Raw genomic sequence first — 1,153,433 nt, 5'->3', positions numbered from 1 at the left:
AGAACTGCCTTATGACCCAGCAATCCCACCCCTGGGCATACACACTGAGGAAACCAGTGTTTCCTCAGTGGAAAGAGACACGTGTACCCCAATGTTCATTGCAGCACTATTTATAATAGCTAGGACACGGAAGACACCTAGATGTCCTCAGCAGATGAATGGATAAGAAAGCTGTGGTACATATACACAATGGAGTATTACTCAGCTATTAAAAAGAATACATTTGAAACAGTTCTAATGAGATACATGAAACTGGAGCAGATTATACAGAGGGAAGTAAGCCAGAAAGAAAAACACCAATACAGTGTACTAACACATATATGTGGAATTTAGAAAGATGGTAATGATAACCTTGTATGTGAGACAGCAAAAGTAACACAGATGTATAGAACAGACTTTTGGACTCTGTGGGAGAGGGAGAGGGTGGGATGATTTGGGAGAATGGCATTGAAACATGTATAATGTAATATAAGAAACGAGTTGCCAGTCTAGGTTCAATGCAGGATACAGGATGCTTGGGACTGGTGCACTGGGATGACCAGAGAGATGATACGAGGAGAGAGGTGGGAGGGGGGTTCAGGATTGGGAACTCATGTACACCCGTGGTGGATTCATGTCAATGTATGGCAAAACCAATACAGTATTGTAAAGCAAAATTAAAAAAAATTAAATATTACAATGTCACACACACACAAAACACCTTTTTCACTCTCCTCTTTATTCCTCTTCAAGAGGCTCTTTAGTTCCTCTTTACTTTCTGCCATTTGGGTGGTGTCATCTGCATATCTGAGTTAAATGTTATTTCTTCCAGCAGTCCTGATTTCACTTTGAGCTTCATCCAGCCGAGGATTTAATATAATGTACTCTGCATAGATGTTAAATAAGTAGCATTAGAATATACGACATAGATATAGTCTTTTCCAAATTTTGAACCAGTCCATTGTTCCCTGTCCATTCTAACTTTTGCCTCTTGACCTGCATACAGGATTCTAAGGGAATAGGTAAAATGAGCTGGTATTCCCATCTCCTGAAGAATTTTCCACAATTTATTGTGATCCACACAATTAAAGGCTTTAGTGTAGTAAATGAAGCAGAAGTAAATGTTTTTCTGGCATCCACTTGCTTTTTCGATGATCCAACAGATGTTTGCAATTTGATCTCTGGTTCCTCTGACTTTTCTAAATCTAGCTTGTACATCTGGAAGTTCTCAGTTCATGTACTGCTGAAGTCCAGCTTGAAGATTTTGAGCATTACTCCGCAAGCATGTAGAATGAGTCCAACTCTATGGTAGCTTGAATATTCTTTGGAATTGCCTTTCTTTGGGATTGGAATGAAAATTTACCTTTTCCATTACTGTATGTATTATTGAATTTTCCAGTTTTGCTGGTGTATTGAATGCACCACTGCAACAACATCTTTTAGGATTTGAAATGCTTCAGCTGGAATTTCATCATCAACACTAGCTTTGCTCATAGGAATTCTTCCTAAGGCCTACTTGACTTGACACTCCAGAATAACTGGGTGGAGATGAGTAGCTACCACCATTGAGGTTATCTAGGTCATTAAGACTTTTTTTTTTTCTTTTTAAAAAATATTTCTGTGTATTCTTGCCACCTCTTCTTAATCACTTCTGCTTCAATTACTAAGATTAAGAATGCACTAGAAGGAATCAATACCAGAATAAATGAGGCAGAAGAATGGGAAAGAGAAATAAAAGATAGAATGCTGATTTCAATATTGACCATCTGGTGACGTCCATGTGTAGAGTCTTCCCTTGTGTTTTTGAAAGAGAGTGTTTGCTATGTCCAGTTCATTCTCTTGGCAAAACTCTGTTAGTCTTTGCCCTGCTTCATTCTGTATTCCAAGGCCAAGTTTGCTCATTACTCCAGGTATTTCTTGACTTCCTACTTTTGCATTCCAGCCCCTATAATGAAAAGGACAACTTTTTTGGGTATTAGTTCTATAAGGTCTTGCAGAGCTTCATAGAGCCATTCATTTCAGATACTTCAGCATTATTGGTCAGGCCATCAGTTCAGTCAGTTCGGTCACTCAGTCGTGTCCGAATCTCGACCCCATGAATCGCAGCATGCCAGGCCTCCCTATCCATCACCAACTCCTGGAGTTCACTCAGACTCACGTCCATCGAGTCAGTGATGCCATTCAGCCATCCCATCCTCTGTCCTCCCCTTATCCTCCCTCCCCCAATCCCTCCTAGCATCAAAGTCTTTTCCAATGAGTCAACTCTTCGCATGAGGTGGCAAAAGTACTGGAGTTTCAGCTTTAGCATCATTCCTTCCAAAGAAACGTCAGGGCTGATCTCCTTCAGAATGGACTGGTTGAATCTCCGTGCAGTCCAAGGGACTCTGAAGTGTATTCTCCAACATCACAGTTCAAAAGCATCAGTTCTTCGGTGCTCAGCCTTCTTAACAGTCCAACTCTCACATTCATACATGAATACTGGAAAAACCATAGCCTTGACTAGACGGACCTTAGTCGGCAAAGTAATGTCTCTGCTTTTGAATATGCTATCTAGGTTGGTAATAATTTTTCTTCCAAGGAGTAAGTGTCTTTTAATTTCATGGCTGCAGTCACCATCTGCAGTGATTTTGGAGCTCCCCCAAATCAAGTCTGACACTGTTTCCACTGTTTCCCCATCTATTTCCCATGAAGTGATGGGACCGGATGCCATGATCTTTGTTTTCTGAATGTTGAGCTTTAAGCCAACTTTTTCACTCTTCTCTTCACTTTCATCAAGAGGCTTGAATTAACATGATAGTAAATGCTTTGCCTTGGAAATAAACAAAGATCATTCCGTCATTTTTGAGACTGTATCCAAGTACTGCATTTCAGACTCTTTTGTTGACTATAATGGCTACTCCATTTCTTCTAGGGGATTCTTGCCCACAGTAGTAGATATAACGATCACCTGAGTTATATTCACCCATTCCAGTCCATTTTAGTTTGCTGATTCCCAAAATGTCGATGTTTACTCTTGCCATCTCCTGTTTGATGAGTTGCAATTTGGCTTGATTCATGGACCTAACATTCCAGGTTCCTATGCAATATTGCTCTTTACAGTATTGAACTTTCCTTCCATCACCAGTCACATCCACAGCTGGGTGTGGTTTTTTCTTTGGCTCCATCTCTTCATTCTTTCTGGAATTAATTCTCCAATGATCTCCAGTAGCATATTGGGCCCCTACCAACCTGAGGAGTTCATCTTTCAGTGCCCTAGCTTTTTGCCTTTTCATACTGGCCATGGGGTTCTCAAGGCAAGAGAACTGAAGTGGTTTGCCATTCCCTTCTCCAGTGGACCACGTTTTTTCAAAACTCTCCAACATGACCCATTCGTCTTGAGTGGCTCTACACAGCATGGATCATAGTTTCATTGAGCTAGACAAGGCTGTGGTCCATATGATCAGTTTGGTTAGTTTTCTGTGATTTTTTTTTCAGTCTGTCTGTCCTCTGATGGAGAAGGATAAGAGTATTACGGAAGCTTCCTGATGGGAGAGACTGAATGTGGGGGAAACTAGGTTTTTTTTTCTGATGGGCAGGTCTGTGCTGAGTAAATCTTTCATCAAATTTTCTGTTGAAGGGTGGAGCTGTGTTCCCCCCTATTGTTTAACCAGAGGCCAAACTATGGTGGAGGTAATGAAGATAATGGTGATCTCCTTCAAAAGGTCCCATGCGTGCACTGCTACACTCAGTGCCCCCACCCCTGCAGATGGCCACTGCTCACCCATGCATCCAACAGAGACTGGGAGAGTCTGGGTCAGTCTCTTATGGGGTCACTGCTCCTCTCTCCTGGGTCCTGATGTGTACACAATTCTGTTTGTGCCCTCCCAGAGTCTGATTCTTCAGTTCTGTGTAAGTTCTGATGGCTCTATGGTGGGTTAATGATGACCTCCTTCAAGAGAGCTTATGCCATATCCAGGTCTACTGCACACAGAGCCCATTCCCCTGCAGCAGTCCACTGATAATCTGTACCTCTTCAGGAGACACTCAAATACAGTTCTGTCTCAGACTTAAATCGAATAAAATAGGGAAAACCACTAGACCATTCAGGTATGAGATAAATCAAATCTCTCATGACTATACAGTGGAAGTGAGAAATAAATTCAAGGGATTGGATCTGATAGACAGGGTGCCTGAAGAACAATGGACTGAGATTAATGACATTGTACAGGAGGCAAGGATCAAGACCATCCCCAAGAAAGAGAAATGCAAAAAGTTAAAATGTTTGTCTGAGGAGGCCTTACAAACAGCTATGAAAAGAAAAGAAGCGAAAAGCAAAGGAGAAAAGGAAAGATATACCCATTTGAAAGCAGAGTTCCAAAGAATAGCACTGAAAGATAAGAAAGACTTCACAGCAATCAGTGCAAAGAAATAGAGGAAAACAATAGAATATAAAAGACTAGAGATCTCTTTGAGAAAATTAGAGATACCACGGGAACATTTAATGCTAAGATGGGCACAATAAAGGACAGAAATGTTATGGACCTAACAGAAGCAGAAGATATTAAGAAGAGGTGGCAAGAACACACAGAAGAACTATACAAAAAAGGTCTTCATGACCCAGATAATCACGAAGGTGTGATCACTCACCTTGAGCATGACATCCTTTTGATGAAAAGTCAAGTGGGGCTTAGGAAACATCACTACGAACAAAGATAGTGGAGGTAATGGAATTTCAGTTGAGCTATTCAAATTCTTGGAGAAGGTTAAAAGATGATGCTGTGAAAGTGCTGTACTCAATATGCCAGCAAATTTGGATAACTCATTAGTGGCCACAGGAAGGGAAAAGGTCAATTTTCATTCCAATCACAAAGAAAGGCAGTGCCAAAGATTGGTGAGACTACTGCACAGTTGTACTCTTCTAACACGCTAGCAAAGTAATGCTCAAAATTCTCCAAGACAGGTTTCAACAGTACGTGAAATGTGAACTTCCAGATGTTCAAACTTGATTGAGAAAAGGCAGAGGAACCAGAGATCAAATTGCCAACATCAATTGGATTATCAAAAAAGCAAGAGAGTTCCAGTAAAACATCTATTTCTGCTTTATTGACTATGTCAAAACCTTTGACTCTGTGGATCACACAAACCGTGTAAAATTCTTCAAGAAATGGGAATACCAAAGCACCTTACCTGCCTCCTGAGAAATCTTTATTGCAGATCAAGAAGCAATAGAACTGGACATGGAACAATAGACTGGTTCCAAATTGTGAAAGGAGTACATCAAGGCAGTATATTGGCACCATGTTTATTTAACTTATATGCAGAGAACATCATGAGAAATGCTAGGCTGCAAGAAGCACAAGCTGGAATCAAGATTGCCAGGAGAAATATCAATGACCTCAGATACGTAGATGTTACCACCCTTATGGCACAAAGCGAAGAAGAACTAAAGAGCCTATTGATGAAATTTAAAGAGGAGAGTAAAAACTTTGGCTTAAAGCTCAACATTCAGAAAACTAAGATTATGGCACTAGTCCCATCTCTTCTTGGCAACTAGATGGGGAAAATGTGGAAACAGTGACAGACTTTATTTTGGGGAGCTCTAAATCACTGCAGATGGTAACTGCAGCCATGAAATTAAAAGATGCTTGATCCTTGAAAGAAAAGTTATGACCTACCTAGACAGCTTATTAAAAAGCAGAGACATTACTTTACCAACAAATGTCTATCTAATCAAACATATGGTTTTTCCAATAATCATGTATGAATGTGAGAGTTGGACTATAAAGAAAGCTGAGTGTGAAAGAATTGCTGCTTTTGATCTGTGGTGTTGGAGAAGACTCTTGAGAGACTCTTTGACAGCAAGGAGATCCAACCAGTCCTTCCTAAAGGAAATCAGTCCTGAATATTCATTGGAAGGACTGATGCTGAAGCTGAAACTTCAATACTTTTGCTTCGTGTTGTGAAGAAGTGACTCATTTGAAAAGAGCCTGATTCTGGGAAAGATTGAAGTCAGGAGGAGAAGGGGTGACTCAGGATGAGATGGTTGGATTGTATTACCAACTCAATGGACATGAGTTTGAGTAAACTCCGGTTTTGGTGATGGACAGGGAGGCCTAGCATGCTGCCGTTCATGGGGTCGAAAGAGTCAGACATGACTGAGTGACTGAGGAGAACTGAACACCTATCCTGCTCAAATTCTTCCAGAAAACGGTAGTGGAAGGAAAACTCCCAAACACCAACTCGCCAAAACAAGACCACCATCACCCTGATACCAAAATGAGGTGAACATACCACACAGAAAAGAAAATTACAGGTCAATGTCAGAGATGAACGGAGATGAAAAAATCCTCAGCAAAATTCTAGCAAACAGAATCCAATAGCACATTATGAGGATCATACATCATAATCAGTCAGGTTTATCCCAGAGATACAAGGAAGCTTCAATATATGCAAATCAGACAATATTATATACAATATTTACAAATTGAAAGATTTTCTTAAAATGTGATTCTTTGAATAGGTGCAGAGAAAGCTCCTAACAAAAATCATTACACATTTGTGATAAAAATGGCAAAAATTAGGCAAAGAAGGAACATGTTACAAGTAATAAAGGCCATATACAACAAACTCACACCAAGCATTATTCTGAAAAGTGAAAAATTGAACCCATTTCCTCTAAGATCAGGGATAAGACAAAGGTGCCCACTGTCAGCACTATTATTCAACATAGTTTTGGAAATCCTAGCCACAGTAAACAGAGAAGAAAAAGAATTAAATGGAATCCAGACTGGATAAGAAGAAGTAAAACTCTCTCTGTTTGCAGATGACATGTATTACATACAGAAAATCCTAAAGATGTTACCAGAAAATAGCTAGAGCTAATCAATGAATATAGTGATGTCACAGGATATGAAATTAATACACATAAATCTCTTGCATTCCTTTACACTAACAATTAAAAATCAAAAAGGGAAATTAATGAAACAATCTCACTCACCAAAGCAACGAAAAGAATAAAATACTTAGGAATAAACTTCCCTAAAGATACAAAAGAACTGTATACAAAAACAAAACAAAACGTTGATGAATGAAATCATATACAGACCATGGAATTCTCCAGGCTAGAATACTGGAGTGGGTAGCCTTTCCCTTCTCCAGGAAATCGTCCAAACCCAGGGATTAAACTCAGGTCTACTGCATTGCAGGAAGAATCTTTACCAGCTGAGCCACCAGGAAAGCCCAGATGAAATCAAAGATGACACAAATAGATGGGGAGATATACCATATTCTTGGATTGGAAAAATCAATATTGTAAAAATGATGATAATACCCAAAGCAATCTACAGATTCAGTGTAATCTCTATCAAACTATCAATGGAATATTTTCACAGAACTAGCACAAAAAAATTCACCATTTATGTGGAAACACAGAAGACCCTCCATAACCAAAGCTTTCTTGAGAAAAAACAAAAGCAAAACAAAACAAACAAACAAACAAAAAAACAGAGCTGGAGGAATCAATCTTCTTTACTTCAGACTAAACTATAAAGCTATAGTCATAAAGAAAGTACGGTACTGGCACAGGAAAAACCTGAAATATAGACAAATGGAACAAGATAGAAAGTTCAGAAATAAATCCACACTCATATGGGCACTTTATATTTGACAAAAGATGTAAGAATGTACAATGGAGAAAACATAGCCTCTTCAATAAGTGGGGCTGGGAAGACTGTATCAGTGAAATCTGTCAGTCGTGTCCAACTCTTTGCGACCCCATGGACTGTAGCCTACCAGGCTTCTCTGTTCATGGGATTTTCCAGGTAATAGTACTGGAGGGGATTGCCATTTCATTCTCCAGGGGATCTTCCTAACCCAGGGATTGAACTCAGATCTCCTGCATTGCAGACAGACACTTTACCATCTGAGCCATCAGGGAAGACTGTATAGCTATATATAAAAGATGAAACTAGAACACTTCCTAACACCATACACACACACACACACACACACACACACACACACACAACTCAAAATGGATTAAAGACTTAATTATGAGACCAGAAACATTAAAGCTCTTTGAGGAAAACATAGTTAATACACTCTTTTACAGAAATCACAGCAAGATTCTCTTTGACTCACCTCCTTAGAACAATGGGGAAAAAACACAAAAAAGCAAATGAGACCTAATTAAATTTAAAAGGTTTAGCACAGCAAAGGAAACAATAAACAAGATTAAAAAAAATTCTCAGAATGGGAAAAAATAATTGCAAATGTAACAACTGACAAAAGATTCAACTCCAAAATATATAATCAGCTCATAAAGCTCAATATCAGAAAAACAAATAGTTCAATAAAAAGATGGGCAGAAGACCTAAACAGACACTTTGCCAAAGAAGATATACAGATGGCCAATAAACACATGAAAAGATACTCAATATCATAATTATTAGAGAAATGCAAACAAAACTACAGTAAGGTACCACTTCATGTCAATCAAAATGGTCATCATTAATAAAACTACAAACAAACAAACAAACAAACAAACAAAAAACTACACAAGGTGAAAAGACAGCCTTCTGAATGGGAGAAAATAATAGCAAATGAAGCAACTGACAAACAACTAATCTCAAAAATATACAAGTAACTTATGCAGCTCAACTCCAGAAAAATAAACGACCCAATCAAAAAAAGGGCCAAAGAACTAAATAGACATTTCTCCAAAGAAGACATACGGATGGCTAACAAACACATGAAAAGATGCTCAACATCACTCATTATTAGAGAAATGCAAATCAAAACCACAATGAGGTACCACTTCACACCAGTCAGAATGGCTGCAATCCAAAAATCTGCAAGCAATAAATGCTGGAGAGGGTGTGGAGAAAAGGGAACCCTCCTACACTGTTGGTGGGAATGCAAACTAGTACAGCCACTATGGAGAACAGTGTGGAGATTCCTTAAAAATTGCAAATAGAACTACCTTATGACCCAGCAATCCCACTACTGGGCATACACACCGAGGAAACCAGAATTGAAAGAGACACATGTACCCCAATGTTCATCGCAGCACTGTTTATAATAGCCAGGACATGGAAACAACCTAGATGTCCATCAGCAGATGAATGGATAAGAAAGCTGTGGTACATATACACAATGGAGTATTACTCAGCCGTTAAAAAGAATTCATTTGAATCAGTTCTGATGAGATGGATGAAACTGGAGCCAATTATACAGAGTGAAGTAAGCCAGAAAGAAAAGCACCAATACAGTATACTAACACATATATATGTAATTTAGGAAGATGGCAATGACGACCCTGTATGCAAGACAGGAAAAAAGACACAGATATGTATAATGGACTTTTGGACTCAGAGGGAGAGGGAGAGGGTGGGATGATTTGGGAGAATGGGAATTCTAACATGCATACTATCATGTAAGAATTGAATCGCCAGTCCATGTCTGACGTAGGGTGCAGCATGCTTGGGGCTGGTGCATGGGGATGACCCAGAGAGATGTTGTGGGGAGGGTGGTGGGAGGGGGGTCATGTTTGGGAACGCATGTAAGAATTAAAGATTTTAAAATTAAAAAACAAAAACTACAAACAATAAATGCTAGAGAGGATGTTGAGAAAAAGAACCCCCTTGTACTGTTGCTGTGAATGTAAATTGATAGAGCTACTGGAAGAATGGTATGGAGATCTCTTAAAAAAAAAAAAAAACTAGGAATAAAACTGTCATATAACCCAGAAATCCCACCATTGGGCATGTACCCTGAGATAACCACAATTGAAAGAAACACATGACATCTACCCCAGTGTTCATGGCAGCACTATTTACAATAGCTGGGACATGGAAGCAACCTAGATGTCCATTGACAGATAAATTGATAAAGAAGCTGTGGTGTACACACACACACACTCACTCACAATGGAATATTACTCAACCTTAGAAAAGAACAAATTTGAGTCAGTTCTATTGAGGTGGATTAAACTAGAACCTGTTATACAGAGTGAAATAAGTCAGAAAAAGAACGATAAATATTGTATCTTAATGCATATATATGGAATTGAGGGGGAAAAAAAGGTATTAACGGAGATATTTGCAGGGAAATAATGGAGAAACAGATATATAAAACAGACTTGTGGACCCAGAGGGAAGAAAAGAGTGGGACAAATGCAGAAAGTAGCATCAGTATGTATGTATATACACAACATGTGTGTGTGCTAAGTCGCTTCAGTCAGGTAAAACCCTTTGCGACCCCATGAACCATACTCTCCAGGCTTCTCTGTCCATGGGATTTTCCCTACAAGAATACTGGAGTGAGTGTTTCTCCAGGAGATCTTCCTGAGCTAAGGATCAAAACTGTATCTCTTGCCTCTTTTGCATTGCAGACAGATTCTTTATTGCTGAGTCACCGGGAATGACCCATATACACACAATCGTGTTTAAAATAGATAGCTGGTGAGAGCTGCCATATAACACAGGGGACTCAGTTTGGTATTCTGTGATTACCTCTGTGGGGAGGGGAGGGAGGCTTAAGAGTGAGATGATATATGTATAATTAAGGCTGATTTGCATTTTCATATGGCAGAAACCAAAGGAATATTGTAAAGCAATTTCCCTTCAATTAAAAAATAAATTCAAAAAAAGATGATTGTTCTTTGGAAGAAAAGATTTTACAAACCTAGATAACATATTAAAAAGCAGAGACATCACTTTGCCAACAAAGGTCCATATAGCCAAGGGTGTAAACTGGCTGAACATAATATAAAAGCTATGGCTTTTTCAGTTGTCATGTACAGATTTGAGAATTGGATAATAAAGAAGGTTGAGTACCAAAGAACTGATACTTTTGAATTGTTCATTTCAGTTCAGTTCAGTTAAGTCCCTCAGTCATGTCTGACTCTTTGAACCACATATACTGCAGCACACCAGGCCTCCTTGTTCATCACCAACTCTAGGAGTTTACTCAAACTCATGTCCATTAAGTCGATGATGCCATCCAACCATCTCATCCTCTGTCGCCCCTTTTTTCTGCCTTAAATCTTTCCCAGCGTCAGGGTCTTTTCAAATGAGTCAGTTCTTTGCATCAGGTGGCCAAAGTTTTGGAGTTTCAGCTTCAGCATCAGTCTATCCAACGAATATTCAGGACTGATTTCCTTTAGGATGGACTGGTTGAATCTTCCTGCAGTCCAAGGGACTTCTCCAATACCACAGTTCAAAAGCATCAATTCAGCTTTCTTTATAGTCTGAATCTCACATCCATACATGACTACTGGAAAAACCATAGCTTTGGCTAGATGGACGTTTGTTGGCAAAGTAATATCTCTGCTATTTAATATGCTGTCTAGGTTGGTCATAATTTTTCTTTCAAGGAGCAAGCGCCTTTTAATTTCATGTCTGCAGTTACCATGTGCAGTAATTTTGGAGCCCCCCAAAATAGTCTGTCACTGTTTCCACTGTTTCCCCATCTGTTTGCCATGAAGTGATGAAACCAGATGCCATGATCTTAGTTTTCTGAGTTTTGAGTTTTAGGCAAACTTTTTCACTGTCCTCTCTGGAGAACTCTTCAGAGTCCCTTGGCCTGCAAGGAAATCAAACCAGTCAATTATAAAGGAAATTAACACTGAATATTAACTGGAAGGTCTGATGACGAAGTTGAAATCCCAATACTTTGGCCACCTGACTCGGGGGAAAAGACTCTGTTACTGGGAAATATTGAAAGCAACAGCAGAAGGAGATGGCAGAGGATAAGATAATTGGATAGCATCACTGTCTAATGGATATGAATTTGAGCAAACTCAGAAATGGTGGAGGACAGAGGAGCCAGGCACGTTGTAGTCCATGGGGCCACATATAGTCAGACACAACTTAGCAACTGAACATCAAGAACAATATTTTGAAGTGTTAAACAGCTTTTCATGTGCCTATTGGCCATCTGTACTTCTTCTTTGGAGAAATGTCTATTTAGATCTTCTGCCCCCTTACTAAAATTTGGAATTGTTGAAAAAAATTTATATTGTTTGTATGTTTTGGAAATCAATCCTTTGTTGGTCACATCATTTGCAAATATTTCTCCTATTCTGTAAGTTGTCTTCTTGTTTTCTCTATGGCTTCCTTTGCTGTACAAAAGCTTTTGATTAGGACTCATTTGTTTATTTTTTTCCCCCAGTACTCTGTAATATGGATTCAAAAAGTATTGCTGTGATTTATGTCAAAGAGTGCTCTGTCTATATTTTCCTCTAGGAGTCTTTACAGTATTTGGTCCTACATTTAGGTCTATAATCCATTTTCAGCTTACTTTTGTGTGGGATGTTAGAGAAAAAGCTACAGCTAATAAATGCTGAAAAGGATGTGAATAAGATATATACTCCTAAACTGTAGGTAGAAATGTAAATTGGTGCAGCCAGCATGGTGAACAGTATGGAATTTCCTTTAAAAACAAAAAAATATATGTACCACAACTTCTTTATCCATTCATCTGTTGATGGACATCTAGCTTGCTTCTGTGTTCTAGCTATTGTAAATAATGCTACAATGAACAATGGGATACATGTGTCTTTTTCAATTTTGGTTTCTTCAGGGTATATGCCTAGGAGTGGGATTTTTGGGTCATATGGTGGTTTTATTCCTAGGTTTCTAGTGGCAGTATCAATTTACATTCCCACCAACAGTGCAGGTGCGTTCTCTTTTCTCCACAACCTCTCCAGCAAATATTGTTTATAGACTTTTTGATGATGGCTATTCTGATGGTTGTGAGGTGATATCTCATTGTGGTTTTGATTGGCATTTATCTAATAATGAGCAATGTTGAGCATATTTTCATGTGTTTGTTAGCCATCTGTATATCTTTGGATAAATGTCTGTGAGGTGGATAAATGTAGAACCTATTATACGGAGTGAAGTGAGTCAGAAATATAAATATAAATATAATATTCTAATGCACATATACATAATATAGAAAATGGTACTGAATAATTTATTTACAGGGGAGCAATGGAGAAATAGACATAAAGAATAGAATTATAGACATGGGGAGAGGGGAGGGAAGGGTGAGATGTATGGAAGGAGCAAAAAGAAAATTTTCATTACCATATATAAAAAAGATAGGCAATGGGAATCTGCTATATGGCTCAGGAAAATCAAACAGGGGTTCTGTATCAGCCTAGAGGGATGGGTTGGGGAGGGAGATGGGAGGGAGGTTCAAAAGGGAGGGGATATATGTTACAGTTTAGTTCAGTTGCTCAGCAGTGTCCAACTCTTTGAGACCCCATGAACCACAACAAGCCAGGTCTCCCTGTCCATCACCAACTCCCGAGGTTCACCCAACCTATGTCCATTGAGTTGGTGATGCCATCCAACCATCTCATCCTCTGGCATCCCCTTCTCTTCCTGCCCTCAACCTTTCCAAGCATCAGAGTCTTTTCAAATGAGTCAGTTCTTCATGTCTCGTGGCAAAAGTATTGGAGTTTAGCCTTCAACATCAGTCATACCAATGAACACCGAGGAATGATCTCCTTTAGGATGCACTGGTCGGATTTCCTTGAAGTCCAAGGGGCTCTCAAGAGTCTTCTCCAACACCACAGTTCAAAAGCATCAGTTTTTCTGTGCTCAGCTTTCTTTATGGTCCAAATCTTACATCAATACATGACCACTGGAAAAATCATAGTCTTAACTAGAAGGATCTTTGTTGACAAAAAAAAAAAAAAAAATCTCTGCTTTTTAATATGCTGTCTAGGTTGGTCATAACTTTCCTTCCAAGGAGCAAACATCTTTAAATTTCATGGCTGCAATCACCATCTGCAGTGATTTTTGAGCCCAAAAATCAGACACTGTTTCCCCATCTATTAGTCAGGAAGTGATGGGACCAGATGCCATGATCTCTGTTTTTGGAATATTGAGCTTTAGGCCAACTTCTTCACTCTCCTCTTTCACCTTCATCAAGAGGCTCTTTAGTTCTTCTTCACATTCTGCCATAAAGGTGGTGTCATTTAGATATCTGAGGTTACTGATAATTCTTCTGGCAATATTGATTCCAGCTTGTGCTTCTTCCAGCCCAGTGTTTCTCATGATGTACTCTGCATAGAAGTTAAGTAAGCAAGGTGACAACATACAGCCTTGACATAATCTTTCCTATTTGGAACAAGGCTGTTGTTCCATGTTGAGTTCTAACTGTTTCTTTCTGACCTGCATACACATTCCTCAAAGGCAGGTCAGGTGGTCTGATATTCCCATCTCTTTCAGAATGTTCCAGAGTTTATTGTGATCCACACAGTCAAAGGCTTTGGCATAGTCAATAAAGCAGAAATATATGTTTTTCTGGAACGCTCTTGCTTTTTCCATGATCCAGCAGATGTTTGCAATTTGATCTCTGGTTCCTCTGCCTTTTCTAAAACCAGCTTGAACATCTGGAAGCATGCAGTTCACGTATTGCTAAAGCCTGGCTTGGAGAATTCTGAGCATTACTTTACTAGCATGTGAGATGAGTGCAATTGTGTGGTAGTTTGAGCATTTTTTGGCATTGCCTTTATTTGGCATTGGAATGAAAACGGACCTTTTCCAGTCCTGTGGCCACTGCTGAGTTTTCCAAATTTGCTGACATATTGAGTGTAGTACTTTCACAGCATCATCTTCCAGGATTTGAAACAGCTCAACTGGAATTCCATCACCTCCACTAGCTTTGTTCATAGTGATGCTTTCTAAGGCCCTCTTGACTTCTCATTCCAGGATATCTGGCTCTAGGTGAGTCGTGATTATCTTGGTCATGAAGCTTTTTTTCTTTTTTTTGTACAGTTCTTTCATGTATTCTTGCCACCTCTTCTTAATATCTTCTGCTTCTGTTAGGTTTGTGCAATTTCTGCCCTTTATCGAGCCCATCTTTGCATGAAATGTTCCCCTGTTATCTTTAATGTTCTTGAACAGATCTCTAGTCTTTTCCATTCGATTGTTTTGCTCTGTTTCTTTGCATTGATTGCTGAGGAAGGCTTTCTTATCTCTCCTTAATATTGTTTGGAAATCTGCATTCAAATGGGTGTATCTTTCCTTTTCTCCTTTGCTTTTCAATTTTCTTCTTTTCACAGTTATTTGTAAGGCCTCCCCAGACAGATATTTTGCTTGTTTGCATTTCTTTTTCTTGGAGTTAGTCTTGATTCTTGTCTCCTGTACAATGTCATGAACCTCATTTCATAGTTCATCAGGCACTCTCTCTATCAAATCTAGTCCCTTAAATCTATTTCTCACTTCCACTGTATAGTCATAAGGGATTTGATTTAGGTCATACCTGAATGGTGTAGTGGTTTTCCCAACTTATTTCCATTTGAGTCTAAATTTGGCAATAAGGAATTCATGATCTTAGCCACAGTCAGCTCTCGGTCTTGTTTTTGCTGACTGTATAGAGCTTCTCCATCTTTGGCTGCAAAGAATATAATCAATCTGATTTCCTTGTTGACCATCTGGTGATGTCCAAGTGTAAAGACTTTTCTTATGTTGTTGGCAGCGGACTTTTGCTGTGACCAGTACGTTCTCTTGGCAGAACTCTATTAACCTTTGCCCTACTTCATTCTGTACTCCATGTATATTTATGACTGATTCATGTTGAGCTTTGACAGAAAACAACAAAATTCTGAAAAGTCATTATCCTTCAATAAAAACATATAAATTATAAACCAAAACACAAAATATAGAACTACCATATGATCCTGTGATATCAGTCCCAGGCATATCTTGGAGAAAAATGTAATTCGAAAGTTTTGTGTGAATCCCAATGTTCATTGCAACACTATTTACAATAGCCAAGGTATGCAAGCAACTTATAGGTCCACCAACAGAGGAATGGATAAAGAAACTATTGTATATATACACTATAAATGTTATTCAGCCATTAAAAAGAATGAAACAATGTCACTTGCAGAAACATGGATGGAACTGGAGATTATCATAATGAGCCAAACAGAGAAAAACAAATGTCATATGATTCCACTTAGATGTAGAATCTAAAACAAGGGTTACATGAACTTATTTACAAAAAGGAAACACACTTGCAAACACAGAAAACAAGCTTATTGTTACTGAAAGGCAGAGAAGGGGAGGGACAAATTAGGGAATTAATTAATTAAAAGTTTGGGATTAAAATTTATACACTACTGTAAGATATGTGACCAACAAGGACCCACTGCATAGTATAGGGAACTATACAGAACATCCTGCAATAATCTATAATGGAAAAAAATCTAAAATATATATAACTCCAGAATGAATGAAGGGATGGAGCCAAAGCAAAAACAATACCCAGTTGTGGATGTGACTGGTGATAGAAGCAAGGTCCGATGCTGTAAAGAGCAATATTGGACAGGAACCTGGAATGTTAGGTCCATGAACCAAGGCAAATTGGAAATGGTCAAACAGAAGATGGCAAGAGTGAACGTTGACATTCTAGGAATCAGCTAACTAAAATGGACTGGAATAGGTGAATTTAACTCAGATGACCATTATATCTACTACTGTGGGCAGAAATCCCTTAGAAGAAATGGCATAGCCATCAGGGTCAACAAAAGAGTCTGAAATGCAGTATTCGGATGCAATCTCAAAAACGACAGAATGATCTCTGTTCACTTACAAGGCAAACCCTTCAATATCACAGTTATCCAAGTCTCTGCCCCAGCCAGTAATGCTGAAGAAGCTGGAGTTGAATGATTCTATGAAGACTTACAAGACCTTTTAGAGCTAACACCCAAAAAAGATGTCCTTATAATTAAAGAGGACTGGCATGCAAAAGTAAGAAGTCAAGAAACACCTGGACTAACAGGCAAATTTGGCCTTGGAATACTTAATGAAGCAAGGCAAAGGTTAATAGAGTTTTGCCAAGAGAAGCACTGGTCTTAGCAAACACCCTCTTCCAACAACACAAGAGAAGACTCTACATATGGACATCACCAGATGGTCAACACCGAAATCAGATTGATTATATTCTTTGCAGCCAAAGATGGAGAAGTTCTGTACAGTCAGCAAAAACAAGACCGGTAGCTGACTGTAGCTCAGAACATGAACTCCTTATCGCTAAATTCAGACTTAAATTGAAGAAAGTAGGGAAAACCACTAGACCATTCAGGTATGACCTAAATCAAATCCCTTATGATTATACAGTGGAAGTGAGAAATAGATTTAAGGGACTATATCAGATATATAGAGTGTCTGGTAAATATGAATTGAGGTTCATGACATTGTACGGGAGAGAGAGATCAAGACCATCCCCATGGAAAAGAAGTGCAAAAAAGCAAAATGGCTGTCTGAGGAGGCTTTACAAATAGATGAAAAGATGAGAAGTGAAAAGCCAAAGAGAGAAGGAAAGATATAAGCATCGCAATGCAGAGTTCCAAAGCCTAGCAAAAAGAGATAAGAAAGCCATTCACAGCAATCAATCCAAAGAAATAGAGGAAAACAATAGAATGGGGAAGACTAGGGATTTCTTCAAGAAAGTTAGAATTATCAAGGGAACATTTCATGCAGAGATGGGCTCGATAAAGGACAGAAATGCTATGGACCTAACAGGAGAAGAAGATATTAAGAGGTGGCAAAAATACACAGAAGAACTGTAGCAAAAAGATCTTCATGACCAAGACAATCACGATGGTGTGATCATTCACCTAGAGCCAGACATCCTGGAATGTGAAGTCAAGTGGGCCTTAGAAAGCATCACTATGAACAAAGCTAGTGAAGGTGATGGAATTCCAGTTGAGTTCTTTCAAATCCTGAAAGATGATGCTGTGAAAGTGCTGCACTCAATATGCCAGCAAATTTGAAAAACTCAGCAGTGGCCACAGGACTGGAAAAGGTCCGTCTTCATTGTAATCCCAATGAAAGCCAATGCCAAAGAATGCTAAAACTACCACACAATGGCACTCATCTCACACGCTGGTAAAGTAATGCTCAAAGTTCTCCAAGCCAGGCTTCAACAATATGTGAACCATGAACTTCCAGATGTTCAAGCTGGTTTTCGAAAAGGCAGAGGAACTAGAGATCAAATTGCCAACATCTGCTGGATCATTGAAAAAGCAAGAGAGTTCCAGAAAAACATATATTTCTGCTTTATTTTTTAAATTTTTTTTTTTATTTTACTTTACAATATTGTATTGTTTTTGCCATACATCAACATGAATCCACCACGGGTGTACATGAGTTCCCAATCCTGAAGCCCCCTCCCACCACCCTCCCCATAACATCTCTCTGGATCATCCCAGTGCACCAGTCCCAAGCATCCTGTGTCCTGCATCGAACTTAGACTGGTGATTCCTTTCTCACATGCTATTATACATGTTTCCATGCCGTTCTCCCAAATCATCCCACTCTCTCCCTCTCCCACAGAGTCCAAAAGTCTGTTCTATACATCTGTGTCTCTTTTGCTGTCTCGCATACAGGGTTATCATTACTATGTTTCTAAATTCCACATTTATGTGTTAGTACACTGTATTGGTGTTTTTCTTTCTGGCTTACTTCACTCTATGTAATAGGCTCCACTTTCATCCACCTCATTAGAACTGATTCAAATGCATTCTTTTTAAAGGCTGAGTAATACTCCATTGTGTATATGTACCACTGATTTCTTATCCATTCATCTACTGATGGACATCTAGGTTGCTTCCATGTCTTGGCTATTATAAACAGTGTCATGATGCACATTGGGGTACACGTGTCTCTTTCAATTCTGGTTTCCTCTGTGTGTATGTCCGGCATTGGGATTGCTGGGTCATAAGGCAGTTCTATTTCCAGCTTTTTAAGGAATCTCCACACTGTTCTCCATAGTGGCTGTACTAGTTTGCATTCCCACCAAGAGTGTAAAAGGTCTCCCTTTTCTCCACACCCTCTCCAGCGTTTATTGCTTGTAGACTTTGTGCAGGCGGCTGCAAGCACGGCTGAGAGGAGCTACCCCATGTCCGAGGTCAGGGGCAGCAGCCTAGACTGCCAGGCTGTGATGGCACAGGAACGGCCGAGAGGAGCTACCCTGCATCTGAGGTCAGGGCTGGCGGCTGAGAGGACCTACCCTGTGTCCAAGGTCAGTGGCAGCCGGGAGGAGCTACCCCACGTCTGAGGTCAGGAGCAGCCTGGAGAAGCCAACTTGAGCCCGAGGCCAGTGGTGGTGACCCCGAGGAGCCACCCTGAGCCTGAGGCCAGGGGCGGCAGCTGGGAGGAGCCACCCACACCCGAGGCCAGGACCAGCGGCCCGGAGGAGCAACCCGAGAGCAGTGGCAGCACAAGCACAGGAGGACCTAGAGGAGCTATCTCACGTTGAAGGTCAGGAACAGCGGTGGTAAGGAGATACCCCTTGTTCAAGGTAAGGAGCAGTGGCTGTGCTTTGCTAGAGCAGCCGTGAAGAGATACCCCACGCCCAAGGGAAGAGAAACCCAAGTAAGATGGTAGGTGTTGCAAGAGGGCATCAGAGGGCAGACACACTGAAACCATACTCACAGAAAACTAGTCAATCTAATCACACTAGGACCACAGCCTTGTTTAACTCAATGAAACCAAGCCAAGCCTGTGGGGCAACCCAAGACAGGCGGGTCATGGTGGAGAGGTCTGACAGAATGTGGTCCACTGGAGAAGGGAATGGCAAGTTACTTCAGTATTCTTGCCTTGAGAACGCCATGAACAGTATGAAAAGGCAAAATGATAGGATACTGAAAGAGGAACTCCTCAGGTCATTAGGTGTCCAATATGCTATGGGAGATCAGTGGAAAAATAACTCCAGGAAGAATGAAGGGATGGAGCCAAAGCAAAAACAATACCCAGTTGTGAATGTGACTGGTGATAGAAGCAAGATCCAATGCTGTAAAGAGCAATATTACATAGGAACCTGGAATGTCAGGTCCATGAATCAAGGCAAATTGGAAGTGGTCAAACAAGAGATGGCAAGAGTGAACATCGAAATTCTAGGAATCAGCAAAATAAAATGGACTGGAATGGGTGAATTTAACTCAGATGACGATTATATCTACTACTGCGGGCAGGAATCTCTCAGAAGAAATGGAGTAGCCATTGAAATCAACAGAAGAGTCCAAAATGCAATACTTGGATGCAATCTCAAAATGACAGAATGATCTCTGTTCATCTCCAAGGTAAACCATTCAATATCACAGCTATCCAAGGCAATGCCCCAACCAGCAATGCTGAAGAAATTGAAGTCGAAAGGTTTTATGAAGACCTACAAGACCTTTTAGAACTAACACCCAATAAAGATGTCCTTTTCATTATAGGGGACTGGAATGAAAAAGTAGGAAGTCAAGAAACACCTGGAGTAACAGGCAAATTTGGCCTTGGAATGCGGAATGAAGCAGGGCAAAGACTAATAGAGTTTTGCCAAGAAAATGCACTGGTCATAGCAAACACCCTCTTCCAACAACACAAGAGAAGACTCTACACATGGACATCAACAGATGGTCAATACTGAGATCAGATTGATTATATTCTCTGCAGCCAAAGATGGAGAAGCTCTATACAGTCAGCAAAAACAGGACCAGGAACTGACTGTGGCTCAGATCATGAACTCCTTATTACCAAATTCAGACTTAAATTGAAAAAACTAGGGAAAACCGCTAGACCATTCAGGTATGACTTAAATCAAATCCTTATGATTATACAGTGGAAGTGAGAAATATATTTACTGGTCTAGATCTGATAGATAGAGTGCCTGATGAACTATGGAATGAGGTTCGTGACATTGTACAGGAGACAGGGATCAAGACCATCCCCATGGAAAAGAAATGCAAAAAAGCAAAATGGCTGTCTGGGCAGGCCTTATAAATAACTGTAAAAAGAAGAGAGGCAAAAAGCAAAGGAGAAAAGGAAAGATATAAGTATCTGAATGCAGAGTTCCAAAAGAATAGCAAGAAGAGATAAGAAAGCCTTTTTCAGCGATCAATGCTAAGAAATAGATGAAAACAACAGAATGGGAAAAACTAGAGATCTCTTCAAGAAAATTAGAGATACCAAGGGAGCATTTCATGCAGAGATGTGCTCGTTAAAGGACAGAAATGGTATGGACCTAACAGAAGCAGAAGATATTAAGAAGAGGTGGCAAGAATACATGGAAGAACTGTACAAAAAGATCTTCACGACCCAGATTTAATCATGATGATGTGATTACTAATCTAGAGTCAGACATCTTGGAATGTGAAGTCAAGTGGGCCTTAGAAAGCATCACTATGAACAAAGCTAGTGGAGGTGATGGAGTTCCAGTTGAGCTGGTTCAAATCCTGAAAGATGATGCTGTGAAAGTGCAACACTCAATATGCCAGCAAATTTGGAAAACTCAGCAGTGGCCACAGGACTGGAAAAGGTCAGTTTTCATTCCAATCCCAAAGAAAGGCAATGCCAAAGAATGCTCAAACTACCACACAATTGCACTCATCTCACATGCTGGTAAAGTAATACTCAAAATTCTCCAGGCCAGGCTTAAGCAATATGTGAACCGTGAAATTCCTGATGTTCAAGCTGGTTTTAGAAAATGTAGAAGAATCAGAGATCAAATTGCCAACATCTGCTGGATCATGGAAAAAGCAAGAGAGTTCCAGAGAAACATCTATTTCTGCTTTATTGAATATGCCAAAACCTTTGACTGTGTGGATCACAATAAACTGGAAAATTCTTCAACAGATGGGAATACCAGAACACCAGACCTGCCTTTTGAGAAATCTGTATGCAGGTCAGCAAGCACCAGTTAGAACTGGACATGGAACGACAGACTGGTTCCAAATAGGGAAAGGAGTACATCGGGGCTGTATATTGTCACCCTGCTTATTTAACTTATATGCAGGGTACATCATGAGAAATGCTGGACTGGAAGAAACGCAAGCTGGAATCAAGATTGCTGGGAGAAGTATCAATAACCTTAGACATGCAGATGACACCACCCTTATGGCAGAAAGCCTCTTGAGTAAAGTGAAAGAGGAGAGAGAAGATGTTGGCTTAAAACTCAACATTCAGAAAACGAAGATCATGGGATCCGGTCCCATCACTTTATGTGAAATAGATGGAGAAAGAGTAGAAACAGTGTCAGACTTTATTTGGGGGGGGGAGGGGCCTCCAAAATCACTGCAGATGGCGACTGCAGCCATGAAATTAAAAGACACTTACTCCTTGGAAGGAAAGTTATGACCAATTTAGATAGTATATTCAAAAGCAGAGACATTACTTTGCCGACTAAGGTCCATCTAGCCAAGGCTATGGCTTTTCCTGTGGTCATGTATGGATGTGAGAGTTAGACTGTGAAGAAGGCTGAGCACCGAAGAATTGATGCTTTTGAACTGTGGTGTTGGAGAAGATTCTTGAGAGTTTCTTGGACTGCAAGGAGATCCAACCAGTTCATTCTGATGGAGATCAGCCCTGGGATTTCTTTGGAAGGAATGATGCTAAAGCTGAACCTCCAGTACTTTGGCCACCTCGTGCAAAGAGTTGACTCAAATGAAAAGACTCTGATACTGGGAGGGATTGGGGACAGGAGGAGAAGAGGACGACCGAAAATGAGATGGCTGGATGGTATCACTGACTCAGTGGACGTGAGTCTGAGTGAACTCCGGGAGTTGGTGATGGACAGAGAGGCCTGGCGTGCTGCAGTTCATGGGGTCGCAAAGAGTTGGACACGACTGAGTGACTGAACTGAACTGAGACTTTTGATTCCAGCCATTCTGACTGGTGTGAAATGGTATCTCATTGTGGTTTTGATTTGCATTTCTCTAACAATGGGTGTTGTTGAGCATCTTTTCATGTGTTTGTTAGCCATCTGTATGTCTTCTTTGGAGAAATGTCTATTTCGTTCTTTTGTCCATTTTTTCATTGGGTCGTTTATTTTCTGGAATTGAACTGCAGGAGTTGCTTGTATATTTTTTGAGGTTAGTTCTTTGTCAGTTGCTTCATTTTCTCCCATTCCAAAGGCTGTCTTTTCACCTTACTTATAGTTCCCATTGTTGTGCAGAAGCTTTTAATTTTAATTAGATCCCATTTGTTTATTTTTTCTTTTATTTCCAGTATTCTGGGAGGTGGGTCATAGAGGATCCTGCTGTGATTTATGTCGGAGAGTGTTTTGCCTATATTCTCCTCTAGGAGTTTTATAGTTTCTGGTCTTACGTTTAGATCTTTAATCCATTTTGAGTTTATTTTTGTGTATGGTGTTAGATAGTGTTCTAGTTTCATTCTTTTACAAGTGGTTGACCAGTTTTCCCAGCACCACTTGTTAAAGAGATTGTCTTTACTCCGTTGTATATTCTTGCCTCCTTTGTCAATGATAAGGTGTTCATAGGTGTTTGGATTTACCTCTGGGCTTTCTATTTTGTTCCATTGATCTATATTTCTGTCTTTGTGCCTGTACCATACTGTCTTGATGACTGTGGCTTTGTAGTAGAGCCTGAAGTCAGGCAGGTTGATTCTTCCAGTTTCATTCTTCTTTCTCAAGATTGCTTTGGCTATTAGAAGTTTTTTTGTATTTCCATACAAACCTTGAAATTATTTGCTGTAGTTCTGTGAAAAATACTGCTGGTCGCTTGTTAGGGATTGCATTGAATCTGTAGATTGATTCGGGTAGTTTACTCATTTTCAATATATTGTTTCTTCTGATCCAGGAACATGGTATTTTTCTCCATCTATTAGTGTCCTCTTTGATTTCTTTCATCAGTGTTTTATAGTTTTCTATATATAGGTCTTTAGTTTCTTTAGATATATTCTTAAGTTTTTTATTGTTTTCATTGCAATGGTAAATGGAATTGTTTCATTAGTTTCTTTTTCTACTTTCTCATTATTAGTGTATAGGAATGCAAGGGATTTCTGTGTGTTAATTTTATATCCTGCAACTTTACTATATTCATTGATTAACTCGTAATTTTCTGGTGGAGTCTTAGGATTTTCTATATAGAGGATCATGTCATCTGCAAACAGTGAGTTTTACTTCTTTTCCAACTTGGATTCCTTTTATTTCTTTTTCTGCTCTGATTGCTGTGGCCAAAACTTCCAGAATTATGTTGAATAGTAGCAGTGAAAGTGGGCACCCTTGTCTTGTTCCTGACTTTAGGGGGAATGCATTCAATTTTCACCATTGAGGATAATGTTTGCTGTGGGTTTGTCATAAATAGATTTTATTATGTTGAGGTATGTTCATTCTATGCCTGCTTTCTGGAGAGTTTTTATCATAAATGGATGTCAAATTTTTTCAAAGGCTTTCTCTGCATCTATTGAGATAATCATATGACTTTTATTTTTCAATTTATTAATGTGGTGAATTATATTGATTGATTTGTGGATATTGAAGAATCCTGGCATTCCTGGGATAAAGCCCACTTGGTCATGGTGTATGATCTTTTTAATGTGTTGTTGGATTCTAATTACTAGAATTTTATTGAGGATTTTTGCATCTATGTTCATCAGTGATATTGGCCTGTGGTTTTCTTTTTATGTGGCATCTTTGTGAGGTATTGGTATTAGGGGGATGGTGGCCTCATAGAATGACTTTGGAAGTTTACCTTCCTTTGCAATTTTCTGTAAGAGTTTGAGTAGGATAGGTGTTAGCTTTTCTCAAAATTTTTGGTAGAATTCAGCTGTGAAGCCATCTGGACCTGGGCTTCTGTTTGCTGGAAGATTTCTTTCTTTTTTTTTTTAATTTTAAAATCTTTAATTCTTACATGCGTTCCCAAACATGACCCCCCCCCCCCCCCCCCCCCCCCCCACACACACACACAACATCTCTCCGGGTCATCCCCATGCACCAGCCCCAAGCACGCTGCACCCTACGCCAGACACGGACTGGCAATTCAATTCTTACATGATAGTATACATGTTAGAATTCCCATTCTCCCAAATCATCCCACCCTCACCCTCTCCCTCTGAGTCCAAAAGTACGTTATACACATCTGTGTCTTTTTTGCTGTCTTGCATACAGGGTTGTCATTGCCATCTTCCTAAATTCCATATATATGTGTTAGTATACTGTATTGGTGTTTTTCTTTCTGGCTTACTTCACTCTGTATAATTGGCTCCAGTTTCATCCATCTCATCAGAACTGATTCAAATGAATTCTTTTTAACGGCTGAGTAATACTCCATTGTGTATATGTACCACAGCTTTCTTATCCATTCATCTGCAGATGGACATCTAGGTTGCTTCCATGTCCTGGCTATTATAAACAGTGCTGCGATGAACATTGGGGTACATGTGTCTCTTTCAATTCTGGTTTCCTCGGTGTGTATGCCCAGCAGTGGGATTGCTGGGTCATAAGGTAGTTCTATTTGCAATTTTTTAAGGAATCTCCACACTGTTCTCCATAGTGGCTGTACTAGTTTGCATTCCCACCAACAGTGTAGGAGGGTTCCCTTTTCTCCACACCCTCTCCAGCATTTATTGCTTGCAGATTTTTGGATTGCAGCCATTCTGACTGGTGTGAAGTGGTACCTCATTGTGGTTTTGATTTGCATTTCTCTAGTAATGAGTGATGTTGAGCATCTTTTCATGTGTTTGTTAGCCATCCGTATGTCTTCTTTGGAGAAATGTCTATTTAGTCCTTTGGCCCATTTTTTGATTGGGTCGGTTATTTTTCTGGCGTTGAGCTACATAAGTTGCTTGTATATTTTTGAGATTAGTTGTTTGTCAGTTGCTTCATTTGCTATTATTTTCTCCCATTCAGAAGGCTGTCTTTTCACCTTGCTTATAGTTTCCTTTGTTGTGCAGAAGCTTTTAATTTTAATTAGATCCCTTTTGTTTATTTTTGCTTTTATTTCCAGAATTCTGGGAGGTGGATCATAGAGGATCCTGCTGTGATTTATTTCTGAGAGTGTTTTGCCTATATTCTCCTCTAGGAGTTTTATAGTTTCTGATCTTACATTTAGATCTTTAATCCATTTTGAGTTTATTTTTGTGTATGGTGTTAGAAAGTGATCTAGTTTCATTCTTTTACAAGTGGTTGACCAGTTTTCCCAGCACCACTTGTTAAAGAGATTGTCTTTACTCCATTGTATATTCTTGCCTCCTTTGTCAAAGATAAGGTGTCCATAGGTGTGTGGATTTATCTCTGGGCTTTCTATTTTGTTCCATTGATCTATATGTCTGTCTTTGTGCCAGTACCATACTGTCTTGATGACAGTGGCTTTGTAGTAGAGCCTGAAGTCAGGCAAGTTGATTCCTCCCGTTCCATTCTTCTTTCTCAAGATTGCTTTGGCTATTCGAGGTTTTTTGTATTTCCATACAAATCTTGAAATTATTTGTTCTAGTTCTGTGAAAAATGTGGCTGGTAGCTTGACAGGGATTGCATTGAATTTGTAAATTGCTTTGGGTAGTATACTCATTTTCACTATATTGATTCTTCCAATCCATGAACATGGTATATTTCTCCATCTATTAGTGTCCTCTTTGATTTCTTTCATCAGTGTTTTATAGTTTTCTATACATAGGTCTTTAGTTTCTTTAGGTAGATATATTCCTAAGTATTTTATTCTTTTCGTTGCAATGGTAAATGGAATTGTTTCCTTAATTTCTTTTTCTACTTTCTCATTATTCGTGTATAGGAATGCAAGGGATTTCTGTGTGTTGATTTTATATCCTGCAACTTTACTATATTCTTTGATTAGCTCTAGTAATTTTCTGGTGGAGTCTTTAGGGTTTTCCATGTAGAGGATCATGTCATCTGCAAACAGTGATAGTTTTACTTCTTCTTTCCAATTTGGATTCCTTTTATTTCTTTTTCTGTTCTCATTGCTGTGGCCAAAACTTCCAGAACTATGTTGAATAGTAGCAGTGAAAGTGGACACCCTTGTCTTGTTCCTGACTTTAGGGGAAATGCTTTCAATTTTTCACCATTGAGGATAATGTTTGCTGTGGGTTTGTCATAGATAGCTTTTATTATGTTGAGGTATGTTCCTTCTATTCCTGCTTTCTGGAGAGTTTTTATCATAAATGGATGTTGAATTTTGTCAAAGGCCTTCTCTGCATCAATTGAGATAATCATATGGTTTTTATTTTTCAATTTGTTAATGTGGTGAATTACATTGATTGATTTGCGGATATTGAAGAATCCTTGCATCCCTGGGATAAAGCCCACTTGGTCATGGTGTATGATCTTTTTAATGTGTTGTTGGATTCTGATTGCTAGAATTTTGTTAAGGGTTTTTGCATCTATGTTCATCAGTGATATTGGCCTGTAGTTTTCTTTTTTTGTGACATCTTTGTCAGGTTTTGGTATTAGGGTGATGGTGGCCTCATAGAATGAGTTTGGAAGTTTACCTTCCTCTGCAATTTTCTGGAAGAGTTTGAGGAGGATAGGTGTTAGCTCTTCTCGAAATTTTTGGTAGAATTCAGCTGTGAAGCCGTCTGGACCTGGGCTTTTGTTTGCTGGAAGATTTCTGATTACCGTTTCAATTTCCGTGCTTGTGATGGGTCTGTTAAGATTTTCTATTTCTTCCTGGTTCAGTTTTGGAAAATTGTACTTTTCTAAGAATTTGTCCATTTCTTCCACGTTGTCCATTTTATTGGCATACAACTGCTGATAGTAGTCTCTTAGGATCCTTTGTATTTCTGTGTTGTCTGTTGTGATCTCTCCATTTTCATTTCTAATTTTATTGATTTGAGTTTTCTCTCTTTGCTTCTTGATGAGTCTGGCTAATGGTTTGTCAATTTTATTTATCCTTTCAAAGAACCAGCTTTTGGCTTTGTTGATTTTTGCTATGGTCTCTTTTGTTTCTTTTGCATTTATTTCTGCCCTAATTTTTAATATTTCTTTCCTTCTACTAACTCTGGGGTTCTCCAACTCTTCCTTTTCTAGTTGCTTTAGTTGTAGAGTTAGGTTTTTTATTTGACTTTTTTCTTGTTTCTTGAGGTTTGCCTGTATTGCTATGAACTTTCCTCTTAGCACTGCTTTTATAGTGTCCCACAGGTTTTGCGTTGTTGTGTTTTCATTTTCATTAGTTTCTATGCATATTTTCATTTATTTTTTGATTTCTTCTGTGATTTGTTGGTCATTCAGAAGTGTGTTTTTCAACCTCCATATGTTGGAATTTTTAATAGTTTTTCTCCTGTAATTGAGATCTAATCTTAATGCATTGTGGTCAGAAAAGGTGCTTGGAATGATTCCAATTTTTCTGAATTTATCAAGTTTAGATTTATGGCCCAGGATGTGATCTATCCTGGAGAAGGTTCCATGAGCACTTGAAAAAAAGGTGAAATTCATTGTTTTGGGGTGAAATGTCCTGTAGATATCAATTAGGTCTAACTGATCTAATGTATCGTTTAAAGTTTGCGTTTCTTTGTTAATTTTCTGTTTAGTTGATCTGTCCATAGGTGTGAGTGGGGTATTAAAGTCTCCCACTATTATTGTGTTATTGTTGATTTCCCCTTTCATACTTGTTAGCATTTGTCTTACATATTGCGGTGCTCCTATATTGGGTGCATATATATTTATAATTGTTATATCTTCTTCTTGGATTGTTCCTTTGATCATTATGTAGTGGCCTTCTTTGTCTCTTTTCACAGCCTTTGTTTTAAAGTCTATTTTATCGGATATGAGTATTGCCACTCCTGCTTTCTTTTGGTCTCTATTTGCATGGTATATCTTTTCCAGCCCTTCACTTTCAGTCTGTATGAGTCCCTTGTTTTGAGGTGGGTCTCTTGTAAGCAGCATATAGAGGGGTCTTGTTTTTGTATCCATTCGGTCAGTCTTTGTCTTTTAGTTAGGGTGTTCAACCCATTTACGTTTAAGGTGATTATTGATAAGTATGATCCCGTTACCATTTACTTTATTGTTTTGGGTTCGGGTTTATACACCCTTTTCATGTTTCCTTTCTAGAGAATATCCTTTAGAATTTGTTGGAGAGCTGGTTTGGTGGTGCTGAATTCTCTCAGCTTTTGCTTGTCTGTAAAGCTTTTGATTTCTCCTTCGTATTTGAATGAGATCCTTGCTGGGTACAGTAATCTGGGCTGTAGGTTATTGTCTTTCATCACTTTAAGTATGTCTTGCCATTCCCTCCTGGCCTGAAGAGTTTCTATTGAAAGATCAGCTGTTATCCTTATGGGAATCCCCTTGTGTGTTATTTGTTGTTTTTCCCTTGCTGCTTTTAATATTTGTTCTCTGTGTTTGATCTTTGTTAATTTGATTAATATGTGTCTTGGGGTGTTTCGCCTTGGGTTAATCCTATTTGGAACTCTCTGTGTTTCTTGGACTTGGGTGATTATTTCCTTCCCATTTTAGGGAAGTTTTCAACTATTATCTCCTCAAGGATTTTCTCATGATCTTTCCTTCTGTCTTCTTCTTCTGGGACTCCTATAATTCGAATGTTGGAGCGTTTCATATTGTCCTGGAGGTCTCTGAGATTGTCCTCATTTCTTTTAATTCGTTTTTCTTGTTTCCTCTCTGATTCATTTATTTCTACCATTCTATCTTCTATTTCACTAAGCCTATCTTCTGCCTCCGTTATTCTACTATTTGTTGCCTCCAGAGTGTTTCTGATCTCATTTATTGCATTATTCATTATATTCTGACTCTTTTTTATTTCTTCTAGGTCCTTGTTAAACCTTTCTTGCGTCTTCTCAATCTTTGTCTCTAGCCTATTTATCTGTGATTCCATTTTGATTTCAAGATTTTGGATCATTTTCACTATCAATATTCGGAATTCCTTCTCTGGTAGATTCCCTACTTCTTCCTCTTTTGTTTGGTTTGGTGGGCAGCTCTCCTGTTCCTTTACCTGCTGTGTATTCCTCTGTCTCTTCATCTTGGTTATATTGCTGTGTTTGGGGTGGCCTTTTTATATTCTGGTAATTTGTGGAGTTCTCTTTATTATGGAGCTTCCTCACTGTGGGTGGGGTTCTATCAGTGGCTTGTCAAGGTTTCCTGGTTAGGGAGGCTTGTGTTGGAGTTTTGGTGGGTGGAGCTGGGTTTCTTCTCTCTGGAGTGCAGTGGAGTAACCCGTAATGGGTTACAAGACATCAAAGGTTTTGGGATAATTTTGAGCTGCCTGTATATTGAAGCTCAGGGGATTGTTCCTGTGTTGCTGGAGAATTTGTGTGGTATGTCTTGTTTTGGAACTTGTTGGCCCTTGGGTGGAGCTTGGTTTCGGTGTAGGTATGAAGGCATTAGATGGGCTCCTATTGCTTAATGTTCCCTGAATTCAAGAGTTCTCTAATGTTTTCAGGCTTTGGATTTAAGCCTCCTGCTTCTGGTTTTCAGTTTTATTTTTACAGTAGCCTCTAGACTTCTCCATCTATACAGCACCGATGATAAAACATCTAGGTTAAAGATGAAAAGTTTCTCCACATTGAGGGACACTCAGAGAGGTTCACTGGGTTATAAGGAGAAGAGAAGATGGAGGAGGTAGTTAGAGGTAACTGGAATGAGATGTGGTGAGATCAAAAGAGAAGAGAGCAAACTAGCCAGTAGTCACTTCCTTATGTGTGCTCTATAGTCTGGACTGCTCAGGGGTATTTACAGAGTTATATGGGGAAGAGGAGAGGGAGGAAGTGGACAGAGGTGACCAGGAGGATCAGAGAGAGGAATGAGTAGGAGAGAGACAAATCCTGCCAGTAACCAGTTCCTTAGGTGTTCCCCACCATCTGGAACACACAGGGGTTCACAGAGTTGGATAGAGGAGAGTTGGGGGGGGGGGAAGAGACAGAGGCCACCTGGTGGAGAAAAAGGAGAGTCCAGAGGAGGAGAGAGTGGTCAAGCCAGTAATCTCACTCTCAGGTAAACTGGGGTAGTGAAGTTTGGGTTTTTAAATGTACAAAATTGGCAATAAACACCTAAGAGCAATGATTAAAAATCTAGAGTAGAGGTTGGATTTTCAAAGATACAATATTAAAGAGAAGCAGAAGGAAAAAGGAAGAAAGAAAAAAAAAAGAAAGAAAAAGAATTATTAAAAAACAAACAAACAAACAAACAATCAAAACAAACAAAAAAAATCAACAACCATCCAAAGACTATATATGGTGTTTGCCTTAAAAAAAAAAAAAAGTCTTAAAAAAAATAGTAATAATAGGTTATAGAAATAAAAATTAGAGGAGAAATAGAAGACTTAACAATTAAACAAAAGTTAGAAAAAAAAGCAAAAAAAAAAAAAAAGGAATGCTTTTAAAAATATTTAAAAAATATATATCTGGCCCTTTCTGGTGTTATGGGCCGTGTGGGATCACTTCCAAGGTGGTTCCCTCCGATTAACTTCTTCTGTTTGCTAGTTTTTTAGGATCACTAGTTCAGTCGCGCTGTGGGGAGGGGGGATGCTGCAAACAAATAGCACTGTCGTGTGCACACAGTATCTCTGCTCCGCTTGACCTGTCCTTTCTCGCGGCGCACAAACCGCTCCGGTTCTAGGATGCTCAGCCGGGAACCGTCTGGGGCCGGCCCTAGGCTGAGTGCACTTCCCCGGTCCAAGCCGCTCAGGTTCGGCGCTCAGGCAGCCCTCAGAGGCACAGATTCGGCTGGAACTGCGCTTTGTGCCCTTCCCAGGTCGGAGTAGCTCAGGAGTTTGTCGAGCGCAATCGCCACGGCTTGTCCCCTTTTCTGCCGCTGCTGCTCAGCTTTCTGGGTGGACCGCTGGCGTACCCAGTGAGGCAGATTGTGACTGTCCAGCACCCCCAGTCTTAGCAAAGGAGCCTGCTTGCAGTTAGGTAAGTAAAGTCTCTCCGGGTCTGCAATTGCCCCTTTCCAGACCTTACGGCTCTGGCTGCCTGTCCCCGGCGGGGGATGGTCTGCAGCCGGCTTTTTCCGTTCCGTCCTTTGTTCTGTGCTCGGTCCTGGCGGTGTCTTATGTTCGAGCTTTTTGCGTGGTAGCTATCCCACAGTCTGGGTTGCTAGCCCAAGTTAGGTCGTTCTGGTTGCGCGTGGGGTGTTCCTGCCCGATTCTTACAAAGCACTGCAGCCCGCGCCTCCCGCGCGTCCCTGCCCTGCCCCCACTTCCCAATCTGGAAGATTTCTGATTACTGTTTCAATTTCTGTGCTTGAGATGGGTCTGTTAAGATTTTCTATTTCTTCCTGGTTCAGTTTTGGAATATTGTACTTTTCTAAGAATTTGTCCATTTCTTCCACATTGTCCATTTTGTTAGCATATAATTGCTGATAATAGTCTCTTATGATCCTATGTATTTCTGTATTGTCTGTTGTGATCTCTCCATTTTCATTTCTAATTTTATTGATTTGATTTTTCTCCCATTGTTTCTTGATGAGTCTGGCTAATGGTTTGTCAATTTTATTTATCCTTTCAACGAACCAGCTTTTGGCTTTGTTGATTTTTGCTATGGTCTCTTTTGTTTCTTTTGCATTTATTTCTGCCCTAATTTTTAAGATTTCTTTCCTTCTATTAACCCTGGGGTTCTCCATTTCTTCCTTTTCTAGTTGCTTTAGGTGTAGAGTTAGGTTATTTATTTGACTTTTTTCTTGTTTCTTGAAGTATGCCTGTATTGCTATGAACTTTCCTCTTAGCACTGCTTTTACAGTGTCCCACAGGTTTTGGGTTGTTGTGTTTTCATTTTCATTAGTTTCTATGCATATTTTGATTTCTTGTTTGATTTCTTCTGTGATTTGTTGGTTATGCAAAAGTGTGTTGTTCAACCTACATATGTTGGAATTTTTAATAGTTTTTCTGTAACTGATATCTAATCTTGCTGCATTATGGTCAGAAAAGGTGCTTGGATTGATTTCAATTTTTTTTAATTTATCAAGACTAGATTTATGGCCCAGGATGTGATCTATCCTGGAGAAGATTTCGTGAGCACTTGAGAAAAAGTTGAAATTCATTGTTTTGAGGTGAAATGTCCTATAGATATCTATTAGGTCTAACTGGTCTATTGTATCATTTAAAGTTTGTGTTTCCTTGTTAATTTTCTGTTTCGTTGATCTATCCATAGGTGTGAGTGGGATATTAAACTCTCCCACTATTATTGTGTTATTGTTAATTTACTCTTTCATTCTTGTTAGCATTTGTCTTACATATTGCAGTGCTCCTATATTGGGTGCATATATATTTATAATTGTTATATCTTCTTGGATTGAACCTTTGATCATTATGTAGTGTCCTTCTTTGTCTCTTTTCACAGTCTTTGTTTTAAAGTCTGTTTTATCTGATATGAGTATTGCTACTCCTGCCCCTTTTTTTTTTTTTTTTGGTTTCTATTTGCATGGAATATCTTTTCCAGCCCTTCACTTTCAGTCAGTATGTGTCCCTTGTTTTGAGGTGGGTCTCTTGTAGGCAGCATATATAGGGGTCTTGTTTTGTATCCATTCAGCCAGTCTTTGTCTTTTGGTTGGGGCATTCAACCCATTACATTTAAGGTAATTATTGATAAGTATGATCCCGTTGCCATTTACTTTATTGTTTTGGGTTCAGGGTAATACTCCCTTTTTGTATTTCCTGTCTAGAGAAAATCTTTTAGCATTGTTGGAGAGCTGGTTTGGTGGTGCTGAATTATCTCAGCTTTTGTTTGTCGGTAAAGCTTTTGATTTCTCCCTCATATTTGAATGAGATTCTTGCTGGGTACAGTAATCTCAGCTGTAGGTTATTTTCTTTCATCACTTTAAGTATTTCTTGCCATCCTCTCCTGGCCTGAAGAGTTTCTATTGAAAGATCAGCTGCTATCCTTATGGAAATCACCTTGTGTGTTATCTTTTTTTCTTTTTCCCTTGCTGCTTTTAATATTTGTTCTTTGTATTTGATCTTTGTTAATTTGATTAATATGTGTCTTGGGGTATTTTGCCTCGGGTTTATCCTGTTTGGGACTCTGGGTTTCTTGGACTTGGGTGATTATTTCCTTCCCCATTTTAGGGAAGTTTTCAACTATTATCTCCTCAAGGATTTTCTCATGGTCTTTCTTTTTGTCTTCCTCTTCTGGGACTCCTATATTTCAAATGTTGGAGCGTTTCATATTGTCCTGGAGGTCTCTGAGATTGTCCTGATTTCTTTTAATTCGTTTTTCTTTTTCCCTCCCTGAATCATTTATTTCTACCATTCTGTCTTCTATTTCACTAATCCTATCTTCTGCCTCCGTTATTCTACTATTTGTTGCCTCCAGAGTGTTTCTGATCTCATTTATTGCATTATTCGTTACATATTGACTCTTTTTTATTTCTTCTAGGTCCTTGTTAAACCTTTCTTGCATCTTCTCAATCCTTGTCTCCAGGCGATGTATCTGTGATTCCATTTTTATTTCAAGATTTTGGATCATTTTCACTATCATTATTTGGAATTCTTTATCAGGTAGATTCCCTATCTCTTCCTCTTTTGTTCGGTTTGGTGGGCATCTACCCTGTTCCTTTTCCTGCTGGGTATTCTTCTGTCTTTTCATGTTGTTTATATTGCTGCATTTGGAGTGGCCTTTCTGTATTCTGGCAGTTTGTGGAGTTCTCTTTATTATGGAGTTTCCTCACTGTGGGTGGGGTTGTATCAGTGGCTTGTCAAGGTTTCTTGTTTAGGTAAGCTTGTCTAGGTTTCCTGGTTAGGGAGGCTTGTGTTGGAGTTCTGGTGGGTGGAGCTGGATTTCTTCTCTCTGGAGTGCAATGCAGTGTCCAGTAATGAGTTATGAGATGTCAATGTTTTTGGAGTAACTTTGAGCTGCCTATATATTGAAGCTCAGGGCTGTGTTCCCGTGTTGCTGGAGAATTTGCATGGTATATCTTGCTCTGGAACTTGTTGACCCTTGGGTGGTGCTTGGTTTCAGTGTAGGTATGGAGGCATTATATGAGCTCCTATCAATTAATGTTCCCTGCAGTCAGGAGTTCTCTGATGTTCTCAGGATTTGGACTTAAGCCTCCTGCTTCTGATTTTGAGTTTTATTTTTACAGTAGGCTAAAGACTGTAATGCATGCACCTCCCAGGTCTAAGCCACTCAGGCTCAGGCACTCAGGTAGTCCTCAGAGGCACAGACTAGGCTGGGCCTGCATTTTGTGCCCTTCCCAGGTCCGAGTAGCTCAGGTGTTTGACAAGTGCAGTCGCTGCGAGTTACCGCCTCTCCTGTCCCTGCTGCTCAGTTTTCTGGGTGTAAAACTGGTGCACCTTCTCAGGCGGATGATGATTGTCCAGAATCCCAAGAAGTCTTAGTTAGCAAAGAAGCCTGATTACAGTTTTGTAGTTAATGTCTCTCTGGGGCTGCTATTGCCCCCTTCCCGCCCTTCTGGCTCGGGCTGCCTGTCACCGGAGGAGGATGGTCGGCAGCCAACTAATTCTGTTCCATCCTTTGTTCTGTGCACAGTCCTGGTGGTGTCTTATATTAGAGATTTTTGCATGGTAGCTATCCACAGTCTGGTTTGCTAGCCCAGGTTAGTTCGCTCTGGTTACCCTCGGGGCATTCAGTCCGATCCTTAAAAAGCAATGCAGCCTGCGCCTCCCTGCCCAGCCCCTCATTGCTAGTGGCGGATGCAGGTGTCTGTGCAGCTTCTCCACTGGGGGAGTTACCATTGGGCTCGTAATCTGTGGGGTTTAATTATTTATTTATTTTTCCTCCCTGTTATGTTGCCCTCTGTGCTTTCAAGGCTCGCCACAGACTTGGCAGTGAGATTGTTTCCTGGTGTTTGGAAACGTCTCTCTTTTTAAGATTCCCTTCCTGGGACAGAACTCCCTCCCTACCTCTTTTGTCTCTTTTTTTGTCTCTTATATTTTTTCCTATGTGTTTTCAAAGACAATGAACTGCTTTCCTGGGTGCCTGATGTTCTCTGCCAGCATTCAGAAGTTGTTTTGTGGAATTTACTCAGCATGAAATGTTCTTTTCATGAATTTGTGGGGGAGAAAGTGTTCTCCCTGTCCTATTCCTCTGCCATCATAGGACCGCACCCCTATTTCTGCTTTATTGACTGTGTGAAAGCCTTTGGCTGTGTGGATCACAATAAACTGTGGAAAATTCTGAAAGAGATGGGAATGCCAGACCACCTGACCTGCCTCTTGAGAAACCTATATGCAGGTCAGGAAGCAACAGTTAGAACTGGGCATGGAACAACAGACTGGTTCCAAACAGGAAAAGGAGTACGTCAAGACTGTATATTGTCACCCTGGTTATTTAACTTCTATGCAAAATACATTATGAGAAATGCTGGGCTGGAAGAAACACAAGCTGAAATCAAGATTGCTGGGAGAAATATCAACAACCTCAGATATGCAGATGCCACTACTCTTATGGCAGACAGTGAAGAGGAACTAAAACCCTCTTGATGAAAGTGAAAGAGGACAGTGAAAAAGTTGGCTTAAAGCTCAACATTCAGAAAACGAAGATCATGACATCCAGTCCCATCACTTCATGGGAAATAGATGGGGAAACAGTGGAAACAGTTATCAGACTTTGTTTTTTTGGGTGGTGGGTTCCAAAATCACTGCAGATGGTGACTGCAGCCATGAAATTAAAAGACGCTTACTCCTTGAAAGAAAAGTTATGACCATCCTAGATAGCATATTCAAAAGCAGAGACATTACTTTGCCGACTAAGGTCCGTCTAGTCAAGGCTATGGTTTTTCTAGTAGTCATGTATGGATGTGAGAGTTAGACTGTAAAGAAAGCTGAGCACTGAAGAATTGATGCTTTTGAACTGTGGTGTTGGAGAAGACTCTTGGGAGTTCCATGAACTGCAAGGAGATCCAACCAGTCCATCCTAAAGGACGTCAGTCCTGGGTGTTCATTGGAAAGACTGATGCTGAAGCTGAAACTCCAATACTTGGCCACCTCATGCAAATTGTTGACTCATTGGAAAAGTCCCTGCTGCTGGGAGGGATTGGGGGCAGGAGGAGAAGGGGATGACAGAGGATGAGATGGCTGGAAGGCATCACTGACTCAATGGACATGAGTTTGAGTGAACTCTATGAGTTGGTGATGGACAGGGAGGCCTAGCATGCTGCGATTTATGGGGTCGCAAAGAGTCGGACACGACTGAGCAACTGAACTGAATTGAACTGATATATATATATATATATATATAAAGAATATGTGTGTGTGTGTATGTGTGTGTGTGTGAAGCTGAATCACTTTATTATGTACCTGAAACTAACTCAATGTTGTAAAGCAACTGTATCTCAATAAAATATTTTTAAAAAGAAAAAGTTTGATTGAATTGCTATAAACTACCAGTTGACACATACACTCTGAAAAAGTTACTATTGTCTAATTAATACAATTGTGAGAATGAATTTCTAGTTTCATATCCTACTAACCTCCTTTTTGCTTCCTTTCCTTTGTACTTCTCTACCCTGGAAAGCAGCTTGTTTCTTCATGCCTCTGTGATTTTACCTGTCATCCTTAGCACTAAATTTTCTCTTTTTCTCCTCTCATCTTTGAAAATTCCTAGTGTCACTAATTTCAGAAAAATATATTCTGTAGAGATTTCCCTCACCTCTCCACCGCCCTTTAGAATCAATCAGATATCAATATCTGCAATGTTCCTTTATCATTATAAACATAATGTTCTGCTAATACTTGTGCTGAGATAATTATTAATTTACAGCTTTCAACCCTTCACTGGATTTCAACACACTCAAAGACAGAAAACATTTGCTGTTAAATTTTGTAACCCTGGAGCTGAATCCAGTGAGAGACACATAGTAAAGACAAAAATTATTCTTGGATTAATTGTACTTTTTAAAAAATATATAAACTTATTTATTTTAATTGGAAGCTAATTACTTTACAATATTGTATTGGTTTTGCCATACATCAACATGAATCTTAAAAAAAAAAAAAAAAAAAACTGTATTTCTTTTGGAACTAGAGAATTTCCCCGTCTGTAAACTTCACCTATCTGTAAGAAGTTGGCTGATAATTCTGCCTTTCTTTTCCTAGAGTTTATCTCATCTTCTTCTTTACCATCTACTTGTAAACATGCTTCCATCCACTGTGTCAGCACAAAGACACCCTCTGTCATAAAAACACTTGCTAAAAGTCAGCAATTGTCTCCTGCAGGGGAACTCCTTTGGTTCTTACATAGATATCAACTTTGTTAGTTGTCCCAAGTGGTCTTGTATTATAATACTTTGGATACAGTAGACCACTAGAAACTTCTGCTAGATTTTAAGCCTCTTGAAGTTACAAACTGTGCCATACTCTGTGGATCATTCATTGTATCCAGTACATACTTTGCATAAAGAAGATAATTAATATTTTGAATAAGTACATAAGTATATATAGGTAAGGATATACTACAAAAATATATTTATGACTTTCTTTTAAATTATAAAATGTTTATACACTATGTATTTGTATGTCCATTCATGTAAGTGTATATACATTATACATTTGTAGTGACTTTACCCTAAAGCTGTAAGAGAGAAAGACATTAGCCTTCAGCAAGGTTGAGCAAAATATACCCTGAAAGTCAGTTCCTGACTACCACCCAATTTTTCATTTCCCAGAACCCAAGAACGTTTTTTACATTTTAAGAATTTGTTGAAAAGTGACCAAAAATGAGTGTTTTGTGCCACACAAAAATTACCTGGGATTAGAATTTCAGCACTCATTAATAATTTTATTGGATAACTGCTACAATCATTTATTAAGACACTGTCTTTGGTTATGTTCATATCACAACAGCAATGCTAAGTAGTTGTAAATGTATGATTTACAAAGCCAAAAATATTTATTGTCTATTCATTTATAAGAAAAGCTTGGTGACTTTCTCCATAAAAGAACAAAAGCAAATCAAACACTGATAAAGCAAAATTGATTATGATGATATATGCAGTCTTCACTCAATAGCTTACTTTTCTAGTCATTTATCTAACCTTTCAGTAATAAACCCCATAGTTTACAGGATTGAAGTTTTTAAATCTAGATATACTGGTGGCATTAAGATATATTCAAATATACATATGCACAAATCAGTGCAGGGTAGGAATTGGGAGAATCATAGGGCAATATTTACACTTGGATCTACTGAGCTGGAAGGGTGTATCAAGCTAGTACAGAGTTTAATAATGTTGATTATCTGTACAGGTAAGTGCTAATATTTAAAATGCTGGACCTTATTAATTTTGATCAGAAAGAACTAAGAGCTAATGTGTTCATGCTCCTCTTGAATTTTGAATGAGAACATATGTAAATTCCATTTGATCATGTTAATAAAAGTAGTTGCAAAGAATTTACCATGTTTCATAAAATCCAAAGACTGCCATTTGTCTAAAATATCTAGTTTTGGTTTTATTCATTTCTTTCAGGACAAATTCAGATGAAGACATTTTTATTGGTATGTAAAAGGAATCTTACAATAAAATAAACTGAATTCTCCTTTAAAACAATATGAGTTAAATAAATGCACTCATTTTAGAGACTACTTTTCTTTTCCACCACAGGGCCATCTCCTGATAATTTCTTTGCTCAGCAGTCTCAGATTCTAAGCAGCTGAATTTGTTAAACAAAGGGAAACACTTAGGCCACAGAGTTAAAAGGATCATTTTCCTCCCTCAGTGTTAGCAATCACGTTGCTAATGGAGTCTGAACTTCCGGTGATGAAATGTGTCACTTGGTCAAGTTAAAGATTGCATCGATTCTGGTTTGATGTGCTTTGTTACACTGCAAAGGCATAATTATTATACAAGCCAAGAGCTTTCTCTTTCTATCTATCCTCACATTCAAGTAGAACAAGAAAAATATTATCACAAGAATATGAGATTTTTTACACTGACTCCAGCTAAATCAAGGAGCAATAAAATAAATAGATCTGCTAGTACTAAAGTTGTTTTTTGCTAATTTAAGGGCTTTGCTTATTTGTTTACATCTCAGTTGCATTTCTTCATTGCCTAATTTATTATATAGTTCACTGTACAATTTTTCCCCAATGCCACCTAATTCTGCTTCCATCTCATTTCTTCCTCCAAGTGCCTCTTAACCCACTGCTTTCCTCACAAGGATCTGTTAACTGGATATTCCTAAGGGGTACTAGTATATAGTTTTGTGTTAACTTAAATATCAAACAAAACGGTGTTCATTTTGTTACCCTATTTACTCTCTAATGTTTTAAAAAACATGAAAACATACTTCAGCTCCCAGTACTTTACCTGTTAGATAGCCCCCAAATCAGTCCCTGAATTTACTGGAAAAAAAATCACACAAATATTCACTAATTAGTATGAAAAATTTTAATGTGTACAAAATATCATTAACAACAATCAGTATGAAAATGATTATGAACAAATATATACAACCTTAAAGTGATACTGTTTTCCAAAACATCTAACCAGTTGTTCCATTATATATATATATTTAAATCATCTTCTATCAGTTGAGATAATTTTAACTTTATTATTAGATAAATTCCAAAACTGACTTCAATTTGTTTGGGTGTTTTCCCATTCGATTCCTATCCAGGTCCCAGGCAGTCTTATTAGATGGAAATCATTTTCATTATTCTGTTTTTAAAGCAATTTCAGCATCTAGAATTTAATTGTTCCACTTGATGATTATTCTTTTCTAGCCTCTAAATGACTCTTTTCACACGTTTATTTTTTTCTGATAAATTTCTATTATTTGTCATGTTCCACAATAATCTTCTTGGCACTTCGACTGATACTGTTTTGAATTTTATGGAATGGTTTACAGAAACCAAATCATATGATTGTCTTAATAGACACTAGAAGAGGCATTTATGTTGTCATGTCTAAAATTTAACGAGAAAACAACAGGAAACTTTTCTGCTAGGTCAACAGAGATGTAAAAAAAATATCAATTCTCTGACTTATTATTTAACATTCAGTTGAAGGTTTTAGCCAATGGAATTAAATAAGAGGAAATATTTATAAAATATAGATTTTACAATTATAAAATTACTGATGAAAAAAATTTACTTGTATCAACTTTTCCATTTGGCTTGACAAACACTAAAAAAATATAAAACTATTGTGGAAATGTGAACACAAATGATATTTATAAAAATATCTTAATCCTTTAGGTTGACAAAATAATTGTAAATCTTTAAATTTAGAGATAGATTCTCAAATCTTTTCAGATAAAGTAATGTGAGATAAGAGAATGAGAATACCGATAAGACTTGGCTGGCCATGTGTTAATTGCCAGAGTGGATACTGCACACTGAGGTTCAAAACACTGTTCTCTCTAATGTCCCACATGCTTGAAGTCTATCATAAACACATGAGTGTTTGTTGATATTTTACTCAGCCTTTCTTTGCTTATAAAAATGTAACTTTTTTCAGAAAACAATATGCAATCACCACCCTATCCCCCTCCTTACACCCCTTGGTGATTTTCTTAGAACTTTTTTCCTGAAACTTCTATATTGATCAGCTATACAAAGATGACAGGAAAGGATAAAGATTAGAAGAAAGTAAACTAAAAGAATCAGACAAGTTCACAGATCAATAGGGCTGAGAAACCTAACAAATAAACATCTGCACAATTTTCTGGCTGAAATAGATCCAGTGTCTCAGAATTCAAAATGTCTTTCTGTCTTTTTCTCAGTTGGTCTCTGCTCCTAAATCAAATTCTGAAGGTACCATAAGGTGAAATTTGGAGGTAGAGACCTTTACAATGTTTACTTTTATAACCTACATATCGGAGATCTGGCTAAACTGGCTCAAATCCCAAATTCATAATTCAAAAGAATATAATTTCTACTTGCACTTTATTTTGAATTTATCCAATTTTCTTGATTTTACTCCCTCATTTTCTGTGTTTTTTCATCTTCATGGATTCTCTTGATTTCACTAACATCATTCTGTTTGGGAATATGGCTTTTCTGCTGGCTTCATAAAAATATACTCTCAGTAAATTTACTTACTTAGTAAATTCTCTGAAAGTTTTGAAATAATCAGAATCAAGTTATAGGGCAGAATAATCCATCATATTACTGACTACACACTCTTTGTATTTCTATCAAACCCCTCATATTTAGGGATTTCCTTAATAGCTCAGTTGGTAAAGAATCTGTCCACCATGCAGAAGATCCTTGTTTGATTCCTGGATTGGGAAGAGCCACTAGAGAAGGGAAAGAGTACCCATTCCAGTATTCTTGGGCTTCCCATGTGCCTCAGCTCATAAAGAATCTGCCTGCAATGCTGCAGACCTGAGTTTGATCTCTGGGTTGGTAATATCTCCTGGAGAAGGGAAAGGCTACCCACTCCAGTATTCTGGCCTGGAGAATTCCAAGAACTGTATAGTCCATGGGCTTGCAAAAAATTGGACACAATTGAGTGGCTTTCATTTCACTTTATATATTTGTCCTCTCTCTAGAAAAACTGATATTTTTTCCTTATCAGCAAAATATCAAGAAGTCTTACAAATAATTACTTAACATTATTCTGCATGACTGTATGTAGAAGAATCGTTTTGACCCAAAGTTACATCAGAATGCATTACGGCAAACTCTCCTGATACAGAGTAGAAATGCAAAGACTGGTCCTGGAAGGTAAATGAAGAAATTCGTAGAGATAATGGGATTGGAGACAACATTTATTTCCTCATCACTTATATGAGGACAACAAAGCTTATAGAAAAAAAAATGTTGCATATCGTCAGAGTTGGTGACAAATATCTAGAAGCAGATCTCTGAAATCATGGTGCAAAATGCTTTCTATTGTGTTGCCTTCAGTATGTAAAGACATATTTTTCTCTGAGAAAAAGTCATATTTTTTAAAGCAGGATATTTCTTTGCACAGGGACAACTTTCTTTGACGTATGAATTAAATACTTGAGAAACATAGCCAAGTCCAACTTCCACCCAGAAATTACACCTCCTCTTTTCAGACTATATAGATAATCATTTGGAAAAGACCCACAGATAGAGAAATTTGACAGAAGGCAAATGGGAAGGTTTGAATGATGAAATTGAAATATTTTTAGGCATGGTGTACATAGATGTGTGTGTGTGTGTGTGTGTGTGTGTGTGTGTGTGTGTAGGTGTGTGTAATGGAGCAGATTGATCTCTTGATAAAGGTTATTATCTATATGTGAGTATTTACATGAGATAATAAATGAAGAGACATTTGTGATAAGTGTGACAGGGATTTTGACCATATTGTCAAATATACACAAATATGATAATATAATCAATACACAAGTATACAATAAATGCACAAATGTATTAATATAATCAATAAGGTGAAAAGTCATGTTATTTTAAAACCTGTGTAATAATTAGATGAAACAAATCACCAAGTGCTATATTTTTAAAAAGGGAAACATAGGTAAATTTCAGTCAGCAAATGTGGATAATACCCCTAAGTCAAGTGTTCATGAATAGTGAGGCATTTCACAGCACCTTGGAAGGTTTTAAAGCACCAAAGCCTGCCTCCCACACTGCATTTAATGCCTCAGAAAATCTACAAAGGAGTCCAAGAAAATATCCTAGGTAATTAAATGCATGATGCACAACATTTGTTAGGACCAGTCCTTAATGCATTTTCATGATAAGCTCTGTTGATTCACTGACCAGAGAAGGTATTTCAGGCCCCGTTCACTCATTGTCAGTCATTTAATGACTGCTGGTACTCATATATTCACCTCTCTGGGTGCTGAGTGATATAGGACTCAAAAAGCCTCAAGGCCTGCTATTTTTTTGTTCCTGAATTTTAACACACATTATTTTTTAAAATTTTAATTGAAGGCTAATTACTTTATAATATTGTAGTGGTTTTTGCCATACATTCACATGAATCAGCCATGGGTGTACATATGTTCCCCATCCTGAACCTCCTAACACCTCCCTCCTCATCCCATCCCTCAGGGTCATCCCAATGAACCAGCCCTGAGCACCCTGTTTCATGCATCGAACCTGGACTGGGGATCTGTTTCACATATAATATACACGTTTCAATGCTATTCTCTCAAATCATCCCACCCTTGCCTTCTACCACAGAGTCCAAAAGACTGTTCTATACGTCTGTGTCTCTTTTGCTGTCTCACATATAGGGTCATTACCTTCTTTCTAAATTCCATATATATGTGTTAGTGTATTGTATTGGTGCTTTTCTTTCTGGCTTACTTCACTCTGTATAATAGGTTCCAGTTTCATCGACCTCATTAGAACTGATTAAAATATTCTTTTTAATAGCTGAGTAATATTCCATTGTGTATATGTACCACTGCTTTCTTATCCACTCCTCTTCTGATGGACATCTAGCTTGCTTCATGTCCTGGCTATTATAAATAGTGCTGCAGTGAACATTGGGGTACATGTGTCTCTTTCAAATCTTATTTCCTTGGTGTATATGCCAGCAGTGGGATTGCTGGGTCATACGGCAGTTCTATTTCCAGTTTTTTAAGGAATCTCCACCCTGTTCTCCATAGTGGCTATACTAGTTTGCATTCCCACCAACAGTGTAAGGGTTCTCTTTTCTCCACACCCTCTCCAGCATTTATTGTTTGTAGCTAAAGAAACAAAAGACCTTTATATATAGTAAACTATAAAACACTGATGAAAGAAATCAAAGATGGCACAAATAGATGGAGAAATATACCATGTTCATGGATCGGAAGAAACAATATAGTGAAAATGAGTATACTACTCAAAGCAATCTACAGATTCAATGCAATCCCTATCAAGCTACCAACCGTATTTTTCACAGAACTAGAACAAATAATTTCAAAACTTGTATGCAAATATAAAAACACCTCGAATAGCTAAAACAATCTTGAGAAAGAAGAATGGAACTGGAGGAATCAATCTGCCTGACTTCAGGCTATACTACAAAGCTACAGTCATCAAGACAGTATGGTACTGGCACAAAGACAGAAATATAGATCAATGGAACAAAATAGAAAGCCCAGAAATAAATCCATGCACCTATGGACACCTTATCTTTGACAAAGGAGGCAAGAATATACCACGGAGTAAAGACAATCTCTTTAACAAGTGGTTCTGGAAAAACTGGTCAACCACTTGTAAAAGAATGAAACTAGAACTCTTTCTAACACCATATACAAAAATAAACTCAAACTGGATTAAAGATCTAAATGTAAGACCAGAAACTATAAAACTCCTAGAGGAAAACTCTCTGTGACATACTCTGTGACAGCAGGATCCTCTATGAACCATCTCCCAGAGTAATGGAAATAAAGCAAAAATAAACAAATGGGACCTAATTAAAATTAAAAGCTTCTGCACAATGAAGGAAACTAGAAGCAAGGTAAAAAGGCAGCCTTCAGAATGGGATAAAATAATAGCAAATGAAGCAACTGACAAAGAATTAATCTCAAAAATATGCAAGCAGCTCATGCAGCTCAATTCCAGAAAAATAAATGACCCAATGAAAAAAATGGGCCGAAGAACTAAACAGATATTTCTCCAAAGAAGACATACAGATGCCTAAGAAACACATGAAAAGATGCTCAACACCACTCATTATCAGAAAAATGCAAATCAAAACCACAATGAGGTACCATCTCACGCCGGTCAGAATGGCTGCTATCCAAGTTTAGAAACAATGGATGCTGGAGAGGGTGTGGAGAAAAGGGTACCCACTTAAGATACATTATTGAGGAAACTATCAACTGAGATTCAAGGTAAAAGCAAGTTCAATTTACCAAACCACCAATTCATAGACTAAATAACTTACCACAAACACATTTTCTTTTGTTTTGTTTTGTATATTGAACTGCAATTCTTTCTTTATTTATTGATTCTTCATCTCTTTATTTCAGCATGATTCTGAGAACGAAGATCTTCTCCTTCATAACTGCAGTACCATTACTTGAGATTATTAAACTTGATTAATAATCATTATTAAACTACAGAGTTTAATATTTATTCAATACTATCACCTAATATGGACTTCAGACAATAAAGAATCTGTCTGCAATGCAGAAGACCCAGGTTTGATCCCTGGGTTGAAAAGATCCCTTGGAGAGGGGAATGGCAATCCACTCCAGTATTCTTGCTTGGAGAATTCCATGGACAGAAGAGCCTGGCAGACTACAGCCCATGAGGTTGCAAAGAGTTGGACATGGCTGAGCAACTAACACACACACACACATCATCTCATATAGTCCAATTTTAAAATTTCGCTAGCTGTCCCTGAAAGATCTTTTTGGCATTTCCCTCCACCCAGGATTTATTAGAAGCTCACACTGCTCTATAGTATCTTTTTTTTTTTAATTTAAGGTTCTGAATATAAGCAATATCATTTTCTCTTTCACTGTCTGACTCACTTCACTCTGTATGACAGTCTCTGAGTCCATTCATATTGCTATAAATGAAATTATTTCATTTCTTTATGGTTAAGCAATGTTCCATTGATATATGTACGGTATCTTCTTTATCCATTCCTCTGTTGATGAACATTTAAGTTGCTTCATGTCTTGGCTGGGCTTCCCTGATCCTCAGTGGTAAAGAATCCACCTGCAATGCAGGAGATACAGAACATGCAGGTTCAGTTCTTGGATTGGAAAGATCCCCTGGAGTAGGCAATGACCGTCCAGTCCCATATTCTTGCCTGGGAAATTCCAAAGAAGTTTAAATACAATTGATTGATTAGGGATGCTCAGAAAAAAAAAATAAAAAAAATAAAACCTGATATGTTGAAGAAATAAAGTGAGTTGACTGACAAAAAATAGTCTAACTAAATAAATATAATCTAGGGAAACAAGAAGTTATAAAAACTAATGAAAAACCAACTAATGATTTAGTTTTATAGTGCTTCCCTTATCATTATTGTCTATCGAAATACTGATTAGTATATTTAAAGTAGTAGAATGAATAAATAAATTATAGTTCATTTAAGTTTGTGTTCATTTGGATCTTCTTAATATAGATGGGAAACTAGGAACAATGAATTTTGAAAGTTTTTGTTATATAAAATTACCAAAACACACACAAATATAGAATATTACCTATCTCTAATTGATTGTCCACTTGATTGAAGTCAGTCTCCAACCCCCATCTCTTTCCTTGGAGGTCTGGCTGATGTCATGTAGCCTGAAGGGCCCAGCACTGAGACTACAGAGCTTGCAATATCTTTGCTGCTAATGTATACAACACACTATGCCACCTACACAGCTCAGGATTTTTACAGGCTATAGATGTTGGTCTTAGCCTCTTGGCCTCTATCCAAATTATTCAGGTCAGTTCAGCTCAGTTGCTCAGTCGTGTCTAACTCTTTGTGATCCCATGGACTGCAGCACGCGAGGCTTCCCTGTCCTTACCAACTCCTGGAGCTTACTCAAACTCATGTCCATCAAGTTGGTGATGGTATCCATCCATATCATCCTCTGTCATCCCTTTCTCCTCCTGCCTTGACCTCTTTCCCAGCATCAGGGTCTTTTCTAACAAGTCAGTTCTTCATGTCAGTTGGCCAAAATATTGGAGTTTCAGCTTCAGTATCAGTTCTTCCAATAAATATTCAGGACTGATTTCCTTTAGGATAGACTGGTTAGATCTCCTTGCAGTCCAAAGACTCTCAAGAGTCTTCTCCAACACCATGGTTCAAAAGCATCGATTCTTTGGTGCTCAGCCTTCTTTATGGTCCAACTCTCACATCCACACATGATTCCTGAAAAAAACATAGCTTTGACTATATGGAACTTTGTTGGCAAAGAAATATCTCTGCTTTTTAATATGCTCAATTAAACTATGGAAAGGAGATCACCCAGGGGACAAATATATAAAGTGAAAGGATATATATATATATATATATATATATATATATATATATATATTTATTTATTTATTTATTTATTTATTTATTTATATACACATACACACATCAGTTCAGTTCAGTTCAGTCGCTCAGTCTTGTCCGACTCTTTGTGACCCCATGAATTGCAGCATGCCAGGCCCCCCTGTCCATCACCAACTCCCGGAGTTCACCCAAACTCATGTCCACACATAAAAGTATATAAATGTATATTAGACATATATATGCAAAATATAAAAACATATAATAGACACATGTATTTACAATAGATAAATATACATTAGACCTATACATGTGTAATATATATTAATGTTATTGTAAATGTACATTATACATATATACACATTTATGTGTGTATATGCAGATATATATGTGCATATAGCTGAGGGTTTATGAATAATGTGAGGAATTGCAGTCACCTACTTCCTTGCCTGACTCAGACTCCTGGTCTTGATGTTAAAAAAAATAATTTAACTTCTCTTTATTTAAAAGATTGTATTTTGAAATGTATTTGCTATTAAAGTGGCTTAATTTTTATTCGAACCAATATACCATTTTACCTGACAAACCCTGAGAGATGTTCCAGACCATCAGCAGGTAATGAGAAACTGGGCTGAAAATAGAGTGTTATTTTGAACTTTTTAAGTAGAAAAATTGTTCCTCCTCACTTTACTTTAATAAAACTTCCTTTCCCAGCACCCTCATCTTCAATCTATTACCCAGAAGAGAAGATGAAATGCTAATCTGTTTGGAAAGTGAACTCTATTTCAGGGAAGAAATAAAGCAGGTTAGTCTAGATTTATCCATGGTAGCATTTAAGGTAAATTGAGTGAGATTGAGTATGTCCAACTAAGGCAAGGTAGAGATTTGGATTTTGTCTTTATAAAACTATTTTTTTATTTTTCCACCATGGATTTTTGCATTAATTTAGATTTTTAGCAAATACTACATTAAAATTATCTTGATTACAGACCTTATTATTATTATTTTTTTAATCACTGCCCTAAATTCTGTGTCAGAGCCAATGCCTCACTCATCTTACTCTAGTTCTAGACAAGCTTTTATCAACCCAGTTGTCTCTATAGATCAGTAGGGAAGATCTTTTTCAGTGTTCAAAACAGCTTACTGACAGATAAATATTTTGCAGATTCTGATAACTGAAAACATCACTACAAGTACACTATCAATCTTTGAATTTTTTTTGTTTTTATCAGAATTGTGCAAATATTTTCAAACGAGACACGACCAATAGTTTCTAAATAATTTGGGTACCAATATTTCTTATTTGTAAACTTTAGCTAGATTCTGCTGATTTTCTTTTACAATAATTATAGGAAATTGAGCTAACCCATACCCTTTAAAACCCTTTGTTCTCTACCTTACTTCCCAATATTCTAAATATATTTGTATTATACTTTAGTTTAAATAGTCAACATTTATTATTTTACTTTATGAGCATCTTTCATATCATAAATTCAGTTGAATTTCAGTTGAACTGAGTAATATAACAAAATAGTGTTTCTTTTTCTTTTAAATTATCTATTTTTGTTTGTTTTTCATTTATGTACTCTTTCCTTATTGAATGGTAGGTAAAAGGCATATTTTTCTGAGTCCTTGAGTATGAAAAAGTTATTAAATCTGCATTCATATTTGAATGATGCTCTAGCATGCTGTAAATTTCTAGACTGCAACTCATTTTCCTCTAGAATTTTGAAGATGTTATCTCCCAATTTTACACCCTAAGTTTCTGTCGACAATGTGGATGCCGTTTGTATTCTCATTTCTTTTCATATAACACAAACTTTCTTTTTGCTGGGAGCTTTTGTATTTTCTTCTATTGCTTTTGTTAAATTTCATGATGTGTTTTGATGTGGATTTTCATTACTACTCTGTATATTTTTCTTAATTCAGATATTTATTATATTTGGCTTGCTGGGTCTTAGTTGTGGCACGTGGGATCTTCAATCTTTGTTGCAGCCTATGAGCTTTTAATTGCAGCATATGGGGCATTTTTAGTTCTGAAAGAAGTTCTGGTATGACTTACTTTTTAATATTTTCTTATCCATCATTTTTTTAAATTTTCATTTTCTGTTTTAGTACTGAGCTTCTTTTTATTTATCTCTTTTTTTTTAACTTTTCTTTAGGGAACTGCATTTAGGGAGACTTCCTGGAATTTGTCTTCAAGCTCTTCTGTTGAACATTTAATTTTTAATATTTCAAGATTGCATCATTTCCCTCTTAATTGTTCTCATTTCATAGTATGTTTGTCTCTTTTAGGAAAGTAACATTTTTCTAAAGATATTCACAATAGGATCTTTGGAATTATCTTCAGCTCTGTGCATTGAATTTATATTTCAAAGTTTATTTTATCTTACTGTTTTGATTTTTTTTTGTATTGAAGTGTTTTCAAAACTTTGATGATCTCCACTTTTATGCCAGAGAGAAGCACTAAATTTTTTATTACTATTCCTATTTCTGCTGTGCTTAGTCACTCAATCACTCAGTCCATTTGTGACCCCAAGGACTACAGTAGCCCATCAGGCTCCTCTGTCTATGGGGATACACCCATGACAAAAATACTGGAATGAGTTGCCATGCCCGCCTCCAGGGGATCTTTCATATCCAGTGATCAAACCCAGGTCTCCTGCATTGCAGGTGGATTCTTTACTGTCTGAGCCACCAGGAAAGTTCTGTTGCATAAATACATAAATACATAAATACAGGGAGTACTTCTTAATTAATAAATACCTTGGTTAGTGCGCCTTAGTTACAGAGTAATTGGAGCATTTGCTTGATAAAAAAATATTTTACCCCTGGAATATATTCTCTGTAAGGGTGTGTGTGGGCATATCTGTCAGGCTGCCTGTTATAGAAAAGAGTAAGAAAAGGGCCTGTGAGTCTCATAACTAATGTATTTTTTTCTTTATGTGCTTTATTCTAATTCAGCACTTCATCTTTATGGTTTTCTATACGGATGTCTGCACGCAGAGAGCTCTTCTGGTTTGTTTTGAAAAAGAATAAATTTCTTATAGGAATTTGTAATTTCTTGTAGAAATTGAACAGATAAATATTTATAGTCTTCACCACATGAAGGGCTTCTCTGGTGGTTCAGAGGGTAAAGAATCTGCCTGCATTGTGGGAGATCTGGGTTTGACCCCTGGGTTGGAAAGATCCTCTTGGAGGAGGGCATGGCAACCTACTCTAGTATTCTTGCCTGGAAAATCCCCATAGACAGAGCAGCCTGGTGGGTTACAGTCCTTGGGATGGCAAAGAGTCGGGTATGACTGAGCAACTAAGCATACACACCACATAAAACTAGATTCGCTCAGTCATGCCCAATTATTTGTGACCCCATGGAATGCAGCCCATTAAGCTCCTTTGCCCATTGATTTTCTATGCAGGGATACAGAAGTAGGGTGCCATTTCCTTCTCCAGGGGATTTTCCTAACTCAGGGAACAAACCCACGTCTTTTGGGTCTCCTGCCAAAGTACCCTCTAGTGCCCTCTGAGTGCTTAGTGGCAAAGAATCCACCTGCCAATTTAAGACATGCAAAAGATGTGGGTTCTGAAACTAAAATATTATTACATGTTGAATGGAAGTCTATGGTATATTCCATAATTCCCGTTGCTTACCTTTAATATATCTATGTTTGTATACATATAAAGTGGAATTCATATAGACAGTAAATGGTTGAATTAGCTTATTATTAATAAATTTGACAATCCTTGCTTTTTATTCAATTTGTTTAGAGTATTCATTATTTAATGAAACTATCTATATAGTGTCAATATTTCCCTTTTATATGTCTTTCTAGTTTTTCTCTTTTCTTTCTTTTTGACTTATTTTTTAATTATTTTTTAAAAGTGTTGGTTTGTAACCCATAAATTGGCACTTGCCATAGGTGCTTGCTATTTAACTCGGCAAGGATTAAACCATGTGCTGCTGCTGTTGACCTTCGACACCCTCTGAAGGAGTTCAGGGTGGAGAGCAGAAATGGGGTAGTCTGTGCTTCCAGGAAACTGGCAAGACAGGTCTTCAGACAGTTAGATATTACCAAGAGCTGATTTCATGAGCCCAATTCTTATATCTCTCCTACCTAGAAAAGCACTAAAATACTTCATGGTGACACTGTTCCTTGTGACTAGCAAAGGCTTCACAAGACTAGTAGAAACCTATTGGAGGAAATACGTGCTTGATTGTATGTATTCCCCATTAACCAAAAATCACATATATACTGAATTTTCCCCCTGTCTCTTTGGAGCAGTTTCTCAGAGCAATCTGATGTTCTTTCTTACGGGCTACAGTTCTCATTTTGCCCCCAAATAAAGCTTAACTCATAACTCCCATGTTGTACTTTTTTTTTTTTAAGTTAACAGTTTATTAGTAATACTTGCTTGTAATTTTTAGTGGTTGATCTAGGGTTCACCAACTATATATACAATTTACTGTAATCTCAGAGGGGGAGGAAGAAATTTTCCTGTACCTTTCTATGTTCTCCAGCTCATCTAATAATTAAGTTGACATGAATCAGATTTACAAGAAAAATTAAACAAAAGTTTAGTAACATATGTACATGAGAGAGACAAGGAAACCTGAGTAACTTGTCAAAATGGCTGAAACTCTCACCTAAGTACTATTTTCAGCCAAAGAGAAAGAAAAATTTAGTGGCCATAGTAGTTTAAGACCTCACAGGGGAAGACAGGAATTCTTACAGAAATGGAAAAGCAAAGATTTGGTAAACAAATGCTTGCTGGGCTAGGAAGAGGCAATGGGACACAGAGAGTGATTTTAACAAAAAGGCTGTGCTAGATTCCTCCTTGTCTACACACCTAGTTCATACTGTTATTACGCATAGAGTTAGCTCCCTTTGTAATTACACGTAGAGTTAGCTCCCTTCCTGTACAGGTTGTCTGTGTACATTCTGTAGGCAGTTGAGGGAACGTCAAAGCTTTTTTCTTGAGTCTTTTGGGCCATGAATTTTTTTCAGCTCAAAATCATCCATATGCCAAAGAGACATTTTGGGACTGAAATTTTGTTTCCCTCAACCTCTATTCAACATTTGTAACCAGTTTTTATACAGTGTAAGAGACTTTGAAGATGGTATTTATGTTTCCTTTCTTCCATTCTTTTTGCTTCTGTTGTCAAATATTTTATGTTTACATATGTTATTCTTATAGCATGCAGGAAACCAGGTATGAGCAGATAAATGGGGGCAGGGATCAGGTAGCAGGAAATCCTGCATCTTGTAAGCAGTGGGACTCCATAGGCAGATGGGGCTTTCCTGGTGGCTCAGATGGTAAAAAAAAAAAAAAAAAAAGCTGTGTGCAACACAGATACTCAGGTTCAGTACCTGGGATGGGAAGATCTCCTGGAAAAGGGAATGGCAACCCACTCCAGCAGTCTTGCCTGGAGAATCCCATGGACAGAGGAGCCTGGCTGGCTTAGTCTGGGGTTGCAATGAGTGGGTCAGGAATGAGTGACTAATACTTTTGTTTTCTTTTGTAGGCAGATAAAGGAAAGCAGAAACCTTTAGATTGACAGAAGATCCCAAACTTTGAGTGGTAAGAATAGTAGTAGACAAAGAAAGGTGGAGAAAGGCAGGAGTCTCCTGCCTCTGAATCTAACCTTTTGCTCTCTGTGCTCTCATTACAATAAAATTAACTGTACAGATAAGAAGTACTCATCAAGTACCAACGCCATGACACTTCTGATCTAAATTAAAGGGGTACAGAAAATCTTTTTTCCCTTGGGAAAATGGAGCTGGGATAAAAGTCAGTGAATAAATCCCCAAACTCTTCCTTCCCCAGTGAATATTTTGCCTCTTCATTTGTACATCCTGGCTGTGGGCAGCACACTAAGCGCAGGTGGCTGTGGCCTGGAGGAGCTACCCCGCCTCCGAGGTCAGGGGCGGTGGCCAAGAGGAGCCACCCTATGTCCGAAGTCAGGGACAGCAGCTGAGAGGAGCCACCCCATGTCCGACGTCAGGGGCGATGGCCGGGAGGACCTACCCTGTGTCAGAGGCCAGGGACGATGGACAAGAGGAACTATGCTGCGAGGCCAGGGGTGGTGGTCAAGAGGAGCCACCCAGCATCCGAGGTCAGGGGCGGTGGCCAAGAGGAGCCACCCTGCGTCTGAGGCCAGGGGTGGCACCCGAGGCTAGGGGCAGTGGCCTAGAGGAGCAACACGACGTCCAAGGAGTTGTGGCTGTATGGGCTCAGGAGGGCCTAGAGGAGCCATCCCACGTTGAAAGTCAGGAAGGGTGGTGGTGAGGAGATACCCCTCATCCAAGGTAAGGAGCAGTGGCTGTGCTTTGCTGGGGCAGCCATGAAGAGATACCCCAGGCACAAGGTAAGAGAAACCCACGTAAGATGGTAGGTATTGCAAGAGGGCATCAGAAGCAGACACACTGAAACCATACTCACAGAAAACTAGTCAATCTAATTACACAAGTACCACAGCCTTGTCTAACTCAATGGAACTAAGCCATGCCCACAGGGCAATCCAAGACCGGTGGGTCATGGTAAGAGATGTCTGAACAAATGTGGCCCACTGGAGAAGGGAATGGCAAGCCACTTCAGTATTCTTGCCTTGAGAACCCCATAAACAGTATGAAAATGCAAAATGATAGGATACTGAAAGAGGAACTCCTGAGGTCAGTAGGTACCCAATGTGCTACTGGAGATCAGTGGAGAAATAACTCTAGAAAGAATGAAGAGATGGAGCCAAAGCAAAAACAATACCCAGCTGTAGATGTGACTGGTGATAGAAGCAAGGTCCGATGCTGTAAAGAGCAATATTGCATAGGAACCTAGACTGTCAGGTCCATGAATCAAGGTAAATTGCAAGTGGTCAAACAAGATTGGCAAGGGTGAACGTTGACATTCTAGGAATCAGCAAACTAAAATGTACTGGAATGGGTGAATTTAACTCAGATGACCATCATATCTACTACTGCGGGCAGGAATCCCTCAGAAGAAATGGAGTAGCCATAATGGTCAACAAAAGAGTCTGAAATGCAGTACTTGGATGCAATCTCAAAAACGACAGAATGATCTCTGGTCATCTCCAAGGTAATCCATTCAATATCACAGTTATCCAAGTCTATGCCCCAACCAGTAATGCTGAAGAAGCTGAAGTTGAATGGTTCTATGAAGACCTACAAGACCTTTTAGAACTAACACCCAAAAAAGATGTCCTTTTCATTATAGGGGACTGGAATGCAAAAGTAGGAAGTCAAGAAACACCTGGAGTAACAGGCAAATTTGGCCTTGAAATGCAGAATGAAGCAGGGCAAAGACTAATAGAGTTTTGCCAAGAAAATGCACTGGTCATAGCAAACACCTTCTTCCAACAACACAAGAGAAGACTCTACATATGGACATCACCAGATGGTGACACTAAAATCAGACTGATTATATTCTCTGCAGCCAAAGATGGAGAAGCTATATACAGTCAGCAAAAACAAGACCAGGAGCTGACTGTGGCTCAGATCCTGAAGTCCTTATTGCCAAATTCAGACTTAAATTGAAGAAAGTAGGGAAAACCACTAGACCATTCAGGTATGACCTAAATCAAATCCCTTATGATTATACAGTGGAAGTGAGAAATAGATTTAAGGGCCTAGATCTCATAGATAGAGTGCCTGATGAACTATAGAATGAGGTTCGTGACATTGTACAGGAGACAGGGATCAAGATCATCCCCTTGGAAAAGAAATGCAAGAAAACAAAATGGCTGTCTAGGGAGGCCTTACAAATAGCTGTGAAAAGAAGAGAAGTGAAAAGCCAAAGAGAAAAGGAAAGATATAAGCATCTGAAAGCAGAGTTCCAAAGAATAGTAAGGAGAGATAAGAAAGCCTTTTTCAGCGATCAATGCAAAGAAATAGAGGAAAAGAACAGAATGGGAAAGACTAGAGATCTCTTCAAGCAAATTAGAGATACCAAGGGAAAACTTCATGCAAAGGTGGGCTCGATAAAGGACAGGAATGGTATGGACCTAACAGAAGCAGAAGATATTAAGAAGAGGTGTCAAGAATACACAGAAGAAGTGTACAAAAAAGATCTTCACCACTCGGATAATCACGAAGGTGTGATCACTCATCTAGAGCCAGACATCCTGGAATGTGAAATCAAGTGGGCCTTAGAAAGCATCACTATGAAAAACACTAGTGGAGGTGATGGAATTCCAGTTAAGCTATTTCAAATCCTGAAAGATGATGCTGTAAAAGTGCTGCACTCAATATGTCAGCAAATTTGGAAAATGCAGCAGTGGCCACAGGACTGGAAAAGGTCAGTTTTCATTCCAGTCCCAAAGAAAGGCAATGCCAAAGAATGCTCAAACTACCACACAATTGCACTCATCTCACATGCTAGTAAAGTAATGTTCAAAAATCTCCAAGTCAGGCTTCAGCAATACATGAACCGTGAACTTCCTGATGTTCAAGCTGGTTTTAGTAAAGGCAGAGGAACCAGATATCAAACTGCCAACATCCGCTCGATCATGGAAAAGGCAAGAGAGTTCCAGAAAAACATCTATTTCTGCTTTATTGACTATGCCAAAACCTTTCACTGTGTAGATCACAATAAACTGGGGAAACTTCTGAAAGAGATGGGAATTCCTGACCACCTGACCTGCCTCTTGAGGAATCTGTATGCAGGTCAGGAAGCAATAGTTAGGACTGGACATGAACAACAGACTGGTTCCAAGCAGGAAAAGGAGTACGTCAAGGCTGTATATTGTCACCCTGCTTATTTAACTTAATACAGAGTACATCATGAGAAATGCTGGACTGGAAGAAACACAAGCTGGAATCAAGATTGCCAGGAGAAATATCAATAACTTCAGGCATGCAGATGACACCACTCTTATGGCAGAAAGTGAAGAGGAACTAAAAAGCCTCTTAATGAAAGTGAAAGAGGAGAGTGGAAAAGTTGGCTTAAAGCTCAACATTCAGAAAACGAAGATCATGGCATGTGGTCCCATCATTTCATGAGAAATAGATGGGGAAACAGTGGAAACAGTGTCAGACTTATTTTTGGGGTGGGCTCCAAAATCACTGCAGATGGTGACTGCAGCCATGAAATTAAAAGATGCTTACTCCTTGAAAGAAAAGTAATGATCAACCTAGATAGCATATTAAAAAGAAGAGACATTCCTTTGCTGATTAAGGTCCGTCTAGTCAAGGCTATGCCTTTTCCAGTAGTCATGTATGGATGTGAGAGTTGGACTGTGAAGAAGGCTGAGAGCCGAAGAACTGATGTTTTTGAACTGTGGTGTTGGAGAAGACTCTTGAGAGTTCCTTGGACTGCAAGGAAATCCAACCAGTCCATTCTGAAGGAAATCAGCCCTGGGATTTCTTTGGAAGGAATGATGCTAAAGCTGAAACTCCAGTACTTTGGCCACCTCATGCGAAGAGTTGACTCATTGGAAAAGACTTAATGCTGGGAGGGGTGGAGTCAGAAGGAGAAGGAGATGACAGAGGATGAGATGGCTGGATGGCATCACTGAGTCGATTGACACAAGTCTGAGTGAACTCCGGGAGTTGGTGATGGACAGGGATGCCTGGCGTCTGCGATTCATGGGGTTGCAGAGAGTTGGACACGACTGAGTGACTGAACTGAACAGAAATGAAATGAATAGGGAAACAGTCATAGAGAATATACCTATGGACATGCGAAGAGGGGAGGAGAGGGTGAGATGTATAGAAAGAGCAACATGGAAACTTACATTACCATATGTAAAATAGATACCCTAGGGTAATTTGCTGTATGGCTCAGGAATCAACCAATTAAACAGGGGCTCTGTATCAGCCTAGAGGGGTGGGATGGGGAGGGAGGTGGGAGGGAGGTTCAAAAGAGAAGGCGTATATGTATACCTATGGCTAATTCATGTTGAGGTTTGACAGGAAACAACAAAATTTTGTAAAGCAATTATCCTTCAATAAAAAAAATAAATTAATTAATAAAAAGAAAATCTTCTTTCTTAGAACTGCTTTTTCTGTGTCCCATAGGTTTTGGATGGTTCATACTTTCATTGTTATTCATTTCCATTTATTTCCTTTTTAATATCTTCAGTGACCTGTTGGTTATTTAAAAGTGTGCTGTTTAGCCTTCACGTGTTTGTGTTTGTTTACACTTTTTTTTTTCCTGTAGTTGATATCTAGTCTCATGGTGTTGTGGTCAGAAAAACTTCTTAATATGGTTTCAGTGTTCTTAAATTTACTGAGACTAGATTTGTGACCTAAGATGTGATCTATCCTGGAGAATGTTCTGTGTGCCTCTAAGAAAAATGGGTATTCTGCTCTTTTTGAATGGAATGTCTTGAAAACATCAGTTAAGTCTATCTGCTCTAATCTATGATTTAAGGCTTATGTTCCCTTATTAATATTCTGTCTGGATGATCTGTCCTTTGGTGTAAGTAGATTGTTAAAATTGCCTCCTATTATTGTGTTACTGTTAATTTCCCCTTTCATGGTTATTAGCCTTTGTCTTATCTATTGTTGATTGGGTGCATAATTATTTATATTTTTTTTATCTTCTTCTCGGATTGATCTCTTGATCATTATGCAATGTCGTTCCTTATCTCTTGCAACACTTTTTATTTTAAAGTCTATTTTGTCTGATATGAGTATTCTGCTCCAACTTTCTTTTGACTCCCATTTCTATGTAATATCTTTTTTCATCCCCTGACTTTCAATCTGTATGTGTCCTTAGGTCTGAAGTGAGTTTCTTGTAAATAACATTTACAAGGGTTTGTTTCTGTATTCATTCAGCCAAACTGTCTTTTCGGTAGGAATTTAATTCATTTACATTTAAGGTAGTTGTTGATATGTATTTTTTACATATCAGTATGTCATTTTTTAATCATTTAAGATTTGTTTTTGTGGGTCTTGTTCTCTTGTGCTTCTCTCTAGAGAAGTTTATTTTGCATATGTTATAAGGCTGATTTGGTGGTTCTGAATTATCTTAGCCTTTGTTTGTCTATAAAGCTTTTGGTTTTACCAGAAAATCTTGATGAAATCTTTGCTGGATTGTGTAATCTTGGTGTACATTTTTTTATTTCCTCACTTTATTCTGCCACTCTCTTCAGGTCTGCAGAATTTCTATGGAAAAATCAGCTGCTAACCCTGGGGATTCCTTTGTATATAATTTCTTACTTTTCCCTTGCAGGTTTTAATATTTTTTCTTTGTGTTTGATTTATCCCCCACCTTTATTAATATGTGTCTTTGTGCATTTATCTTTGAGTTTATCACATATGGGACTGTCTGGACTTTGGTGGCTATTTCTTTTATCCCATGTTAAGTAAGTTTCCAACTATAATCTCTTCAAATATACTCTCATATCGTTTCTTTTTATTTTCTTCTGGTACCCCTATAACTCGAATGTCAGTGTTTAATATTGTCTTTGAAACTATCCTCAATTATTTTCTTTTTTTTTTGTTTATTCTGCCCCTTTGCAGTTATTTTTATCATTTTATCTTCTAGCTTTCTTACCTGTTTTTCTCCATTCTATTTTTAACAATTTGATACTTTTTTACTACTATTATTGTAAATTCTTTTTCAGATAGTTTCCCTACTTCCTTTTCATTTATCAGGTCTTGTCATTTTTTACCTTACTCCTTCATCTGAAACATAAATTTTGTTTTAATTTTTTTGTTAAAAAAAAATTACTTGAGGTGGTCCTAAGATGGCGGAGGAATAGGACGGGAAGACGACTTTGTCCCTCACAAATTCCTCAAAAGAACATTTCAACGCTGAGCAAACTCCACAAAACAACTTCTGAATGCTGGCAGAGGACATCAGGCAACCAGAAAAGCAGACCATTGTCTTCAAAAACAGGTAGGAAAAAATATAAAAGACGAAAAGAGAGACAAAGGAGGTGGGGAGGGAGCTCTGTCCCAGGAAGGGAAGCCTGTCCTGGGAAGGTACTTTTAAGAAGAAAGGTTTCCAAACACCAGGAAACACTCTCCCTGCCGAGTCTGTGGTGAGCCTTGGAAACACAGAGGGCAACATAACAGGAAGGAAAAATAAATAAATAATTGAAACCAGCAGATTACAAGCCCAACAGTAACTCCCCCAGCGGAAAAGCAGCACAGACGCCTGCATCTGCCAATAGCAAGTGGGGGCAGGGCAGGGAAGCGTAGGAGGCGTGGGCTGCAGAGATTTGTAAGAATCGGGCAGGAACGCCCCACGCGTAACCAGAACGATCTAACTTGGGCTAGCAAATCAGACTGTGGGATAGCTACCACACAAAAAGCTTGAACATAAGACACCGCCAGGACCGTGCACAGAACAAAAGACAGAACGGACATAGCCGCTGCAGACCATCCCCCGCCGGGGACAGGCAGCCAGAGCTGTAAGGGCTGGAAAGGGGCAATTGCAGCCCCAGGGAGACTCTACCTACCAAACTGCAAGAAGGCTTCTTTGCTAAGACTTCTGGGGTTGCTCGACAGTCACCATCTGCCTCACAAGGGGTGCCAGCGGTACACCCTGAAAACTGAGCAGCAGAGACAGAAAAGGCAACTAGTCTCAGCAACCGCGCTTGCCAAACTCCTGAGCTACTCGGACCTGGGAAGGGCACAAAATGCAGTCCCAACGGAATCTGAGCCTCTGAGGGCTACCTGAGCGCCGAACCTGAGCGGCTTAGACCAGGGAGGTGCACGTAGCCTAGGGCCGGCCTCAGACGGTTCCCAGCTGAGCATCGTAAAACCCGAGCGGTTTGTGCGCTGCTAGAAGGGACAGGTCCAGTGGGGCTGAGACACTGTGTGCACACGACAGTGCTATTTGCTTGCAGCATCCCCCTCTCCCCACAGCACGACTGAACTAGTGAGCCTAAAAAAACAGCAAACAGAAGAAGTTAAACATAGGGAACCGCCTTGGAATTGACCCCACACTGCCCACATCAGAGAAGGACCAGATATATATTTACTATTTTTACAATCATTCCTTTTTTTGTTTTTCTTTATTTTTCTTTTTTCTTTTTTTTTCTTGCTTTTTTTTCTAACTTTTTTTAATTGTTAAGTCTTCTATTTCCCCTCTAATTTTTATTTCTACAACCTACTATTACTTTTCAAAAAAAAAAAGACTATATTTTTAAGGCAAACACCATATATAGACTTTATGTGGTGTGGTTGGAGTTTTTAAATAATTCTTGTGTCTTTTTTTTTTTCATTTTTCCTTCTGCTTCTTTTCTGTAATATTGTATTTTTGAAAATCCAACCTCTACTCTAGATTTTTAATCTTTGCTTTTTGGTTTTTGTTGTCAATTTTGTACATTTAAAAACCCAAACTTCACTACCCAATTTTACCTGAGAGCGAGATTACTGGCTTGACCACTCTCTCCTCCTTTGGACTCTCCTTTTTCTCCACCAGGTGGCCTCTGCTTCTTTCCTCCCCCATCTCTTCTCTATCCAACTCTGTGAATCTCTGTGTGTTCCAGATGGTGGAGAACACCTAAGGAACTGGTTACTGGCAGGATTTGTCTCTCTTCTTTTCATTCCTCTCTCTTATCCTCCTGGTCACCTCTGTCTACTTCCTCCCTCTCGTCTTCCCTGTATAACTCCATAAATACCTCTGAGCGGTCCAGACTATGGAGTGCACATAAGGAAGTGATTACTGGCTGGCTTGCTCTCTCCTCTTTTGATCTCACCGCATCTCATTCCAGTCACCTCTAACTACCCCCTCCCTCTTCTCTTCTCCATGTAACTCGGTGAACCTCTCTGGGTGTCCCTCAATGTGGAGAAACTTCTCATCTTTAACCTAGATGTTTTATCATCAGTGCTGTATAGATGGAGAAATAGAGGCTACTGTAAAAATAAAACTGAAAACCAGAAGCAGGAGGCTTAAGTCCAAAGCCTGAGAACATCAGAGAACTCCTGAATTCAGGGAACATTAAGCAATAGGAGCTCATCAAACGCCTCCATAACTACACTGAAACCAAGCTCCACCCAAGGGCCAACAAGTTCCAGAACAAGACATACCATGCAAATTCTCCAGCAACACAGGAACACACCCCTGAGCTTCAATATACAGGCAGCTCAAAGCTACTCCAAAACCTTTGACATCTCATAACCCATTACTGGTCACTCCACTGCACTCCAGAGAGAAGAAACCCAGCTCCACCCACCAGAACTGCAACACAAGCCTCCCTAACCAGGAAACCTTGACAAGCTACTGATACAACCCCACCCACAGTGAGGAAGCTCCATAATAAAGAGAACTCCGCAAATTACCAGAATATTAAAAGACCACCCCAAACGCAGCAATATAACCAAGATGAAGAGACAGAGGAATTCTCAGCAGGTAAAGGAACAGGAGAGTTGCCCACCAAACCAAACAAAAGCGGAAGAGATAGGGAATCTACCTGAGAAAGAATTCCAAATATTGATAGTGAAAATGATCCAAAATCTTGAAATTAAAATGGAATCACAGATAAATAGCTTAGAGACAAGGACTGAGAAGATGCAAGAAAGGTTTAAGAAGGACCTAGAAGAAATAAAAAGGAGTCAATATATAATGAATAATGCAATAAATGAGATCAGAAACACTCTGGAGGCAACAAATAGTAGAATAATGGAGGCAGAAGATAGGATTAGTGAAATAGAAGATAGAATGGTCGAAATAAATGAATCAGAGAGGAAACAAGAAAAACGAATTAAGAGAAATGAGGACAATCTCAGAGATCTCCAGAACAACATGAAACGCTCCAACATTCGAATTATAGGAGTCCCAGAAGAAGAAGACAAAAAGAAAGACCATGAGAAAATCCTTGAGGAGATAATAGTTGAAAACTTCCCTAAAATGGGGAAGGAAATAATCACCCAAGTCCAAGAAACACAGAGAGTTCCAAATAGGATAAACCCAAGGCGAAACACCCCAAGACAAATATTAATCAAATTAACAAAGATCAAACACAAAGAACAAATATTAAAAGCAGCAAGGGAAAAACAACAAATAACACACAAGGGGATTCCCATAAGGATAACAGCTGATCTTTCAATAGAAACTCTTCAGGCCAGGAGGGAATGGCAAAACACACTTAAAGTGATGAAAGAAAATAACCTACAGCCCAGGTTACTGTACCCAGCAAGGATCTCATTCAAATACGAAGGAGAAATCAAAAGCTTTACAGACAAGCAAAAGCTGAGAGAATTCAGCACCACCAAACCAGCTCTCCAACAAAATCTAAAAGATATTCTCTAGACAGGAAACACAAAAGGGTGTATAAATCTGAACCTATAACAATAAAGTAAATGGTAAAGGGATCATACTTCTCAATAATTACCTTAAATGTAAATGGGTTGAATGCCCCAACCAAAAGACAAAGACTGGCTGAATGGATACAAAAACAAGACCCCTCTATATGCTGCTTACAAGAGACCCACCTCAAAACAAGGGACACATACAGACTGAAAGTGAAGGGCTGGAAAAGATATTCCACACAAATAGAGACCAAAAGAAAGCAGGAGTGGCAATACTCATATCTGATAAAAGACTTTAAAACAAAGTCTGTGAAAAGAGATAAAGAAGGCCACTACATAATGATCAAAAGATCAATCCAAGAAGAAGGTATAACAATTATAAATACATATGCACCCAATATAGAAGCACCGCAATATGTAAGACAAATGCTAACAAGTATGAAAGGGTAAATTAACAATAACACAATAATAGTGGGAGACATTAATACCCTATTCACACCTATGGACAGATCAACTAAACAGAAAATCAACAAAGAAAAGCAAACTTTAAATGATACATTAGACCAGTTAGACCTAATTGATATCTATAGGACATTTCACCTCAAAACAATGAATTTCACCTTTTTCTCAAGTGCTCATGGAACCTTCTCCAGGATAGATCACATCCTGGACCATAAATCTAACCTTGATAAACTTTAAAAAATAGAAATCATTCCAACCATCTTTTCTGACCATAATGCATTAAGATTAGATCTCAATTACAGGAGAAAAACTATTAAAAATTCCAACATATGGAGGTTGAACAACACATTTTTGAATAACCAACAAATCACAGAAGAAATTAAAAAAGAAATCAAAATATGCATAGAAATTAATGAAAATGAAAACACAACAACCCAGAACCAGTGGGACACTATAAAAGCCGTGCTAAGAGGAGAGTTCATAGCACTACAGGCATACCTCAAGAAACAAGAAAAAAGTCAAATAAATAACCTAACTCTACACCTAAAGCAACTAGAAAAGGAAGAAATGGAAAACCCCAGAGTTAGTAGAAGGAAAGAAATCTTAAAAATTAGGGCAGAAATAAATGCAAAAGAAACAAAAGAGACCATAGCAAAAATCAACAAAGCCAAAAGCTGGTTCTTTGAAAGGATAAATAAAATTGACAAACCATTAGCCAGACTCATCAAGAAGCAAAGAGAAAAAACTCAAATCAATAAAATTAGAAATGAAAATGGAGAGATCACAACAGACAACACAGAAATACAATGGATCATAAGAGGCTACTATCAGCAGTTGTATGCCAATAAAATGGACAATGGGGAAGAAATGGACAAATTCTTAGAAAAGTACAATTTTCCAAAACTGAACCAGGAAGAAATAGAAAATCTTAACAGACCCATCACAAGCACAGAAACGAAACTGTAATCAGAAATTTTCCAGCAAACAAAAGCCCAGGTCCAGACGCCTTCACAGGTGAATTATACCAAAAATTTCGAGAAAAGCTAACACCTATTCTACTCAAACTCTTCCAGAAAATTGAAGAGGAAGGTAAGCTTCCAAACTCATTCTATAAGGCCACCATCACCCTAATACCAAAACCTGACAAAGATACCACAAAAAAGGAAAACTACAGGCCAATATCACTGATGAACATAGATGCAAAAATCCTCAATAAAATTCTAGCAATCAGAATCCAACAACACATTAAAAAGATCATAGACCATGGCCAAGTGGGCTTTATCCAAGGGATGCAAGGATTCTTCAATATCCACAAATCAATCAGTGCAATTCACCACATTAACAAATTGAAAAATAAAAGTCATGTGATTATCTCAATAGATGCAGAGAAAGCCTTCGAAAAAATTTGACATCCATTTATGATAAAAACTATCCAGAAAGCAGGCATGGAATGAACATACCTCAACATAATAAAAGCTATATATGACAAACCCACAGCAAACATTATCCTCAATGGTGAAAATTGAAAGCATTTCCCCTAAAGTCAGGAATAAGACAAGAGTGCCCACTTTCACCACTACTATTCAACATAGTTCTGGAAGTTTTGGCCACGGCAATCAGAGCAGAAAAAGAAATAAAAGGAATCCTAATTGAAAAAGAAGAAGTAAAACTATCATTGTTTGCAGATGACATGATCCTCTACATAGAAAACCCTAAAGACACCACCAGAAAATTACTAGAGCTCATCAATGAATATAGTAAAGTTGCAGGATATAAAATAAACACACAGAAATCCCTTGCATTCCTATACACGAACAATGAGAAAGTAGAAAAAGAAATTAAGGAAACAATTCCATTCACCATTGCAACGAAAAGAATAAAATACTTAGGAATATATCTACCTAAAAAACCTAAAGACCTATATATAGAAAACTATAAAACATTGATGAAAGAAATCAAAGAGGATACTAATAGATGGAGAAATATACCATGTTCTTGGATTGGAAGAATCAATATAGTGAAAATGAGTATACTACTCAAAGCAATTTACAAATTCAATGCAATCCCTATCAAGCTACCAGCCATATTTTTCACAGAACTAGAACAAATAATTTCAAGATTTGTATGGAAATACAAAAAACCTCGAATAGCCAAAGCAATCTTGAGAAAGAAGAATGGAACTGGAGGAATCAACTTGCCTGACTTCAGGCTCTACTATAAAGCCACAGTCATCAAGACAGTATGGTACTGGCACAAAGACAGACATATAGATCAATGGAACAAAATAGAAAGCCCAGAGATAAATCCACACACCTATGGACACCTTATCTTTGACAAAGGAGGCAAGAATATACAATGCAGTAAAGACAATCTCTTTAACAATTGGTGCTGGGAAAACTGGTCAACCACTTGTAAAAAAATGAAACTAGATCACTTTCGAACACCGCACACAAAAATAAACTCAAAATGGATTAAAGATCTAAATGTAAGACCAGAAACTATAAAACTCCCAGAGGAGAACATAGGCAAAACACTCTCTGATATAAATCACAGCAGGATCCTCTATGATCCACCTCCCAGAATACTGGAAATAAAAGCAAAAATAAACAAATGGGATCTAATTAAAATTAAAAGCTTCTGCACAACAAAGGAAAATATAAGCAAGGTGAAAAGACAGCCTTCTGAATGGGAGAAAATAATAGCAAATGAAGCAACTGACAAACAACTAATCTCAAAAATACACAAGTAACTTATGCAGCTCAACTCCAGAAAAATAAACGACCCAATGAAAAAATGGGCCAAAGAACTAAATAGACATTTCTCCAAAGAAGACATACGGATGCCTAACAAACACATGAGAAGATGCTCAACATCACTTATTATTAGAGAAATGCAAATCAAGACCACAATGAGGTACCACTTCACGTCAGAATGGCTGCGATCCAAAAATCTGCAAGCAATAAATGCTGGAGAGGGTGTGGAGAAAAGGGAACCCTCCTACACTGTTGGTGGGAATGCAAACTAGTACAGCCACTCTGGAGAACAGTGTGGAGATTCCTTAAAAAATTGCAAATGGAACTGCCTTATGACCCAGCAATCCCACTTCTGGGCATACACACCGAGGAAACCAGAATTGAAAGAGACACATGTACCCCAATGTTCATCGCAGCACTGTTTATAATAGCCAGGACATGGAAACAACCTAGATGTTCATCAGCAGATGAATGGGTAAGAAAGCAGTGGTACATATACACAATGGAGTATTACTCGGCCGTTAAAAAGAATTCATTTGAATCAGTTCTGATGAGATGGATGAAACTGGAGCCGATTATACAGAGTGAAGTAAGCCAGAAAGAAAAACACCAATACAATATACTAACACATATATATGGAATTTAGAAAGGTGGCAATGATGACCCTGTATGCAAGGCAGCCAAAAAGACACAGATGTGTATAGCAGACTTTTGGACTCAGAGGGAGAGGGAGAGGGTCGAATGATTTGGGAGAATGGCATTGAAACATTTGTACTATCATGTAAGAATCGAATCACCAGTCTATGTCCGATGCAGGATACAGCATGCTTGGTGCTGGTGCATGGAGATGACCCAGAGGGATGTTGTGGGGAGGGTGTTGGGAGGGTTGTTCATGTTTGGGATCGCATGTACACCCGTGGTGGTTTCATGTCAACGTATGGCAAAACCATTACAGTATTGTAAAGTGAAATAAAGTAAAAATAAAAATTAAAAAGAAATTACTAGCTGTTTGGTCTAGTAGTTTTACTAGATGTTTGGTCTAGATGATGTCTTACTAGCTGTTTGGTGTAGCAGTAGAATTTGTGGTCAGTTTGTAGAGCTGGGTCTTGTTGCTGAGATGTGGACCTCTGAGATACAGAGAACCCCAGGACACAAGAAGAATTTTATTTTATTGCAGTTTCAATTTCAGTGTTTGTGATTGGTCTGTTCATGCTCTCTATTTCTTCTTGGTTCTCTGTTACTCCAGCAGTATGAACTCAGCACACCTACTTCAGGGGCTCAGACCTGGTCTCTGACCTGTGAACTGGGCTTCCTCAAGCTGTGGAATGGGGTCGGGAGGGGGGGGGAGAAAGGGAAAAAAAGGAAGAAAAAAAAAAGCAAAGAGGAAAAAATAAAAGCAGAATAATAACAACAACAAAATATACCAACCCCTGAAGTGTAAAACCAATCTCCAATAGAAAGAGAGAGAAAAAAATATATATTTATACGTAGAGTAAGCAAAACAAAAATAGAAGGGAACAGAATAATAACTAAAATTTTAAACAAGCAGAATCTAAGTTTAGAAAACTTGCATAAATAGAAAAATAATAATGATATGTATGAAACAACCACTGGAGAGTAAAACTGAATGGCACTGGCAAACAGTTAAAAAAAAATAACTTTGCTGTTTTGCTCTTTTCCATTAAGTGGGGAAAGGCTTAAGCTGTGACTGTGTTTAGGTGGAAGTGTGGCACTAGTGGTAAAGAATTTGCCTGCAACTGAAGAAGAGATAAGAGATGCAGGTTCTATCCCTGCATCAGAAGATCCCCTGCAGGAGGCAACCCACTCCAATATTCTTGCCTGGAGAATCCCATGGACAGAGGACCTGGTGAGCTACAGTCTATGAGGGTGCAACGAGTCAGACATGACTAAGTGACTTAGCAAGGGATTTAGGCCGGTGTGGGGTTCTGATTCAGGACCGAAGCTTTCAGAAAAAGCCCTGGGTGGGGTTGGGGGGCCACGATGGCTCCATCCAGCTAAGGGGGCCTCTGCAGGCCTCTGAAGATGCCTCCATCTTCAGAGTGTAGAGGATAAGACCCAGCTCCCCAGAACACTTCCAGGGCCATCGGTGGGGGAATACCAGATGGATTCTCCTCTCTTTCACACTGGGGGAAACATTTCCTTGGCTGTCCCTGCTTCTCTCTTCCTTTCTCCTTCACTCAAAGGACTTAAACATAGGAAGATGGTGCCCTTGGAGGTGTCCCTGGAAGATAGAGGGGGCATTGGATGGTGAAGGTCTTGGCCTGGAGAGTGGAGGGTGCATGGAGGGAGGGGTCTCAGGAGGATGGATGGGGCCCCCAGAAGGAGAAGGGAAGTAAAGGGTAAGTTCTGATCAGAGATCACCTTGGCAGAAAGTTGGATGGTCCAGAGTTCAGACATGGCCCTTGGAAGGGTGAAGAGGCATACAGAGGGGCACATGGAGCACAGGGTCCCTGAAGGGAGGAGGAAATTGAAAAATGGAGGGGGATCCTGGAGGGTGGCGGAGGGCTCCTGAATGGTGGAGGGGTTGGCCTGGAGTGGTGAAGGGCCTGGGAAGAGGGCAGAGGACAGCAGAGGGTAGAGGGGGCCCTGGTGGGTAGAGGGGAAACCCTGGGGGTAGAAGACCCAGTTCAGATGGCAATGGTGGTCCCTAGAGGGATGAAGATTCTCCAGAGGATGGGGGAACCCCAGTGAGAGGAAGAAACTGGAAGGTAGAGAGTAGAAGATGGCCGGAGAAAAGCCCTGGAGAGTGGATGGGGTCAGAGGGGCAGTGGCGGCCCAAAAGGCAAAGGGCTCAGTCTGAGGGCCTTAGGACACCCTTTAGGACAGGCAGCAGAAAGTTAATCTGAAGGGTAGAGAGGGCCCCAGAGGGCAGAGGAATGGCCTGGAGACACAGAAGATTCCCTGGCATCAATTGAAAAGGGAACCCCAGTGACTTTCGCAATGGATCTTCCGGTCTTATCAGGGGTCCTCCCTTCCTTGCCAAGCAGGCATGCTACTCTCAGCACTCAAAGGCATCTTAACAACTCTAAACACGTAGATCACTCTGGGGGCCCAAACTGCTTCCCTTCCCCCAGTAGCCCCTGGGTCCTCTGGCCTGAGTGAAAAGGGAACCCTAAGGACTTCCCTCAATGGACCCTCATGTCCCCTCATGGGTCCCTCCCTCTCCCAGCCAAGCAACCACACTGCTCTGGCAACCAAAGATGCCCAAACCACTCCTAGATTGCTCCCAGTGTTCAAACCATTCCCTTCCCCCAGCAGCTAGTCCTACACTGGTCCTCCAGCCTAGACCTTCCCTCATTCTTCCTATCTGCCTGCTCACTGGAAGATCCCCACTAACACCTGGTAGGTATTCTGGGCATGGGGAGACATGAACTGCCTGTCTTCCCTCACTGCCATCTTGCATCTATATACTGCTTTTCAGATTATTTTGCAGACTATGAGGGTTGCTCCCTATCCTCTAAGGGATTCTTCCCCACAGTAGTAGATATAATGGTCACCTGAATTAAAGTCACCCATTCCCATCCATTTTAGTTTACTGATTCCTAAGATGTCAACGTTCAATCTTGCCATCTTTTTCTTGACCATGTCCAATTTGCTGTGATTCATGGACTTAACATTCCAGGTTCCTATGCAATATTGCTCTTTACTGCATTGAATTTTACTTCTATCACCAGAGACATCCACAACTAGGCATCATTTCAACTTCAGCCCAGATACATCCTTCTTTCTGGAACTGTTAGTAATTGCCCTCCACTCTTCCCTAGCAGCATGTTGGACACCTTGTGACCCTGAGAGCTCATCTTCTGGTATCATATCGTTTGGCCTTTTCATAGTGTTTGTGGAGTTCTTCCAGCAAGAATACTGGAGTGAGTTGCCATTTCCTCCTCCAATGGACCACCATTTGTCAGAACTCTCCACTATGAACTGTTCATTTGGGTGGCTCTGCATAGCATGGCTTATAGCTTCATTGAGTTATCCAAGCACTTTCTCCATAAGACTGTGATACATGAAGGAGGACTTAACTTTTAGCCTACCTTTAAAGGTCTTATGCCCCAAATAGTATTTTTTGAGATTTAGGGTGGAATTTCTAAAAACATCCGTATCTTCTCACTTCTCTAAACTTTATCTCACCCATGCTTGTGTTCTACACACCAATATTCTCTTTCATGGTAGATATTTAGGAAAACAATTTTCAGTAGGAATATAAGATAATTACCTTTGGATTTTTGATAGAAATGCATTCTTATGTGCCGGGAGCCAGCACGGGAGATCCCACCCATGACAAGGTCATGAGGAGAGACCTGATGGGCAAGGCGAGTCAGGTCTCAAGAGGTCCTCTGCCTGAGCTGCTGCTGCTGCATCTACGCCCCCAACCCCCCCCCCAAAAAAAAAAAAAAAACAAAAACAAAAACAAAAAACAAAAAACAGAGTCTGCCTGATTTTATCGTGCTGTGCTTTTCCACTCTTCTGACACTCTCTGGAAAAAGTTAATTTAGGGCTTCAGTCTTCTGCATTTGAAAGGAATGTTTCAGTTCAAATCCCCGCTGATAACTCTCTAAATTGCCTAACAGTTTCCCCCGGACATTTTTCAGCTTGTGAATTCTTTACAGCCCCCCAACCGTGAGAGGCACAAATCTTAAAGCATCTTAAAGATGCAGAGCCTTTTTAAAAGAACTAAAAATCATATTGGTGATGGATTTCACTGTTGACTCAATGATTGCTGCCAGGCCTCCATATTCTTAATCTTTTAGGCACCTGGGATGATATTAATCAATGTAATTGGGATATGGGAAAAGGTATATAGTAGTTTTGATGTTAGCAACACTAGACTTTTGAGTTAATTACTTTTCTTTTGTTATAAATCACTATGCTCCTTTTACTTCTTATAAATTACTGTATCTTTGCTATGTAAGAATGTAACTTTATTTAGTGCTTTCTGAGAGTGGCACCAGACTTTGAGAAGAACAACACAAATAAGTCTTCTGGTTGACAAAATATTATTAGAAAAGGGCCATAAAATATTAATTGGCCCTTTGGCCTGAAGATGATGTAAATCACCTAAGACTTGTATATACTACTAGGTATGTAGACAGAAAAGCCTGGTTTTGATAAGAGTCTGGGCTGCTAACGCTGCATAACTTTGTGTTACCCATTGATCTCTATGTACTATCAAAAGTATAAAAAGCCTTCTGAACAATAAAGGATGGACCAGTTTCTCGGACTAGTCTCTCGACCTAGTTTCTTGGAAATCTGGCTCCCCCCGTGTCTCTTTCTCACTCTCCCTCCCTCTCCTTTTCTGGCTGAATTCTCATCTGGAACGAGGAGGCTCGCCAAGTCTACTTACTTGTCCCAGCTTTTAAGTTCCGTGAGAGAGAGAGCCTAAGGCGGGGCACTCTCCAATATTCAAATGGGCGCTGGTGGCCCAACGCAGATGGTGCAAGTCTCTTGTTCTGAGATTTTATTGCCTTTCCCCATAAACCAAGTTATTCAGCCTCTTTTCTCCACTAAATTTTCCTACTATACTATTTCCTCCTAATCTCATTTTATATTTCTATATAAATAAGTTTTTCCTCACCTATCCATCTCCCCTTTGAATCACCCTGGATCCACCAGGGCTGGACCCCGGCACTAATGTACTTTCTTTCACTGCTGTTGTTATTCAGTCATTGAGTCATGTCTGAGTTTTTTTACCCCATTGACTGCAGCACATCAGACTTCTTTGTCTTTCTTCATCTCCTGAAAAGTGCTCAAACTCATGTCCATTGAGTCAGTGATGCCATCCAACCATCTCGTCCTCTGTCCTTCTCCTCTTGCCGTCAATCTTACCCAGCATCAGAGTCTTTTCCAGTGAGTCGGCTCTTCTCATCTGGTGTCCAAACTATTGGAGCTTCAACATCAGTCCTTTCAATTAATGCTCAGGGTTGATTTCCTTTAAGATTGACTGGTTTAATCTCCATTCAGTCCAAGGGACTCTAAAGAGGCTTCTCCAGCATCCATTCATGGCTCAGATGGTAAAGACTCTGCCTGCAATGTGAGAGACTGGAGTTTGATGCCTAGGTCTAGAAGATGCCTTGGAGAAGGGAATGGCAACCTAGTCCAATATTCTTGCCTTGAGAATTCCATGGATAGAAGAGTCTGGGTCCTCTAGTGCCACCAATGATCCTACTCTATTCTCACTATGGGGCTTCCCAGGTGGCACTAGTCTAAATAACCCACCTGAAATGCAGAAGACTTAAGAGACTTGATTCAATTCCTGGGTTGAGAAGATCCCCTGGAGAAGAGCATGGTAACTCACTCTAGTATAATTGCCTAGAGAATCCCATGGACAGAGGACCCTGACAGGCTACAATCAAAGGGGTCACAGGGTTGGACACAACTGAAGTGATTTAGCACGCTTGTATTGTCACTATGCATTTTTTGCTTTAAGCATATTTGTTACATTAATAGATATTCTCATCTATTTTTCTTCTATTGGTTGATAAGTTAATCGAAAGAAGCTATTGTTACTTACCCATCTCAAAAGAGTCAGCACATAGCATTCTGTGTAGTATTGTACTTGTTATGCCCAGTGTCCAAGTCCCCAAACCTGAGAGAATAAGATGTCTACAGCAATGCAAAAGCATAAAGGGGTTTATTGCTAGCTCAAGCTAGGGCTCAAGTCTCATCCAGTGCAGTGGAGTCTTGACGAGAACCCCGAGCTCTGAATCACAGCTGCTTATATACAGGCGGTCTTTTGTCTCAGCAATAGTGTAGTTGGTGTGTGGTGATTGACTCAACCTTGGGTCATCGTGGTGATTGACTTAACCTTGGAGTCATCGGGGGGAACCTTGGTGTCATTGGGGACCTTGGTGTTATCAGGGAATTTGGTGTCATTGGGGACCTTGGTGGGGCTTCCCAGAATTATGACTCATGCTTACAAGAACCTGAGGCTTAGGCCTAGTGTGGCCTGTCGAGCCTGTAATGGCTCAGGTCAGGTCCCAACAGTACTAAGAATCCAATCCATACTTAAAATAATGAATAAGTGAATGAGTGAGAAAATAATGAGAAGCCAGATTTCTCACATGAAATATTTAGGGAAAGGAATTTTTAAGTACTTCTCGTGGCTTTAATTTTTGCAGAGACAAAAATAAACTAATTTATGGTTCACTCTTACCTCTGAAGATTTCCCCTGCCTTTACAAAATCTCTTGAAACTTGCCATATATTATGAAACTGTTATCTGCTCAGTCGTGTCTGACTTTTTGTGACCCCGTGGACTGTAGCCAGCCAGGCTCCTCTCTCCATAGGACTTTCCAGGCAAAATATTGGAGTGGGTTGTCATTTCCTTCTTCAGGGATATATATTATAGCTTGGAATAATACGTAAGTTCCAGTAAGTGGATTGGATAGAAAAATGATGAATGAGGAGATTCCTTTACCAATAGTTCTTGTTAAGTTAAATGTACTGTTATTGTGTTGTTTAAGTTTCTGTCTTTTGGGTTTTCTTTCTCATTATCATTTACAACATAGGACCTGTTTAATTAATGGCATGTTTTTAAGATTCAAGTCAATGAAGAAGCATAAGAAAATCTATTTGAGAATTTACAATTCATTACTCAGACTGGAACACTCTTATTTGCAGCATTTTCTATATGATGTTAGCTAATTGGTTATATCAGAGAGTAAGTATCAATTATTTTTGGCTTCTCTCTGTTGATTCCAATAAAATAGAAGTTGAGCACAGTGAAGTTTCACTATTTGGTTGTCAAAACACAGCATACTGCTATTAAATAAGCTATGGTTAATTAACTTTATAGGTGTTTTGTTTTGTTCCATTTTAGAAGTTCTAACCAATGTAGTAGACATAAATCTGAATACATAAATTTGAACTAAGTGACATAACTTTTGGAATCAAAGAAGAAACAAAATTATCACTTTAAGTAGAAGTTATAATGCAAATGTAATTCTTTTAGCAAGAAGAATTGAAACATGAAATAGCTATCAATAGCCCTAGACATAAACGTTTAGACTTCAAATTGGAATGCAGAAGAATAGGAAAGACATTTGTCTCATGATAATTAAAACACATGAAGAAATAATAACTGCAGTAGTTTATGTGGCCAGCAAAAATCAGCAAACACACGAAATCTCAAAGAACTTCAGTTCAGTTCAGTTCAGTTCATTCACTCAGTTGCGTCTCACTGTTTACGACCCCATGGACTGCCTCACGCTAGGCCTCCCTGTCCATCACCAACTCTGAGTTTACTCAGACTCATGTTCATTGAGTCAGTGATGTCATCCAACCATCTCATCCTCTGTTGTCTTGATTTCAAAGAAAAACAAGCCTTTCTGATATGAGTAATAGGAGCTACAACTTTTGCACCTCAAAGGGTAACTTGAGGATTGGCCCTGCATTGGAGCATTTTAGCAGAGACAAACAAAAGTCAGATGAGTCCTAGATGAGGCTTGAGTAGGGAGACTGCAATACAGCCAAGATGGGCCCAGATGCAAAACAAATCAAATGGCCAAACAATTCTTTCTGTACACACACACTCAGATTTAGTATCCATGGCTGAAGTAGGGGTGAAGGACAGCAGAGAGTGACTGCTTAGTCCACACATTATCAGGGCATTTGATTCTAGGACTCCTTATGTTTCTAGAGCTGAAACATAAGGTTAATGAAAACCACACCACCCTGCTCTCCCTGCATAGTCCAGCTGAACCACGAACACAGGAGAACTCAGCCTCAGCTTAACATAAGTTGAGGAAAAATCAACTGTCACCCTAGCCACCTGACAAAGCAAAGGGTTTGTTTTATTTGAAAAAAGAAAAAAAAATACTATTCGAAAATATTTCTGTATCGCAAACTATCCCCCTAAATTTTATGGTTTAAAACATGAATACCTCACAATATATGAATATGAAGTTGGACATGAACTGGGTCTTGTATACAGATAAATGCAAAAAAAAAAAAAAGACACTTGCAAAAGAATGCACTAGATTTATTAACAAAGAATTGATGATCATTGCACTTTTGCAAAATCTTTCAAAATTCCTAACTGGAATATTAAAAATTTATTCTAGTTTAAATTAAAAGTCTCAATACATTGGTGAAAGCAATTATATTTAGTTTTTCTGCAACAGCTACTGCTTTGGGCTCTCCTTGTGGCTCAGTAGTAAAGAATCAATCTGCCAATGCAGGAGATGCAAGACACTCAGGTTTGATCCCTGGGTAGGGAAGATCCCCTGGAAAATTAAATGGCAACCCACATCAGCATTCTTGCCTGGGAAATATCATGGACAAGGAGCCTAGTGGGCTACACAGTCCATGAGGTCTCAAAAGAGTCGGACATGATTTAGCATCTAAGCAACAACAAAGCTCTCTGTAGCTCTTTTTTTTTTTTTTTTTTTCTTTTTCCTGGCATGTTCATTAACAGTATCTTAGCCCAAGCCCATAAAATTTTAATTCCTTTTTTTAAATAGGTCTTTTGTTTCTTTTTCTTTCTTTTCTTTTCTTTTTCTTTTTTTTTTTTTTTACTTTATTTTACTTTACAACTCGTTTAAGTAATTAAAAGCTGGGTCTTGTTCATTTAGACACTTCCATTTCACATTTGACTCAAGGCCCTTCTGTTCCATCTCCAGCACTGTCAGGCTGAGCACTCCAGAGTGGGACTGGATAGGACGGCGCCTCTTCCACCAGGATCGCTAGTTCCCTTCCTCTCCTGGGGCAGGGGGAAGGGTGTTGCTACCTGTTTACAGAACAGTGTACCTGGCCCCAGGCCTCACACAGTGAAGATGGTGGCTGTAGGGACTGTGGTGACAATGCTGGTTGTCATTGTTTGTCTGCTTACTAGTGGACTGGTTCTTTATTGCTTCTATATTTTGTCATCCTAATACATTTGCTGGTTCATCAAAAACTGGATCTTCCCCTACAAGCTCTGCTGGCCTAGGAAAGCCTCTTGACGAGCAACTTTTATTTTCGCTCCCCCTCCAGGTCTTGCCACAGGTGGTGTAGTGCTCAGCCTGTTACAGCTCAGATCCTGCCCCAGGACCTGGCCCTCTTGGAGATTTGTCAAGAGAGCCCAGGATGCTGTGACCATGTGAAGGAGGCTCTTTAGTTCCTCTTCACTTTCTGCCATAAGGGTGGTGTCATCTGCATATCTGAGGCTATTGATATTTCTCCTGGCAATCTGGATTCCAGCTTATGCTTCCTCCAGCCCAGTGCTTCTCATGATGTACTCTGCATAGAAGTTAAATAAGCAGGGTGACAATATACACACTTGATGTATTCCTATTCCTGTTTGGAACCAGTCTGTTGTTCCATGTCCAGTTCAGACTGCTGCTTCCTGACCTGCATACAGGTTTCTCAAGAGGCAGATCAGGTGATCTGGCATTCCCATCTCTTTCTGAACGTTCCACAGTTTACTGTGATCCACACAGTCAAAGGTATTGACATAGTCACTAAAGCAGAAGTAAATGTTTTTCTGAAATGCTCTTGCTTTTTCCGTGATCCAGTGGATCTTGGAAAATTTATTTCTGGTTCCTCTGCTTTTTCTAAAACCAGCTTGAATATCTGGAAGTTCATGCTTCACTTACTGCTGAAGCCTGGCTTGAAGAATTTTGAGCATTATTTTACTAGCATGTGAGATGAGTGCAATTGTGTGGCAGTTTGAGCATTCTTTGGTATTGCCTTTCTTTGGGATTGGAATGAAAACTGACCTTTTCCAGTCTTGTGGCCACTTCTGAGTTTTCCAAATTTGCTGACATATTGAGTACAGCACTTTCACAGCATCATCTTTTAGGATTTGAATAGCTCAACTGAAATTCCATCACCTCCACTAGCTTTGTTCGTAGTGATGCTTCCTAAGGCCCACTTGATTTCACATTCCAAGATATCTGACTCTAGGTGAGTGATCACATCATCGTGATTATCTGGGTCATGAAGATCATTTTTGCATAGCTCTTCTGTGTATTCTTGCCACCTCTTCCTAAAGAGTTCTATACCAGGGAACATAAGAATTTTATATGAAGATTCAAGTATTCTTCTGACTCTGGATCACTTAGGAAGTTTGATATCTGCAGTTGTATCACTGCATTGTTGGAGTTAGCCACCACAGTCTCCAAAATCATGGATCTCAACCAGTATCAACTTGCAACCACATACAAGTATACCTCTGTGTGGGAGACTCCTGAAAATAGGTGTAAGTTAGCTATGATATTTTCAACCCTCTGCAATCATCTATAAATACAGAAAGTATGCAAACCTTTGTATTAGACTATTTCATATTGTCAGGGATGATATTAGGCAATTCTATCTAAAAAGATGAATGGCTAATGTTGCTTTGGGGCCATTTTCAGTTGCACAGTTGACATTTCAGCATGAATAAAATATTCAAAGTAGCACGAAAAGTGCAAATTAGTATTGGTAATAGCTGTGGCATCAGATGAATTAATATCATATTCTGAAGTTATTATCTCTTGCAAATTATCTCAAGGAAGATGAGGAATGAGCTATATAATTACCTAAAATATAGGCATCTTATATTTGCTTCTTGTGAAGGCTTTTAAAATGATTGTTTTGTGTGAATGGTTTAGTCATTATTAACTATGTAATTAGAAATACTTAGCTATAGTAAATTTATAAGTTTATCCCATCTACTGTAACTCAAATAAACAACACCAGCAAAGCAAAGGAAAAGTATTCAGAAGTTTAAGTCAGAGTGAGGAAAAACATGCCATTTCAGTATTCTGGTGCTTTCTGAACTTCTCAGATTGACAGATTGTTGTCACCACACTTATGCCTCTGAGGGACAGGGCTTGTTTTCTTGTTGTCAGAGAAGAAACGTTGTTTTCTGGTAGTAACACTAGCATTTCTGCCATCTCTTAACACCAAATTTGACATGAATGAAGCATAACATCCTTTAATTTTCCAAAAAGAGGCACCAGAGTTGTGACACCATCTTAAATTACTGTCAGTGCTATTTCCAAAGAGGATGGTTTACTGTGGGCATGCGAACCTGGGGATGAGGCTTCGGAAGTGCTTCAAATTCTGGGAGCTTTCACTATCCTGAATATCACTACATACCAAAAAAAGCAAAACCCAACAAACAAACAAAGCACAGTTCAGTTCAGTTCAGTCGCTCAGTCATGTCCGACTCTTTGCAACCCCATGGATCGCAGCAGGCCAGGCCTCCCTGTTCATCACCATCTCCTGGAGTTCACTCAGACTCACGTCCATCGAGTCCGTGATGACATCCAGCCATCTCATCCTGGGTCGTCCCCTTCTCCTCCTGCCCCCAATCCCTTCCAGCATCAGAGTCTTTTCCAATGAGTCAACTCTTCTCATGAGGTGGCCAAAGTACTGGAGTTTCAGCTTTAGCATCATTCCTTCCAAAGAACAACCAGGGCTCATCTCCTTCAGAATGGACTGGTTGGATCTCCTTGCAGTCCAAGGGACTCTCAAGAGTCTTCTCCAACACCACAGTTCAAAAGCAGAAATTATTCGGCGCTCAGCCTTCTTCACGGGCCAACTCTCACATCCATACATGACCACAGGAAAAATCATAGCCTTGACTAGACAGACCTTAGTCGGCAAAGTAATGTCTCTGCTTTTGAATATGCTCTCTAGGTTGGTCATAACTTTTCTTCCAAGGAGTAAGCGTCTTTTAATTTCATGGCTGCAGTCACCATCTGCAGTGATTTTGGAATCCCACAAAATAAAGTCTGACACTGTTTCCACTGTTTCCCCATCTATTTCCCATGAAATGATGGGGCCGGATGCCATGATCTTCGTTTTCAAAGCACAAAGACATTTAAGTATTAAAGAAGGGTTATGTTTCTTTTCTTAGAAAGGTAAATTTATAATCATAAAATATGTTATATTATTTTTAATAATAATATTGTCACATCTTCATGGTTATAAGAATAGGTAGCTAGGACTCTGCTACAATGAGATTTACAAAAAATCAATTTATAAATAAAACTGAATTTTAGAAATAAAATTTATAAATAAAATTTCAATTTATAAATAAAATTGAATTCTACTGTAGTAAAATTTATATTTGTCTAATACATATTAATTACAGATCACAATGTCTCACATCATTCCATTATCTTGTGAGACAAGGAATTTTCATATTCTATAAAGAAGGTTTCAAACACACAAACATTATTCACCTTATTTCAGATCACTTAGTAACTGTTTGATAGGAAACTTGAAATTAGGTCCACTTCAGAATTAGTACCTTTTCTTATCTGCCATGGTTGTGTCCACAGTGTGGAAAAGGTGAAGAATATACCTCTCGAGATTCAACCAAACACCCGAAGAGGATGGCAATGACGACCCTGTGTGCAAGACAGGGAAAGAGACACAGATGTGTATAACGGACTTTTGGACTCAGAGGGAGAGGGAGAGGGTGGGATGATTTGGGAGAATGACATTCTAACATGTATACTATCATGTGAATTGAATCGCCAGTCTATGTCTGACGCAGGATGCAGCATGCTTGGGGCTGGTGCATGGGGATGACCCAGAAAGATGTTATGGGGAGGGAGGTGGGAGGGGGGTTCATGTTTGGGAATGCATGTAAGAATTAAAGATTTTAAAATTTAAAAAATAAAAAACTAAAAAAAAAAAAAAAAGAAAAAATGTGTATGTTGGCTTTTGAACAAATGTTTTTGAAAGTATTGAAAAATCATGTGTTGATTTCATTAGGGACACACCCAAAAGAACTACTGACCATCAAAAATAAAGGCAGAGTTTCATTATTCATTGCCCAGAACATGAGACTGAAACACAATCTAAAGCCAGGTTTCAGATATTTCATGTTGTTTTTTAGGATAACTCTTTATTTCTGCTTTGTCGTTGCTACATATGGCTTGTAGTATCTGATTACAATGTTTTAGAAAGAAAAAAACAGGAGAAAATACATTCTGCTTGCAAAGACTTGTAGGTTTCTTTTTCTTTAATTAAATAAACAACTCAAGTTATATATAGAACTTTAAAAGCCATACTCTTAAGAGTAATAGTTTAAGCTGGTAAATTGGAAAGAGGAATTATTTAATTTACTCTCTCATCAGCAGTCACAGCACTGCACTGATTAATGAGAAGGCTAATTGGAACCAAGGAACTCAAGACAGGAAGATCATTCTGGTCCAGAGTGCAATTTCTAAGTATCACACGGGGAGAGATGGCTTTAACATTTTGGTGGGCACTGGCTACCTTCTTCTGACCCAGGAGGGTAAAGACAAGCTTTGTGATCTCAAGAGTCATGACCAGTCTCTCTTATTATATTAGAAGACCAGAATGGAACACAGACTTTTAAGTAAATATAATATAAGCAATCCTGTCAGAGAGGAAATTGGCAACTACTCAACCCTGAAATTATATTAAAGATACCTTCATATTATAGTCTAAACCTTACTTAGAAAATAAAGTCATATGGTTCTTCTGAAAATAATTTGCCAGTGGTTCTGGACACTATGAAAAGTGAAAGTGTTAGTCACTCGGTTGTGTCCAACACTTTGCAACCCCATGGACTATAGCCCACCAAGCTCCTCTGTCCTTTGGATTCCCTATGCAAGAATACTAGAGTGGGTAGCCATTCCCTTCTCCAGATCTTCCGTGACCTGGGGATTAAATCTAGGTCTCCTGCACTGCAGATGGATTCTTTACCATCTGAATCATCAAGGAAACCCTATAATAGCACCAAATGCTTGGGAACTCCTGAAACGATTTTTTGGGAAGCAGTCAATATCCTGACATTGAATAACTGCTCACTTCCATTGGGCTTTGCTTTGCTCAAGCCCAGCAGGCAGAAACAAGAGCAAACAGCACAAGGAAGTTCATTTTGAGCAAATAGTACCTAGGTAGTAACAACAGTGGGAGCCATAACTGGAGATAAGAAAGCTCCTTTTGAGAGCTAAGTTATGTTGCCACATGTGGGACATGGTATGGGTGAGCCTTTGAAGTTTAAGCCCGTGAGTCACCATGAGACATATCTCTATACAGAGATTCACCTTTGAGCAGATGGGAAAACTGCAAGACATATGAATACTCAGTGACAGTGGTGACTGTTGGATTCTTAAACATGAGTTGCAGTCGATAAGCAGTTATGTGGATGTGGTACAGCACCTTTGAAACTACCAGTGCACCACGATTGCCAAATTGGAGCTGAAGATCATTTTTGAGAGCCAGGGCTTTGTGTGAACATTGAGTCAAAGGGAACTTAAATAAGCAATAACACCTTCCATTAATGAAAGATAAGAATAAGAACCACATTATAAACTGTGATTATAGCATACACTGAATGTACACATAATTTATGATTCAGTTTCTGACCATGTGAGATGTTATGTTTTATCTGAATAATTATAGGGTTAGCACTTCTTACTATAATTTGTGTGAGCTTGTCTTATCAAATTACTCTGGTAACATATGGCATGTAAATGAACACAATAACAATAAAATACATATTTTTCATTAACCTGATAACAGGACAGGCATATTGTGTGGTTGGTGTTTTGAAAGAACTCACTTTGATTGGCCATAAATGCTCTTATCACTTAAATTGTAAAGGGAAATGATGATAATGTATTTTTATTGCAGATATTTACTCAAGAATATTTCCATATCTACTGAAGGTATGGAAGTTTCTGTAATGAAAGTGGGATCTTCATTGTTACCTGTGTTAATATGAGGGGAAAGTGGATATGTTCTCTTTTTCCTACCATGGGAATTGCAAAACTCTCATATGCTGCTGAGGATTACAGTAAAGTATTAATGCTTTTGTCTTACTTGCAACATTTTAATTCAGATTATAGTCAACTCTTTTAACAGAACTAGTCAGAAGACCTCATGTGTAAAATGGCTTTAATAATAATAAACATTTCCCAGTACAGTAAAGATTAAACAAAATAATCACATTAAAATATATTAATATCACAAGTATTTCTTATAGAAGTAAAAGTCTCTATTGACCTCATTATTTTTTCAAGATCATTAAAACATGCAGTTAACTTCTCTCTTTCTTTTAATTTGTGTGTAACTAAAATTTTCTGAAGTAAAATTTATATGTAATGAAATACAAGTATTTTAAATGTACAGTAACTATCTGCGTTTTTAAAATATATATAATTCATCACCTTAAAAGTCAATATAAATAAGATTATCATATAATGAATTTCCTTTGTTTCATTTTCAGACATTCTCCACCCACCCACCCCTCCCAGAGGCCACTGATGTTCTTGTTTATATTACTAGAGACTAGTTTTTTCTACTCCAGAACTAAATATAAATTCAATTATATGGTATATACTTATTTATGCCTGGCTTCTTTTGCTCAGCATAATTTCTTGAGCACAATATGGGAAGAAAGCTGAAACATTCATTTCTTGAAATCCATAGAGTTTCAAACTACCCAAGAAACATTCTAGACTATGGTAAAATATCAGTATATTTACTTCTTATTTTTATACTTATGGTATAGCTGACTTTATACAATGAACAGATCTTGAAGCCAAAGAACTGGGTCTTGTCACTCAGTTGCTAAAAGGTAATGGGCAAAGATTTAAATTCTCTACAGCTCAGTTTCCTTATGCATAATATGGAGATAATAATAATAAATAACATCCAGTGTTTCCATAAAGATTAATAATGATGTACATAAAAGGAAAGACTTTTGGGTTTTCCTTAGCATATAGAAAACAGATAATCTACAAAACTTATAACTTTCTTTCAAATCGTTATAGAGGTCAGATCATGGGGAAACTAATCAGTCTCTGACCCAAGGTAGACTCTTTCTTGTGGAAAGAAGTATGAATGTTGGCATAGATGGGCAAACCACAGAGGAGAGTGACATTTCCATACACATGGGGAAAGAATTCAGCTAAAACTTATAATGAATGCTCTATGTAAGTCATGTCAGAGTTCAGAAGCACTCTTCGCAGAAGGCACAGGGAAGTCTGCATTTATTCAGTTCCTCTCTATATGAAAATAGTGAGAATATGATGGTTTTCTCAAGAAACTGCCCTTATTTTGCAAGTTTGGAGGAAGAGAGTGCTTGCTGCCTTGCAAAACTCAGGGACCCCCACTTTTCCTACAGAACAAAGCCTTCATCTTCTGGGGGGAAGAGAAGCAAGCACTACTGACACCAAGACACGTGTGAAGACCCCTTGTATCTGAAGAGGAGAATAGGAAAAATGCCTGAGAAAGGAGTGGGAAATCATCCTGAGTCCAGACCATCAGCAATTTTCTACAGCTGGAGAATGGACTATTATTTCAAAAGTCCCACCATGAAGACACATGGATACAGCATCTGCTTTAGACAGAGACTGGATCAAGACATCAGAGCAGATCCCAATTTTGCAACACTTAGCTAGTAAGTACCAAGAAGCTGACATTCTGCTTTTAGTCATGGAAGTAGCTAACATCTAGAAAGAGTTCATGAAGCAGTGAAGATGAAATAAGAAAACAAAGCAAAATTTCCAGCAATCAAGTCCTCACTAGAAATATAAGGAAAATGTGGAAGAATTTGAGGCCAGTAGTGCAGTAAGAATAGCTATAGTAAAAACAAAAGCCAAAATCAACTCAACATGTAACTAGATCGACCCTACCCTCACAGTTAGAAAGAAGTATGGCTCTTTCCAGATTAGAAAATAAATTATTTTGTCACTATTGTCATCTGCGTGTGCTCCTGCTAAGTCTCTTCAGTTGTGTTCACCTCTATGTGGCCCTATGGACAGAAGTCTGCAAATTTCCCCTTTACATTTTCCAGGCAAGAACACTGGAGTGACTAGCCATTTCCTTCCCCAGGGGATCTTCCCAATCCAGGGATTGAACCCATGTCTCTTATGTCTCCTGCATTGGCAGGTGGGTTCTTTACCACTAGGGCCACCTCATCCACCCAATGACAAATTTCAATAGCAGCAACGACGACAACACTAACAACAATAACAACAAAATACATGATACACAGACTGGAAAAATAAACAACTCACTAAAAATACAAAGTGTTGAAGAAAAAGATTGAGAAGTCACCCAGATGTTGGAACTTTCAACAAAAATTTTAAATAACTGGAAGTAATGTGGTAGAGACTCTGAAAACGTATAGAAAAGGTATAGAACATGCGATAGAAGATGGGCAATGTCAGGAGAAAGATGGAAACTATAAGGAAGAGAACCTTTGAATTGACTCAAATACATTTATTTTAATGGCTGAGACACAGATTACTGTGTAATATATGTGTATATGTACCACAACTTCCTTATCTATTCATCTGCTGATGGACATCCAGGTTGCTTCCATGCCCTAGATATTGTAAATAGTGCTGCATTGAACATTGGGGTACATGTATGAGGTAGATGAACCTAGAGCCTATTATACAGAATGAAGTAAATCAGAAAGAGAAAGAAAAATGTCATATATTAATGTATGTATATGGACTGCAGAAAGATAGTAATGATGATCCTACCTAGAGGATGGTAAAGGAGACACAGACATAAACAACAAACTTTTGGACACAGTGGGAGAAGAGGAGAGTGGGATGATGTGAGAGAATAGCTTAGAAACATATACATACCATATGTAAAATAGAGAGCCAGTGGGAGTTTAATGTATGACTCAGGGAGCCCAAAACCAGTGCTCTGTGACAACCTGGAAAGATAGGGTGGGGAATGAGGCAAGAAGGGTGTTGAGATGGAGGAGTCACACATATGCCTATGGCTGATTCATGCTGATATATGGCAGAAGCCATCACAATATTGTAAAGTAATTATCCTTCAATTAAATTTTTTTAAAAAATGATTTTTTTAAAAAAGAAAGAGTATATTTGAAATGTCAGAGGAAAAATACAGTAACAGAAATGAAGAATGCCCTCAAAAAACTCATCAGTGCGTGGGATACAGACTTGGACTGTGTAGAAACAGTGAACCTGCAGGATGCTCAGTAGCATTTCCTTGAGTTGAGTTCAGTTCAGTCGCTCAGTTGAGTCCGACTCTTTGTGACCCCATGGACTGCATCAAGCCAGGCTTCCCTGTCCATCACCAACTCTCAGAGCTTACTTAATCTCATGTCCATCGCATTGGTGATGTGATCCAACCATCTCATCTTCTGTCATCCCCTTCTCCTCCCACCTTCGATCTTTCCCAGGGTCTTTCCCAATGAGTCAGTTCTTTGCATCAGGTGGACAAAGTATTGGAGTTTTAGCTTCGGCATCAGTACTTCCAATGAATATTTCTTTTAGGATTGACAGGTTGACTCTCCTTGCTCTACAAGAAACTCTCAAAAGTCTTCTCCAACACCACAGTTCAAATTTATCAATTCTTAAGCACTCAGCTTTCTTTATAGTCCAACTCTCACATCCATACACGACTACTGGAAAAACCATAGCTTTGACTAGACAGAACTTTGTTGGCAAAGTAATGTCTCTACTTTTTAATATGCTGCCTAGGTTGGTCATAGCTTTTCTTCCAAGGAGCAAGCATCTTTTAATTTCATGGCTGCAGCTACCATCTGTGGTGATTTTTGAAGCCAAAGAAACTAAAACCCCTCACTGTTTCCATTGTTCCCCCATCTGTTTGCCATGAAGTGATGGGACCGGATGTCATGATCTTAGTTTTCTGAATGTTGAGTTTAAAGCCACCTTTTTTAGTCTCATCTTTTACTTTCATCAAGAGGCTCTTTAGTTCTTCTTTGCTTTCCGCCATAAGGCTGGTGTCATCTGCGTATCTGAAGTTATTGATATTTCTCCCAGCAATCTTGATTCCAGCTTGTGATTCATCCAGTCTGACATTTCACATGATGTACTCTGCATATAAGTTCAATAAGCAGGGTGACAATATACAGCCTTGTGATACTCCTTTCCTCATTTGGAACCAGTCTGTTGTTCTATGTCCAGTTCTAACTGTTTCTTTTACCTGTATACAGATTTCTCAGGAGACAGGTCAGGTGGTCTGCTATTCCCATCTCTTTAAGAATTTTCCACAGATGGTTGTGATCCACAGAGGCAAAAGCTTTGGCATAGTCAGTAAAGCAGAATAAGTTGTTTTTCTGGAACTCTCTTGGTTTTTTGATGATCCAACAGATGTTGGCAATTTGATCTCTGATTCTTCTGTCTGTTCTAAATCCAACTTCAACATCTTGAAATGCACAGTTCACATACTTTTGTAGCCTGGCTCAGAGAATTTGAGCATTATTTTGCTAACATGTGAGATGAATGCAATTGTGCAGTAGTTTGAACATTGTTTGGCATTGCCTTTCTTTGGGAATTCGAGTGATTCCACAAATTGAAACAGAAAAAGAGGTGAAAAGTTGGGTAGGGGTGGAATTGAGAGGGAACAGAGTATAAAAAAGTTGTAAGGCAACATGAAATAATCTAGCATACATTTAACTAGAATCTCAGAAGGAAAAGACAAAGAGTAGGAAAGAAAATTTGAAATGGTGATGATGAATAGACCCAAGAATGATACAATAATAATGGATGGACCTAGACTACACTGCTAATCTCAGAGAATACCAAGAAGGGTGAGCACATACACTCATTTTATTCAAAAAACAGAAAACCAAATTAAAGACAAAATCTTAAAGGTACCCAGAAAAAAAGAACACGTTACATACAGAAAAACAGAATGATTAAATACAAAGCAAACATTGTTTCAGAAACTAAATAAGTAAGAAGAAAATTGATTGGCATCTTTTATACAAGAAAAGAAACCATTTTCAATACAGAAAAACAGTCTTTAATATGGAACTGTAATCCAGGGACAATCTATTTCAAAAATAAAGGACAAAAAGAAAAAGGCCTTTTAAAAAAATCAACAGCTGAGAGAATTTATTATCAGCAAATCTGCATTGCAATAAATGTTCAGAGAAATGCTGCAAGTAGAAGAACTATATGAAACAGAACCTTGAATCTGAATAAATCAATGTCCAGAATATATAAAGACCTCTTACAACTCAATAAGATTAAAGCAAAATCTGCATAATAAAATAGACAAGAGTTTAAGACACTGAAAGGTAAAGTCATTGAAGATTCATATGCAATTAGAGTAATGCATTCTTGCATACAGTAGTAGATGTAATGGTCATCTGAATTAAATCCACCCATTCCTGTTCATTTTATCTCGCTGATCTCTAAAATGTCAATGTTCACTCTTGCCATCTCCTGCTTGACCACGTCCAATTTACCTTGATTCATGGACCTAAGATTCCAAGTTCCTGTGGAATATTGTTCTTTACAGCATCAAACTTGACTTTCACCACCAGACACATCCACAACTAAGCATCATTTTCACTTTGGACCAGCTTTTTCATTCTTTTCTGTAGTTATTTCTCCATTTTCCCCCAGTGGCATATGAGAAATCTACTGACCTGAGGAGCTCATCTACCAGTGTAATACCTTTTTGCCTTTTCATACTGTGCATAAGGCTCTCAAGGAAAGAACACTTAAGTGCTTTGCCATTCTCTTCTCTAGTGGATCGCATTTTGTCAGAAATCGTTACCATGACCCATCCATCTTGGGTTGCCCTGCACGGCATGGCTCATAACTTCATCGAATTAAACAAGGCAGTGATACACATAATCATTTTGGTGAGCTTTCTGTGATTGTGCATTTAGATCTGAAGCTTGTGAAATCATAATTCTTGCTTCTTTTGTCTGCCCTCTGATGGATGAAGATAAGAGATTGTTGTGAGGCACTGGCTATGGGGAAAACTGAGTCTTGCTCTGGTGGGCAGGGCCATGCTTAGTAAATCTTTAATCCAATGTCTGTTTATTTGTGGGTCTGTGCTCCCTTCCTGTTAGTCGTTTGGCCTGAGGTGACCCAGTCCTGGAGTCTACAGTCTCTACGGTAGGGCTATTGGAAAGTGGTATTCCTCAAAAAGGACTCATGCAAGTATTCAGTTCCCAAGAAAGCTGCTGCCAGTATATTTAATGCTGTGGAAAGGAATTCCTTAGAAAATGGAGTAGCCCTCATAGTCAACAAGAGTCTAAAGAGCAGTACTTGGGTACAATCTCAAAAAAGACAGAATGAACTCAGTTCATTTTCAAGGCAAACCACTCAATATTACAGTAATCCAAGTCAATCACTAATGCCAAAGAAGCTGAAGTTGAATGACTCCATGAAGACCTATAAGGCCTTCCAGAATGAACACCCAAAAAGGGTATTTCAGCATAGGGGATTAGAATGCAAAAGTAAGAAATCAAGATATACCTGAAGTAACAGGCAAGTTTGGCCTTGAGTAAAACATGAAGCAGAGCAAGGGTTAACAGAGCTTTGCCAAGAGAACACAATGGTCATAGCAAACACCCTATTCCAACAGCACAAAAGATGACTCTACACGTGGCCATCACCAGAAAGTCAACACTAAAATCTGATAGATTATATTCCTTGAAGCCAAAGATGAAGAAGCTCTATACAGTCGGCAAAAAACAAGACCTGGAAATGACTGTGGCTCAGATCATAAGCTCCTTATTGCAAAATTCAGGCTTAAATTGAAGACAGCAGGAAAAACTTCTAAGCTATTCAGGTAAGACCTAAATCAAATCCCTTACAATTATACAGTGGAAGTGACAGATTCAAGGGATTAGATCTGATACAGTGTCTGAGAACTATGGATGAAGGTTCCTAACATTGCACAGGACATGGTGACCAAAACCACCCCTAAGAAAAAGAAATGTGAAAAGGCAATGTGGTTGACTGTGGAGGCCTTACAAACAAGTGACAACAGAAGAGAAGTGAAAGTCAAGGGAAGAAGGGAAAGTTATACATATCTGAATGCAGAGTTCCAGAGAATAAGAAAGAGAGATAAGAAAGCCTCAAATGCACAGTGCAAAGAAATAGAGGAAAACAATGAAATGGGAAAGACTACAGATTGCTTCAAAAAACTGAAGGTATCAAGGGAACATTTCATGTATGATGGGCACAATAAAGGACAGAAAAGGCAAGGACCTAAATGAGCAGAGATTAAGAAGAGGTGAAAAGAATACACAGAAGAACTATACAAAAAAGGCAAAGCCAATACAATATTGTAAAGTAACCAACTTCAAATTAAAATAAATAAATTTATATTAAATTTTAAAAAGGTCCTAATGACAACCATGATGGTGTGGTCACTCACCCAGAGACAGACATCCTGGTATGTGAAGTGAAATCAGCATTAGGAAGCATTACTTGGAACAAAGTTAGTGGAGGTGATGGAATTCCAGGTGAGCTATTTCAAACCCTGAAAGCTGATGCTGCATTCAATATGTAAGCAAATTTAGAAAGCTCAGAAGTGGCCAGAGGAATGGAAAATATCTGTTTTGTTTTGTTTTTGTTTTTGTTTTTTTTCCTATCCCAAAGAAGAGCAATGCCAAAGAATGTTCAGACTACCATACAATAGAGCATATTTCATGTGCTAGGAAGGTGATGCTCAAAATCCTTCAAGGTGGGCTTCCACAGTAGGTGAACTGAGAACTTCCAGATGTACATGCTGGATTTAGAAAAGGCAATTGAGCCAGAGATCAAATTTTCAGCCAGAGATCAAATTGGATCAAAGAAAAGCGAATGAATTTTTTTAAAAAAAAACCCTAATTTTGCTTCTTTGGCTATGCTAAAGTCTTTGACTGTGTTGATCACAACAAACTGGAAAATTCTGAAAGTGATTGAAATACCAGACCACAATCCCTGTCTCCTGAGAAACCGTACGCAGGTCAAGAAGCAATAGTTAGAACTGTACACAAAACAACGGATTGGTTCAAAATTGGGAAGCGAGTAAGTCAAGGTTTTATTTTGCCACCCGCTTATTTAAGCTGTATGCAGAGTATTTAAGCTGTATGCATAGTGGGCTATATGTGAAATGCTGGGCTGGATGAATCACAAGCTGGAATAAAAATTGTCAGGAGAAATAGCAGCAATTTAATATGCAGATGATAGTATTCTAATAGCAGAAAGTGAAGAGGAACTAAAGAGCCTCTTAATGAGCTTGAAAGAGGATACTGAAAAAAAGCTTGCTTAAAACTCTGCATTCAAAAAACTAAGATCATGGCTTTCAGTCCCAACCCTTCATGGCAAATAGATGGAGAAAAAGTGGAAGCAGTGACAAGTTTTATTTTCTTTGGCTCCAAAATTACTGCAGATGGTGATTGCAGCCGTGAAATTAAAAGACACTTGCTCCTTGGAAAACAGATATGACAAAACTCGACAGCATATTAAAAACCAGAGACATCACTTTGCTGACAATGGTCTGTATATTCAAATTTTATTTTTTTCCAGTAGTCACATACAGATGTGAGACTTGAATTATAAAGAAGGCCGAGCACTGAAGAACTGATACTTTCAAAACGTGGTTCTAGAGAAGACTCTTGAGAGTCCCTGGGACTGCAAGGAGAATAAACTATTCAATCCTAAAGGAAATCAACCCTGAATTGGAAGGACTGATGCTGAAGCTGAATCTCCAATGCTTTGTCCACCTGATGCTAAGAGCTGACTCATTGGAAAATACCCTGATGCTGGGTAAGCTGAGAGCAGGAGGGCAAGGTGGGAACAGAGGATTAGATGATTGGATGGCATCACTGACTCAATGCACATAGGTTTGCACAAACTCCAAAATATAGTGAAGAAGAGGGAATCCTGACATGCTGCATTTCATGCGGTCGCAGAGAGTTAAACAGGACTTAGTGACTGAACAACAAGGGTGATGGAAATTAATTAACACCAAAATGAGATACCATTGCACATTTATTAAGATTACTAAGATTAAAAACTCTTAAAATACAAAATGTTGGCAAGAAGCTAGAACATTTGGAAACCTCAAGTAGAGCCAATGCACTATATTTTGACACATAAACATTTGGACATTTCTTACATAAAGTCACCATATGTACATATGTATGTATGTAAAGTCATCAGACATACCATATGATCATGAGTTTCACTTTAGGAAAATGGAAATATATATTCACACAAAAATTTGTATATGAACATTCATAGTACTTTTATTAATAAAAGTCCAAAACTAGAAACAAACCATCTTTTCACCAACAAAAACGCCCTTCAAAACCAAAAGAATGAATATTGATTCTGCAGCAACCTTAACAAAATTCTAAATTATTTTGCAGAGCAACAGATGCAAGATTCATAAGACTTTATATTCTTTGTAAATATATATACATGAAACTGTAGAAAAAGAAAAACAATTTAACCTATTGTGAAAGAAAGCATTTTACTTGTTGACTGATAGTAGAGGTGGGAGGGGTGTTCTCCTAGAAAGTGCCTGAAATACCTGTAGATGGTGATGGAAATGTTCCGTATCTTGAATTCTGTGTTATATATGTTGGCATATAACTCAAAAACCATCACGATGTATAGCTCATACAATATATGCCACTGTATTTAAATTATGCCTCAAAAAATTGGTTTTAAGAAAAGAATGGCAATTTTGGAATAATTCAATTAAGGGGTAATTTTGACCTGATAAAACACATGAAAATATGAGCTTAGGTAGGACAATTTTATTATTAACTCCATTTAACATACTGGGAAATTTCTCAATTCTCTGAACATTGGATTCTCAAGGGTCACACAGCAGATGGAGTACAAGCAGTTAATCGAGTATTTAAGGGCTACTGAAGAGTGATTGCAAAGAACCAATTGAAGATGTGAGAGAATTACTTTTTTTTTAATTTTGAGGAGTCTAGTTCAATCAAGTTATTGCTATTTTAAAAGTCTTTATTTTGATTGGGCTCCAAAATTACTGCAGATGGTGTTCGCAGCCATGAAATTAAAAGACACTTGCTCCTTGGAAAAAAAAGTTATGAACAACCTAGTCCTATTAAAAAGCAGAGATGTTACTTTGCCAACAAAGGTCCATCTAGTCAAAGCTATGGTTTTTCCAGTAGTCATGTATGGATTTGAGAGTTGGACTATAAAGAAAGCTGAGCACAGAAGAATTGATGCTTTTGAACTGTGGTGTTGGAGAAGACTCCTCTGAGTCCCTTGGACTGCAAGGAGATTCAGTCTGTCCTAAAGGAAATCAGTCCTGAATATTCATTGGAAGTAATGATGGTAAAGCTGAAACTCCAATACTTTGGCCACCTGATGCAAAGAACTGACTCATTGGAAAAGCCCAATGAGTCAGTTCCCAAATGCTGGGAAAGACTGAAGGTGGGAGGAGAAGGGGAAAACAGAGGATGAGATGGTTGGATGGCCTCACTGACTCAATGGTCATAAGTTTGAATAAACTCTGGGAGTTGGTGGTAGACAGGGAAGCCTGGCATACTACAGTCCAGGGGGTCGCAAAGAGTCAGAAGCAACTGAGCTAGTAAACTGAACTGAACTTATGGCTACTACTTTGCATTAGGACAGTAGAATTTAGTATTTGCAACAGAGATTGTGTGATCCACAAAACTTAAAATATTCACTATATGTGTCGGCTCCACAGGGGCTCCACTGGGCATCAGCTGGAAGGAAGAAGGCAGCACAAGGCTGGCGGTGGGCAGTCTCAGGGAGACCTGGCAGGGACACCAACCCACCATCTGCTCAGCCCTGCCCTGCCCTCCATGCTCCCATTGGCGTGGCTGCACTCCAGGGCCTTGCCTGCAGTGATACTGGAGTCAGCCCCCAGATTCTGTTAGCAGGCGATAGGGTGGCAGGACTATGAGCATTTGCTTCTGGGGCCGCCCTAGCTGCTGAGATTCATATTCCTGACCACCAGACGCACACGTGTCCCCCTGCACACCTCCCGCCTTGGGTTTGGCGTGGTGGGTACTGGGTGCCACGTGGTTCCTGGGCTTCAAGGAAATAGATGTTTTACAAGTATATATTGTATATCTTGGACTGCTTCCTGATTTGTAGGAGGTAGTTTCGAATTTAGAAATCCGGGCATCTCTGCCCCCTGACAAAGGAGCAGAGCAGTACATATTCCTCTGAAATCCATTCTGTTTGTTGCTTGCCACAGAGTCCTTCAGTGATGGAATGCCTGATAAATACTGCTGAGCATGACAGAAATATTACAACCTTTGCAAATTGCTTGTCCATTTCTATCCCTCCTTAGATTATTTATCTCAATCCCCACATTTGAGATGCCAGGCATTCAGTGGCCTGAGCCTGATAGCGATCAGATGTGTCTCAGTCTCTCATCGCCACACACAGTAAGCCATCTCCTGACTCTCACAGAGCCTCATATTCCGCTAAACCTCTACCATCTCAAGCCCCTCAGTCCTTTCCAGGCACTTCTTTCTGCTTTCCTGTCTAAGCTGGGTCCCTTTATCAGCCAACTGGGATTTATTATTGCTGGCCCACCAGGCACACTTGCACCCTGGTATTGCACCGGAGGTCACTTCTCAGTTGTTCTCCCCACTGAATACACACCTAACCACAACTATGGAAAACAGAACTTTCCTGCTAAAGGCTCTAATCTAACAACCTAAGGCACAGCCTGGCCCCCTCATAGAACAAAGGATTCAGTGAATACTGAAGAAGAGCTAGCCAGGTTTCTTACTGGCCCCTGCCTGCCCTGAGGCAGAGAGGCAGACTTGTGGCCGCCAGAGCCAGAAGGCAAAGGGCTGCTGCAATTTCAGCCCCAGAGACAGCATTTTCCACCAAACTGAGCAGACTCCCAGCTGCTAATCACATTTTCCTGAGACCCTGGATGACTGATATCTGCCAGGAATGTTGCAGCCTGAGATCAGCTCAGGCTGATCAGCTCAGAGGAGACATACAACACCTGAGACAGTGCTGCTGCAGGAAACCCAGAAAACTGAGCATCTGGGACAGGGGAGGTGATTAAGATGCATGGTCCACCTGGGACAATGCACACGCCAAGGACATTGTTGCCTGAGCTGCTCAGATCTGGAAAGGGCACAAAATGCATGCTCAACCCACAGAGACTGAGTCAGAACTGTGTCTGAGTGTCTCCTGTGGAGGTATGGGTCAGCAATGGCCTGCTGCAGAGGTACGGGCTCTGGATGCAGCATACCTAGGCATGGCATAAGCTCTTTTGGAGGAGGCTGACATTAATTCCACCATAGAACCACAAGAACTTACACAGGACTGGGGAAACAGACTCTTGGAGGGCACAAACAAAACTCTGAGCACACCAAGACCCAGGAGAACGGAGCAGTGACCCCACAAGAGACTGACCTGGACATGCCCAAGAGTGTCCAGGAGTATCCAGTGGAGGTGATTGTCCCTGGTGGCCTGCTGCAGGGTCTGGGTGGTGAGTGCATCAGTGGCTACATGGAACCTTTTGAAGGAGGTCACCATTATCTTCATTGCCTCCACTGTAGTCTGGCCTCAGGTCAAGCAAGAGGGAGGTAACACAGCCCCACCCATCAACAGAAAATTGGGTTAAAGATTTATTGAACATAGCCCAGTTCCAACAAATAGCAAGAAGAGATAAGAAAGCCTTCCCAGCCATCAATTCAAAGGAATAGAGGAAAACAACAGAATGGGAAAGACCAGAGATCTCTTCAAGAAAATTAGAGATACCAAGGGAACATTTCATGCAAAGATGGGCTCCGTAAAGGACAGAAATGGTATGAAACTAACAGAAGCAGAAGATATTAAGAAGAGGTGGCAAGAATATACAGAAGAACGGTACAAAAAAGATGTTCATGACCAAGATAATCAAGAGGTGAGATCACTCACCTAGAGCCAGACATCCAAGAATGTGAAGTCAAGTGGGCCTTAGAAAGCATCACTATGAACAAAGCTAGTGAAGGTGATGGAATTCCAGTGGAGCTATTTCAAATCTTGAAAGATAATGCTGTGAAAGTGCTGCACTCAATAAGCCAGCAATTTGGAAAACTCAGCAGTGGCCACAGGACTGGAAAAGGTCAGCTTTCATTCCAATCCCAAAGAAAGGCAATGCCAAAGAATACTCAAACTACCACACAATTGCACTCATCTCACACACTAGTAAAATAATGCTCAAAATTCTCCAAGCCAGACTTCAGCAATACGTGAACCAGGAACTTCCAGATGTTCAAGCTGGTTTTAGAAAAGGCAGAGGAACCAGAGATCAAATTGCCAACATCTGCTGGATCATGGAAAAAGCAAGAGAGTTCCAGAAAAACATCTATTTCTGCTTTCTTGACTAAGCCAAAGCCTTTGACTATGTGGATCACAATAAATTGTGGCCAATTCTGAAAGAGATGGGAATACCAGACCACCTGATCTGCTTCTTGAGAAACCTATATGCAGGTCAGGAAGCACCAGTTAGAACTGGACATGTAAAACAGACTGGTTCCAAATAGGAAAAGGAGTACGTCAAGGCTGTATGTTGTCACCCTGCTTATTTAACTTCTAGGCAGAATACATCATGAAAAACGCTGGGCTGGAAGAAGCAAAAGCTGAAATCAAGATTGCCGGGAGAAATATCAATATCAGATATGCAGATGACACTGCCCTTATGGCAGAAAGTAAAGAGGCACTAAAGAGCCTCTTGATGAAAGTGAAAGAGGAGAGTGAAAAAGTTGGCTTAAAGTTCAACATTCAGAAAACGAAGATCACGGAATCCGATCCCATCACTTCATGGCAAATAGATGGGGAAACAGTGGAAACTGTGTCAGATTTATTTTATTTTATTTTTATTTATTTATTTGCTTTATTTTACTTTACAATACTGTATTGGTTTTGCCATACATTGACATAATCCACCACGGATGTACATGAGTTCCCAAACATGAACTCCCCTCCCACCTCCCACCCCATATCATCTCTCTGGATCATCCCCGTGCACCAGCCCCAAGCATCCTGTATCCTGCATCGAACATATACTGGCGATTCGTTTCTTACATGATAGTATACATGTTTCAATACCATTCTCCCAAATCATCCCACCCTCTCCCTCTCCCTCAGAGTCCAAAAGTCCGCTCTACACATCTGTATCTCTTTTCCTGTCTCGCATACAGGGTCATCGAACAGACTTTATTTTGGGGGGCTCCAAAATCACTGCTGATGGTGCCTACAGCCATAAAATTAAAAGATGCTTACTCCTTGAAAGGAAAGTTATGACCAATCTACATGGCGTATTAAAAAGCAGAGTCATTACTTTGCCAACAAAGGTCCATCTAGTCAAGGCTATGGTTTTTTGAGTCATCATGTATGGATGAGAGAGTTGCACTGTGAAGAAAGTTGAGCGCCGAAGAACTGATGCTTTTGAACTGTGATGTTGAAGAAGACTCTTGAGAGTCCCTTGAACTGCAAGGACATCCAACCAGTCGATCCTAAAGGAGATCAGCCCTGGGATTTCTTTGGAAGGAATGATACTGAAGCTGAAACTCCAGTACTCTGGCCACCTCATGCGAAGAGTTGACTCATTGGAAAAGACTCTGATGATAGGAGGGATTGGGGGCAGGAGGAGAAGGGGATGACAGAGGATGAGATGGCTGGATGGCATCACCAACTCAATGGACGTGAGTTTGAGTGAACTCTGGGAGTTGGTGATGGGCAGGGAGGCTTGGCGTGCTGAAATTCATGGGGTCGCAAAGAGTGAGACACAATTGAGTGACTGAACAGAGCTGAACTGAACAGGGCCCCTCCGATCAGAACAATGCCCAGTTTTTCCTTCAGTCTCTCCCACCAGGAAGCTTCCATAAGCCTCTCATCCTTATCCATCAGAGGGCAGATAGAATGAAAACCACAATCACAGAAAACTGACCAAACTGATCACATGGACTACAGCCTTGTCTAGCTCAAGAAAACTATGAGCCATGCCATTTAGGGCTACCCATCACCAGATGGTCAACACTGAAATCAGATTGATTATATTCTTTGCAGCCAAAGATGGAGAAGCTCTATACAGTCAGGAAAAACAAGACCAGGAACTGACTCTGGCTCAGATCATGAACTCCTTATTGCCAAATTCAGACTTAAATTGAAGAAAGTAGGGGAAACCGCTAGACCATTCAGGTATGACCTAAATCAAATCCCTTATGATTATAAAGCGGAAGTGAGAAATAGATGCAAGGGCCTAGATCTGATAGATAGAGTCCCTGATGAACTATGGAATGAGCTTCATGACACTGTACAGGAGACAGGGATCAAGACAATCCCCATGGAAAAGAAATGCAAAAAAGCAAAATGGCTGTCTGGGGAAGCCTTACAAATAGCTGTGAAAAGAAGAAAAGTGAAAAGCAAAGGAGAAAAGAAAGATATAAGCATATGAATGCAGAGTTCCAAAGAATAGCAAGAAGAGAAAAGAAAGCCTTTTTTAGTGATCAATGCAAAGAAATAGAGGAAAACAACAGAATGGGAAAGACTAGAGATCTCTTTAAGAAAATTAGAAATACCAAGGGAACATTTCATGCAAAGATGGGCTCCATAAAGGACAGAAATGGTATGGACCTAAGAGAAGAAGAAGATATTAAGAAGAGGTGGCAAGAATACACAGAAGAACTGTACAAAAAGGATCTTCATGGCCCGGATAATCACGATGGTGTGATCAGTCATCTAGAGCCAGACATCCTGGAATGTGAAGTCAAGTGGGCCTTAGAAAGCATTACTATGAACAAAGCTAGTGGAGGTGATGGAATTCCAGTGGAGCTATTTAAAATCCTGAAAGATGATGCTGTGAAAGTGCTGCACTCAATATACATGCAAATTTGGAAAACTCAGCAGTGGCCACAGGACTGGAAAAGGTCAGTTTTCATTCCAGTCCCAAAAAAAGGCAATGCCAAAAATGCTGAAACTACCACACAATTGCACTCACCTCACACGCTAGTAAAGTAATGCTCAAAATTCTCCAAGCCAGGCTTCAGCAATACATGAACCATGAACTTCCTGATCTTCAAGCTGGTTTTAGAAAAGGCAAAGGAACCAAAGATCAAATTGCCAACATCTACTGGAACATCGATAAAGCAAGAGAGTTCCAGAAAAGCATCTATTTCTGTTTTCTTGACTATGCCAGAGCCTTTGACTGTGTGGATCACAATAAACCGTGGAAAATTATGAGAGAATTGGGAATACCAGACCACCTGACCTACCCCTTGAGAAATCTGTATGCAGGTCAGGAAGCAACAGTTCGAACTGGACATGGAAGGCTGTATATTGTCACCCTGCTTATTTAACTTCTATGCAGAGTATATCATGAGAAACGCTGGGATTGAAGGAAACACAAGCTGGAATTAAGATTTCTGGGAGAAATATCAATAACCTCAGACATGCAGATGACACCACCCTTATGGCAGAAAGTGAAGAGAAACTAAAAAGTCTCTTGATGAAAGTGAAAGAGGAGAGTGAAAAAGTTGGCTTAAAGCTCAACATTTAGTAAACGAAGATCATGGCATCTGATCCCATCACTTCATGGGAAATAGATGGGAAACAGTGGAAACAGTGTTAGACGTTACTTTTTTGGGCTCCAAAATCACTGCAGATGGTGACTGCAGCCATGAAATTAAAAGACGCTTACTCCTTGGAAGAAAAGTTATGACCAACCTAAAGAGCATATTCAAAAGCAGAGACATTACTTTGCCGACTAAGGTCTGTCTAGTCAAGGCTATGGTTTTTCCATTGGTCATGTATGGATGTGAGAGTTGGACTGTGAAGAAGGCTGAGCACCGAAGAATTGATGCTTTTGGACTTCGTTTTTGGAGAAGACTCTTGAGAGTCCCTTGGACTGCAAGGAGATCCAACCAGTCCATTCTGAAGGAGATCAGCCCCGGGATTTCTTTGGAAGGAATGATGCCAAAGCTGAAACTCCAGTACTTTGGCTACCTCATGCGAAGAGTTGACTCTTTGGAAAAGACTCTGATGCTGGGAGGGATTGGGGGCAGGAGGAGAAGGGGACGACAGAGGATAAGATGGCTGGATGGCATCACGGACTCGATGGACGTGAGTCTGAGTAAACTCCGGGAGTTGGTGATGGACAGGGAGGCCTGGCATGCTGCGATTCATGGGGTCGCAGAGTCGGACACGACTGAGAAACTGAACTGAACTGAACTGAAGATGTATGGGTCCTGGTGGAGAGTTCTGACAAGATGCGGTCCACCTGAGAAGGGAATGGCAAACCACTTCAGTATTCTTGCCTTGGGAACGCCATGGAAAATATAAAAAGACAAAAAGATATGACACTGAAAGATGAACACCCCAGGTCAGTAGGGGCCCAATATGCTACTGAAGAAGAGTGGAGATATAACTCCAGAAAGAATGAAGAGATGGAGCTAAAGCAAAAACAACACCATGTTGTGGGTGTGACCGGTGATAGAAGTAAAGATCGGTGCTATAAAGAGCAATATTGCATAGGAACCCGGAATCTTAAGTCCATGAATCAAGGCAAATTGGAAGTGGTCAAACATAAGATGGCAAGAGTGAACATTGAAATTTTAGGAATAAGAGAATTAAAATGGACTGGAATAGGTGAATTTAACTCAGATGACCATAATATCTACTACTGTGGGCAAGAATCCCTTAAAAAAAATGGAGTAGCCACCATAGTCAACAAAAAAGTCAACAAAACAGAATGATCTCTGTTTATTTCCAAGGCAAAACATTCAATATCACAGTAATCGAAGTTATGCCCCAATCAGTAATGTTGAAGAAGCTGAAGTTGAACAACTCTATGAAGACCTATAAGATCTCCTAGAACTAATACCCTAAAAAGTTGTCCTCTACCATACAGGGAACTGGAATGAAAAAGTAGGAAGTCAAGAAACACCTGGAGTAACAGGCAAATTTAGCCTTGTAGTACAAAATGAAGCAGGTCAAAGGTTAACAGAATTTTGCCAAGAGAACACACTGGTCATAGCAAACACCCACTTTCAACAACACAAGAGAAGACTCTACACATGGACATCATGAGACGGTCAATACAGAAATCAAACTGATTATATTCTTTGCAGCCAAAGATGGAGAAACTCTATACAGTCAACAAAAACAAGCCCTGGAGCTGACTGTGGCTCAGATCATGAACTTCTTATTGCCAAATTCAGACTTAAATTGAAGAAAGTAGGGAACACCACTGCACCATTCAGGTATGACCTAAATCAAATCCCTTATGATTATACAGTGGAAGTGACAGATAGATTTAAGGGACTAGATCTGATAGACAGAATGCCTGAAAAACTATGGAGTGAGGTTTGTGACACTGTACAGGAGGCAGGGATCGAAACCATCCCCAAGAAAAAGAAATGCAAGAAAGCAAAACGGTTGTCTGATGAGGGCTTACAACTAGCTGTGAAAAGAAGAGACTCTAAAGACAAAGGAGAAATGTAAAGATAGACCCATTTGAATGCAAATTTCCAAAGAATAGAAAGGAGAGATAAGAAAGCCCTCCTCAGTGATCAATGCAAAGAAATAGATGAGAGCAATAGAATGGGAAAGACTAGAGATCTCTTCAAGAAAATTAGAGATATCAAGGGAAAACTTTATGCAAATATGGTTCACTAATGGACAGAAATATTATGGACCTAACAGAAACAGAAGACATTAAAAGAGGTGGCAAGAATACACAGAACTATTCAAAAAATATCTTCATGACCCGGATAACCATGATGGTGTGATCACTCATCTAGAACCAGACATCCTGGAATGTGAAATCAAGTGGGCCTTAGGAAGCATCACTATGAACAAAGCTAGTGGAGGGGATGGAATTCCAGCTGAGCTATTTCAAATCCTGGAATATGATGCTGTAAAAGTGCTGCACTCAATATGCCAGCAAATCTGGAATACTCACCAGTGGCCACAAGACTGGAAAAAGTCAGTTTTCATTCCAATCCCAAAGAAAGGCAATGCCAAAGAGTGTTCAAACTACCATACAATTGCTCTCATCTCACATGCTAGCAAAGTAAACTCTCCAAGCAAGGCTTCAACAGTACATGTACCAAGAGCTTCCACATGTTCAATCTCAATTTAAAAAAGGCAGAAGAACCAGAGATCAGAAAGCCAATATCTGCTGGATTATCAAAATGCAAGACAGCTTCATAAAAACATCTATTTTGCTTTATTAACTACACCAAAGCCTTTGACTCTGTGGATTACAACAAACTGTGGAAAGTTCTAAAAGAGATGGTAATACCAAACCACCTGACTTGCCTTCTAAGAAATCTGTATTTAGATAAAGAAGCAACAGTTAGAACTTTATATGGAACAGCAGACTGGTTCCAAATCGGGAAATGATTTCCCAAAAGGAATAATATCAAGGCTATATATTGTCACCCTGCCTATTCAATTTACATGCAGAGTACATCATGTGAAATGCCAGACTGAATGAAGCACAAGCTGGAATCAAGATTTCTGGGAGAAATATCAATAACCTCACATATGCAGATGGCAATACCCTTATGGCAGAAAGTGAAGAAGAACTAAAGGGCTTCTCTATGAAAGTGAAAGAGGAGAGTGAAAAGGGTGGCTTAAAACTCAGCATTCAGAAAATGAAGATTATGGCATCTGGTCCCATCACTTGATGGCAAATAGATGGGGAAATAATGGAAACAGTGAAAGACTCTTTTTGAGGGGGATCCAAAATCACTGTAGACGTTGACTGCAGCCATGAAATTAAAAGAAACTTGCTCCTTAGAAGAAACGCTATGACCAACCTAGACAGCATATTAAAAAGCAGAGACATTACTTTACCAACAAGGGTCCATCTAGGCAAAGCTATGGTTTTTCCAGTAGTCATGTATGAATGTGAGAATTGGACTGTAAAGATAGCCCAGGGCCAAAGAATTGATGCTTTTGAAAACTGTGGTGTTGGAGAAGACTCTTGTGAGGCCCTTGGACAGTTCATGGGGTCATAAAAGAATCAGACACGACTTGGTGATTAAACAACAAATATTATATTTTAGTATTTATGTGTATACCTTTTATTTCCTACTAGATTTCATGTTCTTTGATTACTGAAGAGTTTGTAACTCCCAAAGTTCAGAAGTTCAAAACACATAAGTAGTGGTTATTCATTATTTATTGGCTGACCAACAAATAAATTAATAAAGTAATTGTCACCATTTATAACAGAACATTGGAAATGCAACAGAATTCACGTTTAACGGAAAGTTAATTGTAGTAACTAGCTATTCATAACTAAGCATCTTTCTCGGTAATTTAAATATTCTGGAAACATTGAACTTAGCTGTGATATAAAGGGATTACTTCTGTTGGGAACATGAATTAGGATACATTTGTTTGTGTTTAATTAGATGAGGATGTTTACCAATAGTAACTTTACTATTCAAATTACAATCCTATTAAAAAGCAAATGCTGAATTTCCTTCTTAAAAGCATTTAAAAAATGATCATTCTATTGTATGTCTAAATTGAAAAGTATCTTCTAATCAGTACAGTTTCTTATTTTGCGACTAATTTGATAAAGCAAATAAATTCAATGTTTCCAAAATAGTCTTTAAACTATTTTGTTAAAATTTTCTCTAGAGGATAAAAAAGGTTCATTTTCCTGTTTTTCTAACAAAATAAAACAAATGTCTTTCTGTTCTTCATTTTGGTGATTTTTGCTCAAAGTTCATGGAAGAGTATTTCCATAAGATATCCTGTATTAATAGAAGATAGTAGCTAGTTGATTCATAGACTAATTTATATGAAATTAATTTTCTGCAGTAGAGATTTAATCTGGATTAGTTGCTCATTTGGGAACACAAGGTGCCATTCTTGTTTGCATGGTAAGAGTGTATTCATATTGACCTGCAATAATCAATACCATGGTGACATTTGTGTTCTCTTTTTTGTATAAAAAATTACATTTTGAAATAATATTTTGAGAAAACAGGAAGCCATTGAGGTGAAAGTATCTTTGAGTATAATGTTTTATACTAGTGAAAAATGTAAGAGACATGTTTATAATCTCAAAAATATTTTATGTAGTGAAATGAGAGATATTTTCAAAATTCTGATATTTACTCATTGATGGGAAAAATAAAGTAGAATATATTTCTTACACAGACACACAGACACAAAGTGTATGGAAACAACTGCTGTAAAGACAAAAAAGTATTCAATTGTGATAAGTTGAATTCATTATTTGAAATACAAAGTAAATGAAAGAGAAACAGAAGAGAGATCTTTTTTGAACATTTGAAATTACAAAAATGACATCAATGCATAAAAACACAATGAGCCAAAAATTAAACTAAATAAAAATGAGTGTCAGTTAGAGCATATCGATCTATGAGAAATTTGTATTTTTATTTAATTGAGAACTTTGTATTTTTATTTAATTCTATAAAAAGATTTAAAATAGTTCAGTAAAATGCCTTTAATTAAAAATGATATCTGTAAGGTCACTGCTGGGTTATATTAATAAGAATAAAGAATTGAAGGAACAATCATTAGTGAAATCACTAGTAGAATCATAAGCTAAACTATCTATTTTTACTAATTATCTTTCCAAAATTTTGGTTTCCCGCTAATTTAAGATAGTAAATATCCTCATGTATATATTGCATTTTGCATGTATATAAGCATATAGAATGCACATATACATACATATAAATGTGTCTTGCACATATAAGCATTACTTTGAGAAGTGTGAGGTGCTATAAGCTTCAAATTATTATATGTTTTAATATAAATTTATATTATTATTATGTGACTACATCTGAAATGTTCATTCCACTTGTATATCAGGCCTAGCTACACCTATGCTTACAGATTTTAGAATCATTCTAATATCTCCATTTTAGCAATTATGCTCTGAAGGTCATCGCCATAGCTCCAAGCTCCATGTCTTCACTCTTTGCCTATCTGATCTTTGATCATCTACAAGCAGCCTTTACCCACCCCCATCCACTATTCTAATATCTGAGCCACATCCAGAACTTCTTGGCTTCTGTTCCTAGAAACTACATTTCCCTGAGCATCATCTGTGTGAGTACATGTGTGTGTGTGTGTGTGTGTGTGTGTGTGAGAGAGAGAGAGAGAGAGAGAGAGAGAGAGAGAGCTCCTGAGCTCCTGAGCCCTTCTGACCTCATCATAAAATAATCTTCTTTGACTCTAGAAGAATCTGCTATTTTCTTAATAATCTTTAAATTTATCTCTACTTGAGTTATTATATTATTTGCAATGTCTTTCAGCTCAGTTCAGTTCAGTCACTCAGTTATATCTGACTCTTTCCAACCCCATGGACTGAAGCATGCCAGGGTTTCCTGTCCATCACCAACTCTCAGAGTCTACCAAAACCCATGTCCATTACGTTAGTGATGTCATCCAGACATTTCATCCTCTGTCGTTCCCTTCTCCTCCCACCTTCAATCTTTCCCAGCATCAGGGTCTTTTCCAATGAGTCAGCTCTTCGCATCAGGTGGCCAATGTATTGGAGTTTCAGCTTCAGCATCACTACTTCCAATGAAGACCCAAAACTGATTTGCTTTAGGATAGACTGGTTGGATCTCCTTGAAGTCCAAAGGACTCTCAAGAGTCTTCTCCAATGCCACAGTTAAAAAGCATCAATTCTTCGGTGCTCAGCTTTCTTTATGGCCCAACTCTCACATTTATACATGACTACTCAAAAAACTACAGTTTTAACTATACAGCAAAATAATGTCTCTGCTTTTTAATATGCTGTCTAGGCTGGTCATAATTTTCCTTCTAAGAAGTTAATTTCATGGTTGCAATTACCATCTGCTGTGATTTTTAAGCCCCCCCTCCAAATAAATTTAGCCACTGTTTCCACTGTTTCTACATCTATTTGTCATGAAGTGATGGGACCAGATGCCATGATCACAGTTTTCTGAACGTTGAGCTTTAAGCCAACATTTTCACTCTCCTCTTTCACTTTCATCAAGAGCCTTTTTAGTTCTTCACTTTCTGTCATAAGGGTGGTGTCATCTGCATATCTGAGGTTATTGATATTTCCCCCAGCAATCTTGATTCAGCTTGTGCTTCCTCCAACCCAGCATTTCTCATGATGTACTCTGCATATAAGCTAAATAAGCAGGGTGACAATATACAGCCTTGATATTTTTCCTTTTTGGAAATTCTTTTCCTTTTGGAATCCTTTTTCTATTTGGAACCAATCTGCTGTTCTATATCCAGTTCTAACTTGTTACTTCCTGACTTGCATAAAGATTTCTCAAGAGATGTGTCAGGTGGTCTGGTATTCCCATCTCTTTCAGAATTTTCCAGTTTATTGTAATCCACACATTCAAAGGCTTTGTCATAATCAATAAAGCAGAAAGATCTGCTTTTCTGGAACTGTCTTGATTTTTCAGTGATTCAACTGATGTTGGCATTTTGATCTCTGCCTTTTCTAAATCCGGCTTGAACATCTGGAAGTTCATGGTTCATGTATTTCTGAAGCCTGGCTTGAAGAATTTTAAGCATTACTTAAATGCTTAAAATGTGTGTGATGAGTGCAACTGTGTGGTAGTTGGAGCATTCTTTTGCATTGCCTTTATTTGGGATTGGAATGAAAACTAAGCTTTTCCAGTCCTATGGCCACTGCTGAGTTTTCCAAATTTGCTGGTATATTGAGTGCAGCACTTTCACAGCATCATCTTTCAGGATTTGAAATAGCTCAACTGGAATTCCATCACCTCCACAAGCCTTGTTCGTAGTGATGCTTCCTAAGGCCCACTTGACTTCACATTCCAGGATGTCTGGCTCTAGGTGAGTGATCACACCATCATGATTATCTGGGTCATGAAGACCTTTTTTGTACAGTTCTTCTGTGTATTCTTGCCACCTCTTCTTAATATCTTCTTCTTCTCTTAGGTCCATACAATTTCTGTCCTTTATTGAGCCCATCTTTGCGTGAAATGTTCTTTTGAGACGAGATCTCTAGTCTTTCTCATTGTATTGTTTTCCTCTCTTTATTTACATTTATCACTGAGGAAGGCTTTCTTATCTCTCCTTGCTATTCTTTGGAACTCTGCATTCAGATGGACGTATCTTTCCTTTTCTGCTTTACCTTTCACTTCTCTTATTTTCACTCTCTTATTTCCACTCTCTAATAATAATAATAAATAATAATAACAATGCAAAACTGTTCCAATGTTCCCATGATTGCCTGGAGTTAGTTCTAAGCTCCTTACATGTATTAACTGACTCAAACGTGATAGAAACAGAGGTGTTTGGTTTTCAGGAAAAGGATTTACTGTTCAAAATGCAGGAAAATAAAGTAATGATGGCTTTTAATGTGCTTTTCTGACCCACGTTTCAATGAAATTTCTCTATAAATTTAATTATCTTCTCTCTTTAATCTAATTCAATAGTTTTAAAACATATAATTCCTGAGCTCCTTGAAAAATGGCATACTTGACCAGATTTCCTTCTGATATCATCTCCTTCCTTTGCTTCTCTAATATTGCTTTGATTTATCTGCTCTCATTTTCTTATTATCTTTCTCTTGTGCCCTACAGAAAGCCATTCTGGCATTTATGCTTCTACTCAAGGGGTTGGCATAGACTCACCTCATGAATGTGTGCTCTGCCTTCAGCCCACTTCTCATAGTTCAGAGCATCCTCAGACTCATCCTGACTGCTCCATTCCTTTCGTGTGCTTGTCTTCCAGCAGTTTTCCTCAGCTTTCCCAGAAAAGGGTAGTTAACTCAGGGAGCAGCCTAGAAATTCAACAAGAGTTACTCTCTGGGAGCTCTTCCCTACCAATGGTTGTAGAGTTATCGGAACTAGAAGAAAAAAGCTCTAGCCTCTGGCTTTTAGTAGAATTCTAGGACACAATTTTTATTTCACTTGCAAATCCTGGGGGAACTAAGTCCTATTGTTTACAACAACGACCTTGCTAATTCATCTTTATGTTGGCTTTTCCTTCTTCCCCATCCAACATTTCCTGCACTCTCTTGCTTGCTTTCTGGGCTCATCATCCCAGTAAATGACCTTCATTAGTTTTTATCTTCTGCTCTCAAGAGAATGTAACTCTTAAGATAGGTAGATATGTGTTTTATAAGGTATGGAAGTTAGAAAATAAGGGAGGGGAGTTATCTTCAAAGAAATGAACAGCAACAAAAAAGCTTAGTTGATTATATTCTTTGCAGCCAAAGATGGAGAAGCTCTATATAGTCAACAAAAACAAGACCAGGAGCTGACTGTGGCTCAGATCATGAACTCCTTATTACCAAATTCAGACTTAAATTGAAGAAAGTAGGGAAAACCGCTAGACCATCCAGGTATGACCTATATCAAATCCCTTATGACTATACAGTGGAAGTGAGAAATAGATGTAAGGGCCTAGATCTGATAGATAGAGTGCCTGATGAACTATAGAATGAGGTTCGTGACATTGTACAGGAGACAGGGATTAAGACCATCTCCATGGAAAAGAAATGCAGAAAAGCAAAATGGCTGTCTGGGGAGACCTTACAAATAGCTGTGAAAAGAGAAGCGAAAAGCCAAGGAGAAAAAGAAAGATATAAGCATATGAATACAGAGTTCCAAAGAATAGCAAGCAGAGATAAGAAAGCCTTCCCCTGCCATCAATGCAAAGAAATAGAGGAAAAGAACAGAATGGGAAAGACCAGAGATCTCTTCAAGAAAATTAGAGATACTAAAGGGAACATTTCATGCAAAGATGGGCTTGATAAAAGACAGAAATGGTATGGACCTAAGAGAAGAAGAGGATATTAAGAAGAGGTGGCAAGAATACACAGAAGAACTGTACAAAAAAGATTTTCAGGACCCAGATAATCAGGATGGTGTGATCACTCATCTAGAGCCAGACATCCTGGAATGTGAAGTCAAGTGGGCCTTAGAAAGCATCACTATGAACAAAGCTAGTGGAGGTGATGGAACTCCAGTTGAGTTATTTCAAATCCTGAAAGATGATGCTGTGAAAGTGCTGCACTCAATATACAAGCAAATTTGGAAAACTCAGCAGTGGCCACAGGACTGGAAAAGGTCAGTTTTCATTCCAGTCCCAAAGAAAGGCAATGCCAAAGAAGGCTCACACTACCGCACAATTGCACTCATCTCACATGCCAGTAAAGTAATGCTCAAAATTTTCCAAGCCAGGCTTCAGCAATATGTGAACCGTGAACTTCCAGATGTTCAAGATGGTTTTAGAAAAGGTAGAGGAACCAGAGATCAAATTGCCATCATCCACTGGATCATGGAAAAAGCAAGAGAGTTTTAGAAAAACATCTATTTCTGTTTTCTTGACTATGCCAAAGCCTTTGACTGTGTGGATCACAATAAACTGTGGAAAATTCTGAAAGAGATGGTAATACCAGACCACCTGATCTGCCTCTTGAGAAATCTATGTGCAGGTCAGGAAGGAACAGTTCGAACTGGACATGGAACAACAGACTGTTCCAAACAGGAAAAGGAGTATGTCAAGGCTGTATATTGTCACCCTGCTTATTTAACTTCTATGCAGAGTTCATCATGAGAAATGCTGGACTGGAAGAAACACAAGCTGAAATCAAGATTGCTGGGAGAAATATCAATAACCTCAGATATGCAGATGACACCACCCTTATGGCAGAAAGTGAAGAGAAACTAAAAAGCCTCTTGATGAAAGTGAAAGAGGACATTGAAAACGTTGGCTTAAAGATTCAGAAAAAGAAGATTATGGCATCCGGTCCCATCACTTCACGGGAAATAGATGGGGAAATATTGGAAACAGTGTCAGATTTTTATTTTCTTGGGCTCCAAAATCACTGCAGATGGTGAATTCTCCCATGAAATTAAAAGACACTTACTCCTTGGAAGAAAAGTTATGACCAACGTAGATAGCATATTCAAAAGCAGAGACATTACTTTGCCAACTAAGGTCCATCTAGTCAAGGCTATGGTTTTTCCTGTGGTCATGTATGGATGTGAGAGTTGGCCTGTGAAGAAGGCTGAGCGCCAAAGAATTGATGCTTTTGAACTCTGGTGTTGGAAAAGACTCTTGAGAGTCCCTTGGACTACAAGGAGATCTAACCAATCCATTCTGAAGAAGAGTAGCCCTGGGATGTCTTTGGGAGGAATGATGCTAAAACTGAAACTCCAGTACTTTGGCCACCTCATGTGAAGAGTTGACTCATTGGAAAAGACTCTGATGCTGGAAGGAATTGGGGGCAGTAGGAGAAGGGGACGACAGAGGATGGGATGGCTGGATGGCATCACGGACTCTATGGACGTGAGTCTGAGTGAACTCCGGGAGTTGGTGATGGACAGGGAGGCCTGGCATGCTGTGATTCATGGGGTCGCAGAGTCGGACATGACTGAGTGACTGAACTGAACTGAACCTTACAATTTTTCACAAAGGGACCATATGAAAATATTCATGGCCTTGGAACGGGTGCAAGTGAAGGACTCAGAAGAATCACTAAGAATCACTAACTTCTTGGTATATGCCTGCTGTCTTTGTCTATAACTTTTTTTCATGACACTCTCCTTCTCAGAGATAGATACTATTTCTGTGTGTATTTTATCTCCTTCTGAGCTAAAATGCACACATATAATGCCATGATGGACACCTTATCCTGATTATCATCTTGAGACTTCAAACATAATGTACCCACAATATACAGTTTCTATTTGGTTCTTTTGTCCCAGATGTTGATATTTGGCCCCTCCCTCGTTATATGCAATTATTTTCTTGCAATGTTCTTTAAATGACTCATCCTATTGTCAGTCCTATCATTACCAATGAAGATAAGTTCCTAATAACTCTTATTGGATTTTTAAGTATTCCTTAGCATATAATTAGGATCACCAGTTACAATGTCCAATGCAGTCACTTCACTGCTTATACGTAAAAGTTTCTTCTCTGTGATTCTAATAATATTATTTACTTATATATCTTGTCTTCCCACTGCCTAAATTTTAGATGTTAATTTCTGACTCTGTCATCTATCTGTCTATGCAAAATTGAGTTGGCAGAAAAAGAAGGAAAACCTCTCTGAGGCCAGAAACAATAAGAAAAGGTAAAATCAGTAATGTTAAGTGTTTGACCCCAGACTGTGTGATTGCCAAATAGAAGATGTAGAATTTAGCTGAGCCATGTTGGCTTCAGAGATGTACCCCTCACTCTTACCCTACTACTTTCATTAAACACCATTGGAAGAGTATTAGTCATTTGGGAGTTATATCTGAAGAAATTATACAGCAAATGGGATACTGAGACCAGGCACAGACATAAAGAGATAATCTACAGTCCTTTCATGACCTACCTAGCTATGTTTCTTTTTATTTTTCTTGATTGATATTTTTGGGGTTTTGAATCTGAGAAGTCATACTTTAATTAATTCTGTTTAAGAGTTGAATGTGTATTTGGTGAAGTTAGTGGGGCTAAGTGTATTGGTGCTGGATTCCATCTGGGGCCTGGTTTCAAGGGTAAGATGTCTTGGTTGACTATGGGATGAGGGAAGAGAAAAGAAATACTATGTTGGAATTGGCCTGGCTTCTGGAAATTGTCCAGACAAAATACCTGAGCATTTTCCACAGATCAGAGGCCAGTGAGGAAAGAAAGATAACCTGAGGCTAGTTTCCATCCTCTAAGAACGTTTCCAGAAAAGGAAAAACAACCTAGGAAGGAGTGGAATGAAATTAAGAAGGATCCAGGAAATGAATATCCTGCATTTCATTATGTGCAGTCAGAAATCACAAGCATGGGCCATAAAGAAGCTTTGAAAGTCATCTTTAAATACACACCAGACAGAGAGAACACAAATCCATTTTAGGAAGTTATCAGCTTGTGTTCAGTTCAGTTCAGTTCAGTCTCTCAGTCGTGTCCAACTCTTTGCGACCCCGTGAATCGCAGTACGCCAGGCCTCCCTGTCCATCACCAACTCTAAGAGTTTACTCAAACTTATGTCCATTGAATCGGTGATACCATCCAGCCATCTCATCCTCTATCGTCCCCTTCTCCTCCTGCCCCCAATCCCTCCCAGCATCAGGGTCTTTTCCAATGAGTCAACTCTTCGCATGAGGTGGTCAAAATATTGGAGTTTCAGCTTCAGCATCAGTCCTTACAGTGAACACCCAGGACTGATCTCCTTTAGGATGGACTGGTTGGCTCTCCTTGCAGTCCAAGGGACTCTCAAGAGTCTTCTCCAATACTACAGTTCAAAAGCATCAATTCTTCAGTGCTCAGCTTTCTTCACAGTCCAACTCTCACATCCATACACTTGTGTAATAACCCTTAATTTGGCTCCTTCTTGATGGGTCCTGGTTTGAAACGATAGTTAGTGGGCTTAGAGGTAGAAGCAAAAGTGGGGGACACTGTCCATCCCCATCAAGGGATCAGCACAGGAGTAAGAGAGGGACAGAGTGAACTTATCTCACTACTAAAATTAAATTTAAATTAGAGACTGTGAAGTGAAATGAAGTGAAAATTGCTCAGTCATGTCCAACTCTTTGTGACTCCATGGAATACTCCAAGCCAGAATATGGGAATGGGTAGCCTTTCCCTTCTCCAGGGGATCTTCCCAATCCAGGGATTGATCCCAAGTCTCCAGCATTTCAGGTGGATTCTTTACCTGCTGAGCCACAAGGGAAGCCTGGAATATAATATTAATATTAAGTTTAAATATATTAAACTGGTAATCAATTTCTTATACGGTGTTGGCACATTGAATAAAATGAGCTCATAGGATTGATTTGTAAAAGGAACTTTGTTTTATATCAGCTTTTGCTGATATACTATGATGTTCCTAGTCAATAGAAAACCCAGTAGTTATTTAAGACTCAGTACAGTATCTCATTTTAAAAAATTTGTTTTAAAAAAAAGTTCCTTTTACAAATCAATCCTATGAGTTCATCTTATTCAACATACAAAGACTGTATAAGAAATTGATTTCCAGTTTAATATATTTAAACTTAATATTAAAAACAGACTTGTTTATTCAACTGCCTAATCAATTTATGTGGCTTCCCAGGTGGCATAGTGGTAGAAAATCCACCTGCCAATGCAGGAGACACAGGAGATATGGATTTGAACCCTGGGTAGGGAAGATCTCCTGAAGGAGGAATTAGCAACTCACTCCAGTATTCTTGCCTGGAAAAATCCCATGGACAGAGAAGCCTGGCAGGCTACAGTCCATAGGGTTGCAGAGTCAGAAATGACTGAGTGTCTGAGCACAGAGCACAATCAACATATACAAGATATTTGTGCCCTGAGGAAGGCAAATTTATTTTCTCTTCTGAAAATAAGCTTTTTCTTTACTATGATTGTGCCAAATTTTGACATGTGACTACATTATAAGGTCAGTACCTTTAATTAGGAAAATATGTCAAATGTTAATTTGCTTAAAATTGAAATTTTGTACCCAGAAAGTAGTAAAGAACTAACATGATGAATTGTGAGCAATTGACATCAGTCCTAACAGTGAAAATAGGGCCAGTTTCCAGGAAGTCAGATGGGCTAGTTTGGGGATCAAACAAATATATGAATCAAATCAGTGTTATTACGTCAGGAAGATCAGGGAAACAAATACTGTGAACACTCAACACTATTCACCTTACTTTTTTGTTAAAATATTTTGGATCCTTTAACCTGTCCACTTATCCAATATCTATCTTGAGCCTAAATACAGCTGACCCTTAGAGAGCGCAGAGCTAGGGGAGCTGAACCTCTGTAAGCCAAAAATCCATGTATGACTTAGAGTCAGCATTCCACATACAGTGTTCCCTGGAGAAGGAAAGGGCAACCCACTCCAGTATTCTTGCCTGGAGAATCCCATGGACGGAGGAGCTTGGGGGGCTACAGTCCTCGGGTGGCAAAGAGTCGGACACGACTGAGCGACTTCACTTTCACTTTCACTTTCCATATGCATGGTTTTCACATCTATTATGTGCTGCTACAGTAGCCACACGAGAAGCACATGTAGGTTTCTCTAGTCCCCCTGTATTTGGTAATTTTAGAGTACTTAACAGTGTTTTTAGTACAATTTATGCTCTGATGTTAGTTAGTTTAAGCCACCATCAACTCTGCTTCTCAAGTAAAATTTCTTGCCTTTTATCTCAAGTTATTCTCTTCCATTTGCTGTTGTTTTTTACAGTTGTTGTTCTTGCAGTTGTAGGATCCATTCTTTATGGAAAATATGTTGTGTGTTATTACACAAAAACTAAGGAGATATTATTTAGATTATTATATTTCTCTTTAGATTTACCATATTCTTCACCTAAATGTATTGATTTTTCATTCTTCATCCCTTGACTTTTGGTCATATCCATATAGTTATAAGTATACACAATTATGGTTCCTTTCTTATGATTGCCCATTTGTGACTCAAGCCAGCCACTTGCTGAACAACAGTGTGAGACTGCATGGAGGACAGACATTTGATGATGGCCATGATCACTAAGACACTAAGTTTTTTTTTTGTCCACTAGGCTGTCTTCATTCAGCTGGTTGATATTACACATAACAAAGCCCCTCCATTCACTGAGTGTTCATGTCATTATAACTGTTTTTCAACCATCCATTTTTGCAATTCATTTTGACAAGCTCCTTCAGTAAGAAACTGTCTCAAATTTTAAATCCTAATGCTATTATAGTTACTTATTTGATGCCACTGAATTTATAACGTGCTGAACTGAGGCGAAAGTCACATGTCTATGACCACCTAGATCTGTGTCAGCCACTGGAAACACCTCTCAGGAGCCTGACATACATGATGAGGCCCTTTTTAATCCCTTCTTGGCCCCTCACATCTGAGGAAGTACAGGTAAGCTTCTTGTGGCCCCCTGCATTTTGGTGCTAATTTCAGAGTACTTGAAAGCATTTTAATACAATTTTTGCACTGAGGTTTTGATCTCTTTTCAGTGTCATTAAAGAAAAGTTTATTTGTCTATGTTTAATTCATCTAATTTTATTTGAGAGCAGAAGCAAAGAAAGTAAAAATATCCCCATATTGTTAAGTTTAGATCTGCATTTAAAATTACCTTTTAGTACCTGTTAAGATTTTTAATAACTTTTAAAAATAGTGATTTTCGTATGTGGGACATACGAAAAGTCCCACAAAAGAGACACAAATGTGTAGAGCGGACTTTTGGACTCTGAGGGAGAGAGAGAGGGTGGGATGATTTGGGAGAATGGCATTGAAACATGTATACTATCATGTAAGAAATGAATCGCCAGTCTATATTTGATGCAGGATACAGGATGCTTGAGGCTGGTGCACAGGGATGATCCAGAGAGACGATATGGGGTGGAAGGTGGGAGGGGGGTTCATGTTTGGGAACTCATGTACACCCGTGGTGGACTCATGTCAATGTATGGCAAAACCAATATAGTATTGTAAAGTAAAGTAAAAATAAAAAAATAAAAATAGTGATTTTCTTAAATTAATATGATTATACTTTTACAAAATTTATTTTATTCTGTTGGAAATAAGTATGGATCAATCCACTTTCAGTCACAATTCATAAAAATGATCATCTTCAAAGTGATTTTCTCTCTTATAGCACAGCAAAGTGTCTCAAACAGAATACTATCTAGGGAGTTATGCTTAAAATTTGGCTTTTAAATCCCATTTTTTCTCTTCTTTAAATATCTTTCCTTAAAGATGTATTTACGTGGCTGAAACATGACTGGAGATTTACAGCTAATTCATGCAGGAAAATGTGTAGTCCAGTTTTATAAATATTAAAGACAGTGATAATGGAACAAACTACAGAGGGCACCTTGCATGTTATTAGTGCTCAGTGGTTCTTTTTTACCTTATGCTGTAGTTTAGATATCTTAGAGTTGCCATGGAAAAGAAGAAATAATTTTCCTTAGTGAAAATGAATCCTAATATTTATGTTTCTGCATATTTATATGTTCCCTGTGTCCTCAGGATTTATGCTATGTTCCATTTTTTATGAAGGGCTTATATTTTGAATCTCCATGTTTCATCTAAAAAAGCTGTCACTTATAGCACTTTTTGTACATCCTCAATTTCTAAATGTAGATCACCAAATAAAATTCCTTGCCATGTAATTTAGATGATACATATTAGAGCCTTATTCTAGTATGCCTTACTATTGCTTCTGATTAAAAAAAAAAAATCTCAAGTATCATCCAAGAGGGATAAACTACTGAGTTGCCAAAATTATTTCTTTATAATGTAGTCTTGATACATGGATTCTAAAGGTGAAGAAGAGCCCAGTATGACCCTTGTTTAATGTCACTTTTACTGTTGCTATCATCTATCAGAATATTGTAACCGAGGCTGCTTTCTTTTCTGTAAGAGAGAAAGTGTATTTATTTTAATTTTACAGGCTTGATCCTGCTTACAGCTCAGGTTCCTCCTTTCACAAGAACCATCCCACGTCAGATTACTAACATGCCAGCTTGATCTGCCTGTTGTTATGGTTTCCAAACAGTGATTGGCTGGGCCCTGTTGCTTAAAATTATGCTTAGGCATGTCCTTATGGAATTGTATCTTTCTACTGTGATTTTGGTTGTTCTCAGTTTTGCATAAAGCAGTAATCCATTTTTACACTAAATTTCTTTGACTGCAGCAGAATTGAATGTCCCAAAGATTTGGTTGGCACAGGATTTTTGAGGGCTCGTCTTGTTAATGGCAGATGCTAGCCTTGTGACACCCCTACTGCTCATGGACTTGAGCAAACCTCATGATCCTTGAATCAGTATTCATGCAACATACTATTTACCTAATGTATGTCTCAATAGTGACACAGCTCTTGGTTGTATGTAAGGTTTACCCTGCTTTCACTGGTGGAAGGACTGATATTTCACATCTGTGAAAATCTACACTTTATGGTCAAATTACAAGCACACACTTCAGCAACACTGGGTCCAGTGGCTCAGTCATGAGCATTTTACTCTCTTGGTGTAGTATTTGCTAGCTAACAATTCTGGGAACACGTTGGCTTTATTCTGTTATCTATTTCTTGGATGACATGCTGCTTAATGATGTTATGCCAAAATAGTAACATTCAATAATCATTTTTAACTTTTTCATCTTCCCCAAATTCTTACATTGTGATGGAATGTCCCATTTTGATGGATTTCAGACTCATTATCATTTTAACTTTTGAATAACAATTTCTAAGCATTCATTAAAGTAAGATACTTTTAAAGAGAAGTACAGAATCAAAGGAAAGAGGAGAATTTTTATTATTTTAATCAAATCATTCAATTTTTTAAATTATTTTTTTCTAAACAAAGTTAATTTTTACATTGTACTCTTGGCAATGGTGAAGAATAAAGGGGAAAAAAGCAAGGACACAGAGCAGTAATAGAACAATTAACCATCATGTGAAGTTATATACTCACATTCTCTGCACATACACATTCAAATTGGAAATTTAAAAATAATTTGCTAAGATATTTTTCTTACTCTCAAGTACGTCTATCTCCAATTAATACTCAACCACTCCCCAGGGCTATCTTAGTATTATATTTTACAGACTAGCTTTGGATATGAAGGGACAGAATTAAGATCCTTGTGTTCTTTAGTTTGGCCATGATTAGGAAGTATAATTTTCCATTGGTTAATAAAAAACCTTGAAGGAGTAGTGGACTTTTTTAAAAATTAATTTATTTAATTTTTCTGTTTCTCCATTGCTGCCTTGCAAATAAATTATTCAGTACTATTTTTCTAGATTCCGTATGTATGCGTTAGTATTTGATATTTACCTTTGTATTTCTGTCTTCATTCTGTACAATACATTTTAGGTTCATCCACCTCTTTAGAACTGACTAAATGTGTTTCTTTCTATGGCTGAGTAATGTTCCATTGTATATATACCACATTTGGTATTGTCCCAGAGATCTCTGAAACTATCCTCAGTTCTTTTCATTCTTTTTACTTTATTCTACTCTTCAGAAGTTATTTCCACCATTATATATCTTCCAGCTCACTGATTCGTTCTTCTGCTTCAGATATTCTGTTACTGATTCCTTCTAGAGTATTTTTAATTTCAGTAATTTTGTCGTTTGTCTCTGTATGTTTATTCTTTAACTCTCCTAGGTCTTTGTTAATTGATTCTTGCATTTTCTCTTTTCTGTTTTAAAGGTTTTTGATCATCTTTATTCTTTTTCAAGTAATTTGCCTATTTCCTCTCCATTTATTTGCACTTCTATGTTTCTAGTTTGTTCCTTTATTTGTATAGTATATTTCTGCCTTTTCATTACTTTTTAAAAACATTGTGTTTGAGGTCCCCTTTTCCCAGGTCTTGAGGTTGAATTCTTTCTTCCTTTTGTTTCTGCCCTCCTATTGCTGTAGTGGTTTGTGTAAGCTTTGTATAGGGTGAGTTTTGTGCTAAGATTTCATTTTTGTTTTTCCCCCTCTGATGGGTAAGGCTGAACCAGTGGTAATCCTGCCTACTGATGATTGGGCTTGTATTTTTGTTTTGTTTGTTGTTTAGATGACATGTCCTGGACAGGGTGCTACTGATGATTGAGTGATGGTGTGTCTTGTATTCAAGTGGTTTCCTTTGTGGGAATTTTCACTGTTTGATACTACCTAGGGATAGTTCTCTGGTAGTCTACAGTCTTGGAGTGATTCTCCCACTCCAAAAGTTCAGGGCTTGATCTCTAAAAGACATCTGGCAGTTTATGCTATTGATATTATGAAGTTGTCGGTTTTTCAGCGTTCACTGCTCAAATCTGAATGCACTTGTGTGTGTTTTCTTACCTAAATCAACATCAGCCAAAAGATCCTAGGTCTCTCCAGGCCTGTGGATTGCTGGTTCCCAGTTTGAAGTGCCCTAACACAGGCTTGTAGAGTTCAGTAGGTTAGAACCATTAATCGCGATTATGCCTTGGTTCTGGAAAGACTTGTTTCTGTGCAGTTCACGTAATGAAAACCAGGAACTGAACAACTGATATCGCATCAAAAGGAATGACTTTCTTTTAACTAAATGTGTAAAGATTTATTATGGCTATTGAGGAATGATGTGGTGGGTCCACAGGTGTCAAGGGTCGAGAATTCTAAGATATGTTAAAAGTCTGGAGGAAGCTTCTCACAGGTAGCCTTCCAGTCTGCACCTCCAACACTCCATGTCACATAGGAAGAAAATGTTGGAGTCCCTTTCCCACCCTAGGAGAAGACCAGAGGTCAGGAGTAGTGGACTGTTGACACACGTAATTTGAGAGAACACTGCACAAGCTAGACAGTTTATTTTACTGAAGAACAGCTTAAAAAGTGTTTAACAAATATTCACTTTCATCTTAAACTTTAAGTTAAATACAAATGCATTCTGTATCTGAGAATAATAAATTTAAGCTTCCATCTAAATCTATTTGTTAATCATGGCAGAGTTAGCCATGAAGAAATATTAATGCTAATATAATACTAATATCAATACTAACATGGAATGTTGAAATATTAGTATTACTATTGTCAGACATTCAGTTCAGTTCAGTTCAGTCGCTCAGTCGTGTCTGACTCTTTGCGACCACATGAATCGCAGCACGCCAGGCCTCCCTGTCCATCACCAACTCCCAGAGTTTACTCAAACTCACGTCCATCGAGTTGGTGATGCCATCCAGCCATCTCATCCTCTGTCGTCCCCTTCCCCTCCTGCCCTCAATCCCTCCCAGTATCAGAGTCTTTTCCAATTTGTCAACTCTTCGCATGAGGTGGCCAAAGTACTGGAGTTTCAGCTTTAGCATCATTCCTTCCAAGAACAACCAGGGATGATCTCCTTCAGAATGGACTGTTTGCATCTCCTTGCAGTCCAAGGGACTCTCAAGAGGCTTCTCCAACACCACAGTTCAAAAGCATCAGTTCTTTGGTGCTCAGCTTTCTTCACAGTCCAACTCTCACATCCATACATGACCACTGGGAAAACCATAATCTTGACTAGATGGACCTTTGTTGGCAAAGTAATGTCTCTGCTTTTCAATATGCTATCTAGATTGGTCATAACTTTCCTTCCAAGGAGCATGTGTATTTTAATTTCATGGCTGCAGTCACCATCTGCAGTGATTTTGGAGCTCCACAAAATAAAGTCTGACACTGTTTCCACTGTTTCCCCATCTATTTTCCATGAAGTGATGGGACCAGATGCCATGATCTTATTTTTCTGAATGCTGAGCCAACTTTTTCCACTCTCCTTTATCACTTTCATCAAGTCATTATTGATGTATAAACTTTAGAGGATGTTAGTTATAAGAAACCACACTTATTAGGATATTTGTTGCATAAAACTTTATATACTTATTACAGCTTTAAACCATATATCTATAAAAAGTACATTTTCACCACAACCTTGATGATAAATTAGCTCAATATACTATACCAAACAAGTCTGTATAAGAAAAATAGTACAGAGTTTCTTCAGATGGAAACAGTGAAAGTTATATTGTTCTATTTCTCTTTGAAGAATAGAATTACTAATAAAATATAAAAATTAAAAAACCCAAAAGTGACCTTGAAAATGACAGATTTTTCACCTGTAATCATGTAGCATTTTGAGAATATTCAGCTAGACAAGGGCACCACCAAGGACTACTACCTGCTAGACTCAAAATCTCAACATGAGTATTGTTACTGTTGATGAATTCCTGAAAATAATGCAGATTTTACAATGTATGCATTTTGTGTTATTTTATACACACTTCCTTCATTTGTTGTGTTGAGGCTATGTGCTGTACAACAAAATTTGGAGTTAGAAGTATTAAACTGTAGGCTTATTCTGCCATTTGCTTCCTCTGGGGCCTCAATTTTCTGTTTTTCTGTTATCTCTGAAATGAAAAAGGATTTTGTAAGAATTAAATAGTGGAAAATTTTGACAAAGATTGCAGAAACGTGAATGTTAATTGTTAATTTAATATTAGTTGAGGCTTATTTCATGGTTTCTGAGAATAGTATTAATTCTAAAGCTGAAACTGTTTTCTACAAAACAGAAGACCGTACGTATTTTACGCTAGATATGAGAAGTTCTTAGCCATGAAAGAACATTTCTGAAATGGAGACAAACTAATATAACCACTTAGAGAAAACAGATTTTATTCTTCAGAAGTATTTCTTTGTCCATTTGTAAACCATTTTCTCCTTTTATTTCAAGACTGTCACATAACTCAATATTTAGTGAATTTTTATTGTTTTAGCTTAAACACATTTCTCTTCATCAGAATAATCCACACTTATGATAATGACACAAAATATAAATAAAATGTAAATGAAATGAAAAACAACATTTTATATTGGAAGAACTATGGACTGGAGGACCAAAAGATCAATATCAATATTTCTACATTCTCACTCTGAACTGTGAGGAAAATTATTAAATGACTTTATTTCAAATTTTTTTAATTATATGGCAAGGAAGATAATATCCACTTTTCCAAGAAATTCTGTGTGAATGATATGAAATAATACAGGAAAACTGTCTTCCACAGAGACTGACACATAACTGCTTCATAAATGACAGCTCTTATAAACGAGACACCAACTCCTCATGGAATCATGCTTAATATTCTTATTTCTTTGCTAAACATTTAAAGGAATTTTTTTTTATCTTTTATGAAATCATAAATGTTACTTCTGGGAAACATGAAAGAAAGAAAAGACCTACAGAAACAAACCCAAATCAATAAGGTAAATGTTAATAGGATCATACATATCAATAATTACCTTAAATGCAAATGGAATAAATGCTCCAACTAAAAGATACAGATTGGCTGAACAGATAGAAAAACAAGACTCATATATATATTCTGCCTACAAGAGACCCACTTCAGATGTGCTGCTGAGTCACTTCAGTCGTGTCCGACTCTGTGCGATCCCATAGACGGCAGCCCACCAGATTCCACCATTCCTGGGATTTTCCAGGCAGGAACACTGGAGTTGGTTGCCATTTCCTTATCCAGTGCATGAAAGTGAAAAGTGAAAATAAAGTCGCGCAGTCGTGTCTGACTCTTAGCGACCCCATGGACTGCAGCCTACCAGGCTCCTCCATCCATGGGATTTTCCAGGCAAGAGTACTGGAGTGGGGTGCCATTGCCTTCTCCACTTTCAGATCTAGGGACACATATAGACTCCAAACCTATTACATCTGAACAGAAATCAAAACAAAGTTGGAGCAGCAACATTCATATTAGATAAAAAAGACTGTTACAAGAGACAAAGGAAAGACTTGCATAATGGTTAAGGCATCACTCCAAGAAGATATAAAAATTATAAATATATATGCATCCAATATGTGGAAAAATCTGAAAGAGATGGAAATACCAGACCATCTGACCTGCCTCTTGAGAAACCTGTATTCAGGTCAGGAAGCAATAGTTAGAACTGGAAGTGGAACAACAGACTGGTTCCAAATAGGAAAAGGAGTCCATCAAGGCTGTATAGTGTCACCCTGCTTATTTAACTTCTATGCAGAGTACATCATGAGAAACACTGGACTGGAAGAAACACAAGCTGGAATCAAGATTGCCGGGAGAAATATCAATAACCTCAGATATGCAGATGACACCACCCTTACAGCAGAAAGTGAAGAGGAACTAAAAGCCTCTTGATGAAAGTGAAAGAGGACAGTGAAAACGTTGGCTTAATGCTCAACATTCAGAAAACGAAGATCATGGCATCCGGTCCCATCACTTCATGGGAAATAGATGGGGAAACAGTGGAAACAGTGTCAGACTTTCTTTTGGGGGCTCCAAAATCACTACAGATGGTGACTTCAGCCATGAAATTAAAAGACGCTTACTCCTTGGAAAAAAAGTTATGACCAACCTTGATAGCACATTGAAAAGAAGACACATTACTTTGCCAACAAAGGTCCATCTAGTCAAGGCTATGGTTTTTTCCAGTGGTCATGTATGGATGTGAGAGTTGGACTGTGAAGAAAGCTGAGGACCAAAGAATTGATGCTTTTGAACTGTGGTGTTGGAGAAGACTCTTGAGAGCCCCTTGAACTGCAAGATCCAACCAGTCCATTCTGAAGGAGATCAGCCCTGGGTGTCCTTTGGAAGGAATGATGCTAAAACTGAAACTCCAGTACTTTGGCCACCTCATGCAAAGAGTTGACTCATTGGAAAAGACTCTGATGCTGGGAGGGATTGGGGGCAGGAGGAGAAGGGGACGACAGAGGAAGAGATGGCTGGATGGCATCACCAACTTGATGGACGTGAGTTTGAGTGAACTCCGGGAGTTGGTGATGGACAGGGAAGCCTGGTGTGCTGCGAATAGGGTTGCAAAGAGTCAGACACGACTGAGAGACTGAACTGAACTTAACTGATGCATCCAACAGTATATGCATGGGGCGTTTTGAAAGACGTATCCATTATCTTCATTACCTCCACCATAGTTTGGCCCCAGGTATATAACAGGCGTGGGGGTGAGGGGCGGGGCACAGATCCACCCATCTACAGAAAACTGGACTAAAGAATTACTGAGCATGGCCCCACCTGTCAGAACAAGATCCAGTTTCCCCCTCAGTCAATCTCTCCCATCAGGAAGATTCCATAAGCCTCTTATCCTTCTCCATTAGAGAATAAGCAGAATGAAAACCACAATCAGAGAAAACTAACCAATCTGATCACATACCATAGCCTTGTCTAAGTCATTGGATAGGTCATGGTGTAGAGCTCTGACAAAATATGGTCCACTGGAGAAGGGAATGGCGAATCACTTCAGTATTCTTGCCTTGAGAACCCCATGAACAGTATGAAAAGGTAAAAAAAAGGGGGGGCACAGAAAGATGAGTCAGTGGGTGTCCAATATGCTACTGGAGATAAGTGGAAAAATAACACCAGAAAGAATGAAGAGACAGGGCCAAAGAAAAAGCAACACCCTGTTATGGATGTGACTGGTGATGGAAGCAAACTCTGAGTGCTGTAAAGAGCAATATTGCATAGGAACCTGGGATGTTAAGCCCATGAATCAATGCAAATTGGAAGTGATAAAACAGGAAATGGCAATAGTGAACATCAACATTTTAGGAATTAGAGAACTAAAGTGGACTGGAATGGGTGAATTTAATTCAGATGAACATTATATCTACTGCTGTGGGCAAAAAGTCCTTAGATTAAATGGACTAGCCATCATAGTGACCAAAATGGTCCCAAATGCAGTGCTTGGATGCAATCTCAACAACAGAATGATCTCTATTTATTTCCAAGGCAAATCATTCAATATCATAGTAATCCACGTCTATGCCCCAACAAGTCTATGATGACCTATAAGACCTTCTAGAGATAAGAACAAAAAACATTTCCTTTTCATTATAAGGGACTGGAATGCAAAAGTAGGAAGTCAAGAAACACCTGGAGTTACACGCAAATTTGGCCTTGGAGTACAGAATGAAGCAAGGCAAAGGCTAATAGAGTTTTGCTAAGACAATGCACTGGTGAAAGGAAACACCCTCTGCCAACCACACAAGAGAAGACTCTACACATGGACATCATCAGATGGTCAAGACTGAAATCAGATTGATTATGTTCTTTGCAGCCAAAGATGGAGAAGTTCTATACAGTCAGCAAAAACAAGACTGGGAGTTGACTGTGAATTCAGGTCAGGGCTCAGGTCATGAATTCTTTATTGCCAAATTCAGACTGAAATTGAAGAAAGTAGAGAAAACCACTACACCATTCAGGTACGACCTAAGTAAAATCCCTTACAATTATACAGTGGAAGTGAGAAATAGATTTAAGGGACTAGATCTGATAGGCAGAGTCCCTGGGGAACTATGGACGGAGATTCATGACATTGTACAGGAGACAGGGGTCAAGATCATCCCCAAGGAAAGGAAATTCAAAAAATCAAATGACTGTCTGGGGAGGCCTTACAAATAGCTGTGAAAAGAAGAGAAGTAAAAAGCTAAGGAGAAAAGGAAAGATATACCCATTTGAAACAGAGTTCCTAAGAATAGCAAGGAGAGATAAAAAAAAAAAAGGCCTTCCTCAGAGATCACTGCAAATAAATAAAGGAAAGTAATAAAATGGGAAAGACTAGAGATCTCTTCAAGAAAATTAGAGATACCAAGGGAACATTTCATGCAAAGATGGGCACAATAAAGTACATAAATGGTATAGACCTAATAGAAGCAAAAATATTAAGAAGAGGTGGCAAGAATACACAGAAAAGCTATACAAAAAAGATCTTTACAACCCAGATCATTGCAATTTTATGATCACTCACTTAGGGACAGATATCCTGGAATTTGAATTCAAGTGGGCCTGAGAAAGCATGACTATGAACAAAGCTTGTGGAGGTGAGGGAATTCAAGTCGAACTATTTCAAATCCTAAAAGATGATGCTGTGAAAGTGCTGCCCTCAATATGCCAGCAAATTTGGAAAACTCAGCAGTGGCCACAGGACTGGAAAAGATTAGTTTTCATTCCAATCTCAAAGAAAGGCAATGCCAAAGAATACTCAAATTACCGCACTGTTACACTCATCTCACATGGTGGCAAAGTAACACTCAAAATTTTCCAAGCCAGGCTTCAACAGTACATGAACCATGAAATTCCAGATGTTCAAGCTGGATTTAGGAAAGGCAGAAGAACCAGAGATCAAATTGCCAACATCAACATTCTTTGAATCATTAGAGAGCAAGAGAGCTCCAGAAAAACATCAATTTCTGCTTTATTGACTATGCCAAAGCCTTTGACTGTGTAGATCACAACAATCTGAGGAAAATTCTGAATGAGATTGGGATACCAGACCACCTGAGCAGCCTCTTGAGAAATCCGTGTGCATGTCAGGAAGCAACAGCTAGAACTGGACATGGAAAAACAGATTGTTTCCAAATTGTGAAAGGAGTATGTGAAGGCTGTATAATATCACCCTGCTTATTTAACTTAAATGAAGAATGCATCATGAGAAATGCTGGACTGAATGAGGCACAAGCTGGAATCAAGATTGCTGGGAGAAATACCAATAACCTTAGATATGCAGATGACACCACCCATACGGCAGAAAGTGAAGAACTAAAGAACCTCTTGATGAATGTGAAAGAGGAGAGTGAAAAAGCTGGCTTAAAACTCAACATTCAGAAAACTAACATCATAGCATCTGATTCCATCAGTTCATGCCAAATAGAGTGGGAAACAATGGAAACTGGCAAACTATTTTTGGGGGGCTCCAAAATCGCTGCAGATGGTCACTGCAGCCATGAAATTAAAAGACGCTTGGAAAAAAAGTTATGATCAACCTAGACAGCATATTAAGAAGCAGAGACATTACTTTGCCAACAAAAGTCCATATAGTCAAAGCTATGGTTTTTCTAGTATTCATGTATGGATGTGAGAGTTGAACTATAAACAGAGCTGAGCACCATAGAATTGATGCTTTTGATATTTGGTGTTGGAGAAGACTCTTGAGAGTCCCTTGGACTACAAGGAGACCCAACCAGTCCATCCTAAAGGAAATCACTCCTGAATATTCATTGGAAGGACTCATGCTGAAGGTGAAATTCCAATACTTTGGCCACCTGACGTGAAGAACTGACTCACTAGAAAAGACCCTGATGCTAGGAAAGATTGAAGGCAGGAGGAGTAGGGGACCTCAGAGGATGACATGGTTAGATCGCCTCACTGACTCAATGAACATGACTGAGTAAACTTTCAGAATTGGTGGTGGACAGGGATGCATGGTGTGCTGCAGTCCATGGGGTCGCAAAGAATCTAATACAATTGAGTGACTGAACTGATATGAACTGATGCATCCAATATAGGAGCACCTCAATATGTAAAGCAAATGCTAACAATCATTAAAGGGGAAATTGACAGTAACAGAATAATAGTGGGGGAATTTAACACTCCACTCACAACAATGGACAGATCCTCCAGACAGAAAATTAGTAAGGAAATGCAAATCTTAAAGGAAATATTGGATGAGATAGACCTAATTGATATGCATAGGACACACTTTTTTTTTTTAGTAAGTGCACATGGAATATTTTTCAAGATAGATCACATCTTGCATCACAAATCGATCTTTGGTAATTTTAAGAAAATTGAAATTGTATCACCCAATTTCTGATCACAGCGCTATAAGATTAGATTTTAATTACAGGAAACAACTGTATAAAACACAAACACACGGAGGATAAACAGCAGATTTCTATGTTGCCAAGATATTACTGAAGAAATCAAATGGGAAATTAAAAAAAAAATGCCTAAAAAAAAATCACAAGCAAAACTCACCAACTGAAAATCTGTGAGCTCCAGTAAAATCAGTGCTAAGAGGAAAGTTTATAGGAATGCAAGCACATCTCAAAAAAAAAAAAATGAAAAAAACGAATAAACAACCTAGCCTTACACCTAAAGCAGCTAAAAAAGATTTTTTTAAAATGTTAGTAAAAGGAAAAAAATCATAAATATCCAAGCAGGAATAAATGAAAAAAGATATGAAAGAAACAATAGCAAATATCAATAAAACTAAAGTCTGATTCTTCGAAAAGATAGACAAAACTGACAAGCCATTAGCCAGAATTATTGAGAAAAAAGGGAGAAGATTCAAATCAATAAAATTACAAATAAAAAAAAGTTACGACAATGCAAAGATGAAAAGGATCATAAGAGAGTACTATGAACAAATATATGCCAATAAACTTGATAACATGGAAGATATGGACAAACTCTTAGAAAAATGCAAGCTTCCAAGACTGAACCAAGAAGAATTAGAAAATGTGAACAGAGAAATTATAATCACTGAAATTGAAACTGTGATTAAAAATCTATCAACAAACAAAAGTCTAGGAGAAGTTGGCTTCACACACAAATCCTTTCAATGTTTAGAGAAGAGCTAACACCAATCCTGTGCAAACTGCTCCAAAAATTGCAGAGGGAGGAATACTCCCAAACTTATTCTACAAGGTCACCATCACCTTCATATCAAAACCAGAAAAATACACCTCACCAAAAGAAAATTTCAGCTCAATATCTTAGATGAACATAGATGTAAAAATGCTCAATAAAGCTCCAGTGAAGATCCAATACTTTAGATGATTCATACACCATGATCAATGGAGTTTACTCCAGAGATGTAACGATTCTTCAACATTTGCTAATCAGTTAATGTGATGCACCATATTAACAAAATGAAAGACAAAAATCATATGATCATCTCAATAGATGCAGAGAAAACTTTCTATGAAATACAACAATCATTTATGATTAAAGAAAAAAAAAACTTTCCAGAAAGCATAGTGGTAACCTACCTCAATATAATAAAGGCCATATATATCTATTGCTTTATTAATTTATTTATTTTTAATGGAAGAATAATTGCCTTGCAATATTGTGTTTGTTTCTGCCATACATCAACATGAATCAGTCATCGGTATACATATGTCCCCTCCCTCTTGAAACTCGCTTCCACCTCCCACTCTTTGTCACACTCTAGATTGTCACAGAGCACTGAATTCGAGTTCCTTGCATTATACAGCAAATTCCAACTATTTTACATACAGTAATGTATATGTTTTAATGCTATTCTCTCAATTCATCCCACACTCTCTTTCCCCCGCCGTATCCACAGTCTGTTCTCTAGGTCTGTGTTTCCACTGCTGTCCTGCAAATAGGTTCATCAGTACTGTCTTTCTAGATTCCATATATGTATTTTAAAATATGATATTTTTCTCTTTCTCCTTAACTTCACTCTGTACAATAGACTCTAGGTTAATCCACCTCAATAGAACTAATTCAAATGCATTCCTTTTCATGGCTGACTAATAGTTCATTGTATATATGTACCACAACTTCTTTACCTCATCTGTCAATGGACATCTAAGTTGCTTCCATGTTCTAGCTTTGGCAAATATTGTTATACAATGAACATTAGGGTACATATTTTATTTTCAATCATGATTTCCTCAGGGTATATGTCCAGTAGTGGGATTGTGGACCATATTGTAGCTTTATTCATGGTTATTTAAGAAATCTCCATACTATTTTCCACAGTGGCTGTATCAATTTACATTCCCACCAACAGTGCAAGAATGTTCCCTTTTCACCACATCCTCTATGGCATTTACTGTTTGTATATATATATATATATATATATATATAATGATGGTCTTTCTGACTGATGTGAGGTCATACCTCACTGGAGGTTTTATTTCCTTTTCTCTAATAATGAGCCATGTTGAGCATCATTTCATGTGTCTATTAGCCATCTGTACATCTTCTTTGGAGATATGTCTGTCTGGGTTTTCTGACTACTTTTTTCTTTTTGTTTTTAATTGAGTTGTTTGCTTTTCTGGTATTGTGGTGCATGGCTTGCTTGTTTATTTTGAAGACAAATCCTTTGCCAGTTGTTTCATTTGCTATTATTTTCTCCCATTCTGATGGTTATCTTTTCACTTTATTTATAGCTTCCTTTGTTATGTAAACCTTTTCAAGTTTAATTAAGTCCCATTTTTCATTTTTATTTCCATTAATCTAGAAAATCAGTCATAGAGGATCTTTCTGTGATTTATGTCATAGAGTGTTCTGCCTATGTTTTCCTCTATGAGTTTTATAGTATCTGGGCTTATATTTAGGTCTTTAATCTATTTTGAGTTTAATTTTGTGTATGGGGTTAGGAAGTGTTCTAATTTTACTCTTTTACATGTAGCTGTCCAGTTTCCCCAGCACCACTTATTGAAGATATTGTCTTTTCTCCATTATATATTCTTGCCTCCGTTTTAAAAATAATAATAATAATAATAAGGTGCCCATAGGTGTGTGGGCTTATCTCTGAGCTTTCTATGGGTCTGTATTTCTCTTTTTGTGCCAGTACCAGGCTGTATTAATGACTGTAGCTTTGTAGTATAGTCTGAACTCAGGGAACTTGATTCTTCCAACTTCATTCTTCTTTCTCAGGATTGCTTTGGCTATTTGGGGCCTTTTCTGTTTCTATACAAATTGTGAAATTGTTCTAGTTCTGTGAAAAATATCACTGGTCATTTGATAGAGATTGCATTGTATCTGTAGGTTGCTTTGGGTAGTATAGTCATTTTCAAAATATTGATTCTTCCAATCCAAGAACAAGGTATATCTCTCTATTTGTTTGTGTCATCTTTGATTTCTTTGATCAGTGTCTTATAGTTTTCTGTATATATATCTTTTGTCTGTTTGTGTGCTGTGTGTGCTTAGTCACTCAGCTGTGTCTGACTCTTTGTGACCCCATGGATTATAGCCCGCCAGGTTACTCTGTCCTTGCATATTCTCCAGGCAAGAATACTGAAGTGGGTTGCCAAGCCCTCTTCCAGGGGATCTTCCCAACCCAGGGATCAAACCCAGGTCTCACCAGGGAAGCTTTTTGTCTCTTTAGGTAGATTTATATTTAAATATTTTTTTTCTTTTTTTACAATGGTGAATGTGACAATCACCATTAATTTCTTTTTCTGACTTTTCATTGTTAGTGTGTAGGAATGCTTGGGATTTTAGTGTATTATTTTTTTTATCCTGTGACTTTACTATATTCATTGATTAGCAAACAGTAAGAGTTTTAAAACTTATTTTCCAATCTGCATTCCTTTTATTTCTTTTTCTTTTCTGATTGCTACGGCTAGGACTTCCAAAATTATAATGAATAATAGTGGCTAGAGTGGGCACCCTTGTCTTGTTCCTGATCTTTGAGAAAATGCTCTCAGTTTTTCACCATTGAGAATAATGTTTACCGTGGGTTTGTCATATATAGCTTTTATTATGATGAGATGTGTTACTTTTAGGCCTACCTTCTGCAGAGCTTTTATCATAATTGGAAGTTGTCAAAGCTTTCTCTGTATATATTGAGGTGATCATGTGGTTTTTAACTTTAAATTAGTTAATGTGGTGTATCATAATGCTTAATTTATATGTGTTGAAGAATCCTTGCATTCCTGGTATAAAACACAATTTATCATGCTGTGTGATGTTTTTAATGTGTTGTTAGATTCTGTTTGCCAGGATTTTTGTATATAAGTTCATCAGGGATATTGAAGATTTTATATGTCTATTCTTAATAATTTTAATGTCTTTTTTAAGCTAGCCTAATTTCATACACTTTTCTTCCAATCCTATCAATGAATATTTTAACAAACCATTTTGCTTTGTAACATTGACTGAATGCTTTATCAGTTCAGTCGCTCAGTCGTATCCCACTTTTTGGGACCCCATGAACTGCAGAACTCCAGGCCTCCATGTCTATCATCAACTGCCGGAGTCCACCCAAACCCATGTCTTTGAGTAGGTGATGCCATCCAACCATCTCATCCTCTGACGTCCCCTTATCCTGCCCTCAATCTTTCCCAGCATCAGGGTCTTTTCAAATGAGTCAGCTCTTCCCGTCAGGTGGCCAAAGTATTGGAGTTTCAGCTTCAACATCAGTCCATCAAATGAATATTCAGGACTGATTTCCTTTGGGATGGACTAGTTGGAACTCCTTGAAGTCCAAGGGACTCTCAAGAGTTTTATCCAACACCACAGTCCAAAAGCATCAATTTTTTAGCACTCAGCTTTCTTTATAGGTGAACTTTCACATCCATATATCACCACGGGAAAAACCTTGACCACCAGATGGACCTTTTTTGACAAAATAGTGCCTCTGTTTTTCAATATGCAGTCTAGGTTAGTCATAGCTTTCCTTCCAAGGAGTAAGCGTCTTTTAATTTCATGGCTGAAGTCATCATCTGCAGTGATTTTGGAGCCCAGAAAAATAAATTCATCCAGTGTTTCCATTGTTTCCCCAACTATTTACCATGAAGTGATGGGACCAGATCCCATTATCTTAGTTTTCTGAATGTTGAGCTTTAAGCCAACATTTTCACTCTCCTCTTTCACTTCCATCAAGAAGCCCTTTATTTCGTCTTCATTTTCTGCCATAATATTTGTGTCATCTGCATATCTGAGGTTACTGATATTTCTCCCGGCAATCTTGATTCCAGCTTGTGCTTCATCCAGCCCAGCATTTCTCATGACATCCTCTGCATAGAAGTTCAATAACCAGGGTGATAATAAACAGCCTTGACGTACTCCTTTTCCTATTTGGAACCAGTCTGTTGTTCCATGTCCAGTTCTAACTGTTGCTTCCTGACCTGCATACAGGTTTCTCAAGAGGCAGGTCATGTGGTCTGGTATTACCATTTCTTTCAGTATTTTCCACAGTTTATTGTGATCCACACAGTCAAAGGCTTTGGCTTAGTCAAGAAAGCAGAAATAGATGTTTTTCTGGAACTCTCTTGCTTTTTTGATGATCCAGCAGATGTTGCCAATTTGATCTCTGGTTCCTCTGCCTTTTCTAAGACCAGCTTGAATTTCTGGAAGTTCATGATTCACATATTGCTGCAGCCTGGTTTGGAGAATTTTGAGCATTACTTTACTAACATGTGAGATGAGGGCAATTGTGTGGTAGTTTGAGAATTCTCGGGCATTGCCTCTCTTTGGGATTGGAATGAAAACTGACCTTTTCCAGGCCTGTGGCCACTGCTGAGTTTTCCAAATTTGCTGGCATCTTGAGTGCAGCACTTTCACAACATCATATTTCACAATTTGAAATAGTTCAACTGGAATTCCATCACCTCCACTAGCTTTGTTCTTAGTGGTGCTTCCTAAGGCCCACTTGACTTCACTTTCCAGGATGTCTGGCTCTAGGTGAGTGATCACACCATCATGACTGTCTGGGTCGTGAAGCTCTTTTTTGTACAGTTCATCTGTGTATTCTTGCCATCTCTTAATATTTTCTGCTCTGTTAGGTCCCTACCATTTCTGTCCTTTTTCGAGCCCATCTTTGCATGAACTTTTTCCCTTGGTATCTCTAATTTTCTTGAAGGATCTCTAGTCTTTCTCATTCTATTGTTTTCCTCTATTTCTTTGCATTGATCATTGAGGAAGGCTTTCTTATCTCTCCTTGCTCTTCTTTGGAACTCTGCATTCAAATGAGTGTCTTTCCTTTTCTCCTTCTTTTCACAGCTATTTTTAAGGCCTCTTCAGACAGCCATTTTGCTTTTTTGCATTTCTTTTTCTTGGGGATGGTCTTGGTTCCTGTCTCCTGTACAATGTCACGAACCTCCATCCATAGTCCATCAGGAACTCTGTCTATCAGACCTACTCCCTTAAATCTGTTTCTCACTTCCACTGTATAATCATAAGGGATTTGATTTAGGTCATACCTGAATGGTATAGAGGTTTTCTCCACTTTCTTCAATTTCAGTCTGAATTTGGCAATAAAGAGTTCATGATCTTAGCCACAGTCAGCTCCCGGTCTTGTTTTTGCTGACTGTATAGAACTTCTTCATCTTTGGCTGCAAAGAATATAATCAATGTGATTTCAGTGTCAACCATCTGATGCTGTCCATGTGGAGAGTCTTCTCTTGTGTTGCTGGAAGAGGGTGTTTGCTATGACCATTGCATTCTCTTTGCAGAACTCTATTAGGCTTTGCCCTGCTTCATTCTGTACTCCAAGGCCAAATTTGCCTGTTACTCCAGGTGTTTCTTGACTTCCTGCTTAGATGAAATAGGAAAAATATATATATATAATCCTATGACGTGCACCAAGAACAATTCGCTAGGCTGACAACATTGAATTAATAAAAATTCATTTTTAAGATAATTTCTCTGTCATTAATCTGCAAGGTTATAATATAATGCCCTGTTCATATCTCCTTATCTATAATGCCATGAACACCATTTTCTGTATATAAATTAAAGTAAAATCATGTTGTTTATAGAATCACTTAAACTCTTGGTGTAAAGAGCCAATCAGACTATATAGTAAATCAATTTAATTTTATACTAATGTCTTTTAGCAGGATGGTAGTTACCAATATTAGTTTGGTATTTCTTAACAAATAATTTATTTTTAATAATCTTTTTGGAATTTTTACCCTGCTATCAAACATATTGATTTGATATAATAGATTCTAGATATCATTATTTTTTCTGTTAAATATTTCTCTTCATTTATTTTTTGTTCCAAATATAATTTATTGTTTTCATTTTATGGAATACCAAATATATGAGGAATACTTACCATGTACTCAGCTAAGTGATGATGCAGTGATGGACTAATTAAGATTATTTTCCTTATAAAATTTATTTTACAAGAAGTAAGATAGACAGTAAATGTATCACTTAATACATAAGAGAAGAAATTCAGAATGAGGTAGAATTTTACAAAAATGGATAACTCCTATAATAGAGAATAGCAGAGGCAGTTTTTCACAGATAAATGGTTGAGTAATTATTATCTGAGTAGCATTTTATTTATTTTTTGTATTAATTAATTTTTATAAAACATTCCAAACAGAAGAGCAAAATAGATGTTTGTTTTTGTTTTTGTTCTTTTCCTCAAGTATACAAGAACTACTCAGCAAGATAGGCCAAATGCTAGGCTGTAAAACAATTCTCAACACATCTAAGTGAGTTGAAATGTTTTTGTTATATTCTCTGATGCCAATGGAATTGTATTAGAAGTCAATAAAAGAAGAATCTTAAATTCCTGGAAATTTTCCAAATATTAACACAAACCTCAAGGACCTTATGGAGAAGGCAATGGTGCCCCACTCCAGTGCTGTTTCCTAGAAAATCCCATGGATGGAGGAGCCTGGAAGGCTGTAGTCCATCGGGTCGTGAAGAGTTGGACATGACTGAGCGACTTCATTTTCATTTTTCACTTTCCTGCACTGGAGAAGGAAATGGCAACCCATTCCAGTGTTCCTGCCTGGAGAATCCCAGGGACAGGGGAGCCTGGTGGGCTGCCGTCTAGTGGGTCGCACAGAGTCAGACACAACTGAAGTGACAGCAGCAGCAAGGGCCTTATGCTGAATGAAGAAAACCAGTCTGATAAGTTATATCCTATGTGAATCCATTTATTTTTAATATTTTTCTTAATTATTGTTGTATAGCTAATATACAATATTATACAAATAACAAGTATATAACAATTGTGTATGGTCCTTTAAAATTTTAAACATTGTACTTCATTTGTAGCTGTTATAAAATATTGGCTATATTCTCTGTGCTGTACAGTATTTCCTTTTAGCTTATTTTACACAAAAAGGTTTGTGTCTCTTACCCTATATTACCCCTCCCTCATCCTGCTTCTCATTGATTATGATTGCTTTATTCTATATATATGTGAGTCTGCTTCTTTTTTATTATAGCTACTTGCTTTACTATAAATTTAAATTCCTCATATAGGTGATATCATACAGGATTTGTCTTCTTTGTCTGACTTATTTCACTAAACACAATGCCCTGAAAGCCCATTCATATTGCTTCAAATAGCAAAATATCTTTCTGTTTTTATGCCTTTGTATATGTGCCATATCTTCTTTATCCATTCATCTGTTGATGTGTGCTTAGACTGCTTCTATGTCTTAACAATTTTTCATAATGCAACTATGAGCACTGGACTCCATAGATCTTTTCAAGTGAATCTTTTTATTTTCTTTTGGTTACGTACCCCGGAGTGGAATTGCTGGAAGAAATATTCTTTATTAAAAGGGGCCAGGTAAGTGAAAAATCAGGAAAATAAACTTCAAGGCAGATAAAGCAATGCAAAAATTCTGGACAGAAAATATTTTATCTGTCCTGGAGTAGGAGAGAGACTCAGAGTACTAAGCTGTGGTGAACAGGAAGAGAGTAGCATAATGAAAATGTAGTCAGGAGTCATATCACCCAGGAAACTGAAAGCTTTCAAGGAGAAGATTAGATTTTACTATATAAATTGGAAGGTCATTATAGCATTTTAAAGTGAATATTGTGGACAGAAAGAATTGGTAGACTACATAGCGGAAGGAGGAGAGGGATGAGGATGGTGATGGGGGAGGAGAAAAGGGGGAGGGGAAGGAGAGGAGAGACTAGTTTGGATCATGCATGATATTCCAATGAAGATAAAATTAATGCATGATTTTAGTTCCATTCCCTCAAGATAAAATGTGCAACAGTTGTAAAATGACTGAACCTTTTAAAGTATTTCATGAATAGGATGAATGATCAATGTTCTGAATTGTCAATTTGCCAAATTTACCAATTTACTGGAAAATATTATTTATTCAAAAAGTTTAAAAATATTTTGTTTGAAATGGTTAGTTTTAATAAACTATTAGGATTTCTGTAAAGTTTTAGTCAAGCAATTTGTTTTGCTTCTTATATTTAGTTTATTTTTTTTTATGAGCAATTTCATCCTGGCAGCCAAAATTTAGTGTATTCATTATTGTTTTACTAATCCCTGGTTTGGGAATAATAGTGTGTCTGCATTTTCAATGAGAAGCTTTGGGCGTATATTCAATATTGGGACTTTATTTTTCGTTTTTTTTTTTCTTCTTTAACTTTAAGAAAATCTGTATTTTAGTTAATAATACTGTATCCCATGCTAATTTACTGCTTTTTTTTCCCACAACATGGTATTTCTTTATATTCTCAGAAATGGATTAGAAGTTTCAAGCCTCAGTGAAAAATTCTTATAATTACTAAGATAATAAAATTTCTAGTTTTCCAGCAGTAATGTTGGATGCCAAAATTCATGAAAAAATAACAAACTTTTGAGTGAATATAAATTAGAGATCTAGTAGTCCATTCACACTAAGTCAAATAACTGGAATCAAAATGTCATAAATATTTTAGCTAGAAAGAAATTCATGTTTCTAAAATATGTATAATGCTACATTATGCATTATAAAATGTATATAATATATTATATATAAAGAGGAGATATCACACACCTGAGGTCAGGGGAGGTGGCTGAGAGGTGCAACCTCATGTCAAAGGAGCGGTGGCTGCGTGGGCATAGGAGGACCAAGAGGAGCTACTCCATGTTCAAGGTCAGGAGGGGTGTCCGTGAGGAGATACCCCTCATCCAAGGTAAGGAGTGGCGGCTGCACTTTGCTGGAGCAGCTGTGAAGAGATACCACACATCCAAGGTAAGAAAAACCCAGGTAAGACAGTAGGTGTTATGAGAGGGCATCAGAGGGCAGACACACTAAAACCGTACTCACAGAAAACAAGTCAATCTGATCACAATAGGACCACAGACTTGTCTAACTCAATGAAACCAAGCCATGCCCATGGGGCAACCCAAGCTGGGTGGGTCATGGTGGAGAGGTCTGACAGAATGTGGTCCACTGGAGAAGGGAATGGCAAACCACTTCAGTATTCTTGCCTTGAGAATCCCATGAACAGTATGAAAAGGCAAAATGATAGGATACTGAAAGAGGAACTCCCCAGGTCGGTAGGTGCCCAATATGCTACTTGAGATCAGTGGAGAAATAACTCCAGAAAGAATGAAGGGATGAAGCCAAAGTAAAAGCAATATCCAGTTGTGGACATGACTGGTGATAGAAGCAAGGTCAGATGCTGTAAAGACCAATATTGCATAGAACCTGGAATATCATGTCCGTGAATCAAGGCAAATTGAAAGTGGTCAAAGAGTGAACGTCAAAGAGATGGCAAGAGTGAACGTCCACATTCTAGGAATCAGTGAATAGAAATGGACTGGAATGGGTGAATTTAACTCAGATGACCATTATATCTACTACTGTGGGCAGGAATCCCTTAGAAGAAACAGAGTAGCCATCATGGTCAACAAAAGAGTCAGAAATGCAGTACTTGATGCAATCTCAAAAACGACAGAATGATTTCTGTTTGTTTCCAAGCAAACCATTCAATATCACGGTAATCCAAGCCGATGCCCCGACCAGTAATGCTGAAGAAGTTGAAGTTGAATGGTTCTATGAAGACCTACAAGACCTTTTAGAACTAACACCCAAAAGAGATGTCATTTTCATTATAGGGGGCTGGAATGCAAAAGTAGGAAGTCACCAAACACCTGGAGTAACAGGCAAATTTGGCCTTGGGTTACAGAATGAAGCAGAGCAAAGGCTAATAGAGTTTTGCCAAGTGAACACACTGGTCATAGCGAACACCCTCTTCCAACAACACAAGAGAAGACTATACATAGGGACATCACCGGATGGTCAATACCAAAATCAGATTTGCCAGTAATAACACTTCAGATTCTTTGATGAGAGGAGGGGGTGAAATATTATATCAATGAATAAACATCTTTCTACATTTGATATTACATAAAAGCAGACCACTTAGTTATTTTTGCCTTAACGAATTAAATATACACTAATTGGACTGAACGTAATGTAAAGTTTTCAACATCAATTAAATGGAACGTGTTCCAGAAAGAATTTTTATAAAAAAGGAAGAAATTTGGATTTTGCTATGCAAATTAGTGCAAGGGTAGTAAGCTCGAAGATATTGTGGGTTCTGTTCCAGATCCATTATAGTAAAACGACTTCTGCAAAAAAACAAGTTACGTAAATTTTTTGGTTTCTCAGTGCATATAAAAGTTATTTTTCTACCATATTACAGACTCTTAAGTATGTAATATCTCTATGTCTAAAAATATACATACCTTAATTTAAAAATACCTATTGCTTTAAAATGATAACCATCACCTTTAGCAAATCATCATCTTTTGGCTGGTGGAAGGTTTTGCCTCAGTGTTGATTGATGAGAGTGGTTTAGTCTCTAAGTCATGTCCAACTCTTGCAAAGCCATTAACTATAGCCAACTGATCAGAGTGGTAGTTGCTAAAGGTTGGGATGTCAGTTTCTTAGTGAGGCAACAGTGAAGTTTTGAACATCAGTTGACTCTTCCATTCATGAATGATTTCTCTGTAATCTGCAATGCTGTGTGGTAGCATTTTATCCACAGTAGATCTTCTTTCAAAATTGGAGTCAATCCTCTCAAATACTGCTGTTGCTTTATTAACCAAGTTAATGTAATATTTTTGTTGCAATATTTTTGTAATTATTTCTTGTAATTTCAGTAATCTTCACATAAGTAGAGACCATTTCAAGATAACAGTTTTATTGCCCATCCATAAGAAGCAACACCTTATCAATTAAATCTTTATCATGAGATGGCAGTAATTCAACCACATCTTCAGGCTCCTCTTCTAATTCTAGTTCTGTTGCTATTTCCACCGCATCTGTTGTTACCTTCTCCACTGAAGTCTTGTTCAAAGTCACCCATGAGGATTGGAATCACCTTCTTCCAAACTCCTGTTCATGTTGGTTTTCTGACCTTCTCCCATGAATCATACATGTTTTTCATGGCATCTAGAATAATTAATTATTTCTAAATTTCAATTCCCTTTGTCCAAATTCATCAAAGGAGTTATTATCTATGACAGCTATAGCATTGCAAAATGTATTTCTTAAATAATAAGACCTGAAGACAAAAACTTGCTCATTGATCCATGGGTTAAGGATTGGATGTTGTGTTATTAAACAAGGAAAACAACATGAATCGCATTGCACATCTCTTTCAGAGTTCTGGGGTGACCAGGTGTGATTTCCATAAGCAGTAGTAATTTTAAAGCATTCTTTTTCTCTGAGCAGTAGGTCTCAACAGCGAGCTCAAAAAAATTCAGTAAACTATGTTGTAAACATATGTTCTGTTATCAAGTTTTGTTCTATTTATGGAGAACAGGCAGGGTAGATTTAGAATATTCAGAATAATAAATGAGTCTTGTCTTCACCTTAAAGTCACCTGCTGAATCACCACCTAACAAGAAAGTCAGCCTGCCATTTGAAGCTTTGAAGCCTGGCACTGACTTCTCTTCTCCAGCTATGAAATTCCTAGATTGACGTCTTCTTCCAACAGATGACTGTTTTGTCTATGTTGAAATCTGTTGTTTATTGCAGCCGCCTTCACAAATTACCTTACCTAAATCTTCTGGACAACATGTTGCAGCTTCTACATGAACACTTACTGCTTCATCTTGCACTTTTACATTATGGAGATGTCTTCTTTCCTTAAACCACACGAACCAACTCTGTTGTTTTCAGACTTTTCTTCTATAGCTTTCTCACCTCCCTCAGCCTCCACAGAATTGAGGGGAGTTAGGATTTTGCTCTGGATTAGGTTTTGGACTAAGGGAATGCTGTGGTCATTTGATCTTCCACCCAGAGACTCAACCTTTCTCTGTATCAGCAATAAAATTGTTTCACCTTCTTATAATTCATTTGTTCACTTGTGTAGTAGCACTTTGGATTTCCTTTATGAACTTTTCCTTTGCATTCAAAGCTTGGTTAACTGTTTGGTATAGGCCTAGCTTTCAGCTATCTTGGGTTTTGACATACCTTCCTCACTGAGCTTAATCATTGCTAGCTTTTGATCTAAAATGAGAAATGTGAGTCTTCCGTTCACTTGAACACTTGGAGGCCATTATAGGGTTATTGATAGGCCTAATTTTAATATTGTATCTCAAGCAATAGGGAGGCCTAAGGAGAGGAAGAAAGATGGGTGAATTGCCAGCTGGCAGAGCAGTCAGAACACACACAACATTCCTTAAGCTCACTGTGTTAGGTGTGTGGTTCATGATGTCCCAAGCCAATTAGACTGGCAATATCAAACATCTCTGATCACAGAGCAACACAACAAGTATAATAATTATGAAAAAGTTTTAAATATTGCAAAAGTTACCATAATCTGAACAAATAGAAAGTGAGCAAATGTTGTTGGAAAAATGATATGAAACAGACTTGATTTAGGGAGAGTTGCCAAAAATTCTCACTTTGTTAAAAAAAAAAAAAGAATATCTGCAAATCAAACAAAATGAGTTATGGCTGCATGAAAAGTAAAAATCATTTGAGTAATGAATCATTTTGTATGTTTCATGTTTTGTTGGACACGTATTTCAAATATGGAATAATTGAAACTTGGAAGAGCAAGGAAAATTTTTGGATACAATAAAACATTATCAAAGCAAACATTTATTTTATGAAGAATCAAAGGACTATATAAACCTATGTAATTTTGCTTGACTATTACCAGTTTTGGCTAATGATTGGGAAATTAGTAGAGAGAAAAAGGAGTATAACGTATGCCCCAAACTTGAGAAATATCAAAATGAGATAGATGCACAGTTTACATAATCAAATGTTCTAAACGCACTTAATAGCAGGACGTTTGCCTAGAGGGCAATATTCTTCATAAAATGATACTTAAATAAATATATTTTTTATTCATTTCTTATGTCGTTGTAAGTCATTCACCTATGTGTTTTTCAAATATTTGCAAATTGTATCACAGCTTTAACAGTTTCCAGACATTGATTCAAACTAATCAAATTCAAGCAGTATTTACCAGGTGCCTAAGGTAAAATGGTCTCTATTCTAACCGCTGCCACACAGACATAACAGCAGCCTCTATCTTAAGAAAGTCAGTTGACATAGACACTTATAAAAGGGTATGATGAATCAGTGGTGGGCTATAAATGGTGGTTATGGAGGGAAGACTGAGAAAACACGGGAAATCTGAGCAGTTAGAAAAGAGGGCCAAGCTGGAAGAAATGGAAATTCAAGGAGATGTGGGAGGGGAAACATGATTAAAAGCAGAGGGCAACATGAATCAGCTGGTCTAGGCACCACTGATATCATGGCATTCCAGGTTTGCTGAAGCACTCAATTCAGCACCAAGGAAGGACTAGTATTTCTATTGTCTTAGAATATGGTAACTAAAATCATGGTTGTTTTTTCTTTTGAATTAAATATCTTTTTAAAAATGTGACTTTTTAGGACAACAGTCATTAATAACTATAATAAATAGCAGCATATTAAATAGACATGTGCAATGTAGCCTTATATAGTATAGAATAACACATGCAAATATAATAACATAATATGCATAGCATCATATTATATGCCATAATTTATACTATATAATAACATTTGTTGAAAGCTTATGTACCAGACATTGCACCAAGTACTCTGTATCTAATTTTATCCTCAGCAAATCATTTGAATTGCATAGTATTACCAGCCCCATTTTACTGAGTGAGGAAATAAAAATAAAGAAATAAACGTCCAAAATCTTACTGTTACAATGTATTGGAATCCAGATTATTTTAGATACCTTCTGTGAACACATCTTTCTCTGCACCATTCTGAGGTAATAATTAACCTTTCACTAATTGAATTTACAAGCAAAGAACTTTTAAGAGATGAGTTTTCAGTTCTAAGAAATTGCTTGTGATTTGCTCTGTCTCCAGAATGACATGGAATTTTTTATGGAAAAACTAGTAACCCCATTTGTCATTGATTTCCCTTGAGGAAGAATTATTTGCTTCCTAAAGCTTTTTAACTCTCTAACCCAATTTTTTACCACTTAACTACCACTATCCATTTAGTCATACATGAGTAGATCACCATTATCATATTTTTAAAATTTTTTCTGTCTTCTTTCTTTGAATTGGCAAGTTTCTCTCCAAAAGTGGACACACATTTTCTGCTTTTTGAAGACTATAGATTATACACTTAGCCCAAAAACAACATCAGTACTTACTCTTAACCTTGATTAAACTAAAGTTATATTCTGAAACTACCTCATATTATATTTCTCCCTTGAGCATAGACAAAATTAGTGTTAATTTGCACTGTCCTTAATTTGTTTTTCTAACTTTAGAAACTTTGAACTATATTTCTGAGATTTAAAATAAGAACTATATCAACAGCTTAAGCAACTTCTCTTTGATTTGTTATAATTAAATCCCACACACTCCCACCCAAAATTCTTCCTTCCTTTTCTCAACCTCTCTCCTTTGAATCAAAAACACTTACTGTGTGTCAGATCTTTACCTTATGCTGTAGGCTTATATTATTTTATAAGGTACTTTCATTTTGAAACTTAAGAGAATTTTACTCCTATTAATTAACATGAAAAAAATTATGATTTTTTAAAAATGTTTGACATGAACAATGTGCTATAAAATGAAATCTTAGTTAAGCTTAAAACTAGTCATTTCCCATTTACCCCTCATTGAAATCCTTACTATCTGATGTCATTAACATTAATTATGTAGCTATTTTAATCAGGGACTCATTTATAAATGTTAGTATGAAAAAAAAATAATCACTGGAAGAACTCACTAAAATGAAAATTGTCTGGTTCCTACACAGGATACTGGGGTAGGGTACAAGAACATCTGTAACAAACTTCACTATAAAATACTAGTGAAAAGGAGGCTTTAGGCTACTGAAAAAAAAAAAAAAAGAAAAAAAAAGAAAAGAAAAGAATCACTGTGTCAGACAGATGCTACAAAACACTCAAGCTCACACAGCTGTACTTTAGCTAAGGAAATTCTTTTACACATCTTCCTTGGAAGCTCACATAACTTACTTATTTTTAAATATGTATTGGGGTGAAAATGTACATTTAGTAACATACATCCTTTGTAAGAATATAACTCAAGATTTTATATTGAATTCATTAAATTGTGGTAATCATTATCACCATCAGACTTTAGGATATGCCCATTACGCCAAAAGCTTCCTTATGCTCTTTGGAGTTTGCTACTTGCTTTCTGTCTCAATGTTTGTTTTCTTTTTCTTTTTCTTTACACTTCATGTAAATGTAATCATTCACTGTGTGATTTTTCTTGGTCTGGTTTCTTTGATTTAACATAATGATTTGAGACCTATCCATGTTATATCATGTATCAGTGGTTTGTTCCTTTTCACTGATGAATAGTAGTCCTTTGTGCAGATTTACTATATTTTAAAAGTAAATTGGCCACCTCATGCGAAGAGTTGACTCATTGGAAAATATTTTGATGCTGGGAGGGATTGGGAGCAGGAGAAGAAGGGGACAAGAGGATGAGATGGCTGGATGGCATCACTGACTTGATGGATGCAGGTCTGAGTGAACTCCAGGAGTTGGTGATGGACAGGGAGGCCTGGCGTGCTGCGATTCACGGGGTCGCAAAGAGTCGGACACGACTGAGTAAGTGAACTGAACTGAACTGAACTGAACTGAAAAGTAAATTGTTTCAATAGACAGGAATTTTAATTGTCTCAAGTTTTTGGAAATTATAAATATGTATCTATGTATGAACCTATATGGACATTATATTTTCATTTTTCTTATGTATCTTCACATCAGTTCAGTTCAGTCGCTCAGTCGTGTCCGACTCTTTGCGACCCCGTGAATCGCAGCACGCCAAGCCTCCCTGTCTATCACCATCTCCCGAAGTTCACTCAGACTCACGTCCACTGAGTCCATGATGCCATCCAGCCATCTAATCCTCTGTCGTCCCCTTCTCCTCCTGCCCCCAATTCCTCCCAGCATCAGAGTCTTTTCCAATGAGTCAACTCTTCGCATGAGGTGGCCAAAGTACTGGAGTTTCAGCTTTAGCTTCATTCCTTCCAAAGAAATCCCAGGGTTGATCTCCTTCAGAATGGACTGGTTGGATCTACTTGCAGTCCAAGGGACTCTCAAGAGTCTTCTCCAACACCACAGTTCAAAAGCATCCATTCTTCGGCAAATTTGGAAAACTCAGCAGTGGCCACAGGACTGGAAAAGGTCAGTTTTCATTCCAATTCCAAAGAAAGGCAATGCCAAAGAATGCTTAAACTGCCGCACAATTGCACTCATCTCACATGCTAGTAAAGTAATGCTCAAAATTCTCCAAGCCAGGCTTCAGCAATACGTGAACCATGAACTCCCTGATGTTCAAGCTGGTTTTAGAAAAGGCAGAGGAACCAGAGATCAAATTGCCAACATCTGCTGGATCATGGAAAAATCAAGAGAGTTCCAGAAAAACATCTTCACATAATTCATTTTTAAAACCAGCTATCAAACATTCAAAAATTTTATTTTTATAATTGAAATGATATTAAAATATTTTATTCGGCAATGAGTTTATTTAAATATGATTTTTATGCTGCATTAAATATATTGCATATATATCATGTTTCAAATCAGTAGTCTTCTAATTCAAACTTCATGTTTCTCACTTTCTTAAGCCACAGAATTTTAATGTTTTTACTAAGTACATCGTTATTGAATCAAGACTTCCCAAATCCCATTGCAGTTAAATGTGGCCATATGATTAAATACCAGCCAGAGTTGTGACTAGACATGCTGTTAGGAATTTGGGGGAAGCTACTCTGGTCATGTTTATGTAAGCCTGGAGGGACAACTAACTGCAAATATGACTTTTATGTTCCTTTCACTCTTCAGTGATCATAGAATTTCAGCAGCATCCTGAGCTATAAGATAATCTAGAAGACAGAAGCCTTGTGTTTGGATAGAATGAAAATGGGAGGTGGGTCCCTGCCAAGTTGAAAGGAGCAGTCCATAAGAATACTCTCACTTTCAACACCAGTTTCAAATGAAGAGGTCTCCAAGACCACTCTTTGGTTCAATAATTTGCCAGAGTGACTCACAAACCTCACTGAAAGCTCATGGTTATGATATTTCATAGTTAAAGCAAACGGATTAAAACCAACCAAGGAGAGAGGCACATAGAAAGAGCCCAGGCAAATTCAAGTGCTTGGGCTTCCAGCTGCCAGTATTCTGTCCTCTTCTGATGGATGTGTAGACTACACCTGTGATGTATGTCAGGATGAATGGGATAGTCCAGCCAGGAAGTTTACCAGAGTGTTTATGTCAGCATATCAACAGGAAATGGATGATGGAAACCTTTTTAAATACCCATATGGCTGACTTCAGACCCCAATTCCTTTGGAAATCCATTGACAGCATATGACCCAAAGCTTCTAAATCACTGTGTTCATACCTGGCCTGAAATAAGGTCCCTAAATAAACTCATTTTTTTTCATTTGTGTATTACAAAGCTCTTAGTCTAAATCACATTCTCATATACAACTAGTCCAAGGCCCTGAAACAAATGGTCATTTTTATTAGATAGATTACTCTGACTACTTAGAAATTACCTCTCAGGAGCCAAAGAAGTAACTCACACCTTTCCCTGCTGCTGCTGCTGCTGATGCTAAGTCACTTCAGTCTTGTCTGACTCTGTGCGACCCCATAGATGGTAGCCCCCTTGCCTGAGATTCTTCAGGCAAGAACACTGGAGTGGGCTGCCATTGCCTTTCCCTAGGTTAGGCCAAATTCTTTACTTACAGATACTATCTCCTGCAGAGACTTTACTCTAATGTTAGCATAAAACCACCATATATATTAGGACTCCTCATCTCCAGGCTCTCTCAGCATGAGAGATTTTCATCTTATTTATGCCATTTGTGTGGAACAGATTTTTTTTTTTTTAATTTATAGAGGGTTGGGATGGGGAGGGAGATGTGAGGGAGGTTCAAAAGGGAAGGGATATACATATACCTATGGCTGATTCATGTTGAGGCTTGAAAGAAAAAAAAATCTGTAAAGCAATTATCCTTCAATTAAGAAATAAATAAATTAAAAAAAATAATGTGTACCAATACCATCATAGAAGGGAGACAAAATGCAGTTATATATACCAGTGAATAAACACTGTTAAAATGCAGGTAATAATTTTGAAATTTTTCTTCATGTTAAATGAATTTATTCAACCAAGAGAAAGTTTTGAAATGGCCCTGGTGGTTTGTACGTGTTGCAGAATTGTCACTATGTTTCTCAAATTACCAACCACAGTGAAAGATGCTACAGAACTTTTCCCCACCTTTTGGATGATCAAGACATTCAATAACTGAATAAGCTATAATTTCAGACTAGGAATGAGAATACTGATCTATAGTAAATTTCTGGTACAAAAGATGGCATAAAGGATGAAGGAATTTGCATGGAACAGAAATTTGAAGATAGCATTTGGCAAATACTAGTTTATATGTATCAGTTATAAGAAATCTTCAAGCAGGCTGCCCAGAGTTAATTAAATTGCTCTGGTATATAAGCAAAGATTCTGATTTATTTACGCTTCTTGTTCCACTTTCCCAGACATGCGCACTTTGTCTCAATGATTCAAGCTGACTGATCAACCTTCAGAACCTGGTTCAATGTCTGAGCCATAGAAAAGTGAAAAGGGCAGAGAACAAATGACACATGCTAGTCAATGCTTTCTATTAGAGAAACTGTTCCCAGAATTTTTTCCTCAGTAGATACCTGTTTGCAACTTGTTGCACATAGCAAAATCCCAGATGCTCCACTAATTTCAAGGCAGTCTAGAGATGCAAGCATTTTCACTAGTCATATTACCCTAAACAAAGCCTGCAGAAAAAAAGATATTAATTAGGAAGTAAGGAAGGTCTGTTGTAAGAAAAGGCAGAGGATAGACATAGAAATTTGTTTTAGTGAATCTACAAGATTGTCAAATAGAAAAAAATTTTTCATGGTGTCATTTATTTATTTACTATTTCTATACAGTTTGATGACATTATGAGTCAAATATGAAATGAACTCAGCCAGCTCAGTATTACTTCACCAAAAATGTGTTTTCTTACTATCTTATGAAGGTATAAAATAAAAAGAAAATTATCCAGAAATATTTTTAGCTCTCTCATGGAACATATTTTGTCAAAGCAAGTTGAGATATCAGTGATATAAATGTAGAGTCTAATATTATATTAAACTTATGCTTTTTAATCTTTATTTCAAATAAGCTGTTTATGATAACAAATTAGATCTTTACTCCCAATATTTCATAACTAAAACTTAGAACAAATATGTAAAAAAAATGGGTTTGTTTATATATAACTTTTATTATTATGAATATTATAACAGAATTTATATGATCATTAATAAAATTTCAATTTTGAACTTACAGAATAAATTGAGATGAAATAAAAGCAGAAAAGCCATAATATATGATATTCCACTCCTCAGTTTTAACATCTAAAATTTTTCCTCTAAAATCAGCTGATGTCAGATTTGTCTTTTACTTTTTTTTGGGGGGGGGGAGGGGAAGGGGAACATGTGTACGCCCGTGGCAGATTCATGTTGATGTGTGGCAGAACAAATACAATATCGTAAAGTTAAAAAAAAAATTGTATTTTACATGAAGGTTTTTCCCTTTGTAAGCATAATGTAACTTTCAGGTCATTAAATAGTAGAAGAGGAGCTAAAAAGCCTCTTGATGAAAGTGAAAGAAGAGAGCGAAAAAGTTGGCTTAAAGCTCAACATTCAGAAAACGAAGATCATGGCATCCGGTCCCATCACTTCATGGGAAATAGATGGGGAAACAGTGGAAACAGTGTCAGACTTTATTCTGGGGGGCTCCAAAATCACTGCAGATGGTGACTGCAGCCATGAAATGAAAAGACGCTTATTCCTTGGAAGAAAAGTTATGACCAACCTAGACAGCCTATTCAAAAGCAGACATTACTTTGCCGACTAAGATCCGTCTAGTCAAGGCTATGGTTTTTCCAGTGGTCATGTATGGATGTGAGCGTTGGACTGTGAAGAAGGCTGAGCGCCGAAGAATTGATGCTTTTGAACTGTAGTGTTGGAGAAGACTCTTGAGAGCCCCTTGGACTGCAAGGAGATCCAACCAGTCCATTCTGAAGATCAACCCTGGGATTTCTCTGGAGGGAATGATGCTAAAGCTGGAACTCTAGTACTTTGGCCACATGATGCGAACAGTTGACTCATTGGAAAAGACTCTGATGCTGGGAGGAATTGGGGGCAGGAGGAGAAGGGGACGACAGAGGATGAGATGGTTGGATGGCATCACTGACTCAATGGATGTGAGTCTGAGTGAACTCCTGGAGTTGGTGATGGACAGGGAGGCCTGGCGTGCTGTGATTCACGGGGTCACAAAGAGTCGGAAATGACTGAGTGACTGAACTGAACTGAAATAGTAGAATATTTTTATTAAATACAAATATTTTAATCGTTGAATTTTTTCAAAGCATTTATGTCAAAAATACTTCTTAAAACTGTGACTTAATACAGTTAATTTAAGTAAAAATTATTTTCTTTTTAAAGCAAATTTTTATTTGGTGATAATTTTAGACACATAAAAGTAGCAAAAAATTAGTTACTATATACAGCTGTGTCCACTGACTCCCATTTTAACATCTTACTTTTCTGAGATCCTTTTGTTAGAGCTAAGAAACCATATTTGTGTGCTAAGTTGCTTCAGTCATGTCTGAAATTTTGTGATACTAAGTACTGACACCCATAAGGCTCCTCTGTCCATAACTTTCTCCAGGCAAGAAGGCTGGAGAGGGTTGCCATGCCCTTCTTCAGGGGATCTTTTCAACTCAAGGATCAAACTGGGTCCCTTAATGTCTTCTTCATTGACAGGCAGTGTTTTGCCACTAACACCAGCTGGGAAGCCCAAGAAACCATATTGGTACATTACTATTAAATAAAATCTTTTACCAATTATTTTATTAATGTCATTTTTCTTTTCCAAGATTAAACTCAAACTACTGCAGTGCATTTAATTGTTATATCTCTGGTCTGTCACTTTTTCTCTCTTGATGTGGTTTTAAAGTTCACAGCACTTTGAGGAGCCCTGTCCAGGTGTCCGGTGGAATGTCCCCCAATATGGGTTTATCTGATGTTCCTATACTTTGCCTGGGGTTATAGTCTTTTGGAAAAGAACAGCACAGATGTCAGGCTTTTTTCTTTGTCACATCACCTTGGTGGTACGTGGCATCCTCACTGCAACCCTCGTGGGGCTGGGTTTCATAACTGGGTCCAGGTAGGTTCTTCCCTTTCCATTCTCAATTGTTTGAAAGCGAATCAGTAAGTCCATCACACCCTCCTTGAGGGGAGTATATTTACACATGGTTTTGAATTCTTCTGTAAGAAGGATTTATATTTTCTTTCCCCTTTATTTACTCAATGTAAATATACTCTTGAGGGCAAATTTTCTTTCATATTATATATTATACAATATGTCAACTTTAAAATATTACATGATGTGTCAGCCAAGGTTTTCCAGGGAAACAGAACCAATAAGATACAAATATACCTATACGTATGTACATATGCTTGTGTACATACATGCATACATACATATACATAATGAGAGCATTAATTTAAATAATAGTCTCAGGTGATAATGTGGGCCAGAAAGTTTGAAACAGGGCTACCAGGAGGCTCTAAGTTTTTGAGCAAGAGTTGATGCTACATCCTTGAGGTGGAATTTCATCTTTAGGAAATCATAGTTCTTAACTTTTAAAAGCTTTCAACTGATTAGATGAAGCCCACCCACATTGTCCAGAATAATTTTCTTTACTTGGGGTCAGGTGATTGTAGATGTTAACCATGCTTGAGCATGTTAACCATGCTTGAGCAACACTCAGTGTGTAATTCTGTAGCTGGGTCCTATGCCAACATGACACACAAAGTTAATCATCACACATGAGCAGTAGGTGAAGTTCATGTTCACAGAAAGCAAGACACTGGTGCTGGTTTTCATGTTTTTTCCCTCATAAAATAAGTTTAAATTAACTTTATTTCCTATCATTTGTCTTTTTACACAAGCAGATAAACCAATCAGAGAAAACATGTTTAAAAGCTATACATCTGGGCAAACAAATTTGGATCATTTTCTGAGAAAGGAAAAAAAATTGTTTTTAACTATTACATCAAAGGCAGAAACAGCTCTCTCTTAGCCTAAGTCCATCCACATCAGAGCCTGAGCGAGCAGCATGTGTGTGGTTTATGGGGATATAATCTTAGCAGGAAGAGTGAGGAGTATGTGAGTAGAAGGGAGCAGATGTAGATCCAGGTGTAATTAATTGCCTTGGGGTGGCTGATGACTAGAGTGAGAGGTGGTCAATCCCACAGGACCATCTGGAGGATCCTATATTCTGAGTGCTTTTGTATTGACTTCTACTGCCTGATAGTCTAGGGTGGTCACACTGGTCATTGCCCTGGGCAGTTTCTAGAGGCTAAGCAGGAGGTGAGAGCATCTGTGTGGACCCAGTCTGGGGGTTGCCAGAATGGGTTTGCAAGAAGCCAGACACACTCCTGGGTTTTGTGGTCATGGTCAAAAAACTCGTCCCCACTATCCCTCTAGTTCAGTGTTGGTAGAAAACCTGTATAATTTAAAATAATGGGGAGGGAGGTGGCAGAGGGGTTAAACAGGGGAAACACATGTACATCCATGGCTGATTCATGTCAATATATGGCAAAAAAAAAAAAAAAACCCTACAATATTGTAAAGTAATTAGCCTCCACTTAAATAAATTTTTAAAAAAGAAGAAAAAAAATCTCTTCAGTATCTCACAAGCAAACACAACCACTTCCTGATTAGCTCTGGCTGACTTTTAGGTATAGGACAGACACTCTCTGGTTGGAGAGATTTATTTTTCAAATGAAACATTTGTTCCTGATATTTAAAGATTCATTATTTCAGCCAAAAGAATGGCTGACTTGTTGAGTCTCCTGTCTCTAGGGTCTCTCTCCTCCAATACCTACTGCATCTTTTGTTTATTCCATTTGTCTTGAACAAATTGATGCATTTTACTGTAGTGGTTTTGATAACATTAGAACAAATTTTAAGCCCTAGCATGCTGCTTTCAGAATTTGGATAATTCCCAGAACTTATTTATCAACTTGTAGTGTTCCTCTCTTTAAGCCATAAAGTATTAATTTTATTTTTCTGATATCCTTGTTGATAATTTCCATGGTCTATTGAATTACAGGACCCCAATGTGATACAATTTCAAAATCATTTGCTTTAAAAATTAATTTCTTTCTATTGGCTTGATGTGTTACCTGTGAGGTCATGAACATGTCCTAAATACATATTTTCTTTTGTTGTTGTTGTTGTTTTTACAACTTTTTTTAAATCTATTTATGTTTAACTGAAGAATAATTGCTTTATAGTATTGCATTAGTTTCTACCAAACATCAACATGAATCAGCCATAGATTTGCCCATGTCCCCTCCCATTCTTTTTAATTAAAGAAATTTAGAATTTCAACAAATATTTTAACAAATATTTTCTCTGGGAAATAATACTATAAATAAAAGAATCCTACACATATATATATAATTATGAAGAAATGACAATTACAATGAGGAGGCTTGGGTTAGTTTTAAACATACTGCAAAAATATAAACTCAAGTTATGTACCATTTTATTTGTCCATCTCTTGTCAAGTGGGAAATATTTTCTTTGATGTATTTATAACTATGTTTTCAGAAGCATATTTTTCTGGAACTCTCTGGTTCTCATCAAAATAACTGCAAGTGTTTCAGGGAACAGTCGGTATTGCAGAAAACTGTCTGATTAATAATAGTCACAAAATTCTCTGTGATCAGCCACGTGCCCTTGTACTAAGTACAACAATTCACATCCACTACTTCCCCATCCTCACAAAGATCCAATCAACAGATTAGGACACCCAGTCCAGCCCAGCGACCTTGCTTGTCCAGAATCCTGAGCTAATGATAGGAGTAAAGTTTTGCCAGGCTTCCTTGGTGCTTCAGTGTAAAGAACCTGCCTGTAGTGCAGGAGACCAGATTTGATCCCTGGGTTGGGAAGATCCCCTGGAGGAAGGCATGGGAACCCACACCAGTACTCTTGCCTGGAGAATTCCATGGACAGAGGAGCCTGGCAGGCTACAGTCCATAGGGTCTCACAGAGACAGACAGAGCTGAAGCAACTAAACAGCAGCAGCAGCAAAGTTTTGGCATCTCCATAATAAATGTGACAAACCTAATTTTGGAAACTTCCAGAGACTAGCACACCCTAAAAATGTTTTCTATTTAAGCCTGATACACATAAACTTCTCCACTTACTGCTTTGTGCATTTCTCACATCAGGGCTTCCAAGATTTATCACCTTGACAAGAGCTTCTGTAAGCTTTTCAAAGCCTCAAGTTTCTCATAATAGAGACACACTTTGCCCTCTTTCTTCTGTAACCTCACTGGAGAGTGTATTCTCCTGAACCTCCCTGCTGACCATCACCACCAGGCCATCTCCATTTCATTTCTCACAGTGTGTTTGGAGTTCTTCTGTCTCACCTGTAAGCTTAATTGCTTTCAACATGCTTAAATATATCTTATTCTTTGATTTATGCCATTTTGAAACTGATGCTATTTAAAGATTTGTACTCTTTCAAGGATTGGATCAGTGGTGAGAAGGAGACTGAGCCTCTGAAGATACCGATGGTCCCAGCTGTATGGAGCTAAGGGCTGAGTTTGGGGAGACTTGAACTAGGAAAAAACAATAAAAACAAAATGGAATTTAGACTGTAGAGAAAGGAAAGGGTGTTTTAGATTGGGGAGGCAGAATGGGCAGGGGAGGATTGGTCCTGATGACACAGGAAGTAGATGGTCCCCTGGGCAGAACAGCTGGAGTTTGTCAAACAGAATAAAGTGGAACTTTGTTTTCCCTGACACCCCAAGAACAAGGAGCTGAACTCTGCTGGAATAAAGATATAAGATGACCACGTCTGTCACTCCTGAGGTCAAGGGAACCTTCCCAAATGTACATGCCCAGGAAGGCTCCTTGGGAGTCAGAAGCAGAGGGGTCACCATCCCATAATTTGTGTTAATAATCTCCCATGGGCCCCCATGCTACGATCTATCTTGGCTAAAACATGTGCACACATATTGGAGAGGGCCCTGAACCAGGTCAGATGTGGGGAAAGAAGCAAGTTGATTGGCCAGAGAAGAACAAAGGTCCTCTTTACTATATTTCCCCTCTATCTGGGTAAGGTGGAGAGTAGAGGGTGAAGAAATTCTGTGGTAAAAAAAAAAAATACAGTATTGTAAAGTAAAATTAAAAAAAAAAAAGAGGAGTTAAAAAAAAAGAGTATGCACAGTTACATTTCTGAAAACTGAAGAGTTTCTCAAGGTCTCAGAAAAAAAGCAAGATTTGGTATCCAAAGAGCAGTTTCATTATAGTTTATTTTTAATGAAAATTCTAGAGGCATACACATTAAAATGTGGAAATAATTTCAGGTTTTAATGTACTCAAATGCATTAAATTTGTGTAAATCACTTGTATATTCAAATAGTTGACCTTTTGTGACTAGATCAATAGTCTCAAGGTGATCTTTAAATATCAGCCTCATTTTCTCATTTTTTACTTTCCAATCAACAATATTTTTTAACTCTTAGAAATTTAAGAAAATGAAGACATGGTGTATCATGATCTCTCTTATTTACATACTTCTCTTTCCTGAACTTATGTTTGGATATTGATTGCAGTGACTAACCCTCACAGCTGCATATAGGTAGAATTCAACATTAAGATATCAGATTAATAGTGGAATATATCAACATAATCACTATTAGACTCACCAGGAATGTTTTCTTGTCTCTGATCTGGAACCCTGCACCAGTTTTCATTTTTATTTCTTGCTATGCATTAGTGTATTATTTATTGAGCACGTGAATAGTGCTAGCACTAACTCAAGAGTAACACAGCACTTTGGGATATTAAATTCTAGTGGCCAGAAATTGACAACTAAGTAAGAGGGTAAGTAAGCAAATTAATAATGACTAGCATGGTTTCTGATTGTGAAAGCTGCTGTGAAGATAAGAATGTTGGTTGAAATAGAGAAATATGTGGAGAGGAAAGTGTTCAGGGAATAGTATCCCAGCAAGAGAGAGAGAGAAAAAAAAAAAAAAAAGGAAGAAGAAGAAGAATTAAATTTCGAAACTATAAAACTCAGAAGAAAACATAAGAACAAATCTGCATGAGCTTAGGTTCTGGCAAATGGTTCCTAGTCAGTAACAGCACAAGTACAGCAACAAGTGAAAAAAAGAAAAGAAAAAGATAAATACTATAAAAATTAAAATGTTCGTGCTTCAAAATGAGATAGGTATGGATAGGTCGTAAGGTACAGATAACCTAAGTTAACCAGTTTAGTCAGGTTCACACTGACCTGAGACAAACTGCCAATGGGAACGATGTGCCCTGGTTGAATGAAGGAAAAAAGCAGCCCACTCACAGACCCCTCATTTTTTGTGGTGGAGAGGATTTCTCAGCTTAACACATGTGCAGAAGGGGTTTCAAGTTATCTAGTGAGCATATCCACATTTTAATGTCACTATAGCGTTATTAGCATCATAGACTGTTCCCACCCCGAGGGTTTTTTAGGTGCTCACATGGAAGGTTCAAAACGGCACCCAGTGAAAGTCCAAATAAGGAATGCAGAAGACAGGAATGACTGAAGTTTGGGTAACTTAGAAATATTATATGAGCTAACTCAGTTCAGTTCAGTCGCTCAGTCGTGTCTGACTCTTTGCGACCCATGAATCGCAGCACACCAGGCCTCCCTGTCCATCACCAACTCCTAGAGTTCACTCAAATTCATGTCCATTGAGTTGGTGATACCATCCAGCCATCTCATCCTCTGTTGTCCCCTTCTCCTCCTGCCCTCAATCCCTCGCAGCATCAGAGTCTTTTCCAATGAGTCAACTCTTCGCATGAGGTGGACAAAGTAGACTCAGGCAAAATTATTTGCAAGTTTAAACTCATAGCTACTAATGGCTTAAGAGACTTCCTGAGATTATGAAACTGTCAATGCTGTATTGAAATTTAGGAGGCGCTTCTTAAGGTAGTCTTCAAATGATTAATTAATGTTATATGTTTTTCTAACTTTTAGTGCTCTTTCAAAGCTGAATATAAACAAATGAGTTTTTAGCACTCAACTGAAAGATTCATTAACAAATGTTCAGTTGATAAGTCCTGTCTGACTCTTTACAACCCTATGGGCTGCAGCATACCAAGCTTCCCTGTCCTTCACTCTCTCCTGGAGGTTGTTCAAACTCATGTCCATTGAGTCAGTGATGCCATCCAACCATCTCATCCTCTGCCACTCCTTCTCCTCCTGCCCTCAATATTTTTTTATTATCAGAGTGTTTTCCACGAGTCAGTTCTTCCCAACAAGTGGCCAAAGTATCAGTACTTCACCTTCAGCATCAATCTTTCCAATGAATATTCAGAGTTGATTTCCTTTGGGATTGACTACTTTGAGCACCTTGCAGTCCAAGGGACCCTCAAGAATCTTTTCCAGAACCACAGTTCAAAAGGAATAATTATTTGGTGTTTAGCCTTCTTTATAATTTGACTCTCACACCTGTACATGACTACCAGAAAAACCATAGGTTTGCCTATATGGAACTTTTTCAGCAAAGTGATGTGTCTGGTTTTTACTTTGCTGCCTAGGTTTGTCATAGCTTTTCTTCAAAGGAGCAAGCATCTTTTAATTTCATATCTACAGTCACAGTCCTCAGTGATTCTGGAGCCCAGGAAAAGAAAATTCATCACCGTTTCCTCTCCCCCTCACCCATTAATTTTCTATGAAGTGATGGGACTATATGCCATCATCTTAGTTTTTTTTTTTTTTGAATGTTGAATTTTAAACCAGATTTTTCACTCTACTTTGCCTTCACCAAAAGGTTCTTCAGTTCCTCTATGCTTTCTATCACTAGAGTGGTATCATCTGCATATCTGAGATTGTCGATATTTCTCCCAGGAATCTTGATTCCAGCTTGTCATTAATCCTGCCTGGCATTTGGAATGATGTACTGTGCATAAAAGTTAAATAAGCAGGAGGACAATATATAGTCTTGAAATACTCTTTTCACAGTTTTGAACCAGTCTGTTGTTTCATGTCCAGTTTGAACTGTTGCTTCTTTACCAGCATACAGTTTTCTCAGGAGACAGATAAGGTGGTTTGACATTCCTATGTCCTGAAAAATTTTCTAGTTTGTTGTGATCCACACAGTTAAAGGCTTTAGCATAGTCAGTGAAGCAGAAGTAGATGGTTTTTGGAATTCTCTTGCTTCATCTATGATTCAGCTGATCTTGTCAACTTGGTCTCTGGTTCCTCAGCCTTTTATAAACCCAGATTTAACATCTGGAAATTCTCATGTACTGTTGAAGCCTTGCTTGAAGGATTTTGAGCATTACCTTGCTAGGATGTGAAATGAGCACAACTGTACACAGTTGTTTGAACATTACCTTTGGCATTGCCTTTCTTTGGGACTGTAATGAAAACTGATTTTCTTCCATTACTGTGGCTACTGCTGAACTGTACAAATTTGCTGACATATTGAATGAACCACTTTAACATCATCATCTTTTAGGAGCTGAAATGGCTTAGCTGGAATTCCATCACCTCTGCTAGCTTAGTTCATAAGAATATTTCCTAAGGCTCATTTGATTTCAAACTCCAACATGTCTGGCTCTAGGTAAGCGACCACCTCATCATGATTATCCTGATCATTGAAACATTTTTTGTATAGTTCTGTGTATTCTTGCCACCTTTTTCTTAATCTCTTATTCTGTTAGGTCCTTGCCATTTCTGTCCTCTATTGTTCCCATTTTTTGCATGAAATATTCCCTTGGTATTTCCAATCTTCTTGACACAATCTCTGTTTTTCCATTCTATTATTTTCCTCTATTTCTTTGCATTTTTTTTACAATTATCTTTTTTTGTTTGTTTGTTTTGTTTTTAAATTTTTATTTTTACTTTATTTTACTTTACAATACTGTATTGGTTTTGCCATGCATTGACATGAATCCACCACGGGTGTATATGTGATCCCAAACATGAACCCCCCTCTCACCTCCCTCCCCACAACATCCCTCTGGGTCATCCCCGTGCACCAGTCCCAAGCATGCTGTATCCTGCATCGGACATAGGCTGGTGATTCGATTCTTATATGATAGCATACATGTTTCAATGCCATTCTCCCAAATCATCCCACCCTCTCCCTCTCCCTCTGAGTCCAAAAGTCTGCTATACACATCTGTGTCTTTTTGCTGTCTTGCATACAGGGTCATCATTGCCATCTTTCTAAATTCCATATATATGTGTTAGTATACTGTATTGGTGTTTTTCTTTCTGGCTTACTTCACTCTGAATAATCGTCTCCAGTTTCATCCATCTCATCAGAACTGATTCAAATGTATTCTTTTTAACGCCTGAGTAATACTCCATTGTGTATATGAAGGTTTTCTTATCACTCCTTGCTCTTCTGTGGAACTCTGCATTCAGCTAAGTATACCTTTCCCTTTCTCCTTTGCCTTTCACTTCCCTTTTCCTTCTTTACTCTTTCTCCCAGCTTTTGGAAGACTTTCTCAGACAACCACTTTGCCTTCTTGCATTTCTTTTTCTTTGGGTTGGTTTTGGTCATGATCTCATAACATTAATGTACCTCTATTCATAGTTTTTCAGGCACTCTGTCTACCAGATCTAATCCCTTGAATCTATTTGTCACCTGCACTGTATAATCATAAGGGATTTGATTTATGTCATATCTGAATGGTCTAGTGATTTTTTATACTTTTTTCAATTTAAGCCTGAATTTTGGAATAAGGGGCTCATGATCCAAGCTGAAGTCAGCTCCTTGTCTTATTTTTTGCTGTTTGAATAGAGTTTTTTCATCTTTGGATGCAAAGAATATAATCAATCTGATTTCAGTATCGACCATCTAGTGACGTCCATATGTATAGTTGTCTCCCGTGTTGTTGGAAGTGGGTGTTTGCTATGAGTAGTGTTTTCTCTTGGAAAAACTCTGCTAGCCTTTGCCCTGCTTCATTTTGTACTCCAAGGCTAAAGTTGCTTGTTAATCTAGGCATCTCTTGACTTCCAATTTTTGCATTTTGTGTTCCAGTCCCCGTGATGAAAAAGATATTTCTTTCCTCTATTTATTTATTTATTTATTGGTGTTAGTTCTGGAATGTCTTATAGGTCTTCATAGAACAATTCAACATAAACTTCTTTGGCATTAGTGATTGTGGCATAGGCTTGGACTTTTCTAATGTTGAACGGTTTGCTTTAGAAACGAACGGAGATCATTCTGTTGCTTTTGAGATTGCACCCAGGTACTGCTCTTCAGATTCTCTTGCTGACTATGTGGACTACTCCATTTCTTCTAATGGATTCTTGCCTACAGTAGTAGATACAATCATTAATAATTAGCTTAGAGCCAATAAGTAGATAACAATCTATAGGTGATTTAGTGATTCTAAATATATTATTGAAATCAATAAGCTAAATGAATTACATTTCCAAAACTTGCCATCATGGGTCTTTTTTCTTTGCCTACAATCTAATTGTAACAAACAATATGAATTTTCATTAGGTTTATTAAACTATTTCATTAGGTTTATTAAACTTTATAAATTAAAATTTAATTTTAGCATTGTATCTTAGGATTGACTAAATATTTATCACAGAGACAAATAACTCTTAGTGACATTCAGAAGGCCATGGACATATTAGATTGTTCATTTCTTATAAGCGAAATGCTTGCCTTTGATATATTTGTAGTTTCAACACTGACCATATGCCTGGCAGGCAGAAAGTGTTGAATACATGTTTAGAAAATTGAACTGTAAGCAATGAATTACCATATTCAAGAAGTTAGAGATATGATTTTCCATTATAAAAGCTACAGTATTCCAACTAAAAATAAATAGAATCAGAGGATAAATAACCATTAATGGTTAGCGATGTATTGCTATATATCAGTGCAAATCTTTTCTTTTCCTTTAAAGTCATAATTGAAGATCACCTTGTTAATGGTAAAATTTTATTGAAAAGCTAAGTTTTATTTGCTTTGTTACACATTTCCCCCCAATTAACAGTATTTATCTTAATATTGAGAACTGTGATTGATCTCTGTGTGTAGATTTGGCTTTTATGAGCTAAGCTACTATAGCAAAATTAACTTACCTCCGTTGTTCATTCCATAGAATAAATACACAAGAATTGTACGTTAGACTACCATTCTAAGAATCCAATGATTGATGTTTGTTTTGTCAGTATTCTATACTCAAGGACTTGTAAACATCTTGCATAAAATAGACACTCAATAAATATCTGTATAACATCAAAATTATAAAAATATTAATACAGGTAATTTTGGAGCTTATATTTTCTCCTAAAGTAGTATGTATCAAGGGTATAACACTACCTTATAGTATTTACTCAGTCATAATTTTCTGTAGAAAATTGAGTCAGAAACTTGGAAACAAAAGCAAAAGAAATAGTTTACAATTAAGTTAAACCTTATGAAAATATGTAAAAGTCTTATTTCACCATATGTTTTACCATTGACTAAACAAAATGAAAATTATTTTTCTTTTACCCACTTTCAATAGAACTGGCAAATAAATAAATGAGACCTAAATCAAATATATTTGGATTTCAAGGCTGTATCTGTGTTTATACATAGCTGTGTGCTGTGATCTGTGATTCACTCTACTACTCCTGGGACATTCTTAGAGTATGACAAAACCTCTCCATTTTCTTTTCCCTCAAATCTCAAGACAAGCAAATAGTATGAACAAGGAAAAGCTAGAATTAGGGCAGGGAGTTTCATTTTACAAAGGTGAACTAAGCATAGTCCTGGCATCAGTGAATTGTGTCTCCTTTTGGTTTTGTGTCTGTGGCTGAGGTTTGTGTGGAACCTGAGATGCTGATGAGCCTCTGAGTGGTCATTTTGTCCTCAGGGTCTTGAGCTTTGCGTGTCCACAATATCCATGGCAAAGACTGACCTTATGCTACCCTTAGATCAAATACCTCACTTTGGTGCTAGAAGAAAAATGAACCAAGTTTTTATTTAGAAGTAGAAAAAAGAGATGTGATTGTCAATACACCAACCTCTTTATTTCACTCAAATGCTTGCTGGGGTTGTACAAATCTAAAATAACAAATTTATTAAATATAAGAGAAAAAGCTTAGCAATAACTTTAACATCTCATGCCGAAACAAAGAAAATATCTAAAATCTCTGTATTGAGTATCTCAGATCTAGAAATAGCTAAGTAATTATCTTAGAAACATAGTGTCTAAAAATATTATTAACTTTCTTACATCATTTTTTATTGTAAGATTTTCAGCCTCATATTACTGATTTCACATTTCACCTGAGCTAAGGTAGTTTGCAGCTGATCCATGTTGCTAATTTCTCAGTTACAAAGAGTCAGAAATAGAGCTTCTAGAACATTCATGATCTGACCCACAGTCAGCTCCAATCTTATTTTTACCAGTGATATAGAGCTTCTCCATTTTGGCTGCAAAGAATATAATCAGTCTGATTTCTGTATTGACAGTCTGATGATGACCATGTGTAGAGTCTTCTCTTTTGTTGTTGAAAGATAGTGTTTGCTATGACCAGTGCATTCTTTTGTCAGAACTCTGCTAATCTTTGCCCTGCTTCATTTTTGTACTCCAAGGCCAAATTTGCCTGTTACTCCAGATATCCCTTTACTTCCTACTTTTGCTACAATGAAAAGCACATATTTGGGGGGTGTTAGTTCTAGAAAGTCTTGTAGGTCTTCAGAGAACCATTCAACTTCAGCTTCTTCAACATTACTGGTCAGAGTATAGACTTGGAATACCATGATATTGAATGGTTTACCTTGGAAACGAACAAAGATCATTCTGTTGTTTTTGAGATTGCATCCAAGTACTGCATTTCAGACTCTTTTGTTGACTATGATGGTTATTCCATTTCTTCTAAGGGATTCCTCCCCACAGCAGTAGTTATAAAGATCGTCTGAGTTAAACTCGCCCATTCCAGTTGATTTTAGTTCACTATTTCCTAAAATGTCAATGTTCACTCTTGCCATTTCCTCTTGATCACTTCCGATTTGCCTGGATTCATGGACCTAACATTCCAGGTTCCTATGCAAGTCTGTACTTTATAGCATCAGACTTTACTTCCATTACCAGTGATATCCACAACTTGGTGTTGATTTTGCTTTGGCTCCATCTCTTCATTATTTCTGGAGCTATTTTCCACTGTTCTCCAGTAGCATATAGACAAATAGATTAAAGGTATTAGATCTAATAGACATAGTGCCTGAAGAACGATGGGCAGAGGTTCATAATATTGTACAGGATGCAGTTATCATGACCATCCCCAAGAAAAACAAATTTAAAAAGGCAAAATGGTTGCCTGAGGAGGCCTTACAAACAGGAGATAAGAGAAAGGCAAGGGAGCAAGGGAAAGATATAACCATATGAACGCAGAGTTCCAAAGAATAGCAAGGAGAGATAAGAAAACTTTCCTCAGTGATTAAGAAATAGAGGAAGACAATAGAAGAGGAAAGACTAGAGATCTCTACAAGAAATTAGAGATACCAAGGGAACATTTCATGCAAAGATGGGCTCAATAAAGGACAGAAATGGCGTGGACGTAACAGAAGCGGAAGATATTAAGATGAGGTGGCAAGAATACATAGAAGAGCTATACAAAAGTGTTCTGTATGACTTAGATAATTGAAAGGGTATGGTCAGTCACCTAGAGCCAGACATCCTGGAATGTGAAGTCAAGTGGGCCTTAGGAAGCATCACGACGAACAAATTGGAGGGGATGGAATTCCAGTTGAGCTCTTTCAAATCCTAAAAGATGATGCTGTGAAAGTGTTGCACTCAATATGCCAGCAAATCTGGAAAACTCAGCAGTGGCCACAGGAATGGAAAAAGAGTTTTCATTCCAATCCCAAAGAAAGGCAATGCCAAAGAATGCTCAAATTCCTGCACAATTGCACTCATCTCACATGCTAGTAAAGTAATGCTCAAAATTCTCCAAGGCTCCAGGCTTCAGCAATATGTGAACTGTGAACTTCAAGATGTTCAAACTGGTTTTAGAAAAGGCAGAGGAACCAGAGATCAAGTTGCCAACATCCACTGGATCATCAAAAAGCAAGAGATTTCCAGAAAAATATCTACTTCTGCTTTAGTGACTATGGCAAAGCCTTTCACTGTGTGGGTCACAACAAACTGAAAAATTCTTTAAGAGATGGGAATACCAGACCACCTTACTTGTCTCCTGAGAAATTTGTATGCAGGTCAATAAGCAATAGTTAGAACTGGACATGGAACAGACTGGTTCCAAATCAGGAAAGGAGTATATCAAGGCTGTATATTGTCACCCTGCTTATTTGACTAATATGCAGAGTACATCATGCAAAATGCCGGGCTGTATAGAGCAAAAACTGGAATCAAGATTGCTTGGAAAAATATCAATAACCTCAGATATGCAAGTGGTTTCAGCCTTATGGCAGAAAGCGAAGAAGAATAAAGAGTCTCTTGATGAAAGTGAAAGAGGAGAGTGATAAAGTCCGCTTAAAACTCAACATTCATAAAATGAAGATCATGGCATCTGGTCCCATCACTTCATGGCAAATAGATGGGGAAACAATAAAAACAGTAACAGACTTTATTTTTGGGCAGCTCCAAAATCATTGTGGATGGTCACTGAAGCCATGAAATTAAAAGATGCTTGTTCCTTGGATGAAAATCTATGACCAACTTAGACAGCATATTAAAAAGCAGAACCATTACTTTGCCAGGAAATTTGGCATAGCCAAAGCTATGTTTTTTCCAGAAATTATGTATGGATGTGAGTGTTGGACTACAAAGAAACCTGAGTGCCAAAGAATTCATACTTTAGAACTGCGGTGTTTGAGAAGCCTCTTGAGAGTCCCTTGGACTGCACGGATTTCCAACCAGTGTATTCTAAAGGAAATCAGTCCTGAACATTCATTGGAAGGACTGATGCTGAAGCTGAAACTCTAATTCTTTGGCCATCTGATGTGAAGAACTGACTCATTGCAAAAGACCCTGATGCTGGGAAAAATTGAAGGCTGGTGGAGAATGGGATGAAAGAGGATGAGATGGTTGGATAGCATCACTGACTCGATGGACATGAGTTTGATTTGGTGATGGTCAGGGAAGCCTAGGTTGCTGCAGTCCATGGGGTAGCAAAGAGTCAGACACAACTGAGCCACTGAACTGAGCTGAACTCAACATTCAACTTCACAAACCACTGTTAATGCAAAGGATACTTCCAAGAATGTAGACTAAGCAGGTGTTTCACTTTCCTGAAAACTTTCATTTTTACTTTCAGTTTCATTCAGATTCAAAGGACTTGTTAACAAAATAAGCCACTCATTACATAAACTAAATAATGCATTTTTATAGAATTATCTAGCTTACTTTCAATATACTAATATTAGAAGAAAAGAGAAATAGAGCAGATGATACATCACCAAATTGAGTTTTGACCCACATCCAGATTTAAACAGCACTGGTAGGTCCCATGGGCAAGGCACATCTGGGTCCCAGTTGGGAAAAGGTCCCTGGCAGCATGTCTGTTCCAAGGGTGAAACTTCAAAGATTGCAGTTTGGATTCCAGTTTATAATCTCAAGATGCTAACTGATATTATCATTAATCTGTGACCAAATTACAGCTGTGGTTTCATGTTAATGCTGTTTATTTTGTTATGCAAAACAAGGAATGCAGTTAAGCCTGGAGCTTGGTTGGCCAGACCCCGTCATGGCTCAAGAATCTCAAGATTTCTTCCCCATCTTATATGGTCACATATGTCTTGCCCTCACAGCAGGCAGTCACTCACAGTCACTGGCAGTCAGGGTAGCATCCAGACAGGTGAGAAGCAAGGTCAGAGGCCTGCTGAAGCAGGCCTGTGTCTCTGAAGCCTAAACAAGACTATTTGATTCCCCTAATGGTAGGAGGGGGCTTCCCTGGTGGCTCAGACAGTAAAGAATCCACCTGCAGTGTGGGAGACTTGGGTTTGCGGGAGTTCCTGTGTTGGGAAAATCCGCTAAAGGAAGGCTTGGCAGCGGACTCCAATGTTTCTTGCCTGGAAAATCCCCATGGACATGGAATTCCCATGGAAGAGCCTGGCAGGCTACATTCTATGGGGTCTGAAAGAATCAGAGACAATCGAGAGACCAAGGACAGCACCGAAAGCAACAGTAGCAGCGGGTGGCACACAGTTCTGAGAGAACACCTCTGAAAATAAAAAAGAACAATCTTTAAACCTGGGCAGCAATGATGTCAAAATACATAATCTTTCAGAGTGGAAGTGATCCAGGAGCTCACCGCCAGAGATAAGTGTACAAAACAGGAAACAGAATATACTGGGGGAAATTCCACTGAGCCTAGGATGTATATTTGAATTGATGAATTAAAATTATAGTATGAATTTCAGAATCCCCTGGGAAAATATTCATTATAAGAATAGAGGTCCAGCATATAGCACAATGAGTGCCAAGTGAGTGATTTTCCAGTCTAACTCAGAGTGCAGGGGAGGGGTAAGAAATCATGAAAGCAAGTCCACTGACATTGAATGAAGAGATATGTTGTCAATTCTCCCAAATACTTTGTGCCAACACAGTCATGCTGATGCAGGTGGCTGGATTATTAGTATCAAGAGAAAAATGACTTATGAATTAACAAACTAAAGCAGATATGCAGAAGTGGTGGTCCCACTACAGAGAAAGTGAGAGGATTTTCTCACAAAAATCTGTGGTAACTCACAGTTCAGAAAGAAGCCTTGAGGGTCGGTGAGATGTGATTCCTTCACTTCTGAAAATGTCATTTATTCTACAAGGTGTTTTCTTATTTCTCAGGATTTCAGCCTGTCTCTGAATTCTAGGATTTATATTTCTATCCCTGATTTGTAAAATTCATCTCAACTGCATAATAATTGCTCTACCTGTGTGACCTACTTGCACCTTGAAATCAGCAGGTGCAAGCCCAAATTTATTGCTTTGGCTCCAAAAGCAGCAACTCTTAGTGACTTGCATGTTTTGATTAATAGCACATACAGTCTCTGGCTTACCCATAATGAAACTTCTGAGACATCTCTGACTCTTTTCCACTTCTATTTGATAAATTAAAAAAGTCCTCAGTTATCTTCCAAAATGCCTTTTACTTTCACATTCTACTTTTACTTTCCTCCTGCCACCATGGTTCAGTTATACAATTGGTAACAACAAAACTGTGACTATTTGATGAGCAAGGTGACTTTACCATCATCATTCATCAAGTAATCCAAAAGGGACGAATTGGTGTGGTTTCTCTTTTCCAGATGAGGAAAGTAGTCCTTGAAGAGATTTGCTTAAAGTAGCAAAGGTAATAAAAAACGAAGTTGAAGTAGGAGGTAGATGGTTTCCTGAAGTTTGTCAAGTGGAGTAAATTGGGATTTGCTTCCCCTGACACTTCAAGAACAACAGTTAATGCCAGGAGCAGAGAGGAGATGAGATCTGCTGAAGTTAAGAGGAGATGATCACATCTGTTATTCTTGGTGTCAAGGAGACCGCCTCAACTACGCATGTGCAAAGAAACTCCTTGGGGGTCAAAAAGGGAGGGGACACTAACCCATAATAAGTTCTATCAACCTCCCAAGGATCCCCACACTGGGATCCATCTTGGCTAAAATGTGCACACGCATATTGGGAAGGGCCTTGGGGTAGGTCAGAAGTGTGAAACGAAACGAGATGATTGACCAGAGGAAAACAAAGACCTAGAAGAACTATCGAATATAAGTGACTTAAATCACGTCTCTGGCACACTCCTCATTAGAGAGGACTCACATATTCTTCTTTGGGTGGGTACTTCTGCTTTGCTTCTGCTCTAAATAAACTGTATATATATATATCTTTGCACATATTGCTCTTCCAATAAACTCTGTGCCTGCTTAAAAATATTTCTTTCTGGATTTCTTCCTGCAAAAAGACAAGGTCCTCTCATCTGCTGATGTCTGAGTCAGGAGTTGAGCAAACCAAGCCCACTCCAAAGCCCAAAATCTTACATGTGTGCACAGTTGCCTCCCACAGACACATTTAAACAGACTTCTGCCTACATCTCAAAAATGACAGAATGATGTAATCTCAAAATGACAGAATGATCTCTGTTTGTTTCCAAGGCAAATCATTCAATATCATAGTAATCCAAGTCTATGACCCGACCAGTAATGCTGAAGAACCTGAAGTTGAATGGTTCTATGAAGACCTACAAGATGTTTTAGAACTAACACCCCAAAATATGTCATTTTCATTATAGGGGACTGGAATGCAAAAGTAGGAAGTCAAGAAACACCTGGAGTAACAGGCAAATTTGGCCTTGGAGTACAGAATGAAGCAGGGCAAAGGCTAATAGAGTTTTGCCAAGAAAATGCACTGGTCATAGCAAACAGCCTCTTCCAACAACACAAAAGAAGACTCTACACATGGACATCACCAGATGGTCAACACTGAAATCAGATTGATTATATTCTTTGCAGCCAAAGATGGAGAAGCTCTATACAAGTCAGCAAAAACAAGACTGGGAGCTGACTGTGGCTCAGATCAGGAACTCCTTACTGCCAAATTCAGACTGAAATTGAAGAAACTGGGGAAAACCGCTAGACCATTCAGGTATGGCCTAAATCAAATCCCTTATGATTATACAGTGGAATTGATAAATAGATTTAAGGGACTATATCTGATAGACAGAGTGCCTGATGAACTATGGATAAAGGTTCATGACATTCTACAGGAGACAGGAATCAAGACCATCACCAAGAAAAAGAAATGCTAAAGAACAAAATGACTGTCTGAGGAGGTCTTACAAATAGCTGTGAAAAGAAGAAAAATGAAAAGCAAAGGAAAAAAGGAAAGATATACACATTTATATGCAGAGTTCCATATCAAGGAGACAAGAAAGCCTTCGTCAGTGATCAGTGCAAAGAAATAGAGGAAAACAATAGAATGGAAGACTAGAGATCTCTTCAAGAAAATTGGAGATACCAAGGGAACAATTCATGCAAAGACGGGCTCAAAAACGGACATAAACGATATGGACCTAACAGAAGCAGAAGATATTAAGAAGAGGTGGCAAGAATACACAGAAGAACTGTACAAAAAAGATCTTCATGACCAAGATAATCACAGTGGTGTGATCATTCACTAGACCCAGCCGTCCTGAAATGTGAAGTCAAGTGTGCCTTAAGAAGCAACACTATGAATAAGGCTCGTGGGGGTGATGGAATTCCAGATGAGCTATTTCAAATCCTGAAAGATGATGCTGTAAAGGTGCTGCACTCAGTATGCCAGCAAATTTGGAAAACTCAGCAGTGGCCACAGAACTGGAAAAGGTCAGTTTTCATTCCAGTCCCACATAGAGGCAATGCCAAAGAATGCTCAAACTACCGCACAAATGCATTCATCTCACACGCTAGTAAAGCAATGCTCAAAATTCTCCAAGGCCGGTTTCAGCTATACATGAACCGTGAACTTCCAGATATTCAAGCTGGTTTTAGAAAAGGGAGAGAAACCAAGATCAAATTGCCAACGTCCACTGGATCATCAAAAAAGCAAAGAAAGTTCCAGAACATGTATTTCAGCTTTCTTGATTATGCCAAAGCCTTTGACTGTGTGGATCACAATAAACTGTGGAAAATTCTGAAAGAGACGGGAATACCAGACTAGCTGGCGTGCCTCTTGAGAGAGCTATATGCAGGTCAGGAAGCAACAGTTAGAACTGGGCATGGAACAACAAACTGGTTCCAAATAGGAAAAGGAGTACGTCAAGGATGTATATTGTCACTATGCTCATTTAACTTATATGCAGAGTACATCATGAGAAACACTCGACTGGATGAAGCACAAGATGGAATCAAGATTGCCAGGAGAAATATCAATAATATCAGATATGCAGATGACAGCACCCTTATGGCAGAAAGTGAAGAGGAACTAAAAAGCCTTTTGGTGAAAGTGAAAGAGGAGAGTGAAAAAGTTGGCTTAAAGCTCAACATTTATAAAACGAAGATCATGGCATCCAGTCCCATCACTTCATGGCAAATAGATGGGGAAATAATGGCAACAGTGGCAGACTATTTTGGGGGCTGCAAAATCACTGCAGATGGTGATTGCAGCCATGAAATTAAAAGAAACCTGCTCCTTTGAAGAAAAGCTATGATCAACTTAAACAGCATATTAAAATGTAGAGATGTTACTTTGCCAACAAAGGTCCACCTAATCAAAGTATGGTTTTCCCAGTAGTCATGTATGGATGTGAGAGTTGGACTTTAAAGGAACCTGAGCCCCGATGAATTGATACTTTTGAACTGTAGTGTTGGAGAAGACTCTTGAGAGTCCCTTAGACTGCAAGGAGATCCAACCAGTCCATCCTAAAGGCAGTCAGTCCTGAGTGTTCATTGGGGCCACTGATGTTGAAGCTGAAACTCCAATACTTTGATGCAAAGAGCTGACTCATTGGAAAGCCCCTGATGCTGGGAAAGATTAAAGGCAGGAGGAGAAGGGGACGACAGAGGATGAGATGGTAGGACAGCATTGCCGACTCAATGGAGATGAGTTTGGATAAACTCCAGGCGTTGGTGATTGACATGGCATGCTGCAGTCCATGGTGTTGCAAGGAGTCAGACAGGACTCAGCGACTGGACTGAACTCAACTGCTTACTTTCCTTTGGTACAATCACTCTCCACAGTGATTTATCCTAAACTTGCTGTTTGAAAAATTGTTATAATGTGAAACTCCAATTATGTTGGCCTCATATAGACCTTATGATGTCTGCCTTTTGCCTATAAAATTAGGTAAAACTCTCTCTCTGCAATTCCAAAATGTTCATGTTTGGGCCATATTCTGCCATTTTCTCCTTATTATTTTCTGTTTTTCCTAAATAACAATTCCTAAGCAATCTACGTCATTTTTCTGATAATGTGGCTCAGTGCCTAAGATCGGTCTTGATTGTCATGCTGTGAACTTCCTAGTCCGTCTTTTTGAAATTAAATCACAATGATTAATATGTTCCTGAGAAAACCTTTGTAGATAGGGGAGCATTCTCTTTCTCGAGCCCCTGTTTCATTTGATCTGTGCATCAGTAAAACCCCTTAACTCAGTTTTGTAGTAGTCATTTGTGTATGGGTACTATTCAGCTTATCAGAGAGCAAATTGCTTAGTAGAGCAATTTGGCCTTATGAGTTATATCTATCCATCTTTATTTTCAGTTCAGTTCAGTCGCTCAATCATATCCAACTCTTTGTGACCCCATGAATCGCAGCATGGCAGGCCTCCCTGCCCATCACCATCTCCCGGAGTTTACTCAAACTCATGTCCATCGAGTCGGTGATGCCATTCAGCCATCTCATCCTCTGTTGTCCCCTTCTCCTCCTGCCCCCAATCCCTCCCAGAATCAGGGTATTTTCCAATGAGTCAACTCTTCTCATGAGGTGGCCAAAGTACTGGAGTTTCAGCTTTAGCATCAGTCTTTCCAATGAACACCCAGGACTGATCTTCTTTAGAATGGACTGGTTGGATCTCCTTGCAATCCAAGCGACTCTCAAGAGTCTTCTCCAACACCACAGTTGAAAAGCATCAATTATTTGGCACTCAGCTTTCTTCACAGTCCAACTCTCATATCATACATGACCACTGGAAAAACCATAACCTTGACTAGACGGACCTTTGTTGGCAAAGTAATGTCTCTGCTTTTTAATATGCTATCCTTATTTTACCCACTGGTTAATTAAATAGCTATGAATTATATACTGAATTAGGCTGAGCTGATAGAAGTTGGAGGGAAAGGTGTCTGATGTGGGATATAACTGAACAGAGGTGAAGAGCCGCAGAGCCAAGAGGAATGCTTACATTTAAAGGAGGCTGGAGTCTACCTGACCCAGGGGCTCCAAGGTAGGAGAGACAGGGCAAAGATAAAATCCTATCCTTGGCAGCATCAATTGTGGGCTGGAGGAAAAGTGCAATTAGTGGATGATGCTATCAGGATGTTCTGCAACAGTACACAGAGTGTTAGGAGAGAGGTATTTTGAAGGAAAAATGAAAATATGTGAAACTCACACTGAATTGCTTAATTTTATCAGTATGTCGCCAAAAAATCCATCTTCTAGGGTTAAAGAAGAGAGAATGAATTGAGGACTAACAGGGAAGGGAATAAGTTTACACTATTTTCTATGGGGAAGGAGACAAAAATCCACAAAAATGAATGAAAATATTGATTCACAACATTGAGAACCTCCTGAAGGAAGATAGAATCAATGCTAATGAACCCAGTCAACATGATTGTCTTACTTTTATCCACAACACTTAGACCTTAGAACAGTTATTGTTACCATATAACAGTACAAAAAAATTGCATCAATTCAGTTACTCAGTCGTGTCCGACTCTTTGCAACCTCATGAATCGCAGCACGCCAGGTCTCCCTGTCCATCAGGGAGTTCACTCAGACTCATGTCCATTGAGTCAGTGATGCTATCCAGACATCTCATCCTCTTTCGTCCCCTTCTCCTCCTGCCCCCAATCCCTCCCAGCATCAGAGTCTTTTCCAATGAATCAACTCTTTGCATGAGGTGGCCAAAGTACTGGAGTTTTGGCTTCAGCATCACTCCTTCCAAAGAACATCCAGGGATGATCTCCTTCAGAATGGACTGGTTGGATCTCCTTGCAGTCCAAGGGACTCTCAAGAGTCTTCTCCAATACCACAGTTCAAAGGCATCAATTTTTCGGCGCTCAGCCTTCATAGTCCAACTCTCACATCCATACATGACCACAGGAAATACCATAGCCTTGACTAGAGGGACCTTACTTGGCAAAGTAATGTCTCTGCTTTTTCTGCTTTTGAATATACTATCTAGGTTGGTCATAATTTTTCTTCCAAGGAGTAAGCATCTTTTAATTTCTGGCTGCAATCACCATCTGCAGTGATTTTGGAGCCTAAAAAAATAAAGTCTGACACTGTTTCCACTGTTTCCCCATCTATTTCCCATGAAGTGATGAGACTGGATGCCATGATCTTCGTTTTCTGAATGTTGAGCTTTAGGCCAACATTTTCACTCTCCACTTTCACTTTCATCAAGAGGCTTTTTAGTTCCTCTTCACTTTCTGCCATAAGGGTGGTGTCATCTGCATATCTGACATTATTGATATTTCTCCCGGCAATCTTAATTCTAGCTTGTGTTTCTTCCAGTCCAGCGTTTCTCATGATGTACTCTGCATATAAGTTAAATAAGCAAGGTGACAATATACAGCCTTGATGTAATCCTTTTCTTATTTGGAACTAGTCTGTTGTTCCATGTCCATTTCTAACTGTTGCTTCCTGGCCTGCATACAGATTTCTCAAGAGGCAGGTCAGGTGGTCTGGTATTCCCATCTCTTTCAGAATTTTCCACAGTTTATTGTGATCCACACAGTCAAAGGCTTTGGCATAGTCAATAAAGCAGAAATAGATGTTTTTTCTGGAACTCTCTTGCTTTTTCCATTACATATATAATATAATTAAGTTATATATCTTAATTAACATGTGCATATACAACACATGGCGCATACATATAACAATTAAAGGCACCATTACAGATGAGGGGAGAAAGTAATAAAATGACACTTCTGAAAAAGTATTATGTTCATATTCAAATGCAACTGCTTGTAATGAAAATAAGTCTATTTGACTAGGAAGATAATGATTCAAATATTGCAAAATGTTATCACTTTTCTACAATAATAGCTATCTTCTTATTTAACGATCAAAACTTCATCCTAAATATGATTCTTTTGTTCATATTTTTTTAAATTTTCTAGAGTCTTTGTTTCAGTCTAACATTTGATATTTCTATATATTTTAATTTTCTTGCATCTTATTGTTTAAATTAATTTATTTATTTTAATTGAAGGATAATTACTTACAATATTGTGGTGGTTTTGCCATACAAAGATATGAATCAGCCAAGGGTAAGCATGTATACCTCCATCCTGAACCCCCTCCTTCCTATCACTCAGGTTGTCCCAGAACACTGGCTTTGAATGTCCTGTTTCATGCATCGAACTTGCACTGATCATCTATTTTACACATGATAATACACATGTTTCAATGTTATTCTCTCAAACCACCCCACCCTCATCTTCTCCCACATAGTCCAAAAGTCTATTCTTTACATCTGTGTCTCTTTTATGGTCTTGCCTATAGGATCATCATTTGTGTCTTTCTAAATCCCATATATATGCGTTAATATACTGTGTTGGTGTCTCTCTTTCTGACTTACCTCAGTCAGTTTAATAGGCTTCAGTTTTATCCACCTCATTAGAACTGACTCAAAGGCATTTTTATTAGCTGAGTAATATTCCACTGTGTATATGTACCACAGCTTTCTTATTCATTCGTATGCTGATGGACATCTAGGTTGCTTCCATGTCCTAGCTATTGTAAACAGTGCTGCAGTGAACATTGGGATACATGTGTCTCTTTCAATTCTGGTGTCCTCAGTGGGTATGCACAGCAGTGGGATTGCTGGGCCATAAGGCAGTTCTATTTCCAGTTTTTAAGGAATCTCCACACTGTTCTCCATAGTGGTTGTAGCAGTTTGCATTCCCACCATCAGTGTAAGAGGGTTCCCTTTTCTCCACACCCTCTCCAGCATTTATTGTTTGTAGATATTTTTAATGGCAACCATTCTTATTGGCGAGATGGTACCCACTGTATACACTTTAGTTTTTTAAATTATCTTCTATATCACATGATTATATATATTTTTGTAATACTCACACCTGCATAGAACAAACACTGATTAGAGACAGCCAAAGCACTTCTTTTCACCAGTAAATATGCAAGATCTTTATACTATAACATTTTTAAAGGATTTGTATAGAAATGAACTCCCAGGGTTTCAGCCCTGGCCCTCTTCTTTATTATGGCTCTAACTGGGGATATCAATGCCTTGCAGCAGCCTATTTTTAAGTAGGCAAATTAAGAAGTGTTCTATTTCTGTAGTTCAGTAAGTCAGCCTAAACTCAAACATATATTAATCCTACTCTGACCTGGAGCTGACGACCTATTAACTAAATATATGTCCTGTTGCTTGTGACTAATGTCTTTCCTTTTCTATTATTTTTATCAGTCTTTCAATTCATGTTTGCTGACACATACCCCTATGACAGCGACTGAATTAAGCCCTCACAGAACATAGACATATAGGATGCCCTGCCTTGAGAAGCAAACAGGAGAGACTATCCTGAAGTATTTTCAGGGCCTGATTCCTGCTCTCAGGTGATAAATTTGGTTACTCCAGGTCCTCCTCAACTTGGGACGAGAATGTTGACAGTTGATTATCAAGTAAGACACTGCATGAGATGTCAGTTTATGAGCAGCAAGAGACAGATCAAGCTAATGGATTGGCCTTAGAGAGGAAGAAGGACAGAGAGTATCTATATTTGGCTAAATAATAATAACAACATTGCAAATTGCTTCCTAGACTCCAAACACTGCTCTAAGCATTAATGTGTTAATTCATTCATTTCTCACAAAATTGTCCTAGAGTAGGAGTTATTATTCACATTTAATGATAAAAAAAAACCAGATCCAAAGAAGATTGTTAAAGGTCACAAGCTAATAAGTGTAGTAAGTGGTGGAACCAGATGAAATGCTAGGCAGTCCAGAAATAACTAGACTTCAGAAGGAACAGACTATAAAAATGAGACTACTGTTGTGAGGGGTGGAATTTTAGTCAAATAGAAACTGCAGTGGGGAAGCCAGGCCTGTATGTTCACATCACTTTCCCCCATCTCTGTTCACCAAGGCCTCTGATCCCCTCTGAACATGGCAAGTGACTTCTACAATCCTAAACTGAGGTAGGTAAATGAAGTGTCAGTGGAACAATATCTGAGTATTTGAGATATTTAAAAAATGAATCAAATGTATACTCTGCAGGCAAGATTTTAATGATAAGGTAATATATAAAGCACTTAATTGTTAACATTTAAATGATTTAAGTGTTAAGATACTATATAAAATGTTTCACTGTGCACATAAAATAAAAATTGGATTAGAAACTGAATTAATTGAAGGTTCACTAAGCAATAAAGTGAATTAAGTATGATCATGAATAGTTTAAGAATGAGACACTAGTTCACATCTGAATTTGATATAAGGCATGCCATACATAAAAAGCAGTCTTTTTTATTAAAGAAATAATATAATATGAGTAAAAGTAATTCATAGTTTAGTGAGTGCAAGAGAGGCAACAATTGGTTGACATAGGGAGCTGGTTCACTACCATGAAGAAATGGTAGCATAGTAACAGTTGCAACACAAGACTGATGAAATTAAAAACACAAGGAGATCAGAAGTTAAGGGAAATTTATGAAAATTAATGAGCTTTTTAATTTTTTTATTTTTTTTTTAAATTTTACTATGATTTCTTCTCGCTTAAGATGATGACAATGATCAGTTCAGTTCATTTCAGTTGTTTCTGACTCTTTGTGTCCCCATGGGCTGCAGCACACCAGGCTTCCCTGTCCATCACCAACTCTCGTAGCTTGCTCAAACTCATGTCCATCGAGTCAGTGATGCCATACAACCATCTTATCCACTGTCGTCCCCTTCTCCTCCAGCCTTCGGTCTTTCCCAGGATCAGGGTCTTTTCCAATGAATCAGTTCTTCACATCATGTGAACAAAGTATTGGAGTTTCAGCTTAAGCATCAGTCCTTTCAATTAATATTCAGGACCAATTTCCTTTAGGATGGACTGTTTGGAGATCCTTTCAGTCCAAGGGATTCTCAGTCTATTCCAACACCACAATTCAAAGGCATCAGTTAAGTTCTCAATTTTCTTTATGGTCCAATGCTCACATCCATACATGACTACTGGAAAAACCATAGCTTTGACTATACAAATTTTGTGGCAAAGTAATGTCACTGCTTTTTAATATGCTGTCTAGGTCGGTCATAGCTTTTCTTCCAAGGAGCAAGCATCTTTTAATTTCATGGCTATGGTCACATCTGCGGTGATTTTGGTGTCCAAGAAGATAAAGTCTGTCATGGTTTCCAGTTTTTCCCCATCTATTTGCCATGAAGTGATGGGACCAGATGCCATGGTCTTCATCTTTTGAATATTGAGGTTTTTTTTTTAACTTTATTCATTTTTTTTATTTTTTTAATTTTAAAATCTTTAATTCTTACATGCGTTCCCAAACATGACCCCCCCTCCCACCTCCCTCCCCACAACATCTCTCTGGGTCATCCCCATGCACTAGCCCCAAGCATGCTGCAACCTACGTCAGACATGGACTGGCGATTCAATTCTTACATGATAGTATACATGTTAGAATTCCCATTCTCCCAAATCATCCCACCCTCTCCCTCTCCCTCTGGGTCCAAAAGTCCGTTATACACATCTGTGTCTTTTTCCTGACTTGCATACAGGGTCGTCATTGCCATCTTCCTAAATTCCATATATATGTGTTAGTATACTGTATTGGTGTTTTTCTTTCTGGCTTACTTCACTCTGTATAATTGGCTCCAGTTTCATCCATCTCATCAGAACTGATTTAAATGAATTCTTTTTAACGGCTGAGTAATACTCCATTGTGTATATGTACCACGGCTTTCTTATCCATTCATCTGCTGATGGACACCTAGGTTGTTTCCATGTCCTGGCTATTATAAACAGTGCTGCGATGAACATTGGGGTACATGTGTCTCTTTCAATTCTGGTTTCCTCGGTGGGTATGCCCAGAAGTGGGATTGCTGGGTCATAAGGGAGTTCTATTTGCAATTTTTTAAGGAATCTCCACACTGTTCTCCATAGTGGCTGTACTAGTTTGCATTCCCACCAACAGTGTAGGAGGGTTCCCTTTTCTCCACACCCTCTCCAGCATTTATTGCTTGCAGATTTTTGTTTTTTTGTTTTTTTATTTTTTATTTTTTATTTTTTTTTTATTTTTAGTTTTTTATTTTTTAAATTTTAAAATCTTTAATTCTTACATGCATTCCCAAACATGAACCCCCCTCCCACCTCCCTCCCCATAACATCTTTCTGGGTCATCCCCATGCACCAGCCCCAAGCATGCTGCATCCTGTGTCAGACATAGACTGGCGATTCAATTCACATGATAGTATACATGTTAGAATGTCATTCTCCCAAATCATCCCACCCTCTCCCTCTCCCTCTGAGTCCAAAAGTCCGTTATACAGATCTGTGTCTCTTTCCCTGTCTTGCATACAGGGTCGTCATTGCCATCTTCCTAAATTCCATATATAGGTGTTAGTATACTGTATTGGTGTTTTTCTTTCTGGCTTACTTCACTCTGTATAATCGGCTCCAGTTTCATCCATCTCATCAGAACTGATTCAAATGAATTCTTTTTAACGGCTGAGTAATACTCCATTGTGTATATGTACCACAGCTTGCTTATCCATTCATCTGCTGATGGACATCTAGGTTGTTTCCATGTCCTGGCTATTATAAACAGTGCTGCGATGAACATTGGGGTACATGTGTCTCTTTCAATTCTGGTTTCCTCGGTGTGTATGCCCAGAAGTGGGACTGCTGGGTCATATGGTAGTTCTATTTGCAATTTTTTAAGGAATCTCCACACTGTTCTCCATAGTGGCTGTACTAGTTTGCATTCCCACCAACAGTGTAGGAGGGTTCCCTTTTCTCCACACCCTCTCCAGCATTTATTGCTTGCAGATTTTTGGATCGCAGCCATTCTGACTGGTGTGAAGTGGTGCCTCATTGTGGTTTTGATTTGCATTTCTCTAATAATGAGTGATGTTGAGCATCTTTTCATGTGTTTGTTAGCCATCCGTATGTCTTTTTTGGAGAAATGTCTATTTAGTTCTTTGGCCCATTTTTTGATTGGGTCGTTTATTATTCTGGAGTTGAGCTGCAGAAGTTGCTTGTATATTTTTGAGATTAGTTGTTTGTCAGTTGCTTCATTTGCTATTATTTTCTCCCATTCAGAAGGCTGTCTTTTCACCTTGCTTATATTTTCCTTTGTTGTGCAGAAGCTTTTAATTTTAATTGGATCCCATTTGTTTATTTTTGCTTTTATTTCCAGCATTCTGGGAGGTGGATCATAGAGGATCCTGCTGTGATTTATGTCTGAGAGTGTTTTGCCTATGTTCTCCTCTAGGAGTTTTATAGTTTCTGATCTTACATTTAGATCTTTAATCCATTTTGAGTTTATTTTTGTGTGCGGTGTTAGAAAGAGATCTAGTTTCATTCTTTTACAAGTGGTTGACCAGTTTTCCCAGCACCACTTGTTAAAGAGATTGTCTTTACTCCATTGTATATTCTTGCCTCCTTTGTCAAAGATAAGGTGTCCATATGTGTGTGGATTTATCTCTGGGCTTTCTATTTTGTTCCATTGATCTATATGTCTGTCTTTGTGCCAGTACCATACTGTCTTGATGACTGTGGCTTTGTAGTAGAGCCTGAAGTCAGGCAAGTTGATTCCTCCAGTTCCATTCTTCTTTCTCAAGATTGCTTTGGCTATTCGAGGTTTTTTGTATTTCCATACAAATCTTAAAATTATTTGTTCTAGTTCTGTGAAAATGTGGCTGGTAGCTTGATAGGGATTGCATTGAATTTGTAAATTGCTTTGGGTAGTATACTCATTTTCACTATATTGATTCTTCCAATCCATGAACATGGTATATTTCTCCATCTATTAGTGTCCTCTTTGATTTCTTTCATCAGTGTTTTATAGTTTTCTATATATAGGTCTTTAGTTTCTTTAGGTAGATATATTCCTAAGTATTTTATTCTTTTCGTTGCAATGGTGAATGGAATTGTTTCCTTAATTTCTTTTTCTACTTTCTCATTATTCGTGTATAGGAATGCAAGGGATTTCTGTGTGTTGATTTTATATCCTGCAACTTTACTATATTCATTGATTAGCTCTAGTAATTTTCTGGTGGAGTCTTTAGGGTTTTCCATGTAGAGGATCATGTCATCTGCAAACAGTGAGAGTTTTACTTCTTCTTTTCCAATTTGGATTCCTTTTATTTCTTTTTCTGCTCTGATTGCTGTGGCCAAAACTTCCAGAACTATGTTGAATAGTAGCGGTGAAAGTGGACACCCTTGTCTTGTTCCTGACTTTAGGGGAAATGCTTTCAATTTTTCACCATTGAGGATAATGTTTGCTGTGGGTTTGTCATAGATAGCTTTTATTATGTTGAGATATGTTCCTTCTATTCCTGCTTTCTGGAGAGTTTTTATCATAAATGGATGTTGAATTTTGTCAAAGGCCTTCTCTGCATCTATTGAGATAATCATATGGTTTTTATTTTCAATTTGTTAATGTGGTGAATTACATTGATTGATTTGCGGATATTGAAGAGTCCTTGCATCCCTGGGATAAAGCCCACTTGGTCATGGTGTATGATCTTTTTAATGTGTTGTTGGATTCTGATTGCTAGAATTTTGTTGAGGATTTTTGCATCTATGTTCTTCAGAGATATTGGCCTGTAGTTTTCTTTTGGATCGCAGCCATTCTGACTGGTGTGAAGTGGTACCTCATTGTGGTTTTGATTTGCATTTCTCTAATAATGAGTGAAAATAAACAAATGGGATCTAATTAAAATTAAAAGCTTCTGCACAACAAAGGAAACTATAAGCAAGGTGAAAAGACAGCCTTCTGAATGGGAGAAAATAATAGCAAATGAAGCAACTGACAAACAACTAATCTCAAAAATATTCAAGCAGCCTATGCAGCTCAACTCCAGAAAAATAAACGACCCAATCGAAAAATGGGCCAAAGAACTAAATAGACATTTCTCCAAAGAAGACATACGGATGGCTAACAAACACATGAATATTGAGTTTTAAGCTAACTTCCTCACTCTCCTCTTTCAGCCTCATCAAGAGGCATTTGAGTTCCTCTTCACTTTCTGCTGTAAGGGTGGTTTCATCTACATAGCTAAGGTTATTGATATCTTTCCAGTCAATCTTGATTCCAGCTTGTGCTTCATCCATTCCAGCATTTTACATGATTTACTCTGTGTATAAGCTAAATAAACAGGGTTAAAATATACAGCCTTGACATACTCCCACCCCAATTTGGAACAAGTCCGTTGTTCCATATCTGGCTCTAACTGTTGCTTCTTGACCTGTAAACAGATTTCTCAGGAGGCAGGTAAAGTGTTCTGGTATTACCATCTCTTTAAGAATTTTCCAGTTTGTTGTGATTCACACAATCAAAAGTTTTGGCATTGTCAATAAAGCAGAAGCAGATTTTCTTTTTCTGAAATTCTTTTTTTTTGATGATCCAATAGATGTTGATAACATTATCTCTGATTCTGCTGCCTTTTCTAATCCAGTTTAAACATCTGGAAGTTCTTGGTGCATGTCCTGTTGAAGCCTCACTTGGAGAATTTTGAGAATTACTTTACTAGCATGAGATGAGTGCAACTGTGTGCTAGTTTGAACATTCTTTGGCATTGCCTTTCTTAGGGACTGGAATGAAAACTGACCTTTTCCAGTCCTGTGGCCACTGCTTAGTTTTCCAAATTTGCTGACATATCGAGCACAGCACTTTCAGAGAATTGTCTTCTAGGACTTGGAATAGCTCAGCTGGAATTCCATCACCTCCACTAGCTTTGTTCTTAGTGATGCTTCCTAAGGCCCACTTGACTTCACATTCCAGGATGTCTGGCTCTAGTGACTGATTATACCATCATGATTATCTGAGTCATAAAGAACATTTTTGTATAGCTCTTCTGTGTATTCTTGCCACCTCTTCTTAATATCTTCTGCTTCTGTTAGGGCCATACAATTTTTGTCCTTTATTGTGCCCATCTTTGCATGAAATATTCCCTTGGTATTTCTAATTTTCTTGACGAGATTGATAGTCTTTCCCATTCTATTGTTTTCCTCCATTTCTTTGCATTGATCCCTGAGGAAGGCTTTCTTATCTCTCCTTGCTATTCTTTGGAACTCTGCATTCAAATGACTTATCTTTCCTTTTCTTCTTTGCCTTCATCTTCTCTTTCTTTTCTCTGCTAATGTAAGGCATCTTCAGACAACCATTTTGCCTTTTTGAATTTGTTTTTCTTGGGGATGCTCTTGGTCACTGCCTCCTGCACAATGTAATGAACTTCTGTCCATAATTCTTCAGGCACTCTGTCTATCAGATCTAATCCCTTGAATCTATTTGTCACTTCCACTGTATAATTGTAAGTGATGACAAAGATAGAAGGCAGAAAATAAATTGTCTTGAAACACACACAAATATGTTTGAGTAATTGGAAAGTATAAAGATTGAAAATGGTGGGTGATACAACTTAAATTAAAACAAGAGAATCTATCCTAATTTTTCTGAAGAATTGGTTGGAATGAGGAGGGCAGACTGGAGCTGGGAAGCCAGGACATACTCAGGAGATTGTGAGAAAAGTGAACTCATGGTGTCAGTGTTAACACAGTGCATGATATGTTGGCTAGGAAGTGATAAATATGCAAAATAGTAAAAGTAAAATTTAAAGACTCAGCAGCCACCTGGAATGGGGACGTAACAGGCAGGAGAGCTGAAGGAGATCACAACCGCCGGAGATCATAGTTCATGGAGCTGCAAAGAGTTGGACATGATTCAAGCGACTTAGCAGCATTAGCTTCTAGGCCAAGGTAGTCACCTGAAGAGCTGCCGCTTGGAGGTTGAGGTGACATGCAGAGAGATGAGGAAACTGGAGTTCATAAGACAGAGTCCAGGGAGGAAGGCCCAGCCTAGGGAGAAGCCCAGAGAATTACTGCAGAGTGTTCCCCTCAAGTCCTCAAGAGAAACTGCAGAGCTGAGTGATGTGGGGGCTGGGGACCAGCGCCCCATATCCAGGAGGAACAACAATAATGTCCATTCCACCCAACCGGAATGAATAAAACCCCATAATTTATAGAATATTGGGTAGAGTGCTCAGGAAGTCTCACCTCAGAAATAGAGAATGAGTGGCCCCAGATTTAACAATGCTTCAGAACCACCTGACTAAGTATAGAAGAAGAAAAGAAGAAAAGGGTGGGGGGAGGAAGGATATGGTAAAACAGAAAAAGACTATCAATAAGATAGAAGCATATAGATATATATGAACTGGAATGAATATATAACTAAGTAAACTAACTTTAAAATAAAAAAAAATGCTAAAAGTGAAACTATGAAAACCTTAATCATAATAAATTTATAGTGGCAATATTATATAAAAGAATAAAGAACATCATTTCATAATGATAATGAAGACAACTTATCAACAGACTATGAAAAACCTAAATTTGTATGAAACTAAACTTAAAAACTGAAGGAGTAATTTATAAAGCTTAATATATCATATTTTCTTCCCATTTATCTATGTCATATATATCCATTTATCCTATCTGCATATAGATAAATATCCATTTACCACATACACACAGCATACAGAAAAAAATGTGCCTCAATAATTTTAGAATGATTTATGTCATAGTATGTTCTCTATCATAACAAAATCAATTTAGGAACCAATATCAGAAAAATTTCCCAAAATCTTCAAATATTTAGACTACAAATACTTCTTTTTAATTTATGAGAAGAATAATCTTGAAGTAAATTATAAATAATTAGATTAAATGAAAATAACTCAGTATGTACAAACTGCAGTAATACTATTCAGTAAGATTCAATGAAAACATTGCCTCAGTTCAGTTCAGTCACTCAGTCTTGTCTGACTCTTTGTGACTCCATGAATTGCAGCACACCAGGCCTCCCTGTCCATCACCACCTCCTGGAGTTCAATCAAACTCATATCCATTGAGTCAGTGATGCCATCCAGCCATTTCATCCTGTGTCTTCCACTTCTCCCTCTGCCCTCAATTCCTCCAAGCATCAGGGACTTTTCCAATATTCACATGAAGTGGCCAAAGTATTGGAGTTTCAGCTTTAGCATCAGTCCTTCCAATGAACACCCAGGATTGGTCTCCTTCAGGATGGACTGGTTGGATCTCCTTGCAGTCCAAGGGACTCTCAAGAATCTTTTCCAACACCACAGTTCAAAAGCATCAATTCTTCGGTGCTCATCTTTCTTCACAGTCCAACTCTCATATCCATACATGACCACTAGAAAAACCATGGCCTTGATTAGACGGACCTTTTGTGGCAAAGTAATGCCTCTGCTTTTTAATATGCTATCTAGGTTGGTCATAACTTTTCTTCCAAGGAATAAGCGTCTTTTAATTTCAAGGCTGCAATCACCATCTGCAGTGATTTTGGAGCCCAGAAAAATAAATCTAACACTGATTCCACTGTTTCCCATCTATTTCCCATGAAGTTATGGGACCAGATGCCATGATCTTCGTTTTCTGCATGTTGAGCTTTAAGCCAACTTTTTCACTCTCCTCTTTCACCTTCATCAAGAGGCTCTTTAGTTCTTCTTCACTTTCTGCCATAAGGGTCTTGTCATCTGCATATCTGCGGTTATTTATATTTCTCCCAGCAATCTTGATTCCAGCTTGTGCTTCTTCCAGGCCAGCGTTTCTCATGATGTACTCTACACAGAAGTTAAATAAGCACGGTGATGATATACCACCTTGACGACTCCTGTGGCTATTTGAAACCAGTCTGTTGTTCCATGTCCAATTCTAACTGTTGCTTCCTGACCTGCATATAGCTTTCTCAAGAGACAGGTCAGGTGGTCTGCTATTCCCATCTCTCTTAGGATTTCCCACAGTTTATTGTGATCCACACAGTCAAAGGCTTTGACATAGTCAAGAAAGCAGAAATAGATGTTTTTCTGAAACTCTCTTGCTTTTTCCACAATCCAGCAGATGTTGGCAATTTGATCTCTAGTTCCTCTGCCTTTTCTAAAACCAACTTGAACATCTGGAAGTTCACGCTTCATGTATTGCTGAAGACTGGCTTGGAGAATTTTGAGCATTACTTTACTAGTGTGTGAGATAAGTGCAATTGTGTGGCAGTTTGAGAATTCTTTGGCATTGCTTTTCTTTGGGATTGGAATGAAAACTGAACTTTTCCAGTCTGTGGCCACTGCTGAGTTTTCCAAATTTGCTGGCATATTGACTGCAGCATTTTCATAGCCTCATGTTTCAGGATTTGAAATAGCTCAACTGGAATTCCATCACCTCCACTAGCTTTATTTGCAGTGATATTTTCTAAGTCCCACTTGACGTCACATTCCAGGATGTCTGGCTCTAGATAAGTGATCACACCATCGTGATTATCTGGGTCGTGAAGCTTTTTTTTTTTTTTTTTGTACAGTTCTTCTGTGTATTCTTGCCACCTCTTCTTGATATCTTCTGCTTCTGTTAAGTCCATACCATTTCTGTCCTTTGTTGACCCCATCTTTGCATGAAGTTTTCCCTTGGTATCTGTAATTGTCTTGAACAGATAGCTAGTCTTTCCCATTCTGTTGTTTTCCTCTATTTCTTTGCACTGATCACTGAGGAAGGCTTTCTTATCTCTCCGTGCTATTCTTTGGAACTCTACACTACCACATGCCCGAAGTGAGAGGAGGCGGCCGAGAAGAGCTACCCCACGTCTAAGGAGCAGCAGCTGCACAGGCGCAGGAAGGTTGAGAGGAGCTACTCCACGTTCAGGGTCAGCAAAAGGTGGCAGTGATGAGATACCCCTTGTCCAAGGTAATGAGAAGCAGCTGCACTTTGCTGGAGCAGCCGTGAGGAGATACCCCACGCCCAAGGTAAGAGAAACCCAAGTAAGACAATAGGTGATGCGAGAGGGCACCAAACAGCAGACACACTGAAACCATAATCACAAAAAAACTAGCCAATGTGATCACATGGACCACAGCCTTGTCTAACTCAATGAAACTAAGCCATGCCATGTGAGGCCACCCAAGACAGGAGGGTCATGGTGGAGAGATCTGACAGAATGTGGTCCACTGGAGAAGAGAATGGTAAACCGCTTCAGTATTCTTGCCTTGAGAATCCCATGAACAGTTTGAAAAGGCAAAATGATAGGATACTGAAAGGGGAACTCCTCAGATATAGGCACCCAATATGCTACTGGAGATCAGTGGAGAAATAACTCCAGAAAGAATGAAGGGATGGAGCCAAAGCAAAAACGATACCCAGCTGTGGATGTGACTGGTGATAGAAGCAAGGTCTGATGCTGCAAAGAGCAATGTTGCATTGGAACCTGGAATGTCAGGTCCATGAATCAAGGCAAATTGGAAGTGGTCAAACAAGAGATGGCAAGAGTGAACGTCGACATTCTAGGAATCAGCGAACTAAAATGGATTGGAATGAGTGAATTTAACTCAGATGACCATTATATTTACTACTCTGGGCAGGAATTCCTCAGAAGAAATGGAGTAGCCATCATGGTCCACAAAAGAATCTGAAATGCAGTACTTGGGTGCAATCTCAAAAACGACAGAATGATCTCTGTTCGTTTCCAAGGTCAACCATTCAATATCACAGTAATCCAAGCCTATTGCCCAACCAGTAACGTTTAAGAAGCTGAAGTTGAACTGTTCTATGAAGACTTACGAGACCTTTTAGAACTAACACACAAAAAGTTGTCCTTTTCATTGTAGGGGACTGGAATGCAAAAGTAGGAAGTCAAGAAACACCTGGAGTAACAGGCAAATCTGGCCTTGGAATACAGAATGAAGCAGGGCAAAGACTAATAGTTTTTTCAAGACAATGCACTGGTCATAGCAAACACCCTCTTCCAACAACACAAGAGAAGACTCTTCATATGGACATCACCAGATGGTCAACACAGAAATTAGATTGATTATATTCTTTGCAGTTAAAGACGGAGAAGCTCTATACAGTCAACAAAAACAAGACTGGGAGCTGACTGTCGCTCAGATCATGAACTCCTTATTGGCAAATTCAGGCTTAAATTGAAGCAAGTAGGGAAAACCATTAGATCATTCAGGTATGGCTTAAATCAAATCCCTTATGATTGTACAATGGAAGTGACAAATAGACGTAAGGGACTAGATCTGATAGACAGAGTGTGTGATGAACTATGGATGAAGGTTTGTGACACTGTACAGGAGACAAGGATCAAGACCATCCCCATGGAAAAGAAATGCAGAAAAGCAAAAAGGCTGTCTGAGGAGGCCTTACAAATAGCTGTGAAAAGAAGAAAAGTGAAAAGCAAAGAAAAAAGGAAAGATATAAGCATCTGAATGCAGAGTTCTAAAGAATAGCAAGGAGAGATACGAAAATATTGCTTAGTAGTATATATAAGTTTAATGTTTATATTTGATCAAATAAACTGTAAAATCAATAAAATGAAAACTTTGAATACACACTTCCCAAAAAAAGGTACAACAAGTGGCCAGTAAACATATTAAAGTGTTCAACTTCACTTGTTATCAGGAAATGAAAGTTTACATAAAATACTACTACCCTTTCATTAAAATGGCTAAGGTTAAAAAGGATGAAAATATCGTGTCTTGATAATGATTTGGAGCACTTAGAACAGCAAGGAGAGGTAAGAAAGCCTTCCTCAGTGATCAGTGCACAGAAATAGAGGAAAACAATAGAATGGGAAAGACTAGAGATCTCTTCAAGAAAATTAGAGATACCAAGGGAACATTTCATTCAAAGATGGGCTCAACAAAGAACAGAAATATTATGGACGTAACAGAAGCAGAAGATATTTAAAAAAAGGTGGCAAGAATACACAGAAGAACTATATAAAAAAGATCTTCACAACCCAGATAATCACTATGGTGTGATCACTCATACTCACCTAGAACCAGATATCCTGGAATATGAAGTTAAGTGGGCCTTAGAAAGCATTACTACGAACAAAGCTAGTGGAGGTGATAGAATTCCAGTTGAGCTATTTCAAATCCTAAAAGGTGATGCTGTAAAAGTGCTGCACTCAATATGACAGCAAATTTGAAAAACTCAGCAGGGGCCACAAGACTGGAAAAGATCAATTTTCATTCCAATCGCAAAGAAAGGCAATGCCAAAGAATGCTCAAACTACTGCACAATTGCACTCATCTCACACACTAGTAAAGTAATGCTCAAAATTCTCCAAGCTAGGCTTCAACAATGGGAGAACCATGGACTTCCAGATGTTCAAGCTGGTTCTAGAAAAGGAAGAGGAAGTACTGATCAAATTGCCAACATCTGCTGGACCAACGAAAAACCAAGAGAGTTCCAGAAAACACCTATTTCTGATTTGTTGACTATGCCAAAGCCTTTGACTGTATGGATCACAATAAATTGTGGAAAATTCTGAAGAGGATGGGAACACCAGACCACCTGACCTGCCTCTTGAGAAACCTATATGCAGGGCAGGAAGCAACAGTTAGAACTGGACGTGAAACAACAGGCTGGTTCCAAATAGGAGGAGTATGTCAAGGCTGTATATTGTCACGCTGCTTATTTAACTTCTATGCAGAGTACATCATGAAAAACGCTGGGGTGGATGAAGCACAAGCTGGAATCAAGATTTCCAGGAGAAATATCAATAGCTTCATATGTGCAAATGACAGCACCCTTATGGCAGAACGTGAAGAAGAACTAAAGAGCCTCTTGATGAAAGTGAAAGAGGAGAGTGAAAAAGTTGGCTTAAAGCTCAACATTCAGAAAACGAAGATCATGGCATCTGGTCCCATCACTTCATGGCAAATAGATGGGAAAACATTGGAAACAGTGTCAGACTATATTTTTCTTGGCTCCAGAATCACTGCAGTTGGTGATTTCAGCGATGAAATTAAAAGACTCTTACTCCAAGTAAGAGTACCTTGGCAGTATATTATATACCTGCTGCTACTGCTGCTGCTAAGTCGCCTCAGTCGTTTCTGACTCTTAGCGACCCCATGGTCTGCAGCCTACCAGGCTCCTCCGACCCTGGGACTTTCCAGACAAGAGTACTGGAGTGGGGTGCCATTTCCTTCTCCAATATTATATACCTAGACAGTATATTATAAAGGAGCGACATTACTTTTTCAAGAAAGGTTTGTCTAGTCAAGGCTATGGTTTTTCCAGTGGTCATGTATGATGTTAGAGTTGAACTATAAAGAATGCTCAGTGAAGATGAATTGATGCTTTTGAACTGTGGTGTTGGAGAAGACTCTTGACAGTCCCTTGGACAGCAAGGAGATCAAACCAGTCCATCCTAAAGAAGACCAGTCCTGGGTGTTCATTGGAAGGACTGATGTTGAAGCTGAAACTCCAATTCTTTGGCCATCTGATGCGAAGAGCTGACTCATTGGAAAAGCCCCTGATGCTTGGAAAGATTGAAGGCAGGAGAAGAAGGGGACGATGGAGGATGAGATGGTTGGATTGCATCACAGACTCAATGGACATGGGTTTGGGTGGACTCCGGGAGTTGATGATGGACAGGGAGGCCTGGCATGCTGCAGTTCATGGGGTCGCAGAGTCGGACACAACTGTGCAACTGAACTGAACTGAAGAATACATAACTGGCAGGAAGGTTAAATTGTACAAATCACTTTATTAAATGCTCTGTCAATTTCTTACGAAGTGAACAATATTTTATGAGAAATTCTTACAGGAATATATCCTATAGAAATGAAAATACATGTCAACATAAGGGTCTGTTTATGGATCTCATACCAGCTTTATTCATAATTACAAAACACTGGAGATAATCCGAGCATCTTATAAGTGAGTGGGTAACCAAACTGTGGTGTAAAGAAGTAAAAGCCAAGAAAATAGTAAGAATACTGATGACTTGAACAAATTTGACATAATACCTGTAGGACACAGAGACGAATAGTAAGAATTCACAAACTTTGTAAGAATACATGAAATCTTACCAAAAAACCATAAGCTAAATAGTAAGTTACCCAAAATGAATTTCACAAGATTGGATTAATTCACTGTGTGTTCATTTTTATTTTCTTTTTATTTCTCCAGCTTTATTGAGTTATAAATATCATGTAAGTTTGTGGAAGATGAAGATGTGATGATTTGATAAATGTATATTTTGCTCACAATTAACACAATAGCATTAGTGAATACACCTCTTGCCTCACATAATTATTTGTTCTGTGTTATAATAAAAACATTTCCATTTAGTCTCAGCAATTTTAAATTGTAAATTAACCATACAGTATTAACTATAGTCATATGTACATTAGATACCCAGAACATTCATCTTATAACTGGACGTTTTTCCTTTTGACCAATATCTCCTAATATTTCCTACACCTTCCGAAACCCCACCACCATTCTAGTCTCCTTTTCTATGAATTTGGGTTTTATTCAATTCTACATGTAAATGTCATTTTACACCGTTTATCATTCTCTGTCTGACTTATGTCAGTTAGCATAATAACCTCAAGGTCCATCCATGTTGCCCAAATGGCAGGATTTCTTACCTAAAAAGGATGAATAATATTCCATTATGTATATTTTAATATATAATTTGAATGTATTTTATATTTAAGAAGAGATTCTTTCCACATCTTGGCATGTGTGAATAATGCTGAAATGAAGATGGAGGGGCAGATATCTTTTCAATATTCTATTTTTTTCCTTTTGATTTATACCAAAAAGTGGAATTACTGGGTCATATAATAGCTCTATTTTTAATATTATTTCTTAGTAGCTCTATTTTTAATGTTTTGATGAACCTCTATTCTGTTTCTCATAGTGGATGCACCAAGTTACATTCCCATCAACAGTGCACAAGAGTTTCCTTTATTCATGCACTCACCAACACTGATTGAAACATTGTTGTAGGTTAAATTCATTTCACTTGCCTTCACTAACCAAAGTTTTAAGACTTGCATGTCCTCCAAGTTGCATGGAGCCTAAACAATAAGGTCTTTTCTGAGTTATTTTCCAGGAACTTAGAGGCAACTTGAAGTGTCTAGCTTGAGGTAAGCCAGTTAAAACTCTATGAGACCACCTACCCTCCAACTGGGAGTGCACTCCAGGACCTTTTGAAGATAGTGGCCTATTGCTTTGTCACACCTGGGCAGAATGACGATCACCACACCTGTTTCCAATCCCTGTTCCCCAGACTTCCCACACTTCCCTCTCACACCGCCATACTTATTTATCATCCCATAATGTACTGAGTCTCTTGGTTTCAGGAGGCAGCTCTGAGATCTGTCCTCCAATCTCCTAGTTGACTGCCTTGCAGTGGAGTGCGCTCTTAGTTGCAAACCTTGGTGTCTCAGCATTTTGGTTTGTGGAGAGTTAGGCAACAAACCTGATTCACAAACATTTGTTGTTTTTTAGTAATAGTCATGGTGACAGAGGGCTTCCCTGGTAGCGAAGATGGTAAAGAATCCACCTGCAGTGCAGAAGACCTGGGTTCAATCCCTGGGTTGGAAAGATCCTCTGGAGAAGGAAATGGCTATGCACTCCACTATTCCTGCCTAGAAAATTCCATGCACAGAGGAGGTTGGTAGGCTACAGTCCATGGAGGCACAAAGAGTTGGACATGACTAAATGACTAACACACACACACACACACACACACACACACACACACATTCTGATAGATGTAAGATAATGTCTCACTGTGGTTTTGGTTGGCACTATCCTGATGATAAATGATGTTGAGCATCTCTTCATATACCTGTTAGCCACATGCATGTACACCTGTATCTTCTTCGAAGAAAATGTCTATTTAAAACCTCTTTCCACCTTTTAAACATTTTTTTTGAAAATTAATTGCATGAGTTCAATATATATTTGGGGCCCTGCATCTTGGATAAGCTAGGATGGAACTCGACCCTGGTTTTCATGGCCAGGACTGAAGTCAGCAGACCTGCTTCTGGAGGTGTGGATGGATGTGTCTACTGTCAGGCCGTTGGGTGGGTTGGAAGGCTCTTTGACCATGACTGGAGCAGCTGGACCATAGTGCAGTGCTTGTCAGGGTCTCCTGAGGGGCATGTTTGAGAGTCTTCCACTGAGTCCCTCTGTTGGCAGGACTGCCCATAGACTTGACTTGAGGGAGCAGTAGCCTGTTATAGGGTCCTTTCAGGATCCCCATGATGCAGGTAAGAGCATCTCCTGCCAAGTACCCAAGCCAGGAGGACTCTTCCCAGACTGTGGCAGAGATTGGCTAGAACCCAGTTACAGGAACTTTCCAGAAATATGTACATACATTCACCGAAAGACAAGCAAAAAAAAAAAAAAATGGTAAGAGCAGAAAAAATTTTAATACCCTCAAGATGAATTTCCCAAATGTCCATCAAGAAGGGAACTTGGTATATTTAAATAATGCAATGTTATACAGAAATAATGATTAATCAATTGCTACACAAAACATGAAGAACATTTAAATACATATTAGAAGCATAATATTGTAAATATAAAGTAAATATAAGAAACAAGATATAACAATTATCTGACTTAATTTTACAAGTTTTTAAAACTTGCAAACCGCTCTATAATGTTAGAAAAAAGGTATGATGCTTAGCTTTGAAAATTTAGTCGAGACGGGAAGATAAATTTAAAAGATTTGTCTGAGATTCCATTATAGTGATGATGTTTACCCTCGATGTTGGTTTCACATGTGTATTCAGTTTGTAAAAACGTATTTCTTCATACATTAAGATTTGTAAATATTTTTCTATGTAGATTATACCTCAGTAAAATTTAAAATATAAAACAACCATTAACAATTGTGAAATTATTTGTATCTCCTAACAAGTCTGGCATTTTATTTAATATATGAAACGTTATCTATGAATACATAAAACACTCTCAATATCTTTTTACCATCACCAGTTGACGCGAACGTAGTTCACAGAGAAGGAAAATGAAAATGTTGTATAAATACTGAATCTCTTTCATGATAAAATCATTTATTTCATAATACAATAAACACAAATTCAAATAATACTGATATAATTGTTCATCTATAATTAAATTAGCAAAGATCCAATAGCTTGACAACACACTGTCTTCATGAAAGTTTGAAGAAATAGGAACTTGATACATTAACTGGTATCAGTAATACCATAAAACAGTAATAGCAGGATGGATCATTATTGAAATGGCTCAGATCTGGACACTGACAACACCAAGTGCTTTCAAGTATGTTGTTGTTTTTCAGTCGCTAAGTCATGTTTGACTCTTTGCAACCCCATGGACTGCAATATGCCAGGCTTCCCTGTCTCTCACTATCTCCCAGAGACTGCTTAAGTTCATGTCCATTGAGTTGGTGATGCTACCTAACCATCTCATTCCCTGTCGCCACCTTCCCTTTCAGAAAACCTCCTTTATTGCTGATCGAAACACAAAATGGTACAACTCTTGGAAGATAGTTTGGTGCTTTCTTACAAAACTAAATGCACTCTTATTAAGCAATCATATTTCTTGATATTTACCCATGGAATTGAAAACTTAAGTTCACACGAAAAACTATACACTGATTTTTTATCGGTTTTATTCATAATTGACAAAATTTATAAGCAACCCAGATATCCTTCTGGTTGAATGGATAAACCACAATAAATCCAGAAAATAAAATATTATTCAGCACTACAAGGAATGAATTATCAAGTTCTTATATAAGAGACACGGAGGAAACTTAAATGCATATTATTAGGTGAAAGAACCCAGTCTGAAAAGGCTACCTGCTACATGATTCCAATTATATGACATCTTGGAAAGGGCAAAACTATGGATACAGCAGGATGATCAGTTGTTGCCAGGAGTTGGGTGGAGGGATGATTAGGCCAAGCACAGAGGATTTTTAAGGTAGTGCAAATACTCTACGATACTATAATGATGGCTTCATGTTATTACACATTTGCCCAAATCCATAAAGTGTACAATACAAATGGTGAACCATAATGTAAACTGTGAAATTTGGGTGATTATGATGTATCAATGTAGGTTCATCAATTGTGACAAAGGTAGAACTCTGACGGATATGCTGATAATGAGGGAGGTCATGCATATGTGAGGACAAGAGGTGTATGGGAAACCGGTGTTCCTTCCTCTCAATGTTGCTGTGAACCTAAAACACTTCTAAAAAATAAAATATTAAAAAAAGAAAAGAAATAGAAGCTATTTTGGAAATATCTCTCAATACTTTAAGTATTTTCTGCTGATAGGAAATTACCTTAGAGATGTGTTCATATATGTGAAAATGACTTCACTTACTCTGTTATATTAATAAGATATTGAAAACATCTTAAATGTGCATCAGAATGTGTGTGGTGACCACCAGTAATATTTTTCTCTTGGTCACACTACTTTTTTATTGTCCCTATTATTAAATGGGGCACATGACTGAGTTGTGTGGGTTAACAGAGTGTGGGAAGAGGTGATGTACTGGATTCCTAAACCCTCCACCCCTCTGTCTATGCAGAGGTATTTAAAATACATTGCCTAGGGCTTCTGGTTCAAGATGGCAGAGTAGAAGGACATATGTGCATCTCCTCCTGTAAAAGCACTAAAATCACAACTAGCTGTTGAACCATCGACAGGATACTGGAATCTATCAAAAAAATATACCTCATGTCCAAAGACAAAGAATAAGCCACAGTGAGATGGAAGGAGGGACACAATCACAATAAAATCAAATCCCATACCTGCTGGGTGGGTGATGCACAGCCTGGAGAACAATAATACCAAAGAATTTCTCCCACTGTTGTGAAGGTTCTGAACCTCACTTCAGGCTATCCAGCCTGAGGATCTGACAAAAGGACTGGGAAGCCCAAGGGAATCCGACCTTGAAGGTCAGCAGGATTTTATTGCAAGACTTCGACAGGACTAGGGAAGGAGAGATTCCTGTCTTGGAGGACACAAACAAAACTTTGCACACATCAAGACTCAGAGGAAAGGAGCAGTGACTCCACAGGTGACTGAACCAAAACTACCTCCTAGGCCTGGAGGATCTCCTCTGGAGGCATGAGTAAGTCAGCAAGGGCTCACCACAGGGACAGGGCACTGGCAGCACCACTCTGGGAAGGACCCCCTTGGAGTAAACCCTTTTGGAGTTTGCCATTAACCTGACTATAGAGCCCATAGACCTGAAGGCTGGGTCACCTGAGGCCAAAAAGCTACCAGGACAGGAGCACAATCCCACTCATCAGCAGATAATTGGATTAAAGCTTTACTGAGCAAGGCCCTACCCACCAAAGCAAGACCCAGTCTTTCCCACCACCAGTTCCTCCCATCAAACTTACACCAACCTCTTAGCCTCCTACATCAGAGGGCAAACAGAAGAAGCAAGAAGAACCACAGTTCCACAGTGACTAAAACAAAAACATTACAGAAAATTAATCACCATGCAAAAGTAGAAAGTTGTGTCCCAGACAAAAGGACAAGATAAAGCCCCCCCAAAACAACAAAATGAAATGAAATGAAATAAGCAACCTTCCAGAAAAAGAATTCAGAATAATGATATAGAAGATGATTCAGGATCTTGGTAAAAGAATGGAGGAAAAAATTGAGAAGATGCAAGAAGTATTTACCAAGGACATAGAAAAACTAAAGAATAAACAAGAAGAAATGAATAATACACTAGAAGGAATCCAAACAGAATAACTGAGGTAGAAGAAAAGATAAATGACCTGGAGGACAGGATGGTGGAACTCACTGCTACAGAACAGAATACTGAACAAAGAATGAAAAGAAATGAAAGCCTAAGATACCTCTGGAACAACATTAAATGCATGAACAGTCACATTATAGGGGTCCCATAAGGAGGAGAGAGAAAAGACCTGGGAAAATATTTAAGGAGATAATAGCTGAAAACTTCCTTAACATGGGAAAGGAAATAATCAGCCAAGCCCAGAAATCCCAGAGAGGCCCATGCAGGATAAATCCAAGGAAGAATATTCTGAGACACATAGTAATCAAACTGACAAAAATTAAAGACAGAGATAAACTATCAAAAGCAACAAGGGTCCAAAGAGGGATGGTATGCGGAGGGAGGCGGGAGGGGGGTTCAGGATGGGGAACACGTGTACACCCATGGTGGATTCATGTTGATGCATGGCAAAACCAATACAATATTGTAAAGTAATTGGCCTCCAATTAAAATAAATATATTTATATTAAAAAAATAAAAGCAACAAAAATGACAAATAGCATACAAGGGAACTCCCATCAGGCTACCAGCTGATTTCTCAACAGAAACTCTACAAGCCAGAAGGGAATGGCATGCTATATTGAGAGTGATGAAAGGGAAGAAACTGTAACCAAGAATACTCTACCCAGCAAGACTCTCATTCAGATTTGGTGGAGAAATCAAAAGCTTTATGGACAAGCAAAAAATAAGATAATTCTTTAAGGAACAGAATTCTCTGAAAGAACCTCCATACTATTTTCCAAAATGGATGCATCAGTTTACATTTCCACCAGCAGTGCAGGAGGTTTCCTTTTTACTCACATCATCTCCAGCATTTATTATTTGTAGATTTTTTTTAAATAATGGCCATTGTGACTGGTATGAGGTGATAACTCATTGCAGTTTTGATTTCCATTTCTCTAATAATGAGCATAATAATACTGTGAAACTGCTGCACTCAATATGCCAGCAAGTTTGGAAAACTCAGCAGTGGCCACAGGACTGGAAAAGATCAGTTTTCTTCCATTTCCTAAGAAAGGTAATGCAAAGGAATGTTCAAACTACAGCACAATTGCACTCATCTCACACGCTAGTAAAGTAATGTTCAAAATTCTCCAAGCCAGACTTCACCAATACGTGAACCGTGAACTCCCTGGTGTTCAAGCTGGTTTTAGAAAAGGCAGAGGAACCAGAGATCAAATTGCCAACATCCGCTGGATCATGGAAAAAGTAAGAGAGTTCCAGAAAAACATCTATTTATGCTTTTTTGACTATGCCACAGCCTTTGACTGTGTGGATCACAATAAGCTCTGGAAAATTCTGAAAGAGATGGTAATACCAGACCACCTAACCTACCTCTTGAGAAACGTGTAGGCAGGTCAGGAAGCAACAGTTCGAACTAGACATGGAACAACAGACTGGTTCCAAATAGGAAAAAGAGTACATCAAGGCTGTATATTGTCACCCTGCTTATGTAACTTCTATGCAGAGTACATCATGAGAAACGCTGGACTGGAAGAAACACAAGCTAGAATCAAGATTGCTGGGAGAAGTATCAATAACCTCAGATATGCAGATGATACCACCCTTATGGCAGTAAGTGCAGGGGAGCTAAAAAGCCTCTTGATGAAAGTAAAAGAGGGGAGTGAAAAAGTTGGCTTAAAGCTCAACATTCAGAAAACGAAGATCATGGCATCTGCTCCCATCACTTCATGGGAAATAGATGGGGAAACAGTAGAAGCAGTTTCAGACATTATTTTTTTGGGCTCCAAAATCACTGCAGATGGTGATTGCAGCCATGAAATTAAAAGACGCTTACTCCTTGGAAGAAAAGTTATGACCTACCTAGACAGTATATTCAAAAGCAGAGACATTACTTTGTCGACTAAGTCCGTCTAGTCAAGGCTATGGTTTTTCCTGTGGTCATGTATGTATGTGAGTGTTGGACTGTGAAGAAGGGTGAGCACCAAAGAATTGATGCTTTTGAACTGTGGTGTTGGAGAAGACTCTTGAGAGTCCCTTGGACTGCAAGGAGATCCAGTCAGTCCATTCTGAAGATCAACCCTGGGATTTCTTTGGAAGGAATGATGCTAAAGCTGAAGCTCCAGTACTTTGGCCACATCATGCGAAGAGTTGACTCATTGGAAAAGACTCTGATGCTGCGAGGGATTGTGGGCAGGAGGAGAAGGGGACGACCCAGGATGAGATGGCTGGATGGCATCACGGACTCGACAGACGTGAGTCTGAGTAAACTCCGGGAGATGCTGATGGACAGGGAGGCCTGGCGTGCTGCGATTCATGGGGTCACAAAGAGTCAGACACGACTGAGTGACTGAACTGAACTGAACTGAATAATGAGTAATGTTTAGCATGTTTTCATGTGTTTATTGGCCATCTGTATGTCTTCTTTGGAGAAATGTCTATATGTGTCTTCTGCCCATTTTTTAATTGGGTTGTTTGTTTTTCTGATAATGAGCTACATGAGCTGCTTATATATTTTGGTGATTAATCTTTTGTCAGTTGCTTCATTTGCAATTATTTTCTTCCATTCTGAAGGTTGTCCTTTCATTTTATTTATAATTTCCTTTTCTGTGCAAAAGCTTCTATGTTTAATTAGGTTGCATTTGTTTATTTATTATTTTTTATTTCCATCAGTCTAGGGGGTGGGTCTGAGAGAATCTTGCTGAAATTTATCTCAAAGGATGTACTGCCTATGCTTTCCTTTAAGGGCTTTATAGTTTCTGGCCTTAAATTTAAGACTTTAATCCATTATGAGTTTATTTTTGAGTATAATGTTAGGAAGTATTCTAATTTCATTCTTTTACATGTAAATATCCAGTTTTCCTGGTACCACTTATTCAAGAGAATGTCTTTTCCCCATTGTATATCCTTCCCTCCTTTGTCAAAAATAAGGTGCCTATATGTGCATGGGTTTATCTCTGGGCTTTCTCTCTTGCTCCATTGGTCTATATTTCTCTTTCTGTGTTAGTACTATACCATCTTGATTACTATAATTTTGAAGTCTGAATGCAGGAAGGTTAATATCTCCAGTTCCATATATCTTTCTCAAGATTCCTTTGGCTATTTGGAGTCATTTCTGTTTTCATATAAATTGTGAAATTTTTTGTTCTGTGAAAAATGCCATTGATAATTTGAAAGGGATTCATTGATTCTGTAGATTGCTTTGGATAGTATAGTCATTTTGACAATATTGATTCTTAAGAACATGGTATATCTCTCCATCCGTGTTATCTTTGATTTCTTTAATCAGTGTCTTACAATTTTCTGCAAACAGGTCTTTTGTCTCTATAGATATGTTTATTCCTAGGTATTTTATGCTTTTTCTTGCAATGGTGAATGAGATTGTTTCCTTAATTTCTCTTTCTGATTTGTCATTGTTAGTGTACAGGAATGCAAGGGATTTCTGTGTGACTTTACTAAATTTATTGATTAGCTCTAGTAGATTTTTTGCGGCATTTCTATCATTTTCTATATGTAGTATCATGCCATCCAATCTGTATTCTTTTGTTTCTTTTTCTTCCTTTACTGCTGTAGTTAGGACTTCCAAAATTATATTGAATGTTGTGAGAGTAGGCATCCTTGTCTTGTTCCTAATCTTATAGTAAATGCTTTCAGTTTTTCTCCATTGAGAGTATGTTTGCTGTGGGTTTGTCATATATGGCTTTGATCATGTTGAGGTAGCTTCCTTCTATGTCAGTGTTCTGAACAGTTTTTTTTTTTTTTATCATAAATGGGTATTGAATTTTTTTTAAAAAGCTTTCTCTGCATCTGTTGAGATGATTATATGATTTTATTGTTCTGCTTGTTCATATGGTACGTCACATTGATTTGCATATATTGAAGAATACTTGCATCCCTGGGATAAAATCCACTTGATTATAATGTATAATTCTTTTAATGTGTTGTTGAATTTAATTTTTAGAACTTTGTTAAGGATTTTTGCATTTATATTCACAAAGATATTGGCCTGTAATTTTCTCTTTTTGCAATATCTTTGTTTTGCTTTGGTATAAGGATGATGGTGGGCTCATAGAATGAGTTTGGGAGTTTGCCTCCCTCTACAGTTTTTGGAATAAACTTTGGAAAATTCTGAAAGAGATGTAAATACCAGACTACCTGACCTGCCTCTTGAGAAATCTGTATGCAGGTCAGGAAGCAACAGTTAGAACTGGACATGGAACAACAGACTGGTTCCAAATAGGAAAAGGAGTACATCAAGGCTGTATATTGTCACCCTGCTTATTTAATTTCTATGCAGAGTACATCATGAGAAATGCTGGACTGGAAGAAACACAAGTTGGAATCAAGATTGCTGGGAGAAATATCAATAACCTCAGATATGCAGATGACACCACCCTTATGGCAGAAAGCGAAGAGGAACTAAAAAGCCTCTTGATGGAAGTGTAAGAGGAGAGTGAAAAAGTTGGCTTAAAGCTCAACATTCAGAAAATGAAGATCATGGAGATTTAGCAGCAGCAGCAGCAGCAGCAGCAGCAGCAGCAGCCATTGCTTCCTTCATTTCTTTTTCATTTCTCCCTTCTTTGTTTTTTTTTTTTTTTGTGTGTGTGTGTGTGTGTGTGTGTGTGTGATTCCTATCCTCTTACTAACTTTAGGGTTTTTGTTGTTGCTATTGTTGTTCTTTTACTAGCTGCTTTAGGTGTAGAATTAGGTCCCATCACTTCATGGGAAATAGATGGGGAAACAGTGGAAACAGTGTCAGACTTTATTTTTTTGGGCTCCAAAATCACTGCAGATGGTGATTGCAGCCATGAAATTAAAAGCCGCTTACTCCTTGGAAGAAAAGTTATGACCAACCTAGATAGCATATTCAAAAGCACAGACATTACTTTGCCAACAAAGGTCCGTCTAATCAAGGCTATGGTTTTTCCTGTGATCATGTATGGATGTGAGAGTTGGACTGTGAAGAAGGCTGAGCGTCGAAGAATTGGTGCTTTTGAATTGTGGTGCTGGAGAAGACTCTTGAGAGTCCCTTGGATTGCAAGGAGATCCAACCAATCCATTCTGAAGGAGATCAGCCCTGGGATTTCTTTGGAAGGAATGATGCTAGAGCTGAAACTCCAATACTTTGACCACCTCATGCGAAGAGTTGACTCATTGGAAAAGACTCTGATGCTGGGAAGTATTGGGGGCAGGAAGAGAAGGGGACGACAGAGGATGAGATGGCTGGATGGCATAACTGACTCGATGGACGTGAGTCTGAGTGAACTCCGGGAGTTGGTGATGGACAGGGAGGGCTGGCGTGCTGCGATTCATGGGGCCGCAAAGAGTCGGACATGACTGAATGACTGAACTAAACAGTTTTTGGAACAGTTTGAGCAAGATAGGTGTTAGTTCTTCTCTAAATATTTGATAGAATTCACCTGTGAAGCCATCTGGCCCTGGGCTTTTGTTTATTGGAAGATTTTTTAATCACAATTTTAATTTCAGTGCTTGTGAGTGGTCTGTTCATATTTCCTAATTCTTCCTGGTTCAATCTTAGAAAGTTTTACTTTTCTAAAAAATTGTCCATTTCTTCCAGGTTGTCTATTTTATTGGCATTTAGCTGCTCTTAGTAGTCTCTTACTATCCTTTGTATTCTTTCATATCTGTTGTAACTTCTTTTTTTTTTTTTTTTTAGAATTTTGTTGATTTGAGTCTTGTCTTTTTTTCTTGATATGTCTGAGTAGTGGCTTGTCAGTTTTATTTGTTTTCTCAGAGAATCAGCATTTAGTTTTATTGGTTATTGCCATTGCTTCTGGAGAAGGCAATGGCAACCCACCCAGTACTCTTGCCTGGAAAATCCCATGGATGGAGGAGCTTGGTAGGCTCCAGTCCATGGGGTCGCTAAGAGTAGGGCACAGCTGAGTGACTTCACTTTCACTTTTCACTTTCATGCATTGGAGAAGGAAATGGCAACCCACTCCAGTATTCTTGCCTGGAGAATCCTCAGGGACAGAGGAGCCTAGTGGGCTGCCATCTATGGGGCTGCATAGAGTCAGACACGACTGAAGTGACTTAGCAGCAGCAGCAGCCATTGCTTCCTTCATTTCTTTTTCATTTCTCCCTTCTTTGTTTTTTTGTGATTTCTATCCTCCTCCTAACTTTAGGTGTTTGGTGTGTTTTTTTTTTCTGTTGTTGTTGTTGTCTTTTACTAGCTGCTTTAGGTGTAAAATTAGGTTGTTTCATGTTTATCTAATTTTTTCAGGGAGGCTTGTATTGCTATAAACTTCCCTCCTAGCACTGCTTTTACTGCATCCCATAGGTTTTCAGTTGTCTTTTCACTGTCATTTCTCTATAGATTTTTAAAATTTCCTATTTGATATCTTATGTGATCTCTTGGCTATTTATAAGTATTGTTTATTCTCCATGTGTTTGTAGTTTTTACGGTTTTTTTTTCTTTTTTTGCCTCAAATTGATATCTAATCTCATAGCCTTGTAGTCAGAAAAAATGCTTGATACAATTTTAATTTTCTGAAATTTACCAAGGCTTGATTTGTGACCCAAGATTTGATCAATCCTGGAGAATGTTTTGTGAGCTCTTGATAAGAAAAAGTATATTCTTCTATTTTTGAATGAAATGTCTTGTAGATATTAATTATGTCTAAATCTTCCAATATGTCACTTAAGGCTTGTGTTTCCTTATTTTCTATCTGGATGATCAGTCCATTGGTGTGAGTGAGAAGTTAAAATTGCTCACTACTATTGTGCTACTGTTGATTTTCCCTTTTATGATTGTTTTATTTTTTATTTTTTTAATTTTTCCCCCTTTTATGATTGTTAACAGTTGCCCTATGTATTGAGGGTGCTTCTATACTGTGTGCATATATATTTATAATTATTTTATCTTCTACTTGGATTGATCCCTTCATCATTGTGTAGTGTCCTTATCTCTTGTAACAGTCTTTGTTTTCAAATCTACGTTATCTGATATGTCTTGCTACTCCTGCTTTCTTTTGATTTTCATTTTCATGGAAAATCCTTTCCAACACCTCAATTTCGATAAGTATGTTCCCCTAGATCTGAAGTGGGTCTGTCTCTTTTAGAATGCATATATAGGAGTCTTGTTTTTTTATCCATTCATCCAGTCTATGTATTTTGGCTGGATCATTTAATCCATTAACATTTAAGGTAACTATTGACATGTGTGATTCTATTATGTATGATAAAGAACCCGATCGCCAAAGAGGAGACATAAAAAATGCAGGTTGGAGCCCCTGGGTCAGCAGGAGAGCAAGGCAACCCACTCCAGTATTGTTGCCTGGAGAATCCCATGGACAGAGGAGCCTGATGGGCTACAGTCCAGAGAGTTACAATGAATTGGACACTACTGAAGCAACTTGGCACAGCACAGTATAATCTTATTAACATTTGCCTTTTCAATTAAGGCTTGTTTTTGTCTTTTCTTTCTCTTGTCATTCCTGTCTAAAGAAGTTCCTTTGTGGTCGTGCTGAGTTCATTTAAATTCTGCTTATCTGTGTAGCTTTTGGTTTCTCCGTCAAATCTGAATGAGATCCTTGCTGGATAAAGTAATCTTGGTTGTAGTGTTTCTTTGTTTTTTATTTTTATTTTTTTTCCTTTTCATTACTTTAAGTATATCCTGCAACTCCCTTTGGAGAAGGAAATGGCAACCCACTTCAGTCCTCTTGCCTGGAAAATCCCATGAATTAAGGAGCCTGGTAGGCTACAGTCCATGGGGTTGCAAAGAGTCGGACATGACTGAGCAACTTCATTTCACTCACCTCACTTACTTCTTACTTTATCACTGGAGAAGGTAATGGCAACCCCCTCCAGTATTTTTGCCTGAAGAATCCCATGGACAGGAGCCTGGCAGGCCATGGTCCATGGGGTCACAGAGGGTCAGATTCCACTGAAGTGACGAAGCCAGCAGCAGCCACTCCCTTCTGGATTGCAGTTCCTGCTGAAAGATTAGCTGTTAACCTTATGGGGATTCATTTGCATGTTATTTGTTGCTTTTCCCTTGCTGCTTTAATTATTTTTTTCCTTTGAACTTAATTTTTATTAGTTTGATTAATATGTGTTTTGGTGTGTTTCTCTTTGGATTTATCCTGCATGGGACTCTTTGGGCTTCCTGGACTTGGCAGCTATTTCCTTTCCCATGTTAGCGAAGCTTGCAACTATAATTTCCTCAACTATTTTCTCATATCCTGTCTCTTTTCCTCTGGGACTGCTATAATTCAAAAGTTAATGTACTTAATGTTGTCCCAGAGGTTTCTGAGACTGTCCTCATTTATTTTATTCTTATTTTCTTTATTCTGCTCTACTTCAGTTATTTCCACCATTATATCTTCCAGCCCATTTATCCATTCTTCTGCCTCAATTATTCTGCGATTGGTTATTCTAGTGTATTTTTTATTTCAGTTATTATGTTGTTCATTGTTGATTGTTTGTTCTTTATTTATTTTAGGTCCTTGTGAAATATTTATTTTATCTTCTCAATCCATACCTCCATTCTATATATCTGTGCCTCCATCTTATTTCTGAGGTTTGGATTATCTTTAGTGTCATTACTCTCAAGTTTTTTTCAGGTAGTCTATTTTCTCTTCAATTTTTTTGGATGAGGGGGAGAGGGGTGTCTGGTGGGTTTATGCCATGCCCTTTCATCTGGAGCATGCTTCTCTGCCTTTTCATTTTATTTTCTGCTTCGGTCTCCTTTCTGAGGGCTGCAAGATCATGTTTCTTTTTACTTATGGTGTCTTCTTGCAGTGAGTGAGGTTGGACCAGTGCCTTGTGAAGGTTTCCGTGTTGGGGTGGGGGTGGCTGGTACCTATGTTTTGGTGTGGGGAGCCAAATCTTGTCTCCTTAAAAACCAGTGTCATCTCTCCAACATAAATCACAGCAGGATCCTCTATGACCCACCTCCCAGAATACTGGAAATGAAAGCAAAAATAAACAAATGTGTTAAACTAAGTCACTTCAGTCATGTCCGACTCTGTGCGACCCCATAGAAGGCAGCCCACCAGGCTCCCCCATCCCTGGGATTCTCTAGGGAAGAGTACTGGAGTGGGTTGCCATTTCCCTCTCCAATGCATGAAAGTGAAAAGTGAAAGTGAAATCGCTCAGTCTTGTCTGACTCTTAGCGACCCCATGGACTGCAGCCTACCAGGCTCCTCCATCCATGGGATTTCCCAGGCAAGAGTACTGGAGTGGGGTGCCATGGGACCTAATTAAAATTAAAAGCTTCTGCACAACAAAGGAAACTATAAGCAAGGTGAAAAGACAGCCTTCGGAATGGGAGAAAATAATAGCAAATTAAGTAAATGACAAACAGCTAATCTCAAAAATATACAAGCAACTCCTGCAGCTAAATTCCAGAAAAAAAAAAGACCCAATCAAAAAATGGGCCAAAGAACTAAACAGAAGTTTCTCCAAAGAAGACATACAGATGGCTAACAAACACATGAAAAGATGCTCAGCATCACTCATTATCAGAGAAATGCAAATCAAAACCACGATGAGGTACCATTTCACGCCATTCAGAATGGCTGTGACCCAAAAGTCTATAAGCAATAAATGCTGGAGAGGGTGTGGAGAAAAGGGAACCCTCCTACACTGTTGGTGGGAACGCAAACTAGTACAGCCACTATGGAGAACAGTGTGGAGATTCCTTAAAAATTGCAAATAGAACTACCTTATGACCCAGCAATCCCACTGCTGGGCATACACACCGAGGAAACCAGAATTGAAAGAGACACATGTACCCCAATGTTCATCGCAGCACTGGTTATAATAGCCAGGACGTGGAAGCAACCTAGATGTCCATCAGCAGATGAATGGATAAGAAAGCTGTGTGGTACATATACACAATGGAGTATTACTCAGTCATTAAAAAGAATTCGTTTGAATCAGTTCTGATGAGATGGATGAAACTGGAGCCAATTATACAAAGTGAAGTAAGCCAGAAAGAAAAGCACCAATACAGTATACTAACACATATATATGGAATTTAGAAAGATGGTAACGATAACCCTGTACATGAGACAGCAAAAGAGACACAGGTGTATAGAATAGTCATTTGGACTCTGTGGGAGAGGTAGAGGGTGGGATGATTTGGGAGAATGGCATTCTAACATGTATACTATCATATAAGAAACAAATCACCAGTCTAGGTTCGATGCATGATACAGGATGCTTGGGGCTGGTGCACTGGAATGACCCAGAGGGATGGTATGGGGAGGGAGGTGGGAGGGGCGGTCAGGATCGGGAACCCCTGGACACCTGTGGCAGATTCATGTTGATGTATGGCAAAACCAATACAATATTGTAATTAGCCTCCAATTAAAATAAATAAATTTAAATTTAAAAATACAATAAAAGGCAGTGTCATGCTCAGTGGTGTGTTATGGGGTGTTTTTCAGGTTGGTAAGACTTTGCACAGACTGTCTGCTAATGAATAGGTTTGTGTTCTTGTTTTTCTAGTTGCTTTAAGGCATTTGGGACAGAGCTCTCACTGATTCTATCCCAAGGGATTGAGAATTCTCTGGTGATTCAACCCCCTCAACTCAAGTCTCCCACCTCAGAGGTTCAGGCTCGACCCCTTGCTGGAGCACAAAGACTCCACAACCCATACTGCACAGAAGAGAAAAAGAAAGAAAGAAATAGGGAAAAATTCAAACAAACAAAAGAACAGATAAGAAAAGCCCTCAAGACAAAAGGTAAAAGCAACATCAGATAGAAATACACAAAGAAACTCACATTAATACACAAAAAGAGAAAGAATAAAGAGAGGAACCAAAAAAGAAGGGAGAATCAAACCAGTAAGTAAACCCATGAACAAAAACAAATGTTAAAACCTAGAGTAACCAAAATACAAAACAAAAAACCTGGAAAAAATGTAATGTAATGAAAAGATATGATAGAAATAAGCAAAATGAAACATTAATTTATTTAACAATAAAAGCATTAGGGAGGAGGTCCTAAGATGGCAGAGGAATAGGACGGGAGACCACTTTCTCCCCCACAAATTCATCAAAACAACACTTAAACACTGAGTAAATTCCACAAAAGAAAAAAAAAAAAAAACCTTCTGAATGCCCGCAGAGGATATCAGGCACCCAGAAAAGCAGCCCATTGTCTTTGAAATGAGGTAGGGCAAAATATAAAAGACAAGGAAAAAAAAAGGGACAAAATAGGTAGGGATGGAGCTCCATCCTGGAAAGGGAGTCTTAAAAAGACAGAAGTTTCCAAACACCAGGAAACACTCTCACTGCCAAGTCTGTGGCGAGCCTTGGAAGCACAGAGGGCAACATAATAGGGAGGAAAAATAAATAAATAATTAAAACCCACAGATTACGAGCCCAGCGGTAAATCCCCCAGTGGAGAATCAGTGCAGACGCCTGCATCTGCCACTAGCCAGTGGGGTCTGGGCAGAGAGACGAGGGCTGCATTGCTTAGAATAAGGATCTGGCCTGAATGCCCAGAGTGCAATCTGAGCGAACTAACTTGGGCTAGCAAACCAGATTGTGGGATAACTACCACGTGAAAAGCCAGCCTTTACCTAAGATACTGCCAGGCCCGCACACAGAACAAAGGACTGAACAGAGATAGCAGTCTGCAGACCATCCCTTTCTGTTGACAGGCAGCTAGAGCCAGAAGGGGGCAATCACAGCTCCAGAGAGACATTATCTACAAAACTGTAAGAAGATTTCTTTGCTAACTAAGACTTCTTGGGTTCTGGACAGTCAACATCTGCCTGAGAAGGTGCACTGGTTGTACACCCAGAAAACCGAAAGGCAGGGACACAGAGGCAATAAGTCGCAGCGACCACGCTCACCAAACACTTCATCACCTGAGCTGCTTGGACCTGGGAAGGGCACAAAACACAGGCCCAACCGAGTCTGTGCCTCTGAGGACTACCCAAGTGCCTGAACCTGAGTGGCTTAGACCTGGGAGGTGCATGCAGCCCAGGGCCAGCCTTGGATGGTTCCTGGCAGAGCAACCTAGAGCCTGAGCAGTGAGGGCAGGGAGGGTACATGCGCCATGAGTGGAGGCATGCCCAGTGTGGCTGAGGCATTGCAAGCACATGCCTGTGTTATTTGTTTGCAGCATCCCTCCCTCCCCACAGCACAACAGAACAAGTGAGCCTAAAAAAAGTGTCCACCACCACCCTCTGTGTCAGGGCGGAAATCAGACATTGAAGAGACCAGCAAACAGAAGAAGCTAAAACAGAGGGAACCGCCTTGGAAGTGACAGGTGCAATAGATTAAAACCCTGTTGTTAGTACGGACTACATAGGAAGGGGCCTATAGGTCTTGAGAAATATACACCAGACTAAGGAACTATCCTAAAATGAACTCACCCCACAATACCCACAAAAACACCAGAGAAAGGCCTAGATATATTATTACCATTTTTACAAACATTCTTTTTTTTTTTAATTTTTAAGTCCACTATTATTCCTTTAATTTTCACTTTTATAACCTACTATTATTTTGCAAAAAAAACACCCTATTTTTTAAAAGTACTCTTCCTATATATATTTATTTATATCTATAATTTTTGAGACTTTTTTCCTCTTTCTTTTTTTTCTTCTTTCCTTTAATATTGTGTCTTTGAAATTTCAAACTCTACTCTAGATTTTTAATCTTTGCTTTTTGGTATTTGCTATCAATTTTGTACCTTTAAAAACCCAGTCTTCAGTACCCATTTTTACTTGGGAGCGAGATAACTGGCTTGACTCTTCTCTTCCCCTTTGGACTCTCCTTTTTCTCCACCAGGTCGCCTGTCTCTCCTCCTTATCTCCTCTCTTCTCTACCTAACTCTGTGAATTTCTGTGTGTTCCAGATGGTGGAGAACACATAGGGAACTCATTACTGGCTTGATCTGTCTCTCTCATTTTGATTCCCCCCTTTTATCCTCCTGGCCACCTCTGTCTCCTTCCTCCCTCTTCATTTCTCTGTATAACTTCATGAAAATCTTTGAGTGGTCCAGTTGTGGAGTGCACATAAGTAAGCAATTACTGGCTAACTTGCTCGCTTCTCTATTGATTTCACCTCATCTGATTCAGGTCACCTCTAACTCCCTCCTCCCTCTTCTCTTCTCCATGTAATTCTGTGAACCTCTCTGGGTGTCCCTCACTGTGGAGAAACTTTTCATCTTTAACCTAGATGTTTTACCAGTGGTGCTGTATAGAAGGAGAAGTTTTGAGACTACTGTAAAAATAAGACAGAAAACCAGAAGCAGGAGGCTAAAGTCCAAACCCTGAGAACACTAGAGAACTCCTGACTCCAGAGAACATTAATTGACAGGAGCTCATCAAATGCCTCCATACCTACACTGAAACCAAAAACCACTCAAGGGCCAACATGTTCCAGAGCAAGGCATACCACACAAATTCTCCAGTAACACAAGAACACAGCCCTGAGCTCCAATATACAGGGTGCCCAAAGTTACTCCAAAACCACGAAAATCTCATAACTCATTACTGGACACTTCATTGCACGCCAGAGAGAAGAAATCCAGCTCCACCCACCAAAACACCGACACAAGCTTCCCTATCAGGAAAAACTTGACAAGCCACCTGTACAACCCCACCCACAGCGAGGAAACTCCACAATAAAGAGAACTTCACAAACTGCCAGAATACAGAAAAGCCACACCAAATGCAGCAATAAAAATAAGGTGAAGAGACAGAGGAATACACAGCAGGTAAAGGAACAGGATAAATGCCCACCAAACCAAACAAAAGAGGAAAAGATAGGGAATCTACCTGAGAAAGAATTCCAAATAATGATAGTGAAAATGATTCAAAATCTTGAAATCAAAATGGAATCACATATAAATTGCCTGGAGACAAGGATTGAGAAGATGCAAGAAAAGTTTAACAAGGACCTATAAGAAATAAAAAAGAGTCAATATATAATGAATGATGCAATAAATGAGCTCAAAAACACTCTGGAGGCAACAAATAGTACAATAACAGAGGCAGAAGATGGGATTAGTGAATTAGAAGATAGAATGGTAGAAATAAATGAATCAGAGAGGAAAAAAGAAAAACGAATTAAAAGAAATGAGGACAATCTCAGAGACCTCCAGGACAGTGTTAAAAGCCCCAGCATTCGAATCAGAGAGTACCAGAAGAAAAAGACAAAAAGAAACCCAGAGAGTTCCAAACAGTATAAACACAAAGCAAAACACCCTAAGACACATATTAATCAAATTAACAAAGATCAAACACAAAGAACAAATATTAAAAGCAGCAGGGGAAAAACAAATAATGCACAAGGGGAATCCCATAAGGATAATAGCTGATCTTTCAATAGAAACTCTTGAAGCCAGCAGGGAATGGCAAGACATACCTAAAGTGATGAAAGAAAATAACCTACAGCCCAGATTACTGTACCCAGCAAGGATCTCATTCAAATATGAAGGAGAAATCAAAAGCTTTACAGACAAGCAAAATCTGAGAGAATTCAGCACCACCAAACCAGCTCTCCAACAAACGCTAAAGGATCTTCTCTAGACAGGAAACACAAAAAGGGTGTATAAACTCGAACCCAAAACAACAAAGTAAATGACAATGGGATTATACTTATCAATACTTACCTTAAACATAAATGGGTTGAATGCCCCAACCAAAAGACAAAGACTGGCTGAATGGATACAAAACAAGACCCCTATATATGTTGTCTACAAGTAATTCACCTCAAAACAGGGGACACATACAGACTGAAAGTGAAGGGCTGGAAAAATATTTTCCATGCAGATAGAGACCAAAAGAAAGCAGGAATAGCAATATTCATATCAGATAAAATAGACTTTAAAACAAAGGCTGTGAAAAGAGACAAAGAAGGACACTACATAATGATCAAATGATCAATCCAAGAAGAAGATATAATAATTATAAATATATATGCACCCAACATAGGAGTACTGCAATATCTAAGACAAATGCTAACAAGTATGAAAGGGGAAATTAACAATAACAATAATAGTGGGAGATTTTAATATCCCACTCACACCTATGGATAGATCAACTAAACAGAAAATTAAGAAGGAAACACAAACTTTAAATGATACAATAGACCTAATTGATATCTATAGGGCATTTCACCCCAAAACAATGAATTTCACCTTTTTCTTAGGTGCACACAGAACCTTCTCCTGGATAGATCACATCTTGGGCCATAAATCTAGCCTTGGTAAAAAAAAAAAAAAAAAAAAAAAAATTGAAATCACTCCAAGCATCTCTTCTGACCAGAGTGCAGTAAGATTAGATCTCAATTACAGGAGAAAAACTATTAAAAATTCCAACATATGGAGGCTGAACAACACGCTGCTGAATAACCAACAAATCACAGAAGAAATCAAAAAAGAAATAAAAATATGCATAGAAACGAATGAAAAGGAAAACACAACAACCCCACACCTAGGGGACTCTATAAAACCAATGCTAAGGGGAAAGTTCATAGCAATACAGGCGTACCTCAAGAAACAAGAAAAAAGTCAAATAAAAAACCTAACTCTACACCTAAAGCAACTAGAAAAGGAAGAATTGGAGAACCCAGAATTCTGGAAATAAAAGCAAAAAAGAACTAAAAATAGACATTTCTCCAAAGAAGACATACGGATGGCTAACAAACACATGAAAAGATGCTCAACATCACTCACAAAATCAAAACCACAATGAGGTACCACTTCACACCAGTCAGAATGGCTGCGATCCAAAAATCTGCAAGCAATAAATACAATGTTCAAGCACTGTTTTATAATAGCCAGGACATGGAAACAACCTAGATGTCCATCAGCAGATGAATCAGTTCTGTTGAGAATGAAACTGGAACACCAGAAAGGGAATTCGAATGCAAAATGCAAAGATGTTATGGGGGCAAATGCATAAAATCCAGAAAAAGAAACAAAAAAGATCATAGCAAAAATCAACAAAGCCAAAAGCTGGTTCTTTGAAAGGATAAATAAAATTGACAAACCTTTAAAACTGACTCATCAAGAAACAAAGGGAGAAGAATCAAATCAATAAAATTAGAAATGAAAATGGAGAGATAACAACAGCAATGCAGAAATACAAAGGATCATAAGAGATTACTATCAGCAATTATATGCCAATAAATGGACAACGTGGAAGAAATGGACAAATTCTTAGAAAAGTACAACTTTCCAAAACTAAACCAAGAAGAAATACAAAATCTTAACAGATCCATCACAAGCATGGAAATTGAAACTCTAATCAGAAATCTTCCAGCAAACAAACCCCAGGTCCAGACGGCTTCACAACTGAATTCTACCAAAAACTAAGAGAAGAGCTAATACCTATCCTACTGAAACTGTTCCAGAAAATTGAAGAGGAAGGTAAACTTCCAAACTCATTCTATGAGGCCGCTATCAACCTAATACCAAACCTGACAAAGATGCCACCAATAAAAGAAAACTACAGGCCAATATCACTAATGAACATAGATGCAAAAATCCTCAATAAAATTCTAGCAATCAGAATCCAACAACACATTAGAAAGATTATACACCATGACCAAGTGGGCTTTATCCCAGGCATGCAAGGATTCCTCAATATCCGCAAATCAATCAATGTAATTCACCACATTAACAAATTGAAAAATAAAAGTAATATGATTGTCTCAATAGATGCAGAGAGAGCCTTTGACAAAATTCAACATCCATTATGGTAAAAATTCTACAGAAAGAAGGAATAGAAGGAACATACCTTAACATAATAAAAGCTATATATGACAAACCCACAGCAAACATTATCCTCAATGGTGAAAAATTGAAAGCATTTCCCCTAAACTCAGGAACAAGACAAGGGTGCCCACTTTCACCGCTACTATTCCACATAGTTCTGGAAGCTTTGGCCACAGCAATCAGAGCAGAAAAAGAAATAAAAGGAATCCAAATTGGAAAAGAAGAAGTAAAATTCTCACTGTTTGCAAGTGACATTATCCTCTACATAGAAAACCCTAAAGACTCCACCAGAAAATTACTAGAGCTAACCAATGAATATAGTAAAGTTACAGGATATAAAATCAACACAGAGAAATCTCTTGCATTCCTTTATACTAATAATGAGAAAGTAGAAAAAGAAATTAAGGAAACAACTCCATTCACCATTTCATTGAAAAGAATAAAATGCTCAGGAATATATCTACCTAAAGAAACTAAAGACCTATATATAGAAAACTATAAAACTCTGGTGAAAGAAATCAAAAAGGACACTAATAGCTGGAGAAATATACCATGTTCATGGATCAGAAGAATCAATATAGTGAACATGAATATATTACTCAAAGCAATTTATAGATTCAATGCAATCCCCATCATGCTACCAACGGTATTTTCACAGAGCTAGAACAAATCATTTCACAATTTGTATGGAAATACAAAAAACTTCAAATAGTCAAAGCAATCGTGAGAAAGAAGAATGGAACTGGAGGAATCAACCTGCCTGACTTCAGGCTCTACTACAAAGCCACAGTCATCAAGACAGTATGGTACGGGCACAAAGACAGAAATATAGATCAATGGAAGAGAATAGAAAGCCCAGAGATAATCTATGCACCTATGGGCACTTTATCTTTGACAAAGGAGGCAAGAATATACAATGGATTAAAGACAATCTCTTTAACAAGTGGTGCTGGGAAGACTGGTCAACCACTTGAAAAAGAATGAAACTAGAACACTTTCTAGCACCATACACAAAAATAAACTCAAAATGATTAAAGATCTAAACATAAGACCAGAAACTATAAAACTCCTAGAGGAGAACATAGGCAAAACACTCTCTGACATACATCACAGCAGGATCCTCTATGACCCACCCCCCAGAATATTGGAAATCAAAGCAAAAATAAACAAATGGGATCTAATTAAACTTAAAAGCTTCTGCACAAGAAAGAAAACTAGAAGAAAGGTGAAAAGACAGCCTTCAGAATTGGAGAATATAATAGCAAATGAAGCAACTGACAAAGAACTAAGCTCAAAAATATATAAGGAACTCCTGCAGCTAAATTCCAGAAAAATAAAAGACCCAGTCAAAAAATGGGCCAAAGAACTAAATAGACATTTCTCCAAAGAATACATACAGATGGCTAACAAACACATGAAAAGATGCTCAACATCACTCATTATCAGAGAAATGCAAATCAAAACCACAATGAGGTACCATTTCACGCCAGTCAGAATGGCTGCGATCCAAAAGTCTACAAGCAATAAATGCTGGAGAGGGTGTGGAGAAAAGGGAACCCTCTTACACTGTTGGTGGGAATGCAAACTAGTACAGCCACTATGGAGAACTGTATGGAGATACCTTTAAAAACTGGAAATAGAACTGCCTTATGGCCCAGCAATCCCACTTCTGGGCATACACACTGAGGAAACCAGAATTGAAAGATACACATGTACCCCAATGTTCATTGCAACACTGTTTATAATAGCCAGGACGTGGAAGCAACCTAGATGTCCATCAGCAGATGAATGGATAAGAAAGCTGTGTGGTACATATACACAATGGAGTATTACTCAGTCATTAAAAAGAATATATTTGAATCAGTTCTAATGAGGTGGGTGAAACTGGAGCCGATTATATAGAATGAAGTAAGCCAGAAAGAAAAACACCAATACAGTATACTAACACAAATATATGGAATTTAGAAAGATGGTAACGATAACCCTGTACATGAGACAGCAAAAGAGACACAGATGCATACAACAGTCTTTTGGACTCTGTGGGAGAGGGAGAGGGTGGAATGATTTGGAAGAATGGCATTGAAACATGTATAATATCATATATGAAATGAATTGCCAGTCCAGGTTTGATTCATGATACTGACTGCTTGGGGCTGGTGCACTGGGACACCCAGAGGGATGGTATGGGGAGGGAGGAGGGAGGGGGTTCAGGATGGGGAACACGTGTGTACCTGTGACAGATTCATGTTGATGTATGGCAAAACCAATACAATATTGTAAAGTAATTAACCTCCAATTAAAATTTTAAAATTAATATTAAAAATGTATTAAAATGGAATAAAGTATAAAATTAAAAGATTAATAAAAATGAATAGAATAAAATGAAAAAGAAAAATACATATCTATATCTATCTATCTATCTATATATATATATATAGAGAGAGACAGAGAGACAGAGACAGAGAGAGAGAGAGGTAGAGGTAGAAGTAGAGAGGTAGAAGTAGAGAGGTAGTAAGAAGAATGTTTCCCTGTGATGTCAAATTTCCTTACCACTGAGTGAGCTCCAGACAATCTGCCTGCATCAAAAGTCCTCGAGTATTTCTAAGGTCTCTGGACCTGCTATAGGCATTGTGGGGTCAGTTCCAACACAAATCTGGTCTTACTCCTGGTTGTACTTCCTTCCAAAGTCCACAATTGCCCTCAGAGTCCATCGTCTAAAGCTAATAAGTGGATTTAATCCACTTCACCTGCTGCTATAGAGAAGTGAATTCCTTTCCTCCTCTTTAATCACACAGCCCCTTGTGCTCTGCTTTGGTTTTGGCCCTTCCTCTGCTTGTAAGCTACCTTCCAGGGTCTGTTCCATACCCAGACAAGAGGTGCAAAGGACTTACATGCTTTATTAGGGCTGACACGCTCAGTCGGGTAGGGAGACGGAGGAGAATGGCAGCCAATATTGGATACATGAGGAACGCCTGCAGCAGTGGAGACCTGGCAGAAGTTAAGATAGTCTAAGGTGGGTTCCGTGCTCTCCCAAAGGAACTGACCTTGGGTCATGGTTCACTCCATATAGCCAAGCTGCATAGTCTCCCAGAAAGTTGTGCACATGCTCACAGCTTTGTGGCTTCTGCAGTGGATATCACAGCCCCCTTGTCCTCAGAGATCATAGACCCATCTTGCCCCCTGCCACTTCTGGCACTAGTGCAAGCCCTGGTAGTGCAAGGCCACTGGTGTGCCAACCTCTGGGGTCGCAGACTGCAGCCAGATCATCCTATCTGTGGAACTTGAGGTCATGAAGTCTGGGAACATATGGAGTTAGAGTGTCCCTGCAACAATGATCTCTTGCCTCTCTGGCATGCCAGGCTTTTCCCTGGACTCCCTCAGCTGTTTTGTACATAGCCCCCTTAGAGTATCTTCATGACAGTCAACACCAGTAATATCCTGGTGTTTGACCCCTGAAGCCTGAGCCTCAGCACCAGTCTCCACTCACTGTGGTGGACATGCAAACAGCACCTTGGCTGGGAAGTTCTGATCAGCAATGATCTCTATGCTGAATTCTCTCTGTTTTGCCTTCTGAGCACCTGTTGCTATGCTCCCTTCTGAGGTTGTGAAGCTCCCTCGTGTCCCCTCCTGCGAGGGGGTTTTTGAGTGTGCAGAAATTTTCCTCCTTCACACCTCCCTCCCGGAGGCTCAGGTCCCATCTTGATTAATTTGTCTCTTTTTACTACCCCATTCTGTAGAGATTAGCTTGTCTTTTTGGAAGTCTGAGATTTTCTGCCAGAATTCAGTAGGTGTCCTGTAGGAGCTCTTCCACATGCAGCTGTATTTTTGATGTATTAGCGGTGAGGAAGGTGATTTCCAAGTCTTACTCCTCCACCATCTTCAACCCTTTCCTCACTAATATAAAGTTATGGCAATGCCCTGTTTCTTACTGTTAAATATACAATACAGAATATGAATAATGGTGCTCTAGAAAAGTGGGATTGAACACACCTCAGATTGTAAGTTTCAGGAGGTTTTTCAAATCATTTCATTCTCTTGACTATCTTTTGTTCAGACTGTGAAATTTCCTTGGGCCACATTTGGTAAAATATATTTTCTCATAGGTTTATTCTGAACCTTTATCTTTGTAACTAGGAAAATCGGAATTTGCTTATATTTTAGAAGTTTCCTCTTTGAAATATTTTTTAACCTGACTTGTATATTGACCTTATTTGAATGGGTATCTAGTGTGAGACTACAGTGTTGTGCTTTAACAAACTTTTATCTACCTTCATAGGGTAGAAATAGTTAGTTTATATACTTAAGCCTCCAAGAATATTATGCCCTGTATTAACACATAAGGACATATTAATATCTGTTTACTCTATCAAAATTTTTACTTTAAACTACTTGTTATATTCACTGGTGGCTCAGAGGGTAAAGCATCTGCCTGCAGTGCAGGAGACCCGGGTTCAATCCCTGGGTTGGGAAGATCCCCTGGAGGAGAAAATTGCAACCCACGCCAGTACTCTTGCATAGAAAATTCCATGGACTGTGGAGGCTGGTAGGCTACCGTCCATGGGGTCACAAAGAGTTGGACACGACTGAGGGACTTTAACTTTCACTTGTTATATTCAATACAGGATTTAATTTTAAATTGAAAGCTACTTTTTATTAAGATTTTAAAATGAATGTCTATATTTCCAATTTGGAATATTTTCTTTAGCACTAGAAAGAAAGCATATGTAAATGTCAATTAGAAAAACATAAAAACACCCATCAAACTTAAATAGCTGTTCTATTTGTAGGGAATGCCTATGTACAGTAACTGCAATTTTACATGTATCTCCCAAAGTTTGTTTTTATTCCCAATGCATTAATATATACCAAAAGGTATCAGAAAACTCTAATTTTGTTCACTGAAAAAAAATCATAATTGTTCTTTTGATCAAAATAATAGGTTCCAGTAAGATGTACTTGTTTTCAGAAAAAAGGACCTCACCAGACAGAAGATCTGCTGGCACTTTAATCTTAGAATTCCAGCTTCTAGAATGTGAGAAATAAATGCTTGTTGGTTTGTAAAACAAAAATGCTTGCCTATAAAACAAAGTAAAACAAAAGTATTAATAAGATTGTTGTTGTTCAGTGGCTAAGTTGTGCCTGACTCTTTGTGACCCCATTAACTGTAGCATGCCAGGCTTCCCTGTCATTCACTTTCTCCCGGAGTTTGCTCAAACATGTCCATTGTCTCGGTGATGCCATACAAATATTTCATCATCTGTCATCTCCTTCTCTTGCCTTTGGTCAGGGTCTTTCCTAGCATCTGGGTCTTTTCCAATGAGTCAGTTCTTCACATCAGGAGCCAACGTATTGGGGCACCAATACCATTATTCCAATGAATATTCAGGGTTAATTTAGTTTAGGATTGACTAGTATGATCTCCTTGCTGTCCAGGGGACTCACATTGGTCTTCTCTAGCACCACAGTTCAAAAGCATCAATTCTTCAGCATTCAGCCTCCTTTATGGTCCAACTCTCACATCCATACATGACCAGTGGAAAAAACATAGCCTTGACTAGATGGACCTTTGTTGGCAAAGTAATGTCTCTGCTTTGTAATATGCTGTCTAGGTTTGTCATAGCTTTTCTTCCAAGGAGCAAGCGTCTTTTAATTTCATGGCTGCAGTCACCATCCTCAGTGATTTCGGAGTCCCCCCCCAAAAAAAATCTGTCACTGTTTCCACTTTTTCCCTGTCTATTTGCCATGAGGTGATGGGATCGGATGCTATTACCTAGATTAATAGGAAACAGAACAAAACAACATGGAGAAATGTGTGTGCTAATAAAAGACTACAATCATTACCAAACAGTAATGTAATATCAAATATACAGAAAAAAAAAGTGTCTATCTGAAAGTTTGGGTCAAGGTTGGATAAATCAGGGGTTAAATTTGGGAGAGGGCAAGGGATGCCAAGCAATCTGTGTCTAAGAGGTAAACATGGAAGATCACGTGTCAAGCTGTGGCTGCTTTTGTTCCCTCAGTATCAGCAAGAACCATATCTGGAACTTGCCTCTCAATTAACTAATATGGACACAGACAAGAAAGTGCAAATGAAAAAAGGCTACCTGTCACTGGAAGTGTGTAGCTTCTTAATTCAAAATAGAGGGTAGAATAGGAGCAGGATGGTTGATGGGACCCAAGTAAGTTAGGAAACATCACTGAGAAGGAAAAGTATAGAATGGGGAGTGGGGTAAAGTGTTGCTTTGATTTTTCTGGAGTCAGCTGAAAATGTTACCTATCGGTGTTCTTAGACATAGAGATTCAATTCAGATAGTATTTTAGAAAGTCCAAAAGTCATGCACATAAAAAATTCCATATATATGTGTTAGTATACTGTATTGCTGGCTTACTTCACTCTGTATAATCGGCTCCAGTTTCATCCATCTCATCAGAACTGATTCAAATGAATTCTTTTAACGGCTGAGTAATTTTTCCAAAATTGATTGCTGGGTCATAAGGTAGTTCTATTTGCAATTTTTAAGGAATCTTGGCTGTACTAGTTTGCATGCAAATGATGACAAACAACTCATCTGCAAAAAGTGAAAAATTGTTGGAGAAACTCTTCCAGTTTAAAATCATTCTTTGATTAAATTAATTGTTTTTCCTTTTTATTTTTTAACTGGAGGATAATCCCTTTACAATGTGCTGATTTCTGCCACAGTGTGCTAGCCATACACAATGAGAATGAGTCATAATTATACATATGTGTGTATGTGTGTATACATATATGGTCAAAAGACTCCAGGCTGGGCTCCCTGTGTTACATAGCAGATTCCCACTAGTTATGCTACTTTCTCAGTATATCCTACCCTCTTCTTCCCCCACTGTTTTCACATGTTCATTCTCTACATCTGCATCTCCACTCCTTCCCTGCAGATAGATTCATCAGTACCATTTTTCTAGGTTCCATATATATGCATTAATATACAGTATTTGATTTTCTCTTTCTGACTTACTTCACTCTGTATAAAAGACTACTTTCATCCACTTCATTAGACCTGAATCAAATGCATTCCTTTTTATGGCTGAATAATATTCCCTTGTATATATGTACCATGTCTCCTTTATCCAGTTATCTATTATTGGACATCTGGGTGGCTTCCATGTCCTACCTATTGTAATTAGTGCTACAATGAACATTGATGTATACGTGTCTTTTTGAATTGTGGTTTTCCTCAGAATGTATGCCCAGTTGTGGGATTGCTGGGTCATATGGTAGCTTTATTCCTAGTTTGTTAAGAAACCTCCATACTGTCCTCTACATTGGCTGTATAAATTTACATTCTCACCAACAGTACAGTAGAGTCTCCTTTTCTTCAGACCCTCTCCAGCATTTATTGTTTATAGTTTTTATGATGATGGCCATTTTGTTTGATGTAAGGTGATACCTCACTGTAGTTTTCATTTGCATCTCTTTAATAATGAGTGATGCTGAGCATCTTTTCATTTGTTTATTGGCCATGTGTATGTCTTTTTTGGATGAATATCTGTTTAGGTCTTCTGCCTATTTTTTGATTGAGCTGTTTATTTGGGGGATATTGAGCTGCTTATTTTGCAAGTCCAGCTGAGTTCAGTTCAGTTCAGTTGCTCAGTCATGTCCGACTCTTTGCGACCCCATGATTTGCAGCACTCCAGGCCTCCCTGTCCATCACCAACTCCCGGAGTTCACACAAACTCACATCCATCGAGTCAGTGATGCCATCCAGCCATCTCATCCTCTGTCGTCCTCTTCTCTTCCTGCCCTCAATCCCTCCCAGCATCAGAGTCTTTTCCAGTGAGTCAACTCTTTGCATGAGGTGGCCAAAGTACTGGAGCTTCAACTTTAGCATCATTCCTTCCAAAGAACACCAAGGACCGATCTCCTTTAGAATGGACTGGTTGGATCTCCTTGCAGTCAAAGGAACTCTCAGTAGTCTCCAACACCACAGCTCAAAGGCATCAATTCTTCGGCACTCAGCCTTCTTCACAGTCCAATTCTGACATCCATGCATGACCACTGGAAAAACCATAGCCTTGACTAGATGGACTTTTGTTGGCAAAGTAATGTCTCTGCTTTTCAATATGCTATCTAGGTTGGTCATAACTTTTTTCCAAGGAGTAACTGTCTTTTAATTTCATGGCTGCAATCACCATCTGCCATGATTTTGGAGCCCAGAAAAAGAAAGTCTGACACTGTTTCCAATGTTTCCCCATCTATTTTCCATGAAGTGATGGGACCAGATGCCATGATCTTCGTTTTCTGAATGTTGAGCTTTAGGCCAACTTTTTCACTCTCTTCTTCCACTTTCATCAAGAGGCTTTTTAGTTCCTCTTCACTTTCTGCCATAAGGGTGGTGTCATCTGCATATCTGAGGGTATTGATATTTCTCCTGACAATCTTGATTCCAGCTTGTGCTTCTTCCAGTCCAGCATTTCTCATGATGTACTCTGTATATAAGTTAAATAAGCAGGGTGACTTACTCCTTGACTTACTCCTTTTCCTATTTGGAACCAGTCTGTTGTTCCATGTCCAGTTCTAACTGTTGCTTCCTGACCTTCATATAGGTTTCTCAAGAAGCAGGTCAGGTGGTCTGGTATTCCCATCTCTTTTAGAATTCTCCACAGTTTACTGTGATCCACAGAGTCAAAGGCTTTGGAATAGTCAATAAAGCAGAAATAGATGTGTTTTTTTCTTTTTTGAACTCTCTTGCTTTTTCCATGATCCAGTGGATGTTGGTAATTTTATCACTTGCTCCTCTGCCTTTTCTAAAACCAGCTTAAACATCTGGAAGTTCCTCCTTAATCAATAGAAATTGATGAGAAGCAAGAGAAGAAGCTCAGGCAAGGTTTTATTGTGACACTGCCTTCTGTATGCAGGTCAAAAGCAACAGTTATAACTGGACATGGAACAACAGACTGGTTACAAACCAGGAAAGGAGTACGTCAAGGCTTAATATTGTCACCCTGCTTATTTAACTTATATTCAGAGTACAGCATGAGAAATGCTGGGCTGGATGAAGCACAAGCTAGAATCAAGATTGCCAGGAGAAATATTAATAGCCTCAGATATGCAGATGACACCACCCTTATGGCAGAAAATTAAGAGGAAATAAGGAGCCTCTTGATGAAAGTGAAAGAGGAGAGTGAAAAAGTTGGCCTAAAGCTCAACATTCAGAAAACGAAGATCATGGCATCTGGTCCCATCACTTCATGGTAAATAGGTGGGGAAACAGTGTCAGACTTTATTTTTGAGGGCTCCAAAATCACTGCAGATGGTGACTGCAGCCATGAAATTAAAAGACACTTGCTCCTTGGAAGAAAAGTTATGCCCAACCTTGACAGTATATTAAAAAGCAGAGATATTACTTTTTCAACAAAGGTCTATCTAATCAAAGCTATAGTTTTTCCAGTAATCATGCATGGATGCAAGATTTGGACTATAAAGAAAGCTGAGCACCAAAGAATCAATGCTTTTGAACTGTGGTGTTAAAGACGACTCTTGAGAGTCTCTTGAACAGTGAGGAGATCCTACCAGTCCATCCTAAAGGTAATCAGTCCTGAACATTCATTGGTAGGCTTGATGCTGAAGCTGAAACTCCAATACTTTGGCCACCTGACGCGAAGAAATGATTCATTTGAAAAGACCCTGGGAGGCCAGGGGGTCCTACAATGGTGGAGGAATAGGATGGGAAGACCACTTTCTCCTGCACAAATTCATCAAAAGAACATTTGAACGTTCAGTAAATTCCACAAAACAACTTCTGAATGCTGGCAGAGGACATCAGGCACCCAGAAAGGCAGCCCATTGTCTTCAAAAGGAGATAGGAAAAAATATAGAAGATCAAAAGAGAGACAAAAGAGGTAGGGACAGAGATCCATCCTGGGAAGGGAGTCTTAGAAAAGAGAGAAGTTTCCAAACACCAGGAAATACTCTCACCAGCGAGTCTGTGATGAGCCTTGGAACCTCAGAGGGCAACATAATCAGGAGGAAAAGTAAATAAATATTTAAAACCCACAGATTACATGCCTAAGGGCAACTCCCAGTTGAGAAACAGCCCAGAGTTTTGTTTCTGCCACTAGGAAGCTGGGGCTGGACAAGAAGGTGCGCAGTGCATGGCTAAGGACCGGGCCTGAATGCCCCAAGGGCAATCTGAGGGAACTAACTTGAGATAACAACCTAGACTGTAGGATAGGTGTCCCAGAAAAAAAAAAAAACCCTACCTTAAGACACCTATAGGCCTGCTCACAGAACACAGGACTGAGCAGAGCTAGTTGACTGCGGACTGGTCAATCCCCTGCCACAGACAGGCAGGCGAGGGCAGCTAGAGCCAGAAGGGGGTAACTGTGGCCCCAGAAAGACATCACCTACCAAACTGCAAGCAGGCTTCATTGCTAACCAAGACTTCTTGGGATTCTGGACAGTCGATATCTGCCAGGAGGGTCACAGCCAGAGATCAGCTCCCCAGAAGAGACACACGGCATACCTGAGAAGGCACCTCCATTGTACACCCAGAAACCTGAGCAGCTGGGATGGGGGAGGTGATAAGATGCAGCCCCCAACTGGGGGCGACCACACTCACCAAGCACTTGGTCACCTGAGCTGCTCAGACCTGGGAAGGGCAAAAAATGCAGGCCCAACCAAGTCTGCGCCTTTGTGGAGTAACCAAGAACCTGAACCTGAGTGGCCTAGACCTGGGAAGTGCATGCAACCCAGGGCCCGCCTCAGACAATTCCCAGCAGAGCAACCTGGAGCCTGAACAGTGTAGACTGGGAAAGCACACACGCTGTGAGCGGGGGCAAACACAGTGTGGCCGAGACACTGCAAGCACTCCTGACACACACCAGTGATATTTGTTTGTAGTGTTTCTCCCTCCCCACAGCACGACTGAACAAGTAAGCCTAAAAAAGTGACCATCACTGCCCCCTTGTGTCAGGGCAGAAATTAGACACTGAAGAAACCAGTAAACTGAAGAAGCTAAAATAAACAGAGGGAACCGCTTTGGAAGTGACAGGTGCAATAGATTAAAACCCTGCAGTTAGCACTGACTACATAGGAAGGGGCCTATAGATAAGTATAAGCCGGATGAAAGAACTATCTGAAAATGAACTGACCCCACACTGTCCACAACAACACCAGAGAAAGTCCTAGATATATTTTTACTGTTATCAATTTTTAATTAAAAAATTATTTTTAACTCCTGTATTACTCCTTTAATTTTCATTTTTATACCCTACTATTACTTTGCAAAAAGAAGACCCTATATTTAAAGCAAACTTCATATATTTATATATATTATAATTTTTGTGACTTTGTTTTTTTCTTTAAGATTGTATTTTTGAGAAACCAACCTCTACTCTAGATTTTTAATCTTTGCTTTTTGGTATTTGTTATCAATTTTGTACCTTTAAGAACCCAAATCTTCAGTATCCATTTTTACTTGGAAATGAGATTACTGGTTTGACTGCCCTCTGCCCCTTTGGACTCTCTTTTTTTCCTCCACCAGGTCTCCTCTATCTCCTCCCTCGCCCTTCTCTTCTCTACCAAATTCTATGACTCTCTTTGTGCATTCCGGGCTGTGGAGAACACTTAGGGAACTGATTACTGGCTGGATCTCGCTCCTTTTGATTCCCCCCTTTTGTCCTCCTGGCCACCTCTGACTCCTACCTGCCCCTTCTCTGTAACTTTGTGAACATCTCTGAGGGATCCAGACTATGGAGAACACTTAGGGAACTGATTAAGGCTAGATCTGTCTCTCCCCTTTTGATTACCCCTTTTCTCCTCCTGGTCACCTCTATCTCCCTCTTCCCTCTTCTCTTCTCTAGGTAACTCTGTGTACCTCTCTGGGTGTCCCTCACTGTAGAGAAACTTCTCATCATTAACATAGATGTTGTATCATTGGTGCTGTATAGTTAGAGAAGTCTTGAGGCTACTGGAAGAATAAGTCTGAAAACCAGAGGCAGGAGGTTTAAGTCCAAATCCTGAGAACACCAGATAATTCCTGACTCCAGGGAACATTAATTGATGGGAGCTCATCAAACGCCTCCATACCTACACTGAAATCACGCACCACCCAAGGGCCAACAAGTTCCAGAGCAAGACATACCATGCAAATTCTCCATCAACACAAGAACATAGCCCTGAGCTTCAATATACAGGCTGCCCAAAGTCACAAAAAAACCCATTGACATCTCAAAACTCATTACTGAACACTTCGTTGCACTCCAGAGAGAAGAAATTCAGCTCCACCCGCCAGAACACCAACACAAGTTTTACTAACCAGGAAGCCTTGACAAGCCACCTATCCAATCCCACCCACAGCAAGGAAACTCCACAATAAAGATAACTCCACAAACTACCAAAAAATGGAAATGCAACCCGAAACACAGCAATATAACCAAGATGAAGAGACAGAGGAATACACAGCAGGTAAAGGAACAAGATAAATGCCCACCAAACCAAACAAAAGAGGAAGAGATAGGGAATCTACCTGATAAAAGAATTCCGAATGTTGATAGTGAAAATGATACAAAATCTTGAAAACAAAGTGGAGTTATAGATAAATAGCTTGGAGACAAGGGTTGAGAAGATTCAAGAGAGGTTTAACAAGGACCTAGAAGACATAAAAAAAGATCAATGTATAATGAATAATGCAACAAATAATAGAAAAAATACACTGGAGGGAACCAAGAGTAGAATAATGGAGGCAGAAGACAGGATAAGTGAGGTAGAAGATAGAATGATAGAAATAATTGAAACAGAGAGGAAAAAGAAAAAAAAAGAATTAAAAGAAATGAGGACAATCTCAGAGAACTCTTGGGACAATGTTAAATGCCCCAACATTTGCATCACAGGAGTCACAGAAGAAGAAGACAAAAAGAAAGGCCATGAGAAAATACTTGAGGAGATAATAGTTGAAAACTTCCCTAAAATGGGGAAGGAAATAATCACCCAAGTCCAAGAAACCCAGAGTCCCAAACAGGATAAACCCAAGAGGAAACACCCCAAGAAACATATTTATCAAATTAACAAAGATCAAACACAAGGAACAAATATTAAAAGCAGCAAGGGAAAAACAAATAACACACAAGGGGAATCCCATAAGGATAACAGCTGATCTTTCCGTAGAAATTCTTCAGGCCAGGAGGGAATGGCAAGACATACCTAAAGTCATGAAAGAAAATAACCTACAGACCAGATTACTGTACCCAGCAAGGATCTCATTCAAATATGAAGGAGAAATCAAAAGCTTTACAGATAAGCAAAAGCTGAGAGAATTCAGCACCACCAAACCAGCTCTCCAACAAACGCTAAAGAATCTCTAGACAGGAAACAGAAAAAGGGCGTATAAACTCGAACCCAAAACAATAAAGTAAATGGAAATGTGTTATACTTATAAATAATTACCTTAAACGGAAATGGGTTGAATGCCCCAACCAAAAGACAAAGACTGGCTGAATGGAGAGAAAAACAAGACCCCTATATATTCTGCTGACAAGAGACCCACCTCAAAACAACGGACACATACAGACTGAAAGTGAAAGGCTGGAAAAAGATATTCCATGCAAATAGAGACCAAAAGGAAGCAGGAGTAGCAATACTCATATCAGATAAAATAGACTTTAAAATAAAGGCTATGAAAAGAGACAAAGAAGGACACTACATAATGATCAGACGATCAATTCAAGAAGAAGATATAACAATTATAAATATATATGCACCCAACATAGGAGCACCACAATATGTAAGACAAATGCTAACAAGTATGAAAGGGGAAATTAACAATAACACAATAATAGTGGGGGACTTCAATACCCCACTCACACCTATGGACAGATCAACTAGACAGAAAATTAACAAAGAAACGCAAACTTTAAATGATACAATAGGTTAGTTAGACCCAATTGATATCCATAGGACATTTCACCCCAAAAGAATGAATTTCACCTTTTTCTCAAGTGCTTACGGAACCTTCTCCAGGATAGATCACATCCTGGGCCATAAATCTAAACTTGATAAAATCAAAAAAATCGAAATCATTCCAAGCATCTTTTCTGACCATAATGCATTAAGATTAGATCTCAATTACAGGAGAAAAACTATTAAAAATTCCCACATATGGAGGCTGAACAACATGCTTCTGAATAACCAACAAATCACAGAAGAAATCAAAAAAGAAATAAATATATGCATAGAAATGAATGAAAAGGAAAACACAACAACCCAAAACCTGGGGGACACTATAAAAGCGGGGCTAAAAGGAAAGTTCATAGCAATACAGGCATACCTCAAGAAGCAAGAAAAAAGTCAAATAAATAACCTAACTCTACACTTAAAGCAACTAGAAAAAGGAAGAAATGGAGAACCCCAGAGTTAGTAGAAGGACAGAAATCCTAAAAATTAGGGCAGAAATAAATGCAAAAGAAACAAAAGAGACCATAGCAAAAATCAACAAAGCCAAAAGCTGGTTCTTTGAAAGGATGAATAAAATTGACAAACCATTAGCCAGACTCATCAAGAAGCAAAGAGAGAAAAATCAAATCAATAAAATTAGAAATGAAAATGGAGAGATCACAACAGACAACACAGAAATGCGAAAGATCATGAGACTACTATCAGCAATTATATGCCAATAAAATGGACAACGTGGAAGAAATGGACACATTCTTAGAAAAGTACAGCTTTCCAAAACTAAACCAGGAAGAAATAGAAAATCTTAACAGATCCATCACAAGCATGGTAATTGAAACGCTAATCAGAAAGCTTCCAGCAAACAAAAGCCCAGGTCCAGAGGGCTTCACAACTGAATTCTACCAAAAATTTAGAGAAGAGCTAACACTTATCCTACTCAAACTCTTTCAGAAAATTGCAGAGGAAGGTAAACTTCCAAACTCATTCTATGAGGCCATCACCACCCTAATACCAAAACCTGACAAAGATGCCACCAAAAAAAAGAAAACAACAGGCCAATGTCACTGATGAACATAGATACAAAAAACCTCAACAAAATTCTAGCAATCAGAATCCAACAACACATTAAAAAGATTATACACCATGACCAAGTGGGCTTTATCCCAGGGATGCAAGGATTCTTCAATATCCACAAATCAATCAATGTAATTCACCACATTAACAAATTGAAAAATAAAATTCATATGATTGTCTCAATAGATGCAGAGAGAGCCTTTGACAAAATTCAACATCCTTTTATGATAAAAAACTCTCCAGAAAGCAGGAATAGAAGGAACATACCTAAACATAATAAAAGCTATCTATGACAAACACACAGCAAACATTATCCTCAATGGTGAAAAACTGAAAACATTTCCCCTAAACTTAGGAACAAGACAAGGGTGCCCACTTTAACCACTACTATTGCACATAGTTCTGGAAGTTTTCTGCACAGCAATCAGGGCAGAAAAACAAATAAAAGGAATGCAAAGAAGAAGAAGTAAAATTCTCACTGTTTGCAGGTGACATGATCCTCTACATAGAAAACCATAAAGACTCCATCAGAAAATTACTAGAGCTAGTCAATGAATATAGTAAAGTTTCAGGATGTAAAATCAACACACAGAAATCCCTTGCATTCCTACACACTAATAATGAGAAAGCGGAAACACAAATTAAGGAAACAATTCTATTCACCATTGCAATGAAAAGAATGAATTACTTAGGAATATACCTACCTAAAGAAACTAAATATGTATATATAGAAAACTATAAAACACTGATGAAAGAAATCAAAGAGGACACTAATAGCTGGGAGAAATATACCATATTCATGGATTGGAAGAATCAGTATAGTGAAAATGAGCATACTATCCAAAGCAATCTACAGATTCAATGCAATCCCTATCAAGCTACCAGCGGTATTTTTCATAGAGCCAGAACAAATAATTTCACAATTTGTATGGAAATACAAAAAACCTCAAATAGCGAAAGCAATCTTGAGAAAGAAGAATGGAACTGGAGGAATCAACTTGCCTGACTTCAGGCTCTACTACAAAGCCACAGTCATCAAGACAGTATGGTACTGGCACAAAGACAGAAATATAGATCAATGGAACAAAATAGAAAGCCCAGAGATAAATCCACACACCTATGGACAGGTTATCTTTGACAAAGGAGGCAAGAATATACAATGGAGTAAAGACAATCTCTTTAACAAGTGGTACTAGGAAAACTGGTCAACCACTTGTAAAAGACTGAATCTAGATCACTTTCTAACACCATACACAAAAATAAACTCAAAATGGATTAAAGATCTAAATGTAAGACCAGAAACTAATAAACTCCTAGAGGAGAACATAGGCAAAACACTCTCTGACATAAATCACAGCAGGATCCTCTATGATCCACCTCCTAGAATACTCAAAATAAAAGCAAAAATACACAAATGAGATCTAATTAAAATTAAAAACTTCTGCACAACAAAGGAAACTATAAACAAGGTGAAAAGACAGCCTTCGCAATGGGAGAAAATAATAGCAAATGAAGCAACTGACAAACAACTAATCTCAAAAATGTACAAGCAACTCCTGCAGCTAAATTCCAGAAATTAAATGACCCAATCGAAAAATGGGCAGAGAACTAAATATACATTTCTCCAAAGAAGACATATGGATGGCTAACAAACACATGAAAGATGCTCAACATCACTCATTATCAGAGAAATGCAAATCAAGACCACAATGAGGTACCATTTGACACCAGTCAGAATGGCTGCGATCCAAAAGTCAACAGGCAATAAATGCTGGAGAGGGTGTGGAGAAAAGGGAACCCTCTCACACTGTTGGTAGGAATGCAAACTAGTACAGCCACTATGTAAAACAGTGTGGAGATTCTTTAAAAAATTTGCATATAGAACTGCCTCATGACCCAGCAATCCCACTGCTGGTCATACACACTGTGGAAATCAGAATTGAAAGAGACGTGTACCCCAATGTTCATTGCAGCACAGTTTATAATAGCCAGGACTTAGAAACAACCTAGATGTCCATCAGCAGATGAATGGATAAGAAAGCTGTGTGGTACATATACACAATGGAGTATTACTCAGCCATTAAAAAGAATACATTTGAATCAGTTCTAATGAGGTGGATGAAACTGGAGCCGGTTATACAGAGTGAAGTAAGCCAGAAAGAAAAACACCAATACAGTATACTAACACTTATATATGGAATTTAGAAAGATGGTAATGATAACCCTGTACATGAGACAGCAAAAGAGACACAGATGTATAGAACGGAGTTTTGGACTCTGAGGGAGAGGGAGAGGGTGGGATGATTTGGGAGAATGGCATTGAAACATGTATACTATCATGTAAGAAACGAATCGCCAGTCTATGTTCGATACAGGATACAGGGTGCATGGGGCTAGTGCATTGGGATGATCTAGAGAGTTGATATGTGGAGAGAGGTGGGAGGGGGGTTCAGGATTGGGGACTCATGTACACCCGTGGTGGATTCATGTCAGTGTATGGCAAAACCAATACAGTATTTTAAAGTAAAATAAAGTTAAAATTAAAAATAAATTAAAAGATAAAAAGATCATGCGTCATGACCCAGTGTGCTTTATCCCAGGGATGCAAGGATTCTTCAATATCTGCAAATCAATCAATGTAATACACCACATTAACAAATTGAAAGATAAAAACCACATGATCATCTCAATAGATGCAGAGAAATCCTTTGATGAAATTCAACATCCATTTATAATAAAAACCCACCAGATAGCATACCTCAACATTTAGCATTTAGACCCCATTTAGCATTTACTATTTATTTATTTATCTTTAAATATAAATTTATATACCCATTTAGCATTTAAAATATTTGGGTTTTTAAGATAGAGTGTTCAAATATGCCCAGTGAGTACAATATAGAGACCACATATAAAGATCTATAATTTATTTAATATTATATTTTTGTTTATTTTTCTTAGACAACCATGAGCAGCAAACTAAGTAATTTCATGAACATTGAGGCTTGTTTTTGTCAACTTAGACACAGCATACACATACTGACAGCCTTCACTTGAGTACAGTTTTTTGAGCTGGTATCTCTGTGTGTGGTACTTTCACTGATATGTGAACTTTTTAAGGTAACATTTTCTTTTTTGTTTTCACTCGTCCTTAGTGTAAATCCGTTCATATAAAGAGTTTCTGATGACTGTAAGTGTGATACAATTGTGCTTTGATATAACCTCTTTACATTTGAATCTAATACTTAGGATAAGCAGTTTTCATGCTGGTTTGCACTGTATAGGTACTGCAAGCACTGGATTCCAGGACATTGTGCAATTGACATACAGTAGAAAAGCAGGGCACTTTAAAAATAAGGAATCTAGGGGAAAGAACTCTCTCTTTCACTAAACTATTATGTTTTCTATAACAATATATATCAGTCTCTCCCCAGGAACTGCACTGTCATTTCTCCTGGCTGGAATTGGCAGCGCCCTTTTATTTACTTCTCTTGCTTCTCATTTTAATATCTTATACTAGACTATCACTTCTGATTTTACTACTTTTTACTGCCTATGGGCTTTTTTCAAGTCATTTAAAAGCCATTATGTTTTGATAATGGACTGTCTGAAGATAGAACTAAATTATAATTTTTTAAACTTCATTTTAATCAATGCCAGAGGCTACCAGAGATATAGAGTTTCTCATGAAAAGTTCTACTCTAGTTGATCTCTTTATATATTGTTCCTTATTGGAAAATTTGCAGTGTGCATATACATGCATATGTGCGAATAAAAATATAAATATATTTGCAAAAGTAATTTTCATCATTAGAACTAATTAGCATTAAAATAGTATCTTGGAATTTGTTTGACTTTATTTATTGGATTGACATACAAAAAGGAAGCAATTTTTAGTAGTAAGAACTCAGCCTTGGATTTGGCCAATCAAGATTGGAATTCTTGTTCTGCCTTTTTTTTTTTCCCCCCTGGCTATGTAATCTTGTGACATTATTTAACTTCTCTGAAGTTATTCATATGGAAAGTAATGATGACAAGCCCTATGACTAAGGTCTGAGTAAGATCACATCGTAAATCACTAGCCTTCAAAACCATTAGCAGACCCCTTAAGAGGAAAATTAGAAACTACTTGTCTAAATATTGGCCCTCTTGTCTTTTTTCCTATCTAGAATGCATAACAACTGAAAGAAAATACTTTGTTTGTTCAGCAACTTAATCTGTGTATGAGTAACATAGAGACAAAAGAAAACCCAAGTGCAGTGAGAATTCCTAAACTGGCTATAGATCTTTTAGTAAAATTATGAATAAGTATGGATTTTGTAATGCATTTAACAAATATGTTCATTTCTGTATATAATACTGTTGTTGTTGTTAGGTCACTCAGTTGTGTCTGACTCTTTGCGACCCCATGGACTGCAGCATGCCAGGCTTCTCTGTCCTTCACCATCTCCCAAACATATATATTCATTCTGGACTGTATATGAACATGTACATACACATTGCTTGATGAATTTAGCACAGATTTAAAATAAATATGAAGGAGGAACTTAGTATTTCTGAAATATATCTAAAGTGAAGTCTTTATTTCCCCCAAGTCTGTGCCCCCTTCTCTGTCCCACTTAGGGATGGTGACATCACCTACCAAGTGGTTGCTCACACTTTTGCCTGGATTAGTGTTCATTTCTAGTCTTCTCACCCGGCTGTATTTAGACTCCTGCTAAGCCCTTTGTTCTCTACCTCCAGAATATACCTTGAATTTTTCCTTTTTTTGCTCTGCATCACACTGTCTTTAGAATATAAGCCACTGTCCTCTCCCATTTGAACTGTTATATCAGTCTCCTAGAGGAGGTATTGGCTGCAATAACAGAAACACTCAAAGTAATCAGTGCTTTTTAAAAGTCAGTTGTTTCCTCTCTAAGATAAAACAAACAAACAAACATAGAGGTAGTAACCCAGAGCTGTCCCGAGATTCTAAGAAGCTACCAGAGAGCCAGAGCTCCAGCCAGAGAAGCAGCAGTGTTTTAATAGAGGGCAAAAGTACAGAACCCTTTTCTTTAGGGACTACCTAAAAGTACACATGATGCTTCATTTTGTGTCACATTGGCCAGAAGTTAATCACATGGGTCACTAGTTTCAAGGGGACCTGGAAAATGTTTTAAGGTCAATGTGACCAGCTAATAGCTGGGGTGGTTTCTATCTGTTTTCTTCTTGTCTCTCCCCAAAACATGAGGCTGTAGGATGCTCCCACTATGTCCCCATGTAATTATATTTGTCGTTGTTGTTCAATTGCCCAGTCATGTCTGACTCTTTGCAACTCCAAAGACTGCAGCATGCCAGGACTCCCTGTCCCTGACCATCTCCCAAAGTTTGCCCAAGTTCATGTGCATTGCATCAGTGATGTCATCCAGCCATCTCATCGTCTGACACCCTCTTCTCCTTCTGCCCTTAATCTTTCCCAGCATGAGAGTCTTTTCCAATGAGTCGGCTGTTTGGATCAGACGACCAAAATACTGGAGCTTTTTTCAGCATCAGTCCTTTCAATGAGTACGCATGGCTGACTTCCTTTAGGATTGACTGGTTTTATCTCCTTGCTGTTCAAGGGACATTCAGGAGCCTTCTCCAGCACAATAGTTTGAAGGCAACAATTCTTTGGTGTTCTGCATTCTTTATGGTCCAGTAATAATATCTAGGGATGTACTAAACTATCTCTTGTACACTGTGTGTTAGCACAAAATGTGCTCTCTGCTCAGAGGCTTTTAATTCCATTCCTCCCCTAACAATGCCTTATCTTTCAGGTACTGCTTTAATATCACTTCTCTGATAATCCAATTAAAGTTTCCCCTTCCATCAACCCCTTGTTCCTCTCTCTCAGAGGATACAATTTTTTTTCTTGATGACACTAACCATTAATAACATTTATCTGTAATTTTCTAGATTTCTCTCTAATTTATCCACTAGTCTAAAAATCTATAAGGGTGGGAATTAACTTTTATTCTCAGTGTACAGTGCTGCTACACAGTAGAAGGCCAATAGCTATTAGTAAGAAAAATTGAAAAGGAAAGAAGGAAGGCATTAAGGAAAGAAAATATACAATATAAATCCTTTGGAAAACCCAGGGATGCTAATCTTTAAGGAATGCTTGCCGGTTTGGCTTTCATCTTCCTATTAGTCATTATTTCATTTTATGGACTCAAAGTTATGGTTCAGAAAAAGAAAATACACTAAGTTCAATATTAATTGATTAATTTTATCTTCACTGTGAAAACAATCAGAATGGATCTTAAAATAGTGTCTTGAAATATTTTGAAATCCATATCCACTGGATTCAACTCTTCAAGTAAAAATGAAACAAGTAAATCCAAATTTTAAAAATGTTTACTTACTGCCTCCCAAGAAAATATGTTGCATACATTTTAGAATCATGTCTATGGGTCAAGACTAACAGACTTTTCTGAAAGTCCAGGCACAGAAATATAGGGATTACATTTATGAATGCCTTATATAGTGCCCTGTCTGCTGCTGTAATTGTTTGTAAGGAATCAAAATATATTACAAGGACTTCTGCCTGTACAGTAATGAAAATAAAAGTGTTTTGCTGAATATAAACTCATGTATTTTCCCTGGAAATCAATCCAATTTGATGAATACCTACATATCTTATGAAAGTTTTTCAATCCTAAACATCTCTTAAACTAGCTTTGTGTTCCAATGTCAATAGTCAGGTTTGCCTTCCGCCAAATGACACTTTTACCTTCCATAATGAATATTAATATATATATATATATATATATATATATATAATTACCTTCAGTGATGAATAAAAAAATTGAAATCAATAACATGAATAACATTATTCTCAGTGCCCTTAGCTGTTTCTGTCTGTACTTTGATTAGTTTTATTTAAAGATTTTTTCTGGATTCTGTGGGAGAGGGAGAGAGTGGGATGATTTGGGAGAATGGCATTGAAACATGTATAATATCATATATGAAATGAGTCGCCAGCCCAGGTTCAATGAATGACACTGGATGCTTGGGGCTGGTGCACTGGGACGACCCAGAGGGATGGTATGGGGAGGGAGGAGGGAGGGGGGTTCAGGATGGGGAACATGTGTGTACCTGCGGTGGATACATGTTGATGTATGGCAAAATCAATACAATATTGTAATTAACCTCCAATTAAAATAAATAAATTTATATTTTAAAAAATAGAGATTTTTTTCTGTCATATGATATTGGTGTACCATTTAGATTTTTCTCATTTTTTAAAAAGTCATTATTGATCTGGTTTCGCTTGTTCTTTTGGTTTGCCTTGCAGGAAACTTAAATTTATCTTTATTTTACTTTCTACAAGCCATATTTGAGAATTCAGTACATTTTTTAATTTTTTAAACCTATACCAGATAGGTTATAAATACTGGTGAAACAGTACACTGCCAAACTTTTAGCTGAGCTATATTTTATTTTTAATGGAAGGATTATTAGTATTCATGGGAGAATAATATACATTTTGAGTTTGGTCACATTTCCATTTGGCTGCTTCGTAGAAATAATTTTCCTTTTTATGGAGGATTTATCAGAAAATTTTAAGAAAGGAAAAACTTTTGAAAGCCATTACCCTGCCTGGGCAAGTGGATACTTGATGTAACGGTGGAATGCCATGCCTGCTGCTCAGTCTCATCTGACTCATTTGCAACCCCATGGACCATAGCCTGCTCGGCTCCTCTGTCCATGGTATTTCCCAGGCTAGAATACTGGAGTAGGTTGCCATTTCCAACTCCAGGGGATCTTCCTGACCCAGGGATCAAACCCACACCTATTGTGTCTCCTGCACTGACAGGCAGACTCTTTACTACTGTGCCACCTGGGGAAGCCCAATTACATTTTTTAACCAAATTTACAGCTACATGGTGGTGGTTGGTGGTGGTTTAGTAGCTAAGTCATGTCAGACTCTTGCGACCCCATGGACTGCAGCCCACCAGGCTCCTCTGTCCATGGTATTTCCCAGGGGAGAGCACTGGAGTAGGTTGTCTTTTCCTTTCTCATGGGATCTTCACAACCCAGGCATCTCCTGTGATGCAGGCAGACTCTTTACACAGAGCCACCAGGACATCATAATGGTCATTTCATACATAAAATTATTTTCATTTAAGACAATCCTTTACTGACTAATTCTTTTAAAGTGGCTGTGTAGTAAATTTATGCAACTGTTATTTTAAATAGAATCATTGAGTCAACTTAATTATTGTATCATTTTTCATTTGGAAAGAAATAAGTGGGTAATTTACACCTATGTGTTTGGTACTTTTACTAAGATTTGTAAAGTTATTTAATAGGTTTGGTGATATGTGGCCAAATTAATTAATCCAATACATGCTATAATAAGGGTTATATCAAGTAAGTGTGGCTCTGGCTCTCCATGGCTAGCTAGTAAACTGAGGTTTGAATAAGATACTTTGAGGGTTTTTTGGTCACGTCTAGATCTTTTTCGGAGAAGGAAATGGCAACCCACTCCAGTGTTCTTGCCTGGAGAATCCCAGGGATGGCGGAGCCTGGTGGGCTGCCATCTATGGGGTCGCACAGAGTCGGACACGACTGAAGCGAGTTAGCAGCAGCAGCAGCAGCAGCAGCAGCAGCAGCAGCAGCAGCAGCAGCAGCAGCAGCAGCAATTTCTAAGGTTTTTTTTTTTTAAAGTAATTTCAGATTTGTGGAAAAGTTGCTAAAAGAATAGAAAAAATTTCAACATACCCTTCATCCAGTTTCTCCAAATGTTATTATTTTATATATTTGCTCTATCAATTTATCTTCTCTCTCTGTGTGTGTGTATCTTTGTCTCTCCATCTACTTTTCTCTGTATACACATGTAAGTACATACATTTTCCTTAATTATTTGAGAGCAAGTTACACACATTGGGCTCTTTTACCTTTTAAATAGTTTATTGATACATACGTATGGGCTCACTGCTGCTGCTGTCACTTCAGTCATGTCTGACTGTGTGACCCCATAGACTGCAGCCCACCAGGCTCCTCTGTCCCTGGGATTCTCCAGGCAAGAATACTGGAGTGGGCTACCAATTCCTTTTCCAATGTATGGGCTCAATTGTGTCCATTTCTTTGTGACCCCTTGGATGGTAGCCTGCTAGGCTCCTTTGTCCATGGAATTTTCCAGCAAGAGTACTGGAGTGGTTTGCAATTTTCTACTTCAGAGGATCTTCTCTACCCAGGCATCAAATCTGTGTCTTCTGCATTGGCAGGCAGATTCTTTACCAATGAGCCATGTAGGAGGCCCCCAAATACTTTATTATGTATGTTCAAAATCACAGACATTCACCTGTATAAACATAATACCATTGAAAAATCCAAAAACTAATATAATAGACCTTAATCACATTTTCCTAGTGATCTCATCTCTGTCCTTTATGGTAAAAATAAATGCAAAATAAAAACAAACTTGTCCAGAATCTAACCTAGATTTACACTTTGTGTTTAGTTGTTGTGTACTGAGATACTTCTTGTGATACTTGTTAGCTCCTTGGTAGTTGAATGGCTATGGTAGCACTCAACATCTTACACAATGTCTATGTCTTTTAATTTTTTTTTTTTTTGAGTTTCTTGTGTTGGAGTGAGGAAATCTTGGCTCTGGAACTGTGTTTTCTATTTCATTATCATTCTCTTCAAATGACTTGCACTTGCTTTGTAAGAACTATTCTATACAGTAGGATGTCATAATGATTGCTTCCTGTAAAGTAATATAATTTGAGAGACCAGAATGATTTTAAAAATTATACCAAACAAGTATCTATAGTATTTTTAAAGTTTTTAATGGCTCCCCATCCCCACCCATCCCCACTTGGTATTTTACTAAAATTAGCATCAAATGGGAGGGAAAGTGGCCAAAAAACAAAACAGAATAAAACAAAACAAAAAACTTGAATGGAATGATATTCTCTTAAAACACTATTTCAATATTAACCAATTCTTTCTGTGAATTTTAAAAATAATCCCTCCAACTAAATCTTAATCCATTCTTTATTCCCTTGCTTTAATTATTATATAAAACAAATTGCTAATATGTTTATATCTGTGGCAGAAGTTTTAGTATACTTGAAGCCTGTCTGTATTAAATCATCTCTTAGCCTTCATCAACTTATAGTAAATACAACAGGCATCAGATCTATATTTGCTATGTATGAAAAGTATTTTACTGATGTGATTTTTTTTTACATTAATATACTGATCTTCAAGCTAGGCTTCAACAGTACATGAACCAAGAACTTCTAGATGTAAAAGCTGGATTTAGAAAAGGCAGAGGAACAAGAGATGAAATTGCCAGCATCATTAGATCACAGAAAAAGTAAGAAAATGCCAGAAAAACATTTATTTCTGCTTCATCTACTATGCTAAAGCCTTTGGCTGTGTGGATCACAGCAAACTGGAAAATTGTTAACAAGTTGGGAATGCCAGACCATCTCCTGAGATATTTGTATGCAGGTCAAAAAGTAACAGTTAGAACCAAACACGGTACAAAGGACTGGTTCAAGATCAGGAAAGGAGGATGTCAAGACTTTACATTGTTACCTTGCTAATTTAACTTATATGCAGAGTACATCATGCAAAATGCTTGGATGGATGAAGCACAAGCTGGAATCAAGATTGCCAGGAGAAATATCAACAACCTTAGATATGCAGATGATACCATTCTAATGGCAGAAAGTGAAGAGTAACTAAAGAGCCTCTTGATGAGTGTGAAAGAGGAAAGTAAAAAAAGTTGGCTTAAAACTCAGTATTCAAAACACTAAGATCATGGCATTTAGTCCCATCACTTCATGGCAAATAGATGGGGAAAAAGTGGAAACAATGACAGATTTTTATTTGCTCAGGCTCCAAAATCAATAGGGACAGTGATTGGAGCCATGAAATTAAAAGATGCTTGCTCCTTGGAAGAAAAGCTATGACAAACCTAGACAGTGTATTAAAAAGCAGAAATATCACTTTGCTGACAAAGGCCCATATACTCAAAGTTATGATTTTTTTCAGTAGTCATGTACGGATGTGAGAGTTGGACCATAACGAAGTCTGAGCACCGAAGAATGGGTTCTTTCAAACTGTGGTGCTGGAGAAGATTCTTGAGAGTCCCTAGGACAACAATAAGATCAAACCAGTCAATCCTAAAGGAAATCAACCCTGAATATTCATCGGAAGGACTGATGCTAAAACTGGAAGCTCCACTACTTTGCCCACCTGATGTGAAGACCCGATCAATTGGAAAAGACCCTGATGCTGGGAAAGACTGAGGGCAGAAGAAGAGGGCAGTAGAGGATGAGATGGTTGTATGGCATCACCAATTCAATGGACATGAGTTTCAGCAAATTCTGGGAGACAGTGAATGACAGGGAAGCCTGGCGTGCTACAGTCCACTGGGTCACAAAGGGTTGGACATGACTTAGCAACTGAACAACAACACATTGACCTCCAGAAATAATCAATACATGAACTGCAATTCAACAACTTAAGGATTTAACTTTAAAAAGACGGTAATTTCACCTTAGAACCACAGCTTCCTTCCCCTGCCTGAAATGTAGTGACTGTTCCTTGCATTCCAGGGAGACCAGCCCACATGTGTCAGTGCAGTGACTGACTACAGAGACACAACCTGAAGAACTTGATCAGTTTCCAAATAGAGATAATTTCAATATCAGAAATGGTTTATTTGAGTTGTTGGGCCACTTTAGAATTAAAAATAGCTTACATTTTTGAGGATTCAAAATAGCAGTATTCCAAACACACTGTTAAGTCTTCAACAAATGTCAGTTCATTTCTCTTTTCTTCTGCCCTTTAACTACACCCTTGTATCAGCTTAAATCCATTATGATACATTAATTTTAATGTGTTCCAATCAGAAAACACTTTTTTTTACCCTGTATGTATGTATATGTGTGTGTGTGTGTATATATATATATATATATATATATATATATATGTATGTATGTATATATGCCTATACACACATATATATAGCTCAGCTTTGAGTGGTGAATATTCATTTTGTGCCATGGCATATTAGCACATAGCATATTTTCAACTCTAAACACATTATATATGATAGATGATTTGCTGCACATGCTACTACTGCTTGGTTGTCAGCAGAGCTCAGTCCCCACTCCCTTCTCACAACCCTAAAATATATCATGGATGTTATAACTTCAATGAATAGAAATAATAAAGGAGCATCTTCAGTGTAATGGCCTCTGCAGTATTCTTCAGTAGTAGGTGATGAGTCAGTCAATATCTTAGTCCTCAATTATACTCTGTCTTAGAGTTATTACATAAATGACTGGGCTGCTACAATCTCATTAAGCCAAAGTTATTGAGAGTGGATTCTACTAATCCTTGGGTAAGTAGGCTAGTAAGGCTTCCCTAAAGTTGATGATAGCTCTGAAATTGTTGAAATTATAATGCAGTAAATGGAATGCTATTGAAAATAACCTTTTAGAATTAAAACACATGGTTAAAATAAGATAAATCTTTATCTAAGGTATATGAATTGATTCAATGATGAGTTTGGCTAAGTTATTCACACTATTAGTAGAGGAGATAGTCTTTTACCAGTAATAATAAATTCATGTATAGGCACAATTCAACAATCATCTATAGAAGGCTCTCAATTTATATACATTTGTATTTATAAAATGCTTGCATTATCAGGGTTGCTGTGAAAAATCCAATAAACAATTGTGGTACCTATAAAATATTTATATGTGAAGTAAATGGAGAACACAGAGTCATCTACTGAAAACACATGAATCTGATGCTGGATAAGGGTACGTGTGAGGCAATTGGACAATTTGCCTTTACTCAGCCATATTTTGTTTGAAAATAAGCAATATCTATGATTCAATTATGAAGCATATTGATTATTAAGGGGCAATATAGCTTCTATACTTTTAGTCTATAATGCCCATCATGCATTAAACATACAAACTATCCTAAAGATTAATATTAGTTTTCTTTTACTTCTTTAAAGCTACATAAATATACTTTTCTTTTTCCTGTTAGAACGTATTTTAGGCATTTGTTGAATGTTGACCAAAGAAAATAAAATTATAAATCTTTTTTTTATAATAAGGAAGACAAGTGAAAGCTATCTTACTGCTAAGTCACTTCAGTTGTGTCCGACTCTGCAACCCTATAGATAGCAGCCCAGCAGGCTCCCCCATCCCTGGGATTCTCCAGGCAAGAACATTGGAGTGGGTTGACATTTCCTTCTCCAATTCGTGAAAGAGAAAAGTGAAAGTGAAGTCTCTCAGACGTGTCCGACTCTTAGCGACCCCATGGATTGCAGCCTACAAGACTCCTCCACCCATGGGATTTTCCAGGCGAGAGTACTGGAGTGGGGTGACATTGCTTTCTCTGGAAAGCTATTTTACCAGGATATTAATGACCTGGATATCCAGATTCATTGTATAATAAAGTCACCCATTTGGATAGCTCTCCATTATATCTCTTTCAGTTCAGTTCAGTTCAGTCGCTCAGTCATGTCTGACTCTTTGCAACCCCATGAATCGCAGCATGCCACGCCTCCCTGTCCATTACCAACTCCCGGAGTTTACTCAGACTCACATTCATCGTGTCAGTGATGCCAACCAGCCATCCCATCCCCCGTCGTTCCCTTCTTCTCCTGCTGCCCCTAATCTCTCCCAGCAGCATAGTCTTTTCCAATGAGTCAATTCTTTGCATGAGGTGGCCAAAGTACTGGAGTTTCAGCTTTAGCATCATTCCTTCCAAAGAAATCCCAGGGCTGATCTCCTTCAGAATGGACTGGTTGGATCTCCTTGCAGTCCAAGGGACTCTCAACAGTCTTCTCCAACACCACAGTTCAAAAGCATCAATTCTTCGGCACTCAGCCTTCTTCACAGTCCAACTCTCACATCCATACATGACCACGAGAAAAACGATAGACTCCACTAGACAGACCTTAGTCAGCAAAGTAATGTCTCTGCTTTTGAATATGCTATCTAGGTTGGTCATAACTTTTCTTCCAAGGAGTAAGCGTCTTTTAATTTCATGGCTGCAATCACCATCTGCAGTGATTTTGGAGCCCAAAAAAATAAAGTCTGACACTGTTTCCACTCTTTCCCCATCTATTTCCCATGAAGTGATGAGACTGGATGCCATGATCTTCGTGTTCTGAATGTTGAGCTTTAAGCCAACTTTTTCACTCTCTTCTTTCACTTTCATCAAGAGGCTTTTTATTTCCTCTTCACTTTCTGCCATAGGGGTGGTGTCATCTGCATATCTGAGGTTATTGATATTTCTCCCGGAAATCTTAATTCCAGCTTGTATTTCTTCCAGTCTAGCGTTTCTCATGGTGTACTCTGTATATAAGTTACATAAGCATGGTGACAATATACAGCCTTGACGTACTCCTTTTCCTATTTGGAACCAGTCTGTTGTTCCATGTCCAGTTCTAACTGTTGCTTCCTGACCTGCAAACAGATTTCTCAAGAGGCAGGTCAGGTGGTCTGATATTCCCATCTCTTTCAGAATTTTCCACAGTTTATTGTGATCCACACGGTCAAAGGCTTTGGCATAGTCAATAAAGCAGAAATAGATGTTTTTCTGGAACTCTGAGTTAGTTCATCTTTTTGATTCGTGAAACTAGATTTGTGCTTATTCTCATTAATATCATATTCTTTTAATCTCTTGGTAGGCTGAAAGCAAAATGTGATTGCAATTATTGCACAATAATTTTCCTAATTTTTAATTAATTCCACAGCACTTACAATTTATTAGCTGTGGTTGGTGTTTTATCCATTCTCTGCTGCTATAGCAGTTCCTGGTTTCCTTTCTGTGGAATGGTAGCATGTTTCCCCTTCATACCTCTATGCAAATGAGGTACAGAAACAGGATCCTTCAACTACTAAACATCCTGCCAGAAGAGATCATTCGAGAAGCTGATCCAAAAAGTGATGATATTTCTTTATGGTGCCCCTAACATTTGACGTAAAGCCTGATATATATGCATATATATATATATATATATATATATATATATATATATATATAAATCAAGCTAATCTTAAGTAATTTGTCTCTTAAGTAGTCTGTCTCCATTCATCCCCCACTCTTATCTGTCCCATGTCTCCTAGAAGACTGTAGCCACAGGCCCTTAGTCTGTCCCGAGAAGAGGCCAAGCTTTATCAGATCACATGACTTTTGCAAGGGCAAATCCAGCTGCCTGGAATATTCATCTCTGTTCGTTTTATATAGAAAGTGCCTTCCTTTCCACTAGATTTTGTTTTAAATGTCAACTACTTAGCAAGACTGCACATCTATCCTGTCAAAAAATTAAAAAAAAAAAAAAAAACAAAAGAAGCTTTCCTTTATTCCCTTATTCTCTTCCTTGACTCCTTGCTTAGTTCCCTTTTGGCCTTGATACATGCAGTAATTACCTGTTCTCTTGTATACTTGGTTTTTATCTTTCCCCATTCAAAGATTATCTAAATGATGGCAGGGTTCATTCACCAGTATTTTTCCAATTTCTCTCTAGGCTCCTTTCAATATTCAGTAAGTACTACTGAATGAAACATGAATAAATAAATTAAATATTTAGTTACAAAAAGGTAGGCTAAAGCAGTGCAAATGGTACCTAGTAGACTTGAATTTGCGGGCTTTCCAGGTGGCACTAGTGGTAAAGAACCTGCCTGTCAATGCAGGAAACATAAGAAACATGGGTTTCATCCCGGGTCAGGAAGATACCCTGAGGAGGGCATGGCAACCCACTGCAGTACTGATGCCTGGAGAATCCTATGGACAGAAGAGCATGTTGGGCTACAGCCATAGGGTCACAAAGAGTTGGATATGACTGAATTGTTGCACACACACATCACAAGATACTCTTATACTCTAAGGTAACAATAATACAGGAAACAGGTCATTTTCAAGTGCTATACAGGAAAGTTCTTGATTAAAAAAAAGAAAAATTCCTGAAGAAATGTAATTTTCTTCCCTAAAGGCTAAAACCAAAATTATCAATGAATCAGGGTTCTCCCAGCTTATTTCATGAACTTTTAGCATTCCTACAACATGTATTGGTGATATAGGCCTTTCCATTGGTTATGTGGTAGCATACATTTAGCTTTTGGTGGAGGGATGAAGGTGACTGGTGTCAAATGAGTGCATATTTGTAACTTCTGGGCCACTGACCTTCTCTGTCTGTTTCCACAACTGTAAAACAAAGAAAGTAATACTTGTGCCAGGTTAAAATAAATGTTATTTTAATATATATATATAATATATATATATTGCATATATATTACCCATATAATATATGTAATTATAAATTATTTATATATTTAATTATATCTTATATATTTATAAATATATATGGAATTTAGGAAGATGGCAATGACGACCCTGTATGCAAGACAGGGAAAGAGACACAGATGTGTATAATGGACTTTTGGACTCAGAGGGAGAGGGAGAGGGTGGGATGATTTGGGAGAATGACATTCTAACATGTATACTATCATGTGAATTGAATCGCCAGTCTATGTCTGACGTAGGATGCAGCATGCTTGGGGCTGGTGCATGGGGATGACCCAGAGAGATGTTATGGGGAGGGAGGTAGGAGGGGGGGTTCATGTTTGGGAATGCATGTAAGAATTAAAGATTTTAAAATTAAAAATAAATTATATGTGATATATAATTATAACAAATATTTATAACATATAAAAGATAATTTCCAACGTTATCTTGAAAAATAAATAAGAAAATTCAGAATAGAGTAAGATAACTTGGAGAACAGTCTTTTGGTCTCTGTGGGAGAGGGAGAGGGTGGGATGATTTGGGAGAATGGCATTGAAACATGTATATCAGATAAGAAACGAATCGCCAGTCCAGATTCGATGCATGATACTGGATGCTTGGGGCTGGTGCACTGAGACGACCCAGAGAGATGGTACGGGGAGAGAGGAGGGAGGAGGGTTCAGGATGGGGAACACGTGTATACCTGTGGCAGATTCATGTTGATGTATGGAAAACCAATACAATATTGTAATTAACCTCCAATTAAAGTAAATAAATTTATATTCAAAAAAGTTTCAGCATGCTCTATTTATAGGGAAGTGAGCCCTCCTTCTTCCACGAACAAAAATGGTGGGGGAGAGACGAATTAGAAAATGACTTTATGAAAAGAGATGGTGGAAAAGTTTATTTTAAAATATCCAAAGTACTTAAACTGCATTTTGAAATGCATTTGTAAGAGAAGCATGGGCAGTGTTGGTGATACCCGGGGGGTTTAACTCTGCTTTATCAGAAGAGGAACAGCAATTGCACTTGGAGAAACAGACTGCATATCCTAAATGACGGAGATACGGGGAGGGCGGAGCAACTGTCGTTGCCTGATTCCTAGCCTGTTCCTTCTTCCACATGTTTTTCTAATTCCTTCACAAACTGATTACGTGGCTTTAGTTGTAAAATTCAGCCCCCTCCCAGAAGGCCCCTATAGATAGGGACTGGGGAAGGAGGAACGGACGGAAGAAAACCAGTCAGTCCCGCTGTGACTGTCCAGTGGAGGCGCGTTGCTGTGCGGCGATACCGCCGCGGAGCCGCTTTATTTGTTCATCAATGAGCATCTACTGCATCCCCTAGATACAGGTCAAGCCCACTGGAAATCGCAGCCACCCATCACAAGCAGTCTTCACTGTATTTCCAGAGCGGGAGCGCCGCCGATCTCTACGCACCGAGTGCGTGTGCCGGTAGGAGAGGGAACAGCTGAGCCTCAGGACGCGGGTGGAGTCAGCTCTGCGCTCCTGAGGCGCTCCCGGCGCTCTCCAGTCCTCGCTGCGCGCCTCCTCGCCCCATCTCCCCGCCGTCTCGGACTCCGGCTGCTCGGTTACGGTGCCCTTCCCGCTCTTCTAGACTCGCGCCTCCGCAGAAGACAGACGGCTCCTTGCACCTGGGCGCCACAGCTGAGCTTGCCTAACGGCCGGAGGGTGCCGGCTGGGAGGAGAAAGCGCGCGCACCTTCCTTGCTCTCCTCCCGGCGGCTCCGCCTCCCGCCAGTTCGGCGCATCGACGTCCGATGCGGCCCAATGGCGACTCTCAGCCGCTGCGGGCCCCGCCCCTCAAGGCACACCCACCAATGAGCGCTTGGCAGGGGCAGAACGCGTCCTGTGCCCGCCTCCCCGTCCAGGCCGCCGGAGCAAGCCGACCTGGGCGGAACCGAGGTACGGCCGCTCGACCGGCCCGGAGGCTCGGCACCACTTCAGCCCGCGGCCGGGCGGGCGGCGACGGCCCAGAGAGGGCGCCAGACACCGGCCGTAGCTGAGGCGGGCGGGCGGCGGGAGAGCAGGACGGCGGGGACGTGCGTCCAGCGCACGGAGCCCTGAGCCTGGCGGGGCCCGTACGAAGTCCGCGCTATGGAAGAGAAGTACTTGCCTGAGCTGATGGCAGAGAGAGACAGCCTGGACCCGTCCTTCGTGCACGCCTCGCGCCTGCTGGCCGAAGGTAGGACTTGCCCCCGGGTGGGCGCAGACCGCCGGCCCCTGTCGCCGCGGCGGGGCTCGGGGAGCGGAGTACGGGAGGACGCCTGTCTCCTTCGCGGAAACTGCCCTGGACGATGCTCGCCCAGAGCCGCGGCGGAGCTGGTCCTTGGGAGGCGGGTGCTACTTTCTCACTCCATTCGCGGCTGAATCCGGGTAGCCCGGAGCGGCGGGCGCTGGCTGTGAAGACAGTGCCCTTTAGGATCACTGATGGAGCGACGTTAAGGAGCTGCGTGGTCCACCGGGATGTTTTAACTCCGCCAAGGGAAGGGAAGTCAGTCTGGAGTGAATGGTGATCAACGTGGTGTTTGATGAGCTTCTTCTTATCTACAAATCAGTCCCCCCCCCCTTTCCCTTTTTCTTTCCCTTTTCCCCCTTTCTTTTCTCTTATTTTCTCTCCCTTCTGATTGAGAAGTGATTTTGATTTTCTTAGTCTAATTACAGTCTTTCCTATGGAAAGACTTAGTATTAACCTAGATTAAATTATGCGTGTTCTGTTTGTGCATGTGGAAGTGGCTGAAATGCATATCAGTTTATTTGAAGTGTGATGATTGTGTGCTCTGGGAGATGCTGGTCCCTGGGAACCCTCCACAATTGATCAACTGTTGTACCAAGTGTGCAGTGTATGTGTGTGTGTGCAGTGTGTGTGTGTGTGTGTGTGTGTGTGTGTGTGTACTTTAATGTTGAAAGAGATTTAATTCCCAGGGGAATATAAATATCTTTTCTTTTGTGTTCTTTTGAAGGGTTGTTTAAACACACACACACAGGAACTTCTGTATGATAGAAATATCTGTAGCAATCTACATTTACCTTTATAAAAACTAAAGACTTTCGTTTTTTTTTTTTGTGGGGGGGTGAATGTCTCAATAATGAGTTGCTTCATCATCAAATTGACTACAATGCAGTTTTGTTCCTTAGGTTCTTAGGAACTTACCTACAGCAAAACTAAAAGTAATAACTTTCTTCCCCTTAGCCCTTCAGCATCAAAAGAAATGTTTTCTTTTGTGAGATTTAGTTTTACATGGAAGGAGAAATTCTAATCCTCCATGTATGAATTAAATAGGCATTATACTTATTTAAATGTTTTATTGATGGATTGTTATTTGCAACAATAAAGTATCAGATATTTTTCTATTTTGTATATTAAGTAATTAAGTAATTAAAAACAACAATTGAAATATTGAACATGTGAAACAAGTAAACTACTTTTCAGGGGACAAGTTGATTTTGTAGAGGATTTGGAATGGAAAATGCAGTCATGCTTGCTACTTCTTGGTTACTAAATAAAAAAATGCAACCTAAAATTGTAAATGAAAGTTAAAAAATTAACCTCTAATCTAATCTATTAAAAATAAATAAACTACATAAAATAATAGGAACATTGAAAATTAATGGATTAACAAATATTCAAAATGATTAAAAATGTCATTGTGTTCCTAAATCATCTATTTCAATGCATTTTCCAGAAATGTCTTCATTTAGCTGATAAAGTCTTTAAAATAGAAAAAGTTACAAATTAATCATTTTCTCAGACCTGCTAATTGGACTTCTTTTGGGGACAGTAGGCTAGATGATTAATTCATAAGTTATTAATGAGAGTTAGTGTACTGAAAACTGCCAGACTAAAGCAATGCATGTGAGGAGCTCTAAACAGAGTATAGAAGTATTTCTCTGTGGTAAAACAGCCAGAAAAGTCTGTGAACCTGGTTCCTTAAAATTTTCTTAACATTTTATTTTTCTCAGAAATTTGGTTTCTTGATACTTAGGAACATGTTCCTATGTACTTTGTAATTTAATATTTTCCCAGTAGGGGGAAGCATGTTCTGCCTTTGTAATGAATTAGAAGTAAAAAGTGCCTAAATAGAAAAATGTCTAAGGAAGAAACAAAGATAGGTGTCCACATTTCAGAGGAATCATAAGGAGGAGGAGGAGGAGGGGAGTAATGATAATAATCTTGAGTATATAAAGAGACTCTTTGCAGCTGGCTGAAAGATCCACAAGATCTAAATTCTGTAATTGTACCCAAGCCTCTTCATGTTCTCATTGAACAGTGTCCTTCTGAATAAACCTTAACATACATTTTACATTACAGATCTTTCGTTGTTTTTTCAAAGGCCATCTACCTAGATTCTTAGGTCTTATTTCGAATCTCTATAGGAGAGTGTTGTTGAGATAATTTTATTTTTCACCCCTGGAAATGTACTGATTGAAGGCAGTGGCTATAAATACACCTGACATAGATGTTCGTTAGGAAAGAAGGTGTTCCATGAAGTACATTTCAGCCAGCACTGTGCAGAATGTCTCAAGACTGAGTGTGTAATAAAAATGATCCAGATGATTCAGTTCTTTGAAATGGTTTTTTGGAAGGTAATATATACAAGGTCAGTGATGTAAGCCACTGAGCATTCATAATGATTTGTTTTGCTGTTTTGATTGGTGGTAGATGCAAATCAGTGCTCCATGTGACTACAGACTTAGAATTGAAGGTCATGGGGTTAAAAGTGCTAGTTTGTTGGTTATTTTGTTATTTTTGTTGTAGTTTTTTTGTTTTGGTTGGGTGCTTTCAATCGGAATGAGTCTGACAAAGCTGATAGAAGAGCCTGAGCATTATATGTACTATGTTGTTACTTAGAAAAGATCTTAAATAATATGTTTTGAATAGTATAATATTGATTGAGTAATTCAAATAATTTTCTTCTGGATTATAATATTGTCTATTATCTATTTGTATGGAAGGTGCTTTGGAGCATGATAAAACAGCAGATTCAGCACAATCCTTGAAGTTCCACTCAGTCTCTGAATTTGCTTGCCAGATGAAATTAGATGAGGTTATTTATATCTATGATACTTCAGGGAAGCACACTAAACTGTGAATCCAGATACCTGGATTTTAATTCCACTTTGCCCAAAATGAATCTTGGTAAATTTCCCTTCCCTGGGCCAGTTTTCTTGTCTCTCAAATTGAGGAGCTGGACTAGATGATCTGTATGCTTCTTTGTAACTCTAATTAAGTCTGGGCCTGCTCCTGATGCAAAGGAGTGCAATTGGTATATTTGGAATACCAAAATCAGTGTTTAAACATTTTGGAAACTTTTTTCATTTCTTAGTTTAATGATTAATAATATGTTTATTGCATTGTATTGCAGTTTGAGGCATACACATTATTTTGGGCATTGGGAAAAGATTTATGTTCTTACTGAACTATTTTCAATGCTTGGGAGTTAAAAATGTATATACATGGAAATATTCTTTTTTTTTTGCAGTAAAATGTGTCTATCTGCTGATAGACATAGATCTGTTCAAATGTATATGTTCAATTATGGTGATTCCATACCTTTAGAAGGATTAATAAATTCTTATCCAATTCAGAGTGTTTGAGTTCTCTGTCTCTTCACAAATATTGGACAATTCATCATTGTTTTGGTTTACTCATCATATGATAAAGTCAAATATTGCTAATATCAGAACAGTTCAAGTATTTCTAAAAAACTCTGAATGCTTTTTTCAAACTTTTGTGAAAATTTTGCCCTTCCATTTAGGATTGGCCTGTTTGCAGGTGTGGGTGAATGAGAAGAACAAGGATCAATAATTTATTACAAAAGCTGACTTGTAGTGGTTTAACTACATTTAGATTTTTATTAAGGATTATTTTTGATTTTCAGTGTGTTCCTTGAAATATTTAAATATGTTGTGTTCTTAAGATAAAGAAAGGTATTGGTATAATATCTAAAACCCACTTCTCATAAAAACTAGTATTCATGTGACTTTTCCTTTGCTCTCCCAATAAATTTGGGATAATTTTATTTATGTTTCTTAAAACAAAAAAACGGCAAAAAATTAACTTAAAGATTTTCTTTGATCTGAAAGGTATCTTTGACCTGCAGTTAAAACATATTTATTATATAGTGGAGAAATTATGCTTTAACAAAACACTTGGGATAGAGTGTTGACACCCCTGACAACTATGCAATAAAGGGTATTTCATTTATGTCCTTTCTGATCCTCAGTTTCTTCATTGGTAAAACAGCAAAACTAATATCCATCAGGCATGGTTCTTTTAAGGTTAAAAAAAAATACTGTTTATGACACATAAGCTATATTTTAAAATATAAATTTTATACAACCAAAGCAAAAACTAAAGCAGAAATTCTACAAATATAAGTGTCAGGGTCCAGCCACAGTGGATCCAGGGTAATTCAAAGTGGGGATGGAGTCGGCAAGGAGAGATTTATTTATTTAGAAATTTAAAGAGAGATTGAGGAAGAATAATGTAGTGAAAAAATAGAGGAGAAAAGAGGCTGATATTCCTTGGTTTACACGGAAAAATAATAAAGTCTCAAGACAAGAAACTTATACCGTCTACATTAGGCCACAGGTGCCCGCTTGAATAGTGGAGAGTGCCCTGCCTTGAGCTCCTTCTCACGTGGGTCTTAGAAGCCCGAGCAAATAAGTAGACATGGAGAGCCTCTGCGTTCCAAGGGATCAGCCTGAAAAAGAGAGGGAGGGAGAGGGAGAAAGAGAGAGAGAGATAATCGACACAGGGGAGGCCAAGCTTATGCAAAAACCCCTTAACATTATTTTCAAAAGGTGCTTATATATCCTAAAGTGAAAGTGAAGTCGCTCAGTCGTGTCTGACTCTTTGCGACCCTATGGACTGTAGTCTACCAGGCTCCTCCGTCCATGGGGTTCTCCAGGCAAGAGTGCTGGAGTGGGTTGCCATTTCCTTCTCCAGGAGATCTTCCCGACTCAGGGATTGAACCCAGGCCTCCCACATTGTAGGCAGACACTTTACCATCTGAGCCACCAGGGACGTGAAGTTTTACATAATGGAAGATACAGAGTCATGCAGGGGCAGCAGTCCTGACCCTTATGGATACCAGGCTTTCTTTCTCCATATCTTTCCGTATACAAAAGGTCTCAGGTGATTTACATTACCTTCTGGCCAAGAGGCCTGCTAACACTTTATGGCTCTCTTCTTAATGAATGTTAATCTTATTTCCCCTGAAGTATTTTTGTTTAATCTGCATCACCTTTAAAATATGAAATAAAGTTGCATCCCTGTAGAACAAAGGCACAGTGGGTTATAACAAAGAAGGTACTTAACTCGATCTATGTTGCTGCTTGTTTTTTCTATATACCAACTATATCAACAAATACAATATATGAAAATTTGGCAGCAAGTATTAGCTCAACAATGAAACCCTTAATCAGTCTTATTCTAATGATTTTGACTCTTCAGAAGCCCCTATATTCCTAGGATGTTTTAAGCTTCCTGTGCCTCATGGTCGGCAGGCCGCAAGCAATCACAGGCGCAGCTGTGAGAGTCAGGCAGGCAGGCTAGAAAGCCATCAGAGGGGTTTTTGGATTGAAACACTCTTATTATGCCCAGGAGACTTATTATCTAAAAGCTCTAAATTAACTTTTTCCAGAAAAGGTGGTGGGGGGATAGCCCCCTGTTAATATCAGAAGAGTAGGTGGAAAGCATAACACAGTAAAGCAGGCAGACTCTGGTTTTGGGGGTGGATGCTCGAGAATTTTCAGGGAGACCCCTGAGGCTTGATCTTGCCTTTGTGTATGCCGAGCCTCCTTCCTCATGACCTTTGCCATGGGCGGGGTTCCTCACGCTGGCTCCCAGGATATAAGATAATACTTTTAAGATTGTCCTTAACATTTTAATAACATTATGGACTTGACATCAACCTGAAGTTTGATTTTTTAATAACATGAGCACTGACTCATGTTAGTACTTAACTCTCTGAATTATTGCTGAGTGAAATTTTAACTCATAGACCAAATTATGAAATAAATTATCTTATGAAACATGGTTCCAATGAGGGTTTTTAAAATATGTTTCTTCTGCCAGTGGTCACTTGTCCATGTCTGACTTGAGCCTGGTTAGACCAGGACATGGGTAGCTCAAGACTAATTCCACATCTGCTTGGCCATCACTCTGGGCAGCTGGTTTCATCCTTTTTATCAAAGGAAGTAGATCTGTCTATTCCAACGTTCTTCAGACTCCTACTACCTAGAAACTCCTGTACTCTTTTCATTCCCCAAGGATGAAATGCCTCTTTTTGTTCAAGGCTGACTTGTTCTCAGCATCCTTAACCCTGGTGCCCCTCTTCCCCCAGGCCTGTCCTGTCATTGTGTCCTCTCTTTAGTGGCTCCACCTGCTTCCTCCCCATCTTACCTTGTGTCAGCCTGTAAACATGATTCAACTAGAATCACTTTAAAAAAATATATAATACTTATTTCACTTTCCAAAAGTAATACAAATAATCTTTCTAGACACTTTTCCTCCCTTGTTTCCTTCCAGTTTCTGATACTGTGAGTCTGTATTGCTGCTGCTCACTTTCTCAGTTTACCTTCCACAGCTCTGTGTTCTGGTTGCAGCCTCCCATTTTGTCCTGAAACTAGAGTCTCCAGTGAGAATCATCTAATCGCCAAATCCGATAAAATGTTTCTGATCTCTCATCAGGGTATTTGGCTGTACTTTTCACTGTTGGTCTTTTCTCAGTTTTTTTGGTTTCTCCCTTGGCTTTCAAACACTACACACTCTTGGTTTTCTCTTTTCTCTGTTACTCTCAGAATCCTCCCTCTTTTTCATCGTCACCCCAGCACACACACCCTATCAGAGTGGTTCACTTAAAGGCAAAGTCTAACCATGTTATACCTTTAAATGCTGTTCTGGAAGGCAGGCTGTCTCTGACCACAGGCCAGCAGAGGAGGAGGGTGGGGGGTGCCTCCTGCATGTTCTCAGGGCAGGGAGATTTCAGTCTCTCCCAGGTGCCCACAAGAGGGAAGGGCCCTTCTTGTTGATCCCCTGTGACCTCTAGTGACACCAAGAGGGGTAGGGAGAAGTTCAGCAGGAGTGAAAGCTGCTCTGACACCCAGTGGCTTCAAAGGGGAAGTATGCATTGCTCCTGCTCCTGAGGGTAGACACCCAGGTCTCCACATGGCCTCTGTCCCCACTGCCAGTGGAACAGAAACCTCATTGCACATTCAGGCCTCCAGTTCTTCTAAAGAGAAGGGGTGCTCCTTTACAGCAGGGGAAAGCTGAACACCTCAGCTCCCTATTTACCTTTCTTGACTGAGGTGAGCATGAGACACTGGTTTTGGGGCCTGGTTTTGTTTTCTATGTCTGTGTTCTTTGGCTAGGGGAGGATGTTTGTCATTTAAATTTTTTTGTGTCTTGCAAGGTTGCCCTCTTTCTAGTCCTGCAGCTGGAAAGAGCAGGCTTTGCTTGAGCCTTTGTTTTTGTCTCCTTCTGTTGATGTTTTTGGTTTGCTAGCATTTCAAGCTCCCGTTTTGGTGTATATGAAGCGCAAGAAAAACTGGGGAAACAACTACCTAGTTCCCATGGTACCCAGGAGGGCTGCCTTCTTCCACAAAGTCTTTTGTGTTTATTTTATGTATAATATCCAGTCACCATTCACTTGTGTTATAATATCTTTCTTTATATGGTTTTCTTATGAAGGTAGGTTCATTCATGTACATTAATATTTCATTAATTAATTTTGTAAGAATTAGCATGACCAGGATAAATCCATGTGGGTAATCAGAATGCAATATCTGATCAAAATTTTTGGTTTAATTAAGTATAAATCTAGACTGGAGCTCTGTGTCCTCATGGCAGCTGTAGAAAGGAAGGATATTTTAGAAACCCTTGGAGATGACTCCATAGTGTCACCAGCCTTTCCTGTGTCCTTATTTGTTCTTGTCTGAATACAGACAATAAATGTAGCTTAATTGGAATTATATTGAGACCAGTCGGTTTGTTTAAGGCTATTATCAGTGTAAGACAATATATTAATAGATTGTAATGCGATCCTTGTCTTACAGAAATGGTGAATTTCAATAAAATATTTTTTTGGGCTCCGAAATCACTGCAGATGGTGATTGTAGCCATGAAATTAAAAGACGCTTACTCCTTGGAAGGAAAGTGATGAACAACCTAGATAGCATATTAAAAGGCAGAGACATTACTTTGCCAACATAGGTCTGTCTAGTCAAGGCTATGTTTTGCCAGTGGTCATGTATGGATGTGAGAGTTGGACTGTGAAGAAAACTGAGCACTGAAGAATTGGTGCTTTTGAACTGTGGTGTTAGAGAAGACTCTGGAGAGTCCCTTTGACTGTAAGGAGGTCCTACCAGGCCATCCTAAGAGAGATCAGTCCTGGGTCTTGGAAGGACTGATGCTGAAGCTGAAACGCCAGTACTTTGGCCACCTCATGTGAAGAGTTGACTCATTGGAAAAGACCCTGATGCTGAGAGGGATTGAGGTCAAGAGGAGAAGGGAACAACAGAGAATGAGATGGTTGGATGGCATCACTGACTCAATGGACATGAGTTTGAGTAAACTCTGGGAGTTGATGATGGACAGGGAGGCCTGGTGTGCTGTGGTTCATGGGGTCACAAAGATTTGGACACGATTCAGCAACTGAACTGAGCTGAACTGAATGAAATAGAAATAGATAAAAAATAATAATAGAGTGCTGGTTAATAACTGATCTCCAAAGTGAATGTTAGCAAATACCCATGTTATGGGACTTTTTCATTTTATCCAATGGAGTGCTCTGAAATAGTCATGTTTTATTTGTCAAAAGGTTGAGGTGTCACAGCTCTGTATCCTTTTGCTCAATTTTGAAAAACTATTTTGGGAGGCAAATCTTTTGTAGCATATTCTCCAGTGCTTACCTTACCCTCCGGAACACTACTTCCAAAAAAAATTCTGCAGTAGAGAGTGATTTAAAAAAATTAAAGAACAACTGAATGACAAAGTTTTAGGTCCCTTACTATAGATATGGTTCAGGTACAGTCTGGACGATCAGTTTGTAGGGCAAGAACTCTACTACACTGAACTATGTGATTACAGTTGCCCTTGAATGTTTGTTGATAACACTGGTCCTCAGTGTGTGTTATTGGTATGTGAAGAGATGTCAGATGTTTAATTTTTTAGTTTTTAACAATATACATGATATAAATTAGCAGTATATGGTGACAGCTGCTGGAGTTTACAGACTGTTAGTGGCACAGGGATTCTGAGGAAATCATGGTGATGATAGATCTTTGCCCTCATCATCTCTCTGTCATCAATGGGGAGATACTCTTTGTCAGTCACTAAACTAGATGTCGACCTGTCTACCACTGTTTATCCACTCATAATCCTATGAGATAGTTATTAGTGTTACCCTGTCTTACAAATGAGAAAAAATAACAATTAAACAAGTTAATTTATTTCAGATCAGTCAGCAAGTAAATTATAAAGCTGAAACCCAGGTTTTCTCATCCAGAGACTCCTGAAGTGGTTAAAACACCCTGTCTTCTGTGGGACAAATGCAAGCATTATAGGAAGGTCAAATGTTAACATGCAAAGTAAGTCAAAGAGATCAGTGTGGTGGTACCCGTAATTTCTAAAATATGTTTCTGAATGGGAATATTGGGTGAATTCTTTCACAGCATCTTTAAGTAAGTATAGTTTATAAAAGGTAAGTACATTTATAAAGAGGGAAATTTACCTTAGTACAGTTCAGTTCAGTTGCCCTGTTGTTTCCGACTCTTTGTGACCCCATGGACTGCAGCGCGCCAGGCCTCTCTGTCCGTCACCAACCCATGGAGTTTACTCAAACTCATGTCCATTGAGTCGGTGATGCCATCCAACCATCTCATCCTCTGTCATCCCCTTCTACTCTCACCTTCAATCTTTCCGAGCATGAGGGTCTTTTCCAATGAGTCAGCTCTTCACATCAGGTGGCCAAAGTATTGGAGTTTCAGCTTTAGTATCAGTCCTTCCAATGAACACCCAGGACTGATCTCCTTTAGGATTGACTGGTTGGATCTCCTTGCAGTCCAAGGGACTCTCAAGAGTCTTCTCCAACACCACAGTTCAAAAGCATTAATTCTTTGGTGCTCAGCTTTATCGTCTAACTCTCACATCCATACATAACTACTGGAAAAACCATAGCTTTGACGAGATGGATCTTTGTTGTCAAAGTAACATCTGTGCTTTTCAATATGCTGTCTAGGTTGATCATAGCTTTTCTTCCAAGGAGCAAGCATCTTTAATTTCATGGCTGCAGTCACCATCTGCAGTGATTTTGGAGCTCCACAAAATAAAGTCAGTCACTATTTTCCCATCTATTTGTTATAAAGTGATGGGACCAGATTCCATGATCTTAGTTTTCTGAATATTGAGTTTTAAGCCAACTTTTCACTCTCCTCTTCCGCTTTCTTCTTCTTCCCTTTCTGCCATAAGGGTGGTGTCATCTGCATATCTGAGCTTATTGATATTTCTCCTGGCAATCTTGATTCCAGCTTGTGTTTAATCCAGCCCAGTGTTTCTCATGATGTACCCTACATATAAATTAAATAAGCAGAGTGACAATATACAGCCTTGATGTACTCCTTTCCCAATTTTTAACCAGTCTGTTGGTCCATGTCCAGTTCTAACTGTTGCTTCCTGACCTGCACACAGATTTCTCAGGAGGCAGATCAGGTGGTCTGGTATTCCCATCTCTTTCAGATTTTCCCAGTTTTTTGTGATCCACACAGTCAAAGGCTTTGACATAGTCAATAAAGCAGAAATAGATGTTGTTCTGGAACTCTCTTGCTTTTTCGATGATCCAGCAGATGTTGGCAATTTGATCTCTGGTTTTTCTGCCTTTCTAAATCCAGCTTGAACACCTGGGGGTTCACAGTTTATGTACTGTTGAAGCTTGGCTTGGAGAATTTTGAGCATTACTTTGAGATGAGTGCAATTTTGCAGTAGTTTGAGAATTCTTTGGCATTGCCTTTCTTTGGGACTGGAATGAAAACTGATCATTTCCAGTCCTGTGGCCATTGCTGAGTTTTCCAAATTTGCTGTCATATTGAATGCAGCATTTTCACAGTATCATCTTTTAGAATTTGAAATAACTCAACTGGAATTCCATCACCTGCACTAAATTTGTTCCTAAGGCCCACTTGAATTCGCATTCTGTCTGGCTATATGTGAGTGATCACACCATTGTGATTATCTGAGTTGTGAAAATCTTTTTTGTATAGTTCTTCTGTGTATTCTTGTCACCTCTTCTTAATATCTTCTGCTTCTGTCAAGTCCATACCATTTCTGTCCTTATTGAGACCATCTTTGCATGAAATGTTCCGTTGGTATCTCTAATTTTCTTGAGATATCTAGTCTTTCCCATTCTGTTATTTTTCTGTATATCTTTGCATTGATCACTGAGGAAGGCTTTCTTATTTCTCCTTTCTATTTTTTTCAAACTCTTCATTGAAATGGTTATAGCTTTCCTTTTCTCCTTTGCCTTTCACTTCTCTTCTTTTCACAATTATTTGTAAGGCCTCCTCCGACAACCATTTTGCCCTCTTTTTTTTTTTTATTGGCGATTGTCTTGATCCCTGCCTCCTGTATAATGTCATGAACCTCTGTCCATAGTTCTTCAGGCAGTCTGTCTATCAAATCTAATCCCTTAAATCTATGTCTCACTTCCACTGTATAGTCGTTTAAGGGATTTGATTTATGTCATACCTGGTCTAGTGGTTTTCCCCACTTGCTTCAATTTAAGTCTGAATTTGGCAATAAGAAGTTCATGATCTTAGCCACAGTCAGCTCCCGGTCTTGTTTTTGCTGACCGTGTATAACTTCTCCATCTTTGACTGCAAAGAATGTAATCAGTCTGATTTCATTGTTGACCATCTGGTGATGTTCTTGTGTGGTTGGAAGAGGATGTTTGCTATGACCATTGTGTTTTCTTGGCAAAACTCAATGAAGCTTTGCTCTGCTTCATTGTGTACTCTAAGGCCAAATTTGCTTGTTACTCCAGCTATCTCTTGACTTCCTACTTTTGCATTCCAGTCCCCTATAATTAAAAGGACATCGTTTTGGGGCGTTAGTTCTGGAAGGTCTTGTAGGTCTTCATAGATCTATTAAGCCTTAGCTTTCAGCATTATTGTTTGGGGCATAGACTTGGATTAATGTGAATTTGAATGGTTTGCCTTGAAATCGTACAGAGATGAGTTGTCGTTTTTGAAATTGCATCCAAGTACTTCATTTTGGACTGTTTTGTTGACTTTGATGGCCTCTCCATTTCTTCTAAGGGATTCTTGCCCAAGGTAGTAGGTATAATGGGCAACTGAGTTAAATTCACCCTTTCGAGTCCATTTTAGTTTACTGATTTCTAAAATGTTGATGTTCAGTCTTGCCATCTCATGTTTGGTTACTTCCAATTTGCCTTGATTCATGGAACTAACTTTCCAGGTTCCTATGCAATATTGTGTGGATCACAATAAACTGTGGAAAATTCTGAAAGAGATGGGAATGCCAGATCACCTGGCCTGCCTCTTGAGAAACCTATATGAAGGTCAGGAAGCAACTATTAGAACTGGACATGGAACAACAGACTGGTTCCAAATAGGAAAAGGAGTACGTCAAGGCTGTATATTGTCACCCTGCTTATTTAGCTTCTATGCAGAGTACATCATGAGAAATGCTGGGCTCGAAGAAACACAAGCTGGAAACCAGATTGCCAGGAGAAATATCAATAACCTCACATATGCAGATAACACCACCCTTATGGCAGAAAGTGAAGAGAAACTAAAAAGCCTCTTGATGGAAGTGAACGTGAAGAGTGAAAAAGTTGCCTTAAAGGTCAACATTCAGAAAACGAAGATTGTGGCATCCAGTCCCATCACTTCATGGGAAATAGATGGGGAAAGAGTGGAAACAGTGTCAGACTTTATTTTTTTGGGCTGCAAAATCACTGCAGATGGTGATTGCAGCCATGAAATTAAAAGACGCTTACTCCTTGGAAGAAAAGTTATGACCAAACTAGATAGCATATTCAAAAACAGAGACATTACTTTGCCAACAAAAGTCCATCTAGTCAAGACTATGGTTTTTCCAGTTGTCATGTATGGATGTGAGAGTTGGACTGTGAAGAAGGCTGAGCGCCGAATAATTGATGCTTTTGAACTGTGGTGTTGGAGAAGATTCTTGAGGGTCCCTTGGACTGCAAGGAGATCCAACCAGTACATTCTGAAGGAGATCAACCCTGGGATTTCTTTGGAGGGAATTATACTGAAGCTGAAACTCCAATACTTTGGTTACCTAATGCGAAGAGTTGACTCATTGGAAAAGACTGTGATGCTGGGAGGGACTGGGGCAGGAGGAGAAGGGGACGACAAAGCATGAGATGGCTGGATGTCATCACTGACTCGATGGACTTGAGTTTGAGTGAACTCCGGGAATTGGTGATGAACAGGAAGGCCTCGCGTGCTGCGATTCATGGGGTCGCAAAGAATCGGACACAACTGAGCGACTGAACTGAACTGATGCAATATTCCTCGTTATGCAGTTGGACTTTACTTCCATCTCCAGTCATCTCCACAACTGGGTATTGTTTTTGCTTTGGCTCTGTCCCTTCAGTCTTTCTGGAGTTAGCTCTCCACTGATCTCTAGTAGCATATTGGGCACCTGCCTAACTGAGGAGTTCATCTTTCAGTGTCCTATCTTTTTGCCTTTTCATACTGTTCATGTGGTTCTCAAGGCAAGAATACTGAAGTGCTTTGCCATTCCCTTCTCCAATGGACCACGTTTTGTTAGTATTCTCCACTCCAACCCTAACTCAGTGAAACTACCTTAGTACAGAATTGTGTTAAGGATTATTGAGAAAGCCTAACTTTTCAGAATGTCTTACCCTAACTATTGTTTCTGAGGAATATTGGGGATGAGTGGGCCAGAGTAGGGGAATATGGCAGTCTTTTTTGGATCTAAAGTAAGGATTGGAGAAGTTTCTGTGATTTGTTGAGACACTTTTCTCTCTACATTTTTTTCTTTTAAGGAGAACTGTTTAACTTGCCAAAGTCTTCTAGGAAGGAAGAACAACCATAGCCCCTCTTTTTTGCCTTGAGGGAGTGTGTGTTTAAAATTTGATAGTTTAGCAGAGTTCACATGTTGTCAGAACTGGAGAACTCAGCAGCATGGTCTTATTCAAATGTTTTGTATAGGTTCTGAAGCTTAATATTTATTTTTTGAAGCATAATGGTTAGTATTATGCACTGTTATCAGGATTGCACAATTGATGCTCATTTCCTTCTAATAATTGAATATTAGATTTTACTTTTTAAAAATATATATTTTACTCTTCTAATAGAAAAGCAGAATGTGTTTTCTCTCAATTATAGTTATTTTTAGCAGGTTCACTGTATGTCAGAAAATGATAAGCCCTGATGCAACTCAGGAGACAGAGACTATATGACAGAAACTTAGCAGAGGCTGAAGGAGAATCCTATTCATTTTGAGAAAGAGGGGATGACTAGAGTAATAATTGGTTTTCTTGAACACACACTGTGGGTCATGTCCTTACATTATATCCAAAAAGGCAAGTGGTATTGTCCCTATATTATGGGAAAGATAAAGAGGCAGATTTCAGAGTAGCATAATTCATTTGGAGTTTTAAAGTAAGAAGTCAAAGGTTTCATAAATGTCCAGTTTTAATGTGAAGTTGTCAAAAAGCAACCATTAAATACTGATATGTTAAAGATACTGCAGGATATGAGTTGTTTAAGTAAGAACCAAGAGCTAGCTTTAAAAACTTTTAAGATTTTTGGATCGCAGCCATTCTGACTGGTGTGAAGTGGTACCTCATTGTGGTTTTGAGCTGGGCATACACACCGAGGAAACCAGAATTGAAAGAGACACATGTACCCCAATGTTCATCGCAGCACTGGTTATAATAGCCAGGACATGGAAACAACCTAGATGTCCATCAGCAGATGAATGGATAAGAAAGCTGTGGTATATATACACAATGGAGTATTACTCAGCCGTTAAAAAGAATTCATTTGAATCAGTTCTGATGAGATGGATGAAACTGGAGCCGATTATACAGAGTGAAGTAAGCCAGAAAGAAAAACACCAATACAGTATACTAACACATATATATGGAATTTAGAAAGATGGCAATGACGACCCTGTATGCAAGACAGCAAAAAAGACACAGATGTGCATAACGGACTTTTGGACTCAGAGGGAGAGGAAGAGGGTGGGATGATTTGGGAGAATGGCATTGAACCATGTATACTATCATGTAAGAATTGAATCACCAGTCTATGTCTGATGCAGGATACAGCATGCTTGGGGCTGGTGCATGGGGATGACCCAGAGAGATGTTATGGGGAGGGAGGTGGGAGGGGGGTTCATGTTTGGGAATGCATGTAAGAATTAAAGATTTTAAAATTAAAATAAATAAATAAATAAATAAATAAATAATTTTAAAAAAGGACAAAAAAACTTTTAAGAGCGTTAAATGTCTATTACTAGAGAATTTTTTTCCTTTAAAATAATTTCCTTCAGAAATTTTAAGGAATTTGATTTTTTAGAAATTTGATTCACATACAGCAATGGACTCATTGTATAAGATCTGACTATAAAATGGAAACAGTAGCATGAATACATAATATAACTTAGTTGTGACTGTTTAGGCATGTGAATGTTTTAAATGGAGAAATTTATGTGAGTGTTGAATTAGGTGTCATCCATATGTCCACATAATCTAAGTTTTCCTTCCTATAAGTCAAAAACTAGATGTTGTATTTTTATCCATCCAAGATCTGGTGGAAAAGGGGTATTAAGGAATTGTGTGAGTGAAGTGAAAGTTGCTCAGTCGTGTTTGACTCTTACAACCCCGTGGTCTATACAGTCCTTGGAATTCTCTGGGCTATAATGCTGGAGTGTGTAGCTGTTCGCTTCTCCAGGGTATCTTTCCAACCCAGGGATTGAACCCAGGTCTCCCACATTGTGGATGGTTTCTTTACCAGCTGAGCCACCAGGAAAGCCCAAAGAATTGTGTGACGATGGAACATATTTGATAGGCTGAGGCAAATGACATTTCTGTTACATGCAGTTGTTTTGAAATGGACTTCAAGAGGAGACATGACTCTGTAGAAGCTAGTATTCTGAAATTAGCGAAAGATTGAAAATTATATCATGTCTATATAAAGAAAATCTGGTAGAAAAATCATTTTGATAATTAAGAGTCGTTTAATGGAATTAGATAAGGTGATAAGTATTTGGAATGAGGTGCAATAAGCCAAATTGTTTCTCTTTGAGTAAAATGAGCAGACTGTTTGTGTGTGTGTATGTGTGTGTGTGAAGCGAAAACTAACCAGGCGATAAATGAAAAACAGTACAGACTTGGCCAGTTTGCTATTACCTATACTCTGTATTACTATCTGAGACCTACACTTAGATGGAGGACAAGGGATAGAGGACAGAGTTACAGCTAATTAAATACACAATCTCCATAGGATTGGAGAAAAGCAGTGATAAGGCAAATAGATAATGCTTTAGGAGCCCACAGAGATCATGGGTAGTCTCAGTGGGAGGACCATGTTAGCTGAAATGTAAAGCACAAGTAAGATATGGTGGGGATTCAGCGAAGGAGGGGTTTTAATCTAGGAGAAGGATATACAGATATAGGAAACAACACTTCCAAAGCTTGAAAAAAAATAAAAAAGAGAACATTTTTTAAAATGGGTAGATTATACAGAGTGAAGTAAGCCAGAAAGAAAAACACCAATACAGTACACTAACACATATATATGGAATTTAGAAAGATGGTAACGATAACTCTGTATGCGAGACAGAAAAAGAGACACAGGTGTATAGAACAGACTTTTGGACTCTGAGAGAGGGAGAGGGTGGGATGATTTGGGAGAATGGCATTGAAACCTGTATAATATAATGTAAGAAACGATTCGCCGGTCTAGGTTTGATGCAGGATACAGGATGCTTGGGGCTGGTGCACTGGGATGACCCAGAGAGATGGTATGGGGAGGGAGGTAGCAGAGGGGTTCAGGACTGGGAACTCAACCAATACAGTATTGTAAAGTAAAATAAAAAAAAATGGGTAGAATTTATGTGATTTTTATGATTTACAAAAATAAATATATTTATATGGTTGGTCATCTTACCTGTTTCCGGCCAGAGCCGGAGCCAGAGCCAGAGCCATCTTACCTGTTTCTGGCCAGAGCCCCTATATCCACTGTGGAATATCTTAAGTGAGAAGAGCTGGTGTTGTAGCCATGCATTCCGGGAAACAAACTCACTCAGAAGGACGATGCAGATAGTGGAATGCAGTTTATTACACCGGTGGGCCCAAGGCAGAGTCTCCTCTTAGCGAAAGACCCCAACCAGAATTTGTGAAAATCTTTTTTACCCCATGTGTATGTGTCTGAACCCTCCACTCCAAATTCCTTGAAACTTACATTAACCAAGAAAATACAATCCCAATAACTCCATCATTCACGTGCTGTGTGCTCATGTGCTCAAACAGTCAAACAGCCAATAATCAATAAACCCGAGGTTACACTCCGATAGATACAGAAAAATTTATGGCCTGTCTGGAGGAAGGGGTGATTAGTGTATGTTTTCTCTTAGGTAATGAGTTACCTTGATATGATCTTCAAGGTTCCTCTGTCTGGAGGGGGTCTTATCTTTCTGTTGTTGTTTTCATAAACACTAAACACAGAGTTCAGAGTCCATTGGAAAGGTGGCCGAGCATGATCAGCATGAACAGGCCTAAGATGGAGTCCAGGCCCTATGAATTCCTTCTTCATTGGAAAGGCGTCTTTTGTAATACAAATAAAGTGACTTTTTGAAGTAGGAAACTTAAGGACAGAGGCTGGTTGCCAGGGGAACCAGCTTTTAATTAGAGGATAGGAACTTGCTGGCCCCTCTTTTCCTTACTACCCCACAAACCTTTGAGGAGAGGGACTGGAGGTTGAATCAGTTGCCAGTGGCCATGCTGATTTAATCAACTGTGTCTGTATCAATGAAACCTTGATATTAGTGCACAGAGGAACTGGGTTCAGATTGCATCCATACCCACAGCTCAAGGAGATCTGGGGAGAATGGGGTGCTCCCAGAGGGCTTGGAAGCCCTGCACCCTTTCCTAGATCTGCCCTGGTCATCTCTTCCATTCTTAATTCCTGAGTATGTCACTCTGTAATAAACCTTTAGTATATAGTTAATATTTCAACCAGAAACCTTGGAAACAAAAAATATATATCTTTTCACACTGTAATGCTGCTTAGTGTAGAGAAATGTTCCTAATACAAGCTTTAAAGATCTAAATGTCCAGCACATTCTGGTGCTCATCTTGTGCTCGCTGTGGATCACTGATCAAAATGGAAACTGTAAATTTCTACATTGACTGTAGAATCACAAATTCAAGGGGAAAATGTATCAAGAAAATGGCACTGGTCAACAGAGTCACATGAGACAAGTCAGTAAGAACAGTTGGAGGAAAAAGTAGGTGCCTGCAGTAGATGTTGGATTAGGAGAGAATCAGAGGTTCAAAGAGTGTGCATTCTTCCTTCTTCTTAAGGTCAGTATAGTCTTGAAAGTTATCCATGTTGCTGCATTTGTCAGTAGTTCATTTTTTCTTGCTGAGTAATGCTCCATTGTATCAATATCTCACAATTTAATAGTCCTATATCTTATACATGGACATCTGGATTGTCTTCAGGGTTAGCTTATTATGAGCAGACTGCTATGAATATTCATGTGCTAGATTTATGCAGATATGCATTCTCTTTATATGAAGCAGAATTGCTGGGCCTTAGAGTGTGAATGTGTGTGTGTATTTTATAAATATATATAAAATGTAAATAAGATTAACCATGTATACACAACACACACACAGACACACACACACACACACATACATTGTATGAGACTGCAATGATTGCACTGTTTTGTCTCTCACCAACATTGCATGAAAACTCTGGTTGTTCCACTTGCTTGCCAACACTTGAAGTTCTCAGTCTTTTTAACAACAGCTATTCTAGTATTTCTGTGGTAACATTGTATATTTTGTTTGCTTGAATCATTTTTAATTTTTTTTTTTTTTAATTGAGGTATGGGCTTCCCTGTGGTTCAGCTGGTATAGAATCCGCCTGCAATGTGGGAGACCTGAGTTCGATCCCTGGGTTGGGAAGATCCCCTGGAGAAGGGAAAGGCTCCCCACTCCAATATTCTGGCCTGGAGAATTCCATGGACTACATAGTCCATGGGATTACAAAGAGCTGGACACAACTGAGCGACTTTCACACACACTCACACACATAGTTGATTTACAATGTTATGTTAGTTTCTGATATACAGCAAAGTGATTCAGTTTGACACACAAAGTGTGACACACATACACGCACATATATCTGTATTATATATATTCTTTTTTAGGTTATTTTTCATTACAAGTTATTATAAGATACTGAGTATGGTTTCCTGTGCTATGCAGTAGGTCCTTGTTGGTTATCTAGTTCATATATAGAAGTGTGTATATGTTAATTCCAAACTCCTAATTTATCCCTCCCCCTCTTCCCCTTTCAATTTTTAGTTCCTTGATGATTACTGATGTTGGACATGTTCTTGAAAAAATTGGCTAGAATGTTGACAAATTTTTAATTCTTGGGGGTCTTTTGAAGAGCCCAAGTTGTTACTTTTTCTTTGTTTTTTCTTATACTTAATGTTGTGTCCTCTCTAGGACTTCTTTGCCTACCTCAAAGTCACATAGGATCTTTTCAGTATGTTTTCTAGAAGCTTTATGGTTTTAGCTTTAAGTATAAGTTTATGACACATCCAGAGATAACTTTTGTATACAATTTCAACATAGGGTTGGTTCTTTTTTTTTAAATATAAATCTATTTATTTTAATTGGAGGTTAATTACTTTACAATATTGTATTGGTTTTGCCATACATCAACATGAATCTGGCATGGGTTTACACGTGTTCCCTATCCTGAACCCCCCTCCCAGCACCTCCCTGTACCATCCCTCTGGGTCATCCCAGTGCACCAGCCCCAAGCATCCTGTATCATGCATCGAACCTGGACTGGCGGTTTGTTTCATACATGATATACATGTTTCAATGCCATTCTCCCAAATCATCCCACCCTCTCCCATAGAGTCCAAAAGACTGTTCTATGCATCTGTTTCTCTTTTGCTGTCTCGCATACAGAGTTATCGTTACCATCTTTCTAAATTTCATATATATGCGTTAGTATACTGTATTGGTGTTTTTCTCTCTGGCTTACTTCACTTGGTATAATAGGCTCCGGTTTCATCCACCTCATTAGAACTGATTCAAATGTATACTTTTTAATGGTTGAGTAATACTCCATTGTGTATATGTACCACAGTTTTTGTATCCATTCGTCTGCTGATGGACATCTAGGTTGCTTCCATGTCCTGGCTATTATAAACAGTGCTGCGATGAACATTGGGATACACGTAAGATACTTAATGTCTAAGTATATGTGAAATGTCTACAACATTGACCCTCAATATATCTGTTTTAATACAAAAGGGAATCATGACAGCCTTAGATTTATTAAGCATGACATGTGTAGACTATGCTTTAAAATTATATATAGCTGCTGCTGCTGCTGCTAAGTCACTTCAGTTATGTCTGACTCTGTGCAACTCCATAGATGACAGCCCACCAGGCTCTGCCATCCCTGGGATTCTCCAGGCAAGAACACTGGAGTGGGTTGCCATTTCCTTCTCCAATGCATGAAATTGAGAAGTGAAAGTGAGGCTTCTGAGTCATGTCCAACTCTTCGCGACCCCATGGACTGTAGCCTACCAGGCTTTTCTGTCCATGGGATTTTCCAGGCAAGAGTACTGGAGTAGGATGCCATTGCCTTCTATGAAACTTTTTGCATGTCCTCAGAATTTAGAACATAATCCTTTAAGGATACATGGATACACTTTTCTTACTTTAATTGAGGAGGATACTAGCCTTCCCAGAGGCCTTGAAGTTTACTGACTCTGACAAGGATAACATTCAATAAAGTAAGATGTTTGTTCCTACTCAACAGTAGTGAAATCTTATTAAACCTGAGCAACTGCACTATCCTCAGTAGCAAAGTAGGTTCTAGTATCACACGGAACCAAGCAAAGTATATGCATTAAACATTTAATTTTTAAAAAGACCATACAATTTTATTTTATATTTTCTTATAAAATATACTATATTATAATATCTTATAAAATATAAGAGCATATCTTATATTTTAAAAATTTCATAGTATTGGTTACATGCTTTTTCTGTCTTTGCAGGTAAAAAATGTATGTATGAAAACAGTACACTTTACAGTATTGAGAAACCTGCCCTGGGTGAAATAGCTATACCTACAAACAAAAAAGTATGACCTGCATCTCCACCCACAGTGATGGCCCATTACCTCTTGATCTTCTGTGGCATATTAAGGGCCAGCATCACTATCACCCTGAAAAGTGGCATAGTTTTAGAAATTTCCCAAAGGCATAAGTGACTGATGAATTTAAATTAACCCCTAAAGCACAGATACCATGCCATTATGGTTTTGTAAACACCTAGGTACCTATCATGTCAATACTAACAGCCAAAAAATAGATTTAATAATGATACAGACTGAAACAGTACATCAATGCTAGATTCTGACGAGGTAATTCCTGGGAGAATGTGTTTACACAGGGGAAGGCAATTGGTTCTGCGTTTTAGAAATTAGAGATACAATGGACATTTTCTGCTTGGATTTGAACAAGAAAAAAAAAAAAGAATTCAGATGTCATCAAGTGAGACAACCTTGTGAAGTACTGAAATCTCTTCCTATGGAAATATTTTAAAAATCTCTGATAAAAAGTTGCAAAAAAGAAAAATGGCTGTTTTGCTTTTCTCAAAAGATGTGTATTGATAATTGGAAATGAAAGTTTGGATTAGAAAATTTATGAATGTCCACTTTATCTTATAGTTTAAAAATTTCATAGTATTGGACAATAATTCTTTATGTTACCGTAAAGTAGAACTGCTTTTGAAATTCGTCTAAACATGAAATGTTAGTGTATGATTTAAGTTAACTACTAATTCATTTTTTGTTGTTGTTGTTTAGTCATACAGTCATATCTGACACTTTGCAACCTCATGGACTGCAGCATCCCAGGCCTCCTTGTTCCTCACCATCTCCCAAAGTTTGCCCAAGTTCATGTCCATGGCATTGGTGATGCCATCCACCCATCTCATCCTCTGACACCCTCTTCTTCTGCTCTCTATCTCTCCCAGGAACAGGGACTTTTCCAGTGAGTCAGCTGTTCATAACAGGTGACCAAAATACTGGAACTTCAGCTTCTGAGTTTGTTCATGTTTCTTCTGCCTATCTTAATTCCAGCTTGTAACTAATCCAATCCAGCATTTCTCATGATGTTCTCAGCATATAGATTAAATCATAGTGAGGACAGACAGCCCTGTCATACTTTCTCAGTCTTAACCAATCAGTTGGTCTATACAGAGTTCTAACTTGCTTCTTGACATGCATACAGGTTTCTTGGGAGACAGGTAAGATGGTCTGGTATCCCCATATTTTTAAGAGCTTTCCACAGTTTGTTATGATCCACACAGTCAAAGACTTTAGTATAGTCAATGTAACAGAGATAAATGTTTTTCTGGAATTCCCTTGCTTTCTCTGTGATCCAGCAAATGTTGGCAATTTGATCTCTGGTTCCTCTGCCTTTTCTAAACCCAGTTGTGATGTCTGGAAGTTCTTGGTTCAAGTAATTCTGAAGCCTAGCATGAAAGATTTTAAGCATGACCTTACTAGCATGGGAAATAAGTGCAACTGTCCAATGGTTAGAACATTCTCTAGTACTGGCCTTCTTGGGAATTGGGATGAGGATTGACCTTTTCTAGTCCCGTGGCCATTGCCGTGTCTTCTAGATGTGCAGCACTTTAATAGCATCGCCCTTTAGGGTTTTGAATAGCTCTACTGGAATTCCATCACTTCCACTAGCTTTATTAACAGCATTGCTCACTAAAGCACACTTGACTTCACACTCCAGAATGTCTGCTGTGGGTGACTGACCACACCCATCATAGTTATCTGGTTCATTAGGATCTTTTTTGTACAATTCAGATTTGAGATTTGCTTTTGAAATTTGTCTAAACATGAAATGTTAGTGTATGATTTTTGTTAAATAGTAGTTCATAGATATGTTTAAATCCCTGAAAGAAAATGTGTTATATATATATCAAACTTTCACAGTATTAGTTTAAGTTCCACATTGGATGAACAAGGCAAGTCTGAAGTGTCTGATGTTTACCATCAATAGCTCATTTTGACCACTTCCAGTTAGAAATGAAAAACCAAGTACAACCTTTCTTAGATGCAATTCACTTTCTAGTCCTTGATAATTGATATCACATAATTGATGTTTCACAGTATTTTCTGTTTGTTTGACTCATATTCTCTTAAAACCCCGACCTCTTCTTCACGGCACTGAATTACTGACACTCGTCCACTTGGCTGCAGTCAAAGGGCTCAGAGCAGCCACCTGACTGCTACTGGTGAGCAATTGGTGTTAAAGGAGAGACAAAGCCATCTGATTTGGTTGGTTCCTAATACGGGAGAAAAGTAAACTCTGGAGTTCTAACTCAGATAGATAGAGCAGAACAGATACACAGACTGAGGCCATTCCAAGGAGGTCCATCCAGGGTCCCAGCTAACCTTGGTTCCTAGAGAAGCTCTAGGATTTTTCCAAGATACACACTTTCTGATAATTATTTAAGGTAGTTTCCAATTGGTTTATGTTATTTGAAACCAAAAAACTTTCAGAGAAAATAGAACTGGTCTTAGGATAATAGCAATCTTGTGTAATGTTTAGTTTGTATTCCTCTAAAAGGAGACCTTGAGATGAGGATTTGAATGTAGAAACTTACTTGTTTTGGCACTAATTTCCAGCACTGAAAGACCACAGCAAATTTGATAATCATTAAAGAGATGGCATTTTATTTGTTTGTTTAAATGGTTGAGTCTAGTTATAATTATGTTTAAATTGAAAATGCCTATGTAAGTATACATCATTATTTAGAATGTTTTCCTTTCAAACCCTATTAATCCTGGGTGATGGGTAAGCAGAAAAAGAAAACAGATATTAGGTTTTCCTGTTCTCTGCTGAATCTTCATTGGTGATGATAGGATAAGCAGGTATTTCAGATTTGCCCTCTTCATTTGCAGTGACTTTAAGTTCAAACAAGAGGTGCATAATATCTTAGATTTTTTTTTTTTCAGAAGTAGACCTGGAATCAAATATGAGCATGCAATTAATTCATTTTGAAAATGATCTTGAGAAATGGGGAAGTTAGGCATGGAGGAAAAGCAGCCACCAAAGGTGTTTTTTTTTTTTTTTTTTTTTTAACAGTCAAGTTACTAGTGTAGGTAACCGATGTTTAATCACACTGGGAAATGTGGGGCACCACTGTAACACAATCATGTATCTTAGGAGCAAAAAGCAGACTCTATCTGCCAGTGACAGCCTTTAGGCAAGGACTGTATAGGTTATTATATAAATAACCTCAGATATGCAGATAACACCACCCTCATGGCAGAAAGTGAAGAACTAAATATGCTCTTGATGAAAGTGAAAGAGGAGAGTGAAAAAGGTGGCTTAAAACCCAACATTCAGAAAAATAAGATCATCACATCCAGTCCCATCACTTCATGACAAATAGATGGGGAAAAAATGGAAACAGTGAGAAACTTTAATTTTTTAGGCCCCCAAATCACTGCAGATGTTGAATCTGCCATGGTTAATGCAGCCATGAAATTAAAAGACGCTTGTTCCTTGGAAGAAAAGCTATGACCAACCTAGATAGCATATTAAAAAGCACAGACATTACTTTGCCAACAAAGGTCCATCTAGTCAAAGCTATGGTTTTCCAGTAGTCATGTATAGATGTGAGAGTTGGACTTTAGAAAAAACCTGAGTGCCAAAGAACTGATCCCTTTGAACTGTGGTATTGGAGAAGACTCTTGAGAGTCCCTTGGACTGCAGGGAGATCCAACCAGTCAATCCGAAAGGAAATCAGTCCTGAATATTCATTGGAAGGACTGATGCTGAAGCTGAAACTCCAGTATTTTGGCCACCTGATGCAAAGAACTGACTCATTGGAAAAGGCCCTGATGCTGAGCAGATTGAAGGTGGGATGAGAAGGGGTCGACAGAGGATGAAATGGTTGGATGGCATCACTGAATCTATGGATATGAGTTTGAGCAATCTCCAGGAGTTGGTGATGGACAGGGAAGCCATAGGGTCACAAAGAGTCAGACACAACTGAGCAACTGAACTGAACTGGACTGTATAGATCCTGGCTTTAGATGCTGGGCAGGTATGCAGTGTATAGCATGTTGTAATGTAGGTCATTTTAGTCCGTGTGTGGTCTGTATAGGACAGACAGAAAGTGCCATAGTCACTTGTGAGTCACAAAAGTGTCAGCCAAATAGGGAGGAAGATGGTTTCTCTACCCAGCTTCCTTCTGCCCACCTACAAGACTGGATAAAAATGAACTAAGTCTGGTGAATCCCTCCCCTGTAATGTTTCTGTGTGAATGAAGTTTAGAAGATTGTTGGTCTTTATCTGAACTGAGGCAAAATATTGTAACTGCCTGATAACAGCCTGCCACATGACAAACCACCACTTACGAGGTTATACAAGGTGCCTTTTAGTAAAAACTACATGAATTACTTCAAATGTTTGTATTCAAAAAGGAAAGAGCTGATACTTTGGGAGTGACAGTCTTTTCTTTTGATTTCAAAAGGCCTGTTGCCACATGCTGCCTTTCTGTTTGCTGTGGGAACAGAAAGCCTACAGTGAGCAGGGGGATAGATGTTCATAATTGAAGAAGAAAATGTGAAAAGAACTTTGTGAAACAAGGTCTCTTGTTTCCTATTGTAAAACTCATAGAATTTCAGGTTGGTTAAACTAATTGTAATTGAAAATATAACATTTAGCTAATTCACTTTCTTAAACCTTCATCAGTTAACTTTCTTATTAAAAAAAAAAAGAAAATCTCATATCTTTTTCGCATGGTAAATTTGGAAGTTTCAGACATGACTGAGTAAGCACAGCACAGCACTTTTAATTACTAATTACATGACAAAAAATGTCTACATACAAACACATATGCAAATACATGCATGGCTTGTAGGGGAGGTACACACATATTCTTGTTAGAGGAATTCTGTCATTTCTGCCCATCACAATAGAAGCTAAATAACAAAACAAAATTGCTTATATTTGAGAGGAGATAGCAGTTTGTTTAGCAAGGGTAATGCAGGAGACATCTTTTTCAGGGTTTTGTTTTATCTTTAACCTCTGGTCATTTAATAAGCTACTGTGTGGACAGATCAAATAAATTCATTTTTTATTTAAATAATGTTGTAATGTATGTTGCACCACAAAAGCTTTGTGGAATTCCTATTCTCTTAGTTTGCTAAATGTTTTGTGTGCTGAGTCGCTTAGTTGTGTCCGACTCTGTGCAACCCTATGCACTATAGCCCACCAGGCTCCTCTGTCCATGGGACTTGACAGGCAAGAATACTGGAGTGGGTTACCATTTCCTTCTCCAGGGTATCTTCTCAACCCAGAGATTGAATTTGCATGTCTTATGTCTCCTGCATTGGCAGGCAGATTCTTTACCACTAGCATCATCTGGGAAGCCCCAACAGTGTTTTAAGTATTAATGAAACTTTCAGTTTACTAATTCTCTGAAAATTTGTGAACCCCAACTTACTAAAAGAAATTCTTTACATTACTGACAGTAACCGAAATATAAATTTTCTGGATCTGTTGTGCTTTAGAATTTATTTTCATTTTGCCTACTTTTGGAATTGTTGATCTGATGGATTTTAGTTTGTAGAAATAGGCACCTGAGACTTGTTTTTCAGTGTTAGTCATGCAAAATTACACTAGTGGGGTTTTCTGGACAGACAGTTCAACCTTAAATGCCAGTAAATCTTTGAGCTCCTTTTCAGCTTATAGACTCACTGATTCTTTTTTTTTTAATATTTATTTATTTATTTTGATTATAAAGTGCTGAATTGCTCAGTCATGTCTGACTCTTTGTGACCCTATGGGCTATAGGCAACAGGCTTCTCTGTCCATGGAATTTCCTGGGCACAAATACTGAAGTAGGCTGCCATTTTCTTCTCCAGAGGATCTTCCTGCCAGGGATCGGGCCTGTGTCTCTTGTGTCTTCTGCATTGGCAGGCAGATCCTTTACCACTAGCACCCTCTGGGAAGACTTTGATTCTAATAAGGAATAATAAAAATATAGTCTGTATAAATTGGACAATAAGGAAAGTAAGTTTAAATTTGTTAGGTTTCAAAAAGAAGGGAAAAGGGGAAAGGAAAGACTCAAAGACCATTCAGTGAGATTGGAATGACATGGCTGTAAAACTCTGTGGTCACAGAGAGTCTGAACAAATGCAAATCTAATCCACTGTCACATTTCACAAGGAGAATAAGGTAACTCGAAACTGTGAACAGTTCTGGTTGAGTGCTTACAGAAAGAAAGATCTGTAAAACTATAAGAGGACGAAGGCTGAGGTAAAGAGTAGAAGAGCCAGCCTGTGGTCCGCTGGATTGTCCATGCCCTGTGTGTGCTTCAGAAAGCCAGCACATTGAATTTGAGATTCTCTATGCAAGCAAATAAGTTTTATTTTGAAATGAATATAATATCAATATTAGAGTGCTTAGAATCAGAAAGTTTTGGATGCATTTCTTTGAGTCATGGAGGATCTGATGAAGGGAATGAATAGTGAAAATTTCTGTTCTCTGATAGATAGCTCAGTTGGTAAAGAATCTGCCTGCAATGCAGGAGACCCCGGTTTGATTCCTGGGCCAGGAAGATACACTGGAGAAGGGATAGGCTACCCACTCCAGTATTCTTGGGCTTCCCTGTGACTCAGCTGGTAAAGAATCCACCTGTATGAGATCTGGGTTCGATCCCTGGATTGGGAAGATCCCCTGGAGAAGGAAAGGCTATCCACTCCAGTATTCTGGCCTGGAGAATTGTATAAACTGTATAGTCCATGGGGTCGCAAAGAGTCGGACATGACTGAGTGACTTTCACTTTTCACTGCAATGGACCTTTAGTCAAGTATGAGTATGGTTGAGACAAAATGTAACAATTCTTATTTTTTAAAATATTTTTAATAAATATAGTTGATCATTTGTTTAATGGAAAAAATGAGTTGATATTATAACAGCCTTCTAAACTGTAAAAATACTAAAATATATTCTGCGTTTTTAAGCATAAAAGGCATTCCACATTTTGTGCTGAATTACACATTTGTAAGAAATGTTATAAAATTGCCATAGAAAGTAGATTAGCTTTTTTCCTATGGAAGTTTCATATCACTTAATGTGCTTTTTAAAATTAAGTTAAACAAAAAAAAACTTACCACAAGATGCAAATATAAAATTATATTAGTAGTGAATCCTTTCTTTGAATTTTCTTGGCAAATGCTGTGTATGGTACTGTATGAATATCAGCTTTCTTTCATACGATTTTTATGTTTATGCACATAGTCAAAGTGTGATCTCTCTTTTCCTCCAGTTTTCTTTTAATACAATTAACATTCAGCACTATGTAGTACAGCATCATGGTTTATCTCACATATATCATGAAATGATTATCACGATAAGTTTAGTGAACATCCATCATCTCACACTGATATAAAGTTAGATAAAAAAATTTGTTATTGTTATGAGAACTCTTTGAATTTACTTTTAACAACTTTCACACATAACATACAGTTGTGTTGTTTATATGTATCATGTTGTATATTAAATGTCTAGTATTTATTTTATAATTTTGACCACCTTCATCCAGTTCCCTCTATCCCTCCCCCATGTTTGTGATAACCACGAATTTGATCTCTTTTTTCTGTGACCTTGTTTATTTGTGTTTGAAGTATAATTGACCTGCAAGCTTCTGTTACAAAGCACAGTGATTTGATATTTCTGTGTGTTTCAACATGATCACCAAGGTAAGTCTAATTACCATCTGTCACCAACACAAAGGTATTAAGTAATTATTAACTATATTTCCCACTTTGTACATTTCATACCTGTGACTCATTTATTTTGTAAGTTAAAGTTTGTGTCTCTTAATCTCCCTTATCTATCTCTCCTTTCCCCCTTTCCCTCCCACTGGCAGATACTTGTTTGCTCTCTGTGTCTATGCCTTGTTTCTGTTTTGTTATATTTGTTTGGTTTTTCATTTGTTTGTTTTTAGATTCTACATATCAATAAAATCATACAGTAATTGTCTTTGTCTGAAGTTGTTTCCCATAGCATGATATTCTCTAGGTCCATCCATGTTGTCCCAAATGGAAAAATTACATATTTTTATGAACCAATAATATTCCATCACATATTTATGTCACATCTTCTTTATCCATTCATCCCTTGATGGAAACTTATGCTGTTTCTCTATTTTGGCTATTGTAAATAATGCCACTATGAACATAGAGTTCCATATATCTTTTCAAATGAGTGCTTTTAATTTTTTCAGGTAAGTAACCAGGAGTAGAATTTCTGGAACATATGGTAGTTCTGCTTTTATTTTTGAAGGCCCTCCATACTGTTTTCCACAGTGGTTGCACCAATTACATTCTGATCAATAGTGCACAAGTGTTCTCTTTTCTGTGCATCCTTATCAACGTTTGCTATCTGGTTATCTGTAGACTTTTCTATGGTGGCCATGCTGAAAGGGGGCTTCCCTGGTAGCTCAGATGGTAAAGAATTTGCCAGCAATGCAGGAGACCTGGGTCTGGACCCTGCGTTGGAAATTTTCCTTGGAAAAGGGAATGGCAACCCACTCTAGTATTCTTGCCTGGAGAATTCTGTGGACGTAGGAAATGGCAGGCAAAGAGTGGACATGGCTGAGTGACTGACTTTCACTTTCATTCTGAAAGGTGTTAGGTGATATCTCATGGGGGTTTTGATTTGCATTTACCTGATGAATAGTGATGCTGAGCATCTCTTCATGTGCCTGTTAGCCATGTATATATCTTCTTCGCAAAAATCCTTTACCTGAGGAGCATGCATGCTGTTGCTTCAGTTGTGTCCAACTCTGTGACCCTATGGACTAGCCTTCCAGGCTCCTGTGTCCTTGGGTATTCTCCAGGCAAGAATACTGGAGTGGGTTTACATGCCTTCCTTTAGAGGATCTTTCTGACCCAGGGCTCAAACTCGTGTCTCTTACAACTTCTGCATTAGCAAGCAGGTTCTTTACAACTAGTGCTACTGGGGAAGCTTAATGGTTCAGTGGTTAAGAATCTGCCTTCCAATGCAGGGAACCGGGTTCTATCCCTGGGTATGGAAGATACCCTGGAGAAGGAATTAGAAACTCACTCCAGTTTTCTTGCCTGGGAAATCCGTTGGACAGAGTAGCCTAGTAGGCTACAGTCCATGGAGTCTTAAAGATATGGACACACTTTACTTGAGACAGAGACCAAAAAAAAAAAAAAAAAAATTGCTAAGACTGATGTAAAGTGTGTTTTGCCTATGTGTTTATACTTTCAGATTTTACACTTAAGTGTTTAATGCATTTTGAGTTTATTTGTGTGCATGATGTGGGAGAGTAGTCTAGGTTGATTCTTTTGCATGTAGTTGTCCAGCTTTTTCAACACTATTTGTTGAAGACGCTGCCTTCTCCCCATCATGTATTCTTGCCTCCTTTGTTGTAGATTGATTGACCATTTTAATGTGGGTTAATTTCTGGTCTCTCTATTCTGTACCATTGTTCTATGTCTCTTGCTGTGCCAGTATTATACTCTTTTGATTACTGTAGCTTTGTAGTATACTTTGAAGTCAGAGAGTATGGTACCTTCAGCTTTGATCTTTTTTTCTTAAGACTGTTTTGGCTCTTTGGGGGTAGAGAAAAATCTCATTGCTACATAATGCTTTCAGAATTGTTACCTAATTTATTAGCTATTTAATACTCTGTGTTTAAGATAGGAACAAAGAACTTAGAATTAATATTTATTGTATTAAAATACTAAATCCAGAAATTCGTATGCTATTAGCCAATTGCCTGTGGTGCATTGGGTAATATATTATTTTAAAATGTTATTTCTTATAATCTCATCTGATTTATTTAAAATTGTAACAAAGGACATTGCTTGCTTTCTGTTTTAAGAACTCTTGCTGTCTAACTCTGCAGTGAATGGAAAGTGGCTCATCTTTCTTCTCCCAAGTCCTCTGTCCTTTTAGCTGCTTTAGTAGCATTGTGTAAAACATACCTGTATGTACTTAGTTGTAAGTCACTGTCTGTAGTGACTTCTGTTATGATTTTAGTAGCACATTGCTCATACTGTAAAGTGGGGTGCCTAACTAGTTGTGACTTGTTGAGACAAATGTGTTTCTATCAAAATGGAAAACTGCTGTTTCTGCTAATTCTGATCTTCTGACTCAGAACTGGTAAGCGGGTCCATGGAACTGGAGCATAGAGGCACGTATGGAACAGGTGAGACCAGAGAAGCTGTTAGGGACACAGTCATGAAGAAATTTATGCCATAATTAGTTAAGCATTTATCCTTTTAATCAGACAGCACACTCAGTCGTGTGCGACTCTGCAACCTGATGGATGGTGGCACACTGGGTTTCCCTGTCCATCACCAACTCCTTGAGCTTACTCAAGCATACATCCATAGAGTCAGTGATGCCATCCAACCATCTCATCCTCTGTCATCCCCTTTTCTTGCTTTTAGTCTTTCCCAGCATCACGACTTTTCAAGTCAGTTCTTCACAACAGGTGGCCAAAGTGTTGGAGTTTCAGCTTCAGAATCAGTCCTTCCAATGAATATCCAGAACTAATTTCCTTTAGGATGAACTGTTTGGATCTTCTTGCAGTACAAGGGACTCTCAAGAGTCTTCTCCAACACGACAGTTCAAAAGTATCAATTCTTCAGTGCTCAGCTTTCTGTATAGTCCAGCTCTTACATCTATACATGACTACTGGAAAAACGATAGCTTTGACTAGATGGACTTTTGTTGGCAAAGTAATGTCTCTGTTTTTTAATATGCTGTCTAGATTGATCATAGCTTTTCTTCCAAGGAGCAAGTGTCTTTTAATTTCATGGCTGCAGTCACTATCTGCAGTGATTTTGGAGCCCAAAAAAATACAGTCTGTCACTCTTTCTACTGTTTCCCCATCTATTTCCCATGAAGTGATGGGACCGGATGCTATGATCTTAGTTTTCTGAATGTTGAGTTTTAGGCCAACATTTCACTCTCCTCTTTCACTTTCATTAAGAGGCTGTTTAGTTCTTCACTTTCTTCCATGAGGGTGGTGTCATCTGCATATCTGAGGTTACTGATATGTCTCCTGAAAATCTTGATTCCAACTTGTGTAAAGGAGCAATTTTGGGTCTTAAATAAATAGGAAAATTATCAATTTGCTTAAATCTACTTAAACAATTTTAGTACATTGATTTGAGATCTCTTCTGTTTTTCTCATGAAAAGCTATCAATATGGACTAATAAGAGCAAATGTTTTTGTTTTCTAACCTATCTGGCTTTCTGGAGGAGAGAACTCTGGCTGTGAGAAAAGGAAATAAAATCCTTAAAACAGGATACAGGAAAACAAAACTACACTAGCTCTGTTATGAATTGTCACTAAATTACTTTTCCTCATTTCTTAATTTTGGTTCTGAAAAATATATTAGGTATCATACTGGTTCATTATAATCAAAATAAAGGTGATAGAGCAGTAGAAATGGAAATGCTAAGACCAAAAAATTAAGGGGACCTCATGATTAGTTTTGTCACAGAGTGTGAAACTGTTCTTAAAATGATTTTCCTGCAGAATATAGCTTCCAAATTTGATAAATTTATCTAAGGTACTGTATCAGTCTTATGAAGGGTCACTGGGAATTTCAGATGAAAAGTTCGGATGTCTTTCATTTGCTCAGGAGAAAAGAAGCAGAGGTTAAGGGTTGAGTAGGTAACTGCTTGAGAGTGTAGTGGCATCTTCATTAGGAGGTGACATACAAGTTGGCTGTTGTGACATAGGAAAATGACTGCCCCTGAGTCTCGTTGAGTGTAAACACATAGCTTAGGTCAGGCTTCTCTGACAATCAGATTTGGATTATGGGATCAATAATTATATTTAATGAAAAAGTTATTCTTCCCTTTTATCCAGAAGCATAATATACGTAAATCTGAGTCTTTAAGATTGATGTTATTAATTAATGTATAACCAAGAAAAATATGCATAAATTATTAACAGTATACATTATATATGTAAATATACATAGTATACATAAATTATATATAATTAAGCATAATATACATGCATCTGAGTCTCTAAGATTAATGTTCATATTTGTGTTACTGATATATCATTTGAGCCTCAAACAGATCTTTGCAAAATGTGTAGCAGTGATTGCATCTCACTGACATTGGAGCCCAGGCCCGAGAGGCCACACTTGGCCTGTACCCCAGACCCACTGAAGAGTGCACTCTTGTTTCCTACCAAGCACTGAAGAGTCTTCCTGTGGGCAGCTGGGGAGCCCAGTTACTTACCTATACCAACAGGTAACAGACTCTCCTGTGTGATATCAATCCCTTTGAGTTGTCTTGGAAAAGAGACTTCATAGCCAGAGTGCCCTTGACATAAATATTGGACTGTGTGCACCAGAAGTTCTCTCTAAATTCTGGACTTATCCTTGATTATTTTCATTATATTTTTAGTAACTCCTAAATTTTCTAGTGACTGTATTTTTTTTTTTAATCAGAAAAATACTCTTGGATATTGAAGCTTTGAGTTGGTACTTTCAACAGGCATAATTCTCTATGAGCTGGATATGTCTCAACAGCCAGAGAATTATGCCTGTTGAAAGTACCAACTCAAAACGTGAATATCTAAGAGTACTTTGAGAGCAGAGAATGCTTCTCTCCTGGGCTGGGCTTTGGAACCTGGAACCTTGAAAAAAGATCCACTTTTTTTTTTCTTGCTCCTTCTCGTCTCTGTGAAAGGAAACATTGCACCTGATTACCTGAGGTCTGTTTCTCCCCTCACGCTGCCACTGTCCAGGATGATGCCTTACCTGAGAGGTTAACCTGACAAAACGTGGGAGATCTGAGCTGCCTCCCCGGGACCACTACTGGTAGCACCACTTGTTTAGATGAATTGCTAACTGTCAGACCTGCCCTGGCCTTCAGGTTAAGCCAGGTTGTCCTAGGAATTACAGGACAAAACTATTTCTTGTAATCAGGTAAAGACAGGAGATAGATATAAGTTTAAGCTTCTGGGAAGAAGCAAGTTCCTTGCTACATGGCTGAACTGTTAAAAAAAAAAAAAGCTTGTTAAAGACTGGGTTGAATAAAAAGTTTGAAACTGTTGAGCAGGTCAGGAGAAAAGGAATATGCAGAATTTTTCTGCTTGTCACCAAAAAAACTGTGGACCTGCTCTTATGGTTTTCTGGCACTAACTTAATATTCACAGTGAGTTTTCAAAATAAATATAATTTATTAAAGTAAAAATAATTAGTAATAAATGATTCAGATCTCTATTATAAAGGGTTAATTACCTCACGTTTCTGTAAAATTAATCTACTTTCATATTTATTTAAAATATTCTCATTTTTTATGGTTTTAGTAAATCCAAACAGATATAGTGTTTATAGAACAGAGAAGGCAATTAGCTTATTAAATATTGGTTATGTGCAGATCCATGTCTAGTGTTTTATATGTTCTTAACCTACCCAGGAGCCTGAGAAGAAGGCTGATGATGGGAATTTGCCAGGCTGCACTTTGTGGTGGTCTTAGTAGGGAACAGGCTGCACCTAATGGCTAACATTGAGACTGAGACTCAGATGTTGTGTTCAGATCCCAGTGGCAGTGCTTAGACTCTGTGTAATCTTGGAGAAATTTCTTACCATTCTACACATCGTGTTTTCTCATCTGTAAAATGGAGATTACGTCTGACCTAACACTTGTAGTTCTAAAGGTAGAGCCATCTGCATTGCTACAAAGTGCATGACACACGGGATGTACTTAGTGAAGTAGCTGCTGTTCCTCCTCCTTGCGACCTGGTTTTTCCTCATCTATACAGCAGCTTGTTAGATGAACACTGTCTTAGCCCTACTTGGGGAGACTGAGGATTAAAGACTGTAGACAACTAGCCTACAGTTGCTCAGTTTGTCTGAATCCAGTGTTTCCATCTTTTCATTCTGTATCTTTTCTCCTCTTGTGCATCATGAATGCATGAAAATGACTGCTTCAGTCCTTTCCCCTGCTTCTGGGTTAGCATTGCTGTCCCTCTGGCAGTTGTGGAGAAAAAATACAACTCTTCAAATGTAGTTGCAGGTAAGAAACTGGGAAAAACAGCAACAGATGCTTTCCTTGGGTTACCCAGCCAGAAGGACCCCCAGGAGATGCTTTTCAAAGTTTAAGGTCCTTCTTCAGCCCTCAGATGAAAGTTTTTGCTTGGAGTTTGTTTTATAATTTGTATCAATACCTGATTTTATTAATGATTCAGTCTACTAATTTAACCTTGTCATGTAAAAGTTTGTAGGGTGGTTTTACCTGGGATAGTGTAGTAGGATGCCGTGTTTACCAGGGTATAGGAATACATCCCAAAAAATCCTGATACAAGGATTCATAGACAAAAAATGACTGTTCCTACAGGATACTTTTTAAAATATGAAGAACAAGAGTAAATAGACTGTTGCATGATTGTTAGGGTTTATAAGAGAACAAGCTTGGCTTAAAATGTCTGATTTTGACTCCCCATTCTTCAACGGCTATCTGGATGGTCTGGTTATTGACCAGCCTTTATTAATGTCTTACATGGTGGCCTTCACTGAATTTTCCTCTTATATATCAGTGAACTTCTGATTCCCACATCAAAACTATAGGCTGGTAGTATTAACACATACTACATTACACAGAATTTTCAGAGCTACCTTGAAAATAGTTAGCATTAATCATTTCTATGAGAACACCCTCCATTAGTTTCTGGTAACTCATGTATGAGAGAACTTGAAGGTGATCCGCTTGTCTTTTGGAAACTGCCTGTTTATTTTTCTTATTTTATAAAATCACCTGTGAAGCAATTCATGGACCTGAGTGGAGTTGACCTTCACTTTGAAGCTCAGAATTATGTTATGACTCCCTATGCAGATTTGAGAATTTGTGAAGAAATTGACAATGAGTTTTCTCGGGGAGGGGGGGGGCATGCCACACAGTTTGTAGGATCTTAGTTTCATGACCAAGGATTGACTTTCAACCCCTAGGGGGCAATGAAAGTCCTGAGTCCTAACTACTAGATTGGCAGTGAAGTCTTGACAATAGCTTTTTTGTCTCTAACATTAATTTTGGACTTACAATATGCCATGTGGTTTGTAACACTTCACTACACACATCATCAATTTAACAATAATTTTATGGTGGTATCCTTACTGTTCTTTCATGGTCCCTCTGTAATCCAGCCACTTTCAGAAGCCTCAGGGCACATAGCTCTGGAAAAGAGTGCAATATTTAAGTCAAGGCTTCTCTGTCCTTGTCCTGTTCTCATATGACTTCACACCATGTTCATTCCACGGCTCATGACTGTACAGTAGCACTGGTTTCTTTTCCTTGTGCAACTGTTGGTTCTTTCCTATCTTAGAACCTTTGTAACATTTACTTTCCTGTGGAAGCATGACCCCCAGAGCTCTACATGACCGACCACCTTTCCTCACCCTTGCCTCAGCTCTGAGTGACTGTCCACACCAGGTTAAATCAGGGAGTCTTCTGCCTGACCCTCTCTGTCCCATACCATCTTTTCTTTGATTGAAAACATTTGTCACAAACTTAAATCATTAACTTATGTCTATTCTTACTGTCATGTTGTCTTCTTTTATGCTCTGTAAATTCCATGACTGCAGAATTCTTTCTTGCTGCGGTTCACTGTATCTGAAAAAGTACTTGACATATGCTGAGCCTGCACATATTTGTGGAATGATTGACTAGACACAGTTCACAAAGGTTACAAATTGTGTCTGTCTATCGTCCTGGAGCTGGTGAAGAGGCAACACTATGAGTCCAAGCACACACTCCTCAAAGATAGGAGAACATCAAATGCCTGATTGACATCTGGAACAAAACTGTGCAAGTTATAATGTAATAGATTTGCCACATTGGTTTTATTTTCTCACCCCTTTGCCAGGAAGAAACACCATGTTTGGGTTCCTTTTACACCTCTTACCTCCAAGGTATGTGTTTCTGTGACAGTTATGTTCTGGGTCAGTATTTCCAGCCTGTGTTGAGGGTTGGGCTTTCTTACCTGTGCTGTTCTGCATGGCTGCTATCTGACAGGAGGATGCTCCACACAGAGTCCTTGGGCATCGCGTTCCAGGGTGATGTGTGTGCCCACAGTTATATCAGAAAGAGCAAAGTTTTACTATTTCAAAAAATACTGCTAATTGTAGTAGTTTATAAGTCTAATATTCAAAGTCATTTAAAATCATTTAAGGAAAGATGAAAGATATTTGGGTATCAAGAGGAGATGAAAATATGTACTCCAATAACACAAAGTAGAATAATTATAAATTGTCACAAGATAGCTTGTTAGAATTATTGAAAATATGTTAAGGTGATAATATAATTTTCTCTTTCTCCTCTTCTTCCTTTTCCTTCTTTGGTGAGTCAATTTTATTTATCCACATTATAGGTACTTTTTAAAATGAAATGGAACCTGAGTGTCAAGCAGTTTTCAAGTTGTACACCCTGCAGCTTTATTTGAAAGGGAGAAAAAACAGACAGAGTCAGAATGGAAAGAGAGATATATTCAGATCAGTTCAGTTACTGAGTCATGTCTGATTCTTTGCGACCCCATGGACTGCAGCATGCCAGGCCTCCCCGTCCATCACCAATTCCCAGAGTTTACTCAGACTCATATCAATTCAGTCGGTAATGCCATCCAATCATCTCATCCTCTGTCATCCCCTTCTCTTCCCACCTTCAATCTTTCCCAGCATCAGGGTCCTTTCAAATGAGTCCTTCACATCAGGTGCCCAAAGTGTTAAAGTTTCAGCTTCAGCATTAGTACTTCCAATGAATATTCAGCACTGATTTCCCTTGGGATTGACTGGTTGGATCTCCTTGCAGTCCAAAGGACTCTCAAGAAGTTTCTCCAACACCACAGTTCAAAAGCATCAGTTCTTCAGTGCTCAGCTTTCTTCACAGTCCAACTCTCACATCCATACATGACTACTGGAAAAACCATAGTTTTGACTAGATGGACCTTTGTTGGCAAAGTAATGAGATATATTACCTTACTGAGAGTAATGAGAGATATATTACCTAATAAGTTTTCTGATCCCCCCAGAAATTTCTCTGAGGCGTACTTTGAACCCATATGGGTTCAACCAGCTCTTTCCAGCAGAGGGGCAAGAGAAGAAAAACAGTAAAGATTTCATATTTTGGGGTGTCCATTATTTTGTATGAATGTGCAAAAATGTTGTATAATTCATGGGTAAGCATACATTAAGCAAAAACCCTCCTCTAGTTAAAACATGAAGATAGTCTTGCTACTTGGAACCTGTACTGAAAATGTTTATATGTGCTATTGTGGTAGCTTTATAGTATAATTTGTCCTTTGTATAGTTATGATCGTATTTTATATACATTTTTTGGTTTGTTTTTATTTCACACCTTAAGTACAGGCCTGATATTCAGATTAAAATTATCAACATGCCAACTAGGAGAAGATAAAGGGTAACTGAAATATTTTTAATTTTTATTTTCTTTTCTAAAATTTTTTGAAGTATAGTTGATTTACAATGTTCTGTTGATTTTTGCTGCATAGCAAAATGATTCAGCTATACATGTATATACATGATTTTCCGTGCTATTTTCCATGTGGTTTCTTAACAGGATACTGAACATAGTTCCCTGTGCTGTGCTGTATACAGTAGGACCTTGTTTACCCATCCTATATGTAGTAGTATGTGTCTGCTAATCTCAAATTTCCAGTCCATCACTCTCCCTTGGGAACCACAAGTCTGTTCTCTATGTCTGAAACATTTTATAAGGCCTTTCTTTGAACTGAGTTCTTTAGGAATTGAATATTTTAATTGGATAGAAGAGGAACATTCTTGACATTTGTTTTCTTTTAAGTCATCATCAGTATTGTTGAACAAGGTTTAAAGTAATTTTAACTTTCTTTATGAAACTTTGGGACAAATTAAAAATAAAATCAGTATATAAATATTGAATTAATTCATCCAGAGGCTATTAGGCATTATGATTAAAATAAAGACATTTTACTTGTGTCCTGGTCTCAAGAAGTTTATAATCAATTTGATTGGAAATGATAAAACTGGTTCAAAAATTTCAGTTTCTAAAATAAGGCTTAAATAATCTATTCACAGTAATGAGAAGGCATTCTAGAATTTGCATTTATTGATAAATGAATGAAAGCATTTGAGTCTGAAATAGGAAAAGTTTTCTTTAAAGAGGAGCGATTCTTTTAAGAGAGGAACAGAGAGGGTATGCCATGTCTCTGGTTGGCAGATGATATAATGGGAGCAGAGACCCCTGGAAGCAGGAAGTGCAGCTGCACTGGCTGCACTGGCTCCTGTCATGCTTCCCAGAGAGCATCTGGGCTCTGCATTGCTGTGTGGCAGTTAATGTTATGCTACTGTTTATCAGAGCCTATTAGAAATATTAGAACCTGAGGTGAAGAACACATTCCTAACACATTTATTATACCTACCCTCTTATAAATTCAGTGGACAGGTATTGTTATGTGAGGTGCTAAGCCAGGAGTGTCCTCCTCCTTGGTAGCAAGTAAACTATTTGGTGATGTTCACAGTGTCCCACTTTGAGATATTATACATGGTAATGGAATGAGATTTTACATTACTATGAACATTTAGCCTTCCATAGAAATCTTACTAGTTTCACAACTTAAAATATTTATTTTCTTCCCTTTAAAACTACATTTACTGTTTTCTTTCTTAATAATTACATTTTAAGTAAAAAGGTGATATCTTACATGGATGTAAGAAGCATTATTATTATTATTATTATTATTATTATTTTGGTTTTGAAACTAACTTCCATAATGTGTGATTTTATCAAATGTAAAATGTTCAATGTGTATGTAGATTAGGGTTTTAGTACCTGGAGTTCTTATAAAACCTAGAAGTTTTATTTTCTTTGCTGTGTGGATGGAGAAGCCTTGAGGCTACTGTACAAAGGAAAATTGAAACCCAGAGTCAGGAGACTCAACTCCAGAACTTCAGAACATCAGAGAACTCCTGACTCTAGGGAAAATTAATAGACAAGAGCCCACCAAAAAGTTTCCATACCTACACTGAAAACAAGCTCCACGCAAGAGCAAGCAAGTTCCAGTGCAAGAGACACCACGGTAATTCTTCAGCAAAACAAGAATGCAAGACTGAACATTAAAAGATGGGCTGCCCAAAGCCATAGCAAACCATAGACACCCCAAAACTCACTACAAGACAACTCACTGCACTCCAGAGAGAAGAGATCCATCTCCACTCAGCAGAACACAGACAAAAGTTCCCTCAACCAGGAAACCTTGACAAGCTACTGGTCCAACCCTGCCCACAGGGAGCAGACTCTATACATAAAGTGGAATCATGACCTCCCCGCCTGTGGAAAGGACACCCCAAACACAGTAATGTAAACAAAATGAAAAGGCACCAAAATATCCAGCAGGTGAAGGAACATAACAAAAACCCACCAAACCAAACAAAATAAGAGATAGGGTGTCTACCTAAAAAAGAATTCAGAATAATGATAGTAAAGATGACCTAAAATCTTGAAAAAAAAAAAAAAAGTTACAGGTAAATAGACTAGAGACATAGACTGATAAGATGCAAGAAATTTTTAACCAAGGACCTAGAAGAAATAAGGGAGAGTCAATCAATAATGAGCAATGAAATAACTGAGATTAAAAACACACTGGAGGACAAGGAGCTGCTGGGAGCTTCAGGACCAGAGCATTGAGCACTACCCATGCCAGTGAGGACAGGTCGATGTTTATATTTCACCCCCAAGAAAACTCCCATCAATTGCAAGGTGGGATGTTCACCGGGAGGCAGCTGTCCTGTGACAGGTAGATCATAGGACTAAGAATCCTGGTCCCCTGGGCATTTCTAGACCCATTTGGCATGTATTACTGTTGATGTTACAACCTGCTGGGACTGTGGACTCATGGTGGCCTTTCCCTCCAGGAGTCTCACAGTAACCATTAAGGGAGGTCCCTGCCTTGTCACACTTCTCTAAGGAGATCCTTGAATCCTCATAGACCAAAGACTGAAGATCAAGTCCTGAGCTTTTGGAGTGGGAACACTGACTCCAAGATCATAGCATACCAAAGAAATAACCCAAGGGGATATTAAATAGTGAGAACTGACACAAAGGAAACCACTTGAATACAAGCCCTGGCATCACCCAATTACCAGTAGCACCCTGTGTAGAACACCTCATCTAAACAACAAACAAAACAAAAATACAAACCCAATTATCAACAGACAGGATTACAACCTCATTCAGCCTTGCCCATGACAGGAAAAACAGACAAAAACTCAGCATAAATCTAATATAGAATTCTATATCACTAATATAATTCTGTATCACTAAACTACTGCTCAATAGAAAAACATGTAATCACTTTTTAAAATCCAGATGCAGTTCTATTTCCAGTTTTTTAAGGAATCTCCACAATGTTCTCCATAGTGGCTGTACTAGTTTGCATTCCCACCAACAGTGTAAGATGGTTCCCTTTTCTCCACACCCTCTCCAGCATTTATTGCTTCTAGACTTTTGGATAGCAGCCATTCTGACTGGTGTGAAATGGTACCTCATTGTAGTTTTGATATGCATTTCTCTGATAATGAATGATGTTGAGCATCTTTTAATGTGTTTGTTAGCCATCTGCATGTCTTCTTTGGAGAAATGTCTATTTAGTTTTTTGGTTCATTTTTTGATTGGGTCGTTTATTTTTCTGGAATGGAGCCTATTATACAGAGTAAAGTAAGTCAGAAAGAAAAACACCAATACAGTATACTAACACATATATATGGGGTTTAGAAAGATGATAACAATAACCCTGTATGCGAGACAGCAAAAGAGACACAGATATATAGAACAGTGTTTTGGACTCTGTGAGAGAGGGAGAGGGTGGGTTGATTTGGGGGATGCCATGGAAAAATGTATAATATCATATAAGAAACGAATCGCCAGTCCAAATTTGATATAGGATCCTTGGGGCTGGTGCACTGGAATGACCTGGAGGGATGGTACGGGGAGGGAGGTGGGAAGGAGGTTCAGGATGGGGAACACGAGTATGCCCATAGAGGATTCATGTTGATGTGTGGCAGAACCAATACAATATTTTAAAGTAATTAGACTCCAATTAAAATAAATAATTTTAAATTAAAATAAAATCCAGATCCATATCATAATTTTCTTGGACTATTTGAAAAATGCAAATTCTCAGATATTGCTATTTTTCTCCAAAATTCTAGATTTGTTTCTAATGAGCAATCGTATTTAAATCAACTGGGCTATCTGATGATCTTTTATGTGTATCTGTTTTTTTTTTTTTCACTTTTTCTATTTTGTATTCAATGCTTCCATTTCATTTAGTTTTTTCTTTTTAATTGTTGTTTTTCTTTCTCAAGCCTTTATCAAGTCCAGTAGTAAAGCCTTTGTGTGTGTGTATATATATATATATATATATATATATATATATATATATATACACATTAGAAAATTTATGTATTTTTGCCTAGCTAAATAATTAATGACAGTTTAATTCCACTTGTTAGACTTAGTATGACTAGAATGCTAGATTTCTTATTTATATTCACACTGATCCTTGATATAGTTCCATGTATTTTGGTATCTAGTATTACATCTAAAAGTATAGAAAAATTATTCTTATAGTGATTTAAAAAAATTTGAATGAAGCTTGAAACTCTAATCCAATTTTGAAAATATAAACAAATACTATGTTGTAAAAGCAATAGGAAATGAAGTGATGCAGTATTATTAACTACAGATTTTGTTCAAATTCCACAAAATTTTATGCTAATGTCCATTATTTGTCTTCATACTGTATTCAAGACTCCATATTGTATATAACTGCATTGAGCAGCCTCAGTACATGCAATAAATCATGGTAACTTGTTTTTTCATTTTTATTCCATTACAGATATTTTCTAAATACCCTTGCTATTGCTTCTTAATACACTCATCATTTAAAAGTGGACATTTAATTCCAAATACAAGGGATTTTGTTTAAAGTATCTTTAATAGTAATTTATCTTTTTAATACTAGTTTCACATTTAAATGCTTTCTTATCTGAAATCACCCTCTGTGTTTTTCAGTCTTACTTTTCTGAGGCCTTTGATAGGTAAGTCTCTCTTGGTAAATGTCACTTGCACTTGAAAATATGTGGGTTATTTTCAAATATCTTTTAATATTGATTTCTAACATAATTCCACAGTGATAAAATAATAAATTCTGAATGATTATGATTTCAATACCTTAGGCCATGAAATTTTTGTATTTTGATTTCCTTCCCTGGATATGTTCCAGTGTCTTCTCAGTTCAGTTCAGTTCAGTTCACTTACTCAGTCGTGTCCAACTCTTTGCGACCCCATGAATCCCAGAACGCCAGGCCTCCCTGTCCATCAGCATCTGCCGGAGTTCACTCACACTCACGTCCATCGAGTCTGTGATGCCATCCAGCCATCTCATTCGCAGTCGTCCCCTCCTCCTCCTGCCCGTATCCCTCCCAGCATCAGAGTCTTGTCCAATGAGTCAACTCTTCGCATGAGGTGGCCAAAGTACTGGAGTTTCAGCTTTAGCATCACTCCTTCCAAAGAAATCCCAGGGTTGATCTCCTTCAGAATGGACTGGTTGGATCTCCTTGCAGTCCAAGGGACTTTCAACAGTCTTCTCCAACACCACAGTTCTTAAGCATCAATTCTACGGTGCTCAGCCTTCTTCACAGTCCAACTCTCACATCCATACATGACCGCAGGAAAAAGCATAGCCTTGACTAGACGGACCTTAGTCGGCAAAGTAATGTCTCTGCTTTTGAATATACTATCTATGTTTGTCATAACTTTTCTTCCAAGGAGTAAGCGTCTTTTAATTTAATGGCTGCAGTCACCATCTGCAGTGATTTTGCAGCTCCAAAAAATAAAGACTGACACTGTTTCTACTGTTTCCCCATCTATTTCCCATGAAGTGATGGGACTGGATGCCATGATCTTCATTTTCTGAATGTTGAGCTTTAAGCCAACTTTTTCACTCTCCTCTTTGACTTTCATCAAGATGCTTTATAGCTCGTCTTCACTTTCTGCCATAAGGGTGGTGCCATGTGCATATCTGAGGTTATTGATATTTCTCCCAGCAATCTTGATTCCAGCTTGTGTTTCTTCCAGTCCAGCGTTTCTCATGATGTACTCTGCATATAAGTTAAATAAGCATGGTGACAATATACAGCCTTGACGTACTCCTTTTCTTATTTGGAACCAGTCTGTTGTTCCATGTCCAATTCTAACTGTTGCTTCCTGGCCTGCATACAGATTTCTCAAGAGGCAGGTTAGGTGGTCTGGCATTCCTATCTCTCGCAGAATTTTCCAGTTTATTGTGATCCACACAGTCAAAGGCTTTGGCATAGTCAATAAAGCAGAAATAGATGTTTTTCTGGAACTCTCTTGCTTTTTCCATGATCTAGCAGATGTTGGCAATTTGATCTCTGGTTCCTCTGCCTTTTCTAAAACCAGCTTGAACATCAGGGAGTTTACGGTTCATGTATTGCTCTAGTCTGGCTTGGAGAATTTTGAGCATTTCTTTACTAGCGTGTGAGATGAGTACAATTGTGTGGTAGTTTGAACATTCTTTTGCATTGCCTTTCTTTGAGATTGGAATGAAAACTGACCTTTTCCAGTCCTGTGGCCACTGCTGAGTTTTCCAAATTTGCTGACATATTGAGTGCAGCACTTTCACAGCCTCATCTTTCAGGATTTGAAATAGCTCAACTGGAATTCCGTCACTTCCACTAGCTTTGTTCGTAGTGATGCTTTCTAAGGCCCACTTGACTTCACATTCCAAGATGTCTGGCTGTAGATTAGTGCTCACATCATCATGATTATCTTGGTCGTGAAGATCTTTTTTGTACAGTTCTTCCATGTATTTTTGCCACCTCTTCTTAATATCTTCTGTTTCTGTTAGGTCGACACCATCTCTGTCCTTTATCGAGCCCATCTTTGCATGAAATGTTCCCTTGGTATCTCTGATTTTCTTGAAAAGATCTCTAGTCTGTCCCATTCTGTTCTTTTCCTCCATTTCTTTGCATTGATCGCTGAAGAAGGCATTCCTATCTCTTCTTGCTATTCTTTGGAATTCTGCATTCAGATGTTTATATCTTTCCTTTTCTCCTTTGCTTTTCACTTCTCTTCTTTTCACAGCTATTTGTAAGGCCTCCTCAGACAGCCTTTTTGCTTTTCTGCATTTCTTTTCCATGGGGATGGTCTTGATCCCTGTCTCCTGTACAATGTCATGAACCTCCATCCATAGTTAATCAGGCACTCTATCTATCACATCTAGGCCCTTAAGTCTGTTTGTCACTTCCACTGTATAATCATAAGGGATTTGATTTAGGTCATACCTGAATGGTCTAACAGTTTTCCCTACTTTCTTCAATTTAAGTCTGAATTTGGCAATAAGGACTTCATGATCTGAGCCACAGTCAGCTCCCGGTCTTGTTTTTGTTGACTGTATAGAGCTTCTCCATCTTTGGCTGCAAAGAATATAATCAGTCTGATTTCGGTGTTGACCATCTGGTGATGTCCACGTGTAGAGTCTTCTCTTGTGTTGTTGGAAGCGGGTGTTTGCTATGACCAGTGCATTGTCTTGGCAAAACTCTATTAGTCTTTGCCTTGCTTCATTCCGCATTCCAAGGCCAAATTTGCCTGTTACTCCAGGTGTTTCTTGACTTCCTACTTTTGCATTCCAGTCCCCTAGAATGAAAAGGACATCTTTCTTGGGTGTTAGTTCTACAAGGTCTTGTAGGTCTTCATAAAACTGTTCACCTTCAGCTTCTTTAGTGTTACTGGTTGGGGCATAGCCTTGGCTAACTGTGATGCTGAATGGTTTGCCTTGGAGACGAACAGAGATCATTCTGTCGGTTTTGAGATTGCATCCAAGTACTGCATTTCAGACTCTTTTGTTGACCATGATGGCTACTCCATTTCTTCTGAGGGATTCCTGCCTGCAGTAGTAGATATGATGGTCATCTGAGTTAAATTCACCATTCCAGTCCATTTTAGTTCGCTGATTCCTAGAATGTCGACGTTCACTCTTGCCATCTCTTGTTTGACCACTTCCAATTTGCCTTGATTCATGGACCTGACATTCCAGGTTCCTATGCAATATTGCTCTTTATCGCATCTGATCTTGCTTCTATCACCAGTCACATCCACAGCTGGGTATTGTTTTTGATTTGGCTCCATCCCTTCATTCTTTCTGGAGTTATTTCTCCACTGATCTCCCGTAGCATATTGGGCACCTAATGACCTGGGGAGTCCCTCTTTTGGTATCCTATCATTTTGCCTTTTCAAACTGTTCATGGGGTTCTCAAGGTAAGAGTACTGAAGTGGCTTGCCATTCCCTTTTCCAGTGGACCACATTCTGTCAGACCTCTCCACCATGACCCGCCCATCTTGGGTTGCCCCGTGGGCATGGCTTAGTTTCATTGAGTTAGAGAAGGCTGTGGTCCTAGTGTGATCAGATTGACTAGTTTTCTGTGAGTATGGCTTCAGCGTGTCTGCTCTCTGATACCCTCTTGCAACACCTACCTTCTTACTTGGGTTTCTCTTTCTTTGGGCATTGGATATCTCTTCATGGCTGCTCCAGCAAAGCACAGCCGCTGCTCCTTACCTTGGACGAGGTGTATCTCCTTACCACCACCGTTGCTGACCTTCAATGTGGAATAGCTCCTCTAGGCCCTCCTGTGTCCGTGCAGCCTCCACTCCTTGGGTTGCTCCTCCCAGTCTCTGGCCCTGACCTCAGGCGTGTGTGGCTCCCCACAGCTACCGCCCCTGGCCTCGGGCTCCCGGTGGCTCCTTTAGGTCACCGGCCCCTGACATAGGATGAGGGGTGTCTCTCCCGGCCACCACTGGACTTGGACGTTGGGTAGCTCCTCCCAGCTGCCGCCCCTGGTCTCGGACGCAGAGTGTCTCCTCCCAGCCGCCACTGACTTTGGACGCGGAGTAGCTCCTCTCGGCTGCCACCCCAGTGTCTTCTAATTTACAGTTTATGGGGAACTTGAATATAATTTGTATCCTAGTGTTTTTGAAAATTCTATAAATCTTAATTATGTTGAATTGGTTCACAGTGCTTTTCAGGGCTACTATATTCTTCTGTTCCTCCGTGTATTAATTATTTTAATTTTGATACTGAAAGGTTATTGTTGAATTATGACACCGGGATTCTTGGCCCCAGGAGGAGAAGACTTCAGTCTGGGCCAGAGAGGAGGCTTGATCACTCAGAGCTTTTGTGTAACAAAGTTTTATTAAAGTATAAAGGAGATAGAGAAAGCTTCTGACATAGGCATCAGAAGGGGGCAGAAAGAGTACCCCCCTGCTAGTCTTTAGCTGGATGTTATATAGTCACCAGCAGTCTGTCAATGAAAGAAAAGAATGTCTCAAAACTTAGAATGGCACCTGGCCCCTCACCCATAGGATGTAGTTTGGGATAATCTTGGCTCCAAATGGTTTATCTTGGGCCATAAAGGGATTAACTTGAATCTTGAAGAAGGGCAGAGCACCATACAAATAGTGTTATTTACATAGATTAGAGGAATAATATCAGAGTATAACATACTGGTTTATCAAGTAGGATCTGAGCTTAAAAGGTGGAACTGACTTGAAGACAGAGTTTGGGGTATATGCATAGTAAATTAGCATAGCTTAAGATAAACATTTTCATAAGAAAAAGGCAATGGTTAACTTCAAGTGAAACCAGGTGTCATTATGACAACACAGAATTTTAAGAGAAACCTCCATTTAAATTTGTATAGAGAAGGAAAAAAAAATTCGTAGTTTGTTTCCTCCTGCCGCTTAAGGGAGATAAAAATATCTGACACTTGCAGGTTATTTCCTCCTTTTGGAGACCCCTGGCCTTCCTGCCTGTTACCCTCTCAATACTATGATATTGAAACTTCAACTAAAAATCTTAATTTATTAACTTAAAAAAAAAAAACTAATTGTAACGTATAGTGGAAATTTGTGTAAGCTTTTCTATATTTTCCAAGTTTCCTGTTAATGTGTTTTCATACTTTCATAATTCTGAATAAATATATAAATAAAATAAATCAAAACCTACCATCCATCATATGAGAACTCTCTGTACCATCTATTCAGTTCTTCTTTTAACTAAAAGCTGCTCTAGAAAATGAAGTCTTTCAAAGAATTAACTAAACCAAACAAACAAACACGACAAAAGTACCAGAAACATTCAACTTAATACTGCTGTCACCAGAAGGTCAGAGCAGAGCAAATGGCTTTTTCCTCATCTCTTAGAGGAAATCTTTCTCTCTTTTCCCCAAGGAGAAATCTTCCTTCCTTTAGAAGGAAATCTTTCTCTCTTCTCTGTGTATTAGGGTGTTGGACAATTGAGCAGACAGCCTTCAATTTTAACAAAAGAGTTGGGTTTGTTTTTTTGTTTATTTTGGTTTTAATTATCTTAGTCAAACCTAAGTTTAGGGTTCAATGATATACATATTTATTCAGAAAAACTTTATTCTCCATCAGCTAATTATTTAGTGTTGCCTCTTTTAATGACTTGCCTGATCAATTATGTTTCTTATACTTAAAGACAATCTTTTATATTTGATTAAAACTGAAATCATTTGATGGGGAGCATGACAGTATAATATCTTGCTTTGCCAAATTAGGAAAAAAATATTTTAAAAAATTAGAAGCCACTATGATATGTATAGATCTATTTCCCCTGAAAGCTTCATTAAAGATGCATGAGGGTTCATTTTTTTTTCCTACTTTGTCAGCATTTGAAAATGGCTGTATGTCTTTCTTCTGAAAGCTGACTTTGAATAAATGCCCCGTGTACTATGCACTGAAAATTTTCTTACTTTGTAAAAGAGGATATTTAAAGTTGTATGCTGTAGGTTGCAAAGAACAGAATTTCTGTTACATATCTTCCCAGTCCAGCTGATAAGAGCATCTGGGAAACCACATTTCAAAAATGAAATGATAGGGTTCAACAGAGAGGGGAGTGGAGGTGTTTCATGTACAATTTTTTGGAATTTATTTCAGCTGAGACAATAACTTTTCAAAGGTGCAAAATCACAAAACTCCAGCTAGTTTATGGAAGTACTGAATTAGCTAAAATATCTTGTCCACATCATGGACCTCTTGAGCCCAGTGATGACATTTTGCCCTCGTTCTCTGGGGTTCACACTCCCTTGTCCTCTTTTGCAGACAGTTCACTATAACAAGAGTCCTTTATTGTAATATTCATTCCTCCAATTTGGTGAAACTTTTACATAGATCAGACAGGTTAGTTAATAGCTTATAGGGGCAATTAGAGTACTTTATGTGTTAAGTAATTAATTATATTAAGATTCCTAAAATCTCCAATTAGAGCATATTGTTTGGTGAGGAATCTCTGTGTATGTCTGTTTGTAAATGTTGTGACTGTCGTATTTTAGAAATTCCTGTCAACAAATAGTTTTTGACACATGGTTTCTATTTTGTATTATTATTTAAAATGTAGATTGACTCTTTTAAGGTGTAAATAGATATTGAGCTGGTTCTTGCCAGCAGTTATTTCAATAATCACATATATTTAGAGCAGAAGGAAATGGAAACCAACTCTAGTATTCTTTCCTGGAAAATCACATGGGCAGAGGAGGCTGGTGGGCTACAGTCCATGGGGTTGCAAAAGATCAGACATAATGTGACTTAACAATTAAACAACAGCAAGTTATGACCATCCTGGACAGCATATTAAAAAGCAGAGACATTACTTTGCCAACAAAGGTCCATCTAGTCAAGGCTATGGTTTTTCCAGTGGTCATGTATGGATGTGAGATTTGGACTGTGAAGAAAGCTGAGCACCGAAGAACTGATGCTTTTGAACTGTGGTGTTGGAGAAGACTCTTGAGAGTCCCTTGGACTGCAAGGAGATCCAACCAGTCAATCCTAAAGGGGATCAGTCCTGGGTGTTCATTGGAAGGAGTGATGTTTAAGCTGAAACTCCAATATTTTGGCCACCTGATGTGAAGAGCTGACTCATTGGAAAAGACCCTGACGCTGGGAAAGATTGAGGGCAGGAGGAGAAGAGGATGACAGAGGATGAGATAGCTGGATGGCATCATTGACTGGATGGACATGAGTTTGGGTGGACTCTGGGAGTTGGTGATGGACAGGGAGGCCTGGAGTGCTGCAATTCATGGGGTAACAAGGAGTCGGACACGACTGAGCAACTAAACTGAATTGAACTGTAAAAACAGCAGCATTGCTATCAACTGAAAGTGCTTAAAGCAGAGACAAGATGGTGGGATACATGTACACCCATGGCTGATTCATGTTCAGTTCAGTTCAGTCGCTCAGTCTTATCCAACTCTTTGTGACCCCGTGAATCACAGCACGCCAGGCCTCCCTGTCCGAGGTATGGCAAAACCCACCACAATATTGGAAAATAATTAGCATCCAATTAAAAGAAATTAATTAACTAAAAAATAAAATGTAATTATTTGACGTTGAATTTTCTACAGTTTGGCCACAAGTTTGAATTGAGAGGAATTGCCAACATCCGCTGGATCATGGAAAAAGAATGAGAGTGCCAGAAAAACATCTATTTATCCTTTATTGACTGTGCCAAAGCCTTTGACTATGTGGATCACAATAAACTGGAAAATTCTGAAAGAGATGGGAATACCAAACCATCTAACCTGCCTCTTGAGAAATCTGTATGCAGGTCACGAAACAACAGTTAGAACTGGATATGGAACAACAAACTGGTTTCAAATAGGAAAAGGAGTACATCAGGCTGGAATCAAGATTGCTGGGAGAAATATCAATAACCTCAGATATGCAGATGACACCACCCTTATGGCAGAAAGTGAAGAGGAACTAAAAAGCCTCTTGATGAAAGTGAAAGTGGAGAGTGACAAAGTTGGCTTAAAGCTCAACATTCAGAAAACAAAGATCATGGCATCTGGTCCCATCACTTCATGGGAAATAGATGGGGAAACAGTGGAAACAGTGTCAGACTTTCTTTTGGGGGGCTCCAAAATCACTGCAGATGGTGACTGCAGCCATGAAATTAAAAGAAGCTTACTCCTTGGAAAAAAAGTTATGACCAACCTAGATAGTATATTCAAAAGCAGTGACATTACTTTGCCAACAAAGGCCCTCTAGTCAAGGCTATGGTTTTTCCAGTAGTAATGTATGGATGTGAGAGTTGGACTGTGAAGAAGGCTGAGCACCGAAGAATCGATGCTTTTGAACTGTGGTGTTGGAGAAGCCTCTGGAGAGTCGCTTGGACTGCAAGGAGGTCCAAGCAGTCCATTCTGAAGGAGATCAGCCCTGGGATTTCTTTGGAAGGAATGATGCTAAAGCTGAAACTCCAGTACTTTGGCCACCTCATGCAAAGAGTTGACTCATTGGCAAAGACTCTGATGCTGGGAGGGATTGGGGGCAGGAGGAGAAGGGGAAGACAGAGGATGAGATGGCTGGATAGCATCACTGACTCAATGGATGTGAGTCTGAGTGAACTCCGGGATTTTGTGATGGACGGGGAGATCTGGCATGCTGCGATTCATGGGGTCACAAAGACATGACTGAGTGACTGAATTGAACTGAAGTGAACCCTGAAAACAATACTCAATACAGTGTCTTTTAGAGCACTGAAGCTAAGATTTTCCTTGTGAAACTTGCATCGATTTAGACCATTTATTAGATATCTGGGCCCCAGAAATGACATTTATGAGAATAAACTGCTTGAAAAGCAACAAAACATCTGTTTTTAAGAATAGCTGAGAATGGCAGAAACAAAGAGAAGGCAACTTTCCTGTAAACAGTAACAGGATGAGGAATGTTTCTGAATTGCTCTTCCCGCCTTGGGTTCAGATTTGTGGTCCTGAAACCCTTCCAGTCCTCAGAAACCCTTCTAGCTCTCAGAAACCCTTCCAGCTTCATGAGTATGTTAGCTATGTCTTAGCCTTGTAGTACATGAAGACCTTGGGAAGAAGGCTTAGAACTCTTAAAGTGCCATAATTCCCATCACTTCCTGAGCAGAAGCTACCTTTATTTCATTGGCAAGAACAGGGTTATATAGTCAGCCAAAACAAGACCAGGAGCTGACTGTGGCTCAGATCATGAACTCCTTATTGCCAAATTCAGACTTAAATTGAAGAAAGTAGGGAAGAGCAATAGGCCATTCAGGTATGACTTACATCAAATCCCTTATGATTATACAGTAGAAGTGACAAATAGATTTAAGGGCCTAGATCTGATAGACAGAGTGCCTGATGAACTGTGGATGGAGGTTTGGACATTGTAAAGGAGACAGAAATCAAGACCATTCCCATGGAAAAGAAATGCAAAAAAGCAAAATGGCTGTCTGGAGAGGTCTTACAAATAGCTATGAAAAGAAGAGAAGTGAAAAACAAAGGAGAAAAGGAAAGATATAAGCATCTGAATGCAGAGTACCAAAGAATAGCAAGAAGAGATAAGAAAGCCTTCTTCAGTGATCAGTGCAAACAAATAGAGGAAAACAACAGAATGGGAAAGACTAGAGATCTCTTTAAGAAAATTAGATATACCAAGGGAACATTTCATGCAAAGATGGGCTTGATAAAGGACAGAAATTATATGGACCTAACAGAAGCAGAAGATATTAAGAGGTGGCAAGAATACACAGAAGAACTGCACAAAATAGATCTTCATGACCAAGATAATCATGATGGTGTGATCACTAACATAGAGCCAGACATCCTGGAATGTGAAGTCAAGTGGGCCTTAGAGAGCATCACTACGAACAGAGCTAGTGGAGGTGATGGAATTCCAGTTGAGCTATTTCAAATCCTGAAAGATGAGGCTGTGAAAGTGCTGCACTCAATATGCCAACAAATTTGGAAAACTCAGAAGTGGCCACAGGACTGGAAAATGTCAGTTTTCATTCCAATCCCAAAGAAAGGCAATGCCAAAGAATGCTCAAACTACCGCACAATTGCACTCATCTCACATGCTAGTAAAGTAATGCTCAAAATTCTCCAAGCCAGACTTCAGCAATACATGAGTTATAAACTTCCAGATGTTCAAGCTGGTTTTAGAAAAGGCAGAGGAACCATAGATCAAATTGCCAGCATCTGCTGGATCATGGAAAAAGCAAGAGAGTTCCAGAAATACATCTATTTCTGCTTTATTGACTATGCCAAAGCCTTTGACTCTGTGGATCACAGTAAACTGTGGAAAATTCAGGAAGAGATGGGAATACCAGACCACTTGATCTGCCTCTTGAGAAACCTACATGAAGGTTAGGAAGCAACAGTTTGAGCTGAACATGGAACAACTGACTGGTTCCAAATAGGAAAAGGAGTACGTCAAGGCTGTATATTGTCACCCTGCTTATATAACTTCTATGCAGAGTACATCATGAGAAACAGTGGGCTGAAAGAGGCACAAGCTGGATTCAAGATTGTCCGGAGAAATATCAATACCCTCAGATATGCACATGACACCACCCTTATCACAGAAAGTGAAGAGGAACTAAAAAGCCTCTTGATGAAAGTAAAAGAGGAGAGTAAAAAACTTGGCTTAAAGCTCAACATTCAGAAAACGAAGATCATGGCATCTCATCCCATCACTTCTTTGGAAATACATGGGGAAACAGTGGAAACAATGACAAAACTTTATTTTTTTGGCCTCCAAAATCACTGCAGATGTCGATTGCAGCCATGAAATTAAAAGATGCTTAGTCCTTGGAAGAAAAATTATGACCACCCTAGATAGAGACATTACTTTGCCAACAAAGGTCCGTCTAGTCACGGCTATGGTGTTTCCAGTGGTCATGTATGGATGTGAGTGTTGGACTGTGAAGAAGGCACGGCACCAAATAATTGATGCTTTTGAACTGTGGTGTTGGAGAAGACACTTGAGAGTCCCTTGGACTGCAAGTAGATCCAACCAGTTCATTCTAACGGACCTCAGCACTAGGTGTTCTTTGGAAGAAATGATGCTAAAGCTTTAACTCCAGTACTTTGGCCACCTCATGCGAAGAGTTGACTCATTGGAAAAGACTCTGATGCTGGAATGGATAGGGGGCAGGGTGAGAGTGGACGACAGAGATGAGATAGCTGGATGGCATCACTGACTCAATGAATTTGAGTTTTAGTAAACTTCACGAGTTGGTGATGGACAGGGAGGCCTGGCGTGCTGCAGTTCATTGGGTCGCAACGAGTCGGACACGACTTAGTGACTGAATTTAACCTACTGACTAATGTGGCCTGGGAGACATCAGTCCAAAGGTTGTGAGGTGCAGATATTGTTCAGCTGATCTGCCTGTTGTCCGCTAAATAGGGACAGAATGAACCACATGGGAGGGCTGAAGCATGACACGATGGTACCACTGTTGCATTGCATAGAGATCACATTCAGAGACATGGGGTTTGTATATAAGAAGACCCAGTTCAGAGATCTGCAATGGAAATCATTGGAAACAGATTAAATCTGTTGGCTACTCTATCTACCCATCAATCTACAGAGGACGCTAGACTGATAACATGGTGACTCTGCAGCTACCCACTTAGATGTTGGCTGTCGGGAAAAAAAAATAAAGTTTCTTCCTTTAAAAAAACATATATTGGTGTATAGCTAATTTTTCCAGTCCTGTGGCCACTGCTGAATTTTCCAAATTTGCTGGTTACACTTAAGTGTTGCACTTTAAGAGTATCATCTTTTAGTATTTGAAATAGCTGAGCTGGAATTCAATCACCTCCATTAGCTTTGTTCACAGTGTACTTTCCTAAGGCCACTTAATTTCACATTCCAGGATGTCTGCCTCTAGGTGATTGATCACACCATCTTAATTATCTGGGTCAATAATATCTTTTTTATATAGCTATTCTGTGTATTTTTCCCACCTCTTCTTAATATCTTCTGTGAGATACATACCATTTCTGTCCTTTATTGTGCCCATCTTTGCATGAAATATCCACTTGGTATGTAATTTTCTTGAAGAGATCTCTAGTATTTCCCATTCTATTGTTTTCCTCTATTTCTTTGCATTTAGGAAGGATGAAAGAAAGTGAAAGTGAAGTCGCTCAGTCGTGTCAGACTCTTTGAGACTCCATGGACTAGTAGCCTATCAGGCTCCTCCCTCCATGGGATTTTCCAGGCAAGAGTACTGGAGTGGGTTGCCATTTCCTTCTCCAGGGGATCTTCCTGACCCAGGGATCGAACCCAGGTCTCCCTCATTCCAGGCAGACGCTAATCCCTTGAACCTATTGTCAGTTCCTTTGTATAATCATGGAAGGCTTTCTTATCTCTTAAGAGAGATAAGAAATATCTTTCTTTCCTATCTTTCAAGGAGAGCTAACAATATTCTTTGAAACTCTGCATTCAAATGGATATATCTTTCTTTTTCTCCTTTGCCTTTTACTTCTCTTCTTTTCTCAGCTATTTGTAAGGCCTCCTCAGACAACCATTTTGGCTTTATGCATTTATTTTTATTGAGTATGGTCTTGATCACTGCCTCCTGTAAAATGTCATGAACCTTGGTCCATAGTTCTTCAGGGACTCTGTCTATCAGATATAATCCCTTGAATCTATTGTCAGTTCCATTGTATAATCTTAAGGGATTTGATTTAGGTCATACCTGAATGTTCTAGTGGTTTTCCCTACTTTTTTCAATTTATGTCTGAATTTTACATTAAGGAGTTCCAGATGTTCCAGCTGCAATATAAAAGGCTGAGGAACCAGAGAGTAAAATGCCAATATCCATTGGATCATAGAAAAAGGAAGAGAGTTTCAGAAAAAAACATCTACTTCACCTTAATTGACTATGCCAAAGCCTTTGACTGTGTGGATCACAACAAACTGTGGTAAATTCTTAAAGAAGTGGGAATACCAGGCCACCTTACCTGCCTCCTGAGAAATCTATATGCAGGTCAAGAAGCAACAGTTAGAACTGGACGTGGAGAAATGGACTGATTCCAAATTGGGAAAGGAGTATGTCAACCCTGTATGTTGTCACCCTGCTTATTTAACTTATATGCAGAGTATATCATGTGAAATGCTGGTCTGGATGAAGCACAAGCTGGAATCAAGTTTGCTGGGAGAAATGTCAATACCTTCAGATATTCAGATAACACCACCCTAATGGCAGAAAGCAAAACGGAACTAAAGAGCCTCTTGATGAAAATAAAAGAGGAGAGTGAAAAAGCTGGCTTAAAATTCAACATTCAAAAAACAAAGGTCATGGCATCTGGTCTGATACTTCATGGCAAATAGATGGGGAAAAACTGATAGATTTTATTTTCTTGGGCTTGAAAATCACTGCAGATGTTGACTGCAGCCATGTAATTAAAAGATGTTTGTTCCTTGGAAGAAAAACTATGACCAACCTAGACAGTATATTAAAAAGCAGAGACATTACTTCTCTGACAAAGATCTGTCTAGTTAAAACTATGGTTTTCCCAGTAGTCATGTATGGATGTGAGAGTTGGACCATAAAGAAAACTGAGTGCTGAAGAACTGACGCTTTTGAACTGTGGTGTTGGAGATGACTCCTGAGCGTCCCTTGAAGTGCAAGGAAGGAGATTCAACCAGTCTATCCTAAAGGAAATTACTCCTGAATTTTCACTGGAAGAACTGATGCTGAAGCTGAAGCTCCCATGCTTTGGCTACCTGATGCAAAGAACTGACTCGTTAGAAAAGACCCTGATGCTGAGAAAGATTGAAGGCAGGAAGAAAAGTTGACGACAGAGAATGAGATGGTTGGATAGCGTCACCAACTCAATGGACATGAGTTTAAGCAAGCTCCGGGATTTGGTGATGGACAGGGAGGCCTGGCGTGCTGCATTGCATGGGGTTGCACAGAGTCGAACGGGATCAAGCAACTGAATTGAACTGAGAGCTGACTTGCAATATTAGTTCAGCTGTACAACATGGTGATTCAATATTTTTATACATTACACACCATGCAAAATTATTTCATAGTATAAAATATTGACTATATTTCTATTGCAACACATTTCTCCTTTATACCTGTGCAGTGCTTCTCCTGAGCTCCAGTTCATTGTCTTTAAGTAATTCTCTAAATAGTCTTTTTTTTTTAAATTTAAATTTATTTATTTTAATTGGAGCCTAATTACTTTACAATATTGTATTGGTTTTGCCATACATCAACATGAATCCACCATGGGTGTACACGTATTTCCCATCCTGAACCCCCCTACCACCTCCCTCCCTGCACCATCCCTCTGGGTCATCTCAGTGTATCAGTCCTAAGCATCATGTATCTTTAATCAAACCTGGACTGGCGATTCGTTTCTTATATGATATTATACATCTTTCAATGCCATTTTCCCAAATCATCCCACCCTCTCCCTCTCCCACAGAGTCCAAAATCTGTTCTAAACACCTGTGTCTCCTTTGCTGTCTTGCATACAGGTTTGTCGTTACCATCTTTCTAAATTCCATATATATGTGTTAGTATACTGTATTGGTGTTTTTCTTTCTGTCTTACTTAGTTGCCACTGAACAGCAAATTTGTGCTTCCTTTATTATCTTAGCTTTGACATGTTTGTTGCTCCTTTCTCTGCCTTTGATTTTTATATCAGTTGAGACCTCGAGGAGTCTTTGCAGATGGATGGACTTCAAATGCTTTTAAATAATTTTTTTAAAAAAAATTACAGTTGCTTAGCAATTAATGAGCCATTTAAAAATAGGCTAATCCCTTCCAATTTTCCTTGAACTTGCGTTTTTTATTTTATAAACTATAAAGTGAAGTGCAGTGAAGTTGCTCAGTTGTGTCCAACTCTTAGCGACACCATGGATGGTAGTCCACCAGGCTCCTCCATCCATGGGATTCTCCAGGCAAGAATACTGGAGTGGGTTGCCATTTCCTTCTCCAGGGGATCTTCCTGACCCAGGGATTGAGCCCAGGTCTCCCACACTGCAGGCAGACGCTTTAACCATGTAATATATATATAATAAATAACATAATTGTTTATATGTATATATATATATTAAAGAACCCAAGCTTTATATATATATAATATATATATGTATATGTATATATATATATATATACTCTACTAACATAGAAAAATATGGAAATATTTCAACTTATATTTATGCTAGCTAGCAAAACCCAGCATAGAACCCAACATAAAGCAAGCCAAAATGATACTTTCATGTATCAATTTAAATGGAAATCTCTTTCAAAAGTAGCAGGTGACGGGAACAAGGAATATTTTGTTTCTATTTTGTTCCAGGAATGGCAGTATGATTCAATAATTAGAAATACAATTCATTTAATTTATCATACTAATTGATAAAAGAGGAAAAGAAGACATGAGAGACTTTCAAAAACTCAAAAAAGATATTTGAAAAGGTCTAATGGATTATTAGTACACTGTGCATAAGGGGCTTCCTTCACAGTTATCATTTAGTGTACCATACCATACTTCCTCACATTTACCATGAGCATCTGTTTCAAGCATTTACATAGCTGGCATTTTACTTATCTCCTGATCTATCTTTCCATCTCCTGGCTCTCACTAAGGTCACTGATAGTGTCTTTATTTTATACACAAAGACCCCAAGGGTTATGCATTGATATGTGGAGTCTGAACCCACAGTCTGAGTCCAAAGTCCATGCTTTTCTTTAGTCCTTTATTATGAACTTCTGTTAAGAATATATATATATTATATATATATATATATATATATATATATATATATATATATATATATATGCAGGGCAGCAAAGGAGACACAGAGGTGAAAGACAGACTTGTATTCAATGGGAGAAAGCGAAGTTTGGGATGATTTGAGAGAATAGCATTGAAACAGGTACATTTACCATATGTAAAATAGATGACCAGTGTAAGTTTGATGCTTGAAGCAGAGCACCCAAAGCCAGGGCTCTGGGACCACCCAGAGGGATAGGGTGGGGAGGGAGGTGGAGGGCTTCAGAATGGGGGGGGGGGCACATGTATGCCTATGGCCAATTCATGTTGATGTATGGCAGAAATCATCACAATATTATAAAGTAGTTATCTTCCAATTAAAATAAATACTTTTAAAAAAGAATGACATTTTAGAAAATTATTTTTCAGGGAGCTATTATTATATCTTATTTTTAAGTCTGCTGAACATTGTGCTTTTCTTTTTTTTAAATTTATTTATTTTAATTGGAGACTAATTACTTTACAATATTGTATTGGTTTCACCATACATCAACATGAATCCACCATGGGTGTACACGTGTTCCCAGTCCTGAATCCCCCTTCCACCTCCCCCCCCCAAACCATCCCTCTGGGTCATCCCAGTGCACCATCCCCATGCATCTTTACGCTCCAGAGTAAAGGGGAAATCTAAGAACGCTCTGGATGGTGGACCTCTCATTATCATCACCTCGCATGTCTGCAGTTGGTTTACAAAACTGACTCACAGCCAGATTTGTCTTCATGTTAGGTTTCTATGCTGAGGCCACTGAATCTTAGAGACTCTACTCTACTGGAGTAATATTTGCATATAAACTGGATATTGATACACAAGTACATATAACTGCATCATGTCAGTATTTACCAAGAGGTTTTTTGACCATTGTAGAAGCGCATAGAAACAGAATGCTTCCTATCTTAAAAGTCACTAAAAGTTTCTCAAAAAATATTTTGTTAAGCTGTGTCTAGATGAGTATTGCTGGAGCCACTTGTCCTGTGCCCACACAGGTAGCCCTGCATCCTGTATTTGGACCACTGTGTCACTTCCCTTTAATTTCAGACCCAGGAACTGAGCTGAGGCTCAGCTCACAGAATGAGGAGGGCATTTCTGAGAAAGTGATCTAGTATACACACTGCTTCTTTCACATTTTTCATCATCTGTGAGGGTTGTAGTTGTGGCATCTAACAAAATGTATAAAAGCAAAGAGCCATGTCCTATAAGCAAACATGCAGGCTGGCTTTGGACTGGATGTTAAATCGTGTCAATGCCATAAGGGCAGACGTCTTTAAAGAAACAAGAAAACACTGGTTTTGAGAGAGAGTGCACTGTTCAGTTTTCTACTTGTGAGGATGTGATTTATGAAAGAGATGTAGTTTTCTTTTTGCTTTGGTGCTGCAGAGGTTGATTCTATTGAAATAGAAGCTGCTCCTAGAATAAAAAGCTCTTTTTAACAAAGACTTTTCTCCTTTGCTGTAATTCAGTAACCAGTCCTCTAGATGTTTGGTTCTCAGCTGGGGTACTGTTTTCTCAAGGGGCCATTGGCTGTGTCTAGAGACATTTTGCTCATCCTAGTGGGGTTTTTGGGGGGATAATACTGGCACCCAGTAGATAGAGCCCGGAATGCTGCTAAAGTATGCCAGTAGATAGAGCCTGGAATGCTGCTAAGTATGCCACAACCACAACAAAATACTTCTGTCCCAGCATATCAATAGTGAAGAAACCCGCTCAAAACTGTATTCTGATTTTTAATATTAGTAAATAAAGATGAAGAGATCATCAAGAAAAATAACAACCTGACTGAAAGGTTTGGTTCAGTTCAGTTCAGTGTCTCAGTCGTGTCTGACTCTTTGCGACCCCATGAATCGCAGCATGCCAGGCCTCCCTGTCCATCACCGTCTCCGAGAGTTCACTCAGACTCACGTCCATTGAGTCAGTGATGCCATCCAGCCATCTCATCCTCTGTCATTGTCTTCTTCTCCTGCCCCCAATCCCTCCCAGCATCAGAGTCTTTTCCAGTGAGTCAACTTTTCTCATGAGGTGGCCAAAGTACTGGAGTTTCAGCTTTAGCATCATTCCTTCCAAAGAAATCCCAGGGCTGATCTTCAGAATGGACTCGTTGAATCTCCTTGCAGTCCAAGGGACTCTCAAGAGTCTTCTCCAACACCACATTTCAAAAGCATGAATTCTTCCGTGCTCAGCCTTCTTCACAGTCCAACTCTCACATCCATACATGACTACTGGAAAAACCATAGCCTTGACTAGACAGACCTTAGTCGGCAAAGTAATGTCTCTGCTTTTGAATATGCTATCTAGGTTGGTCATAACTTTTCTTCCAAGGAGTAAGTGTCTTTTAATTTCATCACTGCATTCACCATCTGCAGTGATTTTGGAGCCCAAAAAAATAAAGTCTGACACTGTTTCCACTGTTTCCCCATCTATTTCCCATGAAGTGATGGGACTGGATGCCATGATCTTCGTTTTCTGAATGTTGAGCTTTAAGCCAACTTTTTCACTCTCCTCTTTTACTTTCATCAAGATGCTTTTTAGTTCCTCTTCACTTTCTGCCATAAGGGTGGTGTCATCTGCATATCTGAGGTTATTGATATTTCTCCTGGCAATCTTGATTCCAGCTTGTGTTTCTTCCAGTCCAGAGCTTCTCATGATGTACTCTGCATATAAGTTAAATAAGCATGGAGACAATATACAGCCTTGACGTACTCCTTTTCCTATTTGGAACCAGTCTGTTGTTCCATGTCCAGTTCTAACTGTTGCTTCCTGGCCTGCATACAGATTTCTCAAGAGGCAGGTCAGGTGGTCTGGTATTCCCATCTCTTTCAGAATTTTCCACAGTTTATTGTGATCCACACAGTCAAAGGCTTTGGCATAGTCAATAAAGCAGAAATAGATTTTTTTTGGAACTCTCTTGCTTTTTCGATGATCCAGTGGATGTTGGCAATTTGATCTCTAGTTCCTCTGCCTTTTCTAAAACCAGCTTGAACATCAGGAAGTTCACGGTTCACATATTGCTGAAGTCTGGCTTGGAGAATTTTGAGCATTACTTTACTAGCGTGTGAGATGAGTACAATTGTGTGGTAGTTTGAGCATTGTTTTGCATTGCCTTTCTTTGAGATTGGAATGTAAACTGACCTTTTGCAGTCCTGTGGCCATTGCTGAGTTTTCCAAATTTATTGGCGTATTGAGTGCAGTAGTCAGGGCTATTTTTGTTTTTGTTGTACTTGACTCCCAAATCTGAGATCCTACATGATCATGATAATGATTGCTAACACTTTTTGAGCAATAACTACGTACCAAGCACCATAACAAATGTTTTATCATCCCCGCTTACAAATAAAAAATAGACATGTAACACTTTAGTAATTTATCTAAAGTTGCACTCACAGTAATGGTGGGACTGAGATTCAAACCATCTGGTTCCAGAACATGCACTCTTAACCATGATGGTATACTGCCTCTTTGATTACAGATACCTGCCTTCAAGATTATGTTTTGGGATAACAGTACTTGCTGGGAAAAAATCACACAGAACTGTGTGATCTATTATAGATGTAAATATATTTTCCAACCTCACCGGGTTTACTTAGTAACCAATATGTTTTATTTTTTTCTTCTACTTTCAGATGAATTAACTAGTGCCTTCAAGCACTTTCCTAAAGTTTATCCAGAGCTTCTTATTTCAAATATATGACTATACAGTTTTGTCATAGGAGAAAGAAATAAGGAAAAATAATTATTGGGGTTTTCTATTGATTCTAGATGAATATCTTCTTTTGCACCTATATATGATATCTAGTCTCATCTTCATTTTAGTTTTTCCTCATAAAGTAACCATGAAAATGCTGAGAAGGTAATAACGGTTTTGCTTCAGGGTCTTTTATATGTTGTTTTCAAGACTCTGGTAGGGCTCCTAGCAATGTGCTCCTTTTATGATTTTATAAATTTTATGAAATAAGAAAATTTTACTTTAATCTTTCAACATTTTTTTGTTTTTCATTTTGAAATATGTCAAACCTACATACAGAAGAACACAGCAAGAAAAACATCCATATGGGGGAAAGGGGCTGATCTAAGTAACTTGGGCATAAGTGCAGCCTGTAAGTTCAAAGGCAGAGGGACCTGTATGAAACCTCGTGCTCTGTTAATGAAGGTGTATGATGGAGATAGAGTAACACTTCTGAAACCACCTGTGTGTTGGGATCAGATGTGTGGTCAGTGTAGGGGGTGGTTAGGGCCACAGTGTTAGCTGTTAGATGAGAGGCTTCAGCCATTAGAATGGAGATGACCAGGATAATTCCTGCAGTAAGAGATTCAGGTGAACGCTAAGTATGACTCATGTTTGGTATAATATATATGATGCTACATTGTTATGTTATTTTTTTTTGGTCATTTTTCAGTCAATAACTGGTGTCTGACTCTGTGACCCATGGACTGTAGCATGCCAGCTCCTCTGTCCTCCACTATCTCCTGGAGTTTGTTCTTTGTTCAAATTCATGTTCACTGAGTTAGTAATGCTATTGGACCATCTCATCCTCTGCCTCCCTCTTCTCCTCCTGCCTTCAATCTTTCCCAGCATCGGATCTTTTCCAGTGAGTCAGCTCAGGTGGTCAAAGTATTGTAGCTTCAGCTTCAGCATCAGTCCTTCCAGTGAATATTCAGGGTTGATTTCCTTTAGGATTGACAGATTTGATCTCCTTGCAATCTAAAGGACTCTCAAGAGTCTTCTCCAGCACGACAGTTCAAAAGCATCAATTTTTTGACACTCAGCCTTCTTTATGTACCAACTCTCATATCTGTACTTGACTACTGGTGTTAAATATGCAGATGACTTTTAAAACTTTTTTTTTTATTTAAAGTATGGTTGATTTACAATGTTGTGCTATTTTCTGCTTCACAACAAAGTGATTTAGTTACATGCATATATATTCTTTTAATATTCTTTTCATTATGGCTTATCATAGGATATTGAATATGGTTCTCTGTGATATACAGTAGGACTTTGTTGTCCATCCCTTCTGTGTGTAATACTTTGCACCTGCTAAGCCTAACCTCCCAATCCATCACTCCCCCAACCTTTCCCCATTGGCAACCACTAGTCTGTTCTCTATGTCTATGAGGCTGTTTCAGTTTTGAAAATAAGTTCATTTGTATCATATTTTATTCCACTTATAAGTGATATCTTATGGTATTTGCCTTTTTTTATCTGAATTACTTTAATAAAATCTCTGAGTCTATCCATATTGTTACAAATGGCATTATTTCATTCTTTTGTATAGCTGAGTAGTATTTCATTGTATATGGCTTTATATGTGTTGTATATGCATGAATAATACACACACGTATTTCCTTGTTCTGTCTGTTGAGCTGAGAAGCAGTGACATCTCAGGGACATGAGCATATTCAGTACCCAGATTCTGCTTTTTAATATATTTCTACTTAATATAGAAGAAGCCAGGCTCGTTGGAGGAAAGCCTGATTATAGTATAGGGCAAGAGATAAAGCAAGTGAGCCTGAGCATCTTAAATTGTGAAAAAGTAAAGAAGTTCTTCACAAAAAGTCCACAATGACAAGAATGTGTCAAAATGACACAGAGGCCCACAGAGAGAACTCCATACAACAAACCAGTAGCAATTTGAGTTAAAAAAAAAAAAAAGAAGTAATGTTGGATTATAATGCCCAATATAAAATAAAGATCTGTGAGTCCACACTGTCACTGATAAATAATTAAGTGGGGAAAAGACACGAATGTCCTGTTCAGTTCATTTCAGTTGCTCAGTCGTCAGCTGAGTTAGTAATGCTATTGAACCATCTCATCCTCTGCCTCCCTCTTCAATCCCATGGACTGCAGTAGTTCAGGCTTCCCTATCCATCACCAATTCCAGGAGTTTACTCAAACTCATGTCCATTGAGTCGGTAATGCCATCCAACCATCTCATCCTCTGTCATCCCCTTCTCCTCCAGCCTTCAATCTTTCCCTGCATCATGGTCTTTTCTGGTGAGTCAGTTGTTCATATTAGGTGGCCAAAGTATTGGAGTTTCAGCTTCAGCATCACTCCTTCCAATGAATATTCAGGACTGATTTCCTTTAGGATGAACTGGTTGGATCTCCTTGTAGTCCAAGGGACTCTCAAGAGTCTTCTCCAACACCACAGTTCAAAAGCATCAGTTCTTCAGTGCTAAGATTACTTAATAGTCCAACTGTCACATCCATACATGACTACTGGAAAAACCATAGCTTTGACTAGAAAGACCTTTGTTGGCAAAGTGATGTCTCTGCTTTTTAATATGCTGTCCAGGTTGGTCATAACTTTTCTTCCAAGGAACAAACATCTTTTAACTTCATGGCTGCAGTCACAATCTACAGTAATTTTGGAGCCTACAAAAATAAAGTCTGTCACTGTTTCCCCTGTTTTCCCATCTATTTGCCATGAAGTGATGGGCCCAGATGCCATGATCTTAGTTTTCTGAATGTTGAGCTTTAAGCCAACTTTTTCACTTTCCTCTTTCACTTTCATCAAGAGGCTCTTTAGTACTTCTTTGCTTTCTGCCATGAGGATGTGCCATCTGCATATCTGAGGTTATTGATATTTCCTCCAGCAGTCTTGATTCCAGCTTTCTTTCATCCAACCCAGCATTTCTCATGATGTACTCTGCATATAAGTTAAATAAGTAGGGTGAAAATATGCAGCCTTGATGTACTCCTTTCCCTATTTGGAACCAGTCTGTTTTTCTATGTCCAGTTCTAACTATTGCTTCCTGACCTGCATACAGTTTTCTCAAGAGGCAGGTCAGGTGGTCTGTATTCCCATCTCTTTCAGAATTTTCCACAGTTTATTGTGGGCCACACAGTCAAAGGCTTTGGCATAGTCAATAAAGCAGAAGTAGATGTTTTTTCTGGAACTCTCTTGCTTTTTTGATGATCTAGTGGGTGTTGGCAATTTGATCTATGGTTCCTCTGGCTTTTCTAAATCCAGTTTGAACGTCTGGAATTTCACAGTTCACGTACTATTGAAGCCTGACTTGGAGAATTTTGAGCATTTTTTTGCTAGTGTTTGAGATTACAATTTTGCAGTAGTTTGAGCACTCTTTGGCATTACCTTTCTTTGGGATTGGAATGAAAGCTGACCTTTTCCAGTCCTGCAGCCACTGAGTTTTCCAAGTTTGCTGACATAATGAGTGTGGCACGTTCACACCATCATCTTTTAGGATTTGAAATAGCTCAACTGGAATTCCATCACCTCCACTAGCTTTGTTCATAGTGATGCTTCCTAAAGCCCACATAACTTCACATTCCCGGATGTCTGGCTCTAGGTTGGTGATCACACCATCATGATTATCTGGGTCGTGAAGATCTTTTTTTGTGTAGTTCTTTTGTGTATTCTTGCTACCTCTTCTTAATATCTTCTGCTTCTGTTAGGTCTGTACCATTTCTGTCCTTTTATTGTGCCCATCTTTGCATTCCCTTGGTATCTAATTTTCTTGAAGAGATCTCTAGCCTTTCCTTTTTTTTGTTTTTTTTTGTTTGTTTGTTTTTTTGTTTTCCTCTATTTCTTTGTGTTGATCACTGAGGAAGGCTTTCTTATCTCTCCTTGCTATTCTTTGGAACACTGCATTCACATGGGTATATCCTTCCTTTTCTTCTTTGTCTTTCGCTTCTCTTCTATTAACAGCTATTTGGAAGTCGTCCTCATACAACCATTTTGTCTTTTTGCATTACTTTATGTGGGTGATTGTCTTGATCCCTGCCTTTTATAGAATGTCACGAACCTCCATCCGTAATTCTTCAAGCACTCTATCAGATCTAATCCCTTGAATCTATTTGTCATTTGCACTGTATAATCATACGGGATTTTATTTAGGTGATAACCTGAATGGTCTAGTGGTTTTCCCTACTTTCTTTGATTTAGGCTTGAATAAAGAGTTCATGATCTGAGCCACAGTCAGCTCCTGGTCTTGTTTTGGTGACTCTATAGAGCTTCTCCATCTTTGACTGCAAAAATATGATTTGGTGTTGTCCTTCTGGTGATGTCTATATGTCAAATCTTGTCTTTTGTTGTTGGAAGAGAATGTTTGCTATGACCAGTGCATTCTCTTGGCAAAACTCTATTAGCCTTGCCCTGCTTCATTCTGTACTCCAAGGCCAAATTTGCCTGTTACTCCAAGTGTTTCTTGACTTCTTAGTTTTGCATTCCAGTCCCCTATAATGAAAAGGACAGCTGTTTTGAGTGCTAGTTCTAGAAGGTCTTGTAGGTCTTCATAGAACCATTCAACTTCTGGTTCTTCAGAATTACTGGTTAGGGCATAGGCTTGGATTACTGTGATACTGAATAGTTTTCCTTGAAAAACATTTCTTCAGACCCCATGAACAGTCCTGTTCAAGAGAATTCTAAATAATTTAGGCAGATACTTTGCCCTCAAGGAGGAAGGAACTAAAGCATTACTCCTTACTGAAGTATTGACTGTATGATAACTTCCAAAGACTGCAGTATGGGCAATGAGGAAAAGAGCACCTTCCCAATGAAGAAATCTGATGAATGTTACCTTAGCTGGGTAATCAGGGTAACATCAGTCATAGTATGTATGTATTCTTGTTATATTGTGATGTTTGTTCCTTCACTGTAACACACATCTCTCCAGTGCAGTCATGAGGAAAACATCAGGCAAATGCCAATTATTTGTATTTTATAAAACCTTTGACCAGTACACTTCAAAACTGTCATGGGCATCAAAAAAAAATAATAATAAAATAAAAATAAATAAATAAAATAAAATCCTAACAAAATCACACCAAGAGAAGCCTAAGGAGACTGACAACCATATGTATTTTACTGGGATACTGAAAGAGAAAAAGGACATTAGGCATAAGCTAAGAAAATTAAGTGCAGATTTTAGTTAATAATAGTTTATTGTTTTTGTTGCATTAATGGTGACAAGTGTGTTATAGTAATTTATTGTTGTTGTTCAGTTTCTAACTGTTGTGCAAGTCTTTGCAGCCCCATGGACTGTAGCACACCAAGCTTCCCTGTCCTTTACAAGCTCTCAGAGTTTGTTCAAACGTGTGTCCATTGAGTTGGTGATTCTATCCAAACATCTCATCCTCTCTCATCCCTGTCTCTTCCTGCCTTCAAGCTTTCCCAGTATTAGAATATTTTCCAATGAGTCAGTTCTTTGTGTTAGGTGGCCAAAATTTCAGAGCTTCAGCTCCAGGGGTCCTTCCAATGAAGATTCAGGGTTTATTTCCTTTAGATTAACTGGTTTGATCTCCTTGCTATCCAAGGGACTCTCACAAGTCTCCAGAACCACAGTTCAAAAGCATCAGTTCTTCAGTGCTCAGCCTTGTTTATGGTCTGACGCTTACATCTCTACATGAGTACTGGAAAAACCATAACTTTGACTATACAAACCTTTGTCAGCAAAGTAATGTCTCTGCTTTTTAATATGCTGTCTAGGTTGGTCATATCTTTTCTTCCAAGGAGCAAGTGTCTTTTAATTTCATGGTTGCATTCACTATCTGTAGTGATATTGGAGCCCAAGAAAATAGTTTGTCAGTTTTTTCATCTTTTCTCCATCTGTTTGCCGTGGAATGATCAGATCAGATGCCATGATTTTTGTTTTTTGAATGTTGAATTTTAAGCCAGCTTTTTCACCCTCCTCTTTCACCTTCATCAAGAGGCTCTATAGTTCCTCTTTGCTTTTTTGCCATAAGGATGTCATCATCTGCATATCTAAGGTTGTTGATATTTCTCCTGGAAATCTTGATTCCACCTTGTAATTCATCCAGCCTGGCATTTTACATGATGTACTCTGCATATCTCCTTTCCCAGTTTTGAACTAGTCCATTATTACATGGCCAGTTTTAGCTGTTACTTCTTGACCTGCATACAGGTTTCTCAGGAGGCAGGTACGGTGTTCTGGTATTCCCATCTCTTTAAGAATTTTCCACAGTTTGTTGTGATCCACACAAAGGCTTTCACGTAGTCAGTGAAACAGAAGTACATATTTTTTTCTGAAATTCTGCTTTTCTATGACCCAGCACTTGTTGAAAATTTGATTTTTATTTCCTCTGACTTTTCTGAATGCAGGTTGTACATCTGGAAGTTCTCAATTCACGTACTGTTGAAGCCAGCTTGGAGATTTTGAGAATTACCTTGCTAGCATGTGAAATGAGTGCAGTTTTACATAGTTTGAACATTATTTGATATTGTCTCTTTGGGATAGGAATGAAAATTGGCCTTTTCCATTCCTGTGGTCACTGCTGAGTTTTCCAAATTTGCTGGCATATTGATTGCAGCACTTTAACAGCATCATCTTTTAGGATTTTCAATAGCTCAGCTGGATTTCCATCACCTCCACTATTTTTGTTCTACTAATGCTTCCCAAGTCCCACTTGACTGCATATTCCAGGATGTCTGGCTCTCATTCTGTGACCATATCATGGTTATCCAGATCATATAACAGGAGTTGTCAATAATGAGAGAAACTTGAGTATGTGGTATGTGGAAACTGTCTATCCCACGTTCACAACTTTTTTACACTAAATCTACTCTAAAATATTGTGTTTAAAAAGTTTAAAAAGAAATGACTGTCATCTGAATTTGTGCTCTGAATCTCTGTGTTAAGGTGAGTGTGGGTTAAGCGTTTCCGAGAACTGTTTGAAGGTAAGTGATTGACCTCCAAACCCTTAGCCCTCTACTTGCCTCTGTGGCATGTTCTGTGAACAGAGACATTCTACACAACAGTGCCACATTAACACTGAGGAGTTCAACATTGAATTCATGATATTTCATTGACACAATCTATTTAAGGAGAATCAGGATGAAATCGAAGCTAATATATTTCATTTAGTATAAATGCCTTTTAATCCCCTTCATTCTGAGTTCTCTTACCTTGTCTTTTATAATGTAGAAAGAGTTGTTTTACATTTCTTTTTTTTGTTTTGTTTTGTTTTACATTTCATTCCAGCTATTTTATTGTATCCTTACTTTGGATGGTTTACTTATGATTAGATTCATATGAATTTTTTTTTTTTTTCAAAATGCTACATGGGAAAATTTCCTTGGTATCACAGTAGAAGGCACATGATTTCAGTGAGTCTCATTATTGCTTCTACTAAGTTTGCTCACTTAAAGTGTTGAGATACATTAATTTAAAATAATATTTTCCCGATGTAATTCATAAGCAATCTCTGGACTGTAGTTTGGAACTGTGCATACATATATCCTGTTCCTACAGATCTTCTACCCAATTGTCTTAGCACCTATTGGTGTTCATTGCTGAATCATTTATTACTTTGGCTGTTTTATGATTCTGTCAGTTTTCTTCTACATTTAGTAACTTGCAGTCTTCTTTAAATGCGTCTTCCCATCCCTCTTAAATGCGTGTTTGAGTATTGCTGTGATTTCAAATAATTTCTGTTTCCTATTTGACACTCTGTTCCTTCCATTGTTCTCTTCCTATTAAAATTGTCCCGAATTTGGCAAGGAAGAGCCACATGCACAAGAAGGCACACTATCACCCTGTAATCAAACATTTCTCTAAAAATATTAGATATTTTTCTAATTTATTTTTAAAATAAAATTCAGGGTGATGGGTGTGTTTATTGTTACTGGGTTGACTTTTAGGATACATAGCTATGAAATACACACATATACTTACCCATGCCAGAATCAGACACATATATGTGAATATATATGTGTGTGTCTGTATTTAAATAACAGGAGATGATTTTCACTGCTGTTACTCAAATATAACAATTTACAGTTCACCCCACGTTACATATCTGTGTCCACCTGTTTCCATGGTAAAAGTTCTGGTTCTGCAGATATCAGTATATGTACTCATATGCTCTGTACTTGAACTAGTTGCTGAATGTCTACAGTGATGTTACTTCTCGTTTAAAAAACCCTACTATTAAGATTGCTTGTGTTACAATAATGTAAAATGCCCTTGAGGAAAGAACATGAAAAACCAGGCCCAGACAAACATGTAGCCTGGAAACCGGGGCAGGCCTGAGCTTCATCACTACTCTATGCCCTCAACACAAAACAGAAATTCCCACCGAGGAAGCCATAAGAACTCCTGCCTATACCAGGGTTCCTGCTTTGAAAGTCCCCAGCAAAAAGCAGAATAAGAGCCCATCATAAGGACATGTGACCAGGCTGTAAATGTCACTCCCACCCCCCTTAGAATCTCCCAGTGGTGGTTTCTGGGGTTTAGGTTTTAACTCCCCTTCACCTCCAGGGAGGTGTTCACTCTATAGCTCTAGGCTTTGCATCCCTGATTTGCAAACCTGCAAATGATAAAGCTGTCCTTTTGTTTCAAGATCATTCTGATCCATTTCTGGTTTTTATTGGTAATTTTACGATAAGCCTTGGCAGTTCTTTATATTCCTACTGTATATCTAATAAAGATATAGGATGAAAACACTAAATCTAAAGTAGCTTGAATTACTTCTGTATGTAGTTATGTTTATGTTATTAACTTTGGTATTCTGTGAGGCATATTTGTTTCCTTATATGTGGTTTTAGAATTTTTATTTTCATTAATTTTAAACCAAGTGAAACACCAACTCCTATATTTCTGTATCATTCAGAATATCTTCCTAAGCTGAACATACAACATCCAGTTTTTCTATCCCTGTCTTGCGTGAATTGGGAGTTTGTTCCTTTCTGTTGCTGAGTTGTGTTTCATGGCATGAATGCATCACAGCCTGTTTATTCATTTACCTCTGCTGTCTCTTGTTTTGTGAGTAAATCACTGTGTATATTTTCTTATAAGTATTTGTGTGAACATAGTTTTCATTTTACTTGGGTAAGTACCATGAAGTGCTTTTGTAACTTTGGAAGAAACTTCCCAACTTTTCAATTTTTTAAAAAATTAATCACCTTATTCATTTTGTTCCTTTTTAAGGTGATAATCCCAAAATATTATATCTAATGAAATGCTTTTCCTTTTTTAAAATGATAGTGTCTTCTGAAAAAATATTTTAAAAAATACTAAAATTAAGACAAAAAATTATATTTTTGGGGAGATGGGAAATAGCTCTGACATGTTCATTTGGGATTATGACCAAAAAAAAAAAAAAGCTTTGCTCTTTTTTTTTCCCCCCCTAAAAGTAAATCTGACTTTTATAAGAGAAATGAGGGAAAAGATAAAATAAAGAGAAAAAACATTCTGTTTTTTTTTAACTTACCTAAAAATAATTATACAATTTTTAAACGTTATACTCTATTTACAGTTATTGCAAATCATTGGCTGTATTCCCCAAGTTGCACAATACCTCCTTGTAGCCTTTCTTGCACAAGACAGTTTATACCTCCCAGTCCACTACATGTATGTTCCACCCGTCACTAGTAACCACTAGTGAATCTGCTTATTTTTTGATATATTCACTAGTTTGTTGTACCTTTTAGATTCCATGTATACATTATACAATATTTGTTTTTCTCTGTCTGACTTACTTCACTTGACATAACACCCTGTAAGTTTTTCTCTGGTGATGTAAATGGAAACATTTTCTTTTTCTTTTTTTGTATATATTAGCTGAGTAGTAGTGCATTATATATATTTACCATTTATGCATTCATCTGTTGATGTACACTGGTGTTGCTTCTATATCTTGGCAATTGTAAATAAGACTGTTGTGAACATTGGAGTGCAAGTATCTTTTTGAATTAGTGGGATTTTATTTGGATATAACCCAGGAATAGAATTTCTGGGTCATATGGTATTTCAAATCCTCCATACTGTTTGCTATTGTGTCTGCAGCAATTTACATTCCTACTAACAATATGAGGATTCCTTTTTCTCCACATCCTTGCTGACATTTGCTATTTGTGTTGTTTTTAATGATAACCATTCTGGCCCTTCTGAAGTGATATCTCATTGTGGTTTTGATTTGCATTACTTTGCCGACTAAGGTCTGTCTAGTCAAGGCTATGGTTTTTCCAGTGGTCATGTATGGATGTGACAGTTGGACTGTGCTGAGCACCGAATAATTGATGCTTTTGAACTGTAGTGTTGGAGAAGACTCTTGAGAGCCCCTTGGACTGCAAGGAGATCCAACCAGTCCATCCTGAAGGAGATCAGCCCTGGGATTTCTTTGGAAGGAAAGATGCTGAAGCTGAAACTCCAGTACTTTGGCCACCTCATGTGAAGAGTTGACTCATTGGAAAAGACTCTGATGCTGGGAGGGATTGGGGGCAGGAGGAGAAGGGGACAACAGAGGATGAGATGGCTGGATGGCATAACTGACTCGATGGACGTGATTCTGAGTGAACTCTGGGAGTTGGTGATGGACAGGGAGGACTGGCATGCTGTGATTCATGGGGTCGCAAAGAGTCGGACACAACTGAGTAACTGAACTGAACTGAACTGAATGATTAGTGATGTTGAGCATCGTCTCATGTGCCTGTTGGCCATCTACATTTCCTCTTTGGCAAAATGTACATTCAATTCTTCTTCATGTTAATTTTTTTTTGGGTGTTAAGTTGTAGGAGCTATTTATATCTGTTGGATATTAATCCTTTTTTGGTCATATTACTTGTGAATATTTTCTCCCATGCAGTAGGTTCATCCTGGGGTTGCAAGGATTTTTCAGTGTTCACAAATCAATAAATTTGATACACCATATTAAAACTGAAGAATATATGGTATGGAGGGAGATGGGAGGGATTTCAGGATGGAGGGGACACATATACCTATGTGTGATTCATACTGATGTATGGCAAAAACCATCACAATGTTGTAATTATCCTCTAATTAAAATAAATGAAAAAAAATCATCACAGTAGATGCTGAAAAATCTTTTAATAAAATACAACTTGCATTTATGTTTAAAAAAAAAAAGAAAAACTTTCCAGAAAGCAGACATAGAGGGGACATACCTCAACATAATAAAGGCTATATATGACAAACCCACAGCTAACATCATACTCAACAGTGAAAAGCTGATAGCATTTCCTCTAAGATCAAGAATAAGACAAGGATCCCCACTCTCACCACTCTTATTCAACATGTTTTAGAAGTCCTGGCCATGTCAATCAGAGAAGAAAAAGAAATCCAAATTGCAAAGGAAAAAGTAAAACTGTCATTGTTTGTAGATGACAGAATACGATACATAGAAAATCCTAATGATGCTGCTAGAAAACTACTATGCCACAGTAATGAATTTGGTATTCACAGGATACAGAATTCATGTATAAAAATCTGTTGGATTTCTATACACTAACAATAATATATCAGAGAGACAAATTAAAGAAACAATTCCATTTACCATCGTACCAAAAAGAATAACATAGGAATAAATAAATCTACCAAAGGAGGCAAAAGCCAGTACTCTGAAAACTGTAAGAAATTAGAGATGGAAGTGAAATAAATTAAAGAGGACACAAACAGGAAGATAATTGTTTTCTTGGATTGGAATAATCAATTTTGATAAAATGACTATACTACCCAAAGCAATCTACAGATTCAATGCATGTGTGCTAAGTCACTTCAGTCATGTCCTACTACCTGTGACCCTATGGACTATAGCCCTGCTAGGTTCCTCTGTCCATGGGATTTTCCAGGTAAAAATACTAGGCTGTATTGTCATTTCCTTCTCCAGGTTTAATGCAATTTCTGTCAAATTTCCAATGTCCTTTCCACAGCACTAGAACAAGTAATTTTAAAATCATATGGAAACAAAAAAGACCATTAATAGCTAAAACAATCTTGAGAAAGAACACAGCTGGAGGAATCAGGCTCGCTGTCTTCAGACTACTATCAATCCAAAGCTAGAGTCATCAAAACAATAAAATACTGGCATAAAAAAATAGAAACAGAAATCAATGGAAGAGGGTAGAAAGCCCACAAATCTAATGGACAATTAATCTATGACAAGAAGGCAAGAATATACAATAGAGAAAAGATGGTCTCTTCAATAAGTGGTGCTGGACAGCTACATAAAATGAAGCTTAAACATTCTCTAACACCATATACAAAAATAAACTCAAAACATCACAGACCTAAATGTAAGTCTGGATACTATAAAACTCTCCAGTTCAGTTCAGTTCAGTAACTCATTTGTGCCCGACTCTTTACAACCTCATGCACTGCAACATGCCACACTTCCCTGTCCATCACCAACTCCCAGAGCTTGTTCATACTCATGTCCATTGAGTCGGTGATGCCATCCAACCATCTCATCCTCTGTCATCCCCTTCTCTTCCTGCTTTCATTCTTTTCCAGCATTAGGGTCTTTTCTAGTAAGTCAGTTTTTCACATCAAGTGGCCAAAGTATTGTAGTTTCAGTTCCAACATCTGTCCTTCCAATAAACATTCAGGACTGATTTCCTTTATGATTGACTGGTTTTATCTTCCTTGAAATCCAAGAGATTCTCAAGGATCTTCTCCAACACCACAGATCAAAAGCATCAATTCTTTGGCACTCAACTTTCTTTATGGTCCAGCTCTCACATCCATACATGACTACTGGGAAAACCATAGCATTGACTATATGGACTTTTGTCAGTAAAGTTATGTCTTTGCTTTTTAATATGCTGTCTAGTTTGGTCATAGCTCTTCTTCCAGGGAGCAAGTGTCTTTTAATTTCATGGTTGCAGTCACTATCTGCAGTGACACTGGAGCCCAAGAAAAAAGTTTGTCACTTTTTTCATTGTTTCTCCATCTACTTGCCATGAATTCATCGGAGCAGATGCCATGATCTTTGTTTTTGAATGTTAAGTATTAAGCCAGCTTTTTCACTGTCTTCTTTCACTTTTATCAGAAGGCCCTTTAGTTCCTCTTTGTTTTGTGCCATGAGGGTGGTGTCATCTGTATATCTGAGGGTATTGATATTTCTCCTGACAGTCGTGATTCCAGCTTGTGCTTCATTCATCTTGGCATTTCACATGATGTACTCCTCTTATAAGTTAAATAAACAGGGTGGCAATATACATCCTTGACGTACTCCTTTCCCAGTTTGGAATCAGTCCATTGTACCATGTGTCGTTCTAAATATTGCTTCTTTACCTGCATATAGATTTCTCAGGAGGAAGATAAGGTGGTCTCATATTTCCTTCTTTTTAATAATTTTCCACAGTTTGTTGTGATCCACACAGTCAAGGGCTTTTAACCTGGTCAATGAAACAGAAGTAGTGTTTTACTGGAATTCTCTTGCTGTTTCTATGATCCAATAGATGTTGACAATTTGATCTCTGGTTCCTCTACCTTTTCTAAATCCAGCTCAAACATCTGGATGTTCTAAATTCACAAACTGTTGCAGCCTAGCTTCGAGAATTTTGAGCATTCTAGCTCAAATGCTAGCGTGTGAGATGAGCAATTATGCAGTAGTTTGAACATTATGTCACATTATCTTTCTTTGGGATTGGAATTAAAACTGACCTTTCCCTAAAACTCTTAGGATAATATATAAGCAAAACAGTCTTTGACATAAATCATATCAATGTTTTTGGATCAGTTTCCTAAAGAAAAGGAAATAAAAGCAAAAAAGAAGCAAATGGACCTAATAAGTTTTTTTAAACTTAAAAACTTCGGCACAGCAAAGGAAACCATTGACAAACAGACAGATTTCCTAATAGAAGGAAAATCTAATGTTTCTACACAGAAGTGTTGCATTAGATGCCATTTAGAACCAAGAAGAGGAACTGGACTGCATGGAAGCAGAGTCAGTTTTGATTTAAATGTGCCCTTAAGGGAAATATTAGTGCTTCTTTTCTCAATACTTCCTTACCTTGACCTGATAAAGTTTCAGCCTAAAAATGTTTTAATTAATTTTACGTTATTTTCTCATTTTTGTCTAATGTGTAAGGACAGATTTGCTTTCAGTATCATTTCATAAAAGTACAATCACAGCCCATTCATAAGTGAAAATTGAAATTCACCAACTTGGCTTGAATTAGGGAAAACAGTAGCTAGTTCAGTTCAGTTCAGTTTAGTCACTCAGTCGTGTCCTACTCTTTGCAACCCCACGAACTGCACCACGCCAAGCCTCCCTGTACATCACCAACTCCCAGAGTTCACTCAAACTCACATCCATTGAGTCGGTGATGCCATGCAGCCATCTCATCCTCTGTTGTCCCCTTCTCCTCCTGCCCCCAATCCCTGCCAGAACCACAGTCTTTTCCAATGAGTTAACTCTTCCCATGAGGTGGCCAAAGTACTGGAGTTTCAGCTTCAGCATCATTCCTTCCAAAAAACACCCAGGACTGATCTCCTTCCGAATGGACTGGTTGTATCTCCTTGAAGTACAAGGGACTCTCAAGAGTCCTCCCAACACCACAGTTCAAATGCATCAATTCTTCGGTGCTCAGCTTTCTTCACAGTCCAACTCTCACATTGATACATGACTACTGGAAAAACAATAGCCTTGACTAGACAGACCTTTGTTGGCAAGGTAATATCTCTGCTTTTGAATATGCTATCTAGGTTGGTCATAACTTTCCTTCCAAGGAGAAAGCATCTTTTAATTTCATGGCTGCAGTCACCTTCTGCAGTGATTTTGGAGCCCCCCCAAACAAAGTCTGACACTGTTTCCACTGTTTTCCCATCTGTTTGCCATGAAGTGATGGGACTAGGTGCCATAATCTTCATTTTCTGAATGTTGAGCTTTAAGCCAACTTTTTCACTCTTTCACTTTCACCAAGAGGCTTTTTAGTTCCTCTTCACTTTCTGTCATAAGGGTGGTGTCATCTGCATATCTGAGGTTATTGCTGTTTCTCCCAGCAATCTTGATGCCAGCTTGTGTTTCTTCCAGCCCAGCGTTTCTCATGATGTAATCTGTATAGAAGTTAAATAAGCAGGGTGACAATATACAGCCTTGACGTACTCCTTTTCCTATTTGGAACCAGTCTGTTGTTCCATGTCCAGTTCTAAAACACAAATTTAAACAATAGGATAAACATTGATCCAGAAAAAGCTGTATAGATGAAGTGTGCATTAGATCAGTATTTTTATACCTTAGGCCTCACACAAAAAGAGTACCTTGCAATCCTGGATGAAGTCCTGGTACCTTAAGATGCATACATTACATTCATGGGTATTGCTGAAATAGTATGGAAAGTAATGTAAACAAGAATATGCAGGCATATAAATTAATATATAACACATGGAATTTATATTAAGAAATAACTTTATGATGTTTTCATGTTTTATGTTGATCTGAATCTAATTCACCATATCATGAGTCTGCTTTCTTCTCAGTTTTAACAGATAATGGTCAGTGTGTATAAAGTACATCATTATTAGTGCTTTAATCAGTTTATGATTAGTGTGTGGTATTTCCTAGATTTTAAGGGTAAATTAAGTGCTTTGGAGTTTTTTTTTTTTTGCTTTAATCAGAAAATGATCTTAATTTAACTTATGATAAAATAATGTCCTGAAACCATGTTGGAACAATGCATTCTTTAGAATAATGACTGCTTTAGGGTAATGTAAATTATCTTTAATGCATTCAAAGATTGACTATGGTCTAGTTCATGAACTTGAGTGTATTTTTGTTTTATGAAAGGAAAATGTATTTTTCCTTTATGTAATAGAATATTCTAATTACATCAGATTATATCCTATTATATTATATCAAAATGTAAGCATTAAAATATACAGATTATATATATATATATTTATTTTTTATTTTATATATATTTATATACATATCCATGGGGAATTTTATAGGGCTGCCATTTAGAAATTTTATAAAAGTTCCACACATTTTGAAACCATATAAATATTTTTCAATACTGAAAAGTGACTTTCTTTTCAGTATCTTTATGACAAATATAAAATCAAATACCATGGGCTATTTATTTGTTCCTACATACATTGGAATTCAGCTTGGTTGGAACTACTGACATTATTTGTAACTATTTTCTGTGTCTCCTCCACCTAAAGAATGTGTTAGTCCTTTACAAAAGGATATTTTATTGGAAATGCATGATTTTAAACCTCTGGTTTTGACCAGATCATTCGATTTATAATCATGTTCCTAAATTTTAATCATGATGAAACTGAGGTTCAGAGTGTTTTAATGCCTTGTCCAAGGCCATCCAGCTAGATTTCGAGAGGACAAAGAAAACACTTAGTGTTACTGATATCCATGACTGCTCATTAGGTTAGCTTAGGCTGTGATTTGGTGCTATCGGATAGTATCAGTTTCTCAGTCCTGTCCAACTCTTAGCAGCCTCATAGACTGTAGCCCACTAGGCTGTTCTGTCCATGAAATGTTCCTCAGTCTAAAATCTCAGTGCTGTAGTAGAAAGTATCAATGATTGAGTTTGTTTTCTGTCGTGAATATTGAAATCAGAATTTGTTTGTTTCAGAAAAAAAACAAATACTGTCAAGCAAAGAAACAGATTGTTTTGTAATTTTTTTCCTTTTCAAATTTATTTATTTTTCACTGAAGGATAATTGCTTTACAGAATGTTGCTGTTTTCTGCCAAACCTCAACATGAATCAGCCATAGGAATACACATATCCCCTCCCTTTTGAAACTCCCTCCCATTTCCCTCCCCACCCCACCCTTCTAGGGTGATACAGAGCCCGTTTGAGTTTCCTGAGCCATACAGCAAATTCTCCTTTTCTATCTATTTTACATAATGTAAATTTACATATTGCAATTTTCATACATCTCACCCCCTCCTCCCCTCTCCCCAGGTACATAAGGCTATTCTCTATGTCTCTTTCTCCATGTTGCCCTATAAATTAATTCTTTAGTAATATTTTTCTAGACTCTGTATATATGTGTTAGAATACAATATTTATCTTTCTCTTTCTGATTTACTTCACTCTGTATAATAGATTCTAGGTTCATCCACCTCATTAGAACTGACTCAAACGCATTCTTTTATGGCTGAGTAATATTCTATTGTTTATATGTACCATAATTTCTTTATCCATTCATCTGTTGATGTATATGTAGGTTGCTTCCATGTTCAAGCTACTGTAAGTAGTGCTGCAATGAACAATGGAATACACACATCTTTTTCAATTTTGGATTCCTCAGGGTATATTCCTAGGAGTCAGATTGCTGGGTCGTAAGGTGGTATTATGCCTGATTTTTAAAGGGAACTTCATACCATCTGCCAGAGTGGCTGTACCAATTTATATTCCCACCAACAAGAGTATTCCCTTTTCTCCACACACTCTCCAGCATTTATTATTTGAGGACTTTTTGAAGATGGCCATTCTGACTGGTGTGAGGTTTTATGTCATTATAGATGTGATTTGCATTGACTGCAGCCATGAAATTAAAAGACACTTACTCCTTGGAAGGAAAGTTATGACCAACCTAGATAGCATATTCAAAAGCAGAGACATTACTTTGCCAACAAAGGTCCGCCTAGTCAAGGCTATGGTTTTTCCAGTAGTCGGGTATGGATGTGAGAGTTGGACTGTGAAGAAAGCTGAGCACCAAAGAATTGATGCTTTTGAACTGTGGTGTTGGGGAAGACTCTTGAGAGTCCCTTGAAATGCAAGGAGATCCAACCAGTCTATGCTAAAGGAAACCAGTCCTAGGTGTTCTTTTTTTTTTTTTTTTTTTTTTTTTATCTTTAACATTCCATGTAGCTTACAAAAGGCCAGCCACATTGTGTTTATTTTATTTTTTAAATATAAATTTGTTTTAATTGGAGGTTAATTACTTTACAATAGTATGTTGCTTTTGCCATACATCAACATGAATCCACCACAGGTATACACGTTTTTCCCATCCTGAAACCCCCTCCCTTCTCCCTCCCTGTACCATCTCTCTGGATCGTGTCAGTGCACCAGGCCCAAGCATACAGTATCATGCATTGAACCTGGACTGGTGATTCATTTCATATATGATATTATAGATGTTTCAATGCCATTCTCCCAAATCATCCCACCCTTGCCTTCTCCCACGGATTCCAAAAGACTGTTCTACATATCTGTGTCTCTTATTGTTACCATCATTCTAAATTTCATATATATGTTGTAGTATGCTGTATATATGCTTAGTATACTGTATTCGTGTTTTTGTTTCTGGCTTACTTCACTCTGTATAATCGGCTCCAGTTTCATCCACCTCATCAGAACTGATTCAAATGTATTCTTTTTAATGGCTGAGTAATACTCCATTGTGTATACGTACCACAGCTTTCTTATCTATTCATCTGCTGATGGACATCTAGGTTGCCTCCATGTCCTGGCTGTTATAAACAATGCTGTGATGAACATTGGGGTAGAAGTGTCTCTTTCAATTCTGGTTTCCTCAGTGTGTATGCCCAGCAGAGGGATTGCTGGGTCATAAGGCAGTTCTATTTCCAGTTTTTTAAAGTAATCTCCACACTGTTCACCACACCCTCCCCAGCATTTATTGCTTGTAGATTTTGGGATCACAGCCATTCTGACTGGCGTGAAGTGGTATCTCGTTGTGGTTTTGATTTGCATTTTTCTTATCCCATGTTGAAGGTCAGGAAGGGTGGCGGTAAGGAGATACCCCTCGTCCAAGATAAGGAGCAGCGGCTGTGCTTTGCTGAAGCAGCCGTGAAGAGATACTCCACGCCCAAGGTAAGAGACACCCAAGTAAGATGGTAGGTGTTGCAAGAGGGCATCAGAGGGCAGACACACTAAAACTGTACTCACAGAAAACAAGTCAATCTAATCACACTAGGACCAAGACTTGTCTGACTCAATGAAACCAAGCCATGGCCATGGGGCAACCCAAGCCAGGTAGGTCATGGTGGAGAGTTCTGACAGAATGTGGTCCAGTGGAGAAGGGAATGGCAAACTACTTCAGTATTCTTGCCTTGAGAACCCCATGAACAGTATGGAAAGACAAAATGATAGGATACCGAAAGAGGAACTCTCCAGGTCATTAGGTGCCCAATATGCTACGGGAGATCAGTGGAGAAATAACTCCAGAAAGAATAGCAAAAGCAATACCCAGTTGTGGATGTGACTGATGATAGAAGCAAGATCCAATGCTGAAATATTGCATAGGAACCTGGAATGTCAGGTCCATGAATCAAGGCAAATTGGAAGTGGTCAAACAAGAGATGGCAAGGGTGAACATCGAAATTCTAGGAATCAGCAAACTAACATGTACTTGAATGGGTGAATTTAACTCAGATGACCATCATATCTACTACTGCAGGCAGGAATCCCTCAGAAGAAATGGAGTAGCCATCATGGTCAACAAAAGAGTCCGAAATGCAGTACTTGGATGCAATCTCAAAAATGGCAGAATGATCTCTGTTCGTCTCCAAGGCAAACCATTCAATATCGCAGTTATCCAAGTGTATACCCCAACCAGTTATGCTACAGAAGCTGAAGTTGAATGGTTTTATGAAGACCTACAAGACCTTTTAGAACAAACACCCAAAAAAGATGTCCTTTTCATTCTAGGGGATTGGAATGCAAAAGTAGGAAGTCAAGAAACACCTGGAGTAACAGGCAACTTTGGCCTGGAATGTGGAATGAAGCAGGGCAAAGACTAATAGAGTTTTGCCAAGAAAATGCACTGGTCATAGCAAACACTCTCTTCCAACAACACAAGAGAAGTCTCTACACATGGACATCTCCAGATGGTCAACACCAAAATCAGATTGATTATTCTTTGCAGCCAAAGATGGAGAAGCTCTATACAGTCAACAAAAACAAGACCAGGAGCTGACTGTGGCTCAGATCATGAACACCTTATTACCAAACTCAGACTTAAATTGAAGAAAGTAGGGAAAACTACTAGACCACTCAGGTATCACCTAAATCAAATTCCTTATGTTTATACAGTGGAAGTGAGAAATAGATTTAAGGGCCTAGATCTGATAGATAGAGTGCCTGATGAACTGTGGAATGAGGTTCATGACATTGTACAGGAGACAGGGGTCAAGACCATCCCCATGGAAAAGAAATGCAGAAAAGCAAAAAGGCTGTCTGAGGAGGCCTTACAAACAGCTGTGAAAAGAAGAGAGGCAAAAAGCAAAGGAGAAAAGGAGAGATATAAGCTGCTGAATGCAGAGTTCCTAGAATAGCAAGAAGAGGTAAGAAAGCCTTCTTCCGTGATCAATGCAGAGAAATAGAGGAAAAGAACAGAATGGGAAAGACTAGAGATCTCTCCAAGAAAATTAGAGATACCAAGGGAACATTTCATGCAAAGATGGGCTTGATAAAGGACAGAAATGGTATGGACCTAACAGAAGCAGAAGATATTAAGAAGTTGTGGCAAGAATACACAAAGAACTGTACAAAAAAGATTTTCGTGACCCAGATAATCATGATGGTGTGATCACTAATCTAGACCCAGACATCCTGGAATGTGAAGTCAAGTGGGCCTTAGAAAGCATCACTCTGAACAAAGCTAGTGGAGGTGATGGAATTCCAGTGGAGCTATTTCAAATCCTGAAAGATAATGCTGTGAAATTGCTGCACTCAATAGGCCAGCAAATTTGGAAAACTCAGCAGTGGCCACAGCACTGGAAGAGGTCAGTTTTCATTCCAATCCCAAGGAAAGGTAATGCCAAAGAATGCTCAAATTACCTCACAGTTGCACTCATGTCATATGCTAGTAAAGTAATGCTCAAGATTCTCCAAGCCAGGCTTCAGCAATACGTGAACTGCGAATTTTCAGATGTTCAAGCTGGTTTTAGAAAAGGCAGAGGAACCAGAGATCAAATTGCCAACATCCGCTGGATCATGGATAAAGCAAGAGAGTTCCAGAAAAACATCTATTTCTGCTTTATTGACTTTGCCAAAGCCTTTGACTGTGTGGATCACAATAAACTGTGGAAAATTCTGAAAGAGATAGGAATACCAGACCACCTAACCTGCCTCTTGACAAATATGTATGCAGGTCAGGAAGCAACAGTTAGAACTGGACATGGAACAACAGACTGGTTGCAAATAGGAAAAGGAACACGTCACGGCTGTATATTGTCACCCAGCTTATTTAACTTCTATGCAGAGTACATCATGAGAAACCCTGGACTGGGAGAAACACAAGCTGGAATCAAGATTGCTGGGAGAAATATCAATAACCTCAGATATGCAGATGACACCACCCTGATGGCAGAAAGTGACGAGGAACTAAAAAGCCTCTTGATGAAAGTGAAAGAGGAGAGAGAAAAAGTTGGCATAAAGCTCAACATTCAGAAAACGAAGATCATGGCATCCAGTCCATCACTTCATTGGAAATAGATGGGGAAACAGTGGAAACAGTGTCAGACTTTAATTTTTTGGGCTCCAAAATCACTGCAGATCGTGACTGCAGCCGTGAAAGTAAACGACGCTTACTCCTTGGAAGAAACCTAGATTGTATATTCAAAAGCAGAGACATTACTTTGCCGACTAAGGTCCATCTAGTCAAGGCATGGTTTTTCCAGTAGTCATGTATGGATGTGAGAGTTGGACTGTGAAGAAGGCTGAGCACCGAAGAATTGATGCGTTTGAACTGTGGTGTTAGAGAAGACTCTCGAGAATCCCTTGGACTTCAAGGAGATCGAACCAGTCCATTCTGAAGGAGATCAGCCCTGGGATTTCTTTGGAAGGAATGATGCTAAAGCTGAACCTCCAGTACTTTGGCCACCTCATACGAAGAATTGACTCATTGGAAAAGACTCTGATGCTGGAAAGGATTGGGGGCAGAAAGAGATGGGGATGACAGAGGATGGGATGACAGGATGGCATCACTGACTCGATGGACGTGAGTCTGAGTGAACTCCTCGTGTTGGTGATGAACAGGGAGTCCTGGCGTCCTGCGTTTTATGGGGTCACAAAAAGTCGGACACGACTGAGTGAGTGAACTGAACTGAAGTAAGCTGTAATGAGTGATTTTGAGCATCTTTTCATGTATTTGTTAGCCATCTGTATGTGTTCTTTGGGGAAATATCTAGTTAGTTCTTTGGCCCATTTTTGATTGAGTTGTTTATTTTTCTACAATTGAGCTGCAGGTGTTTCTTGTATATTTTTGAGATTAATTGTTTCTCAGTTGCTTCATTTGCTATTATTTTCTCCCATTCTGAAGGCTGTCTTTTAATGTTGCTTATAGTTTTCTTTGTTGTGCAGAAGCTTTTAATTTTTATTAGGTGCCAGTTGTTTATTTTTTCTTTTATTTCCAGTATTCTGGGTGGTGAGTCATAGAGGATTCTGCTCTGATGTATTTCGGAGAGTGTTTTGCCTATGTTCTCCTCTAGGAGTTTTATAGTTTATGATCATACATTTAGATATTTAATCCATTTTGAGTTTATTTTTGTATATGGTATTAGAAAGTGTTCTAGTTTCATTCTTTTCCAAGTGGTTGACCAGTCTTCCCAGCACCACTTGTTAAAGAGATTGTCTTTAATCCATTGTATATTCTTGCCTCCTTTGTCGAAGATAAATTGTCCATAGGTGCGTGGATTTATCTCTGGGTTTTGTATTTTGTTCCATTGATCTATATTTCTGTCTTTGTGACTGTACCATACTGTCTTGATCACTGTGGCTTTGTAGTAGAGCCTGAAATCAGACAGGTTGATTCCTCCAATTCAATTTTTCTTTCTCAAGATTTCTTTGGTTATTCGAGGTTTCTAGTATTTCCATACAAATTATGAAATTATTTGTTCTAGCTCTGTGAAAAATACCACTGGTAGCTTGATACGGATAGCAGCAAATATGTAGATTGCTTTGGTAGTGTACTCATTTTCACTATATTGATTCTTCTGATCCACGAACATGTATATTTCTCCATTTATTAATGTCCTCTTTGATTTCTTTCACCAGTGTTTTATAGGTTTATATATATATATATATATATAATAAATGTCCACTATATATATATATAAATGTCCACTATATATATATAAATGTCCACTATATATATATATATATATAGTCTTTAGTTAGATATATACCTGAGTATTTTATTCTTTTCATTGCAATGGTGAATGGAATTGTTTCCTTAATTTCTTTTTTTACCTTCTCATTATTAGTGTATAGGAATGCAAGGGATTTCTGTGTGCTGATTTTATATCCTGCAACTTTACTATATTCATTGATTAGCTCTAGTAATTTTCCAGTCGAGTCTGTAGGATTTTCTATGTAGAGGATCATGCCATCTGCAAACAGTGAGAGTTTTGCTTCTTCTTTTCCAATTTGGATTCCTTTTATTTCTTTTTCTGCTCTGATTGCTGTGGCCAAAAGTTCCAGAACTATGTGGAATAGTAGTGGTGAAAGTGGGCACCCTTGTCTTGTTCCTGAGTTTAGGGGAAGTGCTTTCAATTTTTCTCCATTGAGGATAATGTTTGCTGTGTGTTTGTCATAGATAGCTTTTATTATGTTTTGGTATATTCCTTGTATTCCTGCTTTCTGGAGAGTTTTTATCATAAATCCATGTTGAATTTTGTCAAAGTCTTTCTCTGCATCTATTGAGACAATCATATGACTTTTATTTTTCAATTTGTCATTGTCGTGTATTACATTGTTTTATTTGCAGATATGGAAGAATCTTTGCATCCCTGGGATAAAGCCCATTTGGTCATGGGTGTATTATCTTTTTAATGTGTTGTTGGATTCTGATTGCTAGAATTTTGTGAAGGATTTTTGCATGTATGTTCATGAGTGATATTGGCCTGTAGTTTTCTTACTTTGTGGCATCTTTGTCATCCTTTGGTTTTAGGGTGATAGTGGCCTAATAGAATGAGTTTAGAAGTTTACCTTCCTCTGCAATTTTCTGGAAGAGTTTGAGTAGTATAGGTGTTAGCTCTTCTCTAAATTTTTGGTAGAATTCAGCTGTGAAGCCATATGGACCTGGGCTTCTGTTTGCTGGAAGATTTCTGATTAGAGTTTCAATTTTCATGCTTGTGATATGTCTGTTAAGATTTTCTATTTCTTTCTGGTTCAGTTTTGAAAAGTTGTACTTTTCTGAGAATTTGTCCATTTCTTCCACGTTGTCCACTTTATTGGCATATTATTGCTGATAGTAGTCTCTTATGATCCTTTGTATTTCTGTGTTGTCTGTTGTGATCTCTCCATTTTCATTTATAATTTTATTGATTTGATTTTTCTCCCTCTGTTTCTTGATGAGTCTGGCTAATGGTTTGTCAATTTTATTTATCCTTTCAAAGAACCAGCTTTTGATTTGTTGATTTTTGCTATGGTCTCTTTCGTTTCTTTTGCATTTATTTCTGCCCTAGTTTTTAAGATTTCTTTCCTTCTACTAACCCTGGTGTTCTCCATTTCTTCCTTTTCTAGTTGCTTTAGGTGTAGAGTTAGGTTATTTATTTGACTTTTTTCTTGTTTCTTGAGGTATGCCTGTATTGTTATGAACTTTCCTCTTAACACTGCTTTTATACTGTTCCACAGGTTTTGGGTTGTAGTGTTTTCATTTTCCTTTGTTTCTATTCATATTTTGATTATACTATGATTTGTTGGTTATTCAGAAGCATGTTCAGGCTCCATATGTTGGAATTTTTAATAGTTTTTTTTCCTATAATTGAGATCTAATATTACCGTATTTTGATCAGTAAAGACGCTTTGAATGATTACATTTTTTAAATTTACCAAGACTAGATTTATGGCCCAGGATGTGATCTATCCTGGAGAAGGTTCCTTGAGCACTTGAGCAAAAGGTGAAATTCATTGCTTTGGGGTGAAATGTCCTATAGATATCAATTAGGTCTAACTGGTCTATTCTAATGTTTAAAGTTTGTGTTTCTTTGTTAATTTTCTGTTTAGTTGATCTATCCATAGGTGTGAGTGCGGTGTTAAAGTCTTCCACTATTATTGTGTTATTGTTAATTCCCCTTGCATACTTGTTAGCATTTGCCTTAAATATTGTGGTGCTCCTATGTTGGGTGCTTATATATTTATAATTGTTATATCTTCTTCTTGGATTGATCCTTTGATCATTATGTAGTGTCCTCCTTTGTCTCTTTTCACAGGCTTTGTTTTAAAGTCTATTTTATCTGAGATGAATATTGCTACTCCTGCTTTCTTTTGCTCTCTATTTGCATGGAAAATCTTTTTCCAGCCTTTCACTTTCAGTCTGTATGTGTCCCCTGTTTTGAGGTGGATCTCTTATAGACAACATATATAGGGGTCTTGTTTTTGTATCCATTCAGCCAGTCTTTGTCTTTTGGTTGGGGGATTCAACCCATTTACATTTAAGGTAATTATTGATAAGTATGATCCCGTTTCCATTTAATTTATTGTTTTAGATTCGAGTTTATACACCCTTTTTGTGTTTTCTGTCTAGAGAATATACTTTAGCATTTGTTGGAGAGTTGGTTTGGTGGTGCTGAATTCTCTCAGCTTTTGCTTGTCTGTAAAGCTTTTGATTTCTCCTTCATATTTGAATGAGATCCTTGCTGGGTACAGTAATCTGGGCTGTATGTTATTTTCTTTCATTACTTTAGTATGTCTTGCCATTCCCTCCTGGTCTGAAGAGTTTCTAATGAAAGATCAGCTGTTATCCTTATGGGAATCCCCTTGTGTGTTATTTGTTGTTTTTCCCTTGCTGCTTTTAATATTTGTTCTTTGTGTTTGATATTTGTCAATTTGATTAATATGTGTCTTGGGGTGTTTCGCCTTGGATTTATCCTGTTTGGAACTCTCTGGGTTTCTTGAACTTGGGTGATTACTTCCTTTTCCCCTTAGGGAAGTTTTCAACTATTATCTCCTCAAGGATTTTCTCATGGTCTTTCTTTTTGTCTTCTTCTGGGTCTCCTATGATTCGAATGTTGGGGCATTTAACACTGTGTTGAATGTCTCTGAGATTGTCCTCATTTCTTTTAATTCATTTTTTGTTTTTTCCTCTCTGATTCATTTATTTCTGCCCTTCTATCTTCTAATTCACTTATCCTATCTTCTGCCTCCGTTATTCTATTCTTTGTTGCCTCTAGAGTGTTTTTGATCTCATTTATTGCATTATTCATTATATACTGACTCTGTTTTATTCCTTCTCCATCCTTGTTAAAACTTTCTTACATTTTCTCAATCCTTGTCTCCAGGCTATTTATCTGTGATTCCATTGTGATTTCAAGATTTTGGGTCATTTTCACTATCATTATTCAGAATTCTTTATCAGGGAGATTCCCTATATCTTCCTCTTTCATTTGATTTGGTGGGTGTTTATCCTGTTCCTTTACCTGCTGTGTATTCCTCTGTCTCTTCATCTTGTTTATATTGCTGAGTTTGGGGTGTCCTTTCTGTATCCTGGCAGTTTGTGGAGTTTCCTTGCTGTGAGTGGGGTTGTACAGGTGGCTTGTTAAGGTTTCCTGGTTAAGAAAGCTTGTGTCGGTGTTCTGGTGTGTGGAGCTGGATTTCTCTCTGGAGTGCAATGAAATGTCCAGTAATGAGTTATGAGATGTCAATGGTTTTGGAGTAACTTTGAGCAGCCTATATATTGTAGCTCTGGGCTGTATTCCTGTGTTGCTGGAGAATTTCCGTGATATGTCTTGCTCTGGAACTTGTTGGCTCTTGGGTGGTGCTTGGTTTCAGTGTATGTATGGAGGCGTTTGATGATTTCCTGTTGATTAATGTTGCCTGGAGTCAGGAGTTCTCTGGTGTTCTCACGGTTTGGACTTAATCCTCTGCTTCTCGTTTTCAGTCTTATTTTTACAGTAGTCTCTAGGCTTCTCCTTCTAACCTAGATGTTTAAAGGTTAAAGATGAAAAGTTTCTCTACAGTGAGGGACACCCAGAGAGGTTCACAGAGTTACATGGAGAAGAGAATAGGGAAGAGGGAGTTAGAGGTGACCCAAATGAGATGAGGTGGAATCAATAGAGGAGAGAACAAGCTAGCCAGTAAATACTTCCTTATGTGCACTCCACAACTGAACCAGTCAGAGATGTTTATGGAGTTATACAGAGAAAAGTAGAGGGAGAGAGACAGAAGTGGCCTGGAAGATAAAAGGAGGGAAGCAGAACGAGAGAGACAGATCAAGCCAGTAATCAGTCCCCTACGTGTTCTCCACCATCTGGAACACAAAGAGATTCACAGAGTTGAGTAGAGAAGAGAGGATGTAGGGAGGAGACACAGGCGACCTGGTGGAGAAAAAGGAGAGTCCAAAGAGGGAGAGAGCAGTCAAGCCAGGAATCTCGCTCCCAAGTAAAAATGGGTACTGAAGATTGAGTTCTTAAAGGTACAAAATTTATAACAAACACCAAAAAGCAAACATTAAAAGTCTAGAGTAGAGTTTGGAATCTCAAAGATACAATATTAAAAAAAAAGAAAAAGAAGAAAAAAAAGAAAAGAAAAAAGTGACAAAAATTATAATATATATATGAAGTTTGCTTTTAAAAAATAGGGTTTTGTTTTGCTTCTTTTTTTTGCAAAGTAATAGTAGCTTATAAAAGTGAAAATTCAGGGAGTAATAGAGGACTTAAAATTAAAAAAAGATTAAAAAAATAATGATCGTAAAGATATTAAAAATATATCTAGGACTTTCTCTGATGCTGTTGTGGATATTCTCGTGTCAGTTAATTTTTCAGATAGTTCCTTGGTACGGCTCATATTTCTCAAGATCTATAGGCCCATTTCTATGTAGTTGGTACTAACGACAGGGTTTTAATCTATTGCACGTGTCACTTCCAAGGCGGTTCCCTCTGTTTTAGCTTCTTCTGTTTGCTGGTCTCTTCAGTGTCTGATTTGTGCCCTGACACAAAGTGGGCAGTGGTGGACACTTTTTTAAGGCTCACTTGTTCATTCCCCCTGTGGGGAGGGAGGGACACTCCAAACAAATAACACTGGCATGTGCTCGCAGTGCCGCAGCTACACTGGGCCTGCCCCCACCCGCGGTGAATGTACCCTCCCTGCCCACACTGCTCAGGCTCTAGGTTGCTCCACCGGGAATCATCCGAGGCAGGCCCTGGGCTGCATGCACCTCCCAGGTCTAAGCCGCTCAGGTTCAGGCACTTGGGTAGTCCTCAGAGGCGCAGACTCAGTTGGGCCTGTGTTTTGTGCCCTTCCCAGGTCCGAGCAGCTCAGGTGATGAGGTGTTTGGCAAGTGCGGTTGGTGCATTTTATTGCCTCCCCCATCCCTGCTGCTCAGTTTTCTGGGTGTACAACCGGCGCACCTTCTCAGGCAGATGTTGACTGTTCAGAACCCCAAGAAGTCTTAGTTAGCAAAGAAGCCTGCTTACAGTTTTATAGATAATGTCTGTCTGGGGCTGTGATTGCCCCCTTCTGGCTCTGGCTGCCTGTCACCAGAAAGGGATGGTCTGCAGCCGGCTATCTCTGTTCAGTCCTTTGTTCTGTGTGTGGGCCTGATGGGGTCTTAGGTTAGGGCTGACTTTTCGCGTGGTAGTTTTCCCACAGTCTGGTTTGCTAGCCCAAGTTAGTTCGCTCAGTTTACCCTTGGGACATTCAGGCCAGATCCTTACTCTAAGCAGTGCAGCCTGTGCCTCCCTGCCCAGCCCCTGCTTGCTAGTGGTGGGTGCAGGTTTCTGTGCTGCTTCTCTGCTGGGGGAGTTACCATTGGGCTCGTAATCTGTGGGTTTTAATTATTTATTTATTTTTTCCTCCCTGTTCTGTTGCCCTCTCTGCTTCCAAGGCTCTCCACAGACTCGGCAGTGAGAGTGTTTCCTGGTGTTTGGAAACTTCTCTCTTTTTAAGACTCCCTTCCCAGGACAGAGCTCCATCTGTACCTCTTTTGTCTCTTTTTTTTGTCTTTTATAGTTTTTCCTACCTCCTTTGGAAGACAATGAACTGCTTTTCTGGGTGCCTGATGTCCTCTGCAAGCATTCAAAAGTTGTTTTGTGGAATTTACTCAGCGTTTAAATGATCTTTTGATGAATTTGTGGCGGAGAAGGTGGTCTCCCTGTCCTATTCCTCCACCATCTTAGGACCGTCTCCTGGGTGTTCTTTGGAAGGAATGATGATAAGGATGAAACTCCAGTACTTTGCCCACCTCATGTGAAAAGTTGAGTCACTGTAAAAGACTCAGATGCTGGGAGGGATTGGGTGCAGGAGGAGAAGGGGACGACAGAGGATGAGATGGCTGGATGGCATCAGCGACTCAGTGGACATGAGTTTGAGTGAACTCTGGGAGTTAGTGATGGACATGGAGGCCTGGCTTGCTGCAGTTCATTGGGTCGCAAAGAGTCAGACATGACTGAATGACTGAACTGAAATGAACTGAATAATATCCCTCCTAAATGTACAACCAGTCCATCCTAAAGGAAATGAGTCCTGAATATTCATTGTAAAGACTGATGCTGAAGGTGAAACTTTAATATATTGGCCACCTGATGTGAAGAACTGAATCATTTGAAAAGACCCTGATGCTTGGAAAGATTGAAAGCAGAATGGGACGCGAACAACAGAAGATAAGATGGCTCGATGACATCTGGATATGAGTTTGAGTGAATCTCAGGAGTTGGTGGTGGACAGGGAGGACTAGCATGCTGTAGTCCATGGGTTGGCAAAGAGTCAGACATGACAGAATGACTGAATTGCACTGCACTGCACTGAGGTGATTAATGAGCAACATTGAACATATTTTCATGTGTTTGTTAATCATCTGTATATCTTTAGATAAATGTTTGCTTAGATCTTTTCCCTACTTTTTGATTTTTTTTTCCTGGTATTAAGTTTCATGAGCTTCTTCTATATTTTTTAAGTTAATCCACTGTTATTTCACTTTCTATTATTTTCTCCCATTCTAAGGGTTGTCTTTTCACCTTGCTTATAGGGAATGGCAAACCACTTCAGTATTTTTGCCTTGAGAACCCCATGAACAGTATGAAAAGGCAAAATGATAGGATACTGAAAGAGGAACTCCCCAGGTCAGTAGGTGCCCAATATGCCACTGGAGATCAGTGGAGAAATAACTCCAGAAAGAATGAAGGGATGGAGCCAAAGCAAAAGCAATACCCAGCTGTGGATGTGACTGGTAATAGAATCAAGATCTGATGCCGTAAAGAGCAGTATTGCATAGGAACCTGGAATGTTAAGTCCATGAATCAAGGCAAATTGGAAGTTGTCAAACAAGAGATGGCAAGAGTGAACGTCGACATTCTAGGAATCAGCGAACTAAAATGGACTGGAATGGGTGAATTTAACTCAGATGACCATCATATCTACTACTGCAGGCAGGAATCCCTCAGAAGAAATGAAGTAGCCATCATGGTCAACAAAAGAGTCCGGAATACAGTAGTGGGATGCAGTCTCAAAAACGACAGAATGATCTCTGTTCATCTCCAAGGTAAACCATTCAGTATCACAGTAATCCAAGTCTATGCCCCAAACAGTAATGCAGAAGAAGCTGAAGTTGAATGGTTCTTTGAAGACCTACAAGACCTTTTAGAACTAACACCCCGAAAAGATGTCCTTTTCATTCTAGGGGATTGGAATGCAAAAGTAGGAAGTCAAGAAACACCTGGAGTAACAGGCAACTTTGGCCTTGGAATGCTTTAATGGTCTTTAATGCTTTTTGAATTTATACTTTGTGTACAGTGTTAGGAAGGTTCTAATTTCATTCTTTTACAAACAAAAGTCCAGTTTTCATAGGACGATTTGTTTAAAATGCTGACTTTGCCCCACTTTATATTCTTACCTCCTTTGTAAAATATAAGCTACCCATAGATGCATAGGTTTATTTCTGGGCTTTCTATCTTGTTCCATTGGTCTATATATCTGTTTTTGTGCCAGTGCCATACTGTAATGATGACTGTAGTTTTGTGGTATAATCTGAAGTCTGGAAGGTTGATTCCTCCAGCTCCATTCTTCTTTCTCAAGACTGCTTTGGCTATTTGGGGTCTTTTGTATTTCCATATGAATTGGGAAATTTTTTGTTCTTGTTCTGTGAAAAATGCCATTGGTAATTTGATAGGGATTGCATTGAATCTGTAGATTGCATTTGATAGTATAGTCATTTTCACAACATTGATTCTTCCTAGCCACGAACATGAAATATCTCTCCATCTGTTTATGTTATCTTTGATTTCTTTCATCCGTGTCTGATAATTTTCTGTGTACAGTTCTATTGTCTCCTTAGGTAAGTTTATTCCTAGATATTTAATTCCTTTTGTTGCAGTGGTGAATGGGATTGATTCCTTAATTTCTTTTTATGATTTTTCATTCTTAATATATAGAAATACAAGTGATTTCTGTGTTGATTTCATATCTTTCAGCTTTGCTAAATTCACTGATTAGCTCTAGTAATTTTCTGATACTATCTTTACGGTTTTCTATGTACAGTATCATGTCATCTGCAAACAGTGAGAGGCTTACTTCTTTTCCAATCTGGATTCATTTGTTTCTTTTCCTTCTTGATAGTTGTATCTAGAACTGTGTTGAATAACAAACAGTGGGGTAAATGGGCACCCTAATCTTGTTCTTGTTCTTAGGGGGAATGCTTTTCAGTTTTTCACCTTTGAGAATAATATTTGCTGTAGGCTTATCATATATGGTCTTTGCTATGTTAAGGTGGGTTCCTTCTATGCCCATTTTTGAGGAGTTTTAATCATAAATGGATGCTGAATTTTTCAAAGGCTTTTTCTGCATATATTGAGGTTATCCTGTGGCATTTATCTTTCAGTTTGTTAATATGGTGTATCATGTTGATTGATCTCAGTATATTGAATAATCCTTGTATCCCTGGAATAAACCCAACTCGATCATGGTGTATGAACTTTTTGATGTGTTGCTAAACTCTGTTGGCTAAAATTTTGTTGAGGATTATTGCATCTATATTCATCAGTAATATTGGCCTGTAGTTTTTTCTTCTTCTTCTTCTTCTTCTTTTTTTTTTTTTTTCTTGTTTTGTTATCAGTGTGATGGTGACTTCATAGAATGAGTTTGGAGGTGTTCCTTCCTCTGCAACTTTTTGAAATAATTTTAGAAAGAGAGGCATTAATTCTTCTCTGAATATTTGATAGAATTCTCCTATGAAGCCATCTGGTCTTGGGCTTTTGTTGTTTGGGAGATTTTTGCTCATAGCTCAGTTTCCATGCTTGTAAATTGATTGTTCATAATTTCTATTTCTTCCTGGTTCAGTCTTGGAATATTGAACTTTTCTAAGAATTTGTCCATTTCTTCCAGGTTATGTATTTTATTGCCGCATAGTTGTTCATAACAATATGTTATAATTCTTTGTATTTCTGCCTTGTCTGTTGTTACCTCTTTTTTCATTTCTTGTTTTCTTGATTTGATTATTTTCTTTTTTCTTGTCAGATCTAGCTAAAGGTTTGCCAATTTTGTGTATCTTCTCAAAGAACCAGGTTTTAGTTTTATTAATCTTTACTGTTGTTGCTTTCATTTCCTTTTCATTTATTTTTTCTCTAATCTTTATTATTTATTTCCTTCTACAATTTCTACAATTTTTTTGTTCTTCTTCTTTATCCGGTTGTTTTAGGTTTAAAATTAGGTTGCCTGTTCAATGTTTTTCTTGTTTCCTGAGGTAAGATTTTATTGCTGTAAACGTCGCTCTTAGAACTGCTTTTGCTACATCCCATTGGTTTTGAGTTATCTTGTTTTCATTGTCATTTGTTTCTAGACATTTTTGATTCCACTTTTGATTTCTTCAGTAGCCTGTTGGTCATTTAGAAACATGCTATTTAATCTCCATGTGTTTGTGTTTCTTATAGTTTTTCTTCTTGTAATTGATATCTAGTCTCATAGCGTTGTGGTCAGAGAAGATGCTTGATAATAATTTCAATTTTCTTAAATTTACTGAAGTTTGATTTCTGATCCAAGATGTAGTCTAGCCTGGAGAATATTGCATGTGTACTTGAGAAGGTGTATTCTTCTGCATATGGATGGAATGTCCTAAAGATATCAGTGAGATTCATCTCATCTGATATATCATTTATGACTAATATTTCCGTTTTTATTTTCTGTTTTGATGATCTGGGTGTTAAAGTCTCCTACTATTATTGCATGACTGTCAATTTCTCCATTTATGTTTGTTAGTGTTTGTCTTATGTATTGAGGTACTGCTATGTTGGGAGAACAGATATTTACAGTTGTTATGTCTTCCTTGTGGATTGATCCCTTGGTCATTATATAGTGTCCTTCCTTGTCTCTTGTAATCTTTTCGATTTTAATGTCTGTTTTGTCTGATATGATTAGGACTTCCCTGGTGGCTTAGATGGTAAAGCGTCTGCCTACAATGTGGGAGACCTGGGTTCGATCCCTGAGTTGGGAAGATCCCCTGGAGAAGTAAATGGCAACCCACTCCAGTACTCTTGCCTGGAGAATCCCGTGTGTGGAGGAGCCTGGTGGTGTAAAGTCCATGGGGTCACAAAGAGTCAGACACGACTGAGCGACTTCACTTTCACTTCACTCCAGCTTACTTTTGCTTCCCATTTGCACAGAATACATTTTACTTCCTCTCACTTTCAGTCTATATGTGTCTTTAGGTCTGAAGTGGGTTTCTCATAGACAACATGTATATATGGATCTTGGTTTTGTATCCATTCAGTCAGTCTGTGTCCTTCAGTTGGGACGTTTAATCCACATACATTTAAAGTAAATATTGATATACTTGTACCAGTTGCTATTTTCTTAATTATTTGGGGTTGATTTTGTAGATCTGTATTCTTCTCTTGTATTTCTTGACTGTATCAGTCCTTTTAATATTTGTTGTGAATGTGGTTTGGTGGTACCAAATTCTCTTAACTTTTGTTTGAACAGCTTTGTATTCTCCATCATTGTTGAATGAGATCCTTGCTGGGTACAATAATCTTGATTGCATCCTTTTCCTTTTCAGTATTTTAAATATATCCTGTCATTCTCTTCTGCAGAGTTTCTGCTGATAGATCAACTGTTAAAGGTATAGAATTTCCCATGTATGTTACTTGTTGCTTCTCCCTTGCTGCTTTTAATAGTCTTTCTTTATGTTTAGTCTTTGTTAGTTTCATTAGTATGTGTCTTGGCATGTTTCTCCTTAGGTTTATCCTTTATGGGTCTCTTTGTGCCTCTTGGACTTGATTAACTGTTTCCTTTTCCATGTTAGGGAAATTTTCAACTATAAATCTCTTCACAAATTTTCTCATACCTTTTCTTTTTCTCTTCTTCTTCTGGGACCCCAATGATTAGAATGTTGGTGCATTTGATATTGTCCCAGTGGTCTCTGAGCCTATCCTCAGTTCTTTTCATTCTTTTTACTTTATTTTGCTCTTCAGAAGTTGTTTCCACCATTGTATCTTCCAGCTCACTGATATGTTTTTCTTCTTCAGATATTCTGCTATTGATTCCTTCTAGAGTATTTTTAACTTTAGTAATTGTGTTGTTTGTCTCCGTATGTTTATTCTTTTTTTTTCTTTTAGGTCTTTGTTAATTGATTCTTGCATTTTCTCCATTTTGTTTTCAAGGTTTTTGATCATCTTTACTATCATTATTTTGAATGGTTTTTCAGATAGTTTGCCTGTTTCTTCTTCTTCCTCCTCCTCCTCTTCTTCTTCTTCTTCTTCTTCTTCTTCTTCTTCTTCTTCTTCTTCTTCTTCTTCTTTTGGTATTATTGTGTCTCTAGTTTGTTCCTTTATTTGTGTAGTATTTCTCTGCCTTTTCTTTCTTAAAAAAAAAAAATACTTATTGTGTTTGAGGTTTCCTTTTCCCAGGCTTCAAGGAAAATTGAATTCTATCCTTGAAGAAGGTTGAATTCTTTCTTCCTTTTGTTTTCTACCCTCCTAATCTTGGTCCAGTAGTTTGTGCAAGCTTTGCATAAGGTGAGAGTTGTGCTGAGTTTTTGTTTGTTTGTTTTTCCTCTGATAGGCAAGGCTGAGTAAGGTGGTAATCCTATTTGCTGATGATTTGGTTTTTATTTTTGTTTTGTTTGCTGTTTAGATGAGGCATCCTGCCCAGGATACTACTGGTGGTTGGGTGATACTGGATCTTGAATTCAAGTGGTTTCCTTTGTGTGAATTCTCACTATTTGATACTCCCTATGGTTATTTCTCTGGTAGTCAAGATTCTTGGATTCAGTGCTCCCACTCCAAAGGCTCAGGGCTTGATCTCTAGACCATGTTCAACTGAAGTTGTGATAATTATTTCCCTTTAGGAGTCCATATAGTATTAAGAGGCATTGTGGGAAGAACGTCTTAGTAGCTACTAAGTCTTGAGTCCTGCAGATGATTTGGTGATCCAGTGGTTAAGACTCTGCACTTCCACTCACTGGTATGGTTGGAGTACTAAGATCTCATATGCTGAGTGGTGTGATTTTCCTTCAGTGGCATCACCTCCTTGCAGGTCCTGAGGAGACCAGGCTCCCAATAGGTGATGTGGGAAGGCAGGTGCTGCTGAGAGTTGTTTCATAAAAATTTTAAGCCAAAATTTATATATATTATTTGCCCTTGTCTCTCTCTATTATAGGTAACATATAAGCTTCTTGATAGTTAAAGAACATTTCAATATTTCCCTTTGACATCTACTACTATTTCCTGTTTATGGTACCGTATTTGTAAGCTGAGTCCTTGGAAGCCCCTGAGTTTCCATCTTTTTAGAATCATTCCATTTTATTTTTCTGATCTTCATGAAATTCTAATTTAGATCTCTTTGTTCTGTCCAAGGTGCTGCATCCATACTTTTCTTGGATAAGACAGAACAATGATGGAACAGTATCCTTACCCACTAGTGGCAACAATTGGTACATTTTCTCACATTTTCTCACTCCCTTTCATCACCTGGTACATATTGTAAATGCAATATTTTTTATGATCTCTTTTATTGTTGAGGTATAAAGAATGCTATACATAAGCAGTTCATGGAGAACTCTGTTATAGTATGTGAAAAATGGTCATTGAGAATTCTTTTGATAATGAGTTAGTGGCCTGTGTCAATACAATGAAAATTTTTGATGACTATTTCCATTAAACCAACTCTGAAAGCAGAAATAAAATATGGAAAGGCCTTAAAATATTATCTGATTTTCCTCCTCTGGACTGAAAAATGGTAGTTCTGACTGGTTATATGACTTACCTGAGACTACAATACTAGTTCCAAGAAAAAAAAAATCTAGGAAACTCAGAATGTTTGTCTTTTTTTGTGGTCTCACAAACTATTTTCAAGGTAATTAGCATGGTTTTCATGTTTTATAAACTCCAACATTGCACTATGAGAGAATTGAGGTATATTGTTTATTTTGGGGAGGTGGATAGTGAAGGAGGGAAATACTTTGCTTATTTAACCATTTATTTTGTTAAATTTTAAATGAATTCAGAATTATTTTATATTTCACTGATATCTTTATATTATCATCGAATTCTCAGGGGAAATTTTGCGTTTCTACTGCCTTCCTGGGAATGTCACTGGGAATATTCACTGAGAAAACACAAGACAAGTAAATAAAATCTTTTCCCAAAGGAAATAAATATAATACTGGGGCCAAAGATAAAATTAAAAAATAAATTCTCTGTAATAATTATTCTCAGAAAGATTTTAGAAGATAATGTGACTTTCAGTTGCCAGATTACTAAAGAAGAAACAGCTTTACTAAACTAAAGCTGGCAAACGGGTGGATTAGGAATAAGCAGAACATTAAGATAAAAGTAGTTTGAGAATATCAAGAATCAATGGTGGAGAAGAAAATGACAACCCATTCCAGTATTCTTGTCTGGAAAATCCCATGATCAGAGGAGCTTGGCAGGCTACAGTCCATGAAGTCTCAAAGAGTTGGGCACAACTTAATGACTAAACAACAACAATCAGGAATCAATGGAGAGAGAAATTTAAAACAGAGGAAAGAGGGGATATGAGTTAGATGATAGAAAAGAGAGGTTTCTCTTCAACATTTTACATCCCAAGGGATAAAGTATGTGGCCATCTTAAACTGAAAACTTAAAAATGTAGATGTAGTGCTTTGTTATATTGAGCTGGCTCTAAAAGGCCTATAGTAGATGGTTATATCCTCACTTTGTAACATAATAAGCATTCTATAATTTCATAGGATAATTTGTGTTAAATATTTTACTAGGTGTCCATCATTATCAACCAAGCCACTTTAACATGAGGCACTATACCATTTAAAAATAATCACTTTAAGTTGAAAGTGTTATTTTATCTGGGTTTTGATGCAGAAGGAGAACGACATTGGACTTCACCCTGTCCCAGGAACTCAACTTTAATCCTTGTCAAACCTTGTTAGTCATTAGAGATGGCAACAGATAATGATTTCATGGTGGTGCTAGAACCTCCTGGGTGAGTTATGTTCAAGCACTCCTGTGAACTGGACACCTCTCACTGCAGGTCAGGGAGGGACACCATCAGGACCAAAGGAGCAGTGGAAATTTTGGTGACATAGTCTAGTTTCTCTAACAGAACATGGCTATTGAATTAAACCCATCTTTAAATATCTGCAGTGCTCACATGTATGGTCATGATAGAATTTTTTGCTTTGTTCATCAGAACTTAATCTGAATCTATGATTAATTCCTTAGATATGAAACACTTCTCTCCAATTTACTTAAAAAATATGTAAGTTTCATGTGTGCCGCTTAATAATTTGACATCTGTTTCCAGCTATTAATTTTTACCCTGGTGATCACTGCATAAGAATGTATACCCAGGGCAGAGAACAGCTGTCACTTGCTGGTGATCTGTGGTGTAACTCTGGACTCTTATGGACTCCGCCCTGCAAGTGGACTCAGATCTGGTGCATAAGCCTGTGAATGCTTAGCGCACCTACTGTTGCTTCATCCAGATCAGTTTCCCATGGGATGGATCTCTTTGTGAAGGTTTTATGGGTTAACAAGAACATTTAACTAACAGACTCAAAGGGCATTCTCCAGTTGGGCCCTATCAGAGGTAAAGGTGCTATTCTGCCTTTATTTATTATCTTTATTTAGTGCTGATCTTGATGTAACTGAGAGTAGATGAAAAGTGCAATTTTTTGAAGATCCTAAGGAGATCCAGACAGGGTTTATTTTCATAAGGATTATAAACAATTATCAACTTGGAAACTATTAATAGTTTCTGGTCATATGTCACTTCTATCGACTAGATTTTTGAAAACTATGCTGTTCCTAAAGACACTATATGTTATATTTCTTTTAAATGTTTTTAAAACTTGAAGACTAACTGTATTGACTGGATATGAAAAATTGTATCTTTGGTTTATGTGATTCTGATAGTTTTTGAAAAAAAAAAAAAAATTCTGTTAAATTTCCAGTTTAGACTTTCAGGAGTCCAGAAACATTGAGACAGTACTAGGTGGAGGAACTGAAGAGGAGACTATCGGTGTGGTCAACAGCCTGCTTGCCTATCATGTCTTATTTCTTTCCAGAAGACAGTACTTTCTCTGGTATCTGAGCCTCCTTCACATAGCTCTGCACTTCTGAGAAAGCTGTTCTCACTGGCTTACGGCTGGATCTTAGTTAATCTATATCAGTTATCATATGACACTTTCCTACCAACTGTGGACTATCTAATATAGTCCAGTAAAACTGAAAGCAGGGATTATGGTCCTGGTTCCCAGAGTTTTCTTTCTCTTTTTGTAAGATACGGCAAGGAGCCAGTCCTGTTAAGTGTTCTTCTTTGGTTGAGTGGCAAAGCAGATAAAATTAAGTTCTCTGTGACCTAGTCCTCCTTTTATGGTGCACTCTAGTTGCTATTTGGCTTGCTTTAAATCTTGTTATCTTAGTATGTCAAATACTGAGTTTCCTTATTGAAACTCTTCAGAGTTTGTTTTCTGGTTCAGTTCAGTTCAGTCGCTCAGTCATGTCCGACTCTTTGCAACCCCATGAATCGCAGCACTCCAGGCCTCCTTGTCCATCACCAACTCCCGGAGTTCACTCAGATTCGCGTCCATCAAGTCAGTGATGCCGTTCAGCCATCTCATCCTCGGTCGTCCCCTTCTCCTCCTGCCCCCAATCCCTCCCAGCATCAAAGTATTTACCAATGAATCAACTCTTCGCATGAGGTGGCCAAAGTACTGGAGTTTCAGCTTTAGCATCAGTCCTTCCAAAGAAATCCCAGGGCTGATCCTATGTTTAGGACGTGTAAAAGTGAGCTGGATGAATTACAAGCTGGAATCAAGGTTGCCAGGAGAAATATCAGTGACCTCAGATATGTACCACTCTGATGGCAAAAAGTGAAGAGGAACTAAAGAGCCTCTTGATGAGGCTGAAGGAGGAGAGTAAAAAAGCTGGCTTGAAACTCAACATTCAAAAAACTAAGATCATGTCATCTGGTCCCATCACTTCATGGCAAATAGAAACAGAAAAAGTGGGAGCATTGACAGGTTTTATTTTCTTGCCCTCCAGAATCACTGTGGACATTAACTGTAGCCATGGTATTAAATGATGCTTGCCCCTGGAATGAAAGCTATGACAAAGTAGTCAGCATATTAAAAAAAGCAGAGTCATCGTGTTGGTGACATATTTCATATGATCAGAGCTATAGTTTTTCCAGTAGTCATGTACAGATATGAGAGTTGTACTGAAAAGAAGGCTTAGATATGAAAATTTTATGCTTTTGAATTGTGGTGCTGAAGAAGACTCTTGACAACCCCTTGGAAAGCAAGGAGATCAAACCAGCCAATCCAAAAGGAAATCAGCCCTGAATATTCATTGGCAGGACTGTTCTGAAAGGATCTAGTGAAGGTAAAAGGAGGGGGTGGCAGTGGATGAGATTGTTAGATAGCATCACCAACTCAATGGACACGAATTTGAACAACCTCCAGGAGATAGTGGAGATCAGAGGAGCCTGGCATGGTGCAGTCCATGAGGTCTCAAATAGACACTATTTCACACAACAATACAAGAACAATATGTTATTAGTCTAATTCAGCAAATGTTTAAGTATGATTAATGGATGCACCCTCATGTTAAGTGTCCCTGAATACATGGGATAATCATGTGAAATGCAACGTTGGCTTCATGATCTTCAGTTTGAATAATGGGATAGAGTTTTATGAAGGCTTGTGTCCATACCCAAATAAAAGGAAAAAGGATGATAATAACTAACATTTATCATGCTATCATGTCTTTATTATGTACATGTAATGCTCTAAGTGATTTAAATGACTTGACTCGTTTAAACCTCACAAGAACTTTATGGAGATTTTAAACCCATTTTTAGAAGTGAGCAGCATGACAGAAAATTTAAGTAAAATGATTTAATTAACTAGCTAATGGGCAGAATTAGACCACTGCTTGGCATATAGAAACTTTGTAGAAAACAATAACTGTCATCATCCCTGATGCCAAGTGCTATACAGCTAACAGATGACAGGTACAATACTGTGTCAGGAGGTCTGTGAAATTAAGAATATACTAAGATTTGATAAAATTTGAATGCCATTTTGGGGTTGGTGGATGGGTTGTGAGCGGGAAAAGATGAGGCCCAGAATGCAACATTGATTTGTTCACAGCCACAGGGTTAGGACATGCCTGGTGCAAGGGCTGAAATGTACTGACTGAATTTATAACATGAGAAGTAAGTGATAAGTGGGGGCCTGAACAGAGCTCCCTGGGAGCCATGCTGTACCTTCCATGGGGAGAGGACTGGTGAGCTCACACTTAAAGCAGAGTGGTATCTGATGGTTTCAGTTTTAGTATGTTCAGGGTCCTAAAATGCATTAGTAGTAATTAAAATAGCTAACTGTCTTATGATGTATCTTGCTGAAAACCACTTCGATTATTTTATAATCAATTTTAGCACTTTTATTTCATTCACCAAAATAATTACTTGTGTAGGTGGTTTAAATTATTTGCAAATTGGACTGAACCAAAGTAGTAATTTATCCTCAGTGGATCTGAAATAGTTATTCTTGCCTACAATGAAAAGGAACGTATTATTCCATGTTTAAGAACAACTTCCCATGTCTTAAGTTACCACTCGACCTGCTGACCTTGCATCTGAGTGATCCATTATTTACATCTGCTTTCCTGCCATCATTGTTCACATGTAAGGTTATCCCTCTTATCATTTAAGCTCTGTCTTATAAGAAATGATTCATTTCATTTTTCTTTGGTGAAAAACACAGGGATTAGAGATTTATTTCTATCTTGTTAGTCACTGGGCTAAGTTCAGGGGCCATGAAAGTAAATGAAATAAACCTCCTCAGTTTATAATATAGAGGGAGACAGATATGAAACATTATGACCTCAAAACAATGTGATAATTATTGCCAGAGTAGTAGATACAAAATGCTAGTTCACATAATGTCATCACTTGGTAGATGTACTTTCCTCAAAAATTAAAAAAAAAGAAGGAACTGAGGCTAATTAACTTGCTTAATAGCAAGAAGGACTTCCCTCATAGCTCAGTCAGTAAATAATCTGCTTGCAATGTAGGGGACCTGAGTTCAATTCCTGTTTTGGGAAGATCCCCTGGAGAAGGAAATGGCAACCCACTCCAGTATTCTTGCCTGGAAAATCCCATGAACAGAGGAGACTGTCAGGCATGACAGTCCATGGGGTTGCAAGAGTCAGACATTACTTAGTGACTAAACCGCCACAGCAAGTGACAAAGCAATTTTAGCACTCAAATTTGACTCCAAAAACTACAAACAGAACTCAAATAAACTTTACATTAGTAGAGATTGTTGATTTAATAGTTATTAATGCAGAATATTACATGATTTTAAAATAAAGTGGTGAAGGAGTGACTGCCCAATATTATTTGACTCTTTGTGACCTTATGGACTGTAGCCCACAAGTCTTCTCTGTCCATGGGATTTTCCCAGCAAGAATATTGTAAGTGGGTTGCCATTTCCTCCTTCAGGGGATCTTCCTGACTCAGGGATTGAACCCATGTCTCCAGCATCTCCACCTTTTCTGGCATATTCTTTACCCCTGAGCCACTGGTGAAGCCCTAAAATAAAGTGGTCTTTATCAGTTATTTATGAGATAGATTTGAAAGAGTTTATTATTCTACTATGTTGTACTCCATTTTATTAGCAATAATCATTAAAGATTTCATTCTGCATTCAAATTCAAAAAGGAGGAAACATTTTTTCTTAGAAACTAAGTTTAATTTGAAGGTGGAGCAAGAAATATAACTTTGTTCACTTATGTAAATATGTTATTCATGCTCCATTTATAATCAGAAGTTCTCATCACCAGGCAGCTGTGTATCATTCCTGTTATACAGTCCCTTTCGCTTTCACTTTTCACTTTCATGCATTGGAGAAGGAAATGGCAACCCACTCTAGTGTTCTTGCCTGGAGAATCCCAGGGACGGGGGAGCCTGGTGGCCTGCCATCTATGGGGTCACACAGAGTTGGACATGACTGAAGCGATTTAGCAGCATACAGTCCCTTCTGAAAATGCCCATAAATAGAAGCATTTCTTTTATAAGTTTTATTGATTTTTGATTTGGATGAGCATAAACTTCAAAACAGCTCAATACTGGCCTCATTCCCTGTCATTGTATTTAAAGGTCATTTACATTTTATTGACAGTAATTCATTTTCTTCCATGCCCTTTACTTCAGTATATTTTATATTAATGTCTTCTACATAAATGCTCTTTTCTCTTACATTGCTTTGAAAATTATTTTCAAAGTCTAATTGGTAATTAAATGTCTCTTGATTCTTTAAAATTTCCCTAGAAGTTATGTTTGGGCATATTTTAAGTTTGCCTGTCTTCTGAATTTTAGAATTATAATATCTGGAAGATCATGTATTTCACACTCCATGAAGAAATTTAGTCATAAAGAGCCTTATGTAAGAACATATTTTGTAGTATTCTTTAGTGTGTAGCTCTAACAAGGTTTATTGTATAGTTTTCTGGTTAAATAAGTCAGTGTACATAGGTGTGATATAGTGCCATCAGAGTAAAGGCTAATTAAAAATGATTAAAACAGAAATTAAAGTAACAATTAATTAAAAAAAAAAACATGATCACAAAGGTATTCTAAACATTCATGAACACATAACTTACCTAGGGGGCTACATCTTTTATTTTATCCTTGTCTTGCTTTCCTGCCATAAGGGAAATACTATTACTTGGTGTCTTACCTTTAAGACTTATCCCAGTCTGGTTACTGGTAACAGTTTAACTTCATCATGTAAACTATATTTCTTTTATTAATTCCTGGCTTTTCCTATTTCTTTTCTATATTTAATCTGCTACATGTGAGGTACAGTGTAATTCATTAGTATTTATTGAATTAACCAGAGAATAAAGTCACTACTACAAGTCTATGCCCCGACAAGTAATGCTGAAGAAGATGAACTTGAACGTTTCTATGAAGACCTACAGGACCTTCTAGAATTAACACCCCCCAAAAGATGTCCTTTTCATTATAGGGGCTGGAGTGCAAAAGTAGGAAGTCAAGAAACAGCTGGAGTAACAGGCAAATTTGGCATTGGAGTACAGAATGAAGTAGGGCAAAGGCTAATAGAGTTCTGCCAAGAGAAGACACTGGTCATAGTGAAAGATTGGTGTTGAATCGCGCGAAGACGCTGGGATTCTTGGCCCCCGAATGAGAAGAATTCAATCCAGGGCCAGAGATGAGGCTTGATTACACAGAGCTTTCGTGTAATAAAGTTTTATTAAAGTATAAAGGAGACAGAGAAAGCTTCTGACATAGGCATCAGAAGGGGGCAGAAAGAGTACCCACCTGCTAGTCTTCAGCTGGATGTTATATAGTCACTAGCAGTCTGTTAATAAATGAAAGGAATGTCTTAAAACTCAGAATGGCACCAGGCCCCTCACCCATAAGATGCATTTTGGGATAATCTTGGCACCAAATGTTTCATCCTGGGCCATAAAATGAGTAACTTGAATCTTGAAGAAGGGCAGATCGCCATACAAATAGTTTCATTTACATAAATTAGGGGAACAATATCTGAATATAACATACTGGTTTGTCAAGCAAGTTCTGAGCCAAGAGGCAGAACTGACTTGAAGACAGAGTTTGGGGTAAATGCATAGTATAGTAGCATAGTTTAAGATAAACGTTTCGATAAGAGAAATTCATTGGTTATCTCTAGGTTTGAGAATAGATAACTTCAGGTGAAACCAGGTGTCATTATGGCAACACAGTATTTTAAGATAAACCTCCTTTTAAATTGGTATAGAGAAGGAAAAAATACTAGTTTGTTTCCTCCTGCAGCTTAAGAGAGAGAAAAATGTTTGACACTTGCAGGCTATTTCCTCCATTTGGAGACCTCTGGCCTTCCTGCCTGTTACCCTCTCATTCCCCCCTTTTCTATAGGAGAATTATGTTGCCTAGGGAAAAGGGGCATCGTTCTCCTTCCATAACTGCTTCTGAGCTGACAAGGGGCGTTGTCCCTAAATTGGTGAGGCAACATATTCTCCTAATCCTCATATTGAGGATATCTGATCCAGGGGCCCCAAAATAGTAGTTGGAGAAAGCTGCAGTAGTAGCAGGAGTTTGAGCAACCATTTGTAACTTAAAAGCTTTCATCTGGCTAGAAAAAAAATCTAGTTACACAGTTACAGATGTAAGGCAACATAGTTATTAAAACAAGTTAAAATCAAAATTAGAAGTCACATTATATCCATATTTAAAGTGCAACGTGTTGCACCAGTCCATTTTAGGGTTGTTAGATGTCATCAGATAAGAGGCATCTCATGATTGTTGTTGAAGGTATTTGCAGACTTTGAGAAAGTCTTTTCCTTGAAGTGGAGATGTTGACCATGGGAATCCTTGCACTGATGAAGAGGGGAGTGCTCCACAGACCCAGCCGTTAGACCGATTGTGGAATGCAGTGTAGGAGTGAGCCCAGGATAGGAAGGCATTGTCTTGAGGATCAAATGGCAGATTCAGGATTTTTGGAGTCAGCACAAGTAGGCTCACATAGATTATCAGGCCCATCTGAAAAGTACAAAGTCAGAGCATAGAAAACAGACATAAAATGAAGTCACTTAATTTCGGTCACTATGCCACCTCTTAACTCGAGTGTGATGTACCCACAAATCAATTCCTGGCACTTTGACAGCTGTGGGAGAAGAAAGAGTAACCTGCTAAGGGCCTTCCCAGAGGGGCTCGAGGGATGGGCCCCCAGATCCCAATGTTTGTATGAGAACCTCAGTTCCTGGTTCCAATAGAGGCTTGCTTGACTCAGAGGCTGGGTCAGGAGTCGCCTTCAGGAGTTCTGTTAATGTCTGTTGAAAAGCTGAGAGCTGAGTTACATAACTAGTTAATTTCAAGGCTTCAAGGTCTATAACAATATCTGTGTGTAAGAAAGGCCTTCCATAAATACATTCAAAGGGGGACAGTCCCTCTTTTTGGGGGGCAGTTCAAGCCCTCATTAAAGCTATGGGTAGGACTTTAATCCAATTGTCCTGTGTCTCTTGAGTTAGTTTGCGCTGATGTCTTTTGATAATGTCATTAGCTTTTCAATCTTTGATGAGGATTGGGGTCTTCAGGAACAGTGTAAGTGATATTTTATTCCTAAAGCTTTAGATACGCCCTAAGTTACAGCAGGTTTAAAGGCAGAGCCATTGTCACTCTGAAGGCTCCGTGGCAGCCCAAACCTGGGGATAGTTTCATGGATTAAAATCTTTATAACCTCCTTAGCCTGTTACCTACGACAGGGAAAAGCCTCAATCCATCCAGTAAAAGTATCCACCCAAATTTGTAAGCAACAATATCCATTAGCTTTTGGCATATGAGTAAAATCAATTCCCAGTCCTCTCCCAGATACTTCCCACTTCGTTGTAATCCAGATTTTGCTAGGTTTTCAGTCTTTGGGGTACTTCTTTGACAAACCTCACACCTTTTGATAATATTCTTTAAAGTTTTCATTGCATCTTTACCTTCAAACAAACGAGAAACAATTTGGTAAGTACTCTCTGCACCCAAATGAAAACTCTAATGTAAACCCTTAAGAATTTTCCACTGAGCATTTTCAGGAATTATTAATCGTCCATCCTCGGACTGTAACCATCCTTTATCAGTAATCTTTGTTCCTCATTTCTCATATCTTTCTAATTCTTCCTCAGTATATTTTGGTTGTTCCTGTTCCACAGGACCTGTCCAGATCAAAGGCATCCGCAGTGAAGGGGTTATGTAAAGTGCCTCTTTTGCTTTTCTGGTTTGACAGCCAACTGATTATCTTTGGCTACCTTACTCCCATCCCTGCTGTGCCTTTTGCAATGCATAACAGCTACTTCTTTAGGACAATATATAGCAGTTAAAAGTATCTCAATATCTCTGAAATGCTTAATAGGTTCTCCTGTTGCTGTTTTAAACTGTCTTTTTTTCCATATTGCAGCATGAGCATGTAAAGTCAAAAAAGCATATTTAGAATCAGTGTAGATATTTACTCACTGCCCTTTGCTTAATTCTAGAGCTCGGGTCAGAGCCACAAGCTCCGCTAACTGAGCACTGGTTCCCTGGGGGAGAGATTTTGCTTCCAAAACCTGTTCAGCAGTCACCATGTCATAACCTGCTTTATGCTTTCCATCCCAAACAAAAGAACTGCCATCTGTAAATGTTTCCATCTCAGGATTGTCTAATGGAGTATCCATTAGATCCTCCAGAACTGCATAGTTAAAAGTTAGGAATTGGGAACAATCATGATCAGGTGTTTCATTTTCCTTCTCAGGAAGGAAAGTGGCAAGATTTAAATTTACACAAAATTTAAGCTTAGTTACTGGTCCTTCTAACAACAATGATACTTAAGAAGCCTACTGTCTGTGAATTTAAGATTCCACTCACATCATGAGGAGTCAGTACAGTAAGGTTTCATCCATTAATTATTTTTAAAGCTTCAGGTGCTAATAAAGCCTCTGCCCCAATTACTCTTAGACAGTGGGGCCACCCACGTGAAATAAGCAATAGGTTGCTGCTGAGGCCCTCGGTGTTGTGTCAAAACTCTCAAGGCCATACCTTTTCTTTCAGTGACAAACAAATTAAATTCTGACACTTTGGGCAAGCTCAGAGCTGGAGCCTGCAGGAGAGCAGTCTGAAGAACCTTAAAAGCCTTTTGAGTTTCTGGAGACCAAACCAGTTTGTCAGTTTGGGCCTGCTGAGTTTCAGCTATAGGTTTATATAAAGGCCAGACAAGTTCCCCATAACCCGGAATCCAAATGCGACAGTAACCTGTGATTCCCAAAAATCCTCTCACATGTCGTAAAGTCGTAGGTAGGGGATGATTTAGTATAGGTTTAATTCTCTCAGGGCCTATGGCCCTAGTCCTTTCTGATATTATTAGGCCCAGATATCTAACCAATTGTTGACAAAGCTGAACCTTTTCTCTTGGTGCCTTGTAACCACAGCCTGCCAAAAAGTTTAAGAAATATTCTGAGGCTTGTGAACAAGCTTCCCCTGTCTCAGAAAAGAGCAAAATATCATCTACATATTGTAACACCACTGGTTCAGAGCTATTAAAGTTTTATAGATCCCCTGACAAAATAAGTGAAGACTGTCACGAAATCCCTGGGGCAAAACTGTCCAGGTTAACTGAGAAGCTGGCTGCCTAGGGTCTTCAAAGGCAGATAGAAATTGACTTTCTTCTGCCAAAGGCACTGAATAGAAGGCATCTTTCAAGTAAATTACTGAGAAATATTTGGCTCCTTTAGGAATTTCAGACAATAGAGTATAAGGGTTAGGCACCACGGGGTGTAAAGGAACTACAGCCTCATTTATTATTTGTAAATCTTGAACTAGTCTCCATTTACCATTTGATTTTTTATTATTTTTATTTATTTTTTAATTTTTATTTTTACTGTATTTTATTTTACAATACTATATTGTTGTGTTTTTTTTTTAATTTTTTTTTTTTATATATATACCCAAAGTAGGAGTGTTGCAAGGACTGTTACGGAGAGTTAATAGTCCCTGCTCCTTTAAACTTTTGATGATGGTTAAACCCTTCCTTAACCTCAGGTTTCAGTGGATACTGCTTCTTATGTGGAAATAAGTGTGAGTCTTTGAGTTTGACAACTACAGGAATAGCATTTTGTGCTTGACCCACAGATTTTCCATCAGTCCATACTCTAGGATTCACATTTTGTTCAACTAAAGGGAGAGAAAGGGAGGGCTCCATATTCATGAAAACAGAGGCATGGACCTTGCTCAGTATATCCCTCCCCAAAAGAGGTGAGGGAGATTCTGGCACGATCAAAAACTCATGTGAAAATAGCACAGAATCCCAGTTGCAAGATAAAGAATACCTGAAATAATACATTTTGGCTCATCCAGACAGTCCCATTACAGAAGCGGATTGGGAAGAAAGTGGGCCAGGGGCTTCAGTAAGCACAGAATAAGTTGCCCCAGTATCTAAAAGGAAATCGATGGATTGGTCCCCCACAATTATTAATACCTGGGGTTCCTCAGGTGTAATTAGGACAGGAATTTGTGTGGGTCCCCCGGGCCCCTTCAGTCCTGATTGTCTTGAGAATCCGACCCCAGAGACCTATGCCTCTGGGGACAGTCTCTCTTCCAGTGTGGTCTTTTGAAGACCGGACATGGAGCCGGGGGCGGCTTAGATGCCTGGGAGCAATTCCACTTGAGGTGCCCCTCTTTTCCACAGTAATAGCAAGCCCATTCCTTTTCACCTAGGTCCCTCTGGGCATCTTTCTCGGGCTGTTTAGGAAAGTTTTTCGAAGCCGTTGCGAAGGCTTCTGCCTTTTCCTTTGGCTTTTTCTGCCTTTCTTTCTTTTCCTCATATTCCCTACCATAATAGACTGTCTGAGCCAGTTGTAACAGAGTATCTAAAGACTGATTTGGTCCATACAGCTGTTTTAATAGCTTATGGCTGATATCTGGAGCCGACTGAGTAAGAAAGCTATCCTTTAAGATCACTTTTCCCACTTCACTTCTGGGATCAATCTCAGTGAATCTGCGAAGGGCTTCTCTCAGTCTATCTATAAATTTACCAGGAGCGTCCTTCTCCTCCTGTTCTATGTCTGCCTATTTGCTACAGATTAAAGGCTTAGAATGTGCCTGCCTGAGTCCTTCAAGAATACATCTGACAAAATGACTCTGATCCCATCTTCCTTTAGCTGTGTTGTAGTCCCAGTCTCCTTCTGTAGTTGGGACCGCCTGATTCCCAGTGGGGAGGGCCGCTATCTTGTTCTCCCTATTCTCTACTGATTCATTACCAAGCCATTCATCTCCATGTGTGAAGTCACTCAGTTGTGTCTGACTCTTTGCGACCCCGTGGACTATAACCCGCCAGGTTCCTCTCTCCATGGGATTTTCCAGGCAAGAATACTGGAATGGATTGCTATTTCCTTCTCCAGGGGATCTTCCCAACACAGGGATCAAACCCGGGACTCCTGCACAACCACTTTTCCCAAAACTTGAGTCTTTGAGTCGGGAGTCAGCGTTTGTCCCAAGATATACATCACATCCTTCCAAGTAAGGTCATAAAGCAGAGTGACACCTTTAAAAGCTCTAATATATTTTTCCTTGTCCTCTAAAGAGTCTCCCAGATCCTCCTTGATTCTTTGTATTTCTTGATAAGAAAAAGGCTTATTGATTCTCATAGACTTGATTATTTCTCCCGGTGGGTGTTTCATGAAGAGGCAACAGCTTGTGTGGCTGTTCCTCAGTCTCTGGCTGCTCTGCGCATATGATCCCAGGGATAGATTGGAAAACCGGTTTTTCTTTTTCTCTTTGTCTCCTGTCCTCCATTTCATCTTTTACTTTGATGGTCTGAGTTTCTACTGAAACCAGAGTAGTCTGAGGTTGTACTGAGACAGGAGTTGTTTGGATCGCCATGTGGGCAGTTTGAATCTCAGTTTGGATTTCCACTGAGACCAAGGGAGTTTGAATCTCAGTTTGGGTTTCCACTGAGACAAAAGCAACCCTTCTGAGGGGGGTTCTCTGGCTTTCACTTTGCTCAGCTTGGAGCCTCCGGGTACAGGGGCAAAGTAGGAGGACAGGAGGGAACTGAAGGTTTCACGCCCAAATCTATACCCTTAGGACACAAGTCTGGCATATTTCGCAGAGAGAAAAAGGGCAACACATATGCTACTTCTACCCATTTCCCTTGTTACTTACAGAACCGGTCTAATTATAAAACAGTATTATCCTTAAGATACCCTCCAATTGGCCACCATTCGCCATCCTCCAGTGTATACCGTGGCTGTGCAGCATCACATAGGAAGACCAGGTGTGTCTTCTTTAAGCCCTGGGAATCAAATCTATCCCAGTTTTTCAGGATACAGGATAAAGGAGTAAGGCTGGAATTGTTAGCACCCATCTATAAGAGAGAAAAAAGCGAACAACACCATTTTTATACAGGAGGCTTCCCTTCCTGCTCTAGATGGGGGTATAGACAGCCTTTACACCAAAAGTTTTTTCTTCCTGGTCGGAATTAGTCTGTCCCTTACTGACACAGGTGCCATCCTCGTCCCTCCCGGTTCTACCACCAAGACGGGGTGAGGATGTACCTGATAGTATCCCTACCTGACATCAATCCAGCTCTTCACCATTAACCTTGCTTGCCTCTGATGCCACCTGGGGTGCAATCAGAGTAACCTTCCAGCATGCCACCCAAGCTAAGACCGCTGGGGGAAACATTCGTCACCTGAGTGCCTGTGCAAGACCCTGAGTATATCCCTGACCACAATAAGACCAATATGAACATAAAACTGAGATGTTCCCTCCAAGCATCACCACACCAGTATAAGAGCCTCCTCTGGTCCACTAAGAGCCAGCATTACCAAAGGGAAAAACAAAAACAAAAACAAAAACAAAACAAACACTGCAGTCCCTTTTTGAGTAACCTTTCACCTCAGAGATGTTCTTGGAGCTAGAGCTCCATTTAGCTTCTGAACTTCCAATTCCTAGCGAGGCTAGGCACTTTCTTGACTACCAATCCAAGTTTGGGACCTAAGCCACAGTACAGAATAACAGTATAGATCACAAGTCTCTTGAAAGTCTATGATCTGATAGATTAGGTTAGCACTTCTATTTTCCAAGGAGTTATGAAATGGTCAAAGAGACTGAAAAGTTTGACCGAGAAAGGAGAGTTCGGTCCACGTGCTTTGTCCATTTCTGGTCGGTTCCTGAAGGAGACATTGGATGCCTCTTGGCATTGGCAGGTTGGTATAAACCCCCGACAGGTTTCTGCCATAAGCTGTATGAGATCACTGTGGAACCGCAGAGCAGGGCTCCTCACTTGCTTCGTGCAGGGCATGCCATTTATTCACACAAGCCGTAGAGTTAGTAAAGAACAGCAGAAATCATCTTCACTAAGAGAACAAAGAACTAGAGCTCCAAACATCCTTATCTTATCCTGAAGGATACCGGATGAGCTCCCAAGATGAAAGATTGTTGTTGAATCACACAAAGGCACCGGGATTCATGGCCCCCAGATGAGAAGAATTCAGTCTGGGGCCAGAGACGAGGCTTGATCACTCAGAGCTATTGTGTAATAAAGTTTTATTAAAGTATAAAAGAGACAGAGAAAGCTTCTGACATAGGCATCAGAAGGGGGCAGAAAGAGTACCCACCTGCTAGTCTTCAGCTGGATGTTATATAGTCACTAGCAGTCTGTTAATAAATGAAAGGAATGTCTTAAAACTCAGAATGGCACCAGGCCCCTCACCCATAAGATGCATTTTGGGATAATCTTGGCACCAAATGTTTCATCCTGGGCCATAAAATGAGTAACTTGAATCTTGAAGAAGGGCAGATCACTATACAAATAGTTTCATTTACATAGATTAGGGGAACAATATCTGAATATAACATACTGGTTTGTCAAGCAAGTTCTGAGCCAAGAGGCAGAACTGACTTGAAGACAGAGTTTGGGGTAAATGCATAGTATATTAGCATAGCTTAAGATAAATGTTTCCATAAGAGAAATGCATTGATTATCTCTAGGTTTGAGAATAGTTAACTTTAGGTGAAACCAGGTGTCATTATGGCAACACAGTATTTTAAGAGAAACCTCCTTTTAAATTGGTATAGAGAAGGAAAAAAATACTAGTTTGTTTCCTCCTGCAGCTTAAGAGAGATAAAAATGTTTGACACTTGCAGGCTATTTCCTCCATTTGGAGACCTCTGGCCTTCCTGCCTGTTACCCTCTCAATAGCAAACACCCTCTTCCAACAACACAAGAGAATACTACACATGGACATCGCCAGATGATCAACAACAAAATCAGATTGATTATATTCTTTACAGCCAAAGATGGAGAAGCTCTATACAGTCAGAAAAAACAAGACTGGGAGGTGACTGTGGCTCAGATCATGAACTCCTTATTGCCAAATTCAGACTTAAATTGAAGCAAGTGGGGAAAACCACTTGACTATTCAGATATGACCAAAATCACATCCCTTACAAATACACAGTGGAAGTGAGAAATAGATTTAAGGGACTAGATCTGATAGACAGAGTGCCTGAAGAACTATGGATGGAGCTTCATGACATTGTATAGGATAGAGGAATGAAGACCATCCTCAAGAAAAAGAAATGCAAAAAAAAAATAAAATAAAATAAAAAATAAAAAGCAAAATGGCTGTCTGAGGAGGCCTTACAAATAGCTGTGAAAAGAAGAGACCTGAAAAACAAAGGAGAAAAGGAAAGAAATACCCCTTTGAATACAGAGTTCCAAAGAATAGCAAGGAGAGATAAGAAAGCCTTCCTCAGTGATCAAGCCAAAGAAATAGAGGAAAACAATAGAATGGGAAAGACTAGAGATGTCTTCAAGAAAATTAGAGATACCAAGGGAACATTTCATGCAAAGATGGGATCCATACAGGACAGAAATGGTATAGACCTAACAGAAGCAGAAGATATTAAGAAGAGGTGGCAAGAATAATCAGAAGGACTGTATAAAAAAGATATTCATGACCCAGATAATTTATGATGGTGTGATCACTCAGAGTCAGATATCCTGCAATGTGAAGTCAAAGGGGCCTTAGAAAACATCACTACGAACAAAGCTAGGAGAGGTGATGAAATTCTAGTTGAGTTATTTCAAATTCTGAAAGATGATGCTGTGAAAGTGCTGCACCCAATATGTCAGCAAATTTGGGAAGCTCAGCAGTGGCCACAGGACTGGAAAAGTCAGTTTTCATTCTAATCCCAAAGAAAGGCAATGCCAAAGAATGCTCAAATTACTGCACAATTGCACTCATCCCACATGCTAGTAAAGTAATGCTCAAAACTCTCCAAACCAGGCTTCAGCAATACTTGAAACATGAACTTCCAGATCTTCACATTGGTTTTAGAAAAGACAGAGGAACCAAAGATAACATTGCTAGCATTGGCTGAATCATAGAAAAAGCAAGAGTTCCAGAAAAAACATCTATTTCTGCTTTATTGACTATGCCAAAGCCTTTGACTCTGTGGATCACAATAAACTGTGGAAAATCTTGAAAGAGATGGGAACACCGGACCACCTTACCTGCCTCTTGAGAAACCTATATGCAGGTCAGGAGGCAACAATTAGACTGGACATGGAACAACACACTAGTTCCAAATAGGAAAAGGAGTATGTCAAGACTGTATATTGTTACCCTGCTTGTTTAACTTATATGCAGAGTACATCATGAGAAATGCTGGGCTGGAAGGAAGCACAAGCTGGAATCAAGATTGCTGGGAGAAATATCAATAACCTCAGATACGCAGATGACACCACTCCTATGGCAGAAAGTGAAGAGGAATTAAAGAGCCTCTTGATGAAATTGAAAGAGGAGAGTGAAAAAGTTGGCTTAAAACTCAGCATTCCGAAAACCAAAATCATGGCATCGAGTCCATCACTTCATGGGAAATAGATGGGAAAACAGTGTAAGCAGTGTGACACTTTATTTTGGGGGGCTTCAAAATCACTGCAGATGGTGATTGCATCCATGAAATTAACAGGCACTCACTCCTTGGAAGGAAACTTGTGACCAACCTGAACAACATATTAAAAAACAGACATAACTTTGTCAACAAAGGTCTGTGTAGTCAAGGCTATCGATTGTCCAGTGGTCATATATCAATGTGAGAGTTGGACTATATAGAAAGCTGAGTGCTGAAGAACTGATGCTTTTGAACTGTGGTGCTGGAGAAGACTCTTGAGAGTCCCATGGACTGCAAGGTGATCCAACTAGTCCATCCTATAGAAGATCAGCACTGGGTATTCATTGGAAGGAATGATGCTAAAGCTGAAACTCCAGTACTTTGGCCAACTAATGCGAAGAGCTGACTCATTTGAAAAAACCCTAATTCTAGGAAAGATTGAGGGCAGGAGAAGGGGACGACAGAGCATGATATGGTTGGATTACATCACTGACTCAACGGACATGGGTTTGGGTGGACTATGGGAATTGGTGATGGACAGGGAGGCATGGGATGCTGCGGTTCATGGGGTCGCAGAGTCGGACACAACTGAGCAACTGAACTGAACTGAAGAATACATAACTGTCAGGAAGTTTAAATTGTACAAACCACTTTATTAAATGCTCTGTCAATTTCTTACAAAGTTAAACACCATTTTGTGAGAAATGTCCAACTCTTTGCGACCCCATGAATCGCAGCACGCCAGGGCTCCCTGTCCGATACCAACTCCTGGAGTTTACACAAACTTACTCCTTGGAAGAAAAGTTATGACCAACCTAGATAGCAAATTCAAAAGCAGAGACATTACTTTGCTGACTAAGGTCAGTCTAGTCAAAGCTATGGTTTTTCAAGTGGTCATGTATGGATGTGAGAGTTGGACTATGAAGAAGGCTGAGTGCCAAAGAATTGATGCTTTTGAACTGTGGTGTTGGAGAAGACTCTTGAGAGTCCCTTGGACTGCAAGGAGATGCAACCAGTCCATTCTGAAGGAGATCAACCCTGGGATTTCTTTGGAAGGAATGATGCTAAAGCTGAAACTCCAGTACTTTGGCCACCTCATGCAAAGAGTTGACTCATTGGAAAAGACTCTGATTCTGGGAGGGATTGAGGGCAGGAGGAGAAGGGGACAACAGAGGATGAGATGGCTGGATGGCATCACGGACTCAATGGACGCGAGTCTGAGTGAACTGCGGGATTTGGTGATGGACAGGGAGGCCTGGTGTGCTGCAATTCATGGGGTCGCGAAGAGTCGGACACGACTGAGCAACTGAACTGAACTGAACGTCATTGAGTCGATGATGCCATCCAGCCATCTCATCTTCTGTCATCCCCTTCTCCTCCTGTCCCCAATCCCTCCCAGCATCAGGGTATTTTCCAATGAGTCAACTCTTCGCATGAGGTGGCCAAAATATTGTAGTTTCAGCTTCAGTGTCAGTCCTTCGAATAAACACCCAGGACTGATCTCCCTCAGGATGGACTGGTTGGTTCTCCTTGCAATAAAAGGGACTCTCAAGAGTCTTCTCCAACACCACAGTTCAAAAGCATCAATTCTTCAGCGCTCAGGTTTCTTTATAGTGCAACTCTCACATCAGTACATGAGTACTGCAAAAACCACTGTCTTGAGTAGATGGACATTTCTTGGCAAAGTGCTGTCTCTGCTTTTTAATATGCTGTTCAGGTTGGACATAACTTTCCTTCCATGGGGTAAGCATCTTTTAAATTCATGGCTGCAATCAGCATCTACAGTGATTTTGAAGCACCCAAAAATAAAGTCTGACACAGTTTCCTCTGTTTCCCCTTCTAGTTTCAATGAAGTGATGGGACTGGATGCCATGATCTTCATTTCCTGAATGTTGAGCTTTAGCCAGCTTTTCAGTGTCCTCTTTCATCAAGAGGCTTTTTAGTTCCTCTTCACTTTCTGCCATAAGGGTGGTGTCATCTGTATATCGGAAGTTATTGATATTTCTCCTAGCAATCTTGATTTCAGCTTGTGCTTTTTCCAGCCCAGCGTTTCTCATGATAGTACTCTGCATATAAGTTAAATAAGCAGAGTGACAATATACAGCCTTGACATACTCCTTTTCCTATTTGGAACCAGCCTGTTTTTCCATGTCCAGTTATAACTGTTGCTTCCTGGCCTGCATATAGGTTTCTCAAGAGGTAGGTTAGGTGGTCTGTCATTCCCATCTCTTTCAGAAGTTTCCATAGTTTATTGCAATCCACACAGTCAAAGGCTTTGGCATAGTCAATAAAGCAGAAATAGATGTTTTTTGGAACTCTTGCTTTTTCCATGATCCATCGGATGTTTGCAATTTAATCTCTGCTTCCTCTTCCTTTTCTAAAGCCAGGTTGAACATCTGGAAGTTCACGGTTCACGTATTGATAAAGCCTGACTTGGAAAATTTTGACCGTTACTTTACTAGCGTGTGAGATGAGTGCCATTATGTGGTAGTTTGAGCATTCTTTCGCATTGCCTTTCTTTATGATTGTAATGAAAACTGACTTTTTTCCAGTGCTGTGGCCACGGCTGCATTTTCCAAATTTACTGGCATATTGAGTGCAGCACTTTCACAGCATCATCTCCCAGGATTTGAAATAGCTCAACTGGAATTCCATCACCTCCACTAGCTTTGTAGTGATGCTCTCTAAGGCCCACTTCAATTCACTTTCCGTCGTGTCTGGCTCTAGGTAAGTGATCACACCATCATGATATCTGGGTCATAATGATCTTTTTTGAACAGTTCTTCTGTGTATTCTTGCCACCTCTTCCCAATGCCTTCTGCTTCTGTTATGTCTATACCTTTTCTGTCCTTTATCGAGCCCATCTTTGCATGAAATGTTCCCTTTTGTGTATAATTATCTTTAAGAGATCTCTAGTCTTTCCCATTCTGTTGTTTTCCTCTATTTCTTTGCATGGATCTCTGTAGAAGGGTTTCTTAATCTCCTTGCTATTCTTTGGAAGTCTGCATTCAGATGCTTATATCTTTCCTTTTCTCCTTTGCTTTTCTGTTCATTTCACAGTTCTTTGTAAGACCTCCTCAGACAGCCATTTTGCTTTTTTGCATTTCTTTTACGTGGGAATGGTCTTGATCCCTGTCTCCTGTACAATGTCATGAACCTCCGTCCACAGTTCATCAGGCACTCTATCAGATCTAGTCCCTTAAATCCATTTCTCACTCCCACTGTAGAATCATAAAGGATTTGATTTAGGTTATACCTTAATGGTCTAGTGGTATTCCCTACTGTCTTCAATTTAAGTCTGAATTTGGCAATAAGGAGTTCATGATCTGAGGCACAGGCAGCTCCCAGTCTTTTTTTTTGTTAACTGTATGGAGCTTCTCCATCTTTGGCTGCAAAGAATATAATCAATCTGATTTTGGTGTTTTCCATCTGGTGATGTCCATGTGTAGAATCTTCTCTTGTGTTGTTGTAAGAGGGTATTTTTTATGAGCAGTGCGTTCTCTTGGCAATACTATATTAACCTTTGCCCTGCTTCCTTCTGTACTCCAAGGCCAAATTTGCCTGTTACTCCAGGTGTTTCTTGAATTCCTACCTTTGCATTCCTGTCCCCTCAAAAGGATATCAATTTTGGTTGTTCTAAAAGGTCTTGTAGGTCTTCATCAGTTCAGTTCAGTTCAGTCACTCAGTCGTGTCCTACCCATTCTGGCCCCATTAATCGCACCACGCCAAGCCTCCCTCTCCATCACCAACTCCCGGAGTTCACTCAGACTCGCGTCCATCGAGTCAGTGATGCCATCCAGCCATCTCATCCTCTGTCATCCCTTCTTCTCCTGCCCTCAATCCCTCCCAGCATCAGAGTCTTTTCCAATGAGTCAAGTCTTCGCATGAGGTGGCCAAAGTAGGTCTTCATAGAACCGTTCAAGTTCAGCTGCTTCAGCATTAGTGGTTATGGCATAGGCTTTAATTACCGTGATATTGAATGCTTTGCCTTGGAGATGAACAGTGATCATTCTGTCATTTTTGAGATTGGATCCTAAATACTGCATTTCAGACTCTTTTGTTGACCATGATGGCTACTCCATTTCTTCTAATGTATTCCTTCCCACAGTAATAGCTATAATGGTCATCTGAGTTAAATTCACCCTTTCCAGTCCATTTTAGTTGGCTGATTCTTAGAATGTCAACGTTCATTCTTGTCGTCTCCTGTTTGACCACTTCCAATTTGCCTTGATTCATGGACCTAACATTCCAGGTTCCTATGCAATATTGCTCTTTAGAGCATTGGACCTTGCTTTTATCACCAGTCACATCCACAGCTGGGTATTGTTTTTGCTTTGGCTCCATCCCTTCATTCATTGTGGTGTTATTTCTCCACTGTTCTCCAGTAGCATATTGGGCACTTACTGACCTGGGGAGTTCTTCTTTCAGTATTCTATCATTTTGCCTTTTCATACTGTTCATGGGGTTCTCAAGGCAAAAAATACTGAAGTGATTTGCTATTCCCTTCTCCAGTGAACCACATTCTGTCAGATCTCTCCTCCATGACCCATCTGTCTTGGGTGCCCCCTCATGGCATGGCTTAGTTTCACTGAGTTAGGCAAGGCCGTGGTCTGTGTGATCAGATTGGCTAATTTTCTGTGATTATGGTTTCAGTGTGTCTGGCCTCTGATGCCCTCTTGCACACCTACAGTCTTACTTGGGTTTCTCTTACCTTGGATGTGGAGTATCTCTTCACGGCTGCTCCAGCAAAGCGCTGCCAGGCTTCTTACCTTGCACGAGGTTGCCCCTCCTCACCTTGAGTATGGAGTAGCCCCTCTCGGACCTCCTTTACCCATGCAGCTGCCGCTTCTTGGATGTGGAGTAGCTCCTCTTGGCTGCTGCCCCTGATTTCGGACATGGGATAGCTCCTCTGGGCCGCTTCTGCACTGTCACAGCCTGGCCCTCTAGGTCTCCGTCCCTGACCTTGTGCTCCTCTCACCACTTTTCTGTGTAGTCCACAGCACTTTTGGATGGTCCGTCACAGCCACAGCGCTTCTGCATGGTGCAAAGTTGAATAGAGGTAGATAAACAAGATTTATGGAGAAGGCAATGGCTACCCACTCCAGTAGTCTTGCCTGGAAAATCCCATGGACAGAGGACCCTGGTAGGCTGCAGTCCATGGGGTCACCGAGGGTCGGACATAACTGAAAAACTTCACTTTCACTTTTCACTTTCATGCATTGGAGAAGGAAATGGCAACCCACTCCAGTGTTCTCGCCTGGAGAATCCCAGGGATGGGGCAGCCTGGTTGGCTGCCGTCTATGGGGTCGCACAGAGTCGGACACGACTGAAGTGACTTAGCATTAGCAAACAAGATTTATATATGTTAAAGGTTAACTGCAAGGGGAAGAGAACAGTAGGAAAATAAAACAAAGGAATAAATTAGAAAAAATATTAATTGGTTTAAAAAATCTAAAAAAGAGAGAGAGAGGAAAAAAAAAAAAAAAGAGAGTAAAACTCCACAGAACTGCAGAAGCCCAACACAGAGGCAGAGGTTTATGGCACCAATAAAAAAGGTGACTGAGTTAAAAAAAAAAAAGTTCAAAAATTATTTGGATTTATTAGCGCCAATAAAATCAACAATTACAACAGAGTGGGGGTAGGGAGGTAAAACATCTGAAAGAATCTATAGAACAAGTCAAAAAATAAGAATAATAAGTGGTTTTCTTGAGTCACTGCTGTCAGAGTCCTTTCCCTCAATGGAAATAACAGTCCATCTCACCTTCCTAGGATGCCCTACAACACAGTGCTGATTTCTGGACCTCCTGTGAAGGCTGCTCAGATTCTAATCTGGTCCTACTCTTCTGTGTTCTTACTTCTAATGTCCACAGTTATCAGAGCTAGTGCATTTTCTTTTGTGAGGGCTCTCAGTGCCCTTTTAGATATTTCTTAGACACAGAGTCTGCCTAGTTGATCATCTGGATTTAATCTGCAGCTTGTATAGATGGTCTGAAGGTTTTGGATCTTCTCTCCTAGCTAAACTGCCCCCAGGTTTCAATTGTGATTTTATTTCCACTTCTGCATATGGATTGTGCACTGGGAATTATCTCCTGAAGCTACCCTGGAGGGCTTGGGTTTGTCCCTGTGAGGGCCAGGTGTGGAGATGGTACAGCTGCTTGGATCTTAGGGTTTCTGGCAGTACCAGGTACTCAGGGGGGTTGGCGGCTGGGGTAGCAGGAAATACAGTGCTCTAAGAAGTGTTTGGCAACCAGTATTGGCAAATACACCCCAGTATTCTCGCCTGGAGAACACCTTCTCTGACAGAGAAGCCCAGCAGGCCACAGTCTACAGGGTTGCAAAGAGTCAAGACAGGACTGAAGTGACTCTGCGTGCATAAACACAAGACTTCTTCCTTTTTTTTTTTTTTTTTGCTTGTGGCAGCTTTTCCCCAATGAGAGTTGAGCGTGAAGGTGATGCTGCTGCTTGGCTTGTTGGGACCCTGGTGGTGCCAAGTGTGCAGGGACACAGACTGCCTCTGTGGCAGGAATTATGGCCGTATCAGAGTATTTTTTTGAGGCTCTTGTAGCTGGGGATCAGAAGACCTCTACGGCCAGTCTTTGTCTGTAGCTCTGCCCATTCAGGCACTTAGAGGGTTCCCTTGCCTGGGGTCCTTCTCTGTTGTTCTGAGTGTCAGTCACAGAGAGGGGTCCCCCGACTTGTTTCCTACTCTGTAGTTTGGCCCATCAGTCACTGAAAGGAGCACCATGGTTGGGGTCCTACTCTGTAGTTCAGTGTGTCAGGCATTTGATGGGCTAGCCTCTCTAATGTTCAGCTGCTGATACTTTTGTGTGGAGAGAGATAGAGGCTATGGTGATGGCTCCACCCCATCTGTATTGCCTTCCATGGCTGCCTGGCTTTCTTCCATAGGCATTTCCAACCATGATCTTCTCCCTCATATCCCTTTCATCCATCTCTCCAGAGTCAACAGCGGCCCTCACTCACTCTGGGACTGCTCCACAATCCCTAAACTCCAGTTCCCAGCCACTGCAGCTTCCAGCAGACCCGTATTCCTGCCCCATGTATGAATGACTGTGGCAAGGACTGTCTGATTATCTTTCCATTTAGGCTGCCACAGATCAACTGTTTCACTCTTATCCTTAAAAGTCTCTCTTCTGACTCAGACAATTGCCCCTCTGTGGGGATCGGACTCCTGCTTCAGTTCCCCCACCTGCCAAGGGCAGGTCCAGTCCTAGAAGCACTCATGTCCACCCCCCCCACACACACACACACTAATTCCTTTGTCCTACCGAGTTTTGTGTGGATCTATATTTTTTTTTTTCGCTCCTGCCCGCTCTCAGCTGGTGTTCTGCATACACTTCTGTGTCTGAAGGTGTATTCATGATGTATCTGTGAAGAGAGATGCACTCCACATCTGCCTAATCTATACCATCTTCTTCTCCTGGGAGCATTCTTATGAGGGAAAATTATCAGTTCTTCTTAAACCTCTAGGTAGGTAATTTCATGTTGATGAATATGAGTGACATCAATTACAGATTTAATTCTTTAAAGGACTATTTCATGATATCTCCTTTTTAATTGTATTTAAGTTTGTCTAGAGTATATGGTATCATACTATTTATCTCCCAGTTCAAGTCAGTTCAGTTCAGTCACTCCGTTGTGTCCGACTGGTTACAACGCTATGGACTGCAGTATGCCAGGCTTCCCTGTCCATCACGAACTCCTGGAGTTTACTCAAATTCATGTCCATTGAGTTGGTGTTGCAATCCAACCATCTCATCCTCTGTCATCCCCTTCTCCTCCTGCCTTCAATCATTCCCAGCATCAGGGTCTTTTTATTTATTTGTTTATTTTTAATAGAAATTTATTTTAATTGGAGGCTAATTACTTTAAATATTGTATTGGTTTTGCCATGTATCAAGATGAATCTGCCAAAGGTATACACACGTTCCCCATCCTGAACCCCCCTCCCTCCTCCCTCCCTGTACCATCCCTCTGGGTCATCTCAGTGCACAAGCCCCAAGACCCAAGCATCCAGTATTATGTATTGAACCTGGACTGGCTATTCATTTCATATATGATATTATACACGTTTCAATGCCATTCTCCCAAATCATCCCACCCTCACCCTCTCCCACAGAGTCCAAAAGACTGTTCTATACATCTGTGTCTCTTTTGTTGTATTGCATACAGGGTTATCATTACCATCTTTCTACATTCCATATATATGCATTAGTATACTGTATTGGTGTTTTTCTTTCTGGCTTGCTTCACTCTGTATAATAGGCTCCAGTTTCATCCACCTCGTTAGAACTGATTCAAATGTATTCTTTTTAATGGCTGAGTAATACTCCATTGTGTAGATGAATGGTACATCAGGGTCTTTTAAATGAGTCAGTTCTTCCCATCAGGTGGCCAAAGTATTGGAATTTCAGCTTCAGCATCAGTCCTTCCATTGAATATTCTTGACTGATTTCCATTTGGATAGACTGGTTGGTAGTCTAAGGTACTCTTTTGTAGTCCAAGGGACTCTCAAGTGTCTCCTCCAGTACCAGAGTACAAAAGAGTCAATGCTTGGTGCTCAACTTTCTTTATAGTCCAGTTCTCACATCCATACTTGACTACTGGAAAAACCAAAGCTTTGACTAGATAGACCCTTGTTGGCAAAGTAATGTCTCTGCTTTTTATATGCTGTCTAGTTTGGTCATAACTTTTCGGCTGCAGTCACTATCTGCAGTGATTTTAGAGCCCCCCATAATAAAGTCTCTCACTCTTTCCACTATTGCCCCATCTATTTGCCATGAAGTGATGGGACCAGATGCCACGATCTTAGCTTTCTGAATGTTGAGTTTTAAGTCAACTTTGTCACTCTCCCCTTTCACTTTCACCGAGACTCTTTAGTTCTGCACTTTCTGCCATAAGGGTGGTGTCATCTGCATATCTTAGGTGATTGATATTTCTCCCGGCAATCTTGATTCCAGCTTGTGTTTCATCCAACCCAGCATTTCTCATGATGTGCTCTGCATAGAAGTTAAATAAGCAGGGTGACAATATACAGCCTTGACGTACTCCTTTTCCTATTTGGGACCAGTCTGTTGTTCCATTTCCAGTTCTAACTGTTGCTTCCTGACCTGCATACAGATTTCTCCGGAGACAGGTCAGGTGGTCTAGTATTCCCATCTCTTTAAGAATTTTCCACAGTTTTTTTGTGACACACAGTGAAAGACTTTGGGATTGTCAGTAAAGCTAAAGTAGATGTTTTTTCTGGAACTCTCTCTCACTTTTTCAGTGATCCAACTGATCCAATTGATGTTGGCAGTTTGATTTATTTTTCCATTGCCTTTTCTCTACTACTTATCTCTATTCATCTTTACTACTCTATTAAAAATAATGAATGACTTCTGTTTTCAATTATGTTTTCTTAGGAACAATTTTGAATAAAAATCAAACATTTAACCTCAAAATAAATTTGTTTTCTTCATTCCTCCTAGGAAATTGATGCTTGCTTAATATTTTAAAATATTTCAAGTGTATATATTTTCTCAAATTTTGTTTGAATATGTTAAATTTTAATCAGATGCATTCTGTCTTCACATTCAGTTCAATTCAGTTCAGTCGTTCAGTTGTGTCCGACTCTTTGCAACCCCATGAATCGCAGCACGCCAGGCCTCCCTGTCCATCACCAACTCCCGCAGTTCACTCAGACTCGCGTCCATTGAGTCAGTGATGCCATCCAGCCATCTCATCCTCGGTCGTTCCCTTCTCCTCCTGCCTCCAATCCCCCCACCCACCCACCCCCAGCATTAGAGTCTTTTCCAATGAGTCAACTCTTTGCATGAGGTGGCCAAAGTAGTGGAGTTTCAGCTTTAGCATCATTCCTTCCAAAGAAATCCCAGGATTGATCTCCTTCAGAATGGACTGGTTTGATCTCCTTGCAGTTCAAGGGACTCTCAAGAGTCTTCTCCAACACCACAGTTCAAAAGCATCAATCCTTCCGTGCTCAGCCTTCTTCACAGTCCAACTCTCACATCCATACATGACTACTGGAAAAACCATGCCTTGACTAGATGGACCTTAGTCAGCAAAGTAATATCTCTGCTTTTGAATATGCATCTAGGTTGGTCATAACTTTTCTTCCAAGGAGTAAGCGTCGTTTAATTTCATGGCTGCAATCACCATTTGCAGTGATTTTGGAGCCCCCCCAAAATAAATTCTGACACTGTCTTCACTGTTTCCCCATCTATTTCCCATGAAGTGATGGGACCAGATGCCATGATCTTCGTTTTCTGAATGTTGAGCTTTAAGCCAACTTTTTCACTCTCCTCTTTCACTTTCATCAAGAGGCTTTTAGTTCCTCTTCACTTTCTGCCATAAGGGTGGTGTCATCTGCATATCTGAGGTTATTGATATTTCTCCCGGCAATCTTGAATCCAGCTTGTGTTTCTTCCAGTCCAGTGTTTCTCATGATGTACTCTGCATAGAAGTTACATAAGCAGGGTGACAATATACAGCCCTGACATACTCCTTTTCCTATTTGGAACCAGTCTGTTGTTCCATGTACAGTTCTAACTGTTGCTTCCTGCCCTGCATACAGATTTCTCAAGAGGCAAGTTAGATGGTCTGGTATTCCCATCTCTTCCAGAATTTTCCACAGTTTATTGTGATCCACACAGTCAAAGACTTTGGCACAGTCAATAAAGCAGAAATAGATGTTTTTCTGGAACTCTTTTGCTCTTTCCATGATCCAGCAGATGTTGGCAATTTGATCTCTAGTTCCTCTGCCTTTTCTAAAACCAGCTTGAACGTCAGGAAGTTCACAGTTCACGTATTGCTGAAGCCTAGCTTGGAGGATTTTCAGCATCACTTTACTAGCGTGTGAGATAAGTGCAGTTGTGCGGTAGTTTGAGCATTCTTTGGCATTGCCTTTCTTTGGGATTGGAATGAAAAGTGACCTTTTCCAGTCCTGTGGCCATTGCTAAGTATTAGACAGTCGTATCTTCAATCACTGCTTTTTAGTTTTGGTTGACAAGAGATCATTGTACAGACAATAGTGACATTGATGTAGCTTCAGCATGGTGCTGTTTCAGTCTTTATCAAGATTCTTCGAAATCCTATTTAATAAGAGGAGTAATAAGAACAGCCAGCATATTTATAATGACTTCACATTTCATTTAATGCTTTTCTTGCGAATTTTTTTTTCAGAAATTGAAAAATTTCAAGGTTCTGATGGAAAAAATGAAGATGAAGAAGAGAAATATCTTGATGTCATCAGCAACAAAAATATAAAGCTTTCAGAAAGGGTATTGATTCCTGTCAAACAGTATCCAAAGGTACTACAGTATATGCTTTTTAACCTCCTTGAATTAAAAAAAAAGTGATGAAAATAAGATGATGTTTCATTCATAGCCTTTATGAAATGTGTACAAATCTTCATTTTATTAGTATATACTAATATATAATACTGACATAGAAGAAGGAAAACTCTTTGAAAGTACAATAATTTTCTATTGATAGCTGGAGCATTTCGTTCTGTGAATATAGGAAACATAATTACATATTTTCATCATTTAACATGTAAGTAGTTCAGCAATTTGTCCAAATATGCTCAATCAGTAATCTTTTGGTTCATGTTAAAATGCACATTTTATTATAAGACTGTAAAATTAATGGTACAAAATATACAGCATGAGGCAAATAGCTGAGAATCCTTTAATCTAGGAAGGCAATATAATCTTTATTAGACACTTGGGTTTAAACCGCTAGGGTCCATTTATATAATGATTATGATATTATTCTCTTGAAAATAGCTTTTCATTAGATATTTTGTCATTACATGATGTTCTTATCACCAGAATCATGATTATAAAATATACCATTCAATGGCTTGCTTTCATTATTTATGTTCATATATTCCAATGGTTGAAAACAGTTTTTTTTTTTTTTTTTCCCCCAAGTAAATTGCCTAAGCAGAAAAATGGAAACTCAAAGATTTAGGCTGGTAGTTAACTTTCTGAAGAGTGTGGAGCAAAGCCCATGTAATTATCCTAAGAAGAAAGAGTACAGAAATAAATGCTATATTTTACCAAATGGCTTCTAATATGATAAATTTTGATAAATATAATTAAGTAGAAGATGTGTTTATAATTATTTCAAATAGGATAAACATAACAGCATATCAAACCATTTATTTTAACTTTCAGGTGAGGTTTTTGGACATGTAAGCTTTTGAATTTTGTGCTTATTTTGAGCTGCTGCTGCTGCTGCTAAGTCGCTTCAGTCGTGTCTGATTCTGTGCGACTCCATAGACGGAAGCCCACCAGGCTCCCCTATCCCTGGGATTCTCCAGGCAGGAACACTGGAGTGGGTTGCCATTTCCTTCTTCAATGCGTGAAAGTGAAAAGTGAAAGGGAAGTCACTCAGTCGTGTCCAACTCTTGGCGACCCCATGGACTGCAGCCTACCAGACTCTATCGTCCATGGGATTTTCCAGGCAAGAGTACTGTAGTGGGGTGCCATGCACTATTGTAAGATAAGTACATACAATGAATATATAATTTAAGTTTTATTAAATTTACAATCGTTTTAATGAATATCAAGTTGGACTGTCATAGAAATGTACATGAAAATTTTTACATAATACTGAAATAAGGTAGAAATATGATAAGGTCTTAAGGAAAATACAATTCTTTAAAGGAACTTGGTTAATTAAAACTAGACAGAGTACAGCTTCAGTCTTGAAATCATATATTTAAATATACATATTACTTGATGTTTCCTGGGATAATCCTTATCTATTCTTTGGATATGGAAAAGCTTGTGATAGACTCAGTATCTGCTTCTCAGTAAAATGCAGCTCTGAATCTCTGACCAAGATGTGCTAGCATTTCAAGTCCTAAATAATGCTAAATGATGGTGTGAATGATGGAATACTTTGAAAATTTGCTGTTTTTTTAAATCCTTCATTTTTTGTGAGTCTTTGCATGTGCTTTTTATACACATCTGTGTCTCATACAGATAAAATGTGTTAGTAACTGTATAAGGAACTGATTCAAAATGAGTTGTGTATATATTATCCATTCATCTGCTGATGGACATCTAGGTTGTATGATTATAAAACAGATGAACATATAAAATGTTTTGCTATAAGGTAATAATAATGCCATAACTAAAAATGTAAAACTATTTTATGAATAATCATATATTAGATGACTAATAGATTATACCATGTTCATGCACTGCACAAACACAATCATCTATCAAGTTGACCAATAATTTTGTTTTCCTGACTTTCTACTACTCATTATGGTACACAATATAGATCAATTAAAATGGACTTATCGACAAAAGGTATTTTATCTCTTTTATTTCTAAAAGTAAAAGGATCACTCTCTGTTGATCTCAGGTAAAATCTCATAAATCACTCATGATCCTGAATGTATTCTGCTTCTGTGTTTCTGCAAATGTGTAGCAACATGTAGTGTGGTGGATGATCTGTGCAACTGAGTCTTTGCATTTTTACTTGACTAATAGTGCTCACATTTTCCATTACTTTTTCATGTATAATGTGGAAGATAATGAAAAATAATAGCTCCTAATGATTAATAGTTTTATGGAATATTATCAAATAACAGTGTATGCTTTAGAAAATATACAGTTTCTATGAATATAATGCCAAACAAATTAAACTATTTATGAATAATATGAATTTCATATATTAGAACTTTTTTACATAAAAAATACTGACAAACACAATCATCTATCAAGTTGACCAAAATTTGTTTTCACTTTTTATACTGTAACAATAAAATTAAAATCATGCTTTCGAAAAAGGTATTTTATTTCTAAAGTGGTGATTCTCTGTTGTGGGGTAAAATTATAATCACTCAGCCTGAACTGTATTTGCTGTGTTCTTTAAGCCGTAGCACATGTAGTGTGGTGTGATCCTGTGAACTGTTGAGTAGTGCGCAACAGTATTTATGGGTTCAAGTTTCACTCTTTTAAAATAAAAAGTGACTTACTCTTTGTATTTCATCAGGGCTAAGGTTGCCTTCTCAGCTTCCTCCAGGGCTGTCTCTGCCCTTGACACCTGCTGTGCAGACTGACAGTCCATGTGGCAATGACACCATCCTCCCAAACAAAGAGCAAAGCAGAATTAGGGGCGTGCTTGAGGAAATGACCTTATCCTAATTTTACTACTTGGCCTTTTTTGGATAGATTGGGTTTCAGTTAGACTCTAAATCAAGTTAATTTGCTGATTTAATTCAGTAAGTCAAAGAATTGAGAGAAGTTTAAGATTTTAAATTATAAAAAACATAAGAATGCTTTACAAACACATTAAGAATTATTTATCTAGTATTTATCTAGTATTTTGTGATTAATCACTTAATTTGGAGAAAATGTCCTATGTTACCAAATTATTTTCATGGACTGTTTTTCTTGTTTGTTTTCAATATTTTTATTTGTAGTAAGGTTAGTAAATAAATAGACTTTATACATCTGCTGTTTACATTTGAAAATGTTTTAGAATCAGAGCTTTTATTTCTTCAGTCATGTCTCTAAGGAGGCAACATCAGTCAGTATGTTACTCTATAATCCTGAGATTCATGTGGAAAATTCACCACCTTTAGCATTAGCTCTTTCTACCTGAATCCAAAGACATTGTACTATATAGTCCAGTATACATTGCAGTTCAGTTCAGTTGCTCAGTTGTGTCCGACTCTTTATGACCCCATGAATAGCAGCACGCCAGGCCTCCCTGTCCATCACCAACTCGTGGAGTTCACTCAGACTCACGTGCATCGAGTCAGTGATGCCATCCAGCCATCTCATCCTTGGTTGTCCCCTTCTCCTCCTGCCCCCAATCCCTCCCAGCATCAAAGTCTTTTCCAATGAGTCAACTCTTCGCAGGAGGTGGCCAAAGTACTGGAGTTTCAGCTTTAGCATCATTCCTTCCAAAGAAATCCCAGGGCTGATCTCCTTCAGAATGGACTGGTTGGATCTCCTTGCAGTCCAAGGGACTCTCAAGAGTCTTCTCCAACACCACAGTTCAAAAGCATCAATTCTTCGGCACTCAGCCTTCTTCATAGTCCAACTCTTACATCCATACATGACCACAGGAAAAACCATAGCCTTGACTAGACAGATCTTAGTTGGCAAAGTCTCTGCTTTTGAATATGCTCTCTAGGTTGGTCATAACTTTTCTTCCAAGGAGCAAGCGTCTTTTAGTTTCATGGCTGCAATCACCATCTGCAGTGATTTTGGAGTCCCCCAAAATAAAGTCTGACACTGTTTCCACTGTTTTCCCATGAAGTGATGGGATCGGATGCCATGATCTTCGTTTTCTGAATGTTGAGCTTTATGCCAACTTTTTCACTCTCCACTTTCACTTTCATCAAGAGGCTTTTTAGTTCCTCGTCAACTTTCTGCCATAAGGGTGTTGGAATATACATTTAGTTTTTTGTTTTTTTTTTTTTTCAAATCTGGATGTTTCCAACTCTTACACATCTTAGAACCAGTATGCAGTCTCTATCAGGTTGTTGGTAGTTGTAACTCACTGTTTTTGTCTGTAAACTTTGCAGTTGTGAACTTGGTCATGGCTTCTTATGTTATTTGTAGTGTTTGAAATATGCGTATTGAGTTTAGTTGTTTTTGAAAGTGTCTTCAAAGATGGCATTATAATTTAGTGTTGACACACAAAGTGATGATATATACAGAAAAAGAACAAAAGTGAACCTTGGGGTATAAATTGGCTTTAATGAAGACATATTCATCCTTGAAGATTGGGATTGACATATACACACGACTATATGTAAAACAGATTTTAAAAATAAGATAATGAACGAGAACCTACTGTTTAGTACAGGGAACTCTACTCAATACTCTCTAATGTCCTACACGGGAGAAGAATGTAAAGAAGAGTGGATATATGGATATATGATTCATAGGATCTCCATGTGCCTCAGTGGTAAAGAATCCACCTGCTGATGCAGGAGATGTAGGTTTGATCCCTGAGTCAGGAAGATACCCTGGAGGAGGAAATGGCAATCGACTTCAGTATTCTTGTCCATGGGATAATCCCATGGACAGAGAGACTTGGCTGGCTACAGTTTATGGGGCCGCATAGAGCTGGACAAAACTAAGCAACTGAGTATAGGCAAGCATACATAACTGATTCACTTTGCTGTACAGAAGAAAATATCACAACAGTGTAAATCAGCTGTAACCCAATGAACATGTTAAAAGAGAATGAAAAAAAAAAAAAGGCCAAATTTTCTTGATCTCAACAAACAAGTGCCTTACAGTACCTAGGGAAGTAAGATACACAAAATGTCAGATGCTGCACTCTGTTTTGTTCTGCTCGAAGGATGACTACCACGTTCATGGGCACAGTGAGGCATGTCAGATGGTAGGCGGTGTTACTCTACCTGCTAGAGGTCTGCCTGTTACGATGGTACCTCTTCATCCACCTGGGCAATTCAGCTGCTCAATGTCTTTTAAAATTACATTTTGTGATGTTGCCTTCAGAATCCTCTGAAAAATATCAGATATTTTATTCAATTAAGTTTACCCCAAGGCCCACTTTTCATTTCTCAACTCCAGTTACTTACAACTTTTTAAAGCAATAAACTACCAGGAGTGTAAATCAGCCCCCAAATTTGGCCCCTTTTAAGATCAAAGCGGCCATGTTCTTATTTTGAAATCAATTTCTATGTAAGTTAATGAAGAAAATTAAATTCCAAAATATGTTCAAAAGCACTGTGCTTGCTCTGTATTTCGTGTTCGCCTGCTTGATCCCAGAGAGTGGGGCTGCCTTCTGTGTATGGTGGGAAGCATTCTCCACAGCCTGGTACATCCTCCCACAGTGCCTGTTTCCTTCTTTGTACTTCTAAAGGTAAAAACTGAAATCCAAAGCCTTGATGAGTGGTTTTTTTTTTTTCCTTCTAACTTTGTAAGTAATTATCAGAACATTTAATAATGGTTAATAGAAACCCAACATTACTGACTATGAAAACTGTGACCACATTTCAGAGCCAGAATCACACTTATCAGTTTAGAAACAACTCTATTTTTCTAAGCAATGTGGCTTTTAAAAAGCCACTCTATAGCTTACATCTTAAACTTGTTTTATCTTTCGTGGAGACAGCTGCATAGTATCAGTTGCTTTTTATTTTTCTAAAGGAAACAGAAAAAAGGATTTGATGGTCTTTGTGATTTCAGTTTCATTCATATCAGTTTCCTGATCTCTTGTGAATTTAAATCTTAATTGAGAAGATAATGACTCTCCTAGATGAAGTGTTACATTTTTGATGCGAGAAAGAAAATAATTCCAACGTGCTTGTACAGTGCCTTCTCTTCAATAGAAAGGAACTTCAAATAACCCTATTTTCCAGCAAAATTTAGAAATTTGCAGAGATATTCTGTCTAGTGTTTATCTTTTCCAACGACTTTTAAATTAATGCTCATCTCATGTATTTAAATATCATTTTCCCGCTCAGCACTTAAACCTCCTTGTCTTCTTTGACCCATGTGTTCTTAATCTTGAGTTGGATATGCCTTCCTCTCATCTTTTTTTTGGGAGTTCAGTACATCCTCATGAAATGTGTGCTTACACTTCACAAAATGACCTCACCTTCTTTTCTGAGTCTACACATTCTAGGTCACCTGCAGTCTGTTTTAACCTGCTGTTTCTGTTCCTCTAGTTTATTTCACACTCACCCTCAACTGTAAAACTGGAAACTATTTCAAAAGGATAGTTAAAATCTAGTGCCTTTTGAAATGAGTTCAAACAGGTATCCTTGCTCAGGGGTCCTTTGAGAATCAAAGGATCTTCACTCCCACATCCCTTCTATAATCTTGCCAGTCTTCATGTGCTTCTTTGTTCATTTGTTTAATTCAGTGACCTTTCTGTAAATTTCTCTATACCCAATAAAACAGAGATGGGCCTTCTCCCATTTGTTTTGTTGTTTTGGTAGAAATGGATTTTTATGTAGATAGATTGTCAAGAGGGTAGAGGAGAAAGATCACTGGTAAAATCAAGAGGTATTGCATCATAAATTGAATGAATTCTCATATTATTATTGACTTTGAAGGACATACTGACCTATGGAAACACGTGAATTTTATATAATTTCAAGTGCTATTAAATACCTTGAGATTGGATGGGAAGAAAAAACTTTCTAGAAATTAATGTATCTCCTCCTTACCTACAGAAACATTTAGATAAGGGATTATTACTACTTATAATGCTAACTTAAGACCTGACTGTAACCAATTATTTAAAAAAAAAAGATGCATGTAGAAAAGTTGTGAGTGACTTTTATTTACTTTTCCAAATTTAAGTAGTTGTTGAAAGAAATTTGGGCTTCCCAAATGGCGCTAGTGGTAAAGAACCCACCTGCCAATGCAGGAGACATAAGAGATGTACATTCAATCCTTGGGTAGGGAATTTTCCATGGAGCAGGGCACAGCAACCGACTCTAGTATTCTTGCCTGGAACATACTATGAGCAGAAGAACCTGGTAGGCTACAGTCCATAGGGTCTCAAATAGTTGCATGACTGAAGTGACTTAGCACACAAGCACCCAAAAGAAATTTGTGTAGCATATTTAGATTTCTACCATTTTATGAGGAATTTTCTTTAAATATATGGATTTTATAAGTATATCAATAATTAAATTATGAATATCCAAAAACATTAAAAATTTTTACAAATGTTGTATATCAATATTCACAGCACCATTATTCACAATTTCCAAAGACAGAAACAACTCAAATATCCTCAGGTGGTGTATGATTACACAAAATGTGGTATATACACAGGGGAATATTATTCAGCCATAAAGAATGATGACATTTGGATACATGTTAACACATGGGTAAATATTGATTGAATCAAGGTAAATTGGAAGTGGTCAAATAGGAGATGGCAAGAGTGAACATTGACAGTTTAGTGATCAGTGAACTAAAATGGACAGGAATGGGTGAATTTAATTTAGATTACCATTATATCTACTAGTGTGGGCAAGAATCCCTTAAAAGAAATGAAGTAGCCCTCATGGTGGAAAAAAAAAAAAGAGTTCAAAATGAAGTAGTTGGGCACAGTCTCAAAACTGAGAGCGTGATCTTGGTTTGTTTCCAAGGCAAACCATTACAGCATTACAGTAATCCAAGTCTACGCCATAACCACTAATGCCAAAGAAGCTTCAATTGAAGCAGTTCTATGAAGACCTAAAATGCTTTCTAGAACTAACACCAAATAAAGATGTGCCCTACATCATAGGGGACTGGAAAGCAAAATTAAGGTCAAGAGATAACCTATTCCTCCAGGTATAGGTATTCCTCCAAAAGAGGAAAGGAAAGATATACTGGTCTTAATTCAGAGTTCCAAAGAATAGCAAGGAGAGATGATAAAGTTTTCTTTCTTTCCTTTTTTTTTTTTTTTTCAAACTTTAATATGAAGCTATGGTAAAAAAAAAAAAAAAAAAACTTTGAATTTAGCATGAAGACAGACAAGTAGATCAGTGTAACCAAATAAAGTCCAGAAATAGAGGCACACAGATATGAAAAACTGATTTTTTCAATGGTACAAAGGGTATTCAGTGGAAAAATAGTTGTCTTTTCATTTAATGGTGCTGGATCAGTCACATTTCAATATACCTAGAAAAACTTTTTTAAAATTTAAATTTATTATTTTAATTGGAGGCTAATCACTTTACAATATTGTATTGGTTTTGCCATACATTACCAAGATAAAGCTTTCTTAAGTGAACAATGCAAAGAAATTGAGGAAAACAGAAGAATGGGAAAAACTAGAGATCTCTTCAAGAAAATCAAAGATACCAAGGAAACATTTCATGCAAAAATAGGCACAATAAAGGACAGAAACGGTATGGACCTAACAGAAGAAGAAGATACTAAGAAGAGGTGGCAAGAATACACAGAAAACTGTAAAAAATAAAAATAAATATACTCAAAAAAAGGTCTTAATGACCTGGATAACCATGACAGCATGATCACTCAGCTAGAGCCAGACATCCTGGAATGCAAAGTCAAGTGGGCCTTAGGAAGCATCACTACAAACAAAGCTAGTGGAGGTGAGAGAATTTCAGCTAAACCATTTAAACTCCTAAAAGATGATGTTGTTAAAGTGCTGCACTCAATATGCCAGCAAATTTGGAAAACTCAGCAGTGGTCACAGAACTGGAAAAGGTCAGTTTTCGTTTCAATTACAAAGAAGGGCAATGTCAAATAATGTTCAGAATACTTAACAAGTGCACTCACTTCACATGCTATCAAGGCAGTGCTCAAAATCCTTCAACCTAGGCTTCAACAGTACATGAACCAAGAAATTTCAAATGTACAAGCTGAATTTAGACAAGGCAGAGGAACAAAAGATCAAATTGCCAACATTCCTTGGATCATAGAAAAGGCAAGAGAATCCCGGAAAAAAACATCTACTTCTACTTTATTGACTATGCTACGCTTTTGACTGTGTGAATCACAACAATCTGTGAACAATTCTTAAAGAGATGGGAATACCAGACCACCTTACCTGCCTCCTGAGAAACCTGAATGCAGGTCAAGGAGCAACACTTAGAACTGGATATGAAACAGTGGACTGGTTCCAAATTTGGAAAGAAGTACATCAGTGCTGTATACTGTCACCCTTGTTATTTAACTTCAATGGAGAGTACATTATGCAAAATGCCAGGCTAGAGGAAGCTCAAGTTGGAATGAAGATTGCCAGGAGAAATATCAGTAACTCAGATATGCAGATGACACTGTCCTAATGGCTGGAAGTGAAGAGGAACTAGAGTCTCTTGATGCATGTGAAAGAGAAGACTGAAAAGGCTGACCTAAAACTCATCCTTGAAAAAACTAAGATCATGGCATCCAGTTCCATAATTTATTGGCAAATTGATGGAAAAACAATGGAAACAGTGACAAACTTTATTTTCTTTGGCTCCAAAATCACTGGGGATGGTGACTGCAGCCATTACATTAAAAGACGCTTGCTCCTTGGAAGAAAAGCTATGACTAACCTAGACAGCATATGAAAAAAGAGAGACATTACTTTACCATTAGTCAAAGCTATGGTTTTTCCAACAGTCATGTATGGATGGACCATAATGAAAGCTGAGTGTTGAAGAGTTGATGCTTTTGAACTGTGGTTTTGGAGAACACTGTTCAGAGTCCCTTGGACTGCAATGAGATCAAACCAGTCAATCCTAGAGAAAACCAACACTTAATATTCACTGGAGGGACTGATGCTGAAGTTGAGGTTCCAGTACTTTTGATACCTGATATGAAGAGCCAAATCATTGGAAAAAATCCTGATTCTGGGAAAGATTGAGGGCAGGAGTAGAAGGGCGCAGCAGAGAATGGAAAGGTTTGATGGCATCTCCAACTCAGTGTAGATGAGTTTGAACAAAATCTGAGAGATAGTAAAGGGCAGAGAACCCTGGCATGCTGCAGCCCATGGAATCACAAAGATTTGGACATGACTGAGTGACTGAAAAACATATTAATAAGAGAAAAAGTCAGACACGAGAGGACACATATTGTATGATTCCACTTAAGAAAGATATTTAGAACAGGCACGTTCATAGATGCAGAAAGTGGAAGCGAGGTCATCAGGGGCTGTGGAGGGAGCTGGATAGAGAATTTGTGTTTAATGGATGTAGAATTTCTCTTTGATAAGATGAAAAAGTTCTGGAAATGGATGTGCTGTGATTTCAAAACCTTGTGAATGCAATTAATGCCACTAGATTCCACTTTTTAAATAGTAAATTTTAAAACTTACTTGATTGCAATGAAAATGTTACACAAATATTACCAAATGTGTCTCAACAACATATTACATGCAAAATAAACTATACACATATATAGTTTAATTATAGAAGTAAAAAATTAGTTTAGTACTTTAAAAAGTTTTTGCAGAATGAAGGAAACTATAGGCAGCGTGAAAAGGAACCCTTCAGAATGAGAAAAACTAACAGCAAATGAAGCAACTGACAGTTAATCTCCAAAATATACAAGTAGCTCATGCAGCTCAATTCCAGAAAAATAAACGACCCAGTCAAAAATGGGACAAAAAACTAAACAGACATCTCTTCAAGGAAGACACACAAATGGCTAACAAACACATGAAATGATGCATAATATCACTCATTATCAGAGAAATGCAAATGAAAACAACAGTGAGGTACCATCTCACACCAGTCAGAAAGACTGCTATCAAAAAGTCTACAAACAATAAATGCTGTAGAGGTTGTGGAGAAAAGGGAACATTCCTACACTGTTGGTGGCAATGCAAACTAGTAGAGCCACCATGGAGAGCAATGTGGAGATTTCTTAAAAAACTGGAAATAGAACTGACATATGCACCAGGAATCCTACTGCTGGGCATACACACTTAGGAAACCAGAATTGAGAGAGACACGTGTACCCCAGTGTTCATTGCAGCACTGTTTACAATAGCTAGGACATGGAAGCAACTTAAATGTCCATCAGCAAAGAAATGGATAAGAAATCAGTGGTACATAAACATAATGGAATATTACTCAGCTATTAAAAAAATATATTTGAGTCAGTTCTAATGAAGTGGATGAAACTGGAGCCTATTATACAGAGTGAAGTTAGCCAGAAAGAGAAACACCAAGACACTATATTAACACATATATATGGAATTTAAAAAGACGGTAATAACAACTCTATACGCAAGACAGCAATATAGACACAAATATAAAAATAAACTTTTGGACTATGTCAGAGTAGGCAAGGTTGGGATGATATGAGAGAATAGCATTGAAACATGTATATTCAGTTCAGTTCAGTTCAGTCGCTCAGTCATGTCTGACTCTTTGCAACCCCATGAATTGCAGCATACCAGGCCTCCCTGTCCATTACCAACTCCTGCAGTTCACACAAACTCATGTCCATCGAGTCAGTGATGCCATCCAGCCATCTCATCTTCTGTCGTCCCCTTCTCCTTCTGCCCCCAATCCCTCCCAGAATCAGAGTCTTTTCCAATGTGTCAACTCTTCACATGAGGTGGCCAAAGTATTGGAGTTTCGTCCTTCCAAAGAACACTCAGGACTGGTCTCCTCTAGAATGAACTGTTTGGATCTCCTTGCAGTCCAAGGGACTCTCGAGAGTCTTCTCCAACACCATTGTTCAAAAGCATCAATTATTCAGTGCTCAGCTTTCTTCACAGTCCAACTCTCAGATCCATACATGACCACAGGAAAAACCATAGCCTTGACTAGATGGACCTTTGTTGGCAAAGTAATGTCTCTGCTTTTGAATATGCTATCTAGTTTGGTCATACCTTTCTTTCCAAGGAGTAAGCATCTTTTAATTTCATGGCTGCAATCACCATTTGCATGATTTTGAAGCCACAAAAAATAAAGTCTGACACTGTTTCCACTGTTTCTCCATCTAATTCCCATGAAATGATGGGAGCAGATGCTATGATCTTAGTTTTCTGAATGTTGAGTTTTAGCCGCACTTTTTCACTCTCCTCTTTCACTTTCATCAAGAGGCTGTTTAATTCCTCTTCAGTTTCTGCCATAAAGGTGGTGTCATCTACATATCTGGCATTACTGATATTTCTCCTGGCAATCTTGATTCCAGCTTGTGCTTCTTCCAGCCTAGATTTTCTCGTGATGTAGTCTGCATATAAGTTAAATAAGCAAGGTGACAATATACAGCCTTGACGTACTCTTTTTCCTATTTGGAACCAGTCTGTTGTTCCATGTCTAGCTCTAACTGTTGCTTCCTGACCTGCATATAGGTTTCTCAAGGGGCAGGTCAGGTGGTCTGGTATTCCTTTCTCTTTCAGAATTTTCCACAGTTTATTGTGATCCACACAATCAAAGGCTGTGGCATAGTCAATAAAGCAGAAATAGATGTTTTGTTTTTTTTTTTTTTTGTTTGTTTGTTTTTTTCCTGGAACTCTCTTGCTTTTTTGATGATCCAGTGGATGTTGGCAATTTGGTTTCTGGTTCCTCTGCCTTTTCCAAAACCAGACTGAGCATCTGTAATTTCACGACTCACACATTGTTGAAGCCTGGCTTAGAGAATTTTGAGCATTACTTTAGTCGTGTATGAGATGAGTGCAACTGTGCAGTAGTTTGAACATTCTTTGGCATTGCTTTTCTTTGGGACTGGAATGAAAATTGACCTTTTCCAGTCCGGTGGCCACTGCTGAGTGTTCCAAATTTGCTGGCATATTGAGTGCAGCACTTTCACAGCATCATCTTCCAGGATTTGAAACAGCTCAACTGGAATTCCATCACCTCCACTAGCATTGTTCGTAGTGATCCTTTCTAAGGCCCACTTGACTTCACATTCCAGGATGTCTGGCTCTAGGTGAGTGATCACACCCTCGTGATTATCTGAGTCGTGAAGATCTGTTTTGTACAGTTCTTCTGTGTATTCTTGCCACCTCTTCTTTATATCTTTTGCTTCTGTTAGGTCCATACAATGTCTGTCCTTTATCGAGCCCATCTTTGCATGAAATGTTCCCTTGACATCTCTAATTTTCTTGAAGCGATCTCTAGTCTTTCCCATTCTATTGTTTTCCTCTATTTCTTTGCATTGATTGATGAAGATGGCTTTCTTATATCTTCTTGCTATTCTTTGGAACTCTACATTCAGATGCTTATCTTTCCTTTTCTCCTTTGCTTTTCACTTCTCTTCTTTTCACAGCTATTTGTAAGGCCTCCCCAGACAGCCATTTTGCTTTTTTGTATTTCTTTTCCATGGGGTGGTCTTGATCCCTGCCTCCTGTACAATGTCACAACCCTCCATCCATAGTTCATCAGGCAGTCTATCTATCAGATCTAATCCCTTAAATCTATTTCTCACTTCTACTGTATAAACATAAGGAATTTGATTTAGGTTATACCTAAATGGTCTAGTGGTTTTCCCTACTTTCTTGAATCTAAGTCTGAATTTGGCCATAAGGAGTTCATGATCTGAGCCACAGTCAGCTCCCGGTCTTGTTTTTGCTGACTGTATAGAGCTTCTCCATCTTTGGCTGCAAATAATATAATCAATCTGATTTTGGTATTGACCATCTGGTGATGTCCATGTGTAGAGTCTTCTCTTATATTACCATATTTGAAATATATGAACAGTGTAAGTTTGATGCAAGAAGAAGGGCATTCAACACTTATGCTCTGGGACAACCCAGAGGGAAGTGGTGGGGAGCGAGGTGGGAGGGGGGGTTCAAGATTTTGAGACACATGTACACCTATGGCTGAATCATGTCTTTGCATGGCAAAATCACCACAGTATTGTAAAGTAATTAGCCTACAATTAAAATTAATAAATTATTTTTTTTAAGATACATAAAAAAGTCCCTAAATTTTAGGATCAAATCTAGCATTTGATAGCATCAATTCTTCATGAAATGAACATAGACTATAATAATAAGTATATATTTGAAATCACTGTGAAGAAATCATTTTTTCATTAAGTCTTAGAGAGAACCTTAATGAGCCATATGGGGCAAAAGAAAATGAAGACTAAATCCCTAATGTATCTTTTGTACCACCATAAATATCAACTGGGTATACGATAAATGCAAAAAAAAAAAAAAGTATTACTTGTGGAAGATTTATTTTATAATATTTATTTGATGGAAAACATTTTTAAGATATATGGAAAATAGTTGAAGCTATAAGTAAATAACTATAATACTTTACACCAGAAAACTAAAACTTATGCATAAGCAAAAATAATGATGATGGTTACCACAAAATAAAAAGTCACATGTATACCTGTGGCGGATTCATGTTGATGTATGGCAAAACCAATACAATATTGTAAAGTAAATAACCTCCAATTAAAATAAATATATTTTTAAAAAGTCACAATTAAAATATCTAATTGGATCAGTATTTGAGTAAAATTTGAAACAAATGGCAGAACATTCATTTTATTTATATGGAATGGTCTCACTTTGAAATATAATTGTTTAAAAATGTTGTGTTAGTTTCTGCTGGACAAGACTGTGATTCATCCATATGTAGAGAAAAATTCCCCACTTATTCTAAATTCAGCAGGAAGCCAATGATACCAACAGACAGTTGTCACACATGTGACAACCATTTAAAGCAAATAGAAAAATACCCTGAACCTCACTTATCAGAAAAATTAAGATAAATTTGAAATGTTTCTGTTTTCTAGAAGACTGATAAAAAAAAAAAAGTTTAATTCTAACTAATAGTGGTATTGAAATGGGCAGGACCCATTCCCTGCCCATATGATCCCTGCCTGTCTTTTGTCCAGGGAAAGCTTTGTCAAAGAATAAGTTTAATCAGAGAAATCACAACATGTGAAAACAAAGGAAATCAGTCAAAGAAGACATAATAATAATATTATCATTAAGCATAGTCAAGGATCTTTAGTTCCTTCTCAAGAACTTTAGATAATATTCTAAGCCATATCCTGTGAGCTGTCTTAGAGATACTGAATTCCCAGGGTGCAGAAGCTAACTACATGGTCTTCAGACTGTACCCAGGTCATGAGCTTCCAAATTCTGAGGCTTGATTGCAAAGAAATTGGAGCAAATGGACCCTGGAACTGAAGATTAACTGTACCTAGAATAACTGAGATGATGCTGGTCAGACCACTGATGACCAATTTGAAGATAACTGTTAGAGATGAATGTGCTGTTTCTGAATGTAGTGACCCACTCCTACCTGTATACAAAAGCTCTCAACCCCTGTTTGTCAGAGTTGGAGGGAGTCAGCCATGGGATAGTTGATGGCATCTGAAATAAAGCAAAGTTTCCTTTCCAACAACCTGATCTTTTATTGGCTTTTGAGCAGCAAGCAGCCTGACCGAACACTCCTTTCTCTAATAGTATTAGGGTATGGGGAGGGAAGTTCAGTTCAGTTCAGTCACTCAGTCGTGTCTGACTCTTTGTGACCCCATGGACTGCAGCACACCAGGCCTCCCTGTCCATCACCAACTACCAGAAGTTATTCAAACTCATGTCCATTCAGCTGGTGATGCCATCCAACCATCTCATGCTCTATCATCCCCTTCTCCTCCCACCTTCAATCATTGAAGTATTGGAGTTTCAGCTTCAGCATCAGTCCTTCCAGTGAATATTCAGGATTGATTTCCTTTAGGATAGGCTGGTTGGATCTCTTTGCAGTCCAAGTGACTCTCATGAGTCTTCTCCAACACCAGAGTTCAAAATCATCAATTGTTTGGCACTCAGCTTTCTTTATAATGCAACTCTCACATCCATACATGACTACTGGAGAAACCAAAGCTTTGACTAGATGGACCTTTGTTAGCAAAGTAATGTCTCTGCTTTTTTAATATGCTGTCTAGCTTCGTCATCACTTTCCTTCCAAGGAGTAAGCGTCTTTTAACTTCATGGCTGTAGTCACAATCTGCAGTGATTTTGGACCCCCCCCCCCCAAATAAAGTCTCTCACTGTTTCTATTGTTTCCTGATCTATTTGCCATCAAATGATGGGACCATGTGCCATGATCTTATTTTTCTGAATATTGAGTTTTAAGTAAACTTTTTCAGTCTCCTCCTTCACTTTCATCAAGAGGCTCTTCATTTGTTGCTTCCTGACCTGCATACAGATTTCACAGGAGGCCAGTCAGGTGGTGGAAATGCAACCATTTTATGGAGCGCTTTTGCAAAATCAATGAAAATCACAAAGGCACAGACTTTGGAGTCAGTTGAATATCTAGCAATTTATTTTAGAATTAATATATTTGTATAGATATGTGTTTTAAGGAAACAGTGACAGACTTTATTTCCTTGGGCTCCCAAATCACTGCAGATGGTGACTGCAGCCATGAAGTTAAGAGATGCTTGCTCCTTGGAAAAAGAGGTATAAACAACCTAGACAGTATATTAAAAAGTAGAAATATTACTTTGTCAGCAAAGTTCCATCTAGTCAAAGCTATGTTTTTTTTTTTTTTTTCCAGTAGTCATGCATGAATATGAAAGTAAAAGTGAAAGTCTCTCGGTCATGTCCAGCTGTTTGCAACCCCATGGGCTATACAGTCCATGGTATTCACTAGGCCAGAATACTAGAGTGGATAGGCATTTACTTCTCAAGTGAATCTTCCCAACCCAGGGTTCAAACCCAGGTCAACTGCATTGCAGGTGGATCCTTTGCCAGCTGAGCCACAAAAGAAGCCCATAAAGAAAATTAAGCACCAAATAATTGATGCTTTTGAACTGTGGTGTTGGAGATAACTCTTGAAAGTCCCTTGGACTGCAAGGAGATCAAATCAGTTAATCCTAAAGGAAATCAGTTCTGAATATTTATTGAAGGACTGATGCCGAAGCTGAAGCTCCAATTCTTTGGCCTTCTGATGCAAAGAACTGACTTTGCCTCTTTGTATTGTATTTTTCTGTTCCTACACTGTAAGTGACATCCTAAAATATCCATTATAAAATTTGATGCCAAACATGAGTCATCAAAATCTAGTATGAATTTATTTTAAAAAAACATGAAAATACTGATTTCATGAAATAAATCATACACTCCTTTTTCTGGTTGATGTGTAGAAATAGTTCTTAAGTGAACTGCATAGCATAAAACTGAAGTTCAGGTGACCAAGTAAAGCATTATAAACTAGTCCTTCAGTCTGGGACCTCACACTTACAGAATTAATGTTTTTGCAAGTAACCATTGTGTATCAAACACTCAGCAAAGCACAATGAAAGGTTTTATTCTCTGAGGAATACTGGTTGTGTTCTGAAGAGACTATACTTTAAAAGTATTTAAGGGATTTTTCTAAAGCCATTCAGTATATTAATAATAGTGTTCAAGTTGGAGCTCAGGTCCACTGGCTACAGAGCCTCTCTTCTTTGCCATTAAATCATTGTTGTGTTTCATTTTATTTTATTGGAAGAGGTGTTGAGATAATTTTGGACACAGCTAGGATTGCAAAGTTTCACAGATGGAAAAGCAGATGTCTTTCTCCTCTAGTGTTAAGTGAGGCAGAAATGATAGACTCATTAGTTGGAGTTTATCTCACCGTTGCTATGGTCGAATCTTCTACTCAATTTATGAATCATTTCTACAATATCTGTGCTACTGATTAGCATGTCTACTAATACCTCTAGTAATAGAAAGTTCACTACAAATCAAACTTTTATAACTAATAATGTGTAGACATTGCTGTTCAATTTCTTTTTCTCATTGAAAGATGATCACTATGCCTGAAAGCTGCTATTGGACTTCTGTGTCACTAAAGAACTCACTTGAAACACTTGAACCATGGTCTTGCCTAAACTATCATTGACACATGGTTTTCACTTGGTTTGGGGACACACAATTTATTTTTGTCTCCTGTTACAATAGAGGTTCCATTTCTTAGTCTCCTCTGCTGGTCTGTGGTCTTCCACACACTTTCATAATACTGAGTCCCCAGGACTGTCCATGATGCTCTGCCCTGTCTACACGCACACACCTTCAGTCCCCTGTGGCGTGGTTTTATCTGGATTTGGCTTTATATGGCTGATGGTTCAGCCAAGACCACTCTCCAAGACTTACGTGTGGAGCTGCCTACTGGACACCAGCACGTGGCTGTCTGGACAGTTTAGGCTCGGTTGGCATTCTTCCTGCCCACATGTCCTTTGCCTGTCTGTCACCTACCTGTCTCAATTGTTGGCAGTACTATCCTTTTACCTCACTAGGTCAGGAACTATGGACTCCTCCTTGGCACTTCTCTCTCCTGCAAACCCCATTCCACCTGTCAGGAATGTCCAGTCATTTTATCCTCAATATACATCAAGAGTCAAAGAGCTCTAACCCGTGCTGTTACTATTGTTCTGGCTCTGGTCCCCATCTCCTCTTGCCTGGACTGCTGTGACAGCCTCCTAGCTGATGTGCTTCCCCACATGCCTTCCTCTCTTCCCCACCCAGGACTCTTAGACCCTTTACCCTTTTCTCTCTATTTTATTTTATTTTTCTTTTTCATAGCATGGATCTCCTTCTAGTATATTTTGTAACTGTTTTATTTGTTATTTTTAGGTTTCTTCACACTAGAATGTCAACTGCAAAATGCCAAATCTTGTTGTCTTTCTCAATCAGTTTTGTGTCCCAGTCACCTAAAAGTATGCCTGGCACCCAGTTAAGTGGCCAATTACATTTGCTGAGTCAATGTAGAGTAATTACACAGCTTCTTCTCTAAGACACTATTGCTGAAGGAAATCAATTATTGTAGAGTTATCCAGAAAAAGATCTTTGTGTTCTCAACACCTGCCTCTTATTAAAGAATTTGCAGGGCACCTATTGCAGTCATCACAGTGACATTACAGATCCTCTGGGAGAGACACTGCATCACTGTTGTCATTCCAGACTCAATGCTAGTCTTAGCAGAGAGTTCAAATATAAGAAGAAAGTAATCATAGTGAAAATTTTACTCAGTTCTGATGCCTAGTCAGTTACTTCCTTTACCAAATTTTCTAATTAAAACCAAGTTAAAAGTTTAACTCAAAGTACTCCCAAGTTAACTCTGAATATCATGTTTTATTAATTATCCATTTTTATTAAGTACAGTAAACACTTGACCTTTTACAAAAGAGTCTACAAGGCCTCCACATCATTGGTATAAATATTAATTCCAGTTTATCCATTGTCATTAAAGATACATGTATTAGATCAGTTGGTATTCAACTCATGAGTGTAAAATTATAATAGATGCTTTTGCTAATCTTAGGAAGTATTGTAGTAGATTTAAAAAGATGTTCTAACATGGCTTTATACTAGGATGAATCCAGAAGCTTTGGGACTGTGTTAGATAGTCTTTAACATTTCGGTTGTTAAATTTTACTGGCTAAGGCATGCAAAGAAGACAAGGATACAGAAAAGCTAAACTAGTACTTGAAAAGCAGAACAGAGAAGAGAAAGAGAGCTTGAGTATCATTTGGGGTGTAGGGTTGAGAGGTGCAGAATGTAGAGCCAGGGTGATCATCTTACACTCAAGTCCTCTCAAAAGAGAAACCTTCATTTATATGATTGTTTCTGCATTGTGATAATTTTCAGACCAGGCTTCTTTTGTAGGTGGGGCATCCCTGGTGGTTCAGAGGTTAAAGCATCTGCCTCCAATGCGGGAGACCCTGGTTCAATCCCTGGGTCAGGAAGATCCCCTGGAGAAGGAAATGGTAATCCACTCCAGTATTCTTGCCTAGAGAATCCCATGGACAGAGAAGCCTAGTAGGTTACAGTCCACGGGGTCGCAAAGAGTCGGGCACGACTGAGCAACTTCACCTCACCTCACCTCACCTTCTTTTGTAGAGTTTCTCTGTTTTTGGAAAGAAATCTATAAGGATATATTAAAATGTAGATCTTCTTGAGATGCTAAAGATTGCTGTGAAGAGATAGTATAATATAATGGGAAAATAGTAGAATTTTGACCCAGAGACATCTAAGTATGAATCACAGTTCTACTTTTTCCCAACTAGGACCATGGAAATTTCCATTAACATTTTGATCACCCAAGTTTTTCAGGTGCAACCTGGATGTAATCATGTGCTCAGAGTTTTCATCAGGAACATGTGAGAATAACTGTTCATACTTGGCATAGTATCAGCATACCATGAAAGCTTGTACAGTTATAATCACTGAATAAATATTGTCTCTTTTTTTTTTTTCACTTAATACTACTCTTTTTGATGTGGAAGCACCTATTCTTTGCCTGTGTATATGTGTTAAAACAAATCATTGGAATTATTTCCCTGAGAGTACTATAGCTTAATTCCTGAAAGGGAGAACAATTAATGCATTAATAAAAATAGAGATAGAATGACTAAAAGAGGATTACAATTACATTGGCCATAATAAAATTTTTCTTTATTGACTGTTTACTATGTACCAAGTGATATTTTCTATGACTTATATTATTATTTGATTTATTTCACTTAATATTCTGCAGAATTTGAACCATAATAGAGAAGGAAATTTAGGCATAGGTAAATTTAAATTATTTACATAGACATTTAATAATGAACCAAGATGAAGAAAAGGAGAAAACTTAGGCATGAAAGTTATCTTCACCACAATGTTTATTTACAATTTAAATTTCATCCTTGTTTATTTAAATACAGTTCTAAAGCATTCTTAATGTATACCCTCCTCCTTGTTCAGTGTTTGGAATATGCTATTGAAATTTGTGAAATGTCATAAGGCAGTTCTATTTCCAGTTTTTTAAGGAATCTCCACACTGTTCTCCATAGTGGCAGCAATCCCACTGCTAGGCATACACACTGAGGAAACCAGAATTGAAAGAGACACTTCTACCCCAATGTTCATTACAGCACTGTTTATAATAGCCAGGACATGGAAGAAACCTAGATGTCCATCAGCAGATGAATGGATAAGAAAGCTTTGGCACATATACACAATGGAGTATTACTCAGCCATTAAAAAGAATGCATTTGAATCAGTTCTATGAGGTGGATGAAACTGGAGATTATTATACAGAGTGAAGTAAGCCAGAAAGAAAAACACCAATACAGTATGCTAAAGCATACATATATGAAATTTAGAAAGATGGTAATGATAACCCTGTATGCGAGACAGCAAAAGAGACACAGATGTATAGAACAGTCTTTTGGACTCTGTGGGAGAGGTGTAGGGTGGGATGATTTGGGAGAATGACATTGAAACATGTATAAAATCATATATGAAACGAGTCACCAGTCCCGGTTTGATGCATGATACAGGATGCTTGGGGCTGGTGCACTGGGATGACCCAGAGGGATGGTATAGGGAGAGAGGAGGGAGGGGGTTCAGGATGGGGAACAAGTGTATACCCGTGGCAGATTCATGTTGATGTATGGCAAAACGAATACAATATTGTAAAGTAATTAGCCTCCAAGTGAAATAAGTAAATTTATTAAAAAAAGAAATTTGTGAAATGTCATAAATTAAAAAAATGAATATTATATATGGAGTATTAAATGATGAATGTTTAAATAGAATACTAATATATATATACATATATATGTATGTGTATATATATAGATGTGTGTATATATATATATATATATACATATTTGGAGGCTAATTACTTTACAATATTGTATTGGTTTTGCCATACGTCAGCATGCATCCACCACAGGTATACACGTGTTCCCCATCCTGAACCACCCTCCCTCCTCCCTCCGTATACCATCCCTCTGGGTCGTCTCAGGGCACCAGACCCATGCATCCAGTATCATGCATCAAACCTAGACTGGCGATTCATTTCATACATGATATTATACATGTTTCAATGCCATTCTCCCAAATCATCCTACCATCTCCCTCTCCCACAGAGTCCAAAATACTGTTCTATACATCTGTGTGTCTTTTGCTGTCTCGCATACAGGGTTACCATTACCATCTTTCTAAATTCCATATATATGCATTAGCATACTGTATTGGCGTTTTTCTTTCTGGCTTACTTCACTCTGTATAATTGGCTCCAGTTTCATCCATCTCATTAGAACTGATTCAAATGCATTCTTTTAATGGCTGAGTAATACTCCATTGTGTATATGTACCACAGCTTTCTTATCCATTCATCTGCTGATGGACATCTAGGTTGTTTCCATGTCCTGGCTATTATAAGCAGTGCTGCGATGAACATTGGGGTACATGTGTCTCTTTCAATTCTGGTTTCCTCAATGTGTATGCCCAGCAGTGGGATTGCTGGGTCATAAGGCAGTTCTATTTCCAATATTTTAAGGAATCTCCACACTGTTCTCCATAGTGGCTATACTAGTTTGCATTCCCACCAACAGTGTAAGAGGGTTCGCTTTTCTCCACACCCTCTCCAGCATTTATTGCTTGTAGACTTTTGGATCGCATCATTTCTGACTGGCGTGAAATGGCACCTCACTGTGGTTTTGATTTGCATTTCTCTGATATTGAGTGACGTTGAGCATCTCTCATGGTTACATACTTACATACTGCATGTGTTAAGACTTCCCTGACAGTGTATTTTGTTTACTTTCTTTGTTTCCATCTGAAGACCAATCTCTTGAGATGTAGGAATTAATGCTGTTGCTGGCCTACTTTAAAATGCCTATACTGAATCTAATTTTTATAGCTGAGAGTGAAATTGGATGTTTGTGCATAATTCCAGGACTGTGCAGCAAGTGTTGGAGCCTCAGAGAATTCTTCATTATCACTTGTGCTTCATTCATATGATAGGCTATGTAATATGAAATTAAAAATCATAGCCCATGGTGGGCTCAGCTTCCCTAATTTGTATTTTCTTCTTTTAGAGTAAGATATTATATTTAACTAAATGGAAAAATTATTAATTTCATAGTACCATATAAAACTGAAAGATCAACATTTGGAAGAGTAACTCACTGCCAAAGAAAACTGATAATATTTTTTTGTGTTCCTTTCGGCTTAAGAAATAGAACCTAGCAAAATGCTTAGAAGAGTATTTCCATTTCTACACTCTGATTTATTGCTGTTCATATAGAATACTAACATTAGATCAAAATGGGATTTATTTTTTTTAATTTTAGTTTTTTATTTTTTAAATTTTAAAATCTTTAATTCTTACATGCATTCCCAAACATGAACCCCCCTCCCACCTCCCTCCCCATAACATCTTTCTGGGTCATCCCCATGCACCAGCCCCAAGCATGCTGCATCCTGCGTCAGACATAGACTGGCGATTCAATTCACATGATAGTATACCTGTTAGAATGTCATTCTCCCAAATCATCCCACCCTCTCCCTCTCCCTCTGAGTCCAAAAGTCCGTTATACACATCTGTGTCTCTTTCCCTGTCTTGCATACAGGGTCGTCATTGCCATCTTCCTAAATTCCATATATATGTGTTAGTATTTTAAGATCAAATTTTAATGAGGAAAATTTAATTAATGAAGTAGCCAGTTGCCATCTTAATTTTCATCAAGTTCAAAACATTCTGAAATTTATGAAAACTTTTAGAAGTTTTGGTTATCTTTTGGGGTCTAATTTCATGGTCTTGAAGTAGTTTTTGATGTCACAGTTTCATATTAATCATGCAGTTGGCTTTATTATCAACATTTGTTCATCTACCCCATTTTTTAATCTTGCTTTAGGTCAGTCTGAGTCTGCTGAACTAGTTAAATATTTTGGTGTAAGATTTAATGCAGTCTTCAAAAATTCTCTCTGAAATTGACTTAAAATATGTAACTTTTGGATTGATAAAAAAATTATAGTATATGACTCAAAATAGTTTATTGGAACCTCTAAAACATTCACACGTTTGATATTTTTATATTCACATTACAGATGGTTTGAAAATATTAAAATCTTCTTTGCACACAAGTGATTATGTACCTGAGCTATCAGATATAATTTGATTGATGGCATCAGAAAAAACCTTTTATTGTTCAGTACATAAAGAATTGTTTCTGGCTACACCCTGGGAAATGTATGGAGACAGGCATTAAAGAAACACACAGCATTTTTCTGCCAAAAAAACATGTTGTCTAAGTGGATAGAGAGATTGCTGCAACCATATTTCACACATGTGCAAAGAAGATTAATCCCATTGTTGTTGTTGTTCAGTCATTCAGTCATGTCCTACTCTTTGCAACCCCATGGACTGCAGCATGCCAGGCTTCCCTGTCCATACAACACCCAGAGCTTGCTCAAACTCATGCCCATTGAGTCAGTGATGCCATCCAAACATCTCTTTCTCAGCTAACCCCTTCTCCTCCTTCCTTCAATCTTTCCCAGAATCAGGGTTTTTTTTCCAATGTGTTGGCTCTTCACATTAGGTAGCCAAAGTATTGGAGCTTCAGCTTCAGCATCAGCCCTTCTAATGAATATTCAGGGTTTATTTCCTTTAGGATTGACTGCTTTCATCTACTTGCAGTCAAAGGGATTTTCAAGTCTTCTCCAACACCACACTTTTAAAGCATCAGTTCTTTGACACTAGCCTTTTCTGTGGTCTAACTTTCATATCCATACGTGACTACTGGGAAAGCCATATCTTTGAGCATATGGATATTATTGGCAGAATAATATCTCTGGTTTTAATATGCTATCTAATTTTGTTGTAGATTTTCTTCCAAGTGTCTTTTAATTTCATGGCTGCAGTCACCATCTGCAATGATTTTGAAGCCCAAGAGAATAAAGTCTGTCACTGTTGCCATTGTTTCCCCATCTATTTGGCTCAGAGGTTAAAGCGTCTGCCTGCAATGCAGGAGACCTGGGTTCAATCCCTGGGTCGGGAAGATCCCCTGGAGAAGGAAATGGCAACCCACTCCAGTATTCTTGCCTGGAGAATCCCATGGAAAGAGGAGCCTGGTGGGCTACAGTCCACGGGGTCGCAAAGAGTTGGGCACGACTGAGCGACTTCACTTTGTCTTGAAGTGATGGAACAAGATGCCATGATGTTAGTTTTCTGAATGTTGAGTTTTAAGCCAGCTTTTCACTCTTCTCTTTCAACTTCATCTAGTGTCTTTAGTTCTTCTCTTTCTACCATGATGGTGGTGTCATCTGCGTATCTGAGGTTACTGATATTTCTCCCAGCAATCTTGATTCCAGCTTGTGCTTCATTCAGCCCAGCATTTCTCATAATGTACTCTGCATGAAAGTTAAATAAGCAGGATGACAATATACAGCCTTGACGTACTCCTTTCCCAATTTGAAAATAAGCCTGTAATAAATCCATTGTATCCTATGAAATTATGAAGAGATTTCCCCAAAAACACGCCAGTGGGATAAAGTGCTCCAATCTTCACGAAAATGGAAACATTATGCAGAAAATATTACTATTTTCCCCATTTCTGTCATTCTTGCAAATGATTTACATGAACTCTTGTCTTTCTGTAATCTGTATAAGACAGATCTGAGAATAGCTTGTTTTGTACTAAAAACAACTGTGGCTTTGTAGTAGAGCGTGAAGTCAGGCAAGTTGATTCCTCCAGTTCCATTCTTCTTTCTCAAGATTGCTTTGGCTATTCGAGCTTTTTTGTATTTGCATAGAAATCGTGAAATTACTTGTTCTAGTTCTGTGAAAAATACCACTGGTAGCTTGATAGGGATTACACTGAATCTGTAGATTGCTTTGTGTAGTATACTCATTTTCACTATATTGATTCTTCTGATCCATGAACATGGTATATTTCTCCATCTATTAGTGTCCTCTTTAATTTCTTTCATCAGTGTTTTATAGTTTTCTCTATATAGGTCTTTAGTTTCTTTAGGTAGATATATTCCTAAGTATTTTATTCTTTGTGTTGCAATGGTGAATGAAATTGTTTCCTTAATTTTTTTTTAATACTTTCATCAAGACAGTATGGTACTGGCACAAAGACAGAAATATAGATCAATGGAACAAAATAGAAAGCCCAGAGATAAATCCACACGTCTATGGACACCTTATGTTCGACAAAGAAGGCAAGAATATGCAATGGAGTAAAGACAATCTCTTTAACAAGCGGTGCTGGGAAAACTGGTCAACCACTTGTAAAAGAATGAAACTAGATCACTTTCTAACACCACACAGAAAAATAAACTCAAAATAGATTAAAGATCTAAACATAAGACCAGAAACTATAAAATTCCTAGAGGAAAACATAGGCAAAACACTCTCCGACATAAAGCACAGCAGGATCCTCTATGACTCACCTCTCTGAATACTGGAAATAAGAGCAAAAATAAACAAATGGGATCTAATTAAAATTAAAAGCTTCTGCACAACAAAGGAAACTATAAGCAAGGTGAAAAGACAGCCTTCTGAATGGGAGGAAATAATAGCAAATGAAGCAACTGACAAACAACTAATCTCAAAAATATACAAGCAACTTATGCAGCTCAATTCCAGAAAAATAAACGACCCAATCAAAAAATGGGCCAAAGAACTAAATAGGCATTTCTCCAAAGAAGACATACAGATGGCTGACAAACACATGAAAAGATGCTCAAGATCATTCATTATAGGAGAAATGCAAATCAAGACCACAATGAGGTACCATTTCACACCAGTCAGAATTGCTGTGATCCAAAAATCTGCAAGCAATAAATGCTGGAGAGGGTGTGGAGAAAAGGGAACCCTCCTACACTGTTGGTGGGAATGCAAACTAGTACAGCCACTATGGAGAATAGTGTGGAGATTCCTTAAAAAAAATTGCAAATAGAACTGCCATATGACCCAGCAATCCCACTGCTGGGCGTACACACCGAGGAAACCAGAATTGAAAGAGACACATGTACCCCAATGTTCATCGCAGCACTGTTTATAATAGCCAGGACATGGAAACAACCTAGATGTCCATCAGCAGATGAATGGATAAGAAAGCTGTGGTACATATCCACAATGGATTATTACTCAGCCATTAAAAAGAATACATTTGAATCAGTTCTAATGAGATGGATGAAACTGGAGCCGATTATACAGAGTGAAGTAAGCCAGAAAGAAAAACACCAATACAGTATACTAATGCATATATATGGAGTTTAGAAAGATGTAATGATAACCCTGTATGTGAGACAGCAAAAGAGACACAGATGTATAGAGAGGACTTTTGGACTCTGAGGGAGAGGAAGAGGGTGGGATCATTTGGGAGAATGGCACTGAAACATGTATACTATCATGTAAGAAATGAATCGCCAGTCTATGTTCGATACAGAATATAGGATGCTTGGGGATGGTGCACGGGGATGATCCAGAGAGATGATATGGTGTAGGAGGTGAGAGTGGTGTTCAGGATTGGGAAGTCATGTACACCCGTGGCGGATTCATGTCAATGTATGGCAAAACCAATACAGGATTGTAAAGTAAAATAAAGTAAAAATAAAAATTAAAAAAAAAATAAAAACAACTGTGGAGGAAAACTCATTTTTATTATGTGAATAGTGCATTAAGGAAATATAACAGCTTAGCCATGAAGCTGAATAAAATGATGCATGTGCATTTGGCCACTCTAGGCAGCACAGGGAACAGAGCCAGACCTTGAAGTCTGTAGATGAGGCCGGGGATTCAGGCACTGTGGTCTCTCCCCAGGTCCCATGTGTGGCTTCCTCCTGGTCCCTGGTGGTTTCCTGCCACATGATCTTCAGGGCCATACTTTTATGGATGACCCCTGCTCATTAGCTTTAATAGATAACTCTTCTTGACCTCCAGATTTATGCATTCAGTATTTGATATCTTCACCTGAATATTCTGAAGATAACTCAAACTCCCAGCAAGACAAATGCCAAAATAGTGCTCTTCATTAGAATCTGCTCTCATGCTTTTGCTTCTGTTTCAGTGAAACAGACACCATCCTCTTTGTGGCAAAGATGGAAATTTGAGGAGCATCTTTGACTCCTTCTTGACTTTCCAGTCACCAGACCTTCTATATTATTACCTCCTAAACACAGTTCAAATACATTCCTGTTTCCCCAGTCCCACTGCTGCCCCTTCTTCCAGGCCACAATCAGCCTTGACATTCATTTCTGCAAGAGCTTTCTGACATATTTTGCAGAATTCAGTCTTTCACTTTCTGATGCATTCTTCACAAAGGATTTTGAGACCATATTTTTAGATAATGTCATTTTCTCCTGCATAAGAACTTTCAGGGTTTCCCCACTGCCTAAATCCAGTCTCCATGTTACTTCTCATATGATTTGAATAGTTCATTTTCCCATGAATCCTGCCATCACCTTGATTCTATCTCTGGTATATTTGTGGCATGACTAATCCTCAGTGTGAATATATAACCAAAATCAAAAGCAAATAAAGTTATGTCATCTTGCACTTGTAAAACAGTGAACTTATAAAAGTTGAGATTTTTCTCTTCAACATTATTTGCGATACACTTGCAATTTTGTTTTTTGTTCCCATGATGTTACTTTAACCCCTTTGCTTGTGAAACTAATTCTTTTTTATTTTTTTCCCCTCCATTTCTTAAGATGGATAGGGGAAACTGAGGGGATACTGAGAAATGATCCTTCTACAAAGAGAAAATTAGTGAAAATTGGGAGAACATTCAAGTCAGAATCTTGTTTCTTTTTTAGTATATAGGCCAAGCATCAGGGCTTGTATTATGTGCTATTTTTGATTAATTTTTGATATATTCTCAAAATATCCTGGGTAGATGTTCTATAAAGTCACTTTGGTGAAATAGTTTCAGGGCTTCTCATTCCCCTTTTCTTCTCTTCAAATGTAGGTTAGTAAGCAATGCAGCAGATGAAATAAGGCAGGAGAAGATGGGAGTGGAAGAGGACAGTATGGACGCTCCTTAAGAAAACTAAACATAGAACTGCCATGTGACCCAGCAATCGCACTCCTGGGCATATACCAGAGAAAAATCATAATCCTAAAAGACATGTGCCCCATGTGCCCCATAGCCACACTATTTACAATACCAGAAGATGGAAGCAACCTAAATGTCCATCAACAGAGGAATGGATAAAGAAGCTGTGGTATGTATGTACAATGGAAGACTATCCAGCCATAAAAGTAACAAAATTGAATCATTTATATAGACATGGATGGACCTACAGACTTTCATACAGAGTAAAGTAAATCAGAAAGATGAAAACAATGTTTATTAATGCATGTGGCTAGAATCTAGAAAAATAGTATAGACGATCTTATTTGCAAAACAGAATTGGAGACAGAGATGTAAAAAAGAAACATTTGGACACCAAGTGGGTGAAACAGGGTGGAATGAATTTGGAGATTGATATTAACATATATACATTGATGATGCTAGGTATAAAATTAATTGAATGCAGAATTCCAAGAATAGCAAGGAGAGATAAGAAAGTCTTCCTCAGTGATCAATGATGCAAAGAAATAGAAGAAAACAATAGAAAAGGGAAGACTAGAGATCTCTTCATGAAAATTAGAGATAGTAAGGGAATACTTCATGCAAAGTGAAGTCACTCAGTCGTGTCCGACTCTTTGTGACCCCGTGGACTATAGCCCACCATGCTCCTCTGTCCATAGGATTTTTCCAGGCAAGGGTACTGGAGTGGGGTGCCATTTCCTTCTCCAGAGGATCTTCCCAACCCAGGGATCGAACCCATGTCTCCCGCATTGTAAGCAAGACATTTTTCTGTCTGAGCCCACAGGGAAGTCATTTCATGCAAAGATGGGCTCAATAAAGGATAGAAATGGTATGGACCTAACAGAAACAGATGATATTAAGACTGCACAGAAGAACTATGCAAAAAATATCTTCATGGCCCAGATAACCAGGATGGTGTAATTACCCACCTAGAGCCAGACATCCTGGAATGCAAAGTAAAGTGGGCCTTAGGAAGCATAACTATGAACAAAGCTCATGGAGGTAGGTCCTGGAATTACAGTTGAGCTATTTCAAATCCTAAAAGATGATGATGCTATGAAAATACTAGACTCAATATACCAGCATATTTGGAAAACTCAGCAGTGAACACAGAACTAGAAAAGGTCAGTTTTCATTCTAATCCCAAAGAAAGGCAATGCCAAAGAATGTTCAAGCTACCACACAATTGCACTCATCTCACACGTTAGCAAAGTTATGCTCAAAATTCTCCAAGTCAGGCTTTAACAGTACATGAAGCAAGAACTTCCAGATGTTCAAACTGTATTCAGAAAAGGCGGAGGAACCAGAGATCAAATAGCCAACATTCATCAGATCATCAAAAAAACAAGGGAGTTCCCAGAAAAACATCTACTCTTTTATTGACTACATCAAAGCCTTTGACTCTGTGGGTCACAACAAATTGTGGAGCATTCTTCAAGAGTTGGGAATACCAGACCCCCTTACCTGCCTCCTGAAAAATCTGTATGCAGGTCAAGAAGCAACAGTTAGAACTGGACATAGAACAACAAACTGGTTCCAAATGGGGAAAGAAGTATGTCAAAGCTGTATATTGTCACTGTGCTTATTTATCTTATATGCAGAGTATATCATGAGAAATGCTGGTCTGGATGAAGCACAAGCTGGAATCAAGATTTCCAGGAGAAATATCAATAACCTCAGATATGCAAATAACACCACCCGTATGGGAGAAAGTGAAGAACTAAAGAGCCTCTTGAAAGTGAAAGAAGAAAGTGAAAAAGTTGGCTTAAAGCTCAACATTCAGAAAACGAAGATTATGGCATCTGGTCCCATCCCTTCATGGCAAATAGATGGGGAAACAGTGACAGACTTTATTTTGGGGGACTCCAAAATCACTGCAGATGATGATTGCAGCCATGAAATTTAAAAGACACTTACTCCTTGAAAGGAAAGTTATGACCAACCTAGACAGCATATTAAAAAGCAGAGACATTACTTTGTCAGCAAAAGTTCATCTAGTCAAGGCTATGGTTTTTCCAGCAGTCATGTATGGTTGTGAGAGTTGGACTATAAAGAAAGCTGATGTCAATGTATGGCAAAACCAATACAGTATTGTAAAAGTAAAATAAAGTAAAAATAAAAATTAAAAAAATAAAATAAAAAACACTTAACCATTAAAAAAAAGAAAAAAAAAAAGAAAAAAGAAAAAAAAAGAAAGCTGAGCACCGAAGAATAGTTGCTTTTGAACTGTGGTGTTGGAAAAGACTCTTGAGAGTCCCTTGGACTGCAAGGAGATCCAACCAGTCCATACTAAAGGAGATCAGTCCTGAATATTCAATGGAAGGACTAATGATAAAGCTAAACTCCAATTCTTTGGCCAGCTGATATGAAGAACTGACTCATTTGAAAAGACCCTGATGCTAGGAACGATTGAAGGCAGGACGAAATGCCTTTATGGCATCACCAACATGATGGACATGAGTCTGAGCAAGGTCTGAGAATTGGTGATGGGCAGGGAAGACTGGTGTGCTGCAATCCATGGGATTGCAAAGAGTCAGTCACAACTGAGAGACTAAACTAAATTGACAAAACAGATACTTTTGCCTACTCTGCAGCTTAAGGAACTGTACTTAATGCTCCATGGTGACCTAAATGGGAAGGAAATCCAAAAAAGAGGTGAAATATTTATTTTAAAAAAGACAAAAGAAGGAGATAGCAGGAAACAAGACAGGCTGATTCCAGTGCTGCTGGTGGTGGTGTGTCCTGGAGCCTGGTATGTGCCCTACCTCTGTGCTGATGTCCCCTGACCTTTACCATGCCAAGTATCTTCTGGTGCAGACTCTCAATGTCAGTTTCTTCCTCCATTTGTCTTGTCCAGGAAGTGGTATTTTACTACCAAATGATTAACCCAGTGATAAAGAAAAAAAAAAAAAATCCACAAGGAAAAAAAAAAAAATGGGCCATGTACCCAGGACTCTCATACCCCAAACTCCTTAAGAAATGTCTGTTTTGTGACTTTAGGGCAGAGGATTAGGGATATGATGAAACCTCATGCCAGGGAGATGTGTGAGCTTGTTGTCATTAAAGTCATGCTATCAATGCATCAGGCATAGTCTCAGTGGAGGACTTATGGTGGTGGAACCTATCCTTGCATTTCAAGAGGACTGGATGCAATTGTGCCAGTTCAGTTCAGTCGCTCAGTCATGTCTGACTCTTTACAACCTCGTGACTTGCATCACGCTAGGCCTCCCTGTCCATCACCATCTCCTGGAGTTCACTCAGACTTACGTCCATCGAGTCCATGATGCCATTGAGCCAACTCATCCTCGGTCGTCCCCTTCTCCTCCTGCCCCCAATCCCTCCCAGCATCAGAGTCTTTTCCAATGAGTCAACTCTTCGCATGACTCGGCCAAAGTACTGGAGCTTCAGCTTCAGCATCATTCCTTCCAAAGAAATCCCAGGGTTGATCTCCTTCAGGATGAACTGGTTGGATCTCCTTGCAGTCCAAGGGACTCTCAAGAGTCTTCTCCAACACCACAGTTCAAAAGCATCAATTCTTCGGCACTCAGACTTCTTCACAGTCCAACTCTCACATCCATACATGACCACAGGAAAAAACATAGTCTTAACTAGACGGACCTTAGTCGGCAAAGTAATATCTCTGCTTTTGAATATGCTATCTAGGTAGGTCATAACTTTTCTTCCAAGGAGTAAGCGTCTCTTAATTTCATGGCTGCAGTCACAATCTGCAGTGATTTTGGAGCCCCCCAAAATAAAGTCTGACACTGTATCCAATGTTTGCCCGTCTATTTCCTATGAAGAGTTGGGACCGGATGCCATGATCCTCGTTTTCTGAATGTTGAGTTTTAAGCCAACTTTTCGCTCTCCTCTTTCACTTTCATCAAGAGGCTTTTTAGTTCCTCTTCACTTTCTGCCATAAGGGTGGTATCATCTGCATATCCGAGGTTATTGATATTTCTCCCAGCAATCTTGATTCCAGCTTGTGTTTCTTCCAGCACAGTGTTTCTCATGATGTATTCTGCATATAAGTTAAATAAGTAGGGTGACAATATACAGCCTGATGTACTCCTTTTCCTATTTGCAACCAGTCTGTTTTTCCATGTCCAGTTCGAACTGTTGCTTCCTGACCTGCATACAGATTTCTCAAGAGGCAGGTTAGGTGGTTTGGTATTCCCATCTCTTTCAGAATTTTCCACAGTTTATTGTGATCCACATAGTCAAAGACTTTGGCAGTCAATAAAGTAGAAATAGATGTTCTTCTGTAACTCTCTTGTTTTTCCATGATCCAGCAGATGTTGGCAATTTGATCTCTGGTTCCTCTGCCTTTTCTAAAACCAGCTTGAACATCAGGGAATTTGCAGTTCCCGTATTGCTGAAGCCTGGCTTGGAGAATTTTGAGCATTACTTTACTACCATGTGAGATGAGTGCAATTGTGCGGTAGTTTGAGCATTCTTTTCCATTGCCTTTCTTTGGTACTAGAATGAAAACACCTTTTCTGGTCCTGTGGCCACTGCTGAGTTTTCCAAATTTGCTGGCATATTGAGTGCAACACTTTGACAGCATCATCTTTCAGGATTTGAAACAGCTCCACTGGAATTCCCTCACCTCCACTAGCTTTGTTCATAATGATGCTTTTTAAGGCCCACTTGACTTCACATTCCAAGATGTCAGGCTCTAGATTAGTGATCACATCATGATTATCTGGGTCATGAAGTAATTTTTTATACAGTTCTTCCATGTATTCTTGCCAACTCTTCTTAATATCTTCTGCTTCTCTTAGGTCCATACCATTTCTGTCCTTTATCAAGCCCATCTTTGCATGAAATGTTCCCTTGGTGTCTCTAATTTTCTTGAAGAGATCTCTAGTCTTTCCCATTCTGTTGTTTTCCTCTATTTCTTTGCATTGATAGCTGAAGAAGGCTTTCTATCTCTTCTTGCTATTCTTTGGAACTCTGCCTTCAGATGCTTATATCTTTCCTTTTCTCCTTTGCTTTTTACCTCTCTTCTTGTCACAGCTATTTGTAAGGCCTTCCCAGACACCCATTTTGCTTTTTTGCCTTTCTTTTCCGTGGGGATGTTTTTGATCCCTGTCTCCTGTGCAATGTCATGAACCTCATTCCATAGTTCATCAAGCACTTTATCTATCAAATCTAGGCCCCTAAATCTATTTTTCACTTCCACTGTATAATCATAAGGGATTTGATTTAAGTCATACCTGAATGGTCTAGCGGTTTTCCCTATTTTCTTCAATTTGAGTCTGAATTTGGCAATAAGGAGTTCATGATCTGCGCCACAGTCAGCTCCTGGTCTTGATTTTGTTGACTGTATAGAGCTTCTCCATCTTTGGCTGCAAAGAATATAATCAATCTGATTTCGGTGTTGACCATCTGGTGATGTCCATGTGTAGAGTCTTCTCTTGTGTTGTTGGAAGAGGGTGTTTGCTATGACCAGTGCATTTTCTTGGCAAAACTCTCTTAGTCGTTGCCCTGCTCATTCTGCCTTCCAAGGCTAAATTTGCCTGTTACTCCAGGTGTTTCTTGACTTCCTACTTTTGCATTCCAGTCCCCTAGAATGAAAACAACATTTTTTGGTGTGTTACTTCTAAAAGGTCTTGTAGGTCTTCATAAAATTTTTCAACTTCAGTTTCTTCAGCATTACTGGTAGGGGCATAGACTTGGATAACTGTGGTATTGAATGTTTTACCTTGGAGATGAACAGAGATCATTCTTTCATTTTTGAGATTGCATCCAAGTCCTGCAGTTCGGACTCTTTTGTTGACCATGATGGCTACTCCATTTCTTCTGAGGGATTCCTGCCCGCAGTAGTAGATATAATGATCATCTGAGTTAAATTCACCCATTCCAGTCCATTTTAGTTCGCTGATTCCTAGAATGTTGACGTTCACCCTTGCCATCTCTTGTTTGACCACTTCCAATTTACCTTGATTCACGGACCTGACATTTCAGGTTCCTATGCAATATTGCTGTTTACAGCATCAGACCTTGCTTCTATCACCAGTCATATCCACAGCTGGTTATAGTTTTTGCTTTGGCTCCATCCCTTCATTCTTTCTGGGGTTATTTCTCCACTGATCTCCAGTAACATATTTGGTACCTAATGACCTGGGGAGTCCCTCTTTTGGTGTCCTATCATTTTGCCTTTTCATACTGTTCATGGGGTTCTCAAGGCAAGAATACTGAAGTGGCTTGCCATCCCCTTCTCCATTGGACCACATTCTGTCAGACCTCTCCACCATGACCTGCCCAGCTTGGGTTGCCCCTCAGGCATTGTTTGGTTTCATTGAGTCAGACAAGGCTGTGGTCCTAGTGTGATTAGTTTGACTAGTTTTCTGTAAGTATGGTTTCAGTGTGTCTGCCCTCTTATGCCCTCTTGCAACACCTACCATCTTACTTGGGTTTCTCTTACCTTGGGCATGGGGTATCTCTCCAAATCTGCTCCAGCAAGGCACAGCTGCTGCTCCTTACCTTGGACAAGGGGTATCACCTTACCACAGCCGTTCCTGACCTTCAACGTAGGATAGCTCCTCTAGGCCCTCCTGTGCCTGGGCAGTCACCACTCCTCGGGTTGCTCCTCCTTGCCACCGGCCCTGGCCTCGGGCGTGGGTGGCTCCTCCCGGCTGCCACCCCTGACCTCAGGCTTGGGGTGGCTCCTCAGAGTCAGCGCCCCTGGCCTCGGGCACGAGGTGGCTTCTCCTGGCCACCCCTGTCCTCGGACGTGGGTGTCTCCTCCCGGCCTTAAGTGCAGGCAGTGGCAAGCCGGCACACTTAAGCGCAGCCTAGAGGAGTTACCCCATGTCCAAGGTCAAGGACAGCGGCTGAGAGGAGCTACCCTACGTCCGAGGTCAGGGGTGGCAGCTGGGAGGAGACACCCCACCTCCAAGGTCAGGGGCAGTGCCCGAGAGGAGCAATTGTGCCAGTTCTTTAAAAATGGCAGAAGGCAAGCTGAGTGAGTTTGACAGCAGCTGCTCTCAGTCCCCAGCCCCTCTGCCCAGAACATCCTGGTGTAACTATAGCCCTAGGACACTGATTGCCATTTACTGATTTATTTCATATTTTAAAATAATTTCAACAAAGGTAAATATTGGAAAATATTGGAAAATATATCATTTTTCTTTAAATCAATCCTCTTTTTAAAAGGAGAACTGTATGTGTTCACTTATACATGGACTCTAAAAGCAAAACAAACAACTATAACAAAACAGAAACAAACCCAGAGATACAGGCTCCACTGTTCATGGAATTCTGCAGGCAGGAATACTGGTGTGGGTAGTCATTCTTTTCTTCAGGGAGTCATCCCAACACACAGGGATCAAGCCCGTCCTCTTGTGTCTTCTGCATTACAGGCGAATCCTTCCCAATCTAAGCCACCAGCGAAGCACCACAGGTACAGAGAACAAACTAATTTTTCCAAGAGTGTAGAGAGAGGGGATATGGGCAAGGTAAGTGAAGGGGGTTAAGAAGGACAAGCTACTGGGTGTAAGATAAATGAGTTTCTAAAATGCAGTGAGTAGCACAGGGAATATAGTTAATAGTGTGTAGTAACATGTGCTTGCATGCTAAGTCGCTTCAGTTGTGTCCGACTCTTTGTGACTCCATGGACTGCAGCCCTCCAGGCTCATCTATTCATGGAATTTTCCAGGCAAAGATACTGGAGTGGGTTGCCATTTCCTACCCTAAGTGATCTTCCCAACTCAAAGATTGAACCTGTGTCTCTTATGTCTCCTGCTTTGGCAGATGGGTTCTTTACCCCTAGTGGCACTTGAGAAACCCATAGCAACATCATATGCAGTATAATATATAGGGTATCAGATTATATACCCTATACCTGAAAGTAATATAAAATTGTGAGTAAATTTTTCTTTGATTAAAAAAATCAAATATTAATGTTTGAGGAGAATATTAATCTCATTGGGTATTTACAGGATTAAATAAGTTAAGCACAGAATTGTGCTTTGCTCAGGATATGTTTTATCACAGCACTGAGCATCATTTCAGTTCAGTTCAGTCACTCAGTCATGTCTGACTCTTTGTGACCACATGGACTGCAGCATGCCAGGCTTCCCTGTCTATCATCAACCCCCACAACTTGCTCAAACTCATGTATACCAAGTTAGTAATGTCATCCAACCATCTCAACCTCTGTCATCCCCTTCTCCTCCTGCCTTCAATCTTTCCCAGCATCAGGGTCTTTTCCAATCAGTTGTCTCTGCAATCAGGTAGCCAAAGTATTGGAGCTTCAGCTTTAGCATCAGTTCTTGCAATGAGTATTCAGGACTAATTTCCTTTATGATTGACTGGTTGGATCTCTTTGCAGTCCAAGGGACTCTTGAGAGTCTCCTCCAACACCACAGTTTAAAAACATCAGTTCTTCGGTGCTCAGCTTTCTTTATGGTCCAACTCTTAACTGACTACTGCAAAAACCATAGCTTTGACTAAACAGATATTTGTTGGCAAAGTAATGTCTCTGCTTTTTAATATGCTATCTAAGTTTGTCATAGCTTTTCTTCCAAGGAGCAAGCATTTTTAATTTCATGGCTGCAGTCACCATCTTCAGTGATTTTGGAGCCCAAAATAATAAAATCAGCCACTGTTTGCACTGTTTCCCTATCTGTTTGCCATGAAGTGATGGGACTGGATGCCATGATCTTCATTTTCTGAATGTTGAGTTTTAAGCCAACTTTTTCACTCTCCTCTTTCACTTTCATCAAGAGGCTCTTTAGTTCTTTGCTTTCTGCCATGTGGGTAGTGTCATCTGCATATCTGAGGTTATTGATTTTTCTCCTGGCAGTCTTTATTCCAGCTTGTGCTTCCTCCAGTCTAGCATTTTGCATAATGTACTCTGCATATAAGTTAAATAAACAGGGTGACAATATAGAGCCTTGTTATACTTTCCCAACTTGAAACCAGTCCAAACTATTCCATGTCAGGTTTCAACTATCGCTACTTGACCTGTATATAGAATTATCATGAGGCAGGTAAGGTGGTCTCGTATTCCCATCTCTTTAATAAGTTTGTACAGTTTGTTTTGATCCACATAGTCAATGGCTTTTGCATAGTCACTGAAGGAAAAGTAGATGTTTTTCTGGAATTCTCTTGCCTTTTCTATGGTCCAACAATGATGGCAATTTAACCTCCGCTTCCTCTGCATTTTCTGAATCTAGCTTGAACATCTGGAAGTTCTCACTTCACATACTACTGAAGCCAGGCTTGGAGAATTTTGAGCATTACTTTGCTTTTGTGTGAGATGAGTGAAGTTGTGCTGCAGTTTGAGCATTCTTTGACATTGTCTTTCTTTGGAATTGGAATGAAAATGTAAAGTAAAATAAATAAACCGAGAGAAAACTGACCTTTTCCAGTCCTGTGCCCACTGCTAAGCTTCCCAGAATTTGCTGGTATATTGAGTGTAGCACATTCACAGCATCATCTTTTAGGATTTGAAAATGGCTCAGCTGGAATATTCCATCACCTCCACTAGCTTTCTTCATAGTGATGCTTCCTAAGGCATACTTGACTTCACTCTCCAGAATAGCAGAACACAAAAAGATAGTGCTTTTTTGCTATTTGAGATGAAATTTGCAGGGGCTTCTAAAATATGACTCTCTCTATGCTAATTTTTTAAATTAATAAGCATATTTTCTTTACAATGAATAGGCATTAAGGATGTACATCAATTTGCTCAGCATTAAAACTGTACACAGAAATTTGGACTTGAAATTTGACTGTGTTTCGGTTAAAACACTAAACAAGTTTATACCCTAATGCTCAGGTCATTTACAGTTTGTGGTAAAGAATTTAAGACTTGGAAGAGAGTGAAGCTAATCCTTGAGATAGGACCTTACAATATGAAGTTTAAGGTTTATCCCATTGAGGAAGCCATACACTGTGAAATCCCATTTCTCAATCCAGGGTTTGCCTGGCAAACCCTTCATCCCCATATATAATCACAGGGCTTTTTACTTTACCCTGCTGTGTTCATGAGCTCTGAGTATGCAATTCAAAGAACTTGTTGCAGGGTGAAGATACTACTTTGTTTTTCTCAAGTCTGAGCTATGTTCCCAAGGAATAATATGTGTGGATGACAGCCCCAGTGCCACCTACAGCCATTCTGTGACAGCTGGCAAGTGGCAGAGGTATCAGTGAGTGCAGACAGGAACTGAAGTCAGGACTTGATTATAGATTTTCCATCATCATTTCTAATTACCTATTAGACAGTCTCACAAAAATGCTGTGCCTTCAACTTTTGAAATAACCTGATTAAGTGAGTGGTTATATATCACACTAAGAAGAGTTTTTATGTCAATTATATATTCTATTGAGGGTCAGTGGATTAAGTAAATAAAATAGGACCTTTTCTAAAGCAAGATACTCCATTTGTCTTAATATGCATGAAAACTAACATTTACTGAATTCTTATTGAGGGCCAGGCACTAGCCTCATATAACCCCTTATGTGATGTCTTATTCCAACTTAATGGATGAGGGCACAAGGCATAAAGAAGGAAAATGTGTTGCCTAATCACATAACTAGCAAGATATGATGTTGACCTCAAACCAGGCACTTGGCTGCAGTCCATATATGTCCATTAGCTGCTCTTATAGTTGTACCCAGTTTTCATCTCTTCTTTACATCTTTTCCATATGATTAATATTGGTGGCATACAATACATTTTATATATTTTAAATATGTGCATGCACATGCAAAAACTGTCTTCTAGTGCTAACAGGGACTTCAGTTCACCACTGGCTTGAGTGCCCAGCTGACATTTCCTTCAGTATCTGTTTAGATGACTTGTGTCTGCAAGATGAGTGTCACTCTCCATTTTAGATTATATAGGCCAGGATAAGACCAAGTAGCTTTTTTTTTTTTTTTTACAAATTTAGAAATATTTTTGTTTTTACTTAAGGTTTAAAGGAAGCCCTATTCATCACTGAAGAGGAGAATCTTAAATCTATTAATAGAAGCAACCCTATCATTTATAGTTTTAAAAAGCAGCATTTCAAGAATATCCCTAAAGAGAAAAATATAAATTCTGGGATGGTGATTGTGAAACATAGAAACAGGTGGATTTTATGAGATGGTATGTGAATTCTATTTGTTGTATGTGTGCTTGCATGCACTAGATGAAGGAAAGTGAAAAGTGAAGTTGCTCAGTCATGTCTGACCCTTTGCGACCCCATAGACTGTAGAATACCAGGATCCTCTGTCCATGGGATTTTCTAGACTAGAGTACAAGAGTGGGCTGACATTTCCTTCTCCAGAGGATCTTCCCGACCCAGGGATTGCACCCAGGTCTTCCACGAGGGAGAGTGTCTATTGACTGTATATTAAGGGGAAAATCAGACATAGTAAGTAGTTATTTTTATTTTTTATTTTTTTTTAATTTGAACTATTAGTATTTGGGTTTTTTAAATAGCAGTGTAGTTGTTTGGTTGTGTTAGGATAGTAAGTTCTTGTACCCAATTTAGAGATGAGGAAACCAAGGCTAAGGGAAATTAATTAAACATCTGGAAATCCCATCGTTACTGTGTAGCTGAGTCAGAATGTGAGGGTCTGAGTAAAACCCACCTATGCTCTCTGTTCCTTTGCTGCCTGGTTAGAAAAGATGCAGATGGAATCACCCCAGGGGCAGAGAGAGGGCCAGGATGAAAGTGGCCCAGTGAATCTGAGAGATTGTTCTAGGATAATTGAGAACAAATGAAGATCAAGCATGACTATTATAATAGAGAGGGATTATCTTTATCTGATGTAAGAGTAAGATAGAGATCTGTCAGTTGCTTATAGAACTATAAATTAAAATCATTAGCACATTAATTTGATGTCTCCTTTATTAAAACAAAACAAAACAAAAAACTGGATTCTGAGAATAGAAAAACTTCTATGACAAGCCCTAGATCCTAAAGGACTAACAAACTCCCTGTAGGATAAGCAATTTATGCATTAGAGCAAAATACCTAAGTAAGTGAAGGAGAGGAACCAGCTTTTTTTCTTTTTTTTTTTTTTTTTTTTTTTTTTGCGGGGGGGGAGTTGCTTTGAAAATTGTTCATTTGGATAAAATGCCTTTCTAAATAATTCTTATTTCAATCTTCACTGGAAAATCACTTAGAAAGGACAGCTTTATGGTTTGATCTCCAGATGCTGGAATGGAAATTTGCTCTGAATGCAAATACTGTGGGCAGCCCTTCCCAAGGCAGTAACTGTTGCCCGTTTTTAAGATGGGGAATAGATAGCACCACAGGCTTTTCTTAATAAACTAAGAGAGAAAATACATATCAAACATTAGCACACCTTCTAAACAATGGTAAGCAAGTTCCCTGTGTGCGCTATAATTTCTGAAGATTGTTTTGAACATCTAAGTATGATCCTGCCTGGAGAACCCCAGGGACGGGGGAGCCTGGTGGGCTGTCGTCTACGGGGTCGCACAGAGTCGGACACGACTGGTGACTTGGCATGGCAAGCATGATCCCTGTATGGACTGCCACCAACCACGTGGTGGCAGCACACACAGCACCAGAACCGCCTTTACTCCCCACACAGGAGCCTGGAATCTGACAATGAAGGAAGCAGCCCTGCGTAGCTACGTGGAATGTACTGTTTTCCCCTTTTCCAGGTAACAGATTAAGATGCTTGCCCCGAACCCAGGCAGAGCTATTGGATGTAGAGTGGAGAAAAGATTAGTGCGGATTCAGGATGGACGGCATGCCAGCCACAGAGCTAAATGCTTCTCATCCGTGTTATCTCATTCGGTCTTTTTTTTTTTTTAAAAAAAAAAAACACTTTATGATGTAGACACAATAGCTTAGTTTTACATATGAAACACAAAAGCTGAATTCGGTTGAATCAGATTGCTTACCATCCGGTGCTTAGAACACAGCATTGTATTACTTGGCAGGCTTGTAGGGTTGAAGGTGCAGATAGTAGTCAGCTTTTATCAACAAGTTTCTGGTGTTCTTTTAACTAGGGTGTTTTTTTAGTTTTTTTTTTTTTTTTTTTGCTATGACTTATTCAGTAAGTACTTACATGCTACACCATGTATATGTGGCTTTACAAGAACTGATATTGAATTCTTGTAAAGTGCTTTTCTTGTATTATCTCAGTTATGTCAACTAAAATGATGCACAGCACTCACATATTTTGATGGGCACTGCTTTTCAAGCAACTTAAAATAACAAATGTTATATTCCATGTGGTTAATTTTGCCAAGAAGAGCACAGTTTTAAGACTGGTAGCAACTCAGTGAAATTAACCAAAGATGAAGCTTTGGCTCTGCTGGTGGATGAGCGCCATGAGCTGGGAACCCAGGCTCCTGGGGAGATGCTACTCTGGCCCAGCTCCCACATGCAGAGACACAAGCTTCTGGGGCCCATTGCTTCTTACCTGGTTTAATTGCTAACAAGCCTCATTGTTAGAACCAAAGGCTTTGTCTTTTTTTTTTTTCCCTGCTGCTTTTTCCCAAAGTGGTTAGGTTGGAAAATAGATAACAGTGGTAATATTGGTTTTTTTTTTTTTTTTTCTTAACCATCTCTCCAGAACAGGACTCAGTTCAGTTCAGTCGCTCAGTCGTGTTCGACTGCGACCCCATGGACTGCAGCACACCAGGCTTTCCTGTCCATCACCAGCTCCCACAGCTTGCTCAGAATCATGCCCATCAAGTCTGTGATGCCAACTAACCATTTCATCTTCTGTCATCCCCTTCCCCTCCTAACTTCATTTTTCCCCAGAATCAGGGTCTTTTCTAATGAATCAATCCTTCACATCAGGTGGCTAAAGTATTGGAGCTTCTATATCTGGAGCTGGAGTGATGCCAAAGACTTCTCACCAATTTTTGCCTAGATCTAGGTGAATTCTTCCCTTTTCAGGGTCTCCAAAATTCCTTCAAATTTTTGTACCTATAAATGAGATAGCCTTCCTAATTTATCTGATAAACTACTGAAAACCTATGAGTTTCTAATCTCTGGAGGGATCAGATAGATAAAAAATTTAAATGTTTCAGTTTTGCTTACAAAGTATAATTTTACCAAATTACTGTAAGTCATGATTAGGTGAAGGTTTTCCTTACACTTGGAAAACACAGATTCAGACCTGTATTATTATAATTTTTTTTACAGTTAGAAATCATAAAATTTATAAGCATATTCACCAATTCAGTCCTTTTGCTAATCTTCTTGAAGAGGAAGCATTTTTGCAAACTTAGTTAGTGTTGTGGCAACACTTACTACTTTAAGATAGTAACTAGAATTATGAATGATAAGATTTTATCAGGACATATATCAGAATTTTATAAGCTCTATACAATTTTTAGGATAGCTTTATTAGTAACATTTTGATAGTTCCCATGTAATTAAACCTACCAAATGAACCTAATTAGTTTCATATATCTCTTTGGGGTTTTTCAGGGGCCTTCTGAAGCATCACAGTTAGCCAGAGGTCAAAAGTGCTTCATTATAATTTGATTTAGGAAGTTTTGTCAATAAAGATCAAATGGATTTAGAATACTCAAGTCAAATAGGATCATAAGTCATTGTGAAACAAAAGCTATTCACTTATCTGGAGTAATAATAAAAGATTTCAAGGGCAAATACAGAACAGATCACCTAAGAGATGAAGAAATTAATTCTATTATAAAAGGCAATTCAACATCTGAAGAAAACTTATTCTCTAAACAGAGAAGCCAGAGTCAGGTTTTGTACCAGCTTAATTTCAAATTCATTTACATAGTTAAATTTATTTTTCCTTTATATTAGCATTCTGTAGATTGGTGAACATAAACAGTGATAAACATAAATGTAAACCAGTGATAATGAAAAAAAAAATGAACATCTCAGTATAGCACCCAACATTATTCATTAGTAATCTAAAATCAGGCTTCCAGGGTGACTAGTGGTAAAGAACTGGCCTGCCAATGCAGGAGACATGAGATGGGTCAATCCCTGGGTTGGGAAGATCCCTTGGAATAGGAAATAGCAACTGAGTCCAGTATTCTTGCCTCGGGAATCTTATGGACAGAGGAGCCTGGCCATCTACAGTTCATGGGCTTGCGAAGAGTCAAACATGACTGAAGCTACTTCACACACACACTAAATCTAAAATCACTTTTGTTTCTTTGTAAGAGGAAGTTAGTTTTCAGTAATCAATGCTTCAGAATCTTACTTTATTTGAAAATGACCTAGCTATTCAATAAACTTTCATCACTCAGTTTAGCACAACCCTAGAAATTCAAATTACCCGTCTGGAGAGACTTGGTGTATGTGAGGAGAGACTTGTAAACAGACACTCCTGAAGCATAATTATTCTAAAAGATCTGATCTCACATTTTTCTCTCCTTAGAAGTTTCTTTACTGGAATTACTTTCTTTGCTGACAAACCTGTAACAGATATAACAGTACTTAACTCGTATTAAACCTAGGCACAATGAAAATATTAATATTATTAACTCTTAGACAAGTCTATATTAGTTAGACCAACAGCAAACATTAATACTAGGTATTAATTGAATACAAAATATTTCCCAATTTACATAAATCTGACATTAATTTAGGTTGATTTCTCTTGTATTTAGAATTGTTTGATTTGTAAGCATTTACTTTTCTTTAGGTCAATTAGATTAAAGCTCATTTATAAGCTAACCTCAGCAATCAGCAATATTATTGAAAGAAAAGACACATATTGAGAGTACATATATCTATATTGGCATAACAAGAGATCTTATAGCTTTGTTCTTTAAACTAAGTTATTAATAAGTTATCACAATATAAAACTCACTAATTGAAAATAACAGTTTTAATAAGAGAAACTTAAAAGGCATAGTGAAATTATTCTCTCAGGGCAAAAATTCTAAAGAGATATTAAGAAAAGAAAGAGACGTAATTTTACCAACAAAGGTCCATATAGTCAAAGCTATGGTTTTTCTAGTAGTATGTCGGGATGTGAGAGCTGGACCATAAAGAAGCCTGAGTGTTGAAGAATTGATGCCTTTGAACTGTGGGGTTGGCAAAGACTCTTGAGAGTCCCTTGGACTACAAGGAGAACAAATTTTTCCTTCAAGATTTCTCTGAAGTCTAAAGAATATTGTGATGACCTTGTTAAAAATCATCTTTATTTTTCTGTGGTCATAGCTTCATAGCCAAAATTTAGACCATATACTGCTGAAATTGTTCATTATAACAAGGGCAACTAGCTGATTAAAAGTTGTCCCAGCAGGTATTGTTCCTCTGGGAGGTGAGGATATTAGTTTGACAGTGCCAGGCTGTTGATTATATGAGAAAAATCCTGGAAACAAGGGGACTTCAGTCCAACAGTAGGTTCAGTTCAGTTCAGTTCATTCACTCAGTTGTGTCTGACTCTTTGTGACCCCCATGGTCTGCAGCATACCAGGCTTCCCGTCCATCACCAACTCCCAAAGCTTACTCAAACTCATGTCCATTGAGTCGATGTCATCTAACCATCTCATCCCCTGTTGTCCACTTCTCCCACTGCCTTCAATCTTTCCTAGCATCAGGTTTGTTGTTGTTGTTGTTGTTGTTGTTGTTGTTTTTTCCATGAGCCAGTTCTTCAGAACAGGTGGACAAAGTATTGAAGCTTCAGCATCAGTTCTTCCAATGAATATTCAGGACTGATTTCCTTTAGGATGGACTGGTTGGACCTCCTTGCAGGCCAAGGGACTCTCAAGAGTCTTTTCCAACACCACAGTTTAAAAGCATCAATTCTTCAGTTCTCAGCTTTCTATATGGTCTAACCCTCACATCCATACATGAGTACTGGAAAAATCATAGTTTTGACTATGGGCCATTGTCGGTAAAGTAATGTCTCTGCTTTTTAATATGCTGTTTAGGTTGGTCATAGCTTTTCTTCCAAGGAACAGGCATCTTTTATTTTCATGGCTACAGTCCCATGTGCAGTGATTCTGGAGCCCAAGAAAATAAAGTCTGTCACTGTTTCCGTTCTTTCCCCATCTGTTTGCCATGGAGTGATTGGGCCGGATGCCATGATCTTAGATTTTTGAATGTTGAGTTTTAAACTAGCTTTTTCATTCTCCTCTTTCACTTTCATCAAGAGACTCTTTAGTTTCTCTTCACTTCCTGCCATAAGGTTGGTGTCATCTGCATATCTGAGGTTGTTGATATTTTTCCCTGCCATCTTGAATCCAGCTTGTGTTTCATCCAGTGTGGCATTTCCCATGATGTACTCTGTATTTAAGTTAAATAAGCAGGGTGACAATATACAGCCTTGATGTACTCCTTTCCCAATTTGGAACCAGTCCATTTTTCTAGGTCTGGTTCTAACTGTCCCTTCTTTATTTGCATACAGATTTTTCAGGAGGCAGGTAAGGAGGTCTAGTATCCCCATCTCTTGAATTTTGCACAGTTTGCTGTGATCCACACAGTCAAAGCCTTTAGTGTAGTTAATGAAGCAGAAGTAGATGTTTTTCTGGAATTGTCTTGCTCTTTCTATGATCCAACAGATGTTGGAATTTTGATCTATGGTTCCTCTGCCTTTTCTAAATCCAATGTGAACATCTGAAAGTTCCCGCTTCATGCACTGTTGAAGCCTCGCTTGGAAAATTTTGAGCATTGCTTTGGTAACGTGTGAGATGAGTGCAATTGTTCAGTAGTTTGAACACTCTTTGGCATTGCCCTTCTTTGGGACTGGAATGAAAACTGACTTTTTCCAGTCCCGTGGCCACTGCTGAGTTTTCCAAATTTGCTGGCATATTGGGTGAAGCTTTTTCACAGGAACATCTTTTAGGGTTTGAAAAAGTAGCTAGAATTCTGTCAGCTCCACTGGCTTTGTTCATAGTGATGCTTCCTAAGGCCCACTTGACTTCGCTTTCCAGGATGTCTGGCTCTAGGTGATTGACCACACCAACATGGTTATCTGGGTCATTAAGATCTTTCTTGCATAGTTCTCCTGTCTATTCTTGCCACCTTTTCTTAATATCTTCTGCTGCTTTTAGGTCCATATCATTCCTGTCCTTTATTGTGCCTATCTTTGCCTGAAATGTTCCCTTGGTATCTCTAATTTTCTTGAAGAGATCTCTAGTCTTTCTCATGCTATTGTTTTCCTTTTTTTTTTTTTTTTTTTTCCTTTGATCCCTGAGGAAGGCTTTCTTAACTCTCCTTGCTACTCTTTGGAACTCTGCATTCAGATAAGCATATTTTCTTTCTCTTCTTTGCCTTTCACTTCTCTTCTTTTCTCAGCTATTTGTAAGGCCTCTTCAGACAGCCATTTTGCCTTTTTGACTTTCTTTTTCTTGGGGATGGTTTTGATCACCACCTCCTATACAATGTTAGGAACCTCCATCTATAGTTCTTCAGGAACTCTAGCTATCATATCTATTCCCTTGAATCTGTTTCTCACTTCCACTGTATAATTGTAAGGGATTTTATTTAGGTCATACCTAAATGGTCTAATGGTTTTCCTTACTTTCTTCAATTTAAGTCTGAATTTTGCAATAAGGAGTTCATGATCTGAGCCACAGTTTGCCCTTGGTCTTGCTTTTGCTGACTATTTAGAGCTTCTCCATTTTCAACTGAAAAGAATGTAATCAAGCTGATTTGATTTGAACCATCCAGTGTAGAGTTGTCTCTTGTTGGAAGACAGTGTTTGCTATGACCAGTGCATTCCCTCGGCCAAACTATGTTATCCTTTCCCCTGCTTCGTTTTGTACTCCAAGGCTAAACTTACCTGTTACTCCGGGTATCTCTTGACTTCCTACTTTTGCATTCCAGTCTCATATGTTGGAAAAGACATCCATTTTTTTGGTGTTAGTTGCAGAAAATCAGTCACTAACAAATACTTTTGGGAAGTGTCAATTTGCAGTTGACAGGCAAGTTCCAATTTGTAGTTGATAGTTATGTTCTCCATAATTTAATCTACTTAATAAATATTTGTTTAACAAATTACTTTTGGTTTGTGCAGTGCTAGACAGTGGTTCATCAAACACGAGTAGTAATCTTTTTTTTATGATCATTTTTTTTAATTTTTATTTTTACTTTATTTTACTTTACAATACTGTATTGGTTTTGCCATACATTGACATGAATCCACCACGGGTGTACATGCATTCCCAAACATGAACCCATCTCCCTCGCCTTAACATCTTTCTTGGTCATCCCCGTGCACCAGCCCCTAGCATCCTGTATCCTGCATCAGACACAGACTGGCGATTCATTTCTTACATGATAGTATATGTGTTTCAATGCCATTCTCCCAAATCATCCCACCCTCTCCCTCTCCCTCTGAGTCTAAAAGTCTGCTCTACACATCTGTGTCTCTTTTGCTGTCTTGAATACAGGGTCATCATTTCCATCTTTCTAAATTCCATATATATGTGTTAGTATACTGTATTGGTATTTTTCTTTCTGGCTTACTTCACTCTGTATAATCAGCTCCAGTTTCATCCATCTCAGAACTGATTCAAATGTATTCTTTTTAATGGCTGAGTAATACTCCATTGTGTATATGTGCCGCAGCTTTCTTATCCATTCATCTGCTGATGGACATCTAGGTTGCTTAGATGTCCTGGCTATTATAAACAGTGCTGCGATGAACATTGGGGTACATGTGTCACTTTCTATTCTGATTTCCTTGGTGTGTATGCCCAGCAGTGGGATTGCTGGGTCATAAGGCAATTCTATTTGCAATTTTTTAAGGCATCTCCACACTGTTCTCCATAGTGGCTGTACTAGTTTGCATTCCCACCAATAGTGTTAGGAGGGTTCCCTTTTCTCCGCACCCTCTCCAGCATTTATTGCTTGTAGATTTTTGGATCACAGCCATTCTGACTGGTGTGAAGTGGTACCTCATTGTGGTTTTGATTTGCATTTCTCTAATAATGAGTGATGTTGAGCATCTTTTCATGTGTTTGTTAGCCATCTGTATGTCTTCTTTGGAGAAATGTCTATTTAGTTCTTTGGCCCATTTTTTGATTAGGTCACTTATTTTTCTGCAATTGAGCTCCATAAGTTGCTTGTATTAAATGATCACTTTTGCTTGGAAGAGCTTTCTGCTTGGGAAACCAATAGGTAGCTGCTCTTGTGACACAGGGCTGTAGGGGCTGGAAGCGTGGAAGTTTGTCCTTGTGCAGGTCTCCAGCATGAGGAACAGCTCCTCAGAGGGTCTGAAAGGAATTTAAGACATTGATGAATTAATGTGTGGAGGGGGAGGGACAAGAGATAGGCACTGATGAAGGGGTGAGAGTCTTGTGGATATCATAGTGAACACTCAAGGCCTGTCTGTTGTTGTTAAAACAACTTTGCATGCAAAAGAGAAAATTTACTTTTTTCCGTTCTTAAAATGGCCCCTGTGCTTCCTTACATCATCTTGCCTGTCAAATTGACCTGGGAATCTCTATTAACATGCCGCTATTTGTTTCTGGGACTCATGGGGTTCCTGACGCTAAAGACTGTCTTTACCTCCTTCCTCTTTGTTCCAAGCAGGGTCCAGTCTCCAAGGCCAGTCAATAGTGCCTCGGTGGAGTTGTTTACATCCATGTCATGGGCCTTGTTGTTTATATAGGTAAATAATAAGAATGAGAGGTTTAGTCTGGGGTCAGAGAATAAATAGGCCGTTTAGAAAGAGGACACCAGGATGTTGCTTTTATTTGTATATTATCAATAATTTTTTTTTAAAAAATGCCCCAACATAATTCAATTACAAACTTTTTATTAATTTCCAAAGTCAATTCATTAAGTCAGTCTGTTTTCTACGTGTGAATGTAAAAAAATGTGTCTAAACTCATTTACATGAATGAACAGTACTTACAACCCCAGTTTGCTTTCTTCAGAACGTAATGTTTTCTCTATTTAAATGCTGTGGAGCACAGCTGTCCTTATTTATTTGTCCCCAGTTCTACTTGTAAGGGCTTTGTATTGGCCTTTCACAAGCAGGCTTTCAGTGTTGAAATGAGTTACTGGATGTCTGACCTCCTTAGACCCTCAGCCACCAGGAATAGGGAAAAGCTAAGAATCCTTGGTGTAAAGAAAAGAGATGCTATCAGCATCATCACACCCAGACACAGCCCTTCTTAACAGGGCACTGCAAGTAGTTAATCATCATATTCATTACCTGCTGCAGCCCAGCACTTGCCATGTTATCCTGGGACATCCTTAGAAGTGTTGGCAGTTCCTAGGGTTTAAGAATTAATCGAATTCTTTGTTATTATGCATCCTCCTTTTAACATAATATTACTGTATAAAACCTTTGAGTAGTGACTTCTTTCATGGTATCTGGAAAGAGGCACAGGTAGAGCCTAGACTGGCACAGGTAGAGCCTAAACTGACCGAAAACAGGAGAAACCCTGGTTGAACTGAACAAAGTGAAACTTAGCAGCATCCAATGACCAGCGACTTATCGGAAGTGGGATAATTTATTTTTCTTTCTCTTTTTAAAAGATATAATTTATTAAATGAGAAAATACTAGCCCATTAAATATTGCAAATTTTGGCAGATTTAAGGAAGATCTTCAGCTTAGTAGAGCATTTCTGGGAAAAGGTAGGAAAAATTTTTACTTCAGATTGGGCCATCTCCAAAGTCTTTGGATTGATTGTCCTAGGATGGATTGTCCTCAGTAAGTTGAGGTAACATAGTGCAAACTTCTAAATTCATGGGACTAGGTCACTCTGCAAGCAAAAATAACTGAGAGATGATCCATGAAGTGCAACCTCTGAAGAGGAACCAATCTGAGGTTAAAGAAGTGTTCAGACAGTCTTGTGACTATCCTTTTGTAGATCTTATGTTGTAAGCAGTTTTAATAGGAAGAGATCTCTATAACTGAATGTAGGTACAGCTGCTCAGGGCATGCATTTGTGCATAACAATGTGGCCTCTCACAGTGGCAATACCCCGAAATTCACTATCAAAGGTCAGAGACCCTTTACCAATGGAGGATATTGTTATACAGAAAAGTTTGTATCTGCCTGTGAATTTGTTTGCTGACACTTTTAAAAAGTTAGCATTGTCATAGATGTGTAGAGGTGTCATTTTTCTTAAACCCTTGAATAGGGGTTGGTGTGGAGGAGACAAATTGTGCTTTTCTGCCACAGGACACAGTGCTGTGCTTGGTCCTGTGTTTAAGTAATCAGTTTGGAAATACTTATGACAGATGTAATTATGATTTGGGAGATGGGTTCTTTTGGTTGCTTTACTTATTAACACATAAATGGAGTTTTTGTGTGCATGTGCCCCCTTTATTATTATTATTATTATTATTATTATTATTATTATTTTAAGATTGATTATTTACCTATTTGGCCATGTTGCACAGAATGCAGCAATTAGTTCCCCGACCAGGGGTCAAACCTGTGCCCCCCAAATTAGGAGCTCAGGACTACTGGACAACCAGAGAAGTCCCCTCCTTTTTTTTTTTTTTTCAGAAAGACTGTTGATTACTCTGTGAATAAGAGACCTTAGCAGTAAATGAAAACATTGCAGCAGATAAAATGTTTTACAAGAATGTGAATCCAGTCTGTAGAAATTTATGTATATGCCATCTTCCAAGTTACAAATCATGTAAGACAAGCTTTAAAGTTTCAAATTTTCTTCTTTTAAAATCTATCTATAAAGTAATTACTTAAAGGCAAGACAATGAAGTAATGGAAAGCTAAGAAAAATTCAGGTTTGACATACCTCCTGTAACTCTAATGGCTTAAAAGTCATTCATTTGTAACAACATATAATGGAATATAGTTTGCCAAAATACTGAATCCCTATGTACATCTGAAACTAACACAATACTGTAACTCAATCAAACCTCCATAAAAGATAAGTAAATAAAAATCAGTGACTTTGTCAGTGTTCTCATCAGTTTCTAATCACTGTGATTAAGCATACACTGTGCTATATAATGGATACTATGTAGATTAAATCAGTTCTAGGAGATGGGGCAATAAATGGTAGCCTCAGAATTTAGTTATATTTCTTGTGTACTTTTCAATATATATAAATGATAAAAGGCTTTTAAACTCAAATTAACAAAGTAATTTTATAAAGTAATATACCTTCTCTCTATTGCCTTTCTAGTGGCATCAAGTGAAATATTGTTTTTGAAAATTTTGTCAAGGACTTTTTGAAAACTAATAAAACCTTAAACTAAAGATTTAAAAATACTAATTTTTCAAATTGTCTTCCATCTTTTAAAAAAGTCATTTAATTTGTTTTTAGCTCTGTCCTTTTTAAGATTAAAAAAGCAGCACTATATTTGCTGAGGGACAAGTGCACAGCAAACAATTTCTTATGACTTGCCAGTGACCATTTTATGTACTTCCTTGGAAAAAAAAATAATACCCACTTTTACATTATACTTGTAAAATTATTTCAGATTTCTAAGATAAAACATTAAATATGCAGGTTTATATTGACCTTATACTTTGTTGTAATGGCAATACATATAGTTTTTGGTGACATATCTCTATATTCCTTGAATTTTTTTTTTGAGGGGTTAATATATATATATATACATATATATGTATGTATATATATATATATATATATATATAATCAGTCATAGCTGAAAAGTACAATGGATTCATAAATTCTAGTTCACAGTCAATTTCACACAGAACCAATTCCGAGTTTAATTAACCTCCTTGTAGCTGGTCTTGATAAGCTTTGGTTATTCTGTTGTTTCTTTTGTTTGACAGCAGACTGCTATTTTAGGATTGAGTGAAAGTGTAATACAAGCAACTAACTCTAGAATCACTTTCTTTTTTCTTTTTTATTAGCCTTTGAATTGGCCAAAGTAGTAAGAGATAACATTTTTTTGGTTGAATTTTGCATAAGTAGAAATTTAGAGGCTCACTTGCTTTACAAATAACAAGAATTTCACATAAGTTGCAGTTGATAGTATAATTTTCTTCTGAAATATGGATTTTTTAAGATACCAAATGACTCTTACCAATATTGGTTTTATTGCAGAAGTGGCACTGCATTTTCCAGTTATGTGAATAGTTAAAAGTGCAAATGCATTCCAAGGGCATAGCTGTTGAAAAATGGATTCAATTATCAAATAATTGGAGCTTGTCAAGAGCACCTAGATGGTTGGAGAAGAGGCTGTGATAACCTTTATGCATAAAGTATTGAGAGTCAAACAGACAGAATTTTGCTGAGTGCCTTAGCATGCTGTTGCTTTGGCTCTAAGTCCTATTCAGAACATGGGGATCAATCATGATTGTGCTTCCTGGCCATAGAAGAGTCAGCCCACAAATCTGTTATTAACATCAATCAACTTCAGGTCTGGTCAGCAAAGGAACAGAACATGAGCAGGTGAGCAGGGCAGCAAAGCCAGAATGCAGGACAGCAAATGCAGCCCAGCAACACACTATGGATATTTGATGTAATTTGAGGGTCCCAGCTGAATAAGGACCATTGAACACACAATTCCACTGCTTTGAGGAAACTGTACATTTAGCTTTGGAAACATCACGATATGAATGAAAACATTTAAAATAAGTGACTGAAACAGGCCAGTGTTTCTAATGTGGCAGCTCATAAAATGTGTATTCAATCCTCTTAGTATTTAAGAAATAATATTAGTGGGCGGGATCTCAACTTGCATAATTTACCTAGAAAATCTATTCTATTAGAAAATTATTTTATGAAAAAATTGGAAAAGAGGGTTTTACTGGGCTTTTATAGCATGAGGTCACTAATCACTTGGTGAGACAGTGTGACTCTTCCCTTAAACGATCTGTGCTCCCTCTCGTCTTCCCAAGGCTCCATCACTCCTTGCTGCTCACTGACACTGAGGTCAAGTTTCAGTTGTCACTTAGTATAAATCTTGCAGTGTTTTGTTTTGCTTTGTTTTGTTTTTTAATATCTGGCTTACACACCTAACATGAATTATCCTCAGAAGCTCATGTGCTTTAGATGCCAGAAATCTAGAAGATGAAATAATCAGTCACAGAATCTGAGTATTACATTGATTTTATTTATTTTATTTTATTTTTTACTTTACAATACTGTATTGGTTTTGCCATACATCAACATGAATCTGCCACGGGTGTACATAAATTCCCACTCTTTGATTTTAGAAAGAGCTGAAAGTCTCTATGTGGTAAGGTTAAGCATCCAGGGGCTTCTGCCAGACTGTGGGGAAGGGGAGGAATGCATTTCAAATAGGGAGGCAAGGCAGACTTCAAAGGTCCTGTTAGTTCTTCAATGTGTCACCAAAGAGCTACTAGCTTTGCCTCAGGGAATGGACTAAAAGACTCTGTGTCTAAATTGCTATGCTTTAAGTGACTGACAACCGTTTGCAGGCAGGCAGGAGATAGAATTTTCACATCATAGTGGTTGTTCTCTCTGGTAACCACTCATTGACATCTTAATATTAGTGATAGCTTTACATTGTAATTGGTATTATAATATTCCCCCCCCCCCCAGGGAAGAAGAAAAAAAAATCAAAACAAAGACTTAATATTGTCAAATCAAATCTACTACCTAAACAAAAGCAAATACTATTGCTTATGTAGTACTCTTACAAAATTAAGATCATCTTGAATACACTATAATGGACAAAGACATATTTATATAGTAATGAAGTGGCCCTGAACCTTTAGATAAAATGAGTTTCTCATACTTAATGGGGCATATATCCTGATTGGGAGTCATTTAGTGAAACTCCCTCTTATTAAGCTATATGACTTAAATAAAATCTTTTAACTACCTTAGTTCCATTTTCATGTGTAAAATATTGCCATGATTTTTTAGTCCACAAGCATTGATGAACCCATGGATCAAATCCATGACCTGTTTTGGTACAGTTTTATTAGAACATAATTACATACATTTGCTCATTTATTGTCTATAGCTATTTTGTGTTACAGGAGTAGTTGAGTAATTGCAAGAGGCCATATGATCTGAAAAACACCAAATATTTGCTGCCTGACCCTTTACAGAAAATAAAATGTTGACCCATGCCTTAAATATTCAATGGATATGCCTGAGCAAATCAGACCAAAGCAGGCCACGTTAATCTGGTTCAAAACTATTTGCATCTCATGTTAAAATGCTTGATTTCTGATCATGATGCAGGAATTTATGGGGGTTCTCTAAAATCCATTAGAAGGAAAGAGAATGAGACCTGATTTATTTTAAGCACATTGCAATTAATGACAATAAAAATAATATCACTGTGCTTTATGTTTTGGGAGAAAAAAGACATAATGGTGAGTAAGCCAACATGGTGACAAATGTATCATTTTATATCATACTAAAACTATAGAAAAGTCCCCATCATTATGTTTTGGGTTTTTTTCAGATACTTGGTTTTCAACTATGGTGGCTGCCAACAGTTGATTAAAAATAACCCATTGTAAGAGTTGCTCTCAGACTAGCTGCATCAGGACCACCTGGAGCACTTGGAAAGAACCAGATGCCTGGGCCCTAGCCACAGGATTTCTGACTTAGTAGGACTGCGAAGAGTGTGCATTTCTAACAAGTTTACCAGTGATGTTGATTCAGCAGCTTAGTTCAGTGACCACGTTTGAAAAATCACAGCATTAAGATATTTGCTCAGTAGTGAAAAAATGACCTGTAAATGATGGGTGATGAAGCAATTATCAACAATTTCATTGGATCTTCTTGGTATCCTAAGTAATAATAGCACCCTCATGATGACCTTATGAAATAAATATTATCCTACCACTTTACAGATGAGGAAACTAAGGCTCAAAGAAATGTCATTGTCTAGATTCAAATTCAGTCCCAATTCCTAAGTGTAAAAATTTTCTGGTCTTAAAGTTTCTCAAATGTTAGTACAAAGAAAGATTACTTGGGGGATTTGTAAAACATATTGATTAATAAGCTTCCTCAACAAAAATTCTGATTCTAGTATATAGGATAAATATTGGAAACCTGCACTTTAAAATTGGAGAAGGCAATGGCACCTCACTCCAGTACTCTTGCCTGGAAAATCCCATGGAAGGAGCAGCCTGGTGGGCTGCAGTCCATGGGGTTGCTAAGAGTCGGACACAACTGAGCGACTTTACTTTCACTTTTCACTTTCATGCATTGGAGAAGGAAATGGCAACCCACTCCAGTGTTCTTGCCTGGAGGATCTCAGGGATGGGGAGCCTGGTGGGCTGCCGTCTATGGAGTCACACAGAGTCGGCTGAAGTGACTTAGCAGCAGCACTTTAAAATAAGCTGTTTTTTTTTTTTTCCTGTATATAAAACAATAGTAATACTAATCTCATTATATTTCTAAATACCACTACTAATTAACATTTGTTATATTCTCTCCCTGGAGAAAGAAATGACAACCTATTCCAGTATTCTTGCCTGGGAAATCGCTTGGACAGAGGAGCCTAGCAGGCTATAGTTAAAGAGTTGCAAAAGTTGTATACAACTAACAACTAAACCACTACCACATGTTCTCCATTAGCTATTATCTTCATAAAAGTCAAAATGAAGAATATGTCACTCTAATCTCTTCATGTTAGGTCCATGAATCAAGGTAAATTGGAAGTTTTCAAACAGGAGATGGCAAGAGTGAATACGACATTTTAGGAATCAATGAACTAAAATGGACCAGAATGGGCAAAGTTAATTCAGCTGACCATTATATCTAGTGCTGTGGACAAGAGTCCCTTAGAAGAAATGGAATGGCACTCATACTCAAAAAAAAGAGCCCAAATGCAGTACTTGGGTACATCTCAAAAACGATAGAATGAACTCTGCTAGTTTCCAGGGCAAACCATTCAGTATTACAGTAATCCAAGTCTATGCACCAACTGCTAATGCTGAAGAAGCTGAAGTTGAATGGTTCTAAAAGACCTACAAGACCTTCTAGAACTAACACCAGAGAGAGAGAGAGAGAGAGAGAGAGAGAGAGAGAGAGAGAGAGAGAGAAAGAGAGAGAGAGGTATTTTTCATCAGAGGGAACTGGAATGCAAAAGTAGGAAGTCAAGAGATGCCTGGGGTAACTGGCAAATTTAGCCTTGGAGTACAAAATGAACCAGGGGAAAGGCTAACAGAGTTTTGCCAAGAGAATGCACTGGACATAGCAAACACCCTTTTCCAACAACACAAGAAACAACACTACACATGGATATCACCAGATGGTCAATACCAAATCAGCTTGATTATATTCTTTCCAGTTGAAAATGGAGAAGCTCTATACAGTCAGGAAAAAAAAAAAAAAAAAGACAAGACACAAACTGTGGTTCAGATCATGAGCTCCTTATTGCAAAATTCAGACTTAAATTGAAGAAAGTAGGGAAAACCACTAGACCATTGAGGTATGACCTAAATCAAATCCCTTACAGTTATAGAGTAGAAGTGACAAACAGATTAAGGGATTAAATCTTATAGATAAAATTCCTGAAGATCTATGGTCAGAGCTTCATGACATTGTACAGGAGGCAGTAATCAAGACCATTCCCAAGAAAAAGAAATGCAAAACAGCAAAAGAGTTGTCTGAGGAGGCCTTACAAAGAGCTGAGAAAAAGAAGAGGAGTAAAAAGCAAAGGAGAAAAGGAAAGATATATCCATCTGAATGCAGACTTCTAAAGAATAGCAAGGAGAGATAAGAAAGCCTTCTCCAGTGATCAATGCAAAGAAATAGAGGAAAACATTAGAATGGGAAATGCTGGAGATCTCTTCAAGAAAATCAGAGATACCAAGGGAATATTTCATACAAAGGTGGGCTCAATAAAGGACAGAAATGGTATGGACCTAACAAAAGGACAGATATTAAGAAAAGATGGTAAGAACACAAAAAAGAGCTATACAAAAAAACAACAACAACAACAACAACAACAAACAAACCCTTAATGACCCAGATAAAGACGATGGTGTGATAATTCACCTAGAGCCAGACATCCTGGAATGTGAAATTAGGTGGGCCTTCAGAAGTATCACTGGGAACAAAGCTAGTGGAGGTGATGGAATTCCTGTTTAGTTATTTCAAATCCTAAAAGATGATGCTGTGAGAGTGTTGTACTCAATATGCCAGCAAATTCTGAAAACTCGGCAATGGACACAGGACTGGAAAAGGTCCGTTTTCATTCCAATCCCAAAGAAAGGCAATGCCAAAGAATGTTCAAACTATCACATGATTGCACTCATCTCACACGCTAGCAAATAATGATCAAAATTCTCAAAGGCAGGCTTCAACAGTACTTGAAATGAGAACTTCCAAATGTTCAAGCTGGATTTAGAAAATGCAGAGAAAACAGAGATCAAATTTCCAACATCCATTTGATCATAGAAAAAGTACGAGAGTTCCAGAAAAACATCAACTTTAATTTTATTGACTATACCAAAGCCTTTGACTGTGTGGATCACAACGAACTGTGGAAAATTCTTCAAGAGATGAGTATACCAAACAGCATTACCTCCTCCTGAGAAATCTGTATGCAGGTAAAGAAGCTGCAGTTAGAACTGGACTTGGAACAACAGCTTGGTTCCAAATTGGGAAAGGAGTACAAGGCTGCATCACCCTGCTTATTTAACGTATATGCAGAGTACATCATGTGAAATGCTGGCCTGGAAGAAGCACAAGCTGGAATCAAGATTGCAGGGAGAAATATCAATAACCTTAGATATGCAGGTGACAACACCCTTATGGCAGAAAGCAAAGAGGAACTAAAGAGCCCCTTGATGAAAGTGAAAGAGGAGAGTGAAAGAGCTGGCTTAAAACTCAACACTCAAAAAACAAAATCATGGCATCCAGTCTCATCACTTCATGGCAAATAGATAGGGAAACAATGGAAATAGTGACAGGCTTGATTTTCTGTGGCTCTAAAATCACTGCAGATGGTGACTGCAGCCATAAAATTAAAATATGCTTGCTCCTTGGAAGAAAAGCTGTGACAAACCTAGGCAGCATATTAAAAAGGAGAGATATTACTTTGCTGACAAATGTCTGTCTAATCAAAGCTATGGTTTTTCCAGTATTCATGTATGGATGTGTAAGTTGGAACAGAAAGAAAGCTGAGCACTGAAAAATTGATGCTTTTGGACTGGGGTTTTGGAGAAGACTCTTCAGCATCCCTGCACTACAAGGAGATCAAACCAGTCAATCATAAAGAAAATCAGTCCTGAATGTTCATTGGAAGGACAGATGCTGAAGCTGAACCTCTAATACTTTGGCCAACTGATGCCAAAAACTTACTCATTGGAAAAGACAATGATGCTGAGAAAGATTGAAGGCAGGAGAAGGAGATGAGAGGATGAAATGGTTGGGTGGACTCACCAACTTGATGGGTATGAGTTTAAGCAGCCTCTGGGAGTTGGTGATGGACAGGGAAGCCTGGCATACTGCAGTCCATAGTATTGCAAAAAGTCAGACAAGGCTAGGTGAATGAACTGAACTCTTTTATTTATTTATTTATTTATTTATTTTAATTGAAGGCTGATTACTTTTCAATATTGTAGTGATATTTGCCATATGTTGCCATGAATCAGCTATGGCTGTACATGTGCTCCCCATCCTGAACCCCCATTCCCCTTCCTCCCCATCCCATCCCTCAGGGTCATCCCAGTGTACCAGCCCTGAGCACCCTGTCTCATGCATTGAACCTGAATTGGCAATCTGCTTCACATATGGTAGTATATATTTTTCAATGCTATTCTCTCAAATCATCACACCCTTGCCTTTTCCCACAGAGTCCAGAACTCTGTTCTTTACATCTGTGTTTCTTCTGCTGTTTCACATATACGGTCATCACTACCATCTTTCTAAATTCCATATATATGTGTTAATATACTGTATTGGTGTTTTTCTTTCTGACTTACTTCACCCTGTACAATAGGCTCCAATTTCATCCACCTCATTAGAACTGATTCAAATGCATTTTTGTTTAATCGCTGAGTAATATTCCATTGTGTATCTGTACCACAGCTTTGTTATCCATTCATCTGCCGATAGATATCTAAAGTGCTTCCATGTCCTAGCTATTGTAAACAGTGCTGCGATGAACACTGGGGGCACATGTGTCTCTTTCTATTCTGGTTTCCTCGGTGTGTATGATCAGCAGTGGAATTGCTGGGTGATGCCACTCTTATGGCAGAAAGTGAAGAGGAATTAAAAAGCCTCTTGATGAAAGTGAAAGAGGAGAGTGAAAAAGTTGGCTTAAAGCTCAACATTCAGAAAACAAAGATCATGGCATCTGGTCCCATCACTTCATGGGAAATAGATGGAGAAACAGTGGAAATAGTGTCAGACTTTATTTTGGGGGGCTCCAAAATCACTGCAGATGGTCACTGCAGCCATGACATTAAAAGGTGCTTACTCTTTGGAAGAAAGTTATGACCAACCTAGACAGCATATTAAAAAGCAGAGACATTACTTTGCCAACAAAGGTCCGTCTAGTCAAGGCCATGGTTTTTCCAGTGGTCATGTATGATGTGACAGTTGGACTGTGAAGAAAGCTGAGCGCCAAAGAATTGATGCTTTTGAACTGTGGTGTTGGAGAAGACTCTTGAGAGTCCCTTGGACTGCGAGGATATCCAACCAGTCCATTCTGAAGGAGATCAACCCTGGGATTTCTTTGGAAGGAATGATGCTAAAGCTGAAACTCCAGTACTTTGGCCACCTCATGCAAAGATTTGACTCATTGGAAAAGACTGTGATGCTGGGAGGGACTGGGGGCAGGAGGAAAAGGGTCGACAGAGGATGAGATGGCTGGATGGCATCACCGGCTCGATGGACGTGAGTTTGAGTGAACTCTGGGAGTTGGTGATGGACAGGGAGGCCTGGCGTGCTGCAATTCATGGGGTCGCAAAGAGTTGGACATGACTGAGCGACTGAACTGAACTGATACTGTTCTCCATAGTGGCTGTACTAGTTTGCATTCCCACCAACAGTGTAGGAGGGTTGACTTTTCCACACCCCCTCCAGCACTTATTGTTTGTAGACTTTTTGATAGCAACCATTCTGACTGGCAGGAGATGATACATCATTATGGTTTTAATTTGCGTTTCTCTGATAATGAATGTTGTTGAGCATCTTTTCATGTGTTTGTTAGCCATCTGTATGTCTTCTTCAGAGAATTTTCTGTTAAGTTCTTTGGCCCATTTTTTGATTGGGTCATTTATTTTTCTGAAATTAACCTGCATGAGCTGCTAGTATATTTTTGAGATTATTTGTCAGTTGCTCCGTTTGCTATTATTTTCTCCCATTCTGAAGGCTGTCTTTTCACCTTGCTTATAGTTTCCTTCATTGTGCAAAAGCTTTTAAGTTTTATTAGGTCCCATTTGTTTATTTTTGCTTTCATTTCCATTATTCTGGCAGGTGGCTCATAGAGGATCCTGCTGTGATTTATGTCAGAGTGTGTTTTGCTTGTGTTTTCCTCTAGGAGTTTTATAGTTTCTGGTCTTACATTTAGATCTTTAATCCATTTTGAGTTTATTTTTGTGTACGGTGTTAGAAAGTGTTTTAGTTTTTTTCTTTTACAAGTGGTTGACCAGTTTTCCCAGCACCACTTGTTAAAGAGATTTTCTTTTATCCAGTGTATATTCTTGTCTCCTTTGTCAAAGATAAGTTGTCAATCCATAGGTGCATGGATTTACCTCTGGGCTTTCAATTTTGTTCCATTGATCTATATTTCTGTCTTTTTGCCAGTTCCGTACTGTCTTGATAACTGTAGCTGTTTAGTATATTCTTAAGTCAGGTATGTTGATTCCTCCAGGACTGAACTCTCTTTTTACAGATCAAGAAACTGATGGAGAATTTAAGTAATTTATCAGTACCTAAGTTTATATACCTCAGTGCATGACTTGTGTATCTGTTCATGAGCCCAGGCTCTAGAATGCCCCACTATGAAACTGACTTTGACATTTCTAGTGAACTGCAGCTAAATACCAATCTCACTGCCTGTTAGTTTTCTCTGTAATTGTGTCTATCTAGTTATTTAAAGAGGATGATTTCCCTATGATTATAGCCATGGAATTCTTAATTTACATCCTCATGACAAGAGCTGTGAAAGGAATAATATCACCTGTTTTTGTTTTTGTTATTGTTTTCATTGTTGTTCTTTGTTAATTTTATTGGACAGAATTGTTGCTTTTCTGAGCACTTTGGAAGTTAAAAAATGATAAGCCTGAGTAATGAAGCTAGTTTCTTTATACTGGGTTTAGTATTTATGGATGGCACGTGTCCATTATTAAAATGTACAATCATTCTTTCAGCTAATCATATACAGTGAATCTGAGTTAATTTGCTAACTATTCTGTTCTAAAATATCATAATACACACCTGGAACATTGGCTTCACATGATAATAAAAATTTAATTCTATATTCTCAACTCTCCATAGTAGTGCTTTCCTAAAACTCTAAAATACTCCAGTTAATGTTCTCCAACAGAGATTTCTGTGTTGTTGGAAATGTTTTGTCTGCGTTGTCACTTTTATTAGTCACCACCTACATGTGGCTTTGAGCACTTGAAACATAGCTAATGTGAGTGATCAACTAAATTTTGAAAGGCAACTAATTTCAAATGATTAAATTTAAATAGTCACATGTGACTAGTGGCCATAATGTTGGATTGCACAGTTCTGGATTGCTCATTTAACAGCATTCTTTGATCACTGCTTCTTTAGTTGACATATTTAAATAATCTTTTAAATCAAGTTGCATTATTTTTATATTTGGAATAGTTAGGGTATTAAAATTATTAACAGATTTAGACTTTCTACTGCTATTTAAACTTAACACAGAGTAACAAAAATATATTGTTGATGTTTTATGTGTTTAGTGTCTAACTACCTATTATTTTTTGATTCTGTGTTGGATTTTTTATGACTGCATTTTTTGCATGTTGGAACTTTTTTTTTTTTGTAGCTGTGATGGATGCTGTCAGAGTACTTCAATATTTAAGCAGCACCCCATGAAATCATGACAGTTAAGAATGCAGTGCAGTGCGTATTTGTAAATCTTAATCAAGCATATAACTTGGGGTTTTAATAAAATTGTAAACATAGGAAGTTTTAAGTTATCATTTTGTACCATTTTAATCCATAAAACATAGAAAAGTGATTGTTATTTTATCCATCTGCAGCAAAGTAGAGTAATTTTAATAAGCCTTGGAATATATACATTGAATATGATACACATTTTTTAGTTGAGTTTGACATCCAACTTCATGAATAAAAAAGGCCCATTTATCATGCATTGATAGTCACACACATATATTTACTGTATCTATAAAAGAATGTTATTTTCTGAAACTCTTTTGTCTTACTACATAATAATTGTATAGTATAAGCACTTATAATTATGTTAAGTATATAAAAGACTATTATTACTTCAAATATAACTTTGTATTAATGTTTGTTGGCTAGGATATGGGTTTTTTATTTTTAAATTTTTATTTATTTATTTTTACTTTATAATATTGTATTTGTTCTGCCACACATCAACATTAATCCACCAACGGCATACACGTGTTCCCCATCCTGAACCCCCCTCCCACCACCCTCCCTGTACCATCCCTTTGGGTCATCCCAGTGCACCAGCCCCATGCATCCTGTATCAAACCTGGATGTGGTTTTAAAATGTTGATGTTCTTAATGTGTCCTTATAATGATTGTCATCTGGAAGAAGTTATCAATTCTGTCATGCTTACAAATATCTACACTGAAAATGTATTTAGAAATATATAAATATTAAATTTATCAAGCTGATATAAAATAAAATTAGTGCAGTTCGTTTATCAAATAAATTTGAAAGGCAGTTGTTATTTTGAGAAGCTATAATGCTTTCTTGTTCATAAGAGGCAACGTTTAAGAGAAATTTGGAGTCTTTCACTTAGTGTCTAGCTCCTAAAAACCATCTCTTGTGCATTTCCACTAAAATAGCCCATAAAACACATCACTAAAGAGAAAATCATACACAGTGAATATTGGACTCATAATCCATTTATATTCAGAATCATCGAAACCTTTTACCAAATACAATAGGAGACCAAAGTGAATAGCTTGGCCAGTTCAGCAACAGGAGTCTCCACAGCTGCCTGTGAAGTAGGCACTGATCACATCCCCACTTACCTGCATAGGACTGTTTGCCTGGGGTCCTTGGAGAGTAGCAAGCAGAGCATGATTTCAACCTGCTTTGGCTCCTGAGTCTATGCCCTTAACCTAAGCTTTCTGTAAATGCTTGGCTGTCCCTACCCTGAGAGAAACTGTAGACTAACAGGAGAGGATAGATTTGTGAGCAATTAAATGCAGAAAAGGTACTTGATTAGACTTACATAAGCTGCTATAAATGCATCAGATAAAGTTGCTAATTCTGTAAAAGGTGGGGAGGAGATAAGACAGAAACTCTGTTTTTTTTTTTTTTCTTTCTATTTTTTTAAAGTTAGTGATTAGCTATTTTCAGTGGCTACTCAGCACAATCCATGGGGCCTGGCAGAGTCTTGGTATGTAATAATTACAGAATGAATAAATGAATTAGTTAGTCAATTAATCTATTAATAAATGGGAGACTTTACAGAAAATCATAATCAGAGTGTTCAAGGGATCTTGAAATGTTATGAGGAAACTAATAATATTAGGCTTAAAAGAAACATAATCTCTGTACTAGTAAAACTCTTTCAGATAACTGAAAACCAGGTACATTTTTCCTGTATGACTTCAGAAGACAAAAGTAGGACAAATTAATATCACTTACAATACAGCAAATCTGACTCAAAATAAGAAAGACTTGGGCTTCCCTGGTGGCTCAGTGGTAAAAAAAAAAATGCACCTGCCAGCAAAAGAGATGCAGTTTTGATCCTTGTGTTGGGAAGATACCCAGGAGAAGGAAATGTCAACCCATTCCAGGATTCTTGCCTGGGGAACACCATGCACAGAGGAGCCTGGTGAGCTAGAGTCCATGGGGTCACAAACTAGTCAGAAATGACTTAGTGACTAAATAACAACAGTAAGAAAGACTTAACCTAAGAATCATTCTCATTTGCATCTTAATTAATGAAATGTAAGAAACCTTGGTGCAAATAAACTTTGGTTCTTCTCAAATTGTTTATATTTTAGACCCATCCGTTTTTAACCTATTAATGCAATACATTAATGAGGTTTTAGAGTAAAGATTTTTGTATGAACAATTCAGAAATAAATTAGCTCTTAAATGTTTAAATTCATTTGTCTCTCAAACGCTTAAAAACTTTCAATGTGCAAGAGTGAGGTTACTAATGTTGGGGAACATAGTCAGTTTTTTGAATATAAATTTATTTATTTTAATTGGAGGTTAATTACTTTAAATATTGTATTGGTTTTGCCATACATCAACATAAATCCGCCACAGGTATAAGAGGGCTTCACAGGTGGCGCTGGTGGTAAAGAACCTATCTGTCAATTCAGGAGAATTAAGAGATGTTCAATGCAAAGAAATAGAGGAAAACAACAGACTGGGAAAGACTAGAGATCTCTTCAAGAAAATTAGATTCCAAGGGAACATTTCATGCAAAGATGGGCTCGATAAAGGAAGTAAATGGTATGGACCTAACAGATGCAGAAGATATTAAGAAGAGATGGCAAGAATACACAGAAGAACTGTAAAAAAAAAAAAAAAAAAAAAAAAGGATCTTCACAACACAGATAATCACGATGGTGTGATCAGTCATCTAGGGCCAGACATCCTGGAATGAGAAGTCAAGTGGGCCTTAGGAAGCATCACTACAAACAAAGCTAGTGGAGGTGATGGGATTCCAGTAGAGCTGTTTCAAATCCTGAAAGACGATGCTGTCAAAGTGCTGCACTCAATATGCCAGCAAATTTGGAAAACTCATCAGTGGCCACAGGACTGGAGAAGGTCAGTTTTCATTCCAATCCCAGAGAAAGGCGACGCCAAAGAATGCTCAAACTACCGAACCATTGCACTCATCTCACACGCTAGTAAGGAAATGCCCCAAATTCTCCAAGCCAGGCTTCAGCAATACATGCACCATGAACTTCCTGATGTTCAAGGTGGTTTTAGAAAAGGCAGAGGGACAAGAGATCAAATTGCCAACATCTTTTGGATCATGGAAAAAGCAAGAGAGTTCCAGAAAACATCTATTTCTGCTTTATTGACTATGCCAAAGCCTTTGACTGTGTGGATCACAATAAAGTGTGGAAAATTCTGACAGAGATGGGAATACCAGACCACCTAACCTGCCTCTTGAGAAATCGGTATGCAGGCCAGGAAGCAGCAGTTAGAACTGGACATGGAACAACAGACTGGTTCCAAATAGGAAAAGGAGTACATCAAGGCTGTATATTGTCACCCTGCTTATTTAATTTCTATACAGAGTACATCATGAGAAACGCTGGACTGGAAGAAACACAAGCTGGAAACAAGATTGCTGGGAGAAATATCAATAACCTCAGATATGCAGATGACACCACCCTTATGGCAGAAATTGAAGAGGAACTAAAAAGTCTCTTGATGAAAGTAAAAGAGGAGAGTGAAAAGGTTGGCTTAAAGCTCAACATTCAGAAAACGAAGATCATGGCATCCGGTCCCATCACTCCATGGGAAATAGATGGGCAAACAGTGGAAACAGTGTCAGACTTTATTTTGGGGTGCTCCAAAATCACTGCAGATGGTCACTGCAGCCATGACATTAAAAGACGCTTACTCCTTGGAAGAAAAATTATGAGTAATCTAGATAATATATTCAAAAGCAGAGACATTACTTTGCCGACTAAGGTCCATCTAGTCAAGGCTATGGTTTTTCCAGTAGTCATGTATGGATGTGAGAGTTGGACTGTGAAGAAGGCTGAGCACCAAAGAATTGATGCTCTTGAACTGTGGTGTTGGAGAAGACTCTTGAGAGTCCCTTGGACTGCAAGGAGATCCAACCAGTCCATTCTGAAGGAGATCAATCCTGGGATTTCTTTGGAAGGAATGATGCTAAAGCTGAAACTCCAGTACTTTGGCCACCTCATGCAAACAGTTGACTCTGATGCTAGGAGGGATTGGGGGCAGGCGGAGAAGGGGACAGCCGAGGATGAGATAGTGGGATGGTATCACTGACTTGATGGATGCGAGTCTGAGTGAACTCTGGGAGTTGCTGATGGACAGGGAGGCCTGGCGTGCTGCCATTCATGGGGTCGCAAAGAGTCGGACACAACCGAGTGACTGAACTGAACTGAAGAGATGTGGGTTCAAACTTGTGGCTTGGCAAGATCCCCTGGAGAAGGACATGGCAAACTACTTCAGTATTCTTGCCTGGAGAGTCCCGTGGAGAGAGGAGCCTGGCAGGCTGCAGTCCATAGTGTCACAAAGAGTCAGACATGATTGAATCGACTTAGCATGCACCCAACGTGCATTACCAAGTGAAACAAGCCAATTTGAAATCTGTATGATTCCAGCTATATGGCATTCTGGAAAAGGAAAACCTATGCAGATGACAAGATCAGTAGTTTCCCATAGTTAGTTGAGGAGAAGGAAGGATGAACAGGTAGAGCACAGAGGATTTTTAAAGGCAATGAAAATACTTTGCATGGTACTGCAACAATGAGTACCTGGCATTATGTATTTGCCAAAACTCATAGAATCTATAAAACCCTGACTAGCCAAAGCATCCTGAGAAAGAACAAAGCTTGAAGTATCATACTTCTAGATTTCAAACTGTGTCACAAAGCTACAGTAATCAAAATGATATGGTATTGGGATGAAAATAGATGCATAGTTCAATGGAATAGAATAAAGATCTCAGAAATAAACCCATGGGTATATGATTAATTAGTTCATGACAAGGATGCCAAAAATTTATAAAGAGGAAAGAATAGCTTCTCCAATAAATGGTACTGGGGAGACTGGATAACTGCATGCAAAAGAAAAACACTGGACTTTTATCTCACACCATACATAAAGATCAACTCAAATAGTGTTAACAAATTGAATATAAAGCCTGAAACCGTAAAACTCCTAGCAGAAAACATAGTGGGTAAGCAACTTGACATCTGTTTGGCAATTACCTTTTGGATTTAACACCAAAAACAAAGTCAACAAAGGAAACATGTAAGTGGGACTACATCAGACTAAGAAGTGTGGTAATAACTCTTTACAAAAGAAATAACTTTTTAAAAAGGAAAGGTGGGAGGGGGGTTCGTGTTTGGGAACACATGTAAGAATTAAAGATTTTAAAATTAAAACAAATAAAAAACTAAATAAATAAATAAATAACTAACTAAATAAATAAAAAGGAAAACAAAACTGGGTAGAGCATCTGAATAGGCATTTTTTCCAAAGGAGATACACAAATGGTGAACAGGTACATGAAAAGATGCTCAGCATGACTAATAACCAATGAAATGCAGAGCAAACTACAGTGAGATACCAGCTACACATATTTTAGAAGGGCTATGATGAAAAAGACAACAGATAATGAGTATTGGTGAGGATATGGAGAAAAAGAAAGAAACCCTTGTGCACTGTTGGTGGGAATGTTAATTTATTTAGGCACTATGGAAAACAGTAATGAGGGATCTTAAAAGTTAAAAACAGAACTATTTTCGATTCAGTTCAGTTCACTTCAGTCACTCAGTTGTGTTCGACTCTTTGCGACCCCATGAATCACAGCACGCCAGGCCTCCCTGTCCATCGCCAACTCCCAGATTTTACCCAAACTCATGTCCATCGAGTTGATGATGCCATTCAGCCATCTCATCCTCTGTCGTCCCCTTCTCCTCCTACTCCCAATCCCTCCCAGCATTGGGGTCTTTTCCAGTGAGTCAACTCTTCGCATGAGGCATTGGAGTTTCAGCCTCAGCATCAGTCCTTCCAATGAACACTCGTTTAGGATGGACTGGTTGGATCTCCTTGCAGTCCAAGGGACTCTCAAGAGTCTTCTCCAACACCACAGTTCAAACGCATCAATTCTTTGGTGCTCAGCTTTCTTCAAAGTCCAACTCTCACATCTGTACATGACCACTGGAAAATATGGCCTTGACTTGACGGACCTTTGTTGGCAAAGTGATATCTCTGCTTTTCAATATATTATCTAGGTTGGTCATAATTTTCCTTCCAAAGAGTAAGCATCTTTTAATTTCATGGTTGCAGTCACCATCTGCAGTGATTTTGGAACTATTTTATGATCCAGCAATTCAACTTCTGGGCATTTATTCAAAGAGGATGAAATCAGGAGAGACAGCTGCATTCCCACATTGCAGCATTATTCAAAATAGCCCGCATATGTAAACAGCCTAAGTATCTGTATAAGGATGGATAGATAAAGATATGATCAGTGTATACAACTGAATATTATTCAACCATGAGAAAGTAGGAAATCTTACAGTGAGCAACAATATGAATGGAATTCAAAGACATCCTGCCAAGTGAAATTAGCCAAAGACAAATACTGCCTGGTATCACTTCTAGGCAGAACCTTTAAAAAAGTCAAACTTACAGATGCAGAGAGTAGAGAAGTGGTGGCTGAAGGCTGGTGGGTAGGGGAAATAAGGAAGAAAATGGTAAAAGGATACAAACTTTCAGCAATAAGTTCTGAGAATCTAATGTAAAATCTAGTGACTATTTGCATTGTATTAGATAATTTAAATTTCCTTAGAGTAGAATTGAAATGTCTTCACATTAAAAAAAAAAAAAAGACTACAAAAAGTAAAAACAAAAAGCAACGTTAAAGTCATTTTTTTTAATTTATTTTGAAAACCATGTTCCAAAGGGAGGCTCAATACACAAATCAAAAGAACATTGATAGGACAAATATTTCTATTTTAAAAACATTTTCAGCATATGCATGTCATTATGCATAACTTTTCATTCTATTTCAGTATCTTAGTTTTTTCATCTTTAATTGCATCAGAGTAAGGTGTCTCCCTTCTTATCCTGCCTCCACTTTTTGTTGTTGTTCAGTCACTCAGTCGTGTCTGATTCTTTAAGACCCCATGGACTGCAGCATGCCAGGCTTTCCTTTCCTTCACCACTCTAAACCCCACCCAATGAAAACCCTCTGTTTAAACAGGTCCTCAATCACCATACACTTCTTCATCATATCATAAAAGATGCCCCAGTCCTGTTTCATGACTCAACTCATTCAGCAATTCAGAGGATGGCTAATTTGACAAAAGGGATAAAAGGGAAGGGATACAGGAGAACTCAAGGTATAAAGGGTGCGCATATTACCTTTATAATGTTAAAGAAATCATGGTCCTGAAGATAATTTTTGCTGATTTTCTCTTTAATGGAAATGCAGCAAAAGAGCAGCCTCAGGGATTTAAATTTAAAAAAAAAAAAGGTATGATAAAGTGAGGGAATCTTTTTAGCTTCATGAAGAATAGAACACTTTGAGATGTGGAAGAAGTGGAGAGTTTTTCATAGAAGAGGTATTCTTAGGAAGGAGATGGAATGTGCCTGACATCTATAAATAGTAACTGGTATATTAAGGTACCTCATATGATTGTTATTAATGTTAGGATAATATTAAATACTCTTGAACTATGAATTGAAAGTTTATGAATCAGAGGAGAGGAGGGATGCAAAAGAAACCATAAAGGCAAGCAATTATGTTTAACAGACTTTACTTACACCAAACCATTTTAGCCAAACCCAATGCAGTGGTTAAAAGATGCTTACTCCTTGGAAGGAAAGTTATGACCAACCTAGATAGCATATTAAAAAGCAGAGACATTATTTTGCCAACAAAAGTCCGTCTAGTCAAGGCTATGGTTTTCCCAGTGGTCATGTATGGATGTGAGGGTTGGACTGTGAAGAAAGCTGAGCGCCAAAGAATTCATGGGATCACAAAGAGTCAGACACGACTAAGAGACTGAACTGAACTGAACTGAATGTTTAACAGATATTATAGCTTATGTGGATATCACTGTTGATAGGATGCAAATGTCAGCACTAGAGTTAAGCATGGTGGCTGTTATTCTTTGTAATTATTGAACATCTATATGTAATATTGAAAAACATGCTCTGAGACAATAAACAAAAGTTCCATCCCTGAATTTAAAGAGTTACCTGTCTGAAACATGAGGCCACGTGCAGACTTACAGTGAAGTCTGGTGTGGTGGCTGCCAGGTCCAGAGGAGACTGTTAAGGGAAGGAGAGGTTAGGAAAGATTTTGTAATAGAATTGATCCTTAAATTGAGCAAGAGTTTATAGAATGAAGGACCTTCCAGGAAAAGAGAAAGATGTGAACAAAGGCATGGTAAGTTTTGCATACTAGGAAACTCTAAGTTTGTTTTTTTTTTTTTTCTTCTTCTTCTTCTTTTTTTTTTTTTTTTTCCTCTCTCACAACACAGGAAAAAACCCACCTGCAATGTGGGAGTCCTGGGTTTGACCCTGGGTTGGGAAGATCCCCTGGAGGAGGGCATGGCAACCCACTCCAATATTCTTGCCTGGAGAATCCCCATGGACAGAAGACCCTGGTGGGTTTCAGTCTATGGGGTTTCAAAGAGTTGATCATGACTGAGGGACTAAGCACAGCACAGAGTTCTTAGTGGTGTGGAGTCAGAGAAACACTCCAGGGAGTAGGGGTGACCCCCAAGTCACACAAGAGTCATGTATCCATTTCTAAAAAGCTTGGACATTATCTCACAGGTAATGTAGAGTCATGGGCAACCTCTGTCCTTTAGGAAGTTGAAAACTGCTTGATATTGGTGCTCAGGATGAGGTTCCAGGTAAATATTTACTGTGTGACACTTAACCAAAGACAAAGCGAAGAAAGTAAGCAGGGTCACTCAGGTGGCCACATTCATCCCTGGAGATGCTGTTATTTAGAATGTCCACAAACAAGCAAGATGAGAACAGAAAAGGGTCCATCAAATTTAGCAATCTGTAACATTTACCAAAACAGTTTAAACATACACACTGCAAAAGGCACATATAAAAAACAATGAGTTAGTGTGATATTTTGTCTTAACATCTTATAAAGGCTCAAAAGGGCAATTATTTTACAAAGAACATATCATCATTGCTTTGTATTGACAAATGCAAGTCTGCTCATAACAAAAATGACAGAGGGAACAGTGCTTGTAAATGCCCACAGAATGGGTACTACCAGATATCAAATAGCGATGTGGGATTCACACACCTGAACACAAGTGTAATTACATGAATGTAGAACATTGGGATTGGCATCAGTGATGAGTTTCAAAGGTTATCATTTAAAGAATTAAGCCCAACTTTGAGTAAATGTAATTTATTGAGTGGTGTGCAATGTAAAAAATAATTGTATAAATAATTCTAAGATATTAGGGTTCTGACTATACTTTTTTATTTTTTATTTTATTTCTTTATGTTTACTTTATTTTACTTTACAATACTGTATTGGTTTATATTTTTTTATAAAAGAGAAAGAACAATGTAAGGGTTCAGGATAAATTTGTAGCATGTCTTTGTAAACAAAAAAATACAGTCTATCTTCAGTTAGTTTGGTGATACCAGTGAGGGTGCCCTTGTTTAAAATGCTTGCTGTTCAGCAGTCATGGAGGCTGGTGTTTTGAAATTTGTGTGTGTGTGTGTGGTCTTTTAAAAACATACTTATTTTTTTAATTGAAGGATAATTGGCTTACAGAATTATGTTTGTTTCTGCTAAACATCAGCATGAATCAGCCATAGGTATACATATGTCCCCTCCCTCTTGGACCTCCCTGCTATCTATCTCCACATCCCAGTCCTCTGGGTTGTTGCAGAGGCCTGGTTTGAGTTCCCTGAGTCATACAGAAATGCCCACTGATTATCAATTTTACATATGGTAATGTAAGTTTCCATGTTACTCTTTCCATACACTCTACCTTTTCCTTCCTCCATACCCACCACCCGCATTCCACTGATTCATAAGTCTGTTCTCCATGGCAGTGTCTCCGTCGCTGCCCTGCAAATTATTCCATCAGTACCATCTTTCTCAGTTCAGTCACTCAGTCATGTTGGACTCTTTGCAACCCCATGGACTGCAGCACACCAGGCTTCCCTGTCCATCACCAGCTTCTAGAGTTTACTCAAACTCATGTCCATTGAGTTGGTGATGCCATCCAACCATCTCATCCTCTGTCATCCACTTCTCCTGCCTTCAATCTTTCCCAGGATCAGGGTCTTTTCCAATGAGTCAATTCTTCTCATTAGGTGGCCAAAATATTGGAATTTCAGCTTCAATATCAGTCCTTCCAATGAATATTCAGGACTGATTTCCTTTAGGATGGACTGGTTGGATCTCCTTGCAGTCCAAGGCACTCTCAAGAGTCTTCTCCAACACCACAGTTCAAAAGCATCAGTTCTTCAGTGCTCGGCTTTCTTTGTAGTCCAACTCTCACATCCATACATGACTACTGGGAAAACCATAGCCTTGACTACATGGACCTTTCTTGGGAAAATAATGTCTCTGCTTTTTAATATGTTGTCTAGGTTGGTCATCACTTTCCTTCCAAGAAGTCAGCATCTTTTAATTCCATGGTTGCAGTCACCATCTGTAGTGATTTTGGAGGCATCCCCAAGTAAAGTCTGTTACTGTTTCCACTGTTTCCCTATCTATTTGCCATGGAGTGATGGGACCGGATGCCATGATCTTAATTTTCTGAATGTTGAGCTTTAAGCCAACTTTTTCACTCTCCTCTTTCACTTTCATCAAGAGGCTTTTTAGTTCCTCTTCAGTTTCTGCCATAAGCGTGGTGTCATCTGTATATCTGAGGTTATTGATATTTCTCTCTGCAATCGTGAGTCCAGCTTGTGCTTCATCCAGCCCAGCGTTTGTCATGATGTACTCTGCATATAAGTTAAATAATCATGGTGACAATACACAGCCTTGACATACTCCTTTTCCTGTTTGGAACCAGTCTGTTGTTCCATGTGCAGTTCTAACTGTTGCTTCCTGACCTGCATATAGATTTCTCAAGAGGCAGATCAGGTGGTCTGGTATTCCAACCACTTTCAGAATTTTCAACAGTTTATTGTGATCCACACAAAGGCTTTGACATAGTCAATAAAGCAGAAATAGATGTTTTTCTGGAATTCTCTTGTTTTTTTTTTTTTTTTTATGATCCCCTGGATGCTGGCAATTTGATTTCTGGTTCCTCTACCTTCTCAAACCAGCTTGAACAGATGTAAATATATGGTTCATATATTGTTGAAGCCTGGCTTACAAAATTTTGAGCATTAGTTTACTAGCATGTGAGATGAGTGGTAGTTTGAACATTTTTTGTCATTGCCTTTCTTTGGGAATGGAATGAAAACTGACTTTTCCAGTTCCATGGCCACTGCTGAATTTTCCAAATTTGCTGGCATATTGGGTGCAGCACTTTCACACCATTATCTTTTAGGACTTGATATAGGTCAACTGGAATTCTATGTCCTCTCCTAGCTTTGTTCGTAGTGATGCTTCGTAAGATCCACTTGACTTAGCATTCCAAGATGTTTGGCTCTAGGTAATCACACCATTGTGATTATCTGGGTCATAAAGTTCTTCTGTTTATTCTTGCCACCTTAAGATTCAGTTCTGTTCAGTCACTCAGCCATGTCCGACTCTTTGCGTCCCCATGAATTTCAGCACACCAGGCCTCCCTGTCCATCGCCAACTCCCAGAGTTTACCCAAACTCATGTCCATCGAGTTGATGATGCCATTCAGCCATCTCATCTTCTGCAGCACACCAGGCTTCCCTGTCCATCACCAGCTTCTAGAGTTTACTCAAACTCATGTCCATTGAGTTGGTGATGCCATCCAAACATCTCATCCTCTGTCATCCACTTCTCCTGCCTTCAATCTTTCCCAGGATCAGGGTCTTTTCCAATGAGTCAATTCTTCTCATCAGGTGGCCAAAGTATTGGAATTTTTAAGATTGTACTGAAGTACTGAATTTCTGACTCTTTTATTGACTATGATGGCTACTCTATTTCTTCTAAGGGATTCTTGCCCACAGTACTAGATATAATGGTCATTTGAGTTAAATTTACCCATTCCAGTCCATTTTAGCTCACTGATTCCTAAAATGTCAACGTTCACTCTTGCCATCTCCTGTTTGCACCACTTCCACATTGCCTTGATTCATGGACCTAACATTCAAGATTCCTAATTGCTCTTTACAGTATTGGACCTTGCTTCCATCACCAGTCCCATCCACCACTGGTTGTTGTTTTTGCTTTGGTTGCATCTCTTCATTCTTTGTGAAATTATTTCTCCACTTTTCTCCAGTAGCATATTGGGCACCTACCAACCTGGGGAGTTCCCCTTTCAGTCTCCTATCTTTTTTTGCCTTTTCATACTGTTCTTGGAGTTCTCAAGGCAAGAATGCTGAAGTGTTTTGCCATTCCCTTCTCCATTGGACCACATTTTGTCAGAACTCTCCATCATGACCGGTTTGTCTTGGGTGGCCCTGCAAGGCATGGGTCATAGTTTCATTGAGTTAGATGAAGCTGTGGTCCATGTGATTAGATTGGTTAATTTTCTGTGATCCCATATATATGATCCCATCTTTCTAGATCCCATATATATGAGTTAGTATATGATATTTTTCTCCTGACTTACTTAACTGTATAACAGGCTCTAGGTTCATCCACCTCATTAGAACTGACTCAAGGGTTTCCTTTAATAGATTAATACTGTGGCTGAGTATTCAATTATATACATGTACCACAGCTTCTTTATCCATTTACCTGTCGATGGACATCTAGGTTGCTTCCATATTCTAGCTATTGTATATCGTGCTGCAATGAACATGGGGATACATGCGTCCTTTTCAGTTTTGGATTTCTCAGGGTATATGCCTCTATGTCTTCTTTAGAGAAATATCTGTTTAGGTCTTTTTCCCACATTTGAATGGGCTGTTTATTTTTCCGGTAGTGACTTGTACAAGCTACTTGCATATTTTGGAAATTAATTCTTTGTCAGTTGTTTGTTTTAACAGAATAAAGGGTAAGGTTAGATTGAATCACTTAAGCCTGGAAATAGCCTTACAAAATAATAAATTTTCTAATAAGAAAAGAATAATTTCTCTGCAGTTTTGAAAGCTGACAAGTCACTTATAGAAACCAAGCCAATACATACATAAAGAGCTTCTTTTTCCTCTGGCTGATTTTACTAGTTTTAGTGAAAAACTATTTCACAACTGTAAATTAACTAGTAAGATCATGGAGGTGCTTAAGAGTGTGGAATTGGTTTTCATCTTACCTTTGTCATTTGATTTCTCACCTTGGAGAAGTTGTGTACCCTCTCTAAACTTCAATACATCTCTCTGCAAAATCGAGATAATGGTAGCAGCTGTGTGTAGCGGCACATTCTAATAATGACACCAGGAGTTGTAAGCCTGGTTTGAGTGGGGACATTCATGTGGACAGTGCTCAGCAGAATATCAGTATGGCTATCAGTATGGTAGCCTTTGACACTCTTCTACATGACCTCATGCTTAGATACCCTAAATATAAAAATTAATTGTGTTTTATATTTAAACTCATTCTAACTTGGAGTAAAACATACTTTTGAAGTAAATCAAACTGCAATCAGAATATTAATTTTAGAATGCATAATTTACATCTATTTGTGGATATATAAAAAAGGGGGGGGGAAACTGTGGTAATTCAGAATTGTTTTATACTCCAAATGAACCAATGCTGTATTGAATGATTGCAAATAAATTGACAACTGAGAAATAGTTTCAAAGGACATAGATAAATATATTTAATTATAGGTTTATCTCAGTAAAAGGATTTATAGATCTATAAATTTCTAAATCTTGAATGCAATGTTTCCTTAATGTTAAGATTTTCTCAGATTTTTTATAAAATTAATATATATTGCAATTGTTATGGATTTATTGTAGGATTTTTGTTTATTTAATTAGGATTACTAATATTGAAGTGGTTGATAATTCAGATTCTGGAGCCAGTGTGCAGTAGTTCAAATCCCCTGATTTTTTGACTGAAAATTGACATAATTGTTAATGAGTAAAAATTTTAAATTCTTAGAACAATGTCTAGTATATGATGATAATGTATGTTAAATCTAAGCTGTCATTGTCATTATGAAAATACCGAGATTTACAACTAGCATTATTTAGATCATAATATAATTAGGTGATATAATTAGGTGTATGAATAATATTCATACAGAGTTGTAGGCTTTTAATTTATTTTATGATCAGTACCATTGCCATCTTATTTTTCAAATAAAGAATAATTAGGGTCAGAAAGGTTTAGTGACTTTAAAACTCATCTGAAAAATACTGCATTGTAGAAACAGGGCATGAAAGCATGCTATTTTTTCACTTTATTCAACTCACAATGAAAGAAAAAAGCCATATTGGTTTATTTTCCTTTATGGAAAGTAAATGTTTATTGAAAGTAAGATTTAATTTTTTCACTGACACACTTTAGGGGCCCTCAATTCCATAGAGTAGAAATCATTTAAAAAGTTTTTTAGTTTGTTTGTTTTTCTCTGTCTATCTATCTATCTGTCTGTCTGTCTATCTATCTATATCTGACATATAACCCTGTGCAAGTTTAAGGTGTACAACATTTTGATTTGATGCACTTATGTTTTGCAAAAATGATTACCACAGTATCATTGGTTAATACTTCACACGATTATTGCTTCTTCTTTGTGGTAAAAGTATTAAGATTTACACGCTTTCAGTTCAGTTCAGTTCAGTCACTCAGTCGTGTCCAACTCTTTCCCGACCCCACGAATTGCAGCACACCAGGCCTCCCTGTCCATCACCAACTCCAAGAGTTCACTCAAACACACATCCATCGAGATCAAGATGCCATCCAGCCATCTCATCCTCTGTCGTCCCCTTCTATATTTGCCCCCAATCCCTCCAAACATCAGGGTCTTTTCCAATGAGTCAACTCTTTGCATGAGGTGGCCGAAGTATTGGAGTTTCTGCTTTAGCATAAGTCCTTCCAAAGAACACCCAGGACTGATCTCCTTTAGAATGCACTGGTTGGATATTCTTGCAGTCCAAGGGACTCTCAAGAGTCTTCTCCAACACCACAGTTCAAAAGCATCAGTTCTTCAGTGCTCAGCTTTCTTCACAGTCCAACTCTCACATCCATACATGACTACTGGAAAAAAAAATAGCCTTGACTAGACAGACCTTTGTTGGCAAAGTAATGTCTCTGCTTTTGAACATGCTATCTAGATTGATCATAACTTTCAGCTTGCACTTCTTCCAGCCCAGCACTTCTCATGATGTACTCTGCATATAAGTTAAATAAGCAGAGTGGCAATATACAGCCTTGATGTACTCCTTTTCCTAGGAGTTGTTCATATCCAGCTCTAACTGTTGCTTCCAGACATGCATACAGGTTTTTCAAGAGGCAGATCAGATGGTCTGGTATTCCTATCTCTTTCAGAATTTTCCACAGTTTATTGTATTCCACACAGTCCAAAGTCTTTGGCATAGTCAATAAAGCAAAAATAGATATTTTTCTGGAACTCTCTTGCTTTTTCCATGTTCCAGCGGTTGTTGGCAATTTGATCTCTGATTCCTCTGCCTTTTCTAAAACCAGCTTGAACATTGGAAGTTCATGGTTCACGTATTGATGAAGCCTGACTTGGAGAATTTTGAGAATTACTTTACTAGCATGTGAGATGAATGCAGTTGTGTGATAGTTTGATCATTCTTTGCCAGTAGCAACTCACAAATATTTAATACAGTTTTGTTAATTATAAGCATTATGCTGAACATTAAATACTTAGAACATATTTGTTTTATGATTGGAACTTTGTGCTTTTTAACTGACATCTCCCCATTTCACCACCTCCCATCCCCTTGCAACCATCATTCTTCTCTGTTTCTATATTGTTGTTATTGTTCAGTTGCTAAATCATATCCAACTCTTTGCGACCCCATGGACTGTCCTTCACCATCTCTGCAGTTTTCTCAAACTCATGTCCATTGTGTCAGTGATGCCATCCAAACTTCTCATCCTCTGTCATCTGCTTCTTCTCCTGCCTTCAATCTTTCCCAACATCACAGTCTTTTCCAATGAATCAGCTCATCACATAACATAGCCAAAGTATCATTTCTATGAGTTCAGCTTATTTACATTCTACAATATGATGCCATATAATCTTTTGTCTCTCTTTCTCACTTATTTCACCTAGAATACTGCCCTACAGGTTCATTCATTTTGTCACAAATGGCAGGATTTTCTTATATCTCATGGTGAAGAGATATTCAGTTGTGTGTTTATGTGTGCTTATGTGTGTGTCAGACTGGATCCAAATTGGGAAAGACTGGTTCCAAATTGGAACCAACTGGTTTCAAATTGGGAAAGGAGTATATCAAGGCTGTATATTGTCACCCTGCTAATTTAACTTATATCCATAGTAAATCATGAGAAATGCTGGGCTGGATGAAGCACAAGCTGAAATCAAGATTGCCAGGAGAAATATCAGTAACCTCAGATATGCAGATAACACCACCCTTATAGCAAAAAGAGAAGAAGAACTAAAGAGCCTCTTGCTGAAAGTGAAAGAGGAAAGTGAAAAAATTTGCTTAAAACTCAGCATTCAGAAAACTAAAATCATCATATCTGGGCCCATCACTTCATGGCAAATAGATGGGGAAACTCTGGGTACACTGACTGACTTTATTTTGGGGAGCTCCAAAATCACTGCAGATGGTGACTGCAACCATGAAATTAAAAGACACTTACTCCTTGGAAGAAAAGTGATGACCAACCTAGGCAGCATATTAAAAAGCAGAGACATTACTTTGCCCCAGAAGGTCTGTCCAGTCGAAGCTATGGTTTTTCCAGTAGTCATGTATGGTTATGAGAGTTGGAGTATAGAGAAAGCTGAGCACTGAAGAATTGCTGCTTTTGAACTTGTGTGGTGTTGAAGAAAACTCTTGAGAATCCCTTGGACTGCAAGGAGATCCAATCAATCCATCCTAAAGGAAATCAGTGCTGAATATTCATTGGAAGGACTGATGCTGAAGCTGAAGCTCCAATACTTTGGCCACCTGATAAGAATTGACTCATTTGAAAAGACCCTGATGCTAGTAAAGATTGAAGGCGGAGGAGAGGAACAACAGAGGATGAGATGGTTGGATGGCATTACCGACTCAATGGATGAGTTTGAGTAAACTCCAGAAGCTGGTGATGGACAGGGAGGCCTGGTGTGCTGCAGTCCATGAGGTCACAGAGTCGGACACGACTGAGCGACTCAATTGACTGAATGACTGACTGCTTGTGTATCACATCTTTAAATATTCCTGGATGGATACTAATGTCGCTTCCATATCTTGGGTGTTGTGAATAATACTTCAATGAACGTGGGAGGTGCACGTATCTGTTAAATATCTTGATTTTATTTCCCTGAATATACACTCACAGTTAAATTGTATGTTCTATTTTTCATGTTTTGAGAAACCTGTGTACTGTTTGTTCATAGTGGCTGCACAAATTTACATCCCACCAATAGTGCACAAATGTTTCTCTTCTCATATCCTTTATCAATATTTACTGTCTCTTGCCTTTTTTGTAGTAACCATTCTGACTGGTGTGAGATGGCATCTCACTGTGGCTGTGATTAGCATTTCTGTGATGATTAGTGATGTTGAGCATCTTTACATGAACCTGATGGCCATTTGGATGTCCTCTTTGGAAAAAAAAATATTTATTCAGGTCCTCTGTTCATATTTTTTAAATTAGGATTATTTTTGTTATTGTTTTTGCTGTTGATTTGTACCAGTTCTTTACACCATTTGGATATAGATCCCCTAAAACATATATGATTTGCAAATATTTTCTCCCATTCTGCTGTTTCCCCTTTCATTCTGTCGATTATTTATTTTGCTGTGTATAAGCCTTTTAGTTTGATGTAATCCCACTTATTTATTTTTGTATTTGTTGCCTTTGTTTTTGGTGTAAAGTCAAAGAAATAATCACGAAGACAAAAATCAAATGGCTTACTTGCTATGTTTTCTTCCAGGAGCTTTATGGGTTCAGGTGTTAATTTTTCTGTATGGTGTAAGATAGGAGTCCAATTTCATTTTTCTGCATGTATTTATCCAGTATTGTCATAACCACTTATTGAAGAGACTAACTTTACTCATTGAGTATTTTTGGTTCCCTTGTCAAATATTAGTTGACTCTTTATTGGCGTGTTTATTTCTGGGCAATTGACTCTGTTCTATTGCTGGATGTGTGTGTATTTTTATGCTAGCAACATGCTATTTATTATTATAACTTTGTACTATTAGTTTAAGATCAGGGATTGTGATACATCCAGCTTTCTTCTTCTTTCTTAAGATTGTGTGGACTATCCAAAGTCTATGCAATCAGTATTGCATACTGATTTGGGGATTATTTATTCCAGTTTTGTCCAAAATGGCATTGATAATTTGATAGGCATTCCATTAAATCTGTATATTGATTTGGATAGTATGGACATTTAACGTTGTTAATCCTTCCATTCATGAACATGATATTTCTTTCCAGCTGTTAGTGTTATCTTCAGTTTCTTTCATCCGTGTCTTATAATTTTTGGGCTACTGGTCTTACACCTCCTTGTTGTTATTGTTGTTGTCCAGTTGCTAAGTCAAGTCCAAATCTGTGACCCTGGGAACTGCAGCATGCTAGGCTACTCTGCCCTCCATTGCCTCCCTAGGTTTGCTCAAATTCATATTCATTGAGTCATATTGGTGATGCTATCTAACTGTCTCATCTTCTGCCACCCCCTTCTCCTTTTGCTTTCAGTCTTTACTGGCAGCAGGTGGCCTAGGTATTGGACCTTCAGTTTCAGCATCAGTCCTTCCAAGGAATATTCGGGGCTGATTTTCTTTAGGATTGACTGGTTTGATCTCTTTGTAGTCCAGGGGACTCTCGAGAGTTTTGTCTAGCATTATAATTCGAAAGCATGAATACGTAGACATTCAGCCTTCTTTACAGTCCAGCACTCACACCTATACTTAACTACTGGAAATACCATAAATTTGACTACATGGACCGTTGTTGGTAAAGTGACATTTTTGATTTTTAATACACTGTCTAGGTTTGTCATAGCTTTTCTTCCAAGAAGCAAGCAACTTTGAATTTCATGAGTGTAATCACCATCCCCAGTGATTTTGGAGGCACCCTAAAATAAAATCTGTCACTGCTTCCACTATTTCCCCTTCTATCTGTCATGAAGTGTTGGGACTGGAAGTCATGATCTTAGCTTTTTGAATGTTGAGTTTCAAACCAGCTTTTTCACTCTGATTTTTCACCTTCATGAAGGAGCTGTTTGGTTCCTCTTAATTTTCTGCCATTATAGTGGTATCATCTGCATACTTGAGGTAGTTATTTCTCCCAGCAATCTATATTCCAGTTTGTGATTCATCCAGCCCACCATTTTGCATGATGTATTCTGCATAGAAGTTAAATAAGCAGGGTGACATTATACAGCCTTGTATTTCTTTCCCAATTTTAAACCAGTCTGTTTTTCCATGTCTTGTTCTAACCATTGCTTCTTTATCTACATACAGTTTTCTCAGTAGACAAGTAAGGTGGTCTGGTATTCATATCTCCTTGAGAATTCTTGTGATCCACACAGTCAAAAGTTTTAGTAGAGTCAATGAAGCAGAAGTAAATATTTTCCTGTAATTTATTTGCTTTCTGCATGATCCAACGAATGCTGGCAATTTGGCCTCTGGTTTTTCTACCTTTTCCAAACCCAGATTTCACATCTGGAAGTTTTTGATTCACATAGTGCTGAAGCCTAACTTGAAAGATTTTGAGCATCACCTTTCTAGCATCTGAAATGGGTGCAATAGTACTGTAGTTTTAACATTATTTGACATTGCCCTTCTTTGGGATTGGTATGAAAACTGACATTTTCCAGTCCTGTGACCACAGCTGAGTTTTCCAAATTTGCTGTCATATTGAATGCAGTACTTATACAGCATCATCTTTTAGGGTTTTCATTTATTTTTTAAATTAATTTATTCATTTTAATTGGAGGCTGATTACTTTACAATTGTGGTGTTTTTTGCCATACATTGACATGAGTCAGCTATGGGTGTACATGTATCCCACCATCCTGAATCCCGATCCTACCTCCCTCCCTACCCCATCCCTTGGGTTGTCCCAGATCACCAGCTTTGGGTGCCCTGCTTCATGTATCAAACTTTCACTGGTCATCCATTTTACATATAGTAATATACATGATTAAAATGCCATTCTCTCATATCGTCTCACCCTCACCTTCTTCCACATAGTCCAAAAGTCTGTTCTTTACATCTGTGTCTCTTTTGCTGTCTTACATATAGGGTCGTCATTACTGTCTTTCTAAATTTCATATATATGTGTTAATATACTGTATTGATGTTTCTCTTTCTGGCTTACTACAATCTGTATAATAGGCTCTGATTTTATCCACCTCATTAGAACTGACTCAAATGTGCATGTGTGTTTTTTCTTTTTTTTTTTTCACAGTTGAGTAATATTCCATCATGAATATATACCACAAGTTCCTCATGTATTAATCTGCCAATGGACGTCTAGGTTGCTTCCATTTCCAAACTATTATAAACAGTGCTGCAATGAACATTAGGGTACATGTGTCTCTTTCAATTCTGGTTTCCTCAGTGTGTATGCCCAGCAGTGGAATTTCTGGGTCATATGGCAGTTCTATTTCCAGTTTCTTAAGGAATCACCACAGTTTTTCATAGTGGCTGTACTAGTTTGCATTTCCCCCAACAGTGTAAGATGGTTTCCTTTTCTGCACACCCTCTCCAGTATTTATTGTTTTAGACTTTTTGATGGTAGCCATTCTGACCAGTGTGAGATGGTACCTCATTGTTGTTTTGATTTGCATTTCTCTGATAATGAGTGGTGTTGAGTATCTTTTCATGTGTTAGCCATCTGCATGTCTTCTTTAGAGAAATGTCTGTTAAGAACTTTGACTCATTTTTGATTGAGTTGTTTATTTTTCTGGTATTGATCTGCATGCTCTTCTTGTATATTTTGGAGATTAATTCTTTTGTCAGTTGCTTCATTTTCTATTATTTTCTCCCATTCTGAAGGCTTTCTTTCACCTTTCTTATAGTTTCCTTTGTTGTGCAAAAGTTTTTAAGTTTAATTAGGCCCAATTATTTAATTTTTGTTTTTATTTCCATTACTCTGGGAGATGGATCATAGAGGATCTTGCTGTGATTTATGTAAGGGAGTGTTCTACCTATGCTTTCCTCTAGGAGTTTTATACTTTCTCGTCTTACATCTAGATTTTTAATCCATTTTATTTCTGTGTATGGTGTTAGAAAGTCTTCTAGTTTCATTCCTTTACTGGTGGTTGACCAGTTTCCCCAGCACCACCAGTTAAAGATATTATCTTCTCTTCATTGTATGTCTTTGCCTCATTTGTCAAAGATAAGGTGTGCATTGGTGTGTGGATTTATCTCTGGCCTTTCTATTTTGTTCCATTGACCTATATTTCTTTGTGCCAGTACCATACTGTCTTGATGACTGTAGCTTTGTAGTATAGTCTGAAGTCAGGCAGCTTTATTCCTCCAGTTCCATTCTTCTTTGTCAAGATTGCTTTGGCTATTCGAGGGTTTTTGTGTTTCCATATAAACTGTGAAATTAATTGTTCTAGTTCTGTTAGAAATACTGTTAGTAGCTTGATAGGAGTTGTGTTGTATCTATAGGTTCCTTTGGATAGTATACTGATTTTCACTATATTGATTCTTCCAATTCACGAACATGATATATTTCTCTATGTATTTGTGTCATTTTTTTTTTAATCTCTCGTCAGTGTCTTATAGTTTTCTATATATAGGTCTTTTCTTTCTTTATGTGAATGTATTCCTAAATATTTTATTCTTTTTGTTGCAATAGTGAATGGGATTGTTTCCTTAATTTGCATTTCTGTTTTCTCACTGTTAGGATATAGAAATGCAAAGGATTTCTGTGTTTTAATTTTATATCCTGAAACTTTACTATATTCATTAACTAGCTCTAGTAATTTTCTGATGGTATATTTAGGGTTTTCTATATCAAAGATTTTGTCATCTGCAAACAGTGAGATTTGATTTAGGTCATACCTGAATGGTCTAGCGGTTTTCCCTACTTTCTTCAATTTGAGTCTGAATTTGGTAATAAGGAGTTCATGATCTGATCCACAGTCAGCTTCCAGTCTTGTTTTTGTTGACTGTATAAAACTTCTCCATATCTGGCTGCTCAGAATATAATCAATCTGATTTAGGTGTTGACCATCTGGTGATGTCCATGTGTAGAGTCTTCTCTTGTGTTGTTGGAAGAAAGCGTTTGCTATGACCAGTGCATTTTCCTGGCAAAACTCTATTAATCCTTGCCCTGCTTCATTCTGCATTCCAAGGCTGAATTTGCCTGTTTCTCCAGGTGTTTCTTTACTTTCTACTTTTGAATTCCAGTCCTCTATAATGAAAAGGACATCTTTTTTGGGTGTTAGTTCTAAAAGATCTTGTAGGTCTTCATAGAACCATTCAACTTCAGCTTCTTCAGCGTTACTGGTTGGGGGCATAGACTTGGATAACTGATATTGAATGGTTTGCCTTGGAGACAAACAGAGATCATTCTGTCGTTTTGAGATTGCACCCAAGTACTGCATTTCAGACTCTTTTGTTGACCATGATGGCTACTCCATTTCTTCTGAGGGATTCCTGCCCGCAGTAGTAGATATAATGATCATCTGAGTTAAAATTCACCCATTCCAGTCCATTTTAGTTCACTGACTCCTAGAATGTTGATGTTCACTCTTGCCATCTCTTGTTTGACCACTTTCAATTTGCCTTGTTTCATGGACCTGACATTCCAAATTTCTATGCAATATTTCTCTTTACAGCATCGGACCTTGCTTCTATCACCAGTCACATCCAAAGCTGGGTATTGTTTTTGCTTTGGCTCCATCCCTTCATTTTTTCTGGAGTTATTTCTCCATTGATCTCCAGTAGTATATTGGGCACCTACTGACCTGGGCAGTTCCTCTTTTAGTATTCTATCATTTTGCCTTTTCATACTGTTCATGGGGTTCTCAAGGCAAGAATACTGAAGTGGTTTGCCATCCCCTTCTCCAGTGGACCACATTCTGTCAGACCTCTCCACCATGACCCGTGCATCTTGGGTTGCCTCTCAGGCATGGGTTGGTTTCATTGAGTTAGACAAGGCTGTGGTCCTAGTGTGATTAGATTGACTAGTTTTCTGTGAGTATGGTTTCAGTGTGTCTACCCTCTGATGCCCTCTTGTAACACCTACCATCTTACTTGGGTTTCTCTTACATTGGGCATAGCGTATCTCTTCATGGCTGCTCCAGCAAAGCACAGCCGCTGCTCCTTACCTCGGACAAGAGGTATCTCCTTATTGCCACCTTTCCTGACCTTCAATGTGGAATAGCTCCTCTAGGTCCTCCTACACCCTTGCAGCTGCTGCTCCATGGGTTGCTCCTCCTGGCCACCACCCCTAGCCTTGGGCATTGCCCCTGGCCTCCTGCTTTTGAACTGTGGTCTTGGAGAAGACTCTTGAGAGTCCCTTGGACTGCAAGGAGATCCAACCAGCCAATTCAGAAGGAGATCAGCCCTGGGATTTCTTTGGAAGGAATGATGCTGAAGCTGAAACTCCAGTACTTTGGCCACCTCATGTGAAGAGTTGACTCACTGGAAAAGACTCTGATACTGGGAGGGATTAGGGGCAGGAGGAGAAGGGGATGACAGAGGATGAGATGGCTGGATGGCATCACTGACCCGATGGACGTGAGTCTGAATGAACTCCGGGAGTTGGTGATGGACAGGGAGGCCTGGCGTGCTGCGCTTCATGGGGTCACGGAGAGACGGACATGACTGAGCGACTGAACTGAACTGAAACAGTGAGAGTTTTAATTCTTCTTTTCCAATATGGATTCTTTTATTTTCTTTTATTCTCTGATTGTTGTGACTAAGACTTCCAAAACTCTGTTGAATACCACTGGTGAGGGTAGGCACCCTTATCTTGTCTCTGATTTTAGAGAAAATGCTTTCAATTTCTTGCCTTTGAGTATAATGTTTGCTATGTGTTTGTCATATATGGCTTTTATTTTGTTGATGTATGCTCCTTTTATGCCTACTCGTAGAAGAGTTTTTATTTTTTTTAATCATAAATGTGTGTTGAATTTTGTCAAAGTCCTTCTCTGCATCTATGAGATAATCATGTTCTTTTTTTTCCTTATCTTTCAATTTGTTAATATGGTGTATCACATTCATTAATTTGTGGATATTGAAGAATCCTTGCATCTCTACCATAAGGCCCACTTGGTCATGATGTATGATCTTTTTAATATATAGTTGGATTCGGTTTGCTAGAATTTTATTGAGGATTTTTGCATCTGTGTTCATCAATGAAATTGACCTGTAGTTTGTTTGTTTGTTTGTTTGTTTGTTTGTTTGTTTTGATTGTCTAGTTTTGGTATTAGGGTGGTGATGGACTCATAGAATGAATTTGGGAGTTTGCCTTCCTCTGCAATTTTCTGGAAGAGTTTGAGTAATATAGGTGTTCAGTTCAGTTAAGTTCAGTCGCTCAGTCATGTCCGGCTCTTTGCAACCCCATGAATCGCAGCACGCCAGGCCTCCTTATCTGTCACCATCTCCCGGAGTTCACTCAGACTCACGTCCATTGAGTCGGTGATGCCATCCAGCCATCTCATCCTGGGTCGTACCCTTCTCCTCCTGCCCCCAATCCCTCCCAGCATCAGAGTCCTTTCCAATGAGTCAACTCTTCCCATGAGATATATGAAGTACTGGAGTTTCAGCTTTAGCATCATTCCTTCCAAAGAAATCTCAGGGTTGATCTCCTTCAGAATGGACTGGTTGGGTCTCCTTGCAGTCCAGGGACTCTCAAGATTCTTCTCCAACACCACAGTTCAAACGCATCAATTCTTCAATGTTCAGCCTTCTTCACAGTCCAACTTTCACATCCATACATGACCACAGGAAAAACCATAGCCTTGACTAGACGGACCTTAGTTGGAAAAGTAATGTCTCTGCTTTTGAATATACTATCTAGATTAGTCATAACTTTTCTTCCAAGGAGTAAGCGTCTTTTAATTTCATGGCTGCAGTCACCATCTGCAGTGATTTTGGAACCCAAAAAAATAAAGTCTGACGCTGTTTCTACTGTTTTCCCATCTATTTTCCATGAAGTGATGGGACCAGATGTCATGATCTTCGTTTTCTGAATGTTGAGCTTTTGCCAACTTTTCACTCTCCCCTTTTACTTTCATCAAGAGGCTTTTTAGCTCCTCTTCACTTTCTGCCATAAGGGTGGTGTCATCTGCATATCTGAGGTTATTGATATTTCTCCTGGCAATCTTGCTTCCAGCTTGTGTTTCTTCCAGTCCAGCGTTTTTCATGATGTACTCTGCATAGAAGTTAAATAAGCAGGGTGATGATATACAGCCTTGATGTACTCCTTTTCCTATTTGGGACCAGTTTGTTGTTCCATGTCCAGTTCTAACTGTTGCTTCCTGACCTGCATACTGATTTCTCCAGAGGCAGGTTAGGTGGTCTGTATTCCCATCTCTTTCAGAATTTTCCACAGTTTATTGTGATCCACACAGTCAAAGACTTTGGCATAGTCAATAAAGCAGAAATAGATATTTTTCTGGAACTCTCTTGCTTTTTCCATGATCCAGCAGATGCTGGCAATTTGATCTCTGGTTCCTCTGCCTTTTCTAAAACCAGCTTGAACATCAGGGAGTTCATGGTTCATGTATTGCTGAACTCTGGCTTGGAGAATTTTGAGCATTACTTTACTCTCAATTTTTAGTAGAATTCACCTATGAAGGCATCTGGTCCTGGGCTTTCATTTGTTGGAAGTTTTTTGATTATGGCTTCAATTTCCATGCTTGTGATGGGTCTGATAAGATTTTCTATTTCTTCCTGGTTCACTTTTGGAAGGTTATATTTTTCTAAGAACTTGTCCATATCTTCCAAGTTGTCCATTTTATTGGCATATAGTAGTCTCATATATTGGCTCATAGTAGTCTGTTGTGATCTTTCATATATCTGTGCTGTCTGTTGTGATGTCTCCATTTTCATTTCTAATTTATTAATTTGATTCTTTTCTTTTTTTTTTTTCTGGCTAAAGGTTTGTCTATTTTATTTATCTTCTGAAAGAACCAGCTTTTAATTTTGTTGATTTTTGCTGTAGTCTCCTTCATTTCTTTTTCATTTACTTTTTCTCTGATTTTTAGAATTTCTTTTCTTCTTCTAACTTTGGACTTCTTTTCTTTTTCTATTTTTTTTTTTCACTACATCTAGTTTAGATGTAAAGTTAGGTTGTTTATTTGATGTTTCTTTTGTTCATTGACGTAGGCTTGTACCACTATGAATCTCCCTCTTAGCACTGTTTTTACTGAATCCCGCAGGTTTTGGGTTATCGTGTTTTCATTTTAATTTGTTTCTATCCACATTTAATTTTCCTTTTTGATTTCTTCCATTATTTGTTGGTTATTCAGAAACATGTTGTTTAGCCTACATATGTTTGTATTTTTAAGAATTATTTTCCTTAATCTTACTGCATTGTGATTGAAAAAGATACATGAAATGATTTCAATTTTTTGAATTTACTAGGGCTAGATTTATGGTCCAGGATGTGATTTATCCTGGAGAATATACCGAGTGCACTTGAGAAAAAGGTGAGTTCCATTGTTTTTGTATGAAATGCCCTATAGATATGAATTAGGTCTAAATGTTCCATTGTATCATCTAGAGCTTGTGTTTCCTTGCTAATTTTTTGTTTGTTTGCTCATAGCTGTGAGAGGGGTATTAAAGTCCCCCACTATTATTGTGTTACTGTTAATTTTCCCTTTCATACTTGTTAGCATTTGCCTTACAAATGTTGGGTGCATGCATATTTATAATTGTTATATCCTCTTGGATTGATCTTTGATCATTATGTAGTATCCATCTTTGTGCCTTATCATGGTCTTTATTTCAAAGTTTAATTTGTCTGATTAAGTATTGCTACTCCCTTCTTTTGGTCCTCATTTGCATGAAATAACTTTTTCCAGCCCTTCGCTTTCAGTCTGTATGTATCCCTAGGTTTCAGGTTCATCTCTTGCAGATAATATATATAGGGGTCTTGTGTTTGCATCCATTCAGCCAGTCTTTGTCTTTCGGTTGGATCATTTAGTGCATTTACATTTAAGATAATTGTTGATAAGTATGATCCCATTAACATTTACTTGGTTGTTTTGGGTTCATTTTTATAAACCTTTACTGTGTTTCCTGTCTAGAGAAGATCCTTTAGCATTTGTTGAAGAGATGGTTTGGTGGTACCGAATTCTTTCAGATTTTGCTTATCTGTAAAACTTTTGATATTCCCTCAATATCTGAATGAGATCCTTTCTGGGTAGAATAATCTTGGTTGTAGGTTTTTCTCTTTCATGGTTTTTCTAGTAGTCATGTATAGATGTGAGATTTGGACTGTGAAGAAGGCTGAGCACCGAAGAATTGATGCTTTTGAACTGTGGTGTTGGAGAAGACTCTTGAGAGTCCCTTGGACTGCAAGGAGATCCAACCAGTCCATTCTGAAGATTAGCCCTGGGATTTCTTCGGAAGGATGCTAAAGCTGAAAGTCCAGTACTTTGGTCACCTCATGTGACGAGTTGACTCATTGGAAAAGACTTTGATGCTGAGAGGGTTTGGGGGCAGGAGGAGAAGGGGATGGCAGAGGATGAGATGGCTGGATGGCATCACTGAGTCAATGGACATGAATGGGAGTGAACTCCGGGAGTTGGTGATGGACAGGGAGGCCTGGCGTGCTGTGATTCATGGGGTCGCAAAGAGTCAAACATGCCTGAGAGACTGAACTGAATTGAAATGAACTTATAAAACATTGTACGTCAAGTATATGTCAATAAAATGGGAATAAATAACATAAATTAGGCTAAAAATTCCTAAATTAATAAAGACTAAAAATCTTAACAAAGTCTTAAGTACATGAATATTTTCTCTACTTTCCCCATCTAGCCCAATTTCTCAAATCTCCAAAGTGAATTCCTTTCAGTTTATCAAACTTGCCTGCTTCGGGTTTTCTCACACATTATTTCTTCTTCCTGGATTGTCTCCAGTAGAACTCCCCTTGGCTGACTTGCTCTAACTTCCTGTAACTCATAGCCCAGTTTAAGTGCTGTTTTTCAGGAAAGATTTTTTAGTGAGTTCATTTATACTTTCCTGTGGAATCTTAAATTTCTCCTGGGCCAGTGCTTGGAGCATAATTGTCACTGGATACATATTGGTGTGTTGAGTGATTTATTGAAAAACAAACAAACTCCCTTTCTTCTGTTTCTCTTTCTTTCCTGTTCCTTCAGAAACTAGTCTTTTGCCCTTCTTTCCTATTTTTCTCTTTTGAATATAAGTATCCCTGCCTTCCTTTTTCATTCCTCTCCCTTACCAATTTCTTGCCTGTAAGTAATGGTCCTATGTAGAACACTGATAGACCTGTATTTTCACGTTAAATATATTTCCCGATGTCTGTTCACTCGTGGTTCCTGGAGTTCTCAATGTGGAGAACAACTGAAGTTTTTCTAAAATTTTTGTTCCTGTCTTCCAAAATTTTATTAATGATACAGTGTCAATCCTCTGAGTATAGACTGTATTTTGGTTACTAATTCATTCTACACTCTGCATATTCTCCTAACTCAATAAATTGCCAGATCTTGAAGGTACCACCTGGGCTCTCATCTTGTTTCCCCATCGGTTTTCTGTGACCACTATTCCAAGGATCATGTATCAAGACTACACCAAACAACTTCTGAGGATTTCTCTAATCTTTCATTTCTCTCCACTCCACAGTATATTTCTCAGGCTCGTTTTTTGAAACTTTAAAAAACTTTTCAATTGAAGTACAGTTAATTTACAATTTGAGTGCATTTTTAATTTACAATTTGTTTTGATTTCAAGTGTAAAGCACAGTGAATCAGTTATACACAAACATATATTCTTTTTAGGGTTTCCCCATTTTAGATTATGGAAAAATATTGAATATAGTTTCCTGTGCTATGCATCAGGTCCTAATAGTTTACTTGTTATTATCTAGTAATGTGTATATCTGAAAGGTTGCTGCTGAATCACTCAAAGATGTCGGGATTCTTGGCTTCCAGAGGAGAAAAATTCAATCCGGGGTGAGAGACAAAGCTTGATTCCTCAGAGCTTTTGTGTAATAAAGTTTTATTAAAGAATAAATGAGATAGAGAAAGCTTCCAACATAAACATCAGAAGAGGGTAGAAAGAGTACCCCCTTCCTAGTGTTCAGTTCAGTTCATTCAGTCACTCAGTCATGTCCAACTCTTTGTGACTCCATGATTGCAGCATGCCAGGTCTCCGTGTCCATCACCGACTCCCAGAGTTCACCAAACTCATGTCATCGAGTCAGAAATGCCATCCAGCCATCTCATCCTCTGTGGTCCCCTCCTCCTCCTGCCCCCAATCCCTCCCAGCATCAAAGTCTTCCAATTGGTCAACTCATCGCATGAGGTGGCCAAAGTACTGGAGTTTCAGCTTTGGCATCATTCCTTCCAAAGAACACCCAGGACCAATCTCATTTAGAATGGACTGGTTGGAACTCCTTGCACTCCAAGAACTCTCAACAGTCTTCTCCAACTCCACAGTTCAAAAGCATCAATTCTTCAGTGCTCAGCCTTCTTCACAGTCCAACTCTCACATCCATACATGACCACAGGAAAAAACATAGCCTTGACTAGACGGACCTTAGTCGGCAAAGTAATGACTCTACTTTTGAATATACTGCCTAGGTTGGTCATAACTTTTCTTCCAAGGAGTAAGCGTCTTTTAATTCCATGGCTTCAATCACCATCTGCAATGATTTTGGAGCCCCAAAAAATAAAGTCTGACACTGTTTCCACTGTTTCCCCATCTATTACCCATGAAGTGATGGGATCACATGTCATGATCTTTGTTTTCTGAACGTTGAGATTTAAGCCAACTTTTTCACTCCCCTCTTTTACTTTCATCAAGAGGCTTTTTAGCACCCCTGCACTTACTGCCATAAGGGTGGTGTCATCTGCATATCTGAGGTTATTGATATTTCTCCCGGCAATCTTGATTCCAGCTTGTGTTTCTTCCAGCCCAGCATTTATTTCTCTTGAGGTACTCTGCATATAAGTAAAATAAGCAGGGGGACAATATACAGCCTTGATGTACTCCTTTTCCTATTTGGAACCAGTCTGTTGTTCCATGTCCAGTTCTAATTGTTGATTCCTGACCTGCATACAGATTTCTCAAGAGGCAGGTCAGGTGATCTGTATTCCCATCTCTTTCAGAATTTTCCAAAGTTTATTGTGATCCACACAGTCCAAAGGTTTTGGCATAGTCAGAAAAGCATAAATAGATGTTTTTCTGGAACTCTCTTACTTTTTCCATGATCCAGAGGATGTTGGCAATTTGATCTCTCGTTCCTCTGCCTTTTCTAAAACCAGTTTGAACATCAGGAAGTTTGGGGTTCACATATTGTTGAAGCCTGACATGGGGAATTTTGAGCATTACTTTACTAGCCGGTGAGATGAGTGCAATTGTGCGGTAGTTTGAGCATTCTTTGGCATTGCCTTTCTTTGGGATTGGAATGAAAACTGACCTTTTCCAGTCCCGTGGCCACTGATGAGTTTTCCAATTTGCTGGCATATTGAGTCTAGCACCTTCACAGGATCATCTTTCAGGATTTGAAATAGCTCAATTGTAATTCCATCATGTCCACTAGTTTTGTTCATAGTGATGCTTTCTAGGGCCCACTTGACATCACATTCCAGGATGTCTGGCTCTAGATGAGTGATCACACCATCGTGATTATCTGAGTCATGAAGATCTTATTTGTACAGTTCTGCCGTGTATTCTTGCCACATCTTCTTAACATCTTATGCTTCTCTTAGGTCCATACCATTTCTGTCCTTTAACGAGCCCATGTCTGCATGAAATATTCCCTTGGTAGCTCTAATTTTCTTGAAGAGTTCTCTAATCGTTCCCATTCTGTTCTTTTCCTCTATTTCTTTGCACTGATCACTGAAGAAGGCTATTTTATCTCTTCTTCCTATTCTTTGGGATTCTGCATTCAGATGCTTATATCTTTCCTTTTCTCCTTTGCTTTTCACCTCTCTCTTTTCACAGCTATTTGTAAGGCCTCCCCAAACAGCCATTTTGCTTTTTTTGTATTTCCTTTCCATGGGGATGGTCTTGATCCCTCTCTCCTGTACAATGTCACAAACCTCATTCCATAGTTCATCAGGCACTCTTATCTGTCAGATCTAGGCCCTTAAATCTATTCCTCACTCCACTGCATAATGTTAAGGTATTTGATTTAGGTCATACCTGAATGGTCTAGAAATTTTCCCTAATTTCTTCATTTTAAGTCTGAATTTGGCAATAAGGAGTTCATGATCTGAGCCAGTCAGCACCTGGTCTTGCTTTTGTTGACTGTATAGAGCTTCTCCATCTTTGGCTGCAAAGAATATAATCAATCTGATTTCGGTGTTGGCCATCTGGTGATGTCCATGTGTAGAGTCTTCTCGTGTTGTTGGAAGAGTTTGTTTGCTATGAGCAGAGCGTTTTCTTGGCAAAACTCTATTAGTCTTTCCCCTGCTTCATTCTGCATTCCAAGGCCAAACACCTGGTTTCTTGACTTCCTAGTTTTGCATTCCAGTCCCTTATAATGAAAAGGACATCTTTTTTGGGTGTTAGTTCTAAAAGGTCTTGTACGTCTTCATAGAGCCGTTGAACTTCAGGTTCTTCAGCGTTATTGGTTAGGGCATAGACTTGGATTATTGTGGTTTTTTTTTGCCTTGGAAACGAAGAGATCATTCTGTCATTTTTGAGACTGCATGCAAATACTGCATTTACATGGTCAACACTGAAATCAGATTGATTATATTCTTTGCAGCCAAAGATGAAGATGCTCTATACAGTCAACAAAAACAAGACCAGGAGCTGACTGTGGCTCAGATCATGAACTCCTTACTACCAAATTCAGACTCAAATTGAAGAAAGTAGTGAAAACTGGTAGACCATTCAGGTATTACCTAAATCAAATCCCTTATGATTATACAGTGGAAGTGAGGAATAGATTTAAGGGCCTAGATCTGATAGATAGAGTTCCTGATGAACTATGGAATGAGGTTCATGACATTGTACAGGAGACAGGGATCAAGACCATCCCCACGGAAAGAAATGGAGAAAAGCAAAATGGCTGTCTGGGGAGGCCTTACAAATATTTGTGAAAAGAAGAGAAGTGAAAAGCAAAGGAGAAAAGGAAAGATATAAGCATCTGAATGCAGAGTTCCAAAGAATAGCAAGAAGAGATAAGAAAGCCTTCTTCAGTGATCAATGTAAAGAAATAGAGGAAAACAACAGAATGGGAAAGACTAGAGATCTCTTCAAGGAAATTGGAGATACCAAGGAACATTTCATGCGACGATGGGCTCAATAACTGACAGAAATGGTATGGACCTAAAAAAGGCAGAAGATATTAAGAAGAGGTGGCCATAATACATGGAAGAACTGTACAAAAAAGATCCTCACGACCCAGATTATCACAATGGTGTGATCACTCATCTAGAGCCAGACATCCTGGAATGTGAAGTCAAGTGGGCCTTAGAAAGCATCACTATTAACAAAGATAGTGGAGGTGATGGAGTTCCAGTAGAGCTATTTCAAGTCCTGAAAGATGATGCTGTGAAAGTACTGCACTCAATATACCAACAAATTTGGAAAATTCATCAGTGGCCACGGGACTGGAAAATGTCAATTTTCAATCCAATTCCAAAGAAAGGCAAGGCCAAAGAATGCACAAACTACCCCACAATTGCACTCATCTCACATGCTAGTAAAGTAATGCTCAAAATTCTCCAAGCCAGGCTTCAGCAATACGTGAACTGTGAACTCCCTGATGTTCAAGCTGGTTTTAGAAAGGCAGAGGAACCAGAGATCAAATTGCCAACATCTGTTGTATCATGGAAAAAGCAAGAGAGTTCCAGAAAAACATCTATTTCTGCTTTATTGACTGTGTCAAAACCTTTGACTGTGTGGATCACAATAAACTTTGGAAAATTCTGAAAGAGATAGGAATGCCAAACCACCTAACCTGCCTCTTGAGAAATCTGTATGCAGGTCAGGAAGCAACACTTAGAACTGGACATGGAACAACAGACTGGTTCCAAATAGGAAAAGGAGTACGTCAAGGCTGTATATTGTCCCCCTGCTTATTGAACTTATATTCAGAGTACATCATGTGAAACGCTGGATTGGAAGAAACACAAGCTGGAATCAAGTTTGATGGCAGAAATATCAATAACCTCAGATATACAGATAACACCACCCTTATGGAAGAAAGTGAAGAGGAACTAAAAAGCATCTTGATGAAAGTGAAAGAGGAGAGTGAAAAAGTTGGCTTAAAGCTCAACATTCAGTAAACGAAGATCATGGCATGTGGTCCCATCACTGCATATGAAATTGATTGGGAAACAGTGAAAACAGTGTCAGACTTTATATTTTTGGCCTCCAAAATCACTGCAGATGGTGACTGAAGCCATGAAATTAAAAGACGCTTACTCCTTGGAAGAAAAGTTATGATCAACCTAGATAGTATATTCAAAAGCAGAGACATTACTTTGCCGACTAAGGTCCGTCTTGTCAAGGCTATCGTTTCTCCAGTGGTCATATATGGATGTGAGTGTTTGACAGTGAAGAAGGCTGAGTGCAGAAGAATTGATGCGTTTGAACTGTGGTGTTGGAGAAGACTCTGGAGAGTCCCTTTGACTCCAAGGGGATCCAACCAGTCCATTCTGATGGAGATCAGCCCTCGGATTCCTTTGGAAGGAATGATGCCAAAGCTGAAACTCCAGTACTTTGGCCACCTCATGGGAAATGTTGACTCATTTGAAACGACTTTGATGCTGGGAGGGTTGGGTGGCAGGAGGAGAATGGGACCTTAGAGGATGAGATGGCTGGATGGCATCACTGACTCGATGGACGTGAGTCTGGGTGAACTGCTGGAGTTGGTGATGTACAGGGAGTCCTGGTGTGCTGCGATTCACGGGGTTACAAAGAGTCGGACATGACTGAGGGACTGAACTGAACTGAACTGAACTGAAATGCATTTTGAACTCTTTTGTTTACCATGATGTCTACTCCATTTCTTCTGAGGGATTTCTGCCTGCAGTAGTAGATATAATGGTTATCTGAGTTAAAATCACCCATTCCAGTCCATTTTAGTTCGCTGATTCCTAGAATGTCGATGTTCAATCTTGCTATCTCTTGTTTGACCACTTCCAATTTGCCTTGATTTATGGACTGACATTCCAGGTTCCTATGCAATATTGCTCTTTACAGCATCAGACTTTGCTTCTATCAGCAGTCACATCCACAGCTGGGTATTGTTTTTGCTTTGGCTCCATCCATTCATTCTTTCTAGAGTTGTTTCTTCACTGATCTCCAGTAGAGTGTTGGGCACTTACTGACCTGGGGAGTTCCTCTTTTAGTATCCTATCAATTTGCCTTTTCATACTGTTCATGGGGCTCTCAAGGCCAAAATACTGCAGTGGTTTGCCATTCCCTTATCCAGTGGACCACGCTCTGTCAGACCTCTCCACCATGACCCACCCGTCTTGGTTTGCCCGGCTGGCATGGCTTAGTTTCACTGAGTTAGACAAGGCTGTGGTCCTAGTGTGATTAGACTGAGTAATTTTCTGTGAGTATGATTTCAGTGTGTCTGCCCTCTGATGCCCTCTTGCAACAGCTACCATCTTACTTGGGTTTCTCTTCCCTTGGGCATGGGGTATTTCTTCACGGCTGTTCCAGCAAAGCGCAGCCACTGTACTTTTCTTGGAGGAAGGGTATCTCCTCACTGCCACTCTTCCTAACCTTCAATATGGGATAGCTCCTTTAGGCCTTCCTGCGCCCATGCAGCCACTGCTCCTTGGACGTGGGGTAGCTCCTCTTGGCAGCCGCCCCTGGCCTCGGACACCGGGTAGCTCCCCCTGGCCGCTTCCCCTGACCTCGGACGTGGGGTAGCTCCTCTCGGCCATTCCTGCGCCATCACAGCCTGGTGCTCTCGACCCCTTCCCCTGACCTCAGATGTGGGATAACTCCTCTTGGATGCCACCCTTCGGGCATGGGGTCCTTCCGGCTTCTGCCCCTGACCTCGGACGTGGGGTAGCTCCTCTAGGCCGCACTTAGTGTGCCTGTCGCAGCCACCTGGGCTTAGTGCACTGGTCACAGCCACACACGCTTAGTGGGCTAATGGAATACTCTCCAGTGAATCCAAAGGATGCCTGGATGTTATAAAGATCTCACCAGACCTACTCCCATAATTTACATTTTAAGATAACAGGATTAGCTAAAAGGTTTAGTGCAGAGACTGCATTCAGGCAGGATATATAATCCTAAAGAATGTAGAGGGAAAAAAAGTTTGTCCTTTATTCCTGGAGAATTCCAGACTCCTCTCTCCTTGGGGACCTCTAGACTTTTATCAAACTGCCTAGGAAATTACTCTCTCATATCTTAATCCTAAACTTCTAATTTATCTCCCCATCTACCCATTAACTACTTTGGTAACCATACATTTGTTTTCTATGTCTGTGAGCCTATTTCTATTTTGTATATATGTTTATTTCTGTCATGTTTTAGATTGTACTCATAAGTGATGTCATATGGTATTGTCTTTCTCTATCTGACTTCACTTAGTATGATAATGTCAAGATTCACCTACATGGCTGCAAATGGCATTGTTTTCATGGCTGAGTAATAGTCCATTGTGTATATATATAAATATATATATAACAAATGTATACATATAGATAACAAATGTATATATATATAGATAACAAATGTGTATATATATATATAACAAATGTGTGTATATATATATATGTGTGTGTGTGTGTGTGTGTGTGTATATGTATATATATGTGTATCTATATATAATGGACTTCCCTGGTTTCTCAGATGGTATATCTTCTTTATTCATTCTTCTGCCCCTGCCTTTTTCCATGCCCATTTTCTACCTCTGTGATCAAGGTTTACCAAAATATCAAACTCTCTAACTTTCCCACATGGAAATATATTTATATGATGCTTAGTGGCTAATTCGAAATGATCCTTTTTAAATTTATTTTGTACCAGTCATAGTTGAATTATCATGTTGTGTTAATTATTGTTAAAAAGCAAAGTAATTCAGTTATATATATATATATGTATATATATATATATATATATATATTCATATTGTTTTACATTATGGTTTGCCACAGCATATTGAATATAGTTCCCTATGCTATACAGTAGGGCCTTGTATATTTACCCATTCTATATATACTAGTTTGCATCTGCTAATCCTAAACTATCCCTCCCTCAACAACCTCCCCCTTGACAACCACAAATCTGATTATTTTTCTTTTTCACAGATAGGTTCATTTCTGTCATATTTTAGATTCCACATAAAAGTGATATCTATAGCATTTGTCTTCTTCTTTCTAACTTACTTCACTTAGTATGATAATCTCAGTTACATCTATGTTGTACACAAAATAAGAAATGAAAATGGAGACATAACAACTGATGAAGCTGAGTTAGAAACATCTACATTGACTACACTACACTTTGTGTGGATCACAGCAAAATGTGGATAATTCTTAAGAGATGGGAATACCAGACCACCTTACCTGCCTCCTGAGAAACTTACATGCAGGTCAAGAAGCAACATTTAGAACTGAACATGGAACAATGGACTGGTTCAAAATTGGGAAAGGAATACGTCAGAGGCTGTATATTGTCACCCTACTTATTTAACTTGTATGTAGAGTATATTATGTGAAATAACAGACTGGATGTGGCTCAAGATGGAATCAAGATTGCCAGGAGGAATATCAGTAACCTCAGATATGCAGATGACACCATCCGTATGGCAGAAAGAGAAGAGGATCTAAAGAGCTTCTTAATGAAGGTAAAAGAGGAGAGTGAAAAAAGCTGGCTTAAAACTCAACATTTAAACAAACAAACAAACAAACTAAGATCGTGTCATCCAGTCCCATCACTTCATGGCAAATAAATGGGGAAACAATGGAAACAGTGACAAACTTTATTTTCTTGGGCTCCCAAATGACTGTAAATGGTGACTGCAACCATGGAGTTAAAAGACACTTTCTCCTTAGAAGAAAAGCTATGACAAAAATAGGCGACATAATAAGAAGCACCGACATTACTTTGCTGACAAACGTCTGTCTACTCAGAGTTATGGTTTTTCCAGTAGTCATGTATGGGATGTGAGAGTTGGATCATAAAGAATGCTGAACACCAAAGAATTGATGCTTTTGAACTGTGATGTTAGAGAAGATTCTTGGGAGTCCTTTGAACTGCAAAGATATATACCCAGTCAATCCTAAAGGAAATCAATCCTGAATATTCATTGTAAGCACTGATGCTGAAGGTGAAAGTCCAATGCTTTGGTCACCTGATGCGAAGAGTCACTCGTTAGAAAAAACCCTCATGCTGGGAAAGATTGAAGTCAGGAGAAGGGGATGACTGAGGACAAGATGGTTGGATGGCATCACTGACTTAATGGACATGAGTTTGAGCACACTCTGGCAGATGGTGAAGGACAGGAAAGCCTGGCGTGTTGCAGTGTGTGGAGTCTCAGAGTTGGACAAGACTGAATGAGTGAACAGCAGTAAGATTTGTTGAGCTCTTATTGTATATGTAGCATTATTTTTATTGTCTCTATCTACAGATAAGAAAAATGAAGCCTAAGGTAATGTACGCAATAGAGCCAAACTTTTACAGCTAGTGAATTTACAAATCCATGAAATCAGGCTTCAGAACCACATGTGCAAGTGCTTTGCTGTACATACTCCCTGATGCTGGGGCATTTTAGTCATCCAAATAATAATTATATATTTTCAAAAACGTCCTCTGATCCAGCCCTCAGTGCTGGCTCTGAAAACTCCATTACAGAAGCACACTTCAAGTATGATAAATACTGGTTAGCAAAAGCAATAGTAGGTTGTTCATTTATAAGATTTATAAACACATTGAAAGAAAAACTGGTTGCTTTTTAAATGTTGCATAATTAATGTTAATTTAAAAAACCTGTTTTCTGTTAGCTTGTGAAATTAAATTACTGATTATAGATGATGTCTTTATTCTGTACAATGCTTATGTTCTATTCCAAAAATTAGAGTTTGTGAAAAAATTAAGGAGGCATCTCTATTATAGTTTCAGGACAATTTGATTTCATATTGCTCCTTGGTTAAAAATAAAGCTACCATATTGAAATATAAATGTTGGTAAATGTGTCACAATGATCAAGACAGAGGATAGAAAATTCTGAGAGTAGGATCTGTGTGTCCTCAGCCTGGAATACCTGAAATGCCACCTCTTCCTTTAAGAGTCATGGGTATCCCAGTGGAGACGTCACTTTGAGTGCTTTGCTATTTTTAAATTTAAAGTTTTAATACTACCTGTAAAGGGACAAGCAGGATCTATATCAAACTACTCTAAATTCAGTCAAATTTTACTCAACTGGTTTGCTCTTTTTTATTTATTTTAAAAGTTAAACAATAGTCAGTGCATTCAAAATGTTGATATGTGTATAACTTTCAAGTAGACTGTAAAAAATTAAAATGAACACTTATGAACCTCTAAGTTGCAATCTAAAATGTTACCTATGACTTTGACATGACCGTTATTTCTTTTTGATCACAGTCCCTCTATCTATTATTCTCAGATGTTACCAAGATCTTGAATTTTGTGCTTATTATTACACTTTCTTATTAAGAATTAGATGTATTCCTCATGGATATATTCACAAGTAAGCTATTATTTAACTTCCCTTGCTGTTGAGTTTTATAAAAACAGTGTCATATACCTACAAGTTGAATTTTTAAAAGTTTTATTTCTAGAATTTTAATGAGATTTCATATAGCTATGTGTAATTAATGTTTGCTGCTGTAAATATTCCATCATGGGTGTGTCACAATTTACTTACTCATTTCTATCAGTCATTGTTCTGACAGGAAAATAGAATCCACTTTCTATGTATTAACTGTAATGTGTAATTCTGGACTTATGTGACTCTTGGCAGACAGGGAAGGCACCTTAAGAAGGTTGCCATCAGGGATGGGAAAATCTGAATCCCACCCCTGCCAGGACCTGGGACTGAAGTAGGTGAAGCACTCTGTGGGGCAGCTCTGTCCATGGTGTGGGGTTTACATGAAGGTCAGTAAGCAGTCATGTCTAACTGCTGTGACTTGCCAGGAGTGATGGGCTGCAGTTCATGTTCACCTTCTAAAGGTCACGCAACATTCTGTCACTGGCGGAATCCAGGACCAAAGGAAGCACATTGTGAAGAGACCTGGGCATGTGTCTGAGGTGTAGACATGTGTTGGTGTGGAGTCCAGGTGAGAGCACACTACTGTGGAACTGATGGTTTTCCCCAGTTATTTTTGTTCTTACAAGCATTGCAATTTTGAACATTCTTATACATTTGCTAATATTTATCTAGAGAATATACCTGGGAATGAGTATGCTGAGGCCTAGGTTAGGTGAATTTATAGATTTACAGGATGATGCCACAAGGGTTGTACCTACTTACAGACCTACAAGCTGGGTATATGAGTCTCTGTGGATCCACAGTCTGGTTAATGTTTGGTTTCTGACTCCATATTTTTATCATCATAGACTATGTAGAATGGTATCTCAGTTCAGTTCAGTTCAGTTCAGTCACTCAGTCATGTCCGACTCTTTGCAACCCCATGAATCACAGCACGCCAGGCCTCCCTGTCCATCACCATCTCCCGAATTTCACTCAGACTCACGTCCATTGAGTCGGTGATGTAATCCAGCTATCTCATCCTCTGTTGTCCCCTCCTCCTCCTGCCCCCAGTCCCTCCCAGCATCACAGTCTTTTCCAATGAGTCAACTCTTCGCATGAGGTGGCCAAAGTACTGAAGCTTCAGCTTTAGCACCATTCCTTCCTAAGAAATCCCAGGGTTGATCTCCTTCAGAATGGATGTGTTGGATCTCCTTGCAGTCCAAGGGACTCTCAAGAGTCTTCTCCAACACCACAGTTCAAAAGCATCAATTCTTTGGTGCCCAGCATTCTTCACAGTCCAACTCTCACATCCATACATGACTACTGGAAAAAACCATAGCCTTGACTAGACGGACCTTAGTCAGCAAAGTAATGTCTCTGCTTTTGAATATGCTATCTAGGTTGGTCATAACTTTTCTACCAAGGAGTAAGCATCTTTTAATTTCATGGCTGCAGTCACCATCTGCAGTGATTTTGGAGCCCCAAAAAATAGTCTGACACTGTTTCCACTGTTTCTCCATCTACTTCCCATGGAATGATGAGACTGGATACCATGATCTTCGTTTACTGAATGTTGAGCTTTAAGCCAACTTTTTCACTCTCCTCTTTTACTTTCATCTCAGTTCAGTTCAGTTCAGTCCCTCAGTCGTGTCCGACTCTTTGCGACCCCATGATTTGCAGCACGCCAGGCCTCCCTGTCCATCACCATCTCCCGGAGTTCTCTCAGACTCACGTCCATTGAGTCTGTGATGTCATCCAGCCATCTCATCCTCGGTCGTCCCCTTCTCCTCCTGCCCCCAATCCCTCCCAGCATCAGAGTCTTTTCCAATGAGTCAACTCTTCGCATGAGGTGGCCAAAGTTCTGGAGCTTCAGCTTTAGGATCATTCCTTCCAAAGAAGTCCCAGGGTTGATCTCCTTAAGAATGGACTGGGTCCTAATTTAACTTTTGCTTAAATTTTGATAAGGTTGAATATTCACACTTCTCTTTGGCCATTCTCTTCCTTCTTCAAGATTATACTTGTTAACAGTTGTTTGCCTTTTTCTTACATTTTTATACTTGTGTTTGTAAACTGATTTATTGTTAACATATAATGTAAATAGTCTCCAAATTTGTGACTTAAGTTTTTGCTTTTTTGGTATTATATTTTAATTAAGATATTCCTAATTCTAATAAAACTTTTAGTTCTCTGTTAGCATATTTTTATGACTTGTTTCAGAACTTGTAGATATATCTTTCAGACATAAGTCTGTAATCCATTTGCATTTATTTATCTTTCGTTATGGTGCATGAAACAATTTCACTTTTCTTATAATGGAGATTCCATAATGTGCTGCATTAGACAATACATTCTTTCCTTAGTATATTAATTCATATTGTTCTTGCAATACTTGCCACAAACTTAGTGGCTTAAACTACAATAGAATTGTCTATAATCCCTTAAGTATAAAACAGGAAAAAATAGAAAATATGAACAGACCAATCATGATTACTGAAATTGAATCAATAATTTAAAAACTCCCAGCAAAAATTCCAACACCATATAGATACACAGTGAATTCTACCAAACATTTAGAAAAGAGTTAACACATAACCTTCTGAAACTATTGCAAAAAAGAGAAAGGAACACTTCTAATCTCATTCTATGAGGGCTTCATCACCCTAATATCAAAATTAGATAAAGATACCAGAGAAAAATATTACAGGCCAGTATTACTAATGAATGGGGCTTCCTTGGTGGCTCAGTTGGAAAGAACCTGCCTGCCACTGCAAGAGACTTAGATTGTATCCCTGGGTCAGGAAGATCCTCTGGAGAAAGAAATGACAACCTACTTCAGTATTCTTGCCTGGGAAATCCCGTTGAGTGAGTCTGGCAGGGCCACAGTCCACAGGGTTATGAAAGAGTCACACACAACTTAGTGACTAACAAGAACAATCACTGTTGAACACAAAAATCCTCAACAAAATATGAGAAACCACATCCAACAATATAGTAAAGAATCATACACTCTGATCAAGTGGGATTTATTCCAGAAATGCAAAGATCTGCAAATGAATCACTGTGATATACCACATAAACAAACTGAAGAATAAAAATCATATGATGATATCAATAAATGCAGGGAAAAAGTTTTGTTATAATGCAATATCCATTTATAATTAAAAAAAAAAAAACCTTTCCAGAAAATGGGCATAGAGGGAACACATATCAATATAATAAAGTCTATCTATGACAGACTCACTGCTAATAACATCATATTTAATGGTGAAGTGCTAAAACCATTCCCTATAAGATCAGGAATAAGGTAAGGATGCCCACTCTCATCACTTTTTTTCAACATACCTGGAAGTCCTAGACACAGCAATCAGAGAATTAAAGGAAATAGAAATAATACAAATTGGAAAGAAAGAAGTAAATTGGTCACTGTTTGCAGATAACATGATACTATAAATAGAAAATTCTAAAGATGTCACCAGAAGACTGCTAGCACTCATAAATGAATTTGGTAAAATTGCAGAATATAGTTTATACATAGAAACTTTGCATTTCTATACACTAATAAAGAAATATTAGAGAAATTAAGGAAACAATCTCATTTACCATGGCATCAAAAGAAATGCAATACATAGGAATAAACCTGCCTAAGTGTCAGACTTTATTTTTTGGGGCTCCAAAATCACTGCAGATGGTGATTGCATCCATGAAATTAAAAGACACTTACTCCTTGGAAGAAAAGTTATGACCAACCTAGATAGCATATTCAAAAGCAGAGACATTACTTTGCCAACAAAGTTCCATCTAGTCAAGGCTATTGTTTTTCCTGTGGTCATGTATGGATGTGAGTGTTGGACTGTGAAGAAATCTGAGCCCCGAAGAATTGATGCTTTTGAACTGTGGTGTTGCAGAAGACTCTTGAGAGTCCCTTGGACTGCAAGGAGATCCAACCAGTCCATTCTGAAGGAGATCAGCCCTGGGTGTTATTTGGAAGGAATGGTGCTAAAGCTGAAACAGCCATACTTTGGCCACCTCATGCTAAGAGTAGACTCATTGGAAAAGACTCTGATGCTGGGAGGGATTGGGGGCAGGAGGAAAAGGGGACAACAGAGGATGAGATGGCTGGGTGACATCACCGCCTCGATGGACATGAGTTTGAGTGAACTCCGGGAGATGGTGATGGACAGGGAGGCCTGGCATGCTGTGATTCATGGGGTCGCAAAGAGTCGGACACAACTGAGTGACTGAACTGAACTGAACCCTGCCTCGGTAATGCCCCCTGTATCATATACTATTTAAATGTAACCAGGGATCTGATTCTGTATTCCTTTTCTTTGTTCTCTGTCTGTGTCCCAGGATTACAGGTATCACTCCATTATAGTTAATACATATGTGATAGGTGTAACCCTCAATTTATTCATCTGCATTTGAGGGTTTTGACAATTCTTAGAGTTTCATCTTTTTATACATTTTTGAAACCAGTTGGTAAATTGATTCAAACCTAATTGTGATTATAACTAGATTTCTGTTAGATCTACACAAAAATTGAAAATACTAGAAATCTCTACAACATTGAGACTCCCTCTTCATGAATGTGATCAGCTTCCAATTTGTGTTTGCGGGTAAAGTCACTTCAGTCACCTCCAACTCTTTTCTAGCCTATGAACAGTAGCCAATTTATTGATATCCATTTGATGGTTTTATTAATGTATTTTACAAATTCTTTGTAAAGGTTTTTATCATACATAATTAAATTTATTCTTAGAAAAATGCTTTGACTGCTGTTATAAATGGCGTCTTTTTTTAAAGAAAAACATTTACTAGTTATATGTTGTTGGTATACACAATGCAATTGGTTTTCATACTGATCTTTTATAAAACACCTTGCTAATCTTTTTTACTAATTCTAATAATTGTTTATGAAATTATTTTAAGCTTATATATATATAATTATGTAAACTATATGATTTTTTCTTGCTTGCTTTCTGACATTTAAAACACTTATACTATTCTTACTGCTTTTGAGTAGAGACATTTTATCTGGGTAAGGAAGTTTCTCATGTTTTAGACGTGAGTTTTTAATGACTGAGTTTTAATTATATCAAATTATTTTTTTTTCTGTTCAAATAGGATGTTAACCTTTTTTTCTCCATTACTAATAGGTGAATTACAATAGATATTATAAATCTTAAATTACCTATGTATCTCTGATAAGCAGAACTCATCATCATGCACTTTTAATATATAGAACAGGCCTTGGTTATGTTACTATTTTGTGGAATAGATTGTTTCATGAGTAGATTTAGACTCTAAATGTTCTTTTCTGATTTGGTCTAGCTATTAAGGTTATGTTCTGTGCTTACTCGATCATTTGTTACCGACTCTTTGCAACCCCATGGATTGTAGCCCACCAGGGTCCTCTGTCCATGAGGATTCTCCAGGCAAGAATACTGGAGTGGGCAGCCATGCCTTCCCCCAGGGGATCAAACCCAGGTCTCCAGCATTGCAGGCAGATTCTTTACCATCTGAGCCACCAGGAAACCCCCCTCTAAGGTTACATTAGCCTGCTAAGTGAGTTGGGGGTTATTTTCCCTTTTATTTCTCTGAAATAGTCTGCTGTTGTTTGTAGTCTGGGGAGATCCCTGGGTAAAATTCAAATCTAGTCCTTGTAAATAAGGGCAAATAAAGTCTGAAGAAAGAACCAGATCACCCCAGACTGATAGTTTGCTGGTTTAATAGGCAATTTGTTTTTGTTGTTTAGTCACTAAGTCATGCCCAACTCTTTTGCAGCTACACAAAGTGTAGCCCGCCAGGCTCCTCTGTCTGTGTGATTTCCCAGACAAGAATATTGGAGTAGGTTGCCATTTCCTTCTATAGTGTAAAGGAAGTTATGTATGAGGCTTGTCTTAGGCATTGGAAAGATGCCCACCAGAATCTTAAGAATTTAACTGAGTTCAGTCACTGACACAGTCCAGGTGGTCTCAGCGATGCAGAGCTCTCTCAAAGTTGCATGAGTGTGGCTGCATGTGTGTGAACAGTGGGAAGAACATACATTATAAGGACAGAAGAAGGGTAAGAAGTCTATTTAGTCTATTTACCTGGGTCCAGTAAATAGGTTAACCACTAGTCATGTTCTCTGGAATAGTTTCCTCACTTTCTGCACAGATTAAAAGGATCTTTTTTCTAAGAGTCTATTGAGATGTCTTTATACAACTGCCTGGGACTAGTATTTTTGCTGGGGATTTTATCATGATATTTATTTTTTAATATTTATATGGAGTTTCTGCTTTCTAGTTTCCCCACATTCTTAATTGAAGTATTTTTACATACAGTAAGTGCTTCCCTGGTGGTTCGGATGGTAAGGAATCTGCCTGCAATGCAGGACACCCAGGTTTGATCCCTAGGTTGGGAAGATCCCCTGGGGAAGGGTATGGCAACTCAATCCAGTATTCTTTCCTGGAGAATCCCATGGACAAAGGAGTTATGTGGGCTATAGTCCATGGGGCACAAGGATTCAGACACGATGGAGCAACTAACATTACATACATTAAACTGCACAGGTCTTAGTGTGCATCTTGGTGAGTTTTGACAGGAATATGCTTATACTTTCAACAAAATAAATAATAATACCATCACCCTGGGTGTTTCTTCATGCACTTACTTTCTAGACAGTTCAGCCTCAGCCTTACATTCTCAACAGGCAACCACTCATGAATTTTAACACCATGTATTATTTGTGCCTATAGAATTGTGTATTAGTGGAGAATCTAATGTGATATACTTTTTTGTATCGGATGCTTTCACTCAATATAATGTCTGTGAGATATTTCATACTGCTGTGTCAATCAGTGACTAGTTCCTTTCTTTTTGTGGATAAACTTTATCTCTCCACTTTGCATGGGCAGTGCTGTATTTCCAGTTTAATGGTGATCAAGAATAAAATGTCTCAATGTACTTATGCAAGACAGTTTGGAAACACATGCTTTTATTACTCTTAGATAAATACTTATGAATAGAATTACTGGGCTGTAGTGGATCTGTGTTTAAATTCATAAATAACTTCCAATCTTCTTCACAAAGTAACTGTATCATTTTAAATTAGAAATAATAATTGCTCTAGCAATTCCACATCACCATCAATATTTGCCTTTTTTTTTCAGTTTTAGCAACGTGTGTGTGTGTGTGTGTGTGTGTGTATGTGTATGCTGTGTGTGTGTTTAATTATTGACTTGATGGAGTTTCTCATAGATTCTAGATTCTAGTCATTATTCACATATATTCATGGGAAGTATTTTCTCCCAGGCTGTGGCTTGCAGATTTAATTCTTAATGGTTGTTGGATCATTGAATATTTCAATGAATATTCTTTGCTTGCTAGTAAACTTTCCCAGCTTAAATTTGCAAAGGCCTTCTTGTATGGTAATTTATTTTTTGTGTGTTTGTGTTTAGATCTATTGTTGTTGTTCAGTCACTCAGTCTTGTCCAACTCTTTGTGACCCCATGGACTGCAGCACCCCAGGCTTCCCTGTCCTTTACCATCTCCCAGAGTTTGCTCAAACTCAAATTCATTGAGTCAATGATACCATCCAACCATCTTACCATCTGTTGCCCCTTACTCCTCCCCTCAATCAGGGGCTTTTTCAATGAGTCAGCTCTTCACATAAAGTGCCCAAAGTATTGGAGCTTCAACTTCAGCATCAGTCCTTCCAATTAATACTCAGGGTTGACTTCTTTAGGATTGACTGGTCTGACCTCTGTGTTGTCTAAAGGACTCTCAAGAGTCTTCTCCAGCACCACATTTGAAAAAATAAATTCTTCAGTGCTCAGCCCTCTTTATAGTCCAACTCCCACATCCATACATGACTAATGGAAAAATGATAGCTTTGATTATACAGACCTTATTTGGTAAAGCTTTTAAACATGCTGTATAGGTTTGTCATAGTTTTCTTTCAAGAAACAACCATATTTTAATTTCATGGCTACACTCATCATCTGCAGTGATTTTGGAGTGCAAGAAAACAAAGTCTATCACTGTTTCCATTGTTTGTCCATCTATTTGCCATGAAGTGATGGGACTGGATGCCACGATCTTAGTGTTTTGAATGTTGTGTTTTAAACCAGCTTTTTCACTCTCCTCTTTCACTTTATCCAGAATCTTTTCAGTTCCTCTTCACTTTCTGCCAAAAGGGTTGTGTCGTCTGAATATCTGAGGTTATTGAAATTTCTCCTGGCAATCTTGATTCCAGCTTGAGCTTCATCCATTCTGGCATTTCACATGATATATTCTGCATAGAAGTTATATAAGCAAGGTGACAATATATAACCTTGATGTACTCCTTTCCCAATTTGGAACCAGTCCATTGTTCCATGTCCATTTCTAACTATTACTTCCTGACCTGCATACAGATTTCTCAAGAAGCAGGTCAGGTGGTCTGTATTCCCATCTCTTCAAGAATTTTCCACAGTTGGTTGTGATCCACAGAGTCAAAGTCTTTAGTGTAGTCAATGAAACAGAGGTAGACTTTTTTTTTTTTTTCCTGGAATCCCCTTGCTTTTTCTATGATCCAGTGGATATTGGCAATTTGATCTCTACTTCTTCTGCCTTTTGTAAATCCAGCTTGTACGTCTGCAAGTTCTCAGCTCACCTACTGTTGGTGCCTCATTCATTAGTGGTTAGTTGCTCAGTTGTGTCTGACTCTTTGGGACCTCAAGGATTGTAGTCTAACAGGCTCCTCTGTCCATGGGATTTTCCAGGTGAGAATACTGGAGCAGGTTGCCATTTCCTTTTCTAGGGGATCTTCCTGACCTGGGGATCAAACTGGGTCTCCTGCATTGCAGGTGGATTCTTTGCCAGCTGATCTATCAGGGAATCTCAGCTTGAAGGATTTTTAGTATAACCTTGCTAGCATGGAAATAAACACAATTTTGTAATAGTTGGAACATTCTTTGGTATTGACTGGTTTTGGAATTGGAATGAAAACATATTTTCCAGTCCTGTGGCCACTGCTGAGTTTTCCAAATTGGCTGGCGTCTTGAGCACAACACTGAAACAGCGTCATCTTTTAGGATTTGAAATAGCCCAGCTGGAATTCTATAACCTCCACTAGCTTTGTTCATAGTAATGCTTCCTAAGCTCAGCTTGACTTCACACTCCAGGATGTCTGGTTCTAGAGAAGTGATCACACTATCATGGTTGTCTGTAAGGCTCAGAGAACCACACTCTGAAAAGGACACTCAGAGACAGCCTCTAGTGGACTGACAAAGTTTATTATCCAACTGTGTAGTTTTATAATTTTCAGGGAATAGAGCATAAGACAGACTTGCACGTAGCCATTTCAGATAAACATCAAAGCATTTAAGCATAAAATACAGTTTCCACCACCCAAGTCATAACATAGCTTTGACGAAACTCTAAAGAGAGTCTTATCATGAAACAACAGTCCTTGCTCTCAGAAACGGGTGGTCAGGAGGAAGCCTTCGAACGCCTCAAGACTGGGTGTATAACCCTTCGTTATCCGTTCCCAGTGTCAGGCATTTGGTGAATGCTCATAACCCTTTGTTATACTCGTTCCAGCTTCCAATCTTCATTAAGAGTGGAGCAAATACATTTTCCGTATTTGCTCAAAGCCTTCCAGCCCCTCTACAGTTGTCTGAGTCATTAAGCCTGTTTTGGTACAGTTCTTCTGTGTATTCTTGCCACTGCTTCTTAATTTCTTCTGTTTATGTTAGGTTCTTACCATTTCTGAAATATTTCCTTGGTATCTCTAATTTTCCTAAAGGGATCTCTAGTCTTTCCCATTCTATTATTTTCCTCTCTTTCTTTGTTTTTTTTTTTTTTTTTCAGTTAAGAAGACTTTCTATCTCTCCTTGCTATTCTTTGGAACTCTTCATTCAGATGGGTAAATTTTTCCTCTTCTCCTTTGTCCCTCACTTCTCTTCCTTTCTTAGCTTAGGCCTATGGTAGGTGTTAAAATAGGAGTTGCCTTAATGAGTGTTGTGAAAGTTGCTCAGTCATGTCAAACTCTTTGTGACCCCATAGATTGTAGACCTCCCAGGCTCTCTGCCCATGGGGATTCTCCAGGCAAGAATACTGGAGTGGGTTGCCATGCCCTCCTCCAGGGGGGTCTTCCTAGCCCAGGGATTCCTTGGTGGCTCAGATTGTAAAGAGTCTGCCTGCAATGTTGGAGACCCAGGGAAAGGAAATGGCAACCCACGCCAGTATTTTTGCCTGGAAAAATCCCATGAATGCAGGAGCTTGGTGAGCTATAGAGTCCATAGGGTCACAAAGAGTCAGACACGACTGAGCAACTTCACTTTGCTTTACTGTGTGTTAGAAGTAAAAGTATTTTTTTTTTTTTTTGGTGCTTGCTTTTGCATACAAATATCCAGTTGTTCCAGCACCATTTCTTAAAAAGATTTTACTTTTCAAATGTTACTGCTCTGGCACTCTTTTTTTTTTTTTTTTTTTTTTGAGAATCAGTTGATCTAAATGTGGTCTTTTCAAACGTTATCCTGTTCCATTTATCTTACATGCCTGTAGATATCCACACTCCAATGCAGCACTGAAATGGTGTGGTAAGAACAGGCATCTTGACTTTATGCTGTATTTATGGAGAAAGCATTTAGTTTTTCACCATTAAGTGTGGTTTATTTCTTTTTTTTTTTTTTTTAGTTTTTAGTTTTTAAATTTTAAAATCTTTAATTCTTACATGCATTCCCAAACATGAACCCCCTCCCACCTCCCTCCCCATAACATCTTTCTGGGTCATCCCCATGCACCAGCCCCAAGCATGCTGCATCCTGCGTCAGACATAGACTGGAGATTCAATTCACATGATAGTATACATGTTAGAATGTCATTCACTCTGGGTATTTTAAAATATATAATAACTCTGATATAGAAGACAGTTAATTTTGCTTATTTCTGTTTCACATGCCCAACATAGTTTTTAATGCATTCTAATCCTTTTTTTTTTTTAATTAATGAGTGATTACCTCAGTCATTTCATGTAATGATATTCATTTAGTAGCTGGCAACAAACGCTGATAACTGCCTTTATTTCTCTTGTTTATATCATACTTAATAAACCAGTTATATATGCCCCTAGCCCTAGAATTGTGCATGTAAGCAAACTGTTTTGTATATATGCTCTTTCTAGCATTTAAAACCCTTTTGTATGCATTCACATCTCTTATTTGCTGATCTTTAGAACAACTCTTTAACGCAAAGAAGGTAAGATTTAAGAACAGTTGAATCTCTTTATTACCAATCATGAAATTTAAAATGGACTCTTACAGGCATAGACAATGCTTGCCAAACATGAATGTTAAATTTTAATTTAAAATATTTTTTTTGCATTTTTGAATGTGCACAGGCATGTTAAAATTTTTCTTTATTTCAATAATCTGATTAGAGAAAAACCCTTTAGAAATTTTATAAACCATAGTAATTCTCCCTAATTTCTTTTTAAATAATTTATGTGATTATATGAGTAAATTATATTTTCAAAAGATTACTGACTTTAACATTTCTTTAGGAAGAAGCATCTCTTTAAAAGTGTATCTAAGCTCATACGTCTGGGGTGGTTTCCTGTGTGTGTCTGTCTCTGTGTGTGTGTGTGTGTGTGTGTGTGTGTGTTTGGGTGCGTGAGAGGCATAACTCTGTTCTCCATGGTAAAGTTCGAAAAACCATAACCCATAAGTTTTGCTTGGTTTAAGTCATTATTTTTCTCTACTTAATATAGATGTTTTAATGATTTTGTTTCCTAGTTCAATTTTGTGGGCAAATTGCTCGGGCCAAGAGGAAACTCCTTGAAGAGGCTACAGGAAGAAACAGGTGCTAAAATGTCTATCCTGGGCAAAGGATCAATGAGAGATAAAGCAAAGGTATGAACTTTGAATTTGTACAAGCACATCTGAGCTGTCCTTCAATCAGTTCCCATTATCTTTACCCTTTTAGAACTACTCTGAACCTTCTGATATCTTCTTTATTCATAGAAATAAGCTACTGGTCTTTTTCTCCCAAAGCATGTAATTTTGTATTTTATTCCTTTTTAGTCCTTTGTCTAGGTGGCTATCAAATCTGTTCATTTCTTTTGTGTCCTCTGTAGGATGCTCCTGTATGTGTGTGCTCATTTTCTTTAATTTCCTGACTGAATCCTTTTTCTTTCTTCAGTTATATCTTCTGTTCCCATCCCATGTATCATTCCCTCATTTTATCTTTCCACTCCACTTCACTCTGATCCTCTTACCTGAAGCAATTTCAAATACTCATCTGCAAATCTAAGAGAGTTTTGGAGAAGAAAATGGCAACCCACTCCAGTGTTCTTGCCTGGAGAATCCCATGAATAGAGGAGCCTGTCAGGCTACAGTCCACGGGGTTGAAAAGAATTGGACACAACTAAGCTACTTGTACACACACATACACTCATGATAGTTCCACTTTTTTTTTCTAATGTGTCAGTGATATTAAACGACTCAAATGATCCTCAAAGACAAATAAGCTAATAAATATATCAACTTGGATATTTAAAATGATTTACATTGCATTTGTTTTTTTTTTAATTTTTTAATTTTAGTTTTTTATTTTTAAATTTTAAAATCTTTAATTCTTACATGCATTCCCAAACATGATCCCCCTCCCACCTCCCTCCCCATAACATCTTTCTGGGTCATCCCCATGCACTATCCCCAAGCATGCTGCATCCTGCGTCAGACATAGACTGGTGATTCAATTCACATGATAGTATACATGTTAGAATGTCATTCTCCCAAATCATCCCACCCTCTCCCTCTCCCTCTGAGTCCAAAAGTCCGTTATACACATCTGTGTCTCTTTCCCTGTCTTGCATACAGGGTCGCCATTGCCATCTTCCTAAATTCCATATATATGTGTTAGTATACTGTATTGGTGTTTTTCTTTCTGGCTTACTTCACTCTGTATAATCGGCTCCAGTTTCATCCATCTCATCAGAACTGATTCAAATGAATTCTTTTTAACGGCTGAGTAATACTCCATTGTGTATATGTACCACAGCTTGCTTATCCATTCATCTGCTGATGGACATCTAGGTTGTTTCCATGTCCTGGCTATTATAAACAGTGCTGCGATGAACATTGGGGTACATGTGTCTCTTTCAATTCTGGTTTCCTTGGTGTGTATGCCCAGCAGTGGGATTGCTGGGTCATAAGGTAGTTCTATTTGCAATTTTTAAAGGAATCTCCACACTGTTCTCCATAGTGGCTGTACTAGTTTGCATTCCCACCAACAGTGTAGGAGGGTTCCCTTTTCTCCACACCCTCTCCAGCATTTATTGCTTGCAGATTTTTGGATCACAGCCATTCTGACTGGTGTGAAGTGGTACCTCATTGTGGTTTTGATTTGCATTTCTCTAATAATGAGTGATGTTGAGCATCTTTTCATGTGTTTGTTAGCCATCCGTATGTCTTCTTTGGAGAAATGTCTATTTAGTTCTTTGGCCCATTTTTTGATTGGGTCGTTTATTTTTCTGGAATTGAGCTGCAGAAGTTGCTTGTATATTTTTGAGATTAGTTGTTTGTCAGTTGCTTCATTTGCTATGATTTTCTCCCATTCAGAAGGCTGTCTTTTCACCTTGCTTTTATTTTCCTTTGTTGTGCAGAAGCTTTTAATTTTAATTAGATCCCATTTGTTTATTTTTGCTTTTATTTCCAGAATTCTGGGAGGTGGATCATAGAGGATCCTGCTGTGATTTATGTCTGAGAGTGTTTTGCCTATGTTCTCCTCTAGGAGTTTTATAGTTTCTGATCTTACAGTTAGATCTTTAATCCATTTTGAGTTTATTTTTGTGTGCGGTGTTAGAAAGTGATCTAGTTTCATTCTTTTACAAGTGGTTGACCAGTTTTCCCAACACCACTTGTTAAAGAGATTGTCTTTACTCCATTGTATATTCTTGCCTCCTTTTTCAAAGATAAGGTGTCCATATGTGTGTGGATTTATCTCTGGGCTTTCTATTTTGTTCCATTGATCTATATGTCTGTCTTTGTGCCAGTACCATACTGTCTTGATGACTGTGGCTTTGTAGTAGAGCCTGAAGTCAGGCAAGTTGATTCCTCCCGTTCCATTCTTCTTTCTCAAGATTGCTTTGGCTATTCGAGGTTTTTTGTATTTCCATACAAATCTTGAAATTATTTGTTCTTGTTCTGTGAAAAATGTGGCTGGTAGTTTGATAGGGATTGCATTGAATTTGTAAATTGTTTTGGGTAGTATACTCATTTTCACTATATTGATTCTTCCAATCCATGAACATGGTATATTTCTCCATCTATTAGTGTCCTCTTTGATTTCTTTCATCAGTGTTTTATAGTTTTCTATATATAGGGCTTTAGTTTCTTTAGGTAGATATATTCCTAAGTATTTTATTCTTTTCATTGCAATGGTGAATGGAATTGTTTCCTTAATTTCTTTTTCTACTTTCTCATTATTCGTGTATAGGAAAGCAAGGGATTTCTGTGTGTTGATTTTATATCCTGCAACTTTACTATATTCATTGATGATCTCTAGTAATTTTCTGGTGGAGTCTTTAGGGTTTTCCATGTAGAGGATCATGTCATCTACAAACAGTGAGAGTTTTACTTCTTCTTTTCCAATTTGGATTCCTTTTATTTCTTTTTCTGCTCTGATTGCTGTGGCCAAAACTTCCAGAACTATGTTGAATAGTAGCGGTGAAAGTGGACACCCTTGTCTTGTTCCTGACTTTAGGGGAAATGCTTTTAATTTTTCACCATTGAGGATAATGTTTGCTGTGGGTTTGTCATAGATAGCTTTTATTATGTTGAGGTATGTTCCTTCTATTCCTGCTTTCTGGAGAGTTTTTATCATAAATGGATGTTGAATTTTGTCAAAGGCCTTCTCTGCATCTATTGAGATAATCATATGGTTTTTATTTTTCAATTTGTTAATGTGGTGAATTACATTGATTGATTTGCGGATATGGAAGAATCCTTGCATCCCTGGGATAAAGCCCACTTGGTCATGGTGTATGATCTTTTTAATGTGTTGTTGGATTCTGATTGCTAGAATTTTTGAACTATATCATTTCCCCATTTTATAACTGGGAAATATCCTCTGCTTTTGATTTTTTTGGTTTTCTTGAAATAACTATAGAGATTTATTCATAAACTATCTCTTAAAATTAATTGAGAAAGCGTGACTATTTTATGGTAGTATCATTTGACCTGGCCATACTTTTTCTAATTTGATATGTTACCAGGGAAAATAAAATAATCATAAATTTTAATGACTATAAAAATTGCTTAGAGATAGTAGAGGAGTTGCTCAACTATTAGGATGAAACATTAAAGGGAGAAATTCATAGTAAGAAATGTTGCTGAATTTGTGAATGTACCATGCATGTTTGATCTTTATTGTAACAAGGCTATGTATGGTCTTTGACCAAGACATACTATCAGCTCAGTTCAGTTCAGTTCAGTGCAGTCTCACAGTCGTGTCCGACTCTTTGCGACCCCATGAATCGCTGGACGCCAGGCCTCCCTGTCCACCACCATCTCCCGGAGTTCACTCAAACTCACATCCATCGAGTCGGTGATGCCATCCAACCATCTCATCCTCTGTTGTCCCCTTTTCCTCCTGCCCCCAATCCCTCCCAACATCAGAGTCTTTTCCAATAGGTCAATTTTTGCATGAGATGGCCAAAGTACTGGAGTTTCAGCTTTAGCATCATTCGTTCCAAAGAACACTCAGGGCTGATCTCCTTTAGAATGGATTGGTTGGAACTCCTTGCACTCCAAGGGACTCTCAAGAGTCTTCTCCAACACCACAGTTCAAAAGCATCAATTCTTCGGTGCTCAGCCTTCTTCACAGTCCAACTCTCACATCCATACATGACCACAGGAAAACCCATAGCTTTGACTAGACAGACCTTTGTTGGTAAAGTAATTTCTCTGCTTTTGAATATGCTATCTAGGTTGGTCATAACTTTTCTTCCGAGGAGTAAGAGTCTTTTAATTTCATGGCTGCAATCACCATCTGCAGTGATTTTGGAGCCCAAAAAATAAAGTCTGACACTAATTCTACTGTTTCCCCATCTATTTCCCATGAAGTGATGGGACCAGATGCCATGATCTTCGTTTTCTGAATGTTGAGCTTTAAGCCAATTTTTTCAATCTCTTCTTTCACTTTCATCAAGAGGCTTTTTAGTTCCCCTTCACTTTCTGCCATAAGGGTGGTGTCATCTTCATCAGTTCAGTTCAGTTCAGTTGCTCAGTCGTGTCTGACTTTTTGTGACCCCATGAATCACAGCACGCCAGGCCTCCCTGTCCATCACCAACTCCCAGAGTTCACTCAAACTCACGTCCATTGAGTCAGAGATGCCCGCCAGCCATCTCATTCTCTGTCGTCCTCTTCTCCTCCTGCCCCCAATCCCTCTCAGCATCAGAGTCTTTTCCAATGAGTCAACTCTTCGCATGAGGTGACCAAAGTACTGGAGTTTCAGCTTTAGCATCATTCCTTCCAAAGAATACCCTGGGCTGATTGTCTTCTGAATGGACTGATTGGATTTCCTTCCAGTCCAAGAGACTCTCAAGTGTCTTCTCCAACTCCACAGTTCAAAAGCATCAATTCTGCAGTGCTCAGCTTTCTTCACAGTCCAACTCTCACATCCGTACATGACCACTGGAAAAACCATAGCCTTGACTAGATGGACCTTTGTTGGCAAAGTAATGTCTCTGCTTTTCAATATGCTATCTTGGTTGGTCATAACTTCCCTTCCAAGGAGTAAGTGTCTTTTAATTTCATGGCTGCAGTCGCCATCTGCAGTGATTTTGGAGCCCCAAAAAATAAAGTCTGACACCATTTCCCCATCTATTTCCCATGAAGTGATGGGACCAGATGCCATGATGTTTGTTTTCTGAATGTTGAGCTTTAAGCCAAGGTTTTCACTCTCCACTTTCACATTCAGCAAGATGTTTTTAGTTCCTCTTCATTTTCTGACATAAGGGTGGTTTCATCTGCATATCTGAGGTTATTGATATTTCTCCCAGCAATCTTGATTCTAGCTTGTGCTTCTTCCAGCGCAGCATTTCTCATGATGTACTCTGCATAGAAGTTATAAGCAGAGTGACAACATACAGCCTTGTTATACTCCTGTTTCTATTTCGAACCAGTCTGTTGTCCCAAGTCGAGTTCTCACTGTTGCTTCCTGACCTGCATATAGGATTCTCAAGAGGCATGTCCGGTGATCTGGTATTCCCATCTCTTTAATATTTTCCCATAGTTCATTGTGATCCACAATGCTATATGGGTACTTAAAAAATAATAATTAGTTCTGTAATTTGCAAAAGGATGCTACTTGCAAGTATTAAATTTTGAGTAAATTTTAGTTACTTTCTACTGTGTATAATTTCATAAGATGACTTTTTGGCCAAAGGTACTCCTTCTAGTTAATCATAGTATATTTAGAAGAAATAATAAAGCTATTTAAGTGATAGCTTTTGTCTTCTGCTGTAAGCATATTTAGATTTTCTATGTATATGAGGATAAATTGACACATAATTATCTATATTTATTCTTTCATATATTTTTAAATTGTTTGTTATATGTTTACCAGATATCAAAATCATATAATAGAAAGTTCGTTTTGTATGTTTTTATACTCTCACATAGTCTTTAAAATTTAGATCACACAGAGATTTCCTAACCCCTGTGATAGGCTTACTTAACCATAAAACATATTTTACTGAAATTTTCTGTTTCACTCATTACACTGTTAACTTTCATGGACCAGAGAAATGTCTTAGTTAGGTTTACACACCCATAGTCACCATGTAGTCTCTTCATACTTTTTAAAACAAATAAGTGTTGTTGTTGTTGTTTTAATTTCCACATATTTGGACATTTTTCTTATTTATATAGTGTTATATAGGATTCTATTTTTCCTGTGAACATGTTTAGCTACCAACATAATTATTAGAAAAATCTAGCAAGAAATAAACTTGATTCTATTAACTTTCTATTAGGTTTAGTTTACTATTATTGTGCTGTGTGCTTATTCACTCAGTCATGTCTGATTCTTTCAACCCTGTAGACTGTAGCCCACCAAGCTTCTCTGCCCATGGGGATTTTCCAGGAAAGAATACTGAAGTGGGTTGCCATTTCCTTCTCTAATTTACCTGTTACTTAGAATCCTGTTTCTATATTGATTACATTTTGGATGATCCATCATGTTTCCATGAGTATTTTCATTGTTCCTTTTTAAAAATGAAAGAAAATGGAAACATTTAATAGCAACAATATCAATCATAATATATAGTAGTATAAAATATGCTTGTTAGACTCTAGATAAGACCTTAACTACCAAAGACAACACAGCTGAAATAAAACCACAGATGTAGATGTGAAAACACTTACCTTGGTAAACACTTGATTAAAATAAAAATAAATGCTTGGTAAATTTTTAATTTCTATGTTACTAATTTTGTCTCTGCTACATGACCTGAACAGAAAGGAATATTTTATGTAATTTTATTTTTCTAGCATATGATTAAAATTCATCTGAAACTGTTATGGATTAAAACGAAACAGATGAAGGGAGATATATTAATGCTGGTAGTAGTAGTTTGGTATGATGATCAAGTGTAACACTGAACAAGAAGGGACCAACACAAGGAAAATCAGAGAAGAGAGAATGCAAGTAATGGCTCTGAAGGTGAATTCATGTCTTTATCTGTAAATATCCTGGCAGCCATATCCCTATCATTGTTTATAGCCATGCTTATTTCCATTTGGACATTCCCAGGCGGCACTAGTGGTAAAGAACTTGCCTGCCAGTGTAGGAGATGTGAGAGATGCAGGTTGAATCTCTGAGTTGGGGAGATCCCCTGGGGAAAGGCATGGCAAACCACTCCAGATGGAGAGACTATCCATGTTCCTAGGTAAGAAGAATCAATAATATGAAAATGAATGCACTACCAAATGCAACCTATAGATTCAATGCTACCCCTATCAAATTACCAATGGCATTTTTCACAGAACTAGAACAAAAAAATTCACAATTCGTATGGAAACACAGAAGACCCTGAATAGCCAAAGCAGTCTTGAGAAAGAAGAATGGAGCTGGAGGAATCAATCTTTCTGACTTCATATTATACTACAAAGCTACAGTCATCAAGGCAGTATGGTACTGGCACAAAAACAGAAATATAAACCAATGGAACAAGATATAAAACTTAGAAATAAACTCACGCACCTATGGGTACCTCATTTTTGACAAAGGAGGCAAGAATATATAAAGGGGCAAAGACATCCTCTTCAATAAGAGGTGTTGGGAAAACTGGACAGCTACATGTAAAAGGATGAAATTAGAAGTCTTCCTAAAACCATACACAAAGGTAAAATCAAAATGGCTTTAAGACCTAAATGTAAGACCAGAAACTATAAAATTCTGAGACTAAAACATAGGCAGAACACTCAATGACATAAATAAAAACAAGAACCTCTATGACCCACCTCTTAAAGTAAAGGAAATAAAACAAAATTAAGCAAGTGAGACTTGATTAATCTTAAAAGCTTTTGCACAGCAAAGGAAACTATAGAAAGCTGAAAACACAACCCTCAGAATGGGAGAAAATAATAGCAAATCAAAGAACTAACAAAAGACTAATTTCAACAATATATAAGCACCTCATACAACTCAATGCCAGAAAAACAAACAACCCAATCAAAAAGTAGGGAAAAGACCTAAACAGACATTTCTCTAAAGAAGACATCCAGATGGCTAACTAACACATGGAAATATGTTCAACATCACTCATTATTGAAGTGAAGTGAAGAGAAGTGGCTCAGTGGTGTCCAATTCTTTGCAACGCTGTGGACTGTAGCCCACTAAGCTCCTCCATCTGTCCATGGGATTTTCCAGGCAAGAGTAACAGAGTGGATTGCCATTTCCTTCTCCAGGGTGATCTTCCCAACCTAGAGATGGAACCTGGGTCTCCTGCATTGTATGCAGACACTTTTACTGTCTGAGCCCCTAGGGAAGTCCATTATTAGAGAAATGCAAATCAAAACTACAATTAGATATCACCTCACACCAGTCAGAATGGCCATCTTCCAAAAGTCTACAAACAAAAAATTCTGGGAAGGGCGTGAAGAAAAGGGAATGCTCTTGCGCTGTTGGTGGGAATGTAAATTGATACAGCCACTTTGGAAGACAGTATGTATATTCCTTAAAAAACCACCATATGACCCAGAAATCCCACTCCTAGGGATATATCAGGGGAAACAGAAATTGAAAAAAAAAAAAAAACACTATTTACAATAGCTAGAACATGGAAGCAACCTAGATATCCATTGACAGGTGAATGGATAAAGAAGTTGTGGCACATATACACAATGGAATACAACTCAGCCATAGAAAGGAGTATGTTTGATTCAGTTCTGATGAGGTGGATGAACCTAGAACCTATTATATGCAGTAAAGTACGTCAGAAAGAGAAAGATAAATATTGTATGCTAACGCATATATATAGAATCTAGAAAAATGGTGAAGTGAAGTGAAATGAAGTCACTCAGTTGTGTCTGACTTTTTGCGACCCATGAACTGTAGCCTACCAGGCTTCTCAGTCCATGAGATTTTCCAGGCAAGAGTACTGGAGGGAAGATGGTGGAGGAATAGGATGCGGAGACCACTTTCTCCCCAAGAAATTCGTCAAAAGAACATTTAAACACTGAGTAAATTACACAGAGAAACTTCTGAATGCCAGCAGAGGACATCAGGCACCCAGAAAAGCAACCCATTATCTTCGAAAGAAGGTAGGAAAAAATATAAAAGACAAAAAGAGAGACAAAAGCAGTAGAGAGGGAGCTCCGTCCCAGGAAAGGAGTCTTAAAAGAGAGAAGTTTCCAAACACCAGGAAACACTCTCATTGCCAAGTCTGTGATGAGCCTTGGAACCACAGAGGCAACATAACCGGGAGGAAAAATAAATAAATAATTAAACCCCACAGATTACTTTCCCAACAGTAACTCCCCCAGCAGAGAAGCAGCGCAGACACCTGCACCCACCACTAGCAAGCGGGGGCTGGGCAGGGAGGCACGGGCTGCATTGCTTAGAGTAAGGACTGGGCCTGAATGCCCTGAGAGCAATCTGAAAGAACTAACTTGGGCTAGCAAACCAGACTGTGGGATAGCTACCACGCAAAAAAGCCCTAACCTAAGACACCATCAGGCCCACTCACAGAACAAAGGACTGAACAGAGATAGCCGTCTGCAGATCATCCTCCTCTGGTGACACGAAGCCAGAGCCAGAAGGGGGCAATCCCAGCCCCAGAGAGGCATTATCTACCGAACTGCAAGCAGGCTTCTTTGCTAACTAGGACTTCTTGGGGTTCTGGATGGTCAACATCCAGAGATGTTGCCCGAGAAGGCATGCCAGTTGTACACCCAGAAAGTCGAGCTGCAGAGACAGGGGAGGCGATAAGTGACCATGCTCACAAAACACTTCATCACCTGAGCTACTCGGACCTGGGAACGGCACAAAATGCAGGCCCAACCAAGTCTGCACCTCTGAGGACTACCCAGGTACCTGAACCTGAGCGGCTTAGACCTGGGAGGTGCATGCAGCCCAGGGCCAGCCTCAGACGGTTCCCAGCAGGCCTGAGTAGTGTGGGCAGGGGGGGCACATGCACTGTGAGTGGAGGCAGGCCCAGTGTGGCTGAGACCCTGCGAACACACCCCAGTTATTTGTTTGCAGCATCCCTCCCTCCACATAGCGCAACTGAACAAGTGAGCCTAAAAAATTGTCCACCACCTCCCCCTTGTGTCAGGGCAGAAATCAGACACTGAAGAGACCAGCAAACAGAAGAAGCTAAAGAAGAGGGAACCGTCTTGGAAGTGATTAAAACCCTATAGTTGGTACTGACTACATAGGAAGGGGCCTATAGATCTTGAAAAATATAAGCTGGATCAAGGAACTAGCCAAAAATGAACTGACCCCACACTGCCCACAACAACACCAGAGAAAGTCCTAGATGTATTTTTACTATCATTTTTAATTTATTTTTTTATTTTTAAGTCCTCTATTACTCCTTTAATTTTCATTTTTATAACCTACTATTACTTTGCAAAAGAAGGGACCCTATTTTTTAAAGAAAACTTCATATATATATATATATATATATAATAACTTTTGTGACCTTTTTTCTTTTCTTTAATATTGTATTTTTGAAAATCCAACCTCTACTCTAGATTTTTAATCTTTGTTTTTTGGTATTTGTTGTCAATTTTGTACCTTTAAGAACTAAATCGTCAGTGACCATTTTTACTTGGGAGTGAGATTACTGGCTTGACTGCTCTCTCCCCTTTGGATTCTCCTTTTTCTCCACCAAGTCACCTCTATCTCCTCCCTCCCCTTCTCTTCTCTACCCAAATCTGTGAATCTCTTTGTGTGTTCCAGACGGTAGAGAATACTTAGGGAACTGATTACTGGCTGGATATGTCTCTCTCCTTTTGATCCCCCTCCCTTTATCCTCCTGGCCACCTCTGTCTCCTTCCTCCCTCTTCTCTTCTCTGTATAACTCCGTGAACATCTCTGAGCGGTCCAGACTGTGGAGTGCACATAAGGAAGTGATTACTGGCTAGCTTGGTCTCTCCTCTATTGATCCAATTTCATCTCATTCAGGCCACTTCTAACTCCCTCCTCCCTCTTCTCTTCTCCATGTAATTCTATGAACCTCTCTGGGTGTCCCTCACTGTGGAGAAACTTTTCATCTTTAACGTAGATGTTTTATCAGTGGTGCTGTATAGATGGAGAAGTATTGAGGCTACTGTAAAAATAAGACGGAAAACCAGAAGCAGGATGTGTAAGTCCAAATTCTAAGAACACCAGAAAACTCCTGACTCAAGGGAACATTAATTGATGGGAGCTCATCAAATGCCTCCATACCTACACTGAAACCAAGCACCACTCAATGGCCAAAAAGTTCCAGAGCAAAATATACCAGGCAAATTCTCCAGCAACACAGGAACACACCCCTGAGCTTCAATATACAGCCTGCCCAAAGTCACTTCAAACCCATTGACTTCTCATAACTCATTACTGGACACTTCATTGCACTCCACAGAAAAGAAACCCAGCTTCGCCCACCAGAAAACCGACGCAAGCTTCCCTAACAAGGAAGCCTTGACAAGCCACCCATCAAACCCACCCACAGTGAGGAAACTCCACGATAAAGAGAACCCCACAAACAGCCAAAATACAGAAAGGCCACCCCAAACACAGCAATATAAACAGGATGAAGAGACAGAGGAATACCCAACAGGTAAAGGAACAGGATAAATGCCCACCAAACCAAACAAAAGAGGAAGAGATAGGGAATTTACCTGATAAAGAATTCCAAATAATGATAGTGAAAATGATCCAAAATCTTGAAATCAAAATGGAATCACAGATAAATAGCGTGGAGACAAAGATTGAGAGGATGCAAGAAAGATTTAAGAAGACCTAGAAGAAATAAAAACGAGTTAGTATATAGTGAATAATGCAATAAATGAGATAAAAAAACACTCTGGAGGGAACAAATAGTAGAATAACAGGAGGCAAAAGATAGGATTAGTGAAGTAGAAGATAGAATAGTAGAAATAAATGAATCAGAGAGGAAAAAAGAAAAATGAATCAGAAGAAATGAGGGCAATCTTAGAGGCCTCCAGGACAATGTGAAACACCACATCATTCAAATCATAGGAGTCTCAGAAGAAAAGGACAAAAGGAAAGACCATGAGAAAACATTTGAGGAGATAATAGTTGAAAACTTCACTAAAATGGGGAAGGAAGCAATCACCCAAGTCCAAGAAAGCCAGAGAGTCCCAAACAGTATAAACCCCAAGTGAAACACCCCAAGACACATATCAATCAAATTAACAAACATCAAACACAAATAACAAGTATTGAAAGCAGCAAGGGAAACATAACAGATAACACATAAAGGGATTCCCATAAGGATAACAGCTGATTTTTCAATAGAAATTCTTCAGGCCAGGAGGGAATGGCAGGACATACTTAAAGTGATGAAAGAAAATAACCTACAGCCCAGACTACTGTACCCAGCAAGGGTCTCATTCAAATATGAAGGAGAAATCAAAACCTTTGCATACAAACAAAAACTGAGAGAATTCAGCACCACCAAACCAGCTCTCCAACAAATGCTAAAGGATCTTCTCTAGACAGGAAAAACAAAAAGGGTGTGTAAACTTGAACCCAAAACAATAAAGTAAATGGCAATGGGATCGTACTTATCAATAATTACCTTAAACATAAATGCGTTGAATACCCCAATCAAAGGAAAAGACTGGCTGGATGGATACAAAAACAATACCCCATATATATGTTGTCTACAAGAGACCCACTTCAAAACAGGGGACACATACCAGCTGAAAGTGAAGGCCTGGAAAAAGATATTCCACACAAATAGCGACCAAAAAAAAAAAAAAAAGCAGTAGTAGCAATACTCATATCAGATAAAATAGACTTTAACACAAAAGCTGTGAAAAGAGAGAAATAGGGACACTAAATAATGATGAAAGGATCAATCAAAGAAGAAGATATAACAATTATAAATATATATGCACCCAACATAGGAGCACTGCAATATGTAAGACAAATCCTAAGAAATATGAAAGGGGAAATTAACAACAACACAATAATAGTGGGAGACTTTAATACCCCCTTACACCTATTGATAGATCAACTAAACAGAAAATTAACAAGGAAACACAAACTTTAAATGATACAATAGACCACTTAGATCTAATTGATATCTATAGGACATTTCACCCCAAAACGATGCATTTCACCTTTTTCTCAAGCGCACATGGAACCTTCTCCAAGATAGATCACATCCTGGGCCATAAATCTAGTATTGGTAAATTCTAAAAAGTTGAAATCATTCCAAGTATCTTTTCTGACTACAATGCAGTAAGATTAGATCTCAATTATAGAAGAAAAACTATTAAAATGGCAACATATGAAGGCTGAACAACACGCTTCTGAATAACCAACAAATCACAGAATAAATCAAAAAAGAACTCAAAATATGCATAGAAACGAATAAAAATGAAAACACAACAACCCAAAACCTGGGAGACACTGTAAAAGTAGTGCTAAGGGAAAGGATCATAACAATAGAGGCCTACCTCAGAAAACAAGAAGAAAGTCAAATAAATAACCTAAGTCTACACCTAAAGCAACTAGAAAAGGAAGAAAAGAAGAACAAATGGTTAGTAGAAGGAAATAAATCTTAAAAAATTAGGGCATAAATTAATGCAAAAGAAACAAAAGAGACCATAGCAAAAATCAACAAAGCCAAAAGCTGGTTCTTTGAGACGATAAATAAAATTGACAAACCATTAGCCAGACTCATCAAAAACAAAGGGAGAAAAATCAAATCAATAAAATTAGAAATAAAAATGGAGAGGTCACAACAGACAACAGAGAAATTAAAAGGATCATGAGACTACTATCAACAATTATAGGCCAATAAAATGTACAACTTGGAAGAAATGGACAAATTCTTAGAAAAGTACAACTTTCCAAAACTGAACCAGGAAGAAAAGAAAATCTTAACAGACCTATCACAAGCATGGAAATGGAAACTGTAATCAGAAATCTTCCAGCAAACAAAAGCCCAGGTCCAGAATGCTTCACAGCTGAATTCTACCAAAAATTTAGAGAAGAGCTAACACCTAACCTACTCAAACTCTTCCGGAAAATTGCAGAGGAAGGTAAACTTCCAAACTCATTCTATGAGGCCACCATCACCCTAATACCAAACCTTACAAAGATGCCACAAAAAAAGAAAACAGGCTAATATCATTGATGATCATAGATGCGAAAATTCTTGACAAAATTCTAGCAATCAGAATGCAACAACACATTAAAAAGATCATACACCATGACCAAGTGGGCTTTATCCCAGGGATGCAAGGATTCTTCAATATCTGCAAATAAAACAATGTAATACACCACATTAAAAAATTGAAAAAATAAAAGCAATATGATTATCTCAATAGATGCAGAGAAAGCCTTTGACAGGATTCAACATCTATTTATGATTAAAAAAAAACTCTCCAGAGAGCAGAAATAGAAAGAACACACCTCAAGATAATAAAAGCTATATATGACAAACCCACAGCAAACATTATCCTCAATGGTGAAAAGTTGAAAGCATTTCTCCTAAAGTCAGGAACAAGACAACAGTGCCCACTTTCACCACTACTATCAAATATAGTTTTGGAAGTTTTGGCCACAGCAATCAGAGCAGAAAAAGAAATAAAAGGAATCCAAATTGGAAAAGAAGAAGTAAAACTCTCACTGTTTGAAGGTGACATGATCCTCTACATAGAAAACACTAAAGACTCCATCAGAAAATTACTAGAGCTAATCAATGAATAAAGTTGCAGGATATGAAATCAACACGCAGAAATACCTTGCATTCCTATACACTAATAATGAGAAAATAGAAAGAGAAATTAAGAAACAATTCCATTCACCATTGCAAAGAAAAGAATAAAATACTTAGAAATATATCTACGTAAAGAAAATAAAGACATATAGAGAAAACTGTAAAACACGGGTGAAAGAAATCAAAGAGGATACTTATAGATGGACAAATATACCATGTTCATGGATCAGAAGAATCAATATAGTGAAAATGAGTATACTGCCCAAAGCAATCTACAGATTTAATGCAATCCCTATCAGACTAACAATGATATTTTTCACAGAGCTATAACAAATAATTTCACAATTCTTATGGAAATGTAAAAAACCTCGAATAGCCAAAGCAATCTTGAGAAAGAAGAATGGAACTGGAGCAATCAACCTGCCTGACTTTAGTCTCTACTACAAAGCCACAGTCATCAAGACAGTATGGTACTGGCATAAAGACAGAAATATAGACCAATGGAACAAAATAGAAAGCCCAAAGATAAATCCATGCACTTATGGACAACTTATCTTTGACAAAGGAGGCAAGAATATACAATCAAGAAAAGACAATCTCTTTAACAAGTGGTGCTGGGAAAACTGGTCAACCACTTGTAAAAGAATGAAACTAGAACACTTTCTAACACCATACACAAAGATAAACACAAAATGGATTAAAGATCTAAAGGTAAGACCAGAAAATATAAAACTCCTAGAGGAGAACATAGGCAAAACACCCTCCGACATAAATCAAAGCAGGATCCTCGATGACCGACCTCCCAGAATATTGGAAATAAAAGCAAAAATAAACAAATGGGACCTAATTAAAATTAAAAGCTTCTGCACAACAATGGAAAGTATAAGCAAGGTGAAAAACAGCCTTTAGAATGCGAGAAAATAAGAACAAATGAAGCAACTGACAAAGAATAAAGCTGAAAAGTATACAAGCAAATCCTGCAGCTCAATTTCAGAAAAATAAATGACTCAATCAAAAAATGGGCCCAAGAACTAAATAGACATTTCTCCAAAGAAGACATGTAGATGGCTAACAAACACATGAAAAGATGCTCAACATCACTCATTATCAGAAAAATGCAAATCAAAATCACAATGAGGTACCATTACACGCCAGTCAGAATGGCTGCTATCCAAGTGTCTACAAGCAATAAATACTGTAGAGGATGTGGAGAAAAGGGAAGCCCTTTACACTGTTAGTGGGAATGTAAAATAGTACAGCCACTAAGGAGAACAGTGTGGAGATTCCATAAAAAAACAAACAAACAAACAAACAAACAAACAAAAAAAAACCACTGGAAATAGAATTGCCTTATGACTCAGCAATCCCACCACTGGGCATAAACAGCAAGGAAACCAGAATTGAAAAAGACATGTGTACCACAATGTTCATTGCAGCACTGTTTATAATAGCCAGGACGTGGAAGCAAACTAGATGTCAATCAGCAGATGAATGAATAAGAAAGCAGAAGTACATATACACAATGGAGTATTACTCAGCCATTAAAAAGAATACATTTGAATCAGTTCTGATGAGATGGATGAAACTGGAGCCTATTATACAGAGTGAAGTAAGCCAGAAAAAAAAAAAAAAAAACACCAATCCAGTATTCAGTTCAGTTCAGTTCAGTCACTCAGTCGTGTCCGACTCTTTGCGACCCCATGAATCACAGCACGCCAGACCCCCCTGTCCATCACTAACTCCCGGAGTTCACCCAGACTTGTGTTCATCGAGTCAGTGATGCCATCTAACCATCTCATCCTCTGTTGTCCCCTTTTCCTTTCGCCCCCAATCCCTCCCATCATCAAAGTCTTTTCCAATGAGGGAAATCTTCACATGAGGCGGCCAAAGTACTGGAGTTTCAGCTTCAGCATCATTCCTTCCAAAAAATCCCAAGGTTAATCTCCTTCAGAATGGATTGGTTGGATCTCCTTGCAGTTCAAGGGACTCTCAAGAGTCTTCTCCAACACCACAGTTCAAAAGCATCAATACTCCGGCTCTCAGCTTTCTTCACAGTCCAACTCTCACATCTATACATGACTACTGGAAAAACCATAGCCTTGACTAGATGGACCTGAGTCAGCAAAGTAATATCTGCTTTTGAATAACTCCCTAGATTGGTCATAACTTTTTTTCCAAGGAGTAAGTGTCTTTTAATTTCATGGCTGCAAACACCATCTGCAGTGATTTTGGAGCCCCTCAAAATAAAGTCTGACACTGTTTCCACTGTTTCTCCATATATTTCCCATGGAGTGATGGGACCGGATGCCATGATCTTTTTTTCTTTCTGAATATTGAGGTTTAAGCCAACTTTTTCACTCTCCTCTTTCACTTTCATCAAGAGGCTTTTTAGTTCCTCTTCAATTTCTGCAATCAAGGTGGTGTCATCTGCATATCTGAGGTTATTGATATTTCTCCTGGCAATCTTGATTCCAGCTTGTGTTTCTTCCAGTCCAGCGTTTCTCATGATGTACTCTGCATAGAAGTTCAATAAGCAGGGGGACAATATACAGCCTTGATGTACTCCTTTTCCTATTTGGAACCAGTCTGTTGTTCCATGTCCAGTTCTAACTGTTGCTTCCTGGCCTGCATACAGATTTCTCAAGAGGCAGGTTAGGTGGTCTGGTATTCCCATCTCTTTCTGAATTTTCCACATTTTATTGTGATCCACACAGTCAAAGGCTTTGGCATAGTCAATAAAGCAGAAATAGATGTTTTTCTGGAATTCTCTTGCTTTTTCCATCATCCAGCAGATGTTGGCAGTTTGATCTCTGATTCCTCTGCCTTTTCTAAAACCAGCTTGAACATCAGGAAGTTCACGGTTCACGTATTCCTGAAGCCTTGCCTGGAGAATTTTGAGCATCACTTTACTAGAGTGTCAGATGAGTGCAATTGTGCGGTAGTTTGAGCATTCTTTGGCATTGCCTTTCTTTGTTATTGGAATGAAAACTGGCCTTTTCCAGCCCTGTGGCCACTGTTGAGTTTTCCAAATTTGCTGGCATATTGAGTACAACACTTTTACAGTATCACCTTTCAGGATTTGAAATAGCTCTACTGGAATTCCATCACCTCCACTAGCTTTTTTTGTAGTGATGCTTTCTAAGGCTCACTTGACTTCACATTCCAAGATGTCTAGTTCTAGATGAGTGATCACACCATCATGATTATCCGGGTCATGAAGATTCTTTTTGTACAGTTCTTCTGTGTATTCTTGCAAATTCAGGCATATATGGCCTTGGAATATTGAATGAACCAGGGCAAAGACTTATAGAGTTTTGCCAAGATAATGCACTGGTCATAGCAAACACCCTCTTCCAACAACACAAGAGAAGACTCTACACATGGACATCACCAGATGGTCAACAGCGAAATCAGATTGATTATATTCTTTGCAGCCAAAGATGGCAAAGCTCTATACAGTCAACAAAACAAGATCAGGAGCTGTCTATGGCTCAGATCATGAAATCCTTATTACCAAATTCAGACTTTAATTGAGAAAGCAGAGAAAACCGCTAGACCATTCAGGTATGACCTAAATCAAATCCCTTATGATTTTACAGTGGAAGTGAGAAATAGATTTAAGGGCCTAGATCTGATAGATAGAGTGCCTGATGAACTATGGAATGAGGTTCGTGACATTGTACAGGAGACAGGGATCAAGACCATCCCCATGGAAAAGAAATGAAAAAAGCAAAATGGCTGTCTGGGGAAGCCTTTCAAATAGCTGTGAAAAGAAGAGAAGTGAAAAGCCAACGAGAAAAGGAAAGATATAAGCATCGGAATGCAGAATTCCAAAGAGTAGCAAGAAGAGATAAGACAGCCTTCCTCAGCGATCAATGCAAAGAAATAGAGGAAAAGAACAAAATGGGAAAGACTAGAGATCTCTTCAAGAAAATTAGAGATACCAGGGGAACATTTCATGCAAAAATGGGCTCTATAAAGGACAGAAATGGTATGGACTTAACAGAAGCAGAAAACATTAAGAAGAGATGGCAATACAGTATACTAATGCATATATATGGAATTTAGAAAGATGGTAAAGATAACCCTATTTGCGAGACAGCAAAAGAGACACAGATGTATAGAACAGTCTTTTGGACCCTGTGGGAGAAGGCGAGGCTGGGATGATTTGGGAGAATGGCATTGAAACGTGTATAATATCATTTATGAAATGAATCACCAGTCCAGGTTCGGTGAATGACACAAGATGGTTTGGGCTGGTGCATGGGATGACCCAGAGGAATGTTATGGGGAAGGAGCAGGGAGGGGCGTTCAGGATGGGGAACACGTATAAACCCGTGGTGGATCCATGTTGATGTATGACAAAACCAATAAAATATTGTAAAGTAACTAGCCTACAAGTAAAATAAATAAATTTAAATTTAAAAAATAGATCAATAAATTTATATTAAAAAATAAAAAAAGATCAAAGCCCCCGCCCTCAAAAAAAAAAAAGTACTGGAGGTCAAAAACTTATGATCATCTCAATAGACGAAGAAAAAGCCTTTGACAAAATTCAGCACCATTTTATGATTAAAACACTTCAAAAAAATAAGCATGAAAGGAAGCTACCTCAACTTAATAAAGGATGTATAAATCTACAGCAAACATTATTCTCAATGGTGAAAAACTGAAGGCATTTCCCCTATCATCAAGAACAAGGCAAGGGTGTCCACTTTCACTACATGTTTATTTAGTTCTCAGTTCAGTCGCTAAGTCGTATTCGACTCTGTGACCCCATTAACCTCAGCACGCCAGGCCTCCCTGTCCATCACCAACTCCCGGAGTTCACCCAAACCCATGTGCACTGTGTTGGTGATGCCATCCAACCATCTCATCCTTTGTCGTCCTCTTCTCCTGCCCTCAATCTCCCCAGCATCAGGGTCTTTTAAAATGAGTCAGCTCTCTGCATTAGGTGGCCAAAGTATTGGAGTTTCAGATTCAACGTCAGTCCTTCCAGTGAACACCCAGGACTGACCTCCTTTAAGATGTACTGGTTGGATTTCCTTGCAGTCGAAGGACTCACAAGAGTCTTCTCCAACAGCACAGTTCAAAACCATCGATTCTTCTGCAGTCAGCTTTCTTTACAGTCCAACTCTCACATCCATACATGACTACTGGAAAAACCAAAGCCTTGACTAGGTGGACCTTTGTTAGTAAAGTAATGTCTCTGCTTTTTAATATGCTGTCTAGGTTGGTCATAACTTTCCTTCGAGGAGCAAGTGTCTTTTAATTTCATGGTTGCAATCACCATCTGCAGTGATTTTGGAGCCCAGAATAATAAAGTCTTCTAGGTCTTTCTTAATTGATTCTTGCATTTTCCCCATTCTTTTTTTTTTTTTAATCATCTTTACTATCATTATTCTGAATTCTTTTTCAGATCGTTTGCCTGTTACCTCTTCATTTAGTTGTACTTCTGGGTTTCTAGTTTGTTCCTTCATTTGTGTAGTATTTTTCTTCCTTTTTTTTTTTTTTAACTTATTGTGTTTTAGGTCTCCTTTTCTCAGGCTTCAAGGTTGAATTATTTCTTCCTTTTGGTTTCCGCCCTCCTAAGATTGGTCCAGTGCTTTGTGTAAGCTTTGTATAAGATGAGATTTCTGCTAAGTTTTTGTTTGTTTGTTTGTTTTTCCTCTGATGGGCAAGGCTGAATGAGATGGTAATCTTGTCTTTGGTGATTGGGTTTGTATTTTTATTTTTTAAATTGTTTTATTTTTTTTTTTTTTACTGTAAAATTATTATTATTTTTTTTAAAATTGAAAGCTAATTACTTATCCTGCACAGGGTATTACTGGTGGCTGGGTGATGGTGTGTCTTGTATTCAAGTGGTTTCCTTTGTGTGAGTTCTCACTATTTGATACTTCCCAGGGTTAGTTTTTTGATAGTCTAGGATCTCGGAGTCAGTGCTCCCACTTCAAAGTCTCAAGGCTTGATTTCTTCTCTTCTCCTGTTCCGTTAGAGATGCTGTCCTCCAGTCAGGGTCACTCCCATTTGGGAAAGAGAATGTTCAGGAAGTCACACAGCTTCTTACAAAATAGCTATTTTTTCACCACCTGAGACAGAATCTTCAGGCTGTTCTTCCAGGAGACTTCTTTTGAAGTATAAAATGTGCACCCCCATTACCAGCATAAAACAATTGTTAATAAAGCTGTTTTCCTGTCATCCAGTGCAGATAAGCTCCTCTGGTGTGTATATTAAAGCAGTGGCTCTTCAAGTGTGGTCTCCAAACCAGCAGCTACAGTTCCTTTGGGGGAGTTGTTGGGAAGGTTGGCTTCTGGGCTCTGTTGCAGACCAACTGCCTGTATCACTTCTTTTTAAAATCTCTAAAGCTTGTTTCTTTTTATCTTCCAGTTTTATTAAGATACAATTGACATACATGCTTATATAAGTTTTATGGTATACAACATAATGATCTGACATACATACACCATGAAATGATGAGCACAATAAGTTTAGTGAACATCTGTCATTTTTTATAGATATTAAATATGAGATAAAGGACAACAATTTTTTCCTTGTGGTGAGAACTCTTAGGATTAACACTCTTCACATTTCTATGTATCATATAGCAATGTCATTTTCTAAAATCTTGTTGGACATTTTATCCTGAGTACTTATTTTACAATTTGAAGTTTGTACCTTTGACCACTTTTCTCCAGTTCCTCCTCCTCTAACCCTGTGCATCTGGTAACCAGAAATCTGATCTCCTTTTAAAGAAGTTTGTTTGTTTTCAAAATATAATGGAAACATTGTTCCTAGTGTACAACATAGAAATTCAGTATTTCTATAATTTTTCTAAATTCAGTATTTCTAAAATGATCATAAAAATAAGTTACCATCTTTCACCACACAGAGATATGACATAATTGTTAACTGTAGTCCCCACTCTGTACATTTTGTACCTTTGACTCATTAATTTTGTAACTGAAAGTTTGTGCATATTGATCTCCCTCATTTATTTCTCTCCACTCCCCAGTTGCACCCGCAACAACTACCTGCTTATTCTCGGTTTCTGTCTGTTACATTTATTCATTCATTTTGATTTTTAGATTCTGTATATAAGCGTAATCATACAGTATTTGTCTGTTTCTGTCTATTTCATTTAGTATAATACTATCTAGATCCATCCATGTTGTCACAAATAGAGAGATCTCATTTTTTAATTTCTGAAGAATATTGTTATATATCTTATACCACATCTTTATCAGCTCACTACTGATGAGCACTTAGGTTGCTTCATATATTTTAACTATTGCTCAATAGTGCAGTTTTGAACATTGTGGTGAATGTATCTTTTTGAATCAGTGTGTGTGTGTGTGTGTGTGTGTGTGTGTGTGTGTGTGTGTATGTGTGTTTCTGGAAAAATATCCAGGAGTGTATTTTTAATGCTTTGTTGAAGCTTCACCCCATTCTCCATAGTGGCTACAGCAGTTTTAATTTCTGCTAGTGGCTACTAGCAGGGCAGGGCCACTCTCTTTTTTTCTTCACTGTTCCCCTCCTCAGTTGCAGCTGGATCCTTTTCCTCTTCCAGACCTGCATGTCCACAACTTAGTTCCCTGTCTCCTTTCCTTCCTTCATGATCTCCTTCCAGCCCCCCGTCTCTCCCTCAAACCTTAGATTCGTATATTTGACTACATACTCAGTGTTTAATAGGCATTGAAATGTAATTGTTCAAAACACATGTAACAAATATATATATGTGTGTATATAAGTATGAATTAATTAAATATATTTGTATTATTTACCTACATATATATGTATTACTTACCTACATGTACATTATTTATATGCTTACCTATATATGAAGTACAATATAACACATATACAGAGAAAGACAGGAGGATGTTGGAAACCTCAAAAAAAAAAAAAGATATTCTATGTACAGGACAAAGGAGAAGCCACAAAAGATGGTAGGAGAACCACAATCACATTTAAAACCAAACCTCATACCCACCAGAGACTCTTCAATGGCACAAAAAAAAACCTTGTGAACACCAGGACTCAGGGAAAGGAGGAGGGACCACCACAAGAGACTGAGCCAGTCATGTCTGACTGTTTGAGGGTCTCTGCAGAGGCATGGGTCAGCAGTGACCTACCGTGGGGATGGGGCACTGGCAGCAGCTGTCCTGGGAGATGCAGCATGTACCGTGAGTCCTCGTGGAAGAGGTCACCATCATTCCCAGGCAGGTGACCTACAAACTGGAGAACATTTATATCAAAGAGGTTCTCTCACTGTTGAAATGGTTTAAGGACTCACAACAGACTTCCCAACCTGGGGATCCAGCAGAAAGACTGGGAATTCCCAGGTAATCTGACTTTGAAGGTCAGTGGGATTTGGTTACAGAGTTTTCACAGGACTGGGGATACAGAGACTCTTGGAGGGCAAAAACAAATCCTTGTGTGCACCAGGAACCAGGAGGAAGGAGCAGTGACCCTATAAGGAACTAAGTCAGATTTGCCTGTGAGTGTTTGGGAGCATTCTGTGAATGCATGGGTCAACAGTGCCTGCTGCAAGGTCAGGGGCAATAACAGCAGTATTCCTAGGAGATACAGTGTGTTGGGGTGAGTCCTGTTGGAGGAAGTCAACGTTAGACCTAACATAGAGACTATAGCCCTTGCATAGAGACTGCAAAACTCCAGAATTGGGTCACCTGAGGCAAAATTACAGGGAGGGAGCACAGCTGCACCATCAGCAGGAAACTGAATTAAAGATATATTGAGCATGGCCCTGCCCACCAGAGTAAGACCCAGTTTTCCCCTTAGCCAATCCCTCCCATGAGGAAGTTTGCACATCCTCTTATCATCATCCATCTGAGTACAGGACAAATGGAAACCATAACACAGAAAACTAACCAGAATGACAACATGGATCATAGCTTGTGTAACTCAATGAAACTATAAGCCATGTAGGGCCATCCAAGACAGACAGCTGAAGAGTTTTGATAAAATGTGGTCCACTGGAGAAGGGAATGACACACCACTTCAGTTTTCTTGCCTTAAGAATTCCATGGCCAGTAATTAAAAGGAAAAAGAAATGACTCTGAAAGATAAACCCCACCAAGGTCAGTAGGTGTGCAATATATTAATGGAGAAGAGCAGAAAAATAGCTCCAGGAGGAATGAAGAGGCTGGGCCACAGCAGAAAAAATGCACAGTTGTGGAAGTGTCTGGTAGTGAAAGTAAATTTCGATGCTGTAAAGGACAATATGGCATAGGAACCGTTAGGTTCATGAATCAACGTAAAATCAGTTCAGTTCAGTTCAGTTGATCAGCAGTGTCTGACTCCTTATGACCCCATTAATCACAGAACGTCAGGCCTCCCTGTCCATCACCAACTCCAGGAGTTCACTCAAATTCATGTCCATCGAGTCGGTGATTTCATCCAGCCATCTCATCCTCTGTCGTTCCTTTCTGCTCCTGCCCCCAATACCTCCCAGCATCAGGGTCATTTCCAGTAAATCAACTCTTCCCATGAGGTGGCCAAAGTATTGGAGTTTCAGCTTCAGCATCAGTCCTTCCAGTGAACACGCAGGACTGATCTCGTTTAGGATGGACTGGTTGGATCTCCTGGTAATCCAAGGGACTCTCAAGAGTCTTCTCCAAAACCACAGTTCAAAAGCATCAATTCTTCGGTGCTCAGCTTTCTTCACAGTCCAACTCTCACATCCATACATAACTACTGGAAAAACCATAGCCTCGACTAGATGGACCTTTGTTGGCAAAGTAAAATTTCTGCATTTCAATATGCTATCTAGGTTGGTCATAAATTTCCTTCCAAGGAGTAAGCGTCTTTTAATTTCATGAGTGCAATCACCATCTGCAGTGATTTGGGAGCTCCCCCCCCCCGGCAGAAATAAAATCAGACACTGTTTCCCCATCTATTTCCTGTGAAGTGATGGGACCAGATACTAAGATATTCGTTTTCTGAATGTTGAGCTTTAAGCCAACCTTTTCACTCTCCTCTTTCACATTCAGCAAGAGGATTTTTAGGTTTTCTTCGCTTTCTGCCATAAGGGTGGTGTCATCTGCATATCTGAGGTTATTGATATTTCTCCCAGCAATCTTGATTCCAGCCTGTGCTTCTTCCAGCCCAGCGTTTCTCATGATGTACTCTGCATAGAAGTTAAATTAGCAGGGGACAATATACAGCCTTGACATACTCCTTTTCCTATTTAAAACCAGTCTGTTGTTCCATGTCCAGTTCTCACTATTGCTTCCTGACCTGCATATAGGTTTCTCAAGAGGCAGGTTAGGTGGTCTGGTATTCACATTTCTTTCAGAATTTTCCACAGTTTCTTGTGATCCACAAAGTCCAAAGGCTTTGGCATAGTCAGTAAAGCGAAATAGATTTTTTTTTTTTCTGGAACTCTCTTGCTTTTTCGATGATCCAGCAGATGTTGGCAATTTGATCTCTGGTTCCTCTGCCTTTTCTAAAACCAGCTTGAACATCTGGAAGTTTGCAGTTCACCTATTACTAAAGCTTGACTTGGAGAATTTTGAGCATTGATTTACTAGCATGTGAGATGAATGCAATTGTTCGGTAGTGTGAGCAGTCTTTGGCATTGCCTTTCTTTGGGATTGGAATGAAAATGGACATTTTCCAGTCTTGTGGCCACGGCTGCATTTTCCAAATTTGCTGGCATATTGAGTGCAGCACTTTCACAGCATCATCTTCCAGGATTTGAAACAGCTCAACTGGAACTCCATCACCTCCACTAGCTTTGTTCTTACTGATGCTTTCTAAGGCCCACTTGACTTCTCATTCCAGGATATTTGGCTCTAGGTGAATGATCACACCATCGTGATTATCTTGGTCATGAAGCTTTTTTTGTACAGTTCTTCTGTGTATTCTTGCCACCTCTTCTTAATGTCTTCTGCTTCTGTTAGGTCCATAAAATTTCTGTCCTTTATTGAGCCCATCTTTGCATGAAATGTTCCCCTGTTATCTATAATTTTCTTGAAGAGATCTCTAGTCTTTCCCATTCTCTTGTTGGTTTTTTTTTTTTTTTCCTATTTCTTTGCATTGATCGCTAAGGAAGGCTTTCTTATCTCTCCTTGCTATTCTTTGGAACTCTGCATTCAGATGCTTATATCTATCCTTTTCTCATTGGCTTTTCACTTCTCTCCTTTTCACAGCTATTTGTAAGGCCTCCTCAGACAGCCATTGTGCTTTTTTGCATTTCTTTTCCATGGGGATGGTCTTGATCCCTGTCTCCTCTACAATGCCACAAACCTCCATCCATAATTCATCAGACACTCTGTCTATCAGATCTAGTCCCTTAAATCTATTTCTGACCTCCACTGTATAATCATAAGGGATTTGATTAGGTCATAACTGAGTAGTCTAGTGATTTTCCATACTTTCTTCAATTAAAGTCTGAATTTGGCAATAAAGAGTTCATGATCTGAGCCACAGTCAGCTCCCGGTCTTGTTTTTGCTGACTATTTAGAGCTTTTCCATCTTTGGCTACAAAGAATATAATCAACTTGATTTTAGTGTTGAGCATCTGGTGATGTCCATGTGTAGATTCTTCTCTTGTGTTGTTTGAAGAGGGTGTTTGCTATGACCAGTGCATTCTCTTGGCAAAACTCCTTTAGCCTTTGCTCTGCTTCATTCTGTACTCCAAGGCCAAATTTGCCTGTTACTTCTGGTGTTTCTTGACTTCTTAAATTTGTATTCCAATCCCCTATAATGAAAAGGACATCTTTTTGGAGTGTTAGTTCTAAAGGTCTTATAAGTCTTTATAGAACCGTTCAACTTCAGCTTCTTCAGCTTTACTGGTTGGGGCATAGGCTTGGATTACTGTGATATTGAATGGTTGACCTTGGAAACGAACAGAATTTGTTCTGTCATTTTAGAGATTGCATCCAAGTACTGCATTTTGGACTCTTGTTGACCATGATGGCTACTCCATTTCTTCTAAGGGATTCCTGCCCACAGTAATAGATATATTGGTCACCTGAGTTAAATTCACCCATTCCAGTCCATTTTAGTTCACTGATTCCTAGAATGTCAATGTTCACTCTAGCCATCTCCTGTTTGAGCACTTCCAATTTGCCTTGATTCACGGACTTAACATTTCAGGTTCCTATCCAATATTGCTCTTTATAGCATTAGACCTTGCTTCTACCACTAGTCGCATCCACAACTGGGTATTGTTTTTGATTTGGTTCCATCCCTTCATTCTTTCTGCAGTTATTTCTCCACTGATCTCCAGTAGTATATTGGGCACCTACCGACCTGGGGTGTTCCCCTTTCAGTATCCTATCATTTTGCCTTTTCATACTGTTCATGGGGTTCTCAACACAAGAAAACTGAAGTGGTTTGCCATTCCCTTCTCCAATGGACCACATTCTGTCAGACCTCTCCACCATCACCCATCTGTCTTGGGTGGCCCCACAGGACATGGCTTAATTTCATTGAGTTAGACAAGGCTGTGGTCTGTGTCATCAGATTGGCTAGTTTTCTGTGATTATGGTTTCAGTGTGTCTGCCCTCTGATGCCCACTCGCAACACCTACCATCTTACTTGGGATTCTCTTACCTTGGGCTTGGGGTATCTCTTCACGGCTGCTCCAGCAAAGCGCAGCCACTGCTCCTTACCTGGACGAGAGGTATCTCCTCACTTCCACCCCTCCTGACCTTGTATATGGGGTAGCTCCTCTAGGCTGCTGCCCTGACCTCTTGTGTGGGGTAGCTCCTCTCAGCCACTGCCCTGACCTTGGGCATGTGGTAGCTCCTCTCGGCTGCCGCCTTGACCTCGGGCATGCAGTAGCTCATCTTGGCTGCCACCCCTGACACTATAGAGTTCTTGCCAAAACTCGATTTGACAAGGTAGGATACAGGTGGGCCTAGGAGAAAGTCCAGGTACATGACTACCATCTTGTGGAGCAGAGATTCTAGTTAAGGGCACTGGATGGAAACATCCAGCCTGAGAACCCACTGCCCACTTGAGTATCCAGGCCTAAGATGTGGTGCCTGAAAACAAGCAAAGAAAACTGCCAAGATGCACCTGCGCACTGGAGCCTCCTTGACAGACACTCCAGGGAAACAGAGGTAAATTAGAAGTGATCAAACAGGAGATGGCAAGAGTGAACACGGACATTTTAGGAATCAGTGAACTAAGAAGGATGAGAACAGGCAAATTTAATTCAGATGACCACTTTATGTACTACTCTGGGCAAAAATCCCTTGAAATAAATGGAGTAGCCCTCATAGTCAACAAAAGAGTATGAAACACAATACTAGGGTACAGTCACAAAAATGAGGGATTCATCTCATTTCCTTTCCGATGCAAACCATTCAACATCACAGTAATCCAAGTCTATGCACTGTGAAGTAAAAATATCTGGTGTCATAATAAACAAGAAATGCCACAGTCATCAGCAATTTCTGGCCTCTGAATGTGAATGAGGTCTCCCAAAACTGTGATCTAGTGGATGCTGCCACCACCCATGTTGATTGCTGAGAAGTTGGGAGAATGCAAGAAGCCAAGTGAACAAGGAAACAGGATTTGGCCACAGATAAATGAGGTGCTTATGAAAGGAATGAATTCAGTGAGGCCAGAGGCTTCCATCTTCAGAAACACAGAATGCTAAGATAACAATCTTTAATATTCAGACTGCCTGCTCCCTTTGTTACAAACTTGTATATAGCCGGACTTCTGCTTCTGCCTCCTTGAAACAATTTTCTCAGAGCTACTGAGATGCTATCTTTTGGGCTTGGAGTCCTAAACATCCCCACCAAAAAAAAAAAAAACAAAAAAAAAACACACTCTACTTTCAGGTTGTAACTATATTTTTTAGTTTAAAACCTCAATCATTAATGCTGGAAAATATGAAGTTGAAAGGTTCTATGACTATCTATAAGACATTCTAGGACTATAAACTACAACAACAAAAAGATGTCTTTTTCATCATAGAAGACTGGAATGCAAAAGTAGGAAGAGATATCTGGAGTAATAGGCAAGTAGGCCGTAGAGTAAAAAATGAAGCAGGGCAAAGGCTAACAGAGTTTTACCCAGACAACACACTGGTCATAGCAAGAACCCTCTTTCAACAATACAAGAGAGGACTCTACACATGGACATCACCAGGTGGTCAATACCAAAATCAGAGTGATTATATTCTTTGCAGCTGGAGATGGAGAAGCTCTCTACAGTCAGCAAAAACAAGACCAGGAGCTGACTGTGGCTCAGATAATGAGCTCTTTATTGCCAAATTCAGACATAAACTGGAGAAAGTTGGGAGAAAACTAGACCATTCAGGTATGACTTAAATCAAAACCATGATGATTATACAGTGGAAGTGACAAACAGAATCAAAGGATTAAAACTGATAGAATGCCTGAAGAACTGTGGACAGAGCTTTGTAACATTGTACAGGAGGCAGTGATCAAAACCATCCCCAAGGGAAAAAAAAATGCAAAAAGGCAAAATGTTTACCTGAGGAGACCTTACAAATAGATGAGAAAAGAAGTGAAAGGCAATGGAGAAAAGGAAAGATATGCCTATATGAATGCACAGTTCCCAAGAATAGCAAGGAGAGATAATAAAGCCTTCCTAAGTGATCAGTACAAATTAATAGAGGAAAACATTAGAATGGGAAAGACTAGAAATCTCTTCAAGAAAATTAGAGATACCAAGAGAACATTTCATGCAAAGATGGGCACAATAAGGGACAGTAACGGTACGGATCTATCAGAAGTAGGCAATATTAAGAGGTGGCAAGAAGACACAGAAGAGCTATACAAAAGAGTATAATAACCCAGATAACCATGATGGTGTGATCACTCATCTAGAGCCACAAATGCAGTGTGAGGTCAAATGGACCTTAGGAAGCATCACTATGAACAAAGCTAGTGGAGGTGATGGAATTACAGGTGAGCTATTTTAAATCCTAAAAGATGATGCTCTTAAAGTACTGGACTTAATATACCAGCAAATTTAGAAAGTTCCACCATGGCCACAGGACTGGAAAATGTCAATTTTCATTCCAAAGCCAAATAAAGGCAATGCCAGAGAGTGTTCAAACTACCGCACAATTGCACTTATCTCACATGCTAGAAAATAATGCTCAAAATTCTCCAAGCGAGATTTCAACAGTACATGAACCAAGAACTTCCAGATATTCAAGCTGGATATAGAAAAGGCAGAGGAAGCAGATATCACATTGTCAACATCTGTTGGACTATACCAAAAGCGAGAGAATTCCAGAAAAACATCTACTTCTGCTTCATTGACTACACAAAAGCCTTTGACTGTGTGGATCACAACAAACTGTGGAAAAGTCTTAAAATGATGGGAATACCAGACCACCTTATCTACCTCCTGAGAAATCTATATACAGGTCAAGAAGCAATGTAGAACCCGTCATGGAACAGTAGACTGGTTCCAAATTGGGAAAGGAGTATGTCACGGCTGCGTATTATCACCCTGCTTATTTATCTTCTATGCAGCGAACATCACATGAAATGCTGGACTGGATGAAACACAAGCTGGAATCAAGATGGCTGGGAGAAATAGCAATAACCTCAGATATGCAAATAACACCTCCCTTATGGCAGAACGTGAAGAGGAACTAAAGAGCCTCTTGATGAAAGTGAAAGAGGAAAGTGAAAAGGCTGGCTTAAAACTCAACATTCAGAAAACAAAGATCATTGCATCTGGTCCCATCACTGCATGGCAAATAGATAGGGAAACAATGGAAACAGTGACAGAATTTATTTTCTTGGCCTCCTAAATCACTGCAGATTGAGATGGCAGCCATGAAATTAAAAGGAACTTGCTTCTTGGAAGAAAATCTACGGCAAACCTAGGCAGCGTACTAAGAAGCAGAGACATTACTTTGCTAAAAAATGCCCATCTAATCAAAGCTATGGTTTTTCCTTTAGTCATGTATGGATGTGAGAGTTGGACCATAAATAAGGCTGAGTGCTGAACAACTGAGCGTCTTGAACTGACAGTTGGAGAAGACTCTTGAGGATGCCTTGTACTGCAAGGAGTCCAAATTAGTCAATCCTAAGAGAAATCAGTCTTGAATATTCATTGGAAGGACTGAATCTGAAGTTGAAGCTCCAATACTTTGGCCACCTGATGTTAAGAGCCAGCTCATTAGAAAAGACCCTGATGCTGGGAAAGATTGAAGGCAGGAGAACAAGAGGATTGCAGAGGCTGAGATAGTTGGATGGCATCACCAACTCAATGAGCACGAACTCGAGCAAGCCTCAGGAGATGATGAAGGACAAGGAAGCCTGGCGTCCATGGGAGCTGCTTTCCATGGGTTCGCAAAGAGTCAGACATGACTGTGTGACTGAACAACAATAAGAAATGGTTTCTAGGATGGGAAGTAAATTGCACCATACTGAATATACTGCTCCAGACCAAGACTGGGACAGTTTTCTTTCTTACTCCCTCTGTTTGACCAAGTAGAATAGTTAAAGTTTTGTCTTAGTCAAGAAAAGCTCATTGGCATTTTTGTGCTGAGAACGTAAACCAAATTTGGTGCTTTCTCTTCAGTTCTTATGTCTCTTACACATGGTAGAATTTAGATATGGGAGCAAGTTATACATATGGATGCATCATTATAATTATCTACAATATCTGTACTCATTGATATTATTTTTTTCCAATTTCCTATATTACAGAAGAATTTCTAAGAATCCTAGGTGATTTAATGTAGTGATGTACGTTCGTATATTATGTTATTTACTGCTAAATAGGTATTATATATTTAGTAGTCTATCTTAGTGTATGGTGAAAAATGGGTAAACTAGGTTGTTTGTTTATATGTATAAATATATTCTGGTAGGTATATGGGTAGCTCAGTGGTAAACAATCTGCCTGTCAATGCAGGAGATGCAGACGATGTCGGTTTGATCCCTGGGTCGAGGAGGAAATGGTGGAGGAAATTGGTGGAGGAAATGGCAACCCATTTCAGTATTTTTGCCTGGAAAATCCCATGGATAGTGTGTATGTGTTCAGGCACTTTGATCATTCTTTTTGACCCTGTTGAAAGTAGCCCACCAGGCTCCTCTGCCCATGGGATTCTCCAGGTAAGAATGCTGGAATGGGTTGCCTGTGCCCTCCTCCAGGGGATCTTCCTGACCCAAGATTGAACCTGTGTCTCCTGTGACTCCAGCATTGCAGGTGGATTCTTTACCCCTGAACCACTGGGGAAGCCTGAGCAACTGAGCATGCACATATTAATATATCTTTATCAAATTTTATTTTACTTTTTCACATCTCTCATTGGTGCTGGGAAATTGTTGTTCATTATGGTTAAGCAGGCATTTCTGCCAATGAGGAAAGTCTGGTTGATGCCTAATTCAGATACAGTGCAGGGAGAGAGGAGACCAAGGGGCAGAGAATATTTTTTATATTTAATTTTCTATCTTGCCATAGAATATACATTTTATATCACAATGTTTTGCTATTAACACATTGATTGAACCATTTACTTTTTGCAACCAAGACCATGTTTTGTACAGTTTCAGGGATACATTCACAAGACATTCTCTCACCAGAACTTAAACTAGTTATGGGAGCATACTTACCAGATGTCAATAAATAAAACACTTTCATGTAATTTTTTTCTTAATATCTAAACAGTACAAATAACCCAGAATGCTTCTAAATGCATTTATTTTCTAAATGCTATCCACAGTGATATGTATTGTTTTGTAAGTAGTTTGTTCAAATGGAGCATTTGTTTAAACTTTGAAAATACAATTTTATTTTTCTTTTTGAGATCAGAGTTTTGAGATAGACTATCAATTGGTGTGCCCATGTTCTTCTGCTTGGTTTATACCAGAGGAAGCATCCCAAACCTATAAGAACATAATTGCAAACATCTACAATGCTAGCATTGCTATTGTGCTTTAAAAAAAAAAAAAAAAAAAGCAAACTAACTTGGCCCTTGATTAAGAGAATTTGGAATGTCTCAAAAAGATTTAATGATTACATTTCTATGCTTATAATGCCCTCTGTATGCTGTGTCCTCTTTCTAAATAGTAGATTCATTGTATTGCTTTTTCTCTCCTTTTTTAATGTTTTACACATTTTGAAAAATATTTTATTTCCATCATTTAGCACATTTTCATGTTTTCCCCAGTCTTTTAAATTTTTCTCACTTTCATTTGTCTACCTTTAAAAAGGCCAAATTAATCTAAAACCAGAATAATTTCTCCCATGTTTGAATCCTAAGAAACTCCCATTTCTATTTTCTTGACTATAACTAGAATGTGTGAGAGATGTTTCCTTCTTCAGCACCACCACTGTTATCACATTTATTTAAATAAAACTACTTAAATCAACAGTTGACCCTCCAATTTAGGAGCACAAATGAGAAAGAATAAAATAGTAGCCACTGGACTTTCAAGATGGTGGGGGAATAAGATGGGGAGATCATCTCTTCCCCACAAATACATCAATAATAAATCTGCATGTGGAACAACTACAGAACACCTTCTGAACGCTGGCAAAAGAACAGACTTCCTAAGAAGCAAGCCAGTGTCCTCAGAATAACATTCAGTTCAGTTCATTTCAGTCGCTCCGTCATGTCTGACTCTTTGTGAGCCCATGATTCACAGCACGCCAGGCCTCCCGGTCCATCACCAAATGCAAGAGTTCACCCAAACCTATGTCCATTGAGTCAGTGATGCTATACAACCGTCTCCTCTGTCATCCCCTTCTCCTGCCCTCAATCTTTCCCAGCATTAGGGTCTTTTCAAATGAGTCAGCTCTTTGCATCAGGTGGTCAAAGTATTGAGTTTCAGCTTAAGAATGAGGTAGGGCAACAGATAAAGCTTAAAAAAAAAAAAAAAAAAAAAAAAGGAGACAAAAGATTTCAGGATGGGGACATGCACCCTGGGGAAGGAGTCCTAAAGGAAGAAGAGTTTCTGCACATTCAAACCTCCTCATGGGTGGGGATGGCGGTAGCTTTGGAACCTCAGAAGGCAATGAACCAGCAGGTGCTCAGGAGGCAAAACTGAGAGAATTCACCACAGACATCATTGCCAAATAGCACTTCCCAGCTGAGAAGTGGTTTGCATGACCACCGCAGTGAGTTGGGGCTGGATACTGAGGCTCAGGCTTGAGGGGTTGCACCCCAGACAGAAGATCAGGGTTGCCTGCCATGAAAGAGACTCTGATGGAGCTAGTATGACAGTACTGAAGGGGTCAAGGGAAAAGCCTGGGCCTCCCAGAGAGGCAAGGGATCTTGCTGCTGGGACCCTCTAATTCCCTGCACTCACAGAACACAGGAACTTGCCTTTTTGAATGACATAGGTGGGATGAGCAATGGCTGTGAACTGCTCTACCCCAGAGGTAGATATGCTTGACCAAAGCCACTGTCAAAGCCAGCACGAGTGCCAGAGGCAGAACAAGACTCGGCTGCAGTTTACAATCCCAGATTGGGGAACTGCCAAAGCTGCTGAAGGCAGGGGACAAAGCACATTTGTTGCAGTCACAACCCCAGAGGGGAATGTATTACCCCCCTCAGACTATAGTGGCTTTGCACAGACCTTGGGACACAATAGGCACTCCCTAAACACCATAACTAAAAGTGCCATACCCCTCCCTCTCATCAGCCTGACTGAGCAAGTGAGCTCTAATAAGTCACCACTTTCATCCCCTTTGCTCTGGGCAGGGAATAGACACAGAAGGGTAGCCTATAAGAAGAGGTGGGACCAAAACCAAAGCAGAGTACCAGGGGCTGTGTGAGCAAAGTGGAAGGAAAGTCACTTTGCAGCAACAGGTGCAGCAGATTAAATATCCACAAGTAGCCTGAGATTGTAGACGTTGGGGCAATTGTGGACTTTGGGAGCAAGTTCAAGCTGGAGTAAACCCATATCTGAGTCTGAACAGACCTTACAGCACTGACAGCAGGTCCAGAGATCTTCCTAGAAGTATTAGAGGACCTCCTGAGTAAGCAGACTGACTGGTGATCACTATGTGGAGAGGACAACCAAGGAATCAGGATGACAATCTTCTATCACTCTCTTTTACATTTTTTTCTTTCTTTACTTACGTTTGTATTGTTTTAATATTGTTCTTTTTTATTATTATTCTTTTAATTTTTCCTTACTTTTAACTTACCTTTTCCTTTAAAAAATGTTATCTTTAGATAAATTGATTTTGCTTTTTCCTATTTTTATAGTACTCTTTAACTCTATTGCTTTTTCCATGCTTTTGATTTTGTATTTTTCCTAGTCTAGTTTTTAGCATCCATTTTTAATTTGTGGTTTGTTTATTAGTGTGAGTGCTCTCTTCTTTTCTGATTCTGATATTTATTCTTATTCTTTTTTTCCCCTACTTTTTCTCTCTTCTTTTCTATTTTTGTGTTAATTTCCTTCAGTGTAATTGCCTGTTGAGTGTTATTTTCACCATTGGTCTTTTTCTAGGGTTTTTCTCTTTGGTGCTTCATGGCCTGTGAAGCCTTGGTGCTACAGTAAGGGATCAGGCCTGAACCTCAGAGGTGGGAGACATGAGTCCAGAACTTTGGACAATCAGAGACCTTCCAACACCATGGAATATTAATCTGCAAAAGCATTCCTAAAGGCCTCCATCATATCACTTAAACCAAGTCGCACCCAAGGGGCAGCAAGCACCAGTGCCAGATGCCTCATACCAAACAGTTAGGAAAACAGGAACACGACCCTGAAAATTAGCAGACAGGCTACCTGAAGCCATATCAAGCACCTAGACACCCCAGAACACACTACTTGGCTTGGCACTACCCTTCAGAGAGATAAGATCCAGCTATGTCAACCAGAATACAGACACAAGTCCCCCCAACCAGGAAAACTTCACAAACCCACTTTTAGGGGGTCAGATTCCACAAATAAAGAGGAACTATGATCTTCTAAACACAGTTTATTAAACAAAATGAAAGACAGAGAAACATACAGCAGATAAAGGAACATGGTAAAACTTCCTGAAAATTTTACCTGAAAAAGAATTCAGAGCAATGATAGTATAGATGATCAAAAATCTTGGAAATAAAATGGAGACAGAGATAAGTAGAATAGAGGCATGGATCAAGAAAATACAATAAATATTTAACAAAAACATAATAAATAAATGAACAACACAATAACTGAGGTTAAAAATACACTAGAGGAAACCAAGAACAGAATAACTGAAGCAAAAGAATGAATAACTGAGGTGGAAGACAGAATGGTGGAAATAATCAAAAGGGAGTGGCAGGATATATTAATCCTTAAAGTGATAAAAAGATAAAATACTTTAGTGACATCCTCAGTGACTCAGCAGTGAAGAATCGGCCTGCAAGCAGAAGACAATGCAGATTTCAATGCAGAAATCTCGGGGTTCAAGTCCCCAAATCAGGGAGATCACCTAGAGGAGGAAATAGCAATCCACTCCAGTATTCTTGCCTGGAAAATCCCGTGAACAGAGGAGTCCATGGAGTTGCAAAAAATCAGATATGACTTAGCAACTAAACAACAGCAATGTTACTCTATCCAGTGAGAATCTCATCAGATTTGAAGGGTAAATCAAAAGCTGGGCTGGATGAAGCACAAGCTAGAATCAAGATTGCCAGGGGAAATATCAATAACCTCAGATATGCAGATGACACCATGGCAGAAAGTGAAGAACTAAAGAGTCTCTTGATAAAAGTGGAGAGTGAAAAAGTTGGCTTAAAGCTCAACATTCCAAAAAATGAGATCATGGCATACAGTCCCATCACTTTAGGGGAAATAGATGGGGAAATAGTGGAAACAGTGGCTGACTTTATTTGGGGGGGGGGCTGTAAAATCACTGTAGTTGGTGATTACAGCCCTGAAATTAAAAGGTGCTTACTCCTTGGAAGGAAAATTATGACCAACCTAAACAGCATATTAAAAAGCAGAGACATTATTTTGTTAACAAAGGTCCATCTAGTCAAGGCTATAGTTTTCCAGTAGTCATGTATGGATGTGAGAGTGGGACTATAAAGAAAGCTGAGCACCAAAGAATTGATGCTTTTGAACTGTGGTGTTGGAGAAGACTCTTGAGAGTCCCTTGGACTGCAAGGAGATCCAACCAGTCCATCCTAAAGGAAATCAGTCCTGGGTGTTCATTAGGAGGACTGATGTAGAAGCTGAAACTCTAATACTTTAGCCACCTGATGTGAAGAGCTGACTCATTTGAAAAGACCCTGATATTGGGAAAGATGGAAGGCAGGAGGAGAAGGAGATGACAGAGGATGAGATGGTTAGATGTCATCACTGACTCAATGCACATGAATTTGGATAAACTCCAGGAGTTTTTGAGGGACAGGGAGGCCTGCCATGCTGTGGTTCATGGGGGTGGCAAAGAGTTGGACACCACTGAGTGACTGAACTGAACTGAACTAAGAGAATTCAGCACAGCAAAACTTCGTTACAATAAATACTAAAAGAACTTCTCTAGACAGGAAACATAGGAGAAAGAAAAGGCCTACAAAAAGGAACCTCCCAAAATAAGGTAAATAATAATAGGGTCATACATTTCAATAATTACCTTAATGTAAATGGGGTAAATACACCAGTGAAAAGACACAGATTGGCTGAATGGATATAAAAATAAGGGCCCTGAATATGCAGTCTACAAGAGACCCTCTTCAGATCTAGGGACACAGACAGATTGAAAGTGACGGACTGGAAAAAGTTGTTACGTGGACATAGAAATCAAAAGAAAGCAAGAGTAGTAATAATCATATCAGACTAAATAGACTTTAAAATAAAGACAAGAAACAAAGAAACAAAGACAAGAAATGAGAAACAAAGAAGGACATTACATAATGATCAAGAGATCAATCAAAGAAGGAGATATAATAATTAGAAATATATGCTGCTGCTGCTACTAAGTCGCTTCAGTCATGTCCGACTCTGTGCAACCCCATAGACAGCAGCCCACCAGGCTTCCCTGTCCCTGGGATTCTCCAGGCAAGAACACTGGAGTGGGTTGCCATTTCCTTCTCCAATGCATGAAACTGAAAATTGAAAGTGAAGTCTCACAGTCGTGTCTGACTCTTAGCGATCCGTGGACTGTAGCCCACCAGGCTTATCCATCTATGGGATTTTCCAGGCAAGAGTACTGGAGTAGGGTGCCATTACCTTCTCCACATACACCCAAAATAGGGGAACTTCAATACATAAGGCAAATGCTAACAACTATTAAAGGGGAAATTGACAGTAACACAATATTAGTGGGGGATTTTTACATCCTATTCTGAGTAATGGATAGACCATCCAGACAGAAAATAAGTAAGGAAGCACAAGCTTTAAATGATACATTAGGCAAGTCAGAAACAGAAAAGCTAATATATTAATTTATATATATATGGAATTTAGGAGAATGGTATTGATGAACCTATTTGCAGGGAAGGAGTAGAAACTCAGATATAGAAAATGAACTTGTGAACAAAGTGGAAGAAGGAGAGAATGGGACAAATGGAGAAAATGGCATTGACATTAAACACTGCTGCTGCTGCTAAGTCTCTTCAGTCGTGTCCTACTCTGTGCAACCCCATAGATGGCCTCCCACCAGGCTCCCTGGTCCCTGGGATTCTCCAGGCAAGAACACTGGAGTGGGTTGCCATTTCCTTCTCCAATGCATGAAACTGAAAATTGAAGGTGAAGTTTCCCAGTTGAGTCTGACTCTTAGCGACCCAATAGACTACAGCCTACCAGGCTTTCCCATCCATGGCATTTTCCAGGCAAGAGTACTGGAGTGGGGAGCCATTGCCTTCTCCACGTTATACACAACTACATGTAAAATAAATAGCTTCTAAGAAGTTGCTATATAACATAGGGACCCCAGCTTCGTGCTCTGTGATGACCTAGAGGGGTAAGATGGGGATTGGAGAAGGATGCTCAAGAGGGAAGTGATATATGTATAATTATGGCTGATTTGCCTTGATGTGTGGGCAAAACAAGCTGTAATTTTCACCCAATAAAAAATAAAAATAAAAGACATACAGTAGCCATCAGCTGAACAGATGTAGCCCATGTTGTACTGAGTTGCTATTTTCGGGATTCTAATTCTATATACTGTTGAGATTAAAATTTTATCTACTGTTTATTTAATAATAATGACAATAGGAATAATCAGCCAAAAAAAAAGTACGTGGGAACTTTTATTAGGATTGTCTTAATGGAAGTTCACAAAATGAGTAAGGCAAAACAATGCTTTTTTGTTTTTGCTAACTCTATGGCTTGTACATAATAATGTGTGCCATAATAATTAAAATTTATCAACCATTAATAATGTGATGATGACTGTGGGGCCATGTTATTTCTATCCAACTGGTCAGAAGTGTACTGGTGCTTCCGTGTTGTAGGTATACATGCACTGTGAGTTCATACAGTCTTCATACAGACTGTGAGTTCATACAGTCTTCAAGTCGGCGTTGAAGATAAAGATGTTAGTTTAACTCACTCATTTTTATCGCCAAGATATATCATTGCCTAAGAGATAATAATTTGCCTGAGATTGCTACAAAATTAGAAGAAAATATTTAATTACTAGATGTAAAAAAGAAAATATAAATATGAGAGCCAATTTCATTATTTTAGCTTACTTTAATTAGCATATTAGTGTTAAGAAACAATATCATTGGAAAAATAGATTATTATTACATTTTTGTAAACTATTACATTGAAAATAAATGGAAAATACATCCAAATTGCTTTAAATAGTATAAAATTACCTGTAGGATGTAAAAGAGTGACTTGACCATGGTTTTTTCTCAGGGTCTGGCCTCTGTAAAACCAGGTAGCTTTGATATAGTTTATTTATGAAAATTCCAGGATGCCTCCTCCATCCTCTTTATCACATTCTGTGTGTGTCCTGGTGGAAAGGTTCTGGAAGGAACACACTTACAGGCTAGGGTTGGTGGGTCATCTCCATTTGGTAACAACAGGTACAGGGAAGTTAGGTCAACACTAGGCAACTCTAACCCCATCCCAGGGGGAAGATGAGAGGCTTTCTGTGCTCCTTGGGAAACTCCAAACCTGGCCACCAGAGCTTCTTTTTAGGGGGAAGTTCTCATTTCTTCATTTCTGTGGAATTTTATAGGGTAGCAAATCAATGATAGTGTATTTAACTGCACACGTTATGCAGAATTCATTTCACATTGCTGCAAATTATCATTAAAATAATAAGCCAAAAAAATGTCATTTTAGTGTAGACATTTTCTTTTACCATTGGTTTTATTAAACCACCAGAGTTAGGCCATTACACCTTTTTGCCTTACTTCTATGAGGATGTAACTTACATACATGGAAATTTACCTCTCAAGGCATACAAACATATACGTAGTCATGCTTGTATTATCACAGTCAAGATAAAACATATTTTTGTCACACCAAAAATTTCCTTTCATCTCCACTGCACCCCTGGTCTCTGGTAGCCACTGATCTACTTTCTGTTACTATCAACTATCCTTTCTCTAGCATTTCATGAATTGATTTATACAGTATATAGTCTTGCTCCTGCATTCTTTCACTGAAAATAATGTTTTTATTTTTGAGGACTATTCATGTTGTTAACTGAATCAAGAGTTTGTTCTTTTATTACTGAAGAGTTTTACATGGTATGCTATACCAAAATTTGTTTATCCATTCTTTTTTCATGGTAATTTAGATTAGCTGTAGTTTAAAGGCTGTTATGAAGACCCATATGTAAATCTTTCTATGAATACATAATTTCACAATAGAGGATTTGGAAATTATTCCTCTAAAGTTAAAGCACAAGACATTCATATTTTTTTCCATTAATGTAGCATATTTATCACAGGATTATACCTTTTTTTAAGAATTTTAAAGAAGTCCTAATAATATCGGTTGTATATTTATTCTCTGATTTTTTTGGTGTGGTTTACTTGCCATTAGTTACATCTATTGTTTCTATGTAAGAATTTTTTATTAGCTATTTAATTTTTATTCTGGAAGTAATCATTTTAAAATTAAGGTTTTAACTACAAAATTGTAAAGTAATTAGCCTCCAATTAAATAAATAAAATTTAAAAATAAAATTAAGATTTTAGAGAATATTTTTGCATCAATGACCTCAATTAAGATTCCAAAGTTCAGAAGCAAAATGAGGATGCTGATTTGTTAGATAAATGAAGCCATCTGCATCAGTTTAAATAGTTCTACCAAACTGATTCACGAAGTGTATAATACTTCTATATAATTAGCAGTGGCATTTTCAAAACTTGATCCCTGAGAAAATTTAAATTTCTCTGAAGAATTGCACATTCTAGGGTTGGTACTTTAGAAAATTATATTGGTCTAAGGGAATATTCACTGAAGAATTACATCAGGCTTTGAACACATGTTGCAAGATCCTTATTTTATTGCTGGTGCAGCAGAGTGGTGAGACCGAAAGGCTGCTCTCCTTCTGCCCATCTGCTATTGGAGCAGATTTCCCTCTTCTCAGCTCTGACAGGTTAGTGGTGCATCTCTTGTGGCTGTTCAAAAGAAAAAAAAAAAAGTCCCCCTTCTCTTCCCTCCTCTACTATAAAATTGAACTGTAGTCATTAAGAACAGTGTTTGTTTGTTTGTTTGTTTTTCCTGAAACTCTGAGACATCTTTTCTCTAATGGAAAGTAGATGACTTATTTCAGAATATAATGTCTGCATTTCTCTCTAATTCAAAGAATGTTCTTACTAAAAGTACTTTCACTTAAAAATAAATAAAATGCACAATCCATGTATAACATTAATAGAATTTTATCTGTGTCATAACTTATTAATTTAACATCTCATATGGTTGCTTTAGTAGGGAAAATCCTGGAGGTTGATTTATTATGAAAATTCACAAGTCTGTTAATATGTCATACTCCTGTTTTATTTTTGCTGCATAGAGGTATGATTTTTTTTTAAATTTTCTTTCTCTCGTGCTGTGTTAATGACACAGATTAACCATTCAACTCGTTTATGTGATGAAGACAGACATATTTAGGTCGTTATTTTGGGGGGTGTTTGTCTTCCATGACATACTGCATGGGAGTTATAAGTTAATTTCTAAATCTAGTTATGTTTCCCTATAAATGTTACTTATTCACGAATTTGGGGAACATTATAGTAGGCGGCAGGGTAATTTACTTGATTAGAAAATGTTTGCTATGTTTTGTGAAAGTTTCATAGAATGATGTGAGATTAATTGGGCAGATCTTAAAAGTTATTTGAAAGTTTTGTTTAGTGCTATAGCTTATCCATGTTAAAATAGAAAATAAACCTCTCTTCCTCAAATGTCAAGTATTATATGCCAGTTGATCATATTAATGTTGGAAAATAAACATTATTGCTATCCATGGCCAATGGCAGCAGAGAGGCTGGGGTGCCCTCCACTCCTGGGCATTCTCCAACATCAGCTCCACCTTCCATGGAACCCTTTCCTGGTGACTCCAGTAGAGCCTGTGCTTCAGCCCCTGGGCAGCAAGTTGACTAACATCCAATGGCTGGCGAAGGTTTCTACACTTAATGAGGACCAGCAGTGAAACAAGCAGGATGCCAGGCATGTCATCCAGCTACATGAGGTGGCTGAAGGGAATGTTGCTGCTAGTCAGGGCAGGACAAAATGTGGTCCAGTGGAGAAGAGAGTGGCAAACCACTTCAGTATTCTTGCCTTATGAACTCTATGAAAAGGCAAAAAGACATGACACTGAAATATGAACACCTCCCCTCACCCCAGGTCAGTAGGAGTCCAATATGATATAGGGGAAGAATGGAGAAAGAGTTCCAGAAAGAATTAAGAGGCTGAACCAAAGAGAAAAGGACATTTAGGTGTGGTTATGTCTCGTGATGAAAGCCTGATGCTATAAAGAGCAATATTACATAGGAACCTAGAATGTTAGGTCCATGAATCAAGGTAAATTGGAAATGGTCAAACAGGAAATGGCAAGAGTGAACATCAACAGTTTCAGAATCAGTGAACTAAAATGGACGGGGATGCATGAATTTGATATAGATGATCATTATATCTACTATCGTGGGCAAGAATCCCTTAGAAGGAATGGAGTAGCCCTCAGAGTCAACAGAAGAGTCTGAAATGCAGCGTTTAGATGCAGTCTCAAGAGCGACAGAATGATCTCCATTTGTTTCCAAGGCAAACCATTCAACATCAGAGTAATCCAAGTCTATGCCCCAACCATTACTGGTGAAGAAGCTAAGCTTGAATGATTCTATGAAAACTTACAAAATCTCATTTTTTAAACTTTATTTTACTTTAAAATACTGTATTGGTTTTGCCATACATTAAATTGAATCCACCACGGGTGTACACATATTCCGACTCCTGAATCCCCTCCCACCTCCTTCCCCATACCATCTCTCTGGGTCATCCCAGTGCACCAGCCCCAAGCATCCTGTATCCTGCATCGAACCTAGACTGGAGATTTATTTCTTATATGATATTATACAGGTTTCAATGCAATTCTCCCAAATCATCCCACCCTCTCCCTCTCCCACAGAGTCCAAAAGACTGTTCTATATATCTGTGTCTCTCTTGTTGTCCCACATACAGGGTTATCATTACTATCTTTCTAAATTTCATACGTATGTGTTAGTATACTGTATTGGTGTTTTTCTTTCTGGCTTACGTCACTCTGTATAATTGGCTCCAGTTTCATCCACCTCATTAGAACTGATTCAAATGCATCTTTTTAATGGCTGATTAATATTCCATTGTGTATATGTACCACAGTTTTCTTATCCATTCATATGCTGATGGACATCTAGGTTGTTTCCATGTCCTGGCTATTATAAACAGTGCTGAGATAAACATTGGGGTACACATGTCTTTTTCAATTCTGGTTTCCTCGGTGTGTATGCCCAGCAGTGGGATTGCTGGGTCATAAGGCAGTTCTATTCCCAGTATTTTAAGGAAGCTCCACACTGTTCTCCATAGTGGCTGTACTAGTTTGCATTCCTACCAACAGTTTAAGATGCTTCCCTTTTCTCCACACCCTCTCCAGCATTTATTGTTTGTAGACTTTTGGATAGCAGCCATTCTGACTGGTGTGAAATGGTACCTCATTGTGGTTTTTATTTGCATTTCTCTGACAATGAGTGATGTTGAGCATCTTTTCATGTGTTTGTTAGCCATCTGTATGTCTTTGGAGAAATGTCTGTTTAGTTCTTTGGCCCATTTTTTGATTGGGTCCTTTATTTTTCTGGAATTGAGCTGCAGGAGTTGCTTGTATATTTTTGAGATTAGTTGTTTGTCATTTACTTCATTTGCTATTATTTTCTCCCATTCTGAAGGCTGTCTTTTCACCTTGCTTATAGTTTCATTTGTTGTGCAGAAGCTTTTAATTTTAATTAGATCCCATTTGTTTATTTATCCCTTTATTTCCAGTATTCTGAGAGGTGGGTTATAGCAGATCCTGCTGTGATTTATGTCGGAGAGTGCTTTGCCTATGTTCTCCTCTAGGAGTTTTATGTTTTCTGGTCTTACATTTAGTCTTTAATCCATTTTGAGTTTATTTTTGTTTATGGTGTTAGGAAGTGTTCTAGTTTCATTCTTTTACAAGTGGTTGACCAGTTTTCCCAGCATTGCTTGTTAAAGAGATTGTGTTTTCTCCATGGTATATTCTTGCCTCCTTTGTTGAAGATAAGGCATCCATAGGTGTGTGGATTTATCTCTGGGCTTTCTATTTTGTTCCATTGATCTATATTTCTGTCCTTGTGCCAGTACCATACTGTCTTGATGACTGTTGCTTTGTAGTAGAGCCGGAAGTCAGGCAGGTGGATTCCTCTAGTTCCATTCTTCTTTCTCAAGATTTCTTTGGCTATTCGAGGTTCCTTGTATTTCCTTAAAAATTATGAAATTATTTGTTCTACCTCTGTGAAAAATACCACTGGTAGCTTGATGGGGATTGCATTGACTCTGTAGATTGCTTTGGGTAGTATACTCATTTTGATATTGATTCTTCCAGTCCATCAACATGGTGTATTTCTCCATCTATCAATGTCCTCTTTGATTTCTTTCAGCTGTGTTTTATAGTTTTCTATATGTAGGTCTTTAGTTTCTTTAGGTAGATATATTCCTAAGTATTATATTCTTTTCGTTGCAATGGTGAATGGAACTGTTTCTTTAATTTATTTTTCTACTTTCTCATTATAAGTGTATAGGAATGCAAGGGATTTCTGTGTGTTGATTTTATATCCTGCAACTTTATTCATTGGTTAGCTCTAGTAATTTTCTGGTGGAGTCTTTAGTGTTTTCTATTTAGAGGATAGTGTCATCTGCAAACAGTGAGAGTTTTACTTCTTCTTTTCCAATTTGGATTCCTTTTATTTCTTTTTCTATTCTGATTGCTGTGGCCAAAACTTCCAAAACTATGTTGAATAGTAGTGGTGAAAGTAGGCACCCTTGTCTTGTTCCTGACATTACGGGAAATGCTTTCAATTTTTCACCATTGAGGATAATGTTTGCTGTGGGTTTGTCATAGATAGCTTTTATTATCTTGAGGTATGTTCCTTCTATTCCTGCTTTCTGGAGATTTTTTTTTATCATAAATCGATGTTGAATTTTGTCAAAGTCTTTCTCTGCATCTACTGAGACAATCATATGACTTTTATTTTTCAATTTGTCATTGTCGTGTATTACATTGTTTTATTTGCAGATATGGAAGAATCTTTGCATCCCTGGGATAAAGCCCACTTGGTCATGGTGTATGATCTTTTTAATGTGTTGTTGGATTCTGATTGCTAGAATTTTGTTAAGGATTTTTGCATCTATGTTCATCAGTGATATTGGCCTGTAGTTTTCTTTTTTTGTGGCATCTTTGTCAGGTTTTGGTATTAGGGTGATGGTGGCCTCATAGAATGAGTTTGGAAGTTTACTTTCCGCTGCAATTTTCTGGAAGAGTTTAAGTAGGATAGGTGTTAGCTCTTCTCTAAATTTTTGGTAGAATTCAGCTGTGAAGCCTTCTGGACCTGGGCTTTTGTTTGCTGGAATTTTCTGATTAGAGTTTCAATTTCCGTGCTTATGATGAGTCTGTTAATATCTTCTATTTCTTCCTGGTTCAGTTTTGGAAAATTGTACTTTTGTAAGAATTTGTCCATTTCTTCCAAGTTGTCCATTTTACTGGCCTATAATTGCTGATAATAGTCTCATGATCCTTTGTATTTCTGTGTTGTCTGTTGTGACCTCTCCATTTTCATTTCTAATTTTATTGATTTGATTTTTCTCCCTTTGTTTCTTGATGAGTCTGGCTAATGGTTTGTCAATTTTATTTATCCTTTCAAAGAACTAGCTTTTGACTTTGTGGATTTTTGCTATGGTCACTTTTGTTTCTTTTGCATTTATTTCTGCCCTAATTTTTAAGATTTCTTTCCTTCTACTAACCCTGGGGTTCTCCATTTCTTCCTTTTCTAGTTGCTTTAGGTGTAGAGTTAGGTTATTTATTTTACTTTTTTATTGTTTCTTGAGGTATTCCTATATTGCTATGAAATTTTCCCCTTAACACTGCTTTTATAGTGTCCCACAGATTTTGGGTTGTTGTGTTTTCATTTTCATTCATTTCTATGCGTATTTTGATTTCTTTTTTGATTTCTTCTGTGATTTGTTGTTTATTCAGAAGCATGTTGTTCAGCCTCCATATGTTGGAATTTTTAATAGGTTTTTTTTTTCCTGTAATTGAGATCTAATCTTAATCCATTATTGTCAGAAAAGATGCTTGGAATGATTTCATTTTTTTTTTTTTTTTAATTTACCAAGGCTAGATTTATGGCCCAGGAAGTGATCTATCCTGGAGAAGGTTCCGTGAGCTCTTGAAAAAGGGTGAAATGCATTGTTTTGGGTTGAAATATCCTGTAGATATCAATTAGATCTAACTGGTCTATTGTATCATTTAAAGTTTGCGTTTCTTTGTTAATTTTATGTTTAGTTGATCTGTCCATAGGTGTGAGTGGGGTATTAAAGTCTCCCACTATTATTGTGTTATTGTTAATTTCCCCTTTCATATTTGTTAGCATTTGTCTTACCTATCGTGGTGCTCCTATGTTGGGAGCATATATATTTATAACTGTTATATCTTCTTCTTGGACTGATCCTTTGATCATTATGTAGTATCCTTCTTTGTCTCTTTTCACAGCCTTTCTTTTAAAGTCTATTTTATCTGATATGAGTATTGATACTCCTGCTTTCTTTTGGTCTCTGTTTGCATGGAATAACTTTTTCCAGACCTTCACTTTCAGTCTGTATGTGTCCCTTGTTTTGAGGTGTGTCTCTTATAAACAACATATATAGAGGTATTGTTTTTGTATCCATTCAGCCAGTCTTTGTCTTTTGGTTGGGACATTCAACCCATTTACGTTTAAGGTAATTATTGATAAGTATGATCCCATTGCCATTTACTTTATTGTTTTCAGTTCTGGTTTATACACTCTTTTTGTGTTTCCTGTCTAGAGGATATCTTTTAGCACTTGTTGGAGAGCTGGCTTGGTGGTGCTGAATTCTCTCAGTTTTTGCTTGTCTGTAAATCATTTGACTTCTCCTTCATATTTGAGTGAAATCCTTGCTGCATACAGTAATCTGGGTGGTATGTTATTTTATTTCATCACTTTAAGTATGTCTTGCCATTCCCTCCTGGCCTGAAGAGTTTCTATTGAAAGATCAGCTGTTATCCTTATGGGAATCCCCTTGTGTGTTACTTGTTCTTTTTCCCTTGCTGCCTTTAGTAATTGTTCTTTGTGTTTGATCTTTGTTAATTTAATTGATATGTGTCTTGGGGTGTTTCACCTTGGGATTATCCTGTTTGGGACTCTCTGGGTTTCTTGGACTTGGGTGATTATTTCCTTCCCAATTTTAAGGAAGTTTTCAACTATTATGTCCTCAAGTATTTTCTCATGGTCTTTCTTTTTGTCTTCTTCTTCTGGGACTCCTATAATTCGAATGTTGGAGCATTTCATATTGTCCTGGAAGTCTCTGAGATTGTCCTCATTTCTTTTAATTTGTTTTTGTTTTTTCCTCTCTGATTCATTTATTTCTATCATTCTATCTTCTACTTCACTAATCCTATCTTCTGCCTCGATTATTCTACTATTTGTTGCCTCCAGAGTGTTTTTGATCTCATTTATTGCATTATTCATTATATATTGACTCTTTTGTATTTCTTCTAGGTCCTTGTTTAACCTTTCTTGCATCTTCTCAATCCTTGTCTCCAGGCTATTTATCTGTGATTCCATTTTTATTTCAAGATTTTGGATTATTTTCACTATCATTATTTGGAATTCCTTATCAGGTAGATTCCCTATCTCTTCCTCTTTTGTTTGGTTGGTGGACATTTATCCTGTTCCTTTACCTGCTGGGTATTCCTCTATCTCTTCATCTTGGTTATATTGCTGCATTTGGGGTGGGCTTTCTGTATTCTGGCAGCTTGTGGAGTTCTTTTTATTGTGGAGTTTCCTCGCTGTGGGTGAGGTTGTATCAGTGGCTTGTGAAGGTTTCTTGGTTAGGGAAGCTTGTGTTGGTGTTCTGGTGGGTGGAGCTGGATTTCTTCTCTCTGAAGTGCAATGAAGTGTCCAGTAATGAGTTATGAGATGTCAGTGATTTTGGAGTAACTTTGGGCAGACTGTATATTGAAGATCAGGGCTGTGTTCCTATGTTGCTGGAGAATTTGCATGGTATATCTTGCTCTGGAACTTGTTGGCCCTTCAATGGTGCTTGGTTTTGGTGCAGGTATGGAAGCATTTGATGAGCTCCTTTCAATTAGTGTTCCCTGGAGTCAGGAGTTATCTGATGTTCTCAGGATTTGGACTTAAGCCTCCAGCTTTTGGTTTCCAGTCTTATTTTTACAGTAGTCTCAAGACTTCTCCTTCTATACCGCACCATTGATAAAACATCTAGGTTAAAGATGAAAAGTTTCTCCACATTGAGGGACAACCTGAGAGGTTCACAGTGTTACAAGGAGAAGAGAAGAGGGAGGAGGGAGTTAGAGGTAACCCGACTGAGATGAGGTGGAATCAAAAGAGGAGAGAGCAAGCTAGTGAGTAATCACTTCCTTATGTGCGCTCCACAGTCTGGACCACTCAGAGATGTTCACGCAGTTATACACAGAAGAGAAGATGGAGGAAGGAGACAGAGGTGGCCAGCACAATAAGAGGAGAGAATGAAAGAAGAGAGACAGATCCAGCCAGTAATCAGTTCCTTAAGTGTTCTCCACAGTCTGGAACACACAGAGATTCACAGAGTTGGGTAGAGAAGAAAAGGGAGAGGGAGGAGACAGAGGTGACCTGTTGGAGAAAAAGGAGAGTCCAAAGGAGAAGAGAGCAGTCAAGCCAGTAAACTCTCTCTCAAGTAAAAATGGGTACTGAAGATTGGGTTTTTGAAGGTACAGAATTGATAACAAATACCAAAAAGCAAAGATTAAAAATCTAGAGTAGAGGTTGGATTTTCAAAAATACAATATTAAAGAAAAGAAGAAAAATAAAAACAAAGTGACAAGAATTATATATATATATGAAGTTTGCTTTTAAAATAGGGTCTTTTTTTAAAGTAATAGTAGGTTATATAAATGAAAATTAAAGGAGTAATCGAGGACTTAAAAATTTAAAAAAAGTTAAAGAAAAGAAAAAAAGAATGACCATAAAAATAGTAAAGATATATCTAGGACTTTCTCTGTTGTTGTTGTGGGCAGTGTAGGGTCAGTTCATTTTCAGATAGTTCCTTGGTCCGGCTTATATTTCTTAAAATCTGTAGGCCCCTTCCTAAGTAGTTGGTACTAACTACAGGGTTTTAATCTATTGCACCTGTCACTTCCATGGCAGTTCCCTCTGTTTTAGCTTCTGTTTGCTTGTCTCTTCAATGTCTGATTTCCGCCCTGACACAAGGAGGGCGGTGGTGGACACTTTTCAGGCTCACTTGTTCAGTTGCACTGTGGGGAGGGAGGGATGCTGCAAACAAATAACTGGCATGTGCTTGCAGTATCTCAGCCACCTTGAGCCTGTCTCCTCTCACAGCACACACAGCTCAGGCTCTAGGTTGCTCTGCTGGGAACCGTCTGAGGCCAGCCCTGGGCTGCATGCCCCTCCCAGCTCTAAGTCACTCAGGCTCAGGCGCTCAGTTGGTCCTCAGAGGAGCAGACTTGGTTGGGCATGCGTTTTGTGCCCTTCCCAGTTCTGAGTAGCTCAGGTGTTTGGCGAGTGTGGTCGCTGCGACTTATCACCTCTCCCGTCCATGCTGCTCAGTTTTCTGGGTGTACAACTGGTGTACCTTCTCAGGCGGATGGTAACTGCCCAGAACCCCAAGAAGTCTTAGTTAGAAAAGGAGCCTGTTTTCAGTTTGGTAGTTAATGTCTCTCTGGGGCTGCGATTGCCCCCTTCAGGCCCTTCCTGCTCTGGCTGCCTGTCACTGGAGGGGATGGTCTGCAACAGGCTTATTCTGTTCTGTCCTTTGTTCTGTGGGCAGTCCTGGCAGTGTCTTATGTTAGGGCTTTTCACATGGTAGCTATCCCACAGTCTGGTTTGCTAGCCCAAGTTAGTTTGCTCTGGTTACCCTCAGGGCATTTGGGCCTGATCCTTAAAAAGCAATGCAGCCTGGGCCTCCCTGCCCAGCCCCCGCCTGCTAGTGGTGGATGCAGCATCTGTGCTGCTTCTCCACTGGGGGAGTTACCGTTGGGCTTGTAATCTGTGGGTTTTAATTATGTATTTATTTTTCCTCCCTGTCATGTTGCCCTCTGTGCTTCCAAGGCTCACCACAGACTCAGCAGTGAGAGTGTTTCCTGGTGTTTGGAAACCTCTCTTTTTAAGACTCCCTTCCTGGGATGGAGCTCCCTCCCTACCTACCTCTTTTGTCTCTCTTTTTGTTTTTTATATTTTTTCCTACCTCTTTTTGAAGCCAATAAGCTGCTTTTCTGGGTGCCTTGATGTCCTCTGCCAGCATTCATAAGTTGTTTTGTAGAATTTACTCAGTGTTGAAATGTTCTTTTGATCAATTTGTGGGGGAGAAAGTGGTCTGCCTGTCTTATTCCTCTGCCATCTTAGGACAGCCCCTTATACAAGATCGCCTTAACAACAACAACAACAACAACAAATAATAATGTCCTTTTCATCATAGACTACTAGAATGCAAAAGTACAAAGTCAAGAGATAACTGGAGTAAAAGGCATGTTTGGCTTTGGAGTAAAAGATGAAACGGGGTAAAGACTAACAGAGTTTTTTCCAAGAGAATGCTCTGGTCATAGCAAACACTGGTTCCAATCAAACACCCTCACAAGAGATGACACTACACATGGACATCACCAGATGATCAATAACAAAATCAGATTGATTATATTCTTTACAGCTGGAGATGGAGAAGCTCTACATAGTCAGCAAAAACAAGACCTGAGCCTGACTGTGACTCAGGTCATTAGCTCCCTATTGCAAAATTCAGGCTTAAATTGAAGAAAGTAAGGAAAACCACTAGGCCATTCAGTAAATCAAATAACTTATGATTACACGGTTCAGGTGACAAATAGATTCAAGGGACTAGATCTGGTAGATTGAGTGCCTGAAGAACTACAGAAGATTCAAACTACTTTACATGAGGTAGTGATTAAAACCATCCCTAAGAAAAATAAATGCATGAAGACAAAGTGGTTGCTTGAAGGGGCCTTACAAATAGCTGAGAAAATATACAAAGCTAAAGGCAAAGGAGGAAGGGAAAGATATACCCAACTGAATGCAGAGTTTCAAAGAGTAGCAGGGAGAGATAAGAAAATTTTCTTAAGTGAACAATGCAAAGAAATAGAGGACAACAATATAATAGGTAAGACTACAGATCTCTTCAAGAAAATTAGATGCTAATGGGATATTTCATGCAAAGATGGGCACAACAAGGGACAACAGCAAGAAACTTACAGAAGCAGAAGAGATTAAGAAGAAGTGGCAAGAATACACAGAATAACCGTACAAAAAAGGTCTTAATGACATGGAAAACCACACCAGTGTGGTCCCTCACCTAGAGACTGACATCTTGGAATGTAAAGTCAAGTGGGCCTTAGGAAACATTGCTATAAACAAAGCTAGAGGAGGTGATGGAATTCCAGCTGAGCTGTTTCAAATCCTAAAAGATGATGCTGTGAAAGTGCTACATTCAATGTGCCAGCAAATTTGGAAAACTCAGCAGTGGCCATAGGACTTGAGAGGTTCAGTTTTCATTCCAATTACAAAGAAAAGTAATGCCAAAGAACTTACAAACTACCACAGAATTACACTCATTTCACATGCTAACAATGCAGTGCTCAAAACCCTTCAAGCTAGGCTTAAACAGTATGCGAACCAAGAATTTTCAGATGTATGAACTAGATTTAGAAAAGGCAGAGGAATCAGGGATCCTAACCCAAGGATTGAACCCAGGCTCCTGCACTGCAAGCAGATGCTTTACCAGATGAGCCACAAGGGAAGCCCAAAATTACTGGACTGGATAGCCTATCCCTTCTCCAGTGGATCATCCCCACACAGGAATCTTACCAGGGTCTCATGCATCACAGGTATATCCTGTAATAACTGAGCTATTAGGGAAGCCCTTGAGCTATCAGAGAAGCCCTGACAGCAGATGGAATGAAAACCACAATCACTAATTAAAATGATCACATGGACCACAGTCTTGTCTAAATCAATGAAAATATGAGCCATTTTGTGTAGGGCCACCCAAGGAAGACATGTCATGGTGGAGAGTTCTGAAGAAATGTGGTCCACTGGAGAAGGGAAAGTCAAATCAATTCAGTATTCTTGCCGAGACAACACCATGAACAGGATGAAAAGGCAAAAAGATAGGACACTGAAAGATGAACTGCCCATGTTGGTAGGGGCCCAATATGCTACTGGAGAACAGTGGACGAAAATTTCGAGAAAGAATTAAGAGACAGAGCCGAAGCAAAAACAACACCCAGTTGTGGATGTGACTGGTGATAGAAGTAAAATCCAATGCTGTAAAGAAAAATATTGCATTGGAACCTGGAATGCAAGGTGATGAATCAAGGTAAATTTGAAGTGGTCAAACAGGAGATGGCAAGAGTGAACATCAACATTTTAGGAATCTGTGAACTCAAATAGACTGCAATGGGTGAATGTAACTCAGATGACTATTATATCTACTACTGTGGGCAAGAATCCCTTAGAAGTAATGCAGTAGCCCTCATAATCAAAATGAGAGTCCAAAATGCAGTAGTTGGGTGCGATCTCAAAAATGACAAAATGATCACTGTTCGTTTCCAAGGAGAACCATTCAGTCTCACAGTAGTCTAGGTCTATGCCCTGACCAGTAATGCTGAAGAAGCTAAAGTTGAACGGTTCTCTGAAGACCTAAAGATGTTCTAGAACTAACACCCAAAAAAGATATTCTTTTCATTATAGGGGACTGAAATGCAAAAGTGGGAAGTCAAGAGATACCTGGAGTAACAGGCAAGTTTGGCCTTGGAGTACAAAATGAAGCAGGGCAAAGGCTAACAGAGTTTTGCCAAGATAATGCACTGGTCATAGCAAACACTCTCTTCCAACACCACAAGAGAAGACTCTGCACATGGACATCACTAGATGGGCAATACCAAAGTAAGATTGATTGTATACTTTGCAGGCGAAGATGGAGAAGCTCTATAGAGTCAGCCAAAATGATACAGAGAGTTCAGATCATGAACTCCTTATTGCCAAATTCAGACATAAATTGAAGAAAGTAGGGAAAACCAATATGCCATTCAGGCATGAACTAAATCAAATTCCTTAAGATTATCCAGTGGAAGTGACAAATAGATTCAAGGTATTAGATGTGATAGACAGAGTGCCTGAAAAACTATGGACAGAGGTTCATGGCATTGTACAGGAGTCAGGGATCAAGATCATCCCCAAGAAGAAGAAATGCAAAAAGGCAAAATGGTTGTCTGTGGAGGCCTTACAAATAGCTGAGAAAAGAAGAGAAGTGAATGGGAAAGGAGAAAAGGAAAGATATACCCATCTGAATGCAGAGTTTCAAAGAATAGCAAGGAGTGATAAGAAAACCTTCCTTAGTGATCAATGCAAAAAAATAGAGGTAAGCAATAGAATACAAAATAATAGAGATCTCTTCAAGAAAATTAGAGACACCAAGGGAACATTTCATACAAAAATGGGCACAATAAAGGAAGGAAATGGTATGGACCTAACAGAAGTAGAAGATATTAAGAAGAAGTGGCAAGAATATTCAGAAGAGCTGTACAGAAAAGATCATGACCTAAATAACCACAATGGTGCAATCACTCACCTAGAGCCAGACATCCTGGAGAGTGAAGTCAAGCAGGTCTTAACAAGCTTCACTATCAACAAAGCCAGTGGAGGTGATGGAATTCCAGCTGAGCTTTTTCAAATCCTAAAAGATGATTCTGTGAAAGTGCTGAACTCAATATGCCAGCACATTTGGAAAACTCAGCAGTGGCCACAGGACTGGAAAAGTTCAGTTTTCATTCCATTCCCAAAGAAAGGCAATGCCAAAAAATGATCAAACCTCTGAACAATTACACTCATCTTACATGTTAGTAAAGTAATGCTCAAAATTCTCCAAGCCAGGCTTCAACAGTACATGAACCGTGAACTCCCTGATATTCAAGCTGGTTTTAGAAAAGGCAGAGGAACCAGAGATCAAAATCGTTGGATTATCAAAAAACAAATCAGTCCAGGAAAACCTCTATTTCTGCTTTATTGACTACACCAAAACCTTTGAGTGTATGGATCACAACAAATTCTGAAAATTTCTTAAAGAGATGGGAATACCAGACCACCTTACCTGCCTCCTGAGAGATCTGTATGCAGGTCAAGAAGCAACTGTTAGAACTGGGCATGGAACAACAAACTGGTTCCAAATCAGGGAAGGAGTATGTCAAGACTGTATATTGTAACCTTTCTTATTTAACTTATATGCAGAATATATCATGCGAAATGCTGGCCTGGATGAAACACAAGCTGGAATCAAGATTGCCAGGGGAAATATCAATAACCTTAGGTATGCAAATGACACCATCCTTATGGCAGAAAGTGAAGAAGAAGTGAAGAGCCTCTTGATGAAAGTGAAAGAGGAAAGTGAAATCTTTGGCTTAAAACTCAACTTTCAGAAAACTAATATCATGGCATCTGGCCCCATCATTTCATGGCAAATAGATGAGGAGAGAATGGAAATAATACATTCACTGAGAGTAGAGATACCACCTAAAACTTATATGGAGAAATAAGTAACATTTATTTATTATGGTACATTTGTAATTAGTACACACACCATGCATTTAATCTCATTTTAACAGTATTTCCTTAATACTAATAATGTCATTTATATCTGTCTGGAACAGTCCACTTATTTTACCAAATCTTTCCATCAAAATTCTGTAGTGTGGCTCTGGACACTTGTGGCAGCTCTGTGATCTGGGTAGTGGGCCAACGATGGGGTCCTTTCTTCCTTCTCTTGAGGGTTCCCTGCCACTTCCCTAGGGTGCTCCTGATTTTGAGCTTTTGCTCTGCCACTTGCCACATCAGTGAGCTTTGGTGGCATCTTAGTACTTTTTGCTCATAGGAATGGGGGTTTGGTGATGCTGTGGGAAAGTACTATCCACCAGACTGAGTTATTATAGGGTACAGAGAAGATAACGTTTGAGAAACCTCTGCCTGAGGGTCAGTTCATAATAAAAGTCACGTTGTGATTGTAATGTTATAATTCTGAGACGTTTGGGTATTGGAAATAGCCATGGCAGGACACGTGGCCCCTGTCATCAGAGGTGGGGTAAACATGACTCAAGGCAGCTTTTGGGTAGCAACTTTGAATTTTGAACATTAATTAGAAGCATAGTGTGTCTCTTGAATCTCTCAGAAATATTTTGGTGAGGAAAGAGGAATACATATTTTAGTAGAGGAGCCTCAGATGTTGTATAGTTTTCAAGTAAAAGCAAACAGGAGTTTGGCATCTTGTTGTTAATGTTAAGATTTCTTTTAAGATGTGGTTGGGGACAATATGACAGACAGTATGTTGACTCACTCTATACCCTTTTCAAATCCCTCCTATCTGGAGGCTGAAAAGCCAACCTACCTTTTACAGACTTTCTTGAAGCTGTGAGTCAGTTCCTCCAACCAGATCCACCTGGACATCAGCATGGGGGCAGATGTGGGCAAGGGCTGGATGTCTTGCAGAGATGAGGCGAGGGATCTGAAACGAGGGTTGGTTGTGGAAGGGCTCTGGCGTTCCCTTGTGAGTATGGTTAGGGCTAGGTGGTAGACACCAGTGCCAGTGTCACCAGTATAGCCCTGCAGTGAGGTGGGCATTAGTCCTGGCCGCTTGCTTTTCATTGGGATCACTGACCCTTCCAGAGAACCAGTGTTGCCACCAACACTTGATTAAGAACAATTGGCAGTAAATCACCTGGAATGCTGATGATGAGGATCCTGAAATTTGTCCTCTACCTACCTATCTAACAATCATTTATCTGTGAATATATGTATAGTTCTACTGATAATTTAAAATTAAGATATGTATGTGATAGAAGTAATTTTCACTTAAAATAAACACTTGATACTATTATAGCTTTAACTGAAACTAGTATTAACATTCACTATATGTAGCTATATTTTATTATATTCAAAACTAGAACTCTTCCCTAAACAAACTAGTATGTTGTTAAAACACTTTCAGTTGCTGAATGTTTGAATCATGTTTTGCTTCTCTTTAAAATAGTTCTGTTATGAAATGCATCTGTATTATCCAGATTATTTAAATATCAACATTGAGTTGAAAGCTAACCAATATATCTTTAAATGGAAACAATCCGTTTTTGAGAACCAAATTTTACCCCCCAATTTTTCATTCCTTTGCTTTTTTGGTAGCTGTCAACTTGTCCTCCAATTCTACGCTCCATTCTTATATTCTATTATCACAACTTCCTTCTTCAGTTCAGTTCAGTCACTCAGTCGTGTCCGACTCTTTGCGACCCCATGAATCACAGCAAGCTAGGCCTCCCAGTCCATCACCATCTCCCGAATTTCACTCAGACTCACGTCCATCGAGTCCGTGATGCCATCCAGCCATCTCATCCTCAGTCGTCACCTTCTCCTCCTGCCCACAATCCTTCCCAGCATCAGTCTTTTCCAATGAGTCAACCCTTCGCATGAGGTGGCCAAAGTACTGGAGCTGCAGCTTAAGAATCATTCCTTCCAAAGAAATCCCAGCGTTGATCTCCTTCAGAATGGATGTGTTGGATCTCCTTGCAGTCCAAGGGACTCTGAAGAGTTTTCTCCAACACCACAGTTAAAAGCATCAATTCTTCGGCGCTCAGCCTTCTTCACAGGCCAACTCTCACATCCATATATGACCACAGGAAAAACCATAGCCTTGACTAGACGGACCTTAGTCGGCAAAGTAACGTCTCTGCTTTTGAATACACTATCTAGGTTGGTCATAAATTTTCATCCAAGAAGTAAGCGTCTTTTTATTTCATGGCTGCAATCACCATCTGCAGTGATTTTGGAGCCCCAAAATATAAAGTCTGACACTGTTTCCACTGTTTCCCATCTATTTCCCATGAAGTGATGGGACCAGATGCCATGATCTTCGTTTTCTGAATGTTGAGCTTTAAGCCAACTTTTTCACTCTCCTCTTTCACTTTCATCAAGAGGCTTTTTAGTTCCTCTTCACTTTCTGCCATAAGGGTGCTGTCATCTGCATATCTGAGGTTATTGATATTTCTCCTGACAATCTTGATTCCAGCTTGTGTTTCTTCCAGTCCAGAATTTCTCGTGATGTACTCTGCATATAAGTTCAATAAGCAGGGGTACCATATACAGCCTTGACATACTCCTTTTCCTATTTGGAACCAGTCTGTTGTTCCATGTCCAGTTCTAACTGTTGCTTCCTGACCTGCATACAGATTTCTCAAGAGGCAGGTTAGGTGGTCTGGTATTCCCATCTCTTTCAGAATTTTCCACAGTTTCTTGTGATCCACACAGTCAAAGGCTTTGGCATAGTCAATAAAGCAGAAATAGATGATTTTCTGAAACTCTCTGTCTTTTTCCATGATCCAGCGGATGTTGGCAATTTGATCTCTGGTTCCTCTGCCTTTTCTAAAACCAACTTGAATATCAGGGAGTTCATGGTTCAAGTATTGCTGAAGCCTGGCTTGGAGAATTTTGAGCATTACTTTACTAGCATGTGAGATGAGTGCAATTGTGCGGTAGTTTGAGCATTCTTTGGCATTGCCTTTCTTTGGAATTGGAATGAAAACTGACCTTTTTCCATTCCTGTGGCCACTGATGAGTTTTCCAAATTTGCTGGCATATTGAGTGCAGAACTTTCACAGCATCATTTTTCAGGATTTAAAACAGCTCAACTGGAATTCCATCACCTCCACCAGTTTTGTCTTAGTGATGCTTTCTACGGTCCACTTGACTTCACATTCCAGGATGTCTGGGTCTAGATCAGTGATCACACCATCGTGATTATCTGGGTCATGAAGATCTTTTTTGGACAATCCTTCTGTGTGTTCTTGTCACCTCTTCTTAATATTTTCTGCTTCTGTTAGGTCCAGAAAATTTCTTTCCTTTATCGAGCCCATCTTTACATGAAATGTTCCCTTGATATCTCTAATTTTCTTAGAGATCTCTAGTCTTTCCCATTCTGTTCTTTTCCTCTATTTCTTTGCATTGATCGCTGAAGAAGGCTTTCTTATCTCTTCTTGCTATTCGTTTGAACTCTGCATTCAGATGGTTATATCTTTCCTTTTCTCCTTTGCTTTTCACTTCTCTTCTTTTCCCAGCTATTAGTAAGGACTCCCAGACAGCCATTTTGCTTCCTTTCATTTCTTTTCCTTGGGGATGGTCTTGATCCCTGTCTCCTGTACAGTGTCACGAACCTCATTCCATAGTTCATCAGGCACTCTATCTATCAGATCTAGGCCTTTAAATCTATTTCTCACTTCCACTATAAAATCATAAGGTATTTGATTTAGGTCATACCTGAATGATCTAGTGGTTTCCCCTACTTTCCCCAATTTAACTCTGAATTTGGTAATATGGAGTTCATGATCTGAGCCACAGTCAGCTCCTGGTCTTGTTTATGTTGACTGTATAGAGCTTCTCCATCTTTGGCTGCGAACAATATAATCAGTCTGATTTCAGTGTTGACCATCTGGTGATATCCATGTGGAGAGTCTTCTCTTGTGTTGTTGGAAGAGGGTGTTTTCTATGACCAGTGCATTTTCTTAGCAAAATTCTTTCACTGGTTGCCCTGCTTCATTCTGCATTCCAAGGTCAAATTTGCCTGTTACTCCAGGTGTTTCTTGACTTCCTACATTTGCATTCCAATCCCCTATAATTAAAACGATATTTTTTTTGTGTGTGTTAGTTCTAAAAGTTCTTGTAGGTCTTCATAGAACCATTCAACTTCAGCTTCTTCAGCATTGCTGGTTGGGTCATAGACTTGGAAAACTGTGATATTGAATTGTTTGCCTTAGAGACGAACTGAGATCATTCTGTCGTTTTTGAGATTGCATCCAGGCACTGCATTTTGGACTCTTTTGTTGACCATGATGGCTACTCCATTTCTTCTGAGGGATTCCTGCCCACAGTAATACATATAATGGTGATCTGAGTTAAATTCACCCATTCCTGTCCATTTTAGTTCGCTGATACCTAGTATGTTGATGTTCACTCTTGCCATCTCTTGTTTGACCACTTCCAATTTGTGTTGATTCATGGACTTAACAATCCAGGTTCCTATGCAATATTGCTCTTACAGCATCAGATCTTATTTCTATCACCAGTCACTTCCACAGCTGGGTATTGCTTTTGCTTTGACTTCATCCCTTCATTCTTTCTGGAGCTATTTCTCCACTGATCTCCAGTGGCATATTGGGCACCTACTGACCTGGGGAGTTCCACTTTCAGTATCCTATCATTTTGCCTTTTCATACTGTTCATGGGGTTCTCAAGGCAAGAATACTGAAGTGGTTTGCCATTCTCTTCTCCAGTGGACCACATTCTGTCAGATCTCTGCACTATGTCCCGCCCGTCTTGGGTTGCCCCGCGAGCATGGCTTAGTTTCATTGAGTTAGACAAGGCTGTGGTCGTACTGTGATCAGATTGACTAGTTTTCTGTGACTATGGTTTCAGTGTGTCTGCCCTCTGATGCCCTTTTCAACACCTACCATCTTACTTGGGTTTCTCTTCCCTTGGGCGTGGGGTATCTCTTCATGGCTGCTCCAGCAAGGCACAGCTGCTGATCCTTACCTTGGATGAGGGATGGCTCCTCTAGGCACTCCTGCCCCCTAGCAGGTGTATGGTTTTATCTCTGGGATTTCTATTTTGTGCCATAGATCTATATTTCTGTCGTTGTGCCAGTACCATACTGTCTTGATGACTGTGGCTTTGTAGTAGAGACTAAAGTCAGGCTGGTTGATTACTCCAGTTCCATTCTTTTTTCTCAAGATTGCTTTGGCTGTTTGAGGTTTTTTGTATTTCCATACAAATTGTGAAATTATTTGTCCTAGCTCTGTGAAAAATACCGTTTGTAGCTTGGTAGGGATTGCATTGTATCTATAGATTGCTTTAGGTAGTATACTCATTTTCACTATATTGATTCTTCAGATCCATGAACATGGTATATTTCTCCATCTATTAGTATACTCTTTGATTTCTTTCAGCAGTGTCTTATAGTTTTCTATATATAGGTCTTTAGTTTCTTTAGGTAGATATATTCCTAAGCATTTTATACTTTTCGTTGCAATGGTGAATGGAATTGTTTCATTAATTTCTCTCTCTATTTCCTCATTAATAGTGTATAGAAATGCAAGGGATTTCTGTGTATTGGTTTTATATCCTGCACCTTTACTATATTCATTGATTAGCTCTAGTAATTTTCTGGTGGAGTCTTTAGGGTTTTCTATGTAGAGGATCATGTCATCTACAAACAGTGAGAGTTTTAATTCTTCTTTTCCAATTTGGATTCCTTTTATTTCTTTTTCTGCTCTGATTGCTGTGGCCAAAACTTCCAGAACTATGTTGAATAGTAGTGGTGAAAGTGGGTACCCTTGTCTTGTTCCTGACTTTACAGGAAATGCCTTCAATTTTTCACCATTGAGGATAAATTTTGCTGTGGGTTTGTCATATAGAGCTTTTATTATGTTGAGGTATGTTCCTTCTATTCCTGCCTTCTGGAGAGGGTTTTTTTTTTTTTTAAATCATAAATGAATGTTGAATCTTGTCAAAGTCTTTCTCTGCATCTATTGAGATAATCATATGGCTTTTATATTTCAATTTGTTAATGTGGTGAATTACATTGATTTATTTGTGATATTGAAGAATCCTTGCATCACTGGGATAAAGCCCACTTGGTCATGGTGTATGATCTTTTTAATGTGTTGTTGGATTCTGATTGCTAAAATTTTGTTAAGGATTTTTGCATCTATGTTCATCAGTGATACTGGCCTGTTTTCTTTTTTTTGTGGCATCTTTGTCAGGTTTTGGTTTTATGGTGATGGTGGCCTCATAGAATGAGTTTGGAAGTTTATCTTCCACTGCAATTTTCTGGAAGAGTTTGAGTAGAATAGGTGTTAGCTCTTCTCTAAATTTTTGGCAGAGTTCAGCTGTGAAGCCATCTGGACCTGGGCTTTTGTTTGCTGGAAGTTTCTGATTACAGTTTCAATTTCTGTGCTTGTGATGTGTCTATTAATATTTTCTATTTCTTCCTGGTTCAGTTTTGGAAAGTTGTATTTTTGTAAGAATTTGTCCTTTTCCTCCAATTTGTCCATTTTATTGGTCTATAATTGCTGATAGTAGTGTCTTATGATCTTTGTATTTCTGTGTTGTCTGTTGTGACCTCTCCATTTTCATTTCTAATTTTATTGATTTGATTATTTTCCCTTTGTTTCTTGATGAGTCTGGCTAATGGTTTGTCAATTTTTTTTTTTATCCTTTCAAAGAACCAGCTTTTGGCTTTGTTGATTTTTGCTATGGTCTCTTTTGTTTCTTTTGCATTTAATTTCTGCCCTAATTTTTAAGATTTCTTTCCTTCTACTAACCCTGGGGTTCTTCATTTCTTCCTTTTCTAGTTGCTTTAGGTGTAGAGTTAGGTTATTTATTTGACTTTTTTTTCTTGTTTCTTGAGGTATGTCTGTATTGCTATGAATTTCCCCCTTTACACTGCTTTTACTGTATCCCACAGGTTTTAGGTTGTTGTGTTTTCATTTTTTTATATATAAATTAATTTTTTAAATTGGAGGCCAATTACTTTACAATATTGCACAAAAAGAATAAAATACTGTTTTTATTTTTATTCATTTCTATGCATATTTTGATTTCTTTTTTATTTCTTCTGTGATTTGTTGTTTATTTAGCAGCGTGTTGTTCAGCCTCCAAATGTTGCCATTTTTCATAGTTTTTCTCCTGTAATTGAGATCTAATCTTACTGCATTGTGGTCAGAAAAGATGCTTGGAGTGATTTCAATGTTTTTGAATTTACCAAGGCTAGATATATGGCCCAGGATGTGATCTATCCTGGAGAATTTCCGTGTGCACTTGAAAAAATGGTGAAATTCATTATTTTGGGGTGAAATTTCCTATAGTTATCAATTAGATCTAACTGGTCTATTGTATCATTTAAAGTTTTTGTTTCCTTGTTAATTTTCTGTTTATCTGATCTATCCATAGGTGTTAGTTGGGTATTAGTCTCCCACTATTATTGTGTAATTGTTAATTTCCCCTTTCATTTCTTTTTATAGCTGAGTAATATTCCATTGTATGTATTTACCACAATTTATCTATTCATCTGTTGATGGACATCTATGTTGCCTCCATGCCCTAGCTATTGTAAGTAGTGCTACAATGACCTTTGGGGTACATATGTGTTGTTCTTATTGTTAATTATGTTTTTTTCAGGCTATATAATCAGTAGTGGGATTGCTAGGCCATATTGTAGTTTTGTTCCTAATTTTTGAAGGAATATCCATACTATTTTTAATAGTGGCTATATAAATTTGCATTCATAACGACAGTGAAAGAAGGTTACCTTTTCTCCACACTCTCTCTAGCATTGATTGTTTGTAGACTTTTTGATGATCGCCAATCTGACTAGTGTGAGTTATACCTCATGTGGTTTTGATTTGCATTTCTCTAATAATGGACTGCAAGGAGATCCAACCAGTCCATTCTCAAGGAGATCAACCCTGGGATTACTTTGGAAGGAATGCTAAAGCTGAAGCTCCAGTATTTTGGCCACCTCTTGCAAAGAGTTGACTCATTGGAAAAGACTCTGATGCTGGGAGGGATTGGGGACAGGAGGAGAAGGGGACGACCAAAGATGAGATGGCTGGATGGCATCACGGACTTGATGGACGTGAGTCCGAGTGAACTCCGGGAGATGGTGATGGACAGGGAGGCCTGGCGTGCTGCAATTCATGGGGTCACAAAGAGTCGGACACGACTGAGTGACTGAACTGAACTGAACTGAATAATGGGTGATGTTGAGCATCTTTTCATCTGTCTATTAACAGATGTCTATTGGCCACATGTATGTCTTCTTTGGAGAAATTTCTGTCTTTTGACAGCTTTTGGATTGGTTTTTTTTTTTTTTTTTTTCTCATCTTGAGCTTCACGAGTTTCTCATATATTTTGGAGACTAGTCCTTTGTCAGGTCTTTCATTCGCTATTGTTTTCTCCCATTCTGAGAATTTTCTTTTTTTCACCTTGTTTATAGTTTCCTTCATTGTGTAAAATCTTTTAGGTTTCATTAGGTCCCATTTGTTTAGTTTTGTTTTTATTTCCATTACTAAGGTGATGAGTCATGGAGGATCTTCCTGCAGTTTATGTCAGGATTGTTCTGCCTATGTTTTCCTCTAAGAATTTTATAGTTTTTGGTCTTACATTTAGGTTTTTAATCCATCTTTGGTTTATTTTTGTTTGTGGTCATAGAAAGTGTTCTAATGTCACTCTTTTGCACATTGCTGCCCAGTTTTCCCAGCACCATTTTTTGAAAGAGACTGTCTTTTCTCCAATGCATATTTTTGCCTCCTTTGTCAAAGATAAAGTTCCCATAGTTGCATATATTTATCTCTGGGTCTTCTGTCTTGTTCCCTTGGTCTATATTTCTATTTTTGTGACAGTATCCTACTGTCTTGATGACTGTAGCTTTTTAGTATAGTCTGAAGTTGGGAAGGTTAACTCATCCAGCTCCATTCTTCTTTCTCAAGACTGCTTTGGCTATTCAGGGTGTTTTGTGTTTCCATAAAAGTTGTATAATTATTTGTTCTGGTTCTGTGAAAAATGCAGTTAGTAGTTTGATCAGGATTGCATTAAATCTACAGATTGCTTTTGGTAGTATAGTCATTTTTGCAATATTGATACTTCCAATCCTAGAAAATTGTATATCTCTCCATCTATTTGTGTCATCTTTGTTTTCTTTCATTGGTGTCTTATAGTTTTCTATAAGGTTAGTGTTCTTTCTATAAGTTTTCTATAAATTAGTTTATTTTTCAGTAGATACTTATTGAGAACTTACGTGTCCCACTAGTACTCTGGAATGTAGATGCTGGAGACATACCAGAACAGAACAAAAAATGTCCCTGCTTTAACTGAACTTAAATTCTATTTAGAAGTGTAGTGGAAGCAAAAGATAAGAGACAAGAAAATAAATAGACAAGAAAGCACATCAAGTTGTGATAAGTGCTTACATAGATGATGGAAATCAGGTCATGTGATAGGCATATGTTATTTAGGGCAGAGATCTTCAGAAAAGACTTACCGAGGTTTGGCACTGAAGTTTTAGATACCAGGATGACTCATAATAAAGAGTCAAAGCCTGAGGTTCAGGAACAGAGTATTCTAGGGAGAGGAAGAGCTACAGTGAAGACCAAAATTAAAGTACCTGCTTGGTGTGTAAATTTACCTTGAATGTAGTGGGTGAAGAGTGCAAAATGAGGTCAGGACAATAGCAAGACTGAGATCAAATAGGATGTTTCAGCCAGAAAGAAGAGTTTGAAATGGAGACTTTATAATATGAATCCAAAAATATAGGGAGAGATCAGTTCTTTGTTCATGTCAAGAAACACTTATTAAATGCCATTTTCTGTTTGCTTATTTTCTGTGAATACCCCCTGCCATTTTTTTTCCTTTTTGTTTGTGTAAATATTGTCCTAAAGCTGTACTACATCTTTTGAAATCTATGCTGCTTTTATAAACAGTTCTCATAACTTTATATTTGTTGTATTCATTTTCTCATAATATATTTGATGCATTCATAAAGGGAATAAAAATAAAACAAATAGTATTAATGAGATATAACTTCTGCTGAGCACTTTGTGTTTGTCAGGCATTGCTACAAGTGCTTCAGAACTCTGTTTCCAAACTTATTCATCACAACAGTCCTAAAATGTAACTTCTAAAAAAAACTAAGAAATCAAGACCAGCAAGCTAAAGGAGCAAGTGTGAGAGCTAGTAGTGTTAATGGTGTTACTCTCTCTAGACCAAATATGGAACTGAGTTTCCAGTAATATATATGGTATAATTCTTCTAGTTAAAAAGGAGAAAATAGTTCTTCAAGGGAAACGATATTTTCCCAAAACCATATAATTGATTTTCCCACATGGAATATTACTTAGGGAATATTATATCACCATATTTCATTGTTTTAACATGTATATTCATTCTTCCACATTTCTAATTGCTGATTATTACAATCGTGAAAATGCAAACAGCAGTCATGAAATAGTTTCCATTATCCATGGGCTTTAAAACTTACAGAATGTGTGTTTGTAAGAAAGCCCTGGGACAATATCAAAGCTGGTTGTTGTTGTTGTTGTTGTTGTTGTTTTTTCCAGAAATGCTGACTCATCAAACATTCCTGGAGGCACTGAAAACACCCAGGTGGTGGGATGGACACGCGGATAGTTTCAGGTCTCAAACTTCTCAACATGAGCTCCCTCTGCAGTGTCACTCTATGGTGTCTTTTCATGGTGGTGGCATTGGCCTAACCCACATTTAGGCACTGGGCTCTTATTTTGACCAGTAGAGAATTAATGTACATGATGGAAAAAGAGGTGACAAGAAGTATTAGCCACCAATGTGAGAACATTCTGAGAGTAGCCTGCTGGAAGATGAGACACATGTGAAGATGACACACATGCCCAAAGTTAACTGGCCTCAGATGTCTCAATAAATCTACCTAAAATCACACAAACCATGTAGCCAGCACCCAGCTAGCTTCATATTTGCTGAACTCAGCAAAAGTTTTTTGTTGTATGCCTTTGAGTTTTAGGCAGTTTGTTATTCAGCAAAAGCTAACTGATACTTACGGGGAAGAAACAAATATCAATGATTCTGAATTGAAAGCGATTCCTAAAATTCATCTCTGAATGTGAAAAAAAATGGGGGAATACTTGAACCAATTTATTTTGTTGATATTGAAATGTTTGCTTTTGCACAAATCTATCTAAATAAATCTAAAAGAGCTATGCCAATAATATAAAATAAGAATTCTAAGGAAGAAGAAAGCAATGTTTTGAGGTCCAATTGAAGCATTTTTTTTTTTCTTTTTGATGGCACATTAAACATGGATGGGTCTTACAGTTGCTAGTACCCTTATGTTACATGTAAGTGTGTGATTGTGTCACAATCTTATATGTTTCTACCCTGAAAAGTAAGGGTCATCACATATGTATCTTTGGATTAATCAGACCTTGCTTGTGACTAACATGCAATTAAGTGAGTAAATATTATCCATCTGTTTATAGAGAGCAAGGATCTTGCTTTTCACATGCTCTTCTCACTGTCATTTTCCCTGTTCACATGATTGAGTGGAGTTCAGTGTTAAATGAGAGGATATGAATTGTCTTGTTTCTTATCAATATAGTAGGATGATATGAGTTGTAAGAAGATTTTGGAGGTGGACATAAAAATTAATTTTAATTATGTCCACATATAGTTTATTGAACATTTATTTTAATATTACTAGAAATAAATTCTATATTTATTTCTTGATATCTTAAAAATCATCAAAAATGCACTGTACCATGAAATGTTTATCACTGGTTGAAGGTCACTAAGCTGCATAAAGGTTTACTTTCAGTGCTTTTTTTTTTTTTTTTCATGTGCATTGTGTCATTGTTTTGTAATGTTGATTCTTAGTATAGAATCCATGTTGGTCAATACTGTCACTTGATTTTTCATTACAAGTTTTCGTCAGCACTGAAGAAAGAGAAATCCATTTCAATCTGATTCATTCTGCACTCTAAGTGCTTCTTGAGTTCAGCATCCTGCTATGAATGATCCTTCACAACAACCTGATTGCACATTTTTAGAGGGAACTATAGTTATCAACACATAGCCCTCCTTTTAAGTTGGCTTATTTTCTAATAATGAGCTGTTGAGTGAAAGCCACAGTAAAGAACTGCATGTGTAAACAAAAAATTCAGAATCTAAAATTGAGAATCTGTAGTAAGAAAGACAAGTGTGTTTACATATGGAACACTGAAGATGGAGATAAATATTCATTTTTGTTGTTGTTTATGTTTCTCTTCATTATTTTTAAAAGGTGAATTTCATACCCACCAGCAAAGCAAAAGGGTTCCCTTTTCTCCATACCTTCTCCAGGACTGGTTGTTTGTAGGTTTTTTGATGATGGTCATTCTGACAAGTGTGAGGTAATACCTCATTGTAGTTTTGATTTACATTTCTCTAATAACGAGCAAACAACAAAAAGACAGCTGAGCACCAAAGGATTTATGCTTTTGAACTGGGGTGTTGGAGAAGACTCTTGAGAGCCCTTTGGACTGCAGGGAGATCAAACCAGTCAATCCTAAAGGAAGTCAGTCCCGAATATTCATTGGAAGGACCGATGGTGAAGCTAAAGCTCCAATACTTTGGCCACTTGATGCAAAGAAGTGACTCTTTGGAAAAAACCCTGATGGTGCGAAAGATTGAAGGCAGGAGGAGAAGGGGATGACAGAGGATGAGGTGGTTGGATGGCATCACCGACTCGATGGACGTGAGTTTGAGAAAGCACCAGGAGCTGGTGACGGACAGGGAAGTCTGGTATCCTGCAGTCCATGGTATCACAAAGAGGCAGATACTGCTGGGCAACTGAACTGAATATTGAGTGATGCTGAGCATCTTTCCATGTGTTTATTAGCCATCTGTATATCTTCTTTATAAGAAGAAGACATTAGAGAATGTCTATTGAGTTGTCTACCCACTTTTTGATTGAAATGTCTGTTTTTTTTTGGTCTTGAGCTGCATGAGCTGCTTGTATATTTTGGAGATCAACCCTCTGCCAGTTGTTTCATTTGCTATCATTTTCTTCCATTCTGATAGTTATCCTTTCACCTTGTTTATAGTTTCCTTTACTGTGCAAAAAATTTTAACTTTAATTAGGCCCTATTTGTTTATTTTTGTTTTTATTTCCATCATTCGAGGATGTGGGTCATAGAAGATCTTGACGTAATTTATATCAGGGACTGTGCTGTGTATGTGGCCTTACTTTTAACTCTTTAATACAGTTTGAATTTATTTTTGTATGTGGTGTTAGAAGTTTTAGTTTCATTCTTTTACATGGAGCTGTTCAGTTTTCCCAGCACCACTTATTAAAGAGACTGTCTTTTCTCCATAGTATATTCTTGCCTCCTTTGTCAAAGATAAGGTGCCCATTAAAAGACATATATTACCATATATAAAATAGGTAACCAGTGGGAATTTTCTGTATGATGCAGGGAGTCCAAAATGGTGTTCTGTAACAATCTAGAGGGGTGGAATGGAGTGGGAAGTGGAAAGGAGGTTCAAGAGAGAGAGGTCATATGTTATGTATGGTTGATTCATGTTGATATATGGCAGAAACTACCACAATATTGTAAAGCAATTATCTTCCAATTTAAAAAAATCACCATAAGAAGTGAACTTTTGTAATAGCAACCAACTAAATGGAGTAACTATTTCTAGCTTGATTAACCTGGTTTTTCATCTAAGAATCTATTCTGATATAAACACAAAACTTCCATATTAAAAATATTAATTTTAAACATGCAATTGCAGCAACATACATTGTATAATAGTTTAACGGAACTCAGATATCAATACTTAATGAAAACTTGTGTCAAGTCAGTTCTTCCTTGATTCTTGTCTCATCATAGCAAAGAATTTAAATGACAGACCAGCACAGCTCAAGCAGGCAGGATTTATTTGAGAAAGCAGTAGACAATAGGCAAACACTCTCAAGACATGAGAGCAGACCAATCCTAGCAGGATTGGCCCTGTCCCATTTTTATTTCCCTCTTGTATATCCCTTGTTCCCTCCCCTGAGTGGTCCCTGGGGCCTGATTGGCTATGTCCTATGCAAATAACGCCCTGTATGTTATGCCCAAGACCAATCAGGGAACGATATGCAAATGGGGCATATGTTCAAGACCAATCAGCGAAGAGGGTGTGTTGGGCTCGTTCTCCTGCTGGAAGTCTTCACTCAGGTGTGCAGTTTCTTATTCTCCTCCTCCTCCTCCGCTTCTTCCCACCCTTCATGTATATGGTCTTCTAACTGCCACTTCCTCTAATCACCCATTTTGGGCCCCTTTCTCCCTACTCTAACAAGCTAACATTTCCCCCCTCAAGTGAGAGGAGGCTCAATTCTTTGGGAATAGTAGAGTTGAGGTTTCCTTGGGATAGCCACACCAAGAGAGGGATAGTAATGAAATAGAGACAGAGTAGTAGGCTTATTCTGAGAAGTTAAATTCCCTGGATGTTCATCAGAATGGCATTTATCCATAGTTTTATATAGGTATTGAAGTTATCTCAGGAGCTCACAGGTGTACTGGGTGTCTTCTCCTTTTCCCTTCCATGGCTTGACTCAAGAGTGGTGTACAGAGGAGTCGTGCCCTGGTACTTAGACTGCTGTAGGGGTAGAAAGTTTGATAGGTCATGAGTCCTTTCATGTGGGCACAAATTGAGCCTTCAGGGGCCCATCTTTCCACACCTTGATTAGGAATTGTGTCCCTGGGGCATATAGTGGTAGTCCCTCAGTCTTTTGGGTTCTGGTTGGCACCCCACAAGTGCATTTCTTGATGGAACTGTCCAACCTCCATAGTGTAAGATCAGAGAGCCTGAGTTTCTAGATCTAAAAGGAGGTCATTAACATAAACAGTCTCTCATATAGCACTTCATAGGGGCTAAGACTGACCTATTCTTTATGAGTCATGTGAGTGCAAAGACGGGCTATTGGCAAAGTCTCCTCCAACCTGGAGGAGGTCTCTTGGGTTATCTTTTTTATTGCTGATCTTAAGAATTTGCTGGCTTTTTCTACTTTTCCTGAAGACTGAGACCTCCATGTGCAGTGGAGGTAATAGATAATGCCCAATGCTTTTTTAACCTTTGGGTGACTTTAGAAGTAAATGAGGTCCTATTGTCCCTTTGTAGTGACCTGGACAGACCAAGTGAAAGAGAAAGTGTTAGTCCCTCTGTCACACAACCCCATGGACTGTCGTTCATCAGTCTCCTCTGTCCATGAGATTTCCCAGACAAGAATACTGGAGTGGGTTGCCATTTCCTTCTCCAGGGGATCTTCCCAACCCAAGGATCTAAGCTAGGTCTCCTGCATTTCAGGCAGACCTTACCATATGAGCCACCAGGGCAGATCAAACCGTGGAATAATTTCATGAAGCAGCTTTTTTTTTTTTTAACCACTTCTTTAGCCCAAGTGGGAAAGCCTTCAGTGCACCCTATGAAGGCATCTGCAATGACCAGTAGATAATTATATCTATGAGAGGCCTGCATTTGGGTAGTCTATCTGCCAATCTTCCCCTGGGTATATTCCTTGCTGTTGGACATACTGGGTCTACTAGGCTTTCAAACTCATTGGGAGTTATTTTGTTTGCAGTGACAGATGAGAAGACCACTTGCCATATGATTGTTTGGAGGCCCATTCCTCCAATATATCTTTCCAGTTATCTTTGGCGAGCTTTGTCCCCTAGATGAGTGGTGTCATGTAGGGGGTTAACTCATTTCCATTGGAGGTACCTGGGCGGAATGAAATGTCCCTCCTTTTGATCTTGTTGAAAGCTCTAAGTTGAGGCTTTAGTCTTGAGAGTCTCATCTTCGATATATGAAGGAGTTTCTGGCAGGGTAGACTGTGGAAATAGGGTGGTAACCCCTATTATGTCATTACTCTGTAGTACTACTCTCTTAGCTGTCTGATCAGCAGCCTGGTTCCCTTGTGCCACCTCTATACTTCCTTTTTGATGTCCAATGCGTGGGAGACTGAAACCTTGACTGGCAGATGGACTGCTCCCAAGAGCTTGATGATTTGGTTACCGTACTTGATTGGGGACCCTTGGGTGGTGAAGTGGCCTCTCTTTTTCCAAATGGAAACATGCAGGCATAGTTGGAGTCAGTGTGAGTAGCTACTCTTTTCCCTTTTCCCAGCTCTAATGCTCCGGTCAGAGCTATAAGCTCAGCCAATTGGGCTAAAGTTCCTAGTGGTAAAGGTTTAGCCTCTATGTTCTCATGATTGGAAACTACAGCATATCCTGCTCTCCTTTTTCCACCTAAGACAAAGTTGCTCCCATCAGTGTACCAAACTCTTCAGGATTGATCAGGAGATCTACTGATAATCCCTCTTAGGGCTTTGTCCAATGGTCTATGGTCTCTAGGCAAGAGTGGAAGGGGAGAGATTCTTCTGGTAAGGGTAAGAGAGTAGCGGGATTGAGTGTCCTGCAGGGGACTATGGTCAATCCCAGGTTTTCCAATAGCATTACCTGATATCTGAGGATCCTCTGGTCTGACACCCACAAATGACCTTTTCCATTGAGGAGTTGATTTCCCCAGTGATTGGTGAATAAGGTTAGATTTCCCCCAGTGAGAGCTTGAGGGCACCCTCTAATATGCAATGGCAGCTGTATTTCAAAGCCAAGAAGCCCTAAGCTATTGGGTCAAGTTTTTTAAATAAGCATCCCACTGGCTAGTGTTTGGACTGCAACCTCTGAGTTAGGGCTCCCAAGACCATTCCTTCCCTTTCATGACTATACAGTTGAAATGACTTTTCTTGGTCTGGTAGTCTCAGTGCAGGAGCCCTAATCAATCCCTCTTTTAAGGTAGATATTGCTTTTTCCTAGGGTGGTCGCCATGTCAATGGGATAGTGTCATCTTGTCCCTTTAGGTTCTTATAGAGGGGCTGTGCTATAATACGGTAGCCGGGTATCCAAATTCTGCAGTACTCAGCCCTAAAATGGTTCATAGTAGTTTATGGGTCATAGGACTCGGTATTTGGAGTATTCCCTGTGCTTGATCAGAGTAAAGACTTCTTGTCCATGGGAAATTTGTATCCTTAGCAAACTGCTTCTGGGTAGACTAAATGTTCCCTGGCACAGGAGACCTTATATCATTGTTCCGCCAGGAAGTTTAGAAGCTGAACCATGTGTTAGTGGGCCCATTCTTTATCAGCTGAGCAAAGTAATAAATATCTACATATTGTATTATTTTTCTCCCCAGTCCCAACTCTAGATCTAGAAGATCTTGGCTAAAAAGTGAAAGTTTCTCATTGGTGTGCAACTTTTTGCAACCCCACAGGCTGTAGCATACCAGGTTCCTCTGTCCATGGAATTCTCCATGCAAGAATACTGGAGTGGGTAGCATTTCCCATCTCCAGGAGATCTTCCCACCCCAGGGATTTAACCCAGGTCTTCCGCAATCCAGGTGGATTCTCTACTGTCTGAGCCACCAGGGAAACCCTACAGGTGGGAACTGTCTAAACACTTGGGGTAATACCATCCAAATTACTTGATATTTTTCTCCTGGGGCCTACCATTCAAAGGCAAAAATACACAGGGATTTTCCGGCCAGTGATATGGAAAACAATGCATCTTTAAGATCTAGGACAGTAAACCACCTTGCAACAGGAGGGATCTTGCCAAAGATAACATATGGATTGAGGATCATTGTGTACAGTCAGAACACAACATCATTTATAATTCTTAGGTCCTGGACCATATTCCATGTTCCACCCTTTTTCTTTACAGGAAAAATTGTGGTATCCCATGTTGCATTAGTGGGAATTAATAGTCTACAGGAGAGGAACTTATATATCAGGAGTTGTAGTCCTGCCTGGCTTCCTTTTTTATTGGACATCATTCCCACCTGGGGAACTGAGTGGGGTTTCTGAGGGATATAATGATGGGCTTTGCCAAGTGTTCTTGTCCAGGGACCCCGTGGTCCCAAACTTAGGGGTCAATTTAATTTTCTCAGGGTTCTTGAGCTTTCCCTGCTGGAGAGATAGTGAGTCTTCTCTGCTGTCATCAGAAGTTGTAAAGCCTTGGGGATTGAAATGCCTCCCATGACAAGAGTGTTCCCCAGCTTGGAGAATATGTCTGTTCCCAACAGTGGTGTAGGGCACTCAGGAACTACCAGAAATTGGTGGGATAATTTCTGTTCACCCCAGCAATAGAGAAGTGCCTGGGTGGATCTTTTAGTAACTCTTCTTCCTTTGACAGCCAAAATCGTAAGGATTTGGGGAAGAAGCCTTCAGAATAGGAGGTCAGGACAGAGGAGGCAATCCCTGTGTTGATCAGAAAACTCCCAGACCCATATGCCACATCCTGTTGCACTCTTGATTCCAATTCTGCGAAGGTTATCTGTGACAGGAGGGCTGGCTGGAGTGGGCTCCTTCAGTCTTACAGGACCATCACAAGGGAGGGCTTGGCACTTGATTTTGGGGTTCTTGGGCCCCAAGGGCAAAGTGCCACCCAGTGTCCTGATTGATGGAATTTGAAGCAGGCTGTGGTAGGAGGCTTGTCATAATTTGAACATGCTTTAGCCCAATGCCTCACCTGTCTACAGATCAGGGATTTATTTATTTATTTTTATAACTTGCTTTTAAGGAAAAGCCTTGGACTCCCTTTCCTGCTTCCAGTTGTAAAAGGCATTAGTGGCTGTCTAGATCAGCTCATTCAATGAGGTCATGGAGTCCTGTTGTTGCAACTTCTGTAACTTTATTCTTATTTCTGATGTACATTGGGTCAGTAATTTGTCCTTTAATATCACCTGTCCCTCACAGGACACTAGGTCCAGGTTGTGAACTTTTAAAGGGACTCTTTTAGTCTTTCCAAAAAGGTGATGGGGTTTTCATTGGATCATAGAAAAAGCAAAATAATTCCAGAAAAAAAATCTACTTCTGCTTTATAGACTATGCCAAAGCCTTTGATTGTGTAGAACACAACAAACTATGGGAAATTCTTCAAGAAATAGGAATACCAGACCACTTTACTGGCCTCTTGAGAAATTTGTATGCAGGTCAGGAAGCAACAGTTAGAACTGGATATGGAACAACAGACTGGTTCCAAATAGGAAAAGGAGTGTGTCAAGGCTATATATTGTCATCGTGCTTATTTAACTTATATGCAGTGTACATCATGAGAAATTCTGGGCTGGAAGAAGCACAAGCTAGAATCAAGATTGCCAGGAGAAGTATCAATAACCTCAGATATGCAGGTGACACCACCCTTATGGAAGAGAGTGAAAAAGAATTAAAGAACCTCTTGATCAAAGTGAAAGAGGAGAGTAAAATGTTGGCTTAAACTCAACATTGAAAAGGCTCAGATCATGGCATCTTGTCCCATCACTTCATGGCAAATAGATGGGGGAGACAATGGAAACAATGACAGACTTTATTTCCTTGGGCTCTAAAATCACTACATATGGTGACTGCAGCCATGAAATTAAAACACTCTTGTTTCTTGGGAAAAAAGTTATGACCAATCTAGACAGCATATTGAAAAGCAGAGACATCACTTTGTCTACAAAGGTCTGCCTAGGCAGGCTTTGGTTTTTCCAGTGGTCATGTATGGATGTGAGAGTTGGATCATAAAGAAGGCTGAGCACAAAAGAACTGATGCTTTTGAACTGTGGTGGTAGAGAAGACTCTTGAGAGTCCCTTGGACTGGAAGGAGACCAAACCAGCTAATCCTCAAGGAAATCAGCCCCGAATAGTCACTGGAAGGACTGATGCTGAAGCTGAAGCTCCAATAATTTGGCCACCTGATGTGAAGAACTAACTCATTGGAACAGACCCTGATGCTGAAGGAGAAGAGGACAACAGAGGATGAGATGGTTGGACGATACCACTGAATCAATTAACATGAGTTTGAGCAAGCTCTGAGAATTCTTGATGGACAGGGAAGCCTGGCGTGCTGCAGTCCATGGGGTTGCAAAGAGTTGGACACAACTGAGGGACTAAACTGAACTGTCTTTTAAGGACTTGAAATTTGAGTTTTTCATAGTCACCTGAAGGGTGGCCACAATCTGACCATGCTTTGTCTCCTTCATTTTTTCCATTTTTCTGGGCCTAGGACTCCCTTTCCTTCTCCTGATTGTAAAAGGAATTAGTGGCTGTCTGGATCATCTCATCCAACAAGGTCACAGGGTCCTGTTGTTGTAACTTCTGTAACTTTATTCTTATATTTGATGCACACTGGGGCAGTAATTTTTTTTTTTAATATCACCTGTCCCTCATAGGACTCTAGGTCCAGGTTAGTGAATTTTGGAGGGCCTTTATAGTCTTTCCAAAAAGGTGATGGAGTTTTCATTGGGCTTCTGAGTTTCTACTGAGACTCAGGCTTAGCTGATTATTTTCTGATGGGCTGCTTTCAGTCCTGCCTTTACATAGGTAAGAAAATGGTCTCTTTCCTCAATGTGATCAGGGTCATTATAATTCCAGTTGGGATCCAAAGAGAAAACTGCTGTTTCCCCCACTGGATATTTACTGCTTAACATATGAACCCTTGTGGGATTTCCCAGTGGCTCAGCAGTAAAGATTTTGCCTGCAATGCAGGAGACACACGTAAACATGTGTTCCATCCTTGTGTTGAGGAAATTCCATGAAGGAGAGCATGGCAACCCATTTCAGTATTCTTGCCTGGAGAATCCTTTGGACAGAGGAGACTGGCAGGCTGTAGTTCCTAGGGTCGCAGAGTCAGCCATGACTGAAGCAACTGAGCACAGCATAGCCCAGCATCTGTGAAGCCCTGTAACATATTTTTGGGCCTCCTTTATGCCCCTAGCATCCTTGGGGCCAGATAAGATTTGATTAAATATGACTATGACATTGTTCCATGTTCAGTGAAAGGCCAAGGTGATATGTTTAAGTGCCTCTCTATATATACCTGGGTCATCCATGTAGCTTCCCAAATCCTGTTTGATTTGCCTTAGCTCTAGGAGGGAGAGAGCTTATGGATCCAGGTCAGTCTGAATTCCCCTCCAATTTTTACCAAAGGGCACACTTGAGCTGGTAGAGGGAGTAATTCTGGATACACTGAGGAGGGAACACTAGGTAATTTTGGAGCAGTGGGAGGTGAATCTTCATGGGGGCTTCTTTTTCTTGCTTGTCTGCATATAACACCATTTGTCTAGCAGGTTTACTCAAGGCATGCATCAATCTCATACTTGAGGCAGAGTTTCTTCATGTTTTAATTGGAAGACAATTTGGACATAGGGGATTTCTGCCCATTTCCCTTGTTTATTAGAGGACAGATCTAATTGTAGGATGATATTGTAATTAAAGCTCCCATTTTGGGGGCCAGCATTCTCCATCCCCCAGAGGGTATTTTGACCATTCAGTGTTACACAAGAATCTTAAGCATCTTTGTCTCAGAGTCTGAGGGTCAAATAGCTCCCAGTTATCAAGGATATATCTTAAGGACACCTGTCAAGAAACTGATTGGTTGTTTCCCATATGGAAAACCTAGCCAGGACAGAGGAAAACCAGGACAGAGAAAAAAAAAAAAAAAAACTAGTAAACGTCTCTTAGCCCTGGGATGAATCCCACAGAGACCTCTTCTTAGCCCTGGAATGAATCCGAGAGTGAGCCTTCCCTGACACAGGTTGAGGTTTGCAACCTGAAAGGTGAGCATTCCCAGGTCTAGGATCAGACCCCAAGACAGTCCATAAGACTCCTGGGATCCTTGACTAGAGTTTGGCATCCCTGTGATCTCTAATGTGGTTGATATCAGGTAAGTCTGAATGGGAGGCCTTCCCCACCATGTATGGCGACAGATACCTGGGCATACCAAGGTCAGTGAGTGTATCCATTTTGGTTGCAGACTGAGAGACAGAATCCTGGGTCAGAATATGGATCTCAAGGCATCCCAGGTTCCTTGAAGCCCCCTTTACTGAAACAGAGAGTCCTCATGATCCTTGATAGTGATGAGACCGTGGTTGGGAAATAATTGGGGCTGGCCAGCCATGGTGGGAATAAATGGCACAGTGTAGAGCCACCCAAGATAGTATATGTAAACTGGGGGGTGGACCTCAAGGGTACTTCTTTACTATATCATGAGGATCTCAAAACCCAGGACAAGGTATTTCCTATAGTGAGGTTACCCCATTTTGGGGTTCATTCTAATTAGTAACAGAAATGGTGATAGCAAAGTAGATTTGTTGGTCTGCTTAAAGGAGTAAGGCTTGCTTCCACCCTCGGTTGCTTAATGGGTCCTCTTCTGCAAAGAGTGTATGTCCGAGGCATCAGACTCTTAGAAACCAAGGAAAGAAATTTACTCAAAAGGAATATAGGGAGTGCTCTGGAGGATCAAATTAGAAGGGTGACATTCCAGTTTAGGGGGAATTTTCCCAAGTTGTAGAGATACGCTTGAAAAACTTGGAACCAGGTGGTTTGTAGGCAGAGTTCCCAAAGCAGTGAGGGCTGCTTGGATGAGCAGAGTATCCCCCTGAGAGAGGCTGTCAGTTGATAAATTTCTAGGATGACTTGGGTGCCTGTGGACCAGTTAGATTTGCAGAGTGGCATATGTTGTGCCTTCATGTGTCTTAAAGACACATGAGAGATGGAGGAGGGTCCTGAAACACATTGGGGATGGTAGAGACCCTGTTGCCTGGGGGTATTTTCTCAAATGGGGTTCCCAGGGCCACCTCTCTGGCCAAACTCCAAGGAGATCATGGATGCAACATGCATTTCCACATACCTCCCAGAATGTACAAGTCTTTAGGGAAAGAGTAGTGCCTAACCTCCCCAAAGTCATTTGCAACATAGCATAGAGGAAGGAGGAGCAGGGAGCTGAGACATGTTGAACAGTGAGTCAGAGCAGACGTGAAAAGAAAAATGAGGACCCCACCTCACAGTCCTACAACAGCAGCCAAGGGGAAGTGGTTTCAGTGTTTTGCTTGTACCAACATGTGCCTGAGTTGTACAGAAGCTGTCTTGCTGGGGGGAGACATTAACTATCTGGCCCATTCCATAAGCCTTTTACCCTGTCACAGAGCATCCTCAAGTGGCAGGTGTCCTAATGGCTTTTAAATGCCTAACTCATGCCCACACAATTTTAATCAGCCTAAGAAACGCTGGACTGGAAGAAACACAAGCTGGAATCAAGATTGCCGGGAGAAATATCAATAACCACAGATATGCGCATGACACCACCCTTATGGCAGAAAGTGAAGAGGAGCTAAAAAGCCTCTTGATGAAAGTGAAAGAGGAGAGTGAAAAAGTTGGCTTAAACCTCAACATTCAGAAAACGAAGATCATGGCTTCTGGTCGCATCACTTCATGGGAAATAGATGGGGAAACAGTAAAATCAGTGTCAGACTTTATTTTTGGGGGCTCCAAAATCACTGCAGATGGTGACTGCAGCCATGAAATTAAAAGACGCTTACTCCTTGGAAGAAAAGTTATGACCAACCTAGATAGTATATTCAAAAGCAGAGATATTACTTTGCTGACTAAGGTCCATCTAGTCAAGGTTATGGTTTTTCCTGTGGTCATGTATGGATGTGAGAGTTGGACTGTAAAGAAGGCTGAGCACCAAAGAATTGATGCTTTTGAACTGTGGTTTTGGAGAAGACTCTTGAGAGTCCCTTGGACTGCAAGGAGATCCAACCAGTCCATTCTGAAGGAGATCAGCCCTGGGATTTCTTTGGAAGGAATGATGCTAAAGCTGAAGCTCCAGTACTTTGGTCACCTCATGCAAAGAGTCGACTCATTGGAAAAGACTCTGATGGTGGGAGGGATTGGAGGCAGGAGGAGAAGGGGACGACAGAGGATGAGATGGCTGGATGGCATCACGGACTCGATGAACATGAGTCTGAATTAACTCCGGGAGATGGTGATGGACAGGGAGGCCTGGCATGCTGCGATTCATGAGGTCACAAAGAGTCGGACACGACTGAGCGACTGAACTGAACTGAACTGAATCCTCAGTTTAAAGGAGAAAGAAGAAAGATGAGCCCTCACCTCCTTGGGCAGCAGCTACTGGGGCATGCTTTTGGAACATGCCAGGGAGTAATGTTGGCCAGAGTTCCTCAATTGCTTCCACTACCACTCACCTGTTTGAAGAAGGTTAAAGGAGACAAAAGATGAAAAATGGTAGAGGAGGCCTTAGAAGCAGCAGACTTCCCCATCCATTGCTTAGAGTAGCATAGATGTGGGGCAGAAGGACAGGAGGAAAGGAGTTTAAGGTAAGGACACTTACCTTTGTTGAAGATAAATGTCCTTCCAGCCATAAGGGTAAGGACCCTTACCTTTGCTTACCTTACATCACAGCATCAAGATGTAATGTTGGTTCTTTTTTGTTGGCTCTTTTTCCTTGGTTCTTGTGTTGGCAGAGAATTGAAATGACAGGTTAATACAAATCAAGCAGGCAACATTTATGGGGCAATCAGTACGCAATACACTCTGGAGGTGTGAAAATGAACCAACCCTCGCAGGAGTGGTCCTGTCCCATATTGGTTTCTGTCTTTATATCCCACGTTTCCTCCCCTGAGTGGTCCCTGGGGCCTGATTAGTTATGCCTTATGCAAACTGGTCTTACTTATCAAAGAAGGTTACATGTTGGACACATTCCTTGCAGGAAGTCTTCACTCAGGTTGATTTTTTTTTTCTTCGCCTTTTTCTTCCCAACCTTCGTATATGTGATCTTCCAGCCACCACTGCTTCTAACTACCATTTTGGACTCTTTTCTCCTACTCTAACTGCCTAACACTAATAAAAATATTTGATCATCTTTTCATCTGTCATATCTTCCCATGTGTTGGTTTAAAATTATAAATGAAATTATGTATATACAATTTTTGTTTTGTTTATGAAACATTTCAGCGTTATGCATAAGCCTAAGAATCAACTATCACCCTATATTGGGGGCTAAGTTGCTTCAGTCTTGTCTGACTCTTTGCGACCCTATGGACTATAGCCCACCAGGCTCCCCTGTCCATGGGATTCTCCAGGCAAGAATACAGGAGTGGATTGGCATTTCCTACTCCAAGGGATCTTCCTGACCCAGGGATCAAGCCCATGTCTTATGTTTCTTGCTGGCGGGTAGGTTCTTTACCACTAGCACCACCTGGGAAACACATCAGTATATTAGAAATGTTTTAATTATCAAGAAGGACTTTGATTACTTTTCAAAAGAGGTCTAGGAATACCTAGATTTAATATAAATCTAATTGCACATGAATTTATAACACTGCTCACTCATTCCATGAGGTCATGGATTCTATTTTAATACACAGTATTTGGTATAGTTGATCTAGACTATTTTAGGGAAAAATTTTTGTGACGTCAGAATTTTCCAAAATAATTACTTTGCAGGTGATAGTTTGGAGAAGGTAATGGCACCCCACTCCAGTACTCTTGCCTGGGAAATCCCATGGGTGGAGGAGCCTGGTAGGCTGCAGTCCATGGGGTCAGTAAGAGTCAGGCACGACTGAGTGACTTCACTTTCACTTTTCACTTTCATGCATTGGAGAAGGAAATGGCAGCTCACTCCAGTGTTGTCGCCTGGAAAATCCCAGGGACAGGGGGAGCTTGGTGGGCTGCCATCTATGGGGTCGCACAGAGTTGGACATGACTAAAGTGACTTAGCAGCAGTAGCAGTCCCACTCTGCACACACCACACAGGCCTCCGAAACCATCACAGCTCATAATGTTTCCATTAAGCCTTGTGTAACATTCTACCTATTTTGATTTTTACCTCCTAGACATTTATGTGTACTAGACATTAAGTGTACTAAACATTAAGTGTACTAAACAGCACACTTTAAAGTACTGTCACATAGTAGTTTTTTAATTATAATTTTATATTATAGCTCATTTATTTTGCATAAATTGTATAGTAAATCTGTAAGCGTGTAGGTGACATGCGTTATATTTCAGATGTTTGTATTCTATAACAACTCACTGAAAGAAGCTGTATTTAATATGTGGAAGAAGGGAGAGATATTCCCTTTTTTAGGCTCAGCCTTATGGGGTAAGTGGCCACTAGTCAGAGAATGTTAACCCTGGTTTTATTACAGAGTCCTTCTATCCTTATCTGTCTTCTCAAATTGAGAATAACTATAATGATTAATCTTTAAGATTTCACTTAGGTATTTGTGTAGGCATATCCTTTACACTTTATAAGAATGTGATGAAGTGGGAATCATCACCTTGTTTTACTGAGAAAGAATCTGAGGATTTTGAAACATTAAATAACTTGTCATATGTCAGGTTATAACTACTGGGTGGCAGATCTAGGACTTAAAATCAGTGTGTTTAACTGTAGAAGTGGTATTCTTAACCCACTATCAGGCTGTCAGCATAGCTCTCTATGCTGGTATAAAATATTTGGTAAATTAGAATGGCAATTCATTGCTTTAAACTGGGAAATTTAAATTTTCAAGTGAAGATTTTCTGATGAAATATTATCCTTTAGAGACTTTGTGGGGTTTTTTTTATTTTTATTTTTTTGTATTGCACATTAATGAGGTTTTCAGTATCGCCTTTTCTGTGGCATATACATTCTCTGATTGCATCTGAGGGGGGAAGAGTTTTCCGCAAAACACGACATAGAAGGTAGGCTTGTTTCAATTTCGTTTCAATTTAGGGGCTTAATATCTGATGATTCAATGTCTAAGTCAGACATCATATTCTACTTAGAAATGCAATTCCTTTCTGTATTAATTATAGTTCAAATTTATAGACTTGTAATGAAGATATTAGGATAACCAATAACTCCTGTCAATAGAGGAGACCTGGGTTTGATTCCTGGATCAGGAATGGCAATTCAATCCAGTTTTCTTGCCTGGGAAATCTCATGGACAGACGACCCACTGAGATGCTGTCCATGGGGTCACAAAAGAGTGAGACACAATTTAGCAACTAAACAGCAACAACATTATACCTTTCTAAGGCAGATAATACCTAGCTAGTAATTTATATTTTACTTGCTTTAGGAGACCTGGAATGTAAGTAATATTTTGTCTTAAATTAGAAATTTTGTGATAAAACAAATAGTAAAATTGTGTGATATTTCAATCAGAATGTATCATTTTTTCAACTATCTCATTTGAAGTTTTCATGTCTATTCATGATCAATCCTTGTCATTTGTTAATATGGAAAATAAGGAATTTGTTTCTCCCTGGTATTTACTTTCACAGATATTCTCTGCTGGACTTTGTCATTGTACAGTGGAGTTAGCACAATATGTGTATTCTAGTTTTTGTTTCTCCAGCATCATATATTCCTTTAGGAATATGACAAAAGTATGAGGACATACATTGGCAAAGTTTTTATTTTTAATATATGATATTAAAGGTTTGAGTTAAAGTAAAGCTTTGCCACTGATCGAGCATTCACTTCAACCACTAAACTTCTCTGCAGTGAATTATATTTGATATTCCCTAAGAATAGAAGATGCAGTGTGTGTTGGTTCCCTATTAACATATCTGTATATTTGAATGGTTTTCTACATAATATTTATTGCATGTTGTTATACTTTCTATTTTTAAAGGTAATAATCCAACAAATTAAAATTGCATGATAGGTCGTTAAAGCATCTGGACAAAATACCAAACGTGAAACTACAGTAGTTCCCCCTATCTATAGGGGACACACTCCAAGACCTCCAGTGGAGGACTAAAACTGTACCAAACCCCTTAAATACTTTTTTTATGCTACACATACTTGCCTGTGGTAAGGTTTACTTTATAAATCATAAAAATAAAGCAATTATAGACTTAGAGAATGAATTTCTGGTTGTATAGCACAGGAACTCTGTTCAATGTTATGTGGCAGCCTGGATGGGAGAGGAGTTTTGCACTTGAAACCATAACAACATTATTACTCAGCTATAAGTGCTTGCTAAGTCATTCAGTCATGTCTGACTTTTTGTGACCCTGTAGACCATAGCCCACTAGGCTCTTCTGTCCATGGGATTCTCCAGGCAACACTACTGGAGTGAATTGCTATGTCCTCCTCCAGGGGATCTTCCTGACCCAGAGATCAAACCTGCATCTCTCATGTCTCCTGCATTGGGAGGCCAATTCTTTACTGTTAGAGCCACCTGAGAAGCCTTGTTAATCAGCTATACTCCAAACACATATATATATATATATACAAGTTTTATTTTGATTAATATTACCTTTCATAACTCTTTCTATGCTTTTATCTTTTAATATTACTATGCTGTAATATTTTGTTTGGGTTTCTTATACATATCACAAAGCTGGATTTTTTTGTTGTTGTTGTTTGTTTGTTTAACACAGTCTAACAACTCCCGCCTTGTAATTTGGGGTTTTATATAATTATGCTTATGGTTAATTAAACTTTTATTTTATCAGTCTTAGTTATTGTGATATGTTTTGCTTTGTTCCACTTTCCTTTTTGTCTTCTTTTAAATTCCAACTTTTCCAACTGAATTTTTTATTATTCAATTTTTCAAAAATGGATTTTATTTTATTTTTTAAATATAAATTTATTTATTTGAATTGGAGGCTAAATACTTTACAATATTGTATTGGTTTTGCCATACATCAACATGAATCCGCCACGGGTGCACACATGTTCCCGATCCTGAGCCCCCCCTCCCACCAGTGCACCAGCCCTGAGCATCCTAAATCATGCATCAAACCTGGATTGCAGATTCATTTCACATAGGATATTATACATGTTTCAATGTCATTCTCTCAAATCACCCCTCCTTCACCTTCTCCCAAAGAGTCCAAAAGACTGTTCTATATATCTGTGTCTGTTTTGCTGTCTCACATACAAGTATATTGTTAAAATGATATACTTTATATCAAATTCTATAAGCTACCTTTGAAATGCTTATTATATACAATTAACAGATAAAATCAATATTTTAACTCCATCCATGAACTGTAAAAGGAATTAATGACACTTCAATATTTCCCATGGAATCTATATTTTACAAGTTCCAATATTCTAGTTCTGTGTGTGAGTGGGTGTGTGCTTGGTGCATTCTAAACTGTGGGCACTCTTATTGCTGTCCTTATTGTAATGCTTGACTAGATTCACCAGCATATTTACATATTTCATTGCTCACTCATACTGAAGTGGTTTGCCATTTCCTTCTCCAGTGGACAACATTCTGTCAGACTTCTCCACCATGACCCGCCCATCTTGGGTTGCCCCACAGGCATGACTTAGTTTCATTGAATTAGACAAGGCTGTGGTCCTAGTGTGATTAGATTGACTAGTTTTCTGTGAGTATCGTTTCAGTGTGTCTGCCCTCTGAAGCCCTCTTGCAACATCTACCATCTTACTTGGGTTTCTCTTACCTTGGGCATGGGGTATATCTTCACGGCTGCTCCAGCAAAGGGCAGCCGCTGCTCCTTACCTTGGACAAAGGGTATCACCTCACTGACACCTTTCCTGATCTTCAATGTGGGATAGATCCTCTTGGCCCTCCTGCACCCACGCAGCAACCACTCGTTGGATGTGGGTTTGCTCCTCCCAGCCACAGCCCCTGGCCTGGGGGGTGGGATTGCTTCTCCTGAAAGAGGAACTCCCCAGGTCAGTAGGTGCCCAATATGGTACTGGAGATCAGTGAGGAAATAACTCCAGAAAGAATGAAGGGAGGGAGCCAAAGCAAAAGCAATACCCAGCTGTGGATGTGACTTATGATAGAAGCAATGTCCAATGCTTTAAAGAGCAATATTGCATAGGAACCTGGAATGTCAGGTCCATGAATCAACACAAATTGGAAGTGGTCAAACAAGAGATGGCAAGAGTGAACGTCGACATTTTAGGAATCAGCGAACTAAAATGGACTGGAATGGGTGAATTTAACTCAGATGACCAATATATCTACTATTGCAGGCAGCAATCCCTCAGAAGAAAAGGAGTAGCCATCATGGTCAACAAAAGAGTCCGAAATGCAGTACTTGGATGCAATCTCAAAAACGACAGAATGATCTCTGTTCATCTCCGAGGCAAACCATTCAATATCACAGTTATCCAAGTCTATGCCCCAACCAGTAATGCTGAAGAAGCTGAAGTTGAATGGTTCTGTGAAGACCTACAAGATCTTTTAGAACTAACACCAAAAAAAATTTGTCCTTTTCATTATAGAGGACTGGAATGCAAAAGTAGGAAGTCAAGAAACACCTGGAGTAACAGGCAAATTTGGCCTTGGAATGCTGAATGAGAGGGGCAGACTAATAGAGTTTTGCCAAGAAAATGCAATGATCATAGCAAACACCCTCTTGCAACAACACAAGAGAAGATTCTACACATGGACGTCACCAGATGGTCAACACCAAAATCAGATTGATTATATTCTTTGCAGCCAAAGATGGAGAAGCTCTATACAGTCAACAAAAACAAGACCAGGAGCTGACTGTGGCAGAGATCATGAACTCCTTATTACCAAATTCAGACTTAAATTGAAGAAAGTATGGAAAACCACTAGACCATTCAGGTGTGACCTAAATCAAATACCTCATGATTATATAGAGGAAGTGAGGAATAGATTTAAGGGCCTAGATCTGATAGATAGAGTGCCTGATGAACTATGAACGGAGATTTGTGACATTGTACAGGAGACCGGGATCAAGACCATCCTCATGGAAATGAAATGCAAAAAAGCAAAATGGCTGTCTGAGGAGGCCTTACAAATAGCTATGAAAAGAAGAGAGGTGAAAAACAAAGGAGGAAAGGAAAGATATAAGCATCTGAATGCAGAGTTCCAAAGAATAGCAAGAAGGGATAAGAAAGCCTTCTTCAGCGATCAATGCAAAGAAATAGAGGATAAGAACAGAATGGGAAAGACTAGAGATCTCTTTAAGAAAATTAGAGATACCAAGGGAATATTTCATGCAAGGATGGACTCGATAAAGGACAGAAATGGTATGGACCTAACAGAAGCAGAAGATATTAAGAAGAGGTGGCAAGAATACACAGAAGAACTGTACAAAAAATGATCTTCATGACCCAGATACTCACGATGGTGTGATCACTCATCTAGAGCCAGACATCCTGGAATGTGAAGTAAAATCAGCCTCAGAAAGCATCACTACGAACGAAGCTAGTGGAGGTGATGGAATACCTATTGAGCTATTTCAAATCCTGAAAAAAGATGCTGTGAAAGTGCTGCACTCAAGATGCTAGCAAATTTGGAGAACTCAGCAGTGGCCACAGGACTGGAAAAAGGTCAGTTTTCATTCCAATCACAAACAAAAGCAATGGCAAAAATTGCTGAAACTACCACACAATTGCTCTCATCTCACATGCTAGTAAAGTTATGCTCAAAATTCTCCACGTCAGGCTTCAGCAATAGGTGAACAATGAACTGCCTGATGTTTAAGCTGGCTTTAGAAAAGGCAGAGGAACCAGAGATCAAATTGCCAACATCCGCTGGATCATGGAAAAGCAAGAGAGTTCCAGAAAAACATCTATTTCTGCTTTATTGACTATGCCAACACCTTTGACTGTGTGGATCAGAATAAACTGTGGAAAATTCTGAAAGAGATGGAAATACCAGACCACTTGACCTGCCTCCTGAGAAATCTGTATGCAGGTCAGGAAGCACCAGTTAGAACTGAACATGGAACAACAGACTGGTTCCAAATAGGAAAAGGAGTACGTCAAGGCTGTATATTGTCATCCTGCTTATTTAACTTATATGCAGAGTACATCATGCGAAAAGCTGGATTGGAAGAAACACAAGCTGGAAACAAGATTATCAGGAGAAATATCAGTAAACTCAGATATGCAGATGACAGCACCCTGATGGCAGAAAGTGAAGAGGAGCTAAAAAGTCTCTTGATGAAAGTGACAGTGGAGAAAAAAAAAGTTGACTTAAAGCTCAACATTTAGATAAAAAAGATCATAGCATCCCGTCCCATCACTTCATGGGAAATAGATGGGGAAACAGTGGAAATAGTGTCAGACTTTATTTTTGGGGGGGCTCCAGAATCACTGCAGATGTTGATTGCAGCCATGAAATTAAAAGACGCTTACTCCTTGGAAGAAAAGATATGACCAAACTAGATAGCATATTCAAAAGCAGAGACATTACTTTGCCGACTACGGTACAGCTAGTCAAGGCTATCATTTTTCCAGTAATCATGTACGGATGTGAGAGTTGGACTGTGAAGAAGGCTGAGTACCGAAGAATTGATGCTTTTGGACTGTGGTGTTGTAGAAGACTCTTGCGAGTGCCTTGGACTACAAAGAGATCCAAACAGTCCATTCTGATGGAGATCAGCCCTGGGATTTCTTTGGAAGGAATGATGCTAAAGCTGAAGCTCCAGTACTTCGTATACCTCATGGGAAGAATTGACTCATTGGAAAGGACTCTGATGCTGGGAGGGATTGGGGGCAGGAGGAGAAGGGGTCGACAGAGGACAAGATGACTGGATGACATCACGGACTCGATGGACGTGAGTCTGAGTGAACTCCCAGAGTTGGCGATGGACCGGGAGGCCTGGTGTGCTGTGATTCATGGGGTCACAAAGAGTCAGACACGACTGAGCGGCTCAACTGAGCCAATTGCTCACTCCTCTTTGCATCTCTAGTCTGTTTTTAAAAATTATTTCTTTATTGTATATGACCATTCTGGGTCTTTGTTGCTGTGCTGTGGCTTTCTCTAGTTGCAGAAAACAAGGGACTCTCTAGTAGAGACTTCTTGATACAGTGACTTCTCTTGTTGCTGAGTACAGGCTCTAGGATGCTCAGGCTTAGTAGTTATGGTACATGAACTTAGTTGCTCTGCGGTATGTGGAATCCTCCAGGACCAGGTGTGAAACCTGTGCACCCTACACTTAATTTTTTAAAATTTATTTTTTGTGTGTGTGTTTGTTAGCCATCCCTATGTCTTCTCTGGAGAAATGTCTATTTAGTTCTTTGGCCCATTTTGATTGGGTTGTTTATTTTTCTGGAATTGAGCTGCAGGAGTTGCTTGTATATTTTTGAGATTAGTTGTTTGTCAGTTGCTTCATTTGCTATTATTTTCTCCCATTCAGAAGGCTGTCTTTTCACGCTGCTTATATTTTCCTTTGTTGTGCAGAAGCTTTTAATTTTAATTAGATCCCATTTGTTTATTTTTGCTTTTATTTCCAGAATTCTGGGGAGTGGATCATGGAGGATCCTGCTGTGATTTATGTCAGAGAGTGTTTTGCCTTGTTCTCCTCTAGGAGTTTTATAGTTTCTGGTCTTACATTTAGATCTTTAATCCATTTAGAATTTATTTTTGTGTATGATGTTAGAAAGTGTTTTAGTTTAGTTTTGTTTTGTTTTTTTTTTTACAAGTGTTTGACCAGTTTTCCCAGCACCGCTTGTTAAAGAGATTGTCTTTACTCCATTATATATTCTTGCCTCCTTTGTCAAAGATAAGGTGTCCATATGTGTGTGGATTTATCTCTAGGCTTTGCAAATAGAACTGCCTTATAACCCAGCAATCCCACTGCTGGGCATACACACAAAGGAAACCAGAATTGAAAGAGACACATGTACCCCAATGTTCATCGCAGCACTGTTTATAATAGCCAGGACATGGAAACAACCTAGATGTCCATTAGCAGATGAATGGATAAGAAAGCTGTGGTATATATACACAATGGAGTATTACTCAGCCATTAAAAGGAATACATTTGAATCAATTCTAATGAGATGGATGAAACTGGAGCTGATTATACAGAGTGAAGTAAGCCAGAAAGAAAAACACCAATACATTATACTAACATATATATATGGAATTTAGAAAGATGGTAATGATGACCCTGTATACAAGACAGCAAAAGAGACACAGATGTGTAGAGTGGACTTTTGGACTCAGAGGGAGAGGGAGACGGTGGGATGATTTGGGAGAATGGCACTGAAACATGTATACTATCATGTAAGAAATGAATCGCCAGTCTATGTCCGATGCACGATACAGCATGCTTGGGGCTGGTGCACGGGGATGACCCAGAGAGATGACCCAGGGAGGTGGGAGGGGGGTTCATGTTTGGGGATTCATGTCAATGTATGGCAAAACCAATACAGTATTGTAAAGTAAAATAAAGTAAAACTAAATTATTTTTTAATAAATAAAATTAAAATCAATAAGAATGAAAAACAAAATAAATAAATAAAATTTATTTATTTTTGGCTGTGCTGGGTCTTCATCACTGTGCAGGCTTTATCTAGTTGCAGTGAGTGAGGGCTGCCCTCTAGTTCCCTCTTCAGGCTTCTCATTGTAGTGGCTTCTGTTTTTGCAAAGAATGGACACTAGGCACAGAAGCTTCAGTAGTTGCAGTCCAAAGCTCTAGAGCACAGGCTCAACAGTTGTGGCACATGGACTTGGTTGCTCTTCAGCATGTGGGACTGTTCAGACTGTTCAGAAGAACCCATGTGTCCTTCATTGACCGGTGAGTTCTTTAACACTGAGACAGGGGAAAGCCCCTGTGTACCCTGCATTTGTAGAGTGACTGAATGATAGCTAATCATGTCTGACTCTTTGAGACCCCATGGGCTGTAGCCTGCCAGGCTCCTTTCTCCATGGAATTCTCCAGACAAGAATTCTGGAATGGGTTGCCATTTCCTTCTTCAGGGAATCTTCCCGACCCAGAGATCAAACAAAAGTCTCCTGCACTGCAGGCAGATTTTTTTTACCTTCTGAGCCACAATGGAAGCCTAATATTAAGAGATATTTCTAAAACCTATAATCAGTTCCGTTCAGTCACTCAGTCATGTCCAACTCTTTGGGATCTCATAAATTGAGCACGCCAGGCCTCCTTGTCCATCACCAACTCCCGGAGTTCCTTCAGACTCGTGTCCATCATGTCAGTGGTGCCATCCAGCCATCTCATCCTTGATTGTCCCCTTCTCCTCCTGCCTCCAATGTATCAAAGTCTTTTTCAATGAGTCAACTCTTCACATGAGGTGGCCAAAGTACTGGAGTGTCAGCTTTAGCATCATTCCTTCCAAAGAAATTCCAGGGTTGATCTCCTTCAGAATGGACTGGTTGGATCTCCTTGCAGTCCAAGGGACTCTCAAGAGTCTTCTCCAACACCACAGTTCAAAAGCATCAATTCTTTGGCACTCAGGTTTCTTCACAGTCCAACCCTCACATCCATACATGACCACTGGAAAAACCGTAGCCTTGACTAGACAGATCTTTGTTGGCAAAATAATGTCTCTGATTTTGAATATGCTATCTAAGTTGGACATAACTTTCCTTCCAAGGAGTAAGTGTCTTTTAATTTCATGGCTGCAGTCACCAGCTATAGTGATTTTGGAGCCCCCCCAAAATAAAGTCTGACACTATTTCCACTGTTTCCCCATCTATTTCCCATGAAGTGATGGGACCAGATGCCATGATCTTTGTTTTCTGAATGTTGAGGTTTAAGCCAACGTTTTCACTCTCCTCTTTCACTTTCATCAAGTGGCTTTTTAGTTCCTCTTCACTTTCTGCCATAAGGGTGATGTCATCTGCATATCTGAGGTTATTTATATTTCTCCCAGCAATCTTGATTGCAGCTTGTGCTTCATGACATACTATGCATATAAGTTAAATAAGCAGGGTGACAATATACAGCCTTGACGTACTCCTTTTCCTATTTGGGATCAGTCTGTTGTTCTGTTTCCAGTTCTAACTGTTGCTTCCTGATTTGCATATAGGTTTCTCAAGAGGCAAGTTAGGTGGTCTGGTATTCCCATAGCTTGAAGAATATTCCACAGTTTATTGTGACTACACGGTCAAAGACTTTGGCATAATCAAGAAAGCAGAAATAGATGTTTTTCTGGATCTCTCTTGCTTTTTCCGTGATCCAGCGGATGTTGGCAATTTGATCTCTGGTTCCTCTGCCTTTTCTAAAACCAGCTTGAACATCAGGAAGTTCATGGTTCACATACTGATGAAGCCTGGAATGAATTTTGAGCCTTATTTACTAGCGTATGAGATGAGTGCAATTGTATGGTAGTTTTAGCATTCTTTGGCATTGCCTTTCTTTGGAATTAGAATGAAAACTGACCATTTCCAGTCCTGTGGCCACTGCTGAGTTTTCCAAATTTGCTGGCGTACTGAGTGCAGCACTTTAACAGCATCATCTTTCAGTGTTTGAAATAGCTCAACTGGAATTCCATTACCTCCACTAGCTTTGTTTGTAGTGATGCTTTCAAAGGCTCATTTGACTTCACATTCCAGAATATCTGGCTCTAGGTGAATGATCGTACCATCGTGATTTTCTGGGTCATGAAGATCTTTTTTGTATATTTATTCTGTGTATTCTAGCCACCTCTTCTTAATATCTTCTGCTTCTGTTAGGTCCATACCATTTCTGTCCTTTATCGAGCCCATCTTTGCATGAAATATATCCTTGATATCTCTAATTTTCTTAAAGAGATCTCTAGTCTTCCCCATTCTGTTGTTTTCCTCTATTTCTTTGCATTGATTGCTGAGAAAGGCTTTCTTATCTCTTCTTGCTATTTTTTGGAACTCTGTATTCAGATGCTTATATCTTTCCTTTTATCCTTTGGTTTTCACTTCTCTTCTTTTCACAGCTATTTGTAAGTTCTCCCCAGACAGCCATTTTGCTTTTTTGCATTTCTTTTCCATGGAGATGGTCTTGATCCCTGTCTCCTGTACAATGTCAAGAGCCTCCATCCACAGTTCATCAGGCACTCTATCAGATCTAGTCCCTTAAATCTATTTCTCTGTTCCACTGTATAATCATAAGGGATTTGATTAGGTCATAACTGAATGGTCTAGTGGTTTTCCGTACTTTCTTCTATTTAAGTCTGAATTTGGCAATGAAGAGCTCATGATATGAGCCACAGTCAGCTCCAGTTCTTGTTTTTGCTGACTGTATAGAGCTTCTCCATCTTTGGCTACAAAGAATATAATCAATCTGATTTCGGTGTTGATCATCTAGTGATGTCCACTAGTAGAGTCTTCTCTTGTGTTGTTGGTAGAGCGTGTTTGCCATGACCGGTGTGTTCTCTTGGGCAAACTCTAGTAGTCTTTGCCCTGCTCATTCAGCATTCCAAGGCCAAATTTGCCTGTTACTCCAGGTGTTTCTTGACTTCCTACTTTTGCATTCCAGTCCTCTATAAAGAAAAGGACATCTTTTTAAGGTGTTAGTTCTAAAAGGTCTTGTAGGTCTTCATAGAACCATTCAACTTCAGCTTCTTCAGCACTACTGGTTGGGGCATAGACTTGGATTACTGTTATATTAAATGGTTTGCCTTGGAAATGAGCAGAGATCATTCTGTCATTTATGAGATTGCATCCAAGTATTGCATTTCGGACTCTTTTGTTGACCATGATGGCTACTCCATTTCTTCTCAGGGATTCCTGCCTGCAGTAGCAAATATAATTGTCATCTGAGTTAAATTCACCCATTCCAGTCCATTTTAGTTCGCTGACTACTAGAATGTAGACGTTCACTTTTGCCATCTCCTGTTAGACCACTTTCAATTTGCCTTGATTCATGGACCTGACATTCCAGGTTCCTATGCATTATTGCTCTTTATGGCCTTGGACCTTGCTTCTATTACCAGTCACATGCTCAGCTGGGTATTGTTTTTGCTTTGACTCCATCCCTTCATTCTTTTTGGAGTTATTTCTCTACTGATCTCTAGTATCATATTGGGCACCTACTGACCTGGGGAGTTCCTCTTTCAGCATCCTATCATTTTGCCTTTTTATACTGTTCATGGGGTTCTCAAGGCAAGAATACTGAAGTGGTTTGCCATTCCCTTCTCCAGTGAACCACATTCTGTCAGATCTCTCTACCATGACCCACCCATCTTGGGTGGCCCCACAGGGCATGGCTTAATTTCATTAAGGTAGACAAGTGTGATTAGATTGACTACTTTTCTGTGATTACGGTTTCAGTATGTCTGCACTCTGATGCCCTCTTGCAACACCTACCATCTACTCGGGTTTCTCTTACCTTGGACGTGGGGTATCTCTTCACGTTTGCTCCAGCAAAGCACAACCACTGCTCCTTACCTTGGAAGAGAGGTATCTCCTAACTGACCCCCCTCCTGACCTTGAACGTGGAGCAGCTCCTCTAGGCCCTCCTGTGCCCAGGCAGCCACCGCTCCTTGGATGTAGGGTTGCTCCTCTCGGCTGCCACCCCTGACCTCGGCGGGGGGTAGCTCCTTCTAGCTACCACCCAAGTGTGGGTGGCTGTCATGGTACTCAAGTGCTGCTGAGAGGAGCTATCCCACGTCTGAGGTCAGGGGCAGAAGCCAGGAGGACTGCATGCCCGAGGGGCGGTGGCCAAGAGGAGCTACCACTTTCCATCATAGGGGACTGTAATGCAAGAATAGAAAGACAAGACATACCTGTAGTAATATGAAAATTTGACCTTGGATCACAAATGCAAAAGGGCAAAGGCTAACAGAGTTTTGCCAACAAAACGCATGGGTCATGGCAGATACTGTATTCCAACAACACAAGAGACGACTCTACACATGGACATCACCAGATTGTCAATACCGAAATCAGATTGATTATGTTATTTGCAGCCAAAGGTGCAGAAGCTCTATACAGTCAGCAAAAACAAGACCAGGAGCTGACTGTGGCTCAGAATGTGAACTTCTTATTGCCAAATTCAGACTTAACTTGAAGAAAGTAGGGAAAACCTCTAGACCATTCAGTTAGGGACTAAATCAAATCCTTCATGATTATGCAGTGGAAATGACAAATCAATTCAAGGCATCAGATTGGATAGATAGAGTGCCTGAAGAACTACGGACAGAGGTTCACAACATCATACAGGAGGCAGAGATAAAAAAACATCCCCAAGAAAAAGAAATGCAATAGGTAAAATAGTTGTCTGAGGATGCCTTACAAATAGCTAAGAAAAAAAGAGAAGCGAAAAGCAAAGGGGAAAAGGAAAGATATATTCATCTGAATGCAGAGTTCCAAAGAATAGCAAGGAGAGATTTTCTTAAGTGATCAATGCAAAGAAATAGGGGAAAACAATAAAGTGGGAAAAACGAGATCTCTTCAAGAAAAATAGAGATACCAAGGGAACATTTCATGCAAAGATGGGCACAAAAAAGGACAGAAATTGTATGGATCTCACAGAAGTATAAGTGGTTAAGAAGATGTGGCAAGAATACACAGAAGAACTATACGATAAAACATCTTAATAACTCAGTTAACCAAAGTGTTGTGAGCACTCACCTACAGCCAGACATCCTGGAGTGTGAAGTCATGTGGGCCTTAGGAAATATCACTACGAACAAAGCTAGTGGAGGTGATGGAATTCCAACTGAACCATTTCAGATCCTATAAGATGATGCTATTAAAGTGCTGCACTCAATATGCAGCAATTTACACAGTTCTTAATTTGTCCTCTCTTCCTCAGGCCATTGGCTACATTATCCTTCAATTTCCTAAGGTCCCTTTCTGTACCATCTTATTTCCTCACTATAAGATGGCTTTTCTGAGTGTAGTGATCTCCCCTCACCTTCAGTTTCCCACTGGTGTTGCTAGTGCCTTTTTTTAATTGCTCTTTTCCTTTTCCACCCCACCCTTCTTTCATGCTACCTGCTTCAGAGGGATTTTTTCTTGTCCTTTTAGATGTCTGAAGTCTTCCATTAATGTTCAGCATGTGCTCCCTGAGAACTGTTTCTTTTGTAGATGTATTCTTGATGTTTTTGAGATATGACATCCACATCCTCCTATTCTTCCATCTTGACTCCTCTTCCTCTTGAGTCATCTTTCCAAGCAGAAGCCTTGTTTCCACTCTCCAATCTAAGCAAGCCAGCAAATTCATTATTTCTTTCTCCCATATATTTATTATTATAAATAATCCTATAATGGGCATGGGGTGCATACAACTTTTCACGTCAGTATTTTTAGTTTTGCCAGATAAGAGCCAGCAGTGAAAATGTTGGATTATATTGTCATTCCATTTTTAATTCTTTTCGAGAAACCTCCATATTATTTTCCCAGTGGCTGTAGCCAATTGAATTTGTATCCTACAACTTGACTGAGAAACTTATTAATTATATTAGCTTTCTGGTGGAGTCTATGGTTTTCTGTATATAATATATCATCTACTACTACTAATAGTTTTACTTATCCCTTTCAAATTTGAATATTTTCTTGTCTAATATCTCTGACCAGGACTTCAATAGTATGTTAACTGAAAATGGGAAAATTGAGCATCCTTGTCTTTTTCTGGAACTTAGAGGAAAAGCTTTCAGATTTTCACATTGAGGGTGGTCTCTGTGAGTTTGTTGTATATGGCCTTTTTAATCTTGAGATATATTTCCTGCATCCTTAGAATAAATCAAACTTAATCATGGTTTGTAATCCTGTTAAAATATTGTTGAATTCAATTTACTAATATTTTGATGAGGATATTTAAATCCATATTCTCAGGATTATTAGCCTATAAGCTTATTTTCTTGTGATGCCCTTGTGTGATTTTGATATCAGAGTAGTACTGGCTTCCTAAAGTGAGTCTGACTGAAAGTGCTTTCTTTCTTTGTGTCTTTTGAAAGTGTTTGAAAAGGACTCTTGATTCTGAACATTTGATAGAATTCTCCAGTGAGGATCTCTGATAACAAACTTCTATATGTTGAGAGGTTTCTGATGACTGATTTAATCTGCTTACTGTTAATTAGTCTGTTCAGATTTTCTTTTTCTTCATGATTCACACTTAGATGGTTATATGTTTCTAGGATTGCATCTATTTATTTCAGTTTGTCCAACGTGTTCATAGTCTATTAGGTCCTTTGTATTTATGTGATACAATTGTAATGTCTTTTCTTTCAGTTCTGAGTTTATTTATTTGATTGAGTTCTCTCTCTTTTCTGAGTCTCATTAAAGGGTTTTTGACATTTTGATATTTTCAGGGAACCAGATCTAAGTTCCATTGATCTATTCTATTATCTTTTTCATTGTATTTCTTTTATTTTTTCCTCTGTTTTTAGTTATTTCCTTCTTTATACTGACTTTGGGCTTTGTATATTCATCTTTTTTTCTAATTCTTTGAGGTATAGAGTTGGCTTGTTATTTGAGATTTTCCTTCTTTTTTGAAGTAGTTATTTATTGCAGGTAGTTTCCTCTTAATTGGTGTTTTTCATTTTAATTTGTCTCAAAGTATCTTTTAAATTTCTCTTTTCATTTGTTCATTGAGCTGTGCAGTAGCATTATGCTTAATCTTTACATATTGACATTTCAGGTTTCTTCTTGTATTTGATTTCTAGTTTCATAGAGCTATTGTTGGAAAAGATTCTTAATGTGATCTTAAACTTTTAAATTTGCTAACACATTTTTTGGTATAACTATGATCTATCCTGGATAATCTTACATGTCATTTGGAAGAATGTATATTCTGTTGCTTTTGGATAGAACATTATGTGTATGTCAGTTAACTTTATCTATTCTAACATGTAGTCAAGGCTATGGTTTTTCCAGGTAGTCATGTATGGATGTGAAAGTTGGACTGTGAAGAAAGATGAACACCGAAGAATTGATGCTTTTGAACTGTGGTGTTGGAGAAGACTCTTGAGAGTCCCATGGACTGCAAGGAGATCCAACCAGTCCATTCTAAAGATCGGTCCTGGGTGTTCTTTGGAAGGAATGATGCTAAAGCTGAAACTCCAGTACTTTGGCCACCTCATGCGAAGAGTTGACTCATTGGAAAAGTCTCTGATGCTAGGAGAGATTGGGGGCAGGAGGAAAAGGAGACAACAGAGGATGAGATGGCTGGATGACATCACTGACTTGATGGATATGGGTTTGGCTGAACGCCGGGAGTTGGTGATGGACAGGGAGGCCTGGCGTGCTGCAATTCATGCGACTGCAAAGAGTCAAACACGACTGAGCAACTGAACTGAACTGAACTGATTCTAACATGTCAAAGAATATTCAAACTACGGCACAGTTGTACTCATCTCACATGCTAGTAAAGTAATGCTCAAGATTCTCCAAGCCAGGCTTCAACAATACATGAACCATGAACTTCTAGATGTTAAAGCTGGTTTGAGAAAAGACAGAGGAACAAGAGATCAAATTGCCAACAGTTCAAGGAAGTTTTCAGTTTTTTTTTTTTTTCTGAGTAAGTTTTCTGCCCCTTTCTCTCTCTCTCTCTCTCTCTCTCTCTCTCTCTTCCTTCTAAGACTTCTGTAATGCAAATGTTAGTTCACTTGTTGCTCTATAAGTCTCTTGCTGCTGCTGCTGCTAAGTCGCTTCAGTCCTGTCCGACTCTGTGCGACCCCATAGACGGCAGCCCATCAGGCTTCGCCATCCCTGGGATTCTCCAGGCAAGAACACTGGAGTGGGTTGCCATTTCCTTCTCCAATGCATCAAAGTGAAAAGTGAAAGTGAAGTCGTTTAGTCGTGTCCAACTCTTAGCGACCCCATGGACTGCAGCCTACCAGGCTCCTCTGTCCACAGGATTTTCTAGGCAAGAGTACTGGAGTGGCTTACCAGTGCCTTCTCCAATAAGTCTTTTAAGTTATCTTTATTAAAAAACAAAACAAAACAAAACAAAACTCATTTCTTTTTATTTTGCTACTGCAATTGGGTGAGTTCTGCCCTGCTTTTTCATTCACTGATCATTTCTCTTGGTTTATCTAGTCTGCTTTTGACCATTTTTGTGTATATTTCAGTTCATTAATTGTATTATTTAGCTCTGTGGCTTCCGTCTGCTATTTTCTTGATTTTATTCTCTTTGTTAAAATTTTAACTGTTTTTGTCTACCAATATTTGAGTATCTTTGTGACTATACTTTTATCTTTATCAGGTAAATTACTTATCTCCATTTCAATAAGGCCTTTTTTCCTCTGAGGCATTATCTTGTTCTTTCATTTGGATCATATACCTCTTTCTTTATTTTTCTTGACTCCTTGTGTTTGTTTCTATGCATTAAATGAAACAACAAGGCTTGTAGAACTGGCCCTATGTAAAAGACGAAACTTCTCATTCAACCCTGCACTAGCTATTGGTTGTCTCTCAAACCTATGTGATTGTCCAAACAGCCTATTTTATTTTAATAACTACCAGTAATTAAGGGTATGCTTAAGATAGTCAGTGTACAAAGGGTAGGACCTCAGTTAGTGACCTGATTTAGATTAATTGGAAACTAGATCCCCAGACAGCATCTTTTAGAGAATGCAAATATCTAATGCCCCCTGGGTGGCAGTCACTGAAACTGGGGCAACAGACAAATGTGGAAGCTCCTTTATACAAGACACCACTCAGCTGTACTAAGGGAGAGCAGGACCACAAAGACATCATTCTCTTGCTTGTGTACTTGAAGGACACCTTCATAGCCTTCTGATGTGTGGTAGACCTGAAGCCTGCCCTTCAGGTCTAAATTCCAGGAGAAATAAGTCATTCTCTTTCATAGAAAGGCTGGGAGGATGTTACAGTGCCCTGGGGTGACATATAGCCAAGAACTCTCTCTCCAGTTGTTAGAGTCCTCTGGATCCAAGATCACAGGAACCCCTGGCCAATAGAGCCAGGCAATCAAGGGGAATGTCCTGGGAAGAAGCTATAAAAAAAAACATGTACCAGACATAAAACCTAGGGCTCCAGATATGTATACCAGTGTCCTGTAAGAGATCCTGGCATAAGAGTATAGGATAGGGAAAACAAAAAGTGCATGCCTCTCCTCTGAGGTCTCAGGAAGTTTGTTTTGTTTTGTATATTTTCAATATTTAATTGAATTCAATTTTTGGTAATTAAAATTTTCTCTTCTGCTAAGTACATAAATGTATTGATTATGTCTGCTTTTATTTCTATGAAGAAAACTCAAGGTTTAGGGAGGCAGTTCTTCAAAGTAACTATTCCTTCATACTGCCAAAGCATATTGAGATGATTCTGTTTTATTTTTCATAGTAAAAATGAATTTTAATCTTTATTTTTATAAAATACATATTGTTGTGGCTTCAAATGACAATGGCAAGTAGTAGAAATAGTGAAAATATTAATAATAACAACAATGTGAATCAGTGGAAGTTATTACAAATGTTACTTTTATTGATTAGGAAGAAGAGTGGATTGAACGATTTATTGTATTTGCAGACAGAACCTTGCTATCAGGTTTATTCACATTGCTGTTTTTGTTCAGTCACTAAATCGTGTTGACTTTTTGAGACCCCATGGATTGCAGCTTGCCAGGCTTCTTTGTCCTTCACTATCTCCTGGAGTTTGCTCAATTTATGTCTATTGAGTTGGTGATTATATCTAATCAAATCATCCTCTGCCACCCCCTTCTCCTTTTGCCATCAATGTTTCCTAATAACATTAAGAAATTGTGATCAGATCATCAAATCTTAAGTGAATTTTGAAAATGAAAATGTTTTGCCTTTGCCTCAATAACAATAATAAAAACAGACACAGTTCTCAACCATAGGTGTGAAAGACTTTCTACTGAAGTAGTTTTGGTTTAGCTAATAATGATTTTCATTGGATAAGTAATCTTTTTTTTTTTCTTTCCATTTCTACCACATAAACTACATTTATGTGGATACAAAGTGTATGCATTGTGTTAGAAGCAGCTTCATTTTATCTAATAGTCATACTAATTCTACTTTGGCAATGTTGATTTAATTGAAAAAGTAGAAAAGGGTGGTATTGTAGGAACAGTGATGTATTCTGCTATGAACACATCCTAACAAATGATAGATTGTTTTAAACTGGAAAGAGCATCAACAAACATTAATTCCATCAACATTAACTAAATTTTGCTTTTCTTATTGTTAATTTTTAATTTGTGCTCTCTATTTCCATAGCTACATGGAAAGTTTTAAAATAATTTTTATAGAGAGTTCAGGTCAGAGGAGAATAAGGCTAGTGCTATGAATGTTGTATTATAGACAATCAATACTAATAAATATACATATTAGCTCAGTGAATCTGCAAGAATGATTATTATTTTATTCCCTGACAATATCTGGAAAAGTTACTCTCTACAGCATGAAATTTTATGTTGTTAATATATTAGCCTTCATATTACCAAAGCAAACAACTTTCTAATATCCAAAAACTATTTAAAATGACAATATGATGGGTTAGATGGCTAGTGCCCTAGAAAGCTGTGTTCCATTAAATTCATTCTCTTAATTTTTTTTATTCATTTTGGATTGGACGAATTTCTTTCATAACATGATTTTGCTTTGCTGTTAATGCCTTTATATTTTAATACATTTGATAATTTTTTAATTAACAAATACTTGGAGACAGTGCTATTAAGACAGACAAGGACTCTTGGCTTAAATTACAGTATGACGAATACAGAGGAAAATAATTTAGAAAATCCGAAAAAAATGTCTTTAATTTACCCAAAAAGAAAAGGGAGATTTTATATATCTTAGGTTTATCCATGAAACGTTTGCATGTGTGTAGGTGTTAGGAAGTAGCAGGTATACTAAATTCTCAAAATGGTTTTGTTGTATAATTTTAATTGCCTTCATTTCCCTCTTGCATAAGGTATTATCTTTAAATGATTTTATAAAATCTCATATTTATTGCTATATAGGACATGGATAACTAAAATTAAGTCATAAGAAATGTTACTTATACTGCAATTTCTTTTTTAATTGATTAATTTATTTATTTTACTTTACAATATTGTATTGGTTTAGCCATACATTGACTTGAATCTGCCATGAGTATACATGTGTTCTCTGTCCTGAACCCCTCTCCCACCCCGCTTCCCATACCATCCCTCTGGGTCATCCTAGTGCACCAGCCACGAGCACCCTCTATCATGCATCAAACCTGGACTGGCAATTCATTTCACATATGATATTATACATGTTTCAATTCCATTCTCCCAAATCATCCCACCCTCTCCCTCTCCCACAGAGTCCAAAAGACTGTTCAATACATCTGCATCTCTTTTGCTGTCTCACACACAGGGTTATTGTTACCTTCTTTTTACAATCCATATATATGTGTTACTATACTGTATTGGTGTTTTTCTTTCTTGCTTACTTCACTCTGTATAATAGGCTCCAGTTTCATCCACCTCATTAGAACTGATTCAAATGTATTATTTTTAATGTCTGAGTAATACTCCATTGTGTATATGTACCACAGCTTTCTTATCCATTATTCTGCTGATGGACATCTAGGTTGCTTCCATATCCTGGCTATTATAAACAGTGCTGTGATGAACATTGCAGTACACATGTCTCTTCCAATTCTGGTTTCCTCCATGTGTATGCCCAGCAGTGGGATTGCTGGGTCCTAAGGCAGTTCTATATCCAGTTTTTTGTTGTTGTTTGTTTGTTTTTTTACTTTTTATTTTTACTTTATTTTACTTTACAATACTGTATTGAGTCTCCACACTGTTCTCCATAGTGGCTGTACTAGTTTGCATTCCCATCAGCAGTGTAAGAGGGTTCCCTTTTCTCCACACCCTCTCCAGCATTTATTGCTTGTAGACTTTTGGATCACAGCCATTCTGACTGGTGTGAAGTGGTACCTCATTGTGGTCTTGATTTGCATTTCTCTGATAATGAATGATGTTGAGCATCTTTTCATGTGTTTGTTAGCCATCTGTATGTCTTCTTTGGATAAATGTCTATTTAGCTCTTTGGCCCATTTTTTGATTGGGTCATTTATTTTTCTGGATTTGAGCCTGTAGGAGTTGCTTGTATATTTTTGAGATTAGTTGTTTGTCAGTTGCTTCATTTGCTATTATTTTCTCCCATTCAGAAGGCTGTCTTTTCACCTTGCTTATAGTTTCCTTTGTTGTGCAGAAGCTTTTAATTTTAATTAGGTCTCATTTGTTTATGTTTGGTTTTATTTCCAATATTCTGGGAGGTGGGTCATAGAGGATCCTGCTTTGATTTATGTCGGAGACTGTTTTTCCTATGTTCTCTTCCAGGAGTTTTATAGTTTCTGGTCTTACGTTTAGATCTTTAATTCATTTTGAGTTTCCTTTTGTATATGGTGTTAGAAAGTATTCTAGTTTCATTCTTTTACAAGTGGTTGACCAGTTTTCCCAGCACCACTTATTAAAGAGATTGTCTTTACTCCATTGTATATTTTTGCCTCCTTTGTCGAAGCTAAGGTGTTCATAGGTGTGTGGATTTATCTCTGGGCTTTCTATTTTGTTCCATTAATCTATATTTCTGTCTTTGTGCCAGTACCATACTGTCTTGATGATTGTGGCTTTGTAGTAGAGCCTGAAGTCAGGCAGGTTGATTCCTGCAGTTCCATTCTTCATTCTCATGATTGCTTTGGCTATTCGAGGTTTTAATTTCACAATTTGTATGGAAATACAGAAGCTTTTAATTTTAATTAAGTCCCGTTTGTTTATTTTTGCTTTTATTTCCAATATTTTGGGAGGTGTGTCATAGAGGATCCTGTTGTAGTTTATGTTGTAGAGTGTTTTGCCTATGTTTTCCTCTAGGAGTTTAATAGTTTCTGGTCTTACATTTAGATCTTTAATCCATTTTGAGTTAATTTTTGTGTGTGGCGTTAGGTCCCTGTGGGAGAGGGTGGGATGATTTGGGTAAATGACATTGAAACATGTAAAATATCATATAAGAATCAAATCGCCAGTCCAGGTTCAATGCAGGATATAGGATGCCTTGGTCTGGTGCACTGGGATGACCCAGAGGGATGGTACGGCGAGGGAGGTGGGAGGGGGGTTCAGGATGGGGAACACATGTACACCTGTGGCAGATTCATGTTGATGTATGGCAAAACCAATACAATATTGTAAAGTAATTAACCTCCAATTAAAATAAATAAATTTAAATTTTAAAAAAGTGTTCTAGTTTCATTCTTTTACAAGAGGTTGACCAGTTTTCCCAGCACCATGTGTTAAAGAGATTGTCTTTTCTCCATAGTATATTCTTGCCTCTTTTGTCAAAGATAAGTTGTCCATAGGTGTGTGGATTTATCTCTGGGCTTTCTGTTTTGTTCCATTGATCTACATTTCTGTCTTTGTGCCAGTACCACACTGTCTTGATGACTGTAGCTTTGTAGTAGAGACTAATGTCAGGCAGGTTGATTCTTCCAGTTCCATCCTTCATTCTCAAGATTGCTTTGGCTATTCAAGGTGTTTTTGTATTTCCATACATATAGTGAAATTGTTTGTACTACTTCTCTGAAAAATACCATTGGTAGCTTTATAGGGATTGCATTGAATCTATAGATTGCTTCTTGTCTTGCGTGTACAACACCCCGAGCCCCAGGAGAAGTTCCCTACATCCAGCCTCAAGGCCCAGTACTTCTTGTTGCCTCTCCACACACGGACTTTGTGTATGCCATGGGGGCCAGTCTTCATGTTGGCAGTGGGGTGTCCCAGCTCATACTTTTGCTTCTTGTGGTAGGATTTTCTCTTGCCTCTGGTCTTATGGCACTTGTGCCAGTTGTCCCAAGAGATGTCCATCGCTTGGCACTGGCTGGAAAGAGCTTCAATTTCTTTGTGTCTGATCAACGTAGTCTTCCCTGGTGGCTCAGCTGATAAAGAATCTGCCTACAATGTGGGAGACCTGTGTTTGATCCCTGGATTGCAAAGATCCCCTGGAGAAGGGAATAGCTATCCACTTCAGCATTCTGGCCTGAAGAATTCCATGGGGTCAGAAAGAGTCAGACATGATTGAGCAGCTTTCACTTATCACTGAAATATAATCACAGCCTTCCCTAGTGACTCACAGGTAAAGAATCCGCCTGCAATTCAGGAGACCGGAGTTCGATCCCTGGGTCAGGAAGATTCCCTGGAGGAGGGAGGACATGACAACCTACACTAGTACTTTTGCCCAGAGAATCCCATGGACAGAGGAGCCTGGCAGGCTACAGTCCATAGGGTTGGACCGAGTTAGGCACAACTGACGCAACTAAGCAGCAGCAACAATAAAGTATAATCACACATAAAAGGAGCATAAATTAAATGAGAATTTTATAATAGCCATTTATAATGCCTTCTTTGTATTTTTTATTGAATCAATAGTTTTAAAATAATTGTGTTTTTATACTATTTAATTATATATTATAATTTAAATGTTCAGATAATTTATTTCAAAATAAAAGATATATCATTTCATAGATTAAAATAAAGAGGAAATTAGATGAAACTAATTTTATAACTCTGATTATCATAGTAATTTTTATAGACAGAAGTGGTAGAAATGACAACTATTTATGGTATTAAATTAGATTTGAAGATACATTTTTCTCAGTAAAATTCTCCAATGCCAGTTGAGTAACAGATATTTTTTATTATCTTAGCTCTTGCTTTATTCATTATTTGCTGTGATAGCAATGGATGAAGAAAAGCACTCATACCCAAGAGAATCATCTTTTACACATGGTCCATCTTTCAATACTAGAAAATCTGGGGGACTCATGAAGAAAAGTATTAAACACCTTCAATGAAATTTAAAAAAAAAAAGAAACACTGTAATTACTAAACTTAATGCGGATAAAGGAAACAGTAGCATAAATGAATGGTTGCTATAGTCTTCATCTTCTGTCTACTGACGGCAAATATTCTAACAGTTGGGTAAGCACCTTACAGAGGTCAAGAAACATTATACCTCCTGTACTTCATCTAAAGTTAGTACAGCGCCATAATGTGCTAAAATTTAATTTTCTCTTTGTTCTGCTTCACATGTTCCTTTGCTCCTTTCAAGTAATGTCTCAAATAAACTTCTTTCAGTAAAGCCAGCGCCACAGAATCCATCTCTGTTCAACCTAAGGATGAAATAGATGCATTAGTGGTAAGCACAAAGAAAATTGAAACAACTATCCAAAAACTTTTCAATTATGATATCTGTTCACCCCCGTGTCACTTTAGTTCATCTTTTGTATATGTCATTAATATTTTCATGGATCCTGATGGCTGTACTTCATGGAAAGGCCAAATTATTCCACTGGTATTCAACAAATTTAAAGTAATGTAAACAGAGTCTGTGAATGACTTGCATTACATTTAGAAGTGAATGTATTTACCAAAATTTAATCACTGATATCACTAAAGCTTACTTTGTTTTGTTGTTAATCTTTGTTTTCAGTAAACTTTTTCCACTCTGGACAATTTCAAGTTTGCTTTTTTTTTTTTTTTTTCCCCAACAAAGCAGGCTTTTTCTTTTTAACTTTTTTTTTTTTTTTTTACTTTATTTTACTTTACAATACTGTATTGGTTTTGCCATACATTGACATGAATCCACCACGGGTGTACATGCAATCCCAAACATGAACCCCCCTCCCACCTCCCTCCCCACAACATCCCTCTGGGTCATCCCCATGCACCAGCTCCAAGCATGCTGTATCCTGCATCGGACGTAGACTGGTGATTCAATTCTTACATGATCTCAAAAGTATGTGCTATTTTGTAATGTGTTTAACTTTTTCTGGTATATGCAGCTTTTCTAATCATAGTGTTACAGTAAGAGGAGCCCCAATCAATACAAAGTGATTTGTATCCTCAATTTTAAATTGATTCCTGTGGTGATTCTCCATTCATAGAAAATAGTGTGCTATCTGCTTTGCTGAAACTTGTATTTGATGGTTTTTAAATTTTAAATCAGAGATTGAGCTGTATGCTAAGTCACTTCAGTCGTCTCCAACTCTTTGCAACCCTGTGGACTGTATCCTGACAGTTTCCTCTATCCATGGGATTTTCCAGGCAGGAATACTGGAGTGGGTGGCCATGCCCTCCTCCAGGGAATCTTCCCAACCTAGGGATCAAGCCCACATTTCCTATGTCTACTGCATTGGCTGGCAGATTCTTTACCTACTGAGCGACCTGGGATGCCCAACCTATGATGCAGGTTAACTAAATCACAGATGGGAAAATCCTTGGTATAGTCCCAGCACCTTGTGGTCAGTCAATATATGTTCTGTTTTATTCCCCAATAAGCCTAGCAGCATTAGCACTGGGGCACGACAGCTGAATATATATTCTTACTTCAGTACACAATATGTTTTGTGTGTGTGTGTGGTGTGTGTGTGTGTGTGTGTGTGTGTGTGTGTGTGTGGTTGAAATATTAGAGGGCCATTGTAGCCTCTCTGCATTGATCTGTGTTCTCCAAATGTTTCCATCCTTGCTAACTCCATATACTTGCTCTTGGACCAACAAGGACAGAGGGGACTGTGCTAAGAAGTTGGGTTAATACTTTGGATTAATAGATTCTATTCATATTTTATATACATCCTTTACCAGTGCTATAGGACAAACACTAGTACATCAAACTCTTATGATTCCACTTTTCTGTTTATGCAGCACCCAAAAATGTTTGTTGCCCTAACGTAAAGAAAGAGTGAGTCTAAATTCACTTAAGTGTATGTAGGTGATGTTGAAAATTTTCAGACAATACCATGAAAGCAACAATTGTCAGGATTAGTGAGAGGATAGCTCCTCTCCTGGAAAAGACATATTCTGTGGTAAGAAGCAGAACAAAGCTTGATCAATATAAAATGTCATGAGCAGTCCAAGTCTAGGTCCTGAGCTCCTTGCTTTTCCTTATGCTTTTCTGAAAACATTGATTTCACAGACTTTAAGGAAAAAAAATGCAGAAGGGCTTTCCACATCCAAGAGAAGTTTTGTAGTTGCTCCAGTGCCAAACACCCAAGCTCAGATTCCTAGTAAACTGCAGCACTTGGAAGTCAGTTCCAGAGGTATGTGTACACACTCCCTCCACCCTGCTTTTATTCTGATGTGTTTCAGAGGTTCTGTGCTCAGTTTCTATTTCCAAGCACTGATAGATTATTTTATAAATCTATAAAAATGAAACAGAGATAAACTCATCAGAAATAAAAAAATTAAAAATTAACATTCACTTACCACAAATATAGTCCTTCCATGTAATTGAATTATTTGAAGAGAATAGAAATATCTTCACTCTCTCCATTCTTTTGTCTAGTCTATAAAAGAAAATTTCCTTTTAGATATTATCAAGTATACTTTTGCTAAAACAATATGAAGGACAGAAAGGGAAAGTAACAACATCTATAAGATCAAATTCTTATGTTCCCCATTTCCTTTGGAAAGTTTATTATCAGGTAACAGAAAACTTAGCCATTTATTTGAATAAAGCAATTAATATAAAAGTAGAGATTATACTTTCTATTAAGATTTAGATATGATCTAAGAAACATCACTTATGTATACTCTGCCATATCCACTCCCCAATCACACATACATGATGCAAACAGAAAAACACTTTGTGTTCAAGAATCCGTGGAACCATATGTTCTGTTGAAGGATACTATCAATATTAGTAATATAATACCAAATGTTTGTGATATAATCATATTTAGAAGGTGTTGCAGTTAAGATTCGATTGAGCAATCATTTCTATGTTGCTGACTATGTAGAGTTAGATGAATATATTTGTTCCAAATGAAAGTCCACAGGGGGTTGAAAGCAGATGATGATTTCAGAGATAGGTAAGGTTTTTCTAGCTAGTTATCTACAGAGGGCATGCAGAAGATGAAGCTGGTGAGGTCAACCAACACCAGACAAAAAAACCCTGTAATGCCATGTGGAAATCATTGAATTTTAGGTATACAATATGTCAGCAGAAGCTTGTCAGTAGCAACTGGTATAATCAGGATTTTCTTTTTTTTTTTTACAGGAAGCTAAAAGTGGCAACAATACATACTCTATTTGTGCCATTTATTAACTTTGCATCCATATGTTGTAAATTTGGATGCCATTCCGTCCTGATGCCACAAGTATTCTATTCAGTGGTTAGCCACTTTATAAGTCCTAATGTGTTTGCTTCTCGGTCTGGCTGCTTGATGAACAGCATAATGCATTTGTCTAAAGTAAAGCCTTCTAAATCCTACCTTCAAGGCCAAACTGCCTTGTGTGCTACCTTCCTTCCAAGGACAGGAGACAGCATCTCTAGAGTCCTCTGAATGTCTTCAGCAGGTTTTGTGGCCTTTCTTTATTCTAATTTTTTTATCCTCTGGCTTCAGCACCCTTGTCATTGCTGTCTGGTATCCTGTTGCTATTTCCTCTACAGACAGTAATGGCTGTGCAAGGTGACCTTCCTTAAATTGATATCCCACCTCCACATTTTCTCTCAGAACCAGTCATTCAGCATTGCTCCTTGCCAACTGGGATTCACTAGTACTTGCTTTTTCATCATTGGCTAGTAGCATCATGAGTCTCAGAAGCAAATCTGACCATATCTACTGGGTCAAAAGTGACTGTACTGAATGAAATTCCCTCACCAGCTCACTAGTTGTTCTCACTTCTTACTTTTCTCCCACAGCCGTATTCCAATTCAACAGGTTCCTGTCTAGGTTTTACTTATCCTTGAAGATATGTTTTCTTGAAATGGAAACAGGATACAGCTCCCCTGAGAATCAACATGCTAAGTGATTTGTAAAATACAGTTCTCTGGTGTCTCAGATGGTAAATAATCTCTCTGCAGTGCAGGTCACCTGTGTTCAATCCCTGGATTGGGAAGATCCCCTGGAGAAGGGAATGGCTACCCACTCCAGCATACTTGCTTGGAGAATCCCATGGACAGAAGAGCCTGGCAGCCATGGAGTCTCAAAAGTTGGAAGCATACTTCCATCTTTAACGATGTCTTGTCAAGAACCTTTCGTTGTGTTTTTTGCTTTAGTCGCCATACACTCAAGACAGTTTAATTCCTCATGAATTCTAGACTATTGAGCCTTCTTGGGAATAGGCATTTTCTTTTTCACTGGTGAAAATTTTCAACAGACAAGTTCCAGGTAGTCTGAACATTTTATTTCTTGGAAAAAGCGTGACAAATGCCATAAATTATGGTGGAATAGTTAAAATAATGAATTCTCATCTTATGACATCATCAGCATCCATGGCCCCAGAAACTGAAATCAGACAATTCTTGGTGTTTCAGAAGACTCTCAGGCCCTAGATTGTTTCCTGGGCAGTAAACAGAAAGTTGCTCTCAGCACAGAACCTGGTGCATACTCACTGGCAAACATACTATCCTTGTTTCTAAATCTAAAATTGTATACATGGGAAGTCCATTGTCAATTGTGTATTTCCCCTTTGTGGATCCAGCTCTAGAGGCATATAGTAATTTTTTATTGCTGTTCATTTGTTTGCTTGCTTATTCTTGCTTTTTTAAAAAAATAATAATTCAGGGATTGTCCTGAAATGCATCTCACTTTGGCTCTTTTCTCTTAAATTCAGAATAGGATTAGGTAAACACATATTCTGCATCCTGCAATAAGTTTTCTTCTATTAGTTCATTTATTTTTCTTTTTTATGTTTTGTTTTCTCCTTGTGTAATTCTTACTATTACATATCAGCTTTCCTGGATCTACTTTCCATGTCTCTGATATTTCCTTCATGATCTTTATCTATTCATATACTTTGCTTTGTATTTAATCTTTCTGTACAAAATTTCTGATTTCAGTCATCTCTCATTAATTTAAACTACTTTATTTTTGTCTTGCTTTGAGTTCCCCTAGATGAGGACAATGTAGAAAAATTCAGTTATGTGAAGTTTATTTGGAAGGAAATCTCTGGAAACCTTGGTATAGGAGTAAGGAAGCAAAATAAGAAACGTAAGGAAACCCATGTAATGTGCATTCTCAAACAGGCTAAAGACATACCTCCACCTGTGCACAGAGCAGTTGCTTTGTGCAACTGATAAGCTTTCTTTGAAGCAGCTGAAGTTTAGCAGTTGAACTTAAGCAAACAAACCTATGGGGCAACAATGGCTGGCGCTGCATCTAAGTGTGGAGAAGGCTGGGTTGTTTATAAGCTGGCTCTCTCTAATCACTAGTTGACAACTGGTCCGTAGAGTTGAGTCCTGGCGTATCTTCCCTGGTCTGTGTTTAAGTAGGGCTATCCCTCAAGGCCAGACCAAGCCTCCAGCAAGAAAATAAATAAATACTGGTTACATGAAGATAATGAAGCCAATGAATATGGGTAGAGTATGCACAGCATCTGTTACAAAGAGTATTGGTGGAATTTATACAATAAGAAAATCTTCTCCCAGCCCAGAATTGTGTCTAAAAAAAAAAACAAAAAACAAAAAAAAAAACACCTTTTTGTAGAGAAGAAGATGCTTTATTATTATTAAGCATTAGATCTGAATGTGATGGGCATCAAGGGCCATTCATCAAGAGATGAGAAGACCAGGAGAGATCTCATCCTTTTATAGCCAAGCAAATACAAACCATTGCATAATTTTTCTCAATGTAAAACACAAGTAATCCCCAAGTAAGAGGTCTTGGTAGAACACAGAGAGCATCCTAACTTTGCATGGTTATTGGTTAGCTAATTGGGTTCATCCAGGAAAAAACAAACTTCTTGTATCTTTATGACAGGAAGTAGTTTTGCAACCTGGAACAAGGCCCCTACCAAAGTTAGTTTTTTACTATCCCCTCACAGAAACTAGAAGACAGATGCTTGTCTTCATGCCTGCATTTAAAAGGTGCCTCTATATCCTTGAGAAAGACATCCCTAGATCATAAAGCTGACAAAGACCTAACTTATATCTTCCAAAGGATTTATATACTTTTCAAAGAGAGGAGAAAGTACTTACAATCAGAAATTTTCTAAATTAAAGGCACTGGGAGGGGAAAAAAAAAATTGCTCCGAGAAAAAGGAGTGAGGGTAATCTCTTCCCTAATTTTCAACAGAAGAAACAAGTCTCTTATTTTTATTTGTAATTGTTTTTAAATTGGAAATCAAGTCTTTTTAAAACCATGAAATGTTTGTGCCTGCATTTTATCTCAACAGCTGACTGAAATGTGTTTATTCAAGTGTTTCCCTTCCTGCAATTCAGTTGACTTGTAGTCAATGTGTTCAGATGTCTGCCTGACTTTCCTGTCTGTGGCTGGGAATATTATATGTTATTTTTTATTTGTCAGCTTATATATGGTTATTGAAATTGAATAATTTATGAAGTCCTTTAAATAGTAAGGGGAAAACAGAGGTCCCTGTGGGACACTGATCCCTAGGTTTCCAAAAACCCTGGCTTTCCGAGATTTCTGCCAACCTCAGAGCAAAGCATGTGAAACCTACTTCTTGGTTACTTCTCAGCTGCTGAGTTCAGGGAGAATCATTACACCAATACAGGGAGATCCCTGAGTTGGGAAGATCCCCTTGAGGTGGACTTGGCAACCCACTGAAGTTTTATTGTCTGGAGAATCCCATGGACAGAAGACCCTGGCTGGCCATGGTCCATAGGGTCAAAAAGAGTTGGACACAACTGAAGTGACTTGGCATGCAAGCACACTCTTTCTCCACAAATTTCAAATCCTTGATCCCAGGCTCTTTCTGGGATCTACTCCCCTCTTTCTCTGCCTCACCACTGGCCTCCAACACAAGTGCTTTCACATCCCCATTACAGTTTCCTCTACCTAACCCAAACAAAGCCTCTGGGTGGATTAGGAAAAACAGATGCTAGAGAACTACATTTTGGTAATTGTGGCCCCAGTTCGTTCTATTTCCACAAGATAAATATTTTTGAGTATCTTACTTAATAAGCAAAAGACTTTTAAATTAAATGTCTTTCATTTTTTAATTCAAGAGTTTGACCTGTGATCAAACCTTCCTATAGGTTTCATTACATCAAGATTGATGGCCTAAATGCAAAGGAAATCGAAAAAAGAGGGAATATGTGTATATGTATGGCTAATTCTCTTTGCTGTACAACAGAAACTAACACAAGATTGTGTTTTGACTATATTTCAATAAAAATTATAATAAAATAATTGATGGCCTTTTTTCTGCTTGAATAATGTAATGACCCTTGTGTTGTATCGAGATACTTTTCATTGTTTTGGATAAAACATTTTCAGAGTTTGGAAAACCAAACCATCCTTGATGTTCCCTAGAGTGTATGGTTTGATTGTTCTGAATTGAGAGTCATGCACTCTAGTAAACCTTCAACTTCCAAACTCAAGCATAAAGAATCTTTTGTTTGGCACTTCCTACGTCTCTGATTTCAAATTATTGACCTATTTAAAAAACACTACCTTTTGTCTCATTGATGTTTCTGGCCCTTCACTCTTCATGAATTTAGATAGTATTAGGTTGAGTGTTCAGCTCTGTAAAGATACCCTCACAGAGCTGACCGTTTGGGCCACAGATGCTATAATCTAGGAGAGTTCTTGCCTGTTCAGTCTCGGGGAGCAAGGCAAAGGCAAAAGAAACTGAGATCCTCTTCAGGGGCAGCCATTGCATCTCTACCACAGACAAATATGTATACATATATATGTACACACACACACGCATATATATATATATGTATATATATATATATACATACACATTTATACACATATATACATTTGTAAACATCCCTTTGGAGGATGCAACTTGAATGGATGAATGTACTAGAAAAGAATTTCTACATAAGTGTAGTTACACATGCTTTTAAATTCAGACAATCCCATTCAGTCCAAGGTATAAATAATTCATTTGTTTCTATTTGAATTTCGTGGTAGAGAATGCTGTATAGATAAGAGACTTATTTATTACTGAAGAGAATTTGAATTAAAAGAAAGTTCTCTGAGCATTAATAATAATAATAATAATAAATCTGCAGAAAACAGTAAAACTCTGAGGATAAAATATGACAAGAGTAATTGCCAAAGTAAAAAATATATATATAAAACTTTTGTATACTATGTATTATGTGTTTTTAACATTTCTTTGATTGTTTAGCTTATTCCTGTCACTGGTAGATTTTTCAGGAGGATAATTAGGATATTTGAATGCATTGCCTTTTTTAGTTCATATTTGTTTTTATATTGCTTTGAACCTTAGATATTTAGCATAATAATATTTAGCAAGTCATATTTGACTAATGCTATTATTGTTATTATTATCACTTTACCATTGAAAAATTAAAAGGTCAAAACTAGTGAGGTCACATCAAAATTTATACACTATTGAGGAGAAGAGCTGCGATTTTTGCTCTAGTACCCATGATCAGAATCTGGACTGTTGAAGCTAATATGACATGTGTTCTTTCAGAGTTATATCATCCATTTGACATGCTGTATGATTCATTTGAAAGTTAAAAATCACGAACGTAGATGTGGTGATTTTAATATTTTTTCTTATTCTGAAACATGTGAGCTCTTTCGCTTAGAGTAATTTTCAAATGTATGATCTCTTGGAGAAAAGTAGTATATTTAAATTAATTTAACAATAATTAGCTTTTTCCAATAGTCATGTATGGATGTGAGAGCTGGGCCATAAAGAAGGCTGAACACCAAAGACAGCGAAAGAGACACAGATGTATAGAACAGTCTTTTGGACTCTGTGGGAGAGGGAGAGGGTGGGACGATTTGGGGGAATGACACTGAAACACGTATAATATCATATAAGAAATGAATCACCACTCCAGGTTCGATACACAATGCTTGAGGCTGGTGTACTGGGATGACCCAGAGGGATGGTACCAGGAGGGAGGTGGGAGGGGGGTTCAGTATGGGGAACATGTGTATGCCTGTGCCGAATTCATGTTGATGTGTGGCAGAACCAATACAATACTGTAAAGTAATTAGCCTCCAATAAAATAAATAAATTAAAAAAAAAAAAGAATTGATGCTCTTAAACTGTGGTCCTTGAGAAGACTCTTGAGAGTCCCTTGGACTGCAAGGAAATCCAACGAGTCAGTCCTAAAGGAAATCAACCCTGAATATTCATTGGAAAGACTGATACTGAAGCTGAACCTCCAGTACTGTGGCCACCTGCTGTGACGAGGTCACTCATTGGAAAATACCCTGATGCTAGGGAACACAGAAGGCAGGAGGAGAATGGGATGACAGAGGAAGAGATGGTTGGATGGCATCACTGACTCAATGGACACGAGTTTGAACAAGCTCAGGGAGATGGTAAAGGACAGGAAAGCCTGGTGTATTGCAGTCCATGAGGTCACAAAGAGTTGGACACCACTGAGCCACTGAACTGAACTGAAGAATTCTTGCATCCCTAGAATAAACCCAATCTGATCATGGTGTATGAGCTTTCTGATGTCTTGGTGAATTCTGTTTGCTAGTATTTTGTTAAGGATTTTTGCATCTATGTTCATCATTGATATTGGCATGTAGTTTTCTTTTTTGTGTGTTTTCTTTGTTTGGTTTTGGTATCAGGGTGATGGTGGACTTATAGGATGAGTTTGGAAGTGTTCCTTCCCGTGCAGTTTTTAAAGAGAATTTTAGGATAGGCATTAGCTTTTCTCTAAATGATTGATAAAATTCTGTGAAGTCATATGGTCCTGGGATTTTGTTTTCGGGGAGATTTTTGATCACAGCTTCAATTTCAGGGTTTGTAACTGGGTTGTTCATAATTTCTATTTCAAGGTACAGTCGTGGAATATTGGACTTTTCTAAGAATCTGTTCATTTCTTCCAGGTTATCAATTTTATTGCCATATAGTTGTTCATAAGAGTCTTTTGCAATCCTTTGTATTTCTGTGTTGCCTGTTGTAACCTCTCCTTTTTCATTTCTAATTTTGTTGAATTGATTCTTCTCTTTTTTTCTTAATGAGTCTGTCTAAAGGTTTGTCACTTTTTTTATCTTCTCAAAGAACTGCCTTTAGTTTTATTAATCTTTACTATTGTTGTTTTCATTTAATTTTCATTTATTTTTTCTCAGTTCTTTATTTTCTTTCCTTCTACTAATTTTGAGACTTCTTGTTCTTTTTTCTACAGTTGTTTTAGGTGTACAGTTAGGTTGTCTATTCGTTGTTTTTCTTGTTTCTTGAGGTAGGATTGTATTGCTATAAACTTCTCTCTTATAACTGCTTTTGCTGCATAGGTTTTGAGTTGTTGTCTTTTCCTTTTCATTTGTTTATAGATATTTTTTGTTTTCCCTTTTGATTTCTTCAGTAACATATTGGTTATTTAGAAATGTATTGTTTAATCTCCATTTGTTTTTATTTTTTATAGGTTTTCTCTTGTAATCAATGTCTACTTTTATAGCATTGTGGTCAGAGAAGATGTTTGACACAATTCCAATTTTCTTAAATATACTGAGGTTTCATTTGTGATCCTAGATGTGATCTATCCTGGAGAATGTTCCATGTACATTTGAGAAGAAGGTGTATTCTTCTGCATTTGAATGGAATGTCCTGAAGATATCAATGAGATCCACCTCATCTAGTACATCATTGAAGACTTGTGTTTCTTTTTTTTTTTTTTTCAAACTTACGGAAAAAATTTAATATTGTTTTTAAGGATATGTTTATATATGAATTATCAATAAAATTTAGGAAGGATACATGCCAAATTCTGGGGGAAGAAAATATGGTATTTATGGATATTCAAGGGAAATTTTTAATGTAATTGTTAAGGCTTTTGAGACATTTTTAAACTTATAATTTATGTATTTTATTTTATTTTTTTTTAGTTTTTTATTTTGTTTCTTTAATTAATTTTCTGTTTTGATGATCTGTTTATTGGTGTGAGTGGGGTTTTAAAGTTTCCTATTATTATTGTTGTTATTATTATTATTATTGGGAGAAATCTCAATAACCTCATATATGCAGATGACACCACCCTTATGGCAGAAACTAAGGAGCCTCTTGATGCAAGTGAAAGAGGAGAGTGAAAAAGTTGGCTTAAAGCTCAACATTCAGAAAACGAAAATCATGGCATCTGATCCCATCATTTCATGGGAAATAGATGGGGAAAAAGTGGAAACAGTGGCTGACTTTATTTTTGAGGGCTCCAAAGTCATTGCAGATGGTGATTGCAGCCATGAAATTAAAAGACGCTTACTCCTTGGAAGGAAAGTTATAACCAACCTAGACAGTATTTTGTCCACTTTCACCGCTACTGTTCAACATAGTTCTGGAAGTTTTGGCCACAGCAATCAGAGCAGAAAAGAAATAAAAGGAATCCAAATTGGAAAAGAAGAAGTAAACTCTCACTGTTTGCAGATGACATGATCCTCTACATGGAAAACCCTAAAGACTCCACCAGAAAATTACTAGAACTAATCAATGAATATAGTAAAGTTGCAGGATATAAAATCAACACACAGAAATCCCTTGCATTCCTATACACGAATAATGAGAAAGTAGAAAAGAAATTAAGGAAACAATTCCATTCACCATTGCAACGAAAAGAATAAAATACTTAGGAATATATCTACCTAAAGAAACTAAAGACCTATATATAGAAAACTATAAAACACTGATGAAAGAAATCAAAGAGGACACTAATAGATGGAGAAATATACCATGTTCATGGATTGGAAGAATCAATATAGTGAAAATGAGTATACTACCCAAAGCAATTTACAAATTCAATGCAATCCCTATCAAGCTACCAGCCACATTTTCACAGAACTAGAACAAATAATTTCAAGATTTGTATGGAAATACAAAAAACCTCGAATAGCCAAAGCAATCTTGAGAAAGAAGAATGGAACTGGAGGAATCAACTTGCCTGACTTCAGGCTCTACTACAAAGCCACAGTCATCAAGACAGTATGGTACTGGCACAAAGACAGACATATAGATCAATGGAACAAAATAGAAAGCCCAGAGATAAATCCACACGTATGGACACCTTATCTTTGACAAAGGAGGCAAGAATATACAATGGAGTAAAGACAATCTCTTTAACAAGTGGTGCTGGAAAACTGGTCAACCACTTGTAAAAGAATGAAACTAGATCACTTTCTAACACCGCACAAAAATAAACTCAAAATGGATTAAAGATCTAAATGTAAGATCAGAAACTATAAAACTCCTAGAGGAGAACATAGGCAAAACACTCTCAGACATAAATCACAGCAGGATCCTCTATGATCCACCTCCCAGAATGCTGGAAATAAAAGCAAAAATAAACAAATGGGATCTAATTAAAATTAAAAGCTTCTGCACAACAAAGGAAAATATAAGCAAGGTGAAAAGACAGCCTTCTGAATGGGAGAAAATAATAGCAAATGAAGCAACTGACAAACAACTAATCTCAAAATATACAAGCAACTTCTGCAGCTCAACGACCCAATCAAAAATGGGCCAAAGAACTAAATCGACATTTCTCCAAAGAAGACATACGGATGGCTAACAAACACATGAAAAGATGCTCAACATCACTCATTATTAGAGAAATGCAAATCAAAACCACAATGAGGTACCACTTCACACCAGTCAGAATGGCTGCGATCCAAAATCTGCAAGCAATAAATGCTGGAGAGGGTGTGGAGAAAAGGAACCCTCCTACACTGTTGGTGGGAATGCAAACTAGTACAGCCACTATGGAGAACAGTGTGGAGATTCCTTAAAAATTGCAAATAGAACTACCTTATGACCCAGCAATCCCACTTCTGGGCATACACACCGAGGAAACCAGAATTGAAAGAGACACATGTACCCCAATGTTCATCGCAGCACTGTTTATAATAGCCAGGACATGGAAACAACCTAGATGTCCATCAGCAGATGAATGGATAAGAAAGCTTTGGTACATATACACAATGGAGTATTACTCAGCAGTTAAAAAGAATTCATTTGAATCAGTTCTGTTGAGATGGATGAAACTGGAGCCGATTATACAGAGTGAAGTAAGCCAGAAAAACACCAATACAGTATACTAACACATATATATGGAATTTAGGAAGATGGCAATGACGACCCTGTATGCAAGACAGGGAAAGAGACACAGATGTGTATAACGGACTTTTGGACTCAGAGGAGAGGAGAGGTGGAATGATTTGGGAGAATGACATTCTAACATGTATACTATCATGTGAACTGAATCGCCAGTCTATGTCTGACGCAGGATGCAGCATGCTTGGGGCTGGTGCATGGGGATGACCCAGAAAGATGTTATGGGGAGGGAGATGGGAGGGGGGGTTCATGTTTGGGAATGCATGTAAGAATTAAAGATTTTAAAATTTAAAAAATTAAAAAAAAAAAAAAGCAAAGACATTACTTTGTCAGCAAATGTCCATTTGTTAAGACTATGGTTTTTCCAGTAGTCGTGTATGGATGTGAGAGTTGGACTGTGAAGAAAGATGAGCACCAAAGAATTGATGCTTTCGAACTATGGTGTTGAGAAGACTCTTGTGAGTCCCTTGAACTGCAAGGAGATTCAACCAGTCCATCTTAAAGGAGATTAGTCCTGGGTGTTCAGTGGAAGGATTGATGTTGAAGCTGAAGCTCCAGTACTTCGGCCAACTGATTGGAAGAGCTAACTCATTTGAAAAGACCCTGATGCTGGGAAAGATTGAGGTCAGGAGGAGAAGGGGGTGACAGAGGGTGAGATGGTTGGATGGCATCACTAACTCAATGGACATGGGTTTGGGTAGACTCCAGGCAATGGTGATGGGCAGGGAGGCCTGGCATACTGTGGTTCATTGGGTTGTAAACAGTCGGACATGACTGAGTGAACTGAACTGAACTGATTATTATTGTGTTACTGTTAATTTCTCCTTTTATATCTGTTGGTGTTTGTCTTATGTATTGAGGTGCTCCTATGTTGGGGGCTTAGATATTTACAATTGCTGTCTTCCTCTTGGATTGATCCCTTGATCATTATGTGGTTTCCCTCTTTATCTCTTGGAATCTTCTTTATTTTAAGGTCTATCTTGTCTGATGTGAGGATTGCTACTTCAGCTTTCTTTTGCTTCCTATTTGCATGAAATATATTTTTCCATCCTTTCACTTTTAGTCTATATCTGTCTTTAGGTTTGAAGTGGGTTTCTTGCAGACATCATATGTATGGGTCTTGTTTTTGTATCCATTCTGCCAGCCTGTGTCTTTTGGTTGGAACATTTAATCCATTTACATTTAAAGTAATTATTGATTTATATGTTCCTATTGCCATTTTCTTAGTTGTTTTGTGTTGATTTTGCAGATGTTTTTCTAACTCTTGTATTTCTTGACTATATACATCCCTTTAACATTTGTTGTAAAGTTGGTTTGCTAATACAGAATTGTCTTAATTTTTGCTTGTCTGAAAAGCTTTTTATTTCTCTATCAATTTTGAATGAGATTCTTGCTGGGTGCAGTAGTCTCTATTGTACATTTCCCCCATACTTTAAATATACCCTGCCATTCTCTTCTGGCCTGCAGAGTTCCTCCTGAAAGATCAGCTGTGAAACATATGAGGTTTTCCTAGTATTTTACTTGTTGCTTTACCCTTGATTATTTTAGTATTCTTTCTTTGTGTTTAGTCTTTATTAGTTTGATTAATATGGGTCTTGGCATATTTCTGCTTGGGTTTAACCTGTATGGGACTTTTTGTCCCTCTTGAACTTGATTGACTATTTCCTTTTCCATGCTGGGGAAATTTTCAACTATAATCTCTTCAAAAATTTTTCATACACTATCTTTCCCTCTTATTCTTCTGGAACCCCTATAATTTGAATGTTGGTGTGTCTGATTTTGTTCCAGACGTCTCTGAGACTATCCTCAGTTCTTTTCACTCTTTTTACTTTATTCTGCTCTTCAGAAGTTATTTCCACCATTTTATCTTCCAGTTCACTGATTCGTCCTTCTGTTTCAGAAATTCTGCTATTGATTCCTTCTAGATGCTAAGTCGCTTCAGTCATGTCCGACTCTGTGCGACCCCAGAAATGGCATCCCAGTAGGCTCCCCATCCCTGGGATTCTCCAGGCAAGAACACTGGAGTGGGTTGCCATTTCCTTCTCCAATGCATGAAAGTGAAAGTGAAGTCACTCAGTCGTGTCCGACCCTCAGCGACTCTATGGACTGCAGCCTTCCAGGCTCCTCTGTCCATGGGATTTTCCAGACAAGAGTACTGGAGTGGGGTGCCATTGCCTTCTCCGATTCTCTCTCTGATTGCTTCTAGAGTATTTTTAATTTCTGTAATTGTTTTGCTTGTCTTTTTATGTTTCAGTTCAGTTCAGAGGCTCAGTTGTATTTGACTCTTTGTGACCTCATGAGTGAATTCTGGAAGATGGTGATGGACAGGAAGGCCTGGCAAGCTGCGATTCATGGGGTCACAAAGAGTCGGACACAACTGAGCGACTGAACTGAGCTGAACTGAATTGAGGCCTCCCTGTCAATCACCAACTCCTGGAGTCTACCCAAACTCATGTCCATCGAGTTGGTGATGCCATCCAGCCATCTCATCCTCTGTCGTCCTCTTCTCCTCCTGTCCTCAATCCCTCCCAGCATCAGGGTCTTTTCCAATGAGTCAACTCTTCACATGAGGTAGTAAAGTATTGAAGCTTCAGCTTCAGCATCAGTCCTTCCAATCAACACCCAGGACTGATCTCCTTTAGGATGGACTCGTTGGACGTCCATGCAGTCCAAGGGACTCTCAAGAGTCTTCTCCAACACCACAGTTCAAAAGCATCAATTCTTCAGTGCTGAGCTTTCTTCACAGTCCAACTCTCACATCCATTCATGGCCACTGGAAAAACCATAGCCTTGACTAGACGGACCTTTATTCGCAAAGCAATGTCTCTGCTTTTGAATATGCTATCTAGGTTGGTCATAACTTTCCTTCCGATGATTAAGTGTCTTTTATTTTCATGGCTGCAATCATTATCTGCAGTGATTTTGGAGCCTCCTAAAAATAAAGTCTGACACTGTTTCCACTTTTTCCCCATCTATTTCAAATGAAGTGATGGGACCAGATGCCATGATCTTCTTTTTCTGAATGTTGAGCTTTAAGCCAACTTTTTCACTCGCCTCTTTCACTTTCATCAAGAGGCTTTTTAGTTGCTCTTCACTTTCTGCCATAAGGGTCGTGTCATCTGCATATCTGAGGTTACTGATATTTCTCCCAGCAATCTTGATTCCAGCTTGTGTTTCTTCCAGCCCAGCGTTTCTTATAATGTACTCTGCATATAAGTTAAATAAGCAGGGTGACAATATACAGCCTTGATGTACTCCTTTTCCTATTTGGAATCAATCTGTTGTTCCATGTCCAGTTTTACCTGTTGCTTCCTGACCTGCATATAGATTTCTCAAGATGCATGTCAAGTGGTCTGGTATTCCCATCTCTTTCAAAGTTTTCCACATTTTATTGTGATCCACACAGTCAAAGGTTTTGACATAGTCAATAATGCAGGAATAGATATTTTTCTGGAACTCTCTTGCTTTTTCCATGATCCAGCGAATGTTGGCAATTTGATCTCTAGTTCCTCTGCCTTTTCTAAAACCAGCTTGAACATTGGAAGTTTGCGATTCACATATTGCTGAAGCCTGGCTTGGAGAATTGTGAGCATTACTTTACTAGCGTGTGAGATGAGTGCAATTGTGCACCCTTTCTTTAATTTTTCTATGTCTTTGTTAACTGATTCTTTCATTTCCTCCATTCTCTTTTTTAGGTTTCTGATCATCTTTACTCTCATTATTCTGAAATATTTTTCATATAGTTTGCCTATTTCCTCTTCATTTATTTGGACTTCTTTGTTTCTACTTTGTTCTTTCATTTGTGTAGTATTTAGCTGCCTTTTCATCATTTTTTTTAAACTTATTGTGTTTGAAGTCCCCTTTTCTCAGGCTTCAAGGATGAATTATTTCTTCCTTTTTATTTCTAATTTCCCAAAGTTGGTCCAGTTGTTTGTGTAAACTTTGTACAGGGTGAGCTTCATGCTGAGGTGTGTGTGTGTGTGTGTGTGTGTGTGTGTGTGTGTGTGTGTGTGTTTCCTCTGATGGACAAGGCTGAGTGAGGTGGTAATCCTGTCTGCTAATGATTGGGTTTGTATTTTTGGTTTGTTTGTTGTTTAGATGAGGAGTCCTGCACAGGTGGTTGTGTAATACCAGATATTGTATTCAAGTGTTTTCCTTTATGTGAGTTCTCACTATTTGATACTCCCTACGGTTAGTTCTCTGGTAGTCTGGGGTCTTGGAGTCCGTTCTCCCACTCAAAACACTCATTGCAAGTTCAAAATGAGAATTATTTCAGATTTCTCAGATAGCTTGTCTCACATAAAAGGTCCTGAAGTGATGCTCTCATTGTATGTGAAGCCAAGAGACAGGAATTAGCATCAGCCCTATTTTTTTTTTTTTATCCTTTGAAATTTAGTGAATCAATTGCTAGTTTGGGAGAGGAGAGTCAAGAAAAGTAAAATACAATTAATATTATGTATGGTAACTTTTGAGCTTCTCAAAGGGCTCAGCAGATTAACAATCCACCTACAATATAGTAGACTCAGGTTCGAGCCCTGGGTCCTGAAGATTTCTTGGAGCAGAGCATGACAACCCACTCTAGTGTTATTTCTTAGAAAGTCTTATGCATGGACAGAGGAGCCATGCGGGATACAACCTATATGTTGCAAAGAGTCAGACATGACTGAGCAAGCATGTGTTAATTTTTCACTGCATTTTACTTCCCTGAAATCCTTGCAAAATGAGCTGGACTTGAATCCCAACTTTGCTGAGGTTACTTAAGTCTTTTAAACTCAATATCCTAATTTGAATTATGTGAATGCTATGCAATGTTATTGAAAGACTAAAGACAACATGAGTAAAAAACTTTGCACACATAAGTAAAGTCAGAAGCATCTGAACTGAACTGATCAGTCATGTCTAATAACTCAGGTGCAGTGCTCACAAAAATCTTGGGTATGAAGCTCACTCTGAATGAAGGCCAACATAATGCTTAAGAGCCATTGCTTTAACTTACTCCTGTATGAGGCGGCAAATGATAGCAGTGATGGGTAGGACCTGTTCCCATGGGAATGAGCATGTGAGAGAAGCCTCCATTTTGCTCAGTTTCATGGAGAACAACTAACCACTTTACCACCTCTCAAAAAGTATCTATAAAATCCTAGTTTTCTTAAAGAACAGTGGCATCGTGGGTTCATTGGCTGCAAATGATTACTTGTCGGACACAAAAACAATATTTTCTTCCAGTGGAGTTAATGGCATTTCTGTCACTTCTTTTTGGGGATTTAGTATTTTTCATTTAGCTGATTAAAATATACAGCTAATTATGCCAGATTTAAAAAAAAAATTCAAACTCTTAAAAATTATTTTGAAATCTTTAAATGAGTTATGTCAGATTTTTACTTTCCACTTGTGGAAAACTTGCTTAGATTATATGCTTTTGTCATCTCCTCAGTAAATGTTAAATTGATGTAAAATGAGTGTATTTGTATTTATAAAAATCACTTTTTTCACAGGAAGAAGAATTAAGAAAAAGTGGGGAAGCCAAGTATGCCCACTTGAGTGATGAACTTCATGTATTAATTGAAGTGTTTGCTCCACCGGGGGAGGCTTATTCACGTATGAGTCATGCTTTGGAAGAGATTAAAAAATTTCTGGTTCCCGTAAGTACTTTTCATTCTTTACAAAGATTTTTCTCATCAGTTCCTATTAAAAATGTGCCTTGATCTTCACTGACTTTCTAGAAAAGAAACTTATGTTGCAGATTAATTATTTGTAGAGTTAATGTGAAAGTGAAAACAAAAAGAAATACAAAAAGCACTTAGCACAGGCTCTGGCATGTTGCTACCAAGTGATAATTTGGCTGTAGTTTTTCTTCAGAATATTACATGCCATGCTATCCTTCAGAGCCATGAAGAGTAAGACAATTAACACTAAAGCTTAAATACCTAACTGAAGTTGTATACTTTTCTTTTGTTTCTTAATTACTTGTTAGTTGACATGTATTATTCATAATCTTTTATTTTGAAAAAGAAAATTTTGAACATAGAAAATATTTCCAGGTATAATGGAAGGGGAAAGAGACTCAACATGCAGTATGTGTAATGACAATCATAGTATTTGGAATGATTGTGTACTTTTATACAATAGTATGCCAGGTCTTCCTCATTATAAAATATAATGTAAACTAATCAATATTAATAAAACTAAACACTTATTGGCATCATTGAAAAGTCAGAAAAATACAACCATTGCATTGTATGAGAGAAACAGAATGTTCAGTGTTCAGAAAACGTAAGCCAGCATATTCGGGTTTGCATTTTGAATAGAATCCTCTACTGATTTTCTGAGAAATAGAAGAAGATTAAATAATGAAGCTTTCCTAAAGGTCAACAATTTAGCATTCCAGGAAGAGGTTGTTTGAACAGCAAGCTTCGCATCAGGCTTGGACCTGGGAATGAAATAATTAGAGAATGCTGAGATGAAGTTTTCTGGATTGTACTGGCAGATGTCTTCAGCAGAGAGAGAAAAAGAGTAGCTGAGATTTATCTGTGCAATGAAGAAACACTATAGTTTTTTAAACTAAGTTATAAACTCAGAGGAAATGTGGGTAAGATTCATTGATTGGCAGTCATTTTCAAAATAGGGAGGAAAAAAAACAGAATTTAACAGCAAAAACGCATATAAAATATTAGCACACAACCTATTTGTATGCCCAGTTTTAAAGCTTCAGTCAAGAAGAGTTTATAGAATAATCCCATACCACTCTGATTATTCCATAACTTTATATACACCCAGTATTTGTGCCCAATTTATTAGCTGGTACTTATCTGAACATCTTCATAAATAGATCCTATATTTCTTAACAATGAGGATGCTATGTCCTCTCTTCCTTCTGTTTTTAAACTAAATGCCTGGTTCAATTCAGTTCAGTTCAGTTCACTCACTCAGTCGTGTCCGACTTTTTGTGACCCCATGAATTGCAGCACGCCAGGCCTCCCTGTCTATCAGCAACACCCGGAGTTCACTCAAACTCATCTCCATCGAGTCGGTGATGACATCTCATCCTCTGTCGCCCCCTTCTCCTCCTGCCCCCAATCCTTCCCAGCATCAGAGTTTTTTCCAAAGAGTCAACTCGTGCATGAGGTGGCCAAAGTACTGGAGTTTCAGCTATAGCATCATTCCCTCCAAAGAACACCCAGGACCAATCTTTAGAATGGACTGGTTGGATCTCCTTGCAAGTCCAAGGGATTCTCAAGAGTCTTCTCCAACACCACAGTTCAAAACATCAATTCTTTGGCACTCATCTTTCTTCACAGTCCAACTCTCAAATCCATACATGACAACAGGAAAAACCATAGCCTTGACTAGACGGACCTTAGCTAGCAAAATAATGTCTCTATTTTTGAATATGCTCTAGGTTGGTCATAACTTTCCTTCCAAGGAGTAAGCATCTTTTAATTTCATGGCTGCAATCACCATCTGCAGTGATTTTGGAGTGAAAAAGCAACAACAACAATAACACAGTGTGACACTGTTTCCACTGTTTCCCCATCTATTTCACATGAAGTAATGGGACCAGATGCCATGATCTTTGTTTTCTGAATGTTGAGCTTTAAGCCAACTTTTCACTTTCCTCTTTCACTTTCATCAAGAGGCTGTATAGTTCCTCTTCACTTTCTGCCATAAGGGTGGTATCATCTACATATGTGAGATTATTGATATTACCCTGGCAATCTTGATTCCAGCTTGTGCTTCTTCCAGCCCAGCATTTCTCATGATATAATTTGCATATAAGTTAAATAAGCGGGGTGACAATATACAGCCTTGACCTACTACTTTTCTTATTTGAGACCAGTCTGTTGTTCCATGTCCAGTTCTAATTGTTGCTTCCTGACCTGCATATAGGTTTCTCAAGAGGCAGGTCAGGTGGTCTGGTATTCCCTTCTCTTTCAGAATTTTCCACAGTTTATTGTGATCCACACAGTCAAAGACTTTGGCATAGTCAATAATGCAGAAATATATGTCTTTCTGGTACTCTCTTGCTTTTTCCATGATCCAGCAGATGTTGGCAATTTGATCTCTGATCCCTCTGCCTTTTCTAAAACCTGCTTGAACATCTGGAAGTTCACGGTTCACATATTGATGAAGCCTGACTTGGAGTATTTTGAGCATCACTTTACTAGCATGTGAGATGAGTGGAACTATGTGGTGGTTTGAGCATTCTTTGGTATTGCCTTTCTTTGGGATTGGAATGAAAACTGACATTTTCCAGTCCTGTGGCCACAGCTGAGTTTTCCAAATTTGCTGGCATATTGAGTGCAGCACTTTGACAGCATCATCTTTCAGGATTTGACATAGCTCAACTGGAATTCCATCACCTCCAGTAGCTTTGTTCATAGTGAGGCTTTCTATGGCCCACTTGACTTCACATTCCAGGGTATCTGGCTCTATGTGAGTGATCATACCATCGTGATTATTTGGGTTGTGAAGATTTTTTTGTACAGTTCTTCTGTGTATTCTTGCCACCTCTTCTTAATATCTTCTGCTTCTGTTAGGTCCATACCATTTCTGTCCTTTATTGAGCCCATCTTTGCATGAAACGTTCCCTTGGTATCTCTAATTTTCTTGAAGAGATCTCTAGTCTTTCCCATTCTGTTGTTTGCCTCTATTTCTTTGCATTGATCACTGAAGAAGGCTTTCTTATCTCTCCTTTCTATTCCTTGGAACTCTGCATTCAGATGCTTATATCTTTCCTTTTCTCTTTTGCTTTTCACTTCTCTTCTTTTCATAGCTATTTGTAAGGCCTCTCCAGGCAGCCATTTTGCTTTTTTTTGCATTTCTTTTCCATGGGGATGGTCTTGATCCCTGTCTCCTGTACAATGTCATGAACCTCCGTCCACAATTCATCAGGCACTGTATCAGATCTAGTCCCTTAAATCTATTTCTCACTTCCACTGTATAATCATAAGGGATTTGATTTAGGTCATACCTGAATGGCTTAGTGGTTTTCCCAACTTTCTTCTATTTAAGTCTGAATTTGGCAATGAAGGGCTCGTGATCTGAGCCACAGTCAGCTCCAGGTCTTTTTTTTTTTTTTTTTTTTTTTTTTGCTGACTGTATAGAGCTTCTCCGTATTTGGCTGCAAAGAATATAATCAATCTGATTTCAGGGTTGACCATCTGGTGATGTTCATGTATAGAGTCTTCTCTTGTGTTGTTGGAAGGTGTTTGCTATGACCAGTGCATTCTCTTGGAAAAATTCTATTAGACTTTGTCCTGCTTCATTCCATATTCCAAGGACAAATTTGTCTGTTACTCCAGGTGTTTCTTAACTTCCTACTTTTGAATTCCGGTCCCCTATAATGAAAAGGACATCTTTTGCGGGGTATTAGTTCTAAAAGGTCTTGTAAGTCTTCATAGAACTGTTTAACTTCAGCTTCTTCAGCATTACTGGTTGGGGCACAGACTTGGATTACTGTAATATTGAATGGTTGACCTTAGAAAGGAATAGAGATCATGCTGTCATTTTTGAGATTGCATCCAAGTACTGCATTTCAGACTCTTTTGTTGACCATGATGGCTATTCCATTTCTTCTAAGGGATTCCTGCCCCCAGTAGTAGACTTAATGGTCATCTTAGTTAAATTCATCCATCAGTGTTATTTTATTTCGCTGATTCCTAGAATGTCAACCTTCACTCTTGCCATCTCCTGTTTGACCAGTTCCAATTTGCCTTTATTCATGGACCTGACATTCCAGGTTCCTATGCAATTTTGCTCTCTACAGCATTGGACCTTGCTTCTATCACCAGTCACATCCACAACTGGGTATTGCTTTTGCTTTGGCTCCTTCCTTTCATTCTTTCTGGAGTTATTTCTCCACTGATCTCCAGTAGCATACTGGGCACCTACTGACCTGGGGAGTTCCTCTTTCAGTATCCTATCATTGTGCCTTTTCATACTGTTCATGGGGTTCTCAAGGCAAGAATACTGAAGTGGCTTGCCATTCCCTTCTCCAGTGGACCACATTCTGTCAGATCTTTCCACCATGAACCACCCGTCTTGGGTGGAACACACGGCATGGCTTAGTTTCATTGAGTAAGACCAGGTTGTGGTCCTAGTGTGATTAGATTTACTATATTTTTCTGTGATTATGGTTTCAGTGTGTCTTCCCTTTGATGCCCTCCTGCAACACCTACCATCTTACTCACATTTCTCTTACCTTGGTTGTGGGGTATCTCTTCATGGCTGCTCCAGCAAAGTGCTGCCACTGCTCCTTACCTTCGACGAGGGGTATCTCCTCACCTCCGTGCCTCCTGACCTAGAACATGGAGTAGCTTCTCTAGGCTCTCCTGCGCCCGGGCAGCCACCGCTCCTTGGATGTGGGATTGCTCCTCTCGGCCACCACCCCGGCCTCTCACGTGGGGTAGCTCCTCTCGGCTGCGCTTGTGCACCATTGAAGCCACCTGCACTTGTGCACAGTTGCAAATGCCTGGCGCTGTTGGGTAAATAGTTTTACTATATTTAGCTCAGACTAGCCCAACTTCTGGTGATCTAACTGTTATCAAGAAAGTCTATAACTACCTGCATTACTAATTCATTTTGTGACTGTAGACAAGTCAGTTAAATTTCCACAACTTTAGCTTCAGTTCAGTTCAATTGCTCAGTTGTGTCTGATTCTTTGTGACCCCATGGACTACAGCATGCCAGACTTCCCTGTCCTTCACCAATTCCTGGAGCTTGATCAAAATCATGTCCATTGAGTCAGTGATGCCATCCAACCATATCATCTTCTGTTGTCCCCTTCTCCTCCTGCCTTCAATATTTTCCAGCATCAGGGTCTTTTCCAAAGAGTCAGTTGTTCTCATCAAGTGGCCAAAGTATTGGATTTTCAGCGGCATCAATCCTTCCAATGAATATTCAGGACTGATTTCGTTTTGGACTGACTTTAGCTTATTCATCTTTAAAAAGAAGGTAATGATAATAGGTATTATGAATACTCAAAATAGCAGATATTTTTATTGTGAATAATAATAATAACATGCATTGTGAATATTAAATGGGGTAATGGATACAAAAGAACACAGAAAATTATAAAGGATGTTACATGTTTTATTATATATTATATGTAAGTAAATTGTCATTTTCAATATAATATATTATTGTAGTAGAATCTTGGAATGACGTTTTGAAGTAAAATATGTAAGATGAAATACTGTTTCATTACTACAAGATTTTAGACCTAGGCTGTAGGCTAGGTTGACCCTATTTTATTATAAATATAAGTGATACATTTCACTTACTTCTTGGACTTCTTGATACTTGTAATCATTTCATTTATTTATTCTCCACTGGATTATCCTCTGTGTGGGCAGTGCTGGCCAAGGCTTTAATACTCCTCACATTTAGAGTCATAACTGGCACACTAACTGTTTGATAGTCTGATGGAGGTAGTCACTGGAGATGATGCAGGCAGTTAAACAGCTATTTGGGTGAGATTTGGGGAACAGTCAGCATGTTCTCCCTAAACAAATCTACATGTGGTTGAAAACCTTCCTTTGGTCAGTGTGTTCTGCTCCTGCTTCCTCTCAGTTTTATCTCTGCCCATCCAATTGTTCCTCACTGTGCATCCAACATTCCAGGCTTCCTCTTTACTAAGGGCCTTTGATGATTCTTCTCCAAAATATTGACCACTGGTCCCAGCTCACAGGGTAGCATCGCAGGAAATTCTTCCCTCACCATACAGTCTAAAGCAGCCTTCCTGTATTTGTACAGCCCTATTCTATTGTGTCTGCAACACAGTCTGACACTCAGTTTCTGCAGTTCACTGTCTTGTCACTCCCTGGCCCTCTTCACTAATATATTTTCCACATAACTTTGTGCCAGGTACATAAGGAAGCACTTAACAAATGTTTTTTTTTTCTGAATGAATAAACCTTTAAAAATATTCTGATATCTCTCAACGTTGAATTAGCAAATTTTACAATCAATGAAGCAATACCATTTGGTAAATGTTGCCCATTTTGCTTTGCTGGTCTCAGCACCAGGCAGAGGATAGCATCTGTCCACTTCATTCATCATTAGAACTGCAAGGAATGAAAATTAACTGCCAGTTCTTTTTCATTTATCTGGAATCACTTAGTGATTCAGGTTTCTTTTGGCATTTATATGAAGGTCTATCGAAATGCTACCATGTCAAGATACTAATATTTACAAACATCACAAGTGAAGAATTATACCCAGGAAGCAGCAAGCTGAAACAACACAGAAGGCTACTGTCAGATGACATCCTCTGACGTCAGATTCCTCTGTACATGTTACATCACACTCTTCTAACCTGCAGCATCTTTCCATGGTTAAAACCTTCACCTCTATCTGTGTCACTCAACATCTATACAGCTTGTCCTACAATGGGCTATAATCGTCTAAGATTGCCAACTGTAGAACATATAACTCAATATTATTGCTGTGTGGAAAATTTTCAGCTGGATACTTTCCATTCAGTCTTATCAAAACAAATAGAGTGGCAGGTCAATAAAGCATCAATAAATTGAACTCTGCTGATTTTAAATCTCTAATACATTGAGAAGGTACTGTATTAAACACTTCCATATATTAGCTAATTTGTCTCACAAACAAGGGTAGAAGTATCAAATAAATTATTTGACAATAACGACAAAAAGGATATAAAACCCTAAACTAATACATATTTCAATATGTGAATACCCTTCTCCTCACTTTATAAGATATAAAAGGAAACATGTATTGTCACTATTACATTTTGTAACACTCCTTGTAACAAAACATTGACTGGTTTGATCTCATTGCAATCCAAGGAACTCTCAAGAGACTTCTCCAGCACCACAGTTTGAAAGCATCAATTCTTCTGCACTCAGCCTTTACCGGGGTCCAGCCCCAGCAGGATCCAGAGATATCTGAAGCATGAACGGCATCAGCGAGAGATATATAGAGAGAGATAAAGAAAGAATGTTACAGTTAAGAAAATAGAGGAGCAAAAGAGGTTGATATTCCTTGGTTTACATAGAAAGCCAATAAAGCCCCTGCATGGGACTTGTTCTGTTCATGGAGGCAACAGGTACCCTCTCGGTGGGGCAAAGGTGCAGAGCACCTTCTTGAGAGGGTCTTAGAAGCCCAGGCAGGAAAGTGAACTCAGAGGGCCCCTGCACTCCAGGGAGTCAACCTGAAAAGAAAAGAAATAAAGAATGACATGGGGAGACCAAGTTTCGGTGAGCAAGGTCTGTCACTTTATTTACAGAGGGAGCTTTTATACTTTGAGTTGTACATTGAGCAAAGTGAAAAATGCAGAGTCAGCTCAACATTCCATCAGTATTAACTTTTATTGATACCAGGTTTCATCCTGCATACCATTTCATAAACAAGGGTCTTATTTTTTGTACATTATCTTCTGGCCCAGAGGCCTCTTGACATTTTATGAACCCTTTTTGATAAAGGTTGGTCACCTAAAACACTTACTTTCCCTTGAAATGTTTTTTTCTTAAATTCCTTAGCCTGCGTCACCCTTAAAGTACAGAGTTACATTTTCGTGGAGCAAAGATTCAGTGGGTTACAGCAAAGAAAGAACTTATTAATTCAAAGTCTAATGTTGCTAATGTTAAGGCTACTACTTGCTTTTTCTATATCTTAAATATATGCACTCCCAGGAACACAATGGATAAGGGATGTGGGAATTTGGCCACAAGCATTGGCTCAACAATGTTGCAAGAGTCTGGATAAACCTGCCAAGTAAGCTAGAATGCTAACAGGGGGTTCAAATTGAAATACTCCTTTCATGCCCAGGAGATTTATCAACTAGAGTCCTAAGTTAATTTTTTCCAAAAAAAAAGGTGGTCGGGGATAGCCACCTGTTAATGTCAGAAGAGTTGGTGAAAGACATAAAATAGTAAGACAGACAGATTCTGGTTTGGGGGTAGATGCTCGAGCAAGTCCAGGGGGTCCCTCGAGTTCTGATCTGCTTTGCTCGTCAGGTTTCTCCACATGACCTTGTCATGGGTGGGATTGGCCCAGGGAGTCCCTCGAGTCCTGAAGCCTTGCTTGTCAGGTCTCCTTCGCAGGACTTTGTCATGGATGGGATCTCCCGTGCTGGCTACCGGCATGGCCCAACTCTCAATCTGTACATGACTACTGAAAACATCACAGCTTTGACTATATGGGCCTTTGTTGGCAAAGTGGTGTCTCTGCTTTTTAATTTGCTGTCTAGGTTTGTCATAACTTTACTTCCAAGGAGCAAGTGTCTTGTAATTTCATGGTTCCAGTCACTGTCCACAGTGATTTTGAAGCCCAATAAAAGAAAATCTGTTATTGTTTTTAACCTCCACTCTTCTATTTTTCATGAAGTGATGGGACAAGATGATATGATCTTTATTTTATGAATGTTGAGTTTTAAGCCAGCTTTTTCACTCTCCTTTTTCACCTTCCTCAAGAGGCTCTTTCAGTTCAGTTCAGTCGCTCAGTCGTGTCTGACTGTTTGTGACCCCATGAATTATAGCACATCAGGCCTCCCTGTCCATCACCCTGCTTATTTAACTTATAAGAGGCTCTTTAGTCCTTCACTTTCTGCCATTAAGGTGGTGTTATCTGCATAACTGAGATTATTGGTATTTCTCCTAGAAATCTTGATTCCAGCTTGCACTTCATCCTGCCTGGCATTTTGCATGATGTACTCTGCATATAAGTTAAATAATCAGGGTGACAACATATAGCCTTGATGTACTCCTTTCCCAATTTTGAGCCAGTCAGTTGTTCTGTGTCCAGTTCTAAGTGTTACATCTTGACCCACAAACAAGATTATCAGGAGACAGGTAAGAAGGTCTAGTATTCCTGTGTCTTTAATAATTTTCCAGCTTATTGTGATCCACAAAGTCAATGACTTCAGCATAATCAGTGGAGAAAAATTAGATGATTTTCTTTGAAATTCTCCTGCTTGCCCTATGATCAAATGGATGCTGGCAATTTAAAATCCATTGCTCTGCCTTTTCTAAACACAGCTGTTACTCCTGGAAATACCTTGAAGGATTGTGTACATTATTTCCCTAACATGTGAAATGAGCACAATTATATGGTAGTTAGCATTTCCTTTCTTTGGGACTGGAAAGAAAATTGACCTATTCCCATGCTGTGGACACTGCTGAGTGTTCTAAATTTGCTAACATACTGACTGCAGTATTTTAACAGCACCATCTTTTAGGATTTTAAATAGCTCAGCTGGAATTCTATCACCTCCACTAGCCTTGTTTGCAGTAATGCTTCCTAAGGCCCACTTGACTTCACACTCCAGGATTTCTGGCTCTCTGTGAGTGACCACACAACTGTGGTTATCTAGGTCATCAAGACCTTTTTTGTATAGTTCTTCCTTGTATTCTTGCCGTCTCTTCCTAATCTATTTTGCTTCTGTTAGGTCCTTATATTTTCTGGCATTTATCATGCCCATCCTTGCATGAAATATTCCCATGATACATCCAATTTTCTTGAAGAGATATCTAGTTTTTTTCCATTGTTTTGTTTTCCTCTATTTATTTGCATTGTTTATTTAAGGATACCTTCTTATCTCTCCTTGCTATTCTATGGAACTCTGCATTCACTTGAGCATTTCTTTACTTTTCTCGCAGCCTTTCCCTTCTGTTTCTTCCTTAGTTAAATATAAACCTGCCTGAAACAACCACTTTGCCTTCTTGCATTACTTTTTCTTTCTGACGGTTTTGGTTACTGCCTCCTGTACAATGTTATGAACTTCTGTCCATAGTTCTTCAGGCACTCTGTCTACCAGATATAATCCCTTAAATTTATTTGTTATCTCCACTGTATAATCATGAGATTTGATTTAAGTCGTATTGAATGGACTATCTCTGTTCCCTACTTACTTCAATTTAAGCCTGAGTTTTACAATGAGGGGGCTTTCCTTGCGGCTCATCTGGTAAAGAATCTGCCTGTGATGTGAGAGACCTGGGTTTGATTCCTGGGTTGGGAAGATCCCCTGGAGAAGAGAAAGGCTACCCGCTCCAGTATTCTGGCCTGGAGAATTCACAAAGAGTCAGGCAAGACTGAGTGACTTTCACTTTCACTTTTGCAATGAGGAGCTCATGATCTGAGCCAGTCAAATGCAGGTCTTTCCCCAACCCCTGTTTCCCCCTCCACCCAGAGTGTATAGATTCTCCGTCTTTGGCTGCAAAGAATATATTCAATCTGTTTTGCTATTGACCTTTTGATGATTTCCAAGGATAGAGTCATCTCTTGTGTTGTTAGGAAAGATTGTTTGCTATGACCAATGTATTGTCTTGACAAAGCCCAGTTACCTTTGCGCTACTCCAAAAACAAGTTCAGCTCAGTTCATTTCAGTCACACAGTCGTGTCCGACTGATTGTGACCCCATGAATCACAGCAGGCCAGGCCTCCTTGTTTATTAACAACTCCTGGAGTTCACTCAGAGTCGCGTCCATTGAGTGAGTGATGCCATCCAGCCATCTCATCCTCTGTCGTCCCCTTCTCCTCCTGCCCCCAATCCCTCCAAGCATCAAAGTCTTTTCCAGTGAGTCAACTCTTCACATGAGGTGGCCAAAGTACTGGAGTTTCAGCTTTAGCATCAGTCCTTCCTAAGAAATCCAAGGGCTGATCTCCTTCAGAATGGATTGGTTGGATCTCCTTGCATTCTAAGGGACTCTCAAGAGTCTTCTCCAACAGCACAGTTCAAAGGCATCAATTCTTCGGCACAGTCCAACTCTCACATCCATAAACGACCACTGGAAAAACAATAGCCTTGACTGGATGGACCTTTGTTGGCAAAGTAATGTCTCCGCTTTTGAATATGCTATCTAGGTTGGTCAAAACTTTTCTTCCAAAGAGTCAGTGCCTTTTAATTTCATGGCTGCAATCACCATCTGCAGTGATTTTGGAGCCCCTCAAAATAAAGGCTGACACTGTTTCCACTCTTTCCCCATTTATTATTTCTCATGAAGTGATGGGACCAGATGCCATGATCTTCGATTTCTGAATGTTAAGCTTTAAACCAACATTTTCACTCTCCACTTTCACTTTCCTCAAGAGGCTTTATAGTTCCTCTTCACTTTCTGTCATAAGGGTGGTGTCATCTGCATATCTGAGGTTATTGAGATTTCTCCCAGCAATCTTGATTCCAGCATATGCTTCTTCCTGCCCAGCGTTTCTCTTGATGTACTCTGCATATAAGTTACATAAGCGGGATGACAATATACAGGCTTGACGTACTCCTTTTCCTATTTGGAACCAGTCTGTTGTTCCATGTCCAGTTCTAACTGTTGCTTCCTGACCTGCATAGAGGTTTCTCAAGAGGCAGGTCGGGGGTCTGGTATTCCCATCTCTTTCAGAATTTTCCACATTTATTGTGATCCACATAGTCAAAGGCTTTAAGGCATTGTCAATAAAGCAGAAATGGATGATTTTCTGGAACTCTCTTGCTTTTACCATGATCCAGCGGATGTTGGCAATTCGATCTCTGGTCCCTCTGCCTTTTCTAAAACCAGCTTGAACATCTGGAAGTTCACGGTTCACGTATTGATGAAGCCTGGCTTGCAGAGTTTTGAGCATTACTTTACTAGCATGTGAGATGAGTACAATTGTGCTGTAGTTTGAGCATTCTTTGGTATTGCCTTTCTTTGGGATTGGAGTGAATACTGGCCTTTTCCAGTCCTGTGGCCACTGCTGAGTTTTCCAAATTTGCTGGCATACTGAGTGCAGCACTTTCACAGCATCATCTTTCAGGATTTGAGATAGCTCAACTGGAATTCCATTACATCCACTAGCTTTGTTCATAGTGATGTTTTCTAAGGCCCACTTGACTTCACATTCCAGCATGTCTTGCTCTAGGTGAGTGATCACAGCATTGTGATTATCTTGGTCATGAAGAAAATTTTTGTAGAGTTCTTTTGTGTTTTCTTGCCACCTCTTCTTAATATCTTCTGCTTCTGCTGGGTCCATACCATTTATTTCCTTTATCCACCCGTCTTCGCATGAAGTGCTTCCTTGATATCTCTAATTTTCCTGAAGAGATCTCTAGTCTTTTCCATTCTGTTGTTTGCCTCTATTTCTTTGTATCGATCACTGAAGAAGGCTTTCTTATCTCTCCTTGCTATTCTTTGGAACTCTTCATTCAGATGCTTATATTTTTCCTTTTCATCTTTGCTTTTTGGTTCTCTTCTTTTCACAGCTATTTGTAAGGCCTCCTCAAATGGCCATTTTACTTTTTTTTGCATTTCTTTTCCATTGGGATACTCTTGATCCCTCTCTCCTGTACAATGTCATGAACCTCCGTCCATAATTCATTAGGCAATCTATCTATCAGATCTAGTCCCTTAAATCTATTTCTATCTTCCACTGTATAATCATAAGGGATTTGATTTAGGTCATACCTGAATGGCCACCCTGCTTATTTAACTTATATGTAGAGTAAATCATGAGAAATGCTGGACTGGGAGAAACACAAGCTGGAATCAAGATTGCCGGGAGAAATATCAATAACCACAGATATGCAGATAATACCACCCTTATGGCAGAAAGTGAAGAGGAACTATAAATCCTCTTGATGAAAGTGAAAGTGGAAAGTGAAAAAGTTTGCTTAAAGATCAACATTCAGAAAATGAAGATCATGGCATCGGGTCCCATCACTTCATGGGACATAGATGGGGAAACAGTGGAAATAGTTTCAGACTTAATTTTTCGGGGCTCCAAAATCACTTCAGATGGTTACTGCAGGCATGAAATTAAAAGACACTTACTCCTTGGAAGAAAAGTTATGACCAACCTAGATAGCATATTCAAAAGCAGAGACATTAGTTTGCTGACCAAGGTCCGTCTAGTCAAGGTTATGGTTTTTCCTGTGGTCATGTATGGATGAGAGATTTGGACTTTGAAGAAGGCTGACTGCCAAAGATTTGATGCTTTTGAACTGTGGTGTTGAAGACTCTTGAGAGTCCCTTGGACTGCAAGGAGATCCAACCAGTCCATTCTGTAGGAGATCAGCCCTGAGATATCTTTGGAAGGAATGATGCTAAATCTGAAACTCCAGTACTTTGGCTAGCTCATGCAAAGAGTTAACTCATTGGGAAAGACTTTGATCCTGGGAGGGATTGGGGTCAGGAGAAAAAGAGGACAACAGAGGATGAGATGGCTGGATGGCATCACTGATTCAATGGACGTGAGTCTAAGCGAACTCCGGGAGTTGGTGATGGGCAGGGAGGCCTGGTGTACTGTGATTCATACAGTTGTAAAGAGTCAGACACGCCTGAGTGACTGAACTATACTGAAATGACTGACTGAATGGCTTTGTGGTTTTCCCTACTTTCTGCAATTTAAGTCTGAATTTGGCAATAAGGAGTTCATGACTTAGCCACAGTCAGCTCCTGTTTTGTTGTTGTTGTTGTTGTTGTTATTGTTGTTGTTGTTGATTGTATAGAGCTTCTCCATCTTTGGCTGCAAAGAATATAATCAATCTGATTTTGGTGTTGACCATCTGTTGATGTACATGTGTGGAGTCTTCTCTTGTTTTGTTACAAGAGGTTGTTTGCTATGACCAGTGCATTTCTTTGGCAAAACTCTATTAGTCTTTGCCCTGCTTCACTTCGCCTTCCAAGGCCAAATTTGCCTGTTACTCCAGGTGTTTCTTGACTTCTTACTTTTGTATTCCAGTTCCCTATAATGAAAAGGACAACTTTTTGAGGGTGTTAGTTCTAAAAGGTCTTGTAGGTCTTCATAGAATCGTTCAAACTCAGCTTCTTCAGTGTTACTGGTTGGGACATAGATTTGGATTATTGTGATATTGAATGGTTTACCTTGTAAATGAACAGAGATCATTCTGTCGTTTTTGAGATTGCATCCAAATACTGCATTTCAGACTCTTTTGTTGACCATGATGGCTACTCCATTTCTTCTAAGGGATTCCTGCCCACAGTAGTAGATATAATGGTCATCTGAGTTAAATTCACCCATCCCAGTTTGTTTTAGTTCACTGATTCCTAGAATGTCAACATTCACTCTTGCTATCTCCTGTATGACCACTTCCAATATGCCTTGATTCATGGACTTTACATTCTAGATTTAAGCAATTTTGCTCTTTACAACATTGGACCTTGCTTCTATCACCAGTCACATCCGTAACTGGGTATTGCTTTCACTTTGGCTCCTTCCCTTAATTCTTTCTGGAGTTATTTCTCCACTAATCTTCAGTAGCATATTGGGCACCTACTGACCTGGGGAGTTCCTCTTTCAGTAACCTATCATTTCGCCTTTTCATACTGTTCATGGGGTCTCAAGGCAAGAATACTGAAGTCGTTTGCCATTCCCTTCTCCAGTGGGCTACATTCTGTCAGACCTCTCCACCAAGACCCGCCCATCTTGGGTGGCCCCCAGAGTATGGCTTGGTTTCATTCAGTTAGACAAGGCTGTGGTCCTAGTGTGATTAAATTGACTAGTTTTCTGTGAGTATGGTTTCAGTGTGTCTGCCCTCTGATACCCTCTTACAACACCTTCCATCTTACTTGGGTTTCTCTTACCTTGGACGTGGTGTATTTCTTCACGGCTGCTCCAGCAAATCGCTGCCACTGCTCCTTACCTTAGGTGAGGAGTATAATAAACTTGCCTGTTAATCCAGCTATCTCTTCCTACTTTTGCATTATAATTCCCTGTGTGTAAAAGGATATCTCTCTCTCTCTTTTTTTTTTTTTTTTTGGGGTATTAGATTTAGGTCTTGTAATTCTTCATAGAACCAGTCAACTTTAGCATTAATGATTGGGGCATAGACTTGGATTACTGTGAATTTGAATTGTTTGCCTTGGGAATGAAGGGCATCCTGTCATTTTTGAGATTGCACCCCATTCCTGCATATTGGACTCTTTTGTTGACCACTAAGCGTGGGCAGCTGTGACTCGGCACACTAAGCACGGCCGAAAGGAGTTACCCCACATCTGAGGTCAGGGGTGGTGGCCGAGAGTGCCAGGCTGCGATGGCACAGGCATGGAAGAGAGGAGCTACCCTGAGTCCAAGGTCAGTGGCGGCCGGGAGGAGACACCCTGCACCCGAGGTCGAGGTCAAGGTCAGCAGCCGAGAGGAGCTACCCCATGTCCGAGGCCAGGGGTGGCTGGGAGAAGCCATCTCTTGCCCGAGGCCAAGGGTGGTGGCCCTGAGGAGCCACCCCACGCCCGAGGCCAGGGGTGGCAGCCAGGAGGAGCAACCTGAGGAGCGGTGATTGCGTGGGCCTAGAGGAGCTATCCCACATTGAAGGTCAGGAAGGGTGGTGGTAAGGAGATACCCCTCATCCAAAGTAAGGAGCAGCAGCTATGCTTTGCTGGAGCAGCCATGAAGAGATATCCCACGCCCAAGGAAACAGAAACCCAAGTAAGATGGTAGGTGTTGCAAGAGGGCATAAGAGGGCAGACACACTGAAACTGTACTCACAGAAAGCTAGTCAATCTAATCACACTAGGACCACAGCCTTGTCTAACTCAATGAAACCAAGCCATGCCCATGGGGCAACACAAGATGGGCGGGTCTTGGTGGAGAGGTCTGACAGAATGTGGTCCAATGGAGAAGGGAATGGCAAACCACTTCAGTATTCTTGCCTTGAGAACCCCATGAACAGTATGAAAAGGCAAAATGATAGGATACTGAAAGGGGAACTCCCCAGGTCAGTAGGTGCCCAATATGCTACTGGAGATCAGTGGAGAAATAACTCCAGAAAGAATGAAGGGATGGAGTCAAAGCAAAAACAATACCCAGGTGTGGATGTGACTGGTGATAGAAGCAAGGTCCGATGCTGTAAAGAGCAATATTGCATAGGAACCTGGAATGTAAGGACCATGAATCAAGCCAAATTGGAAGTGGTCAAACAGGAGATGGCAAGAGTGAACGTCGACATTCTAGGAATCAGCAAACTAAAATGTACTAGAATGTGTGAATTTAACTCAGATGACCATTATATCTACTACCGTGGGCAGAAATCCCTTAGAAGAAATGGAGTAGCCATCATGGTCAACAAAAGAGTCTGAAATGCAGTACTTAGATGCAATCTCAAAAATGACAGAATAATCTCTGTTTGTCTCCATGGCAAACCATGTAATATAACAGTTATCCAAGTGTATGCTCCAAGCAGTAATGCTGAAGAAGCTGAAATTGAACGGTTCTATGAAGACCTACAAGACCTTTTAGAACTAACACCCCCAAAATATGTCCTTTTCATTATAGCGGACTTGAATGCAAAAGTAGGAAGTCAAGAAACACCTGGAGTAACAGGCAAATTTGACCTTGGAATTCAGAATGAAGCAGGACAAAGACTAATAGAGTTTTGCCAAGAAAATGTACTGGTCATAGCAAACACTCTCTTGCAACAACACAAGAGAAGATTCTACACATGGACATCACCAGATGGTCAACACCAAAATCAGATTGATTATATTCTTTGCAGCCAAAGATGGAGAAGCTCTATACAGTCAAAAAAACAAGACCAGGAGCTGACTGTGGCTCAGATCATGAACTCCATATTACCAAATTCAGACTTAAATTGAAGAAAGTAGGGAAAATCGCCAGGCCATTCAGGTATGACCTAAATCAAATCCCTTATGATTATATAGTGGAACTGAGAAATAGATTAAAGGGCCTAGATCTGATAGATAAAGTGCCTGATGAACTATAGAATGAGATTCGTGACATTGTACAAGAGAGAGAATCAAGACCATCCCCATGGAAAAGAAATGCAAAAAAGCAAAATGGCAGTCTGGGGAGGCCTTACAAATAGCTGTGAAAAGAAGAGAGGCCAAAATCAAAGAGAAAAGGAAAGAATAAGCATCTGAATGCAGAGTTCCTGAGAGTAGCAAGAAGCGATAAGAAAGCCTTCTTCAGCCATCAATGCAAAGAAATAGAGGAAAACAACAGACTGGGAAAGACTAGAGATCTCTTCAAGAAAATTAGAGATACCAAGGGAACATTTCATGCAAAGATGGGCTCGATAAAGGACAGAAATGGTATGGACCTAACAGAAGCAGAAGATATTAAGAAAAGGTGACAATAATACACAGAAGAACTGTACAAGAAAGATCTTCATGACACAGATAATCATGATGGTGTGATCACTCATCTAGAGCCAGACATCCTGGAATGTGAAGTCAAGTGGGCCTTAGAACGCATCAATATGAACAAAGATAGTGGAGGTGATCGAATTCCAGTTGAGCTATTTCAAATCCTGAAAGATGATGCTGTGAAAGTGCTGCATTCAGTAGGCCAGCAAATTTGGAAATCTCAGCAGTGGCCTCAGGACTGGAAAATGTCAGTTTTCATTCCAATCCCAAAGAAATGCAATGCCAAAGAATGCTCAAACTACAGCACAATTGCACTCATCTCACATGCCAATAAAGTAATGCTCAAAATTCTCCAAGCCAGGCTTCAGCAATACATGAACTGTGAACTTCCAGATATTCAAGCTGCTTTTAGACAAGGCAGAGGCACCAGAGATCATATTGCCAACATCCTCTGGATAATGGAAAAAGCAAGAGAGTTCCAGAAAAACATGTATTTCTGCTTTATTGAGTACACCTTAAGCCTTTGACTGTGTGGATCACAATAAACTGTGGAAAATTCTGAAAGAGATGGGAATTCCAGACCATCTGACGTTCCCCTTGAGAAATCTGTATGCAGGTCAGGAAGCAACAGTTAAAACTGGACATGGAACAACAGACTGGTTCCAAATATGAAAAGGAGTATGTCAAAGCTGTATATTGTCACCCTGCTTATTTAACTGATATGCAGAGTACATCATGAGAAACACTGGACTGGAAGAAACACAAGCTGGAATCAAGATTGCCGGAAGAAATCTCAATAACCTCAGATATGCAGATGACACCACCCTTATGGCAGAAAGTGAAGAGGAACTAAAAAGCGTCCTGATGAATTGAAAGAGGAGAGTGAAAAAGTTGGCTTAAAGCTCAACATTCAGAAAACGAAGATCATGGCATCTGGTCCCATCACTTCATGGGAAATAGACGGGGAAACAGTGGGAACATTGTCAGACTTTATTTTGGGGGCTCCAAAATCACTGCAGATGGTGATTGCAGCCATGAAATTAAAAGATGCTTACTCCTTGGAAGGAAAGTTATGACCAACCTAGATAGCATATTCAAAAGCAGAGACATTATTTTGCCAACTAAAGTCCGTCTAGTCAAGGCTATGTTTTTCCCTGTGGTCATGTATGGATGTGAGCGTTGGACTGTGAAGAAGGCTGAGTGCCGAAGAATTGATGCTTTTGAACTGTGGTGTTGGAGAAGACTCTTGAGAGTCCCTTGGACTGCAAGGAGATCCAACCAGTCCATTCTGAAGGAGATCAACCCTGGGATTTCTTTGGAAGGAATGATGCTGTAGCTGAAACTCCAGTACTTTGGCCACCTCATGTGAAGTGTTGACTCATTGGAAAAGACTTTGATCCTGGGAGGGCTTGGGGGCAGGAGAATAAGGGGACCACAGAGGATGAGATGGCTGGATGGCATCACTGACTCTATGGGCATGAATCTGAGTGAGCTCCGGGAGTTGGTGATGGGCAGGGAGGCCTGGCATGCTGCGATTCATGGGGTCACAAAGAGTCAGACACGACTGACTGACTGGACTGAACTGAACTGTTGACCATGATGGCAATCCATTTCTTCTAAGAGATTCTTGCCCATAGTTATCTATATAATGATAACGTGAATTAAATTTGCTCATTTCTGTCCATTTTAGTTCAGTGATTCTTGAGGTGTCAATGTTCACTCTTCCCATCTCCTGCTTGACTGTGTCCTATTTACCTTGACTCATGGGCGTAATGTTCAAGGTTCCTTTTCAATACTGTTCTTTAGAGCATCAGACTTTACTTTCACCACTGGACATGTCCACAGCTGAGATAATTAATTTCTTCTTTGGCTCAGGCACTTCATTTTTCTAGAGTAATGAGTAATTGCCCTCTGCTCTTCCCCAGTAGCATTTTGGATACTTTCTGACCTGATCAGGTTCATCTTCCAGTGTCATATCTTTTTGCATTTTCATACCATTCATTGAGTCCTCAAGGCAAGAATACTGGAGGGTTTAACATTTCTTCCTCCAGTGGACAATGTGTTGTCAGAGATCTTCACTATGACCCATCTGTCTTGGGTGACCCTGAATGGCATAGCTTATAACTTCATTGACTTGTGCAATCCCTTTCACCACAATAAGGCTGTTAACCATGAAGGGGAAATTTTCATGCACTGGAAAAAGATTTATAGCATTTGGGTAGATTATAAACATAAGAATATTTAGAAATAGATCTCTCTATATATATATAAATTCATACTACAATTTGACTAAAAGTAAAAATTTGGTCAGAGTGAATATATATGGAAAACCCACCAGCTAGCTAAAGCAATATTGATATATTTCAAGACCATGAGTTCGGGCATGGCAGGTATATTTTGTCTGACTGACAGAGAAGTTAGCAATACAAGGAAACAACATCTTGCAAGCGAGAAAATGATGGGGAATGGAGTAAAACAATAACACTCAGTGCAGAGGGGAAAGAGAACTCACAACCTGGCTGTCATCTTTCATTGTTATGGTGGTTGTTAAAATGTTATCAAGTGTCCACAGATTTCTATCTTCCAAACCAATGAATTCCCTTTTACTTCCCATTATTAACCATGCTCTGTTAATAATGGATCTCCACTCTTCCCCAATAGCATATTGGACACCGTCTGACCTGTGAGGCTCATCTTCCAGTGTCATATCTTTTTGCCTTTCCCTACATGAAATTAAAAGATGCTTGCTTCTTGGAAGAAAAGCTATGACAAATATAGACAGCATGGTAAAAAGCAGAGACATTAATTTGCTGACAAGGGTCCATATAGTCAAAGTTATAGTTTTTCAGTAGTCGCGTATGGATATGGGAGTTAGACTGTAAAGAAGGCTGAGGACTGAAGAATTGATGTTTTCAAACTGTGGTGTTGGAGAAGACTGTTGAGAGTCCCTTGGACTATAAGGAGCTTAAACCAGTAAATCCTAAAGGAAATCAGTCATGAATATTCATTTGAAGGACTGATGCTGAAGCTAAAACTCCAGTGTTTTGGCCACCTGATGCAAAGACTGGACTCACTGGAAAATACTCTTATGCTGAGAAAGATTGAAGGTAGGAGGAGAAGGAGACGACAGAAGATGACATGTTTGGATGGCATCACCAACTCAATGGACATGCGTCTGAGCAAGATTTAGGAGATGGTGAAGGACAGGAAAGCCTGGTATCCTGCAGTCCATGGGGTCTCAAAGAGTTGGACACTACTGAGCAACTGAACAACAACTGTTCATGTGTTGCCATTGCGACAATAATACAGTGATTTGCCATTCCCTCCTCCAGTAGACCACGTTTTTTCAGAACTCTTCTCTATGGCCAGTCTGACCTGGGTGATCCTGTACATCATGGCTCAGAGATCCACTGAATTATGCAAGTCCCTTCACCACAAAAAGACTGTGATGCTTTAAGGGGACAACACTTCAATTGTGGGTGTGTCTGGTGTTGAAAGTAAAGTCCAATGCTGTAAAGAATAATATTGCACATGAACCTGGAAATTTAGGTACATAAATCAATTTGGATGTACTTAAGCAGGAAATGGCAACAGTGATCAATGGCATCTTAGAAATTAGTGAACTAAAATTGATAGGGGATGAGCAAATTTAATTCAAATGACCATTATACTACCGTAAAAATCCCTTAAAATAAATGAAATTAATTTCGTGGTCAACAGAAGAGTCCAAAATACAGTATTTGGTGCAGTGTCAAAAACAACAGGATGCCCTTGGTTCATTTCCAAGACAAACCATTCAGCATCACAGTAACCCAAGTCTGTGACTCAACCACTATTTCTGAAGAAGTTAAAGTTCACTTGTTCCATGAAGACTTATAAGAACTTCTAAATCTAATACCAGGAAAGATGTGCTTTTAATCACAGGGAATTAAATTGCAAAAGTAGGAAGAGATACCTGGATTAATAGGCAAGCTTGGTCTTGAAATACGAAATGAAGCAAGACAAAGGTAACTGAGTTTTGTCAAAAGAACACATTGGTCATAGGAAACAACCTTTTCTAACAACACAAGAGATGACTATATCCATGAAAATCACCAAAATGTCAGTACCAAAAGCAGATTGAGTATATTATTGGCAGCCAAAGATGGAAATTTCCATACAGTCACCAGATCAAGACATGGACCTGACTGTGGCTCAGATCTTGAACTCCTCATTGCAAAATTCAGATTAAATTGAAGACAGTAAGGATATCACTAGGCCATTCAGGTATGACCTAAATCAAATCCCTTATGACTATACACTGGAGGTGACAAATAGATTCAAGAAATTAGATCTGGTAGAGTGCCTGAAGAACTATGCATGAAAGTTCAAAACATTGTACAGGAAGCAGGGACTAAAACCATCGTAAAAAAATGCAAGAAGTCAAAGTAGTTGTCTCAGCAGGCTTTATAAAAAGCTGAGAAAACAAGAGAAGTGAAAGTCAAGGGAGAAAGGGAAAGGTATACACAAGTGAATGCAGAGTTCCAGAGGAGAGATAAGAAAGCCTTCTTAAATGAACAGTGCAAATAAATGGAGGAAAACAATAGAATGGTAAAATCTAGATATCTCTTCAAGAAAATTGGAGATATCAACGGAACTTTTCATGCAAAAATGGACATAATAAAGAACAAAAGTGTTATGGACCTAACAAGCAGAAAAAATTAAGAAGAGATACCAAGAATGCACACTGGAACTATTCAAAATATGTCTCAATGACCCAGATAACCATGATGATGTAGTCACTCACTAGAGCCAGACATTCTGAAGTACAAAGTCAAGTGGGCCTTAGAAAATATTACTAGGAACTGAACTAGTGGAGGTGATGGAAATCTAGCTGAGCTATTGAAAATCCTAAAAGATGGTGCTGTTAAAGTACTGCACACGAATAATAAGCAAATTTGTAAAATTCACCAGTGGCCACAGGACTGCAAAACCTCAGTTTTCATTCCAATCCCAATTTAGGGCAATGCCAAGAGTGTTCAAACTTCCATGCAGTTGTACTCATTCACATACTAGTAGATTTATACTCAAAATCTTTTAAGCTAACCTTCATCAGTATATGAACTGAGAATTTCCAGATGTACAAGATGGGTTTTGAAAAGGCAGAGGAATCAGAGGTCAAATTTACTTCATTCATGGGTTCATATGGAAAGTATCAGTCAGCTCAGTTCAGTTCAGTTGCTCGGTCATGTCTGATTCTTTGTGACCCCGTGGGCTTCAGCATGTCAGGCCCCCCTATCCACTGCCAACTCCTGTCTTCTGTCGTCCCCTTCTCCTCCCACCTTCAATCTTTCCCAGCATCAGGGTCGTTTTGAATGAGTCAGTTCTTCACATCAGGTGGCCAAAGTATTGGAATTTCAGCTTCAATATTAATCCTTCCAATGAAAACTCAGGATTGATCTCCTTTAGATTGGATTGGTTGGATCTCCTTGCAGTCCAAGGGACTCTCAAGAGTCTTCTCCAAAACCACAGTTCAAAAGCATCAATTATTCAATGTTCAGCTTTCTTTATAGTCCAACTCTCACATCCATACATGACTACTGGAAAAACCATAACATGGGAATCCAGAAAAACATCTACTTCTGCTTCATTGGCTACACTAAAGCCTGTGACTGTTGGACCACCACAGACTGGAAAATTCTTAAAGAAATTAGAATACCAGACCATCTTACCTGAGAAACCTATATGCCATCAAGAAGCAACAGTAAGAACCAGACATGGAACAATGCACTGGTTCAGAATTTGGAAAGGAACATGACAAGGCTGCATATTGCCACCTGCTTATTTAATTCATATACAGAGTACATCATGTGAAATGTCAAGCTGGATGAATCACAGTCTGGAAGCAAATTTGCCAGGAGAAATATCAACAACTTCAGATATGCATATGATACCATTCTAATGGCAGAAAGTGAAGAGGAACTAAACAGCCTCTTGAGGGGGGTGAAAAAGGAGAGAGAAAAAGCTGGGTTAAATATCAACATTAAAATAAGCTAAGACCATGACCTCCAGCCCCATCACCAGCTGAGCCACAAGGGAAGCCCAAGAATACTGGTGTGGGTAGCCTATCCCTTCTCCAGTGAACATTCCTGACCCAGGAATCGAACCAGGGAATCCTGCATTGTAGGATGATTCTTTACCAATTGAGCTATAAGGGAAGCCCACTAGCCAAATCACTTCATAGCAAATAGTAGGGGAAAAGTGGAAGCAGTGACAGCTTTCCTTTCCTTGGTCTCCAAAATTACTGTGGATGATGACTGCAGCCATGAAATTGAAAGACATTTGCTCCTTGGAAGCAAAGCTATGACAAACTTAGACAGCATATTAAAAAGCATATAGATGGGAATACAAAAAGATGGCGGAGGAATAGGACAGGAAGACCACTTTCTCCCTCACAAATTCCTCAAAAGAACATTTCAACACCGAGCAAACTCCACAAAACAACTTCTATAGGCTGGCAGAGGACATCAGGCAACCAGAAAAGCAGACCATTGTCTTCAAAAACAGGTAGGAAAAAATATAAAAGACAAAAAAGGAGACAAAGGAGGTGGGAGGGAGCTCCGTCCTGGGAAGGGAAGCCCGTCCTGGGAAGGGAATTTTAAGAAGAGAGGTTTCCAAACACCAGGAAACACTCTCCCTGCCGAGTCTGTGGCGAGCCTTGGAAACACAGAGGGCAACATAACAGGAAGGAAAAATAGATAAATAATTAAAACCAACAGATTACAAGCCCAACAGTAACTCCCCCAGCGGAAAAGCAGCACAGACGCCTGCATCCACCATTGGGAAGTGGGGGCAGGGCAGGGACGCGCGGGAGGCGCTGGCTGCAGAGCTTTGTAAGAATCGGGCAGGAATGCCCCACACACAACCAGAACGATCTAACTTGGGCTAGCAACCCAGACTGTGGGATAGCTACCACGCAAAAAGCTCGAACATAAGACACCACCAGGACCGAGCACAGAACAAAGGACGGAATGGAAAAGCCGGCTACAGACCATCCCCTGCCGGGGACAGGCAGCCAGAGCCGTAAGGACTGGAAAGGGGCAATTGCAGACCCGGAGAGACTTTACGTACCTAACTGCAAGCAGGCTCCTTTGCTAAGACTTCTAGGGGTGCTGGACAGTCACAATCTGCCTCACGGGGTGTGCCAGCAGTCCACCCAGAAAGCTGAGCAGCAGCGGCAGAAAAGGTGACAAGCCGCGGTGATCGCGCTCGCCAAACTCCTGAGCTAGTCAGACCTGGGAAGGGCACAAAGGGAAGTCCCAGCCGAATTTGTGCCTCTGAGGGCTGCCTGAGCGCCGAACCTGAGCGGCCTGGACCAGGGAAGTGCACGCAGCCTAGGGCCGGCCCCAGATGTTCCTGGCTGAGCATCCTAGAGTCGGAGCGGTTTGTGAGCCGCGAGAAAGGACAGGTCAAGCGGGGCAGAGATACTGTGTGCACATGACAGTGCTATTTGTTTGCAGCATCCCCCCTCCCCACAGCGCGACTGAACTAGTGAGTCTAAAAAACCAGCAAACAGAAGTTAAACAGAGGGAACCACCTTGGAAGTGATCCCACACGGCCCATAACACCAGAGAAGGACCAGTTATATTTTTACTATTTTTAAAATCACTCCTTTTTTTTTTTTTTGCTTTTTTGTTTTTTTTCTTTTTTCTTTTTTTTTCTAACTTTTTTTAATTGTTAAGTCTTCTATTTCTCCTCTAATTTTTATTTCTATAACCTATTATTACTATTTAAAAAAAAAAGACTTTTTTTTTTTTTTAAGGCAAACACCATATATAGTCTTTGGATGGTTGTTGGTGGTTTTTGTTTCTTTGTTTGTTTGTTTTTTAATAATTCTTTTTTTTTCTTTCTTCCTTTTTCCTTCTGCTTTTCTTTAATATTGTATCTTTGAAAATCCAACCTCTACTCTAGATTTTTAATCTTTGCTCTTAGGTTTTCGTTGTCAATTTTGTACATTTAAAAACCCAAACTTCACTACCCAAGTTTACCTGAGAGCGAGATTACTGGCTTGACCACTCTCTCCTCCTCTGGACTCTCCTTTTTCTCCACCAGGTGGCCTCTGTCTCTTTCCTCCCCCATCTCTTCTCTATCCAACTCTGTGAATCTCTGTGTGTTCCAGACGGTGGAGAACACCTAAGGAACTGGTTACTGGCAGGATTTGTCTCTCTCCTACTCATTCCTCTCTCTTATCCTCCTGGTCACCTCTGTCTACTTCCTCCCTCTCCTCTTCCCCGTATAACTCTGTAAATACCTCTGAGCGGTCCAGACTATAGAGCGCACATAAGGAAGTGACTACTGGCTAGCTTGCTCTCTCCTCTTTTGATCTCACTGCATCTCATTCCAGTTACCTCTAACTACCCCCTCCATCTTCTCTTCTCCTTGTAACTCAGTGAACCTCTCTGAGTGTCCCTCAATGTGGAGAAACTTTTCATCTTTAACCTAGATGTTTTATCATCGGTGCTGTATAGATGGAGAAGTCTAGAGGCTACTGTAAAAATAAAACTGAAAACCAGAAGCAGGAGGCTTAAATCCAAAGCCTGAAAACATTAGAGAACTCTTGAATTCAGGGAACATTAAGCAATAGGAGCCCATCAAATGCCTTCATACCTACACCAAAACCAAGCTCCACCCAAGGGCCAACAAGTTCCAAAACAAGACATACCACGCAAATTCTCCAGCAACACAGGAACAATCCCCTGAGCTTCAATATACAGGCAGCTCAAAATTATCCCAAAACCTTTGATGTCTCATAACCCATTACGGGTCACTCCACTGCACTCCAGAGAGAAGAAACCCAGCTCCACCCACCAGAACTGCAACACAAGCCTCCCTAACCAGGAAACCTTGACAAGCCACTGATAGAACCCCACCCAAAGTGAGGAAGCTCCATAATAAAGAGAACTCCACAAATTACCAGAATATAAAAAGGCCACCCCAAACGCAGCAATATAACCAAGATGAAGAGACAGAGGAATACTCAGCAGGTAAAGAAACAGGAGAGTTGCCCACCAAACCAAACAAAAGAGGAAGAAGTAGGGAATCTACTGGAGAAGGAATTCCGAATATTGATAGTGAAAATGATCCAAAATCTTGAAATCAAAATGGAATCACAGATAAAGAGACAAGGATTGAGAAGGTGCAAGAAAGGTTTAACAAGGACCTAGAAGAAATAAAAAAGAGTCAAAATATAATGAATAATGCAATAAATAAGATCAAAACCACTCTGGAGGCAAGAAATAGTAGAATAACGGAGGCAGAAGATAGGATTAGTGAAATAGAAGATAGAATGGTAGAAATAAATGAATCAGAGAGGAAACAAGAAAAACAAATTAAAAGAAATGAGGACAATCTCAGAGACCTCCAGTACAATATGAAATGCTCCAACATTCGAATTATAGGAGTCCCAGAAGAAGAAGACAGAAAGAAAGATCATGAGAAAATCCTTGAGGAGATAATAGTTGAAAACTTCCCTAAAATGGGGAAGGAAATAATCACCCAAGTCCAAGAAACGCAGAGAGTTCCAAATAGGATAAACCCAAGGCGAAACACCCCAAGACACATATTAGTCAAATTAACAAATATCAAACACAAAAAAACAAATATTAAAAGCAGCAAGGGAAAAACAACAAATAACACGCAAAGGGATTCCCATAAGGATAACTGCTGATCTTTCAATAGAAACTCTTCAGGCCAGGAGGGAATGGCAAGACATACTTAAAGTGATGAAAGGCAATAACCTACAGCCCAGATTACTGTATCCAGCAAGGATCTCATTCAAATACGAAGGAGAAATCAAATGCTTTACAGACAAGCAAAAGCTGAGAGAATTCAGCACCACCAAACCAGCTCTGCAACAAATTCTAAACGATATTCTCTAGACAGGAAACACGAAAGGGTGTATAAACCCGAACCCAAAACAATAAAGTAAATGGTAACGGGATCATACTTATCAATAATTACCTTAAACGTAAATGGGTTGAACGCCCCAACCAAAAGACAGAGACTGGCCAAATGGATACAAAAACAAGACCCCTCTATATGCTGCTTACAAGAGACCCACTTCAAAACAAGGGACACATACAGACTGAAAGTGAAGGGCTGGAAAAGATATACCACGCAAATAGAGACCAAAAGAAAGCAGGAGTGGCAATACTCATATCCGATAAAATACTTTAAAACAAAGGCTGTGAAAAGAGACAAAGAAGGCCACTACATAATGACCAAAGGAACAATCCAAGAAGAAGATATAACAATTATAAATATATATGCACCCAATATAGGAGCACCGCAATATGTAAGACAAATGCTAACAAGTATGAAAGGGGAAATCAACAATAACACAATAATAGTGGGAGACTTTAATACCCCACTCACACCTATGGACAGATCAACTAAACAGAAAATTAACAAAGAAACGCAAACTTTAAATGATACATTAGATCAGTTAGACCTAATTGATATCTATAGGACATTTCACCCCAAAATAATGAATTTCACCTTTTTTTCAAGTGCTCATGGAACCTTCTCCAGGATAGATCACATCCTGGGCCATAAATCTAAACTTGATAAATTCAAAAAATCGAAATCATTCCAAGCATCTTTTCTGACCATAATGCATTAAGATTAGATCTCAATTACAGGAGAAAACTATTAAAAATTCCAGCATATGGAGGTTGAACAACACACTTCTGAATAACCAACAAATCACAGAAGAAATAAAAAAATAAATCAAAATATGCATAGAAACTAATGAAAATGAAAACACAACAACCCAAAACCTGTGGGACACTATAAAAGCAGTGCTAAGAGGAAAGTTCATAGCAATACAGGCATACCTCAAGAAACAAGAAAAAAGTCAAATAAATAACCTAACTCTACAACTAAAGCAACTAGAAAAGGAAGAATTGGAGAACCCCAGAGTTAGTAGAAGGAAAGAAATCTTAAAAATTAGGGCAGAAATAAATGCAAAAGAAACAAAAGAGACCATAGCAAAAATCAACAACGCCAAAAGCTGGTTCTTTGAAAGGATAAATAAAATTGACAAACCATTAGCCAGACTCATCAAGAAGCAAAGAGAGAAAAATCAAATCAATAAAATTAGAAATGAAAATGGAGAGATCACAACAGACAACACAGAAATACAAAGGATCATAAGAGACAGCTATCAGAAGTTGTATGCCAATAACATGGACAGCGTGGAAGAAATGGACAAATTCTTAGAAAAGTACAATTTTCCAAAACTGAACCAGGAAGAAATAGAAAATCTTAACAGACCCATCACAAGCACGGAAATTGATACTGTAATCAGAAATCTTCCAGCAAACAAAAGCCCAGGTCCAGACGGCTTCACAGCTGAATTCTACCAAAAATATCGAAAAGAGCTAACACCTATCCTCCTCAAACTCTTCCAGAAAATTGCAGAGGAAGGTAAACTTCCAAACTCATTCTATGAGGCCAGCATCACCCTAATGCCAAAACCTGACAAAGATGTCACAAAAAAAGAAAACTACAGGCCAATATCACTGATGAACATAGATGCAAAAATCCTCAACAAAATTCTAGCAATCAGAATCCAACAACACATTAAAAAGATCATACACCATGACCAAGTGGGCTTTATCCCAGGGATGCAAGGATTCTTCAATATCCACAAATCAATCAATGTAAATCACCACATTAACAAATTGAAAAATAAAAACCATATGATTATCTCAATAGATGCAGAGAAGGCCTTTGACAAAATTCAACATCCATTTATGATAAAAACTCTCCAGAAAGCAGGAATAGAAGGAACATACCTCAACATAATAAAAGCTATCTATGACAAACCCACAGCAAACATTATCCTCAATGGTGAAAAATTGAAAGCATTTCCCCGAAAGTCAGGAACAAGACAAGGGTGTCCACTTTCACCGCTACTATTCAACATAGTTCTGGAAGTTTTGGCCACAGCAATCAGAGCAGAAAAAGAAATAAAAGGAATCCAAATTGGAAAAGAAGAAGTAAAACTCTTACTGTTTGCAGATGACATGATCCTCTACATGGAAAACCCTAAAGACTCCACCAGAAAATTACTAGAGCTAATCAATGAATATAGTAAAGTTGCAGGATATAAAATCAACACACAGAAATCCCTTGCATTCCTATACACGAATAATGAGAAAGCAGAAAAATAAATTAAGGAAACAATTCCATTCACCACTGCAACGAAAAGAACAAAATACTTAGGAATATATCTACCTAAAGAAACTAAAGACCCATATATAGAAAACTATAAAACACTGATGAAAGAAATCAAAGAGGACACTAATAGATGGAGAAATATACCATGTTCATGGATCGGACGAATCAATATAGTGGAAATGAGTATACTACCCAAAGCAATTTACAATTCAATGCAATCCCTATCAAGCTACCAGCCACATTTTTCACAGAACTAGAATAAATAATTTCAAGATTTGTATGGAAATACAGAAAACCTTGAATAGCCAAAGCAATCTTGACAAAGAAGAATGGAACTGGAGGAATCAAATTGCCTGACTTCAGGCTCTACTACAAAGCCACAGTCATCCAGACAGTATGGTACTGGCACAAAGACAGACATATAGATCAATGGAACAAAATAGAAAGCCCAGAGATAAATCCACACACATATGGACACCTTATCTTTGACAAAGGAGGCAAGAATATACAATGGAGTAAAGACAATCTCTTCAACAAGTGGTGCTGGGAAAACTGGTCAACCACTTGTAAAAGAATGAAACTAGATCACTTTCTAACACCGCACACAAAAATAAACTCAAAATGGATTAAAGATCTAAATGTAAGATCAGAAACCATAAAACTCCTAGAGGAGAACATAGGCAAAACACTCTCAGACATAAATCACAGCAGGATCCTCTATGATCCACCTCTCAGAATTTTGGAAATAAAATCAAAAATAAACAAATGGGATCTAATTAAAATTAAAAGCGTCTGCACAACAAAGGAAAATATAAGCAAGGTGAAAAGACAGCCTGCTCAATGGGAGAAAATAATAGCAAATGAAGCAACTGACAAACAACTAATCTCAAAAATACACAAGCAACTTATGCAGCTCATTTCCAGAAAAATAAATGACCCAATCAAAAAATGGGCCAAAGAACTAAATAGACATTTCTCCAAAGAAGATATATGAATGGCTAACAAACACATGAAAAGATGCTCAACATCACTCATTATTAGAGAAATGCAAATCAAAACCACAATGAGGTACCACTTTACACCAGTCAGAATGGCTGCTATCCAAAAATCTGCAAGCAATAAATGCTGGAGAGGGTGTGGAGAAAAGGGAACCCTCCTACACTGTTGGTGGGAATGCAAACTAGTACAGCCACTATGGAGAACAGTGTGGAGATTCTTTAAAAAATTGCAAATAGAACTGCCTTATGACTCAGCAATCCCACCGCTGGGCATACACACCGAGGAAACCAGAATTGAAAGAGACACATGTACCCTAATGTTCATCGCAGCACTGTTTATAATAGCCAGGACATGGAAACAACCTAGATGTCCATCAGCAGATGAATGGATAAGCAAGCTGTGGTACATATACACAATGGAGTATTACTCAGCCGTTAAAAAGAATTCATTTGAATCAGTTCTGAGGAGATGGATGAAACTGGAGCCGATTATACAGAGTGAAGTAAGCCAGAAAGAAAAACACCAATACAGTATACTAACACATACATATGGAATTTAGGAAGATGGCAATGACGACCCTGTATGCAAGACAGGAAAAAAGACACAGATGTGTATAATGGACTTTTGGACTCTATGGGAGAGGGAGAGGGTGGGATGATTTGGGAGAATGGGAATTCTAACATGTATACTATCATGTAAGAATTGAATCGCCAGTCTATGTCTGACGCAGGGTGCAGCATGCTTGGGGCTGGTGCATGGGGATGACCCAGAGAGATGTTGTGGGGAGGGAGGTGGGAGGGGGGTTTCATGTTTGGGAACGCATGTAAGAATTAAAGATTTTAAAATTTAAAAAATAAAAAACTAAAAAAAAAAAAAAAAAGCATAGAAATCACTTTGCCCACAAAGGTCCATACAGTTCAAACTGTGGTCTTTTCAGTGCCCACATACGGATTGAAAGTTGGGCCATTAATAAGCCTGAGTGCCAAGAAATTGATGCTTTCAAACTGTGGTCCTGGTGAAGACTCTTGAGAGTTCCTTGGTCTGCAAAGAAATCAAACCAATCAATCCTAAAGGTAATCAGTCCTGTCTATTCATGGAAAGACTGATGGTGAACTTGAAGCTCCAAAACTTTGACCACCTAATGGGAAGAACTGAAACATTGGAAAAGACCCTGATGCTGGGAAAGATTGAAGGCAAAAGGAGAAGGGGGCACCAGAGGAAGAGATTGTTAGATTCCATCACTGACTCAATGAACATGAATTTGAGCAAACTTCTGGAGCTAGTGAAGTACAGGTGAGTCTGGCATACTGCAGTCCATGGGCTGACAAACTTCAGATACACTTAGCAACTGAACAACATCCACCATAATCTAATAGTGTGGTAGCTAAGAGCCTAAATGGAAAGCCATGCACTTGTGTAGTTATTACTTGAGCAGAAATGTTTCCTGTGTTGCTATAGCACTATGATCATGTTCTATTTGGAAACATTTATTGTCATCTAATATTGAATACTTCTTTTTATCTGAAAAATTGTAATAGATAATACAGGCCAATTACTTTAAAATAATTCAAGTGATTACTTTTTCTTAAAATGAAGTAATACTAACTATACTATAAGATGGTTTGTTATTAACAATATATACAACTTTATTATTCTTAATATTACTATTAACACCCGAGACTGCTTTAGGGTATTTATTGATTGACATAACCTGAAAAACAGATGGAATCATCTATAGATTCTTTCAGTGTGATTTTTCTACCAACCTTAATACAAATGCTGTCTTATGCTTCCCTATTACAGATAATCAAATGTTCACTTCATGCATTTAGGATCAGGATGTGATCATCTGCTTTCTATCTCAAAAAAAAGTTATCAGTAGTTATATATGGTCTCACTTGATGCCAGGCCTCTGAATTCTCTAAGGCTACTGCTTTCATGAGCAGTGATTGCTTTTTAGATGTTCAGCATGATTCTCCCGTTTCTATGAGTACCTTGATTTCATGTTGATGAGTTACTTCTCTTGCATTAAGTGATATTATAATCAAAAGAACTGCCTTTCAATTCCATATTTAGTCATTAATATGAAGGCTTAGCGGCATTTCTAATGAGTTATGTACGTTTTTACAGACTGCAGTTTCTAAGGATATAGGTTTGATCTCTAAGGGGAAAATCACCGCTTAATTTTACTTAATTTTAGTATTAAGGAAAGTCTTAGAAGATTAAATAGAAGTTGTGCATTTTATTTGAAACTTTACTGAATGCTAATCATGAACTTGTGCTTAGCTACATACTAAACACCTGTCAACAACAGTCCATGCCAATGCTGTTATTGATGGAAAAAAAGACACATGATTATTGAAAGAATTTATCCAAAGAAAGGAAACAAGTCAGAAAAGTACCTCCATAATCAGAAGCTGTTAAAAAATATAAACTTTAATTAAATAACTTAAATAAAATTAAATGATATTAATTAATGAAAACTGAAAAAAAATAAGTAACATAAATGGTATTGTCTAATGCAAGACAGTTTGTTTAAATTCCAGGAATATGTCTAAGCATCAAATGTATGCCAAGCTTAATTCAGGTATTTGTGTTATATCAGACACTGCCCTTGTAGAATTTAAGAACCAGAAAAATGTTTTCAAGATTTAAAAGGAGAACATTATGGAGAAATATTTAAGAGAGTATTGCAAGTGGGAGGCTGGGTTGGAGCATGTACACAGTATGAACAATAGTGATGACTGACCAGGCAACGGTGATCAAACAGAAAGTATTATGTCTAGAGCCAAGAAAATCAATTGTTGACGAAGACTATTGCTATACAGACAATGGTAAATTGTTCCTTGAGACAGAGAGAGTGAAAAAAGAGAAGAATGTGGGGGACAAAGAGATTGCTTTGATCAGCTTCTTGAATGTTGATGACCCATATATTTCATGTTGACAAAATATATTGTCATGCAACAAGAAAAGCTTATAGAGAATATCATATTTTTAAACTGAATATTTTTGATAGGGATTGCATTGAATCTGTAGATTGCTTTGGGTAATATACTCACTTTCACTACATTGATTCTTCCGATCCATGAACATGGTATATTTCTCCATCTATTAGTGTCCTCTTTAATTTCTTTCACCAGTGTTTTATAGTTTTCTATATATAGGTCTTTAGTTTCTTTAGGTAGATATATTCTTAAGTATTTTATTCATTTTGTTGCAATGGTGAATGGAATTGTTTCCTTAATTTCTTTTTCTACTTTCTCATTATTAGTGTATAGAAATGCAAGGGATTTCTGTGTGTTGATTTTATATCCTGCAACTTTACTATATTCACTGATTAGTTCTAGTAATTTTCTGGTGGAGTCTTTAGGGTTTTCTATGTAGAGGATCATGTCATCTGCAAACAGTGAGAGTTTTACTTCTTCTTTTCCAATTTGGATTCCTTTTATTTCCTTTTCCGCTCTGATTTCTGTGGCCAAAACTTCCAGAACTATGTTGAATAGTAGTGGTGAAAGTGGGCAGCCTTGTCTTGTTCCTGACTTTAGGGGAAATGCTTTCAATTTTTCACCATTGACGATAATGCTTCCTATGGGTTTGTCATAGATAGCTTTTATTATGTTGAGGTATGTTCTTTCTATTCCTGCTTTCTGGAGAGTTTTTATTATAAATGGACGTTGAATTTTGTCAAAGGCCTTCCCTGGATCTACTGAGATAATCATATGGATTTCATTTTTCAATTTGTTAATGTGGTGAATTACATTGATTGATTTGCGGATATTGAAGAATCCTTGCATCCCTGGGATAAAGCCCACTTGGTCATGGTGTATGATCTTTTTAATGTGTTGTTGGATTCTGATTGCTAGAATTTTGTTGAAGATTTTTGCATCTATGTTCATCAGTGATACTGGCCTGTAGTTTTCTTTTTTTTGTAGCACCTTGTCAGGTTTTGGTATTAGGGTGATGGTGGCCACCGTATCAAGCTACCAGCAGCATTTTTCAAAGAACTAGAACAAATAATTTCAAGATTTGTATGGAAATACAAAAAACCTTGAATAGCCAAAGCAATCTTGGGAAAGAAGGATGGAACTGGAGGAATCAAATTGCCTGACTTCAGGCTCTACTACAAAGCCACAGTCATCAAGATGGTATGGTACTGGCACAAAGACAAAAATATAGATCAACGGAACAAAATAGAAAGCCCACAGATAAATCCACACACCTATGGACACCTTATCTTCGACTATGGAGGCAAGAATATACAATGGAGTAAAGACAATCTCTTTAACAAGTGGTGCTGGGAAAACTGGTCAACCACTTGTAAAAGAATGATACTAGATCACTTTCTAACACCACACACAAAAATAAACTCAAAATGAATTAAAGATCTAAACATTAGACCAGAAACTATAAAACTCCTAGAGGAGAACATATGCAAAACACTCTCAGACATAAATCACAGCAGGGTCCTCTATGATCCACCTCCCAGAATTCTGGAAATAAAAGGATAAATAAACAAATGGGATCTAATTAAAATTAAAAGCTTCTGCACAACAAAGGAAACTATAAGCAAGGTGAAAAGACAGCCTTCTGAATGGGAGAAAATAATAGCAAATGAAGCAACTGACAAACAACTAATCTCAAAAATATAGAAGCAACTTATGCAGCTCAATTCCAGAAAAATAAACGACCCAATCAAAAAATGGGCCAAAGAACTAAATAGACATTTCTCCAAAGAAGACATACAGATGGCTAACAAACACATGAAAAGATGCTCAACATCACTCATTATCAGAGAAATGCAAATCAAGACCACAATGAGGTACCACTTGACACCAGTCAGAATGGCTGCTATCCAAAAGTCTGCAAGCAATAAATGCTGGAGAGGGTGTGGAGAAAAGGGAACCCTCTTACACTGTTGGTGGGAATGCAAACTAGTACAGCCACTATGGAGAACAGTGTGGAGATTCCTTAAAAGATTGCAAATAGAACTGCCTTATGACTCAGCAATCCCACCGCTGGGCATACACACCGAGGAAACCAGAATTGAAAGAGGCACATGTGCCCCAATGTTCATCGCAGTACTGTTTATAATAGCCAGGACATGGAAACAACCTAGATGTCCATCAGCAGATGAATGAATAAGAAAGCTGTGGTACATATACACAGTGGAGTATTACTCAGCCATTAAAAAGAATACATTTGAATCAGTTCTAATGAGATGGATGAAACTGGAGCCGATTATACAGAGTGAAGTAAGCCAGAAAGAAAAACACCAATACAGTATACTAACACATATATATGGAATTTAGAAAGATGGTAATGATGATCCTGTATGTGAGACAGCAAAAAAGACACAGATGTGTAGAGCAGACTTTTGGACTCTATGGGAGAGGGAGAGGGTGGGATGATTTGGGAGAATGGTATTGAAACATGTATACTATCATGTAAGAAACGAATCGCCAGTCTATGTTCAATGCAGGATACAGGAATCTTGGGGCTGGTGCATGGGGATGATCTAGAGAGATGATATGGGATGGGAGGTGGGAGGGGGGTTCACGTTTGGGAATTCATGTACACCTGTGGTGGATTCATGTCAATGTATGGCAAAACCAATAGAGTATTATAAAGTAAAATAAAGTAAAAATAAAAATTTAAAAATAAAATAAAATGAATATTTTTGCAAAATTACATATTCCTGAAATATATCTCCAACTTTTGTTCTGGCAATTAATTCCTACTTTTTACAGAGCTTCTTTTGCAGTTCTACAGGCTACAATGTAACCTATGTATATGTATGTATATATATATATATATCTTAAGAAATCTGTATGCAGGTCACGAAGCAACAGTTAGAACTGGACATGGAAAAACAGACTGGCTGCAAATAGGAAAAGGATTACGTCAAGGCTGTATATTGTCACCCTGCTTATTCAACTTCTATGCAGAGTACATCATGAGATTCACTGGTCTGGGAGAAACACAGGCTGGAATCAAGATTGCCGGGAGAAATATCAATAACCTCAGATATGCAGATGACACCACCCTTATGGCAGAAAGTGAAGAGGAACTTAAAAGCCTCTTGATGAAAGTGAAAGTGGAGAGTGAAAAAGGTGGCTTAAAGCTCAACATTCAGAAAATGAAGATCATGGCATCCAGTCCCATCACGTCATGGGAAATAGATGGGAAACTGTGGAAACAGTGTCAGACTTTATTTTGGGGGGCTCCAAAATCACTGCAGATGGTTATTGTGGCTATGGAAGTAAAAGCCGCTTACTCTTTGGAAGGGAAGTTATGACCAACCTAGATAGCATATTCAAAAGCAGAAACATTACTTTGCTTGCTAAAGTCTGTCTAGTCAAGGCTATGGTTTTTTCTGTGATCATGTATTGATGTGAGAGTTGGACTGTGAAGAAGGCTGAGTGCTGAAAAATTGATGCTTTTGAACTGTGGTCTTGGAGCAGACTCTTGAAAATCCCTTGGACAGCAAGGAGATCCAACAAGTCCATTCTGAAGGAGATCAGCCCTGGGATTTGTTCGGAAGGAATGATGTTAAAGCTGGAAATTCAGTACTTTGGCCACCTCATGCGAAGTGTTGACTCATTGGAAAAGACTTTGTTGCTAGGAGGGATTGGGGGCAGGAGGAGAAGGGGATGACAGAGGATGAGATGTCTGTATGGCATCACTGATTCGATGGACGTGAGTCTGAGTGAACTCCGGGGGTTGGTCATGGACAGGGAGGCCTGGCGTGCTACTATTCATGAGGTCGCAAGGAGTCGAACATGACTGAGTGACCGAACTGAATTGAAGTGATATATATATATATATATATATATATATATATATATATAATTGAAGTGTAGTTGATTTACATTTCATGTTCACAGCCAGGTGATTCAGTTATACAAATACACATATATAATTTTGAATTTATTTTCCATCATAGGTTAATATAAGATATTTACTATAGTGCCCTGTGCTATACAGTAAACCTTTGTTGCTTGTTGCATATTTATTTTTTAATTAGAAACCTAGCATTCTTTTCATACTAAGTCAAACAAGTGGAATCAAAATGTCATAAATTTTTTAGTGAGACAAAAATTTGTAAGTTTTCTAAAACATGTATAAACGTATTTATATGTATTTATAGAAAATCTTTTCTACTATACTAGATAACAGATTGAGAAAGAACATTAAAAAAAACAGAGAGCGATAGAGAAATTGGAGAATATAAACTAAATGAAATGGGAACATTGAATATGAAATAGAAAAAGTAAAACAAACTAGATAAAAGATTATCATATAGTTCAGTTGTTTCTAAACATGACTACTCACTACAAACATCTGGAGCTCTTACAAAAAAAGGAATATCTAAAAATTAGTATTTTTCAAAAACTGTCAAGATAATTCTGATGTGAATCTGGATTTTAAAAAGTGATTACAGATTTTCCAATTAGATGCTAGTTTTGGTGATACAGAATTCCATTATTTTTCTGTTGACATATCATGATACAATGGTACTAAGTGAGTAATAGTTACATGCAATAATAAAAGATGTTTATCAGGTTTCACAATCAATAGATAGACAAAAATAAAAGATAATTGCAATTGCAAGCCATAATGAGAACATGATTAACTTAACAATATAAAATAATGACACACAATTTGGGGGTTCAAGGAGAGTAATGTGGTAAGTGAAAGTGCATATATGCATGTGTTTTCATCCCCCCAGCCAGAACATGCCTTTTGGTAGGTGCATTTAATCCATTTACATTTAAGATAAAATATTGATAGATATGACCCTATTACTGTTTTATTAAATGTTTTGGGTTTTATTTTCTGTAGCTCTTTTTCTTTTCTTGTGTTTCCTGCCTAGAGAAATTCCTTTAGCATTTGTCATAAATCTGGTTTTGTGGTGCAGAATTCTCTTAACTTTTGCTTGTCTCGTAAGCTTTTGACTTCCCCTTTAAATCTGAAGGACAGTCTTGCTGAGTGGTATTCCCAGTTGTAGCTTCTCTTTTATCGCTTTAAATATATCATGCCTTTCTCTTCTGGCTTATTTCTGTTGAGAAGTCAGCTGATAGCCTGAAGGTAGTTCCCTTGTGTATTATTTGTCATTTTCCTTGTTTTTAATACTTTTCTGTCTTTAATTCTTGTCAGCTTGATTACTATGTCAGTCTTGGTGTATTCCTCCTTGGATTTTTCCGTCCTAGGACTCTGTGCTTCCTGGACTTGGTTAACTATTTCCTTTCCCATGTTAAGGAATGTTTCAGCTATTATCTCTTCAAATATTATCTTTAGTCCTTTCTCTCTGTCTTCTCTTTCTCGGACCCCTACAATGAAAATGTTGGTGCGTTTAACATTATCCAAACAGTCTCTTAGGGTATCTTCATTTCTTTTCATTCTTTTTCTATATTCTGTTCTGTGGCAGTGATTTCCACCATTCTGTCCTCCAGGTCATTTATCCATTCTTCTGCCTCATTTATTAGTCTTTTGATTCCTTCTAGTGTATCATTCCGGATAAGGCAATGGCACCCCACTCCGGTACCCTTGCCTGGAAAATCTTGTGGATGGGGGAGCCTGGTGTGCTGCAGTCCATGGGGTCGCTGAGAGTCAGATATGACTGAGCAACTTCACTTTCACTTTTCACTTTCATGCATTGGAGAAGGAAATGGCAACCCACTCCAGTGTTCTTGCCTGGAGAATCCCAGGGATGGGGGAGCCTGGTGGGCTGCCATCTATGGGGTTGAACAGAGTCGGGCACAACTGAAGTAACTTAGCAGCAGCAGTGTAACATTCTTCCTTGTTTTTTATTTCTTCTAGGTCTTTGGTAAATATTTCTTGCCTCTTCTCAATCTTTGCTTCCATTCTTCCCCCAAGATCCTATATCATCTTCATTATCATTATTCTGAATTCTTTTCCTGGAGGTTGCCTAACTCCACTTCATTTAGTTGTTTTTCTGGGATTTTAATTTGTCCCTTCATTTGGGACATAACTTTCTGCTTTTTCATTATGATTAAGATTCTGTAATATGGTTTTTGTTTAAGCTGTTGTAAGGCTGTGCTTCTTCTTGCTTCTTCTGTCTGTCCTTTTATGGATGAGGCTAAGAAGCTTGTGTAAGCTTCTTAATGGGAGGCACTGTAAATGAGAAAAACTGGGTCTTGCTCTGGTGGGCAGGGTCTTGTTCTGTAAGGCTTTAATCCAATTATCTGCTGATGGGTGTGGTTGTACTCCCTCCATGGTAGTTGTTTTACCTGAGGTGACCCAGCCTTGGGTTCTACAGGTTCTATGGTAGGCTGAACTTCCGGTGCCCCCATCCCTGTGGTAAGGCCCTGCTGACCCACATCTCCACAGGAGGCCCTCCAACACTAGCAAATACTTTTGGTTCAGTCTCCTGTGGGGTCACTGATCCTCTTATCTGGGTCTTGGTGCCTGCAAAATTTTGTTTGTGCTCTCCAAGACTGGAGTGTCTGTTTCCCCCAGACTTCTAGAAGTCCTCTAGTGAAATCCCATTGGCCCTCAAGGCCAGATTCCCTGGGGATTCCCAGTCCCTTTGTTGGATCTCCAGGCTACGAAGACTGACATGGGGTTAAGAACCTTCACAATACTGCAAGAACTTCTTTGACATTATTGTTCTCCAGTATGTGGATCACATACCCAATGTGTATGGAATTTGATTTTATCATGATTGAGCCCCTTCTACTGTCTTACTGTGGCTTCTTCTTTGCCTTTGGATGTGAGGTGATTGTTTGTTTGTTTTGTTTTTGTGAGATCCAGCATCCAATAGTGGTCAGTGATTGTTCAACAGCTAGTTGAAATTTTGGTGCTCTCACAGGAGGAGATGAGTGCATATCCTTCTACTCTGCCAACTTGAATCAGAAGCATGTAAGCTTATTTTTAATCACTCTTCCTTGATGAACTGCTCTCATTTTGCTGTTCTGAAACTTCTTTTAGCAAGATACAATGGAAAAGGTTTGATTCCTCCAGACAGTATTTAACCTAGATATCCAGGGAAATCGGAAGAGTCCCCATTCCTCGAAGAAATGTATCTTTTATCTCATCTCTATTTCTTGCTTTTTGTTCCATTCTCTGCCTTTTCTATTTTATCTTTCTATGTAGTTTTTGTAAGGATGCACATACAATTCCTTAAAATGCAAGTACAAACAACTTACTACATTGTACTCAGGAATAGTACAAAGTGGACTTGGTTTCATTGTTCTATCAGTTCAGTCCAGTGCTCAGTCGTGTCTGACTCTTTTTGGCCCCATGAATCAAAGCAGGCCAGGCCTTCCTGTCCATCACCAACTCCTGGAGTTCCACTCAAACTCATGTCCATCGAGTCGTTAATGCCTTCCTGCCATCTCATTCTCTGTCGTCCCCTTCTTCTCCTGCCCCCAATCCTTCCCATCATCAGGATCTTTTCCAATGAGTCAACTCTTCTCATGAAGTGGCCAAAGTATTGGAGTTTCAGGTTTAGCATCAGTCCTTCCAATGAACACCCAAAACTGATCTCCTTCAGAATGGACTGGCTGGATCTCCTTGCAGTCCAAGTGACTCTCAAGACTCTTCTCCAACACCACAGTTCAAAAGCATTAATTCATTGGTGCTCAGCTTTCTTCACAGTCCAAAGCTCACATCCATACATGACGACTGGAAAAACCATAGCCTTGACTAGATGGACCTTTGTTGGCAAAGTAATGTCTCTGCTTTTTAATATGCTATCTAAGTTGGTCATAACTTTCCTTCCAAGGAGTAAGCATATTTTAATTTCATGGCTACAGTGATTTTGGAGTCCCCCCCCCCAAAATAAAGTCTGACACTGTTTCCACTGTTTCCCCATCTATTTCTCATGAATTGATGGGACCAGATGCCATGATCTTCGTTTTCTGAATGTTGAGCTTTAAGCCAACTTTTTCACTCTCCTCTTTCACTTTCATGAAGAGGCTTTTAGTTCCTCTTCACTTTCTGCCATAAGGGTGATGTCATCTGCATATCTGAGGTTATTGCTATTTCTCCTGGCAATCTTGATTCCAGCTTGTGCTTCTTCCAACCCAGCGTTTCTCATGATGTACTCTGCATAGAAGTTAAATAAACAGGGTGACGATATACAGCCTTGATGTACTCCTTTTCCTATTTGTAGCCAGTCTGTTGTTCCATGTCCAGTTCTAACTGTTGCTTCCTGACCTGCATATAGGTTTCTCAAGAGGCAGGTCACTGTCTTTCTTCCTTATTCATTACCAACAGTTTGAATATATCACATAGCTTTATTCTCATTCTTAAATAGTCTCTTAATTTACACAATGTAAGTTTTAAGTCCATATACTTTCAATTTATGATTTTAAATCCAATTCAAAGCTTCCCTTGTCCCCAAATCTATGAAATCTATGGCCCAGAGCAGAGCAGTGGTGAAGGAGGGTGGGTTTCTCATTCAGCTTTGTTTACTGCCTCCATCTCAAAGGAAGAGCAGTGAGTGGCCCTGAAAAGATATCTTAGTTCCAAGACCCAGAACTGAATCTGGGTAGCCTGGATGAAAACTAGGAATCCTAGCCACCACACTGCCAAAGGCTAGAGGCTAGAAGCAAAGTCCCTGGCCCTTTGCCCTGTTTGAAAGCAAGAATGTTTCAAGGAGGCAAACACTGTTAAAGCAGATACAAAGTTTATTATTAGAAACACTGCATAATGTATGAAAGTACACACAGAGAAGCAGGTTGTTTATTAAGACAGAAGCAAGGCAGAAATACACACCCAGAAAGGAGTGTGGGCATCCTGAGGGAGGAGCACAATAAGGCAAAAACTAGGCAGAGATACAAAGCCAGAGATAAAGGGTTGGGATATCATCTCTAAGGTAGAAAAACACAGTAAGTCGGAAGCCAGAAACCAGGCAAAGATAGACACCTGGAGAGGAGTGCCAACGTCCTGAATGAGGACTAGCACAGTAAAGAGGAATGTAAATCACTTACATAGGACAATCCTTCTGGGTCTTCTTTTACCTTTAGCCAATTATTTTGTTTCTTTCTTCACACCTGACTGGTCCATGGACCCTTACCAATATGTGTACAACTTTTTTTCTAAGATGGACCCCACTGCAGAAGCAGTGGGTACTTGTCTGCACTTATTATGGGGTAGGGCCCCTTCTGTTTTTGACCCCCGAGAAACCTTACTGTTCATGCACAGATAAGGAAATCTTCTTTTGCCTCAGGAGTGGGCACTGTATCTCTTTGATTTAGCTGAGCTCACCTTTTGCCAGGAGTTTTGTCCTTGGAGTTTCTAGATGAGAACACAGCTTGAATTTTACTCCACTTAACAAACTACAGGTGTCTGGTCCAAAGACCCATTATCTCCTACCTCATCTCCACCAGGAGGGTTTTGTGTTCCTGGAGCTTCGTGGATGGTCTTGGCAGGTGGAGTAGGAGATATCAGGAAACTGGAGAAAGATGGACTATAAATCTCAGCTTGGTGAGTTTTGTTAGTTGGAGTCATCCTTCATGCACCATCCTCTGATGGACTATTTGGATGATGGGCTGTGAAACTGTTGCTGATCATCAAATACTAGCTGCAGAATTGTTGCTGATCATCAAAGAACTTATCATCCTCTCAGTCCAGTGAACTGGGGGAGGAAGTCAGCTTCTCAAAACACAGTGTTCCCTTCTTTCAGTATCTCTTGCTACAGGTCTCCTTCCTCCTGCAAGTGAGCTTGTCCATCCTGAGTACCTGTAAGGTTATCATCCATGAACCTGGGGCTGAAGGAGTCACCAGAATCTAGCAGATCCAGTCCTGTCCTCATCTATCCACCAGCCACTGCTGAGATTTGCCCACTGGCAGGATTAGGTCTTTCTTTCAGGAGAATGCTCTCCCTATTTGTGGTATATTTTCTCTGAAATATTTTCCTCTTTCCTTCTTTGGTTACTCTTACTACTTCTGTCAAGTCTCCTGGCTCTTCAAAGATTTTAAAATTTAAAAAAAAAATAAATAAAATAAAATGTTAATACTCATAAAGAAAAAAAAATAAACAAATACTAAAAAAAAAAACAAATTGTCTTTTCCTAATGATTTCTATCTTCTTATTGTTTTTGTCATGAGATTTAAGGATATGGTCTCCAGGGTCTTCTAAGCCATACATTCAGGTGAAGAGTTTAGTTGTTTTGTTGTATTTCTTCAGAAAATATTTATTATAACTGCATTGTCATAAGTGGTTCTCCTGTTTCTCTGTTTATTTCTATCATCTCCAGTAGTTTTATTTCACTGGGCAGGTTTTCTTTCTATCTTGATGTAGGTTGGTATTTTTAGATACCATTAGTCCCCCAAAAATGTTAGAAAGTTAGAAATAGTCTCCCCAACATGGATCAAAAATATCTAACTAAGCAGGCCACCAAAAAATGTGGTATGAACATAGAATAAACCTCCTTCTCCAGTCTCCCACCTGGGAGACTTGAAGATTCACCCATTCTGGTCCTTCTTGGCCTCCCCACTAGGTTGAATAGGCAGGTTCCAGTAGGTCTGTGGCAGCTTTCCATTTAGATGATGTGTATATCTGTGCAAACCAAACTCTTTCCCAAATATCTTCTCCACCATGACCATACTGGATTTTTCACCACCAGGTTTCGTGTACTTATTCAGCCCATGGATAATATGGCCAGTCCAGTCAATTCTGTCAGTTGAGTCTCAGAGGTCTCAAGGCCTGACATGCACATGAGCTTCTCAGGATCTTAGTTATTATTTCCCCCAAAACATGCTGCTGCTTTAGAACTGGAAAAGAAAGAGAAGCAACCCATTTAGGTCACCATCTTCCCAGAATTAGTAAGTTTTTCACAGTTTAGTTTAATGAGATCACTTTTTATATAGCATGTGGGTAAAAGCATCTGAAGTAAGTTTATAGGCACCAGAGCTTTTAAATTTGAACTCTGTATTCCATGCAACTTTTCTAAGTACTTTATTTTGTGATAAATGACAAATTATGTATTTAAAACTAAGTTTCACAGAGAAAAAGCATAACATTCTGTGAACATCTACCTCTGTAAAGACTAGATACACAGTGTTTCCCTATGTCTTACATACATGCTGCAAAGTTAATATGCACAGATACTAATGAAGGTGTCACTCTAATGACAGAATTGTTATGATAACGTATTTGGGAATCAGAGCATTCATGTAAGTGTTGAATCTGTCTTTAGTAATTCTTATTTTTCACTAATAGTCAATTCTCAGGATAAAATTCATTTTAAAATGTTTTTCACTGGAAAAATTAGAATGCTAATGCCTTATTTCTGCTTTTTTTTTGCATACCTTCCACCTGTAATTTTTTCTTTATGGAAGGTGCAGAAGGTTAGAATCTCTGAACTGCGAGGTAATCTGGTGGGTGGCTTATACGCATTACCTTTTCTCACCCTCACAAGCCTGAGAAAGGTGTGCAGTAACAATCGCTTAAGCAAGGCGACCCAATCTGAGTACCAGCAGTAGCTACACCAGCACCATGGGCCTCAGCATGGCCCATCTGACATGACAGTCCAGGGTTTTCTCATTGTCGATAATAAAAACAAAAACTGTGTAAGATTTGACCCAGTTAGACATCTCCATTTAATCACAAATCTATTGATAAGTGGCCTAAGATAGATTTTAATAAAACATAGGAAAATTATCTTTGCATGTTTTCATATATTATTTACCACTGATGATTGGAGGTAAATATGATGAATAATTGCCAAAAGATAATAATTTGCTGTTGTAAAAATGCTAATATTACAGGGCAATTTTTTAAAGTCTATTTTCTAATTCTGATGTTTCACAGAAATTTATCTCAATAATGATCTCTTTCCCTACTTAGTTTGTAGTTTCTCTTAGTTTTTCACCGTAAGAGAAGAAAGGAGGGGAAACGCTATTATAATTTAATTAATTTCATTATCTGGTATTTGAGAGTATGCCCTGACATGCAGAGTATAAAAATGCAAAACTTTAATTAGCTTAGGGTAAATTAGGGATGTCTGGAATTTTTGTTGTTACTGTTTTTAACATTGATAAAAATAGTGTATATTTAGGTTCCTATGAAAGTGAATGAATAAAATTATGAGATTGTTTAAAATGTGTTTGAAAGAGACTAAAAATATTTAGTAATTTCAGTGTGTCAGCTCTTCACATTATTCATGCAAATAGGAAGCTTTTCTCCAAATGACTCAGTCAACTAATATGGATTGAAATGTTGAATTATTGAGAATGAGTTTTGGTTAGTCAACCACCAGGACTATGGCACTGTATATACATAAAGAAAATAATCACTTTGGTAAATAAATGAATAACCTGTCATTGCTATCACTACTTAATAACTGTTGAAGCTGGTCCCTTTGCAGTGTGAGATTCTTGAAAATACTGATTATTTTTATTCTTTTATTTTCATTTTTTTTACTGTGTTCATTGATTAGCTCTAGTAACTTTCTGGTGGAGTCTTTAGGGTTTTCTATGTAGAGGATCATGTCATCTGCAAACAGTGAGAGTTTTACTTCTTCTTTTCTAATTTGGATTCCTTTTATTTCCTTTTCTGCTCTGGTTGCTGTGGCCAAAACTTCCAGAACTATGTTGAACAGTAGCAGTGAAAGTGGGCACCCTTGTTTTGTTCCTGAGATTGTCAGCATTTATCAGATGCCCTTTGCTTCTACATTTTTTTTTCTTTTCTTTCCCTATTCTGAAGTTTAGAATTTTAGAGCTTGGCTGATATAACAGAAAATTACTTACTCTGTTTTAAAAAGAATAATTGAGTCTTAGAATGTTCAATTCGGTTCAGTCACTCAGTCGTGTCCGACACTTTGCTACCTCATGAATCACAGCACGCCAGGCCTTCCTGTCCATCAGTATCTCCCGGAGTTCACTCAAACTCACGTCCATAGAGTCGGTGATGCCATCCAGCCATCTCATCCTTGGTCATCCCCTTCTCCTCCTGCCTCCAATCACTCCCAGCATCAGAGTCTTCCAATGAGTCAACTCTTCGCATGAGGTGGCCAAAGTACTGGAGTTTCAGCTTCAGCATCATTCCTTCCAAAGAAATCCCAGGGCTGATCTCCTTCAGAATGGACTGGCTGGATCTCCCTGTAGTCCCAGGGACTCTCGAGTCTTCTCCAACACCACAGTTCAAAATCATCAATTCTTCAGCACTCAGCTTTCTTCACAGTCCACTCTCACATCCATACATGACCACTGGAAAAACCATAGCCTTGATTAGACGGACCTTTGTTGGCAAAGTAATGCCATTGCTTTTCAACATGTTATCTAGGTTGGTCATAACTTTCCTTCCAAGGAGTAAGTGTCTTTTAATTTCATGGCTGCAGTCACTTAGAATGTTAGGTGGCTGCTATTTAAACCACATATCTCATCTCGAAATCTACATTCTCTACCTAGTATTGAGCTTTGCTGAAGTCAAAATAATATTTGAGCATACAAAATCTTGCAATAAATTTATCCTGCCTTATTCATCATATCTGTTATCAAGAGCACATTGAGAGCTGGATCCTTGGGGCTGGTTCACTGGGACGACCAAGAGGGATGGTACGGGGAGGGAGGAGGGAGGGGGGTTCCAGATGGGGAACACCTGTATGCCTGTGGTGGATTCATGTTGATGTACGGCAAAACCAATAAAATATTGTAAAGTAATTAACGTCCACTAAATTAAATAAATTTATATTTTAAAAAAAAGAGAGCTCCATCTGGTTTAATTTTTCTGCTTTTGCCTTTTCATCCTAATCTACTTATTTGAGAAATTTGAGAAGCTTTAGAAACAGTATCATAGGCAAGGACATATATCAGAATCAAAGTTAAATTCTCTTGACATTCTTAAATTCTCTTGAGAACCTCCTACAGTTAGAGAGGGTGGATAACTATTCTCTCTCTGAAACCCATAAATAGACAAGCCCTAGACAAGAAAACGTTTCAGCTAAGTTAGTCCTGATGCAAAGTACAAATGCTCTCTTATCCAAGACAAACTTTTAATATATAACAGACTTGCTGAATAAGAAATGAATAAATGATCCACTGTATAGGAACTATTATTTACTTAAAGAAGTGTCATGTTGATATATGGCAAACACCATCACAATATTATCATCCAATTAAATAGCAATTATCATCCAATTAAAATAATTTAATTAAAAGTAAACAAAATTAAAAAACATTATGTCTAACTAAATGAAACTAAGTCATGCTGTGTTGGGGCCACCCAAGACAGGCGGGTCATGGTGGAGAGGTCTGACAGATTGTGGTCCACTGGAGAAGGGAATGGCAAACCACTTCAGTATTCTTGCCTTGAGAACCCCATGAACAGTATGAAAGTGATAGGATACTGAAAGAGGAACTCTCCAGGTCAGGAGGTGCCCAATATGCTACCGGAGATCAGTGGAGAAATAACTCCAGAAAGAATGAAGGGATGGAACCAAAGCAAAAGCAATACCCAGCTGTGGATGTGACTGGTGACAGAAGCAAGGTCCGATGCTGTAAAGAGCAATATTGCATAGGAACCTGGAATGTCAGGCCTATGAATCAAGGCAAATTGGAAGTGCTCAAACAAGAGATGGCAAGAGTGAACATCGGCATTCTAGAAATAAGTGAACTAAAATGGACTGGAATGGGTGAAATTAACTCAGATGACCATTATGTCTACTACTGTGGGCAGGAATCCCTTAGAATAAATAGAATAGACATCATGGTCAACAAAAGAGTCTGAAATGCAGTACTTGGATGCAATCTCAAATACGACAGAATGAACTCTGTTCATTTCCAAGGAAAACCATTCAATATTACAGTAATCCAAGTCTATGCCCCAACCAGTAACACTAAAGAAGCTGAAGGTGAATGGTTCTATGAAGACTTACAAGACCTTTTAGAACTAACATCCAAAAAAAATGTCCTTTTCATTTTACGGGACTGCAATGTGAAAGCAGGAAGTCAAGAATCACCTGGGGTAAGAGGCAAATTTCCACTTGGAATATGGAATGAAGTAGGGCAAAGTCTAATAGAGTTTTCCCAAGAGAATGCACTGGGTCATCGCAAACACCCTCTTCCAACAACACAAGAGAAGACTCTACACATGGACATCACCAGATGGTCAATACAAAAATCAGATTGATTATATTCTTTGCAGCCAAAGATGGAGAAGCTCTACACAGTCAACAAAAACAAGACCAGAAGCTGACTGAGGCTCAGATCATGAACTCCATATTACCAAATTCAGACTTAAATGGAAGAAAGTAGGGAAAACCGCAAAACCATTCAGGTATGACCTAAATCAAATCCCTTACGATTATATAGTGGAAGTGAGAAATAGATTTAAGGAACTGGATCTCATAGACAGAGTGCCTGATGAACTATGGAATGAGGTTCGTGATATTGTTCAGGAGACAGGGATCAAGACCATCCCCATGGAAAAGAAATGCAAAAAAGTAAAATGGCTGTCTGGGGAGGCCTTACAAATAGCTGTGAAAAGAAGAGAAGTGAAATGCAAAGGAGAAAAGGAAAGATATAAGCATCTGAATGCAGAGTTCCAAAGAATAGCAAGGAGAGATAAGGCCTTTCTCAGTTATCAATTCAAAGAAATAGAGGAAAACAACAGAATTTGATAGTCTACAGATCTCTTCAAAAAATCAGAGATACCAAGGAAACATTTCAGGCAAGATGGATTCGATAAAGGACAGAAATGGTATGGACCTAACAGAAGCAGAAGATATTAAGAAGAACTGGCAAGAATACACAAAAGAACTGTACAAAAAAGTTTTCACGACCAAGATAATCACAATGCTGTGATCACTTACCTAGAGCAAGACATCCTGGAATGTGAAGTCAAGTGGGCCTTAGAAAACATTACTACGAACAAAGCTAGTGGACGTAATGGAATTCCAGGTGAATTCAAATCCTGAAAGATGATGCTGTGAAAGTGCTACACTTAATATGGCAGCAAATTTGGAAAACTCAGCAGTGGCCACAGGACTGGAAAAGATCCGTTTTCATTCCAATCCCAAAGAAAGGGATTGCCAAAGAATGCTCAAACTACTGCACAATTGCACTCATCTCACAAGCTAGTAAAGTAATGCTCAAAGTACTCCAAGCCAAGCATCATCAATACGTGAAGTGTGAACTTCCAGATGTTCAAGCTGGTCTTAGAAAAGGCAGAGGAACAAGAGATCAAATTACCAACATCCGTTGGATCATCAAAGAAGTAAGAGAGTTCCAGAAAAACATCTATTTCTGCTTTATTGACTATGCGAAAGCCTTTGACTGTGTGGATAACAATAAACTTTGGAAAATTCGGAAAGAGATGGGAATACCAGACCACCTGACCTGCCTCTTGAGAAATCTGTATGCAGGTCAGGAAGCGACAGTTAGAACTGGACATGGAACAACAGACTGGTTCCAAATAGGAAAAGGAGTATGTCAAGGCTGTTTATTGTCACCCTGCTTATTTAACTTCTATGCAGAGTACATCATGAAAAACTCTAAGCTGGAAGAAGCACAAGCTGGAATCAAGTTTGCTGGGAGAAATCTCAATAACCTCAGATATGCAGATGACACAACCCTTATGGTTGAAAGTGAAGATGAACTAAAAACCTCTTGATGCAAGTGAAAGAGGAGAGTGAAAAAGTTGGCTTAAAGCTCAACATTCAGAAAACGAAGATGATGGCCCCTGGTCCCATCACTTCATGGGAAATAGATGGGGAAACAGTGGAAACAGTGTCAGACTTTATTTTGGGGGGGCTCCAAAATCACTGCAGATGGTGATTGCAGCCATGAAATTAAAAGCCACTTACTCCTTGGAAGAAAAGTTATGATCAACCTAGATAGCATATTCTAGAGCAGAGACATTACTTTGCCAACAAAGGTCCGTCTAGCCAAGGCTATTGTTTTTCCAGTGTCATGTATGGATGTGAGCGTTGAACTGTGAAGAAAGCTGAGCACCAAAGAATTGATGCTTTTGAACTGTGGTGTTGGAGAAGACTCTTGAGAGTCCCTTGGTCTGCAATGAGATCAAGCCAGTCCATTCTAAAGGATATCAGTCCTGGATATACTTTGGAAAGACTGATGCTAAAGCTCAAACTTCAATATTTTGGCTACCTCATGTGAAGAGTTGACTCATTGGAAAAGACTCTGATGCTGGGAGGGATTGGGTGGAGGAGGAGAAACGAACGACAGAGGATGAGATGGCTGTATGGCATCACCGACTCGATGGATATGAGTTTGAGTGAACTCCAGGAGTTAGTAATGGACAGGGAGGCCTGATGTGCTGCAATTTGTGGGATCGCAAAGAGTCAGACACAACTGAATGACTGAATTGAACTGAACAATTGACTGGCTACTTCACAATTTGTTGTAGGAGGAAAGTAAACCTTTCCCTAGAACTTAGGTTTCCTCTCCAAAATATGGCAGAATACAGATCATAACTACAAGTACTAACCTTGAATTCTGTGAGGAAACACAGTCTTGTTTCTCGACCTTCTTATTTAGATACCTTGCTTCCCTGGAATAAATCCAGTCCACTGTGTAATGGTAAACATTTTCTCTTTGACATCCTTTAATCCACACCTATATACACACATTCACATAACTGCAGGGCTAGAAAGAATTTTTAAGTTAATATATTTACAAACCAATTTAAATGTTAATAGTTGGGAAGAAAGTACATACATACATACATACATACATACATATATATATATATATATATATTTTTCTTCTACAATTTCCTAAATAATTTTCACAGCCATGTGTTCCCAAGAAGAGTAGCTTGAAAAGCACTGGTGGAATTCAACCCTCATTTTGCCATTAAGTATACTAAAGACGAGGTGATTACCTGATCTCCTCAAGGTCAGGCAGCAAAAGAGTTGAGTTGGGGCTAGCTAACCAGGGACATCATCATAGTGAAGGCCCAGCTACTATATGCTCTGTCACCACCTGCTGGAAAGGACTGAACATATTGACTGTGTAATCAGCACTGCACTCCTCCTGTTTTGAGCATTCTAGTTGCCCGTTTCTTTTCGTGTAGACAACTCTGGGCTTATCATTCAATAGAACTTGACAATATTATTTTTTTTGTGATATACAGGTGCAGTTTCCCTTCTAATTCTTCGATACCGATTAATTCAGAAATTGCTTCCCAACTTTATTTCACTTAAGGTCCTCTCCCTTGTTTTAACATTATTCTAAGGGCAAATATGTACCCTTAGTAAGAGCAGTCCACATTTGTTTTAAACAGAGGCTGGGAATGTGTGATGGAACTTTTTTCCCCTCTCATTTGTATGAAAATTTGGGGCATCTTTTGACTTGGTATGATCAGTAGATTTGTCAAGGGATTGACGAATGGGCATTGGCAAGGTGTGTGACAGAATTTTAATGACAGGAGTGGAAGCTTTAAACGACATGTGTTGGAATTATAGTTCACCAGGAACTAAGGAATGTTCTGTCATCTGTGAGAGCAAGTTGATGTCTCCTTACATTGCAGAGAAGTCATGCTTGCAGTTATGGTTAATAATGCAATACATTAAAATATGTTTAGAAAATGGACTGCAAAAGAAAAGACTGACCAAATAATCAATACATAACTCTGGATATTCTCAGGAATAAAAGTGAAGTGCTGTTTGAAATTACCATTCTGGGGCTTCATGGAAGGTCCTTAATGTAAATAATAAAGTTATGCATGTGTGCTAAGTCATTTCGGTGGTGTCCAACTCTTTGCACCCTATGGACTGGTGCCTGCCAGGTTTCTCTATCGATTGGATTGAAAATCAGCCAGGTGAAGGCCAGGGGTTCCCAAGCAGCAGAAGGAAATAAACTGCAAGTGGCAGATGTTATTTTTTTCCCTTCTTTACACAAGATTAAAGGAGGTTCTTTGTAATCCTGTGTTGCCATGACGACACACCTGCTTCTTCCTGAACTTAACTTTTTCTCAAACCTTGAGCTAACCAATGCGTTTTGCTCATTTTTCTTAGGCTATGTTAATGAAAGTATGTATTTGCTTTGGAATCTGCCTTTCTTCAAATCAATTACACCTAAAATTAAACTTTCCCAAACCTTGAACTGTTAATGGCTCAGCAAACAAGTAAATCTCACTCATAGAATTTTTTTTTTTTTAATCTGTGTTAGTGAAGCTATATATTTGCTTGGAAACCTGCCTTTCTTCAAGACTCATGTCAATTGTTTTATGGCAGGAGATGATTCCCGTTGTGCCATTCTATCTCTAAATATATGTTGTGGGATAGGAGCCTGGTGCAATTCATTCAGTCTTGAGGCATTTCTTTTACCTGATTAGCAGCTTGCTAACAAGTATGCAACACTTGACTAAAAACTAGCAAGGGGGCACTCTTTGTGTCTTCTTCTGATGTCTATGTCAGAGACTTTCCCTATCCCTTTTACACTTTGATAAAAGTCTACTACACAAAAACTCTGAGTGATCCAGCTTCGTCTCTGGCCCCAGATCAAAATCCTCTCCAGAGGCCAAGGATAACAGATTTTCTCACAGCTCATGGCTGTAACCTTTCCGGATTCTCCAAGCAAGAATGCTGGAGTGGGTTGTCATGCACTCTTCCAAGGGATCGTCCCCAACCTGGGATTGACTGCATGTCTCTTGCGTCTCATGCTTTTGCAGGCAGGTTCTTTATCACTAGTGTCACCTGAGAAGACCAACAAAGTTATAGATTTAACAAAGTTCACTATGGAGAGGCTATTATATTTAATTTAGACACCTTGAGAGATGATTCATTTGGGTTAGATCATAAAACCATTTATCAATAAGTTAACAAATGTGTGTCGGAGGGAGAGAGATTGTCAGAAACAGAGACTGGAGGCAGATTCTCAAGGCAATCTGAGATTAGGAAACATAGTGGTGAAGCCTCACAGAAAACCTAATCTTGGGGGTCCCAGGCACTGAGGGGAATCCATGAAGCATTTTCAATACAAAAACAATCCACTCCTCTGTGTGCCCGGTCTCTCCTTAGCTTCCTTCCAGGCCTCCATTACCACCCATGTTCACCCCACTCCGTTCTGCTTCTGAGGCTTCCAAACTCTTCCAACTTCATTTTCCTCTCCCTCTACCCTCTGGGTCTCCTTCCAACTTGGCTCCCTTGTGCCTCTGGTCTCCATCTACATATACCTGTGATTACTGATTCAAGGTGTACAGCTTGGAAAATTGACTTAAATATTAAAGCACTTTCAAATCTAATTCTTTTCTGCCTCAAATTTCACTGATATTTTGTTATCATAAGGTATTTCTTTCTTCACTTTTCTTCCATTTTTTCCCTTCTTTTCTTTATTAAGTTTCTTTAAAGGCATTTATTTATTTCTTGTAAGCATGAGAGTGAACTCCGGGAGTTGGTAATGGACAGGGAGGCCTGGCGTGCTGCAATTCATGGGGTCACAAAGAGTCAGACACGACTGAGCGGCTGAACTGAACTGAACTGAAGGATGAGAGAGAGAAAGCCTTTTTATTTTTGTTTGGTAGCTAAGTCATGCCCAACTCTTTGCAAACCCCTGGACTGTAGTCCGCCAGGTTTCTCTCTTCATGGGATTTCCCAGGCAAGAATACTTGGGTGGGTTACTATTTCTTTCTCCAATGACTCAAATATAACACAGTATTGCAACTATAACTTCATATGTGTTGCTATATTTGTATGAATTTAACGGAACAAGATATTTCTTAAATTTTAAAAGAAAATAGCACAAATTCTGATGTCCTTTAAAATGCATTCCAATTGAAAATATATAATTTTGATATACTTTAGTTCATAACACTATGCAATCCATTTAATAAGTATCAGGAATTATTTAATAAATCACTCAAATATGTCCTTAAAAGTGAAAAGTGAAAGTGAAGTTGCTCAGTCCTGTACGAGTCTTTGCGACTCCATGGACTGTAGCCTACTAAGCTCCTTCATCCACGGGATTTTCCAGGCAAGAGTACTGGAGTGGGGTGCCATTTCCTTCTCCAGGGGATCTTTCCGACCCATGGATCGAACTGGGTCTCTTGCATTTTAGGCAGACACTTTTACCACCAGAGAAGCCCATATATCTTCTTAGTGTTGCTTAAATATGTTCTTAGTGTTGCTTAAATTAGCTTGATTTTTATAAATTATAAATATATGAATGAATAAATATCTATTTATGCTTTTAAGATATTTCTTTTAAATACAGGATAGGGAGAGACAAGAAAAACAAAACATAAAATCTCCAAACCAGGAATGTTCAGTTTATTCCGGTGGTTCATGGCCTCTTAGGTCTCACATAATCCACCTTCCGAAAAGATGAAGTCAGGGTTAAAATGATTATGGTGTACTCATGCAGCTGGGTGCAAATATTAAGACTTTGTGACAAAAAGATAAATATATGACATAAATTAATTCAGTGGGGGAATTCCTTTACAATGTACATATGTATCAAATCCTCACATTGTATACTGCATATATCATACAATTTTGTTTGTCAAATATACCTCAGTAAAGCTGGGGAAAAGCTTAGTTATTTATAGAGCATAAAAATAAGGATTGCTTTGTTATCTATCACAGCCTATGAAGTCACGAACACTTTGGTTCCTTAAGATAAGGTGTCATTCTTATTTCTTCTGCCAGATAGATCACTATTCACTTCGAGATCATTTTAGAATCAAATGAAACATCCAGAAACTCTATTCAAGCACATTAATATTTTGACAAAAGTCCAGGGTGTCTATATCATGGATCTGTTAGTGGATTTGGGGAGGGTTGAAGAGGACCCTCCCTTGTGGACCTTGGTTCTTGGCAAAGACGCAAAGAAGAATCTGAGGTCTTACCCATGCAAAACAAGTTTTACTGAAGAAAAAAAACCTCAAGCAAGAGGTGGGCCAAGCCAAGAGAGGTTCTGGCACTGGAATGATAAGGTACAGTGTTTTACAAAATAAGACTTTTACATATTCGTTTAGGCAGGTGCAGGCTGAGAGTTTTCATTGACAGTTGCGAGTTACACAACAACAGGCTCTGTTGTGTATGTTTTCCACATAATTCAGTCTGTTATAATCAGGTGTATGCATGTACAGAATCTTTATAAACCCTTAGTAGTCTCCTGGCCGCCTAAGGTCACCTGAGAACACAGTTGTGTATCAAGGATGCATGTACCAGGGAACTGGTAAAGTCCCTCTGGTTAGTTTGTATCCACTATGTGCCTGAGGCACATGCACCTGGAATTGGAAAAGTCTCCGCAGTTATTTTCTGACATATTTGTAAACTGTACTGGGCCACACTGGGGCATGTCTGTGGTGGGGTTTAGGGATGAACATCTTTCTTTGGCTAGGCCACTCCTTGTTGTTTATGCCTAATATTCTACCTAACAGATCCAAATTTAAGGGCCTTAAACTAGAAGGTCAAATGCTTAGTATGGGAGAAGGAACTATTAAAATTCATGACTAAAAGCCTACTAAAATGTTAAATTTGTTCTATAATACAAAATGAAATGATTTATACCAAAAGCACGGGTCATCTTTCATCAACTTCCTAAAGATAATTATAATAGAAAATTAGGTTTTCTTACAGATATTATCTTAAATGATTGAATATATTTTATCTTACAATGAGGCAATTTTACCAACAAACTGTAATTCATAACATTTTAGCATAATTCTCACTTCCAAATTTCATTTTTAGCAGGTACAAATGCTCTATCAATTTATTGCATTTAGAATATATTTTATCCAGAGATTTATTTCCCTCACTATCACTTGCAAACCTTTGGTTGAGCATGAGTAACATTCTGTATATGCTGCATAAATGTCAAATTTTAAACTCTACTGCCAACTGACTCTAAACTTATTATCCAAATAATAAAATAAAGAAGTATGGCTCATTATAAAAAATACACACAAGAGTGAAGAAACTTAACTGTAGGTTGTCTGTTGCACTTTAGGTTAATTTATTGCAGTCACTCAAATCTCCACTTCATTGGAGAATGTCTCTGAAAATATCAGAAGCCTCATTGCTCTGTACTCTGCTTCAATGTTCTCTAAAATAGAAAATGCTTTGCCATTCTCTAAAATAGGAAATCTTCCAGAACATCCACAATATAAACTGTACCTATTATGTATTTCTGAGTTCTTTGGGGGGGGGGGGAACAGTTGTACAATATTAAAATAAAAGAAATGTTTCCGGGTATTGTTGACTGGGATGACTTTAAAATGTTATTAGGATATTACATTTTCCACAACTCACATCCACCCAATCTAGAAAAAACAAAAACAAAAACAAAAACACACCTTTGCTTTGTGGCCTCCATATACATGCATCCAGGATAGGGTTACAGAGGCAAAGGTGACTGCAGAAAATTATGTTAACCTGAATACTAGGTATCTGTTCAAATCCCACCTGACTTTTATTGTGCTTATGTGCCAAGTTGCTTCTGTTGTGTCCAACTCTTTGTGACCCTATAGACTATAGCCCATGAGGCTTCTCTGTACATAGGATTCTCCAGGCAAGAATACTGGAGTGGGTTGTCATGACCTCCTTCAGGGGCTCGTCCTGACCTAGAGATTGAACTTGGGTCTGTTCAGTTCAGTTCAGTTCAGTTGCTCACTCATGTTCAACTCTTTGCAACCCCATGAATCATAGCACACCAGGCCTCCCTCTCCATCACCAACTCCCAGAGTTCACTCAGACTCATGTACATCGAGTCAGTGATGCCATCCAGGCATCTCATCCTCTCTCATCCCCTTCTCCTCCTGCCCCCAATCCCTCCCAGCATCAGAGTCTTTTCCAATGAGTCTACTCTTCGCATGAGGTGGCCAAAGTACTGGAGTTTCAGCTTCAGCATCATTCCTTCCAAAAGAAATCCCAGGGCTGATCTCCTTCAGAATGGGTTATATGACTTTTATTATCTGAGTGTAGTAAATACTCAGAATTAGGAAAAGAAAAGGAGGCCTAATTTTCTTGAAGAGATCTCTAATGTTTCTCATTCTATTTTTTCCTTTATTTCTTTGCATTGACCTCTAATGAAGGCTTTCTTGTCTCTGCTGGCTATTCTTTGGAACTTTGTGTTTAGTTGGGTGTATCTTTTCTTTTCTCCTTTGCCTTATTCTTCTCTCCTTTCCTCAGCTATGTATAAGGCCTCCTCAGACAATCATTTTGCCTTTTTGCATTTCTCTTTCTTGGGGATGGTCTTGGTCATTGCTGCCAGAACAATGTCATGAACCTCCATCCACAGTTCTTCAGGCACTCTGTCAGATCTAACCCCTTGAATCTATTTCTCATTTCCACTGTATAATCATAAGGGATTTGATTTAGGTCATACCTGAATGGCCTATTGCTGTTCCCTACTTTCTTCAATTTAAGTCTGAATTTTGCAATAAGGAATTCATAATCTGAGCCATAGTCAGCACCTGGTCTTGTTTTTGCTAACTGTATATAGCTCTTCCATCGTCAGCTGCAAAGAATATAATCAATATGATTTTGGTATTTACCATCTGGTAATGTCCATGTGTAGAGTTTTCTCTTGTGTTGCTGGAAGAGGGTGTTTGCTATGACCAGTGCATTCTCTTTGCAAAACTCTGTTAGCCTTTGCCTTGCTTCATTTTTGTACTCCAAGGCCAAAATTGTCTGTTACTCCAGGTATCTCTTGACTTCCTACTTTTGCATTCCAGTTCCCTATAATGAAGTTGGGAGGGGGGATCAGGATAGGGGACATTTCTACACCCGTGGTGGATTCATGTTGATGTATTGCAAAACCAATACAATATTGTAAAGTAATTCGCCTCCAATTAAACTAAATTTATATTTAAAAAATAAAATACAACTTAGTCAAAGAACATAACTTTTTTTTTTTTTTGGTGTTAGTTCTAGAAGGTCTCATAGGGCTTCATAGAACCATCCAACTTTAGATTCTTTGGCATTAATGGTTGGGGCATAGACTTGGATTACTGTGATACTGAATGTTTTGCCTTGGAAACGAAAAGAGATCATTCTGTCATTTTTGAGATTGTACTCAAGTACTGCATTTTGGACTCTTTTGCTGACTATGAGGGCTACTCCATTTCCTCTAAGGGATTCTTGCCCACAGCAGTGCATTGCAGGCAGATTCTTTACCAGTTGAGCCACAAGGGAAGCCCCAGATATAATGGTCACTCTATTTAAATTCACCCATTCCAGTCCATTTTATTTAATTGGTTCCTAAAATGTTGATATTCACTCTTGTCATCCCCTGTTTGACCCCTTCCAATTTACCCTGATTCATGGAACTAACATTTCAGGTTCCTAAGCAATATTGTTCTTCACAGCATTGGACTTTACTTCCATCACCAGTCACATCCACAGCTGGCATTGTTTTTGCTTTACCTCCATCTCTTCATTCTTTCTGGAGTTATTTCTCCACTCTTTTCCAGTAGCACATTGGGCACTAAGCGACCTGGGGAGTTCATCTTTCAGCGTCATATCTTTTTGCCTTTTCATACAGTTCATGGGATTCTCAAGGCTAGAATACTGAAGTGGTTTGCCATTTCCTTCTCCAGTGGACCACGTTTTGTCAGAACCTTCCACTATGACCCGTCCACCTTGAGTAGCCATACGTGGAATGGATTGTGGTTATACTGAGTTAGATAAGGCTGTAGTCCATGAGATGAGTTTGATTATTTTCTGTGATTGTAGTTTTCATCCTGTCTGCGAAGAAGTTATGACTAACCTAGATAATATATTCAAAAGCAGAGACATTACTTTGCTAACTAAGGTCCGTCTAGTCAAGGCTATGGTTTTTCCTGTGGTCATGTATGGATGTGAGAATTGGACTGTGAAGAAGGCTGAGTGCCAAAGAATTGATGCTTTTGAACTGTAGTCTTGGAGAAGACTCTTGAGAGTTCCTCGGACTGCAAGGAGATCCAACCAGTCCATTCGGATGGAGATCAACCCTGGGATTTCTTTGGAAGGAATGATGCTAAAGCTGAAATTCCAGTGCTTTGGCCACCTCATGTGAAGATTTGACTCATTGGAAAAGACTCTGATGCTGGGAGGGATTGGGGGCAGGAGGAGAAGGGGACGAGAGAGGATGAGATGGCTGGATGGCATCACGGACTCGATGGACGTGAGTCTGAGTGAACTCCGGGAGTTGGTGATGGACAGGAAGGCCTGGCATGCTGTGATACATGGGGTCGCAAAGAGTCGGACATGACTGAGCAACTGAACTGAACTGAACTGAACTGCCCTCCCCTCTGATGAATAAGGATAAGAGCCTTATGGAAGCTTCCTGATGGGAGAGACTGACTGTGGGAGAAACTGGGTCTTGTTCTGATGGGAGGGGCCATGCTCAGTAAAACTTTAATCCAATTTCCTGTTGATGGGCGGGACTGTGTTCCCTCTCTGTTGTTTGACCTGAGACCAAACTATGGGCTTCCCTTGTGGCTCAGCTGTTAAAGAATCTGCCTGCAATGTGGGTGACCTAGGTTCGATCCCTTGGTTGAGAAGACACCCTGGAGAAGGGAAAGGCTACTCATTCCAGTATCCTGGCCTGGAGAATTCCATGGACTGTATAGTCCATGGGTTCACAAAGAGTTGGAAACAACTGAGCCACTTTCACTTCAAACTATGGTAATGAAAGTAATGATGACCTCCTTCAAAAGGACCTCTGCAAGCACTGTTGTTTTCAGTGCACCTGGCCCTGCAGCAGGCTACTGCTCACCCACACCTCCACTGGAGACTCCTGAACACTCACAGGCAAGCTGGGTCAGTCCCTTGTGAGGTCACTGCTTCTTTCTCTTGGTTCCTGTTGCACACAGTTTTGTTTTTACCCTACAAGAGTCTGTTTCCCCAGGCCTGGGTAAGTTCTGTAATCAAATCCCACTGACCTTCAAAGTCTAATTTCCTGGATTTTCTTAGTCCCTTTGCCTGACCCCAGTTTGGGAAATCTGTTATGGGTCCTAGAACTTTCTTAGCAGTGTGAGAATTTATTTGGTAAAATTGTTGTGCAGTTTGTGGATTATCTGCTTGGCAGCTCTATGGTGGGGTTAATGGTGACCTCCTCCAAGAGGGCTTATGCCACACACTGTCTGACCCAGGTCTACTGCACCCAGAGCCCCTGCCCCTGCAGCAGGCCACTGCTGGCCCATGCCTCTGCAGGAGATACTCAGACAATCAAAGTCAGGTCTGGCTCAGTTTCTTTGGAGTCTCAGGGTCCTTGTGTGCACAAGGTTTTGTTTGAGTGCTCTGAGCATCTCTGGTAGGTATGGGGTTTGATTCTAAACATGATTTCACCCCCTCTTACCATATTCTGGGGCTTCTCATTTGCCCTTAGATGTTGGGTAACTTTATGGTAGGATCCAACAGTCTCCTATCGATGGTTCTTCAACAGAGAGTTACAATTTTGGAGTTCTCTCGGGAGAAGATGAGTACACGTCCTTCTGCTCCGCCATCTTGCTCTTACTTTTGAAATGCATTTATGACCCGTCTTTCCATAAATTGTCCTCCTTCTCATTGTAGAGTCTACCTCAAAAACATATCCTGCATCAGCTTTACTTTTGGTGTAATGTACTTAATTTACCTCAGCTGTACCCATTTCTACATTGTAGCTATTGTTGTTGTTTAGTCACTAAACTGTCCAACTCTTTGTGACCTGTGGAAAATTAGAGATATGAAGGGAAAATTTCAGGCAAAGATGGGCTCAATAAAAGACAGAAACAGTATAGACCTAACAGAAATACAAGATATTCAGAAGAGGTGGCAAGAATACAGAGAAGAACTATACAAAAAGATCTTCATGATACAGAAAACCACGATGTTGTGATCACTCACCTAGAGTCAAACATCCTAGAATGTGAAGTCAAGTGGGTCTTAAGAAGTATCACTATGAACAAAGCTAGTGGAAGTGATGGAATTTCAGGTGAGCCATTTCAAATCCTAAAAGATGATGCTGTGTAACTGATGCATTCAATATGCCAACAAATTTGGAACACTAAGCAGTGGCCACAGAAATTGAAAAGGTCGGTTTTCATTCCAGTTGCAAAGAAGGCAATGCCAAAGAATATTCAAATTACTACACACTTGCACTCATCTCACAGGCTAGCAAAGAAATGCTCAAATTTCTCCAAGCCAGGCTTCAACACTATGTGAACAGAGAAATCCAGATGTTCAAGCTGGTTTTAGCAAAGGCAGAGGAACCAGAGGTCAAATTCCAAGATCCATTTGATCATAGAAAAAAACAAGCAAGAGAGTTCAAGAAAAATATCTCCCTATGTTTTATTGACTTTGACTGTGGAAATTCTTTAAAGAGATGGCAATAACAGACCACCTTACCTGCCTCGTGAGAGATCTGTATGCAGGTCAAAAAGCAACAGTTAGAACTGGACATGGAACGAGGGACTGGTTCCAAGTTAGGAAAGGAGAAGGTCAAGGCTGTGTCTTGTCCTCTGGCTTATTAAACTTGTATGCAAAGTACATCATGCAAAATGCTAGGCTGTATGAAGCACAAGCTGGAATCAAGATTTGCTGGAGAAATATCAATAACCTCAGATATGCAGATGACACCACCCTTAAGGCAGAAGCGAAGAAGAACTAAAGAACCTCTTGATAAAAGTTGAAAAGGAGAGTGAAAGTTCAGTTCAGTTCAGTTCAGTCACTAAGTAGTGTCTGACTCTTTGTGACCACATGAATTGCCGTACCCCAGGCCTCCCTGTCCATCACCAACTCCCGGAGTTCACTGAACTCGAATTAAAGTCATGTCCATAGAGTCTGTGATGCCATCCAGCCATCTCATCCTCTGTCATCCTCTTTTCTTCCTGCCCCCAATCCCTCCCAGCATCAGAGTCTTTTCCAATGAGTCAACTCCTTGCATGAGGTGGCCAAAGTATTGAAGTTTCAACTTTAACATCATTCCCTTCAAAGAACACTCAGGACCAATCTTCTTTAGAATGGACTGGTTGGATTTCCTTGTAGTCCAAGGAACTCTCAAGAGTCTTCTACAACACCACAGTTCAAAAGCATCAATTCATCAGTGCAACTCATCAGTCCAACTCTCACATCCATACATGACCACTGGGAAGACCATAGCCATGACTAGACGGACCTTTGTTGGCAAAGTAATGTCTCTGCTTTTGAATATGCTATCTAGGTTCGTCGTAACTTCCCTTCCAAGGAGTAAGCATCTTTTAACTTTATGGCTGCAATCACCATCTGTAGTGAATTTGGAGCCCCCTAAAAATAAAGTCTGACACTGTTTCCACTGTTTCCGCATCTATTTCCCACGAAGTGATGGACCAGATACCATGATCTTCATTTCTGAATGTTGAGCTGCAAGCCAATTTTTTCACTCTCCTCTTTCACTCTTGTCAAGAGGCTTTTTAGTTCCTCTTCACTTTCTATCATAAGGGTAGTGTCATCTGCATATCTGAGTTTACTGATAATTCTCCCGGCAATCTTGATTCCAGCTTGTGTTTCTTCCAGCCCAGTGTTTCTCATGATGTACTCTGCATATAAGTTAAATAAGCAGGGTGATAATATGCAGCCTTGATGTACTCCTTTTCCTATTTGGAACCAGTCTGTTGTTCCATGTCCGGTTCTAAGTGTTGCTTCCTGACCTGCATATAGGTTTCTCAAGAGGCAGGTCAGGTGGTCTGTTATTCCACAGTTTATTGTGATCCACACAGTCAAAGGCTTTGGCATAGTCAATAAAGCAGAAGTAGATGTTTTTCTGCAAATCTCTTGCTTTTTCCAAGATCCAGTGGATGTTGGCAATTTGATCTCTGGTTCCTCTGCCTTTTCTAAAACCAGCTTGAACATCTGGAATTTCACAGTTCATGTATTGCTGAAGCCTGGCTTGGAGATTTTCGAGCATTACTTTACTTACATGTGCTCCTGCTGCAGCTAAGTCTCTTCAGTCGTGTCCGACTCTGTGCGACCCCATAGATGGCAGCCCACCAGACTCTGCTGTCCCTGGGATTCTCCAGGCAAGAACATTGGAGTGGGTTGCCATTTCCTTCTCCATACTCATGTGTGAGATGAGTGCAGTTTTGTGCAGCAGTTTGAGCATTCTTTGGTATTGCCTTTCTTTGAGATTGAAATGAAAACTGACCTTTTCCAGTCCTGTGGCCACTGTTTTCCAAATTTACTGGCATATTGCATGCAGCACTTTCACAGCATCATCTTTCGATTTTGAAATAGCTCAATTGTAATTCCATCATGTCCACTAGTTTTGTTCATAGTGAGGCTTTCTAAGGCCCACTTGACTTCACATTCCAGGATATCTGGCTCTAGCCGAGTGATCACACCATCGTGATTATCTGGGACATGGAGGTGTTCATTGTGCACTTCTGTGTATTCTTGCCACCTCTTCTTAGTATCTTCTACTTCTTTTAGGTCCATACCATTTCTGTCCTTTATTGAGCCCGTCTGTGCATTAAATGTTCCCTGGGTATCTCTCATTTTCTTGAAGAGATCTCTAGTCTTTCCAATTCTATTGCTTTCTTCTATTTCTTTGCTTTGACATAAGGAAGGCTTTCTTATCTCTCCTTGCTATTCTTTGGAACTCTGCATTCAAATGGGAATATTTTTCTTTTTTTTCCTTTGCTTTTCACTTCCCTTCTTTTCACAGATATTTGTAAGACCTCCCCAGACAGCCATTTTGCTTTTTTTTTTTCATTTATTTTTCTTGGGGATGGTCTTGATTACAGTCTCCTGTACAATGTCACGAACCTCCATTCATAGTTCATCGAGCACTCTGTCTATCAGATCTAGCCCCTTAAATCTGTTTTTCACTTCCACTGTATAGTCATAAGGGATTTGATTTAGGTCATACCTGAATGGCCTAGTGGTTTTCCCCACTTTCTTCAATTTAAGTCTGAATTCAGCAATTAGGAGTTCATGATCTGAGCCACAGTCATCTCCTGGTCTTGTTTTTGCTGACTATGTAGAGTTTCTCCATTTTTGGCTGCAAAGACTATAATCAATCTGATTTCAGTGTTGACCATCTGGTGATGTCCACGTGTAGAGTCTTCTCTTGTGTTGTTGGAAGAGGGTGTTTGCTATGACCAGTATGTTCTCTTGGCAAAACTCTATTAGCCTTTGCCCTGACTCATTCTGTATTCCAAGGCCTAATTTGTCTTTTACCCCAGGTGTTTATTGACTTTCTAGTTTTGCATTCCAGTCCCCTATACTGAAAAGGGCATCTTTTTTGGGTGTTAGCTCTATAGAGTCTTATAAGTCTTCACTGAAATGTTCAACTTCAGCTTCTTCAGTATTATTGGTCGGGACATAGACTTGGATTACTGTGATATTGAACGGTGTACCTTGGAAATGAGCAGAGGTCATTCTGTCGTTTTTGAGATTGCATCCAAGTACTGCATTTTTTACTCTTTTATTGACTATGATGGCTACTCCATTTCCTCTAAGGGATTCCTGCCCACAGTAATAGATATAATGATCATTTGAGTTAAATTCACCCATTCCAATCCATCTTAGTTCACTGATTCTTAGAATATTGATGTTCACTCTTGCCATCTCCTGTTTGACCACTTCCAATTTGCCTTGTTTCTTGGACCTAACACTTCAGGTTCCTATGCAATATTGCTCTTTACAGCATCGAACCTTGCTTCTATCACCAGTCCCATCCACAACTGGGTGTTGTTTTTGCTTTGTCTCCATCCCTTCATTCTTTCTGGAGTTATTTCTCTACTGATCTCCAGTAGCTAATTGGGCACCTACCAACCTGTGGAGTTCATCTTTCAGTGTCTTATCTTTTTGCCTTTTCATAATGTTCATGGGGTTCTCAAGGCAAGAATACCGAAGTCATTTTTCATAACCTTCTCCAGTGGATCACATTTTGTCAGAACAGTCCACCATGACCTATACGTCTTTAGTGGCCCCACATGGCATGGCTTAGTTTCATTGAGTTAGGCAAGGCTGTGGTCCATGTGATTAGACTGGGTAGTTGTCTTAGAGAGTTACAGCCAAATTACCATTTTGAAGGCTCCAAGAGGTCCTGAAGCTATGCTAACATTTTAACAAGGGATTTACAAAATTTATTTGGTCCTGTATCCCTTTGTTTAGGAAATTATCTCCCTTATTCTCCACACAGTTGACAGTCTTTTATCTGTATCTTCCCTTATAGAAAGTGAGTTCTTAAAATAATAGTATTTATCTCACCCTGAAGTTTCTGTATCCTAGGTATTCTCTTAGATTGATAACATAATACATAAACTTAAGTGCCATGATTTATCACCACCTTAGACAATCTAATCTCATGCTCAGACCATTGTCTTTGGTAAGCTAGATTAACATGGGTAAGGACTTTTCTCGTACCTCAGCTGGTAAAGAATCCTCCTTCAATGCAGTAGACCCCAGTTCCATTCCTTGGTCAGGAAGATCTGCTGGAGAAAGGATAACTACCCACTCTGGTATTCTTGGGCTTCCCTGCTGGCTCAGCTGGTAAAGAACCCACCTGCAATGAGGGAGACCTGGGTTTGATCCATGGGTTGGGAAGATCCCCTGGAGAAGGGAAAGGCTACCCACTCCAGTATTCTGGCCTGGAGAATGCCATGGACTATATAGGACATAGGGTCACAAAGAGTCAGGCATGACTGGGTGACTTTCACTTTCACTTTTGAAACTAGATTGACATGGAGCATTCTCTGCTTGTGAAGGTATGTGACTGCAGCAGTGTCCTCTTCAAGTGTGTTTACTGCCAAATTCTATTTCACTACTAACTAGCAGCAAACTCAAGTGGTGTTTGATAATTAATAAGTCTGCTGCTATTTTGGTGAGAAATGAAAACAGATTAATTAATAAATACGTTTGCCATTGAGAATATTTTCTCTTCAATCTTAACGTTTGCCCAAAATAAGACTTAATCACACATTTACCATGACATTTAATATGCAAATAAGTTTTCCTTTTGATAATCTAAATATCTGGGCTTCTATAGTTAATATTTTTTAATAGATAGCAGGTGAGATATCACTTATACATGCGATTTTCATAAAAGTGGCATACTATTTTATTTTCACAACCTAAGAGTTACCTGGCCTAAATAAATGGCATTACTTTTTGTCATAAAACAAAGAAGAATACTGTTTGGCATATACCCTACAAATGTATTTATCATAATTTTTTTCTGATTATAAAAATAGCCCCCAACATTGTAGACACTTTTATTGTTGGGAACTTTAACAGATCTTCCCTAATGTAGAAGTTGTACTTTTATAGTAATTGAAAATTAAATTTCAAAAGAAAAAATAGGTAAGCAAAAACTTTATAAAAGCTTGAAATATCCCACAAAAATTCTGACCTTCTAGGGTCTGCAGCCTTTGGACTGCAAAACACTGAAATGGAGCCCAGAACTACGGGTGCACATGCTATGTCATATGTGTTACAACAGCAATATCCTGAGAAGCCCATAGTTATGGCCTCATCACAAGCTGACTGATATTTGTGAACACATTTCTTCCTACCAAGACAGGCATCCTACGGAGACCCCTTATTTCATTTTTTGCTATTTAGTATTCCTACCCATTCTGTAAATCAGCCATAACCCAAACTAACCCTGTGCAGTTAGTACAAAAACTAGGTTTTTTGAAATGTAAATTTGCAAAACATATGGCTATACCTTTGATTGGCAACACAGTAGCCATGCCCTTCAGATTCTGCCAGAACCTGCCCAACTCCTATCAAAGATTGAAGATTGTCAGACATAATGTTTATTGAAGATTGTCTATAGGATATGCTCACCTTGAGATCATAAATAAATCATTAATTACTATTACTGGAGCATTTCCCATGGATTAGAGTCCCTAGTAGTTTCTCTGCAAAGAACACACACACACACACACACACACACACACACACACACACACACACATATGCATATAAATATACACACATATTTGTGTATGATCACATTTTCTGAGAGATTGATATATAATAAAGCCCTATAAATTGTGAAATTTCAGCTATTATATTTATTATATGGCCCCCACATAGTCTATTTTCAACATATCAGCCAGAATGATCCGTTTTAAACTCTCAGCAGATAATGCGAATCCTATGCCCAAGACCATACAATGGCTTTTCTTCAAGCTGAGTCAAAGTTAAGAATTTATAATGGCTTTCAGAATCTTCTTTGACTTCATGTTCTCTGACCTTCAGTCTTTACCATACTCCCCCTTTAGGTTTTGTTCCGGCTATTCTTTTTTTGAAACCCCACTCCCATTATTTCAGCATAGATTTCCTCAACTTTTGCAAATCTTTGTTCAGATGTAATTTTTCCCAATGGATCTTCCCCAAATGCTTCTTGAAACTCCAACTTGCTTCCTTTACTGGCTCGCCTGCCTTATCTTTTTGTAAAGTACTCATTATCTTCTAATTCACTGTATGACTTGCTTAATTATTAGGTCTATTGTTTATTGTCTGTTTTTCTTTACTAGAATGTAAGATATAGTGATGTCTGTCTATTTTATTTACTGATCATCACTAAAGCTAAGAGAAATGTCTGGCTCAAGAGATGAACTCAGCAAATAATTGCCAATGAACCAATGAATGAAAGTTTGCTGTAGGACTGTTGATGTAGCGTTATTAATGTTGTGGAGTGGAGATTCCACTCCATAAGTGGAGACTTAGTTGCTAAGTCATGTCTAATTCTTTTGTTACCCCATGGACTATAGACCACCAGTCTTCTCTGTCTGTGGGATTTCCCAGGCAAGAATAGTGGAGTGGGTTGTCATTTCTTCTCCAGGGAATCTTCCCAAATCAGGGACTGAATCCACATCTCCTGCTTTGTTAGGCAGGTTCTTTACCACTGAACAACCAGGGAAGTCCAGCATTATTAATAATGCTACATAGTTAATAATGTCCACCTTCTTGAAAACCATAAGGAAAATTTCACTCAAGTTTCTCTTTATCGTTGATGGTGCCCACTTCCAAGTTACAAACTGACTTGAGTCCCAACTTGGGGATAATGGAAGATTAAACCATAGAAAACTGTTCAAATTCTTCCCTGATATACATGATACTTTTTGGAGTCCCCAAATAGCTGCATCACAAACAGCCCTGGAAGACACAATGGAGATTCGGCTGATCCCATATAACCCAAGCTGGACTCTCTCAACATCTTTCTTCTACATTTTACCTCACTGAGATCAAGTTTTTTGACCCACATTTTGCTCTCGAATGTATATGACTCCTATCAGATATAACCTTTTGTAGAGGTAAAAATGGTCATGTTCATAAATAAATTTAAATTAAAAAAATAAATATATTTAAATGTTTAGAATATCTGTAACTGAATTGTGCTTTTTTGATGCATTGCTTCTTGTTGAAATGTTACAGACCTGACCTTTTATATTTACTTGGTAAAACCCATCAGTGCAAGTCTATTGCATTTTTGTTGATCTGAGCTTCAATGTGTATGTTGATTCTGATTTATACCATTTTATTTGATCACAACAATGCTGTACAAAACCACACGTAATTGTGATTATTAACAATCAGTTTGTTAATCATAAAATTCCCTGCTTAAATGCAGTTTTCCTCTGTTTTGCTTCACAAATAAAATTTAAAAAGCATCTTAATATACTTATTTTTCATTTCCCCCAAAACCAGTAGTAGAACATCAATGCTTATGATCTTATTTATATCCTTTAGACAATTATGCTTTAACAATGTGTAACAGTGAACCACTAAGAGCCCCTGGAGTAGGAAATTCAACCCACTTCAGTATCCTCGCATGAAAAAGCCCATGTACAGAGGAGTCTGGTGGATCCTAGTCTATGAGGTTGCAAAGAATTGGACATGACTGAGAGATCAAGCGTGAGTGCACACACACACACACACACACACACACGTATGCATGCACACACACATACATACATTAGTTAACCACAACCAATTTTCAAAAATTCTGCTTTTCCTTTAAGGGTATTCATTTAGGACATAATAATTATCATGGTGCTGCAGGTGATTTCTTTCAGGAAACATTGGCTTATAAAGATCTTAACATTTTTAGCAAGCATTTATTTGTTTCTTTTTAGAAGCATGCACTCAGTGGAGGTCCGTCCATATTATTTTGATGGTGAATTTTGCTTATAAGTGGTCAGCCCACTTCCGAAATTATAAAGATCAGCTCTATGACTATTGTCAAATATTTATGTCCAATGTATATATTAACATATTATTCCTCTAAATTAGAATTTTCAGAATGAAATAATAATTAGCAAATTAATAGGATCAATTACTGTTAACAATATTATTGTGAATATATGCATCATTTGCCCCAAACTTTGAGTGGATTTCAATTTAAAATATATGAAAGTGCTGATTGAGCCTAGGTACTGTCTTTGTAATTAAAAAAAAACAAAGAAGCATATGCTTTTATTATTTTGAAAATGCAATAATTTAATACAAATAACTGGATTAAATTAGTCTGGTAAATAAACTAAAATTCTAACTTTAGGCTACAGTTCTTTTTGTCTCATCCCAATATAGAATTTAGTTGGTGTCTTCTCATTATTCTGGGATATTGAAAAAGTTTTTGGATAAAGCTATCAAAAATCCTTTCTGGAATGGGCATTTCTTACTAGCTGTTCCATATCAGCAGAAGTATACAGGTTTGAAGAAACCAGGGGCAGAATGGATGGAAAATATCCAGTCAAAAAATGGTCAAGAAAGATACCAGACTAAGTGAGGGAGAGTAGGAGCTCTAAACTCACTCAGGAGAATAGATTACAGAGTCCAGGAGATCACCTCAGACTAAAATATATATATGTGTGTGTGTGTGTGTGTGTGTGTGTGTGTGTGTATGTTAAAAGAGTGTGTAAAGAAGGGTGCTTCTGAGCCCTGTGATCACTGCAGAGAGCCATGAAGCTATCCAGGGACCTGCAGAGTACAGAAAAACATTTGATATCAGGTCACAAACTTAAGTTTTCATTCTGTTCTCTACATTTCATCAATCAGTCTTGGTAGTGACATAGTATTTTCTGAGATGAGGAATCCTTGCATTTATTTATTTGTTTTTAAATGAAATGAGAACTAAGTCGAGTCAATTGAAAAGGTAAAATCTAAACTGAGCTGGAATATGTAAGCACAGAAGTAGGGTGTTGAAAACTTCCTAACAGAGACATTTACATATAACTTAGTTTTTTATTATTATTATTATTATTATAGAGCTTCACCTTATGTTTTTATTAGAATTTTTCTAGTTTTAGAGCTGCCACTGAATGAAGACTTGATTTCTATGGCGAATCTTGCATCATATTGTATTAGACATAAACCATGACTATTTTCACATTTTTACTTACACTTGGCAGACTCTGCTTTCTATTATATTTTATTCTTAACCTGTCACATAATTAAAAATAGTAGAAGTATCCAGAGAATAGGTTATATAATCTCATGAAATTCTTAACGGGTTTTCCCATTGACTTTTCCAACTAAACTTCAGAAATTGTTTCTATCAATATTTAAATTTCATGTGAGCCAAATGACAAAAAGTAAAGAGATTTCAACAGATGGTTGCCACAAACTACAATACAATTCAGAATTTAGCCTACAGAAATCTGCAGCTTGGCAACATGTGGTGGATCATTTTATTGTCTGTTAATCCAAAAGAAATAGATTGAGATGTGTGTATTTTAACATTTCATTTATTGTATGACTTTGTTAACAGTCACCAGATTTGATTCACTTATGTCTTATACAATTTAAATTCAATAAGTTTCACAAATCAGTATTTATTTGAATTAACTGAAATTTCATGACATTGAAGATTCAATATTTAAAGAAGCTAATGATAGAACCAGAGACCAAACTGCCAACACTGGTTAGATGATAGCAAGAGAGTTCTAGGAAAACATCTTCTGCTTTATTGACTAGGCCAAAGCCTTTGACTGTGTGGAACACAACAAACTGTGGAAAATTCTTAAAGCAGATGGATATACCAGACCACCTTACCTACCTCCTGAGAAATCTGTATGCAGATTAAAAGAAATACTAGAACTGGACATGGCACAACAGACTGGTTCCAAACTAGGAAAGGAGTACATCAAAGCTGTATACAGTCACCCTGCTTAATTAACTTATGTGAAGAATACATCACATGAAATCCCAGGCTGGATGAAGCACAAGCTAGAATCAAGATTGCAGGGAGAAATGTTGATTGCTTCAGATATATGGAAGAAAGTGAAGAAGAACTAAAGAGCCTTTTGATGAAAGTGAAAAAGGAGAGTGTAAAAGCTGACTTAAAATTCAAGATTTAAAAAATTAAGATCATGACATCCAGTCCCATCACTTCCTGGCCAATAGATGGGGAAACAATGCAAACAGTGAAAGACTTTATTTTCTTGGCTCCAAAATCACTGCAGATGCTGACTACAACCATGAAATTAAAAGACACTTACTCCTTGGAAGAAAAACTATGACCAACCTAGACAGCATATTAAAAAGCAGAGACATTGCTTTGCTAACAAAGGTCCATTTAGCTATAGTTCTTCCAGCAGTCATGTATGGATTTGAGAATTGGACCATAAAAAAAGCTGAGCAATGAAGAATTGATGCTTTTGAGCTGTGGTGTTGGAGAAGACTCTTTAGTATCGCTTGCACTGCAAGGAGATCAAACCGTCAATCCATTGGAATGATTAATACTGAAGCTCCAATAGTTTGGCCACCTGAGTGGAATAATTGACTCATTGGAAAAGACCCTGATGCTGGGAAAGATTGAAAGCAGGAAGAAAAAGGGACGACAGAGGATGGGATGGTCCGATGGCATCACTGACTCAACGGACATGAGTTTAAGCAGGCTCTGGGAGTTGGTGATGAACTAGGAATCCTGGTGTGCTGCAGTCCATGGGGTCACAGAGTCGGACATGACTGAGAGACTTAACTGGACTGAACTGATAGTTCTAAGCATAGTTTTCTTTCTTTCTTTTTTTTCCCTAAGTATAGTTTTCAATATGAGTTTCAATAGGCAGTATTTAAAGGCAGGTAGTTGAAACCATTGGCATGTGATATGGTAACTAACAGTATGTTCTTATATTTTAAATACAGATCAATATTTCCATTCTTATGCATCTCACCCAATAACTCCTTGTGAAGTAGAAGACAGTGTATGCTGCCTGTTAAATGTAAAGACAGAGATATCTGATCAGAAGATAGGATGGGGAGAGGGGAGGTCCTAAGATGGCAGGGGAATAGGATGGGGAGACCACTTTCTCCCCCACAAATTCATCAAAAGAACATTTCAACGCTGAGTAATTCCACAAAACAACTTATGAATGCTGGTAGAGGACATCAGGCACCCAGAAAAGCAGCTCATTGTCTTCAAAAAGAGGTAGGAAAAAATATAAAAGAGAAAAAAAGAGGCAAAAGAGGTAGGGAGGGAACTCCATCCCAGGAAAGGAGTCTTTAAAAAGAGAGAAGTTTCCAAACACCAGGAAACACTCTCACTGCTGAGTCTGTGGTGAGCTTTGGAAGCACAGAGGGCAACATAACAGGGAGGAAAAATAAATAATTAAACCCCACAGATTATGAGCCCAATGGTAACTCCCCCAGCAGAGAAGAAGCACAGACACCTGCATCCGCCACTAGCAAGTGGGGGCTGGGTAAGGTGGCGTGGGCTGCATTGCTTTTAAAGGATCAGGCCTGAATGCCCAGGGTAACCAGAGTGAACTAACCTGGGCTACCAAACCAGACTGTGGGATAACTACCATGCAAAAAGCTCTAACATAAGACCTGGCAGGACTGTGCACAGAACAAAGGATGGAACAGAATTAGCTGGCTACAGACCATCCCCCTCTGGTAACAGGCAGCCAGAGCCGGAAGGGCCAGAAGAGGGCAATTGCAGCCCCAGAGAGACATTAACTGTTAAGTCACTTCAGTCGTATCTGACTCTGCGCGACCCTATAGACGGAAGCCCACCACGCTCCCCTATCCCCGGGATTCTCCAGGCAAGAACACTGGAGTGGGTTGCCATTTCCTTCTCCAATGCATGAAAGTGAAAAGTGAAAGGGAAGTCGCTCAGTCATGTCTGACTCTTAGTGACACCATGGACTACAGCCTACCAGGCTCCTCCATCCATGGGATTTTCCAAGCAAGAGTACCGGAGTGGGGTGCCATTGCCTTCTCTGGAAACATTAACTACCAAACTGCAAACGGGCTTCTTTTCTAACAAAGATTTCTTGAAGTTCTGGGCACTCATCATCCACCTGAGAAGGTGCGCCAGTTGTACACCCAGAAAACTGAGCAGCAGGGACGGGAGAGGCGGTAAGTCGCAGCAACCATGCTCGCCAAACACCTGAGTGATATGGACCTGGGAAGGGCACAAAACGCAGGCCCAATTGAGTCTGCACCTCTGAGGACTACCTGACTGCCTGAGCCTGAGCAGCTTAGACCTGGGAGGTGCATGCAGCCCAGGGCCAGCCTCAGAAGGTTCCCAGCGGAGCAACCTAGAGCCTGAGCTGTGTGCGCCGTGAGTGGGGGAAGGCCCAGTGTGGCTGAGACACTGCGACCACATGCCAGTGTTATTTGTTTGCAGCATCCCTCCCTCCCCAGGGCATGACTGAACAAGTGAGCAAAACAAACAAACAAACAAACAAACAAACAGAGGGAACCGCCTTGGAAGTGACAGTTGCAATAGATTGAAACCCTGTCGTTAGTACTGACTACATAGGAAGGGGCCTATAGGTCTTGAGAAATATAATCTGGACCAAGGAACTATCCGAAAATGAACTGACCCCACACTGCCCACAACAGCACCAGAGAAAGACCTAGATATACCTTTACTATTTTTACAGTCATTCTTTTTTTTCTTCTTCTTTTCTTTATCTTTTTTTAAACTTTTCTTAAATGTTTAAGTCTTCTATTACTCGTTTAATTTTCATTTTTATAACCTACTATTACTTTTCAAAAAAGACCCTATTTTGAAAGCAAACTTCATATATATATATATATATATATATATATATATATAATTCTTGTGATTTTTTTTTCTCTTCTTCTTCTTTTCTTTAATATCGTATTTGTGAACATCCAACCTCTAGTCTAGATTTTTAATCTTTGCTTTTGGGTCTTTGTTATCAATTTTGTACCATCAAAAACCCAATCTTCAGTACCCATTTTTACTTGAGAGTGAGATTACTGGCTTGACTGCTCTCTCCTCCTTTGGGATCTCCTTTTTCTCCACCAGGTTGCCTCTGTCTCCTCTTGTCTCCTCTACACAACTCAGTGAATCTCTGTGTATTCCAGACGGTGGAGAACACTTAGGGAACTGATTACTGGCTGGCTCTGTCTCTCTCCTTTTCATTTCCCCCTTTTATCCTCCTGGACACCTCTGTCTCCTTCCTCCCTCTTCTCTTCTCTGTATAACTCCATGAACATCTCTGAGTGGTCCAGACTGTGAAGCACACATAAGGAAGTGATTACTGGCTAGCTTGTCTCTCTCCTCTTTTGTTTCCACTTCATCTCATTCAGGTCACCTCTAACTCTCTCCTCCCTCTTCTCTTCTCCTTGTAACACTGTGAACCTCTCTGGATGTCCCTCAATATGGAGAAACTTTTCATCTTTAACCTAGATGTTTTATCAATGGTGCAGTATAGAAGGAGAAGTCTTGAGACTACTGTAAAAATAAGATGGAAAGCCAGAAGCTGGAGGCTTAAGTCCAAATCCTGAGAACATCAGAGAACATCTGACTCCAGGGAACACTAATTGAAAGGAGCTCATCAAATGCTCCCATACCTGCACCAAAACCAAGCACCACTGAAGGGCCAACAAGTTCCAAAGCAAGACATACCAGGCAAATTCTCCAGCAACATAGGAACACAGCCCTGGGCTTCAATATACAGGCTGCCCAAATTTACTCCAAAATCACTGACATCTCATAACTCATTACTGGACACTTCACTGCACTCCAGAGAGAAGAAACCCAGCTCCACCCATCAGAACACTAACATAAGCTTCCCTAACCAAGAAACCTTGACAAGCCACTGATACAACCTCACCCACAGTGAGGAAACTCCACAATAAAGAGAACTCCACAAACTGCCAGAATACAGAAAGGCCACCCCAAACGGAGCAATATAAACAAGATGAAGAGACAGAGGAATGCCCAGCTGGTAAAGGAACAGGATAAATGCCCATCAAATCAAACCAAACTAGAAGAGATAGGGAATCTACCTGATAAAGAATTCTGAATAATGATAGTGAAAATTATCCAAAATCTTGAAATCAAAATGGAATCACAGATAAATAGCCTGGAGACAAGGATTGAGAAGATGCAAGAAAGGTTTAACAAGGACCTACAAGAAATAAAAAAGAGTCAATATATAATGAATAATGCAATAAATAAGATCAAAACCACTCTGGAGGCAAGAAATAGTAGAATAACGGAGGCAGAAGATAGGATTAGTGAAGTAGAAGATAGAATGGTAGAAACAAATGAATCAAAGAGGAAACAAGAAAAATGAATTAAAAGAAATGAGGACAATCTCAGAGACCTCCAGGACAATATGAAACACTCCAACATTCGAAAAACAAGAGTCACAGAAAAAGACAAAAAAAAAAAAAAAAAAAAGACCATCGGAAAATATTTGAGGAGATAATAGTTGAAAATTCCTTAAATGAGGAAGGAAAAAATCACCCAAGTCCAAGAAACCCAGACAGTCCTAAACAGGATAAACCCAAGCTGAAACACCCCAAGAAACATATTAATCAAATTAACAAAGATCAAACACAAGGAACAAATATTAAAAACAGTGAGGGAAAAACAACAAATAACAGACAAGGGGATTCCCATAAGGAAAACAGCTGATCTTTCAATAGAAACTCTTCAGGCCAAGTGGGAATGGCAAGACATACTTAAAGTGATGAAAGAGAATAACATACAGCCCAGTTTAATGTACCCAGCAAGGATCTCATTCAAATATGAAGGAGATATCAAAAGCAATACATACAAGCAAAAGCTGAAAGAATTCAGCACCACCAAACCAGCTCTTCAACAAATGCTAAAGGATATTCTCAAGACAGGAAACATAAAAAGAGTGTATAAATCAGAACACAATACAATAAAGTAAATGGCAACAGGATCATACTCATCAATAATTACCTTAAATGTAAATGGGTTGAATGCCCCAACCAAAAGAAAAAGACTGGCTGAATGGATACAAAAACAAGACCCTTATATATGTTGTCTACAAGACACCCATCTCAAAACAAGGGACACATACAGACTGAAAGTGAAGGGCTGGAAAAAGATATTCCATGCAAATAGAGACCAAAAGAAAGCAAGAGTAGCAATAATCATATCAGATAAAATAGACTTTAAAACAAAGGCTATGAAAAGAGACAAAGAAGGACACTACATAATGATCAAAGGATCAATCCAAGAAGAAGATATAACAATTATAAATATATATGCACCCAACATAGGAGCACCACAATATGTAAGACAAATGGTAACAAGTATGAAAGGGGAAACTAACAATAACCCAATAATAGTGGGACACTTTAATACCCCACTCACACCTATGGACAAATCAACTAAACAGAAAATTAACAAAGAAACACAAACTTTAAATGACACAATAGACCAGTTAGACCTAATTGACATCTATAGGACATTATACCCCAAAACAATGAATTTCACCTTTTTCTCAAGTGCTCACGGAACCTTCTCCAGGATAGATCACATCCTGGGCCATAAATCTAGCCTTGGTAAATTCAAAAAAATTGAAATCATTCCAAGCATCTTTTCTGAAAATAATTCAGTAAGATAAGATCTCAATTACAGGAGAAAAAACTTAAAAATTCCAACATATGGAGGCTGAACAACACGCTTCTGAATAAACAATAAATCACGGAAGAAATCAAAATATGCATAGAAACGAATGAAAGTGAAAACGCAACAACCCAAAGCCTGTGGGACACTATAAAAGCAGTGTTAAGGGGAAACTTTCATAGCAATACAGGCATACCTTAAAAAAACAAGAAGAAAATCAAGTAAATAACCAAACTCTACACTTAAAGCAACTAGAAAAGGAAGAAATGGAGAATCCCAGGGTTAGAAGAAGGAAAGAAATCTTAAAAATTAGGACAGAAATAAATGCAAAGGAAACAAAAGAGACCATAGCAAAAATCAACAAAGCCAAAAGCTGGTTCTTTGAAAGGATACATAAAATTGACAAACCATTAGCCAGACTCATCAAGAAACAAAAGGAGAAAAATCAAATCAATAAAATTAGAAATGAAAATGGAGACATCACAACAGACAACACAGAAATACGAAAGATCATAAGAGACTACTATCAGCAATTATATGCCAATAAAATGGACAATGTGGAAGAAATGGACAAATTCTTAGAAAAGTACAACTTCCCAAAATTGAACAGGAAGAAATAGAAAATCTTAACAGACCCATCACAAGCACAGAAATTCAAACTATAATCAGAAAACTTCCAGCAAACAAAAGCCCAGGTACAGACAGCTTCACAGCTGAATTCTACCAAAAATTTAGAGAAGAGCTAACACCTATCCTACTCAAACTCTTCCAAAAAATTTCAGAGGAAGGTGAACTTCCAAACTCATTCTATGAGACCACCATCACCCTAATGCCAAAACCTGACAAAGATGCCACAAGAAAGAAAACTACATGCCAATATCACTGTTGAACATAGATGCAAAGATCCTTCACAGAATTATAGCAATCAGAAACCAACAACACATTAAAAAGATCACACACCATGATCAAATGGGCTTTATCCCATGGATGCAAGGATTCTTCAATATCCACAAGTCAATCAATGTAATTCACCACATTAACAAATTGAAAAATAAAAGCCATATGATTATCTCAGTAGATGCAGAGAAAGCCTATGACAAAATTCAACATCCATTTATAATAAAAACTCTGCAGAAAGCAGGAATAGAAGGAACATACCTCAACATAATAAAAGCTATATATGACAAACCCACAACAAACATTATCCTCAATGGTGAAAAATTGAAAGCATTTCCCTAAAGTCAGGAACAAGACAAGGGTGTCCACTTTCACCGCTACTATTCAACATGGTTCTAGAAGTTTTGGCCACAGCAATCAGAGCAGAAAAAGAAAGAAAATGAATCTAAATTAGAAAAGAAGAATTAAAACTCTCACTGTATGCAGATGACATGATCCTCTACATAAAACCCTAAAGACTCCACCAGAAAATTACTAGAGCTAATCAATGACTATAGTAAAGTTGCAGGATGTAAAATCAACACACAGAAATCCCTTGCATTCCTATGCACTAATAATGAGAAAGTAGAAAAAGAAATTAAGGAAACAATTCCATTCACCACTGCAACAAAAAGAATAAAATACTTAGGAATATATCTACCTAAAGAAACTAAAGTCTTATATATAGAAAACTATAAAACACTGGTGAAAGAAATCAAAGAGGACACTAATAGATGGAGAAATATACCATGTTCATGGATCGGAAGAATTAATATAGTGAAAATGAGTATACTACTCAAAGCAATCTACAGATTCAATGCAATCCCAATCAAGCTACCAGCTGTATTTTTCACAGAGCTAAAACAAATAATTTCACAATTTGTATGGAAATACAAAAAACCTCGAATAGCCAAAGCAATCTTGTGAAAGAAGAATGGAACCAGAGGAATCAACTTGCCTGACCTCAGGTTCTACTACAAAGCCACAGTCATCACGACAGTATGGTACTGGCACAAAGTCAGAAATATAGATCAATGGAGCAAAATAGAAAGCCTAGAGATAAATCCACACACCTATGGACACCTTATCTTCGACAAAGGAGGCAAGAATATACAATGGAGTAAAGACAATATCTTTAACAAGTGGTGCTGGGAAAACTGGTCAACCACTTGTATAAGAATGAAACTAGAACACTTTCTAACACCACACACAAAAATAAACTCAAAAAGGTTTAAAGATCTAAAAGTAAGACCAGATACTATAGAGAAGACTCAGATACTCCTACAGGAGAACAGAGGCAAAACACTCTCTGACATACATCACAGCACGATCCTTTATGAATCCCCTCCCAGAATACTGGAAATCAAAGCAAAAATAAACTAATGGGATCTAATTAAAATTAAAAGTTTCTGCACAGCAAAGTATAAGCAAAGTGAATAGACAGACTTCAGAATGGGAGAAAATAATAGCAAATGAAGCAACTGACAAACAACTAATGTCAAATATATACAAGCAACTCCTGTAGCTCAATTCCAGAATAATAAAAGACCCAATGAAAATTGGGCCAAAAAACTAAATAGACATTTCTCCAAAGAAGACATACAGATGGCTAACAAACACATGAAAAGATGCTCAACATCACTCATTATCAGAGAAATGCAAATCAAAACCACAGTGAGGTACCATTTCACACCAGTCAGAGTGGCTGTGATCCAAAAGCCAACAAGCAATAGATGCTGGAGACGGTGTGGAGAAAAGGGAACCCTCTTACACTGTTGGTGGTAATGCAAACTAGTACAGTCACTATGGAGAACAGTGTGGAGATTCCTTAAAAAACTGGAAATAGAACTGCCTTATGACCCAGCAATCCCAGTGCTGGGCATACGCAGCAAAGAAACCAGAATTGAAAGAGACACGTGTACCCTAATGTTCATCGCAGCACTGTTTATAATAGCCAGGACAAGGACGCAACCTAGATGTCCATCAGCATATGAATGGATAAGTAAGCAGTGGTACATATACATAATGGAGTATTACTCAGCCATTAAAAAGAATACATTTGAATCAGTTCTGATGAAGTGGATGAAACTGGAGCCGAATATACAGAGTGAAGTAAGCCAGAAAGAAAAACACCAATACAGTATACTAACATATATATATGGAATTTAGAAAGATGGTAACAATAACCTTGTATGCGAGACAGCAAAAGAGATACAGATGTATAGAACAGTCTTTTGGACTCTGCGGCAGAGGGAGAGGGTGGGATGATTTAGGAGAATGGCATTGAAACATGTATAATATCATATAAGAAATGAATCATCAGTCTAGGTTCGGTGCAGGATACAGGATGCTTGGGGCTGGTGCACTGGGATGACCCAGAGAGATGGTATGTGGAGGGAGGTGGGAGGGTGGTTCAGGATTGGGAACACATGTACACCCGTGGTGGATTCATGTTAATGTATGGCAAAACCAATACAGTATTGTAAAGTAAAATAAATAAAAAATAAATAAATAAAAATAATTTTCAAAATAAGAAGACTTGGGACATGTAAAAACTTGAAATATTTGTGACAGTAGGAGATACTAGGAAAACCCTAAAACATTTGAAGAACCAGATGCTGTTAAGAGACGTTAGGCAAGGTTATTGCGGCATCATTGAGGTTAAAATGTGTCTTTCTTCAACTCTCTCAGTCCCTCCAGCTGCCACAGTGACCATTGTGTGTATGTTAAGGGACAGAGATTTAGACTGATCCAAAGTTGGGTTTCTTTTAGGTGGATTTGAAGTAGAGACAAGAGCCAAGAAATCTGGGCACATTGTCAACGTCATAGTTTGAATTGCAGATCATAGCATCAAAGCTCAACCAAGGAGGAGTAAAGTGGAAGGCCAGAGCATGCATAAATTAAAATATGGCATCAAGAAGAGTTTTAAAAGAACGATGCTGTACAGTAAGAATACCTAAGACAGAATGGGATCAAAGTTGTAAATAGTATGATGGAGCTTAAATGGAGTGTTTAAAGGTGAATAGAGTAAGGAAAGTGAAGAGTGTGACCATAAGAATGTGCATTGAAATGGAGCAGAAGTAGGCAGCACCGTGGTGGATCTAGAAATGGCAATGAGATCTTCATAGACTGTTTGAAATCTGCTGTGCTAGTTCATGCTTTGTTCAAATAAACCAAACTTTAATGCCACAAAGCAAACTTTAAAGTTACATCTACATGGCTAATGGAAAACAGCATATGAAAAAGTATTGGCCAATGACCTTCTCTGTAAGACTGCAGCTATTTTTAACCTAGCAGATAGGAATATAATCAATGCAAAAATCATTGGTGAGGATGGAGGAACCGTATACCTCTTTGTAACTCTGACAGATGCAAGATGTGCAGAAATATCCTGAACTTACTAGACTGCAGGTTTCAGATAAGAAAATGGAAAATGTGTCCAAGAGAATGAAGAGTATATTGCTCTGTCGTGGCATTTGCTGCACATAAAAAGTGTGTTCAGAGAACAGAGTGAAATGGCTTGGGTGTGAACACAGAATTCAGAGGCTAAATTAGGGACAAAAAACATAAAAACGTCGTGAACAAGGGTGGGAGCTAGGTAGGTACAGTAACAATGTTGATGACAAGATGAGCTAACAGCTTCTGAATGCTCACTCTGTGTAACACATACTTCACAACAATCAGACGACTTGCTACAGTAAGTCCCCTACATATTAACCTTCAACTTGTGACATTTGAGAGATGGGAATGTGTGTCTGTTAGTTGGCTCAGTCGCTCAGTCATGTCCAGCTCTTTGCCACTCCATGGAATAAAGCACACCAGGCTTCCCTGTCCATCACCAACTCCCAGACCTTGCTAAAACTCATGTCCATTGAGTCGGTGATGCCATTCAACCATTTCATCCTCTATCATTCCCTTCTCCTCCTGCCTTTAATCTTCCCCAGTATCAGGGTCTTTTCCAAACAGTCAGTTCTTTGCATCAGGTGGCCATACTATTGGAGTTTCCGCTTCAGCATCAGTCCTTCCAGTGAATATTCAGGATTGATTTCCTTTAGGATGGACTGGTCTGATCTCCTTGCAGTCCAAGTGACTCTCAAGAGTCTTCTCCAACACCACAGTTCAAAATAATCAATTCTTTGGCACTCAGCTTTACTTATGATCCAACTCTCACATCCATACATGACTACCAGAAAAAAAAAAAAAAAAACCACTTTGATTAGACCAACCATTGTTGGCAAAGTCTAGGTTTGTCATAGCTTTTCTTCCAAGGAGCAAGCTTCTGTTAATATCATGGCTGTACTTACCATCCACAGTGATTTTGGAGCCCCCCCAAAATCTCTCACTTTTCCCCTGTTCCCATATCTATTTTCCATTAAGTGAAAGGACAAGAAGCCATGATCTTAGTTTTCTTAAAGTTGAGTTTTTAAGCCAACTCATTCATTCTCCTCTTTCCCTTTCATCAAAAGGTTCTTTAGTTCTTCACTTTCTGCCATAAGGGTGGTGTCATCTGCACATCTTAGGTTATCGATATTTCTCGCATTTCTCCAAATCTTGACTCCAGCTTGTTCTTCATCCAGCCTGGCATTTTGTATGAGGTACTCTACACATAATTTAAATAAGCAGGATGATATGATACAACCTTGATGTAATCCTTTCTGATTTGGAACCAGTCTGTTGTTACACGTCCAGTTCTATCTGTTGTTTCTTGACCTGCATAGATTTCTCAGAAGGCAGGTCAGGTGGTCTGGAATTCTCAAATCTGGAAGAATTTTCCACAGTTTGTTGTGAACCACCCAGTCAAAGGCTTTGGCATAGAAAATAAAGCAGAAGTAGATATTTTTCTGAAATCCTCTTGTTTTCGATGACCCAGTGGATGTTGGCAATTTGATCTCTGGTTCCTCTGCCTTTTCAAAAACCAGCTTGAACGTCTGGAAGTTCATGGTTCATGTATGGTTGAAGCTTCACTTAGAGAATTTTGGGCATTACTTTGCTAGCATGTGAGATGAGTGAATTTTGTGGTAGTTTGAGTTTCTTTTGCATTGCCTTTCTTTGGGATTGGAATGAAAACTAATCTTTTCCAGTTTGTGGCCACTGCTGTGTTTTCCAGATATGCTGGCATATTGAGTGCAGCACTTACACAGCATCGACTTTTAAAATTTGAAACAACTAAAATGGAATTCCATTGCATCCACTAATTTTGTCCATAGTGAGGCTTCCTAAGGCCCATTTGACTTTACATTCCAGGATGTCTAGCTGTAGGTGAGTGATTACACCGTTTTAGTTATCTGGGTCATAAATATTATTTTTGTACAGTTCTTCTGTATATTCTCACCACCTCTTCTTAATATCTTGTGTTTCTGCTAGGTCCATATGGTTTCTGTCCTGTATTGTGCACATCTTTGCATGAAATGTTCCCTTGGTATCTCTAAATTTCTTAAAGAGATGTCTAGTCTTTCCCATTCTATTGCTTTCCTCACTCTCTTTGCATTTATCTCTGAGGAAGACTTTCTTATCTCTCCTTGCTATTCTTTGGAACTCTGCATTCAAAAGGGTTGTCCTTTCTTTTCTCCTTTTTCTACTTTTACTTCTCTTCTCAGCCATTTGTAAGGCCTCTTCAGATAGCTGTTTTGTCCTTTTGCATTTCTTTTTCTTGGGGATGGTCTTGATCACTTCCTCCTGTACAATGTCATGATCCTCCATCCATAGTTCTTCAGGCACTGTTTCTATCAGGTTGAATCCATGGAATCTATTTGTCACTTCCACTGTATAATTCTAAGGGATTTGATTTTTGTCTATTGATGTTCTCTACTTTCTTGAATTTAAGTCTGAATTTTGCAATAAGGAGTTCAATATTTGAGCCACAGTCAGCTGCTGGTCTTGTTTTTGCTGACTCTATAGAGCTTCTCCATCTTTGACTGTAAATAATATAATTGATCTGATTTCAGTATTGACTACCCAGTGATGTCCATGTGTAGAGTCTTTACTTGTGTTGTTGGAAGAGGCTGTTTGCTACGAGCACTGTGTTTTCTTGGCAAATCCCGGTTAGCATTTGCCCTGCTTCATTCTGTACTCTAAGGCCAAACTTGCCTGTTACTCCAGAAACCTCTTGACTTCCTACTTTTGTATTCCAGTCCCCTATAATGAAAAGGATATCTTCTTCGTGTTAGTTTTAGAAAGTCTTATTAGTCTTCATAGAATCATTCAACTTCAGCTTCTTTAGCATTACTGTTTGGGGTATAGACTTGAATACTCTGATATTAAATAGTTTACCTTGGGAATGAACAGAGATCATTCTGTCATTTTTGAGATTTCATCAAGTACTGCATTTTGGACTCTTGTTGATTAGGGGGCTACTCCATTTATTCTAAGGTATTCTTACCCTCAGTAGTAGATATAATGGTCACCTGAATTAAATATACCCAATCCAGTCCATTTTAGTTCACTGATTTCTAAAATGTCAATATTCACTCCTGCCATCTCCTGTTAGACCACTTTCAATTTACCTTAATTCATGGACATAACATTCTAGGTTCCTATATAATATTGTTTTTACAGCATTGGACTTTACTTCCATCACCAGTCACATCCACAACTGGCATTGTTTTTGTTTTGGCTCCATCTTTTCATTCTTTCTGGAGTTATTTCACCAATATTCTCTAGTAGTATATTGGGCCTCTACCAACCTAGGGAGTTCATCTTTCAGTGTCTTATATTTTGCCTTTTCATACTGTTCATGGGGTTCTCAAGGCTAGAATACTAAAGTGGTTTGCCATTCCCTTCTCCAGTGGACAATGTTTTTTCAGAGCTCTCCACCATGACCCGTCCATTTTGGGTGGCCCTACATGGCATGGCTCATAATTTCATTGAGCTAGACGAGGCTCAAAGAAGAAAGGGGAAGAGCAAAGGAGAAAATGAAAGATATAAGCATCTGAATACAGAGTTCCAAAGAATAGCAAGAAGACATAAGAAAGCGTTCTTCAGTGATCAATGCAAAGAAATAGAGGCAAACAACAGAATGGGAAAGACTAGAGATCTCTTCAAGAAAATTAGAGATACCAAGGGAATATTTCATGCAAAGATGGGCTTGATAAAGGACAGAAATGGTCTGGACCTAACAGAAGCAGAAGATATTAAGAAGAGGTGGCAAGAATACACGGAAGAACTATATTAAAAAGATCTTCACGACCCAGATAATCATGATGATGTGATCGCAAACCTAGAGCCATACATCCTGGAATGTGAAGTCAAGTGGCCTTAGAAAGCATCACTATGAACAGAGCTAGTGGAGGTGATGGAATTCCAATCGAGCTATTTCAAATCCTGAAAGATAATGCTGTGAAAGTGCTGCACTCACTATGCCAGCAAATTTGGAAAACTCAGCAGTGGCCGCAGGACTGGAAAAGGTCAGTTTTCATTCCAATTCCAAAGAAGGGCAATGCCAAAGAAGGCTCAAACTACTGCACAATTGCACTCATCTCACATGCTAGCAAAGTAATGCTCAAAATTCTCTAAGCCAAGCTTCAGCAATATCTGAATTGTGAACTTCCTGATGTTCAAGCTGGTTTTAGAAAAGGCAGAGGAATCAGAGATCAAATTGCCAACATACGCTGGATCATGGAAAAACCAAAAGAGTTCCAGAAAAACATCTATTTCCGCTTTATTGACTATGCCAAAGCCTTTGACTGTGTGTATCACAATAAACTGTGGAAAATTCTGAAAGAGATGGGAATACAGACCACCTAACCTGCCTCTTGAGAAATCTATATGCAGGTCAGGAAGCAACAGTTAGAACTGGACATGGAACAATAGACTGGTTACAAATAGGAGAAGGGGTACGACAAGGCTGAACATTGTCACCCTGCTTATTTAACTTATATACAGAGTACATCATGAGAAACCCTGGACTGGAAGAAATACAAGTTGGAATGAAGATTGCCAGGAGAAATATCAATAACCTCAGATATGCAGATGACACCACCCTTATGGCAGAAAGTGAAGAGGAACTAAAAAGCCTCTTGATGAAAGTGAAAGAGGAAGGCGAAAAAGTTGGCTTAAAGCTCAACATTCAGAAAACGAAGATCATGGCATCCGGTCCCATCACTTCATGGGAAATAGATGGGGAAACAGTGGAAACAGTGTCAGACTTTATTTTTTGCGGCTCCAGAATCACTGCAGGTGGTGACTGCAGCCATAAAATTAAAATATGCTTACTCCTTGGAAGAAAAGTTATGACCAACCTAGATAGTATATTCAAAAGCAGAGATATTACTTTGCCAAAAAAGGTCCGTCTAGTCAAGGTATGGTTTTTCCTGTGGTCATGTATGGATATGAGAGTTGGACTGTGAAGAAGGCTGAGTGCCGAAGAATTGATGCTTTTGAACTGTGGTGTTGGAGAAGACTCTTGAGAGTCCCTTGGACTGCAAGGAGATCCAACCAGTCCATTCTGAAGGAGATCAGCTCTGGGATTTCTTTGGAAGGAATGATGCTAAAACTGAAACTCCAGTACTTTGGCCACCTCATGTGAAGAGTTGACTCATTGGAAAAGGCTCTGATGCTGGGAAGGATTGGGGGCAGGAGGAGAAGGGTACGACAGAGGATGAGATGGCTGGATGGCATCACGGACTTGATGAATGTGAGTCTGAGTGAACTCTGGGAGATGGTGATGGGCAGGGAGTCCTGGTGTGCTGCAATTCATGGGGTCGCAAAGAGTGAGACACAACTGAGTGACTGAACTGAACTAACACAAGGCTGTGGTCCATGTGGTCAGTTTGATTTGTTTTTTGTGATTGTGGTTTTCTTTCTGTCTCCCCTCTGACAGATATGGCTAAGAGGCTTATGGAAGCTTCCTAATGGGAGAGAATGTGTTTGAATGTCCAATGATATGTTAGTTCAGGTGTTGGGCAGACAGTTGTCGCATACTTTCATCCTTTACCATTGTTTGTTCTATTGTGTACTTTACTATATTGTACTGTATAGAGTAGTTTTCTCATTTTGCTCTGTGGTAGGGAATCCACCTGCCAATGCAGGAGAGGTGGGTTCAATTCCTGGGTCAGGGAGATCCCCTGGAGAAGGAAATAAAAAATCCATTTCAGTATACTTGCCTGGGAAATCTCATGGACAGAAGAGCCTGGTGGGGCTACAGTCCATGGGTTTGCAAAAGAGTAGACACGACTTAGCATTTAAACAATAACAATAAACTGTATAAAGTACTGTAATAGAGAGGGATCTGTCCCTGAGCACTCTCTGTGGCTGCAATAACAGCTGTATTGTTATGCAGGCTAGAGAAGCAGCAAAAGGCTTGCTGGTGGGAGGTGTGGGAATTGACTGCTCATCAAACTCTACGTTTCCTCTGAGATCAACCAAGTACAAGGGACAAGTTCCTCTGATTCAAATTTTGTCAGTGAATTATGTTCATCAGTTTACATTGATGCCCTCTAAAGGTACTCTTTACTGTTACACAGTAAATGTCACTAACATGGATTCTTGAAAATCAGAATTACATATACTGGAAAAATACATAAACTATGTGCTGTTCTTTTGTATTTATTGAAATATAGTTGATTTACAATGTTGTATTAAATTCAGGTATGCAACAAATTGATTCAGTTATACACATATGCACATATCTAGTCTTTCCCAGATTATTTTCCCTTATAGGTTATTGCAAAGTATTAAATGTAGTTCTCTGTGTTATATGGCAGATTCTTTTTGGTTAAGTATATGTTCATCCTAGACTCTTAATTTGCCCCTCCCCTCATCCTCCTTTGATAACCATAAGTTTGTTTTATATGTCTGTGGGTCTATTTCTGTTTTGTAACTAAGTTCATTTGTATCATATTTTTTTTATTCATATAAGGATATCATATGACATTTGCCTTTCTCTGCCTGGTTTACTTTACTTAATATGATAATCTCTAGGTCAACCCATGTTGCTAAAAATGAAACTATTTTATCCTTTTTTATGTCTGAGTAATATTCCATTGTGTGTATATATGACATCTTCATGACCCATTCATCTGTCAATGGTTTTCTCCAGATATATGCCCAAGAATCAGATTGCAGTATAATATGGTAGTTCTGTTTTTAGTTTTTTTAAACTAAAAATGGAATTACCATACGATCCAGCAATTCTACTTCTGGCCATATATCCAGACAAAACTATAATTCAAAAAGATACATGAACACTTATGTTCACAACAGCACTATTCACAGTATTCAAGACATGGCGAAAGCATAAATGTTCATAAACAGATGAATGGATAAAGATGTGGTACATATCTATAATGGATTATTACTCATTCACAGAAAAAAGAATGAAATAATTCCATTTGCAGCAACATGGATGCAGCTAGAGATTATCATACTAAGTGAAGAAAGTCAGAAAGAGAAAACTAAATACTGTATGATATCACTTGTATGGAAAATCTAAAATATGACACCAATGAACTTAAAAGGAACAGAAATAGACTCATGGACCAGAAGAAAGACTGGTGGCTGCCAAGGGAGAAGGAATGGGGGAGGGGTGGAATGGGAATTTGGGGCTAGCAGATGTAAGCAATGTATATAGGGTGAATAAACAACAAGGTCCTACTGTATATTTGCATAGAAAACTGGATTAAAGTATTACTGAACATGGCTCCTCCCATCCGAGTATCAACTGAAAAAAGATGTACAACTTGAGAGTTGTGAGTGAAGTTTTATTTGGGGCAAAATGAGGACTGGAGCCCTGGAGGCAGCACCTCAAATAGCTCTGAGAGACTGCTCCAAAGCGGCAATGAGGGAAAGTCAATACATAAGGTTTTGGTGAAGGGGGAGTTCAATAACATGAGGCACTCAATTTACAAAAGGTTTTCTGCTAGTCATGAGGGTCTGATGTCACCATGGAGCGACTTAGTGCTTCTCTAGATATGAGGAGATACAAGGATTGAGATCATAAAATTTGTTCCTAAAAACATCCAACTATCTAAAGACCTGTCCCCCCAGACTCCCTGGAGCACAGAGTGCCTCACTCCACCCTGAATGCCCTCAGGGATTGTTGAAGGTTAACAGCTATAGCAGCATGGGGTTCAATCTCAGTAGAGGCAGATTGCAAACCCCTTGCCATTCAGTCGTTGGCAATGCTCTTGCTGCTACTACTAAGCCACTTCAGTCGTTTCTGACTCTGTGCGACCCCAGAGATGGTAGCCCACCAGGCTCCCGCATCCCCCGGATTTGCCAGGCAAGAACACTGGAGTGGGTTTTCATTTCCTTCTCCAATGCATGAGAAGTGAAAATTGAAAGTGAAGTCTCTCAGTCATGTCTGACTCTTAGCGGCCCCATGGATTGCAGCCGACCAGGGGATCCTCCATCCATGGGATTTTCCAGGCAGGAGTACTGGAGTGGGGTGCCATTGCCTTCTCTGGGCAATGCTCTTGGTAAGTGCCAATTTGTAGTTGACAAGAGAAATGTCAGTAATGCCTAACACATTTAAACGGATTTGCGTTACCCCTCTACAAGTGAATGATTCCATACATTCTTGGGAATGCATTAGGAATCATATTTTATGCATCTGGAGTCATTCAGATTTTAGTATTGATATTTCTAAGTTGCATTAGGATATTCAGAGTATGAAGCAGGCAGAGTCTGACTTTTCCTAAATGGCTTTCTAATTCCATTTTTAAAAATCTGTAGGGATATCTTTCCCACAGATCCTTTTTTACATTAATGATTAATGTGGCCATGTGCTTATGCCTGTTGGTTCTGATTTGTATATTAGCCCTGTGCCTTTCAAAATACTCAAAGTGTTTCTGCTTTATCTACTGAGTTTATGCTATAAAAAATAAGAAAGGGGGAGATGTTGGGAACCGCACTAGGCATTACTGACATAAAGGAGACACGGCCCCAAACCCCTCTCCTCATCCCGCAGGCATGGTCCCAGGATGAAGGAGTTAGGTCTTGTGATTCTGACTTATTCTTTCCTTTCTTCAGTTGAGTTGGCTGGAAAGAATGTTAAGGTGCTTATTGTTCTTGAGAGAAGCATGAGAAAGTACAAAGCCTTCTGCAGTTGTGTCTAGAAAGTAATCTATGAAGTAACCATTGACATTCATTCGAGGATTTTTATAAAGAATGTTTCAGGATGAGCAAGTAGGCCGCAGCTTGAGGCCATGGGAAGGATTGTTATCTGAGACCTGTTTATGAGGGAAATTTTAATGGCAAAGGAAGTTTGCTGAGCTTAGGGTTTAGGAATAATTAAGCCAAAGCCTTTGACTGTGTGGGTCACAAGAAACTGTGGAAAATTATCAAGAGATGGAAACACCAGACCATCTGACCTTCCTCTTGAGAAACCTGTATGCAGGTCAGGAAGCAACAGTTAGGACTGGGGAAGAACAGACTGGTTCCAAATAGGAAAAGGAGTACATCAAAGTTGTACACTGTCACCCTGCTTATTTAAATTCTATGCAGAGTACATCAAGACAAACGCTGAGCTGGAAGAAGCACAAACTGGAATCGAGATTGCCAGGAGAAATATCAATAACCTCAGATATGCAGATCACCCTTATGGCAGAAAGTGAAGGGGAACTAAAAAGCCTCTTGATGTAAGTGAAAGAGGAGAGTGAAAAGGTTGTTTTAAAGTTTAACATTCAGAAAACGAAGATCATGGCATCTGGTCCCATCACTTCATGGGAAATAGATGGGAAACAGTGGAAACACTGTCAGACATTATTTTGTTGGGCTCCAAAATCACTGCAGATGGTGACTGCAGCTATGAAATTAAAAGACGCTTACTCCTTGGAAGGAAAGTTATGACCAACCTAGACAGAATATTGAAAAGCAGAGACATTACTTTGCCAACAAAGGTCCGTCTAGTCAAGGCTATGCTTTTTCCAGTAGTCATGTATGGATGTGAGAGTTGGACTGTGAAGAAAGCTGCACACTGAATAATTGATGCTTTTGAACTGTGGTGTTGGAGAAGACTCTTGAGAGTCCCTTGGACTGCAAGGAGATTCAACCAGTCCATTCGGAAGGAGATCAGCCCTGAGATTTCTTTGGAAGGAATGATGCTAAAGCTGAAACTCCAGTACTTTGGCCACCTCATGAGAAGTACTGACTTACTGGAAGACTCTGATGCTGGGAAGGATCGGCGGCAGGAGGAGAAGGGGACGACAGAGGATGAGATGGCTGTATGGCATCACGGACTCGATGGACGTAAGTCTGAGTGAACTCCGGGAGTTGGTGATGGACAGGGAGGTCTGGCGTGCTGTGATTCATTTGGTCGCAAAGAGTCAGACACAACTGAGCGACTGAACTGAACTGAACTGAACTGAAGAATAGATAGAAGCCTTTTTAGGAGATAGTGAGCTTAGGATACTAGGGGCCAGCAGGAATTAGAAAGATAAGAAGTAAAGTGAGGAATGTGGTATGCAGCCCAGACATAAGCATGAGTTACAATGTAATCACAAGTAAACATGATTCTGAGAGAATTGCTGAAGCAGGAACTCTGTTTGAAGGGCAACAAGGAGACAATAACTGGGTGAGGGAGAGCTGAAAATGTAAAACCTCTGATTAATGCTTTTGTCAAAGTATAAAAGAAGACCTGATGGTTGAAATAAACATGCAGTCCCGCACCTTGAGTCAGAGTCTGCATCATTACCTGCCAACACCACTCATCTCTTCAGGCTGACCATGTAGAGCCACCCAAGATGGGCGGGTGGAGAGTTTTGACAAAATGTGGCCCACTGGAGAAGGGAATGGCAAACCACTCCAGTATTCTTTTCTTGAAAACCCCATGAACCCCAGTATGATAAGTTAAAAAGATATGATGCTGAAAGATGAACACCACAGGTCAGTAGGTGCTTCAATATTTTGGCCACCTGATGTGAAGAATTGACTTATTGGAAAATACCCTGATGCTGGGAAAGATTGAAAGCAAGAGAAGGGAATAACAGAGGATGAGATGGTTGAATGGCATCGGTGACTTGATGGACATGAGTTTGAGCAAGCTATAGGAGTTGGTGATGGAGAGGGAAGCCTGATATGCTGCAGTCCATAGGGTTGCAAATAGTTGGATACAACTGAGTAACTGAACTGAATTCAACTGTATATTTCTAAGGTTTCTATCCTTTACCATTGATCTATATTTCTGTCTTTGTGCCAGTACCATATTGCTTTAATGAACTGTATATTTGTAGTATACCTGAAGTCAGGAAAGTTGATTCTTCCAGTTCCTTGTTTCTTTTTCAAGACTGCTTTGGCTGTTTGGGGTCTTTTGTGTTTCCATACATGTGTGTTACGCTTTTGTCATATAATAAGAGCATAAGTTCTTGAATTCTGGACTGCCTGCCTTCAAACCCTTGGTCCTTTGCTTAATGGCCATGATTGTGGGTGAAATTAACTGTTCTGTGTCACAGTTTCATCCTCTGTAAATTGAGGACAATATTTGTTTCTAAAAACATCCAGCTATCTAAAGACCTGTCCCCTCAGATTCCCTGGAGCACAGAGTGCCTCACTCCACCATGAATGCCCTCAGGGGTTATTGAAGGTTAACAGCTATAGCAGCACGGGGTTCAATCTCAGAGTACTTATATTGCTGAATTCATAGGACCTTCTGAGCATTTAGATAGGTGATGAGCATGCAAAGGTACTCAGTAAATACTAGTGTTTATTATGTACATTATTATTTATCTATTGATCTATTCATGCACATGCATGGGTGAATGATAGGGTGACTTCTCAAATTAAAAGTGAAAATGATCCTTAAGACAGTCACAGAACTTGGCAGATATTTCTGAAAACAGTGACTGACCACTGAAGTCTGTTTTTCAGTGTTAACCTCTGGTGGCACTCTCTCTAAATGCTTGTGAAAACTCTGTCTACCAGAATATTTCTGTTACTGTTCGACAGAATTTGATTTCATGTCAACTTTTACCTCATGTCTTGTTTATTCACTGTAGTGTTTCCATTGTCATCTGTTTCCTTTACTGGTCTTTTTTTTTTTTTTTTCTGCCTAGATACTTGTTGGAGGTCTTCTTTAAGTTAGTTTCTCAGAGCTTTCTTTCCTCTCTGCCAATGTAAAGTTACCTCTATATCTTATTTTGATTTTATTTGTTTGTGACCCATGCCCTTCCCCTCACTCCTCCTGAGTCAGCTTTAAATTTGTTCTATCTCTACCTGCAATTATATCTCTTAAGAAGGTAGAGGGGTAGAAAGATACATGGCAGTGTATCTCTCCAACAGCATCCACAATTGGTTTTGATTTCTAGGGCATGGGTGGGTCATATGCCATTCATTTTCCTATAAAAGAATGGATTTCATGAACACAAACAGAGAACTTCACTTTTTATAATTTTGTACTGAAAGTAGTACTTAGTTGTTCTAATAACTTTTTCCCCCCTATTGGTAGCTGAAGAGCATCATTGTCATCAGACACAAAAGCAGCCTTCAAAAACCTAGCAATATTTAAGTGAAACTCTACAGTTTCTGTCAAAGCTTAGCTAGCATAACATGAGTTTTACTCAGAGAATTTTAAAAATTATAATGGCATTCTTAAATTTCAATGGACCTTTCTCAACTTAGGGGGTTGTATGTCAGCATTTATTAGTGTATACATGGAGGACGATAGGAAAATTTCAAAGTACTTGCATCCCTACCTTCATTTATCTGATGCTTATGAATTTGTATACCAAGGATTTACTATTTTTTTTAAAAACCCACAAAAGTGTTTGAAAAGTCATAGTGGACTAGTCAAAGTAAGAATATATGGGGTCTGAATAGTATGACCTAAGCCATAATTTCCTCACTGTTGAAACAGAAATAATGTCTAACAGGAACTAACATACTGTTGTAGATCAATTATACTTTGTAAGGAAACAAACAAACTGACTCATACAGAAAGAATTATTTTTGTGTTTACCAGAGATAGGGAGGTGAGGGAAGGGAAATTGGGTGAAAATGATCAAAAGTTTAAAAATTCTAGTTATAAGATAAATGTACTCTAGAGATATAATGTATAACATGATAATTGACATTGCTATATATTATATATAAAACTTAAGAGAGTAAATCCTAAGACTTCCCCTGAAAGGAAAAAATCATGTTTCCATTTCCTTAATGTTGTCCCTATATGAGATGATGGATTTTCAGTAACACACTGATGTATATCAATTATTTCTCAGTAAAACTAGGAGAAAAAGATAAAAACAGAAATGATAATAGCTTTCCTATCTTTCACTGGACTATTGTGAATATCCAGTTATCTAATATATATGAATATATTTTGAAAATACTAGATATGAGATTTCATACTGAAGAAATATATAACCCAATTTGGAAATTTTCTAAGTAATAATGCCAGATATGAATAGAGTGTCTTTTTTCCTTTGAGTCTGTCATTATTTAGTTTATTTTATATCAAGGTAACATTAGTTTACAGCAGTATATAAGTTTCATGTATACATTACTTCCATATACACTACCACCAAACATTTTTGCTCATCACCAAAAATTTTGTTTCCCTCTGTCACCATACTGTTGACCACTTTACCCATTCTGTCTCCCTCTGGCATTTCCCCTCTAGTAACCACAACTACTTTGTTCTCTGTATCTACACATTTGCTTTGGTTTGTTTTGTTTTATTCTTTTTTTTTAATTTTTTTTGTTTGTTCAGTTTTTATAGCACACAGATGAGTGAAATCATAGAGTGTTAGTCTTTCTAGTTCAGACTTATTTCACTTACCATAATACTCTCAAGGTCAATCCATGCTCTATGGCTGAGTAATGCTCCATTATATATATTTATGTATATAACGTCTTCTTGATCCATTCATCTATTGATGGACACAAATGTTGTTTCCATAATCTGGCTATTATAAATAATGCAGCAGTGAGCAAGAACAGCATATATCTTTTCAGATTAGTGTTTAATTATCCTTTAGATAAATACCCAGAAGTGGGATAGCTGGGTTATATGGGAGTTTTATCCTTAAATTTTTAAAGAAGCTCCATATTGTTTTCCATAATGGAATAGAATCTGGAGTCTAGAAATAAAACCACATATACATGAAAAATTAATTTATGACTTCATAGGAAAGACCATACAATGGAGATAGGATAATCTCTTCAATAAATGGTGTTGGGAAAATTGAAGAGTCATATGGGGGAAAAAGATAAATCTAGAAGACTAACACCATACATAAAAATCAATCCAAAATGAATAAAAGACTTAAATGTGAGATATGAAATCATAAAATCCATACAAGAAAATATGTGCAATATGCACTTTGACATTGGTCTTAGCAGTATGTTTCAATGTCTCCTCAGGTAAGTATAAAAAAAAGAGAAAGTGGGATGGCATCAAAATAAATGTTTTGGAGAGCAAAGGAAAGCATCAGCAAAGTGGAAAGACAACCAGATGAATGAGAAGATATTTGTAAATCATATATCCAATACAAAGTTAAAATCCAAAATATGAGGTTTCCCTAGTGACTCAGTGGTAAAGAATCCACAGAATACAGGTTGTATCCCTGGCTTGGGAAGATGCCCTGGAGAAGGAAATTGCAACCCACTCCAGTATTCTTGCCTGAGAAATCTCATGGACTGAGGATCCTGGCAGACTACAGTCCATGGAGTTGTAAGAAAGTCAGACAAGACTTAGATAATAAGCAACAACAACAATCCAAACTATATAAACGGTTTAAACAAATCAACAACAACAACAAAAAGATTAAAAATGGGCAGAGGAGCACTCTCACCACTTCTACTCAGCATGATATTGGAAGTACCAGCCACAATAATCAAACAAGGAAAAGAAAGAAAAGGCATCTAAATTGGAAAGGAAGAGGTAAAATTATTGCTATTTTCAGATGGCATGATACTCTAGAGAACCCTAAAGTCTCCACACAAAAACTATTAAAACTAATATATGAATTCAGCAAGGTAGGAGGATTCAAGATTAATATACAGAAATCTGCTGGATTTCTTTAGACTATAAATGAAACATCAGAAGAGAAAGTTTTAAAAATCCCAAGGAATGATCTAATAACTTATGAAAATAGTGTTAAAACAGTAATTATTACTTTTCAATTTATGTTCAGTGCATTCAATGAATAGCCTTTAAAGTCCAAATTGGGGGGGGGAAATATATATATATATATATATATACACATATATATATATATATATACACATATATATATATATATACACATATACATACACACACACACACACATATATATATATATATATATACACATTATCCTAGCCAGATGACTAAAAAAAAATATTGTGTAGAAATTTTGGAAACGTTTTGATTCCAGTCTTCAGTGTACTGACCCCAAAGCCATGATCCCTAATCAGGTCACCCTCATTATGCTTCTAATTTTTGTATCTCCAAGTTGGCCTTTGTAAAATGGAGCTTTTAACTGAAAAGCTCTCACAATTAACACTTTGAAAATTAAGTCATAACTCAAAAGTGAAAAAATGGAATTAATGCTCTGCTATGTATTTTTGTGATTGTTGATAAAAATTAACTAGAATATGTTTATGGGATCTTAAGAATTTTGCCTTAGTCATAATTATTAAAAACATACAGTGTCATTGATGGCAATCAGTTATACTGTTAATATTATACTATAATTATATCATTATAATTATCATTATATCATTACTTTATAAAAATACTCATAGTATACTAGAATATTTTTGGCACTCTCCAATGTAATGTGCTGGGTATAATTATGAATTCAGGTAAACAGAATTGGTCTACAGAGATGTTTTCTTTGATTGTGGAGATAATGTTTACTTCACTTTAGCAAAGATATATGAGCTAAAAAGCTTTTCATATATTATAGAACTTGTTCTAATGTTCATAATTATAAAACTTCTCTGTGTATTTTTAATATAAATTTATTTATTTTAATGTGCATTTTCAACTTATCTGATGGTATGCCAAAAAATAAATATTCCCAAACAAGGGAGTGAAGGATTACTTATGGAGATATTGATGTGATAAACACCTTTTATTCACTTCAGGTTGAATTGTGCATTTTAAAAATGGCTGTAGATAGCTCTGTCAAGGTGACTTTATAGCCACTAAGCCAAGACTGATGCATCCTGTAAAGGTATTCAATAATTTACACTGTATGATGATTTATGGATCCTATCTTTGAATGTCTTAAAAGTTTCCCCCTGTCAGGCTAACACAATGAAGGAACTGGGTGAGCAGGCATGGCAGGATGCTTTACAAATGCCCTGTATTCTTGATAATTATGTTAGGAATCAAGTTTTCAAGTATCTTCTTAAATTCTTGTGATGAAAAAAGAAAGAAAGAAAGAAACACTAGACATTTCTAGTACAATGCTAGTACAGAAAAAATGTTAATTAAAAAAATGAAAAGTGCTGTTTTGCTTGCCAGTTAAAAAATGATTGGTAGTCACTCTCTCAGCCCCAGTAGTTTGGAGATCTTCATTAAAGTCCCTCCAAAGCCCTCTTCTCCAGAGAAATTTACTCCTTGTTTGCAAATGAAAAAAAAATTAAATTTAAAGTCTACTTTTTTAGGGGAACAAAACTTTATTTACAGTAATTTACTTAGTATGAAAAACAGCCCCCAATACAGATTCATTGATAAAAAACAAAGTTTTCCTGACTCATTCTTGCCCATTTCTGAATGATGCTTACTGTTTTGTACTATCAGATAGAAAGATATAGAACACAGCAGAAAAAGCATAATATTGAAATCAGTCTTCATGCCACTTCACCTTTTATGCTTCTCTGGCAGAAAACCCGACCTGGACAACTTGTTGTTTTTGTTCAGTCACTCAGCTTTGTCCAACTCTTTGTGACACCATGAACTGCAGCACACCAGGCTTCCTTGTCCTTTGCTATCTCCTGGAGTTTGCACAAACTCGTGTTCATTGAACTGATGATGCCATCCAGCCATCTCATCCTCTGTCGCCCCCTCCTCCTCCTGCTCTCAATCTTTCCCAGCAAAATCAGGGTCTTTTCCAATGAGTTGGCTTTACACAACAGATGAACGAAGTACTAGAGATTCAGCTTCAGCATCAGTCCTTCTAATGTATAGTCAAGGTTGATTTCCTTTAGGATTGGCTGGTTTGATCATCTTGCTATCCAAGGGACTCTCAAGAGCCTTCTCCAGCATCACAGTGCTAAAGTATCAATTCTTTGGTGCTCAGCCTTCTTTATGGTCCAGCTTTCCCAGCTGTACATGACTACTGGAGAAACCATAGCTTTGACTATACGGAGGTTTGTCAGAAAAGTAATGTCACTTCTTTTTAATATGCTATCTAGGTTGGTCATATCTTTTCTTTCAAAGGGCAAGAGTCTTTTATTTATTTTATTTTATTAAATTTAAATTTATTTATTTTAATTAGAGGCTAGTTACTTTACAATATTTTATTGGTTTTGCCATACATCAACATGAATACGTTAGAAAGAGTCTTTTAAATTTCATGGCTACAGTCACCTTCCACAGTGATTTTGGAGCCCTCCCCCCAAATAAAGTCAGACACAGTTTCCATTTTTTGCTACCTATTTGCCATGAATTGATTGGACTAGATGCTGTGATCTTGGTTTTTTGAATGTTGAGTTGCAAGTCAGCTTTTTCACCTCTCAGCATTTGTGTATGCCTATGGGAACTGATACTTCAGTCCCTCAAAATTTGTGCCTGGCAATATTAACAAGGCTTCAGTTATAAATATTTTTAGAATTATAAACATTATATAATTACTAGAATTAACCTGAGCACATAGCCTGCTTAAGGTTAGTATATATCTATAAACAAAGAATTGCAACTATACAAAAAATGACATGGAACTCAGATACCTTCTCTTCTCCAAGGAATAGTGGCATTCAGCCTCTCTCAAGAGAAAATCAACTTAAAAGAAATATCACTTGAAATCCTCAAGAGAGGATGGGATGATTTGGGAGAATGTCATTGAAACATGTATAATATCATATATGAAATGAGTCACTAGTCCAGGTCCAATGCATGATACTGGATGCTCAGTGCCGGTGCACTTGGATGACCCAGAGGGATGGTACAGGGAGGGAGGAGGGAAGGGTGTTCAGAATAGGGACCACGTGTATACCTGTGGTGGATTCATGTTAACGTATGGCAAAACGAATACAATATTATAAAGTAATTAACCTCCAATTAAAATAAATTAAAAAATTCTCAAGGAACATCTTGTCTTGCACATTCTTTCAAAGACAAATGATATGATTCCAGAGAGGAGAATAAAGCAAAAGCTGAAATAAATGAAGGTGAGACAGTTTCATAGAGAATATGCACTTTCCTCACACTCAGTGTGAAATATATTAACTCAGAATTCAGAACTTCATCAGCATCATTGATTGATTAGGGAAATAAATAGTAGCTCTATCTATATGGGGGGTAAAGTCTAGGATTAAAAGAGTTTGGGAATATCTGAATATTAACTTTTACTGAGCATTTGAGCACTCTGCTGTCTTAATTCTATAAATTCACTTCCAAGCATTCGTTTCAGAAGGAAGTTGATGATATCAGTAGTGATTCTACATGATCATTTACACCAGAGCAATATATTGAATTTTCAACATCAGCACTTCCTATTAAATACAAGCCATCAACTTTTGGAGATGTACTGTATCCAAGGGAAGAGAATTAAGATGCAACAAAATTTTTACACAGAGAATAAAAATTACAAAGATAATTTTTACACAGAGAGTCTTAATGAAAATTTATCAGCTGTCATACAATAACCTTAGCAAAGACAGATATTCTTTAAGATATGAGAAATTTTAGTCACACAGTCACCCACATTCCTACCAATTCACTTATTAGGTTTTGTTTGTTTGTTTTTCGTACAATGTTAACAACCACAAGTGTATTTGTTTCTTTTCAAGATGTTCAGCTGTAAGAGAACACCACATTTTGGTTTTGCATTTTGTGTCAATACACCTGCTAACTCAAGAAATTGAGGTGTTTTTTTTTTTTAACAATTCTAGAACTGTCCTTTTTAGCAATTAATATAGCTATAGGTAACATTTGGAGAAGGAAATGGCAACCTACTCCAATATTTTTGCCTGGAAAATGCCATGAATGGAGGAGCCTGGTAGGCTACAAGTCCATGGGGTCGCAAAGAGTCGGACACAGCTGAACGAGTTGTAGGTAATGTTACCATTTCTAGCTTTAAAACCGGAGATGAAAGAATGGTTGATAAAACAATTTATAGGCATTTTTGCCCTTAAAGAGATATTCAGTTCAGTTCAGTCGCTCAGTCATGTCCGACTCTTTGCAACCCCATGAATCGTAGCACGCCAGGCCTCCCTGTCCATCACCAACTCTCAGAGTGCACTCAGACTCACATCCATAGAGTCAGTGATGCCATCCAGCCATCTCATCCTTTGTTGTCCCCTTCTCCTCCTGCACCCAATCCCTCCCAGCATCAGAGTCTTTTCCAATGAGTCAACTCTTCACATGAGGTGGCCAAAGTACTGGAGTTTCAGCTTTAGCATCATTCCTTCCAAAGAAATCCCAGGGCTGATCTGCTTTAGAATGGATTGGTTGGATCGCCTTTCAGTCCAAGGGACTTTAAACCTTAAAATTATCTTATACATGAGAAGTAAATAAATATTGGGGACTATGGATCATTCTATTAAAATGCAATCTAAATAATTTGTATAAATATACAAGCCACATACACGATTGAGAAATATTGCCTATAGGTTCCTAAGAGACTTATCTCAGTTTCCCTCCTTGAGACAATGTATTTCACCAAGGGAAGGTTATTCCATGTATCCACTATTTTCATGCATAGAACTTACACTGGTCATCTGTTTTACATCTGATAATGTACATGCTTCAATGCTATTCTCTCAAATCATCCCACCCTCACCTTCTCCCACTGAGTCCAAAAGTCTGTTCTTTACTTCTGTGTTTCCTTTTTTGCCCTGTATGTAGGATCATTGGTACCTTCTTTCTAAGTTCCATATATACGTGTATAGTATATATAGTATATATACAGTATTAGTCTTTTCTCTTTCTGACTTACTTCACTCTATATAATAGGCTCCAGGTTTATCCACCTCATTAGAACTGACTCAGATGTGTTCCTTTTTATAGCTAAGGAATATTCCATTATGTATATTTATCAGAAGTTTATTATCCATTCATTTGGCAATGAATGTCTAGGTTGCTTCCATGTCCTAGCTATTGTAAACAGTGCTGCAGTGAACCTTGGGGTACATGTGTCTCCTACGATTCATGTTTCCTTGGGTATATATCCAGCAGTGAAATTGCTGGGTCATATAACAGGTCTATTCCAGCCATCTTTTCATATGTTTATTAACCATCTGTATGTCTTTTTAAAGAATTGTCTGCTTAGGTTTTTTTGTCCACTTTTTGATTGGGTTTTTCATTTTTCTGCTATTGAGCTACATGAGCTACTTGTATACTTTGATTAATTCTGTCAGTTGTTTCATTTGCTATTATTTTCTCCCATTCTGAGGGCTGTCTTTTCACCTTGCTTATACTTTCCTTCACTGTGCAAAAGTGTTTAAGTTTATTTAGGTCTCATTTGCTGATATTTTTTTTCCCTTTATTCTGGGAGGTGGGCCATGGAGGATGTTGCTTTTATTTGTGTTGGAGAATGCTCTGTCTATGTTTCCTCCTAAGAGTTTTATAGTTTCTGGTTTAACATTTAAATCTTTAATACATTTAGATCTTTAATCATTTTGAGTTTATTTTTGTCTATGGTGTTAGAAAGTGTCATAGTTTCATTCTTTTAGATATAGTTGACCAGTTTTCTCAGCACCGTTTGTTGAAGAAACTTTCTTTTTTCTATTGCATATTTTTCCTCCTTTGTCAAAGATAAGTTATCCATAGGTGCATGAATTTATCTCTGTACTTTCTATTTTGTGCCATTCATCTATATTTCTGTCTTTGTCCCAGTACCATACTTTCTTGATGATTGTAGCTTTTTAGTATAATCTGCAATCAAGAAAGTTGATTCCTCCAGTTCTATGCTTCTTTCTCAAGATTCAGTTCAGTTCAATTCAGTCGGTTAGTCGTGTCTAACTCTTGGCTATTTGCGGTCTTTTATGTTTCCATACAAATTGTGAAATTATCTGTTCTAGTTCTATAGAAAAAAAACACAAAAACAAACAAACAAACAAAAAACTGTTTTTAGTTTGATAGGGATTGCACTGATTCTATAGATTACTTTGGGTACTATACTCATTTTCACTATATTGATTTTTTTCCAATTTAAGAACATGAAATATTTCTCCATTTTTGTTATCTTTGATTTCTTTCATCAGTGTTTTATAGTTCTCTGTATACAGGTGTTTTCTTTAGGTAAATTTATTCTTAGTATTTTATTCTTTTCATTGTAATGGTGAATGGGCTTGTTTCCTTAATTTCTCTTTCTGATTTTTCATTGTCTATAAGAATGCAAGGGATTTCTGTGTATTAACTTTATATGGTGCTACTTTACTATATTCATTGATTAGCTCTAGTAATTTTCTGGTGGCATCTTTAGGGTTTTTAATATAGAGGAACATGTCATCTGCAAACAGTGAGAGTTTTACTTCTTCTTTTCCAACACTGGACCAGATGAAGCATGAGAAAGTCATGAAGTTAAAAGATACTTGCTTCTTGGGAGAAAAGTTATGACCATCCTAGAGAGCATATTAAAAATCAGAGACATTACTTTGCCAACAAAGGTCAGTCTAGTTAAAGCTATAGTTTTTCCAGTAGTCATGTATGGGTGTGAGAGTTGGACCGTGAAGAAAACTGAGCACTGGAGGATTGATGCTTTTGAATTGTGGTGTTGGAGAAGACTCTTGAAAGTCCCTTGTACTGCAAGGAGATCCAACCAGTCCATTCTAAAGGAAATCAATCCTGAATATTCATTGGCAGGACTGATGCTGAAGCTGAAGCTCCAATACTTTAGCCAGCTGATGTGAAGAACTGACTCATTGGAAAAGACCCTGAGGTGCTGGAAAAGATTGAAGGCAGGAGGAGAAGGGGATGACAGAGGATGAGATGGTTGGATGGCATCACTGACTCAAAGGATATGAATCTGAGTAAACTCTAGGAGTTGGTGATGGACAGGGACTTGCTTCAGTCTGTGGGGCTGCAAAGAGTTGGACACGACTGAGCAACTGAACTGAACTGAACTCACAAACTTGACTATGGAAAAACCACAGCTTTGATTTGACGGACCTTTGTTGGTAAAGTAATGTCTCTGATTTTTAATATGCTGTCAAGGTTGGTCATGGCTTTTCTTCCAAGGAGCAAGTGTCTTTTAATTTCAAGGCTACAGTCACCATCTGCAGTGATTTTGGAGCCCAAGGAAAAAAAAAAAAAAAAGGTCTGTCACTGTTTCCATCGTTTCCCTATCTATTTGCCATTTAGTGTTGGGACCAGATGCCATGATCTTAGTTTCTGAATGTCGAGTTTTAAGCCATTTTTTTTTTCACTCTCCTTTTTCATTTTTATCAAGAGCCTCTTCAGTTCCTCTTTGCTTTTTGCTATAAGGTGGTGTCATATGTGTATCTGAGATTATTGGTATTTCTTCTGGCAATCTTGATTCTTGCTTGTGCTTCATTCAGCCCAGCATGCTACATGATGTACTCTGCATAGAAGTTAAATAAGCAGGGTGACAATATACAACCTTGATGCACTCCCTTCTCAATTTGGAATCAATCTGTTGTTCCATGTCTGGTTCTAACTGTTGCTTTTTGACCTGCATACAGATTTCTAGAGTGGTAAGTAAGGTGGTCTGCTACTCCCATCTCTTGAAGAATTTTATACAGTTTGTTGTGATCTACACAAAGGGTTTGGCATGATTGATAAAGCAGAAGTAGGTGTTTTTCTGGAATTCCCTTGCTTTTTCTGTGATCCAATGAACGTTGGTAATTTTATCTCTGGTTCTTCTGTCTTTTCTAAATCCATCTTGAACATCTTTAAGTTCATTGTTCATGAACTGTTGAAGCCTGGCTTGGAGAATTTTGAGCATTACTTTGCTAGTGTGTGAAATGAGTGTGGTAATATGAACACTCTTTAACATTGCCCTTCTTTGGAATTGGAATGAAAACTGACCTTTTTTCAGTCCTGTGGCCACTGCTGAGTTTTCCAAATTTCCTGGCATATTGAGTGCAGCACTTTTACAGCTTCATCTTTTAGGATTTGAAATAGCTCAACTGAAATTCCTCACCTCCACTAGCTTTGATTTTAGTGATGCTTCCTAAGGCCCGCTTGACTTCACATTCCGTGATATCTGGTTCTAGGTGAGTGATCACAGCGTCATGGTAATTTGGGTCATTAAGATCTTTTTTGTATAGTTCTTATGTGTATCCGTGTCACCTCTTCTTAATATCTTCTGCTTCTGTTAGATCCCTTCCATTTCTGTCCTTATGGAGCCCATCTTTGCATGAAATATTCCGTTGGCATCTCTGATTTTCTTGAATATATCCCTACTTTATAGGTACATAAAATTGAAGATATAATACATGCGAAACAAAATGCCCAGCACACAGTGAGTGCTCAATAAATATTCTGAAGAATATTCATGCATTTATCTCTATTGGAACTTTTTTTAACCCACAAAACTATGAATTCTTTTATTACAGATAATATTGATCTTTGTAACTGCAAGAAATCTCCTTGTTACTGATGCATAGTATATAATAAATACTTTTTTTACAAATTTGTTATTATTCCTTAACACTTCAACTAGCACTAATTTTAATCCCATTTCTCTTTTTAGAAAGTGTGGATTTTACAAATTTTGGATTATAGTCACTGTTAAGGAGTGATTTAAATCATGTTGCAAAGACCACACACAACACATACCTGTGAAGCAGTACAATGTGACTGTTCTCTGTTTAGTTAGAAATCTTAGTGATCACACTTGTAGCAAATTTGGCAAGCTCTAACATCAACCAACTCAATCACAAGCCTGAACCACTTTATAAAATAGCTATTCATTTAAGTGAAAAAATTAAGTGGCTTAATGTTAGTGTTAGCATTTTTAAAGCCAAACCCTTGTTATTTTCATGGTTTATTCAATCCATTCTATTCACTATCACCATCTCAGTAGAGTGGGCTAATTGCAAATATGCAGAACAACCCTGAGTGTTATAGTACACATGGAAAAAGGTGTTCCTCCTCATTGGCTTCATTTCCATGTACCTCATTTGTCTGGACACCATGTTTTTAGGTAAAGTAAACAGACCTCCTCACTGTTCTGATTCACTTACATCCTACTCAGAGCCTCCTTCTTGCTCAGCACCTAGCCTTAGTACAGAACATCTAGTGATCCCTTTGAAGCATATGTAGTATCTTGGCACTTCTCTGTTTAAAAATCTTCAATGACTTCTAGTGTGCTGAGAGTGAAGACCAAAGGCTGCTCAAGCCGCACAGGCCTTACTGATATCCATAAGCAGGACAGGCATATTCCCACCACAAACCCCCTGCCTTCCCTGTCTCCACTTCGTTTTTCTTCCTCAGAGCTTTCCATTCACCCCAGTAAGTTTTGCTCACAAAACTTGCCTTGTTTTGAAATTCAGATTATTATCACCTTTTCCAAAATTTTCTGGTTCCATTTTCCTACCATATTTTTTCATATAGCACATATCATCACATTTTTTAGTGTAGCAGTATTATCACATGTTTAATATTTAAGACATCACTTCATCACATTATTTATTTCACTTTCTAAATTTTTTGCCTATCACCTCCCACTCACTGCAAGTAAGGATTTTTTTTTTTACTTTAAAATATTGTTTTGGTTTTGCCATACATCAAGATGAATCCGCCATGAGTGTACACATGTTCCCAATCCTGAATATTGGAAATAAAAGCAAAAATAAACAAATGGGACCTAATTAAAATTAAAAGCTTCTGCACAACAAAAGAATCTAGAAGCAAGGATACAGGCAAGGGTTTTTGTCAATTTAGTTCACTCCTGAACTCCTTCACTGATACATAATAGCCTTTCAATAACTACTGAGTGAATAATTTAATTGAATAGCAAAAAAAAAAAAAAAAGGAAAGAAATGCAAGGATAATTAAGTGTAACTGTTATGATCCAAGTTTTAAGTTAACATTTGTTTCTGCACAATTACTGTTATAATAAATGATGTATACTTAACACATCTTTACTGCAGCCATGAAATTAAGAGACGTTTACTACTTGGAAGAAAAGTTAAGACCAACCTAGCTAGCATATTCAAAAGCAGAGACATTACCTTGCCAACAAAGTTCCATCTAGTCAAGGCTATGGTTTCTCCAGTGTCATGTATGGATGTGAGCATTGAACTGTGAAGAAAGCTGAGCACCAAAGAATTGATGCTTTTGAGCTGTGGTGTTGGAGAAGACTCTTGAGAGTCCCTTGGACTGCAAGGGGATCCAACCAGTCCATTCTGAAGGAGATCAGCCCTGGGATTTCTTTGGAAGGAATGATGCTGAAGCTGAAACTCCAGTACTTTGGCCACTTCATGCAAAGTGGACTCATTGGAAAAGACTCTGATGCTGGGAGGGACTGAGGGCAGGAGGAGAAGGGGACAACAGAGGATGAGATGGCTGGATGACATCACTGACTCGATGGACGTGAGTCTGAGAGAACTCCAGAAGTTGGTGATGGACAGGGAGGCCTGGCGTCCTGTGATTCATGGGGTCGCAAAGAGTCGGACACGGCTGAATGGCTGAACTGAACTTAGAACTAATAAATTAATGAATAATTCTAAATTGTATAAAATCTAATATTAATGATATTAAATACACTGTGAGGTAATATTTATGTAACTTTAGTTTCTTACAGTATTTAATGCAATCCAATAATCCTAGATTTTATGAATAAAAACTAGATACTTATCTGACTGTTGCTAAGTCACTTCAGTTGTGTCTGACTCTGTGCGACCCCATAGATGGTAGGCCACCAGGCTCCCCCATCCCTGGGATTCTCCAGGCAAGAACACTGGAGTGGGTTGCCATTTCCTTCTCCAACTTATCTGACTAGACCTGTTTATCTATATAATAATATAAGATATCATAACATCTGAAGGCCATGGTTAGCCTTCAAAAATTATAGTTTTCATTTCACTTTAAGGACTAACATTTATAATGTAAAAGGAATATCTATATTTTTTATCAAATATATATTATGATTGTTAAAAATTGAACATAATTAAAGTGAATAATTTTATGTTTTGGCATAAGTATGCATCTGTGAAACAATCACAACACTCAAAATAATAAATATCTCCATCATCCAAAATTTTCCTTACAGCTCTTTGTGAAAAATCTCTTCCTCCCAGCTATCCACGTGGTTCACTTACTGTCCCCAGGATGACACTATAAATTAGATTGCATTAAAGAAATAAAACAATTTGACAAAAATTGACCATGTAACATTATTGAAATGGTTTATTTCTCCATTTATTGGGTTTTTCTTAATTTCTCCAGCCAGTTTTATAAATTTCAGTGTGAAAATCTCTTACATCTTTTATTAATCTCTATTTCATATTTGTGATGCTATTACAGAGAAGGTGCTTTTGTATTTTTAATTTCTAATCATTTATTTTGAGCACATAAAATATAATTTAGTTTATATGTATTTTATATATATTCAGGATTCCTGAGTTCATTCATAAAAAGGTTTTATGAACTTTTTAGTAAATTCCATTAGATTCCTTTTATAGATGAATGAATATGTCACCTATAGACAAAGGCAGTTTAACTTCTTACATTGCAGTTTGGATGTCTTCCTTTATTCCTGTCCTGTTTCATTAGCCAGAACCTCAATATTGTGTTGAGTAGAAGTGATGCAAGCAGACTTGCCTTTTCCCTGATTTGAAGCACAACAATTCAATCTTTCATAATTAGTATAATATTGGTTTTAGATTTTTCATAGTTCTTTTTAAATATAAATTTATTTATTTTAATTGAAGCTTAATTACTTTATAATATTGTATTGGTTTTGCCATACATCAACATGAATCCGCCACAGGTGTACACGTGTTCCCCATCCTGAAACCCCTCCCACCTTCCTCCCCATCCCATCCCTCTGGGTTATCCCAGTGCTCCAGCCCCGAGCATCCTTTATCATGCATCAAACCTGAACTGGTGATTCATTTCACATATGATATCATACACATTTCAGTGCCATTCTCCCAAATCACCCCACCCTCTCCCTTTAACAGGTTAAGAAAGTTTGCTTCTATTCTTATTTTGTTAAGGTTTTATTTTATTTTATTTTTAAATTTTGTTTTGTTTTTGATCAGACAAGTATCCCATGCTCTTCAAATTTTTGAAAGGTTTTGTGGTGAATTGGTAGTAATTTTGTTTAAATACTTGGTTAACTGCATCAATGAAGACATCTGAGATTGAAGTTTTGTGAAAAGAAAGATTATTATCTGTATTATCTATATCATCTCAAGTAAACTTTGGTGGCTTTTGTCTTTCAACAAACTTATCCCCTTTATCTAAGTCATTATATATATATTGCCAATAAAGTTGGTTATAATCTTTCCTTAGTAGGTTTAATACCTGCAAGATCTGTACTGATATTACCTCTCTTGATTCTGACATTAGTAATTCATGTTTTCTCTTTTTATGTTCCTTTTTCTTCATTCTTTTTTTATTTCTGGTGTTTATGTTATGCAGTTGCTGTTGCCATGTTTTCATTGCCATTCATCTTTTTCTGACAATGAGTTGAGTCTTTGCATCAGGTGGCCGAATTACTGGAGCTTCAGCATCAGTCCTTCCAAAGAATATTCAGGGTTGATTTCCTTTAGGATTCATCTCCTTTCTGTCCAAAGGACTCTCAAGTTTCTTCTTCAGCACACATTTTGAAAGCATCAGTTCTTCAGTTCTCAGCCTTCTTTATGGCCCAACCCTCACATCTGTACCATTAGTACATATGATTAGTGTATATATACCAAATGCAATATCCCAATTCATTACACCCCCTTCACCCCCTTGGTGTTCATACATTAGTTCTCTATGTCTGCATCACTATTTATGCTTTGCAAATAGGTTCATCTCTACCATTCATATAGATTCCATATATGTGGGTTAATATATATCTGTTTTTCTGTCTCTGACTTACTTCATTCTGTATGGCACTTTAAAGGTTGATCCATGTTTCTGAAAATGTCCTAATTTTTTTTCCTTTGAATATTGAGTAATATTCTGTTGTATATATGTACTACATCTTCTTTATGTATTCCTGTGTTGATGTGCATTTAGGTTGCTCCATGTTTTGGTGGTGCAAATAGTGCTGCAATGAATATTGAAGTGCATATGTATTTTAGAATTATGATTTTCCTAGGGCATATGCCCAAACGTGGGATTTCTGGGTCATATGGTAGTTCTATGCTTGGGTTCTAAATAATCTCCATACTACTTTTCATAGTGACTGTATCAACAGTATAAGAGTTCCCTTTTCTCCACACCTTCTTCAACATTTATTGCTTGAAGATATTTTTGATAATGGCCATAGAGATGGCAATACCAAACCACCTGACCTACCTCTGGAGAAATCTGTATGCAGGTCAGGAAGCAACAGTTAGAACTGGACATGGAACAACAGACTGGTTCCAAATAGGAAAAGGAGTACGTCAAGGCTGTTTATTGTCCCCCTGCTTATTTAACTTCCATGAAGAGTACATCATAGGAAACGCTGGACTGGAAGAAACACAAGCTGGAATCAAGATTGCTGGGAGAAATATCAATAACCTCAGATATGTAGATGACACACCCTTATGGCAGAAAGTGAAGAGGAACTAAAAAGCTTCTTGATGTAAGTGAAAGAGAAGAGTGAAAAAGTTGGCTTAAAGCTCAACATTCAGAAAACGAAGATCATGGCATCCGGTCCCATCACTTCATGAGAAATAGATGGGGAAACAGTGGAAACAGTGTCAGACTTTATTTTCTTGGGCTCCAAAATCACTGCAGATGGTGACTGCAGCCATGAAATTAAAAGACACTTACTCCTTGGAAGAAAAGTTATGTCCAACCTAGATAGCATATTCAAAAGCAGAGACATTACTTTGCTGACTAAGGCCTGTCTAGTCAATGCTATGGTTTTTCCAGTAGTCATGTATGGATGTGAGAGTTGGACTGTGAAGAAGGCTGAGTGCCGAAGAATTGATGCTTTTGTTGTTGTTGTTGTTTTAAATTTATTTTTACTTTATTTTACTTTACAATACTGTATTGGTTTTGCCATACATTGGCATGAATCCACCACAGGTGTGCATGAGTTCCCAATCCTGAACCCCCCTCCCCCCTCCCACCCCATAACATCTCTCTGGATCATCCCTGTGCACCAGCCCCAAGCATCCAGTATCATGCATCGAACATATACTGGCGATTCGTTTCTTACATGATAGTATACATGTTTCAGTGCCATTCTCCCAAATCATCCCACCCTCTCCCTCTCCATCAAAGTCCAAAAGTCCTTTCTATACATCTGTGTCTCTTTTGTTGTCTCACATACAGGGTTATCATTACCATCTTTCTAAATTCCATATATATGTGTTAGTATACTGGTTTGGTATTTTTCTTTCTGGCTTACTTCACTCTGTATAATCAGCTTCAGTTTCATCCACCACATTAGAACTGATTCACACGTATTCTTTTTAATGGCTGAGTAATACTCCATTGTGTATATGTGCACAGCTTTCTTATCCATTCATCTGCTGATGGACATCTAGGTTGCTTCAACATCCTGGCTATTATAAACAGTGCTGTGATGAACATTGAGGTACACGTGTCTCTTTCAATTCTGTTTACCTCAGTGTGTATGCCAACAGTGGGATTGCTGGGTCATAAGGAAGTTCTATTTCCAGTTTTTTTTAAGGAATCTCCACACTGTTCTCCATAATGGCTGTACTAGTTTGCATTCCCACCAACAGTGTAATAAGGTTCCCTTTTCTCTACACCCTCTCCAGCATTTATTGCTTGTAGACTTCTGGATTACAGCCATTCTGACTGGTGTGAAATGTTACCTAATTTTGGTCTTGATTTGCGTTTCTCTGATAATGAGTGATGTTGAGCATCTTTTCATGTGTTTGTTAGCCATCCGTATGTTTTCTTTGGAGAAATGTCTATTTAGTTCTTTGGCCCATTTTTTGATTGGGTCATTTATTTTTCTGGAATTGAGCTGTAGGAGTTTCTTATATATTTTTGAGATTAGTTGTTTGTCAGTTGCTTCATTTGCTTTTTTTTTTTAAGTTACTTTTTTTTAAATTTTTTAAATTTTAAAATCTTTAATTCTTACATGCATTCCCAAACATGAACCCCCTCCTACCTCCCTCCCCATAACATCTTTCTGGGTCATCCCATGCACCAGCCCCAAGCATGCTGCATCCTGCGTCAGACATAGACTGGCGATTCAATTCACATTCAGAAGGCTGTCTTTTCACCTTGCTTATAGTTTCCTTTGTTGTGCAGAAGCTTTTAATTTTAATTAGATCCCATTACTTTATTTTTGCTTTGATTTCCAGTATTCTGGGAGGTGGATCATAGAGGATCCTGCTGTGATTTATGTAGGAGAGTGTTTTGCCTATGTTCTCCTCTAGGAGTTTTATATTTTCTGGTCTTATGTTTAGATCTTTAATTCATTTTAAGTTGTGTGTGTGTGTGTGTGTGTGTGTGTGTGTGTGTGTATCGTGTAAGAAAGTGATCTAGTTTCATTCTTTTACAAGTGGTTAACCAGTTTTCCCAGCACCACTTGTTAAAGAGATTGTCTTTACTCCATTGTATATTCTTGCCTCCTTTGTCAAAGATACGGTGTCCATAGGTATGTGGATTTATCTCTGGGCTTTCTATTTTGTTCCATTGATCTATATTTCTGTCTTTGTGCCAGTACCATACTGTCTTGATGACAGTGGCTTTGTAGTAGAGCCTGAAGTCAGGCAGGTTGATTCCTCCAGTTTCATTCTTCTTTCTCAATATTTCTTTGGCTAGCTGAGGTTTTTTGTGTTTTCATACAAATTGTGAAATTATTTGTTTTAGCTCTGTGAAAAATACTGCTGGTAGCTTGATAGGGATTGCATTGAATCTGTAGTTGCTTTGAGTATTATACTCATTTTCCCTACATTGATTTTTCAGATCCATGAACATGGTATATTTCTCCAACTATTAGTGCCCTCTTTGATTTCTTTCATCAGTGTTTTGTAGTTTTCTATATATAGGTCTTCAGTTTCTTTAGGTAGATATATTCCTAAGTATTTTTTTCTTTTCATTGCAATGGTGAATGGAATTGTTTCCTTAATTTCTTTTTCTGCTTTCTCATTATTCATGTATAGGAATGCAAGGGATTTCTGTGTGTTGATTTTATATCCTGCAACTTTACTATATTCATTGATGATCTCTAGTAATTTTCTGGTGGAGTCTTTAGGGTTTTCTATGTAGAGGATCATGTCATCTGCATACAGTGAGAGTTTTACTTCTTCTTTTCCAATTTGGATTCCTTTTATTTCTTTTTCTGCTCTGAGTGCTGTGGCCAAAACTTCTAGAACCATGTTGAATAGTAGTGGTGAAAGTGGGCACCCTTGTCTTGTTCCTGACTTTAGAGGAAATCCTTTCAATTTTTCACCATTGAGGATAATGTTTGCTGTGGGTTTGTCATATGTAGCTTTTATTATGTTGAGGTATGTTCCTTCTATTCCTGCTTTCTGCAGAGTGTTTATCATAAATGGATGTTGAATTTTGTCAAAGGCCTTCTTTGCATCTACTGAGATAATCATATGGCTTTTATTTTTCAATTTGTTGAAGTGGTGAATTACTTTGATTGATTTGCAGATATTGAAGAATCCTTGCATCCCTGGGATAAAGCTTTCTTGGTCATGGTGTATGATATTTTTAATGTGTTGCATTCTGATTGCTAGAATTTTGTTGAGGATTTTTGCATCTATGTTCATCAGTGTTATTGGCCTGTAGTTTTCTTTTCTTTTTTTTTTTTTTTTTTGGTGGCATCTTTGTCAGGTTTCGGTATTAGGGTGATGGTGGCCTCATAGAATGAGTTTGGAAGTTCACCTTCCTCTGCAATATTTTTGGAAGAGTTTGAGTAGGATAGGTGTTAGCTCTTCTCTACATTTTTGGTAGAATTCAGCTGTAAAGCCGTATGAACCTGGGCTTCTGTTTCCTGGAAGATTTCTGATTACAGTTTTCATTTCTGTGCTTGTGATGGGTCTGTTAAGATTTTCTATTTTTTCCTGGTTCAGTTTTGGAAAATTGTGCTTTTCTAAGAATTTGTCCATTTCTTCCACGCTGTCCATTTTATTGGCATGTAATTGCTGATAGTAGTCTCTTATGATCCTTTGTATTTCTGTGTTGTCTGTTGTGATCTCTCCATTTTCATTTCTAATTTTATTGATTCGATTTCTCTCTCTTTGTTTCTTGATGAGTCTGGCTAATGGTTTGTCAATTTTATTTTTCCTCTCAAGGAACCAGCTTTAGGCTTTGTTGATTTTTGCTATGGTCTCGCATTAATTTCTGCTCTAGTTTTTAAGATTTCTTTCCTTCTACTAACTCTGGGGTTCTCCATTTCTTCCTTTTCCAGTTGCTTTAGGTGTAGAGATAGGTTATTTATTTTACTTTTTTCTTGTTTCTTGAGGTATGCCTGTATTGCTATGAACTTTCCTCAAGCACTACTTTTATACTGTCCCACAGGTTTTGGGTTGTTGTGTTTTAATTTTCATTCATTTCTATGCATATTTTGATTTCTTCTGTGATTTGTTGGTTTTTCAGAAGTGTGTTTTTCAGCTTCCATATGTTGTAATTTTTAATAGTTTTCCTCCTGTAATTGAGATCTAATCTTAATGCATTATGGTCAGAAAAGATGCTTGGAATGATTTCAATTTTTTTGAATTTAACAAGGTTAGATTTATGGCCCAGGATGTGATCTGTCCTGGAGAAGGTTCCATGAGCACTTGAGAAAAAGGTGAAATTCATTGTTTTGTGGTGAAATGTCCTATAGATATCAATTAGGTCTAAATTGTCTATTGTATCATTTAAAGTTTGTGTTTCTTTGTTAATTTTCTGTCTAGTTGATCTGTCCATAGGTGTGAGTGGGGTATTAAAGTCTCCCACTATTATTGTGTTATTGTTAATTTCCCCTTTCATACTTGTTATCATTCGTCTTACATATTGTGGTGCTCCTATATTGGGTGCATATATATTTATAATTGTTATATCTTCTTCTTTGATTGATCCTTTAATCATTAGGTAGTGGCCTTTGTCTCTTTTCACAGCCTTTGTTTTAAAGTCTATTTTATCGGATATGAGTATTGCTACTTCTGCTTTGTTTTGGTCTCTGTTTGAGTGGAATATATCTTTTTCCAGCCCTTCAGTTTCAGTCTGTATGTATCCCTTGTTTTGAGGTCAGTCTTTGTCAGCAGCATATATAGGGGTCTTCTTTTTGTATTCATTCAGCCAGTCTTTGCCTTTTGGTTGGGGCATTCAACCCATTTACGTTTAAGGCAATTATTGGTAAGTATGATTCCATTGCCATTTACTTTTTATTGTTTTGGGTTCGGATTTATGCGCCTTTTTTGTGTTTCTTGTCTAGAGAATATCCTTTAGCATTTGTTGGAGAGCTGGTTTGGTGGTGCTGAATTCTCTCAGCTTTTGCTTGTGTGTAAAGGTTTTGATTTCTCCTTCATATTTGAATGAGATCCTTGCTGGGTACAGTAATCTGGGCTGTATGTTATTTTCTTTCATCACTTTAAGTATGTCTTGCCATTCCCTCCTGGCCTGAAGCATTTCTATTGAAAGATCAGCTGTTCTCCTTATGGGAATCCCCTTGTCTGTTATCTGTTGTTTTTGCCTTGCCACTTTTAGTATTTGTTCTTTGTGTTTGATCTTTGTTAATTTGATTAATATGTGTCTTGGTGTGTGTTGCCTTGGGTTTATCCTGTTTGGAGCTCTCTGGGTTTCTTGGACTTGGGTGATTATTTTCTTCCCCTTTTTAGGGAAGTTTTCAACTATTTTCTCCTCAAGTATTTTTTCATGGTCTTTCTTTTTGTCTTCTCCTTCTTGGACTCCTATAATTCGAATGTTGGAGCATTTCATATTGTCCTGGAGGTCTCAGAGATAGTCCTCATTTCTTTTAATTCGTTTTTGTTTTTTCCTCTCTGATTCATTTATTTCTACCATTCTATCTTCTATTTCACTAATCCTATCTTCTGCCTCCGTTATTCTACTATTTGTTGCCTACAGAGTGTTTCTGATCTCATTTATTGCATTATTCATTATATATTGACTCTTTTTTATTTCTTCTAGGTCCTTGTTTAACCTTTCTTGCATCTTCTCAATCCTTGTCTCCAGGCTATTTATCCTGTGATTCCATTTTGATTTCAATATTTTAGATCATTTCCACTATCAATATTTGGAATTCTTTCTCAGGTAGATTCCCTATCTCTTCCTCTTTTGTTTGGTTTGGTGGCCATTTATCCTGTTCCTTTACCTGGTGGGTATTCCTCTGTCTCTTCATCTTTGTTATATTGCTGCATTTGGGGAGGCCTTTCTGTATTCTTGGAATTTGTGGAGTTCTCTTTATTATGGAGCTTCCTCACTGTGGGTGGGGTTGTATCAGTGGCTTGTCAAGGTTTCTTGGTTAGGGAAGCTTGTGACAGAGTTCTGGTCAGTGGAGCTGGATTTCTTCTCTCTGGAGTGCAATAAAGTGTCCAGTAATGGGTTATGAGACATCAGTGGTTTTGGAGTAACTTTGAGCTGCCTGTATATTGAAGCTCAGGGTTGTGTTCCTGTGCTGCTGGAGAATTTGCATGGTGTGTCTTGCTCTGAAACTTGTTGGCCTTTAGGTGGTGCTTGGTTTCAGTGTTGGCTGGAGGCATTTGATAAGCTCCTATCAATTAATGTTCCCTGGAGTCAGGAGTTATCTGATGTTCTCAGGATTTGGACTTAAGCCTCCTGCTTCTGCTTTTATGTCTTATTTTTACAGTAGCCTCAAGACTTCTCCATCTATACAGTTCTGATGGTAAAACATCTAGGTTAAAGATGAAAAGTTTCTCTACATTGGGTGACACCCAGAGAGGTTCACTGAATTACATGGGGAGTAGAAGAGGAAGGGGGTAATTAGAGGTGACTGGAATGAGATGAGGTGGGATCTAAAGAGGAGAGAGCAAGCTAGCCAGTAATCACTTCCTTATGGTCCCTCCACAGTCTGACCGCTCAGAGATGTTCACGAGTTATACATGGAAGAGGAGAGGGAGGAAGTAGACAGACGTGGCTAGCAGGATAAAAGAGGGAAATGAAAAGGAGAGAGACAGGTCCAGCCAATAACCAGTTCCCTAAGTGTTCTCCACTGTCTGGAACACATAGAGATTCACAGAGTTGGGTAGAGAAGAGAAGGGTGAGGGAAGAGACAGAGTCCACCTTGTGGAGAATAGGGAGAGTCCAAAGGAGGAGAGAGTGGTCAAACCAGTAATCTCACTCTCAGGTAAACTTGGGTATTAAAGATTGGGTTTTTAAATGTACAAAATTGACAACAAATACCAAAAAGCAAAGATTAAAAATCTAGAGTAGAGGTTGGATTTTCAAAAATACAATATTAAAGAAAAGAAGAAAAAAAAAAGCCACAAAAATATTAAAAAACAACAACAACAATCACCAAAAAATATATACGGTGTTTGCTTTAAAAATAGGGTCTTTTTTGTTTGTTTGTTTTTTCGAAAAGTAAGAGTAGGTTATAAAAATTAAAATTAAAGGAGAAATAAAGGACTTAAAAATTTTAAAAAGTTAAAAATAAGAAGAAGAAAAGAAGAAAAAACAATCACACAACATCATAAAAAAAATGATCGTAAAAATAGTAGATATATCTGGGACTTTCTCAGGTGTTGTGGGCAGTGTGGGGTCACTTCCAAGGCGGTTTCCTCTGTTTAGCTTATTCTGTTTGCTGGTCTCTTTAGTGTCTGATTTCTGCTCTGACACAAGGGGGGTGGTGGTGGGCACTTTTTTTTGTTTGTTTTTTAGGCTCACTTGTTCAGTTGCGCTGTGGAGAGGGAGGGATGCTGCAAACAAATAGCACTGGCGTGTGCTCACAGTGTCTCAGCCACGCTGGGCCTGGGCCTGCCCCTTCTCATGGTGCACACAGCTCAGGCTCTAGGTTACTCTCCCGGGAACCATCTGAGGCCAGCCCTAGGCTGCATGCACCTCCCCGGTCTAAGCCACTCAGACTTGGCACTCAGATAGCCCTCAGAGGTGCAAATTTGTTGAGCCTGCGTTTTGTGCCCTTCCCAGGTCCAAGTAGCTCAGGTGTTTGGCCAGCCAGGTCGCTGCAACTTATCGCCTTTCCTGTCCCTGCTGCTCAGTTTTCTGGGTGTACTGCTGGCGCTCCTTCTCAGGTTGATGGTGACTGTTTTTGAAGACAATGATCTGCTTTTCTGGGTGCCTGATGTCCTTTGCCAGCATTCAGATGTCGTTTGTGGAATTTACTCAGCATTGAAATGTTCTTTTAATGAATTTGTGGGGGAGAAAGTTGTCTCCCCGTCCTATTCCTCCACCATCTTTTAATTGATGCTTTTGAACTGTGGTGTTGGAGAAGACTCCTGAGAGTTCTCTGGACTGCAAGGAGATCCAGCCAGTCCATTCTGAAGGAGATCAGCCCTGGGATTTCTTTGGAAGGAATGATGCTAAAGCTGAAACCCCAGTACTTTGGCCACCTCATGTGAAGAGTTGACTCATTGGGAAAGACTTTGATGTTGGGAGAGATTGGGGGCAGGAAAAGAAGGGGACGACAGAGGATGAGATGACTGAATGGCATCACTGACTCGATGGGCATGAATCTGAGTGAACTCCGGGAGTTGATGATGGACAGGGAGGCCTGGAGTGCTGCGATTCATGGGGTCACAATGAGTCGGACATGACTGAACGACTGAACTGAACTGAACTGAAATGATACTGATCAGTGTGAGATGGTACTTCATTGCATTTTTCTAAATGATAGTGGTAATGAGCATATTTTCATGTGCCCGTTGGCCATATCTATGTCTTCTTTGGAGAAATGTCTATATAAAACTTCCACACTTTTTTTTTTTTTTGATTGGGTTGTTTGTTTTTATAATATTGACCTTCATTAGCTATTTTATATTTTGGAGATTAATTTCTGTCAGTTGCTTCACTAGCAAATGTTTTCTCCCATTCTGAGAGTTATCTTTTTGTACTGTTTATGATTTCCTTTGCTGTGAAAGTTTAACTAGGTCCCATCTGCATATTTATTTATTTCAATTTTGATTACTCTAGGAGGTATATCAAAAAAATCTTACAGCAACTATGTCAAAGAGTCTTCTGCCTATATTTTCCTCTAAGAGTTTCATACTTTCTGGCTTTACCTATAGATGGTTAATCCATTTTAGGTTTATTTTTGTATATGTTGTAAGGAAGTGTTCTTATTTCATTATTTTACATGTAGCTGTCCAGTTTTCCCAGCACCACTTATTGAAGAGGCTATATTTCCTGCATTGTATATTCTTCCTTCCTTTGTGATAAAGTGATTCATGGATTAGTAGGTGCATGGATTTGACTTTGGGCTTTCTACTTTTTATATTTATATTTATTTATTTTAATTGGAGGCTAATTACTTTACAATATTGTGTTGGTTTTGCCATACATCAACATGAATCCACCACGGGTGTACACGTGTTCCCAATCCTGAACCACCCTCCCACCTCCCTCACCATACCATCCCTCTGGGTCATCCCAGTGCACCAGCCCCAAGCATCGTGTATCCTGCATCGAACCTTGACTGGCGATTCATTTCTTATACATGTTTCAATGTCATTCTCCCAAATCATTCCACCCTCTCCATCTCCCATAGAGTCCAAAAGACTGTTCTATACATCTACGTCTTTTTTGCTGTCTTGCATACAGGGTTATTGTTACCATCTTTCTAAATTCCATATATATGCGTTAGTATACTGTATTGGTGTTTCTATCCTATTTCATTGATCTAAAATTTGGCTGGTACCATACTGTCTTGAAGAACGCAATGGCACCCCACTCCAGTACTCTTGCCTGTAAAATTCTGTGGATGGAGGAGCCTGGTAGGCTGTAGTCCATGAGGTTGTGAACAGTCATACATGACTGAGCAACTTCACTTTCACTTTCATGCATTGCAGAAGAAAATGGCAACCCACTCCAGTGTTCTTGCCTGGAGAATTCCCGGGACTGGCGAGCCTGGTGGGCTGCCGTCTATGGCATCGCACAGAGTCAGACACGACTGAAGTGACTTAGCAGCAGCAGCAGCAGCATGCTGTCTTGATTACTGTAGCTTTGTAGTTTAACCTTAAGTCAAAAGGCCTAATTCCTCTAGCTTTTTGTTTGTTTGTTTCTTTTTCCTCAAGATTGCTTTGGCTATCTGGGGTCTTTTGTATTTTCATGAAAACTGGAAATTTTTGTTCTAATTTTGTGAAAAATGTCCTTTGTAATTTGACAGGGATTGCAATGAATCTGTGGATTGCTTTGGGTAGTTGAGTCATTTCCACAATATTGATTCTTCCACTCCAGTAATATGCTATATCTCTCCTTCTGTTTGTGTCATCTTTGATTGTTTTCATCAATATCTTAGAGTTTTCTGAGTACAGATTTTTCCCTCTTTACATAAGTTTATTCCTAGGTTTGTTGCAATGGTAAATGAGATTATTTTCTCCTTAACTTCTTTTCCTGATCCTTTGCTGCTAGTGTATAGGAATGCAAGAGGTTTCTGTGAATTAGTTTTATATCCTGAAACTTTATTAAATTCTCTGATTAGTGCCAGTAGTTTTCTGATGGCATCTTTGCGATATTCCATGTATAGTATTGTCTCATCTGCAAAACACTGACAGTTTTAGTTTTTTTTCCAATTTGGATTACTTTTATTTCTTTTCCTTCTGTGATTACCATAGCTATACTTTCAAAACTATGTTGCTTACTAGTGGCAAGGGTGAATGTCTTTGTCTTGTTCCTGAGCTTAGAGGAAATGCTTTCAGTTTTTACAGTTTAAAATAATGTTTGCTGTGAGTTTGTCATATATAGCCTTTATTATGTTGAGGTAGGTTCCCTCTATGCCCACTTCCTGGAGAGTTTTTATCATACATGTATGTTGAATTTTGTCAAAAGCTTTTTCTGCATCCATTGAGATTATTATATGGATTTTATTCTTTAATTTGTTAATATGATGTATCACATTGATTGGCATTTATTGAAGAATCCTTGTATCCCTGGTATAAACCACACTTGATCATGGTTTATGAACTTTTTGATGTGTTTTTGGATTCTTCTTGTTAATATTTATTGAAAAGTTTTGCATCTATATTCTGTTATTTAACTTTTTGTGACTTCTTCATCTTGTTTTTGTATCAGGGTGATGGTGGCCTCATAGAATTAATTTTGGAGTGTTTCTTCCCCTGCAAATTTTTTGAAGAGTTTGAGAAGAATGGGTGTTAACTCTTTTCTAATTGAGAGAATTCACCTGCAAAGTCATCTGGTCTTGAACTTTCTTTGTAGGAAGATTTTTAATCACAGTTTCAATTTAATTACTTATAATTTATCTGGTCATATTTTCTATTTCTTCCTGATTTAGTCTTGGAAGATGGTAGCACTCTAAGAATTTGTCCGTTTCTTCCAGGTTGTTCATTTTATTGGCATCTAGTTGCTAATAGTAGTCTCATATTTGTATTTCTGGGTTGTTTGGAGTAATTTCTTCCTTTAGTTTCTAATTTAACTGAAATGAATCCTCTCCTTTCTTTCTTGATGAATCTGGCTAAAGTCTGTTTATCTTTTCAAAGAATCAGCTTTTAGTTTCATTGATCTTGCTATTGTTTTATTTGTTTCTATGTCATTTATTTCTGCTCTGATTTTTAGGACTTCTCTTTTACTAACTTACAGTTTTGTTGTTCTTATTTCTGTAGCTGCTTAGGGGGAAAGTTAAGTTATTTATGTGAGATTTTCCTTTTTTTTAAACATAGCTTTTATTTAGAACTGCTTTTGCTGCATCACATAGGTTTGAGTTTTTGTGTTTTCCTTGACATTTGTCTCTATGTAGCTTTAGAAATTTCTTCTATGACCATCTATGTATTTAGTGATGTATTGTTTTGCTTCCATGTGTTTGTGTTTTTCATGTTTTTTCTCCCTGTAATTGATTTCTAATCTCATAGTTTTGTGGTCAGAAAGGATGCTTGATATAATTTGATTTTATTCAGATTTTCTGAGGCTTGATTTGTGATCCAAGATGTAATATATCCTAGAGAAAGTTCTGCATGCATTTGTGAAGAGAGCATATCCTTCTGCATTCAGATGGAATTCCTATAAATACCAATCTTTTTTTCATCTGATTGTGTCATTTAAGCCTTATATGTTTTTATTAATTTTCTTTCTGCATGGTCTGTTCATTGTTGTAAGTGGGGTGTTAATGTCCCCCACTATTATTGTTCTACTGTGAATTTACCCTTTTATGGTTGTTAGCATTTACTTTATGATTGAATACACCTATGTTAGGTGCCAGAAAAGGCAATGGCATCTGACTCTAGTATTCTTGCCTGGAAGATCCATGGATGGAGGAGCCTGGTAGGCTTGCTAAAAGTTGGACACGACTGAGTGACTTCAGTTTCACTTTTCTCTTTCATGCATTGAAGATGGAAATGGCAACCCACTCCAGTGTTCTTGCCTGGTGAATCCCAGGGACGGTGGAGCCTGGTGGGCTACCTTCTATGGGGTTGCACAGAGTCGGACACGACTGAAGCAGCTTAGCAGCAGCAGCGTGTTAGTGCATAAATATTTACAATTTGTATATCTAGTTTTGGGATTGGTCCCTTGTTGATTATGTAGTGTCCATCCTTGTTTCTTGTAACAGTGTTTACTTTGAAGTCTATTTTGTCTTGTATGAGATTTGCTACTCCCACTTTCTTGTGATTTCCATTTACATGTAATACCTTTCTCCATCCTCTCACTTTCAGTATGTACACGTCCATATGTCTGAAGTGGATCTCTTGTAGACAGCATATATATGGGTCTTCTCCTCCTCCTCCTCCTCCTCCTTCTTCTCCTTCTCCTTTTGCTTCTTCTCCTTCTCCTTCTTTATCTCCTCCTTCTTTTTCTCCTTCTTCTTCTCCTCCTTCTCCTTCTTCTTCTTCTCCTTCTCCTTTTTCTCCTCCTTCTTCTCCTTCTTCTTTTCCTTCTCCTCCTCCTCCTCCTTCTTCTTCAATCCATTCAACCAGTCTGTGTCTTTTGGTTGGAGCATTTAATTCATTTACATTTAAAGTAATTATTGATATACTTATTCCTATTACTATTTTCTTAATTGTTGAACTTTAGTTTGGAATGTAGTTAAGTTAGTTGTTAACAGATTGATTCTTCTTAGTCTTACTTTTAAGATTTATTAGACAAGGACAAGGAACTGTTTAATCTAAGGCTAGTAATTCCCCAAACTAATGAAAGAATCTCTGAGTACCTGACCCAATATTGTTGTTAATTAAAAGCTTTCAGTGTAGTTGGATAATCTCCACTCCTGGTCCACTAAGAAACATGAACATTTTCTTCTAGTTTTTTTCTGGTGATACTTTTCTTGTCTCTGGGTAGTTTCTTCTCAAATGGTCACTGAAATGGACTCTGTTGAATGTTCAGAAGTCAACATCTTTATATTTCAGAGTTGTTTAATTTTTCAACTCTTCACTACTCTTTCCTTGGAACTCTATCCGCTTTGGTCTCCACGGAACCTCAACCATGTCTTTACAACACAACAAGTGTTCTGGGTTTTGCCTCGATTTCCCTTATGTATGTCATGGTTTGGAAATTTTCAAAGGGCAATAAATCATAAAACTCACCCCATTTGTTTCCTGTTACTAATAGATGACAATGCACCATAACCTTTATTCCATTGCTTTGAAACTGTTGAGTTTTTAAAAATTATTTCTCATTTGTTATTTTTGTCAGATGGAAAGATAAATTTACTCTCCATTACTTCATCATGAATTGAAACAGGAATTCTATAAAGAGAGTCTTAGAATTTACAAATAACCCAATAGAAATGTGAATAGGGTATTTAGGAAGGGTATCCAAATGACTAAGAAGATATTCACCATGAGTTAAAATTTTTTAGCCACACAGATGATTTTTTTTAATGATGACATACGATTGTTTGAAAAGTTATGGAGAATGAGCATTTTAATATCTTGTTAGTACAAATGTGAATTAATGGAAACCATTTTGGAAAGTCTGGCAATTAAAAAAAATCATTGATTCAATATTCCTTTCCAGAGAATCTAATTTCAGCATAAAAATAATGCAATAAAATAATAATCACAAAGGAGTAGACAGTTTTTAAGATTCCACAAACAGTAGGATGATAAAACATATTAGTGATATATATGCTATGGAGACCTAATCAGCTACTAAAAAGAGTGAGTTCTGTCTCTGTGGCCATGAAGACTGGTCATGTTATCTTGCTCAATTAAAAGAGAAACTCACTAAGCAACATGAATACTCTGATGATTTTTATTAGGAAAAATAAAATGATAGAGGAAAAAGCAAAATAATGAACATCATTCTAATTTTTTATACTTCAGGAGGGTGTGCTGGAGAGATGTCATTAAAAGTTTACTTATTTTTTCATTACCTATTGCTTTTTATTCTAAACAAGTATTGCTTTCAATCTTAATGATTAATAAGAATTTGAAAAATCCCAGGAATCTTGCCAGTGTCCAAATTAATTTGCTAAAATATTTACACACATAATGAAATAAAATAAATAAGGAAGTTAACTTTACTGTGTAGATAATGAAACTGTGGTGTTGGAGAAGACTCTTGAGAGTCCCTCGGACTGCAAGGAGATCTACGAGTCCATCCTAAATGAGATCAGTCCTGGGTGTTCATTGGAAGGCATGATGCTGAAGCTGAAACTCCGATACTTTGGCTACCTCATGTGAAGAGTTGACTCCTTGGAAAAGACCTTGATGCTGGGAGGGATTGGGGTCAGGAGGAGAAGGGGATGGCAGAGGATGAGTTGGCTGGATGGCATCACTTACTCTATGGACAGGAGTGAGTGAACTCCGGGAGTTGATGATGAACAGGGAGGCCTGGTGTGCTGTGATTCATGAGGTCGCAAAGAGTCAGACATGACTGAGTGACTGAACTGAACTGAACGGAATGAAACAAGTTTATAAAATATACCATTTACATATAACTGCGAGAGAAGTTACTTACTAGTTAAATGATACAAGAGCAGTTGCAGATGGGTATGATTAAGGCACTAGAAACGGCAGGAACATTTAGAAGTACCTCGACATATCTGGTGGAAAAGGCAATGGCAACCCACCCCAGTACTCTTGCCTGAAAAATCCCATGGAAGGAGAAGCCTGGTAGGCTGCAGTCCATGGGGTCGCTGAGTCAGGCACGACTGAACGACTTCACTTTCACTTTTCACTTTCACGCATTGGAGAGGGAAATGACAACCCACTCCAGTTTTCCTGCCTGGAGAATCTTAAGGACGGCGGAACCTGGTGGGCTGTCCTGTATGGGGTCGCACAGAGTCGGACACCACTGAAGCGACTTAGCAGCAGCAGCAGTGGCAACATGTCCGGTAACTTTGACCTGTGATGCTCATTGTCTGAGTATTCTATCATGTAATTTAAAGTAAGAATACAGATTTAAACTAATAAACTGATATTTTGTTTTCCTTGTTTATATACCCCTTCTAAATGAGTTGAACTTAAAACTTTTCTCTTAAGTATTTGTTTTATTTAATTTTTTTTTGCTTTTGTAGTTTTCTACTTTTAAAATTTATCTGATTTTTAAGGTGGGTAATGTCCCTCTTCACAAGGGACTTCTTGAGGGACTTCTGTTGTGACTCAGACGGTAAAGTATCTGCCTACAATGCAGGAGACCCAGGTTCAATCTCTGCGTCAGGAAAATCCCCTGGAGAAGGATGTGGTAACCCACTCCAGTACTCTTGCCTGAAGAATCCTCCGGACAGAGGAGCCTGGTAGGCTACAGTCTATTAGGGTCACAAAGAATCAGACACAACTGAGTGACTTCAAAATGTCCCTCCTCACACTGTTCAAACATTTTTGCTTATGTTGATACTTTATTAACTTCTCTTTTTATGGAGTGATTTAAATCAGTCTTCTGCTTCATTACAAGCATTTCACTTTTATTTTTCCAGTTGCAGTCCTACAAAACTTTCTTTTAAAAGTGAGTAGGGATGACCCAGAGAGATGTTGTGGGGAGGGAGGTGGGAGGGGGGGTCATGTTTGGGAACACATATAAGAATTAAAGATTTTAAAATTTAAAAAAAAACAAAAACAAAAACAAAAAAAGTGAGTAGGTTGCAAAAGTATCAGACATGACTTAGCAACTAAACAACAATAAATTTTTGTTTTATTTATTGTCCTTAGGACTTCATCTCATACCAATCTTATGCTGGGGGACTAAGTCTAAATGTGCTCTAGCTTGCGAACTTTTTAAAACTGCATATTTTCCAGATAATTACTCAGACTAACTTCAGACTTGAATGTAGGTTAAATTTACCGTACAAAAAAGCAGTCCTACTTCATGGCTCTGAAACCTCCTGAATTCATCAGGTCAGGGTTTTCCTCAAGGCCTTAAGCTTTTGAGTCTAAATAACCAATAGCAAATTTTTCATATTTCATGAAAAGTTTCTATTACTAAAGAATTTCTACTACTTTAGAAACTTATGGGATAAAATACATTCATATGCCTTTAGCACTTGAAGATTTCCTTTTTAACTAAAAAAAAATAATTCTGCAAAGAAATAAAATGAGGTTGATATAACATTTAAGTAGATAATACATCAAATTGGGGAATCCTATAACCTGCATGGAAAGACAATAATGAACATTTTTCATGTGATCAGTATATGCAAGGCATTATCTCAAGCGATTTACATATGCTTATTTATTTAATCCTCCAAATAGTCATACTGTTTCATTACTATTATTAATTTCATTTATTGATAAGAAAATTCATAGCCTTGAATTCTTACATTAAACTACACAGATCATCAGCATCAATGTCAGAATCTGACCCAGGCAATGGGACCAAAATTTTACATGAGTAATCAATACATGACATTGTGTCTTCAGAGTCATATACAGATAATTTTATTCTTTGCTCATGGCTTTAAAACTTAACTCTTCAGAAAACTGCCATGGCCCATAAAATATTTTTATCATGAAATTAACCTAAATCCTACCAATCCACAGTAATGCCACAATTATTTTACAGTGATGCCACATCATGTGTTATTTCTCCTTTAAGCTCTTGATGTCTTGTATCAATTTTTGAAGTAGAAAATGATTTTATCTCAACTCAGATACATAAAAACAGATTTTTTTCACACCACTCAGAATTGTAAAATTAGAGAGAAAGGTACTAAGTGATGTTTCACCCCCTCATCTCTCTGAAATATCAGTTCTGAGCCCTATGTGAACATTCCAGATCTTGCAACTTTCACAGAGGGAATGTAGGTCTTTTCTTCTTACCTCATATATAGGCCAGCGGTTTTCAAACTCTGGAAAATGTGACTGTTTGGGGATTATTCTTTTTGGAATTTATGCCAGTTAACATGACCAGAAATAATCTGAAATGAGGAAATTGATAAAGACTACCTTTTAGAAGGGAGATATTAATGAAGGATCATGTTATGCCAAACTAGCCAGTCCACAAGAATTAAGAATTAAAAAAAAAAAAGGCTTAGAGCTAGACAGTTCATGTAAATAATTTTGACACAACAGATTTATCTAATCACACTAGGAACTTAGATCTCATCAGACTCTATAGGTCAATTTCCAACATATTAAAAATGACTACGCTGTCATTTATTGCCCATTTTGTTACAGTGTGAGCTACACAACCCCATTTCTCTGTGCCCCAAGTCACACTTACGTTGCTTTTGCTAACCCTTCCCTGACTCCTTTAGATGTCTTCTGTATGTTTTAAAATTTCTGCACAATAACCTGTTTCATATAAATACCAGGCTGCTGTATATTCTGCTTTTCCCTTCACCCGATCCTTGCCCTCAGGTTTTGTTCTCTTTCTAATGTACACATAACAGACATAGCATAACAGACACATTTGCTTGTGAATGTGGTTACTAGAGGCTCAGAATATCATTTGAATTTTCCTCAAATCTCTCAAAACAGTGTCAGATTTTCTGTTACTCAATTTAGGGACAAGGTAATAGGTGGTAGACTGAGGAAAACTGATTTTCATGTCACACAGACAGAATCTGAACTAGAGCTCAAAATGCTTGTCTCTAGGCCTAGAAATCGATCTGATTTCTACATTTATCTAATCATTTGCTTCCCCTGTCTCAGTTCCTTAGACAGCTACCATCACACACTTTACACACATATCAAAAACTCAACTTCAGCACCACCACCACCATGAATGACAATAATACCAATTTAGAAACGATGGTAGAGTGAGATTCTTTGACTGCTTTTTGTCTTTTCAAATGAGCACATGGATTTGGAAGGACATCCCTCTCATAAAGCTCATAACAATATGTGTACACTAAGGAACTCAGAGCTTTGACTCAGAAATCTGTGACCTTTTGATTCCAACATGCTTAATTTCTGAGTAGACCTTCTCTGGCAGGATCTCAGACAAGAGGATACTTTTTTTTTTTTTTTTTTAGAGGATACTTTGAAAAGAAGATGTTAGCTGGGATAAAGATGATAAATGTGAGGTATTTAAAATGTTTCCTGACACTAACTGTCTGCTTGTGATTTGCCCCACATTGTCTGTGGATGGGGTTGATAATCCTTTCACTCTTCGTCACTTGTGGGGAGTCATAAAGAACACCAAGGGTTCAGGATGTTCTAGGACTCCCAGCACAGCAGCTGCCCAGACAGAGGAGCTCCTGCCTCTGGTGAGAAGATACATGCTTATCTGGCACCAGATTTGTTAAGCTTGCATGAGCTGTTTCAGTTATATAAAAGTGGCCTTTATTTCATATCATCATGCCATATTCTGATCGCCTTTGTAAATAAACTTTATTTTTGGAGCATTTTGAGGTTTATAACAAAATTGAGAGGAAAGTACACAGATTTCCCATATATCCCCTGCCTCTATCCCCCACCAGATGGCACATTTGTTACAGTTAATAAGCCTGCATTGAAGCATCATTATTACCCTAAATTTATGGTTTATATTAGGATTCACTCTTGGTGATACACTTTCTAAGTGTTTTGACAAAGGCGTTATGACATGTATTGCTATATACTGTCTTTCTAAAATACATATGTTGAAATCCTAACCACCTGAGTGATGGTATTAGAATGTGGGGACCTTTGATGTGGCTAAATCTTAAAGATGAAACCTTCATAAAATGAAATTTGAGCCATTGTTTGTGGACCCAGAGCGATCTCTCACCCTTTCTGCTGTGTGAGGACACAGAGAAAAACTTTATCTATGATCCAAGAACTCAGCCCTCATCAGACACTGAATCTCCTTGACGAACTGCTAGAACTGTAAGAAATAAATTTCTGTTATTTATAAGCCACTCTGTATTCTATGATAGGAGCCTGAATGGACTAAGACATGTGCCTGCCATTATTGTATCATACAGAACAGTTTCACTGCCCTAAAAACCCTCTGCATTCCACCTGTTTATCCCTCCCTTGCACTACCCCTGGGTACTATTGATTCTTTTATGCCTCCATAGGTTTGAGTTCTTCAGAATATCATATAATTGGAATAATATATTATCTAACTGTTTAGACTGCCTTCCCTCACTTAGTAACATATATTTACATTTACTCCATGTCTTTTAATGTTTTTTAGTTCATATTTTTAAAAATGCTGAAAATGAAATGAAATGTTAATCACTTAGTCATTTCCAACTCTTGTGACCCCATGGACTGTAGTCTACTAGGCTGCTTGTCCATGGAATTTTCCAGGCAAGAATACTGGAATGGGATGCCATGCCCTTATATTCTGTGTATACCAATTTATTTACCTACTCGCCCATGAAAGACTTCTTAGTTACTTCCAGAGTTTGGTAATTATCACTACAACTTTTTAAATATTTATGTGCAAGGTTTTTTGCAGATATTAATTTTAAGCCTATTTGGGGTTTAGTTTTATAAAGCACCACCCAATTGTCTTCTGAATTAGCTGTACCTTTTTGTATTCCTATCAATGATAAATAAGAATTTTTGTTGCTTCATACTCTTCCCACCATTTGGTTTTGTCAGTGTTTTGAATTTTGTTTTTAATTTATTTTTTTATTGGAGTAAAATTGCTTTTCAGTGTTGTGTTGGTTTCTGCAGTACAACGTAAATCAACCATAATAAGCAGTGTTTTGTATTTTGCCCTTCTAATTAGTGTGTAGTAATAAACTGTGGAAAATTCTGAAAGAGATTGGAATACCAGAGCACCTGACCTGCCTCTTGAGAAACCTATATGCAGGTCAGGAAGCAACAGTTAGAACTGGACATGGAACAACAGACTGGTTCCAAATAGGAAAAGGAGTATGTCAAGGCTGTATATTGTCACCCTGCTTATTTAACTTATATTCAGAGTACATCATGAAAAACGCTGGGCTGGAAGAAGCACTAGTTGGAGTCAAGATTGCCGGGAGAAATATCAATAACCTCAGATATGCAGATGACACTACCCTTATGGCAGAAAGTGAAGAGAAACTAAAGAGCCTCTTGATGAAAGTGAAAGAGGCGAGTGAAAAAGTTGGCTTAAAGCTCAACATTCAGAAAATGAAAATCATGGCATCTGGTCCCATCACTTCATGGAAAATAGATGGGGAAACAATGTAAACAGTGTCAGACTTTATTATTTTGCACTCCAAAATCACTGCAGTTGGTGATTGCAGCCATGAAATTAAAAGCCGCCAACTCCTTGGAAGGAAAGTTATAACCAACCTAGATAGCACATTGAATGGCAGAGAATACTTTGCCAACAAAGGTCCGTCTAGTCAAGGCTATGGTTTTTCCAGTGGTCATGTATGGATGTGAGCTTTCTTCTGTGAAGAAAGCTGAGCGCCGAATAATTGATGCTTTTGAACTGTGATGTTGGAGAAGACTCTTGAGAGTCCCTTGGACTGAAGGAGATCCAACCAGTCCATCCTAAAGGAGATCAGTCCTGGATGTTCATCGGAAGGACTGATGCTGAAGCTAAAACTCCAATACTTTGGCCACTTGATGTGAGGAGTTGACTCATTGGAAAAGACCCTGATGCTGGGAAGGATTGGGGGCAGGAGGAGAAGGGGACAACAGAGGATGAGATGACTGGATGGCAACACTTACTCGATGGACTTGGGTTTGGGTGAACTCTGGGAGTTGGTGATGGGCAGGAAGGCCTGTCTTAATGCATAGAATGATGATCATCTTTTCACATACTTCTTTGCAATTTGTGTATCTTCTTTAGTGAAGTGTCTTTTGTCAATTTTTAAATCAAGCTATTCATTTTCTATTGTTCATGTTGAAGAGTTGATTGTATATTTTTTGATAACATTTTTTCAGGTATTTCTTTTGCAAATACTTCCCCCTTATTCTCTTGATACCCTGATTGATTTTTAAAATTTATTTTGCATTATTTTTCAGATTATTAGTTTTCAAATCAGTATTTGCACTTGATTCTGAACATAAAAAAAATTTTTGCAGTGCTTATTCAAGCAGGACTTGACAATTCTTTCAATATTGATTTGTATATGTAAATATACTATAATTATGTTTGAAATATGGATAAAACAGAGGTTGAGGTATCTAGGAAGTTTGGATGGAGTCTCAAAATTATGTGTTGCAAATAATTTAGAGGAATTGCAAGAGTTATTTGTGAAACTTGGGTGCTCTGCCTTCACATTGACATCCATCTCTGAGCCAAGAAGATTTTACAAATATCTTTAAAACTTTTCAGAACAAGACTATATGGTAATCACATTTAGAATTAAATTCTAAGCCTCAAAATAGCTGATTTGTAACTATCAGATTAATTAAGTTTAGAATCATGTGTATTTTAGAAAACTATGGAACTCAAACCTCCAGGAAAAATAGTTTTGTTCATTATAAAAGCAGACTTAAATATGTACATCTAATCTATAAATTATCTGGTGGGTGTTAGAGGAAGGAGAACCATAGATCTAATGGGTCCTCACTGATACTTTGGAAGCAATATCCGTGATAATGCAAAAGACAAATTACTGGCTTTTTGGTTTGCTAACTGCCTGAGTAAAGTTGAAGTATTTAATAACCATAAACATCGTTTCCTGCCATTATACTCCTTAGAATCCAATCTCAGTTCAAATTATATGTCTGTATTAAATGAAAGCATCCTTGTTGTTGTTCAGTTGCTAAGTAATGACCAACTCTTTGCAACCCCATGGACTCTAGCACATTGAGGCTTCTCTGTCCTCCACCATCTTCTGAAGTTTGCTCAAATTTATGTCCACTGAGTCAGTGATGCCATCCACCCATCTCATCCTTTGTTGCCCATTCTCATTTTGCCTTCATCTTTACCAGCATCAGGGTCTTTTCCAGTGAGTCAGCTTTTCAACTCTGGTAGCCAAAGTATTGGAGCTTCAGCTTCAGCAACAGTCCTTCCAGTGAATTTTCAGGATTGATTTCCTTCAGGATTGACTCGTTTGATCTCCTTACAGTCCAAGGGACTCTCAAGAGTCTTCTCCAACACCACAGTTCAAAAGCATCGATTCTTTGGTGCTCAGTTTTCTTTATGGACCAACTCTTATGTCCATACATGACTACTGGGAAAACCGTAGCTTCGACTATATGGGCCTTTGTTTCCAAAGTGATGCCTCTACTTTTTAATATGCTGTCTAAAATCTGTCACTGCCTCCACATTCCCCGCTTCTATTTGTCATGAAGTGATGGGATTGGATGCCATGATCCAAATGGGCAGAAGACCTTGATGGAAAGTTTTCCAAGGAAGACATACAGATGACCAACATGCACAGGAAAATATGCTCAACCTCATTCATCATCAGGGAAATGCAAATTAAAACCACCATGAGATACCACCTCACACTTGTCAGAATGACTGTCTTGCTGCTGCTAAGTTGCTTCAGTCGTGTCTGACTCTGCGACCCCAGAGATGTCAGCCCACAGGCTCCCCCCTCCCTGGGATTCTCCAGGCAAGAATACTGGAGTGGGTTGCCATTTCTTTCTCCAATGCATGAAAGTGAAAAGTGAAAGTGAAGTCACTCAGTCTTGTCCGACTCCTAGCAACCCCATGGACTGCAGCCTACCAGGTTCCTCTATCCATGGGATTTTCCAGGCAAGAGTACTGGAGTGGGGTGCCATTGCCTTCTCTGAATGACTATCTTATCACCTACAAAAACACAAATAACCAATGTTGCCAATAATGTGGGGAAAAGAGAACCTGTGAACGGTGTTGGTGGGAATGTAAATTGGTGCAGACACTGAGGAAAACAGTCCGGATATTTCTCTAAAAATAGAGCTGCAATAGGATCTAGCCATTCCACTCCTGGGTATATTAAAAGAAAAGAAAAATGCTAGTTTGAAAATATGTATGCAACAATAATTGATTAGAGGCTATTATGTTTAGTAAAATAAGTCATAGAGAGAGGCAAATACTGCATGATATCACTCATATGCAGAATAAAAAAAATAGTAAGTATAACAAAAGAGTAGCAGCCACTAAAATATTAGTATAATATTGGCAATAAATATTTTTTAAACCAACAGAAGGAATCAAATTTGAATTGAGTGAACAATGATTCAGAGAATTTAAAGAAGGCCTCTCTCCTTGCCCAGGTATTTTGCTGAAATTTTGGTTGGTTTTATATTTCATGAAAAGAGGCAAGGATGCAGCATCTCCACTCACTTGCTCCATTGATTCAGGCCTCTTCTGTGTCCTCAGTACTATCTCAGTGCCTGGTACATACTTTCAACTCAAAAAATTGCATCAAATTGCCCTCTCCACCCCATCCTCCATCAATATCTGGGCCTCATCCCCTTCTCTGTCTCTCTTTCTCCCCTATCACTTCCCTAGACACTGACACACCATTACTCCAGTTTCTCCAGTTTCAGTTTTGGTCTCCAACCACATTCACCTGAGGATTTGCCAGAGGCAACCCCCAACTCTGTACTTTCCCTCTGAAGGCCACCATGGACAATGACCAAGACAGATCCTGCCCTGGTGGCTCGCCATGACAGTAGAAGAAGAAGAGGAGGCTGACAAGCCTGTCCCAGAGCATCCCAGGCCCACCCAGGAGTGCTGACAGAGCCTGTTGTGCACCCTCCAGCACCTGCAGCACTTCCCTTGGACTTTACCTTCTTCCACCCCAATGACCCTGCCTATCAGAAGATTCTGTTTGACTTGTATATCACTAACCCTGAGCTACTTGCCACCATGTGCCAGTGGATGCCCCAAGTCCAACACAAGATCAATGTCATTGGCAATGAGATTCTGCATTGAGGCTGGCTTTGGAATTATCACAATCGGCTGACCAACATGACACTGCTCCCTTATTCATGCAAGGCTGGGAACCATGAAGTTGGGGACCATAAGGTGGCCATGTGCCTCTCCCAGCAGCTGCTGATACTGGACATAGACATGATCCTGTACAGCCACTGCACCAACACGAATGCATTTCAATATGTGGCCTATTTTGACCTGTTGGATCTTGAGCACTTGCTACTGAAGGGTGCACAGACCCCAAGGCATGAACTCCATGTGCAGTGATTTCAACCATGGCTCAACCTTACACACCACTGCTTCAAACCTATGTGTGTATGTGTACTCAATTGCTTAGTTGTGTCCAACTCTTTGCAACTCCATGGACTGTAGCCTGCCAGACTCCTCTGTCCATGGGATTTCCTAGGGAAGAATACTGGAGTGGGTTGCCATTTCCTCCTCCAGACCAACCTGTGCCTGGATGTGGCCAAATATCTGGTTCATGGCATCAATCCAGAGCTTTGGAACTGAAAGAGACAGGTCCCAGTGAAGGTGGTCCCAGACCCCATGGATATGTCTCTGGACAAGATAGAGGCATTTCTGGTGGCCAAGGAGCTGCAGGTGCCACTGGAGGAGGTTGTGCTGCTCTCCTGCATGCTCCCTAATATCATGCTATCCAACTATGTGACAACATCCCAGGCAATTTCATGCTCAGTGCATTGGGTCTGAACCTGGGAGACCACATGCTACTGGGTGGCCAGAAACAAGCTTGCTGTGGTTCTGCAGGACCACAGAGTTCACCAGTGGCAAGTGGGTGGGTGAGAAGCTGGATAAACCTGAGGGCAAGAATGATGACTGTGTTAGATGTGTCCAGTACTTCATCTGCCCTCCCAAGCAGGGTCTTTTGCCTCCGTGTCCAAGATTTCCAAGGCAGTGGACGCACCTCCCATACCCCTCACCTCCACACATCAGGCTCTCCAGGTGGACTTTTCCCACATCACAGGCAAAGGCCACAGGGAGCATGAGAATTAGAGAAAGCCCTTCTCATCCTTGTTTCTGCATTGCTTGTGGCAGCATGAAGGAACCAAGCCTGAGGTTGGAAACCAAATCCTGGTCATAGGCCAGAAATAAGAGATTATGTGCTTCTACAGGAAGACAGACTTGACCTCAGGTTACTGGTATGGTATCGAGCTAGACCAGCCCACCGGCAAGCATGACAGCTGTCTTTGGTGTCAGGAATTTCACCTGTCCCCCCAAGGATGGAGTCTTTACACCAGCATCTCAAATTCAGAGGATTGGTGAATCCACTGACCTCCCTGGGGATGATGTCAGAGCCAAAAAAGTGGAACAAATTGCATTGACACAGCCCAAATATACCTACTGGATCCCAAAAGACATGGCATCAGAGAAATCTGCCTTCTGGTTGCTTTTATGCTGCTGGTTTTCCCTGGTTGCCAGGGAGGTGATGCAGGTTTAGAGGCTCTGAACATCCCACAGAGACACAGAGCCCCTTCTAGTGTCTCCTGACACAGTCACCTGAGATAGAAATTCCCAGCAACACATCCAGAATAGAGAGCCCCACTAGCAAGCCCTCGAGGTCCCATTATTAACAGATTTCCCCATGATATTCCCAAATACAGATCTTAGGTTACCCAGAAACAGATTCCCTGGGTGTAGTACCTATAGACTATTCCTAGCCCCTTAGACAAGCCCCCCCCAATAATAGATTTCCACATCCCCATAAATAATGGTGACTTCCTCTATGTAATGCTCTACATCAGAACTTTCTGAGTCACTAGTCACTGGATCAGAACCCTTTGCTATTAATAAGAGAAGCCCCCTCCCCCATTGAATCCCATTGAAAGAAACACCTCCAGAGCAATAGAGTAGTGGATCCACATTTAAAAACAGTTACCTCAAGATGTTGTAACCAACTTGGTCACTATTAAACACTTACATTGCAACCAGAGACCTCTTCTATTAAGAAAAACCCCTTCTCATACCTCTCAAGAAGAGAACACTAACCAGCCCATGATCACTCCCAATTTACAGACACTAAAACAGTCCCAGAAGTGCTAATTATAGAACCCCCAAGATTTCCTATCCCCTGCACCTTGAAAAAACAACAAGTGGTTTGTATGAAGCCCACCCCATACATCCAACAGCACCTGTGCTGGCCAGGCTCCCAGAAAATTCTCTATTTTTAAGTAATTATTTCCCCTTTTGGGGGACTCTAAAATTTGGAGGTCTCATTCTGGAACTCTGTGGAGCCCAAGCCCTAGAGTACATGTCCCCAAGTCCTACAGCCCCTGTTAGACCTAAAGCCCTAACTCTCAGAACCACCAGTTCGTGGAAGGCCCAAATCCCAAGGGAACCCCAAAGTTAAAAATTTCAATCCCAATCCCCAGTCATGGAGGTCCTTGTGGCTGGGATGGAGGAGACTGTAGTCAGTCTATGCATCCTAGGCTCCCAGGTCACCTCAAGACCCAATTCACAGGCACCAGGAGACCCCAAAGAGAAATTCTCATCGCTGGAAACCAGAGGAATTCCATATCCTGAGTTCATGAATCTGAAGATACCCAAATTCCAAGAAGCCCAACCCCATAGAAATTCCAAATCCTCAAGCAGCCATTTCTAATATATGATGGGCATCAAGGACTCCGGTGCAAATCCTGGAGCCCCCATTTCAATCTACATTCTGATAATAGGTCCTAAACACCGAATCTAAGCTACTGGCCTTAAAGGACTTCACAGTACCCTGGCCATAAAAATATCCCTACAGAGACCCTGAAGACCTAGGGGTCCAGGGCAGACCTGGGACCCCTAAGACAAAGGATGGCTCACCACACATCCCCAAACTCAACACGACCCATGCTCCCCTCAATAAAGATGTTTCCATGGCAAAAATACCAATAATAACAGTTCATTGAATAAATAAACGGATCATTTAGATACTTTCTAAACTCCCTTAGATACTTTTAAAACTCCAGCTGGCCAGATGCTTTACTATCTTGAATATATAATTTTTTTCATGTTTGGGGAAGGACTGGAATTGAGAATATTGATAAAAATCATCCATGTGAGACATATCCTATCAACCTTTTCATGAACAGAATTTGCACTCTCCTTTAAACATTTCCTTATCATGATGATTTCTTTGTTAAGATTTCGAGTCCTGTGTTAACCAAGAGTTCATTTTGTAAATTAAGGTATGTATTATATGTGAAAGTATTAAATTATAGTCAGTCCCCTACATACAAACAAGTTCTGTTCTAAGAGCATGTTCATAAATCCAATATGCTCATAAGTCCAAGAAAGTTAGTTAGGTACTTAACTAACACAATCAACTCCATAGTACTATACTGTAATATGTCTGTAATATTTTTCACACAAATAATACATAAAAAGAAATACAAAAAAGAAAGCACCTTTAATCATTCAGTACAGTACTTGACAAATTCAGCAGTAAAATGCAATACCTGACATACATGGACTGCCCTTGAGTGTTCAGGAAAGAAGAGTTACTGCCTGGGGGAGGGAAAGAAGGTAGAAGACAGTATAACTGAAGGATTCTAATAATAGGAGATGGGGAAAGCTGCAATTTCACTCACATCTGGTCTTTGATGTCACAAGTTCTTGTTCCTTGCTGGGTTCAATTCTATCTACCTTCTTGTAAAAACAATCCAGTGATGTCTGGGTAGTGGCTCTGTTTTTCTTGTCATAGATGAAAAATAGTAGCACAAGATAGCATCATGAATGGCTTCTGCAACCTTCATGTACCATTCTACGTTCAGGTCCTGTGCGTCAAAAACTAACAGTGCCTCCTCAAATAAAGAAAAACTCCTGCCATTTCCTATGCCATGTACCTCTTCAGTTCTTCAGTTACTTCTTCCTCTTTTCTGTCTTCATCCTTTCTCTAGAACTCCAATTCCATCAGGTCTTCATTAGTAAGCTCCTTGTATTGCATAGCAAGGAGTTCAATGAAGTCCTCCTCTTGAAGATATAGCTACATCTTCTTGCTGAAGGTCACTAAGTTGATGGAGACCTCTTTGGACTCCTCATTCACCATCTCAAATCCACAAAGATTGTGAACAAACTGCAGGCAAAGTTTCCTGTAAACCCCATTCCTGGTGATGGCTGTAACTTTATGCCAAGTAAAGTCAATGTTTTAAGATTGTTCCAGAATCGTTACTGCCTGATGAAAAGTCTGACATAAATAATATTTATTGAAAGTCACTATAACTTGTCCATAAACTGGAAAAGCATAGTATTCAATGGCAGATGCATTATTTTTATGTTGGGATGGAACTCATACCTGAATAGGGAGTGGCCCAGACCATTGTCATGCACGAAAAGAATGTTGAATGGGACATGTTTCTCCAACGAATATTTCTCTACCTCCAGAATAAAGTGGCAGAAAAAACAGACCTGGAAAAATGACCTGTTGCTCTTTCACACTGCATGGAGAGAGCTCTTGCTATATTTTTAAGGGCTCTTGGCTTCTCTGAATAATAAACTAAGAGAGGCTTCAGCTTGATATCACTGAAACATTGCCACAAAACAATGAAGTTATCCTACCTTTTGCTGCTTTATATTCTCATACCATTGTATTCATGGGGCTCTAAGGCAAGAACACTAGGAGATCAAATCAGTCAATCCTAAAGAAAATGAACCCTGAACAGTCATTGGAAGGACTGATGCTGAAGCTTCAATACTTTGGCCACCTAATGCAAAGAGCTGATTCATTGGAAAAGACCTGGATGCTGGGAAAGATTGAGGGCTAGAGATTATGAGATGGTTGGATGGAATCATTGACTCAATGGATATAAGTTTGAGCAAGCTCTGGGAGATAGTGAAGGACAGGGAAGCCTGACGGGCTGCAGTTCATGGGGGTAACAAAGAGTCAGACACAACTGAGCAACTGAACAAGCCTGGTATCTGCAATTCCTCTTAACTGATGTAACTTCAGTATGGCATCCTCTGACAGTACAGTCTTGTCTCATCCACATTAAAAAAGTACTTGGGTAAGTACACACCTTCATCAATGATTCTTTCACAGTTCAGGAAATTCCTGGGAAACTACTGTATTGGCTCTCACTATCTCAGCACTGACTTTTCTGTTGTAAAGTTTGACTCTAGCCTAGAACCAATGAAACCATCCATGGCTGGGGTTAAAAGATGAGACCTCTGATTCTTTGCTGTGTTTATTCTTCAAGTCGTCATAAAGGTTTTTAGCTTTCTCTCTTTTTTTAAATTTTAAAATCTTTAATTCTTACATGCATTCCCAAACATGAACCCCCTCCCACCTCCCTCCCCATAACATCTTTCTGGGTCATCCCCATGCACCAGCCCCAAGCATGCTGCATCCTGCGTCAGACATAGACTGGCGATTCAATTCACATGATAGTATACATGTTAGAATGTCATTCTCCCAAATCATCCCACCCTCTCCCTCTCCCTCTGAGTCCAAAAGTCCGTTATACACATCTGTGTCTCTTTCCCTGTCTTGCATACAGGGTCGTCATTGCCATCTTCCTAAATTCCATATATATGTGTTAGTATACTGTATTGGTGTTTTTCTTTCTGGCTTACTTCACTCTGTATAATCGGCTCCAGTTTCATCCATCTCATCAGAACTGATTCAAATGAATTCTTTTTAATGGCTGAGTAATACTCCATTGTGTATATGTACCACAGCTTTCTTATCCATTCATCTGCTGATGGACATCTAGGTTGTTTCCATGTCCTGGCTATTATAAACAGTGCTGCGATGAACATTGGGGTACATGTGTCTCTTTCAATTCTGGTTTCCTCGGTGTGTATGCCCAGCAGTGGGATTGCTGGGTCATAAGGTCGTTTATTTTTCTGGAGTTGAGCTGCAGAAGTTGCTTGTATATTTTTGAGATTAGTTGTTTGTCAGTTGCTTCATTTGCTATTATTTTCTCCCATTCAGAAGGCTGTCTTTTCACCTTGCTTATATTTTCCTTTGTTGTGCAGAAGCTTTTAATTTTAAGTAGATCCCATTTGTTTATTTTTGCTTTTATTTCCAGCATTCTGGGAGGTGGATCATAGAGGATCCTGCTGTGATTTATGTCTGAGAGTGTTTTGCCTATGTTCTCCTCTAGGAGTTTTATAGTTTCTGATCTTACAAAAAATGGGCCAAAGAACTAAATAGACATTTCTCCAAAGAAGACATACGGATGGCTAACAAACACATGAAAAGATGCTCAACATCACTCATTATTAGAGAAATGCAAATCAAAACCACAATGAGGTACCACTTCACACCAGTCAGAATGGCTGCGATCCAAAAATCTGCAAGCAATAAATGCTGGAGAGGGTGTGGAGAAAAGGGAACCCTCCTACACTGTTGGTGGGAATGCAAACTAGTACAGCCACTATGGAGAACAGTGTGGAGATTCCTTAAAAATTGCAAATAGAACTACCTTTAGCTTTCTCTTGAATCAGCATTAAGCTAAGTGGAACTAGATGATGATACTAATTCTACACCCACACACTAAGAAGTTTCTTCATGGCCTCCATCACTTTTCCAAGCTTCCTCAATATTATTGTCAACATCATTGTCACAGCAGACTTCACATGTTTCACGATCTTTTCTTTTGGACTCATGGCAATGGTTGAATGATTCATGTTATTTTTTTTTTTCTGTTTTTTTTTTTTTTTTTTTGTTTTTTATTTTTTAAATTTTAAAATCTTTAATTCTTACATGCATTCCCAAACATGAACCCCCTCCCACCTCCCTCCCCATAACGTCTTTCTGGGTCATCCCCATGCACCAGCCCCAAGCATGCTGCATCCTGCGTCAGACATAGACTGGTGATTCAATTCACATGATAGTATACATGTTAGAATGTCATTCTCCCAAATCATCCCACCCTCTCCCTCTCCCTCTGAGTCCAAAAGTCCGTTATACACATCTGTGTCTCTTTCCCTGTCTTGCATACAGGGTCGTCATTGCCATCTTCCTAAATTCCATATATATGTGTTAGTATACTGTATTGGTGTTTTTCTTTCTGGCTTACTTCACTCAGTATAATCGGCTCCAGTTTCATCCATCTCATCAGAACTGATTCAAATGAATTCTTTTTGACGGCTGAGTAATACTCCATTGTGTATATGTACCACAGCTTTCTTATCCATTCATCTGCTGATGGACATCTAGGTTGTTTCCATGTCCTGGCTATTATAAACAGTGCTGCGATGAACATTGGGGTACATGTGTCTCTTTCAATTCTGGTTTCCTCGGTGTGTATGCCCAGAAGTGGGATTGCTGGGTCATAAGGTAGTTCTATTTGCAATTTTTTAAGGAATCTCCACACTGTTTTCCATAGTGGCTGTACTAGTTTGCATTCCCACCAACAGTGTAGGAGGGTTCCCTTTCTCCACACCCTCTCCAGCATTTATTGCTTGCAGATTTTTGGATCGAACAAACAATGTCTACGATCTTTCTGCCTCACTCCACTCTCTCAATTATTTTCACTTTCGTTTCCATTCTCATCTGTTGGCACTTCTGAGCAGTACAAGCTGTGTCACCACTGCTCTTACACTTGCAGCCAGACATCCTGGGCTTGAAATAAAGACACTGCACTACTTTACTGTATACAGCACTGTACAATAAAGTACACAAAAGCACAACCACTTGTAGAGGATGCGCACATGTGACAGCACACATGAACTAACTTACATAATTGGACATTTGAATGCATAATAGCCTCTTTGAACATTCAAAACATGAATGTTTGTGTGAAGGAGACTTACTGTAGTGCCTGTTTCAACTTAAGAATGCAGATAGAGCTCCTGTATCATATGCACAGTAAGCTACAAAGAAAATTTGCTGAATAAAACTTAGTCATTATGACTCTACTTTAACAAACGCAGCTTGCTATGTTTATAAAAGCCTTTGTCTCTCATTTAGTTTTAACTAAAAAGTTATCTACCACACAATCTAACCTGTGGTCATGGGTGATTTTATAAGCTAGGATCAATGAAATTATGAGCTTCCCTGGTGGCTCAGTTATAAAGAATCCACCTGCTAGTTCAGGAGACTCAGATTCAATCCCTGGATCGGGAAGATCCCCTGGAAAAGGAAATGGCAACCCACTCCAGTATTCTTACCTGGGAAATCCTATAGACATAGGATACACTCCATAGGATCACAAAAGAGTCAGATATGACTTAGTGACTAAGTATAAGACCAAACACACAAGTCGTTCATGATTAGAAAGTCTTGGTTAATAGACCTCATATATCCGTGGCTAATGTTTAAAATAAAACAAAGTATGATATAAACTCTTCCAATAATCCTGCAGAATATAAACATAATCTATATAGTCCCTATGTTCTTCTTTGGTGATTTTTATATAGAGTGCAATATAACATTAGTAATGGTTTAAAAACAAACAAACAAACAAAAAACAACAATCTTGAGTAACAAATTATCATCTCTAGTAGTTCAAGATATAAACTGCACAACATTTTCACTTTATGATATTCAATTTCGTTTGATAAATATAAAGCCTTTATACAGATCTTATGCAGAGACATACACTGAGCAGATTTTTAGTAGACATTAACTATCATTTCCTGACAACATTTTGCTCATGAGTTTTTCTAGTCTCTAGTCTGGGCTGATTAAAGCTCGCCTTGTGTTGGCTACTAGATAGCATATTCAAAAGCAGAGACATTACTTTGCCGACTAAGGTCCGTCTAGTTAAGGCTATGGTTTTTCCTGTGGTCATGTATGCATGTGAGAGTTGGACTGTGCAGAAAGCTGAGCGCCAGAGTATTGATGCTTTTGAACTGTGGTGTTGGAGAAGACTCTTGAGAGTGCCTTGGACTGCAAGGAGATCCAACCAGTCCATTCTGAAGGAGATCAGCCCTGGGATTTCTTTGGATATAATGAGGCTAAAGCTGAAACTCCAGCACTTTGGCCACCTCATGAGAAGAGTTGACTCATTGGAAAAGACTCTGATGCTGGGAGGGATTTGGGGGCAGGAGGAGAAGGGGATGACAGAGGATGAGATGGCTGGATGGCATCACTGGCTCGATGGACGTGAGTCTGGGTGAACTCCGGGAGATGGTGATGGACAGGGAGGCCTGGCATGCTATGATTCATGGGGTCGCAAAGAGTCAGACACGACTGAGTGACTGAACTGAACTGAACTGCGTTGGCTAATAGCTGTTATCTAATAGCTAAATAATGGTCTGCCTTGCCCAGAACTAGCTCTTTTCATAAAATAGTTTCCTACCCATTCCAGTTTGGCTACAGATTTGATATTGGCGCAGGATCCACTACCTCTCATACCTCCCTGTTTATTACTCTGGTCCAAGAGTCCTAACCTGTTTGTAGGAGCTGAAAGTTTCACCCAAGTCTTTTTGTCATGGCCTAGATAGGTTACAGTCTGAATTTCATTCTTCCCTGGTGTCATTTGACAGCAACATGGCATTGGTAGAGATAAATTCGGATTCATATGATATTGGTGGTTATAATCAGTTTTCAATGTGCAGGATCAGTGCCCATTAGAGTCTTAGAGGAGGGAATTTGACAATAAAATTGTCCCATGCTGTGCCCCTCTGTAGCCTATCTACACCTGTCATTACCTGGCATCCACACACAAGTGAAATAATCTTCCTAATTCATATTTGGGAAAAATGCCATCATAACAGATGGACATGAGAATTCATAACTGGGCAATTATGCATATACATTAAACATGCAGACTATGAGCATAAGTCCTTTCTAGTAACATTCAAACATGTGTCTGCTTTGAGCTTTTTTGTACTGTTTATGTCAAATTCCACTACAGTTGGAGGGCCTTACTGGAGATGCACTCGTGAATTTTACAGAAATTGTTTCATAGGGAGACTTTGCCTCACCCTGATTGGAAGGAACATATACCAGTGCTGTGAATTTCTTTGTTGTTATTTCAAAATAGCAAATTTTGAAACCTGATTTTGGTAACAAAAAAGACAAATTTTGGGTATTATAGGAAAAATAGGGTTAAAATTTGAAGTAATTCTTAAAATGTCTTTATATAAATGTCCATGTGTAATTTAAGCCTTTAAGTTTGACCAAACTCTGGGAGATGATGAAGGACAGAGAAGCTTGGGGTGCTGCAGTCCATGGGCTTACAAAGAGTTGGAAACACTGGGTGACTGGACAACAACAAAAAACTTCTTTTAAGTTTCACTGTTATTTATTTGAACCCCTACTATCTGAAGTCAAATATGCAGATCAAGCTACTCAGCACTTCTAAATTTCCAGTAATTTGAAATCCTATCTAAAATAAGATTAGTGCATAAGTATAACATTTTAAAAATAAGAATATTTTCTTCACATGATAGGTAGGACTTATTCTAAAAGCTTCATTATATTTCAAGCTTTTTACATTTATTCACCCTGAATTGTTATAATTTTGAGTTTATTTTTCCCTTATGAATGTTTTCACAAGCTTATGTGATTATTTATCTACCTGCATTTCTTTATCTGTGGAGGGTCTTTTAACATTAAAATAAATAAAATAACCAATACAGTACTGTAAAGTAAAATAAAGTAAAAATAAAATTAAAAAAACAGTACTGGATTGGGCAAAAAGTTCATTTGAGATTTCCTGTAAGCTGGATTAAGTAGTATTTAATTGCCTTTAACTTCTTTCAAAACAATTTTGCTAGATTGTATTGTGACAGCTATCATTTCAGCATGCACTTTAAAAGACTAATCAAAAGTGGTGAATTTTTGTGTAGCCATTTTAATATTGAATACAGAAGAATGCAGCAACATATTTTACATTTTGTATTATTTCAAGAAAGGTGAAGATGCAACTTAAATGCAAGAAAAGATATGTGCAGTATCTAGAGAAGGTGCTGTGGCTGACTAAATGTGTCAAAATTGCTTTGGGAAGTTTCACATGGAAATTTGTTGTTGGACGATGCTCCACAGTCAGGTAGACCAGTTGAAGATTATAGGGACCATATCAAGACATTTATTGAGAAAGAGAGTCAGTATCTAATAGAGTATCACACTTACTTGCAATATACAATCATTAAAATTAAAGAGAGATAAAAGCAGTAGAGGAGAGTAACAGCACATACATCTCCAAATTGGGCTAACAGCCATATTCAAATAGCGCTAGGAAGTCCTATGTAACAGCAATCTGGAGTCACAGTTGGGAAAAGGTCCTGGGCAGTGCAAACTCCCATTGGCAATACTTTCTACTGCAGTTTTGGGGGTTCCTCCTTGTAAACCCCGGCTGCAAACTGTGTGAGCAAAAATGCAATTCTGATTTCATGTTAATCTTTTTACAGTGCTGTTTGTTTCATCTTGTGAAATTTCCACACCCCTGGGAAGTGGCCAGATCCACAGAGTTCAGGAGAACTCTGAGACTCACTCCCGATCTTAAAAGAGTGCCTTTTGGCTTTAAGCAGGTAACAGCCTGCAGCTGTGAGCAGGTATGTAGTCAGGAAAATGTCCAGGCAGGTCAGAAGCAAGGTCAGCGGCCTGCTCTGCTTTCTTGTCTCTGAAACCTGAAAAAGACTACTTCCATTTAATTTCCCTATCACCAACCAAGCCGAAGACTGGTCTTCATCAAAGAAGATATTGTAGAGTATAAGTGGGGTTGGGAGGGATTCCTCTGTTATTAGCTGCTTCTAGAAAATCAAAGAATTAACTCCAACATGTATTGCCCCCAATATGGGGCTTCCCAGGTGGTGCTAATGGTAAAGAACCTGCCTGCCAATGCAGGACACAAAAGAGATGTGAGTTTGATTCCTTGGTCGGGAAGATCCCCTGGAGGAGGAAATGGCAATACACTCCAGTATTCTTCCCTAGAGAATCCCATGAACAGAGGAGCCTGGAGGGCTACAGTCTGTAGGGGTTGCAAAGAATCAGACATGACTGAAGTAATTTGGCACTATACAGCTCCCAATTAGATGCCTTGATGAAAAGCATTCAGAATTAATCCACAGAAGACACATATCTTCCATCAGGATACTGCAAGGCTGCATGCTTCTTTGATAAACAGGCAAAAACTCTTCCAGCTTGGCTGAGAAGTTCTGATTCATCCACCATATTTACCAGACATTGCACCTTCAGATTTCCACTTTGGGTCTTTACAAAGTTCTCTTAAAGGAAAAAAAAAATTCTTGGAAAACTAAAAAAGGTAACTGGAATAGTTCTTTGCTCAAAAATAAAAAGTTTTGGGAAAATGAAATAATTAAGTGCCCTGAAAAATGGCAAAATGTAGTGCAACAAAATGGTGAATGTGTTGTTCAATAAAATTCTTGATTGAAAATAAAATATGTGTCTTTTATTTTTCCTTAAAAACTGGAGAAAATTCTGCTCAACCCAGTAATAAAAAATTATATAAAAATTTGTTACTACTACTGAACTTATACTTCAGTGAATATCTACCTCTCAGTGAATATCTATTTTAGCAACTTAAGCATAAAATTTTAAGGACCATAAAACTGTAACTACCAATTCATATCCAAAATTATATATTGGCTCCAAAATCTTGGAACTCAGTAATACTCAAGTCAACTAATATGTTATATACATTTATGCAGATATACATTTTAATTAATTTTTATTGGAGCATAGTTGGCTTTGCAAAGTTACATTAATCTCTCCCATACAACAAAGTAAATCAGCTATATGTACACATTTATTCTCTCTGTATTTTAGATATTCTTCCCATTTACCTAATCACAGAACATTGAGCAGAGTTCCCTGTTCTGTACAGTAGGTTCTCACTGGTTATTTACTTTATGTATAGTATCAATAGTGTATATATCAACCCCAATCTCCAATTTCATTCCTACCCCTCCCCCCCCAACCTTGGTACTCACACATTTGTTCTCTATATTGTGTCTCTATTTCTACCTTGCAAATAAGATCATCTATACCATTTTTCTAAATTCCACATATATGCATTAATATACAATATCTGTTTTTCTCTTTCTGACTTCATTCTGTACGACAGTCTCCAGGTCCGTTTATAAATTGCAAATGACAAAATTTTGTTCCTTTTTGTGACTAATATTCCATTTTATACGGACCATATCTTCTTTATTCATTCACTGTCAAAGGACATTTAGATTACTTCCATTTCCTGGCTATTGTAAATAGTACTCCAATGAACATTGGTTTGCATATATCTTTTTGAATTATGTTTTTCTCCAGGTATATGCACAGGGGTGGGATTGCTTGGTCGTCTGGTATTTCTATTTTTAGTGTTTTGAGGAATTGTTATACTGTTCTCCATACTGGCTGTATCAATTTATATTCCCACCAACAGTGAAAGAAGGTTCTCTCTCCCTACGTTTATTCTCTTTTCTCCACGTTTAATGTCTGTAGATATTTTTGGATAATGGCCATTCTCACCAATGTGAAGTGATACCTCCTCCTAGTTTTGATTGCATTTATTTAATAATTAATTATATCGACCATCTTTCCATGTGTTTGTTGGCCATTTGAAGGCTATATTTGTAGAAATGCCTATTTAGGTGTTCTGCCTATTCTTATTTATTTATTTTCATATTGAGCTGCATGAGCTGCTTGTATATTTTGGAGATCAATCCTTTGTCAATAGCTTCTTCACAAATATTTTCTCCTACTCTGAAAGTTGAGTTTTTGTTTTGTTTATGGCTTCCTTTGCTGTGCAAAATCTTTTAAGTTCAATTAGTTCCATTTGTTTATTTCTATTTTCATTATTCTAGGATGTGATGCAAAAAATCTTGCTGCAATTTACATCCAAATATGTTCTGCCTATGTTTTCTCCTAAGAGTGTGTTATACTCTTTGGCCTTACATTTAGGTCTTTAATCCATTTTGAATTCATTTTTGTGTATAATGTTAGGGAGTGTTCTATTTTATATTTTTGCATGTAGCAGTCCAGATTTTGCAGCAATAATTATTGAATAAATTATCTGATCCCCATTGTATACTTTTGCCTGATTTGTCATCAGTTAGGTGACCATAGGTGCACAGGTTTATTTCTAGGCTTTCTATCCTGTTTCATTGCTCTATACTGTTTGTTATTCAGTTGCTAAGTCGTGTCTGACTCTTTGTGACCCCAAAGACTGCAGCAAGCCAGGCTCCCATGTCCTTCACTGTCCCCAGATTTTTTTCAAATTCATGTCCATTGAGTCATAATGCTATCAAACTGTCTCATACTCTGCCACCCCCTCCCTTCTCCTATGCCCTCAGTCTTTCCCATCATCAGGGTCTCTTCCAGGGAATTAGCTCTTCCCAGGTGGCCAAAGTCTTGGAGCTTCAGCTTCAGCATCAGAACTTCTGATGAATAGCCAGGTTTGATTTCCTTTAGGATTGATAGTCCAAGGGACACTCAAAAATTTTATCCAGCACCACAACCCCAAAGCGTGAATTCTTTGGTGCTCAGTCTTCTTTATGGCCCAATTCTCACATCTATACATAACTAATGGAAAAGCCATAGTTTTGACTGTGCAGATTTATCAGCAAAGTGATGTCTCTGCTTTTCAATATGCTGTCTAGGTTTGTCATAGCTTTTCTTCCAAGGAACAAACTTCTAATTTCATGGCTTCAGTCCCTGTCCACATTGATTTTGAAGTATAAGAAAGTAAAATCTGTCACCACTTCCAATTTTTCCCCTTCTATTTGTCATGATGGGAATTAGGTGCCATATATATATATACATATTTTTGAATGTTGCATTTAAAACCAGCTTTCTTACTTTCCTCTTTCATTTTTTTCAAGAGATTCTTTAGTTCTTCTTCACTTTATGCCATTAGAGTGGTATTATCTGCATATCTGAGGGTGTTGATATTTCTCCCAGAAATCCTGATTCGAGCTTGTGATTCACCAGCCTGACATTTTGCATAATATACTCTACATACAAGGTAAATAAGCTCGGTGACAATACACAGCCTTATCGAACTCCTTTCCCATTTTGCATGTTGGGATCTAAGTGTTGTTTCTTCATCTGCATACAGTTTTCTCAAGAGACAGGTAAAGTGACAGGTAAAGATGGTATTCCCACCTCCTTAAGAAGTTTCCAGTTTGTTGTGATCCACATAGTCAAAGGCTCTAGCATAGTCAGTGGAGCGGATGTTTTTCTAGAATTCCCTGGCTTTCTCTATGATCTAATGAATGTTGCCAATTTGATCTCTGTTTCCCTGGCCTTTTCTAAACCCAACTTGTACATCTGGAATTTCTTGATTCATATGCTGCTGAAGCTTAGCCTGAAGGATTTTGAGTATAACCTTGCTAACATGGGAAATGAGCACAGTTTTGTGATAGTTTGAGCTTTCTTTGGCACTGCCCTTCTTTGGGACTGGAATGAAAACTGTCCATTTCCAGTCCAGTCGCCACTGCTGAGTTTTACAAACTTGTTGACATATTGAGTGCAGTACTTTAACAACAACATCTTATAGGAATTTAAATAGTTCATTTGGAATTCCATCACCTCCACTGGCTTTGTTCATAGTAATTCTTCCTTAGGCCCACTTGACTTGACATTCCAGGATATCTAGCTCTAGGTGACTGACCACAACCATTGTGGTTATCTGAGTCATTAAGACGTTTTTAATATAGTTTTGTGTAATTCTTGCCACCCTTCTTTTCTACTTCTGTTAGGTCCTTACTGTTGCTGCCCTTTATCATGTCCATACTTGCATGAAATGTTCCTTTGATCTCTCTAATTTTTTTGAAAAAATGTCTAGTCTTTCCCATTCTATTGTTTTCCTCTATTTCTTCGCATTGCACATTTAAGAAGGCCTTCTTATCTCTCCTTTCTATTCTCTGGATCTCTGCCTTCATTTTGTTATGTATTTTCCTTTCTCCTTTGCCTTTCATTTTTCTTCTTTTCTCATATATTTGTAAAACTTCTTTAGATCATCACTTTGCCTTATTGAATTTCTTTTTCTTTGGGATGGTTTTAGTCACTGCCTCCTGTACAATGTTACAAACTTCTGTCTGTAGTTCTTCCAACACTCTGTCCACCAGATCTAATCCCTTGAATCTATTTGTCATCTCCAGCCTAAAATCATAAAAGATTTGATTTAGGCTACATCTGAATGGCTTAGTGGCTTTCCCTACTTTCCTTAACATAAGCCTGAAATTTCCAATAAAGAGTTTTGATAAAAGCCACAGTCAACTTAAGTCTTGTTTTTGCTGACTGTATAGAGCCTCTTCATCATCAACTGCATAGAATAAAATCAATTTGCATCTCTGTTTTTCTGCCTTTTCCATACTATGTTGACTACTGTAGGTTTGCAGTATAGTGTGAAATCAAGGAGCCTTAATCTTCCAGGTTCGTTTCTCTTCCTAAAGATTGTTTTGATGATTTGAGGTCTTTTGTGTTCCTTATAAATTATGAAGTTTTTTTTTCTAATTTTGTGATAAATATCATTGGTAATTTAACAGAGATTGCATTCAATCTGTAGATTGTTTTGGGTAATACAGTCACTTTCAAAATATTAATCCTTCCCATACAATAATATGGTCTATCTGCATCTGCTTATGTCGTTTTCACTTTCTTGTAACAGTATCATATATTCTGTGCCCAAACCTTTTGCCTTCTTACATACATTTATTCCTAAGTATTTTACTTTTTGCAGCAATGGTAAGAGGGATTGTTTCCTTAATTTCTCTTAAGTACATAGAAATGAAAAATATTTCTGTATATTAATTTCACATCCTGCAGCTATGCAAGATTCATTAATTATCACTAGTAGTGTCTGGCGGCATCTTTAGGATGTTTTACATGTAATATCATATCATCTGCAAATAGTGACAGTTTTATTCTTTTCCAGTATGGATTCCTTTTATTCCCTTTCCTTGTCTGATTGCTTTCAATAGGACTTCCAAACTGTATTGATTAATAAAGGCTGGGGTAATTAATAAGGGACATTCTTGCCTTATTCCAGCTTTTAGATGAAATTATTCCCTTTTTATCATTGAAAATGATGTTTGTTGTGGATTTTTCATATACATATGACCTTTAATGTGTTGAGGTTATTTTCCTCTATGCCCACTTTCTGGGAAGTTTTTACCATAAATGTTTATTTAATTTTGTCAAAAGCTGTTACTGAATCCACTGAGATTATCGAATGGTTTTTATTCTTGTTTGTTAGTATGGTGAATCACATTTATTAATTTGCATATACTGAAGAATCCTTGGATCTGTGCGCTTGATAAGTCCAACTTAACTGTGTTATCTGATCTTTTTAATGTTTTGTTGGATTTCGTTTACTAATATTTTGAAGAAAACTTTGCATCTATGTTCATCAATGATATTTGCCTGTGGTTTTCTTTTTTGTGTGTGATTTATTTATCAATTTTGGCATCAGGTAGTTGTGGCCTTGTAGAATGAGCTTAGCAGTGTCCATCCCTTTTCAGGCTTTCAGAAGAATTTGAGAAAGATAAGTGTTAAGTCTTTTCTAAATATTTGATAGAGTTCACCTATGAAGCCACATTTTCCTGGATTTTTGTCTGTTGGAAGATTTTAAATCATACTTATGATTATTCTTTTCATATTATCTATTTCTTGCTGGTTCAGCCTTGGGAACTTAACCAATCTTGAACTTGGGATTCTCAAGAATGTATTCATTTCTTCTAGATTGTCCATTTTATTGGCATATACTTGCTTATAGTAGTCTTGTATGTTCCTTTGTATTTTTGCAGTGTCACTGGTAACTTCTTCTTTTTCATTAATAATTTTATTGATTTGAGTCCTCTCCTTTTTTTCTTGATAAGTCTGGCTGAAGTTTTATCAATTTTATCTTTCCAAAGAACCAATTTTTAGTGTCATTAAGCTTTGTTATTGTTTTTTCATTGCTATTTTACTTATTTCTGCTTTGATTTTTATGGTTCCTTTCCTTATACCACTTTGGGTTTTGCTTTTTCTTTTTCCTCTAATTGTTTTAAAAAAAAGGTTAGGTTGATTATTTGTGACTTTTCTTATTTTCTGAGGTAAACTTATTTTGCTATAAAGATCTCTTTTATAACAGATTTCCTGCATCCCATATGTTTTGGATAATCTTGCCTTTGTTATCATTTGTCTCTATATGTTTTTTAATTTTTTTCTTTGATTTCTTAAGTGATCCATTGGTTATTTAGTAGCATATTGTTTAGCCTCCATGTGCTTGCTTTCTATGTTTTGATTCCTAAAATTTGATTGATTTCTTGTTGATTTCTAATCTCATAGTGTTGTGATCAGAAAGATTCTTGGTATGACTTCAATTTTCTTGTATTTACTAAGGATTGATTTGTGTATCAAAGTGTAATCTATTCTAGAGAATATTCTGTATGCATTTGAGAAGAAAGTGTATTCTACTGTTTTTGGATGAAATGTCCCATTAATTCTATCTGGTCTAATGTATCATGTAAAATGTGTGTTTTCTTAACAGTTTTCTGTCTGAATGGTCTATCCATTGGTGTAAGTAGAACATTAAAGCCCCCCCACTATTATTGAGTAACTGTCATTTTCCCCTTTCATGGCTGTTCAGTTCAGTTGAGCTCAGCTCAGTCATTCAGTCGTGTCCGACTCTTTGCAACCCCATGGACTGCAGAACAGCCTTCCTTGTCTATCACCAACTCCCAGAGCTTGCTCAAACTCATATCCATCAAGTCAGTGATGCCATCCAAGAATCTCATTCTCTGTCATCCCCTTCTCCTCCTGCCTGAAATCTGTGCAAGCATCTGTTTTTATTTTTGTTTTTTCTTCTTTTTCACATGAGTCAGTTCTTTGCATCAGGTGGCCAAAGAAATGGAGTTTCAGCTTCAGCATCAGTCCTTACAATGAATATTCAGGAAGGATTTCTGTGAGGATGGACTGATTGGATCTCCTTGCAGTCCGAGGGACTCTCAAGAGTCTTCTGCAACACCAAAATTCAAAGGCATCAGTTTTTCAGCTCTCGGCTTTCTTTGTAGTCCAGCTCTCACATCCATAAGTGACTACTGGAAAAACCATAGCTTTGATGAGACAGACCTTTGTTGGAAAAGTAATATCTCTGCTTTTTAATATGCTGTCTATATTGGTCATAACTTTCCTTCCAAGGAGCAAGTGTCTTTTAATTTCATGGCTGCAGCCATCATCTACAGTGATTTTGGAGCCCAAAATAGTAAACTGTGTCACTGTTTCCACTGTTTCCCTTTATATTTGCCATGAAGTGATGGGACCAGATTCCATGATCTTGTTTTTCTGAATGTTGAGTTTTAAGCCAACTATTTCACTCTCTTCTTTCACTTTCATCAATAGTCTCTTTAGTCTTCACTTTCTGCCATAAGGGTGGTGCCATCTTCTTATATGAGGTTACTGATATTTCTCTGGCAATCTTAATTCCAGCTTGTGCTTCATTCAGTTCAGTATTTTCCATGATGTACTCTGCATATAAGTTAATTAAGGAGGGTGACAATATAGAGCCTTAACATATTCCTTTCCCAATTTGGAACCACTCAGTTATTCCATGTCCAGTTTTAACTGTTGCTGCTTGGTTTTCATGACTCTTACCATTGCCTTATGTATTGAGGTCCTCCTATGTTTGATGAATGTATATCTACACTTGTTATATCTTCTTCTCAGATTGATTCCTTGATCATTATGTGGTGTTCTTCCTTGTCTCCTGTAATAGTCTTTATTTTAAAGTCTGTTGTGTCTGGTATTAGTATTGCTACTCCAACTTTCTTTTAAATTCTATTTGCATGAAGCAATGTCTTCCATCTCCTCACTTGCAGTCTGTTTGTGTTCTTGTGTTCCTAGGTCTGAGGTACATCTCTCATAGACACCGTGTACATGGGTCTTGTTTTTGTATCCATTCAGCCAGTCTGTCTTTTGGTTGGAGCATTTAATCCACTTACACCGATAGTAATTATTGCTATATATTATGAGATAGTTAGATAGCATCACCAATTCAATGGACATGAACTTAAGCAAACTCTAGGAGATAGTGGAGGACAGGAAAACCTGGCATTCTGTAGCCCATGGGGTTTCAAAGAGTCAGACATGACTTAGTGACTGAACAAAAACAACAAATATCCTTATTACCATTTTCTTAGCTTTTGCTTGTTATAGATCGTTTGGTCTCTTCATATCTAAATAAGAACCTTGCTCTGTTGTGTATTCTTGGTTGAAAGTTTTTCTCTTTATCACTCTATATATATCATGCAAATCCCTTCTTGTCTCCAAAGTTTCTGATGAACAAAATCAGATGATAGTCTTATGGAATTCCCTTGTTTGTTATTTATTGCTTTTCCTTTGCTGCTTTTAGTATATTTTCTTTGTCTTTAAGTTTTTTTCCAATTTGATTAACATGTGTTTTGGCATGTTCTTCCTTGGCTTTTCTTGTATAGGAATTTCAGCACTTTCTGAACTTGTTTGACTCTTTTCTTTCCTCTTTAGAGAAGTTTTCATTTATTTTCTCTTCGAATAATTTCTTAGTCTCGTTCTCTCTCTTCTCCTTTGGGACCTATATAATGCAAATCTTGGTGCATTTAATATTGTTCCAGAGGTCTCTTAACTTTCTTCATTTCTTTTCAGCCCTTTTTGCTTTATTGTGTTCCACTTAATGATTTCTATCATTCTATCTTTCAGATCACTTATCAGTTTCTCTGCCTCATTTATTCTGCTCCTGATTTCTTCTATTTCAGTTATTTTATTCTTCAGCCCTGTTTGTTCTTTCTATCTTCTAGCTCTTTGTTAAAAATTTTCTTGTATTTTCTAGATCTGTACCTTCATTTTCTCCAAGACCTTGTATCATCTTTACCATCATTACTCTGATTTATTTTGGGATAGATTTCCTACCTCCATTTCACTTATCTGTTCTTCTGGGGTTTTATTTTGTCCTCTCATCTGGGACATATTTCTCTGCCATCTCATTTTGTCTGTATTCATGGCCTCCTTTCCACAGGCTGCAGGATTGTAGCTCCACTTGCTTCCAGTGTCTGCTCTTGGTGAGTGAGACTGAACTAGAAGCTTGTGCAGACTTCCTGGTGGAAGGGACTGGTGTATGACCACTAGTGAGCAAGTCTCTTGTGGGAAGGGCCATGCCAAATCATGTGTTTACAGGTGGCTGTTAGCTCAGTAGCACTTTTGGCAGCCTATCTGCTGATGTGTGAATCTGCGTTTCTGCCCTGTTTGTTGTTTGGCCTGAAGCATCCTAGCACTGGAGACTATAGTCTAATGGGTGGGTCCAGATCTTATTGCCAAAATAGTAGCCTCCAGAGGGCTCATATCAGTTAGTATTCCATGTTCCCTGTATCACTAATGTCCTCATTCCTAGAGTGATCCACAGCTACCCCTGCCAGTACAAGAGACCCTTCAAAACCATGGTCTGTCCCATGTTCCTGTGAAGTTACTGCTTTTTCCCTGAGTCCCAGTGTGCACAAGAGCTTGTCTGTGCCTCTAAGAGCAGAATTTCTTTCCCAAAATTTTGTGTAGCTCCTGAGATTAAGTCTCACTGGCCTCAAAACCAAAGGCTCTGGAAGTTCCTCCTCCTAATGCCAGACTCCCCAGTCTTGGGAGCCTGCTGTGTGTCTCAAAATGATCATTTCTGTGGGAGAGCTTCTGCATTATAATTATTATCCAGTTTGTGGGTCACCTACCCAGTGGATATTGGATTTAATTATATCACAAATGCTTCCCTCCTACCATCTCAATATGGCTTCTTGTCTGTCTTTGGATGTAGAATATCATTTTTTGTTAGTTCCAGTGTTTTTGGCTGATGTTTGGTCAACATTTAGTTTTGATTTCGGTGGAGTTTTTTTTTTTTTTTTCCCTTTGTTTTTAGAGAAGGTGAGTTCAAGTCCTTCTACTCAAACATCTTGTCTCCAATTCAGGTTGTAGTATATTTTTTATAATATCACATTTTCAATGCAATTGTGGAGCATTTTTTTAGTAGTAATTTTAAAATTCTAGGTAATAAGATATCAGGAACATATGCCTCAATTAAACGTATACTAAGATGCTCTAGTTTCAGCTGGATTCATGACCTAGTAACCAACAATGAATTCAAGGTTTGATCTGCTTAATGAAGAAGTGGATATGAGGACATAATACACAATTAAAAGCTTTGGAGTTTAGAAAATTATATGTATGTCATGAAAATAATACACAAGATATATTTAGTCTAGAGAATACTTAGAGTTTCAGTAGCTTTACATTTGGGCATTTAAAATTATTTCTCATTTATTTGAAAGAGCTAGATGCTTTATTACTATAAATACAGCTCTGAGTCCAGTTGGCCAACACAACCCTGGAAGATGATCCAGTTTTTAAAATATATTATATCTAACTACCTCATAAGAAATTTGATTACGTATTAGCAATCAGTTCAGTTCAGTCCCTCAGTCGTGTCCGACTCTTTGCGACCCCATGAATTGCAGCATTCCAGGCCTCCCTGTCCATCACTAACTCCCAGAGTTCACTCAGATTCACATCCATCGAGTCAGTGATGCCATCCAGCCATCTCATCCTCTGTCGTCCCCTTCTCCTCCTGCCCCCAATCCCTCCCAACATCAAAGTCTTTTCCAATGAGTCAACTCTTTGCATGAGGTGGCCAAAGCACTGGAGTTTCAGCTTTAGCATCATTCCTTCTGAAGAAATCCCAGGGCTGATCTCCTTCAGAATGGACTGGTTATCTCCTTGCAGTCCAAGGAACTCTCAAGAGTCTTCTCCAACACCACAGTTCAAAAGCATCAATTCTTCAGTGCTCAGCCTTCTTCACAGTCCAACTCTCACATCCATACATGACCACAGGAAAAACCATAGCCTTGACTAGACGGACCTTAGTCGGCAAAGTAATGTCTCTGCTTTTGAATATGCTATCTAGGTTGGTCATAACTTTCCTCCCAAGGAGTAAGTGTCTTTTAATTTCATGGCTGCAGTCACCATCTGCAGTGATTTTGGAGCCCCCCAAAAATAAAGCCAATAGTGTTTTGCTTATACTAAGAGCTAACAATCTTAGTGTCAAATTTTGACATTAATATTTATCATAGTGCATTGTTTAATTCTGTCATAAGATATGCTCTAAAGTAATATTGCATGTATAAATTTATCTTCAATTTATTAACTTTTTCTCAGCCTTCAATGTTGCAAGAATTAGAATATGTCTCTTTTTTATAATTCATGACAACCTGGAGGGATAGAGTAGAGAGAGAGGTGGAAGAGGAGGTTCAGGATGGAAGAGACACATGTATGTATACCTATGGCCGATTCACATTGATGTATGGCAAAAACCATCACAATATTGAAATTATTCTTCAATTAAAATAAATTAAACAAACTTTGGGGGTCCATGGATTTTCATTAGATAAGAACCTGAAAAGATCTGCTGTCAAATTAAGAATATTACATGGGAGAAACATTATGGAATTAATTTTTCATTTGATAGTGACTAGTCATTTCAATCAGAAGTAGCAATTTGTCACATTCCCCAATCCTAATAAAATATTAGGCATGTTAATTATTCAGTTTGATTGCTTTGTGAATGTGAAAAATAAGAGGTATAAATTGAGTAATATATGACTTGTTAATTGTCAATAGCTCTTCTATTAATCTACTCTCCTGAATCCATTATTCAGGTGCTGAACAGGGTGAACACGAAAGCAACATGTTAAAAATAAAAAGTAAATGCTTTGGAATGACTAGTACTTTTACATGTGAACAAAGTAGTTTTGGGGGCATGAGGTAAAATTTGTGTTAGAAATGCTTGTAGATTGCATGCACCGCCCCCCCTCCATCTTCTAGCCTGGGATATGCAGATGAGTGCATGGTTTCCATATGCTGTTACTATAACTCACATTCATAGAGCTAACCTGGCTCAAGTGTCCACAAGACCTCAGACATCATTTATGTTAACCCAAACATTGCTACAAATATTTCTCATCTCAATTCCTAGATAGCTCATGACTTTCACTTAAACCCATCTTTAATGAAATAGAATTTACTTGTATTGCCCGTTTCACAAAAATACCAATTATCCAGTTTTGCATTGCTCCACCAAGAGTTTGTGTGTGTGTGTGTGTGTGTGTGTGTGTGTGTGTGTACATTCACATAACCATAGCAGTAAAAAGAGAAACAGGTAAGACTGACACTAGTTTTTTGCAGACAGCATTCATCTTCATTGACTCAGGTCATTCTTTAGTCATATTTAAATGACAGATATGTTTCCACATTGTGCAGGACCAAGCTAGTCTCTTTGACTTTGACCCAGTCTCTGACTGCTATGAAGCTTCTCTTCTGCTCTGGCTATTATTCTCCATCAGCTCATAGCTAGAACACATAGGAAAGTATTTATTTTTAAACATTGCTCATCAAGTTGTTTAGTTCAATTGCACAGCTTCCAAGTTGTCTGAAACTGGCCATTCACTTGAATTTTTAAATTATTTTAGCACAGTGTCTACTTTGATCCTTGGAGTTGACCCTCTTCAGTTTATGTGTCAGGGATAATTGAGTGTTATGCAGTCATTCACAATCTGCACATGCTCATTCCAGTAAAGTTGTTTATCTTATGAGCAACCATAACCATGGTACCTTCTAAAATATTGTTCTGTATTATTATATTTTCTTTTCTGGCTAACATATAAAGTGATATCCTAGCAAATCTCATTTGATTTCCAGCTGTGTACTTCCTTGATAAAAGAAGCAATTTCAATTTCTCTCTATAAAACTAAGAACTTAAAGTATGTTTACTTTTGCATCATTTGGGATTTTTGTATATGTCTCCAGCAAATAAATGAAAAAAGAAAAAAAAAAAAACACGTTTTTTTCTTACTGCGTTTGTTCAGTTCTAAGAGCTTCAGGCCCCATTTAAACTCAACAGGTCTTTTTTTTTTTTTTTTTTTCCCCTAGGACTATAATGATGAAATTCGTCAGGAACAACTACGTGAATTATCTTACTTAAATGGCTCAGAGGACTCTCTTCGTGGCAGAGGTGTTAAAGGCAGAGGGATAAGAATAGCTCCCACAGCTCCATCAAGGTACATTACTTCTTACTTTAAATAAATTAATAGTCACTAAAGATGGCAATCCTTCGCCGGCCTGTTCTCTGTCATGATCACAGCTAGGAATAAACAACATCAGCCACAATAACCACCACTGACAAAAAAAAAAAAAAACAACACAATAACAGCAGATGCATATATAGCTCATAAGAGCTTTACATAAATTATTACCAGTGTACAGTTAAGCATTATCTACAGGTGAGCAACTGATAAAGATGTAACCAATAAGCCTGAGAACACACAAGCAGTCTGACTCCAAAATTCAGAGTCTGAGCTCTTAACAACTGTTCCAAAAAGAAAAGAGGCGCAAACCTGAGACTTTTTACTCTGGTCTTGTCCCCAGGATTAAGGCAAGCAGATGATATAGTCATACACATCTTTGAACCAGGATGACCTTGCATAAAGAGAAAATTTCAAATATTTTCAGTGTCTTAAGTGGCCCTTGAATTGATACAGTCTTGCCAGATAGGTATAGAGATAAATGAGGATAATGATAGATGGAGGTAAATAAGTAGATATTTAAATAAATAAACAGTCCAGGAAGCCAGATGTATATTACCTACATGGGTGAGAGTAAGAATATTTTAAGTTTAGTTATATTTGGTTGTGCAGTGTCATCAGAGAATATTTTCTTTGATATAATTCACTCCACAAACAAACTGGAATCTTTCTGTATCAAAATTTGTTTTGTAGGATTCTGTGTTTGTCAATCTTTCAACAGAAAGCATTGTTCTGTAAAGAGGTAAAATGAAAAATACACATTTCACACAGAGACTGTGTAATTCTGTCCTTCTCTTTATCCTGTTGAAACTGGCTTTCAAATCTGTAAATGTCTTAGAATTAGAGTAGTATATTGCCTAGAAACCATTTCAACAGAGAGATTCCAAGATACTTTACTAATTCAATTTGCCTTTTATTTGCTTTTATTAACATCATCATTAATTTATTTTTCTTTTTAAATTAAATTATTTATTTTAACTGGAGGATAATTGCTTAAGAATATTGTGACAATTTTTGCCATACATTAATAAGAATCAGTCACAGCTATATATGTGTCCTCTTATCCTGAAATCCTTCCCACCTCTTTCCTCACCCTATGTCTCTGAATTGTGCTTTTTTATTTTTTTAATTATATCCCAAATATTTTAACCACCTTCCATCACTGGTTTTAACCTTTAATCACACACATCAAAAAAAATCTATACTTATCAGAAAAAAGAGATAAGAATGACAATTTCCCAAATAAAGTATCAAGGGAATAATTGACTATCTAAATGTAAAACCTGGCACCTATGCAATTAATTTGCCTAATGAAAAACCTTCTGAGAACGTTTCATTATTTTTATATTTTATTCTTCAAAAAATTTTTATAATTGAGCTTTCTAATGCTACCCAGAAACAGTTTATATTTATGGATATACCTTTTATGAAATCAGTCTTTTATAAGACCCTTATATTAGCCCTATTTTTATGGGTTGGAGGATGACATCACTACAACTAATATTAAATAGATCATATCTTAGGGTTTAAATAATGAAAATGTCATTTTTGTAGTTTAAAAAGTGATAATTTTGGCAGTTTTTTATGGTGTAAATTATGTATTAAAGGAGAAGGAAATGGCAATCCACTCCAGTTTTCTTGCCTGGGAAATCCCATGGACAGAGGTGCCTGGCAGGCTATGCTCCATGGGGTCAAAAGATATGGACATGACTTAGTAACTAAACCACCACCACCAAGTATGTATTGAATGAGTATACAGGGAACTAGTCTTTTTATATTCTATATTCCTTGGAATTGGGACCATTAAAAAAAATAATGCATTAACCTGTTTTTGAGATTATAAAATAATTCTATTAAAGGATTTTGTTCTGTTATTGATGTTTCTTAAGGTAATAATTCAGTTGTCATATTTGAGCAAGCCATATAAAATTTCAACTTTAGTGAATTTTTATTGTAAAATATTAATTTCTCCAATTGTTTAGTAAAGGACAGAACATTGTATTCTTGATTTTTAAATACTTTGGAAAAATTTGATTGAAAGCTTTGCTCAATATGATACTGCATATGTAAAAAAGAGAACTAATATTGAAACTTAAACCTCAATTTCAATGCCATGTTAATGTCATTAATATATTAACATTTATAAAAGTAAATGTAGCAGAACTCTGATGTCTTCTTTTTCAGACCACATGATGAAATGAACCTGTAATTGTAAGAATAAGCATCAAAAGATGCTTGCTTTTCGGAAGGAAAACTATGACAAATCTGATATGAAGAATTAGCTTATTGTTAAAGACCCTGACACTGGGAAAGATTGAATCACGAGGAGAAGATGGCTACAGAGGATGAGATGGTTAGATAGCATCACCAACTCATTGGACATAAACTTGAGCAAACTCTGGGAGACAGTGTAGGTCAGAGGACACTGATGTGCTATAGTCCATGGGGTCACAAAGAGTCAGACATGACTTAGCTACTGAACAGTAAAAAACATTACATAATTGAAGACTTAAGATCTTTACATATATCACCACTACATGTTGGATTAGTGTAAACAGTAGAAAAATAAGACATTTGAAACAGTCTTTGAAGTTTTTGTTTGTTTGTTTGCTACAATGAGAACTATGGACGGAGGAGCCTGGTAGGCTGCAGTCCATGGGGTCGCTAGGAGTCGGACACGACTGAGCAACTTCACTTTCATGCACTGGAAAAGGAAATGACAACCCACTCCAGTGTTCTTGCCTGGAGAATCTCAGGGACGGGGGAGCCTTGTGGGCTGCCATCTATGGGGTCTCACAGAGTCAGACACGACTGAAGCGACTTAGCAGCAGCAGTAGCAGCAGCAGCAGCAGCAGCAGCAATGAGAACTAACACATAGATAGAACAAATGGAACTTGTTAAAGAGAAGAGTAATCATGTTTGTTTCCAAGAAAGATGACTCAGTCACCACTGTGATAACAGAGAAAAATTAGAGAAAGACACAGAGAGACAGACACTAATGGCAGAGAACCCAGTGAAAAAGAAAGTCCATTATTCCACCCAGAAATAAATACCACTCAGAATATTAGAGGTAAATGATGAGATTAGAGACAAAAATTTTTATGAATTAGTTTCTGATTGGGCTTCCCATTTGGCTCAGCTGGTAAAGAATCTGCCTGTAATGCAGGAGACCTGGGTTCAGTCCGTGGGTTGGAAGATCCCCTGAAGAAGGGAAAGGCTACCCACTTCAGCATTCTGGCCTGTAGAATTCCACAGACTGTATAGTCCATGGGGTTGCGATGAGTCAGGCACGACTGAGCAGCTTTCACTTTCACTTTACTTTCAGTGCCTGATTAGATGTTGGACATCAGAGAGTGGTCCTACACAGGATAAATCTCTGATGTCTGCCCTGGTTAGAGATTAATGGCATCAGTTAAAATTAGGTTAAAAAAAAAAAACAAGTTTAATGAAAAATATAATTATTTCGATAATTGATCCTAGGTCTATGGATTGCCGGTATGTCCTTGGGAATATGACTTGTATTTTCTGTGACTTGTTTCTCAACCTTTTATAATAGCTTAGAAATAGCTATGTGACATCTTTGTCAAGATTTTTAAGTTTGATGACACATGTTAAGCACTGTTTCCCAAACTGGTTCCGTTCAGTTCAGTTGCTCAGTTATGTCTGACTCTCTGACACCATGGCAAAACTGGTTAGAACATTGGAATCACTGAAGATCACTGCTGCTGGAGACTGTGATTTAATCATTGTGGAGTGGAGTCTGGAGTCTGGACCTTTTCAATGAATTTTAGGTGACTCTAACATGCAGACCAGATAAGGAGACATGGTCCAGGTTATGGTGTATGGTAGGGAGGAAAGTGCTAACAGCCATCAGAGTGAGAGACTGCAAAGTGCACTGTGAGGCGCAGAAAACGGTGACAATCATCTCCCAAGGAGGGCCTAGGAGACGATGTTAGTGAATAAACCTGAAGAGTAAGAGGGAGGAATGGGAAGATAAGCAGAGTTATACATATCTAAAGAAGGCATTTATAACCCACACTGATAAATGTAGGATGTACTCTGATATGGGGGCTATGTAAATGAACCTGGTGGATCTGGAAACTAGTAAGATACTGGTAACACCAGTCAAGAGTATTTTCAACAAAGTGGAAAAATCAATAAGCAGATTTCAATAGACTCAGGAATGAGTGTGTGTGTGTGGAGGGGGGTGGAATTAAGGATAGAAAACTTTCAAGAAGTCAGAAAAGTAGAGGAAAGAACACTATAGTGTTGTCAGCCAGGAGCACTCTGTTCTATATAAGTTATATCAATCTTGAGTTTAACTGAAGATCTGAGTTGATGAGAGATATAGGGTTAATATTCCAGGGTAAGAACATACGATATCAGAGGTAATGAGTCAGGTTCAAGAAACAGGCAAGGCTCTGTCTGGAAGACAGCTGATGAAGAAATGGGATGAGAAATTAAATTTGATGTGAGCATAATGTAATTCTAAAGTGGGAAGAATTGTTATAGATTCAGAAATCTTATTTTACCCATTAAGAAAAGTTATAACAACTCAGGCTCAGGGAGTTATAACAACTTACCTGTGATTGTTCAATAGCATAAATAGAATTTGTGGCTAAAGTATGGTGACATGATTTACTACCCACCCAAGGGACACTTCCAAAGGTATTAAAACGCTAACCTAGGACAACAGTTATAATTCTGAACTATACTGGGCAAACCTAGATATATGCATACCTTACATATGAAGTCTTAGGAGGCCCAGTGAAGGCAAAAATTAGTCTATATTTCCACTTTATAGATGGGCTTTTGTGTTACACAGTAGGTTAGAATATTATGGGCTTAGATATATTGTGATTGAAGGGGGCACTGGGCCTTTCAGGATCTCCCAATGTAGGAGAGCATTCTCTATACATTAGATTCACAGTAAGTTCCCTAATAATTTCTCTACTCATCAGCTCTATAATCTATTGAAAATTTTTAAAAGCTTTACCAGTATTCTTATTGTTCACTCTTAAAGTTCATTTACCACAAAAGCCAACTGCCTACTATTCATAGCAGAAAGCATAACCTATACCTGTTCAGTTCAGATCAATTCAATTCAGTCACTCAGTCCTGTCTGACTCTTTGAGACTGCATGGACTACAGTAAGCCAGGCCTCCCTGTCCATCACAAACTCCCATAGTTTACTCAAACTCATGTACATTGAGTTGGTGATGACGTCCAACCATCTCATCCTCTGTCATCCCTTTCTTCTGCCTTCAATCTTTCCAGCATCAGGGTCTTTTCAAATGAGTCAGTTCTTACAATCAGGTGGCCAAAGAATTGGAGTTTCAGCAACAGTTCTTCCAATGAATATTCAGGACTGATTTCCTTTAAGATGGACTGGTTGGATCTTGTTGCTGTCCAAGGGACTCTCAAGAATCTTCTCTAACATCACAGTTCAAAAGCATCAATTCTTCAATGCTCAGCTTTCTTTAGAGCACAACTCTAACATCCATACATGACTACTGAAAAAACAATAGCTTTGAATAGACAGAACTTTGATGTCAAAGTAGGTCTCTGTAATTAAAAGTCTCTGCCTTTTTTTTGTTGTTGTTGTTGTTGTTTTTTTTTTTTGATTTTCAACATTTTTTTTTCATGATTGAAAAACAACTTTATTTTTTTTTGAACAGTTCAATATATTTTTTTTTATTTTTTTTATTTTTAGTTTTTTATTTTTAAAATTTTAAAATCTTTAATTCTTACATGCATTCATGCTGTCTAGATTGGTTGTAACTTTCCTTCCAAGGAATAGCCATCTTTTAATTTCATGTCTTCAGTCACTATGGAAATATAAACTAATTTTTGCCTAAGTTTTTATTTTGGAGCCTAAAAATAAAGTGTGTCACTGTTTTCATTGTTTTCTGATCTATTTGCCATGATGTAATGGGACCAGATGTCATGATCTTAGTTTTCTGAATGTTGAGTTTTAAGCCAAGTTTTTCACTCTCCTCTTTCACTTTCATCAAGAGGCTCTTTAGATCTTTGCTTTCTGCAATAAGGGTGATGTAATCTGCATATCTGGGGTTACTGATATTTTCCTGGAAATCTTGATTCCAGCTTGTGCTTCATCCAGCACAGCATTTCTCATGATGTATTCAGCATATAAGTAAAAAAAAAAAAAAAGCAGAGTGACAATATACAACATTGATGTACTCCTATTTGGAACCAGTCAGTTGTTCCATGTCCAATTGTAACTGCTGCTTCCTGACCTGTATACAGATTTTTCAGGAGACAGGTGAGTTGGTCTGGTATTCCCATCTCTTTCAGAATTTTCCACAGTTTATTGTGATCCACACAATCAAAGGCTTTGCATAGTCAATAAAGCAGAAATAGATGTTCTGGAACATGCTTGCTTTTCGATGATCCAACAGATGTTGGCAATTTGATCTCTGGTTCCTCTACCTTTTCTAAATCCAGCCTGAACATCTAGAAGTTCATGTACTGTTGAAGCCTGGCTTGCAGAATTTTGAGAATTACTTTGTTAGCATGTGAGATGAGTGCAATTGTGCGGTAGTTTGAGGATACTTTGATATTGTCTTTCTTTGGGATTGAAATGAAAACTGACATTTTCCAGTCTTGTGGCCGCAGCTGAGTTTTCTAAATTTGCTGGCATGTTGAGTGCAGCACTTTAAGAGCATCATCTTTTAGGATTTGAAATAGCTCAGTTAGAATTCCATCACCTCTACTAGCTTTGTTCATAGTGATGCTTCATAAGGCCCACTTGACTTTGAATTCCAGGATGTCTGGCTCTAGATGAGTGATCACACCATTGTGGTTATCTAGGTCATGAAAATCTTTTTTATATAGTTCTTCTGCGCTTTCTTGTAACCTCTTCTTAGTATCTTCTGCTTCTGTTAGGTCCATACCATTTCCATCCTTTATTGTGCCCATTTTTGCCTGAAAATTTCCCTTGATATCTTTAATTTTCTTGAAGAGACTTCTAGTCTTTCCTATTCTACACCCCATGATCATCATTTTCCTAAAAGTCTTAGTGACCTTGCTGAAAGTAGTGCTTTCTGGAGGCCATAATTTCAGACAGAATAAAAAGTGAAATAATGATGGTTTTGTCCAAAGATTTTAGACAAACATTCAACCTTTCCAAAGGCCTCCTAATACTTAAGAATTAACTGCAGCCATTTGATCTCATGCTTTTAGCACATTACTTTTGTGTCCAGCACTACAGTGCAAGGTACTCAGTTATTATTTTTATAGCAGAGTCCGTATGTGTTCACTAGCACCATAGTTACCCCAGGAAATAAATTATACCAGAGACTCTGCCCGTTTAAAGGGTTACATGCATAACAATAACTTAGTGACAATGAGTTGTGATTCAAGTGACCTTAAATTAAATCTAAGCTACTATAATAAGCAAAATGATATCATGATAGCTCCAAGTATTTTCAAAGTGCAGACAGCTTTTTTTTTTTTTTCTTTACGTGACAAAATTGCCTATCACTGTCAGTTACCTTCAGCATGGAGGTGTTGTTGAAAATCAGGTGCTCTGAATGGTCCAGTGAGTCATATATTAGACATTGCTCTCGTTTTCTCCTTTTTGGTAAACTTGGAATAGAAATCAGAGTGGGTTAATTTTTGGTTGTTTTGCTTTAAATTTTTATGTTATAAAAATATCAAAGTATTTCACACGGTTTTCATGATAACTAAGTCATACCCAATATTTACAAAACTTATTCTGTGGAGGTCAAAATGCTTTATATCCTAAAGAATCTCCATTAAACATGCACACTCACACTCTCAGGCATGCAGAAATAAATGTGGTTTTCTTCTCATTGTATACAGCCTGTAAGATGAGAAATTTTCCAGCTTTAATTCTGTTCTCTCATCACTTGTTTCTCATCTGTACATGGCCTGTTTCTCCTAGGGGACGTGGGGGAGCCATTCCTCCTCCCCCACCACCAGGACGAGGCATTCTCACCCCTCGAGGGACCACTGTGACCCGTGGTGCTCTTCCAGCGCCCCCTATAGCGAGAGGCGTTCCTACCCCGAGAGCCCGTGGGTCACCCACCATGCCAGGATACAGGGCACCTCCTCTGCCAGCCCACAAGGGGTACGAAGAGTATGTAAGTACTCTTGAGAAATCAATTGTTAGGAGGAGTTAAATTGGTTGAGCATCAAGCTAATCTTCAAAGATATTCATATACCATCAGTTTAGTAGACGATGTTTGTTGCAGGAAACAAGTGTCATTTGCAACAGAATGTAGTAGTGCATTTAAATGAGGTCATTTTGAGAAAAGATTTCATTGTACAGGTTCCATCACTGTTGTTATTACCAGTTAAATAGCTTACATTTTAAGAAACAAGCTATCTTGAGGTTTTCTTATATTTAGAAGACTTGATTCATTTCAAAAAGAAATAATTATGAACATAATGTGAATAGTCATGTATGTAGAAGATTCTCCTGGGACATGATAAAGATGAATATAACTCAGAAATATTTGACAAATATAATGTGATTATATTACAAACTTTGTTAGTAATTTAAGACCATGTGGTTGGTTTTTCATTTAAATATCCTACTCAGTGTATGAAAGATAAGAAATTGGCAGGTGTGAATTCAGAGCTCAGTACAGAATGAATATATGAATTGCAGTGTCTCTAAGTACCTCTTCCCCTTCTAGTCCTCTGTATTACTTTACACTCCTTTTGAACCTTTCACTTGAGTTGTTATCTTTCTTCTGATCACATGTTCTAGTTTCTGTCTCCATTCGTCCTACTGAATTGTTAAACTTGTTAAAAGGGGAAGTTTCCTATTCACTTTTGTAACCATATTAAGTCCACTGTAAAAGTTTGATTGAATTGACGCAACCAGATTATCATCCTATGAAACAGATACATTTTGCCTTTAACCTCTCCAAGGTGTCCATCCACTAACCTATGTGTTTGCTTCATTCTAACATAGATACACTGTCCTTTGTGAATTGTTACTTATATAAACTCTTCAGAAACAGTTAGCATCACATTCTATTCATTAAAAGCATATACATATTTTATGAATTGGTCAATAACCAAGCAAAACTTAATCCTAAAATAAAGTAAAAATGTTTGCTAGGCATCCCTAAGAACTTTAATGGTTAGAGCATGTTAGTTTTTAGGAAAGTTACTGATTAAAAATGAAACATGGAATAATGTCTCTAAGAGTGAAGAAAAATATTGTTTAATGACCAATTTCTATGGGATAATGGAAATGTGTTCATCTAAGTATCTTTTGTACAACATCAGCTATCAATATTTAAAATCTAAGTCTGAAAAATTGAAAAATCTGCAGCAGATATTGTGTTCTTTCTTCTGAACAAGCCCGCGGATCTAGGAACTTAGAACCTGGTCCTGGTCCTACCGACTCTTCAGTGAGACATATGCACTGCTTCAGAAATAAGTGCTCTTTAAATGAATGAATGAATAATTCACAACATGGACAGTGGGATTTTGTTGTTTTGTTTTCCTTTTTCTTATCTCTGAGGAACCAGGTCTACCATCTTTATGTGTATTGACACTATGGTGTTTTTGTCTACCAAAAAGAAAGATAACAGTCAGATCTTTATCTCAAAAATTAAAAGATAGAAATAGTGGTCAACATTGTTATCAATAAATAAATTTACAGCACTTATATGGCACAGTAAAAGAGAACAAGATTGGAAAAACTGTAGTCTTTCATGTAGCTACAAAAGCGTTCTGGCCTTTCACATTCATTCCAACTTGTAGTGAATAAATCAAGGAGTGCAAGGCAAAAACAGCAAGCTGCAAAGGCATAAAGATTTTATGGAAACATGAGCATATTCTGAAAAAGGTTATATTCTGAATTGGAAAGTTTAGGATGATTCTTATGGTAAGTAAAGAAAGTATGTCGAGCCTTGTAAATCTGATTTTTAAAACTTAAATTTAAAGTATCAATTCCTTCATTAATTCAGGTTTCAGTAAACCTCTGAACCTAGATCAAGGGTATGCATCCGTATAAGCACATCTCTGGTTAAGGAAACAGCAAGCAGAAAGGCACTCAAAAGAACCTGCTCAAAATATTTGGGGATCAGCTAGGAAAACATCAGAACTGGAGAGTATGTGAGAGAGACAGAGAAGGACAAAGGCAGGGCAGGCCAATTCATGTTACTATTGGAGAGCTTGAGGCAGGAAAACCACGTTAGCAGATTTATGTTTTAAAAGATTTCTTCTTTACACATTTCAGTGGACAGAATATGCAATGAGATGGGCGCAGGAATAGAAACAAAGAGACTGTTGACATCTTCATGGACAGAACAAGGCTCAGAGGAGTGAGAAGAGATCTATTCTGAGTCTATGGAAATGATCTAGAAGGATTTGATGATGGGACAGAGGGAGAATGTGTGCAAACAGAAAGGAGTGAAAGATAACTTTGTGAAGTTTTGTGAAACATAGGTTAAACTTACCAACCAGATAAAATTGAGGTGTCATTTGTTGAATTTTCGGGTATAGGGTGGTGGAGGTGGGGGGAATGGATAGGTCGTTGGAGATCTAGCGAAGTGTTTGGCTTTCAGGAAAGTCTGTCGTGTTGCTGGGTGGACCTTACCTGACTTTCAAAATAGAAAGCAGCATCCCACAGTTTGAATTCTAACTGTGTCACTAGCTATGTAATTTAGAACACTCTGAGTCCTAGATTTCCCCTGCTATAAAATGGGGATAATCATTTCAGCCTCACAAGACTCCACTGAATATTAGAAATAAACATCCATAAGCACTTAAAACATGAGTATTCATGAGTACATGGAAGATTATAGACAGTAAATAAGAAGTAACTATTATAAAAATTTCATCTTGTATCATACTCTACAGTTTCTCCCTAGGGATTTATTTACTTTTTGTTAATTAACTGGGCAAATTAGTTGTTTTCAAATAGAGAAGCTGTATAATCTTCTTTTAATGATAAATAAATAAGTGAACAAACAAACCTGGGGAGATGCTGTGTTGATGAAAACATTCAGTAAACTATCTATAATAGGAATAAAATACAGTTTTACTGGAGCCAAACTGAAGACAGTAACCCAGAAGACAGCTTCCAAGATTACTCTCAAGAACTGTTCAGGATAAGCAGGGTTTTCAGCATAGTTTTATGTCTTGTCAGAAGAAGGAACACCAAACAAGTTAAGGATTCTTCCCTTCAAGTTTTCTGAAAAGGCAGATCAACACACACAGGTAGTCAGCATGGCCTTGGCACATGCAAAGGGAGTCTTATCAACCAGCAGGACTAACACTGGTGTCCTGGGAAGGGAAGCATTTAATCTTTTGTAAACTTGGGCATTTTTTTTTCCACTTCTGGTCAACGCACACTTTTCTTTAATAATTAAAGTAGATGTACAATGTATGTAATCAAACATACTATTTTCTTTAGCAAAAAAAGTCAAGTTAATGTGTATAAGCCAAAATGACTTCCCTACACCTAATCATGTGAACATTTTCTTTTATCGGGTGTCATGAAGTCCAGTAATAGGAATGCCATCAGGGCTGAAGAAACAGCTAGACTGAGGCACTAGATTGTCTCCCCACATTTCCTCTCTATTTTCTTTGCACGTGTGTTTTCATCCCATGCTAATGTACAGACTGGATATTTGGCTTCTCTGATCAACTTGGCTCAGCTCGTGGTGAAATACTTCCACCCTAGGACTGCAGCATCTACACATCCAGTTCTCCTCACTGGCAGATACTGCCTGGCTGGCTGAATCGAATTCAGATACCTGGGTAGGAGAATCATATTCACTTGGGCATGCCAGGTGTTTATGACTATAGAACAAGAGTTTCAGGAAATCAGATCTGGGATCTACACTCATTAGCCACCAGTTACATGGGTGGTTCGGGTGTGAAGTTCACTGTTACAAGTTCGTGGATACAAGCACGGTTCCTGGGAACTCAAGCCCAAGTGTCATATGGAGAGACATCAGTTTCCACAGAAGGAGAAAAATATTATAAACTTTGCAGTTATCCTAACTATACCTTTAATAGCATACTGTTGATAATAAGTAAAAGGAGATATTATCTCTTAAAAAACTTATACTTTATTAAAACCTGTCATATTTTCTATAAATAATCCAATGAATACATACAATGTTGAACACGTGGCTGATAATCTCTAACACTAGTCTTTGATATCTCCATCCAAACCCAGATTAACATTCAAAGGCTGCTGCTCTCTGCTTTAATTTTAAAAAAAATTGAGTCCTCTTAAACAAAAAAGTTTAAGTGTCTCAGTAGCAAAATAACAGGACCATGATAAGTTGATGGTGCAAATATCAAAGGAGTTCTTCACTTTAAGATACAATTTCTTAGACAAGTTTCCCATTATTATAAGTGACACTACAGAGCAATTCACTCTTCACAATTTTCTTTCTTCCTTGTTAAGGCTCTGATCACATAGACTGTCTACATGTGGCCAGATCATCTCTTTGCGGCTCACCATCAATGAGACTGCTGTTTAAAACCATCATTAGTATTAGTAGAGATATTACTTTGCTGACAAAGGTCCGTCTAGTCAAAGCTATGGTTTTTAATTTCTTTCTTTTTTTAAAATTAATTTATTTTTAAAGGATAATTGCTTTATATAATTTTTCTGATTTCTGTCAAACCTCAACATGAATCAGCCATAGGTATACATATATCCCCTCCATTTTGAAACTCTCTCCCATATCCCTCCCCACCCCACCCCTCTAGTTTGATACAGAGCACCTGTTTGAGTTTCCTAAGCCATACAGAAAATTCTTGTCGGCTATATATTTCATATATGGTAATGTAAGTTTCCATGTTACTCTTTCCATACATCTCACCCTCTCCTCCCCTCTCTTCAAGTTCATAAGTCTATTTTCTATGTCTGTTTCTCCATTGTTATGTCTGTTTTCTATGTCTGTTTCTCTATGTCTGTTTCTGCCCTGTAAATAAAAATTTTAGTACCATTTTTCTAGATTCCATATATATGCGATAGAATATGGTATTTATCTTTCTCTTTCTGACTCATTTCACTCTGTATAATAGGTTCTAGGTTCATCTATCTCATTAGAATTGACTCAAAGGCATTATTTTTTATGGCTGAATAATATTTCACTGTGTATATATGCCACAAATTCTTGATCCATTCATCTGATGATGGACATCTAGGTAGCTTCCATGTTCTAGCTATTGTAAATAGTGTTGCTGTGAACAATAGGATACATGTGTCTCTTTCAATTTTGGTTTCCCCAAGGTATATGGCTAGGGGTGGAATTGCTGGGTCATATGGAAGCAACACTTAGAACTGGCCATGGAACAACAGACTGGTTCCAAATAGGAAAAGGAGTACATCAAGGCTGTATACTGTCACCCTGCTTATTTAACTTATATTCAGGGTACATGAGAAATGCTGGGCTGGAAGTAGCACAAGCTGGAATCAAGATTGCCAGGAGAAATATCAATAACCTCAGATATGGAGATGACACCACCCTTATGGCAGAGAGTGAAGAGGAACTAAAAAGCCTCTTGATGAAGGTGAAAGAGGAGAGTGAGAAAGTTGGCTTAAAGCTCAACATTCAAAAAATGAAGATCATGACATCTGGTCCCATCACTTCATAGGAAATAAATGGGGAAACAGTGGAAACAGTATCAGACATTATTTTAGGGGGCTCCAAAATCACTGCAGATGGTGACTGCAGCCATGAAATTAAAACACACTTACTCCTTGGAAGGAAAGTTATGACCAACCTAGATAGCATATTACAAAGCAGACATTACTTTGCCAACAAAGGTCCATCTAGTCAAGGATATGGTTTTTCCAGTAGTCATGTATGGATGTGAGAGTTGGACTGAGAAGAAAGCTGAGCACCGAAGAATTGATGCTTTTGAGCTGTGGTGTTGGAGAAGACTCTTGAGAGTCCCTTGGACTGCAAAAAGATTCAACCAGTCCATCCTAAAGGGTACCAGTCCTGGGTGTTCATTTGAAAGACTGATGCTGAGGCTGAAACTCCTATACTTTGGCCACCTCCTGCAAAGAGCTGACTCATTGGAAAAGACCAGGATGCTGGGAGGGTTTCTTGTATAATCTCCATGTGTTTGTGTTTCTTAGTTTTTTTTTTTTTTTTCATGTAATTGATATCTAGTCTCATAGCATTGTGTTCAGAGAAGATGCCTGATATGGTTTCAATTTTCTTAAATTTACTGAGGCTTGATTTGTGCCACAAGTTGTGGTCTATCCTGGAGAATGTTCCACGTGCACTTGAAAGGAAGGTGTATTTCTCTGCATTTGGATGGAATGTCCTGAAGATATCAATAAGATCCATTTCATGTTATGTATCATTTAAAACTTACATTTCCTTCTTAATTTTCTGTTTGATGATCTGTCCTTCGGTGTGAGTGGGGTGGTAAAGCCTCCCACTATTATTTTATTACTGTCAACTTCTCTTTTTATGTCTGTTAGTGTTCATTTTATATATTGAGGTGCTCCTATGTTGGGTGCATAGATATTTAGAATTTTTATGTCTTCCTCTTGGATTAGTCCCTTTATCATTATGTGGTGTCCTCCCTTATCTCTTGTAGTTGTCTTGAGTTCTGTTTTATCTGATATGAGGATTGCTACTCCAGCTTTCTTTTGCTTCCCATTTGCGTGGAGTATATTTTTTCTCTCACTTTCAGGCTATATGTGTCTTGAGGTCTGAAATGGGTTCCCTGTAGACAGCATATGTGTCAGTTTGTTTGTTTTTTGTATTCATTCAGACAGTCTGTTTTGGTTGGAGCATTTAATCCATTTACATTTAAAGTAACTAAGTGCAGGTGGCTGTGGCCGGCGCACTAAGCATGGCCGAGAGGAGCTATCCCACATCCGCGGTCAGGGGCAGCGACCTAGGGTGCCAGGCTTCAACAGTGCAGGAACAGCTGAGATGAGCTACCTTGCGTCCGAGGTCAGGGGCTGAGAGGAGCTACCCTGAGTCCGAGGTCAGGGACGGCAGCCAGGAGGAGCTACCCTGTGTCTGAGGTCGGGGGCAGCAGCCGAGAGGAGCCACTCTGTGTCCGAGGCCAGGGGCGGCACCCGAGGCCAGAGGCAGCGGCCGTGAGGAGCAACCCCATGCACGAGTCCAGGACGGGGACCGGGAGGAGCAACCCCACACCTGAGGCCAGAGGTGGTGGCCGGGAGGTGTAACCCCATGTCCAAGAAGTGGTGGCTGCATGGGCACAGGATGGCCTAGAGGACCCATCCCAGGTTGAAGGTCAGGAAGGGCAGCAGTGTGGAGATACCCCTCATCCAAGGTAAGGAGCAGCAGCTGCGCTTTGCTGGAGCAGCCATGAAGAGATACCCCACGCCCAAGGTAAGAGAAACCCAAGTAAGATGGTAGGTGTTGCAAGAGGGCATCAGAGGGCAGACACACTGAAATTATACTCACAGAAAACTAGTCAATCTAATCACACTAGGACCACAGCCTTGTCTAACTCAATGAAACTAAGCCATGCCTGTGGGGCAACCCAAGACTGGCAGGTCATGGTGGAGAGGTCTGACAGAATGTGGTCCACTGGAGAAGGGAATGACAAACCACTTCAGTATTCTTGCCTTGAGAACCCCATGAACAGTATGAAAAGGCAAAATGATAGGATACTTGCTGGGGTCCAGCCCTGGTGGATCCAGGGAATTCAAAGGGTGGACAGAGTCGGTGATTGATTTAGAGAGAGACAGATAAGGAAAGAATGTTGTAGATAAGAAGATAGAGGAGAGAAGAAAAGAGGCTGATGTTCTTTGGTTTATACAGAAAATTAATAGTCTCAAGACAAGAGACTTACACCGTGTACATAAGGTCACAGGTGCCCTCTCGGTTTCCCGAGGGAGTGAAGGTGCAGGGCGCCTTCCCATTCAGGTCTTAGAAACCCAGGCAAATAAGTAGACATGGCGGACCTCTGTATTCCAGATGGGAACTAGCCTGAAAGAGAGTAAGAGGAGGAGAGAATGATTGACACAGGGAGACCAAGCTGTTTCAGTGAGCAAGGCCCCAATAACTTTATTTTTTAAAAGAACTATATACCTTTCCCACAAATGATGTTGTGTACATTATCTTCTGGTCTTGGAGGCCTGTGAAACATTCTAAGACCCTCTTTTGATAAAAGCTGCTCAACCAGAAAACTTATTTTCCCTTGAAGTGTTTTTTCTTTATATTTCTAATCTATGTCAGCCTCAGAAAGTATCAAATAAAGTTACATTTTCACAAAGCAAAGGTGCAGTAAGTTACAACAAAGAAAGTACTAATTAGCTCAAAAGTCTGATGTGGTCAGTTTCAAGGCTACACTTGTTTTTCTTTTTTTTTTTTTTTTTTAGTTTTTTATTTTTTAAATTTTAAAATCTTTAATTCTTACATGCATTCCCAAACATGAACCCCCCTCCCACCTCCCTCCCCATAACATCTTTCTGGGTCATCCCCATGCACCAGCCCCAAGCATGCTGCATCCTGCGTCAGACATAGACTGGCGATTCAATTCACATGATAGTATACATGTTAGAATGTCATTCTCCCAAATCATCCCACCCTCTCCCTCTCCCTCTGAGTCCAAAAGTCCGTTATACACATCTGTGTCTCTTTCCCTGTCTTGCATACAGGGTCATCATTGCCATCTTCCTAAATTCCATATATATGCGTTAGTATACTGTATTGGTGTTTTTCTTTCTGGCTTACTTCACTCTGTATAATCGGCTCCAGTTTCATCCATCTCATCAGAACTGATTCAAATGAATTCTTTTTAACGGCTGAGTAATACTCCATTGTGTATATGTACCACAGCTTTCTTATCCATTCATCTGCTGATGGACATCTAGGTTGTTTCCATGTCCTGGCTATTATAAACAGTGCTGCGATGAACATTGGGGTACATGTGTCTCTTTCAATTCTGGTTTCCTCGGTGTGTATGCCCAGAAGTGGGATTGCTGGGTCATAAGGTAGTTCTATTTGCAATTTTTAAGGAATCTCCACACTGTTCTCCATAGTGGCTGTACTAGTTTGCATTCCCACCAACAGTGTAGGAGGGTTCCCTTTTCTCCACACCCTCTCCAGCATTTATTGCTTGCAGATTTTTGGATCGCAGCCATTCTGACTGGTGTGAAGTGGAACCTCATTGTGGTTTTGATTTGCATTTCTCTAATAATGAGTGATGTTGAGCATCTTTTCATGTGTTTGTTAGCCATCCGTATGTCTTCTTTGGAGAAATGTCTATTTAGTTCTTTGGCCCATTTTTTGATTGGGTCATTTATTTTTCTGGAGTTGAGCTGCAGAAGTTGCTTGTATATTTTGAGATTAGTTGTTTGTCAGTTGCTTCATTTGCTATTATTTTCTCCCATTCAGAAGGCTGTCTTTTCACCTTGCTTATATTTTCCTTTGTTGTGCAGAAGCTTTTAATTTTAATTAGATCCCATTTGTTTATTTTTGCTTTTATTTCCAGAATTCTGGGAGGTGGATCATAGAGGATCCTGCTGTGATTTATGTCTGAGAGTGTTTTGCCTATGTTCTCCTCTAGGAGTTTTATAGTTTCTGATCTTACATTTAGATCTTTAATCCATTTTGAGTTTATTTTTGTGTGTGGTGTTAGAAAGTGATCTAGTTTCATTCTTTTACAAGTGGTTGACCAGTTTTCCCAGCACCACTTGTTAAAGAGATTGTCTTTACTCCATTGTATATTCTTGCCTCCTTTGTCAAAGATAAGGTGTCCATATGTGTGTGGATTTATCTCTGGGCTTTCTATTTTGTTCCATTGATCTATATGTCTGTCTTTGTGCCAGTACCATACTGTCTTGATGACTGTGGCTTTGTAGTAGAGCCTGAAGTCAGGCAAGTTGATTCCTCCAGTTCCATTCTTCTTTCTCAAGATTGCTTTGGCTATTCGAGGTTTTTTGTATTTCCATACAAATCTTGAAATTAATATGCACCCAATATAGGAGCACCGCAATATGTAAGACAAATGCTAACAAGTATGAAAGGGGAAATCAACAATAACACAATAATAGTGGGAGACTTTAATACCCCACTCACACCTATGGACAGATCAACTAAACAGAAAATTAACAAAGAAATGCAAACTTTAAATGATACATTAGATCAGTTAGACCTAATTGATATCTATAGGACATTTCACCCCAAAACAACAAATTTCACCTTTTTTTCAAGTGCTCATAGAACCTTCTCCAGGATAGATCACATCCTGGGCCATAAATCTAAACTTGATAAATTCAAAAAATCGAAATCATTCCAAGCATCTTTTCTGACCATAATGCATTAAGATTAGATCTCAATTACAGGAGAAAAACTATTAAAAATTCCAACATATGGAGGTTGAACAACACACTTCTGAATAACCAACAAATCACAGAAGAAATCAAAAAAGAAATCAAAATATGCATAGAAACGAATGAAAATGAAAACACAACAACCCAAAACCTGTGGGACACTATAAAAGTAGTGCTAAGAGGAAAGTTCATAGCAATACAGGCATACCTCAAGAAACAAGAAAAAGTCAAATAAATAACCTAACTCTACAACTAAAGCAACTAGAAAAGGAAGAGTTGGAGAACCCCAGAGTTAGTAGAAGGAAAGAAATCTTAAAAATTAGGGCAGAAATAAATGCAAAAGAAACAAAAGAGACCATAGCAAAAATCAACAAAGCCAAAAGCTGGTTCTTTGAAAGGATAAATAAAATTGACAAACCATTAGCCAGACTCATCAAGAAGCAAAGAGAGAAAAATCAAATCAATAAAATTAGAAATGAAAATGGAGAGATCACAACAGACAACACAGAAATACAAAGGATCATAAGAGACTACTATCAGCAGTTGTATGCCAATAAAATGGACAACGTGGAAGAAATGGACAAATTCTTAGAAAAGTACAATTTTCCAAAACTGAACCAGGAAGAAATCGAAAATCTTAACAGACCCATCACAAGCACGGAAATTGATACTGTAATCAGAAATCTTCCAGCAAACAAAAGCCCAGGTCCAGATGGCTTCACAGCTGAATTCTACCAAAAATTTCGAGAAGAGCTAACACCTATCCTCCTCAAACTCTTCCAGAAAATTGCAGAGGAAGGTAAACTTCCAAACTCATTCTATGAGGCCACCATCACCCTAATACCAAAACCTGACGAAGATGTCACAAAAAAGAAAACTACAGGCCAATATCTCTGATGAACATAGATGCAAAAATCCTCAACAAAATTCTAGCAATCAGAATCCAACAACACATTAAAAAGATCATACACCATGACCAAGTGGGCTTTATCCCAGGGATGCAAGGATTCTTCAATATCCGCAAATCAATCAATGTAATTCACCACATTAACAAATTGAAAATAAAAACCATATGATTATCTCAATAGATGCAGAGAAGGCCTTTGACAAAATTCAACATCCATTTATGATAAAAACTCTCCAGAAAGCAGGAATAGAAGGAACATACCTCAACATAATAAAAGCTATCTATGACAAACCCACAGCAAACATTATCCTCAATGGTGAAAAATTGAAAGCATTTCCCTAAAGTCAGGAACAAGACAAGGGTGTCCACTTTCACCGCTACTATTCAACATAGTTCTGGAAGTTTTGGCCACAGCAATCAGAGCAGAAAAAGAAATAAAAGGAATCCAAATTGGAAAAGAAGAAGTAAAACTCTCACTGTTTGCAGATGACATGATCCTCTACATGGAAAACCCTAAAGACTCCACCAGAAAATTACTAGAGCTAATCAATGAATATAGTAAAGTTGCAGGATATAAAATCAACACACAGAAATCCCTTGCATTCCTATACACGAATAATGAGAAAGTAGAAAAGAAATTAAGGAAACAATTCCATTCACCATTGCAACGAAAAGAATAAAATACTTAGGAATATATCTACCTAAAGAAACTAAAGACCTATATATAGAAAACTATAAAACACTGATGAAAGAAATCAAAGAGGACACTAATAGATGGAGAAATATACCATGTTCATGGATTGGAAGAATCAATATAGTGAAAATGAGTATACTACCCAAAGCAATTTACAAATTCAATGCAATCCCTATCAAGCTACCAGCCACATTTTTCACAGAACTACACTTGTTTTTCTTACATTCTAACTATGTTAACAAATGTGCTCCCAGGTGCACAGTGGGTAAGAGATATGGGAACTTAGCAACAAGCATTGGCTCAACAGTGAAATCTTACACCAGCGCTACTCTAATAACTTTTAACTCTTTGAAAGGCTTTATGTTTTAGGCTTCCCATGTCTCTCACAGTTGGGGGGGGGGTTGCTGTAAACAATCAAATGCACAGTTGTAAAAGTCCTGGTAAGGCAAGTTAGAGAGCCATTAGAGGCGTTTGAGCTAAACACTCCTTTTATATGCAGGAAACTGTTAACTGGAGCCCTAAGTTAATTCCTTTTAGAAGAAGGTGATCGGGGATGGCCCCCTGTTATGTCAGGAGAGTGGAAAGCACAATACAATAAGGCAGGCAGACTCTGGTTATTTGGGGGTAGATGCTCGAGAAAATTCAGCGAGCCACCCTTAAGGCCTGACTCGCCTTTGCCTGTCAGACCACTTAACCTCATGACCTTTGCCACGGGTGAGACTCCTTGTGCTGGCTCCTGGCAGATACTGAAAGAGGAAATCCCCAGGTCAGTAGGTGCCCAATATGCTACTGGAGATCAGTGAAGAAATAAAATTAGAAAGAATGAAGAGATGGAGCCAAAGCAAAAACAATACCCAGCTGTGGAAGTGACTGGTGTTAGAAGCAAGGTCTGATGCTGTAAAGAGCAATATTGCATAGGGAACCTGGAATGTCAGGTCCATGAATCAAGGCAAATTGGAAGAGGTAAAACAAGAAATGGTAAGAGTGAACATCGACATTCTAGGAATCAGTGAAATAAAATGGACTGGAATGGGTGAATTTAACTCAGATGACCATTATATCTACTACTGCGGGGTGAAATCCCTCAGAAGAAATGGACTAGCCATCATGGTCAACAAAAGAGTCTGAAATGCAGTACTTGGATGCAATCTCAAAATGACAGAATGATCTCTGTTCGTCTCCAAGGCAAACCATTCAATATCATGGTAATCCAAGTCTATGTCCCAACCAGTAACACTGAAGAAGCTGAAATGGAACGGTTCTGTGAAGACCTACAAGATCTTACAGAACTAACACCCAAAAAAAAGATGTCCTTTCATTATATGGGACTAGAATGCAAAAGTAGGAAGTCAAGAAACACCTGGAGTAACAGGCAAATTTGGCCTTGGAATGTGGAATGAAGCAGAACAAAGACTATTAGAGTTGTGCTAAGAATATGCACTGGTCATAGCAAACACCCTCTTGCAACAACACAAGAAAAGACTCTACACATGGACATCACCAGATGGTCAACACTGAAATTAGATTGATTATATTCTATTCAGCCAAATATGGAGAAGCTCTATACAGTTAACAAAAACAAGACAAGATGACTGTGGCTCAGATCATGAACTCCTTATTACCAAATTCAGACTCAAATTGAAGAAAGTAGGGAAAACCGCTAGACCATTCAGGTATGACCTAAATCAAAGCCCTTATGATTATACAGTGGAAGTGAGAAATAGATTTAAGGGCTTAGCTCTGATAGATAGAGTGCCTGATGAGCTATGGAATGAGGTTTGTGACATTGTACAGGAGACAGGGATCAAGACCATCTCCATGGAAAAGAAATGCAAAAAAGCAAAATGGTGGCCTGGGGAGGCATTACAAATAGCTGTGAAAAGAAGAGAAGTGAAAAGCAAAGGAGAAAGGAAAGATATAAGCATCTGAATGCAGAATTCCAAAGAATAGCAAGAAGAGATAAGAAAGCCTTCTTCAGTGATCGATGCAAATAAATAGAGGAAAAGAACAGAATGGGAAAGACTAGAGATCTCTTCAAGAAAATTAGAGATACCAAGGAAACATTTCATGCAAAGATGGGCTCGATAAAGGAAAGAAATTGTATGGACCTAACAGAAGCAGAAGATATTAAGAAGAGGTGGCAAGAATACACAGAAGAACTGTACAAATAAAAGATCTTTATGACCGGGATAATCACAATGGTGTGATCACTCATCTAGAGCCAGACATCCTGGAATGCGAAGTCAAGTAGGCCTTAGAAAGCATCACTATGAAAAAAGCTAGTGGAGGTTATGGCATTCCAGTTGAGCTATTTAAAATCCTGAAAGATGATTCTGTGAAAGTGCTGCACTCAATATGCCAGCAAATTTGGAAAACTCAGCAGTGGCCACAGGACTGGAAAAGGTCAGTTTTCATTCCAATCTCAAAGAAAAACAATGCCAAAGAATGCTGAAACTACCACACAATTGCACTAATCTCACATGCTAGTAAAGTAATGCTCAAAATTCTCCAAGCCAGGCTTCAGCAATACGTGAACCGTGAACTCCCTGATATTCAAGCTGGTTTTAGAAAAGGCAGAGGAACCAGAGATCAAATTACCAACATCTGCTGGATCATGGAAAACCAAGAGAGTTCCAGAAAAACATGTATTTCTGCTTTATTGACTATGCAAAGCCTTTGACTGTGTGGATCACAATAAACTGTGGAAAATTCTGAGAGAGATGGGAATACCAGACCACCTGACCTGCCTCTTGAGAAATCTGTATGCAGGTCAGGTGCAACAGTTAGAACTGGACATGGAACAACAGACTGGTTCCAAATAGGAAAAGGTGTACGTAAACCTGTATATTGTCACCCTGCTTATTTAACTTATGTGCAAAATACATCATGAGAAACGCTGGACTGGAAGAAACACAAGCTGGAATCAAGATTGCTGGGAGAAATATTAATAACCTCAGATATGCAGATGATACCACCCTGATGGCAGACAGTGAAGAGGAACTGAAGATTGTTTATTTGGACTTCTGTGTTTCTAATTTGTTCCTTCATTTGTGCACTATTTCTTTGCCTTTTCATTTTCTTTTTTTAAGTTATTGAGGTCTCCTTTTCCCAGGCTTCAAGGAAAGTTGAATTATTTTCTTGAAGAAGGTTGAATTATTTCTTCCTTTTGGTTTCTGTCCTCCTAAGGTTGGTCCAGTGGTTTGTGTGAGCTTTGTATAGGGTGAGATTTGTGATGAGTTTTTATTTGTTTGTTTGTTTTTCCTCTGATAGACAAGGCTGAGTGAGGTGGTCCTCCTATATGCTTATGATTGGGTTTGTATTTTTGTTTTGTTTGTTGTTTAGATGAGGCGACCTGCATGGGGTGCTACTGTTGGTTGCGTGATACTGGGTTTTGTATTCAAGTGGTTTCCTTTGTGTGAGTTCTCAGTATTTTACACTCCCTATGGTTAGTTTTCTGATAGGCTAGGGTCTTATAGTCAGTGTTCCCACTGCAAAGGCTCAGGCTTTGATCTCTGTTCGGGAACGAATGTTCCATAAGTGGTTTGGTATAACATTAAGGGAGAGTAAAACAAATATCCAAAAATAAGAAACCAAAGATGAATGGCAGACTAATGGCAGTTACCAAATCAGGCAAATAATAATTAAAATAATGGAATATACACATATGCATATACACTTATGTGCAAAGTGAAAACAGTCCAACAAAATAAAGTACAGTAGATTGGTTCAGTGAACAAACATAATAAAAAAATATATATTTACCAGTTAAGAACAAAACTAACTTAAGAACAAACTGGAAAACAAAACTAAAGCAAGGTGCCAAGTGTGGAATAAAGCAATGAAAACAAAACTAACAAATAGTTGAAAGGAAAGGAAAGAAAGAATAGACATGCAAAGGTAAATGGAGGTAGAAGAGGAAGATTTATATACATTAAAGTTTAACTGCAAGGAGAAAAGAACAGTAGGAAAGGCAAATGAAGGAATAAATGTAGAAAAAATATAATAGGTTTTAAAATTTAAAGTCATAAAAAATTTTAAAAAAGAGAAACAAAAAAGCAGAGGAAGAAAAAAACAAAGGAGGAAAAAAGGGAAAACTCCACAGAACTGCAAAAGCCCAAAACAGAGGCAGAGATTTATAAAAATAATATAAAATATGACTAAATATACACATATACATATACACCCATAAGCAAAATCAAGAGTCCAACAAAAATTAAGTACAATAAATTATACAAAGGAAACCAAAAATTATATCTACCACAACAAAAGTAATTAAAACACAAAGTGGAAAAGAAAACTAAAGCAGGGTGCCAATTGCTGAATAAAGCAATGAAAATAAAACTAACAAATATATTTTGAGGAAAAGAGAGGAAGAAATGAAAGAAAGAATAAATATGCAAAGTTAAATAGAGGTAGATAAAGAAGATTTATATACGTTAAAGATTAACTGCAAGGGAAAAGAACAGTAGGGAATGTGCACAAGGGAATAAATGTAGACTAATAATAGGTTTAAAAAATTAAAATTTAAAATTAGGAAAAGAGAAAAGAAAGAAGAAAACTCCGCAAAACTGCCAAAGCCCAACATAGAGGCAGAGGTTTATGACAACAATAAAAAATTGTGACTGAGGAAAAGAAAAGAAAAGAAAAGCTCAAACTCTTAATTGGATTTCTTAATGACAATAAGGTCAACAACTACAACGCGGGGTGGGGGAGGGGAAAGAAAAAAAGAAAAAAAGAAATGCAAAAGAATCTACAGAACAAGTAAAAATAAGAATAATAAATGTTTTTCTTGAGTCACTTTTCTCAGAGTCCTTTCCTGTGCTTACCTTACTAGGATGCCCTCCAACACTGTGTTGATCTCTGGACCTGCTGTGGAAGCTGCTCAGATTCTAATCTGGTCCTATGCTTCTGTGTTCTTGCCTCCAATGTCCACAGCTATCAGAGATAGTTCATTTTCTTTTGTGGGAGCTCTCAATATCCTTTTATATATTCCATAGACACAGACTCTGCCTTTTTGATTGTGTGGATTTAATCTGCGCTTGTACAAATGTTCTGAAGGTTTTGAGTCTTCTTCCTTAGCCACATTGCCCATGGGTTTCAATTGTGACTTTATTTCCACTTCTGGATATGAGTCATCCACTGGGGTTTAGCTCCTGAGGCTACCATGGAGGACTTAGCTTTGCCCCTCTGAGGGCCAGGTGTGGATGTGGTGCAGCTACTTGGGTTGCAGGGGTTCTGGCAACACCAGGTGCTCAGAGTGTTGGCAGCTAGTTTATTAGGAAATATAGAGCTCTTGCCTGGAGAACCCCTTCCCTGATAGAGAAGCTTGAAGGCCAAGGTCTACAGAGTGGCAAAGATTCAGACAGGACCGAAGTGACCCTGCATGTGACTTCTTTTTTTCTTTTTCTTTTTTCGCCTGTGGCAGTTCTGGCCCAGTGAGGCTTGAGCATGAGGGTAGTGCCACTGCTTAAAGTAGTATTTTCCTTATTGGAACCATGAAGTGATGAGACCAGATGTCATAATCTTAGTTTTCTGAATGCTGGATTTTAAGCCAACTTTTTCACTCTCCTTTCATGGTCATCAAGAGACTCTTTAGTTCTTCTTCATTTTCTGTCATAAGGGTAGTGTCATCTGCATATCTGAGGTTATTGATATTTCTCCTGGCAATCTTGATTCTAGCTTGCGCTTCTTCCAGCCCAGCATTTCTCATGATGTATTCTTCATATAAGTTAAATAAGTGGGGTGACAATACATAACTTTGATGTACTCCTTTCCTCATCGGAATCAGTCTGATGCTCCATGTCCATTGGAGCTTCAGCTTCAGCATCAGTCCTTCCAAGGAATATTCAGGACTGATTTTCTTTAAGATTGACAGGGACTCTCAAGAGTCTTCTCCAACAACACAGTTGAAAAGCATTAACTCTTCAGCACTTAGCTTTCTTTATAGTCCAACTCTCACATCCACACATGACTACTGGAAAAACCATAGCTTTGACTAGATGAACCTTTGTTGCCAAAGTAATGTCTCTGCTTTTTAATATGTTGCCTAGGTTAGTCATAGCATTTCTTCCAAGGAGCAAGAATCATTTAACTTTTAATTTCATGGCTGCAGTCACCATCTACAGTGGTTTTGAAGCCCCCAAAATAAAGTCTGTCACTGTTTCTACTGTTTCCTCTTATATTTGCCATGAAGTGATGGGACCAGATGCCATGATATTAGTTTTCTGAATACTGAATTTTAAGCCAACTTTTTCACTCTCCTCTCTCACGTTCATCAAGAGGCTCTTTAGTTCTTCTTCATTTTCTGTCATAAGGGTGGTGTCATCTGCATATCTGAGGTTATTGATATTTCTCCTGGAAAGCTTTATTCCAGCTTGTGCTTCATCCAGCCCAGCATTTCTCATGATGTATTATTCATATAAGTTAAATAAGCAGGGTGACAATACACAACCTTGACATACTCCTTTCCTTATTGGAACCAGTCTGATGCTCCATGTCTACTTCTAGCTGTTGTTTCATGACCTGCATATACATTTCTCAAGAGGCAGATCAGGTGGTCTGGTATTACCATTTCTTAGATTTTTTTTTTCTGGAACTCTCTTGCTTTTTTGATGATCCAATGGATATTGGCAATTTGATCTCTGGTTCCTCTGCCATTTCTAAAACCAGCTTGAACATCAGGGAGTTCGTGGTTCACGTATTGCTGAAGCCTGGATTGGAGAATTTTGAACATAACTTTGCTAGCAAGTGAGGTGAGTGCAATTGTATAGTAGTTTGAGCATTCTTTGGCATTGCCTTTCTTTGGGAATGAAAACTGACCTCTTCCAGTCCTATGACCACTGCTGAGTTTTCCAAATTTGTTGACATACTGAGTGCAGCACTTTGACAGCATTATCATTTAGGATTTTAAATAGCTCAACTGGAATTCCATCACCTCCACTATCTTTGTTGATAGTGTGATGCTTCCTAAGGCCCATTTGACTTTGCATTCCAGGATGTCTGGCTCTAGGTGAGTGATCACACCATCGTGATTATCTGGGTTATGAAGATCTTTTTTGTATAGTTCTTCTATGTATTCTTGCCACCTCTTCTTAATATCTTCTGCTTCTATTAGGCCCATACTGTTTCAGTCCTTTATTGTTTCCTGTCACATCATAGTATGTATTGCGTCAAATAGAGACTGTACCTTCTCCAGAAAAAAGAATTATCTTTATGACTATAGGTGTTTAGAGAAATCCCAAAGATGGTAAGCAAAAAAGTAGCAGACCAAGATGAATAAAAATTACGTTTTTTTTTCTTTTTAACCAGTATGTGTAAATTAAATTATATTTGTTATTTTATTTTTTATTTGAACCTTTTTATTCTAGTAATTTTAGGATCAATAATATCACTAATATTCAATTACAATTAGTTTAAACATTTATTTGAAAAGGAGAGAGAAGAGCTAGGATGCTCCCTGCAAAAATAAATAAATAAATAATAAAGTGGAGTGGGGGTGGAATAAAAGACAAGAAGAGGGACTTTCTAAAGCAAATGTGAAATATATGGGGAAATAGGGGAATCAATACTCATTTAAAATAGCAGGGAAAATAATACAGGGATAAAGACCTCAAAGGCTGAGGTTATAACATCATTGATTGTAATTAAGGCCACCTGAAAGTTTTTCGGCAGAGGATGCAGTAAGTTTTAAGAGGATTTTCTAATTCTCAGTTGCTAAGGGAGGATTGGAGAACAGAGTAAAGAAAGGGGAAAATATTTAGGAATTCAACCATTGTGAGATTTACTGAGATGTGACCTTGGCTAGGTGCACAAGGATGGGCTTGGAAATCAGGCAAAGGTAACACTGAAGATGTATACACTAAAGTCTGACATCAGGGGGATGAGGAAGGAGTCAGGGCACATGGTCTAGGCTCAAGCAGAGGTGTGTCTCTGTGTTGGGTGGATTGCTCATGGGGGACAGGAGAAAGGAAAGCTGTGCCAGGGAGAGTGAGCAGTGAAGAACGGACTTCCCAACTTCAGGGAGGAGGCTGCCAAGTGTGCTCACACGGTCAGTTTTCATTTCAATTCCAAACAAAGGCAATGCAAAAGAATGCTCAAACTATAGCACAATTGCACTCATCTCACATGCTAGTAAAGTAATGTTCAAAATTCTCCAAGCCAGACTTCAGCAATACGTGAACCGTGAACTCCCTGACGTTCAAGCTGGTTTTAGAAAAGGCAGAGGAAGCAGAGATCAAATTGCCAACATCTGCTGGATCATGGAAAGAGGAAGAGAGTTCCAGAAAAACATGTATTTCTGCTTTATTGACTATGCAAAGCCTTTGACTGTGTGGATCACAATAAACTGTGGAACATTATGAAACAGATGGGAATACCAGACCACCTAATCTGCCTCTTGAGAAATCTGTATGCAGGTCATGAAGCGACAGTTAGAACTGGACATGGAAGAACAGACTGGTTCCAAATAGGAAAAGGAGTATGTCAAGGCTGTATATTGTCACCCTGCTTTTTTAACTTATATGCAGAGTACATCATGAGAAATGCTGGCCTGGAAGAAACACAAGCTGGAATCAAGATTTCCAGGAGAAATCTCAATAACCGCAGATATTCAGACGACACCACCCTGATGGCAGAAAGTGAAGAGAAACTAAAAAGCCTCTTGATGAAAGTGAAAGAGGAGAGTGAAAAAGCTGGCTTAAAGCTCAACATTCAGAAAACGAAGATCATGGCATCTGGTCCCATCACTTCATGGGAAATAGATGGGGAAACAGTAGAAACAGTATCAGACTTTATATTTTTGGGCTCCAAAATCACTGCAGACGGTGACTGCAGCCATGAAATTAAAAGACACTTACTCCTTGGAAGAAAAGTTATGACCAAACTAGATAGCATATTCAAAAGCAGAGACATTACTTTGCCGACTAAGGTACATCTAGTCAAAACTATGGTTTTTCCTGTGGTCATGTATGGATGTGAGAGTTGGACTGTGAAGAAACCTGAGCACCGAAGAATTGATGCTTTTGAACTGTGGTGTTGGAGAAGACTCTTGAGAGTCCCTTGGACTGGAAGGAGATCCAACCAGTCCATTCTAAAGGAGATCAACCCTGGGATTTCTTCGGAAGGAATGATGCTAAAGCTGAAGCTCCAGTACTTTGGACACCTGTGCTAAGAGTTGACTCACTGGAAAAGACTGATGCTGGGAGGGTTTGGGGGCAGGAGGAGAAGGGGATGACCCAGGATGAGATGGCTGGATGGCCTCACGGACTCGATGGACGTGAGTCTGAGCAAACTCCGGGAGATGGTGATGAACAGGGAGGCCTGGCATGCTGCGATTCTTGGGGTCGTGAAGAGTCGGATACGACTGAGCTACTGAACTGAACTGAACTGAACTGGACTGAAGGTGTTTTACTTGCTATCAGATGTGATCATTTGCACATCTCTCACACTTCCACTTGGGTGGTTGTATTAGAGTAAACAAAGTTGTTTTGGGGATCATGCCAAGTGGAGTTTCTGTTGGAGACGTGTTAAGTTTGGATTTATCAGACTAGTTTTATTTGTGTGATTTAGTTTTCAGTAACACTCTTTTGTAGAAATGACTCCAGGGATATTTTTCCCATCTCCTCTGTTGTTTTCATGGATGGAGGTCTGATTCTGCTGTTCATTTGCGATCTCAAGCACTGGTGCTGGAATACGTGGTTTGTGTTGGAATCACAGGGACTGATTGTTTGGAGCCAGAAATTATCTGTCAAAAACTCTTCTATGACATTTAGCTCAGCTGGGAAAGAAACTTGATAGAGGCTTCCCCCAATTTGACAATTCTAACAGTATCTACACCATAACACTAATGAGATGTGAAACTGAAAGAAAGGCTTCAAAAATACCAGTGTTAAAAATGTTTTCTATCAATCATACTAAAGGGAACAAATTTGAATTGCTCCACCTCTGCATAGAAAATACTATGTCATATAAGAGGTGAAAAAGAACCACGCTTCAAAAAGTAGGGAAAGGTTTAGGGCTATATCAGGCAGTAAATAAAATACTGTATCATTTTCTGGATTTTATGATATTTATAGGATCATCAGCTTTTAAAATTTTGCAGTTGGTATTGATTGCTTTTCTCCCTTAAAATAAATATTCACTCCAATGTTTAACTTCCATTAATAATTTTGCAACCTTTTTTTTCTTAAAGATAGAATGTAAAATTATATGATCTTCAAACCCATGAACTCTGGATCCTATAGAGGAAAACAATGGAAACATTGATAGGAAAGTGTATATATAAGGTTGGAGGGGTCCAGTGGGTATTGTTTAAAGACAAAACTGTTTAATCTTAGTTTGTTTACAGTACTGCAAGTCCATTCTGCAGTGCTTAGCTATAACCATGTTGCTACTATTGATATGTATGCTGTTCCCGGTGGAAATGCTGTCCTTTTAACAAAACCTTTATGGGAGAATTGAGATGTAAGTAATGGCATACAGGTTTGGAAGTGCCCACTGGATCCTAACACTCTGTGAAAACACACTGCTGACACTATAAATACTCTCTAGCACCTTATGTGTTGGTATAACATGAAAACAAACAAACGGAGAAGTTAAACCAGTGCAAATTAGATACATGAAGCAGGGCACCCAAAGCTGGTGCTCTGGAACAACCCAGAGGGAGGGGGAAGAGAGGGAGGTGGGAAGGAGGTTCAGGATGGTGGGACACATGTACACCCATGGCTGATTCATGTCGATGTATGGCAAAAACCACCAAATTATTGAAGAGAAATTTGTCTCCAATTGAAATAAATTAAAAAAAATGCACAAAATAGTTTCTAACTTTCAGAGAAATAGGCCTAATTTATTTTTATTTTATTTTATTTTTAATTAACATTTTAATTGGAGGCTAATTACTTTATCTGATGTTTTTGCTGACAGTTCATACGCAGACATCAGGGACATGTATGGGAACAAGCAAAGCAAGGAGGGATGTCAGCTCAGTTCTGTGCAAGAGGTACTGGTTATATATAATATCATGTTAACCTAGTTTATAAAATTCATTTTAGAAATATTTTGAGAAGCTTTTCTTCCCCTAAGCCTATTGGCACTTCAGCACATTCTACCATCTATTTCAGATTTCCAGAAACATTGATAGAACTAGAAAATTCCCTGTGAATGAAGAGTCCTTAAAAGTTCCAAGAATGAATTCAGTCTGCCAACCTTAAATTTCATGTGTATGGAGTACTTTTTGACAAGGGAGGGAAATAAGTATTAATAATTGAAATCAATTATTGTGTCATTTTTTGGAAGGAAAGATTATGAGTCTGAAATATAACACATTTGAGGACGAGCCATGTGTTAGGTAATTTTGTGTAACAGCTAAGATCCATTACCCAGTGAAAGGAGATTCTTATTAGAGTTTCTAGATTGGATATTTGTATTCCATTAAATTTTCTTGTTTAAGTTTCTTACTCCGTTCTCTCCTTAGTTCAGTTCTGTCACTCAGTCGTGTCCGAATCTTCGTGACCCCATGAATTGCAGCACACCAGGCCTCCCTGTCCATCACCGACTCACAGAGTTCACTCAGACTCACGTCCATTGAGTCAGTGATACCATCCAGCCATCTCATCCTGGGTCGTCCCCTTCTCCTCCTGCCCCCAATGCCTCTCTCAGCATTAGAGTCTTTTCCAATGAGTCAACTCTTCGCATGAGGTGTCCAAAGTACTGGAGTTTCAGCTTTAGCATCATTCCCTCCAAAGAAATCCCAGAGCTGATCTCCTTCAGAATGGACTGGTTGGATCTCCTTGCAGTCCATGGGACTCTCAAGAGTCTTCTCCAACACCACAGTTCAAAAGCATCAATTCTTCAGTGCTCAGCTTTCTTCACAGTCCAACTCTCACATCCATACATGACTACTGGAAAAACCATAGCCTTGACTAGACAGACCTTTGTTGGCAAAGTAATGTCTCTGTTTTTTGAGATGCTATCTAGTTTGATCATAACTTTTCTTCCAAGGAGTAAGCGTCTTTTAATTTCATGGCTGAAGTCACCATCTGCAGTGATTTTGGAGTGCCCTCCCCCCTGCAAAAAAAAGTCTGACACTGTTTCCACTGTTTCCCCATCTATTTCCCATGAAGTGATGGGACCAGATGCCATGATCTTCGTTTTCTGAATGTTGAGCTTTAAGCCAACTTTTTCACTCTCCTCTTTCACTTTCATCAAGAGATTTTTTAGTTCCTCTTCACTTTCTGCCATAATGGTGGTATCATCTGTGTATCTGAGGTTATTGATATTTCTCCTGGCAATCTTGATTCCAGCTTGTGTTTCTTCCAGCCCAGCATTTCTCATGATGTACTCTGCATAGAAGTTAAAGAAACAGGATGACAATATACAGCCTTGACATACTCCTTTTCCTATTTGGAACCAGTCTGTTATTCCATGTCCAGTTCTAACTGTTGCTTCCTGACATACATATAGGTTTCTTAAGATGCAGGTCAGGTTGTCTTTTATTCCCATCTGTTTCAGAATTTTCCACAGTTTATTGTGATCCACACAGTCAAAGGTTTTGGCATAGTCAATAAACCATAAATTGATGCATTTCTGGACTCTCTTACTTTTTCCATGATCCAGACATATTAACCAGAATGCATTGTAGAATTTTGTTCTGTGAAATGGAATGATTAAGTGCAGGAGGAGAAGGGAGTAACAGACAATGAGATGGTTTGATGTCATCACCAACTCAATGGACATGAGTTTGAGCAAACTCCGGGAGATAGTTAAGGACAGGGAAGCTTGGTGTGCTATTGTCTATGGGATTTCAAAGAGTCAAAAATGATGTAGTGATGGAACAGCAACTAACATTTTCAATAACTAAAACATGTATGGTTAATGAAGCATTTTTTGAAACTATATTATGGGCATAATACTACTGTGATTCAAATGGTCATAGAAACTTAGTGGTATTTAAACAGTATTAAATATTAAACTATACTCCCAAAGAGTACAACTGTTGTCTTTTAAAATTGTGTGCATTTTTTCTTTCAAGTTTGAGACCTGAATAAGCTATCCTTCTAGCCTCGTGTTTTAGATTTTTAGTCCACTTTAGAAAAGGTCTTAATTTTGGAAAAGATTGAGGGAAAGAGGAGAAGAGGGCAGCAGAGAATGGGTTGGTATGACTAAGTTTTTAGCATTACCAGCTCAATGGACATGGACTTGACCAAGCTCCGAGAGACAGGACAAGACAGAGAAGCTTGGAGTGCTACAGTCCATGAGGTCACAAAGAGTTGAACATGACTTAGAGATTGAACAACAACAATTGGAAAAGATTTAGATTCTTCAATTAGCCACACACTTGAAGATTGTACTTGCACCTTTTTTTTTTTTTCAGAAAATTCCGTTTATTCAAAATAAGACTTGCAAATAGGAAGACAGTAAACGTATCTCCCCAGAAGTGAAGGAGTCCCTCAATGAATGAAAAGATAAGAGCTCAAATAGTGGACAAAATTTAATTTTGAAATTAATTGAACTTTGGCATATTTGAGTCTTTTGATGGTGTTCTTAATGTTGTTAATTAATTAATTAATTTTATTTGGAGGACAATTGCTTTAAAATATTGTGATTTTTTTTTGCCATACATCAGCATGAATCAGCCATGGATGCACATGTATCCCCTGATCCTGAATCCCCCATCCAGACCACCGGCCTTGAACACCCTGATTCACACATGGAACTTGCACTGGTCATCAATTATACATATGGTAATATAAATGTTTCAGTGCTATTCTCTCAAATCATCCCACCCTTGCCTTCTCCCACAGAGTCCAAAAGTCTGTCCTTTGCATCTGTGTCTCTTTTGCTGCCTTGCATATAGGATCATCGTTACCATATTTCTAAATTCCATATATATGTGTTAGTATATATTACTGGTGTTTCTCTTTCTGACTCACTTCACTCCGTATAATAGGCGCCAGTTTCATCTGCCTCATTAGAACTCACTCAAATGTGTTCCATTTTATAGCTGAGTAATATTCCATTTTGTATATGTACCACAACTTCCTTATCAGTTCTTCTGCAGATGGACACCTAGGTTGCTTCCATGTCCCAGATATTGTAAACAGTGTTTCAGTGAACATTGGGGTCTATATGTTTCTTTCAGTTCTGCTTTCCTCTCTGTGCATGCCCAGAAGTGGGATTGCTGGGTCATAAGTCAGTTCTATTTCCAGTTGTGTTGTTTTTTTTTTTTTTTTTTCAGGAATCTCCACACTGTTTTCCAAAGTGGCTGCACCAGTTTGCACTCCCACCAACAGTGTAAGAGGGTTCCATTTTCTCCACATCCTCTCTAGTATTTATTGCTTGTAGACTTTTTAATTACAGCCATTCTGACCAATGTGAGATGATACATGGTTTTGATTTGAATTTCTCTAAAAATGAGTGATATTGAGCATCTTTTCATGAGTTTATTAGCCAAGTGTCTTCTTTGAAGTAACGTCTGTTTAGTTCTTTGGCCCAATTTTTAATTGAGTTGCTAGTTTTTCTGATATTGAACTATGTGAACTGCTTGCATTTTTCGGAGATTAATTTTTTGTCAGTTTCCTATGCTATTATTTTCTCCAATTCCTGCCGGGGGCCAGCATGAGGAATACCGCCCATGACAAGGTCATGAGGAAGGAATCCTGACAAAATGCAAGGACATGATCAGGCTTCAGGGGTTCCCCTGGAATTTCCTGAGCATCCACCCCCCCAAGACCAGAGTCTGCCTGCTTTACTGTGTAATGCTTTTCACCTACTCTTCTGTCATTAACAGGGGGCTGTCCCCCCACCACCTTTTTCTGGAAAAATTAGAGCTTTTAGATAATAAATCTCCTGGGCATAATACGAGTGTTTCAATCCAAAAACCCCTCTGATGGCTTTCTAGCCTGCCTGCAGGACTCGTACAGCTGTGCATGTGATTGTTTGAGGCCTCCTGACCGCAGGAGGCACAGGAAGCTTAAAACATCCTAGGAGTCTAGGGGCTTCTGAGGAGTCAAAATCATTAGAATAGGACTGATTAAAGGTTTCATTTGTTGAGCCAATACTTGCTGCCAAATTTTCATATATTTTACTTGTTGATATAGTTGATATATAGAAAAAACAAGTAGCAACATTAGATCTTTGAGCTAAGTAACTTCTTTGTTATAACCCACTGTGCCTTTGTTCTATAGAGATGTAACTTTAGTGCTTTAAGGAGATGCAGATTAAAGAAAAACACTTCAGAGGAAATGAAATTAACATTCATTAAGGAAGAGAGCTAAAAAGTGTTAGCAAGCCTCTTGGCCAGAAGATAATGTAAATCACCTGAGACCTTTTGTATAGAAAAAGATATACAGAGAGAGTCTGGGCTGCTAACACTACATAATTTTGCATTATCCATTGACCTCTATGCACAATCAAAAAGATATAAAAGGCCTTTCTAGACAATAGAGGCTGGGGACAGTTACTGAACTGGTTTCCCCCATGTCTCCTCTTTACTCTAATTTCAGGCTGAATTCCCCTCTGGAGCAGGGCAGCTCACCAAGTCTACTTACTTGTCCTGGCTTCCAAGACCCGCGCGAAAGGGAGCCTAAGGTGGGGCACCCTTCAGTATTCAAGTGGGCGCCAGTGGACCAGCGTAGATGGTGCAAATCTCTTGTCCTGAGATTTTATTGGTCTTCTCCGTAAGCCAAGATATTCAGCCTCCTTTCTCCACTTAATTTTCCTACTACACTATTTTTTCCTAATCTTATATTAATAAATAAATAAGTCTTTCCTCACCAACGTCATCCTCGCTTTGAATTCCCTGGATCCACCGGGGCTGGCCCCCAGCACATTCCGAAGGCTGCCTTTTCACTTTGCTTACAGTTGCCTTCATTGTGCAAAAGCTTTTAAGTTTAATTAGGTACCATTTGCTTATCTTTGGTTTTATTTCCATTACTGTGGAAGGTGGTTCATAGAGCGATCCACCTTCCATGACTCTGAGGCGGATAGTAGAGAAAACCTTATGTTTTCTCTAAAAGCTTTATAGTTTCTGGTATTACATTTAGATCTTTAATCCATTTGAGTATATTTATGTGTATGGTGTTAGAAAGTATTCTGGTTTCATTCTTCTACATGTAGTTGACCAGTTATCCCAGCACCACTTGTTAAAGAGATTGTGTTTTCTCCATTGTATATTCTTGCCTCCTTTGTCAAAGATAAGGTGTCCATAGGTGTGTGGATTTATCTCTGAGCTTTCTATTTTATTCCATTGATTTACGTTTGTCTTTGTGACAGGACTTTATGGTCCTGATGACTACAGCTTTGTAGTATAGCCTGAAGTCAGATATGTTGATTCCTCCAGTTCCAATCTTATTTCTCAACATTGCTTTGACTATTTGAGGTTCTTTGTATTCCCATACAAACAGTGAAATCATTTGTTCTAGTTCTGTGAAAAAAACCGTTGGTAGCTTGATAGGGATTGCATTGAATCTATAGATTGCTTTGGGTAGTATACTCATGTTCACTATATTGATTCTTCCAATGCATGAACATGGTATACTTCTCCATCTATTTGTGTTCTCTTTGAGTTCTTTCTTCAGTGTTTTATAGTTTTCTATAAAACTACAGAAAACTTTCTATAGTTTTATAGACATAGTTTTATAGAAATCACTTTCTATAAGATAAATCAGTTCAGTTCAATTCAGTAGCTCAGTCGTGTCTGACTGTTTGTGACCCCGTGAATCTCAGCACACCAGGCCTCCCTTTCCATCACCAACTCCTGGAGTTTACTCAAATTCATATCCATCGATTCAGTTATACAATCCAGCCATCTTATCCTCTGTTGTCCCCTTTTCCTCCTGCCTCTAATTTCTCCCAGTATCAGGGTATTTTCCAGTGAGTCAACTCTTCGCATCAGGTGGCCAAAGTATTGGAGTTTCAGCTTCAGCATCAGTCCTTCCAAAGAAAACCCAGGACTGATCTCCTTTAGGATGGACTTGTTGGATCTCCTTGCATTCCAAGAGACTCTCAAAAGTCTTCTCCAACACCACAGTTCAAAAGCATGAATTTTTTGACTCTCAGCTTTCTTCACAGTCCAACTCTCACATCCATACATGACCATAGGAAAAATCATAGCCTTGACTAGACGACCTTTGTTGGCAAAATAATGTCTCCACTTTTGAATATGATACCTAGGTTGATAATAACTTTCCTTCCAAGGGGTAACTGTCTTTTAATTTCATGGCTGAGTTTTATATCCTGCAACTTTACTATATTCACTGATTAGCTCTAGTAATTTTCTGGTGGAGTCTTTAGGGTTTTCTATGTAGAGGATCATGTCATCTGCAAACGGTGAGAGTTTTAATACTTCCTTTCCAATTTGGATTCCATTTATTTCCTTTTCTACTCTGATTGCTGTGGCCCAAACTTCCAAAACTATGTTGAATAGTAGTGGTGAAAGTGGACACCCTTGTCTTGTTCCTGACTTTAGGGGAAATGCTTTCTATTTTTCACCATTGAGGTTAATGTTTGCTGTGGGTTTGTCATATATAGCTTTTATTATGTTAAGGTATGTTCCTTCTATTCTGGCTTTCTGGAGAGTTTTTATCATAAATGGATGATGAATTTTGAATATAGTAAAGTTGCAGGATATAAAATCAACACACAGAAATCCCTTGCATTCCTATACAATAATAATGAGAAAGTAGAAAAAGAAATTAAGGAAAAGATTCCATTCACCACTGCAATGAAAAGAATAAAATACTTAGGAATATATCTACCTAAAGATACTAAAGACCTATATATAGAAAACTATAAAACACTGGTGAAAGAAATCAAAGCTGACACTAATAGATGGAGAAATATACTATGTTCATGGTTTGGAAGAATCGATATAGTGTAAATGAGTATACTACACAAAACAATCTACAGATTCAATGCAATCCCTATCAAGCTACCAGCGGTATTTTTCACAGAGCTAGAACAAATAACTTCACAATTTGTATAGAAATACAAAAAACCTCTAATAGCCAAAGCAATCTTGAGAAAGAAGAATGGAACTGGAGGAATCAACCTGCCTGACTTCAGGCTGTACTACAAAGCCACAGTCATCAAGACAGTATGGTACTGGCTCAAAGACAGAAATATAGATCAATGGAACAAAATAGAAAGCCCAGAGATAAATTCACACACCTATGGACACCTTATCTTTGACAAAGGAGGCAACAATATACAATGGAGTAAGGACAATCTCTTTAACAAGTGGTGCTGGGAAAACTGGTCAACCACTTGTAAAAGAATGAAACTAGAACACATTCTAACACCATACACAAAAATAAACTCAAAATGGATTAAAGATCTAAATGTAAGACCAGATACTATAAATCTCCTAGAGGAGAACATAGGCAAAACACTCTCTGACATAAATCAGAGCACGATCCTCTATGACCCACCACCCAGAATACTGGAAATAACAGCAAAAATAAACTAATGGAATCTAATTAAATTAAAAGCTTCTGCACAACAAAGGAAATTATAATCAAGGTGAAAAGACAGCCCTCACAATGGGAGAAAATAATAGTAATTGAAGCAACTGACGAACAACTAATCTCAAAATTATATCAGCAACTCCTGTAGCTCAATTCCAGAAGAATAAACGACTAAATTTAAAAAATGGATGAAAGAAATAAATAGACATTTCTCCCAGGAAGACATACAGATGGCTAACAAACACATGAAAAAATGCTCAACATCACTCATCATCAGAGAAATGCAAATAAAAACCACAATAAGGTACCATTTCACACCAGTCAGAATGGATGTAATTCAAGAGTCTCAGTTCAGTTCAGTCTCTCAGTCGTGTCCGACTCTTTGAGACCCCAGGAATCACAGCATGCTAGGCCTCTCTCTCTGTCGCCAGCTCCCGGAGTTCACTCAGACTCATGTCCATTGAGTCAGTGACACCATCCAGCTATCTCATCCTCTGTCGTCCCCTTCTCCTCCTGCCCACAATCCCTCCCAGTATCAGAGTCGTTTCCAATGAGTCAACTCTTCGAATGAGGTGGCCAAAGTATTGGAATTTCAGCTTTAGCATCATTCCTTCTGAAGAAATCCCAGGATTGATCTCCTTCAGAATGGACTGGTTGGATCTCCTTCCAGTCCAACGGACTCTCAAGAATCTTCTCCAACACCACAGTTCAAAAGCATTAATTTTTCGGTGCTCAGCTTTCTTCACAATCCAACTCTCACATCCATACATGACCACAGGAGAAACCATAACCTTGACTGACGGACCTTAGTCGGGAAAGTAATGTCTCTGCTTTTGAATATGCTATCTAGTTTGGTCATAACTTTCCTTCCAAAGAGTAAGTGTTTTTTAATTTCATGGCTACAGTCACCATTTTCAGTGATTTTGGAGCCCCAAAAAATAAAGTCTGACCCTGTTTCCACTGTTTCCCCATCTATTTCCCATTAAGTAATGGGACCAGATGCCATGATCTTCATATTCCGAATGTTGAGCTTTAAGCCAACGTTTTCACTCTCCTCTTTCACTTTCATCATGAGGCTTTTTAGTTCCTCTTCACTTTCTGCCTTAAGGGTGGTGTCATCTGCATATCTGAGGTTATTGAGATTTCTCCTGGAAATCTTGATTCCAGCTTGTGTTTCTTCCAGTCTAGCGTTTCTCATGATGTACTCTGCATAGAAGTTAAATACTCAGGGTGACAATATAAGACCTTGACGTACTCCTTTTCCTATTTGGAACCAGTCTGTTGTTCCATGTCCAGTTCTAACTGTGCTTCCTGACCTGCATACATATTTCTCAAGAGGCAGGTCAGGTGGTGTGGTATTCCCATCTCTTTTAGAATTTTCCCCAATTTATTGTGATCCACACAGTCAAAGGCTTTGGCATAATCAATAAAGTAGAAATAGAAGTGTTTCTGGAACTCTCTTGCTTTTTCCATGATCCAGCGGATTTGGCAATTTGATCTCTGGCTCCTCTGCCTTTTCTAAAACCAAGTTGAACATGTGGAAGTTCATGATTGATGTATTGCTGAAGCTTGACTTTGAGATTTTTAGGCATTATTTTACTAGCATGTGATATGAGTGCAATTGTGCCGTAGTTTCAGCATTCTTTTGCATTGCCTTTCTTTGGAATTGGAATGAAAACTGACCTTTCCCTGTCCTGTGGCCACTGCTGAGTTTTCCAAATTTGCTGGCATATTGAGTGCAGCACTTTCACAGCATCATCTTTCAGGTTTGAAATAGTTCAAGTGGAATTCCATCACCTCCACTATCGTTGTTCGTAGTGATGCTTTCTAAGGCCCACTTGACATCACGTTCCTGGATGTCTGGCTCTAGATGAGTGATCACCCCATCGTGATTATCTGGGTCATGAAGATCTTTTTTGTACAGTTCTTCTGTGTATTCTTGCCACTTCTTCTTAATATCTTCTGCTTCTGTTAGGTCCAGACCATTTCTGTCCTTTATCAAGCCCATCTTTTCATGAAATGTCCCCTTGGTATCTCTAATTTTCTTGAAGAGATCTCTAGTCTTTCCCATTCTGTTGTTTTCCTCTATTTCTTTGCATTTATTACTGAAGAGGGTTTTTTTTTTTTTAATCTCTTCTCACTATTCTCTGGAACTCTGCATTCATATACTTATATTTTTCCTTTTCTCCTTTGCTTTTCACCTCTCTTCTTTTCACAGCTATTTATAAGGCTTCCCCAAACAGCCATTTTGCTTCTTTGGATTTCTTTGAAGAAAAGGGAACCCTCTTACATTGTTGGTGGGAATGCAAACTAGTACAGCCACTATGGAGGACAATGTAGAGAGTCCTTAAAAAACCTGGAAATAGAACTGCCTTATGACCCAGCAATCCCACTTCTGGGCATACACACCGAGAAAACCAGAATTGAAAGAGACACGTGTACCTGAATGTTTATCGCAGCACTGGTTATAATAGTCAGGACATGGAAGCAAGCTAGCTGTCCATCAGCAGATGAATGGATAAGAAAGCAGTGGTACATATACACAGTGGAGTATTAATCAGTCATTAAAAAGAAAACATTTGAATCCGTTCTAATGAGGTGGATGAAACTGGAGCCGATTATACAGAGTGAAGTAAGCCAGAAAGTAAAACACCAATACAGTATACTAACACATATATATGGAATTTAGAAAGATGGTAATGATAACCCTGTATGCAAGACAGCAAAAGAGACACAGATGTAGAGAACAGTCTTTTGGACTCTGTGGGAGAGGTGGAGGCTGGGATGATTTGGGAGAATGGCATTGAAACATGTATAATATCATATAAGAAACAAATTGCCAGTCTAGGTTCAATGCATTATACAGGTTTGGGGCTGGTGCACTGGGATGACCCAGAGAGATGGTATGTGGAGGGAGGTGGAAGGGAGGTTCAGTTTTGGGAACATGTGTACACCTGTGGCAGATTCATGTTGATGTATGGCAAAACCAATACAGTATCGTAAAGTAAAATAAAATAAAATAAAAAATCATAATAATTTCTTGGCTGCAATCACCATCTGCAGTGATTTTGGAGCCCGCCAAAATAAAGTCTGGCATTGTTTCCACTGTTTCCCCATCTGTTTCCCATGAAGTGGTGGGACCGGATGCCATTATCTTCGTTTTCTCAATGTTGAGATTTAAGCTGACTTTTTCACTCTCCTCTTTCACTTTCATCAAAGGCTTTTTAGTTCCTCTTCGCTTTCTGCCATAAGAGTGGTGTCATCTGCATATCTGAGATTATTGATATTTCTCCCAGCATATTTGATTCCAGCTTGTGATTCTTCCAGCCCAGCGTTTCTCATGATGTACTCTGCATATAAGTTAAATAAGCAGGGTGACAATATACAGCCTTGATGTACTCCTTTCCCTATTTGGAACCAGTCCGTTGTTTCCTGTCCAGTTCTAACTGTTGCTTCCTGACCTGCATATAGGTTTCTAAAGACGTGAGTCAGGTGGTCTGGTATTCCCATCTCTTGCAGAATTATCCAAAGTTTATTGTGATCCACACAGTCAAAGGCTGTGGCATAGTCAATAAGGCAGAAATAGATGTTGTTCTGTAACTCTTTTGCTTTTTTGATGATCCAGCAGATGTTGGCAATTTGATCTCTGGTTCCTCTGCCTTTTCTAATACCAGCTTGCACATCTGGAAGTTCACGGTTCACATATTGCTGAAATCTGGCTTGGAGAATTTTGAGCATTTCTTGACTAGTGTGTGAGATGAGTGCAATTGTGTGGTAGTTTGAGCACTCTTTGGCATTGCTGTTCTTCGGAATTGGAATGAAAACTGACCTTTTCCTGTCTTGTGGCCACTGCTGAGTTTTCCAAATTTGCCAGCATATTTAGTGTAGCAGTTTCACAGCATCATCTTTGAGGATCTGAAATAGCTCAACTGGGATTCCATCACCTCCTCTAGCTTTGTTCATAGTGATGCTTTCTAACGCCCACTTGACTTCACATTCCAGGATATTTGGCTCTTGGTGAGTGAAGACACCATCATGATTATCTGGGTTGTGAAGATCTTTTTTGTACTTCTGTGTATTCTTCTGTATATTCTTGCCACCTCTTCTCATTTCTTTAAGTAACTTTATTTATAAGTATTTTGTTCTTTTCATTGCAATGGTGAAAGGGATTGTTTACTTAAATTCTGTTTTTTCATTGTTAATGTATAGGAAGGCAAGGGATTTCTGTGTATTACCTTTACATCTTGCTACATTACTATATTCTTCGATTAGCTCTAGTAATTTTCTCGAGGTTTCTTTAGGGTTTTCTATGTAGAGGGTCATGTCATCTGCAAACAGTGAGTGCTTTACCTCTTCTTTTCCAACCAGGATTCCTTTTATTTATTTTTCTTCTCTGGTCACTGTAGTTAGGACTTCCATAACTATATTGAATTGTAATAGTGAGAGTGGACACGCTTCTCTTGTTCCTAATTTTAAAGGAAATTCTTTCAATTTTTTGCCATTGAGGACAATGTTTTTTGTGTTTGTCATTTTTGGTTCTTGTTATGTTGAGGTATGTTCTTTGTATGTCTGCTTTCTAGAGAGTTTTTATCATAAATGGGGGTTGAATTTCGTGAAAGGCTTTCTCTGCATCTATTAAGAAAGCCATGATTTTTTATCTTTGAATTTGTTAATATGGTTTATCACCTTGATTCATTTGCAAATATTGAAGAATCCTTAATTCCCGGAATAAATCTTGATCATGATGTGTTTGAGAGTTTGCCTTCATCTGCAATTTTATGGTAGAGTTTGAGTAGGATAGGCTTTAGCTCTCATCTAATGTTTGGGTAGAATTCATCTGTGAAACCATCTGGTTTTGGGCTTTTGATTGTTGGAAGTTTTTTTATTACAGTTTTCATTTTTTATTACAGTTGTGATTGGTCTCCTCAGATTTCCTATTTTTCCTTTTTCAGGTTACACTTTTCTAAGAATTTGTCCATTTCTTCCAAGTTGTCCATTTTATTGGCATATAGTTGCTCATATTAGTCTCTTATGATCTTTATTATTTCTGTGCTGTCTTTTGTGATTTCCCCATTTTCATTTTTAATTGTATTGCTTTGATTCTTCTCCCTTTTTTCCTTGATGAGTCTGGCTAACAGTTTGTCTATTTTATTTATCTTCTCAATGAGCCATCTTTTAGTGTTGCTGATCTTAGCTATAGTGTCTTTTGTTTCTGTTTTATTTATTTCTGCTCTGATTTTTATGATTTGTTTCTTTCTACTAACTTTGGGGTTCTCTTGTTCTTTTTCTAGTTTCTTTAGGTGTAACGTTAGGTTGTTTATTTGATGTTTCTGTTGTTTCTTGAGGTAGACTTCTATTGCTACAAACCTCCCTCTTTGTACTGCTTTTACTAATCCCATAAGTTTTGGGTTGTCATATATTCATTATCATTGCTATTTCATATGTTTTCATTTCGTTTTTGATTTCTTCCATGATCTGTTTGGTTATTCAGAAGAGTGCTGTTTTGCCTCCATGTTTATAGTTTTTTTTTGGTTGTTGTTGTTGTTGTTCATATCTAATCTTACTACATTGTGATCAGAAAAGATGCATGAAATATTTTCAGTTGTTGTTGTTGTTTTAATTTACTAACGCTAGATTTGTGGCCCAGGATGTGATCTATCCTAGAGAATGTCTTGTGTGCACTTGAGAAAAGAGTAAAATCCATTGTTTTGGGGTAAAATGTTCTTTGGATATCATTAGGTTTAACTGGTCCTTTGTATGATTTAAAGATTATGTTTTCTTGCTAATTTTCTTTTTGGTTGATGTATACATAGGCGTGAGTGAGGAATTAAAGTCCTCCACTCTTATCGTGTTACTGCTAATTTCCCCTTTCATACTTGTGAGTATTTGCCTTAGGTATTGAGGTACTCCTATGTTGAGTGCATATATATTTATAATTGTTATATCTTTCTCTTGGATTGATCCCTTGATCATTATGTGGTATCATGTTCTTTATTTCAAAGTTTATTTTATTGATATGAACATTGCTGATCCTGTTTTCTTTTGGTCTGCATTTGGATGAATTTTTTTTTTCTTCCCCAGCCCCTCATTTTCAGTCTGTATGTGTCACTAGGCTTGACGTGGGTCTTATGGAGACAGCATATATAGGAGGTTTGCTTTTGCATCCAATTAGCCAGTCTTTGTCTTTGGGTTGGAACATTTAACCCATTTACAATTAAAGTAAATATTGATAAGTGTGATCCCTTTACATTTACTTTGTTGTTTGGGTTCATTTTTATAAAGCTTTTCTGTATTTTCTGTTTAGAGAAGATCTTTTAGCATTTGTTGAAGAGATGGTTTGGTGGTGTGAATTTTTCAGTTTTTATCTATAAAGCTTTTGATTTCTCCTTTGAATATGAATGAATTTTTGCTGGGTAGAGTAATCTTTGTTGTATGCTTTTCTCTTTCCTCATTTTAAATATGTCCTGCCATTCCCTTCTTTCTTGAGGTTTCTATTGAAAGATCAGATGTTATCCTTATGTGGATTCCCTTATATGTTATTTGTCGCTTTCCCCTGCTGCTTTTAATATTTGCTCTTTGTGTTTAGTTTTGTTACTCTGATTAATATGTGTTTTGGGGTGTTTTGCCTTGTGTTTACCCTGTTTGGGACTCTTTGGGTTCCTTAACCTTGGGTGGCTGTTTCTTTACCCATTTTATGGAAGTTCTGCCTATTATATTCTTAAGTATTTTCTCATTAAATTTTCATCTTCTTCTGGGACACATATGATTTGAATGTTGGGGTGTTTAACGGTGTCCCAGAGGTCTCTGAGGTTATCCTCACTTATTTAAATTCCTTAATCTTTTTTCCTGTCTGCTTCATTTATTTACAACATTCTATCTTCCACCTCACTTATCCTCTCTTCCGTCTAAGTTATTTTATTGCAGCCATGAAATTAAAAGACGCTTACTCCTTGGAAGGAAAGTTATGACCAAATCTATAGAGCATATTGAAAAGCAGAGACATTAGTTTTCCAACAAAGGTCTGTCTAGTTAAGGCTATGGTTTTTCCAGTGGTCATGTATGGATGTGAGAGTTGGACTGTGAAGAAGGCTGAGTGCCAAAGAATTGATGCTTTTGAACTGTGGTGTTGGAGAAGACTGTTGAGAGTCCCTTGGAATGCAAGGTGATCCAACCAGTCTATTATAAAGGAGATCAGTCCTGGGTGTTCTTTGGAAGGAATGATGCTGAAGCTGAAACTCCAGTACTTTGGCCACATCATGCCAAGAGTTGACTCATTGGAAAAGACTCTGATGCTGGAAAGGATTGGGGGCAGGAAGAGAAGTGCATGACAGAGAATGAGATGGCTGGATGGCACCACCAACTCAATGGATGTGAGTTTGAGTGAACTCTGGGAGATGGTGATGGACAGGGAGGCCTGGCATGCTGCAATTCATGCCATCACCAAGAGTTGGACATGATTGAGCGACTGAACTGAACTGAACTGAGTTCTCTCCTGAGTGTTTTTAACATCAGTTATGGCATTGTCCATTATTGATTGGCTACTTTTATTTTTCTTGGTCCTTCTCAAACATTCCTTGCCGCTTCTCAATCTTTGTCTCTAGTCTATTATCTGTAATTCCATTTTGCTTTGAAATTTTGGGATCATCTTTTACATCATTTTTCTGAATTATTTTTCAGGTAAACTCCCTATCTTCTTTTCTTTGTTTTGTTTTGTAGGTTTTTTATCATATTCCTTCACCTGCTGGATTTCTCTGTCTTTTCATTTTGTTAACTTGCTGTGTTTGGGGTGCCCCTATCTGCAAGCCGGTAGGTAATCAGTTCAGTTCATTTCAGTCGCTCAGTTGTGTCCAAATCTTTGCAATTCCATGAACCGCAGAACGATAGGCCTCCCTATCCATCACCAACTACCAGAGTCTACCCAAGCCCATGTTTATTGAGTTGGTGTTGCCATCTAGCCATCTCATCCTCTGTCATCCCCTTCTCCTCCTGCCCTCAATCTTTCCCAGCATCAGGGCTTTTCAAATGAGTTAGTTCTTCACATCAGGTGGCCAAATTATTGGAGTTTCAGCTTCAGCATCTGTCCTTCCATGAACACGCAGGACCAATCTCCTTTAGGATGGACTGGTTGGATCTCCTTGCAGTCCAAGGGACTCTCAAGAGTCTTCTCCAACACCACAGTTCAAAAGCATCAATTCTTCAGTGGACAACCTTCTTTATAGTCCTACTGTCACATCCATACATGACTACTGGAAAAACCATAGCTTTGATTAGACAGACACTTGTTGACAAAGTAATGTCTCTGCTTTTTAATATGCTATCTAGGTTCGTCATAACTTTCCTTCCAAGGAGTAAGCATCTTTTAATTTCATGGCTGCAATCAACATCTGCAGTAATTTTGGAGCCAAATAAATGAAGTCGGTCACTGTTTCCACTGTTTGCCTATCTATTCGTCATGAAAAGATGGGACCAGAAGCAATGACCTTAATTTTCTGAATGTTGAGCTTTAAGCCAACTTTTTCACTCTCCTCTTTAACTTTCTTCAAGAGGCTGTTTAGTTCTTCACTTTTATCATAAGGGTGGTGTCATCTGCATATATGAGGTTACTGATATTTCTTCCAGCAATCTTGATTCTAGCTTGTGCTTCCTCCAGTCCAGCGTTTCTCATGATATACTCTGCATATTAGTTAAATAAACAGTGTGAAATATACAGCCTTGACATACTCCTTTTGCTATTTGGAACCAGTCTGTTGTTCCATGTCCAGTTCTAACTGTTGCTTCCTGATCTGCATACCTGTTTCTCAAGAGGCATGATATGTGGTCTGGTGTTCCAATCTCTTTCAGAATTATCCACAGTTTATTGTGATTAACACAGTCAAAGGCTTTGATACAGTCAACAAAGCAGAAATAGATGTTGTTCTGTAACTCTCTTGCTTTTTTGATGATCCAGCAGACATTGACAATTTGATCTTTACTTCCTCTGCCTGTTCTAAAACCAGCTTGAACATCTGGAACTTCCAGGAGGAGATAAGGGAGAGTCAAAATGGGAGAGATGTATCAAGCCACTAATCAGATCCATAAGTGAACACAGATAATGTAGGTTAGAGTCTTAAAGGTATAAAATTGATAACAAATATCAAAAAGCAAAGATTAACAACCTAGAATAGAGGTTAGACTCTAGAAAATACAATATAAAAAATACAAAACAGAATTGACTACAAAAATTAAAAAATATATATGTGGAATATATTTTTTTAACTGTTTTTAAAGAAAGATTATAGTAGGTTGAAAGTGGAGGAGGTTGCTTGGGATGAAAGTGAAGTCGCTCAGTCGTGTCCGATTCTTTGCAACCCCATGGACAGTAGCCTACCAGGCTCCTCTGTCCATGGGATTTTCCAGGCAATAGTTCTGGAGTGGATTGCTATTTTCTTCTCCAGGGAATCTTCCCGACCCAGGGATCAAACCCGGGTCTCCCAAATTGTAGACAGACGCTTTACAGTCTGAGCCACCAGGGAACTGCTGTGGGGGTGGGAGGGGGGGAGGAGGTGGTGGAGAGAGCAAGCGCTAGGAAGCAGGGGGATAGGCCCAGACGCGCTTCGACGGGCGAGCAGGAAGACCCTCGAGGTGAGGAAGCCGGGAGCGGGGGTGGGGTGTTGGGAAGGCGCTCACCGGGCCTGAAAACCCAACCGCCCAGTCCCACCCGCGGCGAGGATGCCAGATCGCGCGCACACCCTCGGTTCACGAGGGTCCCAGCGCGCCGCCGCCACTGCGCGGAGGGACCAGGTGGGGGAGGAGGGCGGCGGGCCCCCCTCCTCCTCCACCCCACCCCCTGTCGCGAGCCCGCCAGCCCCGGCGGCCGCCCTGGGAGCCGAGCCGGGGACCCCTGGCAAAGGCCACACCGGGGACGGCCTACGCGCGCCCTCGGCGTCCGTCCGTCCACCCCTCAGAGGGGCGGGGGATGCCGGGCGGCGAGGATACGGCGACAGGCCCGCGGGGGGCAGACCGGGGGCCCGTCCCACGCTCGGGCGAGCGCACCGGAGCGAGGGCGCGCCGGGGGTCACGGGCGCTCCCCCTCATCCAGCACGCGACGGCGGCGGCAGCGGCGGACCGGCGGCGGCGAAACGAGCAACGGATCGGGGCCGCGGCGGGCCCGGGAAGCGGGACACACCAGGGCGCGGCCCCGGGGAGCAGCAGACGGCCAGCGGACTGAGGCGGACGGACGGACTGAGAGGGGCACCGACGGGATGCGGCCACGCGAGGCCAACGCCACGGAACCGGCGGCGGAGGTGGGATGGCCGCGCGCCACCATGAGGAGAATGCCTAAAAGCGACCTGGGGGGGACGCGAGTCGGCAGCCAGGGCCCACCGCGGGATCTCACTGCCAGAGGCCTCCCAGCACAGGGGCGGTCCCGCGGCACGCCCGGGAAGACGGACTGGCGCCCCCATCCTCGCGGAGCTCGCGCCCACCGCCGCCGCCACACCCAGAGCCGCAGCCGGCCCGGGAGAACGCTCTCCCGCCGCGTACCCGCGGCCCCCACGGCCCTCACAAGCGCAAGGCTCCCCGCCCGCTCCCTTTCTCAGGGCTCCGAGGGCACTGCTCCGCCCGGGGAAGCCACCGGCCGACGGAGGCCGGGGGACGACACCCACGTGAGGCGAGGCCGGCTCTGTCCCAGGCAGGGGAAGGGAACGCGGGAGATCGCACGCGCGGGATGAGGAGGAAAGGCCGGCAGCAGCGGGGAAGGGCCGGCAAGCTTGCACGCGGGTGCCGCGGGACAGGGGCGCGGGCGCTGTCCAGGGACCAGAAAAACACCGGGACACGGCCGAGCAACCAGGAAAACCGGCGGGGGATCCCACCGCCACCCACACACGAGGGCGTTCCCGCGACGCCTGGAACGCCAGCCGGTCCTGGCCATTCCCGGAGCCTGCCCCACGAGCCGGCCTCGCCGCCAGGGCCGGCAGGCCGTCCACCCATCTTCCTCCATCCGTCCTCGACAGACAGATCCGTCTTCCATCTAGTCTGACGCCTAGGCTCAAAATCCTGGGGACAACGCTCTCTATCGGGGCGGCCCTAGTAGCTATAAAAATGAAAGTTAAAAGAGTAATAACTAACATTTAAAAAAATAATAAAAAATGATAATAGTAAAAATATATCTAGAAATATCTCTGGAGCTGTTGTGGGCAGTGTGGGGTTAGTTCAGTGTAAGATTGTCCCTTATTCCTACTTGTACTTGTTCTCAAAGTATATAGTTGCTGCTCAAATGCAGTCTCAGCATTAACTGTAGGTGTTTTTGTTTTGTTTTTTAAACTTTATTTTACTTTACAATACTGTATTGGTTTTGCAATACATTGACATGAATCCACCACGGGTGTACATGCGTTCCCAAACATGAACCCCCTCCCACCTCCCTCCGGTTTTAATCTGTTGCACCTGTCACTTCCAGAGCGGTTCCTTCAGATCTTTGTTCATTTTGGCTTCCTCTGTTAACAAGTCTCTTCAATGTTTAATTTCTGCCCTGACATGATGGGTGAAGGTGGCCAAGTTCACTTGTTCAGTTGTGCTGTGGAGGGAGGAACCCTGCAAACAAATACTCCTGGTGCTTGCGGTGGCTGGACCACACTGGGTTAGCCACAGCCCAAGGGAGTGTGTACTTCCCGGGTGCACGCTGCTCCAGCTCCCAGGGTGTTCCATGCGGGCACTTTCCCAATTGGACCCTGTGTTTCATGCATTCCCAGGTCTAAAGTGCTCAGGTTCTTAGCTGCTCTGCAAGGGCACAGACCCAGATGGGCTGTGCGTTTTGTGTTCTTCCCAGGTCCAAGCTTCTCAGGAGATCAGGTGCTTGGTGAGCACACTGTCCCAGGTGGGCTATGCATCTTATGTACCACCCTGTTCCTGGCTGTTTGGTTTCCTGGGGGAACCATGAGGGCACAGTCCCAAGTATGCCATGTGTCTCCTCTGGGGAGCTGATCTCCAGCTGTGACACCCCCGGTGGATGTGAACCATCCAGGATCCCAGGAAGATGTGCTTTACAACTGGCAGCCTGCTCACAGTTTTGGTAGAACATGAGGTCTCTGGGACTGAGATTGCCATGGCCCCTAGCCTTCTGGCTCTGGCTGTTGCACCTGCCTTTCTGCCTCCAGGGCAGGAGACACCTAAATGGCAGCCAGCTTCTTCTCCTTTGGTATTCACTAGGGCATGATCCTTTGTTCTGTGAGCACACCAAGTGTCACTGTGCACTGCGTGGGAAAGGTGGTTGTTGTTGTTTTTTAATGTCTCTCTGGCCATCCCACAGTTTGAGTTGCTACGTCACATTAGCCCTCTCAGATTGTTCTCAGGGCATTTAAGCCCAGTCCTTACCCTAAGGACCAATGATGCATCCTATGCCTCCCTGCCCAGACCTCACTCGCTGCTGCTGGTGGACGGGAGCATCTGATCCCCTTTTCGACTGGTAATTGCAGTTAGGCCCATACTCTGAGGGTGTTTCCATCTGGATTATTTTACCCTCTGAGGTTTCAAAGCTCCCCACTGACACACCTGTGAGAGGGTTTCCTGTTTTGTGGAAACCTCTCACCCATGACTCCCTCTCCAGGATTGGGCTCCATCCCTAAATCCTTTATCTCTGTTTCATCTTTTATATTTTGTCCTACCTCCTTTCAAAGAGACGGGGCTGCCTTTCTTGGTGTCTGGTGTCCTCTACCAGCATTCAGTGGTTTTGTGGAAGTTGTTTCATATTCAAATGATCTTTTGAAGAATTTGTCAGGGAGAAAGTGGTCTCCCTATCCTATTCCTCCACCATCCTGGGACACACCCCCAAACTTGTACCTTATAATTGCCATGATAACTTCTTTTGTAACATTTGCAAGGATGAAAATATATTTTTTCTCTCTGTACCTTTTTAAGGTAAATTTTAGCTGATAGAAAATACATCTTATGTATTAATAATATTTTAAAGCTTCTTCTAAACTCTGCAGCTATGATCTTTTCATAGTGTTTTATATGGGGAGAAGAGCAAGACTGCCACTTCAGCATTAAGAAAGTCTACCAATTTCTTGTTTTTCCCTTGTTTTTTTTTTTCCATTATTAGTATATATTAGGTTAGTTTTTTTATCTTTAGTTATCTTTAGTTTTTAAACATGGCCTAAGGTTTAATAATGAAAGTGAGTTGAGCCTTAATTTATTGCTATAGGTATGTTCTTGAAAGGCTCTTTGGGAACAAGCTAATAATTTTTATATAATTTTTTCTGAATTGTTTATGATTTTGATGATTATATGCACATTGAAAAATTAAGACACAGTAAATGTGACAAATACCTAAATATACTTAAGAATCCCAAAGTTTATTTATTTTTTTGTTTGTTTTGCTGGTTGAAAATAATTATTCTGGGCGTTTTGCCAACACCACTTTCATAATTTTCAGTAAAAGAAAGCTTAATTAAATACAACTTGCATGGGTAGTTTGATTATCAATGATTTTTCCAAATTGAAATGGTTATATAGCATTAAGTCCTTGTCCATATTTTGGCTGTCTTCCATTTTGGAGTCTTCATTCAGTGGAAAATAGTGGCTGCTAATTCTTTCCATAAGTTACAGATTTTTGTGATTATTTTTCATGATGTTTTATGAACTAAAGCCTTTTACTGGTGAAACTATGTGTTCTTTGCAATAACTTTTAAAAGCTCATTATTTGAGTTAAAGCAATTTCTCTTAATTAGTGAAGATAGGAAATCTTACTTTCCCTTTAAATGAAAACATATTGTATGATAGTTTTCATATGTAACTTAGGCAGCAAATAAACATTCTAAAATAAATCTACCAAATCCCCTCCCTCCATTAAACATTTCCATTACAATTTTTTCCTAAACAACCAAGTTTTATCTAGCTATATTCCAGTTTTTCTATTGTGTTATCATAACATAACATTTTCAGTTTCCATCTCCAAAACTATCTTAAACTTTGATTCTCCTTGTGGAACTACTTGTCTTTAGAGGTTCCAAATCTTTGTGGAGCTTTCCACTCAGACACCTTTCTCTTCCTATGCACACTCATCTAAACTATCCATCAGTGTCTCCCATTTTAGTGTTTCTACTGATTTGTCTTCTTCTACTTAGTTGAACCTCAAAATATTTCCAAGTGGCTCAGTGGTAAAGAATCCACCTGCCAATGCAGGAGATGCAGAAGTTGCACGTTTGATCCCTGCATCAAGAATATTCCCTGAAGAAGGAAATGGAAACCCACTCAATATTCTTGTCTGAAAAATCTCATGGACAGAGGAACCTGGCAGGCTACAGTCCATGGGGTCATAAAGAGTTGGACACAATTTAGTGATTGAGTACACATACACACACAATTTGCACTCAATTGTGTTTCTTTATTTTGTTTTAACTGCTAAATTCAGATTTGTTTTCCTAAAATACTGAATTCATAATGGTACTACTTTCTTAAAAAACAACAATCTCTCCCTGGTGCCTAAAGAATAAAAGTCCATCTTCTTAATTTTATTAGAAGGAGAAGCACTCCAATTTTACGTGCTAACTTGCCATTAACTTTGGTTCCTTTTCAAATGAGATTTTGAACATGAATAAAAAGATGAATGAACAAGAGAGAAAAGTTCTAAATTTATATAACCAATCTAGTTATTGGCAACTTCATAATGCTTAGCATATTAGAATGTATTGTGCTAGTGGATTCAATTCAACTTATCACTTATTGAATGCTCATTCTATATTATGTGAATTTCCACAGGAAGAGGCAATGAGGGATTAAAAAAAAAAACACAAATCTGTGGTATCTTTTAATAGTTGGCTGTTGTATTTTAGGACTTTACATGCATAATCTCACAACAATCATAAAAGGTAAGAGGTAGAATCTTTGCTTTTCTATTAGGGGGTCAGAGGATTAGAGAATTCTATCAATCACCCATCTGACAGCAGAACCAGGTAGCTCTGTCTTCATAATTAATATATTTTTGGATATAAATATGCAAAATGCAAATCTCCTGGCTTAAAAGGACAACAGATAAAAACACCTGGACAAATTCCACAGGTTCAGGGCAGAGTAGAATTTTTGAGACTTGATTTAGACTTCACTGTATGAAATATGTTGATATTTTTCTGATGTATTTAATAAACTGGGTGTAAAGTAGTTATGACACTTGCTGGAAATCCCACTAGCTAAACATATTTGTAATTTTTTAATTTGCCTTTCTTCCACTCAGAAAGCTTGGTGAACTTATTAGTTCTAATGCTGTCTATTTGATATCCTGCAAATAAAGAAATTTAGAAGGAAAGCAACTAATAATCTTCAACTTTATAATAGTCAGTTGAAAAGACTGGGGCAGTTGGGCACATCCTCAAGTTCTCCAGAAGCATAAATTTAAAAGTACCAAAAAGTCCAATGATGATAATAAATAATGATAATATTGATAATAGAAACAATTATTAATAATAAAAGTACTTATTATGAGCCAGACACTACACATAATTTTTCAGCTTCAGCATTGAATTTTTACAACAATCTTACTATGTCGGCATTATTCCCATTTAACAGTTGAAGAAACTGATATTTAAAGAGGGTAAATTGTTCACTCAGTTACATGGCCAGTAAGCAACAGTGCAAAATATTCTTAAGAATCTAAGGATGGTTCTCATACTCTCAAAGCTATAACATGGTCCATAGTACACAGCAGGTACTTGCCTAAGTACTCTATGTGCATAGATTCAAGGGACCCTTTTGTCATCTCTATGCATTAGGTAGTATTACTTTCTTAGAAACAAAAGCTTACATATAGGATAGATTGCATAGCTCAGTCAACATCACCCAGGCAACCAACAGCAGAACTGGGATTTCAAACCTTCTAGTTCCAATCCACATCACCTTGCTCTGCTGTCTCTAAGAGAACTCGGGAACTAGCAAAAATAATAATAATAATAATAATTTGAAAAATTATTTGCAAATGATACCAATGGAAAAGAAATGAGTGAAACACTTCGGAAAACCACCTGGTAAATCCGCCTGTTCTAGAATGAACAAATAAAATAAAAAACTTGTCAGGGATGGGATAAGGAGGGACGGCTTGATCATGTGTTGGAGCAAAATAATAAAATGAATTGTGGGGAAATGCCTGGAAGGAAATATAGGATTTAAGTTGATCATTAGTAGGGACTGTTTATCCATTTCTAAGACATCCGGGGATTAATGTGGCTGTGCACATAGGCAAGGACTGAGGCGGGCAGACGCCAGAGGCAGGAAATACCATGGAAAACTTGTCATGATTTCAACAAGAGGGAGTAGACAAAAGGGGAGAATGAAAGAGATGTTGAATTATGAACTCTGGAACTAATTTCAAATTTTCAGTTCAGCAAAACACTTCAGGTAATCTAAAAATAAAATGCTATTCATTATTATTTCTCTTTTCCTATTTTCAGGTTTAAAATAGCTTATCATAGAAAACGTCTTTTAAAAATTTGTATATGTGGTAATCAGATTCTTTTCCTGCCCTGTTGAGATACTACTGACATAAAACATGCAATTATAACATGTATAATGTGATAATTAGATAGATTATATATTGCAAATTGATTATCACAATTAGATTAGTTAACACTTCCATCCTCTCACATAATTACAATATTTATCTGTGTGCGGTGATAACATTTATAATCTATTGTTTTAACAACTTTCAAGTATATAATACATTATTGCTATTGTGACCATAAATCTTATTTACCTTTTAAGTGGGAGTTTATTTCCTTTGACCAACATCGTTCCATTTCTCTACTCTCAATATTACTTTTTTCGCCCTCTTTTACTGTAAATCTTGTTTTCCGATTTATCTACATCATAATAAAAGCTTAATTTAGGACACATTTTAGACAATTGTTTTTGAAAACCACAACTTTAAATGAGATTTTTAAAAGGGATTTGGAAAAGAAAAATTGCATTCATTTTTCTTTAAGTGAAATAATATAATGTACTCTTATAGTGACTACTGATTTCACTTCAACCAAATGCTTGACCCACTTTCTAAAGTGATATTTCAAGTGATATATCATCACTATAACAGCATGGTTTAGAGGCACCCATCTGTCAAAAGCAGTTTTAGACCTTGCTCTGGTTACATATTAGTGGGGAACAAGTTTTTCATTTTGTTCTGTTCATCTGATAATTAATCTTCATTATGTGTCAGAGGTAATTTCTCTGTTTTCAGGGCCTCTGCACCTCCTCTGGGGGGATGGTGTGGTCCAAGGAGCAATGACCTCTGAGGGGAGGAGCAGCACCGAGCCTGAGTGGGGAAGTGATGTGTATGAGGAGGGGAGTTTGGGAAGGGAAGCTGGGATGAGTAATAGACCACCTTCATTTTGCTTATCACCTATTACATTTTCTTTCTACTTTTAGGAAAACATCTACAATGTTTAGGAATTGTGGAATTGTTTTTACCCCTATGTATTTTGTAGGCATTTGTATTCCTCTAGCTCTTACCTTTCTGTTCCTTCAGGCTCTTCAGCCAGAACCACCAGAACATCTGGACAGTACACAATGGAGCTAGTCCAACACAGGGGTCAGCAAGCTCTTACTATAAAGGGCCAGAAAGTTACCATTTTTGGATTTTGAGAAACACAGTAATTGTCAGAACTACTTGATTTGCTTTTGTAGCACAAAAGCAGCCATGCACAGCACAAAAATGAATGAAAGTGACTTCTGTGTCCAATAAAAAGTAACAAAAAATATGTGACAAGGCTGATTTGTCCCATTGGCTTAATGTATAGCAACCATTGCATTTTGCATCTATCCCAAAACACATGCCAGAATCAGATTTACAAGTAACATATTACTGCAATGGTGGGAAAAAGACCCTGGAGGTTTATCTCATGTAAATTGCCTGAGGCAGCCCCTGATCTCATAGGAGCTGCCTACCAAAGAGGAGGGTAAGATATTACAACAAACCATATGAAATTAACTCCAGCAGTTCTCAGAGATGTCAGTTTACATAAGATTAATTTCATTTCAAGCCCTTCCTGCCCTTTTAAAAATGCTTGTGTGATGAAGCACACTGCCAAACACCTCATCACAACAGTTGAATACCACTGAAGAAAAAGATCTCATTTTCAGCAGAGTTTCTGAAGGCTGGGGAATGGAGTCATAATTCAGATGAGCGTCTTGTTAAATGAAAGTGAACTTTGATCATCATAGTTTTTAGGAGAATGTAGGTACAGTAATACTAATATTGTATAATGCCACCTACTTCTGATGATAAATTCTCCTCTATGTCACCTCACTGGGAGTGCTATAGCCCTGCCATTTTTATTAATCTAGTATTATAAGCTGCTGTCAGGTAAATATTCACACAAGTGCACTACTTGTTTTCTCCTGAAATAACTCATTCATCATCATGCCTCAGACAGACTCAAATTTAATGCAACCTTTTAAAAATGTATCTGGTAGTAAAAATCTTGTGGAAATTGATCTTGTTGTAAAATTTAGCACCTTAGATTTGACATTATGCCACTTAGGGACTTCGGCAAATAGTAAGGCAGAGAGGCAACAACTGACTTTCAAGGTAATAGTTCTAAAACCATAAATTGAGAAATTGGAACAGGTTACCAACCTAATCTTTCAAGTTGGTCATTTATTTGTCACCTACTGCTGCCCTAGGGTTCCGCACATGTACAAACTAACAAATAAATGATGTCTTGCTTCCCAGCATTTTTTTTAACCTAAGAGGATAGATCTGAAGATTTTAAGATTACTCCATCTTCACAGAGGACCAGCAAAAAAACAGTAAATGATTTTTTTTTAATTTTGAGTATTTATTTTTTATTTTTATTTATTTTTTTACATGTCCAAACTTTTTTTTTATTTTTTATTTTTAATGTAAATTTATTTATTTTAATTGGAGGTTAATTACTTTACAATATTGTATTGCTTTTGCCATACATCAGCATGAATCCGCCACAGGTATACACGTGTTCCCCATCCTGAACCCCCTCTCTCCTCCCTCCCCATACCATCAAGTACAATAAGAATACTATAATTGAGTTTACATTTGGAGAGTTATAACCAAATAGGCTAGTTTGGCTTTAGAAATAAAATAATATGGAATCAACTATTATGGGCATGGAGATTTAAATAATTATCAAGTTGATAAGAGAGGGTGAAAAAGTCGTATTTGTATGTGATGCCTTTTAGAAGCTTGATGTCAGTGGCACATGTTATAGTCATGGCAGAATTCAATAGAAGCATAGATGTAATACTTCATGGAAATGTGGAAAGTTCCTTGTTCATGGCTTCCCGTGGTCTGTGAAGGACAGGCAGTTATAGAAAGATAATTGCAACAAATTTCTCAGAGGTAACCTGAATCAATCCTGAACAGTGTAGACTGTAAACTTCTGAAGAGCATCACCTTCAGGCAAGACTGGGATCTGAGTAAAACAGACTGAATGGACTTTACTCATTGGCACCTGTTACATGGGTGTATGATGAGGTGTTTTTTGTTTACCCTGGAACTGGTATTTCAATGCTGGCTTGATATCCTGCCTCATTTTCTTCTGCATCTTGCTTCTATAAACCCTAGCTTCTATTTACTAACCCACAACTCTATGTGCATTTTCACTCCTCCTTCATTTGTTCTGTTTCTTTCTACTTTTCAAACATATACACACAAAGATTTACACATAAGTTCTACTCAAACTTCACGTTCCCAACTCAGAATTTACACAAGCATTACTTTAACTGACACCTTAAAAAGTGATCCTGGGTGTGGCCTGCCTTTAATATAATTAATTACACACTTGACTATTTCTTCTGCTAGATTGTAAGTCCCACTGAGGACACCATATGGCTTATTCTCATTTATTTTTTATGTTATTTACAAATAAGTAGCCAATAAGAAGAATCAATTGAATGACTATAATCAATCTAGTCAGTCACTTGAAAAAGATGTGAAACCCAGTGAGGGGATAAAATGATGTGAAAGTCCCAAGAGGCTTTTAAACTGTGGCATCAGGAGTTCTGACTAGACACCAGGACTGACTGGGGATGAGTGTGGTGGGCAAGGCTAACCATCTGTGTCTAGACTACTGTCCATCAAGTTGCCTCCATTATCCAGAGGTATTTTATTCATTCCTTAGACCTTTGGATTCATCTACATGAGATGCCCATTGGGGTTGAGCTATGTATTCTTGTAAGATATCACTTTCTTTACCAGCGTCAACCTTGTGATACAGGCACAAATAATAAAGAAGCAATTAAGCAAACATTTAGATTAAATACTGATTAGGTAAAGTATTTTCTTAAGTAATTAATGATTTGGATAAAGGAGAAAAAAAAAAGCATGCCACTTAGATAGAAGGGAGCTAAATCACATCAATTGATTCCTGATGTAAACTAGAGACTACTTTTGTGTTCGTTTTGCCAGCTATGGCTTCCCTGGAAGCTCAGTTGAAAGAATCCACCTGCAATGCTGGAGACACTGGTTTGATTCCTGGGTCAGGAAGATCCTCTGGAGAAGGGACAGGCTACCCGCTCCAGTGTTTTTTGGCTTCCCTTGTGGCTCAGCTGGTAAAGAATCTGTCTGTAATGCAGGAGACCTGGGTTCAATTCCTGAGTTGGGAAGAACCCCTGGAGGAGGGAAAGGCTACCCACTCCAGTATTCTAACCTGGAGAATTCCATGGACTGTGTAGTCCATGAAATCACAAAAACTCAGACGTGACTGAGCAATTTTCACTTTGCCAGCTATTCTGTTTAAACAATATGAATTCTTACATGATGCTGACAAATGTTTTAAATGAAGCACTTTGTGGAAATTGTTGTTAATTACTAAGTTTCTTAAAAGAAAATTATGTATCAGGATTTATTTTTGAGGACATTTAAACTTATGTTTCGTGCATAAGTGTAATGAAAGTTAGCTGCTATTTCTTATCTGAATAAAATCATACAAATGAATCAATTCCTCTGGTATTTAATATAGAAGCAGCATTATAAAATCAAAGGCAATTTTCAAAAATTAAAAATGCAATTATCCCTTATCCTAAATTGCTTTCATTATTTCTTTTTTTCCCTGTGGAGACTTTCATACATATAAGAGTTTATATCATTAATGTGCAGTTTAAAGAATAACGTTATTCATAAAATAAAAGCATGGAAAACACAGAGACAAAAAATTAACCATTGCAAGTCTGAAGCTCCCCATGCATCCCTATCTAATCACAGCCCCTTCACATGTAATAGGCTGGACTGAATAGTAAACATCACCTTGCTTCTCTTTTGTCACTTATATATCAAAATAATGTGCTGTTTAGTTTTTTTTCTTTTTAAACTTTATATACAAACTATGCTTGTTCTTAATTTTAAAGTTTATTTATATTGGTACAGGTAGCTATAGCTTGTTCATTTTTCACTGAGGAATATACCATAATTTTTAAAATTCATTTGGATAGTTTCTCATTTTTTACTTTTATGAGCATTCTTGTGTTTGTTTCCTTGGGCTGTGCCATAGGAAAAGAGAATGTTCAGTTTCTTGAGATATGTTACCCAATGTATTATTAGAGTCCTCATTACTCCGGATTCTTTCCAATTAATCAAATAAATAAAATTTTATTGTGGTTTTATCTTGCATTTTTATGATTTGTTATATTTTCATGTATTTATGCAATTTTCTCTTTGGGGATGTGTTTTCGTGATTTTTGCCTCTTTTGGGTTGTCTTTTGCATTTATTTTTAAGAATTCTTTCTATACATATACATATGCATATATATATTAGTAACCTTTTGTCATTTATATTTATGCTTTAAATCACCCCCTGGTTTGTGGTTTTAACTCTTTCATCTTTTAACTCTTGTTTATGATGTTTGAAGAATGTAGGTTATTCTTTGAATGTGGTAGCATTTGTTAGTTTTTCTTTTACAAACTGATTTTTGTGTCTTACATAAGAAATCAGTTCAGTTCAGTTCAGTCGCTCAGTCATGTCCGACTCTATTCGACCCCATGAATCAGAGCACACCAGGCCTCCCTGTCCATCACCATCTCCCAGAGTTCACTCAGACTCACATCCATCGAATCTGTGAGGCCATCCAGCCATCTCATCCTGGGTCGTCCCCTTCTCCTCCTGCCCCCAAACTCTCCCAGCATCAGAATATTTTCCAGTGAGTCAACTCTTCACATGTGGTGGCCAAAGTACTGGCTCTTCAGCTTTAGCATCATTCCTTCCAAAGAAATCTCAGAACTGATCTCCTTCAGAATGGACTGGTTGGATCTCTTTGCAGTCCAAGGGACTCTCAAGAGTCTTCTCCAACACCACAGTTCAAAACGCATCATCTCCTATTTTACTGTAGTAAAAATATTCCCATTAGATGTCTTTTGAAAGTGATATTGTTTTTCTTTCCTTATTGAATGACCAGAAACAGATGTTTTGTATGGTATGTGAACAGCGTTTCATTTTTTTTTTTCCTTCCATGATCACCAATGCAATCAGTGCAATATATATTGAGCAGTCTGTTCACATATATACAAGTGTATGTATATAAACCTGCAGATCTGTTTCCAAGTTCTCTGGTCCCTAGTTCACTTTCTGCAAGTCTATACAACAGTGACTAATTTTCATAACTTTTTTTAATTGAATCCTGGTATCTAGTCACCCAAGTCCTCTTGTTCCCTCTTCAGGAACATCCTACACTGCTCTGAGCCTGTTTTCCTTCATATAAAAAGTATTGATATATTACTTGGGAAGGAATTAATATCTTTATGAGACTGAGTTTCCAATTTCATTCAAAAAGTTTTATGTTTTCTTTAATATCTTTTAGGCTTCCATATCGGAGAAGGCAATGGCAACCCACTCCAATATTCTTGCCTGGAAAATCCCATGGATGGAGGAGCCTGGTAGGCGGCAGTCCATGGGTTCGCTAAGGGTCGGACACGACTGAACGACTTCACTTTCACTTTTCACTTTCATGCATTGGAGAAGGAAATGGCAACCCACTCCAGTGTTTTTGCCTGGAGAATCCCAGGGAAGGGGGAGCTGGTGGGCTGCCGTCTATGGGGTCGCACAGAGTCAGACATGACTGAAATGACTTAGCAGCAGCAGCAGGCTTCCATATTACGTGGTAAATTTTTAAAACTTATGTCATTCTAAGATTTCTTTTTATCATAAAGCAATTTAATTAAATCTTGTATATGAATATAATATCCTGTAATATTGCAAAGCTTTTTGCTAATTCTAATAATGTGTCTGAAGATTCTTTGAGCCCAGAAATTTGGACCTGTGTGCATTATACTTAAAAAAAAAAAAAGTCTATCAATATTTTAAAACTTCTCTCTTATAACTAAAAAGAACACAGAATTAACAAATTCCAATGAACCTTTCAAATCCTAGACTACTTTCCAGTATTTTTTCACTTTATTTCTAAATTTTTCATGCTTTCTTACTCTCAAAATTTAAGATAAATTTCCTGTCTAAAATGCATTCCTTAGACGCTAATTTTGTGAGTTCTTAATAGTAATTCTCTAAGTTTTTAATCTGTCTAATATGTTTTCATTTTTACCCTTGTTCACTGAAAGATAGTTTCACTTGATGTAGAAGTCTGAGTCACCAAACATTGTCTCTCTTTACGTTGAAGGTATTCACCTTGCTTTCATGGTTGTTATTCAGAAGTCAGCCTTGACTGATAGAGAACCCATTTATCTCTGGTTTCTTTTAAGACTTTCTCTTCATCTTTGATATACTACTGTTTTTAACCCTGAAATGCCTAAGTACGGATTTATCTTCATGTATTCTTCTTTAGGTTTTTTAGACTTACTAAATTTGTGGGCTAGGTTTTTCAACAATTCTAGAAGCTCTTATAATTTCAAAACTGTCTTTTTTAATTCCTATTGTTATATCATTTTCAAACATTGATTATACTAGAATTTTCTCTTTTTTTTTCCTATTCCTCTCATCTGCATGAATGAGGTCTCATCTCATTTTTCAGATCTTTCTTCCATGTTGCTTTATTTAATCTGATATTTGATTTACTATAATAGTTATATCTTTAACTTATATTTTGTGTTTCAATCCAGTCACATTCTACTGCCTCCTACTTCTTCTCAGTTACCCATTTCTATTTATGTAAATGTATTGAACACACCTCCATCCTTTCTGCAGTTCTGATACCTGAAGTTTTTCTGAGCATCATTCTGAGCTTTGATGTCTGTGTTGGTTCATACTTGAGATGGCTTGTTCCATGATGAATTGTGAGCTCAGAACCACTGGAACTACACTGAGGCCAGAAGTGCTTCCCAGGCTTGTGGGAGCACTGCCAAACAGAACCATTTAACGAGATCTGGGACTTAAAAGGCTTTGGGTCAATTGATACCATGAATATAGTCCGAAATCCCATATGAATGGAAGTCTTTTTGTTTGTTTGTTTTTTGTCAGTTTTACTCAAATATCTTTTCAGGAAGGTATTTGCATCGGTTTCCTCTGTTAGGTGAGTTTTCCCTTATTACCCAATAAAGTGTCATCTTTAAAAGGGTTCCAACATTTTGTGAGTTTTTTTTCTAAACCTGATTTTGACCTTTCTAGTGCTAAAAGTTACTGTATTTCCTATCCATGCATGTATGCAGACTATTAAAAATCAAGAATCAGGCAGCATGTATAAGTCGATAGTCCAGGGGAGACGTTTGGCCATAGTGTTTTTGGGTTTTGTTTGTTTGTTTTATAATGAATGAGAGAGTCTTTAAATTCTGTAGTGCTTTAAAATTTTCAAAAGTCTCACACATACAATTTCATATAATTCCATAATAAAACTATTTCCCTCTACCCCTACTTTACCCCTCTCCCCTTCCCACCCCCAATGGTAACTACTAGGTTTACTCTGTATATTTATGAGTCTACTTCTTTTTTTTTTTTTTTCCTTATTCACTAGTTTGTTGTATTTGTTTAGATTCTACATATAAGTGACATCATACACTATTTATCTTTCTCTGTCTGACTTATTTCACTCAACATAATGCCCTCCAAGTCCATCTATGTTGCTGCAAATGGAATTATTTTGTTCCTTTTTTGATTGAGTAATATTCCATAGTATATATGCACTACATCATCTTTATCTATTCATCGGTTGATGGGTGCTTAGGTTGCTTCCATACCTGTGGCCGCAGAGCTTTCTCACTTTTCTGAAATCCCATTTTCTAACTATTTGGGGCTCCGTTATTTTTACATCTGATCACCTATATAATTTAAAAATACAGATTTTAAAATAGAGGCTTCCCAGGAGACACAGTAGTAAAGCAATGGCCTGCAGTGTAGAAGACTCAGGTGTGATCCTTGTGTCAGGAAGATACCCTGGAGAAGAAATGGCAACCCACTCCAGTATTCTTGCCTGGGAAATCCCATGGACAAAGGAACCTTGTAGGTTATAGTCCATGGAATCACAAAGAGTTGGGCACTACTTAGCAACTAAGCATATACACATATGCACATTTTAAAATATATATTTTTCCTTCATGTTTAGGTCTAAAAAGCTTTTCTGAATTTCTCACCCATAGTACCCAGGATCCAAAAGAGAAAAGCTCTTGAAAAACTTTTTTGAAGTCTTTATCCACATCTATACATAATCTTAAATGTATGCATTTCAATATATATTATGAGTTGAATACTGAGCAAATATACTATATCATTTGTATATGTTCTTAGAGAATTTGGTGACCATACAGCTCTTATGTAAAAACTGGCTGTTGTATATTATATTACAAAGTTAGTAATTTAAAAAATGATAAAAGTAGAAAATGAAATAAGAAGATTCACTACTAACTCATATATTCCGTTATAAGTAAATTTAGCCCTTATAGATTATAAAGAAACACAAACTTTATATACTATCACATCAAAAACACACCATTTTTCTTTTTAATGGAAAGGAAGATTTTTGGAAGTGAAACATTGTCTCTCAAATGCAAACAGCTGTTAACTTAATGTAGAATAGCAAGTAGGAATAGATGCTTTTGAAGTGCTCATTCAGTTGTTCCAGAGATTAAAAAAAAAAAAAATCAATCAAATAAGTCTGGTTTGATAATCTGACAGTGAAAGTTCATGTGATGTTGTACTATCTTTTAATAAATGAATTTACAACATACCAAGAATTTCAAAGCATTACAGGGAGTAAGAGTTGCTACAAATGATTTATAATCACATCAACCCTGCTTGAGATTTATGAGATCATACTGTTCAATCAATTCTAAAGCTATGAAGGTAAACTCCATGTATGTAAATAGCCTGCAGTTCACTCTGGGGTTGGGTAAACTAACCTGCAGTATGTTACTAACATGATTTTTACTTAAAGGTGCTATGGCAATTTCAATTGTCTTTTTTAAAAATATGTAATAACAGTTTTATTTTCCTTTATCCATGGAAAGATTGATTATAGATTCTATGAGGCTCCAGAGAAAATCATACTCTTACACCAGTCTTGATTATTTTTCTTTCTTCACTATGCATTCTTATTCCTTATTGTGAATTCTAGTTGATAATTTGTGAAAATTGTAAAGCTTTAATTATAGTTAAATGATGACATACAAAAGGGACACCATGAAAATGTCATGGGAATTTAGAGAAAAGTTTAATCATTCTTTTAACCTATATTCTGAAAGTTATATTTTCAAATTCATCTTAATCTATGCGGTCATTTCACTTCATAAATTGAAATGAATATGCTATTATATCCAAGATTAATCTGGCATATAGTTCCCATATATTTCTGAAATAATTAGTTAGAACATTACTGGAGTCCATTCAGTTCAGTTCAGTTGCTCAATCGTGTCCAATTCTTTGTGACCGCATGAATCGCAGCACACGAGGCTTCCCTGTCCATCACCAACTCCCAGAGTTTACCCAAACTCAAGTCCATCGAGTCGATGATGCCATCCAGCCATCTCATCTTCTGTCATCCCCTTCTCCTCCTTCCCACAATCCCTCCCAGCATCAAACTCTTTTCCAATGAATCAACTTTTTGAACGAGGAGGACAAAGTATTAGAGTTTCAGCCTTAGTATCAGCCCTTCCAATGAACACCCAGGACTGATCTCCTTTAGAATGGACTGATTGGATCTCCTTGCAGTCCAAGGGACTCTCAAGATTCTTCTCCAACACCACAGTTCAAAAGCATCAATTCTTCAGTACTCAGCTTTCTTCACAGTCCAACTCTCATATCTATACATGACCACTGGAAAACCATAGCCTTGACTAGACGGACCTTTGTAGGCAAAGTAATATCTCTGCTTTTTAATGGGCTATCTATGTTGGTCATAACTTTCCTTCCAAGGAGTAATCATCTTTCAGTTTCATGACAGCGATCACCATCTGCAGTGATTTTGGAGCTCCCCAAAATAACGTCTGGAGTCCATTAAGTCCATTTTTAAGACCACCTTAAAAATAAGGTAGTGGAGGCAAATCCAGGAAGGCCAGTTAGTTAATTAAAGTATATTTTATACTATTATCATTACTGAAATTATTATGAGTGAGTGAGTGAAAGTTGCTCAGTGGTGTCCAGCTCTTTGAGACACCATGGGTTGTAGCCCACCAGGCTCCTCTGTCCATGGAATTATCCAGGCAAGAATACTAGAGTGGTTTGCTATTCTCTTCTCCAGGGGATCTTCCCGACTCAGGGATCAAACCCAGGCCCCCTGTATTGCAGGTAGATTCTTTCCCATCTGAGCCACCAGGGAAGCCTGAAATTACTATGTCATATTATTAAATGTGTCCAAAGCAAGTTTAGAGCTGTACTCATCAACACAATATTTAAAGGGACTTGCCACTCATGATTGTTCTCATATTCTGGACAGACAAACTATGCAAGAACACAGGATGAACAGCCGCTGTATTGTATTGCTGGCCTTGCTCAGAAATTCTAGGAGTCTGCCTGGACCTTTTCAAGCACATGCAAGCCTTAAAAAGCACTGCTATTGAGGTCTCATCAGAAAATACACCCATACTCCTAGGGGAAAGCACGAAGGAAAAACATGATGGTTTTACAAAACAGCACAATAACTCAGTAACCTGGGAAAGAATCTTCTAAATATATCTTCTAACCAAAGAGGCAAAAGGAAAGCTTTAAAATACAACTTTCATCTAAAATAAGAAATAGCACACAATTATCTTTCAAAATAAACTGACTGTAACATGGGCTTCATGGGCTTTTCATTACACCCCACAATATTCTTCAATTTTCAGATAAATTAAAACCATGAGAACTTAAGCATATTTATAAAGATTGAGGGACTTCCTTTAAACTCAGTTATCTGTCCTGGGTAAAAATAAGTGTGTGATATAGAAGCAAACATCAAGGTGGCTTTTTTTTTTTTCTGTTAATAGCAGGGCAACAGACTAGTTACCAGGTTGGGGCTGAATCAGCTTCATCTGGTCTCAATCGCACCAGTGGTGAAGATCAGATATTAAAGCATGAACACGTGTGTCAGGGATCCCACTGTGGACCATGAATGTAATAAAGGGGCAGGGAAGGAGAGGCACAGAGAAATTAAAATACAAAATAGAGAATGAAAGTACAAAATGAAAATTTAACATCAGACATGAGAGAGGTGGGAAAAATCAACTGGATTACAAACTCACTGTACCCAAGTAAAGGGAAAAGGAAGTGAGACTGGAATTAGAAGGTGGTGGACAGAAACCTCAGGTATAGCTCAAACTGAACATGAGAATGGTAATGGTGCTGTTAGTTTTTGTTCTGAAAAAAATCAGAGCTGGAAACAAGGAGTTGGGCAGAGATGGTTTATTTAAGAGGATATAAGTGAGGTACTTACCCAATAGCCAAAATTAAAGGAGTAGTCTGATTGAAATCTTGTAGATGGTGACTGCAGCTGTGAAATTAAAAGACACTTGCTCCTTGGAAGAAAAGCTATGACAAACCTAGACAGCATATTTAAAAGCAGAGACATTACTTTGCCAACAAAGGTCCATCTAGTCAAGGCTATGGTTTTTCCAGTGGTCATGTATGGATGTGAGAGTTGGACTGTGAATAAAGCTGAGCACCAAAGAATTGATGCTTTTGAACTGTGGTGTTGGAGAAGACTCTTGAGAGTCCCTTAAACTGCAAGGAGATCCATCCAGTTCATTCTAAAGGAAATCAGTCCTGGGTGTTCATTGGAAGGATTGATGCTAAAACTGAAACTCCAATTCTTTGGTCACCTCATGTGAAGAGTTGACTCATTGGAAAAGACTCTGATGTTGGGAGGGACTGGAGGCAGGAGGAGAAGGGGACGATAGAGGATGAGATGGCTGGATGGCATCACTGACTCGATGAACATGAATTTGAGTAAACTCCAGGAGTTGGTGATGGACAGGGAGACCTGGTGTGCTGTGATTCATGGGGTCACAAAGAGTCGGACACGACTGAGAGACTGAACTGAACTGAACTGAACTGAAAGCTCATAAACTGCAACCGTAAATCAGCAAATTAGTTAATGATTGCCTCTGGGTAGTGATGTATGATGAAAAACAGAAGAAAGCATATTTAAGCTGCTGAAAAAATTAAAGTTCCATCTTTATTAAAATTTTTAAAAAAAACTGTTTAAGGGATGTTATAAATTGTTGTGCCCTGGTAGCCAAATAATTATTGTTTCAAATGTGTATGTTTTATAATAAATGCTGCCATATCAATGGCACTTTTCAGTGCTATCTATTGTAGATGATTCATTCTGTTCCCTGGAAGATGCAAGTGTGGGGCTAATTTGGAAAGACGTAGTCAAGCTTGTCCCAGCAGAGTACATGGAAATACCAAGAGTTTAATTCATAATACCAAGACCTGAGTCTGTCATCAGTAAGAACACAATAAATATTTATTAAAAGGCTGCTTACAAAATGGGAGAGTAACATTAATGCTTGTAAACCAAATGAATCTTCTTGATCTTGTTTACTATTTATATCTACTCTGCTTTATTTTAAACATAAAGATGAAAATTTTCAAGGTTCAATTCTTTTATGTTGTAAATGTATTTGAGATATTCATTGAATAGCTTTCTACATGAAAAGCACTGTTATAAGAAAAGAGATAAATTTAAAGACACAGATCCTGCCCTTGAGAGGACTTATGATTTAGAAACCATGCAAAATCATGCCTAGCACAAGTATTTTATTACCAATATTCAGAGTATTTAGATAGCAATAAGGTGGAGTAAACTGGAAAAAAAAATGCTTAAACTGAGACTGGTTGACTCTAATTAAAGCTTGTTAGAAGCTTGGCTTACCTTAAATATAAGGAAACTAGCATTTCTTGTGATTAGTACTACCAGAACTCAAATGCCCTAAAATTTTGGGCTTTAAGTTGTTTTAAGGACTACTTTATGGTTACAAATTCAGTTATATTTTGATAAAAATTTTAACTCTCAAATATAATTCCAGAATATAATAAACACATATGGAACAGATGGTCCCCAAGAATCACTGAGGCCTATTGTTAGGATTCCATGTCTGTTTCACTCTAAAAAGATCATTTTATGTATTATCAGGGAATAGAAGATGGGAGCTTAGACAGAGTCAGTTTTTCTACTTCCACAGAGAATAGGATGAGAATTTCATCTCCCTGGATCAAACTCCTGAGCTTAATGAGCTCAGCTTGATCAGCAGCAATGAGGGTTCACTTTTAAATGAGACAGGGCAAAGGCCACTGGTGAGACCAGATCATCACTGCCATGTGCAGTCATACATGCAACCTCTCCCTCTTGGCCATGGGCACCATCAGTGTTTTTGTCTCTCTTGGTGTCCAGGACTTCTGTGAGAAGCACCAGCTAAGCATCAGCCTCAGCTACTAGATATGATTTTATCTGTTAGACCTTTATTCTTGTTGCAGAGGATTTTAAAGTTCAAATTGTGCCCCTCTTTCCTTTTTTGTTTGTTCGTTATTAGGAAGCATGTGTCCAAAGAACAGATAGTAGCTTTCACCATTGATTGCTGCATCAAGTTTTAACAGAATTTTGCTTTTAGTTACTGTGGGCTTCCCAGATGGTGCTAGTGGTAAAGAACCTGCCTGCCAATGCAGGAGACAAGAAATGCAGATTCCATCCCTGCCTGAGGAAGATCTCTTGAGGGCATGGCAACCCATTAAATTATTCTTTCCTGGAGAGTTTCATGAACAGAGGAGCCTGGTGGGCTACATTCTACAGGGTCACAAAGAGTTGGGCAGAACCGAAGTGGCTTAGCATGCAAATACACACTAGACTGTGTGTTACAATTGTCTTGGACTATATGAAGTGTGATACTGCAAGCAACCAAACAAAATCATATTTGTGTTGTCCATTTTTATGATGTCAAAAGTCATTATTTATAATAATGTGAAAAAAAATCCCATGCTACTAGTTTGACATAAGGAAACATTATATACTTAAATATATGCAATTTTAATGTCATTTTTGCAACATGAATCTAGCTCTTTTTTTGTCCAAATCTCTACCAATTTGAAGGCAGGTTTTTAGCATTCACTTGAAAATTCTCTAAAATGTCACTCTAGGGACATGTCTGAGCCGTGGTGGCTCAGACAGTAAAGAATCTGCCCACTATGCAGGAGACCCAGGTCAATCCCTGGGTTGAGGAGATCCCCTGGCTATCCACTCCAGTATTCTTGCCTGGAGAATCCCATGGACAGAGGAGCCTGATGGGATACAATCCATGGGATCACAAAAAGTCAGACACGACTGAGCAACTACCACTTTCACTTTCTACTTTCACTATTTTCTATTCTTGCTCTAGCAATAATTGAGGACAAACAGTATTATGTAAAGTTGACAAAAACTTGCATAAATATTTTCACCACAAATATTTCATTCAAAATCAATGCACAATTTATCATATTTTATTCTTTTCTCCGGGGGGGGGGGGGTGGGGGGAGAATGGCAAAACTAGAAGAGCCAGTCATTAAATTCTACACTTCTTTTCTCCTCCACATTCTTCATCATCCACATTGAACTACTTCTTTCAATGTCCCTATGATATGCTACATCTTCCTTTTGAGTGATATGTTTGCTTATTTCTTCTCTAAGACTATCCAAACACCTGAGTTTTTGATCTTTCACTGACTTTCAATAGCTCATTAACACATTAATTTTCTCTATATCCTCATCACTTTTTACTTCTTGGCTAACTTTCTTATTTAACTAATCATTGTAATTTTACTATCATGATAAAATTGGGAAAATTATGTTCAAAATTGGGAAAGGAGTATGCCAAGGTTGTATATTATCACTCTAGTTATTTAACTTATATGAAGTTAAATCATGCAAAATCCTGAGCTGGATGAAGCACAAGCTGGATTCTAGGTTGCCAGGAAAAATATCAATAACCTCAGATATACAGATAACATCATCCAAATGACAGAAAGCAAAGAGGAACTAAAGAGCCTTTTGATTAAAGTGAAAGAAGAAAGTGAAAAAGCTGGCTTAAAATTCAACATTCATAAAACTAAGATCATGGCGTCCAATCCTATCAATTCACGGCAAATAGATGGGGGAAAAAATGGAAACAGTGACAGACTTTCTTTTATCGGGCTCCCAAATCACTGCGTAAAATGACTACAGACATGAAATTACACTTGCTCCTTGGAAGAAAAAATATGAAAAATGTAGATAGCATATTACAAAAGCAGAGACATCACTTTGCAAACAAAAGTCCATATAGTCATCTTTTCCAGTTCTCATGTACAGATGTGAGAGTTAGACCATAAAGAAGGCTGAGCACTAAAGAATTGATGCTTTCAAACTGTGGTGCTGAAGAAGACTCCTGAGAGCCCCTTGGGCAGCAAGGAGATCAGACCAGTCAATCCTAAAAAAAATTGGCCTTGAATATTCATTGGAAGGACTGATGATGAAGCTAAAGCTCCAAATCTTTGGCCACCTGATGCGAAGAGACTCATCAGGAAAGACCCTAATGCGGGGAAAGACTGAGGGCAGGAGGAGAAGGGGGCAACGGAGAATGAGATGACTGTATAGCATCACTGACTCAATGGATATGAGTTTGAGCAAACTCCAGCAGACACTGAATGACAGGGAAGTCTGGAGTGCTACAGCCCATGGGGCACAAAAAGTAAAAACCAGATGAATGACTGAACAATGACATCATACTAAGCCCAAAACCACAGAGTTAAAAAAAAAAAAAAAGACATAGAAAGTTTATTAACTTACCAATGTCACACACACACACACACACACACACACACAAACACACACACAATAGCAAAGCTGGGATTTAAACCTCGACAATAATGGACCCTGTACATCTGATGGTCAAACACTTTCACGTCCTTGGATATTGGTCATGGGCTCTGTCCTTTTACTCACTCATCCATCTCTTCAGTTCCACAGACACTCTCTTAAAAATTGGTTCTTTAGGCCCTTGCTTCTAGCCATCCTTTGCTAGACAGAGGCTATCTAATGCAAAGCAACTAGAAAACAGTCACAATGTAGACTGAGGGTATAGAGAAATCACACAGATAAGCACAGAAATAAACATATAATTACAAATTATAATCTGATTCCTATGTAAGAAAAATAGATAACTGTTATAAGACATTATGATTGGAAACTCAGTGAAGCTTTTTTTCTTGAGCTTTAAGATGAGATAGGCTTTAAAATGAGATCTGGAGGGTGGAAAATTAGCCATTTATAGCTATGAAAATACCATTCCAGATTTATTTGCAAGATCCCTCCAGTGGAAAAGTGTTGGGCTATTAAAAGAAGTCTAGGGTTGCTAGAACATTGTAAGTCTGGAGGATAACTTTCAGAAATGATCCTGGGAGCTAAGGAGAGCTAGATTTGTCAACAAATTTTACTCCAGATTTTGTTGTTGTTGCCTTTGCTTCCACCTTATGCAATAAGAAATCTTTGAATCAAGAGAATATATAAACACATTTGTATGTTTTAAAGATCACCTTAATTGCAGCATAGAAAATAAATCAGAGGAAGCAAGTAAAGAAATAGGGACCAGTTATGAAGCCACAATAATTGTCCAATTGAAAGATGTTAGTAGCTTTGCTTGGGTGGTGACAAGAGAGATGGTGAAAAGTGGGTGGATTCAGGTATATTTCTATTTAAACACAATCACAGGAGCCTGAATAAATTACAAGTCATTCTAGGTTTTAGATGGTGAAAAGTGGGTGGATTCAGGTATATTTCCATTTAAACACAATCGCAGGAGCCTGAATAAATTACAGATCATGTCTCGGTTTTAGTGTCTTTATATCTGTCCTGCATTCTTCGCCATCTACAGGGTTGAAAACCAGTTGCTGAGCCCTAAAGACACCAGTATTCTTGGCCTCTGGAGGAGAAGAATTCAATCCAGGGCCAGTGACAAGGCCTGATCACTCAGAATTTTTGTGTAATAAAGTTTTATTAAAGTATAAAAGAGAAAGAGAAAGCTTCTGACATAAACATCAGAAGGGGGCAGAAAGACTACCCCCCACTCCCCCTCCTGCTAACCTTTAGCAGTGTGTTATATACCTATCAGCATGCTGTTAATTAGAGAAAGGATATATCCCCAAACTCAGAGTAGTACCAGGCCCCTCACCCACAACATGCATTTTGAGATAATATTGGCACCAGGTGAATCACCCCGGGTCATAAAATGATTGGCATGAATCTTAAAGAAAGGCAGGTTTCCAAGTAAATATATAGATTCATTAACATAGATTAAGAGAACAGTGTATGAGTAAAACATACAGGTTTGTTGAGCCCTTATAGATTCTGAGTCTTAAGTGAAACTGACTTGAAAGACAGAGTCTAAGGTAAATACATGGTTCATTAACATAGCTTAAAAAATTTCCATAAGAAAAACGCACTGGTTAACTCAAGGTTTGAGAAAAGCTAAGTTGAGGTGGAACCAGGTGGCAACACAGAGTTTTAAGAGGAACCTCGTTAAATTTGTACAGAAGGGGAAAAATTCTAACACTTGCTTGTTTCCTCCTGCCTCTTAAGAGAGAAATAAAAATGTCTGACATTTGCAACCTAATTCCTCCATTTGGAGACCCCTGGCCTTCCTGCCTGTTACCCTCTCAAGGTGAAGAAAGAAATATAAATTAAACAGCTTTGATTTCTTAGAAGAGATAATAGAGTGTTTTCATTATTGTATTATAACAATAGTGTATGTGATTATTTTGGGGGTAAACTGTATACAGAAGAAATATTCCAAAGATATATGAAACAATATTAAGAATTAAAAACTCATGTACTCTGTTTATGAGACAGTGAGTCATATGATGGCTTTTCTTCAATTTTGTGTATCTTTGATTTAGGCACTAAGGCAATGGCACCCCACTCCAGTGCTCTTGCCTGGAAAATCCCATGGATGGAGGAGCCTGGTGGGCTGCAGTCCATGGGGTCACTGAGGGTTGGACACGACTCAGCGACTTCACTTTCACTTTTCACTTTCATGCACTGGAGAAGGAAATGGCAACCCATTCCAGTGTTCTTACCTGGAGAATCCCAGGGACGGGGAATCCTGGTCAGCTGCCGTCTATGGGGTCTCACAGAGTTGGACACGACTGAAGTGACTTAGCAGCAGCAGCAGCAAATATAAGTGCAACTTACTACAATAAGTGCTGCTGGTAGTGGTTTAGTTATTAAGTCATGTCCAAGTCTTGTGAAACCATGGACTATAGCCTGCCAGGCTCCTCTGTCTATTCTCCAGGCAAATACTGGAGTGTGTTACCATTTCCTTCTCCAGGGGATCTTCCTAACCCAGGGATCAAACCTGAGTCTCCTGTGTTGCAGGCAGATTCTTTACCAACTGAGCTATGAGTGAAGCCCATTATAATAAGTATTCCATACCAACCCTGAACCAGGACCATTTATCATAATTCTTATGGAAAAACCCACATGTGGGAAGGAAAATAATGATCAAATTAGTGTGCCTTCCTTTGTGCCTTTTGGAAGTTATTCTCCTTCCCTTTCCTTAGTTCTAAAGAAAAGTATACTGTGTTTAATATATTTCTGACGTTTATACCAAAAGATCTTTTTTGTCATTATCTAGGATTAATGGGAATTCTCTCCCAATGGTCAACTGATGGGGTGTTTGCATTATTCTGCTCCTAAAGGAATCCAGGTTCTTCACCTCAATGTGTGGTTTGGATAATAGGCAGGTGCTATAGGTTGCCTGAGATGTTGAATGAGGGTTTCTTCACCAAACTTGATCAGAATGCATTTCCATATATCAGGCAAGATCTTAATTGGCTCTCTGAGCCAGAAGAAAACACTAGTGATAACTAGTCATTAATGCAGTTTCCATATGGTATCTAGTGCGGGCAGGAAAAAAAAAAAAATGACAGTTGGTCTTCATCCTTCTAATCCTTGAGTTAGGAGCCATCCTGGCCAGGGTGGTCACTCCTCACCTATCCCCACAAATCATACACTCACAACACTGAAGGAAAGAGGAAACAGGGCAAGAATATTCACTCTTGTTTGTATCTTACAATAAGACTTTCTCCACTCCAGAGTCATGGATTCATTGCCTTTCATTCTGGGTTTCATCCAAAAAGAAATTTATTTTTTTCTTTAGCATTTGTATATTAGAAAGTGCATTATTGAAGTTTCTATACATTATTGAAATTTCTCCACCAAAAGAGACAACTGGTGTCTTAGATGTTGGTGCCTAAGGAAGAGATTAGCTCCAGAGTAAAAGAGTTTGGTGAAAGCAGATGCAGAAAAACTTGCAGAAACTTATGCATCCTATATCCCTCTCATTCTCTATTCTTTCAGTAGCTGTTAAAATGTGGACATTTTATGATTCCACACAGTTATGGAAAGATCCCTTGGAGAATGGAACAGCTACACACCCCAAAATTCTGGCCTGGAGAATTCCATGGACAGAGCTTGGCAGGCTATAGTCCATGAGGTCACAGAGTCAGATACTGTGACTTTCACTTTCACAAAATGTGGAGCAATGCTGTACATATTGAATAGTATGAGATGCTCATCTACTAATGATTTGTCTTCAATCAGTGATAGAATAAAGCATGTTCTGATTTGTGAACTACGTTTTTCTTGTTGCAACTTAAAAGTTAAATCCAACAATGTGTGCAAGTTTCAAAAATATTATGTTTGCTTTACAAAGAGTCTGTGCATGATTGAAATCTGGACATGCACATAGGATAGAAAAGTTCTTGATTTAGGGTAAACTCAGAATGCTATTCTCCATCTATGTGTTTGAGTCCCCTTTGCAAGATTTTTGCAAGACCCCTTATATCCCACGTCTAGGGAGACTGTGTCATAGATGAATGTATTTCTGTTCAGTTCAGTTCAGTTCAGTTCAGTTCCGTTGCCCAGTCGTGTTCAACTCTTTGTGACCCCATGAATCGCAGCTCGCCAGGCCTCCCTGTCCATCACCAACTCCCGGAGTTCACTCACTACTGCTCAATAGGTAAATTCTTAAGCTTCAATAACGTATTTTTGAACATATAAATGCTAAAGAAAAAAAGTAGATTTCTATCTGCATAGGATGATAGAAGAATTTTAAGCTTCTGTCAACACTAACTAATCGATATATAAATACTCTGGTCTCCTAAAAGTAATATGGCAATTGCAGATTCCTTAACTTTAGTGCTATTAATCTATTCTATGTATCTGTATATATTTGTATTTTCTACCTAGAATTTTTACCTAATGTGTATAACACTAAATATAGCCACAACATAATTATTTTTAGCCAATTGACACTTCATCTTTTCTAAATTGAAAAGAGGTCATAGATGTTCATTTTATCTGTCTAGTTAGTTACAGCACTGATGCCTGAATATAAATCAGATTCATCTGTTGCAAATAAGGCAATAACAAGATTTTTCATGCTGCAGGCATATATTTATTATTTATTGGAAGTATTAAAAATGTGTCCCACCTAAACCTAATTTTATCTGAGTAGATAGATAATAAAACATGAACATTTTCATAAAGTGAAAAATTAAAAAAAAAAAAACAACAGACTGTCTGATCTTCCTAAGCATGTGTGATGCAAGCTTCCATCCAAGATGCATCTATCTTTCATATGGAAAAACTACAAAACTTGCCTTATTTGGAGTTTGTGTGTAAAGGAAATCTAGGACAATATTTGGAATGCATGAACTAAGCTTCCTGCATTGACTACCAAAACAACTACCTAGAGAGGAGAAAGTTCTAGAGTAGTTTAAATTATCACTCTGTGTCAAGCAAAATGGTGGCAGAGAAGAGATGATTCTAGTTGCTATTACTAGCCAGATGCCTAATCCCCTAAACAGTTCTGATTCCATATGGAAGATGGTGGGGGAAAAAAAAAACAAAAAATTCAGAATCAGAAGACATTCCAGCTTTACTCTTGAAGAGTCAGGTGATCTTATGTATAACACTTAATTCGTCCTGAACCTCAGGATGACCACTTCAGAACTAGGCAAAGATTCACATAGATGGTTGATCACAATCAGTGTTGTCATGCTGGGGGAAAAAAAATAATGAGATAAACAAGTTTTCCGTATGTGCATGAAGGGCTGAGGAAATAATGATGGCCATTCAGTTCAGATCAGTTCAATCTGTTCAGTCATGTCCGACTCTTTGTGACCCATGGACTGCAGCACGCCAGGCCTCCTTGTCCATCATTAACTCCCGGAATTTACTCAAAATTGTGTCCACTGAGTTGGTGATGCCATCCAACCATCTCATCCTCCATCATCCCCTTCTCCCATCCTTGATCTTGCCCAGCATGAGGAACTTTTCAAATGAATCAGCTCTTCACATGAGGTGGCCAAAGTATTGGGGTTTCAGCTTCAATATCAGTCCTTCCAATGAATATTCAGGACTCATTTCCTTTAGGATGGACTGGTTGGATCTCTTTGCAGTCCAAGGGACTCTCAAGAGTCTTCTCCAACACCACAGTTAAAAAGTGTCAGTTCTTTGGGGCTCAGTTTCTTTATAGTCCAGCTCTCACATCCATACATGATTACTGGGAAAACCGTAGCCTTGACTAGATGGACATTTGTTGACAAAGTAACGTCTCTGCTTTTTAATATGTTGTCTAGGTTTTAATATGCTGTCATAACTTTTCTTCCAAGGAGCAAGTGTATTTTAACTTCATGGCTGCAATCACCATCTGCAGTGATTTTGGAGCCCAGAAAAATAAAGTCATCCACTGTTTCCATTGTTTCCCCATCTATTTGCCATGAAATGATGGGACCGGATGCCATGATCTTAGTTTTCTGAATGTTGAGCTTTAAGCCAACTTTTCCTCTCTCCTCTTTCACTTTCATCAAGAGGCTCTTTAGTTCTTTTTCACTTTCTGCCATAAGGGTGGAATCAGCCATAGGTATACATATATCCTCTCCCTTTTGAAACTCTCTCCCATCTACCTCCCCGTCCCACCCATCTAGGTTGACACAGAGCCCCTGTTTGAATTTCCTGAGACATACAGCAATTTCCCATTGGCTATGTATTTTATATATGGTAATATAAATTTCCATATTATTCTTTCCATACATCTCACCCTCTCCTCACCTCTCCCCATGTCCATAAGCCTGTTCTCTATGTCTGTTTTTCCACTGTTGCCCTGTAAATAAATTCTTCAGTACCATTTTTCTAGATTCCATATATATGTGTTAGAATACAGTATGTAGGTTTCTCTTTCTGACTCACTTCACTTTGCATAATAGGTTCTAGGCTTATCCACCTCATTAGAACTGACTCAAATGTGTTCCTTTTTATGGCTGAGTAATATTCCATTGTGTATATATGCCACAACTTCTTTATCTATTCATCTGTCAATGGACATCTAAGTTGCTTCCATGTTCTAGCTATTGTAAATATTACTGCAATGAACAATGGGATACATGTGTCTCTTTCAATTTTGGTTTCCTCAGGGTATATGGCTAGGGGTGGAATTGCTGGGTCATATGGTGGTTTGATTCCTAGCTTTTTAAGAAATCTCCATAGCATCTTCCATAGTGCCTGCATTATTTACATTCCCATCAACAGTGCAAGAGTATTCTCTTTTCTCCACATCCTCTCCAGTATTTATGGTTATAGACATTTTGGTGAGGGCCATTCTGACCAGAATGAGGTGATATCTCATTGTAGTTTGATTTGCATTTCTCTAAAAGTGAGAAGTGTTGAGCATCTTTTCATGTGTTTGTTAGTCATCTGTATGTCTTATTTGGAGAAATATCTGTTTAGGTCTTTTTCCCACTTTTTGATTGGGTTGTTCATTTCCCAAATTTTCAGTTGTTTGAGCTGCTTGTACATTTTGGAATCCATTGTCTGTTGTTTCTTTTTCTATTTTCTCCTGTTCTGAGGGTTCCTTTTTCACCTTGCTTATGGTTTCCATTGCTGTGCAAAAGCTTTTAAGTTTAATCAGGTTTCACTTATTTACTTTTGTTTTTATTTCCATTCCTCTAGGTGGTGGGTCATAGAGATTCTTGTCTTATGTTGTAGAGTGTTCTGCCTATGCTTTCCTCTAAGAGTTTTATAGTTTCTGGTCTTGCATTTAGGCCTGTAATCCATTTTGAGTTTATCCTTGTGTACGGTGTTAAGAAGTGTTCTAATTTCATTCTTTTCCATGTAACTGTTCAGTTTTCCTGGCACCATTTATTAAAGAGGCTGTCTTTGTCCCATTGTATATTTTTGTCCCATTTGTCAAAAATAAGGTACCTATAGGTGCATGGGTTTATTTCTGGGCTTTCTATCTTGTTCCACTGGTCAATATTTCTGTTTTTGTGCCAGTACCATACTGTCTTGATGACTGTAGCTTTGTAGTATAACCTGAAGTCAGGAAGCTTGATTCCTCCAGGTCCATTCTTCTTTCTCAAGACTGCTTTGGCTATTCAGGGCCTTTTGGATTTTCATAAGAATTGTGGACCTTTTTGTTCCAGTTCTGTGAAAAATGTCATTGATTATTTGATAGGGATTGCATTAAATCTGTACTATAGTCATTTTCATAGTATTGATTCTTCCTACACAGAAACAGAATATCTTTCCATCTGTTTATGTCATCTTTGATTTCTTTCATTAGTGTCTTATACTTTTCTGTGTGCAGTTCTTTTATCTCCTTAAGTAAGTTTACTCAGATATTTAATTATTTTTGTTGCAATGGTGAATGGGATTGATTCCTTAATTTCTCTTTCTGATTTTTCATTCTTATCATATAGAAATGCAGGTGATTTCTGTGTATTGATTTTATATCCTGAAACTTTGCTAAATTCACTGATTAGCTCTAGTAATTTTCTGATACTATCTTTAGGGTTTTCTATGCACACTATCATGTCATCTGCAAAACAGTGAGAGCTTTACTTCTTTTCCAATCTGGATTCCTTTTATTCATTTTTCTTCTCTGATTGGTATAGCTAGGACTTCCAGAACTATGTTGAGTAATAGTGGTGAAAGTGGACAGCCCTGTCTTGTTCCTGATCTTAGGAGGAATGTTTTCAGGTTTTTGTCAATGAGAATAAGGTTTGCTGTAGGCTTATCATACATGGCCCTTACTATGTTGAGGTAGGTTCTTTCTACGCCCATTTGTTGAAGAGTTTGCATCATAAATAGGTGCCAAATTTTGTGAAAGCCTTTTTCTGCATCTATTGAGATTATCATATGTTTTTTTTTTTTATCTTTCAACTTGTTAATATAGTATATCACATTGATTGATTTGTGTATATTGAAGAATCCTTGCATCCCTGAAATAAACCCATCTTGATAATGGTGTATGAACTTTTTGATGTGTTTCTGAATGCATTTTGTTAAAATTTTGTTGAGGATTTTTGCATCTATGTTCACCAGTGATATTGACCTGTAGTTTTCTTGTTTTGTCTTTGCCTGGTTCTGGTATCAGGATGATGGTAACATCATAGAATGAATTTGGAAGTGTTCCTTCCTCTGCAATTTTTTTGAAAGAGTTTTAGAAGTATAGGCATTGGCTTGTCTCTAAATAAAATATGGAATGCTTCACGAATTTGTGTGTCTGCTTTGTACAGCGGATGTGCTAATCATCTCTGTTTTGTTCCAATTTTAGTGTATGTACCACCGAAGCGAGCACTAGAGTATTGTTTAATTCTAAGGGAGTAAACAAAACCACCTCAAGGGGATTTGTACATGTACATTCTATACACATGTATATTCTTTTTTAAAAATTTTTTTCACATGTATATTCTTATTAAAATAATTCCTTGTGTTTTTATTCCATAATATCCAAAGATTTTGCATAGTCATTATCTCAGCAGATCCTGGTAAGGGCTCTGTGAAATGGCTTAGCTGGTGATTATATATCTGCGCCATGGAAAAGAGAAAGAAAGGCAAAGGAAAAATTTCCCAAAGAAGAGCAATTGCAAAAAATGCTCAAACTACTGCACAATTGCACTCATCTTACATGCTAGTGAAGTAATGTTCAAGATTCTCCAGGCCAGTGTTCAACAGTGTGTGAACCATAAACTTCCAGATGTTCAAGGTGGTTTTAGAAAAGGTAGAGGAACCAGAAATCAAATTGCTAACATCTGCTGGATTATTGTAAAAACAAGTGAGTTCCAGAAAAACATCTATTTCTGCTTTATTGACTATGCCAAAGCCTTTGACTGTGTGGATCACAATAAACTGTGGAAAATTCTGAAAGAGAAGGAAATACCAGACCGCCTGACCTGCCTCTTGAGAAATCTATATGCAGGTCAGGAAGCAACAGTTAGAACTGGACATGGAACAACAGACTGGTTCCAAATAGAAGAAGGAGTACGTCAAGGCTGCATATTGTCAGCCTGCTTATTTCACTTATATGCAGAGTGCCTCATGAAAAACGGTGGACTGGATGATGCACAAGCTGGAATCAGGATTGATGGGAGAAATATCAATAATCTCAGATACGCAGATGACACCACCATTATGGCAGAAAGTGAAGAAGAAATAAAGAGCCTTGTGATGAAAGTGAAAGAGGAGAGCGAAAAAGTTGGCTTAAAACTCAACATTCAGAAAACTAAGATCATGGCATGTGATCCCATAACTTCATGACAAATAGATGGGGAAACAGGGGAAACAGTGACAGACTTAAATTTTGGGGGCTCGAAGATCACTGTGGATGGTGACTGCAGCCATGAAATTAGCAGAGCCTTGCACCTTGGATGAAAAGGTTTGACCAACCTAGACAGCATTTTAAAAAACAGAGACATGACTTTGCCAATAAAGGTCCGTTTAGTCAAGGGTATGGTTTTTCCAGTAGTCATGAATGGATGTGAGAGTTGGACTATAAAAAACAAACAAAAAACAAACAAACAAACAAACAAAAAAACAAAAAAAAACACCTGAGTACTGAAGAATTGATGCTTTTGAACTGTGGTGTTGGAGAAGACTCTTGAGAGTCCCTTGGACTGCAAGGAGATCCAATCAGTCCATCCTAATGGAAATTAGTCCTGAATATTCATTGGAAGGACTGATGCTTAAGCTGAAACTCCAACACTTTGGCCACCTGATGCAAAGAACTGACTCATTGGGAAGGACCCTGATGCTGGGAAATACTGAAGAGGATGGGAGAAGAAGAGGATGACAGAGGATGAGATGGTTCAATGGCATCACTGACTCAAAGGACATGAGTTTGCATAAACTCTGGGAGTTGGTGATGGACAGGGAGGCCTGGTGTGCTGAAGTCCATGGGGTTGCAAACAGTCAGACACAACTGAACAACTGAACTGATGGAAGAGAGAAATGCAGCCTGTGATTAATGAACTGTGTCCACGATTGACACCACAACTGATTAAAGACCCTGACACTTACCTGGTGAGGTTTCTTACATTGCTCTTGCAACTATAATACTTTAATAAGAAATATTTAATATGGAATTGCTATGTAGGCATAAAATGAGTATCTTTAGAGAGCCTTCTACAACTGATATAGTCTGAACTTGTTATCTCCATCTGCATTAGTCATAATTTCAGTAGATTTTGGCTACATATCTTCATACTTAAAAGTTCCAATATTCAAATAATGAGCCTCAAGCTTTTCTCATTTTCTAATCCAACTGTCAAATTTAAAATCTGATGAGAGTAGAATCTGTGATAGTGAAGGCATCATTCTGGCAGAAAGGATTCCATTTAGAGGCCTTGATAAATGCACTTTGCTTCCCTTTGTTTCCTCACTGTGGGAGTTCAATGTTTGAAATAAAGGAAGACTGAAAGAAAAAGAGAGAGAGAGAGGGAGAGATGGAGGATAGGAAAGAGAAAGGAAGCAATAAGTGATAAATATGATAAGTAAACATGAATCAAACCTGTAAATAAATATAGAATATAATTTGACTTTATATATATATATATATATATATATTTTACAGAAAGATACTTATTCACTAAGTTTGAATCAACTAAATTTGTTTTCAGTATATTCTTTCTACTAAAGAATTGAGTGCTAAACCCTACTAACAACTCCAAGAAGGCAACCAAGTCTCTACCTTATAATTCTCATCTACTGAGATGTTGACACATGAACACATTTGTATTTGTATCTAGAATAAGAGACATAAAGAATGAAAATACAATTGATGCCCTAAAACCTAAAGAAATTAGCTTTGGAAAATATTTTTTATGACAATTACGATGAAGAAAATTAAAACAGAATCAAAATTACCAAAGATGAAAAAAACTCACCCTCTCTGCTGTTAGTTTTATTATGTTGAGTGATTATATTTACATATTCACTTCATTATGCAGTCTCCTTGTATCTTATATTTCGTACGCTGATTAAGCACATATTTTTGTTCTTAAATATCAACATTGAACAAACTTTAGTTCCTAAAGCTAAGAAAGTACATTTGGCTGCACATAATCCATTTTGAGGTCTTCCTAGGTGGTGCTAGTGGGAAAGAATAGGTTTCCCAATTCAGGAGACATGTGATGTGGGTTCAATTCCTGGTCTGGGAAGATCCTCTGGCAAAGAGCATGGCAACCCATCCCAGTATTCTTGCCTGGAGAATACCATGGACAGAGGAGCCTGGCAGTCTACATTCTATAGGATTGCAAAGAGCTGGACACAACTGTATCTCTTCTACCACAAGAGCATTTCTTTTTTCAAAGCTATTTTGTAATAGCTACAGAAATAATGCTTGCATGCTTAATCACTCAGCCATATCTGATTCTTGCAACCCCATGGACTGTAGCCCACCAGGCTCCTCTCTTCATGGTATTCTCTCCAGGCAAGAATACTGGGATGGGTTTCCATTTCCTCCTCCAGAGGATCTTCTTGACCAAGGACTGAACCCAGGTCTCCAGTGTCTCCTGCATTGGCAGGTGGGTTCTTTACCACAATGCCACCTGGAAAGGCTCAGAGAAATAATATGCTGGGTTAAGTAAAAGCAAAACAGAAACACTCCTGAGATTAGTGGCAGTATAGGTATAGGTGAAGGCTTGTTTGCACTGAAAACTAAAATATTTTCCATTTAGAAAATCTACCAACAGATATAGATTGGTATTTACCAGATATTTGTGTATGTATATTTTATGTCTAGGTATACTCTTCAATCGAGCAATTGTTTTTGTATGGAAACCTTGTAAAAATCATTTGAGAAAAGTTCAAATGAAAAGTAGAAGAAAGGAGGAAGGTGAGTGAGAAAGGACAAAGAGAAGGGAGGAGGTCAGGAGAAAGGGAGAGATGGAAAGTTCTCTTTTTAATTTTAAAGAAATTGAGAGTTGCTGAGGATATTCTATGCTTTCAATGATTTTTCTCAGAAAGCCCCAGAAGTATATTTTACTGGAAAGAAACTGGGGACCAGTTCAGTGTAATTATAGTGTTTTTCACACCAATATGTTTATAGCTGCACTTGCCCTTGGAAGAGATTTTCAAGTCATTAAAACCAGCCTTGTCCAATCATCTCCAATGACAGATCGTGGAGAGCTGTACACTGGGTTTCATTTAATATGTATCTGGAAGGAACGTTTTAGCTCATGAAAAAATGTCTTCCAAATAAACACCTCGTTGATTGATGTGACACATCCTAAAGCAGAAGGGTTTTTGAACTGGGAATATATGATAGAAGCTGAAAATATGGTATTACATAAAAAAAAAATAACTCCTCCAGACAGTGTGAATGAAATAGCATTTTCAAAGCTATTTAAAAAATATTACATTTTGGAGGTGTTAGCAACTGTCTGGCCTAGAATTTAATTAACAGAAAAAGATTTGAAAAAAGTCCAAGACAAAGAATGTAGGTAATGTAAAAACATGTCTCTCAAGCCAAAAACTTTGGTGACAAATTGCCATGACTATGCTACAGACATCATTCATACTAATGTCAATGATAGCTCTACAGACTGTAATTTCATAAGTATGCTGAGATATCTACTACAAACAGCCTGCCCAATTTGTCCTTTAAGCATCTATTCTGGTAAGTCCATTGAAATATTTTTTTAAATGGTGCTTTATAGGCAATTTATAATAAAAAGAAATTGTCAAATTGTGACTAGTGTATATAAATGAGGATCAACACATATTGCATATGGCTGATCTAGAGGTTTATCATTTATTAAGATTTATACAAAGTTTAATTTCAACTTATTTACTAATTTTAAATTGCTACTAATTTCAAATAGCTATTTCAAAGATCAAAATATGAAACTTAAATCTGGTCTTCAAAAGCATCTAAGAATTAAATCCTTGATGTAGACTTAAATCCAAAAATGTTAGGATTCCATCATATAAACTAATTTAGATACAGAAGACTTTGGGACTCCTGTTTTTTCCTATAGGTCTTTTGAGTTGCAGATATACCAAGGGTCTGTAGCAGCAAGCTCATGACTGTCTTCTCATTTTAAACCATCCAATGGGACTTCATTATCATCAGCTGCCCCAATCTCGTGAAAGTGAAAGTGAAGTCGCTCAGTTGTGTCCGACTCTTTGCGACCCCATGGACTGTAGCCTACCAGGCTCCTCCGTCCATGGGATTCTCCAGGCAAGAATACTCGAGTGGGTTGCCATTTCCTTTGCTTGTTACTGAACATGACACCTTGCAGTTTAAAACAAGCTGTTGTACATAGATTTAAATTTTTTTAAATTAATAAATAAAGAAATATAGATCTGAAAAAACACACAGAAAACTGCTGTTGTAAATGTTTTCCTGTTTTCCTCTTAGCAATCCTTTGAGATGCATGAGTCTTCTAATCATCTGGTTTGAGGAAAACAAGAGCAAGGCATTTCCAATGCAGAAATGGCAGCTGAATTCAGATTTCCTGATGTTAACTTGTAGTCATTATTTACTTTGTCAAATTATTAGCACTTTTGAAGCTATTTGAGGATTTGAGACACACAGAGAAGACAAGGGAGGAGATTTTAAACAAGAAGGTATGCAGGCCACACTCCAAATAATGATTTAAGTGACCTCATTTCTAAAGTTAGTCCTGAGTGAATCATCTATTCACTATAATATTTAGAAATAATTTAAAGCATTTAATATTTTCCCACTTTATTAGTGTACAGATATATTCACTTTATATAATAACTTATTATCTTTACTCATGGGTAGAGTGTGTTTATAGTTTATTATGATTAAGATTGCCCTTGGAAATTGTATGGAAAATTGTTGCAATCAAATTATGTCTTAAGTTATTTTATTTTGATATATTTTAAATAGCTATAAAATTTCATTTCTGCTTGCCAATAAGGAACCTTCTATTAATTAAACTATATCATCACGATTAGATTTAAAAAGATATCTGAGAAATTATAGATGTCTATTGATCATATTATATATTTTTAATGTGTACTGAATTATTAATATCATTCATAAAAACTGGAAATGCCCAACTTTTAATTGAGTTATATTACAAAGTTTTTATATTAATCAGTTGCTTGGAATTCAATTTTTCTTTGAAAATTGTCAGAAATATTGGCTAGAATCTAAAGATATCCTTCTAGAGTCTCTTAAGTCACAATTCAGATGAAAGAAACAAAATAAATAATAACTGATAGAAAACTGTAATATTTATAAATTAAAATTAAGAGATTCATTCTAAACCTTAATGTGCATACACACATTTTTTTTTTTTTTGGCCTTCAGGAATTGCACCACTGGTGACACATTAGGTATAAGTACATGTGTCACTTTTGTTCATTATTTGTGTATTTTTAGTCTTTAATGTAACAAACTATTAATGCCAAATAATTTTATAATCTTCCAGAATTAAAACAGCAAAATTATATTGCAACATGTTTATTTAAGGTTAAGAATTCATTTGGTGTAGAAACTATTAAACATGTCATACAAAGGCTCATAACAGAGATTTATACTATTTAAGAAGAGGGAAATAACTGAACCTCTAACCTGTCATTTTGCTCAGCACAGTTTTAAGTATGTTAAGAATAAAAAGGTATCTGATCCAACTATAATTTTTCTCAAATTTTTAGACGCATATTTTTCATGTTCTAACATTTCTGAAGAAGTTAATTTTAGAGGCAAGAATTGAGAGTACCTTTTTCTTCCTTCATGATATATAAAATTATGACCCATCATATAACTACCTCAGATTTGATTAAATAAAATGTTATAAAATGTCCAAATTACCCATATTTGTTATATTTTTTATTTTATAATCACAACTAATAATAAGAAGAGAATATACTGTTACAAATTAAAGAGTTTTTTTGCTTATTTAGCTGTACCAGGCATGTGGGATGTGGCATGTGGGATCTTCAGTTGTGGCTTGTGGTTTCTGGGATCTAGTTTCCTGACCAGGGATTGAACCAGGGCCCCCTACTTTCAAAGCCAATGGACCACTAGAGAAATCCCTAGAGTATATTGTTGCCAATTAATAAGCATGTATCTCAACTCCTACTTACTTTTGGCTCAGAGATTTCATGACAAGCAAGCTTTAATGGGGACCCAAGTCATGATATTAGACCTGCAAGTGAGAAACCAGGGCTACAAATGCCCAATTAAAGCAGACTGATTGGTGAGAAAAGGCTGGAGTGCCAGCTTCTATGTCAATGAGAAGAGAGAACAGAGAGAATTAAAAGTTTCATAGGTAAATTCTGAACAGGACACAGAAATGTAGAATTCAATCATAAATGGCGATTTCAACATCCATCTCTTTCTCCATCTCTTTAGGGGAAAATTGCAGTGAGACTGCTAAAATTCTCTATTGTTCACCAATTATTCCTTCCAATTTCCTTTGAAAAAGTGAGTTAGGTAAGGACAAATTTAGAGAAGACTTGTACAGGCATTAGAGCAGATCTCTATTAATTCCTGAAATTATAGTTCTTACTATATCATTCTTGTACTTCAATGTGGATTTGCCCTAAACTAGAAAAAAAACAAAAACAAAAAACACCAAAAACTCAAAAACTGACTAGGCTGAGGTGGGGTCCACATTCCTCTATTATTAAAAAATATACACTCATGCTTCTTGTATTATCTGTTTCAAGGATTTAATTAAAGATGGCTTGTCAAGTGTAGTTTCTTGTTGACATATTTCATATGTCTTGTCCTTCAAGCTTCTTAAGATGTTGTCTATGTGTGTGCATGCTAAGTCACTTGAAGCATTTCCAACTCTTTCCAACCCTATAGACTGTAGCCCTCCAGACTCCTCTGTCCACAGGATACTCCAGGCAAGAATACTGGAGTGGGTTGCCATGCATTCCTTTAGGGGATCTTCCTGATCCAGGGACTGAATCTGCAACTCTTATGTCACCTGCATTGGCAGGTGGATTTTACCACTTGTGCCACCTGGAAAGATCCAAGATACTGTTGTCTACATACAGCATAAACTTGTCTTTTTTCCACTTATCAAAAACATATTCAGACTAGGAGTCAACTTAAGTAGAAATTGTAATAAATTCCCTTGAAATTTCTCTGAAATTTATGAGTGAGAAGAGGAAATACAAAATTAAACAAAAGATATTAAAATTTAGCTTCTAACTTTCACATTGCTGCCCAACTGGGTTAATCCAGTCCCAGCAATGTTTTTGTTGTGGTTGTTGTTCTTTCTCTCTGGCTGAAATCTAAGGTTCCAGACTATGGGTTAAGTGTTTGCTCTGACCATTTTTACAGAACTAAATATTGAGTATCAGGTATGACTCCAGTTGTAAATTGATGTATTGCTATGGACTCATTAAAATATTTGGCATATCAGTATATAGGCTTTTTTCTTTTTCAGTTGTAGCTGGTTTGCAATACTATGTTAGTTTAAGGTGAACAGAAAAGTGATACATAATGTGTGTGTACATATATATATATATAGTAATTTTTTCAGATTATTTTCCATTTCAGGTTATTATAAAGTATTTCTAAGTCATTGTTATTTGTCTATTTTTATGTATAATATACTGTATCTGTTAATCTCATACTTCTAATTTGTCCATATCCTCTTCCCTCTCCTGTTTGTACCATGTTTGTTTTCTATGTCTTTGAGTCTATTTCTGTTCTCTATATATATTCATTTGTATTATTTTGTAGATACCACATATAAGTGATATATACTTACATTTATCTGTCTGATTCACTTCATTAAGTATACTATTTTCTAGATATATCAGTGTTGCTGCAAATGGGAATATTTCATCATTCTATATGGCTGAATAATATTCCATGGTGGGTATGCATGTGTGTGTGTGTGTATGTGTGAATATATATCATTTATTAAGTTAATCATCTGTTGATTGGAATTTGGGTTGCTTCCAAGTCTTGGAAATTGTAAATAATATGAACATTACGGTGCATGTGTCTTTTTCAAATTAGAGTTTTCCTTTTTTTTTTCAGTTTACTGGATCATAGCAGGTGATGGCACCCCACTCCAGTACTCTTGCCTGGAAAATCCCATGGATGGGGGAGCCTGGTAGGCTGCAGTACATGGGATTGTGAAGAGTCGGACACGACTGAATGACTTCCATTTCACATTTCACTTTCATGCATTGGAGAAGGAAATGGCAACCCACTCCAGTGTTCTTGCCTGGAGAATCCCAGGAATGGGGAAGCCTGGTGGGCCGCTGTCTATGGGGTCACACAGAGTCAGACACGACTGAAGTGACTTAGCAGCAGCATAAGTACATTTTTAAATTTTTAAGGAAACACTATGCTGTTCTCCATAGTAACTGCAACTATTTGCATCCTTTCCAAAAGCATAGGCGGGATCCCTTTTCTCCACACCCTCTGCAGCATTCATTATTCATAGACATTTTAACACTGTTTGTTCTGACCTGTTTGAGGTGATATCTCATTGTAGTTTTGATTTGCCTTTCTCTTATAGACAACAATACTAAATGTCTTTTCACATGCATGTTAGTCATCTGTATGCCTTTGGGAAAGTATCTACTTAGGTTTTCTGCCCATTCTTTCATTAAAAAAAAGATTGATAGTGTTATATGAGCTGTTTGTATAGTTTGTATTTAACTCCTTGTTGATTGCATCATTAGCAAACATTTTCTCCCATTAAAAAGTTGTCTTCTTGTTTTGTTGATGGTTTTCTTTGCTGGGCAAAAGCTTTTACATTTGATTAGGTCCCGTTTGATTATTTTGCTTTTCTTTCTTCTGTCTTGGATGACTAATCTAAGAAAACACTGCTAAAATTTGTGTCAGAGAATGTTTTTCCTGTATTCCCTTCCAGAAGTTTTATGGTGTCATGTCCTATATTTAAGTCTTTACACCATTTTCAGTTTAATTTTCTAATGATGTGAGGGAGTGTTCTAATTTTACTGATTTACATGTATCTCACAGCTTTTCCTGGAGACAGCAATGGCAATCCACTCCAGTACTCTTGCCTGGAAAATCCCATGTATGGAGGAGCCTGGTAGGCTGCAGTCCATGGGATCGTGAAGTCGGGCACAACTGAGCGACTTCATTTTACTTTTCACTTTCATGTATTGGAGAAGGAAGTGGCAGCCCACTCCAGTATTCTTGCCTGGAGAATGCCAGAGATGGGCGAGCCTGGTGGGCTGCTGTCTATGGGGTTGCACAGAGTCAGACACGACTGAAATGACTTAGCAGTAGCAGCACAGCTTTCCCAACATGCTTGTTGAAGAAACTGTCTTTTCTCCATTGCATAGCTTGTAATCCTACAAATTAATTGCTTATACATGTATGACTATATTTTGTGTCTCTTTTTTCAATACCATTTTTCTCTATGTCTGTTTTTGTGTCAGTTTTATATTGTTTTGATTACTGTAGCTTTGTACAATAGTCTGAAGTCTGGGAGGGTTATGACTCCAGCTTTATTCTTTTTCCTCAGGATTGTTTTGGCAATTCTGAGACTTTTATGATTCCACATAAATTTTAGGGTTCTTTTTTCTAGTTCTGTGAAAAATGTCATGTTGTTTTGATAGATATTGCATTAAATATGTAATCTTTAAATCATTAACTCTTTAATTGCATTAAATTTAGGTATATGTAATATGACAGTATTACAGTAGTAATTATTCCAATCTAAAAGCATGGGATATTTTTCTATTTCCTGGAATTATCTTCAATTTCCTTTATCAATTTTTTTTTTTTTTTTTTAGTTTTTAGCATATGGATCTTTCTACTCCTTAGCAAAATTTGATATTTTATTTTATTTTTGTGCAATTTTATATGAGAATTTATTTTTCTTTATTCTGCTGGTATTTCACTATTCAGTTCAGTTCAGTTCAGTCGCTCAGTCATGTCTGACTCTTCGCGACCCCATGAATCACAGCACGCCAGGCCTCCCTGTCCATCACCATCTCCCGGAGTTCACTCAGACTCATGTCCATCGAGTCCGTGATGCCATCCAGCCATCTCATCCTCTATCGTACCCTTCTCCGCCTGCCCCCAATCCCTCTCAGCATCAGAGATTTTTCCAGTGAGTCAACTCTTCGTATGAGGTGTCCAGAGTACTGGAGCTTCAGCTTTAGCATCATTCCTTCCAAAGAAATCCCAGGGTTGATCTCCTTCAGAATGGACTGGTTGGATCTCCTTGCAGTCCAAGGGACTCTCAAGAGTCTTCTCCAACACCACAGTTCAAAAGCATCAATACTTCAGTGCTCAGCCTTCTTCACAGTCCAACTCTCACATCCATACATGACCACAGGAAAAACCACAGCCTTGACTAGACGGACCTCAGTCGGCAAAGTAATGTCTCTGCTTTTGAATATACTATCTAGGTTGGTCATAACTTTTCTTCCAAGGAGAAAGCATCTTTTAATTTCATGGCTGCAGTCACCATCTGCAGTGATTTTGGAGCCCCCAAAAATAAAGTCTGACACTGTCTCTACTGTTTCCCCATCTATTTCCCATGAAGTGATGGGACCAGATGCCGTGATCTTCATTTTCTGAATGTTGAGCTTTAAGCCAACTTTTTCACTGTCCTCTTTCACTTTCATCAAGAGGCTTTTAGCTCCTCTTCACTTTCTGCCATAAGCGTGGTGTCATCTGCATATCTGAGGTGTACAGAAATGCAACAGATTTTCATGTATTGATCTTGTATCTTGCCACACTGATGAATTCATGTATTAGTCCTAATAGTTTTTGTGTGGATACTTTATGATTCTCTACATAGAATACACTGTTATCTGCAAATAGCAACAGATTTAACATCTTTCTTTCTAATTTGGATAACTTTCATATCTTTCTGTTTTGTGATTGCTGTGACTAGGGCTACCAATACTATTTGAATAAAAGTGGTAAGGGTGGGCATCCTTGTCTTGTTCCAGGGACCAAACGAGTGTCTCTCACATTGCAGGCAAATTGTTTACTGTATGAGCTACCAGGGAAGCCTGGTGTATTTCTGCAGTATTAGTTGTTCTTTCCCCTTTTTCACAGCTTATCTTGTTTATTTGGGTCCTCTCTCTTTTCTCCCTGGTTAGCATGGCCAGAATTGTGCTATTTGTTTATCTTAAGAAACAACAACAAACTCTCTTTCATTTCTATTATTATTTCTGATCTCTTATCTCCTTTCTTCAATCAGTTCAGTTCAGTCGCTCAGTCATGTCTGACTTTGAGACCCCATGATTCGTAGCATGCCAGGCCTCCCTGTCCATAACCATCTCCTGGAATTCACTCAAACTCATGTCTCTCAAGTCGGTGATGCCATCCAGCCATCTCATCCTCTGTCATCCCCTTCTCCTCCTGCCCCCAATCCCTCCCAGCATCACAGTCTTTTCCAATGAGTCAACTCTTTGCATGAGGTGGCCAACGTACTGAAGTTTCAGCTTCAGCATCATTCCTTCCAAAGAACACCCAGGGCTGATCTCTTTTAGAATGGACTGGTTGGATCTCCTTGCAGTCCAAGGGACTCTCAAGGGTCTTTTCCAACACCCCAGTTCAAAAGCATCAATTATTCAGTGCTCAGCTTTCTTCACAGTCCAACTCTCACATCCATACATGACCACTGGAAAACCATAGCCTTGACTAGATGGACCTTTGCTGGCAAAGTAATGTCTCTGCTTTTCAATATGCTATCTTGGTTGACCATAACTTTTCTTCCATTTCCTTCCTTCTGTTGACTTTGGGTTTTGTTTGTTCTTTTCTTTCAAATTCTTTTAAGTGATTGTTTATTTGAGATTTATCTTATTTCTTGATGTAAGCTTGTATTGCTATAAACTTTCCTTCTGGAACTGATTTTCTGTATTTCATAGATTCTGTGATGTGTTTTCATTTTCATTTGTTTTTGTCATGAGATATTTCCTGATTGCTTCTTTGGTTTCAAAGTGGACCCATCATTTTATTATCATGCTTTTCTTTCTGTGGTTGATTTATAGTTTCATACCATTGTGGTCAGAAAAGATGCTTGAAATAACTTCTATCATAATTTGTTGATACTAGTTTGTGACTTTGCAGATCATCATATCCTAAACAGTACTTCATGTGCAACTGAAAATAATGTATATTATGAGGGGAATTTTTGCATGATGGCTTGTTAGATATAAATTCAGTATCACCTGTTGAATCACTGGGACAGTTTTCTCAAAAAATGGACATCTCTTGTTCATTGCATATGATGGCTTCAGTTGCAATATATCAGTTTAGTTCAGTTCAGCTGCTCAGTCATGTCTGACACTTTGCAGCCCCACGATCTGCAGCAAGCCAAGCTTCCTTGTCCATCACCAACTCCCAGAGTTTACTCAAACTCATGTCCATTGAATCAGTGATGCCATCCAACCATCTCATCCTCTGTCATCCCCTTCTCCTCCCACCTTCAGTCTTTCCCAGCATCAGGGTCTTTTCCAGTGAGTCAATTCTTTGCATCAGTTGGCCAAAGTATTGGAGTTTCAGCTTCAGCCTCACTCCTTCTGATGAATAGTCAGGTCTGATTTCCTTTAGCATGGAATGCTTAGATCTCCTTGCAGTCCAAGGGATTCTCAAGAGTTTTCTGCAACATCACAGTTCAAAAGCAACAATAATTTGGTGCTCAGTGTTCTTTATAGTCCAACTTTCACATTTAAACATGACTAATGGAAAAAGCATAACCATGACTAGATGGAGCTTTGTTGGCAAAGTAATGTCTGTTTTTAATATGCTGTCTAGGTTGGTGATAACTTTTCTTCCAAGAGTCCTTTAATTTCATGGCTGCCATCACCATCTGCAGTGATTTTGGAGCTCCCCCCCAACCACTAAAAAAAAATAAGAAAAGAAAAATAAAGTATCTCACCATTTCCATTGCTTCCCCATCTATTTGCCATGAAGTGATGGGACCAGCTGCCATGATCTTAGTTTTCTGATGGATAGGGAAGCCTGGCATGCTGTAGTCCATGGGGTCACAAAGAGTCAGACACAACTGAGCAACTGAACTGAACTGAACAGCTTGTAAAGAACTATAATAAAAACAGTCAAACAGAACAAAAAGAAAATTTAAAATTCACAAAAAGAAGAAAAATCTTTAAAATTTTTATTTTTTTCATTGATATTACCTTTACTTATATAAATTTATTTATTTTAATTGGAGGCTAATTACTTTACAATACTGTAGTGGTTTTGCCATATATTGACATGAATCTGCCACGGGTGTACATGTGTTCCCTATCCTGAATCCCTCTCCCACCTCCCTCCCCGTACCATCCTTTTGGGTCATCCCAGTGCACCAGCCCTGAGCACCCCATTTCATGCATTGAACCTGGACTGGCAATTTGTTTCACATATAATATACATGTTTCAATGTCATTCTCCCAAATCATCCCACCCTCGCCCTCCCCCACAGAGTCCAGAAGACTTTTCTATACATCTGTGTCTCTTTTGATGTCTCTCATATAGGGTTATCATTACCATCTTTCTAAATCCATATATATGCATTAATATACTGTATTGGTGTTTTTCTTTCTGGCTTACTTAATTCTGTATAATAGGCTCCAGTTTCATCCACCTCATTAGAATTGATTCAAATGTATTCTTTTGAAATAACCCATTGTGTATATGTACCACAGCTTTCTTATCCATTTGTCTGCTGATGGACATCTAGGTTGCTTCCACGTCCTGGCTATTATAAACAGTGATGAGATGAACATTGGGGTACATGTGTTTCTTTCAGTTATGGTTTCCTCAGTGTGTATTCCCAGTAGTGAGATTGCTGGGTCATATGGCAGTTCTATTTCCAGCTTTTTAAGGACCCTCCACACTGTTCTCCATAGTGGCTGTAGCAAGAAAAAAGAGAGGATAACTCCACAGCACCCTAAAACGCTAATGTGAAGGTTGAAAAATGTAGGCAGAATAAACAGCAAGAGAAGAAAGAAAAACGTTCTCAAGGTTGTCATTTGTCTTGGTTGTGCAGTTTGCCCCCATGGATGGGATTGGATTAGTGTCCTGTGATGTTTTCCTGGTTAGGGTTGGAATGTGCCTGTGTTCTGGTTGATGGAGCTGGATCTTGTCTCTCTGAAAGGCAGCACAGTGTCCAGTAATAAGTTTGGGGGTGTGTATGGGTTCAGTATGACTTGGGACAGTCCTCCTGGCATTAGCTGTGTTACACACGTCTATTTCTGCACTCACATAGAAGTGGCCTCCCAGCATATCCTCATTGCCACCAGCCTGCTACTTGCCCCTGGAATTTTTCCTAGAGCTTTTGTCCCCTGGGCTTAGTCTCTGTTATGCAGAGGTTTCAGTGCCCTGCAGAGATTTGTTTGTGCCTCTCTTTTGGCCCTCTGGGCCCGTCCTTTTTTCCATGTGGCTTTTGTGCACTTCTCTATATTCCCCGAGCCTTCTGTCTGGTGGGCACCAAAGCCTGTGAGCTGCTTATGGGCTGAGAAGTGCAACATTTTCTATATTCTGCCACCTAGGTCCCTGCTTTGCCTAGCTTTCTGAGATCCCTCAGCTCCTCCTTGGTCCCACCTGTGTGGAAGCTTCTCAATACACAAGAAGTCTCTTCCTCTTTCACAACTTCCTCCCTTCCTCAAGGCAAAAGCTCCCATACTGAAATTCTCTGTCTCTTCTCTTTTCATATCTCCATCCCCTGTCCTACCTCATTCCAGGAAGCTTAGCCTGCGCCCCTCACCCTTCACTCCAGAAGCCTGGTGTCTTCTGCTGTTGCTTTTTAGCAGTTGTTCCATATCTTGATGAGTTTTTTACGTATTTATGGGGAGGCTGGCCATCTCCCTGTCTTACTCCTCTGCCATCTTCTTCTGCCTCTCAGCATTCCACATTTTAATCTATTTTTTTCAAAAGCAAACTAGTCCTCTTGGCAAATTTGATTATACCACAAACTAGGTTCCCTAAAACCTTGGGAAATAAATATTCTATTTACATTATTTAGAAAATATTCTATTTATTATTTAATAGATATTAAATTAATAATATGCATTTATTATTTAATTGTATATTAGTTATTTATTTAATAGAATATTAAAATGTTCTATTTAGAATGAATAGAATAAAATATAAGAGAATAAGTACATTTAGGAATTTATTCTCTTGTAGTTTTAGAGACTAGAAGTCTGAAATCAAGGATTCAGCAGGACTGTGCTCGCTCTAAGACTCTGGGTAGACTCCTTCCTTGCTGGTGGTGGCTGGTAGTCCTTGAATTGCAGCTGCACCATTTCTATCTCTTCTTCTGAGGATACATGGAATTCTCCCTGTGGATTCTCTTATAAACATATTGGATTATGCCCTACCCTAATGACCTCATCTTACCTTGATTACATATGCAAAGACTCTGTTTCCAAATAAGGTGACATTTATAGGATCCAGGAGTGAGATGTTCAACATTTTTAAGGGAACAAAATTCAACCTACAGCAACTGTTTTATGGAAGTGTTTTCTAAATCAGAAATTATTTATAATTTCTTATCAATAATTATGTATAATTATTTAACTCAGATTCATTTATTATTTAAAAAGTCTGAAAGATACTTTATTTTGAATAAAGTGTCATCTTGAATTTAAGGGGGAGAAAGATAAGATTTTGATTCATTGAGGAAACTTTGATATTTGTGAGAGCTTTACTTAATTGAAAGGTCATGGTTGTAAAGTTCTTAATATAGTGAAACCTGTGCTTTGGTTATTTGTTCTGATTAACAGCGTTTCACTAGAACATATTAAAAATACATTCAGCAGGATTTTTCAAGGTTCTGGTTATCATCAACGCTGAGTTTTATGTTGCATATCCAGGACAAATTTTACAAAGCCTAGAATTTATGTAAACTGGCCAATGAGGAAGAAGCCCCCTAATGTGAAAGTAGGCTCCAAAACTGATTTACATGGATGAATACATTAATTTTACATTTTCTCTTTAAAAGCAGGGAAAAAAAAAATTCCCTCAACAATCACTTCATGGAGAGAAGTGTTTATTGAGATCAAATCCACACCAGTCTTCTCGTTATACCAAGTTCATGGAACTGGACACGCTGGGAATCAGATATTTTTTCTCATGTCCATGATCACTAATCCTTAGAATAATACCAGGCAAACTCTTACAGATCCAGGGCAAATCATAAGGCCATTGTAAATATATTAATATATTAGCAAGAATCCATGTGCTAGGTCACTTCAGTCGCGTCTGTCTCTGTGCCACCCCATGGACTGTAGCTCCGCAGGCTTCTCTGTCAAAGGGCTTCTCCAGGCAAGAATATTGAAGTGGATTAGCATCCCCTTCTTCAGTAATAATCCATAACCTTTGCCAAAATTGCAAGCTAAAGTGTATACTTAGCTACTTATGAGCAAGCAATGACACTTGGGGACTTCATCATGTTTATGATGTTCACTCCCCACCACAGTCTCTTGAACACTTATGATTCCAGATTTTAGGTAAGGCTGAATTGTACTAGCGTTATGCATACAATTTTAATAGATTTCATTAATTTTAGCCCATGGACTGGAGTGTATTCATTTATTTTAATTTAAATCATGGTAGATTGTTATATAATTATAGAAAGCAACAGCAGTTCAAAGTTATGCTTTTTATTAAATAACTAAACAATAGATTTACCCTGAAGAAACCATTTGACATATTTTTGCTACAAGCTTTAAAGAATCATAGAAACCCTCATTTGAATGGAGCTTAAAAGTCTGCTCATGTAAATTTTCAGCCAGAGGTCCATAAAAGTTTAAATAAATTCAGTACTTTATTTCACTAGTAAGGTAAAAGTAATTCTTCTAGCAGTTAGGTGATGATCAGGGGACTAATTCAAATAAAAACCAACATTCAAGATTATATTATGACTTAAATTTTAAAACATATTGAACTTTACCAAATAATGACATGCAAGACAAATTACACAAAATCAAATTTTTCTAAATCATTTCATTCAGACTATCGGATTCCAAAATGATTGAAAAACCAGTACGTCACACACTCATGTGCTTTTAGTAATTGTTTAATTTATAAATTCTGCTAATTACCTTCATTTGATGGTTTACCTAGTTGTGTAGTGTTACTTGCAACAACAAGTTTAAGTTACCTAATTTGGCTTAATTGTAGTAAAATTCCTAGTGGTCATAGGCTGTAGTAATATAATGGCAAGAATAATTATAATAACAATATGAATTTCATAGAGTGAAAGAGCATTTCATCTGAGTAGTATCTGCCTCATTAATTGACTTCAGCCTACTCATCTTGGAACCTCTTTCCTTCTTTAAACTGAAAGTGTTATTCATTCAATCATGTCCTACTGCTTGCGACCACATGGACTGTAACCTACCAGGGGATGGAATTCTCCAGGCAAAGGAAAGGGTACCCATTCCTTTCTCCAGGGGATCTAGATTGTCACAGAGGGCTGGATTAGGATTTCCTGCATCATACAGCAAATTCCCATTGACTATCTATTTTAAATATGGTAATGTATGTACATTTCAATGCTACTCTCTCAAATAATTCCACCTTCTTTTCCCCCCACTGTGTCTAAAAGTTGATTCTTTATGTCTGTGTCATTTTTGCTACTCTGCAAATGAGATCATCAGTACCATCTTTCTATATTCCATACTTATGTGTGTCTTAATATAGAATATTTGTTTTTCTCTTTGACTTACTTCACTCTGTATAATAGGCTCTATGTTCATCTTCTTTATCCATCCATCTGTCAATGGACATCTAGTTTGCTTCTATGTCCTAGCTATTTAAATAGTGCTGCAATGAACATTGAGGTACATGTATCCTTTTCAATTATGGTTTCCTCATGTTATATGCCCAGTAGTGGTATTGTTGGGTCATATGGTAGTTTTATTCCTGTTTTTTTTTAAGAAATCTCTGTAGTGGCTGTATCAATTTGCATTTTGACCAACAGTGCAACAGCGTTCCTTTTTCTCCACAACTTCTCCAGAATTTATTGTTTGTAGATTCTTTGATGATGCCCGTTCTGACCAGTGTGAGGTAATACCTCATTGTATTTGCATTTCTCTAGTAGTGAGCAATGTTGAGTATCTTTTTATGTGTTCACTAGCCATCTGTATGTCTTCTTTAGAGAAATGTCTGTTGAGATCTTCTGTCTAACCTTTTCAATTAGGTTTTGGTTTTAAACAAAATTTACCCAAGTACATTTATATGCCCACATGATATTTGATGGTAGGCTTAACATATTTTACCAGAGATATAAATCCTATTGCAAGCTATGTTAGATTTTGAAGGGTTCTCAAAATCAAACAACTGATGTACACAATTAACATAATATGATCATAACATATTTGTGAAAATATATAAGAATATATGCATCAAAATGTGAATATATGTTAAAGGCAAGTACATTTAAAAATACATAAAAATGTTTATATCTCAACTCTCAAGCTCTGGTTTATTTTCAATATTTTTTATTTTTATTGTTTGTAAGGAGATCTTACCATATCACATACTTTTATTGTTTTCCAAAGCAGTAATTAATTTTATCATTTATCTTTTTATTGATAAGGATGATTTTACAAAATACATTGTGGATCTTTGTGATTTAACAGTTTTTAATTAGAATATGCAAACACCTTAGTCATTAATCTATAAACTAATTGATTGCTAAGCATTATTTTGCATTATTATGATGCTTTTCTATTAATTCTGCCACTACTGTTAATTTTGGGTAAGCTAACTAATATTTACAGATCTTTGTTTTCCCATGGGTTATTAGAAGATCAAATCAGATGATATGTAAAACTTATGGAAGGCCTGGCACTTAGTAAGTATTTTCTTTGGAGTTAGTATTTATTATTCATTTTTGAAAACCTATCATGTGCCAAGTACTATATCCACCGGTGGGAAGGCAAAGTGTGGAACTTGCTTAATTAATGAACAGTTCATGGCCTAACAACAGGTAAGACACAAAAATCATATGGGTTATTTTAAATAATGCTGAAGGACTTGTTGTCTTGATGATTGAAAAGATCCAAGAGATCAAAAGTTTTCTGTGCAGAATTTTTCCAGACTAAATTTCTGTGTTCAATTACTGTAAGTGCAACTAAAAGTAAAGACATTTTAAAAGTTGAAATGAGGTAAGAGATTACAGGAATATGGAAAAAATATTCAGATTGTTATTTCATACATTTCCAGGTTTTAAAATTAAATTAAAATTATATATTTTTTACTTTTAGTGATATGTGTGTGTTTGTGTGCAAAAACATGGATTGGAGCAACATACACATTTCTTTTATCCAAAAGAAGTAAAGGAAGAAAATAGAAAATTAAACAAAATTTAGCCAATTTGACATGAAATTTTGGTTAAAGCAAGACAAGTGAAACTAGTCATTATGATTGTAAGGAAGGTAGCATTTCTGTCATTTGCGTGTTATTTGGTGGTATCAAAGAAGAAGCGAAAACTCATTTACACAGAATAATGAAAGATAAAAATGTTTATTTCCATATTCTAAGACAGGAAGATAAGAACTCTATTGATTCTTTAGAATAATACTTGAAGGATATAACACTATTTTTTCTCTATGGAAAAACACGAAAGCTGAGATATCTTAATTCAGGAGCTAGAAGGCTCAATGATATCAGAACGTGGAGTGAGAAATGTAGCCCATGCTGTGCATGAAGACACTTCAGTTTTAATCATGTGCTGAATTTAAACTTTCAAAGAAGTGAAAGGGACAGTTTTGTTACATTTCAGTATCAGAACTGATAGAAATATGAAAACAAGGAGTAGATGGAACAAGTGATATTGAAGCCAAGTATCATGCAACTTGCTGGCTCTAGATGTCCTTCCCTCTGTACTTACAGAGAACTTTCATTCATTGCTCTTTAGATCATAATTTATAGTTTTACTCTATTCTCATTTATAGGTGATAAGTCACTCAGTCGTATCTGACTCTTTGTGACCTTATGGACTGTAGCCCAAAAGTCTCCTCTGTCCATGGGATTTTTCAGGCAAGAATACTGGAATTGGTTGCCATTTCTTCCTCCAAGAGATCTTCCTAACCCAGGAACCAAACCCGAGTCTTCCGCATCTCCTGTATTCGTGGGCAGATTCTTTAACACTGGACCACCTGGGAAAGTCCACTCTCATTTATAAGCGGCAGATTATTGTAGCTAATTCTCAAACGCTCCATGTGTTTTAGAATATTTTTGTTCTTTTGTCAATATTTTTCCATATTTTTACATTCTACTTAAACTTGTCATAAATAGTATCTATTTAATAATCTATCTAAACTGTTATGTTTAAGAACACTAATATTCTTCTTAATATGAATTTTTGAATTCATGTTATAGATTTTTCTCTTATGATATTTTATATAATTTCTTTAAAGCACAAGTCTGTCTTTATAATACTTAAAAATATTCAATGACCAACACCTCAGGATTTCCTCCTTGATTTATACAGCTAAAATCCTAGCTACAATTTAAAAATTGCTGCAGTTATTTAAAAAGACGAGGATATCAGACTAGGGTCTTGATGAGAATGTGTCACATTTGTCAGATAAGTTTTTTGAGGCTGATATTTTCTGGGCACAAATGTGTAACTTGACATTGGTTTGCAAAGCTTAATAATTTTTTTTTTTTTTGCAAATCATATTATTTCAGATATCAATAAAACATTGGCTTTAGGTTTCTTTATTGATGTGACATCAGCTCAGAAGAAAGCAGAGTTTGAAGTTCAATGTTTTCTTAAGATATTTTGCTGGTAGTTATTCTATTTACTGACTCAGACATTAGAATAGCTAAGTATTTCAGACTTATGTGCAGTAATATTCTTTTGCATGAAAAGTTGTCCAAGTTTCTAGCTAACCAAATGTCAAAGAATATATTTGGGCAGTAAACTGATAGGGTATCAAGCTTCATTAAAAATTCTGGATGCAGTAATAGCTTTTCTTCAATTGCCACTGTCTTTAATGAGAAGGAGAAGAACAGATGCCATATTACTGTTCTGACTATTTGTTCTATTGGTTTATTCTGCCCGCTCTGCCACCAACCCCATAAAGGGTACAGAACACTTGTCTGGTTTTAGTACAGTTAGACTTCTGCAAATATGGTAAATGGGGACCAGTGCTTAATGTGAGACAATTGCTTCTCAGTTTACCTTTTTGTCCACAATGGAGTCTAGTAGCTGCCATTTAAATAAGAAATATATTCCAGAAATTGCTATCAAAAAGTTTTTATTTCAGTCTCAGAAATAGATGCAACATTTAAAAAATTAACTTAAACACACTTTATGCCAAATTTAATTAAATTTTATTTAATTTTCTACTTTTCTTTCCTTTATTCCTTTTAGAAAAGAGAAAATTTTAATGCTGCTTCATTCTATATAGATATCCTCAAAAGAGAAAAAATATATATAATTTAATTAGAAAACAGCTTAAAAGTCATTCTGGATATTTTTCACTTTTCTGGAATCTCTTACTTCATTTCAAATCCTAAGATGTCCCATTTTTCCTCTAGTTAGGGTTATAGTACCTGAAACATAAAAATTCAGGTTTAATTTATATTGAATTTAATCTTACAAATAATACATTTCTCATTTTTCATTATTTTATCCTTAATGAACACATACTCCAAAGATCTGACTCTGGCAGTGGCTCCTTTAGTGACACTTTACCGTTACATTTAGTAGAAACCAGATCATGTAACTGAGAGAAATCACGTTTGCCCTTTGGTCAGTACTTCTTTAGAAACATAATACTGAAGCTCCATTTCATTGTAATTACATTGACTTCTAGTTAATAAACAAGCAAACAAAAACTTGTTCAGTGGAACTATAACTAGAATTCTGGATATAATTTCACGTTTATAACAACATTATGTAAAATCTCAGTGGCATGTTTTATTTTAGAGTCCACTTGAATACTGTAAGTTCATATTAATGGATTGAGATATTTTCTGTATCTTTCTAGCAGGCAAGCATCAAAACTAGGTACTTAATGTGACTGTCCTCTGGAAAGAATTCTACCTTCAATTATTTAAGATAAATCAAGCTATACATAATTCTACCATTTACTTGATATATATATATATATATATATATATATTCACATATATTTAAAATCATGAAGTAAATAAATTTGCCAGTGGAATATTCCTTCTCAAATAAGATGCACACAGAGTGATAATATGATGCCTACTGGGCATGCAGTTGCTTTATTTAAGTGACTAAATAGGAATATAATTTGTTTTTCAAATCTCCTCCTAATATGACCCTTGATTTAATATTGTTATCCAGTAAGAGTCTTCTGGCTAGGTTATTTATAGTAATTTCTGGTCTTATTCACAAAATAGAATATGTTTTGCAAAAAAAAAGTATTTATCAGGTATGCAGAGTCTTGCATCCTGAATATATGACATGACTTAGAAAAGATAGAAAAATTATATTAAATTATATATTTATATATAATTTATATAATATGTAATATATACATGCAAATTGTATAAATATAAGTTATAATATATAAATTATATTCATTTTAAAAGTTAGAACTGCTAGAATCTAGCTACTTTAGAACACAAAAGTGGAAAAACCAACTGGATCAAACCAACTTTTGAGATTCAAATGAATCTCATCCACTTTTCCCCTTTGGTCAGTCAGTATGTTTCTGTTGTATAAATAAGTTCACATATATATTCTCTTTTTTTAAGTTCCACATATAAGCAATATCATAATGTTTTTTTGTCTTTGACTTGCTTCACTTAGTATGATAATCTCCAGATTCATCCATGTTGCTGCAAATGTTATTATTTCATTCTTTTCTAATGGCTGAACAATATTCCATTCTATGTATGATAACATTTTCTTTATCTATTCATCTGTTAATGTCCATTTAGGTTTTTTCAATGACATGGCTATTTTAAACAGTGTTGCAATAAACTTTGGGGTGCATGTATTTTGAACTATGTTTTCTCTGGATACATGCCCGAGAGTTGGATTACTGAATCATATGGTACCTCTATTTGCAGTTTTATTTATTTTTTTTTTAATTGAAGGATAATTGCATAACAATTTTGTTGTTTTCTGTCAGAGATCAAACATGAATCAGCCATAGGTGTACATTTGTCCCCTCCCTCTTGAACCTCCCTTCCACTTCCCTAGCCATCCCACTCTTCTAGGTTGATACAGAGCCCCATTTGAGTTCCCTAAGACATATAGCAAATTCCCATTGGTTCTCTTTATTACATATGGTAATGTAAGTTTCCATTTTACTGTCTCCATAAATCTCATCCTCTCCTCTCCAACCCCCTTACCATAAATATGTTCTCTATGTCTGCTTCTCTATTGCTTCCCTGCAAATAAATTCATCAGTACAGTCTCTCTAGATCCCATGCTGCTGCTGCTGCCAAGTTGCTTCAGTCATGTCCGACTTTGTGTGACCCCATAGACGGCAGCCCACTAGGCTCCCCAATCCCTGGGATTCTTCAGGCAAGAACAGTGGAGTGGGTTGCCATTTCCTTCTCCAATGCATGAAAGTGAAAAGTGAAAGTGAAGATGCTCAGTCGTGTCCGACTCTTCACGACCCCATGGACTGCAGCCTACCAGGCTCCTCCGTCCATGGGATTTTCCAGGCAAGAGTACTGGAGTGGGTTGCCATTGCCTTCTCCCTAGATCCCATATATATGTGTTATTACTGGATATATGTCTGTCTCTTTCTGACTTACTTCACTCTGTATAATAGGCGCTAGGTTCATCCTCCTCATTAAAACTGACTTAAATGTGTTCCTTCTTATGGCTGAGTAATAATGCCAAAGAATGCTCAAACTACCACACAATTGCACTCATCTCACATGCTAGTAAAGTAATACTCAAAATTCTCCAAACCAGGATTCAACAATACGTGAACTGTGAAATCCCAGATGTTCAAACTGGATTTGGAAAAGGCAGAGGAACCAGAGATCAAATTGTCAACATCCAGTTGATCAATGAAAAAGCAAGAGTTCCAGAAAAACATCTATTTCTGCTTTATTGACTATGCCTTTGACTATGTGGATCAAAACAAACTCTGGGAAAGTCTTCAAGAGGTGGGAATACCAGAACACCTGACCTGCCTCTTGAAAAATCTGTATGCAGGTCAGGAAGCAACAGTTAGAACTGGACATGGAACAGCAGTCTGGTTCCCCATAGGAAAAGGAGTACATCAAGGCTGTGTATTGTCACCCTCTTTATTTAACTTATATGCAGAGTACATCATGGAAACTCTGGACTGTATAAAGCGCAAGCTAGAATCAAGATTGCCAGGAGAAATATCAATAACCTCATATATGCAGATGACACCACCCTTATGCCAGAAAATAAAAAAGAACTAAAGAGTCTCTTGATGAAAGTGAAAGAGGAGAGTGAAAAAGTTGGCTTGAAGCTCAACATACTGAAAGCAAAGATCATGGCATCTGGTCCCATCACTTCATGGTAAATGGATGGGGAAACAGTGGAAACAGTGGTAGACTATTTTGGGGGGCTCCAAAATCACTGCAGATGGTGACTGCAGCCATGAAATTAAAAGATGTTCACTCTTTTGAAGAAAAGTTATAACCATCCCAGACAGCATGTTCAAAAGTGGAGATATTACTTTGTCAACAAAGGTCCATCTACTCAAAGCTATGGTTTTACCAGTGGTCATGTGTGGATATGAGAGTTGGACTGTGAGGAAAGCTGAGAGCTGAAGAATTGATGCTTTTGAACTGTGGTGTTGGAGAAGTCTCTTGAAAGTCCCTTGGACTGCAAGAAGGTCCAACCAGTCCATCCTAAAGGAGATCAGTCCTGGCTGTTCTTTGGAAGGAATGATGCTAAATCTGAAACTCCAGTACTTTGGCCACCTAATGCGAAGAGCTGACTCATTGGAAAAGGCCCTGATGCTGGGAGGGATTCGGGGGAGGAGGAGAAGGGGATGATGGAGGATGAGATGGCTGGATGGCATCACTGACTTAGTGGACATGAGTTTGAGTGAACCCCGGGAGTTGGTGATGGACAGGGAGGCCTGGTGTGCTGCAATTCATGGGGTCACAAAGAGTCGGGCACGACTGAGTGACTGAACTGAACTGATCATCCTCAAGAAATGTCCTGGCATAACAAACAAGATGTGAAATTATTAAATAGATACCCTCCTATAGACAAATACTCAACACAAAGGAAATCAGCACATGCACCCAGGAAGTCCTCACAAGCAGTGTATGTCCTATGGAAACACAGAATCTGGGACCTCTTGATATTTGGATATCCTTGAAAACAGTCTGAATCAGGAGGCAGGGCCATAGTCACAGATGTTTAGAAGTAGGAGTGCTGTCCAAAGCGGTATGCTGTTCATCTGAATAGGACTTGAATCACAAAAATATGAACTTAACTTCATAATCATTCTCTTGTAAACAATTTATGTGAAGATTAATCAGGGATCAAGAACTGTCTCTTACCTCAAAGGATAAAGAACTTAGAGAGACTAGGACAAGTCCAATCAGCATAAGTAAAATTGCAAACTTAAGCTAAAGATGCTAAAAATGCCATTTTGCAGTGATTCGTATAGGTATATTATAAAGGAAATCTTATTAGAGATGTGTTATTTACTGGCATACATGTAACTTAGGTACACATATGTTTTGATTAATGCACATAGCTTACTACTTTATAACTTCTATGTACAATAATCAATACTCGTAAATAATATTTCATAAAACTACTGAGCCGCAATGGTGTCATAAAGTGTTCAAAGTATGAGATGGAATAGAGGGATGAATTAAATTAAGATTGCATACTAAAAGCATCTTTATTGCCCATCCAGCTATTTTTTTTTCCTTTTAAACTGTATATTAGTACATTCCATGCCTGAATGGAGAAATAGAGTCATACTATTATTGATGAATATTTTGAATTCATACGTCAAGAGATTTATTTGAGAAGCTAATTCAGTTCAGTTCAGCCACTCAGTTGTGTCCAACTCTTTGCGACCGCATGGACTATAGCACGCCAGGCTGCCCTGTCCATAACCAACTCCCGGAGCTTGCTCAAACTCATGTCCATTGAGTCAGTGATACCATCCAACCATCTAATCCTTGTTGTTCCCTTCTTCTCCTGCCTTTAATCTCTCCCAGCATCAGGGTCTTTACTAGTGAGTCAGCTTTTCACTTCAGGTGGCCAAAGTATCGGAGATTCAGCTTCAGCATCAGTTTTTCCAATTAATATTCAGGACAATTTCCTTTAGGACTGACTGGTTTGATCTCCTTGCAATCCAAGGGATTTTCAATAGTCTTCTCCAACACCACACTTAAAAAGCATCAATTCTTCGCTGTTCAGCTTTCTTTATAGTCCAATTCTCACAGGCATACACGACTACTGGGAAAACCATAACTTTGACTATATGGGCGTTTGCTGGAAAACTAATGTCTCTGCTTTTTAATGTTTTCAAGGTTTGTCATAGCTTTTCTTCCAAGGATGCAATGATCTTCGTTTTTTGAATGTTGAGTTTTAAGCCAGCTTTTTCACTTTCCTCTTTCACTTTCCTCAAGAGGCTGCTTAGCTCCTCTTCATTTTCAGCTTTAATGTGGTATCATCTATGTATCTGAGGTTATTGATATTTTTCCCCAGCAATCTTGATTCCAGCTTGTGCTTCATCCAGTACAGCATTTCACTGATGTAGTCTTCATATAAGTGAAATAAGCAAAATGACAATATACAGTCATGACATACTCTTTTCCCAATTTGGAACCAGTCCATTGTTCCATGTCCAGGAGGGGACTAATGGAAAGATAATCGATCAAAAATGATTTTGTGATTATGCACTTTAAAAAATGTTTGATTTCATGTTAGAAATTATAAGTCCTTACTTTCCCCAAGGTGTTTTAATGATAGTAATCCCTCTTGGTTATTTTATTTAATATATAAATTGTTCACAAAATCACAAACTGAAAAAGTCTTAGTAAGCTTAAAAATCTATAACTTTATTTTTTCCTAAGATTAGGGCAGTACGAATCTGCATGGAAAAGCCATCAAGACGTTCAAAATGATAAAAAGAAAGAAATTAAAAAGACACTTCTATAGCTTTTTCGTGCCTCCTCATATATCTGACCAATTATTTAATACTTTATTCATATATATTTATATTTATATATAATGCCTTGGAAAAGATACTTTGGAAACAAAATACTACAGTGTAAAAAGTTACTGCACCATAATTTATAATTGATGCTGCAAAGCCTTGAAAGAATATCAAGCCTCACAGTAGACATTTAACTGACTATAGTGTTCTTTGAGTAAACTAACCATAATTAATAATTCTTTTCTAAAAATGTCAAATGACTAAAGAAGTTTCACTGGTACAAAGTATAATCTCATATATTCTTTGGTGTTTTGCCAATAATAGCATAGATTAAGCACTTTTATGGCCAAAAAATAAAGATAATGTAATTCACATTGTATAATGCTCTTTGTTCCTGCATCTGCATATTTCTACCCATATGCAGAATGAGCTGTGAACATAGGCTGGTAATAGTGCCATAGGGATGCATTACAATGACCACTGCAGAAGATGACATCAGCATCATGGCAACGTAAGACATTCTTTCTTTGTAGCCCACCTTTTAACAACAAACTAGATATCCAGCCAAAACATAGATGTTCACCTTTGTGTGTTTTGTGGTATCTAACACCATACTATGCCAAGGAACCTGGGAGAAGTCTCACCTAACTATGCATTCAGTAATAAGCAGTCAGACTTCAGTACAAGATGTAGAACCAGGGGAGACAATGAACATGCCCAGAGCATTTTCACCTAGGTTGAGAGAAGACATGGGGAGTGCTTACTTGGGCAGATTCCCACACATAGTGTAAAATTTTCAGAAATTCAACTTTTCCCAGGAGAGATTTCAGCACATCTCTGGAGGAAAGAAAATGTGAGTTTGGTCACAGTAGAGGCAGTAGGAAGAGAAACTTACCAGTGCTGCCCCTGTCCAAGGAAACATTACATAGGGATTTGGCTCCTGCTGACTGTAGTCAGTGGGACATCCACCCATGAACCTCTGGGAATACCAGAGCTGAGACCTCCCCACTGGGTCCACAGGACTGTGGGTAAGGTTCAGAGGGTTAAGCACACAATTCCTCTTACTTTGCTGCTGGCTAAATTACTGAGCATTCAGTTACTGTATGCTCCTGAGTGCAACAGCAAAAGATCTCCTATGGGCAGAGAATGCACTCAGAAACAGACCAGGATCTGTGGGCAAGGGAGAAACTACAAACCCACCACTTTATGGGTTTGCACCACTTTATGAAACAAAAAAGAGGTTTCCAGTAGCTTGCCTGGTCAATGAGAGAAGACATTAAAGCTTAAGGATCCTGCTAAACGATCCACATTCAGTGGAACTGGTGTACCGACTCCACATATATAGCAGTAAAATCCTTCATAATAAAAACACCACCCGATAGAATACCACATCTAAAGGCAACAAGCAAAGATTTAAGGGTGCCAGCTACTTCAAATGTGAACGTAGCAGCATAAAATGGTAAAGAATGTTTAAAATTAAGGAACCATGCTGTCATAAAGAGAAAATAATAATTCTCCAATAACTGGACTCAAAGATGCAAACTTTGTGATGTCACTGAAAGAACTCAAAATAATTGTTTTGAAAAAAATGAGCTATGAGAAGACTTATAAAGACAATTCAATGAAATTTACTAAATCTTGGGAAAAATACCTGATTGAAATGAATTTTTACTCGAAAAAGATAAAAATCTTAATGGAAACCAAAGAGTCTGGAGCTGAAGGACTCAATGAATCAAGTTAAATATGCAATAAACAACAGCTGCAATAGAGGAGAGCAAATGGTAAAAAATAAAGAATAAGTGAGCTAGAGGAAGGAATTTTGAAATAATCTAGTTGGAAGTAAACAAAGAAAAAATAATGGAAAAGAGTAAAGACAGCCTATGTAATCTATGGAATTTCATCAAAATTAAAAACATTAGAATAATTGGTATTTCAGAAAGAGAAGTGGCAGAAAAGGGAACAGAAATTTTATTTAAAGAAATTGTACCTGTTAAACTTCTAAACCTGGGAAGGGGTTAAGACATTCTAATTTACAAAGTTAATAGATCATCCTATTATCACAGTGCAAAAAGACTTTTCCAAGACACATTATAATAAAGCTGTCAAATATCAGTAGAAATGAACATAACATTTTAAAGCAAACATACTCTAATAAAAATTAATTTAAAAAGTCAAGAATAAATATAAAATTCTAAAATAAGAGAATGTAACCTAGAAAGGAGCCCCATTAGGCTATCAGCAGATTTCTTACCAGAAACCCTACAGGTCTATCGAAAGAGAAAAAACACATTCAAAGTACATAATTAAAGAAAAAAAATTGCCAGCCAAGAACACACTATTTTTCTAAATTAACCTTCAAATGTGAAGGAGAAATAAAGCCTTGTCTAAACAAGAAAAGCTGAGGAAGTTTCACTAGATGTTCAAGCAAGACATGCTAAAAATTGTTCTTCAAGTTTAACAATCAAAAGATGCTAATAAGCAACATGAAAATATAGGAAAGTTTACAACACACAGATAAATATTCAGTCACATGTATAAAACTCTAAATCTGTAATACAGTGGTTTCTTTATAGTATAAGATCAAAGGAAAACAGTACTATATGTTATTATAGCTACAGTAATGTGTTAATGAATATACAATATAAAAGACGTAAATGATGACATCAGAAAATTTGAAAAGGACAAAGTAAAAGAGTGCAAAGGGTGAAGCCGTGTCTTTGTGTGTGTTTGTGTAAAGGCAAGCTTTATTTCAAAACAACTTGGAGCAATCAGGGGGTCCTCAACCACAACCTAGTAGGAGAGATTACAGTTACATGTACATTTGAGAGACTCTCAGTAGGGAGGCTTGCCCAATATTTGCTCAGTTTCCTCTTCAGGTTGAAACTATAAAGGTAAGCTTGAAGATGCCCATGATGTCTTTGTATTCAGACACACTTGTTTCAGGAAGGAAGACATTGAGAGTCAACTTAATTGAGAGAATCAGCTTAACTGCTAAAATAAATATTTCATTGAGAATACAGTTAATAGCTTTCTCACACTTTCACATTTTTAAAGGAGGCACAGAAGTTCGATTCACATTCTAAGCCATTGAGTTAGTAAAGATTTTGTCTCCATTTCATAGGAAATAGATTACATTCAATTATACTTCACAACAACTAACTGGAAAATACCATTGCTAACTGGTATATACCAACAGCTAACTGGAATATACCATTGTTTCTGAAGCACTGGCTGGGTTGACATCTGTGATAGTAACCAAGTAACTGAGGTTTCTGTGTAACAAGCGCTGGTGCTGGGTGCAGTCATTCGACCCACCTTTGTTCTGATGTTCCATGATACAGGGGATCAGCTAGTCATTCTCCTCCAGGAGCTGCTGGATTATTTGCTGAGTAACATCAACCTTATCTCTCAGCCAGTCCAGTACAAACATCATTGACATCTCCAGAAGCCAGATTGGCAACCAGCTTCAGCCCCTGCAAACCAGCAAGCATCTGCTGCTGCTGCTGCTGCAGTTGCTTCAGTCGTGTCCAACGCTGTGCAACCCCATTGACGGCAGCCCACTAGGCTCCTCTGTTCCTGGGATTCTCCAGGCAAGAATACTGGAGTGGGTTGAAATTTCCTTCTCCAATGCATGAAAGTGAAAAGTGGGAGTGAAGTAACTCAGTCATGCCCGACTCTTAGTGACCCCATGGACTGCAGCCTACCAGGCTCCTCCGTCCATGGGATTTTCCAGGCAAGAGTACTGGAGTGGGTTGCCAGACCCAATTTTCCCCATAGCCAGTCCTCTGAAGGGGAAGGTTGCACAAGCCTTTAGACTTCACGCGTCAGAGGGCAGACTAACTGAAAACCACAGTCTCAGAAAGCTAACCAAAATTATCATATGGAGCACAGTCTTCTGTAACTCGATGAAACTATGAGTCATGCTGTGTAAGGCCACCAGAGATGGACAGGTCTTTGTTGGAGAGTTCTGGCAAAACGTGGTCCACTAGAAAAGGGATTGGGAAACTACTTCAGCTTCTTGCCTTGAGAACTCCAGTAAATTATGAAAAGCCAAAAAGATATGACACTGAAAGATGAAACCCCCAGGACTGTAGGTGTCCAGTATGCCACTGGAGAAGAACAGAGAAAAGGCCTTAGGAAACATTATTATGAGCAAAGCTAGTGGAGGTGATGGAATTGCAGCAGAGCTATTTCTAATCCTAAAAGATGATGCTTTAAAGGAGTGCACTCAATATACCAGCAAATTTGGAAAACTCAGAAGTGGCTACAGGGCTGGAAAAGGTTAGTTTTTATTCCAATCCCAAAGAAGGGGAGTATCATTAATGTTCAAACTGCTGCATGATTGCACTCATTTCACATGCTAATAAGGTAATGCTCAACATCCTTCAACATAGGCTTCAACAGTTTGTGAACTGAGAGCTTCCAGAGGTAAAAGCTGGATTTAGAAAAGGCAGATAAACCAGAGATCAAATTGCCAACATCCATTGGATTACTAAAAAAGCAAGGGAATTCCAGGAAAAAAAAAAATCTACTTCTGCTTTACTGACCACAACAAAAATTCTGACTATGTGGATCACAACAAAGGATGGAAAATTCTTAAACAAATGGGAATAAAAGACCAACTCATCTGCCTCTTGAGAAACCTATATGCAGATCAAGAAGCAATAATTAGAACTAGACATGGAACAAGGGACTGGTTCAAAATTGGAAAAAGAGTATACCAAGGCTGTATATTGTTGCCCTGCTTTTTAAAATTTTATGCAGAGTACATCATGCAAAATGCTAGGCTGGATACATCACAAGCTAGAAACAAGATTGCCAGGAGAAATAACAATAACCTCAGATATGCAGATGACACCACCATAATGACAGAAAATGAAGAGGAACTTAAGAGCCTCTTGATGAAGTTGAAAGAGGAGAGTGAGAAAGCTGGCTTAAAACTCAATGGTCAAAAAAGACAATACGGAAATACAAAGAATCATAAGAGAATATTATGAGCAGTTATATACTAACAAAATGGATAAGCTAAAGGAAATAGACAGATTCCTAGAAAATGTTAACTTTCCAAGATTGAACCAGGGAAAATAGAAATTATCAACAAACCAATTACATTAATATCAAAACTATGATCAAAAATCTCCCCCAAAACAAAAACCCAGGCCTAGATAGCTTCACAGGTGAATTATATCAAACATTTAGAGAAAAGCTAATGTTTATTTTTCTGAAACTCTTCCAAAAATTTGCAGAGGAAGTAACATCATTCTATGAGGCCACCATCACCCTGATACCCAAACCAGGTAAGGATAAAACAAGAAAACTGTAAGCCAATATAATTGATAAACATAGATGCAAAAATATTCAACAAAATTCTAGCAAACAGAATTCAACAGCACATTGGAAAGCTCATACATCATGATCAAGTTGGGTTTATTCCAGGGAAACAAGGATTCTTCAATATATGCAAATCAATGTGCTACACCATATTAACAAATTGAAAAATTTGTTAAAATAAAAACCACATGATCATCTCAGTAGATTCAGGAAAAGCCTTTGCTAAAATTCAACAACTATTTATGATTCAAACTCTTCAAAAAATGGGCATAGAAGGAACTTACCTCAACACAGTAAAGTCCATATATGACATACCCACATTATTCTCAATGGTGAAAAACTGAAAGCATTTCCTCTAAGATCAGGATCAAAACAAAGGCACCCACTTTCATCACTATTATTCAACATAGGTATGAAGATATAGGTATGGAAGATATAGGTATGGCAATTAGAGAAGAAAAAGGAATAAATGTAACCTTGATCAGAAAAGAAGAAGTGAAGTTCTCACTGTTTGCAGATGACATGATACTATACATAGAAAAGCCAAAATGAAACTATCAGAAAATTAAGAGATAATTAGTGAATTTAGCAAAGTCATGGGATACAAAATCAATACACAGAAATCACTTGTATTCTTATATAATAACAATAAAAAATCAGAAAGAAAAATTAAGGAATCAATCCCATTCACCATTGAAACAAAAAGAATAAAAGATCTAGGCATAAACCTACCTCAGGAGATAAAGAACTGTATATGGAAAACTATAAGACACTGATGAAAGAAATCAAAGATGACACAAACAGAGGGAGAGATATTCGATGTTCTTGGGTAGAAATAATCAATATTGTAAAAATGACTGTACTATAAAATGCAGTCAACAGATTAAATGCAATACCTATCAAAATACAAATGTCGTTTTTCACAGAACAAAAATATTCACAATTTATATAGAAACACAAAAGACCCCAAATAGCCAAAGCAGTCTTAAGAAAGAAGAATGGAGCTGGAAGAATCAACCTTTCTAACTTCAGACTATACTACAAAGCTACAGTCATCAAGACAGTATGGTACTGGCACAAAACAGAAATATAGACCAATGAAATAAAATAGAGAGCCCAGAGAGAAATCCGCACACCTATGGTTGCCACATTTATGACAAAGGAGACAAGAATATTGTATGGGGCAAAGATAGGCAAGTCTTTTCAATAGGTGGGGCTGGGAAAATTGGACAGCTACATGAAAAAGAATGAATTTAGAACACTTCATAATGCCTTACACAAATATAAACTCAAAATGGATTAAAGACCTAACTGTAAGACCAATAAATATAAAACTCTTAGAGGAAAACATAAGCAGAACACTCGATGACATAAATCAAAACAAGATCCTCTATGACTCACCTCCCAGAGTAATGGAAATAAAAATAAACAAGCGGACCTAATTAAAATCTTTTGCACACCAAAGGAAACTATAAACAAGTTGAAAAGACAACCCTCAGAAAGGTAGAACATAATAACAATGGGAATAACTGACAAATAATTAATTTCCAAAATATACAAGCAGCTCATACAAGTCAATCCCAGAAAAGCAAACAACCCAATCAAAAAGTGGGAAAAAGACCTAAACGGACATTTTTCCCAACCAGACATACAGATGGCTAACAAGCACATGAAAAGTTGCTCAACATTGCTCAGTACTGGAGAAATGCAAATCAAAACTACAATGAGATACCACCTCACATCAGTCACAATGGCCATCATTAAAAAGTCTCAAAGAATAAATGCTGGAAAGGGTATGGAAAAGGGGGAACACTCTTGCATTGCTGGTGGGAATGTAACTGATATAGCTACTATGGAAGACAGTATGGAGATTCCCTTAAAAATAAAAAAAAAAGGAATAAAACCACCATATGACTCAGCAATCTCACTCCTAGGCATATACTCCAAGGAAAGAAAAATTTAAAAAGACACATATAGCCCAATGTTCATTGCAACACTATTTACAATAGCTAGAACATTGGAAGCAACCTAGATGTCCATTGACAGATGAATAAAGAAGCTGCGTTATATATATACAATGGAATACTGCTCAGCTATAAAAAGGAACATGTTTAAATCAGTTCTAATGAAGTGGATGAACCTAGAGCCTATTATACAGAGTGAAGTAAGAGAAAGAGAAATTCAGAAAGAGAAATATAAATATTGAATACTAATGCATATATATGAAATCTAAAAAGATGGTACTGATGAATTTATTTTTAGGGAAGCAATGGAGAAACAAACATACAGAACAGACTTATTGACATGGGGGAGGGGTGGAGGGAGAGGGTGAGCTGTCTAGAGAGAATCACATGGAAATTTACACTACCATATGTAAAATAGATAGCCAATAGGAATTTGCTGTATGACTCCAGGAACTCAAACACAGGCTCTGTAACAATCTAGAAGAGTGAGGGAGGGAAATTGGAGTGGGGGGACATGGGTGTACCTATGGCTGATTCTTGCTGATATTGTACAGAAAACAACAGAATTCTCTAAAGCAATTATCCTTCAATTAAAAACTAAATTAATTAAATGAAGAACCTGGATGGAGGGGACTAAGATCATGGCAGCAAGTCTCATCACTTCATGGCAAAAGGGTGGAGAAACAAAGGAAACATTAACACAATTTATTTTCTTGGACTCCAAAATAACTGCAAATGGCAAGTGAGGCCATGAAATTAAAAGATGCTTGTTCTTTGGAAGCGAAGTTATAGCAAATCTAGACAGCATAGTAAAAGATAGAAACATCACTTTGCTGACCATAGTCCACATAGCCAAAACAATGGGTCACCAATAGTCATGTACAGATGTGAGATTTGGACTACAGAGAAGGCTGAGTACCAAAGAATGTATCCTTTTGAACTGTGGTGTTGTAAAAGTCTCTTGAAATTTCCTTGAACTCAAGGAGATCAAACCAGTCAATCTTAAAAGAAATCAACTATGAATATTCTTTGTAAGGGCTGATGCTGAAATTGAAGATCCAATACTTTGGTCACCTGGTGTGAAGAGCTGACACTGGAAATGACCCTGAAGCTGGGAAAGATTGAGGGCCTAAGGAGAAGGGGGCAACAGAGGATGAGTTGGTTGGGTGGCATTACCAACACAATGGACATGCGTTTGAGCAAACTCTGAGAGATAGTGAAGGACAAAGAAGCCTGGCATACTGCAATGGGCTCACAAAGAGTTGGACATGACTGAGTGACTGAACAACAAACAAGGTGAAGTTTATATAGACAGTTGAAGTTAAGTTGCTATCAGCTTAAAATGGACTGTTTAACCTATAGTGTTTTTTTTTTTTTTTTTTTTTTTTTTTTGTAAACTGCATGGGTAACACAAACCAAAATCCTAGAACAACTGCATAGAATATAAAGGAATGATAGCATATCACCACAGAGAATCACCAATTTACAAAGGTAAGCAGAGACAGGGAAAATGTGAAACAAGGAAAGTATAAAATAATTAATAAAATGGCAACTGTAAGCCTTCTCACATCAACAGAAACTCAATGTATATGGATTGAATTTAAGAATAAAATTCGCAATGTGACTGAATGGAATAATTAAAAAGATCCAAATATATAATTTCTACAAAAGCCTCCTTATAGACTCAAAGTAATGGGTGGAAAAAATATTCCATGTAAGTGAAAATAGAAAGAAAGGAGAGAAATATGTACAACAGAAAAATTAGGCTTTAATCCAAAACCTGTAACAAGAGACAAAGAAGGTCATTATATAATACAAAGGGGTCAATTCATCAAGAAGATATAACAACTGTAAATATATATGCACCCCACATAGGGACAGCTAAACATACTAAGCAAGCACTAATAGTTGTAAAGTGAGAAAAAGACAAAGATATAGTAACAGTAAGGGACATCAGTACCCATTATCAACAATCGATACATCATTTTCCAGGCCAAATAATCAATGAAGAAATGATGGTTGAACCATACATTGGACCAAAATGAATTCAACAGATATTTTTAGAACATTCCGTCCATACAGAAAGTGGAATACAGGTTTTTCTCAAGTGTACTTGGAACATTCCCCAACATTGACCATATGATAAGGCATTAAACAAGTCTTATGAAATTTAAAAATGTTAAAATAATATGAAACATCTTTTCCAATTACAAGGAACTGAAACTAAAAGTCAACAACTATAATAAAGCTGGCAAATCTACAAATATATTGAAATTAACACTCTCCTGAGCAACGAATGTATTAAAGAAAAAATCAAACCCATAATTTAAAAAATCTCAAAATAAATGGAAATGGAAGCACAGCATACAAAATCCATACGTTTTTGCCTCAAAAAGCAGTTTTGGGAGGGAAGAATATAGTGATAAATGCATATTATTAGAAAATAGATCTCAGAGGGGAAAAAAATCCTAAATTTGTACCTCAAGGGAATAAAAGCAGAAGAACAAACAAAGGCCAAAGTTAGCAGAAGGAATAAAGTAACAAAGATCTGGAAAGAAATAAATGAAATAGAGGCCAGAGAAAGCAACAGAATCAACAAAACTAAGAGCTTTTTAAAAATACAATAAAAAATAATCAAAATTGGCAAGCCTTTTTTCTAATGTAAGAAAAAAAGACTCAAATAAAATCATTAATGAAAAAGGAGACATTACAACTGATACTAGAGAGATACATAGAATCATAAGAGACTACTGTGAATATGTATATGCTGAAAAATTGGATAACTTAAAAGAAATGGATAAAGCTCTAAAAACATACAACCCACCAAGATTGAATCAAGACGAAAAAAAGAACCTGAATAGGGCAATAATAACAAAGTCAGATGAACCATTTCAATGAAAATATAGACCAATATCCCTGATTAATATAGATGTAAAATTCTCAGAAATATTAGCAGACCTATGTGCCTTCCCTATAGCCCAGATGGTGAAAAATCTGCCTGCAATGCAATTCCACAACATGTTAGAGGATACATCCTCCTTAAGAAATAAATGAAATAGAGGCCAGAGAAAGCAACAAAATCAATAAAACTAAGAGCTTTTTAAAAATATAATAAAAAATAATCAAATTTGGCAAGCCAAGGAGAACTTATCCCTGAGATATGAGGATCGTTAAAAATATGGAAATCAATCAATATGATAAACCACGTTGATAAAATAAAGGTTAAAAATATGATCATTTCCATAGGTAAAGAAAAATATATTTTACAAAATGCAATATTCTTTCATCATTAAGACACTCAGCAAATTAGAAAGAACATATGTCAGCATAATAAAGGCCATATATGACAAATCTACAGCTAAATTTATATTAATTGGTGAAAATTTTAAAATGTTTTCTCTAGGATCAGGAATAAAGCAGGTCACTCACTCTTACCACTCTTGGTCAATATAGTATTGGAAAACTTAGCTAGAGCAATTGGGGCGAGGGAGAAATTTAAAAAAAAAAAAAAGTGTATTTCAAAAGAAAGAAGTGCCAGCCCCAAGCATCCTGTATCTTGTATCGAACATAGACTGGCGCTTCATTTCTTACATGAGGTGCACGGGGATGATCCAGAGAGATGATATGGGGTGGGAGGTGGGAGGGGGATTCAGGATTGGGAGCTTGTATACACCCGTGGTGGATTCATGTCAATGTATGGCAAAACCAATGCAGTATTGTAAAGTAAAATAAAGTAAAAGTAAAAAAAAAAAAAAAAAAAAAAGAAGCAAAATTCTTTATTTGAAGATGATTTTGTAGAAGGCAATAGCAACCCACTCCAGTACTCTTGCCTGGAAAATCCCATGGACGGAAGAGCCTGGTAGGCTGCAGTCCATGGGGTCGCGAAGAGTTGGACATGCCTCAGAGACTTAAATTTCACTTTTCACTTTCATGGTTTGGAGAAGGACATGGCAACCCACTCCAGTGTTCTTGCCTGGAGAATCCCAGGGACCGCAGAGCATGGTGGGCTGCTGTCTATGGGATTGCACAGAGTTGAACACTACTGAAGCGAGTTAGCAGCAGCAGATGATAATTTGATCTTATATATGGAAAATCTGAAAGACTCAATCAAAGCCCTTGGAAATAATCAAAGAATTCAATAAAATATTATATATATAAATCAACCTACAGAAATCAGTGGCGGTTTTGTACACTAACATGAAAACATGAAAAGTCATGTAAATAAATGTATCTCATCTATCATTCACAATATCATCAAAAGCAATAAAATACTTAGTATCAAATTTCACCAATGAAGTAAAAGATGTATATAATAAACGTTATAAGAACAAAACCTTAATGTAAGAAATTTAAAAGATACAAACAAGTGGAAAGATACACCATGTTCATGGATCAGAAGAATTAATATCGTAAAGTGTTCATACTATTCAAAGACTTCTAGTGACTCTGTGCAACCCCTATCAAAATTTAAATGGCAATCCTAAAATTTGTATGGAAATTAAAAAAAGATACCAAATAAATCAAAGAAATCCTGAAAAAGAACAATGCCAGAGGCATCATACTTCCTGATTCCAAACTGATATACTACAAATCTTTAGTAATTAAAATGATGTGATGCTTGATAAAAATAGACCCTTAAACCAATGAAAAAGAATAAAAAGCCCAAAATTAACCTCCCACATATATGTTCAACAAATATTTGACAAAAAAGCCAAAAACACTCAGGGGTGAAAGTCTCTTCAACAAAAGGTGTTGGGGAAACTGCATAACGACATGCAAAAAAAAAAAAAAAAAAAGAAAGAAAGAAAGAAAGAAAGAAAGAAAGAAAGGAAAGAAAAAAGAGAAAATTAAATTGGACTCCTATCTTACCCTGGGGTTTCCCAGGTAGCACTAGTGGTAAAGAACCTGCCTGCCAATGCAGGAGACAAGAAAGGCAGTTTTGATCTCTGGGTCAGGAAGATCCCCTGGAGGAGGAAATGTATTTTTCCACTCCAGTATTCTTGCCTGGAGAATCCCATAAGCAAAAGAGCCTGGTGGGCTACAGTCCACAGGGTGACAAAGAGTCTCATACAACTGAAGTGATTTAGCATGCACATCTTACACTACTTACAAAAATGAAAAAAAGAAATTCAAAATGAATTAAAGACTTAAACATAAAACCCTGATATCATAAAACTCCTAGGAAAAAACCAGGGAAGAAAATCGTAAACATGCAGTTCAGTTCAGTTCAGTTCTGTTCAGGAATTCAGTCCTGTCCAACTCTTTGTGACCCCATGAATCGCAGCACGCCAGGCCTCCCTGTCCATCACCAACTCCCGGAGTTCACTTAGACTCACATTCATTGGGTCCATGATATCATCCAGCCATCTCATCCTCTGTTGTCCCCTTCTCCTCCTGCCCCCAATCCCTCCCAGCATCAGAGTCTTTTCCAAAGAGTCAACTCTTCGCATGAGGTGGCCAAAATACTGGAGTTTCAGCTTTAGCATCATTCCTTTCAAAGAAATCCCAGGGCTGATCTCCTTCAGAATGGACTGGTTGGATCTCCTTGCAGTCCAAGGGACTCTCAAGAGTCTTCTCCAACACCACAGTTCAAAAGCATCAATTCTTCGGCGCTCAGCTTTCTTCACAGGCAATTATTTTTCAGATATAACACCAGAAATCTCAAAAAGCAAAAGCAAAAATCAACAATTGGGGCTAAATCAAAATTGAAAATTTCTTCATAGCTAAAGACACCATCAACAAAATGAAACAGCAACATGCATAATGGGAGAAATATTTGCAAAATGTATATTGATAAGGGATTAATATAGAAAATATATAAAGATCTGTTGTTCTTGTTGCTTAGTCACTGAGTTGTGTCTGACTTTTTGCAATCCCAGTGGACTGTCACCCACCAGACTCCTTTGTCCATGGAATTTTCCAAGCAAAAATACTGGAAAGGGTTGTCATTTCCTTCTCCAGGGGGCTCTTCCCTTCTCAGGGATGGAACCCAGATCTTCTGCTTTGTCAGGCAAGTTCTTTACCACTGAGCCATCTGGGAAACCATCTTGTGCAAAAATTTAACTTCTTTGGTCAGAAACCAGTTTAAAACAGAAAAATGGATACCCTAGCCTATTAGGATAACAAGGAGTACCCTAATGTGTACCATGTACTCAGAAGTATTTAGTAAAGGGGGAGATTTGTTAGAAGCTTTTTAATTCCCCATCTTGACAACGTAAAATATTGAACCATGAAAATGACTATTTTGGAAGAGTCATGGATTTCTTCGTTTTCCCACCCCAATCGCACTCCACCTTGGGGGAATTGTTCAGCACTTGTTCGAGCTCCCCTGATAGCTCCTGCAATGCAGGAGACCCCAGTTCAGTTCCTGGGTCGGGAAGATCTACTGGAGAAGGGATAGGCTACCCACTCTAGTATTCTTGCCTGGAGAATTCCATGAAATGTATAGCCATGGGGTCACAAGGAGTTGGACACAACTATGAGCAATTTTCACTAGACTTCTGTTCCACTTTTGACCAGGAACTTTCTCTGGGCTCTCAAGCTCCTGACATGGTTAGTTTGTAATAGCTGGTTAGGCAGCAGAACAGAACCATTCAATAACAAAAATAAGCAATCTGATTTTTAAAATGGGCAGAGGAACTGTTTTGCTGAAAGTTTTAACTTTTGTTTCCGGTCCAAAGGATTCATTAACAAAAGGCACCACTTACTATAAATAAATAAATGATTTCAGTATTTAATAGAAAATTGCCTAAGTTTCTTTCAATATACAGTAACTAAAAGAAAAGAGAAACAGAAACTGTAGATGAGAGTACATACATAACCTAATTGGGCCAATTCAAACACCATCCAGGCTCAAAGAGTGCTGGGAAGTCCCATGTAATGGCAATCTGCAGTCCCAGTTGGGAAAAGGACTTCCACAGGTAAAACTTCAAAATTGTCCTTTGGGGAGTGTTCACCTACAATCTCAGGTTGCAAAACTGACAACCAGGTTGCTCTGGTTTTATGTTAATGTTTTTTACACTGTTGTTTGTTTTCTCTTGCTAATCTTGGAATGTTGTTAAGCACCAGACTTAGTTATCTAGACCCCCTCCAGGGGCTCAACAATTCCAAGATATGCCCCTGTCTTATCTACAGTGCCTCTGGCTTACTGGTAACAATAGGTGCACTCAGGAGCAGTCATGTAATCGGGGCAGTGTCCACAGAAGTTATAAGTAGGGCCAGATGTCTACTTACTTTCTTGTCTCTGAAGCCTGAACTACTTTAATTTAACTTCCCCAACAGGAATTAAATAGAGATTTTACCAAAGAAGACATCCAAATGGCCAACATGTACCACAATAAGATAGCATCTCACAACTATTAGAATGGCAGTCATCAAGAAGACAAGGGATAAAAAGTGTTGGCAAGAATGTGCAGAAAATGGAACACTTCTTCGTGGAAATGTAGGTTAGTTTAGCCTCTACGGGAAACGATATGGAGATTTGGGAAAAACTTAAAAATAGAAATATCATATGGTTTAGTGACTCCACATTTGGCTGTATATCCAAAGGAAATAAAGAGAGAAGTTTGAAGAGCTATAGTAAGCAAAGTCAGCCAGTCAGAGAAAGACAAATATCATATGATATCACTTATATGTGGAATCTAAAATACGACACAGATGAATTTACCTACAAAAGAGAAACAGACTCACAGACATAGAGAACAGACATGTCAAAGGGGAGGAGGAATAGGTAAGGGAAAGACTGGCAGTTGAAGATTAGCACATGCAAACTATTATATAAAGTTGGAAAGAAAAACAAGATCCTACTGTATAAGCCATAATTAAAAAAATACAAAAAATGACATATAGATATACCTGAATCAGACAAAACTCAGGTATATCTATCTATATAGAGATATAATTTTATATTTATATAATTATACAAATTATAAATAAAGGTATGCATATATAAATATGTAAATATAAATTATATAGATATGCAAAAAGACAGACACAGTTAAGCGAGTGAACAGCAACAATATCCAAATCACTTTTGTGTATAGCAGAAATTAACACATTGTAAATCAACTATACCTGAAAAAAACTTTTAAAAAATAGATATGAATACTTTGTCTTACTGGGTTTTAATGAAAATTGTTGAAATAAGATACATCTCAGACACATGTGATGAGATATTAGAGTGGTATTATACCCATAGGGAGTATTGTAGTGGTGTGTTTGTCAGTATATGTCCTCTCATGCTCAACAAACATTTTCCGTTCATCCCACTTCCTCCAGGTGCAACATTGAAACAGGACCCTCATTTTTTTCTTTTTATGGTCAATTTTTGACCATATATGTTCAGCTAGGTGTCTTTATGCTATTTTAAATTTTATTTTACTTTACAAAATGTTTATGAATACATATGATGCTATATTAAAGCAGAAAGAAATTTCTATAAAAAAATTCTTAGTTTTATTCTTTATTACCACTTACATAATTTAGAAATCTGCAGTGATTTTCTTCCGCAGATTTTGCATGTATGTTTATATGTAAACTTAAAATATAGGTAGCTTGAAAACTCAAAGTCATTATCTGTGTGTTACAAGGTAATAAAGAATTCACATTGAATTATGGGCAGTTCTCATATTCCATGACATATTTTCAAAAGTGACCATCTGTTCTTATAAACTATTGCTGCAGTATACAATTGTTGTTCACTCACCCAGTTGTGTCCAACTCTTTGGACACCATGGACTGAACAACAAAAGCAATTTCAATATCAGTTCAGTTCAGCTCACTCACTCAGTCGTGTCTGACTATGTGTGACCCCATAGACTGCAGCACAGCAGCTTTCCCTGTCCATCACCAACTCATGGAGCTTATTCAAACTCATGTCCTTTGAGTCGGTGATGCCATCCAAGCATCTTATTCTCCGTTGTCCCCTTCTCCTCCTGCCTTCAATCTTTCCCAGATCTTTCAGGATCTTTTCAAATGTGTCAGTTCTTCACCTCAGGTGACCAAAGTATTGGAGTTTGAGCTTCTGCATCAGTCCTTCCAACGAATATTCAGGATTGACTTCCTTTAGCATAGACTGGTTGGATCTCCTTGCCATCCAAGGGACTCTAAAGAGTCTTCTCTAATATCACAGTTCAATATATACAATATATAATGTATGGGGTTAAATTATATTCTTTCAAAATTTGTAGAAATCAAGTATACTGACCTCTTTTAAATAAAGCCATATACTTTTTAATTATAAGTGGAATCTTACAGATAACCAAAATTAGAGGCATGCTATGTATTAAAATTTTTTATTTAAATTTACTTGTTTTAATTGGAGGCTATACACAATATTGTATTAGTTAAAAAAAAAAACTATAGGGACTTCACACACAAAAAATTTTTTTTCAAGTTCCTTAACTATTTTATGGATTCTTTTCTCATTGTTCAGTATACCATTTTCTAAATTATGTACTATTTTATTTGTTTATATAAAACCTCTAAAGGAGATCAGTGCTGGGTGTTCTTTGGAAGGAATGATGCTAAAGCTGAAACTCCAGTACTTTGGCCATCTCATGCAAAGAGTTGACTCATTGGAAAAGACTCTGATGCTGCAAGCGATTGGGGGCAGGAGGAAAAGGAGATGACAGAGGATGAGATGGCTGGGTGGCATCACCGACTCGATGGACGTGAGTTTGAGTGAACTCCGGGATTTGGTGGACAGGGAGGCCTGGCGTGCTGCAGTTCATGGGGTTGCAAAGAGTTGGACATGACTGAGCGACTGAACTGAATTCACTAATAGCATTACCAAAAAAAAGTGATGAAGTGTAATTGGTTTACAATGCTGTATTAACTTCAAGTGTTACAGCAAAGTGATTCTCTTATACATACAAATATATACTTTTTTTTTTCAAATTCTTTTCCCATATAGGTCTATCGAATAGAGTTACCTGTGATATGTAGGTCCTTGTTGGTTATCTATTTCATGTAAAGTAGTGTTTGTATGTTAATTGAACTCTTAATTCATCCCCAACCCATATTTCTCCTTCTGTTTCTGTTTTGTAAATAAGCTTATTTATATCATTTTCTTTTAAAAAAATAGATTCTACATGTGAGTGACAACATATGCTATTTGTCTTTCTTTCACTTACTTCTGATTTAGTATGATAATCTCTAGGTCTATCTATCTTGCTGAAAATATCATATTTCATTCTTTTTTATGACTGAGTAGTATTCCATTGTATATATGTACCAAAATGTCATTGTCTTCTTTACTTATTTATTTAATTTTTTATTTTTACTTAATTTTGCTTTACACTACTGTATTGGTTTTGCCATACATTGACATGAATCAGCCACGGGTGTACATGAGTTTCCAATCCTGAATCCCCCTCCCATCTCCTACCCCAAATCATCTCTCTGGATCATCCCCGTGCACCAGCACCAAGCATCCTGTATCCTGTATCAAACATAGACTGGTGATTCGTTTCTTACCTGATAGTGTACATGTTTCAATGCCATTCTCCCAAATCATCCCACCCTCTCCCTCTCCCACAGAGTCTAAAAGTCCGTTCTATACATCTGTGTCTCTTTTGCTGTCTCGCATAGAGGGTTATCATTGCCATCTTTCTAAATTCCATATATATGTGTTAGTATACTGTATTGGTGTTTTTCTTTCTGGCTTACTTCACTCTGTATAATAGGCTCCAGTTTCATCCACCTCATCAAAACTGATTCAAATGTATTCTTTTTAATGGCTGAGTAACACTCCATTGTGTATATATACCACTGCTTTCTTATCCATTCATCTGCTGATGGACATCTAGGTTGTTTCCATGTCCTGGCTATTATAAACAGCGCTGCAATGAACATTGGGGTACACGTGTATCTTTCAATTCTGATTTCCTCAGTGTGTATGCCCAGCAATGGGATTGCTGGGTCATCAGGCTGATCTATTTGCAATTTTTTAAGCAATCTCCACACTGTTCCCCATAGTGGCTGTACTAGTTTGCATTCCCACCAACAGTGTAAGAGGGTTCCCTTTTCTGCACACCCTCTCCAGCATTTATTGCTTGTAGACTTTTGGATCGTGGCCATTATGACTGGTGTGAAATGGTACCTCATTGTGGTTTTTATTTGCATTTCTCTGATAATGAGTGGTGTTGAGCATCTCTTCATGTGTTTGTTAGCCATTTGTATGTCTTTTTGGAGAATGTCTATTTAGTTCTTTGGCCCATTTTTTGATTGGGTCATTTATTTTTCTGGAATTGAGCTGCATAAGTTGCTTGTATATTTTTGAGATTAGTGTTTGTCAGCTGCTTCATTTGCTATTATTTTCTCCCATTCAGAAGACTGTCTTCACCTTGCTTATAGTTTCCTGAGTTTTGCAGAAGCTTTTAATTTTAATTAGATCCCATTTGTTTATTTTTGCTTTTATTTCCAGTATTCTGGGAGGTGGGTCATAGAGGATCCTGCTGTGATTTATGTCAGAGAGTGTTTTGCCTATATTCTCCTCTAGAAGTTTTATAGTTTCTGGTCTTATGTTTAGATCTTTAATCCATTTTGAGTTTATTTTTGTGTATGGTGTTAGAAAGTGATCTATTTTCATTCTTTTACATGTGACTGACCAGTTTTCCCAGCACCACTTGTTAAAGAGATTGTCTTTAATCCATTGTATATTCTTGCCACCTTTGTCGAAGATAAGGTGTCCATATGTGTGTGGATTTATCTCTGGGCTTTCTATTTTGTTCCATTGATCTATATGTCTGTCTTTGTGCCAGCACCATACTGTCTCGGTGACTGTGGCTTTGTAGTAGAGCCTGAAGTGAGGCAGGTTGATTCCTCCAGTTCCATTCTTCTTACTCGATTGCTTTGGCTATTTGAGGTTATTTGTATTTCTATACAAATTGTGAAATTATTTGTTCTAGCTCTGTGAAAAATATCGCTGGTAGCTTGATAGGGATTGCATTGACTCTGTAGATCGCTTTGGGTAGTATACTCATTTTCTCTATATTGATTCTTCCGATCCATAAACATGGTATATTTTTCAATCTATTAGTGCTCTTTTTTATTTCTTTCATCAGTGTTTTATAATTTTTTATATATAGGTCTTTAGTTTCTTTAGGTAGATATATTCCTAAGTATTTTATTATTTTCGTTGCAATGGTGAATGGAATTGTTTACTCAATTTACTTTTCTACTTTCTCATTATTATTGCATAGGAATGCAAGGGATTTCTGAGTGTTGATTTTATATCCTGCAACTTTACTATATTCATTGATTAGCTCTAGTATTTTCTGGTGGAGTCTTTAGGGTTTTCTATGTAGAGGATAATTTCATCTGCAAACAGTGAGACTTTTACTACTTCTTTTCCAATTTGAATTCCTTTTATTTCTGTTTCTACTCTGATTGCTTTGGCCAAAACTTCCAGAACTATGTTGAATAGTAGTGGTGAAAGTGGGCACCCTTGTCTTGTTCCTGACTTTATGGGAAATGCTTTCAATTTTTCACCATTGAGGATAATGTTTACTGTGGGTTTGTCATAGATAGCTTTTATTATGTTGAGTTATGTTCCTTCTTTTTCTTTTATGTATTTCATTTTATTATTAATATTACTTTTTAATTTTTTTATTTTACTTTATTTTACTTTACAATATTGTATTGGTATTTTCCTTCTATTCCTGCTTTCTGGAGAGTTTTTATCATAAATGGATGTTGAATTTGTCAAAGCCTTTTCTGCATCTATTGAGATAATCATATAGCTTTTATTTTTCAATTTGTTAATGTGGTGAATTACATTGATTTATTTGTGGATATTGAAGAATCCTTTCATCCCTGGGATAAAGCCCACTTGGTCATGATGTATGATCTTTTTAATGTGTTGTTGGATTCTGATTGCTAGAATTTTATTAATGAATTTTGCATCTATGTTCATCAGCAATATTGGCCTGTGGTTTTCTTTTTTTGTGGCATCTTTGTCAGGTTTTGGTATTAGGGTGATGGTGGCCTCATAGAATGAGTTTGGAAGTTCACCTTCCTCCGCAATTTTCTGGAAGAGTTTGAGTAGGATAGGTGTTAGCTCTTCACTAGATTTTTGGTAGAATTCAGCTGTGAAGCCGTCTGGACCTGGACTTTTGTTTGCTGGGAGATTTCTGATTATAGTTTCAATTTCTGTGCTTGTGATGGGTCTGTTAAGATTTTCTATTTCTTCTTGATTCAGTTTTGGAAAGTTATCCTTTTCTAAGAATTTGTCCATTTCTTCCACGTTGTCCATTTTATTGGCCTATAATTGCTGATAGTAGTCTCTTATGATCCTTTGTATTTCTGTGTTGTCTGTTGTGATCTCTCCATTTTCACTTCTAATTTTATTGATTTGATTTTACTCCTTTCGTTTGTTGATGAGTCTGGCTAATGGTTTGTCAATTTTATTTATCCTTTCAAAGAACCAGCTTTTGGCTTTGTTGATTTTTGCTATGGTCTCTTTTGTTTCTTTTACATTTATTTCTGCCCTAAATTTTAAAATTTCTTTCCTTCTACTGACCCTGGGTTTCTCCATTTCTTCCTTTTCTAGTTGCTTTAGGTGCAGAGTTAGGTTATTTATTTGACTTTTTTCTTGTTTCTTGAGGTATGCCTGTATTGCTATGAACTTTCCTTAAGCACTGCTTTTATACCGTCCCACAGGTTTTGGGTTGTTGTGTTTTCATTTTCATTCTTTTCTATGCATATTTTGATTTCTTTTTTTATTTCTTCTGTGATTTTTTTGGTTATTCAGATGTGTATTGTTCAGCCTCCATATGTTAGAATTTTTAATAGTTTTTCTCCTGTAATTGAGATCTAATCTTAATTCATTATGGTCAGAAAAGATGCTTGGAATGATTTCAATTTTTTTTGAATTTATCAAGGTTAGATTTATGGCCCAGGATGTGATCTATCCTGGAGAAGGTTCCGTGAGCACTTGAGAAAAGGTGAAATTCATTGTTTTGTGGTGAAATGTCCTATAGACATCAATTACGTCTATCTGGTCTATTGTACTATTTAAAGTTTGTGTTTCTTTGTTAATTTTCTGTTTAATTTATCTGTCCATAGGTATGAGTGGGGTATTAAAGTCCCCCACTATTATTGTGTTATTGTTAATTTCCCCTTTCATACTTGTTAGCATTTGTCTTACATATTGCAGTGCTCCTATGTTGGGCGCATATATATTTATAATTGTGGATTGATCTTGGACTGATCCTTTGATCATTATGTAGTGTCCTTCTTTGTCTCTTTTCACAGTCTTTGTTTTAAGTCTATTTTATCTGATATGAGTATTGCTACTTCTGCTTTCTTTTGGTCTCTATTTGCATTGAATATCTTTTTCCAGCCCTTGACTTTCAGTCTGTATGTGTCCCTTGTTTTGAGGTGGGTCTCTTTTAGGCAGCATATATAGGGGTCTTGTTTTTGTATCCATTCAGCCAGTCTTTGCCTTTTGGTTGGGACATTCAACCCATTTACGTTTAAGGTAATTATTGGCAAATATGATCCCTTTGAAATTTGTTTTATTGTTTTGGGTTCTGGTTTATAAGCCCTTTTTGTGTTTCCTGTCTAGAGAATATCCTTTAGCATTTGTTGGAGAGCTGGTTTGGTGGTGCTGAATTCTCTCAGCTTTTGTTTGTCTGTAAAGCTTTTGATTTCTCCTTCAGATGTGATTGAGATCCTTGCTGGGTTCAGTAATCTGGGCTGTAGGTTATTTCCTTTCATCACTTTAAGTATGTCTTGCCATTCCCTCCTGGCCTGAAGCGTTTCTATTGAAAGATCTGCAGTTATCCTTATGGGAATCCCCTTGTGTGTTATTTGTTGTTTTCCCCTTGCTGCTTTTAATATTTGTTCTTTGTGTTTGATCTTTGTTAGTTTGATTAAATGTGTCTTGGAGTGTTTCGCCTTGGGTTTATCCTGTTTGGGACTCTCTGGGTTTCTTGGACTTGGGTGATTATTTCCTTCCCCATTTTAGGGAAGTTTTCAACTATTATCTCCTCAAGGATTTTCTCATGGTCTTTCTTTTTTGTCTTCTTCTTCTGGGACTCCTATAATTCGAATGTTGGAGCATTTCATATTGTCCTGGAGGTCTCTGAGATTGCCCTTATTTCTTTTAATTCGTTTTTCTTTTTTCTTCTCTGATTCATGTATTTCTACCACTTTATCTTCTACTTCACTAATCCTATCTTCTACCTCCAATATTGTATTTGTTGCCTCTAGAGTGTTTCTGATCTCATTTATTGCATTATTCATTATATATTGACTCTTTTTTATTTCTTCCAGGTCTTTGTTAAACCTTCCTTGCATCTTCTCAATACTTGTCTCCAGGCTATTTATCTGTGATTCCATTTTGATTTCAAGTTTTTGGATCATTTTCACTATTATTAATAGCAATTCTTTCTCAGGTAGATTCCCTATTTCTTCCTCTTTTGTTTGGTTTGGTGGGCATTTATCCTGTTCCTTTACCTACTGGGTATTCCTCTGTCTCTTCATCTTGGTTATATTGCTGTGTTTGGGGTGGCTTTTCTGTATTCTGGGAATTTGTGAAGTTATCATTATTATGGACTTTTCTCACTGTGGGTGAGGTTGTATCAGTGGCTTGTCAAGGTTTCTTGGTTAGGGAAGCTTGTGTTGGAGTTCTGGTGGGTAGAGCTGGATTTCTTCTCTCTGGAGTGCAATGAAGTGTCCAGTAATTTGTTATGAGACGTCTATGGTTTTGGAGTAACTTGAACTGCCTGTATATTTAAGCTCAGGGGTGTGTTCCTGGTTGCTGAAGAATTTGTGTGGTATGTCTTTCTATGGAACTTGTTGGCCCTTGGGTTGTGCTTGGTTTCAGTGTAGGTATGGAGACGTTTGATGAGTTCCTATTAATTAATTATCCCTGGATTCAGGAGTTCTCTGATGTTCTCAGGATTTGGACTTAAGCCTCCTCCTTCTGGTTTTCAGTTTTATTTTTATGGTAGCCTCAAGACTTCTCTATCTATACAGCATCAATGATAAAACATCTAGGTTAAAGGTGAAAAGTTCCTCCACATTGAAGGACACCCAGAGAGGTTCATTGAGTTACATGGAGAAGAGAAGACAGAGGGGGTAGTTAGAGGTGACTGGAAATAGATGAGGTGGGATAATATGAGGAGAGAGCAAGCTAGCCAGTAATCACTTTCTTATGTGTGCTCCTCAGTCTGGACTGCTCAGAGATGTCCATAGTGTTATACAGGGAAGAGGAGAGGGAGGAAGTAGACAGAGGTGGCCAGGAGAATAAAAGAGGGAAATGAAAAAGAGAGAAACAGATCCAGCCAGTAACCAGTTCCCTAAGTGTTCTCCATTGTCTGGAACACAGAGATTCACATAATTGAGTAGAGAAGAGAAGGATGAGGGAGGAGACAGAGATAACCTGGTGGAGAAAAGGAAGAGTCCAAAGGAGAAGGGAGTGGTTAAGCCAGTAATCTCGCTCTCAGGTAAACTTGGGTACTGAAGATTGAATTTTTAAATGTAAAAAATTGACAACAAATACCAAAAGGCAAAGATTAAAAATCTATAGTAGAGGTTGGATTTTCAAAAATACAATACTAAAGAAAAGAAGAACAAGAAGAAAATAAAAAAATAAAGTAATGAGAATTATTAAACAACAACAACAGCAACCACACACACACACAAATATATATATATATATATATATATATATATATATATGTATATATGTATATATATACAGCGTTTGTTTTAAAAAATAGGGTCTTTTTTTTGAAAAGTGATAGTAGGTTATAAAAATTAAAATTAAAGGAGAAATAGAGGACTTGAAAATTTAAAAAAGTTAAAAAAAGGAGAAGAAAAAGAAAAGAAGAAAAAACAATCAAACAACAACATCAACAACAACAACAAAAAAAGACAATGGTGGTAAATATAGTAGATATTTCTGAGACTTTCTCTGGTGTTGCGGGCAGTGTGAGGTCACTTCCAAGGTGGTTCCCTCTGTTTAGCTTCTTCTGTTTGCTCGTCTCTTCAGTGTCTGATTTCTGCCCTGACGCAAGGGGGGTGGTGATAGACACTTTATTTATTTATTTATTTATTTTAGGCTCACTTGTTCAGTTGCGCTGTGTGGAGGGAGGGATGTTGCAAAGAAATAACACTGGCATATGCTCGCAGTGTCTCAGCCATGCTGGGCATGCCCCTGCACACGGTGCACACCACTCAGGCTCTACATTGCTCTGCCGGGAATCATCTGAGCTTGACCCTAGGCTGCATGCACCTCCCCGGTCCAAGCAGCTCAGGCTTAGCTCTCAGGTAGCCCTCAGAGGAGCAGATTCAGTTGGGCCTGCGTTTTGTGCCCTTCCCAGGACCGAGTAGCTTAGGTGTTTGGTGAGCGTGGTCTCTGTGACTTATCGCCTTTCCCTGCTGCTCAGTTTTCTGGGTGTACCGCTGGGGCCCCTTGTCAGGCAGATGGTGACTGTCCAGAACCCCAGGAAGTCTTAGTTAGCAAAGAAGCCTGCTTTCAGTTTGGTAGGTAAAGTCTCTCTGGGGCTGCGATTGCCCCATTCCAGCCCTTACAGCTCTGGCTGCCTGTCACCAGTGGGGGTTGGTCTGCAGCTGGCTATTTCTGTTCTGTCCTTTGTTCTGTGTGTGATCCTGGTGGTGTCTTATGTTAGAGCTTTTTGCGTGGTATCTATCCCACAGTCTGGTATGCTAGCCCAAGTTAGTTCGCTCTGGTTACATTTGGGGAATTCCGGCCCAATTCTTAAAAAGCACTGCAGCCCACACCTCCCTGCCCAGCCCCCACTTGCTAGTGGTGGATGCAGGCATCTGCGCTGCTTTTCCACTGGGGGAGTTACTAGTGGGCTCATAATCTGTTGGTTTTAATTATTTATTTATTTTTCTGCCCTGTTATGTTGCCCTCTGTGCTTCCAAGGCTCGTCACAGTCTCGGCAGTGAGAGTGTTTCCTGGTGTTTGGAAACTTCTCTCTTTTTAAGACACCTTTCCTGGGACAGGACTCCCTTCCCAGGACAGAGCTCCCTCCCTACCTCCTTTGTCTCTTTTTTCATCTTTTATATTTTTCCTACCTGTTTTTGAAGACAATGGTCTGCTTTTCTGGGTGTCTGATGTCCTCTGCCAGCATTCAGAAGTTGTTTTATAGAATTTACTCAGCGTTGAAATGTTCTTTTGATGAATTTCTGAGGGAGAAAGTGGTCTCCCCATCCTATTCCTCCGCCATCTTCTGAATTCCCCTATCTTCTTTTTTTAAATTGTTATTAGATATAATTTATTTGCAGTGTTGTGTTAGTTCAAACTTTAGGAAGAATGACTCTAACATAAGGTTTGTAAATATAACTTTATGCTTGCTTTAATACTAAATTCTCATCATTTGAATTATGTCTGGCTGATAAATAGTTTATATTTGTTGAATGCATGAAACAAATGTTTACATAATTTGAAAATTCTGCAGATCCTGCAAAGAAAGTAAATGCTCCATTTATACTAGTACAAAAGAGTTGAATAAAATGTTTCAAGCTTACTTCTTTATTTTACATCACTTCTGAAATAATAAAAAAGCCAAATAAGTGAAATAATGAAACACGAGTAGTTTTTCATGCTCCTGAAAGTGTGATTTTAAATATTATTTAATCTTAGAAGTTTTTCATCCTGTTCATGTCCTAACATTCCAAGTTCCTATGTAATATTGCTCTTTACAGCATCAGACCTTGCTTCTGTTACCAGCCACATCCACAACTGGGTGTTGTGTTTGCTTTGACTCCATCTCTTCATTCTTTCTGGATTTATTTCTCCACTGATCTCCAGTAGCATATTGGGCATCTGCTAACCTGGGGAGTTCATCTTTCAGTATCCTATCTTTTTGCCTTTTCATACTATTCATGGAGTTCTCAAAGCAAGGATACTAAAGTGGTTTGCCATTCCCTTCTCCAGTGGATTACATTTTGTCAGAATTCTCTACCATTACCCGTTCATCTTTGGTGGTCCTACACTAAGTTGGACAAGGTTATGTTCCATGTGATCAGATTAGTTAGTTTTCTGTGATTGTTGTTTTTAGTCTCTCTGCCCAATGATGGAGAAGGATAAGAGGCTTATGGAGGCTTCCTGATGGGAGAGACTGACTGAGGGGGAAACTGGGTCTTGTTCTGATGCTGGGCTGAATGAAGCACAGGCTAGAATCAAGATTGCCAGGATCAATATCAATAACCTCAGATATGCCAATGACTCTTATGGCAGAAAGTGAAAAAGAACTAAAAATCCTCTTGATGACAGTGAAAGAGGAGAGTGGAAAAATTGGCTTGAAACTCAACATTCAGAAAACTAAGATCATGGCATCTGGTCCCATCACTTCATGGCAAATAGACGGGGAAGTAATGGGAACACTGACAGACTATTTTGGTGGTCTCCAAAATCACTGAAGATGGTGACTGTAACCATGAAATTAAGAGACTCTTGCTCTTTGGAGTAAAAGCGATGACCAATCTAGACAGCATATTAAAAAGCAAATACATTGCTTTGCCAACAGAGGTCCATCTCATCAAAGCTATGGTTTTTCCATTAGTCATGTATGGATGTAAGATTTGAACTATAAAGAAAGCTGAGCGCTAAAGAATTGATGCTTTTGAACTGTGGTGTTTGTGAAGACTCTTGAGAGTCCCTTGGATTGCAAAGAGATCCAACCAGTCCATTGCAAAGGAACTCAGTCCTGAATATTCATTGGAAGGACTGATGCTGAAGCTGAAACTACAATACTTTGGCCACCTGATGCAAAGAACAGTCTAATTGGAAAAGACCCTGATGCTGGGAAAGATGGAAAGTGGGAGAAAAAGAGAATGACAGAGGATGAGGTGGTAGGATGGCATCACCAATTCAATGGTCTTGAGTTTGAGAAGCTCCACCAGTTGGTGATGGACAGGGAAGCCTGGAGTGCTGCAGTTCACGGGGTTGCAAAGAGTCAAACACATCTGAGCAGCTGAACTGCAACAAACTTATGAAAACTTTCATGAGTATTTTGAAAGGTAGCACATTAAATCTCTAGACAGCTTTGGGTATTATGGCTATTTTAAAGTATTAACTCTTCAAATTCAAGAGCATAATATTTTCAATTTATTTGAATTATGTTTAATTTCCTTTCTCAGTGTTTTATATTTTTAAGGGTATACTTCTTTCAACTTAGTTGTGTCTAATGCTAGGTATTTAAATTTGTGTGTGTGATATTAAATGCATTTTTATTTATATTTCTGATATTTCTTTATGAAATAAATTAACAGATTTCTACATGTTTAATTTTATTATCTTACTACCTTGCCTAATGTATTAGTTCTAATAATTTTCATTTGGAAGTTTGGAGTTCTCTATAAAGTATCATGTCATCTGTAAATAGTGATAGTTTTACTGCCTTTCGCTCCAGCTGGTATAACCTCTACTTATTTTTCTCTGATTGTTGTGACTAGGATTTCCAATACTATTTGAACAGAAGTGGTGAGAATGGGTGGGCTTCCCATTTACCACTCAGTTGCCATTTAGTTGCTCAGTCGTGTCCGACTCTTTGTGACCCCATGAATCGCAGCATGCCAGGCCTCCCTGTCCATCAACAACCCCTGGAGTTCACTCAGACTCACGTCCATCGAGTCACGATGCCATCCAGCCATCTCATCCTTTGTCATCCCCTTCTCCTTCCCCCAATCCCTCCCAGCATCAGAGTCTTTTCCAATGAGTCAACACTTCGCATAAGGTGGCCAAAGTTCTGGAGTTTCAGCTTTAGCATCATTCCTTTCAAAGAAATCCCGGGGCTGGTCTCCTTCAAAATGGACTGGTTGGATCTCCTTGCAGTCCAAGGGACCATCAAGAGTCTTCTCCAACACCACAGTCTAACAGTATCAATTCTTTGGAGTTCAGCCTTCTTCACAATCCAACTCTCACATCCATACATGACCACAGGAAAAACCATAGCCTGGACTAGAAAGACCTTAGTCGGCAAAGTAATGTCTCTGCTTTTGAATACGCTATCTAGCTTGCTCATAACTTTTCTTCCAAGGGGTAAGTGTCTTTTAATTTCATAGCTCAATCACCATCTGCAGTGATTTTGGAGCCCCCAAAATAAAGTCTGACCCTGTTTCCACTGTTTCCCCATCTATTTCCCATGAAGTGATGGGACCGGTTGCCATGATCTTCATTTTCTGAATGTTGAGCTTTAAGCAAACTTTTTCATGCTCCACTTTCACTTTCATCAAGAGGCTTTTAGTTCCTCTTCACTTTCTGCCATAAGGGTGGTGGCATCTGCATATCTGAGGTTATTGATATTTCTCCCAGCAATCTTGATTCCAGCTTGTGTTTCTTCCAGTCCAGCGTTTCTCATGATGTACTTTGCATGTAAGTTAAATAAGCAGGGTGACAATATACAGACTTGACGTACTCTGTTTCCTATTTGAAACCAGTAGTACGTGGTAAAAATGCTGCCTGCCAGTGCAGGAGATGCAGGTTGGGAAGATCCCCTGGAGGAGGGGATAAGCAACCCATTTCAGTATTCTTGTCAGGAGAATCTCATCAACAAAGGAGTCTGGTGGGCTACAGTCGATAGTGTTACAAAGAGTTAAACACGATTGAAGTGACTTAGCACGCATGCACAGTGAGAGTTGGCATCCTTGTCTTGTTCTTGAATTTATGAGAAAGGCCTTCAGCTTTTCACTGTTGAGTATTATGTTGACGGTAGGTTTGTTGTGAATGGTTTTTATTATATGTTCCTTCTATATTCACTTTAGTGAGAGTTTTTATCATCAGTAGATGCTGTATTTTGTCCAATGCTTTTTCTGTATCTAGTGAGATGATCATGTGGCTTCTGTTTTTCCTTTCATTGGATGATTTGCATTTGCTGAGCCATCCTTCTGACCCTGGGACAAATCCTATTTGATCATAGTGTATGATTCTTTTAATATATTATTTAATTCCATTTGCTTTATATTTTGTTGAGCATTTTGAGATCTATATTCATCAATTATATTGGTGTATATATATATATATATATATATAATTTTTTTTTTTTCTTGGTAGTGTCTTTTCTGGCTTTGGTATCTTGGCTGTTTGGATAGCGACTTCATAGATTGAATTTGAGAATGTGTTATCCTCTGTGCTTCTTTGGAGTAATTTGAGCAGAGTCAGTGTTAAATCTTTTTTAAATGTTTGGTGATCACAGACATTCTGACTGGTGTGAAGTGGTACCTCATTGTGGTTTTGATTTGCATTTCTCTAATAATGAGTGATGTTGAACATCTTTTCATGTGTTTGTTAGCCATCCATATGTCTTCTTTGGAGAAATGGTCTATTTAGTTCTTTGGCCCATTTTTTTTATTGGATCTTTTATTTTTCTGGAATTGAGCTACATAAGTTGCTTGTATATTTTTGAGATTAGTGTTTGTCAGTTGCTTCATTTGCTATTATTTTATCCCATTCAGAAGGCTGTCTTTTCACCTTGCTTATAGTTTCCTTAGTTGTGCAGAAGCTTTTAAGTTTAATTAGATCCCATTTGTTTATTTTTGCTTTTATTTCCAGAATTCTGGGGGGTGGATCATAGAGGATCCTGCTGTGATTTATGTCAGAGAGTGTTTTGCCTATGTTTTCCTCTAGGAGTTTTATAGTTTCTGGTCTTATATTTAGATCTTTAATCCATTTTGAGTTTATTTTTGTGTGTGGTGTTAGAAAGTGATCTAGTTTCATTCTTTTACAAGTGGCTGACCTGTTTTCCCAGCACCACTTGTTAAAGATATTGTCTTTAATCCATTGTATATTCTTGCCTCCTTTGTCAAAGATAAGGTGTCCATAGGTGTGGATATATCCCTGGGCTTTCTATTTTGTTCCATTGATCTATATTTCTGTCTTTGTCCCAGTACCATACTGTCTTGATGACTGTGGCTTTGTAGTAGAATCTGAGGTCAGGCAGGTTGATTCCTCCAGTTCCATTCTTCTTTCTCAAGATTGCTTTGGCAATCGCCAGTCTATGTCCAATGCAGAATACAGGATGCTTGGGGCTGGTGCATGGGGATGACCCAGAGAGATGTTATGGGGAGGGAGGTGGGAGGGGGGTTCATGTTTGGGAACGCATGTGCACCCGTGGTGGATTCATGTCAATGTATGGCAAAACCAATACAGTATTGTAACGTAAAATAAAGTAAAAAAAAAAAAATTAAAAAAAAAAATAAATGTTTGGTGAAATGTTCCACTGCAGCCATCCTGTCCTGCACCTTTGCTTGGAGGGAACATTTTCTTTCTCCTTTTTAAAAAATACAGATTCAGTTTCATTTTTAGTGATCAGTTTATGTTTTACCTTGACTCAGTTTTAGTAGGCAGTATGCTTCTAGACTTCCCTATTTCTTTTAGGCTGTCCAATTTGTTGGCATATAACTGTTCATAGTTTCTCCAATGATTTTTTTTTTGAATTCTATAGTATTCATTGTTAATTTTTTCTTTCACTTCTTGTCTTCTTTATTTGTATTCTCTCTTTTTTCTTCCTTGTAAACCTAACCAGAGTTAATCTTTACAAACATCCAACTCTTGGATTTCTTGGTTATTTCTTTTGTTATTTGTTATTTTGTTTATTTCCTAAGTAAATAAATATTTTGTTTATTATTTTTATTTTTAATATGACTTTATTTATTTTAATTGGAGGTTAATTACTTTACAATATTTTATTGGTTTTGCCATACATCAACATGAATCCACCACAGGTATACACGTGTTCCCCATTCTTGCTCTTCAATCCTTTTATATATTTGCCTTTCCTATTGTGATTTTCTCTTTCCCATTAATTACTGTTTCTTTGCTATTCATAGATGATCTTCAGTATTTCATTTAAGTTAGTTTTAGTTTTGCTGAATTATGTTAAAAATTATTTATAAAGAGAGATATTCTTTATGTCTCCTATTCTAAATGATAGTCTAGCTGGGTAGAGTATCCTAGGTTGTAGATTTTTCCTTTTCAGGACTTTGAATATATTATGTCACTCCTTTCTGGCCAGCATAATCGCTACAGAGATATGAACTGATAGCCTTATGAGAGTTCCCTCGTTTTGTGATTTTCATTATGATATGTCTTGGTGAAGTTCTTTTGGGGTTCATCTTGAGGGCCCTTTGTGCTTCCTGTACTTCAATGTTTCCTAATTTAGTTTGGGAATTTTTAGATAATTTCTTCAAATACATTTTCAATCTCCTTTTCTCTCCCTTCTTCTTGAAGCTCTATTATATGTTGGTTGGCACAATGTATTTTATCCCATAGATCTTGTATGTTATTTTTTTTCTATTTTTACATGCATTCCCGTGTGGGTGATTTCCTTTCTTTTACATTCTAGATGGCTTTTTTAAAATATTTAATTAGAACATTTTTATTTTTATTTTTTACTTTATTTTACTTTACAATACTGTATTGGTTTTCCATACATTGACATGAATCCACCACGGGTGTATACAAGCTTCCAATTGTGAATCCCCCTCCCACCTCCCATCCCATATCATCACTCTGGATCATCCCCATGCACCAGCCCCAAGCATCCTGTATCCTGTATCGAACATAGACTGGCTTTATTTTTTTCAGTGTAATCTAGTCTGGTCTTCATTGTTTCTAGACTGGTTTTTATCTCAGCAATGGAATTTTCTGAATTTGGTTCATCTTTATAGTTTCTACTTCCTACTTACAGTGATCTGAATTTCTATAGATATTTCTTTTTTAATTCTTTTAACATTTTATTGTCTCCTTTTTGAACTTCATTTCAGCCACTCAGTCGTGTCCAACTCTTTGTGACCCCATGGATTGCAGCATGCCAGGCCTCCCTGTCGATCACCAACTCCCAGAGTTTACTTAAACTCATGTCCATTGAGTCAGTGATGCCACCCAACCATCTCATCCTCTGTCGTCCCCTTCTCCTCCTGTCTTCAATCTTTCCCAGCATCAGGGTATTTTCCAAAGAGTCAGTTCTTTGCATCAGGTGTCCAAAGTATTGGAGTTTCAGCTTCAGCATCAGTCCTTCCAATGAATAATAAGGACTGACTTCCTGTAGGATGGATTGGTTGGATCTCCTTGTTGTCCAAGTTACTCTGAAGAGTCTTCTCCAACACCACAGTTGTAAAGGATCATTTCTTCGGTGCTCAGCTTTCTTTATAGCCCAACTCTCATATCTATAAATTCCATACTGGGAAAACCATAGCTTTTATTTTTACTTTATATATTGTTTAATAAACTTAGTAATGTTTCAACTTTTCTTTTATGAATTTCATAATATTCTCTCATTATCCATGTTAATTTTATGTCATGCTACATAGGACCTAATTCTCTAAGATAAGTGGTTCAAATAAAATTATATCTGCCTTGGGAATTCCCTGGTTATCCAGTGTTTATTTTTATTTTTTATTATTTTAATATAAATTTATTTATTTTAATTGGAAGCTAATTACTCTACAATACTGTATTGGTTTTGCCATACATCAATATTAATCCACCACAGTATACATGTGTTCCCCATCCTGAACCCCCCTCCCACATCCCTCCCTGTACCATCCCTCTGGGTCATCCCAGTGCACCAGCCCCAAGTATCCAGTATCATGCATTGAACCTGGACTGGTGATTCGTTTCATATATGACATTATACAGGTTTCAATGCCATTCTCCCAAATCACCCCACTCTCTCCCTCTCCCATAGAGTCCAAAAGACTGTTGTATACATCTGTGTCTCCTTTGCAGGGTTATTGTTACCGTCTTTCTAAATTCCATATTTATGTGATAGTATACTGAATTGGTGTTTTTCTTTCTGGCTTACTTCACTCTAAATAATCGGCTCCAATTTCATCCACCTCATTAGAACTAATTCAAATGTATTCTTTTTAATGGCTGAGTAATACTCCATTGTGTATATGTACCACAGCTTTCTTATCCATTCATCTGCTGATGGACATCTAGGTTGCTTCCATGTCCTGACTACTATAAACAGTGCTGAGATGAACATTGGGGTACACGTGTTTCTTTCAATTCTGGTTTCCTTGGTGTGTATGCCAAGGAGTGGTATTGCTGGGTCATAAGGTAGTTCTATTTCCAGTTTTTTAAGGAATCTCCACACTGGTCTCCATAATGGCTGAACTAGTTTGCATTCCCACCAACAGTGTAAGAAGGTTCCCTTTTCCCCACACCCTCTCCAGCATTTATTGCTTGTAGAATTTTGGATCACAGCCATTCTGACTGGCATGAAATGGTACCTCATTGTGGTCTTAATTTGCATTTCTCTGATGAGTGATGTTGAGCATCTTTTCATGTGTTTTTTAGACATCTGTATGTCTTCTTCAGACAAATGTCTATTTAGTTCTTTGGCCCATTTTTTTTTTTTTTGATTGGGTCATTTATTTTTCTGGAATCGAGAGCTGCAGGAGTTGCTTGTATATTTTTGAGATTAGTTGTTTGTCAGTTGCTTCATTTGCTATTATTTTCTCCCATTCCAAAGGCTGTCTTTTCACCTTGCTTATAGTTTCCTTTGTTGTGCAGAACCTTTTAATTTTGTAATCCTAATTAAAATTAAAACCATAGCTTTGACTGGACAGACCTTCGTTGACAAAGTAATGTCTCTGTTTTTTGCCAAGTAAACTGGTGAGGTCTTTTTCATTCTTCCAGGGATTTTTCCTGTTCTTTAATTGGAAGTTGTTCCTCTGTTTTTTTATTTTAGTAAACTTTGTCTGTGTCTATGAATTTAGGATGAACAGTTTTTGAAATGGTGATTTTATGTGGCAGGATCCCTGTGTAGAATTTTGTGCACCCAATATTTTTAGTATAAAGCCTGGTTTTATTTTGGGTCCCAACCTATATTTCCTCAGAATGTGCTAGCCAATATCTCCTTGATAGTGAGTGTGATTGATGTTATGCTATTCAGAGTCTGTGCTGGAAATGAAGTGGGATTTCCCCTTTGATCCATGGCTGTCATTGCCTTGTTGGGATTAAGGTTTTATCTCCAGTTATTGAAATAGAAGTCTTGAGAGTCAGGTTCCATCAGGTTCCATTGCCATGGTGTGCCCTGCTGCTAAGGAGGTGACCACTGAAACAAATGAGGCTTATGCAGACATAGAGAACAGATGCACCATCCATATAGGCATCCACAGTTCTGCCCAAAAGCAGCACAAGGTTGCATTTCATTGTCCTTTGTGTTCACTCCAAATTTAGTGCAAGGCTATGGTGTGAAGTGGGCTCAGACTAGGGGCTGGGGCACACTGGCTGCAGGAGTCAATGTGGCCATGCTGCTGCCTGGGACCTGGACTGACTCTCTGGCAAACTTCTCCCGGGACCTGAATGCCACAGATTCAGCACGAAGCTGTGATGTGAAGTGGATAGATCTGGGCCACTTCAGCTGGGAAATGATTCACTCCATACTCCTGACCAGGGCCTGTCTGGCAGAGAACAACCCCTGCCATGTGCAAGCTTAAAATATGAGCTGTGGCTAGAGTTACCACTGTCGTGTACACATTTTTTTTTTAAATTTTATTATCTTTAATTCTTACATGCGTTCCCAAACATGAACCCCCCTCCCACCTCCCTCCCCATAACATCTCTCTGGGTCATCCCCATGCACCAGCCCCTAGCATGCTGCATCCTGCGTCAGACATAGACTGGTGATTCAATTCTTACATGATAGTATACATGTTAGAATGTCATTCTCCCAAATCATCCCACCCTATCCCTCTCCCTCTGAGTCCAAAGGTCCGTTATACACATCTGTGTCTCTTTCCCTGTCTTGCATACAGGGTCGTCATTGCCATCTTCCTAAATTCCATATGTATGTCGTGTACACATTAATGATAGACTTCACAAGTACTCTTGACTACATACCCCTAGGCTGTCACCACTGAGCTAGGCCAAGCGATCTGCGAAGGTCTGTCTGAGATTAAGTGCTTATCCACTGCACATTCTTGTGGTGCTACCCAGTTTGTTCACAGACGACACCTGACTGGTACAAGCCCTCTGCCCACACACATGTACTGACAGTAGTTTCCATTGTTCCATGCAGATCACAGCCGTGGTGCCTCAGTCTGTATTCATAGCTCTATGAAATCCCCGCCCTGATCTTGGACCAGGCTGTGGTGTGGAGTGAGCAGGACTGAGTGCTAACCCCTTCAGACTGGGGAGTTCAACAAGGTGGCAATCACTAGCACAGGTTTCTTCCCACCTTGACATAATGCAAGCTGGCATGCAAACACTCCTCAGGAGTGAAATGTAAGCCTCTTCAGTCCCTCAGTCCATCCTAGTAGACTTCCCAGCAGGGAAGGGCGCCCTCCAGATGAAGGGCTGCCTACATGGACCTTTTCCTTACAGATCCTTCACAGGGATGCTGATCCTGACCTGATGCCTTCCTCCCATTATACCCAGTTATGTGGAAATCTTTCTTGCAGCTTTGATTGCATAGGAGACCTCCTGCCAGTTTCCAATTAGTTTTCCCTGAGAAATTTTCCACATTTAGATGTACTTTTATATATTTGTGGGGGCACATGAACCTCACATCCTCCTACTACATTTTGATTCATCTTCTCAAGTTCACAGTAGTTTTTGTTCCCTGTTATGTTTTCTTTTGGTCATACAAGACATAAGTCAGTCAATCAATAAAGCAATCAATGTGTCAGATCATGAAAGTCATTGTTTTCTTTTCCAACATTACATAGCAGAGGATTTTGTTTTAAGATACATTATGAGATCACTGATTCCCAGGTGGCTCAGTAGTAAATAATCTGCCTGCCAACGCAGAAGACATGGGTTTCATCCCTGGGTCACAAAGATTCTCTGAAGGAGGAGATGGCAACTGACTCCAGTATTCTTGCTAGGAAAATCCCATTCACAGAGGAGCATGGTGGACTACAGTTTGTGGCATCACAGAGTCAGACATGACTGATCAACTGGCCACAAATAAGATCACTATTTGCTTATAACTATAAATATAAAGCTACACAAATTTTTGACCAGTATTCATTTGTAATAAAACTAGAGAAATATTATATCCAACAAACTTACAATGCAATATTAGTAGAACATAGTAGTTGGATAAAAGGCTAAAGTGTCTGTCAATATAGCAGAAATAGATGTTTTTCTGGAACTCTCTTCTTTTTTCCATGATCCGGTGGATGTTGGCAGTTTGATCTCTGGTTCCTCTGACTTTTCTAAATCCAGCTTAAACATCTGAAAGTTCACGGTTCAAGTGTTGCTGAAGCCTGACTTGGAGAATTTTGAGCATTACTTTACTAGCGTGTGAGATGAGTCCAATTGTGCAGTAGTTTGAGCATTTTTTGGCATTACCTTTATTTGGGATTGGAATTAAAATTGACCTTTTCCAGTCTTGTGATCACTGCTGAGTTTTCCAAATTTGCTGGCATATTGAGTGCAGCAATTTCACAGCATCTTCTTCCAGGATTTGAAATAGCTTAACTGGAATTCCATCACGTCCACTAGCTTTGTTTGTAGTGATGCTTCATAAGACCCACTTGACTTCATATTCCATGATGTCTGGCTCTAGGTAATGATCACACTATTGTGATTATCTTGGTCATGAAAATCTTTTTTGCATATTTCTTATGTATATTCCTGCCACCTCTTCTTAATATCTTCTGTTTCTGTTAGGTCCATATCATTTCTGTCCTTTTTCGAGTCTCTCTTAGAGCCTTAACTGTGTGGGTCACAATAAACTGTGGAATATTCTGAAAGAGATGGAAATACCAGACAAACTGACCTGCCTCTGAAGAAACCTATATGCAGGTCAGGAAGCAACAGTTAGAACTGGACATGGAACAAGGGGCTGGTTCCAAATAGGAAAAGGAATACAGCAAGGTTGTATATTTTCAACATGCTTATTTAACTTATATGTAGAGTACATAATGAGAAACGCTGGACTGGAAGAAGCACAAGCTAGAATCAAGATTGCTAGGTGAAATATCAATAACCTCAGATATGCAGCTGACACCACCCTTATGGTAGAAAGTAAAAAGGAACTAAAAAGCCTCTTGATGAATGTGAAAGAGGAGAGCAAAAAGTTGGCTTGAAGCTCAACATTCAGAAAACGAAGATCATGGCTTCTGCTCCCATCACTTCGTGGGAAATAGATGGGGAAACAGTGGAAACAGGGTCAGACTTCATTTTGGGAGCTCCAAAATCACTGCAGATGGTGATTGCAGCCATGAAGTTAATAGACACTTGCTCCTTGGAAGGAAACTTATGACCAACCTAGATAGAATACTCAAAAACAGAGACATTACTTTGCCAACAAAGGTCCGTCTAGTCAAGGCTATTTTTTCCCCCTGTGGTCATGTATGGATGTGAGAGTTAGACTGTGAAGAAAGCTGAGCACCAAAGAATTGATGCTTTTGAACTGCGGTGTTGGAGAAGACTCTTGATAGTCCCTTGGACTAAAAGGAGATCCAAGCAGTCCATTCTAAAGGAGATCAGTCCTAGGTGTTCTTTGGAAGGACTGATGATGAAGATGAAACTCCAATACTTTGGCCAAATCATGAGAAGAGTTGACTTATTGGAAAAGACTCTGATTCTGGGAGGGACTGGAGGCAGTAGGAGAAGGGGATGACAGAGGATGGGATGGCTGGATGGCATCACTGACTAGATGGAAAAGAGTTTGGGTGAACTCTGGGAGTTGGTGATTGACAGGGAGGCCTGGCGTGCTGCAATTCATGGGGTCACAGAGTCGGACACGACTGAGTAATTAAACTTAAACTGAACTGAACAATGTTAAACTATGATGTACTGTGCACACCAATGGTTTTTTTTAAAGAACTACATCAAAAGCAACTTCTTAGAGGCAAGTAGTTTTATGCAACAAACTTACTTTGTTGGATTCCTGAACTTAACTCCGGTTATGGTAAACTTTTACATGTTAAAATCCAATCTGCTTTTAAAATTTCTGATGCTTGGGCTTCCCTGATGTCTCAGTGATGGAAAGTCTGCCTGCCTATACAGGAGACATTGATTCCATCTGTGATTTGGAGGGATCGTACTTGTCCCAGAGCAACTAAGCCCATGTGCCACAACTACTAAGCCTGTGTGTGGTGTGACTACTGAAGCCCATAGATCCTAGAGCCTGTGTTTCACAACAAGAGAAGCCACCATATGCAAAACTGATGCACTACAACTAGAGAGTAGCCCCCTCTCACCACAACTAGAGAAAAACTCACACAGCAACAAAGACCCAGCACATTAAAAATAAATAAATAAACTGATAAAATGGTTTAAAATCCTTGCTATAAAAACTGGACAACCGCTTGTAAAATAATGAAACTAGAACACTTCCTAACACCATACACGAAGATAAATTCAAAATGGATTAAAGATCTAAACGTAAGACCAGAAACTATAAAACTCCTAGAGGAGAATATAGGCAAAACACTATCTGACATAAATCACAGAAGGATTCTCTATGACCCACCTCCCAGAATATTGGAAATAAAAGCAAAAATAAATAAATGGGACCTAAATAAAATTAAAAGCTTTTGCATAACAAAGGAAACTCTAAGCCAAGTGAAAAGACAGCCTTTTGAATGGGAGAAAATAATAGCAAATGAAGCAACTGACAAACAACTAATCTCAAAAATATACAATTTTTCCTACAGCTCAATTCCAGAAAAATTAACGACCCAATTGAAAAATGGGCCAAAGAACTAAATAGACATTTCTCCAAAGAAGACATACAGATGCCTAACAAACACATAGAAAGGTGTTCAACATCACTCATTATTAGAGAAATGCAAACCAAAACCTCAATGAGGTACCATTTCATGCCAGTCAGAATGGCTGTGATCCAAAAGTCTCCAAGCAATAAATGCTGGAGAGGGTGTGGAGAAAAGGGAACCCTATTACACTGTTGGTGGGAATGCAAACTAGTACAGCCACTATGGAGAACAGTGTGGAGATTCCTTAAAAATCTGGAAATAAATCAGCCTGATGACCAGCAATCCCACTCCTGGGCATACACAGTGAGAAAACCAGAATTGAAAGAGGCACGTGTACCCTAATGTTCATCTCAGCACTGTTTACAATAGCCAGGACATGGAAGCAACCTAGATGTCCATCAGCAGATGAATGGATAAGAAAGCAGTGGTACGTATACACAATGGAATATTACTCAGCCATTAAAAAGAATACATTTGAATCAGTTCTAATGAGGTGGATGAAACTGGAGCCAGATTATACAGAGTGAAGTAAGCCAGAAAGAAAAACACCAATTCAGTATACTAACACCTATATATGGAATTTAGAAAGATGGTAACGATAATCCTGTATGTGAAACAGCAAAAGAGACACAGATATATAGAACCGTATTTTGGACTCTGTGAGAGAGGGAGAGGGTGGGATGATTTGGGAGAATGGCATTGAAACATGTATAATATCATGTATGAAACGAATCACCAGTCCAGGTTAGATGCAGGATACAGGATTCTTGGGGCTGGTGCACTGGCATGACCCAGAGGGATGGTATGGGGAGGGAGATGGGAGGGGCTTTCAGGATGGAGAGCATGTGTACACCCATGGCAGATTCATGTTGATGTTTAGCAAAACCAATACAATACTGTAAAGTAATTAAACTCCAATTAAATAAATTTATATTTTAAAATAAATAAAAACAAACAAAAACCCCTCATACTCTAATTTAAAAGTAGCATTGCACTGAACATTCCTGAAAAAGTGAAGTGAGTTCAGTTCAGTTCAGTTGCTCAGTCATGTCCAACTCTGACACCATGAATCTCAGCACTCCAGGCCTCCCTGTCCGTCACCAACTCCCGGAGTTCACTCAAACTCAGGTCCATCTAGTCAGGGATGCCATCCAGCCATCTCATCTTCTGTTTTCCCCTTCTCCTCCTGCCCCCAATCCTTCCCAGCAGCAGAGTCTTTTCCAATGAGTCAAATCTTCACATGAGGTGGCCAAAGTATTGGAGTTTCATCTTCAGCATCTGTCCTTCCAAAGAACAACCAGGACTGATATCCTTTAGAATGGACTGCTTGGATCTCCTTGCAGTCCAAGGGACTATCAAGAGTCTTCTCCAACACCACAGTTCAAACGCATCAATTCTTCGGCACTCAGCTGTCTTCACAGTCCAACTCTCACATCCATACATGACTACTGGAAAAACCATAGCCTTGAATAGATGGACCTTTTTTAGCAAAGTAATGTCTCTGCTTTTGAATATACTGTCTAGGTTGGTCATAAATTTCCTTCCAAGGAGTAAGCGTCTATTAATTTCATGGCTGCAATCACCATCTGCAGTGATTTTGGAGCCCCCAAAAATAAAGTCTGACACTGTTTCCATTGTTTCCCATCTATTTCCCATGAAGTGATGGGAGCAGAAGCCATGATCTTCGTTTTCTGAATGTTGAGCTTCAAGCCAAATTTTTCACTCTCCTCTTTGACTTTCATCAAGAGGCTTTTAGCTTCTCTTCACTTTCTGCCATAAGGGTGGTGTCAGCTGCATATCTGAGGTTACTGATATTTCTCCTGGCAATCTTGATTCCAGCTTGTGCTTCTTCCAGCCCAGCTTTTCTCATGATGTACACTGCATATAATTTAAATAAACAGGGTGACAATATACAGACTTGAGGTACTCTTTTTCCTATTTGCAACCAGTCTGTTGTTCAATGTCCATTTATAACTGTTGTTTCCTGACCTGCATATAGGTTTCTCAAGAGGCAAGTCAGGTGGTCTTGTATCCCCATCCCTTTCAGAATTTTTCACAGTTTATTGTGATCCACACAGTCAAAGTCTTTGGCATAGTCAATAAAGCACAAATAGATTTTTTTTTTTTCCTCTGGAACTCTCTTGCTTTTCCCATGATGCAGTGGATGTTGGCAATTTGATATCTGGTTCCTATGCCTTTTCTAAATTCAGCTTGAAAATCTGAAAGTTCATGGTTTACATGTTTCTGAAGCCTGGTTTGGAGAATTTTGAGCATTACTTTACTAGCATGTGAGATGAGTGCAATTGTGTGGTAATTTGAGCATTCTTTGGCATGGCCTTTCTTTGCGATAGGAATGAAAGCTGACCTTTCCAGTCTTGTGGCCACTGCTGAGTTTTCCAAATTTTCTGACTGAGAAAGTGCAGCACTTTCACAACATTATCTTTTAGGATTCAAATTAGCTCAGCTGGATAAGTGAATAAGTGAGTAAATTTCCTAAATGAGACTAATTGAAAGAAAGCCTGGCATTAGTCAATAATACAGGTTAAGACTTAGACATTTGTGATGAATATGGGCTTTATGGACTGATAATAGGTCAGGCCAATTTACAAAGTAAACAAACCAGAAAAAAACTTAATAAGATTTAAGATATAGTGTTAAATATACTACTTTCTTCTTTTTATTTTTCATGAGAAGCATAAAAATGGTGAATAATTCTTTTTTAAAAAAATCCAAGGTTTTAATCTGTAATGAAAAAAATGACAATAACTGAAATAGGTAAATTATTATCTGCTTGTAAGAGCGTCTATCATGCAAAACTTTTCAAAAATTGCAAGAGATTTGAAGCTGTGATCAGAGTGTAGTCACATACCATTTCAGCCATAATTTTGCAGTAAATAAAGGTGGACAGCTCAGTTCAGTTCAGTCACCCAGTCGTGCCGACTCTTTGCAACCCCATGAATCGCAGCACACCTGGCCTCCCTGTCCATCACCAACTCCCAGAGTTCACTCAGACTCATGTCCATCGAGTCAGTGATGCCATCCAGCCATCTCATCCTCTGTTGTCCCCTTCTCCTCCTGCCCCTAATCCCTCCCAGCATCAGAGTCTTTTCCAATGAATCAACTCTTCTCATGAGGTGGCCAAAGTACTGGAGTTTCAAAGAAACTCTTTCAAAGAAATCTCTTTCAAAGAAATCCCAGGGCTGATCTTCAGAATGGACTGGTTGGATCTCCTTGCAATCCAAGGGAATCTCAAGAGTCTTCTCCAAAACCACAGTTCAAATGCATCAGTTCTTCAGTGCTCAGCCTTCCTCACAGTCCAACTCGCACATCCATACATTACCAGAAGAAAACCATAGCCTTGACTAGACAGACCTTAGTTGGCAAAGTAATGTCTCTGCTTTTGAATGTACTATTTAGGTTGCTCGTAACTTTTCTTCCAAGGAGTAAGCGTCTTTTAATTTTATGGCTGCAGTCACCACCTGCAGTGATTTTGGAGCCCCCCAAAATAAAGTCTGACACTGTTTCCACTGTTTCCCCATCTATTTCCCATGAAGTGATGGGACAAGATGCTATGATCTTCGTTTTCTGAATGAGCTTTAGGCCAACATTTTCGCTCTTCACTTTCACTTTCATCAAGAGGCTTTTTAGTTCCTCTTCACTTGCTGTCATAAGGGTGATGTCATTTGCATGTCTGTGGTATTGATATTTCTCCCGGCAATCTTGATTCCAGCTTGTGTTTCTTCCAGTCCAGCGTTTCTCATGATGTACTCTGCATATAAGTTAAATAAGCAGGGTGACAATATACAGCCTTGATGTACTCCTTTTCCTATTTGAAACCAGTCTGTTGTTCCATGTCCAGTTCTAACTGCTGCTTCCTGACCTGCATACAGATTTCTCAAGAGGCATGTCAGGTGGTCTGGTATTTCCATCTCTTCCAGAATTTTCCTTATTTTATTGTGATCCACATAGTCAAAGGCTTTGATATAGTCAATAAACCAGAAATAGATGTTTTTCTAGAACTCCCTTGCTTCTTCCATGATCCTGCAAATGTTGGCGATTTGATCTCTGGTTTCTCTGCCTTTTCTAAAACCAGCTTGAATGTCAGGGAGCTCACGGTTCACATATTGCTGAAGCCTGGCTTGGAGAATTTTGAACATTACTTTAGTAGCATGTGAGATGAATGCAATTGTGCGGTAGTTTGAGCATTTTTGGCATTGCCTTTCTTTGGAATTGGAATCAAAACTGACCTTTTCCAGTCTTGTGGCCACTGCTGAGTTTTCCAAATTTGCTGGCATATTGAGTGCAGCACTTTCACAGCATCATCTTTCAGGATTTGAAATAGCTCAACTGGAATTCCATCACCTCCACTTTCCAAGGCCCACTTGACTTCACATTCCAGGATGCCTGGCTCTAGATGAGTGATCACACCATCATGATTATCTGAGTCATAAAGATCTTTTTTGTATAGTTCTTCTGAGTATTCTTGCCACCTCTTCTTAATATCTTCTGCTTCTGTTAGGCCCATACCATTTCCGTCCTTTATCGAGCCCATCTTTGCATGAAATGTTCCCTTGGTATCTCTAATTTTCTTGAAGGAATCTCTAGTCTTTCCCATTCTGTTCTTTTCCTCTATTTATTTGCATTGATCACTGAAGAAGGCTTTCTTATCTCATCTTGCTATTGTCTGGAACTCTGCATTCAGAGGTGTATATATTTCCTTTTCTCCTTTGCTTTTTGCCTCTCTTCTTTTTACAGCTATTTGTAAGGCTTCCCCAGATAGCCATTTTGCTTTTTGCATTTCTTTTCCATGGAGATGGTCTTGATCCCTGTCTCCTGTACAATGTCACGAACCTCATTCCATAGTTCATCAGGCACTCTATCTATCAGATCTAGGCCCTTAAATCTATTTCTCACTTCCACTGTATAATCATAAGGGATTTTATTTAAGTCACACCTGAATGGTCTAGCGGTTTTCCCTACTTTCTTCAATTTGAGTCTGAATTTGGTAATAAGGAGTTCATGAACTGATTCACAGTCAGTGCGGACATTCTATGAGAATTAATTTTTTTGTAGAAATCCGTCCTAAGGAATTAATGAAAGGTAAGATCAAAGATTTATATTTACAGATGTTCTTTAGCATTATTATAGTAACCCAATGTTGAAAAGAAACTAAATGTCTAATACAAAAGGCCTGCTAAAATAAAACATTTTACATTCCTAACTACACCATACCTGTATGCGCTGAAATGGTATACTTTAAAGAATATTTAAGGATTAAGAAAATAAGGAGGAATGACTAAGATGGCAGAATATGACCTTGAACTCAATTCTCATGTGAAGTGAAGTGAAGTGAAGTGAAGTGACTCAGTCGTATCCAACTTTTTGTGACCCCATGGACTGTAACCTACCAGGCTCCATCCATGGGATTTTCCAGGCAAGAATACTGGAGTGGGTTGCCATTTCCTTCTCCAGGGGATCTTCCTGAACCAGGGATCGAACCCGGGTTTCCCACATTGCAGGCAGACGCTTTACCATCTGAGCCACTAGAGAAGCCCAATTCTTCTCAGAGGCACAGAAACATTTCTGCTATTTACAGAGCAACTATTGATGAAACAGACCAGAAGACTAGCAGGAGAAAAAAATTATCTGCAACGAAAATATAAAAAAGAATCCACAATGAGATAGATAGAAGAGGCAGTGTCATGGTCTATACTATAGTCAAGATCTGTACTCCCAGGTGAGGATAAACCCACAAACTGGATGATAATTAGAATTGCTCAGGGTCTCTCCATGAAATGGGAGGAAGGGGCCTGTGACCCAGATCTGGTGCCCCAGCCCAGGGCTCCTCTAAAGTGGAGACAGGCCCTGAAATATTAGACTTTGAAGGCTAGGGATTCAAACTTCTGAAGATCCAGAGGGCTGTGTGAAATAGAGTCTGCTCACAGAGGATACATACAAAATCCCATACATGTTCCCAGATCCAGAGTCAGATCCATGGGCTGATCTTGGAGAATCTCCTGGATAAACAGGAGGCAATGGAGCTCATCCTGGGGAAACAAACACTAGCAGGACCTCTTTTGTATATTTTATTCTACCACAAGAACACTGGTGCTGGAACGCAATATTTTGAAATCCTCCCTCTAGCTAACTAGTGACAGGAACCAGCCCCTCCTATCATTCTGTCAAAATCAGTACTAAGATACCTAGGGCGAAGGAATGACCCTAGTGAAGAGACACTCCACCTACAAGCAGGCCTGCTGTCTTAAACACTCACAACTACAACCAGCTTCTTCATGACTTGGCCCTGCCCACCAGTAGCCAGCAGCCTCCACACAGGACAGGAGCTGTTAAGGAAGCAGACTGCAGACCAGCCACACCTAGCAGACCACCCATAGTAGTCTGGCTGCCCCAACAGAAGAATGCACACAACTTTCACAGTAGGGAACCTCTAGAGGATACATCTTGGGTGACCAGAAAGGAGTGCATTACTGGGAAGTGTATAGGATATCTCCCACAAAATGTTTCTTCCCCAAGGTCAGAAAACATAACCAACTGTGCAAACACATAGAAATAAAAAGATTAAATTAGGCAAAGTGAGGCCTCAGAGGAATATGTTCCAAACAAAGGAACAAGATAAAACCCCAGAAGAATTAAGTGAAGTAGAGATAACAAACTCCCTAACATAGAGTTCACAATAATAATAAATATGTTAAAAAACACTCAAGGGAAGATTAGACTAACACAGTGAGGTGTTTGAACTTAAGATATAAATACTGTAAAGAAGAGAGAAATTGCAATATATGAAACACATGGTCACCACAAAGCAAAAATCTGTAATATATACACAAAAAAGAATAAAAACCAAGCATAACACTAAAAATAGTCACTAAATAACAAGGGAATAGAGCAAAAGAAGTTAAAAAAAAGGGGGAGTTATGAAAGCAATCCTAGAACCATTAACAAAGTTGCAATAAGTACATAAATAACAATCGCTTTAAATGTGAATGGATGCAATTATCTAATCAAAAAACATAGAGTGGCTGGATGCATAAAATGACAAGACCATGTATATACTACCTCCAATAAACTAAATTCAAATCTAAAGACACAGACTGAAAATGAGGGGATGGAAAAAGTAGTCCATGCAAATGGGAATGACGAGAGAGGGTAGGCATACTTATATCAGACAAAGTAGACTGTAAAATAAAGACCATAACAAGAAACAAAAGAAAGACTACATAATGGTAAAGGTATTGATCAAAGAAAATATAGCAACAACAAATGTGTATCCACCCAATATTGGAACCCATTACACACCAAATATCAATAAACTTAAAGAAATTAACTGTAACACAATGGTAGTAGGGGGTTTTAACACCCCACGTACAAAAATGGGCTGATCATTCATTCAGGAAATTGACAAGGAAAAACTGTCCTCACACACAACATATTACGTTACATGCACTAAATAGATTTACAGAGAGCATTCCATCCCAAAGCAGCAGAATACACATTCTTTTCAAGCGCACATGGAACATTCTCCAGGACAGATCACATGTAGACCACAAAGCAAAATCTCAGTGCATGTAAGAAAACTGAAATTATACTGGGCACTTTTTCAAACACAATGCTATGAGATCAGTTATCAACAACAAGCAAAAACCTAAAACAACAACAACAAAGCACAGAGGCTAAATAATATAGTACTACACAGCCAGTGGATCCATGGATCCTGAAGAAATCAAAGAAGAAACTTAAAAATATATGCAGACAATTGAGTACAAAAATACAATGATCCAAAATTTATGCTTGCATACTTAGTTGCTCAGTTTTATGTGACTCTCTGCAACACTTTGTACTGTAGTCTGCCAAGCTACTCTGTCCATGAGATTTTTCAGGCAAGAATATTAGAATCGGTTGCCATTTCCTCCTCCAGGGGAACTTCCTGACACAGGGAGAAAACCCACATTTCCTGTGTCTCCTGTACTGCATCTCCTCTGTCTCCGGATTTTTTACTTGCTGAATCACTGGAGGAAGATCCCAAACTCTATGACATACAGCATAACAGTTCTTGATGGAAGAGTATAGCAATAGAAGTCTACCTCAGGAAACAAGAAAAAAGTCAAATAAAAAACCTGACCTAATACCTAAGGGAACTAGAAAAAGAAGAAAAAAACAAAAGTCAAAGATATAGACTGGAATAAACCATAAATCAGAGTAGAAGTAAATAAAATAAGATAAAATAAATAAAAATATTTATGAAATGAATAAGTGGTTCTTTGAAAAGAAAAACAAAATTGATACACTTTTAGACAGACTCTTTAAGAAAAAATAGAGAGGACCCAAATAAGTATAAATCAGAAATTAAAAAGAAGTTACAATCAATAGGACAAAATGCAAAGATTATAAGATATTATGCAAATAACTATACACTGATAAACTAGAAGCCCTGGACAAATTCCTTGAAATGTAAAATCTCACAAGATTAACAAGGAAGAACTAAAAGATGTAAACACACAAATTGCTGGTAGTGGAATTGAATTCATAATTTAAAAACAAATAAACAAAAAGACTCAACAGACACAAATTCAAAATCAGATGACTTCACAGATGAATTCTACCAAATATTTACAGCGGAGTTAACGTCTATTTTTGTCAAATATTCTGAAAAATTTCACAGGCAAGTACACTCCTGAGCTCATTCTATGAGGCAAATATCACCCTGATTTTAATACCAGAATACTAGTCAAAGATATGAAAAAAAGTTACATATCAGGTCAATATCACTGATAAACATGAATGTAGTCATCAGCAAAATATTAGCAAACTGATACTCCAACAATACATTAAAGGATCATACAACATCATAAAATGAGATTCATTCCAGTAATGCAATGATGGGTCAATGTCTGCAAATCAATGAAAGTAACATCATACTAACAAATTGAAAAATAAAAATCATATAATCATCTTAATCGATACACAACTTTCTTTTTACAAAATTCAACAGCTATTTATGATAAAACCTCTCAAAAAATAAGTATAGAGGAATATACCTCAATGTAATAAAGACCATATATGACAACCCACAGTTAGCGTCATCTCAATGGTTTAAAACTAAAAGCATTTCCTCTAAGATTAACAGCAAGACAAATCCAATCTCAAACATTTATTCAACATATCATTAGAAGTACTAGACACAGTAATTAGAAAAGGGAATAAAATATATCTAAATTATATAGAAAGTATTAAAACTCTCACTTTGCAGTTGATAGGATAATATACATAAAAAATCAGTAGATAAAGAAAATGTATAGCTATATAATGAAATATTACTCAGCAATAAAAAGGAATTTGCCATTTGCAAAAACATGGATGGACATAGAGGATATTACACTAACTGAAATAACTCACATGGAGAAAGACAAATACTGTATGATTTTGATGTGTAAAACACATCAAAAATCTATTAGAACTCATTAAAAATTTCAGTATAATTGTAGAATATCAAACTAAAACACAGAAATCTGCTGCATTTCTATACATCAAAGCTGAAAAAAAAAACAGAGAAATTAAGTAAACAATCCCACTTACAATAAACTCAAAAAGAACAAGACATCTAGAAATAAGATTATAAGATATTGATGAAAGAAACTGAAGGTGACACAAAGAGTTGGAAAGATTTTCTGTGTTCATGGATTGCAAGGATTAATATTTTTAAAATGATCACACTGCTGAAGGCAATCTGTAGATTCAAGGCTGCTGCTGCTGCTGCTAACTCACTTGAGTCTTGTCCGACTCTGTGTGACCCCATAGACGGCATCCCACCAGGCTGCCCCGTCCCTGGGATTCTTGAGGCAAGAACACTGGAGTGGGTTGCCATTTCCTTCTCCAATGCATGAAAGTGAAAAGTGAAAGTGAAGTCGCTCAGTTGTGTCTGACTCTTAGTGACCCCATGGACTGCAGCCTACCAGGCTCCTCCGTCCATGGGATTTTCCAGGCAAGAGTCCTGGAGTGGGGTGCCATTGCCTTCCCTGATAGAGTCAATGCGGTCTCCATCAAATTACAATGGCTTTTTTTGTTTATTTAGAACATAAAATATTAAAATTTGTACAGACACACAAAGGACTTTGAGTAGTCAAAACAATCTTGAGAAAGAAGAACAAAGCTAGACTTACCACGGTCCTAGACTTTAGTCTATACAACAAGCTAAAGTAGTCCACAAAGGATGGAACTGGAACAAAGAGGCAATTAGATTAATGGAACAGAACTGGGCACCCAGAAATGTATCCACACTTATTTGGACAATTAACCTAAAACAAAGGAGGCAATAATATACAGTCAGTAAAAGAGCATCTCTTCTATAAATGGTGTTGGGGAAACTAGACAGCTACATATAAAATAATGAAGCTAGACTACTCACTCTGGAGAAGGCAATGGCACCCCACTCCAGGACTCTTGCCTGGAAAATCCAATGGATGGAGGAGCCTGGTAGGCTGCAGTCCATGGGGTCGTGAAGAGTCGGACACGACTGAGTATCTTCACTTTCACTTTTCACTTTCATGCATTGGAGAAGGAAATGGCAACCCACTCCAGTGTTCTTGCCTGGAGAATCCCAGGGACAGGGGAGCCTGGTGGGCTGCCGTTTATGGGATCACACAGAGTCGGACACGACTGAAGTGACTTAGCAGACTACTCTCTAACACCATTCACAAAAATACATTCAAAATGGATTAAAGACTTAAAAGTAAGACTTGAAACCATAAAACCTCCAGAAGTAAACAAAATCAGTAAACTCTTTAGTTTTAGTGTATTTATTTTGAGTGTATCCTCATGCAGTGGAAGCAAAAGCAAAAGTAAACAAAGAGACCACATCAAACTAAAAAGCTTTTGCAAAATTAAAGAAACTCTCAGGAAAATGAAAAGGCCACCTACTGAATGGCAGACTAAATTTAAAATTGATATATCTGATAAGGGGTTAATATTCAAAATATGCAAAGAACTGATATAAATTTAAAATGAAAATAAAATAAATGACCTGATTAAAATATAGGCCGAAATTCTGAAAAGACTTTTTTCCTCAGAGAAGATATACAGATGGCCAACAGGCACATGAAAAGACCCTTGCCATCTTTAATCATCAGAAAAACTCAAATCAAAAGAAAAGTGAGATATCTCACACGTGTCAGAATGGCTATTATCAAAAATATACAAAATTGTAAGTGTTAGTGAGGATGTGGAGAAAAATGAAATCCCCATAATCTGTTGGTGGGAATGTACATCAGTGCAGCCACTACAGAAAACAGTGTGAAGATTACTCAAGATATTTTTCAAAAAAACTACCATTTTATCCAACAATTCCACTCGTGTGCTTATCTAAAGAAAATAAAACTAATTTTCAAAAAAATGCACTTGTATGTTCATTGTAGCCTTATTTGTAATTATCAAGATACAGAAGCAATCTAATTGCCCATGCATGCTAAGTCACTTCAGTTGTGTTCAACTTTTGGCAACTCTATAGACTGTAGCCCAACAGGCTCCTCTATCCATGGGATTCTCCAGGAAAAAGAATACTGGAGTGGGTCTCGATATCCTCCTCTAGCGAATCTTTCTGACCTAGGGATCAAACCCGTGTCTCTTACATCCCCTGCATTGGTAGGCAGGTTGTTTATCACCAATGTCACCTGGGAAGCTAACTAAGTGCCCAACAATAGATAAATAGATAAAGAATATGTATAGATATATAATGAAATATTACTCAGTCATGAAAACAGAATGAAATTTTGGCACTTGCAAATACATGAATGGACCTAGAGGATATTATGCAGACTGATATAAATCAGACAGAGGAAAAACAAATACTGCCTAATTTCACTTACACGTGGAATCTAAAAAAAAAAAAAAAACAACAAATGAACAAACATAAGGGAAACAGAGTTATAGACACAGAGAAGCAACAGGTGTGGGATGGGAGAAAGAAAAAAATAGGTGAGGGTGATTTCAGAGATACAAACTTTCGGTTGCAAAATAAGTGACTCATGGGCATGAAATACAGAGTTAAGAATATCGTAGTAACTTTGTATGGTGACATATCACAACTTGACTTACTGTGGTGAACATTTTGAAATGTTGAGAAATATTGTCTATGTGACATATCAGGAAGTAACATTGTGTTCTAGGTTAATTATATTTCCAAAACAAATATACAAACTCGTAGAAGTGATCAGATTTGTGACTACCAGAAGCAACAGGTGCCTGAGGGTGAATTGGAGGAACGTAGTAAAAAAGTATAAGCTTCCAGTTATAAATAAATACTTAAGATGTAACATACAATATAATGCACATAATTTACACTGTTATATGTTATATATGAGAGTTACTAAGAGACTAAATACAAAGAGTTCTCCTTAAAAGGAAAGATTTTTTTTATATTTATTTAATCTTTTTTATATTTATTTAATCTTTAATCTTGTATCTATAATTGATGATGATCACCAGACTTATTTTATCTAATGATGTGTATAAGTCAAATTATCATGCTGCACACCTTAAACAGAACTATATGTTGATTACATCTCAATAATACTTGAAGGAAAACAGTGCCAAGGACACTCAAGAACACCTGCAACTTGTCACAATACTGGACTTCTACCTCCCTCTAGTGATAGCTTTTAGCAACCAACCATATACAGATAAGCACAGCTTTAGTTTGCAGCACCAACCATAATCTTTTGAAAAGAAATTTTGCCATGTTGCAGTTTTTTTTCTTGGTCCTTATAAACTCCTGCCTTTTCTCTGCCAATTAGCATATTCTTTGATTTTGCTTTTTTCTAGCAGTGTCAGTATTATGAATTACTTTAATTTTCAAAATATTTTACAAATTTCTCCAATAAAATTTATGTTGTTTTGTCATATAAATGTTTATTGAGCAAATAATGTGTTATATTTCATGACCTTAATCACGAAAAAGACTTTTTTAACTTATTTTTTAACTGAAAGATAATTGCTTTGCATAATTTATGGTTTTCTGTCAGACATCAACAAGAATAAGCAATAGGTACACCCATGCCCCCTCCTCCTGAAACTCCCTCCCATTTCCCTCTCCTTCCCACCCTTCTAGACTGTCATAGAGCCTCTGCTGTTTTAGTCTGATCTCAGCTGCTACATAGTCATTACTTACTTACCAAAGTGGGACAAGAGAGCCTGGACTCAACATCTTGGTTAATTTGCTCTATCCCTGCAAATACTCTGTGGAGAACACTATGATAAGTACCACAAGGCAACAAAAAAGTGATTAACTTGCTTTCGGGAACTTAAATTCTGAAAAGAGAAAATTATAGAAAAATAAACAGGGTATATGTTTAGATATCCACAGTTGCAGTGAGAAGAAAACAATGAGCTACTAAAATTCAGACGGTAGAGAGTTACTGTGCTCAGTGATAAGGAATCTGCTTGCACTGAAGAAGCTACAGGAGATGTGGGTTTGATCCCTGGGTGGGGAAGATCATTGGAGGAGGGAACCAAAATCCTCCTATTCTAGCCCTCATATTCTAGCCTGGAGAATCCCATGGAGAGAGAAGACTGACAGGCTACAGTCCATAGCATCACAAAGAATCTTGTATGACTGAAGAGACTTAGCATGCACGGAGGGTTACCATATGCTTGATAGGAGTAGGAAAATCTCTTGAAATTATGTAATTTAGATGGCCTTTTGAAGTCAGTAGCATTTTAACAGATGGAAATAGGACAAGGAAAGGGAATTCAGGAGACTGGAGGCTCCAAAGACATGCACCTGCCCCTCCATACCTATTCTAGCCATTTGCTGTAGGACATGCACATACATACAAAGGGACAAGATGAAGCAAAACTTTCTTGCCTCCAGTGGGATGCTTGAGCTCTTGAGTCGTGAGTAGGACATAAACATGACTAAAGCTAAATTTTTACAAGCTTGGCAGAGGAACAATAACTTAGGTGCTGGAAAAAAGACACCTGTGGCAAATATCATTCATCTCCCAGTTACAGACCCAGGTGGATACCAGAATAAAAAGCTGGGACCAGGCACTGCCCATTGCTGCACTGAGAAAGTCTAACTGTGATGTTAATTCTTAATCTACCAGAGGAGAGATGAAGATAAGATGCTAACTCAAGGAAATCTTCTCTCCACACCCTAACAATTATGAGTGTTCATGTGTAATTTTTACAGAATAGTTGGAAGACTAACTTATAGAAGTCTCCCTTTACTAAAACAAAAAGAGTAAGAGGTTTCATATAGGAGACAAAGATAAAATTAATGTACCAATCCAGAAGATCCAACATTTCACTAGTAGGAGCTCAAGAAATTGAAAACAAAAACAAAGCACTTCCCAGAACTGGAGAGCATAAGCTTCCAGATGCAAAGAGCTTATTAAGTACCCAGCACAAGGAGTGAAAGGAAGTGAACATATGAACACAGAATTGGAAAATTTCAGAACATAGAGAAAAGTTGTAAAAGTATCTAGAAAGGGGAAAAAATGAAATGAGACAAAATGAAACTAGGTAACATACAAGTAGCAGGAATCCCCAACATCACATGGGTATAATGATAGAATACATTGAATCAAAGAAAGGGAAATTTTGAATGAAAATAATTCTCAGCTTAAATGATTTTTTTTTTGTCATGAGATGTGGCATGCAGGGTCTTCTCCAACCAGTAATTGAACCCATATTCCACGTATTAGGAGCACAAAGTCTTAGCCACTGGACCTCCAGGGAAGTCCCATGCTTCTCCTAGTAAAAGATTTATTCGCAGTCAAAACTCCCAATATAAGTTTAGTACTCAGCCAATCTGTCAAATGTAAATCTAGAATTTTTAATTTTGTAAATGTTCAACACAATATCACAGATGTATTCTTTCAAAAATATCCAGTTGGAATATAATTATGAGACTAATCAGGCAAATTAAGAATGTTGGACAGTCTTAAAAACAACTTATCCAGAATACTCAAAAATTAGTGTTACAGAAAATAATAAAAGGCTGGAGACTATGCTAGTTCCAAAAAAAAACTAAAGAGATATAGTGACTAAATACTATTCATAAATTTTCATTGCATTTTGATCTTTAAAAAATACTTGTGAAAGGTTGCTTCCATGTTCTAGCTATTGTAAATAATGCTGCAGTGAGAAATGGGATACCTGTGTCTTTCAATTTTGGTTTCCTCAGGGTATATGCCTAGGAGTGGTATTATTTACAATAGCTAGAACATGGAAGCAGCCTAGATGCCCATCTACAGATGAATGGATAAGAAGTTGTGGTACATATACACAATAGAATACTACTCAGCCATAAAAAGGAAAACATTTGAGTCAGTTCTGGTGAGGTGGATGAACCTAGAACCTATTATACAGAGTGAGGTGAGTCATAAAGACAGATAAATATTGTATTATAAAGCACATATATGGAATCTAGAAAAATGGTACTGAAGAATTTATTTATGGAGAAACTGACATAGAGAATAGACTTATAGACATGGGGTGGGGGAGAGGGGAGGAGGGGATGAGATGTATGAAAAGAGTAACATGGAAACTTATATTACCATATGTAAAATAGATAGCCAAGGAGAATTTGCTGTATGGCTCAGAAAACTCAAACAAGGACTCTGTATCAACCTAGAGGGGTGTGTTGTGGAGGGAGATGGGAGGAAATTTCCAAAGGGAGGGGATACATGTATATCTATGGCTGATTCATGTTGAGGTTTGACAGAAAGCACCAAAATTATGTAAAGCAATTATCCTTCGAAGAAAAAAAAAAAAAAAGAAACAAACCTGTAAAAGAAAGCCCTGTTTTTGAAAATAACAGAATTTTAACTACACACAGTAAATGGTATCAAAGTAAATGGTATTATTAAATTATTGTGAGCAATTTTGAGGGAGTAATAGTACTGTATCTATGTAGGGTAATATACTCAGGAGTTGGAAGCTGAGATGTTAAATGATGAACTTTCATATTCCCGGAGTAGACTTGTGAATGGTTTAGCGTATATTGAGATAATACAGATGGGACAAAATTGACATATCTAGATGAAGAGTAGATGAGTTCATTGTACTATTATTTAACTTTTCAATGTAATTAAAGTTTTTAATGTCAAGAAAAGTAAAATAAAAAAGCTAGGTATGGAGGGAATATAAAACTAAAAAGGAGAGAAAGAGAGAGAAAATATAGATATTTCTCTCCTATATACCTCTTATCAGAGTTTACTGAAAGCGATGTTTCAGGAAGAAATTAGAACAAGCAGAAGATAGAATGTAGTAAAATGGAACTCCACATGAACTATAGGGGTGGGGGAGGTTTGAGAAAAAGTACTCTGCCTTCAGGCCTAGGAGTTCAACAGTCTAGACCAGTGCAATAATCTGGTCGTGAAGAAGGTGATCTCCATGGAGAAGAAAAGGATTTGAGAGATTATCTGATACTTGGGAATATGTGAAAATAGTATTGCTATATTAGTGTAAATATTGGAACAATTGAAGTAAAACAATTCTAAACATATAGAAAAATAAAACAATAAAGTGAATGAGCAATTATTAACTTTAGAAGAAACAAAAAGATACGAAAATAAGGTAGAAATATTATAAATTATTTGTCTCATTTGTAAATGATAATTAGTTATTACTCAGTAACAAGGAACATTTAATGAAAAGATATGATGAAATTATATTAGGAAGACATGTTTGGTGGAGTCTATCAGTTCAGTTCAGTCGTGTCCGAGTCTTTCTGACCCCATGAATCACAGCACGCCAGGCCTCCCTGTCCATCACCAACTCCCGGAGTTCACTCAGACTTGCGTCCATCAAGTCAGTGATGCCAACCAGCCATCTTATCCTCTGTCGTCCCCTTCTTCTCCTGCCCCCAATACCTCCCAGCATCAGAGTCATTTCCAATGAGTCAACTCTTTGCATGAGGTGGCCAAAGTACTGGAGCTTCAGCTTTAGCATCATTCCTTCCAAGGAAATCCCAGGGTAAGGTTCTAAAGAATTATTGTTAAGAATGAATAGCCAATCAAGAGAAAGATGACTAACATTCATAAATCAAGCAGCATAAATTTAAGCATATTATTTAACACAAAAATAAACAAAATCACATTTATGGATGTGAGAGTTGGACTGTGAAGAAAGCTGAGTGCAAAGAATTGAAGCTTTTGAACTATGGGGCTGGAGAAGACTCTTGTGAGTCCCTTGGAGTGCAAGGAGATCTAACCAGTCCATCCTAAAGGAGACCAGTCCTCGGTGTTTATTGGAAGGACTGATGCTGAGGCTGAAACTCCAATACTTTGGCCACCACATGCGAAGAGTTGACTCATGGGAAAAAACCCTGATGCTGGGAGGGATTGGGGGAAGGAGGAAAAGGGGATGACAGAGGATGAGATGGCTGGATGGCACCACCAACTCGATGCACATGAGTTTGGGGGAACTCCAGGAGTTGGTGATGCACAGGGAGTTCTGGCGAGCTGCGATTCATGGGGATCCCAAAGAGTTGGACACAGGTGAGCGACTGAACTGAACTGAACTGAAATTCTAAAATACTACTAAAACAATAGGTGAAAACCTAAATGAGAACTGGAAGTTGGAGAAGGATAAGAAAAGTAGCTATTGCGTTTTGGAAAAAAAAAATCCTTTAGCCCTATTTTAAAACAATCTGTATGCAATATTTTATATAGAAACACTATTTTTTAAAATTCAATAGAAACAATTAGGAATTTGAAAGATCAAACCGAGCAACTGGTGCATGCTTCAGAACATAAATAAGATGAAATCGAAATCATTAACAGAAAAATACAAGAAAGGTACAAGAAAATAGAAATAATTGAGGTGAGACTCAGGAAAAAACCAAAATATTATTATATATGAATAAATCAAATGGGGGAGTAATAAAGAAGTAATGTTTTTAAAACATGCTTTGTTGGTGAAAAAGAGTAGCTCTCAGATTCAGTTCATTTCAGTTGCTCAGTTGTGTCCGACTCTTTGCGACCCCATGAACTGCAGCACGCCAGGCCTCCCTGTCCATCACCAACTCCCGGAGTTTAATGAAACTCACGTCCATTGCGTCGATGATGCCATCCAACCATCTCATCCTCTGTTGTCGCCTTCTACTCCCACCTTCAATCTTTCCCAGAATAAAGGTTTTTCAAATGAGTCAGTCCTTCACATTAGGTGGCCAAATAATTAGAGATTCAGCTTCAGCATCAGTCTTTCCAATGAATATTCAGGACTGATTTCCTTTAGGATGGACTGGTTGGATCTCCTTGCCATCCAAAGGACTCTCAAGAGTCTTCTCAGACATCACAGTTCAAAAGCATCAATTCTTTGGTGCTCAGCTTTTTTTATAGTCCAACTTTCACATCCATATATGACTACTGGAAAAAACTACAGCTTTAACTAGATGGACCTTTGTTGGCAAAGTGATGCCTCTGCTTTTTAATATGCTGTCTCGGTTGCCATAAGTTTTCTTCCAACGAGCAAGTGTCTTTTAATTTCATGGCTACAGTTACCATCTGCAGTGAATTTGGAGCCAGGATGAATAAAGTCTATCACTGCTTCCACTGTTTCCCCACATTTTGCCTTGAAGTGATGGGACCAGATGTCAAAATCTTCATTTTCTGAATGTTGAACTTTAAGCCAACTTTTTTACATCCTCTTTCATTTTCATCAAGAGGCTCTTTCTACCGCAAGTGTAGTGTCATCTGCATATCTGAGGTTATTGATATTTCTCTGGGAAATCTTGACTGCACCATTTTTCATGATGTATTCTGCATATAAGTTAAAAAAAATCGGGTGACAATATACAGTCTTGACATACTCTTTTCCTATTTGGAAACAGTTTTTGTCCCATGTCAAGTTATAACCGTTACTTCCTGACGTGCTTACAGATTTCTCAGGAGGCAGGTGAGGTGGTTTGGTATTCCCATCTCTTGAAGAGTTTTCCACAGTTTGTTGTGACCCACATAGTCAAAGGCTTTGGCATAGTTAATAAAGCAGAAATAGATGTTTTTCTGGTACTCTCTTGGTTTTTCAATGATCCAGCAGATGTTGTCAATTTGATCTGGTTCCTCTGCAGTTTCTTTCTTTAAAAAGAAATAAATATATTTATTTTAATTGGAGGCTAATTACTTTAAAATATTGTATTGGTTTTGCCATATATCAACATGAATCTGCCAAGAGTCTACATGTGTTCCCCATCCTGAACCCGCCCTCCCACTTCCCTTCCCGTATCATGCCTCTGGGTCATCACAGTGCACCAGCCACAAGCCCACTGTATCCTGCATTGAAAATCGACTGGTGGTTCATTTCGTTTATGATATTATACATGTTTCAATGCCATCTCCCAACTCATCCCACTCTCTCCCTCTCCCATAGAGTCCAAAAGACTCATCTATACATCTGTGTCTCTTTTGCTATCTCGCATACAGGGTTATCATTACCATCTTTCTAAATTCCATATATATATGTGTTAGTAAGCTGTATTGGTGTTTTTCTTTCTGGCTTACTTCACTCTGTATAATAGTCTCCAGTTTCATCCACCTCATTAGAACTGATTCAAATGTATTCTTTTTAATGGCCGAGTAATACTCCATTGTGTATATGTACCACTGCTTTCTTATCCATTCATATGCTGATGGACATCTAGGTTGCTTCCATGTCCTGGCTATTATAAATGGTGCTGAGATGAACATTGGGGTGCACGTGTCTCTTTCAATTCTGGTTTCCTCGATGTGTGTGCCCAGGAGTGGGATTGCTGGTTCATAAGGCAGTTCTATTTCCAGATTTTTAAGAACTCTCCACACTGTTCTCCATAGTGGCTGAACTAGGTTGCATTCCCACCAAGAGTGTAAGAGGGTTCCCTTTTCTCCACACCCTCTCCAGCATTTATTGCTTGTAGACATTTGGATTGCAGCCATTCTGACTGGCATGAAATGGTACCTCATTGTGGTTTTGACTTGCATTTCTCTAATAATGAGTGATGTTGAGCATCTTTTCATGTGTTTGTTAGCCATCTGTATGTCTTCTTCAGACAAATGTCTATTTAGTCCTTTGGCCCATTTTTTGATTGGGTCGTTTATTTTTCTGGATTTAAGTTGCAGGAGTTGATTGTATTTTTTTTGAGATTAATTCTTTATCAGTTCCTTCATTTGCTATTAATTTCTCCCATTCCAAAAGCTGTCTTTTCACCTTGCTTAGAGTTTCCTTTGTTGTGCAGAAGCTTCTAATTTTAATTAGGTACAATTTGTTTATTTTTGCTTTTATTTCCAATATTCTGGGAGGTGGGTCATAGAGGATACTTCTGTGATTTATGTCAGATTGTGTTTGCTATGTTCTCCTCTAGGAGTTTTATAGTTTCTGGTCTTATGTTTAGATCTTAAATCCACTTTGAGTTTATTTTTGTGTATGGTGTTAGAAAGTGTTCTAGTTTCACTCTTTTACAAGTGGCAGACCAATTTTCCCAGCACCAATTGTTAAATAGATTGTCTTTTCTCCATTGTATATTCTTTCCTCCTTTGTCAAAGATAAGGTGTCCATAGGTGCATGGCTTTATCTCTGGGCTTTCTATTTTGTTCCATTGATCTATATTTCTGTCTTTGTGCCAGTACCATAGTGTCTTGATGACTGTGGCTTTATAGTAGAGCCTGAAGTCAGGCAGGTTGATTCCTCCAGTTCCATTCTTATTTCTCAAGATTGCTTTGGCTATTCGAGTTCGTTTTCTTTACTTTCTTTCTTTCTTTCTTTCTTTTTTTTTTAAAACAAATTGTGAAACCTAGCTCTATGAAAAATACTGTTGGTAGCTTGAAAGGGATTGCATTGTATATATAGATTGGTTTGGGTTCAGTTCAGTTTGGTTGCTCAGTCCTGTTCGACTCTTTGTGACCCCATGAATCACATTACACCAGGCCTCCCTGTTCATCACCATCTCCCGGAGTTCACCCCGGCTCACGTCCATTGAGTCCGTGATGCCATCCAGCCATTTCATCCTTGGCCTTCCCCTTCTCTTTCTGCCTCCATTCCCTCCCAGCATCAGAGTCTTTTCCAATGAGTCAACTCTCCGCATGAGGTGGCCAAAGTACTGGAATTTCAGCTTTAGCATCATTCCTTCCAAAGAAATCCCAGGGTCGATCTCCATCAGAATGGACTGGTTGGATCTCCTTGCAGTCCAAGGGACTCTCAAGAATTTTCTCCAACACCACAGTTCAAAAGCATCAGTTCTTTGGTGTTCAACCTTCTTCACAGTCCAACTCTCACATCCATACGTGACCACAGGAAAAACCATAGCCTTGACTAGACGGAACTTAGTCGGCAAAATATTGTCTCTGCTTTTAAATATACTATCTAGGATGGTCATAAGTTTTCCTCCAAGGAGTAAGCGTCTTTTAATTTCATGGCTGCAGTCACCATCTGTAGTGATTTTGGAGCCCCCCAAAAATGAAGTCTGGCACTGTTTCTACTGTTTCCCCATACTTCCCTTGAAGTGATGGGACTGGGTGCCAGGGTCTTCGTTTTCAGAATGTTGAGCTTTAAGCCAACTTTTTCACTCTCCTCTTTCACTTTCATCAAGAGGCTTTTAGCTCCTCTTCACTTTCTGCCATAAGGGGTAGTATACACATTTTCACTATATTGATTATTCTCATCCATGAACATGGTATATTTCTCCATCTATTAGTGTCCTCTTTGATTTCTTTTGCCAGTGTTTTATAGTTTTCTATTTATAGGTCTTTAGATTCCTTAGGTAGATATATTCTTCAGTATTTTATTCTTTTCATTGCAATGGTTAAAGAAATTGTTTCCTTAATTTCTCTTTCTATTTTCTCGTTATTAGTGTATAGGAATGCAAAGGATTTCTGTGTGTTGACTTTATATCCTGCAACTTTACTATATTCATTGATTAGCTCTAGTAATTTTCTGGTGGAGTCTTTAGGGTTTTCTATGTAGAGGATCATGTCATCTGCAAACAGTGAGAGTTTTACTTCTTCTTTTCCAATTTGGATTCCTTGTATTTCTTTTTCTGCTCTGATTGCTGTAGCCAAAACTTCCAGAACTATGTTCAATAGTAGTGGTGAAAGTGGGCACCCTTGTCTTCTTCCTGACTTTAGGGGAAATGCTTTCAATTTTTCATCATTGAGGATAATACTTGCTGTGGGTTTGTCATATATAGCTTTTATTATATTGAGGTATGTTCCTTCTATTCTTGCTTTCTGGAGAGTTTTAATCTCAAATGGATGTTGAATTTTGTCAAAGGCTCTCTCTGCATCTATTGAGATAATCATATGACTTTCATTTTTAAATTTGTTAATGTGGTGTATCACATTGATTGATTTGTGAATACTGAAGAATCCTTTCATCCCTGGGATAAAGCCCACTTGGTCATGGGGTATGATCTTTTTAATGTGTTGTTAGATTCTTATTGCTAGAATTTTGTTAAAGATTTTTGCATCTATGTTCATCAGTGATATTAGCCTGTAGTTTTCTTTCTTTCTTTCTTTCTTTTTTTTTGTGGCATCTTTGTCAGGTTTAGTATTAGGGTGATGGTGGCCTCATAGAATGAGTTTGGATGTTTACCTTCCTCTGCATTTTCTGGAAGAGTTTGAGTAGTATAGGTGTTAGTGCTTTTCTACATTTTTGGTAGAATTCAGCTGTGAAGTTTTCTGCACCTGGGCGTTTGTTTGGTGGAAGATTTCTGATTACAATTTCAATTTCTGTACTTGTGATGGGTCTGTTAAGATTTTCCATTTCTTCCTTGTTCAGTTTTAGAAAGTTGTACTTTTCAAATAATTTGTTCATTTCTTCCAAGTTGTGCATTTTATTTGGCATATATTCTAAAACTAGCTTGAACATCTGGAAGTTCACTGTTCACATATTGCTGAAGCCTGGCTTCGAATTTTAAGTGTTATTTTACTAGCGTGTGAGATGAGTGCAATGGTCTGGTAGTTTGAGCATTCTTTGGCATTGCATTTCTTTGGGGTTGGAATGAAAACTGACATTTTTCAGTCCTGTGGCCACTGCTGAGTTTTCCAAATTTACTGGCATACTGAGTGTAGCACTTTCACAGCATCGTCTTTCAGGATTTGAAATATCTCAGCTGGAATTCCATCACCTCCACCAGCTTTGTTTGTAGTGATGCTTCCTAAGGCCCACTTGACTTCACATTCCAGGATGCCTGGCTCTAGGTGAGTGATCACACCATCATGATTATCTGGATCGTGAAGACCTTTTTCGTACAATTCGTATTCTTGCCACCTCTTCTTAATATATTCTGCTTCTGTTAGGTTCATCCCATTTCTGTCCTTTATCAAGCCCATCTTTGCATGAAATGTTCCCTCGGTATCTCTAATTTTCTTGAATACATCTCTAGTCTTTCCCACTCTGTTGTTTTCCTCTATTCCTTTGCATTGATCGCTGAGGAAGGCTTTCTATTTCTCCTTGCTATCCTTTGGAACTCTGCATTCAAATGGGTATATCTTTTCTTTTCTCCTTTGGCATTTGCTTCTCTTTTTTTCATAGCTATTTGTAAGACCTCCTCAAACAACCATTTTGCCCCTTTGCACTTCTTTTTCTTGGAGATGATCTCCTGTACAATGCCATGAACCTCCATCCATAGTTATTCAGGCACCCTGTCTATCAGATCTAATGCCTTGAATCTATTTGTCACGTCCACTCTATAATCATAAGATATTTGATTTAGGTCATACATGGTCTAGTGGTTTTACATACTTTCTTCAATTTAAGTCTGAATTTGGCAATAATAAGTTCATGATCTGAGCCACAGTCAGCTTCCAGTTTTGTTTTTGCTGACTGTATAGAGTTTCTCCAACTTTGGCTGCATAGACTATAATCGATCTGATTTTGGTGTTGACCATCTGGTGATGTCCATATGTAGAATCTTCTCTTGTGTTTTTGGGACAGGGTGTTTGCTATGGCCAGTCTTCCATGGGAAAAACTCTATTAGCCTTTGCCCTGCTTTATTCTGTACTTGATTGCCAAATTTGCCTGTTACTCCAGTTATTTCTTTACTTTCTTCTTTTGTGTTCCAGTCCCCTATCAAGTAGAGGACATATTTTTTGGTGTTAGTTCTAGAAAATCTTGTAAGTCTTCATAAAACTGTTCAACTTCAGCTTCTTCAGCATTGCTGGTTGGGGCATAGACTTGGATTACCGTAATATTGAATGATTTACCTTGCAAATGAATAAAGATCACTCTGTCATTTTTGAGGTTGCACCCAAGTACTGCATTTCAGACTCTTATTGACTATGATGGCTACTCCATTTCTTTTAAGGGAATCTTGCCCACAGTAGTAGATATAATGGTCATCTGAGTTAAATTCATTCATTCCAGTCAATTTTAGTTCAATGATCTCTAAAATATCTATGTTTACTCTTGCCATCTCCTGTTTGACAACTTCCAATTTGACTTGATTCATGGACCTAACATTCCAAGTTCCTATGTAATATTGCTCTTTATAGCATTGGACTCTTCTTCTATCAACAGTCATGTCCACAACTTAGTGTTGTTTTTTGCTTTGGCTCTGTCTCTTCATTCTTCCTTGAGCTAGGTCTCAACTGATCTCCAGTAGCATATTGGACACCTACCGACCTGGGAGTTCATCTTTCAGTGTCCTATCATTTTATCTTTTCTTCCCATTCATGGGGTTCTCAAGGCAAGAATACTGAAGTAGTTTGCCATTCCCTTCTCCAGTGGACCACATTTTCTCAGACCTCTCCACCGACCCGTCCATCTTGGGTGGCCCTGCACAGCATGGCTCATAGTTTCAGTGAGTTAGACAAGGCTGTGGTCCATGTTATCAGATTGGTTAATTTTCTGTCATTGTGATTTTCAGTCTGCTGCCCACTGATGGAGAAGGATAAGAAGCTTGTGGAAGCTTCCAGATGGGATAGATTGGCTGAAGGGGAAGCTAAGTCTTGATTAAATTTGTTTTCAGATTAAGTGAACTCAGAAATCTTAGTCAAAATTAATGTAGAAAAATGCACATATTTTGGTTTAAATTTATGAATAAAATAAGGAAAGATTTGCAAGCCTCCAGACTGAAATGGAGTTATAAAATTGGTAGGGTGGGATGGAAGTACATTCTAAAGAAAGTGTTGCACCAACAAAGATACAAAGCAGAAAAAAATAAAGATGTTCTTAGAAGTTGAGAGTAATCGAGATGGATGGCAAGAGTTTTAAATAAAGTCAATGACCACAAAGGAAAACAAAACTAAATCACTAAAAGAACAATGTACAACTGGAGTATATCATTTGTATACATTATACAGTTTTTCCTTTTCTCCTTTCATTTTTTTTAAACAATAATTACTGTACCTTTTTTAACTAAAAGTTGAAGAATCCTGATTTCAGATTCAGTCTAATTATTATTATTGTGGGAAGAAATAAATTCCAGTAGCATTGTAACAAATAGATAATTGTCACCATTAGGTTATCATAACTATTCATATTCTCTCATAGCATTTAACAAAATATTATGATTTTTTAATTTGTCTTGATCAAAATTCTAAATAAATCCATGAATAGGCATTGATGCTTCAATGATATGTTGAGTTTGGATATTATATATTAAAATTTGGACCATGAAATATTACTCAACATTGCATACACATTGTTTATCTAGTAAAATATGACGTAAAGTGACTAAACAAACATAACAACTAAGTTAAGTTCTCATTAATGAAAAACAGATTAATCAGTTAAACTGTTTGCTAATATATATTTTTATCATTTTTGCCTCAGGGTTATAATGATGGCTACGGGGGTGAATATGATGATGAAATCTATGAGACTTATGACAATAGCTATGCCATCCAAGCACAAAGGTAAAGTATACTTTGTCTAAAGCATCCTTCTCAGGATGATTTCTTATCTTGGTATTTTGTTTCTTGTATCTGAATATTAGCTACATTTTGTGAAAGTTTCTAGCAGTGGATTTAATTTATTGTCCTTCTGAATTATCAAATTATTTACTAGTCTGTGAGAAATATAATGATCTTGCAATTGGTAATAATGAACTAGTAGTATGTAGTTTTAAGACTAGGTGATTATCATATCTAATCAATTCATTATGTGAGTTTATATTTTAAAAATACTGTTAATATTAGAACTTTTTAGTGAATTCATAATTAAGACAATAATAAAAACAAATCTCTTGTCCAGTGGGGCTATATTGCCAGAAATTTAATATTTTATTTTTAAGACAAAACATAGGAAAATATTAGTGTTCTGAAAAGAGAAAAATTCTTAAAACATCTTATGGAATTAAGAATTTATTTCTTTTAACTGATTTTAAAATTTCCAACAAACAAAAGTACAAGAGCAGATAGCTTCACAAACAAACTCTAAAAAACATTTAGAAGAGAACTAACACCTGTCTTTCTGAAATCATTCCAAAAGTCTCAGAGAAAGCAAAACTCCAAAACTCATTCTAGGAGGCCACTAGTACCCTGATACCAATACCAGACAAAGATACTGCAAAAAAAAAAAAAAAAAAAAGAAAAAGAAAAAGAAAATTACTGGCCAATATCACTGATGAAAATAGATGAAAAAACTCCTGTACAAAATACTAGCAAGTTCCATTAAATCATCATACACTATGATCATGTGGTATTTATTCTAGGGATGCAAGGACTTTTCAATATCAACAAATCAATGTTTGATACACCACATCAACACGTTGGAGAATATTAACCATATAATCATTTCAATGGATACAGAAAAAGCTTTTTACAAAATTCAACACTCAGTTATGACAATAACTCTCCAGAAAGTGGGCATATAAGAAGCATGCCTCAACATAATAGAGGCCATATATGACTAATCTACAGCTAACATCATACTCAATGCTGAAAAACTGAAAGGATTTTCTCTAAGATCGGTAACAAGACAAGGATTTCCACTCTTGCACTTTTATTTAGCATAGGTTTGGAAATCTTAGGTTTAGAAATCAGAGATAAAAGAACAGAAATAAAGGGAACACAAATTGGGAGCAGGGGAGTGAAACTGTCGTTGTTTGTATATAATATGATATTATACATAGAAAATCCTAAAGATGCCACCAGACAGCTCAATTCAGTTCAGTTCAGTCACTCAGTTGTGTCTGACGTTTTGCAACTCCACGGACTTCAGCGCACCAGGCTTTCCTCTCCATAACTAACTCTTGGAACTTACTCAAATTCATGTCCATTGAGTCTGTGATGCCATCCAAACATCTCATCCTATGCTGCCCCCTTCTCTTCCCACATTTAATCGTTCCTAGCATCAAGATATTTTCAAATGGCTCAGTTCTTTGCACCAGGTGGCCAAAGTATTGGAGTTTCAGCTTCAAAATCAGTCCTTCCAAGGAATATTCAGGACTGACTTCCTTTAGGATTAACAGGTTAGTTCTCCATGCAGTCCAAGGGACTCTCAAGAGTCTTCTCCAACACCACAGTTCAAAAGCATCAATTCTTCTTTCGTTATAGTCCAACTGTCACATCCATACAGGACTAATGGAAAACCATAGCTTTGACTAGATGGTGACCTTTGTGGGTAAAATAATGTCTCTGCTTTTTAATATACTGTCTAGGTTGGCCGCAGCTTTTCTTCCAGGGAGCAACCATCTTTTAATTTTATGGCTGCAGTCACCATCTGCAGTGATTTTGGAGCCCCCCCAAATAAAGTCTGTCACTGTTTCCATTGTTTCCCCATCTATTTTCCATGAAGTGATGGGACCAGATGCCATGATCTAAGTTTTCTGAATGTTGAGTTTTAAGCCAAATTTTTCACTCTTCCTTCCACTTTTACCAAGAGGTTCTTTAGTTCTTTCTTTTCTGCTAGAAGGGTGGTGCCATCTGCTAATCAATGAATTTGGCTAACTGGTGTTTCAGGATGCAAAATTAACACAGAGAAGTCTGTTGCATTTCTACACATTAACAAAGATGAGAAAGAGAAACCAAGGAAACCATCCAATTGCTGCAATAAATAAATGAATAAATAAATAAATATAATATCCTGGTATAAACCTATCTAAGTGGGCAAAATACTTTTACTCTGAAAACTACAAGAGACTATAAGAAAAATATAAGAAAGAAAGAATGAAAGGAGAAAAGAAAGAAATGATTACACAAATGGATGGAGTAAAAATATATCATGTTCTTGGATTGGAATAATCAATATTGTCAAAATGACTATAGTACCCAAGGGAATCTACAGATTCAATGGTAATCCAATGCCATTTTTCACAGAACTAGAATTTTTTTTAAATCTTAAAATTTCTGTGGAGACGCAGAAGACTTCAAATAGTTAAATAAATATTCAAACAAAAATGGAGCTGGATAAATCAGGCTGCCTGAATTCAGACTATACTACAAAGCTACAGTCATCAAAAGAGTGTGATACTGGCACAAAAACAGAAATAAAGATCAATAGAACAGGGTGGAAAGCCCAGAAATAAACTCAAACATCTAGGTTCAATTAATCTATGAAAAGGGAGGCAAGAATATACAATGAAGAAAAAACCGTCTCTTCAATAAGTGGTGCTAGAAAACTGAATAGCTACATGCTAATGGCATACATAAAAATAAACTCAAAATTGATCAAAGATATAAATGTAAGACCGGATATTATAAAATTATTAGAGGAAAATATATGTAGAATGCTATTTGACATAATAAATATCAATGTACTTTCCCTTCTGTTTCTTAGAGTAAGGGACACAAAAATGAAAATAAACAAATGGGACCTAATCAAAATCAAAATCTTTTGCACAGAAAAGGAAACCTAAGCAAAGGAAAAGACAATCCACAAAATGGGTGAACATATTTGCAAATTATGTGACCAGCAAGGGATTAATCTCAAAAATTTACAAACAGGTCACACAGCTCAATATCATAAAAGTAGCAATGCAAAATGGGCAGAAGATGCTCTTAAACAGACGTTTCTCTGAAGAAAAAAACAGATGGCTAATAGGTGAATGAAAACGTGTTCAACATCACTAATGATTCAGTTCAGTTCAGTTCAGTCCCTCAGTCGTGTCCGACTCTTTGTGACCCCATGAATCACAGCACTCCAGGCCTCCCTGTTCATCACCAACTCCCAGAGTTCACTCAGACTCATGTTCATTGAGTCGGTAATGCCATCCAGCCATCTCATCCTCGGTCGTCCCCTTCTCCTCCTGCCTCCAATCCCTCCCAGCATCAGAGTCTTTTCCAATGAGTCAACCCTTCACATGTGATGGCCAAAGTACTGGATTTTCAGCTTTAGCCTCATTTCTTCCAAGGAAATCCCAGGGCTGATCTCCTTCAGAAGGGACTGGATGGATCTCCTTGGAGTCAAAGGGACTCTCAAGAATCTTCTCCAACACCACAGTTCAAAAGCATCAATTCTTCAGTGCTCAGCCTTCTTCACAGTCCAACTCGCACATCCATATATGACCACTGGGAAAACCATAGCCTTGACTAGACGGACAATAGTTGGCAAAGTAATGTCTCTCCTTTTGAATATGCTATCTAGGTTGGTCATAACTTTTCTTCCAAGGAGTAAGTGTCTTAATTTCATGGCTACAATCACCATCTGCAGTGATTTTGGAGCCCCCCAAAATAAAGTCTGACACTGTTTCCACTATTTCCCCATCTATTTCCCATGGAGTGATGGGACCAGATGCCATGATCTTCATTTTTTTGAATGGTGAGCTTTAAGCCAACTTTTTCGCACTCCTCTTTCACTTACATCAAGAGGCTTTTAAGTTCCTCTTCACGTTCTGCCATCAGCGTGGTGTCATCTGCATATCTGAGGTTATTGATATTTCTCCCAGCAATCTTGATTCCAGCTTGTGCTTCTTCCAGTCAAGTGTTTCTCATGATGTATTCTGCATATAAGTTAAATAAGCAGGGTGACAATATACAGCCTTGACGTACTCCTTTTCCTACTTGGCAACAGACTGTTGTTCCATGTCCAGTTCTAACTGCTGTTTCCTGACCTGCATACAGATTTCTCAAGAGGCAGGTTAGGTGGTCTGGTATTCCCATCTCTTTCAGAATTTTCCACAGTTTATTGTGATCCACACAGTCAAAGGCTTTGGCATAGTCAATAAAGCATAAATGGATGTTTTTCTGGAACTCTCTTGCTTTTTCCATGATCCAGCGGATGATGGCAATTTGCTCTCTGGTTCTTCTGCCTTTTCTAAATCCAGGTTGAACATCAGGAAGTTCACTGTTCACATATGGCTGAAGTCTGGCTTGGAAAATTTTGAGCATCACTTTACTAGCCTGTGAGATGAGTACAATTGTGCAGAATTTTGCGCATTCGTTGCCACTGCCTTTCTTTGGGATTGGAATGAAAACTGACCTTTTCCAGTCCTGTGGCCACTGCTGAGGTTTCCAGCTTTGTTGGCATACTGAGTGCAGCACTTTCACAGTATCATCTTTCAGGATTTGATATAGCTCAAATGGGATGCCATCACCTAGACTAGCTTTGCTTGTAGTGATGCTTTCTAAGGCCCACTTGACTTCACATTCCAGGATGTCTGGCTCTAGGTGACTGATCACACCATCGTGATTATCTGGGTCATGAAAATCTTTTTTGTACTAATGATTCACTTCAGTTCAATCACTCAGTCGTGTTCAACTCTTTGCAACCCCATGAATCACAGCACACCAGGCCTCCCTGTTCATCACCAACTCCTGGAGTTCACTCAGACTCATGTCCATCGTGTCAGTGATGCCATCCAGCCATCTTATCCTCTGTCGTCCCCTTCTCCTCCTGCCTCCAATCCCTCCCAGCATCAGAGTCTTTTCCAATGAGTCAACTCTACGCATGAGGTGGCCAAAATACTGGAGCTTCAGCTTTAGCATCATTCTTTCCAAAGAAATGCCAGGGTTGATCTCCTTCAGAATGGACTGGTTGGATCTCCTTGCAGTCCAAGGGACTCTCAAGAGTCTTCTCCAACACCACAGTTCAAAAGCATTAATTCTTCGGTGCTCAGCCTTCTTCACAGTCCAACTCTCACATCCATACATGACCACAGGAAAAACCATAGCCTTGACTATATGGACCTTAGTCGGCAAAGTAATGTCTCTGCTTTTGAATATGCTATCTATATTGGTCATAACTTTTCTTCCAAGGAGCAAGCGTCTTTTAATTTCATGGCTGCAATCACCATCTGCATTGGTTTTGGAGCTCCCAAAAATAAAGTCTGACAGTTTCCAATGTTCACCCATCTATTTCCCATGAAGTGGTGGGACCGGATGCTGTGATCTTCACTTTCTGAATGTTGAGCTTTAGGCCAAATTTTTTGCTCTCCTCTTTCACTTTCATCAAGAGGCTTTTTAGTTCCTCTCCACTTTCTGTCATAAGGGTGGTGTCATCTGCATATCTGAGGTTATTGCTATTTCTCCCAGCAATCTTGATTCCAGCTTGTGTTTCTTCCAGTCCAGCGTTTCTCATGATGTACTCTGCATAGAAGTTAATAAGCAGGGTGACAATATACAGCCTTGACGTACTCCTTTTCCTCTTTGAAACCAGTCTATTGTTCCATGTCCAGTTCTATCTGCTGCTTCCTGACCTGCATACAGATTTCTCAAGAGGCAGGTCAGGTGGTCTGGTATTCCCATCTCTTTCAGAATTTTCCACAGTTTATTGTGATCCACACAGTCAAAGGCTTAAGGCATTGTCAATAAAGCATGAATAGATGTTTTTCTGAAAGTCTCTTGCATTTTCCATGATCCAGCAGATGTTGGCAATTTGATCTCTGGTTCCTCTGCCTTTTCTAAAACCAGCTTGAACGTCAGGGAGTTCACGGTTCACGTATTGCTGAAGCCTGGCTTGGAGAATTTTGGACATTACTTTACTAGTGTGTGAGATTAGTGCAATTGTGTAGTAGTTTGAGCATTCTTTGGCATTGCCTTTCTTTGGGATTGGAATGAAAATGGACGTTTTCCAGTCCTGTGGCCACTGCTGAGTTTTCCAATTTGCTGGCGTATTGAGTGTAGGACTTTCACAGCATCATCTTTCAGGATTTGAAAGAACTCAACTGGAATTTCATCACCTCCACTGGTTTTCTTCGTAGCGATGCTTTCCAAGGCCCACTTGACTTCACATTCCAGAATGTTTGGCTCTAGATGAGTGATCACACCTCATGATTATCTGGGTTGTGAAAATCTTTTTTGTACAGTTCTTCTGTGTATTCTTGCCACCTCTTCTTAATATCTTCTACTTCTGTTAGGTCCAGACCATTTTTGTCCTTTATCAAGCCATCTTTGCATGAAATGTTCCCTTGGTATCTCTAATTTTCTTGAAGAGATCTCTAGTCTTTCCCATTCTGTTCTTTTCCTCTATTTCTTTGCATTGATCGCTGAAGAAGGCTCTCTTATCTCTTCTTGCTATTCTTTGGAACTCTGCATTCAGTGCTTATATCTTTCCTTTTCTCCTTTGCTTTTCACCTCTCTTCTTTTCACAGCTATTTGTAAGGCCTCACCAGACAGCCGTTTTGCTCTTTTTCATTTCTTTTCCATGGGGATTCCATGGTCTTGATTCCTGTCTCTTGTAAAATGTCACGAACCTCATTCCATAGTTCATCAGGCACTCTATCTATCAGATCTAGGCCCTTAAATCTATTTCTCACTTCCACTGTATAATCATAAGGGATTTGATTTAGGTCATACCTGAATGCTCTAGCGGTTTTCCCTATTTTCTTCAATTTCAGTCTGAATTTGGTAATCAGGAGTTCATGTTCTGAGCCACTGTCAGCTCCTGGTCTTACTTTTGTTGACTGTATAGAGCTTCTCCATCTTTGGCTGCATAGAATGCAATCAGTCTGATTTCAGTGTTGACCATCTGGTGATGTCCATATGTAGAGTCTTCTCTTGTGTTGTTGGAAGAGGGTGTTTGCTATGACCAGTGCATTTTCTTGGTACAACTCTATTAGTCTTTGCCCTGCTTCATTCCACATTCCAAGGCCAAATTTGCTTGTTACTCCAGGTGTTTCTTGACTTCCTACTTTTTCATTCCAGTCCCCTATAATGAAAAGGACATCTTTTTTGGGTGTTAGTTCTAAAAGGTCTTGTAGGTCTTCAATGATTAGAGAAATGCTAATCAAAACTACAAGGAGGTATCGCCTCACATCAGTCAGAATTGGTATTACCAAAAAATACTTGTCAACAATAAATGCTGGAGAGGGTGTGGAGAAAAGGGAGTCCTCCTACACAGTTGGTGGGAATGTAAATTGGTGAAACCACTATTGAGTATAATAAGAAAGTCCCTTAAGAAACTGAAAGAGCTACCATATTATCTAGCAATCCCACTCCCAGGCTTATATCCAGAGAAAACCATGATTTGAATGGATGCATGTATTCCAATGCTTATTGCAATAGCCAAGACATGGAAGCAACATGAATGCCTATTGACAGAAAATAGATGAGTAAATAAAGAAAAATTCATACATATATGCAATAGAATATTACTCAGCTTAAAAAGAATCAAATGATCTAATTTGCATCAACACGAATAGATTGGAGATTATCATACTAATTGAAGTAAGCCAGGCAAAACAAACATCATTGAGACTAATTATACACACAATCTAAAATAAATTATAGAAATGAATGTATTTACAATACAGAAACAGAATCACAGACTTAGAGAATGAATTTATGGTTACCAGGGGTGAAGAGTTCAGGGAGGGAGAGTTTGGAAATTTGGGATTGACATGTACATATTGCTGCATTTAAAATGGATAACCAACATGAAGGCTCTTGAGAGTCCCTTGGATTTCAAGGAGATCAAACAAGTCAATCCTAAAGGAAACCAATCCTGAATATTCATTGGAAGGACTGATATTGAAGCTGAAGCTCCAATAATTTGGCCACCTTATGCTAAGAACCAACTCATTAGAAATGACCCTGATGCTGGGAAAGATTGAAGGCAGGAGCAGAAGGGGACAACAGAAGATGAGGTGGTTGGATGGCATCACTGACTCAATGGTCATAAATTTGAGCAAGCTCTAGGTGTTGGTGATGGACAAGGAAGCCTGGGGTGCTGCAGTCCATGGGATTGCAAAGAGTTGGACATGATGGAATGGCTGAACTGTACTAAATGAACATGAACCTACTGTGTAGCACACGAAACTCTGTTCAATATTATACAGTAACCTAAATGGGAAAAGAGTTTGAAAAATAATAGATGCATACATATGTATAACTGAATCACTTTTCTCTACACCTGAAAATAATGCAATGTTAATCAACTCTAATATAATATGCTTTTAAGAAAGTGAATTACAGGCTCAATATATGAATTTTAGGATGCAAATAGTCAGTCTGTAGAAATTGTATTTCTTCGAACCTTTCCCTTCATTTTTTTGTTCAAATAACCTGCAATTCTTACCTAGAGAAAACGTATTTTCATAAAAATTTCATATGAAGGAACTGGAGGGGTCATCAACAATAAAAGGGAATTACAATTTAAAAAAAAAAAAACAAGCAAAGAAAGAATTATTCCCTTTCTTAATGAATATCTTATAAATCTGTCTATATATACTCACAATCTGTGATAAAATTAATTTCTACTTTTTGAAAGTTTGACTTATTGAAGTATTATATTTACATATGGTAAAATTTGTCCATCTAGGCTACAGTTGTTGTACAAGTCTGACCAATACAATCCATTATTATCCCAACATTATGATATAGGGCTTTTTAATCAACCCCAATATTTCCATAGTGGTCTTTAGGGTCAACATTTTCCACACCCGAGGCCCTGGGAACCATTATTCACTTTGTCAGTATAGTTTTCTACAATGTCATATAAGAAGAACCAATAAAAAGTATAGAATTCTTAATCTGCCTTCTTATTCACTCCATATCTATTCATGTTGTTGTGTGTATTAGTGTTCTTTTTGTTTTTACTATGGTGTGGCATTTCACTGCAAGGATGTACCAGTGTCCTCATTCACCAGTTTAAGGACATTTGAGTTATTTCTATGTTTTGTAATTATGAATAAAGTTGGTATAAAACAAATACATCTTTAGAAAAGTAAATCATGTATTATTTTTTCTGAAAATAAATTACAAATTTCATGGGCAAGTAGGAATCCATGTGATTATTAGCTAAATGTTTCACCCCATATATGATTCACAGAAACACAATAGGACTAATTGTCATAAAATCATGATAACACTGATCATTTACTAATCAGTTTATTGGCACCCAAAAAGATTTGAATGCATTAAGTAATATTTGGAGGAGGGAAATGGCAAAGAAAGAAACCACTTTAAGTTCATTAAGTAGTGGAGGACATCTACATAGTGAATGTTTTATGGGCTGAGAGACAGCATAGTGAAAGGACTGACAGGGAATTCTACTTAGGGAAACCACTTTAGACAATTAGAAAAAAAAAAAAAAAACTCATGTGAACATATGCCTGTAAAGCTCAATGTAACTTAAGATATTACTAAGGAAATGACCATTTTCAACTTTGAGTTCTTGATTACTTTGTAGCAGGGTAAATAAAAGAGGCATCATGGACCAAGAGCTACTGCTTCAGGTAATAAGTTAATTGTTCCAACTACACATTGGAATTCAGCAGTTACTTGCATGGGGGAGAACCTTTGCATCACATCACAAACCCTAAATAGATTACTGTATGCAAATTGGCTATTTAAAATACTTGGTAATATCTTAAATCAAATTTATAATTCATCACTGTATATTAGTGCAAAAGAACAGTGATAATAAAGTTCTGTACCATGTTTCAGAAACTGTTGGCAAAAAACATAATTACCACATACTGTGAACACTGCTAAAATAGAGTAAAATGATTTCTTTATGTAGCTCTACAGTTACATTCAACTTGTAGAAATTTGGGAATGACTTTCTGCATCTTTATTCTGGTTAGATTTATTGGATTTGGTTTACTCTAATAAACAAAGAAGAAAAAAATTGGAGATTATAATAACTTATCTTGAATGTTTGAAAAGTGAATACTAGAATAATTGAATATAATTATGAATAAAATTTGGCTTCCCCAGTGTCTCAGCAGGAAAGAAACTGCCTGCAATGCAGAAAATGCATAAGATGTGAGTTCAATCCTTGACTCAGGAATATCCCCTGGAGGAGGGCAGGGCAACCCACTCCAATATTCTTGTCTGCAGAATCCCTTGGATAGAGGAGCCTGGTTGCCTACAGTCCATAAGATTGCAAAGGGTCTGACTGAAGTAACTGAATACACACACACGTATAAAATTAAATGGCTATATAGAGTAACCTGAAAATCACTTTGTATTTATGAAATATAATTTATATGTAAAATATATTTTCTATGCACTCTACTACCTTCTCTTTTCCATTTCTTATCCATTCAATATTTTATGGATAAATTATTCCCACATTCCTACACCAAGTTCAGAAACCAATACTTCTGAAGTCTTTTGTTAAATCTATATTTGTGAATAATCTGTTTCTTTGCTGAATTTCTCAGCATCATATCTTTATTTCTTTGCAACATTTCTCTCTCTGCCTTGTGCTGGGATTATTTATGTACCTGTCCCTTTTCACTCTAACTACTTGCCTATAATCCTAGTCTCATACATCCTCTTGTCTTTCACAACATCTATCTTTGAGCATTTCATGATGCATGTTCCGAACAGATGATCATAGAAAGCATGGATGTGAGACCTGAGAGGTATCTACAAGATCGGGATAAAAAACAAAAGCCTTATCCCTCAAAGAGAATACAATATTTGGAATTACATGTATCATTTTTACCAACAAAATATTTATGTATTTCTGAGATATCTTAGTGCTAAAGCAGAAAGAAAAAGGTCATGAAATTAACTACAGTGATATTAGTACTTTGTATGCAATAATAATTAAGCACTTGTTAAATGATTACTTGTGCCAGAGAGTATAGTCACCATACAGTGACAATACATATTTTTCAGTTTGTAAATATATTTTAACATTTTCTCCTAAGAATGTGTTGGAGAAGGAGTCATGTGCAAGCTGCATATATACATAAATTACTATAAGTGAAACAACTATTATAGACTAAACCAGTATTAAGAATTAGAAATAAAAGTTTACTTTCTACAAAAATCAGTTTGAAATTGGTTCTGTTTTCAGCTGGTGGTTCTTTAATTGGACTTTTTAAAGTATTGTTAGAATGGCATTGAAACATGTATAATATCACATGTGAAACGAGTCGCCAGTCTAGGTTCGATGCATGATACTAGATGAATGTGGCTGGTGCACTGAGACGACCTAGAGGGATGGTATGCGGAGGGAGGAGGTAGGGGGTTTCAGGATGGGGAACACGTGTATACCTATGGCGGATTCATGTTGATGTATGGCAAAACCAATACAATATTGTAAAGTAATTAACCTCCAATTAAAATAAATACATTTATATTAAAAAATAAAGTATTGTTTAGATTTATGGAGACAAATGGAGAAAGCTTTTAAAGAAATATGTGATCGTAAAGCATCTCCATTATTTACAAGTAATATGGATATTATTTTGACACTGTAGTGGTAAAATCAGAAGAAACACTGATTTAGAACTTTGAAGGTAAAACTATAGGTTTTGTGTGACTTAGCAGAACTGTGATAAAAGGAAAAAAATATTTAGATAAAATGGGTTTTAATTGACTAGTTACTCAGCACAAGTGAATACAGAATTTGTGGAGATTATAAAATCAGATTTGGCAGTTGCCTAAATGGAATAATTATTTCATTTTTAGTAGAGAACCTAAAGGAAGTTCACAAAGTAACAGCCCTACAAATGTTAACCTGGAGTTCAGAAACTATAAAACATCAATTAGCCCCCAACTGTCTTGTAAGATGTTGTTAATTCGTTGTGGAAAATTTCAAAAGGATCATAAAAGGGGCTTTACTAAAAATTCCTTAGGAGGCAGTTCAACTAAATAACATGTTAAGGTCTGATAAAGATGAAAGTGATATGGAGGGTTTCCAATCATCTTTTTCTCTTTTCCTGCATCTATGAGAAGGAAAAGTAAAGAAATAGATTTATAAGATTACTGTACAAGTTTCAAATTGCAGGTCTACTGTTACAGTTTCCAGGGAAGCTTAATTACTTGAATTCTATGGCTTGAGACAAACTACATCCTGTGATCAACACCTTTAATTAGATCAAATATTAAATTCTGTTTATGTTCTGATATTTTATTTTTTGTTACTCCTCAGTCATTAACATTTTCAGAATTCAGTCCTCCATAATTACATAAATTCACAAGTCTTTACCAACAATTTTTTTTTTCCCCAACACAAACAAAACTCTACACCAAATCAAATAGATAGAGAAAAAAAGTAACTTTCATGTACTTAGAGGCAAATAGTAATTTTGCAAATGAAAGTCAAAAGACCAACTCTGATCTTTAATTCTTATAAGATTTTAACTTGAATGTGAAATGTTAAGATTTTGTATTCAACATATAAATTTTTATATATTTCTGTATAACAAAGATTTTTTGGTAGCATTAAAAAAAGATTTTGTAATTTTTAAATATAAATTTCTAAGTGCAGAATTGTAATAGGCAAATATAAAAATGAAAGACTTTGCTTTCCTTGAAGTATGATCAAATGTTTAATTCACACAAACTAGGAAAATAATCCTCTTTAGATTAATGGAGGAATATGCTAGGGGAGGAAAGATAAAGGTCCATCTCACATATATTAGACAATAGTTTACAAAGTTTTCTAGAAATGAGACCCTCTTGGAATATTTACAACTGTCAGGTGAAAAATGAGACAAATTATGAAAGTTTAAAGAGAGCTTAATGAGGAAACCCTTTTAGAGTATATCACGGGGCAAGGTGTTTACCACCAAAATCCAGGAATGGAAGGAAGATGGAAAACTGTCAGAGAGCTGTCCTAACAGAAAAGGCTCCTCTCCTTTGAATCAGAGTGGCAGCCATGGCCAACCAACATAGAAGAAGCTCAGGTGTTCATATCCTGACCTCACTTTGCTCCCATTGGCTGAACCCATTAGGAGACAAAGGACAAGAAACTGAGTAGATGAAGTTGCCAGCAGTCATCTTGGGTATAGAGCAGGGTGAAGGGAAGGGTAGAAGAAGGGGATGAAAATGGAAGAGACCTTACACAACATCCACAATGATTATCAAACTTTGATGACAGTTCATTGTATATATTAGTGTCAGTTGCTTGACGATATAATGACCTGCATTTGCTATGGAAACAGCAGTGCTTTTAAATTTGTATTTTATTAATTATAAAGAATTTATACTAAAAAAGTCACAATATACATGAACATAAAGCTATACATTTGTGAACTAATATCTTCTTGAATCCCCTGGCACAGGTTAGCTCCTTTGAGAGTCAGGGCACCCATGGTGGAGACCACTGTTCTGTTGTTCAGAGGCTGCTTGGAACTCATGATTCATGATAACTAGCATTAGTTTTGTGCTGGTTTCTATGCTAATTGTCTAGGACTTTATTTCATTTAATCCTTGCAATACCATGAGGCAGAAAAAAAAATGAAGCTTAAAAATGTTAAATGACTTACCCTTGTTCATAAAGTAGTGAATGTTGGCTTCAAAATCATATCTGCTAACTCCAGATGCTTGAGATATAAAGACTGATAAATACTGTCTGAAAAATTAAATTGATTTATTGATTCAACAGACTTGATATACAAATAATCCAGAGAGAACATGCTTTAAAATAATAACAATATAGTGAGGTATTTGCATGGTTTTCAAAGGGCTCTGACCAAAGGATACTAATAAGCAGGAAAAAATAAAATTGCTTAGCTATTGTGTTTAGGCTATAAGTTTAATGTCAGCCATGGTATTTGATATTTCACAGGAATCTGCAGTGTTAGGTCTATGAATTGGATGTGGTCATGTAGGAGATGGCAAGATTGAACATTGACATCTTAGGAATCACTGAACTAAAATGGACTGTAATGAATGAATTTAATTCAGATTTACATTATATTTAATATTGTGGGCAAGAATCCCTTAAAAGAAATATTAGCCCTTAGAGTAGCCTTATAGTCAACAAGAGTCCAAAATGCAGTACTTGAGTGAAACCTCAAAAACAGCAGAATGACCTTGGTTCATTTCCAAAGCAAAGCATTCAGCATCACAGTAATCCAAGTCTATGCCCCAACCACTGATGCTGAAGAAGCAGAAGTTGACCAGTGCTGTGACGATATACAACATCTTCTAGAATTCACACACACACACACACACACACACACACACACACACACATCCTTTGTATCATAGGCGATTGAAATGTACAAGTAGGAAATCAAAATATACCCAGAATAACAGGCAAGTTTGGCCTTGTGGTACAAAGTAAAGCAGGGGAAAGGCTTACAGTTTTGTCAAGAGAACACACTGGTCATAGCAAACGCTCTTTTATTAACACAAAAGATGATTCTACGCATGGACATCATCAGATGTTCAATACTGAAATCAAATTGATTATATTTTTTGCTGTTGAAGATGGAGAAGCTTTATATAGTCAGCAAAAACAAGACCTGGAGCTGACTGTAGCTCAGATCATGTGCTCCTCATTGCTACTTTAGGCATAAATCAAAGAAAGTAGGGAAAATCAATGGACCATTCAGGTATGGCATAAATCAAATTCCTATGATTATACAGTGGAGGTAATGAAGAGATTCAAGGGATTAGACTGGTAGACAGAGAGCCTGAAGAACTATGCATAAAACTTAGTAACATTGTACAGGAGGATGTGACCAAAACTACATCAAAGAAAAAGAAATGCAGGAGACAAAGTAGTTGTCTGAGTAAGCTTTGCAAATAGCTGAGGAAAGTAGAAAGTGAAAGGAAAGGGAGAATGGGAAAGGTATACCCAACTGAATGCAGAGTTCCAAAGAACATCAAGGAGAAATAAGAAGGCCTTTTTAAGTAAACGATGCAAAAAATAGAAGAAAACAATAGAATGGGAAAGACTAGAGATCTCTTCAAGAAAATTGGAGATATCAAGGAATATTTCATGTAAGGATGGGCACAATAAAGAACAGAAATGGTAAGGACTTAATAGAAACAGAAGACATTAAGAACAGGTGACATGAATACACAGAATAACTGCATAATAATAATAATAATAATAATAATAATAATAATAATGTCCCCTATTACCACAATGGTATGTTATTCCACCTAGAAGCCCGGAGTGTGAAGTCAAGTGGGCCTTGGGCAGAACAAAGCTAGTGGGGGTAGTGGAATTCCATCTAAGCTATTTAAAATCCTAAATGTGAGGCTGTTAAAGTGCTGCACTCAGGACTAGGAAAGGTCAGTTTTAATTCCAAATCCAAGGAAGGGTAATGTCAAAGAATGTTGAAACTACAGTACAATTTCATTCATTTTACATGCTAGAAAGGTCATGCTCAGAATTTTTCAATCTGGACTTCAGCAGTCTGTGAACCAAAAACTGCCAGATATACAAGCTGGGTTTAGAGAAGGCAGAGGAACCAGAGATCAAATTGCCAACATTCACTGGATCATGGAAAAAAAAAAAAAGAATTCCAGAAAAACATCTACTTCTGCTTCATTGACTACTCTATAGCCTTAGACTGTGTGGATCACAAAAACCTGTGGAAAATTCTTAAAGAGATGGGAATACCAGACCACCTTACTTGTCTCCTGAGAAACCTGTATGCAGGTCAAGAAGCAAGAAAACCAGAAGTGGAACAACAGACTAGTTCAAAATTGGGAAAGTAGTGTGACAAGGCTGTATATTGTAACCTTGTTTATTTAGCTCACATGCAGTGTACATCATGTAAAATACTGGGCTGGGTGAATCACAAGCTGGAATCAAGATTGCTGGAAGAAATATCAACAACCACAGTTATGCAGATGATACAACTCTAATAGCAGAAAGTGAAGAGGAACTAAAAAGTCTCCTGATGAGAATGAAAGACTCATCCTTATTTTGTAATTCAGTTCTCTTATGTCTTAAACTACAGTCAGCAATGAGTTTGAACTTACAGATTTTTTTTTTATTTTAGATATTTCCTCATTCATGGCTTTCTCACACAACTACAGACTTCTACACAGACAGTGGGTCTGGTGCTGTTTGAAAATATCTCACCAGAGGGGGAACCCCGATCTTTCAGATCTTTTTTTTTTTTTAATTTCTATTTTTACTTTATTTTGCTTTACAATACTGTATTGGTTTTTCCATACATTGACATGAATCCACCACGGGTGTACATGCATTCCCAAACATGAACCCCCCTCCCACCTCTCTCCCCATAACATCTCTCTGGGTCATCCCCATAAAAGCAAAAATAAACAAATGGGATATAATTAAAATTAAAAGCTTCTGCACAACAAAGGAAAATATAAGCAAGGTGAAAAGACAGCCTTCTGAATGGGAGAAAATAATAGCAAATGAAGCAACTGACAAACAACTAATCTCAAAAATATACAAGCAACTTATGCAGCTCAATTCTAGAAAAATAAATGACCCAATCAAAAAATGGGAACCCAGATCTTGATACACACTACTCTTCTGTTATTATCATATGACATATGCATGATGATGTGATCACTAATCTAGAACGAGACATCTTGGAATGTGAAGTCAAGTGGGCCTTAGAAAGCATCACTACGAACAAAGCTAGTGGAGGTGATGGAATACCAATTGAGCTGTTTCAAAACCTGAAAGATGATGCTGTGAAAGTGCTACACTCAATATGTCAGCAAATTTGGAAAACTCAGCAGTGGCCACAGAACTGGAAAAGATCAGTTTTCATTCCAATCCCAAAGAAAGGCAATGCCAAAGAATGCTCAAACTACCGCACAATTGCACTCATCTCACATGCTACTAAAGTAATGCTCAAAATTCTCCACGCCAGGGTTCAGCAATACGTGAACCATGAACTCCCTGACGTTCAAGCTGGTTTTAGAAAAGGCAGAGGAACCAGAGATCAAATTTTCAACATCTGCTGGATCATGGGAAAAGCAAGAGACTTCCAGAAAAACATCTATTCATGCTTTATTGACTATGCCAATGCCTTTGGCTGTGTGGATCACCATAAACTGTGGAACATTCTGAAAGAGATGGGAATACCAGACCACCTGATCTGCCTCTTGAGAAATCTGTATGCAGGTCAGGAAGCAACAGTTAGAACTGGACATGGAACAATGACTGGTTCCAAAGAGGAAAAGGAGTGCATCAAGGCTGTATATTGTTACCCTACTTATTTAACTCATATGCAGAGTACATCATGAGAAACGCTGGACTGGAAGAAACGCAAGCTGGAACCAAGATTGCTGGGAGAAATATCAATAACTTCAGATATGCAGATGACACCACCCTTATGCAGAAAGTGAAGAGGAGCTAAAAGTCTCTTGATGAAAGTGAAAGAGGAGAGTGAAAAAGTTGGCCAAAAGCTCAACATTCAGAAAACGAAGATCATGGCATCTGGTCCCATCACTCCATGAGAAATAGATGGGGTAACAGTGGAAACAGTGTCAGACTTTATTTTGGGGGGCTCCAAAATCACTGCAGATGGTGATTGCAGCCATGGAATTAAAAGACACCTACTCCTTGGAAGAAAAGTTATGACCAATATAGATAGCATATTCAAAAGCAGAGACATTACTTTGCTGACTAAGGTCCGTCTATTCAAGGCTATGGTTTTACCTGCAGTCATGTATGGCTGTGAGAGTTGGACTGTGAAGAAGGCTGAACGCTGAAGAATTTACGCTTTTGAACTGTAGTGTTGGAGAAGACTCTTGAGAGTCCCTTGGACTGCAAGGAGATCCAACCAGTCCATTCTGAAGGAGATCAACCCTGGCATTTCTTTGGAAAGAATGATGCTAAAACTGAAAATGCAGTACTTTGGCCACTTCATGAAAAGGGTTGACTCATTGGAAAAGACTCTGATGCTGGGAGGGATTGGAGGCAGGAGGAGAAGGGGCGACCGAGGATAAGATGGCTGGATGGCATCACGAACTCGATGTACATGAGTCTGAGTGAACTCCGGGAGATGGTGATGAACAGGGAGGCCTGGCATGCTGCGATTCATGGGGTCGCAAAGAGTTAGACACGACTGAGCGACTGAACTGAACTGAACTGAATATTTATTTGAAGTATCTAAGATAACTGATATTTTTAGAAAAGAAGCAACGAGTTTTTTAAGATTATTCATTATGTGTTTATTGTATTTTTGTTAATTTAATGTTAATGATATTGTAACTATTTGTCTAAATAGTTTGTATATAAATTATGCATTAAGGTGCATTTCATAAGACTCTAACAAGAGTAAGAAAAATAATTTTCCCTGTTTATTTGAATAACAAGTTTCCCAAGAGGACTTAAGGAAGCATCCAGTTAGTACCCGAAACCTGCTCAATCAGTTGCTGAAATCAGCACATGTCAGCAAATTCATTTAGATTTATAGACACACCTCAACATGAATCCAGAGAATACAATGGCAACACACTCCAGTACTCTTTCTTGGAAAATCCCATGGGCAGAGGAGCCTGGTAGGCTGCCGTCTATGGGGTCGCTAAGGTTCAGACACGACTGAGAGACTTCACTTTCACTTTCATGCATTGGAGAAGGAAATGGCAACCCACTCCAGTGTTCTTGCCTGGAGAACCCCAGGGACGGGGGAGCCTGGTGGGCTGCCATCTATGGGGTCGCACAGAGTCAGACACAATTGAAGCGACTTAGCAGCAGCAGCAACATCAATCAGGAATGTAGTAAGCAAACCATGTGCAATCAGAGCTTCAGAAATGTGTAATATGAGATCAGCTTAGACTCTTGAAGAACCTTATATGTTTCACAAGGCAAGTTAAAGAATCCAGGGTGAAATTCTGGCTTACATGGTAGATAAAGAAGTTTAGTTTCACCAAAAAAAAAAAAAAAAAGAATATATATATATGTATGTATGTATGTATTCAACAAATAGTTAATCAACATACTTAAGGGGTCATGGATGTTCATGAATGTGTGTCATTGTCAAGGTGTAACAATAAACCTGTTGCAAACTGGAAAGAATGTACTCTGTCTAAAGCAACCATCTCTTGTTCAACTTTAGGATATTGTGTCCACGTGGTCCATGTATGGTAAAGGACTCAGTACTGTTCTTTATTTTATCCAAAGAAAATCTGGAAGTCCAGTTTTTCTTGTTATTATTCCTACATAACAGACCTCTTCAAAACCAACTGGTACAAGTTTACCATCTTTATTATCTTGAGGATTTTTCACATCAGGAATATTAACAAGGCACAGGAGGTGTGAGTTTCTTCTACTTTCCTGTGTCTGGGACCTTATCTGGGAAGTCTAATAAGGTAAGACTGGGAGCTAGAATCATCTGGACATTCCTTTAGCAGCTGATGTTATATGTCTGTTGGTATCTTAATTGCGGCTGCTGTTTGAAATACTCACGTTTAGTGCTCTCCATGTCACTTAAGCTTCCTCATTATTTGGCAGCTCAGAGCTGCCAGATATGAATACCCCAGAAACAAAATAAAAGTTATATCATCTTTTGTGACTTAGCCTCATTCTGTTAGTTGCAAGCAAGCCACAAGTGCAGCCAGATTCAAGAGAAGGTTTATTAGACGTCACCATACAATGGGGACTGGCATGGATCAAGGATGAAAAATATCATGAGCCTTCTTGGAAAATATAACTTGACACATCAGTTTTTAAGTGCAATATTCTGAATTTTATATGATGAAAATTCTTTTTTAAATTAAATACTTTAGAGGATAGTGTTAGGTAGCCATACCCATGACCGTGTTTCCAAATTCTCCCTTACGCGCACACACACACACACACACACACACACATCAAAATAGAGAAGAAGACATACAGAAAATGCTTCCAAGGGCATCATAAAAAAGGGGTCCTTCAGAACAGCTTTCGGAGGGCACTATACGATTTGTCGAAGAATATTTTGAAATCCAAGAGTGGTTTATTTGCAGACAATTAAGGAAGGCAGACATGCAAATAAGTGCATAAGCATGTGATGAATACTATCCTAGGGTGTGCCAGAGGGTTTGAGGGTACATAGGAGGCCATCTAAGTAAGGTTAAGAGAAAGTACCAAAAATCTCTTCAGAAGAACTGATGCCAAGCTACTATTTAACCAGGGAAATAAAATTTAGCCAGGCAAGGGTATTCTCATGTGCAAAGAGAAAGAAATGAAAATATATTAGTAAAGAATCACATGTCCTTCAGCTGAATCAGATTATAACAGTGGCAGGGCATTTAGCTATGTAATAGAAAGAGAGCAGGAAAGCTTGTATACAGCACATAGAGGTAAGAAAAGAATGCTATTTGGATACAATCTGAGGTTGTTTTCAAGTCCAGAAGTTAGTCATCACTGGGGAAAACTATGGTTATCCTTTCTCCATATCAGGGAGATTTGGTCATTTGCATTAAGTTCTTAGTTGCTAATTGGCCCTTTCCTGAAAAAAAAAAAAATTTTCCTTTCTTTGCTTTCTTTCATTTCTTAGTAAATTTACACTAAAAAAAAAAAAAAACCCTCCAGGTATTGTTTTTTTTTGCACTTGCACACTGATAATGAAAGAGGAGAGATATTTTTTCTTGTAATACCATGATCAAGATGGAAAATATAATCTGTGATCGTTTCAGTTTCAAGGTGAGAATACCGAAAAAAGACACTTTTGATGACTTCAGAAAAGGAAATAGAATTTATCTTGCATGCATGTGAAATACAGTTATAACAAGGTATAGATATTATTTGTTTTCCATGATTACTATAGTATTTGCAATATCTTATTTACAGTTTCAGTACATTAGTGTTTATTAAGAGTGCACTGTTTTCTACGTGATGGAAGTAGAAAACTAAATAATTTGGTGTGCTTAAGTACAGGTTCACAATCTTATAATTGCAATCATGTGGACCAGATGTTTCATATTCAGATATGTTTGTATTTTAGAACAGCAATGCAACACAGGTACTGCATATCACTCCCAGTGGCATCTAAGCCAAAACTTGTCAATACTGTTGTATTGAAATATGAGTAAATAAATTAAACAGGTTATAAATGTCTATAATAGCTTCTTATTTTAGATCAGAATTTAGGTTACATAATGAGAAATGTTGGGCTGAAAGAAGCACAAGCTGGAATCAAGATTGCCAGGAGAAATAGCAATAACCTCAGATATGCAGATAACACCACCTTTATGGCAGAAAGTGAAGAGGAACAAAAAGCCTCTTGATGAAAGTGAAAGTGGAGAGTGAAAAGTTGGCCTAAAGCTCAACATTCAGAAAACGAAGATCATGACATCCGGTCCCATCACTTCCTGGCAAATAGATGGGGAAACAGTGGAAACAGTGTCAGACTTTATTTTGGGGGGCTCCAAAATCACTGCAGATGGTGACTGCAGCCATGAAATTAAAAGACGCTTATTCCTTGGGGAAAAGTTATGACCAACCTAGATAGCATATTTAAAAGCAGAGACATTACTTTGCCAACAAAGGTCTGTCTAGTCAAGGCTATGGTTATTCCAGTGGTCATGTATGGATGTGAGAGTTGTACTGTGAAGAAAGCTGAGTGCCGAAGAATTGATGCTTTTGAACTGTGGTGTTGGAGAAGACTCTTGAGAGTCCCTTGGACTGCAAGGAGATCCAACCAGTCCATTCTGAAGGAGTTCAGGCCTGGGATTTCTTTGGAGGGAATGATGCTAAAACTGAAACTCCAGTACTTTGGCCACCTCATGAGAAGGGTTGACTCATTGGAAAAGACTGATGCTGGGAGGGATTGTGGGCAGGAGGATAAGGGGACGACCGAGGATGAGATGGCTGGATGGCATCACTGACTGAATGGATGTGAATCTGAGTGAACTCCGGGAGTTGGTGATGGACAAAGAGGCCTGGCGTGCTGCAATTCATAGGGTCGCAAAAAGTCAGACACGACTGAACTGAACTGAACTGAATGATTTTCCATACTCAATTAAAGAGAAAATTTTGATGTCCAAGTTCTTGGATTTAGAATTCAAGTGTGATTCTAACCTTTTATTCTTATATTGATAACATTTAGCATATGTGTGTGTGTGTGTTAGTTGTTCAGTCATGTCCAACTTTTTGCAACTCCATGAATTGAAATCTCCAGGCAAGAATACCAGAATGGGTAGCCATTCATTTCTGAATTACAGGTGAAAAACAAGAGAGGAATTTGAACAGAAAGTCAGAGGCTTCCCTGTGGCTCAGATGATAAAGAATCCACCCGCATTGTGGGAGAGTTGGGTTCAATCCCTGTGTTGGGAAGATCCCATGGAGAAGGGCATAGCAACCCACTCCAGTATTCTTGCCTGGAGAATCCCAGTGGACAGAGGAGCCTGGCAAGTGTTAGTCCATATGGTCACACAGAGTCCGACACGACTGAGCTACTAAGCACACACAGTTAAGGAACACTCAACCATTCTTAAAGACTGTTAGACTCTAATAATAATAATGATAATGGCAGAGCAGTTGTTATGTGCAAATACCCATATTAGGTAGTTATTGAATGAGGGAGATACGTTTATTTTCATATCATAAATAAAGAATCTCCAAGCCAAGCTTCAGCAGTACATGAACCATGAACTTAGAAAAGGCATAGGAACCAGAGATCAAACTGCCAACATCAGCTGCATCATGAAAAAAGCAAGAGAGTTCCAGTAAAACATCAATTTCTGCTCTATCGACTATGCCAAAACCTTTGACTGTGTGGATCACAATAAACTGTGGAAAATTCTGAAAGAGATGGGAATACCAGACCTCTTGAGAAATACCTCTTGAGAAACTGTTATGCAGGTCAGGAAGCAATAGTTAGAACTGGACATGGAACAACAGACTGGTTCCAAATAGGAAATTGAGTACGTCAAGGCTGTATATTGTCACTTTGCTTATTTAACTTCTATGCAGACTACATCATGAGAAATGCTGGTCTGGAAGAAACACAAGCTGGAATCAAGATTGCCGAGAGAAATATCAATAACTTCAGATATGAAGATGACACCACCCTTATTGCAGAAAGTGAAGAGGAAATAAAGAGCCTCTTGATGAAAGTGAAAGAGGAGAATGAAAAAGTTTGCTTAAAGCTTAACATTCAGAAAACGAAGATCATGGCATCTGGTCCCATCACTTCATGGGAAATAGATGGGGAAACAGTGGAAACAGCGTCAGACTTTATTTCTTTGGACTCCAAAAATCACTGCAGATAGTGATTGCAGCCATGAAATCACTGAATTCTTGCCAGGTATTCTTGCCTCACTGATGCTGGGAGGGATTGGAGGCAGGAAGAGGAGGGGAAGACAGAGGATGAGATGGCTGGATGGCATCACTGACTCGATGGACGTGAGTCTGAGTGAACTCCAGGAGTTGGTGACAGACAGGAAGGACTGACGTGCTGCGATTCATGGGGTCACAAAGAGTAGGACACAACTGAGGGACTGAACTGAAGTGAACTGAACTGAACTGTGGTATTGGAGAAGACTCTTGAGAGTCCCTTGGACTTCAGGGAGATCCAACTAGTCCATCCTAAAGGAGATCAGTCCTAGGTGTTCATTGGAAGGACTGATGCTGAAGCTGAAACTCCAGTACTTTGGCCACCTCATGTGAAGTGTTGACTCACTGAAAAAGACGCTGATGCTGGGAGGGATTGGGGGCAGGAGGAGAAGGGGATGGCAGAGGATGAGATGGCTGGATGGCCTCACTGACTCGATGGACATGAGTCTGAGTGGACTCCAGGAGTTGGTGATGGACAGGGAGGCCTGGCGTGCTGCGATTCATGGGGTCACAAACAGTCAGACACATCTGAGGGACTGAACTGAACTGAGGGCCTTGAATGTTACCTTTCCCAGAACTTTATAGCTTAATAGGCAAAATAACAAAGCTATGAACTAATTCCTATCCAATTTCAAAGACTGGGCCCATGTATTATTACCATATTGTTTCCTGTTAACTTTAACCATGCTTTTAAAAATTTCAGCTTATTAGGAAACTTAAACAGAAATAACATCTCCTATTCTGTAATTTCTATTTATATACATTGATCAATAATTGTCTTTGTGAAGCTTCACAAAACAAATTTTTCTTCCACTTTCACCCTTTCTTTATGAAGATAATGTTCCGCTAATGATATCCAATCCAGAGTGTAGTACAGTACACTCTTGAATAAAATTCTTCATCCCTTCTGTGTTCACATCCTTTGATGTGTGATTTTTTTCAGTCCTTTTAAAAACAAAAGTGCAAGAGTATGTTTTCCTGATTCCTCACCATTGTGTGCCTTGCTTTGACTAATAGAATAATTACTTTTCTAAGCCTAGATTTTTGGTTAAGAGGACTGTGTGTTTCCCACTTGCTCTTTTGTAATTGTCCTAGAAGAGCTTCCCCAGGTAATTGTTGTGCCCTTAGTCAGAGCTCCAGAGTAAATACAGTGAACAGATTGAACAAAGCCCAAACTTGAGCAAGACCAAGAACAGCCCCACATAGAGCCTGGGACAGAGCCCCCAGTAAGCCCAGCCTCTGTCAGCATACTCCCAGCCAAGCCAAAATACATGAGCTAAATAATTGTTTATTTTTGTGTGAAGCTAATATTTTGTGATTGTTCATTAAGCAACATCATTGTACCCATAGCAAAACAATATCCAGAGTGAATGCACACCAGACAGGCATTATTTCCTCAATTGTTCTTTGTGTATCATGATTCTTATTTCACCAAATACCATAGTGGTTCTCTTCGAAAAGCATTCCTGTTGTTCAAGTGCTCATCTCAAAATATGGCAGTGATCTTAAGGTACATTTTATTAGATTAGAGTGGACTGGCACAAAGAAAAGACATTACATCATCTGCTTCTTGCCTTAAAGCCCCTCAACATCATCTGACCATGCAGTTTTCCTTAATGACTATGTCACAATACTGGATTTTATTGAATTTCTGTTAAACAGAAAATCTTGGCTCTTTCTAGATGAACTGCTGTTGAACCAGCTCTAAAACCATCCAGTGTCTTTAGAATTTTTTTTTTAATAAACACATAAATGTACATTGATCACTATGAGGATTCACCTTGCTTTTAGCCTTCTGTGGTTGATTTTGAGCTATCTTTTTGGATATTAATTATTTTTTTTTCCTCTAGGATACTTTTTATTTTTTGTTTTTCTGTTTTTTCAACTTTACAATGTTGTGTTACTTTCTGCTGTATAACACACATTAGACATAATTATACATAAACCCCCTTCCTCTTGAGCTTCCCTCACCTCTAGCCCATCCCTGTCATCACAGAGCATATTTCATCATAGAGCATGAGACTGGGGTCCCTGTGTTAAACAGCAACCTCTCACCAGCTATCCATTTTAAACATGATAGTGTACATATGTTGATGTTACTTACTCCATTAGTCTCACTTTCTACCTCCCCTGCTGTGTCCACAAGTCATCTCTAAATCTGTGTCTCCATACCTTCCATGCAAATAGGTTCATCACTACCATTTTTCTAGATTCCAAATATATGTATTAATATATGATTTTCTTTTACTTTCTTTCTTTTTTTTTAAGCAGCCATACGAGTTTATCTTGTGGTAACAAGCACCTGACAGGTCTCATTAGAAGGACCTACTGAAATACAAAGATATAGGCTGGTTTACTTCTACTGCATCATATTTACATGACCTCTCAGCAACAGTAGAAAAACATCCTACTCTTGCTTTTAACCACATGAATGGTGGAATGTCACCATCTCTTCCTCTTTGTTTCCAGGTTCTTTTTTAAAATTAATTAATTTATTTTAATTCAGTTCAGCTCAGTTCAGTTCAGTCACTCAGTCGTGTCTGACTCTTTGCGACCCCATGAATCAGAGCACGCCAGGCCTCCCTGTTCATCACCATCTCCTGGAGTTCACTTAGACTCACATCCATCGAGTCCGTGATGCCATCCAGCCATCTCATCCTTGTTCGTTCCCTTCTCCTCCTGCCCCCAATCCCTCCCAGCATCAAAGTTTTCTCCAATGAGTCAACTCTTCTCATGAGGTAGCCAAAGTACTGGAGCTTCAGTTTTAGCATCATTCCTTCCAAAGAAATCCCAGGGTTAATCTCCTTCAGAATGGACTGGTTGGATCTCCTTGCAGTCCAAGGGACCCTCAAGAGTCTTCTGCAACACCACAGTTCAAAAGCATCAATTCTTCGGCCTCAGCCTTCTTCACAGTCCAACTCTCATATCCATACATGATCACAGGAAAAACCATAACCTTGACTATATGGACCTTAGTCGGCAAAGTAATGTCTCTGCTTTTGAATATGCTATCTATATTGGTTATAACTTTTCTTCCAAGGAGTAAGCGTCTTTTAATTTCATGGCTGCAATCACCATCTGCAGTGATTTTGGAGCCCCCCAAAATAAAGTCTGACACTGTTTCCACTGTTTTCCCATCTATTTCCCATGAAGTGGTGGGACCGAATGCCATGATCTTCGTTTTCTGAATTTTGAGCTTTTGGCCAACTTTTTCACTCTCCTCTTTCACTTTCATCAAGAGGCTTTTTAGTTCCTCTTCACTTTCTGCCATAAGGGTGGTGTCATCTGCATATCTGAGGTTATTGTTATTTCTCCCAGCAATCTTGATTCCAGCTTGTGTTTCTTCCAGTCCAGCGTTTCTCATGATGTACCGTGCATATAAGTTAAATAAGCAGGGTGACAATATACAGCCTTGATTCACTCCTTTTCCTATTTGGAACCAGTCTGTTGTTCCATGTCCAGTTCTCACTGTTGCTTCCTGACCTGCATACAGATTTCTCAAGAGTCAGGTCAGGTGGTCTGGTATTCCCATCTCTTTCAGAATTTTCCAGTTTATTGTGATCCACACAGGCAAAGGCTTTGGCATAGTCAATAAAGCAGAAATTGATGTTTTTCTGGAACTCTCTTGCTTTTTCCATGATCCAGCAGAAGTTGGCAATCTGATCTCTGGTTCCTCTTCCTTTTCTAAAACCAGCTTGAATGTCAGGGAGTTCATGGTTCACGTATTGCTGAAGCCTGGCTTGGAGAATTTTGAGCATTACTTTAGTAGCATGTGAGATGAGTGCAATTGTGCGGTAGTTTGAGCATTCTTTGGCATTGCTTTTCTTTGGGATTGGAATGAAAACTGACCTTTTCCAGTCCTGTGGCACTGCTGAGTTTTCCAAATTTGCTGGCATATAGAGTGCAGCAATTGAAGGCTAATTATTTTACAATATTGTAGTGGTTTTTGCCATAAACTGATATGAATTAGCCAAGGGTGTGCATGTGTATGTGTTCCCCATCCTGAACCCCCCTCCCGCCTCCCTACCCTTCCCATCCATCAGGGTCATCCCAGTGCACCAGCCCTGAGCACCCTGTCAGATGCATTGAACCTGGACTGGTGATCTGTTTTACATATAGTAATATACATGTTACAATGCTATTCTCTCAAATCATCCCACCCTCACCTCCTCCCACAGATTCCAAAAGACTGTTCTATACATCTGTGTCTTTTGCTGTCTCATATATGGGGTCATTGTTACCATCTTACTAAATTCTTTATATATGTGTTAGTATACTCTATTGGTGTTTTTCTTTCTGACTTACTTCATTCTGCATAATAGGCTCCAATTTCATCCATTTCATTAGAACTGATTCAAATGCATTCTTTCCAATAGCTGAGTAATATTCCATTGTGTATATGTACCACAAGTTTTTTATCCATTCATCTGCTGATGGACATCTAGGTTGCTTCCATGTCCTGGCTATTGTAAACAGTGCTAAGATGAACACTGAGGGTACACGTGTGTCTTTCAATTCTGGTTTCCTCAGTGTGTATACCCAGCAGTGAGATTGCTTGGTTGTATGGCAGTTCTATTTCCAGGTTTTAAGGAATCTCCACATTGTTCTCCATAGGGGCTGTGCTAGTTTTCATTCCCACCAGCAGTGTAAGAGGATTCTTTTTACTCCACACCCTTTCTAGCATTAACTGTTTATAGACTTTTTGACAGCAGCCATTCTGAGCAGTGTGAGACGGTACCTCATTGTGGTTTTTGACTTGCATTTCTCTGATAATGAGTGATGTTGAGCATCTTTTCATGTGATTCTTGGCCATCTGCATGTCTTCTTTGGAGAAATACCTGTTAAGTTCTTTGGCCAATTTTTGATCAGGTCTCTTATTTTTCTGGAATTGAGCTGCATGAGCAGTTTATATGTTTTTTAGATTAATTCTTTGTCAGTTCCTTCATTTGCTATTATTTGCTCCCATTTTGAAGACTGTCTGTTCACCTTACTTATAGTTTCCTTCATTGCACAAAAGGTTTTAAGTTTAATTAGGTCCCATTTGTTTATTTTTGCTTTTATTTCCATTTCTCTTGGTGGTGGGTCATAGAGGATCCTGCTGTGATTTATGTCAGGGAGTGTTTTGCTTGTACTTTCCTGTAGGAATTTTATAGTTTATGGTCTTACATTTAGATCTTTAATCCATTTTATTTTTGTGTATAGTGTTAGAAAGTGTTCTAGTTTAATTATTTTACAAGTGGTTGACCAGTTTTCCCAGCACCACTTGTTAAAGAGATTTTCTTTTCTCCGTTGTATATTCTTACCTCCTTTGTCAAAAATAACGTGTCCATAGGTGTATGGATTTATTTCTGGCTTTGGATTTTGTTCCACTGATCTATGTTTCTGTCTTTGTGCCAGTACCATACTGTCTTGATGACTGTAGCTTTGTAGTATAGTCGGAAGTCAGCAAGGTTGATTCCTCCAATTTCATTCTTCTTTCTCAAGATTGCTTTGGATATACAAGGTTTTTGTATTTCCATACAGATTGTGAAATTATTTGTTCCAGTTCTCTGAGAAATGCCATTGGTAGCTTGATAGGGATTTCACTGAATCTATAGTTTGCTTTGGGGAGTATACTCATTTTCACTATGTTGATTCTTCCGATCCATAAACGTGATATATTGCTCCATCTATCTGTGTCCCCTTTGATTTCTTTCATCAGAGTTTTGTAGTTTTCTATGAAATTAAAAGACGCTTACTCCTTGGAAGGAAAGTTATGACCAACTTAGACAGGATATTAAAAAGCAGAGACATTACTTTGCCAACAAAGGTCCATCTAGTCAAGACTATGGTTTTTCCAGTGGTCATGTATGGATGTGAGAGTTGGGCTGTGAAGATAGCTGAGCGCTGAAGAATTGATGCTTTTGAACTGTGGTGTTGGAGAAGGCTCTTGACAGTCTTTTTGACTGCAAGGAGATCCAACCAGTCCATCCTAAAGGAGATCAGTCCTGGGAGTTCATTGGAAGGACTGATGCTGAAGCTGTTACTCCAATACATTGGCCACCTCATGTGAAGAATTGACTCATTGGAAAAGAACCTGATGCTGGGAGGGATAGGGGGCAGGAAGAAAAGGGGACGACAGATGGCTGGATGGCATCACCGACTTGATGGACATGAATTTGGGTAAACTCCAGGAGTTGGTAATGGACAGGGAGGCCTGGGGTGCTGCGATTCGTGGGGTTGCAAAGAGTTGGACATGACTGAGCGACTGATTTTGTTTGTTTAGGTAGATTTATTTTTTAGTATTTTATTCTTTTCATTGCAACAGTGAATGGAATTGTTTCCTTAATTTCGTTTTCTGTTTTCTCATTGTTAGTGTATAAGAATGCAAGGGATTCCTGTGTGTTATTTTTATATCCTGCAGCTTTACTCTATTCATTGATTAGATCTAGAAATTTTCTGATGGTGTCTTTAGGGTTTTCTATGTAGAGGATCATGTCATCTTCAAACAGTGAGAATTTTATTTCTTCTTTTCCAATTTGGATTCATTTTATTTATTTTTCTTCTCTGATTGCTGTGGTTAAAACTTCCAAAACTATGTTGAATAGTAGTGGTGAGAATGGGCACCCTTGTTTTGTTCCTGACTGTAGGGGAAATGCTTTCAATTATGCACCATTAAGGATAATATTTGCCATGGATTTATCATATATGGCTTTTATTATGTTGAGGTATGTTCCTTCTGTGCCTGCTTTCTGGAGGGTTTTTTAAATCACAAATGGATGTTGAATTTTGTCAAAGGCTTTCTCTGCATCTATTGAGATAATTATATGATTTTATCTTTCTATTTGTTAATGTGGTGTTTCACATTGACTGATTTGCGACTTTGAAGAATGCTTGCATTCCTGAGATAAAGCCCATTTGGTCATGATGTATGATCCTTTTAATATGTTGTTGGATTCTGTTTGCTAGAATTTTGATGAGAACTTTTGCATCTATGTTCATCAGTGATATTGGCCTGTAATATTCTTTTTCAGTTATATCTTTGTTTTGTCTTGGTATTGGGCTGATGATGGGCTTGTAGAGTTTGGGAGTGTTCCTTCCTCTGCAATTTTCAGGAAAAGTTTGAGCAGGATAGGTGCTAGGTCTTCTCTAAATTTTTAGTAGAATTCACCTGTGAAGTCAACTGGTCCTGGGCTTTTGTTTGTTGAAAGATGTTTGATTACAGTTTCGATTTACATGCCTCTGATTGGTCTGCCCATGTTTTCTGTTTCTTCCTGGTTCAAACATAAAAGTTTATACTTTTATATGAATTTGTCCATTTTTACAACTTGTCCATTTTATTGGCATATAATTGCTTGTAGTAGTCTCTTTTGATCCATTATATTTCTGTGTTCTCTGTTTTAAGCTCTTTATTTTCATTTCTAATTTTATTGTTTTGTGTATTTTCCCACTCTTTTTCTTTCATCCTCTCAAAGAACAGTTTTTAATTGTACTGATCTTTGACTTTTGCTTTCTTCATTACATATTCATTAATTTCTGCTCTGATCTTTATGACTTCTTTTCTTCTACTAACTGATTTTTTCCCTTTCTTTTTTTCTTTTTCTAGTTGTTTTAGGTGTAAGGTTAGATTGTCTACTTGATTTTTTCTTATTTCTTGAGAAAGGTTCTATTGCTCTAAAGTTTCCTCATAGAACTGTTTTTGCTTCATCCTATGAGTTTTGGGTCATCATATTTTCACTGTTAAGTAATTCTAGGTATTTTTTTTTAATTCCTCTTTGATTTCTTGTTTATTTAGAATCATATTTTTTAGCTTCCACTTTTTTTTTACAGATTTTTTCTTTTTACTTTATTTTACTTTACAATACTGTATTGGTTTTGCAATACATTGATGATTTTTTCATATAAGTGATATTTTAAAAACTAGTGTTGTGGTCAGAACAGATGCTTATATGATTCCAGTTTTGTTAAATTTACCAAGGCTTGGCTTGTGACCCAATATGTGATCTATCCTGCAGAATGTTTCATGTGTACTTGAGGAAAAAAAAAAGTGTACTCTGCTGCTTTTGTATGAAATATCCTGTAGATATCAATTAGATCCATCTGATGTGATGTGGTTGTAAGCATTTGTCTTATATGTTGAAGTGTTACCATGTCGGGTGCATAAATATGTGTAGTTGTTATTTCTTCTTCTTGGATTCATCCCTTGGTCATTATTTTGTGTCCTTCTTTCTCTCTGTAATTGTTTATTTTAAAGTCTATTTCGTCTGATTTGAATATTTCTACTCTAGCTTTCTTTTGATTTCCATTTGCATAGAATATCTTTTGCCATCCCCTCACTTTCAGGCTATATGTGTCCCTAGGTCTGAAATGAGTGTCTTGTAGACAACATATACATGGATCTTGTTTCTGCATTCATTCAAGCAATCTGTGTCTTTTGGTTGGGGCATTTTTTTCCCATTTACCCTTAAGATAATTATTTATATGTATGTTCCTGTTGCTATTTTCTTAATTGTTTGGGATTTGTTTTCATGGTTCTTTTTCTTGCCTTGTGTTTCCTGCCTAGAAATGCTGCTTTAGCACTTTTCATACAGCTAGTTTGGTGGTGCTGAATTCTCTTAACTTTTGCTTGTCTGCAAAGCTTTTAATTTCTCTGCTAAATCTGCATGAGTTCTTTGCTGGACAGAGTATTCTTGGCTGTAGGTTTCTTCCCCTTTCATCACTTTAAATATATTCTATCACTCCTTTCTGGCCTGCAGAGTTTCTGGTAAAAAATCAGCTGATTGCCTTATGTGAATTCCTTTGTATGCTGGTTTGTTGTTGTTGTTGTTGTTTTTTCCTTTCCTCATGCTGCTTTTAATATTTTTTTTTCTTTATATTTAGTTTTTGTTAGGTTTACTAGCATGTATTTTGGTGTGTTCCTCCTAGGGTTTATCCTAAATGGAACTCTCTGCACTTCCTGAACTTGGGTGGTTATTTCCTTTCCCATGATAGGGGGATTTTCAACTATAATCTCATCAAATATTTTCTCAAACACTTCTTCTGGGACCCCTATAATTCTATTGTTTGTTTGTTTAATATTGTTCCAGAGATTTCTGAAACTCTTCAATTCTTTTCATTCCTTTTTCTTATTTTTTTTTCCTTCAGCAGTTATTCTGTCATTCTACCTTTCAGCTCACTTATCTACTCTTCTCAGTAATTAGTTATTGATTCATTCTAGAGCATTTTTAGTTTCAGTAATTGCGTTGTTCATTGCTGTTTGTTTTTCATTTCTTCTAAATTCCCGTAAAATATGTTAAATGTTTCTTCCATTTTCTCCATTCTATTTTCAAAATTTTGGAACTTCTTTACTGCCATTACTCTAAATTCTTTTTCAGTTAAGTTGTCTACTTCCTTTTCATTTATTTGGTCTTATATGTCTTTACCTTGCTCCTTCATCTGTAGCATTTTTTTTTTTCGTCATTTTCTTTATTTATTTTTGATGAGTGGGACTGTTCCTAACTTACTAGTTGTTTGGCTTAAGGTTTACAGCAGTGAGCTTGCAGGCTGTTGGGTAGCATCAGGTCTTCATGTTGAGATGTAGAATTCAGGGATACCATACTCTGATTTATTTCCCCTGGGGCATGATGTTCTCTGTTAGTGCAGCAGATCAGGCTCTCAGCACTCCTACCACGGGAGCTTAGGCCTGGTCCCTGGCCCATGAACCAGAATCCTATAAACTGTAGGGCACTGCAAAAAAAGAAAAATGAAAAAAAAAAGCAGAGAAAAAGAATAAAAATATAGTAAATTTAGAATTTGACAGACATTTTAGAGAAAATATGAACCTATAAAACAGGCACTAGACAGTAAAACTCAACTCCAATAGTAAAGAAAAAATAATAAAAAATAAAAGGGACCATAACAATATCAAAGAATAAAAATAAAATGAATTTAGAAAACTAACAGATACATTAGAAAATATAAAAGTCTATAAGAAACAACCCCTTGAGGATGAAACCAGACTCCAATAGCAAAGAGAGGGAAATACATACATATATATTTATTATATATATAATTATATTAATATTATATATGTTATATATAATAGATAAAGACTAGAGGGAGGAGACTAATAACAAAGATAAAAAATAAAATAAATTTAGAAAACTAACAGAAATAAAAAAATAACAATCAATGTGAAACAACCACTGGAAGGTAAAATTGAACTCCACTGGCAAAGAGTTAAAAGAAAAAGAGGAAGTCAGAAAAATCTGTGGTTGTTGATGGTGGGTCTTAAATAGGAAAGGGCTTAAGCAGTGGTCAGGTTTACATGGAGGAAGAGTCTAGGCAGGGGTGGGCTCCTGTTCATGACCCACACTTCAGGAAAATGTCTTATGTGGGCCTGGGGAAGTGGGGGCTAGGCTGAAACCAGCCACAGGGTCCTCCAGAGTGTCAGGCCCAGGGCACCAGGGGGCACCCCAGGGCTGAGTGGTGGGTTGAGCCCTGATGCGTTCCTGTTCTTCCACACCTCTTTCCTGGTCAGGTGGCTCTTTATCCTCTCCTCTCCCTCTTGCATCTGCTAGACATATATGGGCAGAGGGTACCCTTTGAGGGAACCCTGGATGGCAGGAGGGGCCACAGAAGGCAGAAGGAGGATGAGTGACAGGAAGGTAGAGGGGGTCCCCAGAGAAAGGAAGAGGATCAGAGGGCAGATGGGTCCCAAAAGGCAGAGGGGGTCCTGGAGGGCAGAAGGCTTTGACCTGAGGACTCAGTGCTACTCAGGGCCAAGTGGGAGGGGGAACACCAGGTGACTCCCCACTCCTCAAACCCTAAAGGAGCATCTCTCAGCCAGCCTGGCTTGTTTTCCTTCCCTCTTCCTCTCACACCCACAGGACCTACCCCTGGTAGAAGGTCCCTGAAGAATGGAGGGATCCCTGGAGGGCAGAAGACCAGGGCCAGGGACTCTGGAGGCTCCTTGGGGTTAAGTGTATGGGGAACTCCAGGCACTTCCTGTAATTGATCCTCCAACCCTTGAGGCTCTGCTCCTTCCTTGTCAGTCTTCTGGAAGCTAGTGTGCCTCTCCTGATACCTGAATTTCTCCCCTCCCTAGTCACCCTTCAGCCACATTGATCCCCTCTGTCTTCAATTTCCCCTCTCCTCCTTGACCCCTCACCCTACATGGTACCTGATTGCCTGGGGGTTTCTTCTATCTGCCTGATTGTTGGAGGTCCCTCACCAAAGTCTGGTGAGTATCCTAGATGTGGGGGTACATGAACTCCATGTCTTTCCCCTCTGTTATCATGGTTCCAGTCCCTGAGTAAAGCTTTGATAAGATGCTGACTGTGGAGCTGGATCTTGGGAAGAGGATGAACACCTTCCTATGTGAAGAAGTAGAGGAATTTTCATCTAGATAGAAGGATAACCATGGTCAGGGGGGTGCAGCTGTGAAAAGATTTGTGACTTTGGGACAAATTCCATCATTTCAGGGTGTAGGGTATATTAATAGGGGAGTAATAGGAAAGAGGTTGCATAATTAGAACACAAATAGAAAAGGGACTAGTATGCTGTATTAAGGAAATATCACTCAGTCTAAGAATTAGAGAAAAGGAAGACATGAAAATACATGATTATAATTCAGTTCAAAGCATGATGCTACTCTGGTGGTGCATGGAGATAGCACCTGACTCACATTATATGCTTAGAGTCTCTGAATAAATGTAGCCTTGTTTCCTCACATAAAGAAAAGACTTAAAGAAGTAGCATCCCTCTTATCAAATTTTGGGGCTTCCTTGGTGGTTTAGAAAGTAAAGAATCTACCTGCAACATGGGAGACCTGGGTTCGATCCCTGGGTCAGGAAGATCCTTTGGAGAAGGGCATGGCAACCCACTTCATTATTCTTGCATGGAAAACCCATGAACAGAGGAGCCTGGAGGGCTACAGTACATGAGATTCCAAAGAGTCAGACTCAACTGCGTGATTAACACACTAAATAACTTATTTATTTGAAATTTCAAAGTCTAGAGCATGAAAATAACTCTTTAAAAAGTAGCAAGTTGTCTTGGGACATTACACAAAGCAGATGAGGTTTCATTTGTGATTTAAATGGAAAAGAATATAAATCACCATTATTAAATAGACATAGTGCAGCTTGTACCAATGAATTTAGTCTCAAAGGCAACTAGATTAAGTATTAAAATAATTAGAAGTTATACTGATTTTTACAGCACTGAAATCTTGATACTCACGAATTATGACTCAACCAAAGAAATGTGCGTACACAGTCAAAATTATGTCTATTTCAAGCTAGGGTTCAATAGCTTTGAACCCAGGTATTCGTACCAAAAGTAAGCAACAGTGCATTTATTAATGTCCTGTATTCCTGAACTTAATTAATCAGTCAATTGAATGTATTTCTTATAGAAAATGATTGCTACTATGTAATGATTATTCCACACAATGAAACAGAAGATTAATGTTTTATTTAAAAATTGTTCATTCCTCACTTATGTAATAAAGCATCAAAGTAGGCAAAAAAAATAACCTGAATTAGAAAAAAAATGATTAAAACGTTTATAAAAGACTATTTGTATAAAGTTCTGCACAGTGCTGAATCATGAAAACAAAAGCATATCTAAATGTTTTTCTTTCTCATTTAGGGCATGAGGCTATACTCTCAACAGATCTATTTTCTATAAAGGGATTCACTGCAAAGCTGATCATAATTCTATATGACATGCCTTATATGTATAATTTATATTAATCCTTAGTCTATGAGAATAACAAAAATGTCACTTCCCTCATGAATAGTCATCCTATATTTCATCCTCTGAACATCAAATACCATCAGTTGAAACTTAAGAGGGTATTTGTGGTTATTTCACATTTCAGCATATTTCAAGAAAAAATATGGGAATCTCTCTGTCAATACTGCAACATTTATGAATATAGAAAATAGAACCTTTATATCTATGACTTCAATGATGGACAGCTATCCATTATCAGTATTTATTGTCCTCTATATAATAAGCACTTATCATGGGCTGTCACAGATTCTTACTAATACTTGAGAGAAATATAATCATTGCCATAAAGGTGAAAAAATGGAGTTCAAAGAGATTTGTCAAAATAACAGTTCAACAAAAATTAAAGATAACAGCTCTCAAATTGCAGTCCAAATATCTTTTGTGTGTGTGTGTGTATTCTGTATCATTTTTTACAAGGCATGCTGATTTCCCTCTGCATGGATCAGACAAAGGATATCTTGAAATGGTGGACTTTATAATAAGTTACTTTTGAATGCAATACTCATAGCTTTGACTTTGGGAGAATGGCACTGAAACATATATAATATTGTATATGAAATGAATAGCCAGTCCAGGTTTGGTGCATGATACTGGATGCTTGGGGCTGATGCACTGAGATGACCCAGAGGGATGGTATGGGAGGGAGAGGGAGGGGGGTTCAGTATGTGGAACACGTGTATACCTGTGGCGGATTCATGTTGATGTATGGCAAAACCAATACAATATTGTAAAGTAATTAACCTCCAATTAAAATAAAAATAATTTATATTAAAAAAAACTGGTCAGAAAAATATCCACAGAGCTTTGTTGTGTTATCTATCTGTATATCTATGTTTAATGTATTTAGTTTACTGATTAATTTCAGAAGAAAATATTTACGTTCTATTTATCCACAAACATGGTTGTTCTATACCACAGTACTTTTTCTGTGATATGAATGGTTGAATGCAATGAATTAAAAAAAAAAGATAAAATGTCAACTTCAAAGATACTTTGAAACTATTTATGGGATCTTGGTGAATTTTGAAGGAGTGTTTTAGAAATATAGAATCTAAATCATTTATCTTTCCCCATGTTAGAAATCTCTGAAAACCACTGACAGTAGAGTACGGAAACAGGTATTTATGTTTTAGCTAACAGGTACACACCAAAAGGAACATATTTTAATTAACATTTTTTTTTCATTTTTATGAGGTAAAATTTATTATTCAACCATTAAGGTATCCCACATGAAATCTTGCTTAAAATACGTTTACAGTTACATTCTGGAAAGTAGATTTTTATTTTAACATTGAGACATCACTTAAATAACAGATTCAAATGTCCATTTGATCATCTTGCACATAGATTTTAGAGTCTGTAAGTAATTTCCAAACAAAGACCAGAACTAGACTGTCAACAAAACAATGAACTATCTGAATAAAGAAAAAGAAGTAACAAGTCTTTGTTTCCCTGAGCAAACAAACGCCATGTGTGACTTTGTATTTTAACCCTGAGCAAAAGGACAAAGATTATAACCTCTATGATATGAGTACCATCAGAAACAAACAATAAAAATGTGTAAATCAAGATCTGAATTACTAATACATACTTACTTCCAACTTTAATATCTCTGCCTTATTATTTATAATTTTTTATTATTTTAACTAACTTCCCAATATTTTATATTCTTTCATTACCTGATTTCTATGGAATAGAAAACTTTGATTATCTTACTTTTTTCTGGTCTTATTTACCATAGAGTTTGGTTGATGTAACAAAAATAAATAGTAACAGAAAGGTCCAAAGCCCTGGCTTCAAAAACTAGCTTACTTCTTGACTATCTCTAGGATGATACGTGAGAAATACACTGAATTGTTTTAAGCAAAAATTTTCACGCCATGTAACAGAGGATACATAATCTGTTGACATCAATATTATTAAGATAAACAGAATATATGAGAAACATCAGCCTAAAAAAGGTGAGTCAATTCAGACTGTTCAAGTAAGTCTTATGGTATCCAGTCCCTGCAAAATGCAGCTCAGTAAAGGAAATATGCATGGTAGACAACTGTATAGTCTGTGAAAAGCAGATTAAGGGACATGGTTTCATATACTTCTACCATCCCACTGCACTTCAGGCGTCTGACTTCGGATCAATTAACATTTTTTAACACATACATAAAATTATCAACATACTTCAATTTTTGAATAAAATTATTCTTGAGTTTCATTTTCAAATCCATTTTAATTATTTTTGTACTAGAAATGCATGAAATAAAAGTTATACAGAAGAGTTTAAAGTTTTGATATGGTTTATACATTTTTAATATAAATTTAATTATTTTAATTGGAAGTTAATTACTTTACAATATTGTATTGGTTTTGCTATACCAAGTTTTGATAGTGAATACTAAACAAAGAAAACAGCTATACTTAAACACTAACTTCTAGTGAAGGAAAGTTAATTTGTTTATTTTAATCCTCCTTTTGTCCTCAGAATGAAGGCAAGTTGCTAAGTGTAGAAATTCTTAAATAAAAAAAATGAAATTATAAAATATGTGCACAATTGTGGCCAAGTAATTTAAGCTATAAATTTTTTCATATTTAAATCACTTATTAATTCCAATGATATTAGTCCCTATGACTTTAATTCTAAAAATGTGAGATTATGAGCTTTGAATTATATTTATGAATTCACTAATAATTGGCAATTACATGTAGCTATGTTTCCTTTCCTACGTTCTCTTTTGCTTTATGACTGGATATATCAAAAAGTGTTTCATACTTGTTGTTCAGTTACTCAGTCATGTCTGACTCTTTGCGACGCTATGGACGACAGCACACTAGGCTCCCCTGTCCTTCACTACCTCCTGGAGTTTGCTCAAACTTAGGTCCATTGAGTAGGTGATGTCATCCAACAATTTCAACCACTGTCATCCCCTTCTCCTGCCTTCAATCTTTCCCAGCATCAGGGTCTTTTCTGATGAGTCAGCTCTTCACGTAAGGTGGCCAAAGTATCGAAGTTTCAGCTTCAGCATCAGTCCTTTCAATGACTATTCAGGATCAATTTCCTTTAGGATTGACTTGTTTGGTTTCTTCTCAGTCCAAGGGGCTCTCAAAAGTATTCTCCAGCACCACAGTTCAAAAGCATCAATTCGTTGGTGCTCAGTCTTCTTTATTGTCCAACTCTCACATACATACATGACTACTGGGAAAACAATGGCTTTGACTATATGGACATTTGTGGGCAAATAATGCCACTGTTTTTTAATATGCTATGTAGGTTTGTCATTGGAGAAGGTGATAGCACTTCGCTCCAGTACTCTTGCCTGGAAAATCCCATGGACGGAGGAGCCTGGTAGGCTGCAGTCCATGGGGTCGCGAAGAATCAGACATGGCTGAGTGACTTCACTTTCGCTTTTCACTTTCATGCATTGGAGAAGGAAATGGCAACCCACTCCAGTGTTCTTGCCTCAAGAATCCCAGGGACAGGGGAGCCTGGTGGGTTGCCATCTATGGGGTCGCACAGAGTCGGACATGACTGAAGTGACTTAGCAACAGCAGCAGGTTTGTCATAGCTTTTCTTCCAAGAAGCAAGCATCTTTTAATTTTATGGATGCAGTCACGATCTTCAGTGCTTTTGAAGCCCACGAAAATAAATTCTCTGACTGTTTCCATTGTTTCCCATCTATTGATCATGAAATGATGAAATCAGATGCCATGATCTTTGTTTTTTGATGTTGAGTTTTAAGCCAGCTTTTTTTTTTAATTTTTATTTTTACTTTACAATATTGTATTGGTTTTGCAATACATTGACATGAATCCACCACGGGTGTACATGCGTTCCCAAACATGAACCCCCCCTCCCACCTCCCTCCCCTTAACATCTCTCTGGGTCATCCCCATGCACCAGCCCCAAGCATGCTGTATCCTGCATTGGACATATACTGGCGATTCGATTCTTACATGATAGTATACATGTTTCAAATGCCATTCTCCCAAATCATCCCACCCTCTCCCTCTCCCTCTGAGTCCAAAAGTCCGCTATACTCATCTGTGTCTTTTTTGCTGTCTTGCATACAGGGTCATCATTGCCATCTTTCTAAATTCCATATATATGTGTTAGTATACTGTATTGGTGTTTTTATTTCTGTTAAGCCAGTTTTTTCACTCTCTTCTTTCACCTTCATCAAGAAGCTCTTTAGTTCCTCTTCACTTTCTGTCATAAGGGTGGAATCATCTCCATATCTGAGATTGTTACCCACTGCAATCTTGATTCCAGTGTGTGCTTCATCCAGTCTGGCATTTCACATGATGTCCTCTGCATATAAGTTAAATAAGCAGGGTAACAAAATACAGCCTTGATATATTCATTTCCCAATTTGGAACCAGTCCATTGTCCCATGTCCAGTTCTAACTGCTATTTCTTGACCTGCATACAGATTTCTCAGGAGGAAGATAAGGTGGTCTGGCATTAGCATCTCTTGAAGAATTTTCCATAATTCGTTGTGATCCATAAAGTCAAAGGATTTAGCATAATCAATAAGGCAGAAGCAGTTGTTTTTTTCTAGAATTCTCTTGCTTTTTCTGTGATCCAACAGATGTTGGCAATTTGATCTCTGGTTCCTTGGCCTTTTCTAAGTCCAGCTTGAGCATCTGAAAGTTCTCAGTCTGTGTACTATTGAAGCCTAGCTTGGAGAATTTTGAGCATTACTTTGCTCTGCTAGAATATGAAAATTTTGAGCATTACTTTGCTATCCTAGCACATGAAAAGAGTGTAATTGTGTGGTAGTTTGAACATTTTTTGGCACTGCCTTTCTTTGGGATTTGAAAGAAAACTGACCTTTTCCAGTCCTGTGGCAACTGCTAGGTTTTACAAATTTGCTGGCATATTGAGTGCAGCACTTTAACAACATCATCTTTTAGAATTTGAAGTAGCTCAACTGGAATTCAATCACCTCCACTAGATTTGATCTCCGTGATGTTTAGTTACTAAGGCCCACTTGACTTCACACTCCAAGATGGCTGGCTCTAAGTGAGTGATCACATCATCGTGGTTATCTAGGTCATTAAGATCCTTTTTGTATAGTTCTTCTGTGTATTCTTGCCACCTCTTCCTATTATCTTCTGTTTCTGTTAATTCCATACCATTTTTTGTCCTTTTTGTGCCCATATTTTCATGAAATATTCCCTTGGTACCTCTAATTTTCTTGAATAAGTCTCTAATATTTCCCATTCTATTGTTTTCCTCCATTTCTTTGCATTGATAACTGAGGAAGGCTTTTTTATCTCTCCTGCTATTCTTTGAAACTCTGCATTCAGATTAATAATAAAGAGAGTTTCATTTATAAAATCTTGAAAATATTTGCTAGTGACCTAATAAATATTTTGAGTCTTTATTCTATTTACTATTAGTATTAATCATGACAATGAGTTTAAAGACCACCACTCATTTATAACGTCTGTTATCAAAACTGAAGTACATTTGGTTGCTTTCAAATAATGCCTTCTATGAATCACTGTTGCTTTAGATTTAAATTAAATAACTAGCTTCTAATATTATAATGATAAAGTAAATTTTAACTTTTACAATATGATAACTAATACTTCGAACCAATTGTACTAATTGATGTTAATATGGAGAATCTAACAAACATTGTTTTTATGTTAGGAACTTCTATATAGACATTACCTAGTTTGTGATCAGTGGAGTCTTGGGAATGGATCTGAAGTAAAAGTGAAGAATTAGAGGATAAGGAAATGAACTCAAGAGACAGCCTTGGGAAGGACCACATGTATGAGTGGATGTGGAAAAGCATCTATCACCTTGACCATTCTTCCAATTTCATCTCCTGAAATTCACCTCTGCCCTGGCACACTAGCTGTCTTGCCATTACTCAAATGCCCTAAGCACACACCTACTTCATGGTCTTTTTAGTTTTTGTCTGGAATATTCTTCCTCTAAATTTCTAAGACTTGCTCCTTTATCTCCTACAGGTGTTTCTTTAATATTACTCTGTTGCTCAGTCATGTTCAACTCTTTATGACTCCATGGACTGTAGCCTACCAGGCTCCTCTGTCCATGGAATTTTTGAGGCAAGAATACTGGAGTAGGTGGTCATTGCCTTCTCCAGGGGATCTTCCTGACCCAAGGACTGAACCCGTGTCTCCTGCAATACAGGCAGATTCTTTACCATCTGAGCTGATGGTAAAGAGCCAATAGTTCAATACTGATTTATCAGAAAACCACTTTTGATGACTTTTGTTGTTGCTCAATGCTAAGTTGTGTCTAACTCAGTGATTGGCAGCATGCCAACCTCCTCTGGCCACTCCTTTGACCATTTTAACTATGATTTTATCCCCTATTTGAATACTTGATGTCCGACTTTCAGCTTTAGTCTTTTCTCTTTGGCACTTATGACTATTAAACTTTTTTACTTCTCAACTTTGTGAGGGCAGGCATCTTTGTCTATTTTGTTCACTGCTGTAGTCCTTAGCACTTAGAATGGTTTCTGGTAAATAATAGGTTCTCAGCAAATTTTGTCAGATAAATGAAGAGAAAGTAGGTTGGAAATATGCACAATATTCATCAATTTATACTTTTTGTACACGTGTGCTAAGTCACTTCAGTTCTGTCTGACTCTTTTCAACTCTATGGACAGTAGCCCTCTGCCCATGGGATTCTCCAGGCAAGAATACTGGCGTGGATTTCCATTTCCTCCCCCAGGGGATCTTCCTGACCCAGGGATTGAACTCACGTCGCTTATATCTACTGCATTGACAGGTGAATTCTTTACTGTTAGTGCCATCTGGAGATCCAGCCAGTCCATCTTAAAGGAGATCAGTCCTGGGTGTTCATTGGAAGGGCTGATGTTGAAGCTGAAACTCCAATACTTTGGCCACTTGAGGCAAAGAGCTGACTCATTTGAAAAGACCCTGATGCTGGGAAAGATTGGGGGCAGGAAGAGAAGGAAATGACAGAGGATGAGATGGTTGTATGGCATTACCGACTTGATGGACATGGGTTTGGGTGAACTCTGGGAGTTGGTGATGGACAGGGAGGCCTGGCATGCTACAGTTCAGTGTTTGCAAAGAGTTGGAAATGACTGAGCAACTAGACAGAACTGAGTGCCATCTGGAAAGCCCATACTTCCTTGTAGTACTTACACTTATTATTCCAACATATCTAAGTAATATGTTAATATAACTCCTCTTTGTATCCTCAGGATGACATTGCTGTTCAGTAAATATTTATTGAATGATTTCATGTAGTCACAATTTTCTAGGTAGCTTCTCAGTGGTAAAGAATCTGCCTGCCAGTGTAGGAGATGTGGGTTTGATCCCTGGGTCAGAAAGACCCCCCTGGAGGAGGGCATGGAAACCAACTGTAGTATTCTTGCCTGGAAAATCCCATGGACAGAGGAGTCTGGCAGGCTACAGTGCATTGAAAACAAAGTTTTTACCCTCAATCCCATGAGAAATTGAAAAGGAGAATAATAAACTCAAAATCTCTATACTTTGAAACCCCAGGTTCAAACTGCCTGCAACGGTTTAAAGGCATCTTATCTAAGTTCCTTAACCTGTGTGCTATTCTTTTGTAGGTGAATAAAATCTTTTATTCTGCTACATAGAAGTTTTCTAAGAAAGCACCAAATCTACTTTTCCTAATACAAACCTCTTGAAATCTTTAGACAGATAGATAGATGAATATATAAATGTGGCTGAAATGCTCAGTCATGACTGACTCTGTGATCGCTTGGACTCTAGCCCACCAGGCTTCTCTGTTAATTTAATTCTCCCTGCAAGAATACTGGAGTGGGTTGCCATTTCCTCCTCCAGGGGATCTTCCCCATCCAGGCATTGAGTCTGAGTCTCTAACTTCTGCATTAGCAGGCAGATTGTTTACCACTAAAATAACCTGGGAATGATAGATAAATAGTTAACTCTAATTGAAGTTATGTTAAGCAAGGATCAAATAAATTGGTTTAAAAAAATGGAGACCTTGTTCTAAATAGAACCAAATGCTAAGAGCTCTGTAGAATAAGATAGCATTAGATTCTCCAAATAGAAAGAGGAGTCAAGGGATGAATACACTGGCAGTGAGGGCTGTAACCAATGCAATGGATTGTTGGATGATAACTACGTTAGAAGTTAGCTGTTTAAACTGAAATTAACATAAAACTCATCAGTTCCAAGACATCAATTTACTCAGTTGTCCAACATTTCTTGAGCATTTACTATATATAAGGCACTGGGTTACTCCCTGTAAATATATGATGGTCCAAATAGCCCTGAATATTATAAATAAAGTTTTATTTGGAAAGACAGGTAAATAATTACTAGTACACAGAAAAGTGAAATTCAAAAATGACAGTGATATATATGTGAGAGGTAAATAGAGTTGTTAGAACACATCATAAGGTTATTTGGAATCTGAGAAGGTTTCCTAGAAGAGGAAATAGTTGAGCAGGAGATTAAGAGGGTTTTGAGAATTTTGTATGCTTAGGTCAGGCCCTTGTTCTTTATCATAGTTGGGATTTGTTTTTAGGAGGAGGATGGGTAAATGCAGAGGGATTCTCACAGCTCATCTGATCTTCCTAATCACAGTTAAGTCAAGATCAAAATGTCATTAGGTAAATTATTTCCCATCTTTCTGTCTAGTACTATGTAGATAAGTTGATAATGATTGTTTGAATAGATATAATGGACTGCATGAAGTATAGTTTGTCCACTGAATTCTGTTATCAGATACACCAAGGTTCAATTCCAGTTTAACAACCAAAGATCTGGTTAGCCTAGGACAAGTAACTTAAGCAGATAAATCTAGATTATCTATTCTGTATCTTGCTCAATACGACTAACTCAAAAATTGTTGTTATGATTAAATATGACAATTTTAACCTAGCAAAGTTTGGGATGTATTAAGTATGACAAAATTATTAAATTTTTTAAATAGTTATTACAGTTATTATGGCTTCTAGGAAGGAAGGGTAGGAGAGTTTCAAAACACAAATGACCTAATTTCTTGTTTAAGGCCCCTTTCCATTTTAAATCTCTCAGTTCTAAAAATCAGGTGGTGAAAATGTTTAGAAAATAGAAAAGAAGATTTAACTCAATAAGGAAATAACGTGATAGATATAGATTGTCTTTCACTGTAAGTGTTATTAAAAATATTAGCAAAAGAAAACTAAACAAATCATGGTAGTTTATAACCCATGCATTTGAGTTTGGGCCTCCAAAACATCTGGCTTAATATATGTATCACTCTCAAGATCCACCAAATCTTCCAAAATACTTTTTTAAACTGCTGAGTGAGGTTAACCTGGAATTAACCTCTTTTCTTGCCTTTTAATATCTGTGAAGTTGTAAGGGGGAAAAAAAAAAACTAGATATGTAGCAATTCAAGCTGCAGTTACTGAATGTGACATCTAATGAAATGAAATAGTTGTGAATTATCTTCAAATAATTTATCCTAATACGTGAATTTTCTCACATGTTTTAACAAAAGAAAGTCCAAGCTCATAGATATAAAGAAAATAGAGGTGGAAAAACACAAGGGAGAAAGCAGTTGTGAAGAGAAATATTCATTGTACAGGTATTCATTTTTCCAATAAATATATGAGTACCTACTATATGATTGATACTGTGGCTGTTAATGATGATTACAACAACAAGAATGAAACACACCACCAACAGAGGGATTTGCTTAAGACAAGAAATGCTTATGTTTGTCCCCTTTTTAAATCATTCCTTGTTTTCAATGTTTCCTAAAATAATATCCAAACTCTTTACCATGATTAATAAAGGTCCTTCAAGACGTGGCCCCTGCCTCCTTTTGCACCCTGTCTAGCTGTCACCTGCCTGCACCTGGTCTGGAGGAGTAGCTGCCCATACCATGCTTTTAATCACCTAGGAACTTTGCTTGGTGCCAGTGACTTGTCCTTAAGTCTTCTTCACTCCATTTTCATTTGAGTACTTAATTTCTTCTTCTTTTCAGTTTTGTCATTTGATGAATGAAAAACCAATAAGTCACCCTTTATCATTTGCTTAGTGGCTTTTCTGTGAGACTGTGATTTCCATACGGGCTTTTCCAGTGCCATTTGTTTCATTTTTAGTGTTTTACAAAATAGACTGAATGTATCTATAATGGTTATTGTACCGTTACATGTATAGGCAGAGATAGTGAAAATTAAAGAATACCAGATCACCTTACCTGCCTCCTGAGAAACCTATATGCAGGTCAAGAAGCAACAGTTAGAACCAAACATGGAACAATGGACTGGTTCAAAATTGGGAAAGGAGTACGTCAAGCCAGTATATTGTCACCATGTTTATTTAACTTATAAGCAGAATACATCATGTGAAATGCTGGGCTGGATGAAACACAAGCTGGAATTAAGATTGCCAGGAGAAATATCAATAACCTCATATATGTGGATGACACCACCTTTACGGCAGAAAGTGAAGAACTAAATAGCCTCCTGATGAAAGTTAAAGAGAAAAGTGAAAGGGTTGACTTGAAAGTCAACATTCCAGAAAGTAAGATAATGGCATTAGATCCCATCACTTCATGGCAAATAGATGGGGAAACAATGGAAGCAGTGACATACTTTATTTTCTTGGACTCCAAAATCACTGCAGATGGTGACTGCATCCATGAAATTAAAAGATCCTTGCTCCCTGGAAGAAAAGCTATGACCAAACTAAACAGCATTTAAAAGCATAAAAAAATTTTTGCCGACAAACGTTCCTATAGTCAAAGCTATGGTTTTTCCAGTAGTCATATATGTATGTGAGAGTTGGACCAAAAAGAAGGCTGAGCACCAAAGAACTGATGCTTTTGAAGTGTGGTGTTGGAGAAGATTCTTGCGAGTCCCTTGGATTGCAAGGAGATCAAACCAATCAATCTTAAAAGAATCAATCCTGAATATTCATTGGAAGGACTGACACTGAAGTGGAAACTCCAATACTTTTGCCACCTGATGTGAAGAACTGACTCATTGGAAAAGACCCTGACTCTGGGAAAGATTGAAGGCAGGAGGAGAAGGGGAAAACAGACAACAACGTGGTTGGATGACATCCCTGACTCAATGGACATGAGTCTGAGTAAGCTTCAGGAGATGGGAAACCTGGTGTGCTGTAGTCCATGGGATTGCAAAGAATTGGAAATGACTGGGTGATTGAACAACAAAGAATATATTGAGTGCTGAGAGAAGTGAAATGATGCAGCTAATTTCCATGAGAAATTAAATTTTGTTCTAGAAAAGATGTCAACATGGAAATTATTTCTAAGAATCTATTAGCAAATAGATCACATTCTCTAATGTAAGCATAAAGTTGATCCTATTGGCAGTCTGAACATTCAGTGTTGGAAATAATAGGACATGACTGCCAAAGGAAGACCTGGGAACAGCTATGAGAATTATCAGGTAACATTACAGTAACGTGATGTTGAAGGAATCTGTGAAGTCTTGAGCTATTTGATGAAGGGTCTTTAATGTCTCTGTCCCACCAGTGTTTGGTTAATGCCCTGGATGACACAGAAAAGTTGTGGTTGGTGAGAAGAACTGATTCAGAAACCTGTGTGTTTTACCCATTAATCTACATACTAGATTCATGAGCTTTATAAATAGCACTTGTATGAAGCTTTATTGAATTTAACAGAAGGGCTTGGTCATAATGTAAATGGATTAAAAATAAAGGAACTAACAATTTTCGATTTGAAGGTGGGGGGTGGGCTGAAAATGTATCTCTACTTAACAGTTATTTCTGGAAATACAGTGTAAATGCACAATAGAACAAAATTTCAGGGTAAATGCTGAAGAAACAAATATTAAGAGAGCCCACTTAAGCACTAAGAATAGTTGGATAGTTATGAATCATTCATATTATTACATTATTAAATCCCTTTATCCTTTCATCTGAAATATTATTTTATGTATTATTTCTCTTCAATTCAGAAAATAGTCAGTAAAGCTTTAGTTGAAATTCATAGTCATTTATGTTTTCTACTTTTATATCCAAATTCTACAGCTTAGTCAAGAATTAGCAAAATGTTGGAATACATACAAGGCATAAACCAAATGAACTGAAAACTATGAATGTGAAAGCTTTAATCTTATGAGGCCACAACGATCTCTGGTGTATCTGTAGAGTGTTTAATCATCTCTGATATTTTTTTAACATCCTACCAAAGTACATAGTTTTAAAAGTTAAGTAAGTGTTGTTCTTTAACAAATTGCATCCTGTATTCCTCCCAACTTTACAGGTCTAATTGATTTGATTATATGAACACAAACCTATAGAACAGAGATCTCATTTTTTTACTGCCAATGTCTCTATTCACAATAACTGAATGTCTAAAAGCTTGTTTATAAGCTTGGTTGGTCTCACTGACCTGTGAACAGGTTTATCCTAGCATCAGTGCAGTTGCTCTGACCACAGGAACATGAGCACCAAGTGCTGGATGAGAAGCATTATGGGAATGGCAGTTTCATCATGACACAGATGGGCTTACTAAGAACTTACTTCAAAAATTAGCTTGATTATAGTGAAGCTTTCCCCAGAAACTAAATTTTATCTTATTTTTCTATTGTGTTAATTTCCATTTAATTAGTTGTCTTAGTGAACTGTTAAATTAAGGTAAAATGATTCTCTACCCAACCCCCCCCCCAAAAAAAAACCCAAACTCTGAAATTTTCAACCTCTGATTTTTTTAAGTTTTACGATCAACCATTAATTAACTAATCTGGTATTTTCCTGTCAGAAATTTTATGTACTTTTTCTAAATATGTATTAATGTCTAAGTCTTGATGTCAATAAGCTAAAATGTTGTATAGATTTTTTTATGAATAACTAGACACGGATTAATGCAGGTAATGTGTTCTATCATGATTTTACATATATACCAGATACTAGGAAATTTATATCTGCTCTAACCACTGGAGTAATAAAGTTTCAAGTTTCAAATCGCCAATAATTATCCTAATTTTAATTAACACATCTCTAGTTGTAACAGTGTGTTTACAAACTTTGATTGCTACATTTTCTAAAATATAAGATTGAATAATAATGTCCATTCAAAGTAAATAATCACATTGCGCTTTCATTCATTTGTCCACATTTAACTTATATGTAACATATTTAAACAACATGATAAATTAAAATAAATATAATGCAATATAACTTTCTGAAATAATGAAATGGAAACAATAGAGCCAATAAAACAGCTTACTGTTTCTAAACAAATCTTATATGTATTTAAAATTGATTGAAAATTAACATAATTTTGTAGAAATTACAAATGCATCAGTTACCATATTTTTAAACTTAATCTGAATTTTATTCAGGCATGCTGTGATTCATGGGGTTGCAAAGAGTCGGACACGACTGAGTGACTGAACTGAACTGAACTGATTTTTCTTTTTATTATTGAATTATATTTGTCTTAAATGTTATATTAGTTTCAGTTCATGTGGAGTATAGTCATTCAATATCTTTATAGATTATATTCCATTTAAAGTTGCTATAAAATATTGAATGTATTCCCTGTGCTGAACACTACATCCTTGTAACTGACATGTTATATACTTATTTTACACCTGTTTGCACTTCTTAATCCATTTCACTGATTTTGCACAAGCCTCTTCTGCCTTCTGGTAACCACAAGTTTGTCCTTTGTATCTGTTAGTCCATTCGTTTTGCTTTTTAAGAGTCAACATATAAATGAAAACATACAGTATTTGTCCTTCACTTTCTGACTTACTTAGTATGATATCTCTAGTGGTATCTGTGTTGCTGCAAATGACATAATTTTTTTAAGTAGTTTTGTTATTTTATTTTTGTGGTAACTTTACAGCATTTTAAGGTTATATATGTTTAAACATCTCCCTGAAAAGGGCTGACTTATAATGATCTATACGTGACTGTATCACTCTTCTACTACAAGGTGGGAGAGAACTCCCTTTGTAAAACTATGAATCCATATAAATGACTGTTTACAAAGCTGGCTCTGATGGTAACTAAAACATTACCAATTTCGTTTTTTTTTTGAAAAAGCAATGTTCTCTCACTGCCATGGGTCTGATCTGAACACAAATCCAATCTGATTTGTGTTCTATTCAAGACATCATCCACCGGGCAGCAGTTTCCCATGTTGCAGGTGTCGTATGTAGGAGGCTTAAAAATAAGCCTCTAGGGGCAAGCGTGCAAGTTATAGGATGGACTGGCTTTAAGAAGTTAAGTGTTTCTAAAGGGAACAAGAAGCTCCCTAGGGAAGAAGCTTCCTCCTATAAAGGCAGGAACCTGTTTACAAAAGCTCATATACCTTGAAATTAATAGGAATTCTATACCTGTGGGGGATACTGGGTGGTCACAACTCAAGAGATGTACACAACCAACGCAGTATCTCTCCAGATCCTTCCTTTAATGTCAGGTAATGCTTCAACCCAAACACAGGATACATACTGTAATGAAAAGGACCTGAGGGCATCTGAGTCATGCATGGTATAGTAAGTACAAACCTTGGCCCTACGCAAAGGAGCAGTCAAGGGCCTGGAAGATTCACCTCTTCATTTCTCTTCCCTGCTGGGCTTAAAGTCCATGGAAGAGAAAGAGCTTTCAATCAGTGGACATTATTTTATTCTTTATTGTGACTGAATATTATTTCTTTTTTAATAATTTTACTTTATTTTACTTTACAATACTGTATTGGCTTTGCCATACATCAACATGAATCCGCCAAGGGTTTACACATGTTCCCAATCCTGAACACCCCTCCCACCTCCCTCCCCATACCATCTTTCTGGGTCATCCCAGTGCACCAAGCCCAAGCATCCTGTATCCTGCAACGAACGTAGACTGGTGATTCGTTTCATACATGATATTATACAGGTTTCAATGCCATTCTCCCAAATCATCCCATCCTCTCCCTCTCCCACAGAGTTCAAAATACTGTTCTTTATATCTGTGTCTCTTTTGCTGTCTCACATACAGGGTTATCATTATCATCTTTCTAAATTCCATATATATGGGTTAGTATACTGTATTGATGTTTTTCTTTCTGGCTTACTTCACTCTGTATAATCGGCTTCAGTTTCATCCACCTCATTATAACTGATTCAAATGTATTCGTTTTAATGGCTGAGTAGTACTCCATTGTGTATATGCACTACTGCTTTCTTATCCATTCATCTGCTGATGGACATCTAGGTTGCTTCCATGTCCTGGCTATTATAAACAGTGTTGCAATGAACATTGGGGTACACGTGTCTCTTTCAATTCTGGTTTCCAAGATGTGTATGCCCAGGAGTGGGATTGCTGGGTCACAAGGTAGTTCTATTTCCAGTTTTTTAAGGAATCTCCACACTGTTCTCCATAGTGGCTCTACTAGTTTGCATTCCCACCAACAGTGTAAGAGGGTTCCCTTTTCTCCACACCCTCTCCAGCATTTATTACTTGTAGACTTTTGGATCACAGCCATTTGAACTGGCATGAAATGGTATCTCATTGTGGTTTTGGTTTGCATTTCTCTGATAATGAGTGACGTTGAGCATCTTTTCATGTGTTTGTTACCCATCTGTATGTCTACTTTGGAGAAATGTTCTCTGGCCCATTTTTCTATTGGGTCATTTACCTTTTTGGTATTGAGCTTGTATATTTTTGAGATTAGTTGTTTGTCAGTTGCTTCATTTGCTATTATTTTCTCCCATTCCGAAGGCTGTCTTTTCACCTTGCTTATAGTTTCCTTTGTTGTGCAGAAGCTTTTAATTTTGATTAGATCCCATTTGTTTATTTTTGCTTTCATTTCCAGTATTCTGAGAGGTGGGTCATAGAGGATCCTGCTGTGATTTATGTTGGAGAGTGTTTTGTCTATGTTCTGCTCTAGGAGTTTTATAGTTTCTGGTCTTACATTAAAATCTTTAATCCATTTTGAGTTTATTTTTGTGTATGGTGTTAGAAAGTGTTCTAGTTTCATTCTTTTACAAGTGGTTGACAAGTTTTCACAGCAACACTTATTAAAGAGATTGTCTATAATCCATTGTATATTCTTGTCTCCTTTGTAGAAGATAAAGTGTCCATAAAAAGCAAGTAAGTAAAGTCACTCAGTCGTGTCTGACTCTTTGTGACCCCGTGGACTGCAGCCTACCAGGCTCCTCAATCCATGGGATTCTCCAGGCAAGAATACTGGAGTGGGTTGTCATTTCCTTCTCCAGGGGATCTTCCCGACCCAGGGATCGAACCCAGGTCTCCCGAATTAGAGGCAGACACTTTAACCTCTGAGCCAACAGGGAAGCCAAAGGTGTCCATAGGTGTGTCCATAGGTGTGTGGCTTTGTCTCTGGGCTTTCTATTTTGTTTCACTGATCTATATTTCTGTCTTTGTGCCAGTACCATACTGTCGTGATGACTGTGGCTTTGTAGTAGAGCCTGAAGTCATGAAGGTTGATTCCTCCAATTCCATTCTTCTTTCTCAAGATTGCTTTGGCTATTTGAGTTATTTTTTTTTTTAATTTCCATACAAATTGTGAAATTGTTTGTTCTAGCTCTGTGGAAAATACCGCTGGTAGCTTTATAGGGATTGCATTGAATCTGTAGATTGCTTTGGGTAGTATACTCATTTTCACTATATTGATTCTTACAATCCATGTCAAGCTATGTTTCTCCATCTATTAGTGTCCTCTTTGATTTCTTTCACCAGTGGTTTTTTTTTTTAATTTTTACTTTATTTTACTTTTACAATACTGTATTGGTTTTGCCATACAATGACATGAATCTGCCACGGGTGTACATGAGTTCCCAATCCTGAACCCCCCCTCCCAGCTCCCACCCCCCACACCATATCATCTCTCTGGATCATCCCCATGCACCAGCCCCAAGCATCCTGTATCCTGTATCAAACGCAGACATGGGATTCGTTTCTTACATGATATTATACATGTTTCAATGCCATTCCCCCAAATCATCCCACCCTCTCCCTCTCCCACATAGTCCAAAAGTCCATTCTATACATCTGTGCCACTTTTGCTATCTCACATACAGGGTTATTATTACCATCTTTCTAAATTCCATATGTATGTGTTAGTATACTGTATTGGTGTTTTTCTTTCTGGCTTACTTTACTCTGTATAATAGGCTTCAGTTTCATCCACCTCATTAGAACGGATTCAAATGTATTTGTTTTAATGGCTGAGTAGTACTCTATTGTGTATATATACCACAGGTTTCTTATCCATTCATCTGCTGACATCTAGTTTGTTTCCATGTCCTGGCTATTATAAACAGTGCTGCGATGAACATTGGGGTACACGGATCTCTTTCAATTCTGGTTTCCTTGGTGTGTATGCCTAGCAGTGGATTGCTGGGTCATAACCTCATGTGAAGAGTTAACTCATTGGAAAAGACTCTGATGCTGGGAGAGATTGGGGGCAGGAGGAGAAGGGGATGACCCAGGATGAGATGGCTGGATGGCATCACGGACTTGATGGACGTGAGTCTGAGTGAACTCCGGGAGATGGTGATGGACAGGGAGGCCTGGCGTGCTGCGATTCATGGGGTTGCAAAGAGTCGGACACCACTGAGCGACTGAACTTAACTGAACTGAAGGCAGTTCTATTTGCAATTTTTAAAGGAATCTCCACACTGTTCTCCATAGTGGCTCTACTAGTTTGCATTCCCACCAACAGTATAAGAGTGTTCCCTTTTCTCCACACCCTCTTTTCTCCACACCCTCTCCAAAATTTATTGCTTGTAGACTTTTAGATCAAAGCCATTCTGACTGGTGTGAAATGTTACCTCATTGTGGTTTTGATTTGCATTTCTGTGATAATGCGTGATATTGAGCATCTTTTCATGTTTTTTAGCCATCTGTATGTCTTCTTTGGAGAAATGTCTATTTAGTCCTTTGGCCCATTTTTTGATTACGTCTTTTTTTTTTTTAATTTCCTGGAATTGAGCTGCATAAGTTTCTTGTATATTTTTGAGATTAGTTGTTTGTCAGTTGCTTCATTTGCTATTATTTTCTCCCACAGAAGGCTGTCTTTTCACTTTGCTTATAATTTCCTTTGTTGTGCAGAAGCTTTTAATTTTAATTAGATTCCATTTGTTTATTTTTGCTTTTCTTTCCAGTATTCTGAGAGGTCAATCATAGAGGATCCTGCTGTGATTTATGTCGGAGAGTGTTTTGCCTATGTTCTCCTCTAGGAGTTTTATAATTTCTGGTCTTACGTTTAGATCTTAATCCATTTTGAGCTTATTTTTGCGTATGCTGTTAGAAAGTTATCTAGATTCATTCTTTTACAAGTGGTTGACCAGTTTTCCCAGCACCACTTGTTGAAGTGATTGTCTTTACTCCATTGTATATTCTTGCCTCCTTTGTCAAAGATAAGGTGTCCATAGGTGTGTGGATTTGTCTCTGGGCTTTCTATTTTGTTCCATTGATCTATATTTCTATCTTTGTGCCAGTACCATACTGTCTTGATGACAGTGGCTTTGTAGTAGAGCCTGAAGTCAGGCAAGTTGATTCCTCCAGTTCCATTCTTCTTTTTCAAGATTGCTTTGGCTATTTGAGTTTTTTGTATTTCCATACAAATTGTGAAATTATTTGTTCTAGCTCTGTGAAAAATACTGCTGGTAGCTTGATAGGATTGCACTGACTCTGTAGATTGCTTTGGGTAGTATACTCATTTTCACTATATAGATTCTTCCAATCCATGAACTTGGTATATTTCTCCATCTATTAGTGCCCTCTTTGATTTCTTTCATCAGTGTTTTATAGTTTTCTATATATAGGTCTTTAGTTTCTTTAGGTAGATATATTCCTAAGTATTTTATTCTTTTCGTTGCAATGGTGAATGGAATTGTTTCCTTAATTTCTTTTTCTACTTTCTCATTATTAGTGTATAGGAATGCAAGGGATTTCTGTCTGTTGATTTTATATCCTGAAACTTTACTATATTCATTGATTAGCTCTAGTAATTTTCTGGTGGAGTCTTTAGGGTTTTCTATATAGAGGATCATGTCACCTGCAAACAGTGAGAGTTTTACTTCTTCTTTTCCAATTTGGATTACTTTTATTTCTTTTTCTGCTCTGATTGCTGTGGCCAAAACTTCCAGACCTATGTTGAATAGTAGCGGTGAAAGTGGGCACCCTTGTCTTGTTCCTGACTTTGAGGGAAATGCTTTCAATTTTTCACCATTGAGGATAATGTTTGCTGTGGGTTTGTCATAGATAGCTTTTATTATGTTGAGGTATGTTCCTTCTATTCCTGCTTTCTGGAGAGTTTTTATCTTAAATGGATGTTGAATTTTGTCAAAGGCTTTCTCTGCATCTATTGAGATAATCATGTGGCTTTTATTTTTCAGTTAGTTAATGTGGTGAATTACATTCATTGATTTCTGGATACTGAAGAATCCTTGCATCCCTGGGATAAAGCCCACTTGGTCATGGTGCATGATCTTTTTAATGTGTTGTTAGATTCTGATTGCTAGAATTTTTTGAAAGATTTTTGCATCTATGTTCATCAGTGATATTGGCCTGTAGATTTCTTTTTTGTGGCGTCTTTGTCAGGTTTTGGTATTAGGGTGATGGTCGCATCATAGAATGAGTTTGGAAGTTTACCTTCCTCTGCAGTTTTCTGGAAGAGTTTGAGTAGGATAGGTGTTAGCTCTTCTCTAAATTTTTGGTAGAAGTCAGCTGTTAAGCCGTCTGGATCTGGGCTTTTGTTTCCTGGAAGTTTTCTGATTATATTTTCAATTTCCATGCTTATGATGGGTCTGTTAAGATTTTCTACTGCTTCCTGGTTCAGTTTTGGAAAGTTGTATTTTCTAAGAATTTGTCCATTTCTTCCACGTTGTCCATTTTATTGGCATATAATTGCTGATAGTAGTATCTTATGATCCTTTGTATTTCTGTGTTGTCTGTTGTGATCTCTCCATTTTCATTTCTAATTTTATTGATTTGATTTTTCTCCTTTTGTTTGTTGATGAGTCTGGGTAATGGTTTGTCAATTTTATTTACCCTTTCAAAGAACCAGCTTTTGGCTTTGTTGACTTTTGGTATGGTCTCTATTGTTTCTTTTGCATTTATTTCTGCCTAATTTTTAAGATTTATTTCCTTCTACTAAATCTGGCGTTCTCCATTTCTTCCTTTTCTAGTTGCTTTAGGTGTAGAGTTAGTTTAATTATTTGACTTTTTTCTTGTTTCTTGTGGTATGCCTGTATTGCTGTGAACTTTCCTCATAGCACTGATTTTATAGTGTCCCACAGGTATTGGGTTGTTGTGTTTTCATTTTCATTCTTTTCTATGCATATTTTGATTTCTTTTTGATTTCTTCTGTGATTTTTTTGGTTATACAGAAGCGTGTTATTCAGCCTCCATATGTTGGAATTTTTAATAGTTTTTCTCCTGTAATTGAGATCTAATTTTACTGCATTATGGTCAGAAAAGATGCTTGGAATGATTTCAATTTTTTTGAATTTATCAAGGTTAGATTTATGGCCCAGGATGTAATCTATCCTGGAGAAGGTTCCGTGAGCACTTGAGAAAAGGTGAAATTCATTGTTTTGTGGTGAAATATCGTATAGATATCAATTAGGTCTAATTTGTCTATTGTATCCTTTAAAGTTTGTGTTTCTTTGTTAATTTTCTGTTTAGTTGATCTATCCATAGTTGTGAGTGGATATTAAAGTCTCCCATCATTATTGTGTTATTGTTAATTTCCCCTTTCATACTTGTTAGCATTTGTCTTACATATTGTGGTGCTCCTATATTGGGTGCATATATATTTATAATTGTTATATCTTCTTCTTGATTTGATCCTTTGATCATTATGTAGTGTCCTTCTTTGTCTCTTTTCCCAGCCTTTATTTTAAAGTCTATTTTATCTGATATAAGTATTGCTACTCCTGCTTTCTTTTGGTCTCTATTTGCATGGAATAACTATTTCAAGCCCTTCACTTTCAGTCTGTATGTGTCCCTTGTTTCGAGGTGGGTCTCTTTTATGCAGCATATATAGGGGTCTTGTCTTTGTATCCATTCAGCCATACTTTGTCTTTTGGTTGGGGCATTCAACCCATTTAGGTTTAAGCTAATTATCGATAAATATGATCCTGTTGCCATTTACTTTATTATTTTGGGTTCGGGTTTATATACCCTTTTTGTGTTTCCTGTCTGGAGAATATCCTTTAGCATTTGTTGGAGAGCTGGTTTGGTGGTGCTGAATTCTCTTAGCTTTTGCTTGTCTATAAAGCTTTTGATTTCTCCTTCAGATTTGAATGAGATCCTTGCTAGGTACAGTAATCTGGGCTGTAGGTTATTTTCTATCATCACTTTAAGTATGTCTTGCCATTCCCTCCTATCCTGAAGCGTTTCTATTGAAAGATCTGCAGTGATCCTTATTGGAATCCCCTTGTGTGTTATTTGTTGTTTTTCCCTTGCTGCTTTTAATATTTGTTCTTTGTGTTTGATCTTTGTTAATTTGATTAATATGTGTCTTGCGGTGTTTCACCTTGGGCTTATCCTGTTTTGGACTCTCTGGGTTTCTTGGACTTGGGTGATTATTTCCTTCCCCATTTTAGGGAAGTTTTCAACTGTTATCTCCTGAAGGATTTTCTCATGGTCTTTCTTTTTTTTCTTCTTAGTCTGGGACTCCTATAATTCGAATGTTGGAGCATTTCATATTGTCCTAGAGGTCTCTGAGATTGTCCTCATTTTTAAAAATTCGTTTTTTTTCCTCTCTGATCATTTATTTCTACCATTCTATCTTCTATTTCACTAATCCTATCTTCTGCCTCCATTATTCTACTATTTGTTGCCTCCAGAGTGTTTCTGATCTTATTTACTGCAGTATTCATTATATATTGACTCTTTTTTATTTCTTCTAGGTTCTTGTTAAACCTTTCTTGCATCTTCTCAATCCTTGTCTCCAGGCTATTTATCTGTGATTCCATTTTGATTTCAAGTTTTGGATCATTTTCACTATCATTATTCCGAATTCTTTCTCACGTAGATTCCCTCTCTCTTCCTCTTTTGTTTGGTTTGGTGGTCTTTTCTCCTGTTACTTTACCTGCTGGGTATTCCTCTGTCTCTTCACCTTGGTTATATTGCTGCGTTTGGGGTGGCCTTTCTGTATTCTGGGGATTTGTGGGGTTCTCTTTATTATGGGCTTTCTTCACTATGGGTGGGGTTGTATCAGTGGCTTGTCAAGGTTTCCTGGTTAGGGAAGCTTGTGTCAGAGTTCTGGTGGGTGGAGCTGGATTTCTCTCTGGAGTGCAATGAAGTGTCCAGTAATGAGTTATGAGATCAATGGTTTTGGAGTCACTTTGAGCTGCCTCTATTTTGAAGCTCAGGGTTGTGTTCCTGTGTTGCTGGAGAATTTGCATGGTATGTCTTGCTCTCTAACTTGTTGGGCCTTGGGTGATGCTTGGTTTCAGTGTAGGTATGGAAGTGTTTGATGAGTTCTTATTGATTAGTGTTCCCTGGAGTCAGGAGTTCTCTGATGTTCTCAGGATTTGGACTTAAGCCTCCTGCTTCTGGTTTTCAGTCTTATTTTTACAGTAGTCTCAACTCTTCTCTTTCTATACAGAACGGTTGATAAAACATCTGGGTTAAAGATAAGAAGTTTCTCCACAGTGAGGGACACCAAGAGAGGTTCACAGAGTTACGTGGAGAAGAGAAGAGGGAGCAAGGAATTAGACGTGACCCAAATGAAATGAGGTGGAATCAAAAGAGGAGAGAGCAAGCTAGCCAGTAATCACTTCTTTATGTGTGTTCCACAGTCTGGACCACTCAAGGATAGTTATACAGAGAAGAGAAGAGGGAGGAAGGAGACAGAGGTGGTCAGGAGGATAAAAGAGGGGAGTGAAATGGAGAAAGACAGATCCAGCGAGTAATCAGTTCCCTAAGTGTTCTCCACCATCTGGAACACACAGAGATTCACAGAGTTGGGTAGAAAAGGGGGAGGGAGGAGACAGAGGCAACCTGGTGGAGAAAAAAGAGAGTCCAAAGGAAGAGAGAGCAGTCAAGCCAGTAATCTCTCTCAAGATTGGGTTTTTGAAGGTACAAAATTGATAACAAATGCCAAAAAGCAAAGATTAGAAATCTAGAGTAGAGGTTGGATTTTCAAAAATACAATACTAAAGAAAAGAAGAAGAAGGAAAAAAACACAAAGTTACAAGAATTATTAAATATATATGTATGAATATATATATATATATATATATATATATATGAAGTTTGCTTTAAAAATAGGGTCTTTTTTCAAAAAGTAATAGTAGATTATAAAAATGAAAATTAAACGAGTAATAGAGGACTGAAAAATTTTTAAAAGTTTTAAAAAACAAGAAGAAAAAGAAAAGGAAAAAAAAAGAATAATCATAAAAATTATAAAGGTATATTTAGGATTTTCTCTGGTATTGTTGTGGGCAGTGTGGGGTCAGTTCATTTTTGGATACTTCCTTGGTCCGACTTATGCTTCTCAAGATCTATAGGCCCCTTCCTATATAGTCAGTACTAATGACAGGGTTTTAATCTATTGCACCTGTCACTTCCAAGGCAGTTCCCTCTGTTTTAGCTTCTTCTGTTTGCTGGTCTCTTCAGTGTCTGATTTCCACCCTGACACAAGAGGGGCGGTGGTGGACACTTTTTTTAGGCTCACTTGTTCAGTCGCGCTGTGGGGAGGGAGGGACGCTGCAAACAAATAACACTGGCATGTGCTTGCAGTGTCTCAGCCACACTGGACCTGTCCCCACTCACAGTGTACACAGCTCAGGCTCTAGCTTGCTCCGCTGGGAGCCATCTGAGGCTGGCCCTGGGCTTCATGAACCTCCCAAGTCTAAGCCGCTCAGGCTCAGGCACTCAGGTAGTCCTCAGAGGTGCAGACTCGGTTGGACCTGCTTTTTGTGCCCTTCCCAGGTCTGAGTAGCTCAGGTATTTGGCGAGCATGATCACTGTGACTTATCCCCTCTCCCTTCCCTGCTGCTCAGTTTTCTGGGTATATAACTGGCACACCTTCTCAGGCGGATGATGACTGTCCAGAACCCCAAGAAGTCTTAGTTAGTAAAGAAACCTGCTAGCAGATTGGTAGATAATGTCTCTCTGGGGCTGCGATTGTTCCCTTCCATCCCTTCCAGTTCTGGCTGCATGTCACCCGAGGGGGATGGTCTGCAGCCAGCTAATTCTGTTCTGTCCTTTGTTCTGTGCACGGTCCTGGTGGTGTCTTATGTTAGAGCTTTTCACGTGGTAGTTATTCCACAGTCTGGTTTGCTAGCCCAAGTTAGTTCACTCTGGTTACCCTCGGGGCATTTGGGCCTGATCCTTTAAAAGCAATGCAACCCGGACCTCCCTGCCCAGCCCCCACTTGCTAGTTGTGGATGCAGGCGTCTGCGCTGCTTCTCCACTGGAGGAGTTACCATTGGGCTCGTAATCTGTGGGTTTTAATTATTTATTTATGTTTCCTCCCTGTTATGTTGCCCTCTGTGCTTCCAAGTTTCGCCACAGACAGGGCAGTGAGAGTGTTTCCTGGTGTTTGGAAATTTCTCTCTTTTTACGACTCCCGTCGCGGGACAGAGCACCTTCTCTACCTCTTTTGTCTCTCTCTCTCTCTCTCTCTCTCTCTTTTTTTTTTTTTTTTTGTCTTTTGTGCCTGATGTCCTTTGCCAGCATTCAGAAGTTGTTTTGTGGAATTTACTCAGCGTTTAAGTGTTCTTTTGATGAATTTGTGGTGGAGAAACTGGTCTCGCCATCCTATTCTTCTGCCATCTTAGGACTGCCTCTGAGTATTATTTCATTGTGTATATGTACCACATCTTTTTTATCCACTCATCTGTTTATGGATATTTAGGTTGCTTCCATGTCCTGGCTATTGTAACTATTGGTTCTTTTGTTCTTTTTCTTCTTTACTGTTTCCATTGCTACTGATATAAGTAAACAGCATTTCTAAAATATATACAAAGTTTTCTAAATATATTTTTGCCAAATGTTTTATTATTTTGAATTCTTTTTTTTAATCATTTATTCATCAACAAATATTTTCTGAATACCTGTTCATCTTCAAGTTGTTTCTTTAATTGCCAATTCTATTATTTGGAATATGGGCTAAGCTTCTATTATAAGGAGATGCACAATTCAGTTGCCCATATGAAAGAAACATTTATCTCCCTCACACATACTAAAGCATGGCAATAGGTGGGCTTTGCTTCATGACACCATTCAGGGTTCCAGGCAAGTGGGATGCCACCTGTCTTAATTCAGGCTGCTTTACATGATACCATAGATTGGGGGTCTATAAACAATAGAAAAAATTTTTTTTACAGTTCTGGGGGCAGTAAGTCCTAGATCAGAATATCAGCATGGTTGGGTTCTGATGAAGCCTTCTTCTGGGTTGCAGACTGCTGTATCCTTGTATCTTCACGTGGAGGAAAGAGTAAGAGAGCTCTCTGGGGCTTCGCCTTTTTAAAGGCACTAATCTCATTAATAGGGCTCTACCCTCATAATCTAATTTGATACCCAAAAGTCTCACCTCCTAATACCACCACAATGGGGACTGAGATTTCAACAAATAAATTTTGGAAAGTACTGAGATTCCATCCACCACTGTTAACATGTCTTTCAAAGTGGCTCTAATAATTGACGTTTTCAGCCAGTTACATGAAGATTGAAAACAAGTAGAAGACAATAAATTTAATTTGATGAAAATCATGAAGAATTTGTACACATCACTTTACCCATGGCCACACTCAAACAAAAGGAAGAGTAGAAAATATAGTCTTGAAATTGTCACTATTTCTTATTGAAAGAAGAGCCAAATCGATTTTCAAATAGCTTGGAGTCTTCTTTGCTCAGCCCTCTCATCTTTTGAATATAAATGAATATTCATATTCTCACTAGAACAAACATAAGAATGGCTACCTTTTGCCTAAAGGAGAAAATCCATGTTCAATTCCAATTACTGCAACCAGCTCAAAATCTAGACTCTGGGAAAATTAGGTCTGATATGGTTCTTTGAAGCCTCAAAACATATAAAATTATTTAACAAACAAACAAACAAAAAACATTTTTGTTCTTAACCTTCTTTCCCATACAAAATATGCAATATACAGTAGCATAAAAGGAACAGAATAAGTAGAGTAGAAAGTTCCTTGGGAAAAGCTCATAAGCAATTACCATTACAAAATCCTCCTAAGCAGATTAAAAGGAATCTAAAGACCAGAATTGAAATAATTTTTTTTTTTGTGAGTGCCTCTGGCAAACTTGGTTCTCTTTTCTGGAAGTTACATCAGATTTATTGGAAGATCCTTCCTTATCATAAAGCAGATCATTCCGTTAATGGGCTTCACAATGTTTACCTCATACTTTCTACCAGTGTACATTTAGAGACTCGAGGTTGTTCCTGGGATATTATACAACAGCAAAGTCTAATGGGAAGATGTGAGGTATCTTGGAACAACACTCATTATCTCTTGCTATTGAAGTACAAAAACAGTTGACTTACCTAATCCTGTTAAGTTCTAAATTTCTGAACACTATCTCATCTTTAAATTATTTTAATAGAGCTAACAAAAAAAAAAAAAAAACAGGAAAAGATAATTTCTCTTCAGTTCAGTTCAGTTCAGTCGCTCAGTTCAGTTCAGTTCATTTCAGTTGCTCAGTCGTGTTTGACTCTTTGAGATCCCATGAATCGCAGCATGCCAGGCCTCCCTGCCCATCACCAATTCCCGGAGTTCACTCAGACTCACATCTATCGAGTCAGTGATGCTATCCAGCCATCTCATCCTCTGTCGTCCCCTTCCTCTCCTGCCCCTAATCCCTCCCAGCATCAAAGTTTTTTCCAATGAGTCAACTCTTCGCATGAGGTGGCCAAAGTACTGGAGTTTCAGCTTTAGCATCACTCTTCCAAAGAGATCCCAGGGTTGATCTCCTTCAGAATGGACTGGTTGGATCTCCTTGCAGTCCAAGGGACTCTCAAGAATCTTCTCCAACACCACAGTTCAAAATCATCAGTTCTTTGGCCCTCAGTCTTCTTCACAGTTCAACTCTCACATCCATACATGACCACTGGAAAACCATAGCCTTGACTAGACAGACCTTAGTCGGCAAAGTAAGGTCTCTTCTTTTGAATATACTATCTAGGTTGCTCATAACTTTTCTTCCAAGGAGTAAGCATCTTTTAACTTCATGGCTGCAGTCACCATCTGCAGTGATTGTGGACCCCAAAATATAAAGTTGACACTGTTTCTACTGTTTCCTGATCTATTTCCCATGAAGTGATGGGACCGGATGCCATGATCTTCGTTTTCTGAATGTTGAGCTTTAAGCCAAGTTTTTCACTCTCCTCTTTCACTTTCATCAAGAGGCTTTTTAGTTCCTCTTCACTTTCTGCCATAAAGATGGTGTCATCTGCATATGTGAGGTTATTGATATTTCTCCCAGCAATCTTGATTCCAGCTTGTGCTTCTTCCAGTCCAGCGTTTCTCATGATGTACTCTGCATATAAGTTAAATAAGCAGGGTGACAATATACAGCCCTGACATACTCCTTTTCCTATTTGGAACCAGTCTGTTGTTCCATGTCCAGTTCTCACTGTTGCTTCCTGACCTGCATATATATTTCTCAAGAGGCAGATCAGGTGGTCTGGTATTCCCATCTCTAAGAGTTTTCCACAGTTGATTGTGATCCACAGTGTCAAAGGCTTTGCCATAGCCAATAAAGCAGAAATAGATTTTTTTATGGAGCTCTCTTGCTTTTTTTGATGATCCAGCAGATGTTGGCAATTTGATCTTTGGTTCCTCTCCCTTTTCTAAAACCAGCTTGAACATCTGGAAGTTCACAGTTCATGTATTTTTGAAGCCTGGCTTGGAGAATTTTGAGCATTACTTTACTAGTGTGTGAGATGAGGGCGATTGTGCGGTAGTTTGATCATTCTTTGGCATTGCCTTTCTTTTGGATTGGAATGAAAACTGACATTTCCTGTCCTGTGGCTGCTGCTGAGTTTTCCAAATATGCTGGCATATTGAATGCAGCACTTTCACAGCACCATTATTCAGGATTTAAAATAGTTCAACTGGAATTCCGTCCCTTTCACTAGCTTTGTTCACAGTGATGCTTTCTAAGACCCACTTGACTTCACATTCCAGGATGTCTGGCTCTAGGAGAATGATCACACATTTTGGATTTTCTGGGTCATGAAGCCCTTTTTTGGACAGTTCTCCTGTGTATTCTTGCCACCTCTTCTTAATACCTTCTGCTTCTGTTAGGTCCATACCATTTCTGTCCTTTATAGAGTCCATCTTTGCATGAAATGTTCCCATGGTGTTTCTAGTTTTCTTGAAGAAAACTCTAGTCTTTTACATTCTATTGTTTTCCTCTATTTCTTTGCATTGATTGCTGAGGAATGCTTTCTTATCTCTCTTAGCTATTCTTTTGAAGTCTGCATTCAAATGGGTATATGTTTCCTTTTCTCCTTTGTTTTTCACTTCTCTCCTTTTCACAGCTATTTGTAAGGCGTCCGCAGACAGCCATTTCGCTTTTTTGCATTTCTTTTCCATGGGGATGGTCTTGATCCATGTCTCCTGTACAACGTCACGAACCCCCATCCGTAGTTCATCAGGCACTCTGTCTATCAGATCTAGTCCCTTAAATCAAATTCTCACTTCTCCTGTATAATCATGAGGGATTTGATTTAGGTCATAGCTGAATGGTCTAGTGGTTTTCCTACTTTCTTCAATTTAAGTCTGAATTTGGCAATAAGGAGTTCATGATCTGAGCCACAGTCAGCTCCCGATCTTGTTTTTTGCTGACTCTGTAGAGCTTCTCCAACTTTGGCTGCAAAGAATATCATCAATCCGGTTTTGGTGTTGACCATCTGGTGATGTCCACATGTAGAGTCTTCTCTTGTGTTGTTGGAAGTGGTTGTTTACTATGACCAGTGTGTTCCCTTGGCAAAACTCTATAATCCTTTGCCCTGCTTCATTCCATACTCCAAGGCCAAATTTTCCTGTTACTCCAGGTGTTTTTTGAATTCCTACTTTTGCATTTCAGTCCCCTATAATGAAAAGGACATCTTTTTGGGTGTTAGTTCTAAAAGGTCTCGTAGGTTTTCATAGAACCGTTCAACTTCAACTTCTTCAGCATTACTGGTTGGGGCATAGGCTTGTATTACCGTGATATTGAATGGTGTTTCTCGGAAATGAACAGAGGAGTTCATTCTGTCGTTTCTGAAATTGCAAAACCCAAGTACTGCATTTCGGACACTTTAGTTGACCATGATGGCTACTCCATTTCCTTTAAGGGATTCCTGCCCACTGTAGTAGATATAATGGTCATCTGAGTTAAATTTACCCATTTCAGTCCATTTTAGTTTGCTGATTCTAAAATGTTGATGTTCACTCTTGCCATCACCTGTTTTACCACTTCCAATTTGCCTTGATTCATGGACCTGACATCCCAGATTCCTATGCAATATTGCTCTTTACGACATCGGACCTTGCTTCTATCACAAGTCACATCCACAACTGGGTATTGTTTTTGCTTTGGCTCCATCCCTTCATTCTTTCTGGAGTTATTTCTCCACTGATCTCCAGTAGCATATTAGGCACCTACCGACCCAGGGAGTTCCCCTTTCAGTATCCTATCATTTTACCTGGTCATACTGTTCATGGGGTTCTCAAGGCAAGAATACTGAAGTGGTTTGCCATTCCCTTCTCCAGTGGACTACATTCTGTCAGACTTCTCCACCATCGCCAACCCGTCTTGGGTGGCCCCACATGGCATGGGTTAATCCATTGAGTTAGACAAAGCTGTTGTCCGTGCGATATGATTGGCTAGTTTTCTGTGATTATGGTTTCATTGTGTCTGCCCTCTAATGCCCTCTCACAACACCTACTGTCTTACTTGAGTTTCCCTTACCTTGGACATGGGGTATCGCTTCATGGCTGCTCCTTACCTTGGATGAGGGGTATCTCCTTACAGCCACCCCTTCCGACCTTGAATGTGGAGTATCTCCTCTCTGTCCTCCTGCGCCTGCACTGCCACCACTCTAAACAAATGTCTATTTATTTGATTTTTCTGGAAAAATGGCACATTATTATTTGAGCTCATAACTTCTTTAAACAGTTTTTGAAAGCAGCAAGGATTACCAATAGTTGCGCTTTCTCTAGTTTTTCCTTATAATGCTGAAATACACATGCTTATAGCCTGCCATTCAGGTTTTACTGGTGATAGTATAACATGGGCCATCAGCTTTCTATCAAACAGTACTTTTTTCTTACACTTTCTGCTCTTCAGTGAACTAATAGTCCATATTTGAGATTTTTTTTTGTCATAACAATCCCTGAGGTAGGCAGTGATTTAGAGTAAGTCTGTTTATATATCATTATTTAGAGACAAGTTCCTTGTTTGCTGCAGTGCAAGACTTCCTAGGTATTAACTTTATTTCCATGATAAATGCTAGATCATCTTTCTTAGTGCATTCTACCACCTGAGGAGGTGACTGTGCACAGTTCCAAGATGAGGAGCTTGCTCTTCATTTGGAAATGACCTCAAAGTTAACACCCTTACTTCTGCGCATATCTCGTGTTTCCTGACACAGTCACAAGGGCACATCTTTCTTCTAGATTGGTTGGGAATGTATTTCATTCACTGTGCGGCCATTTGTTCATGTAAAATATTTTCTTACAGGAGCAATGAGAAGTAATATTTGGATAAGCAAAAGCATGAACTCTGTAAGAGTCCATTATGATTGTTATCTATTATTCTCACATTATTTTGCATTATCCATTATTTTCAACTTCCCAGCTTATGCTAATAGTAAAGAATCCATCTGCCAATTCAGGAGACATAAGAGACATGGGTTTGATCCCTGGGTTGGGAAGATCCCCTGGAATAAGGCATGGTAACCCTTTCCACTATTCTTGCCAGGAGAATCCCATGGACAGAGGGATGGAACAGAGGTCTAAGTTCTGAAAGTTAAAATTCCCTCTTTGTGTAAATATGTCTTTTATGTTAGACAATAACTCAGCTTCTTGTCATGGTTTCTCTTACTCATGTTCCCTTTCCATTCTTAGCTTGGTCAATTAAAATTAAACTGAAATCCATTCAAAAACAAAATACCACCACTAGATAGCCATGACTGCCACTTCTTGATAATCCTGGAAATAAATGTAACAACTCCCAGGACTTTGCTACACATATATGTGGGTTCTCAATTGGATTGCATCATTTCTAAGAAGATAAACATGCAACCACCAGCCTTAGATATCTACAATCTCAAGTCTTAGAAGGATGCAGAGAAAATTTATTACTGTAAGTTTTTTTTTTTTTCTTAGAGAGTCTGTATATAATTATCCTGGCAATGAAGATGAAGTTATCTTTCTCTTTTCCAGCTACATTACATTAAAATGAATTATTTCATATCAATTGCTTCCCAGAAATGTAAAATTGGCAGAATTTCTATCTCTTTATTTTCACCTCTAATATATAGACTTTTCTTTTTCCCTTCTCATTCCTTACTATTGATGAAGTCTCAAGTGTTTTATAAAATTAGGCCTATGTGATTGTCTTGAGGAATAAAGGCAACCAAATAATTTTAGGTCTTCCTGTCTTCCTTCCAACCTAACCCTTTGGCAATTTGTCACACACCCTCAACCCTTATACAATTTGGTATTTTATATTAAGCACTTTTCTTGTCACCCTTTTATAAACATGAAAATAATTCATAATTGTTATATAATTTATAAATTTATACATAAAATTTATTCACATAAATTTTATGTACATAAGCATAAATTTATTCAGGCAGAAATCTTTAGATGAAGGATTTGGAGTGAAAAAATATAGTGTACCAAAAATATTGTGGATTCTTAAGTAAAAAATACACATTAATTATCCAAATATTAGGTTAGTTTAAATAATTTCCACTTTTTGTGTAGTATTTTTAAAATATTATAACTTAGTTGCATTAGGCTAAGCATCTAGCTAGATATTAAGTGAAACAAAATAGCTTATATATGTGAGAAACCTATGGACCTATGCTGTGAAAAAGTTGGAGAGGAGTATAATTTTAGTGTATGAAAGTGAAGATGAAATTTATGTATATTTCTTAAGCTAATTGCATTAAAGGTTACACACAATTGACCAGATTGTCATCTTGTGTAGCACTTTTTCTTGGAAATATTCCTTTCCTAGTTCTTCTCTTGAAGCCTCATGCTTTTGTTTTAGAGGACATTTGATATATATAAGTGGAGGATAGAGATTTTTTAAAAAGTATTAATGTAGGATGAGAAATTTATAGCACTTTTTGTCAATAAACTGTATTGTTCTTACTGAATATTCTTATTAGAATTGTATTATTCAGTGAATATTATTCTATTATTATTTATGTTCAAATATGTGTTTTATGTCTAGAGACTCTTGGGATATTACCTTAGTACACATTTTTATTTCAAATTCTATACAAGTTTTGGGGTTGATTCCTCCCAAATACAGTAACATTAACTGCTGTCTAAATCTATTGCAGTGTTCCTGAATACTATGACTATGGTCATGGAGTAAGTGAGGATGCCTATGACAGCTATGGTAAGACCTCTTCTTTACTAAAACAGAAATCAAAACATTCATCAGTCACTGAAAATTCAGGAATTACTTCTATCTTTCTAACTCCAGTATTTTTAGAAGTCCAGGTCACACTGATTTATGTAATTACAGGATGAAATTTTACCTAGAGAGCCAGAAAATTGAACAGATTAATTTTGATCAAAATTCCAAAAGCAATTAGCCACAATCATAGATAATTTTCAACAGCAACAATGAACATTCTGGATAGTGTCTTTCTTAAATGTTTCACTATTCCCATTGTCTGACTCACTGATATGACAGCAATGTTGTATCTTTCTGTTACCATAAAGATCATTAGAATAATAGACAGTTAAAAGATTTATAAACTGTTAAGGACAGAAATAGTAACTTTCAAGTAATTTTTATTGCATGTAGTTCCTGAAAGTGCTAAATAATGATTGATTTATAAGAATTAATAGTCAGTATGCATATCAGTCTATAAATTAATTTCAAAACTACATAATTTAATTTAAAACCCATTTAAAGTTAATTGTATTTCAACTCAGTAATACTATTGAGTGCCTATGGTGTATCAATACAGTATATTACTTTAGAAGTATAGTTTCTGGTTCCTGAAAATATATGTGCAGTATCACCAGTTGGCTGCCTTGAAAAATAGCATTCCTTTAAATGCTCCCAGTCCTAGATTTTTATTAAAGTAATATGAAGGCCAATCTGTTCCTCTTTATGAGAAGCAGCAAAAGAGATGATAAACGCGGCCTGTGTTTGGGGCTCCATGTAATGAAGGTGCAGTACTCCATTGGGACAGGGAAGGAAATGTTCAGACATTGGGAGAAAGTGCACCCTCCTCAGAACAGAGGCATCAAATTAACTCATTTCTCTGGTGACTGTCATGAGGCCTATTCAGAAACAGGAGCCACCATCATAATGATTGCTATCCAAAAGTTGAGTTTGTCCTTTGAGCACAAAGGTACTGTCAGGCTTCAGCAATATGATGGTGTACACAATAGATATTGTCCCTCCCTGGTTCTTACTGTCTACTTTTGAGAAACATATTCCTACATTTAAAAATTGTGCTAGACTATAAATCATGTCATGAAGTAGAAGACCAGAAACCATTACTCATGCACCAAATACTTATTTAATGGCTAACACATGCAAGCCACATCTCAATCCTGGAGATGCTTCAGTGAACACACTCTTAAAACTTACATTATAATTAGAATATACATTATTATTTATGAATCATTTTTTCAAATAGAATTTTTATTTGTAAAATACAGTAATTGCCTTTCACATGTGGCACATAAATTTGAGGAAAAATCATCACCTGTGAAAATTATATACAAAATTATATACTCTGAAGAAAATGACAAGGATGAAATTGATTATATGTGACTGCATAGTTGGTAACGGGATGGGAATTTAGATTGTATCACTTTTTCTATCAATATTTTCTTTCTGTCAGCATTGTATTTTATTCTCATATTTCTTTATTTTTTCTCATTTTTATTTTTTATTGAAGTATAGTTAATCTACAATATATTAATTTCAGGTGTAGTGCAAAGTGGATTAGTTACACATACACATATATCCAATCTTTTTTTTTTTTTTAAGATTCTTTCCCATGCAGGTTATCTATTTCTCAATTATTTACATTTAAAATGTTAACACCATGTAAATAAGGCAATAGGGAAAATGTATGAATATAAATGATTGCTTCTCAGACCTTCTGATGGAGCTGCAGGAGCCATGGTCAGGAGGGCTGGACTCACCTCTGAAACCTATACTGTTCTTTCATGCTTGTTTAGCTCTTCTGCTGCAGCCAAGTCTAGAGGCAGAGTCTATCACTTTATAAGCCACCCTGCTTATAAACACTAGATTTCATTCTGAATAAATTAGAATTTACCAACAAGCAATTCTCTGCATACAGAGAGCAATTGATTTATAAAAATACTTCTTAAGTGATGAGGAAAATGTAGAAAGTTGTTTGGCTTATCTGGACACACTAAGAAAGATATTAGGCAGGAATTTTTATATAATAACTTTCATTACCTAATATTTCAGCCAGATTGGCTATATTCTTAATGTTGAACAATTAAAAACATTTATGGCCAAAAGTAGACTTCTCTTTAGGATCCTGACTTTTCCTTTGGCCACCAACTTCTGTTGCCATTTTCTGACATAATTGAGCAAGTGTTAGTTCAAAAATCACTTCACCTTCAAGATAATTTGACTCGCTGTTTATAAGTGTTGATGTATCAACCCTTTATGCATTCTGAGTTAGGAAGTGTTTCTTGATTTTCATGTCAGAAGAGTAATTATTCTGACAGAATTTGTTTCTTTTGTTGGAGTCTGGAGATAACATTCAAGAGACAATAACCAATGCACTGCAATGCTTTTCCATGGTTTAGTTCATAGAAAACAGTGGAATACAGAAAAGAGGCTCCTCACAAATCAGGATTCCAGCAGCTCAGTGCCCCTTCCACTACCCCATAATCCGCTCACTGTGACCCATCTCTGCTGCATTGGCCCACAGAATGCAATTTGGAACTCTGAACAAAAGTGCCTGTGTTTTACACATTGCACATGTGAAATTAATTATATATTTTTAGGAAAATTTTGCCACAGATGTTAAGTGTAAGTAGATACATAGATATGACTAACCTAAAAATAAGTTATTTTTATTACTCTAAAAATAATATGCATACACTATAGAAAATTTAGGTTAAAAAAAGAAACTTAAACTATACTCATTTATTTATTCATTCTTTACTGTTTGTTATATGTTTCACTGATTTTTAAATCCTTCATGATACATATCTTATTTAAAAAGAAAATAAAATATAGACTGCTTTCTAAAACTTTTTATTAAGATTTTCCTATCATAAAAACTAAAAAATAAAATAAAATAAAATAAAATCACTATCATGACAAATCTCAAAATATATATATATATATATATATATATATATTGCTTTACTAGGGCAAAATAAAGGTGGAATTTGCATACCTTCTGAAGAATAATAACAAAAAAAGTTTCTTATAGTTCTGCATTTAACAAAAGGTAAAATTTAATATATTTTCATATGCACTGTTATAATCATCCATGAACATGTAGATTTGAAATGAGATGCTCTAACCAGAAAATACAGAAACTGCTTCCCAGGTGACTCAGTTGGTAAAGAATCTGCCTGCAATGCAGGAGACCTGGGTTTGATCCCTGGGTTGGGAAGATCCCCTGGCAACCCACTCAAGTCTTCTTGTCTGGAGAATTCCATGGATAGAGGACCCCAGCGGGCTACAGTTCTTGGGGTCACAAAGAGTTTGACTTGAGTGACTAACTTCAGTTGAGTTCAATTCAGTTGCTCAGTCCTGTCCGACTCTTTGAGACACCATGAACCTCCCTGTCCATGAAGCTCCCAGCACACCAGGCCTCCCTGTCCATAACCAACCCCTGGAGTCCACCCAAATCCACGTATATTGAGTCAGCGATGCCATCCAACCATCTCATCCTCTCTCGTCCCCTTCTCCTCCTGCCCTCGATCTTTCCCAGCATCAGGGTAGTTTCAGATGAGTCAGCTCTTTGCATCAGGTGGGCAAAGTATTGGAGTTTCAGCTTCAGCATCAGTCCTTCCAATGAACACCAAGGACTGATATCCTTTAGGATGGACTTGTTGGATCTCCTTGCAGTACAAGGGACTCTCAAGAGTTTTCTCCAACACCACAGTTCAAAAGCATCAATACTTCTGTGCTCAGCTTTCTTTATAATCCAACTCTCACATCCATACATGAACATTGGAAAAACCATAGCCTTGACTAGATAGACCTTTGTTGGCAAAGTAATGTCTCTGCTTTTTAATATGCTGTCTAGGTTGATTATAACTTTCCTTCCAAGGAGTAAGCATCTTTTAATTTTAATGGCTGCAATCACTATTCAAAGTGATTTTATAGTCCAGAAAAATAAAGTGAGCCACTGTTTCCATTGTTTCCCCATCTATTTTCCATGAAGGGTTGGGACCAGATGCCATGATCTTCCTTTTCTGAATGTTGAGCTTTAAGCCAACTTTTCACTCTCTTCTTTCACTTTCTTCAAGAGGCTCTTTAGTTCTTTACTTTCTGCCATAAGGGTGCTGACATCTGCATATCTGACGTTATTGATATTCCGCCCAGCAATCTTCATTCCAGCTAGTGTTTCCTCCAGCCCAAAGTTTTTCATGATGTACTCTGCATATAAGTTAAATAAGCAGGGTGAGAATATACAGCCTTGACGTACTCTTTTTCCTATTTGGCACCAGTCTGTTGTTCCATGTCCAGTTCTAACTGTTGTTTCCTGAACTGCATACAGGTTTCTCAAGAGGCAGGTCAGGGGGTCTGATATTCCCATCTCTTTCAGAATTTTCCACAGTTTATTGTGATTCACACAGTCAAAGGCTTTGGCATAGTCAATAAAGCAGAAATAGATGTTTTTCTGGAGGTCTCTTGCGTTTTCCATGATCCAGCGGATGTTGGTGATTTGATCTCTGGTTCCTCTATCTTTTCTAAAACCAACTTGAACATGTGGAAATTTACAGTTAATGTATTGCTGAAGCCTGGCTTGGAGAATTTTAAGCATTACCTTAGAAGTGTGTGAGATGAGTGTAATTGTGTAGTAGTTTGAGCATTCTTTGACATTTCCTTTCTTTGGGATTGGAATGAAAACTGATCTTTTCCAGTCCTGTGGCCACTGCTGAGTTTTCCAAATTTGCTGGCCTATTGAGCGCTGCACTTTCACAGCCACATCTTTCAGGACTTGAAATAGCTCAACTGGAATTCCATCACTTCCCCTAGCTTTGTTTGTAGTGATGGTTCCTAAGGCCCACTTGAATTCACATTCCAGGATGTCTGGCTCTAGATGAGTGATCACACCTCTTGATTATCTTGGTCGTGAAGATCTTTTGTGTACAGTTCTTCTGTGCATTCTTGCCACGTCTTCTTAATACCTTCTGCTTCTGTTAGATCCCTACCATTCCTGTTCTTATTGAGCCCATTTTTGCATGAAATGTTCCCTTTGTATCTCTAATATTCTTGAAGAGATCTCTAGTCTTTCCCTTTCTATGGTTTTCCTCTATTTCTTTGCACTGATCTCTGAGGAAGGCTTTCTTATCTCTCCCTGTTATTCTTTTAAACTCTGCATTCAAATGGGTATATCTTTCCTTTCCTCTTTTGCTTTTCACTCCTCTCCTTTCCACAGCTATTTGTAAGGCCTCTTCAGACAGCCATTTTGCTTTTTTGCATTTCTTTTTTTGGGAATGGTCTTGATTCCTGTCTCCTGTACAATGTCACGAACCTCTATCAATAGTTCATCAGGCACTCTGTCTATCAGATCTCGTCTCTTAAATCTGCTTCTCACTTACACTGTATATTCATAAGGGATTTGATTTAGGTCATACCTGAATGGTCTAGTAGTTTTGTCCACTTCTTCAACTTCAGTCTGAATTTGGTAAGGCGCTGATGATCTGAGCTGCAGTCAGCTCCTGGTCTTGTTTTTGCTGACTCTATAGAGCTTCTCCATCTTTGGCTGCAAAGAATGTAATCAATCTGATTTCAGTGTTGACCATCTGTTGATGTCCATGTATAGAGTCTTTTCTTGTGTTTTTGGAAGAGGGTGTTTGCTATGACCAGTGCATTCTCTTCGCAGAACTCTATTAGCTTTTGCTCTGCTTCATTCTGTACTCCCAGGTCAAATTTGCCTGTTACCCCAGGTGTTTCTTGACTTCCTGCTTTTGCATTCCAGTCCCCTATAACGAAAAGGACATCTTTTTGGGGTGTTAGTTCTAGAAGGTTTTGTATGTCTTCATAGAATTGTTCTTTTTAAGAAACTGTTTGCATGTCAATCTATATAGTAATGAGATTTATATTTGGGGAGGGTTCATGTTCCCATACCCTATACAGACAATTGAAAAAGGATAGTAAAATGATGATAAATAGTAAGATTTGAGCATCATAAATTTTGAGGCTAATTAAATTAATATGCATTATTCTCACTGATTTTAGTATTAGATGATTATGAAAAGTGAGCTTTTAATTCTGCTTCTTGTTCCATAGGTTGCTCATCCTGCCATGTCCAAATGGACAGATGATAACATTTAAATATGCATGTGGACAAGTGATTTGAGGACCCACTCATATAAATTATAGATTGATGCATTTCATTAATTTTCTATACCTCACATGTTACCAAGTATCCACTTATAGCTTATGTGTAATGAACTATGTTCAGTCTTTTAAATTAATAACATCCTATTCAAAGTGTAAAAGTTGCATTTCTGTTTATTCACTTATATTTTAAATTACTAATTCCTCTCTGTTACATTTTGGTTGTATCATGGGTAGAGATCTGTATTTTTATAAAATAAAGAGCTTCCAAATCTCAGTTTCCTGGCAACACCTAGACTTGAACAATGGTGTGAGGAGACTCACAACCAGCTGCCTCAGACCCTCCTCTTAATCTCAAGATTGAGTTGCAAGAGAGGAACAGGGAATGCTATCCAGGACGATTGGATCTTGCATTAAAAGACTCATGGATGGAATCTCTTATTCAGGATTCCTTCCAAAATATTTCAAGACTAACCAGTGGAAGCAGAAATCTAGTCACTGAGCACGACAGTGCACTCTGAATCTTTCCATATCATATATCATGTATCACCAGATTGAAATTGTATTTGTCTCTTTGGGGCTCATATGTCATGTTGAAGGGACAAATATGCTGACTTCTGTGAATATCATGTATCCTTTTACCCTTCACTGCAATTAAGTTATTCAAGATATTTTTCTACAATTTAATTTGAATATTAAACTATTTTCTTACAATGATGTAAATATTTAATATTTAAAGAAATATTAATATGAAATATACAATTCTATTAATATGTAAAATATAATATTTAATAATCTACTTATATTTAATAACCATCAATGTATTAATGATTATTAAACATTTCATTGATGCTAAATTATTGTCAAATTAATATTTAAATGGTAAATTTATAATAACTTGAACTTATTTTTGGCACATGACTATTTGAATTACAAAAATCACAAAACAGTTTTTACAGTTTTAAAATATTTCCTAATTTATTAGAGTCCATTGTAATTACTTTGGATAAGTCTGAATAGTTCTAAATTCAATAAGGGCACATTTTGAATAGAGACAATGGATCAGTTTGTCTTACGAATACGTCATGTAATCAATACCCTCCAAACTGAGACTGTTAGCTAAGAATGACAGTAACATTCTCGTCTCAAAGAAAGCTGTATAATGAAATGTATTTAATGTATAAACTGAGCAGTTAATTATGGATCTATTTCATAGTGGAATTTTAGATGACAGCAGAGTGGAAACATGGAGGGTAATACTAACACACTGTCTTGAAATGAATGAAGCAAAAATTTTTGTGCCCTATTCTAGGACGTTTGAGTGCATCACTTCAAGCTGATTGCAGAACAGAAACACATTCATTTTATGTCAAGGAGCTGAATGAGCCCGGTTTCAATTAAGCTGTGAAAACAGCAAAGGAAAATGAAGCTATTTGGCAAATATACTGCCATGTGATTCACGAGCAAACACTGTTCATTTGCAATATTAAATAAAAATAGAAGTTTGAGGAAATTAATTCTACAAATAAAGATTAGTTTTCTTAATATAAGCAAGAATGTATCAGTAATTTAAAAAAGTAATATATACAAAGTATCATAGGATTTATTAATATTGATGTTATTATTGAGAAATATTGAGAAAAGTGTCACTGTGATTTATTGAATTTTATTTTTAATATAGATTTTTTTCAATTTTTTTTAGTTTTTTATTTTTTTAATTTTAAAATCTTTAATTCTTACAGGTGTTCCCAAACATGAACTCCCCCTCCCACCTCCCTCCCCATAACATCTCTGTGGGTCATCCCCATGCACCAGCCCCAAGCATGCTGTATCCTGCGTCAGACATAGACTGGTGATTCAATTCTTACATGATAGTATACATGTTAGAATGCCTAAACTTTATTTTCAACTAAAGAAGAACTAAAGAAACTGTGCTTCTAAAGTATTTTTAAAATCCAGTTGTAAAATTAACTTAAGTATTAGTTGCTCAGTTGTGTTTGATCTTTGCAACCCCATGGGCTGTAGCCCACCAGGCTCCTATGTCCACAGAATTCTCTAAGCAAGAATACCAGAGTGAGTAGCTCTTCCCTTCTCCAGGGGATCTTCCCAACCCAGGGATCGAACCGGGGTCTCCTGCATTATAGGTGGATTCTTTACCATCTGAGCCATCAGAGAATTTAAGGAAAAGCTATTTTTCTGTCCCTTTCTATTTCAGAGGTTGCAATGAAATGGATATCTAATCCAACTATTCTTAATAATAAATGCAGACTATGTTGCCTAGGAAGAAACAGCCAAAATGAGCATGGCATCATTACTTCACTGCTTGCATTACTCATTTTAAGTTAGATGTGCTTACAATGGTGTCAATTTTGTTTTGAATCCTGAACTTCTGAATTCAACAGTTTTAGAAATACTGGAATATGTGTTTCAGTATTTTAGATCAGAGATTCTTAACCTTAATTTTACATTTTAAAATCAGCTGGTGACGTTTGAAAAAAAAAAAAAAAAACAGTGTCCAGTTACCATCCCAGTAGAGCTCTATCAAAATATTTTAATTTGAGAAAAGGTCCTTGGTTAAAAGTTCGCTGGGTGGTCTTCCTGGATGTTAAGGTTGATAATTAGTTTTAGGTGGTTTTATGGGAGCATTCTGATGTGACTCACAGTCTTAATATGAAGGATCAAAACTGTGTCAGCCATATACATTCTTGAAGGTAATGCAATTTATATACAGGCTACTTTTAGAACACTGGGTATTTTATAAGTGAACATTGTGTTATGGAACTGGGCACTTAAAAATTCATTTAAAAAGTGAAAAATCAAATTTAGTCCCTTTTTGAGCAAATTTAGCCCCTTTTTGAAGAAGTATGTTTAAACAGTTAAACTAAAAGTTAATTTTGTCTAAAATTCAGTCAGTCAAATGTCCAACTATGGCAAAGTAATGCTCGAAATTCTCCAAGCGAGGCTTCAAAAGTACATGAACCGAGAACCTCCAAATGTTCAAGCTGGATTTAGAAAAGTCACAGGAACTCAGGTCAAGTTCCCAAGATCCACTGGATCAAAGAAAAAGCAAGAGAATTCTATAAAAACATCTAATTCTGCTTTACTGATTATGCTAGCTTCTTGGACTGTGTATATCACAATAAACTGTGGAAAATTCTTAGAGAGATAGGAATACCAGACTGCCTTAACTGCCTCCTGAGAAACCTGTATGCAGGTCAAAAAGCAGCAGTTAGAACCGGACATGTAATAACACAGTGGTTCCAAATTGGGAAAGGAGTAAATCAAGGCTGTACATTGTCACCCTGCTTATTTAACGTACACGCAGAGCACATCATGTGAAATACCAAGATGGATGAAATACAAACTGGAATCAAGATTTCTGTGGAAAATACCAATAACTTTAAATATGCAGATGACATCACTTTTATGGCAGAAACTGAAGAGGAACTGAAGAGCATCTTGATGAAAGTGAAAGAGGAGAGTGAAAGAGCTGGCTTACCACTCAACATTCACAACATGAAGGTCATGGCATTTGGTCCCATCACTTCATTGCAAATAGATGGAGAAACAGTGGAAACAGTGACAGACTTCATTTTCTTGGACTCCAAAATCACTGCAGATGGTGACTGCTGTCATGAATTTGAAAGATGCTTGTTTCTTTGAAGAATAGCTATGACGAGTCTAGTGAAGTGAAGTGAAGTGAAGTGAAGTTGTTCAGTCATGTTCAGCTCTTTGTGACCCCATGGACTGGAGCCTGCCAGGCTTCTCAGTCCATGGGATTTTCCAGGCAAGAATACTGGAGTGGGTTGTCATTTCCTTCTCCAGGGAATCTTCCCAACACAGGGACCAAACCCAGGTCTCCTGCATTGTAGGCAGATGCTTTACCGTCTGCAGCATATTAAAAGGCATTAAAGGCTATGGTTTTTCCAGTAGTCATGTATGGCTGTGAGAGTTGGACCATAGAGAAAGCTGAGCACTGAAGAATTGATGCTGTTAAGATATGGTGTTGGAGAAGATTGTTGAGAGCCCCTTGGACTGCAAGAAGATCAAACCAATCAATTAGAAAGGAAATCAATCCTGAAGGTTCATTGGAAGGGCTGATGCTGAAACTCTAATACTTTGGCCACCTTATACAAAGAACTGACTCATTGGAAAAAACCCTGGTGTTGGGAAAGATTGAAGGCAGGAGGAGAAGGGGATGATCAAGGATGAGATGGTTGGATGGCATCACTGCATCAATGGACATGAGTTTGAGCAAGCCCTGGGGGATGGTGAAGGCAGGAGAGGAGGCCTGGCGTGGTGAAGTCCATGGGTTCACAAAGAGTTGGATACGACTGAGTGACTGAACCACAACAACCATCATGAAACTTACACACGCCTCTTTCATAGGCTCATCCACCAATCCTTCAGCCTTTATAACTGATATCACAATCACAGAAAGCAGATAAAATGAAATGGTAGAGGAATATGTCCAAGATGAAGAAACACGATGAAACCCCAGAAAAACAAGTAAACAAAGTTGAGATAGGCAACCCTCCAAAAATTGTATAATAATAATGAAGATGATACAGAATCTTGGAAAAAGAATGCAGGCAAGCATTGAGAAGATGCAATAAATATTTAACAAACACACAGAAGAACTAAAAAGCAAATAGAGATGGAAAATATAATAATTGAATTGAGTAACGAAAGAAAAATAACAGAGGAAGAAGAGCAGATAAGTGATTTTGAAGACAGAATGGTGGAAATCACTGCTGCAAAACAGAATAAAGGAAAAACATTTAAAAGGAATGAAGGCAGTCTAAGAAACTTCTGGGACAACATTAAACATACCAGCATCCAGATTATAGGAGTCCTAGAAGTAGAAGAGAGAAAGGATCCAAGAAAATATTTGAAGAGATAATTGCTAAAAACTTCCCTAACATGGAAAAGGAAACTGTTACCTACACCCAGGAAGCATGGAGAAACCAGGCAGGATAAACTCAAGAAGGAACATGCCAAGACAAAAGTAATCAAATTGACAAAAATAAAATTCAAAAAAAAAGTATTAAAAGCAACAAGTAATATACAAAGAAACTCCCATGAGGTTATCAGCTAATTTCACAGGAGGAATTCTGCAGATCAGAAGGGAGTGACAGATATGGTCAATATGAAAGAAGGAAAATCATATAACCAAGAATATTCTACCCAGCAAGACTCTCATTTAAAATTGACAGAGAAATCAAAAGCTTCACAGATAAGCATAAGGTAGAGAATTCAGCACCACTAGACAAGCTTTGCAATAAATGCTAAAGAAGATTCTCTAGGCAGGAAAGAGGACAGTAAATTAAAATGACTTTGTACATATGTAGACTGCTATATCAAATCTCATGAGAACAGCAAACCCCAAAACTACAGGGGATACAAACCAAAAAAAAAAAAAAAAAAAGAAATAAAGAAAAAGCAACCTAAAGACAACACTGAAGATGGTTATCACACCACAAGAGAAAAGAACAAGAAAAGAAGAAGAAGAAGAAAAAAAAAATGAACTACAGAAACAAACCCCAAACAATAAAGAAAATGCCCATAGGACATCTTTATTGATAATTGTTTTTAAATTAAATGGATTAAATCTCCAACTAAAAGACAAAAACTGGCTGAATGGATACCTTACTGAATGGATACTAAAACAAGACCTGTATATATACTGTATACACAAGATGCACTTTGGACATAGGGACACATACAGACAGAAAGTAAGGGAATGGTAAAAGATATTCCATGTAAATAGAAATCTAAAGAAAGTTGGAGTAACAATACCCATAATAGATAAAATAGACTTTAAAATGAAGACTGCTATAACATAAATAGAAGGGCATTACATAATGATCAAGGGATCCTAAAAGAAGATATATCAATTGCAAATATATATGCACCCAACATAGAACCTCAATACATACAGCAAATACTAGCAACCATATAAGGAGAAATTGACAGTAACACAGTAATAGTAAGAGACATTTGTTGACTTTTTGTGACCCCAGGGACTGCAGCACTCCTCACTGTCTTCCAGAGTTTGCCCAATAGAGACATTGACACCCCACTTACATCAATGGATAGGACATCCAGATAGAAAATAAATAAGGAAGCATAGGGTTAAATGACAACATTACAACAGATGGACTTAACTGATATTTATATAGCATTCCATTCAAAAGCAGAAGAATACATATTTTTCTCCTGAGTACATGGAATATTCTCCAGTAGTGATCACATGCTGGGCCACAAAATGAGCCTCAGTAAATTTAAGAAAACTGAAGTCCTATCAAACACCATAATGCCTTTCCAACCACCATAAATAAACTGCAAGGAAAAAAAAATTTGCATAAAACACACAAAAAAGTGGAGGTTAAATAATATGCTACTTAACAACCAATGGATCAAAAAATTGCAAATAGAACTACCTTAAAATGAAAACCAGAAAAGAGACACAAATGATCAGCAATAATAGCCTGCAACCTAGATGGATGACATATACACAATGAGGGAAACAGATGTCCATCAGCAGATGAATGGATAAGAAAGCATATACACAATCTTACAATACAGTATACTAACACATATACAATGACTATGCAAGACAAAATATCACGGAACTCACATTCTAACATGTATACTATCCGCCAGTCTATGTCTGAAGGATGCAGCATGCTATATGAAGAAAACAAAAATACAAAAACTAAAACATAATCAGTTCTGATGAGATGGAAACTGAATTATACAGCAGAAGAAAAACAAATACAGTAACTAAAGGAATCTGTATGCAAGATCTTTGAAAATGACATTCTATGTAAATCATGTGAATTGAATCGCCAGTCTATGACTGCAGCATAAAAAGACTTAAAGATTTTAAAACTAAAAAATTCAACCAATGGATCGCTGAAGACCTAGAGACAAAATGCACAATGATCCAAAACCTATGGGATGCAAAAATCTGCAGTTCTAAGAGGGAAGCTATTATAAGAGCACAATCAGAAACAAAACAAAACACACAGGCTAGTAGGACTCAAAACTAAGAGACTACTTCAAGCAACTGTATGTAAATAAAATGAACAGCTTTGGAGAAATGAGCAAACTCTTAGAAAGGTACAATCACCCAGAAAAGAAATAGAAAATATAAAGACTAACCACAAGTACTGAAATATAAATTTTAATAGGAAGATGGCAATGACGACCCTGTATGCAAGACAGGGAAAGAGACACAGATGTGTATAACGGACTTTTGGACTCAGAGGGAGAGGGAGAGGGTGGGATGATTTGGGAGAATGACATTCTAACATGTATACTATCATGTGAATTGAATCGCCAGTCTATGTCTGACGCAGGATGCAGCATGCTTGGGGCTGGTGCATGGGGATGACCCAGAGAGATGTTATGGGGAGGGAGGTGGGAGGGGGGTTCATGTTTGAGAATGCATGTAAGAATTAAAGATTTTAAAATTTAAAAAATAAAAAAACTAAAATTAAAAAAAAAAGACTGGAAAAAAAAAATTCTTAACAAAAAAATAAGGTCCAGAATCAGATGGCTTCACAGCCAAATTCAATCAAACATTTTGGGAAGCACTAACGTCTATCATTTTGAAACTATTAAAAAAAAAAAAACTCAGAGGAAGGAAAACCCTTAAACTCATTCTAAGAGACCACCATAAAACTGATACCAAAATCAGAAAAAGATACACAGCAAAAGAAATTATAGACTAATATCATTGATGAACTAGATAGGACAAACCTCAACAAAATACTAGCAATCTGAATCCAACAATTTTTTAAAAGGATCATACACCATGATGAGATTTGGGGTGAATAATTTTTCGATATTCACAAAAATCAATCCATGTGATACACCACATCAACAATTTAAAGAATAAAAATGATATGATTATGTCAAGAGATGCAGATAAATCTTTGGACAAATTTCAACACCCATGTATGATAAAAACTCTCCAGAAAGTAGACATAGAAGGAACCTACATTAAAATAATAAAGGTCATAGAGACAAAGCTACAGCAGACATTACTCTCAGGGATGAAAAGCAAAAAGCATTTCCTCTAAGGTCGACCAGGATGTTTACTCTCATCACTTTTATTTAACATAGTTTTGGAAGCCCTAGCCATGGAAATCAGAGACGAAAAAAAAAAAGAATCAAATATGAAAAGAAGACATTATATGTTGCTGTTTGCAGATGACATGATACAATACACAAAATATCCTAAAAGGGTTATCAATAACTACTAGACCTCATCAATGTATTTTGTAACTTTGCAGGGTACAAATTTAATACCAAAAATCTATTGCATTTCTAACACACTAACAATGCAAGATAAGAAAGAGAAATTCAAGAAACAATCCCATTTACCTTTTCATTAAAAAAAAAAAATACTATACCTAGGAATCAGTTCAATTCAATCACTTAGTAATGTAAAGCTCTTTTCAACCCCATGGAATTCATGCAGTACTCCAGGCTTTCCTGTCTATCACCAACACATGAAGCTTTCTTAAACTCATGTCCACTGAATCAGTGATGCCATCCAAAGATCCCATCCTCTGTTGTCCCCTTCTCCTCCCTCTTTCAATCTTTTCCAGGGTCAGGGTCTTATCCAACCAGTCAGTTCTTCACATCAGATGGTCAAAGTATTGGCGTTTCCGCTTCAGCATCAGTCCTTCCAATGAAAATTCAGGGCTAATTTCCTTTAGGATTGACTGGTTTGATGTCCTTGCAGTCCAAGGGACTCTCAAGAGTCTTCCCTAACATCACAGTTCAAAAGCATCAATTCTTTAGTGCTCAGCTTCCTTTATTGTCCAGCTCTCACAACCATACAATGCAGTCCACGGGGTCGCTAAGAGTCAGATAAGACTGAGCTACTTCACTTTCACTTTTCACTTTCATTCATTGGAGAAGGAAATGGCAACTTATTCCAGTGTTCTTGCCTAGAGAATCCCAGGGCCTGGGGAGCCTGGTGGACTGCTGTCTATGCGGTTGCACAGAGTCGGACATGACTGAAGTGACTTAACAGCAGCAGCAGCACATCCATACATGACTATTGGGAAAATCATAGCTTTGACTGGACAGACCTCTGTTTGCAAAGTAATGTCTCTGCTTTTAATATGCTGTATAGATTGGTCATGGCTTTTCTTCCAAGGAAGAAGCATCTTTTAATTTCATGGCCACAGTCACCATCTGCAGTGATATTGGAGCCCAAGAAAATAAAGTCTGTCACTGTTTCTATTGTTTCCCCACTTATTTTCCATGAAGTAATGAGACCAGATGCCATGATCTTCTTTTTTTCAATGTTGAGTATTAAGCCAGCTTTTTCACTTTTCTTTTACACTTTCATAAAAAGGCTCTTCAGTTCTTCTTCGCTTTCTGCCGTAAGGGTGGTGCCATTTGCATATCGGAGGTTATTGATATTTTCCCCAGCAAACTTGATCCAGCTTGTGCTTCATCTGGCCTAGCATTTCACATGATGTGCTCTGTATATAAGTTAAATAATCAGGGTGACAATATATTACCTTGATGTACTCCTATTCCAATTTGAAACCAGTCTGTTGTTCCATGTTCAGTTCTAACTGTTGCTTCTTGACCTGCATACAGATTTCTTAGGATGCAGGTAAAGTGGCCTGGTATTCCCATATTTAAAGAATTTTCCAGAGTTTGATGTGTACACAAAGGCTTTGGCATATTCAATAAAGCAGAAATAGATGTTTTCTGGGACTTTCTTGCTTTTCTATGATTCAACAGATATTGGCAGTTTGATCTCTGTTTCCCCTGCCTTTGCTAAATCTACCATTTCTAAATAAATGCATGTTTAGGAATTAGCATGCCTAAAGAGACAAAAGACCTGTACTCTGAAACAATAATATGTTGATGAAAGAAATTAAATATTACACAAACAAATGAAAAGATATACCATGTTCTTCGATTGAAAGGATTCAGTTCAGTACAGTTCAGTCGCTCAGTCGTGTCTGACTCTATGCGACCCCATGAATTGCAGCACGCCAGGCCTCCATGTCCATCACCAACTACCAGTTGAGTTCAGTTCAGTTCAGTCCCTCAGTCGTGTCCGACTCTTTGCGACCCCATGAATCGCAGCACGCCAGGCCTCCCTGTCCATCACCAACTCCCGGAGTTCACTCAGACTCACGTCCATTGAGTCTGTGATGCCATCCAGCCATCTCATCCTTTGCCATCCCCTTCTCCTCCTGCCCCCAATCCCTCCCAGCATCAGAGTCTTTTCCAATGAGTCAACTCTTCGCATGGGGTAGCCAAAGTACTGGAGTTTCAGCTTTAGCATCATTCCTTCCAAAGAAATCCCAGGGTTGATCTCCTTCAGAATGGACTGGTTGGATCTCCTTGGAGTCAAAGGGACTCTCAAGAGTCTTCTCCAACACCACAGTTCAAAAGCATCAATTCTTCGGTGCTCAGTCTTCTTCACAGTCCAACTCTCACATCCATACATGACCACTGGGAAAACCATAGCCTTGACTAGACGGACCTTAGTTGGCAAAGTAATGTCCCAGCTTTTGAATATGCTATCTAGGTTGATCATAACTTTTCTTCCAAGGAGTAAGTGTCTTTTAATTTCATGGCTGCAATCACCATCTGCAGTGATTTTGGAGCCTCCCAAAATAAAGTCTGACACTGTTTCCACTCTTTCCCCATCTATTTCCCATAGAGTGATGGGACAAGATGCCATGATCTTCGTTTCCTAAATGTTCAGCTTTAAGCCAAGTTTTTCACTCTCCTCTTTTACTTTCATCAAGAGGCTTTTTAGTTCCTCTTCACTTTCTGCATAAGGGTGGTGTCATCTGCATATCTGAGGTTATTGCTATTTCTCCTGGCAATCTTGATTCCATCATGTGTTTCTTCCAGTCCAGTGTTTCTCATGATGTACTCTACATATCAGTTAAATAAACAGGGTGACAATATACAGCCTTGACGTACTCCTTTTCCTATTTGGAACCAGTCTGTTGTTCCATGTCCAGTTCTAACTGTTGCTACCTGACCTGCATACAGATTTCTCAAGAGGCAGGTTACGTGGTGTGGTATTCCCATCTCTCTCAGAATTTTCCACAGTTTATTGTGATCCACACAGTCAAAGGCTTTGCCATAGTCAATAAAGCAGAAATAGATGTTTTTCTGAAACTCTCTTGCTTTTTCCATGATCCAGGGGGTGTTGGCAATTTGACCTCTTCTTCCTCTGCCTTGGTTCACGTATTGCTGAAGCCTGGCTTGGATAATTTTGAGCATTACTTTACTAGCGTGTGAGATGAGTGCAATTGTGTGACAGTTTGAGCATTCTTTTGCATTGCCTTTCTTTGGGATTGGAATGAAAACTGACCTTTTTCAGTCCTGTGGCCACTGCTGAGTTTTCCAAATTTGCTAACATATTGAGTGCAGCACTTTCACAGCATTATCTTTCAGGATTTGAAATAACTCTACTGGAATTTCATCGCCTCCACTAGCTTTGTTCGTAGTGATGCTTTCTAAGGCCCACTTGACTCCACATTCAAGGATGTCTGGCTCTAGATGAGTGATCACACCATCGTGATTATCCTGGTCGTGAAGATCCTTTTTGTACAGTTCTTCTGTGTATTCTTACCACCTCTTCTTAATACCTTCTGCTTCTGTTAGGTCCATACCATTTCTGTCCTTTATTGAGTCCATCTTTACATGAAATGTGAAACTAAAAATAGAGCTTCCATGTGCTGTACTGTGCTTAGTCACTCAGTTATATTCAACTCTTTGTGACCCCATGGCCTGTAGCCCTCCAGGCTGTTCTGTCCATGGGTTTCTTCAGGCAAGATACTGGAGAGGGTTGCCATACCCTCCTTCAGGGGATCTTCCCAACCCAGGTGTCAAATCTGGGTCTCTCACTTTGCTTGCAGATTCTTTACCATCTGAGAATCTCAGGGTATCTTCCTGACCCAGAAATCAAATTGGGATCTCCTGCATTGTAGGTGGATTCTTTACCAGCTGAGCTACCAGGGGAGACCCAGAGCTATCATATGACCCTGCAAATCCACTCGTTGGCATGTATCTGGAGAAAAGCATAGTCTGAAAGGAGATATACACCCCAATGCTTATTACAGCACACTGTTTACAATAGGCAAGGTATGGAAGCAATTTAAATGTCCATCGACATGAAAATGGATAAAGATGTGAATATACATACATAGACACAATGGAATATTACTTGGCCATTAAAAACAATGAAATAATACAATTTGCAGCAACATGGATGAACCTAAAGATTTGTCATAGAGTAAAATACGTCAGACAAAGAAAGAGAAATACTGTATGAGATCACTTATATGCAGACTCTTTTATTTTTTTTTTTTTTAGTTTTTTATTTTTTAAATTTTACAATCTTTAATTCTTACATGCATTCCCAAACATGAACCCCCTCCCACCTCCCTCCCCATAACATCTTTCTGGGTCATCCCCATGCACCAGCCCCAAGCATGCTGCATCCTGCGTCAGACATAGACTGGCGATTCAATTCACATGATAGTATACATGTTAGAATGTCATTCTCCCAAATCATCCCACCCTCTCCCTCTCCCTCTGAGTCCAAAACAGAACAGAAACAGATTCCCTGACTTAGAGAACAAACTTATGGTTACCAAGTGGAATGGCTGGGGGGCAAGGATAGTTAGGGAGTTGGGGTTGACATGTATACACTGATCTGTTTAAAATGGATAACCAGCAAGAACCTACTGTATAACATAGGAAACTTCACTCAGTATTATGTAATATAAACGGCCAAATAATTTGAAAAGAATAGATACATGAATTACTTTGCCATACACCTGAAACTAACAACATCATAAATCAACTATAATATAAATTATTTTAATCAATAAATAAAAAATAAAAATAAATAGCACCATCACAAAGGAGAGGGATGTTATACTAATCATTAAGGACTTCACCTAAGAACTTCTTCAAAGACTTAAATTGGTCTCATTGAGGAAAATATCAGTATTCAGAATAAGTTCCTGTCATTATTGACTCAATGGACATGAGTTTGAGCAAATTCAGGGAAATAGTGATGGACAGAGAAGCCTGTTGTTCTGCAGTTCATGAGGTCACAAAGAGTCGGCCACGACTTAGTGACTGAATAACAACAACCTCAATAGCTAAGAGAAGCACTTCAAAATTCTCAAAGACCCAACCCATCTCCGACTTGTGGGAGCTTTACCAGAAATCATCATTCTTAAGATGACCCAAAATAGTAAGTGATCAAAAAATGCAATCTATAACATTTACTCATTGTTAGGGAAAATGCAAGGTTTTTCCCAATCTACTAAGCAAAGTGAAATCTTTCATTTGCCAATATTTAATTGGTATCTAAATTTGGGTCTTTTGTACTTGAAGTATTAAACTAATTTATTCTACCAATTCTTTTCCCTAATTGGTACATTTCCATGCAATAATAAAATGACTTTCCATTTTTAAAAGATTTTAGAGTCTTACCATTATCAATAACATTACTTGTATTTTGAAACCATAGATTTTTTTTCAATAAACAATATAGAATACTTACACACTCTTTACATGATCACCAAATCATCAGCTCTAATTTTTTTATAGAATAGAGTCAAGAGTCAGACCATGTTTGACCCTACATGGAAATCCTTACTAAAAATTTGGGACTTTATCTTAAGTGTACTACAAGAGCAACTGAACAGGAATAACTAATTGTACTTGGAAAAGTCCTTCTCTCAAGAAGATGGAGAATAATGTAAACACACACACAACAGTAGAGAATATATATATATATATATATATATATATATACATATATATATATATATACTCTAACTGTGTATATATATATATACACATATAATACATATATATGTATGTGTACAATGTGTGTGCATATGTAAAATAAAATATATATAATTATGGCATGTACATATATATGTACATATACATGTATAGATGCTTAAAACAATGAAAAAACAAAACAATAACAAGGTAGTTGTATATGTACTCTGGGCAAAGATGATAATGGCTTGGCATGGATAGTGTTAGTAGGAATAGAAATAAATGGGTAAACTAAATGGTTGAGAAAAGACAAAGCCTGATGATTGCTTAGATATACTGAGCAAACTTCAGAGGATGCTGAGGGTTTTTGATATGCAACTAGGTAAGTTGTTAATAGTGCTATTCACTAAAATATGAAATTTAGAGCACTAAGTAGCATGCAGAAAGAGTTTAGTTTAAAAAAAATGACTTTGAGACACTTGAGGAGATGTCCTGCAGGCATTTAGATATGCATGTCAGAAGCTCACAATGGTTTGTGACAATTAAAATACAACAGAATATATAGATGAAAAGACTTGCCCACTTGTCAAAGACGCCTTTTCACAAGAAAGAGGCAGAATTAGAACCCAAACACAGGCCTGGCTATAGGACTAACAGGTTGTTGTTGCTTAGTTGCTAAGTCATATTCAACTCTTGTTATCCCCATGGACAGAGGAATCTGCCAGGCTCCTCTGTCCATGGGTTAGGACTCATAGGACTTTCATTTGAGCTGAAGGATACATCTGAGTGAGGCCTGTGGCTTCTTTTTGGGTACAAAATAAAGATGTAAAATATTTAAATATAATAGTTTATTCAATAAACAATTACCAAGTACCTGTCATGTGAAGTTGCTCAGTGGTGTCCGACTCTTTGTAGTCCCATGGACTGTAGTCTACCAGGCTTCTCTGTCCATGGGATTTTCCAGGCAAGAATACTGGAGTGGGTTGCCATTTCCTTCTCCAGAGGGTCTTCCTGACCCAGGGATCAAACTCAGGTCTCCTGCATTACAGGCAGATGCTTTATCCTCTGAGCCATAGAATTTGGAATGGAATAACTTCATTATTCTCTAAATGGATTATCACAAGTGTTACTTGTTTCTAATTCCAAAGAGATAAGGTGGGAAGATGAGTATATATGTAATTTTGGTGAAGACGGGGGTGCATGCAATCAAGCACATATCTTATTCTGAGGGCTTGTGCCAGTCACTTCCTTGGTGGCTCAGGTGGTAAAGTGTCTGCCTACAATGCGGGAGGCCCCAGTTCAATCCCTGGATTTGGAAGATCTCTTGGAGAAGGAAATGGCAACCCACTCCAATATTCTTGCCTGGAAAATCCCATGGACTGAGGAACCTGAAAGGCTATGGTCCATGGGGTCACAAATAATCGGACACCACTGAGCGACTTCAATTTCACTTTCTTTGCCAGTCACAAGAATTAGTCGTCACTATTAAGAATGTTGGTACTTTTCTAGGCATGAAAAGGTAGAAAAATCGGGCTCATAAAAAAGTTGGTTCCTGAAAATACCTAGATATCTGAAGACCCATTCTTCTAGTTTTTGCCCAGAGAATGCTTCATTTCTGCTCTCCATCATGCACTTCTTTCAGCGGGTGATAAAAATCAGCAGCTGCAGCAGTACGTGGTTTAGTCCTTGAAGTGGTGGATGGCAAGTGTCAATTTACAGTTGACACTTCTTAGAACATAACTCATTATGTTCATCTCTGAAAAGAGATGTTGGTCAGTTATGTTCCCCCCTCATTACTCTTCCATTTTACCCTCTGTGTCTTAAAACAATAAACTTTGCAATTACATATAGTGCCAAAACAAATTGTGTGAAAGAAATGGTTGAACCTTTAGGTTCCAATATTTCATTAATATTATAAAAAGTTCAGAGCAGATAGGCTGAAAATGACTTTCACTTTGGATAAATATGCACCTAGATTTTCCCCTCAGGAAATTCACTTTAAGCAGCCCACATTTTGGTTTACAAAATTAAAGCTACATTCTCACGCATTTAGCCAATCAATTATTTGTTGTTGGACTCACTAATTATTATACAATCAGAGAGGAGTAAAATAAATTGTCTTATTTGTTAACCAAGCAAGGAAAAGTAAAAAGAGAATGGAATCCAGGGGCTTCCTTCAGATAAAAGAAAATGAAAGAAAGTGAAGTCACTCAGTCATGTTTGACTCTTTGTGACCCCATGGACTATAGCCCACCAGTCTCCTCCATCCACGGAATTTTCTAGTCAAGAGTACTGGAGTGGGTTTCCATTTCCTTCTACAGGGGACCTTCCCTATCTAGGGATCAAACCCGGGTCTCCCACATTGCAGGTAGACACTTTACCGTCTGACTCACTGGGTGGAAAGATAGTGAGACAATTACAAATATATATGTTCTGTATTCTTGTAGAACATTTAAGATAAAGTCTCAAATTTTAGCAAGGGATTCCACATATATGTTAGGAAAGCTACTAAACTTTAAAGGAAGACAACACTAGCACCTATCTTGCATGAAAATTGCATTTGCTAATAAAATACATAAAATGCCTAGCACAATACATGACCCCTAGTATCTTCATTTTTTTTAGTAGGATAGGTATTTTACAATTAAATAATGATAATTTGCGTTATTATTGCAGAGTGTTACAGTCACTAAAAAGCATCTAACTTAACATATTCTCTTTGGAAATAAATAGCCATAAAGTAACATGTTCTTAAATATTTGAAAGATGCTTTTAAATAGAATGATATTCCTGTAAGAAATGAGAAATCTGAGTCCAACAAACTGAGTGTCTCAGAGCCAATGTGAACTTTAATCAATCTGTTGTAATGCTCTTTTATAATTATGTGTTGGGAAACCAAAGACGCTAGGACTTGTAATAAAAGAGATCAATTTAGGTTTCCACATTAAGGTGTGCTTTTTGCAAATTGGTTTGCAGTATGTGAAAAATAAGTGACAAGAGCTGTCCTTTTTTGTTGCAGTGTGATTAAAGAAAATTTTGATGTTCTTTTTCATATCTCAGAAATACAAGCAATTAGTTATCTAGCAAAATGTAAGCATAAGAGCTATGCCCTAGATAATCTTTATGATGCACTATGTTCTTTCTGAACCACTCTCTAAAGTCAATTTACTTTGAAGATAGCATGTTAAACCTACATCTGGGAACATAAACATTAAAATTTTATTTTCCAGGTAAATAATACAGACTTTTCATAAATTGGCACTTTGTTCCTGAGCTTCGTTTCTCCCTAACAACCTCAATGTTCATAGTATCTCTACAGCAATCAGAGAACATCATCTTGCAAGTCCTGAGTGCAGACTGGTCATCATGTAGTTAACTTCTCCACCTCGTATTTTGGTATCTATAAGACAGCTCACAGGATATGGCTCAGAATATTATCTATAGCCTTTGAGAAACAACTAAAGGTCCTTGACTATGTTTAATGACTATGTTATTATTATTTAGTCTCCTTAGACTGTTTTCCTTTGCTTCAGCATTTTTCATTTCTCTGATTAAATTTATTCTCTGACTAAAGTTTTCCACAGGCAAAAGGCAGGCAGAAGGCATGGTGGGGGCTGGGGGTGTGGGCAAGGATCATAGAGTCCTGCTCCATTTTGGTACAAAATAATTAGTACAGGAAACATTTTAAAGAATATGAGTTCCCTGGGTTAAACAGGGCCTGAATTCTTAGCCACACCATATATTTATTCAGAAAATAAGCTATTTGATTCAGTGTTAGAGTTCAATCCAAGTTCAATTGAATGACAGAAGTTAGTAACTCACTTCTGCATGCTTTCCTCAGTGTTTTCCTCAAATGTCTATTACAGCTGTCGTAATTTATGACATCTCATGTTAGTGTTGTCCTGCGATCTCCTCAAGGATCTTTAAACCATATTCATGTGCAGGGCTTAGTATAAGGACTGGCACATAGGAGATCTAAAGGAAAAACAAGAAAATTTTATTTAATGAATGCTTTATTTGCCTACTTTCCTTCCTATCATATATTGTCAGTCAGTTCAGTCGCTCAGTCCTGTCTGGCTCATTGTGACTCCATGGACTGCAGCATGCCAGGCTCCCTATCCATCACCAACTCTCAGAGTTTACTCAAACTCATGTCCATTGATTCAGTGATGCCATCAAACCATCTCATCCTCTGTCATCCCCTTCACCTCCCACCTTCAATCTTTCCCAGCATCATGGTCTTTTCAAATGAGTCAGTTCTTCACATTAGGTGGCCAAAGTATTGGAGTTTCAGCTTCAGTGTAAGTTCTTCCAATGAATATTCAGGACTAATTTCCTTTAGGATGGACTGATTGGATCTTGCAGTCCAAGGGACTCTCAAGAGTCTCCTCCAATGCTACAGTTCAAAAGCATCAATTCTTTGGTGCTCAACTTTCATTATATACTGTAGAGTGGGAGAGAGTGAAGTCACTCAGTTGTGTCTGACTCCTAGCGACCCCATGGACTGCAGCCTACCAGGCTCTTCCGTCCATGGGATTTTCCAGGCAAGAGTACTGGAGTGGGTTGCCATTGCCTTCTCCAGTACAGGTAGTCAAATAAGAACTGTGAGGCCAGTGAGTGCGTTTTGGCTGCTTCTGCTGTGCTAAGCAGGTGAGAGAACCCTGGCTTTCCTATTGGGAACCCTTCTGAACGGCTTAGTCCCTTTGCAGCTGCCACTAGCTGTCAGCCTCCCCATGGATGTTGTCCATGTGCACTTTAAGGTAGTCATTCCTTGTAAACTTCTTATGGCAAAACTGGCATTCTGCCAGTGGACGATTGGGATTATGAGTCATCTTGTGTTGATATACTGTAAGGTACATTAAAATCTGGATTGGGGAACCCAACCAGAAATGGTAGGGATTTGATCAAATCAGTTGAACTCTACTCATATCTTCATTTGCTTTTTCCAGAGTCACAATTCAGTAAACCATTCCAGTAATTTCCAACTTGGCAGTTAGTTTGTTACCTTTCCTAAAGAATAATGTATTTATCTGTTCTACTCATATACATAGAGTAGCTAGTACTTCTTAGGAAACAATTATCTTGATATTGAAAGAATTTTCCTTCATCATTTTCCAAAAGTAAAAAGAAAGATCTCTAAATTTTCTTGTCTGCAATGATTTTTTAATAGCATCCTTCACAGGAATTGAAACATTTGGCCAGGACCCCGAAATTTGTATGGAGTCCTAAAGTATTTTAAAACCGCTCTATCTGCTAAATAGAAGAACCCCAAGAAGACAGATAAATTCAAATTTCACCTAGATCTTTGTAAGTTCACATTTTAGAGAATTCCTATCATTAACACTGTACAATAATTTGTCCATCCCTATGTGCAAGGTTCTATGGTGGACTCAGTTGGAATCACTCTGAATTTCTAAAAATTACTTATATCTCCTGAATTAATTCAAGAGCTTCTGGTGAGCAGTGAGGGTATTGGCTGACAACACAAGGCTCACTGACACACTATATGATTCATGACCAAGGAGACTGTTTATTGAGTCACTGCTTTCCAGTCCAGACCCAAAGACTAAAACTTGAGTGAGGGAAGCTGGCTTCTATTATATTGTGATGACTGTAGATGTGACTGACTATATGTAGCTGTTCTGATATTAAGAAAAATATAGACCAAGTAAATATACACAGGTAGAAATAATATTTCCCTGACCTTTTATTATTGAAAAGAGGTAAACAATGGGCCCAAGATCTGAATTAAGTGAAATTGATTTCTTCTGCTAATGGTAAGGACTCTTAGACTGGGGAGGACTTCAGTTTGCCTTTTTTGTTAACACTGAAGTGAAATATGGCCTTTGTAGCCTGACACCAAATTAAATCTCAGAGACTGAATTTGGGGTGAAGCAGAAAAGAACAGACTTGGGCCCGTGCCTCCGTCAGTCCGCGGAGGGTCCCTCTCGGCCCGCCAGGCACCCGGCAAGTGGGGCCACTCGTTTGCCCTGCACCTGGCAGGCCCAGTGGTGAGCACAGGGAGGGGAACTGAGGTCGGGCTGCGCAGTCCCGCTGCCTTGAGGAGCCTCTAGCCGCAGCCTGTGTGCGGACACGGCTGGGTCGCCTCGCTTGAGAGCATGTCCCCAGGACTAGAACCTTGGGATCGGCCTAGAAGGCAGCTCTGCGGAGGACGGACTAAGGAGATGGGCGGGCTAGGCAACTCCGGTGCACGCGATGAGGCCGCAGCCCGCCGGCCCTGACCGCGGGCCAGCGACTCGGAAGGCTCCAGGGTGGCTGGGCCTGCCGGCACCCTAGGGCCGCTCCCGTGCCTGTGGCGCCTGTGTTCCCGCCGGCTACGCCGCGTCTTGGTCTTCCCGTCCCCCAGAGTGTTCACCCAGCTCCGGGTACCGGTGCTGGAGATCGCCAGCCCCGAGAGGGGCACCGCCGCCCACCCAGAGTGGGTGCCTGGACCGCCCCTGTGCTGGAGGCCTCTGGCGGTGAGACCCCGTGGTGGGTCCCGGGGGCCTACTTGCGTCCGATCATTTTGAATGGGCCAGGGGCCCCTCGTGGTGGCACGCAGCCACCCCACCTTTACCATCAGTTTGCTGTTCAGGAGAGTTGTTGTTGGAGAAGGCAATGGCAACCCACTCGAATACTCTTGCCTGGAAAATCCCATGCACGGAAGAGCCTGGTAGGCTGCAGTCCATGGGGTCGCTAAGAGTCAGACACGACTGAGCAACTTCATTTCCACTTTTCATTTTCATGCATTGGAGAAGGAAATGGCAACCCACTGCACTGTTCTTGCCTGGAGAATCCCAGGGATGGCAGAGCCCGTGGGCTGCTGTCTATGGGGTCGCACAGAGTCCGACATGACTAAGGCGACTTAGCAGCAGCAGCAGCAGCAGCAGCAGCAGCAGCAGCAGCAGCAGCAGCAGCAGCAGCAGCAGAGTTGTTGTTATTTAGTTGCTAAGTCATATCTGACTCTTTTGTGACCCTATGGAATGTAGCTTGCCAGCTTCCTCCATTCATGGAATTTCTTAGGCAAGAATACCTGAGTGGGTTGTCATTTCTTTCTCCAGGAGACCTTTCTGACCCAGGGACTGAAGTGGTGAATTGTACATTGGCAGGCAGACTGTCACTGAGTCACCAGGGAAGCCCCCTGGAGCTTTAGATAAAGTCAAATAAAACTAAGTCAGTGAATTTTTATTAAACACATATGCTCTGTGACAAGTCCCCAAGATTATGCCAGTTTAAAAGCTCTGACAAATCTGGGAGTAGATGTGGCAGTTACGACTGTGTTGTTTCGCACCCCCTGGGAAACTTGAAACCTGTATTATTCGCAGCTCCTAAAACACACAAATAGCAACTCAGGGATCTTCAGCACCTTAGACCAAATGAAGAAAAAGGTGGTACATTCCCTTTGTTAAAAACAGTAATAGAACAGGGTAGATTTTATTTTCTACCACTAGAGGGTGAAGACATTGACATATTCTTGATAATTCATAGACAAAGTATAAATTCAAATTATATGAGGCTGACAAGGCACTTTGAAGCTTCCAAGAAAGATTTATTTTCCCTTCGTGGCTCAGAGGTTAAAGCATTTGCCTGCAATGTGAGGGACCTGGGTTTGATCCCTGGGTCAGGAAGATCCCCTGGAGACCGAAATGGCAAGCCACTCCAGTATTCTTGCCTGGAGAATCCCATGGATGGAGGAGCCTGGTGGGCTATAGTCCATGGGGTCTCAAAGAGTCGGACACGACTGAGCGACTTCACTTTCACTTTCCAGTACATCAAAGAAATTTTTATTTAACTCCAATCAAGTACACAGACAACATTATTCTCCAAAATGTCTATGTTGAGAAAGTCCAGTAGCTCAGACTTAAGTTCCTGTCTTCAAGAGATACTGTGAAAAAGACCAATACCTACAATCCCCCTCCAAAAAGGCATGATCTGGAGTATGGCCTGTGAAAGTCTAGAGTGTAAATATTTTAGGCTTTGCTCCAGTATGGTCACAATCACACAAGTAATCAAGCAAGTCTTCCTTTGCAGAGAAAAGACAGCCACATACAATGTTTTAATAAATAAGCATACTTGTATTCTAATAAAACTGCATTTATTAGAACAGATAACTGGCCAAATCTGGCTCAAAGGTCTTAGTTTTCCAACCCCTGATACAGGTATATCTATATTCTGACCCAAGGTAACATTTTTCATATTTATTTAGGGTCTCATTTCTATGCCCCAATATATATTGCAGTAAACATAAGCATGTACCTTAAAGGGTTTCCCTCATGGCTCAGACGATAAAGAATAAATAGTGAAAGAGATGAAACTCTTTATTTATCATCTTATATCATTTGTAATGAAGGTAGTCTGATGAAGGATATCCTTAGTCACCTAATGTTTACCCCTTTAATGCTATTTTCCCCTACATTGATCCAACTTTTGTTCATTTTTCTATATTATAGGTCAATATTCCTTGCCTTACAGTAAGTACAATTTAATTTTTTTTCTTATTATGTTTGCTGAAGACATTTTTAGAGGCACTTGAACTTTCCAGAGGTATATGCCCTCAATCTGCAGTGATTTTCCAGTTATTTCCATTACCACCACCTTTTATATCAGCTATCGATGTCAGTGTATGTCTTTCTTGTAATTCCTTTTCTTATTCCCATACTTCCTCCCACTATAGTCCAGTCTGCTCTAAAGAATAAATAAAGAACTGAATTCTGATTGAAAGGCCTAGATAACCTAACTTCTGGGACCGTATAAGTCACCACAGACCCCTTGGCCCTTTGGAAAAGCACTACATTTCCCTTCTGGGTACACAGACTTTACAGAAACTATTTTTCACAATACCCAAAAGCTTGGTTGCTTTTCTTGTCTGTTGGCCAGGTCCCAGAACATTAAGGTTACTGGAAGTCAGGTTAAACATAAATGATGAGTTGTCCTAGTGTACTAATATCTCTATATTTTCCAACTTGTTTATTGGAAAAACTGATAGAAGACTTTTATTTACTGATTTGACTACTGAAACTTACTCTCACTAACTTGGATAGTTTAGCACAATGAACCTCAAACTTGGACCCTGATCAGTGGCCACAACCTTTATGGCATCAGGGGCTGGTTTCATGGAAAACAATGTTTCCATGGACCAGGGGTGGGGGAAGGTTTGGGGATGATTCAAGTGCACTTTATTTCTAACTTAATGCCATGGCTGATCTGACAGGAGGTACCAGTCCATGGCCCAGAAGCTGGGGACCCTTAATCTAGGGAACCATGTAAATAGTGCCAAACCCTGGGTCTCAACCTTTAGAGTTTCTAATCATTTGATTTTGGAGATAGAAAAAAGACATTGGTTTTATTGCTGGAAATAAAAGCAAAAATAAACAAATGGGATCTAATTAAAATTAAAAGCTTCTGCACAACAAAGGAAAATATAAGCAAGGTGAAAAGACAGCCTTCTGAATGGGAGAAAATAATAGCAAATGAAGCAACTGACAAACAACTAATCTCAAAAATATACAAGCAACTTCTGCAGCTCAACTCCAGAAAAATAAACGACCCAATCAAAAAATGGGCCAAAGAACTAAATAGACATTTCTCCAAAGAAGACATACGGATGGCTAACAAACACATGAAAAGATGCTCAACATCACTCATGATTAGAGAAATGCAAATCAAAACCACAATGAGGTACCACTTCACACCAGTCAGAATGGCTGCGATCCAAAAATCTGCAAGCAATAAATGCTGGAGAGGGTGTGGAGAAAAGGGAACCCTCCTACACTGTTGGTGGGAATGCAAACTAGTACAGCCACTATGGAGAACAGTGTGGAGATTCCTTAAAAAATTGCAAATAGAACTACCTTATGACCCAGCAATCCCACTTCTGGGCATACACACTGAGGAAACCAGAATTGAAAGAGACACATGTACCCCAATGTTCATCGCAGCACTGTTTATAATAGCCAGGACATGGAAACAACCTAGATGTCCATCAGCAGATGAATGGATAAGAAAGCTGTGGTACATATACACAATGGAGTATTACTCAGCAGTTAAAAAGAATTCATTTGAATCAGTTCTGATGAGATGGATGAAACTGGAGCCGATTATACAGAGTGAAGTAAGCCAGAAAGAAAAACACCAATACAGTATACTAACACATATATATGGAATTTAGGAAGATGGCAATGACGACCCTGTATGCAAGACAGGGAAAGAGACACAGATGTGTATAACGGACTTTTGGACTCAGAGGGAGAGGGAGAGGGTGGGATGATTTGGGAGAATGACATTCTAACATGTATACTATCATGTGAATTGAATCGCCAGTCTATGTCTGACGCAGGATGCAGCATGCTTGGGGCTGGTGCATGGGGATGACCCAGAAAGATGTTATGGGGAGGGAGGTGGGAGGGGGGTTCATGTTTGGGAATGCATGTAAGAATTAAAGATTTTAAAAATTAAAAAAAAAATAAAAAAAAATAAAGCAAAACATTTTTAAAGAAAAAAAAAAAAAGAAAAAAGACATTGGGCATTTTGGTTCTGGTTTGTTTTCAAGATTTCTAGATTATTCTTATGTTAATCAGTGGCTAAAAACTGCTGTTTTCCCCTACTTTTAGAAGTCTGTGTAAAGAATAAGGAAGGGGTGGTTTACCTTGATGCTCTTCTTTCTTTTTAATATGGACTTTCTGTTTAAACGTTCTTAATGTTCTGTGCTTTGAAAAATGTCATGCTGGCTTATATCCAAGTGGCTGCATTTCAAAATATATGCTTTTTTGGATGATCTCATCATGTGGAACATGTAGTAAGGCTACGGCCTTCAGTGTTAAGATGCTTTACTCTCTTTTCTACTATTGCATTATAAGTAACTGCTTTCAATAACTGTGAAGCAAAGTGAATATTACTGTCTATCTCTTGTTCATAGCTCCAGAAGAATGGGCCACGACTCACTCCAGCCTGAAATCACCTCCGTCAAGGTCAGCCCGAGGGGGATACAGGGAGCACCCCTATGGTAGATACTGAGGGTTCTCCTCGCCTGTGACCTCACCTCAAAAATAGTTCATAGCCTGTGGTCTCCACATAAACAACATGACAAGTAATAGTCCTTTTTTTGTTCCTATTCTAGGGATAACTGCCCATGATTGCTCCCATATATTTCTTGTATTTCCCCTATACAGCTGGCATGACAATGACACTATTATTATTTTACAAGACAGACTAAAAAAGATGTTGGCAAGCATCGCCTATAAACCGTCATTCAGTAGGATGATACTTTCCGGGTTGTTTTCATTGTTGTATGTAATCTCTCTCTCTCTCTCTCTCTCTCTCTAATTTAACAAAGAGCATGAATCTCTTAACAGACTTTGAGTCTCAATCAGAAAAATTTTGTTTAAGTTTACTAAAAGACTGTAACACAACATTTGAACTAGCTATAATAAAGTTGTAGATAAGATGTCTTAATCTGTCTTTTAATATCTGTTAGTTAGATGAAGCTGTTTGATATTAAGTTTGTAAATTTAATTTTAAATGCTGTTTTAATGGGGTTGAAAACAGGAAGCTACTGTATGTATGTAGCTAACTGAATTTGTTTAGTGTTTTAACCTGTATTTGTTAAAAAAGAAAACACACACACACACACACACACACACACACACACACATAAAGTTCCATGTGTAAGCTTCTCTAAATAGGAAACCACAATTTGTCAAATATGTTTGCCATAATTTGTCAATAAAGCTGAAAGCTTTTGTAAAAACTAAAATTTGGAATTACTTGTTTTCTAGCTTTAAATGCCTGCTTTATTTCTTCTTCAAGCTATGCCTAAAATGTTTTCTATTTAAAAATTAAAAAAAATGAACCCAAGCCTGTTTTAAGATATTTGTGTAATACTTTAAAAGTGTACTAATAACTTATGGTTGTTAAATAATTTAAAAGTTAACAAACTAAACTGTTACATGAATCATGGTTAGTAGACACTAATGTATAACATGCTAATGGGAAAAAATGGATTTAGAATAATAAATGGATTTTAAACTATCCTCTAAGCTTTATCTTGCTAAACACAAATTCTGGTTGACTTGTTTGCATTAGCTTGTCTCTCGTGAGAAAGAGTAATGGAGTATAAAGAGGTAAGATTACTACTTACCACTGTCTAAATGCCTAGTTCTTCAACCTTTGAGTTTCCCGCACATTAAATATCCCATCCAACATGTAAGCATTGTGTAGATTCACTTTATTATTTTCACTCAAAGGAATATGTGGTCTTCATTTGCGTAGTTTACAACAATTTGTTTTGACAAACAAATCATCAGTGTCACTGGCCACTTGTTGCTATTCAACCTCAAAAACTTTATTTGTAATTTTCAGTGCTAAATATCACCTCCCTTGAAGGCAGTTTAGAGGGCTGATATTTCTTTTGAGACTATCAGACTTGATGGCTGATGATTGTTAACGAAATATGTCGCAGGACTCAAAGGATGACTAAACGTTAAAACAGGTAACACTAATAGTAACTCTGTAATTTTGCTATGCAACAGTAATGTTAAATATTCTCAGTTATTAAGTTCCTGATAGTTAAAAAAGTAAACCTACAAAAACATAACAAATAGGTCTATAGGTTATTAAAACAACTAATTAACATTAACTAGAGGCACCAAAATTATTTTACAATATATAACCCTCAAGGTAATAAACAGAACTAAAATTAACAATAATAGTAATGCAACTCTTGTTAACATCAAATGTAAGCTAAATTTTGATGGAACAAAGAAAATGAAAGACTCGATGGTAGGGATGAATACCAAAACTGTTAATCTCTTAAAAACAATTTTTTTTTTTGTTCATGGTGGCTTTTGTCAATGTAATTGGTTTACTTTTTTGCTGCTAACTAGCTTAGGCATATTGCCGTTCAGTTTTTGCAGCTGGAGTTGCATGCTGATAGTTTTATGAAGTGTGTGTCTGTCATCAATGAAATGTCTAACATTTATCTTTCACAAAGTGCTATTGAGTTGTATTTAATTTGTACTCTATTTTTTTTTCTTCACTATTTCAGGTAACCACAAGCAAAGAGCACATAGTTGAAAAACAGGTGTGATGGGCTAAGAAGCACAGAGGTAAGTTTATTTTTATCCTGAGAAAGATAGATAATCTTTACCAACATGAAGATGTGCAGCAAGCTAAAACACCAAATGTCACTTGTTGAAATACTAAAGGTTTACATTGTTGTCTAGGAATTGAGATATTTGTATCTTCTTTTGAATAAAGTGATCTAACTTTGTATTTACTGGCAAAGTTTTCTGAGCTTATTCAGAAGCTTATCAAATGAAACATGAATTTATAGTTAATCTACAGCCCTTTTGCTATGAACTTCTATATATTACCTCTTCTTCACTATACAAAGAAAAAATGTTAAATATTTTTATTCTGCAGATATAAGAGAAGGAAATCACAATTGTTGACTGAGATAGAGGGGGTAGGAAAGGAAGCCCCATAACCAACTCCTTGCCTACTCTTTGTCAATAAGATACTATTTATTAACATTGATATTTAGTCAAATAAATAAACTTACCATCATTTTCCTCATTATCCCATTAGATTTATCAGTAAACTCCTCATTTCTTATCTGCTGCTGTATTTGATTCAGCAAATATTTACTAAGTTCAAAGCACTATTGGAAAATGAGACTTAATTTCTATACACAAAGAGCAGAAATCTTTAGTCAATAAACCTCAGACTGAAAACAATGCACTGGCAGTTATGGGACCCACAGACAGACCTGAGAATTGATGTGATTTTGCCAGGATGCTTGAAACTGGGATAAAACCCAAGTTTTCTCCTGCTGGGTCTGATCCTCTTATCACTACACAAGTATTCCTGATATATTGTAGCCTTAAACTAATGCCATAGGCAAGGGATGAGAGAGCCAGAAGATTCCTCATGACTGGACAGAGCCAAGAGGCTGAGAGACCCATGGACTAATATGGGCAGCTTATGCAGGGAGGAGGAAAGGGCAATGGCACCCCACTCCAGGACTCTCGCCTGGAAAATCCCATGGACAGAGGAGCCTGGTGGACTACAGTCCATGGGGTCGCGGAGAGTCAGACACGACTGAGCGACTTCACTTTCCCTTTTCACTTTCATGCATTGGAGAAGGAAATGGCAACCCACTCCGGTATTCTTGCCTGGAGAATCCCACATATGAGGGAGCCTGGTGGGCTGCTGTCTATGGGGTTGCACAGAGTTGGACACGACTGAAGCTACTTCGCAGAAGCAGCATGCAGGGAGGAGGAGGGGAGGGCTGCCTGGGGAGGGAACGGGCTGAAGCAGATCTTGGAGTCCAAAGAGCTCAGGAAGTGCCTAGAGGAGCAGGACAATGGGCCAAGAGGGTCCAATTCATGAAGGCACTGAGCAAAAGCAAATCCTGGAGAGATGGGGTTGAGTCAAGTCACAGTGGTCCTTAAGTACCGTACTAAATTGTTTAGATTTATGGGAAAAATAAAAGGAAGCCACTGTAGGTTTGAATCAGAAGAAATATTCCCAAGAAAATAAGGCAAAACTTACATTGAGTTTTATAGTTAAGAACTGCCTTTACATCTGAGCAAGCTTTTCTAAGATTCAAACTGTTAAAATAACTGTTTAATACCTTATATTCCCCAGTGGCTCAGCAGTAGAGAATCCACCTGCAATGCAGGAGACCCCAGTTCAATTCCGAGGTTGGGAAGATCCCCTGGAGAAGGGATAGGCTACCCACTCCAGTATTCATGGGCTTCTCTGGTGGCTCAGATAATAGAGAATCTGCCTGCAATGCAGGAGACCTGGGCTTGATCCCTGGGTTTGGAAGATCTCCTGGAGAAGGGGCATGGCAACCCACTCCAGTATTCTTGCCTGGATAATCCCCATGGAAAGAGGAGCCTGGTAGGCTACAGTCCATGGAGTTGCAGTCAGACATGACTGAATGACTAAGCACATAAGATAAATAAATGGTGAGAACCTACTGTATAGCTTATGGAACCCTACTCAGTACTCTATGGTGACCTAAATGGGAAAGAAATCCAAGAGAAGAGAAGATATATGTATACATATAACTGATTCATTTGCTATACCTTAGAAACTAACACAACATTGTAAAGCAACTACAATAAGTATTAGTTTCCTAGTCATATCTGACTCTTCAGGCTCCTCTATTCATGGAATTCTCCAGACAGGAATACAGGAGTGGGTAGCCTATCCCTTCTCCAGGGGATCTTCCTGACGCAGGGATCAAATTCAGATCTCCTACATTGCAGGCAGGTTCTTTACAATCTGATCCACCAGGGAACCCCAAAGCAGCTATACTTCAATAAAATTAACTTTTAAAAAAGGTTTAAAAAATTACTCTTTTTATAAACCAAGTGGAGAGGAATCTTTAGTCCAGGTATCCTGAATATTCTTCTTCTCTGATCCTTTTTAAACAGTAGGCTTTATTTTGTAAAGCCAGATAGATAAATCAGTTGCAATTTGTTACTATTTAGATATATTAATAATATGTTTTTGTCTCCATTGTAATTATTTCATGTTGCTGTTGTTGTCATCATATTATACCCCATGATTTTCTAACCATTCAGACTTGATCTTCTAATGCATTAACTCAGGGCAGGACTATCCCTGGCAGAAATGCCAGTGTTGAACAAGAGAAAATATTCTTGGCTAGTTAAATTAAAATAAAAGTTTTTAAAGTTCAAAAACAATGATTTGTAAGAAAGGAGGTTTTAGTTTCAAAACCTGTGTTTTGAGTAGGTTCAGAATAATACATAAAAGAGTATATTTTAAAAACTCATCAAAAAATAAAGAACAAATTAATTAATTAATAAAGACTCCTGTCCACCTCCATATATCTATAAGACAAATATTGTTCAGACTGAGAAGAAAGCTCAAGAGATAGCAATATCTAAGACACTAGGATAAAGACATCAGTGTGGTCTTGAATCTGAGTCTGTACACTAAATCAGTTATTCAATAAAAGCCTTACACTTAGATAGGCTTAGAAGACAAAGGAAATATTTGTCTAAAGTGGAGCCTGGAGAGGATTCACTGAGCTCAGCTTCACTGAATTTCCCCATCTCAGTGTATTTTAGGTGCAATCATCTAGAAAACATTTGTATAGAATGTTTCTACATGCTGGCAGGCATGGAGCATATGTGGCAGAGAGCCACTCACAGACACCTCTGCAGGAAGGCAGGGAAGGAAGTCGCAGCATTCGCTTTGACCAGCACTGACCAGGATGTGTAAATATAATGATGTATTGACATTGCAGTCACTTATCACATAACTTTCCCAACTCATAAAATAAGCAGACATGAACACAGTAGGTTTCTCTGGCAACAGAGAATGAGAATTTCCCTACATCAGTGGTCTCTCAGCAGAAACTTTCGATAGAATGAAAACTGTTCATTGTGGACCTGACTAGCGGACATCTGCCCAGTTGGAGGGAGCTTTCTTCTCTTGTCGGTGATACTGGTCCCATTGGATCCCTTAGTGAAATCATGTCCCCTCTCACTAATTTCAAAGTGTTGTCTTCCAAAGATGGCAGAAACAGGGACTATGCCAGTTCAGGAGCCAGTGTCTGTATAGGTATTATCATGTCTGTCATTTGTCTGTGTAAGTTACATAGCATATCAAGCTCTCTAAATTACAGTTGACATTATTTATGTGCATCCTCCACACAGTCTTTCAGATAATGCTATAGCTCTTGGTAAACTAATGATCCTGTGATAGCAGGGAACTCAACAAAGCACCAAAGGTAGCTAGTTTGGGCACTAAACACTAATAAGTAAGAAAATCTTTATACCTACTCATGTATGTCCAACACATTTTTTAGGGCATTTCGGTATGATTAAATCAGAATTATTTTGATGTCAGTTACAAGACCAGATAGTACTTTTGGGACTTATTTGTGATATTTAGATAATTTTCACTTTCAATATATTAAAGGAACTAAGGCCATTTAGCTTAATAACAACTGAAACACTAACAGTTTTTAAATGCATTTGGCACAGAATGACATGCTAAAGATTTTCATAAATATCGTTGAAGGAAATTGCTTTTCAAACTATATTATTGAAATATTACTTTTCTTCCTTTTGTTTTCCACTTAAAAATACACAGGCTTATATTTTGAAACCATAAATGTCCCTTAAAAATGTAACCCTTTATTTATGTAGCATTTTCTCCCTTATCTCAATCTCTATGTCTCTTGGTTAAAATAATTACAGAAATTTATCTTCTTTGGGATGCTTTAAAGGAAATAGAAAGCATTGATCAGTAATCTCCCAAGTTGATTGAATATCAAGTATCAGTTTTAGTATCAAGAAATTGTTAACTGCAGGTTCCATTGAAAAGCTCAATTTTTGTTGCAGAAAAATTATGGAGTGAATGATTGTAAATAGTCAGTTGAACGGTAATTAACAAAACTGATCACATTATTTACATTCTGTATGAGGCCAAGGAATAGCAGCAATAATAATAATGAGGCCATCAGTTTTCGGAATGTACATGACAGACAAAGTACTAGGATTTTCACATAAGGACATACATGGAACCTCTATAATCCTTGCAAAGGAAGAACAGGTAATCCCATTTTATAGAAGAGAAAGTCAAAGTTCAGAAACTTAGCTAATGTCACAGTATTAACATATAGGAAAATCAGTATTTAAAACAAAATTTTATAGCACATACATTTCCCAAAATGCTGTCATGAGTCCCAACTTTTAATGAATTTGATTCAAAGTGAACCTAAAATCTCAGATAACCCTAGAATAATTTTTATTTGTAGCAGCTTACTAAAAATCTATGATAAAATATTTTAGCTTAACTTGCATCTACTTTAATCTTTCCTCAACTTTGTCATTCTGTCAACAGTTCCACCATAGAAAATGGAGGCAAATGCTACCGTCTTTTGTAGAACAAATGGATTCATTTATACTCTTAAGGTCTGTTTTAATATCAAAAAACCTCATAATAATAAGCATGAAAGAAATTTCAGGTTTTTATTCTTCAATCTATAAGTCAGAACTCTGTTTTAAAGTATGGGAGTCCATTCAAATTAGAAACACTTTGTATAAACCATGCAATCACGTGTTAAGAAACAAAGTGAAGTCATTACTCAATTTAAAATATTTTAAACAAAGCACTTTTTGTTGCCAATATAATGTGTAGCATGTGCCTGGACATTCTAATTTCCTATTAAAATATCTGAGTTGAAAGTAAGATACTTTTCTTATTGATTGGCAGGTATCAGTCTTCAATATTCTGTATGCTGCCTTAACCAAAAACAAGAACAGAATGAGCCATCTGAAAAATTGGTAACAAACTACTGAATGCTTATTTTGTTCAAGCTTCTGTTTCATCATGTTTTATATGTTACAGTGGGATATAGATAATTATCTATTTTCAAGAGAAATTTGGAGACTCTTGGAGCCTCTTCCTAGAACCTCACTAGAAGGAAATGTCACCACTGGACACAGGTTTCCTGTCCCCTTAATGCATCTCAGGATGACTTCCACCAACAGGAAAATGTTCCCTCCCTCCTGTCTGTCTCTGTCTGCCCTCACAAAAGTGCATTGCATTTCCCGCAATCTGACTTCACAGCCTGCATTTTTTGAGATTAGGACATTTTTCAACCTTTCTGATGCCATCTCACCCCTCTTTTCCCAAGGTCCCTGTCGCTGTTGTTTTCCCAGTGGCACAAGGGGTGTGAGAAGAAAAAGAAAAAAGACAATTAGTCGATATCTCTAGAGAAGGGAGTGGTGCCCAATCTGTACAAAAGAGCCTCCCACACATTAAGAAATGTTTGTTGTATTAATTATGAAACCAATACATACCCATTGTAAGCTAAAAACTATGAAAAGTATTTACTTAAAACAGAAAAAGAACAACTTTTCACATTTATTTATAACCTCTGTGTGTGCTCAGTTCCCCTGTTACATCCAGCTCTTTCTGGCTTGTTCTGTACCCTGGCAGGCTCTTCTGTCCACAAATTTTCCAGGCAAGAATACTGGAGCAGGTTGCCATTTCCTACTCCAAGGGATCTTCTCAGCCCAAAGGTGGAAACTACCTTTAATTTTTCTCTTGCATTGGCAGGTGGATTCGTTATCACTAGCACCACCTTATGGCAGAAAGTGAAGAGGAGCTAAAAAGCCTCTTGATGAAAGTGAAAGAGGAGAGTGAAAAAGTTGGCTTAAAGCTCAACATTCAGAAAACGAAGATTATGGCATCCGGTCCCATCACTTCATGGGAAATAGATGGGAAACAGTGTCAGACTTTATTTTTGGGGGCTCCAAAATCACTGCAGATGGTGACTGCAGCCATGAAATTAAAAGGCGCTTACTCCTTGGAAGGAAAGTTATGACCAACCTAGATAGCATATTCAAAAGCAGAGACATTACGTTGCTGACTAAGGTCCGTCTAGTCATGGCTATGGTTTTTCCAGTAGTCATGTATGGATGTGAGAGTTGGACTTTGAAGAAAGCTGAGCACCCAAGAATTTATGTTTTGAACTGTAGTGTTGTAGAAGAGAGTCCCTTGGGCTGCAAGGAGATCCAACCAGTCCATTCTAAAAGAGATCAGTACTGGGATTTCTTTGGAAGGAATGATGCTGAAGCTGAAACTCCAGTACTTTGGCCACCTCATGCGAAGAGTTGACTCATTGGAAAAGATTCTGATACTGGGAGGGATTGGGGGCAGGAGGAGAAGGGGACAACGAGGATGAGATAGCTGGATGGCATCATGGACTCGAAGGACGTGTGTCTGAGTGAACTCCGTGAGTTGATGATGGACAGGGAGGCCTGACGTACTGCGATTCATGGGGTCGCAAAGAGTCGGACAGGCCTGAGCGACTGAACTGAGTGACTCACTGACTGAGCACCACCTAGGGAGTCATAAGTGAAAGTCGCTCAGTAGTGTCCAACTCTTTGTGACCCCATGAACTATACACTCCATGCAATTCTCCAGGCCAGAATACTGGAGTAGGTTCCCTTCTCCAGGAGAACTTCCCAACCCAGGGATTGAACCTAGATCTCCCACGTTGCAGGCAGATCAGTTGAGCCACCAGAGAAGCCCAAAATACTGGCATGGATAGCTTATCCTTTCTCCAGGGGATCTTCCTGACAAAGGAATTGAACTGGGGTCTCCTGCATTGCAGGTGGATTTTTTACCAACTGAGCTACCAGGGGAATCCTACTGGTCACAAAATCTTGGTTTCTTACCTGTAATATAGAAGCCGATGCAATAGGTAAGGAAATGTGTCCAATTAGTCTAAGTTCTCAATTTCAAAATAGAAACCCTAAACATAGAAATAAATAAACCTCCTAATGGAATTCAAAAAAATCAGTGTATAGTGTCTGTGACTGGAAGGGAGCCAATTTTAAATGTCCTTAAGCAGGGAGGATTAGATTTAAATGTTACATAAAGATAATCTTCATGATAAAATTAATGCTGAATTTTTTTAAACTGTTTCTTTCAATGTTCTTATTGGAGACTTAAGAATGTAAATGTATTTATTGACCAATACATATTTATTTAGAACTGACATTAGATGTGTTGGCTTCTTATAAGGCAATATATTTTAAAATAAGTAATATCAGATACACTTATTTGGAAAATTTAATTACTCGTAACCTCAAAGTACGAAACTTCTTAAAGAACTTTCTTCATTTCTTGTGAGTAAATTATTCAGGAACAAGTAATGGTTGTCTTACAAAATGACAGGATTGTCAGTGAATTAGTAATTTGGGGGGAGGGGTGTCTTTTTTAACACTGAATCCTTTTTTATTACAAATTAATCCACAGTCAGGGTTAAAAATTATATTGTATAACATAAAATGTATAATGTAAAAATCAAAGGTCTATAATCCTATCCCTCAGAGACAACTCTGTTAATAGATTGCTTTATATTCCTTCTGATTTTCTTCATCTTGTTTCACTTCCCTCCTTCCTCCATTCCTCAATTGTTTTTTACTTACTTATTCATTTGCAGTGAAATTCTACTTTATCCATAAGTGCAATTTTAACTTTCAGAAGTGAGATGAATTTTGTTGTTTTGTGAAAAAGTAATCTATTCCCTTAAAGTTTGTTTGTGTGGAGGATTAAAGTTATATTTTGACACTATGAACTTTAACCCAAAATGCCTGCTCTAGACTGTAAACAAACTTGCTTTCACTTTTTGAGTTTCAGTTCTTATAGGTAAAATTGGGTAAAAAATTAATAGTATATACTCATATAACTGTGACATATATAAAGTAAAATCATATATATATATCCCTATACCAAATTTAGTTATTCTTTCCCAAGTTATTTTTCCTTGACTAAAGACTTTAATTGTAAACTATCTTCATGGTTTTTATCAAATGCATGAATAGAAGCTAGTTTAACCCATAAAAAATATTCTTATTACTCAAATCAATTTATAGGTTAGACATTTTAAAAATATTCTTTGCTGAAATCAGGTAATGTAGGCTTTAGAACACAGTTGCAAAAATGATTATCATTATAGCATTGAGGAAGCATATACAGGGTATAATGGGTATATTATATTGGGCATAGCATATATAACATGTATTTATATGTTTATACAGAAGAATCTTATAATACTGTTGCATATATTTTGCTCACAATGAAATAGGGTTAAAACAAAGATAAAACTAGCAATAAGTTTGTATAACTATTTCAGTAGTAGTAATAATAATGTGAATAAATAAGTATTTACAATAATGGAATGAACACATAAACATTGTATTGGGTATTTTTTGGAATTATTTCATATAATTTCTCAACAGCCCCATGATATAAGTTCTGGGGCATTCTCATTTTCTAAATGAGGGCATTGAGCCTGAGAGAAGTAATCCCACCAAGGTCATAACTGGCCAGTGGGTTGGACTCTAAACCCAGAGGCTTAATCTTCAGTTCATACGCTTTACTGTGCTCTATTACTTTGATCACAGATTCTGTAGTAAACTAAATTTTAGAGGAAACAAAAATGCAGCTGTGTAATTAATTGTTCAAGCTAGTAGAAGAATTAGGATAAATTCTTTTACTACAAATAGTGCCAAGGTCAGCACTAACTTTGAAGTCTAATGATAATTTTCTAAATGCCTCTATCTGCATAAGCCAAAATATTCAGAATATCTCTTTTTCCTGAATTATCTAGAAAGTAAGTCTTGCATAAAAACCTTAACTTGATGCAGGTTGTGCCCGACTATATTTATTTTCACATCTTACCGTGGATTAAATGGAAGTAATCTCTGTCTAAGTATAGAATGTAGACTTCATGGAGCTTGACATAAACCATCAATGAAAAATAAAAATAAACTGGACAAATATATGTCTAGAAAAACAGTCATGGTCACTTATTTTTAATAGCTTGCTATATTGATTTCTCTCACTCTGTGTAATCATTATTCAAAAAAAGTTTTCCTTTATTGTCTCTTACCTATATAGATGATATACATAATTTAAATGTATAATGTATTTATACTTTATAATATTTGAAAGGATGCCAAACTGAACATCAGAATAAGGAAAAAAATCAGTTTAGAAGATCACATAGCTGAAAGGTTGAGAAAGCCCTATTAGAAGTGCTAAAACAGGTAATAACACAAAAAATGTAAAATAACCCACCCCTTACAACCTTAAAACACTGGAGTGCCCTAACATCTGAAAATCTTCATTAAGTCACAATCAGGCAGTTTATCACAAAAAGCAGTGACTTTAGAAATTAAAAACATGCCTCACCTCCAGAGAAAATACAGAACATGTCACTGTTGCATGAGTCTGTTTTCTATCTGAGAAGAGTCACCCTCATGATCCACTGCATTTTCCCTTCACTTCCACCAGTAGAGTTTTTTTTTTTAAGAACTCAATAAAATTTCTGTGTGTCCAATGTTGATTATCAAGAACAAAAATTTGCACCAATTTGAACTGTTAGAAAATTACCAATTATTAGATATATAGAACTTCAGAACTGTTTAGATATATTTTAAAAATTAGGAGTACTAAATGTACAAATCAAGTATACACCAAAATAATTTTATCACATTGCCTTACAAGTACATTGAGGTTTGACAGTTACTGTCCTTCAACCTATATTTTAATAAACATACAGTTTTGTACTATGTAGCTACTTTGAGTAAACCAAAATAAAAGATCCTATTAGAAGCATTAACTGTACGTTTTCTCAATAAGAATTGTTTCCTCTAGTAAGATTATTATTGGGATATCTAGAGAGGGGATCATAAAGGTTAATTCACTAATAAGTAAAACTTGATCATGAGTTTGATTGTTCAGAAGTAAGAGAAGACCATTAATTAATTCTCTCAGGATTTACGTCCAAGATATTTTTGTAGTTTTAGTAATACTCAAATGACTTACCAACTCCACATAGTGTTCCATCTCTAAATATACCAGTTAATTATGTCATTCAAGGAAAAAATTTTACCTGAAAATAAAAATAGAAATAAGAGCCTGTTACTAAATTGAAAAGGTTTTAAAGAAAGTGGCTTTATGACAGTTTACAACTAAAACATATTTTGCTGTACTTCTTCAGTCACTAAGTCACATCTGACTCTTTGCGATCCCATGGACTCCAGCAAGACAAGCTTACCTGTCCTTCACTGTCTCCCAGAGTTTGGTCAAATTCAGTCGGTAATGCTATCTAACCATCTCATTTTCTGCCAACCCTTTTCTCCTTTTGCCTTCAACTGTTTCCAACAACAGGCTCTTCGCAACAGGTGGCAAAAGTTTTAGAGCTTCAGCTTCAGCATCAGTCTGTCCAATGGGGCGGGGGAAAACATATTTAGTGAAAGCTGAATAGTCTACTAGTCTAAGTACATTGCAAAGAAAAATGTCATCAAGTGCAGCATCCTGGTTTGAAGATGTTCAAGAAATATGTTAGGAAAGAAAAGTCAGGCTTTACCTTTCTAATAAAAACAACAACAACAACAAAATTGGAGCCCTCCAAAGAAAAGGCTTAACATTTTAATCTTTGGATCAATCTACTATATTCATTCAAATTTATGAAAGGCATTTATCAAATACAACTAAATGAATAAATATCAATTTGCCTCCATCTTTTTCTAATCATATTTCTTATGTATTATTTACAATATGTGGGAATTAAATTGATTTATTTGTAAAATATTAATACCGTGTATGACATTATGTGCACATATGTATATAACTATTTTTATGCAATTATAGTTTAAAAAATTTTGCGGTAATATTAATTATCACAACAGCTCTATGATAAAAATGGCAAATTTTCCTATCCTCATTTAAAAAATGAGGAGATAATACTTCAAAGGGTTAAAAGATTTGTGGAAAACCATATGACTTGATCTGCAACATTTACCTCTCCAAAATAACTTTTTTTTTTTTTTTTGTGGTAAGTGATAGTACCCACTCCAGTGTTCTTGCCTGGAGAATCCCAGGGATGGGGGAGCCTGGTGGGCTGCAGTCTATGGGGTCATGCAGAGTTGGACACGACTGAAGTGACTTAGCAGCAGCAGCATTAGTGTCCAGTGATGGAAGAGATCAAGTTGTATGAGAGGACACTGCTCATGACATATTTTAATAAATTCCTACTTAACCAGAGAGGAGGGCATGACAACCCATTTCAGTATTCTTGCCTGGAGAATCCCCATGGACAGAGAAGCCTGGAGGGCTGCAGTCCATGGGGTCACAAAGAGTCGGACAGGACTGAGCAATTAAGCAAACTTAATCAAATGTTTTGAGATAGAAGTATTGAGCTTCCCAGGTGGCTCAGTGGTAATCAATCCACCTTTCAATGCAGGAGATGTGGGTTTGATCCCTGGTATGGGAAGATCCCCTGGAGAAGGAAATGGTAACCAACTCCAGTATTCTTGCCTGAGAAATCCCATGGACAGAGGAACCTAGAGGGCCACAGTCCATGGGGTCACAAGAGAGTTGGACACGACTTAGTGACTAGCGACTAAACAACTAAAACATTTATATAGATAAATATTTACTATGAACTTTAATAACTAACATTTATATGACTTCTCCCTGAAATATGCCATAGTATTGAATACTTTAAAAAACAGCCTTTGGTTTCTGATACAATGAAATTGTTCAAGAGCCTAATGAATATGAAGATGTATAGTGAATTTGTAATATTGAAATAAACTAATGATTTTTTTTTTCTGATTTTAACTGGAAGAAGATGGAATTGAAATTAAGAAAAATCAGTGGAAACCTCCTTTTTATTTAAAATAGATCAATATTTTGACTCCATTTCTTTAGCATCTGTGATTATAAGAATTTCAATAGAAAAAATGTGCAATTATTGTACCACTAGATAAGTATTAGCATAACTGTGGCCATCGTTGTCTTACATTATTCTATCTTATTTTTAATGGAATTTATGAGCATTGCATAACTGAGATTTTTAAATGCCTATGAGTTTAAAAATCTAATTTTGGCTTGGCCTACAAAGACCAAAAAAAGTCACAGCAAATTCCTAATTTGAAACCAAGCACCTGTTTTGAAGAAAAGATTCCAGAACATTTGAGTCTAAATTAAACATTTGATCAGTTAAATTGATCTTGATTTAATTTTAAGCAATTTCATTTAACTGTGCAAAGAGTTGGGTTTCTTCCTAAGAGTGTAGACATCTGGAAAGATTCTGCTATTTGGTCCAATTTATCTCCATCCACTTTATTATAAAAGTGTATAGAAAAGGTCCAGAAATATCTATTTGTCACAGGCCCATTGTTGAAATATACTAGCTCTTTTTCCTATATGCTAATGATAGCTTATAGTGAAGTATTGGATTCATGATTTCTGAAGAAGATTTAGCTGTGGGACCAGGGACCAGGCTTGATCACTCAAGAGCTTTTGTGTAGCAGAGTTTTATTAAAGTGAAAAAGGGACAGAGAAAGCTTTTGACATGGATATCAAAAGGGGATGGAGAGTGCCTCCCTTTGCTAGTTTAGCAAGCTGTTTTATGTCTGTTAGAAAGCTATTAATTGGATAAGAGACATCTCAAGGCTGATGAGGTTTCACCTGTCTCCTCTCCCACAACACGCATGTTTGAGATAGGATGGTACAAGATGTGTCATCCCCCAGCCATAAAACAATTGATATGAATATTGGTTTGTTGAGCTAGTATCAGGCAAAAGTTAGTCCTAGGGGAAACCATTTTGAAGAAGGGCAAATCCCAAAGTAAATACATAGTTTCATTAACATAGCTTAAGAGAAACACTTCCAGGTTTGAGAAAAGTTAAGTTCAGGTGGAACCAGGTGTCATCATGGCAACACAGAATTTTAAGAGAAAAAAATCTGACACTTGTAGTTTGTTTCCTCCTGCCGCTTAAAGTGAAGTGAAAGTGAAGTTGCTCAGCCGTGTCCAACTCTTTGCGACCCAGGGACTGTAGGCCACCACGCTCCTTCGTCCATGGGATTCTCCAGGCAAGAATACTGGAATGGGCTGCCATGCCACTTAAAGGAAAGATAAAAAATGTCTGACACTTGCAGCCTGTTTCCTCCATTTGGAGACCCCTGGCCTTCCTGCCTGTTACCCTCTCACTAACATTACTGAGCGTCTTAGGTTTACTCAGTTTCAGGTCAAACCTCATTTCTGAATTTGATATGAATTCCTGAATTCTTGCTTCTGTGGTCAGATAGCAAGAGTCTGTTATATACTTCAGGTTGCGGTGTGCTCAGAACCTTGTAGATTTCTGATGCACTACTGAGATCAGGAAATGTACTTTTTTATTAAGTGTGCTGCTGCTGCTGCTGCTAAGTCGCTTCAGTCGTGTCTGACTCTGTGCTACCCCATAGACAGCAGCCCACCAGGCTCCCCCGTCCCTGGGATTCTCCAGGCAAGAACACTGGAGTGGGTTGCCATTTCCTTCTCCAATTTATTAAGTGTAGATAGCTATTAAAACATTGGGGCATATTATATAAATAAGATATGGCGCAAAAATTGTAAATAGTGATACAAATCCATGTGTTTGTGATGAAATGATCCTTGCTGCCTCCCTCCCCAAATTTAAAGGAAAGAAATGCCTAGAAATGCATAATAAATGAGAGATGACTTTATGTCTGTGATGTTCACACAAAAGTAGTAAAATTTCAATATGCTGCCACTTTTCTAGAACATGTACTTATTTTTAAAGATAGATTATTTGACAATAAATGAAGTCACTCAGTCGTGTCTGACTCTGTGCAACACCCTGGACTGTAGCCTATCAGGCTCCTCAGTCCATGGAATTTTCCAGGCAAGAGTACTGGAGTGGGTTGCCATTTCCATCTCCAGGGGATCTTCTGAACCCAGGGATTGAACCCGGGTCTCCTGCTGTGTAGGCAGACACTTTACCGTCTGATACACCAGGGAAGCCCCCATTTTGGTAAATATCAATTGGGCATTATTTCCTTCCCTGTTTTAGCTAAACGTGCTTTTAGCATGTTAAAATATAAATGTTTTATTTGTTTTCTAATAAACTTCATTATTACTACAGTAGAAATATACTTTATCTCTCAAAGTAACCATGATTTTTGGCATAAATACATTGCTGTGTTCAGTCAATTTTATAAAAATTTTATAGAAATGATACCTACCTCAATTCTCAAATATTTTTCATTTATAACTATATTTATATTGTTAATAAGATGACAACACAAACATATAACTAATTTATCAGACTGTTCTCAAATATAGCAGTTGTTTTGTTTACTTTTAGCTGTCTTCAAATAAAACTCCAAAGCACCCTATGGGACTCCTGGGTACAAAAATCCTCCCGTGTCCTCTTTTCTGGATTATAGGAAACAGGCTTCATTGAGCCTCCATGATCTTCCCTGAGTTTCAACTAGCTGGTTTAAACAGATGCTAACAAGGGAAGGAAGGAGATGCAGAGACAAGGGAGGAACAGCTGAAAAACAATAGTGCAACCTTGGGGCAAGACCCTGGTCCTCTCTTAGGGGATACACATAGCATTATCTTTGAGCTCTTTGGTAGAACGAAAGCCCTCACTGAATGGAAGTTGTTAACTATTTGATGAAGCATTCTTCATTGTAGAGGTCACAGTTTCCTCATTGTCACCTGACACCAGATGATCGCTAGACCAAAGGAATGCAAGCTCTGCACAGCACCCTGACCATCATCATCAACCTTTCCCCTTGACTATAAAGCTCCTAGCAAATCCCCTGGGTTGGACACACAGTTGTAAAGGCATTAGCCCATGGGGGCCCCCTTCGGTTGGCAAAGAAATAAAGCTATTCTTTTCTACTTCACCCCGAACTTTGTCTATGAGTTTTAATTTGATGTCATGATACAGAGGTCAGTTTCAGCTTCAGATTTTGGTACCAACATCGGGCTGACTTGGGGATGACCCAAGAAAAGTTCCCTGGTTTAATCAGATGCTCAGAGGTTTTCTCCATTCCAGCCTCTTTCAAGAGAGTGGGGGGTAGGAGAATTCTTTTAGAGGCTAGATCACTTGGGATCTTGCCTGTAAAGGCCAAGTCCCAGTCATACCTTTGCCTTGAGGACACTCATTCTTCCTCCTGCCTACTCAGCCTAAACTTTTACTCAAGGAATTATTTTGGGGAAGGGGAAGGATGGTGTCTTATGTTATGACACCTCTCCCAGAACCTGGGTAAGTCCCCTGGTATGTACTCCAAGGCCCCTGTGACCTTGTACCTCTGAGGAACTTTTGTTTTCATCCTGGGAACATTTAGTTCCCATCTGGGGATTTTCTGTTTTGGAAAACCCATCTGTAAGGTGCTGCTAGGAAATAGCAACCAATTGCAATATTCTTGGCTGGAAAATTCCAACCCACTCAAGTATTCCCAACAGAGGAGCCTGGTGGGCTAAAGGCCAGGGGGTTGCAAAGAGTAGGATACAACTAAGTACACACACACATACATACAAGGTGCTGCTTGGAATAAGGTCATGGGTTTAGTTGGACTTGGAAGTGGCCACTCTGAGCTTTGTGCTATCTTTTTCTAGCGTAAGTGTTCTGTCTGCTTGTGAGAGTTTTGTTTTTTCTCAGTTAGCATGTGAGTGTTTTTGATCACATATGTGAAGTACTTCTTCAGTTATATCTGAGAGCTCCCTAAGGAAGATTATGACAGACTGGTCCACCTGTAGCTATGAATCTATAAATATGGAACACTATGTGACAACAATATTGTTTAGAATCCAGAGAAACTTGATTGAGATGAAACAATGAGATCTCCATTTGTCTCTCAGCACGTGTCTTTGTCTTTGCATAATAATGAAGTTAATTTGTAAATGAGCTCTATTTAATTGGATTAAATATAAGTGCTTACAAATTAAGTTTAGTTATTTAGAAAACTTGCCAAGATGAGTTTTAGGCCCACATAATGTAGGAAATATTCAGTATTGAATCCATATTTGCTATTAAATGTGGATTGCTAATTTATCAATATATATTATAACTAGGTTTACTGAAGTTCAATAATTTTATGTTACTTCTGCTGCAGAGTTTGTCAGCAGAAAAAAAGAAATAAGTTGGTTTGATATAAATTAAATAAAATAAAATAAGGACTTTGGGGTGAACTCTAAAGGAATAACTATTTTAGTAATGTCTACTTAAGAATAATCTCCCCAGATATTTGGTAGTTTAAAATTCAAAGTTGTGCTAAATTGAGTTAAATGATGGAAGTTTATTTAAAAGGTAAGTCATTTCCAAATAAAATAAGAGGAAACATTTAACTGAAACATTTAACAGCTGAATATGGGCTTCCTTTTACGGAGAAACTAAAGGTATTTAGCACTATTGATGAATATGTTTGGTGCCACCCTGAGATGTTCTCTATGAGAAAGCATTTCTCTATGGGAAATTATTGATATTTATGTTCAGTCTACAGAGTGCTGATATAGAAGACAGTTCACGCTTGCTTATAGAAAGTAGGATGTGTTGTTGTTGTTGTTGTTGTTTTTTCAGTAAAAGAAGGTATGAGGAATGAAATCCCATTGCATTTAGAAAAAAGAAAGTGAGTCTGTCTTGGAGTTGTTTGGTTTTGGATGAACAATGGAAAGGCTAGTATGGATGCAGAAAGTGATAGAGGTTTTGTGGAAAGTGGGTCTTGAAAAGAGTTTCATGTATGGTTGAGACTGGCCAAGTTTAGAATAAATTTAAGTAAACAAATCTTAAAAATAAGCTCATGCAAAACTTGAATTTGGCCTTTATCTGTTAAGAAGAAAAGTTTTCTTAAAATGTTGAGCTACTTCTGTTAAGATCTTAAGTTTTTTTGCCTTTAAGTAATCTGTATTTGCTTTTGAAATCTGTTCATGGATTTTAACAGTTCTTTTGACCTCTAGCTAATTTTTAGATGCTAAATTTGTGGCCCCCAAGTCACCTCAAACAAAATTATTTAATTGCTATTTTAAGTTACATAGAATTCCTATAAGTCTAATATATCCTGATAAAATGTTGTCTGTCATAATTCTAGTTGTTAAAAAAATTATCACAGCAATTACTGATTCTTTTGTCAATTACATTGAGGTCAATGTTAATCATGACCTTTTAAGTCTTTTTGTGATTTATAAACAATTATTATTATACTCTGATAAATCTCAGATTATACTGGGGAACTGGGTAAAAAATTAAAGACTCCTAAGGGAAAATTTGACGGCTTCATTACAGGTTAACTAGAGGATTGGTTGAGTGAACTGGTGAATATGGTTATAATGTTCGTAGGTTTTATCTGAAATGTTACTGGTTTTAATCTTTTTTTTTTTTTTTAAGGTATAGGGAAGTCCTTACTCTCATGTTGGTTATGATTTATAGCAATTTTTAAAACTACATTCGTGGGTAAAATTAAGGAATTTTCTTTTTTCTTTTTTCTCCATCTGGTCCCTCCAGAAATTGGAGACTTTGGGTTTTGAGAAGCCTAATCAGCTGAATGGGAAAGACTCTCTCTCTCCTGTTCATGTGTAGGATTCTCAATATTTTGGGGACCTCTAGAAAAGAAAACTCCACTGAGGTTGAGCCTGATGTCAGGTTTTTGGCTTGACTTTCTTGGCTTTGAGAGACCTATTGGGAATTCAGTCTGAGACTCCTAGAGTTCCACCACAGCCAGTGTGGAGGAGACTTTATGGTCAATTGACCAGATTTATTTTGCAAGCAGATTAGTTTTGATTAGCTGTGTTTGGTTGAAATGAGAGATTTCAGGGAGAACAATATGTTTCAGTGGGTATGAAACTCTAATTCTCTTTATTGAGGTCTGTAATCACTAAAATTTACTTCCCAGATAGTTCCTTGTTGCTATATTTTTGAAAAGTATTAAAAAGATACTCTACATTTGTATCTGAAACTTATCTCAGGAATCTATCTGTGAATGAAGGTCAGATGGTCCATTATCTGTAGCCAGAAGATTAATACTAGGTCATTTAAATTTAAAGGTTCACTAATATTGAGGACAATTAAACCACACTAGGGATAACCGGCCGAGTAACACTAAGAAATTGGGCTGGGTGCCTTATGAACAATGACGATATACAATTTACCTTAAAGGATTGGTATAGATCAGACTAATTCAAATGGCCTGGAATATGCTGCTGCTGCTGCTGCTGCTGCTGCTGCTGCTGCTGCTAAGTCACTTCAGTCGTGTCTGACTCTGCATGACCCCAGAGACAGCAGCCCACCAGGCTCCCCCATCCCTGGGATTCTCCAGGCAAGAACACTGGAGTGGGTTGCCATTTCCTTCTCCAATGCATAAAAGTGAAAAGTGAAAGTGAAGTCACTCAGTCGTGTCTGACTCCTAGGGACTCCATGGACTGCAGCTTACCAGGCTCCTCCATCCATGGGATTTGCCAGGCAAGAGTACTGGAGTGGGGTGCCATTGCCTTCTCTGTGGAATATGCTAGACTGCACCTAATGTAAGTTATTAACTTAAATTCTTAATTATGACCTTACTAATACTGCTAGCTGTATTATTTCTATATTGCCTGTTTTATAAAATTGTTGTCTCTTGTGTTACCAAATATGTGACTGAGCCTCTGTTAAAATGAGGGTGTATAGTTCCATATGAGATTAATAATTGTAATAGTGTAACTGTAGATATGGAAAAAAGCAAAAAGAGAAAATATTATCCTAGATCATAAGAGACAGGTGGCCTGGAGACCTTTGGCTACCTGGACCTTAATAAGGCCTAGTTCAGTAATAGGCCACTGAGTGGCCTATCAACAAATCTTTGTCAGATCTGGGAGTGAGCATTCCTAGCCCCACAGTATGAAATAGTCATGAATGCCTCCCAAGTCATCGTTGAATTTATAACCCTGAAGGGGCCCTGCCAACTGAAAAATAGCACTTACCATCCACCTCTGCAAGGCTTAAGTCAATGGCCACTACAGTCATTGACCTTCAAGACCCCATGAAAGGAGTTCAGGGTGGAGGTCAAGAAAAAAACACTCATACTCTGAGAATAACTGGCAGAACAGGATTTGAGATGGTGAGAAATTTCAGAAGATTTTATGAGCCCAATTATTATTATATCTCATCATACCCAGAAAAGCACTGAAACCTTAACAGTCACATATGTGTTGGCCATTAAGGAGAAAAATGCAATTAAAAGTCAAAAATGAAGTTAATGATGGTTCAGACAGTCAAGGTAAAACTATGTGGTTGCTGTGAATTTTCAGGCACATTCTTGTATTGCTGAGGACTTTAATTTTTTGAACTGTGTCAAAATAGGGGATGACGCCAGACGTTGTCAAAGCAGCACCTGCTGAAAGATGGCAGCTGTAACCTTACTCTTTCAAGGTCTCCTAACAAGTATAAAATTTTTAGACAATAAAATTGCTTTAGATCAGGTATTAACAACAACAACAACAAAAAAAAAAACGAGATGGGTAGTGACCGATAACTCCTGTTATGTATATATTAATACCATATCAGAAGTTAAAACCTACTTGGGCATAGACAGACAACTGGCACAAGTCTTCCTTGATGTGCCAGTCCTAACTGGGATTCAGGCTAATTCTCCCTGATTCCAAAGAGAATAAAATCTATTTTGCTTATTAAAGTCCCAGTTGTCATTCCTCCAACAACTTCCAATTGTATCTGCTGCACAAAATTGGTGGACCAAGGGATTGAGATATTAATCATTCAAGACTCAGATCCAGGACTTGGTACTCAGATATACCTAATTTGATATCCGTTCCCTTACTCCCCAATTTTAGTCAGGACTAATGCCCATTTCAGGCTCCCCAGATAGCACAGTGATAAAGAATCCACCTACAAATGCAAGAGATGCAGGAGATATAGGTTCTATCCATGGGTCAGGAAGATCCTCTGGAGTAGGAAATGGCAACCCCTCCAGCATCCTTGCCTAGAAAATTCTATGGACAGAGAAGCTTGGCAGGCTACAATCCATAGGGTTTTAAAGAGTTGGACACAACTGAGTACAGCACAGCACATGCCCTCATTCAACAGGAAATAATCAGAGTGATTGTTGTCCCATTCACTGAAAGATTTGGAAAAGGTTAAAAGGGGACAGTTGACACCAAGTCTACTAAAACCAAGTTCCTCTGCTGAGTTTGTGATTAATGTCTCTATCTAAAATAATTATCCCCTTTCTTGTCCAGTACTTGTTCTCTTTAGGATTGAAGGTTATCAAAGAAAAGTGAGGATTGAAGACAAACAGGACGTTCTGGGGCTCACTGACACAAAAGCCTTTATGTGCCCTCTTTGTGTAGAAAATAGGATTTAGCCTCCATGCCCTTCACTGAGTTCCAGTGGGCGGGTGCTAACCAGGGAAGGGAAAGAATTCAGATACAAAGGAAGAGCAGCCGAAAAATAATAGTGCAGCCTTGGGGCAAGGTCCTAGCTTCCCTTCAAGGGATTGCTATTGTTCAATCACCAAGTAATGTTTGAGACTTCACAACCACATGGACTGCAGCATACCGGGCTTCCTTTTCTCTCACCATCTCCTTCAGTTTGCACTAGTTTATGCCCATTGAATTGGTGATGCCATCCAACCATTTCATCCTCCGTTACCCTCTTCTCCTTCTGCTTCAGTCTTGCCCAACATCAGGGTCTTTGCCAATGAGTCAGTTATTTGCATCAAGTGGCCAAAGTAGTGGACCTTCAGCATCAGTCCTCCCAAAGAGTATTCAGGGTTGACGTCCTTTAGGATTGATTAGTTTGATCTTGCTTTCCAAGGTACTCTGAAGAGTCTTCCCCAGCACCATAGAAAAGTGTCAGTCTTCAGTGTTCTGCCTTCTTTATTTTCCAGCTCTCACATCCATACATGACTATTGGAAAAACCATAACCTGAATTAAATGAACCTTTGTTGTCAAAGTAATATCTTTGCTTTTTAATACAATGTCTATGTTTGTCATAGCTTTCCTTCAAAGAAGCAATTGTCTTCACATTTCAAGGCTGGAGTCACCATCCACAGTGATTTTAGAGACCAAGAAAAGGAAATCTTCCACTGCTTCCACTTTTTCCCCTTCTATTTGCCAAGAAGGGATGGAACCAGATGCTATGATCTTAGGTGGTTTTTGTTGTTGTTGTTGTTGTTGTTGTTAATATTCAGTTTTAAGCCAACTTTTTCACTCTCCTCCTTCACGCTCATCAACAGTCTCTTTAGTTCCTCTTCACTTTATGCCATTATAGTGGTATCATTTGCATATCTGAAGTTGGTTGTATTTCTCCTGGCAAACTTGATTCCAGCTTGTAATTCCTCCAGGCCAGCATTTATCTTAATGTGCTCTGTGTATAAGTTAAATAAACAGGGTGACAATAACACAGCCTTGTTCTACTCCTTTCTCAATCCTGAACCAGTCAGTTTTTCCATACAGGGTTCTAATTCTTGTCTCAGGTTTCTCAGGAGACAAGTAAGATGATCTGGTATTCTCACCTCTTTAAGGATTTTCCACAGTTTGTTATGATCCACAGAAAGGCTTTAGTGGATGAAACAATGAAACAGAAGTAGGTGTTTCATGGAATTCCTTACTTTCTCTATGACCCAGTGAATGTTGGCAAGTTGATTTCTGGTTTCTCTTCCATTTCTAAACCCAGCTTGCTAATCTAGAAGTTCTCAGTTCATGTAATGCTGAGCCTAGCTTGGAGGATTTTAAGCATGCTCTTACCAGCGTGGGAGATGAGTGCAATTATCCAGTGCAATTGTCAAAAAACTGCCCTTCTTGGAAACTGGGATGAGTATTGACCTTTTCCAGTCCTATGGGCACTACTGTGTTTTCCATATTTGTTGACATATTGAATGCAGCCCTTTAATAGCATAGTCTTTTAGGATTTTAAATAGCTCTGCTGGAATTCCATCATCTCCACTAGCTTTATTGGCAGCAGTCCTTCTTAAGGCCCACTTGACTTCACACTCCAGAATGTCTGGAGAGACTACACCATCGTGGTTGTCTGCATCATTAAGATGTTTTTTTGTGTTTTTTTTTTTTTTGTACAGTTTTTATGTTTATTCTTTCCATCTCATCTGCTTCTATGAGATCTTTACCATTTCTGTCCTTTATCTGCCCATCTTTGGATAAAATGTTCCCTTGATATTTCCAATGTATTTGAAGAGATCTCTAGCTTTACCCTTTCTGTTGTCATCCTCTATTTATTTGTATTGTTCATTTGCCGGGGTCCAGCCCCGGTGGATCCAGGGAATTCGAAGGGTGGACGGCGTCGGCATGGAAAAACTTGTTTATTTATTAAAGTAAGATTAGATTAAGAAATTATAGTGTAGTAAGAAGATTAAGTGGAGGAAGAGGGCTGAATAGCTTGGTTTACGCGGAAGGCCAATAAAATTCCAGACAAGGAATTTGCACCATCTACGTTGGGCCACCGGCGCCCGCTTGAATATCTAAGGGTGCCTCGCCTTAAGCTCCCTTTCTTGCGGGTCTTAACAGCCGGGGCAAGTAAGTAGACCTGGTGAGCCTCCACGCTCCAGGTGGAAATTCAACCCGAAATTAAAGTAAAGAGCAGAGAGAGGAAAGAGAGGAGAAAGAGAGAGAGACACGGGGGGAGCCAGAGCCCCAAGAAACCAGGCCGGGAGACTAGTTAGAGAAGCTGGTCCAAGAAGCTGGCCCCCGGCCACAGAAGCTGGCCCCCGGAGCTGGCCCCATCCTTTATTGTTCAGAAGGCCTTTTATACTCTTGATAAAACACAGAGATCAATGGGTAACACAAGATTATGTAGCGTTCGCAGCTCAGGCTCTTTCTATACATCATTTGGTATACAAAAGGTCTCAGGTGATTTACATTATCTTCTGGCCAAGAGGCTTGTTAACACTTTTGGCTCTCTTCCTTAATGAATGTTAATCTTGTTTCCCCTGAAGTGTTTTTCTTTAATCTACATCTCCTTAAAGCATTAACATTAAAGTTACATCTCTATAGAACAAAGGTGCAGTGGGATATAACAAAGAAGGTACTTAACTCAAAGATCTAATGTTGCTAACACAAGGTCTACTACTTGTTATTCTAACTATATCTACAACTAAAGGATGTGAAAATTTTGGCAGCAAATATTGACTCAACAAATGAAACCTTTAATCAGTCCTAAAAAGATTTTGACTCCTCGGAAGCTCCTACATTCCTAGGATGTTTTAAGCTTCCTGTGCCTCCTGCGGTCAGGAGGCCTCAAACAATCACACGCGCAGCTGTAGGAGTGCTGCAGGCAGGCTAGAAAGCCATCAGAGGAGTATTTGGATTGAAACACTCTTAAATGCAGAAGACTAAAGCCCTGAATTGACTTTTTCCAGAAAATGTCAGAAGAGTGGAAAAGCAGAGCACAAAAGCCGGCAGATTTTTGTTGGGGTACATGCTTAGGAATTTCCAGAGGGGTCCCTGAAGTCTGAGCACGCCTTGCTTATGTCAGCTTCCTTCCTCATGACCTTGTCACGGGCGGGATTCCTCACACTGGCTCCCGGCACATTGATGAATACCTTCTTTTCTCTTCTTGCCATTCTCTGGAACTCTGCATTTAAGTAGGTGTACCATTCCCTTTCTCCCTTGCTTTTCACTTCTCTTCTTTCCTCACCTACTTGTAAAGCCACCTGAGATAACCACTTTGCCTTCTTTGCATTTTTTTTTCCGCTTTGATATGGTTTTGTTCACTGCCTCCTGTGAAGGATTATGAACTTCTGTCCATAGTCCTTCAGGCACTTTTTACTAGATCTAATCTATTGAATCTATTTGTCACCTCCATTGTATTTTCATAGGGAATATGATTTAAATCATACCTGATAGACCTAGTGGTTTTGCCCACTTTCTTTAGTTTCAGCCTGAATTTTGCTATGAGGAGCTGATGATCTGAGCCAGAGTCAGATCTTATTTTTGCTGACTGATAGTTTCTCCATCTTCAGTTACAAAGAATGTAGTCAATCTGATTTTGATATTGACCATTTGGTGATGTTCTTCTATAAAGTTGTCTCTTGTATTGTTGAAAATGGGTGTTTGCCATGACCAGTGCATTGTCTTGGCAGAATTCTGTTAGCTTTTGCCCCACTTTTTTTTTTTTTTTTTACTCTCAGTACTAACTTGTCTGTTACTCCAGGTATTTCTTGATTTCCTACTTTTCATTCCAGTCTCCTATGATGAATAGGACATGTTTTATTGATGTTAGTTCTAGGTCTCCAAAGAACTGATTAACTTCAGCATCTTTGGTGTTAGTTTTGGAACATAGACTTGGATTACTGTGATGTTGAATGGTTTGCCTTGGAAATGAACTGAGATCATTCTGTCATTTTTGAGGTTTCATCCAGGTACCACCATAAAGGACAAAAATGGTATTGTCCTAACAGAAGCAGAAGATATTAATAAGAGGTGATGAAAATACATAGGATAACTATACAAAAAAATAATATTTACGACCACGATGGTGTGATCACTCATCTAGAGTCGAACATCTTGGAATGTGAAGTAAAATGGGCCTTAGGAAGCATCACTATGAACAAAGCTCTTGGAGGTGATGGAATTCTAGTTGAGGTATTTCAATCCTAAGAGGTGATGCTGCGAAAGTGCTGCACTCAATATGCCAGCAAAGTTTGAAAACTCAGCAGTGGCCACAGGACTGGAAAAGGTCAGTTTTCATCCCAGTCACAAAGAAAGGCAATGGCAAAGAATATTCAAATTACCATACAAATACAATCATCTCACACACTAGGAAAATAATGCCCAAAATTCGCCAAGCCAGGCTTCAACAGTACATGAACTGTTAACTTCCAGATGTTCAAGCTGGATTTAGAAAAGGCAGAGGAACCAGAGATGAAATTGTTAACATTGGTTGGATCATTGGAAGAGCAAGAAAGATCCAGAAAAACATCTACTTCTTCTTTATTGAAATATGCCAAAGTCTTTGACTGTGTTGATTACCACAAACTGTGAAAAATTTTTGAAGATTTGAAAATGCCAGTCCACCTTACCTACCTTCTGAGAAATCTATAGGCAGGTCAAAAAGAAACAGTTAGAACTGGACGTGGAACAACAGATTGGTTCCAAATCAGGAGCATGTCAACTCTGCATATTATCACCCTGATTATTTAACTTATATGCAGAGTACATCATGAAAAATGCCATGCTGGATGAAGCACAAGGTGGAATCACGATTGCCAGGAGAAATGTCAATAACCTCAGATATGCAGATGACAGCACCCTTATACAAGAAAGCGATGAACCAAAAAGCCTATTGATGAAAGAGGAGAGTGAAAAAGTTCGCTTAAAACTCAACATTCAGAAAACTAAGATCATGGCATCTGGTCCCATCACATCATGGCAAATAGATGGGGAAACAATGGAAACAGTGACAGACTTTATTTTCTTGGGCCCAAAAATCACTGCAGATAGTGACTGCAGCCATGAAATTAAAAACGCTTTCTCCTTGGAAGAAAAGTTATGACCAATCTAGATAGCATATTAAAAAGCAGAGACATTGCTTTTCCAACAAAGGTCTGTCTAGTTAAAGCTATAGTTTTTCCAGTAGTCATCTATGGATGTGAGAGTTGGACTATAAAGAAAGCTGAGTGCCAAAGAATTGATGCTTTTGAACTACACTGTTGCAGAAGACTCTTGAGAGATCCTGCAGGAGAGACTGCAAGGAGATCCAACCAGTCCATCCTAAAGGAAATGAATCCTGAAAATTCATTGGAAGGACTGATGCTGAAGCTGAAACTACAATACTTTGGCCACCTGATATGAGGAACTGACTCATTTTCAAAGACCCTGATGCTGGGGGAAATTGAAGGCAGGAGAAGAAGGGGATGACAGAGGATAAGATGGTTGGATGGCGTTACTGAATCAATGTACATGAGTTTGAGTGAGCTCTGGGAGATGGTGATGGACAGAGAAGCCTGGTGTGTTGCAGTTCATGGGGTCACAAAGAGTCAGACACGACTGAGCAACTGAACTGACTGACCAAGTACCACATGTCTTGTTGATTATGATGGCCACTCCATTTATTTTGTGTGATTCTTGCCAACAGTAGTAGATATAATAGTTGTTGGACTTAAATTCACCCATTCCCATTCATTTTACTTCACTGATTCCTAAGATGTCAGTGTTTACTCTTGCCATCTCCTGCTTGACCATGTTCAATTTACCTTGATTCATGGACCTAACATTCCAGGTTCCTATGCAATACTGTTCTTTACAGCATTGGTTTTTACTTTCATCACTGAATATATCCAAACTGAACATCATTTCCAATTTGGCTCAGCTGCTTCATTCTTCCTGGAGCTTAGTAGTTGTCCTTCAATTTTCCCCACTAGAATATAGGACATCTGACCTACAGAGCTCATCTTTTGGTGTCATATTTTTTGGCCCTTTTGTATAGTTCATGGGGTTCTCACAGCTAGTGTACTGGAATTGATTTCCTTTCCCTGTTTCAGTGGATCATGTCTTGTCAGAACTTTTCAGTATGACCTGTCCATCTTGGGTGCCCCTACATGGCATGACTCATAATTTCATTGAGTTATGCAACTCCCTGCACAACAACAAGACAGTGATCCATGAAGGGGCCTCAAGGGATGCACATAACAATAACTTTAAACTCTACTGCAGAACTGAAATCCCCACAAAACAGAAGATGTTAACTATTTGATGAAGGATTTATCATTCCAGAGGTCACAGTTTGCCCATCATTATCTGAAACCAGATGATCTATAGTTTAAATAAATGTGGACCCTGCATAGCACCGCAATCCTTAGTAGCAGCCCCAACCCCAACCATAAAACCCCTCACAAACCCCCCACCCCCCGGGGTCAGAGCACACAGTTTTGACGGTGTTAACCGATGTTAGCCCCTTTTGTTTGATAAAGAATTAAAGCTATTCCTTTCTTCATCCAAAACTCCATCTCTGAGATTTAGTTTGGTGTCAGCGTTAGTTCAGTCAGTCAGTTCAGTCACTCAGTCGTGTCTGACTGTTTGCAAGCCCAGGAATCACAGCACACTAGGCCTCACTGTCCATCACCAACTCCCAGAGTTCACTCAAACTCATGTCCATTGAGTCAGTGATGCTATCCAGCCATCTCATGCTCTGTCATCACCTTCTGCTCCTGCCCCCAATCCAACTCTTCACATGAGGTGGCCAAAGTATTGGAATTTCAGCTTCAGCATCAGTCCTTCCAATGAACACCCAGGACTGATCTCCTTTAGGATGGGCTGGTTGGATCTCCTTGCAGTCCAAGGGACTCTCAGGAGTCCTCTCCAACACCACAGTTCAGAAGCATCAATTCTTCAGGGCTCAGCTTTCTTTATAGTCCAACTCTCACATCCATACATGACCACTGGAGACACCATAGCCTTGACTAGACAGACCTTTGTTGGCAAAGTAATATCTATGCTTTTCAATATGCTATCTAGCTTGGTCATACTTTCCTTCCAAGGAGTAAGCATCTTTTAATATCATGGCTGCAATCACCATCTGCAGTGATTTTGGAGCCCAAAAAATAGTCTGACATGGCTTCCACTGTTTCCCCATCTATTTCCCATGAAGTGATGGGACCAGATGCCAGTACAGAAGCTAAATTTGGCTTCACAAATAGAGAAGAAAGTAGAGTTTAAGAACTAATTTCGCTTTTATTTCCAGAATTCTGAGAGGTGGATCATAGAGGATCCTGCTGTGATTTATGTCAGAGAGTGTTTTGCCTATGTTCTCCTCTAGGAGTTTTATAGTTTCTGGTCTTACATTTAGATCTTTAATCCATTTTGAGTTTTTTTTTGTGTGTGTGTGCGGTGTTAGAAAGTGATCTAGTTTCATTCTTTTACAAGTGGTTGACCAGTTTTCCCAGCACCACTTGTTAAAGAGATTGTCTTTACTCCATTGTATATTCTTGCCTCCTTTGTCAAAGATAAAGTGTCCATATGTGTGTGGATTTATGTCTGGGCTTTCTATTTTGTTCCATTCATCTATATGTCTGTGTTTGTGCCAGTATCATACTGTCTTGATGACTGTGGCTTTGTAGTACAGCCTGAAGTCAGGCAAGTTGATTCGTCCAGTTCCATTGTTCTTTCTCAAGATTGCTTTCGCTATTCGAGGTTTTTTGTATTTCCATACAAATCTTGAAATTATTTGTTCTAGTTCTGTGAAAAATGTGGCTGGTAGCTTGATAGGGATTGCATTGAATTTGTAAATTGCTTTGGGTAGTATACTCATTTTCAGTATATAGAGTCTTCTGATCCACGAACATGGTATATTTCTCCATCTATTAGTGACCTCTTTGATTTCTTCCATCAGTGTTTTAGTTTTCTATATATAGGTCTTTGGTTTCTTTAGGTAGATATATTCCTAAGTATTTTATTCTTTTCATTGTAATGGTGAATGGAATTGTTTCCTTAATTTCTTTTCTACTTTCTCATTATTAGTGTATAGGAATGCAAGGGATTTCTGTGTGTTGATTTTATATCCTGCAACTTTACTATATTCATTGATTAGCTCTAGTAATTTTCTGGTGGAGTCTTTAGGGTTTTCTACGTAGAGGATCATGTCATCTGCAAACAGTGAGAGTTTTACTTCTTCTTTTCCAATTTGGATTCCTTTTATTTCTTTTTCTGCTCTGATTGCTGTGGCCAAAACTTCCAGAACTATGTTGAATAGTAGCGGTGAAAGTGGGCACCCTTGTCTTATTCCTGACTTTAGGGGAAATGCTTTCAATTTTTCACCATTGAGGATAATGTTTGCTGTGGATTTGTCATATATAGCTTTTATTATGTTGAGGTATGTTCCTTCTATTCCTGCTTTCTGGAGAGTTTTTATCATAAATGGATGTTGAATTTTGTCAAAGGCCTTCTCTGCATCTATTGAGATAATCATATGGTTTTTATTTTTCAATTTGTTAATGTGGTGAATTACATTGATTGATTTGCGGATATTGAAGAATCTTTGCATCCCTGGGATAAAGCCCACTTGGTCATGGTGTATGATCTTTTTAATGTGTTGTTGGATTCTGATTGCTAGAATTTTGTTGAGGATTTTTGCATCTATGTTCATCAGTGATATTGGCCTGTAGTTTTCCTTTTTTGTAGTATCTTTGTCAGGTTTTGGTATTAGGGTGATGGTGGCCTCATAGAATGAGTTTGGAAGTTTACCTTCCTCTGCAATTTTCTGGAAGAGTTTAAGTAGAATAGGTGTTAGCTCTTCTCGAGATTTTTGGTAGAATAAAATTAAAACCTTCTGCACAACAAAGGAAAATATAAGCACGGTGAAAAGATAGCCTTCTGAATGGGAGAAAATAATAGCAAATGAAGCAACTGACAAACAACTGATCTCAAAAATATACAAGCAACTTATGCAACTCAATTCCAGAAAAATAAACGACCCAATCAAAAAATGGGCCAAAGAACTAAATAGACATTTCTCCAAAGAAGACATACAGATGGCTAACAAACACATGAGAAAATGCTCAACATCACTTATTATTAGAGAAATGCAAATCAAAACCACATTGAGGTATCACTTCACACCAGTCAGAATGTCTGCGATCCAAAAATCTGCAAGCAATAAATGTTGCAGAGGGTGTGGAGAAAAGGGAGCCCTCCTACACTGTTGGTGGGAATGCAAACTAGTACAACCACTATGGAAAACAGTGTGGAGATTCCTTAAAAATTGCAAATAGAACTGCCATATGACCCAGCAATCCCACTCCTGGGCATACACATCTTGGAAACCAGAATTGAAAGAGACACGTGTACCCCAATGTTCATCGCAGCACTGTTTATAATAGCCAGGACATGGAAGCAACCTAGATGTCCATCAGCAGATGAATGGATAAGAAAGCTGTGGTACATATACAGGGTGGAGTATTACTCAGGCGTTAAAAAGAATACATTTGAATCAGTTCTGTTGAGATGGATGAAACTGGAGCCGATTATAGAGAGTGAAGTAAGCCAGAAAGAAAAACACCAATACAGTATACTAACACATATATATGGAATTTAGAAAGATGGCAATGATGACCCTCTATGCCTGATAGCCAAAAAGACACAGATGTGTATAACGGACTTTTGGACTCAGAGGGAGAGGGAGAGGGTGGGATGATTTGGTTTGGGAGAATGGCATTGAAACATGTATACTATCATGTAAGAATCGAATCACCAGTCTATGTCCGATGCAGGATATAACATGCTTGGTGCTGGTGCACGGGGATGACCCAGAGGGATGTTGTGGGGATGGAGGTGGGAGGGGGGTTCATGTTTGTTATCGCATGTACACCCGTGGTGGATTCATGTCAATGTGTGGCAAAACCAATACAGTACTGTAAAGTAAAATAAAGTAAAAATAAAATATAGATAAATAAATAAATAAAACAGGGGAAAAAAGAACATAATTTCAGGACAAGTACAATTTGTTAATTTGTCAATAACTATGTATTATGATTAAATTAAATTTCAGCATCAAATAACTGGAGTACAAAATAAGCTATTAATCGTCTTTAAGGCTTTTAAAAATAACAAAATAGAGTATTGCTTATATTGTATAAAATATTAATTTCACAATATCTTTAACTCTGGGTATACTTGTTCCTTCAAAAGATATTCAGAACCTTACCAGAACTTGAGTAAATGATAAGAATTTTACTTCAGACTTTAAATCAATTTGTATAAATCTTCTATTTTCCTTATTGTATACATACCCTGCCTCCAAATTTATTGATTAAGCATTTCTGAAAGTTTATAATATTTTCTTTTCTGTTTTAAAACAAGGAAGTTGAAAAGTAAGTATTATTTGTTGATCTTATAAGCAATTCCAAATAGGACACTTGCAAAATAACCCATCAAGTTGTAAACTTTCTTTTTCACTTTGCATTTGTGGAGAATGTAAGCATTACTTCTAAGTGATATAATTGCTTTCACATTTCAAAATATACCCTTTTAGTGAAGTTAATAGAAAATATGTATAACAAAACACTTCAGTACCGTGTAATAGTTCTGTCTGCACCTAACACTATAATTCATGTCTTATAATTCATGATTCATATCCTATAATAAATCCCAAGATATCCCTATTGTTTTATTTCCAAAACTATTTTCCTCTACTCTATTTTTTGACATGTGAAAATCAGATATAAAATAACTGATGAAATACAATACGTGTATTTTTAATTGCAAATAATATTTAGGATATGTTATTTCTTTCCTAATCAGTTTATCCTCCTAATGCCCACCGAACTCATTCAAATTTTTGTCACATGTTGCTTCTGTCACATGGTCTGTAGCTTCAAAATTAGACCAAAAGACTATTAATACTTAAAATATGTAAAATTAGAAAAGCATAACCAGTTAAGTTGCAATGAATTTAGTTATCAAGTAATAATATGTATGGATGTGAGAGCTGAACCATAAAGAAGTCTGAGTGCCTGAAAATTGATGCTTTTAAACTGTGGTGCTGAAGGAAACTCTTGAGAGCCCCTTGGACAACAAGTAGATCAAACTAGTCAATCCTAAGGGAAATAAACCTGGACTATTCATTGGAATGACTGATGCTGAAGCTCCAATAATTTGGCCACCTGATGCAAAGAGCCAAGTCATTAGAAAAGGCCCTAATGCTGGGAAAGATTGAAGGCAGGAGAAGAAGGGGATGTTACAGGATGAGATGGCTGGATGGCATCACCAACTCAATTGGCATGACTTGGAGAAATCTCCAGGAGATGGTGAAGGACAGGGGTTCTGCCATCCAAGGAGTCACAGTCGTACATGACTTAGCGACTGGACTGACCTGAACTGAAATTACACATTAAATGTATACATTTAAATATCAAGTAATTATATATTTTAAACTGATAATGAAAGCAAATCAACTGTTCTGCTAAAATGTTTCTTAATGTACTTTAAACCATACAGCCAACTTTATGTATTGCCAGTAATAACTTCAAACCAATTCAGTTACATACATTTCATTGAAACAATGTTTAAGAATCACAGACTAAAAAATGAAAGCTTCATCACCTTACAATCAAAAGCAGTGAGCTTTAAACTTAAAGCAACCTAGTGGCAATTCTGTCATGTCCCACTTTTCTTGGTGGGAAGTTGTCAAGAACGGTTGATATTTTTAAAAATTACTATCTCATCTTTTCCCAGTTCATGAGCCTCATGTAGATATTATGTTAAACTGTAGGACAGAAAGAAGAGGACAGCCACAGCCCTATTAAAATATATACCACAGTATTTGTAAATAATATTATTCATGGTATTAACGGACCCTGAATTTCTAAAAAGAAATGTGCAATATCTCATTTCTTCAGTTTTCTTTTTTACCTTTCTTTTTCTTGCATCTAATAGTACCCAACTAATTTGGGACAATAAGTAATGTGTGCGTTCATGTGTGCTCAGTTGCTTCCATCCTGCATGTCTTTCCGACTTCATGAACTGTAGTCCACCAGGCTCCCCTGTCCATGGGATTCTCTAGGCGAGAATACTGAGCACATTGTCATGTCCTGCTCCAGAGGATATCCCTGATCCAGGGATTGAACCGAGGCCTCTGGTGTCTCCTGCATTGCAGGCAAATTCTTTACCACTGAGTCACCAGGGAGACCCTACAGTAAAGGATAATATTAATTAATTGTCCTAGTGTTGGCGAGACAACGGTTCTTATATTAGAATGAAAAGTGGTGAAGGAATATAGTACTGTTACATCCATTTAACTACAAAAGTCAGAAGTCATTTTTTTCCACAAATGCAAAAATGAAAATTCTTTAGTGAAAATGCGTTTTCAGATATTTCATAAAGCTTCTATCAGAGGGTGTTTAGTTAATACAGTCAATCAACTAGTGCTTTCTGTGAAGTCTTATATAATAGGTGTGAAAGTAAAAATAATAATAAATAAATGATAAATGGTTAAAAAAATTAAGCAAGTAATTAAATTATAAAATATTTATATTAGTGTTTATTAACAAATAAAATTTTCATCTTTTGACTTGATTTGACTGGTCATTTCTATTCTAATTCTATTTTTATTTTTAAATTGAAGGCAGGAAGGTTCAAGCTACACAGATCATTTCCTTCCAGACATTTGACTTTTCTGTCCTTCTTATAGAAGAATAGAAGATTTTTGAATATCAATGTATGTTTTGTATTCTTTAATTGATAGTTTGAGCTACTATAGAAACTTTGGAATTTTTAATAATAGTTGAGGTTCCATCAGCTGTGCTCCTACCAGACTGAGCCTAGAGGCACAGTTTATAAAATAGCAATCAGCTGTGATCAGAAGCTTGCCTGGGGTGTAAAGGAAGTCATATTTTGGCTGTCATGGCTTAGCCGTAGTGTGTCTCATGCCTTATGCTAATGGCAGTGACTAACGGTTGTCATTATCCTCACTAAATCTCATAAAACACTTTATCAGGAGAGACAAATAGCTGGAATACTAAAAGTTAAATTTGTTTTTAAAAATGGAATATTAAACACAGTACAAGAGGTGGAGTGAGTAATTTACTCTGAATATGTTTGACAACTGATACTGTTGTTAAATTTGCCATGAACCTAACTGATGTTCCATATGTGAATGCCATGGGCTTCCCCAGTGGCTCACATTGTAAAGAATCCACCTGTAATCCAGGAAACCTGGGTTAGATTCCTGGGTCAGAGAGATCCCCTGGAGAAAGGAATGACTATCCACTCCAGTATTCTTACCCAGAGAATCCCATGGACAGAGGAGCCTGGTGGGCTACAATCTTCGGGGTCACAAAGGGTAGAACACAGAGTGACTAACACACACATGGGAATACCTTATAGAGCCTGCATGTGTGATTGCATCATGCTTTAAAGTCGTTCATTTCCTCTGGGAATACAGGTAAAGATGTTTGATAGAAAAACAAAACCTAGAATAAATCTGACAATAACTGTTTGGAGGTTCAATATTTTTGGCAATGAAAGTGAGTCCCCTTATCCCTTTATGATTTCATGCATGCACTCTCTTTACAAGACAGATATGGAACACTTCATTATGGACCCCAAAAGAAAGTCTTAAATGGATGAGACATCTCTTTGCATATGATAGAAGCTAAATGGGACATTAAATTAAAGTCAAACAAGTGTGGAGCTTTTTGTTTTATTCTTAATTGTAGCAGCATAGCATAACATGTGAATTCTTTTATGTGCATGATTTTCATATGTCTTAATCAACAGAACTTGAGGTTGAGAATTTCTGTATTTTACCAAAAAATCAATTAATAAGGAAATATCCATGTTTTTTAGAGAAGATGAGGAATATTCACACTATTTCTGGTAATAAGTGGGTAGGAGACAAAAAGTTCCTGAAGAGAGGAAATGTCATCCACCATACCTAATGGACTCTTATGGAGCCTTTGTCTAAAGAGTTATTATAGTCATCCTTCCCAATATGCTGTTTTTGTATTAGACGGAAAGTTTAATTTTATTAGACAGAAGGTCAATACATAGTGTACTTCCATATATGTCTGAATAATTAAATTGGTTGAAATGGAGCAAAGTGAAGCAGAATATGATAGACTAGACCATGCTTATTTGTTCTCTCCTAAATGTCTGATTTGTTCTAAAAATTAATAAGGAAAAATAAATATATGATTGGATGAGTGGTCAGTGGTACAGATGATTGAAAAAATAAAGAAGATTCTGTTTTCGTCTTTATACATATTTTTTATTAAAAAAGAACTTAAAGTATAAATTAAAGTAGCTTTGTTTAATGAGACAGGAAATTTTATAGGAGAAAGGAACAGGCTGCTTGGAAATAGTTGTTAGATTATTCTCTCTGACTGCATATTTCTCTAACCAGATTAGTTATTGGTATATATAGTACAGGAATTCCCTTGTAGCTCAGTAGGTAAAGAATCTGCCAGCAATTCAGGAGACCTGGGTTCAAATCCTGGGTAGGAAAGATTCCCTAAAGAAGGAAATGGCAACCCACTCCTGTATTCTTGCTTGGGAAATCCCAGGGACACAGGAGACTGGTAGGCTACAGTTTATGGGGTCACAAGAGTTAGATACAACTTAGCAACTAAACCATTCAGAAATTTTCACTTGAAAGTACATAAAATTTTAAAAATGAAAGTGTATCTCCTAGGACCTGATCTTCACAAATACCTTGGAGGAGATCAAGTTAGAAAAAGGAAAGACAGTTATAAATACCATAGAAACAACCCACCTCCTTCCATTTTGTCTCAGAGGAGTTTGGAAGGAAGCAGCATCATAATTTCATGCTCACCTTGAATTTGACCCGCACATAACATCTTTCTAATTTACATAAGATGCAAATTCTCCTGCATAATATAACACTCTTTTATAAATTTGTTGTGAGCTGTAAAATATGTTGTTCATAAGGTGACCATGCATCCTGTCCCAGTGTAATTATTAAGAACATCACCTTTCAGTCTCAGAGGTGTCCTAATATAGAGGATGAATTACAGTTAACTTATCTATAAATAATAATAAAATGCTAATAAGATAACCTTTATTGGAAGCTTGCAATGTGTCAGACACTGAAATACTTTCATGTGTAATGAATTCTTTGAAATAACCCAATGAGAAAGGTTTTTCATAATTGAGGAAACATCGAGATAGAGCATGGATAGAGTTAAACAGCAAGGTTTCTTCTCAAAGTCAGCGAACTTGATGAAAGTCTGGTTCTATAACAATAGATGCCAGAAGGTGATATACTATCTTCCTATTTGCTGATTGACATAATAAACTTGCTTTTACTTAAAAATTCCAAAGAATACCAATAGTTCTAATTTGTTATACTTCTTAGCTTGTTATAATCATATTTTATATAGTTCATTTTGAGGTAGAAAGAGTATTGAACTGAACTAAAAGTCAGTTGGTTTGTAGTTCAGGATGCCACTACCACCAACTTAGTGATACTAATGATGACTTGTTAAATAACTAGTTTATGCCAGGCACTGCACATGGGATTTCCCCTGTGTTTTCTCACTGACCCTTATAACAGATCTGTGAAGCAGAACATTTGCCCCTCACAAATGTGTATGAATTGCTTTAGACTAGAATTGGTTCAGAGATATAAAATGAAGATTGGAGGATTAAATAATTTCAGCAGGCCTCTCAATCTCTGATATCAGTATGTAAGACATATAATTTAAATGCTGAGGAAAATTCATGGGGGCAGAGACTTCCCTTATACCTTATATTTATATTAGCTATCATATATATTGAGTGTTTACTCAGAAGAGGTATGAATTTTATTAACTTTTGTCTTTTGTTTTTCTCCTCACCAAAATCCAAATAAGAAAACTGGGGGGAGAACAAGTTGGTGGAGGAGTAGGTGGAAGTGGAGTGCATCTCTATTCATGGATGCATCAGGAATACACCTTCAGACACAAAAGTGCATGCAGAACACCAGCTGAGAGCAGACAGGAGTATTTGACCAGAAGAGATGCAAAATTCAGTAGGATGAAGGAACTAGCAGGGGAAATGAGAGTGTTGGTAGGACCTGATCTGCACCCAGCAGGTCGGCGAACTGGAACAGGCGTCCAATCCCCACATCGCGGCAGTTGTCTGAGTCAGAGGAGAAACATTTAAGGCTGAGAGTGAAACAGCTGATCTGTAGCAGCCTAAATGAAATGAGAATCAAACAGTCTTTGCCATAGCCAGACATACCCTGGACAGAGACGTAGATCCCCTTCAAGGCGCAGCAGCTGGGAGCTGGAGTTTGGGGATTGTGGAGCAATCCCAGGGTGAGGGCTGCTGTTGACTGTGGAGAGATGGATTGAGGGAAAGTGAGGAAGGAGATTGTAGTGGAAAATTCCTGTGGAGGAAGCCAGACAGCCATGGATACTTCTGAGTCACATATAGGGGGTGGAGCCATCACCATAGCCTCTCACTCCCCACTTGTCAACACTGGCAGCTGAACAATAGAGAGGCTGGCCCATCAAGGCATCAAGTACCTGATGCACCGAACTAGAGGAGGACTCCAAGGTGGGTGTGTGCGAGGGGGTACTTTAAGTGACTGATGCGCCGATCTACAGAGTAGGACCCCAGCCAGGGGGGCCCTTCTATATGCCTGACAAGCCAAACAATAGAGAAGGACTTCAGGCAAGGGGGCCCTCTGAGTGCCTGAATGGTAGAGCTATGGAGAAAGACTGGCCAAAGAGCCCCGATCTCCAGCTACAAGAGGCTCAAAAAAGACTCTGATAGGGCCCTAACTCCTGCCACGGAGGCAGTCTGTGTCCCTGCACACTTGGCACCACCAGTGTCCCTGGGCCAAACAGATGAGCCACCTTCATACTCAACCCTCACTGGGGCAGAGATGCCATGGGGGGTGGGGGTGGGGGTGGGGTTGGAAATCTTGCATCTAGGTATGCAGGGTCACTTCAGCAGTGTCTGACTCTGTGTGATCCTGTGGGCTGTGGCCTTTCAGGCTTCTCTGTCAGAGAAGGTATTCTCCAGGCAAGAATACTGGAACATATTGGCTAATACTGGTTGCCATAAGCATGTAGAGCACTATGTTTCCTGCTTCCCTAGCTGCAAGCCCCTCTGAGTGCTGCCAGAACCCCTGCGATCCAAGTAGCTGTACCACCTCCACACCCGGCCCTCTCAGGGGCAAACTCAAGTCCTCCAGGGTAGCCTCAGAAGCAAACCCTAGTGGACGACCCACATGCTGAAGTGCAAATAAAACCACAATTGAAACTCAGGGGCAGTGTGACTAAGGAAGAAGACCCAAAACTTTCCCACCAGCAGTACAAGCTACAGATTAAATCCACATGATCAGCTAGGAAGACTCTGTGTCTACAGAATATATAAAAAGATATTGAGGGCTCCCACAAATGAAAATGCACTTGTTCTGATAGCTGTGGACATTGGAGGCATAGAAGTAGGACTGGATTAGAATCTGAGCTGCCCCCACAACAGGTCCAGAGATCAGTACAGTGTTGGAGAGCATCCTAAGCAGGTGAGGTGGACTGTGACTTCCAGCAAATAAAAGGACTCTGACGGCATTGACTCAAGAAAAACATGTATTATGTTTTGGTTTGTTCTGTAGATTCTTTTGGATTTCTTTCTTTCTGTTTTTTTTTTCTTTTTCCTCCCCTCTGTGGTAGTTGTCACTTTTATTGGCACTATGAAATCTAATTAAGCTTTTGCATTTTTTTCTTTTTTTTTTCCTCAGACACATTTTTAAAAATATAAATTTATTTATTTTAATTGGAGGTTAATTACTTTACAATATTGTATTGGTTTTGCCATACATCAACATGAATCTGCCACAGGTATACACGTGTTTCCCCATCCTGAAACCCCCTCCCCTCTCCCTCCCTGTACCATCCGTCTGGGTCGTCTCAGTGCACCAGCCCCAAGCATCCAGTATCATGCATCGAACCTGGACTGGTGGTTCATTTCATATATGATATTATAAACGTTTCAATGCCATTCTCCCAACTCATCCCACCTTCACCCTCTCCCACAGAGTCCAGATGACCCAATCAAAAAATGGGCCAAAGAACTAAATAGACATTTCTCCACAGAAACATATGGATGGCTAACAAACACATGAGATGATGCTCAAGATCATTCATTATCAGAGAAATGTAAATCAAAACCACAATGAGGTACCAGTTCACACCAGTCAGAATGGCTGTGATCCAAAAGTCTACAAGAAATAAATGCTGGAGAGGATGTGGAGAAAAGAGAACCCTCTTACACTGTTGGTGGGAATGCAAACTAGTACAGCCACTATGGAGAACAGTGTGGAGATTCCTTAAAAAAACTGCAAATAGAACTGCCTTATGACCCAGCAATCCCACTGCTGGGCATACAAACCGACGAAACCAGAATTGAAAGAGACACGTGTACCCCAATGTTCATCGTGGAACTGTTTATAATAGCCAGGACATGGAAGCAGCCTAGATGTCCATCAGCAGATGAATGGATAAGAAAGCTGTGGTACATATACACAATGGATGATTGCTCAACCATTAAAAAGAATACATTTGAATCAGTTCTAATAAGGTGGATGAAACTGGAGCCGATTATACAGAGTGAAGTAAGAAAGAAAAACACCAATACAGTATGCTAACACACACACACACACACACACACACACACACATATATATATATATATATATATATACATATATATATGTGTATATATATATATATATATATGGAATTTAGAAAGATGGTAATGATAACCCTGTATGTGAGACAGCAAAAGACACACAGATGTGTAGAACAGTCTTTTGGACTCAGACACATTTTTTATTGTTGTTATAAACCTCTGCCTCTACATCAGCTTTTGCAGTTCTGAGGAGTCTTCTCATTATTATTATTATTTTAAAATTTTCTTACATTTAGATCTTTAATCCATTTTGAGTTTATTTTTGTGTGCGGTGTTAGAAAGTGATCTAGTTTCATTCTTTTACAAGTGGTTGACCAGTTTTCCCAGCACCACTTGTTAAAGAGATTGTCTTTACTCCATTGTATATTCTTGCCTCCTTTGTCAAAGATAAGGTGTCCATATGTGTGTGGATTTATCTCTGGGCTTTCTATTGTGGTACATATACACAATGGAGTATTACTCAGCCGTTAAAAAGACTTCATTTGAATCAGTTCTGATGAGATGGATGAAACTGGAGCCGATTATACAGAGTGAAGTAAGCCAGAAAGAAAAACACCAATGCAGTATACTAACACATAGATATGGAATTTAGGAAGATGGCAATGACGACCCTGTATGCAAGACAGGGAAAGAGACACAGATGTGTATAACGGACTTTTGGACTCAGAGGGAGAGGGAGAGGGTGGGATGATTTGGGAGAATGACATTCTAACATGTATACTATCATGTGAATTGAATCGCCAGTCTATGTCTGACGCAGGATGCAGCATGCTTGGGGCTGGTGCATGGGGATGACCCAGAAAGATGTTATGGGGAGGGAGGTGGGAGGGGGGTTCATGTTTGGGAATGCATGTAAGAATTAAAGATTTTAAAATTTAAAAAATTAAAAAAACTAAAATTTAAAAAAAAATTAAAAAAAATAAAAATAGATTATAAATATGAAAAAAATTTCTTTTCTCTTTTTTTAATTATAATTTTTTTATTTTTTAAACCTATGATTGTTTTTCTACATTTATTCCTTTGTTTGCTTTCCCTACTGTTCTTTTTCCCTTGCAGTTAAACTTTAATGTATATAAATCTTCTTTATCTATTTCTATTTAACTTTGCATATCTATTCTTTCTTTCTTTCCTTTCCTCTCAAAATATTTATCAGTTTTATTTTCATTGCTTTATTTGCCAATTGGCACCTTGCTTTTTTTTTTGTTTTCCAGTTTGTGCTTTAGTTAGTTTTGTTCTGGTATACATGATCTTTGATTTCCTTTGTTCACTGGATCAATTTATTTTACTTTATTTTTGTTGGACTGTTTTGATTTTGCTTATGGCTGTATATGTATATGTGTATATTCAGTCACACTTTTTATTTTTGTTATAAACCTCTGCATCTACATTGGTCCTTTGATGTTCTGTGGAATTTTCCGTTTTATTTTTCCCATCTTTCTTTCTTCTTCCATTTTTTTTCTTTTCTCATATTTATACTTTTAGCTTTTAATTTTTAAAAGGTATTATGCTTTTCCTACATTTATTCCTTTTTTGCTTTCCTACTGCTATTTTCCCAATGCAGTTAATCTTTAATATATATGCATTTTCATCTAACTCTATTTAACTTTGCATATATATTCATTCTTTCTTTTCTCTCCTTTCCTCTCAACATATTTGTTAATTTTGTTTGCATTGATTTATTCCTCACTTGGCACCTTGCTTTAGTTTTGTTTTCCACTTTTTTTATTCAGTTAGCTTTGTTCTTAACTGGTAAATTATATATAATTTTTGATTTCCTTTGTTTGCTGGGTCAATCAATTGTACTTTATTTTTGTTGGACTGTTTTGACTTTGCTCACAGGTGTGTATGTACATTCCATTATTTTATTATCATTTGTCTGATTTTATAACTGCCATTTGTCTGGGGTTCATCTTTGGTTCCTCAGTTTTGCATTTTATTTAATCTCACTTAATGCCATAAAAACCACTTGTGCAATCTTTGTTCCTAATCAGCAATCAAGCCCTGAGCCTTTGGAGTGGGAGGACTGACTCCAAGACCCTTGACCACCAGAGAACTAACACTCATTTCAGTTTAGTTCAGTCACTCAGTAGTGTCAGACTTTTTGTGACCCTATAAATTGCAGCACACCAGGACTCCCTGTCCATCACCAACTCCCAGAGTTCACTCAGACTCACATCCATCTAGTCGGTGATGCCATACAGACATCTAATCCTCTGTCATCCCATTCTCCTCCTGCCCGCAATCCCTCCCAGCATCAGAGCCTTATCCAAGGAGTCAACTCTTCGCATGAGGTGTCCAAAGTACTGGAGTTTCAGCTTTAGCATCATTCCTTCCAAAGAAATCCCAGTACTGATCTCTTTTAGAATGGACTGGTTGGATCTCCTTGCAGCCCAAGGGACTCTCTTCTACAACACTACAGTTCAAAAGAATAAATTCTTGGGTGCTCAGCTTTCTTCACATCCATACATGACTACTGGAAAAACCATAGCCTTGACTAGATGGACCTTAGTCAGCAAGGTAATGTCTCTGCTTTTGAATATGCTATCTAGATTGGTCATAACTTTCCTTCCAAGGAGTAAGTGTCTTTTAATTTCATAGCTGCAGTCACCATCTGCAGTGATTTTGCAGCCCCCCAAAATAAAGTCTGATACTGTTTCCATGGCTTTCCATCTATTTCCCATGAAGTGATAGGACCAGATGCCATGATCTTAGTTTTCTGAATGCTGAGCTTTAAGCCAACTTTTTCACTCTCCTCTTTCACTTTCATCAAGAGGCTTTTTAGTTCCTCTTCACTTTCTCCCATAAAGGTGGTATCGTCTGCATATCTGAGGTTATTGATATTTCTCCCAGCAATCTTGATTCCAGCTTGTTTCTTCCAGCCCATCATTTCTCATGATGTACTCTACATATAAGTTAAATAAGCAGGGTGACAATATAAAGCCTTGATGTACTCCTTTCCTATTTGGAACCAGTCTGTTGTTCCATGTCCAGTTCTAACTATTGCTTCCTGACCTTCATATAGGTTTCTCAAGAGGCAGGTTAGATGGTCTGGTATTCCCATCTCTTTCAGAATTTTCCACAGTTTAATGTGATTCACACAGTCAAAGGTTTTGGCATAATCACCTAAGGAGTATCAAATAGTGAGAATCCACACAAAAGATACCACTTGAATAAAAGACCCAGCATCACCCAACCAACTAGTAGCACCCTGTGCACAATGCCTCATCTAAACAACAAACAAAGCAAAAGTACAAAAGCAATCATCAGCAGAAAGGATTACCACCTCACTCACCCTTGCCCAGCAGAGGGAAAACAAACAAGCAAACAAAAACTCAGCACAAATCTCACCCTATACAAAGCTTGCACAAATTACTGGACCAATCTTATGAGGACAGAAACTAAAAGGAAGAAAGAATTCAACTGTGAAGACTGGGAAAATGAGACCTCAAACACAAAACAGCAAAAAAAAAAAAAAAGAGAGAGAGAGAGAGAGAGAGAATAAGGCAGAGAAATACTACACAAATGAAGGAACAAACTAGAAACACAGAAGTCCAAATAAATGAAGAGGAAATAAGTATAGTACCTGAAAATAATTCAGTATAATAATAGTAAAGATCATCAAAAACCTTGAAAACAAAATGGAGAAAATGAAAGAATCAAAGATATACAAGAATTAAAGAATAAGCAAACGGAGACAAACAACACAATGACTGAAATTAAAAATACTCTAGAAGGAATCAGTGGCAGAACATCTGAAGCAGAAGAAGAACAAATCAGTGAGCTGGAAGATAAAATGGTGGAAATAACTTCTGAAGAGCAGAATAAAGTAAAAAGAATGAAAAGAACTGAGGATAGTCTCAGAAACCTCTAGGACAGTATAAAAAATGGTATCAAAATTTTTTTGAATTATAGTTATAATTATAGATTATAGTTGAAAATCTCCACAACATGGAAAAGGAAATAGTCAATCAAGTCCAAGAGGTGCAAAGAGTCCCATACATTATAAACCCAAGGAGAAGCATGCCAAGCTGCATAATAATCAAACTAACAAAGGCTGAACACAAAGAGAGAATATTAAAAGAAGCAAGGGAGAAACAACAAGTAGCATACAAGGGAAACCCCATACGCTTAACAGATGATCTTTCAGCAGAAACTCTGCAGGCCAGAAGGGAATGCCAGGATATATTTAAAGTACCAAAAAGGAAAAATCTACAACCAAGATTATCATACCCAACAGGGATCTCATTCAAAATTGATGGAGAATTAAAAAGCTTTTTATTTTTTTTTGTTTTTTAATTTTTTTTTATTTTATACTGAAGCATAGTTGATTTACAGTGTTGTGTTAGTTCAGGTATACAACATAGTGATTCCATTATATACACACATATATCCCTTCTTTTTCAGATTTTTTTTTCCCATATATGTTATTACAGAGTGCTAAGTAGGGTCCCCTGTGTTATACAGTAGATCCTTGTTGATTATCTATCTTACATATAGAAGTGCATATATGTTTAACAACCTAGATGTCCATCAGCAGATGAATGGATAAGAAAGCTGTGGTACATATACACAATGGAGTATTACTCAGCCGTAAAAAAGAATTCATTTGAATCAGTTCTGATGAGATGGATGAAACTGGAGCCGATTATACAGAGTGAAGTAAGCCAGAAAGAAAAACACCAATGCAGTATACTAACACATATATATGGAATTTAGGAAGATGGCAATGACGACCCTGTATGCAAGACAGGGAAAGAGACACAGATGTGTATAACGGACTTTTGGACTCAGAGGGAGAGGGAGAGGGTGGGATGATTTGGGAGAATGACATTCTAACATGTATACTATCATGTAAGAATTGAATGGCCAGTATATGTCTGACGCAGGATGCAGCATGCCTGGGGCTGGTGCATGGGGATGACCCAGAGAGATGTTATGGGGAGGGAGGTGGGAGGGGGGTTCATGTTTGGGAACACATGTAAGAATTAAAGATTTTAAAATTTAAAAAATAAAAAGCTTTTTAGACAAGCAAACAATAAGAGAATTCAGGACCACCAAACCAGCTTTGCAACAAATGTTAAAGGGACATATATAGTCAAGAAATACAAAAGAAGAAAAGAGATCTATAAAATCAACCCCAAACAGTTAAGAAAATAGTAACAGGAACATATATATCAATAATTACTTTAAATGTAAATGGATTAAATGCTCCAACCAAAAGATACAGACTGGCTGAATGGGTAAAAAAACAATATATATATATATATATGCTGTCTACAAGAAATCTACTACAGATCTAAAGACACATACAGACTAAAAGTGAGAGTATGGAAAAATATATTCGTGCAAATGGGAAGCAAAAGAAAGCTCGAGGAGCAATCCTCATATAGGACAAAATAGATATTAAAATAAAGAAGATTACAAGAGATAAGGAAGGACATTACATAATCATGAAGGGATCAACCCAAGAAGAAAGTAACAATTGTAAATATCTACACACACAATATAGGAGCACCTCAATATATAACACAAACACTATTGTCACCCTGCTTATTTAACTTGTATGCAGAGTGAAGAAAATAGCAATATATTATATATGCATTATATTATATATATGCAGAGTATATAATGAGAAATGCTGGGCTGGAGGAAGCACAAGCTGGAATAAAGATTCCTGGGAGAAATATCAATAACCTCAGATATGTAGATGATGCCACCTTTTTGGGAGAAAGTGAAGAACTAAAGAGCCTCTTGATGATAGTGAAAGAGGAGAGTGAAAAAGTTGGCTTAAAGCTCAACATTCAGAAAACTAAGATCATGGCATCCGATCCCATCACTTCATGGCAAATATATGTGGAAACAGTGAAAACAGTGGCTGACTTTGTTTTTCTGGGCGCCAAAATCACTGCAGATGGTGATTGCAGCCATGAAATTAAAAGACACTTGCTCCTTGGAAGGAAAGTTATGACCAACCTAGACAGCATATTAAAAAGCAGAGACATTACTTTGCCAACAAAGGTCCGTCTAGTCAAGGCTATAGTTTTTCCAGTGGTCATGTACGGATGTGAGAGTTGGACTGTGAAGAAAGCTGAGCACTGAAGAATGGATGCTTTTGAACTATGGTGTTGGAGAAGACTCTTGAGAGTCCCTTGGACTACAAGGAGATCCAACCAGTCCATCCTAAAGGAGATTAGTCCTGGGTGTTCATTGAAAGGACTGATGTTGAAATTGAAATCCAATACTTTGGCCACCTGATGTGAAAAGCTGACTCATTGGAAAAGACCCTGATGCTGGGAAAGATTGTGAGCAGGAGGAGAAGGGGATGACAGAGGATGAGATGGTTGGATGGCATCACCAACTCAATGGATATGGGTTTGAGTGTACTCCAGGAGTTTGTGATGAACAGGGAGGCCTGGCATACTGTGGTTCATGGGGTCGCAAAGAGTCAGATATGACTGAGCGACCAAACTGAACTGAACAGAACTGAACAGACATAGAAGAAGAAATTGACAGTAACACAATAATAGCAAGAAACTTTAACATTCTCCTCTCACCAATGGACAGATCATGATGCTCAGTTCAGCAAAAAGAAACACAAACACATGGCAGTTAAACAACATTTTTCTAACTAGTCAACAGGTTACTGAAGAAATAAAAAGGGAAATAAAAAAATTTTCTGGAAACAAATAACAATGAAACCACTACAACTAAGCACCTATGGGATGCAGTTTATAGCAATACAATCCTACCTTAGGGAATAAGAAAAACATCAAGTAGACAACCTAACTTTACACCTGAAACAACTGGAAAAAACAAAAACCCTCCAAATTATTAGAAGGAAAAATATCATAAAGATCCAAGCATAAATAAATGAAAAAGAAATGAAAGAAACAACAGTAAAGATTAATAAAACTAAAAGCTGGTTCTATGAGAAGATAAATAAAACTGACAAGCCTTTAGCCAGACTCATCAAGAAAAATGAGAGAAGAACCAAATCAAGACAATTAGAAATGAAAAAGGAAAGGTTACAGCAGAAAATGACATGCAAAGGATTATAAGACTATTACAAAAAACTGTATGTCAATAAAACGATTAACTTGGAAGAAATGGGGCATATTCTTAGAAAAGTTTGATCTTCCAAGATGGAACTAGGAAGAAAGAGAAATTATGAACAACCCAATTGAAAGTGCTTAAATTTAAGATGTGATAAAAAATCTCCCAAAAAACCGAAGTCCAGGACTAGATGGGGCTTCACAGAATTCAAACATTTAGAGAAGAGCTAATGCCTATCCTTCTGCAACTCTTTGGAAAAATTGTAGAGGAAGGAACATTTCCAAACACATTCTTTGAGGCCACCATCATCCTGATACCAAAACCAGACAAAGACAACACACAAAAGAAAGCTACAGGCCAATACCACTGATGAAAATAGATGCAAATATCCTCAACAAACTTTTAGCAAACAGAATTCTGCAACACATAAAAAAGTTCATACACCATGATCAACTTGGGTTTATTCCAGGAATGCAAAGATTCTTCAGTATACACAAATCAATCAATGTGATACACCATATTAACAAATCAAAAGGTAAAAATCATATGATAATCTCAATAGATGTAGAAAAAAGCATTTGACAAAATTCAGCTCCCATTTATGATTAAAACTCTTCAAAAAATCGGCATAGAAGGAACCTACCTCAACATAGTGAAGGCCATATATGATAACCCTACAGCAAACATTATTCTCAATGAAGAAAAATTGAAAGCATTTCCCCTAAGATCAGGAAGAAGACAAGGGTGCCCACTTTAATCACTATTATTTAACTTAGTTTTGGAAGTCCTAGTTACAGCAATCAGGAAAGAAAAAGAAGGAAAAGGAATTCAGATCAGAAAAGAAAAAGTAAAGCTCTCACTGTGTGCAGCTGACTGCACGTAGAAAACCCTAAAGATAGCATCAGAAAATTACTAGAGCTAATCAGTGAATTTAGCAAAGTTGTGAAATACAAAAACAACACAGAAATCACTTGCATTTCTATATACTAACAAATAAAAATCAGAAAGGGAAATTAAGTAAGTAGTCAATCCCATTCACCATTGCAACAAAAAGAAATATCTAGAAAGAAACTTACCTAAAGAGAGAAAAGAGCTGCACACTGAAAATTATAAGACAGTGATGAAAGAAAGTGAAGAAAAACTAAAGAGCTTTAGATGAAAATGAAAGAGGAGAGTAAAAAGTTGACTTAAAGATCAGAAAGATTCAGAAAACTAAGATCATGGCATCTGGTCCCAGGACTTCATGGCAAATAGATTGGGAAACAGTGGAAACACTGGCTTACTTTATTATTATTATTTATTATTATTATTATTGGAAGGGGGCAGTTAGAAATCACTGAGATGGTGATTCCAGCCATGAAATTAAAAGACGCCTACTGCTAAGAAGGAAAATTATGACCAACTTAGACAGTATATTAAAAAGCTGAGACATTACTTTGTCAACAAAGGTCTGTCTAGTCAAGGCTATGGTTTTTCCAGTGGTCATGTATGGATGTGAGATTAGCACTATAAAGAAAGCTGAGGGCTGAAGAATTGATGCTTTTGAACTGTGGTGTTGGAGAAGACTCTTGAGAGTCCTTTGGACTACAAGGAGATCCAACCAGTCCATCCTAAAAAGGATCAGTCATGGTGTTCATTGGAAGGACTGATGCTTAAGCTGAAACTCCAATACTTTAGCCACCAGGTGCTAAAAGCTGACTCATTGTAAAATACTCTGATGCTGGGAAAGATTAAGGGCAGGAGGAGATGGGGACGACAGAGGATGAGATGGTTGGATGGCATCACTGACTCAATGGACAGGGGTTTGTGTGGACTCTGGGAGTTGGTGATGGACAGGGAGGCCTGGTGTGCTGTGGTTCATGGGGTCACAAAGAGTTGGACACCACTGAGCGACTGAACTGAACTGATGAAAGAAACTAAAGACGACATCAACAGAAGGAGAGATACTCCATGTTTTTGGGTAGGAAGAATAAATTTCTGTAAATAACTAAACTACCAAATACAATCTACAGATTCAATGTGATCCTTATTAAATTACCAATGGCATTTTCCACAGAACTAGAACAAAATATTTCACAATTCTTATGGAAACAGAAAAGACCCAAAGCCAAAGCAGTCTTGAGAAAGAAGAATGGTGCTGGGGAAATCAACCTTCCTTGTCTTCAGATTATACTACAAAGCTATAGTCATCAAGACAGTATGGATCAGTTCATTTCAGTTCAGTTCAGTCGCTCAGTCATGTCCAACTCTTTGCAACCCCATAAACTGAAGCACGCCAGAATTCCCTGTCCATCACCAACACCCAGAGTCTACTCAAACTCATGTCCATCAAGTCGGTGATGCCATCCAGCCATCTCATCCTCTGTCGTCCCCTTCTTCTCCTGCCCCCAATCCCTCCCAGCATGAGGGTATTTTCCAATGACTTAACTCTTCGCATGAGGTGGCCAAAGTACTGGAGTTTCAGCTTCAGCATCAGTCCTTCCAATGAATATCCAGGACCTAACTCCTTTAGGATGGACTGGTTGGACCTCCTTGCAGTCCAAGGGACTCTCAAGAGTCTTCTCCAACACCACAGTTCAAAAGCATCAATTCTTCATTGCTCAGCTTTCTACACAGTCCAACTCTCACATCCATACATGACCACTGGAAAAACCATAGCCTTGACTAGACTGACTTTTGTTGACAAAGTAATGTCTCTGCTTTTTAATATGCTGTCTAGGTTGGTCATAACTTTCCTTCCAAGGAGCAAGTGTCTTTTAATTTCATGGCTACAATCACCATCTGCAGTGATTTTGGAGCCCCCAAAAATAAAGTCTGACACTGTTTCCACTGTTTCCCTCTCTATTTCCTATGGAGTGATGGGACCAGATGCCATGATCTTCGTTTTCTGAATGTTGACCTTTAAGCCAAATTTTTTACTCTCCTCTTTCACTTTCATGAAGAGGCTTTTTAGTTCCTCTTCACTTTCTGCCATAAGAGTGGTGTCATCTGCATATCTGGGTTTATTGGTATTTCTCTCAGAAATCTTAATTCCAGCCTGCACTTCTTCCAGCCCAGAGTTTCTCATGATGTACTCTGTATATAAGTTAAATAAGCATGTATGGTGCTGGCACAAAAACAGAAATATAGACCAATGAAACAAGATAGAAAACCCAGAAATAAACCCATTCACCTATGAGTACCTTATTTTTGACAAAGGAGGCAAGAATATATGATGGAGGAAAGTATAACTTCTTCAAAAAGTAGTCCTGTGAAGACACAACAGCAAGATGCAAAATAGTGAGGTTAGAATACTTCTTAACACTTCTTAACACCATAGACAAAGATAAACTAAAAATGGATTAAAGACTTGAATGTAAGACCAGAAACTATAAAACTCTTAGATGAAAACATAAGCAGAACACTCAATGACATGAATCAAAGCAAGATCCTCTATGATCCACCTTCTAGAGTAATGGAAATAGAAACAAAAGTAAACATGTCAGACCTGCTTAAACTTAAAAGCTTTTGTAAAGGAAAGGAAACTATAAGCAAGGTGGAAAGACAGCCTTCAGAATGGGAGAAAATAATAACAAATGAAGCAACTGACAAATAACTGAACTCAAAAATATACAAGCAACACCTGCAGCTCAATTCCAGAAAAATAAACGATCCAATAAAAAAATGGGCCAAAGAACTAAACAGATATTTCTCCAAAGAAGACATACAGATGACTAAGAAACACATGAAAAGATCATCAATATCACTCATTATCAGAAAAATGCAAATCAAAACCACAATGAAGAACTATCTCACACTGGTCAAAATGGCTGTTATCAAAAAGTCTACAAACAAAAATGTTGGAGAGGGTGCCAAGTAAAGGAAACCCTCTTACACTGTTGGTGGGAATACAAACTAGTACTGCCACTATAGAGAACAGTGTGAGAATTCCTTTAAAAACTGGAAATAGAACTGCCATACAACCCAGCAATGGCACTACTGGGCTTATACACTGAGGAAACCAGAATTGAAAGAAACATGTGAACCCCAATGTTCATCGCAGCACTGTTTACAATAGCTAGGACATGGAAACAACTTAGATGTCCTTTGGCAGATGAATGGATAAGAAAGCTGTGGTACATATACACAATGGAATATTATTCAGCTATTAAAAAGAACACATTTGAATCATTTCTCATGAGGGGGATGATACTGGAGCCTATTATACAGAGTGAAATAAATCAGAAAGAAAAACACCAATAGAGTCTATTAACACATATATACGAAATTTAGAAAGATGGTAACAATGACCCTATATGTAAGGCAGCAAAAGAAACACAGATATAAAGAGCAGAACTTTTGGACTCTGTGGGAGAAGTTGAAGGTGGAGTGATTTGACAGAATAGCATTGAAACACGTATATTACCATATGTGAATTAGATCACCAGTCCAGGTTTGATGCATGAAACAGGACAGTCAAAGCCAGTGCACTGGGATGACCCTGAGGGATGGGATGGAGAAGAAGGTGGGAGGGGAGTTCAGGATGGGGAACACATGTACCCCATGGCTGATTCATGTCAATGTATGCCAAAAACCACCAAAATATTTTAAAATAATTACCCTCCAATTAAAATAAACAAATTGCTTTTTTAAAAAGACACATGTCTCCCTTTGTTCATTGCAGCACTATTTACAATAGCTAGAACATGGAAGCTACCTAGATGTTCATTGACAGATGAATGGATAAAGAAGTTGTGGTACATGTACACATTGGAATACTACTCAGCCATAAAAAGGAACACATTTGAGTCAATTCTGATAAGGTGGATGAACCTAGAACCTATTATACAGAGTGAAGTAAGTCAGAAAGAGAAATATAAATACCATATTTTAACACATATATCAGAGAAGGCAATGGCAACCCACTCCAGTACTCTTGCTTGGCAAATCCCATGGACAGAGGAGCCTAGAAGGCTGCAGTCCATGGGGTAGCTAGGAGTAAGACACGACTGAGTGACTTCACTTTCACTTTTCACTTTCATGCATTGGAGAGGGAAATGGCAACCCACTCTCGTGTTCTTGCCTGGAGAATCCCAGGGATAGGGGTCCCCAGTGTGCTGCCATCTCTGGGGTCACACAGAGACGGACACGACTGAAGCGACTTAGCAGCAGCAGCAGCAGCAACGCATATATACCAAATCTAGAAAAATGATACTGAAGAATTTATTTACAGGGTAGAAATGGAGAAACAGACAGAGAGAATAGACTTATGTACATAAGGAGGAGACAGGAGGAGAGGGTGAGATGTATGGAAAGAGTAACATGGAAACTTATATTACCATATGTAAAATACATTGTCAATGGGAACTTGCTGTATGGCTGAGGAAACTCGAACAGGAGCTCTGTATCACCCTAGAGGGGTGGGATGGGGAGGGAGATGGGTGGGGTTTCAAAAGGGAAGGGTATATGTATAGCTATGGCTGATTCATGTTGAGATTTGACAGAAAACACCAAATTATGTAAAGCAATTATCCTTCAATAAAAAATAAAAATTAAAAAAAGACCAAATTTTGGATTTGATCCAATATATTTAACTTCACTATACTAGAGAGAGTAGCCCTCTCTGACTCTCTCGTATCTTCTCTAATATAGGAAACTTTCTGAAAATCAATCTTAAATGTAAATGAATAAATAACATTTACTCATGATCCACCACTGTAAAAATAGTATGAATAGAAAAACAAGTGTATCATATAGAGGTGTTGAAAGGAAATTCCTTGCCACTTTTTCAAACAAGTAGTGTGGAAATTCTTGCACGTTCAGAGTAAGTTTTCATGTTTTGCAAAGAACAAAGTACATATGAGTCTGTGCTTGTACCCAAACAATAGTCAAAGTTCAGTCGAGATACAAGAATACAAATATAGATTAGCTATGATTATAAAGTACCAAATTGTAGAGTGTAACTTGAGTAGTATTTTTTAGCTAAGGATATTTTATATGTGGTATGTTTTAAAAATGCAAATGCCAGGACCATTCATGTGTTTGCCAAGCAAGTTTCTAAGGTTGTAGCTTGGAAATGTGCATGTAATTTAAAATTCCATAGGTGATTCTAAAGTGCACTAGGAATAACAACCACAGGTTTAACATTTATATATTAAATATGCAGATTAAAAAAGAAGAGGTTAATCTAGGCTGAAATTTTAATAGATGTCTTCATAGAAGAGATGAGATTTGAATGAAAGATGAGATAGACAGAAGGTAGGTGAAACAGGCTGCTTTCTTTTACTTTTTAGCTCAAAATAAAATCTTTCCTTTAAGGATTTTATTTGTTTCTCAGATTCCTAATTGGATTGATCAAAATAGATAATAAAACATAATGATAAATGCCAGGAAATGTTTATCTTCTCATAAATTCATGATGTGGCTACATGAAACTCAGATTTAATATTTTGCTTGAAAATTCATTAATTGCTATAGGTTAGCATTAATATATTAATTTGCAAATTTTATCAAAGTTTAAATGAATTTTGGATGAAAAATTGCCAGTTGATGCTTCATCCAAATTTGGATTCTTAGATCTTTAATATAGGATTAGTATCTGGAAGCTGAATAACATACATTTGTTTGTTGAATGAATGAAACATTTGGGTTTACTTGGTTAATTCATTCCACCTTGTTTGCGGGGCAGATTTCAATAGTTTCCATTTGAAAGATCAAGGATTTTACCTATAATGGTTTTGGTTTGTTGTTTCTTTCTTAATCTAAAACCAATGAGCTGGCAAAGATTTTTAATAATCATTAACTTTTAGGCTTTTTATTTCCCAATGAAAAAAATGAAGGAAAATAATAACAATAGGAAAGGCAAAAGAGGTCCAAGCATCCTAATACCAGGGGAGTTTTCCATCCATGTGGACACATACACAAGCTGGTAAAGCTGTCTCCTCAGACCAGTCTCTCCAGAGAGTGGGGTAAGCAGAGTCACCCACCTGTTAACAGAAAGGAGCAGGGCCTCCCAGCTTGCTCAAGCTTGGTCATACGGTTTCGTAGAATAAGGTTATTTTGTCATTGTTTAGATTTGAAATGTTCAGTTCAGTTCAGTCTCTCAGTCGTGTCCGACTCTTTGTGACCCCATGAATCGCAGCATGCCAGGCCTCCCTGTTCATCACCATGTCCCGGAGTTCACTCAGACTCACGTCCATCGAGTCAGTGATGCCATCCAGCCATCTCATCCTTGGTCGTCCCCTTCTCCTCCTGCCCCCAATCCCTCCCATCATCAGAGTCTTTTCCAATGAGTCAATTGTTTGCATGAGGTGGCCAAATACTGGAGTTTCAGCTTCAGTATCAGTCCTTTCAAAGAAATCCCAGGGTTGATCTCCTTCCAAATGGACTGGTTGGATCTCCTTGCAGTCCAAGGGACTCTCAAGAGTCTTCTCCAACACCACAGTTCAAAAACATAAATTCTTTGGCACTCAGCCTTCTTCACAGTCCAACTCTCACATCCATACATGACCACTGGAAAAACCATAGCCTTGACTAGACGGACCTTAGTTGGCAAGGTAATGTCTCTGCTTTTGAATATGATATCTAGGTTGGTCATAACTTTCCTTCCAAGGAGCAAGTGTCTTTTAATTTCATGGCTGCAGTCACCATCTGCAGTGATTTTGGAGCCCCCCAAAATAAAGTCTGACACTGTTTCCTCTGTTTGCCCATCTATTTTCCATGGAGTGATGGGACCAGATGCCATGATCTTCGTTTTCTGAATGTTGAGCTTTAAGCCAACTTTTTCACTCTCCTTTTCACTTTCATCAAGAGGCTTTTTATTTTTAGCTCCACTTCACTTTCTACCATAAGGGTGGTGTCATCTTCATATCTGAGGTTATTGATATGTCTCCCAGCAATCTTGATTCCAGCTTGTGTTTCTTCCAGTCCAGGGTTTCTCATGATGTACTCTGCATAGAATTTAAATAAGCAGGGTGATAATATACAGCCTTGACGTATGCCTTTTCCTATTTGGAACCAGTCTGTTGTTCCATGTCCACTTCTAACTGTTGCTTCCTGACCTGCATACAGATTTCTGAAGAGGCAGGTTAGGTGGTCTGGTATTCCCATCTCTTTCAGAATTTTCCACAGTTTATTGTGATCCACACAGTCAAAGGCTTTGGTATAGTCAATAAAGCAGAAATAGATGTTTTTCTGGAAGTCTCTTGCTTTTTCCATGATTCAGCGGATGTTGGCAATTTGATCTCTGGTTCCTCTGCCTTTTCTAAAACCAGCTTAAACATCAGGGAGTTCACGGTTCATGTATTGCTGAAGTCTGGCTTGGAGACTTTTGAGCATTACTTTACTAGCATGTGAGATGAGTGCAATTGTGTGTTAGTTTGAGCATTCTTTTGCATTGCCTTTCTTTGGGATTGGAATGAAAACTGACCTTTTCCAGTCCTGTGGCCACTGCTGAGTTTTCCAAATTTGCTAGCATATTGAGTGCAGCACTTTCACAGCATCATCTTTCAGGATTTGAAAGAGCTCAACTGGAATTCCATCACCTCCACTAGCTTTGTTCGTAATGATGCTTTCTAAGGCCACTTGACTTCACTTTCCAAGCTGTCTGGCCCTAGATTAGTGATCACATCATCAAGATTATCTGCGAGTTTTAGGCAATGGCATTTATCAAAATACTACAGGTCACTAAAAGCACAGAGACTCAAATCAAACTTCACATCTCATAGTCAGGCCAGCATTGTAATTTGGTAAGTAAGCCTTTGATTATTCAGGGATATTCTAGTTTGTAGAATGAAAAGAGAAAATCTTATATGCAGGCTATTTTGCAAAATAGGTTATTAAAGTGCAATTTTATTTAGAAGAAAAAAATCAATTGTCTTTTCTAAAGAGTGTTTCTAGCCAAATTAAAACTAATTTGGGGGTGTGCATCCAGATGTTCCCATTTTATGTTAACCTTCTAGTCAAGCACTGCTGAATAAGAGAGGGAATGTGTTTTAAATGTATTTTCTTACACCCAGAACTTACAAGAACCTAGTCTTTGCAGGCTTTTTTTTTTTTTTTCCAGCCATATAGTCCTGTTACCTCTCTAAATTGAGTCTCAGGTAATTGGGAGCGAGATCTGATCCCTGAGGCTTCCTGTTCTGGAAACCTGGCTCTGATGATATGACCTGAGGGTTGGGGTACAATATTGGAGGTTAGGGAGAAGAGAGGAACCAAGTTGTGCCTTCCAACAGCCAACTTGCCTCCTGAACCTTCTTAGTTAGGAGCTATGTCTCTTCCATGCTCCACTTCCCACCACTGTTGCCTGCATGATTGCAGCTCTCATCAGGTAATCCAAGACTCCTATTTTATAGCAGCAACTCCTGATCCTTGTGACCCTTCTGTGCAAGGTTGGTTATGGCTTGCCCCTGTTGCTAATTTCTGGGTTGCCTTATTTTTCTCTGGTTGGCTTCATCTATCCCTTTCATTATCTGTTTTATGCTTTAATCAGTTCCCTGTGTGATAAACCAACATTAAAGTATTACAGGTGAATACAGTTTTCCTTGACTGGAACCTCATTGGCCCAAGATCTAACACAGGCCTCCTAGTTAACTGAATTCTCAGGCACATGACACTGTTGAAAGCAAAATTCCTCTGTATCCATCACAAAGATCTCATAGGTCTTTCTGTAGCATGAACTTCTGAGATCACTCTTCCCTTCGCAGCACTTTTCCTTTAGTCAAATGACAGCTCTACCTCAAGACTGCTCTGCATCATATCTCTGAGAAGAGTATTTTCTTCTCAGTAAAAAAGTAATTTTCTTTATTTCTGCTAATACCAGAGTCACAAGAACCTCAGCCATTACACGTGTTAGCCCATCCTGCCTCCTTCTTCAGGTCACGTCCCTGAAATTCACTTATAGGTAGTGGTTTTCTCAAATATTATTACCCTTTCTAGAGAATCACAAAGGATGATAGCACCTACAGATAATTTTAATATATCTTAAAATGAATATTTTCATGTATCTGACTAGAATATGCATCTGTGAGCTGTTACCACTCTAAAACTATATCCCTTCTTTCTTTTCAAGAAAGTAAGTTTGGGCCACTTAACAACTCCATATCTTAAATTGATTTTAGGGAGTTTAAATTAGTTCTATAATTATTCTCTTACTCCAGAAGTATCAAGCTAGGGTTATATGTTCATGCATTTATTAAACTTATTTTGGACTCTGAACATTGCAACATGCATTAATGCTGTTTCTTTTTTTATTATTTTTTAAATTTTCTGTTGTTCTTATATTTTATATTCCAAGTAATAATGATTAAAAATATTTACACACCTACTTTAAAGTCCACAATTTAGCACTTATTTGTATGAATGCTGTTTCTAAAAATATCATTTTATAAATATTTTTTGCATTTCCCCCTACACTCCATCCTAACGCAATGCATGTGTTGCTCCCCTTAAATGAAATTATATTATTTTTCCTTCTATTTTCTTTGGTTGTGTTATGAATTCTCAATCAAAAAAAACATCTTTCCAGGAGTATGCTCTGAATTTTCCTACACACTTGAACCCTGTTCATGCCCCCAGATAATTTGTGTGAAATATATTTATGTTTCTATCTCAAATTAAACTTCAAAGTTCTCTAATGAAAGGACTATGTTTCATCTTTGAAGATGCTCTGTTACATTCTTGGTGCTTCAGTTTTTTTTTTTTAAATATACATTTATTTATTTTAATTGGAGGTTAAATACTTTACAATATAGTTCAGACACTCACTCAGTCGTGTCTGACACTTTAAGACTCCATGGACTGTAGCACACCAGGCCTCCCTGTTCATCACCAACACCTGGAGTTTACCCAAATTCCTATCCATTGAGTTGGTGATGTGATCCAACCATCTCATCCTCTGTCATCCTCTTCTCCTACCTTCAATCTTTCCCAGCATCAGGGTCTTTTCAAATGAGTCAGCTCTTCACATCAGGTGGCAAAAGTATTAGAATTTCAGCCTCAACATCAGTCCTTTCAATGAACAGTCAGGATTGATCTTCTTTAGGATGGACTGGTTGGACCTCCTTGCAGTCCAAGGGACTCTCAAGAGTCTTCTCCAACACCACAGTTCAAAACTATCAATTCTTAGGCACTCAGCTTTCCTTAGAGTCCAACTCTCACATCCATGCATAACTACTGGAAAAACCACAGCCTGGTCTAGATGGACATTTGTTGGAAATGTAATGTCTTTACATTTTAATATGCTGTCTAGATTGGTCATAACTTTCCTTCCAAGGAGAAAGGGTCTTTTAATTTCATGGCTGCAGTCACCATGTACAGTGATTTTGGAGCCCCTCCTCCCAAAATAAAGTCTGCTACTGTTCCACTGTATCCCCATCTATTTGCCATGAAGTGATGGGACTGGAAGACATGATCTTAGTTTTCTGAATGTCGAGTTTAACCCAATTTTTTCACTTTCCTCTTTCACTTTCACCAAGAGGCTCTTTAGTTCTTATTTGCTCTCTGCCATAAGGGTAGTGACAACTGCGTATCTATGGTTATTGATATTTCTCCTGGCAATCTTGATTCCAGCTTGTGCTTCATGCAGCCTGGCATTTCACATGATGTAATCTGCATGTAAGTTAAATAAGTATGGTGACAATATACAGCCTTGACATATTCCTTTTCCTATTTGGAACCTGTCTGTTGTTCCATGTCCAGTTCTAACTGTTGCTTCCTGACCTACATACTGATTTCTCAAGAGACAGGTCAGGTGGTCTGGTATGCCATCTCCTTCAGAATTTTATTTTTAATTAATTAATTTTAATATAAATTTATGTAATTAATATTTTAATTAATTTTAAATTAATACTTTAATTAATTAATTTTCAATATTGTATTGGTTTTGCCATACATTGACATGAATATTGTGATCCACATAGTCAAAGGCTTTGGCATAGTCAATAAAGCAGAAATAGATGTTTTTCTGGAATTCTCCTGCTTTTTTGATGATCCAGCAGATGTTGGAAATTTGGTCTTTGGTTCCTCACTTTTTCTAAATCTAGCTTGAACATCTGGAAGTTCACAATTCATGTACTGTTGAAGCATGGCTTGGAGAATTTTGAGCATTACTTTACTAGCGTGTGAGATGAGCACAATTGTGTGCTAGTTTGAGCATTCTTTGGCATTGCCTTTCTTAGGGATTGGAAAGAAAACTAACCTTTTCCAGTCTATGCACTGCTGAGTTTTCCAAATTTGCTGGCATATTGAGTCCAGCACTTTCACAGCATCATCTTTTATGATTTGAAATAGCTCAATTGGAATTCCATCAACTCCATTAGCTTTGTTTGTAGTGATGCTTCCTAAAGCCCATTTGACTTCACATTCCAGGATGTCTGGCTCTGGGTGAGTGATCATTGTGATCATTATGATCATAATCATTATGATTATCTGTGTCATGAAGATCATTTTTGTACAATTCTTCTGTGTATTTTTTCCACCCCTTATTAATATCTTCTGCTTCTGTTAGGTCCATACCATTTTTGGCCTTTATTGAGCCCATCTTTGCATGAAATGTTCCTTGGTATCTCTAATTTTCTTGAATAGATCTCTAGTCTTTCCCATTCTATTGTTTTCCTCTGTTTCTTTGCACTGTTTATTCAGGAAGGCTTTCTTATCTCTCCTTGTGATTTTTTGGAATTCTGGATTAAAATGGGTATATCTTTCCTCTTCCTCTTTGCTTTTCACTTCTTTTCACAGTTCTTTGTAAGGCCTCTTCAGGCAGCCATTTTGCTTTTTTGCATTTCTTTTTCTTGGGGATGGTCTTGATCCCTGTCTCCTGTACAATGTCATGAACCTCCATCCATAGTTCATCAGGCACTCTATCAGTTCTTGGTACTTAGGCTTTATTAAAAGTATTTTTTTTTTACTATTTCTGAGAAATATTCTATAGGTTCCAAAGCTTCTCATGCTGGACAAAAAATAAATATTTGGATCTTAAAATGAAAGGTTTGTTTTGTCTTTTATACTGGAAATATATTTATCAGAAAATGTGTTACAAACAGGATTATTTCACAAAATGCATAGTGGTTGTGCCCCACATTTTGAAGTATCAGACTGGCTAAAAAGTTTGTTTGGGTTTTTCTGTAACATCTTGTGGAAAAATCCAAACGTAATCTTTGGTCAAACCAATACTTATATTCTCATGGAACAGCTTTGATAAATGTGGGAATAAAATTCAAATTTTGCAAGAAAAGAATGCTAAAAATATTGCTTAGTCATTCAGTCATGTTTGACTCTTTGTGACTTCATGGACTGTAGCCCACCAGGCTCCTCTGTCCCTGGAATTCTCCAGAAAAGAATACCAAAGTGGGTTGTCATTTCCTTCCCCAGCTAAGAATATTATGGATATATATATATATATATATATATATATATATACACACACACATATTTTGTTGTTGTTCAGTTACAAACGTGAAGGTGAAGGTGAAGTCGCTCAGTCATGTTCGACTCTTTGTGACACCATGGACTGTAGCCTACTAGGCTTCTCCGTCCATGGGATTCTCCAGGCAAGAATACTGAAGTGGGTTACCATTTCCTTCTCCAGGGGATCTTCCCAACCCAGGGATCGAACCCGGGTCTCCCTCATTGGAGGCAAAGATTTTAACCTCTGAGCCACCAGGGAAACCCCTCAGTTACGAAGTCCTTTCCACCTCTTTGTGAAGACTCCATGACCTACAGCACACCAGGCTCCTCTGTCCTTAACTATCTCCCGAAGTTGGCTAAAACTCATGTCCATTGTGTTGGTGATTCCATACAACCATCTCATCCTCTCCTCCTGCCCTCAATCTTTCACAAGGTAGTCTACCTATAAACTAAGTTAAAAATCCATACAATCAAGAATATGCCATTACAAATCAGTTGCCTAAAAATTTTCATTTTGATCTGAACACTTACTTTTTGACTTTAAACTACTTTTCAAAATTGCTCATGAAACAATCTTGTTAGAATGAACTAAAATCATTCTATTAACTTTTCTAATTAAAATGATAAAATGTGATATATACACACTCTAATTCAAGAAAAAGTTTGTTGCAGTAGAGCCCTAGTACAAAGTCTAGAATGTCAGAAGTACTCAATTACTCAATAAGTAGTTTCTTCTTCCGTTTCTCTATATTAATCATGACAGAAAAATATTAGGTGGCTTAATTCTCATACTAGGACTATACTTAGTGCCACACAGCACACTTTTCTTCTAAAGATCACTTGTTATTAAAATAACATCTACTAGGACTGATGCTGAAGCTGAATCTCCAATACTTAGTTCACTTGATGGGAAGAACTGATTCATTGGAAAAGGTCCTGATGCTGGGAAATATTGAAGGTGGGAGGAGAAGGGGATGACAAGGTAAGTTATCAGCTTACCTTCCTACCTCCAATCCTCTTTGCTTAATTACCCTACTGACAGAAACACTTAAAATAATTTATATCATATTTTTCTCAGGATGAGATGGTTGGATGGCATTATCGACTTGATGGACATAAGTTTGAGCAAGCTCCAGGGGTTGATGATAGACAGGGAAGCGTGGCATGCCTCAGTCCTTGGGGTCGCAAAGAGTTGGACATGACTGAGCAACTGACTGAACTGAAGATTTTCCTGGTGATCCAGTGGCTAAGAATCTGAAATCCCAATTCAGGAAACCTGAGTTTGATCCCTAGTTGAGGAGCTAGATCCCACCTGTTAAAATTAAGACTTTGCATTCTGCAACTAAAGATCCTACGTGGTACAGTGAAGACTAAAGATCTCGTATGCCCCAACTAAAATTTGGTGCAGCCAAGTAAATATTTTTTAAAATGTTTGTCAATTATGAGGTATATTGAGATTTATTTTAACTGACCAATTTATTTATTTATTTTTTATTTTACTTTACAAAACATTGGCATGAACGGGTGTACATGATTTCCCAATTCTGAACCCCCCTCCCACCACTCTCCCCATGCCATCTCTCTGGGTCATCCCAGTGCACCAGCTCCAAGCATCCTGTATCGTGTATCAAACCTAGACTGGTGATTCGTTTCTTACATGATAGTATACATGTTTCAGTGCCATTCTCCCAACTCATCCCACCCTCTCCCTCTCCCATAGAGTCCAAAAGTCTGTTCTATACATCTGTGTCTCTTTTGCTGTCTCACATACAGGGTCATCATTACCATCTTGCTAAATTCTGTATATATGTGTATACTGTATTGGTGTTTTTCTTTCTGGCTTACTTCACTCTGTATAATCGGCTCCAGTTTCATCCACCTAATTAGAACTGATTCAAATGTATTCTTTTTAATGGTTGAGTAATACTCCATTGTGTATATGTACGACGGTTTCTTATCCATTTGTCTGCAGATGGACATCTAGGTTGCTTCCATGTCCTGGCTATTAGAAACAGTGCTGCGATGAACATTGGGGTACACGTGTCTCTTTCAATTCTGTTCTTCTCCGTGTGTATACCCAGCAGTGGGATTGCTGGGTCATAAGGCACTTCTATTTCCAGTTTTTTTTAAGAACTCTCCACACTGTTCTCCATAGTGGATGTACTAGCTTGCATTACCACCAACAGTGTAAGATGGTTCCCTTTTCTCCACACCCTCACCAGCATTTATTGCTTGTAGACTTTTGGAAAGCCATTCTGACTGGTCTGAAATGGTATCTCATTGTGGTCTTGATTTTCATTTCTCTGACAATGAGTGATGTTGAGCATCTTTTCCTGTGTTTGTTAGCCATCTGTATGTCTTCTTTGGAGAAATGTCTACTTAGTTCTTTGGCCCATTTTTCGATTGGGTCGTTTATTTTTCTGGAATTGAGCTGCATAGGGTGCTTGTATATTTTTGAGATTAGTTGTTTGTCAGTTGCTTCATTTGCTATTATTTTCTCCCATTCCAAAGGCTGTCTTTTCACCTTGCTTATATTTTCCTTTGTTGTGCAGAAACTTTTTATTTTAATTAGACCCCATTTGTATATTTTTGCTTTTATTTCAAGTATTCTGAGAGGTGGATCATAGAGGATCCTGCTGTGATTTATGTCGGAGAGTGTTTTGCCTATGTTCTTCTCTAGGAGTTTTATAGTTTCTGGTCTTACGTTTAGATCTTTAATCCATTTTGAGTTTGTTTTTGTGTATGGTGTTATAAAGTGTTCTAGTTTCATTCTTTTACAAGTGGTTGACCAGTTTTCCCAGCACCACTTGTTAAAGAGATTGTCTTTTCTCCATTGTATATTTTTTCCTCCTTTGTCAAAGATAAGGTGTCCATAGGCATGTGAATTTATGTCTGGGCTTTCTATTTTGTTCCATTGATCTATATTTCTGTCTTTGTGCCAGTACCATACTCTCTTGATGACTGTGGCTTTATAGTAGAGCCTGAAGTCAGGCAGGTTGATTCCTCCAGTTCCACTTGGTAACCGACAAATTTCTATTGGACATAGTCACATTATTCAGTGCAAGGTTTTAGGAAATATAATCATTCTTATTTTCTTTTGGAATATTTTCATAGCCCTAAAACAAATAAACACAGCCACAGCACTATTAAAGGAATAAATGGACATGTAAGTTAACACTGCTTATCTTCATTGGGAAATCATTTTCTGTCTTCATTTCTGTTTACATCTATTTCCATGTGTCTTTCAAATTCAGTACTTTCATCTCAAGAGAGTTCATAGACTTTGAACCAGTTAGCAGTTGGTCATTCTTGATGATAGCTTCATAGCTTTCTTCTAACCTCTAGTTTTAATCATATGCCCGTTCATGAGAAAAAAAGCGTTTGAGACAATTTAAGAATCCAGATTTACATTCTGACAATGGATGATCTCCCCATTACCACCATCCTAAATTTAGACCATGTCCTCACACTTAAGTTGTTGACAAAACAAGTTACCAGTTTACCTCCTACCTCCAATCCCCTTTGCTTAATTACCTTACTGACAGAAGCAGTTAAAATAATTTCTATCATATTTTCCTGAGTGATAAATGCAAAGAAATAGAGGGGGAAAAAGAATAGAAATGACTAGAAAGCTCTTCAAGAAAATTAGAGATACCAAGGGAATATTTCATGCAAATATGGGACAATAAAGGACATAGACCTAAAAAAAGCAGAATATATTAGGAAAAGGTGACAAGAATACACAGAAGAACTATACAAGAAAGGTCTTAATGACCCAGATAACCACGATGGTATTATCACTCACCTAGAGCCAGATATCCTGGAATGTGAAGTCAACAGGGCCTTAGGAAGCACCACTAAGAACAAAGCTAGTGGAGGTGATAGAATTCCAGTTGAGTTATTTCAAATCCTAAGATGATGCTGTGAAAGTGCTGCACTCAATATGCCAGCAAATTTGCAAAACTCAGCAGTGGTCACAGGACTGGAAAAAGGTCAGTTTTCATTCCAATCCCAAAGAAAGAGAATGCCAAGGAATGCTCAAATTTCTGCACAATTGCACTCATCTCACAAGCTAGTAAAGTAATGCTCAAAAGTCTCCGATGCAGAATTCAACAGTACATGAACCATGAACTTCCAGATGTTCAAGCTATATTTATAAAAGGCAGAGTAACCAGATATCAAATTCCCAGCATCTGCTGGATCACGGAAAAAGCAACAGAGTTCCAGAAAAACACCTATGTCTGCTTTACTGACTACTCCAAAGCAAAGCATTTGACTGTGTGGATCACAAAAAACAGCAGAACATACTTAAAGAGAAGTGAATACCAGGCCACCTGACCTGCCTGCGGAGAAATCTGTATGCAAGTGAAGAAGAAACAGTTAGAACTGGACATGGAACAACAGACTGCTTCCAAATTGAAAAAGGAGTACGTCAAAGCTGTATATTGTCACTCTGCTTATTTAACTTATATACAGAGTATATCATGCGAAATGCCAGGCTGGATGAAGCACAAGCTGGAATCAAGATTGCCAGGAGAAATATTAGTAACATTAGATATACAGTTGTCACTACCCTTATGGCAGAAAGCAAAGAAAAGCTAAAGAGCTTCTTGATGAAAGTGAAAGAGGAGAATGATAATCTTGGCTTAAAACTCAACACTCAAGAAACTAAGATAATGATCAGGCCCCATCACTTCATGGCAAATAGATGGGGAAACAATGGAAATAGTGACAGACTTTATATCTTGGGGCACCAAAATCAGTGCAGATGGTGGCTGCAGCCAAGAAATTAGAAGAAGCTTGCTGCTTGGAAGAAAAGTTATGACCAAACTAGACAGCATATTATAAAGCAGAGATATTACTTAGCTGAAAAAAGTCCATCTAGTCAAAGCTATGGTTTTTCCAGTAGTCATTTATGGATGTGTGAGTTTAACTATAAAGAAATCTGAGCGCCAAAGAATTAATGCTTTGAACTGTGCTGGAGAAGTCTCTTGAGAGTCCCTTGGACTGCAAGATCAAACCAGTCAATCCTAAAGGAAATCAACCCTGAATATTCATTGGAAGGACTGATGCTCAAGCTGAAACTCTAATACTTTGGCCACCTGATGTGAAGAACTGACTTATTGGAAAAAACCCTGATGCTCAGAAATACTGAAGGCAGGAGGAGAATGGCATGAGAGAGGGTGAGATCATCGGATGGCATCACCAACTTGATGGGCATGAATTTGAGTAAACTCTGGGAGTTGGTGATTGACAGGGCAGCCTGGCATGCTGCAGTCTACAGGGTCACAGAGTTGGACATGACTCAGTAACCGACCTGACTGAACTGATCATATTTTCACTCCCAGCTTAAAAACTTAAATGATCTCCCATTTTTATCAAGCTAAACCCCCTAGTTTGACTTTCAAGGCTTAATACTAACTCATCTTTAAATAACATTAATATAATTACTTGTTACAACTCAGTGGAAGAAATCCCAAGTACATATATCTGATAATGAAACTTGGCTCACCCTCCCCCTTTTAAAAAAATATTTTTTATCCTTCCCCCTTGTCCCTGATGTGGGTTTGGTACATCGCCCCTTCCAGACATCTCCAGTAAATTCATCAGAGAAAGGATACTTTGTTGCCACATTTTGCTTATTTGTCCATATCCTCCATTAGAATATGTCTGCTTTGGGCAGAAACACCTTCAATTCATATTTTTTTAAAAAAATATTTATTTTAATGGAGGCTAATTACTTTACAATTTTGTATCGGTTTTGACATACATCAACATGAATCTACCACGGGTGTACACGTGTTCCCCATCCTGAACCCCCCTCCCCCCTCCCTCCCCATACCATCCCTCTGGGTCATCCCAGTGCTCAAATGTCTGTTAAAGTGTTGCTATGTCAGAAATGCTGAAAAATGACTGTTGAATAAATGACATTTATAGTATTATGCATTGTGTTTCTGGTGCCAAAAATGTACTGATGTCTCACTTCTAGGTAAAATTCTTCCTTTCTCTCCTTCTCTTTATATTTCTTCCCACTTCTAGCGTAACTTCATATGCTCATCAGAAAAAGCAAGAGATGTGACTTGGGGCTCCTAACATGAATCAAAATAATTTGTTTCTAAAGCAATATTGTTTCTCCTTAAAGAGTCTCAAAGGCCAAAGAATTACATGAGACAAATAGGCAGTATATGCAGAATCCTGACATAAGACTTCATCACTCAGTTCAACCCTAGAAACATGCACCAAACTCCAAGATGTCATTCTTTGGGACAGTTTTATTCTCTGTGTATAGAGCTTCAGCTATTCCCTCTTGGTGATATAATGAAATCTCTTTTCCTGCTCCCCACACGTACCACTGTCTCCTGGCAAATTTGTTCTCAAAACCAATGCCTGAGGACACCCTAAGATAGAAAACATACTCAATTTGAATTTATTCTACATTTCCTCATTTTAGAATTTACTGTGACCCACGGGCATATGCAGCACTGTTGCCATAATTCAACACATTGTTTCATGTGATAAATTTCCCCCAAAGCATTTCTTAAACACATATTTCTTATTTGGTTCCAGATAATTTCCTCAAAAGGCAATCATGTTCACCATGGAAAAGACTGGACCCTCCATTAGTTGGAGTTGGGGACCTTCACAAGAAAGCAGTCATTTACCTCTGCTTTGGCTCTTCCTTTTACTGCTTTTGAACTGTGTTGTTGGAGAAGACTCCTGAGAGTCCCTTGGGACTGCAAGAAGATACAACCGGTCAATCCTAAAGGAAATCAGCCCTGAACATTCATTGGAAGGAATGATGCTGAAGCTGAAACTCCAATACTTCGGCTACCTGACGTAAAGAACTGACTCATTGGAAAAGACCCTGATGCTGGGAAAGATTGAAGGTGGGAGGAGAAGGGGACAACAGAGGATGAGATGGTTGGATGGCACCACTGACTCGATGGACATGAGTCTGAGTGAGCTCAAGGAAATGGTGATGGACAGGGAAGCCTGGTGTGCTGCAATCCATGGGGTCCCAAAGAGTCAGACATGACTGAGTGACTGTACTAAACTTTACTGCTTAAATTTACTTTGGTTTAAGGATGATCCATATTTACCATACAGCATATACTGTAGAATTTGAAAATAAAGGTGTTTAAAATATGCATATGTGTACATTTCTTCCTACTAATCTGATTTCTTACCAGCTCAATAGAATGCTTAACAACTAATTTAAGAAGCAAGATTAAGAAAGTAGATATAGCTGAATTTTTCAATTGTCATCTCATTTTTATATTACTAAAAAGTTTTTCTATCCCTCTGAATTGATGTAAGTTATTTTTTTTTAATCCTGCTGAGTGCTTTTTAAATGAGTATTGACCCAAAAAGCTGTAGATGAAAATACTACTTGAACTAACCAATGTCAGAACATGTGATCATGACGAATGTACAAATGGGATTCATTGTATCTGAAAGAGGCCTAAGTAGAAGAGAATTCAGGATTAGACTGGTTTTCACTAGGTACCATCCAGTTTCACATTCAGTGATTGAAAAATATTTTTTTCCAAAATTATTTCAAACTGACTTTAATCTTTACTGTGGGATTTGATTTCAAATACCTTTGGATAACCTTCCAGTAGTTAAAAATTGAATTACTAATAGTCATTTCACTCAGTTCAGGAAGTGAAATGTCTTATCTCATATGTAAAGTTTCTCTTTGGTACTTAATGATAACATGTCTGCCAAACAAACCAGTAAAGATTGAAGGACAGAGTTTCTCTAATCTCTGTTTCCATTATTCCACTGGGTCATATTAAAATGTTAATATTAGAAATCCAAACATCACAGATTTACCCAGGAACTCATACTTCTAAGCCTTTAAGTCAGAATAGATATGTTAAGGTTAGAATTTTCAAAAGATTTTGTCTCCTTTGGTGACGGTATGCCACACCATAGATTAAAATGTTTTTCTCCCAGGGATAAGTATTCTGGCAATAAATTATCATCAGTCTTTAAGCAACAGTAATGTTTTCACCCTTACCTTAAAACCACCTATCACTGGTAATTTTAAATGATTCATATTAGAATAACCACATAGACTTACTTCAGTAGCTTGTTTTTACTGTTCAGCATCTTCTCCTTCCCATGGTATATAAGATAATGTTAAAAGACTTTCATTGACTGGAGTTTTACAAAAGGCCACTTACTTTCTAATCTATGCATCTTTGGGATTGTAGACTAAATTTTATTCTTTGCTGTAAAAAGGAACTGCTGTAAGAGTTAGAAACTCTGCACCTGTGTACATATATATTTTGGCAATAAAGCATCATGGGCTGAGAATCAAAAAAAAAAAGAAAAGAAAAAGAAAAATCATACTCTTTAGTGATATGGAACCACTACAAGTCTGTATTTGACAAAGCAAGATCTGTAAAAATATATTTCTATTGACTGTGATTAAAAATATCCCCTTCGTGGATAACAGCCTTGTCAGGGCAAATGGATTTGCATAACTCAATGAAGTTATGAGCCATGCAGTGCAGGATCACCCAAGACTGGTGGGTCATAGTGGAGAGTTCTGACAAAACATAATCCACCAGAAATGCTGTGCTAAGTAGCTTTAGTCATGTCTAACTCTTTGTGACCCAAAGCACTGTTGCCCACCAGGCTCCTCTGTCCAAGGGTTTCTCCAGGAAAGAACCAAAGTGGGTAGCTGTGCCCTCCTCCAGGGGTATCTTCCCAACTCAGTAATCAAATTTGCATGTCTTACATTTTCCACAATGGCAGGCTAATTTTTACCACTAGCATCACCTGGGAAACCTGGTTCACGAGAGGAAGGAATGGCAACCCACTCCAGTATTCTTTCCATAAAGCCCCCATGAACAGTGTAAAAGGCAAAATATATTACACCAGATGATGAGTCCTCCCCCCCTCCTGGGCCAAAAGGAGTCCTATATGTTACTGGGGAAGAGCAGAGGGCAATTACTAATAGCTCCATAAAGAATTAAGAGACTTTGCCAAAGTGGAAGCAATACTCTATTGTGGATGTATCTGGTGGTGAGTCTGATGCTATAAAGAACATCTTTGCCTAGGAACCTGAAATGTTAAGTGCATGAATCAAGGTATATAGGACGTGGTCAAGTAGAACGTGACAAGAGTGAATATCAACATCTTAGGAATCAGTGAACTAAAATGGATGGAAATGGGTGAATTTAATTCAAATGACCATTATATCTACTACTGTGGGCAAGAATCCTTTAGAAGTGGAATAGCCCTCATAGTCAACAAAAGAATCTGAAATGCAGCATTTGTGTATGGTCTCAAAAATGACAGAATGATCTCAGTTCATATGCAAGACACATCATTCAACATCCCAGTAAGTCTATGCCCCAACTACCGATGCTGAAGAAGTTGAAGTTGAACAGTTCTAAGAAGATCTACAATACCTTCTTGAACTAACACCAAAAAAAGATCATAGGGATTGGAATGCAAAAGTAGGAAGTCAAGAGACACCTGGAGTAACAGGTAAGTTTGTCCTTGTAGTACAAAATAAAACAGGGAAAAGATAACAGAGTTTCATCAAGAAACATGCTGGTCATGAAAAATACTGTCTTCCAACAATACGAGAGAGAACTCCATACATGAACATCACCAGATGGACAATACTGAAGTCAAATTTATTGTATTCTTTGCAGCCAAAGATGGAGAAGCTCTATACAGTCAGAAAAAACAACACCTGGAGCTGACTGTGGCTCAGATCATAAGCTCCTTATTGCAAAATTCAGGCTTAAATTGAAGAAAGTAGTGAAAGCCACTAGACCACTCAGGTATGGCCTAAATAAAATCCCTTAGGATTATACAGTGGAGGTGATCAATAGATTCAAGGGATTAGATCTGGTAAACAGAGTGTATGAAGAACTGTGGAAAGAGGTTTGTAACATTGTTGGTAACACCACAGGAAGTGGTGACCAAAGCTGTCCCCAAGAAAAAGAAATGCTTCTTGTAAAGGCAAAAGGGTTGTCTAAGGAGGCTTCTCTTGTGGCTCAGCTGGTAAAGAATCTGTCCGCAGTAAGGGAGACCTGGGCTAAATCCTTGGGTTGAGAAAATCCCCTCGAGAAGGGAAAGGCTACCCACTCCAGTATTCTGGCCTAGAGAATTTCATGGACTGTATAGTCTATGGGGTCACAAAGAGTCTGACAACTGAGTGACTTCCACTTCCACAAGGAGGCTTTACAAATAGCTAATTAAAGAAGAGTGGAGTTCCAGAGAATAGCAAAAAGTGATGAGAAGGCCTTTTTAAGTGAACAATACAAAGAAATAGAGGAAAACAATAGAATGGGAAAGACTGGCTATCTCTTCAAGGAATTGGAGATACCAAGGGAATATAACATGGAAAGATGGGCACAATAAAGGATAGAAATAGTATGGTCCTCACAGAAGCAAGAGACATTAAGCAGAGGTATAAGAATATGCAGAACTATACAAAAAAGTTAATGACCTGGATAACCATGATGATGTAGTCATTCACCTAGAGTCGGACATACTGAAATGTGAATTCAAGTGGACCTTAAGAAGAATTACTATGAACAAAGCTAGTGGAAATAATGGAATTCCAGCTGAGATATTTTAAATCTTAAAATAAGATACTGTTAAAGTGCTGCACTCACTACTGTCAGCAAGTTTGGAAAACTTAGCAGTGGGCACAGGACTGGAAAAGATCAGTTTTCATTCCAATCTCAAAGAAGTGGAATTCCAAAGAATGTTCAAACTACTGTACAATTGCACTCATTTCAGTGCTAGCAAGGTAATGCTCAAAATCCTTCAAGTTAGGCATTACATGAACCAAAAACTACCAGATGCACAGAACTGAGTTTAGAAAAGGCAAAGGAACCAGAGATCAAATTGCCAACATTCATTAGATCATAGAAAAAGCAAGGGAACTCCAGATAAACATCTATTTCTGCTTCATTGACTATGCTAGAATATTTGACTGTTTCAATCACAACACACTATGGAAAATTCTTGAAGATATGGGAGAACCAGACCACCTTACTTGTCTCCCAAAGAACCTGTATACAGGTCAGGAAACAACAATTAGAACTGAACATGGAACAACAGTCTGGTTCAGTATTGGGAATGGAGTATGACGAGGCTGTATATTGTCACCATGTTTATTTAATTTCTGTGCCAAGTACCTCATGTGAAATGCCTGGATGGATGAATCACAAGCTGGAATCAAAATTGCCAGGAGAAATACAAACAACCCAGATAAGCAAATGATACCACTCCAATTCAGAAAGTGAAGAATAATTCTTGATGAGGGTGAAAGATAAGAGTGAAAAGGCTGGCTTAAAAATGAACATTCAAAAAACTAAGATCATGGCAAACAGTAACATCACTTCATGGCAAATAGATGGGGGAAAAGTGCAAGCAGTGACAAAATTTACTTTCTTGAACTCCAAAATTACTTCAGATGGAGACTGCAGCCATGAAATGGAAAAAAAAAAATTGCTCTTTGGAAGTAAAGGTGTGACAATCCCAGACAGTGTGTTAAAAAGAAGAAATATCCCTTTACTGACAAATATCCATATAGTCAAAGCTATGGTTTTTCCAGTTGTCATGTATGGATGTGAGAATTAGACCATAAAGAAGGCTGAGTGCCAAACAATTGATGCTTTTCAGTTGTAGTGCTGGAGAAGACTCTTGAGAGTCCTTTGAACTGTGAGGAGTTCAAACTAGTCAAACCTAAAGGAAATCATCCTTGAATATTCACTACAAGGAGTGATGCTGAAACTCAAGCTGCAATATTTTGGCCACCTGATGCAGAGTTGACTCACTGGAAAAGATTCCGATGTTGGGAATAATTGAAGGTAACAGGAGAAGGGGGCAGCAGTAGATGAGATTGTTAGAAAGCATCATCAACTCCATGGACATGAATTTGAGCAAACTACGAGAGATAGTGAAGAACAGGGAAGACTGGTATGCTGCAGTCCATGGGTCACAGAGTCAGACATGGCTTAGTGACTGAATAACAATAGCAAAAAATAATATGGAAGTTTATATGAAATTTGGTAATTTATTAAATAACTCAGGTAATACTTTTCTAAGTTAATTTTCACTATTCCTTTTATCTTGCTTTTTATACATATCTTTATTCATAGATTTTTGTGCTGTACTTTAAAATTCAGCTTTATAACAACAAAGTTTTACAGCATTTTCATTTATTAGTCTTAGAACATACAAGCCTCTTTAAAACAAATGTAGACCTAATGCCCCAGAATCGAAATGCCCTTATTTTTTTTATCCAGTCTGTCTGTATCATTTTTTATGGGGGTGTTTAATCCATTTATATTTGAAGCTATAATTGATATATATGCATCTATTAGTGGGCTCCCCAGAAGGCCTTAGTGGTAAAGAATCCATTTGCTAATGCAGGAGATGCAGGAGATGCAGGAGAAGTGGATTCAATCCCTGGGTCAGGAAGATCCCCTGAGGAAGAAAATGGCAACCCACTCAAGTATTATTGCCTGGAAAATGTAATGGATAGATGAATCTGGAGGGTTATAGTCCATGGGGTCACAAAGAGTCAGACAGGGCTGAGCACACAGTGCATGTACTTACTGTCATTTTCTTAATTGTTTTTATTTTGTTTTTGTAGATAGAAGCCCCTTCAGTATTTGTTGTAAAGCTGGTTTGGTGGTACTGAATTCTAATTTTTGCTTGTCTGTAAAGCTTTTGATTTCTCTATTTATTTTGAATGAGGTCCTTACTGAGTAGAGTAATCTTGTAGGTTTTTTCCTTTCTTTTTCTTTTGTTTCTCTGGAACCTCCGTAATTTGAATGTTGGTGTTTAATATCTTCCCAGAGCTCTCTGAGACTATCTTTAAGTCTTTACATTCTTCATTCTATATTCTGCTCTTCAGCAGTTATTTCCACAATTCTGTCTTCCAGCATACTTATCCATTCTTCTGCCTCAGTTATTCTGCTTTTGACCTTTTATAGAAAAAAATTTAATTTCAGTTATTTTGTTGTTCATCACTGATTTGCTCTTTATTTGCTCTTTATTTCTTCTAGATCCTTGTTAAATGTACTAAATGATTCTTGTATTTCTTCCATTCTATTTTTGAGATTTTGGATGATCTTTACTATCATTACTTTAAATTATTTTTCAGAGTAGTTTGCCTGTTTCCTCTTTATTCATTTGGTCTAGTGGGTTTTTACCTTGTTACTTCATCTGCACAATATTTCTCTATCTGTTCATTTTGTTTAACTTACTGTGTTTGTGGTCTCCATTCCTCAGGCTATAGGGTCACAGTTCTTCTTGCTTTTGGTCTCTGCCTCCAGTGGGTAAGGTTGGTCCAGTGGCTTCTATTAACTTTGTGTTGGAAGGGACCTGTGCCTGTATTCTGGTGGGAGGAGGTGAGCTTTTTCCCTCTGATGGGAAAGATCATGTGATGTGGTGTGTTTTGGGGTGTCTTGCAGCCTGTCTGTGATAACTTAGTTTATGTTCCTGTCTTGTTTGCTATTTGGGCGAAGCATCCAGCACTAGATGCTGCAGGCACTTGATTGGTACTGGATGTTGAATTTGAGTGGAGACCTCTGGGAGTTCTGACTGATTAATATTCCCAAGGGTCAGGAATTCTCTGATGGTCTAGAGCCCTGGACACAACAACCCCTGGACTCAACAAGTTGGGCTCAGGCCCAACTTTTGATCCGGGAAGCAAGGTCCCACAAGCAGTTTTTTATGGTAATAAAAGGGGATTAAAACAAGCAAGCAAAAGCAAGAAGCACAATGAAACCCACAAATGATAAAAACAAAATCAGACAAGTAGAAACAAAAAAAAAGGAATACACACACATGAAACCAAAAGCATCCAAAGAAAATAAAGTACAAGAGAGTGACCCAGCTAGCAAATGAAACCAAAAATGCTATCATTAATTAAAAACAAAACTAAGTAAAACACAAAACAGAAAACAAGAGACTAGAGTGTCAATTGAGGAATAAAGCAAAGAAAATAAAAGAAACAAACAGTGAAAAAAAAGATAAAAATAGAAAAATAAAGATAAATAGACATGTATAAAAACATTTATACATAATAAAAGGGAAAACTGCAAGAAGAAAATAAATAAAAGCCAAACAAAGAAAGAGAAAAAGCAAAAACAGAAAACCACAGAAAACCAAACTAGAAGTAGAAATGTATAAAAGAAATAAAATGTGTGATTAAAAATAATTCACAAAAGCCTAAATAGAGACAATAATGTAAACAGCAACCAAAACAAAGAAAAAGTAGATAATAGAAAGAAAAAAAAAAAACAGAACCAACTGCAAAGCAAATCAAAACATAAAAATTATAAATGTTTTTCTCAGGTCTCAGCTGTCAATGTCCTTTCCCCCACTGTGAGCCACAGCCTACTTCCACCTCCCTAGGAGTCCCTTTAATACTGAGGAAGGCTGGTCTGTGAACCTGCTGTGAGAACAGCTCAGACTCTACTCTTGTCCTACTTTCGTGTGTACTTGCTTCCAACTTCCACAGCTGCCAGAGTTAGATTGTTATCTTTTGTGGGAACACTCATTGTCCTTTTATATATTCCATAGGCACAGAGTCTAACTAGTTGATCATGTGGATTTAATTTGCATCTCGTACAACTGGTGGATCCCTTCCTTAGTTGTTCCACCCCTGAAGCTCAATTGTTTTATTCCCACTTCTGGATGTGGGTCATCTATAGGAATTCACACCCAAAGCTGCCCTGGAGGGTTGGGTCTGCCCTAGTGAGGTCCTTTCATGGAAGTGATGTGGCTGTTTGGATCATGGGGACTTCAGCAGTGCCAGGTACACAGGGAAGTCAGTGGCCATGGGTGCAGGAAATATGGCTCTTTAAGGAGTCTTTTCTACCCTCTGCAGCTGGTACTCAAGGGTTTCGTGGCTGGTCTTTCTCTATTGCCTGACATATCAGGCACTAAAAAGTCTACCCTCATTGGGGTATTCGTCCACTGATCAGCTTCCCATAACTGGCATGTGGGGAGGGAGAGGCTATAATGGTGGTTTCATTCCCCACTGTGACTTAGCAATAGCATTCTGCCTCCATGGCCACCTGGCTTTCCTCAAAATGCATTCCCCACTGCAAATTTCCACCCTACCATCTCCTCATGCCCTCTGCCCACATCAACAGCAGTCCTCACCCTGAGACTTCTTTCCAATACACATGCTCCAGCTCCCAGTCACCACTGGTGACTCCAGTAAGTGACTAAGTATGTCCACCAGTTGACTCCAGTCCCTGTCTGTTGTAAGTAGGGCCACAGTATGGATCATCTGTGTGGTTCTCACACCATTCAGACTGTCACAAATCAGTTGTGTCACACTCTGACAGCCTCAAATGCTTCCTTGCTCTCCCATCCAACTGGTCCAGATGTGAGGATCTCTCCTCTGCTTCAGCTTCCAGGTGGTACCTGCACCACCCTCAGGTACAGGTCCAATCCCACTCACTCTGCTCTTCCTTCTCCCTTCTCCCTTCTTCCTATCAAGTTGTGCATGGATCTATATATTCCTTTCCAGTGGTCAGGGAGACTTGCCAGTACTCAGTTGGTGCTCTGTGACAACTTCTGCCTCTGAAGAGGTATTCTTGGTGCATCCATGGAGAGAGATATATTCTACATTCTTCTACTTCTCCACCATCTTGTTGACTTTCCTTATTGTATTTAAAACAAACAAACAAACAAAAAAAACTTTCTTTCTTCTTCTTTTTTTGGCCACACTGTGCAGCATGCAGAAACTTAGTTCACAGGTCAAAGATTGAACCCATACCCCTTGCAGTGGAGGGGCAGAGTCTTAAATATTGGACTGTCAGGGAAGTCCCCGTCTACTGTATTTTCAATTTCAGGTACTGTATTCTACAGTTGTTTCTGGTTCTTTTTTTGTTCTATAATTTCTTATTAAAATCTCCCTGTATTTATCTACATTTCTCCTAATTCAGTTAGCATTCTTAATACTGTTTTGGACTTTTTGTTTCATTTGTTGGTTTTTCAAGGTTTTATTTGTTTGTTTGCTATTCTTCTTCTTCTTTGTTCTTTTGTTTGAAGAAAATCCTTCTGTCTTTTTACTTAACTTTATGAAATTAGGTAAAAAAAATTACCTCTCCCAGCCATGAAGGCCTGTGCTTGTGTGGGAGCATCCTTATGTCATCTTTATGTCTCTGTAGCTTTGCTAAGATATGGGTCTGGATTGTATATAGTGTGTGTCTTTTCCTGGGTATGCTGGTAGCCACTGCCTTGGTGGGGGCTTCTCTTGTGGCTCAGCTGGTAAAGAATCTGCCTGTAATGCAGGAGACCTGGGTCTGATTCCCTAGAGAAGGGAAAGGCTATCCACTCCAGTATTCTGGCCTGAAGAATTCCATGAACGGTATAGTCCATGAGGTCGCAAAGAGTGAGGCACAACTGAAGGACTTTCACTCACTCACTGATTGCATTGGTGGAAGGCATGGCTGGACATGGAAAGGTTACAGCCAGAGCAAGGTGCAAGCTAGGTCTTCTGCTCTCAATGGCTATCACTGCTCACACTACTCAATGTGATCTGTGTGTGTTTCTACATTGCTCAAACTGTGTGTGAACCTGGAAATCAGAGTCTGTTGGTAAAATTTCTATTTCCTATCTCTGAAAGCTAGTTAGTTTCACGCTAGAAGTGACTTGAAAACTCTTTGGTTGTTTTTCTACCTTTCAGTGCAACACTTTATTTAACCTAACAAGTGATTTTTATGAATGGAATAAGAATTGCTGGAACTCCTTGTTAGGAGATCAACTCATAGTCCATTTTACCTAGCCAAGTTAATTATAGCTAGAGCACTAACTAGTCACAGAAGCTCTGTTCAAAGCACTGTTCACAAAGAAGCACCCAGTGTGTCTTGTTTGAGTCTTTACACTACTCAGAAACATGCTGAGTGAGAATCTTGAAATCTGAGACTCTTGGCAAAGCTATATTTAGTGCCTCTGAAAGCTAGTTAGTTGTAGACTGAAAGTTCCTTGAAAAAATGCTTTGGTTGTTGTTGTTTAATTCAGTTCCATGACTTCCTTAGTCTAACTCTTGAGTTTTTGAAAGAAACAGTTTTCTTGGAACCTTGTTAGGTGGTCATCTCAAAGTGCATTTTCACCAAACCAGGTTAGTTATAGTTAGAGTACTAACTATTCACACAGCTCTCTAATCAAAACAGCGTTCACAAAGAAGGATCTAGTGTGTCTTGTTTAAGTCTCTACACTGTTCAGAAACATGCTATGTGTGAATCTTGAAATTGGAAACCCATGGTTAAAGCTGTATTCTCTGCTTCTGAAAGCTAGTTAGTTGTAGACTGATTAGTTGAAGAATACATGTTGTTTTTGTTCTATTCATTTCAACCACTTCCTTAGTCTAACCCTTGACTATTACAAAAGGAATGGGCTTGGAAATAATTGTTAGGATGTCCTCTCAAAGTATATTTTCACCAAGCCAGGTTAGTTATAAGTATACTACTAACTAGCCACATAACTCTGTGGTAAAATCAGTACTCTCACTGAAAGAACCAGAAGTCTTATTTCTGTCTTTGCATTCATTCATTAGTAACATTCTGTGTGTGAACAATGAAATCAGAGGCTCTAGGATAAAGCTGGGTTTTTTTTTGTTGTTGTTGTTATTGTTTTGTTTGTTTGTTTGTTTGCCTCTTGATAATCATAGAATGAAAGTTAGTTGGAAAAAAACTTTGGTTGCTTTTGTTGTATTACATTCAACAATTTTCTTAGACCAAGCATTGTGTTTTCCTAAAGAAACATGCTGCTTGGAATAATTTGTTAGGAGTCCTCTCTAATTGCATTTTTCTCCTAACCAGGTTAGTTATGAATATAATACTAGCTACTCACAGAACAATGTTCTCAAGCCTGTATTCACAAAAGAAGGAATGTGTGTTGTGTTTGCCTTTGCATTCATCAGGAACACTCTGTGTGAATGTTATAAAATTTGTTGGTAGATTTCATTGTATTCATTTCAACAAATTCCTTCATCTAGCCCTTGAATTTTATGTAGGAAACAACTGCATGGAACTCTTTGTTAGGAGGACATCTCAGAGTATAATTTCACCTAATCAGTAGTTTTGTTACTTCTAGCATGTACCAGTCCCAAACTCTGCTCAAACCAGTATTTCCAAGGAAGGATCCATTGTTTCCTTTTTCAGTTCCTATGTCGTTCAGAGTGGATTTTGGAATCAGAGCCTCATCAAAAAGTAGTACCATCTACCTCTGAAAGCTAGTTAGGTACAGACTGACAGGCAATTAATACTTTGGTTTCGTTAGTTTTATTAGGTCAACAGCTCCCTCAGTCTAACACTTGAGTTGCAGGTCAGAATCAGCCTGCCTAGAACTCCTTGTTAGGAGGTCAGTTTAGAGTGACTTTTCACCTACCTGGGTTACCTACCTTTAGAGTGGCCTTTCACCTACCTGGGTTACTCCCTAGTCACAGAACCCTCTTGTCAAACCAGTATTCTCCCTGAAGGAAGCAGTGTGCTTTGCCTGTATATCACTCATCAAGAGCGTTCTCTGTGCGTGTGAGCCTTGAATGATGTTCCTCTTTGCCTAAAGCTGTATTTTCTGCCAGAGAAAGCCTGTTAGTAATAGACTGAAAATTTGTTGAAAACCACTTTGATTGCTTTTCTTTTATTCAGTTCCACAACTTCCTTAGGCTAACCCTTGTGTGTTCCAAAAGGAAAGGGCTGATTGGCTTGGAAATAATCATTCAAGGAGGTCATCTCTGACTGCATATTTCCCCTAACCAGGTTAGTTCTTAGTATATATAATACTTAGTATACTTAGTAATATACTTAGTATACTTGGTAATATACTTGGTAGACTTAGTATACTTAACATACTTAGTATACTTAGTAATACTTAGTATATATAATACTCACAGAACTTTGTGCTCGAACCTATATTCACAATGAAGGAACCAGTGTGCTCTGTTTGTGTCTTTACATTCATCAGAAACATTTTATGTGTGAATGTTGTAAAACTCATTGGTTGCTTTTATTGTATTCAGTTCAACAAATTATTTCAGCTATTCTTTGAGGTTTCTGAAAGAAACACGCCACTTGAAACTCCTTGGTAAGAGAATGTCCCAGAGTACACTTTCACATAACCAGATTACTTAAAGATATAGCATCAACTATTCCCAGAATTTTGCTCAAACCAGTGTTCCCAAGGAAAGATCTATCATGTGCTGGGTAAGTTTCTGCACTGTTCAGAGTCATGCTGTGAGTGAATCTTGGAATCCGAGCCTCATCACTAAAGTTGTACCATCTACCTCTGAAAGCTAGTTAGTTGCAGACTGACAGGCAAAAAATACTTTGGTTTCTTCAGATTTATTAAGTTCATTGGTTTTCTTAGTCTGACACTTGAGTTTTTTCTAAGAAACATCCTCCTTTTAACTCCTTGTTAGGAGTTCATCTCAGATTCCACTGCCACCATCCAGGGTAACAGGGATAGTACTAAGTAGTCCCAGAATTCTGCTCAAACCAGTGTTCACAAAGAAGGATCCAGTGTGTTCTGTTCAACTCTTCACAACTTTCAGAAATATGCTGTGGGTGACTCTCTGAATCCGAGCACATCATTAAAGCTATACATTCTGCCATGGAAAGCTAGGTGGGTATAGAATGCAAGTGAGATGGAAAGAACTTTGGTTTCTTTCTCTTTTTCTTTACTCAACTCAGCAACTACCTTAGTCTAACCTGTGAGTGATTTGTAAGACATGTGTAAGAAAATTAAGTCCGTCACTGTTTACATAGTTTCCCCATATATTTGTCATAGTTAAGTAGTTGAGTTTTCAATGAATCAAGTGGGCTTCCCTGGTAGCTCAGAGGGTAAAGCGTCTGCTTGCAATGTGGGAGACCTGGGTTCGATCCCTGGGTCAGAAAGATCCCCTGGAGAAGGAGATGGCAACCCACTCCAGTATTCCTGCCTGGAAAATTCCATAGATGGAGGACTGGTAGGCTAAAGTCCGTCAGATCCCAAAGAGTCAAACATAACTAAGCACTTCACTACTTATGAATCAGGCTGCTTGTCACTTCTTGCTGCGTGGTCATCTGACAGTATGCTTGACCTAATCTGGGTTAAAAATAGACTTGGTCATCCACATTCATAAAGCACTCTCCACTGATATATTTGCTCAGCAAACAGTACAGTGTTGTACACTAGGAGTGTCTTCACGCAGCTCTAAATGTGCAGGGAAATGTGTTATCTTGAGGGTGGAAATAAAGGCATTATGGCAAAATCAGTATACTCCTGTGAAAGCTGGATAGTTGCAGCTTCAAACCAGCCACAAAAACACACTGGGTGATATTTCTTTATGACAACAGCTTTGGTCCATTATTTGAGTTTTCTGAAATGAACATATTGCTGGCCACTTCTTACTGGGAAGTCATCACCCAGTTCAGTTCCACTGAACTTGGCTAGCAACAGGTATGGGAGTCAACACTCACAGAACACTCCCTGCTGGACTCTCAGAACACTCCCCTCTGAATGCTTTACTCATGGAAGGTTGTCATCTGTCCTTGGGCTTTCTTAGACAGCTTTCTAACTACAGGGACATTTGTTTCTGTTCACATGGGATTTGCAGCCTAATGGCAGAGGCAGCATATTTTGTGTGACTGCAGGATGGTTGCCATTTTAAGCCTGAAAGAAATGCACACGGATTCATTCTCCTCTTATTAGGGCCACAGCATTGAAGAAGTGTATGGATCTTCTCAAAGCCCAGGCACTGACTTATTAATGCTACAAAGTCATCTGACAGTGTAATTTCACCCACTCAGGGTAACAACAGGTAGGGCAGAAGCACTCACAGAAACTCTTCCCTGAACACTTTTCTAAGGGAATGAAAGGTCTGGTGTGATCTTGGAGTGCCTTTGTACATTTCCACAACTGTGCAGAAACATTTTTCTGAACCTAGAACTCGGTGCCTGAAGAGAAAGAAACATTTTTTTCCAAGTGAATCTGGAATACTCGCAGTCTCCAACCTGATGGAAAAACACATTGGTACATTTTTCCCTTCTTTATGACAGCCAGTTTCATCAAGTATTTATATCTTCTGAGGGAAACACACAGCTTGCTCTTTCTTGGTGGGAGTTCCTCTGACAGTACAGTTTTACCTTCATCAGGGTAAAAACAGATACAGTAGTCAATATTCACAGATAACTACATTGTGTCTTAGGAATAATTTACTCAGCTTGGAAACTGAGGGAGACATGTTTTTGTGCACCTGAAATTGGAGTATGATGTCAAAAAGCAGTAATTTGTCTTGCATATAACCTGGATAGCTTCAGCATTCGACCTGTCAGAGAAACACATAGGCATATTCTACTCTTCAACCCTAGAATAGCTTTGGTGAAGTAGTTGAAGGTTCACAGAATCAGGCGGGCTTCCCTGGTTAACCGTCTGCCTGAAACGTGAGTGGGAGACATGGGCTTGATTCCTGGGTTGGGAAGATCTCTTGGAGAAGGAAATGGCGACCCACTCCAGTACTCTTGTCTAGAAAGCAATCATTTCCACTGTGAAACCTGTATAGTTGCAGCACCCAACCTGTCAGAAATACACACAGGCTCATTCTACTCTTAAGTCCTAGAACAGCTTTCTTTAAGTAGTTGAGTTTTCAGTGAATCAGGCCAGCTTCCCTGGTGGCTAAGAGGGTAAAGCATCCAACTGCAGCGTAGGAGACTGGGCTCAATCCCTGGGTCAGGAAAATCCCCTGAAAAAGGAAATGGCAACTCTCTCCAGTACTCTTACCTGCAAGCTATAGTCCATGGGATGACAAAGAGTCTCACATGACTGGGCAGCTTCACATCTCATGAATCAGTCTGATTGCTACTTCTTGCTGGAGGTCATCTCACAGTACATTTCAGTTTCACCTAATGAAAATAAAATAGGCTTGGACATCCACATTCACAGAGCACCCTTCAATGATACCTTTGCTCAGTACACGGTACAGTGTCTATACACTAGGAATGTCTACACAGCTCTAAATGTTCAGGAAATTGTGTTATCTTGAAGCTGGAAATCCAGCTGATATGGAAAAATCAGTATATTTCTCCTGTGAAAGCAGGATAGTTGTAGCCTCCAACCAGCCAGGAAAACTCAAAACTCACTGGAGGCATGTCTCTGTTCATTATGACAACAGCTTTGGTCAATTATTTCAGTTTGCTGAGGGGATCATGCTGCTTGCCACTTTTTACTGGGAAATCATCTCCCAGGCCGTTTCATCAAATTAGGGTGACAACAAGTATAGCAGTCCACACTCAGAAAATCCTCCCCACTGAAGTCTCAGAACACTCCCCACTGAACTCTTTACTCTTGGAATGATGCAATCTGTCCTTGGGCTTCTTACACAGCTCTTTAACTACAGGGACATTTGTTCTTATTAACATGGGATTTGGAGACTCATGCCGGAAGCAGCATTTCTTCGTGTGGTTTCAGGGTGGTTGCAGCCTGAAAGAGTTCATTTTTCTCTTCTTTACAACCACAGCTCTGCTTAAGTATCTGCGTTTGATGAAAGCACAAGTGCTTGCTTATTCATACTACAAAGTCATCTGACAGTGTCATTTCATCTACTCAGGGTAACAAGAGGTATGGCAGAAGATCTCACAGAAGATTCTTCTGTGAACTCTCCTCTAAGGAAATGGTGCAGTGTGTTTAAGGAATGTCTTTCCTCAGCTCTGAACCTGTGGGCAAACATTTTCCTGAACCTAAAACTCGGGGCCTGAAGAGAAAGCAACCTTTTTGCCTAACAAAACTTGAATACTTGCAGTCTCAAACCTGTCAAAACACCACACTGGGGCATTTTTTCATTCTTTATGACAACAAGTTTCAGCAAGTATTTGTGTTTTCTGGGAGAATCATGGTGCTTGCTGTTTCTTGCGGGGAGTCCTCTGACAGTACTGTTTTAGCTGATAAGGGTAAAACAGAGAAAGAAGTCCATATATATGGATAGTATGCTGTGCCCCAAGAATGAGCTTCCTCAGCTGTGAAACTGGAAGGAGACGTGTGTTTCAGGACCTGGAATTGGCGTATGGCATCAAAAAGCAGTCATTTCCACTATGAAATCTGGATAGCTGCAGCGTGCCACCTGGTGGAAAAACACACAGTCTCATTCTATCCCTCAATCCTAGAACAGCTTGGTTAAATAGCTGAATTTTCTGTGAATCAGGTGGGCGTCCCTGGTGGCTCAAAGGGTAAAGTGTCTGACCACAATGCAGGAGACAGGGGTTCCATCCCTGGGTCAGGAATATAAGCTGGAGAAGGAAATGGCAGCCCACACCATACTCTTGCCTGGAAGCTGCATTATATGGGATGACTAAGAGTTGCACACGACTGGGCAGCTTCACAGCTCATGAAACAGGCTGCTTGCCACTTCTTTCTGTGATGTCATCTGACAGTATGTTTCACCTAATCAGATGTTATCTTTGCTCAGCACAGGGTACAGTGTCTGTAAACTAGTAGTGTCTTTACACAGCTCTAAATGCATGGAAAGGTGTTATATTGAAGCTGGAAATCCAGGCCATAAGGCAAAATTAATATATTCTTCCTGTGAAAGCAGGCTAGTTGCAGCCTCCAACAAGCCAGAAAATCACACTGGAGCATTTCTCTGTTCATGATGTCAACAGCTTTGGTCAGTTAATTGAGTTTGCTGAGAGGAACGTGCTGTTAGCCACTTCTCACTGGAAAGTCATCACCCACACCACTTTCTCCGAATTAGGCTAACAATAAGTATGGCTGTCAACACTCACTGAACCCTCCCCACTGAATTCTCAGAACACTCCTCACTGAACTCTTGACTCTTGGAATGGTGCAATTTGTCCTTGGCTCTACAAAACTCTCTAACTACAAGGACATTGATTCTTGTTAACATGGGATTTGGAGTCTCATGGCAGAAGCAGAATTTCTTCATGTTACTGTAGGGTTGTTGCAGTCTTAAACCTGAAAAAAAAAAACACACACACACACACACGTGGCTTCATTTTTCTCTTCTTTACAATCGCAGCTCTACTTAAGTATCTGCATTTGTTGAAATCACAGGTGCTTGCTTATTTATACTACATAGTTATCTGACAATATCATTTTGCCCAGTCAGGGTAACGAGATATATGTCAGAAACACTCACAGAACACTCTGCCCTGAACTCTTTTCTAAGGGAATGGTACAGTGTGTTCTAGTAGTGTCTTGGCACAACCCTGGCCCTGTTGGGAAACGTTTTTCTGAAGACAGAACTCGGGATCTGAAGAGAAAGCAGCATTTTCACCTAATGTAACTGGAATCCTTGCAGACTTAAAGATGCCTGAAAAACACTCTCTTTTTATGCCTTTCATTCATTGAAGGAACATAGCTTTCCCAGCATTCTGTTTCCTGAGAGTAACACAGTGTTTGAAAATGTTTGGTAACAATTTTCCCTGACTATGTCACCATAGGGAAGAGCCCCACACTCACAAGGAAAAACAAACAAACATCCAAACATCTGTTCTGTCTAGTTTTCTGTGTAGGAGAGATCCAATGATCCTAGTTCTATCTGGAAAATTCTTGGATATTGCAAGGACTCACACTGTGAACATGGATACTGAGTGTGAACCTGGAGTTCTCACATCTTAGAATCTACACAGTTGCTGATAGATAGATGCCTGAAGAGAACTGTATTTTCTTGCCTTTCATTCATCAAAGGAATGTACATTTCCCAGCCTTCTGTTTGCTGAGAGTAATCCACTACTTGCAAATTGCTGCTTGGAGATCAACTTTAAGTAACAATTTCCCCTCACAGGTGACACAGAAGGGAAGGATCAGATAATTACATGGAAAAATAAACACACACACAGACAAAAGAAGCCCAAGTTTCATTAATTTTTCTCTGTAGAAAGTGAAAGGTTGTTGTTGAATCATGACACCGGGATTCTTGGACTCCAGAGGAGAAGAATTCAATCCGGGGCCAAAGACGAGGCTTGATCACTCAGAGCTTTTGTGTAATAAAGTTTTATTAAAGTATAAAGGAGATAGAGAAAGCTTCTGACATAGGCATCAGAATGTGGCAGAAAGAGTGCCCCCCTGCTAGTCTTCAGCTGGATGTTATGTAGTCACTAGCAGTCTGTTAATGAAAGAAAGGAATGTCTTAAAACTCAGAAAGGCACCAGGCCCCTCACCCATAAGATGCATTTTGTGATAATCTTGGCACGAAATGGTTCATCTTGGGCCATAAAATGATTAACTTGAATCTTGAAGAAGGGAAGATCACCATACAAATAGTTTCATTTACATAGATTAGAGGAACGATATCTGAGTATAACATACTGGTTTGTCAAGTAGGTTTTGAGCCAAAAGGTGGAAATGACTTGAAGACAGAGTTTGGAGTAAATGTCTAGTATATTAGCATAGCTTAAGATAAACATTTCCACAAGAAAAAGGCATTGGTTAACTTCAGGTGAAACCAGGTTTCACTATGGCAACACAGAATTTTAAGAGAAACCTCTTTTAAAATTTGTATAGAGAAGGAAAAAATATCCCTAGTTTGTTTCCTCCTGCCACTTAAGAAAGATAAAAATGTCTGACACTTGCAGGTTATTTCCTCCATTTGGAGACCTCTGGCCTTCCTTCTTTTTACCCTCTCAGAAAGATCCAGTGATCCTAGGTCTGTCTGGAAAATTCTTGGATACTTCAGGGGCACATACTGAATGTGAACCTGGATACTAGGCCTTGTTGGCAAAATTAGCATTTTCTCTCTTTCGATCATAGTAGGCTCCAACTTAGCACCTGCTTGAAAATCACTCCAATTGCTGTTTTCCCACTTATGACAGTAATCAGTTCAGTTCAGTCACTCAGTCGTGTCCAACTCTTTGCGACCCCAGGAATCAGAGCACTCCAGGCCTCCCTGTCTATCACCAACTCCCAGAGTTCACTCAGACTCAGGTTCATCGAGTCAGTGATGCCATCCAGCCATCTCATCCTCGGTTGTCCCCTTCTCCTCCTGCCCCCAATCCCTCCCAACATCAGAGTCTTTTTTAATGAGTCAACTCTTCCCATGAGGTGGCCAAAGTACTGGAGTTTCAGCGTTAGCATCATTCCTTCCAAAGAAATCCCAGGGCTCATCTCCTTCAGAATGGATTGGTTGGATCTCCTTGCAGCCCAAGGGACTCTCAAGAGTCTTCGCCAACACCACAGTTCAAGAGCATCAATTCGTCGGCGCTCAGTCTTCTTCACAGTCCAACTCTCACATCCACACATGACCACAGGAAAAACCATAGCTTGACTAGACGGACCTTAGTCGGCAAAATAATGTCTCTGCTTTTCAATATGCTATCTAGGTTGGTCATAACTTTTCTTCCAAGGAGTAAGCGTCTTTTAATTTCATGGCTGCAATCACCATCTGCAGTGATTTTGGAGCCCAAAAAAATAAAGTCTGACATTGTTTCCACTTTTTGCCCATCTATTTCCCATGAAGTGATAGGACCAGATGCCATGATCTTCGTTTTCTGAATGTTGAGCTTTAAGCCAATTTTTTCCCTTTCCTCTTTCACTTTCATCAAAAGGCTTTTTAGTTCCTCTTCACTTTCTACCATAAGGGTGGTGTCATCTGCATATCTGAAGTTATTGATATTTCTCCTGGCAACCTTGATTTCACCTTGTGTTTCTTCCAGTCCAGCGTTTCTCATGATGTATTCTGCATATAAGTTAAATAAGTAGGGTGACAATATACAGCCTTGACGTACACCTTTTCCTATTTGAAACCAGTCTGTTGTTCCATGTCCAGTTCTAACTTGCTTCCTGACCTGCATACAGATTTCTCAAGAGGCAAGTTAGATGGTCTGGTATTCCCATAGCTTTTATCAAACACTGGGCTTTCTAAAGCAAGCAGGCAGCTTGCAACTCCTTGTGGCAAGCTCATTTCCATTGGAATGTCAACTAAACTAGGTAAAAACAGTGTGGCACTCATCTCTGTTGGACCCACTCCTGCAGCCTGTTTCCTCATGGGCAGTCCCTTATGATATAGTACTGTGTTCCCAAGGCTCAGAAAGTGAAGGGAAATATCCTGGCTGTAACTCTGGAAATTAGGGCTTCTGTGGAAATGTAGTGCCCTCACATCTTAGAATCTAGACAGTTGCTGAAAGATAGAAGCCTGAAAAACACTCTATTTATTGCCATTCATTCAAGGAAGGAACATATGTTTCCCAGCATTTTCTTTCCTGAGAGTAACCAATTACTTGGAAATTTTTATCCAAAGTAAGGAAGAGAGTCAGGCACTAGTGAGGATGAGACTCAGGCCAAAGTGAGGACAAGAGTCAAGCCCTGGTGAGGACCACAGGCAACATGTAGTGAATACCAGAATCAGTGCCCAGTGAGGATGAGGCTAGGGGCACACTGAGGTCCAGAGTCAGCCTCTAGTGAGAACAAGTGTCAGGATGCAGAGTGTTTTGCTTCATTGCACAGGTCTCTGCTTCTAACGAGACCCTGTGTTAGTTCCTCACTGCGACCTGTGTCTGGTCCACACTATACCTCACTCTGATCCTCAATAGGGCCTGACTCTGGTCCTCACTGCATGTTGACACTGTTCATTACTGGATACGGTCTTAACTATGATCTGACTCTCGTCCACAATATGGATGACTCTTATCCTCACTAGGGCTTGACCTTCATGCTCACTTAGGCCATGGTGAGGATGAGACTCAGAGCCTAGTAAGGACCAGAATCAGGATATAGTGGGGACCATATTCAGGCTAGGTGTTGTCCAGCATCAGTGCCCATGGAGGACCAATGTCAGATCCCAGTTAGGCAAAGAGTCATACTGTAGTGAGCTAAAGAGTCAGGGCACAGGGAGGACCAAGCCCAGTGAAACAAGGATCAAGCCAAGTGAAACAAATGTCAGTCATATGTGAGGCAAAGTGTCAGGCTATAGAGAGGACCAGAGTCAGGACAGACAGAGGACCAGATTCAGGATGTATAAAGGATCAGAGTCAAGCCATAGAGTCGACCGGGAGCAGAGCCCAGTGAGAAGATAATCAGTGCCTAGTGAGAACCAGACTCAGGGCATACCGAGGTAAGACTCATGTCCTAGTGAGCATGAGGCAGACCCTATCAAGAACGAGTGTCATGCCATAGTGAAGACAAGAGTCAGACTAATGAGGACCAAAATCAGAGCCCAGTGAGGAGCAGTGTCAGTCTCCAGTGAGGACAAGATTCATGACCCAGTGAGGCAAAGAGTCAGGAGGTAGTAATGCAAAGTATCAGGCCATAGAGTACAGATTCAAGCCATGGTGAGGATGAGTCAGGTGAAAGTGAGGATGAGAGTCAGGCCCTATTAGACACAAGGTTCAAGCTCTAGTGATGATGAGGATCATGCTGTAGTGAGGACAGAATCATTCAGTGTGAGGACCAGAATCAGGGCCTAATGAGGACCAGAGTCAAAGTGAGGCAATGTGGCAGGCCTTAGAGGTGACCAAGTCAGGCCACAGTGAACACTAGAGTGAGGTATCACTTAGTACCAGGGTCAGGCCGTAGCAAGAACAAGATTCAGAGCTGAGTGAGCAGCAGTGCCAGTGTCCTGTGAGGACAAGATTTATGACAGAGTGAGGCAAAGAATTAGGTTGTAGTGATGCAAAGCCTCAACCATAGAGGACAAAGTTAGGCCATGGTGAGGACGAGAGTCAGGCCATGGTAAAAATGAAAGTCAGGCCAAACTGATGACAAGAGTCAAGCCCTAGTGAGGATCAGAGTCAAGAGGTAGTGAGGATCAAAATCATGGCCCAATGAGGATGAGACTCAGGTTACATTGAGGCCCAGGGTCAGATGTAGTCAGGACAAGTGGCAAGATGTGGGCAAAACAACAGTCAGGCCCTAATAGGATGATACACAGACTGTAATGAGGGCCTGAATCAGGACATAGTGAGGGCCATATAAAGGCTGTAGTGATTTCCAGAATTAGGCCCCACTGAGGACTAGTGTCAATTCCCAGTGAGCCAAAGAGTCAGGGTGCTGTGAAGACCAAAGTCAGACTCACTAAAACAAAATTTCAGGCAATGGTCAGGCAAAGAGTTGCATTGTCAGACCAGAGTCAGACTGTATAGAGGACCAGATTCAAAATGTAGAAAGGACCAGATTCAAGCCATAGAGTGGACCAGGATCAGATCCAGTGAGGAACAGACTCAGTGCCTAGAGAGGAAAAGAGTTAGGGTGTAGAGGACGAGAATCAGGTCCTTGTGAGCATGACAATCAGGCCCTATTGAAACAGGAGTCTTGATGTGGTCAGGACCAGAGTTAGGCTGTAGTAAAACCCAAATCAGAGCCCAGTGAGGAAACTCAGTCTCCAGGGAGGACAAGTCCCACGGCCCAGTGAAGGAAAAAGGACTTTATCAGCTAGAGAGGTAAGTGTTCTTGCATCTTTGCACAGGAGACGAGGCCTGACTCCCCTGTGGAAACTCCAGAGGTACCCTGAGATCCATGCCAGCACTGGACAGAAAGCCTGAGGTTCTGGCCTCAGCTCCAGATGAGGACCTCAGACCTGGCAGCGATTGGAGAGGAATCATGAGAGGCCCTTCACAACTCGCATGGAGTCTGGACTTTGTTGAGTCAAAATGAGTGTGTCCCTGAAGTCCCCATCATAATTCGAGAGGAACCCCGACTTTCCTGCTGCAACTGGAGAAAAACCAGGAGATTCTCCCCTCAACGTGAGATGAGGCCCTTTTCCATGCGGCATCCCGAAGGAAGTCCCACCTTCCCTCTTGAGCTTCGAAAGGGTCCTTGACACCCTTGAGGCAACTCAAGTAGTTCCCCTACATACCCGTCTCCACTCGCGAGGAACACCGAGGATTCAGCCACAGCTCAAGAGCCCTGGTTTTCCTTCCTCATCTAGAGATGAGGGTCTATTTCCCTGCTTGGTTGGGAAAGGAATCCCAGTGTTCACGTCGCATCTCAATAGGAGGTGGTCTCAATTGAAACTCGCAAAGAAATCCAGGGGTCGTGCCACATATCCAAAAGACCCAGATGTCCTAATCCACTCCAGATACACCTGACTCCCCTGCACTGACTCAATGTTCACCCCAAGGATCGACTCAAAACACAATGGAAGATGTGACAGTGCCAGGGTCCAGCCTCGGTGGATCCACGGTAATTCGAAGTGGTGATGGTGTGATGAGAAAAAAAAAAACTTATTTATTTAATTAGAAATATAAAAGTAATTAAGATGAAATAGTATACTTGGAAATTTATTGGAGAAACGTGGCTGAAAACTTTGTGGGTTTTTTTTTTTTTTGGTATTTTATTTTATTTATTTATTTTTTAATTTTAGTTTTTTATTGTTTATGTGGAAAACTAATAAAGTTCCAGACAAGGAACTTGCACCCATCTACGTTAGGCCACCAGTGTCCTCTTGAATAGCGGGGGGTGCCCCACCTTGGGCTCCCTCTCACATGGATCTTAGAAGCCGGGGCAAGTAACTAAACATGGCGAGCCTCCACACCCTAGATGGGAATTCAGCTATAAAAGGAGAGAAGGAGAATAGACCACACGGGGGAAACCAGTCCAGTGACTGGCCCATTCTCTATTGTTGTAAAGGCCTTTTATACCTTCTATTGTACATGGAGATTAAGGGATAATATAAAATTGTGTAGCGTCAGTAGCCCTGACTCTTATCGAGACCAGGCTTTTTCTCTGTATACTTAGTTGTATATACAAGTCTTAGGTGATTTACATCATCTTCTGTCCAGAAGGCCAATTAACATTTTACGGCCCTTTGCTGATAAAGGTTTGTCAACCAGAAGACTTGTCTTAAAAATGAAGTTCTTCCCAAAGTCTGGTGCCACTCTCAGAAAGCAATAAATAAAGTTACATTCTTACATAGCAAGGACACAAGAGAGGTGCAGTGATATATAACAAAGAAAAGTAATTAAGATAAAAGTCTAGTGTTACTAACATCAAAACTACTATATTCCTATTTCTATATCCCAGATACATTGATTAATATCTTTCAGGTGCCTAAAAGATAAAGAATATGGAGGCCTGGCAGCAGTCATTGAGTCAACAGTGAAAACCCGTCACCAGTATGATTTTTAGCTCTTTAGAAAAGGCTATGTATCTTTAAGATGGTTTAAGCTTGGTGCCTCTCGCACTTGGGGGGCTGTAAAAAATTCACAAATTGTAAAAAGTCCGAGGGAATCTGTCAGGCAAGTTAGAGAGCCATTAAAGGGGATTCAGACCGAGACATTTTTTATATGCAGGAGACTGTTAACTGGAGCCCTAAGTTAATTCTATTTGGAGGCAGGAGTGGAAAGCACAGTACAATTAAATCAGGCCTACTCTGGTTTTTTTTGGGGGGGAGATTTACAGGAAAACTCAGGGGGACACCTGAAGCCAATTCACGCCTTTGCATTTTGTCAGGCTTCCTTCCTCATGACCTTTTCCATGGGCGGCATTCCTCACAGTGGCTTCCGGCATGACAGCCCTGTGGCAACTCAAGAGAAAGCCACCAATCCCTATGTCAACTCGACAGGAAACATGACACTGCTTTTTCAGCTCGAGAGGAAAGCAGACTTACAAATCTCCACATGAGACAAGGCCTGACTTCCCTGCAGAAACTAGGGAGGAACCCCGAGATCCATGTCAGCACTGGAGAAGAAACCTGAGGTTCCGGCCTCAACTCCAGATGAGGACCTCGGCCATGGCAGCGAATGGTGAGGAATCCCCCGAGGCCCCTGGCACCTTGCATGAAGAGTGGACTTTCCTGAGGCAACATGAGTGGGTCCCTGAGGTCCCCATTGTAACTCGAGAGGAAACCCAAGTTCCCTGCAGCACTGGAGAAAAACCATGAGAATCTCCCCTCAAAGGGAGATGAGGCCCTGTTTCGCTGCAACTTCTCAAGAGAAATCCCACGTTTCCTCATGAGCCTTGAAAGTGTCCTTGACACACTTGAGGCAACTCAAGAAGTTCACCGACATACCCGTCTCGACTCGAGAGGAACACCGAGGGTCCAGGCACAACTCAAGAAGAGCCCCGTTTTTTGCTCCTCATCTCGAGAAGAAGATCCATTTCCCTACTTTGTTGGGAAAGGTTTCCTGGCGTTCCCGTCACACCTCAAGGGGAGGCGGTCTCAACGTTAACTTCGAGTGGAACTCCAGGGGTCATGCCACAATTTCACAAGACCCTGATACCCCAATCCACTACATATACACCTGGCTCCCATGGAATGACTTGACGGGCACACCGAGGATCGACTTAAAACACAATGGCCTTACATTTAGATCTTTAATCCATTTTGAGTTTATTTTTGTGTGCGGTGTTAGGAAGTGATCTAGTTTCATTCTTTTACAAGTGGTTGACCAGTTTTCCCAGCACCACTTGTTAAAGAGATTTTCTTTACTCGATTGTATATTCTTGCCTCCTTTGTCAAAGATAAGGTGTCCATATGTGTGTGGATTTATCTCTGGGCTTTCTATTTTGTTCCATTGATCTATATGTCTATCTTTGTGCCAGTACCATACTGTCTTGATGACTGTGGCTTTGTAGTAGAGCCTGAAGTCAGGCAAGTTGATTCCTCCAGTTCCATTCTTCTTTCTCAAGATTGCTTTGGCTATTCGAGGTTTTTTGTATCTCCATACAAATCTTGAAATTATTTGTTCTAGTTCTGTGAAAAATGTGGCTGGTAGCTTGATAGGGATTGCATTGAATTTGTAAATTGCTTTGGGTAGTATACTCATTTTCACTATATTGATTCTTCCAATCCATGAACATGGTATATTTCTCCATCTATTAGTGTCCTCTTTGATTTCTTTCATCAGTGTTTTATAGTTTTCTATATATAGGTCTTTAGTTTCTTTAGGTAGATATATTCCTAAGTATTTTATTCTTTTCGTTGCAATGGTGAATGGAATTGTTTCCTTAATTTCTTTTTCTACTTTCTCATTATTCGTGTATAGGAATGCAAGGGATTTCTGTGTGTTGATTTTATATCCTGCAACTTTACTATATTCATTGATGAGCTCTAGTAATTTTCTGGTGGAGTCTTTAGGGTTTTCCATGTAGAGGATCATGTCATCTGCAAACAGTGAGAGTTTTACTTCTTTTTTTCCAATTTGGATTCCTTTTATTTCTTTTTCTGCTCTGATTGCTGTGGCCAAAACTTCCAGAACTATGTTGAATAGTAGCGGTGAAAGTGGACACCCTTGTCTTGTTCCTGACTTTAGGGGAAATGCTTTCAATTTTTCACCATTGAGGATAATGTTTGCTGTGGGTTTGTCATAGATAGCTTTTATTATGTTGAGGTATGTTCCTTCTATTCCTGCTTTCTGGAGAGTTTTTATCATAAATGGATGTTGAATTTTGTCAAAGGCCTTCTCTGCATCTATTGAGATAATCATATGGTTTTTATTTTTCAATTTGTTAATGTGGTGAATTACATTGATTGATTTGCGGATATTGAAGAATCCTTGCATCCCTGGGATAAAGCCCACTTGGTCATGGTGTATGATCTTATAGGCAAAACACTCTCAGACATAAATCACAGCAGGATCCTCTATGATCCACCTCCCAGAATTCTGGAAATAAAAGCAAAAATAAACAAATGGGATCTAATTAAAATTAAAAGCTTCTGCACAACAAAGGAAAATATAAGCAAGGTGAAAAGACAGTCTTCTGAATGGGAGAAAATAATAGCAAATGAAGCAACTGACAAACAACTAATCTCAAAAATATACAAGCAACTTATGCAGCTCAACTCCAGAAAAATAAACGACCCAATCAAAAAATGGGCCAAAGAACTAAATAGACATTTCTCCAAAGAAGACATACGGATGGCTAACAAACACATGAAAAGATGTTCAACATCACTCATTATTAGAGAAATGCAAATCAAAACCACATTGAGGTACCACTTCACACCAGTCAGAATGGCTGTGATCCAAAAATCTACAAGCAATAAATGCTGGAGAGGGTGTGGAGAAAAGGGAACCCTCCTACACTGTTGGTGGGAATGCAAACTAGTACAGCCACTATGGAGAACAGTGTGGAGATTCCTTAAAAATTTGCAAATAGAACTACCTTATGACCCAGCAATCCCACTTCTGGGCATACACACCGAGGAAACCAGAATTGAAAGAGACACATGTACCCCAATGTTCATCGCAGCACTGTTTATAATAGCCAGGACATGGAAACAACCTAGATGTCCATCAGCAGATGAATGGATAAGAAAGCGTGGTACATATACACAATGGAGTATTACTCAGCCATAAAAAAGAATTCATTTGAATCAGTTCTGATGAGATGGATGAAACTGGAGCCGATTATACAGAGTGAAGTAAGCCAGAAAGAAAAACACCAATACAGTATACTAACACATATATATGGAATTTAGGAAGATGGCAATGATGACCCTGTATGCAAGACAGGGAAAGAAACACAGATGTGTATAACGGACTTTTGGACTCAGAGGGAGAGGGAGAGGGTGGGATGATTTGGGAGAATGACATTCTAACATGTATACTATCATGTGAATTGAATTGCCAGTCTATGTCTGACGCAGGATGCAGCATGCTTGGGGCTGGTGCATGGGGATGACCCAGAGAGATGTTATGGGGAGGGAGGTGGGAGGGGGTTTCATGTTTGGGAATGCATGTAAGAATTAAAGATTTTAAAATTTAAAAAATAAAAAACTAAAAAAAAAAACAAACCACACAATGGCAAGTGTGACAGCCCTGGGGTACCTAGAGGGAAAGCCACTGATCCCTATGTCAAATCGACAGGAATCCTGAAACTGTTTTTCCAGCTCGAGAGGAAAGCAGACTTGTGTCTCCCCATGAGAAGAGGCCTGACTCCCCTGTGGAGACTCCACAGGAATTTCCAGATCCATGTCAGCACTGAAGAGGAAACCTGAGCTTCAGGCCTCAACTCCAGAAGAGGTCCTTGGCCCCAGCAGCGACTGGAGAGGAACCCCGACAGGCCCCTCACAACTTGCATGGAGAGTGGACTTTTGTTAGGCAACACGAGTGGGTCCTTAGGTCCCCGACGTATCTCGCAAGGAACACCACGTTTCCTGACTCAACTCGAGACAAACCGGGAGATTCTCCCCTCAACTCGAGATGAGGCTCTTTGCCACTGTGGCATCTTGACAGAAATCCCGCCTTCCCTCTGGAGCCACGAAAGCGTCCTTGACACCCTTGAGGAAACTCAAGAAGTGCCACAGCATAACTGTCTACACTCGAGAGGAACACTGAGGGTCCCGCCACAACTCAAGAAGAGCCCCGGTTAACCCTCCTCATCTCGAGCTGACGATCCAATTTCCTGATTCTTCAGGAAAGGATTCCTGGTGTTCCCATCACACCTCGAGAGGAGGCGGTCTCAACTTCAACCTCGAGAGGAACTTCAGGGGTCCTCCCACATTTCCAAAAGACCCTGATGTCCCAATCCATTCCAGGTACACCTGACTCCCCTGCACTGACTAGATGGTCACACCGAGGATCGACTCAAAAAACGATGGCAGACGTGACAGCCCTGTGGTATCTCGAGAGAAAGCCACTGATCCATATGTTAACTCGACAGGAAGCCTGACACTGCTTGCACAGCTCGAAGGCAAGAGGACTTGCATGACTCCACATGAGACGAGGCCTGACTCCCCCGTGGAAACTCCAGAGGAACCCCGAGATTCATGTCGGCACCAGAGAGGAACCCTGATCTTCCACCCTCAACTCCAGATGAGGTCCTTGCCCCGCAAGCGACTGGAGTAGAATCCCGAGAGGCCCCTCGCAACTCGTATGGAGACTGGACTTTCCTGAGGCAACAAGTGCGGGTCCCTGAGCTCCATGTCGTAACTTGAGAGGAACACTAAGTTTCCTGCCAAAACTCAAGGAATACCAGGAGAATCTCACCTCAAATAGAGATGAGGCCCTTTTCCACTGCAGCGTCTTGAGAGAAATCTCACCTTCCCTCTTGAGCCTCAAAAGGGTCCATGACACCCTTGAGGCAACTCAAGGTATTCCAAGACATACCCATCTCCATTTGAGAGGAACACCTAGGGTCCCACCACAACTCAAGAAAAGCCCCGGTTTTCCCTCCTCATCTTGAGCTGAGAGTCCTTTTCCCTGCTCCGTCAGGGAAGGAATCCAGGCATTCCCGTCGCACCTCAAGAGCAGGTGGTCTCAACTTCAACTCAAGAGGAACTCCAGGGGTCGTGCCACAATTCGAAAAGACCGCAATGTCCCAATCCACTCCAGGTCAACCTGACTCCCCTGCACTGACTCGACGGTCATGCCGAAGATCAACTCAAAACATGATAGCAGGTGTGACAGTCTTGTGGCACTTTGAGAGAAAGATACTGGTCCCTATGTCAACTCGTCAGGAAGCCTGACACTGCTTTAATGGCTTGAGAGGAAAGCTGACCTGCATGTCTCCACACGAGACTGGGCCTGACTCCCCTGGGGAAACTGCAAAGGAACCCTGAGATCCATGTCAGCACTGGAGAGGAACCCTGACTTGCCGGCCTCAACTCCCGATGAGGACTTCGGCCCTGGTAGCGACTGGAGAGGAATCCCGAGAGTCCCCTCGCAAATTGCATGGAGAATGGACTTTCCTGAGGCAACACGAGCTGGTCCCAGAGGTTCCCATCTTAACGCGATAGGAGCCCCAATTTTCCTGCTGGAACTCAAGAAAAATCAGAAGATTCTCCCCTCAAAGCGAGATGAGGCCCTTTTCTGCTGCGATGTCTCGAGAGAAATCCCACTTTCCCTCATGAGCCTCGAAAGTGTCCTTGACACCCTTGAGGCAACTCAAATGTTCACTCCTCCACTTCAGAGGAACACCGAAGGTCCAGCCACAACGCAAGAAGAGCCCCATTTTTCACTCCTCATCTCGAGATGAAGGCCCATTTCCCAGCTTCATCAGGAAAGGAATCCCAGCGTTCCCGTCACACCTCAAGAGGAGGCGGTTTCAACTTGAACCTCGAGAGGAACTCCAGCGGTCGTGCCACAATTCCAAAAGACCCCAATGTCCCAATCCACTCCATATACACCTGACTCCCATGCAATGACTCGACGGTCACACAGAGGATTGACTCAAAACATGATGGCAGGTGTGACAGCCCTGGGGCACCTCGAGGGAAAGTCACAGATCCCTATGTCAAATCGACAGGAATCCTGAAGCTGCTTTTCCAGCTCGAGACGAAAGCGAACTTGTGTCTCCACATTAGACGAGGCCTGACTCCCCTGTGGAAACTCCAGAGGAATTTCCAGATGCATGTCTGCACTGAAGAGGAAACCTGAGTTTCCGGCCTCAACTCCAGAGGAGGACCTCAGCCCCAGCAGCGACTGGAGAGGAACCCCTACCAGCCCCTCACAGCTCGTATGGAGAGTATGGAGAGTAGACTTTCCTGAGGCAACACGAGCGGGTCCCTGAGGTCCCCGTCATAACTCAAAAGGAACCCCACACTTCCTGCTGCAACTCGAGACAAACCAGAATATTCTCCCCTCAATGCGAGATGAGGCTCTTTTCTGCTGCGGCATCTTGACAGAAATCCCACCTTCCCTCTGGAGCCTCAAAAGCGTCCTTGACACCCTTGAGGCAACTCAAGAAGTTCCACGACATACCCGTCTCCACTCGAGAGGAGAACCGAGGGTCCCGCCACAATTCAAGAAGAGCCCTGGTTTTCCCTCCTCATCTCGAGATGAGGGTCCATTTCCTTGCTTCTTCAAGAAAGGAATCCCGGTGTTCCCATCGCACCTCAAGAGGAGGTGGTCTCAACTTCAAACTCTAGAGGAACTCCAGGGGCAATGCCACAATTCCAAAAGACCCCGATGTCCCAATCCACTCTAGATACACCTGACTCCCCTGCACTGACTTGACGGTCACCCTGAGGATCGACTTAAAAAATGATGGCAGGTGTGATAGCCCTGTGGTACCTCGAGAGTAAGCCACCGATCCCTATGTCAACTCGACAGGAAACCTGACACTGCTTGCACACCTCTAAGGAAAGCGGGCTTGCATGTCTCCACATAAGACGAGGCCTGACTCCCCTGTGGAAACTCCAGAGAAACCCCGAGATTCATGTCAGCCCCAGAGAGGAAACCTGATCTTCCGCCCTCAACCCCAGATGAGGTCCTCGGTACCGGCAGCAACTGGAGTGGAATCCCGAGAGGCCCCTCACAACGTGTATGGAGACTGGACTTTCCTGAGGCAACACGTGCGTTTCCCTGAGGTCCACATCGTAACTTGAGAGAAACTCTAAGTTTCCTGCCACACTCAAGGAAAACCAGGAGAATCTCCCCTCAAATTGAGATGAGGCCTTTTTCCACTGCAGCATCTCAAGAGAAATCCCACCTTCCCTCTTGAGCCTCAAAAGGGTCCATGACACCCTTAAGGCAAATAACGAAATTCCACGACATAGCCGTCTCCAATCGAGAGGAACACTGAGGGTTCCGCCAGAACTCAGGAAGAGCCCCGCTTTTTCCTCCTAATCTCGAGATGAGGGTCCATTTCCCTGCTTATTCGGGAAAGGATTCCTGCCATTCCCATCACACCTCAAGTGGAGGCGGTCTCAACTTGAACCTCGAGAGGAACTCCAGGGGTCATGCCACTATTCCCAAAGACCCCAATGTCCCAATCCACTTCAGATACTCCTGACTCCCCTGCACTGTCTCAACGGTCACCCCGAGAATCGACTCAGAACACAATGGCAGGTGTGACAGCCTTGTGGCACCTGGAGAGAAAGCCACCGATCCCTATGTCAACTTGGCAGGAAGCATGACACTGCTTTTCCAGCTGGAGAGGAAAGTGGCTTTGCATGTCTCCACACGAGTTGAGGTCAATATATGTTGTGTTCAAATGTCAACCCTATCTAATGGTGCTTGTAACTGTAACTACTTATTGGTATGATAATAATGGTCTTGCTGTGTTAAAACAACTATAAGATTTAATGCGATCAGGAGAATTTGTGGGCTTACTAATCTTAAGGATTTCTGCTTTAATAACAACAATTACTACCGTTACTGCTTTTGCTACTGCTACTGTTACTGTTACTTTGGCAGCAATATCATTGCCTCAATATGTGCATACTGCCCAATATGATGAAAAATCATATTTTAGGTGTTTTGAACAGGTCAGATATTGGTTTAGATTTAGAGAATCTTCATAATTTGATACAGACGATGGAACACTCCCGATGGATTTTACTGCCTCAGGGGCAGCTAATGACTTATTCCACACCTTCTCTAACTTAATTTCGGGGAAGAACATTCTGTCTACTATTTTCAGCTATGCTGATCTGGGTGCTCTCCTTTTGTTTTTCATAATCATTTTTCCTTGCATTGTCAGGATTTTTCGACAGAACATTCAGAAGCTCACACTGAACTACATCTGGCTGTCTTAAGAAATATAAATGGGGGAGATACCGGGAGCCAGCATGGGAGATCCCACCCAGGACAAGGTCAGGCGGAGAGACATGACAGGGCAAGGTTAGTCAGGTCTCAAGGGGTCCTCTGCCTGAGCATCTACCCTGAAACCAAAATCTGTCTGTTTAATGTCTGCAATACTATCCTCTTCTGACATTACATGGGGCTATCCTCAACCACGTTTCTCTGGAAAAAGTTAACTTAGAGCTCCAACTGGTCTCCTTCATATGAAAGGACTGTCTCAGATCAAATCCCTCTGATGGCTCTCTAACTTCCCTGACAGGTTCCCTCGGACTTTTACAACTTGTGAATTGTTTACAGCCCCCCCAACTGCGAGAGGCATGCAGCTTAAAGCATCTTAAAGATATAGAGCCTTTTCTAAAAAGCTATAAATTATATTGGTGACGGGTTCCACTGTTGAGTCAATTCCTGCTGTAATGCCCCCATATTCTTTATCTTTAGGTACCTGAAGGATATTAGTCAATGTATTTGGGATATAGAAAAAGGAATACAATAGTTTTAATGTTAGCAACACTAGACTTTTGAGTTAATGAATTTTCCCTTTGTTATACATCACTGTACTCCTCTTTCCTTGTTATAAATTGTTATGTCCTTGCTATGTAAGAATGCAACTTTATTTAGTGCTTTCTGAGAATGGCACCAGACTTTGGGAAGAACAACACCATTAAGGCAAATAAGTTTTCTGATTGACAGACTCTTATCAGAAAAGGACTGTAAAATGTTAATTGGCCTTCTGGCCAAAAGATTATGTACATCACCTAAGACTTGTGTATACAGCTGGGTATGCAGAGAGAAAACCTAGTCTCAATAAGATTTAGCACTGATGACTCTGCATAATTTTGTATTATCCATTGATCTCTATATACAACCAAAAGAATAAAAAGCCTTTTTGGGCAATAAAGATAGGCCAGTCACTGGAAAGACTGGTTTCTCCTGTGTCGACTCTCTCTCTCTCTCTCTCTTCCTCTCCCTCCCTCTCCTTTTCAGGTTGAATTCCCATCTGGCGGGTGGAGGATCACCACGTCTACTTACTTGCCCTAGCTTCTAAGACCCACTTGAGAGGGAGCCCAAGGCGGGGTTACCATCGCTATTCAAGCAGGCGCCAGTTGCCTACATAGATGTTGCAAACCTCTTGCCTCGGGGTTTTATTAGCTCTCCACGTATCCCAAGTTATTCAGACTTTTTTCTCCACTAATTTTCCTACTATAATATTCTATCCTAATCTTTATATTTCTAATTAAATAATTTTTTCTTAGATGCCAACGCCATCTCCCCTTCTAATTCCATGGATCTACCAATGCTGGACCCCACAATGCGATGTCCAAATTTCCCTCAGATACACCTGATTCCCATGTACTGATTCGACTGTCATCCCGAATATTGACTCATAACATGATGACACGTTTGACAGCCCTGTGGCACCTCAAGAGAAAGCCACAGATCCCTATGTCAGCTAGACAGGAAGCCTGACTCTGCTGTACACCTCGAGAGGAAAGCGTACTTGCATGTCTCCAAAGAGACGAAGCCTAACTGCCCAGTTGAAACTCCATGGGAACCCCGAGATCCATGTCAGCACTGGAGAGGAACACTGAGGTTCCAGCCTTAGCTCAAGATGAGGACCTAGGACACTGCACAGAATGGAGAAGAATCCTGAGAGGCCTCTCACAACTCGAGTGGAGACTGGACTTAACTGAGACAACACGAGAGGGTCCCTGAGGTCCCCGTCGTAACTTGAGAGGAACGCCATGTTTCCTGCCACAACTCAAGAAAAAACAGGGGATTCTCCCCTCAGTGCAAGATATGGCCCTTTTCCCTGGTGGCATCTTGAGAGAAATCCCACCTTCACTCTTGAGCCTTGAAAGGGTCCATGACACCCTTGATGTAACTCAAGAAGTTCCCCAACATATCTGTCTCCACTCGAGAGAAATACCAAGGGTCCTGCCACAACTGAAGAAGAGCCGCGTTTTTCACCCCTCATATTGAGATGAGGGTCATTCCTCTGCTTCGTTGGGAAAGGAATCCCTGCGTTCCCATTGGACCTCACGAGGAGGCAATCTCAACTTAAAAGTTGAGAAGAACTCCAGGGGACGTGCCAGCATTCCAAAAAATCCGGATGTCCCAGTCCACTCCAGATACACCTGATTTACTTCCCAATCCACTCCAGATACACCTGATTTCCATGCAATGACTGGGACTGTCACCCCGAGTATCTACTCAAAACATGACAGCATGTGTGACAGCCCTGTGGCACCTCGAGAGAAAGCCACAGATCCCTATGTCAACTCGACAGGAACCGTGACACTACTGTTACAACTCGAGAGGAAAGCGGACTTGCATGTCTCCACACGAGACGAGACCTGACTTCCATGTTGAAACTCCATAGGAACCCTGAGATCCATGTCAACACTGGAGAAGAACCCTGAGTTTCCGGCTTCAGCTCCAGATGAGGACCTAGGACCTGTCACCTACTGGAAAGGAATCCTGAGAGGCTCCCTCGCAACTCTCATGGAGACTGGACTTTCCTGAGGAAACACAAGCGGGTTCCTGAGGCCCCCATCATAACTCAAAATGAATCACAAGTTTCCTGCCTCAACTCGAGAAAAACCAGGAGATTCTCCCCTCAACGTGAGATAAGGCCCTTTACTGCTGTGGCGTCTCGAGAGAAATCCCATCTTCCCTCTTGAGCCTTGAAGGGTCCTTGACACCCTGGATGCAACTCAAGAATTTCCCCAAAATACCCATCTCCACTCGAGGGGAACACCGAGGGTCCGGACACGACTGAAGAAGAGCCCCGTTTTTCCTTCCTCATCTCGAGAAGAGAGTCCATTTCCCTGCTTCGATGGGAAAGGAATCCTGGCCTTCCCGCTGCACCACAAGTGGAGGCGATCCCTACTTGAAAGTCGAGAGGAACGCCAGGGGTCGTGCCACTATTCCAAAAGACCCCAAATGCTGGGAGCAGGCAAGGGAGATCCCATCCAGTACAAGGTCATGCGTAGAGACCTGATGGGACAAGGCTAGTCAGGCCTCAAGGGGTCCTCTGCCTGAGCATCAACCCCAAAACCAAAGTTTGTCTGTTTACTGTCCGCTATACTAAACTCTTCTGACAATACAGTGGGCTACCCTCAACCACCTTTCTCTGGAAAAAGTTAACGTAGAGCTGCAACTGGTCTCCTGAATATGAATGGAGTGTCTCAGCTCAAATCCCTCTGATGGTTCTCTAACTTATCTGAGAGGTTCCCCCGGACATTAACAAATTGTGATACAGCACCCCCCAACCGGGAGAGGCATGCAGCTTAAAGCATCGTAAATATATAGAGCCTTTTCTAAAAAGCTAGGAATTATATTGGTGATGGGTTCCACTGTTGAGTCAATGACTGCTGCAAGGCCTCCATATTCTTTATCTTTTAGGCACCTGAAGGATATTAATCAATGTATTTGGGATATAGAAAAAGGAATATAGTAGTTTTAATGTTAGCAACACTAGACTTTTGAGTTAATGAATTTTCTCTTTGTTATAAATCACTGTACTCCTCTTTCCTTGTTATTAATTGTTGTGTCCTTGCTATGTAAGAATGTAACTTTATTTAGTGCTTTCTGAGAATGGCACCAGACTTTGGGAAGAACAACACTATTAAGGCAAATAAGTTTTCTTATTGACAGACTCTTATCAGAAAAGGGCCTTAAAATGTTACTTGGCCTTCTGGCCAGAAGATGATGTACATCACCTAAGACTTGTGTATACAGCTGGGTATGCAGAGAGAAAGCCCGGTTTTGATAAGAGTCATGGCTGCTGACGTGCATAATTTTGTATTATCCATTGATCTTTATGTACAAACAAAAGTATAAAAAGCCTTTCCAGATAATAAAAGATGGGCCAGTCACTGGAAAGACCGATTTCTTCAGTGTCAACTCTCTCTCTCTCTCTCTCTCTCTCTCTCTCTCTCTCTCTCTCTCTCTCTCTCTCCCTCTCTCTCCATCTCCTTTTCAGGTTGAATTCTCATCTGGGGCGTGGAGGCTCACCATGTATATTTATTTGCCCTAGCTCCTAAGACCCATGTGAGAGGGAGCCCAAGGCTGGTCACCCTCCAATATGCAAGTGGGCTTCGGGGGCCTACGTAGATGGTGCAAATCTCTTGTCTCGTGGTTTTATAAGCTCTCTGCTTAACCCAAGTTATTCAGCCTTTTTTTCTCCACTAATTTTCCTACTATACTGTTCTATCCTAATTTTTATATTTCTAATTAAATGTTTTTTTCTATGATGCCAACTCCATCTCCCCTTTGAATTCCATGGATCCACCAAGTCTGGACCCCAGCACTCTATGTCCCAAACCACTCTAGACACATGATTCCCCTGCACTGACTCGACACCCCAAATATCGACTCATAACACAATGGCATGTGTGACTGCCCTGTGGCACCTTGAGAGAAAGCCACAGATCCCTATGTCAGCTCAACAGTAAGCCTGACACTGCTGTTACAGCTCAAGAGGAAAGTGGACTTGCATGTCTCCACAAGAGTCCTGACTCTCCAGTTGAAACTCCATAGGAACGCCGAGATCCATGTCAGCACTGGAGATGAAACCTGAGGTTGCAGCCTCAGCTCCAGATGAGGACCTAGAACCCGGCAGCGACTGTAGAGGAATCCCGAGAGGCCCTTCGCAACTCACATGGAGAATGGACTTTCCTGAGTCACCAGGAGAGGGTCCCTGAGGTCTCTGTCCTAACTACAGAGGAACAGCACGTTTCCTGCTGCAACTCGAGAAAAACCAGGAGATTCTCACCTCACCGCGAGATATTATCCTTTTCCACGGGGGCATCTCAAGAAATATTCCACCTTCCCTGTTGAGCCTCGAAAGGGTCCTTGATACCCTTCATGTAACTCAAGAAGTTCCCCGACAAACCCGTATCTACTAGAAGGAAAGCCGAGGGTCCTGTCACAGCTCTAGAAGAGACCCGTTTTTCCCTCCTCATCTCAAGATGAGGGTCCATTTCCCGCTGGCAAAGGAATCCTGGCATTCCTGTTACACCTCAAGAGGAGGCAGTCTCCACTTGAAAGTTGACAGTAACGCCAGGGGTCGTGCCATCATTTCAAAAGACCCTGATGTCCCAAAACACTCTAGATACACCTGATTCCCCTGCACTGACTCAACTGTCATCCTGAGGGTCGACTCACAACATGATGGCATGTGTGACAGCCCAGTGGCATCTCGAGAAAAAGCCACAGATCCTTATGTCAACTTGACAGGAAGCCTGACACTACTGTTACAGCTTGAGAGGAAAGTGGACTTGCATGTCTTCACATGAGACAAGGTCTGACTCCCTTGTGGAAACTCCAGAGGATCCCCAAGTTTCATGTTAGCACTAGAGAGGAACCCTGAGGTTGTGGCCTCAGCTCCAGATGAGGACTTAGGACCCGGCAGTGACTGGAGAGGAATCCTGAGAGGCCCCTCGCACCTTGCATGGAGACTGGACTTTCCTGAGGCAACACGAGAGGGTCCCTGAGGTCCCCATAGTAAGTCGAGAGGAACCCCAAGTGTCTTTCCACAACTCGAGAAAAACAGGAGATTCTCCCCTCAAAACAACATGAGGCTCTTTTACGCTGCAGCGTCTCATGAAAAATTCCACCTTCCCTCCTAAGCCTCGAAAGGGTCCTTGACACCCTTGAGGCAACTCAAGAAGTTTCCCGAAAAACCCGTCTCCACTCGAGAGGAACACCAAGGTTCCCATCACATCTCAAGATTAGCCCTGTTTTTCCCTCCTCATCTCGAGATGAGGGTTCATTTCGCTGCTTTTTCAGGAAAGGATTCCCGGCCATCTCCTTGCACTTCATGGGGAGGCAGTTTCAACATGAAAGTGGAGAGGAGCACCAGGGGTCATGCTACCATTCCAAAAGACCCCAATTGCCTGGAGCCAGCATGGGAGATCCCACCCAGGACAAGGTCATGCGGAGAGACCTGACAGGGCAAGGCGAGTCAGGTCTCAAGGGGTCCTCTGCCTGAGCATCTACCCTGAAACCAAAATCTGCCTGTTTAATGTCTGCTATACTATACTCTTCTGACATTACAGGGAGCTATACTCAACCACCTTTCTCTGGAAAATGTTAAAATAGAGCTCCAACTGGTGTCCTGCATATGAAAGAAGTGTCTCATTTGAAATCCCTCTGATGGCTCTCAATTGCCTGATAAGTTCCCCGGCACTTTTACAACTTGTGAATTGTTTACAGCCCCCCCCCCAACCGCGAGAGGCATGCATCTTAAAGCATCTTAAAGATATAGAGCCTTTTCTAAAAAGCTAGAAATTATATTGGTGATGGGTTCCACTGTTGAGTCAATTCCTGCTGCTAGGCCTCCATATTCTTTTATTTTTTAGGCACTGAAGGATGTTAATCAATGTAATTGGGATACTGAAAAAGGAATATAGTAGTTTTATTGTTAGCAACAGTAGACTTTTGAGTTAATGAATTTTCTCTTTGTTATAAATCACTGTATTCCTCTTTCTTTGTTATAAATTGTTGTGTCCTTGCTATGTAAGAATGTAATTTTATTTAGTGCATTCTGAGAATGGCACCAGACTTTGGGAAGAACAACACTATTAAGACAAATAAGTTTTCTGGTTGACAGACTCTTATCAGAATTGGGTTGTAAAATGTTAATTGGCCTTCTGGCCAGAAGATGATGTAAATCACCTAAGACTTGTGTATACAGCTAGGTATGCAGAGAGAAAGCCTGGTCTCGATAAGAGTCAGGGCTGCTGACGCTTCATAATTTTGTATTATCCATTGATCTTTATGTACAACCAAAAGTATAAAAAGCCTTTCTGGACAATAAAAGTTGGGCCAGTCACTGGTAAGACTGGTTTCCCCCTTGTCGACTCTCTCTCACTCTCTGCCTCTCCCTCTCTCTCCTCTTCAGGCTGAATTCCCACCTGGTATGTGGAGGCTCACTGTGTATACTTACTTGCCCTGGCTTCTGAGACCCACTTGAGAGGGAGCCCAAGGCGGGCACCCTCAGCTATTCAAGTGGGCGCTGGTGGCCTACATAGATGGTGCAAACCTCTTGTCTCAGGGTTTTATTAGCTCTCTGCGTAACCCAAGTTATTCAGCCTCTTTTCTCCACTAAATTTCCTACTATACTATTCTATCCTAATCTTTATATTTCTAATTAAATAATTTTTTCTAAGAAGCCATCTCCGTCTCCCTTTCAAATTCCCTGGATCCATCGGGGCTGGACCCTGGAAAGTGGCGCCCAGAAGAGGCTATTCGAAGGTAGGTCTCCGAAGTGTTCTGTAATTTGGGACGGATAGGATGGCCCTCGGGTTTCTAGGACCCCCCTGGATACGATAGGTATGGTTAGAAGGAGTGGGAAGTGTTTAAAGGTTGAAAGAAACCGACGGGTTGAAAGAAACCCCTCCTTAATAAAGGGTAGATGGGTTGAAAGAAACCCCCCCTTGGCAGTGGTAGAAATCTTGACAAGGCAGACTTTCTACGGGTTGAAGGAAACCCCCTTTGGCAAGGATAGAAACCTTGACAAGGCAGACTTTTATGGGTTGAAAAGAAAACCTTCCTTGGCTAAGGTAAAACCCTTGACAAGGCAGACTTTTCTATAAATATTAATTTTCTGACACAGCTAACAATGAGTTAAGAGACCGGCAAATCTTTACAGAACTAATTTTTCAACTGTTAAACAAAAGAGAAATTAAAGTTAAAAAGGCTAGTGTTCAATTCTTTTTTTAAAATTTTTATAAGAGCAATGTCCTTGGTTTCAAGAAAAGGACACTGTTAATTTAGATACTTGGGTGAAGCTAGCAAAACAGCTAAACACTTATTATACTTTGCATGGGCTTGTAAATGCTTTTGCTCTATGGAATATGATTAGAAATGTTCTGGACCCCTGTCTGAGGCTGTTAGATAGCCTATGGGAGAGGTATAGCAGTGGATGGTAGTGGGTCTCCACCTTCTGTGCAGATCATATTTTCTGCAATTGATGAAGAAAAGGAGGGATACTGTGCTCTACCTCCCGAGGAAGGAGAGGGCTTACAGGATGCTGCAGCCGGGCGCCCTGGCAAATCCCCTACCCCTCTATGCAATCCTTTAAAAATTTATCCAACACTTTCTGATTTAAGGTGACCACCCCACCTCCGCTTGCACCTCCCCAGGACTTAAGGACTCCCCACTTTGCATCCAAAGCCTCCCAGAACATTGCTTAAGGTTGAAAAAGATAGGGGAATATTTTTAAACAAAGGAGCTTTTAAAACAGAGCCTGCTCCTTGCATAAAACCCCCTTGGGGTGAGGTGGGGGCTCACCCAAGTTAAAAAAAAAAGAGAAAAAGAAAAAAGAAAGAAAAATAATCATAATAAAAAGGATTCAATAAATAAAAAAATGTTTCTCTTATGGCCAAAACAGAGACAACAAGCCATGCCAATCAAACCCCAGTAGCTTAGGACTGGACCTCAGCTCCACCACCGCACCTGTATTAACTGCTGACGTGCCGATTACTCCGATTCCAATGGGAGTGGCTGACCCCCTGCCTGAGAGCATGGTAGGACTTGTGTTAGGGAGTAGCTTACTTTCTTTTCAAGGAATTTCGGTGTTGTCTCGTGTAGTAGATTCTGATTATACTGAAAAAATTAAAGTTTTGGTCTCACCACCTACTAAAGCTGTGCAAATTAATAAAGATTAAAGAATAATGCAACTTTTGCTTTTACCTTATTAGACAAGAAAAACTTTGACTTCTCAAGCTAGGGGCCCCTGAAGATTTGGATCTAGTGATCTAGCTTTTTGGGTGCAGGGAATTACAGCTTCTAGGCATTTAAAAGATCTTTTAATTCAAGGATATAAAATGTCAGGGCTGTTAGACACTAGAACAGACGTTTCATGCATTGCTGGGAAACACTGGACCAGCTCCTGGCCAACACATACTACTGAAAATGAGTTGGTGGGATTAGAGAAAGTGATATGCGGGTTGGGAATGCTGCAGAAGAAAAGGTAAGGGAGAGTTTAAAACCTTGGCGAGTAGTGAGTTCCCCATTGCTGGAGGTATTCAGGCAAAGATTAGATGGTTGTTTGTCATCTAAAAAGCTATAGACCAGATTTGAGTTATGGAAGGATATCTGGAGAAGCTTATAAAGATATTGTGCAACACCTTTTTATTTGCTTTTCATATTTAGGTCTGCCAAAAGTTTTGAAAACTGATAATGTCCCTTTGAAGCTGCAGAGAGATTGTTTACTAACTTTAAATGAATTCCAAAAATTATTAGGGGATATCAATTGGATACACCCTCATTTAAAACTGACTACTGCAGATTTAAAGCCTTTTGTTTGATTGCTTAAAACACAATCCTAATCCCAGTTCTAAGAGAAAGTTGACTAATGAGACAGTCGGCTCTTGTTAAAGTAGATGAGGCTTAAAATGATCAGTTAATTAGGATTAATATTACCAAAATATTAGATTAAATTATTCTTGCCACAAAACATACATCTACAGGATGCTTGTGACAAGAAGGCCCATTGGCTCCATCTACCAGTGACCCCAAGAAAAATAGTTTCATCTTATCCTAGCTTGGTGGCACAATTATTTTTAAAAGGAAGAAAAAAAATGTGCAGAACTTTTTAGAAAAGAAGTAGCAAATATATTAATTCCATTCAATAAGGATCAACTGCAAGTCTTTTACAAAATAGTGATGATTGGCAAGTTGCCTTGATAGACTTCAGGGGTCAAATTTTGTTTCATTTGCCCTCAAGCCTCCACAGTAGTTAAAAATGCAAAAATATTAAATTGGCAGTTTGAGGATTCCTAACTCTAAGCTGTTCCTTCACTCCCCCTTACACTATGGGGCAGGGACGTGCTGTCTCAAATAGGAGTTGCTTGGAAAATGGATTTCTCAATTCCTTAGTTATCAATAGGCAGTACAGTTAACAATACTTTATATATTGTTATAAATACATAATATAAATATATTTGCCTAATTACAGTTTGCCTAATTAGGTATGGGTATAAATAAAATATAATAAAGATATACCTAATTCTATTTATAAATCTGTACTTAGTTAATTCGTATAAATTAATATGTATACTATATATATTAAATATATACTGTATAATTATATTATATGTATAATATATATTGTGGAAATATAATATGTATGTGACTGATATTGATTGGTATAGATTGGTGTGCTGTGATAACATATATTATATATATGGTATAACTATATTGTGTGTGTGTGACATATATTATTACAGTGCATTGGTTTGTGTTGGTTTGTATTAGTTGTGTGAATGTTGTATTGCTGTAATATATATTAATTAATATGTTAATTATAAAGAGTAATTCAAGTATATTGATTTATATATATTATATGTCAATCAGTTTATACTTATTGCCATATATAAATACATATAGTTCCCTCCATCAGATTTTACAACATGCTCTTTGTAATAAATAATTTAAATGCTGATTCGTCTGGAACAGCAAAATGCAAAGCCGTTGGTAAAGTGGAAGGACCTCCTCTTCGGACAATGGAAAGGTCCCAACCCATTATTAACTGGCAGTCGAGGATGTGGTTATATTTTTTCCAGAGGATGCAGATTCACCAATTTGGATCCCAGACAGGCTGATCGTCATGTCGCAGTCCCTCAGGCACCTGGTTCCTCCACTGCTTCACCACAAAAAACAAAAATGGAACTCCTCTGCCATCGCGGCCACACGAAACTGCCACACACTGCAAGCTGCAGGCAGGGCAGGCCTCACTGTTGGGACCCAGTGTGTCACGCCAGCCAGCAGGAGAGGCAAGATAAACATCAAGATCCTGGCGGGACTGACAGAGCTGCTGCAGTGCAAACTTTGACCAGAAAATAATTCTGCTTATTCTGTTTTGGCTTCTCTATCCTCTCCTTATGTTTTTCTTTTCACCAATGATTCTTGAAAACTTAATGTACAAATGGACCTAATGTAGTGTCTTGTGAAAAATGTATGCTTTCATTTTGCTTTACTCCTCAATATAATGTTTGTTCTTTTGTGGTGTTAAAACGTCCACCCTATTTTATGGTGCCTGTAACTGTAACTACTTATTGGTATGATAATTATGGTCTTGCTGTGTTAAAACAACTGCAAGATTTAATGTGATCAGGATGATTTGTGGGCTTAATAATCTTAGGGAATTCAGCTTTAATAACAGCAATTACTACTGTTACTGCTACTGTTACTATTACTGTTACTTTAGCAGAAATATCATTGACTCAACAAGTGCATACTGTCCAGTATGATGAAAAATCATATTCTAGGTGTTTGGAATAGCTCAGATATTGGTTTAGATTTAGGGAAACTTAATCAGATACAGACCATGGAACACTCCCGATTGGATTTTACTGCCTCAGGGGCAGCTAATGACTTATTCCACACCTTCTCTAACTTTATTTCAGGGAAGAACATTCTGTCTACTATTTTTGGCTATGCCGGTGTGGGTGCTCTCCTTTTGCTTCTCATAATAACTTTTCCTCGTATTGTCATGATTCTTCTACAGAACATTCAGAAGCTCACAACTGAACTACATCTGGCTGCCTTAAGAAATTAAAAAGGGGGAGATGCTGGGAGCCAGCGCGGGAGATCCCACCCAGGACAAGGTCATGCATAGAGACCTGACGAGGCAAGGTGAGTCAGGTCTAAAGGGGTCCTCTGCCTGAGCATCTACCCTGAAACCAAAATCTGTCTTTTTACTGTCTGCTATACTATCCTCTTCTGACATTACAAGTGGCTATACTCAAACACGTTTCTCTGGAAAAAGTTAACTTAGAGCTTCAACTGGTCTCCTGCATATGAAAGGGGTGTCTCAGCTCAAATCCCTCTGATGGCAGTCTAACTTGCCTGACAGATTCCTCCAGACTTTTACAACTTGTGAATTGTTTACAGCCCCTCAACCGTGAGAGGCATGCAGCTTAAAGCATCTTAAAGATATAGAGCCTTTTCAAAAAACCTAGACATTATATTTGTGATGGGTACCACTGTTGATTCAATTATTGCTGCCAGGCCTCCATATTCTTTATCTTTTAGGCACCTGAAGGATATTAATCAATGTAATTTGGATATTGAAAAAAGAATACAGTAGTTTTAGTGTTAGTAACACTAGACTTTTGAGTTAATTAATTTTCTCTTTGTTTAGTGCTTTCTGAGAATGGCACCAGACTTTGGGAAGAACAACACTATTAAGGCAAATAAGTTTTCTGGTTGACAGACTCTTATCAGAAAAGGGCCTTAAAATGTTAATTGGCCTTCTGTCCAGAAGATGATGTAAATCACCTAAGACTTGTGTATACAGCTGGGTATGCAGAGAGAAAGTCTTGTCTCAATAAGATTCAGAGCTGCTGATGCTGCATAATTTTGCATTATCCATTGATCTCTATGTACAACCAAAAGAATAAAAAGCTTTTCCAGACAATAAAAGATGGGCCAGTCACTGGAAAGACTGGTTTCTCCCGTGTCAACTCTCTCTCTTTCTCCCTCTCCCTCCCTCTCCTTTTCAGGCTGAATTCCCATCTGGGGTGTGGAGGCTCACCATGTATACTTACTTGCCATGGCTTCTAAGATCCACGTGACAAGGAGCCCAAGGTCAAGCAGGCGCCAGTGGCCTATGTAGATGGTGCAAACCTCTTGTCTTGGGGTTTTATTAGCTCTCTGCATAATCAAAGTTATTCAGCCTCTTTTCTCCACTAATTTTCCAATTATACTATTCTATCCTAATCTTTGTATTTCTAATTGATTAACTTTTACTAACATGCCAACTCCGTCTCCCCTTCGAATACCCTGGATCCAGCGGGGATGGACCCCTGCACCCAATGTCCAAATGCAATCCAGATACACATGATTCGCCTGTATTGATGTGACTGTCACCCCGAGTATCAATTCACAACACGATGGCACGTGTGACAGCCCTGTGGCACCTCAAGAGAAAGCCACAAATCACAATGTCAACACAACAGGAAGCCTAACACTACTGTCACAGCTTGAGAGGAAAGCTGATTACATGTGTCCAAAGAGACGAGGACAGACTCCATTCTGGAAACTCCAGAAGAACCCTGAGATCCATGTCAGCACGGGAGAGGAACCCTGAGATTCCAGCCTCAACTCCAGATGAGAACCTCGGCCCTGGTAGCGACTGGAGAGGAATCCTGAGAGGCCCCTCTCAACTCGCATGGAGACTGGACTTTCCTGAGTCAACATGAGCAGGTCCCTGAGTTCCCCATTGTAACTCGAGAGGAACACCAAGTTTCCTGCCGCAACTCAACAAAAGCCAGGAGATTCTCCCCTCAACGTGAGATGAGGCCCTTCTCTATTGCAGCATCTCGAGACAAATCCCACCTTCCCTCTTGAGTTGTGAAAAAATCCTTGACGCCCTTGAGGCAACTCAAGAAGTTCCCCAATATACCTGTGTCCACTCGAGAGGAACAAGGAGGGTCCTGCCACAACTCAAAAGAGCCCTGGATTTCCCTCTTCAACTCTAGATGAGGGTCCATTTCCCTGATTCATTGGGAAAGGAATCCCAGCGTTCCCATCACACCTCACGAGGAGGGGGTCTCAACTTGAAACTCGAAAGGAGTTCCAGGGGTCGTGCCAGCATTCCAAAAGACCCTAATCTCACAATCAACTCCAGGTACACGTGACCCACTGCACTGACTCGATGGTCACCCCAAGGGTAGACTCAAAACACGATGGCAGGTGTGACAGCCCTGTGGCACCTCGACAGAAAGCCACCGATCCCAATGTCAACACGACAGGAATCCTGACACTGCTTTTCCAGCTCGAGAGGAAAGCGGAGTTGCATATTTCCACAGGAGTTGAGGCATGACTTCCCTGTGGAAACTCCAGGGGAAAACTGAGATCCAAATCAGCACTGGAGAGGAACCCTGAGGTTCTGGCTTCCACTCCAGATGAGGACATAGGCCCTGGCAGAAACTGGAGAGTAAATCCAAGAGGTCCCTCGCAACTAGCATAGCGACTGAACTTTCCTGAGGCAACACGAGCTGGTCACTGAGGTCCCCATCGTAACTCGAGAGTAACCCCATGTTTCCTGCTGCAACACTAGAAAAACCAGGAGATTCT

At 38.4% G+C, this 1,153,433-nt stretch overlaps 1 protein-coding gene, 1 non-coding gene and 2 pseudogenes across 3 annotated transcripts; 2 read left to right on the top strand and 2 right to left on the bottom strand.

Annotated features, from left to right (window-relative positions):
* The first annotated feature begins 242,263 nt into the window (after nt 1-242,263).
* KHDRBS2 (KH RNA binding domain containing, signal transduction associated 2) lies at nt 242,264-1,038,997 on the top strand. Of its 2 annotated transcripts, XM_060403569.1 has the most exons (10): nt 242,264-242,579; nt 370,215-370,342; nt 483,755-483,871; nt 606,642-606,788; nt 765,296-765,423; nt 773,375-773,573; nt 938,246-938,328; nt 1,006,998-1,007,056; nt 1,035,457-1,035,477; nt 1,037,922-1,038,997. In XM_060403569.1, exons 1-10 carry the CDS (start codon nt 242,492-242,494, stop codon nt 1,038,017-1,038,019), a joined length of 1,068 nt encoding a protein of 355 aa, XP_060259552.1. In that variant the 5' UTR covers nt 242,264-242,491; the 3' UTR covers nt 1,038,020-1,038,997. The 2 variants fall into 2 exon arrangements, with proteins under 2 accessions (XP_060259552.1, XP_027814173.1); XM_027958372.3 differs by lacking the exon at nt 1,035,457-1,035,477 and having other exon boundaries at nt 1,037,922-1,038,906.
* On the top strand, nt 740,099-742,360 carry LOC105603636 (CAP-Gly domain-containing linker protein 3-like; annotated as a pseudogene).
* On the bottom strand, nt 845,705-845,811 carry LOC114109743 (U6 spliceosomal RNA). The gene has a single exon (XR_003586325.1). It is a non-coding gene; the product is annotated as a U6 spliceosomal RNA (small nuclear RNA).
* On the bottom strand, nt 876,724-876,966 carry LOC132658287 (SS18-like protein 2; annotated as a pseudogene).
* Nucleotides 1,038,998-1,153,433: the final 114,436 nt, after the last annotated feature.

The sequence above is a fragment of the Ovis aries genome, chromosome 20 (genome assembly GCF_016772045.2).
Source record: "Ovis aries strain OAR_USU_Benz2616 breed Rambouillet chromosome 20, ARS-UI_Ramb_v3.0, whole genome shotgun sequence".
Classification (NCBI taxonomy): domain Eukaryota; kingdom Metazoa; phylum Chordata; class Mammalia; order Artiodactyla; family Bovidae; genus Ovis; species Ovis aries.
This window is presented reverse-complemented; position numbering and strand designations above follow the sequence as displayed.

Coding starts and splice junctions, on each gene's coding strand:
- KHDRBS2 (XM_060403569.1), top strand. CDS start 242,492: ATGGAAGAGAAGTACTTGCCTGAGCTGATGGCAGAGAGAGACAGCCTG. Junction 242,580..370,214: donor CTCGCGCCTGCTGGCCGAAG/GTAGGACTTGCC, acceptor TTTTTTTTTCAG/AAATTGAAAAATTTCAAGGT. Junction 606,789..765,295: donor TTAAAAAATTTCTGGTTCCC/GTAAGTACTTTT, acceptor TTTTTCCCCTAG/GACTATAATGATGAAATTCG.